Below are 1,153,433 nucleotides of genomic sequence, written 5' to 3'. Positions count from 1 at the left end.
TACCCTTTTTGATTATACCAAGCATTCTATTCGCTCTCTTAGCGGCCGCTGCACACTGTGCCGACGGCTTCATTGTCATGTTCACCATTACCCCCAAGTCCCTTTCCTGGGTACTCTTATTCAATAACATCCCTCCCATTGTATAGTTGTACCTCGAGTTTCTGCTCCCCACATGTAATACTTTACATTTTTCAATGTTGAACTTCATCTGCCATTTCGCCGCCCATTCTTCTAATTTGTTCAAGTCCCTTTGCAACTTTTCGCAGTCCTCTGTAGTCCGAGCTCCATTAAATAGTTTGGTGTCGTCCGCAAATTTTATTATCTCGCACTTCGTTCCTGTTTCTAGATCATTTATGAAGATATTAAATAACAGCGGCCCGAGCACCGAGCCCTGCGGGACACCACTCGTGACCCTCCTCCAGTCGGAGTAGTGACCCTTCACTCCTACCCTTTGTTTTCTACCCTCCAACCAGTTTCTGATCCATCTATGTACGTCTCCTTCCACCCCATGGTTCTTCAGTTTCCGGAGTAGACGTTCATGGGGCACCTTGTCAAAGGCTTTTTGGAAATCTAGATATATGATGTCTATGGGGTCTCCTTTGTCCATCCGTTTGTTGATCCCTTCGAAGAAGTGCAATAAGTTCGTTAGGCACGATCTTCCCTTGCAGAAACCATGCTGGCTGGTTATCAGAAGTTCATTTTTTTCAAAATGTTGATCGATGTTTTCTTTTATCAGTGCTTCTGCCATTTTCCCCGGAACCGAAGTCAGGCTCACCGGCCTGTAGTTTCCCGGGTCACCTCTTGATCCCTTTTTAAAGATGGGCGTAACGTTGGCTATCTTCCAATCTTCCGGGATCTCGCCTGTTTTCAGGGATAAGTTGCAAATTTGCTGCAGTAGTTCCGCTATCTCCTCCTTTAATTCCTTCAGAACCCTTGGATGTATGCCATCCGGACCCGGGGATTTGTCAGTTTTTAGTTTTTCTATCTGCCTACGAACGTCCTCAAGGCTCACTTCTATGGATGTTAATTTTTCTGCCTGACTTCCGTTGAAGAATTGCTCAGGTTCCGGTATGTTGGACGTGTTTTCGTTTGTAAATACAGACGAGAAGAACATGTTAAGCCTTTCTGCCACTACCTTCTCCTCCTTCACCACTCCCTTCCTGTCTCCGTCGTCCAGCGGTCCCACTTCCTCTCTAGCCGGCTGCTTCCCTTTAACATATCTGAAGAATGGTTTGAAATTTCTTGCTCCCCTGGCTAGCCTCTCTTCATACTCTCTTTTGGCTTTCCGAACCTCACGGTGACATTCTTTTTGATGCTTCTTGTGCTCTTTCCAGTTCCCCTCAGTTTTGTCCTTTTTCCATTTCTTGAATGATTTTTTCTTATTGCCTATCGCTTCCTTCACTGTTTTGGTTATCCACGCCGGGTCTTTTGTTCGATTCTTTTTACACCCCTTCCTGAATCTGGGGATATACAGATTTTGCGCCTCGCTCACCATGTCCCTGAAGAAGGACCAGGCATGATTTACCGTTAGCCATGTTTTGGAAGTGTTCCTAAGTTTCTTCCTTACCAATTCCCTCATTGCTTCGTAGTTTCCTTTCCTGAAGTTAAAAGTTGTCGCAATGGATCTCTTGCCTTTTGACACTCCTACCTCAACCTTGAACTTGATCATATTATGATCGCTGTTTCCCAACGGTCCCACTACTTCTACTTCCTTTGCAGGTCCCCTTAACCCATTTAGGATTAGATCCAGAGTGGCATTTCCTCTCGTCGGTTCTCTAACAAGCTGTTCCATGAAACAATCCTGTGTAGCTTCCAGGAATTTTGTCTCCCTAGCGCATTTCGAGCTTCCAAGCCTCCAGTCTATCCCAGGGTAGTTGAAGTCTCCCATAATAACCGTGTTGCCGCTTTTGCATTCACGCTTCATCTCGGCTTCCATTTCCTCATCGATATCTCTGGTTTGCCCCGGTGGGCGATAAAATAGGCCCATCTTTATTTCAGGCCCTTTCCTTCCCGGTATTTTAACCCATAGAGATTCCGGCTTGCTGGCCGTCTCTGCTGTGTCCATTTGTGTGGATTGTATGCCTTCTTTTATGTATAGGGCTATTCCACCTCCTTTTTGTCCTGTTCTGTCCTGGCGATAGAGCTTGTATCCCGGTAGTGCTGTATCCCATTTGCTTTCCTCATTCCACCATGTTTCAGAGATTCCAATAATGTCGATGTCTTCTGCGTTGGCCAAGGCTTCTAGTTCCCCCATTTTGTTTCTTAGGCTCCTTGCATTAGCATATATGCATTTTAGATCCTGGTATTTTGCTGTCCTCCTTTCTTTTCCCTGTGCTTCGGTCCATAATTTCTTCTCTTTTGCTGCAGACACTGTAACCACTTCTTCTGGGTTAGTCGACTCCTGCAGTTTGTCCCTTGTTCCTTCCCAGCCATTTTTCCCCTCGGTATCTTCACAGGATACCGTCTTCCGAATCGTCGACCCTTTGTCAACTGTCGGCTTTCCCCTTCTTCTTAGTTTAAAGCCTGTTCTATTCCTCTCTTGACGTTGTTTGCTAGGAGTCTAGTTCCTGCTGCGCTCAGGTGCAGTCCATCTTTCCTGTATAGCTACACAATACTACACAGAGTATCAAATAGGGTAAAATTTGTCATAGGAGTTATAAATATTACCTGGAGTTTTGACATAATTCAACAGTATAGGGCAATGCAGTATAGAGCAGTGGTCTCAAACTCATGGCCCGGGGGCCACATGCGGCCCGCCAGGTCCTATTTTGAGGCCCTTGGTATGTTTATCATAATCACAAAAGTAAAATAAAGTTTCTTGATCATATGTCTCTTTAGTTATAAATTACAATATTATTATTAAGACTTAGCCAAAAGGAAATATTTATAAACTATAAAGAGTTTTACCTCATACAAAATTGTTATTTCTTTAATAAGACATTAACTATTTTTTCTGAGGCCCTCCAAGTACCTACAAATCCAAAATGTGGCCCTGCAAAGGGTTCGAGTTTGAGACCACTGGTATAGAGTGATGCAACAAATCAGAGATCATTATTAACATAAGTTGTACATATACATAAAGTTATCAACATGTTACAGCAGTATGAGTAATATAGCAAATAGGATCCCGATTCTCAAACAACTGTCTTTGTTCCTGTTGGCTTCTATTTTTAGTCTGCATTTCATAGAGTCACTGGTAGGGATTTCTTGAAAAACCATGTTTTTAGGTTTCTCTGAAATACATTGTATACGTTGGTTGTGCGAATATCAACGGACTCTTTGATTCCCCTTAGTGGGAATTCCTTTAGATCCTGTGATTCAAGAATTACAACAATTCACAAATTAGCCTTTCCTTCTCTGAAAGGTATTAAATGCACTGGGAAGCTTAGTAAATCTTTTACTTTTAAATTGGTGAGAATTTGGAATGGACTTCCAGATTCTCTAAGACTGGGAGATCAAGTATTTCAATTTCGAAAAAGTTTAAAAACCTGGTTGTTTTCACAATAGTTACTTTCATTCTAGCTGTCGTATAGTAATTTTAAGCAATTCAACATACTTGTTTTAAACTTTTTCCTTCCATCTAATCTAATCAATTTCTGTTTTTATCCCACAGTTTTTACTTGTTATGTTTCATTTTTTTTTTTTTTAATCTTTATTGATTTTTAATCTAAAACAGTGTCATACAAATGAACAAACAATAGGATTACATAAATTACACTAATATCTGTACAGGTAACATATATATCATTCAAGATTTTTAGTTATCCTACATATAATAATAACATAATATAACAAAATATATAATATAAATAAAGAATAAAGTTACCCAAATGTCCCCATTTTTTAACGAACTGTAAACCTAGTCGAGCTCCTTAGGGAGTAGATTTGGTATATAAAATGAAGATTATATTAGATTAGTTCCAAGCTTTTGCTATTTGATAGTTACCGGTAAATGATTTGCTGTGCTGTGTTTTATATTTTCCACTTTTCAGAGTTGGGAATGATAGGAATAAGTTGTTAGGGTCGCTAGTGCTGTTTAGCACTGTCTTCATCGGGACAGGCAGTCCCGCAGCAGCCCGACCCAGCCAGCTGAGAGGGTCCTCCGGGGAGCCTTGATATTCGGTGCAGCTGCCGAGGGAGCCTGTCGCTAGTGCTGTTTAGCACTGTCTTCATCGGGACAGGCAGTCCCGCAGCAGCCCGACCCAGCCAGCTGAGAGGGTCCTCCGGGGAGCCTTGATATTCGGTGCAGCTGCCGAGGGAGCCTGTCGCTAGTGCTGTTTAGCACTGTCTTCATCGGGACAGGCAGTCCCGCAGCAGCCCGACCCAGCCAGCTGAGAGGGTCCTCCGGGGAGCCTTGATATTCGGTGCAGCTGCCGAGGGAGCCTGTCGCTAGTGCTGTTTAGCACTGTTTTCATCGGGACAGGCAGTCCCGCAGCAGCCCGACCCAGCCAGCTGAGAGGGTCCTCCGGGGAGCCTTGATATTCGGTGCAGCTGCCGAGGGAGCCTGTCGCTAGTGCTGTTTAGCACTGTCTTCATCGGGACAGGCAGTCCCGCAGCAGCCCGACCCAGCCAGCTGAGAGGGTCCTCCGGGGAGCCTTGATATTCGGTGCGGCCGCGGTACGCGGCCCGCGGTCGCGAGCCTCGGGTCGCGAGCCGAAGGGGCGTGGCTAAAGGGGTTAGCCCCTTTTGAGCCCCTTCGGAGCCTAAGAGGAGCAGGGAGCAGGACTACCATCTCCTCAGCATGGGTAAGAGGAAAGCCAAGGCAATACCATCTGCTGCAACAACAGGCCCGATGGATCGCCATCTTGTGGTTCCCGTCTTACCTCCTGTAGAGGAACAGGTAACTTTTAATATTCAAGCTGTCTCCTTATCCTCTGGGGAACCAACAGCACCTCCTCAACCATCATATTCCCTACGGTTAGAAGAATCTCCTTCCCCTTTCAAGGAAGGAATAATTTCTTCTTCCCTTCAATCATTGTCTTTATCTGGTCTGGAGGTTTCAGGACAGTCCCTGGGGCAGGCTAAAGAACTAACCCCAGTGCAGATGAGTACTGGGCAAAGCTCGGATGTTCTTCCCAGGGATAAAGTGATCACTCTTAATGATGTTTGGCTTAGTATTAATAGAATAGAGTCATCTTTACAAAAAACCGTTTTGAATTTATGTCAATTTTCATCTGATGTAACTGTGAAAATTAAAGAACAAAATGATAAAATTGGAGAAACAGCTGTAAAGGTTGAAAAGTTAGATCAGGCAGTGGGTAATTTACAAGCTAGTGCTGTTTCTAATATAAAGGATAGTATGATGTTACATGCTAAATTAGAAAAAATGGAAAATGCTATTAGAGTTAAGAACCTTCGTTTGTTAAATTTTCCTACCACACACTACCTTTCTTCAATGGAACTCTTGAAAATGTATTTGAGGGAGATATTACATTATAGTAAAGTGGAGACCTTTGAGGTCGATAATCTATACTACATTTCAAGAGATTCCAAAGAAAAGGTAGAGGAAGGTGGAATGGATAGAATAGTAACACCTGAGAGTTTGAATGTGTCACAGTTTTTGGAGTCATCTAAAGACATAATTGAAAAACGAGCAACTCTTCTCGTGACCTTCAAGACAGAACTTGAGAAACAAGATATTTTGAAATTATATTTCCTGAAAAAACAAGAGATGTTTTGTGGTCAACGGGTGGTTATTTTTCCAGATGTCTCTAGACAGACCCAATTTAAGAGGAAACAGTTCCTCCAGCTAAAGCAAAAGGTTTTGGCAGTTGGAGCTACTTTCTTCTTAAAATTTCCATGCAAATGCCTAATATCATATGGAAATGAGAAATATGTGTTTTTTGATCCAGCCCAGGTGGAAGATTTTATTAAAGAGAAACCTTTGTTGAAAGTTTAATTTCTTATATTTAGTATATTTTTGGAGGATGATGTTCAATATATATAAATAGCCATTTGCCTGTTCCTAGAGAGTAGATAGAAATATTTCTTTTGATGTTTTATTTGCACTGGCGATCAGTTTTAATGTGGACTAGGACATGGTTGAATTAGTTTCCTTATTATTATGTTAATTCCCGTTGGGAATTTACATTGTATTTTTTACTTTGTGTTCATTCATGCATGTTTGTTACAAAGATATTGTAATGAATAATCTAATAAATAAAGAATTAAAATAAAATAAAAAGTTGTTAGAGTTCTGTTGGTCCGCCAGATCTACCTAATAGCTTTGTAAATCTGGGCAAGCTATCTGTGGGGTCTCCATATAGCGTTTTGAAAGCTAGGCAGCATAATCTGAAATGATTGTTTCGCTATTTGTAATCAGTGTAGGTCCATGAGTAGTGATGTGACATGGTTGAATCTTGATGTGTAGTTTATGAGTTTAGCTGTTGTATTTTGTATTAAATCCATGACCCTTTATTTGCTATGAGCATTAACCTTGGTGTTTCCCACATTCCATATATACTGACCTGACTTTTCATGGATTTTCCAGATTCTCTAACTGGCGCTTGTTGTCGGAAGCTGCCTTACAAGCGGCTATGATGTACCGGATGTGATTCCAAAAGGGTGGGTCGTCCAGGCCGCAGGTTTTTGGGAATGGGTGAAACAACTGACGAGTTGCCTGAGAATCCTGTAGTGAAAGAAGAGGCAACTGAGGAACAGCAGGAAGATGAGCTGCCACATGCAGAAGTTGTGGATATATTTCAGGAAGGCCTGGCAATGACAGGGTAAGACCCTTTGCTTTTTGACTTAACTATCCAGGTTACATCAGAGGAAATAAATTCACAGATTGCACTGGAGTATGGTCAAGCAATGACTGTGAAAGTATGCAATGGAGATGGAGAAATAATGCTGGTTATCGTTATACAGAATGCCACCATTTTTGATTTAAAAAAAAAAAAGCAATCCAGAGATTTGTGCAGCTGAAGCAGGATCGCGAAGGAGGTGTGTAGCACATTAGTATGTGTGGCGGACGTACCAGTTAAGTTTTGCTGGAAAGAAGCTGATAGAAGACAAGAAGAAAACCTAAAGAGTATGGAATTAGAAACAGAGATGAAGTGGTCTTTGGAAAAAAGTTAAGGAAGATGTGGCATGGATAGGAAAATAAGAAAGCAAAAGAACATTTGGCACAAGGTTCTTCTTGCGATGTACTAAATGACCTGAAGTTTCCAGCTATGAGGTGGCAGTTGACAAGCCAGACCTGTGGCTGTCCTTTCATCACCACAATATGTTAACTTATCACCACTGGACATAAAGGAGAGCATTGTTTATTAGACTATATACTGACTTTCATTTCTACATCTGCGTATTTTAAATGAACTAAAGGTGTGAATAAGGAAAGACTTTGGTCAGCCTGGCAATGCTCTGAGCAATATTTAATATAGTACAGTATATAGATACAAAGAAAATTATAACTTGAGTATATTTAGAGCCTTATAAGAGAAGCAGAAAAGCTTAGGGGATTGGAATAGTTTCCGGCCACCGATTGCGGCAAGAGCCTTGAAAATCAATGAAAACATCACTTAAATACATTTTTCACTGAGCTTGGGCACCTACCAGCACCTAAAAAAACCCAGCATCTTTAGAGACTCAGGGCCAATCTTTTTCTCTGAAGGTCTCTTTGGGCTCCTTTTACAAAGGTGCGCTAGCGTTTTTAGTGCACACACAGGATATTAACCTCCATAAAGGGTGCACGTCTCAAGCAATTGGTATTGGAGCCCACAAGGGACCAGGCGTTACTAGACCTAGACCGTTCTCAACAACGGAGATAGCGTCACGGAAGTCTCAGTAGGAGACACACTGGCCTCCAGCGACCATAATATGGTATGGCTCAACCTCAAGAAAGGTTTCCCTAAGACAAACACAGCAACAAGGGTTCTCAACTTTAGAGGCACAGACTTCAACCGCATGGGAGATTTTGTCCATCAGGAGCTACATAAACAAGCAATATCTGACAATGTGGAGGATATGTGGTCGTCTCTGAAGTCCATCCTACACGAAGCAACAGACCGATACATAAAGACCCCAATGGTTCAGTAAAGAAGGAGAAACAAAAGACCCCAATGGTTCAGTAAAGAAATTTCAGACCTAGTTAAACAGAAAAAAGACGTATTTATCACCTACAAACATTTAGGCAGAGATGGGGCGAAAGAGGACTATCTAGACAGATCTAAAGCTGTCAAAACAGCAGTCAGAGAAGCCAAACTCCGAATGGAGGAAGAGCTAGCACGGAAAATTAAGAAAGGGGATAAATCTTTCTTCAGCTATATTAGTGACAGGAAAAGAAACAAAGATGGGATAGTACGCCTGAAGCAATTGGACGGTAACTTTGCGGAATCAGATTCTGAGAAGGCAGAACTACTAAACAAATACTTCTGTTCAGTGTTCACCCGCGAAGCGCCGGGAGCTGGTCCACAGCAGCAGACGGGAGATAACCAGAAAGACCCGTTTCAAGATTTTGAATTTACGCCCAGTAGCGTCTATGACGAACTATCAAGACTCAAGGTAAACAAAGCCATGGAACCGGATAACCTACACCCCAGAATGCTCAGGGAGTTAAGGGAAGTCCTGGCAGAACCATTATCTGTTCTTTTCAATCTTTCCCTAAGCACAGGAAGGGTCCCCTTGGACTGGAAAACCGCCAATGTAATCCCACTCCACAAAAAGGGCTGCAGGACAGAGACAGCAAACTACAGACCAGTGAGTCTCACGTCTATAGTGTGTAAACTCATGGAAACACTGATCAAACAGAATCTTGACACAATCCAAGACGAAGAAAAACTGCGTGATCCACACCAACACGGGTTCACCCAGGGCAGATCCTGCCAATCTAATCTGATTAGCTTTTTTGACTGTGTTACTAGACAACTGGACGCCGGAGAGTCACTGGACGTGGTATATTTGGACTTCAGTAAAGCATTTGATAGCGTCCCTCATCGAAGATTACTGAACAAGCTGAAATCGATAGGATTAGGAGACACTCTAGCTACATGGGTTGGGGATTGGCTGAACGGTAGACTTCAGAAGGTGGTGGTGAACGGTACCCCATCCGAAGCATCGGACGTGATCAGTGGAGTGCCGCAGGGCTCGGTCCTGGGCCCGATTCTATTTAACTTATTCATAAGAGATATGACGCAAGGACTTAGAGGAAGGGTATCACTGTTCGCCGACGACGCCAAACTTTGCAACATAGTAGGCAAAAGCTTATTATCTGATAATATGACACACGACCTACTGTTGCTGGAACAATGGTCAACTACTTGGCAGCTAGGCTTCAATGCTAAAAAATGCAAGATAATGCATCTGGGTAAGAGAAACCCGCGTAGAACTTATGTACTAAATGGTGAGATCTTGGTTAGGACCACGGCAGAACGCGACCTAGGGGTGATCATTAGTGAGGACATGAAGGTTGCCAATCAAGTGGAGAAGGCTTCCTCCAGGGCAAGACAAATGATGGGGTGTATCCGCAGAGATTTCGTCAGCAGGAGACCTGAAGTTATGATGCCGTTGTACAGAGCCATGGTGAGGCCTCACTTGGAGTACTGTGTTCAGTTTTGGAGACCACACTACCGAAAGGACGTGCTGAAGATCGAGTCGGTTCAGCGAACGGCCACCAGGATGGTCTTGGGGCTCAAGGATCTCACGTATGAAGAAAGATTTAAAAAATTGCGGCTGTACTCACTTGAGGAAAGAAGAGAACGGGGAGATATGATTGAAACATATAAGTACATCACGGGACACATCGAGTCAGAAGATGATATCTTCTGGCTCATGGGACCCTCGACCACCAGAGGGCATCCGCTGAAAATCAGGGGAGGGAAGTTTCATGGCGACTCCAGGAAGTACTTCTTCACCGAAAGAGTAGTGGATCATTGGAACAGACTCCCACTCCAGGTGATAAAGGCCAGCAGCGTGACGGATTTTAAGAGAAAATGGGATACTCACGTGGGATCTTTAAGGGAGTAAATTCAGGGGAGGGGATACTTGGAATGGGCAGACTTGATGGGCTATAGCCCTTTTCTGCTGCTTTTTTCTATGTTTCTAGCCGAAAGTTACCATCTGCTTAAAAGAAGGCAGTAGCGGCTAGCGACCTAAAACCGCTAGCTCACCTTTGTAAAAGGAGCCCTTAGTTTTGCATGTTTTGTTTTGTTTTGTTTTTTAATTTTGGAGGAACCAAAAGGTTGTTGCATTTTCTTGTGACTAGGACCCTGCCTTTCAGCAGCAGATGCGAAAGATGTCTGAGAAAACAAAAAAAAAACTCTGTGGAGTGACGATGTTCCTAAATGGACTTTATTTGAAAGTGTCAAAGTTCCAAAGGTACACTGAAATCATCCACATAAAATAATTCCATCCACGTAAAAATAAATCATCCACATAAGAACTTTAAAGGACCTAGTCCGCTAGGGATACAGGACCCTCTTAAAGGACCTAGTCCGCTAGGGATACAGGACCCTCTTAAAGGACCTAGTCCGCTAGGGATACTAGGTTCTTTAAGGCTCTTATGTGGATGATTTATTTTTATGTGGATGGAATTATTTTATGTGGATGATTTCAGTGTACCTTTGGAACTTTGACACTTTCAAATAAAGTCCATTTAGGAACATTGTCACTCCACAGAGTTTTTATAGTTTTCTCTGGATTTTCTTCTTTGTGGATATTTTGGGGTCAATTCCTTTTGTTTTGTGAAAGATGTCTGAGCCAGTCCTATATCTACTAAGCACTCACCACCAATAGAACACTAGAATTTAGAACACTAGAATCCCCGGATTCTACGTGTCGTGCTCATCATTGTGTGTGTACAATGTTTTCAGGAATGAGCCAATTAGCACTAATAATTGGGCACTGATAATCAATGGGCAACAATTTAGGTTTTTGCGCACATTTTCCTAAGCTCTGTTCTATAAAAATGCACATATAAATCTTTGAGCGCACAACTGAAAAGGGGATGTGGCCGTGGGAAGAGCATTGGTGGATCGGGGGCTTTCAATAAAGTTGCATGCACTATTATAGAATTTGGGGGTTCTGCACCTAATTTACACGCGGTGATTTACATCACGTGAGGCCAGTAACATAGTAAGGGGAGCAGGGGGGCAATCTGCCCCTGGGCGCCATGTTGGTGGGGACGCCAGCATCCCTCCTTTTCTCTGCCCCACCTCTTCCCACGCCTCCCCTTGCCACGCGCGTCCCCTTCCCTTATCCCGTACCTCTAGCTGTTCACTGCCACGAGCAACAAGTTTAATGTGCTCCTTGCGATCTCGTCTCGCCTGCTGACATCACTTCCGGGTGCCGCGCGTGGGAAGTGACATCAGCGGGAGAGACAACGAGGTTGCGAAGAGTACTTTGAAGTTTATGTTGTTTGCGGCGGTGAACAACCAGAGGTGAGGGGGAAGAGAAGGGGGAAGCGCGCGTGCGGCAGGGGGAGGGTGGAGATGAGGTCAGGGGTGGGACCCCTCTCACCCTCTCACCCTCGTTATGCCACTGTATGAGGTTTCAGTTGGGTGGATTTCCCAGCACTATGCAGTATGTAGTCTATATAAATGGCACCCAACTGTAAATGCCGTTCATAGAACAGCGTTCAATGCTCTTTTTTTTTTTTTGGAACCCCAATTTGGACACCATTTACAGAGTCTAGTAATAAGTATCTGAAGGAATTCAGGTAAGAGACAAATCTTAAGGTTCTCAGTCTATTAAGGTATTAACTGGTAGCAAATAATCATACAGGTGGACGGCCATTGTGACCGAGTTCGGGCATTTTGAGAAGTGTGATCAAAAATCGGGTAGAGAAAATGGCCACTTCTAGATGTGTTCTCCCTTACTGCGACTATCTATTTTGATCATGTTCGAGAAAACAAAACGTCCAAATGCAAAACGCAGAAACAAGCCTTTGGGATGTAGAAAGGGCCATCGTTTTTAGTAGACTGGCCACACAGAAGAGCAGTGAGGCACCCTAGGAGGCACTGCAGTGAACTTCATGTAAAGGGTCCCAGGGTCACCATATCTCCTGGGAAGACCTCCAAAACCAACTCAAAATTTACTGTGCTCACCTGTCTACCGCCCCAATAGCCCTTAAGCCTGCAGGTGGCACCTTTATGTCAGTACAGAAGAATTTTGGTAAGCACACACTTTTCCACCACAAGTATACCGATTAGGGTTTGATATGGGCCTGGGTTCCCTTCTCTGGGGTCCAAGGCACTGACTACCTGCTTGCTGCTCTACTAGGACTGGCCATAATATCTGCAGCTATCATAGAGAGGTGTGTACTGTTTCTTTCACATCTTTTTTATTTTTTTTGGGGGGGGGTGTCAGTGACCACTGGGAGAATGTGTGTGTGTGTGGGGTGGGGGGAGTGGGTCAATGACCACTGGGAGAATGTGTGTGTGTGGGGGGGGGAGTGGGTCAATGACCACTGTGAGAATGTGTGTGTGTGTGTGGGGTGGGTGGAGTGGGTCAATGACCACTGGGAGAATGTGTGTGTGTGGGTCAATGACCACTGTGAGAATGTGTGTGTGTGGGGGGGGGGAGTGGGTCAATGACCACTGGGAGAATGTGTGTGTGGGGGGGGAGTGGGTCAATGACTACTGGGAGAATGTGTGTGTGTGTGGGGGGGGAGTGGGTCAATGACCACTGGGAGAATGTGTGTGTGTGGGGGGTGGGGGGAGTGGGTCAATAACCACTGGGAGAATGTGTGTGTGGGGGGGGGGAGTGGGTCAATGACCACTGTGAGAATGTGTGTATGTGGGGGGGGAGTGGGTCAATGACCACAGTGAGAATATGTGTGTGTGTGGGGGGAGGAGTGGGTCAATGACCTCTGGGAGAATGTGTGTGTGTGGGGGGGGGGGGGGGGAGTGGGTCAATGACCACTGGGAGAATGTGTGTGTGTGTGTGGGGGGGGGAGTGGGTCAATGACCTCTGGGAGAATGTGTGTGTGTGGGGGGGGGGGAGTGGGTCAATGACCACTGGGAGAATGTGTGTGTGTGGGAGGGGGGCATGCCTTTATTCCTCCAGTGGTCATCTGGTCAGTTTGAGCACCTTTTAGGCACTAATTCATTTTTAAACAGGTCTAGCCCCAAATATCTAAATGGTGCCCTGGATGTTTTGTAAAACGTTTAATTATTGCTGCAAAACATCCAAGTCCTAAGGCTACCCTAATCCCATCCAAAACATGCCTCCAATGAGCCTCCATGAAATTTAGATGCACCGCTGAGAAATGGCATAGAAAACTGTCTAGAAAGTAGGTTTTGAAAATGGGAGGACTGCCCGAAAGAGTGAGATTTAAGAGTAATGTATCCAAGATATAAATTTACTAACCCCCTCTTCTATTAAACTGTGCTAGCAGTTTGTACCGCAGAGGGTCGCGCTGAATGGCCCGCGCTGCTTCCGACGCTCATAGGAACTCTATGAGCGTCGGGAGCAGCGCAGGCCATTCAGCGCGGCTCACCGCACTAAAAACTGCTAGCGCAGTTTAATAGAAGAGGGGGTTAAATTTGACATGTGAAAACAGGTTCAGAAATGGAAAAGCAAAAGAAAGGGTTTCTTTTATCAAGCAGCGGTAAAGCATTTTACCGCAGGCTGGCGAGGTAAATGTTCCGACGCTTATTCAATTCCTATGACCATCGGAGCATTTACCTCACTGGCAGTAAAACGCTCTATTCCTGCAAGCTGTTTTTGACAGTATTAGGACAGTGTTCAAATGAATTTGCCCAAGTACTTTAATAGTAAACATGATAAATTCTCTAGGCTGAAAACTTCCCTTTACTTAATATATATATAGGCACATTTGTACCAATAAACATCTCCATTTCAGCCCATATTTTGAAAAGGAAGCTTTATTTGCACGAGACTTTCCTCACCAGGGACACAGCAACATACACAAGCATATGGAGGAAGGAGTGGCGTAGTGGTTAGAGCAGGGGTGTCAAAGTCCCTCCTCGAGGGCCGCAATCCAGTCGGGTTTTCAGGATTTCCCCAATGAATATGCATTGAAAGCAGTGCATGCAAATAGATCTCATGCATATTCATTGGGGAAATCCTGAAAACCCGACTGGATTGCGGCCCTCGAGGAGGGACTTTGACACCCCTGGGTTAGAGCTACAGCCTCAGCACCCTGAGGTTGTGGGTTCAAATCCTGTGTTATTCCTTGTGACCCTGGGCAAGTCACTCAATCCTCCATTGCCCCGGGTATATTACATAGAATGTGAACAGGACAGATAGAGAAAATACTTGAGTACCTGATTGTAAACCACTTAGATAACCTTGATTGGCAGTATATAAATACCTAAAAAAAAAATGCACTCTCTGTCTTTTCTACTGCCGTTCTGCTACTCATGTGCTCGTTCAGGCAGTGCCCCCAACCCCTAGTTCTTTTCCTGAGCTGACAGCAGGGGGCAATTATTAAAGTTTTGGGGAGAAGGAGGAGTTGGGTTAATGCTATCCATTAGACCACCAGGCTTTTTTTTTTAGGGGGGAGGAGCCTATCTGGGGCAGGCAGGTCAAGTTCAAGGGAGAGGAAAGGTGCTGCTAGACACTTGTCTCGAACCAATCCTTCAAACGCAGCCCTGGATCTGGTGGAAAGTTTCCCAGGCTAAACATGCTTGGGAAACTTTTTTTTTTCTGGTATTCCTGCAGGATTCCTAAGGGCTACATTTAAATGCAGTCTATGCTAATGGTTTCAGCACCCCAAATCATTGGAGCATTCAGTGCACAATAACTTGTGCGTTTACTCGGCACTTACTGCATTGTAGCAGAGGTATTAGTTTTAAGAATATGTTGTTGGTTTGGGTCCATTTAAACCGATTTCTTAACAAGACATTCAGCTTAAATTGTGATTTTTTTCCTGAAGTTGAGACAGCACCTTCAGAAGCCCACCCTCCAATTTTAGCATGATCTGGTCGCTCAGTTCTCCCAAGCATTCATCCAGTAGCTTCTTCTTGCTCCTTTGCCCACAATACTTCTGGTTCAGTTGGACCCTACTATTTTTTAGTCTTGTCATAATAAGTGACAATTCTTGAATCTGGGGCTTTTTGCCAGGTCTCCTTCCTGAACCTTGTAATCAGGGATCCTAGATTCAGCTACTAGGTGTAGCTATTGAGCGATGACCATGATTCTCTTCCTCTGCAGGGATTTCAGCCCTGGCTGATCCGGGGAACCGAAGCTCTGAGCCAGAAAATGAACCCAGATGTCTCCATTAAGCCACCAAGTATTCTATTAGAACAGAATCCTTTTACTTATGGCACTGACCCAAGTTATTTTGGGCATATCACTACTTCCATAGTTTACAGGGCATTTTCTATTCCTCTCACTCACTTTCTTTGGTCCTGTGATGATTCTGGGTACACATTTGTCACCATTTGCATCAAAAAAGTAGTGAAAAATGCTTGCAAGGCAGCATGACTGTACCCTAGTAATAACACTACTCATATATAACAATTGTAAATCTCTTTGGTTGTACCTAAAAAGGCAGTATTTCAAATCCACGACCCTCTACTTTTTTACAATTTACTTCTTCTAGATCTGTTAATGGTTAAAGTGCCAACAGGATATTTCAAAACCTCCTATTAAATTTTTTTAAAGTAGGGCTGCATTTTGATTATAATTTTTAAGCGTAATTATTTGCACAATTAAAGGTATTGCATGTATACAGTATATGAGGGGCCGCTGAAAAAGAAGAAAATGATGTGGAGTCATGACAGTTACAAGTTATTCCACACTTTTCTTGACACTTTTCATTTCAATGAGGCAAATGCATCTAGTAAATGGGCATAGGTATAGGGAAACCAAGCCATTGTGACATCATTGATGAGGTTGGCTCTTAGGCATTGGTGGAATGAGGCATTATGACATCACAATACAAGGGGCTGCTAAAAAGTTTTCAGCCCAACCAAGAGGAGAATGACGTGGAGCCAAAAAACTTACAAGTTATTCCACACTTTTCTTGACACTTTTTGTTTCATTTCATATCATTGAAACGCAGTATCAAGGAAAGTGGGGAATAACTTGTAAGTTTCATGGCGCTGAATCATTATTTTCTTGGTTAGAATGAAAACTTTTCAGTTGCTTCTCATATATATTTATTTATTTCCCAGTGCAGCTCCTTGTGACTCTGGACAAGTTACCTAACACTTCATTGCCCCTGAAAAAAATAAAAACCTGTATACAATATGGAAACCACTTTGATTGTAACCACAGAAAGGCAATATATAGAATCTCCTTCCTTTTCTCTTCTATAAAGGACTGATGATCTCCCTTCCTTCCACCCCCAGATGCAACATTTTTCCTTTTCTCTTCCTTCACATTCTCTTCTTTTTGCCTAGATCCACTGTCTCTCTTTCTTGGGGTCTATTATCTCTCTCTCTTCTCTTCCTTTACCCTTCCCTCTACCCCCATGAACAGCGACACAAACGGTGTTGAGCAGCCATAGCTCCCACTGGAGGCCCCTTCAGTTCTATTTATAGGTTTGCAGCTCACTCCCTCTCCCCACCCAGACTTCAGCATCCATTCCCTCATTCCCCACCTGCTGATTTACCTTAAAGATGGTCTCCTGTTGGATCCAGAAGTGGCAGTTTTGCATGTACACTGTCTGTAGCTTGCTCTGATGCTGTCCCTCTGGCCTGTCCCACTTCCTCTGGCATCACTTCCTATTTCTACATGGACAGGATGAGTCATAGGGAAAGCTTTGGACTAGGCCTAAGAGAGAGATGTTCAACGCTACAATTGCTGAGAACCGACAAGAAAGCCACCTTTAAGATAGCGCAAAATCTTAAAGTGTAACTAACTGAGTGGTGCACATAGTCAATATAACCTCAATATTATATAATCCACTCAAATGGAGGGGTCTGGAATCAACTCTCCTCTAACTATTGATGTGGTTAATTTAGTTTAATTCAGCAAAAGGCCTCAGAGTGTAGGAGCACTACGCTATGTCGTATCATTGACTCGTATTGTCAGCGTAGTTAGGATCCTGGTCCCAGCAGTTTGGATGGCTCCGGTCCTGGTTCCGGTAGTTTGATATGGCACAGATAGAAAACAAGAGAGAAAACAAAATATAGAATCAATCAATCAATCTTCTGTTGGCACTTTTTAAACCCCTGGGGTGGTCTATTATCAAGTATTTGCTGCAGAGGACATGAAAAGTTTTACTAATTCATTATGAATCATAAGTTATAAAAAGTTATTTATTACAAATAAGAAGATATTTAAAAAAAAATAGATATAAAAAAATGTATTAAAGCAGGTTTTTGGCCAATGATTGAAAGGTGGAGTATCAGTGTGGACCCTAACTACGCTGACAATATGAGTCAATGATCCCACATAGCATAGTACTCCTAAACTCTGAGGCCTTTTCCTGAATTAAACTAAATTAACCACATCAATAGTTAGAGGAGTATTGATTCCAGACCCCTCCATTTGAGTGGATTATATAATATTGAGGTTATATGGGCACCTTTAAGATAGACCAGCATGAGAGGGGCGATGTTGAATCATGGGTGTGGAGAAAGATAATGGATCGTGCCGAGGACAAGGATGAGGACAGGCATGATGAAGTTTTTAATCACAGTTAATAATAAATGCGCTAATCTCACATTAAACTGCGATTAACATGCAACCCTAAAAAAAGTAGTCTTCATGCATTTTTATTTTTACTTTACCTGCTAAATACATTCTGAAGAAACAGTTTTGGACTGCAAATATAGCTGTAGATAATTACTAGCGTCGTTCATTATTAGCGCTACAGTACTGCAGTATATGCTTAGATTATTCTTGGAAATACTTCTTGAACAATATTTTGCATTAAATCACTGAGCAGTAGAAAAATAAAAGGACAATATAGAAAGTGAAAATGCACAGAACAGATTGATAAGGAAGAGCACAAAGTAGAATGCAAAGTAATCACAGCAAACTGTAGCCATTAGATATTAGCTGCATTATTATACATGAATGGGTAACATGTATAAAAATATCTTTTGCAACATTATACTTGAGTGCTAAGCTATTCACTACTAATGAACTCATTGAGAATCACAATATTCGTTGTATAACAGGAAAGACTTTTATAGTAGCTGCTTTTACTCCTCTCTGTCTCATTCAAAGCATAGCAAAGTCTAGAAAGTGAGCATAAAGAGAATTTCAGAATGAAATATAGATGCTTCTTTCCATTGTCTGACTAATATGCATTCTTTTAATAGCATTTCCCTTCATTTTGCAAGTAATTAGCTGCTAATATGATAACACAGGATGTGTATTGGCCTTATGGAAAGAGCTTTTCTGAATGGTCCCTTCTCCAAGTAGGCATTTCATTTTCTACTCTTGTCTTTTGTTGCCATTGTATGCTTTCTCCCAGACCTTCATGCAGCTGAAGGCTTTGTGGTAACATCCATGAATAATAACCAAGGTCTTCATGGCAGGTAGTTGTTTGAAAAAGTTAAGCTTTTGAAAAGGTCCTACACAAGCACTTGAAATTCGCTGTTACTGAATAAACGTGGTCATGAATTGGACACTTCTATTCTTTGTTACTGAAGACCACTTTGATTAATATTGACTCGAGGATGATGACAAAAAGTGCTAAGCCTTGTGGAAATAATAACCTACATGGCAATTGGGGAAAAAAACACACAGCAAAACAAAGGCAGTTACTTAGATTTGTTGGGCATGTAAAGCAAATGTTATGTTATAATGTAAGCAGTGCAAGTGTCTTAAAAACAAAAGCATATAATTATTCTTGAATCCTGAAGCGACAAATCTCCAGAGCTTGTTTTTCAAGTGTATACAAGTATACATTCCTGCTATTCTGATCTCCATAGAGATTTTAAAACAGTATTTTAGAATGTAGGAAACATTTCAAGATGATCTTGCCTTTTTTTTTTAATTTAAAAGAGAATTGAAGACTTAATATGTGGTATATATTTTGATTTTATTTAAACATTAAAACTTCCTATGTTCTAAATTTGTGTACTCAGAAAAGAAAATCAAAAGACTGTGCAGCCTGAATTTTCTGCTATTGATTATGTAAGATAATGAACATAGCCAGTCATGAAAACAAAATCTGGGAATCAAATGTAGAGGTAACCAGAATTCTAAGTAAATCATCTCACTGCCATTTTCTGAAAGAACATTTCTAATGCCATTAGATGTTTGTAGACTCAAGTATTCCAGTCATTTATTCTGGTAGAATTGTACACTTAAATTTTCGAAGATCGCCTAGTTCACACACTATAAGGAGCATAATCAAGCTAAAATATCCCCCCCAAATGACCTAAATTGGCACTTGGATCACCAGGATGTCCAAGTGCCGATAATCAAAACTGTTTTTCTGGACGTCTAGTGAGACATTTTGTGTGCTGTGTGTTCGGCGTTCAAGGGGGCGTGTTAAGAAGTATGTTATGGGTGGGATTTGGGCATGCCAGACTTGAACATCTTGTGGGGATAATCAAATCTTTCCCATGACATCTTGGATGGAACTTAGATGTTTTGGGCTAGGCCTCTTTTGGAAGCATCTAAGTGCCAATAAAGTACCCAAATTGACCAGATGACCACTGGAGGGATGAAACAATGACCCCCAAACACTCTCCCTGTGGCCACTGACCCTCTCCCACCCTCCAAAACTCTGAATAAAACAATACATACCTGTCTCTGGAACAGCAGCATCTGGTATAGGAAATCCTAGTAGAGCATCACACAGGTGTCTTGAATAGTCATATGGGTAGGCTAGTGAACCATAGAGAAAAAGAACCAAACCCATAAGGTACTCTAACCAAATCTATAGTGTTAAGTATGAGCCCATCAAACTCCACTGCCATATAGGTGTTACCTATAGCCTTAAAGGCTATTGGGATGGTAGATAGGTGGGTATAGTAGGTTTTGGGGGAGTTTTGAAGGACTCACCATATATTATAAGGGTTATATGGTGAGATGTATATCTGGCACCCTTTATGTAAATTTTATAACAGTGCCCTCTAAGGAAACATCCAATTCAGACTTAGACGTCTTTTTCGAAAATTGCCCACAATATTTATAGGTTGTGTCAGCCATTTTTGACAGCCATTTTATAACAGTGCCCTCTAAGGAAATTTTATAACAGTGCCCTCTAAGGAAACATCCAATTCAGACTTAGACGTCTTTTTCAAAAATTGCCCACAATATTTATAGGTTGTGTCAGCCATTTCTGAACCTCAAGCCAGGTTAAACAAGAATGACAGGATTGCTCCTGGCCATTCTACCCTACCACCATGGCATTCTTAATGTAACCTAGGTAAGGGGCTACTGGTGGTGGTGGTGGGGGGGGGGATAAATAGGGAATAGATGCTCTTAGGGGGTGGCAGGGCTTGGAAGGGTTGGATGCTTAAGGGGGTCCTCAGGGGTGGGTTCTTTCAGGAGGCCTTTCGGACAGGGATACTCATGGGTGAGGACTTGGGAATTAGTCTTACTTTTCTAGCCACAAATTCATGGAAGTGTACAAGTTGACCCTCTGGTTTTCAGGTTAAAACTCTGCCTCATGCAGGAGGACTAGCCTGCAATGTACCAAGACCACCTCCTTCCTATAATTTGGCATCCTTTTATAAAGGGGAATTTTGGTATCTGTTTCCAAGCCACAGAGGGTGCAAAAACATAGAAACAAAGATCCTATGTACTTATCCCAAGTGGAGGTGGTCATGAAAGCTCACAGCCAAATGAATCCATTGAGTACTCAGTCGCTATATCAAATCGGCCATTCATACCTAATCATGTTGAGTGACTGGTTTTTCAGAAGTTCCTTCAGTTTACAGAAAACTCAAATATTCTCCATCCTTGCCATTCAGGTTCCCACCCAGACCACAGCACTGAGGCCATACTAATTGCCTTACTAAGCAACTCCATTTAGCCTTGGATAATGGCATCCATTGACCTTTCAGATCTGATAGACTGTCAATTATTGCTCAAACAATTAAGGGGTATAGGATTATCTGGTCAGGTCTTAAGATGATTTACTTCCCTCAATGGATAATTTCTTGTTTCTACTCCTTCCTCAACCTCCTCTGTCCATCATCTTGACTGTGGAGGGCCCTCAGAGCTCCATCCTGGTACCTCTACTATTCAACACCTTCATCAGTCCTCTTACAAGACTTTGGCATCATAGCATTTTACTATGCAGATGACATCTTGCTTACTCACTACAATGATTCTCTTGCTCCCAAACTTACCCAATTACAATTATGTTTTAAAGCACGCTTTTCATGGCTTTCTCAGAACCATCTAGTTATTAACTATTATAAATCTGCTGTTGCTTGGAGAACAGGAAGCCATAAAAAAAACCATTCTTCCTATCCTTTCACTTAACGGGACACCATTAATTTTGGACTCTAAATCTTGATATCCTGGTGTTATCCTAGAGTAAGAGCTCTCATTTGCACCACCAGTTTCATGCTTAGTACAAGTTCTGCTTTTTAGTTTTGAGACCATTTCATATTGTCTGCCCATTTCTTGTTAAAACCGCTCAAATGACTCTACTAATTTTTACTATTATGTTTGGATTACTCTAACGCTGTATATTCTGGCTTACCCATACTCATCTTCATAGACCCACAAACAGTTCATAACCCTGCCCTCGGGCTTTTTTTCACACACTTATAAATTTGATCACCTCATGCCGTTATTCATTCAGCACCATTGGCTTCCAATCACATACATAATTAAATATAAGATTCTAATGCTAGCTCACAAAGTTCTTCATACAGGTAGCTTTTCCTATCTTTCATCTGCAATTATCCTTTACTTCCCTTCTAGGGTTCTCGTTCTCTACATAACAGATAACAGTTCCACTTTCCATCTATCCATCAAGCAAAACTGAATTCAGCCAGATATAGGACCTTTTACTGCATTGCTCCTTCACTTTGGAATGCCCTTCTAATCTTTGTCTTAAATTACCTTTTCAATGTCAATTTCAATTTCAATTTAAAGCTATACAGATTCAGACACAAACAAAGCAGAATTACTCAATGATTACTTCTTCTCTGTCTTCACCTGCGAAGCGCCAGGATCTGGTCCTCAGCTACAGACAAAAGGAAGTTCGAAGGACCCATTCTGGGACATGGAATTTACTGCGAGCGAAGTCTACCAAGAGCTATCGAAATTAAAAGTAAACAAAGCTATGGGCCTGGACAATCTACTCCCTAGAGTGCTTTGAGAACTGAGTGATGTTCTGGCAGAGCCGTTAGCAGGGCTCTTCAATCTTTCCCTAAGCAAGGGAAAAGTTTCCCTAGACTGAAAAACTGCCAACGTTATCCCACTCCACAAAAAGGGATGCAGGTCAGAGGCTGAAAATTATAGACCGGTGAGTCTCACGTCAATAGTGAGTAAACTCATGGAAAAGTTGATTAAGAACATATTGGACACGTTTCTGGATGAGAGATTAAGAGAACCCCCACCAACATGGCTTTACAAAAGGAAGGCCTTGTCAGTCCAATCTGATAAGATTTTTTGGTTGGGTAACCAAAAAACTGGATGGGGTGAGTCCCTGGACATCGTATATTTAGACTTTAGTAAGGCCTTTGATAGTGTTCCTCACCGTAGATTATTGAGCAAGATGAACTCATTGGGACTAGGAGAAACACTGACAGTGTGGGTGCAAGACTGGCTAAGCGGCAGACTTCAGAGAGTGATGGTAAACGGTATCCCCTCGGAAACGTCAAGAGTGACCAGTGGAGTACCTCAGGGTTCGGTCTTGGGCCCGATGCTATTCAACATCTTTGTAAGGGATCTGACAGAGAATTTGAGGCAAAATTACATTATTTGCCAATGACGTGAAACTATGCAACACTATGGGCAGGGCAACAGAACCAAACAGCGCAACCAGGTCGAGAACTATGGAGCAGGACCTGCTTTTACTGGAACAATGGTCCAGTACTTGGCAACTAAACTTTAATGCCAAAAAATGTAAAGTAATGCACCTGGGGAGCGGAAATCCATGCAGAACTTATACCTTGAACGTGGAAAACTTATCGAGAACTACTGCAGAAAGGGACCTGGGAGTCCTCTTCAGGGAAGATATGAAGGCTGCCAATCTGGTGGAGAAAGCTTCAGCAAAGGCCAGAAAACTGCTGGAATGCATCAGAAGGAGCTTTATCAGCCGAAAGCCTGAAGTCATACTGCCACTATACAGAGCCATGGTAAAACCTCATCTGGAGTACTGTGTCCAGTTTTGGAGGCCGCATTATCAAAAGGATGTGATGAGGATGGAGTCAATCCAGAGAATGGCCACTAGGATGGTATCAGGACTTAAAGACACCCCATATGAAGAACGTCTGACCAGGCTGTGCCTATATTCACTCGAGAAGCGCAGAGAAAGGGGGAACATAATAGAAACATTCAAACATATCACGGGATAAATTGAAGTGGAGGAAGAAATCTTTTTTCTAAAGGGTCCCATGGCGACAAGAGGGCATCCACTGAAACTCATGGGGGGAAGACTTTATGGTGACACCAGGAAGTACTTCTTCACCGAGTGGGTGATTGATCAATGGAATAATCTTCCATGCCAGGTGGTCGAGGCCAGCAGTGTGATCGACTTCAAGAATCGATGGGACAAACAGGTAGGGGTACCACAGAGTTATGCTTAAAAATGGATACCCCTGGGAGGGAGGACTAGTCTTGAGTGGGCAGACTTGTTGGGCCGCCGGCCCTTATCTGCCGTCATATTCTATGTTTCTATGTTTCTCCTAATGGCAGAACAAGATGGTGTCTAATTAAGATGATGTGGGGAGAGCTCCTGTCTCAATTGATTTGTTTCTTCTGATTTTTGTTTACATTGGATCCCTTTCAAATGCCAAAAAGAAGAGGGATGCAAAGGAACTACCCTCCAGTTTACCCTGTGACCTCCTCATCATGCCAGACTGTGATTACCACTTTCATGGTTTCTTCTGCTCAGAGCAAATCCACTGCTGTGATTGGGAAGGACCATAGCATGGACAATGAGACCTCGTTGAGTCCTTGAAGTCCTCTTACCCCTTCCCCACTCCCACATCTACAGGTAGGTCAATGGAAGCTCTGATTTGGAAGGTAGAGGCACCCAGGAACAGTTCCAGGCTACCCAAACCATGGAACCATCTGGAACCATTACCAGCTGTGTGGATGGCATTAGGAGAAACCCTGCTGGCAATGGGGGTAACCCAATTGTCTTGCCTCATTGGTGGTGAGGGTATGGAGCAATCGCAAGAGCCTGTCTTGTCAGCAACCAGAGAAAAATTGGTCATTATGGCTCCCCTCATGCCATTGGTGAGAGCAACTATAATTGATATGGAAACCATTTAGACTGTCCTGGAAGGTCTACATCAGTTTTGCTAAAAAAAAAATGTTACTATTTTGTGGACAGGGAGGGGGATGGAACAGGGTTTAGCAGTTTAGGATGGTTTGAAAGGGGGATGTGTTGAGGGATCAGTTGTACAGGGATGAATGTAGTGGGTGCATCAAGGGGTTGGACAATGGGAGAAATAGCACCTTGGATCTTATTGTGACAGCAGCCATGCTATCTCACTACTGATAGTATGGCTGTACCTACTGCCAAGGTGGCAGTAAGTGCAGATGTGCTATTAGCAGTCATGATAGCTAGTATGGTAATGACCTGCATTCTGGATGTCAGAACAGGCCATGCCTTTGCACTGGCCCAGCCATGCCTACTGCCCATTCCTGCTTAAGCAGCTAGCACAGGTAATGTTTGGATATCTTAAAAGAAGCCAGCAAGGGATATGCCCTCGATATGTTAATTTGAATCTTTGAGGTATTCTGCATGGCTCTTACCTGTTTACCTCTTATTTATTAATTACTACTACTATTACTATCCATTCAGTCGTGTCCGACCCCTGGATACTCTGAAGGCCAGTCCTCACTGTGCTTCCCTGTTTTCCACAGCTTCTTTCAATTGCTTGATGTTCATCCCCTTGTCATTCTTGATGGTATCCAGCTAATGGGCCTTTGGTCTCCCCTGCTTCTGTTTACCACTGACCATTCCAAGTAGCGCCTCCTTTTCTAGTGAATTCAACCTCATCACATGTCCAAAATAAGTCAGTTTCTGTCTGGTAATCCAGGGACAACTCTGGATTTATATGATCAAGAACATATTTGTTGGTGATCCTAGCTGTCCATGGGATTCACAGAAGTCTTCTCCAGCACCACAGCTCAAAGGCATAAACTTTTCTTCTATCTGCTTTCGTAAGTATTCATGTCGCGCAGTCATATGTCATGATTGGGAGCACAATGGAAATGATTAGTCTTTGTTTGATGGTGACTGAGACAACCTTGCACTTACATATTTGGTCCATGCTCACCATAGCTGCACACTCCAATGATAATCAACACTTGATCTGTGCTGTTGAACCATCACTGCGATCAACCCAAGGAAAACAAAGCTGTCAACCACTTCTATTTCTTCACTGTTGATCTTTAAGTGGGCTTTCTTGTTGACGGTAGTTATGATTTTGGTCTTCTTGATGTTCAGGTAAAGTCCCATCTTCTTTCAGCTTCAGGATCAACTTCTTGAGGTCCTTCTCACTCTCTGCGAGAAGGGTAGTATCACCTGTATATCTCAGATTGCTGATGGTTCTTCCGCCTATTTTCACCCCAACACTCGAATCATCTAAGTCCAGCTTCCTAATAATTACTTCTGTGTTGAGGTTGCAAATAAAAGGAGAGAGGATGTATACTTGTCTTGTACCCTTTTTGATCTTGAACCATTGTATCTCCATACCTGTTTCACACTGTAGTTTCTTGATTGTACTAGAGTGATCTGATTAACCTGATCAGGTGCTCTGGTACTCATACCTCACTCAGTGCTTCCCAAAGCTTGTCATGCTTAACACAGTCAAAAGCCTAGGATTTATTTATTGCCTTTTTGAAGACTTCACCCAAGGCAGTGTACAGCAAAAATCATTTGGGCATAGGCAATAGGCTAATGTTTAACAATAGCTGCTTAACATAGCTTATTCAAAAAACACGTCCTTACTCACTAATCTCCACCCACTCGTACATGCTTTCTCCCCCGCGAATAGCACATCAATCAATCCCTCGAACCATACCTACCAAAAAAAATATTCAGATTCCTAAATAAGCATCTACCACATGTATCCAACAAACTTTTTCCTTCAATGTTAGGTAATCTTCTTTAATTACCAGAATATATTGTTTTTCTCCACTGTATCCTGTAAGTACTTGAATCTTTAATATGTAATTCCATCAGAAAAATCCAGACATCTTCTAAATTGTAATTCTCAACTGTATCATGTAATGTACAAGAATCATTGTTATATAATTCTCTCAGTAATGTCCAGATATCTTCTAATTTATAATCCGCTTAGAACCGCAAGGCACAAGCAGAATAGAAATCACTAATGTAATGTAATGTAGTATAAGCTTTAGTATCAGTATTGGAGCCCCTGTTTTTCCTGGGGAACTGAAGCCACTCTTGATACCGCTTTGCCCCTCTCATGCTGTAGGGTTAATATATGGGTCCGGAAAAAGGAGAATGAATTGAGACATCTGGGTTTTACTTCTATTGAAAGCAATTTATTTAGTTTTATAGCCCGTCCTCCTCAGGAGCCCAGAACGGGTTACAAGGATACGTACACAGTAGTTTTCAAGATCAATAACATACAAGCTACAGGATCAATACGAGCTGCAGAAAATTGAGATGATTTTCGATAGCATACATGCTATGGGGGAAACTAAAAACACACATGCTATAGTGAATCTACATGCTAAAGGATCAATAACGAGCTACAGAAACAGTACACGTTTCAGAAAATTGAGACAAATTTTTTTTAATGCAATGGAAGTAAAACTCGGATATCTCGATCCATCCTCTTTTTTCTGGAGCCATACAGTAACCTTCTCATGCTGCCTTTAGCTGCTCATGCCCCTAATGGTCCTTCTTTCCCCTTTAATTTTGCTTTGGGGGTTTTCATGTCACGGTTTAAGTACTTGGAGCTTCTTGCTGTGTCTTGGGACCTTCCTGCCTCTGTTTGATCACTTTGCCGTCTTCTATTCCCTACATATTTCTTCTGTGGGGTCGTTTTACGAAGCTATGGTAAGCATTAATGTATACTTACTCCAGGTTTAAAAGGGCTACTGCGGGATGTGCTAAGGCATCCTGTAGTAAATTTGGCAATTTGTGCGTACACACTGCGTTAAAAAATAATTTTTATTTTCCGGGAAGGGTGTGTTTGGGGATGGAGAGTGGGCATGACAACACAAATCAGTGCATGCGGCATTACCACACTTACCGCTTACAAAATGGGTGGTGGTAAGTGCTCACACGGTAATATTTTTAATGGCCGCATGCTAATTGTGCAATTAGCACATGGCCATTGATTCCAAAAGTAGAAAAACTGGCCTATTTGTAGTTGCAGCACAAGTGGCCTTGGTAAGGGTGCATTAGGGCCACTTCTGCTATGGATTTACCAAAAGGGCCCCCTGGTGCCACTCTGCTCCATTTTGTGTTTTGAGGTACAGTCTTCCCCCGCGAATTTGCGGTTCGTGAATCGTGGACTCGCTCATTTGCGGTCTGCTCTGACCGCCTCTTCCTGTAGTAAAATCGGGTGACACCAATCAGGAGCTGCTTCGAGGAGTTGCGTGTCGAAGCAGCTCCTGATTGGTGTTGCCCGACTTTACTACAGGAAGAGGCGGTCGGAGAAAACCGCGAGTGATTTTCTTCACCTGCCGGCGCTCCAGCTGCCCTCTCCTGCCTCCCCTGCCCTCTCCTGCCTCCCCTGCCTTTTGACAGGCGAAAAACCGCATTTGCAGTTTTTTGAAATTTGCAGGGTTCCTGGAACGGAACCTCTGTGAATTCCGGGGGAGTACTGTACTGTTGCTTCTGATGCACATGCCTGCTTGTGAGTTTCATAAAATCAGAATGAACAACACCAATGATAGAGTAACCCCCCCCCCCCCCCAAAGAAAAAAAAACCCCACAGGGATAATGATGTCCCCCATTTACGTAATTTGAAAGCGAAAAAATAAAGGGAAGAATGAAATAAATTAACCCCCTCTCTTACTAAAGATGGCAGCGCGGACCGGAATTGAATGGGCATCATCATATTCTCACTTTCAAACTCTTTGAAAACTTACCTCTTTGAACGTGCTTTCTGTTAACTTTATAACTAGTAGAGAACATTTCTTTGCAGTGATAGACCATGAATGGTTTTCGGTATGAAAGTAGTGTCCTATCCTATTTTTATAGTGCTCCTTTGTTATTTTTGTTTTCATTTGATATATTTTATTGTAAACCGCCTTGAATTTTTGCTGCAACTAAGGCGGTATATCAAGTTTAATAAACAATAAACAGAACTTTTGCCATATGGCACTCGACTGGGGTAAAACGTGGACCTTACGGACCTCGTGGATCTAAAACCGCACGTCCTTAAAAATCTGAGGTCCGTGCATTGACAAGTCCACCTTTTAGCTTATTCCACCGCTTTCCCCGCACGCTCAGCTCAGGCCCCTGGCTCTGCCTTCCCTAGTGGCTAAGGAGGGAGGAGGCGCACCGTGGCTTTTGCTAATTAACCTGATCGTCCCTTCCTCCAGATCTCTCCCTCCGCGCTGATTCTGAGAACTCCTGCGATATGACACTGGATGGCAAATAGCTGAGATTGGGGGTGTGTGCAAAGGTCTGCAGTGCATCTGACCTCGCGGACCTCACGGATGTGAACTGCACATCCTTAAAAATCTGAGGTCCGCGCCACTTTTACAGCCTCTTTTTCAAAGCCGCGCTAGCAGCTGCGCTGCGCTAACGGCCCCGAAGCCCAAAGAGATTTAAAGGGCTTCAGGGCTGTTGCCGCGGCAGTCGCTAGCGCAGCTTTGTAAAAGAGAACATTTGTCTCTGGCTCTGACAGACCTCTATGACATTTTAGCGCTGACGGATCCTAATAATTTTCCCTCCCTATGCCGAGACTAAGGGCTACTTTTACGAAGCCGCGTTAGTGGTTTAACTTGCATAATAGCGCGTGCTAATTTACCGGCTGCGCTAGCCGCTACTGCCTCCTCTTGAGCAGGCGGTAGTTTTTCGGCTAGCGCAGGGGTTAGCAGGTGCTAAAAAGGTGCATGCGATAAAGCCGCTAATGTGGCTTCGTAAAAGGAGGCACAGACCTCAGGGCAAAGGTTTTGCCACTAGTCTCAACATAGGGAGGGAAAAGCATTAGGATCCGTCAGAGCTAAATTGTCATAGAGGTCTGTCAGAGCCAGAAACTACAAGTGGCACGGACCTCAGATTTTTAAGGACGTGCAGTTTTAGATACGCGAGGTCCCTAAGGTCCGTGAGATCCGTGTTTTACCCCTTCCCTCTCGACAGCACGGCTTTGTAAAAGGGGACCTAAATATCTTGGAAAATGAATTAAATGGATTGATATAACAGGGCAAGTGCAATGAAATTGATTTTCCCTTGCACTTCCCTAAAAGATGTTAAAAGAGAAAAAAAATAAAAAATAGATTATTGTTATGTATTCCAGGCATCATTAAGGAATATTCTAAACCTAAAGGTTAGGAGTTGGAAGGTTCCTTTAATTTAAATAAACATAATCTGCCTTTTATAAGTCATGCGTCACTCAATAAAAATATATTTAGAAATCAATTTGGGCATTCATAGTCTAATGAGTTGTGAGATGGCTGATAAAGGAAATGTTAAGGGTACCAGTAAATAAAATAAAAAGTCTGCCCTAACGAGTTTTGAACAAGTATCTGCTTTTCACTAGACCTTGTCTTATTTATTATTCCTCCTTTCAGTCTCTCACTGTCTCTTTTGTCTCCTTTCTTTCAGGTTCTTTCTCACTCTTTCTCCCCCGTTTGGGAAAAAGCAAGACAAGCAGTCTCAGGCAGGAAACGAGAGGCAGACGCCAGATGCAGGCTTGCTAATGAGCTCGAGCAACTGTTAATGAGCATGACTTAGTAATTGGATCATATTGTTTTCTCTTTTCCACTGGAAACTGTATCTAGGAAATTAATCTGAATTTTTTTTTTACATGTAGATGCTGGAGGGTAGAAGACAACAGCAGGGTGAGTCCGGCATGGAGGACGCTTCTGGATCACAGAATCGGTGTGACTTGGTCACGTGATCCTGAGTTCACAGAGAATTCCCCCCCCCCTCCCCCTGAACCTCATGAGATTTCGGAGCTGGTAGAAAGGGCAAAAGGAGGACAGAAACGAGAGAAGCGTTTCCTGTGGGTTGACGACTGCACCAGTTGTGACTTTTTTCGGCATGCCCTTAAGGATATAACTGTTCTTCCCACCGCTATTGTCTGAGGTGCGCCGTTGTTGATTCGGCACAGGGGAGGCCGACGGTTGCTATGGAGGCTGGCTGTGCATTTCCTGCTTTTAGTCCACGGTTTCTCGGGCTGAAGCGCTCTTTCCGTAGGTTGCACGCCATCTCCTTTCACAGCGACAAGCGATAACGGTTTAATTGGCTGTATCTTCTCAAAATGCCGTTTCTTCAAAACAACAGATTGTAAAATAAAAGATCATTACTTAAGGATCTGAGGTGCTAAGATTTTTTTTTTTTATTATTATTTCTCTCCAGAATGAGAAAAAAAAAATGCAGCAGGGTTTGACTTAGTTGACAACCATCAGCTTCTAAAAGAAGAATTTGATTTTGGAATTTTTGAATCCGGATGCATGATGCATGTTTTGAGCTGACTGTGTAGGACTTACCTGATATGTGTTTTACAGGCTAGGCTAGACTTCCTTTAGCGTGTATTTTTTTAATTTGTGAATTTACGTGAGAGGCATGTGATTTGCGCCTATATTTGATCCTGGGATTCTAGCAGGTTGTCATAGTGACTTAAAGGGCATGCAGAGATAAACCAGAGGTTGCTATGCTTTTTGCTTCTGAAATAGATATACAGTAGTAGAATTCTGGTTTGTTGTTGTTGGGGGGTTCTTTTTTTTAATTTTATTTTACTTTTCTTATTTTTCATTACCTGGAGCTTGATTTAGCACTTCTATAGAGATTATTGCCTTCAGCACCCTTCTGTCATGTTTGTATGTCTTGATCATAGTATATGCAGCTAGCACTGGTGATGAATCTATTACTCTAATGATGGTACCTTGCTGAGCAAAAACGTCATTTTTTTCATGTGAATCAATAAATCTGGAGTCTTTTATCTGTATAACATGCTGAAGATCTTGCCTAGTGAAATATTTGAAGAAAAGAGAACGGAAAACAAAAAAAAACAGAAAAGGAAAAAGGGGGACTTACAATTCAAACCTGTTTTTTTGACTCTACATGACAAATATTTATGAGCACTTGAAATTCTGTAAAATATTCAAGTGGTTTGAGCTGGTTGAAAAATAATATAAATGACTCAAAAAATATAATTGTCAGCATGCAATAACTACCAACGGCTCTCTTTGAGACCACCTTTGAGTTTCAGGGGCTCAGAATCTGGAACAACCTCCCAGGCAGCCTTCGACAAACACTCATACTTCCAATTCAAGAAAGCGCTGAAAACTCACCTTTTTTCCTCAGTGCATTGACCCATTCCCATGCAGTCCCCTGCATGATATCTTCCATACAATTTATATATAATATCTATGTCTCTGTAGCAATTCTAATTCTGTGTAAGCTGCAATGATTCCTTCCTAACATTTGCGGGATACAAGAGTTGGTTTGGTATGGTATCCTGTGATGCCTTGTACTTGGCACAGAATATGTATTTTTTGTCAAGGGTGGGAATACGTTTGGACTGTTATAACTGTGTGGCTCTTTAGCCCATAGGCATGGTTTTGCTAGGGTTTTTTTTTTTTTTTCTCATATCAAAGTTGGCAGTGTTAACTCAGAAACGTAGACAATTGGCCATTTTATTCTTCCTCCATACAATGAGGAGGGGTGACAAAATCAGCTCTCAAAATAAATGTTAGCAACACTGTTATAAGACCAAAGCTCCTTTAAATGAGATGGTACCACTATCTGTACAGCATGAACCCAAATATTGATTTAGCAGGGACTGACTGGAAGACAAAAGCTAATTCAGTACCACTGGCCCATTTCTATCTTTTTGATTGGCTATGGCATAAATACACAGGAGGCAAGTCTCTCTAAACCAGGGATCTCAAAGTCCCTCCTTGAGGGCCGCAATCCAGTCGGGTTTTCAGGATTTCCCCAATGAATATTCATTGAAAGCAGTGCATGCACATAGATCTCATGCATATTCATTGGGGAAATCCTGAAAACCCGACTGGATTGCGGCCCTCAAGGAGGGACTTTGAGACCCCTGCTCTAAACCAGTGTATCACAAACTGTGTGCTGTTGGATTGCGGCCCTCAAGGAGGGACTTTGAGACCCCTGCTCTAAACCAGTGTATCACAAACTGTGTGCTGTGGCACACTAGTGTGCTGCCTGAGATTTCAGGTTGCCTTGAGATGCCGGGGAGGAGGAGAGGTGCTGGCTTACTGCCTACAGGACATGCCTGTAGACCAGTGGTTCCCAAACCTGTCCTGAAGGACCCCCCAGGCCAGTCGGGTTTTCAAGATAGCCCTAATGAATATGCATGGAGCAGATCTGCATTCCTGGCATCTCCATTATATGCAAATCTCTGTCATGCATATTCATTAGGGCTATTTTGAAAACCCGACTGGCCTGGGGGTCCTCCAGGACAGGTTTGGGAACCACTGCTGTAGACAGTCAGCTGATGCAAGCACCTCTCCTTCTCGCTGCACGTCTTCCCTCCTGGCGGCTCAGGGCCCATCTGGAGGGCCTTGGTGCATGCATGGATGTTGATGCAATGATGTCACGCATGCACATGATGTCATTGCATTGACAACTGCGCACTTCTGGATGCCTCAAGCCGTGGCCACCATGTTTAGTACGCCGTGGCTTGACAAAGTTTGTGAGGCACTGCTTTAAACTGAAAGGAGGGTGCATAGCATGAAAGTGAAAGGGGACAGACTCAGGAGTAAGCTAAGGAAATACTTCATTATCCCAGGACAAGCAGGCATGATATTCTCACATGTGGGTGACGTCATCTACGGAGCCCCGATGCGGAAGCATTTTCAAGCAAACTTGATTGAAGATTTAAGTTTGCTCTGCTGCTCCACGCATGCGTGCCTTCCTGCTCCACTAGGGGGTGCATCCCCTCGTGGTCTCCAGTTCAAAATTTTCCGCGAGCCTAGAAGCCGTGTTTTTCAGGCTCTGCCCCAACTGCCTTCTAGCACCGCGATTTTTTCTTGTTTTTTCACGATTAAGTCGCTGTGCGCGAATTCCTTACCTTTTTACTTGATTCCTGCTTCGTTTTCAACGACCCGGAGGCTTCCGGGTCCCCGTGGCCGCGTGGCTAATCGAGCCGCGGCTACTTTCGATTTAATGTCCCGGCCTTTGACCGGCTTTAAAAAGTGCACCCGGTGCGAGCGGCTCCTTTCTCTCACAGATCCGCATCGCCGGTGCATCCTCTGTCTGGGGGCGACTCATCCAACCGACTCCTGCCCCAGTGCGCTATTTTCCAAAACCGGGCCCTCCGCCGAAGAAAAGCCCGCATGGCGGATCTCTTCACCCCGGACCAACCCTCCACCTCGGCCTCGAGGTCGGCCCCGGCCTCGGCCCCGGCCTTGACCTCGGCCCCGGATACCTCACGAGACTCGACCCCGAAGTCCTCGGGACAACAGAAAACCTCGGCCCCGGGTAAGTCCCCTCTTCCCTCTTCAGGTTCTGTAACAGCGAAGAAGCCAGCCTCGGGGACAACGGCGACGCATGGCGGAAGCCCCATGCTTACAGCCCCGTCTAAGCCCTCCAAGCCTTCGGGCCGTGCCTCCACCACACGGGAATACTCTGATACGAGGTCGCCCCCGGTGGAGCGCACCGAGGCAGTGGACATGCCTTCGATGCTGTCCGTGCCCGTCTTCCAGGACCTACTCCGAGCGATGATCACGTCGGAGCTGTCCACCGCAATGGCCCAGTTTCAATCAGCCTCGACCCCGAATGTGCCAGACCAGCCTGGGCCTCACACCGAACAACCTCGAGGAAAGGTGCGCAATCCTCGCCGCATCCCATCCTCCTCGGACTCCTCGCCGAGACGCCCGAGACGTTCCCCCTCCGCGGACCGCCGAGGGGCAAAACGTCGGGCTAGAACGACAGAAACCTCGAACCGCCGTACCTCCAAGAAGGCCCGAGGTTCACCAACCCTACGAGGCCGTTCTCCTACACCTCGTACAGGACCACTAAGGGTGGCTGAGTTATCACTCTCCAACCCGCGCATCCTCCGAACTCCCCCTCGGACGTATTCTCCGAGGGAGTCCGGATCGAGGTCACCAATCCGACATCGATCGGTACCCCTAACCCCGGCATCGTCTCCGAGGGGCTCCTCGAGACGCCGAAGATCGACAACCCCGGAACACTCTCACAGTGCTTCCCCAACCTCGGAGCATGGATCAGAGCATGAACCTCGATACTCGAGGGAAGCCTCCTTATCCTTCTCCACCCGACGAAGGTCTCGTTCCCCGACCCCGCACGGGGCCCCGGGGACATCTCGCCCATCCTTCACTCGCTTTGTCCAAGACATGGGCCACGCATTGGACTTAGACCTCCAGTCCGACTCCAGATACTCGAAGGAGTACCTGGCGGAGCTGGATATGCCATCACTGCCCAGAGAGTCCCTTCGCTTACCACCTAACCCGGTACTCCAACAGGCCTTCTTCAGGAACCTGGAGACCCCCTACATGGTCACGGCCGTACCCTCCAAAATGGAGGCCAAGTACCGCACAGTACCTTACCCGGGATTCGAGCAACCACAGCTCTCCCACCAATCGCTGCTAGTGGAATCCTCCTTGAAAAAGGCTCACCCGTCCCGGGTCTCAGCAGCGGTCCCCCCAGGCCGAGAAGGCCGAACCCTGGACAAGTTCGGCAGGAGACTATACCAAAACGCAATGATGGCCTCTAGGGTGCAAAGCTACACTTTCACCTTCACATCATACCTCAAACACCTCATTGGACTATTGAGAGCCTTTGAGACTGACCTACCGGCCTCCCGGCAGGGAACGTTCGTCCTGCTCTTAGAGTCCCTCTCCAGCCTGCGCCTTCATCTATTCCACGCGGCCTACGATGGCTTCGAACTCTCCTCCAGAGAAGCAGCCTTCGCTATCGCCATGCGCCGACTAGCTTGGCTGCGCCTGGTCGACATGGACCCCAACTTACAGGACCGGTTGGCCAACCTCCCCTGCGTGGGAAAGGAATTGTTCGATGACACTATCGAGGCGGCGACAAAACGCCTCTCCGAACATGAACGCTCGTTTGCCTCCCTTGTCCGGCAAAAGCCCAAACCGCCAGCGCCCAGGCCATACAGGGCCCCTCCGCGCCGCTACCCACAAAAGTCCACCCCTGCTTTCTCGCGGCCCCCACCCAGACGTCCGCAAGCCCATCACAGGGCCATGCCCAAGTCTCAACCGCCCGCGACCACCAAACCATCCCCGTCCTTTTGACGGGACACGCGGAAGTGGGCGGGCCCCCTCCGCCATAGTCCCAGACCCCCTTCCCATCGGAGGTCGACTCAAAGCCTTCTACCCTCGCTGGGAACAACTCACGTCGGACGCATGGGTCCTTGGCGTGATCTCATCAGGGTACTCTCTCAACTTTCGGGCCATTCCCCCGGACAATCCCCCAAGGAATTGCCCTCCAAACCGGACTCAGCTACCTCTACTCCTCTCCGAAGCTCGAGACCTGCTTCGCCTGAGAGCAGTGGAGAAGGTCCCCCCCCCGACCAACGGGGGAAGGGCTTCTACTCCCGTTACTTCCTGGTACCGAAAAAAACGGGAGACCTACGCCCAATACTAGACTTGAGACGCCTCAACAAATTCCTGGTACGGGAAAAGTTTCGGATGCTCTCACTACCAACACTCTACCCCCTGATCGACGAGGGCGACTGGCTCTGCTCCCTCGATCTCAAGGAGGCGTACACACATGTCCCAGTGCACCCCGCTCACCGCAAGTTTTTGCGTTTCCAAGTAGGGGACTGGCACCTACAATACCGAGTCCTCCCCTTCGGACTAGCATCATCACCTCGGGTCTTCACCAAGTGCCTCGTGGTGGTAGCAGCAACCTTACGTTCCCAGGGCCTCCAGGTATTCCCCTACCTGGACGACTGGCTAATCAAAGCCCCGTCCAAGGAAGGGGTTATCTCAGCGACCCAACAGACTATTACCTACCTACAAAGTCTGGGGTTCGAAATAAACTTCCCAAAATCTCAACTACGCCCCTCGCAGTCCCTACAGTTCATCGGGGCCACGCTGGACACGGTTCGCCTCCGTTCCTTCCTCCCCCCTCCGCGCCTGGAGGTGTTAGTAAGTCTGAGCCGAAGGATCTCTCGGCTGACCTCAATATCAGCCCGACAGATGATGACCCTTCTGGGCCACATGGTCTCCACCGTCCATGTCACACCCTTCGCCCGCCTCCACCTGAGAATCCCTCAATGGACCCTGGCGTCTCAATGGCGCCAAGACCGAGACCCGATCGACCGCTCCGTAACAGTGACTCCTTCATTGCAACGATCGCTCCGCTGGTGGGCCGACTCTTTAAATCTTTCCAAAGGTTTGCTCTTCCTCACCCCACCCCACAGCAAAGTACTCACCACGGACTCGTCGGAGTACGCTTGGGGAGCCCATCTGGACGGCCTACGCACCCAAGGAATGTGGTCAGCACAAGACCGTCGCTGCCACAACAACGTGCTAGAACTTCGGGCCATCTACCTCGCAGCTGTAGCCTTCCAACATCTGCTCCGCGACCGAGTGGTTCTCATCCGAACCGACAACCAAGTAGCGATGTACTACGTAAACAAACAAGGGGGCATAGGGTCTTGGCCCCTTTGTCGGGAAGCCCTACGCCTCTGGAAATGGGCAATCTCCAACAACACCTTCCTTCGGGCGGTGTACATACAAGGAGAACAAAACTGCCTGGCGGACAGACTCAGCCGCCTCCTCCAGCCACACGAGTGGTCACTACACTCTCAAGCCCTACGAGGAGTGTTCAAACGGTGGGGGACGCCTCAAATAGACCTGTTCGCGTCCCCTCACAATCACAAGCTGCCTCTCTTCTGCTCCCGGATATACTCCCCGGACCGGCTCGAGGCCGACGCCTTCCTCCTCGACTGGGAGGGAAGGTTCCTGTACGCGTTCCCGCCGTTTCCTCTGATACTGCGGACGCTTGTCCACCTGAAAACAGTACAAGCCACCCTGATCCTGATTGTCCCTCGCTGGCCACGCCAGCCGTGGTTTTCCCTTCTACTTCGACTCAGTGTCAGAGATCCACTGCCTCTGCCTCTGTTTCCCTCTCTACTGTCACAGGGTCAGGGTTCACTGTTACATCCCAATCTTCAATCTCTTCATCTGAATGCTTGGTTCCTCTCCCCCTGACTGCTCTCCCCGTGTCTCAATCAGTCAAGGAGATATTGGAGGCCTCTAGAAAAACCTCGACGAGAATCTGCTACTCCCAAAAGTGGACCAGATTCTCAACCTGGTGCTCCTCCCACAGCCAGGACCCGGTGTCGGTCCCCGTCCCCCTGGTCCTTGACTATCTACTTCAACTATCTCATTCCGGCCTAAAGACCAACTCCATTCGAGTACACCTCAGTGCGATTGCGGCCTTTCATCAGCCCCTGGAAGGGAAAGCCCTCTCGTTCCATCCCTTAGTCACTCGCTTCATGAAGGGCCTGCTGAACGTCCACCCCCCTCTCAAACCTCCCCCGGTGGTTTGGGACCTTAACGTGGTTCTGGCCCAACTAATGAAACCTCCATTTGAGCCCCTAGACAAATGCCATCCAAAATTCCTCACTTGGAAGGTAATTTTCCTACTCGCGCTCACGTCCGCACGGCGGGTTAGTGAGCTACAAGCTCTGGTAGCGGACCCACCCTTCACGGTATTCCATCACGACAAGGTGGTACTCCGCACCCATCCAAAGTTCCTACCTAAAGTAGTGTCTGATTTCCATCTCAATCAGTCCATTGTCTTACCTGTGTTTTTTCCCAAGCCCCACTCTCACCCCGGAGAAGTGGCGCTCCACACTCTTGACTGCAAAAGAGCGTTGGCCTTTTACCTCCAACGCACTCAGCCACACCGGAAAGTCCCACAACTGTTTTTGTCCTTCGACCCAAACCGGTTAGGTCACCCAGTTTCCAAACGCACCTTGTCCAACTGGTTGGCCGATTGCATCTCCTTTTGCTACGCTCAGGCTGGTCTCGCGCTGCATGGTCGAGTAACGGGACACAAAGTCCGAGCGATGGCAGCCTCCGTAGCCTTCCTCAGGTCCACACCTGTTGAGGAAATCTGCATGGCTGCCACGTGGTCTTCGGTTCATACCTTCACCTCCCACTACTGTCTGGACTCCCTGTCCAGAAGCGATGGCCGGTTCGGCCAATCGGTGTTGCGAAATCTATTTGCTTAAATTGCCAACTTCCCTCCATCCCCTTCAGTAAGCTTGGAGGTCACCCACATGTGAGAATATCATGCCTGCTTGTCCTGGGATAAAGCACAGTTACTTACCGTAACAGGTGTTATCCAGGGACAGCAGGCATATATTCTCACAACCCGCCCACCTCCCCGAGGTTGGCTTCTTGGCTAGTTAAGTGAACTGGAGACCACGAGGGGATGCACCCCCTAGTGGAGCAGGAAGGCACGCATGCGTGGAGCAGCAGAGCAAACTTAAATCTTCAATCAAGTTTGCTTGAAAATGCTTCCGCATCGGGGCTCCGTAGATGACGTCACCCACATGTGAGAATATATGCCTGCTGTCCCTGGATAACACCTGTTACGGTAAGTAACTGTGCTTTACAGAAAGGGTGGCGGATTCATGGAACAGTCTCCTAGTGGAAATGATGGTGATGAAGATTGTATCTGAGATAGCTTGGGACAAGTACAAAGGATCTCTTAGGGAGAGTTTCTTATGTCGTTTGTAGGATTTTCATTTTGCTTTGTTTTATTTTTATAAATTTTAATTTTGTTTTTATAAATTCATATTTAGGACACAATTGGGTAACAATAAAACTGAAGTAACAGGAAACAAAGCCAGAGGTGGTGCAGAAATGCGCAAACTTTCATCGATTTGGTTCCTGCTGGGCCAGTCAGCCAACAGGAATCAAGATTACCAGAAATATGACACAGCAAAGTATGGGTTAGCTATAGCAGACTCTTAAGAGGCAGAATAGCTCCTCCTGATGTATAGAGGAACACTCATATAACAGATAAGATACTTATGATGTCAGCAGCACTACAGAAATGAAATCTCTTAATAGACATTCACATAACACAGATATGATAAACACAATGTCAATACAAATGGCATTTTAATAGGCAAGCATATGAACCTGGCAAACGGCGCTGAAAAATCATCACTCAGTACTATTCTAAAAAGGGTGCTCTGAGATGAGCACCTTTTATAACATAATGTCTAATAAGGATTCTTATGTCCAACTTTGGCTTTACTACTACTACTACCATTAATTATTTCTATAGTGCCACCAGATGTGCGCAGTGCTGTACAGAGTCACAAAGAAGAAGAAAACAGTCTTTGCTCAAAAGAGCTTACAATCTAAACAGCCAAGACAGATAAACAAGATGTCATTCATACAGTTAAGCGGAATGGTTAATCTGCTGGCTGGGTTGGAGGGCAGAGGGGAGTACAGGACAATCAAGCCATTGTGACATCACTGATGAGTTTGGCTCTTAGGCATTGGTGGAATGAGGCATTATGACATCACAATCTCAGCTCTGCTTCCCAAAGACTGAAACTCTTCACACTACTACTACTATGAATTATTTCTATAGCGTTACCAGACATACGCAGCGCTGTACAGAGTCACAAAGAAGAAAAGAGTCCCTGCTCAAACTAAGCATGTTTAGCATAGCTCATCTGATATACCTCTTCATTGATCCATATTTTCTATTTTTTTCTGTTTTTACTTTTACTTTTCCATAGTTCTTAGTTTCAATTGCAGTCAAAATTTCAGTCCAATTCTATATAAATATTTACTTATTTTATTAAATAAATTCAGTGCCATCCAGCATTTCACATCTCCATGCAGCAAGCCTTTGACATAATGCTATGTTTTGCCGCTCTGGCTGCTTCAGGAAAGCATGTTGCTATATGTATTTTCTTAGATTCCCACTGCTTTTCTTTTTTCAGTTTCACTTATGGGAGAGGCCTTAGGCATCTTAACCAATCAGAGCCTTAGGCCTCTCCCCAGTGCATCCCAGAATGCATCGGGAAGGGAAGGCCCACCATTTTGGAATTGTGGGCTGGCCGGCCGGAGGGTATGAACGTCCCTCCAGCCAGACATTCAACTGAAAGGTACAGGGGCTTGAGGGTAGAGTTAGGGCTGTGTGATGGGGGACGTGTTGGGGTAGGGAGTTTGAGTTTGGGGTGGCGGCAGGAGGGAGTGGGCATCCTTCCTGCCCAGCTTGCCTCAGGGGTGGGGGGCGGAGGCAGCTCTGGGGCAGGAGGGAGTGAGCCCCCAGTAGTCTTTGCTAATTTTTAAGCGAGGGCTGTTTGGGGACAGCCAACAAAGATCTTCCTACTTGGGGGCCATGACACAAATAGCACTTCTTGACATTCATTGCTAGCAGAACACCTGGCCTTGGTCACACATGCAGAACACAGATAAACCCTATGCAAATACAGGACCAGAAACTAAAAGTCCTAATATACACAAACACAACCCGAAGACGCCAGACTCTGCATGCAGTAAGCCACAAGAGAAATACTGTAGAAACAAATGCATTTCTTCCTCAACAGTGTAAAATATAGACAGCAGATACAAATTCTCAAAACTGACATATTTCAATCACTAAATTGAAAATAAAATTAATTTTTTTACCTTTGTTGTTTGCTAATTTTGTTTTTCTACTCATCTTTTCCCAGTCTCTGGTTGCATTCAGTGGCGTAGCGAGGGTTGGAGGTGCCCGAGGTAGTGGCACCCCCGCTCCCTCCTCATCGCCCCCCTACTCCTTCCGCGCAACCCACTGTGCCCTCCTCTCTGTTCCCCTGCTCCTTCCACACCATACTTGCGCCATCCTTTCCCCGGTACCTCTTAAAATCTTCGCTAGCACAAGCAGCTTCTCCAGGTTGCTGCTCGTACTGGCTTTCCCTCTGATGTCACTTCCTGGCCCCGTGACCCAGAAGGGATTTCAGATGGAACCAGGACGGCGTGAGCAGAGTAGTTGCTCATGTTGGTGAAGATTTTAAAGAGGTATGAGGGACAGGAAGGGAGGGTGCAAGCATGGCATGGGGGCATGGGATGCCTGGGGCAGATCGTCCCGCCTCCCCCCCCTTGCTACGCCACTGCTTGCACTTCCTTCTGTCTGTGCTCTTAACTCTGTTTCCAGGGCCTTTAGTGTGCCCCGGAGGCTTTCCCTCTGTTACAGTTTCCCTCCTATGTGGGAACAGAAAGCTGTAGCAGACAGAAAGCTTCCAGGGCTGCAGAAGGCAGCATGTTTACTTCACTCGTGCTGCCTTGCAGCCCAATGTTCCTTCTAAGGACCAAGTTCATGTGAGCAAAAACTTGTTATCACGCGCAAAGGACTTAGGCCCTCTTTTACTAAGGTGCGCTAACTGATTAGCGCGCGCTAATCGGTTAGCGCACCTTAGTAAAAGAGGGAATAAGTTGACGTGAGCAAAAATGTAACATTAAATTACCCTGAAGGTATTATACACACTGTGCATTACAAATTAAGAATTACAAATATAAATAAAAAAATTGAAAATAAGATGATTTTTCTTGAAAGGACTTAAAACATAGGGGCCACCAGGTTCTCACTCCAAATTTCTTTTTGTAATCGTCTCACAGTGGGAATTCCTCCACAGCAAGAGAACAGGTGTACAAATAAAATACTTACCGTACTTTATCCAAATAAAAATACCAGGTTAAATAGAAAGGTGACAAAGTTTAAGTTTTAAAACTTCAACAATTTTATTTAAAATCAAGCTCTCTGCTTAGTGAAGAGCTAGATTAAAATAACAGTATAAAATTTTTTAAATCTAATAATTAGAAATTTGCATTTGTTTGACTATAGAATAACACTCAATTCACAGATTTCAAGACAGTGTTCACAATTTTTTTTCATCAACAGTTTTCTAACCAGCAAATTTCCTCATTGCTACCTAAACCTTTATAGCCAGTTATAAATTGGAGTCTTTTGAAATTTGATATTTGGTGGTTTATTTTTCTTACAGATATCCCGGGAATGCTGAACTGAACACAGTGGAAGCAGGTAAGTAAGTAAAAATTCTTCACAGTGGTGCTAGTAATTTGCAGTTTATCTTTCCTTTAACTTTCCGTTGGGAGCCGTTGGGTACCAGTTTTCTTTCATCTTGATCTTCAAAAAAACTCAAAGGAAGCAAGACCCTGACATTTGTATTTGTCTTTTTACTTTTCTAGCTACCCCAGAGAAAAAATAAATAAATTGTACCCACCCACAACTCAATTAAACTTTTATTGTTATCGTTTGAATTGGTTTGGTGGCATTTTTCTGTGGTTCACCTGGAATTTTTGAAAACTGCTGAAATGTAGAAAGTAATTTTCAGCTTTAGCAAAAACTCTTGATCAGCAAAATGTCTTAGAAGTACTGTTCATCTTTAATCTTTAACCTTGGATTTGATAACTGATTTGTTAATTGAAATAACATTTTCCCTGAAGTAAAATGATAAAAGTTTAATTAACTTCAGGGAAAATATTTCAATTAACAAATTAGAAACAAGGTCAATAGAATTAACCACTTAAATATACTTTTAAAACTTTTCCCTTAATAAAAATCTTTCTTTTTCCACACAGATTTTAAACCAAGACTCTCTTTACAAGTAAAAACTACCCAATTGAACTCACTGCCAGTTTGGAACTCTCACTCAAAGTTCCGAAATTCCAAACAGCTTAATTGCAACATAAACCATAAAAGCCGCAAGAGAATAAACTTAAAACAAAAATTAACCAATGCAATTAATCAAATAAAATCTAAAACCTTATTTCCTTACCTCCAGCTCTTACTTTCAAAAACCTTTAATTTCTTCTCCTGGGTCCTCTTTAACAGTGTCCTACTGCTATCAGGCTCCCCCCCCCCCTCGCCCCGATGCTACTGGCTCTTACATGAGCCAGCACACACCTGCGCACAATTTAAAAATATAAAAATCCAGCCAGCAATGTTTATCATCGGGAAAGGCTCACCAGAGCCCATATGCCTAAAGCCCCACCCACAGGAGGGGCCTAAGCCTACTGGGCCTATTCTGGTTGGCCCAGGCGTCTCAGGCCCCACCTGTGGGTGGGATTTGAGCCACCTGGGCCAATCAGGCCCTAGGGCCAGCCTTTCTACGGATGGCACCCGTCCGTCCGACCAATGATTTAAAGGTAGGGGGGGATTGGGGTTGGGGGGGTCAGGGGGTCGGTGGGGGGGTTTCATATTTTAGTGGGGGGTAGGGGGTGTCACCAGGCCAGGAGGACTTGGGCTCCCTCCTGGCCCCGATGTCAGCAGGGGGGTCACGGTTCACCATGGCAGGAGGGCTTGGGCTCCCTCCTACCCTGATCGTGTCGGGGGTTTGGGGGTGCCGCGGGGCAGGAGGGCTTGGGCTCCCTCCTGCCCGGACCGTTGTGGAGGGGGGGAGGGGATTCTGTACTGGTGTTGTTTTTGACAGACACTGGTTACAGAATCCAGTTTTTAGGCGAAGGACTGGCTCCTTCACCTAAAAGCTCCTGTTTTGGGCGTTTGGGAGTTGGTCTTTTTTAAGGTTGTTTATATGGTGTTAGTGTAGATGTAGGGTGGTCTGGACGTTTAAACAGCTGAACGTAGAGGCAGGCCATTATTAAAAAAACTCCTTTTGGATGTTTTTTTTATAATGAACATTTTCCCTGCTTCTACTTTCAACGTTTAAGGCCTTAGGCCAAAAGGGGGGGACTTAGATGTTTTTTTTATTATTATGCACCTCCACCTGTTTAACTCTGTGCAATATTTAAGAACAGAAACTTGAAGCATTTGAGGAAAAAAATAATTTTATTTTTACAGGGGAAATTTATTTATAAACTTACACAGACAATGCAGTACATTCAGTTACTATTTAGGGATCTTTAAACAAGGGAAATGCACCTCAAGATAAAATATTGTTTTAGAAGCAGAATGATTAATTTAAGCTGGACTAAAAGTAACTCACAATGATGAGGGGCCTTGCTGAAAGAAGAGGTCTTCAGTTGCAGAATAGCTAAGAGAACATGGCAACGTGATTGTAGAGGAAAGATTACAGCAAGAATGCCCAGTGATGATCCAAAGCAGAAGAGCTTTAGTGAATGTCTCCTTTTTATGGACTCTAGGGGCTTGAAGTCTGGTCAAATCACCAGGTCAGGAACTCAGGAGCAATGTCAAATCATGATGCAGGAGTTCAGTTCAAACTTGTTTCTCTTCTAGCTGGATGATGCTTTCTGGCTGGGCAGGGCCTGATTGAATTTTAATAGAGTCTTTGACTAGAAATATCCAGTGGCCAAGGTTTAAAGAGAGTCATTGTCTTGGACTCCCAAACTCTGATTACTAAGGGGTTCTTTTATTAAGGTGCACTAACTGATTTTGCGCGCTAAATGCTAAGGCATCCATTATATCCTATGGGCATCTTAGCAATTAGCGCGTGCTAATACTTAGCGTGCACTAAATCAGTTAGCACACCTTAATAAAAGGGGCCCTAAGTATTGTCTATGTAGACTGGGGTAGTTAACACTGCCACACCTTCTTTTACGCTGCCTAACCTGCAGAGTAAAGTTGTGTGTAACACTGATACCAAACCTCAGCTGTCTGTTCTATTCATTGAAAGGGGATACTTAACACTTTTGAAGGCAGATGGCCTAGAGATTCTCAGAGGCCAGGTCAGAAAACACACTTTATATCAAGCCATATTTCATTATTGGTAAATCCAGCAAAAATTAATCATATCATGCTACAAGGAGAAGGAGTTATAGACAGATTCTGGACCTGCACACAAGTGGAGGTGATAGAGAGAGCTGAATATATGAGAGGGGGAGAAGGAGGAAAGATGGTGGGCCTTGGAAGAACAGAATGAAGTGGGATGAGGAATAGATGATGAAAGAGGCTGGACTTTGAAGAGGGAAGCTAAAGTGGGAGAGGGAGAGGAGAGAGAGACCTTGAGCAAAGGGGAGAGTGAATAGAAGGGAAAGATTCTGGCAGGTGGAGGGAATAGAAGGGAAAGAAGGGCAGGTGGAGGGAAGAAAGAGAGTGGGCTGTACAGGGAGGGGGAATGAAGCTGGATCAACAGAAGGTGGGAGAGATGCTGTATGACTAAAAGGGGATGATTTCAGGGTGGAGGGGGAGGGAAGAGACAGGGTAGAAGATGAACATTGGAAAGGATAGGGACACAAGGTATGATGGAGGAAGTATCGGGAAAGGGACACAAAGGAGTGATGCTGGATACAAGGTAAAGGATAGGTTTATAAATGGGGAAGCAGGAGAAACTTAGAGGAGAGATGCTTAATATAGAGGGAGGCTAGGGACACCGAGGGTGCTGGACACTAGGCAGAATGGATTGGGATAAAGATGAAAAATGGATGTTAGACACAGAGAAGAAATGTCAAAAGAACAAGAGACCCTGGGAAGAAAGTTAAGATAAAAACAGAGGAAAAGCAGAAGAGTTTTTTACAAAGCAATAGGCCAAAGCAATACTCAGACAACAAAAGTAGAAAAGTATTTAATTTTTGGAATTTATTAATTGTAATGTGTCAGCTTTGGAAATGTGCATCTGAATGTGTTTGCTTTTTGCAGGGTTTGTTTACTAGAGCTCTGAAGAGATTTCTCCTACTCCCCCCCTTTCTTTCCTGGTAGGGGCACGTCTTAATTTTTATGCCTAGCACCCTTTCAAACTTAGATACACCACTGAGGAGGCCCATTTACTCACTCCCACCCCACTTTTACAAAACCGTAGTGCGTTTTATAGCGCCAGCCGTGGCAGTAACAGCTGTGCTTGTAGAATTCCTATGAGCGTTGGAAATGTTACCGCCATGGTCGGCGCTTAAAACCACGCTATGGTTTTGTAAAGGGGAGGTTAGCTACATGTAAAAGTTTGGAAGCTTCCTGATTAAAACAAACAAAGAAACCATTGTGAGAGAAGCACAAGCACATTGCATTCACTGATGCTTTCCTGCTTCCAAAAGTTAGAACGTCATTTGTGTCACCACGGATAGGGGAGGAGAGCGCTGTTCCAAAATATGAACACGTATCTCTTGAGCCTAATACACGACACTCAGTCGTGGGACCGCATATGAGGTCATCGCTGTTCCCTCTCCCAAGAAGACACGGTAAATCTGGTAAACATTCCGTGCAAAAGGATGAATGAGTCGCATCTGAGATGAGAACGAAGAAGACGTCAAACTGCAAGAGTCACATTGTAAAGATCCACTGCAGAAAGATCTATTTCTTCGAACACGCTGGTTTCTTCTGAGAATGACAGCCGAGCAAGCAACACATAAACATGATTACCAGCCCCGTTCCCTCTTTGTTTTTACAATAAGAGTGATTGGGCTTTGCCTATTAATTTTTGTAGATACCATTAAAACTAATATCATGGCTAACATTATATCAGACCCAATTACTCTAGAGCACGGCTTTTATTTTTTTTTCCTTTCACATGCTGTGGCATTTCCTCTCCCCTGAAAACACTTTCACTCAGTCTAGCAATTAACTGCTTGAACGGTATAATAAGGAAGCAATTAAGAGGTGACAGAGAAAAATTAACACTCCATTTCACATAAAGGTCAAGTGAGTATCCTTGCCATTGTGAGTTAAATGTGTCTTTGAAAACCTGTAGTTTGGATGTATTTTCTTTCTGACTAGCTCTGTGTTTTTTAGTCTGGCATCCCAATTTGAAAATGGATGATAACTAATTGGGTGCTGTCTGCTTACACAGGGTGTATTAATTGCAGTTTGCTCTTCAGTAAGTGTCAAGGAAAACAAAATCTGTGTAGGCACACTGTAAGGAGCCTTAATTTGAATACGGCGGCCCATGTACTACAGCAAATAAAGCAAACCATGGATGCAATGTTGCCATGGTAGATGGTATTTGCATAAGAAATAACAACTATCATGAGACTTTCTTTATGAAGTTCTTTGCTGTGTTGTCAGCTGCAAGGGCCTCCAATGAATATTGAGGAAATAAAAGTGTGTTTTGCTTACAAGAGCAACACCCATCCGTAGCCACTATAAAGAATACATCATTGTACAGTTGGAGTACAACACAGGAACCATACTATGGGTTAGATTCACTAAGCAAACAGACCGTGTACCGATTTCCCTCCGACCCGATTCACGAACCTCTGTCCCGATCATCCTCCGATCCGCACGTGCAAATGAGGTGCTAATAAACACTAAAATGCTAAGTGTGGGTTCAAAACAGAAGCATTCATGCCCATGCTCAGCCCATGCCATGCCCCCAACAGACACATTACCACAAACCCCTTCAACACAGTTAGCGGTAGGCTGTTTCAGCGCATTAACCCTTTCAGGACCATAAGGATCGTAGGCCAATTTTTGTGGTTTTGACGACATTTTTATGGTAAAAAGGGCTTGCAGATGCCAAAAAATTGATTTTTTTTGTGAAATATCATTATTTTTATTTAAAAAATCAAACTTCTGGCTTATGGACAGTGTGGCAAGTGAATCTTCTCGTCAATCTGGCAACGACGCTAATGAATGAATGTCGGAACCAGTTTGTTTACATAAAGGCAGTATCATATGGAATCCGTACATATCAAATTTAGAACTGTAGACTATCCCAATCAAAATTTATAGGATTTTAAAGTTATGGGACAAATATGTCCCTTGGTCCTGAAAGGGTTAACCGCATGTTGTGGGGGGAATTCTATAAACGGCACTTAGAAATCAGAGCTAAGCAGTATTCTATAAAGGGTGATCCAAGATGACTGCGTTTTATAGACCATTCTACTCGTGTAAATGGTGCTGAGGAATGCAGTGCATAGCGCATGTCAATCTTAAATTAGGTGCTGTTTATAGAATCGTGCTTAAATTGGACTTAGGTGCCTCCTATGTATTTTATTTATTGGGATTTATTAAAGGCCTTTTTCATGAAGAGATTCACCCAATACATTGAACAGTGATCAGGTGCTCGTAAATATTTTTCCCTCTCTGTCCTGGCAGGTTCACAATCTAACTGTGGTACCTGGGACAATGGAGGATTAAGGCCCAAATTCTGTAACCAGCACCTAATTTTCGGCACCTATTTCGGAGGTGCCCAACTAGATAGAAGCCTATCTAAATTGAACTACAAGCCCAATTAAGATTTTTAATCAGCACTAATTGACACATAGGTGCCTATCAAGAAAGCGTGATTCTGTAACAAGGCGCCTCTAAAAATTTAGGCGGCCTTCAAAAAATAGGCGCTATGCATGTTAGGCACCTTCTTACAGAATTACTGCTCTTAAGCGTGCTTAAGTGCTCACATGGGCGCCTAACTTTTAGTTGTGCCTAGAGTTGGCCTATGTATTGGGCGCCTCCAAAATAGGTGCCACTCAGCGTGATTCACTAAACAGCACCCAATTTTACTTGAATCGTGCTGAACAGTGCCTATATCGGCGCCTAACTTTTGGGCGCTTCTTATAGAATTTGCCCTTAAGTGACTTCCTCAGAGTCACACGGTGCATGCTCACAATCTCAGGGTGCTAAGGCAGCAGCTTTAACCATTAGGCCACTCCTCCCTGGGACTATGCCAGGGTTTTCTTGCCTGAAACAAACTGCCTGAGTCATTATGCCAAGCTCTGTCCCTAGCAGCATTCAAATCCAGGCTAAAAGCCCCCTTCTTTGAGATTGCTTTTAACTCCTAATCCCACTTGCTTGTAAAGCACCCATCCCTGCCTGAGAAACTCCCTATTTGTCTGTGGACTAGATTATAAGCTCTACTGAGCAGGGACCGTTTCTTGAATGTACAGCACTGCATATGTCTATCAGCGCTGTACAAATGCTAAGCAGTATTATTATTATTAGTTTTTTGGCCTAAATACTGGTGCCTAAGTTAGGTGCCTACCACTGTTCCCTCAAAGCTCATCAGGAGTCCTCCAACTCCTCTGAGGTCAGTGAGGTGGTGGTGCTTCAATACTGTGTTTTCAATTGCTAGGGACAGGTAGGTCCTTGGAATTGTGCAAAACTTGCCTATCTCTCACAACTGAAAATTTGACAGTGGAACAGCACCCCCTGCTGGCAGGATTATAGATGGAGGACTTCCGCTCAATTTACAGGGAACAGTGGTGCCTACCGGTGCCTAAGTCCAATTTAGGCATTTACATACAAAAAATACCCATGATGCGCTCTTAACCACACCCATACCTTGAACTATGTGCCTGCCACCCAATTCATTTTAATTTTTGCCAATTATGAGCTACTAATTGCTTATTATCAGTGCCAATTAAGCTTTTTAAATAATTAAGTTAGGTGCCTAGATTAACTAGGCACGCTGGTCTTATGTGGGTTTTTTTTAATAGAACCTGGGCCTTAAAATCAATTCTTGGGCCTACAGTTGAGCACCTGAATGTACAGCAGCTGAAACCTCATATAAATGCTGGCACCCAACGTATGCATTTCATCAGGTAAATGGCGCTACTCTATAACATTGCACACAACTTTTTGGGAATGCCTATGCCCCTTCCCTGGTCACGCCCCCTTTGGAGATGCTTGCTGGAGAATGTAGGCATGGGGAGTTAGAGGAAGGCATGCAAGAAGATGTACGTGCACATTCCAAATAGTGCTACTTAACTGCAATCATTAATTGTTAATGCCCATTTATTCATACTTGACCAATTAATTCATATTTACCATTTATAATGACCATTCATAATGACCATTAATTCATATTTACCAATTTAGGTGTGTGTGCATCTTGACACCATGCTTAAATTTCAGCACCGATCTTTTGGTGCCATATATAGAATCCAGGGGTAAACATTCATTAATAGAAGGGCCCTTAAGACATGGTATTTGGTTCTTTATCTGAGTTACTGCAGGATAGTGACTCCACCAATAGGTTTAGTAATACAGTATTTCCCATTAGAGAGATGGTGGTGAAAAGGTTGATGGGAAGAGCGTATACTTGTATGGAAACAGATGAGCACCTAAATTTAGGTATTTCAAATTTTCCCCTATTTTCAGGCATACGTAGGAGCCTTCATTTTCAATTAAATTTAGGAGCTTAAGAGTGATGCTTCTAAATTTAGGCATGCTATTCAGTGGCATAGTAAGTGTCGTCTTGGTGGGGGTGCCAGCACCTCTCCACCCCTTACGCCACATTCACGCCCTCCCTGCCCCTGTTCCTCTTTAAATCTTCACCAGTGCAAGCAACTTCGCCAGCCTGCTGCTCACATCTAGGGTTACCAGATGTCTGGATTTCCCCGGACGTGGCTGGGGGTCCGGATGGCTTTTCAAAACCCGGCACTTTGTCTGGGTTTTGAAAAGCTTTCCTTTGTGTAGGAGGGTGGATATGACATGATGACGTCATTAGGTTGCATCCGCGCATGCATGGATGTCCTGCCCGATGAGAGAAGGCAGTAGGGGCGCGGCTGGGGCGGGATTGGGGGCAGTGCTTGGGGGTGTGATGGGGCGGAACCGGGGTGTGATGGGGTGGGGATGGGTGGGACTGGGCAACCTGGGGGCGGGTCTAGAGGGTCACACCAGCCTGACTCCCCTCTGAAATCACTTCTTGGTCACAGGGCCAGGAAGTGACATAAGAGGAAAAGCCAGCACCATCACGAGCAGCAGGGTGGAAAGGAAGGCATGGAGGGGGGCACCACGGCCCTGGGCACCTTCTACCTGCCTAGATTTATGAATCTCCTTGAGTTGCCTACTTCTGAAAATTTATGCTAAGCCCATAACTTTTTCACCTGCCATCAATCCCCCCATTGACACCCTGTTTTTAGGCTTTTAAAGTTATGAGTTTATGAAATTGTGAGCATAAATTTAGGCATGCAACCCTAGTATATGTGTCTCAAGATGTTCATTCTAGTGAAATCCACAGCAATGGCACCAGGATCAGAAAATTACAAAGGAAGCTCTACAATGAAATATTGGTCGATGGCCATTTGGAAGTGTGCATAAGTCCTGGGTCCAATGTAATATTTAGAGCAGCAATAATATCTTGATGGTCCAAATATAATAATAGGAAACAAGAAAAGCACAAAACTCTCCTCAAAAAAATGACAAAGCAAACAAACACTGAAGAGGCAATTATGCTACATTTATTAGTCCATAAAATAGTCCAACAATGGAAAAAAACTCTCTTCTGTGTAGTCCCAACTAGGATCCCAGTTTCGGCAAATGCCTTCCTCAGGGGACTAATAAGGTACTAATTGAGCATGTACACTAGAAAAAGTGCACCATGACAGCGTGACAAGTGTTTGGAATGAAACAAAAGTCCATTTAGCCATGTCTTATTGCAACATTCACGATTGTATTGCCTATTCGATAGAAGGTTATTTTAAATAAAGTGAATTTAAATATAGCTTTTACATAAATTCATCTTATTTGGTGACCCTTTCATACATTTCATAATATAGGTATAGCCCACAGTTTCCTTCAAGTAGAGTTTTTAAGATTCTGCAGCACAAGTTCTGTGGCAATTGTATGGCCCATTTTCATACATCTTCACATATTTCCAAGCTAGCTTATGTTAAGGTTTTATTTAAAAAATCCATTATTGTTTGGCATTATTTCTGAAAAATAAACCTGTATTAGAGAAAGATTTAGAAACTAAGGTGGTGGTTGAAGGCAAAAAGTGATTTAAAAATGTTTTACTGCCTGACCCAATTGAATAATTTGAGATTGTTTTTCTTAGAAATATTTTTCTTAGTCCTCTTAGGAGCTAGACAGCCCCATTAATGTGGACCGTATGATGATTTATAAATGTATTTTTCCTATTGTTTTTTCCCTTCTTTGTTTTTTTCTCTCATTAAATTCATATTCTATGTAATTTGTTATTGATGTAAGAAATGGATATTAATAAAAATATAAATTTTTAAAAGTCCATTATTGGCATTTTTTGTGTGTCCAGTTACTTTAGGGGTCCTTTTATTAATGTGTGCTAATCGATTTAGCGCCCCCATAGGATATAATGGATGCCTTATCATTTAGCACACGCTAAATCGGTTAGTGTACCTTAATAAAAAGACCCCTTAGCTCTCTTTGGAGAGAAAAAGAGATATGGAGATCCTGCATTTCCCCCTTTCACCCACCCATCATCCACTCACTTTTCTCACTTGCTTATGGTCTTGATCCTCATCTATTCCTCTCTTGCCTCCATTCCTGATTCCCTCTGCCTGAATTCCTCTGATTCCCTTTGCCATTTCTCCATCCCTATATTAAGATCTTCCTTGTGCGTTCTTGCCATATTGCTGGCTCCTGCAGACAGTACTACAGGTAAGGAGGCCACATGATTAGAGTGCTACAGGAAGCAGTGGAGGGGGCTGTGGTTTGAGGTGCTGAGCTGCAGCTGGAATTATATTGCACCAACCTACTCAAGGAAGGAGACAGGAGAGCAGCTGCCATTATTGACACTCTAGCCCTCAGTCAATTCCACAGGGAATGAGGAATTCCTCAGGAAAGTTTGGATTTTGTGGTCCTTCTCACCCATTTGGAATCTTAGAAGGCTCACTATCCTGATTATAAGTACACATTGTTAATAAATTCATCTTTTCCTATTCGCCGCCCAGCACCTCATCCAGACAGTAGACATCTATGCTGATAAAACCTGAATTAGTCAATCAAATCCTGTAGCTTGGCTGTGACATAAAGAAGAATACTGGAGTAGTGTTCATGCTATTTCTGTGTAATTGTATTTTTACCCTACATGTTATTTGAAAAGATGTCTTCCAATGACACTAAATGTAATGAAATATGAGGATTACTAACTCTGTTTACTCTGTGAACAATTGAGCCGGGGTTTGCTTCCAGCTGTTTTTCAGTTATTGGCTTTAAATTCAATAGCTATAATACCTGCTCTTCTTAGCTCAGGTATTTCTGGCTTTAACGTGATTGCTAGTTCTGTTCTACATGAGAAGGTTTTAGTGTATGTTGCCATAGTTACTTGTACCAGAAATGGAAATAAACGAGGGAGACGGCAAAGAACTTGATGTAGCTTTGATGAAGATGTAGTGATCTGTCAGTGGAGTTTCTGTTATTTGGAAATTAGCTACGATATTTTTATTTGACAAAACGGGCAAACAGAATGCTGAGAATGATTAAGAAGGGTCTGGTTGGATTTTTATCACAGTATTTTTTTATCATTGTACTTTTTAAATTGAATTTTCATGGTTTTATATGCCAGCGTTTAATAAATGATCTCCAGAACATCTGTATCCACAGTTTTTGTTTTCATCGGTGGATTGTTTTCACTGTGGATCATTGGGTCTCCCCATTTTTCTTTGTTGGGCAGACTAGATGAGCCATTTGGCCTTTATCTGCCATCATGTTACAATGTTTCTATAACCATAAAGCCCTATGACCTCACAATGCAGGTGTAAAGAGCCTTAGCCTATAGGAAGAGGAGAAGCAAATGTTAAGAGCCTTAGCCAATAAGGAGATAGATAATGGTTACTTCAGATGGGCATTTTTTTGCTACTTCAGCTTGTCTGCAGTGTTCTTTGCTCACAGGTTTAAAGACAATAGACTGTTTTCAGTCCAATTCTTTATATGTGAGTTTGCAAACCATTGGACCCCTGAGGAAGGCATGTTTGCCGAAACACGGACCGTGTAAGGTCCGGTTGGATTTTTATCACCGTATTTTTTATCATTATACTTTTTTAATTGAATTTTCATGGTTTTATATGCCAGTGTTTAATAAATTATCTCCAGAACATCTGTATCCACAGTTTTTGTTTTCATCGGTGGATTGTTTTCACTGTGGATCATTGGGTCTCCCCAATTTTCTTTGTTGGGCAGCAAAAAAGGAACACACAGGCTATCTCTAATAACTAACAAAGGAGCTCAGAACCATTGGAGGTATAGAAATCACAAACAGGGATAAGCCCTCAATTGTGTTTCATTCATGTCTATCATTGCTCCTTCTAGAGTTAGTTAGAAGTTTTTCTTATGTGTCTAAAAAGTGTACTTGACAAGTTCAAAAGTCCATTTGAAGGTGCTATAAATACTTCTTTTGTATAAATAAATTAATGTATTGCTTTTGTTTGAAAAAACTTAAATACTTATAGTGTTTAAAGTTGTCTCCCTGCAGGGTGTCAGGTCAAAAGCACGCCGGGACAAAGGCGCGAGCGGACAATTGAGCGCAGCGCGGAGGCGCGCGCCGAAGAAAATTACTGTTTTTAGGGCTCCAACGGGGGTGTGTGGGGGGGAACCACCCCACTTTACTTAATACACATTGCGCCGCATTGTGGGGGCGTTGTGGGGGGCTTGGGGGGTTGTAACCCCCCAAATTTTACTGAAAACTTCACTTTTTCCCTGTTTTTAGGGAAAAAGTTATGTTTACAGTAAAATGTGGGGGGTTACAACCCCCAAACCCCCCACAACGCCGGCGCGATTTGTATTAAGTAAACTGGGGGTGCTCCTCAACAAAAAACCCCGTCGGAGACCCTAAAAACTAATTTTCTTCAGCGCGCGCCTACGTCTTGCGCTCAGTTGTCGGCGCGCGCCTTTGTCTTCCGCCTTGTTGTCTATGAACCCCCTGCAGTGGGTTCTGATGTGTTTCGCCAGAACGGCTTCTTCAGAGAACCCACTCAAGCTGGGTAAAGAGCAGGAAAATTAACTTCACCCTAACAAGAAAAGATAAAAGAGCTGTTTTAAAAAAAGTTTAACAGCATCATATAGCACAAGCTAAAGGCACTGCTGTTGGATACCTTGCATCGCTCCTTCCTTTTGATATAAATACAATAATTTAAGTGTGACAATTAATATAATACTATGAGAAAAAATAAACTATTTCTAAAAAAAATGTGTTTTTTTTCTCATAGTATTATATTAATTGTCACACAATAAATTATTGTATTTATATCAAAAGGAAGGAGGCGGACAAATGATTGAAACCATTATATTGCATTTGTCAAATAGCCATAGGCTGTTATGAGATGCAACAATATGGTCTGAGGTTTGCCTTCTTTCATTAACTATCTATCAGTAAAATTGAACTGATGAATTAATAAATTAATCTTTTTTATTCCACTTTTGTTATATATAGAAAAATGTCCAAGCCATAAGCCCTAGACCCGCCCACACCATAACATGACATTTGTGTACCGAATTACCCTTCAGATCTACGCAGTTTAACAAATGGAAAACTGCTACAAACACAGAATAAAATACAAATTCAGTCTTTCAAAAATGTCCTAAATAAATAAGTCTTTAACAATTTCCTAAAGTTTTGATATGATGTAGATGTAAAAAATAACTGATGAAAGTCTGCATCCCAAAGAGCTGCTTGAAATTACAGTAATCGGTTATGATATCTTTTATAGCGATATCTTTGGGCGATGGAAAATCAATATTGGAGCTATGCAAGTGGAACATCTATGATCTACTAAATAGGCCAGAGCCATACCAGATATCACTTTATTGCACAGACAACCAAACTTAAACTGTACTCTTACTTCCAGAGGGAGCCAGTGGAGCTCCCTATAGTAGGGTGTTATATGGTCCAATGGGTTGATATAAAATCAAATGGGTTGATGTTCTGTATTAGTCAAAGTCGAGCCAAGTTTTGGGGTTACCAGCCAGATGAACAATATTGCAATAGTCCAGAGTACTTAAAACAAAGGACTGAACTAATAATCTAAAGGACTTATCAAAGTATGATCTAATCACTCTGAGTTTCCAAAGCATGAAAAAACATTTTTTACCCGTGCATCAACTTGATTATCATAGATAAATTCCTGTCTAAATATTTTGATGGTAGATACAATGGGATATGTAATTCCATTTAAATTCATATGTTTTTCTTCTTCACAATCATGTGGAGAGACTAAAAAGAATTTAGTCTGGTCTGGATTTAACTTCAATTTAGAAATCACTCATCCACTTATCAACCAACAAAAACACTGAAGATATAAACTGAGTGATTGCAAATAATTGAGAGGTTAAAGGGATTATGATGGTTATACCATCAGCATAACTATATAGTTGAATTCCTAAGTTTGCCAGTCTTGTCTCCAGAGAGGCTAAATATATGTTTCACAACAATGGCAAAAGAGGGAAGCCCTGCGGAACACCAAAGGAGTTTTCCCAGTTTCCTGAATAAGTGTTTTCATAGTAAGTCCAGGATTTCAGAAAATCCTGAAACCATTTCATTGCCTTGCCAGAAATATCTATACAATCCAGACAATCCAACAATATAGCGTGATCAACCAAATCAAAAGCACTGCTTAAGTCAAACTGTACTATATCAAGAGCACTAGAACCTTTGCAATTAAAGAAAGTAGATAGTTCAGTACGGGGAATCATGTAGAAGAGAAAATCCAGGTAGTCCATTAATTATAAATATACCAGACCTTCTAGTAACTTAACAAAGAATGTAATAGAAGCAAGGTGGCTGTAGTTTGATACTAAAGTAACAGGGTCTTTTTTGTTTTTGATTATTGGAGTGATAATTACACTTCTCCCTCCGTATTCGCTGTGATAGGGGGATTAACAGAACCACAAATACTGAAAAAACCATGAATAACTTTTTCATATGTTATTTGCTGTTTTCTATTAAAAACCATCGTGAATATGGTGAAACCGCGAATAACATGGTGGGAGGCCTGGCCTGTTCCTGAAGGAGAGGCAAAACACGGCGAAGAAAGTGCTGGGAATCAGCGATTTCTCTATGCAAGCTGATGTAATTTGGGGGGAGGAGCCAGCAAGCTAAAAACCGTGAATAATGGAAACCGCAAATGCTGAATCCGCAAATATGGAGGGAGAAGTGTTTATGCCCTTTGTCTGTTGGAAATTCTCCATTTTTTAAGCGTGTGACTAAGCCATTCAAACAAATTTTTTTGAAAGGATAATGGTGATGTTTTTAAAAACAGGTGGTGAACACGTGTCCAAGGAGCATAAGAATTCAGCATATCTTATATATAGCTTTATAAATTCAGTCCATTCTGGGTTTTTGAAAAAACTCAAATTCCTATCTGCTAGACATTCTTCATTAGAGCTAGATATCAATAAACTCTGAAAATTTGATATTCCTTAACAAGAATAACGGAGTTTAACTATTTTAGAGCTAAAATAGAAAGCTAATTTGTTAGCTGTTGGGGGGGGGGGGGATGTCTTGAATTGTTCACTGAGATAAAGGAGTATCAAAAATTTAACTACTAATCTAACCCTCCCTTTTCAAAACCGCGATAGTGTTTTTTAGCACAGGCTGATGCACTGGAACACTCTGCGTTGCTCCCGTCACTGATAGGAACTCTATGAGTGTTGGGAGCAGCGCAGAGCATTCAGCATTGCTGGCCTGCGCTATAAAACGCAACTGCAGTTTTGTAAAAGGAGGGGGGTTAAATAATTCTTTGGTATTAACGATATTGTGCCCAATTTTAGCAGAATAAAAATTTCTGCGCTTCTTCATCTTCCTTATCTAATCACGCGTCTAACATGCCCCCTTGAGATTTAGATGAATTGCAGACAAACAGCATAGATAGTGTCTTGAAATAGGTTTCAAAAATAGCAAATTGGATGGATTTGGCAAGAAAAATATCCACCTGCCACTTTTTGGGATATCTTTTTTCAGTTTTTTAAAATTTGTTTTTAATTTTAAGTTGTGTGGCAATGGAACTTATAAAACTTTTAGGAACTTCATCTATGAGTAAATCCTTAACCAGTTGTTATGGTATGTCCATGACCCCTTGAGGATTATTTAGCCTGCCTTTTCTTAGTCCTAAAAGTTTTGTGGGTTAAAGTTATACAAATCAATTTCCTTTGTTAAATTTGTATTTTCTTGAGGTGTGCATTATTCCAGTCGTTCTAGAATCTTGTGTACACAATTTCATGCTTAACACACACAATTGTATTTTCATCTCTGGCTGTACAAAGGCAATAGTAACACTTGGCCAGAAATGAAAATAATAGGAAGAAATTTTTATAGCTTTGGTAAAAATGGCCATAGTGAGTTGGAAAGACCCGTATAAGGTGCACTAAGGCCACTTTTTATTAGAGTTTAGAAAAAGGACCCCTTAGTTACCCCTTTTTGAATTGGAAATTATGTTGTCTAAATAACAAAAGATTGCAGACTGTAAAACTTGTGTGCAATTTCTCAATAAAAAGTTTTAAAATTACAGAATTTTGTTTTTTTTAAAGGTTGTAATAAATGCCAATTGAAAACAAAAAAAAACTAGAAATACATTCTGGTTTTTTGGGGAGGAGGTTTTCTTTCCTGTTTTTATCTACTAAAAATCTAAACTTGAGTTCTTGAGAAAGCCAACAGGGACCACTAGTGGCAGAAGAAGGTGAATTAGCATTATGCCATACCTAGAGAGATAATAAAACATGAAGATGAATGCGAATATGTTGGGGAATAACAAAATATTTAAATTGGTATGGGGACTGTTGACATCATTTGTTAATTCAATGTGATTGACTTTATTTAATTTCTGTCTATTTTTATACATAACCAGGGTGGGGTGGGTGGGGGGATAGTTTGTTGGTTTACTTTGACTATACTGTTGAAAAGGTGGGGTGGGATATTTTTCTTTGTATTATTATTGATGGAATTTAAGTGCTTATGTTGATTATTAATGTTTGTAAAATCCATGGCACTTGTATTAGTTTTGAAATTAATAAAGATTTAAAAAATAAACACACATCACATATTTAATCTATATAGTACAGAACACAACTACCACAGTAGAATAATGCAAAATGCCTATCTGCATATTAAAGAATTTCATATTTATATCAATTAACACTGATATTTTTATTTCCAATAGTGTTCCGCGCAACCTACCTTTCCCTAATGGATTTGGATTTTATTACTTGTGTTGCCAAAGTCTTGCTTAAAGTAAGTTACAGCTCAGGTATAGTAGGGCTTACAACTTCTTTGTTTGGATTTAGTTCAACCCCTCTTTTTGGTAGCTCAAAGGGCATTTCTCTTGATAGGAGACTCACGATCTTAAATTTGTACCTGAGGAAATGAAGGATCACCCCCTCCTCTTTTTACAAAACTGTAGTATGGCTTTTATCACCGGCCGCAGCAGTAACAGCTCCAACACTCATAGGAATTCCAATGAGCATCAGAGCTGTTACTGCCACAGCCGGCACTAAAAATCGCACTACAGTTTTGTAAAAGGGGTGGGGGGAGGGGGGTTAAGTGACTTGCACAAGATTACAAGGAGCCAGATTTGAAACGAGCTTTCCTCATTGTCAGCCCTGTGCTCGCACCAATAGGCTAAATGAGTCCATATCTGCTCACAAAAGCATTTTATTTACAAATGTGACCTCCCGAAAATGTTCACCCAGTTCAGCTTGTTTTGGAAAGAGCCAGTCAATGCGGGCAGAGCCATAAGGGACTGTGTAAGCACATGGTCTTTGGTTACCCACCCCCACTGAGACATTAGTATTAGCTAAGATATGAGAAATTTGTTGTTCATGATGTCAGAATGTGGTCATGAGTATGAGATCTTAACGACACCTATTTTGTAGGTATAAAAACCTCATGCGCTAACCACACACTAATTGGTTAGCATATAGCAATGTGGCTGCACCAACCGAGCAATGCTGAGCACACCTACTCTCTGCCTACAAACATGCCTCCAGCGCTAAAAACGAAAATGTATTTTTTAGTGCGTGGAAAATGCACGCAGATGCCCAAACCCCTGCGGTAGTGGATTTTAACTTGCAGTAAGCATGCATTGGTGCTTATTGCAGCTTAGTAAAATGACCCCATGGAACACGTTACCTCATTTTCTTCGTACTGAGCTTTCTTTCCTAGGTTCAGGATTCGGGAGAGGACCGAGGCTTAATCCTTCTACCATGGGTAAGAGGAAAGCAAAACTTCATTTCCTAACTTCAGGTTCGGGACCAATGGATCATTTCTTATCAGCTTCATCTTCACCAAGGATAGAAGAGCAGGTAACTTTAAGCATGCAGTCAGCTTCCCTTTCCTCAGGAGGTCCTTCACCACCTTCCTAGCTATTAACTCCAATGTTGAGGAGGTTGCCTCTTCCTCACCAATTTCTGATATAACTGGACTTAATACGGTGAAGCAAATATGTGAGGTGAAGACTAAAGGATTGTCTCCTGTCCAGATGGTTATGGAGCCAACCCTTCCTAAGGACAAAGTTATCATTTTAAATGATATATGGCTAACCGTTAATAGAATTGAGTCTTCCTTGCAAAAATCCGTTTTGAAATTATGTCAGTTTTCCTCAGATGCAACAGTTAAAATGAATGAACATGATAATCAAATAACAGAGCTGGGCAATAAATTAGACAAATTGGATAAATCTGTGGATAACCTACAAAGTACGGCTCTATCTAATATTAAAGAGAGTGTTTTGTTTCATGCCCAATTAGAAAAAATGGAGAACTATATGAGAGTTAGGAATCTTCGTTTCCTAAATTTCCTGATTACGCATTTCCTTTCCCCTCACTTGATCTTCACCAGTGTCCTCCCTGACCCTCAATGGTCCTCTGGTCATCAGGCAGCTCCTGATGCCATTAACGATCTGGATCTTCACCTGGGTCCTCCCTGACCCTCATTGTCCCTCTGGTCATCAGGCAGCTCCTGGTTCCATTAACAATCTCTCCTCTGGTTGCCACCATCCTAGATGGTCCCTCTGCCGGTTGCTCCCAGACCTTTGACCAATGGTTTCCAGGTCTTCTCTGGGTGTTTCTCCTGGGATCTTCTCTGATCGCTCCTGGTGCCATCATTGACAAGTCCTGATGGTCCCTTTGCAGGATGTGGGGTCACCAGCAGTTCCCTACTCCCTGGCCTATTGGATCCCCATGGGTCTTAGGTTCTTTATTGGCCCTACTGCCAGTTGTCAAGCCTGTGTCCTGCCTGAGAATTGCCTAGTTCCCAGAGGAGCTTCTTGCCTTCTGAGCTCTAGGTGCTGGGAACTGTTCTTTTCAGCACCCCAATCCTCTCAGGGTGAGTGGACAGCTCCCAGCAGCATTTGCAGTACAGAATGACACGGGGACAAAGTTTTCCCCATTCCCATGGGAACTCATTTTCCCATCCTGTCCCCACGAGTTCTTTTCCTGTCCCTGCCCCATTCCTGTAAGCTCTGCTCTCATCTGCACAAGCCTCAAACACTCAAAATCATAAGTGTTTGAAGCTTGTGCGGTTAAGGCAGAGCTTACATGAATGGGGCAGAGACAGGGATTGCAACAAAACTCATGGGGACGGGATGGGAAAATTGAGTTTCTGCGGGGACTGGGGCAAATTTGTCCATATGTCATTCTCTAATTTGCAGCTCTTATGCAAATCAGCTCTCCTCTGAGGCTCAATGAGCTCCACTGCTTGAGCTCCCTCCGCTAGCCATTGGCAGGTACTCCACCCTGTCAGAGCCCCCTTTTCCTAGCATTTTTGGAAAGAGTACACAAGCAATTCACATCTACCCATTCCACTCCTGTCAGCATTTTGTAGACCTCTATCATATCTCCCCTGAGCTGTCTCTTCTCCAGACTGTGTGTCAGTATATGTTTTCTTACTCCAGATGATGAAACTGGTTTCAAATGGCTTTGCTTCTGGTGAGTAAGCATAGCTCTCTCCTTATTAGTACAGTTGTTGAAATAGAATTGGCAGCTGAAACAACCTTCAGGGAGGTTTATAGTTGGATTCAATATATTAGAAGAGCTGACCTATCAGCAGAAGAAAAGCCATTTATTTTCAGTATTAAAGGTCAGTAATGTTTAATTATAGAATGACAGCTAAGTTGTAATTAGGCTATCCTGTAAATGTCCATTTCTCTTAATTCATTAGGATCAATGAGAATCTTATTACTCGTTTATTGTTCGATTAATTTGAAGGCAATTTTCTGGTGATTAGAACTGTCCTCTATATTACCAAAGATAGCTTTCAGTAAAAGACCTTTTGTAGTTAATAGATACATTGTACTTTACAATTAATATGGTAATCATCATGGCATAGAAAATCAATTTATATTCACGTTTCTAAATTTAAAGTATTATTGAATGTTTTTATATTAGTCATAGTCCTAATGGAACCTGTTAGATATTACATTAATACTGTTGTCATAAAACAATCCATTGCGGAAGTCAAAGTATTAGTAGTGTCTAACCCATCTCAGAACAGAGCCAGAACAAAACTACAAACAAAACTGAGATACATATTGAACCCCTTGTTTTAACTTGAATTTCTATATTGTTGACATAACAAATACAGTACATACATAAGCCTGTACACATTTGCAAAGTACAGTAAAACCTTGGATTGCAAGTAACTCTTCTCTCTCTGACACTGCGGGAGTGTAGTGACTGTTCTAAACGTGCGAGGTCTTGCAATATGAATACATAGAGTATACACACATCACAACATCACAACTGAGCCGATGGTTCTTCTCTCTCTGATGCTGCGGGAGTGTAGTGACTATTCTAAACGTGCGAGGTCTTGCAATATGAGTACAACACACATCACAACATCACAACTGAGCCAATGGTTCTTCTCTCTCTGATGCTGCGGGAGTGTAGTGACTATTCTAAACGTGCGAGGTCTTGCAATATGAGTACAACACACATCACAACATCACAACTGAGCCGATGGTTCTTCTCTCTCTGATGCTGCGGGAGTGTAGTGACTATTCTAAACGTGCGAGGTCTTGCAATATGAGTACAACATACATCACAACATCACAACTGAGCCGATGGTTCTTCTCTCTCTGATGCTGCGGGAGTGCAGTGATTGTTCTAAACATGCGAGGTCTTGCAATTTGAGTACATACAGTATACACATATCACAACATCACAACTGAGCCGATGGTTCTTCTCTCTCTGACGCTGCGGGAGTGTAGTGACTGTTCTAAACGTGCAAGGTCTTTCAATATGAGTACATACAGTATACACATATCACAACATCACAACTGAGCCGATGGTTCTTCTCTCTCTGACGCTGCGGGAGTGTAGTGACTGTTCTAAACGTGCAAGGTCTTTCAATATGAGTACATACAGTATACACATATCACAACATCACAACTGAGCCAATGGTTCTTCTCTCTCTGATGCTGCGGGAGTGTAGTGACTATTCTAAACGTGCGAGGTCTTGCAATATGAGTACAACACACATCACAACATCACAACTGAGCCGATGGTTCTTCTCTCTCTGATGCTGCAGGAGTGCAGTGATTGTTCTAAACATGCGAGGTCTTGCAATTTGAGTACATACAGTATACACATATCACAACATCACAACTGAGCCGATGGTTCTTCTCTCTGATGCTGCGAGAGTGTAGTGACTGTTCTAAACGTGCGAGGTCTTGCAATATGAGTACATACAGTATACACACATCACAACTGAGCCGATGGTTCTTCTCTCTCTGAAGCTGCGGGAGTGTAGTGACTGTTCTAAACATGCGAGGTCTTGCAATATGAGTCCATACAGTATTTTGTATTAAAGTTTTTAGGTTGTGGAACGAATCGTCTGAGTTTCCATTATTTCTTGGGGAAATTCGCTTTGATATTCAAGTGGTTTGGATTACAAGCATGGTTTTGGAACGTGTTATGCTCGCAAAACAAGGTTTTACTGTACATCAATGGCCAAGTACCTTGGAATAAACAGCCATCTTCCCATGGCAATCAGAATATCAAGACTCATAGGGACTCCTTTTCCTAAACTGCGGTAAGCACTAACATGTATTTACTGCGAGCTACAGACACCTACAGTGGGTAAACTGAAGCATCTCACAGTACACTTGATATGCATGTACGCTGTGCCCTTAACAAATATTTTGTATATTTGTGGAAGGGGGCATGTTTGGGGGTGTAGAGTGGGTGTGAAAGCACTTCTCAGTGTGTGGGGCATTGCTGAGTGCCAATTAGCAAGGGTGCTACATAAACATCTCACCACAACTCTCTTATAGGTCATGGTGAGCCCCCCAAAATACCCCCAAAACCTACTATACTCACCTGTCTACCACCCCAATATCCCTTATGGCTGCAGGTGCCACCTATATGGCAGTACAGTAGGGTTTTGGGGGGAGGGGTGTTTGGAGGGTGCACATGTTTCACCATGAATGCACTGGTTAGAGTGGCTTATGGGCCTGGGTCCTCCTCTCTATGGTTCACTAGCCCATCCCCCAGGCTACCTAAGACACCTCTGTGCAGCTCTACTAGGTTTTCCTATGCCAGGTGCTGATGTTCTGGAGGCAGGTATGTACTTTTTTATTCTGATTTTTATGGTAGTGGTAGTGGTTTTCAGTGATTACTGGGGGAGTTTGTCTGGGTCTGTACTTTGGGTCTGCAGTTGTTATCTGGTCACTTTTGATACCTTCTGGGCACTTACATCTATTTTTAGATTGCCTAAGTCACAATGTATAAGTTCCGTCTAGGAAGTTTCATTGAACTCTCGATTATCGCTGCAGGATGACTAAGTCTAGGTCAGTCCACATCCCGCCTATCTCCTGCCCTAATCACTCCTTTAAAAATACCCCTTTCACTCGCCCAGAGCACTGCACTAAAAAGGCCTAAGCTGTTTTTAGATTAAAAAAAAAAAGGATAAAACTGAGGAAAATTGGAAAAAGCACAGGAAGCACCAAAAAGAATGCCACCGCGTAGTCAGAACAGCAAAGAGAGAATATGAAGAGAAACTTGCAAAGGAGGCACGGAACTTTAAACCTTTCTTTCGATATGTGAAAGGGAAACAGCCGGCGAGGGAGGAAATGGGACCCCTGGATGAGGGGGAAAGGAAAGGAGTGGTAAAGGAGGAAAAGGAAGTGGCGGACAGATTAAACACGTTCTTCTCGTCGGTCTTCACAAAAGAGGACACATCCAATGTTCTGGAACCGGAAAAATTCTTCAAGGGGGACCAAGAGGAAAAATTATCGTGCATGGAGGTAAGCCTCGAAGACGTACTCAAACAGATAGATAGGCTAAAAACTGACAAATCGCCAGGCCCGGATGGAATTCACCCAAGAATACTAAGAGAACTTAGAAACGAAATAGCGGAGTTACTGCAACAGATTTGTAACCTATCCCTGAAAACAGGGGTAATACCGGAAGACTGGAGGATAGCAAATGTTACACCTATCTTCAAGAAAGGAACCAGAGGCGACCCGGGGAATTATAGACCGGTCAGCTTGACCTCAGTTCCGGGGAAGATGGCCGAATCATTGATCAAGAACAGTATCAGTGAGCATATAGAAAAAAATAAGCTGATGAGAACAAGCCAGCATGGTTTCTGTACTGGAAGATCCTGCCAAACAAACCTACTGCACTTCTTCGAGGGGATAAGCGGACATTTGGACAAAGGTGACCCCATAGATATAGTATACCTAGACTTCCAGAAAGCCTTCGACAAGGTACCTCATGAGCGCCTTCTAAGGAAACTGTGGAACCACGGGGTGGAAGGGGACATACACAGATGGATCAAAAACTGGTTGGCAAACAGGAAACAGAGGGTAGGAGTAAAGGGACACTATTCTGACTGGAAAGGGGTCACAAGTGGCGTCCCACAAGGGTCAGTGCTGGGACCGCTGCTATTCAATATATTTATTAATGACTTGAAAACAGGGACAAAGTGTGAAGTTATAAAATTTGCGGATGACACAAAACTCTCCGGTAAGGTTAGATCTGTAGAGGAATGTAAAAAACTCCAAAGGGATCTGGACAAACTGAGTGAGTGGGCAGATAAATGGCAGATGAGTTTTAATGTGGAGAAATGTAAAGTTATGCACATAGGGAAAGGGAACCTGATGTACAACTACATGATGGGGGGGATGACATTGGGAAAAGGCAACCTAGAAAAGGACTTGGGGGTTTTGGTGGATAAAACAATGAAACCGGCAGCATAATGCGCAGCGGCCTCAAAAAAGGCGAACAGAATGTTGGGCATTATCAAAAAAGGTATCACTACCAGAACCAAGGAAGTAACCTCCCGCTGTACAGGGCAATGGTGCGACCGCATCTGGAGTACTGCGTCCAGTACTGGTCGCCGTACCTAAAGAAAGATATGGCGATACTCGAGAGGGTCCAGAGAAGAGCGACAAAAATGATAAAGGGCATGGAAAACCTCTCGTATGCTGAGAGGCTGGAGAAGTTGGGGCTCTTATCCCTGGAAAAGAGGAGACTTAGAGGGGATATGATAGAAACTTATAAGATCATGAAGGGTATAGTGAGGGTAGAGAGAGACAGATTCTTCAGACTGGTGGGGGCAACAAGAACTAGAGGACACTCAAAAAAGTTGAAGGGAGATAGGTTTAGAACAAATGCTAGGAAGTTCTTCTTCACCCAGAGGGTGGTGGACACCTGGAATGCGCTTCCAGAGGGGGTGGTTGAGCAGAGTACGGTTTTGGGTTTCAAAAAGGGATTGGATGAATTCCTGAGGGGTAAGGGAATCCAGGGGTACAATTAGAGGGTTACTATACAAGACAAAATGCTCTTGAGTAATAGATCACTACAGGTCATTGACCTGGGGGGCCGACGCGGGAGCGGACTGCTGGGCATGATGGACCTATGGTCTGACTCGGCAGAGGCCATGCTTATGTGCTTATGTGCTTATGTACGTCTTAAACCCGTTAGATTATTGGCACTTGGACAACCTGTCTTTTTGATTGTCCAAGTGCCGATTTAGGTGGGATTTTAGATGTACAGTATGTGTGTTTCAATTATGTACCTCAGAGCTCATAAGTTATCCTAGCAGAAATTAGTAACCAATGTAATTGAACAAAGTAACGTGTAAAAAGCGTAAGGTGTAAGCCTCAGCACCCTGGCGTTGTGGGTTCAAACCCCGTGCTGCTCCTTGTGAGAGGAGTGTGTGGTGCAGTGGTTGGATCTACAGCCTCAGCACCCTGGGGTTGTGGGTTCAAACCCCGTGCTGCTCCTTGTGATCCTGGGCAAATCACTTAATCCTCCATAGCCCCAGGTACGTTAGATAGATTGTGAGCCCACCAGGACAGACAGGGAAAATGCTTGAGTACCTGATTGTAAAACCGCTTAGATAACCTTGATAGGCAGTATATAAAAGCCTAATAAACTTGAAAACTTGAAACTTGTGTAAAATCATATCCCAAATCCTCTTTTCTACCCATTGCGGCTCTATGTAAATCTTGGTTCAAACATTTAAAATAAAATGACTCTCCTTTAAAAAGGTTGCTGATCCCTGATCTAATCTAACAACCTGACTGTGCTCATGGAGTGGGGGGGGGGGGGGGGGAGTGTGGAATTCTATAAATGGTACTCAAGGTTAGGAGCCAGGAGGATCCATGCCCAAAATAGCATTTTGCAAAGGGCACTCTGCACAGATCACCCTTTTTAGAATACTAGTTTAACACAGATTTGGCACCTTAAATTTACACCTTTTGGGCATGTAAATGACCCTATTCTGTAACGCTAAGCCTAATTTCTGGGAACACTTCCAACCTGCCCGTGCCCCTCCTATGGCCACAGTACCTTTTGAGTCGCATGCTGTAAAATTTAGCATCCAGAGTCTGATTCTGGAAATGGCACTTGCCATGGTAGGCGCCTGCAAAACGGGTGCCTACCGTGTGTCAATAACTGGTAGTCGCCACATCCAGAATCGCATCTATTTTCTTCTACAGGTGTCCAAAATGTAGGCCAGCATTTTACAAGCCTATATTTAAGGCGTCTAACTCACGCCTACGAGAAGCACCTAGGCACGCCTATGCCAGCCTTAGGTGTCTGTAGACATGCCTAGATGTAGGCATCCTTTGCCCCATCGATTTTTAACTCTTTGACAGATGGTTTAAACGGCTGCTTTATGTAACTTGATGTTGAACGAGAGCAAAGGTGCCAAGGAAGCAAGCATTTGGAGATGCAGATCTCCCATAAGAGCCATAGAAGACACATGGTGCTTCTGAGCAACAATGCCCAATAAAGATTTACAAAAAAATGTACGCCCTGATTGGTCCATTAGATGGCGGGACCCACCCAAATCAGGAGGGCATGTATAGAATCAGGCTCACATTATATAAAATAGGGCACAGGGCAGATCCACACGTAAAAACAAACCGGAGCCAATTAATGCCAATTATTAATCGGCTAGAGGAGATTTTTATGGCAAGTCCAGCAGCTGGGAAGTAGGATTAATGTGGGGCAAACTTTTTTTTTATGGTCTAAGTCCTAAAAATGTATGTATATTTTATACCACATTCATATCATTTGAGTGTAGGTCTTGCTTATCTCAGTGGGCGAGGGGAAAACATCTTATAATATAATGTAATAATACTATTAGATTGTTGGTTCAATATTGCCTTGATAATGAATGTAACTGACAGGCAGACTGGACGGATCATGCAGGTCTTTATCTGCCATCATTTACTATATCACTATAGGGCTCATTTTCAAGAGAAAAATGTCCAAATATGGCATAAAGTGGCATTTGGATGTCCCCCCCACTTTTACAAAACCGTAGCGCGGTTTATAGTGCCGGCTGCAGTAGTAACAGCTCCAACGCTCATAGAATTCCTTTTTTTTTTCAAAAATGATTTAAAAAGATAGACCCTTTGAAGACAAACACATCTAGGAATGACCATTTTTGAAACAAAAGATACACGTTTTCCTGTTTTGGAAAATGATCAACTACTAGATTTTTTGATGTTTTCCATAAAACGTCTACGTTTGATTTTCGACATTATATCGAAAACGCCTTTCCACGATTACTAACAGCTTATTAACTAATTAGTTTGTGCATGGATCTGGAATTTGAGCCCAAATTACGGCAATCCATATAGAATCTGGGAGACGGAACATAGGCTTGATCTCTATTTTGTATGTAAGTATGTTCTTTTTTGTACTATTGACATAATAGATTTCTTCAGGATTTTTTTTTTTTCTGTTTCAATTCTTAATATCATAAGATCTGATGAACATATATTTAGAGTGTGATAGAACTCTCTTCCTCTAAATAAAGTTTTGGTTCTTTTAGTATCCATAAATCTCTAGAAATCTCTTGCTGTTTACAAGATGCTTTTTTTTAAGTTATAAGAACATAAGAACATAAGAATTTGCCTCCGCTGGGTCAGACCAGAGGTCCATCCCGCCCAGCGGTCTGCTCCCGTGGCGGCCCTCCAGGTCCATCACCTGTGTAATGGTCAGTGACTATTTCTATAACCTATAACCTATAAATTATATCATATACATCCAAGTAATAAAACTTGAAATAAGAAACCAGAAAAAATTATAATCCAATATAGAATAATCATCTTCTTTTAGTCCATAATAGAGTTAAAGATATTGAATAACATTTAAAAGGAAAAATAATCTAACCTCCGACTCAGACCTCAGAATAACTGAAGTCTGCCCACAAGGATACAAAATTACAGTGGTCTGCAGAGAAAAAAAAAGAGGCGAAGGCCTAGCAATCTTAATCAAACAAGATCTAACCCTTAATATAATTGAGAAAACATCTAACCCGTACATGGACCTTTTAGCTTGCTAACATTCAAGCACCACACTAAAAGACACACTAAACTGCATGCTCTGCTACATAGCGCTGGGAAACTGGTCTTTAGCAAGAACCGAAGTGGAAGACTTCATATACCAAAACTCAGTAATAGCAACCTACAACCTACTCCTAGGAGACCTAAATCTACACCTAGATGATCAATCATCCAAACAAGTAGACAACTTTCTCTCATTTCTCAAAGCCTTATCCTTCCAAATGCTAAATCCACAAACAACTCATGAAAAAGGCCACCAACTTGATATTGCAGCCTTCATGACCCACCAACCATCCTTAACAGAAATTCATACATCTAACGGAACATGGTCCAGATCCATCTGGTCAGACCACTACACCTACACTTTCAACATCAACTGGACCAAAAACAACAAAAAAACTATAACAAAACTCAATAAAGTAACATACACCTCACGCAAACACATCGAACCCTCCATATTCTGGTCTAAAATAGATGAAACTATTCTAGAAAACAACCCCGAGGACTTCATCTTACATTGGGAAAAACTTTGCTCCAACACCCTTGATGATTTAGCCCCACTGCAAACCAAATCCAGACCCGGCAGGAGATCAGATAAATGGTTCGACTCCGAACTGCTACAACTCAAAAGACAATGTAGACGACTAGAGAGAAAATGGAGAAAATCGAACTCGGATCATACAAAATCCGCCTGGAAAAAAATCAACAAACAATACAAATCACAATTAAAGGACAAGAGAAAAGCACACTACACCAACATAATAGGCACTGAAACCCAAGACACCAAAAAACTATTCCAAATTCTAAAAACCCTAACCAACACCAAACCCTATCTGACCACTAACAATACTACCCCCTCAGCCACTCTATTAGCAGAACATTTCCAAAATAAAATTACCAATGCAAGAGCTACCCTCAGTGATACCTCTACCCATCCTAACGAATTCACAATTCTCCCCATAGATAGAGATTCTACTGCAGCAGTTAGAATATGGTCTCAATTCCCCAACATACAATGGCCTGAATTCAACAAATACTACAAAAAATACAGCCATGCATCCTGTGACCTCAACAACTGTCCACCATATCTCCTAAAAACATCCAGCACAAAATTCCGCGCTCTTCTTCTAAACTGGATACAAATCTCGCTAATAAACGGCCACTACCCTACCAACCTCAGCGAAATCATCATCACCCTGATCCTCAAAGACCCCAAAGGACCGATAGACCAAACAGTCAACCACAGACCCATTGCCTCTATTCCACTCTACGTCAAAATAATAGAAGGACTAGTTGCCAAATTCCTCTCCAATTACCTAGAAAACCATAACATACTCCATCCCACACAATCCGGCTTCAGAAACAACTTCAGCACGGAAACACTACTAGGATCTCTCTTGGACACAGCCAGACAACATCTCAGCACAGGAAAAAAAATGATGCTCATACAACTAGACCTTACCGCTGCATTCGACTTGGTGGACCATAACATTCTACTACAAATCCTGGATACAATAGGTATTACAGATAAAGTATACACATGGTTTGAAGGATTCCTTAAATCAAGAACCTATAGAGTAAAATAAGACAAACAAAAATCTGAACCTTGGTCAAACCTCTGTGGAGTTCCCCAAGGATCCTCTCTATCCCCGACTCTCTTCAATCTCTATACAGCCTTCCTCAGCTCTCACCTGGACAAACAAGGCATAACCTCCTACAGCTATGCCGATGACATTACCATTCTCATACCCTTCGATCAACTTGAACTCTCCATGACGAACACAATATACCAAACACTAAAATCAATAGCAACCTGGATGAAAGATCACAAACTAAAATTGAACCCAGATAAAACGAAATTCATCCTCCTAGAAAACAACAAAATACCAACCAAAACCAACATTGAAATCAACGCAATCAACTACCCCATACAAACCACCCTAAAACTGCTAGGAATAACTATCGACAGATGCTGCACCATGCAACCGCAAATCAATAAAATAATACAAAAGTCATTCTTAGTCATGAGAAACTTAAGACAAGTTCGGAAATTCTTCGAGAAAACTCAATTCCAGCTCATAGTTCAGTCCTTAATACTAGGCCTACTTGACTACTGTAATATCCTGTACCTCCCATGCCCTACAACCATAACAAAACGACTACAAACTATCCAAAACACAGCACTAAGACTCATCTACTCATTAAAGAAACATGATCACATTACAGAAGCATATCTCCAATCGCACTGGCTTCCGATTCCAGCAAGAATACAATTTAAATTCTACTGTCTACTATTTAAGACTTTACACGGAGACAGTCCAAACTACCTGAATAACCGCCTCATCCACAACACTGCAACCAGACATAGGAAAACTCACACCCCATTCTCATTCCCCCCAATTAAGGAGGTCAAACGGAAAAAACTCTATGATGGCCTCCTGACCACTCAAGCAGCCAAACTAGACAACCAAATCGCCAATCTACTGACGGTATTCCTCGACTACAAGACTTTTAGAAAAGAAATAAAGACCATACTCTTCAAGAAAACTCTGAAAAAAGAAATAATACCGCAAGTCTCAAACTCCACCTCTCACTAAAGCCAACTACCCCAAACAAATAACCTTACCCATTTCTTACTCTTTTTGAAAATGACCAATTTTTTTTTTTTTTTTGTAAGATCTTGCTGTAATACATCTTGGATAATTCTTTTGTAATCCACCTTGAACTGCAAGGTAATGGCGGAATAGAAATCCCTAATGTAATGTAATATATAAGAGGATTAAATTGGCCACTAACTCCTGCAGCCAGAACGTGTGAATTATGGGATGACACCACTACCCCTTCTAACTCTTTAGATACCAAAAATCTTGCAATTGTTTTGGATCAAAGGAAAGATCATTTATACCTCTTAAAGATATAGAACATTTAGCAGGAAATTTCAATATAAATGTAGCACCAAGTGCAAGAATTCTTGACTTGAAAGATGAGAACTCTTTTCTACACTTCTGTGTTGCTGGAGACAAGCATAAGAGCATAAAAAAAGCCTTAATGGGTCAGATCAACGGTCCATCAAGCCCAATAGCCCGTTCTCATGATGGCCAATCCAGGACACTTGTTCCTGGCCAAAACCCAAAGAGTAGTAAGATTCCATTCAGAATCCTACAGAATAGCAAGATTCCAGAATCCCAAAGAGTAAGAAAAGATTCCGGAACTCCAAACAGTAGCAACATTCCATGCAACCAATCAAGGGCAAGCAATAGCTTCCCCCCCATGTCTTTCTCAATAACAGACTATGGACTTTTCCTCCAGGAAATTGTCCAACCCTTTCTTAAAACCAGCTACGCTATCCACCCTTCCTCAACCTCTGGCAATAAGTTCCAGAGCTTAACTATTCTCTGAGTGAAAAAAATATTTCCTTCTGTTGGTTTTAAAATTATTTCCCTGTAACTTGATCAAGTGTCCCCTAGTAAGGAAATATACGAATTATAGATCCAAAAAATTGTCCATGCAAATGATGGAAGTAAAGTTGAAGATTGTCATTATGTCATGCTCCAAGGCAAAAGTCACAAGAAGTGTAGATTTCTCTTTAACCTCTTCTATTGAGTTTTCCAAATAAGCTATTAGATTTAGAGAATCAGGAGATACTCCTGCTTCATCCATAGGGGAAGATGATCCATAAGTTCCAGGGAGAGTTAAATAAATAGCTCTCACTATGGGTGGCATATTTTCAGATGGCATACACAGAATCTCAGGAAAGTACCTATTTACCATCTCCACTGGAGCAATTAGTGGAGACCTGGAAAACTCAGGAACCTTAAATCGGTTCTGCTCATCTGGTTTTCCATATATTCCATTTTCCGTTGTAATACTTCTCTTTCCTTAATGAAAGTGAGTTCCAAGATCTTTATTTGTTCCAGTCACTTTTCCTGAGATTCCAGGTGATCTCCATGTTGTAGAACCTGTACCTCGTGAACCTGAGCCTTGGTTTGCACTTCCTAGATATCTTTCTTCATTCCAAAGAATGAGAATTTCACTGAGTTGTCCAGGGCCTGTATAGCATCCCATATGGCATTCATATCCACTACCGCTGGTTTCTGCAATTCCCCAAGCACACAACATTTTCCTCCGGGAGCAGCTGACTTCCAAATGGCTTGGGTCTCTGTTTCCACAATAGGTCATCACTCACAAAGGGATCTAACTCTGCTGTTTCTCCACTTCAAATAGGGACGCCGTCCTCCCAACTCTGCAGTGAGGCTTCCTCTCTCCAATCCATTTGACTTCCAGAGCACAGAGGTGCAGAATGCTGTTTCAGGCTAAGCGAAGCCTGTTCCACATTGAGTTATGCCACAACACTAGCCTTTCTCCCCAAATCAGAAGTTGCAGCCACTTCTTGAGAGGCAAGCAATCCTGGTACTGTAGTCTGAATTAAATGTGATGAGGCTCCCATGGGTAGAGATTTGTGGACATGGGTAACTCCTTTTCGTTTCCCCATTACTATAGGGCACAGCATGCTGACAGAGTCCATGAACCAGAGAGCTCCTTTCAAGCATTCTTTCCCAACGCCATCTTGGCTCCTCCCTACTCAGTCTACAAGACACTTTTAATGTGGCTCCATGCAGCTAAGTCCTTGTATTTCATTTTTGTAAAGCAGTGAGGTCAAACTACTGAGAAATTTAAAGATAAAGAATCAGTCTGGAAAGTAAGAAATTTACTCAGTTGTGCCTAACAATCATTATAAATATTTTCCCAAACACTAAAGATTATAATGGTCTGAACAGGAAGTAGTCTAGTGGCTAGAGCCTCAGGCTTATAATCAGTAAGGCCCAATTCAAATCTCACCACTCTTCCTTGCCATCCTAGGCAAATTAATTCTTCATTACCTCAGGTACAATTATAAGTCATCTAAGGCCAAGAAAATATTTAGTACAATAAAACCTTGGTTTGCGAACATAATTCGTTCCAGAAGCATGCTTGTAATCTAAAGCCCTCGTATATTAAAGCGAATATCCCCATAGGAAATAATGGAAACTCAGACAATTCGTTCCACAACCCAAATACTATACGTACTTGTATTGCAAGACCTCGCTCGTTTAGAACAGTCACTACACTCCTGCAGCATCAGAGAGAGAACCATCGGCTCAGTTGTGATGTGTGTATACTGTATGTACTTGTATTGCAAGACATTGCTTGTATATCAAGATAAAAATTTAATCAAATGTTATGCTTGTCTTGCAAAACACTTGCAAACCAAGTTACTTGCAATCCAAGGTTTTACTGTATATCTAAATGCTTTGAGTTACTACTGCTTTGAGTTACTACTGAAAAGATTTAAGTCAAATGCAAAATTAATGATGATGATTTTCACATTCAGTAAGTTGTAAAGGTAAGGACTAAAACGCCAAAATGTACATCATTTTTGACTTCATGAATATTTTGCTTGTTGCAGTTTTCTTGGTTTCACCACGTCTGGTTAGGTAGAACCGACATTTCAACCATCTTGATGTGGCTTTTTTCAGGGCAATGTGTGAGGTTTGTAGTTTGTCATGTATATTTGATCAACATTGGTCTCCTTTTTACTTGATAAACACTAGTACTGATATTTTACTTTATGGAGAGGGTGGTGGATGCCTATAATGCACTCCCAAGAGAGGTGGTGGAGAGGAAAATGGTGACTGAGTTCAAAGAAGCGTGGGATGAACACAGAAGATCTAGAATCAGAAAATGATAGTAAATATTGAACTAAGGCCAGTACTGGGCAGACTTGCACGGTATGTGTCTGTATATCGCCTTTTGGTTGAGGATGGGCTGGGGAGGACTTCAATGGCTGGGAGGGTGTAGATGCGCTGGAGTGAGATTTGAAGGAGACTTCGACAGTTGAACCCCAAGCACAGTACCGGGTAGAGCTTTGGATTCTTGCCCAGAAATAGCTAAGAAGAAAAAATTTTAATTTAAAAAATTTTAATTGAATCAAGTTGGGCAGAGTGGATGGACCATTCGGGTCTTTATCTGTCATTATCTACTATGTTGCTACACTTATCAGATTTTTCTTTGTTCTTTTTGAGAAGGGACAGATATTCTGTGTTGGGCATGTCATTTTAGTATACTGCCACAAGAGGGCAATGGTGCCAAGGCATTCCTATTTGGAATCTCTGCTGCTAGTCCTTACTGTAAGCAACTCCCTCCTTTCTTTGCAAACTGATTCAGAGCAGTGATCACTTCTCTACTGTACTCATTTAATTTTTTTAGGTAACGACAGTGCAGTGTCAGACCTGTTTTAAATGCATTCTGTGCTGGTAATAGCCAATTCATTTCACAATTTAAAACTGGACTGAACCCATTGTCCAAACTCATGAATTCAAGTCAGTAAACAAAATATAAATATCCAGGAATAGTAAGGCTTATCAGATGCTTACTGCTGATGGCTGAATATTGGGCCTGCCATTCCATTCTGAGATGAGGAAGAGAGTGACAACTCCCCAAAGCCACTGAAGAAATGTATTATTAGTTCAGACCTGAACTGACCTAACCCTGGTGCATGTGTGGCTCCCAGCACTGAATATATGGGTAGGTCTGCTGACCTGGAAGTTGATCAGGCAATGGCGCTTGGCTAATTCATTGGTTGTGGTGCCTCCTCCTTTTTCTGTCTTTGCTCAGTTTTTTGCTTTTTATTTTATCATTTTATCTTTATTTTTAATCTGTTCTGATTGATCTAGTTGCCTTATATTTACTTATTTTTCAACATTTTAAAAAAATATTTATTGATTTTCCAACTATCAACAGTGCAATACGCAAGTATATAAACATATAATAAATCAAGAAAAGCACATTCATCTTACAGACATAAATGAGCAACCACTTTATCCCACCCACCCACCCAATACTAATCAATAAAACACAAATAACTAGATTCTTTCAATAACCTTTCCCTATTTGAAATAATAATGTATTCCCTCCTCCTCCCAACCACCTTGGATGTGTATACTCAAAGGCTAAAACTAAGAACAATTATCATTCCTTACAGAATTTTGTCAATGGTTCCCAACCATCCATAAACGGCTGAGGGGAGATATGATTGAAGTCTACAAAATCTTGAGTGGAGTAGAACAGGTACAAGTGGATCGATTTTTCACTCCGTCAAAAATTACAAAGACTAGGGGGACACTTGATGAAGTTACAGGGAAATACTTTTAAAACCAATTGGAGGAAATTTTTTTTCACTCAGAGAATAGTTAAGCTCTGGAACGCATTGCCAGAAGATGTGGTAAAAGCAGATAGCGTAGCTGGTTTTAAGAAAGGTTTGGACAAGTTGCTGGAGGAAAAGTCCATAGTATGAAAGATACGGGGGAAGCCACTGCTTGCCCTGTAACGGTAGTGTGGAATATTGCTACACATTGGGTTTTGGCCAGGTACTACTGACCTGGATTGGGTACCGTGGGAATGGGCTACTGGGCTTGATGGACCATGGGTGTGACCCAGTGAGGCTATTCTTATGTTGTTAAAGTTTGCGATACAACGAGTTAGGGGATGGCTGGGCAGTGGCACTAACTGGTTAACTGTCACTGAATAATGTCTGCCAGCTCACTCGGTGGGGTTTAACCAGTTAGGAGCCTCTCCTGCCCGGTTAAACACTTGAATGTTGACCCGGATTTTACTAAAGAATACAAATCAATAGTAGGATGAAGCAGTACAGTAATCATGTTACTCCAATTTGCAGGTTTATAAAAACATTGTTTTCATGTTTTGTTTTTATTTATTAAATGAATAATAGGCCTAGCCGTTTTCTAACAGTAGGCAAAGGGATAAAGATTAGGCAACCCTTTTTACATGAAGATTTTACATGATTTTTTTATTAGGATTTTATTAGGATTTAGGATTTTGTATACCGCCGATCAAGGTTATCTAAGCGGTTTTTACAATCAGGTACTCAAGCATTTTCCCTAATGATAATTCTTAGAGAAAAAGCATGCATGTTCCTTTGCTTTGAAACATGCTGGGGGTAGAAAGTCTATGCAATCGCTTGCATTTGCTTTCTCTGTAGGAAAAGTTTTGGGAAACAGGCGCACATAAAGATTTGAAAATGTAGTCGGTCTACATATTTTTGTCCCCAGGCCTAAACACACTCTGGGAAACACTTCCTCTCAGTGGACTTAAAATTAGTGGCATTTTTAAAGAATACAAGGGGCCGCTGAAAGTTCTCAGCCCAGCCAAGAAGAGAATGATGTGGAGCCATGAACTTACATGTTATTCCACACTTTTCTTGACACTTTTCATTTCAATGAGGCAAATGCATCTAGCAAATGGGCACAAGTATAGGGAAACCAAGCCATTGTGACATCACTGATGAGGTTGACTCTTGGACATTGGTGGAATGAGGCATTATGACATCACAAAATGAGGGACCACTGAAAAGTTCTCAGCCCAGCCAAGAAGAGAATGATGTGGAGCCAAGAAACTTATAAGTTATCCCATGCTTTTCTTGATATTTTTCCTTTCCTTTGATATCACTGAAAGGACAAATGTCAAGAAAAGTGTGGAAGTTTAATGACTTCACATCATTCTCTTCACAACTTTTCAATGGCCCCTCTCGTATGAGAACTTTTATTTGCATTCAGATTGCGCAATTTGCAGGTAGCTTATTAACATATGGCATGTCTTCAACCCACACTAATTGCTTTGAACATGGACCTCAGATTACCGTATTTTCACGCAAATAACACGCACCCGTATAAAACGCGCACACGTGTATAGCGCGCAGAAATCACGATGATAAGCACAAAAACTTTGGTATAACGCGCTCACGATTATACCGCGCATGCTGCCCGACTCTCCGTTCACCCCCCTGACTTCCGTGCACTGCCCCGCCTCTCCGTGCGCTGTCCCGACTCTCCGTTCACCCCCCCCTGACTTCCATGCACTGCCCTGACTTTCCGTGCGCTGTCCCGACTCTCCGTTCACCCCCCCTGACTTCCGTGCACTGCCCTGACTTTCCGTGCGCTGTCCCGACTCTCCGTTCACCCCCCTGACTTCCGTGCACTGCCCCGCCTCTCCGTGCGCTGTCCCGACTCTCCGTTCACCCCCCCCCCCCGACGTCCGATTCATCCCCCCCCCGGCAGGACCATTCGCACCCCCACCCCGAAGGACCGCCGACTCCCCGACAATATCGGGCCAGGAGGGAGCCCAAACCCTCCTGGCCACGGCGACCCCCTACCCCCACCCCGCACTACATTACGGGCAGGAGGGATCCCAGGCCCTCCTGCCCTCGACGCAAACCCCCCTCCCCCCCAACGACCGCCCCCCCCAAGAACCTCCGACCGCTCCCCCAGCCGACCCGCGACCCCCCCTGGCGACCCCCACGACCCCCCCACCCCCCTTCCCCGTACCTTTGGTAGTTGGGCCAGAAGGGAGCCCAAACCCTCCTGGCCACGGCGACCCCCTAACCCCACCCCGCACTACATTACGGGCAGGAGGGATCCCAGGCCCTCCTGCCCTCGACGCAAACCCCCCTCCCCCCCAACGACCGCCCCCCCCAAGAACCTCCGACCGCTCCCCCAGCCGACCCGCGACCCCCCTGGCGACCCCCACGACCCCCCCACCCCCCTTCCCCGTACCTTTGGAAGTTGGCCGGACAGACGGGAGCCAAACCCGCCTGTCCGGCAGGCAGCCAACGAAGGAATGAGGCCGGATTGGCCCATCCGTCCTAAAGCTCCGCCTACTGGTGGGGCCTAAGGCGCGTGGGCCAATCAGAATAGGCCCTGGAGCCTTAGGTCCCACCTGGGGGCGCGGCCTGAGGCACATGGGCCCAACCCGACCATGTGCCTCAGGCCGCGCCCCCAGGTGGGACCTAAGGCTCCAGGGCCTATTCTGATTGGCCCACGCGCCTTAGGCCCCACCAGTAGGCGGAGCTTTAGGACGGATGGGCCAATCCGGCCTCATTCCTTCGTTGGCTGCCTGCCGGACAGGCGGGTTTGGCTCCCGTCTGTCCGGCCAACTTCCAAAGGTACGGGGAAGGGGGGTGGGGGGGTCGTGGGGGTCGCCAGGGGGGTCGTGGGTCGGCTGGGGGGGCGGTCGGAGGTTCTTGGGGGGGGACGGTCGTTGGGGGGGAGGGGGGTTTGCGTCGAGGGCAGGAGGGCCTGGGATCCCTCCTGCCCGTAATGTAGTGCGGGGTGGGGTTAGGGGGTCGCCGTGGCCAGGAGGGTTTGGGCTCCCTTCTGGCCCGATATTGTCGGGAAGTCGGCGGTCCTTCGGGGTGGGGGTGCGAGTGGTCCTGCCGGGGGGGGGGATGTATCGGACGTCGGGGAGTCGGCCGGGCAAGAGGGCTTGGGCTCCCTCTTGCTCCGATCGTGGATGCGGGTGCGGGTGGGAGCGCGTGCGAGTGGTCGTTCGGGGTGGGGGTGCGAGTGGTCCTGCTGGGGGGGTGAATCGGGCGTCGGGCGGGGTGGGAACTATGTTTGAAAACTTTCGTATACCGCGCTCACGCATATAACGCGCGAGGGGTATGCGCGGTAGGTAAAAACGCGTATAACGCGCGCGTTATATGCGTGAAAATACGGTAAAACACAAGTTCATGAAAAATGAAATACATTGAGGATATTTAGTACGATTAAAGCCCACTGCAGGTACTGAACCCAGAAATTCAATGAAGTGCCATATCTGGCGATCAGCATTGAATTTCTGGTTTTCATTTTTGGCTGCTGAAACTTAACCGGTTAAGTCAACATTCAGAGCTAACTGGTTACGTTCCTAGCAGTTAACGAGAGGACTGCTATTTATGCAGCCAACTTAACTGCTAAACCCGGTCCAGAATATATCAGAGCTAATTGGCTATATCACATGATATAGCCAGTAAGCCACTATGTGCTAACTGCAATTAGTTCAATCCCAGAATGACTCTGGACAAGTCGCTTAGGTAGGGATACCAGACATCTGGGAAAACCCGGACATGTCCTCTTTTTTAGAGGACAGTCCAGGATCCCGGATGGACTTACTAAAACCCGGCATTTGTCTGGGTTTTGGAAAGCCCTGATGAGCTCCAGCCACATCTGGAGGGCCTCTGAGCATGCGCAGATGACATCATGCACATCTGTGCATGCTCCAGGCCCTCCAGACGCGGCTGGAGCTTGACCGGAAGAAGAGAGGAAGCTTTGTGGTGGCAAGGCTGGGGGAGGAATGGCGTGGGACTGGAGGCAGAATAGGGCTTGGTCATGTGTCTGGGGTTTCCTGGAGAAAAATATGGTAATTCTACATAGGAATTCTATGAGCAATGGAGCTTTTACCGCAACGGTCTGCAATAAAAAAAACCCTTACGCAGCTTGATAAAAGGGGACCTTAACCCTTCATTATCCCAAGTACCACAGTTAGACTGTGAGCCTATATTGTAAACCATTTTGGGTGAATCTCTTCATGAAAAGTGGTTAAAAATTCCCAATAAACAAATAAATATTCAGCATAGATAATCCGTTATCTCCCTCTGAATATTCACAGATAACTGATTAAATGCTATTTAAGGGAATTTTTCAAGTACCTTTCTTATTTCTAATCTTAATGTATATTTTCTGTAAACCGCTTAGAACCTAACGGATGTAGCGGTATATAAGAAATAAATTACATTACATTACATAAGTGATTATTGCTGACTGGTTAAATAGCTCTGAATATCAGGAGATATGAATTGGTCTAAATGCAAGGGGCCCGATATTCAGATCATGGGAGGCAGCCATAAGTCCACTGTGGTCAGCGGTGAGCTCAGATATTCAATGCTGGGCCATTTCTAGTGACCGGCATTTAAATATCCAGTTTTTAAATTGGCTGTAATTTAATCAACTAAGTTGTAACAGGCAACGATAGCACTGCTGTTTAGGCAGTCTGATTTGCATGCTGAGCTTAGCCAGTCAGTGCTAAATATTGCCGGTTATCACATGATATAACCAGTTCACTTTTAGGAACTAAATTGGAATATTCAGTTGAGATAACTGGATATCTTGCACTGAATATTCGCAGTTAGCCGGTTAGATACTATTTAACTGTTCAGCGGCCATTTCTGACAGCTTAAATAGTTTTGAATATTAGGGGGGAGTAATATCAGGCACACGTGCAAATATGCACTTACCGTACCTGCTTTAGGTGTGCTCTGGCTTACAGTTTTCACACAAAATTGATCTTTGATAATACATTTTGTCATTTTTGGAAAACAAGCAATTAAACCAAGAGTTAGCAGAAAGCATTTTAGAATGAATATTTAATGCTGCTTTTATTGATTATTATTACAGTAGAATAGTATCAAAAGCACTTTGAAACCACATGTGGCTCATATGGCATATACATTGAATTGTTTCCAGCCAGGATGAGGTCAGACTGCTCCAATGAACACTCCTCCTGGGAACATTTCAAATTTTCTGGAGAAAAAAAAAGGCAAAGAGGTCGGTATTCAAAGGGGATTAACTGGGCAGAAGAGGCTGCTGCTCGATTAAACCCTGCTAAGCTGACACTTAACCAGTGCCACTGAATATTGCATCTAACGGGGCAGTTCCCTAACTGGCTAGGTTAAGGGCGGTCCAGAATGGTGCTTGGGAGGAGCCGTAAATGAGTCAGCTGTAGTAGTGACTGAGGGTGTGCCTTGGATCTCTCCGAAAACCCAGCCGTGCGCACAGAGTTTTCAAATAAAAGTAAATAATGCATTGTTCTGAGTTAATATAAATCGAGTTCAAATATGAATTATCTATACTAGTCAGATTTATTGCATGTTCCCTTTTCTTGATTAACTGCAATAAACTTGACGAATGAGTTAATATAAATCATTCTTCTCAGGGCTGGCTCCTAGCCTAGAGCCCAACACAGTGTCTCTCAACTCCGTTGTGGGTTTGCTCAAGTACCTTCTGTTCATAGTGCAAGGTTATTTCTAGAAAAGGAGGAGCTACTTATAATGGTCTGTGGTAAAAGGAGCGGGAAACGGTTCATAGACAGTAACGCGGAAGACAAAGGCACGCACCGAAGAAAAAGACTGTTTTTAGGGGCTGCGATGGGGGTTTTTGTTGGGGAGCCCCCCCACTTTACTTAATACAGATCGCGGCAGCGTTGTGGGGGGGTTTGAGGGGTTGTAACCCCCCACATTTTAGTGAAAACGTAACTTTTTCCCTAAAAACAGGGAAAAAGTTAAGTTTTCAGTAAAATGTGGGGGGTTACAACCCCCCAAACCACCCACAATGCCCCCACAATGCGGCGCGATCTGTATAAAGTAAAGTGGGGTGGTTCCCCCCCACACTCCCCTAAAAACAGCCCCTAAAAACAGTCTTTTTCTTTCGCGCGCGCCTCCGCGCTGCACTCAGTTGTCTGCTCGCGCCTTTGTCCCGTCGCGCTTATGACCTGACATCGCGGAAAACACAGGAGATGCTACCTTCATAGATCGTGAAAGCAGGAAAAACAACGAAGGTGGCTGAATGGTGTTCTATCTCGTTTATTGAATAGAAAGACTCGACATGATCGTGTTTCGGCCCTAAATGGGCCTGCCTCAGGGGGTCTGAACTTGTGCCGAGATGATATAAGTAAAAAGGTCCAGTCTTCAAGACTTATTCCTGTATTACATTATATATATGCCGATAATTAAAGAAAACACGGCATCCAGAAATGTCCTTCTGAAGCTGCCTGTCAAAGTGTGTCGCTCTCGTATATAAACAAAAGTGGTAAAAGGAACCAGGGAAGACTAAAGGCCCGTTGGCTGCATACCATCGAGAATGACACAGGAGGCAGTGGCTATGTGAAACCCTCAGCTTCCAGGCCAGCTGCGTCACTGGTATACTTGGTCTGAATTTCATTTCTTCCATTTGTGCATCATATATACCAGGGGTCTCAAAGTCCCTCCTTGAGGGCCACAATCCAGTCGGGTTTTCAGGATTTCCCCAATGAATATGCATGAGATCTATGGGCATGCACTGCTTTCAATGCATATTCATTGGGGAAATCCTGAAAACCCGACTGGATTGCGGCCCTCAAGGAGGGACTTTGAGATCCTTGGCATATACCTATACAAGCTCTAGGCGACATTACAGAGGAAGGGGTTAGAAGTGGGTAGGGAGGACTATGGAGGGCAGGAAGGAGTGGAGAGGAGAGAAGCATGTAGAATATTTCATAGAAATTCCTAATTTTACAGATAGGAGCACCATTTATGTAAATGATATGTAAATGAATTAAAGTAATATGTAAAAAGAATAGAAGGGAGGAACCGTTAAACAATAGAATTCAGTTAATAAAATAAAAAGAATAGGGGTAAAAATAATTGAATAAAATTTAAAATAATTCATAAACTGAAAAAAAAATCAAATAAGTCTGACAGAAGTCCAATTTCCTGAAGCAGCTCTGTTGCCTCAGCATATTTTAAATAATCCCAATGGCAAAAGTCCAGACGGGACAGATATTAGCTTGGGCTTTCCAGCTACTGCAGCCCCGACTCATCGCTTCCAGGCAGAAGATGCACAGAGATAGAACAATCCAGCGCCAGGCTGCACTGCTCTCGGTGGGCAGCGGATGCTCATGGGCAGCTCCCGAAGAATACAGCATTCTGCCTCCTTCGGAGGACAACCAGGAGGAGGAGCCAACGGCATGGCCCCACTCCATGGATCTGGAAACACCACCAGCTCCTCTCCAATGAGAGAGCAGACGCTGCCCCATCCTAGGCAACAACCAGCCACGATCAACCATTCCTCCACTGGTCCCGCCTCCAGCAATGATCTCCAGTCAACACACGCAGGTAGGAATGGCATCTGCTGAAAATTAACTGTTCCAGGCCTTTAGGTTAGCAGTGCAGTTGTGGGTGTTTCCTAAACTGCTATAGTGGAGAAAAAAATATAGAAGAAAAACATAAATTAAATTAAATTTAAATTAAAAAAGAAAACTATGCAATATTATAGAGGGTTTTTTTTTTTGCCAATGACTGCATTGAGGAGCAGAATCGACTAAATTCTCTAAAACAGTGCGCTTTGAAAAATGTCTATGCGTATGGCTCCAGTCTCTGATGCTTTTCCCCCTACATAAGTAAGTTCTATTGTTAAACTAAGGGACTTCCCAACATTAGAGTGGGATTTACTATTGTCCCCTCTTCTACGAAACTGTGCTAGCAGTTTCTAGCGTGGGGAGCTGCACTGAATGGCCCACGCTGCTCCTGACACTCATAGACTTCCTATGAGCGTCAGGAGCAGCGTGGGCCATTCAGTGCAGCTCTCTGCACTAAAAACTGCAAGTGCAGTTTCGTAGAAGAAGGGATTAGTTTTATTTTACAGAAAAAGGAGGACAGATTAAGACATCTGGATTTTACTTCCATTGCTTGTACAGACTCCTAAGAGGCTTCATTCTTTCCTGCATTAATCAATTAAACTTTCACACCCCTTAATTAATCCCTGGTTTTGATTTTCCCCAAGTGTGGCCTTGCTGCATGTCCCAAAGCCTCGGTTGCTTTTGCCTTTTTGTCTACATTGATTAGACTGTAAGCTCCAAGAATAAGGATTGACTTTTATGCAGTGCTTTTACCGTGGAAAAAAAGTGCTGGTACTGATATAGTCGTTTTGGGGATCAGAATGACCATGCTTGGTCTGCTCTGCTCTTCCTGCAATTTGTCTTAGAGCTCGTGAAAATATTGCAAATATTACTCCAGTCCTTATCATGACAGCTCTTATTGGAAAACAGAACAGATCTCTACACAGAAAACTGGTTTCCAGTCTCTCTCCTCTGCTTCCCTTCCCATTCTCCCCCTAGGGCTAACATCTTGCCCCCGTTTGCCTTCTCCCCCCCTCCCCCACATTCCCCATGTCCAGCATCTCCCCTGCTTCCCCCATTCCCTTCTTACATCTTTGGCTCCCTTCAGGTTCTTTTGCCTCCCTTTCCATCCCTCAACTCCTGGTCCAGCATCTTCCCCCCTTGCTTCCATTCCCACCTACAGGTCTGGCTAGCATTTTGCCTTTATGTCCTTCCCACTCTTGCCCCTCGGCTTCTTCATCACCTCTTACTTCCCTTTCAGCTCTCCCCTTCCCCCCTGCAGCATCTCTTTTGTTCCCTTCCCCTTCTTCCCCAAATGCAGCATCTCTCATTTCATTTGCCTGCCCCCTTCCTCCACAATGCAATATCTTTTCTCCCTCATCATCGCCGCCTGCATGCTGCTGCAAATTGCAAGACAGGGTGGGGTCTGAGACCCTGTGTGCACCTAAAGTCAATCGGTGCTGCCCTATCCAGTGCAACATCCTGTTTTGGATGCGATAGGACTGATGGACTTTGAGCAGGCGCAGGAACTCTGAGCTACTTTTACTGCCATTTCTGTGTGCTGTTCAGTGGCTCCTCCTGCCCCTCTACCCCTCCCAATGGTGGCGACAGGAGAGGAAGGGCTGTGGCTCAACTAGTAGAGCTGCTGCCTCGGCACCCAGAGGTTGCGAGATCAAATCCCAGTGCCCACCACTTTGAATGTCAGCTCTGAAATGCCAAAGCCACAAAAGGCAGTATATAAGTCTCCATTCCCTTTCCCTTTCATCAAGCTCAGTATCCTGTTTCCAACAGTGGCCAATCCAGGTCCCAAGTACCTGGCAGAAACCCAAAGAGTAGCAACATTCCAGAGCTCAGATTATGATGCCATAATGCCTCATTCCACCAATGCCTAAGAGCCAACCTCATCAGTGATGTCACACAATGGCTTGATTGTCCCACCCTCTGCTCACATAAGAATTGCCTTACTGGGACAGACTGAAAGTGTGGCTCACTGGTAGATCGGTTGCCTCTACAAATCCCAATGCAGCTACCTGTGACCCTGGGCAAATCATGTAATCCTCCAGGCCCACCACTTTGAATGCCAAAGCCAACACAAAAGGCAGTTTACAAATCCCCATTCCCTTTCCCCTCCTCACCCAGTAGCAAATTGAAGCTGCCACAGCAGGGGCACTTTGGGAACATCTGTTGCCACCCCCATAAATTTGCCATCTCAGGGCTAGATGCAGAAAGCTTTATTCTTATAGAAAACTGGAGAACTTTTTAATACATCAAGTTTCCAATTAGACAAATAAGGAAATTCTATTATGTAGATCATGGTTCAAAGCAATAGGGGCGAGAAACTGAAAACATCTCACATTGTTTCCAATTGCCAATCTTGACATTGTAAACATCTACTTTAAATGACTTTTTTTGTGTCAGGTCAATTTCTGTCTTTTCAAGGTTCTCATTTTCTAAAGGTCAATTCTTTATTACAAGCAGTGGCAAATGTGAGCATCATTTATCTATTCATTCTGTGCCATGACTTCTGGCCATTTGTGGTATTGCAACTGAAAAGAACCCGAGGGACTGAAATTCCCAGCTTAAGCACTAATTTTTCAGTGTATCTCAGAATTCAATTCAAGTGCATTTGTATTGCATTTAAGATCTTATTTGGCATTCCCATCACTTTGATTCCTTTAGGCTGGAATGTGCATAGGTCTCATCTTGCCAGAAGTTCTCAAAAATTAAAACTTACATTTCCCTCTTAGTAGTAAAAGCAGAACCTTCAAGAGATTGACCCCCTCTTTTACTAAGGTGCGCTATGCTTTATAGTGCGCGATAAATAATAGCGTACGCTAATCACGCGCTAAATGCTAATGCGTGCATGGTATCCTATGGACACACATGCATTGATTTAGCGCTTGCTAAACGCGCGCTAAAACGCTTAGCGTACTTTAATCATTCTTTTGATTTTAAATTAACCAAATTCTGGAATGCTTTACCGCTTACATTAAGAAGTTTAGGTTCTTTTGCTTTATTCCGGAAAGCTCTGAAAACCTTTTTGTTTGCTAAACATTTTGGAAACTAACTATTCTAGTCTACTTTTCCTTGTCAAGTTTATATATTATGTATTACATTACTGTTAACCGAGTTGAACTGCTTTTGGTTGATGACCCAGTCTATAAAACTAAGGGCTCCTTTTACAAAGCTGCGCTAGCGGTTTTAGTGCGCGCGCTAGACGCTAATGCCAGCATTGAGCTGGCGTTAGTTCTAGCCGCGTAGTGCGGATTTAGCGCGCGCTAAAATTCTGCGTGCGCTAAAAACGCTATCGCGGCTTAGTAAAAGGAGCCCTAAGTTTTAGTTCAGTTTAGGATACTTGGTACAGGAAATCTGATTTAAGTTGAACCTCCAGTGTCAGAGACAGAGCAAAATGCTACTCTTACAGTGACACTAAGCCTGTCTGAAGCAGAACACAGATTTCCCATTCCATCTGTGCCATTTTCAAATGAAAACAAGAGGAAAAACACAAAATTTTGTATTTTCTCATATAGCACACAAAAGAATCCAACAAAATTGCTGTGGGCGTAGAATAACAGAAAACCAAAGAGAAATACTGCAGAAACGATGTACTAGACGACAAGTCTTTATTTCAAACAATATCTGTTGTGAAAATGTGGTACACCTACGTGATGAAGGAACAGGGACCCGACATGGTCCGTGTTTCGACTAACACATCTTTCTCAGGGGTCCAATGAGTTCCTGAGAGGGCCACACAAACAAAGTACAAATAAACCGGAACTCGCGGTGAAGCGTAGGTGCCTGGATGAGCTGCTTATCAACGGGTATCTGATAGGCAAAGACTGTGTAGGTGTACCACAGTTTTACAATGGTTATTGTTTGAAATAAAGACTTGTCATCTAGTACATCGTTTCTGCAGTATTTCTCTTTGTTTTTGTGTTTTCTCATATGTCATTAATAGTGCATATTCTTCCAAAAGAGTATGCATTTTGTTTGGGAGAGTACATCATTCTAAATAATACGGGTATTTGTTAACTTGCCTCTAGAGTGGGGGTCCTTGGGGCATACCAAGTCAGTCAGGTTTTTAGGATATCTACAATTAAAATGCATGACCTAGGTTTGTATACAATGGAGACAGTGCATGTGGACTGGGTTGAGAACCCCTGCTCTAGAGTAATGTTTTCCAAGTTGGTCCTGGAGTACCCCCTTGACAGTCCAAAATGAAGCCACATGATATCCACAATGAAAATGCACAAGCTCGATTTGAATACATTGCCTCCATGAGATGCAATTTATTTCATGCATATGCATGATGGTTATCCAGAAAACCTGGCTGGCAAGGGGGTACAATTAGAAACAAACAAAAAGCAAACCAGCAGACTTATACACAATCAATTTATTGATGACAATCCTGAGGTGGCAAGAGGGTACTCCAGGAATAGGAGAAGCTGCTCTAGAATATCTCTGATTCTCATATTCCAGATTCTTATCTATCCTGACTGGCCTTGGGGGCTGCTCAAAAACTCATGTATTGGCTAAACCAGTGGTTCCCAATCCTGTCCTGGAGGACCACTAGCCAGTCGGGTTTTCAGAATAGCCCTCATGAATATGGATGAGAGAGATTGGCATATAATGGAGGTGACAGGCATGCAAATCTGCCCCATGCATATTCATTAGGGGTATCCTAAAAACCTGACTGGCTGGTGGTCCTCCAGGACAGGGTTGGGAACCACTGGGCTAAATCATGGACACCTGAAACATTTTAGGAATGTGAAAAGAATGTGGTAATTCTAAGATCCAGTTTGATCAATGACACTCTGAGACAAATGTTTCTTGTGGACAGCCACACCTGATCTCCATCAGGGACAGCGCGGCAATGTTGGTAAGTCATTTGCTTCTGTTTCTCCAGGGCTATACACAGGACACACTGGACAGATTGCCAAATCTCCCTCAGATGCTGAAAATGCTGATCCACCACAGGCACATCTGCAGCAATAGTGGAGTGAATGACAGCCCTGGGATGTCTTCTGTAATAGGACAATAAAAGGGAGTTAAGTTGGTGGATGAATGGGAGACATTACTGAGTGCAAACTCTGTCCATGGTAATCATTCTGTCATATTGTCCTGGTGGACTGGAATCATAGCAGCACACAAACAGTTCCAAAATCTGGCTAGTCCTTCTTGAGTGGACCATTACATTAGGGGTAGTACAACCAGCTTTTCCTCCTAATTAATTTATTTTAGAAGGCTTCCAGAATTTAGAGATAAATTGGGCTCTTCAGTCAGATGACATCTTAATCCAATTTTGAACATTTAGGGGAAAGAGCCCCAAAATCCAGGAAAGAAAATGACCCTTTTCAAACTAGAAAAAGGCCATTTTGTTTTGAAAATGGCCATTTCCTAGATGTGTTTGTCCTCAGTCCAATGAACTTCACATAAAAGGTTCCAGGTACACATCTCACCAAAACTCCCTTACATTGTATGGTGAACCCTCCAAAACTCAAACAAAACCTACTGTACCCAACTATATACCTCCCCAATAGCCCTTATGCTTGCAGGTGTCACCTATATGTCAGTACTAATTTGATTTAATTTAACGCAGAGTTTATATACTGCTAAATCACCATGCAGGCTTCAAAGCGGTTTCCAAAAGCAATTAAAATCTGACTAACTACAATGTCCACAAAACTAATCAGGCACTGATAGATTTTTGTTGGGTTTTGGTGGGCTCACACTTTTCCCCAGGAGTATACTAGTTAGAGTGAGACACTGGTAGAGTTACTAGACGTCCGGATTTCCACGGACATGTCCTCCTTTTGAGGACATATCTGGGGATCTGGACGGCTTTTCAAAACCCGGCACTTTGTCTAGATTTTGAAAACCCTCCTCAAATTGCGCCAGGCAAGGAGGAAGTCCACGCATGCATGGATGCCATACGTTGATGTCACACACACGTGTGCATGCACGTAATTGCGTGGACTTCCTCCTTGCCCGATAAGAGCGGGCAGCAGGGGGTGGAGCTAGGGTGGGACTGGGGGCGGGATTCGGGTATTACAGGGCAAGGATGGGCAGAACTGGGACGGGTCTAGGGGTCCGGATTTTCCAATTGGAAAATCTGGCAACCCTAGATATTGGCCTGGGTCCCCTTCGCTGCAAACAACTGCACCGACCACCAGGCTACTCCACAGACCTGCTTGCTGCTCTAACAGGACTGGCCATAATATCTGATACTGTCATACAGGCTGGCATGTATTGTTTCATTCATATCTTTTTTTTAGGGGGTGGGAGGGTGGTCTAGCCTCAAACGTACAAGTTTTGCCTCAGATGTTTTCTGCAATGTTCCATTATTGCAGAAAAAATATCTACATTGTAAGTCTTTCCTAATCCTGCCCAAAGAATACCCCCAACACGCCCCCTTGAGATTCAGACATACTTCAGACAAACAGCATAGAAATTCTCCCCGCACTTATAGGAGCCATCTTAGGAGTGAAGAATTCCTCCACACCTCTGACCAAAACTGTAGCTCAGTCACCCACACCTCACCCCACTGCACCTATCAGTAAGGGCTGCTCACCCTATAGGGCAAAAAGCAGTTCTAGGGAGCAGTCAGGGGATCATAAGAACATAAGAATTGCCGCTGCTGAGTAAGACCAGTGGTCCATCGTACCCAGCAGTCCGCTTACGCGGTGGCCCTCTGGTCAAAGACCAGCACCCTAACTGAGACCAGCCCTACCTAAGTACATTCTGGTTTAGCAGGAACTTGTCTAACTTTGTCTTGAATCCCTGGAGGGTGATTTTCCACTATGATAGACTTCGGAAGAGCGTTCCAGTTCTCTACCACTCTCTGGGTGAAGAAGAACTTCCTTATGAGCTGTCTCAAGTGGTGTCTGTGAGGGAGGACAGAACAGGCTTCCTGAAGAACTGTCCTCCCTCAGGGACACCATCTGATTCATCCCGCATTTCCTTTATCACTGAAAGACCCAGAGCTCTGCAGGGCAGGCAGTCTTTGCTAACAGGTCAGGCAACTGTGTGGGGTGCCAAGGGATTGAAGGAGGAGAAGAGACAGGAGGAAGGAAAATTTTGGGGTGCCATGGTACCCATCCTGCCCCAACGCTTATATCTTCAGAGGCAGGAAAGAACCTCACTCTTTCCTACCCGCTACTGCTGCTCTGCCCAGCGCCATTACTCAAAATGACTGCCAAAACTTTATGCGGCAGCCTCGTAAGACTTCCATGAATCTCGCAAGGCTGCTGCAGGAAGTCTCAGCAGCCATTTTGAAGAAGCAGAGTTACCAAGTAGAGCAACGACAGTGGGCAGAAAAGAGTGGGGTTCTTTCCTGCCCCTGGAGAGGCCACTAGACCACCAGGGCTCACTAAGGTTTGGGGAGGGGGGGGATGCCACGATATTGGTCCCTGCTCTCTCGGCACAACTGCAGAATGGTCTACCATTTACCATGGTATTTCTAGGTAAATTTTTTTTAAAAAAAATTTCCCCATTACCACAGTAACCACGGTGTTACTGCGGCAACCATTACTGTGTCACTCTCTAATGGCAAGGCTTATGTTCATATCATAATGCTTGCAGGTCTATCTCTGCCATTTCTCATACCCTTGCTAGCTCTCATACATAGGCCTCAGATCCATCTCCCCCACCATACCCACCACTGAGAAAAGCTGGTAAGTAGTGCATCTTACTGATACCTCTTCCTTTGCCAGTTTTACTCTGTAGCCAGAACCACGCAGGGCCCCATTTGTAGAAATTTTAAAATTTAGATTACAATAGGGTAGCCCAACATCCCAAAATGCTTATTGGCTAAGCCCTACCAAAGGGTTAATCCTGCCCTTATGCACTGTATGAAATGGCTTTGCTCCCAGTGTGTTCTGCTCTAATATGCTAGGAAGCCTCTTTTTTTTTTCAATTTAATAAATTTTATTGGTATTTAAAATAAATCATACATCTATGAATCACAATACAATATAAATTAGACCATATGTATGAATAACAAAAAACAAGACAAACAAACAGAACTAGAAAAACAGCAAATTAACAATTAAAATAATGATCATTGATACTATCACAAACGGAACAAAAAAGACAAATCATAATCATTATGGTTTATAAGGCACATGGCTATAGGATTCCAGTGGCTCCCATGTTTTATTAAATTTATGTAAAGCATTGAATCTTTTGCAGCGACATGCTCATATTTGGCAGTTAAACAGACAGTGTTCCACCAAGTTATATATTCTACTATTGATGCGTCTTTCCAATTTTTCAAAATAATTTTAATAGCCAAATTGAGGCAAAATTCTTAGTAATTATGAATGATTCTCAGGTATTGGTTGCTGAAGACCAAAAGGACCCAATATTATAATATTTAATGTAAGTGATTCCTTTGTTCCCATCAAAGAACTGATAGTGTCCCATACACGAAGCCAATATTCACGTATATGATCACAATAGTAAATTGAATGAATTAGAGTGCCAACCTCCTTTTGACACGTCCAACACTTGTTCGAGCTATCACTTTTAATTTTTGATAGTTTATAAGGTGTCCACATGTTTTGGGAAATACAAAAAAATATAGATTGTTTAATTGCTGCAGATTTTAATGATTTGTGAATGGAAGTCCAAACCTGTTCCCAACATTGCACGGAAACGGTTCATAGAAAACCCCGCGAAAGACAAAGGTGCGTGCCAACAACTGAGCGCAAGACGGAGGCGTGCGCCAAAGAAAATTACAGTTTTTAGGGGCTCCGACGGGGTTTTTTGTTGGGGAGCCCCCCCCAGTTTACTTAATAGAGATCGCGCTGACATTGTGGGGGGTTTGGGGGGTTGTAACCCTCCACATTTTACTGTAAACTTAACTTTTTCCCTAATAACAGGGAAAAAGTGAAGTTTTCAGTAAAATGTGGGGGGTTACAACCCCCCAAACCCCCCCACAATGCGGCACGATCTCTATTAAGTAAAGTGGGGGGGGGGTTCCCCCATGCCCCCATGTCGGAGCCCTAAAAACAGTAATTTTCTGTGGTGTGTGCCTCCACGCTGCGCTCAATTGTCTGCACGTGCCTATATCCTGGCGCGCTTTTGACTTGACACCCACGGAAACATCTGTCTTGCTTCAGTACCTTTAGGATGGGAGAACAAATTAACCTGCAGAATTTTCTACCATCTAGAAGCAGCACCCTCCTTAGGTGTTATTAGTGACATGAAAGACAGTAGACCTGGGACAGGAGAACTGAGCGGTTTACTCTTTAAAAAAGCATTAAGGCAATGTTGTAGCTGTAACCACTTATAAAATTGATTAGGAGGTAACTTATATTCACATTGCAGTTCATGAAAGGTAAGCCACTTATCTCTTCTTAAATGATAAATTGACCATATACCAGCACGTTGCCACAATGGCCATGGCACCATTTTCCCTTGAATCTTTATCAACTTATTATTCCATATAGGTACATGTAGTGTTGACTCCCATGGCGTGGTAAAACACTTCTCAACGGACTTCACAGCTAGTGACGTGCTACTAAGCAGACCATCTCTATCAGAAAAAACTTTGTTCGATGAAAATGGAAAAAGATGCAGATAACTATCTGATAAAATTAATTGCACATTTAACCATTCAGGACAATCATCTGTATTTTCACTATCAACAAACCATCTGTAAGATATGTGGAATATCTTTTGTTCTTTCATTTGTATGACTCTGTTTTTGATTAAAAATCAATAAAGAATTAAAAAAAAGAATATGCACTAAACTAAACTAAACTAAATCTTAAGTTTATATACCGCATCATCTCCACGGATGTTGTGGAGCTCGGCACGGTTTACAAGAACTTAAAATATAGGAAGAGAAGAAAAAAAAAAAAGGGTTACATGAACTTATATATAGAAGAGAAGAGTAAGGGGGGACAGAATTACACTGTGTGATATTCCCCAAAACTAGGAAAGTTAATTCCTCCAGATGACTTATTGGCTTTTAGTTTTTTGATAGCAATACGTGGTGGCTTGTTATTCCATAGAAAAGTCGTAAGAATCTTTTCTATCTTTTTTTTTTTGTTATTTATTATAATTTTCCAAAATTATTCTCTATACAAAGTATAAGAATGGAATTTTCTAAACAGAAAAAATATATCTATAACAATATTTATAACATCATTATTTTCCATCAAGCTCACATTTAGGGAGAATACGTACTATTTTAAATCAAAAGGAAATTACAATCACAATTAAGAGATCCATAATAGTAATAAATCTGACCAAATAATATTACAGAAACTTTTTTACGTTCTCAGAATCTTTTCTATCTTACCATAAACTCTGGCATTAAAATAAAAAGGCAGCATCTGAAGAGTATAATTGATTTTGAGTGTTATCATCATTTTGATGGTATCTAATCTTCCCTATCAAGACAATCGCAATGGTGACCACTTTTTTTTATCAAAGCTTGCGTTGATTTAATCAGAGCTTCTTCATTCAATTCCATTGTTTCTTCAATGCTTGAGCCAAATAATATAGTTCAATCTGGAGGTTACCTTATCTCTTTAAGTTTTATAGAAGTCTGTTGCTGCAAAGTAATTCATTTTCTGGTCCAATTCTCCTCTGTGTCACGGTGCTTGCTGGTGGTTATCTCGGCAATAAGAAACAAACCCTCTAATTCCTCCCCTACCAAATTCATTTCTGACACATTTTTAACCACCTGCAGCCTTCTTAAATGAAAGAAAAAAGGTGCTGTTCACAGAAAAGGATTGAGTTTGATGCTTTAGTATAAAGCAACGTTGTTTATCCTTAAGCTTGGAGAAGCAAATTAAAATACGACTGCAGGAGAAATAATTCACCAAACTATAGAGCAGTGTTTCTCAACTTCTTCAAGACAAGTACCCCCTAGATTGAAACATTTTCAACCAAGTACCCCTGAGCTCTAAGCAGCAGAGATTTTGAAATGGACATTTTATTGTTACATAATAAATAACTAGGCAACAAACAAAAAAGTACAGGTCACTGAAACGAGTACACAGACCAAGGCACACTTGGCATGACCTGTTATATTTCGTTCTCATATAAACTGGCCCCTTGACAGGTGGTGTGTCATTCTTACAAACTGAGTGAAAATGAAGGATGACACTATAAACGGTGTCCCAATTTTAGGCGGCCTACCGCTGTCTATCAGCCAATTGTGATGCACATTAAAAAAAAATCCATCTTGAGGCAGGCCACCTACATTGTAGGCACCTCTGCGAGCTTAGGGAGGCACCTAGGGCCGCCTAAGCTCACCTAAGGTTAGGCATGGGCGTGGTTTCACCTAGAAGTGGCCTTAGGCAAGCTTAGGCGGCCCTAGGCACCTCCCTAGGCCCGCAGTAGGTGCTTGAAATTTCAAGTAGATGAGGCTGCTGAACTGATCATGGCAAGGGGAGGGGCCTAAGGCCCTGATTGGCCCAGGCGCTTAAGGCCCTCTCCCGTAGGAAGGGCCTTAGGCACCTTGGCCAACCAGAATCTTAGGCCTGCATCCCAGTGCATTCTGGGATGCGCTGGTAGTGGTCTAAGATTCTGATTGGCTAGATCCCTTAGGTCACTCCCATGGGCCATTTGGCCTTTATCTGCCATCATGTTTCTATGTTTCTATCTTTTCTCTGTGAAAATTAAACATGAAATCTGACTGATCACTGAGCAAGTTCTCATACACACATTTCACCTGCCCTCAGCCACTCTACCCTTCTCTCTCTCAGACATATACCCCATGTGTCCTCTGCCCTTCTCTGATACCCCCCCCATGTGCCCTCTGCCTTCTCTCTCTCAGACATAACCCTGATGTGTCCTCTGCCCTTCTCTGATACATCCCATGCACCCTCTGCCCTTCTCTCTCTCAGACACATCCCACCTGCCCTCAGCCACTCTCTCTTTTTCTGAGAGCTTGTTGATTTGCTGTCTTATGAGATTGGGAGTTATAAGATTAATAGGCTCTTCTTGGATATCAACACATATCAGTTATTGCAAAAAGTCTAAAGCCTGTTTGATGTTATGGCAAACTAAAACTATATTAAAAAGTTTTAATATCACCTCAGTAAGGCCAATACACAAACCCAGGACCTTACCATATCATAACAGCACTAACTTTCAGAATTCAAAGAGCATCAACCTTATGCACATTAAGTATTACACTAGGTGCTTAAACACTAATACAGCACCTAGTGAGAAAACAGAACAATGGGATTGCTGCAAGATTTCTATACAGAAACTACATACTAGCAGAATATCACACCCTAGTCACACATGCAAGACACATGAAATAAGGGACCACAGATCAGTAATAGAGATATGAGGGCAAAAATCTTAACTGGAATCCTCAAAAAGTCAGACTCAGCATATACAGAGAAACTGAAACTAAAATACAATATAATCAAGAGTTATGCATTTCCAATGACTGGAATATTCCAATTAATAAATTCAGAATGAAATACTTTTTTCTAACTTTGTTGTCTGAATAGCAGACTATGAACTTTTCCTCCAGGAACTTGTTCAAACCTTTTTTAAACCCAGATATGCTAATCACTGTTACAACATCCTCTGGAACTCATTCCATTTAAAAAATTCAAAATAAAATGCTTTTTTTCTACCTTTGCTGTTTGCTGTCTGGACATTTTATTTTTCCATCATGTTGGTTCCAGTTTCTCTTTTCTGCTGTCCTGTCATTTGCTAATTCTTCTTCAAGCAACTGCTGTCCATTTGTCTTTTCTCCTCTCTCCTATCTGCTCAATTTCCTTCACTACTCTTGCATCTATTTATCAGTCCTTTTTATCTCTTTTCTGCCTCTTTCTCACCCTTCTTCTCTTTACTTTTCAGCTACCTATCAAATTTACATCTTCTTTCACCCGTTAGCTCTCCCATTCCGCCTTTCATTCCTTCCTCAACCCACCATTCCGTTTCATCTTTAATTTATTTCCCATTACTACATTTTTACTCTTTGTAATCACTATCCTCTCATTCATTTTCTTGTCACCCCTTTCCTCCCCCTCCTGACCTCTCCAATAGGGTTCCACCATTCCCAGCATTTTCCTCCCTCCACCCTTCTAGCCCAGCATCTGCTCCCTCTTCCCCTCTCTGCCCTCCTAATCTATCTTCCCTCATGACATCTTCCTGTCCCTTCTCTCTTCCCCCCCTGTCTTTTCCCATCCCTCACTCCCATTGTCTGGCATCTATCCCACTCTCTTCTGCTCCTGAATCTATTTCCCTCCTTCTCCCCTTTCCACATGCTGTGTATCTATCCCTCCCTCTTATACACCCCAATGTCCAACATCTCTCTCTCCCTCGATCCAAAATCTCTCTTCCTCCCCCATGCAACATTCTCTCCCTTTCTCTGCCATGTCAATATTTCTCCCTCCCCTCCACTCCCCTCCACCTCCATGTCTATTTCTCTGTATCTCCCTCCCCACCCTCTCTTATGCCCATTTATCCCTCTCTCATATCTCTCATCCCTCCTGCAAGTTTTCCTTCCTTCCCTCATCTCCAACCCCAGCCCCACTCACAACTAACATGCATTGCTGTCGCTTCTATGGGTTAGCGACAGCAATTCATACACACTGCCTGCTGCTAACCTGGAAACCTCTCCTCTGTTGCGTCCCGCCCAGGCAGAAACAGGAAGTTCTGACAGAGGGCAGGATGTGGCAAATGAAAGGCTTCTGGGTTAGCATCAGGCAGCGAGTATGAATCACTGCCGCTAACCTGTTGAAGCAAGAGAGAGAATAGTCTGATATGCAGGGACTGCAGAAGCTCAGCCTGCTCCCCAATTCAGGAGGCAAAATTAATTGCAGGGGCAGCGATGGCTCCACCGGGGGTTGAAGAGGAAAGAGGGTGGGAGACCCATGCAGCATCACGTAATCCCCTAATAAAGGGATGACTGTAAAGTAAATATTTCATAGTGGGACTTTCTAGCTTTCTATAGTGTCCTAGAGGCATACTAAGCCAGTCAGAGTTGCCATAATGACTATGCTACATGATTTAGGTTATTGGTAAGTGAAGATCCAGTGTATGCAAATCAATTTAACTCCTATTGGGGTAGCAAATATGCAAATGATTTTTTTGATCTTGATCAATTTGAACTTTATAGGATATGCAATATGATATGCAATATAGATATGCAGTACAGGATATGCAAATCTGCCATATTCCTATGCCCAATATCAACCCCCCGCCCTTCTCTCTTTCAATTTGAACAGTTTCAAATTGAAAGAGAGAGGGGTGGGGGTTGATATTGGGCGTAGGAATATGGCAGGTTTGCATATCCTTATTTCACTTAGATCAATTTGATGTATTTTGTCCTCCGATCTCCTTAATGTGGTCTTATTGTTGATTTGCAAGTTTTTCAAAAGAATTAATAAAAAAAAAATTGATACCACAGTTGGAGGCTTCAGATAATACCACTGATTAATACAGTAGAAAATCATTGCATATAAAAAATATTATATTACGCATCAGTTGAAAACAGAACAAATGGAACCTAGAACACCAAAGAAGCATTATATTGTTATATCATATCATACAGTGTGTATAAAAACATATAGTGCTGTACAGATTTTAGTGAACTAAAATGTTAATATCACTTCACAGCAGGACCACAAGATGGTGCCGAAAGTCACTGTAACATGCCATGCATTTTAGTTTTATAAGTATGTTTCAACTAAAGACATGGGAATTCTGGAAGCTTTTTTGTTTTTAATTGTTCTTATTCAGGGTGATCTTTTTCCCTTTGGGTTAAAATCTGGTTATTCTTATATGCTTTCCCTAACAACATAATGCACAAAAAAATTAATTTGAGATGAAGGCAATCTTCCCAGGACAAATGTCCTTGCTTCTGGACCCTGAACTCACATACAAGATTAAAATTTGTCTAATCAGAATTTTAAGCCAGGGTTTCCCAACTTTGGTCACGTGTATGCAAATAGATTTGATGCCTGTACATAAGAACATACGAACATAAGAATTGCCGCTACTGGGTCAGACCGGTATGCCAATGTGCCCAGCAGTCCGCTCACGCGGCGGCCCTTAGGTCAAAGTCCAGTGCCCTAACTGAGACTAGCCTTACCTGCGTACATTCTGGTTCAGCAGGAACTTGTCTAACTTTGTCTTGAATCCCTGGAGGGTGTTTTCCCTTATGATAGCCTCCAGAAGAGCGTTCCAGTTTCCTACCACTTCACTGGGTGAAGAAGAACTTCCTTACGTTTGTACGGAATCTATCCCCTTTTAACTTTAGAGAGTGCCCTCTCGTTCTCCATACCTTGGAGAGGGTGAACAACCTGTCTTTATCTACCAAGTCTATTCCCTTCATTATCTTGTATGTTTCGATCATGTCCCCTCTCAGTCTCCTCTTTTCAAGGGAGAAGAGGCCCAGTTTTTCTAATCTCTCACTGTACGGCAACTCAACCAGCCCCTTAACCATTTTAGTCACTCTTCTCTGGACCCTTTTGAGTAGCACTGTGTCCTTCTTCATGTACGGCGACCAGTGCAGGACGCAGTATTCTAGGTGAGGTCATACCATGGCTCGGTACAGCGGCATGATAATCTTCTCTGATTTGTTCGTGATCCCCTTCTTAATCATTCCTAGCATTCTGTTCGCCCTTTTTGCTGCTGCCATGCATTGCACGGGCGGGCTTCATTGACTTGTCGACTAGTACTCCCAAGTCTCTTTCCTGGGGGTTCTCTCCAAGTACTGCACTGGACATCCTGTATTCGTGTATAAGATTTTAGTTACTGACATGCATCACCTTACACTTATCCACGTTAAACCTCATTTGCCATGTCGCGGCCCATTTCTTGAGCATGTTTATGTCACGTTGCAGCTCTTTGCAATCCTCCTGCATCTTCACTACTCTGAATAACTTCGTATCGTCTGCAAATTTAATCATCTCACTTGTAGTACCAATTTCCAGGTTGTTTATAAATATGTTGAAGAGCATGGGTCCAAGCACCGAACCCTGCGGCACTCCACTCATGATACTTTTCCAGTCCGAGTATTGTCCATTTACCCCAACTCTCTGTTTCCTATCCGCCAACCAGTTTTTAATCCACTTGGGTATTTCACCCTCGATTCCATGGCTCGCAATTTTTTTAAGTAGTCGCTCATGTGGAACCTTGTTGAATGCTTTCTGAAAATCCAGATATACAATATCTATCTGCCTCTTTACTCCCTCGAAGAAGTGCAGCAAGTTTGTCAAGCAAGATCTTCCTTTGCTGAAGTCGTACTGGCTGGTTCTCATCAGATTGTGTCCGTCAAGGTGATCAATGATGCGGTCTTTTATCAGTACATCTACCATCTTTCCCGGTACCGAGGTCAGACTCACCGGTCTGTAGTTTCCCATATCTTCCCTCAAACTTTTCTTGAAGATTGACGTAACATTTGCCACTTTCTAGTCTTCCAGAATCCTTCCTGATTTGATCGACAGATTGGCTATTAGTTGAAGCAGTTCAGCTATAGCCCCTTTCAGTTCCTTGATTACCCTCGGATGGATGCCATCCGGTCCTGGGGATTTATCATTTTTAAGCCTATCAATCTGCCTGCATACCTCTTCTAGACTGACTGTCAATCCTGTCAGTTTCCCGTCTTCGTTTCCTGCATATAGCCTGTCAGCTTCCGGTATGTATGTCGGCTTCTGGTATATCCTCTTCGGTAAATACTGATAAAAAAAATGTGTTCAGTTTGTCGGCGATGGCTTTGTTCTCCTTTAGCACTCCCTTTATTCCATGGTCATCCAACGGCCCCATCGCTTCCTTTGCGGGTCATTTCCCCTTAATATATCGAAAGAATGGCTTGAAGTTTTTTGCCTCCTTGGCTATTTTTTCCTCATAGTCTCTTTTGGCCCCTCTTACCACCTTATGGCACCTGCTTTTTCCAGTTTTCTTCCATTTTTGACCTTTTCCATTCCTTAAACGAAGTCTTCTTGTCTCTGATCACTTTCTTCACCGCTAAAGTGAGCCACGCCAGTTCCTTGTTCTTTTTCCTCTTGGATCCCTTGTTGATACACGATATGTATAGATTTGTGCCTTGGTGACTGTGTCCTCAAAAAGGGACCATGCTTGCTCTAGCATTTTTACAGTGCTTATTCTCTTCTTAATCTTCTTCTCCACCATGAGTCTCATCCCTTCGTAATTCCCTTTTCGGAAGTTCAGTGCTGTGGCTGTCGTTCTGGAAAGATGTTTTGCCCCTGTGTCCAGGTTGAAGCGGATCATATTGTGATCACTGCTTCCCAGCATCCCTTCTACTTCTACACCTTGCGCCGGTCCTCATAGTCCATTTAGAATTAAGTCCAGAATTGCATTTCCTCCCCCATGGACCGCTATAAATGCCGGCTTTTCCTTATTAGGACTGGGATAGCCATGCAAATGATTACTCGCAATTGGAAGAATTGGGATCACCTTAGTTTTCCTTTTCAGTGGTTGAGCTTATGTTTAACTTATAAATATGAGAAAATGAATGCTGACATGCTGGGGCATAATAAAATATTCAAATTAGTTTGGGGTCCATTGACATCTTTTTTAGATATGCTATAATTGCCCTTTATCTCTATCTTTATTTTCCGTTGTTTTTTACCCTAACATCCAGGAGGGCGGGAGCGGGAAGGGGGTATATCTTTTGTTTTGGTATTACTCCTGATGATAATGATGGATGGGGGAGGGAATTTTTATCTTTAGTATAGACACTGATTGATTATAAGTGCTTGGTTGATTATCATTATTTGTATATAAATTGTATTGCACTTTTTGTTGGCATTAAAAATTACATAAAGTTCAGAATTGCATTTCCTCTTGTATTTTCCTTGCCAAGTTTTTCCAGGAAGCAATTGCCTACAGCATCCAGGAACTTGGACTCCCTACTGCAGCTGGAGGTGCCTAGGTTCCAGTGTATCCCCAGATAATTGAAGTCACCCTTGATAACTGCGTTGCCTCCCTTGCAGTTGCATTTAATCTCGTCCGTCATTTCTCCATCAATTTCTTTGGACTGCCCTGGGGGTTGGTAGTAGATGCCGATCTTCGTTTCCATTCCATTTGTTCCCAAAATTTTGACCCATAGAGACTCAACCTTAATTTTTGTTTCTGGCGTGTTCTCTCCGGTAGACTCAATTCCCTCTCTGACGTATAGGGAATTGCGGAAGTCCTGACAGGATTGAAGTGGAGAGGGCTGGGGGTGAGAAGATAGATCCAGAGTACTAAACACATTATTTTTGATAATAGGAACACATTTTTCCATGTGCAGGAAGTAGGGGACTTGAAAGAGCAGAAGGATTAGGCAGAACAGGTTGGGCAGTGAGGGTTAGAACAGAAAATAGGTTGGACTTGGGGAAGGAACAGAGCAGAAGAATAAGGAATGGAAAAATGATATGGGGAGTGGCAAAGCAGGGAATCATGGATGCAAGAGAGTGAGTATGGAATTTGGAGGGAATTATGAAGACTTAACAACTGGTAAGTATGAATGGGAGTGTTTTAGGTGGATTGGAAATATGATTAAGAGTGTGAGATGGGGATAAGAGTAAGGGGATGAAAGATTGAGAAGTGGGGTAAATGACCTGGCGGAATGGAGACAAAGTAGTGAAAAGGTATGGGCATGCTGTGGAGGGGTATGAGAGAGGAAAAGAATGCCTCTCTGAAGAGGGTGAGTGAGGTTGGAAGAAATGGGGCAATAAAGATGGTGAAAGAGGGGCAGTAGGAGGCAGATAAAAGGTATGAGAAAGAAGAATGGCCTAGACACAAGGGAAGGAAGGAAAGATGTCACCAAACCAGAAGTTGTAGGGTTGGCATTTTTATAAGGCATTTGAAGGTTTGTGCACAGGTTATAGCAGGTCCCCTGAGGCAGCCAGTTTGTCCAGCAAAACAAGGATCTTTGTTGGGACTTTATATCTGTTTGAATTTATGGACCTTGGGTAAAATTGTGAAGGGAACTTGTGCATACAGATGAGTAAAAAAATTCCTGTGCAGTCTCAGTGAATTTCTAGACTTGTTTGTATGAACATTATCTTATTGGAAAAACAGCTGGAGTATTTTATGCTGATGATTGCACTTATGGCAGTGTGATAATATTTAAAAATTACTGCCACTTAAGTCGGAAGCTTTTTCTCCATTTTAATAATATTAAGGACAGTTCTTACAAGAAGTCTCAATTTCTGTGACTTTGGTTAGCCGAGCAAAAAACAAAATGCTGTGGAGATAGTGATGTTCAAGATGCAGGCTTTATTAAAAATACAATTTAATAATCCACATAAAATATATCTAGTAGCCAAAATATGGGAGCTATGGACCCAATACGGTCTGTGTTTCGACGATGATGTCTTCCACAGGGGTCCCTAAACATCCAGATATAAAAGCTTGTGGATTAATAACTGAAAACAAACTGAAACTTGACTCTGCTTGGTTGGGAAATTCTCAACAGCGGGAGGTGGGGGATGCCGGCAGGAGGGAGTGGGCATCCTTCCTGCCAGGGATGTTGCAGAAGGGGATGTACTTTGCAGTGTTTTCTTCAGCATCGATACAGTGTTTTATAGGTATTGTGTCAGGCAGCAGGCTTGACACTAGACATCGAAAGTAATCCTTTTGGTTTGATTAGGTGTAATCTGGCGCCATCTACTGGGCTTCTATCTACACCCCTGAAGAAGGTTACTTTAGATGAAACACGGACCTTGTTGGGGTCCAGTATATTTAAAAAGAAAAATGATTTTTTATGCTTGCCTTTTATGTATATAATATATATGTACTATTAATTTATGATGTTCCAATAAACTGACTGTCCTTACAGTCCCCCATATTATATAATGTGTATCTATCTTCTCTGGGATTTCATTTGAACAAACTGGGCTATAGACTGTTTAGTTACGACATTACGATCATCATTCCTTGTAATACAGCGATACACTTAAGAACATAAGTAGTGCCTCTGCTGAGTCAGACCAGATGTCCATCGTGCCCAGCAGTACGCACACGCAGTGGGCCATCAAGTCCAGGACCTGTATAGTAATCCTCTATCTATACCCTTCTATCCCCTTTTTCTTCAGGAAATCATCCAGTCCCATCTTGAACCCCAATACTGTACTCTGTTCTATCACACCCTCTGGAAGCACTTTCCACGTGTCCACCACCCTTTAGGTGAAGAAGAACTTCCTAGTATTGGTTCTGAATCTGTCCCCTCTTAATTTTTTCGAATGCCCTCTCGTTCTTGTAGTTTTCAGAAGTTTGAAGAGTCTGTCCCTTCCCACTTTCTCTATGACCTTCATGATCTTGTAAGCCTCTATCATGTCCCCTCTAAGCCTCCGCTTTTCCAGGGAAAAGAGCCTCAGTTTCTCAAATCTTTCAGCATATGAAAGGTTTTCCATACCTTTTATCAATCGCGTCGCTCTTTTCTGAACCCTCTCGAGTATCGCCATATCCTTCTTAAGGTATGGCGACCAATATTGGACGCAGTACTCCAGATGCGGGCGTACCATCGCCCGATACAATGGCAGGATAACTTCTTTCATTCTGGTTGTAATACCTTTCTTGATAATACCTAGCATTCTATTCATCTTCTTAGAGGCTGCTGCGCACTGTGCTGACGGTTTCATTGTCTTGTCTACTATTACCCCCAAGTCCTTCTCTAGGGTACTTTCACCCAATACCAGCCCTCCCATCGTATAGCTGTACTTCAGGTTTCTGTTTCCTACGTGCAAGACTTTACATTTCTCTACATTAAACTTCATCGGCCATCTCATCGCCCACTCTTCTAGTTTATTCAGGTCCCTTTGTAAGTCTTCACAATCCTCTTTTGTCGCGACTCCACTAAATAATTTGGTGTCGTCTGCAAATTTTATTACTTCGCACTTCGTCCCTGCTTCTAGATTGCTTATAAATACATTAAACAGCAGCGGTCCGAATACTGACCCCTGCGGAATACCACTCGTAACTCTCCTCCAGTCAGAGTAGTGTCCCTTCACTCCTACCCATTGCTTCCTACCCGCCAACCAATTTTTGATCCATCTATGTACGTCTCCTTCCACCCCATGCTTCTTTAGTTTCCATAGTAGGCATTTTTGGGAATCTAGGTATACGATGTCTGTAGGGTCCTCTATATCCATTTGTTTGTTAATTCCTTTGAAAAAGTGCAATAAGTTCGTTAGGCACGATCTTCCCTTGCAGAATTCATGTTGGCTTGTTTTTATCAGTTTATTCCTTTCTAGATGCTCATCGATGCTGTCTTTTATCAGCGCTTTCGCCATCTTCCCCGGAACCGAAGTCAAACTCACCGGTCTGTAGTTCTCCAGGTCACCTCTCGATCCTTTTTTAAAGATGGGCGTAACATTAGCTATCTTCCAATCATCCGGGATCATGCCTGTTTTCAGGGATAGATTACAAATCCACTGTAGTAGTTCCGCTATTTCCTCCTTTAGTTCTTTCAATACCTTAGGGTGGATTTCGTCCGGGCCCGGAGATTTGTCAGTTTTTAATCTATCTATCTATCTGCTTCTATCTATCTACGTCTTCAAGGCTTACCTCTATGGATGCTAATTTTTCTGCTTGATCTCCTTTGAAGATTTTTTCAGGTTCCGGCACATTGGATGTGTCCTCTTTTGTAAATACTGACAAAAAGAACATGTTTAGTCTATCCGCCACTTCTTTTTCCTCTTTCACCACTCCTTTCCTATCTCCGTCATCCAGCGGTCTCATCTCCTCCATTGCCGGCTGCTTCCCTTTAACATATCTGAAGAACGGTTTGAAATTTCATGCTTCCCTAGCTAGCCTCTCTTCATATTCTCTTTTTGCTCTTCTAACCACACGGTGACATTCTTTCTGATGCTTCCTGTGCTCTTTCTAGTTCTCCCCGGATTTGTCCTTTTTTCATTTCTGGAATGAATGTTTCTTGTCTCCTATCGCTTTCTTCACTTCTTTAGTTATCCACGCCGGGTCTTTTGTTCGTCTCTTTTTGCATCCTTTTCTAAATCTGGGGATATACAGATTTTGTGCCTCGCTTGCCGTGTCCTTGAATAAAGAACAGGCTTGCTCTACAGTCTGTGATTTCTTTCAGCTGTTCCTAAGTCTCTTCCTTACCATTACTTTCATCGCTTCGTAGTTTCCTTTCTTGAAGTTAAAAGTTGTCGCTGTGATTCTCTTTCCCTTCGATATTCCTACTTCAACTTTTCACGGTTTCAGCATTCGTGGTATCGATTATTCATGGTTTTTAGCTTGCTGGCTCCTCCCACCAAATTACATCAGCTTGCATAGAGAAATTGCTGATTCCAAGCGTTTACAGAGAAAATAGCTGATTCCTAGCACTTTCTTCACTGTGTTTTGCCTCTCCTTCAGGAACAGGCCAGGTCTCCCACCATGTTATTTGTGGTTTCACCACATTCACAATGGTTTTTAATAGAAAACAGCGAATAACATATGAAAAAGTTATTCACGGTTTTTCTGTATTTGAGGTTTTGTTAATCCCCTATCACAGCGAATACGGAGGGAGAGGTGTATCTCATATTACCCAAATAATTGAGTCTATACTGAAACTGATGTAATCATGGTGCAAGAATTTAAATTCAAACTGAATCATGTTAAGACCAAATTCTTTGTTGCATCTCCACCTAGAATTTTACATGAACCATCAATTACTATAGACTCAACACTCTATAAAACGATTAAAATATTGGGAGTTGTTATGGATCAACACTTGACCATTAAAAGGCAAGTAGATGCTGTGGTGCAAAAGGGTTATTACACATTGTGGAAGCTGCGTACCATAAAATCATATTTTGAGTTTCTGACCTTTAAACTTTTAGTTCAGTCGTTACTTCTAAGTCTTCTTGACTATTGTAACAGTGTCTATTTGACATGTACCAAGAAAGAGATGGCTAGGCTTAGAGTGATTCAAAATATGGGGGTCAAATTAATTTATGGTCTAAAGAAATATGATCATGTGACTTTTTTCTACCGTGAGTTGAATTGGCTTCCAGTGGAAGCGCGTGCTTTGTTTAAGCTGGGTTGTCTTTGTTACAAAGTTGCGTTTGGTATTGCTCCAAACTATGTGACCGATAGATTTCTCATAGCATTCCATAAACATAGGAGAGAATCACATGCATTGTTTAATTTTCCGTCTGCTCAAGGTTGTGAGAGTAAGAAATTCTTGGAACATACACTAGCATGTCAGGCTGCTTTCTATGACAGGGAATTTAGGCCACTGTTGTGTAGTGCTTGCTCTTACAAGCTGAGAAGGGGGAGGAAAGTCCTGTAAGCTCAGGTGAAGACCCCCGAGAATTTCCCTGTCACAGCAGTAGCAGGCCAAAGCAAGGCCAGTACAGCTAAGACCTAAAATGGTTGCTGAAAAAGCAAATGGGCTCTCTGACTAGAAATTGTCAACTCTGAGAGAAGCTGTGAACTGAGAAAGACACTTCTGCTTTTTCCTAGAAACAGAGAGCGTAGTTATAGAGAAAAACAATTCTGATGAAAAATATAAGCAACATGATAACTTTCACCAGAGGAAAGACGAACCATGGACAGAAGTATACAAAAAGGCTAACCACAGAACCGGAAACCTTTAGACCCAGGTGTTCGAGGGAGGTTCTTGATATGTTAAGAGAACACTTATGGGGAAAGGAGGGTAGAATTAGATGGAAAGAGGCGTGACACAGAATCACTCAATAATTAACCAATCCATAGCTTAATATATGAAATAATGGATATGATTAACCAATGAAAGTGTGAGATGTAACATGCACCAACGTGGGCCAGAGCTCCAGAACTCATCAGAAGTTCTTCATCAGCTTGGCCAGTCTGATGTATGCCCTATCACTCTGTATGCTGTGTGATTTGTTCCTGTAAGCTATTACTATTTGATTATTAAAACTCATATTATTTGTATCAGCATAAAGAGAGTTGAGTGGTCTATCTGTGAAGGCCTAGGGTCTTCAAAGCACTTTAGAACTCAATTGAAAACTCATCTTTTTTCAAAATATTTAGTGAACTAATTTAAATCATCCATATGTTATGTTATTTTTAATCTTTTGTTCACCACATTGAACTTACGGTTATACAGTTTATAAGTACGATGCTATGTTTGATTTGTGTCCCTTCCCCGCTCTCCCTTATTTTGGTTCTAGAACTGATGTGTACCACATTATAGTCTGTACCCATCAAGTTTATTTATTTTTAAAATTTCTATACCACTTTTTTCCAACACTGTTTACAGGGAGTTACATACATAAAATATTAAAAATCAATACAAATAAGAACAAAAGCAGGCAGATTCAATCTTACATAAAGTCAATTGCTCAAAGTATTGCATCTACAAATAGTTGAGTCTTTAACATTTTCCTAAATGAATTCCTCTCTCCATATTTTCGAATCTGGCCAACAAGGCCATTCCATAGCTTGACTCCTGCACATGTAAAAGTCATGGCATTCATTTCCACATATTTAGGGTTAGCCTTTGTTTTCAACAATGCGGCACTTTCTGAACACAGTGATCTTAGTGGTTGATAACCAGACATCATATTCTTAAAAATTTCAGGCATTGGCCATATAGAAATTGATGACATAACATAATTGCTTTGTATTGAATTCTTTACACAACTGGCAGCCAAAGCAATTGTCGAAGATATAGAGTAATATGCTCATATCTTGATGTTCCAGTTATCAATCTGGTCACGGCATTCTGAACCACCTGAAATGCCCTGCACTAATGAATGCGAAATAATGTCAATTATGAGGCAATTGCCAATTATTGGTGCTGATTGGTCTTGTAAAACATTTAAGTTGTATGTGCAAATCAGCTGTGAATGCTAATTTGGGCATATAACGCATGGTTCTCTAACCATATAAATAGAATTTGGGGGTAGATGCCCAATATGGGAATAAGAACATAAGCAATGCCTCCGCTGGGTCAGACCTGAGGACCATCATGCCCAGCAGTCCACTCACGCGGCGGCCCAACAGGTCCAGGACCTGTGCAGTAATCCTCTATTTATACCCCTCTATCTCCTTTTCCAGCAGGAAATTGTCCAATCCTTTCTTAAACCCCTGTACTGTACCCTGCCCTATTACGCCCTCTGGAAGCGCATTCCAGGTGTCCACCACTCGTTGGGTAAAGAAGAACTTCCTAGCATTCGTTTTGAATCTGTCCTCTTTCAACTTTTCCAAGTGTCCTCTTGTTCTTTTATTTTTCGAAAGTTTGAAGAATCTGTCCCTCTCTACTCTCTCTATGCCCTTCATGATCTTATAAGTCTCTATCATATCCCCTCTAAGTCTCCTCTTCTCCAGGGAAAAGAGACCCAGTTTCTCCAATCTCTCAGCGTATGAGAGGTTTTCCATCCCTTTTATCAAACGTGTCGCTCTCCTCTGAACCCTCTCGAGTAACGCCATATCCTTCTTAAGGTACGGAGACCAATATTGGACGCAGTATTCCAGATGCGGGCGCACCATCGCCCGATACAATGGCAGGATAACTTCTTTCGTCCTTGTTGTAATTCCTTTCTTGATTATGCCTAGCATTCTATTTGCTTTCTTAGCGGCCGCTGCGCACTGTGCCGTCGGCTTCATTGTCATGTCCACCATTACCCCCAAGTCCCTTTCTTGGTTACTCTCATTCAATAATATCCCTCCCATCTTATAGTTGTACCTTGGGTTTCTGTTTCCCACATGCAATACTTTACATTTCTCAACGTTGAACTTCATCTGCCATCTCGCCGCCCATTCCCCCAGTTTGTTCAAGTCCCTTTGCAATTCTTCGCATTCCTCTTTAGTCCCAGCTCCACTAAATAGTTTTGTATCGTCCGCAAATTTTATTATCTCACACTTCGTGCCTGTTTCTAGATCATTTATGAATATATTAAATAACAGCGGCCCGAGCCCTGAGCCCTGTGGAACACCACTCGTGACCCTCATCCAGTCCGAGTAGTGGCCCTTCACCCCTACCCTCTGTTTCCTACCCGCCAACCAGTTTCTGATCCATCTATGTACGTCTCCGTCCACTCCATGGTTCTTCAGTTTCCGGAGTAGACGCTCGTGAGGCACCTTGTCAAAGGCTTTTTGGAAATCAAGGTATATGATGTCTATGGGGTCTCCTCTGTCCATCCATTTGTTAATTCCTTCGAAGAAGTGCAATAAGTTCGTTAGGAACGATCTCCCTCTGCAGAAACCATGTTGGCTTGTTATCAAAAGTTCGTTTCTTTCCAAATGTTCATCGATGTGTTCTTTAATCAGTGCTTCCGCCATTTTCCCCGGAACCGAGGTCAAACTCACTGGTCTGTAGTTTCCCGGGTCACCTCTTGATCCCTTTTTAAAGATGGGCGTGACATTGGCTATCTTCCAATCCTCCGGGATCATGCCTGTTTTCAAGGATAGTTTGCAAATTTGCTGCAGTAGTTCCGCTATCTCCTCCTTTAATTCCTTCAAAACCCTGGGATGGATTCCGTCCGGACCCGGGGATTTGTCAGTTTTAAGTTTTTCTATCTGCCTGTGTACATCATCAAGGCTCACTTCCATGGATGTTAATTTTTCTACTTGATTTCCATTGAAGATTTGTTCAGGTTCCGGTATGTTGGTTGTGTCTTCATTTGTAAATACAGACGAGAAGAACATGTTGAGTCTTTTTGTGACTTCTTTCACCTCCTTCACCGCTCCCTTCCTGTCTCCTTCGTCCAGCGGTCCCACCTCCTCCCTAGCTGGATGTTTCCCTTTAACATATCCGAAGAACGGTTTGAAATTTTGTGCCTCCCTGGCTAGCCTCTCTTCATACTCTCTTTTGGCTTTTCGAACCACACGGTGACATTCTTTTTGATACTTCCTGTGCTCCTTCTGGTTCCCTTCAGTTTTGTCCTTTTTCCATTTCCTAAATTACATTACATTACATTACATTACAGATTTCTATTCCGCTTGTGCCTTGCGGTTCTAAGCGGATTACAAATTAAGAGACTGGACAATTTCAGGAATATTACAGTACATAGAAACAGGAATGTATCAATTTACAATTGTTAGACTGGAAGTTTCCAGGAGAAATTTAGAGCTCATGGTAGATGAATAGTAGGTTGATGAAGAGAGTTGTACAATGTTTAATCATAGTTATGGTGGGATGTTCGTGTGTGTATTTTCTAGTGCTATGTTGAGGTTAAGATGATGGAAAGTATTTTTTGAAGAGATGAGTTTTGATTTCTTTTCGGAATTCTTTTATGTCTATTGATTTTTTCTTATTGCCTATTGCTTCCTTCACTATTTTAGTCATCCATACCGGGTCTTTTGTTCGACCCTTTTTGCACCCCTTTCTGAATCTGGGGATGTGCAGATTTTGTGCCTCGCTCACCGTGTCTTTGAAAAAAGACCAGGCATGTTCTACTGTTTGCCATTTTTTGGAAGTGTTCCTAAGTTTCTTCCTTACCATTTCCCTCATTGCTTCATAGTTTCCTTTCCTGAAGTTGAAAGTTGTCGCTATGGTTCTCTTTCCGTTTGGTATTCCTACTTCAACCTTGAACTTGATCATATTATGATCGCTGTTTCCCAACGGTCCCACTACTTCCACTTCCTTTGCAGGTCCCTTTAGGTCCCTTTAATCCATTTAGGATTAGATCCAGAGTGGCATTTCCTCTCATTGGTTCTCTAACAAGCTGCTCCATGAAGCAATCTTGTATAGCCTCCAGGAATTCTGTCTCCCTAGCGCATCTTGAGCTTCCAAGACTCCAGTCTATCCCAGGGTAGTTGAAGTCTCCCATAACAACTGTGTAACCGCTTTTGCATTCTCGCTTCATCTCGGCATCCATTTCTTTATCGCTATCTCCGGTTTGCCCGGGTGGACGATAGTATAGGCCCATCTTTATTTCATGCCCTTTCCTACCCGGTATTTTAACCCATAGCGATTCCAGTTTGTTGGTCGTCTCCGCTGTGTCCATTCTTGTCGATTGTATGCTTTCTTTTACGTATAGGGCTATTCCTCCTCCTTTCTGTCCTGACCTGTCCTGGCGATAGAGCTTGTACCCCGGCAGTGCTGTATCCCATTTGTTTTCCTCATTCCACCACGTTTCAGAGATTCCAATGATGTCTATGTCCTCTGCCATGGCCATGGCTTCTAGTTCCCCCATTTTGTTTCTTAGACTCCTTGCATTAGTATATATGCAGTTTAGATCCTGGCATTTTGTTGTCTTCATGTCTTTTCCCTGTGCTTCGGTTTTTGGTGTCTTCTCTTTTGCTACAATCTTTCTAACCTCCTCTTCTGGGTTAGTTGACTCCTGTAATTTGACCCTTGTTTCTTCCCAGCCTTTTTTCCCCTCAGTATCTTCATGGGATACCTTCTTCCGAATCATCGACGCTAGGTCGACTGTCGGCTTTCCTCTTTCTCTTAAATTCAAAATAAGATCTAAATTCACCATTTGGATAAAGATAACTCAATGTAGCAGCACCAATTCTTTTTTTTTAAAAGTTAAATACTGTTATAGGGTTTCTTTTACAAAGCCTCACTAGAGGCTGCCGAGCGGCAAACACTGTGATGTCCATTAATTCCCTATGGACATCGGAGCGATTACCCCAGCAGCAGCAACTAGCCCAGATTTGTAAAAGGGGTGGGGAGATAATTATTAACAAATGTTCGCTGACCAAAAGTTGATACATGGTTGATCTGTCTAGAGGTCAGCTCTCTGACCAAAATCCCAGCATGAGATTTGAACGTAGATCCTAAGTTCAGCTGGCAAGTGAACAACCAGATTGTACTAGAGGGTAAAGATGACTGGGGAAGATGACAAATCACCCCACTAATGTCTGTCAAGATACCATAATACATGTGATGGCCCCCATAAATGGTACTTGGGTAAAGGGAATTTTTTTTTAAATTCAAAAATATATAAGAAGGACCATTACCAATAGAGAAATCTAACCAAAAACTTCTTCTCATGTTAGCTATTAACTAAGTCTATACATACCGAATCATTCAATGCTTTTCCATTTTTTTAATACACAATCTATATGAAATATTCCGAGTGTTAGTGCCCATAAAACAAAAATCAAGATGTCTTAATGTACACATCCAATCTAGGAGTATTGTAAAAATAAATACAGGTGGTAAACATTGGCAATTTACCACAGTAAGAAAGAAAAGTCTGGCTTAAAATTCAGCTGTGGTGCAATGTTATGAATTTCAGTATGTATTTTATTTTTTTTTTTTTTTACTCTTAGCAATGAAAGGACAGCATTTTTCATTTTGAATAATCAAGATAAATCCTAAAAAAACCTCCATCCATAGATTTATCTTGTTAATGAAAAGATGTAATGGTCACTTGATTCCATAGCAACGGAGCTGACGCCACAGCGGTTTCTCCGGGAACTCCACAGTACTAGCTCACAAATCCACCGCTGAAGCAGGATCTGTTTGATTGTGTGACATGTAAAGGGGAAGTTTACCCCTAGGTATCCAGGAGCTGCATCATAATGATTGCACAAAATGGAATTAAGTGTGTCATACTGCATTATTACAAAGATTTAAAGTCAATTTGTGAGCTGCAAGGCATGTAATAGAGAGGCAGAACAAGCCATCTTTGCTCACAACCAGCTATTCATTCTTTCTTGCTGTGTATTATTTTTTTTTTCTGTTTTGATTAACTTGAACGTTCCAAGCAGAAGGACTGTTTCTTATGTGTTTGTATAAAGTGCTATAAACACCTTGCAGCACTTTGTAACTAACAGGATCATTAAAAAAATATTTTATAACAAAATATATTGAAACTAGTATTTTAGCCCGTTACATTAACGGGTGCTAGAATATATGTCTGTCTGTCTTTATTTCTGTCTCTCTCTCCCTCCCAAAGTCTTTCTTTCTGTCTGTCTCTGTCCCTGGCCCCCTTTGTCTGTCTGTCTTTCTGTGCATCTCCCTGCCCCTGTGTCTTTCTTCTTTTCTTTCTGTCTCCCTTCCTCCCGCTGTCTGTCTGTCTGTCTTTCTATGTCTGTCTCTCTCCCTGCCTCCTATGCAGCAGCATTTCTCTCCCACCACTTCCTTGTGCAGCAGCCAAAGCCGCATTCCCTCCCCCTCCATTTCCCTCCCCCCACACCACTTCCCTGTGCAGCAGCAGTAGCATTTCCTCTACCCCCCTTTCCCTTCCCGTGGTCTGTCCGGCTCCCTTAGTCCCTTACCACCCCCCGCTTCCCTTCCCGCGGTCCCGACTATGAACCTGGCGATTCCAGCAGTGTGTGCAGCAGTCTTCACACTCTGCTTTGGGTCCTTCTCAGGTCCCGGGCAGCGGGGTCAGCACAAGAGCTGGGGCGGAAAGTTGCTGGGCTCCTCGGGTCTGTCGCAGAGGCTGGGCCGGCTCCATTTTTCGGTTCGTCCTGAGGAGGGGGGGAGCAGTAGGCGCTCTTTGTGCCCCAGCCCTTCGGAGGGTGTGTGTGAGTAGCCAGGAGGCCTAAGCGGTGACAGGGGCTGTGGCGGCCGTCTCCGAGTGACACCAACTCTCGCTTCTCCTTTCCTGTCACTCCCGGACCGCTGCCCCGTGCCCTCTGACGACTATGGTACACTTTTATTTTCTCCCTCTGTGGCTGCCTCTAAATGTCCCGCCGCCGAACGCACCTGTCGCGTCTCTAGCGCACCTTCGTATACGTAGTAAGCGCGCATGCGCACTCTTGCCGGCACATCCTGACAGATCAGATCTCAGGGAACACGCAATGAAAGTGCGCATGCGCGCTTAGCGTTTTATTATTATAGATATCACTAAATACAGAACATAGACCGTGGAATGGGATGATATACAGGGCTAAGACCCCACCAAAATTTTGCCCCACACAGCTTCAGCAATCAGAGTCCTTTGGGGCGGGGCTCAAAATTGGTTTGTTTGATCACTTCGACCACAAAGGTGTTCATTATCCATTGGGTGCACTTAAATCTCAAGGTGTTCCACAAGGTCAGAGGGCCTACAATTGTTGGAAGAGCTGAACTTTGGGGCATCTATATCTAGGATACTTGAGGACTATACAGTTCCTCTCTATGGACATACATCAAGTGTAGCTTTTACATAGAATATTGGTTGTGGTTTCCTTGCACACTGCCTCTCCCTGAGGTAGACTTTAAGGAGTGTGGGGGTATAGTTTATCAGTGGGGTGGCACCATGGCATAGGACAAGACCACAGCCTTTGGGGGTCTAGCCTACATACAGATTTGGTGACTGTACATGCGGTCAGGGTCCCAGGACATATTATTGGAATGTCAATGATGGTAGTAAATATAATTCGCTCAGCGGAAAGGAAGGTGAGTGGCGAAGTGCCTCAGAGGTTGAAACTGGGACCAATTCTGTTTAATGTATTTGTGAGAGATATTGCTGAAGGGTTAGAAGGAAACTTTTTGCCTTTTTGCAGATGACATGAAGTTAGCCAATAGAGTGGATAACCCAGAGGGAGTAAAAACCATGAGAAGAGATCTCCCCAAAATGAGAAGAATGGCTGAAAGTCTGGCAGCTAAAATTTAATGCAAAGAAGTGCAGGGAGATGCATTTGGGCTGCAGAAATACAAAAAAGATGTATGAGATAGGAGAAAAGAGATTGATAAGCATCGCTCAGGAGAGGGACCTTGGGCGATGGTGTCTGAGGATCTCAAGCTGATGAAACAATGTGAAAAAGCTGTGACCACAGCCAGAAGAATGCTTTGTTTGCATAGAGAGGGGTATAAGCAGCAGAAGAAAGGAGGTGTTGATGAGGCCCCCACTGGAGTATTGTGTTCAATTTTGGAGGCCATTTCTCGCAAAGGACGTAAAAAGACTTGAAGCAGTCCAGAGAAAATCAACAAAAATGGTATGGGATTTGTGCTACGAATGAAGAGGGTCTTGACCAAAAGATGCATACCTTGGAGGAAAGGAGAAACATGGGTGATATGATACAGACATTCGAATGTTTGAGGGGTATTAATATACAAACAAACCTTTTCTAGAGGCAGAAATAGAGAATATGAATTTATATTGACTCAAGAATAATGTCAGGAAGTACGGTACATTTTCACGGAGAGGGTGGTAGATGCCTGGAATGCCTTCCTGCGGGAGATGGTGGGGATAAAAATAGCAACGGAATTCAAAAATACATTGGATAAACATTTTAAAAAATCCTGTATGGAAGGCATGGACTCAAACAATTTAAACTCTCCCTTCCTTCTAAAAAAGGGATTAAAGGAGTCAAGATCTTCAGTCAATCTTTGGTCTTTAAACTCTCTCAACTCCGGAATGATCTCCCCCTTTTTTTTTAAGGAGTTCCAGTTCATTTCAATTTTTCCGTAAATCTTTAAAAACTACTCTATTTGCCAAACATTTTGAAAATTAATTCTTTTGAAATTTTGCTATTATCTTCTATTTATCATTTGTAAATCATTCCCTGTTTACTTAATTGCTGTAAACCGAGTCGAGCTTTCTCAGAATGATGGCTCGGTATACAAAGTTAAGCTTTAGTTTAGTTTAGTTTAGTTTGCACATGCTAGAGCAGGACATGTTTATCCACTCCTACCCTAGCTAAATTTCACGCAACATTCTGACCTCACATCTGGGCTTTCTTTAATTTAGTCCCCTCATTTTCTTACTCCTGCTACTCTATCTTATTTATTGTATATGTTCCATCTTTGCTTATAGCCTAATCTGTTCATTAAAATGTTTAATTGCATATGGTGTTGACAGCCCCTTATGTAGATCTAACGCCAGCTTATATAACCAACCCCCCTCTTTTACTAAGGCGCGGTAGCCATTTTAGCATGCGCTAAACGCTAACGCAACCATAGAATATAATGGACGCGTTAGTGTTTAGCGCACGCTAAAACAGCTAGCACGCCTTAGTAAAAGGACCCTTAAATATGAACTTATCCGGACCCTTGAATATGAACTTATCCGTATCCCTGATGCAGTCCTAGTGACAAAACATGACCATGTTTGGTCGTTGTAAATGAATAGATATGACTGCCTCTTACAGTTTTATGCCTTTAAAAAAAAAATTTAAAAAAAAATTATATGTTGTTCTATGGTTTTTGTTGATACATTAATTGTACTGTGTTTACTTTTATCAGACCAACAATATATGTGTTGGAGGAGCTGAGATTTTGAGGCCCCAAAGGTCCCAACAAGATTTCAAACTTTGGGTTGCCATTAAGAACATTAACAGAGCTTTGAAAGCCTCTTTATTCTGATTGGATTTTAAGTACATTTGTTTTAAATATTTAACAGATAAGCGGTGCGTTTGCAGCATGTACTATCATAATGAACAGTCATCTTGCAATCTGTTACTCTTTCTTAAAGTGCAACATTAATAAACTCTTCAGATTTACCAAGAGTCGGGGAATGGAAAATATGCAAAGCTTTCCTCCCTGTGATTAGTAATACCTAGTCATGGCAGTCACTCAGAGCTACAATTGTCTATGCATTGAAAATGATAGGCAATAAAGACAATCTTTGACTTGCTTGATATGAAAAAATGAAATTGTTATGCATCTTTTAAAATATATGAGAAAGATAAGCATATACGATGTATTGATTTCAAATTAATATGCCAAACTAATGGGAAGTCTTATTTATAATTGAAATTGATTCCATGAATACTGGAGTGACAAGAAGACTAAAAGGAATTTATTTTTAATAAGTTGGAATTGAATGAATATAATATATATGTTTCAATAAGTCCAATAGTAAAACCAATACAATATTTTTTAAGTTAGGAAATTATTCACACAAATTCAAGTGTTATCTAATTGCCTTCTGGACTAGATATTTTTTAATCTTGATTGAATAAAAATATTTAAATTTTACCTTATACATCCTGCCAAAATAGGATGCATTTTCTTGGAGTTCTTGTAATGGAATGCAAATTTTTAGGATGGCCCTTTCCTGAGGGCCACTGGTACCTTCGGCACCAACATATATAAAAGACACTTCACATTTTTAAAAAGTATATTAGCATATGTAAATCTTGTTGTCAGTGATTTTTTTCATGGTAACCCTGGACATTAAATCAGTTTGGAATCCAGAACATGACCTGTGGAGGTATCTTTTGCATTTTTTGCACAGATTGGCTAAAATAACACTTAAGGAAAATTATTTTTTCATTTCAAGATGATCTGTACTTACAAATGGCTAGAGTGGTGATGAGGGGGACGTTTACCCCAAGTAAGCCAGTTTGTATATGACTTGGTTTGGGAGTGAATGGATCAGTCACTCTCCTTTTAGAGAAAATATTTTACTATGAAAATGCTATATAGATGATAACTTCATGTTATGGTCTGGGAATGAAACACAGCTTAAATTGTATCTTAAATAGCTAAATAGCTGTAATGAGAACATTCAATTCACAGCTCAATGGTCAGCCTCCATAATACATATTTTTGAACGTAGAAGTCTAGTGGTCAGCTGGAATATTTTCCACTAAAGTCTACAAAAAACCCACAGACCATAATACAGTTTTACACTACAACAGCTGTCATCCTCAGCTCTGATAAAGAGCTTACCTTACTCACAATTTCTTAGGTTTAGGAGAATTTGTGACGATAATACATCCTTTAAAAGTCGAGCTCAGCAATTTATCAATGATATGGTGAACAGAGGATATTCCTGAAAATTGTCAAGAAAGGCATACAAAAGGGCTAAATATGAGTCCTCACCATCTATATATATAAAATCGGAGGTATGTATGTGTGTATGTGTGTGTATGTGTGTATGTGCCGCGATCACGCAAAAACCGATTTGACCGATTTGACCGGCTTGACCGATTTGAACGAAACTTGGTATGCAGATCCCTCACTACCTGGGGTGATATGTTCTGGGGGTCTCGCGGCCCACCTGCACACGTGGGAAGGGTGGGTTCACCCAAGAATGTATATGTTCTTGCTCCTGGAGGTGAAACTAAAAATGTTGTTTATAATCAATTTTTGTGTTAGTTGAATTGTATTCATTTTGTCAAATATTTCACATTATACTTTGAATATTTTACTTTTTATAAAGCTGTAACAAAATTATTTCATTCACCACTATAAAGTATCTTTATTTAAATCCATTTACAGTGTTATTGCTATAATTAAATACCCGTGCAATGCCGGGGCATCAGCTAGTGATTTATAACATTGGGACTCATACATCAGCCATTCATAACTACATCACCCATTTCGAATACAACACCAATCTTAAAAATCTGAAAATAATGATGATAATATCACTTTGGTTTTGAAATATATGTCAGGAGGGGGAAAGGTGGCTAAGATTTTGAGAAAAAATTGGGATGTGAAGAAAACTCATTCTTTATTTAACACTGCTAAATTATGTATAACTTTTTCATGGGAAAAAATTTAAAATAATTATTAAGTCCAGTGATATTACCCCAATTTCAGTCTATAACATCACCAGGGGGACACCGAAAATGTGGTACTTTTAAGACATGTCCAATCACAGTTGACTTTGACTCTTTTGTAAATCCACATAATAACAGGTTTTATCATCTAAGAAGTTCTACTACATGTAGATCTAGGATTGTAGTATATGTTTTGAAGTGTGTTTGTAATCAATTATAAGTAGGTAAAGCTACAAGACCTTTGCAAGCTAGAATAAATGAGCATAGACCGCTGTTCTGAATGATAAATCAAGAGCTTCTCTAGGATGGAGCATACATTTGACATTTTCAGGTTTTTGGTATTGATCTAGTTATTTTTGGGAACAGAGGGGGCGATGTGGTTTAAACTTTTAATCCACTATGAACAGCACTGGATACTAGTGCTGCCCGATTCAGGAAAAAATAAATTTCGATTCATTTCAGCCTATTGAATCGATTTTTCAATTCGATTCGATTTTCCTACCCAATTGGGTGTTTTCTACCCCATCCCCTTTGCCCTCTCCTACCCACACTGGTGCTATGGTGTAAACAAAATAAACAAACAAAAGAGACTTTTCCTCTCTCTGTTAAGTCCTAGCTCACGTTTCTTGGTCTAACACCTGCTCTGGCAGGATACACATTTCAAATCTGACATATTGTAATCACAAAACAGAAAATAAAATTATTTTTTCTACCTTTTGTTGTCTGGTCATTATTCAAATCATGTTGATCCCAGGCTCTGGTTTCTGTTTGTCTTCTGATAACTCGTTTGCCAGGGTCTCCTGCCCATTTGTCGTTTTCTTCTTTCTTCGCACTAACCATCCATCTTCCATCTCTGTCCTCTCTTTCCATTTCCCTTCCCTCCCCTGAAGGACTGGCATCTTTCCTTTTTTTCATCTCCATCCCTTTCTGTTCCTTCCCTCCCTCCATCCTGTTGTCCACCATCTCTCTCCCTCTCATCTGTTTTTAGACCCATTATTTCTTCCCCCACCCTCAGCCAGCATTTGAACGTCTCTTTGGCTCCCCCTTCCCTCCCTCCCTCTGTATACTTCTAATCCAGGGGACCCCCCCGAAGGCCTGACTGTTTCCCCCTTCTTTCTAGTGTCCTCCGGCTTCCCCCTGACCTCCTGGTCTCATCTTCATAGCTAATTACAGCAGCCTGCAGAGGATCGCTGGTGCTATAGCAATCCTAGGTGGCTGCCATTGGCCTCCGCAGCACGTTCCCTCTGCCACAGTCCCGCCCCTGACATCAGAGGAGGAATGGGACCGCAGCAGAGAGAATGTGCTGTGGAGGCTGATGGCAGGATCGCTACAGCACCGGTGATCTGCTGCAGGCTGCCGTAATTAGCTTTGAAGGTGAGACCAGGAGGCCACGGGGGGAAGCCAGAGGACACTAGAGATAAGGAGGAAACATGCCAGTCTTCGGGGGAGCCCCCTAAATCCGCAGAGCTGAGGGTACCCAGTGCTGGCACCTATGCAGCATTTACCGACTGACCCTTCCCCCTCACCCCCTAAAGCAGGAGCAGCAGCAGGATTTTTTTCCCCTTGAATAGCCAGGATTTGCACAATGTTATGTTTGAGGTCCTGTCCCTTTAAGACACTCAGATTCTAGAGGCAGGGATGTGTTGCTTGCTCAGTATGAAGTGCCTGATACTATTTTCCCACCCTTGCTTAGGGGGCATGGCCTGGAGCTGCTTAAAGACAGGCTCAGGTTACAGAGCAGGGAGAGAGAGGAGGGATGGAAGCCAAAGGGAGAATGAAAGCAGACAGACCAAGAGCTCAATTAGGAGCCAGCTGGAGTTGCCTCTCAGAGCTGAATCCTCAGACTGGGATATGCAGGAGGTGGGTGAAATTCATCCTAGCTGAACTCTTGGTCTGTCTGCTCTCGTTCTCCCTATGGCTTCTGTCCCTCCTCTCTCTCCCTGCTCTGTAACCTGAGCCTGTGTTTAAGTAGCTCCGGACCACGCCCCCTAAGCCAGGGTGGGAAAATAGTATCAGGCACTTTATACTGAGCAAGCAACATGTCTCTGCCTCTAGAATCTGAGTGCCTTAAAGGGACAGGACCTCAAACATAACATTGTGCAAATCCTGGCTGTTCAAAGGAAAAAACACCTTGAACTAATCCTGGATTTGTCACACAGTGGATGGCCAGCAAGAGGCAGAGCTTAGGAGAGGCTGTTTACTACCAGAGTGCTGCCGCTCCTGCTTTAGGAGGCCCGAAGGTACGGGGAGGAGGATTGGTCACCGAATCGGCGAGCCCGTTTTTTAAGAAAATGAATCGATTTGAATTGACGAATCGGGCAGCACTACTGGATATACTGCCTTCATTCTGTTGAACCGGTAGGTTTGAATCTCGCTATTGAATGGAAGGCATGTTTATGATAGCTAAACTCAATGTTTGCAAAAGCCAAAACTGGTGTATGAGTTGTAATCAGCTTAACAATTTTTTAATATGATTGGCTGAGCATTCAGTATGTTGTAGTCTGTGAATGGCTATTACAGTCTTGGCATTCTTCATGAGCCAGGCGTCATGTTTTTATATTGAAAGTATGGCAGAGCCATTTCAAAATTGAGAGAAACAAGTACACTCAGGAGTTGCTTTATTTGTAAGACTGATAAATAAAATGTTTAAATGTGTAAATTACTGCTGACTATTCATGTTCATCACAATAGGCTACTATATGAAGCACTTGAATTGATGAAGTGTTTGAAATACTGTGATCCCCTGATGAAGCTGATTGTGAAACGGGCCCCCGTTGGGATCAAAATTTTCAGTAGACAAGATTTCTGTGTGACTTCATAAAGCTTTTTTTTTTAAATCATTAATGAAATTTAAGAAGGTTTTTGACCCATGATTAAATGACCCCATTTTGAGAGGCAGTGTATGTTCACTGTGCCATTTAAGGCTGTCTGAGATCTTTGTTTCCTCTTTTTAAATTTTTAATTACTATCTGTGCCAGCAGTATGATTATGTGTAATTAAACTTGTTAAAAATTCCCCCCCCCCATTGTTGTTTGTTCCTTTCATGAGAAATACATTGTCAACCTTAAAGTGTGGCATAGTGGTTAAAGCTACAACCTCAGCACCCTGAGCTTGTGGGTTCAAACCCACACTATTCCTTGTTACCCTGTACAAGTTAGTTAATCCCCCCATTGCCCCAGGAGCATTAGATAGATTGTGAGCATTAGGTAGATTGCTGCTCCTTGGGTTTTGGCGAGGTACTAGTGACCTGGATTGGCCACCGTGAGAACGGGCTACTGGATTTGATGGACCATTGTTCTGTCCCAGTAAGGCTAGTCTTATGTTCTCATAAGAATCAAATAAGCATAGGAGCATTTACCTCACTGGCTCATAGTAAAAATCCTCTACTGGGGTTTCACAAAAGCCAGGAAAAGTAAAACCCCCAGGGGCTCCTCTCTCTGCCCAAACCATCCAGCACTTCTAACCACTCCCCAGATGCATCTTACCCATCTCCAGAGGGTCTTGAGGACTGATATTGAGACCACAAGAGGGAGACCAGCTAACTCCGGTGGTTGGCACGGACCATCATTTTCAGTGACTGGCATCGAATATCTGGTCTGTCTGTCTGACTAAAACTTAGGCCCCCTTTTATCAAGCCGTGTTAGGGTTATTTTTTATCACCAGCCGCTGCGGTTAAAGCTCTAATGCTCACTATGAGCATCGGAGCTTTATCTGCAGCGGACAGCGATAAAAAAAACCCTAACGCAGCTTGCTAAAAGGGGGCCTTAGCTGGCTACGTGGTTTAAATGCTGGCTGGCTAAGTTATAGCAGCTAAAGATAAACCTGCTTTTTACATAGCCCAATTTGGCCACTAAACTTGGCCAGGCAGTGCTTAAAATTGGCGGCTATGATGCAATATTGCTGGCCAAGTTTAAGCCGCTTACTGCTATCTCTCACTGAAGATTAGTAGTTAGTAGGCCAAACCCTTCCTGGCCAGTTAAATAGAGCAGAATATCTTAAGAACATAAGAACAATCGTCCATCAAGCCCAGTAGCCCGTTCTCATGGTGGCCAATCCAGGTCACTAGTACCTAATCAAAACCCAAGGAGTAGCAACATTTCAGCATCTCAAAGAATAGCAAGATTCCAGAACCCCAATGCGAGCAACATTCCAGAGCTGAGATTGTGATGTCATAATGCCTCATTCCACAGTGCCTCAGAACCAACGTCATCAGTGATGTTATAATGGCTTGATTGTCCTATACATGGCTTACATAAGAACATAAGAATACCCTTATTGGGTCAGACCAATGGTCCATCAAGTGCGTTCTCATGGTGGCCAGTCCAGGTCACTGGCCAAAACCCAAAGGGAAAGAAGTAATCTTCAGTAGTTTCTGCCCTACTGGATCACTCTTTCAAAATGGTGCTGTTGGCTTTAAGGTCAGCAGTGTAGACCTAAAAGCCAACAGCACCATTTTGAAAGATTTTCTCTATAGCCAAACCAATTGCAACCTCCTCTTGTTGAAAAATATAGTGCTCCCTTTATACCAAACATGACTGTCTTCATTAAAACCTAGTGCAAATAACTCTCTCTCTGTAACATATAGGGTTCTATTACTCCTACGTAAATTCTATTTTATTCATTAGCATTTAAGAAGACACTGTAATAACATCCAGATACCAAAAACAAACACTCAGCACCTTATAATTAAAGAAATGTGTGATGCGGAGTAACAAACAGAAACAGTAGAATCTGAAAAAAAACCAAAACCCCATGAAGTTGAACAAGGCATAATGAAATTATCTTACGAGCTCAGCATAGAATCTAGTGGTTATCGCATAGGGGCATGGATCTCACCCTCAGAGTGCGACTAAAAATACATCCTGCTGCTTCTTTCATTGGCTAAGCTGCTCTATTAAATCTACGCAATGTTGGAACTAATAGCTCTTTGGATACAATTAATTTAGGGGTTCTTTTACTAAGGCACGCTAGCCGTTTTAGAATATAATGGATGCATTAGCGTTTAGTGCACCATGGATTACACATAGCAGTAGTACTAACGTCATGCTGCAACTTGTACAAAAAATGTGGGAACACTTACAGCTTTCTGAAGAGCAGGTGGTAAGTATATCCATGCTTAATTGCAAATAAACAAAATGTGGTAAAGAATATTTCTGCATTTCCCTAATTAGTATACAATCTTTGCATGTAGCGCATGTTAATTTATGCTATTTAATAAAAAGGCTGTTGAGTGCATAACACACTTATTACTAACCTGTATTAACAAACACTAAAGCATCAGTCCAAGTTAGCAAATGAAGCCCTTTGGTGAACCGTGATTTATATATATATATATATTGAAGGCAGTAATTTCATGTACCTCTCAGTTGAGTTGCCAAGTTATCCTTACAAATAGGATTTAGCTTACATTATGTTAGAAGTCATGTTATGTGTCAATAGTGGGAATTATGTGAAAATTATTCTATGCATCTAAGTAACCCAGACCAGCGTCCTCCTAAACTTCCCCCTCAATCAAGGCCCAATTTTCCCCACACATACCTAACCCTTTCTGATTCCCCCCAGCATAGGGTTACCATATGTCCGGATTTCCCCGGACATGTCCTCCTTTTGAGGACATGTCCGGGATTCCGGACAGCTTTTCAAAACCCGGCACTTTGTCTAGGTGTTGAAAAGCCTCCTCTAAATCATGTCGGGTAGGAAGAAATCCGTGCGTGCGGGGGAGGGGGGGCAGGGCTGGGGCTAGGGTGGGATTGGGGGCGGGACTGGGGTGAAACTGGGCTGACCTGGGGGGGCGGGTCTAGGGGGGGGTCCGGATTTTACTATAGTAAAATTTGGCAACCCTACCCATCAAAGCCAACAGCCTCCCATTATAGAATCCCCAGACCTTGATCCTTCCCCTCATCCCCCTAACATGCAGGACATACCTGGGAGTCTCCCTGGTAATCTAGTGGCCCAAAAAAGGAGTGGTCCCCTTCTGCTGTGATCATAGGGCTGAACCATGTTCAAAAATGGATGTAAATAGGATGGAGTCAATCCAGAAGCTGCTACAAAATTGGTTAGTGGTCTTTGACATAAAGCATATAGGGATAGAGTTAGCGAGAAATTCTCTAAATGGCATCTAGAAAGATAGGCACCTATTGCTTGACAATCATACTTAGATGCCATTTACAGTAGTGTTACCAGATGTCTGGATTTCCCTGGACGGCTTTTCAAAACCTGGCAAAAAACCAGATGCAACACGGTGATGTCACATGCACGTGCGTGACATCATCACATCACACCAGCGCATTCGCGAAGGCCGTCCAACGTCGCTTGTTGCTCGTGCAGGTTGAGGGGGGTGGGGCGGGACTTGGCTGGGGGTGGGCCTGGGCGGGGGCAGAACAGGGCGTGGCCATGGGTCCGGATTTTCCATTTGAAAAATCTGTTAACCCTAATTTGCAGAATCGAGTCTGGTGACATCTAACTTAAAACTTAGATACCTGTAATGTAGGCCAGGGTTTTAAAGGCCTATATTATTCGTGTCTACGTTCTTTAGATAATCGTGCCTAGCAGCACCTAAGTCCTTCTCTGCCCTTAAACATTCCTACTTTGGCGTTAGTGCTGCTAGGCACCATGCGATAGGTGCCTATATTTTGTAGAACCGTGCCTAAGAAGATAGGTGCCTATTGCCTAATTAATTTTTTTCAATTATGAACTTGTTAAAGCTCATAATTGAAACCAATTCACTAATTAAGTTAGGCACCTAACTTTTTTTTATTTATTCAATTTTCTATACCATTTTCCTAGGGGAGCTCAGAATGGTTTACATGAATTTTATTCAGGTACTCAAGCATTTTTCCCTGTCTGTCCTGACAGGCTCATAATCTCTTTAATGTACCTGGGGCATTGGGGTTTAAGTGACTTGCCCAGGGTCACAAGGATCAGCGTGAGTTTGACCCGCAACCTCAGGATACTGAGGCTATAGCTTTGACCACTGTGTCACACTCTTCTATAAGGTGCCTCATAGAATTTTTCCTCTTAAAGACCCGTAATATGTATACTCTGAAAGAAAGGTGGGAGAGAGGGGATATGATAGAGATGTTTAAATATCTGTTAAAGTATAGGAGGTGATACATTTTCAAAGGAAGGAAAACTCTGGTATGAGAAGGCATAGGATGAAGTTAAGAGATCCTGGAGTAATCTAAGGAAATACTTTTTTTTACAGAAAGGGTGGTAGATGCTTGGAATAGTCTCCCTGTAGAGATAGTGGAGATAAAAACCGAGTCTGAATTCAAGGACGCGTTGAACAGGCACATGGATCTCTTAGAGAGAGGAGATAGTGGATGCTGCAGATGGGCCATTTGGCCTTTACCTACCATCATGTTTCTAAGTAAAATGGTGCTAATGACCCCTAGTGTTATTCTTGTGTTACTACCACAAGAGATCATCCTTCCATAAAAGGAGACTACCTCAAGGACATTATTCATCCAGGGGTGAATTTATAAAGGGTGGGGGGCGTCACTGCCCCGGGCACCTTCCACCCTCGCTATACTAGTGACATTTATATGTTATTATCATTATTACTACAATTACTTGATGCACTGCCCTATGTGAAGGCCTAACTGCGTAGTGGTTTACAATAAAATGCAGTTTAATTTTTGGAACCTTAATATCAATTTCAGTTATCTTTCTTCTGTCTATTTTATTGTTGTTAGTTGGCATAAAAGTCTTGTTTATTTTTAAGCTGTTTTTCCAATGTCAGTCTTTCTCTTGGCTAGTTACTTATGGGAAGCTGACCAACCATAACTTTTTTTTTTTTTTTTTTCAATTGATCTCTCACACCAGCTGGGTCTGTCACTCTCTTGTTCTGTTAGCTGTTGAAAACTGAAGAGCATAGCATTATTTTGAAGGCTTTGCTTCTAAACGAGGCACCCCTGCCCTTTCTAGCTTATGCCGAGAGCTTTCTATATTATTGTCTTGCAACTAATCTACAGCCAGTGGTAAGTGAAAAAATATTGAATTTTGGTCATGAAATATTTAGTGAAATAGTTGTCATTTATTGACCTATTTATTTATTCATTTTTATAGCCCTTCCTCCCCAGAAGCTCAAAATGTGTTACAATAAAATAAAATAAAATTAGGTACTTGGAAGTTCCCTAACTGTCCCGAAGGCTCACAATGTAGCTAAAGTACCTGAGAAAACAATTATTTAATAGTAAAGATATAACAATTCAAATAATAAAAATAAAAAGAATAACACTAAAGTAAATCAAAACCTCATAGACCCAAAGCAGTCCAAGCAAGACAGCCAAGGAAGAGGCAGGTCATAGCTGATATTGAAGTCCACCTTCCGCAGGGCAGTAAAGACCTTCCTGTTCTGCCAATCAGGCCATTAAAAACTGCCTCCTCAATATACTTCTCTTAGTACTCTTTGCTATGACCAGTTTGGTCTCTAGAATAAGTTCTGTTATTGTCTATTGTAACCTATTTGTTGTCATGACTAGTCTGTTTTCAAATGATTGTGAATGTCTATTTGCAACCCGTTCTGAGCTTCTGGGAGAACTGGATAGAAATCAAAATTAAATAAATAATTTATTTGATTGTAATTTGTTGGTCTTGATCATTTGTATTATTTTTGATTGTCTTTATGCTATATGAAAGGGTGGGTGGGTGGGTGGGAAGGGATATGTTTTTATTATTCCATTATATCATTTGATGGAATTAAGTGCTGTCTGTTTGTACATTGCTTGATAATATGTTGCACTTGATGTTGGCTTTTTAAATGAATAAAGATATTAAAAAAAAAGAATATAAGGAAATACAATGAAAAATAGATATGAAAAAAAAATTGTTAATACAAACATCAAAGATCAGATTTAAACAATAACAATTTCAACTACCAATCACTATTCCACCAACCCTTGTCCCATCCCTACCCACCCAAATTCCAAAGTAATAAATATATAAATATAATAATTGGGAGCTATTTTAATTTACCAGGTGATGCTCAGCAGAAGAGCATGCAAATTATATGCATGCTATTTGTGCAGCGTAAAGAGGGAAGAACAGTGCCTGTACCTGTTCAGAAGAGCAAATCAGTAGGCACAGCTCTTCCTCCTTCTTCCAAGCCTATCTCAACCCCCCTCCCCCCAAACTCTTCTCTTTTGCCTGCAATCAACTGAGCCGGCATCTGAGCCGTGATCAGCTGAGTCAGAATGGGAGAAGAGAAGAGCATAGATGCAGGACATACACTCGCACAACAGCTACATAAATTTACCCTGTAAAAGGGAAGGGGGGGGGCAATCCCTTTGTGCATCACAAGGAGAGCTCATTTAAATACTAATAAATTCCTTGTAATGCATTTTCATATTGTTTTCGGTCACTTGTACAGGGATAGGTAATAGCCCGCGAGAACCCTTTAGGGCATCGGGGGCACAGCTTCCGTGCCACGTAAGACTGGTTAAATAAGTCTTACCAGCACGGAAAGCTTTTGAGCATTGGGGCCTCAGTCTTGGATGTCTTCCAGTTTCTTTATTAGTTTTTGAAGTTTCACATCAGACCCGCCTTCTGCCAGGCAATCAGACTAGCAGAAATCAGTGAGGAGTGGTTCATGTATAAACATTTCTCCTTGGACTCTGCCTCCAGATGGTACAACAGATTTCATTATAGCCTGCTCTGTTCCTAGTTAATTATTTCCAGTTCTTTTTCCTGTGTATTCATGATCCATGTTCCCCAGTTTGTTCCTGCTTCTGCTTCAGTCTATTATTACAGTTTGGTTCTATTCCTGCACAGAAACTCTATTGGTATCACTATTAGACATTGCCCGACAACACCTCAGCAAAGGAAACAAGCTGCTTCTCATTCAACTCGATCTCTCTGCGGCATTCGACCTAGTTGACCATCACACACTACTCCAGATATTAGACGCAATAGGAATTTCAGGTAATGTTCACAAATGGTTCCAAAGCTTCCTCAAAACACGAACATACAAAGTCAAATCAAAAGAGCACATATCCGACCCATGGTCAAACCCATGTGGAGTACCACAAGGATCACCATTATCACCCATATTATTTAACCTCTTCATAGCATCCCTAGGCATAACCCTAGACGCCCTAAACACAGTATCATTCAGCTACGCAGATGATATAACTATCCTCCTCCCCTTTAATATTCAAGACCCCTTATCCACAAACTACCTGAAAATGATAATGGAAACGGTAGAAAAATGGATGTCAAGTCATAAACTAAAACTGAACTCGGAAAAAACTAAATTCCTACTACTGGAAAGGGAAAAAAAACCATCTCTCACAGAACTAGAAGTAAACACAATCAAGTACCCAATGCAAAGCACACTCAAAATCCTGGGAATCCTACTAGACAGAAATTGCACAATGCAGTCTCAAATCCACAAAATCATCCAAAGAGCATTCTTCACAATACGTAACCTAAGAAAAATAAGAAAATTCTTCAACAAAGATCAATACAAGATATTAGTACAATCCCTAGTACTGAGTATTGTAGATTACTGTAACAGCATATACCTATCATGCCCAAATTACATGATAAAACAATTACAGACAGTTCAGAACACAGCCCTCAGAATCATCTACTCACTAGGCAAATACGACCACATCACCAAAGCATACTTAGACTCACACTGGCTACCAATAAAAGCAAGATCTCAGTTCAAATTCTACTGTCTACTATACAAGGTAATACATGGAACAGCACCCAGCTACCTAAACAACAGACTACACCGTAACCTCTCACACAGATCAAGGAGAACCCAGAGCCTATTCACTCACCCCCCTCTCAAAGGAACACGACGAAAGAAACTATATGACAGCCTTTTAGCGACACAGGCAGCAAAGATCGATACTACCATCACCAATCTACTGACCAAATCAATAGACATTAAAGCATTCCGAAAAGAAATCAAAACTCATCTCTTCAAAAAACACTTCCCATCATCATAACCTCACAAAAGTTTAAGATAATGCTCTCATGACTACCCAAACACCACCACCAGCAACACCCGAATCCGAACAGTATTATCTCTACTCATCTAAACAACAGAATCCGGACAATATTATCTCTATTCGTCCAAACAACCTATCACTATCTACTATCTACTACCAATTTATCCTGGAAAAGTCCAGAACAACAATTGTAACTTAACGCATTCTTGTTTATATGTACTGCAATGCTACTGGAAATGTCCAGTCTTCTAACTTGTAATCCGCTTAGAACCGCAAGGCACAAGCGGAATAGAAATCACTTATGTAATGTAATATGTAATGTACCATGCTTTATATTGACTCTCTGACATCAATTTTAGTCTAGATTGGACTTTCATTTTGCATTCTGGGTTTGTTTTTAGTTTTTAAGCTTGTCTTTCTGTATGATGGATGTCTTTATAAGAATTGCTGCTGCTGGGTCATACCAGTGGTCCATCGTGCCCAGAAGTCCGTTCCCGCGGCAGCTCTTAGGTTAAAGACCAGTGCCTTAATTGAGTCTAGCCTTACCTGCATACGTTCTGGTTCAGCAGGAACTTGTCTAACTTTGTCTTGAATACCTGGAGGGTGTTTTCCCCTATAACAGCCTCCGGAAGAGCGTTCCAGTTTTCTACCACTCTCTGGGTGAAGAAGAACTTCCTTACGTTTGTACGGAATCTATCCCCTTTTAACTTTAGAGAGTGCCCTCTCTACCTTGGAGAGGGTAAACAACTTGTCTTTATCTACTAAGTCTATTCCCTTCATTATCTTAAATGTTTTGATCATGTTCCCTCTCAGTCTACTCTTTTCAAGGGAGAAGAGACCCAGTTTCTCTAATCTCTCACTGTACGGCAATTTCTCCAGCCCCTTAACCATTTTAGTCGCTCTTTTCTGGACCCTTTCGAGTAGTACTATGTCCTTCTTCATGTACAGTGACCAGTGCTGGATGCAGTATTCCAGGTGGGGGTGCACCATGGCCCGGTACAGCGGCATGATAACCTTTTCTGATCTGTTCGTGATCCCCTTCTTAATCATTCCTAGCATTCTGTTTGCCCTTTTCGCCGCTGCCACGCATTGCGTGAGTGGCTTCATTGATTTGTTGACTAGTACTCCTAAGTCTCTTTCCTGGGGGGTCTCTTCGAGTACTGCACCAGACATCCTGTATTCGTGTATAAGATTTTGTAATCGACATGCATCACCTTACACTTATCCACGTTAAACCTCATTTGCCATGTTGCAGCCCATTTCTTGAGTGTGTTGCAGGTCTTCGCAATCCGTCTGTGTCTTCACTACTCTGAATAACTTTGTATCGTCTGCAAATTTAATTACCTCGCTCGTCGTACCAATTTCTAGGTCGTTTATAAATATGTTGAAGAGCACAAGCCCAAGCACTGAACCCTACGGCACTCCACTCGTGACGCTTTTCTAGTCTGAGTATTGTCCATTTACCCCCACTCTCTGTTTCCTATCCGCCAACCAGTTTTTAATCCACGTATTTCATCCTCGATTCCATGGCTCGCAATTTTTTGAAGTAGTCGTTCAAGCGGGACCTTGTTGAATGCCTTTTGAAAATCCAGATATACAATGTCGACCGGGTCACCCTTGTCTATCTGCCTGTTTACTCCCTCAAAATAGTGCAGTAAGTTCGTCAAGATCGATCTTCCTTTGCTGAAGCCGTGCTGGCTGGTCCTCATCAGATTGTGTCTGTCAAGGTGATCAATGATGCGGTCCTTTATCAGCGCTCTTGTTGAGTGGTGGGGTGGGGGGAATCCCTCACTACACTTACAACTCGCGCTCTCCTCCCGAAGCCTTCCCGTTTCTGCTCTTCTGCTCTGAGGGGGTTGTGGGGGGGGAGCCCCCCCACTACAGTCACACTCTCGTTCAGGAGGATGCCGATGTGCTCTCAATTTGAATATTGCCACAATCCCTCCCCCATTACACTTACAATTGCGCCCCAAAAATCCCGCTCCCTTCATGCGTGCACTTGTTGGTGTGTGCATTTGAAAGAGCGGAATTGTCGGGACGCAATTGTCCTGCGCGCTATTGACAGTGTACCATACAAGTACTTTTTTTGTATCTAGGGCAATGGGAGATTGGGTGACTTGTGCAGGGCCATAAGGAGCAGTGCTGAGATTTGATCCTATAGTCTCAGCAACTCTACCACTAGGCCACTTCGCCACCCAACAAAGACCTCAACTGTTACTGATCATTTAGACTATATTCAAGATTCTTTTAATAACAAAATCTTATACTGCTAGAACCATCAGATTTAGAACTCATTTTCACCTTTTGCTTACTCCACCGGAAGAAGGACCATCCTTCTTAGTTTTGAAGTCTAGGTATACAATTTACTTAAGAAGCTTTTAGCAGTTGCACGAAAGTGCTATTGATCAGTCTGAACATGAAAGGAATAATCAGAGTTCTGGTACTAAGTGTGTTTTATTTGACAGCTCTGTAAATTACATTTCTCTGCTGTTTTGGAGCTAGCTTGGCTGTTGATATGTCCAAAAATGAATTATAAAAAAATACTATCTTGTGTGGCTGGCAAATGATAAGAATCACTAGATTTCTGATTCCATTTAACACATATCCTGACATTAGGCAATGTGCATTGTCCAAAATATGGCTGCCCAGTTGTTAAGGTAATATGAAATATGATTCCTTGTTCCCTGTTTTTTGATGGTTCTTCATTGGCTTAAAGGTGAGTTTTGTGTAAATTTTAAGGTTATATTTTTTTTTGCCTGGAGGTGCAAATTATTTGCTTGCAAACACAACTGATTCCAGATTCTTGAATCAGTGAGCAATTGACACATGTGCAAAGCCCTAACAGCAGTGACAGGGGAAACAGCCTCCTGTCACTGCTGTTTGGCACCACGATCCCCCCCCCCCCCATGGCATCAAAAATGGCAGAAAGGAATGCCCATTTCCTCCTGCCACTGGAGGTCCCCTGCCACCCCTCAAAGCTCCCCCAAATAGCAAAAGGGATGCTCACTCCCTTCTGCCACCGGTGATCCCCCACCATCCCCTGCCACCCCACAAAAATGGCAGAAGGTTATTCCCACTTCCTCCTGCCACCAGACACCCACCACCCCACCCTGAAACAGCCCCCGAACCTCCAATGTACCTTTTTAAAATGGAAGCAGGAAGCCCAACACAGACTCCTGCTTTTGCCGCCAGTCCCAAATGACGTACCTTCCCCTCCCCTGGTGCATCATGTGATGCATAGGAAGGTGTCCAAGGCCCTGATTGGTTCAGTTGCTTAAGGCTCCTCCCAAGGAGTGGGACCTTAGGTATCTGAGTCAATCAGGACTTAAGATACTGATGGAGGAGCCTAAGGCCCAGATTGGTCAAGCCTAAAGCCCTGATTGGCTTGACCAATTAGCTTGACCAATCAGGACTTTAGGCTCCTCCCTCAGCATCTTGGATACAGAGGGAGGTACCTAAGGCCTGATTGACTCAGATGCCTAAGGCCTTAAGCAACTGAACCAATCAGGGCCTTTGGCCCCCTCCCTGTGCATCACATGATACACAAGGGTGTGTCATTACAGTTACCGACATCACAGTTACTGTCATCACAGATACTGACAGATCTAGAGCAATCGGTTTTTCGATCGCTAACACCCCATGCAAAATAGCCAAGTGATGTTAGTGCATCAATTGCTTGGCTATTTTGCTTGGGATTTTAGCCAATTTGCATGGCTAGATTAGAAAATGAGCGATCGAAGAGAAAAACATGTTTAGTGATGATCGCTAATTTTAGTACATCCCCTAGTTAGATACCTATAATGTAGGCCTTTAAAACCCTGTAATGGGCACCTAAGTATGATTGACATACAATAGGCACCTTTTTTTTTTGGCGCCAATTACAGAATCTGGCTCATAATGTCTGTATTTCTCACTGTGATCCTCTTTCCTGCCAAAGCAGGAATAAATTTGTACATGACTTGATTAGTCTGCGCTGAATAACTACATGGACAGATTTCTTATTCTCCCACCCCACCCCCAGTCGTTTCTTCCATTTCTGCGGGAGGCCAAAGAATAAAAAACAGGCACACATATTCAGGTTTTGCTGAATAGAAATAAAAGTCAAATATCAGTACACTGAAACGGAAAAATGAGTTTATAAGTATTTAAAATTGATTCTGCATTAGCTCTCCTTTTGCATTAGTTCATTTTCAGAACAGCTAATGCTCTAAAAAAATTTTTTTTTAGCATTATATGGAAACCAGTACTTCACTGATCAAGAGCAGAGGTGGGTGATCTGGTCTTTTGAAGTCTACCAATTGCGCTTAAATTTAGGATCTGGATCTGTGCCTAAAATTTACACATGGTTTCTAAAAGAGGGCATGGAAATGGGAAGGCTATAGGTGGATCAGAGCGTTCCTTAAAGTTAAGTGCACAATTATAGAATGGTGGGCATCTATAAAATACCGGGTGGAGTGGAAAGGGTAGATGTGAATCGCTTGTTCACGTTTTCCAAAAATACTAGGACTAGGGGGCATGCGATGAAGCTACTAAGTAGTAGATTTAAAACAAACTGGAGAAAATATTTCTTCAAACAACATTTAATTAAACTCTGGAATTCATTGGCAAAGAATGTGGTGAAATCAGTTAGCTTAGCGGGGTTTAAAAAAAAAAAAAGGCTTGGATAATTTCCTAAAAGAGAAGTCCATAGGCCATTATTGAGATAGCTTGGGGAAATCCACTGCTTAATCTTAGGATAAGCAGCATAACATCTTTTTTTACTACTTGGGATCTAGCTAGTACTAGGGACCTGGGTTGGCTATTGTTGGAAGCAGGATACTGAGCTTGATGGACCTCCAGTCTGTCCTAGGATGGCAATTCTTATGTTCTCATGTGCCTAATTTTAGGCATTATTATTTGCATCATGTTTCCACTGGTGCAAATGAATGCACCTAAAATGTGGTGCAGGTCCTGGTTTTAAGTGCTCTTCTTTGAATTGTGCCTCCTTTAAGTTTATTGAATACTGCTGAGCAAGGTTTTTTGTTTTTTTTTTAGCACTGATTCTTTTTTAGGCACGGTACATAGAATTCAGCTCATTGCACTTCAATACCTTTATTTCATATTTTATAATTTAATAGAATGTATTTTATTTCAAAGTCCTAATATCTTGCTGGACAAGTAATTTGGCATTCGATCAATCAATACAGTGAACTGAGGAGAATTATTTACTAGCAATGGAAAAGCAATGTACCAGAGGTTTAGATTGTCAGTGCCAGTCATGGGGATAGAAATAATAGGTCCACACTTTGAAGGTTTCCTGCTAGCTGCAAAGAAGTCCTGACTGTCCCTGGCAGCTGTGGTTTTAGTAATTTTTGTCACCTGCTTGGATTGCCAAGGGTTACCTTAAGGGAATTCATCTATAGAATCATGAGGGAAATTAAAGAGAAAATTTGCACAGATGTAAAGATCATTTGATAGTGATGTATAAATTAGATGTTTGAACATATGAATGGACAGTCTACATGTACAAATAGTAACAGTGGACTTAGTAGTCAAAGAAGAAAGCTGCTGACTGTTTCACTCAAAACTGTGTAAACTACATAATTCATAGGTCATCTCTTTTCAGATTAATTGAAACTGAAATATAACTGTATTATTAGGGATGTTGGCAACAGCTGAGGATACAAGATAAGATTTTACCATGATTCATATCCCAGTTGATGGAGTATCTATCATTGAGCTGTCACTGTGTGCAGAGTTTATCAATGTCAGTAATGCTAGGTGCAGAAACCAGTGTCGAGTAAGATTACTTTCATCCATATCTTGGAAAATCTTGAATAAATGTTTTGCTTATCTGGCCGTGGGCTTAAAATAAGTCTGAGTAGAAATCACTGTTCTGGATTAAACAAAAGACCTTGAAATCTCTTCCTTCTATCCCATTTCATAGTTCAAATTTTGTTGGCAAATTTAGGGGTAGGCCTATGACTCATTTGCTTGTTAGCCAATGTTAGCCCCAAAGATTATATTTGATAGATTATATATGAATGTATTGCCTTGATGTCTGATTTTGTAATATGATGCATTTGTATGCACATTTTTAGGGTCTAAGCAGAATATAAGCTTTTAAAATAGATAAATACACACATAAATTTTTGCATAAAGTTATCTTGACATAGACAATTTGATAATGGACTTTTTCCTAATTATAGTAAAACAAAAATAGTGTTATAGAGTGTAATATTAAACTTCATTTTGTTACTGCAAAGCACGTATCACCACATTATTATTATTTTTTAAAGCTTAAGCATACTTCATAGACAGCCAACAAGAAAAGGAAGTTTAAAATAAGAAAGTCCAACAGCCATAGCAGAGGGAAGAAAAGTTCCACAAGCTAGTATTGACAGTAGTTATACATAGGGAGGGCAATTTTCCATGCCATTTTCAGAGGTAAATAAAAGGTCCTTTGTAGTAAAGTGAGAAACCATTTCCTGATTCTTTACAAAATGGCCAAAACTACACAATATGCCCATAAGTTGATGTTTTAAATTTATTTTCTACAGGAAACACATGTTTATAAAATAGCTTCACACTGATGTCCAAATAAAGCCCAGTTTGCTTTATGGTGGGTGATGTGGAGATACTAACGTTGAATATCCAGGGCTAAATTGTCCCACAGTGCCCACTGAAGCTTATGTGGGTCCTGACACTCATATTACAACAATAAAGGTGACTAATTGGTGCTCAGTCTCTTTTATTGTAATGGACTTGACACAATCGTGTTTCAGCCCAGAAGGGCCTGCCTCAGGAGTCTTGTAGTTAAATCATAATAGATAAGATGTGTAAATTCATGTAATTTATAGAAACATAGAAAGATGACGGTAGAAAAGGGCTACAGCCCATCAAGTCTGCCCACTCTACTGACCCACCCCCTTAAGTCTATACCCTAGTGACCCTATTCCTTATCTTCATCCTCGTAGGGATCCCACGTAGGTATCCCATTTATTCTTAAAGTCTGGGACGCTGCTGGCCTCGATCACCTGCACTGGAAACTTGTTCCAATGATCTATCACTCTTTCCGTGAAGAAGTACTTCCTGGCGTCACCATGAAATTTCCCTCCCCTGAGTTTGAGCGGATGCCCTCTTGTGGCTGAGGGTCCTTTGAGAAAGAAAATATCATCTTCCACCTCGACACGTCCCGTGATGTACTTAAATGTCTCAATCATGTCTCCCCTCTCCCTATGTTCTTTGAGAGTGTAGAGCTGCAATTTGTTCAGTCTTTCTTCGTATGAGAGACCCCTGAGCCCCGAGACCATCCTGGTGGCCATCCGCTGAACCGATTCAATTCTGAGCACATCTTTACGGTAATGTGGCCTCCAGAATTGCACACAGTATTCCAGATGAGGTCTCACCATGGCTCTGTACAGCGGCATTATGACTTCAGGCTTCCGGCTGACGAAATTTCTCTTGATACAACCCATTATCTGCCTTGCCTTAGATGAAGCCTTCTCCACTTGAGTGGCAGTTTTCATGTCTGCACTGATGATTACTCCTAAATCTCGTTCTGCTGTAGTCCTAGTTAAAGTTTCTCCATTCAAGGTGTAAGCTCTGCATGGATTGCCTCTTCCGAGGTGCATGACCTTACATTTCTTGGCGTTGAAGCCTAGCTGCCAGGTCGAGGACCAACTTTCAAATGTAAGCAGGTCCTGCGCCATAGTATCCTGTAGATTGCATTCACTTACTATATTACATAGTTTAGCGTCATCAGCGAATAATGTTATCTTACCTTGAAGCCCTTGAGTCAGATCACCTATGAATATATTGTTCGTTCATTGTGTCATGAGAAACACCACTGCTTGAAGAACCAGCGTATACTGCTAGCCGCAACAACACTTAGCCAGGGCTGAATATTGGCCAGGACCCAAATGACTTTTTTTTTTTTTTTTTTTTAAATAAATTGTAGTCCCTCCCATTATCCATTTGTACCAGTTTGTATCAGTTTGTAATAGAACAAAAATGATCTGTATGTAATGTCTTATCTTATCTTATTTTGTCCACCCTGTTTTCTTTTTATATAACGGAAACATTTATACGCATTGAAATATATGACATTGTGTAAAAATCAAACTCTATTAAACTTGAAACTTGGCTTTTTTTTCTTTTTGAAAGCTCACAATCTCCTTCCTGGTCCTCTGAAAAAGCCCCTTTCCTCTCCCCCTCCCCCCCAGCCCATGTTATATAGAAGATCCCCACCCCCTGAAACATGGCTTGCCTCACTCCCAACTTCCCCGCCACCTAGGTAGGTCTTCCTGGGCCTACCTTTGCTTCCTAGTGGTCCAATGGGCAGTTGGGGTCAGGAGTAAAGCCTCCTTGCTCCTTCCCATTTGCAAGGAGCTGTAGAAAATGGCTGCCAAGATCTTTAACATGACCTCCAACAAATTTAAAAAGGTTCAGAGAAGGGTATTCAAAATGATAAAGGTGATGGAATGACTCTCCTATGAGGAAAGACTACAGATGCCAGGGCTCTTTAGTTTGGAGAAGAGATGGCTGAGGGGCAATATGACAGAGGACTATAAAATTATGAGTGAAATGGAATTTGTAAATATAAAGTGATTATTTATTTATTAGCTTTTGATATACGACCAAATGACCTGTGCTAGGCATCACAGCAGTTTATAAGTTAAAATTGTAAAATTGAAAAAAAAAAACCTATCACAGCAGTTAACAAATTACTCCCCCCCCCCCCCCCCTTTTACAAAAGCACAGAAAAAGTTTTTAGCACTGGCCGGCGCGGTGAATGCTCTGCACTGCTCTGACACTCATAGGAACATAGCGCAGAGTTGGCCGGCACTAAAAACCTCTTCTGCGCTTTTGTAAAAAAGGGAGGGGAGGGGGGTTAAAAACTATAAAAACAAGCAGGATAGTTCATAGGTCAACAATTTAAAAAAAACCAAAACTAAAAAAATCAAGCAAAGTATCTGATGGATCAAAGATTTGTGTAAATAAGTGGGTATAGTCTGTCAAACATACCTGTATAGTCATAAAGTTACTAAATAGATCATTTACATTACATCACATTAGTGACTTCTATTCCGCTCGTACCTTGCAGTTCTAGGTGGATTACAAAAGAAGCTAACTGGACATTTCCAGGAAAATTACAGTTTAGGAATTAGGATTACAAAGAAGATAACTGGGCATTTCCAGGAGATTTGCAATTTAGGGAGCTGTATACATGGTTGATACTTTGGAGAGAAAAAAGAAGCTAACTGGACATTTCCAGGAAAATTACAGATAACATATATATATTTTTTTCATAATTGCACAATTAAGCTTTGGAATTCATTGCCAGAAGATGTGATAAAAGAAGTTTGTGATCCCTGAGTATAAGAAAGGCTTGGACAATTTCCTAGAGGTAAAGCCAATAAACTGTTATTATGAGGAGGTGCTGAAAAGTTCTCAGCCCAACCAACCAACTTCCAAAATTCTGAGCATTATTTTGCCACTGTAGCTGAAAAGAGTGCTATTTTATTTCATTAAGCGTCAATTTGCAGAAACGACATTCTATATTTTTGACATTGTTTCAGATCATTGATTGAACCATATGTCATATTCGCGTCTTGGTTAGGCTGAGAACTTTTCAGCACCCCCCTTGTAGTGTGAAGAGTTTCAGTCTCTGGTAACCAGAGCTGAGATTGTGATGTCATAATGCCTTATTCCACCACTAAGAGCCAACTTCATCAGTGATGTCACGATGGTTTGATTATCCTATACTTGGCTCATTTTTATTACATACAAGGGGGTGCTGAAAAGTTCTCAGCCCAACCAACCAACTTCCAAAATTCTGAGCATTATTTTGCCACTGTAGCTGAAAAGAGTGTTATTTTATTTCATTAAGCGTCAATTTGCAGAAACGACATTCCATATTTTTGACATTGTTTCAGATCATTGATTGAACCATATGTCATATTCTCTTCTTGGTTATACTGAGAACTTTTCAGCACCCCCTCATAAGGTAGACCTCAGGAAAGTCACTGCTTATCCCTGGGATTAAGTAGTATGGAATCTACTTTACAGGATCCTGTCAGAAACTGTACTTGAGACCTGAATCGGATACTGTTGAAATCTGTATACTGGGCTAGAAGGACCTATGGTTTGACCCTGTATGTCATTTCTTATGTTCTTATTTAACTAGGCAACATGCTTACCTGCCCAGGTAAACATCTCTTGAAAAACTAGCCTAACCTTATGTGAGGCAACAAATTAATTTTGAAACTGAGCTAGTCTGTTTGAGCACATTCGGTCTTTTCTATCGGGATTTTATTTGCCTTTCAATTAACATGAAGAAGGCACACATTCAAGTCATGTGCAGGGAGTCAATTGAAAAAAAGAAAATTAGTGAATGAAAATAAAGCATTTCAAGCACTAGGTAAATGGACAGCACACATCATCATTAGCCAGAATCAGAAGTGTTGCTAGGGCTCCTGAATAGCGTGAGTCATAGAGAAAGCCAAGTGGGTGATTATCAGCCTTTGCACAGTCTCTCTCATTATGACAGAAATAGACAGAAAGAATCGAGCCTCTCACAAAGAGCAGATTTCATTCATTGCCAAAGTGAAAACAAAACGGAGGCCTATCAGAAGAGACGTGTTTATGAACCTATCTCTTTTCTTGATGATTTGGGAATAAGCCTGCAAAGATTTTCTTGACAACTGTTAAATGGGAATGGCCATAAAGGCTAGCGACACCCAATACAATTTCTGACTGCTCAGTGTTTTTGATTTGAAGGACCTTCATAAATGTAAAAGGGATAGAGCACACATCTATATATAATGTTGTTGGTTTTTTTGTTCAATATTGTTTATTAGAATTTTCAAGAAAAGCAATACAGAAAAAACATGGAATCTGTAACCAACCTAAGTGAAATAAAACATTATGGGCTCCTTTTACAAAGGTGCGCTAGCAGATTTAGCGCATGCATAGCGCGTGCTAAAATGCCCCGTGCGCTAGCCGCTACCACCTCCTTTTAAGCAGGTGTTTTTGGCTAGCGCGCGCTATAGCGTGCGCTAATTGTGTGCATGCGCTAAAAATGCTAGTGCACCTTCCTAAAAGGAGCCCTATATATGTTTAATTTCACTTAGGTTGGTTGCAGAGTCCGTTATTTTGCATTTCCCCTATTTTGTTACTGATGATAGGTGAAAGAACTAGAGAATGACACGGTGACAAAATTCATCACCGTTCCCGTCCCCACGGATAACCGCGGGAAACCATCTTCATGTCATTCTTTAAAGAGAGAGGGAAGAATCAGAGTATGAATGGCCACAACCACTGACCCACAAGCTTTGCTTTGAAGAATGCTAGTATAGAAGGACTGAGGTTGAAATAGACACTACAGAATGGCAGTCTCTGATATCCAGAGCAGATATTGTGATGTCATAATGCCTCATTCCACCAGTTCCTAAGAGCCAATCATATCAGTGATGTCACAATGGCTTCATTATCCTTGGCTCACATAAGAATCAGAGTATGAATGGGCACAGCCACTGACCCACAAGCTTTTCTTTGAAGAATGCTGGTGTAGAAGGACTGAGGTTGAAATAGACACTACAGAATGACAGTCTCTGGTATCCAGAGCAGATATTGTGATGTCATAATGCCTCATTCCACCAGTGCCTAACAGCCAATCACATCAGTGATGTCACAATGGCTTCATTATCCTTGTCTCACATAAGAATGAGAGTATGAATGGCCACAACCACTGACCCGCAAGCTTTGCTTTGAATAATGCTAGTGTAGAAGGACTGAGGTTGAAATAGACACTAGAAAATGACATGAGATTATTTCCTGCGATTATCCGCGGGGACGGGAACGGTGATGAATTTTGTCACCATGTCATTCTCTAGAAAGAACCAAAATAAGCATTATTCCCGAAATACCCACAGTTTTACTCTGATTTATTCTGGTTTTATATTCAAATAACCTGATCACTCTGTTGCTGCTACTATTCTTCATCAGCATAATGACCATTTAAATTTCCAGGCAATTTCATTTTTACTCTTATAAAGATAGCTAATATTGAAGAACCCATTTAAAGATGTGATTAATCCTTTTATAATTATGGTCTTAAATATTTTTTCTAGATGATGAGACAGCTGTGCACAAACACAGATATAGATGCACACACAGGGGCACAGTAAAAATAAAAAAAGGAAGGGCAAAGAGGTAGAAAGTCAGAAATAGGAATCAGACAGAGAGACCAAGATGAAGCATTTAGGGAAAGCATGAATGAGGGAAAGGGGAAGAGAGAGAGAGAGCAGAAGAGAAGGTGAAATAGGAGCATTAAAGAAGATGGTGTTTGCATTTCTGCTTCTCTAACCCCAAATTATCGACAGAATTTGACTTACCTGGTAGTGTCAATTTATGCAGTGGGAATTGAGCTCACAACCTCAGGGTGATGAGGCATCTGCTCTAACCAATAGGCCACGCCTCCATTGTTAATTACACTATGTAACAAAGGTTTATTTTCTTTTTTTTTGCTCCTTTCTTAATTGCCTATGCCACAAAAGTATAGAAAATGGCTATCATTCCCCTCAAACTTTGCTTTTGTGACCAAGTCAAGCTACAATGTATTTTACTGCTACTACAGACAAAAACAATAAAAAATAAAATCAGCTAAATTAGTAGGTTAAGTATTAACTAACAGTTTTACCAAAATAAAAGGTCTTGAGGCCACGCAGTAATGAATAGGAATTTACACTTCAAATCTCACTAGGAATGCCATTCTATTCTGAGGCTGCCTTGTAAGAGAAAGATTGCTCAAGCATCTTTTTTTAAACGAACAGCTTTGAATGAAGGAAATATCAAAGTAAGATGATGACATTGTGTTTGATCGTATGTACTTGAGAAAAAGTTAAGCCACTAAATAATCTCCTCAGGTGTTGCCCCGTAAAACGCCTTAAAGACTAAACGCGAAATTTTAAAATCAAGTTTCAAGTTTTATTGTGTTTAATATACCAACCATCAACATGTATCTGGCCGGTTTACAATGCTAAAAAAAAAAATGAAATAAAAGATCAAATAATAATTACCGTATATATATGAGGAAGGAGTGAACATTAAAAAGACAATAAACAAGAACTTACATGAATTGGAGGGTAATAAGGGGAAGGAAGGGTCAATAAGTACATTATTAAAACGAAATTTAAAAGAAAGGGGTGGGGGGATATGACATCAGGGATAGGGTCGCTTCGTTAAAGCGGTTGAGATGATTTTACTGGTTTTGGGAAAGGAGGGATTTAGAGGTTATGATATGCATCTTGAAATAGGAATGTTTTTAGTTTGCTCTTGAATTTAACGAGAAGATTTTCATGACGGAGTTGAGGTGGCATGGCGTTCCATAAGCCAATTTCTCCAGAACATTAAAGAACACGTGAAGAAATGTCTTTTAAAACTACCCCCCCCGAATGGGAGAAAACCTTCCCACTTTCTTTTCAAATCCAAATTCAAAGTGAGCTGCATCTTCTACAGGTATAGTAGGCATTTTCCTCTGTAAGAAGTCTTAAGTTCTGGGATCTGTTTACGAAGGGCTCCTTTTATCAAGCTGCGCTAACGGTTTAATGCGCATAATAGCCTGCGTTAAACCGCCGGCCACTACCGCCTCCTCTGGAACAGGTGTTAACCCCGCTAGCGCAGCTCGATAAAAGGAGCCCTAAAGGTTTTCTCCCATTTTGTTTCCATGGGAAAATGATGAGTAAATTGAGCCTGTTTCTACCTGAGGCAACAGAGGTTTAAGTGAGTAGTCCAAGGTCACAAGAAATGATAGTGGGAGAGGTACGATCTGAACCCAGAAATTCCTGGGTTTCAGCGTCATACTCTACAGTCTACTAGGCCACTCCTACTCCAGGCTGAAATAAAGGGAAACAAGGGATAAAGACTTTGAAAAATGTATTGAAGCATTTATTTTGCAAACAATTTGGGAAAACAGGGGCTTTTAGAGTGATTCCTTTAGACATTTATTTCAAATGACTTGCCCAACTCTATCTCCATCCTAAAGTCACTGTTGTATAAGAATTACAAGGAAGATATTTGGTATGGAAATGAGAGCAAAAAGTCAGATTTCTGCAAATAACAATAAATTACTACTTATAATGACTGGTGTTGCCATTCAGCAAATTACACATAATTGGAAGGATTGGAGGAGATTAAATTACAATTTCTGGTGGAACTCTTTATGCCATATCTATAAAATGGAAAGGTTTATTGCATTGCAACGGGGATGTTTTAAGAAGTTTCAGGATGTGTGGAAACCATTGACAAAGTATTGTAAAGATTAATTTGAATTTGTTTCCCTTATATTTATCAACTTAAGGTGTAGGGAGGGGGAATTCAATTATTACATGTTTTATATGATAATGGAATATATGGGTGGGAGGGATGGGAAAGGGGAAGGGATAAGAATTTATGAAATGTATCAATGTATTTATTGCTCATGTGAATGAATATTTTTAACACTTAATGTAATTTTGAAAACGAATAAAGAATTTATTAAAAAAAAAAAAAAGAATTACAAGGAAGCCATTTTGATGTTTGTGGAAAACATTTCTGCTTTTCTTCACTCTCCATCTCAATCTAATTGATTTTCTTCTTAAACGGAGCTTATATTATCTATGTATCCATATATTTTATAGGATGCAAAATGTAAACTTAATTAAGTCCGCTTTTCATGTATATTCCACTATTGTTTAATCATTTCCCCAGAATGAATATGAAAGGTCTGTGTGATATAAAAAGAACAATCAAAGTAAGCTATTAAACAGTGGAATCTCATTTAGAATCTGTGTGTTAAGAAACTAAGGGCTCCTTTTACGAAGGTGCGCTAGAGTTTTTAGCGCACGCACCGGATTAGCGCGCGCTAGCCGAAAAACTACTGCCTGCGCTATTCCGCGCGTTAAGGCCCTAACGCGCCTTCGTAAAAGGAGCCCTAAGTATAAAGACATAGATGTGTTTATGTGGGAAGTAGAAAGCCAGCATATTTCTTTAATTTGCCAAAATGTATAAAACATTTCCTGTATCTCACATTTAAAATACAACATTGTCACTTATTTTCCCCGTTTAGTCTTATAGGACGTAATCCCCTGGATTCTATATAGGTCGTGGAATGCCAGGCGCTGGAATTTGCATGTGGATTCGAGACCTGCACGCAACCTAATGAGGAAATGGGCATCAACTGACCACTTAACTGGTGCTAATTGGCGCTAATTGGTGCAGTTAAGCACCGATCTTCCCTGCATGCAATTCTGTAACTTGGCACTTTACTTTTCCCTCCCACAACCCAAAGGGGACGTGGCCACGGGAGGAGAATAGGCAGATCATAAGCATTCAAAGTGCAGCAATCCTCACTCAACATGATCAAATGTCGGATGGCAAAGAGGCTCCCAAAGCCTTTCACATCAATACAAAACCCAAATGTAGATGTTTGGCTTGGCTCATATCCTTGCCTCCTTTATCCAGTGCAGCTTATATGTTTATTTCTGTGTAATTTTTCAGAAATAAAAACTAGATAACAGCATAGATCTTTTACTTATTGTTTTTTAATGCAGTGTCTCTAGCATGCCCCCGACGGGACCAGTTTCGCCCACAAAGGCTTTCTCAAGGGTTCATAGAGGAGCTCTATTCAGCGTCCTTCCTCATTTAGGGCTAGAGAAAAACTGCTTTGGGAGCCTCTTTGCCATCCTACATTTGATCCTGTTGAGTGAGGACTGCTGCGCTTTGGTTGTTTCCATTTTAGCTTCACCTTTTCATCTTCTATACCTTCTAATGTTTACAGATCATAAGCATTCCCAAAAGGTAGGCACCAAGTTATAGAATAGTGTTGATCTTTGCCCAACTTTGGACCCTGGACTTACATCAGGTATAAGTCCAGCACCCAAAACTAGACACAACCTACATGCTATGCTGGTACTGTACATTTTGTAAAGGTTGTACTCCTTTTATAGAATAGGGGCTCAGCACTGATCTTTTTAGTACCTAAATTTTAGCACTCTCTATATAATTACCCCCAATTTTATTGTAGAGTGTCTAGGTTAATAGGGTAGAAGCATGCCTATTTTACAGTATAATGATAAGGAGCAGCATTTTAGAAATGACATCTAACTCACAGTAAGGCAGCTTAGAATAGAATATGCAGAAATCCAGTCTGTTCCAGAATATGTGAGAAATAAACATCCATGTACTGGTGACGACCAATATGGACATCCATTTTTCAGACTGACGCATCCAAATGGTTGAAAAGGACAAAATGAGGGACCTGGAGGTTTTCGTGGCAGCAAAAGAACATCCGTGCTACGAAATGGCCTTATAGAAGTCCATTCAGCACCTATTGGTTAGAGCAGAGAACCATAGGATTCAGGTTCAAATCCCACATCAACTATTTGTGATTTTTTTTTTTTCTTTTGAATTGTAAACCCTCCAGGAACAGAAATACCTATTATGCATAGAGTAATCATATTTGCAGAGAACTGCAGAAGATCTTGTGATAACTATCTATTTAAATGAACTGTAGTCTGCATATCCAGAAGCAATAAAAATTACACGCCAAAAACATTCAATAACCATAAAATGCACCCCATCTTTCAGACCCTGGCCCAGCAATTTTCTTGTCACTTCAACTTACAACCAATCAACAATGGAAATCATTCCTGACCTAGAGCACTATTGCAATCTAGTGATTGTTAAGATGGAAATGTATATTTGAAAAATAATGCTTTCAGCTGTTTCCTAAATGAATCAACATTGTTTTCAGTATCACTGGTTCATTCCATTTGACTGGACTGGCAACTGAAAATGAATGGTTTCTAGTTTCAGGTAGGTAAAACTGTCTAATTGACAGAATGTGAATTTAACGGGTCCCTTCTGATCTGAAAGAACAGGAAGCTTTATACATTTTTAAAACTGTATTTAAATATTGAGGGGTATCCCTACTAAGAGCTCTGTGAATTAGAGAAAGCAATTTAAACTTTGTTCTCCAAGCCTCAGGGAGCAAGTGCAAGGCAGAGAGACACGGTGTATTGTGCTCAAAGAATGAGAACCTCAGTCACTACATATGCTGGGTTCTGCGCAACACGCAGGGCTCTCGCTGTTTCATGGTGGCAGCCCTAAATACAATGAACTGCAGTGATCTAAGCATGTCAAAACCAAAATCTAAAATCTAAAAAAAAATCCTAAATCATCAAGTGGTCAGACAGCTTTCAATCTACATTAACAGCTGCAGTCTAAACAAAGCAGGACAAACAATCTCACCTATCTGAGGTTTCGAAGGGCCTGATATCCCTACTAACCAGCCATTCCCTACTTGGTTGAGATATGTGCAGTTTATCATAAACACCGATTTATATTAAATCAATATACATATATTTGTGCTTTTCAATATATCCTATTAAGTATATGTGAATATGAGGGCTCAGTGCCCAACTCCTGCATTGGAAGCAAGCCCCTTAGTCCTACCTTGCTGGTCCATGGTGATCTAGAGGGAAATAGGCCCACTCACTCCTGCCTGGTATAGTCTTCTATTCAAAATGGCTGCCACAACCTTTAGTAGCAGCCTCACAGTACTTCAACCCACCCCAATCCAAAGCCCCCACTCCCCGTTCCAAGCACCCACTCTACCCCCATCACATCTCCAGCTCCCAAGTCAAGACCCCAACCCTCCAGTCAAAGCCCTGAGTCCCTTAAAAGGTTTACCATTATTTTCATGAGTGGTACCATGGTCATCAGATAGGAGCAGTCCTTAGTCGTTCTTGCCTTGGCTAGCACCATCCTCAATGAAAATGATAGTAGACCTTTTTGAGGTGCAAGAAGGTTAGCAAAAGGTACCCTAAGTTGCATCATTTTAACCTATTTGGTACCTCTACTGCTGATGCCTGCTTGCAAGCTTCTTAAAACTCAGATAGAAAACCCCAGTGTTAAATAGAAAAACAGGAAGAAGTGTTTCCACCATTGACTTTAAAGTAAAACAAAATAAATAGCAGATTAAAATCCCTATAAAGTAGAAACTCATGTTTATATTCTGTCCTTTCCTTTGAAATTGTTTTCCCATCTCTGTTTATCTGTGGTTCTGATAACATGCTTGCAATCATTAGAGAATAAGCAGTCACTCTCAAAGGCATCGCTACAGGGTGGACGGTATCTTCGGGGCAGGAAGTTTGGGGGCTTTGTTCAGGGGTGAGTGCTTGGATCAAGGGGTGGGCAATGTGATTGAGGGCGATGTGATCCAGACTTTTTGATTGGTGGTATAGAATGTGATCCATGCGCTTTGATCGGTGGTATAGAATGTGATCCAGGCACTTTGATTGGTGCTATAGAATGTGTTCCAGGGGATTTGATCAGTGCTATAGAATGTGATCCATGCGCTTTGATCGATGGTATAGAATGTGTTCCAGGGGCTTTGATCGGTGGTATAGAATGTGTTCCAGGGGCTTTGATTGGTGGTATAGAATGTGATCCATGCGCTTTGATCGGTGCTATAGAATGTGATCCATGCGCTTTGATCGATGGTATAGAACAGTGGTTTCAAACTCGTGGCCCGGGGGCCACATGCGGCCCTCCAGGTACTATTTTGAGGCCCTCAGTATGGTTATCATAATCACAAAAGTAAAATAAAACAGTTTCTTGATCATATGTCTCTTTAGCTATAAATTACAATATTATTATTAAGATGTAGCCAACAGGAAAGATTTATAAACTATGAAGAGTTTTACCTCATGCAAAATTGTCATTTCTTTAATAAGACGTTAACTATTTTTTCTGCGGCCCTTCAAGTACATACAAATCCAAAATGTGGCCCTGCAAAGGGTTTGAGTTTGAGACCACTGGTATAGAATGTGTTCCAGGGGCTTTGATCGATGTTATAGAATGTGTTCCAGGGGCTTTGATCGATGGTATAGAATGTGATCCATGCGCTTTGATCGGTTGTAAAGAATGTGATCCAGGCTCTTTGATTGGTGGTATAGAATGTGATCCATGCGCTTTGATCGATGGTATAGAATGTGATCCATGCGCTTTGATCGATGGTATAGAATGTGTTCCAGGGGCTTTGATCGGTGGTAAAGAATGTGATCCAGGCTCTTTGATTGGTGGTATAGAATGTGATCCTTGCGCTTTGATCGGTGATATAGAATGTGATCCAGGCACTTTGATTGGTGCTATAGAATATGTTCCAGGGGATTTGATCGGTGCTATAGAATGTGATCCATGCGCTTTGATCGATGGTATAGAATGTGTTCCAGTGGCTTTGATCGATGGTATAGAATGTGTTCCAGGGGCTTTGATCGATGGTATAGAATGTGTTCCAGGGTCTTTGATCGAAGGTATAGAATGTGTTCCAGGGTCTTTGATCGAAGATATAGAATGTGATCCATGCGCTTTGATCGATGGTATAGAATGTGTTCCAGGGGCTTTGATCGGTGGTAAAGAATGTGATCCAGGCGCTTTGATCAGTGGTATAGAATGTGATCATAGAGGTGGGTGAAGCTCAGATGATCCCTGTAAGATGCAGCCTGGAGCACAGAGCCACTGAGTATAATAAACCCACACTAGCTGCTTAACACCGATTAGCAAAAGGTTCCCTCTGTAGTATTTTAATCTATTTGGTACTTTTGGGCTCTGTTGCCTCCACTGCTGATGCCAGCTTGCAAGTTTCATAAAAGTCGGATGGAAGCCCCCAGAGTTGGAAAAATAGGAAGAGTGCTTCCGCCATTGACTTTAAAGTTCTTTTAGCTTTTGCTGAAATCTTTCTTTGACTACTTTAAGATAATATATGAACAGACCTAAGCCCCATTTCTCTTTTGTGCACAAAAGTATTTTACCCCCTAAACTGTAGTACTCCCTTGGGTTTTGCAGTCTAAATGCATGGCCCTGGATTTTTTTAGCATTATATCTTAGTTGCCAAATTTCAGATCATTCTTTTTTTTGTTGTTGTTCAATAATTTTTATTAGTATTTGCACAAAATACAGAACAATACATTATAACGAGTCATATGTATATATAAAAGAGAAAAAGAAGAAACAATACAAACAACAACTCACATCTAATCATCATGGTTTAACAGGCGCATAACTGTAATGTTCTAATGGTGCCCATATTTTATGAAATTTATTTAATGCATAAAGGGCCTCCTCTGTCAAACTGCACTAGCAGTTTGTAACGCAGTGAGCCGCGCTGAATGGCCCACGTTGCTCCCGACTCTCATAGAGTTCTTATGAGCATCGGGAGCAGCGCGGGCCATTCACCGCGGCTCTCTGCGCTAAAAACTGCTAGCGCAGTTTGATAGAAGGGGCACTTAGGTCTCCTTTTATCAAGACGTGATATGGGGGTTAGCGCGTCAGACATTTCATCACGCGCTAACCCCTGCGGCAAGCCAAAAAACTAACGCCTTGTCAATGGAGGCGTTAGCGACTAGAGCGGCAGGCGGTTTAATGTACGGTATTCCGCGCGTTAAACCCCTACCGCGCCTTGATAAAAGGACCCCTTAATTTTTCTGCAGTAACACGTTCAGATTTAGTAGTTATACAAACAGTATTCCACCAGCTTATATATTCTACCATTGATGCATCCTTCCAATGCTTTAAGATGATTTAATGGACAAATTAAGCAAAATTCTTAACAATTTATAGTGATCATCAGATATTGGCTGCTGAAGCTCAAAATGACCCAATACAATAATATTTAATGTTAGTAGTTCTTTAATTCTCAGCAAGTCACAGATAGGGCTCCTTTTGCAAAGGTACGCTAGCGTTTTTAACACACGCATTGGATTAGCACGTGCTATAGCGCGCGCTAGCCAAAAATTTATCGCCTGCTCAAAAAGAGGCGGCAGCGACTAGCATGCGTGGCAATTTAGCGCGCGCTATTCCACGCGTTAAGGCCCTAGCACAGTTTTGTAAAAGGAGCCCATAGTGTGCCAAACTTTTTACCCAGTAATCACGTGTATTATCGCAGCGGTACAGTGAATGGGTTAAAGTGCCAACCTCTTTTAAACATGACCAACATTTATTTGATATATCACTTTTGATTTTAGATCATTTATAAGGTGTCCATATGACTTTCTGAAACACAAAAAATATGGATTGTTTAATTTCAGCCGATCTTTAATGATTTGTGGATGACATTCCAAACTTGCTCCCAACACTGCTCAGAGATGTCCTTCTTTATATCAAATTTCCAAGTAGGTTTCGTTCCCAGTCAAAGAACTACTATTGCTACTACTAACCATTTCTATAGCACTCATAGACATACACAGCACTGCATCAAAACACAGAAGAGACAGACCCTGCTCAAAAGATCTTACAGTCTAGTCAAGACAGCCAAACTGGATAAGAAGGTGCATCAATACACAGTACTCAGGGTGGTGGGTGGGGAGACTAGAGATGGAATGATAAGACAGATATTGGTGCTTGGCAGGTAAGAGAATTACAGAGCAAATAAGGCAAGACAGATATTGGTGCTTAGAAGGTGGACTGGGGTTTGGAATTGAAAGCATCTTCAAAGGAGTGGGCTTTGAGTCTGGGTTTGAGTATTGCCAGAAACGGAGCCTGGTGTACCAAGTCAGGCAGGTTGTTCCAGGCAAACTGTGCAGCAAAGCTGAGGGATGGACTCTGGAGTTGGCCACAGAGGAGAAGGGTACAGATAAGAGAGACTTATCCGATGAGCGGAGTACCCGGGAGGGAAAGAAATTAAACAGATTTGTCTGACAAGATCTGCCTTTAGTGAAACTTGCAATCCATTATAGAAACTTCACTATTCTCTGAAGCATTTTCATTAATTTACATGCCATAGAGGTCAGACTAGCCAGCCAGTAGTTACCATCCTCCGCCTTACTTCTTATTCTGGACTTTATAGTGAGTCTCTTCTTACCATATATTCAGTTAGTTAAACCTAATATTTCATGAGTGGAGGCATAACCTATTGTTTAGTGCAGTAGCCTGAGAACCCGGGGAACTGGTTTTGATTCCCATTACAGCCCCTTATGACTCTGGGTAAGTCAGTTAACCCTCCATTGCCTTCAGGTATCTGTATTTAATATGTAAACTGCTTTGATTGTAACCACAGAAAGGCAGTATACCAAGTTTCTTCCACCAGCAAAGAACATAAGAATTGTCATACTGGGACAGACCAAAGGTCCACCAAGCCCAGTATCCTGTTTCCAACAGCATTCAGTCCAGATTACGGGCACCTACAAGATCTCAAAAGATCAAGGTAAAGAGAGGGCCAGGCAGAGGACAGCTTCATAGTGCTGGCAATGGGTAAATACTTAAAGGTAAAAATTCACCATGAATTTCTAAGGCTTGGAAAATCAAACTATAGGATTACTGTCTCAGCATGGAGAAATCCAGGCCTCTCTATGTGCTAGCACTCTAGAAAGCTGCCTTCCTTCTGTTAATAAGAACTATGCACACAAGTAGGCAAATAGGCATTTGATTGGGGGGGATCTGCTTCTCCCAGCATGCTTAGGGCAGCTGAGCAAACCAGCAGGGTCTCCTAAGGCAGGTCTCCTAAGGCACAGAGAGGTCCCATCACCCAAAGACTACAGACTCCAGAGAGTTCATTATACATAGCTTAATATACACACACATATATTTTTATATATATATATATATATATATATATAGAGAGAGAGAGAGAGAGAGAGAGAGAGAGAGAGAGAGAGAGAGAGAGAGAAAGAGAGAGAGAGAGAGAGAGAGAGAGAGAGAGAATGAATGTAATCTATTGCACAAAGATATCAAGATCTGCTCCCATGTAAATGGGGGCAAAACACTTCTGCCTTGGTGAAAGGCATCATACCCACCCTTCTCCAATCCTCCAGAACCACTCCCAACTTTAAAGAAGCCTTTAAAATTTAGATAGCGGAGCTGTCAGGACTTCCCTAGATTACTTCAATACCCTATGCCATCTGACCTCATCATTATGCCTACCTTCAATTTATCTAGCTCCTCACAAACTCAGTCCTCTGAAATTCATTCAGGGTCTATCACACTTTCATTCCTATTTGCATTTTTTTTGTCTTCTTTTGTCCTACTCCTGGCCTTTCATCTGTGAACATAGAACATAAATATTTGTTAAGCAATTCCATCTCATCCTTATTGGCTTCTACATATTCTTCCCCTTTACCCTTAAGCCTCACAATGCCACTTTTGCATTTCCTTAAAAATGTCTCCTCCTCCTAATTTACTGTATTGGCTGTTTTTCTTCTACAGTACTTGCATCTTTGCTTTCCTGACTACTTTACCAGTTTTGCTTAGCTTTTACAGATATTGTTGTCACCTATATTCCTCCTTATGTGGTCTCTTGTAATTTATGAAGGCTAACTCTATTTTTCTTACTTTTTCAGCTTTTTTGAGAACCAAAATAGTACTTTTTTGAGAACCAAAATAGTCTTTTTTTCTTACTTTTATGTATTTTTCTTACAAAAAATTTGTTGCCCTTAAACTAGCTCCTTTCAGTTTTGCCCACTGCTTCACATATGGACATGATGTGCAGAAATGCTACTTTGGATTGCCCGTATATACCTTGCTTGTCCCCTCTTTTGGCATCCCAAACACATCTGTCTAGAAATGTCTCATGTTAATATATAGCAATATCCGTACTGTTTGCAAAAGAACTCACACTGAAGCAATGTCACACCTAACTAGGATCTTCAGAATGCCAATAGGATAGCATAACCCATCTTGGTAGAAATTGTCATCGATCCCATGTTTTGTTTCATTTGCTTAAATTTGTAATATGTTCTCAAATCTTCATTTAAATAACTTTAAGTTGTCAATATATATCTTTTTCAATATCTGAAATTAGTAAGATTTAGGCCTCCTTATACGAAATTGCGATAGCAGTTTCTAGCATGGGGAGCCACGTTGAATGGCCCGCACTGCTCCCAGTGCTCATTGAGTTCATATGAGCATCGGGAGCAGCGCGGGCCATTCAGCATGGCTCTCTGCGCTACAAACTGCTAAAGCAGTTTAATAGAAGAGGGGGTTAGTATAGGACTTATCTTTGCAGCGGCACCTAAGGAAAGGTACCTGCACTAAATTTACAAATAAAGACATTAAGAACTATCCCTGTTCAATTCATGCTATAAGATGAACTTTAAGTGTCTTGTAAGTGATTATTTTTATCAGATAGATTAAGCAAACCTATTACTCATGGCATATATGTTCCTGTATTTCTTGAGCTTTTGTTGAAAATTCAGTGGTCAGTGTAAAAGGCTTAGCTAAACCTATACGATAGCATCTTTCTCTGATTCTATCTTTACTTCCCCTGATAAGAGGCATCAATAAATGAAGCTAGCATGAAGATTGCCATGATTTGTTGTTTCTGCTTGGTTGAACTTAATGGACTCTGTGTTCAAAAGGATTTCTCTTGCTGTGCCTAAAATACCCCAAACCAAACCAACAACCTTGTGTGAACAAAACCCAAAATAGTTTCCTCTTGGAGGAAGAAAAGAACAGGTAAGGGAGAAGGTCCAAATTTTATAATACTTTTCTCATTAGATATTTCTAAAGACCCTATTTTGCAAGTTGGAAATGGAAAGAAATAAGAAAATAGATATTTAAAGAAGTTTAAACAGATATGAATGGCTCCTGTTGCTTCAGCTTTGATCAGTGGGCCAGAAGGGAATATTCAATGGCACTTAACCAAGCAGTTCCACTGAATATCCCCTTTGACTGCTGTGGCACTATCCAGTTATCAACAGGAGTGACCATGTCAACAAATGACAATAAGGATTAAAGCACAGGCAACCAGATGCCAATCAGGAATCCAGATCTGATCATTCCTAGGGGGGGTAATACTAGCATATATAGAATCGGCAGCTCACTTTCCCCTTCCAGAGAAGGGAAAACAATAAAAACCAGAGGACATGAATTGAGGTTGCGAAGTGGTAGACTAAGGAGTAATGCCAGGAGATTCTTTTTCATGCAGAGGGTGGTTGATGCTTGGAATGTCCTCGAGGGAGGTGGTGGAGACAAAAAATGTTGACAGAATTCAAAAAGGCATGGGATGTCACAGAAGATCTCTAATGAATGAATGGTATGAAATGGCAACTGACTGTGAAGAACTAAGGCCGGTACTAGACAGTCTGTATCCCATATATAGCAATTCATTTTAGGATGGACTGGAGAGGGCTTCAATGGAAATTCCAGAAATTTGGAGCATCAGGACAGTGCCAGTGGTCCGCGTCTCTCAAATGACAAAATGGTTCAGATAGGCTAGCGTGAGCTTTAAGGACAATTCCTGTAGTTGGAACCTAAGGACAGTGCCGGATGGACTTCTATGGTCTATGTCCCAGAAAATGCCAAAAAATTTATGTTAATTATGAATTGACAATGAGTGTGACCTTTGGGCAGACTGGATGGACCATGCAGGTTTTTATCTGCCGTCATTTACAATGTTATAATGTTACACCCTTAACCCAGCCCCTCTTCCCTTCCTGCTCCTGGCACATTAGGCCTGGCCTGCAGAAAAGAATGTGGAACATCTGCTATCGGAGAACTGGCACTTGCCACCTACTATTCTTGGCTTTTTAAAAATATAAGTAACACCATTACCAGTAGTCGGTAAGGCAATATGCAGAGATGCATGAATCTTCTACTTTTGTTGATTATGTAACATTACTCTTGTTAATGCACTATATAGTATGAAAGTATAGGTTTCATGCATTTCTGTGTATTGCCTTACTGACTACTGGAGGTGGCAAAATTCAGGTCAACATTCAGTCATCACATCATTGTTTTTTTAAATACTGGCCACAGCTGTCAAAAAATATCCACAGAGATGCTAAGTTATCCAGTTTCAGGCTGGAGATTTTGGGACAGTCCCAGATTTCTGACTACCTCATTCTAGTACATTATGGGAAGCACTGAGTAGAGTGGAAAGGGTAGATGTGAATCACTTGTTCACGCTTTCCAAAAATGTTAGGACTAGGGGGCATGCGTTGAAGCTACTAAGTAGTAGATTTAAAACAAACCGGAGAAAAAATTTCTTCACACAACGTATAATTAAACTCTGGAATTTGTTGTCGGAGAATGTGGTGAAATCATGTAGCTTAGTGGGGTTTAAAGAGGGCTTGGATAATTTCCTAAAAGAGAAGTCTATAGGCCATTATTGAGATAGCTTGGGGAAATCTACTGCTTATTCCTAAGATAAGCAGCATAAAATCTGTTTTACTACTTGGTCATTCCAGGTTTTCACCCTTAGGAAGGTAAGCATGGAGTGAAAAATTCGCTTGAATTGGAGATTCTTTGTTGAGGGAAGGTTTAGTAGTATCCTGTTAAGGGATCTATGGAAGGAAGACCATGCCTTTGAGAAGAGTTGGATGAGTGGAGCTGCTGAGTTTCCATGTGTTATTTGGTATGTGATGCATGAAGTTTTAAATTTTATTCATGATGGAATGGATAACCAGTGTAGTTGCATGATGAAGGCTGATATCGAGTCAAATATTTTCAGGTTGAAAATTAGTCTTACAGCTGTGCTTTGTATGAGTTACATTTTGTGGATCAGTGCGGTGTTGATTCCCATGTAGGCAGCATTACAGTAGTCCAGCTGTGGTAGGATCATCGACTTACAATCAGAGCAAAGTGATGCTGATGAAAGTATGGTCTGATGAATCTTAGTTGCTTCATGGTGAAGAGTGACTTTTTCCGGATATTAGAGATTTGAACTTCCATGGTTAACGTGGAATCAAGAATGCAGCCTAGGATTTTAGATGTTTTATCGATAGCGAGGGTGTGGCCTGATCGTAGAGTGATGCTTGTTGGTGCTGTCTGTTGAGCTGTGTGGAAGTAAGCATAGAAACATAGAAATAGACGGCAGATAAGGGCCACGGCCCATCTAGTCTGCCCACCCCAATGACCCTCCCCTACCTTTCTCTATGAATAGATCCCACGTGTCTATCCCATTTGGCCTTAAAATCAGGCACGCTGCTGGCCTCAATAACCTGAATTGGAAGACTATTCCAGCGATCAACCACTCTTTCAGTGAAAAAGAATTTCCTTGTGTCCCCGTGCAGTTTCCCACCCCTGATTTTCCATGGATGCCCCCTTGTTGCCGCGGGACCCTTGAAAAAGAAGATATCTTCTTCCACCTCAATGCGGCCCGTGAGATACTTGAAAGTCTCGATCATGTCACCCCTCTCTCTGCGTTCCTCGAGTAAGTACAGCTGCAACTTATCCAGCCGTTCCTCGTACGGGAGATCCTTGAGTCCTGAGACCATCTGGGTGGCCATTCTCTGGTTCGACTCCAGTCTCAGCACATCCTTAGGTTATGCGGCCTCCATAATTGCACACAGTATTCCAGGTGGGGCCTCACCATGGATCTATACAATGGCATAATGACTTCAGGATTTTGGTTTTGGTTTGGTTTCATTTTAGCTTGTTGAAATCACCAGAGTCACAGCACACTTCCCTGCCTCTCTCCACTTCCTCTCTTCTCTTTGTAAGTCGCCTTAAGCCTGCTTAGGTATGTGCGATGCAGAAATAGAAGATTAGATTAGAAAGTTGTCCTTCCCACTCTGGCTGGAAGGAATCTTCTTTTTTTGTTGAAGATTTTTTTTTCACAATGCTTTGTGTGCTCACATATTCTTGATGTGCCAACTATGTGATGTTAGGTTAAGAATAGTACATTGAATAGGGTTTCTGTAGTTGTCTGTCACCTTAGCTAGGCTGCAAGCTTTAATTAGTGCTTATGCTTTTAGATTTTTTATGAGTTACAAATGAAAAGCATGATTTTGCTTAGAGCATTTAGGAGAAAATTGAACATCCAAGCCAGAACATTCACAATTTTACAAAAGACTTACTGAAAGGGGTAGTTATAAAGGTGTGCTAAACATAGGCTTTTAATGCAGGAGTCATTAACCTGTGGTATGTCAGTACCGTAGGTTATGACACCCATGGTAAGTGAATAATGCAATTTGTGATCTGCTTTGCAAGCTGCATTATTCGTACTACTTGGGAGCATCTTAAAGGTTCTCAACATTAAAAGATAATCTTTTTTCCTTCCCACACAGATCCCCCTTCAAATACAATCTCCTCCCAAAGCACCCCAATACAGTCCTCCTCCTGAAGACCCCCCAAAACATATCTGCCCTCTCAAAGTCTCCCACTCTCCTGTAGGCTCCACCTCAAGCCTACCTCATTAAATCCTTTGTATCTAGGGGTTCTGAGGCAGGAGTGATCCTTAGTTCTTGCCCCTGTCAGCAGAATTCAAAAATGGTACTGGCGACCCCTGATGTTAGTCTAGAAATACTACCACAAATGGTTAAGCTGCCTATCTGGAATCTATTCTATAAAGAAAAATAGGATAGAATACCAGCATAACATGTCAAGAATGCACCCATATATTAGGTGCAATCACTTAAACCCAACTACGGTAAGTGATCTAAATGATTGTGCCTAGATGCACCTAGATGAAAACATTTTATAATTGGCCACACTTTGGCTAGGCTCCAATGATATGAAAATCCATCCCAAAACTGTATACTATTGCAAATACATGCATTTACAAAATAGTCTTTAGCTGGTGTGCTAGTCAACATACATGCATAAATGACTAGAATATCATCATTTATGTATGTTTGTTTTACCTAACTTTAGGTGGTTCCTTATAGAAGTATCCCCTATATGCGTAGGTATCAGGATTTACACATTAGACATCCAGGAAGGAGCAAAGCAAAAAAAAAAGTTTAACTTTTTGCACCTACTGCATGTTTCTACTGCCTGGAAAATTATACATGTAAGTTGAATGTCCTCAGAAAACAGACTAGGGTGTCAATTATATCACATGTGGAAATATCACATCTATGTCCACATATCAGTCCACATAAACACAAAGTTTTACTATATACCCTTTCTCCAAAATAAAAAAGGCAAAAATAGACGTCCTTACCCCTCCAATTCTATAAAGGGTGCCTGAAGTTAGGCATCTACATCAGTGCGCCTAGTTGATGTAGGTGCCTAACTTAATTGAGTAATAGGCTAAATCAGCATTAACAGGGTTTGTTCTAGGCATTTTGCACTTGGACAAAAAGTTGGACGAAAATGTGGTATAAAGATGGACGATTTAGCGACTTGGATGATCAGATCGGCAGGACGTATAGTTAGATGATTTTCGAAAGAAAAAAAAATTTTGGACGCATTTTTCGAAAATGTGTCCTAAGCTGTTTTTTACTTTGGACGACTTGTGACTTAGACAAAACAAACTTAGACGTCCCTTTTGATTATGCCCCTCTAAGTGGTTTACATTCAGGTACTCAAGTATTTCTCTCTATCTGTATATCACCATGAAAAATAGTTTATTTTACATCAATAGGAAGAAGGCATAGAACCTTTGGTCTTAGATGGTGATCATTGATCTATTCATGGCTGTTTGGGTTCTTCAACAGAATAACATTTCAAGTGTTCATCCAACTCATAGGAGAATCTCTTTATAAAGACTTTTAATAAATCCTAATAAATAAATAAGGCTCCCTTTTATCATGCTGCATTGGTTTGTTTTGTTTCTTTTAACTTCTTTATTTATACACTTTCAAATAAATCCACAAGAATGCACTTGTTACAGACTAACCACTGGGACTGTTCCCCTCAGCTGGAAGTCAGCTATTATCAAGCCCACTCTCAAAAAACCCACCCTTGATCCTAACGAACCCGGCAACTATCGCCCAGTCTCCAACCTCCCATTTGTCTCCAAACTCCTTGAACGAATTGTGCTCCACCGACTTCACCCTTTCATTGAAGAACAAGCTGCTCTATCCCCTGCCCAGTCCGGCTTCCGAAAAGGGAAGAGTCAGTACTCCTTGATATCACTGATGACAGCTGGGCAATACTCGACAAAGGCAGTGATGCCCTACTAGTCCTACTTGACCTCAGTGCTGCCTTTGACACAGTAGACCACCACCTTCTCACATCCATACTGTATGACCTCGGAATCAAGGACACAGCCCTCCAATGGATCACCTCCTTCCTCCATCAAAGGACCCAGACTGTCCTACTAGGAACCACAAATCTCACCCCAAGCCTATCAAATATGGTGTTCCTCAAGGCGCCCTTCTATCCCCCCTCCTATTCAACCTCTACATCAGGCCTGTCATTGATATAGCGCAGAAATATAGCATTAAAATCCACTCTTATGCAGATGACATGCAGCTGCTCTTCCCACTAGGCGAGAACCGATCGTCCCAAATTACTAACCTCCAACATTGCCTCTCTGACATGAAAACTTGGATGTCAAACAACAAACTTCAACTGAACGCCTCTAAAACAGAACTCTTATGGATCAGGAAAAAAAGCACCAAATTCACACGTCCTACCCTAGCATGGGACTCCACTCTACTAACGGCAACAGATCAGGTACGCAGCCTAGGAGTAACCTTAGATGGATACCTATCCCTATCTGCCCACATATCCCAAGTAATCTCCACCTCCTTCTACTACCTCCGCCAACTGAAAAGGATCAAACCCTACATCTCCACACCTGACCTCGCCCAACTCCTCTACGCATATGTCCTCTCCAGAATGGATTACTGTAACTCCCTATTTAATGGACTAACCAAAAATAATCTCAAACGCCTCCAACGTGTCCAAAATGCAGCTATCCGCCTCCTACACAACCTCAACTACCATGATCCCGTCTCCTCAGCACTCCGCGCTGAACACTGGCTCCCAATTAGCCAGCGATGTGCTTTCAAGGCCCTAGCAATAGCCCACAAGAGAATTTATGCCACCACCCCCTCCTACATAAAATCCAAGCTTCCCATCTACACCCCCCACTCGCACCCTCCGCTCAAAATCGGAAACACGTCTATGCATTCCCCCTGGAAGGTCCCTCCTCTCAGAAACTGCCCGCAAACGATCCTACAGCCACTTCATTCCACATCTCTGGAATCAACTCCCCCCTCAACTCAGGCAACAGAACTCTTTATTGACATTCCGTAAAATGGTAAAGACCCTCCTCTTCAACTAAAGGTCTCCCTCAGTCTACACCCCCCCTTAAACCCCACCTCTCTCTTCTTTCCCCTGTTTAACTCCTCCCTAAATTTCAGTATAGTCCTCTCTTAGTCTGTACTCTGATAAATTGTCTGTACTCTGAGAAATTGTTTGTACTCTGATAAATTAGTCTGTACTCTCTCTTCTCTCCCCTGTCTAACTTCTCCCTAAATTTCAGTATAGTCCTCTCTTAGTCTGTACTCTGATAAATTGTATCTAAACTCAAATAACTTGTACTAAACTAAACGACTTATCTAAACTAAACTGCTTATACTTAAACTCTACTCCTAATTTGCCATATACCCCCTGTATCTAAATACTGCACAGTCTTGTATGTCCAAACATTTAAACCTATTGTACATCTTATTTGTCTAATTACTTCCATTGTGTATGTTTACTTGTAGACCGTTCTGAGCTACTGGGAGGACGGGATATAAATCTAAATAAATAAATAAATAAAGCAAATATGGTTATCGTTTCAAAGTAGAAGAAAATAAAGTAGGAATATCCTAAAATAGATAACCCATAAATTTTTTTTAGGTATTACAGTTATATCATATTTTTAAACTCTTAAGAAGTCCTCAGTACCTTTGGGAAAACAATAAGTAAAAGACAAGGAGATCTTATATTCCTAGGAATTATGTTAGGGTTTTTTTTTAAATCATGGTTGGGTTAGGGTTTTTTTTATGAGCGTCAGAGCTTTTATCGCAGCAACCTGTAATTAAAAAAAAACCTTAAGCAGCTTGATAAAAGGGGACACAAATAAACTCTCTTGGATTTCTCAAACTAGGTGAATGGACCCAATTTACTCCACCTTACTTAGAGAAAAATTCTACAAATTTATGCAGCCCGAATTCTACAAATGTATTCAATCCTGTTAATTATTCTACCACTAGAAATTCATCTGCTTCTGAAAAACCTAGACATCAGCATGCATAGTACAGACTTCAAAATGCAATGTTTAGTACTAACATAAAAAGAGGATAAAAATAATTCTTTTATATTCTCATTTCCTCTCTAATATTCAATGGAGCTGTGATAACAAATTAAGAAGTCAATAATATGCAAATATATTCTTTTATTTCAAATTATGAAAATCACACCGATGGTATTCATTTATGTTGAGTTCTTTTCCCCTGTGAAGAAAATCTTTTCCTACAAGGTATGAGTTTGTAGGAAGAAGCTGAGGATCTTTTTCAGTCCAATACCCTATTCGTAACATGTTTGGCCAAACTGTGACTGGTGGAAAATTTAATTGTTTTCCTTGGAGGCCCAGCACTGCCAAATAATATCAAAGCAGTGCATAATTGTTTCAATTTGGTGTGGTTTCATATGCTGGGGCTCTTCTCCCTGGAAAAGTGGAGACTCAGAGGAGACATGATAGAAACTTTTAAGATCATGAAGGGCATAGAGAAGGTAGAAAGGGACAGATTCTTCAGCCTATTGGGAACCACAAGAACAAGGGGGCACTCGGAAAAGTTGAAAGGGGACAGGTTTAGAACAAATGCTAGAAAGTTCTTTTTCACTCAGAGGGTGGTGGACACCTGGAATGCACTTCCGAAGGTTGTGATAGGACAGAGTACACTAAGGGGCTTCAAAGAAGGACTGGACAAATTCCTCAAGGATACAGGGATTGAGGGATACAGATAAAGGTAGGGGCAGCTTATGAAAAGGGTAAGGATAAAGGGGATCCAAGGGTGTAGACAAGGATCCCCTTTAAGGTCATGGACCTGGTGGGCCGCCGCGGGAGCGGACTGCTGGGCGCAATGGACCTCTTGGTCTGACCCGGTGGAGGCAACTTCTTATGTTCTTATGAGTGCTGAGCTGATTTAGGTGTTTTAATTTTTGTAAGGCAAATTTTTAGTGGACCCTTTTACTGAAGGGACCCTTTTATGTTGCTTGTGCTAATGGTCTTAGGGCCATTTTCTATATATGACACCCAAAACATTGTTATCGACTTGAATGGCGCTTAATAAGATTCTATAAAAGGTATGTGTACCATATAGAATTACACTAAGGCCCAAACTCTGTAACCGGAGCCTAATGGTAGGCACCTATTTTGGAGGCGCCCAACTAGATATGCACCTACCTAAATTGAATAACAAGCTCAATTAAGCTTTTTAATCTGCAATAATAGAAACTTAGGCGCCAAGAAAAAGTGATGCTGTAACAAGGCGCCTTTAAAAATTTAGGTGGCCTTCAAATAAATAGGCACTATGCATGTAAGGCGTGGGCGTAGTTACGTGTTAGGTGCCTAGTTACAGAATCGCTGCTTTTAAGCGTGCTTAAGCGCTCGCATGGCTGCCTAATTTTCAGTTGTACTTAGAGCTCGCCATCTCCAAAATAGAGGCCGCTCAGCGTGATTCACTAAACAGCAGCCAATTTTACTTGAATTGCGCCGAACGGTGCCTATTTTGGCGCCTAACATTTGGGCGCTTCTTATAGAATTTGCCCTTTAGTGCCAGTGTGTGTCATAACTTTTAAACCACTCATTTAGGCCAAAGAAAACCAGGCCTAAATACCAGCAACTAATTTGCGCGTGCATCGGTCACATTCTGTAACAGTCGGGCGGAGAACTTTTCAGCACCCCCTTGTACTACAGCTGCTTTGCTGAAACTACGATGTGCAAGTTTATACTAATCTACAAATGTGACAATATTTGTACCAAATGTGAGTGCTCAGTTCATGTACATTAACCCCCTCTTTTACTAAGGTGCGCTAACCGATTAGCGCCTGCCTGCCTTTCAAGCGCGTGCTAATCGAAATAGCGTGCGTTAAATGCTAACGTGTCCATAGACTAACATGCACACGTTAGCGTTTAGCGCGCGCTAAATCAATCAGTACGTGCTAATCGGTTAGTGCACCTTAGTCAAAGAGGGCCTAAGTAGGTCACTGCTGTTGACATAACATTCGACCATGTGGCTTATACTCGGGTGACAAAAAAAGAGAAAAGAAATAAAGGTGAATTACTGTATATTCTGTTAAAATGTTTGGGAGAATCAGAATTATTAGCTATCAAAAAAATTAGTAATCAATATGTCATTATGATAAAACATATGGAGAAAAATAAATGATTGAATTTGTTCCTGGAAAGCAGAAATATCCTCTGAGTCAAACCATTTGTGTATTCAAGGGACGTAGAAATGAGAGAGAACAAGCAGTGGAATCCCAAACAGACAAACTCATTGATACATTGTAATTGAGAGGAATGGCAACATCACAGTCTTAACTACAATACAAGAAGAGAATGGAACATTAATACAAAATCTTTCTGCTGCAAATCAATCCATAAAGATCAGATACGGTAGACAGTTATAATAAATGAGAAAACATGATTATAACAAACCAAATGACAATTTAGTTATAGAATGGAGACTTAACACCTGGTTATCCTGACAATCTGACTGGCTAGGTGTGTTGAGCGCTGAGTGGACAATACTCGGACTGGAAGAGAGTCACCAGTGGGGTGCCACAGGGCTCGGTGATTGGACCCGTGCTCTTCAACATCTTTATAAACTATCTGGACATTGGTACGACGAGTGAGTTTATTAAATTTGCGGACAATACAAAGTTATTCAGAGTAGTGAAGACACACGTTGCGAAGGTCTGCAACGTGACATAATCATGCTCGAGGAATGGGCATCGACATGGCAGATGAGGTTGAACGTAGATAAGTGTAAAGTGATGCTTGTAGGTAACAAAAATCTCATGCACAAATATAGGATGTCCGGGGCGGTACTTAGAGAGACCTCCCAGGAAAGGGACTTGGAGTTGTGATCGACAAGTCAATGAAGTCGTCCATTCAATGTGCGATGGCGGTGAAAAGGGCGAACAGAATGCTAGGAATGATTAAGAAGGGGATCACAAACAGATCGGAGAAGGTTATCATGCTGCTGTACCGGGCCATGGTTCGCCCTCACCTGGAGAACTGCATCTAGCACTGATCGCTGTACATGAAGAAGGACACAGTACTACTCGAAAGGGTTCAGAGAAGAGCGACTAAGTTGGTTAAGGGGCTGGAGGATTTGCTGTACAGTGAAAGATTAGAGAAACTGGGCCTTTTCTCCCTCAAACAGAGGAGATTGAGAGGAGACTTGATCGAAACATTCAAGATACTGAAGAGAATAGACATAGCAAATAAGGACAGTTTGCTCATCCTCTCCAAGGTAGGGAGAAGAGAGGGCACTCTCTAAAATTGAAAGGGGATAGATTCCGTACGAACATAAGGAAGTTCTTCTTCACCCAGAGAGTGGTAGAAAACTGGAATGCTCTCCCGGAGTCTGTCATAGGGGAAAACACCCTCCAGGGATTCAAGACAAAGTTAGACAAGTTCCTGCTGAACCAGAACGGACGCAGGTAGGGCTAGTCTCAGTTAGGGCGCTGGTCTTTGACCAGAGGGCTGCCATGTGAGCGGACTGCTGGGCACAGTGACCCACTGGTCTGACCCAGCAGCGGCAATTCTTATGTTCTTATGTTATGGAGAACCTCTGCTCTAGTTAAATGATTCCAACAAACGTTTTTTACAAGTCGTGTTTTGAGCAGCAATTTCAATTACTATTCAAGGTGTTACTTTGTCTTCTAGTTGTATAACAAGAATTTGTCTTGAAACAAATATACCTGCATTACAAAGGCCACTAGTTGATTTTAGTGTTAAAAAAAGAAGAAGAAAATGTATTCTATTTGCAATGTAAATTTCAGAGAATGCAAAGCAAATGTCATAGTGTACAATTGTCATCAAATTCAAGGTAGACTACTATCCAATTACTGAAATTTTATGTTGAACTTTTGCTAGGTGGCACAATTCACTACAATAGTCATAAAAGACTGTGCAATTATGTCAGGTCGTTACCCGTATACTGTGTTGCCTAGTATTTCATTGGATAAATTCACTCTGTTCAATGAACTGTAATTGCTGTATACTGGCAGTAATGCAGCTGACTTGATATAAGTACAATGAATATGCAGTGATTTTGTTTTCCATCTGCTGGTCAGTAGTTTCATTAGTTCTCATTTTTGTGTGGGTTTAATTAGATTTAACAACCATTCCCTATTTAATTGTTCTACCCCATTTACAATTGTATAAATATCTATCATGTTCCCTCTGGCATCTTCTCCAAGCTGAAGAGCTCTGTTTAGCCTGCCTTGTAAGGGAGGGACTCCATTTTCTTTCTGAGTCTGCAACTTTGGAGGGACTCAGAGCTCCTTGTAAGGTCAAGGTACTTCTTTGGACCCAGGTCTTTTTGATATTGTTGTGGGTGTCCCTTGGCCTTAGCTCCAGTAGCCTCAAGCAACCAAGGTACTCCAGTGTCAGGTTGCCTGAGGGAGGCAACCCTAATTTACTCATTTCCTATTCAGAGGAGGACTTAGGAGGGAACTACAAGATGAACACTTTCCATTTGGAAGGGGGGAGGTACTTGTCCAAGCTCAAGAAACTGCACCCCTTCAACAGGAGGTGGAAGTGTCTGCAGTAATGGGGATATTTAGAAGGGAGAAGCTATCTTCTCTTGTTAACCAGGTGGTGGACAAGCTCCAAATTTTGTTTCCTTTCCATGGGGCCCTCTCACAGATGGTTCTTGCAGAGTGGGAATCCCTGATCTGGTGCTCAAAGATACCAAAATGAGGGAAAGACTATATCTCCTTGCTTAGCAAGACTTGGACAAGCTCTTGGCATTCCCTAAGGCAGATAATTTTATATCTGCTCCGATGATAAAAAGAACACCATCCCCATGGAGGAAGGAAGGGTCATCTCAGCTTATGGACCATATGAGGCCCTGGCCCAGGGCACTGGTGATAAAGGGTGCTAAAATGCCAGACTATCATCTCTGGCATTTTGCAGGTGGGGAGGGAGAGACACTGGATTGAGATTAGGATTTTCGTACCCTTTATCACCAGCATTAGGGGGGTTAGACTTGAGATAAAGGAGAACATAAAAATATAAGAATTGCCGCTGCAGGGTCAGACCAGTGGTCCATCATGCCCAGCAGTCCGCTCCCGCATCGGCCCTTAGGTAAAGGACCAAAACGCTAACTGAGTCTAGCCTTACCTGCGTACATTCTGGTCTAGCAGGAACTTGTCTAACTTTGTCTTGAATCCCTGGAGGGTGTTTTCCTCTATGACAGCCTCTGGAAGAGCATTCCAGTTTTCTACCACTCTCTGGGTGAAAAAGAATTTCCTTACGTTTGTATGGAATCTATCCCCTTTTAACTTTAAAGAGTGCCCTCTCGTTCTTCCTACCTTTTAGAGGGTGAACGACCTGTCTTTATATACTAAGTCTATTCCCTTCATTAACTTGAATGTTTCAATCAGTCTCCTCTTTTCAAGGGAGAAGAGGCCCAGTTTCTCTAATCCCTTGCTGTACGACAACTCCAGCCCCTTAACCATTTTAGTCGCTCTTCTCTGGACCCTTTCGAGTAGTACCATGTCCTTCTTCAAGTATGGTGACCAGTGCTGGATGCAGTATTCCTGGTGGGGTCGCACCATGGCCCGGTACAGTAGCATGATAACCTTCTCTGATCTGTTTGTGATTCCCTTCTTAATCATTCCAAGCATTCTGTTTGCCCTTTTCTCCACCGCTGCCGCACATTGTTGACCAATACTCCCAAGTCTCTTTCCTGAGGGTCTCTCCGAGTACTACATCAGACATCCTATATTCGTGTACATGATTTTTGTTACCGACATGCATTACCTTACACTTATCCACATTAAACTTCATTTGCCATGTCACGGCCCATTTCTTGAGTGTGTTTATATCATGTTGCAGGTCATCACTTCTCTGTGTCTTCACTACTCTGAATAACTTCGTATCGTCTGCAAATTTAATCACCTCGCTCGTTGTTCCAATTTCCAGGTCATTTATAAATATGTTGAAGAGCACGGGCCCAAGCACCGAATCCTGCGGCACTCCACTGGTGATGCTTTTCCAGTCCAAATATTGTCCATTTACCCCCATTCTCTGTTTTCTATCCGCCAAACAGTTTTTAATCCACGTGAGTATTTCACCCTCAATCCCATGGCTCGAAATTTTTTGAACTAATCGTTCATGCGGGACCTTGTCAAACGCCTTCTGAAAATACAGATATACAATGTCGACTGGGTCACCTTTATCTATATGCCTGTTAACTCCCTCGAAGTGCAGCAAGTTCATCAAGCAAGATCTTCCTTTGCTGAAGCCATGCTGGCTGGTTCTCATCAGATTGTGTCCGTCAAGGTGGTCAACAATGCAGTCCTTTATCAGCGCCTCTACCATCTTTCCCGGTACCGAGGTCAGACTCACCGGCCTGTAGTTTCCCAGATCTCCCCTCAAACCTTTCTTGAAGATCGGCATAACATTTGCCACTTTCCAGTCTTCCGGAATCCTTCCCGATTTGATCGACAGATTGGTTATTAGTTGAAGCAGTTCAGCTATAACTCCTTTCAGTTCCTTGATTACCCTTGGATTGATGCCATCCAGTCCCGGAAATTTATCATTTTTAAGCCTGTCAATCTACCTGCATACCTCTTCTAGACTGACCGTCAACCAATTCAGTTTCCCGTCTTCGTTTCCTAGGTATAGTCTGTCAGCTTCCGGTATGTTGCACATATCCTCTTCTATAAACACAGATGCAAAAAATGTGTTCAGTTTGTCGGCGATGGCTTTTTCCTGTTTCAGCACTCCCTTTATTCCATGGTCATCTAACGGCCCCACCGCATCCTTCGCGGGTCTTTTCCCCTTAATGTATCGAAAGAACGGCTTGAAGCTACTAGATTATTGGAGGGAGGAGGAGGGGGAGCACCAATGCAAAAGTTGACTCAGGGAGCCATAGTCCCTTGAGCTGGCCCTGTGAATAAGATCCTGGAGGAAGAGTCCATAGAAAATATTAGCCAGGTAGACTTGCAAGAGCCATTGCTCAGTCTTGAACATGAGAAACAGTTCTATGTATTTTGAATCAAATGGGTATGCGTGACTCAAACTGGTCACCATTAGAGATAGGGTATTGAATTTGATAGTATGGGAGGGCTTAAGAGAAGTGGAAAAACAGTGGTCCAAGCTGAAAGGAGCATTAAAAATGCGAGGAAAATAAATACAAACAAGAGAAAAAGGAAACCAATATGGTTCTCTCAAACTAGCGGCAGAGAAAATAAAGGCAAAAGAGTTGGCATTCCTGAAGGGTATTAACGTAGAACAAAATCTTTTCTAGAGAAAGGAAAATGGTAAAACCAGAGGACATAATTTGAGGTTATGGGGTGGTAGATTCAGGAGAGGGCGGTGGATGCCTGGAATGCCCTCCCGAGAGAGGTGGTGGAGAGGAAAACGGTGACTGCGTTCAAAGAAGCGTGGGATGAACACAGACAATCTAGAATCAGAAAATAATAGTAAATATTGAACTAAGGCTAGTACTGGGCAGACTTACACGATCTGTGTGTCTGTATATGGCCGTTTGGGGGAGGATGGGCTGGAGAGGGCTTCAATGGCTGGGAGGGTGTAGATGGGCTGGAGTAGGTTTTGACAGAGATTTCGGCAGTTGGAACCCAAGTACAGTACCGGGTAGAGCTTTGGATTTTTGCCCAGAAATAGCTAAGAAGAAAAAATTAAAAAAATTTAAATTGAATCAGGTTGGGTAGACTGGATTGACCATTCGGGTCTTTATCTGCTGTCATCTACTATGTTATATAAAAAAATCAAGAAGAGGAGTACAGAAAGGACTACTAGATGAAACTGAAAGAAACCAAGAGATAGATACATCTGGCAAAAGCGCAGCAGAAGAGCAAATGGCTAGAAATGAAAAAAAGGGAGCCAAAATTTTTTTCGAGTATATTAGTGAAAGGAAGAAAAAAAAAAAAAAAAAGGAATTGCAAAACTGAAAGACACTATGGACTACTATGTGGAGAGTGATGAAGAAAAAGCAAATGTAATTAATGTAGTTTATTAAATTATTTCTATTTCAAAAAGGTAACGAATGATGCATTAATTTGCATAAAACCAAATAGATATATTTTCTGTGTACATTTCATGTACTATGCCATACTGACCTCTTACTAATGTAGATTTGGGTTGGGGAGAGTAGACAAGTCTGTAGCATGAATTTTAGAGGCTTTGTACTCTAACAACAAAAAAAATCTGTGTTGATTTAGTTTTTCCCTTGAGCATGACCACTGACCTGTCAGTATCTGTATACAAGGGAAATTTACTTTCATGCACCTCTGTCTCATGGGTCATTAATAAAGCCAGGTAACGGCATAGAGCTGACTCTGCAATCCAACTTAAAAATACTGCTAGATAGTACCTATAAATCTACATTGTCAAATGGACTTTACGGATTTTCAGCAGCATAAAAATTCTCTGTTCATTGCTTTTAGTAGAGTGATATTACATGATAAAATAAGCTGTTTAATCCTATAGTATTTGGGGGCAATTCTATAACTGGACACTAATAATAATAATAACAACAACTTTATTTTTATATACTGCAATCCCACAAACAGTTCAAAGTGGTTTACAGAGGAAGAAACTGTATACAGACAGTGATATTACAGAAAACTTTCAAAATTACATTAGCATGTTGAGATTAGTCAAATTTGTCTGGAAGTGTTTTAGAAATACATTAAGGCTGAAGTGGGGTCAGAGAAATTTGTCAAAAAGAACCGGACTCTGTAACCGACGTCCATGTTACAGATGTAGGTTACAGAAACGGGTTAGTGTAGATGTGGCCACTACACTTATCGCGGCAAGGGATCTGCCTGCCGCGATAGGTATAGCTGCCACGGCCACCTGTCCCCCCCCCCAAATGAATGAGACAGGAGGGATGCCCAATCCCTCCTGCCAGGAAGACCCCCCAACCCCTGACAATTGCTGGCAGAAGGGTGCTCAACCCCTCCTACTGGAAGGCCCCCCTCCCCAACAAAGTTTGCCAGCAGGAGGGTGCCCAACCCCTCCTAATGGAAGATGACCCCTGACGATCGCCGGCAGGAGGGTGCCCAACCCCTCCTGCTGGAAGATGACCCCCTCCACTTCTGATCATCAGCAGGAGAGTGCCCAACCCCTCCTGCCAGAAGATGACCCCCCTGAAGTAAGACCCCTGCTAACACCTCCCCTCCGAACCCCCCCCCCCCTAATGGTGAGGATCTGCTGTTAGGAGTGCTACAAAATGCTGGGGCTCAAAGAGAGCCTAATAAAGAGGATTCAAGAACATAGAACAGCTGTCACAGCAGTAGAAAATATACTACTATTGGACCATGGGCAGAGTAAGAAGAAAGACTGCCATGGAAGTAAAGAGTGACTTTGGAGAACTTCTGGTGAGGCTGTGAGTGAAGAGCCCTGGAAAAACCCATAAGGGACAGTGAGAGTAAACAGCAGAAGAACTTAACTTATTAAGGCTCAGGAGTAATCTTAGGAAATACTTTTTTACAGAAATGCGTGGAACAGTCTCCCAGAAGAGGTTGTGGAGACAGAGACCGTGTCTGAATTCAAGAAGGTATGGGATTGGCATGTGGGATCTCTTAGAGAGAGGAAGAGATAATGGTTACTGCGGATGGGCAGACTGGATAGTCTATTTGGCCTTTATCTGCCATCATGTTTCTAAAACCATAAAGCTCTATGACATCACAATGCAAGTGTTAAGAGCCTTTGCCAATAGGGAGAGGAAGAGGTAATGGTTACTGCGGATGGGCAGACTGGATGGGCCATTTGGCCTTTATTTGTCATCATGTTACAATGTTTCTATATCACTGTTGTACTAATCACCTTTGTTTTACTTCAAGCACTAATTTCAACACAAAGCTGATGTGGTTAAGTGAACACTCAGACCCACAGTTGAGGTCCGGTGAAACAAGTTCATGGGGCAGCTGTTAAGGAGACCATCATAGTTGTTCACAGTCTCCTCCACCAAACAAAGACTAAATAACAAAAAATAAAACTTAAATGGAAATAAAATCATAAATTTCACAACAACTTAACTTTGAATGGTGTAGATGGTACACATAACTGCTCCGGGCTCCTCCGTTTATTCACAATACCGACCCCCCAACCTAGGTTTCACCCACTGGCTTCTTCAGGAGGGGTACTACAATTACAAGATGACTCAAATCAACACTGCACCACACAGCTTACTAACTAAATAAACACTACATTTTGAAATACTCAATGTACACACTCTCTCTGCAACTTACCGGCACAAACACTCCATACTGCTCACACACGCACTGCTGACAAGAAGAACTTCCCAGCAGGCCACGCTTTAAATACACTCCCCTTTTGCTACCTATTACATCATCACTCCTGACATCATGAATGATTATAATTGAAACCATTCAATATCATTGTTTAATCCTGCAGGGGCCAGGGTATGCCATTGGAATATAAACTTCTGCTCCAAATAAAGAAGATGTTGAGTAATGTTTCCAGATTCTTTATAAGCACACATAAGAACAGTGTATTGTAATTCCTCAATAGAGTGCTGTTGCTCAATCCAATGGCTCACCAGGGGGGCAGTTACATGTTTGCATTTTATATTGCTCAAGTGTTCGGCAATGTGGATTTTAATAGCACGCCGGGTATGTCCTATATAATATAGCCTACAAGGGCAAATAATGCAATATATTACTGCAGATGACAAACAATTGGTGCCTGTTCTTAAATAGAATTTCTTGCCCCCTGTTTGAGGAATTACCACTTGGTCAGTGTTGAGGACATGAGGGCAATACACACACTGATGACAACGTACGTGAGGACCCTCTCTATTCTGTTGGACAGGGTCACGATGTTTCAAAATCTGACCTAAATTCCGGCCCCTGGTATGGGCAAATAAAGGGCTGTCGTTCAAGCTCTCATGTACCTGCAGCACTGGCCAGTGTTTCAAAATGATTTTTCTAATTTGTTGACTTTGATTGGAATAAGGCAATACACATACCACGGCCCCACTATTCTCCCTTTGTTGGGGATGAAATAGCCACTCCCGCTGACAGTTACGGGCTCTCTTCCATGCCCGTTTAACTACCCGGGGAGGATAACCTCTCTCCATAAACTTTGTGTATAAAAGCGTGGCCTGCTGCTGAAAATCCCACTCGTCAGAGCAGATCCTCCGTAACCTTAAAAATTGTCCCACCGGGATACTATCCCTAAGGGATTTTGGATGATAACTATGATAGTGTAGGAGAGTGTTCCGATCGGACGGTTTCCTATAAAGGGTAATATCATAACACACTTGAGAGTTAATCTGAGATTTTACTACTTGGATATCCAAAAAGGATACCTTATCACTACTTACTTCATGAGTAAGAGTTATATTGGGATCTGCCTGATTCAACTCATTTAGGAATTCCCCCAATTCGTCACACTCCCCATTCCACAAAAAGAAGATATCATCTATATACCTTCTCCATAGACCAACTTTACTAAACCATCTAGAAGTGTAGACATGTTTATCTTCGTATTCAGACATATAGAGGCAGGCGACGGACGGGGCCACCGTGGCCCTCATGGCCACCCCCTTAGTCTGAAAGAAGAACCTATTTGCGAATTGAAAATAGTTTTGACACACCACAAATTCAGCTAAAGTTCCTACTAACTTCTTCTTTTGAACTGAAATATTGGATTTACTGACTACCTGCTTGATAATTGCCAGGGCCGCCGATTGTGGCACGTTGGTATACAGGGCGGAAATGTCTGCAGTTACTAACAGTTTACAATCTTGACCCTCACATCTCTGCAAACATTGCAGGAAGTGAGAAGAGTCCCGTACATAGGGCTGAACAGTACCAACATGTTTATAGATAAAACTATCTATAAACCTTGACAGAGGTTCCAGCACTGAACCAATGCCAGCCACAATCGGACGGCCCGGAGGGCACGTGAGAGACTTATGGATTTTGGGGATGAAGTATTTATATGGGATTTCAGGAAATTCCACATTCAAACATTTAAACTCTTTAACTGTGATAACCTCAGCTTGACGTGCTGTATTTAATATGATATCAATTGCATTCTTGATATCCTTAGTGGGATCAATATCGACTTCCCTATAGAAGCTTACATCTAATAATTGCCTTAAAGCTTCCATACAGTATTGGTCATGGTCCTGTATCACTATCCCACCGCCTTTATCGGCGCATTGGATAATGATAGTAGGATCCTGCTATAATGATCGTAGCATGCTGAACTGCTGCAAAGATAAATTAGAACCACATTTTAATTGTGATTTTTCAGCAAGATCAACGTCCCTCAATACTGCTCTCTCGAAGGCTGCTACAGAGACATCAGGCGCTCCTGGAGGAATCCACTTAGATTTTGATTTCATTCCTCTTGCTTCTATAGGGTCTATTGTGGATGACTTGTCTGCAAAAAAAGTTTTTAACCTTAATACCCGGAAGAATCGATATAGGGACGCTCGGGTCTGAAAGGCGTCATACTTGTTGACAGGTACAAACGATAGTCCTTTAGTTAATAAGTTCTCCTCCGCTGTAGTAAGGACTCTCGAAGACAAATTAAACACGCCTGTATTTACTTGCGTGTTGATTTCTTCTCTTTGGGACGATTGACCTTGGGTCTCACTGCTGGGTCTGCTATCTCCGTCACCTCTGTTGGTAGTTGAGTGGGTAATCGTAAAAAAGAATCCGGTAGTGTAGATTGGAATTCTACTGGTTTAACTGGGATCTTTCCTTTAGATGTTGCATGCTCATCTGTATCTGTAGAGGACCCACTAGTGGACAGTTTGAACAGAACCTTCTTTCCCGTCTGTCGGCTCTTCCGTGTATTGACTTTTTTATTCATCCAAGGATATACATATCCACGTGTGTAGTCTAAGTGATCTCGATGATATTTTTTGACCTTTATGGCTCTTTGCTCACTGGTATAGTTCTTCATCTGTGCTTCCAATTCTTGTACATTTTGTACAAACACTTCCTCAGAGTGTTGACCTTTTAACTGTTCTAATTTATCAGCCAAATCACTCCTTTGTTCTTGAATAATAGGAGCTAGATCATCAACAGTGAGCAGCATCAGGTCTATAGAACAGCGTGTTAGAGTTAAATTCCAATTTTGAACATACTGTGTGTTGTCCATGAATCTAGGTTCTTTCCGAATCCTAAGTCCTCGGGGTACCCTCTGGGCATGGCAGTATTCCACCAATGTCGCTGAATGCAATTCAGCCCTAATCAAAGCTTCTATAACCATAAAGTTCTATGATATCACAATTCAGGTGTAAAGAGCCTTTGCCAATAGGGAGCGGAGGAGACAGTGGATGCTGTGAATGGGCCGACTGGATGGGCCATTTGACATTTATCTGCCATCATGTTTCTATGTAAGGTAATGGTAAACTCATGCGGAAATGCACTACACGTTGAATAAAAGGCTGGCGTCTCTTTAAATGTTGTTGGGGTGGGCTATTTATGCCAGAAGCCTTCAATTGGGTGCCAAAGCCCTGACAACTTCAGTGATGTTGCTAGGCAGTGCTGATGAAGGTAGGGAAATGAACAGCGTTGCATAGAAAGGATGAAGTGTGAACACGCTCTAAAACAATTTGTGTCAGTATTTGAAAGGACATAGTACGAAGGAAAGCTAATGTGAGAGAACTCCTGCATGGAAAGTGTCGGGAAATAGGATAGAACATTAATTTAATTGTCATAGGTACTCCCCTGAAGCCAAGAAATTGATTTATACAAAAGTTTAGAAGGGAAAATTATCTATGAAAGAAGTTATGAGAAGCTTAAAGAAAATGCAATGCTAAAATATCTTAAATATTTAAGGAAAATAAAAATAACTGAATGCAAATGTGAAATAGTAGGCACTGGCACAGACCCAAGAGATCGACTATTAACACTCCGAGTAAATTCAGCCTAAACTCGAAGTTGCTGTGTCCATATACATATTGAGATATTTAAGTCTGTCTCTTTATTATGCTGAAGTCCACTGACCATTTTAGTAGCCTTCCTCCGGACCGACTCCATCCTGTTTATATCTTTTTGAAGGTGCGGTCTCCAAAATTGTACACAATATTTTAGATGAGGTCTCACCAGTGTCTTAAACAAGGGCATCAATATCTCCTTTTCCCTATTGGCTATTCCTCTCCCTATGCACCCCAGCATCCTTCTAGCTTTCAATCGTTGCCTTTTCAACCTATTTGGCCACCTTAAGATCATCACATACCATCACACCCAAGTCCTGCTGCTCTTTCGTTCACAAGAGTTCTTCACCTCCTAAAATGTAGTATTCCATTGGGTTTTTGCACCCCAAATGCACACACCTTGCATTTCTTAACATTAAATCTTAGCTGCCAAATTTCAGACCATTCCTCAAGCTTCACTCATTCCTTCCTCGTGTTATCCTCACCATCAGGGCTGTCTACTCTATTGAAGTTTTTGGTATCATCTTACCAGATAGCCCTTCAGCAATATCATTTATAAAAATGTTGAAAAGAACAGGCTCAAGAACTGAACCTTGAGGCACACTGCTGGTAACATCCTTTTCCTCAGAGTGATCACCACTGACCAATACCCTCTGTCACTCAGCACGAATCCTAATAAAAGTAGTAGAACATCAGGCTGAGGTTGTGAGCTTAAAGGAAGGGAGGGGTTGTTAGTTTGGGCTCCCTTGAAAACAGCTCTCTAGAGGCAGAAGGAGCTTTGTTTTGTCCATGTAGAGGTGGCTACTAAATTGAGCTCTTAATACCTACCTAGAAGAAGCTTATTTTGAGGAAAGGTGGCAAGATAAACCGAGTCCAGATGATGTCTCAGTATTTCCCAAAGATAGGAGGCTAATTTGCATAATAAGCAGAATTCTTATGTTTACATATTTGCCTATGCAGAAAGAATATTACCGGTAGTTGTAAGGAATACCAAAAGTGTTGTCTTTTCTCAGAAAGAGTAATATGCACTGGTGGGAGAGGCCATTTGACAAGTGGTAAGACATTCACCCTGAGTGAATAAGCTACAGTGAACAGGGTCTACTGATGCTGAAAAGCTGCTCTATCTGCAGATTATTTTTTGATCCTTTTTGTAAGATGCAAGGGCCTTTCCTAGGGATCTAAGGGCTACTGACTAGTCTCGTTACCTAAACCAAGAGAGGCAGGCTCTGAAACTACCACCCTGAAGTATTAAGAATCCATGACCTAGTGAAAATCAGCATCTTGGTGTAGCATCATCCTGCCTAACTGAAGGTGCCAAGTTATAGAACCCCCCCCCCTTAGTGCATTGTGTATTAGTGTGTATTATTGATAACACAAAGAAAATAATTTGGGGGCTTACCTGTTTTAGGGAAAGGGGGACTTGGTGTACTGCCTTTCTGTGGATATAATCAAAGCAGTTTACATATCATTTAAAGGGACTTATTTTGTATCTGAGGCAATGGAGGGTTTCAGATTAACAACTATGGTTTCAGGTTAATGCTAAATGCTAAGGCATCCATTATAGTCTATGGGCGCTTTAGCATGTAGCGTGCGCTAAATTGGTTAGTGCACCTTAATAAAATGTTAATATTTTTCATTTCCGTTCAAACAAATACACAGCCCTAATGATATTTTCTTATGCCCAAGCAACTAATTTATTATGACTGAGGCAACAGATGATATATGATTTTCTTGGAAGATAGAAGCCGTTAGGCAATCAATATTTCAATAAGGATATATTAAACTTTTCTCAATTCACTTATTTTGACTAGGCCAAAAACCAATCTTGGGAAAAAAAAAGAACAGTTTAACAAACAAACCAATTTAAGTGCTCGAAAATAGCTTTTTCTGTTGGAATGTTATGTTAATCTTAGTTTATTTTATTAAAATTTATTACATAAATTTTAGTCTGTATAACAATAGCAATCCAATAATGTTAATGGAGGTGAGTGTTAAAATATTGAAAATAAGTTTTTTTATTCTTCAGAATCCATGTTGATGTGGAACTGAGATATTTCTGATGTTTATAACTACAGGCCTGCATTTTTCAAGCAGCAAGAAACCATGACATGGTGTGAACACTTGTCTTTTAGCTTATGTGTTGTTGTTTTTTTTTTAAACCTATGTAATGCTTCTTCAAATATGTAAAATAAAAGTAAATAAATAACATTAAAATAATTATGGCAGGAGTAGGATTCCAAATAATTTTTGAAGAAAAAAATCATTGTTATAGGGTCTAAAAAGCAATTGTAACTAGCCAGTCCCCAAAATCCCTCCGAGGATTGGGAGATAGCTTTTCTGCTAGCTTCTTTTTATTATTATTATTCCACAGAGCTGCTGTTGCTAGGGAAACGACTTGCCTTCTCTGAATGTGTTGTGAAGATCTGACTCATTTGGAGTCTGGCCCTCAATCAGTGCACTTCATGGCGGAAGAGAAGGAAGTAAACAAGAGGCAGCAAGTGCGTTGAAGCAGCAAAGGATCACACTTACAGGAATCCTGAAATAAACAGCAAACAGGAGGCTTGAGGGTGTAGGAAATGTGTACATTTCCCCTCATCCATTTTTTTTTCCAAGCTGCATCCAATTGGAAGCTTGGCCTATAATCAATCCCAGAGGAGGATAGCGAGAATAAGAACTGCTGCAGCTGGCTGGCCACCATGTTTTTCACCGGGCCCAATCACTTTCTGTCTGATAGATTAAATGTCACAGGCAGAGCAGAACAATATGGTATATGTTAGCAAATAAGAAGTGACTGGCTCACCCATGTTTGCCTACTTGGTTAGTCTATTTTGCTTTAGTTAAAGATATTTCCAGTAATGAAAAGTACGATTTTGACTATTTGCAGGAGATTGTTGCTTATAAGGTGAATATCGAAAGGCATTAATTATAATTTAAGGGCTGGGCCTTAATGAAAACATGAGGCATCTTGAACACTGTTAATTATAGGGAGAGGAGAGGTAGGAGGGAATGGGTGAGAGAGGATGGTTCCTTAAACGATACAGGGAGATAGCACCCTTTTCTGAACATTCATCACACTGAAAAGGTACCCTTCTCCTTTGTCCCGGAGTCACTGTCTCCAAAGCACCACTCCCTTAAATGCACATTGACGGCACAGAAGTTATTATGTTTTCAAATGCCACTAGCCCATGAGCCCCCATACACCTTTAAGAGACTGAGTCCTTCAGAACACTACTGTTCTACCTAGAAATAGGTGAAGGAGCAGACTCTCATTTCAGTCCTGCACCTCTGACATCTTACTCTGGTTACCAGAAACACAGGATATGTTCAAAGCACTGGCAAAAAATATTGTTTTGCCAAATTTAAAATCTTAAAAATGATAGGTCAGATAAGTAGCCAACTTCCAATAATTAACTCTGTAGCAATCAATAATTCTATTATGATAGGCTGAGATTTCTAGAAGTTTGTAATATAAGTTTTTTTTGTAGGACAATTTTAAAAAAAGACCATCTACAAATAGAATAGAAACAAATCATCTTGCATTACATACATAGCAACGTACATAATAGATGACAGCAGATAAAAGACCTGTATGATTCATTCAGTCAGTCTTTCTTGTAGTTTTTGAGAGTTTGAAGAATCTGTCCCTCTCCACTTTCTCTATGCCCTTCGTGATCTTATAGGTCTCAATCAAGTCCCCTCTAAGTCTTCTCTTTTCCAGGGAAAAGAGCCCCAGTTTTTCCAGTCTCTCAGTGTATGAAAGGTTTTTCATACCCTTTATCAAACGTGTCGCTCTCCTCTGAACCTTCTCGAGTATCGCCATATCCTTCTTAAGGTATGGCGACCAATATTGGACGCAGTACTCCAGATGCAGACGCACCATTGCCCGATACAACGACAGGATAACTTCTTTCGTTCTGGTTGTAATACCCTTCTTGATTATACCTAGCATTCTATTCGCTCTCTTGGCGGCCGCTGCGCACTATGCCAACGGCTTCATTGTCTTATCCACTATTACCCCCAAGTCCCTTTCTTGGGTACTGTCACTCAATAGTATCCCTCCCATCGTATAGCTGTATCTTGGGTTTTTGCTTCATACATGCAAAACTACATTTCTCTACATTGAACTTCATCTGCCATCTCGTCGCCCACTCCCCTAGCTTGTTCAGGTCCCTTTGTAATTGTTCGCAGTCCTCTTTAGTCCGAGCACCACTAAATAGTTTGGTGTCGTCTGCAAATTTTATTATTTCGCACTTCGTCCCTGTTTCTATATCATTTATAAATATATTGAATAGCAGCGATCCGAGCACCGACCCCTGCAGAACACCACTCGTGACCCTCCTCCAGTCCGAGTAGTGGCCCTTCACTCCCACCCTCTGCTTTCTACCCGCCAACCAATTTCTGATCCATTTGTGTACATCTCCTTCCATCCCATGGTTCTTCAGTTTCTGAAGTAGGTGTTCATGGGGTACCTTGTCAAAGGCTTTATGGAAATCTAAATATACGATGTCTATGGGGTCCCCTTTGTCCATTCGTTTGTTAATTCCTTCGAAGAAGTGCAGTAAGTTCATTAGGCACGATCTCCCCTTGCAGAAGCCATGTTGGCTTGTGATTAGAAGTTTATTTCTTTCAAAATGCTCATCGATGCTGTCTTTTATCAGCGCTTCCGCCATTTTCTCCGGAATCGAGATCAGACTCACTGGTCTGTAGTTCCCCGGGTCACCTCTTGATCCCTTTTTAAAGATGGGTGTAACATTGGTTATCTTCCAATCCTCCGGGATCACTCCTGTTTTCAAGGATAGATTGCAAACTTGCTGTAGTAATTCTGCTATTTCCTCCTTAAGTTCTTTCAGAACCCTTGGGTGTATTCCGTCCGGGCCCGGTGATTTGTCAGTTTTTAATTTTTCTAGCTGCCTGCGTATGTCTTCAAGGCTTATTTCCATGGATGTTAGTTTATCTGTTTGGTCTCCTTTGAAGATTTGCTCAGGTTCCGGTATGTTGGCCTCACCAATGACTTGTACAGGGGCATCAACCATTCCTTTCATCTGGTTATACTCTTCTCTATATGCCCTAGCATCTTTCTAACTGTCTTGTGTATTGTTTTATCATCTTGAGATACTCAGACACCATCACCCCAAAGTCCCTCTCCTGAGCTGTGCTTATCTATCTCTGTCCTCCTATCTCGTACATCTCTTTTGGATTTCTGCACCTCAAGTGCATCAGTCTGAACTTCTTCACATTCAATTTTAACTGCCATACCTTTGGACATTCTTCTAAATTTTGGCAATCTCTTCTCATGGCTTCTACTCCCTCCAGGGTCTCTTCGTGTCATCTGCAAAAAAAAAAAAAAAAAAGCAAAAGCAAATTCTTCCTTCTAACCCTTCAGCAATATCTCTCAGAAACATATTAAACAGAATCAGCCCAGTACCAACCCCTGAGACATTCCACTATTCACCTTCCTTGTCTCTGAGCAAATCCCATTTACCACTACCCTTTGTCACCTGTCAATCAATCAGTTTCCAATCTACCATTTTAGGTCCTAAGTTCATCCCTCTTAGCTTGTTCATGAGTTTTCTGTGAGGAACTGTATAAAGGCTTTGCTGAAATCCAAGTAGATTACATCTAGTGCATGTCCTTTATCCAGTTCTTTGGTCACCCAGTCAATGAACTCAATCAGATTTATTTGCAGTGGCATAATAAGGGGGGGGGCAGTCCACCCCAGGCACCATCATGGTGGGGGCACCAGCATTCCTGCTCCTTTCCACCCCCACCTCTTCCCACTCCTCCCCCCTGCCGAACGCGCGCACCCTTCCTTTCCCCTGTACTTCCAGTTGTCCACTGCCATGAGTAACAACTTCAACATGCTCCTCGCGACCGTGTCAGCTCCCGCTGATGTCACTTCTGGGTGCCGCACATAGGAGGTGATCTCAGAGGGAGAGGACAATGTCGCGAAGAGCTTACTGAAGTTGGTCGCAGCGGTCACCAACTATAGGTGTGGGAGAAGGGAGGGGGCGTGCATGCAGCAGGAGGGTCAGAAAAGGAGCAGGTGGGGTGAAGATGAGGGTCCGGGCACCCCTCACCCTCGCTATGCCATGCTCATTTGGTAGGATTTTCCTTTAGTGAAACCAAGTCACCTCGGATCCTGCAACCTGTTGGATTCTAGAAAGTTAACTATGTTCTCCTACTGCAGCAATTCCATTATTTCTTCTACCATTAATGTGAGCCTTACTGGCCTGTAGTTTTCCACTTCTTCCCTGTCCTTACTTTTGTGACGAGGGACCACATCTGCTCGTTTCCAGTTCCATGGAATCTGTCCTATCTTTCAAAGTAAACTAACGAAGATATCAGAAATGAAAGTAGAGTGTGTATCCCATAGGCAGCGGAACTCTGTTTAGTTTGGGGGGGAGGGACAGGTGATGGCAGATAAAGGCCAAATCCAGTCTACCCATCCATATTAACCATTATCTCTTCCTCTCTCTAAGAGATCCCACATGACTATCCCGGGCTTTCTTGAATTCAGACACAGTCTTTGTCTCCACCACCTCTACCGAGAGACTGTTCCATGCATCTGCCACTCTTCTGTAAAAAAGTATTTCCTTAGATTACTCCTGAACCTATCACCTCTTGACTTCATCCTATGCTCTATCACCTCTTGACTTCATCCTATGCCCAAGAGATTTTTCCTAGCCCCAGCGGAATTCTGTGGCATGGCCATCACCAGCTCCCAACTCCTCCTCCTCTTACCTCCTCCTGGCATTGTACTTTAAATTTTCAGGGCAGCCGCCATGCAGTGTCAATATGCAGGCCTACCCCACTGGAAGTAGAATGAAGGGTTCTGGGGCAGGTCTGCTCGTTGATGCTGTGCAACAGCTGCCCCAAAGTTTTGTTTGTCAGTTTTAAAATGAATAAACAATTTAAAAAAAAAACCCAACCAAACAAAGATTTAAAGTACAATGCCAGGAAATGGGTGGGAGGGTGGACACCAATCGGCGACTGCCAATTTTGGGGGAGGCCATGGCCCCTGTGACCTCCCCTGTACCGACGCCTATGGTGTAGCCAGTTTATGTTGTGTGGGGGAATCACCCGTCCATGCTGTACATTTAAGAATTCTTGGCTAGGTAGGCCTGATGGTATTCCTTATCTCCACTCTGACCATTTGCGGCCCCAAGAATGCCCATGTATCTATTGCATGACCGTAGGCATATTGTTTTCTGAAGCAATTCTGTAAGTGCCTGCTTGAGCATGTAAAAGGTTGTTCTACATGCTCATCATTTCAAAAATTATCCCCCAAGTGCTTATTGTAGGAGAATGTTCAAAACTGCTCGCTCAGTCTTGCAGATCCTAATGGTATTACTCCTGTGGGGACAAAATCTCTAACATGGCAGAATGCCTATGAACACTTTTACTAGGATCAGTGAAAAAAAAAAAAAAAATGCCATGGGAAGATATAACCAAATGAAACATTTCAACACAGCCAATTAAAAAGAAGTATAACAGCACCATAGAAAGTATGATGGTATATAAGAATTATAAACGCCATCCAGTTGTGCAATACTGTTAAAACTGACTCATCTTGAAAGTTCAATCAAGTTCCAGTTTTGTTTTGTTTTTCTAATATTATAACATGTACTTGTAATACTCAGAGAAAAAATAAATTCCAGGAAAAGCCTTCTGTGCTACATTGCAATAATGAAGTGTGAGGATGGGGCAAATATTTGTGAAACCATTAGGAGAATTCAGGCTGGGGCATACTCGCTGAATGCAGGCTACAGGGAACTGTGAGACAAAATAAATTAATACAACTAACTGCAGATTCTAAAGCATATACTGGCCTACTTACTAAATTGTGCTAATGGTTTATCTTTAATGGGACATTTGTATGCAGATTTCCAGTGAGAAATGTGCATTCTGCATGGTGCAAAAAAAAAAAAAAAATGGGGGGGGGGGAGTGGCTAGCACCGTATGTCACAGTAATGCATGCTAGATGAAAGGAGAGGGTTCAATTAAAAAAAAAAAAAAAATTACCCACAATAAGTGCTCAAACAATATAGTATATGCCTTGCATAGCGTTTCAATTGCATGTCTGTGCGGGTACATTAAAGTGGTTTACTCACACTAGACTTGTTTATTTGTTTGTATTAGAACTACTTGCTGCATGTCACGAAAACAAGCCTTTCCAGGATAAGTTTCATCCAGGAACCTGTTTAGAGACTACACAATCGGGTCCCTGAAGCAGGCAACGTTGGGACCCCCCCTCAATCCTGTTTACAAGCTAAGTGCCTTTTCTACAACTGCTGCCATATGTGCAGTGACACTAGCAAGATTTTCAGAGTCAGCAAGTCATTTGGACAATTTTTTGCAGCCTTTTGAAACTAATTTTATATACACCTTTGGAGGTTGTGATCAAAATGCTTTTATAAAATATCAATGACTGGAAGGTAAACTCTTTTTCCAAAGGAGGTTTCACAGCCTTCCCTTCAGAGTTTCAAATCTCTGAGCTTTTTTATAAACAATTTTTGATCACCCTTCACAGGCCAATTACTAACATAGGCCAGTTCGTTTTTGTATTTATTCTACATTCATCTTTGGCATTAACTTTTAACATTCAACTTTCTTACATTTTTCTGCTTCTCAAAATCTACTTTTCCGTGTCTTCCCTTCCCATCTATCCATGTATATCATCTTCTCTCTCTTTCTTCTCCCCTATTTCAATCTATTCCATACGAAGCATTTCTTCTATCTCTCTTCCCTGCCACACCCATTGCTGTACACCATCTCCTCCCTCTCTCTTCCCCCTTCCCCTCCATCCCTGTGCACCATCTTCTCTCTCTCTCCAGTGGTCTGACATCAGTCTTTCCCCTTACACCCTCATATGGGCTGGCATCTTTCTCCTCTCCCATGGTCTGGCATCTCTCTCCTTCCCTCCCTCTTTCCATGGTCTAACATCTCTCTCCTCTCCTTCCCGCAGTCTGGTATCTCTTTCTTCTCTCTTTCCTTTATTTGGTCTGGCATCTCTCCTTCCCCTTCCAGTGGTCTGACAACTCTCTCTCTCCTTCCATCACCTTTCTCCAGTATCTGACATCTCTCACTTCTTTAAGTCATTCCTCCCAGTGTAATATTTTTCTTTACCTCCTCTCCACCACTATCATGTCTAACAATTCTCCCTCTTCTTCCTTTCCCCATCTCTTTCCTTCCCACTCCATGCACCTATGCACAACAATTGTCTTTTTCTCTTCCCTCCCCCACTGGCATCTCTTTCCCTCACTTCCCAGCACCCTATCCATGCATCATCTGTCCTTCCCAACCTCCTCCCATCTGTGCAACCTCTGTCCTTCCCTGTCTCTCCCCAGCCAGTGCAGAATCTGTCCTTCCAACCCCCTCCCAGCCCATGCAACATCTGTCCATCCATGTCTCCCTCCCAGCCTGTGCAGCATCTGTCCTTCCCAACCCCCCTCCCAGCCTGAGCAACATCTGTTCTTCCCTGCCTTCCCACCTGCCCTCCCATGCCATATCTCTCCCTTTCCAACTATCCTCCTATTCTAAACATCTCCCTCTACACCCCCCCCCATGTCCACCATCTCTGCCTTTCTCTTTCCATCTTCCCATCAAGTATCTCATTCCCATTTGCTTCACAGCACCCCACTTCCAACTACTCTTTTTCTATTCCTCCAGACCTTTGCCCACTAGTTACCCATGTTTCTGGCCCTATAAGTCCTTCCCCTTCACTCCCCACCTGGCATGTCTTTGCAACCCATTCTACTTAAAAAAAACCCCAACCAGTCCTGGGGGCATCCTGGCCCGGCATGTCCTCCCCCTTCACCTCCGCTCATTTTTTTGCTAGAGGGGAATGCCAGCTGCGGCAGTGATTCTGAAACGCAGCATGCGGCCTCCTTCCCCGCGTTCCATGTGCTGAAAAAGGAAGTTGCATCATTAGGGGTGGAACGCAGCACAAGGAATGCGGAGATGGAGGCTGCATGCTGTGTTTCATTGTCTGTGTTGAAGGCGACGGACCGGCACGCATAGCTGCCCTGTTCGTACAACCCCTCCTAACATCGACCCTGCTGCTCCAGACTTCCCCACATCTGCCCCTCCCCCCAGGTTGCTATTGTTTCAAATGTTATGGCAGCCACAGTGCTGAATGCACCAGAGGAGACTTCTAACCTCGGCCTGCCTCGGAACTCTTCATGCAATAGCCACCCGCCTAGGCAGGAACAGGAAGTCGCTGCTGCTTGAAGAGTTCCGGGGCAGGCCAACGGCAGAAGTCTCATCTGGTGGATGCTGTGCACGGCAGCTGGAACATTTAAAATAATAGCAATCCGGGGTGGGAGCAGGCAGGCAGGTGTGGGGAAGTCCAGAGCTGAGGGTGCCGCAGGGGCCTGCTGGGGGGAGGGAGGAAGAAAGGAAGAGGAGGAACGAAGCATCAGCAATTTTGGGGGAGGTCACAGCCTCATCTGTGACCTCCCCCAAGTCTGTTCTCATCTCCACAAGCTTCAAACACTTTAAAATCATAAGTGTCCGAGGCTTGTGCGGTTAAGGTAGAGTTTACAGGAATGGGGCAGGGACAGCGACAAAACTCGTGGGGACAGGGTGGGGAAATTCAGTTCCTGTGGGGACTGGGAAAAATTTGTCCCCGTGCCACTCTCTACTGTCAACTAGTTCTTCATCCATAATAGAAGATTACCTCCTATCCCATGGCTTTCTAATTTCCTCAGAAGTCTTTCATGAGGTACTTTGTCAAATGGCTTTTGAAAATCCAAATACACAATATCAACCAATGCAACTGGGGAATATTTAATAAATATAACAATCAACTTACTTTTGTAACTGCGTAACTTGACAGCTTTGCAAAATGCAGGTCATGCATCTGCTCAGTTTTCTCATTTTTCGTTCTCATCTAGATCTATTAATCAGCTTCAAAAAGCTTCTCTAAATGCTGAACCTAAACTGTTTCAGAATGGAGGACACATGGTTACAGCACATAAGTAGAGGGAAAACTTTGATTTTTCGTAAACAGCAGCATGTTTCCCATATTGATTAATCATTGGAATACAACGATAATTATATCAGCATGAATTTTAAAAAAATATGTCAGCTAGCTGCTATGTTCTGCTGCTGCACTAATGAGGGAAACATTGATTGTTAATGTTTATTAAATATTCCCCAGTTGCTCTTAAAGTAAACTCTCGTTAGAAAGACATTTTAGAGAGGATTTTCTTTTTTTGAGACACTAGTTATAATATCAATCTATTTTGCATTCTAAAGCCCAGTGGCCGACAAAAGATCAAACATGTGTTGAAGTTTTGCGAATGATTTGCATCTCTTAGTTACGGACAGACAGAAGAACACCTCGTGTTGGAATAAGGACAGTCAAACAAAAAAGGCAAGGGAGGTGCCCTTTCAACCAATGGTAAAGTCTTTACTAGAAATGGTGGTCCCAACAAGTATCCCAGTTTCGGCATATAAAAGATGCCTTCTTCAGGGGACACTTTGCTGAAAGATGTAGAGGACAAAAAGCTCCATAAAAACACTTTTGTGCAGTCAAGCTGCAGCATTCAGAGTGAGGGTTTACACTAGAGCTTTTTCTGATGTGCAACTCTGGTATGAAGACTGACAACTCAGAGCCACTGTCATATTAGATGCTAACGATGAACTGAAACCCCTGATGCAAATCAAATCAGCTGGACAGGTAGTTTTACATATACAGTACTCTCCCGAAATTCGTGGAGGTTTTGTTCCATGAACCCCCTTGAATTTCAAAAAAACCATGAATGCAGTTTTTCACCTGTCAAAAGGCAGAGGAGGCAGGAGAGGGCAGCTGGAGAGGCAGGAGAAGACAGCTGGAGCGCTGGCGGTTGAAGAAAATCACTTGCGGTCTGCTCCGACCGCCTTTTCTTGTAGTAAAGTCGGACTATATCAATCAGGAGCTGCTTTGACACGCAGCTCCTGATTGGTATAGCCCGACTTTATTACAGGAAGAGGCGGTCGGTGCAGACCGCGAATGAGTGAGTCCATGATTCGCAAACTGTGAATTTGCAGGGGAACACTGTATTTTAAAGGGATCAAGCAATTACATATCCCTGCAGGACTCCACTGTTCAAAACCCAAGATGTATCATCAGTGGTGTAGTGAGGGTGAGAGGCACCCAACCCAAAAGGAGGAATGGCCATGGAAGGTACATGGGGGGGGGGAGTGCCCAAATTGGGCGCCAGGAATTATACCTGGTTTCAGCAAGTAAAAGTCCTGGAACCCAGATATGAACACCGAAATCAGCACTCAGTACAAAATGCTAATTCTGTAATGGACACTTATTTTTGAGTGCCCATTATGGAATAGCATTGAGCAATGATTTTTTTATTTTTTATTTTTTGCACCAATTTTTGAGTGCCATTAACTGAATCTAACCCTGAATGACAATGCCCAATTAGGTTATACATCAGGGGTATCAAATGTCGGTCCTCGAGGGCCACAATCCAGTCGGGTTTTCAGGATTTCTCCAATGAATATGCATGAGATCTATTAGCATACAATGAAAGCAGTGCATGCAAATAGATCTCATGCATATTCATTGGGGTACATCCTGAAAACCCGACTGGATTGAGGCCCTCGAGGACTGACATTTGACACCCCTGCTCAACATGAAGTGAGATGGGAGATGGTGATGGGTACACTTTATAGGCTTTATCATCCTTATTTACCCTGTAAGGCTATTCTTATGTATTTTATGAAGAAATAACAAAGAAATAGCTTAAGATTACATTTTAAAGAAGCCAAGCATGAAACTTTAGTCAGACCTGCAAAGGCACAAATGGAGTCAAAAATAGCTTGCAGAAAATAATGCGAAGCATAATGGTAAAACCTTTTTATAGATATATTAGTAAAAGTGTAGAGGCAAAATTTTAAAGCTCAAAGGTGGAGAGCGATCGCGCACCGAGGATGACAAACAAAAAACTGAAAACGCTTGACAAGTACATTGTGCAGTGTTCACTGCAGAAGAGGACACAGATTATTATCACAAACATCTAAAAACTCCTTTCAGATCTTTCTGCTCTTCTGAGACAGTCTCCAGCTCTGTTTCTAAAAGAATCAGATCATTGGACCCTCCCCCCTTCTGTTTTTTCCTTTTGTGTTTTCTTTCTTATGACCGAATGTTTTTCTACCCCAAATCCCTCTTGGGTCGGGTAAATATTAGGTCTTGCTGTCTTTTTATGTAATGCCATTTATTTAAGTTGTTTTAATCTTCTTATTTGTACTGTTTGTTGGCTTATTTTATTTTAATTGATTTCCCCTTTTATAATCTGTAAATCGCTTAGACGTTGTATAAGCGATAGCATCAAATTTTAATAGAAACTTGAACAGAAGAAGGTGCAGACAACAACCTACTTAGAAAGTTTACATGGAGCTAGCAGAAAAAAGAGTGAGCAAAGCAATCAGGCCAGATGGATTACAATTTAGGAGATTAAGAAGGCTGAGAATGGCTCTGCCAGCTCTTATGGTAGTTCTGTTCAATTCTTCTTGAAGAAAGCAGTGATTCCAGGGGGTTGGAAAAGACAACATCTTAGCTTAAAACAAATTGTGACCAGTGTTACCCTCCTATACAGAATTAACTGACACCTTTATGATCACATGAAAATTTTTAATTTGGTATTCATAATTATTGTATGTTTTACATCTTAGACCAAACAGTGAGATTTCTATCAGTGTATTATTTTTAATTATCCTACTTCAAAGAGCCATCTGTGCATGTTTTGTCAAAGAAAAAAAAAAGAAACCAAGAAGTATGAGTTTCCAGAAAGAGTTATTATTCCTAGTTCAGTAAAAGCCAACTGTGCAATGATAATATTCTCAGAGAAAATAAAGGAAGAACCACATCAATCTGGAAGGTTTTGTGGTCTATAAATGTACTGTACTATAATGTAATGAATGGAAAGAAACATGCTTGTCAATAAACCAAGCTCATACCTCTTCACACAGTCAAGCATAATGCTAGGCGTTTCTGGTCACCTGATAAATTGACAATCCGGCCCATTTTCCATATTAACATTGTAGATGACAGCAGATAAATGCCAGCGCAGTATTATTGTTAGGGTTGTAGCTGACACTCCATGTCGGCTATCCCCATTCATTTGCGTCAGCCTGGCCTCCCCACTGAAATAACTTCCTGGCTGCGGGGCCAGGAAGTGACATTAGAGGGAAAGCCGGAGGGAGTGGCCTAAGGAAGATGGCTGCGGGAGTCTGGAGCTAGACGCCACGGATGTTCCCTGACTGCTGTTTTTTCTAAATTGGAGAAATGGTGAAATGAAATTTCAAGCTTTGGATTTTCCCCGACGAATCCTTACCAGCAGCAACGGGCCCGATGGACGCCTTCCTTCAGCGAGGGACGCCAACACAGCCGGAGGCTTTCTTGGCTGGGAGAGACACGCTGGCTGAAGCATCGCAGCTCTCCCTCGAGGCAACATCTCTGTCCCCGGAAGAGCGGAGTCCTCCGAGTCGACTGGGGGCGTTTGTCCGATTGACTGAAGATCAAAGTCCTCCGAGTCCTCCGAGTTGCTCGGGGGCATTTGGCCAGTCGACGGTGGAGGAAATGCACCAGGGTGTTTGCTCTCCAGGCATGCTGAGTTTGGAAGTCGGCTCAGTAGGAGGAGGAGTGAAGCCACTATTATCTGTGCATTCGGAGGAGCTGGGACAGAAACTTCCTCAGGATTTCCTGACACTAACTTCATCGCCTGCTGAGGTTCCAGGTACTTTTTCACCAGAGGTTCTGGGTGCTGAACTGACACCAATGCAGAGGCCCAAGGTTTTCAATATGGAGACAATTTGGGAAGCAATATCTAGTTTGCAAATCTCTTTGGGAACTCAAATGCAGCAACTTACTACACGTTATACCTCTGTTGTGTCTGAAAATTTGGAAATGAAAAATAGGATATCCAGCGTTGAAAATAAAGTGGATGGACATGAAACTAGATTAAAAACAGTGGAGTCCCAGGCTTTGGTCTGGGTAAAAGACAGTGGAAACCTTAATTTTAAGGTGGAAATGTTGAAAAATATGACTAGAAGAAGTAATCTTCGGATTATTAACTTTCCAAAATTACCACTTATTTCAGAGCAGGATACATTTAAAAAATATATGAAAGAAGTTTTGAAAGTTTCCGAAACCTCCTATCCGCCTCTCACTAAAATTTATTATTTACCAACCAGAGCATCTGTTCAAAAACCAAACCAGCAGAATTTGTCTGCTGATAGTTTGGATTTGACAAATTTCCTGGAGAGGTCAGGTGAAGAGATACCGGCAACTGCTACGCTACTTGTACAATTTGCTATCGATGCTGACAGGGAATGGATGCTTAAATTGTTTTTTAAGTTTAAAGATGTTCCATTTATGACTAAAATAGTGAGAATGTATCCAGACGTGTCACGAATGACCCAAAAGAGAAGAAAACAATTTCTTATTTTGAGACCAAGGGTTCTGCAGTTAGGTGCGACGTTTGTACTCAGATTCCCCTGTAAATGTGTAATGACCTATCAAGGGAACAGATTTATTTTCTTTGAACCTCAGCAGTTGACAAAATTTATTTCTGCTAAAGAGCAAACTTAAATTCTTGAGAGAAGTTCAGTCTCAACCTGCTCAAGTATAAGGTTTTTGGTTATGTTCTCTCCCGCTACCATTTTCATTTTTCTTTGTACTATTTGATTAAGATTTCAGCAATTTTAAAGCTCTCTCCCCCATGGATTGAAGTCTAATGATACAAACCAGTAAAAAATTTATTTTATGTTTAATGTTATGCCGTATGAGAAAGGGAAAATTTTGCCTTGATTCCTCTATTTCAATTGTAAATGGTCATTATTACCTATTGTCTCATTTTAATCTTTGAACTGACTTGTATTATTTTCTTGTTTTGACTAATATTATGTCAATACTATAAAATGAAAATAAAGATTTTTTTTTTAAAAAAAAAAAGAGGGAAAGCCAATGCCGGTGCGAGCAGTAGGCAGGAGAAGCTGCTCGCGTTGGTGAAGATTTAAAGAGGTATGGGGAAGGGAGGGCTCAGAGAATTGAGCGATGTCCTGGCGAAACCGTTGGCTGAGCTATTCAATCTCTCCCTAAGTAAGGGGAAAGTTCCCCTGGACTGGAAATTAGCTGATGTCGTTCCTCTGCATAAAAAGGGTTGCAGGGCAGAGGCTGTGAATTATAGACCGGTGAGTCTCACATCAATAGTGTGCAAACTCATGGAAACACTAATTAAAAGCAAATTGGACACGATCTTGAATGAAGGGAATCTTTGGGATCCCAGTCAGCATTGATTCACCAAGGGTAGGTCCTGCCAATCCAATCTCATCAGCTTCTTTGACTGGGTAACAAGAAAGTTGGACTTGGGAGAGTCTTTGGACGTCGTGTACCTGGACTTCAGTAAAGCTTTTGACAGTGTCCCACACCGCAGGCTGCTAAGCAAGATGGAATCGATGGGATTAGGAGAGACACTAACTGCATGGGTCAATGATTGGCTGAGTGGCAGACTTCAGAGGGTGGTGGTTAATGGTACCCTCTCTAAAACATCGGAGGTGACCAGTGGAGTGCCACAGGGCTCGGTCCTGGGTCCACTCCTTTTCAACATATTCATAGGGGATCTGACTCAAGGGCTTCAAGGTAAAATAACACTATTCGCCGATGACGCCAAACTATGTAATATAGTAAGTGAATGCAGTTTACAGAATTATATGGCGCAGGACCTGCTTACATTGGAAAGTTGGTCCTCAACCTGGCAGCTAGGCTTCAATGCTAAGAAATGTAAGGTCATGCACCTCGGAAGCGGAAATCCATGCAGGATGTACTTTTTGAATGGAGAAACTTTAACTAGGACTTCAGCAGAACGAGATTTAGGAGTAATCATCAGTGCAGACATGAAAACTGCCAATCAAGTGATAAAGGCTTTATCTAAGGCAAGGCAGATATTAGGTTGTATCAATAGAAGTTTCGTCAGCCGAAAGCCTGAAGTCATAATGCCGTTGTACAGGGCCATGGTGAGACCTCATCTGGAGTACTGTGTGCAATTCTAGAGGCCACATTACAGTAAAGATGTGCGCAGAATTGAATCGGTTCAGCGGACAGCCACCAGGATGATCTCGGGGCTCAAGGGTCTCTCATACGAAGAGAGACTGAACAAATTGCAGCTCTACACTCTCGAGGAACGTAGGGAGAGGGGAGACATGATCGAAACATTTAAGTACCTCACGGGACATGTCGAAGTGGAAGATTATATTTTTTTTCTCCAGGGACCCTCGGCCACAAGAGGGCACCCACTCAAACTCAGGGGCGGAAAATTTCATGGCGACACCAGAAAGTATTTCTTCACAGAGAGAGTGGTTGATCATTGGAACAAGCTTCCAGTGCAGGTGATCGAGGCAGACAGCGTGCCAGACTTTAAGAATAAATGGGATACCCATGTAGGATTCCTACGAGGGTCAAGATAAGGAAATTGGGTCATTAGGGCATAGACAGGGGGTGGGTAAGCAGAGTGGGCAGACTTGATGGGCTGCAGCCCTTTTCTGCCGTCATCTTCTATGTTTCTATGATTCTTTGAGTGTGGCGTGGGGATTGGGGAAGGAGTGGGGAGGTGGATAGGAGGGTGCAGGGAGTGTGTGCCACCGCCCCGGGCATCTCCTGCCCTTGCTATGCCACTGTGCATGTGCCTTCTGCCCAATCTAGTTAAGATGCTGTTAATGTGACACTGTGGACCAGGCATGCATTTCTATGCATTTGCAAAGCATGCCAAGCTTTAGTAGCAGAATACAATATACACCCACAAACAGCCAGTGTGCACCCTCTGTACTGTGTAGAAAGCATATTATAGCATATGAGCCATGACCATCAACAACTATGCAACCACATGGGAGGTAAGTCTATAACAGTGTGCGTATATAGTTACTCCTATGTGGTATCTATTCTATTATCAATGGATAGTGTCTAATTTAATCTAAAACTTAACTTTATATACCGAGTCATCATTCTAAGAAAGCTCGACTCAGTTTACAACAGTTAAAAAAACTAAGCAGATTTGCAATAGCAAATGGAAACTGAGAAGTGAAAGCAGAATTTGAAGAGAATTAATTTTCAGAATGTTTAGCGAATAGAGTAGTTTTTAAAGATTTACAGAAAGACTGAAACGAGCTGAAGCTCCTCAGAGTATAAGGGAGATCATTCAAAGTTGAGAGATTTTGAAGACCAAGGATTGACTGAAGGTCTTAACTCCTTTATAGAATATTAGCATAACAGGTTAGATATGCACCTCCAGGAATGGAGGAGTAGCGTAATGGTTATACTGGGAACTAGATGGCCCAGGTCAAATCCCACAGTAGCTCCTTGTGGCCTTGGACAAGTCACTTAACCCTCCTTGTCTCATGCCAAGAAAACTACATGGGGAGATCCCTCATTGTGTGGTTACCAGGAGTCAACTGTGACTCAAGAACATATCTGAATCTGGATATGCACTAGGTGAGATATGCATGTATTTACAGAATAGTACTTAGACAGAGGAAAGAAATGAACAGAAAATGTTGCTTTCTATTTTCAGTTTCCTGATGACATCATCAGCTATAGGATTTAGCAAAAGTGAGTCAAGGATAGGCTTGCTCTGCTGTTTGTCAGAAAATTTCAAACTTATTGGTGAAGTGACCCTTGCTTCTATGATGCCCCTCTTCAAGATACCCCATTTCAAGCAGAGTGATTAGGGGGTCTTCCTGGCCTCATAGACAATAATGAATCTGAAAATAAAGGCAAGTGAATAATTTTTGGATCACAAAGAAGGGCCTCACATATTGCATATTACGATAGTTTAAAAACAAATGTACATCCCTATTCCTTTCTTCCCAATCAGTTTCTTGAGAGAGCTTACAAAGATAGATTTAATAAAACAATCAATCCTACATGTGATTGACAAGCTTTTAAAAAAGACTGTGATTAAAACAGGTGTTTTTGCATATCCTTCTTAAACAGGTGTTTTTGCATATCATTCTTAAAGTAGGCCAGGACTTAAGAGATGCAAATTAAAAGAAAACTCTCAATGCTGGAAAGATCAGGAGCTCAGCAAAACAGGTGCTGACTCTTTGGCTCCTCTGTCTAGACTTCCACTGAGCAAAAATGTTACAAACCCGAGTGGTTTTACAACTCGTGGCCTCAAATCACAGTGCTTAAAAGCATACTGTATACCTGGATAGAAAAACGTATCAAAGAATAGTCAAGAGACCCAGTGTTGTACGATATTACTACATGTAATGATATGAAAATGAATAAAATTAATAGTTTCTTGTTGATTTAACGAAGCATAGCTATATATAAACTGTGGAGCCAATATTTGAAAGATTTGTCTGATTAGATTTGGGAGTTTAATGGACATATCTTTACTTTTAAATTTCTGCCTCCGCTACCTGTTAAATGTAGCTGGTTGTCATGGAAAGAAGCAAAAGCTGTTCCAGATGCATAGTGATCATGTAGCTAAATAGTGCTGGCACTAAATATTATTCAGTTTATTCTATTTATTTATTTTCAGATTTTATAACCCATGCAGTCTACAGTTCTAGATGGCATACAAAACTACCAAACTCATTAAGTTTCAAGTTTATTAGGATTTTATATACCGCCTATCAAGGTTATCTAAGCGGTTTTTACAATCAGGTACGCAAGCATTTTCCCTATCTGTCCCGGTGGGCTCACAATCTATCTAACGTACCTGGGGCTATGGAGGACTGAGTGACTTGCCCAGGGTCACAAGGAGCAGCGCGGGGTTTGAACCCACAACCCCAGGGTGCTGAGCCTGTGGATCCAACCACTGCGCCACACACTCAAACTAAGAAACAAAACATTAAGACAAAATAAACACTAACATAAACATAACATAACATAAAAACTCACTTTTATACCACAAATACCACTAAGTTCTAAGCGGATCACAAAAGATAATGAATACAAATGAGTTTCGACAACAAAATATATCTAATTCTCAAAAGATTCAATAAAAAGATGTGTTTTTAAGGTACAACAAAACTGTTGGTAAGAGTTGAAAGACATAAATAGGTGATTCAAATCCTTGGCCCATAGAGCTACTTGAAAAGACACCATACACTGTTGGAATTTTTTTAAATATATAGCCCTTAGCAGATGGGAAAGAAAATAGTGCGTGAGATTTCCTAGAATGTTTAGAGATGGTAATGATAAAAGATTCCATAAGACATTCTGGAATGATGCCTGACAGTACCTTGAAACAAATGCATCCAAACTTCAACCTCAACCGGCAGCCAATGCAATTGACGATAGAAAAGGGTAATATGATCTCCATCACCTCTTCTGGGAGACTGTTCCATGCATCTACCACCCTTTCTGTAAAAAAGTATTTTCTCAGATTACTCCGAAGCCTATCACCTTTTAACTTCATCCTATGCCTTCTCATTGCAGAGTTTCCTTTCAAATGAAAGAGACTCGACTCATGCGCATTTACTTTACGTAGGTATTTAAACATCCGACAGAGCCAGAGACTGTGTCTGAATTCAAGAGGGCCTGGGATAGGCACGTGGGATCTCTCGGAGAGAGAAAGAGATAATGGTTACTGCTTATGGGCAGACTGCATGGGCATTTAGCCTTTATCTGCCATCATGTTTCTATGGGCTAGATTCACTAAGCAAACCGATTGTGTACTGATCGGATTGCGAGCCCTTTGTGACCAAATTTTCCTCCAACCCCATTCATTAACACCTGTAGCGATTCAATCCCGATTCTCCCATGCAAATTAGTAAAACCCCATGCAAAATAGCCAAGCGATTGATTCACTAACAATTGCTTGGCTATTTCAAATCGGGTTTTACTATTGGCAAACCCAACTGCTGCAGACCTGAGTTACTGACAGGTCTGCAGGTTTTTTGACAGGCCTGCCTGTCTTTTTTATTCATTTTATTTTCCATGGCACAGATATTTTGCGTGTGTTATGCACGCAAAATATCTGTCCCATAAAAAAAAATGAAAAGACAGGCAGACCTGTGAAACAGCCGAGGGACCCTCCCGACAAACACGATCCTCCACAAATATCAGGAGGGATGCCCATTCCTTCCTGCCACCACCCGACACTGCCCTCCCCACGTGAATATGGCAGGAGGGATGCCAATTCTCCCTCCTGCCACCACCAACACCCCCCCCGACCAGTACACGCCTCACTCCCCCGACCGGCACTGCAAGGCACTCCCCCCAGACCGTCCCACCAGTCCCCCGACCGGCCCAACGCCTAAGGAAGTCCCTGATTGGTCAGGCACATATGTTACCTGGACTTACCATGGAAAAATTGAAGGCACAAATTTTCGATGGTCCACAGATCAGACAACTTATAAATGACCTACATTTCATGGCATCAATGAATGAAATCGAATAATGTGTCTGGTCTTCATTTGTTCTTGTTCTGAAAAACTTTTTTGGCAACAAGAAGGCAGAAAACTACACACAATTAGTAGAGGATATGCTCTTTCATTTCAACAGGTTTGGCTGTAACATAAATGTTAAAGTCCATTATCTGAAGTCACTTAGATTGCTTTCCAGAGAATCTTGGTGACTTAATCAAAGAGCAAGGTGAAAGATTTCTCCACGACATAAAAACAATGGAAGCCAGATACCATGGAAGATGGAATGCATACATGAGGGCAGACTATTGTTGGAATCTTATACGGAATTGTCCTGGCAGATCCCACTCTTTTAAAGTCTTACAAAAAGAGCTTCTTGTATGTTGAATGACTAGAAAGTTTGTATCATAAACTTGTGATGTTGGTATGAAATGAGTAGATTTTCATGTTGTACACTTTTCTTTTAATTTTTAATATATTTCCTTCATGCTTAAAATATATTAATTTAAACACTACATTAAAATAGCCTGATTTTTTTAATGGGTGAGCAGAGTGAAAAGTAGTATATGGCACATGTTCTGTATCTCAAAAACTAGAGCTGATAGGAGAAAACTGGTGCCATTTTTGGAATCAACAGGTCAAATATACCCAGAAATTATAGTATTCTATAATATTTCTGTATATAATGTATACCCTGCCCATATGCACACCTTCCTTCAAACTATGTGTCATCATATTTAGGTGCCATTTTCTAGAAATTTTGGCATTTCTGTGTGTATAGGTATGTGCAGACCATGAAAGTATATGCCAGTATTCTGGTTATTTAAGTGAGTTCTTTGTGCCTGAAAGTTTATAGACTTTTTAAAAAGTGCACTTCATTTGAAAAATAGTGCAAAATGCTTGGAAACTTACAAAACTACCAATTTTAAGTATTTTGCACTCATTTTCACCTGAAGTGCATGGTTACAAGGTTACTCGGCTGTAGTAATCTTTTCTGTGAAGTGTATTTTGTGTGACAGTTTATTTAAATTGGCAGTTGATGAGCTTCTGTGATGCAAAGTAGCTGATTAATGCCATACGTAGGCACCACTTCACAGAATTGCCACCTATGTCTACGGTTAGCATAACTGATGGCGCGTTACATTTTTGTCATGCCAGTGGTGGCTGGTGTTAGTATTCCATATCTGAATTTTGGCTCCAATTTCCCATAGAATTAGGTCCTGGTCTACATATGGTGCCTTAAAAACTGGCACCACTTAGAATGGCGCTAAGCGTAATTCTGTAAAAGTTACATGTACTTATAGAATCACACAGCAAAAGTGCATGTCATATCTGTTAGGTCCACTCATTTAGGCTAGCTACAATCAGGCCTAAATGCTTGCGCCTAAGTTATGAGCTGACCCGTTGGTCGGGGCATAACTTTTAGGAAGGCTCACGATCTGTTCATGATCTGCCCCTGGTCATTCCTCCTTTTTGATTCACGCACTGGACATGATGTGTAACACTTTTGTGCATTGCACCTACCAAGGTGTGTATGTAACTTCTAATTGATACCAATTAGCATCAATTAACAGGTGTTAATTGGCAATTATAAGTGCCAATTAATCTAATTACCAAATTATATATGCACATCAGCTGCATACGCCAATGCACAACCATGGGCGCCATATACAGAATTTGGAGGTTAGTGCTCAGCACGTACCAATAGCGCACCAGGAATGATGAGCAACTTCATAGAATTTCCCCTAATTGTGAAGGAGCCATGTTAATTGTTAGCACACAGTTCAACATTAACAATTAGTTCAGATGAGGAAATTGACCTTTTAGTATTTCCTAGCGTTATATATGCCGTCTTTATTCCAGGTATATATGTTTCATTTTTGTTGGTTCTAGGGTGCTCATGACAAAATTGATAGAAACAGTCAATGTTGCAGATAAAATCTCTTGATTCCGAACAATGGATGTGACTGTTTCTAAAGAACCTTATTATTCTGAGAAGACGCTTATTGATCTGTCCTACAGCTTGTGTGGAATATGTTTTATTGATTGGCCTTCTCTGCTCAGGAAATTAGAAGCAGAGGAGTTAGGAGGAAAGATCTGTCCTTGTCAAAAAGATATGAGACCATTTCTTAGCAATCCATTTCCATTAGAAATATCTATTTTATTGAGTAATAGAATTAATTACTTAATAACCGTATCATTTTTACAGCTATTTAAATTCATAAACTAATGTATGGGCTGTGTAACATAAATGAAGCTATTTTCTGACCAGTTGGTATTGTGAATCTTCTTTATAAGGAAGGCAATGGAGCAAAACAGTGCAAACCTTTAATTTCAGCCAGATATTGAATTTGTGGTTAGTCTATAGCAGGGGTAGGCAATTCTGGTCCTCGAGAGCTGGAGCCAGGTCAGGTTTTCAGGATATCCACAATGAATATGTATGAGATGGATTTGCATACACTGCCTCCTTGAGATGCAAATCTATCTCATGCATATTTATTGTGGATATCTTGAAAACCTGACCTGGCTCCGGCTCTCGAGGACCAGAATTGCCTACCCCTGGTCTATAGATATTCTTCTTTGTGCTCTGAGGACAATTCTATAACTGGGTACCCAGAAAGGGCACATGGTAGGAGTTTATTCTATAAAGGAAACTAGGCGTTAGCTTTCTTTATAGAATGCTAGCATAAGCGGATCTTAAGATACCTAATATAATGGTGCGTTACATTTTTGGTGTAGGTGTAGGGTTGTAGGATGATTAGTCAGTGCTAGGTAATTACTGATAATAAAATCTCGTATGTCTAGGGGTTTATTTTATTCTTTTACCACTGCTATAAATAGTCCCAGGAAAACAATTTTTAGCTTTGCTATTACGCTTATAGGCAATGACCACACAGTCCTGAAAGCAATTGTCTTTATGTGGCTTTTCCAACTGAAAACAAGCTGGTACATGAACATAGGAAAGAACGGCTCAGTTACATGCATGCAAATGTAGATATTCATAAATGAACACAATAACACTACACAATGCACACAAATAAAAATTCTGATGAGACAGACTATGCATGAGAAACTCTGCTGAATGGCACCAAGTCTCATGGACTACCCACAGCAGACATATTGCCCAAAATCTAGCTAACCCAGTGAACTATAGAAGGAATGCCTGCTCACACTTACAAGGAGTGGATTCTACAACGTGCCTCCTCTTTTGGCTTGGAGCCAGGGTCAGAGTCTTCTCCATTTCGGAAGAGTCAGATGGTTTGCAGCACACTGTGGGGACCAACTCTTGGACAGATGCAGCCAGCACATACAGCTGTTAGTTCTTGATAACCAGAGGTGCGAATGCACTATCTGGATGGGTACAGTCTCATTCTAGTGCAGGAAGACACAAAGGGACTGCTTCCCTGTAACCTGGTTTTACAGCAGCACAGGATATCAATCTTAACACAGACGGCTTCTCCTGGCTGTCTTAGCCTCTTCTCTCCACTCCAGATTTCTCTCCTGCATACAACTTAGGTATCCATACTTACACTTGTACCAAAGTGCAAAAGGCAGTATTTAGTAAGTTCTCTGTATATATGAGAGCCCTGCCTATGGCCCCCTTGCAGATATGTGCTATGCAAGTGTGAATTTGCAGTATAGCACTTAGGTGCCATACTTTCACTTATGCATGTATATGTGTATGCATGCACATACATGATAGTATGCTAAACCGTTACACGTGTACATGCAATATATGTGTGTAAATGTGAGCTCCTAAGTTATACAATTGTCCCATATAATCTCATATTTGTATACTTTGTTCTCAGTTGTTTCAAATGGCTTTGTTTTGCCTTCCATATACAGAATTAGTATGATCTCAATATCTGAGAAGCACAGAGGACATACCGTGTTTCCCCGATGGTAAGACACTGTCTTATTTTTTTTGGAAGGCCAAAATATGCTCTAGGGCTTATTTTCGGGGGGATGCCTTATTTACCCATGAAGAAGACTACAGTACACAGTTATTGTTGAAAAAAAACAGAATTTTATTACCTGTATTGGATGTTCTGGCCGTGAACAAACTCCTGCAGTCTCCGTTAGGGAGGGATGAGGGAAGCTGCCTTGGTTTCCTTGCGCGGAGTCACGTGCGCGCGCTGCAGTCCTGTCACTTCCTCCTCTTCACTTCATGACGAGGCGCGGCACGCAGCCATGGAGACAAATACGGTAGACGGAGGGACCACACGGAGTCACCCACCGTACCACCCGATTCGGGTAAGCGCAGGTATCGGTGGGTGGCTTATTTGCGGGGGGGTGCCTTATTTTACATTTTTTTCTAAAAAGGGGGGGCTGTCTTATTTGATGGCCCTGCCTTATCATCGGGGAAACACGGTATTATGTATTGTAGCTCTGTGAAGGAATGGGACTGGCGTGCCCTAACGAAATTCAGAAACGAGGCACAATTGAAGTCTGAGACCAATTTCTTTCTACCTGATGGAAAGCTAATGAATAGAAAAAGAAAAAAAAAAACTTGAAAAGAAAATGAGGTGAAACCTTTTTTTTAAATCATACTAACAATATATTTTTTGACAAGCTTTATAAGGCAGAATCTTCTTCTTCAGGTTGGATATCAGCAAAAAGATAACAATATCAACATTTCTATAACTGAAGTATGAAAAGCGTTCCAATAACACTCTCCCAGGAAAGGCAGAGATATGGTTTTGGGAGGAGTGAGAAGCAGGGAAAAGGTGGATGGGTAATCAGAAGATGGCAAAACTATTTCTTGATCTTGCTAGAGTTACACAAATGGGCAGAAGAACCCTAGGGGTTCGGTCCTGGACATATGTTTGGTAACTTTTGAGGATAATCTTTGTTTTGATCCTAAACAGTTGACTTTCTTAAGGCTAGAGAGAAAATTAATGTAATTGTATAGAAACCATATCATCACTGTATGGGATGGCTTGGGAGGATTTGATCTGGAACATCTCTAAGGCCCTCTTTTACAAAGGTATTCTAAGCGTTTTAGCACTCGTTTAGCGCACGCTAAATCAATGCATGCGCTAACCGCTAATGTGTCCGTAGGATAACATGCATGTGTTAGCGTTTAGCACGTGATTAGTGTGCGCTAATATATACCGCGTGCTAAAAAGTTTTAATTATTTAATATTTCCTTAGGGCTCCTTTTACGAAGGCGCGTTAGGGCCTTAATGCGGGGAATAGCGTGCGCTAAATTGCCACGCGGACTAGCCGCTACCACCTCCTTTTGAGCAGACGATAGATTATTGGCTAGCGTGCGCTAATCCGGTGCATGCGCTAAAACGCTTAGCGCACCTTCGTAAAAGGAGCCCTTATTTTACAGTGTATATCTTGGGTCTATTTCCTAATTTGTGGATGATTTAATTGTATTGTTTTCTAATTTCCTTCACTTGCTGATAGTATTTAGGATTGTTATTATTTCCTGATTTCTATGTGTGTCCGAGATGGTGATAAGTCAAACTGAAATGTAATAAAGAAAAAAAAAAAAGAAGATAACAAAGCTGTATAATTTTATGCATTTTTTTTGTATGATGTGAAGGAAACCTTGTTAATCCTGTCAGGTGGGTGCCAAAACATTTTATCAACTTAACCTCCAAGGTCTTGTGTTCTCGGATTGTTTTAATATGTCTTAGTAAAGTGTGATGAATAAGTTTTGAAAAGTTTTGATTATATATGCACAGTGACTATATTTACACTGAGCCTTGTTTTTGAGTTAGTAGCGTATTCTTAGTATTCTGACCATAAGGCCACTGATGCAGAGTCCAGGTGCTGAAAAATGCTCACCCACAGAGGTATCACCTTTGTCTCAGGGACAATTTCTCCAAATGGCTTAGTTTTACGCATACTATGACATGGAATGAACCTCACTCCTAAGCCAGGGCATGTGGAATGTGACCTCAGTGTCCCAAATTTACCGCCCCCCCCCCCCCCCTTTTATGAAACTGCATTAGGGTTTTGTATCACCAGCCATAGTGGTAAAAGCTCCGATGCTCACAGAATTCCAAAGAGCGCTGGAGCTAATGCACCACCGTTTAAATACCTACGTCATATAAATGCGCATGAGTCGAGCCTCTTTAATTTGTAAGGAAACTCTGCAACGAGAAGGCATAGGATGAAGTTAAGAGGTGATAGGCTCTGGAGTAATCTAAGGAAATACTTTTTTACAGAAAAGGTGGTAGATGCGTGGAACAGTCTCCCAGAAGAGGTGATGGAGACAGAGACTGTGCCTGAATTAAAGAGGGCCTGGGATAGGCACGTGGGATCTCTCGGAGAGAGAAAGAGATAATGGTTACTGTGGATGGGCAAACTAGAAGGGCCATTTGGTCTTTATCTGCCATCATGTTTCTATGTTTCACCGTGGCCAGTGATAAAAAAGCTTTTTTTTTCCAATTCTTTATTTATTTATTCATTTTCAAATTTACAATAAGTGTAACAAAATATTCAAACAAATTAACAATAATTATATCACTTAATAATCATCAATGGTACAAATGTTATGTTCTTAACTCCCACCCTTTCTTATCATATAATCAATACCTTATACAATATGTAACATAAATTTACCCTTCCCTCCCCCCTCACAATCAAACTTGTAAATTTAAGGGGAAAAAAATTAAATAAATAAATAAATAAAATGCCATCTAATCGGTACAATACTTTGTAAATGGCTCCCACACATCCTGAAATTTCCCGAAAGAACCACTCTTTATTGCTGTAAATCTCTCCATTTTATAAACCTGACATAAGGAATTCCACCAGAAATTATAAAAAAGCTTAACGGGGCTTCATAAAAGGGGGGCCTTACTGCAAATTTACTTGCTTTGTGGTGTTTGATGTGTTGCCTGTGTGAGTGAGCTGATTCTTGTCTAGCATCTGTCCTGTCTGCCCACTATAGCTCCCTTCTTCACATTTTCTGCACTGATATTATGCCATTTATGAGAGCAGAACTCCTCACTAACCTCAGGCCGCAAGATGATATCATTGTCATTTTGTGCAAAGTGAAAATACCCAAGTTAACTCACTGTGATGATGTTCCAAAGTGAACACAAGATAACCTTTCAGATAACTGGAAATGTGAACTGCTGGTTCATTATCATAGTTGCTATGTGTGTAAATATATTGACTTCACAGAGCTATCAGCCTCTGTCTTTTTCCTATCTGCTGGCACTGGGTAAGACATGAATCAAAACCTACAGATCCCTTTCTGCCAATATACCTTTGACCTCCACTATAGCCAGGGAAGAATCATCATTCCAGTTTCAGCAAGTAATTCACGCTAATATTTAAAATGTGATAAAGCCCACACTGGCTGCTTAAAACAGCTTACTAAAAGGGCCCCCAACTTACAAAGCCCATATTGATGCTTGCTGCGGCAAGATATAAACATTAAATAAATTGAGAGTCTTCAATATCTACTCCCTCTTACCAACAGCAGTTCAACCACTGGGTAAGTTGATAGATGCTTCAGTTCACTGCCCTTGAGATGTGCCTAGGCATTGCGTTAGGATTTGGAATGGGAAAGGTTAACAAGGTGGAATTCAGAGTGGAACTTCAGCCAGAACCACATTTTAACCAATCTGTGAACCCGCTGTGATCTGCAGAGGTGTGAAAATAAAGTCCATTATGCCTGGTATTGCAGCTCAACACCTTTCTGATAAGGAGATTATAAATGTGAAGTTATTAAAGACGGACTTTTCACTGTCAACAAATGGAACAGGTACCAGGCATAAAAGAGAAATCCTAGATGCAACTCAGGGCTAGATTCACTAATCTGCCCGAATCGGAACAATCCGTTTCCGATTCGGGCAGGTCCGACTGATTCACAAATCAGTCATATTCAAATGTAACACACGCAAAATATCTGTGCCATGGAAAAAAATGAATAAAAAAGACAGGCAGGCCTGTCAAAAAACCTGCAGACCTGTCGGTAACTCAGTTACCATATAATAAAAAGCAAGTGGAATTGTTCAATAAGGAAAGGTGCAACAAATAAAAATGTCTTTCAACTCATCTGGACAATCAGGTAATCCTTTATTCTTCCAAAAATACTCGAGTATTTTTGGAAGAATAAAGGATTACCTGATTGTCCAGATGAGTTGAAAGACATTTTTATTTGTTGCACCTTTCCTTATTGGACAATTCCACTTGCTTTTTATAACTCAGTTACCGACAGGTCTGCAGCAGTCGGGTTTTCCAATAGAAAAACCCGATTCGAAATAGCCAAGCAATTGTTAGTGAATCAATCGCTTGGCTAGTTTGCATGGGGTTTTGCTAATTTGCATGGGAGGGTCGGGATCGGATCACTACAGGCGTTAGTGAATGGGGTTGAAGGGAAATTTGGTCGCAAAGGGCTCGCAAACCGATCGGTACACGATCGGTTTGCTTAGTGAATGTAGCCCTCTGTTCTTTGTAATTGCTCCACAGAAATATCATGATTAATTACTTATTGTCATTTGTTTGCATAAGAATCGGAGAAAAAAAGTGAAATAGCATGTAATGGACAAGGAAAAATGTTTATTTTCATTTTCTGTTTGCTTTGTTTCGTGCTCTTATTTAGATTGTCTTCTGGAGTTTTGTTAGTGCACTTCATTTTTTTTACAAGGTGTGCAATTTTTCAATGTTTATGCTTTTCAGATCCTGCAAATAACACATGCTGAAATTGATCTGGTTGATATTCAGAAGGATTTAGCTGGCTGGAAACAGCCACTAACCAGTTAAATTGCTTGTTTGTGGCCAACTGCTAATTTTCAGGGTGTCAGGTCAAAAGCGCGCCGGGGCTCCCCAACAAAACCCCCCGTCGCAGCCCCTAAAAACAGTCTTTTTCTTCGGCGCATGCCTTCGTCTTGCGCTCAGTTGTCTGCTCGCGCCTTTGTCCTGGTGTGCTTTGTGCGCGCCGAAGAAAAAGACTGTTTTTAGGGGCTACAACGGGGGGTGTGGGGGGGAACCCCCCACTTTACTTTATACAGATCGCGCCACGTTGTGGGGGCGTTGTGGGGGGGTTTGGGGGGTTGTAACCCCCCACATTTTACTGAAAACTTAACTTTTTCCCTGTTTTTAGAGAAAAAGTTACGTTTTCACTAAAATGTGGGAAGTTACAATCCCCTAAACCCCCCACAACGCCGCCGCGATCTGTATTAAGTAAAGTGGGGGGGGCTCCCCAACAAACCCCCCCGTCGCAGCCCCTAAAAACAGTCTTTTTCTTCAGCGCGCGCCTCCATCTTGCGCGTTACTGTCTATGAACCATTTTCAGTGGTACATATATTCTTATATCACCACTGAAAATTAGCAGTTAGCACCTAAGGGAAAACCAGCTATTTTGGTGCATTCCAGAAATAAGAGTCAGCAGTTGGATGGTAAGTGCCAAGATTCGGCACTTAACCAGCAAGAATTTGGGACCGCATAAAACACAGTTCTATCTTTACATAGTAACCCTTAGCTGCTTAAGTTCTGAATATCGACTGTACTGGCCCCACATAAGCCAGACATTCAATGGCCCGGCATTGAATACCTTGGAAAAACAGTCAGGAAAAAAACTCACCACTGTCAGCTGAATATTTTCCCCAATGTAAATAACAAAAATGATAGGGACAATTTGTAGTTAACATGCTTAGAGTTAATGCTGGGGGTAGGTACTGTATGTTAACTATTATCACAGTAGACATATGGCATAGTTAACCCCATTTGAATAGGTAGAGGAAACTGCGTCATTTATTTATTCAATTTTCTATACTATTCTCCCAGGGGAGGTCAGAATGGTTTACATTAATTTTATTCAGGTACTCAAGCATTTTCCCTTGTCTGACCTGGTGGGCTCACAATCTGTCTAATGTACTTGGGGCAATGGGGGCATTGCGTGACTTGCCCAAGGTCTCAAGGAACAGCACAGGTTTGAACCCACAACCCCAGGGTGCTGAGGCTGTAGCTTTAACCACTGCGCCACACTCTAATGGCAACTGGAATGTGGTTAATGCATAGTGAATAGATTTCCTCTGTGTTATTTAGGGATCCAGCACTCATAGATTATATGCATGCCACCCAAATTTGGATGCCCAAAATTGCACTTGATCCTGCGGTCAAGTAAATAAAATACTGGCTGTTAACGATCAATTATTGAAGATAATTGGCTCTAATTTGGGTTTGCATGCAGATCAGACTGCATGCAATTCTATAAAGATCCACACCCAAATCCTTGCATGTGCAACCGAAAAGGGGTGTGGCTATGAGAAGGCCATAGGCAGATCAAGGGCATGCCAAAGAATTATGCACAGTGGGAGCTTGTGCGTTCAATTTACTCACTAGGATTTACACCAGGTTTCAGGTGGTGTAAGTCCTTGTGCCCAAAGTTGGTGTAAGTCCTTGTGCCTGGCCGACCCCACGACCCCTCCACCCCCACTCCTCTTCCCTGTATCTTTAATGTTGGCCAGACGGACGGGTGCCAAGCCCGCCCTTCCAGCAGGCCAGCCGGGTCCAGAATGGGGCCGGATTGGCCCAAGTGGCAGAAACCCCGAACACAGGTGAGGCCTTAGGCACATGATCCGGGTTGGGCCCATATGCCTAAGGCCCCACCCACAGGAGGGGCCTTAGGCTCCCGGGCCTATTCTGATTGGCCTAGATGCCTCAGGCCCCACCTGTGGGCGGGGTTTCTGCCGCCTGGGCCAATCCTGCCCCATTCTGGACCCGGCTGGCCTTCTGGACGGGCGGGCTTGGCACCTGTCCATCTGTCCAACATTAAAGGTACAGGGAAGGGGGGTGGGGGTGGAGGGGTCGTGGGGTCAGCCAGGGGGGGTCACGGGTCAGTGGGGGGGCCGATCGGGGGTTCTGGGGGGCGGTCGTTGGGGGGTTGTGGCGAGGGCAGGAGGGCCTGGGATCCCTCCTGCCCGTATTATAGTGGGGGGTGGGGAGTAGGAGGTTGCCGGGGCCAGGAGGGCTTGGGCTCCCTCCTGGCCCGTTCGTGTAGGTGGGGGGTCGCCGGGGCCAGGAGAGGTTGGGCTCTCTCCTGCCCCATTCATGTAGGTGGGGGGTTGTCGGGGCCACGAAAGGTTGGGCTCTCTCCTGGCCCGTTCATGTAGGTGGGGGGGTCGCCGGGGCAAGAGGGCTTGGGCTCCCTCTTGCCCCACATGTTGTCGGGGGTGCCGCGGGTGCCCAGGGCAGGAGGGCTTGGGCTCCCTCCTGGCCGACCGTAATTTGGGGGGGGGGTTAGCAATCGCGGGGCAGGAGGGCTTGAGCTCCCTCTTGCCCCAATGTTGTCGGGGGGGGGGGGGTGATGTATCATGGCAGGAGAGATTGGGCATCTCTCCTGCCGTGATGGTTGCGGTGGGTAGTTTGCCGGCCCGCTGAACTGATCGCACCAGCGGCCATCAGTTCCTTTTTCGGCACTTAGACCTGGTTTGACTTCGTCTAAGTCAAAAAGGTCTAAGTGCCGACTAGGCAACCTGTCAAATGGTTTGGTTATACCTGCTGCACGCCTAGGTGTAGGTCGGCCCACCTCCCGCCCACTGCCCGCCCTTTCGCCTCCTCTAAACACGCCTCTTTTCTCTCTGTTCATCTAGAGGCAGGGGAAAGGCCTAAGCTGGTTTTAGATCAGCTTTGGTTCTGGGTACTTGGACGATCAGGCTTTTTGATCGTCCAAGTAGCCATTTAGGATACTTTTTAGACTTTTTTTTTTTTTATTATGAACCCCATAGCAATTTGTTCTATGTGCCTAACTTTCAATTAAGTCCAATTAACATCAATTAGGAGTTAATTGCAAATTATCATCACCGATTAAGCCTATTAAGCAATTAAGATAGGTGCTTATTTCAGCTAGGTGCACCGATTTAGGTGGACTTTATAGAATTTGGGGGTTTGTGCATAAATTGTCTCACGTGCAACTCAAAAGGGGCCAGATTCTGTATAGGACGCCTGCATTAGGCACCACTAGGCACCTTAATCAAGGATGCCTAGCGACGCCTAACTTTGGAATCTGCACGTAACTTTTTTAAAAATTGGCTTAATTGGAATGGTAATTGACTACACTAGTTTTCAGCCAATCAAAAAATAAATAAATAAATAAATCACCAATTAAGAGTTTTGAGCAGAACTCTTAGGTTGCCTAGCGACGCCTATCTGAAAGTAGGCGTGATTAGGGGCAGAGAATAGGCATAATTGACTTAGGCATTGCTAGGCATCTGAATTAGGTGCTGGTAAATTAGGTCACGTAAAACGTGGCCTAATATATCGGTGCCTACCTCTAGGACCCCTAGCGATGCTTAAGCATGCCTTGACACCATTAGGTGGGATTCTATAAAGGATGCAGAGTGGCACAATGTTGGCACACTTAGGCTCAGTTTATAGAATCTGGCCCTACAAGTGCAAGCTGGGCATGCACCCAAATTTGTGCCCTATATAGAATTGGGGGGAATACGTCTGTGTGCCTTTTCCACATTTTTGTGCTTTTATGCAATAGAGTTGGAAATTAGAAAAGACTATAGTCATCACATTTATTCTGCATCATATTAGCCTACTAAAAATTACAGGGTTATTAACACAGTTGATCATGTCCTTGTAGAGTAGCTCTTTTGCTCTGCCATTATCAGATGGAAAGCCCTGCTGTGGTACTATGGAAATAGTGTGGGAGCTGAATGCTGTTCACTTTCGCTTTTCTGGGTATAATGAAATGGATATTGTAATTAGAAATGAAGCTATTGATTGCTGATGCTGTTTTGTGTAAGTAGTGAATGGCTAGAAGGCCTAATTAGTAAATGATTTCCAGAAAGCATGAAATGGTTTCTTAAGGACAACTCATCTTGTGACTAGAGAATGACACGGGGACAAAAATTTGTTCCCATCCCTGCGGGATCTCAATATCTCCGTCCTGTCCCACACAAGCCTTGAACACTCCATGATTTTAAAGTGTTCGAGGCTCGTGCAGATGAGGACAGAGCTTGCAGGAATGGGGCAGGGACAGGGACAGAGCTCGCAGGGATGGGATGGGGATAGACAGATCTCACAGGAATGGTGAGACATTACTTTTACATTTGGAGGGTCCACTTGCATGCCCCTTTTAGCATTCTTTATAATAGAAGTCATATCATATAGAAATATAGACACTTTTATTAATCTCACTTATCAGTTAGTGACATAAACAGCTCTAGGCTACATTCTGATATGATAAGCCCATGTAGCTGGTTCTGGTTATCTTTTTCCTATTCACCCTGACCAAATTGCATTGAGAAATAATCTAGTCACAGCCTGTTCACCAAATGACAATGATCAGTGGTCAATTTAGGTATACTTCAGGTGAATTCTATAAATGTACATACTAACAATTATGTAGGACCAGAGAGATGTTCAGAAAATATACCATCTGGAGTGTTCCAAGTGTGAAATGTATGTTAGCTATGCAGAATTTGCAGGTAATGTACTCCTCATATGAGTCACATTAATCTTTTATTTTTTCCTCAGTGATAATTTTGTAGATCTTCCAGGACCACTATCAGGCTAGGGTCAATGTTCACGTAGTTGTCAAGAAAACACTATGAGCTAGGCCTTTGAGATGGTTAAATATTCAACTGGTAGTGATCAGCAATTTTTTTTATTTTTATTACTGCCAGCTTTATGCATGGACATTCTTTACCAGGCCATGTCCAGGCATGGGCATTGAACATCTGGTTATGTGAGGATGTCCAGCTCTTATTCAGTTAAGGACCAATATTCAGCCATTAATCAGATAATTTCAACTGGACAATAATAGGACTGTTTTATATGGTTCAATTTTTCCAGTTAACTTATCTGGCTAAGTGTTGCATATCGGAATTTAACCAGATAAGTGCTGACTCCTCTTCTCCCCCAGCTTAGGTGGTTAGAGGGGATATTCAGTGGAATTATTTATTTACTCAGTTTTCCATACTGTTCTCCCAGGGGAGCTCAGAACGGTTTACAGGAATTTATTCAAGTACTCAAACATTTTTTCCTGTCTGTAATGGTGGGCTCACAATCTGTCTAATGTACCTGGGGCAATGGAAGGATTAAGTGAGTTGCCCAGGGTCACAAGAAGCAGCGTGGGTTTGAACCCACAACCTCAGGGTGCTGAGGCTGTATCTTTAACCACTGCGCCACACTCTCCCCTCATAACCCTGGATAGCCCCCACATAGGCAATTTAATTGATTAAATCAATTTCAGTATCAACTCCTAGAAGGAAAGCCTTAGGCTAACCACAACAAAAATAGTCTTCTAAAAAAGAATAATATGGATCCAAGTCTTAGTATATGTGATCAGATCACCTAATTTCCATACAGAAGAAAATTTATGCTCCTAAAGAAATCTGTCCAAAGCAGGTGTGACTAAGTGAAAGATACAATAGGTACATAACATTAGACTTTACATATGCAGGACCATATTTTATTTATTTATTAAAAAAAATTCTATCCCACTTATGTCCTAAGTGGGTAACAATTGATACATACATGAAAAAATGACAAATTCTACAAATTCATCAAAACATCATCAATAAAAATCACATTGTAAAAACCATCATCTAGTATCCAATTCACATGGGAATACTTTGTCATTTACTAATTTAGAACAATCAGGTATAAAAAGCTCTCACAAATAGGCATGTATTTAATGATTTTCTTAAAGGATTTAAAGTCTGCACATAATCTTAATGTACCTTTCATTGAGTTCTACAGTCTTGGACCCGCTACAGATACAGCGGCCATATTGGGGCTTCTTTGTAATGAACATCCTTATTCTTTTCCACAATCAACATCATAGCCACTTCTGATCATAAATTTCAATTTGCATTAGGAAGTAATGCCTTTAAGCTTTGGAGTTTAGGAAGGCTATTGTTACTATCTGTTTATTATAATACTAATAAAATACAAGTAAGGCCAGTTTAACTAGGCTTCTCCCCTACTATTCTACAAACACTGGCTTCCTATTTTCCTATTCTCGGGTCTGGCTGAATAAGGGGTGTTCCTTCACCATTTCTCTAAAACAGATGAGTACCACTGTTATTGACAAGATAATTCTACCAATCTCGCTACACTCATGTCGCCCCTCTCCTTAAATTACTTCATTGGCTCCCTATTCACCTTCATATACAGCTCCTATTGCTGACCTACAAGTGTGTTCATTCTGCTGCCCCTCAATATCTCTCCTCTCTTCTTTCTTCTTAAATACCTCCCAGAGAACTCCGTTCCTCAGTTAAGCTGCTCTTTAGCTGTACCCTTCACCTCCACTACCAGTTCCAGAATTTGCTCCTTTCATTTAGCTGACCCCTATGCCTGGAATAAATTACCCGAGTTTGTCCCTTATTTAAAAGCAGACTGAAAACCCATCTTTTTGATATAACCTTCAATTCATAACCCTACACCCTATCGCCCACCAATCTTGACAGCGGATTAACCATTCCCCTTAATTGTATCCATGACATTCTGTTTGTCTTGTCTGTTTAGACTGCAAGCTCTTGCGACTCTGTACAATGCTGCTTATGTTTGGTAGCGCTATAGAAATAATTAATAGTAGTGGTAATAATTCTAAAAGGAGAAAACGTGAAGAGAAAACTATATTGGAAGTTTAAAAAATAATGACCTAGGACAATCGAGGTCTCCTCAGTGAAATTACTGACAGTGTGAGCAGCACTGCTAAAATCTAAAAAAATTAAAAAGTATTTAAATTCTTTATGTTTATATCACTGGTAGATATATATGTTTTTGCTATTAGTAAATCCATTGATATATTGAATAAGAAGTGCTGTGGCTAAGCTCAGCATTAGCATATGGCCAATAATAGACAAAAAAAGAATATCAGCTATTTTCTCTCCCCATTAAAAATGGCCTTATCGTGCAAGAAAAACCTGTTTAAGGGTATGCTAAGGCCGACTTTAATCACACCTTAGTTCCTTAAAATTCTCAGGTGGAAATAATCCTATTTTAATTGAGCAGGCAGTGTGCGATTGTGAAAATATGGCACGCAGTCCTACTTGGTCACAGCAACGTATCTATAAAGAATAAAGCTGATGCAAAATTGAAACAGTGCTTGAACACTGATATATAGGGCAGATAAAGTCCTAATTTCTGTAGTGGGCAACTATGCATTTATAACACTGCCTAAACTGAGAAAGCAAAAAGGCACCTATAAGCTGCTTATTTCATAAAAACGCATACCGATGTGCCTTTATAAAATATTAGCAAAATATGCAGATAAAATGCATTCACACCTGCTCAGGTACAATGGTTGCATGTGTTTTATGAAGTACAAGTGCAAATCACTCCTCTGCTCATAGGGCTCCTCTTACTAAGGTGCGCTAGTGTTTTTAGCGCACACACAAGATTAGTGCCCGCTATAGCACGCGCTAACTGAAAAATTTCCGCCTGCTTAAAAGGAGGCGGTAGCAGCTAGCGCACATGGCATTTTAGCATGTGCTAAGCGTGTGCTAAAACCGCTAGCGTGCCTTTTATGTTTACTGTCTCTTAAAAGCACAAATATTGACATATAAGTGCAAAAATGATTATAAAATTACTCTTGTGTATTTTGATGAAGTATATATCCTGTGAGAATGCATTTACTATACTTTTGATACTCTACAAGTCAGGGTATTTTTATGGGAAAAAATCAATTTTGAGCCATTTTGTCTATGCTACAGTCTAATTATAATAAATAGTAAAATACTGTATATACTTGTTTGAGTTTATATAACTCCTGCTTTAATTCAATGTAATGTACAAACTGAATTTAGCATTATCTATATCAATATATTGAAGATACTGTATTATTATATCAAATAATTGGTATTCTGCAGCATATGCAGAAAACCACTGATTGCAAATACAGGTCCTTTATGGACAGGTCCTTTAAGTCTCAAGTTAGCAACTACATCAATGGAGTTAGGCTGACCTACGTCGCATTTCGGAAAGAAATTAAGACAGTACTATTCAACAGATTTATCTCCTAATCAGTTACCAGTTCTAAACGATTAACTCCATGCTGATAACTTGAGAAATACATGTACTGTACTAACTGTATTATATCGTATTGTATTTTACTAATTGTAATCTGTAATTCACTGACTGTACTGTATCATTCTCGCCATTTGTATTCTGTAATTTGCTGACTGTTCAGCTCTCTTCACTGTGAACCGCCTAGAAGTCGTAAGATTATGGCGGTATAGAAGAAATAAGGTTATTATTATTATAATGTCATCCTAAAAAAAAGCCAAGACAGAATTAATAGATTACAAATAACGTGTTCAAACTTTATTCCATGCATCATCCACCATATTAGGTACTGTTTTCTAAAGTTTTGATGACTGGTAATGAAGAACTCATTCTCTCCGGATATAATGATAATTTTTCAATTTCAGGTATCAGATCGCTATAAGCATGCGAACGTCAAATTCTAACATTCTTGCATTTCTCTATTAAAACCAAACTTGGAGACTATCTGCAGCACAGAGATTTGTTTCATCATTGCCAGATTTAGGTGCCTATTTAATTAATAAAGTGTGATAAAATTATTGCACTTACTGTGCTGTAACTGAAAAAATTAACATGCAGTAAGTGCGTAAACTGTACATGTTAGAAGCATGCCTATTATATAAAAGAATATAGGAGCCTACATTCCATGATATAATATTAGCATAACCAGGTTTATATGTGGCATTGTAGAAAGGATAAAGATCTCCAGGTCGGTATGTTGCCGGTGGTGCAAATATTTTAGAACAGGATTTGCCTGATAAATGTACACTATGGGCTCCTTTTACGAAGGTGCGCTAGCGTTTTTAGCGCACGCACTGGATTAGCGCGTGCTATAGCCTGCGCTAGCCGAAAAACTGCCGCCTGCGCAAGAGGAGACGGTAGCAGCTAGCACGCATAGCACGCATAGCATTTTAGCACGCGCTATTCCGCGCATTAAGGCCCTAACGCGCCTTCGTAAAAGGAGCCCTATATTTTAAAACTTCCCTTAGAAATTAATGATTTGAAGAGATTATTTCCTCGTTATTTTCTATTTTCGTATTATCTAATATACTTTTGTGTTCATTGTTATATGATTTATACTAGAAATCATTTATACACCATGAATCAAATATATTTCTTCATTCTCATCATGATCATGGTAGTAATGGGGGATATAGAAGCCTCAAGTGTTCGTGGCAGTCTGATTTTAAGAACTTGTCTTTGTCAGAACTGCCTATTGCAGGCTATCATTGGTTCTTTTTTTCCCTATCTTGACTATACTCAAACTCTAGTCTTCTTTTCCTTTTTTATATCTTGGCATCCCAAGTCCTCTAAATTTTCTTCACACTTCTACCTCTAACCCTCTGTTGTAGTTCCTTCCTATTTCTCCTACTGTAAACCGCGTCAAGCTCTACGACCGTGGAGATGATGCGGTATACAAACCTAAGGATTAGATTAGATTAGATTAGATTTATACTTATTTTTTTGCAGAGTACTGTATTAGCCTTTCAATCACAATCACCATCTTGAGATTGCCGCTTAAATATTATTTAGCAACTATTCCTGGGTTCCATAAAGCTGTTTATCATTTCTAAATACTTAGAGGTCCTTTTATCAAGCCGCAGTAGGGGGGGTTTAACGTGCGTAATACCGCGCGTTAAACCACCTGCCGTGCTAGCCGCTAACACCTGCATTGAGCAGGCATTAGTTTTTTAGCCAGCCGCGGGGGGTTAGCGTGTGATGAAATGTCTGACGCACTAACCCCGCTAGCGCGGCTTGATAAAAGGACCTCTTAGCTTTGTGATGCACCTATTTAACATGGGTGCCTTAGGTTCCCGATTGAAGTGACTAGATATCACAGTGACTAGGGACATCTTGGGGAGAGCCAAGATAGCGTTGGAGTGAGACTTGGTTCTGGATGCTCCTACCAGCGATTAAGAAATGTCTTTGATTTTTGTTGTTTATTGTAAGCTTCTATACCGCTGCTAATGACTGGGGAGTCAATTCAAGGCGGTTTGCATGAGCTTCTGTAAAAGGTGTTACAATACAGTTATTAATACCGGCATAATTATGCCATAGTCAATCATCCTACTTACGTTACTGGCACATCGATCATCCTACTTAAATGCATATGGTTATACCAAATCATTCATCCTACGTATATTCACATATAATGCTAGGTTTAGTATTGCAGCTTAGTACACAATGGGCTCCTTTTACAAAGGCGCGGTAGCGGTTTAAGACGCATAATACCGCATGCTAAACTGCCGGCTGCGCTAGCCGCTACCGCCTCCCTTTGAGCAGGCGGTAGTTTTTCGGCTAGCGCGGGGGTTAGTGCATGATGAAAAGTCGCTAACGCAGCTTCGTAAAAGGAGCCCAATATTTACACAACTCCTAAGGAGGTTGGCCAATTCTACTAAATATACTCTGTATACACATACCTGTATTGCGTTTTATGTTTATCTTTGAAATATTATCTTCCTCAGAGTCTAGTTTTCTGGGCTTTGTCTATTTATATCCCTACTGTATTCATCCTATTGTGTACCTGATTTTTTTTGGGGGGGGAGGGAGGGTAAGTGGGGGCTAGCTAACTTTTGAGATGCATGCCCAAGTGTAGAGGGAAACAGTAGTGAGTTCCTTTTACCCCCTCTGCTACTTCATCAGTGTACCAGACTGCAATAACATCTTTTGTGGTGCCTTCTATTTCAGATAAGACTAGTTGTTGGCCTCAGGAAGGAAACTGACTTACACAGCGAACTTTTGCTGAGGTAGATGCTCCTCCTCCTCCAGGAATTCTGTGAGAACCATTGACAGAGTCTGAGGAGGACTCAGGAGTTACTTCTTGATTGGCAGTGCAGACTCCGCAGCAGCTTCTGGAGAGAATCAATACAACTTCGGCGTTGGTGTAAGAAATGATGCCAGAGTCAGGAGGGCGAGCAATTGCAGAATGTCGGTGTTGAAATGAAGAGATGTTGGTGAAGGTAAATAGTGTGTCTGAGACTACCTCTGCCTCTGTAACCTATCTTCAACCACTGGTGAAACCACAGATAGTGGCAATAGATGCACTATGGTCTGCCCTAGAAAGTCTACATCAGATACGCTCCTCTTTTGGAACTATTTGTTTGAACACAACTTCTAAACTGCAAGATGTGGAAATCAATTTAAACCAACAAGCTTCCAGGATTGATCGTTTGTAAAAGGCTTTGCCAGACATAAAAGGGACATCTGCGCAATATCTTCATGATAAAAAAATGTTTATTAGGAAATTAGAAAATCTGGAAAACTTTAATAGGGATCTTAACTTAAGAATATAAAATGTTCCAGTATTCAGAATATCAACACCTACAGATTTGTTTCGGAATTTCTTAATTGAAGTGTTGAAATTTTCAGAAACTAGATTGCCTCCTATTCAGAATATATATACCTCCTCCCCTTTTACAAAACTGTAGCCGGCTGCAGCAGTGACAACTCTAATACTCATCGAATTTCTATGAGCATTGGAGCTGTTACCACTGTGGCCGGTGCTAAAACGGTTTTGTAAAAGGAGATGGGGTGGGGGGGATAATGAATAGAAATCAACAGACAGATGAAACCCATGAAGCACCAGAGTTAGATGCATCTGCTCTTTTGGGATCTTCTGAGATTGAAATTCTAAGCAGAAGCACTTTATTGGTTTCTTTCATGTTCTACCAAGACAAAGAAGCAATTTAGAGATTGTTTTATAGATCAACCAATCCAGCTTTCCTGAGTGCAAAAAAATATCAATTCTTCTGGATGTTTCCAGATACACACAACTTAGAAAGAACAGGTTTTTGACTATGAGACGATCAGTTTCTTTGGAGCTACTTTTCAATTGTGATTTATTTTCTTTGAAAATAATAGATATGGTCTGTTTGGGTTTTTTTTTAACTGGGCAAATGGCAATACAGTAGGGTCTTGCATATCTGACCTTCACTTATACGATATTCTGGATTATCCAACGTACTTAGGTGATGTCACAGCACTGTCATTGAGATGAACGTGGGCTTCTCTCACTTTCCTGGCATCATGTTTACTTTAAAAGGCAGCAGTGCTAGGCAAGATTCTTGGGCACATAAGTTTCAAACTCTTTTTTTTTTTACTGTTTCCTCTTTTGAAGCATGCATTCAATATACTTATATTTTATCCTTCATCCACTTTTTTCTCTATTATCCAACTTTTTGATTATTTAACAATCTGTCAGTCCTGTTTACATTGGATAATTGAGACGCTTGTATTTCCTTGAAGGTAAAGGAACTTCTAGGGCCCTTGACAGTGCCACATAGACTTTAGGCTTCTTTTGAATTTATACAGAAGGAATGTCCTAGTTCCTTGAAATATTTTCTTAGTTTTTGGTCCAGCTTCTTGTGGACTTACTTTTGTACACATGAATGCATAATGCTTCAAAGGAAACCTGCATTCCCTGGAGGGCTCACAACTACAACAACAAAAAAAATCACAACCAGCTGAAGAGGGTTGGTTCTTGGCTCTTTGTTCTAAACATTAGGCTACTCCTCCACTCTGCATGGAGGCCTATTAAGGAGTTAATTAAAAATATATACATAGGGCTCCTTTTACTAAGCTGTGATAGCATTTTTAGCGCGCGCAAAACCCACACTACGCGTCTAGTGTGCGGGGCAATTTAGTGCATGCTAAGCGCACGCTAAAACGCTATCACAGCTTAGTAAAAGGAGCCCATAGTTTCATGAAAGCCATAATTTCTGAAGCTGTCGCAAAGCCTGGTTTCCCTTACAAGTTTTACACTTGGGGGAAGGACAGCAACCACTGGGGGATCAAGGCAGTGACTTTCCTTAATCCTTCCAGTGGACAGCTGCTCAGAGCACCTTTCTATAACTGAGGAGTAGTGGCTCGTGGCCAGCAGGGGGTGCTGGTTATGGGACAGTAATGGGAATGGATGTCAGGAAATGATAAGTGCAGTATTTTTTGTGAAGTTTTTCTACAAAAGCGCCAGTTTTTCGTATGATTCTGGGTAATTCTAGTTAGATACAAACATCTGTGTCAGTTAAGGACCACGCCCAAATAGAAGCGTACGGAAAAACAGGTGAATAAAAATTTAAATATAATGTAGCTAAGACCAGAGAGAAAAACACACTAAAGATTAATATAAGGGAAAGAATGGTGTTTTCTTGTGTACTTTGCTGTTGAGCCAAATCATGGTGGAAATCATGATTACATGGAATCCATTTTGGGTTCTCTGTGTTTCCTATAGCTGCTCTGTCTTTGGACACAATTTTGGGCCAGTGATTAGTTTTCTGTCTTCTTTGTCCTCTCTGAGTTTTCCCAGCAGCGTGGTGTTAATTAATACCACATGTGCTTGCTGTAGACTGGCTAGGAAGATCACGTGTCCTAAACTAAGAGATAAAATGCATTAAGTATGAATGTGTGCAAGGGGCCCCGAACGAACGAAGGAATGATTGATATATGAGAGATATATGAAAGAATAGTGTGTACTTAATTTCTAATATTTTATATATTTTAAACCTGAAGAAACACTAAGGAAAATCCTAAGGTAACATCTGGAAGTAGTTAAGTTAGAATCTGAGATGCTGTATCAGTCTCCAGCATAGAAAGGGGGGCATTGGAAGCCCACGCTTAGCACTGTGTCAGTGTAACATGAAGCTGTCAGCTTTCCTCTTCCAGACTAATTTAGGGAGAGGTTGAGAATTTCTCAGCACCATGTTAATAATTGTAGATTCTCTTGAATACGTTATAATGTTAATTCAGAAATCAAATGTACTGTTCTAAACTTTTAAACATGGAAACATGGAGGGATTTATTTTTCTTTGTCTAAACTTTTAAGACCACCTCTTTGGTGAAATGTTATTGGTTATCAAACTTGATGATGTCATAATGAGCCAACAGCATATAATAGAAAATCTGGAGCTAGTAAAACGAGACTGTTATGAGAAGGCCAGCATTTGGCCACTATGACGATCTCCCATTAGCGCAACCGTAAGCAATTATGCTGACGCTTTTGATCTCATAATGGAAAAATAGAAACAATAATTCAATAAATCTTGGTTATAATTTTTGAAACCATGCGCTGGTGTCATTTTGCCTGTATTATTATTTTCAAACCTGAAGCTTTCACAAAGGCGTCGATGTCCCTTGCTCAATAACCTAGATATGGTAGGCACCAGGTTTAAATTTTATATCTTTAAAGATAAACATGTTTTCTCCATCTGAAATCAAGAGTTGGACATCACATTTTGTCCTTTCCCTGGCCCCACCCATAACATGCAGAAACCACACCCTCTTACCATCAGGATAAACTGTAGCTTTAGATGTCCATATCCTGGCTTTATACAATTGGTATTTGGCTGTCCTTGCAAAATGCCAGGGTCAGACATCAAAACACAAATAGAGCTTCTAAAATAAGGACCTAAATGTCATTGATAACACACAAGCTTACTGTATTTTGTGCCTGTAACTTTGAGCTCTGCCTAAGCTTCACCCAGCATCCCTCTTGCATATATGTGCTATATAAGCTAAGCAGATATTTTATAACTGAGCTCCTTTATAAGCCTATTTAATAAAGAAAAGTAAGTGCAGCATTTTCTTTAAAAAATACTAATATAAGTGAGATTGCTTCCTTACATGCATAAATTATAATAATATCATAGTTTGTATTGGTTTTTGCCTGGTCCCATCAGAATCCTGATATCCCCATCAGTATCAAGTCCCCTCAGCCTTCCAATAGACCTTCACAACTTATCCCTTCCTACCTCCTACCCTGGATCTCTCAAGTAGCAACAAGCCCTCCACACAATCCACTCTCTGACTCTTCCCTAGCACTTACCGAGGTTTCCCCTGGTGGCATAGTAGTAGGGCTGCATTAACACCTGCATTTTTCTTTTCTGTTGCCTCCTGGTGGGTTTGACATCTGATGGAAGTCTTGTGGTGCAAATAATTTCATTGACACAATAATAACATCACCCACTGTGTTAACCAACTATCAACATTTTCAAGATACAGACTTTTGACATAGAAACAATCTCTTGACATCATGATGCAGCCAGATGCAAAATGCTGACAGCATCAGGGGCATAATTGATAGTGTGCCTAAGTCTGTTCAGAAAGCTTCATTGGCTCCCAATCCGTTTTAGGATCCAGTCTAAATGTACCTGTGTAATTTTTAAGCTTCTTTATGGGATATTCAACCCTCTGGTCCCTTTATATTGGAATACCCTTAGATCTTGCTATTCGAGGAATACACAGAGATATAAACTACTATTCCTTTCTTTTAAAGGAATTAAATTGGCTGGGAAACTTAGTCAATCTTTTGCTTACAAACTGGTAGAAACTTGGTACGGGCTTCCTGACCCTGTCAGATAGGTCAGTTACAACAACTTCGAATAGTCCTAAAATCTTTATTATTTACAAAATACCTGAACAGTCTACCTAAAGATTCAACGAAGTAATTGCTCTGCAATACTTATTTCCTCTTATGCCCTTTATTCTTATTTTCTCTGATCATTAATTACTTGTAAACTGAGTCGAGCTCCGTTGGGAGATGACCGGGTATATAAATCGAAGACTAGATTAGATTAGACATTTTGTGCAAGATATCCATAAAACCAGTAGAAAAAAATGTCTATTTTCAATGCTGCCAGGCATCTATCTTTTATTTTGGTCTTTAGGACATCTCCCTTTTTTGGCCATTTTCAAAAATAAAAACGTCCACTTGAAAAACGCACAAAAGCAAGTTTTGTAGACACACCCAACTACCTTGTCTGATCGTGGCAGGGAAATCCCCATCAGCTGAGCCGGTTTTGGGGATTCCTGCCAGCTCTGCTGATGGGAATTCCCCCTGCCAAGATCAGCTGGAGTCCTACACCCCTCCCCTTGATACCCCCAGACCCCCTGATATCCCCATACCCCCCAACATCCCCCCACATTCCTGGACCTCCCCCCCCCACAATCACCTGCCACACCTGACATCAGGCAACACCTCCATCACCCAACACCACCTGATAAGGCAACATCACCAGATTTTGAGTCAATCAGGGCCTTATCCCCTCCCATTGCATCCCAAGATGCATGGGGGGGAAGGCCTGTCATTCGCAGCACGCGGTTCTGTAGGCAGGAGGGAGTGGGATTCCCTCCTGCCAATTTTGCATCGGAAGGTACAGGGTGTTGTGTGATATTGGGGGGGGGGTGTTGTCTCTTGTCAGGTGGTGTTGAGAGATGTGTGTGTGGGGGGGTGTTGCCTGATGTCAGGTGGTATTGGGTGATGTGGAGGGGTGTTGCCTGATGGGGGTGATGGGTGAAATGTAGGGGTCCAGGAATGTTGAGAAATGTAGGGAAAATGTTGGGGGGGGGGGGTGCCAGGCTCTGTGGCTCAGCTGATCCTGGCAGGAGGAATCCCCATCAGCTGAGTCAGCAGGAATCCACAAAACCGGCTCAGCTGATGGGAATTCCTCTGTCGCGATCCGCTGATGGCAAGCCCTCAATGTGCTGGGTTTTTCCCCCCTATCTCTGGGTGGTGGGAGGGTGTCGCTGACCACTGGGGGAGGAAGGGAGGATCACGCCTTAATCCCTCCAGTGGTCATCTGTTCAGTTTGGGCAGCTTTGAGGCGCTTAGACGCAACTAAAACAGGTCTAACTGCTGGTGTCTAAGTTGACATCGAGGGAAAGCTTTGATTAACGCTGCAGGATGTCCAAGTTTAAGGTCGCCTGATTCCCGTCCATAACACCTTCCAACATGCCCCTTTGAGCTCTGGATGCACAGCAGCTTAGAAGTGCTGCTGCACATCCAGAAAGCTGGTTTTGATTATCAGCATTTGGGCATCCCTGCAATTAGGATGTCCAAGTACCGACTTAGGCTGTTTTTTGGACATTTCAGAGTTTTGATTATGAGCCTCTGAGTGTATAAAAATCTTTGTTGGTTATTGGTTGAGAGGTTGAATCAATTTGTTAGTTATTGGTTGACGTTTAAATCAATTTGCATAGTTCATTGTATGTTACAGACTGACTTTAGATAATCTGATTTTGCTTTTTTCTCATTAGCATTATTCTTCCATCAGATGATGTGGTACTTTATTACTACGCTTTCCACAGATTAGAGGAGTGAGGTCTAAACGACAGCTCAACTCCTCTTTTGCTTACGCTGCCATTACAATTTGGAATAATCTACCTGTTCACATTAGGACTGATATCAATTACTTAAGGTTCCATAAAAATATTGAAAACTTTTTTCTATGATTTGTTGTAATATTCATGTTATGATGATATTCTAATTATTGATTGCTTTTTGTATTTTCCTGTAGATTTTATGGCCTCGTTGAATGTAAATCGCCTTGAACCTTTTTGGTATGGTGCGATTAATATATTGTGTGTTGTGTTGGGATCCCTCTGAAATAAGTGCTACTTTGCCCCACTATTTATTGTGTACTAAAAGTTGAATTTATTGGAATTGAATATTTAAATTGCAAAGGTGGAGGTTTTTCTGACCAGTGATTATATTTTCTAATCCATTGTATTAAGGTTTGATCAGTTCCTTTTGCGAACACGTCAAATGACTGCTTGTGTTTATGAGGTGTTTTCCTCCACTTTGCTTATAAATTAGTTCCAAGTTATGACAATAATTAAGTGGACATTTCATAAATAAGAAGAATTTTGAAGTGATGGTTTATGATAGCTGAATGATAATATTTTTTGAACAATATCTGTGACTTTTTTTCAACTACAACAGACATGTATGGACTATGGCTGCTATTCTAATTTTTTTGGTCTTATTTACTAATAACACGTATTAATGACATTTGTGTGGAAATGCAGTAGTGTTCTTTAGTAAATCTAGTCTCAAGTATCCAAATCTATTCACACCGGACCTTTATAGATCCAAACAAGGATTTGAACTGAGATTGTAGGGATTTATTCAAGTTTTGTGGTCCTCGTTCTAGCTCAGAGTCAGGTTCTGATTTCAGAACTCCACTTTGTGTAATGTGAAGAAAAGAATACAATAATGCCAATTTAACAAATTATCAAACGTTAAAAAAAAAAAAAAAGTATATCTTATAAATAGTTTATTCAGTGCAGGTTTGTGTATACAACAAATAATAAACAAGTCTTTTTACAAGACAGAAAACTGCTTGTACATACCATGAAAATTTTGGAGCACAGAATCCAACGTTTTAATGCACAAAACCCTATACCTCATGCAACCCTATTGCAATTTTCCAACTTCCTCCCATGCAACAGTTAGGATGATCTACATGAAAAACTAATAAAATCAGAAACCATTTCCCAGGAGCGTTGTATATGTTGTTTAGGGGTAACCTGCCAAATACTTTTTGTACGTTAAACTCACATACCTGATACAGTGAAAGAAAGACTTTAACATATATGACATTACTTATTAAAAAAAAAAAAAAAAGGTCACCTTTAGAAAATCAGTTACAACAACAGATTAACACAAGACGCACAAGTGGAATTAAAAGGAAAACTACATGAACACATAACCTTACCCTCATTTGATGGTGTCTGTCACTGTTTTGGGATGAAGAACAAACTTGGCTTCTACAGAGTGGGCTTAACAGAAAACTTTTACCAGAGCGCTAGAAATCTATAAAAATGTATAATTCAGTGTATTTAAAACTACAAGAACACTGTTTACATGAGCCTGAGACGCAAACTCAGGCCCAACCCTGATTTTGGATTTTTGTTGTTGTCAATGTTGATTTTTAAAGACCCAGCTTTAATGACCCAACAGACTCCAGAAAGCTACATCTGCCGAAAATCAAAAAAGTGCACTACTCCAGATTAATAGTACAATTTCATTAAGCTTAGATATAAAACAGTGAAGCCAAGAAAACAATCAAATTTACAGTTTGTCATGTTTGTTTGCCCCTATAAAACATATAAGCATTAAAATTTTCTTTAAAGAGCAAAAGTGGTCTTTTTTTTTTTTCTCAGTTGGAAAAAGCAAATTCTTATCAGCAGTGGGCGCTGTAATGTTTTGTTTAGTTTTTCACACAGCTTAGGTGGTATAAAGAGAGAGCAGGACATTTCTTCTCCGAGATTTTATTCCATGGTTATATTTCGCTGGCAATCCGGGTACCTTCAGAGATGTACAAGCATATTCTACAATAACAGCATAGATCCATTGACAACCAGAAGATCTAATAGTTGACACAGGAGCGACCTACATAGGTTCATTGGCTTGTCCTGAATAATTGAACATTTGGATGAGAAACTGCTAATAAGAATTCAACAGCATCCAGAGGTAAGTTTCCATTTTAGAACACCTGACTTGCCTTATCCTGGCTACGTTGATTCATTTTGACTCATGGATTTGCCTCCATTTAGCATTCCTGAAACACTTCTGCTTTTTGTTGGGGTCCCACTCCCAGACCTTGAAAATTCTGTGAGATCGTGAAGAGAAGGTTCTTTGTACATAGCCACTGCAAAGCAGAAAGAATTAACAGGTATGAAGACTTTATACGCTATAATTAGAGGATTCTATTCACTGTGGGAAATAATATTCTAAAGCAGGGGTGTCAAAGTCCCTCCTCGGGGGCCGCAATCCAGTCAGGTTTTCAGGATTTCCCCAATGAATATGCATGAGATCTATTTGCATGCACAGCTTTCATTGTGTGCTAGTAAATCTCATGCATATTCATTGAGGAAATCCTGAAAATCCGACTGGATTGCGGCCCTCGAGGAGGGACTTTGACACCCCTGCTCTAATCTGAGCACCCCTCCTCCCCATCTTTGCCTTCCATTCTGTAATCTGATCCTTATTTTCCAAACCTCTCCCCATCCCCCTCAGTTCCTCCATCCTCTAATACAGGGGTGTCAAAGTCCCTCCTCGAGGGCCGCAATCCAGTCAGGTTTTCAGGATTTCCCCAATGAATATGCATGAGATCTATTTGCACACACTGCTTTTATTGTGTGCTAATAGATCTCATGCATATTCATTGGGGAAAACCTGAAAACCCGACTGGATTGCGGCCCTCGAGGTTGGACTTTGACACCCCTGCTCTAAAGCATGTTCCAGATGTAAAGTATGGTTTACACACACTATAAATGACTAGAATGTCAAATCCAATAATCATAGCAATCAATAAATTACAAACCAACAATGCTAGTGCTGCATAGCTCCATGACATTAGATAAGTAGATAGTGTTTACTATGTTTGAATATAACCTGAATGCTATTGAAGTTTTTCACCAGTCAGTATCAGCAAGACATTACCTCACTGTTTTGCCAAACTTCATTCAATGCAGTTTAACGTTATTTACAGGTCCTCAGCGGGCCACCACGCACTCAAATCATTTCATTGTGCGGGGCTTTATGCACCCATTCGTCACTGGACCCATGGATTTTGTATGCGTTTTTCATAAATATTAATTTTAACTTCATAAATTTAAGTATAAATATATACGCTAAAAGTACTTAGCTTGTAAATAAGACGCTAATCGGGAGGGTAGAAACATCAATCTTGTTCAATCATGAATATGTACTAATATTCAAGGACATGGAGAACAAATCTTATTTACATAATTTTGTGAAGAAAAAGACTAATCTTCAAACTAATGTAGGAGCCAGAAGTACCACTGGCTTTCTACTATTCCTGATTCTAGACCCCCAAGCCTATTCAATCTTATCCTTACATCCGTGCTTATCCCTTATTTGACTTCTCTGTTTCAGTCTCCATTGAAAAATGTTTTGTTTCTTCCACATACATGTGAAGGGCATTTCAACAACTGGGCACCTGGTAGAAGGCTATTCTGTAAAATAATGTAGAGATCTACTTTCTTTAAAAGAATACTAGTGTAATTGCTTAAATATATGCTTAAAAGTTAGGCACAAGCACTTACACCAGCCATAATGCAAATATGTATGTAACTGATTCTATAAGTTACATACATGTGTCCCACCCAAGCTTTCACTTATGGTATGAGAGTCACATTAGACTGACATTTAACACTAGCAGAACACAAGAACTTAGTGGTACAAAAATGCTTTTTTACATTGTGGAAATTTAAGAACCATAAAGAAATATTTTGATCCTTTATCGTTCAGACTATTGGTGCAGGCTTTAGTTTTATATATTTTAGACTATTGTAACATCATCTATTTAGGAGCATCCCCAAAAATTCTAAAGAAATTAAGGATAATTCAGAATACAGCTGTTAGATTGATTTTTGGTTTAAAAAAGAACGACCATATTAGTCCATATTATTGTTTACTTCATTGGCTGCCTTTGGAGGCAAGAGTATTATTCAAATCTTCCAGTATCTCCTTTAGGCTGATATCGGGATTGTCTCCAGCTTACCTTTTTCCTCATTTTGTGTTGCATAGACCATCATGAGAAACTAGAAACTTCTACTTATTTGCTTATCCAAAAATTAATGGGAGTAGATATAAGACCTTCTTAGATAGGACCCTAGCATTTCAAGCTGGTAGGCAACAATCTTGGTTAGGTAAATGTATTCAGCAAGCTATGTTATCCTATTGTTCGATAAGTTTATTACTTAATGAGAGTTTTATTATTGAAATTCTATTTTACAAATACTTGTACTTTTTACTGTATTATTGTATTTTGCTGATTGTCCAGCTCTTTTTAGTGTAAACCGCCTAGAACTTTTGGTTATGGCGGTATAAAAGAATAAAGTTATTATTATTATGTTATATTATATTACTCAGGTTTTCTATTCTGCTTTTACCTATTCAGTTCAAGGTCAGATTATATTGCAAGAGGTTGGGTCAGTTACCCGGACATTCAATAGATTTACTAGTACAGATAGATCAGTGTGTACAACTATTAATACAGTTAGGTCATATGTGTATGTCTCCCTTGCAAATATGCACTATCTCCTAATATGGTGCTCAAAACTGTGTGTGTAAATTTGGGCATGCATTTGATTTCTGTGTGCAATTTAATTGAACGAGGCAATTAGCACTGTTAATCGGGTGCTAGCCAATTATTGGACTAATTGGCAATAATTAAAATTTATGTCAGCATCTTCCTAGTCAGGAGTCTATAAAGATGCATGTGTAAATTTTTCTGTGCGGATCCGAAAACGGGGCAAGGGCGTACCTAGAATTTGTTCTCAATGTTATAGAATATGGTAGATCTGCGCCTAATTAAGGTGCAAGGATTTACACCAGGTTTAAGTTGGTGTCAATCTTTGAGCCCCAAACTGGGAGCACATCCTGGTACTAAGGGCCAGATTCTATCAACGGTGCCTAAGTGTATCTACGCTATAGGCAGCACTTGGCATGGTTGTCAATCAACTACTAGGGCAACTGCTAGAATCCCGCCTAGTGGTGCCTAGGCATGCTTAGGTATTGCCAAGCATCCTAGAGGTAGGCAACTGTATATTAGGTCAAGTTCTACTTGATCTAATTTACCGGCACCTAACTCAGATGCCTAGCGATGCCTAAGTCAACCATGACGATTCTCATCCCCTAACCATGTCTGCTTTTTCAGTTACTGTACACTCACAAAAAGATGGCACTATTTAAATCTGTTTCATTTATGATTGGGAATCATATAACACAACTCTCCAATACTTTACTCAACCTCCAAAATATCCAGCGTTCCCCTCCGTAGAATTACAAATTGTTAAACATACTCTCATATATTTCAAATGTAACAAAATGTGACCTCAAGTACACCTCCTCCACCCTTAGTAGTGTTCAATATCGGTGGGAATACCAGTGTTTTCATTCCTCATTGGCTCACATTCTTTTTTTGCAATTATTTAAGTAAACTTTTTTTTAACTTTTTTATCCACCGTGCTCTTTTTAGAAGTTTCCTTGAGATTATTCTATTTAAAAATGTTCAAATAAGTTATATACTTAGCTCATCATGGTACTGCGTTACATGATCTGACATGTTTTGCAACAATTTGCTTTATCAAGGATCCCCCAGAGCCATTCTGTCCACCATCTTACTCAAAGTGAGGTAATATTTTAAAAGTGAGTAAGATGGTGGAAACAATGGCTCTGGGGGATCCTTGATAAAGCAAATTGTTGCGAAACATGTCGGCTATATATGAGAGTATGTTTAACAATTTGTAATTCTATGGAGGGGAACGCTGGATATTTTGGAGGTTGGGTAAAGTATTGGAGAGTTGTGCTTTTTCAGTTAGGCATCATTAGATATTGGAGGGCACCTCTACTTAGTTATCACTAGGCATCCTAAGAGCTCAGTGCCAAATTCTTAACTGTTTATTTTTTAAAAATTGGTTGAAAACTGGTACAGTCAATTACCACGCACAGGGATAAGAATGGCCAGTAGGAAAAAGGAGGTATTGAAGCCTCTATACTCTATATATTCTTAACTAACCACTGATGCAGGCTCAGTGCAGCTGAAAGACAGATCATGTTGGATCAAACTGTTTTAAATAAATAAAGACTTATCTTGAAGAAGTCCATGTTTGTTTGTTTTTTGTTTCATTTATATTTCCCCAGTTAGAGGACTATCATTACTCCACTTCTTTGTTTATTCCATTCCAGAAACTTCATCATTCTCTGTTTTAAAAGTGTGTCCATTAATTTACTTGCCACAGGAGCCAAACTTACCGGCCTGTAGTTCTCTAGCTCTTTCTTACTTCCACTTTTGTGGAGAAGGTTTTTTTTTTTTTGCAATTTGAAAATTTGTGTAAACATTCACACAATTAAGGTGCTACTGCCAAGTAATTTGAAACTGTGTGAATTATATGAAAAATGCTTCTATAAATTGTACATATTTTAGTAAAGACTGAATGGTCCTGTAATATATTAACTTACAGCCATTACTTTACATTTTTAGTGGAACTGGTGATAGATTATGGGCTCCTTTTACTAAGCTGTGGTAGGGTTTTTAGCACGCACTAACCCCCACGCTATGCGAAAAAACTAACGGCAGCTTTATGGAGGCATTAGCGTCTAATGCGTGCGACATTGTAGCACGCGCTAAAACCGCTAGCACAGCTTAGTAAAAGGAGCCCTATATGTTTGAAAAGATTTGGAATTTTAAAAATATTGATAATATGAGACAGATGGCATTAACAAGTACTGTACTTTACTGTGGATAGCTCACTGTGCAATCAGTTTGCCTTCTTTATGCTGCCAAATGCAATTATCCAGTTTTAACAGGGTCTATCGGAACATTTGAAGTCAGTCATAAATAATATATTGTGTACTGCCTTGCTTTCCCTATTCATGATAATGAGCAAAGGGCCTGATTCAATTAGGCTTTCCTCCCATTCTAGGCCTATTGGGAAAAAAGCTTAGGGAATTAGGCCCTCAGTGTCTGATAGTGGAAAATTATTTAAATGATTTCAGCTACATGATTATTATAACTTATTTGTACAAGTGCATGATTATGCAATAATCGCTGGAAAATCATGTATTATGAATCTTACCTTTTAATGGTTTGGGAAGGAAATGAGCTGCGGGTTTATTTTTTTTTACATGATTTCCTTTCATGATTTCACCTTCTTTGTTAAGACCCAAATACCAACCACGGCCAGAGTGCTGTCTGTATATCATTGAAGAATACGTCACATAGTAGTTTTCAAATACTGATTCCTTAAATTTGCATTCAGGTGTGAAATGTTCCTGCAAGAAAAGATCAGATCAGTATCCACAACTCTGATTTTTAAATCTATGATTGACTTGGCCTGCATTCATTCTCTCCAGAATCTTTAGAAAGCTTCCCAAATGTCACAGTTGACTTATCGAATACCATCTTTTAAAATATTACCACAGAAACACTCTTTGAAACTTGCAGTGGCAAATGGAATAATATAAAATATAAGGAGTTTGTACTCAGTTTGGGTCCCTAAACAACAATATACCTACTAATGGTAAAACAAGTGGGACAAATCTCTATAGAGAAACTGCACACAAATGTAATATGGTACCTCAGTCACATGCAAAACACAGAGAGATTCTCACCAAATACAGAACAAGGGATCACAAATTAGAAATAGAAATATGAAGACAAAAATGGAAATGGGATCCCCAAGAAGTCAAATTTGGCATGAACTGCAACACTGGAGAAATAAAAACAAAAATGCATTTCCTCTTATAAAGATATCTGCGATGCACATTTTCCAAAGCTAACATTTCAGTTAATTAATTCAAATTAGAACATGTTTTCTACTTTTGTTGTCTGGATATTATATTTTTCCTAAATATCCTCCAAAAAGTCGTGAAACACACAAAAAAAACCTTAAAAAAGGCTAAATCACAAGTAAGAAAGGATTCTAATAAGAGCTCAAGGAGAGTATAGAAAGGGTCTCAAGCGCTCACAGCTAAAAGCTCGATATGTCTTACAAGCTGATAACCATAGGGTGAGCTATCATCGATCTTTGTTCACTACTCCAATATACGCTCCTATTATCAGAAACCCTCTATAGATAGTTTTTTCAGATTTTAATTTTAATTTTAATGATTCTATGAATTATGATTCTATAAATTATGATTCTTAAGATAGAACTGTCGGAGTTTATAACTTCCACTATATAGATCTTAAAATACTTAGCTTCAATAGCATAGTATCATGGTGGCTAAGGAAGATCTCCGTTTCGCTCTCATTAATTTGGAAAGAGCTTCATCAGGAAAAGAGCCGACATTCTCACTATTTATATCGACCTTGATTCTAACAAGGAAAAACCTGTAGGTTAAGAGACACAGCGTTACGCTGTGTCTCTTAACCTACAGGTTTTTCCTTGTTAGAATCAAGGTCGATATAAATAGTGAGAATGTCGGCTCTTTTCCTGATTCCTAATTTCCAAATTAATGAGAGCGAAATGGAGATCTTCCGTAGCCACCATGATACTATGCTATTGAAGCTAAGTATTTTAAGATCTATATAGTGGAAGTTATAAACTCCGACAGTTCTATCTTAAGAATCATAATTTATAGAATCATAATTCATAGAATCATTAAAATTAAAATCTGAAAAAACTATCTATAGAGGGTTTCTGATAATACGGAGCGTATATTGGAGTAGTGAACAAAGATCGATGATAGCTCACCCTATGGTTATCAGCTTGTAAGACATATCGAGCTTTTAGCTGTGAGCGCTTGAGACCCTTTCTATACTCTCCTTGAGCTCTTATTAGAATCCTTTCTTACTTGTGATTTAGCCTTTTTTAAGGTTTTATTATATTTTTCCACCATGCTTGTTTCTCTTTTCTGTTTTCCCATCTGTCTTTTGTTAGCTCTCTTTCCAGGGACTGCTGTCCTTTTGTAATTTATTTTCTTTCATCTTGTTTCATTTCCCCACTCTCTCCCTCTCCTCCACTTCAGCTGCTTTTGACATATTGATCATTTCCTTTTAACTCTCCTCCTGTTCTTTCTTTTCAATTTCTGTCCACTCATATTTTACCTTCTTTCTCACCCTCCAGTCCTCCATTTCCCTTTTCCTTTTCACTTACCTATCAACTTTTCATCTTTTTCATTTACCCCTAGCTTTCTTATTTTCAGTCTCACTCCTTCCCCAGCCCTTTTGTCATCTACCCAAATTACCAAATTTCAATCCTCTCTATCACTATCCTTCTCCATTCATCTCCTTGACAACAGCCTAAATTTTCTCCCATGGCTCCACCACTCACAGTATTTCCCTCCCCTCTCCCTCCATCCCTCAACCCATATAGCCCAGCTTCTCTCTCTCCCCACACTTGTAGCCTGACATTTCTGTCCCTCTGTGTACTATCGCTCTTTCCTCCTTTACACACTCATGGTCCAGCATTTCTCTTACCCCCCCACCCCCCTATTGTCCAGCATCTTTCTCTTTCTTTACTGCAATCTTTCCCACATAAGAACATAAGCAGTGCCTCCGCCGGGTCAGACCATAGGTCCATCCTGCCCAGCAGTTCACTCTCGCGGCGGCCCAAACAGGTCACGACCATTCCTCAACCCTCATGGTCTAACACCTATCTCTCTTTCCCTACCTGGTTGTCCCTGTAGTTTAACATCTCTCCTTTACTTATGCCCTGGGTCTATAGTATCTCCATTGAGTAGCCAGTGTTACGCCAATTTTTAAAAAGGGGTCCAGGGGAGATCTGAGAAATTACAGACGGGTAAGCCTGACTTCAGTGCTAGGCAAAATGGTGAAAAAAATTATAAAAAATAAAATTGTGGAACACAAACTAACATGATTTAATGAGACAGGTTCAGCATGGGTACAGCCCAGGGATATCTTCCCTCACCAATTTGCTTGACTTCTTTGAAGGTGTGAATAAACATGTGGCTAAAGGTGAGCCGATTGATGCAGTGTACCTAGATTTTCAGAAAGCTTTTGATAAAGTTCTTCATGAGAGGCTCCTGAGAAAATTAGAGTCATGGGATAGGTGGCAAAGATCAGTTGTGGATTAGGAATTGGTTATCAGATAGAATACAGAGGGAGGGGTTAAATGGTCATTTTTCTCAATGGAGAAGACTAAACAGTGGAGTGCCGGCAGGGATCTGTTCTGGGACTAATGCTTATTTATAAATGATCTGAAAATTGGAACAAGTGAGATGATTAAATTTGCAGATGACACTAACCTGTTCAAAGTTGTTATAACGCATGCAGATTGTGAAAAATTGCAGGCAGACCTTAGGAAATTGGAAGACCGGGCGTCCAAGTGGCAGATGAAATTTAACGTGAACAAATGCAAAGTGAAGCACATTGGGAAGAATAACCCAAATCACAGTTATCAGATGCTAGGGTGTTAGTCATGGGGGTTAGCACCCAAGAACAGTGGCGTACCTAGCATATGTGACACCCGGGGCCCATCATTTTTTGGCACCCCCCCCATCTGTACGAAAAACATGATTTTTAGTAACAATCCACACATCACACATGAGTACCTAGGAAAAGGCAGCATCTTACATATGAAGTGAGCAGTACAACATCGATACACCCATTGTAAAACTAAACTAAACACCGTCAATCCTAACAGAAAACCATGTCTTTCGAACACACAGAACACAGAAAACATCTTTGCCTAGTATGGAATATGTCATCACAAACTAACCCCTCCTCCTTTTACAAAACTGTAGTGTGGATTTTAGCCACAGTGGTAACAGCTCTGACGCTCATAGAATTCTGGGCATCAGAGCTGCTACCACCACGGCTGGCACTAAAAAACACTCCACAGTTTTGTAAAAGGGGGGATAAAATAAAAATACATAGACAAAGGTTAAATTAAACCAGCAAGAAGCTGGATTCTGCATACAATGCAACACCACAGAAACAGTGACACATGTCTCCTAAAGCAATAAATAAAAAGAAAATTTTTTTCTACCTTTGTCTTCTCTGGTTTCTGCTTTCCTCATCTTCTTGTTACTCTCTTCCTTCCATCCACTGTCTGCCATCTCTCTGCCCCTATATGGCATCTTCTCTCCTTCAATGCCCCTTCCAGAAACTGTATGCCTCCCCCTTCCATCTCTCCTTTCACCCCCATTGGTCTGGCATCTCTCTCCTCTCCTCCCCTCTCCCACATCTCTCTTCTGCAATCCCTTTCTTACCTCATTTTCTTTTTCAATTTATTTTCTGCATCCATCTAGATTATGTTCTTACTACCCTCTCATCAATTTCTTTTTTTACTGTCTACCTACAGCTCGCCACCTCTTTCCCTCACCCCCTCCAGTATTTCCCTAACTCAATCCTTTTCCCCCATCATATGCCCTCCTTTTATTTATCCCCTCCTTTCATCATCTGCCCTCTTCTCTCTCCCCACTTCCATCATCTGCCCCTTCTCTCTCTTTCCCCCCACTTCCATCAGCATCTGCCCCCTTTCGCTCCCTACAACCCAATTCCATGCAGTATCGTTCCCCCTTATGTCTCTTTCCCTGCAATTCCTTCAGCATCTGCCCCTTTCTCTCCCTCCACCACGCATCCTTACCACCCTGACCCCCTTTGTCACCCTTCAGCATGATTCCATATCACCCTGACCCCCCTTTGTCACCCTTCAGCGTGATGCCATATCACCCTAACCCCCTTTGTCACCCTTCAGCATGTTTCCATAGCACCCTGACCCCCCTTTGTCACCCTTCACCATGTTTCCATAGCACCCTGACCCCCCTTTGTCACCCTCCACACCCTTTCATGCCACCCTGACCTCCTTTCTTTCTCCATCCCAAAGGTCCCGCGATGACTGCTTCTGCTCCGATGGAAGAGGTAAGTGACATCGGAGGGGGCTGGGCCAGCAGATGCAGTTAGTTGCGGCAAGATCCTGCGATGACTGCGGCTGCCGGCCCCCCCTCCCCCGATGTCACTTACCTCTTACCAGTCATCGCGGGACTTTCTTCACTTCAGCGCGGCTGCCGACTCTATGTAGGGCAGCCGTGCTGGAGTGCGGTTTGAAACAGCGCTGGAGGTTCCGGATCCAGCCGGCTGTGCACTCCCTTGGAGTGTGCACATGGGGCGGACCGCCACCCCCCCAGCCCCTCCCTTGGTACGCCACTGCCCAAGAAAAGGATCTAGGTATCATTGTAACAATGTGCAGTGGTGTCCAAAAAAGATGCTAGGAATTATTTTTAAAAAAGGGATGGCTAACAAGACTAAGAATGTTATAATGTCTCTGTGTCGCTCCATGGTGCAACCTTACCTGGAGTATTCTGTTCAATTCTGGTCTCCTTATCTCAAGAAAGATATAGCGGCACTAGAAAAGGTTCAAAGAAGAGCGACCAAGATGATAAAGAGGATGGAACGCCTCTCGTATGAAGAAAGACTAAAAAGGTTAGGGCTGTTCAGCATGGAATAAAGACGGCTGAGGTGAGATATGATTGAAGTCTACAAAATCCTGAGTGGAGTAGAATGGGTACAAGTGGATCGATTTTTCACTACATCAAAAATTACAAAGACTAGGAGACGTTCGGTGAAGTTACAGGGAAATACTTTTTAAAACCAATAGGAGGAAATATTTTTTCACTCAAAGAATAGTTAAGCTCTAGAACATGTTGCCAGAGGTTGTGGTAAGAATGGATAGCGTAGCTGATTTTAAGAAAAGTTTGGACAATTTCCTGGAAGAAATGTCCATAGTCTGTTATTGAGAAAGGCATGGGGGAAGCCACTGCTTGCCCTGGATCAGTAGCATGGAATGTTGATTGGCCACTGTGAAAACAGGCTACTGGACTTGATGGACCTTTGGTATGACCCAGTAAGGCTATTCTTATGTTCTTATTTAGGTGCTGCTAGGTGTCATAATCATGGCTGCCAAGCGATGCCTAAGTTTAGGATCCACACCGAACTTAATTTTTTAAAATTGCATTAATTGGCTTGATAATTGACTATACGTTTTCAGCCAATCAAAAAAAAAACCCCAGAACCCACAAATAAAAATTAAGCAATTTAAGAGTTCAGCACCAAACTCTTAGGACGCCTAAGTGCAGGCACAATCCAAAGCCTGGGGACACCTAATGACACCTAATATGTGACAAGTTAGGTTAAAAACTTGTATCATAAACTTGTACTGAAATTATGGCAAATCCAATGCAAATCATAACCTGTTAACCGTATATTATGCATATGTTTAACCTGTTACCCGTTCTGAGCACCTTGGGGACAATGGGATAGAAAATAAATTAAATAAATAAATATGTTAAAAAGTCGGCTTGGTTATGGGCAGAGAATAGGTACGATTGTCTTAGGCTTCGTTAGGCATCCAACATAGGCACTGCCAAATTAGGCGAGTGAAAAACTGGCTTAATGGAGCGGTGCCTATGTCTAAGATGCCTAGTCATACCAAAGTCCACTTAGGCACTGCTAGGCTTGATTCTATAAATGGTGCTATTTTTATTATTGAGAACCGTGCCGAGCAGCACCTACAATGTAGGCGCTGCTCCGTACCGTTTATAGAATCTGGCCCTAAGTGCAAAGCAGTCCACAGTTTTTGGAGCTGTCCATTTTGCATCTGTTATAAAAAGAGTAGAAATATTTTTCTGGTATACGGTCTTCTTTCATCCAGTCATAGTAAAAACAATTTTTGCAGCGTTCAATAAAGTAACAAACGGTGCAGTCTTCAAAAAGGTCACTGGACACTGGTGATCTTTAGCAACCTAACTGCAGCTCCCCTGAAACCAAGGGCTCCTTTTACTAAGGTGAGCTAGCGTTTTTAGCGCACACAAAAAATTACCACGCGCTAAACCGTGCTTCTAGAATAATGCTGGTGTTAAGGTCTAGCGCGCGCGGCAATTTAGCGGGCGCTATTCTGCGCTTTAGGGCCTAACGCACCTTAGTAAAAGGAGCCCCAAGGACTCTGTAACAGAAAGTCATGACTTTATGAATATCTTGCAGATTCATGATATTTTTTTGGCGCTCAATATTAATTTGAGCTGTGATAGCACAATATCATTATGTAAATTATTCAAAGTATCATTTCACAGTCAGTCACCTGACTTTCTGCTATTCTTTTTTTACAATATGTCCTGCAATGAATGAGTTAACAAACTGGAGCTTTTCACGCTAGGAAAAAAAAAAAAAAAAGATTAAATGTTTTCTGGCTGAATGCGAACTGAGAGAAAAGGTGGCAGTATGGTTGCCATGTTACACCACTTGATTGTATCAAAATAAAGATTAACAAATAAAGACCTAATACTCTTTTGATTAGCTTGCTTTTCTCAAATCTGAAGCTAAAATGTGTGAAAAACAAACTTCTAACCCGAAGTTCAAAAAGAAGCAAATGATACAAGTCCCTGCAGTACTGTGGGCTCCTTTCACTAAGGTGCGCTAGCGTTTTTAGCACACGCACGAAATTACCGCGTGTTACACCACGTGGTATGCTTCTGGATTAACGCCAGCTCAATGCTGGTGTTAAGGGCTAGCGCATGTGGCAATATAGCGTGCGCTATTCCGCGCATTAAGGCCCCAACGCACCTTAGTAAAAGGAGCCCTGTATTTATCTCATTGCAAATTATGCCAGAAAAGATTAGAAGACTCCATCATTACCCACAAAGGAAAAACATTTAACATAAGGAAATCTTACTCATTCTGAAATATAGAATATTTGATTCAATAAAATAAATGCACTAGGAAAATGGGCCTGATGTTAAAGATATGAATTAATTCACCCAGACATCACATCAGCTGCTATAAAGCAGATCATGGTGATACGTCTTTGGAGGAAGTATTTATCATGACAAGAACACTATGAGGGACATAATCAAAAGATATGTCTAAGTGTTAGATGCCAAAGTCGGCAGTGGAGAAATGTCCATTCTCGAAAAATACGTCTAAAATATATATTTTTTGATAATCATCTATCTGGACGTCCAAGCTATTTTTCGTCCAGATCTCAACCAAAATTTCATCCAAGTTAGAAATGCACAGAACAACACCTTTTGTACGTAGGAGGTGCCAGCATTGTGATGAACTGGCTGCCCAGATATGGCAACAGAGCAGTGGAGTACCTTACAGGGCACTGCTGTGAACTTGCTGTGAACTTAAAAAAAAGGTGCCACAAACATCTCACCAGAACCCCCTTATAGGTCATGGTGAATCCCCCCCAAAACCCACTATATCCACCAGTCTACAACCCTAGTAGCCCTTATGGCTGCAGATGCCACCTATATAATAATAATAATAATAGCTTTATTTCTATCCCGTCATACCTTTTCAGTTCAAGACGGTATACAGTAAAGTAGAAATACAATGTGGATACCGCAGGTATTTATATAAGAGAGAACAGGTAGATTACAACATAGGTTTAGATATAGAGGGGGAAGGGAGGTTGTGCAGGTGGGAGGGTGTGTGTGTTGGGATTGTAGGTAGGCAGGATGGGTTCCGTAGGATCAGATAAACTTGTTGAGTAAGTAGGTTTTCAGAGATTTTCTGAAGGATTGGTATAATGGGGAGTTCAGGAGAAGTGGTGCGAAGTAGGGTATAGTAGGGTTTTAAGGGGTTTTGGTAGGCGCACATGTTCCACTCACATGTAGTGGTTAGAGTGGCTTATGGGCCTGGGTCCTCCTCTCTATGGTTCACTAGCCCCCACCCACCCCGGCTATTTAAGAGACCCGTGAGTAACTCTACTAGGCTTTCCTATACTAGGTGTTGATGTTCTGGAGACAGTTATGTATGTTTTTATTCCGATCTTTGTGGGTGTGTGTGTATGGGGGTAGGGTCAGTGAACACTGAGGGAGTGTGTATGGATCTTTACTTTGTCTCTTCAGTGGTTATCTGGTCACTTTGGATACCTTTTTGGCACTTATACTTGTTTCTACATCGTCTAACTCACAACGTATAAGTTCCATCCAGTAAAACATTTGAAGACGATGAAGTCTAGGTCGGCCCATATCCCAACCAGATCCCACTGCTCCAAATATGCCCCTTTCAGCTCTGGGCGCACAGTGGCATTCAGAGGCCTAAAAAGTCCCTGGATACGTCCAAAAATAGGTTTGACTTGAGCCGGCTTGGGCAGGTTTTTAGACGTGTTTAAGTTTTGATTATGAGCCCCTATATCAATATCCATATGATTAGGATACTAAAAGGGAACTTTAAAATAATCCAAAACCATTTTGAAATTATAATGCTTAGATACATCGGGGCTGATATTCAGACCATGGGAGGCAGCCAAGCTAAGTCTTGCGGTCAGTGATGGTTGCAAATATTCATTTCTGGTGACCGACATTGAATGAGTTTTTCCGGGCTGGCTCTTACTTAAGTGGCTAAGTCAGTATTAAGCACTGGCCAGTTAAGCTAAGAATGGCCACAGATAGGCCTGCTATTCTGAGTTGGCCGCTAAACTTAGTCAGTACTAAATATTGCCGGTTGTCACACGATATAGCTGGTTAATGTTTTAGCCATTGACTGCGTATATTCAGCAAAGATAACAAGTTCTGCCAGTTAAATGGTGCTGAATACAGAGAGGATTGAAGCCAGCAAGAAAGATTTTCTATTACATTGTAACCCATATAATTATACTGTCGGTCCCATTCTGATTCTCTCTCTCACCCCACATCTCTTCCCCTATAGCAGTTGTTCCTACACTTGGTCCTAGAGGCACTCCAGTCCAGTAGTGGAGTGAGGGTAAGAGGTGCTCGGGCGGTGGAGCCCACCTACGCCCTCCTCTCTGCTTTCCCTCAGCTCATTCCACGCCCCCAGTCCACCCGTTAACCAGCCAGCCAGCCACACTCGCGCCCTCCCTTCCTCCCCATACCTCTAAATCTTTGCCTACGCGAGCAGCTTCTCCAGCCTTCTGCTCGCACTTGTGTTTCATCTGACGTCACTTCCAGGCCCCAAGACCAGGAAGAAATTTCAGAGAGAGCCGGAGACAGAGCAAGCAGCAGGCTAGAATAGTTGCTCACGCTGGCAAAGATTTTTAAAGAGGTATGTGGGGGCGGGGAAGGGAAAGTACAAGCATGCCATGGGGGGGGGGCAGAAAGGTGCTGGCGCCTCCACCAAGATGGCGCCCAGGGCGGACCGCCTCCCCTCCCTTTTACTATGCCACTGTTCCAGTCAGTCAGATTTTCAAGATATCCACAATTAATATTCATGAACGAAATATACATGCGCTGCCTCTTCTGTATACAGATCTCTCATAAATATTCATTGTGGATATCCTTAAAATGTGACCAGTTTGGGTGCCTCCAGGATCAGGTTTGGGAACCACTGCCCTATACACTATCACCAGGACGATTGTAAGATTAACTTCCTTACTCTATATCAGGGGTGTCAAAGTCTCTCCTCAAGGGCCGCAATCCAGCCGGGTTTTCAGGATTTCCCCAATGAATATGCATGAGATCTATTTGCATGCACTGCTTTCATTGTATAATAGATCTCATGCATATTCATTGGGGAAATCCTGAAAACCCGACTGGATTGCGGCCCTCGAGGAGGGACTTTGACATCCCTGCTCTAGTCCTGGAGGAAGGGGAATGGGATGCTTGTCTCCCCAAAACTAGTTAAAATTGTATTAAGATAATCCAATAATAAGGCATCATTTTATATTTGTATTTATCAACCTTTACTTCTATGAGAGAAAAGGAGCAGAGAGCACCCAGGATAACATGCCATCCAAAGCAGAGAACAGACGCCGTCGGGTGGCACTGGGAGCTGGACAGACATCTGGCAGATGGCACAGATAGGTTAGTGAGCTCACAGCAAGTATTTTGTTCAATATTGCTATTGTCCTTCCCTAAGATAATAACAGATTGTATTTATATACAAGTATATATAAAAATTAAAGCGGCTCTCACGAGAGCAGTTAGGGTGCTTTTATTGGTGAACATTACTCTTCTTTCATCGATTTCTTTACTTTTAAAATGAACAAAAAAATTGGGGTTTCAGCCTTTTCAGCTACCTGCATTGCTCTGCGCATTCAGAGCAACAATATGATGAAACATAGACCAAAGCCCCCCCCACACACACACACTTTCCAAGCGTTTTCTTCTTTTACAGTATATTAAGGATGGGTTTTCATTTGCTATGGTCGATTGCTGCCTTGCTTATGTTGTTCCCAACTGAAAATGAGCAGAAAAACACATGACATTTTAGGGGAAATTCTAAAAATGGTGTATCTGCCTTTTACAAAATCATACTTAGCGCCTATTCCCATACTAAACATTTGGTATCAGATTTACTGTACGCCTGCTGTGGTATAAATGCTGGTGTCCAAGTTAGGCATACAGAGGCAGTATACATAGGGTTACCAGATGTCTGGATTTCCTTTTGAGGACCTACGTAGGCATTTTAGGCCACTGAATGCCAAAGTAGGCATGACCAACAGTGGAAGTGGCATTAGGCAGCCTAAAGCGCCTACCTAGGTGTGATTCATGCAAAGATAAGCACCAGAAATGAAGGCCAGGATAACCCAGGCCTACATTTCTGGTGCCTATCTTTGCTAGGGGCTTCAGACAATAGTCTGCAGCCTGCCATCAGCTGATCATGGCAGAAGAATCCCCTATCAGTTGAGCCGGCAGGACTCCCCAAAAGCACAGCTTTGGAGATCAGGGAGCAGGGAGCAGGGAGATCCCCAATTCTTCCCTCCCTCCCACCTCCCGTTTCCTCCCAGATACACCCTTCCCTTGAGCCTGACCTTCCCCCACATTACCTCTTGTACCTTTGATGAAAAATTAGCAGGAGGGATGCCCGGATTTTACTATAGTAAAATCTGGCAACCCTATTTTCATAGGAAGAAGTCAAAGTTGTGCTGTGGCCCCCCTGAACCAACTTGGACTCATGCCTATCTGGACCAAATACAGTGGTGCCTCGCATAACGGACGCCTCGCACAGCGAACGCTGCGTACAACGAACTTTATGTCTTGATCCGTACAACGAACTTCGTTTCACACAACTAAGTCGCCCGAGCTGCATCCTTCCGCGCAGGCACTGCGCTTAACTGCCCTCTCTCCGCCTGGCTCCCTCTTGCCCCCCCGACTCCCCGACACGATCGGGGCAAAAAGGAGCCCAAGCCCTCTTGCCCCGCCGATTCCCCAACTCCCCACACAATATCGGGCCAGGAGGGAGCCCAAGTCCTCCTGGCCACGGCGACCCCCTAACCCCACCCTGCACTACATTACGGGCAGGAGGGATCCCAGGCCCTCCTGCCCTCGACGCAAACCCCCCTCCCCCCAACGACCGCCCCCCCCAAGAACCTCCGACCGCCTCCCCAACCGACCCGCGACCCCCCTGGCCGACCCCCACCCCCCTTCCCCGTACCTTTCTGTAGTTGGCCGGACAGACGGGAGCCAAACCCGCCTGTCCGGCAGGCAGCCAACGACGGAATGAGGCCGGATTGGCCCATCCGTCCCAAAGCTCCGCCTACTGGTGGGGCCTAAGGCGCCTGGGCCAATCAGAATAGGCCCGGGAGCCTTAGGTCCCTCCTGGGGGCGGGGCCTGAGGCACATGGGCCCAACCCGACCATGTGCCTCAGGCCCTGCCCCCAGGAGGGACCTAAGGCTCCCGGGCCTATTCTGATTGGCCCAGGCGCCTTAGGCCCCACCAGTAGGCGGAGCTTTGGGACGGATGGGCCAATCCGGCCTCATTCCGTCGTTGGCTGCCTGCCGGACAGGCGGGTTTGGCTCCCGTCTGTCCGGCCAACTACAGAAAGGTACGGGGAAGGGGGGTGGGGGTGTCGTGGGGGTCTGCCAGGGGGGTCGCGGGTCGGCTGGGGGGGCGGTCGTTGGGGGGAGGGGGGTTTGCGTCGAGGGCAGGAGGGCCTGGGATCCCTCCTGCCCGTAATGTAGTGCGGGGTGGGGTTAGGGGGTCGCCGTGGCCAGGAGGATTTAGGCTCCCTCCTGGCCCGAACAACTAGGGGGGGGGGGTCGCCAGGGCCAGGAGGACTTACCGTAAGCACCGTAAGGAGGTAAAGAAGGAGATGTTAGGGCATGTAAAGTAAGGGCATGTAAACAGGACCCGGCGTATAAGACGACCCCCGACTTTGGGGAGGATTTTAAGGTACTGAAAAGTCGTCTTATACGCCGGCAAATACGGTATGTTTTTAGATGTATCTAAATAAAAATAATAACAAAAAATTTATCTTTTTTTATGTCATCTTAGCATATTTTATGCTACAGAAAGAATTATTTTTTTTAACATGTATTGTTATGGGAAAACGCGTTTCACATAACGAACTTTTCGCATAACAAACTTGCTCCTGGAACCAATTAAGTTCGTTGTGTGAGGCACCACTGTATATCCAGATCTCAAGTTTTGGGTTCACGCGTAAAAGGTGTATTTGGACATATTGGTGTCTTGTTAGTGGAATTGAATGGAAGGCATTCATGGAGCACCTTTGTTAGATCCTTCTCATGCATAATTAAATTAACTTTTTCAACAGGCTCTTCAGTGAGTATTTCTTCAACATCTCCTGTTATGACACTTGCTACTCAGTAAGCCTATTTCCTGCTCTTCCTCCTCCAGAGCAAGCAATGAATGTGGGTGAACAGAACACACTGTTTGTGTTCTAAATGCTTCTATACCCATCAATTTCCATATGCAGTTAGACAAATGTTTATCCCTTGTGAGCTGTTATTTTCAACTAACATTTTCTGTGGAAAATAGCTTAGTCACCACAGGCTGGAATGAAATGATATGTAAAGTCGCACATCATTTTATGCCAGCTAATAACATAACCTGGATCACAACTCTAGCGTTTCTAGTTAAATACAAAAAAAAGAAGGCTTATGGCATAGCATTCTCATTATTTAATGGTTCTGATAAATCAAGAGTTAACAGGGTAGAAAAATGTGAATATAAAATACAATTTTCATCTACGTAAAAATTATTCTGCAGCTAAAATGCCATTCCTTTGAGGAAACAGCTAGATTTATTCTGGACACAACTCAGCCATGCTTAAGTAAGCAGGGGAATGAACTGTCAGGGGTTGCTTCTTGTTTTTGATCTACTCAGCTGAGCTCCTGAAGTGTCCTTGGACGAAGAACACTACAGTGCTGGTATCATCAAAATATGTATTTTAAATACATCTTTCATTGCCCTCGTGCAATCCGAATGGTAAGCTCCAGTCTGATTTCAACAGAGAGAAGGACAGACACAAAGCGGAAAAGTCCCTGCAAAGAAGCAGATGAAAAAGAAGAGCAGTGATGACCGAAGGAGAGGGATGATAAGCAGCTCAGGAGTCCACAAAGTCCTGTCCACATTGTTTATTTTGTTAAGTATATCCACACTTTCCTGTAGTGCAAAATGGATACGCTTAACAGAACCCCCCCCCCCCCCCAATGTGGACAGAACTTGATCATTCTGCTAAGAATTCCTGCGTATATAGCATGAGCTATTGTGAAGGTGGAGCCTAGGAGTATTTATTTATTGATTTCTTTTCTATTCTGTTGTCCCCAAAGAGCGCAGAATGGGTGACAGGTTAAACATACATAATATCAGTAGAAGATCCCAATGCAAGTTTTCATCCTAGTTATAACGGACTTCAAGGGACCTGGAGTTGCATTTTTTAAAAACTTTATTTAAGTCAACTTGAAACAACATTCAATCAATGAACAACAGTCACTGCACAAGCATATCGGCAACATCAAGAATAAAACTCAGCAAAACATTGGTATGGCACGAAATGATTGCAAAACCAGAACACTAAAAGATGTTCTAAAGCATTATGTCGCACTGTACTGGAAAGAAAAATACTCTGTCATTTTCTTCTGGGCTGCATTTTGATACTATATCACCGGCTTGCCACGCGCCTGGTAGGCGGAGCCTGCATGTCCGTTATAGCTGAACAAACTACAACTAAAAGTAGCTCTGGGGATCAAATTGGTTGTCCGTTATATCTAAAAGTCCGTTATATGAGAGTCCGTTATATGCAAGTTATATGCAATGATTTTCTGTATGTTTATAATGGTGCACGGCCGGGACCAGCGGACCTCGTCTGCTATAGGCGAGGTTCCGTTATAAGCGAGTCCGTTATAACGAGATTATTCTGTAGGTGTAGTTATCCTTATGTGACACAGACTAGTTCAGTCACCAATATACAATTCTTTGTAGTCCAAGGATCAAGGGCAGGGGGGTCAGATGAAGAGGTAAGTTTTTATAGCTTTTCTGAAGTTGAGGAAGAATTACCATCATACTGTGCATAGAATTTGTTCACAGTTATGGACCCCTGATGAAGGCAATTGACACTGAAATATGATCACGTTGGATCATCTTGAGTGCTGCAATTTTTTTTTTTTTTAAGTGTTATCATGTTTGGAGAAATAAACCTGTTGAATCCTGATAGACTCCAAACTTGCTTATCGTCCCTCTCCTTTGTTATCACCTTTCCTCTTTTCCAACTGAGAAAAGGCTGTGGTGAAAATGAAAATATTTATTATGGTAATACAGTTAATAACTCGTCCATAATTCTCCAAGAATGTTATTCAGAGTAATTTGGGTTTGATTCCTACCTAGACTTTAGAAGTACACTTCCCCTTCTGTATTCGCGATTTCATTATCCGCGGTTTCAGTTATTCACGGTTTTTTGAACGCAGTCTCCGCCCCAAAATTTATGTCACACAAAATTGGAGGAATCACCCAAAACCTGCAGCTGAGGTGGAGGCCGAGGAACTGACAGGATCCAGCATGTTCCCAGAGGCCCCGGCCCACCACCGAGCGCACACGCACTTGCAACTCAGCGGGCATGCGCTGACTCTGAACCTGTCATTTGTCAGCGCCAGGCACGCAGTCTGATCTGGAAGTCCCCCGCCAAACCACAGCAGGTTACTGCTCTCTTGCTCGAACAGTAGTAGCCCTGCGCTCTGTTCTGGAAGCAGTTCTCAGGATCCAGACCCACACTTTCCTTTACAGCCGCACAGGTGGTTTTGTGCCTTTTCTAGGTTTTTTTACAGAAAACCTGCGAATAGCATACAAAATATTATTTGCGGTTTTTCTTTATTCGCGGCCATGCTGTTCCCCTATCACCGCGAATACGGAGGGGAAAGTGTAGTAGTACTTTCCACTCTGGCCGGGAATCACAGACTATGAATAAAGTTGAATAGTGACATAGTGAGGGTAGGAGGCACCCAAGACAGGGGCGGTGGCATCCCTCTGTGCCTTCCTCTTCGTTCCTTCCCCACCCCATATGCCATAATCACACCCTCCCTTCCCACCCTCCGTACCTCTTTAAATCTTCGTAAGCACGAGCAGCTTCTCCAGCCTGCTCTTTGCGCCAGCATTGGCATTCTCTCTGATGTTACTTCCTGGCCCCACGACCTGGAAATGATTTCAGAGGGAGCCCAGCACAGGCAGCAGGCCAGAGTTGTTGCTTGTGCTGGTGAAGATTTAAAGAGGGGGTGGTGGGAAGGAAGAACGCAAGTATGTTGTGTGGGGCGAAGAGGTGCTGGGGCGCCCACCAAGATGGCACCTGGGGTGGTCCGTCCTCCCCCCCTCTTATTATTCCACTGGTGAAACCTAATGACTGCATTTTTGACCAATGATTGCAGGTTCAAGAAAACTGTAATGTCTGGCTTTTGGCTGAGGACTGTCCTTATAGTGATGGGACTAAAGTTTGAACCAAGTAGAAAAACTCTCCAGGAGATTGCAAATGAAGGACCAACCCTGATTTTGAATGAGCTGAAATCCAAAGAAGCAAGACAAAACTAACAGGCAAATAAAGATTAGGATATAGCTAATTACATTTCTTATACAAACAGAATAAACAAACATGTCTGGATAGACACTGCATTAACTGATGTACAATGGCAAGGCTGGATATTAGCCACCCAAGGTACATCTGGCAATATTCCAGAAACACTCCAAGTTAAGCAAACCTACTATTTTACTGGTATGAACCCCCTGTGACACTCGGAAAGATATTAGCAGATCTATTTATAACTGTCAATTCTGCTGCCAGGTATTAAGTAAAACAGTGTTTCTCAACTTCTTCAACCAAGTACCCCCTAAGTCTTAACAAAATCAACCGAGTACCCACGCCAAAGCTCTGCCCAAGACCCCACCCCCATAATAACAGTACTAACTGTAATGCAATTTCTTCCATTCAGTTTTTATATACACATAATATAATCTTATTAATACATAATGGTAATCACAAAATTTTTTTTAAAAAAAACCCACAAAGCACACTGTACGCAGAGAAAATGTTAATTATCATTTATATTTGGGGGCTTTTTTTAAAGATGTCAAGGCAGATGACTTTAAAATATGCAATGTCACTTCAGTAACAACTATAGAAAAATAGGCAAATATAGTGCAAAATATAGACAGTATATATAAATTCCCAAAACTGGCACATTTTGATCACTAAATTGAAAATAAAATCATTTTCCTACCTTTGTTGTCTGGTGATTTCACAAGTCTCTGGTTGCACTTCCTTCTGACTGTGCATCCAATATTTCTTTCTTTCTGCCTTCTGCATGCTTTCTCTCCTCCAGACCTCATTCCCTTCCCCAACCAACATCTCTCTCTGTCCCTCCATGAGTCCAACTTTTCTGCCTCTCCTCCATCCCTATTGGCAACATGTCGCCCTCTCTCTCTCACTGTCCATCTGTCTTTTTCTCATTCCCTCCCTTGCTGCAAAGGGAGTGGGAAAGGGGAAAGAGAGAGATTGACCCAGAGTGCATCTCTTCCACCCCCTCTGCTGCCACATCCAACATTTCTCCCTCTCTCATTCCTCAGATCATGTGCATCATTTTTCACCACTGCCCACCAACCCCATGCCCATTTCTCCTTCTATCATCCCTCTCCAGCACCATGCCATATCTCTCCCTTGCACTCCCTTCAATCTGTCCCTCTGTTCCCTCTCCATTTCTCCCTCTCATCGTTCTATTCCCTATGTATCTCTACATTACTCCTCTCTCTCTTATGCCCAATTTTCCTTTCTTCCTTTCCCCATGTGCACCATCTCTTTCCCTCTCACTCACACACTCATGCCCAACAATTCTCCCTTTCTATTCCCTCCCTCTCTCCTTCATATGTCACAAGCTAGTGCCCCCTTCTCCCCTCCCTTGTGTCCAAGCTCATGTCCCTCCCTTCCTTCTGTGTCCTGAGTTTGTGCCCCCCTCCTTGCCTTCCGGCCTTTGTCCCAAAATTGTGTTCCTCCCCCCTCCTTTCTCCCAGATTATGTCCCCTCTCTCCCTTATTTGCTCACTCCAGGGCCACATTCGTTTCCTTCAGGGCCGTCAGCTGCCTTCAGTGGCACTTGACGTGGCAGTGACTCTTACATGCTGCACGTGGCTGACCCACAAGCCTTCCCTCTGACATCGGAGAGAAGGCTTTTGGGTCAGCCATGTGCAGCGTGGTCTGAATATCGGGTGGTATGTCCAGCAAATTCAAGGAGTAGGAGACCTGACTTGCAAATTGGACTGGACCTCATTAAATCCTTTAATATTAATAAGTTGATTTGCATGGTGTGCCACTCATTCATAATTTTTTCACTTTCATACCTCCTTGCTCTAAACAAGTCCACAGTGATTTACATCAGGTAATTTAATACAATCTAATACAATAAGAGAAGAAAATTCTGTCACATCAAGAGGATTCAGGGCATTAATGGTAACGCAAGCATATGGGCTAATGCTATTTTAATTAATTTTAGACAAAGACATGTGTTTACATTGTGTTAAAGCATTAATACTCTTTAATAATAGCTCCCTGCACCCCCCCTCCCCAATGCACATGATCAAGCAGCGTCTGAGGCCCAAAATATTTGCAGGAAATATAAAGTTTGTAGTGCCATATGTAACCGGATGAGCACGGAGAGATTAAATGCCACATGTGACAGTCACAGTAAATTAATAAGGGCAAAATAGTCTTTTTAAAAAAATTGCCACAGCTAGCAAATGCCACAGCTAGCATCTTTTAAAAAATATTTTCTGGTGTGTTCCAATATAGTCTGCACATTCAGCACATTTATCAATTAACCAAGTAGTGATGAATAGACAGCAATTACTACCACTGAGTATGTGGCTAGCAGTAGCATTCAACTGTTATCTCAACGGATATGTGGTGTAAGCTAGGACAGCCTTTTCGTCTGCTTATCTTTATTCTTACAGATTATCTCAGCACTACCCATATAGTGCTGGGGTGGAGCTAGGGCAGAGCAAGGACATTCGGCCTAACTCCATGGGTCGTCAGCAATCTTCAGCTGCTGTCTGCACTGCAATGTGGTCTAAGTTGGTCTAACCTTTTTGCTGATAGCCGCCGAAGAACACTGGGGCCAGATTCTGTGTAGGACGCCTCTATCAGGTGCTGTTAGCTGCCCTAATTGAGGACACCTAGCGACACCTAACTTTGGAATCTGTGCTCAATGTTTGTTTTTTTTTAATTGGCATGGTTAATTGACCATGCCAGTTTTCGCCAATTACAAAAATAAAATAAACAATTAAGAGTTTGGCGTTGAACTCATAGGACACCTAGCAACGCCTAAGTGGAGGAGCCCTCTGACGTCTACCTGAAAAGTAGGCGTGGTTAAGGGCAGAGAATAGGCATGCTGACTTAGGCATTGCTAGGTGACGGAGATAGGCCCCGGTAAATTAGGTCAAGTAAAACCTGGCCTAATAAACCGGTGCCTGCCTCTAGGACACCTAGCGATGCCTAAGCACGCCTAGGAACCCCTAGGCGGGATTCTATAAATGGTGTCTAGTGGTTGATTGACAACCACGCTGAGCAGTGCCTACAAAGTAGGTGCGCTTAAGCGCCATTTATAGAATCTGGCCCTGATTGTTTATAGAGATAGGTAGAATGCTCAAGATCCTTGTTCCATTCTAGCACTATCTGAAGGGTGTCGAGGTGGTCTATAATAACCTTCAGTGGCACCTTCTAGACCAGTGGTCTCAAACTCAAACCCTTTGCAGGGCCGCATTTTGGCTTGTATGTATTTGAAGGGCCGCAGAAAAAATAGTTAATGTCTTATTAAAGAAATGACAATTTTGCATGCGGTAAAACTTGTTTATAAATCTTCCCCCCCCTCCCCTGAAGGCCTGCATGTTCCCCACTTCTTTGCAGCGTCCTCCAGCTTTCCCCCTGGCCTCCCAGTCTTAGTTTCAGCTAATTAACAAAGCCTGCAGAGAGGATCACCGGTGCTATAACGTTCCTTGCAGGCTGCCATTGGCCTCCGCAGTACCACCCCTCCTCTGATGTCAGGGGCAGGATTGTGGCAGAGGGAACATGCTGCCGAGGACCACGGCAGCCTGCAAGGATCGCTGTAGCACCGGCAATCCTCTCTCAGGCCGTGGTAATTATTTGAAGGTAAGAGTGGGAGGCCAGGGGGAAGTCAGAGGACACTTCAAAGAGCGAGCAGCACTAGTAGAGGCTGCGGGCCGCAAAATAGTACCTGGCGGACCGCATTTGGCCCCCGGGCCACGATTTTGAGACCACTGTTCTAGACAGTAACTCTTAATATTGGTGGATAGGATACTTATCCATATACCAACTACTGTGCTTTTCAATATTTGCCCTTTGCTATGAATTTCCCAAACGCCAAACTTTTAAATCTTCGGGCAGCTGCTGCACAGTGTCAATGAGCAGGCCTGCCCTGGAACACTTCATTCTACTTCCAGTGGCAGGCCTGTTCATTGACGCTGCACGGTGGCTGCCCAAAGATTTAAAAGTACAGCACCGGGAGGAGGTGGATGGGGGTGTCAGTTGCTGGCGAGAGGCAGTGCTGCAGGATTCTGCTGGCTAAAGCAGAGCTTTTGCTTCCCCCCTCCAACAAAACAGTGTTCCTCTGTCTATGAGAAGCAGAACAGGCTAAAAAAAAAGATTTAGACTGAGAAAAAGAGAATAAAAAAATTAAAAAATGCCGAGGGTGTAGGGAAGGGGAGAGAACAAGGAGGAGTGAGGAAGAAAAAAAAAATTAGGGAAAAGTAAAAAAGTTGAAGGAAAAGAGTATGGTTTAGATGATGGGCTAGGGTTGGAGAAAAGTGCAGTAGAAGGCCTGAATGAAGAAATAGAGAGGTTGTGGTAAGAGCGGATAGCGTAGCTGGTTTTAAGAAAAGTTTGGACAAGTTCCAGGAGGAAAAGTCCATAGTCTGTTATTGAGAAAGTCATGGGGGAAGCCACTGCTTGCCCTGTATCGGTAGCATGGAATATTGCTACACCTTGAGTTTTGGCCAGGTACTAGTGACCTGGATTGGCCACCATGAGAACGGGCTACTGGGCTTGATTGACCATTGGTCTGACCCAGTATGGCAATTCTTATGTAGATAGATAGAGAGAGTATGATACTGACAAGCTGTGAGGTGGAGGAGAGTGTAGCAGGACCAAAGCATTTCCCGCTCTTGACATTTATGTCCAGTTTTATGAAGCCGCATTAGGCTTTTTTATCACCGGCCGTGACGGTATTAGCTCCAACGCTCGTAGGAATTCTATGAGCATCGGAGCTTTTACTGCCACAGCCAGCGACAAAAAAGCCTAACGCGGTTTCATAAAAGAGAGGGGTGGGGGGGACTGTGGGTTAGATATTGGCTGATCATTCACTTCCAGATGTATTTACAGTTCATTTTGGTTTTCTTTGCTTGGTGAGGGGAAATTTGTTGTGAGTTTTGAGTTCAGCACCCCCAATCATTTAAAAAAAGTTTTCTTAAGCTCACAGCTTATCTTCTTTCCTATTGTTCCCCCGTTCTCTGATGACTGAGCCTCAAGAAAGAGGAGGACAGCAGCAGAAGCAGCACATTGGGCTACAATCTCCTGTTCCTCTGCCACCTTAAATCAGCCATTGGCTGTAGGTGGCAGAAGAGGAGGATGCAGCCAAATGAGCTGCCATTCTGCTCCCACTCCTCCTGAGGCTCAGTCACTAAAGGGGCAGCAGAGGTAGGGGAATCCACCAGCTCAGTGCCTCCTTCCAACAGCTCATCATCTCTGTCTGGTCCCTTGACTCAAGTGTCTCATCCCCTTTGAGACCCACTGTCAATAACAGGCAGTGGAAGACTGCTCTCCTGCCCCCCCCTTCCCCCAAACACCTCTTCAATGTTCCCACTGGTTCATAGACAAAATCGCGCGAGACAACTGAGCGCAGACAACTGAGTGCAAGGTTGACGGCGCGCCAAAGAAAAGCACTATTTTAAAGGGTTCCGACGGGGGTGTTGTGTTGGTGGGGAACCCCTCTATTTTACTTAACAGACATCGCGCTGGCGTTGTGGAGGGTTGGGGGGTTGTAACCCCCCTCATTATACTTGAAACTGAACTTTTTGCCTTTTTTTAGGGAAAAAGTTCAGTTTTAAGTATAATGTGGGGGGTTACAACCCTCCAAACCCCCCACAACGGCAGTCGGAGCCCTTTAAAATAGTGCTTTTCTTCGGCGCGCCGTCAACCTTGCGCTCAGTTGTCTGCGCTCAGTTGTCTGCGCGCCGTTGTCTCGCGCGATTTAGTCCCATCACCGTTCCCACTAGCAATCTGAGTTGCACAGGAGTCTTCTGCTGGCATCCCTACCAGCGAGGGGTGGCGCTATTGATATTGTAGTTTCAGTTGCAAAGCAAAGACAGAATATTAGGGATCTGCCTGTCCCTTAGGACTAAGAGTGTGAAATCATTGTACTTCCACCCACCAGCAGGAATGCTAGTGGAGCACTCCCATGCAGCTCTAGGCTTAAAGGGAACACTACCCACATCTGGCACTAATGTGGGAATGCGCATCCTGCCTAGGGTTACCAGACATCCGAGAAAACCCAGACACGTCCTCTTTTTAGAGGACGGTCTGGGCCCCTGAATGGACTTTCCAAAACCCAGCATTTGTTCGGGTTTTGGAAAGCCCCGACGAGCTCTGGCCGCATCGGGTGGGCCTCTGAGCATGTGCCGATGATGTCACACACATCCGCGCATGCTCCAGGCCCTCCAGACGTGGCTGGAGCTCGTCCAGAAGAAAGAGGAGGCTTTGTGGGGGGGCGGGGCTTGAGGCAGAACTGGGCAGGGCATAGGTGGAACGGGATGGGGCTGGAGGTGAAACAGGGGCTGGGTCATGTGTCCGGTCTTTCCAGGAGAAAAATGTGGTAACCCTAATCACACCCTCTGGCAACAAAAGGACTCTATCCAGTGCCCAACAACAGAGATTTTCACTTTCTCTCTCTTAATACAGGAAAGAACAGACACAATAGCTGACATAGGCTGGAGGAAAGAGAGACAGGATAGAGAGAATGATTAGAGGCAAATGACTTTTTTTTTTTTTTTTTTTGCAAATACCATTTTTCATAGCAAGAAATCAACAACAGACAAACTTGTTATACTACCGGTGACTGGCAGAGGTTGATAAAGTAATTAACACCACCACCTTTCTGGCACAGTGCTACATCTGCTAATTCATCCCTCCCTTACATTTGAAAAATGAGAGAGACATCTTTTCCTGGCCCCGTGTTTTTCATTAACTGCTGGGATACTGTTGGATTACTTCGCCGTACGCTGTAGTTCACGGTAAATTCAAAGGAAAGAAAATTAGAATCTGCTTCTATTCTACAGTCTTCTAATTAAATGAAAAAGGACTGATCTTCCCGCATGATATCATTAGATTCTGAGGAAAATTCTAGGTAGAACATATACACTGATAAAAGAATATTTCAGAATGTTGAGTAGCATTTATTAGAGTAAGCAATGCTTAACTCCTCAATCTTCTTCTTTTCCTCCTATTTTTATACTGTCCCACAGCTGAAAAGGGATCAAGACCCAGAAGGCCTGATTCTATTTAGGACGCCGATCTCAGTGGACGCCTAAGAGGCAGCCGCTGATAGCTTGTCAATCACGCATCGGCATCCTAAAGAGAATCATATCTGCATCGCTGAACAGATGTCTTAAATGCAGGCCAACATTTTAAAGGTATACATTTAAGGTGCCTGTCTCACACCTACGGAGACGCGTTGGGACGTTTAAGCATGCCCAAGGCATGTTATGTTTCCCGTGTCCCCTCCTGAAGAAGCCAACCGTGAAACCTGGGTTGGGGGGGTCGGAGAGAGCATGACAGCAGCAGTTTAGTAGTAACATAAGAATGTACCCGGAGCAGTAGTATCGCCATCCTGCATGTCAAATAAGAAACAGATTGTATTCCATGAAGTGGCAAAGCTGATATTTATGTAATAATAGCTTGTTCAAAGTTGGAAATTAGTAGAACAATAGTTCTAGACAGCAGGTGGTGGAGACAGTGAACATGCTATGATGGTCTCTAAAATAACTGGCTCCGTCAATTTTCACTAGAGTTCTGGTCGTGGGTCTTAGCGTTCACTTTGAAGCCTGTTATTTTTCATGTGATTTTTTTGGATTTTTGGATTGATGTTTTTGAAGTATCAAGGTGATTAGTGTGTGATATATTTATTTATAACATTAGTTGATAAAAGTTCCCTTGAATATTTTGTGTACTTCCAGATGAAACCATGTCCACACCCAACCTTGGGCATGCTTAAGTGTCCCTACAGCTCCCCGTAGACATGTGACACACGCTACAATGTAAAAAAAAAAAAGCCTGCATCCTGATTGGCTGAGAGATGGAGGTAGGACACCTACTACCATCTACCATCGGGACCCGCATTTGCAGAATCAGGCCCAGAAATCATAAGTATGTATTTTTCAACTCCTTTTGTAATAATTATATTGAAATCATCTCTCAATGCCATACAAACATATCAAATAAAGCATAGAAAGCCCAGGGCCATATAATTAAGATAGCTACTCCCTTTCCTACCCCCCCAACCCCTTTCTCCCCCATTCTCCTCAATTCACTCTTTCTAGATTTAGAAATTAGTGAAAGGACAGCCTAATCTTTTTAGCTCTTGAGATGTCTTTAACAACAATCACGGATTTTTGAAATTTTCCAATTTATAACAAGAAAACTAAGGCAACTTTTGGGTCTTGAGCCAATGAATCTATGATTCCTGGTTCTTTTCAAATTTGTTCAATTTATCACACTAAAGCACTGTTAAGTGGTGACATGGAGAATATTAATCGCAGCTGCATCTGCACCTTCATGCGCTTTGAGGCCAAAGCAGCTTTCCAGACTTGAGTGATCACCTGTCTCACTGATCGATTGAATTTCTATATGCAGCACATTGTTAACTGGATGATGAAACATGGCTTAAGTTTGAATGTTGGCAATTCCCTCTGAGGTGATATTGGTTGGGAGAGGTGGTACGGAATTTGTCCACAAAGGGGAAAATTATGTAAATGGTGCCTAATAAGATAGGTGCCTATTTCTTGTCAATCACACTTAGGCACCTATTACAGAATCGTACCAAACTTACAAGAACTTAAGGTGCCTGTAATGCAGATCAGGGTTTTAAAAGCCTATACTATAGGTACCTATGACCTTTAGAGAATTGTACCAAGTGGCACTTAAGTCCTTCTTCATTCCTAAATGCGCCTACTTTGGAGTTAGTTATCACTAGGTACCATGCAATAGGCACCTATCTTTTGTAGAATCACACCTAAAAAGATTAGCGCCTATCCCAAATTAAATTAAATTTTTTCAATTGTGAGCTTGTTAAAACTCATAATTAAAGTCAATTAACCCCCCTTCCCCCTTAATGAAGCAATGATAGGGTTTTTATTGCAGGCCGTGGTGGTAAAAGCTCCAACCCTCATAGGAATTCTATGAGCATCAAAGCTTTTACCGCTGTGGTTGGTGATTAAAAACCCTAACGCGGCTTCATAAAAGGGGATGTGCATATGGGAGATGTATGTTTAAGGGTATAGAAGGAAACAACTCTGTTGTGGTGAAGGTTGATTATCATCTTAATATGCAAGCTCAACTAACTAAAATGGTTCAATCTTGTTCTGTACAACTTCACTTGCTTTTTCGTTTGAAGCCTATGCTTTCTCCTTTTGACTTCAGGCCTGCGGTAAAGGGGTTGGCGCTTTCAAGATATGACTACTGCAATGCGCTATATCTTGGCATATCAAATGCCAGACGTAGGCTGCTGCAGATGGTCCACAATACAGCTGCCCACCTGGTTACAGGTGTGCCTAGGTATGCTCACATCACCCGTGTGCTTTGTCAGCTCCATTGGTTGCTGGTTTTGTTTGTCTATTGTACTTTGGAAACCGTTTAGGTTTAAGCGGGTTACAAATTTGCTAAATAAAATAAATATACTCCTACTCCTCTGTATTTTAAAGAATCTTTGCCTGCAAATTGTTCATTACAATCTGAGAGTGCTATGTTGTTTTCACAAGATAGAATGTCAAAATTTCACTATGCTGACACTAGAACATCTACTGTTGCTATTGCGGGACCAAAATCATGGAATAGCCTTTCTGGCCATTTGTGGCTGTGTGCTAATAGACGGACTTTTAAAAATCTTTTGAAAATCCATCTTTTTCCAACTGCATTTTTGTTATCTGTATAATTTGGAGATTATATTATGCTGGATTTTTGTGGCATTGTAGAAATTTGTGTGTGTGTATGTGTGTTGCGTTGTATTTGTTAAACCTATTATTATAGGAGTTCAAAAAATATATACTATGTTGGTACTTCAGTATATCTATTATCCAGTTTCTTACCAACTATTTAGATTTTTGTTATTAATTTACTAATGTTGCTTTAAATTATGAATAAACATATATTATCAAATTATATTATAAGTGCTCAGTCTTGTATATCTTACATGGAAACCAAAGCAAGTTATTACAGAACCATCATTGCGCTTATACGTCCTTGTTGAAATGATTGACCCATCTAAACATTTTTGCTATAATCCACTATAACTGGTAATTCAAAAAAATTATCAATCATTAAATGCAAACCAGAAATATAGCACTTATCTTTTCCATTGTTGAAGGTCTTTGCTTTGGTGTCATGAAAAAAATTTTTAAAAAGATTTTCTTCTTGTATTTGTGACATGATATATATGGTTATTTGTAAAGTAACAACTTTATAGACAATGTACGAGTATAAAATTTTTAAATAAATAAATAATCATCTCCTGATGTAAGAATTAGCACCCCTCTGTAGTTAAATTAGGAGATCCCATATCTCCATCATCTCATCAAAGACAAAAATCTTCCACTAATATTCCTGAATTTTGATACATGATCATTATCTATCTAGGACTTCAGTTATCCATACTTATGCAAACAACTCAAGGAACCAGAACCCAAGTCTTTTTATATCTATTGGTGCCATATTGTTATAATTATTCTCTAATATGCTATTTGAAATAATACCTATATATTAACGCTTAAAACCTCCAGGCACATTTTTTTTAATGTGCCTGGATGCTTGTATCTGTTAATTTCACCAAGCCTTATAAAATTTAGTTATTCCCTTGTTGGTACCGTTTCATCCCCGGTATTGTTTTTTTAAGAAATGTCATTCTTGATTATATTGATAAATTTCAGATCTTGGGAATGAGTACTGGTATTTCATCCATACCTTATCCTCAGCACTGAGAGAGAAGTCTGCACTGTCACTTAACTGGGCTTACCTTGAGAATGCTCTATTCCCCATCATACTGATTTTTCATTTCTCCTAAATTCTAAAGGTCAATGCTGTACCATTCTACTCCATCGTGATCTATTCAAAGAAGCCTGGCTCTATCTAATTCTTTATTTATATGTTTTAGAAGTGGCATATAGTGATTGCTAAACAGTCCCCCTATATGACTTGTTAAATTAACTTCTAAGTATTGGATTTGTCCCTTGGTTTACACATACCTAAATTTTGCTTTCAATCCTGCCAGCTCTCCCAGAGGCCATCTTGGTATTCAAATCTCACTCATGTATATATTCAAGGTGGAAATCCTGAAAACCCAACTGGCTTCATGCACCCTGTGGACTGAGTTGAGAACTATTGCATTAGATAATACTAGCTCCTAAAGTTTGGGCCTTCACATTTACTCGAGCCATAGACTTGGCATAAGTGAAGGTGGCAAAATTTGGCAGGGCTATGTGTAACTTACAATGTTCGGTAAGTTAAGCGCATAAGTGGGAGCTCTTTCTATATCCCACCCATGCTCCCCCTTCTTGCACATGTGTTATGTAAGTTAAGTGGGAATTTGCAGACTAGCACTTAGATATCCTGCTAGCACTTATGTGGGTATATACATGTAAGTCCTAGTATGCTAAACATTTACATTTGTAACATGTACTGTTTGTAAATGTGGGCACTTACATGAGAATATCAACTAAGGTGGAGATTCATCAAGGTGCAGTAAAAGTTCACCCCAATACTACATATTGCTGGATCCCGTCTTATAGAATTAATGCTGCCTGCGAGCCACCTCGCAAACAGCGTCACTCCTGTGGCCCAGAAGCATTTGGCCATGCAAAGCCGAATTCACTCCCCTGATACTGGTAGAGCATTTCACCACGGGTCGGCGAAGTAAATGCTCTGACGCTTATAGGAATTGAATGGGTATTGGAGCATTTACTTTGCTGACCCGCGGTAAAAGGCTCTACCACTGATAAAAGGAGTCCATAATTCTTAATCTAAGAGATTATGCAGCTCTTCACTGCAGCATGAAATCATGGCTGTTCAACCAAACATGAATATTGGTGATTCCATGTCTAATATCTTAAACATCCCTTGTGTAGTTATCATTTGAGATGGAGTGATTCTATAGGTTAATGATATGACCGTTCAGGTTACTCAATCATTTTACCAATATCATTTGTCTGATTTATTGGCCTTTATTTTATATAATTTAGATTATATTGTATATTTGGTAGTTTGAATATTTTTTTGATTTGGTGAGTACCATAATAAATGTTTAAATAAATGTTGTGGTTTTTTTGCAACCTGAATGCTCAGAGTTCCTAGGAACACCCCTATCCTTGCAGATCTGCCCAGCACTGGCAATATTTAATTTATTTGCAATACCTATCTCAAGTCACACCAGTGTCACTTAATTCAAATTTTGCTGAACCAGATGCATCACTGATGAAGCAGCAAATTACTTTTTGCTCTCTGGTCCCACATCTAATTATTTGCTATAGAAAGCACCACTGAGGAGAGGTGGCTGAAAATAGTGAAATCATTTTTATTATTTATGTAAGTTGATTTCCTTTTTAATTATTCGTACTTTCACTTTATAATGTATACTACTTTATTTTTTCTTCGAAATATTCCAAAATATCACAAGCAATACATCTTGCAACAGAAAAAAAAGAAGCAATAAGGAAATAGAGTAAAGGGTCATAGATTTGGAATACTGCCTTGCTATTGTACAACCAACGCAATTTACATTTATTGTTGCATGTAGGTACAGGTATTCTACCGATTTTCCAGCACCCCTGATTCCAAAACCTTGCCAGACTAACTGTTTTGCTAAACCAATGATGGTCACATTTATAACTCACTCTAACCCACTAATTATATACTTCCCTTATGTCTCTGACATGTTCACCTCTCTTAGAAGCCATAGCTAGGGTTACATTTAAGCAAAATAAGCTAAGCATCTCACAAAATTGAGATATCACCCCCACTAAGTGCAGTGTAAACAATCCACATGATCGCGGCTCTGCTCAGTGCCATCTGTGGGCTGCCCAGTAAACTGGACTGGCGGGTGCTGGAAATTGAAGTTCCCACTCGTAATTTTGTCTGGACTAAAGGAGGTGCTAGACCATCTGTTGCCAGAAAATCAGTGCTGTACCTGCATTTTCTCTGGGACTAATATTCAGATTGGGGGAGGCACTCCTGCTAAGTCCCACAGTTGGCATTAAGCCCAGATATTCCAGTGACTGGCATTGAATATCCTGGGTATCTTTTGCTGCTTGACCAGCTAAGTTGGTATTCAGCGCTGACTGGTTCAGTTAATGGCAGTCAAAGGTAGGCCTGCTAATTACCTGACCCATTTTGGCCATTAAATTTAGCAAGCCGGCTACATTGAGCAACATAGCTGGCAAGCAGCTAATTGTGAATATTCAGCAAAGATAACTGGCTGTCTCCAGTTGAATTTTAGTAGTTAGTTGGTCAAATGCTAGTTAACCAGCCAGGAGCAATGCCTGGCTGATTATAGAGTGCTGAATATTGGGGTTGGAGGGTGGAGGTGGGGGGGGGGGGGAGGAAGGGTCTGTTTTTTAGTAGAGTGACAACATACGTTTTGTAGCTGGATCAATGGAAAGTTAAGTGACATACCCAGGGTCACAAGGAGCCACAGTGGGACTTAAATCAAGTTCCCCAGGTTCTTAACCCACTGCACTAATCATTAGGCCACTCCTCCACTCAGCATAAGTATACAGAAATTCTCCACCAGCCCACAGTAATGGAGGGAGTTCTAATAAACCACACAGAAAAATATTTCCTGAGGCAAATATTGGCAAATAGTGATCTCACATAAATCCTTGAAGTGTAACTTCAGCTGCTCTTATGGTCAAGGAGAGCTGGCCTCAGCTGTAGGGACAGTGGATAGGGAAGAAAAGGCTTGATGTTCTATTGATCTAGAATTCAGGAAGGTAGACAGTTGATAGGGGCTCAAAAATATATACTGTATATTTATATTAATTAAGCATTTGCTTGAAAAGCATAGGAAAGACAAACCTTATAACTGCAAAAATTGCTTTCTACTCATCTTCTGAGTGATCTTAGCAACATCAGGAAAAATTCAAACTGAAGTCCCATAAATAGGTAATCTTAGAATGAAAATACCCAATCGGGGTCCAAGACACATGTTATAAGCAAAGAGGAGGAGTAGGGAACCTGAATTACTGTATATAATCGAATTTAAATCGTCTCGAATATAAACCGAGCTAACCTTTTTTTTCCCCCAAAAAAGGAGGAAAAAAGGTTGACTTGAATATAAATCAGGGGTTTAATATTCAAGTGCAGTGCCTTGCTTTGCCAAGCTCTGCACCCTGTTTCCCCTCCCTTGCTGCTCTGCCAGGCTCTGCATCCAGCCCTCCTGCCCTGCCAGTATCTGCACACAGCCCTACTCCCTCTCTGCCAGGTTCTGTTCCCTGTCCCCCTCCCGATGACTGGTCAGGACAGGAGGATCCCCCTCTCCTCCCGTCCCAGACGATTTAAAAAATTTGGAGTAGCAATGCAGATAACACAAAATTGGAAGAATTTTGATCATCTTAACTTCTCTTTTTGGTGGGCAAATTTATGCTCCATATATAGGAATGAGAAGATAAATGCAGATATATTGGGGCAGAGTAATATATTTAAATTGGTTTGGGGCCCATTGGCATCTTATATTACATCAGGATAGTTTTAATTTAGTTATTTCTATGCACATCCAGGGTGGGTGGGAGGGTGGGTGAAAATGTTTGTTATTTATAATGATTATTTATTGGAAGGGAGGGTGGGATAAATTCAATGTGCATAAATAATTGTAAGTTGTATGTACTTTTACGCTTTATTGTCTGTTATCTACTATAATAAAATGCTAAGCGCGCATGTTCCCTGATCCCTGATCTGTAGGTCTGTGGTCAGCAGAGTGCGCATGCGCGCTTAGCTTTCTAGTGACCGCCAGACAAATTGGAAAGCGCTGGCTTTCCTGCTCGCGCAGACCTCCAGGAAAAACTGCATTACAGTTATTTTTAAGTTAAAGGCTTCTGACGCTGGCGGCGATCATGAGAGGAGCCGCCCCGGTACCTTTACACTTAAAAATAACCTTCGCTGGAGAAAGCCCTGGAGCTGACAGGAGGGGGAAGAGGCGCGTGTGGCCTACGCCATTACCCAGGCACCCTGGATCGCCATCTCGGCGGTGGCTTTTTTTTTGTTTCCGCCTCGACTCCTTCACGGCGAATGGAGGGCTGTTCCACGGCACGGATGGAGGAGCGAGTGAGGCTGGGGAGGGAGGGGGAGCAGCAAACAGAGGGTTCAAATCCACCCCTTCTACCGTCTGGACTCGGAGGACGCCTCTGAAGGTGATTTCCAATGGGGAGGGGGAGGGGAAGTGGATGGTCAGGGCCCGGGCTGCTCAGTCCATGCGGCCGACGTCAGGCATGGGAAGGGAAAGGAGCTGCCAGCGGGTACCCATCGCCTCTGGACCCGGGGAAACCGGATGAAACTTTCCCATAACCTAACTTCTTTTTTATACTATATATCTATGTGGGTTTTAGTGGGGGTTTTCATAAACACAAAGAGACATACAGAAAGAAAGACAGGGGGCCAGGAAGATAGAAGGGGCCAAGGGAGAGAGAGAGACAGAAAAAAGACAAACAGACAGGGGGACAGAGAGACAGACAGAAAAAAGACGCATAGCCAGCAGCTAAGGAGAGAGAGGCAAAAAAAACAACAACAAAAAAACACCATCCAGTGGCCAAGGAGAGAGAGAAAAAGAAAGAATGACAGATAGACAGTGGGCCAAGGAGACATACAGACAGACAGCGTCCAGAGAGAGAGACTTGCTGTACTTCTTTGAGGGAATAAACAGTCAGATGGATAAGGGTGAATCCATAGACATCATTTACCTTGACTTCCAAAAAGCCTTCGACAAGGTACCTCACGAACGGCTACTTAAAAAACTGTGGAACCACGGGGTGCAAGGGGATATCTACCGATGGATCAAACACTGGCTAGCGGGCAGGAAACAGGGGGTTGGAGTCAAGGGCCAATACTCAGATTGGCAATGGGTCACGAGCGGAGTTCCGCAGGGGTCGGTGCTGGGACCTCTATTATTCAATATATTTATTAACGATCTGGAGACGGGGACAAAATGTGAGGTTATCAAATTTGCTGATGACACCAAACTCTGCAGCAGAGTTAGAAACACGGAAGACTGCGAAGACCTACAAAGGGACCTAACGAGACTGGAAGACTGGGCAAAAAAAGTGGCAAATGAGTTTTAACGTAGAGAAATGCAAGGTCATGCATGTAGGGAAAAAGAACCCGATGTTCAACTACAAAATGGGGGGAACACTGCTAGGGGTGAGTAACCTGGAAAGGGACCTGGGGGTGATGGTCGACTCATCACTGAAACCATCGGTGCAATGTGCGACAGCCTCAAAGAAAGCAAACAGAATGCTGGGCATCATCAAAAAGGGTATCACGACCCGGACGAAGGAAGTCATCATGCCGCTGTATCGCGCAATGGTGCGCCCGCACCTGGAGTACTGTGTTCAATACTGGTCGCCGTACCTCAAGAAGGACATGGCGGTACTCGAGGGAGTGCAGAGGAGGGCTACTAAGCTGATAAAAGGTATGGAAAATTTTCCATACGCTGACAGGTTAAAAATGCTGGGGATGTTCTCCCTGGAGAAGAGGAGACTTAGAGGGGACATGATAGAAACCTTCAAAATCCTTAGGGGCATAGAGAGAGTAAATAAGGACAGATTCTTCAAACTGAGAGGAGCCACAAGCACTAGGGGTCACTCGGAGAAATTGAAAGGGAGAGAGAGAGAGAGAAAAACCCCAGATAGAAAGACAGCGGCCAAGGAGAAAGAGATAAAGAAAACAGACAGCATCCAAGGAGAGAGAGAGAAAGAAAAAAAAAAAAAAACCCCAACAAAACAGACAGCGGCCAAGGAGAGAGACAGACAGACAGAAAGAAAGACATACAGACAGACATCTATTCTAGCACCCGTTAATGTAATGTGCTTAAAAACTATTTAACATATAAATTGCACTGTAAAATTTTTGAAACTTAAACTTAATAAAAATTGTTTAAACAGAAAAAAGTCATCTGCCTTGACATCTTTGAAAAAAAACCTGACTATAAATGATAATTAACATAAAAAAAAAAAATTCTACCTCCCTCCGGCCTCCCCTGTGTACCTTTAGTATCCCTGGTGGTCCAGCGGTGAATCGTGGCAGGAGCAACTTTCCTTCGTTCCTGCCTATACAGAGCTGCTAGCTGATTGGCTGCTGCGAGTCCCCTTTTACGAAGCCGCATTAGCAATTTCTACTATGGCATGGAGAGTTAAATGCTCTGGTGCTCATAGAATTCCTATGAGCATTTAGTGCCCCGGGCAATGGTCTACTGCGGCTTAGTAAAAGAGGACCTTGTTTGGTTATCTTAGTACAGTTGCAGGCTTGGAAGATGTTGATACTATTGATGTTTAGTATTTTATTTTTGATATGATTTTTTTTTTTTTTGTTATTTTAGGGGTGTTTATAGTTAATTAAATATGTTCTGATTATGCAATGTATAGGTTTTAAATTGTGAAAGCATGGCTATTTTATAACATAAGGAAGAATAAGAAGTATTTGGAAATAAATAAATACAGAGGCCTAATAAATTGGATGCTGTCCCAGTAGTTCTTCAAGGTAGGGGGAAACAACTTGTTCATAGGCCCGAAAACCAGTTATTCAAAGAAGAGCTTTCTTACCTTCATATTCTATTCCAATAAAGTGTTTAGTGAAGCAAATGGTAATGGTAGGAGGTGACAAAAAGCCTCTGCCAGAATTATAATTATTGAACAGCTGACCTTAGACTAATCTATTTTAATATTTGCCAAAAGATTTTTTTTTATATATATAATAATTGCATTTCTTATTTAGTTGTATGATTTGTTCAATTTCCCTGCAGAGATAATTCTACAAAATGTACATTACCATGCTGAAGGAGCTTTTAGAAAATCAGAAAAAAGCTGGATTCAATGGATCTCTGGTCTTATTTCAACATAAACCAAGTAATAGTACCTTTTGCTGATGTGTAAACAAGGTGGGAATTAGGGATTGGGACGTGTATACTGCTTTCTTGCAGTTTTTACAACCACACTCAAAGTGGTTTACATACAGGTATGTCAGGCATTTTCCCTTTCTGTCCTGATGGATTCAGCAACTATCTAATGTACCTGGGGCAGTGGAGGATTAAGTAACTTGCCCAGGGTCACAGGGAGCAGTGTGGGGCTTGAACCTACAACCTCAGGGGGCTGAAGCTGTAGCTTTAACCACTACGTCACACTCTCCTCCTTAGTGCATGTCTGGCATAAATAAGGTGCACCTAAATGCTTTTAAAACAGAGGATAGTGAAGCTTCTGGAATCCAGTGAATTGCAGGACAGGTCTTGTCAGACAAATCTGATCAATTTATTTGACTGGGTGATCAGAGAATTGGATAGAGGGAGTGCACTAAATGTGGTATATTTAGATTTTAGCAAAGTTTTTGACACTGTTCCACACAGGCATCTAATAAATAAACTGAAGGCCAGATTCTTTAAAGGGCACCTAAAGTTCGGCATCTTTTAGATGCCTATCTTTTTTTTTTTTTTTTTTACTGAAAAAAAAAATAATAATTATTGGGCAATAAGCACCTACCCAATTCTAAGTTTTATGGGCAGAGCGTGACTTAGTCACCACTATGTACAATTCTCCAAAAGTTTAGGCACCTGAAATGTAGGCCTTTAAAACCTTCACCTACATTTCTGGTGCATACGTTTTTATATAGGCGCTGCTAGGTGTGATTCTATAAATGGCGCCTAAGCGTCATTGACACGTGTCTAGTGCCATTTTTCTAGGGTTCGGCCAATTTAGGCACTGTTTACAGAAACCAGGCCTGAGTGCCCTCGGTATGGACCTGAAAGTGACAGACTGGGTCAGGAACTGATTGAGTGGAAGGCGACAGAGGGTAGCGGTTAACTGAGATCGCTCTGAAGAAAGGGATGTTACCAGTGGTGTGCCTCAAGGTTTGGTTCTTGGGCCTGTTCTTTTTAACATCTTTTGTAAATGATATTGCTGAAGGACTGTCAGGTAACATTCGCCTCTTTGTGGATGATACCAAAATCTGCAATAGAGCAGATGCTCCTGATGGTGTGAAAAACATGAGGAAGGACCTAGTGAAGCTTGAAGAATGGTCTGAAATTTGGCAGCTAAAATTTAATGCTAAGAAATGCAAGATCATGCATTTGTGCAACAGAAACCCAAGGGAATGGTACAGTTTAGGGGATGAAGAACTTTAGTGCATGAAAGGAGCGGGGCTTAGGTGTGATAATATATGATGATCTTAAGGTAGCCAAACAAGTTGAAAAAGCAACGGTGAAAGCAAGAAGAATGCTTTGGTGCACAGGGAGAAGAATAGCTAATAGGAAAAAGGAGGTATTTATGCCCCTGTATAAGATTCTGGTGGGACCTCATTTAGCATATTGTATACAATTCTGGAGTCCACACTTTCAAAAAGATATAAAAAGGATGGAGTCGGACCAGAGGAAGGCAACTAAAATGGTTGATGTTCTACGTCATAAGGCGTATGGGGATAGACTTAAAGATTTCATGTTCTGACATCTGTCTTCCCTCTTCCTATGGTCTGGTATCTATCTTCTCTTCTTCCCACAGTCTGGCATTTCTATCCCTTCCTTCCCTTCCCTCCTCCCCCATACTGTGGTCTGGCATCTCTCTCCTTATTCCCTTCCCTGGCATCTCTTTCTTTTTCCTTCCCTCCCCCTCCTCCTTCCCGTGGTCCATTTCTCTCCTTCCCTTTCTCCCTTCCCAAGGTCTGCTATCTCTCGCCTCTCCTCACAGTCTGGCATATCTCTCTTCCCTCCTTCCCTTCCATCCCTGCTCTGCATCTCTCTCTCCTTCTATTCCCCTTCCTGTGATCTGCCATTACTGTCCTCCCCTCCCCTTCCCTTTCCGTTCTTTCTTCCCACAGATGTCTGGCATCTTCTTATCCTTTCCTTCCCATCTCTGTAGTACTCTCTCCTTCCCTCCAGTGGAATCTGGCACATTTTTTTTTAACCCCATTTTCTCTAGTGCTGCACTCTTTGGGCTGCAGACAGTGTAAGTGAAGTAAACACACTTCATTCCTCAGCCCCGGAAGCCTTCCGTTTACTACAGCTTCTTGTCCCCGTGGTAGGAAGCTGTAGCAAAGTGACCACTTCCAGGGCTGCCAAAGGCAGCATCTTCACTCAGCTGCCTGCAGTCCGAAGAGTGCAGTTCTAAAAAAAAAGAAAAGGGTAAAAAAGTGCCAGATCCCGCCGGGGGGAGATGAGATGAAATTCTGGACATGTTCTGCGGGCTGCCCTGGAGGTCTCGGAGGGCCACCATCGGCTTGTGGGCCTTGCAATGAAGACTACTGGCTTAGAGCAATGACCAGAAGGGAAAAGACAGGGTTTGGATGAATGCAGGGGTGCAAGTTTGAAAGAAGAAAGTCAGTATCAGGAACTCACACAGGACCTGAGAAATCACAAGAAATAATTTGGACTTTATCAGCTCAAAATAAAAGACAAAGCCACTTGATACTTTAGCTACTGTGCCTCTCACAGATATTAGAAGAAAGGAAAAACTGTTATAAACCTCTTTGGAGAAGACAGGCATGTAGTACTCCCCAAAAAATTTTTAAAAAAAGGTATTCTCTACTTCTAAATTAAACACTGAGGGGTCATATATTTCCCAGCTATAATACTGAGAGTTTCTCCAATGCCCTGCTATATTATTATTGAACTAAACTTATTTTGAGTAACACATTTTTTGTCAGGTTTAGCAATCTGTAATCTGATAACTAACTGACTAAAATCTGAGGTTTTACAGTGACCCGGAACCCTGTTTTTCCAGGTAAGGAAAGAAGTGTTCTTGCCTATTCACACTCCTACATCTGGATAAGTCTTCTGGCCTTCCTCGATCTTTTGTTTTCAAGTTTGTAGAGATCTGCAATGAATTTCCTGACTCCATTAGGCTTTTAGGCCAGCTACAATTGTTTCGTAAATTCCTGAAAACTTTGTTGTTCTCGCAATTTTTAAATGGTTTAACTACATTCTCAATGAAATGATAATATTATAGTTATTTTTCTTATGCTTTTCTTATGTACTTTAGTTTTTAATTGGTTCTTCCTTCTCCTAAGTTGTCTTAATTATATGTGAACCGAGTCGAGCTCCACTGGGAGATGACCCGGTATATAATCCAAAGATTAGATTAGATTAGGAGGCCGGGAGTTACACTTTCTTTTTTTAATTTATGGTTTATTGAAGAATACAAGGAGATGAAAGCACACAATGTCAAAACCAGATCAAGCCATGAAATGAAGAGCAGAAGAAATATCAGTTAACAAATGAAGAAACCATATTTATGAAAAATTGAAAGCAAAGGAATAAACATCAAAGAAAAAGCAATTGCAACAAATAAAACAAAATAGAGGAATAATGCACTCATATGTAACCTGATATATTAGTATTTTACCTTTATTAATAACTTTCAGTTACCAGAGAAACTGAAGTCTTAACTGCCACATACTGAGACATAACCGCTTCCTCCTGTGCACTAATCAGCTCCTTCTGTTGAATTATAAGTGGTTCTAAAAACATACTCTTTCTCCTGATATTTAATAAGGTATTTTCTTGGTAATTTCAACAAAAAGACTATACCCAACGTAACCGCTCTGGGTGGCAACTTGAGGAATTCTCTCCAAACTTCTTGAGCTCTAGGAGAAGCATGTTAAAACATCCTATCTTAGTTTTAGAAAATTTGTAAAAACGAAACTGTTCAACCAATTTGTCACCTAAGAATTCGTTGTTCATTATCTCTCATATTCTGTATACTTTATTCATCGCTTTTACGTTGTTACTATGTCGCTGACTGTCCAGCTCCTCTTATTGTAAACCGCCTCGAACTACCGGCGATATATAAGAAATAAAATTATTATTATTATTATTATGTTGGAAAACCATGAAGAGCTACCAAAACTAAGTGGTCCTTTTACTAAGGCGCGCTAGCCGTTTTAGCGCACACTAAATGCTAACACGCACAAATGTGTCCATTATATCCTATGGATACGTTTGCGCGCGTTAGAATTTAGCGCGCGCTGAATCGGCTACCCCACCTTAGTAAAAGGACTTGTTGCTGGACATTGTATTCTTTTTCGCTGATGCCTCTGTTTGACCATTTCACCCGTGTAACCTGCTTGTTTCTCTTGTTGACTCCCTAATAAAAATGATAAAACAAAAGGACTACTAAATCCCTCTCAGATAATTCCATAAAGGTAGCCACCAAGGGTGTGCAATCAATTATGGGTGCACTTTTCTAGATGCCCGAATGAGTTCTAATGAATGCACATCTCTGGAAATGCTCTTAATTATGCTTAGATAAATACATGGTCAGTCAGTAAGGGTATATTGATCAAAATTAGATATCCATTTTATCACAAAGATATGGATGACCAACATGCAAGGACCTTGTGTGTCCAGAGGGCTGTGAAGGGCAAGTCTCTAACTGCACATGCAGTTACATGTACCATAAATACAATTGCTGCGAAAACTGACTCTTACACACGTATATGCACTATTCTATAAAGTAGCAAGTAAGTGCATTAGGGCCTAATTCTATATATAGTATCCAAAATATTGGTGTCGACTAAAGTGACACACAGCGCAATACTACAAGGTGCACATACCATTTATAGAATTGTGCTTTTTGTGTAACTTTTAGGTGCATTCATTTAGACTAGCTAAAACCAGAGCTTTAGGCCTGCACCTAAGTTGTGCGCGGATCAGGCATATTCTATAACAATCTGCATAAGTTTTAGGAATACCCACAATCCACCAATGCCCCTCCCCTGACCACACTCCTTTTCAAATTTGCACACTAGAACTGACATTTGTTTTTAATAGAATTGTGCTTTCCAAGTTGTGTGCATAACTTTTAATTAGTTCTATTTAGCAACAATTAATTAAGTTGTGTGTGCAATTGGCTGTGCACATAACTCAAGCCAATACCCCCCACCCCTTATTGCCATGGCTGGCGCAAAAAAACGCACTATGGTTTAGTAAAAAGGTATGTATATACAAAATTTAGGTATTAGTATGTAACTGCTTGAGGGCAAACATGTCATTGGAGAATGGGTGGGACATGGATGTGTCTCCCACTTATGCACATAACTTACAGAATATTATAAGTTATATGCTTGGCACACCTAGGGCTCCTTTTACGAAGGTGCGCTAGGATTTTTAGCGCACGCAGCAATGCTGCGCACGCTAACCCCATGCTATACGGAAAATACTAATTACATTACATTACAGATTTCTATGATAGAGACTTATAGGATCATGAAGGGCATAGAGAGAGTAAAGAGGGAAAGATTCTTCAAACTTTCTAATAATAAAAGAACAAGAGGGCACTTGGAAAAGTTGATAGGAGACAGATTCAAAACGAATACTAGGAAGTTCTTTTTTACCCAACGTGTGGTGGACACCTGGAATGCGCTTCCAGAGGACGTAATAGAGCAGAGTACGGTACTGGGGTTCAAGAAAGGATTGGACAAATTCCTACTGGAAAAGGGGATAGAGGGGTATAGATAGAAGATTACTGCACAGGTCCTGGACCTGTTGGGCCACCGCGTGAGCGGACTACTGGGCACGATGGACCTCGGGTCTGACCCAGCAGAGGCATTTCTTATGTTCTTATGTTATGTTCTTATTATCTTTCGGTTCAAAGCGGATTACAAAAAGAGTTATGGAAGGATGGTTACAAAGTTTAGATCAGAGATCGTTTCCAAGAGAGGGATAAGAAGGATCAGGGGTTGGGGAAGGGAAGGGAAAAAGGGGTATTCATGGTATTAAGCTTTATTAAGGGATTTCTTGAAGAATATAATTTTTATTTCCTTTCTGAACATCTTGTAGTTTGGGGTAGTTATCAATAGGTTGGAGATTTGGTTGTCTATTTTTGCAGCTTGAGTGGCTAGTAGGCCGTCGTATAGTTTTTTCCGTTTTACTTCTTTGATTGGGGGGTAAGTGAATGGGGTGTGTGTTTTTCTAAGCCTGGTGTCTAGCGCGCGCTAAGTGCTAAAATCGCTAGCACACCTTCGTAAAAAGAGCCCCTAGTAACACGTGTCCTTTATTTGATGTAAATGAGAGGGTTTTCAGTGTGCATCTAACATGTGATATCTAGTTACAGAATCTTGCATCAACTGAGAGGGAAGAAGAAAGGAGGTGGAGTCGCAGTTATATTTAAATCTGATTTAGTTTTTTTTTTTATAAATTCTTTATTGTTTTTCAAACTTTAACAGTGCATTACAAATAATATAACATTAGAAGATTACATAAAATGCACCACAATACACAAATAGAATAGCAAAAACAACCATTACCCCCACCCCCTCTCAATTATGAATACGTTAAATCATTATTTATATAGCATTATACTCAAATAATTAACTCCTCAAAATATCCTTCCCTCCCCTCCCCCCACCCTAGATGTGTAAGGAAATCTAAGACAGAAAAAAAAAATTACTATTATTGCGTGTTAACAAATGCAGTCAACGGGCTCCATATTTTATGAAATGCATTACTAAAACCCAAGCATTCCGTGTTCATTCTTTCATATTTGTATGTGTTACACACAATTGTCCACCAGAATGTGTAATGACATTTCCAGTTTCTCGTGATCATTTGAATAGCTATTGCTGTCAGGATAAATAAAAAACGGCTTTTGTATTTATCTAACACAGGCTTTACCTGTAACAACCTACCACAAATAATGGCTTCATATGATAAAGGAATAGATGACTAATATAAGATTGATCTGTCCCCAAACTGACCTCCAGAAATTATGTATCATTGGACAAAAATATAACAGATGATCCAACGTCCCTATATTAATATGACAATGCCAGCATCTATTAAATTTTGAATTATCAAGTTTTTGTAACCGAACTGAGGTCCAAAAAATCCTATGCAACAAAAATAACCATGTTTGTCTCATAGGTGCTGATGCTGTACATCTTAACCTCCAAGACCAAATTCGTGGCCATCGAGATGTAGAAATATACTGTAATATACTGTAAAAATATACTGTAAAAAATATACTGTAAAAAATACTGTAAAAAAAAATCTGATTTACCGTAGTTTGAGAGAGAGCCACAATTAGAGAAATAGAAGTTTGTTTTAGTAAAACTGATAAAGATATGCAGGATCTAGACAAGAGGACCCATTCAATTTATTAGATACTCTAGGGGCGCCTTTTACGAAGCTGCGTTAGCGGTTTTACGTGCGTAATAGCGTGCGCTAATTTTCCGGCCGTGCTAGCCGCTTCCGCCTCCTCTTGAGCAGGTGGTAGTTTTTCGGCTAGCGCGGGGGTTAGTGCGCACTAAAAAGGTGCGTGCAATAAAGCCGCCAACCCAACTTCGTAAAAGGAGCCCTAGGTTATTCTTCTGTTGGGTGGTTTCAATGTTCATAGAGATGAAGACAACAGTGAAGCTCCTAGAGATCGTCTTTCCGTTTTGAAATGAGTACATTTGTGATTAGGAACTTATTTTCCAACACATAATTAAGGATACATGGTGGATTGCTTTTACTTTCGACACATGAAAATAATAGTGTCTCAAAGGATTGGTATTCTCTTTTGGTCTGTACAGGCTATGTTTCAATTACTTTCAATATGGTGATGTGAATTTTCAGTTATAGGTTCTTTTACTAAGGTGTGGAAGCCGATTTAGTGTGCGCTAAACGCTAATGCATCCCTAGACTATAAGGGGTGCATTAGCGTTTAGCGTGCGCTAAATCAGTTAGCACACCTTTGTGAAAGAGGGGGTTAATGTACACATCCCCCTCCCCATTCGCAGTTTCTGCACTCGTGATTTCACAGAATCGCTATTTTTTTGGGGGGAGGGGGAAAATTAAAAAAAACATATTTTTTACCTCCCTGCCGCCTTCCCGGCCTGACCTGGTGGTCTAGAGGGCTTTCGGGGCAGAAGCGATCTTCCTACGCTCCTGCCCCGTGCAGATTGCCATGAGGAAATGGCTGTAGGGAGTTCCCGTCGTAGTCTCGAGAGACTACGGGAACTCACAGCAGCCATTTCCTCATGGCGATCTACACAGGGCAGGAGCGTAGGAATATCGCTCCTGCCCCGAAAGCCCTCTAGACCACCAGGTAAGGCCGGGAAGGCGGCAGGGAGGTGGGAGTGGGTCAGAGCTGGATAATCGCGGTTTTTTGCCATTCGCAGACCGGCTCTGCCCGTATCTCCTGCGAATAATGAGGGAGAAGTGTACCTGTACCAAAGAGCAGATGGGCCTGTGTATGGATGATTGAAAATGGGCAATATCCCAAGCAAACTTGTGTGCAGAAGTTCTCTTTGAAACGTGGCATTTCTTATGCATGTTTACAGTCTGCAGTTTTACGCAGATATAGCAATACTTTATATACAGATATCAGCTTTAATAAAATAGGCAGCCCCGTGTGGATAAACTTGCAAGTGGATTTGCCTAAACCAAGTGAAGGTATTTCAGGGGTGTCTTGGAAAGGGGTTGCACTCACACACACACATTTTTTCTTTAAATTCTACCATATGCATTGCATTAACTTTGAGAGAGTGTGCAAACATAAGCACACAGGCAATTACAGAATTGCCTCCCACCAGATTTGCAAGTGCTAATGGGTATCTACTCTTTACTCGGACTATTTATGTTACTCCTATATCCAGCTGCTGACTCACACATGCTCATTAATCTACCAAGGCAGCTCTTGAATGCACATAGATTTCTGGAACACTAATGCAAGCTTTCTGTATCTGACTCCTGCCACAGGGTATAACATGTGTGAGGCTTATTTTTGTCTCAGATCAATTTAAATGAAAAACTTCTATAACTCTTACATAGCCTTCCTTTTTATTAGGGCTGCATTTCTGACGAAGGCTCTGAAAACTGCAAGGCTGTTTATGGCTATTCTGCAATGCTGGTTTAGATTCTTTAGAGCTACTTTTATCATGCAGCGGTAGAGCGTTTTACTGCAGGCCGGCGCGGTAAATGCTCCGATGCTCCTAGGAATTAAATGAGCATCGGAGCATTTACCATGCCAGCCTGTGGCAAAACTTGCTGCTTGATAAAAGGAGCCCTTAATTGGTAATTTTTCAAATTGTCTTTTGTCTCTCATATCTTTTTGTTACTTTTTATTCTTTAATATTTTTAGGGGCAGCATTTTGATTAAAATTTGTAATTGCTATGTGGTCCCGAACTACCTGCAACCAGAGTACCACATCCTAATGGAAATGTTAACGCGGGACCTACAAAGGAAGATTCTGGGCACAGTCCAATAATCGTTGTGTAAGATTTGAAGTTACCGCCCACTTACTTTTCTGTTGTAAGCTGCAGTAGCTGAAAAATCTAATGCACTTTAATGCAAACACTACAAAATTCTTCCTTGGAAGATTCAGTTTCTTCTAGTATCACATTTATTAAAACCAGAAGCATGTGAAATGTTAACATTATCTTCGCTCTTTCTCTCATTTGAATATTTGTTATTAAAGGATTCATTTGCCATAATATCATACTCAAAAAAAAGGTGACTGTAATAAAGGAATCTGAATAAGGCTGGATAAAGTAATTACTTTGTCAGACTTTGTAAAACCAGAAGACTTTTCCGGCTTTTCATTTCTATACTGCAGACTGTGGCAGAATTTACATAAGAATGGGAGATTCATCCTTATTCAGTATGGGAAGTACTTAAACTATAAAAGTGATTACAGATTAATGCTAGACCACCAGGTAAGGTTGATTCACTAGGAGAGGGGAGGGTCCAGGCATCAAAAACCGCAAATAGTCATAACTGTGGGTGCCGAAACTGCGAATAAGGAGGGAGGAGTGTAATCCTTTTTAGCCACTGATGTTGACTCACTAAGAAATTTCCCCTTTTTATAATTTATATCCATAGAATAAATTCCCACTTTGTTTCACAAACTTTTACAGAGCTCATAGCCATCTACATATGTAAACGCTGTTATTTACACACAGAGATGTTTTTGAAATAGAGGTTATTATTATCTTTAATGGTAGTTATTTTAGAAGCTTCCTCATGTATAAATGGCAGAGGCCCAGATATTTAAATTTCAGAACAGGGGCCATTCATGAGTAGGGAAACTCTGAACAGAGAGATGGCAAGGGTACATGAGGAGGGCAGGGAGCAGTGGCATAGTAAGTGGTAGTGGAGATGGTCTACCCCGGGCACAGTCATGGTGGGGGTGCCGGCACCCATTCTTCTCTCCACCCCCCCCCCCACACCCTACGTGTCCGCCCTTTCCTTTCTCTCGCCCCTCTTTCATGTTACTGGCACGAGCAGCAACTCCAACCTGCTGCTTGTGCCAGTGTCGGCTTTCTCTGATGTCACTTCCTGGACCCGCACCTAGGAAGTGATGTTAGGGGACGAGCTGATGCTGGTGCGAGCAGCGGGTTGGGGGTCACTGTTTGCGCCAGGAACACTAAAGAGATATGGGGACGGGAAGGGGTGCATGTGGGCGTGGCAGGAGAGAGGGGGTGGGGGGCAGAGAAGAGGGTGGGGGAGGGGCACCACTGCCCTGGGTGCCTCTGGCAGGGAGAGAAACGGTTTCACGGCTGCAGTGGAAAACCTACATGTTGGAGTTCACGCACCTGCGCCGAGGCACATCTATATGGCTGCGGTAGGAGCAGCTGTAAATCCTAATGTCTGGGGTCCCGGTGATGCCAGCGCTTCTTCCAAAACGGAATATATGCGTACTATTTCAGTCTTCCCCAATCTATATAAATACTCAAGGAAATACCTCTCTTTACTATGGCTAAAGGCACCTACTCTTCAGATGCTGGTAACTTGACCGATGACGATTAGGGATACCGACTATGTCTGTATGATCTAAAGTTTAGTGGCATACAGATGGTATCACTGAGGTCTGTGAGTGCATTGAGATAAACTATTGCTACAAGCTTTTATAAGATCTTCTTACTGATATATATGTTGATTGACTCGAAGGAAGATTAGAAAATTCATAGATATCTCTTTTTTATGGTATACTAAGAGATCACTTCTTCACTTTTTCAACTCAATCTATGAACCATTGGGACTCTATTTTGAAAACCACGCTTTCTGAAATAGATTGGGAACTCTTCTGGTCTTCCACAAATCGTCCTCTTTTATCATCCAGAGTTTCACAATCAATGTACTTTGTTATGTGGAATGCAGTATGGACTCCATATCGTAAGTGGAAAGCGAATCTACAACAAGATTCTACCTGTTGGAACTGTCTGAAAGCACCCGGAACTCTCGATCACATGCTTTTCCACTGCAATATGGTTCATTCCTTTTGGCTTCGTATTTGGGATACCATAAAATCTATCACTAAATGTTCAGAAGTGATCTCCATGGACATTATAATTCTTCGTTCTCAACACCCATGTTTTGCACAATCAAATTGTCCGCCTAAACTCATTGACACCATGTTCGTGACAGCTCTAATGCATATTCTGAAAAACTGGAAATCATCCTCATTGCTAGACTACACTTTTTGGTGGAACTCTTTAAGTATGTACCATAAATTTGAATCTTATGCATATGAGAAGAAATTGTTTTCTCGATCTTCCACAAACTTGACACGAAACAAATCACCTTGGCCATTCTTAGATTCATATGTTCGTTCTGCTCTATAGACACTTCTGCCTCTCTCTTTCTCTCTCTCTATCTCTCTCTATTTCTCATTCTCTCTCTCTTCCTTTATCTTTCTCTCTCTTTCTCTTATCCCTCCTGCTTCTCTGTCTTCTTCTATTCCTTTTCTAAGCAGTTCCAGATACTCTGGATCCTTCTCATTAATCTAGTTTTATTCAAATGATTGTAGATACGAATATTTGATACATGATTTTTATTATGATCTATATGTTTGAACTGCTTTCTGTTTATAATTCCTATAATATTCAATAAAATCATTGAACTAAAAAAAAAAAAAAAAAGAAAATTCATAGAGTCAGTGGTTAGGTTGTAGGTACATATTTTAGCCAGACGGCCAGTTTTCAGTTGTTTTACTCTAGTAAATTATTTACCAGGACAATTGGCTTTGGAAATTATCTTCATAATGAGAAGAAGGCAATATAGTATTCTGAGATGTAATAGAATCTTCTATTCTTGTAATCTAGCGATTTCTTTGCAGGCTTGTTGAAACCTGAGTTTACTGTGCAAGAACTCAAGTTCACACCTTTTTTTTTTTTTTCCCAGTAGTAGCTCAAGATGATACAAGGAGTTCCATGCATACTGCTTGTAAAATTTAACTCTAGATTCTTGCATGAATGCTGCCCTATGTCCCCAAATGCCCTGAAGATTTAATTCATTTCATGCACAGCAGACTGGATATATGGGATGTTTACGAAATTTCTCTTAGTCTGTGCCCACAGCTGAGCTGGAGGTCCTCTAATCTTTGGATGATAATTTTGGTCCTTTATAAAATCAGATAACTATTTCAATATATTTCTGCATCAATCAATATCCCTTCAGTGCACCTTCACTCCTCTCTTTAAAAAGGTTTTGCAGCTACGTTGGTCTAAACACAGCCTAATATAATGCCTTTTTAAGTGTCAGCTACAAGCTACAGCAGATCTGATGTCACTTTAGATCTTATTAGTTTGCATTTGAAACTTGCTCCTGGGAATCATTCCAAAGGCTAATCTATCAAGAGCAGAAGGGGAAGATATGCGTGGGTGTTATGTTTCTACAGGCACAATTGTCTTTCGTATGCCTCACGTTGTACTAAATATGCATGCGCACGACTGTTGTAGCATTGTTGTAAAACGAGTTTCGCTCTTAAATAAAAAAAAAATATGATTCTTTTCCCCCCAAACTAAGAAACCTGTAATTCTATGCAGATAAATATTTTCTTGTGCAATGTTCCCATTTTAAAGGCGATGTATATGCAGCAGGTTCATCAACCAAGACAATGGAATCATTCTTCTCCAATTAGATTGAAAGCATTATCTTCAGTAGTCTGGTGACAATTGCAGGCATAGGCATGCAGTTGGAACAGTGTGAATGCATACTAGTCTCATGCATATTCATTAGGGATATTCTGAAAATCCAAGTGGATATGTGTTCATGAGGACTGGAGGTTGCCTATCTAAAAGGACTTATTTATTTATTCAATTTTCTATACTGCTCTCCCAGGGGAGCTCAAAAGGGTTTACATGAATTTATTCAGATACTCATGCATTTTTCCATGTCTATCCTGGTGGACTCGTGGAAGGCCATAATAATAAAAAAAAAGTCTAAGTCCCCTTTTGGCCTAGGCCCTAAACGCTGAAAGTAGAAGCAGGGAAAATGTCCATTCTCAAAAAAAAAAACCCATCCAAAAGGAGGTTTTTTTAAATAATGGCCTGCCTCTACGTTCAGCTGTTTAAACGCCCAGACCACCACCACCACCACTACGTCTACACTAACAACATATAATCAACAACAAAAAAAGCCTAAGTCCCAAATGCCCAACACAAGAGCTTTTAGGCAAAGGAGGGGCCATTCTGAGGATGGCGGGTCTGCCAGATGGACGGGCTTGGGACCTGTCCGTCCGTCCAACTTTTTTTAAGGTAAAGAGGGGTGTCTCGGGGGTGGGGGTGGGAGTGTTGCAGGGTCTGCGGGGTGAGGGGGGGATTGCGGGGTCCACAGATTTGGGGGTTTCGGGGGGCCGATCAGGGGTTCGGGGTGCATTTAGAGGGGTGTCGTGGGCAGGAGGGCCTGGGATCCCTCCTGCCCATATCTTAGTGGTGGGTGGGGCGTAAAGGGGTCACCTGGGCAGGAGGGGTTTGGCTCCCTCCTGCTCAGATCAGATCGGTGGGGTGGGGGTTCCATCAGGGCAGGAGGGGTTGGGCTCCCTCCTGCCCATATCGGATCTTATCGGAGGGGGGGGAGGTTGGATAGCGGCAGGGGAGATTGGCCATCTCTCCTGCCACGATGGTGATTGGCCACCCTCCTGGCCCACGGCACTTTGGAATAAGGATCGCGATCCTCAAGCCAAAGTGCCGTGGTTTGGGGGGGAGGGGTGGTCGATCGCCATTGCAGCAGGGGAGATGATCAAACTGAATCGTGAAAGATGTATATCAACGTAACAAAAGCAAGTACCACGACAGGTTGATAATACTAGAATAAATGCCTAAATGGAGGAAAAGATCTCAGATTCACCACTTAGGGAACATGTACGTTTTCTCCCTGCTGAGGCTTTAGCTTTAACCACTGCGCCACTGTAGAAATCAAAATGTAGTAGAAGTGAGCCAAATATAGGACAATGAAGCCATTGTGACATCACTGATGAGGTTGGCTCTTAGGCATTGGTGGAATGAGGCATTATGATGTCACAATACCAGCTCTGGTTATCAGAGGCTGAAACTTTTCACACTATTTATTTATTCAGTTTTCTATACTGTTCTTCCAGGGGCTCAGAACAGTTTACGTGAATTTATTCAAGTACTCAAGCATTTTTTCCCTGTCTGTCCCAGTGGGCTCACAATCTATCTAATGTACCTGAGGCAATGGGGGGATTATGTGACTTGTCCAGGGTCACAAGGAGCAGCATGGGTTTGAACCCACAACTGCAGAGTGCTGAGGCTGTAGCTTTAACAACTGCACCACACTTTTTTTTTCTGCTATGTTTGATTCCATATCAAGGAGAGGGCAGGAGAGGAGTGGAAAGGGAGAGCCAATTTCCTCTGAAGGCCACAAACATTATTGATGGTATTCAGAAATGGAATTTTTGCTCAGCTTCTAAATAGCCCTGTTTCCTCTTCATGCACACAGTTTCCGTTACAAAGCAAAATCTTGTGAGGGGCAGGGCAGCTATGGCGTGCTTTAGCACATATACAGTCTAAGAGGATCTGCACTGCTTCTATCAGCAACTGCTGTCACTCTAAAAATGTGCCTTCAATATAGGACTAGACAAATGAGGTGAGGAGTAGGGAGCACATGCTTTTAAAGGGAGGGGAATAATGTAAATCTATAATCTATAATCAAATTAGCGCACGCTAAATGCTAACGCATGCAGGTTAGTCTATGGACGCGTTAGCGTTTAACGCGCGCTAATCGGTTTGTGCACCTTAGTAAAAGAGGGGGGTTAGGCACGGGTAACGTAGGCCAGGGTTTTAAAGGCCCGCATTTCCGGCACCTACGTTTTACGGAGAATCACGCGCAGCTCCGCCCCTCTAAACACGCCTACTTTGGCCTCAGACGCCACTAGATGCCATGCTGTAGGTGCAATTCTAGGGCCTAATTTTTTTAACGAGTTTTTAATCGTTTTTAAATGGTAGGGTCAATTACCGCGCCGGTAGGGCGCCTACCGGTGCTGTTTACACAATCCAGGCCTAAATGCATGCCATGTTTTGGGATGGGGAATGGGCATTTTATGGCCAAAAAACATGAGTGTGGACTGCAAACTGCAGTTAGCACATGGTAATTTACTGTGCTCTATCCCTTCTGCAGTTAGCATGGGTAGAGAGCAAATGCATCCATGCTAATTGCAAAATGTATGTGGAACCTCATGTTACAGAGAACCGAAAATGAAGACATCCAGGTCAGGATGTGCTGAAATTTCAGTGGTATTTCAGAAGAAGATCTGCAGATGCACCATCTTTTTCTCAAATACTTTAAAGAGTGCATGTTGTTGCCAGCGTGTGCAGTGAAAGCAGCCATTATACAAATTTACGTGTTGAAAAAATGAATCGCGTGACCTGGCGGCTTCCGTGTGTAGCACTACGACAGGGAAGTGGCTTTTTCACAACTCCTACATGTAAGGCGGCACTTCCCCCCCTGTATCTGAATCCATTTTATATCCTACAGATGCGCAATAAAAATCCAGTTCTATCAATAACGCCTAAATTTAGGTGCCTAGATCGGTGCGCCTAGCCGATCTGGATGCTTAACTTATGGAAATAAGAGCTGGACGTCTCAATCCATCCTCCTTTTTTCTGGCGCCCTATGGTAACCCTGCTTTATCTTCTTGGGTTTTGTATTTTCTGTTGACAAGCGGGACTGAATCAGGCACAACAGTGGGCGACATCATCTGATGGCACCGGGGCAGAACTGTTCGCCCGCAGCTCAGTATTAAGTATAAAGCTCTGAGCCTGCACTGCCCTTCCCCTCACACAGTGGTCTCCTCGGTTTCTTGATCTTGTTTTTTCCATTCAGCTGAATAGAGGAGAAACAAGGCTATTCTGTTGAAACAACAACAACAAAACCCTGCTGTTTTAACACTGCTTTTGTTCTTTTGCCTTCCTTTCTTTTCTTTTTTTTAAGAAATATAGGCTATGGCCTTAATTTTGTAAGCTTTTTTTCAGGTTTGATGCATGCACAAACCAGCACTTAAACATTTATCTTGCATTTTACATTTTACAAAGCCGAGACACTTGATGAAGCTACAGGGAAATACTTTGAAAACCAATAGGAGGGAATTTTTTTTTCACTCAGAGAATAGTTAAGCTCTGGAATGCGTTGCCAGAGGATGTGGTAAGAGCGGATTAGCGTAGCTGGTTTTAAGAAAGGTTTGGACAAGTTCCTGGAGGAAAAGTCCATAGTCTGTTATTGAGAAAGACAAGGGGGAAGCCACTGCTTGCCCTGTATCGGTAGCATGGAATATTGCTATACCTTTGGTTTTAGCCGGCTACTAGGGACCTGGATTGTCCACCGTGAGAACAAGCTACTGGGCTTGATGGACCATTGGTCTGACCCAGTAGGGCTATTTTTATGTTCTTAAAAGATATGCATCTATTAAATCCAAGTGTGTGCTACTGGCCGGGATGGGGTGGGGGTGCAGGGCTGGGCATGTCTTGGGTTCATGGGTGTATATTTCCCATTTCAGAAGGGGACTGAACATCTATGTCCTAAAAGATCACTGTCAGGGAGTTAAACATGCTACTAAGCACATTTAGGATCTGGTAAACAGCTGCTATTGAGAAGCACTCTTCTGGAAGGAAAAGGGGGATTTGCCCCCTTAATCTCCCAGTGGTAATGTCACCCCCATCAAATGCCAAACTGGCAAGAGACATTGGCAATTAAACTAGGCTCGGATTCTTGTGGTCAGCAGCCACCGTAAAAGCGGCCGCTGATCGACAGCGCCGTTCAGAGAATCGCACCTCCAGGTGCCGGAAGTGTAGACCAGGGTTTTCAAGGCCTACATTTCTGGCACCTACCTATGAATCGTGTCTCCGGAGGTGCCTTCCGGTACCTAATGCCAGTTCCAGCATTAGCCATGCCTATAGCCACAGATGAGATTCCAGCGCTGTTCTTTAAGGCACTAGTAGGCACCTTGAAATATTTTTAAAGTACTATTTAAATGGCATTTCCCTCTTAACTTAGACACCAGTAGGGCGCCTAAGTATTGGCTATAGTGTTGGCCCTCTTTTACTAAGGCGCGCTAAGTGTTTTTGCGCATGTTTAGCATGTGATTAGTGCGCGCTAATATTTATCGCGCACTAAAAAAAATAGTGCACCTTAGTAAAAGAGGGGGGGTTAATGTAACTAATGGTTACAAATGAATATATATATATATAAATACTAGATATGGTTCTATATTTTGAGGTAGGAATGTAAAAAAAATAATAACTATATATTTGTAGGATTTAAAAAAAAAATTTTTTTTTTTTTTTTTTAAAGTTAACTAGAGCGAATGTAACCAGGATTTAAAGGTAAAGAAAAAAATTGTCTCTGTAGCTTTAAGAATTCTTGTGTCATCTGCTAATCGGTTAGCGCACCTTAGTAAAAAAAAGGGTCTTTATATCATTTTTGGCTGGAATTATAGAGCTCATCTGTCAGTAAAGTAGTAACAAAGAATTTATTTTCTTTTTCTGGTTGACTAGGAAAAAGGTTCTAAAGTACCTTTTTGGCGGTGTAAGAAGTAGTATAAAGGAAATGGTTATTGATGTGTTTTGGTAATCTAAGGGATTCAGGTATATTTTGGAATATGTTTTATTGGAGTAAAATCTTGATTTACATGAATATTTAATTTATAACTTTGGTTATAAATTTAAGGGTTAAGATACTTTTGTGAGTGGAAAGCACAGGAAAATTTCAATTATTCTTTGATTTATTTGGGTAGCTAGTGGCCACAGTGTTTGTTTGTTTTTTCTCCAAATAGAGATACAGTGCTCCTCAGCAAATTTGTGGTCCGCGATTTGCAGTCCCGGTCATTCACGGTATTTTCAAACCGCAAATGACCAGGCAGGAGAGGGCAGCTGGAGCGCCGGCGAGTGAAGGAAATCACTCGCATAATGCTCCGACCGCCTCTTCCTGTACTAAAGTTGGGCCTCACCAATCAGGAGCTGTGTGTCGAAGGCCCGACTTTAGTACAGAAAGAGACAGTCAGCGCATACCGCGAGTGATTTCCTTCACTCTCTGGCACTCCGTTTGCCCTCTCCTGTCTCCCTTGCTAAAAACCGTATTCGCGGGGGTTCCTGGAACGGAACCTCCACGAATATCAGGGGAGTACTGTATAGAGTTTTGCTTCCTTTGGGTTTTTTAGTTAGGGAGTAGGTATCTTTGAAGAAGCTGTCCCGGCCCAGGAGAAGAAGAAAGGTACTCAACGGATCCCAACAGAGGAATAAAAGGACTGTATACTCACCTGTTTTGCAGCTGAAAAATCCTGTCTGTGGAAATCTGTGAGGAAAATTTTGGACAAGTATTGATTGCATCTGAATGTATTGATTTCTTTTAATATCTAGAAAATTAAGACTACTCATGTTTGATGGATAAAACAAATAAAAAATTATTTTAATATTTATTTTGTTTTTTCACCTGTTTTTTTTTTTTTTTTTTGGGGGGGGTTAAGATTTATTTTGTTAGTGTAACTGTTTTCCTGACTGCAGAGAGTAATCCTCGACTATATTTAAGAGCGAGAGTTTCTCAGACAGGGAACGGCTTACATTAAGATGACATACAATTGGTATGGCTTGATATAAACAACTTACATTGTGTGATAGTGTAAAAATAGTAAAATTACCAAATGTAATAATAAAATTCAATCAGTGAGACAGAGATAGGAATAATGACATGATACAGTATAAAAACTATTAAAACAGCACAGTAGAACATTTATGTAACAAAAATATGATAAATGTTGGTAGAATACAAATGATGCTTCAGTAGGCAGCAAGGAGGAACACCTCTCTAACATAGATACAATATTCAAGACAGCAGGTCAAGAAGAAGTAGGAAGCAGAGAGGTTTAGGATGGGGAAGTACTTAGAGCAGGTTTGGGGGAGGGGCAGAGTATTAAGCACCCCAACTCCCCAACATAACTCAAATTATATACATGGAGTAAGAAACAAGGGGAAACTGGATGAAGCAGGTGAGACATTGGAAGGAGTGATTAAGTGAAAAAAGTGTAGGTGATCTGAGAGAACGTTTATTTTGTATTTAATTATTTATTATTTATATACCACTTATATCCCTATGTGGTTTTATATTCAGGTACTTTATCATATTTCCCTATCAGTCCTTGAGGGCTCAAACTCTATCTAGTGTACCTGGGGCAATGGAGGGATTAAGCGACTTGCCCAGGATCACAAGGAGCAGCAAGGGATTTGAACCCACAACCTCAGGGTGCTAAGGCTGTAGCTCTAATCACTCTGCCACTGGACTGGGTAAGGAAGAATGACCTGAGAACAGGCTCAGAGAGGGAGAGTATGAGTGGTATGGATGGACCAGCCTTGATTGGGGACAGAGCCTGGTATGGGCAGTGGGGGAAAAAGAGTGAGGTGGGGAGTAAACTAGTGAAGATGAGAGCTGGAGTTGGGAACAGAAGAGAGACTCTTATGTTAATTCTTTAATAACTTAGGAAATACATATAAAGGTGTTAGCATTACAACAAGGGAATCTTCATAATTTTAAAAAAATTTGGGAACCATTGACTAATTATTCTAATGATCAGATATCTTAGCACATGGGTGGTAGATATGTGGGGGAGGGGTGGGAAATGTATATCATATGGAATTAGGAATATTGATAAAAAGGGGGGTATTTATTCTATATTACAAGATGATTTGTTTGTAAATACAAGTGATATACGAAAATTGGTTATAATATGTTTAATTCACTTGTTGTAAGAATTTAAAAATGAATAAATTAAAAAAAAAAAAAAAAATAATAATAATTTAGGAAAGAAGTGAGATGTTAATTAGACATACTGAACTATGTGGCCCATGCCTGATCCCTGGAAAAGGGGGAGAAAAGTCTACTCCCAACCTGAACAGCTTCCCGAGAGGCACGCTTACAGCACCAGAGGATGGTATATTAAATAACAAATGTGAAACTTGAAACCAATAGAGGCCATTCCAACTGTGTTTTGGAAGGTCAAAATAGTAGCAGGAAAGTGCCAAGTCAAAAAAATAAGTCTATACATATTCAGCAGATTGGTTCATGATCTGTTTTTAAAGGTAGTTGCACAAGGATACTGTGTCAATGGATCTTTTTTTCTTATTCTCTTTCAGAACTTTTGGTCTAGTTCGCCTGACTCCTTGTATAGCTAAAGGGGTATATGGGAGCTACTTTGTCAGGATATCGTTTGATTTGCAGTTGATTATGGGGTCCTTTTATTAAGGGGTTTAACACGCAGAATACCGCACGTTAAACTGCCTGCCGCGCCAGTCGCTAACAGCTCCATTGACCAGGTGTTAGTTTTTTTGCTTGCCGCGGGGGATTAGCGCATGAGGAAATGTCCGACGCGCTAACCCCGCTAGCGTGGCTTGATAAAAGGACCCCTATGTGTATGAAGGTTCATTTGAAACAGTTTCTTCTTTTGCACTGAGAACGATGATTGTGTCTTATGCGGTGTCAGGTCAAAAGCGCCCAGACAATTGAGTGCAGCGCGGAGGCGCACGCTGCTCTAAATTACTGTTTTTAGGGCTCCGACGGGGGGGGCGTTGGGGGGGAACCCCCCCCACTTTACTTAATAGACATCGCGCCGCTTTGTGGGGGGCGTTGTGGGGGGTTGTAATCCCCCACATTTTACTGAAAACTTAACTTTTTCCCTGTTTTTAGGGAAAAAGTACAGTTTACAGTAAAATGTGGAGGGTTACAACCCCCCAAACCCCCCATAACGCCAGCGCGATGTCTATTAAGTAAACTGGGTGGATTCCCCAACAAAACCCCCTGTCGGAGCCCCTAAAAACTATAATTTTGTGCGGTGCGCGCCTCCACGCTGCGCTCAATTGTCGGCGCGCACTTTTGTCTTTCGCGCCGTTGTCTATGAACCGTCTTATGCCTTTGCTGAGGTACAAAAATCTTTGTTGAAAATTGGATCTTTGGCAGTCGCATTTTTATGCTCTTTTCTATCATCAATAATGCTTAAAGTGTGCACTGCCGAACTATACTCGCCATGCTATGTCTCCCCATATCATGTTTTATCCTTTTATGTTTTACCATAAAATAAATAAACTAACATTTTATACAAAAAGGTGGTTGTTTGGGCATTTGACATTATAATGCTAGCGTTATTCATTATTTCACTTGTTCTTACTTTAGTTTGTTTTATTTCTGTTGGGATTTATTTAATCTTTCGTCTTCCAGCTTTATTTTTCTTATTTTTATTTTATTAGATATGTATATATTTATAATATTGTTCATTTTCCTAGCCACTTTAGCTTAGAATGTGAGCCCTTCTGGGACAGAAAGGGAAGTTTTTTTCTTAAAAGGCCTTAAGTCAATGCAACTTACTTAAATTGTAATCCACTCAGAACTGTGGATGTAGCAGAATATATATATTTTAAATAAATAAATGAATGAATGAATAAATTAGTTATGTTACTACCTCTTTAAATTCCTTTGGTCAAAGCTCTTACCTCTGAGAGCACATTGAAAAAATACACCTCCCTCCATATTCGTGACTTCAGTTATTTGTGTTTTTGTCTTGACTGCTCCGCCCCCCAAATGATGTCATCTTTGAGTGCCAAGAAAATTTAGCGCATTTTTTTTCACTGTGGTCGGGCAAATGGCAGCATCAGAAAAAAGTGTGCAGGGAGAAAATTTTAGCACTTGCTTCAGCATGGTCTGGTATTGCCTCTCCTTAAGGAACACGTCAGGTCTTGCTCCATATTCACAATACCTAGCTTGTTTTTAAAAGCAATCGCACATAACAACGATAAGTTTGATTCATAATTTCATGGTATTCATGGGTGCTATATCAAAAACTCATGAATATGATAGGAAAAAGTTATTTGCGTTTTTTTTTTGTATTCCTGGGCCGTCTTTGAACATATCCCCTGCAAATATGGAGGGAGAGGTGTATACCGCACACCACAAATCATTGACACACTTTGATCCTTGAGATCCAGTCAGGTTCAGGTCAGTTAATTTAATACACTGCCTATATAGCAAAAGTCTAAGGGGCTGATTCTATAAAGAAAACCTAACTTACACTGGGTTTTATTTACTAAACTGTGGAAGATATTCTTACTACAGTTAGGCTCTGATGCTCATAATAATTGAATAAGTGTTAGAGCATTTACCTCACTGACCCACGAAGAAGCTCTTCCGTGGTTTAATAAAAGAAGTCCTTAATTGGCAAAATACCCTTAATAACCTCAATAATTGGTTAAAATAAATTTAATTGGGCGATAGATTCCTATCAGATTCTATAAAAGATAGGCGTCTATCGCATGGTGCTTAGTTTCAAGTTTATTTAAAATATTTGATTTAATTGCATAATCCAAATCCAAAGCGATTTACATAAGTTAAAAGTTAGGTTAAAATAAAAAGTCAGACAAACATAACAATTAATACTAAGTGAGCATTTCTATGGGCAGAGCATGACTTGGGCACTGCTAAATGAGATTCTCCGAAAACTTAGGCACTTGAAATGTAGACTTTTAAAACCCTGGCCTACATTTTAGGGGGGTCTAAGTTTTTACATAGGCACAACTAGCCGTGATTCTCAACATGGCGCCTAAGGGTGATTGACACACAGCTGGCGCCAATTTTTCTAGGCACCGGCTGATTTAGGTGCCGTTTATAGAATCAGCCCCTAAGTGATTTACAAAGGTCTTAAAATGGGGGTGGGTGGGGTAGATAACAAGCTTTGACAAAACATGTGAGAACTCGGTGAACCCAACAGGAAAGAAACAATGAAAATACAGGAAAAGGAGTGGATACAATATAAATTAAGGGTTATTGAGGATGGAAGACAGAAAAGGAGGGTAAACAACTCTTGTTCACTCTGAGTCACTGGTCCATACAGCTATGAGAATGCTGGGGAGATGAAGGGAACAACATGATCATGAAGAAAGGGTCTGAAAAGCTAAAGAAAAGTAGAACAGTATCCTTTATGATACTTTTATTTTAAGGGAAGCTTCAAGTCTAAGGGAAAGAGGGAGGATCTTCCAAAGGGATGGTGTAAGTCCTGAGAGTATCTAGGTCAGTGGTTTCCAACCTGGTCCACACAGTCCATTCTGTGTCCTTTGTATCCAGGGATTCTTACTACTACTGCGGGTAGAGAAAAGGCCCCATGAAGCTCTCTATTGGGTCACATGTGCCTGCATGGTCACATTGACATGCACAGGCTCACAAATGCCAGTCAACTCGCCTCTCCCCATGGGTGCTTGCAGGCACATGCATGACAGCGTGACTGGCGGTCTCACACAACCCAGGGGAGAGCAGGGCACCCTTTGAACAATACTAGTTTAGTGCAGAGCTTTCTAGTGCCTAACTGGGTACCTTTTATAGAATTCTCCCCTCCTCAATATGTAATTAAAGCCTGGAATTCGTTGCCAGAGAATGTGGTTAGCTTAGCAGGGTTTAAAAAAAAGATTTGGACAAGTTCCTAAAAGAAACGTCCATAAGTCATTATTAAGATAGATGGGAAAAATCCATTGCTTATTTCTAGAATAAAATCTGATTTACTCTTTTGGGATCTTGTCAGTTACTTGGACCTAGACTGGCCTCTGTTGGAAACAAGATACTGGTCAAAATGGACATCTGTATGGTGATGCTTATGTATTGATGTGCATATCTTACATAGTGTGTATTTTGCACCTGTAACTTAGGACTTAGGACTCTATGTAACATGTGTATCCCTACTCTCCACTGGGTTGTGTGAGACCACCAGTAGAAATTATAAAGAAAAAGAAATTAGAAGTGTGTTAAATATTTGGTGGATAATAGAGGAAGACCAATGAGGAGGCTAGATATGTTGAACTTTAAACTTGAATGAAATAATATGTTCAGGTATAGCCGCTGAGGTCTGACTTCACTGATATATTAAACCAGGGGTCCCCAAAGTCCCTCCTTGAGGGCCGAATCCAGTCGGGTTTTCAGGATTTCCCCAATGAATATGCATTGAAAGCAGTGCACGCACATAGATCTCATGCATATTCATTGGGGAAATCCTGAAAACCCGACTGGATTGCGGCCCTCAAGGAGGGACTTTGGGGACCCCTGTATTAAACGATATAAAGGGGTTTTTTTTTTTTGTAAGCTATAAAATCTAATATGAAATATTGATGTGAAGTCTATGTGACTTAAGCTTACACGTATATCTCTTGAAAAGAAAAAAATCACTCTATAGACCTGTTCAAAGAGTAAAGTTGATGATATAACTCAGTTCACAAAAACTTGCTCAGAATCAAGGAGGGGAAAACTGGGGCAAGCCCCAGAAAAACCACCTCACAGCCCAATCATCGCATGGAGAGTAAACAGGAACGTTATATCATTTTAGTGTTGTGGAAAAATTGCTAACGTTCAGCACTATGTTAACTTAGACTTTTTAGTCAAAGAACTAAGCAAACTTAACTTGCAGCTTGCGGGTTCCGACGTGCACGTTTCGATCCTGCCTCAGGGAACACACAGGAATAGATGAAAAAACTCATGTGATAGGTACAGAGATTCTGAAAAAAACAAAATTAAATGAATCAATGCTTTATTCAAAAATGAGTTAAAAAAGTTTAGCACATAAAAATTAAAGCAATTGAAACTTAGCTTTCGGCTAAACAGAAAAAGAACTCACCAGAACGGACTGCTGTCTCACATATAGAAGCGCAAGTAGCGCGGCTTGACTGCTTTGAGAGGTAACCAGAGCGGAAAGACCGCCGTGATTTTAAAGGGCACTGGAGGACGTGATCACGCGCCAAAACACGTGATGACGTCATAGCACATACGGAGAAACAAAGGTGCCAAAAGACTGAAGAGACACTGTCAATCAAAATATACTGAAAAAATAAACTGAAAAAAATAAAAATGAAACTGCATCAAAGAATTGATAACATAAATCCTGAATTACAGAAAAAGTGCTGAGTTATAAAAAAGCTACAAAAAAGCGCGCCACTCGATCTCACTATTGAGACCCAGTGGGTGCAAGGTGTTTAATCTGAAGATCCAATACTGCTCCCTCACATGTAATTTGGCTTTTAGATTGCCACCACGAGGTAGCACAGGGACTTCCAAGATAGAAAATTTCATTGAAGTAAGAGGATGGTTTTCAGTTACCCAATGTTGGGTGAGGGGAGCTTCCATTACTCGAGTGGAAATCCTACTGAGGTGTTCTCCAATACGTACTTTAACACTTCTGATGGTGTGTCCCACGTATAGTTTATCGCAGGGACATTGGATGACATACACAGCTCCACTGGTAGAGCAGTTAGTAGAAGGTATGTTAGTACGTTTATACATCCACGGGGGTAAATTGATACTAGTAAGTGGCACACTGTACGAACAAACTTTACAGGACAAGCAAGGGGAATGACAGCTCCCAGGTGAACTCAATGCAGGACCCTCTGATAAAAATTGGGACCTTGTCGGACATTGTTTGAGGTTACGACTACGAGAGTAGGCAAAACGAGGGGAATCATGAAAAACAGCGTGATGTTGTAAAATACTCCAATGTGATTTTATAATGCGTTTGATCTTGAAAGCTTGCTGAGAATAGGGAATAACACACACTGGAGAAGACTCAGACTCCTTATTACGAGGGGAAAAAAGAATATCTCTTTGAGCAAATAAAGCTCTTTTAAAGGCCCTCTTAACAACAGAGTGAGGGTACCCCCGTTCTCTGAAACGGTGTTTGTAACTCAGCACTTTTTCTGTAATTCAGGATTTATGTTATCAATTCTTTGATGCAGTTTCATTTTATTTTTTTCAGTTTATTTTTTCAGTATATTTTGATTGACAGTGTCTCTTCAGTCTTTTGGCACCTTTGTTTCTGCGTATGTGCTATGACGTCATCACGTGTTTTGGCGCGTGATCACGTCCTCCAGTGCCCTTTAAAATCACGGCGGTCTTTCCGCTCTGGTTACCTCTCAAAGCAGTCAAGCCGCGCTACTTGCGCTTCTATATGTGAGACAGCAGTCCGTTCTGGTGAGTTCTTTTTCTGTTTAGCCGAAAGCTAAGTTTCAATTGCTTTAATTTTTATGTGCTAAACTTTTTTAACTCATTTTTGAATAAAGCATTGATTCATTTAATTTTGTTTTTTTCAGAATCTCTGTACCTATCACATGAGTTTTTTCATCTATTCCTGTGTGTTCCCTGAGGCAGGATCGAAACGTGCACGTCGGAACCCGCAAGCTGCAAGTTAAGTTTGCTTAGTTCTTTGACTAAAAAGTCTAAGTTAACATAGTGCTGAACGTTAGCAATTTTTCCACAACACTAAAATGATATAACGTTCCTGTTTACTCTCCATGCGATGATTGGGCTGCGAGGTGGTTTTTCTGGGGCTTGCCCCAGTTTTCCCCTCCTTGATTCTGAGCAAGTTTTTGTGAACTGAGTTATATCATCAACTTTACTCTTTGAACAGGTCTATAGAGTGATTTTTTCTTTTCAATACATGCACCTTTTCACTCTTGTTACTTTGATTGTAACTTGTCCCCCTCTCTATATCTGACTACACGTATATCTCTGGCATATTTACTATTTATTCAGTTTACTGTATTGATTCTTAGGTATGTTTTCACTTTTACAATGTCATATCTCTTGTTTAAATAGTGCTTTCTATTCATATCATAATTCACAGACTTTTGTTTACATAAGTTCTTATAAGGTGCAAAACTTTCTATTAGATATGAAATAAATGGCACAGAAAATCCCTCACCACAACTAAATAAATACAGTTTTCCTTACTGCAACAAAAAAACAAGTATAATGTTATACCACAATATATAACCTTTCTGTAGGGCAATAGTTAATATACCCAACTAGACTTTTCTTGTTCTCTCCTATATCATTAAACCATTCAGCTGTTCTTTTAGAGGTCACACACATAGGCTTAAGTGCAAGAAGATCGATAGAAAAGATGTGCTAGGATTTAAATTGTACCAGCCAGTCTGGTTCATGGAAACATTTAGCAAAGTTATCGTCCAATGTGATTTTCCTGACCTTTTGCTATCCATTTTTAAACAGCTCTATCTATTGACCTGAGATTGGATATTCAGCATCAAGGCTGCCTACAGATATCATTCCAAATCCTGAGTGGACTGCTTTCTTTAGTATGTGGCTGTCAGTTTTCACTCTGTTATAAGGACAATAACAGTATAACATGGACCAATAGAATATCTCACAAGTAATTCATTATGATATTTGATTATATGGTTTATCAGGAAAGCACAATTTGCATGATACATATTTTCTGAAAATGGCTGCTTGATGAGGTGTCATCTCTAAGGGAGTCTTTTACTAAGGCACACTAGTCGATTTAGTGTGCGTGAAATGCTAACGCGCCCATAGAATATAACGGGGGCGTGCGCATTTAGTGCACGCTAAATCGGGGGCAGGGCTAGGGTGGGCTTGGGTGCAGGATTAGGACAGGGATGGGTGGAACTAGGCAGGCCTGGAAGCGGGACTAGGCATCCGGATATTCCAAAAGGAAAATCTGGCAACCTGTCCCTACCCCTAAACCAGTGGTCTCAAACTCAAACCCTTTGCAGGGCCACATTTTGGATTTGTAGGTATTTGGAGGGCCCAAAAAAAATAGTTAATGTCTTATTAAAGAAATGACAATTTTGCATGAGGTAAAACTCTTTATAAATCTTTCCTTTTGGCTAAGTCTTAATAATAATATTGTAATTTATAGCTAAAGAGATATATGATAAGAAACTGTTTTATTTTACTTTTGTGATTATGATAAACCTACCGAAGGCCTCAAAATAGTACCTGGCGGGCCGCATGTGGTCCCTGGGCCGCAAGTTTGAGACCACTGCCCTAGACCAGTGTGCCGCGAGATGTTGCCTGGTGTGCCGTACGGTGCAGACACTGATTAGGCCTCAGGCCGGGTCCCGCACGTGCTCCCATGAGACTCCCCCGGTCCCCGCTGCTGTTCAGTTTCGATCTTCTGCTCTGACGCAACCGGAAACAGGAAGTTGCAGCAGAGCAGAAGATTGAACACTGAGCAGCCGCGCGTGCGCGGCTCTTTGGGAAAGCGTGCATGTCGCCGAAAAACAAAACCTACAAACTAAGGTGAGGCGAAGGGAGAGAGCTGGCTAAACAGTAGGATCGATTGGGCAGGCGAGTGGTGGCTGCGGGGACCGTGCGATCGCTCGTGTTCCCGGCTCAAATTGGAAGGAGGGAGTGAAAGAGAAAAGGATTCTGGGCCAAGGGGATGAAGACGGAAAGAAAAACCCACAGCAGGAAAGAAAGGGAAGGACAGGCAGGTGAGCCAGATGCTAGAAGCAGGGGGGGGGGGGGAAGAAAGAGGGAAAAAAGCTAGATGGGGTTGAAAAGAAGAGACACACTGGTATGGAAGAGGAAGATAGGGGAAATCTGGACACAGGAAGGTCACAGAAAGAGGGGAAATTATGTGCATGGGGCATAGGGACAGAGACATAAAGGGGACATGCCATGGGGATGGTATATGGACACAGGGGGGGGGGGCAATGACAGATACATAGGGGAGATATTAGAAATGGAGAAAATAGGAGCACAGAAGCGAGATGGTTTGTGGGGATGGGACAGGGACCGAGCTCGCAGGCTCCAGTGGCTTGCACAAATTACATTGTAACGTGCCATGAAAATAAGAGGGAAGAAGGTAGATAGATAAGCCACGTGAGAGGAGCTGAAGGGTAGTAGAAAGGAACAGATGGTAAAGGAGGGAGAGAAGGGTGGTGGTGGAAAGGAATAGGACAGACATTGAAGGAGGGTGGAGAGGAACAGACCCCGAAGGGAAATGTGGAAGACAGAGTGGGAAGAAGACAGATGCCAGACTATGGGGGAGCGGAGGGAAGAAGATGGGTGCTAGACCAATTGGGGGGGGGGGATGAAGGGAGAGGCACAGTAACAGCAAATGGAAGACGTAGAGAGAAGACACAGTGGATGGAAGGAATTGAATGAGAAGATGTGGAAAGCAGAAACCAGACAACAAAGGTAGAAAAAAAAGTTTTATTTATTTATTTATTTTTTGCTTTAGGATAAAATAGTATATTAGTTGTGTTGATAAAAATTTATAAACAAAGCCCTGCCAGCTGAACATCTCTTTCTCTAGTTCAGCAGCAGGAACTTTGATTTATAAGAAAGGAATAAGCTAAATATTACAGTACTAAGGCTTATATGGATGCAGCGGGGACGGTGACGGGGCGGTGAATGGGATGGCAGTGGCGGTGACGGGGTGGTGAAAAGGATGGCGGTGACGGTGACGGGGCGGTGAAGGTAACGGCTGTTGACGAAGAGCTACGTGTGTGTCTTTCTTCGATTCCAGCCAGAATATCAGCTTTGTGTTCAGCCAAACAGGCCCAAGTTTCGCACTGAATAAAGTATTTTATAATTTTTCACTATTCTGTTTACTTAATATTTCATAATAAAGTAATTATAAAATACTTTCTTTGTGTTTATTTGATTCCTATCCAAGAGAATTACTTTATATATAGTCAATATAGGCACAGAGTTAAATTTTTTAACATTTTCTAATGGTGGTGTGCCTCGTGATTTTTTTCATGAAACAAGTGTGCCTTTGCCCAAAAAAGGTTGAAAAACACTGCCCTAGACCATCCTTAATCTAGTGGTTAGAGAATAGCCAGTTTGCAAAGATACTCAGCAACATTATCTGGTTAAGTACCACTGAATATCATCAGCCTGCCAAATCAACAGGGTTTAACTGGGCCAGAGCTTCCTCTGCCTAGGGTTATCAGATTTCTTTATTAAAAAAAAAAAAGAAAAAAGAAGACATGTGGCCCCGCCCCATTCTGTCCCCACAGCCACATCCCATTCCATCCCCAGCACCACCCCATTATGCCCCCATTCCCCACCCCCACACGAACCTCATCTCTTCTTCCCCGATCTCGGGGCTGCGTCTGGAGGGTCTTCGAGTATGCGCGGATACGATGCAATGATGTCACATGCATGCACACACGTTTGTGACATTATGTTTATGTTTATTAAAAACTTTCTAGACCGCATAACAGCCTAAAAAAGGATCTAAGTGGTGTACAATATAATACATATTCAATAAGAAAGGAATTCCATTTAAAAATAGGATAGAAAAGAGTAAAAGCAAAAGTTTAAAAAAATGTGGTTTTTTTCTTTTAAAAATGGCAAGCAATCAACATCTCCATCGTAATAACAATTCTAATAAAAACAGTACATCTTAAAAAACTATAATTAATACATACAATTAAAAAATTTATCCATATCACCTCGTACCTACACATGCTCGGAGGCCCTCCTGATGCGGCCCTGAGCTCGGGGCATTCCAAAGGCAGGGCAAACTGCAGGGCTTTGAAAATCCATCCAGGCATCCAGACAGGCCTCTAAAAAGAGGAAAAGTCCAGGTTTTCCTGGACCTCTGGCAACCCTACCCCTGCCTGATTAAACCTCTTTGAATACTGGGCCCTTAGTAAATTTTCAAAGAGGTCAAATCCTTTGAACATTGAAGGCAGGATTTTCAAAAACCTGCTTTAACAAGCAACAGTCTGCTACCACAGCCATTTTGATACCAAATCTAAAAACCTGAGACATTCTTAAAAAAATTGCGCCTGCTGATGGGCACATGTGCAGAAAAACGCTGTAAAAAAAACCCTCTCTCCTGCTGCACTGTTGGATGAATGGAAAGGAGAGGAGGGGAGAAGCAATGTCAACTTTTTTCAATTGCGCTTAAAACATGCCTTTCTCTCCATAAAATTACTATAATTCAGGTAAATCTTGTAATTTGTTTTTAATGTAAAATTTAATGAATACCCACAGCCAGTAACACACAAGAAAAGGGCATCATCCATGCATTCAAGAAGAAACCTTGGCCCTTAACAAGCACGCATGAAACATGCCTGTCTCTCCCACAAAAGAAGTGTGATGTAATGTAATGTAATTTATTTCTTATATACCGCTACATCCGTTAGGTTCTAAGCGGTTTACAGAAAATATACATTAAGATTAGAAATAAGAAAGGTACTTGAAAAATTCCCTTACTGTCCCGAAGGCTCACAATCTAACTAAAGTACCTGGAGGGTAATAGAGAAGTGAAAAGTAGAGTTAGAGGAAAAATAAAAATAAAATAAACATTTTAACAAGACAGCATTGATCTAAATACTTTGGAAGGTAGAAGAGAGGAGAGAAAGGAATAGAAGCAGAAGGGGGAGCCGTTGAACAGTAGAATTCTGGAGAAATTTAAATGATAGAAATAGAACAAAACAAAGACAAAAGGCAAAACAATAGATAAGATTAAAGATAAATCATAAGCTGGAAAGAAAAATAAAATAAAACTTTGTCTTCAATCCATGGTTTCAGCGTCAGTGATGAAGTGGAGCAAGTAAGTTTAGGAGGAGCGATTGACGTTTCCAGAAAGGGCTTCTTCAGGGAAGAGACTTGGCAGACAGTCCCAGGATGCCTATGTCTCCTCCCCTGCGATGTTCTCCCATCCATGCATTCCCTCCCAGACACACTGCCCGTGCCCCAGCCGCTCCAAGGAGGCTGCCCCAGATGAGGCCCATGGTGAATGCAGGATTCTCTCCTCTGCGGGAAAGCCGCCCGGAGCCGACAGTCGATCTTCTTAGCGGATTGCATGGGGGGAAGAGTTCACACTCTTGGTAGGATTGGGTCTGTGTGCTCTCGGTGGTTGTGGTTTTACTACCCTCCACTAAAAATATGTAAATTCACAGTTTTTTTCCATTAGCCACAGTCAAAACACAAGTAATGGCACTAAAAATATGGCACATTTTTTTTTTTCATTAGCCAAAGTCAAAACACTGTAATAGCACCCCCGGACCAGTCGCTGCTTTTTGTCGCCAAAAGCTGATGCCGCTCTTTGAAAATGCCTTGGCGATTTTTAAGAATCGATCAGAGGGCTCATTTCATGCATACCATTGTCGGAGACTACTAGAAACCTCACTAACGACAGAGATAATCCATAATTCGCTGCTAAAATGCATGCAGGCTGAACCACCGGGAAAACAGGTTAGCGACAGCGTTAAAGTTTTGAGAATCTTGCCCTGAGCCTATTCAAATTATTCTCATTTCACATTTCCTATGGTTGAGTGTTCCACAACAAAAGAGATATGTTAAAAAAAACAACAAAAAAACAACCACCACCACATACACACACACAATGAGGGTAAAGTGTGCTTCACACTTCACCCTCACTGCTGAGAGTAATGCAAGCACTTTATACTGTGAAGACCTTAAGGTCCTTAATGGACTATATTGAATCAGCACTGCTGAGAGATAATGAGGTAATCTAGTACAGTAGATTTGAAAGGTCACGCAGCTGAACATACAGAGCAGAGAGGAAACTGGGAGTTATATGAGTTAATAGGAATTAAATTAGAATTATTCCTCTATATATAAGTAAAAATGTATTTAAATTGGGCAAGAAACACACATTTTAAGGCTGGCACAACATATGAACAATTTTATTGTATATCTTCTTACAGTGTATAAAGGCTTCTGTGAACAACTGAGGTCATTATCAGCAGGATGTCTAATGGCAAAGTATGTGGGCTTCTCCTTGTTCCTATACATTTTAATATAAAGGTAGAAATATAACAATGAACACTTTACAGGCTGTTTCTTTTTTTTTTTTTTTTTTGAAAATATTTTTATTGAATGAACCAGTCACGAGAAGTACAATCAGCAGCCAAGCCAAAAGATAATAACAGCATAGATACAATAATCAGGTATACAATACAGCTAGGCCAGAGATCAGACAGTCAAACATAGTCGTCTCATGAAAGGTCGCAATTTTCATGTGTAAAACAGAACAACAGGAAAACAAACCTCCCTCCCGTCCCCCGCCCCAAACCCCCCCATCCCCCCCCTTGCATCCTAAGGAGCTAACCCCGCTTAGAACGATTCCCAGCACTCCACATAAGCCACTGATTGCCAACTAGTGGCATCCTTCTTGCGTTGCCTCTCCCAGACCGCCATCTGGGACATACTAGCTCTCCATTGTTGGAACGTAGGGCACACACTACCCACCCAATGCTGCAGGATTAGCTTCTTAACGAGCCCTAAGGCCACCATCACAAAGCGTTGCAGAGGCGCAGAAATACCAGCCTCAGTTAGGGGAGCCGTGACACCAAGCAGCAGAGTCTTGTACGACCATTCCAGGGAGCACCCCAAAACATCCTCCACCTCTTGAAGTGCACGTACCCACAGCGATCCCACCAACGAGCATTCCAAAAAATGATGCACCAGCGTCCCCTTGAGAGCAGGACACCGGGTACAAAAGGCATCAGGCCACAGGCCCATAGTGTATCCAACGCAGTGGGTTACATACGCCCTATGCACGATCTTAAGATGAATCTCATGTAGAGCAACGTTAGGAGTCGCCCCCGCACCATCCGCAAAGCATTGGGACAACTCATCAACCGTAACCTCTTCACCCAACTCAGAGCTCCAGCCATCCGCCATTCGGGACAGAAAAACCTCAGCAGGCCTCCAATCTCTCCCCAGTTTGTACCAAGCCGAGAGCGAGTTAAATTCAAGGGAGAGGGAAAGGAAAGCCCTATCCAGCGGGGAAAAGGAGGGCAACTCCCCGGACGGCAGCCGAAGCGAAGAACAATAACTACGAAGTTGGAGATAGAACAGTACGGACCCTGCATTCCACGCCCAGTGTTCCTGACATGCAAAAAAATCCGGCAGTCGCCCCGAACCCAGCTCCACAAGCTGGCCAACAAATCGGCACCCGGATCTACTAGCCCGCACAAAGAAGACATGTGTGCCCGCAGGGAAAGCAGGATTAGCCACGAACTCCAAGAAAGGGGAGGGGCCCGACGAACCCCCCACTTCTCTGCGCCACCAACCCCAAGCGGTCCGCAAAGGTCGCAACAAGGAAGCACAAGTGCCAGCCCCGGGTCTCAAGAGATTGAACACTGATACCGGGTCCGCCAACATGGACCAAAATCCCCGCGGGGCAAACTTAGTCTCACCCGTATAGATTTCGTGCACCCAACGAAGCAAAGCCGCCACGTTATAGAGACGAAGATCCGGGAGATTTACCCCTCCCTGAGACCGCTCTCTAATAAGCTTTGGGTAACCAATTCGCGCCCGTTTAGAGCGCCATATGAAAGATGAAACAATGCCTTTATATTTCCTAAGATCTCTACATGTGACCCACAGAGGCACCATCTGCAGAGGATAGAGCAACTTTGGCAAGAGAACCATCTTAAAAAGAGCAACGCGACCGAGAAAAGAAATCGGAAAGTCCATCCACCGCTTGCAAAGCGCTCCAACCGCATCTAGTTTGTCTAGTACATTTTTTCTGTATACCACCCCGCGGGTCCGCATGCAAAAACACTCCCAGGTACTTAAGCGTGCCCCCAGACCATTTTAATGGGAAAGAAGGGTCATGATGAGCCACACAGTGCGAGTGGACCGCCAGAGCTTCCGACTTTTCAAAATTAATACTCAAACCGGAAAACATGCCAAATTGTTGGATAATCTGAATTAGTGCAGGCACTCCCGTAATAACATCCCCCCAAAATATAAGCATATCATCAGCAAACAAATTGATTCTAAATTCTTGCGTCCCCAGATGTATACCCCGCAATTGTGTAGTGTGCCTGATCTTAATCGCTAGAGGTTCAAGGGCCAATACGAACAGCATAGGAGAGAGCGGACATCCCTGACGTGTGCCTCGAGCTAGGGAAAAGGAGGAGGTGAGCGCCCCATTCACCAAGATCTGTGCAGTCGGCTGCTCATACAGTGAACGAACCCCGGCCAGAAAGCTCCCCATGATACCCATCTGTGGTAAAATCCAGAACAGATAATCCCAGAGAACTTTATCAAATGCCTTTTCCGCATCCAGGCTGACAATAAGGGCATTCTCCTGGCCCTGGTGTCTCCGGAGCAGCGCCGGGTTCTGAAGTACAGATAGGGCTCGCAAAACATTAGCTGAGGAATACCGCCCTGGGACAAACCCGGCCTGGTCCGGGTGAACCAGACCGGGCAGGACCTTGCCAAGTCGTGCAGCCATAATGGCCGCAAAGAGCTTAATATCTTGATTCAACAGAGATATAGGCCGATAGGACCCCAGCTGGTCTTCCGCCCGTCCAGGTTTCGGTAATACAACAATGTGAGCGTGAGTAAGCCGATGTGGAGGCAAACCCCCCTCACACATGGCCTGACATAAAGCCTGAAAGGGACCAATAATCCTCTCCCCCAGCAATTTGTAGTATTCGGGGCCCAGTCCATCCGGGCCAGGAGCTTTCGCAAGCTTTAAAGCCCGTATAGCTCTCTGGATCTCAATGCCCTGCACTGGAGCGTTAAGTGCATCCCTCTGGTCCTGGGACAACTCAGGGAGGGGAAGGCCACGAAAAAACTCTGCTCTCTGCTCAGTGTCACAGCTCCCCCGATCATAGAGAGCCCGATAGAACTGTACAAAACTCTGTTGAATAGCCTCGGGCGAAGTTGCCTCAGAGCCATCAGGAGCCCAGATTTTGGGAATATGTCGCCTGCGGGCCCTGCGATTAACCAAGGAGGCCAACAATTTCCCTGCCTTGTTGCCCCACCTATGCAAACGGTATTTATACATCTGAATATCCCGCAGGGCTCTCTGCGCCAGCAAATCATTAATTTGACGTCGCAGCTCCACGTAGTGACTCTTGAGGGCTGAGGAACTCTTTCTATGCAACTCCCCCCGCACCTGACCCAACTGACGGGACAGATCCAGCAGTGCCCTATCCTGTACTTTCCGCTTATGGGAGGTGTAAGCCATAATTTTACCCCTTAGAACAGCTTTACTAGCCTCCCAGTATATCACCTCGGAAACATCAGAAGAGGAGTTATCGGTTAGATAAGAATCCCATTGGTTCGCCAAAAAGGTGCGGAAATCTTTATCCTCATACAAAGTGGGATTCATTCTCCAGCCCGACAAGGTCCTCTGGGGCGCCTGATGATCAAGAAGCTCCATCCAGACCATGTGATGATCGGAGAGTACTCCGTCCTCAATCTTCACTCTACGGACTCCTGACACAAGGGGTGGGGCAATTAGCAAATAATCCAATCTACTGTGTGCTTTATGCACTGGTGAATAGAAAGTAAAATCAGATTCGTCTGGATGGAGCGTGCGCCAAAGGTCCACAAGGCCCAACTGCGAAGCAACAAAGTTGATCCCCTTGTGTTCCCCTTGGTGTAAGCGAGGCCTGGGAGGTTTACAGTCAATTAGGGGGTCAGCAGTTATGTTGAAATCCCCACCGAGCACCAGTTGGTACTCAGAAAAGGGAGCAAGGGCAGCAACTAATACAGAGAAAAAACGGTGAGAATACACATTAGGGGCATAGATAGAGCAAAAAACATATTTCGTTCCCTGAAACACCCCTGCCCAAATTACATACCGACCCTCAGAATCCGAAATCATTTTGTGCATAGTGCAGGTATGTTTCTTATGGAAAAGCACAGCTACACCCCGCTGTCTGTTATTAAAGGAAGCAAAAACAAATTCACCCACCCAATCCCTGCGGAGCTTAGCATGCTCAGACGCGTTGAGATGTGTCTCTTGAAGAAGCAAGACATCCACCTGTAGTTTCCTACAGTACTGAAGTACCTTACTACGCTTAACAGGAGAGTGTAACCCATCTACATTAAAGCTAGCAATCTTAACCCCCGGCATAAGAACCAGCTATATCCAAAATACACAAAAAAGACCAAAGATCATACGGGACGGCAGCACCAGCCTCCCAGCCGAGCCGGCGCTCCGTCCACTCATACAAAAGTTCAGACTGAGCCAGATTCCTAGGATGCACCCCAAACCCCAAACTACCCACCAACTCAACTGTCAACTTCTTCAAACAAACCCCCCTCCTGCAGACAAAAGAACCCACCCCCCTCCCCTCCAACAAACCCCCCACCTTATTCCCCATCCACACTGGCGACCACACCCCCATGCCACCAACACCCACCGCACTCAAACACCGATGCTCACACTCCCCCCACACCCTCCCCCAACCCCCCCCCCCCCCCCCACGCAGCGCCCGCCACAAGCACCGGTCGCAGCCATTACCAAATCAGCCTAAGATAAAACAGTGGAGAACAGAGAACAGGAAAACATCCCAGCCCCCGGACAGAAAGACCAAACACAAAGGGTCACCAAATATTAAAAGAGATCCAAGACAGCCAGCCCCGCATATTAACACAAAACAAGGCAGCTAGCTCTCCTGGGCAGGTCAAAAAGGGATTCAGAATAATTTCATCAGAAGTCCAATCCTGCTCAAAAGCCGGCTGAGAGGGGTAGGAGCATCTTCTCCCCAAGTATCTTGCCAGCAAACCACCAAAGGCCCCTCAGCACGCATTCGGCAGCAACACAACCAAATCAAAGCCAAGAAGCTCCATCCACAGGGCAGCAAGGTAATCCAAACAAGCAAGAATAGTCTTCGTCCTAGAGGAGTCCATGAGAAAGCATAGGAGGCCCGAAGGCTCACTTCCAAAGCACAAGTCTCCAAATCCTCCGACATGGATGCCCCCTGAAGAACAAGCTCATCACTGAGCAGGGGGACTCTCGATGAAGCGCTTCAGCTCCTCCGCCTTAGATACCGTAAAGGTGCGGTTCTCATGGGTCAAACGCACCTTAGCCGGGTAGAGAAAGGCAAATCGGATTCCCCTGGAAACCAGTTGAGAGCAATAAGGCGTGAAGGTTCTTCTCAGCTCCGCCACTTTAGTAGAGAAATCCTGAAAGATCAGTAGCTTAGCACCCTCATACAGCAGATGTCGCGCCCGCTTAAACAAATCAAGTAAGCGGGCTTTAACAGCATAATTGTGGAAGCGGGCCAACACAGCTCGAGGTCTGTTATTACCATCCGGATCACGCCTGTGCCCCACACGATGAACACGCTCCACTACCACAGGTCCCTCGGCGTCCGGAAAGCCAAGCTCCTTGGGCAGCCAATGTTCAATCAAGTGCTTAAGCTCAGAATCTGGTACAGTCTCTGGTATTCCAATAAATCTAAGATTCTTTCTGCGAGCCCGGTTTTCCTGATCTTCCACTTTCTCCTCCAGCTGGGAAACCCGGGCCTCCAGAGAAGCAAGCCTGCCATCAGCTATTCCAGCCCTGTCTTCTTGAGCCGATAGTCGCTCCTCTACTTGTTGCAGTTGTGCAGCCTGCCCCACCAGGGTATCTTTAAGGTCATCCATAGAGGCATGCAGCTTTGCCAGTTTTTCATCAAGCAGCTGCGAAAGGTGCCGCATGGAGACCTGCATCACTTCGTCTGGGGATTGGGCCGTCACGGCGTCCGTTTGGGTCTCCGCCATCTTACTCGCCGGGCTCCCAGAGGTCTTCGTCGGCCGCGGAACCTTTGGCGGCATACTCCGCCGCGGAAGAGTGTAAGTCGCGGTGGTGTTCAGCCCCCGGTCGGTCCCGGTGCCTAGCAACAGCTGTGCCAGTAAGGATCTAGCAGGGGTCTAACAAGAGCCGATCAGAGGCACACCGGGAAAAGAGGAAGTCAGTGAAAAGCAAGTGAGGCAGAGCGTTTTTCAATGGTTCTCAGTGTGCAAGCTCACCAGCCAGCACGTGGTCCCCCGCCATTTTGTGCGCCGGGCTCCCCAAGGACCATGTCGGCCGCGAAATCGCTGGCGGCGTACCGTGTCGCTGGGTTGTGCAAGCCGCGAGTGCAGCCCTCCGCCGGTTCCCGTTGCTTAGCAACGGCTGCGCCGCATATTGGTAAGTCTGTGCCGGTCCGGAGTGCGCCGGGAGGGGAGGAAGTCAGGGGAAGCAGAGCGGAGCTCAGTGTGCAGACGTCCGCTCAGGAACCAGCCATCACGTGACCCCCCAGGCTGTTTCTGTTCATGGTTTACTCACGAGAAATTGAATGCATGCATATGAAAATTCAGATATACGAGGTCTGTTCAAGAAGTTCCAGGGCTCATTTTATAAAAATGTATTAAACAAACAATCTTACAACTTATTCCATTGAGTTCCCTTCACAGTACTCCCTTTCCCTACGTATATACTTTTCTCGATGTCGTTTCCACTTCAGTAAACAATCCTTAAATGCGTCTTCAGGAATCACCAAAAGGTGCTGCGTTTAATTTTGCTTTATGTCTTCAAGGGTGTCGAATCGCTTTCCTTTCAGGGTGGATTTAAGTTTAGGAAACAAGAAGTCCTCAGGGGCCAAGTCAGGAGAGTCAGGTGTCTGGGGAAGAACTGTCATTGAGTTTTTGCACAAAATTTGCAAATTTTGACGCATTCAAAACACCTTCCATGACTCATGTTCCCCATAAGCCACTTTCAATATTTCATAAGTTTCTGTAGCGGTCTGACCAAATTTTTTTTTTTTAATAAAAATCTTTATTCATTTTAGTTTAGTTTTTCTCAGATGGTTTACCTGTTCTGTTTTTTCCCTGACTTTGGCCTAGATTCACTAAACCTCCAAACCGTGTGCAATCTGTTTTCGTTTGCATGCCGGTCGACCAATTCAGTAAAGGCCTGCATGCAAATGGGGACAATCGTTAACACGCCCCCCCCTACCCACGGCCAGAGCGATACCCACTCATGCGCACATCCTGACAATAGTGACAGGAGAAGCAGCCTCCTGTCACTGCTGTCAGGGCTCAGCCCAGCCCAGATCTCTCTTGCCTGCTCCCGGACTCTCCTGCTCTCTGCCGCCATTCCCTGCAGTGTAAGCCCGTAGTTTTAAAGCGGGCCTGAACTGCGGGGAACGGTGGCAGAGAGCAGGAGAGTCCGGTGAGCAGGGAAGAGAGATCGGGCACCGGCCTGACACACCAGCCCTGCTCGACACCGGCCCTCGCCCCCCTCCCAGCACAGCCCGCACCCCCCTCCACGGAGAAAAAAGCAGGAGGGATGCCAATTTCCTACTGCAATCAGCGTTTTTTTTTTTTTAATGCTGCATGCATGCAGCATGGCCCTGCCCCCCCCCCCCCCGACCGGCACGGCCCTCGCCTTCCTCCCCACCGACCAGCATGGCCCACCCCCGGCAGTAAAAAGTTGTGAGCAGGAGGGGTGCTCAGTCCCTCCTGCTCCTAGGCCTCCCACCCTCCGGCCCACCCCTGGTCAGCCCAGGCGGTTGGGCCTTTACCTTTAAAATAGTTGGGTGCCCAGTCTCTCCTGCTCCTTGGAGGCTCCGAACATCTTCGGTTGCAGGAGGGGTGCCCGGACCCTCCTCCTGCTCCTACGCCGCTCCAAAATCTTCGGGAGCAGAAGGAAAGTCCTCCTGCTCCTATTCTGCTGCCAGCCACCGTTCAATAGCGGCCTTAGGCCCCGCCTCAGCGCATCATCTGACGCATGGGGAGAGGCCTAAGGCACTGATTGGCTGAGGTGCCTCGGGCTCCTCCCTTTGGAGGGGCCTGGGACACCTCAGCCAATCAGGGACTTCCTTAGGGATGAGTCTAAGGAAGTCCTTGATTAGCCAAAATAATGCTTGGGGGGTGCGTTTTAGTGAGGGGGTACTTTTTTGACAGGCCTGCCTGTCTTTTTTATTCATTTTTTTATGGGGCAGATATTTTGCGTGTGTAACACATGCAAAATATCTGTGCGATGGAAAAAAATGAATAGAAAAGACAGGCAGGCCTGTCAAGCCTGCAGATCTGACGGTAACTCAGTTAGAGGGATCTGAAACTCAGATAGAGGGATCTGAAACCAGAAATCATGATGTAGTTTGTTCACGATTACTGGTTTCAGATCCCTCTATCTGGAGCTCTGAGGTTCATTTCATCCTCATTTCTCCTCCTGATGAAGCAAGATATGTGAAATATGATCGGTGTAGAGCGGAAATGAGTATTTTGTGTTTGCATATTTGAGAGGTTTTCACTGACACTTTTTGTTTTTTGGAGCACTTTTGAATTGAGAGACACGTGGGGAACTTTTGAAAAGAACCAGCATTACAGTTTTTCTGTTGGACTCGTTATATCAGACTCTCACTTCACCCCTGACTTGGAGGTTGGATGTTCAGCATAGCCCTTCAAGCTAAATACAACATCTATACTACATTATATAAGATCTTTTCTATAGATATCAATTTGGGCAGGCAGGTGGGTGCAATGATGTCTGGCCTGAACAACACTAATGAGCATTAATGCTGTGTTTTCTATGGTGTTTTAAACTGAGCACTCAATATATAGCATAATATAGGTTTTATGTTATTATTTGCGTTGTTTATTGAATTTGATTTTTTATTATTTTGCTTTAATATTTTACATATACCTGTATATCCTGATTATGCTTGCTTTTCCAAAGTACGCTGTGAAAACTGTAAGGCTGTTTACAGCTATTCTTTTTTTATTCATAAAAGTTTGGAATGGCCTTCCTTCTATAATTAGAGTTCTCTCTCATCTACCCACTTTTCGTAAAGTACTGAAGACATATTTATTTCAGAAATTTACTAATGACCCTTCTTTTTCAAACAATCAATCCTAAAAGATAAAATTCTGGCCTAAAAGATATACCCCCCTCTTTTACAAAGGCCCACTAAGCATTTAGCGCGTGCTAAATCAGTTAGCACACGCTAAATCGGCTAACGCGCCTTAGTAAAAGGACATGATAGTTTCTGTTCTGATCTCCTGTATAATTTTATTAATATTTTGTTAACTGAGTCGAGCCCTCCTGTTAGGATGAATCGGTATTAAAAAAATCAAAGATTAGATTAGATTCTTTAATTTGTAATTTTTCCATCTGAATTTTGCATTTCTTATCTTTTCATTATCTTTTATTTTATAAGGTCCCCTTTTATTAAGCTGTGCTAGAGCATTTTAGCACGGGCTAGCAAGATGAATGCACTGATGCTCATAGAATTGAATGAGTGTCAGAGCATTTAACTCACCGGCCAGTGCTAAAATGTTCTACCACAATTTGATAAAAAAGGTCCTCATTTTTTTTAAGGCTGAATTTTGGTCAAAATTTGTATTGCGTGATTAAAGGAATGGTCCCCCCTCTCCCCCATTTGCAGCTCCTTGTGAGTCTGGGCAATGAAGGGTTAAGTGGCTTGCCCTGAATCACAAGGAGCTGCAGTGAGGAAAACATAACATTTTTAGGGCCCCTTTTACAAAGCCGCGGTAGCGCTTTTCCCTCAGCAAATGCACTGAAGCCCACAGTAACTGAATGGGCTTCGGAGAATCGCTACCGTGGTTTTGTAAAAGGGGACCTTAAACAAAACACAGCCCTGATTCTGATATGTCATCACCGGTTCATTTCTGAGCTGAAGAAAAAGGTATTGCCTTCAAAAGCTAATCAAAAAAATGTAAACATTATAAACGGTATCATCTTATTTTCTTGTCTTTGCTTTGTTTTCTCAATATTTAATAACATATTATTAGAAATTGCAATGATGTTTATCCTGCACATTATTTTCAACACTCTTTCCTTTATTATTTTTATCTGCTATTTTAGCTTCTCACATAGCTTTGTTTTGATCAAAATGAAGCCTCCGATCTAAGATAAATATGACTCTGGTGCATTCCTTCTTTCTATGGTCTCAGTCATGTTCTTATTGATTGGTCCCTAAGAGATACTTGGATTGTTATCAAAAGTCTAGAAACAATTATCAAGTAGAGCTTTGCCTTCCCCAGTTCTTTTTTTTAATGAAATTAGGTGAATATTTGCAATCATATCCAGGGCAGGATTAATTCTTCGAGGGCCCCTAGGCATACAAGTACACTGGGCCCCCTGCCCCGCCCCACCCCACCATGTGCCCAGGCGGAAACAGGAAGCCGCGTCAGAGGGAAGATTTGGGCAAGCAGTATCGCTTGCAAAATTACAGCTCTTACCCGCGTTGCTTGCATGTCTTACTTTCCATCGATGGGGAGGGAACTGCGTTGCTGATCGGGGGGGGGGGGGCGCATTGCCAATCGATGCTGGAGGGGCCCATCGCCGTTTGGAAAAAACAATGTTGATGCCTTCCTTCATCAGGCCCCCCTGACCATTTCGGGCCCTAGGCACGTGCCTACTGGGCCTATTGGTTAATCCTGCCCTGATCATATCTGCATGTATCACAGTTGTTATTGACATAAGCACTTTTTCACTGTAGTGTTTTCAGTCTGCTAAAATTCTCCATTGACTACAGCGGAATGAAGCTGCATGCTCTAACTGTTTTGAACATTGTTTAACTGAGGCCGTTTGGTGGCTGAGGTGTGGCCAAGCATTTTTGGCTTCTTGCCTTTAATTTGAGCTAACACCGGAATGGGAGCATGCTCAATTTGTTTCCACATATTGGTGAGGCGAGAAAAGTGACTGGATTGCTAGAGATAATGGCCTCCTTCATTTTGTAATTGCGTTTATAATGTATTAATTTATTTCCAGTGAGTGCTGGTATAGACACGCAGAGCCTCTAAATCATGCTTTTTAAAATTAGGATGTGTTTATTTTTACTTGCCAAAATCTGTGAATAACCTTTGGCCAAAATGTTCCTCTCAAATTTGGGCCTGTTGAACTCAGATTGATTAACAATCAAAGTCCATAAAGCAAGCAAACTCCACATATGGGTGCAAAAGGCATTTATCAAGACGCAGTGACTTGCTCCTCTTCCTGTTATACTTTTTCGGTCTTCTTAGGAAATAAACTGAAAACCTGTAGGTTATTATTCATATACATTTCAGATGTTAGCCATACGGGGCTGTAAGTTAGGCAGCAGTAGACGCCACCTAACTTAATTGCTTTAGTTGGCGTAATTGGTACAGTAATTAAGTAATTGTTTAGTGCAAGAGCAACCACTCCCCACCTCCAGACATGCCCCCTTAAAAATATTTTTTAGCAAGTGCACATGTGGTAGTTTCTGAAGGATGCCTCAGCGTTTCCTTTAGTATGCCGTTAAAGTTGTAGTAGATGCACATTAACACTTAAGGCAGTTTAGTAAAAGGACCCCATAGAGAGCAATTCTATAACATGGTGCCCATAAAAGGCACTGGTTTTAATGCCTGCTCTATAAAGTAGGTGTCTACCGCTCAAACTTATTTGTCAACTCCTGATCTCTGTCAACCAGAAAACGGAAATCGCTTCAACTGCTACTCCCATCTCCCAAAGGGATTAAATACAAACGCATATTCAACTAGCTCTTCACATATCTTGACATCAAGACCTGGAACAACCTCCCAATTGATGTCAGGAAGGAAACATTCTACAACAGATTCCGAAAAAAAAAGAAGAAAAACTCTCTTCTTTGAAAGGATACACACCGTAGATGACTAACTCAAAATATCTCACTAAATCCCACCCTCTACTCAATACAGTCAAAGAACTCCATTCTCTCATCTCTATCACCCTATTCATAATTCTATCTTCCTCAAACTACTACAGTATAATGTAGTTGTAGTATATTCATTCTGCACTATACAAACAAACTCCCCATTAAATATCCCACTCTTCTGTTGTGCACAAAAGTTCTTCACCCCTTAACATACTGTTCCTTCAGATTTTTGTAGCCCAAATGCATGACCTTGCATTTCTTAGCATTAAATTTTAGCTACCAAATTTCAGACCATTCTTCAAGCTTCGCTAGGTCTTTCTTCATGTTATTCACACCATCCGGCATGTCTATGCTATGCTGATTTTGGTATCGTCTGCAAAGAGGCAAATCTTACCTGACAGCAATATCGCGTATAAATATGTTAAAAAGAACAGAACCTTGAGGCACACCACTGGTAACATCCCTTTCCTCAGAGCGATCTCCATTGACCCTCTGTTGTCTTCCATTTAACCAGTTCCTGACCAAGCCCACTTTGGGACCCATCCCAAGATCACTTAGTTTATTTATTAGCCCTCTGTGTGGTACACTTGCTATAATCTAAATACACCACATCTAGCACTTTCCCTCTATCTAATTCGCTGGTCGGTCACCCAAAGTAATTGATCAGATATGTCTGACAAGACCTACCTCTAGTGAATCCATGTTGCCTCTAGGCCTGTAATCCACAGGATTCCAGAAACTTCACCATTCTCTGTTTTAAAAGTGTTTCCATTAATTTGTTTACCATAGAAGTTAGACTTACTGGCCTGTAATTCCCTATTACATTACATTAGGGACTTCTATTCTGCCTATGCCTTGCAGTTCAAGGCGGATTACAAAAGAGCTAACTGTACATTTCCAGTGAAGTTACACCAGTTTTGGGGTTTTTTTTTTTTTTTTTTGGTTACAAGGGAGGAGAGGTACCTGGATTAATTCTGGAAGAACTTGCAAATTGGATATTAAATTGACTGTACGTTACTGTGTGGTATAACAAATAGATTACAGTTAGAGTACAAATAAGATTACGTTACATTTCAGGGATCTGAATACTTGGTTGGTGTTTTGGGGAGGAAGAGATTATTTAAGTGGAGGTTTTGGGGGAGAATTTATCTAGGAGGAGAAGGAAGGGTTGGGTTAAGATATCTGGATAAATTTTTTGAAAAGTAGGGTTTTGATTTCTTTTTGAAAAGTTTTGAAGTCGCCCGTTGCCGTCAACAGGTTGGAGATGGAGTGGCTAAGTTTTGCTGTTTGCATCGCCAGAAGGTTATCAAACATCTATGTCTTCCTTACTTCCACTTTTGTGTAGAGGGACCACATCCTCCTTTCTCCAGTCCTCCGTTACCACTCCCGACTCTAGAGAAGCATTGAAAAGGTCAGTCAGCAGAGCCACCAGAACTTCTCTAAGTTGCTTCAGCACCCTCGGATGTACACCATCTGGCACCTTCGCTTTATCTACCTTTAATTTAGCTAGCTCCTCATGAACACAACCCTCTGAAAATTGATCGAGGTCTACTACTCCACCATCCCTATTTGCATTTGTCTTCTGCGGTCCTGCTCCTGGATCTTCAGCCGTGAACACAGAACAGAAATATCTGTTAAACAGATCAGCCTTTTCTTTATCAACTTCTACATATTCCTCCCCTTCACTTTTGAGTCTCACAATGCTACTTTTGTACTTTTTCCTATCACTGATATATCTAAAAAATGTTTTGTCTACCCGTTTTACCATGTCAGCTATTTTTACTTTCACATTTTCTGCAGTGTTCCATTATTGCAGAAAAACATCCAGATCATAAGACCGCCCTAATTCTTTCCAAAACACCCCCCACCCCACCCCCACTCCTTTAGAAGCACTGCAAAGAAACAGCATAGAAAACAAACTAAAAAAAATGTGTTTTGAAAATGGCAATTGGGAAGTTTTTGCAAACAAAACATCCAAATGCCATTTTATGTCATTTTTTGGACTTTTTTCTGTTTTGAAAATGAGCCCCTTAATCTCTCCAGTGGACAAGCTGCTCAATAAGAACACACTTTCGGTAATTTGGATGTACCAAGTACCACATCTAAATAATAATATACATCTTTTTTGGACATAAGAACATAAGAATAGCCTTACTGGGTCAGACTAACTGTCCATCAAGCCCAGTAGCCCATTTTCATGGTGACCAATCCAAGTCACTAGTACCTGGGCAAAACCCAAAGAGTAGCAACATTCCATGCAACCGATCCAGGGCAAGCAGAGGATTCCCCCATGTCTTAAGAACAGACTATTGATTTTTCCTCCAGGAATTTGTCAAAACCTTTCTTAAAACCAGCTATGCTATCCGCTTTCACCATAACCATAGGCATCTCTTCTTCTTCTCTTGTTGGAATTAGACTGCCATATTTTGGCTTCTCCCTGAAAACCTTCCCAGAAAATGCTAACTCAGAATTGTAACACCTTTACAGAACCTCGCATGTTGTAGCACCATTACAGAAGCTCAGGTAAACCACTCTGAATTGACTTCCTAGTCATTAGTAGCGGAATAGAAGCTCACAATAAACAACAATAGTTCTGTCTGAAGCACACCCAGATCACGCCCCCCTTGCCATATGGACATACTGCAATTTTAGATGTTCATACACTGGCTTCATAAAAACATAAGAATTGCCGCTCCTGGGTCATACTATTGGTCCATCATGCCTAGCAGTCGGCTCATGTGGCGGCCCCTAGGTCAAAGACCAGTGCCCTGAGACTAGCCTCACCTGCGTACATTCTGGTTCAGTAGGGGAGTGTTTTCCCCTATAACAATCTACGGAAGAGCGTTCCAATTTTCCACCACTCTCTGGGTGAAGAAGAACTTCCTTACATTTGTACGGAATCTATCCCCTTTTAACTTTAGAGAGTGCCCTCTCGTTCTCCCTACCCTGGAGATGGTGAACAACCTGTCTTTATCTACTAAGTCTATTCCTTTCAGTATCTTGAATGTTTCGATCATGTCCCCTCTCCTTTAGGATTTAAACATCCATGCAATATGCATGTCTGAAAGTCAGTTTATAGATGTCCAAACATGAATAAATTTTCTAAAATAAGGGCCTTAATGAACAGGGTCTCTTAGGTCTTACGCGAAAGGAAGTTCATTAATAATAAATAGCTAATGAAAACCTTACTATGCCAAGGGGTTGCTCCATTCTTGCAAAAAAAAAAAAAAAGTGTGATTTATTTGGATGCATGAAAATATTAACTAAAGGGACATTTGGGTTAATTTTCATCTTTTCTGGGTCATATTTGTAGCCTGAGGAAGAAACAATGTCATTTTCTCCCAGTTCATCACAGCTGCAGAAGCTCTATCCTAAAAGCTACATCTGGACTGCTCTGTATTAAGAATGCAGCGTTTTCTCTTTTCTTCCCTCTAGTGTACCAAAACCAATTTAAAAATCATTCAGAGGGCATGAAGATTACTTTCATTTGATAAGTAAGAATGGAAAAAAAAAAATGGAGCCGTGTTCTTTATCTCTGTGGGAAAGAAAATTAAACATAGTTTTGTAACCCCAGAAAAAAAATCTCTGTATTTGAAAGCTTGACATGAAAGGCTCAGAATAATAATATATTTTGTTCTTATTACCAGTAATTCATTAGAAGAATAAATCATGAATGATTACTGTTTATAACATATTAAGGGGTCTGTTTAACAGTTAATGGGGGTGCTTTGCCACCAGTTAACTTGCAAACCTTAAGAGTTAATGCACATTAATTTTAGCTCAGAGTGAGGAATGAGCAGTGAACGGGTCTTACAGTACACACATAAGTAGTTATAGTTCATTGACTGTCAATGTGGCAGAGAATATAACATTTAGCAGTATTTGAATAGGTGTAGTCAACCACATTGTATTATTTGCCCATTCTCTGTATTAACTGAACGACATGTTGAGAATACTTAAGAACATAAAAATAGCCTTATTGGGTCAGACCAATGGTCCATCAAGCCCAGTAGCCCGTTCCCACGGTGGCCAATCCAGGTCACCAGTACCTGGCCAAAACCCAAGGTGTAGCAATATTCCATGCAACCGATACAGGGCAAGCAGTGGCTTCCCCCCGTGTCTTTCTCAATAACAGACTATGGACTTTTCCTCCAGGAACTTGTCCAAACCTTTCTTAAAACCAGTTACGCTATCCGCTCTTACCACATCCTCTGGCCACATGGAGTTAATGTGGAAGCTTCCCAGTTCATTGGTACTAATTTTGTACATTAACTCTGGAAATGGCAAACTCTTACTGCAGTTTTGTACACAGGACCCATGTTCCGTCTAAGCTGAGTGGAAGTCCTCCAGCTACATTGCTGCCAAAGGGGAGTGGTGCTTCAATATTGTGTTTTCAAGCTCCAGGAGCATAGAAGTGCCCTGGAGTCCTTCAGAGCTTACCCGTCCCTCACTATTGAAAATGTGTTAGTGAAACAGCACCTTCCCCCCCCCCCCCCCCCTCACTGGCAGGACTCAAAGAGGAGGACTCCTGCTCAGCTGACAGGAAAGCAGTGCACAGGATCTATAGTAAGCATGTGTCGTTCCAAATTTTCTAATTAAACTATACAAAGGGGGAATTCCAACAACAACAAAAATATTAGGCAAGAACAAGCACTCATATATAGAAACATAGAAACATGACGGCAGAAAAGGGCTATAGCCCATCAAGTCTGCCCACTCTACTGACCCACCCCATTAAGTCTGAGTACTAACGACCTAGTTCCTTAACTCGACTCTCGTAAGGATCCTACTAGGGCATCCCATTTATTCTTAAAGTCAATAACGCTGGTGGCCTTGATCACCTGCTCTGGAAGCTTGTTCCAGTGATCTACAACCCTTTCTGTGAAGAAATACTTCCTTATGTCACTATTGAATTTCCCTCCTCTGAGTTTGAACGGATGCCCCCTTGTGACCGAGGGTCCCTTGAGAAAGAAGATGTCTTCTTCCACTTCGACACGTCCCATGATGTATTTAAATGTCTCAATCATGTCCCCCCTCTCCCTGCGCTCCTCTAGAGTGTAGAGCTGCAATTTGTTTAGTCTTTCTTCGTACGAGAGACCCTTGAGCCCCGAGATCATCCTAGTGGCCATCCGCTGAACCGACTCAACTCTAAGCACGTCTTTACGGTAATGTGGCCTCCAGAATTGTACACAGTACTCCAGATGAGGTCTCACCATGGTTCTGTACAGTGGCATTATGACTTCAGATTTGCGGCTAACGAAGCTTCTGTTGATACATCCCATAAGTTGCCTTGCTTTGGATGAGGCCTTCTCTACTTGTTTGGCGGCCTTCATGTCTGCACTGATGATTACTCCCAAGTCCCTTTCTTCTGAAGTCCTAGCTAGTGTTTCTCCATTTAAGGTGTAAGGTTTGCATGGATTTCTGCTACCGAGATGCATAACCTTACATTTCTTAGCGTTGAAGCCCAGCTGCCATGTCGAGGACCAGTTTTCCAACGTAAGCAGATCCTGCGTCATACTATCCTGCAGATTGCTTTCACTTACTATATTACATAGTTTGGCGTCATCAGCGAATAGAGTTACTTTACCCTGAAGCCCTTGGGTCAAGTCCCTTATGAATATGTTAAAAAGGAGTGGACCCAGGACCGAGCCCTGTGGCACTCCGCTGGTCACCCTCCGATGTCTCAGAGAGGGTGCCGTTGACCACCACCCTCTGACGTCTTCCACTTAGCCAATCATTGACCCATGCAATTAGTGTCTCACCTAACCCCATCGATTTCATCTTGTTTAATAGTCTACGGTGTGGGACGCTGTCGAAAGCCTTACTGAAATCCAAGTACACTATGTCTAGAGACTCTCCCGAGTCTAGCTTTCCTGTTACCCAATCAAAGAAGCTGATAAGATTGGATTGGCATGACCTACCCTTAGTGAATCCATGTTGACTAGGATCCCTTAGATTCCCCTCATCCAAAATTGTATCTAATTTTCATTTAAGTAATGTTTCCATGAGTTTACACACTATTGATGTGAGACTCACTGGTCTGTAATTCGCAGCCTCCGCTCTGCAACCCTTTTTGTGCAGAGGAACGACGTTAGCTGTCTTCCAGTCCAGGGGGACTCTTCCCATACTTAGGGAGAGATAACAGTCATTTCCAGACCAAAATGTCATAAGCTTATTCACAATCTGATTTTATCTGTATTGCAATAAACTTTAATCATGGGAAAACCTCAGACACCCACACAAGTCCAACTTATCAGTAAAATTACTGCATAGGATAATCTTAAATGGGCAGGCATCAATCGTAGGTTAACAAACCACCACTATCTCTCAAAACACTGTGGCCATGTTAATGTTTCACAAAATAATGACTAGGACACACTCAAACACTGAAACAATATTTAAGGTGAAACATTTATCTGCATCTTATCCCAACAGGGACACATTTCACCAAATTTTCATCAGGGGATAAATTATAAGAATCTGTTGCCTGTGCACATGTGAACCTATAAAACAAAACATCAGCAATTTTATGAATCAGCACAGTTGTCTTTATTAATGCTTAAAACAATGCACTATCAGATAGATTCTGTAACCAGCACCCATATCGGCGGCCGCCTTAAAAGTTGACGCTGATTGTATGTCAATTACTCGATAGCACTGATTACAGAATCGTGCCTAATCAGCCAAGAGGTGGCTGAAACGTAGGCCTGGAAAATTCTGGCCTACATTTCAACCACCTATCTTTGCTGCTAGACTGCAGCAGCCATAAGCTGATCGCGGCAGAATTTATCCCTGATCAGCCGAGCCGTCAGGCTCCATGATGAGTCTTGCCGGCTCAACTGATCAAGGTGGGGGGGGGACCCCCTCCAATCAGCAAAAGGGATGCCCACTCCCTCCTGTCTGACATGCAAAACACCCCCCACCACGATTGGCAGGAAGGATGCCCACTCCCTCCTGCTGCTGGCTCCCCCGAACCCTGACAACCCTTGAAACCCCAGGTATCTGAGGTTTTTCCACCACGATTTAAAGTTTATTGCAATGCAGATAAAATCAGGTTGTGATTAAGTTTATGACATTTTGGTCTGTCTCCACATATGAGTGTTTGTTCTTAAGTTTCCAAATTTACTGTACATTTACTATTTCCTAGGGTACAGATCAATGACTAGGCACAAACAGCAATGATGGAAAAACCCATCACCCATCACATAGATTAGGGGTGTCAAAGTCCTTCCTCGAGGGCCGCAATCCAGTCGGGTTTTCAGGATTTCCCCAATGAATATGCATGAGATCTATTAACATACAAAGAAAGCAGTGCATGCTAATAGATCTCATGTATATTCATTGGAGAAATCCTGAAAACCCGACTGGATTGCGGCCCTCAAAGAGGGACTTTGACACCCCTGACATAGATTGATAAGTTGTACTAGTATGCAGGCATCTGTATTTACAACGCACAGTTCTAATTCCTAGTGATTTCAGAGAATACTTAGTAGGTTTTGATCATTTTAACCAACATATGAATTAATCAAACAATGTTCATAAGCTTTCAAAAGCAAGACTGAAAAGGGTAAGAATAGCCCTCTTCCCTCCACTATCCCTACTTCTTTGAAATAACTGATTGATGATTCGGGTATTCTTGCTGATCAAGTACTGGAAACCTTCTTAAAAAACAGACATAACCTTTTACAGCTATTTCTGTGCTATTATCTTCCAGTTTCCTTCCTTAGGCTAGACCAGAGGTAGGCAATTCCGCTCCTCGAGAGCCACAGGCAGGTCAGGTTTTCAGGATACCCACAATGACTATGTATGAGATGCCTTTGCATGCACTGCCTCCTTGAGATGCAAATCTATGTCACACATATTTATTGTGGGATATCCTGTAAACCTGACCTGCCTGTGGTTCTCGAGGAGCGGAATTGCCTACCCCTGGGCTAGAATAAAACAGCTTCCGCGATGCACCTGCGCTTCATTTCCCAGAAAGAAAGGAGATCTGCACTCTATGGAGATTATTTACCAATATAGAACGATGTACTCTCTTGCATTCTTAGTACACAGGCTCCATTGAGATTAATGGATCCTTTATACTTACAGTATGCATTACTGCTCCAGCGTGGGTTTTTTTTAAATCTTTTTTTTTGAACTTTATTTAGTTTTTAATGCCAACAAAAAGTGCAATACAATTTATATACAAATAATGATAATCAACCAAGCACTTATAATCAATCAATATCTATACAAAAGATAAAAAATTCCCTCCCCCATCCATCATTACCATCAGGAATAATACCAAAACAAAATATATACCCCCCCTGCCACCCCCCTTGAATGTGTGTTTTGATAGACAGACCTCCTTATTGTCGACTCACAGCCAATGCAATTTGCATTTAGCAGGAAACTACTGGCCACTCAGGCAACGAAGATAGACAACCAAGTCTCCAACCTGTTGACAACAACCCCAGACTACAAGATGTTCAGAAAGGAAATAAAAACTATACTCTTCAAGAAATCCCTTAATAAAGCTTAATACCATGATAAAGCTTAACCCCCCTCTTACCATCCCCTCCCTAACCCCAGATCCTACTTTTACCTCTCTTGGAAACCTTCTCTGATCTAACGTTGTAACCCTTCTTCCATAACTCTTTTTGTAATCCGCTTTGAACCGAAAGGTAATGGCGGAATAGAAATCTGTAATGTAATGTAACATGTAACACTTTTAGAATTGCAGAGTTAAATAAGTAAAATAAATTGAAGTGTGGCTATACTGTTTCAGCAGAACATAATCTCAAGAACCCTAGAAATAGATTGATGAACCAAAGAGAGAAGTTCCTCATTTTTATTATTATTTTTGTTTAGTGCACCAATTCAGAAGGGGAGAAGGGATCACTGGAACTGCTTGAAATTATTTCAACCCTCAATTTGAGATTCTGGGGGCTTTTTTGTTTTTTTTTCTTCTTCAGACCTTCACTGAAATATACAGTATAGGCCTCAAACCAAGAGAAAGTGAAACACAGCGCACTGAACACACACGTAGACAAACAACATATGTTAGCATCACAAAAGCTAGAAAAGAACAGTATTGTGCATTTTTAGCAAGAAATGAGATGGGATAGATGCCTCGGTCCATTACCTTGGCTATTTATTTGACTAATCACTCCATAATCTCCTATAATGTCCTCTCTAGAGGGTCTTTTCTTTTCATTATATGACATCAAATGACAACTTACAACCTTATGTACAATAGCAAGCTTAAAGCCCTATTGAAAATCTCTCTTTATCACTTTCTCTTTAATTGCATTCTTATTTTTTTATCTTTATTTTCAAATAAAAACTACAATCTCTACTGTATATCCTACAGCCAAATGTTAATGAATAAACATTTAAATCAGCAAACCAAAAAAGCCTTTACCAAGCAAGCCACTTTTCATATAAGCAAAAAGGTTGAGTCTCAAAAATTGGTTTAACAGTTGACTAGAGTGTCTTTAGCTATTAAGTACCCAGATTTAGTTTGTTGGGGAAAGTAAGATATAGAGAGAGATTTTCAAAGCCATTTCTGTAGGATGAAGCATAGGCTCCAGAACAGGGGGGGGAGGGGAACAGGGGCCGTATCCCTGGTGGTCCAGAGGTGCAGCGGGCAGGAGCGAGCTTTCCGCGCTCCTGCTCCGCAGCTAACCTGGATGGTCGCAGCTAGTTTCTTCTGCCGCTGAGCAGCAATGAGTGGGAGCACGCTTTGGAGTTCCTGCTCGGTGCTCAGCGGCTTCTTTGTCTGGCTCCCACTCGCGCCAGGAAGGGGCCTAAGGCCTTGATTTGCCCAGACACCTAAGGCCCCTCCTACCTGGCCCACCTGGGCCAATCAGAACATTAGAACCCTCCCAGTGCATCCCAGGATGCACCAGGAAAGGGCAGGCCTGCCATTTTAAAGATGCAGACCTGCCGACAAGGGGGAGTGGGCATCCCTCCTACTGTATTGTCATTTAAGGTACAGGGTTATGGGGTGGGGGGTCAGGGGGTTTGGGGGTGTTAGGGGTATCAGTGGTGTTAGGGGTTTGGTGGGGAATCAGGGATTTGAGGAGGCCTGATGGCGAGAGAGTGGGCATCTCTCCAGCTGATTTCAGATGTTGGGGTGTTTCAGGCAGGAGGGAGTGGGCATCCCTTCTGCTAGTTGGGGTGGGAGGGGGTGACTCCTGACCGCTGCAGCTAGCTGAGCTGATCATGACAGGGAAATTTGCCACTGATCAGCTGAGCCAGCAGTATCCTAGTTTTAGGATCCCAAGGTAAAGATAGGTGGCTGAAATGTAGGTCAGGGTTTTCTGGGCCTACATTTCAAGCAGCTATCTTGGCATGAATCACGACCATATAGTTGCTTTAGCCCGCTTAATGCCACTTGAAGCATTGGCCACACCTACTTTGGCGTTCAGTGGCTTAAAGTGGCTACCTAATCACAATTCCACTGCCTTTATTTAGATGTCAGTAGGCGCTTCAACCTTGCCACTTTTTGCCATTTCTAATGGCATTTTTCAATTAACTTAGGTGCCATCAGGGCGCTGGTTTTAGAATTTCCCTCTCTATGATCAAGTTTTCTAGGTCTGGTAGCAGTTATCTGAAACATATGTATATTCCACAAAGTTTAAACTGCTTAAAAAAAAAAATCACATTTTCTTTTAAAAAAAATCTAAGGGACCCTTTTACTAAGCTGCAGTGAGAACTGGGCGGGTGTAGGGGTCCGGATTTTCCAGACGGAAAATCTGGTAGCCCTATCATTTGCTCCCACGCAATCTTTCTTCTGTCTGCAGTCCCTCGTTCCTTTCGTTCTCTTCCCAGGTTTTCCTTCTCTCTTCTCTTTTTATATTCTAATTCTATCTCTTCCTTTTTCCCCTTCCCCTCATTGCTGGTTTTCTCATTATCTCCTCTTTCCCTCTTCCTTGCTCTGTGGCGCATTCTCATTCCTTTTATAGCGATGTCTTTTGCCATCAGTATGGCATGACCCTGTTTCCTCCCAGTCATGCAATAAAAGACGAGATGATATGCCTGAGCTCTGGTACTTGGAGACAAGCCGTAGACCTCATTAGTGGGCCTCACTGAAACTGGTGCAGGTAAGATAAGAAATGATATATTAAAAATGGCGAAGTTACAGCAGAAAATAAAAGTGTGGAAGCTGACCAAATTTAGACACTCCAACAGAAATCCTAAGTCAGCCAGTTACTCTCCTTCCTGACTGTGCTTTGGGGAAAGAAACAGTTCAGTCTGCCTTCTCTACCGTCCCTTCCACTGGACTGTAAAAATATTATTTAAAAAAAAAAAAAAAATGTCCATAGGGCTGTTCCCCTTTCCTCGTATTCTGTAACTGTCAAAACTATAGCATACAAATGGCCCTGCAGCCATTCCCCTGTTGTCTTCAAATCCCTTTGGTAAAAAAAATAAAATAAAGCATTTAAAAACCCTTCTTACTACCTTCCTTCCATCGATGTCTTCAGGCTGTAAGAATCATTACAAAAATAACTCAGTATCTATCCCATTTTCTTCAGGTCTCTGGCATAAAAGAAACAACAGGGATAAAAAGTCTCCCTTGCCTCCTGTTTTGCTCGTATCAAAATTATTGCAGAATAACTTCGTGACTATCCTTCTTTCCTCCACATGGTGAAAAAAAAAAGGCCTTGAAAACAAATCACTATCTGACTCTTTTCTTTCCCTCCCTGTAACATTAATCAACAAAATGTCCCAACAGCTATCTCCATCCACCCCCCCCCCCCACCTTTTTCAGGCCTTTTGCTATATAAAAAAAAATCCTACTGGAGATTCCCTCACCATCACTGCTGTCCAAAAAAAGGATAACATGAAGCAGTGTTCCCTCTAAGCCAGCGGTCTCAAACTCATGGCCCGTGGGCTGCTATTTTGCGGCCTGCAGTCTAGTACCCGTACTCGCAATCTAGGCAATTGGGCAACCCAATCCTGCAATCTGGGCAACTGCCTGCTGCCGTCGCGAATGCCGGGACTCCTGCCTTCGGATACACGAAGGCAGGAGTCCCAGCATAGGCGACAGCAGCAGGTAGTTACAAGTCACATCATATGCCGGTACTCCTGCCTTTGCGTATCTGCCGGATACGCGAAGGCAGGAGTCCCGGCATACAATGTGGCCGCAGGAAGTTGCTAGTCAGCTGACGCCGATGCTGGCGCTTCTCTTTCTGCCCAGTATGTACCAGGTACTGCTGGACAAGGGAAGGAGGGGAAGAAGGAAGGGAGAAGGGGTACTGCTGGACAGGGGGGAAGGGAGAAGGAGTATTGCTGGACAATGGGAACAGGGGGGAAGGGAGAAGGGGTACTGCTGGATAGGGGGGAAGGGGTACTGCTGAACAAGGTGGAGGTAAAAGGAAGGGAGAAGAGGTACTGCTGGACCTGGAGAAAGGGAGGGAAAGGAAAGGTGCTACACACTGGAGAGGAGGGTGAGATGGTGCATGGGGAGAGAGCATGTTGGGTTGCGGGGTGCAAAGGAGGGATGCCACTGAGGGAAGAGGCAAGGACAGAAAGAGAAAGCGTGCAGAAGGCAGAAAGTGTTGGACTCATGGAGAGTGCAAGATGGATGGGGAGGACAAAGGAAGGAAGGAGAAATGTTACACTGGGGAAGAGGGAGAGGGCAGAGAGTGAAAAGTTGGACTCATGGAGGGAGAGCAAGAGATGTTTGGTTGAGGGAAGGAGGATCAGAGGAGAAGCATGCAGGAGGAAAAGAGAAAAAAATGTTGGACTGGTGGAAAGGAGGGAGAAATGTTGGACTGCGAGGGGGGCCAGAAAGGAGGAAGGGAAGGTAGATGGACCAGAAGGCCCTGGAAACATAGTTAAAAGCACAGAAAAATGAAGTCAGCAGACAACAAAAGTAGGGAAAATATTTTATTTTCAATATAGTGATTGAAATGTGTCAGTTCTGAGAAAGGAAAGATGTTAACCTTTAACTGTGAGGGCTGCAGAAAAAATAGTTAATGTCTTATTAAAGAAATGACAATTTTACATGAGGTAAAACGCTTTGTATTTATAAATCTTTCCTTTAACAGTTAAAGGAAAGATTTATCCTCTATAATAAAACCCTAAGCGCGCATACACACTTAGGGTTTTGTGATCGCTGCGCCGTGCTGTGTCCCTCCGTGCCGAATTCCATTTTGGAACACGGAGGCAGGGAACACGCCAGCGACTCCCCCCTCCTGCTCTCACTCACCACCTACTGCCACCGCCGCTGCTCCTCTTCAAAGCAGCCTGTTGAGGTTCGCCGGCCAGCTGTAGCAAACCTCACAGGCCTCTCTCCATCTTGGTAGCCGAGGGGTGTGCTGGGGGCAGACAGCAATCATGGGGGGGGGGGAACTGAAGGGGGCTATGGAACAGGCAGGCATGGAACAACAGGGGGCTAGGGGGAGAGGGAAAGGGGCTGCTTTGGGGGACGGGTATGCTGGTGGCAGACAGCAATCATGCTTTGCTCTGGGAGGAGGGAACAGAAGGGGGCCACAGAGCAGGCTGGCATGGCACAATAGGGGGCCAGGGGAGAGGGAAAGGGGGCTGCTTTGGTGGGAGGGGTGTGCTGGGGGGCAGACAGCAATCATGCTTTGCTCTGGGAGGGGGGAACAGAAGGGGGCTACAGAGCAGGCAGGCATGACACAACAGGGGGCAGGGGGAGAGGGAAAGGGGGCTGCTTTGGGGGAGGGGTGTGCTGGGTGCAGACAACAATCATGCTTTGCTCTGGGAGGGGGGAACAGAAGGGGGCTATGGAGCAGGTAGGCATGACACAAGGGGGAGAGGGAAAGGGGGCAGGGGAGAGGGAAAGGGGGCTGCTTTGGGGGAGGGGTGTGCTGGGTGCAGACAGCAATCATGCTTTGCTCTGGGAGGGGGGAACAGAAAGGGGCCACGGAGCAGGCAGGCATGACACAAGGGGATAGGGAAAGGGGCAGGGGAGAGGGAAAGGGGGCTGCTTTGGGGGAGGGGTGTGCTGGGTGCAGACAGCAATCATGCTTTGCTCTGGGAGGGGGGAACAGAAGGGGGCCACGGAGCAGGCAGGCATGACACAAGGGGAGAGGGAAAGGGGGCAGGGGGAGAGGGAAAGGGGGCTGCTTTGGGGGAGGGGTGTGCTGGGTGCAGACAGCAATCATGCTTTGCTCTGGGAGGGGGGAACAGAAGGGGGCTACGGAGCAGGCAGGCATAACACAACAGGGGGCAGGGGGAGAGGGAAAGGGGGCTGCTTTGGGGGAGGGGCGTGCTGGGTGCAGACAGCAATCATGCTTTGCTCTGGGAGGGGGGGAACAGAAGGGGGCCATGGAGCAGGCAGGCATGACACAAGGGGAGAGGGAAAGGGGGCTGCTTTGGGGGAGGGGTGTGCTGGGTGCAGACAACAATTATGTTTTGCTCTGGGAGGGGGGAACAGAAGGGGGCTACGGAGCAGGTAGGCATGACACAAGGGGGAAAGGGAAAGGGGGCAGGGGAGAGGGAAAGGGGGCTGCTTTGGGGGAGGGGTGTGCTGGGTGCAGACAGCAATCATGCTTTGCTCTGGGAGGTTGGAACAGAAGGGGGCCACGGAGCAGGCAGGCATGGCACAACAGGGGCAGGGGAAGAGGGAAAGGGGCTGCTTTGGGGGGAGGGGTATGCTGGGGGGGCAGACAACAATCATGCTTTGCTCTGGGAGGGGGCGGAAACAGAAGGGGGCCACGGAGAAACAGACAGGCATGGCGCAACAAAGAAATCCAGGCAGTCAGGGGGCCAGGGAGACAGACAGAAAGAAAGGCAGACAGACAGACAGGGGGCCAGGGAGAGACACAGACAGAAAGAATGACAGACAAACAGCCAGCATCCAAGGAGAGAGACACAAAGAAAAAACCCCAGACAGACAGACATCTACACTAGCACCCATTAATGTAACGGGCTTAAACACTAGTCAACCATACAAAGTTTTACCTCATTAAAAATTGTCATTTCTTTAATAAGACATTAACTATTTTTTCTACGGCCCTCCAAGTACCTACAAATCCAAAATGTGGCCCTGCAAATGGTTTGAGTTTGAGACCACTTTTCTAAGCTGAGTGGGGGTCCTCCACCCACATTCCTGCCAGCGATGGTGTTGTTTCAATGTCACATATTCAACAGCAAGGGTCACACAAGTTGTGCAGGACTGCAGATGACCTGTATGGTCCTAGTGATTGAAAACACAATATTGAAGCATTACCCCCGAGTGGCAGCAATGCACTTTGAGGATTTCTGCACAGATTTCAGGAAACATGGGGTGGGGGGTTTCTCATTCTTTCCCCCTTCTTGATATGCAGAGCATGCACATGGCAAAAGACTTGTGTTAAAGGTAATATAGATTTCTGCATGCTATGTGATTAGATGGTTTGAACTGGATAAGCTGGGTAGACGTTGAGACTGGGGCCCTCTTTTACAAAGGCGTGAAGCGGTTTAGCGTGGATTTAGCATGCGCTAAATCAATGCATGAGCTAACCGCTAACGCATCCATAGGATACAATGCACGCGTTAGCGTTTAGCGCGTGATTATTGCGTGCTAAAATTTAGCACGCGCTAAAAAGCTTAGCACACCTTTGTAAAAGAGGGGGGTGGGTGTTGGAGGGTAGATGCTGGGATACAATATGGTGAATAGAGTGTCACAGAAAAGTCTTCACATGCTTGCTCATTTTTCACAATCTGCTATCTAAAAATACAATTCAAAATGCATTAAAGCAGGAGATTATTTCACTAGACCACATAATATGCCATACAATTCCTACGTGAAAAAGAAACCAAAAAGCCTGATTGCAAAATCAGATCTAGACAAAATGATGGAAGCTATACCCAACAAATATGCACATAAATAAATTTACTGAACAGATAGATAGGCACAGCTTAATGGGAATGAGTCAGCATGGGTTTAGCTTAGACAAGAACTGACATCAATTTATTAGCTTTTTTTGAAGGTGTAAACAAATAAGAGGATAATGAGCTGATTGATTGATCTGGTGTAGAGATACAGGGATGAGGACCTGCAGGTACCCATGGTAAATCCACAGGAAAACAAGTTAGGGGTATCTACTTTGGATGCTGGGGTCTGGTGGGAAGAGAGAGAGAGAGAGAGAGGTCTTAGACCCATGGGAGGGGGACTGGAGGAAGGAAGACACTGGACACAAGAATAGGGGCTGGGACTGGAGCAGAAGGGAGAAAGGATGCTGGACCCACATGGGAGTTGAGGCTGGAGGGAAAGATGCTGGACCCATGGAGGCAGAGCTAGAGGGAAGGGAGAGAAACATTGGACCCAGGGCTGAGAGCTGAAGGGGAAGGGAGAGAGAAGTGCTGCACTGCATGGAAAGATTGGAGGGAAGGGAGGCAGGTGTTGGACCCATGGGAGGGGGCTGGAGGGAAGGGAAGGGCAGGGAGAGAGTTGCTGAACCTGTAGGAAGTAGGAGAGATAAGTGAAAAAGAGATGCTAAATCAAGGAGATGAAGGAAGAGAGAGTGAAATACAGCATACGAGAGAGTGAAATACAGCATACACGGAGGGAGGACAGAGAGAGGAAGAGATGCATTGGTATAGGAGAGGAAGAGCGGGGATAATTGGACAGATGGAGGTATACAAAAACAGAGGGCAATGAGAATACAGGGACAGAGACACAAAGGGGAGATGATGCAAGGAGGGTGGTATATGAACACAGAGGTGTAATGCCAGACATGGAGGGGTATATGGACACAGAGGGAAGATGCTAGACATGTGGAAGAATAGGAACACAGCAGGGAGATGCTGGACTTGTGGGGGCATAGGGATAGATAGGATTGATACAGGACACAGGGAGAGGGGACAGGGACATAGAGTGGTGATGAGTGCGAGAAGATGGATGCAGGGGAGATACTAGAAAGAGAAGTATAGGGGACACAGCAAAGAGAGATACTGAGCATGGCAAATAATAGATACAAAAAATGGATGGTAAGCATGGAGAAAGAAGATATGTCATATGGGCATGAGCCCTTGTGGGAAGAAGAAACCAGAACCTGGGACCAACATGATTTCAACAATAAAATGGTCAGACTACAAAAGATAGAAAAAATAATTATATTTTCTGTTTTGTGATTACAATATGTCAGATTTGAAATGTGTGTCCTGCCAGGACTGGTCATAGATGTGGCTAGGGCACAAGGCAGAAATTTTAGAGGGGTCCCACAATCCCATTATCAGGCCATGCCACCTTCAACTTCCAGCAGGCTTAGGGCTCATTCATTTTAAGCATTTATATCCTGCATATCCAAAAATCTATGCACACACACACACACACACAAGCATAACTGAACACACCATCCCCAAAATTCTTATACTAACACTTCACACTTTCTAAAATATTCTACCTTCAAAATACCCCCAGACAAAAAACCTAATTGGCCCAAGTTGTTTAAGGTCCCTCCCATTGAAGGGGCCTTATACAACCTGGGCCAATAAGAGCCTCAGGCCCCTCCCTGGATGCACCATGAAGGGGCCTAAGGCTCTGATTGGCCTGGACGCCCTATAGGAGGGGAAGGCCCATTTTGGACAACAAAGACCAGCTGGGAGGAGGAAATCCATGTCCCTCAAGTCATCTACTTAGAGGTACAGGTGAGGGGGCATCAGAGGCGGTGGAGAGGGTGTCGGAGGCGGGGAGATGTGTTGTATGGCAGGGTTCCTCTCTACGAAACGCCTTGAAGGGGTAAATGAAATAACAGCAAGAACGACTCAAAGTAATTAGAAATACTCCTACTACCGCAGTTAGATATTTGCTTTTCTTGCTAAATTGATGTGACTTATTTTTTATTTTCACTCACTAGAATTCTTGGATCTATATATGGGATTAATAGTATTGACTAAGAATTGTATTTCCTATTTTATACTAGTATTTTGTTTAAAATTAATATTCCTGTTTCTTTTTCAATATTCCGTACAAGAGGTCTTCTTGAAAAATTTTATAAGTGATAAATACATTTTTAAAAAAGAAAATGCCGGCAAGATAGGCACCCATTTTGTGTTTATGGCTGGGTAGGGCACCAGGACATCATTCGCTGCTCTCAAGTTTGCTGAGTCACTGGAAAAGCAAGCCTGGACATGCTGCAAGGTAAGTAAATTCTGACATGCTTGGATGCTGCATTACCACTAAGGGACTGGCATGCGATATCATCAGAGAGCTCCCATGGCAGGAAGACCCTTCTCTTTCCCTGACCACCTAGGGTACGGCTTGGACAAAAGTTTGTTCTTTAGAAGAAACATTTTAGCATCTCAGTAATGAAAATGGCTGGAAGTGTATGAACCCGGTACATTTTTATTTCATTTGGGGGGCATTCTCTTTATCCATGCTTTTAAATTTGTTTTGTTTAATTTTTAGAGCACACATTAAAATCTGGCTACTAGTCCTGTGCTCCTCCTTACCCCAAGTAAATCTGCCACAAAGCGCACAAAAAAAGCTGTCCTGGCCTTATCTACATTTCCTTGTTCCCACCCTGGATTCCCTCCCCCCACCCACTCTTAGGATCTTGTTCCCCAGGTTTCAAAGGAGGTAGGATAGATCTCCAGTTAAGAGTTGCCCCCACAGGGACCATACTGTAAAATATTGTCAGATTCAGGGTTGGTATCATTTTAAAGTCTATCATCTTTCTGTTCAAAGTAGATGGAGATTGTACCTCCCTATTCAGACATGTAGGGCTAGATTCACTAACCTGACTTCCATGCCCGATCCCTGCAGGCCTGACCACAAAATGAGGGCGATCGGAGGAACGCCCCCCTCTGACTGCATGGATCGCTAGTGTGCGATCCTGACGCATGCGCAGACCACCTCTTTGCCTTGTCGATGGTCTGCGCATGCTCTCTCTGCACAAGAAGACTGCAAGGAGGGAGGGAGGCAGGCAGGGAGGGTGCAATCAGCCAGAACACGGCCTCCTAAATGTCTCAGCCCAGGAGTTTGGCTTTCGATGAAATCCAACTGCTTACAGGACGAGAGCCGAGAGACGGCATGGCCAGAGCCCCCTTTTCCATTTAATGGCTTGCCCAGAGCAGCCGTGGCCAAACAAGCAGGGAACCGAGCATTGCAGACACTTTAGGGGAGTCGCTGTCAGTGGTTGTTTCTCTCTTCAAGACAATGAAGCTTTAACTTATACAAACCTGCAGATAACTCCCCGAGCTAAAGAAAGGACAGGGCTCCCAAAGAAAAGCGAAAAAGAGCAAAGCCCTAGAGAGACTGCCTCTCTGTTTTTTAACCCGCCCGACTCTCCTGCTCTCTGCCACCTTTCCTGCAGTGCTAGCCCGCGGGTTTAAAGCGGGGCTGCACTGCGGCGTGTTCTGGAACTTGCCGTAGTGTAGCCTCGCTTTAAACCCACGGGCTCGCACTGCAGGGAAGGCAGCAGAGATCCAGAGTCGGGGCAGCTGAGAGCAGGGCAAGATAGGGCAGAGAGTTGAGAGCAGGGCAGAGAGGGCAGAGAGATAAATATTTTTGTCGGGGCAGCAGAGAGCAGGGCGTGCAGACAGCAGGGCAGAGAGCATGGCAGCAATGGAGCTGGAGAGTCGGGAAGGACGTTTGCAACTGGTCCCCAGCAGTCGCTTCTTGTGTTTATTGGCCAGCCCATTCGTTTTGCAAGATTTCTTTAGTGAATTGCATCCCTGCCTACTTTACATGCCGTTCCCCTCATTTGCATGTGCGGATCGGAATCGGTTCGGCAGAGAAGTAAGTAAATCGGTCTGCAGTAAAATCTGGTCGCAAAACGATCGGTACACAATCAGTTTGCTTAGTGACTCTAGCCCTTACAGTGGGGTAAAATGCAGGTGAGAAGGGATTCAGGGGAAATGGAGTAAGCTGGGGGTCACTATTTTTATACGATTTGTAGCATACGTATGTACTTGTTTGAAGTCTGTGGGGTAGGGAAGTCTGGGGGCATTTTTTTTTTTTTTTATGTTGAGGTGCAGAGAGTCAGCAGGAGGGGAGATATTGCTTTGCAAACAATAGAAGTGAAAATGAAATTAAATGCTGTTCATTTGTTGGTTTTTGTTTTTGTTTTTCTTACAGAATGAAAATAAATTGACATTTCCTAGCTCATCTGAAATAGAAGCACATCTGTAATTGGCAGTAGGACAAGGCTGCATTCATTAAACAATAATCAGACATTCTTCATTAATCTACAGAAAAGATCAAACAGCTTGCCATCTGACGTTGTCTACTAATGTACTAATCCATCAACATGGTACTTAGCCATGCTCGCAGTTGTTGACAGTCTTTCAAAACCTACACATTTGGACTGTTGTGCTTTTTAAAAAATTTACCAGTGTATGTTGGCAAGTTAAAGGTTATATCAACGCCTCTAATGTTTAGAGAATACTCATGAAATTGGCAATATTGTGACAAGCAGATAGGAGGCGCTTGTGTTTTAAGGAAGTTAAGAATAAAAGTCAGGGTTAGCTTCTTCTTCTTAAGAATAAGGAAAGCACTTTTTTGCGAATGCTAGACTACATTTTTCAGCAGGCAGATCATATGAAGAGGAAAATAACAGTGCTTAATCAAACGCCCCAGGAATCGTGCGTGACATGGCCGCACAAGGCTGCGTCAGGGGCATACAACCATTGTTGGTGTTAGCTGATTTGACACCAGATGGTTGAATGCCCCTGACGCAGACTTGTAGGTGAAATGCGGCCGCATCAAGCACTTTTCCTGGGGAGCATTTGATTCAACACAAGTTTTTTCTTCAGATGATCTGCTTATTGCCTTCTGTTCCACAATGGATATAGTAGATTACTTGCCTTGCTGTTTCCTTACACCAGCTGATAGTAGGACTGGAGTTGGGAAACAGCAAGTGCTTGAAGAACCTGGGAGGAGGGCTAATTAGGAAGCTCCCCGGTGCTTTGCGGGGGGAGTGTGACGCAGTGGTTAAAGCTACAGCCTCAGCACCCTGGCATTGTGGGTTCAAACCCACACTGCTCCTTGTGACCCTGGGCAAGTCACTACGGCCTCCTTTTACGAAACTGCGATAGTAGTTTCTAGCGCGGGGAACCGCACTGAATGGCCCGCGCTGCTCCCAACACTCATTGAGTTCCTATGAGCATTAGGAGCAGCGCGGGCCATTCGTCGCAGGTCCCCGAGCTAGAAACTGCTATCGCAGTTTCATAAAAGAGGGTGTTAATCTCCCTACTGCCCCAGGTACATTAGATAGATTGTGAGCCCACCAGGACAGACAGGGAAAAATGCTTGAGTACCTGAATAAATTTATGTAAACAATTCTGAGCCTCCCTTGGGAGAACAGTATAGAAAACTGAATAAATGCATAGTGTGAAGAGTTTCAGCCTCTGATAACCAGACCAGAGCTGGTATTGTGACATCATAATGCCTCATTCCACTACTGCCTAACAGCCAACTCATCAGTGATGTCACAATGGCTTTCATTGTCCTTGGCTCATTTCAATTTTGATTTCTAGAGTGGTGCAGTGGTTAAAGCTACAGTCTCAGCACCCTGAGGTTCAGGGTTCAAACCCAACTGCTCTTTGTGACCCTGGGCAAGTCATTTAATCTCCCCACTGCCTCAGGTACATTAGATAGATTGTGAGCCCCCCCCCCCCCCAGCACAGACAGGGAAAAATGCTTGAGTGCCTGCATAAATTCACATAAACCATTCTGAGCTCCCCTGGGAGAACAGTCTAGAAAATAAATAAATTATGCTATAAGGGGAATTTAAAAGAAAGTTTTTGTCATTTAGAAAAAACAAAGCATGTAGGGAAAGGAGGATGGATTTCCCCAAGAGAGTGGGTAGTTAGCCAAAGCAGCAAGGTTCACTCTCCTTACTTCTTTTCCTATGCATGGGCAGATGAGCCTAGGAGTTGTTTGGAGTTTGAAGAAGGAGAAGAGGCTTGCTTCTATCAGGCTGCCATGTCAGATGCTTAAGAAGCTTAAGGTATTTAAAGGCCTGTGGGCAGGGCCGAATTAAGACGCTTAGAAGCCCTAAGCTCTAAGGTGCCCCCTTACACTTGTAGACTGTGCAACATAAGTGGACATAAGCACATTTCGCACAAAGGCTTGTTTGGTGCACAACGCCATTAGGTGAGTGTGCCAAAATGTCTGAGCTCATATCCAAGAATAGAATTAAACGCATTCAAAATATATGAAACATACTTACATTTTAATAGATTAAAGAGCCAGAACTGAGTGTGCTATCAGAATAGTCATTCAGCAACTTTGAGGCTTTGAAAACAAGAAGAGGTTCTGAATGCACTTGCAATTAACACCAATGACAGTGGCAACTAAACGAAGAACTTCTTATGAGCTAGCACCCGTCTCTTGCGCTGTTTCAAACACGTCTAGGCTTGTTCAAAATTTGCATAGCTTCCAATCTGCGAGCACAGTGTACTTTATTTTGCAGGATAAACACGATGACACAAGAGAGAACGCTTTAGAAACAGAACTTATTCATTTTTCATTAAATTTTGAAAATGGCTATACATCTAATTAATTTAATAATTTAAATAATAAATTTGGCTATGAAAATTTTAAGTAAGCCGCACTCCATAGACAGGTTTGTAAAACCCATGTATAGGCCGCAGCCTATATATGGGAAAATATGGTAATAAGGCTTTTTTTTGCTAAGGAACATTATAGCTTTTGATTCTGGAAAGTTTTAATGTAGTTCTGCAGTATTTGAAGTTCTTGAAAGTAGAGTGGCTGCTTAATAAGGCTTAGCAGGGTTGTCTCACTGGCCTTTATAGGGTATTAGCCCAGAACATTGAGCATCTGAGACCAGGATTAAATGGTATCATCACAACATCCAATAATAAATTGGAAAGAACTCTAAGAACTGTGCTAAACCCAGAGAGAGGCAAAGTAGATTTATAATGGTTCCAGTCCTATCTCACAAATCATCCCATCCTGCCCACATGGAAACAGGAAGTAGTGTCAAGGGGGTGGGACAGGTCAGAGGGAAAGCTTTGGAACAGGAATGTCAAATGTCAGGCCTCAAGTGATTCAATCCAGTCGGGTTTTCAGGATTTCCCCAATGAATATGCATGAGATCTATTTGCATACACTGCTTTCATTGTATGCTAGTAGATCTCATGCATATTCATTGGGGAAATCCTGAAAACCCGACTGGATTGCAGCCCTCGAGAACTGACATTTGACACCCATGCTTTAGAGCAAGCCTCAGACAACATGCATGCATTACTGCCACTTTTAGGGACCAGTGGCGATGTAAGGGGAGTGCAGGGCGATGGTCTGCCCTGGGCGCAATCTTCCTCGGGGCGCTGGCACCCCTCCTGCTCTCTGCCTTCCTCTTCCCACTCCTCCCCCTGCCATGCATGCACCCCTTCCCCCTGTACCTTTTAAACTTCAGCATGAGCAGCCACGAACTCACTGCTGCGTCGGCTGCAGCACTCCCTCTCTGACATCACTTCTGGGAAGGAAGTGTTGTCAGAGAGCATCGAAGCTGATGCGGGCAGCAATTTTGTGGCTGCTCACGTCAAAGATAAAAAGGTGCGGGGAAGAGGGCGGGAGAGGAGCACCACCACCCCGGGCGCCGCTCACCCTCGCTACCGCACTGCTGGGGACCAATTGAAGACAGCTTTAAGACAGTCCTGGAGTAGAGAGGTAGTGGAGGGAAAGCTAATTCTCGCACAAATCTGGTATTTATGCTCAAATTATGGCATTTTGGTGCAAAAATTATGCTATCCTATAAAACTGCGGGCAAAATTTTGGAAAGCCCCTAACTTGCTTGTACTCCTTTTTGAGTTTGCTCGCTATGGATTTAGGTGCTGGGGATTAGCGTGGAAGCAGATGCACAGTTAAGTGGAATTATTAATTATTACAACCCATTAATTTATACTTGGTCAACTATTTAAGTTGCATGCACATCTTGGATCCACACCAGAAGTTTGACACCATACATAGCATCCAGGGGTACGTGTTGGTGCACAGTTCCAACGCTTGCTGAGAAGGATTTGCTCCATAAAATCTTTTCTGGATCCAAACTCTATTTGCACTCTGATTCATGCCTTTGTAATAACAAGTAAAACAAAACAGCAAAAACCCAGTGGAGGAAAAGTTCACGAGTGAAGTATACAAGCTTCCTCTCAATGTGTAAAGTATAATGCTGAGCCCACACTGGAACGGAATACAATATAAAAGAAACAGATGGTCTATTTATAGCAGTGGTTCCCAAGCCCTGTCCTGGGGGACCCCCAGCCAGTGGGGTTTTCAAGATATCCCTAATGAATATGCATGAGAGAGATTTGCATATAATGGAAGCGACAGGTATGCAAATCTCTCTCATGCATATTCATTAGGGATATCTTGAAAACTCGACCGGCTGGGGGTCCCCCAGGACAGGGTTTGGGAACCACTGATTTATAGGAAGTCATTGAAATTTTATCATCTTTTTTTCTACATTGTAAAAAAAATATATACAGGTATACTTAAGGTAGTTAGCCTATTACATCATAGGCTTGATTACTGTAACTCTTTCTATGCTGGAAGGACATGTCCTAGATCAGTGGTTCTCAACCCTGTCCTGGAGACCACTAGGCCAGTCGGGTTTTTGGGATAGCCTGAAGGTGACAGGCATGCAAATCTGCCTCATGCATATTCATTAGGGCTATCTCAAAAACCTGACTGGCCTGGTGGTCCTCCTGGACAGGGTTGGGAACCAATTTCCTAGATACTTTCAGCTCACACAAAACATAACAGCAAAACTTCTGTATGGCATGACAAGGGATAGGGGGAAGAGAAGGGATATGGATTTAGCTCATGCTTTTTGCGGTAGCAGCTCATGGTGAGTCACAGCCAGGTGTTGTTGGTACAATTGCAGTAGTTTCGACTAAAGGAGCAGATCTGGCTTCTAATCACAGCAAGAATAAAACCTGAAGTACTTACCCTTTCATGTCAGCTGTCCTGGTTTCACCCTCTAATTTGCATTGTTCATTTTTCTTTACACTCTATCGCAATCTTTAAGGGGACATTTCCAGTCCTATTTTTACCCTGGAGAATTAGACTCAGACTAACCAGGTGCCGGTCTTCTGCTGTCTAGCTCCAGCACTTTGGAATTGTTGAACTTACTTTGGCCTCCTTTTACTAAGCCGGGGTAGAGGTTTCTACCATAGCCTGGGGCGCTACATGCTCTGACACTGCTCTGACGTTCGTAAGAATTCTATGAGCATTTAGCGCTCCAGGCTGCATTAAAAACATCTACTACGACTTAGTCAAATGGGAAGTTTAGTCACAAGAACTGCTGCTCCAACATAGAAACAGAGAAAGATGAAGGCAGATAAAGACCATATGGCCTACCTAGTTTGCCTATCCATGCTACCAACTATCCCCCTCCTCACTCTTAGAAAATCAACGTATTTGTGCCTGAGCTTTCTTGAATTCAGATACAATTTTAGTTCCCTCCAAGAGGCCATTCCAAGCATTTCATTACCCAGCGAGGGATTTAAACCTCTTTGTTTATTCTTCTTATTGGTGAGAGCTCAGGACCTATTTAATGGAGCCACTGGCTTACACCTGTCTTCTCTCTTTGTGCCTGCTCTTTCTGTTTAGAAGATTGCTGCTTCTATCCTTCTGCTCCGATGATTTTTGCTCGACTAACCCCCTCTTTTACAAAAGGCGCGCTAAGCTTTTTAGCGCACGCTAAACATGCGCTAAATGCTAACACGTGCATGTTATCCTAGGGATGCATTAGCGGTTAGCCCACACATTGATTTAGTGCACGCTATGTCTGTGCTAAAACGCTTAGTGCGCCTTTGTAAAAGAGGGCCTTAGGATAACATGCACGCGTTAACGTTTAGCGTGCGCTCAAAAGCTTAGCCCGCCTTTGTAAAAGAGGGGATAAATGTTATGTTCACGGTTCCTAAGAAAGTATGTTGTACACTACCCTCATAGTCAGTAACGAAAGGGAGTATACCAAATGCACTAAGGCCCCCGTCTATCATGCCGCGTTAGGATTTTTTATCGCCGGCCACTGCAGTGAAAGCTCTGACATTCAGGAATTCTATGAAGTTTCACCGCCATAGCCAGCGCTACAAAAAAACGCTAACATGGCTTGATAAAAGGGGGCCTAGATAAACAAATGATTAAATATTACTGAAACTTGGTACAAGCCAAAATGGTAGACGCAGTTATTCCGAATAAAACACAGAGGAGACTTATTATAACTGGAAACTCAAGAGTATGGTTGATGGAAAACGTTCTCTTTCTTTAGCTTACTGAAATCCATAGATTCTAAAACACAGTTTCTCCTCACAGCCCTCCGCAATGATGGTGAGCTCTGATACTCGAGATCTATAAATATACCTGATATCCAGACTTTTCAAAATATACAAATTAAAAGTGGCTCTTAGACCTCACATATGCAACCATGAGGTACGTTTAGAAAGGCATTCCTAGTGAAAAACCCAGAAAAATCTGTAAAATTTGCTACCATAAATACATATCAGTTATATGCAAGATATGATTGAAGCATACATTTAAGTATAAAAAAAAACATATTTTAAAATTCAAAGCATATGTGTACCTACATAATATGGCAGACATATGTGTGTTTACTTATGCCTGCTCCAGAGCAAGAGGCTGGCTGCTATTGGTTGCACATATAAATGGTGGTTATAGAAGGAAAAGTATATGTTTGCTTGCAAAATACTAGATTTGCATGAAACCTCGCACCTAATTTTGGACACTAGATTTACGCCTGCTAATAACTGGTATAAAGCTGGCACTCAGCTTAAGCACAGAAACGACATGATTCAATAACATCGCACCTAAATCCTTGAAAGGCTCCGACCCAACCACGCCCCTCCCATGGCCATGCCCTGTCTGCACACATGAGAAGTTAGTTGCTCTGTTTACTGAGTAGGGGCATAGGTCAGTAATGCACACAGCTGCTCACTAGTGCAAATTAGTGCACGTTACGGAAATTATTGGTACTTATCTCCAAATAATTGCCAATTTAGCACCAATTAGCTATTTTATATGTATAACGGACCCTATTCTATAACTGGGCGCCCAACTGGGCACCTAACTTTAGGTGCCGTTTATAGAATTTGATGGATACCCCAAAATTCTATATAGGTTGCGCACAGTTAGGTGCACAATTTTGGGCCAAGTAATGGCTAAATTGGTGATACTGTATATTCTCAAATATAAGTCGATTTGAGTATGACATATTCGAGTATAAAGAGTAATCAACAATTGGCCTTGACAAGTACTAACTGGCACTAATTACTAGTTACATATGTATCTGGCATCCCTGTTCTATAAACCGCACTCCTAATTCATGTTGTGTGCATTTCCAAAGGGGGCATGGCCAAGGGAGGGCCGTGGGCGAGTCATGGGCGTTCCCAGGATTTAGGCACAGAGCTATAAAGTTTCTTCACCTAACTGACATTAGTTGGGTGCAGGTGTAACTGCTCACACCTAAACTTAGGTGCAAAAATGACTCAAGCCAGTGTTCTATAAAGGCAGTTCCATACGGAACTTTCTAGAATTTGTACTTAGCATGCAGCATCCTGGCATATAAATTTGAGCGCCCTATACAGAATCCCCCCCATACTGGCAGCATGCTCTGATGAAACAGAGAAAAATGACCTTCTACTTCTCAAAATCCCATTGCAGTGGTTCTTAAACCTGTCCAGCCAGTCGGGTTTTCAAGATGTCCCTAATGAATATGCATGAGGCAGATTTGCATATAATAGAAGTGACAGGCATGCAAATCTGCCTCATGCATATTCATTAGAGATATCTTGAAAACCTGACTGGCTGGGACTCCCCTAGGATAGGTTTAAGAACCACTGATCTTTTGTTAACATCCTAGAAAACAGAACTCTACACAGCCCTGAAGAGCTGGATGTAGCTGACAAATTGGTTGACTCTCACTGGCTTTTACAAAGCTGTGGTAGACGTTTCTACCTTAGGCCAGTGAGGTAAATACTCCAATGTTCATATAACTCCTATGAGCAACAGAGCTTTAATCAGTACTGCGGCTTTGTAAAAGGAGTCCTCTATTTTTACCTTCCCTAAAGGGTTCCTAAAGGATTTACTGTATTATATGTAAGACCAATGTCAGCCTTCTACGATGTTTACGGTTCTGTACAGCGCTTTGAGATGGTTCAAATATATGAAGATCAACCCCATCAAAAACAAGAGACAAAGGACTCCAAAAGGATTTCTAAAGAAAATCAATATCAAAGCAAAAATCCCTACAAAAAAAAAAACACTTTCTTACGCCGACCCTAGTGTAGACCATGGTGTTACACTTCACATTATAGCACCACCTGCCTGCCTCCATAGAATAACAATTATACACCATATAGATTAAAAAAACAACTGGCACTTAACTTTATGAAATCTTCGCTCTGGCCCTGAATGCACAGTACAAGCCATTTATTTTTTATTTAAAAAATCTATCCTGCACCATCCACTTCAACTTTTGAAGCTGGAAGAGTTATTTTGGAAAAGAACTTTGAAAACTGGATTGTTGGATTTTTGTTTTTCTATGCTCATTTTTATGGATTGGGCTTACCCAGGCAATTGAACTTATTTATATACAGCATTTGCAACCCTATCGAAACTGCACGGCGAAGATTTCATAAAGATAAGTGCCAGTTTTTGGTTTTTTTTTTTTAATCTATAAGGCATGTAATTGATATTCTCTGGAGGCAGGCAGGTGGTGCTATGATGTGAAGTGTAACACCATGGTCTACATTGTTGTCGGTGTAAGAAAGTGTTAATTTGACTGAGCACAATTACTCACTTTAGAGTCTGTGATTTTTTTTATGTAGGAATTTTCGCTTTGATAGTCAAATACATGAAGATCACACTTCATTTCACATCAAAAGGACTCAGCACCCTGTGTCTCATAAACCCAAATCTTAAAGAGAGAGCATACTTACTGATGTATATAAGTACCCCTCACTGTTCATCGCCAAATATAATTTTGTTTGAACCCCTTGAATCGCAACCACTCGCAAACCCACAGGTATAAGGTTAAACAAGGCTGTGGAAAGAAAAAAACAAAACAAAAAATATATATATATCAGGCCTACTATAAAAGATTTTATGATATGGGCATCAACTCAAATCTATTAGTCAATGAACGCTGCCAGTTTTTAATTGTGGAATCCCACAAATTAGCATAGGCTTTGCATGTTTATTTCAAGTTTCAAGTTTCAAGTTTCAAGTTTAATATTTATTTGTTTAATCGCCTTTTCAATATTCAAGGCGATTTACATGTTAATAAAATTACACAATAAAATAGTTAAAAAACTGACAAGACTAGACAATAACTATACGAACTGGGAACAAAAGGAAGGACGGGAAAGAAGTTACAATGTAATTAAGCAAGGAGGGGAACCAATTAAGGAAAACACGAAAGGATGGGATAGAAATAGTTGAATATATGAAGACAAGAGAAATAGAAGTAAATGAAATTGAAAAATGTTAAAAAGAAAACTGTAAATCAGAAGACAAATGCGTCGTTAAATAAAAAAGTTTTCAGTTTAATTTTAAATTTGTCTAAATTAAGTTCCTCACGTAAATAGATGGGAAGAGAATTCCAAGTTTGGGGGGCCGTTACTGAGAAAATATATTGACGGCGAGTATTGATTGTTTTTAATGATGGAATCGTTAATAAATGCTGTTGGTCTGATCTTAGAGTTCTATTGGAAGAATAAGGAATTAATAGTCTATGGATGAAAGCCGGAGTTTTAAACAGAAGAGATTTAAATGTGAGCAGACAAAGTTTGTAGGTTATTCTGTGAGCTACTGGAAGCCAGTGAGCTTCCTTAAGAAGAGGAGTTATGTGATCGAATTTTTTAGCTTTTGTGATCAGTCGGATAGCTGTATTCTGAATAATCTGAAGACGTCTGATTTCTTTTTGTGATATACCGTTAAATAAAGCGTTACAGTAGTCTAATTTAGAAATTACAAGGGAATGGATGAGAATTTTCAAAGAATCATTATTAAATAGCTGGGAAATGGAACGTATCTGTCTCAGTCTAAAAAAAGAAGATTTAATAACACTACTGATGTGATCGTGAAAAGTAAGTTTATAGTCCAGAATTACGCCAAGAATTTTGGTTTTTTGTACTTCTTGTAAAGGGAGTCCATTGATAGAGATTGGCGAAATAAGAGTAGGGTTATCTTTCCAGGGAAAAAGCAGTATGTTCGATTTGTTGATGTTCAAAGCTAAATGTTTCTGCATTAAAGGGGATTGAACTTTATAGACTATTTTTTGGGGTGTGGTTACAATCAAAGCAGTTTACATAATTTAGATAGGTCCTTATTTTGTACCTGGGGCGATGAAGTGTTAAATGACTTGCCCGGACTCAGAAGGGACTCAAACTCACAGCCTCAGGGCGCTGAGCAGCTGCTCAAGTCACTAGTTCACTTTTCCACTACTGCTTCCTGTGTTAGGGGAATGGAAACTGTTCAGGCCATCAGCAGAGAATGGGCACGGACTGCAGTTAGCACTTGGCACTTACTATACATTGTCAGAGATACACATAGGGGACAATGTGGCGCAGTAATTAAAACCACAGCCTCAGCACCCTGGGATTGCAGGTTCAAACTCATACTGTTCCTTGTGGCCCTGGGCAAATCACTTACCCCCCCCCCCCCCATTACCCTGGATACTTTAGATAGATTGTGAGCCCACTGGAATAGGCAGGGAAAAATGCTTGAGGACTTGAATACATACATGTAAACTGTTCTGAGCTTCCCTGGGAGAACAGTATAGAAAAGTGAATAAATAAACAAATTCTATAACTGGATGCCAAAGTTAATCATCTAGATACAGTACACTTACGGGGAAATTCTGTATATGATACCTTTTAGGTGTTACTTCCATGCCAAGTGTTTGGCATGGGAAAGCATTGTACTGACTGCAAGGCACTGAAATGGGGCAGACGTGACAGATCTGCTAGAATACATTTAAGGTGCCAGTCTTGCACCTACAAAAGCACATAGGGATGCCTACATATGCTTAAGGCCATTTCCGGTGCAAATCACACCCCCACCGGCCTTAGGCATCTGTAAACATCCCTATGTGTCTCCATAGGCATGAGACTGGTGCCTTAGAATGGCACCTTCAATTAAAAAAAAAAAAGTGCCTCCTGATTGGTCATTTAGATGGTGATAGAGTGCCTACTGACACCTAACTTCAGCTCGTCGTTTATAAAATTTGGGCCTACGTGATTAGCAGAGGAATGCTCAATTTCGGTCCCTCAAAAAAAATTTTAATTTTTTTTTTAGCATGGTGTTAGCGTGTGCTAATTTGGGAGTTACCACAGGACACCTGAGCGCCATTTTAAACTGCGTTTGGCATCGATTACCGCCTACTACAAGCTAGTGAAAGGGACCCTAAATTTTTTTTAAGATGCACTCACAAACCAAGTTTGCACTAACAATTCCACGTTTCTAGAAAATTGATCCCATAGGATCTTGATACAACAGAAATTATTATTTGAATATACCATTTGGCTCTAATCTAGACTTAATACTTTTTAAATTTAATTCAGGTACATTTAGGTTATCTCTTGCCTGGACTATGGTAACGCTTTTTACCATGGAATTACAAAAAATGAGATTAGACGTCTACAGATAATCCAGAATACTGCCGTTAAGATCTTATTTAAGACCAAGAAATTTGACCGTGTCACTCCCCTCTTGATTAAAGCCATTGACTTCCTATTGATCACCGTATCACTTATAAAACATTACTGCTGTCATTTAAAATAAGAAAAACTGGACAGCCGGAATTTATGAACAAACTTCTGATCCCATACTGTTCGCCACGCATCCTCTGATCCTCAGATCAAAATCTATTAGTAGTCCCATCACTTAGACACATCAATACAAGGAGAAATTCCATTTTTTTCGGTTGTTGCTCCCTCCCTTTGGAATTCAATGCTTAACTTCTTAAGAGAGACAACATCTATGGAGAAATTCAAATCCTTCCTTAAAATATTCCGTTTTAAGGATGCATTCCAAGTTTGACTGTTCTTCTAAGGATTTTATAAACCTAGGGCTCCTTTTACAAAGCTGCGCTAGCGGTTTTAGCATGCGCATAGTGCGCGCTAAATTGCCACACGCGCTAGATGCTAACGCCTCCCTTGAACTGGCGTTAGTTTCCCCGTGTAGCGCGGGGGTAAGCCCATGCTAATCTGCAGCGCACGCTAAGAACGCTATCGCAGCTTAGTAAAAGGAGCCCTAAATTTCAGCCCACTTAAGTTGGACTGCTACGTGTTACCCTACCCTTTTGTATTTTCCTGTGTCTCTCTCTTTTCTTTATTTATATTGCAGTCCTCCCTTTTCCACTCGTTTCAGTATGTCCTTTGGTCTTATTTGTCCAGTGTTTTAACTGATAACGGCTTTTTGTTTGTTTGTTATAATTTGTCCCCTTCTTGATTTTATTGCATAACCACCTTGAAAATTTTGATAAGGCGTTATAACAAATTTTTTCAGTTCAAAATATTTATTGGAGTTTAAGAGTAATACAAACAACATCCAGAAATCCTGGTAAAGTACAGTCAATATCAACGTGAATGAAGAAAATAGTTCGCAATTCACTGTACAATAACAAATTTTTAATAAACTTGGAAACTTGGAATGCCTGGCTCCTACGTTTGGAGTGATTTGAAGCTATCGTATTATTGTCATAGTTATCCAGTTCCAGTGAAGTAAGCTGAAAACGCAGAAGCACATTTGCTTATATCCACAGAGGGAGATGGTGGCAGAACAAGATCTTATAAAACTCTTTTGGTCATTTATCTTGCTAATTGTTATCACCTAAAAACCTGGGTATAGCAGGTATTTCCCTGTTTCAAGAGTGCTTACAATTTGAGTTTGTAGATAAGATCATAGTTTGGACTGGATTTATTACATTTGATATACTGCTAGTACAGTGGTCTCAAACGCAAACCCTTTGCAGGGCCACATTTTGGATTTGTAGGTACTTGGAGGGCCTCAGAAAAAATAGTTAATGTCTTATTAAAGAAATGACAATTTTGCATGAGGTAAAACTATAGTTTATAAATCTTTCCTTTTGGCTAAGTCTTAATAATAATATTGTAATTTCTAGCTAAAGAGACATATGATCAAGAAACTATTTTCTTTTACTTTTGTGATTATGATAAACATACTGAAGGCCTCAAAATAGTACCTGGCGGGCCGCATGTGGCCCCCCTGGCTGCGAGTTTGAGACCACTGTTCTAGTACGTGAATATTAAGCGGTTTACAATACTATAATACAGTGGTTCCCAAACCTGTCCTGGGGGACCCCCACCAGTCAGGTTTTCAAGATATCCCTAATGAATATGCATGAGAGAGATTTGCATATAATGGAAGTGACAGGTATGCAAATCTCTCTCATGCATATTCATTAGGGATATCTTGAAAACCTGACTGGCTGGGGGTCCCCCAGGACAGGTTTGGGAACTACTGCTATAATAGAATACAATAGAGGGCTAAATGACCAAAGATCACAAGGCACTGCAGTCGGATTTGACCCAAGCCCCCCTTGGGTTCAGCCAAGGGAGGGCCTTACCTCTCCAATTTGCTTGATTTCTTTGTAATTTTTTTTTTAAATTCAAACCTGTTTATTGGCATTATAGGACAGTAAACAACAATACAGAAAAAAGAAAACAATACTTCAGGGGTGGGCAACTCCGGTCTTTGAGGGCCGGAATCCAGTCGGGTTTTCAGGATTTCCCTAATGAATACACACGAGATCTATTTGCATGCACTGCTTTCAATGAATATTCACTGGGGAAATCCTGAAAACCCGACTGGATTCCGGACCTCGAGGACCGGAGTTGCCCACCCCCTGCTTATACTTGAACTCTTCATCAGTAATGATTGAATACATGCAAACATGGGCAACTCCGGTCCTCGAGGGCCAGAATCCAGTCAGGTTTTCAGGATTTCCCCAATGAATACACACAAGATCTATTTGCATGCACTGCTTTCAATGCAGATTCATTGAGGAAATCCTGAAAACCTGAATGGATTCCGGCCCTCAAGGACCGGAGTTGCCCATGTCTGCAGCATAGCTAATATAAAGCATCATCAATAGTGAAACAGATTTCTAAACTTAATATAGCTATACAATAAACACAGCTACAGTCAGGGGTTGAATGTGCTATAACATTAACATATTTTTGACTCAAGTAAAACAGTATAGAATGCCTTTGTAATCAGTGCTATACCAATCGCCATCAGAGATAGGGTATAATAAAAGTAAAGAACAGCGTTGTGCCATATTAATGTCAAGTGAGAACACACAAGAAACTAGCATCTACAATAATATCATCAATCCACTTGTACCCGTTCTATACCTCTCAGGATTTTGTAGACGTCAATCATATCTCCCCTCAGCTGTCTCTTTTCCAAGCTGAAGAGGCCTAACCTCATTAGTCTTTCCTCCTACGAGAGGCGTCCCATTCCCTTTATCATCTTGGTCGCTCTTCTTTGAACCTTTTCTAGTGCCGCCCTATCAACGCAATACTCCAGGTGAGGTCGCACCATGGAGCGATACAGAGGCATTATATCGCTCCACGGTGCGACCTCACCTGGCATATTGCGTTCTATAAGAGTTGTGTCCAAATCATTGAAAGTGCCTTACCATTCGAATTGTAGCTGCAATTAAGTTCCAATTCATATTTTTGTTTTTAAGCTATGTATGGACATGTCTCTCTGCTTCATGTGCTCTCATTATTAGAGTGCCTTAACAATTGTCTTACTACTGTACTTAGTTCCCAAAACATGTACAGTAAAACCTTGGATTGCAAGTGTTTTGCAAGACAAGCAAAACATTTTATTAAATTTTAACTTGATATACAAGCAATGTTTTGCAATACAAGTATATATAGTATACATACATCACAACTGAGCTGATGGTTCTTCTCTCTCTGACGCTGCAGGAGTGTAGTGACTGTTCTAAACGAGCGAGGTCTTGCAATACAAATACGTATAGTATTTGGCATTAAAGTTTTTGGGCTGTGAAATGAATCGTCTGAGTTTCCATTATTTTCTATGGGGAAATTCGCTTTGATATACTAGCAATTTTAGCATGCCCTAACGCAGGGGTAGGAAACTCTGGTCCTCGAGAGCCGTATTCCAGTCGGGTTTTCAGGATTTCCCCAATGAATATGCATTGAAAGCAGTGCATGCAAATAGATCTCATGCATATTCATTGGGGAAATCCTGAAAACCCGACTGGAATATGGCTCTCGAGGATCGGAGTTCCTTACCCTGCCCTAACGCGTCCATAGAATATAATGGACACATTAGAGTTTAGCGCACGTTAATATTTAGCGTGCGCTAAAACGGTTAGCACGCCTTAGTAAAAGGACCCCTTTGTCTGTCTTTAAGGAAAGCTCCTCCCTTGATGAGGGCTTATTATTTCTTTATTCTAATGTAATAATGTTTCCATTTTCCTTAATGGTTTTTTGAGATTGTATATACAATTGAAAATAAAATAAATAAATAAAATAAAATAAAATGCATTTTTAAAGAAGCATTTCATGATAATGTAGAAGAGATATAGGCCTCCTTTTACGAAACTGCGATAGCAGTTTCTAGCACAGGGAGCCGCGCTGAATGGCCTGCGCTGCTCCCGACGCTCATAGAGTTCCTATGAGTGTTGGGAGCAGCGTGGCTCTCTGTGCTAGAAACTGCTATCGCAGTTTTGTAAAAGAGGGAGATCATTTAGGCTCCCTTTTACAAAGCCATGCAGCTGAGTTCTGCGCGGCACATGCTTTGGTCCCCATTCAGTTCCTATGGGCATCAGAACATTTACCGTTCCGACCCATGCTGTTAGCTTTTGTAAAAGAGAGGGTTAGTTTTTTGACTTTAAGTTGTTCTAGATCTGTAGGAGCAAGATTATCACTTAAATCACTGGAAACTCAGATCCCTTAAAGCTTATTTTGTTACATCGGTTTTTAGAATCCTAGTCCAATCCCTCGTACTAAGCCTGCTTGACTACTGTAACATCGCCTATTTGGCAATTTCCCAAAAAAATATGCGACGCCTACAACTGTTGCAGAATGCGGCAGTCAGACTAATCTTTGGACTAAAAAAATTTGACCACATGACACCCTACTACCGGCAGCTACATTGGCTGCCGATGAAGGCACGCGTAAAGTTCAAATTTGCCTGTTTCTGCTTTAAAGCATTACACGGACTTGCCCCCAAATACATTACTGACCTTTTCTCCTTCTCAACCAACAGACACAAGAGAAGTTCACATTCCAACTTCGTTTCCCCCCCAGTGAGAGGTTGCAAACTGAAAAAACACCATGAATTCCTTCTCTCACACCAAGCAGCATCATGGGGTAAAGACCTAGAACAATTACTTTCGCCCTCTACTTATGAGGAATTTAGGAAACGTCTAAAAACACACCTGTTCCTAAAACATCTTGACAACTGATCCACTTATCTCTTTCCCCTCAATAGCGACCTACTGTCCTTTTGATCACTTTTCTCCTCAACAATGAATTTCCTGTCTAATTACTTCTCTTTCTTCTTCCCCTCTTGAAGTCAGTCAATTTGTACCTTTGCTTAATCTTTTGTAAACCGCATAGAACTTCACGATATTGCGGTATATAAGCTGTTATTATTATTATTATTAAATCTGGAAAATTCAGCAAGCACATCTCTTTTTTCCTATCATGTAGATGGAATTCTTTGAATTTTGGGATTGTATCCACCTTGATGGAATTATTTCTCTAGGTGGCTCATCAAATGTAATAAACCTGAAATCTGAATTAAACAAAGATGAGGCAATACAGGATGGGAGCTGCTTAATTCCGAGTCTGGCTATATGTCTGTGGAAGCACATATTTTGAGATAAAATGAAATAAAATTCAGAGGACCACTCCAAACCTGTCTGGATCACCATGGTGATAACATTTGGGAAGGTTTCAGACACATGCAGCATCACTAATGTTCTCCTTTCTTTTCTTCTTCCTTTAGACATGGAGATGAGCTGTGCACATTAATTTAATTCAGTCATAAACTTTGCAAAATTAATGATCAAGGGGCCCCTTTTACTAAAGTGCAAACTAAAGTGAACTGCTTCCGCATGAACATGACGGTGTGCGCTAATTCGCACATTAACAACACGCTGTGTGTGGTGGACAGGGAGTGGAGAACAGGTATGGGTCGCACATATTTCAAAAACAAGTGAAGGCTTTCCTTTTCCAGCAAGCATAGTCATGAGTACCGATTTGAATGTTGTTTAGAATTGTACCTGTGCGTTTTATTGTTGTGATATGCTATGAAAGTGCGTATATTGCTTGTAAGCTGCCCAGAATGGCAGATGGTGCAGGATAGATTTATTAAATGGTATGTACTGTGCATTAGGGGCCAGATTCAGTAAATAGCGCTCAAACTTCAGCACCGAAAGAATTGGAGCTGAACAGTATTCTATTGCGGGTGTTCTGGGATCAGCGCCCTTTACAGCTGTGAATCACAAACTAGTGTGCTGTGGCGAGATTCCGGGTGTGTCACAAGAGACGTCCTGTATGTGAGTCAGCTGGCAGCGGCACTTTTCCTCCTCTGCACTCTCTCCCCCCACCCAGCGTGGTAATTTCAGGTTTAGCAGGTAGAGGGATTTCCAAAACCCGACAGTTTGTCCAGGTTTTGGAAGTCTCCAAGCTCGGGGCCACATCTGGAGGGTCTCCGTGCATCGTAGACATCGATGTGATTATGTCATGCATGCACGTGACGTTATCGCATTGACATCCACGTGTGCATGGAGGCCCTCCAGAAACGGGCCCGAGTTTAGTGTGCCAGGGCAGAACAAAAGGTGTGCGAGACTCTGCTTTACAGAATAGTGTATAGCACTAGGATCCACACCCAACTCTGGGTGCAAGGAGCTACACTAACTAAAACCAGATGTAAATCTGAGCATGCAAGATGCTCAGGGATCCACACCATTCTATAACGCTGCGTGCATTTTAAGGGAATGCCCCTGACCTACGTAGCCACACCCCCTTTGCAGATCTGTGCAGAAATCCTTATGTGCTGTTCTAAAACTCGGTTTGTAAGTGTGTTTTCATACTCATCGTCCATTTCTGCCCTGTTTTGGTGCCTTTCGTCCATCAGATCAGTTTTTCCTTGTCGAAAATTTGGTGTGGAAGTAGCACCTAGTGTTCTGCGCTATATACAGTTTAGAATTCCCCTGTGACCGTCACTTGTGCAATTGGCTCTGGTGTACTCACTGCCTCCTCCTCCTGCAGGACTCATGATAAGTGCATTTGTGCTAATTGTGAGTAATGGGCAAGAGGTGCAGGGACTTATCTGTAGGATAACTGCAAGAAGTGTTGGGTCTGAATTCAAATCGAGTGAATTGAAATGATGATCTAAAATCATTTTGTATGTTTTTTGATTTTAGAATTGAAATCACATTCTTGGTGGCATTTTCTTTTTACGCTTCCCATGTAAATGTATAATAAGGTATCGCGATAATAAATATGTGTTTTTTGAACCGGCTCAACTTACAGCTTTCTTGACGCTGAAACGTTTGGAAAAGGAAGGAACAACATAAGAACAACAACAAATGGACTTGACTAATAGAATATAAGCTCCTTAATCCATTCACTAGATACCTTTTTTCTTGTATAGAATTTATTAACTGATTTCCTTTGAGTTCACTCATAAATCCTTGGATCATCTTTTCTGAGGACTTGAGATTGTTTGAATAGAGATTTATTATTATGGAAATAACTTTCCTTTTTTATTTTCTTCTTTTAAATATATGTATGATCAGACAATCTTTCTGTACAAAATGTTTGATTTTGTTAAAATTTAAAATTGATAAATAAAGAATTTAAAAAAAAAAAGAATTGAAATCACATTCAAGTGACTTTGTATCTTTTTTTTTTTGGTTTATAAAAATCATTTGCTGACGGATGTTGATTTAATCTTAGGAGTCATCAATTAACTATTGTGATGGCCAATAACACTGGCTAGGGCTAAATTCGAGTTTAAGTTATCAAAGTCTGTAAACCCCATTTATATAATTCTTGCCATATATGAATTTGAAATTCACACATTCACCCTGGTCAATATTGATGAATTAGTCTATAATTATGTCTCGTGGCAATTACATTTAATAGTAACACCTTGCTCTGCCGATTTTTTTATTTGGAATCATTTGCTGACTCATTTTGATTTGGTATCATAACTGGCTTCCTGATTTTGACTTCAAATTAATTTTATACTTAATGATTTTGATTTGAAGTCTTTCTCAGAATGATTTTACCCAATAATGATTGCAAGGATGTGATGGGCATACCCAAAACAGTAAATGCACAGCCTCTGCACGCACCTTGCATTAATATTTTCTCTTCAAAGTGCAGTAACTGCAAAACCTCAAGAAACAAGAAAGCAGCTGATTTGCACAGTGGTGCAGTGAGGGAAGTTGTTGCCCAGGGCAAAGGCATGTGGCATCACTGTGCTGCACACATTCAATACACTTTTTCCCACCCCCAGCATCGCCATGCATGTGCCTCACCGATGCATTCATTTCCGCAACCTCCCCTCATACATCTTCAAATTTTCACTGGCAGCAAGCAGGATCTCCTGCTTGTGCCAGCTGAGCCTTCCTTCTGACATCTCTTTCTGGGATGGTGAACAGGAAGTGATATCAGAGGGAGGAATGAGGCTGGCACAAGTTGCAGGTAGGAGATCCTGCTCACTCCTGGCAAAGATTTGAAGAGATACGTGGGGGAGGTGCACCAGGGGAAGAGGAGAAGTGTGGGCGCCCCTGCCATGACAATGCCTGGGTCCTGTGCTCCCAAACCTCCCCCCCTAGGGCTAATGTTAGGTGAGGGCAAACAGGGTAGCTGCTCTGGGACCCACAGCTCCAGGGGGCCTCGTTGTCCGAACTACTCTTCTCCTCCTGTCTATCTCCCTCGCTTCCCCTCACCTTCCTGATCTTCTTTCAACATCTAAATGTTGTTTTCAGAGGGGCCCCGACATGGCGGCCATTCTCACAAGCTGCCCCAAAGCTTTCCCTCTGCAGCCATCTGCCCTTTCGGAAACAGGAAGTTGTTCAGAGTGGCAGATAGCTACAGAGGGAAAGCTTCGAGGCAGCTGCCAGCAGCTTGTGAGAATGGCTGCTGTGTCAGGGCCCTGTACAGGAACATAAGAACATTGCCGCTGCTAGGTCAGACCAGTGGTCCATTGTGCCCAGCAGTCCGCTCATGCGGCAGCCCTCTGGTCAAAGACCAGAACCATAACTGAGACTAGCCCAAACTGCCTATGTTCTGGTTTAGCAGGAACTTGTCTAACTTTGTCTTGAATCCCTGGAGGGTGTTTTCCCCTATGACAGACTCCGGAAGAGCATTCCAGTTTTCTACCACTCTCTGGGTGAAGAAGAACTTCCTTACGTTTGTACGGAATTTGTCCCCTTTTAACTTTAGACAGTGCCCTCTTGTTCTCTCTATCTTGGAGAGGGTGAACAACCTGTCTTTATCTATTCCCTTCATTACCTTGAATGTTTCGATCAAGTCCCCTCACAGTCTTCTCTTTTCAAGGAATAAGAGGCCCAGTTTCTCCAATCTCTCACTGTACGGCAATTCCTCCAGCCCCTTAACCATTTTAGTCACTCTTCTCTGGACCCTTTTGAGTAGTACCATGTCCTTCATGTGTGGCGACCCGTGCTGGACGCAGTACTCCAGGTGAGGGCACACCATGGCCCGGTACAGTGGCATGATAACCTTCTCTGATCTGTTCGTGATCCCCTTCTTTATCATTCCTAGCATTCTGTTTGCCGCACATTACGTGGACGACCTCATGATCAACAAGTTGATAACTCCCAAGTCCCTTTCCTGGGAGGTCTCTCCAAGTACCGCCCCGGACATCCTGTATTTGTGCATGAGATTTTTGTTACCCACATGCATCACTTTACATTTATCTACGTTGAACCTCATCTGCCATGTCGATGCCCATTCCTCGAGCATGATTATGTCACGTTGCAGATCTTCCCAATCCCTATGTGTCTTCACTACTCTGAATAACTTTGTATCGTCCGCAAATTTAGTCACCTCACTTGTCGTACCAATGTCCAGATCATTTATAAAGATGTTGAAAAGCACGGGTCCAAGCACCTAGCCCTGCGGCACCCCACTGGTGACGCTCTTCCATTTGGACAGTAGCATACCGGGGGAGGAGGAGATGCGGTCTGCCCTGGGTGAAGCCCCTAAGGGAGTGGTGCTTCAAGGCCTGGCGTCATGATCTTTTTTGGGCAGGAGCAGCATTCACAATTCGCTGCTGTTACTGGCTTTGGGCTGTCCTCTCTGCCGGGTCCTGCCTACTTCCTGTTTCTGCGAAGGTAGGACCCAATGGAGAAGTAGGCCCGAAGCTGACATGAGCAGCGAGTTGTGAATGCTGCATTGCTGATCAGGAATGGAGTGACAGAAAGATGGAAGGGAGCAGAGGGGGAGATAATTGATGCACACAACTCAGGAGAAGGAGAGAGAAAGAAGATGAGGAAGAGAGGGAAGGAAAGGAAAGAAGGAAGGAAAGGAGATGCCAGGGCATGGAAGGAGGGAGGGATGCCAGTGCATGGAGGGAAGGGAAGGAGGGAGAGATGCCAAACTATGGGAAAAGGAAGGGGGAAAGGAAGGAGAGGAGTTGCCAGAGCATGGAGGGGGAGGGAGAGATGGAAGGGAAGGAATGGAGAGAGATAGCAGGGCATTGGGGAAGGGACGGAGATAGAGATGCCAGACCATGGGGTGGGATGGATTGGAAGGAAGGAAAGGAGAAAAGAAGAGAAGAGAAGAGAGAGATGCCAGAGCATAGGGAAAGGTGTGGTGACAGAGAGTGAAAAATGGAGAGGGGGGTGAAACTGAAATGAATCATGTACAAAGGAGATAAGGGGCACAGGATAGACAATTTACGGAAGGAGCATAGAAAGAGGGAAGATGCCATATGGAAGGGGGAGAGGGTGGACAGTGGATGGAAGGGGCAGAGAGTGAGGGCAGGCTGGATGGAAGGGGCAGAGAAAGAGGGCAAAGGCTGGATGAAAAGGACAGATACTGCATGAAAGAGAGAGGAAGAACAGACACTGGATAGAAAGAAGAGAGAGAAGACTCTTGAAGGGAGAACTGTTGGGAAGAGAAAGGGACAAATGATGGACCTGGGAGGAGGAAGGCAGGCAGACAGGGGGAGAGATGGGATGGGGGGGCAGTTGGGAAGAGAAATGGAGAGAAGTTGGATCTGGAGATAGAAGGGAGGGAGAAATGTTAGGCCTGGGGGTGTAAGGGAGAGAGAGATGCAGCATCTCTTTTTTTTTTTTCCTTCCATCTCATTGTTCAGCATCAAGGGAGGAGGGAAGAAGAACAACAGAAAAGAGAGGGAGCAAAATCTTGGACCAAGAGGATAGAGGAGAGATAGAAGGAAATAGGATTCTGGGAAAGGAATGAGATGGGAAATGGGAGAGATATAGAATAAGAGAAGATGGAAAATTGATATGTAGCTGAAAATTTTGAAAGGAGAAGGATGAGAAAGAGGGCAAGATTTGAGTAGACAGAGGCAGAAAAGAAAAAAGGAGAGAAGTTGAAAGGCAAAAATCAATATGTTAGAGACAGGGACTGATGCAAGAGAGAAGAGGAGAAAAAAATGGACAGCAGACACTGGAAAGAGAATTAGAAGATAGACAAAATCAGAAAGAGAAACTGGGACCAAAAGCAAAATGACCAGACAACAAAAGGTAGAAAAAAATAATTGTATTTTCTATTTTGTGATTAGAATATGTCAGATTTTAAATATGTATCCTGCCAGAGCTGGTGTTAGACAGCAAGCGTGAACTAGGGCCTAAAAGAGAGGAAAAGTCTTTTTTATTTATTTAGTAGTTGGCATGAAGTTGGAGAGGTTGTATCACTATACTTCTACTAAGACTAACCCCCTCCTTTGCTGGCGCGCAGCGTGGGTTTTGGTGGCGGTGATTGATCCGATGCTCACAGAAGTCCTGTGAGCATCGGAGCCGCCACCAGCGCTGGTGCCCACGATGTGTGTCAGCAAAGGAGGGGGGTAAGTATCTTAATAAAAAATTTGGCCCACGATTTAGCCTGTGTTTTAGATTTTGGCCCCTTATGTGATTTGAGTTTGACACCCTTGATGTAGATGGAAAGCTTCAGGGTCAGCAAGAGGAGAATACAGATTGTGGGGAGGAGAGAAAGGAGAGAGGTACTGGACTGCATAGTTTGTGAGGTGGGGGAATTCCAGACAGTATATGTACTGTCACTAGGGGAGCTTGAGCCAAAAATGGGGGGCCTTGGTCCCCAACTCCCCCTCCCCCGTGGTTACACCCCTGGGAGGGAAGAGAATGGCAGAGATGTTGAACTCAGGGAAGACAGGCAAGCTTGAGGAGGGGAAGATGCTAGATGAAAGAGCACTCAGAAAGAACAAGAAATATGTTGGAGCATGGGATGAGAGGGAGGAATAGAAGGGGAAATGTTGGATGACAGGGGGAGGGGGAGGTCTGGATCATAGGGTGAGAGGAGGAGAGAACAGCAGGAAGGAGAGTGGGAGCAATGTTGGACACTGGGGGGAGGGAAAAAAGAAGAGGTGAGATGATGGATCATGGGGGGATGACAGGAGGGAAGAGAGATGGGAGAGGAAAATAGTGAAGGAAAAAGGACAGGAGTTGAGAGATATGGGAAATGAAAATAGTGAAGGATCAAGGACAGGGAGATGTCAGGTCATGAGAGAGGGAGAAGAGAAGCTGGGCTACAAGAATGGAGGGAGGCGATATGCTGGAAATTGTGGAATCATGGGAAATACCAAGGGATGGGAGTGGCAATGAGATGAATAAGAGGAGGAGAGTGAGTACAGAAGTAGAAATGTGATAGTGAGGAATAGATTAAAAAGACAGGAGGGTATAGGAGACTGGGAAAGGTGTGAAATTGAAAATGGGAGCATGAGAAAGGGAGATGGGAAGTTGATAAGTAGCTAAAAAGTAAAAAGAAGGAAAAGGTAGTATTTTGAGTCGATGGAAGAGCAAAAAAGGGATGAGCAGGATTCCAAAATGACTGACTAGTGTGAAAGCTGACCTGGACTCCACGCTAGCCTGGAGAAACTTAACGAGCTGCCCCATTAAGCACTGACCTTATGACTACCAGCACTACCTGAGTAAAGCAGGATTTTCTCTGTGGCATTTTCGCCATGAGTGAATGGGCAGCAATGGAAGGTTTTCCCGAAGTCTGGTAACCTTACCCTCTCCTGTCTTGTTTCATTCCCTCACTACACCTGTCTTAAATATACTGATCTTTCCTTTTTTGTTCTTCCTTTTTTTTTAAATTTAATAATTTTAATACAATAATCTCAGTACAAAACATGGCTATCGTTTAACATAATTCATAATCTTAATAAGCTAATAATGATAGTACATCTTACCATCACAGCAATTAAAACAAACCCACTCCCTACCTCCCCCGCTCCCCCCCCCAGGAGACCTGGATTCCAAATTCATAAGGATAGGATAATATACATCTCAAGTCTGTCATAAAGCCTCTTTTCCCATTTCAATATACCTCTCCCATATGTCTTTAAACTTTGCCCATTGATTGGTTGAAAGGGCCGAAAGTCTGTATTTTTCACACACTGTTCCTAAACGCTCTCTCATATCTCTAATTGTGGGTACAACTGAAGAACACCATTGCTGAGCCAGTGTCAGGGCAGAAGCAGGAGTTATTTGGGCACTGTGATACTCAGTGGTCATACCTGCTAGCTTTCCTGTACCACAGCCATTCCAGAACCAGATATTTACTGCAGTACCCAGACATGGGCTAGCACTGACCATCCAGGTCTAATTCAGCCAGCTGTGTGGCCAGTATTATTTAAAAAAAAAAAAAATACTGACCACCATCAGCTAAATATTGGCCACGAATTGTTTTAAGATAAACATGGATTTTTGTTTTTTTGTACTAAAATGAAATGAGGCATCTCCATAAGCACTCACTCGGCTGCCCCTCACTCTCATTATCTCTCCATGTGCTCCCCCCCTCAGCTAGTAAGCCCTTCCTGTTTGCACCCTTCTCCTCTTCCACCAAATCCAGACATCATCTCTTGTAACTTGCTGTGTCGTATGCTTGGAATAAGCTGCCCGAATCCCTACAGCGGGCTCCATCTCTGGCAGTATTCAAGGTTCATTTAACCCTTTATTTGGCATTGTTGTTCAGAAGAAACATGTGCTTTCTACGGCTCTTATGGGAGATCTGCATCTCCGAATGCCTGTTACTTGGCACTGTTGCTCTCATTCAACATCAAGTTGCATAAAGCAACCGTTTCACCATCTGCCAATTAAAGGGTTAAAAGCCCACTTCTTCGTGACTGCTTTTCGGATCTTTTCCAGATAAGCCCCGCCAAAAAGTTAACCCCCGCCACCCAAAAAAGATTATAAAAAAGAGGCGCGATCTTTATAAAGTAAAGTGTGGGGGGGGGGGTTCCCCCCCACGCCCCCCCATCGGAGCCCTTAAAAAAATGGCCGACAGTTTATCCTATTTTTGATAATGTTAAGTTTCATATCCTCTTTTTTATAATCTTTTTTGGGTGCTCCGACGGGGGTGGGGTGGGGAGGGGAACCCCCCCACTTTACTTTATACACATCGGCGTTGTGCTGAGAACTTCACTGTTTAAGGTTGCGTGCGCTGGCAAAAGGTGGCCGGGCTTAACTTTCAGCACGTGCACTTTTTCCATTAGTGGCGGGGCTTATCTGGAAAAGATCCCTCTTTTCACCTTGGGTTCTGCATCTTTAACCCTATATGTCATGTCTGTCTGTCCAAGTTAGATTGTAAGCTCTTCTGAGCAGGGACCATCTATTAAATGTCAAAATGTACAGCGCTGTGTACGCCTTTCAACGCTATATAAGGGATTTTCTTAAAATCAGGCAGAAACAACTGAAACATATCTCAAGCATATGAGTTCTACTTACTATATGTACTTTCTTCGTCTTTTGTTCCATCAATCGTTCCGTCTGCTTGTAATTGTAAGTGGTATCCTTGTCTACTGTATAGCTTTGTTACTATACCTTTTAGCTGGGGCTCTGTAAGAAAGGAAAAACACTATTTTAAATCAGTGAACATGAATTTATAAGTTAGGTTTCAAAATAAGCCTCTACATTTCTTTCAAGGGTTTATATTCATTTGTAAAGTACCTTGTTCTGTTTTTAATCATTCCCACCATAAGCAATTCCTTAAGCCAATAGTTTCCTAACAGGCACCCCAGCCAGTCAGGTTTTCAAGATATCCATAATGAATATTCTTCTAGTCTAATCTAATCTAATCTTTGATTTTTTTTTTTTATACCGATTCATCCCAACAGGAGGGCTCGACTCGGTTAACAAAATATTAATAAAATTATACAAGAGATTAGAACAGAAACTAACCCCCCCCCCTCTTCTATTAAACTGCGCTAGCAGTTTTTAGTGCAGAGAGCCGCGCTGAATGGCCCGCGCTGCTCCCGACACTCATAGAGTTTCTATAAGCGTCGGGAGCAGCGCAGGCCATTCAGCACGGCTCTATGTGCTAAAAACCGCTAGTGCGGTTTCATAGAAGTGGGGGGTATATCTTTTAGGCCAGAATTTTATCTATTATGATTGATTTGAAAAAGAAGGATCATTAGTAAATTTCAGAAATAAATATGTCTTCAGTACTTTGCGAAAAGTGGGTAGATGAGAGAGAACTCTAATTATAGAAGGAAGGCCATTCCAAACTTTTGCGAATAAAAAAGAGAATGATCGACAAAAATTGGCCATAGTTTTTATTCCTTTAACAGTGGGAAAGCCAAGTTTATATTTCTGAGAGCTCCTAGAATTACAGATTTTTTGTGAATTAAATGAGACAGGAACCAAAGGAGAAAAAAATACCATATAGGATTTTGAAAATTACAGTTGCACATTTAAATTGGATCCTCCAGTAAACAGGAAACCAGTGAAGGGATCTCAATAAAGGTGTGACATGATCATAGTTATGTTTACCGTATATCAGTTTAGCCACCGTATTCTGGATAAGTTGTAGCCTCCTCAAATTACATTTTCTTAAACAAGCATAAAGCGAGTTGTCATAGTCCACTGAGATAAAATAATGGCCTGAACCAAAACTGCAAAATGTTGCTGAAAAAAAAAGATGACGTCCTCTTCTAAGCATCTTTAAACTGAAAAAGCATTTTTAGTAACATGATTAATTTGATTAGATAAAGAGAGTGAAGAATCCAGAATAAAACCCAGAATTCTAGATGAAAAATCCATTTTCAAGGAGTCATGAGAGGCTAACAAAATTGAGAGAGATTTCCATGCGCTGCCTCCACTACATGCAAATTAAGCTTCCAAGTTTATTTAATGCTTGATATACCGCATTGATGAATGCATCTATATGGTTTACATTTAGAATAAAAGTTAAAATTAAAATAAGGTAGAAAATACAATCTAATAAGAAAAAAATGTTGATGCTACATTATTAATAAAATACAAGTAAAGTATAGTAAAGTGTGTGCTTCTAGATCCATATTGAACATCATTGACCCCACCCCCTTTTTCCAAAACTCAGCTTTGAAGGAACAGTGTTTAATGTGCCCTAACAGCAAAAATCAGCAAGCATTAGTTGTATAGTCTGCATGCTAATTGTTGGGGGTGCACCCAGAAAGCTCTCTGAAATTAACGCACGGACATGTGCATTAATGTGTGCAGAATCTGGTCTTCATTAGCACACCTTCTATTGACGATGCGTTATGGAAGCCAAACTTACGGCACAAACGGAAGTTAGTGTGCATTAATTAACATGCACATTATACAGTATACACCCGTTCTCTGCCCATGACCTGCCTAGTTCCTGTTCCCCAAATAAATAGGCAGTGTACACATGAGAATTAGTGCATACCACTGCAGTAGCTGTTAGCATGGTTCTGTGCCGTGGCGCGATAAGGGTGAGCAGCACCCGTGGCGGTGGCACCTCCTCACCCGCCCCCCCACCCCGCATGCACCCCCTTCCCTTTTCCCTGTACCTTTTAAACTTCTCCGCCCTGTGACGTCACTTCCCAAGCGCGGGTCCTGGAAGTGATGTCAGAGAGAGCGTGCGCTGATGCTGACGCAGGCAGCAACCTCGTGCAGGGGAAATAAAAAAGGTACAGGGGAAAGCAAGGGGTGGGCACGCACGTGGCAAGGAGAGGAGTTGAGGGGTGGAGAGGAAGGGGGATGCTGTACCCTTAGGAAGACCGTGCCTGGGGTGGACTGCCCCCTACCCCCCTCCTTGCTACACCACTGGTTCTGCGATAGTGGTTAATGCCAAAGTAACAAAGAAATCATGGCGAGTCGATGTCCAAGATGAAGGCTTTATTCAAACAAATAAATAATCCACATAAAAATGTCTAGGAGCACATAGGGACCCCTGAAGAAGACCATATTGTCGAAACATGGACCGTGTTGGGTCCATATGTTTCCCAGAGATTCAAGCCCTAGACATTTTTATGTGGATTATTTATTTGTTTGAATAAAGCCTTCATCTTGGACATCAACTCGCCACGATTTCTTTGTTTCTTCGATATTACTCTCTGTGGAGGGTCCAGGGTCAATTTTCTTGTTGTTATAGTAGTTAATGCACCCTAATTCATGTGTTAGCAGCTTAAAGCACTTTAGTAGGACAGTCATATACAGTAAGAGAAATTCCTGACTGAGAAATATCAAAACTTTTGTTTTTTAAAACTGCAATCTTAGAAATGTTGAGGGCGAATCTATAGAAAGGAACCAATCTTCAGCATGTTAGATATAGGAAAACAGGAGCCTTCATGCTTGTACAGAATTCTAGTGCAACAGGTCAAATTTGCACCTATACTTTAGGTACAACTATTTTGACCATAAATACTCACACTTAGATTATTTAAAATAAAGAGTAAATTATAGTATGTTACAGTATAATTAATGTATAGTGTAGCCCGAGAGCTTGTCTCGATGGGCGTAAGGTAACACGGGGCTGGGAGGCCTGCATGTCACCCGTTCAGACAAGTTGGGGGGGGGGGAGTGTTGTTGGAGAGGGGTAGGTAGGAAGGATAGGACAGGGAAATTTTGCACAGAGAGGCTGCAAGGGGTTTGGAACAGGAGGGAAATGGACAAGGCAGGGGCGAGGTTATAAAGCTGGGAACTTGGAGGACTTGGCTCCTTCCAGGGACATCCAGAGCGGCTTTTTCACACCCGCCCGTGCTGTAGGCTGGTGATGGTAGCTCGGGACGGCGGGTCTCCCGAGCTACTGGGTGCTGGGGCTCATCTGGTGATGAGCGGTGGGCCGGCTGGGAGCCGTGCCTTGGGGTCAGGTGACCTGGTTAAAGGGGCATGTGGTCATGCCACCCCTCGGACTCTTGCAGATGCGGCGGAGTCGGGGGCAATATGTTGCTGTGTACACCTGGTAGTTCAGGAGAAGCTAGGTGATTTGTTAATTGATATTTAATTGTTTAATTGATTCAGGGTATATATGGATAGTTTCTTGTGGGTTTTATTTTATTTGAGTATTGGGTGGGAGGGTGGGAAAAATTTAATTATATATTAATATCTGGAGTTCAAATATGTTTATTGATTTTCAATATATAATAAACAAAGAAAAACAATATATATTTCTCATTGTATTCCTTACTGTATATTAATATCTGAAAGTTTATTGTGCTTGTCTTGTGATATTTTATGTATTGAATTACTTGTTGCATAATTGTAGTTTGGAAAATCTACAATATAATATATGCAATGTTAATTTATTTGGTTATTGTTATCAATAAATAGAGCTGCGGCTATTTTCCATATTTGAGTATGTGTTGTATTTTTAGTAGTGGGGGCAATGAGTGATGAGGTGGGGTGGTCTTCACCCCACAATTGCTCCATCTGGACTCTACCCAAGCATATGCTCAACTTCAAGCTGTTCTCCATAAGCATTTAGGCACCAATTTTGAGAATAGTGCATAGAATCTTGACATTTATGCATATATCTTCATATATACGTCAGTATTCTAGTCATCTATGCCTGTTCTCGGGGACTAAATGCTGCCGCCCTCTTTATTGAATTACCTCATGTGTGTAATGACCTACGCTGAGCTGTCATCAATCACTTGAAAACAATCTTACTGTTTCTATAAAGCCTTGACGAAATCCTCACTATAATGAGCAAGATCATTATTACCAGGGAACAATTAATCTAAGCAGGCTTGTGCCCAGAATGATGTCTAGTGGCCTTTGCTCGTAAGCATCCCAGCGGAATTAAATGAAACGGAATGGGATTATTGGAAACCAATCACCGAATATAAGTTTCTGCGTGGGACCTGTCTCAGCTGCAGAAACAAAAGAAATGGGGTTTACCTTATCCTTATTCCATTATTATACAACTACGAATATATTTACTAATTAAGCCTACTTAGTGCAGAGTCAGCCTTTTAGAAAGCTTTAAGAAGGACATCAGAGGGATGTAGAATTCATGTAATATATCAGGGAATTCGAAAAAACAGAGAACCCTTGTTTTTTTGTACACCAGATGGGATTGGGTTAAAAAAAAACACCAAACCCAAACCTTCAATTCTAAGGAAATTACAAAATCTTTCTTGGTGAGAGGGTGAAGTGCCCCTTTTAAGGTCAGAATTCGATCGGAGTGGCTGGTAATGTGCTTAGGTGTATGATAATAACAATCTTTCTTTTTTTTTTTCCCCTCTCTCTCTCTCTCTCTCTCTCTTTTTAATGACATCGCCTGGAATACCCAGTTTTACCACAGCAAATTGAACAGCTTCCTGTGGTACAAAAACTAAGCCTAAGTTAAGATCAATTGTTTTTACTGTTTCATAGCTACTACTGTATATTTATTTCTCCAGTTTTTTTGCTTTGACAATAGACCTGCCAATGTATTTTCATCACCTTTTAAAAAAAATAAAAATAATAATGTACAGAAAGTCACGATAATAATGAACAGCTGATCTGCTGCATGGAACACTGGACAGCACAAATCATTATGTTGTAAATAAGTCTTCAAACCTGGTCGCCGCCTTCTCCTTTTCTTGGAACCAAAGAGCTTGACCCGGGAAAAGACGCTGAGTTTGTTTTTCTCGGAGTTGCCTTTCCCTTTGCTGGGGCTGCTGGCACATTTGCACGCGTTGGATTTCTCCCGTTCCCGGGCTTGTCTCTTCTGTCTGATCAAAGAGCTGGCGATGGCAGCAGCCATGGAGAACGTCCCTTGCCAAGAGCCCAGCAACAGCACACACTAGTTGTCAAAAATGCTCTGTGCAGCAGTCTTGCTTGGTCTAACTTCACTTTTCACAGCTGAAGGCTGGAAAGTGGACATGAGGCTATAGGAAGGCTTCTGGTAACAAGCAGCAAGACCATCCTAGCACATTCTGGGGGATTTCCCCAAATTAAAACACTGCACGGCTTGGGTCCAATTCACTGCTGGGAACCCTATCTTTTGCCCTCACAAGGGCTGCAACTTTTCAAATTTTTGCACCTGAGTCGTTTTTCTTCTCTGAATATTCCTCTTCCTTAGTAGAAGTCTGCACTTGTCTTTCTTAAAACAAAAACCATGGTGCAAATCATGTCACCACCTGGTGTGAGGCTCCAGATAATTTTTTTTAAGTCTTGTTATCAGCTAAGCTAAGATCCTGGGTCAACCTTCCCTCCGCTGTGAAATGCATTTTAGCTTTTTCATTGCCACCCTAAGCATCCAGGGAGTGGAAATCTCCGGGATTTCAGTCAGCTTGCACTGCAGCAACAGCTGCAATTCGTCTTCAGGCACCTCAGCCACTTGTAACAGGGTGTCAGAGACAGAGAAAAAAAGATAATGCAAGCACAATAATTCTCCTCTTCTTTTCCAATAAAAGATAATAAAGGAAGCAGTCTACTGTACTTACTCCCTTGATGCCATCCTCCAGTGACTTTTCTATAACCCAGCCAAAGCACTGGAATGCACTGCCAATTGCTGGTTTGGGGAGTGAGTGGAAAGGTGTCTTCCAGCCTTCTCTACGCAGAGGTTTTCCTTCACCAGAAGGCTTAGCAGGTCAGGATGAGCCGAATGGGGATGGCTGGATCCTGCTCGCAAGAGCCACCTCCCGGAGAGAGAAGAAATATTTATTCCATGCAGGACTAGAGCTAGAAACCTGTTACTAAACTCAAGGTGGAAACTAGTTTCTGACTGGTCAAGTCTCAGATTGGCGTATCTGTTTTTTGCCCCTTTGAATATTTACTTTTGGTTTTAATTTGCTGCCTGCTTGGGAGCCGTTGACTAAATATTGTAAGGAATGATAACTGACTTTATTTTACTGACTTTTAAACATACACATCCAGGGTGGGAGGGAGGGGGGAGGGGGTTTGTACTGGAATTGTTTTGGGGAATTTTTAGATAGTTTCTTGTGGGTATTTATTTTCTTAATTATTAATAGGTGGGAGGGTGGGGGAAAATAATTGCTTATTACTATATGTAAGTTTATTGTGCTTTTCTTGTAATATTATGTGTGCATGAATTATTTGTATGCACAATTGCAGTTGGAAAATGTAATAAAGATTATATAAAAAATTTCCACCTGCTAACCCGCAGGTTGTGTTTAGCTGCAGTAGTAAACACGAGATTAATGTGATGACAGGATCTATGTACAGTGAAAGAGATACAGTATTTTATGTGTCCCCAATATTCACAGTATGCCACTTAAAACTTGAATGGAAGTTGTTTTTTTTTGCCCATGGATACTATCAATCTTTGACTTCACAAAAAAGAAAAAATGTATATATATATATATATTTTTTTAGACAGGACGCTAAATCAGTGTGCTCAGACTGTTTACAGAATGGCAAGCGTTCTTGTGCAATATTTGCATTAGGTTTCAATCACACACCTGGGTTTTCATTCTGGACTATGAATTAAAAGATGTCCTATAGTTTTCATTTTTCTCTTGCTAAAATGCCTTTCTATCCCTGGGTTTCATACTTTAGGTCAATAAATCTTTTCCAAATAAAGGAAAAGGATCAACATAGGTAAATTTGATTTTTTTTTTTTTACTAAGACTTGATTGATTTTACATTGAATTTGTATTAGTTTATTTCTAGCTGCAAGCAAGTATGCACGTGGAGGAGCATAATAAAAAAAACGTCTAATCCCCTTTTGGCCTATGGCAGTGGTTCCCAAACCTGTCCTGGGGGACCCCCAGCCAGTCAGGTTTTCAAGATATCCCTAATGAATATGCATGATAGAGATTTGCATACCTGTCACTTCCATTATATGCAAATCTCTCTCATGCATATTCATTAGGGATATCTTGAAAACCTGACTGGCTGGGGGTCCCCCAGGACAGGTTTGGGAACCACTGGCCTAAGGCCTTAAACATTGAAAGTAGAAGCAGGGAAAATGTCCATTATCAACAAAACGTCCAAAAGGAGTTTTTTTTATAATGGCCTGCCTCTACGTTCAGCTGTTTAAACACCCAGACCACCACTACGTCTAAACTTATACCATATAATCAACCTAAAAAAAACCTAAGCCCCAAACGTTCAAAACAAGGGCTTTTAGGCAAAGGAGGAGCCAGTCCTTCGCCTAAAAGCTGGATTCTGTAACCGGTGTCTGTCAAAACCAACACCGGTTACAGAATCCACTCTCCCCCCAATGACATCGGGGCAAGAGGGAGCCCAAGCCCTCCTGCCCCGCGGCAGCCCCGAACCCCCGATGAAGATCGGGGCTTGAGGGAGCCCAAGCCCTCCTGCCCTGGGTACCACTGAACTGCCTGACAGGATCGGGGCAGGAGGGAGCCCAAACCCTCCAGCCCGGGCACCCCCAAACTCCCCGACAGGATCGGGCAGGAGGGAGCCCAAGCCCTCCTGCCCTCAACGCAAGAGCCCCCCCGAACCCCGATCACCCCCTCGCCAACCAGCGACTCCCCCCGCCGACCCCATGACTCCCCCACCCCCACCCCTCCTCCCCATACCTTCAATAACATTGGTCGGACAGACGGGTGCCAAACCCGTCCGTCCGACAGGCCAGCCATCTGTTGAATGGCTGGCCTTAGGACCTGATTGGCCCAGGTGGCCTTAGTTCTTCAATGTTTACTATTATTTTCTGATAGGTGAGTTCACATTGCCTGTGTATCAGGATTTAAACTTCTTTGAGGCAAATGATTTTGAAGAGCAGCCATTTACTGGTTCTGGGGAGAATGTTAGGATAATTCACAATACTGAACCCATGTACTGTGTAGAATACTACTCAGAGACTCCAGAGGCAGATGAAATGGCCTGGGAGTGATTGCTTGAGAAACTGGTACATTTTCAAACTGCTGGGTGAAACAGGCTGCCTGTAAGTGCTGACTGTGTTCAAGTCAGCAGAACTACAAGCAAACTAGGAAAGAGGCTTTGGATACTTTGAAAAGAAGCTCAAGTAATGTGGTATGCTTTGAAGGTGACTGTGGAACTAATGCAATGAACTATGATTTATTGAATCTCTGTGTATCCCAGTGACTGTGAAAGATAGTAAGACAGTCAAATGTTTCAATTTAAATTCTAGCCCTGGGGCTGATTATAGTAGTAGTAACCTCTGGAAGGGAGCGGAGAGGGATTGTAACAAGCCAATCAATTGGGTGGTATGTTCCCCCCACACCAGGGGTCTAAAAGTCCCTCCTTGAGGGCCGCAATCCAGTCGGGTTTTCAGGATTTCTCCAATGAATATGCATGAGATCTATATGCATGCACTGCTTTCAATGCATATTATTGGGGAAATCCTGAAAACCCGACTGGATTGCGGCCCTCAAAGAGGGACTTTGAGATCCCTGCTCCACACTGAACAGGATATAGTGGAGTTCAGTGCTGGTATAATCCAGGGTATTACCTGCATTATTTGATGAGAGATGTGAAAAGAAGAAAAGGTTCAGAACTCTTTCTATAGCTGCCAGGGTGTGGCGATGGCCATGATCAAGGGCCTTCATGGCTATATATTCCTTTGCTTGGGAAGTTTTACTAAAGCAAATAGGAATAAACTATTAAAGCTTCTGTGTGAGTGTTTTACCAAATAGCTCACTAATTGCCTTTTTGTTTTACAGTACCATGAGTTTTAGAGTTTGTGAGAAGTATTTTTGCACGATGACTATGGTAAAATGTTGATCTGAAAATAATCCCTTTTCCTGGATCTATATTTTGGTGAACTGTTCCTGTAAAACATTAAAACCTTTTTGCATAACTCTCCACCACTCCATAGACTGCTTGGACTGGTGCATGTACCAGAGTGGAGGGACCTGACCTCGGGTGTGGTCTCCCTTGCTTGTCACAGCATGTATGCACTATGCCATTTACACATAATAATAATAATAATTTTATTTCTTGTATACCGCTATACCGCGAGGTATACCCTTTCAAACTGTGCACAATAGTCCTGTCACCACTTATACTTGTAAGTAAATCTGCTGGTATTATACACGTTTACATGCTTGAGTGGCATGTAAATGCAGATCCAATGTACTCTCTAAGCTGTGTGGAAGTTCTCTAACTTCACTGCTGTCCTATTTGTCCCCGTTCCTGCAGTTAACTGTGGGAAATCATCCCCATGTCATTCGTTATGGAGAAGGGGAAGAATCAGAGTATGAATGGGCACAGCCACTTGCATTGAGGAATGCTGGTGTAGACGGAGTGAGGTTGCGAAAGACACTAAAGATTGACACGGGATGGTTAGAACATAACCATAGAACATAGAACATAAGACCATAAGCATTGCCATCCTGGGACAGACCGAAGGTTCATCAAGCCCAGCATCCTGTTTTCAACAGAGGCAAACCCATGTCCCAAGTATCTGGCAAAAACCCAAAGAGTAGCAACATTCTAGAGCCGCGATGGTGATGTCATAATGCCTCATTCCACAATGCCTATAAGTCAACCTTATCAGTGATCAGAGTCTGAATGGGCACAGCCACAGACCCTCAAGATCGACCTTTGGATTGAAGAATGTTCATGTAGAAGGCCTGAGGTTGACATGGGATGTTTTCTTGTGGTTATCCACGGGGATGGGGACAATTTCTGCCCCTGTGTCATTCTATATGTGAGATCTATACCTGGGGCTTTTTATGTGAGGTTCACTGTAGTGCCTCCTAGGGTGTCCTACTGCTCTGCTGGGATATCTGGGTGGCCAGTCTACAAAGAATGTTGACCCCCCCCCTCTTACATCCCAATGGTTTGTTCTATGTGGGGGGTTTTTTTTTTTTACATTTAAAAAAAAAAAATGATTCAAAAAGATAGATGCACTGAACACAAACTCATCCATTTAAAAAAAACAGACAAACCAAGACATATATTTTGCAGTTTCAAAAATGGTAGTGGAGTTATGAGTGTGTTCCGCAAAATGTCTAAATTCATAGTTAGATATCATATTGAAAATGCCCTTCCACACCTCCCTTCTGTTCAGCTCCCACGGTAAGGCACACGAGTAACAGGTCAGGGTCAAAAAACATAACCTGTGCCACCTGTACAAAAGAAAGAGAACGTAACAGGGTGTCAGTAAGAACTAGTGTGAGAGAAAAGCCAAATTAAGGATAGAATTTGTGCTTTGTTTAGCCTTGTCACTTACACATATCACTGCTGCCTGCTTGGCACAAAGACCCTGCTAGGGTGGGTACCTAGCTACAGAATGGGTTGATCTAATCCTAGTTTTACGTCACCATCTGCTCTTCCCGTTGCTTTCCCTGAGCAATGCCAGACTGCAAATCCCTGCAGCCACATTTCTGAAATTCTGGAACCAGGTGCCAGCCTGGACTGAATAGAAAAATAGCAGAGATGTGAGTGTGTTCGACTGATAGCATTGCAAATATATGGATGGATTGCATGGAAAGACTAGAGAGTTTAAAAAAAGGAATCCAGTATTAAGCAAGCAGACGCCTGCCACTGTATTTGTTCCTCTTGAATTGACACAAGATAAATGAGTGAGGACAGGACCCCATAAGCCTCACTACTACATTCAATGTAGTCCAATTCGCTTTATATCCCATCTGCCCATTACCATTTCTATACAGTGGTACCTTGGTTTACAAGCATAATTCGTTCCAGAAGCATGCTCGTAAACCAAAATACTCGTATATCACAGCGAGTTTCCCCATAGGAACTAAGGGAAATTCGCTTGATATGTTCCTACCCTCCCCCACCCCCCAAGGCCAGCGGCGCTGTTCTACCCCCCCCCCCCCCCGAGAACCGGCATTGTTCCCCCCAAAGGCCCCTCCCCCCGCGTGATCCGGCACCCTCCGAGAATCTCATGCGCAGATGCTCAAGGCCCAGCAAAGAAGAGGAGGCAGATCTTCGGCCACCGGCACCAACGCACGGGACATGCTGGTACCGGTGCCGGTGGCCAGATGGAAGTAAGAAGCCTGTTCGGGTGGGTCTGGGGGATTTCAGATCGCAGCGGGGGAAGCCGGTTCGCCGGGGGGGGGGGAGGGTGCTGGATCACGGGGGGTATCGCTCGCAAATCGAGGCATGCTCGGTTTCCAAGGCGCAGATTTTGCGAATGTTTTGCTTGTCTTGCAAAACACTCGCAAACCGGTGCACTCGTAAACAGAGGTACCACTGTATTTCCCTTCCATCTCATGTGGGACAAGGATGTCATCTATTGCACTGAAGACATCAGGAGTGCTAGTTAAATCATAGAAGGCTTTGCCCAAATATTCTTACTGTCACCTATTTGGCATTTTAGTATACAATTATTAAGCCATGCCCCATGAACCTGGATTGATGGCACAGCCTGTCTTTATTATTTCTGAGGGCTTCCAATGTGCATAGGTATTCACCAATATTGCTTAAAATACAACCAAACCATTGAAGAACCTTCCCCATGTTCCATAAACATTACTATTAAAACAGCTTTTGAGAGGTTCATACACTTTTAAAAGTCATTTCATTTAGAGAATGACACAGGGTCAAATTTGTCCCCTTCCCTATGGGATCTATCTTCATCCCTGTCCCGTCCCCCTGAGTTTGAGGCTTGTGCAGATGAGGACAGAGCTTGCAGGGATGGGGCAGAGGCAGGGAGAGAACTCACAGGGGCAGGCTTGCACGGCCTGTGTCCCGTATATGGACTATTCAGTAGAGGACGGGCTGGGGAGGGTTTCGATAGCTGGGATGGTAGACTCCAGTAGATGGAAACTAAGCACACTACTGGGCATGGCTCTGGGTTTCTGGCCCAGAAATATCTAAGAAAAAGGACCATTTAAACTAAATTAATTTATGGAACATGTATGGTTGGGCAACTCGGGTCTTTATCTGCCATCATTTACTATGTTAATAATGATGGTACAGGCATAGAAATAGATCATGTGGGAACGGGGACAAATTTGTACCCGTGACATATTGTAGTTTCAGTGCACTGTGCTCTGCCTGTAGCTACTGGATGGTGTCAGGTCAAAAGCGCACCGGGACAAAGGCGCGCCCAGACAATTAAGCGCAGCGCAGAGGTGCGCGCCACTCGAAATTACGGTTTTTAGGGCTCCGACGGGGGGGCGTGGGGGGAACCCCCCCACTTTACTTAATAGACATCGCGCCGCGTTGTGGGGGCATTGTGGGGGGTTTGGGGGGTTGTAACCCCCCACATTTTACTGAAAACTTCACTTTTTCCTTGTTTTTAGGGAAAAAGTTAAGTTTACAGTAAAATGTGGAGGGTTACAACCCCCCAAACCCCCCATAACGCCGGCGCGATGTCTATTAAGTAAAGTGGGGGGGTTCCCCCCCACGCCCCCCTGTCAGAGCCCTAAAAACAGTAATTTAGAGCGGCGCGCTTCCACGCTGCGCTCAATTGTCCGGGCGCGCCATTGTCTATGAACCCTACTGGATACTATTAGCAGAGGATGAGATCTGCTAGAAATCCACATTGCTGAGGTCTTCCCTATAATAAGAAACAGCTGATTGTCAAAAAGCCAATCATGTAGGGCTTCTTTTACTAAACCGCGGAAGAGTTTCTTTCCATGGGCCGGTGAGGTAAATGCTCCGATGCTCATTCAATTCCTATGAGCGTTGGGGCATTTACCTCACCAGCCCGTGGTAAGAAGCTCTTCTGCAGTTTAGTAAAACTCAGCGTTAGCTTTGACAAGTTAGAATTAAGTTCCAAAATAGCTTTACTTTGGTCACCTTTAATAAAAACTGCTGAATATTGTCAGCAAACAAATGGAAATGAACACTCATTTAAATGTACAGTGCTGAGTACTCCACTCAGTGCTATAGGAATGATAAATAGCAGTAGTAGTAATACTCTCCTATAAATGGGCTAAAGGTGCCAGATATAAGTTGAATAACAAAGAGGACAAAACTGATCCTTGAGGGACTCCTCTCGACAAGCACATACATGATAAACATAAGAACATAAGAATAGCCTTACTGGGTCAGACCAATGGTCCATCAAGTCCAGTAGCCCATTCTCACAGTGGCTAATCCAGGTCCCTAGTACCTGGCCAAAACCCAAGGAGTAGCAACATTCCAGCATCTCAAAGAATAACAAGATTCCGGAACCCCAATGTGGACAACATTCCAGAGCTGAGATTGTGATGTCATATTACCTCATTCCATAGTGCCTCGGGGCCAGCCTCATCAGTGATGTTACAATGGCTTGATTGTCCTATTCTTGGCTCACAGAAGAACATAAGAAATGCCATGCTGGGTCAGACCAATGGTCCATCAAGCCCAGTAGCCCATTCTCACAGTGGTTAATCCAGGTCCTTAGTATCTAGCCAAAACCCAAGGAGTAGCAACATTCCATGCTACCGATCCAGGGCAAGCAGTGGCTTCCCCCATGTCTTTCTCAATAACAGACTATGGACTTTTCCTCCAGGAACTTATCCAAACCTTTCTTAAAACCAGCTATGCTATGTGCTCTTAAGGATTCCAATTAACAATAAAAGAGCGATCTGTTGGAAAAGGTTAGAGACTACTGAAGTAGCTGGAGAGACAGATAATGCCATTCAATCGGAATACAATTCACTAGATACAAAAATTAAGTCTAATGAAATTCCTAATTGATATGTAGCAGATGTGATTAATCAGATAAAACCCAAATTTTGCATAGAATCTAAGAATAGTAAATGCTTATTATCCTTGTTTTGCCCAGTCCATTTGATTGTACTTTAAAGCAAATCAAAATGAACTAACCCCCTCTTTTACGAACGCATAGCGAGGGTTTTAGCGCAGGCAGCGGCGGTAACTGCTCCGACACTCATAGGAATTCTTTGAGTTTCGGAACAGTTACCGCCACTGCCGGCGCTAAAACTTCTATGCGTGCGTAAAAGAGGGATTACATTTCTATAATACTGAAAATCAACAAAAGAAGAAAAATAATAGAAACCATTATGCACAGCTGGAAAGAAAGGACAGCTGCCCCAAACACCAAAAAAAAAATGTGGAGAAAAAGAGGCCTCAGAATACTGGAACCCATAAATTCAGTCCATAGCACAATCATAGGTCTCTCAAAACACTCCATGTAAACTCCCAAAATTCAAAACAGTTCAAGGTAGTTTAACTCGTTCTCATAAATGCAGCAATGTACTTATCTCAGTAGCTGTGTCCTGGGATTCCTTAAAGACAATAAAAATTCAGTAACACATAACACGGAGATGCACAGCACAGTCCACTTCGCACTGAGGGAACAAAAATGAGCAATTAGTGGTTTGAACTGTTTTACATTTTTGGAGATTTTGTGGAATTTTTGAGAGACCTATGATCGTGCTATATACCCTATGGCAGGGCTGATGGACTGAATTTATGGGTTCCAGTATTCTGAGGTTTCTTTTTCTCTACATTTCTGGTGTTTGGGGCAGCTGTCCTTTCTTTCTAGTTATGCATAGTGGTTTCTATTATTTTTCTAGTCTCAGTTAGGGAGCTGGTCTTTGACCAGAGGGCCGCTGCGTGAGTGGACTGCTGTGCACGATAGACCACTGGTCTGACCCAGCAATTCATATGTTCTTATTCATTTTTTAAAAATTGTACTTTAAAGCCATTTCAGTAATATAATTTTTGTTCATGGGCAGACTGTGTCTGAATTCAAAAGGGCCTGGGATAGGCACATGGGATCTCTCGGAGAGAGAAAGAGATAATGGTTACTGCGGATGGGCAGACTAGATGGGACATTTGGCCTTTATCTGCCATCATGTTTCTATGTTTCATGCCTAAAAAGTATAGAAAATGTCTGTTATTTCCATAAGCCTTTGCTTTTGTGACCAAGATAGTCAAATTTTGCAATTTAGAACACCAAATTTTCATCTTTTCATTCTTATAAAATCATAAAAAGCAACATATAAATCATAATTAACATGTATTTATATTGAAATTATACAAAGATGACCAAAGAAGATTTAGAAGTGAGTAGTTTTTCGAGATTTGTGATTATATTGTAAGTCACTTTCATGAATCAGCCCCCAGATGTAGACTCCCATCATGCTCTCGTTAGAGGGTCCTTATTTGCAGCATTTTGAGTCCAGTATATCCTAGTAGAAGTGCTCACCTTGCTTCGGTGTCCATTTTGTGCTGAAACCATAGGCTCGCGTTTATTTTATGACTGCATAGGCTTATGTTCATTATCAGTTTAAATTGCGGTTTGATTCAAAACCTTATCAACCATGGACCCCTGAAGAAGGTGTGTTTACCGAAACACGGACTGTGTTGCGTCCCTTGGTTTATTGAAAGGTGGTATCATTGACCGCATTTAATATTTGATATAATAAACATAGCCTGCATCTTGTACATATTGTCTGCAGTTTTTTCATGTTTTTCGTTTGTTGTTCCTATACTGCGGCCTTCGTTGGATTTTTCTTTGTTGTTTTGCCTCTAAGTATGCTGCCATGTTCTCCTTGAATGTCTCAAGATGAGCATCAAGGACATGGACTTTGAGAGACATTCTACAGCCCATTTTATTGTAATTCTTCACCAGATTCTCAATCAATTCCACATAGTTTTTGCGTTGTGATTGCCCAGGAAGACCCAAACCACTGCGACAAAACTGTTCCAAGCCGCTTTCTTCTTCCTAGTTGGCTTCTTGGGGAAATTCCTTCCATTCCAGGATCTTATTTATCTGTGGTCTGACGAAGACACCAACTTTGACCTTTGCTTCAGACAGATTAGGGAAGATGTCTTGAAGGTACTTGAAGGCTGCCAACTCCTTGTCTAGAGCTCTGACAAATTATTTCATTAGGCCCAATCTGATATGCAGTGGTGGCATCAGCACCTTCCAGGAGTCCACCAGTGGTTCCCATTTGCCTTTGTTTTTCCCTGCAGAGAACTCAAATCCACTGTGGCCAGTCCTGACTTTGGTAGTACACCTTTGTGTTCCTCCTATTCCAAAGACGGAGATAGCAGGGAAACTTGATAAAACCGCCTTGGCGACCTTTTAGGAATGCAACCATTTTGAACTCCCTGATTACCTCCCAGCCATACTCGCCATACTTCAAGGCACCTAGTAAGGTTTTGATACTGTTGTAATCCTCTTTGAGGTGCACTGAGTAAGCCAATGGAAGAGACGGTTACTTGTTCCCGTTATGGAGCAGCACAGCTTTGATGCTCCTGGATTATCTGTCAATAAAGAGATGCCACCCTTTCAGTTTACAGGTTATTCCAATTGCCTCAAACAGACTGGCCACATTGTGACAGAAACAGAGCCCATCTTGATGAATGAAGAAGGTGGAAAAAGCTTGGAGATGCTTCCTATGATCTGTGACTTGCCTACTTTCATCCAACAAGTTCCACTGCTTGAGCCTAGATGTGAAAAGGGTCCCTAAGATTACTCAGATAGGAATAAATCTGGAATGTTCTGCAAAAAGGTAAATTTCAAAATATTGATGCCCTGGTCACAAAAGCAAAGTTTGAGGGGAATGAAAGCCATTTTCTATACTTTTGTGGCATAGGCAATTAAGAAATTAATTGGAATTCATTATAATTTCCTCTCACATCAGGCTGCACACTATTCTATAACCCTACTAGCCCATAACTCAAAAGTGGTTATATCAGGTGTGTTCCAAAAACTTGCATGTGTAGTTATAAAATATAATGGAATTAGAAAAGGTACAGTGAAGAGCGACAAAAATGATAAAGAGATGGGACGACTTCCCTATGTTAAAAGGCTAAAGAAGCTAGGGCTCTTCAGCATAGAGAAGAGAAGGCTCAGGGAGATATGATAGAGGACTATAAAATACAGAGTGAAGTGAAAAAGGTTTACTCTTTCAAAAAATACTAGAACTAGGGGGGCATGCGATGAAGCTACTAAGTAGTAGATTTAAAACAAACTAGAGAAAATATTTCTTTACTCAATGTGTATTAAACTCTGGAATTCATTGCTAGAAAATGTGGTAAAATCAGTTAGCTTAGCAGGGCTTTAAAAAAAGGCTTGGATATTTTCCTAAAAGAGAAGTCCATAGGCTATTATTGAGATGTCTTGGGGAAAATCCACTGCTTGGGACTTGGGACTTGGGTTGACTACAGTTGGAAAAAGGATACTGGGCTTAATGGACCTTGATGTCCCAGTAAGGCAAGTCTTATGTGAGCCAAGTATAGGACAATCGAGGCATTGTGACATCACTGATGGGGTTGGCTCTTAGGTATTGATGGAATGAGGCTTTATGACATCACAATCTAAGCTTTGGAATGTTGCTACTATTTGGGTTTCTGCCAGGTACTTGGGACCTGGGTTGGCCACTGTTGGAAACAGGATGCTGGGCTTGATGGACCTTTGGTCTGTCCCAGTATAGCAACATTTTTATGTTATGTTAATCTAATATGGCTTCAATGCGCCTAACTTGGGCACCAACATTTACAGCAGGTTTCAGCTGGTGCCTTCATTGGCGCTAAGCATGATTCCATGAAGGGCACATTCCCTTTATAGAACCATGCTAAGTGCTGATTTTTTTCCCTGCACCTAAAAACATACCTGTTCTTGAAGTACCTAGGTAACGAATCTGGAGAATCGCTCCCATCACAATCTCTCTCTTAAATCTGATCCCTAAACTGTTAGCCACTAATCTCTAACTATGTATGTTCCACTCAATTTGTAGCATCTTTTTAATCATTGTAAACCGCATAGAACTTCACAGTCCTGCGGTATATAAACTGTTATTATTATTATTTATAGAATTCCCTCAAAGAGAACTGAAAAAGAAGAATAAGAATATTAAGATAACACCTTTTACTTACTGAGGTTCAAAAGAAGAAGCACTATAATATGCCCTGCATGTCTCTCTGGCTTCACTATCGCTCCCTATAAAGAGAGTAATACCTTTCAGCCAGATAAAGACCACCTCTTTCAAACCCTACAGGAAAGTTCACCAAATAGCTATAATTTCTGGATACTTGCCTCTCATCATGAAGCTAAACTTCTCCTTTGAAACAGAAACCACTGGGAAATGGAGAGATATACCAAAGAATTTCAATAATACAGTAAGTAAAAGTGTCCCTCAAAGCATCTGTAAGTGGTCTATAAGTTGTGCGTCTCTGTCAGTGCCATGCCTATGTCTCTCCAGGCCAGAACCCAATTATAAAAGTGCTGGTTTGAAATGGATCCAATATTTGGCAATTCTGTGTATCCAAAAAAGAATTTGAGACCACCCCCACAAAAAAAAAAAAAAATAAAATAAATCACTGGGCAGGACCTTCCCAGACGCTTCGATCTAACAATCAAAACTTATTAGCTATCCCATCTATCCGTGAGATATTTTAGGACACAACTCAGAAAGCTATTTTCTCGGTTACTGCCCCCCTCTTTGGAATGCTCTACTGCTAGACATTAGACTGGAATCATCTTTGGACAAATTCAGATCCAACATCAAAACTTTCCTTTTCAGGGACGCTAACAGCAACTAAGACGAAACCCCCTCCGCAGAAAAGCCAACCCCACAGCAGAGGAAAATAAAAGCTTTCAAAGAAGTGACCCTCCCCCCTCCCCTCCCTGACATTCCTCCCTTTCTTTTATTTTTTATTTAGATGTATTTTTTTTATTTCCCCTCCCCCCTCTTCTCCCATTGGGTCCAGTATGTATACAGTCGACTCCACCTAAGTGCATGTCAGATAAGCGCATGCTCCGGTTATCCGCACTCTACCACCACGGTCCCGTTCTATTTACATTAGTCAATGGACGTAAACTCCGGATATTTGCACTTCTGATAAGCACACAATCCGCTTATGCGCACTGATGTCACAGGTCCTACCTCTATTCTTTCACTTTACATTCACGCCAGTTAAATGCAATCACGGGTCCTTTGTTGTGAGCCGCTTAGAACCTCCCTGGTATGGCGGCATATAAATAAATAATTATTATTATTATTTATTGCACTGTATTTACTATCCCCCCACCCCCCCTCCCCGGAATGTCACAGCATCGCGAGCCATCCTAGGCAGCAAGTAGATGGGAGACCTACAGCAGCGCGCTGAGCACTCTCCATCACCTTCTCAGCACTGCTTGCTTTTGCCGCCATCAGCCAGGTAGCTGCCGATACTGGCTAAACGACCGCCTGAATAAAAAGTGGTACTCCTATTAAGCGCACACTCCGCTTAAGTGCACCTGGTGGTCCGGTCCAGAAGCCTTGCACTTAAGCGGAGTCGACTGTATTTTGTTACGTTATCTCCTTCTAATTATTTTTAATCGTTGGGGGGAGGGGATTAACCAATACTTTTTATTTATTTGAAATTGTAAACCATTTAGTTATCTAATGACATCATGTGACAATAAACTTGGAAACTTGCAAACATGAAAAAAATTATCTCCGTTCTTCACAATTTTGGTAACGCAATGCAGAGGGCAAGTACATTATTTTATAGACATTTGGGCGTATAAGACCAATGATGAATTTCTGCCTTCACTCAAACAACATTAGCCGGTTCTCCTCAGATGGATTTCAAACTCTGTAAGGCCTCAGTATTAGTCAAAGACAACAGTCTGAAAATTTCCAAGATTGATACAGGCCAGTCTTTGGCTAAGAGCCTTGAAGTCTTAGAGAGAAATAAAGCTCTGCCCTTCAAAGGACATCTAAGCTTAGTAAAGGAAAGCCTTGCTTGCCCCCACTGATGGTGGTCAGGAAGCGCTGTAAGATATATCAGCAGGAACATGGAAAGAAATAAAGTTAGATCTACATAGTAGGGTTTTTTCCCCCCATATTCTGAACACAGGAAATGATCAGGCCTCTGGTAAAATTCTGCAAAGCACAGTTATAATTTATTTAGATTTGAATGGTAAATGGCAGGGCCGGATTTAGATGAAAAGAAGCCGTAGGCTATTCCACTTATGAGGCCCTTTCACCTCCCATTTTTAAGTTTGTAAATTACATGAGAGATAATAAAATACATCATTACTGTGATATATATCAATATGTTAAATGAAACATGTTGTTATTGGTACTAACCTTTATAAAAAATGTGACACGGATAACAAATTAAAAAAAGTCAAAAACACTTATTTGGACATTTATTCTCAGCACCATATATAGTACTTATAACAATAACTAATCAAACATAACACACAACATTGCCCCTTCCTATGTCCATAGTGCCCCCAGTGCGTCCTTCCTCACCTCACCCCCCCTCCGATGCCCGCCTGCCTCCCATCCCCCTTCCATTGAACACCCCCCCATGCCATCCTGCCTGCCTGCCTTCCATTAAACCTCCCCACCCCCCTCCGATGCCAGCCTGCCTGCCTCCCATCCCACTTCCACTGAAAACCCCCCCCCAATGCCAGTCTGGGCCGCCCTGTCCTGACGGATCCACGTTTTGCCTCTCTCCCCGCGGGGCTGGGCTTTGCCCAGCTGTTTCCGGACTGACGTCTTTCCCTCCCCGCTCCTCCTCCCAGGGCGAGAAAAAGAAAGGGAGAAGCCAAGTCGGTGCCCCGTTGCGGCCAGAGCCAGTTCCGATCCCGAAGTGTACAATTTCTCCTTATTTTCGGTTCAGTGTTTTAGTGTTCACTGTTTTTAGAATAGTGTAATTTTAATTTTGCTAACAATTTGAATGTAGGCCCCTCTTGATCTTGAGGCCCTAGGCTGAAGCCTAGTTAGCCTATAGGAAAATCCGGCCCTGGTAAATGGTGAGTACTGGGGGTCCCAGCACCTGGGTTCCTGCAGCTGCTATTCAGAGTTCAGTCCTCACTGGAGGTTAATCCACACAGCATTTGGTTTCAGCAGCAGATCTCCTGTGGTCCAACATCAGGCAAAATTCATGACGTTTATTTTCTATGGCACCATTTTATTAGGGAATACAATTCTGCTCCAGGGAGTAAGCAGCATCTCAATTCAATTTAACAATACAGGAAACGTGCCTCTGTGTTTTAGGTTTTGTCTTATCTCATGAAATTCCTGTAAGCTAGCGTCCCAAACTGCTAACCAAAGTTACAGTTTCCTAACTCAAATACAAAATTATTTAAAGTTATCCTTTAAAAGTTCTTCCATTTTCAGCCGTTTCAGCATTTCAAATGATTCCACCAGCTGCAGCACTGTTCCTTGGAGCTCAGCCCATCCCTCCTCCAGCCTGAGCCGTACTTTCTCTCACAAGTAAACAACCAAAAGAAAATGGTTTACTTTACATTCTTAGGGACACACATAAGTCCTAGAAATTTCAGGGTATGAAAAGCAGAAACTTTCACTATGGGCTAACATGCTTGTTTCAGTCTAGTTATTATTTCAGTGCAGACAAAACTACTTCTCAGACACCCATATTCACACTCTTCCTGTGGGGATTCACCTCTTTCTACAATCCAGTCTAGCTGTTTGTCTTTGATGTGGACCTGCGGCTGCTGGATTCCTCTTCCTCCCTCAGTTGTCAGTGTCATGAAGAAGAACATGAAGAAGGACATAGTGCTACTCGAAAGGGTCCAGAGAAGAGCAACTAAAATGGTTAAGGGGCTGGAGGAGTTGCCGTACAGTGAAAGATTAGAGAAACTGGGCCTCTTCGCCCTTGAAAAGAGGAGACTGAGAGGGGACATGATTGAAACATTCAAGATAATAAAGGAATAGACTTAGTAGATAAAGACAGGTTGTTCACCCTCTCCAAGGTATAGAGAACGAGAGGGCACTCTCTAAAGTTGAAAGGGGATAGATTCCGTACAAACGTAAGGAAATTCTTCTTCACCCAGAGAGTGGTAGAAAACTGGAACGCTCTTCCAGAGGCTGTTATAGGAGAAAACACCCTCCAGGGATTCAAGACAAAGTTGGACAAGTTCCTGCTGAACCAGAAAGTACGCACGTAAGGCTAGACTCAGTCAGGGCACTGGTCTTTGACCAGAGGGCCACCGCGGAAGCGGACTGCTGGGCACGATGGACCACTGGTCTGACCCAAACCAAAGAAAACTGACCCCAGGGAATCCACACAGAGAAAAGTCCAAGAGAAACCAAAAAAACATGTGGAGAGACGATGACCCTGAAATGGACTTTAATTGAAGTTCCAATTCCAAATGTACATAAAAAAGCCAAGTTCCAAATAAACAATCCACATAAAAGGTATAAATCCACATAAAAATCAAAAGGACCTAATAGGCTAGTGGCGCAGGACCCAACACGGTCTGCGTTTCGACAAGGTGTCTTCCTTAGGGGTCCCTAAGGGTCCTATGATGATGAATACGTGGAGAAACTGGTGTGTGGAGAATCAAACGCTGCTGGAACATTGTGAAAATTGTGAACATTGGAAAATTTGCAGATTGCGACTGGAGTGTAGGGCGATATCCCGTTCCTTTATTTCTTTCCTGTATACTGCCAGTTTGAATCCCCACCCAGTTTTGTATCTCTTATGGGCCTTGTGTCCTTGTACTGTTGGATTTCTGTTGCACTCGCTAATAAAAATTATTATACAAAAAAAATAAATAAATAAAAACCTTGTGCCATATAACACACCTGGGTATACAGTATACTGCAGTAGTCACCGAGTTGACCTGGCAACTTACAGCAGCTCCATTTAAGTCTGTAGAGGAACAGCCTAGAGGTTAGAGCATTCAGCTGATAACAAGGGAAGCCAATGTTCAAGTTCAGCTGTCACTCGATGATTTTAGGCAAGTCAACTTAACCCTCCATTGCTACAGTTATCAAATTCGATTGTATGCCTTCTGGGAAGAGCAAAATCCACAATACCTACACGTTACTTGCCATAATCTACTTCCAAAAAGGTTTGAACTAAATTAAAAATAAATAATAGATTTCTGTTTAGTTCTCATGCTCTGTTGAAATGTTATCCTTTATATATACAGTTGTGTCAATGAACAAACCCTGGAAATAAAAGCTGAAATATTAGTTTAATTTCTTTAAGACCTTTAGGCCTAGTGCCAAAACAAAAGGAATGAGAAACAGGAGGGACATCTAGTGTTCAATTCTGAAGTTACCAGAAAGTCTCTAGTTTTATTTGCACATTTTGCTCCTACCATACAATCAGTGTATTCAAATGCTTAAGACATGACAAAACTTGTCCTGGGAAGTTTGAAATACCAATTGAAATAGGACAGTTAGATTTTCAAAAGTTGGGATTATACTGACTCATGAATTAATCACATTAATTTGCTACTTATCTTGAACTAAATAAGCAGGGCTGCCATACTAGACTACATGAATACATTGAAATAAGTAATAATGATCATAATTAAGATATAAGTGTTATTATTAACTGAATCACCTTGGTTCAGAACATCAGTGTCTATATATACACTGTAACTTCTTATAGTATATATTTTTTTAGAATTTTTTGGGATCTTCAGATAGCTGTTCTACTGATATCAATTGTGTGGACCATAAGGTTCCTCTCGGGATCAGCCTTGATCTTCATTGAACACTGGATTTTTCCGTTAAATGCCCTAACTCCGGAGGGGCTGAATAAAGAGTTAAACTGGTTGCCGCTGCGCTGATCTAGATACAGTGGATCCTCGGTTTGCGAGTAACCCGGTTTGCGAGTGTTTTGCAAGACGAGCAAAACACTCAGCAAACTTTCGTCTTGCAAAACGAGTGTTGATTCACTACACAAGCTCTCACTATGGTGGCTCAGGGGTGGGTACCTGCCTGTGGGTGCTTCAGCCCTTGTAGCGTGGTGGCTTCCTTTCCCCGTGGTCCCCGTTCTGCTCTCCTCCCTCTTCGGCCGATGCCTCTGCCGTTCACCAGCACCTCCCGGCTTCCTATTCAAGCTGGCCATCCTCCAGATGCATGCGCAGAACCTCTGAACTCCCCCTTCAAGCTGGCGCCACTCCAACAACACACGCACCACGTACAAGCACCCCAGACGTCCTGCGTGCTTGTACGTGGTGCGCGTGTTGTTGGAGCGGTGCCGGCTTGACGGGGGAGTTCAGAGGTCCTGCACATGCGTCAGAAGGATGGCAGCCGGCTTGAATCAGAAGCCGGGAGGTGCTGGTGAACGGAAAAGGCATCAGCCGAAGAGGGAGGAGAGCCGCACGGGGACCCCGGGGAAAGGAAGCCACCACACTACAAGGGCTGCAGCACCCACAGGCAGGTACCCACCCCTGGGCCACCATAGTAAACCTTGGTTGTGGAACGAATTGTTTCCGTTTACATTGTGGCCTATGGGGACATGTGCTTTGATATACGAGTACTTTGAATTACAAGCATGCTTCTGGAATGAATTATGCTCGTAAACCGAGGTACCACTGTATTTGATTGGCTGGGCAGTTCTCTAATGTTACAAATATACCTCATCCTTCACAAAGCCACTCTAGCATTTTTAGTGCAGGCCGCCGGGGTAACAACTCCAACGCTCATAGAGCATCCGAGCTATTACCACCGCGGCCGGCACTAAAAACACTAGCACGGCTTTGTAAAGGAGGGAGAAAGTGTCAGCTGATAAAACAGCAGATAAGGTCTGAAAAACACCGTGGCCATTTTTAATGAATGACATGAGCAAGCAGGCATCTGATGTCATGGTAAGAGACAGTGCTTGTGGTGTTATATTTAAAAGTTCACTGAAAAAATAATTTAAAAGACCTTTAAAAAAGTTAGAATGAATTTATACATTATCGTAGTGACGTTTCAAATCTCCTTTTCAGAATACAATCACCTCTTTTAATATAAACTAATGTAGAAGTGAAAAATTATTCATAAAAAGACTGATCCTGAGAGGAACCTTATGGTCCACACAATTGATATCCGTGGAACAGCTATCTGAAGATCCCAAAAAATTCAAAAATATATATATAGTATAAGAAGTTACACTTTATATATAAACACTGAAGTATCAGAGGAAATGTTACCACCATTTTCACGTGTTTATTACTTACCTGTTAAAGCTCGTGAAGAGCAGCAAAAAAATTTGGCTCAACAAACCTTAAATGTTTCAGAACTATTAGAGACTTCCAATAAAGACTTAGCATTACCAACAACTCTGATTATAACTGTTGCGCTTCCGTTACATAAAACATGGTTATTAAGACTTTTCTTTAAAAATAGACAAAAAGTTTTTCTTGGTTGTAAAATACAGATGTTCCCTGATCTTACAAGAGAGACACAGAAGCGCCGCCATGAATTTCTTCTTTTGAAACCTGGGGTTACATCTTTGGGGGCTACTTTTTATTTGAGACACCCATGTAAATGTATTGTGTGTTACCGTTCTGTTAAGTGTGTTCTTTGAACCATCTCAATTGACAATCTTTGTGGCAATGTCTCGTCCGGATAGAGGACTATCTTGAACCCTATATGATAAATATGAGATCTCACCTTCAGTGCTATAGCTTCTAGCATCTTGCTATTATATATTTTATTTTTCCTTGTTTTTGTTATTTTTTCACTGCTTCTAAAACTTGGATCTAGAGAGAGAACTTGAGCATAAATAGTTAAATAATGTTTTCTTTATTGAATGTATAATTAATTATATGTTACTATTATTATTGCTTTCTGTACAAGTGTTATGCTTGAATTTTAAATTGAAAATCAATAAAGATTTAATTATAAATATATAGACACTGGTGTTCCAAATCAAGGTGGTTATATGTTATAAACACAGGTCAAAGCTTAAGCCATATTTAAAATTACCATACTAACTGAATCAACATGTACTTTTAAAAGATACAGTCCATATAGCAGGTTAGTGTAGTATGAACTGCATAATTGTGTTGCTTGAAAATTCACGTAAATATAGGTTGTATTAAAATGGTGGTATGTGATCATCAAACTGTAAGGATTTGTATAGTAAAAGGATTGACTGAATAGTGACAGAGGATAAGAGGTGAAAAAACTGAGGGAGACACACATCACCTATTACTAAATGCAATCTTCCTGTAGCAATAATACAACCTGTAATTTATTTGTCATATTCTGACAACATCATTGCTAGCTCAGTCTGAGAACTAACCTGAAAAAAGGTCCATAGCTCTTAAGAGATGGCCACACTTGGATTAAGCTAGTCTACTAGAGAGATATTGAAAATGACTTTTTTTTGCCCTTTATCGGTACTTAACTTTTGTTTTAGTTAAAATAATGATTTGAAAGATACACTGATAGGCAATTTTCTCTCATGAAATGAGAATTTTTGTTTATATATTTCAAACATCTGCTTTTCTCCTCATAAGGGAAGGGGCTTGGCGGACAAGCTTGGGTAATTTATTCCAGGCATAAGGAGCAGCTAGATGAAAGGAATGAAATCTGTAATTAGCAGTGGAGGAGTAAGGGCTCACCTACTAATTGGGAAATGAGGGGGAAATTCTATATGAGGCGCCTAAATAAATAGGTATCTAAAGTTAGACACCTAACTTACCCCCTCCCCCCCTTTTACTAAGCTGTGATAGAAGTTTCTACCATGGCCTGGTGCACTAAATGCTCCAACACTGCTCCGACGTTCATAGAATTCCTATGAGCAGCATCGGAGCATTTAGTGCCCCGGGCCTCGATAGAAACGTCTACCGCAGCTTAGTAAAAGAGAGCCTTAATTAGTAAATTGGTTTCAATTATAAGCTTTTAACAAGCTTATAATTGAAAGAAATAAAAATTAATTTGATGATAGGCATCTGTCTTCTTAGACATGATTCATCAAAAGATAGTTGCCTATCGCGACGGCTAACTCCAAAGTAGGCGTGCTTAGCAGTGGCAAAGGACTTAGGTGCTGCTAGGTGCAATTATCTAAAGGACTTAAGTGCCTATAATGTAGACCTTTAAAACCCTGGCCTACATTACAGGCACCTTAGTTTTAAGTTAGGTGTGATTCTATAATAAGCACCTAAGTGTGATTGACAAGAGATAGGCGCCTGCCTATATTATAGGCTCCTATATTTTTAGATGTCATTTACAGAATTTCCCTCTTACTACTTGGCCATTAATTGGGGAAATAGGAAGTGTAGCTATTTTACAGCTACACCAAAAGTGGACTCAGCACGTGGGATAGCCCAGCGCTACTGATACCTCAGGTGACTTTTTAGTGCAGCTTAGTATAATGGCCCCTCGGTAGGAAAACATCAAAGGATCAGGTACACAAGGAGAAAGCCTCTGGGGAACCATAACCAACATGTTCAGTTGCCCGTGTCACTGCCTAATACCCAAGCATTGGTTGATCAATAACAATCTGGATGCGATTTGTTTGATTACGGGGTTTGTTTTTTTTTTTAATCCTTTCATAAGAGTTTGAAGGCTCATCTTTTTAGAAATGCATTCTAGGATTTGGGAGTGATTTTGTGTATATCTGATTTTATTTTTTGATTTTGCTGATGAATGTTATAAGTTAAATTACTTATATTGTATGTTTATGCTGTGTTATTGAGTAATTGTATTTTATTTTATGAGTGTGATATAATCCACATAGATTTTGGACAGGCGGGATATAAATGTGTAAATAAATAAATAAATTTGTAGAAGAGATTTGAGTTTCTTCACTTCCAAACGTAAATATGAAACAGGAGTTTGTTTCACTGATCTATACAACATAATCTATACTTTCAACATGAAAGTGCTATTCTGAAAGAATTTAAAAAGTCATTATGAATATGAAACGAAAGTCTTGAATTCCCCAAGTCTTCATATCCATTAGCTCAGTACTTGATGGAATCCTCCTGTGAAACAAGAAGTCACGAGTGGTTTAGGATAAGCGTCTACTAACTCTGCACAGCAATGTGATGCCCTTTTCTTGGCAGTATAGCTCAAGTTCCTTCGGATTGGCTGGGGAGAGTCTGTGGACTGGAGTCTTGCCATAAATTTTCTATTGGATTCAAGTTTGAGCTTTGACCGAGCTAATCAACGATAGTTGCTGTCTTCTTGCTGAGTCATCTCATTATTACTTTTGTGTTTTGCTTAGGTTCACAATTCTGCTTAAAAATCTTCTCCCCAATCCCATGTCTCTGGCACACTGGAATCGTTCTTTCTCCATTCTGCCTTTACTTTGCACTATCCCATCTTTCTATCCACCTTCAGAGGGTTTCCTGTCCCTGCTGCTGCAAAGCATCCTCACAACATAATGCTATCCTACCAGACTTTGCGTACAGATGTTATTGATAAGGTGAATCATTATATTTGCACACATGTATCATTTAACATTGAGACCAGGATTCCAATTTAGTCTTTTCAAGCCACAAAATCTTTTTCATATGCATGCAGTGTCCCCTACATGGATCTTTGCAAATGTTTGGGGCACATGATGTGGCTCGTCATTAGTGGCGGACTTCCTCTTGGCACTCTTCTATACAGGCCATGTTTGCAGAATAATCCAGAAATTGTTGAACAGTAACACGTTCGCTCAGTTTCAGCCAGAAACATCTATACTTTTCCCACAGTAATCTTAGGCTTCAGTTACCTTCCTCGGCATTTTTGTCTAACCTACAATCATTGACTTTGGAGGAACGCCATAATCAAAGCAATGTCTTGATGATCCCAAACTGATTCTACTTTGATATGGCACCTATGTGCCTTTATAAAACTGAATCCCGGAACCAGTCCCAATAATGCACAAATGTCTATGCACAAAGTTAGATCAACCCTGAAAAACAATGTGGAAGAGGTTTTCGAGAATTACCCCATTCCTATATAAGTTTAATTAAACCCACCTGGGCCCAATACCAATAGCTAAGTTGATTTACATACTCTTAGATGAATTATGAAGCTGACTGCTATATGAAGTGAATTTGATGCCAAACACAGAGCTGCTAAAAAAAACTCCAGCAAAAGCTATTCAGAAGTGCAGATTGGGGAAGAACATTTCTCTGTGTGTCAATGTCCCTTGACATATTATAGGGTTCAAACTGAGCAGTACTTGCCAAAAAGTGTGGGTAAGGAGCCCCACTGTATAACTAATACCAAAATGAAAAGAGGAGACTGAGAGGGGACTTGATCGAAACGTTCAAAATACTGAAGGGAATAGACTTAGTAGAGAAAGACAGACTGTTCACCCTCTCCAAGGTAGGGAGAACGAGAGGGCACTCTCTAAAGTTGAAAGGGGATAGATTCCGTACAAACGTAAGGAAATTCTTCTTCACCCAGAGAGTGGTGGAAAGCTGGAACACTCTTCCGGAGTCTGTTATAGGGGAAAACAGCCTCCAGGGTTTCAAGACAAAGTTGGACAGGTTCCTGCTAAACTGGAACGTACGCAGGTGAGGTTGAACTCATTTAGAGCACTGGTCTTTGACCTAAGGGCCGCTGCATGAGCGGACTGCTGGGCAAGATGGACCACTGGTCTGACCCAGCAGCGGCATTTCTTATGTTCTTATGATATAATAATAATAATAATATAATAATGGTGAAGTAGGTCCTCAGTGTGAGGTTGTAAGCTTGAAGAAGCACAAAGTTCAAAAAGAACCACAGCCACCACGCTTAACTTTCCTGGGCTTTTTCCAGAGTGAAAATTCACAACTTAGCCCCACACCATCAAAGGAACACACTTACACACATGTATACTAATAAGTTGCCCAAGCTCTGTCGTGTAAATATTCAACTATGTGTGTAGAGTATGGGAAGGACGTAGGTGTGGTTCCCACATATGCACATAACTGACATAAACTTACAGAGTTTTGTGCATCCCTTTCAAATTTATGTGCCTTCTCATCTCAACTCTCTGGCTGGTTAAGTGCAGGTGATACAAAGTTAGCATGTAGGATACATCATAGATTAAGATCTTATCCCACAGCCTTGGAGACCTAAATGCAGGTCCAGTTACAGAATTATCCCCAAGGGCCGGATTCTGTAAATGGCGCCTATAACTTGGCCAACACCTAGAAAAATGGCATCGGTCACATGCCAATCACACTTAGGTGCCATTTACAGAATTGTGCCTAATGGAGCCTAACTAAAAACTTAGGTGCCAGCAATGTAGGTCAGGGTTTTACTGGCCTACACTGCAAACACCTGCATTAGGCACCACTAAATGCTATGTGATAGGCGCCTATTGGTCGATTAATTCTTTCCCCAATTATGAGCTTGTTAAATTGAAGCTATTAATGTCATTATGGCAATTAAGTCAGGTGCCTAAATCGGCACTTTAGGTACCTAACTTTAGGTTCCTCTTATAGAATCTGGCCCTAAATGTGCATTTGTAGGGGGTGCATATGGCAGATATTTTCATTGACAATCTAGTCGTGTTTCAACATGATGATGGAACAAGTAAACTGGAACTCCCATACTGAAGGCCTTATGGACCAATAACAGTATTTTAAAGTTGGCACAATAGGCAATAGGCAGCCAATGTTTCACCAGCAGTGGGGTAAACATTCATGAGTTTGGATGAATATAGAAGTTTAACAGACGTATGGTAAAAGTTCAAATACGAGTGTTTAAGACTGGAAAGCTTCAAGTCAAAATAAAGGACATTTCCAAAAGGAAGTCAGCGAAAGACTAAAGAATGAACTCAGTGCCTGATGATAAACTGTATTTGGAAAAAGAATAGAAAATCTGGACCCTATGAAAGTAGAAAAGTGTTGTTCCAAGGAAAAGGAAGAATCAATAAGGCTGCCAATGATTTTTAAAGAAACAACCTAGGCAACACTAGAGCCTATTAGGATAGGATAGAGAGTATGGGAGGCAGCTAGACAGCCATTTACCAGATGTCTTAGAGAGATTTACCAACTTATTTTTATCCAATCAGTCACAGAACCTAGACAGTCATCCAGTGAGGTAAATATAATAAACCATCTGTTTAACTTATATAGTACATATTTGCAAGGGGACATATAGGGTTTGGAATATGGGCGAGACATAGGCAGGGCTCCTACTTACAAACATAACTTATAGACTACTGCAAGTTACATGTGCCCTTCCCAATTATTAGTATTCTACGATGGAATCTACTTTGTTTAAAGGCGGAATATAAATAATAAACTATAAACTTGGCTGCCATTATAGAATAGGATCTTATCCTACAGCTTAAAACGGGGCTTAAAACGGTGTGCCCAGTTTAAAATTGCCCCCTTAATGCTCCCTTCAAATCTCTGGTTAGAATGAGCAGAAACAAAAGCAGACATGGAAATTGTTATTCCCACTTTAAATTGGGAAATACATACAGTATATATTTTCTCAGTCCTATCCTAACTATGCCTAGGCCAAACCCCCCTTAAAATCTGTCTAACGGATCGACACATATAAACAATGCCATTCTGAAACTGACTACATATGCAAACAGCAATTTACTTATAAAAATACATCTATTTAAACATGTAGATCAGGGGTGTCCAACCTGTGGCCCGAGGGCCGCATGCGGCCCCGTGAAGTATTTTTTTGCGGCCCCGGTTGAGGGCGATGCAGTGTTTTCCTCTGCTGCCTCCGGGTGTTTACTGTCTTGCCAGCTTCCTCCTCTGTCTTGCTGCAGCGTTTGCGTGGCCCCCCCAAAACATTTTTTTCAGCCAATGAGGCCCAGGGAAGCCAAAAGGTTGGACACCGCTGATGTAGATGTTTCTAAAACGAAGATCTCAAATGAAAAATTCCATTGTTAACTTTTTAAAGAACCACCCCATTTAATATTTCACCTAGTGCCTCTATCACATGATTATAATGAACCAGATGGCATGTTACTTGTCATTTTGGGATTATATTTTTCCATAATGAACAATTGGCACCAACACTGAAATGCAGTAAGCCTGCAGAAAGTGTTTCAAACATAAGAACGTACGAATTGCCATTCTGGAACAGACCAAAGGTCCATCAAGCCCAGTGTCCTGTTTCCATCAGTGGCCAACCCAGGTCCCAAGTACCAGGCAGAAACCCAAAGAGTAGCAACATTCCAGAGCTGAGATTGTGATGTCATAATGCCTCATTCCACCAATGCCTAAAAGCCCACCTCATTAGTGATGTCATAATGGCTTGATTGTCTTATACTTGTCTCACATAAGAGCTGATATACTGGGACAGACCAAAGGTCTATCAAGCCCAATATCCTGTTTCCAACAGTGGCCAGCCCAGGGCCCGAATACCTAGCTAGATCCCAAGTAATACAACCAATTTTAACAAGGATTCATTTTGTTCACCTGCTATTATATGGTCCCATTTATAGATTTCATGAAAAAAAAAAAATCTTGTATTTATAAGATATGCTTTGGGAACTACATCTTGTGACTTTCTCTAATCAGATCTGCATACCTACACATAATAACAAAAGAAACAGCAGTTACAGTAGCTGGTTAAAAAAAAAAAAAAAGGTTTGGGCAAGTTCCTGGAGGAAAAGTACATACACTGCTGTTGAGACAGACATGGGAGAAGCCACTGCTTGGCCTGGATCAGTGGCACAGAATGCTTCTACTATTTGGGTTTTTGCCAGGTACTTGTGACTTGGATTGGCCTCTGTGAAGACGGGATACTGAGCTAGATGGACCATTGGTCTGACCCAGTAAGGCTATTCTTATGTTTTTATGGTCTAAGAAAGAAAACCTCTCCAATACATGACAGTACTAATAGAGGTTTGACCATAAAAAACTAAATTGATCAGTTTATTGTGTCCAATATGAATCAATCCACATACTATTGTGCACATTTCATCTTGCTCTTCTTCTAGATACAGACCTCCTACCTAGAGAATGACATGGGGACAAATTTGTCCCCATTCCCAAAGGAACTCAATTTGCCCATCCCGTCCCCGCGAGTTTTGTCGCTGTCCCTGTCCCATTCTTATAAGCTCTGCCTTAACTGCACAAGCCTCAAACACATGATTTTAAAGTGTTTGAGGCTTGTGCAGATGAGGACAGAGCTTAGGCATTGGTGGAATGAGGCATTATGACATCACAATCTGAGCTCTAGAATGTTGCTACTTATGATTTTAAAGCGTTTGAGGCTTGTGCAGATGAGGACGGAGCTTAGGCATTGGTTGAATGAGGCATTATGACATCACATTCTGAGCTCTACTTAGGATTTTAAAGTGTTTGAGGCTTGTGCAGATGAGGACGGAGCTTAGGCATTGGTGGAATGAGGCATTATGACATCATAATCTGAGCTCTCGAAAGTTGCTACTTATGATTTTAAAGTGTTTGAGGCTTGTGCAGATGAGGACAGAGTTTGCAGGAATGGGGCAGGGTCAGGAAAAGAACTTGCGGGGACAGGATGGGAAAATGAGTTCCCACGGGGACGGGGAAAAATTTGTCCCTGTGTCATTCTCAACTCCTATCTAACAACGTACCATGTGATAAAATTTATCATATTAGCTTATTCACATTTAGCATCATAGTTCATAAGCTAGTTTTCCTACAATATGAAAAACTGGATACTCCTGGATTAAGTGTATAACCCTCGATGGAGATTACTTTGTTTAACTTGCTTTTTTTTTTTTTTTACCAAACTTTTCAAATCACCCTCATATACCCATTAGCTTAGCCTTTCCTACTAAATATTTATTTATTTATATACCATTTATATCCTAAGGGGTCCTTTTATCAAGCTGCGGTAGGGGGTTTAACGCGCATTAAACCGCCTGCCGCGCTAGCCGCTAACGCCTGCATTGAGCAGGCGTTAGTTTTTTAGCCGGCCACGGGGGTTAGCGCATGATGAAATGTCCGAAGCGCTAACCCCGCTAGCGCGGTTAGATAAAAGGACCCCTAAGTGGTTTACATTGAGGTACTTTATCCTATTTCCCTATCTGTCCCGGTGGGCTCAAACTCCATCTAGTGTACCTGGGGCAATGAGGGGATTAAGTGACTTACCCAGGGTCGCGAGGAGCAGCGAGGGATTGCTAAGGCTGTAGCTCTAACCACTGCGCTACTTGGTTTTTTATTCAGCTATGGACCCTATGGGGTGATCCTATAAAGAAAGTGCCAACATGCAGGGGCAAAGAGAAAATTCTATAAGAAGTGCCTAAATACCAAGCTCAGAATTGGGGAAAAAAATATTAATTGAGAAATAGGCACTGATCTTCTTAGGCACAATGCTACAAAAGATAATCACCTACAGATAGGAGTAGAGGTAGGTAATAGGGATAGGATTAGAGGCAGTTAGAAAATTAGTCAGGGACACTGTTCAGGCAATTAGGCCTGATGGGCCGCCGCGAGAGCGGACCGCTGGGCAGGATGGACCTCTGGTCTGCCTCAGCGGAGGCAACTTCTTATGTTCTTATTGCATGGCGCCTAGAAGTGCCTAACACCAAGGTAGGCGTGTTTAGGCGTGGAGAAAGCCTTAGGCGCCGCTAGGCACAAATCTCTAAAGGACTTCGGCGCCTATAATGTAGGCCTTTAAAACCCTAGCCTATAGTACAGGCACCTACGTTTTTAATTAGGCGCCGCCAAGCGTGATTCTATAATGGGTGCCTAAGTGTGATCGACATGCAATAGGCACCTAATTTTAGGAGCATACCTTTTTTAGGCACCCATTACAGAATCTGGCCCCAAAGGTTCACAGAATGATCACAATAATGGCATATATAGTACACATGTAAATGCTAATATACTGACTGTGTGCTATCTATAAGCAGGTGGCTATATACAATGGAATGCAATTTGAAGGTGGGCTGAGCTTGGTGGGACACACAATTACCTGCATAGATCATTGTCATGCTTTTTTTCTTTAACAATCTAGGAGTAAGCATTTACACTAGCACTATAACTGATGAAAGTGGTCATGCTTAAAATATATGGGTGTATATGATCTGTTACACTAGTATTCTATAAAATAGACAAAGGGAGAAATGTAATAATAGCACTGAAATATAGGCATTAGAAACAGGTGTAAATCTGGTGCCCAAAGTTAGGTGTGGCTGAGCCAAATTCTATAACTTGGCACCCAGTGGTATAGTAAGGGGGGGAGGGCAGTCCGTCCCAGGCGCTGTCTTGGTGGGGGTGCCAGCACCCATCCTCCACTCTGTCCTGGCTCCTTCCCTGCCCCCACACCTCTTTAAGGTTTGCGGTGCGAGCAGCAACCCTATCTTCCAGTTCGTTCCAGAGTTGGCTCTTCCTCTGACATCACTTCCTGGACCTGCACCTAGGAAGTGGCATCAGAGAAAGATTTGACGCAGGTGCGAGCAGAAGGAGGGGTGGGGAAGGAGAGGATGGGGTGGGGGGGCAGAGAGCATGGCGGGGCATTTCTCACCCTCGCTACACCAATGCCAGCACCTAACGTTTGGGAGCACCCATGCCCCTGCCATGGTCACTCGTTCCCTCTTATTGATTGTGCAAGAGAAAAGTTAGATATCAAGTTATGGAATAGTCTGCAATTAGCATCAAATATTTTGATTTTATAAGTATTTCACTTTTTCTAAATCTGAGCTCAAGATGATTTACATATTCTGGTATGTATCAGTGTGCTCCAACTATCTGACAATTTACAGTATTTATTTATTTTAAATTATTTCTAACCAGCTTATCCACAAACCTAAGCGAGGAACAAAATCACATCAAATCATACAGACAAATTCAAAATCTGAAGAAATGGAAGGTGAAATGACTTTCCAAAAGGTTCAAGGGTTGTGGGTTCAAACCCACGCTGCTCCTTGAGATCCTGGGCAACTCACTTGATCCTCCTCATTGCCTCAGGTACATTAGATAGATTGTGAACCCGCTGAGACAGACAGGAAAAAAATGCATGAGCACCTGAACAAATTCATGTAAATCGTTTTGAGCTCCCTTGTGAGAACAGAATAGAAAATTGAATAAATAAAAAAATAAGTGGCTAATTGGTGCCTTTTGCCTCCTTGAGTTGTGTGTGGATCTCAGATCTGCATACAAATTCAGGTGCCTACGTTTGGTGCAATGAATAGAGTCTAGGTGGGGATACTTTCCTTTCTAAAATAGGCGCCATATAAGCGCAGTTTTATAGAATTGATTTCCAAGTGTTTATCCAAGGCTTTCTTAAATGTTCATGTCATACAATTTTTTAAAGTGCTTGTTGTTAGGTGCTATTCAACTCATTCTCGAGTACTAGCGACTTGATGAATTGTGGATCAAAAGAGAAATCGGTTATGTGCAAGTCCAGAAAGGTCCTCCAGCATAATCCCCATGATTTTTTCAACATGTCCAGCCAGCTGATTGCAGGTCGTCTAATGTCCTCCAGTGATCTCTCTCTTCTGATGGTGTGACCAAAATAAGACAGTCATAACTTCATTATTTGGGCTTCAAGTGACATAGCCAGTTTGATATCTTCCAGAATTGATTTGTTAGTCCATGACATGCATAAGAACATAAGAAGCGCCATCTCCGGGTCAGACCTTCGGTCCATCAAGTCTGGCGATCCACACATGCGGAGGCCCTGCCAGGTGTACCAAAGCTCAAATGAGTCAATCTTCTTTCCGTCTTGTTTCTATAGTGTCCAACTTTCACATCTGTAACTGACCACTGAGAAAATGAATGCATGGACAAGTCTGATCTTTGTTTGGAGTGTTACCGCTTTGCCTTTGAATACTTTGTCGAGAGCCTTCATTCGATCAAGTGCTATTCTGTAGAGCAGGGGTAGGGAACTCCGGTCCTCAAGAGCCGTATTCCAGTCGGATTTTCAGGATTTCCCCAATGAATATGCATTGAAAGCAGTGCATGCAAATAGATCTCATGCATATTCATTGGGGAAATCCTGAAAACCCGACTGGAATACGGCTCTCGAGGACCAGAGTTCTCTACCCCTGCTGTAGAGTATTACCTTCTTGCTAGTTGCTTCTTTCTTTACAAAAGAGCCCAGGAGATTGAAATTCTTTACAACTTCTATTCCATTGCCTTCAAGCTCAAAATCTTCATCATCATTTTCCGAGTTCTTGATCTTCGTCTTGTTTATGTTCAGTTCTAATCCCATGTTATGACTTTCAGCTTTGACTTTTCTCAGTAGATACAACATGTCTTATTTGCTGCTGGTGATGAGCGTTGTATCATCTGCATAGTGAAGGTTGTTTATATTTCGGCTACCAACTTTGAAACCGACACTCTCCCAAATTTGCTTTCCTGCTAAAGTGAAAGGATGCAGCCTTGCCTGATGCCACTTTTTATTGGAAACCAATCAGTGTTGCTATATTCAGTTCTCACTGCAGCTTCTTGATTTTCACATAGGCTATCAGCTGAGTTATGTGTCTGTGTATTCCCATTTGCACTAGATTTCTCCATAGTTTATTCTGATCCACACAGTCAAAAGCTTTGCTATAGTCAATGAAGGGTGCTAGTTGTGAATAATTATACTTCCAAGACACGAGTATTTGTAATGATGTTTAAATGAAAAAAGGAGCAAAGAAATCCAAAGTGAATAAATTCTAAATACATGTAGCTTTGTGTATTTCATGTTCAGCCTCTGGACATTATGGGGCTCATAATTGAAAAAAAAAAATAAAATACCCAAAAACTGTCATAAGTTGGCATTTGGACATCCTAATCACCAGGACATCCAAGTGTCGATTTTCAAAGTCATTTTTCTGGACATCTAATGAGGAATTTTGCACGCAGTGCATCCAGAGTTCCAGGGGGGAAGTGTGTATGAGCTGGCTTTGGGTGATTTTGGGGCATGCATAACTTGGACATCTTATGGCGATAAGTGAACCTTTCTTAAGTCGTCCTGGGTGGAACTTAGATACTTCTAAAACAGGTCTAGCTCTGTACATCTAAGTGCAATAAAGGTACCCAAACTGACCAGCTGACCACTGGATACATGATGGTATGACTCCCCCATACTCCCCCACTGTTCACTGACCCATTCCCATCCCCCCAAAATCTGAATGAAAGAGTCCATACCTGTCTCTAGAACAGCAGCACTTGGTATGGGAAAGCCTAATAAAGTATAACACAGGTATCTTAAGTAACTTGGTGGGTGGGGAAGAGAATCATAGAAAGGAAGACCCAGGCCCATAGGTCATTCTAGTATTTATGGCGGAAAGTGTGAGGCCACCAAAACCCACTAAAATCCTACTATACGGCTATATAGGTGCCACCTGCAGCCATAAGAGCTATTGGGGTGGTAGATAGGTGGGTATAGTAGGTTTTGAGGGGGGTTATAGTTTATTAAAAATTTGATAAAATGCTTTACATTACATTTCAAAGCATTGTACTATTAAAATAAAAAAATAAATAATGAACAAAAACAATACAAAAACAGACATACTAAGAGGAGGGGGAGGGAAGAATAGAACAAAAAGGGAAGAGTGGGAAAAATTACAATTCTTAAAAAAAACCTCCAAAAGACAGAGGAAAGAAATGAAGGGAAAAGGATTGGGAAGAGTTTTAAATTATAAGAAGGTTATGGTGAGATATACTTCTGGCACCCTTAATGTGAAGTTCACAGTGTCATCTACGGCCTCCCGCTGCTCTGTTGGCATATCTGTGTGGCAGTCCATCACAATGATAGCCACTCCCACATCCACATAATCTGGAATTTGACGTGGTTGAAAATGGGGGTTAAAAGTAGGCGTCCTAAGGGTTGGATATCCTGTCAGCCTAGACCAGTGTTTCTCAATTCGGTCCTAGAGTACTCCCTTGCTAGTGAGGTTTTTGTGATGTCCACATTGAATATGCATGAAAGAATTTTGGAGGCAGTGTATGCAAGTCAAGTTTATGCATAATCATTGTGGATATCCTGAAAACTTGACTGGCAGGAGTGAGTTGAGAAATACTGGCTTAGACATCAAACCAGGCGATTTAAAAAAAAAAAAAAAAAAAATCTTTTGAAAATGGACATTTCTGTGCTTCGTTCTGACCTTGGATGTTTCGCTGGAAATATCCTTAGACGTCCTTTTTGAAAATGGTCCTCTGTGTCTTTTTTAAAAGCAAGCATTGATTGAATTAAAATTTTTGATTGAGTGCATTTATTTTCCAGTGCTCACTTTAGCACTTTGTTTTGATGAATACAACATCTGTTTCAAAATAGCTATAAATGAGGGTGGTTTAGCAGGGCAATGTTTTTTTTATGTGTTTTTTTTTTAAAATGTATGCCCATTTTACTTTCACTGTACCTCCGCAAACCTTTTATGATGTATTTTTTTAAAGTTACATTAGCATTCCTACAGAGCAGAGATGATGAAAATATTGAAACTTAAATTAAAGCCGAAAGACTAACTTATGTCAGAAGGTTCTGTGCTTTTTTTTTCCACATTATCTCATTTTAACAATTGCAAACTCATTTCAGAAACATATTTCCACAAGTGTAAGGTATATCATTTACTCCCCTCACATTTCATTTACAAAACTAATGCCAGGTGGTTATGATCATTACCATATTACAAAAAACAAACAAACAAACAAAATTAAGTTATGAACGACATGTTTAAATAGGAACCTGTTCGTTGTCCATGGTACTGAATGGATAGCAATTTTATTCCTTCCTTATACTGTAAAGGCATTTATAGAACCTTCTATATGCTGTCTTTACGTTCTAGATTTAAAAACACGAACATCTATTTAATGAATATTACAGGCTGAACTGGAGTAAGGTCTTGAAAGCTGTTATAAATAAAACATTGGTTTAAAAGTCTTAAGCAACACTCTGTTAGCATTTCGGAATAAGTTCTCAGTTGTTCCATTCTCATCGATCGCGTTGAGTTAATGTGGATGCATTATGGTCCGCAGAATTTAAGCAAAGAGCTTGTCTGCTTTTCAGAAATAAGGAACAGAACAAGATACAAGAACATTGTCGTTTTTAGAAATACTTTTTTTTGCTAATGATCTATCTCTGGTGTGCAACCTGAGCTCCCTTGTCTTTTTAATACTGCCGTTTTCATCACAGGGCGTCGGTTCCTTGTTTTTATTGGATTGTCTCAAATCTCCATAAGGAAAAAAACAAACCCAAAATCTATCACCCTAACGGAATAGATATCTTCAGGACCGTCTTAAACAACATCTAAGAATAAAGCAACATATCCAAAAGTAAAACTTGTAGGCAGATAGCGAGAATAGTGGATTGTAAACAAACGTTTGCTCTAAAATAATAAAACTTCACATTTGACAAAGATCATGCCTCACCATAAAATCTACTATTTGTATTGCACTAATTTTTGCAAGGCAAATTCTGACATTTCTAACACACCCGTGCATCCAGGGATCCTATATTAAGGTTGAGCTTACTTAATGGAGGTGTGTGAACTGGTTGCAGGCTGCGATCAAATAAAACACACAGCTTAAATCACAAAACGAATTTCCATTGCAAATTCAGGAAAGGCGCGTTGGGAAAGAAAGCAGGCGCGATATTCAGACAGTAAATAGACTTCACTGGATACCACCCCCCACCCCCCTTCCCTAGATCTCTCGACAGGATGAGTTGCCCGCATCAGCCTTCATTTCGTGCTCATGTAAGTAGCTGAAAGGATGCTTTACCTGAATAAGATTTCCTTAGTCCTAAAGCCATGCTTCTCTGGTAAGCTGGTGCTAGCAGACGCTGGCAGTCTACATTTGAAGCAGCCGCACCGACTAGATCGGAGAAAGTTTAAGGCCTTTTTAAAAAAAGTATTCTCCAAGGTACTGCCCAGGACCATCAAGCTCATGCTAGCGGTATAGAGAGATCATTAATGGGCATTAGTGACAGACCATTATGACTTTCAGAAGTCATTAATGATTCATTACGTGGCAGCAGGCTTCTGGCAAAACGTTTTTCTTGGGCTCGAAATGGTTTTCTCCACCCCTTTCAGATTTGCTTAAACACATTATATTCTTAGGAAAATGATGTTTTTTTTTCCGACTTCTAGAGTTACAACAACAACAAAAAAAAATGGAATGTAACATGAAGCCGCAGCATATTAAAGTGCTTTTCCCAACCCTGATCGGGATTTTTGTTTTGGTAGACAGAGCATGGCAGCTTGCAATCTCACTATAGCGGCACTAAAATCGGAACTATTCATTTGTCTTTATTTTGCTAAATTATTTATGCACAATAAACATTACAATTGTAGGAGGTATTTTTCAAGAATTAGATGCATTAAACATCTTACAATATTTAATTTGCCACTGGCCCAAACAGTGGTTCGTAGCAAAGATGAGTGAAGTCTCCTTAAATCTGATGAAACATTTGGGCTGTACTAGGTAGAGAATGACGCAGGGCCAAATTTGTCCCCGCCCCTGCGGGATCTATCTCCATCCCCGTCCCGTCCCCATGAGTTCTGTCCAGGGCCGGATTTTCCTATAGGCTAACTAGGCTTCAGCCTAGGGCCTCAAGATCAAGAGGGGCCTACATTTAAATTGTTAGCAAAATTAAAATTACACTATTCTAAAAACAGTGAACACTAAAACACTGAACCGAAAAAAAGGAGAAATTCTACGCTTCGGGATCAGAACCAGCTCCGGCTGCAACGGGGCGCCGACTCGGCTTCTCCCTTTCTTTTCCTCGCCCTGGGAGGAGGATCGGGGAGGGAAAGACGTCAGTCCGGAAACAGCTGGGCAAAGCCCAGCCCCGCGGGGAGAGAGGCAAAACGTGGATCCGTCAGGACAGGGCAGCCCAGACTGGCATCGGGGGTGGGGTGGGGGGGGGTTTCAGTGGAAGGGGGATGGAAGGCAGGCAGGCTGGCATCGGATGGGGGTGGGGGGGTTCAATGGAAGGCAGGCAGGCAGGCAGGATGGCATTGGGGGGTGGGGGGGTTTAAGTGGAAGGGGGATGGGAGGCAGGCAGGCTGGCATCGGAGGGGGTGGGGGGGTTTAATGGAAGGCAGGCAGGCAGGATGGCATGGGGGGGTGTTCAATGGAAGGGGGATGGGAGGCAGGCGGGCATCGGAGGGGGGGTGAGGTGAGGAAGGACGCACTGGGGCACTATGGACATAGGAAGGGGCAATGTTGTGTGTTATGTTGATTAGTTATTGTTACAAGTACTATATATGGTGCTGAGAATAAATGTCCAAATAAGTGTTCTCGACTTTTTTCTGATTTATTATCCATGTCACATTTTTTATAAAGGTTAGTACCAATAACAACATGTTTCATTTAACATATTGATATATATCACAGTAATGATGTATTTTATTATCTCTCATGTAATTTACAAGCTTAAAAATGGGAGGTGAAAGGGCCTCATAAGTGGAATAGCCTAGGGCCTCTTTTCATCTAAATCCGGCCCTGGTTCTGTCCCTGTCCCATCCGACAAGCTCAGTCTTCACCTGCACAAGCCGCGACCGCTGAGGACCGAGCTTGCAGGGATGGGGCAGGGACAGGACGTGGATGGAGATAAATCCGGTGGGGACCGGGGACACATATGTCTCAGTGCCATTCTCTAAGCAAAAGTTTAATTCAGAAGATCGTCAAGGGCAGTTTAGTGTGTGTTACCGTGAACTCTAAACATATTTTACCCTTGGCTTGTGGAAATGCCTTCTGATTGTTATTGATAATGGGAGAGAATGCATTTCACTCTTCAGCTGATAGTCCTGTCTAGGGAAAAGACTCTAGAAATATTTAATCAGGAGGAACTTAGATGCTAGGAAAGTCACGTGACACCCCAGCAGTCTTTCCATGACAAACACCCTTGATTGTTATTGACACTGCAGTTGTATCGGATGCTAATCACGCAGCTTAGAGAGACCAAGAAAAAGTCAAAGTTGCTACCAATGAACAAAAGAAAGCATAAATGAAAAATACTGGGGGGGGGGGAGGGGACCATTCCGGGACTGAGGTAGACAACCAGCCGGATAGATGGGAGAGAGTGCCGCATCTCTGAGACTGTTTGCGCAACAAGCTTGGAAAAGAAGTTATAAACAGAAAGCATACTGCATTTTTTAAATGCACAAATCTTTTTTTATAAACAGTTCAAAACCTGCACGTGGACCTTAATGGCATTAAAAAGCCCAATAGCTAATTACCTCTAAATCCAAACCCCTTGATTTTTGGGGGGAGGAGCATTAGCAGTTTCAGGATTACTAAATAGTTACTGTAAAAGTTAAATGATGATTAGAAATATATTTATATTGCCTGTGTCTCAACAATATGGTAAACTCCATGAAGCAGGAACATGCTCTTTATTTGTTAATATATTACTACTTTCTTTCAGCTGGTGATATACAAAAGATAAAGCTAATATGAAATACAAAAGCCAGCACCACCCTAAAGCATACTTTGGGTATAATTCATGTGATAGAAGAAGGCTGTCAGATACAAGAGGATTGTCTAGTATGTTCAGATCATAAGACAGGGGTGGATGTCTGTATTGGGTATTTGGGCAGCATATGCATCAAAGCTACACTGGCACAGAGAGAGCAAAGGAACGGAGAAATAGGAAGTCTGTGTGCTGAAGGAGAGAGCAGGAGCCCGGCAGTGGTTCAGAAGGCCACACCTTTTTTTTAAATTTGTTTGACTTTGATGCTGCAAGCCAGACTGCAGGTGGCTGTTGTCCAAGGTGAGGCAAGGGAAGGGAAAGGTGCACTGGACTGAATACCAGTACGATGGTATGAATATATATATATATATTCATACCATCGTACTGTAAAACCTTGGTTTGCAAGCATAATGCGTTCCGGAAGCATGCTTGTAATCCAAAGCGCTCGTATATCAAAGCGAATTTCCCCATAAGAAATAATGGAAACTCAGACGATTCGTTCCACAACCCAAAAACTTTAATACAAAATACTGTACGTACTTGTATTGCAAGACCTCACTCATTTAGAACAGTCACTACACTCCCGGAGCGTCAGAGAGAGAAGAACCATCGGTTCAGTTGTGATGTGTGTATACTGTATGTATTTGTATTGCAAGACATTGTTTGTATATGAAGTGAAAATTTAATAAAATGTCTTGCATGTCTTGTAAAACACTTGCAAACCAAGTTACTTGCAATCCACAGTTTAACTGTGTGTGTGTGTGTGTGTGTATATATATATATATATTAGGCTAGTATCTTGGTACAGTTCACCTTTCTCATGAGGTTAATAAGACCAACCAGTTTTCAACTTAATGAAGCTACCGAAAAGTTTACAATTTGTTATTTCTTTTTCCACCCACACATAATATACAGTACACTTTAAGCAATCTTTTTGTTTGTTTATTTTGCAGCTTCATTTTTCTATCAAGCAGTTAAATGCTGGAACTCCTCACATCTTGATTTGAGAACTAAACATCCCTGTTTTAAGATTTTGGAAATGTATTGATATCCTATCTTTTTAGACAAAATATTAAGATTTCTGCTTATTTTAATCTTATTAATAATTTGTACTGGGGGAAGACTTTTCCCTTTAAAAAAAAAAATATATATCTTTTGTAATTTGTACCATGTCAGACAACAAGTAGGGGAACGGAAGGTCTCCTATGGTATTGTATTCTCCCCCAAGCTCATAACAGAGCAAAATGGCAGGGGCTGAAAGGTTCTCAGCCTAACCATGAAGATGGAGCCATGAAACTTACAAGTTATTCCACACTTTTCTTGATACTTTCTTTTCAATGTGTGATTCCACCCTAACTCTCAGCAGGAACTTGTGCTAAAGGGATCATTAACAGAACCTGCAATAAAAATAGTTGGTAGACCCCTAAAAAAATGTCATATAAATTTTGAAACCAATATATAGTACTATAAAATCCCATGTTAAGCCAAGGTAACTGCACATTTGAGCACATTTTATTAAAGGGGTCCTTTATTTTAAAAAATTATAACCACATTTGTCACTGCACAAAGAAACGGTAACAGGTCAAAAGCGTGCGACGACAAAGGTGCGCCGACAACCCAGCGCAGACAACTGAGCGCATGGTGGAAACGCGCCAACAACCCCCCAAATCTCCCACAACGCCGGCGCGATTTCTGTTAAGTAAAGTGTGTGTGGGGGGGTTCCCCACCAACACCCCCCGTCGGAGCCCCTTAAAATACTGTTTTTCTTCAGCGCACTTCCACCTTGCGCTGTTGTCTGCTCTGGGTTGTCGGCACGCTTTTGTCGGCGCGCGCTTTTGTCTATGAACCCAAAGAAACATATCCATTAATAACAGCGGGATCTGGATAGTCCCGGTTGCTGCCCTTAACCACCCCCACCCCAAACCCAATGCTCCTCCCACATTCAACACACACTCAGATGTGGAAAATTAGCCGCAGCTCTATTTATTGATCAATAATAATAAACCATATAACTTAACATAACATTGCATATATTAGCATCAATTAACAAATTAATCATAAATTAACAACATCGCCAAGCTCCTCCCGAGCTACCAGGTGTACATTGCATGATATTGCCCTCGACCCCGCCACATACAACAAGAGTCTGATGGGTGGCATGACCACATGTCCCTTTAACCGGGTCACCTAACCCCAAGATATGGCTCCCAGCCGGCCCAATGCTCATTGCCGGATGAGTCCCAACTCCCAGTAGCTCAGAAGACCCGCCCTCCCGAGCTAACATCCACCATACAGCAAGGGTGGGCGGGTGGGAAAAAGCCGCCCTGGTGGACCCTAGTCCTCCAAGGTCCCGGATTTAGAACCTCGCCCCTGCACCGTCACTGTCCGCCCTCCTCCAATCCGCTAACCTCACTGCCGTAGGAAAAACCCTCCACTCAATCCCCTTACCTTAACACTCCACCCCCCACTACCTGCTTGTCTCCACGGGCGATACACGGGCCTCACAGCTCCGTGTTACCCTACGCCCGTCGAGACAAGCTCTCGGGCTACATTTTACAATAAAAACAAAATGCAAAGCATGCATAATAATCTCCATATCTCTTCATGGTACTAGAAGCATTTCAGAAAAAAATGCTTTTGAATAGCAGTAATTCTACCAAATTAGCTATCAGTTTATATTGATCTCTCAGAACCGCAAAATCTAGCAGCCAGACTACATCACCATACACCAGAGCATGCCCTGTGCTCAAGCCAAAAATACCTGCTGAAAATACCCTCCATCAGAGACATGAAACACAAAAGCATCAGCCATCTCTGAGATGGCTCCAAGATGGTGGAACTCCCTTCCCAAAGAATTAAAACTAGGAAAGGACACTGGAAAATTCAAGAAAGGAATAAAGATCATCCTTTTCACAGATTAACTAATAATGCAACATAAAGGACATAGCGGGATAGTCCCCACTAGGAACATGATAGGGTGAACACAGTAGAGATATCCAGAACTGCTGAGGACATGATAAACAAAGTAGAAATAACTAGAATTATCAGAATGTATGTACAGTAAATCTGAGATGAACATAGAACACAATACTAGTATTACATGTGTATATATGTAGGATGATTAATTGTGGTATGGTTTGCCTCCTTCCTATCCCAGAGAACACAGACTAGTCCTGGACAAATCCCACAGAACACAGACAGTACTAGGCCTGGGTAAATCCCAGAAAACAAAGACAGTACTAGGCCCGGAAAAATCAAAGCCTAAATCCATTAAATATGGAGTCCCTCAGGGTACTTTGTTCTCCCTATTCCTCTTCAACCTGTACTTCAGACCTGTCATTGACACTGCCCGCAGATACATCAAGGTTTACTCCTCCCACTGGGCAAGGACCGGCTTGCCCAATTTACCAACCTCCACCTCTGCCTCTCCGACATGAAGAGCTGGATTACCTACAATAAGCTCCAGCTCAATGCCACTAAAACCAAATTTCTCTGAATCAGGAATAAGAACTCTAGCTTCACCCACCTGACATTATCCTGGGAAGCCACCTCCTTAATGACAAAGGACCAAGTGTGCAGCCTGGGAGTGATTCTAGATGGCCATTTATCTCTCTCTGCACATAACTCACAGGTAGTCTCTACTTCCTTCTATTATTTTTGCCAGCTACGGAAATTCAAACCTTACCTCTCAATCTCAGACTTTGTCCAGCTATGTACTCTCATGGATAGACTACTGCGACTCCCTGCTTAATGGCACCACCATAAAAGACTTGAAACGCCTCCAGTGAGTGCAGAACTCAGCTATCCACCTCCTGTATGAACTCAGCTTCTGCGACCCTGTCACACCAATGCTGAAAGCCACACACTGGCTACCCATCAACAAGCGATGTACTTTCAAGGCCCTTATACTGGCACAAAAAATCTTCCACCACAAGACGCCTGCCTATGTCTCTGTCAAACTTAGACAGTACACCCCCAACTGTTCCCACCACTCTGAAGTGGAGAATCGACTCAGCATCCCCCCCCAGGGAGATCTGTTCAAATGGAACTGCACACAAGCGCTCCTACAGCCACTTTATCCCTCGTCTATAGAACCAACTGCCCACACTGACCCAAAGACTAGACTCACTGATGGCTTTCCGAAATGCAGTGAAGACTCTCCTTTTCAGTCAATGATGATTTCAACAAATGGACTCCTCTCCGTAAAATTTCTCTACCAATTAGACTCTGGTCCTTTTTGACACCTTCTATGTACTTCCTGAATGCATCTGTCATGTCTGTGGACTTATTTTGTGACTGTCTTCTTGTAACCTGTTCTGAGCTTTTCGGGAGGACGGGATAAAAACTGAAAAATAAATACATAAATGTATCTGTATTGAAAACCATCTCAGAAAACGCTAACTCTGTATTGTAACACCTTTACAGAAGCTCATGTAAACTCCTCAGTCATTAGTAACGGCATAGAAGCTTTCAATAAATCATAAACAATTCAGTGAGATTTTTCTGTACCCTGCACCGGTGCTACTTGCAGTACTTTGGTAGGCTAATAGATCTGTTGACAGGAACTCTGTCCATCCTAGTTTAGCAAATGAGAGCATATACATCAACTCCTGGTCATGTGGTCATGCATTAATGCCAATTACATGTGCTATAATGCATTCTGGCAAATGACTGGATTTCAATTCTATCCTGTGAGGCACTGACAGGAAGCAGGCACCATGCCAGATTAACTGTAAAAAATGAAAGGAAATAGAATTTGATTTCCTTCTGTTTATTGCCTTGTTCAGTAGCACTCCCAGGGCTGTGCAGACAAGTCATTAGGTACTTTATCTTCCAATAATGCTACAGTTCACTTAAATTAAAGAAACAATAAAGATGAAGGGAAGATATGCTATCAGCGATAAAAATTACTGTACGAGAACCATATATAGAATATGGTAAGAATTCCCTATTACAGTATGCTGAGATTGTAAGCCCTCTTGGACAAGGACCTACACCTATTTGCATAGAGCTTGAATTGAACAATCCTTATATTTATTCAAATTGCCACCTTTTTTTTTTTTTCTTCTTCTTCTTCTTCTCCTTCTTCCTTTCTTCTCTTTTTTTTCTCTTCTTTCGCATACATCCATTTTCTCTCCTAGCAACCAACCGCTTTAACAAAGCGACCCTACCCTATACATTTTATCCCATTCCCACTTTCTCTTTTTCTTCTTAAAAATGTAACTTCTCCCCACCCTTCCCTTTTATCCTCACTTTCAAGTTTGTCTTGTCGTTATTATATATGTTCGCACTATTTATTTAAAATGACAACTATTTTAGTTTTTATCTTTTTCTCTTTTTAAATTTTATTGTTAACCGGCCAGATATCTGTTGATGGTCGGTATATTAAAAACTAATAAACTTGAAACTTGAGGGATAGCAGAGGACAGATAGGTCTTCTCTGTCACAGAGGTATAAGATTGTCATTCATTTTGTATCTAATAAGTCGTGTTTGTCCATGAATGCATAAATTCTGTAACTAGCACCTAATGTTAGGCACCTATTTTGGAGATGCCCAACTAGCTGGGCACCTATCTAAAATGAATAAGAAGCTCAATTAAGCTTTTTAATCAGCAATAATTGAAACGTAGGCGCCTATCAAGAAACAGCGATTCTGTAACTAGTCGCCTGTAAAAATTTAGGCAGCCTTAAAAAAAAAATAGGCGCTATGCATGTTAGGTGTGGGCGTGGCTTTGTGTTAGGTGCCATGTTACAGAATCGCTGCTCTTAAACGTGCTTAAGCGCTCGCACGGCCGCCAAAGTTTTAGTTGTGCCTAGCGCTGGCCTATGTATTGGGCTCTTCCAAAATAGGCGCCGCTCAGCGTGATTCACTAAACAGCGCCCAATTTTACTTGCATCGCGCTGAACGGTGCCTCATTCAGCGCCTAACTTTTGGGCGCTTCTCATAGAATTTGTCCATATGTTCTTAATTGCTTTGCCTATCTTCTCCACATTTTGCTGTGCATCGCTTTGAATTTTTTTGAAATTGCGATTTGATCAGAATTCTTATTAAACTTGAAACTTAATAAGCAAAAATTTAAATCTCTATTTAACTTATCTTCATTACTGAAGTTCCAGACACAAAATTTAAATTTTTGTTCATTAACCTCCTTTTTACAAAACCATAGTGTGGTTTTTAGCACTGGCCATGGTGGTAACAGCTCCAACACTCATAGGAATTTCTATGAGCGTCATAGCTGTTACTGCCTTGGACAGTGCTAAAAAAAATATGATATGGTTTTGTTAAAGAGGGGTGGGGGGAGGGTAAGTGATCATGTTTATGTTAAATGTAGAGATTTTTTCTGAATGCTTATCGAAGCTACTGTATACTCAGTTGATGACGACAGCGAGCGAGCCACAGGCTGTGAACCTGCGTAATAGAGTCTCTACTGATGGTTAAGGAAATGAGTTTTGGGTTTATGAGGGGGTGTTGAAAAGTTCTTAGCCTAAACAACCAACTTCCTAAATTCTGAGCGTTATTTTGCCACTGTAGCTGAAAAGAGTGTATCTTATTCCGTTAACTGCTAATTTGCAAAAAACAAAACTCTATGCTTTGACAGTTTCAGATCATTGATTGAACCATATCCACATCATTCAAGTTTCACTCTCTGGTATCCAGAGCTGAGATTGTGATGTCATCATGCCTCATTCAACCAATAAGAGCCAGATGTCACAATGGCTTGATTGTCCTATACTTGGCTCACTGTTATTACTTATGAGGGAGGGGGTGTTGAAAAGTCTCAGCCCAACTAAGAAGAGAAGGATGTGGATATGTCACTGTAGCTGAAAAGAGTGTTATCTTATTTCATTAAGTGCCAATCTGCAGAAAAGAAATTCTATGTTTTGACATTGTCTTAGATCATTGATTGAACCACATCCACGTCATTCTCTTCATGGCTGGGCTGAGAACTTTTCAGCACCCCCCTCGTAGTGTGAAGAGTTTCAGTCTCTGTTAACCAGAGCTGAGATTATGATGTCATAATGCCTCATTAGAAACATAGAAATAGACGGCAGATAGGGGCCACGGCCCATCTAGTCTGCCCACCCCAATGACCCTCCCCTACCTTTCTCTGTGAATAGATCCCACGTGTCTATCCCATTTGGCCTTAAAATCAGGCACGCTGCTGGCCTCAATAACCTGAAGTGGAAGACTATTCCAGCGATCAACCACCCTTTCAGTGAAAAAGAATTTCCTGGTGTCCCCTTGCAGTTTCCCGCCCCTGATTTTCCACGGATGCCCCCTTGTTGCCGCGGGACCCTTGAAAAAGAAGATATCTTCTTCCACCAATAATGGCCAACCTTATCAGTGATGTCACAATATTTGGCTCACTTTTATTACATAGAAGGGGGTACTGAAAAGTTCTCAGCCCAACCAACCAACTTCGTAAATTCTGAGCATTTTTTTTGCCACTGTAGCTGAAAAGAGTCTTATCTTATTTTCTTAAGTGCCAATTTACAGACACAAAATTCTGTGTTTTGACATTGTTTCAAATCATTGAACCATATCCACATCATTCTCTTCATGGTTGGGCTGAGAACTTTTCAGCACCCCCTCGTATTTTGCTAACCAGTTCATGTCTTTTTAAAGTATTAAAATAGGGCTCCCTTTACAAATCCACGGTAGAGGTTTCTACCGCGGGACGATGAAGTAAATGCTTCAACACTCATAGGAATTCTATGAGCGTCGGAGAATTTACCTCATCAGCCCATGACAGAAACTTCTACCGCAGCTTTGTAAAAGCCAACAATAGTATTGTGATTTCTTGTTTTATATACAGAAACATGATGGCAGATAAAGGCCAAATGGCCCACCTGCAGTAACCATTATCTCCTCCTCTCCCTATTGGCTAAGGCTCTTGACATTTGCATCTCCTCTTCCTATAGGCTAAGGCTCTGTGCACCTGCATTGTGAGGTCATAGAGCTGCCCATCTGCAGTAACCATTATCTCTTTCTCTCTCTGAGAGATCCCATGTGCCTATCCCAGGCCCTTTTGAATTCAGACACAGTCTCTGTCTCCACCACCTCTTCCGGGAGACTGTTCCACACATCTACCACCCTTTCTGTAAAAAAGTATTTCCTCAGATTACTCCGGAGCCTATGACCTTTTAACTTCATCCTATGCCTTCTCATTGTAGAGTTTCCTTTCAAATGAAAGAGACTCGACTCATGCACATTTACATTACGTAGATATTTAAACATCTCTATGGTATCTCTCCTCTCCTGCCTTTCCTCCAAAGGATCTTTAAGTCTGTCCCCATACGCCTTATGATGAAGACCATACACCATTTTAGTAGCCTTCCTCTGGACCGACTCCATCCTTTTTATATGCTCCAGCAGCTTTCAACAAGACTGAAACCTTAAAACAAGCCGTGAAGGTAATGGGGAGGGAAGGAGATAAATAGATTCGGGTGGGTAGGAAGGAAGGAGGGAGGGGGGCCACTCGCGATCAGTGACCGCGCGCATTCCCTCCCTTAACTGCGGGGACAAGGCCATTCACCTCTCCATGGGGCGGTGGATGGCTTAGTCCCCATACCTGCGGTGAGCACCTTTCCCCCTCCACCGTTTTGGCGGGTTACCTGCGGCTACTCACGGTTAGCCGTTGGTAACATCCACCATGTCATTCTCTACTCACACATTAATCAGTTAATGTGTCAGCGCTAATTGATTAGCATAGAAACAGCCATTCTCCATCCCCAGATATGCTCCTCCACAAAAAAATAAAGAAATCTATCAAGAGGCATGCGCGCATGAACTACAAAATTACATTTCAACACTTCCCGCAGGGAGCTCTACAAGCTGTGGTAAACCCTTTTACCTTTAATCAGGATATTCAAATGGATAATGCGGAGGGTAATTTTATTGCCTGGGTTGAAAGGGCAAAAGGATATCGATTTTTAGTCTATTTTATAAAGACATGTGGAGTAAAATTTTCCGCAAAACACATGACAGCAGTTACGTGTCTATCGCACACACACACCAATAATAGGGTTACCAGATTTTCCTTTGGGAAAATCCAGACCCACGGCCACACCCCCAGGACTGCCCATTTCTGCCTCTTTCCCGCCTAGTTCCGCCCCCATCCCCGCCTCTGCCAATCGGGATGACTTCAGTTAATGGGATAAAACTGAAGCTTCATTTCATTAAGCCACTAAGCAACAGCATTTAAACATACTGAAGATCTAAGGAGTCAAGCCCTAAGAAGTCAGGATCATTGGCATAAAAACAATTGAGCCTAGACTGTAGATGTTTGAATGTCTCCTTGGGAATGGCTAGAGGTAGGTAGGGTGGAGGGAAGTGTTCTCCTTGGGGAAGCGGGCCGCTCCAGGTTCCGCTGTTAATTTATATACCGCATAACAGCCTAGTAGAGGGATGTCCAATGTCGGTCCTCGAGGGCCGCAGTCCAGTCGGGTTTTCAGGATTTCCCCAATGAATATGCATTGAAAGCAGTGCATGCACATAGATCTCATGCATATTCATTGGGGAAATCCTGAAAACCCGACTGGACTGCGGCCCTCAAGGACCGACATTGGACACCCCTGGCCTAGTAGGATCTAAGCTGTTTACAATACACAATTCATATTCATCAAGAAAAGAACTCCATTAAGTAAGGATTAAGAACAAAAGTTTTTGTTTTGTTTTTTTCATAAAATATCATAGCAAATATCTCAACAGTAACAATTCTAATAGTAAAACAATAAAACACAGATCACAGTCCCAAACTCTGTTCTAAGTTGAGAAAGCCAATTGGAAAAAATGTTCTTTTAAATGTCTTTTAACATTTATATATGATTCTTCTTTTCTCAAGTCTATGGGCAGATTATTCCACAACCGTGGAACTACGTAAAAAAATGCACAATCTCTAGTCGATTGCAAGATGTCCCTTCGAAATATGAGGGACGACTACCTATTGTCATTCAGAGATCATAATAAATGCCTTGGGGCGTAGAATAGCACCAAATTAGAAAGATATGATGGAATAATGCTCTATGTGCTAACATTAAGATCTTAAATCTTATCCTAAATTCCATTGGTAACCAATGGAATTTTAAATACAAAGGTGTCACATGATCACAAATAAACGCCCGGCCTAGTAATCTAATTGCAATATTCTGCACTGTTTGCAAATGCTTCAACTGTCCCAACCCAATGCCTGCATATACTAAATTACCATAATCATAGTAGTAGTAATGTGAAGAGTTTCAGTCTTTGGGAAACAGAGCTGAGATTGTGATGTCATAATGCCTCATTCCACCAATAAGAGCCAATCTCATCAGTGATGTCAGAATGGCTTAATTGTCCTGTACTCCCCTCTGCCCTATAACCCAGCCAGCAGATTAACCGTTCCCCTGTTTGTCTGTCTTGCCTGTTTAGATTGTAAGCTCTTTTGAGCAGGGACTGTTTTCTTCTTCTTTGTGACTCTGTGCAGTGCTGTCTGCTAGCGCTGTAGAAATAATTAGTAGTAGTAGTAAAATTTAACTGTTTCTATTCTTAGATTTATATTTTCAATGTTGACATGGTTTCATGTGTATTTTTAACCTGTTGTACTCAGAATCGAACACATCAGCAGAAACTTGATTTATAAATCTAAAGTGGCACAGGAGCAACAAAGCAAACATTCAAATGGGTCACATGTGGAAATAATGCAGAAGAGAAGTAGGGGAGTAGACTTTGGATGGAGATAAGGAAATAGTTCTTCTCAGCCTTCCCATGGAGCAAATGGAAGCAAATAGAATCTATGTTCATGAAAGCAAGAGAAAAACAGGATCTATATTTGCAAGAAAGTGATGTAAAAGCAATGGATCGCATGAAATCAGCAGTTTTGCAGCAGGAATGGAAAAAGGGCACAGCTAGAAACACCGTGTTCTGATTAGCTGCTATTATTTCCTATGCTTTGTCTAGCAGTGCCCTCTGGTGGCAGGCAAAGTCTGTATTAGCTAAATAGAAAACCAAATCCCAGTAACACTTCTCAAAAAGTGAAACACTGAATTTTTGCAATTTTATCAGTCTCTATGTAGTTTCAAGTTTATTTAAAAATTTGTTATACTGCCTAATCAGACTTCTAGGTGGTGTACATTAATTAAAAGAGCATTTCATAAGGTACATTAAAAAAAAATAACATAACTGAATGAGCAAATACAAACATCACTGTAACAAAAGGAACTCGAGGTAGAACTATAATCTTAAAAGAATAGAACATAGAAGGAACAAGCAGGAGAAAGAGGAAAGGGCGTGTTAGGGAAGCATCAAATTGTCCTTAAAAGGACAATTATAGTCCAAAGGCGTCACTGAACATTAAAGTTTTCAATTTGGATTTATAATAATGTAGAGTTATTTCTTCTCTTAGATAATTTGGTGTGGAGTTCCAGAGAGAGGGGGCAGTAACTGAAAAGATGTTAGATTGCATGGTGTTAATGTGCCCTAGAGATTGAATGGTAAGAATATAAGAATAGCCTTACTGGGTCAGATGAATAGTCCATCAAGCCCAGTGAGCCCATTCTCACGGTGGCCAATCTAGGACCCCACTAACTGGCTAAAACCCAAGGAGTAGCAACATTTCAGCATCTCAAAAAATAGCAAGATTCCGGAACCTCATTGAGAGCAACATTCCAGAGCTGAGATTGTGATGTCATAATGCCTCATTCCACAGTGCCTTAGAGCCAACCTCATCAGTGATATTACAACGGCTTGATTGTCCTATACTTGGCTCATATAAGAGCATAAGAATAGCCTTACAGAGTCAGACTAATGGTCCATCAAGCCCAGTAGCCCGTTCTCACGGTGGCCAATCCAGATCCCCAATACCTGGCCAAAACCTAAGAAATTGCAACATTCCAGCATCTCAAAGAATAGCAAGATTCTGGAACCCCAATGAGAGCAACATTCCAGAGCTGAGATTGTGATGTCATAATGCCTCATTCCACAGTGCCTTAGAGCCAACCTCATCAGTGATATTACAACGGCTTGATTGTCCTATACTTGGCTCATATAAGAGCATAAGAATAGCCTTACAGAGTCAGACTAATGGTCCATCAAGCCCAGTAGCCCGTTCTCACGGTGGCCAATCCAGATCCCCAATACCTGGCCAAAACCTAAGAAATTGCAACATTCCAGCATCTCAAAGAATAGCAAGATTCTGGAACCCCAATGAGAGCAACATTCCAGAGCTGAGATTGTGATGTCATAATGCCTCATTCCACAGTGCCTTAGAGCCAACCTCATCAGTGATATTACAAATAGCTTGATTGTCCTATACTTGGCTCACATAAGAGCATAAGAATAGCCTTACTGGGTCAGACCAATGGTCCATCAAGCCCAGTAGCCCATTCTCATGGTGGCCAGTCCAGGTCCCTAGAACCAGGCCAAAACCCAAGGAGTAGCAATACTTCACCCATGTCTCTCTCAATAAAAGACTATGAACTTTTCCTCCAGAAGGTTTTATGTGACGGAGCAAAGGAATTTAGAGTTTGACTGGAGACAATGGAGGGTTAAATGACTTGCCCAAGGTCACAAGGAACAGTATCAGGATTTGAATTGGGCTTCCTTGGTTCTCTTCCTGTTGCTCTAACCCTAATGCTGTTCCTCCACTCTGCTGTGCAACAGATGGGCCAATTTTGCTTCTCTCTATCATGTCCCCATTGAAATGGATGTGTTGGGGTTTTTTTTTGCTGTGATGAACTCAAGAGCAAAAACGTCAGTCCCTATGTCCTATGGTACAGGGCATTTCAACGAACTTATCTAGACAAACACACTCTAAATTCTTGAGACAAAAATGTTCTGGCTGTTCTCCTCTATTCTTTTATTATTATTAGGGATTGGTTCATGCCTTTTTCAAGCTCACACTTTTTCAGGTGGAGACCAGGTGGAGACAGAGACTGTGTCTGAATTCAAAAGAGCCTGGGATAGGCACGTGGGATCTCTCAGAGAGAGAAAGAGATAGTGGTTACTGCGGATGGGCAGACTAGATGGGCCATGTGGCCTTTATGTGCCATCATGTTTCTCCGTTTCTAGGGTTTACTTGGTATGCATGCTTGCAGTTAAATCTGTGTGCTAAGCATTATGCTATATGTGACACCCCCCTCTCCCCCCCACACACACACAGAGGAAAATGTTGTTGCAGTAAGAAGCAAAGGGCTATGCATTTTCCAGTGGGTTGCTAAGTTTGCAGTTTGTGGCTAGCAGACCGAGAGGAAGGAGTAGGAGGTCCTTTTGCCCAAGGGGAGCGGGAGTCATATAAAAGGAATGTGAAGAGAGAAATCTTGATCTTTGCTGCTTCCTTCACTCTTGCCAAAGTCCTGTACACTGAAGGAGACTCCTGTCATGCCCAGGAGAGAGAGAGATATTATTGGATTTGGCAAGAAAAACTAAAGAACTTAAAAGGAGACTAAGCCACTCTCAGATTTGGTTGATCCTAATTCCCTCCCTGCTAAGTCTGGGTAGAAGAAGGGGATTCTCTACTGGCTGGGGAGTTGGGATAGAGAAGGGACACTTGTGACAGATGAAACTTATTTGAACCTGATGGCTGCCACCTGTGAATATGTAAATAGTTGAATGTTTCTACTCACAAACACGTTAATAAACCATTCAATTCGTTCCAGTTCACCTCTCGGTTCCTGTCTGTTCTTTATCCCAAGGGACAGGGAAAACTGAGCAATTGGTTGGAGCACCAGGATCTGCATTTCCTCCGGCCTACCGGATTTATCTGGTCCCAATCTACGCCCAAGCTCTGGAGGAATAGTGAGTGACTGTAAAAGTGATTGAGACCGAGACTGAGTCTAAATTGTAACTTTTATGGGCCCTGGTGCACTGGTGTAATGAGGATAGGGGCGCCCGGGGCAGTGGTACCCTGTTGCCCTCTACTCTGCCACGCACATGCCCCTTCCTTTTTCCTCAGTGCAAGCAGCATTTCCAATTTGCTGCCCACGCTGGCGTCAGCTCCCTTTCTGATGTCATGTCCTAGTTGAGGGACCTGGAAGGAATGTCGGAGGGGAGTGCCAGTGGGGTCGCAGGACCCGGAAGTAACATCAGAGGTTGGAGCTGCTGCTCATGCCGGTAAAGAGCTAGAAGTACAGTGGAGGGTGGGAGTGAAGGTGTGCACGTAGCTGGGGAAGAGTGGGAAGGAGTGGGGGATGAAAAGGAGGTGAGGTGCCAGCACTCCCACCAAGATGGCATCTGGGGAGGTCCTCCTTACTAAGTCACTGCCCTGCGTGGGATGACTGAAGCCCTCAACCCCAAAGAGCTTACCAGAGTCTGCCGTGAGCATGGTGTGGGTGGGAGGCCAGGGCTACATAAATTGGAGAGCTGTTTATAGAATAACAGCACTAATTTTGGGGTGCAATTTATAGAATTTGTCCATAGTGTGCACTCTTTCAAAAGAATGTACTTTCTTCAAGACAATGGGCACAATATCCCTCCTACGGTGATAACTGATTGGTAGCTACTTCCAGCTGCGGGATGAAATAACCCCATATGTTCAATGTTGGGCTGTATGTGATAAAAATGCACATTTGCATATCACACTTTGCTTTGCTGGGAAAAGTAGGTGCTAGTGGTTCCTTTGGTTTTCAGCATCTATTGTTTTCCTTTCATTGCCACTGCTTGTGTTGCCCTCACAAAGCAGCACTCTTTGGGATCAAATAGTCTTGCCCAACAGGTCGGCCCTGTTTCCAGGGCTGAAGCTGTGCTAGAAGTAGTATTCTGTTAGCTTTTTTGGGTGCTGCCACAGATGAAAATCCATCTCATGATGGTTTTTTCCCCCCCCCCCCAGTTGGTGAAACAGGCAAGAATTAGTGAGTGCAGGCCTTGTGAGGATCAATCTGAATTTAGGAGCACACAATCAGTTTTAAATCGTTTCTTTACTTACCTTACTGACGATTATGTAGTTCTGTTTTCTGATTTTAGTTTCATTTTCATTTTTTATTAAATGTAAGCCACAGAGACGTTTTCACCAATGCGGTATATGAAATGTAAAATAAACTCGTCAAACCCTGTGGCACCCCATATTGGGGACTTCAAGAAGACAAGTCTTTAGCCATTTTTTACCTGAGGAAAATCAATTTACCAGAAAATCCTTATAAACTGTATTTCCTATCCCATAATAATCAAGCAAATTTAATAGCATGTTGAGATCTACTAGATCAAATGCATTTGACATGTCAAATCACATCAGCATATCTTTTTTACATAAATTTGCTTCCCGCCTAACATTGGTTAATAATATTTCCAAAACTGTCTCTGCACAGTTTAACACGATTATGTTTATGTTCATTATTTATTTGATAAACCGCCAATGCAAAAGGTCATAGCGGCTTACAATTTATATATAAATGCAAAGAAAAGAACGCCAAAAAATAAAAGTAAAGTCCACAACCAAACAAGTATCCAATCACACATACGAGTATATCCAATTGTGTCATCTAATTCTAATCAGTCTTCCTAAACAGAACAGTTAAAACTAAACTAAAGCTTAACTTTATATACTGGGTCGTCAACCATTTTAAAAAATGTGTTTTTAAAAGAGACTTAAATTTAAAAAATGATTGTTCTGCTTGAATAAAATGAGGTAAATTATTCCATAAAAAGGGAGGAAAAAAATAGGCTGATTTTCGAGTGGATTCGTAATGAGCCAATTTGGGAGAGGGGAGAACAAGTCTGTTAGCATCAATCGACCTCAAAGCACGGGAAGGAATATATGGTATAGTAACAGATGCTAGGTAAACCAGCTGGGAAAAGTGAAGTGCCTTAAATGTTAAGCATAGGATTTTAAATTGACATCTGAACTGAACAATAGAGGAGTGACATGATCATACAATTTTGCTTTATAGAGGAACGAGCTGCCGAATTCTGAAGTGTCTGCAAGCGATGTAGATTTGATGATGTTATACCCCAATAAACTATATTACAGTAATCTATTCTTGACAGAACAAAGGCATGAAAAAAAATATGCAATGCACGGAAATCCAAAATAGAGCTAAAAAGTCTAATTCGCCAAAGCTAATAATAACCTTTTTTGATCACCTGAAGAAATACAACCATATCACCGCCGCCTACCTCGACTCACACTGGCTCCCAATGCAAGCAAGAATACTATTCATATTTTACTGTCTACTATTTAAAGCCATGAATGGAGACAGCCCAGCTTATATGAACAACCGCCTTATCCAAACTACCATAACCAGGCAAAGGAGAACCCAGACACCATTCATGCACCCCCCAATCAGAGGCGTCAAACGCAAAAAAGGTACAATGGCCTACTGGCCATGCAGGCAGCGAAACTAGACCGCCAACTATCCAACTATCCACGACACCAGACTACAAAACTTTCAGAAAAGAAATAAAAACCCTGCTATTCAAGAAATCCATCAAAACAAACTAGCACCGCAGGAAGCACTTCAGTCCCCCGAAGTAATCCGTTCAATTCTGTAACTCTTCTGGAAATGTCCAGATAACCTCTTATGTAATCCGCCTTGAACCGCAAGGTAATGACGGAATAAAAGTCACTAATGTAATGTAATGTAAAATCTGGGAATCAAAACTAAGTGCAGAATCAAAGTAGACTCCAAGATAGTGAAAACATGTTATGGTGGTCAAATCAGTGTCAAATAGATGAATATCAATCTTTGGTAATAGCAGAAGGCCTGTAACCCAACAGACAATCATTTTAGAAGGATTCAGGATCATTTCATGTGCCTTAAGCCAATCTGAGATTGCAAAGGTACATTGTTGAAGTGGTATTAAATCTAAGTTAGATGAAAGAACAGGAAAGACCAACATTATAATGCCTTAACATTATAATCTTGGCTCAATGTAGCGAGAGGACTAAGAAATATATTAAACAACAATGGTGAAGAAGATGAATTGATAAAGGTATTAACTATAAATTTCAGATTTGTGAAAAATGATTTGAACCAAGCTATAACTGTACCAATAGATATTAACTGTGAACTGAGTAATGAATGATTGACCAAATCAAAGGCTGCCGAAAGGTCAAGAGATACTAGTAAGACAATTTTGCTTGTATCAAGACTGGAGTGTAGCTCACTATTCAGAGCTGGAATAGTTGTTTCTGTGCTATGGTGTGATCTAAATCCAGTCTGTCGAGGATGGAGAAGAGGAGACTTAGAGGGGATATGATAGAGACTTATAAGATCATGAAGGGCATAGAGAGAGTAGAGAGGGACAGAAAGAGAGATAGAAAGAAAGAGAGAGAAACATAAAGAGAGAGAAAGGGAGAGAAACAGAAAGAGAGAGACAGAGACAGAAAGAGAGAGAGACAGAGACAGAAAGAAAGAGAGAAAGGGAGATAAACAGAAAGAGAGAGAGAGACAGAAAGAGAGAGAAAGGGAGAGAAACAGAAATAGAGAGAGATAGAAAGAAAGAGATAGAGAGAGATAGAAAGAGAAAGATTGGAGAAACTGGGTCTCTTTTCCCTGGAGAAGAGGAGACTTAGAGGGGATATGATAGAGACTTATAAGATCATGAAGGGCATAGAGAGAGTAGAGAGGGACAGATTCTTCAAACTTTCTAAAAATAAAAGAACAAGAGGGCACTCGGAAAAGTTGAAAGGGGACAGATTCAAAACGAATGCTAGGAAGTTCTTCTTTACCCAACGAGTGGTGGACACCTGGAATGCACTTCCAGAGGGCGTAATAGGGCAGAGTACAGTACTGGGGTTTAAGAAAGGATTGGACAATTTCCTGCTGGAAAAGGGGATAGAAGGGTATAAATAGAGGATCCTGGACCTGTTGTGCCGCCGCGTGAGCGGACTTCTGGGCATGATGGACCTCAGGTCTGACCCAGGAGAGGCATTGCTTATGTTCTTATGTTCTTAAGATAAGTTTTTTTTATCAATGAAATCGGAAAGTTGAGCAAAAACAATTTTCTTTGTTATTTTAGAGATGATACAGAGATTAGATATTAATCAAACATTTTCCAGAAGATATCCTAGAACCGATGAATTTTTCAAAATTGGAGATAGTTTAGCAACTTTCCATGGAGAGGGAACACCGCCCAATGAAAGGCTAAGATTTATGAGATGGAGTACCGAAGGCATTAAACCATGCCTATCAAACTTCAGCCAGCTTGAGGGAAGCGGGTCTGAGAGTGAAGTAGTTAGGTGTATTTGAGATGTGGTTTTGGATAGTTGAATCAACGAAGGAATGGCAAAAGAGGACCAAACAGTCATTCCAGTATTGGGAAGGCATTCCTGCAGGAACCACATTCAATAGATCAACATCTATATTTACAGAACTTTGAAGGTTTGCAATCTTAGGGCTCCTTTTACAAAGCCGCGCCATCGGTTTTATCACATGCACCAGGAATAGCACGCGCTATCTGGAAATCTACTGCCTGCTCAAAAGGAGGTGGTAGCGGCTAGCACGTGCGGCAAGTTAGCGTGCGCTATTCTGCACGTTAAGGCCCTAGCGCGGCTTTGTAAATGGAGCCCTCAGTTTTAAAGAATTACAGTTTCAAGTTTATTAGGATTTTATGTACCGCCTATCAAGATTATCTAAGCGGTTTTTACAATCAGGTACTCAAGCAAACTACTTCGAAACCCCTTAACCCAGACATGCAGTAGCCTGTTGTTGTATGTTTTTGCATGCTTGAATGGTCCAGTAAAAGTGAGTTTAAGCCAAAAAAAATACAGGGTCATGCACTGGGGCTGCAAAAATCTAAGAGAACAGAAGAGTATAGGGGGGAAAAGTACTTTTGTGTATGAAAGAAGAGAGAGACTTGGGGATGATCTTAAGGTGGCAGAACAGGTAGAAAAGGCGGTGATCAAAGCCAGGAGAATGCTCGGGTGCAAAGGGAGATGAATGGCCAGTAGGAAAAAGGAGATGATAGTGCCACTCTATAAGACTGATGAATCCCCATTTAGAATACTGTGTGAAATTCTGGAGACTGCACTTTCCAATGGAGTCAGTCCAGAGGGGGGTGCTACAAAATTAGTTTGTGGCCTTTGTCATAAAGCATATGGGGACAGACTTAGAAACCTCAATATGTATACTCTGGAAGAAAGGCAGGAGAGAAGGGATATGATAGAGTTGTTTCAATATCTATGTGGCATTAATGTACAGGAAATGAGGTGTGTGTTTTTTTCAAATGAGAGAAAACTCTGGTGTGAGAGGGCATAGGATAAAGTTAAGAGGTGACAGGAGTAAGCTAAGGAAATATTTTTATTTTACAGAGAGAGTGGTAGATGTGTGGAATAGTCTCCCTGTAGAGGTGGTGGAGACAAAACACTGTATCTGAATTCAAGAAAATGTGGGACAAGCATGTGGGATCTCATAGGGAGAGGAGGAGATAGTGGATGCTGTGGATGGGCTGAAGGGATGGACCATTTGACCTTTATCTGCCATCACGTTTCTATGGGGCTCATTTTCAAAACACAAAGATGTCCAATAACTGCATAACACAAAAAAAGTGGAATGAAACAAAAATTAACTTTGTCAATTCAACTACACTGATAGATCATAAATGGAAGAAGGCAAAACCTCAGACCGTATTGCTGCGTCTCATAACAGCCAAAGGCTATTGACAAATGCAATGTTACGCCTCCATTCCATAAACCAGCACTTGGACGTTTTTCTTTGAGAAGGTCCAAGTGCTAATTTTAAAAACTGACTTTCTGGATATCTTGCTAGGCTTCCTAGCCACTGTGCATCCAAAATTCAAGGGGGGGGGGCATATAGGAGATATGATATGGGTGAGCTTATGGCGTGTGTAGACTTACGGCTTCTTTTACAAAGCCGCGCTAAGAGCCTCAAAGCCCATAGAGATTTAAAGGGCTTTGGGGCTGTTGCTGCGCGGCTTTGTTAAAGAGGCCGTTAGACGTCTTGCGGTGATAATCAAACCTTTCCCAAGAAGTCCAGGATGGAACTTAGCCATCTAAGTACTAAAAAGATACCCAAACTGACCAGATGACTACTGGAAAGATTGACATCTAGTGGTTTCAAAAAATGGATGTTTTCGGGATCCAAATTTTGGACACATTTCACAGGATGTCCAAATCGGATTTAGATGCACTATCAAAAATGGCGGCAGTGCCCTCTCCTACCCTCTTCCCGATCCCCCCTCCCCGTCATGCACGTGTACCCATACCCCTTCCCCGTACTTTTTAAACATTGGCGCAAGCAGTGATTAATTTTCTGCCTGTGTCAGCTTCAGAGCTCTCTATGACATCAGTTCCTCCCGGATGTGATGTCAGAGAGAGGGCAGAAGCCGACGCGTCCAGCTAATTCATCGCTGCTCATGCCGAAGTTAAAAAAAAGTAGGAGGAAGGGGCGTGCAGCAGGAGGAGGAGTGGGAAGGGTGGGTGGAGAGGAGTAGGGTTTCCGGAGCCCCAAGGAAGCCTACGCCTGGGGCAGACCGCCCTCCTCGAATACCACTACGCCACTGCTCCCCCTCTTAAGTGCTTAACAGCTTTAAGTAGAAAGGCCTCTTTAAAAGAACACTTTTATATAGTTCTAGATAAAGGTCAATTGTAATCCATCTTCTTACACATACAGAAAGCTGTTCTCAAGAGGAATTTGCTAAGATTTCATATTCTGCATTAGGCTTAATACTGTTAAAATTCTCTGTGAATAATACATTTTGGCTAATCTGCACATAGCAGTATTACCTAATGGTTACCTGAAGGTGGCAGTATTACCTAACAATTAGCTTTTCCCAGCACAGCTTGGAATCATCAGAACCTCAGGCTACTAATATTTAATGGATTAGAGAAATAAAATAATTCAAATTAAAGTCTATAATTGATATGCCAGCACTCCAGTTTAAATAAACCTCACAATAGCATTCCAGGAACTCAGGAAACTGCAAATATATTTATGAATTGGTACATAGATCGAGTGGATCCTATACAGTGCAGTTAGAATAATGCTACTCAACTTTCCCAAGGGGGCACACCTAGCCGGTCATGCTTTCCAGAATACCCCAATGAACATGTATGTGAACAGTATAGAACTGTTGTATGCAAATCTATCTTATGCATATTTTTTTTCTGGTTAGGTGTGTTTCCAGAGAAGAGTTGAGGAGTATTAAGTTAGGAGTCTTAAACCCAGTCCTTGGGACATACCTAGCAAATTAGATTTTCAGGATGTTCACATTAAATATGCATGAGTGGAGGCGTGGCCTGGTGGTCCTTGTGATTCTGAGCAACAAGTCACTTAACACTTCATTGCCCTAGGTACAAAATAAGCAGCTGTCTAAAAATATGTAAACTGCTTTGATTGTAACCACACAGAAAAAGTCCCATAACCCCCCCCACCCCCCAACCTTACCATTAAAATGGAAGTACTAGTATGCAACTTAGGCTCATGCATATTCATTGTTGATATCCTGAAAATCTAGCTGACTTGGTGTGTCTCAAGGGCTGGATTGAGAACCCCAGAAAGAGAGGAAAGTACTGTACACTAAATCTCTTGAGTTAAGTCTTATAAATTACCGTGCCTCCCTGTACATTGGGGTAAAGTTTATATTACATGCTGAAGATATTTAAAAAAGAATTATGGTTGGTTGACTTGATTTTGTTTTATCATCTACAGTTCCCTCGGGATTTTTTATTGAAATTTTATAACAGGGCAGTAAGCACCTACACAACCACTATTTTAGGAAGACGCTTAGGCACCTCATATTTTATAAAATACTACCATAAGCAGCAGAAATCACATAAGAACATAAGAATAGCCTTACTGGGTCAGACCAATGGTTCATCAAGCCCAGTAGCCCGTTCTCAAGGTGGCCAATCCAGGTCACTAGTACCTGGCCAAAACCCAAGGTGTAACAATATTCCAAGCTACCAATACAGGGCAAGCAGTGGCTTCCCCCGTGTCCTTCTCAATAACAGACTATGGACTTTTCCTCCAGGAACTTGTCCAAAGCTTTCTTAAAACCAGCTACGCTATCCGCTCTTACCACACACCTTGAGTTTGCAATACACATACGGATTAGAGTATTTTATAATGTATTGGGACAATATTCAAATAGATAACACACAAATAGTGCATAACAAAGAGAGCATCTACAAAAAACAAATGAATTTCTCATCACAATATAACATGTACCAAATTCTATATGGTGCTGAAAAACTGGAGCTAGATGCTATTCTAAAAATGATGCACTTAGGGCTAGATACTTAATGCAGCGCTTTACATTAGATGGCAGTAATCACCCTACCATTCCATTTTAAGCCTGCTCGACTATTGTGACATCATTTATCTGGGGGTCTTTCAAGAAAACCATACAAAAGACTCCGAATCATACAAAATTCGGCAGTGCGACTGATTTTCGGTATAAAAAAAATGGGATCACATAACCCCCTACTATCAAAAACTTCATTGGCTACCCCTAGAAGTAAGAGTGTTGTTCAAATTTGCCTGCCTTTGTTTCAAATCTATTCTTGGTTTGGCCCCCCTATACCTGGTCTCCCATTTTAAATTGGATTGTTCCACCAGGCCCACATGCAGAATACATATGTTTACCACCCTATAATACAAATCTGCCGATACAAAAGATTCCTTGACAGAACTCTTGCTTTCCTAGCAAGTCAACAGAACGGTTGGCTAGGTACCATCATCAAGCACTCCTCATCCTATCTTAACTTCAGAAAACTAGTTAAAACTAACCTGTTTAACCGATTTGTAACCAAGAACTCTTAAGGCCTTATCCCTGTATGCTACTTACATGTACTCGATGTCCCTACATTGTGACTATTACTCTGTCTCTCTCCCTCCCTACAAATATTCATGTATTCGAAGACTTCATTGTATTTTTTTCGCTGACTGTCCAGCTCTTCTTATTGGCTTTTTTTTTTTAAGCCAAGTTAAATTTCTGGCTGCAATGGTATTAGCTCTGACGCTCATAGAATTCCTTTTTTTATTTTTTAAATCTTTATTGAGTTTCTAAAGCTAACAAAAATGCAATACAGTATCTATACATAAGAACATAAGCAGTGCCTCTGCCGGGTCAGACCTGAGGTCCATCCCGCCCAGCAGTCTGCCCCCGCGGTGGCCCAACAGGTCATGACCTGCCATAATCACCAGAAGGGGCCCCCTTGCCTCCTAGGTTTCTCATCGAAGTCCTATCTTCCCATCAATGTCCTAACCCTCCGGCCTTGCACCTGCACGACCTGGTGAGCTGTCTATACTTATGCAACACCCCAGCACCTCCCTCAGTACCCCACGATCCCCTTTTCCCTCAGGAATCTGTCCAATCCCTGTACTGTACTCTGCCGGATCACTTCCTCCGGGAGCGCATTCCATTTGTCCACGACCCTTTGGGTGAAGAAAAACTTCCTTGCATTTGATTTGAACCTATCTCCCTTCAGTTTCTCTGAGTGCCCCCTCGTACCTGTCGTCCCTTTTAGTCTGAAGAACCTGTCCCTGTCCACCCTCTCTATGCCCCTAAGTATTTTGAAGGTCTCTATCATATCCCCCCTGAGCCTCCTCTTTTCCAGAGAGAAGAGCCCCAGTTTATCCAGCCTCTCGGCATATGGGCAGTTTTCCAGCCCTCTTACCAGTTTCGTTGCCCTCCTTTGGACTCTCTCAAGAACTGCCATGTCCTTCTTGATTATATGCATTTATAATCAATCAAAATCCATACAACATTAAAAAAAACCCCATCCAACCAACATTTTCATAAGGAAATAGAACCATACAAAAGAAATAACCACCTCCCGCCCTCCTCCTGGGTATGTGTGCATTATACCAACAGAAATAAAGAAAAAGACAACTATAATGAATCCATAAAAGACGTCAATGGGCCCCAAATTAACTTGAATCTCTTAGTATGCCTCAACATATCCTCAGAATCAGTATTCGACTGAATGGTATGAATTGTATGATATTGAAAAGGACGCCTCAGCCCCACCACTCCACCGCAAAAAAGTCTCTCAAATCGCGGGAAGCATAGTGTGGTGCTTCATCATTGGCTGTCACTTCACACTTGTTATTAACTCAATACTTTTTATTTGTTTTTTTATTTTTTTACTACTTATGTCATAAATATATTATAGTTATAATGCATTTGTTGCTGATAAACCAACTTTAACATGATACTTATCTCAGCCAACCCTGGGGAGTCAGACCCCTTCCAGGTACTAACCAGGACCTATCCTGGTTGGCTTCTGAGATCAGACGGAATCTGGCACATTCAGGTCATGGTCAACATATCCTCATGCATCTTTTCAAACCTATAACGTAAACATAAATTTACCCACCAAAAAGTAAAGTTAAGGCGATCCCAGTTCTTCCAATTGCGTGTAACCATTTGCATGGCTATTCCGGTCATAATAAGGAAAAGCCGACCTTTATATCTGTCCAATGAGGGCTTCAGTTGTTATATCATCCCACATATGACTACCTCATATGTCAATGGAATTGATGTCTCAAGTATAGCATTAATCTGTCCCCATATCGACTTCCAAAAATTCATAGAATTCCTGTGAGCATCAGAGCTAATACCGCCACAGCCGATGATTTAAAAAAGCCTAATGCGGTTTCATAAAGGGGAAAGGAGGGGATGTTAATTGGTTAAATTGGGCTTAAGTGGCACGATAATTGGTCACGCCATTAAAAGCTTAATTCATAAGAAAAAAAAAGGAAAATACAACCCCACACAGGAAATGTAGTATCAAAGAAAGAGTGGGGAAGGGGCACAATCAACCAACTGTGGGAACAATTTATTAAAATTATAACACATATAGAATGTACAAAAAATATATATATGTAGCAAGGCCTGATACAGAGGAGTCAAAGACCGTCAGGCCTTGCTAAATATACATAAACTAGTTTTTTAGCCTGTTACATTAACATAGAAACATAGAATATGACGGCAGAAAAGGGCCGATGGCCCAACAAGTCTGCCCACTCGAGAACCCTCCCTCCAACTAGTCTGCCTGCTCAAGGACCTTTCTCCCTTGGAGTATCTATCGATTGTGCATAACTCCGCAGTACTCCCACCTGTTTGTCCCATCGACTCTTGAAGTCGAGCACATTTCTGGCCTCGACCACCTGGTGGGGAAGATCATTCCATCGATCAATAACCCTTTCAGTGAAGAAGTATTTCCTGGTGAAGAAGTATTTCCTGGTGCTAGAAAAGCCTCCTTCCCTCACATGTCCCCTATTTTAGGCTCCACAGCTTTTCATTACAGATGCTTGGTAGACATCTCCTTCAATATGGTCACAGCAGAAAACAAAAGACATTTTTGTTTCCCCGAGCTGTTTTTCCCTACTTCCTCTCATGATCTAGGGCTTCTCAGCACAAGTGTTTAGACTGCACGAGAAGACAGAAGAAGTAGGGCAGAAGCGTTTCTTACCTGTTGGCCGCTGCTAGCACTACTGATGGTGCCTCAGTACAGAAAGACCACTTTCAAGGGAACCGAAAAGAAGGGAAGGAAAATGAGAGCAAAGCTAGTTAGGGAGGAAAGAAAACAAACAAGAGACCAGGCAAGAAAGAAGGGGCGATAGCAACAGAAAGGAGATGGAAGAGATATAGCGAGAGCAAAGGGAGAAGGAATGGAGGCCTAAATTGGGATAAAAGGACTGATTTTCTTGTTTTGTGGTGGGGAGAAAAAGGACAACATTAGACAGAGCCATGCTAGCCATGAACACAACTTTAGCCTGCACCTGAAAAATGGATTTCTAAGTAGTCTCCAACAGCTATCATACATCACGGCTGACATGTTAAGTATTTGAAACTCTATTATTTCAAGCACTTAGCAATGCTAAGCCATCTAGACACGGTTCAATTATATTTACTTGTCTCAAGAGGCAGTGTCCCATAACTAAACTTGACCAGACAAAATGTCTACTAGGAAGAGAAACATAGCAACACAAATCATTGTAATTATTCATCATTCCCTTTCTAGAATGCTCGAGGTGCAAAACTTGATAGCTGCAGTATAACAGGTTGTAAATTGATAACACTGGCCAACACTCATTTTGGTGCCTCAAATGTTGGACCTCTTTCTGGGTATATTTGGGTAGAAATTCAAAAATGGCACCAGTTTTTTTCCTATCAGCTCTAGTTTTTGAGATACAGAACATGTGCCATATACCACTCTTCACTCTGCTCTCCTATTTTTAAAAAAATCGGGATATTTTAATGTAGTGTTTAAATTAATATATTTTAAGCATGAAGGAAATATATTATAAATTAAAAGAAAAGTGTACAGCATGAAATTCTACTCATTTCATACCAACATCACAAGTTTATGATACAAACTTTCCAGTCATTCGACATACAAGAAGCTCCTTTTGCAAGACAATTCCGTATAAGATTCCAGCAATAGTCTGCCCTCATGTGTGCATCCTGTCTTCCTTGGTATCTGGCTTCCATTGTTTTTATGTCTTGATGAAATCTTACACCTTGCTCTTCGCTTAAGTCACCAAGGTTCTCTGGAAAGCGATCTAAGTGACTGCAGATAATGGACTTTAACACTCATGTTATAGCTAAGCCTGTTGAAATGAAAGAGCATATCCTCTTCTAAATTGTATGTAGATTTCTGCCTCCTTTTTGCCAAGAAAGTTTTTCACAACAAGAACAAATGAAGACCAGGCACGTGATTCAATTTCATTCATTGATGCTATGAAATGCGGATCATTTATAAGTTGTTTGATCTGTGGACCATCAAAAATTCCTGCCTTCAGTTTTTCCATGGTAAGTCCAGGTATGTATTCAAAGCACGAGCCGTGTTTATTCAAAGCCTTTACAGATTGTTTCATTAGGCCTAGCTTTATATGTAGTGGTAGAAGTATGATTCTATCTCGTGCTACCAAAGGTTCATTGATTACATTTTGTCCTCCAACCACCATATATTCTCTCAGAGGCCAATCTGTTTTTGCCCAATGTTCATGTTTGGCTCTATCCCAAAGGCATATCTACTATCCCATAACCATATCTAAGAAACTAGAGCTGATGCGGTCTATCCAATGCAATTTTCTGAATAGATGCTCCAAATAACCTCAACAACAAGTCAAAAAACCCAAGGCACCAAGAATTTTTTTTGTTGTTGACCTGTGTAATTCCTAAGAATTATTCCAGTTATGTTATACAGATATGGTCTCGGGGAGTGTGCATATGTTGTTTCAATCTAATCTAATCCACAATTTATTAATCACACTATACTATAAAAGTTCACGGCAATTTACATTCAAAAAGGCTGTATAATCTATGAGAAAATACAAAAACAATCAATAATTAAAATATCATCATAACATGAAGTCATAAAAAAAGTTTTCATATTTTTCAGCTATTGTTATTTATACAGTATTTTCAGTATATACCCTGCACATGGATATGATCCTCATCCCTAAATAACCCGCAGAAAACAAGGAGTTATGTAAAAAGTGTTTTGTATTGCCTACACCCTTGTATTCCCTGTGCATACAGAGCCTGATTCTGTATAGGATGCCCGGTGTCAGCAGCTGCCTAAGCAGCTTTCCAGAATTGCACATGAGCGTCCTATATAGAATTGTGTCTGTCCATTATAGAACTGCATCTGTCCTATCATACGGACGCCTAACCCCATGTAATTCCGCCTAACCCCACCTAACCACCCCAATTCTCTAACCGGCATCTATGTCACAGGTGCCAGTTAGAGACTCGCATTGTGCTGAGCTGATCTTGGCAAGGGAATCTCCCTGCCATGATCATTTCAGCAACAACTGCAGCGGAAAGGAACCCCCAAACCCCTCACTCCACAAAGTCGGGTGACAGGAGGGATACCCACTTCCTCCTTCACCCCCCAAAGCATCCCCCCGCAGGAGGAGTGCCCAATTGCTCCTGCTGGAACCTCCAAGAAACCTCTGGCAGGAAAAGTGCCAAACTCCTCCTGCCAGAACTCCCTGAAACCTCCCCACTCACCCAACTGTGATAGGCTGGAAGGAAGCTCATTCCCTCCTGCCAGAACACCCCCCCCCCCCTGAAATACCCCCTCCACCCAACTGTGATAGGCAGGAGGGATGCCCACTCCCTCCTTCTAGAACCCCCACTGAACCCCTCCCTCAACAGTGATAGGCAGAAGGGATGCCCACTCCCTCCAACCAGAAAAATCTCTGGAATGCATTGCCAGAGGTTGTGGTAAAAGCAGATATCATAGCTGGTTTTAAGGAAGGTTTGGACAATTTTCTGGAGGAAAAGTCCATAATCTGTTATTGAGAAAGACATGAGGAAAGCCACTGCTTGCCCTGGATCAGTGGCATGGAATGTTGCTACTCCTTGGGTTTTGGCCAGGTACTAGTAACCTGGTTTGGCCACCATGAGAATGGGCTACTGGGCTTGATGGACCATTGGTCTGACACAGTAAGGCTATTTTATGTTCTTAAACACCCCTTCCACACACACCCAATCACCGACCAACCCCACACCCACCCAGCGATTCCCCTAAAGGGGAAATCACCATCCCACAACTCCCCCCGTACCTTGTTAAGAGAAGGTACGGCCAGAGCGAGGCATACACCCTCCGGCCAGGATAGGCTGGAGTGAGCTTCAGTGGCAATTCTAGTAGTTGGAACCTAAGAATAGTATCAGGTGGACTTCTTTGGTCTGCAGCCCAGAAATTTCAAAGAATAAAGATAATTTAATATAATCATGCATTTATAATACATGTAACTATTGGGCAGGCTGGATTTACCATTCTGGTCATTATCCTTTACTATGGCCCATATTCTATAAACAAGTGTCTTAAGTTAGGCGCCAGTAGGCGCCCTACCAGTACCTAACTTAAGTGCAAAACACCACTTAAAAATGAGTAAATGTGATTAAAAAAAAAAAAGAGACTCCTACATCGCGGCTACGGAGGTGCTTCACGATGCCTAATGCCACTGTAGGCGTGGCTAATGCCAGAACTAGTGTCAACTGTCATTAAGCGCCTCCATAGACGTGGTTCATGTGAGAGGTAGGTGGCAGAATGAAAACCCTGGCCTACATTTCCTGCGTCTATCTTTCACAAAGATGCAATTCTATAAACGACGCCATTGCATGATTGATACACGGTCGGCAGCCATTTTTTAGGCGGCCACTGATGATGGCGCCACTTGTAGAATCCAGGCCTATGTTTCTATGTAGAAGAGCTAACTCTGCAGTGAAATAGGCCTCTTCGCCACTCACAACAGGCTGTCAGTTGATCCAAAGTACACAATTAGCAACAGACCCAGAATACATGGTTGCTTGTGCAGATGAAATTTAAGATGCTGTGCTGGTAACTATTTCACAATAGGAGAACACATAAAAAGCAGAAAAATAATACCTTGCAATAGCAAGCTTCTAAATTTCCCCTGATCAAAATATTTGTAACCACAAAGAGCAACTACATGTTACTAAGGAGGCTTGTGTTACTTTTATGAAAACTGATCTCAACAGGAAATATCAGGTGAATTATACTGACTAAATGAGTTTGCCAGAAGCACTAAAGCAAATTTATGCCCCGCAAATGGACTTTTGCCAGGTCTTTTAGAAGGCGAAAATGTTACTAAGTCATTTTGTCTGTCATTTGCAGATTCTCAGATTATTCCCGGAATTTGAGTTTCCAAAATATTGTAGGAGTAGAAATTATTCTAATTTTCCCTCACTCTGTCACTTAAAGAGTACATCTACCTCTCTCTCTCTATCTTGTCTATTGATAGAGCACAGAGAAATACGAGTAGACTGCATATTAATAGATACAATAAATCGCTGTAATTGTATGTTTCATTTTACTTTTAAATCACAAGATTTGTTCAAAAATATTTCTACCACTACTAATCATTTCTATAACACTACAATACTAGACATACGCAGTGTTGCATACCAAAACAAAGAAGAGATAGACCCTGCTCAAAAGAGCTTACAATCTAGTCATGACAGACAAACTGGACAAGAAGGTGCATCTATACACAGTGCTCAGGTTGTGGGATTTACAGAGGGAATGATAAGTCAGATATTGGTGCTTAGCAGGTGGGTTGGAGGTTGGAAATATGAAAAATATGAACATAACATAAGAACATAAGAAATGCCTCTGCTGGGTCAGACCAGAGGTCCATCATGCCCAGCAGTCTGCTCACGCGGCGGCCCATCAGGTCCAGGACCTGTATAGTAATCCTCTATCTATACCCTTCTATTCCCTTTTCCTTCAGGAAATCATCCAATCCCTTCTTGAACCCCAAAACCGTACTCTGTCCTATCACGCCCTCTGGAAGCGCATTCCTGGTGTCCACCAACCTCTGGGTGAAGAATAACTTCCTAGCATTGGTTTTGAATCTGTCCTCTTTTAATTTTTCCGAATGCCCTCTCGTTCTTGTAGTCTTTGTAAGTTTGACGAATCTGTCCCTCTCCACTTTCTCTATGCCCTTCATGATCTTGTAAGTCTCTATCATATCCCCTCTAAGTCTCCGCTTCTCCAGGGAAAAGAGCCCCAGTTTCCATACCCTTTATCAAGCGTGTCGCTCTCTTCTGAACCATCTCGAGTATCGCTATATCTTTCTTTAGGTACGGCGACCAATATTGGATGCAGTACTCCAGATGCAGGCGCACCATCGCCCTTCAGCTGAAAATGCACTGGCAATTGCAGCTGAAACTGAACCCCCAAATTCAGTCAGCCTCCATTACACCTCCATTCTCCATTCATGCCATTACCTCCTGACACAAAAAGCACGTAACATTGTGTCTCTGTGCTAGCAGTTACTATTCGGTAAGTACTGTGTTGAATTCTTAACGTGGTTTAGTATATGGTAGGGTTACCAGACATCTGGGTTTCCCCAGACATGTCATCCTTTTCGACGACATGTCCAGGGTCTGGCCATCTTTTCAAAACCCAGCACTTTTTCTGGGTTTTGAAAAGCTTCCTCAAAATTGTGTCAGGCAGGAGGGCATCTGCGCAGATTTATAGCAGACATTAGACCAGGGGTGGACAAACTTTTTGACTCGTGAGCCACAATGGGTTCTTAAATTTGACAGAGGGGCTGGATCAAGAGCATCTTTCTATCTCTCCATCCCTCTCATCCTTCGTGCAGCAGAACCCTTGCCCAGCTTCTATCCTTCCCTCCTTCCCCCATCCCTCATGCAGCAGAACCCTTGCCCAGCTTCTATCCTTTCTCCTATCCCTTGTGCAGCAGAACCCTTGAACACTCACCCCCACCACGCAGCTGAATCCCCGCTGACCCTCCATCCTTCCCTCCCATTCGAACCCCGCCAACTGTGAGCCCTATATACCTCCCTCCAGAGCAGTGTCAGGCCGGCATCACTCTAAACAGGCTGCTTCATGGCCTTCTCTCATTGGTGCCTTCCGTGTGCCACGTTACTGATGGCATCATCAATGATGCGGCTGAGGGAATTCCCCGAGAGAAGGCTGCGAAGCAGCTTGTTTAGAGTGCTGCTGGCTCGACGCTGCTCTGAAGGGAGGTATGTAGGGCTCGTGGTCAACGGGGTTCAGATGGTCAGTGGGCCAGATTAAAAAACTAAACGGGCTGGATATGGCCCGCGGGCCGTAGTTTGCCCATGTCTATTTTAGACAGTTTATATTCGGCATTGCACGGCTGAACTTGAACTGCTCCCCTAGGATACCTCTGGTGCCATCCCTTTTGCAATAGATAAATACAGCTCCTTTTGCAAAGGTTCGCTAGCGTTTTTAGCGCACGAACCGGATTAGCGCACGCTACCTGAAAAACTACCACCTGCTCAAGAGGAGGCGGTAGCAGCTAGTGCGCGTGGCATTTTAGCACATGCTATTCTGCGCATTAAGGCCCTAACGCACCTTTGTGAAAGGAGCCCTAAGTTAAAGAACTGCAGTTAAAGAGAAAAAGCAGGAAATAAATCGAATGATCAAGGAAGATAAGTCAAGAAATAAAAGAGCTTTTAAAAAATATTTTATTGTTATCACTGTTACAGTTTTAGCTGAACAGGAGAGAAGGTTGAGGCTGGTCGAGTCTGGAGATTGGGTGTTGGTGGTGATAGCAGAGTGATAAAGAGATGTCTGAGTGTGCATGTATTAGAAAGTGGATATGATAGAGAGGGGCAAAAACTAATGATCTGGAGGGGATGGCGAGGAATGTTTACCCTCTACTTCTTGAGAATCAAATCTCCTCATCTATTATCAACTGCCCCTCCTCCACAAAGAAAGCAAACCACATCTACATGCAGCAAATGTCTGCTCTCATCACCTACAGAATAGAAAACTGCATGGGAATAGGGACTGCGGAAAACCTGTGGAACCCACGGGAATCCCACAAGATGGAAAATGTTGATTCCTGATGGATGAAGTTGCCATGGGATTCCTGCAGCAGCATAATAAGGGCTGGAATGCACTGAGCGAGGCAATTGGAGCACCAGAACGAGTCTTGGAACAGTCATTGGGGGTTGAAAAGTGAATAAGCATCCATAAAATTGCAGGAGGCTTTTGAGATTGTAACGTAATGGAGGGCTATAAGCAAATAATGGTATCTCCTCCTGTGGGTATGGGAGAGATTAATTGCCAGAATGGGTGAGGATGGAATGATCTTATCAGATATGGGGCTTGAGGTATGTATTAGATTCTAGTGGGGACAGGTGGGAATGGGTAAAATTTCTGACCCCATACAACTCTTTACTATAGAAGTGGATTTCTCTTACCAGTAAGGACAGAGGAGGAGGGGGAATGGCTAATAGTAAAACTCAGTTGCTTGCTAGAGTATTTACTTTGCTGCATTTTGGAAATGGCCCGTAAGAATGTAATATAGAGACACAACAAAGATGTGTGAACATTTCATCATGCTTAATTTCCTTTATTGAAGAGATTTATATATTGTTATGACAGTGTTTATAACCATGTGCAAATCTCTGCAGTAAAGGAAATTAAGCATGATGAAGTACTCACACTTTTTTTTAATCTCGTGTCTTTACATTACATTCTCACAGGCCATTTCCAAAATGCATCAAAGTAAGTACTCCCAGCAAGTAACCGGGTTTTGCTGGAGTACTTGTTACATTTTAGAAATGACCATCATTGTGACAGTGTTTCTCTTGCTTCATTAGCAGCTCGTCATGCTGTAAAGGGTTTGCTCAGTGATAATGAGAGCTCTGTTATTGGTAGGCCGTGACACACTGAGAGATAATTCATTGCTGGATAACTATTGGCAGGGTCTCCCAAGGCAGACAGATCTCCGACTAAGGCAATCCAATAGATGGGAAGCAGCAGTGTAGACAGTATTGGTGGCAGAGGATTATATTTCTGTGACAATGGTAACACTGGAATCACTAGTACCGAAGAAAGGCCTGACAATCTATTTCTGAATCTGGTCGTGAGCCTCAATGGATGGTAAAAATGAAACAAATTCCAATATAGTGCTAGAAGATGAGTCCTCTCAGGTGGTAAGGAATTCAAGACCTTGAGAAGTCTAACCACTGATGTAGCTGCACATGAAAAGAGAGTCAGAAGCTACAAAGACACCTTACAGAGAGGGTCATGAAATATATACAATATTCAAGGAAAGCTGGATGTGGTCAAGTATGAGATGGAGCACATAACTTAATCTGAAGGGAGTCAATGAACTTTATAACATGGCATCTTATGTTGGAAATGAAAGAAAAAGCGATATTACTTTTATAAACAAGAAGAAACATAAAAACATGATGGCAGATAAAGGGCAAATGGCCCATCGTCTGCCCATCTGCAGTAACTATTATCTCTTTCTCTCTCCGAGCGATCCCACATGCCTATCCCGGGCATTTTTGAATTCAGACACAGTCTCTGTCTCCACCACCTCTTCTGGGAGACTGTTCCATGCATCTATCACCCTTTCTGTAAAAAAGTATTTCCTTAGATTACTCCGAAGCCTATCACCTCTTAACTTCATCCTATGCCCTCTCATTGCAGAGTTTCCTTTCAAATGAAAGAGACTCAACTCATGCACATTTATGCCTTGTAGGCATTTAAACGTCTCTTATATCTCCCCTCTCTCTATTGGCTAAGGTTCTTATCATTTGCATCTTCTCTTCCTATAGGCTAAGGCTCTGTGCACCTGCATTGTGAGGTCATAGAGCTGCCCATCTGCAGTAACCATTATCTCTTTCTCTCTCAAGAGATCCCACATGCCTATCCCAGGCTCTCTTGAATTCAGACACAGTCTCTGTCTCCACCACCTCTTCTGGGAGACTGTTCCATGCATCTACCACCCTTTCTGTAGAAAAGTATTTCCTTAGATTACTATGGAGCCTATCACTTCTTAATTTCATCCTATGCCCTCTCATTGCAGAGTTTCCTTTCAAATTAAAGACTCAGCTCATGCACATTTACATTACGTAGGTATTTAAACATCTCTTCATATCTCCCCTCTCCCGCCTTTTCTCCAAAGTCTTATACAGAGTCTTATACAGGGGAATCAATACCTCCTTTTTCCTACTTGCCATACCTCTACCTATGCAACCTAGCATCTTTCTAGCTTTCGCCGTCACCTTTTCAACCTGTTTGGCCACCTTAAGATCATCACATAAATCACACCCAAGTCCTGCTCTTCTGTCGTGCACATAAGCTCTTCACTCCCTAATCTGTACCATTCCCTCGGGTTTTTGCAGCCCAAATACATAACCTTGCATTTATTAGCATTAAATTTTAGCTGCCAAATTTCAGACCATTCTTCAGGTCTTTCTTCATGTTATTCACACCATCCTGGGTGTCTACTCTATTGCAGATTTTGGTATCATCCGCAAAGAGGCAAATCTTACCTGATAACCCTTCAGCAATATCGTTTATAAAAATGTTAATAAGAATCGGCCCAAGAATAGAACCTTGAGGCATACCACTGGTAACATCCCTTTCCTCAGAGCAATCTCCATTGATCACTACCCTCTGTTGCCTTCCACTCAACCAGTTCTTGGCCCAACCTGTCACTTTGGAACCCATCCCGAGGGCACTCAGTTTATTTATTAGACGTCTGTGTGGAACACTGTCAAAGGCTTTGCTAAAATCTAATTATACCACATCTAGCGCACATCCTCTATCCAATTCTCTGGTCACCCAGTAAAGAAATTGATCAGATTTGTCTGACAAGACCTACCTCTAGTGAATCCATGCTTCCTCCGGTCCTGTAATCCACAGGATTCCAGAAAATTGACCATTCTCTTTTTTAAAAGTGTTTCCATTAATTTGCTTACCACAGAGGTTTGCAATAACTCTAATATAATATAATGCATAGGTGAATGCTTAATTTATATTATTCAGTCAGGAATGTGCATCAATAAAATTGATAATGTGGCAATAACAGAAGCAAAGTAGGACAAAATAGACGAGTTCTGTGATCAAACCCAAGCTGAGATTGACAGAACATGGAAACAGAATGTACTGGCAATCATGGGTAACAAGAACACATTAGGAACAAAGATGGCAGCCAAGTGGTTGAAAAATATGGACTCGGCAACAAGAATGAACCTAGAAAACCTTTTGATAGAATTCTGAAAGACCAACAATATGTTCATTTCAAACATCTTCTTCCAGCAATACAAGAGATGACTGTACACATTGACTTTACTCAGTTGATTGTACAATAATCAAATTTACTACTTCTCTTGAAATCAGTTATGGAAAAGCTCAGTAGCAAAACTTAGATAAAACTGTCAGCTACTATCTTACAAGCTAAAGCTGGAAAAAAGCAAACATGTCATGAACATAAAGTAGTATGATACTGAAAGTATTCTATCAGAATTTAAAGACTGAAAATTTGATTTCAAACACTGGATATCAATGGGAGAGTACCAGAAAAATTATGGAAAGACCTCAAGAAAGTTGCACAAGAAGAAAGTGAAAAGTCCCTGAAAATAGTTGAAAAGCAAATATGGCTAAAATGGATAAGTGGAGAAACTCAAAAATTCTAAGAAACAGAGAAACTAAAGCCAGAGGAGAAAAAGAAGCAGTTACAGAACTTAACTGGAATTTACAACATGAGATAAAAATACTACAACAATGCTCCCAAGTAAATAGAATCAGAAAATATAAGATAATCAGCTATCAATATCACTCAATATCAATATCACTCAATATCAGCTTTCCAGCCTAGAATTGGAATACTAAAAAGCTTAAGGATCCATGTTGAATAACACTGGGAAAATCATTTATCTACTTTTTATTAGATTATTTATCTACTATTTCCGAATAAATTATCGTTCAAAATGGTTTACACAATATAAACCAATAAAAGACAGAGAAATAAAGACTAAACCATAAAGGTAAGAGAAATATGTTAAGTTCAAATAAATAAAGGAACGGTCCCTGATGGCATTCCAACTAAACTGATGCAATTGTTATAAAACTTGCAAGGCTCTGCCAGGAAATTCGGAAGACAACATTATGGCTGACTGAGTGAAAAAGATCTAAATGACTAAATGACTAAAAATGATCTTATGATCACTTTGAGTCAGATTCACTAACCTGCCCGATCGGGCCCAATCTGGGCCCGATCCGGGCAGGTCCGACGAATTCAGCAAACTCCAATATGCAGATGGGGGCGATTGGAGGAACGCTCCCATCTACCGGCACGGTTCGCTCTATAGTGATCCCCTTGCATGCGCAGACTATCTTTAGATGGTCTGCGCATGTGCTGGACCTCCGGCAAGGCACTTTTTTTAAAAAAAAAACCTTTTTTTTACAGTCTGTGGTTTTAACCTGCTTTAAAGCCTATGGGTTAAAACCACGGGCTTACACTGCGGGGAAGGGTGGAAGAGTCGGGGCAGGCAGGCGATGAGGGCAGCTCGGGGCAGGCAGGCGATGAGGGCAGCTACAGGGGCAGGCAGGAAGATCATGGAAGCAGGAGATCGGGGCTGACAGGGCTGAGAGCAGGGCAGCAGAAGGCAGTCAGAAAGGGCTTCAGCGACTGGTCCTCAGCAGTCACTTTTTGGATTGATCGGCCAGCACAGTCGAATCGGCAAATTTGTTTAGTGAATCGCGACCCTGCCTACTGTGCATTCAGTTCCCCTCATTTGCATGCGTGGATCGGAATCGGATCGCAAAACAGGTTAGTGAATACTGCAGGAGGGAAATCGGGTCACAAAGGGCTCGCAAACCGATCGGTACACGATCGGTTTGCTTAGTGAATCTGATCCCACATGCCATGCAAGGTTATGCCCAAGATTATATTCAAATTTGTTCTCAGACTATTAAAGCTTGGATGCTCCAGTATGAATTAGTATTGAATATCAAGAAAACTGAAGTTTTATTTGTGGATGGGACAGTGGCATAGCGAGGATGAGAGGTGCCCGGGGTAGTGGCGCCTCTCTACCCCCATCTGCTCCTTCCCTGCCCCCTACTGACACTGGTTCCTTCCCTTTCCCGTACCTCTTTAACATTAGCAGTGCAAGCAGCAACACCCATCCTGCTGCATATGCCAGTGCCGGCTCTTCCTCTGATGTCACTTCTTAGGCACAGCTCCAGGAAGTGAAGTCAGAGGAAGAGACGACGCTGGTGTGAGCGGCAACATGTGGTTGCCATGAACACTAAAGAGGCTTGAGGGAAGGGGTGGAGGGGGAGGCAGAGAGGAGGACGGGTGCTGGCGCCCCCACCAAGATGGTGCCCGGGGCAGACCCTCCCCCGCCCCTGCTAACTTCGCCACTGGGGTGGGGAAATATCCCCAAGTCTATCATCTCTGTTTAAGGTTGCCCTGACAACCTTACAAGTCAGAAATCGTGGTGTTCTTTTTTTTTATTTCTTTATTCATTTTTAAACTTTCAACAAGTGATTCATAATACAATCATATAAACTGTAATATTACTTATTAATCATACATTCAATGAAATCATAATATAACTTCTCCCTCCCTCCAGTATAATCTTATAGTTTTATAAAATTTAAAATTAATCCCACCTTCCCCCCCCCCCCCTATTCTTCAGTGGACAAAAGGGGAGAAATAAATTATTAATTATAATTATTCCTTACAATAATTTGTTAATGGCTCCCAAACCTCAATAAATTTTTTATAACCTCCCTGTTGGATAGCTAATATTTTCTCCATTTTAAAAATATGGCGCAGTGAATTCCACCAAAAACTATAACTTAATCTATCATAATTTTTCCAGTTTCTCTGTCCTAAGGGCCTCTTCTATTAAACTGCGCTAGCAGTTTTTAGTGCAGAGAACCGCACTGAATGGCCCTTGCTGCTCCCGACGCTCACAGAGTGGGCCTTTTAGCGCGGCTCTCTGTGCTAAAAGCTGCTAGCGCAGTTTAATAGAAGAGGCCCTAAGTTTCAAGCTGCAAATCAATCTAATTGTTTAAAGTTTTTTCTTTTCTTTTTATAAAAATAAATTATGAATCATTAGAAAGTTAAAACAATTTTTATCTAATGAAAATGTTTGTACCATTTTCCAGCATTCGTGCTACCTCATTTTTGCCTCCTGCAATGGCTTGTTCATGCTGTATCTGTCTTATCCCCCTCCTTTACAAAGCCGCGCTAGGGTTTGCTTTTAGCGTCGGCTGTGGCGTTAACAGCTTGGACCGCTCATGGGAATTCTATGAGCTTCGGAGCTGTTACCACGGCAGCCGGTGCTAAAAACGCTAGAGCAGCTTTGTGAAGGAGGGGTATATGCTTTTCAAATTTCCACCTATGTGAATAAAAGCGAGCAGCGCCCGCATGATATGATTTCTTAACCTGGGTGCCAGTCGGCAATATTTATAATAGCAATCAAGCACTTCCCCTGAAGAAGCCAACGCAGGGAGAAACGGATCTGGCCTCCGCCGGGATCAAAAAGATAAGTGCTGGGTTTTCTGCCTTTTATTGTTTACTGCCGTACACCATAAAGAAAGTTGGTTGATGGTAGACCAGGTTTTTGAGTCTCCCGGTAAACCCAGGGGAGCTATCGATACTTATAATTGATTGAAAAGATATAAAAAGCAAAGAGAAAAAAAGGAAAAAACAATTGTATAAAGTGACTTAAAAATAATTTTAAAAAAATACTAGTCACATTAACCAGAGGTTTTTAAGACCAGTGATAGTACTCCAAACCCCTTAATGGTGCTTTTCAATTGATTCAGCACTTGGGGTTCCTTTGAGGTCTTTTTCCTCTGTAATAATTGTATTTGTTCATTATTTGCTACAATCAGTGTTCATCATTAATTGATTATCTAAGGATCGATCTTTGAACACTAATTAAAACTCCCTATTCAACATAAGATAGTACCTTACATATTTTACAAATAATTCAGAACACAGCTGAATGCATACTGATAGAACTAATCACTTCCCCTCCCCCTCCCCCTTTTTTATGAAGCCACATTAGGCTTTTTTATCATTATTAGCTCTGATGCTCATAGAATTCCTTTAAGTATCAGAGCTAATACTGCTGTAGCTGGCGATAAAAAAGCCTAATGCTGCTTCTTAAAGAGGGGGGGGGGGGGTGGTGTTCACCCTACTACTATTCTCTTCTGCTTGCATTGGTTACCAGTGTCCTGAAGAATCCAATTCAAATTCTTGGTTTTTCAAAGCTCTGGTGCAACAGATATATCATTTTCTATGCTCCCAGGGATCTTATCTGCTATAATAAAACCCTTAGCGCACATGCACACTTCAATCTTCGTGATATCTGCGTCTGTGATCCATGCTTCCATGCCACACATGCGCAATAGAAGGAGCCAGCGGCGGTTTCCCCATCACCTTCCCTCGGCGACGCATGCAGAGGCACCTTAAGCATGGATGCACGGAGGCAGCGACCACGGCGGCGATTCTCCCCTCCCGCCCTCACTTCGTCTAACAGGACCAAGGAGAGCACAAAAATAACGGAAGCAGGCATACCGACACTCAGCATCCGGACTGTGGTTGGTGGTTGTTCAGGCTGGGGAGGAGGCAAAAGGAGTGATTTAAGGGTAGGTGGGAGAGGGGGGCTGGAGCTGAAGCGTCTCAGCGCACGAGAATGAAAGACAGACACATAGAAAGTCAGGGGGCCAGGAAGAGAGACATGAAGAAAGAAAGAAAGAAGGAAAGACAGACAGACAAGGGACTAGGGAAAGAGAGAGACAGAAAGAAAGACAGACAGACAGGGGGCCAGAGAGAGAGAGAGACAGACAGACAGCAAGACAGAAAAAAGAAAGACAGACAGACAGCAGCCAAGGAGAGATACAGAAAAAAGACAGACAGACAGTGGCCAAGGAGAGAGAGAGACAGAAAGAAGAAATACAGACAGACCAACAGCGGCCAAGGAGAGAGACAGAAAGAAAGACAGACAGAAAGGGAGAGAGACAGACAGGGGGCCAGGGAAAGAGACAGACAGAAAGAAAGACAGACAAGGGGCCAGAGAGAGAGACAGACAGAAAGAAAGGCAGACAGACAGACAGCGAGACAGAAAGAAGACAGACAGCGGCCAAGGAGAGATACAGAAAGAAAGAAAGACAGACAGACAGTGGCCATGGAGAGAGAGAGACAGAAAGAAGAAATACAGACAGACAGACCGACAGCAGCCAAGGAGAGAGACAGAAAGAAAGACAGACAGACAGCGGGAGGGAGCGAGATAGAAAGAGACAGGGGTAGGGAGAGACAGAAAGAAAGAAAGACAGACAAATATTCTAGTATCTATTAATGCAACAGGCTTAAATACTAGTTTGTAATATTCCATCACTGAAGCAGGCCTGCCTTTGTTAGGCTACAAAGCACTTTTATTTTGTAGCTGGGGCCAGACTTTGGAATACTTTACCAGCCAACCTGCAGACTAATAGACAGCTTTCCATGTTTCCAATGAAAAATGTTAATAGCATACTTATTTGAAAAAGCATACTCAGCCAGCTTAATTTTATTTTCTGATTTATATTGCTGGCTGATGTTGACCACGTGTTATTTATGGATTTGATGTATAGTAATATATTTAACCCTGCTAATATTTTTTTGAATTCTATTTCATTTGATTCTATTTTGTCATTATTTATTGTCTCTGTCATAATCCACCAAATCCTTAGATAAGAAAGAATTCAGATAACTATAAATCAATTTAATAAGTAAAATATAGAATTCTTAGATTTAATAATTGGTAGTGATAAATTACACTTCTGGCATATAGAGAATATTCGATGGTAATGAAAGCAGCTGTAAATGTTCTTTTACACTTTGCACAGGACATTAAATGTGACTTGAAATATATACAATGAAACAGCTCTGATGCCTGAGACTGGCAAACAGAACCGAAGAGTACATGTATCACTGTCTGCTTCAGTAAATGGCTAGACAGATCTTCATGCTGCAAAAACATGCCAGCCGCTGCTGGCTCGTACTTTCAAACATTAGGGGTAATGCTGTTTCTGTACCAGGCATTAGCTTGAAATTGCTAATTATCTAGAAAACAAGGCTTGCTGTCACTGCTATACAGTTAGTTCTAATTTACTGTTACAGGATATATTTTTCATCGTCAATTCTGTTTAGTGCACAGCAGAAATAGTTCATATTATGAAAACGGCCTCTCTTTGGGTCCTTTCACTAAGCTGTAGTAAGAACTAATTCGTGCTTACTGCAGCTAAAAATGCTTTACACTTCTCCCTCGGTATTCGCGGGGGATAGGGGCAGAGCTGGACCGCGAATAGGGAAAAATCGTGAATATCTTCTTGTCCGGCTCTGACCCACCCCTGCCTCCCTCCCGCCTTCCCCCCAGCATCCTGGCCTTACCTGGTGGTCTAGCAGGCTTTTGGGGCAGGAGCAATCTTCCTACGCTCCTGACCCGTGTAGATCGCCAATAGGAAATGACTGCCATGAGTTCCCGTAGTCTCTTGAGACTACAACGGGAGCTCATGGCAGCCATTTCCTATTGGCGATCTACACGGGGCAGGAGTGTAGGAAGATCGCTCCTGCCCCGAAAGCCCGCTAGACCACCAGGTAAAGCAGGGATGCCGGGGGGAAGGCAAAATTATGGGTATTTTTCCCCCTCCCCCCAAAAAAAATCATGATTATGTGACATCGTGAGTGCCGAAACTGCGAATGGGGAGGGGGAAGTGTACTGTGGGGCTCGCTCAGGGGTCCCTTGGCAGTTTTGGAATTGGCGCGCGCTACCCATGCACTAAAAATTAAAGGGCCCCTTTAATCAAGCTGCGGTAGAGCATTTTAGTGTGGACCAGCGAGGCCCTTAATGTACAGTTAGGGCTAGATTCTATAAACAGCGCCTAGGGGTGCCTCCATTGTAGGCGCCGCTTGACGCAATTGTCAATCAACCACTAGGTGCTATTTATACAACCCCATTTAGCAGCACCTAGGCATGCTTAGGCATTGCTAGCTTCCTGGAAGTAGGCACCAGTATATTAGACCAGGTTTTACCAGGCCTAATTTACCCACACTTAGCTCGAATGCCTAGCGATGCCTAAGTGAACCATGCCTAAGTGAACCCCTAACCTCCCCTACTTTTTGGGTAGGTATCATTAGGCATCAGAAGGCATCACTAAGTACCACTTGGAATTCCATGTCTAACTTTTAATTTTATTTCCTTAATTAATTATTCAATTAACTTCAGTGGTACAGTCAATTAGCATGCTATTTAAGCTAATTGATTTAATTTAGGTTAGCACGAATTTTAGGGGTCCTTTTACTAAGGTGTGCTAACTGATTTAGCGTACGCTAATTGATTTAGTGTGCACTAAAGATTAGCGGGCGCTAAATGCTAAGGCACCCATTATATTATATATTGTAAAGCCAAATCCATTTTAATTTAATCTGGACCCATCTAAAATCTAAAACACATCCAAGGATAAAAAAAGAACATCTCACAAGGGGTCATATCAATCCAGAGGAATATTTGTCACAATACGAACAACGAGCGGAGATAGGAAAAGGGATTGATTTCTGGGATCACTGGATGAAAACAAGCAAATCCATTTTAGATGAAATTGCCCCGAAACGAAATAGTAAAAGCTGCTCAAATAAATATAATAAATGGTTTGACGCTGAACTTTTAAAAATGAAACAAGCAGTAAGACGATTGGAAAGGATCTGGGGGGGAAAAAAAATGGGAAAATTGTCAGACCGGAACAACTGGAGATCCAACATAAAAATCTACAAACAGTTGCTAAAAGAAAAATGTAATGCATTTTACTTATCCACAATTGTCTCATCCAATACAAACTCAAAAGGAATCAATACAAAAGAACTGTTCAACATGGTTATGAATTTATTTGACACCACACACTACACTCGATTCATGCACAATATTAAGCTACCTTCAGCAAATGATCTAGCACAGCATTTTGATTCAAAAATTAAAAACTTATGAAATAATTGTTCGACAAACGACATTATATGAACATCAACTAGGTAACGTACAAAGAAATGAAATACCAGCTGATTTGATCTGGAACTCCTTTCAAGATTTAGAATGGAATAATTATATCAAATTAAATAACAAGTACACTAAATCATATTGCGTTTTGGACCCCTCTCCCCCAGAAATTATGAAAGCAGTCTCATTAAACTTTAAACTAACTTTGTTGAATTATTTGACCGATAATTTAAAAAAATGGAAAATTCCTTACTAATAATGGTCACATTATAATAACCCCAATTCCAAAAAATCGTAAAGAATCATTAGCATTAGTAACCAACTACAGACCAGTAGCATCCATTCCATTTTTCGTAAAAATCACGGAAGGAATGGTACATACTCAATTGGTGGAATATCTTGACCAGTTCTCTCTTTTACATGAAACTCAATCTGGTTTCAGACCTCTGTTCAGCACTGAGACAGTAATTGTGGCCATCTTGGATAATTTTTCGTTCCTTGTTTAGTAGGGGCCTTAATGCCCTGATCATGCAATTCGACATGAGCTCTGCCTTCGACTTAGTGGACCATAGGAAATTGTTACAATGCTTAGATCCAATTGGTATCAGAGGAGAGGTGTTAGACTGGTTCCGAGGTTTCCTTATGTCCCGCACCTATCAAGTATGTTTTAATTACAATCTCTCTGATACCTGGAGTAATCCATCTGGTGTTCTGCAGGGGTCACCATTATCCCCATTGCTTTTCAATGTTCACATGTCATCATTAGGTGCGCAACTGTCCCAACTGGGGATAAAATTATTTAGTTATGCAGACAACTTTACGATCATTACCCCATTCGCTACCTCTCTCTCTGAAGTCACTCCTATGGCAACAGAAGTACTAAATCTGATGGAACAATGGTTGACTGAATTTAAACTGAAGCTTAATTCAGAAAAAACAAAATTCTTCGTAGCTTCATCGCACCCACTTGATACTAAAACACCACTGTGCATCAATAAACTTACTTACCCTATCCAATCTACTATGAAGGTATTGGGTGTAGTACTAGACCAGGGCCTAACCATGAAAGACCAGGTGGACTCTTTGGTTAGAAAGGGTTTCTTCACTCTCTGGAAGCTTCGGTCCATTAGAGCCTATTTTGATGCTTTATCATTTAGAATTTTGGTACAGTCCCTTATACTGAGCCAACTGAACTACTGTACTCTCTCCTATCTAGCAATCTCCCAGAAGAATATGTAGTGATTACAACTGATGCAAAATACGGCGGGGTCAGGCTGATTCAAGGGTTGAAGAAGTTTGATCATATAACTCCTTCCTACTGACTCCTGCATTGGCTGCCGATGGAGGCACGTGTGAAGTTTAAGTTTGGATGTTTTTGCTTCAAGGTACTATTTGGTCTAGCCCTCAAATATATAACTGACCTTTTCTCCTTTTCAACCAATAGACATAAGAGAAGCTCAAACTTGAATTTTGTTTCTCCACCGGTAAGAGAATGCAAATTTACAAGACACCATCAACATCTTTTCTCATATCAGGCAGCATTATGGGGTAAAGATCTGAAACAATTACTCATGCTTGCTAATACTTATGGGGAATTTAGGAGACACCTAAAACATATCTGTTCCTAAAGTACTTAGGTAGCTGATTTGCACAACCTTTCCCAAAACAACTGATCTCTAGACTTTAACTCTGTTAGTTCTACTCAATCTGTAACATTTTTAATCAATGTAAACCGCATAGAACTTCACGGTCCTGCGGTATATAAACTGTTATTATTATTTTTATCAAACAGCCATGCTTTCCCCATTTGTACCAAGTGAGGTAATGCTACTGAACATAAAATAATAATTTTATATATTATTTTGTCTTTGAGTTCTAAAACATCTTGAAATCTACACCAAACCAAACCCCCCAAAACCTTTACATTAGCACATCCAAATAGCATATGGAAACAAGCGCCTTTATCTGTCTTGCAAGCCCAACCGAAACTAGACCCATGGACAATTTTGAAACCTTATAAGGGGACCATAGCACACAATGGGGTCCTTTTACTAAGGCGTGCTAAGCAATTTAGCACGCGCTAAATGCTAAGGCACCCATTATATTCTATGTGCGCCTTAGCATTTAGCGTGCACTAATCTTAGCACGCGCTATATCAATTAGCATGTGCTGAATTGATTAGCATGCCCTAAATTATTTGCATTAGTAAAGGGACCCCCAATGTGTGATGTAAAAGAGAGATTGAGTCACAGAGGCAAATAAAGTGGGCCTACAAACTTTATTCCAAAATACATTCCATGACGTTTCATCATTACTTCCCCCAAAGTCATGTTCCCATACTTGTTGCAACGTAGCACAAGCATTATCCGCCTTGAATTTAACCTTTTGATAAACTGCTGAAGCCTTTTTAAAAAATTATCATTTATTAATTTTCAACAGAAATTATTACAAGCATCCACTTGTTAGAGAAATATGGATATAAAATCTAAAAGAAGAAAAAACAACTTAGAAGCAATTAACTAAAAATCCACTATACAGGGGAGATTAAACCCAATTAAGAAAGTAATTAGAATGAGTTCAAATAGAAGAAAAAAAATAAAAATACAAAAATGGCCTTAACATGCTAACAATAATCTCTAAATTCTCTCAACTCTTATTGATCATTTTAATCTTTAAAGACTTTTCTTAATTCAAAGAAGGCTTTCAATTGATCTGGATTAAAGAAAACATATTTTGAATCTCCCAGATTTACCAAACATTTACAAGGATAAACTAGCTTAAAAGATGCTCCCAAGCTCAAAGTTTCATGCTGGTAAGAAAGAAAAATCTTTCTACATTCTTGCATTTCTTTGGTTATATCTGGATATATCCACACTCTATGACCATAAAAAGGAACTTTCATATTACAGAAATACATTTTCATCATTTTATTACGATCTTCTTCAAAAATAAAAGAAACTATCAAAGTTGATCTTTGAGTGGATTCAGATAATGAATCTAATACCGCTGAACGATTATTTAAATCCAAATATTGCTGTTCCGCAGACTCTGATACTCTTTCTCCTTGAAGATTCTTCTTAGATGTACTCAAATAATACACTTTATTCAACGGGGGGAACCATCTCAGAGGAAAATTGACCAATGATTCCAACACAGAAATCACCTAGCCCAGAATCTCCAACTCTCACCCACTCCATACAATATGACCCAGTCAAACAGTGCCGCATCTGCAATCACTGAAAGAAATGCCTAGTCTCCAAACTGAAGATTTGACTGATTTTTTTAACTGTCGCTTAAATTGAAATCGGTTTTCACACAGTTGCAATTGGCCCACCAGAAGATTCCACATTTTAACACCAACAATACAGAAAGTTGTTACTCTAGTGTCTGCATAATTTCCCTGTGCTATTGGAATTAATAGCTTTTGATTTTCAGATCGTAAGGATCTATTAGGCTTATTGAGTGCCACAAAACATAGGAGGACCAGTATTAAAAATCCCATCTTTACACACAGAAATTATCCTCAGTAAGCATTATTAAAAAGCTATCTTTGGGAACATAATGAATGGATTCACTTGCAAATGATAGTTCATGCTAGTATCATGTAATAATCATATTGGCAGTTTTCTGCTTCTATTATGGATTGATATGTTCATACTGAATTTTGTCCGATCTGTCATATTAAGAACCAATGAAGGCTATGAATGTTATTATTTCTTCGTTGTGCTATTTAAATGTGTTTAAAAATCGGGTTTTCCTATTTCTTGGTGTGTTTTTTTTTTAAAGCTTGTACTAAGTGGAAAGTTAAAAATATAGAAGTACTTGGTCAATTTAGTTTATAAAAATATCAGCACATGCAAGCCTGCAGGGGTGGGTGTCAAGGTCACTTATGAACATGAGCAGTAAAAGACAAACAGGAGAGTGTGAGATGTTGTAGCCGGAGGAGGAGGGTAGAGAGAATGTAGTCATTATTGCATAAGAGGAACAATAGGTGAGCATTCAAGTAGGTGAGTGTACAACTTCAAGATTTTGGGGTCCTTTTAGTAAGGCGCCATAATCAATTTAGAGCGTGCTAAATGCTAAGGCGCCCTTAGAATATAATGGGCATCTTAGCATTTAGCGCGCACTAAATCGATTAGCGCACCTTAGTAAAAGGACCCCTTAATGATTTACTTGCAAGAATGATATGTGCCAAAAATTGCTTTTGCCTGCTGCAAGGTATGGGTCAGACATGTGAGAGAAAAAGGAACGACTGAAGAAAGGGGTGGAAAGAGAGGTTTCTTTATACCATTTTCAGCAATTGTTCAGATTCAGTGCATGCTCTTATTTCATCATATTCTAGTGGATTGATTTCAGTTACTAGCTCAGGAGAGGAGATTAAGGTAAATAGTTTGTCCCTCATCAACTTTACATAGCTATGATAGGGAGCCATTAAGAGCTTTTAAGAAGAAACTCAAAGTGTACAAGGGAGAATAAAAAATTAAAGGCAATTATTAAATTACATGATGACCGGAACAGAGCTAGCAAAATGCAACATATGTGCTTGTACATTGCCTGTTGGATAGTTCATCCATGCACAGTGCAGCGCTCAGCCTTTAGTCGTGTGTCAGCCATGAGGTCAGAAACATGGACGCTCCATTGCAAGATTGCATCATAGAAGAACAACCTGCTGTAGTGCACTTTCTATGGGCAGAAGGAGTGAAACCTGTGGAAATTCACCATCAGATATTGACTCAGTATGGACGTAGCACCATGAATCAATGAAAGGTTTATGACTGGGTAAAAAGGTTTAAAGCAGGAAGAACAGGTGTAACCGATGGTTGTTCTGGTCACCCATCAACATCACGCACAAAAAAAGCACATTGACAGGGCAGATGCCTTGATTAGAGAAGACCAATGGATAACGGTGTCTCAATTGGCTGCAAGTTTGGCTATCAGCTATGGATCTGCATTTGCCATAATGCATTATGGCTTGGGATACACGAAGTCTGCGCATGATGGGTTCCCAAACAGCTTACTGATCTGTATATGCAACAGCGTGTGCAGGTTGCGACTCAGTTCCTGAGATAGTATGAAGAAGATCCGAGTATTCTGGAGAGAATTGCCACCGGCGACGAGACATGAATGCATCACTGCGACCCGGAGAGCAAAAGACAAAGCATGATGAAGTAAAGGAAGTAGTATTCATCTAATTTTGGGAGCAGCCAAATATACTTCTCTGAAGGAATGCAGAAGCTAGTTGAACAATACAACGAATGTGTCATCTTGCATGGAGACTATGTGGAAAAGTGATATTGTTCAATTGCTCAAAGTTACTTCTATTAAAGCCGTTAAAATGTATTTTGCTTTTACTTTTTGATTTACCCTCGTATTCATCAACATATTCAAATTAGAGGGGAAGTTAAACAAAAAGAGTAATTGGAGGAAAAACAAAACTGAAGAGGAAATAGTGAGCATGAATACAAAAATTACTCTGGTCCTTAAAAACTGCACCAGAGCCTCTTTTATCTGACTCGTGTGGTGGGTTTTAGAGACTCATTTCAATATGGGGTTAGGCCTTGTAGAACTATGAGATAAAGATGTGGCTGAACTATGATAAGGAATTCTGGGATAAAATGGCCTTCTCCAAACCTTTTTTAAAATCTTATCAGATTCGTCAAATTTCATTGTATCTTCTTTTTCGAAAGGCATGCAAAACTTATTTATTTTTAAATCAACAAAATGTACTTGGTTTTAAGATGGAAAAAAAAATTTAAAAAGAATGTAAATTCCCTCAGATGTTCTTTATTTGTGATCCACCTTGCATCCTTAAGGCTAAAGGCGGAATATAGGATGCATTATACAATGTAATACAAGTGACCTGCAAGCCTGAAGGCTATTATTGTGGTGAGAAACCTTTAGGCACCACTCTATACTGCCTCTCCCATGACCAGGAAGTGACTTCAGAGGGAGAGCCAAGGCCGGCATGAGCAGTAGGTTAGAGCTGTTGCTCGTGCTGGCAAACAGTTAGAGGCGCAGTGGGGAAAGATCGTGGAGTGGAGAGGAGGAGAGGTGTCGGCGCTCCCACCAAGACGGTGCCCAGGGCGGGCCGCCCTCCCTTTACTATGTTACTGGGGTGAAATTTGAGTGATTGGAGAGGCACAAAAAAGAAAAAAAGGGTGGGGAAGAGCTAAAAAGGAAATATCAGTATATCAAAGACAGGTGACCCCTTTGCTCCTGAGTCTTCATTAGCTCCCGGTTTATCTTATAATTCAATTCAAATGTGCCTACATCTCTTTCAAAATTTTATATGGCATTTTTATTCCCCTCGTTCCCTTATTATGGAATGCTTACAGATTTTCCTTTGCAAGAGGCATCCAACTATTCAAACTCTCCCTTCCATCTAGAAAAGGAATGAAAAGAGTTAAGATCTTCAGTCAATCTTTGGCTTTTAAACTTTCTCAACTATGGAATGAACTCCCCTTAATTCTGAGGAGCCCCAGTTCTTTCCAATCTTTCCACAAACTTCTAAAAACTTTTCTTTTTTTGCCAAACATTTTTGAAACTATTCTCTGAGAAACTTTTGCTATTACTTCTTTAGTTTTTATCTAATTGTTGTACACCGAGTCGAGCTTCCTTAGGTTGATGACTCGTATATAAAGTTAACCTTTAGTTTAGTTTAGGTGTAGTCAGAAATAAAAGAAGGCAGGAGAAAAGACATATGGACAGCAACCACAAGAAGAGAGAATTATGAGAAGACACAGGAAAGCAGAAGTGATAAAATAAAATGTCCAGACAAAAAGTTGGAAAAAGTGTTTTATTTTAAATCTATTAACTGGAATATGCTAGCTCTGGGATATGTTTATCACAGATCATTGTATTATATTCAGTGGTTTAGCAGATAGCCCAAGGGGGGTGGACAGTTGCCCTGAGCTCAAAATGGGCGAGCACTAAATTTTCTCCCTGCACTGCGCCCCCCCTCCCCGCCCCTTGGCTAAATGCAAAATATAAATAGCTAAGCTGATAGGGAATCCCAAAGCCCTGTCAGCTGAAGACCTCTTCCTCCAGTCCATTAGGCAGAACTCTCCAAGCTCTGCAGCTGGTGGCAGCTTGAGGACACTTCTGCTAGCTACAGAGCTTGGAGATTTCTGGCTGCCAGAGCAGAGAAAGTGGTCTTCAACTGGCAGGGCTTTGGGATCCCCACCAGCAAGGGAGTTGGCTAATTTTAGGAGACCCTGGGGCCAGGACCCCTGTGTGTTCAGTACAAAAAGTGCATATCTGCTTTTATTTCTCTTGCTGAATTTATTTATCAGTTCTGTATTTGGTAAAGATCTGTCTGTGTTTTGTGGGTGAAGTCATTTAAAGTTTTTTTTATGTGTGGTAGTAATAGCAGGTGGGGAGATTGGGGGGGGGGAGGGATAGGGAGCACAGAGGAGAGGGGATCAAGGCCCCCCCCCACTCCTTAATTTCTGCCCTGGGTCCTAGCATGTCTAAAACTGGCCCTGGGCATCAAACATACTTTTTATTTGATATAGCCTTGAGTTGTACATGTACAGTATAATGAGCTCTCCTGGAGATTTATTACTTCTAACATGAGTTTTTAATGTGATCTCAGATGCTTCTATAATTATTTTTAGATGCATTCATTCCTTTAGTCTGTTCTAGGTAAAAATATCTAAATTCAAATATTGTAGAAGAATATTTATAGCTTTTAGGTTCAGAAACCCAAAACATATAAATAAATTGTATTTCATTTCCAAAGAAATAACTAGTGTACTGAAAGTCATGGCAAAAATTCTCTATTATATCAGGCCCTCCAAACATCTTTAAAAACAGTTACCGTATTTTCGCGGATATAACGCGCACCCGTGTAAAACGCGCACACGGGTATAGCGCGCAGAAATCACGATGATATGGACAAAAACTTTTGTATACCGCGCTCACGGGTATACCGCGCATGATGCCCGACGCTCCTTTCGCCCGCCCTGACTTTCCATGCGCTGTCCCGACTCTCCGTTCACCCCCCCTGACTTCCGTACACTGCCCTGACTTTCCGTGTGCTGTCCCGACTCTCCGTTCACCCCCCCTGACTTTCCGTGCACTGTCCCCCCTTGAAGTCCTGTCCCCCCTTGAAGGTCTGTCCCCATCCTGAAAGCCTGATGCCCCCCCCCCGACGTCCGATACATCCCCCCCCGGCAGGACCACTCGCACCCCCACCCCAAAGGACCGCCGACTCCCCAACAATATCGGGCCAGGAGGGAGCCCAAACCCTCCTGGCCACGGCGACCCCCCTAACCCCACCCCGCACTACATTACGGGCAGGAGGGATCCCAGGCCCTCCTGCCCTCGACGCAAACCCCCTCCCCCCAACGACCGCCCCCCCCAAGACCCTCCGCCCGTCCCCCAGCCGACCCGCGACCCCCTGGCCGACCCCCACGACACCCCCACCCGCCTTCCCCGTACCTTTGTGTAGTTGGGCCAGAAGGGAGCCCAAAACCCTCCTGGCCACGGCGACCCCCTAACCCCACCCCGCACTACATTAAGGGCAGGAGGGATCCCAGGCCCTCCTGCCTCGACGCAAACCCCCTCCCCCCCAACGACCGCCCCCCCCAAGAACCTCCGACCGCCCCCCAGCCGACCTGCGACCCCCACGACCCCCCCACCCCCCCTTCCCCGTACCTTTGGTAGTTGGCCGGACAGACGGGAGGCCAAACCCGCCTGTCCGGCAGGCAGCCAACGAAGGAATGAGGCCGGATTGGCCCATCCGTCCTAAAGCTCCACCTACTGGTGGGGCCTAAGGCGCGGTGGGCCAATCAGAATAGGCCCTGGAGCCTTAGGTCCCACCTGGGGGCGCGGCCTGAGGCACATGGTCGGGTTGGGCCCATGTGCCTCAGGCTGCGCCCCCAGGTGGGACCTAAGGCTCCAGGGCCTATTCTGATTGGCCCACGCGCCTTAGGCCCCACCAGTAGGCGGAGCTTTAGGACGGATGGGCCAATCCGGCCTCATTCCTTCGTTGGCTGCCTGCCGGACAGGCGGGTTTGGCTCCCGTCTGTCCGGCCAACTACCAAAGTACGGGGAAGGGGGGGTGGGGGGGTCGTGGGGGTCGGGCCAGGGGGGTCGCGGGTCGGCTGGGGGGGCGGTCGGAGGTTCTTGGGGGGGGCGGTCGTTGGGGGGGGGAGGGGGGTTTGCGTCGAGGGCAGGAGGGCCTGGGATCCCTCCTGCCCGTAATGTAGTGCGGGGTGGGGTTAGGGGGGTCGCCGTGGCCAGGAGGGTTTGGGCTCCCTTCTGGCCCGATATTGTCGGGAAGTCGGCGGTCCTTCGGGGTGGGGGTGCGAGTGGTCCTGCCGGGGGGGGGGATGTATCGGACGTCGGGGAGTCGGCCGGGCAAGAGGGCTTGGGCTCCCTCTTGCTCCGATCGTGGATGCGGGGGGGGGGGGGGAGCGCGTGCGAGCGGGTCGTTCGGGGTGGGGGGTGCGAGCGGTCCTGCTGGGGGGGGTGAATCGGGCGTCGGGCGGGGTGGGAACTATGTTTAAAAACTTTTGTATACCGTGCTCAGGCATATAACGCACGAGGGGTATGCGCGGTAGGTAAAAACGCGTATAAACCGCCGCGTTATATCCGCGAAAATACGGTAATACCTTTTTTCAAACTTTAGTCAGTCTAATTCATCCTAATGTTGACTTTTACAAAGCCACGGTAGAGGTTTCTACCGTGGATCAGTGAGGTATGCTTATAGAATTCCTATTAGCGTTGGAGCATTTATCTCGCCAGCCCGTAAATAGGAACATCTGCCATGGCTTTACAAAAGGGGGGGGGGAGGAAATTTCTTTAAAATGATCCAGAAATGTGTATTCATTTTTATTTAGTACATATGGAGGTTCTTTTACTAAGGCGTGTTAGCCGTTTTAGCGTGCGCTAAATATTAGCATCCATCATAGTCTTAATAATGGCTTTTGAACTTTTCATTTAGGAAATTATCCATACCTTTTAAAAACCCTGCTAAGTTAACTGCTTTCATCACATTCTCTGATTTCATACATGTGTGGGAAGGTAGTGATATTGGATGTTTCCTATGGGGGAGGGGCTTTATGTTGAAGAGAATCTAGAAGAAAGGACTTAATGTGAGGATAAGAACTTTCTACGGTGGCCTTCATATTAAGATTAGACTTTGATCATTGGATGGGGAGAAGCACCATCATGGGGGCTAATCTTGTTCAAAGAATGAGGTTAAAAAGAGCCAATTACAATGGAAGGTTTCAACAAATGTGCAAGCTAACTAATCTTAAATTTTAGGTCTTAAAGATGTCACTTCAAGGAATCACCTCAACGCCAGCAGAATGCTTGTGTTCCATTGTATCTAGTTTAGTGGCCTAATATTGGGAAAACGTGCTGCCTTGTTTCTACTGCTCCTCTCCCCACAGTTTCTCCTAAGTCAGGGGTAGGCAATTCCGGTCCTTGAGAGCCAGAGCCAGGTCAGCTTTTCAGGATTTTCCCAATAAATATGCATGAGATAGATTTGCATCTCAAGGAAGTAGTGCATGCAAATCCATCTCATACATATTCATTGTGAATATCCTGAAAACCTGACCTGGCTCCGGCTCTCGAGGACCAGAATTGCCTACCTCTGTCCTAAGTCAACCCTTCTAGTGAAGAACCTCTTAAGACCACAACAGAAGAGCTGCTTGTGCTTAAAGGAATATTTTATTAAGGAGAACAGAACTTTTCAACTCAAACCAAGCTTTTCTCATGTTCAAGATTACCAACCTTTAACTTTCAACACAATGATAAACAAACCCTCATAAGAACATAAGAATAGCCTTTTGGTCAGACCAAAGGTCCATCAAGCCCAGTATCCCATTCACTAGTACCTGGCCAAAACCCCCAAAGTAGCAACATTCCACCTCTTTCTACTGCTGTTTTCAAGCCTGGTTCAAAATGAAATGTTTGGATTCCTGATGCAGAAAACGAAATGTGCTCACATCGGAACCAAGGAACCATTGTATAGCTAAGTGATTTTTCACAAACATTCATATTGAAGAACTTTTGAGCTTCACAAGTACATAGATATATTTTTTTACAATTAAGAATTAAAATGTCTTTTATTTCAGAAAGCCTGTATGATTGGGCATAAATGTATTATGCAATTTTGGTTGCAGAAAGAATCTCCAAGTTTTTGGCATTGGAGGAATTAAATTACATTGCTTATTTTTATTTGAGAGTTGGGGAGGTTCGAGGTTTGCCTAAAAAAACTCGTCTTTTTATGGAGGTTTGGGATCCTTATATTCAGAATCTTTCACCAAAAAATATGAAGTTTGGTTATAAATGATTTATTATGAAAAATTAGGTTTACTATTACATTCCAGTTTTTTATTTTAATTCTTTATTTTTGTCAATTTTCATCCAGGGTGAGGAATTTCATTTAGGGGAAGATAGTGGGTAGGGGATGGAATTAAGGGGGGTGTAGATAAGATTGAATTAATTCATATGGAAATTAAATTTGAAAGAATGATTTAAATTTGTATGAAATATTATTGTGATTCTTATTGTATTGAATGTATTTTTGTATTATCCTATTGTACTGATTATTTGATTCTTTCAATAAAAATTGTTATACATAAGAATTAACACTTAAAAAAGAAAGAAAAAAAGCTAAAAAGATGTGGAGAATTCAGCAGTGATTGAGTGGTGAGGTGTTGGGGGGGGGATTTGTCCACTGTTATTACCCCTCCATGTCTCTGAGCTATTCCTACCATATGTAAAGCTTCCTTTCAGGACTGTGTATTATGTTAAAGGGATGTGTTGTTTTGTCAGTTATTTGTTTATACTGGAGCAAAGAGTGAAAATTTTAAGTTAGTGGTTTTCTGAATTTGTGGGTCTCTCAGAACACAATTTGCTTTGACCACAGCTGCTCTTCAGACCTAACCCCTCCCTAGAAGGTACCATCTTATGACACTACCTAGTTTGTCTCATGGTTAAGCCTGCCCTAGGTCCATTACTACTGCTATTATTTCTATAGCGCTACCAGATGTACGCAGTGCTGTACAAAGTCACAAAGGAGAGAGTCCCTGTTCAAAGGAGCTTACAATCGAAACAGTCAAGACAGACAAACAGGATGTCATGGATACAGTTAGGGGGGGTGGTTAATCTTTTGGCTACGGCAGTGGGCAGTAAGGTTATGGACTGAAGGCATCAAAAAGATGGGTTTTCAGTCTACTTTTAAACAAGGGAAGTGGCGTGGTGGACAAATTCAGGTAGTTTATTCCAGGCATACGGGGCAGATAGATGAAAGGAATGAAGTCTGGAATTGGCATTAGACCATTCGGTGGAAATTCTATAAGAATTGCCTAAATATAGGTGCCTAACACCAAAGCAGGCATATTTAGGGGTAGAGGAAGACTTAGGCGCCGCTAGGCGTGATTCTCTAAAGCAGTGGTTCCCAACCCTGTCCCGGAGGACCACCAGGCCAATCGGGATTTCAGGCTAGCCCTAATGAATATGCATGAGAGAGTTGTGCATATAATGGAAGTGACAGGCATGCAAATCTGCTCCATGTATATTCATTAGAGCTATCCTGAAAACCCGATTGGCCTGTTGGTCCTCCAGGATAGGGTTGGGAGCCACTGCTCTAAAGGACTTGGAACCTATAAGGTAGACCTTTAAAACCCTGGCCTACATTATGGGCACCTAAGTTTTAAGTTAGGCGCCGCTAAGCACAATTCTGTAATGGGTGCCTAAGTGTGATTGATAGGCAATAGGCAGCTAACTTTTGTAGGCGCCAATTACAGAATCTGGCCCTAAGTGCATATCACCTTTTTTTGTATGCATACCTTCAATAGCTTTGATATGCATGCTCATCTTTAGGCCCTGATTCTGTATAGGACGCCCACTAAACCCCAATTCTGTCCATGGTACAGACGCCGGTTAGAGAATCGGGTTAATTTAGACGCAGGCCGCTATACTTATGGCAGCAAGGGATCTCCCTGCTGCAATATGTATAGCGGCCGCGTTGCGGCCGCCTATCCCATCGCCAACAGGAGATGCCCAGTCCTCCTGCCAGAACCCCCCTGGAACCCCCCTCCCCCAAACTGGTAATCGCGGGCAGGAGGATGCCCAGTCCTCCTGCCAGAAAACCCCCCTGGAACCCCCCCTCCCCCCCCAAACTGGTAATTGTGGGCAGGAGGATGCCCAATCCCCACTAATCCTAAGACCTGATTGGCCCAGGCTAGGCACCAGGCTAGGCACCTGGGCCAATCAGGCCTTAGGACTAGTGGGGATGGGCGGACCCGCTATGCCTAAGGCCTGATTGGTCCAGGCTTCTAGAGCCTGGGCCAATCGGGCCGTAGATTTAGCGGGGATGGACCGGGAAGGGGCGGGCCCGTCTCATTTCCACGAGGTGGGCCCGTCGGCTGGACGGCAGCAAGACCCGTCCAGCCGACCAACATGTAAAGGTTAGTTGGGGGAGGGAGGTTAGTTTTGGGGGAGGGGGGTTCCAGGGAGGTTCCGGCAGGAGGAATGGGCATCCTCCTGCCCGCGATTACCAGTTTGGGGGGAGGGGGGTTCCAGGGGGGGTTCCGGCAGGAGGACTGGGCATCCTCCTGTCGGCGATGGGACAGGCGGCCGCAACTGCGGCCACTATACTTATTGCAGCAGGGAGATCCCTTGCTGCCATAAGTATAGCGGCTGCGTCTACTTACAATGTAGACCAGCATTTTGCTGGCCTACATTTTAAGATTCTTTTCCTCTCCTAGGGAGACGCGTAGGGCCGCCTAGGTTCGCCTAAGGCCCGCCTAAGTCCCTTAGGCGGTCTTAGGCGTCTTGCGGGTCTCCCTAGGCTCCCGGAGGCGCCTTCAATATAGGCGGCCTGCCTGGGGAGCATTTTTTTAAAAAAACGTAGCATCCCGATTGGCTGATTAGACAGCTGTAGGACGCCTACAGCTGCCTAAAATCGGGACGCACTTTCGAGAATCAGGCCCTTAGTGTGTAGGCTCTTTTTCTACTTTTTCTTCAAGGGAGATCATCCAGGCATAAACCCTTCGGGGTTGGTTTACGTTTTTCACACTCCGAGCAGATTTTGAGTTTCTTTAGGCAGCAGGCTACCCATGTTATTAAAAAAAAACAAATTACACATTCTTTTCCTTTAGCAAGATCAAGCTGCAATCTAGTGTCCAATTTGCTTTCTTCACTCTAGCTGCCAATTAAGTGATTTCTCTACAAGTACATCTACAGCTATTTCCTTTTCAGCTTGCAACAGCATTTTTTTCCATTTGCCTCATTAAATTTCTTGTTCTTACATCTATTATCCTTCATTTATCTACCCTGAACTACATCTACAGCCAAGTTCTTTAATTCTTTAATCTTTTTGTAACCAACTGGAGGGGTCTTGATTTATCTTCTGTCCTAGGAAAATGAGGAGCAAATTCTCAAAATGGCAATGTTAAGTGGCGGTAGGCGCCCTAACGCCACCTAATTTAATCATTTTAATTGGTTCAATCGGTGCAGTAATTGTGCTGATTAAAAACCAATTAAAACATCATTTAAAAAAAATGGAGGTACCCTTAGACACCTCCAAAAAATGGCACCTTTGTCCTGACTAAAGAGGTGCCTAAATGGTACCATAGTGTGATTGACACATGATCGCGACCATTTTGTAGGCGGCCATCGATAATGACACCATATGCAGAATCTGGCCCTTAATGCCTATGCAGAAACCTAAAAAATCCTCCATGAATTCCATCTAAATTATTATTTCATAAAATATAGTTAGGACTAGTCGTTAACAGTAAAACTATTGCGTCCATTCCATTTTTAGCTAATAGAGGGCTTGGTCAATATTCAGTTAACTTCTTACTGAAATAGATTTGATATATTACATCTCTCCCAGGCCATTTTTCCATGCTGGTTTTAGTATAGAGAGTTTAGGAACATTGATGAACAATATAAGAACTCAAATTGCTGGGGGGCAACAGAATATTGTTCCTACAATTTGACTTGTCCAATGCTTTTGATCTAGTTGATCATTAAAATACTTCTAAGATTGCTTGATTATATAGGAATTATGGGAGAAGTGAAATTATGGTTTGGTGTTTTTTTTAGCTAGAAGTTATACGGTTAAAATGCAATCTGCTATTTCAAATAACTGGACCACATCGTATGGGAATATCTCAAGAATCACCATTATCTCCGACATTGCTTAAAATATTTTGCATTTATTAGGGTACACTTTAGAAAAAGCTCAATTTTGTTCTTTTATTTAGGCCGATGATATTATTACATTACATTAGTGATTTCTATTCCGCCAATAAAATTATCAACTCACCTAATGCAATTCATCAGTATAAAGTATTATCTATTAATAATATCAATTATGAAGTATCTACTCTTATTGGGATTTGGGGTAGATAGTGACTTGCCCTTAGAGATGCATATAAATCTAGTGATAAAAAATAATTTGCTCTATTTTGGAAGCTTAGATGTATAAGAAAGTTTTGATTATTGATTCAATCTTTGATTATTGATTCAATCTTTTTCTTTTTGTCAATAATAGATTATTATAATATAATCTATTTAAATGACCCCAGGTCATTGTTTTGTAGGTTGCACACTTTACAAAACACTGCAATTCGGTTGATTTTTATCCTACGGAAAGGGGATAAAATTTCACCTTATATTATAAAGACGCATTGGCTTCCAGTAAAAGCTATAATCTGGTTTAAGCTTATCTGTTTATTGTTTAAAATTTATTATGGACAAGCACCAAAATATGTGATCAATTTACCTTGGTTTAATAAGGTTGTTTCTTCATGACTTAAGACTGACATATATTTTTTTAATTTCCAAATGTACACAGAATGAGATATTCTAGAGTGTTTTATCCAATTTTTGCTTACCAAACTGCAGAATCATGGATAAGTTTGCACCTTCAGTTATTTCAGAAAGTAACTTTAAATGTTTTAGGAAGGATATAAAGACACATTTATAAAAAAAAAAAATATCAGAGTAATATTGTATAGCTTTATGATAATTGTTATCCCTGTAAATTGCCCACTCTCTCCTGCTACCGGAGGCCCACATCCCCATACCTTTGATGTTGGGAGAAGGAGGTACTGAAAACACCTCCTGCTCCGGCTTCCTCTACGACAACACTAGGCCCTTAGGCCCCCTCCCCGGTGCATCATGTGATGCACAGGCAGGGGCCTAAGGCCCTGATTGGCTCAGATGCCTCGGGCTCCTCCTTTGGGCCATTTGTTTTGGCCAATCAGGGACTTCCTTAGGCTCCAAGCAAATCATTTGCATGCAAATCATTTGCATGCAAACTTAATAGTGAATCAATCGCTGTTGGAGAATCGGCTAACAGCGAATGAGTCGCTATTGTTAGTGAATCTAGGGCTTAGGCCTCTGGACTGGACTATACTGTAGATACAGGCCACTTTACTTTGAGGCTCTCCAAGTTGGTGAATAAATTACTGCCATTGTATTGTACCTTCCTTTTTTCTTTTTCTGAATTGGTTGGATTTTATATCTTCCAAGGTATCCCTGGGGGGGAAGGGGGGTGGCACTCACTGGACTGTGAGTCATCTGAAGTCTATGCAGCAGAGGCTTATGTGCCTTCCCCACCCTGAAGGAGGCACAGTGTGTAAATCCTAATTGGAGCCAATTAACTACAATTGGTTATCAGTGCTTAATTATTACTAGTTATCAGCTCATTACTCAAAATACGTATGCAATTTTGCCACACACACAAATTTGGGTGTGCAATTTTAGGGGTCATATATCCTGGGTTAGGGTCTAGATCAGTGATGCCCAACCCTATCCTGGAGGACCAGCAGGCCAATCGGGTTTTCAGGATAGCCCTAATGAATATGCATAAAGAAATTTGAATATAATGGAAGTGACAGGCATGCAAATCTGCTCCATGCATATTCATTAGGACTATCCTGAAAACCCAATTGGCTTGGTGGTCCTTCAGGACAGGATTGGCGACTACTGGTCTAGATAGTAATTTTTTTTTTTTTACCAGTACTCACCATCCAAAAGCTTTCCCCAGCTTCATGGTGTAAATTACCATATCTTTTCATAATGTAATTGCACCATGAAGTCATTCTAAATCTGTACATCAAGGAAGCTACGTTTTAGTTCAATCTGACATCCTGTTGCAATGCTATTTGTGAAGCTGTCCCTTCTCTATACCTTCATTGAGAATCATAGCTAGCTGTTGTGCATCACTGTGTTTCCATAGCATCAGTGTAAATTATTTAAAAAAAACAATAAAATTCAAGTCTACCAGTCCCAAGGATCTCTCCCAGGATTTTAGAGCCTGATTAATGAAGATATTACACAGTCAGGTTATTTTAGCGTTCCTACAATCACCAACTATGTTACATGCAAAAAAATAAGGATTCAAGGCAGTGGACAAGAGATTTATTTAAGTTTGGTCTAGTACATTTTAGAGGCCTGATTGATTCTGTGCTTGAAATGTAGCCAAGATACCAGCTTTTTCCTCTCTGCTTTTGCAGAAGGTGCTGTCAGAACAGAAATTCAGGTTAACATCTCAGCAGGAAATGCAGTTCTCAGCACTATTGTACCAGAATATCAAGCTAAATCAATGTGCTGCCTTGCTTCTAAGAGGTCACAGGATCATAAGCCAGTGTGGACTAACTGCAGACATGATTACATAATTTTCTTTCTTAAGTCAAATTGATTATATGCTCTTGTCTTTTCTTAGCATCTTGCTTCTTTCACTTTCCCCAAATAAGATTGCAAATTTATCCTCATTCTAAAAACACAGTTGCTTTGTCAAATAGAGGGTGTGTAGTTTGTTTTGTTTAGTTTCCCATCATTTATGGAATTTTTTCATTTTGTTTAGGCTTTCAATTTGTTTTTTGGTTTTTTTTCTGGGGCAATACTGGCAGTAGCACGTTCTGTTCCAACAGACAACACACTTAAAAACCTGAAACGAATGCAAATCCATAATTATCAAACTCAAATTCCCTGGATAGAGTATGTAAAATTAACGATACATACTTTTGCATAATCTATGTGTAGGCAGTCAGTGCACGAAACATGATTCATGTCAGTAGAATAGTCCCTGGAACAGCCTGGATTTGAATTAAGCTAAGCTGATACACAGTAAAACCTTGGATTGCAAGTAACGTGGTTTGCAAGTGTTTTGCAAGACAAGCAAAAACAAAGAGAACTGCAGAGACACGTACAATGATGCAGGCTAAATTTATTTGTATAAAAATAATTGAGTGCGGCTAATAATACCACCTTAAAAACAAACCTAGGGACCCAACACGGTCCGTGTTTCGGTTGACACGCCTTTATCAGGGGTTCCAGGTCAATAAAGGATCAAATAAAACCGCAAACAATAAAACTGTGAAAATAACCACTAATGACAGCATCTGTCTTGTTTGCGGTTTTATTTGATCCTTTATTGACCAATATGCATATAAACACTATTCTGTAATTATGCAGCTAGTTTGGTCAGATATCTGTAAAATACTCTGTATACATGAAAATTTATCATATGCTATTATCATCACTGGTATGCACACATTGTCAACTCCTACTACGGAAGATGAAGGTATCCTACTTAGAGGCCTCCTTTTGTTAGCATTACGATGCATTACTTCTAACTGGAAAACTCTAGATACGGTTACACCTTCATTGTGGTGGTCCAACATTAATATAGTGGTTAAATATGAGCTGCTTTATGCTCGAAAAATGGGCTCTTTACGACGATTCCATAGCATATGGGACCCTGTATTAAATTATTGCTCCAATGTGTGTAACATATCTGATATATAAGGTTTCTTTCTACCAATTGGATATCAGATACTGTCTCTTGAATACACTTATATACTTCAATCTCTTCCATACGAAATACTGTATATGCATGAATATTGATGCACACCATATATGGATCTGTCCTTTCATTTTCATATTCTTTTGTATCACAGATGATGAATGTCATGATCTTTATACTTCTTGACTGATATTTTCCTTATTTAGTTTTGTTTTATATTATATAAAATCAATAAAACTTATTGAACTTAAAAAGAAGAAGAAAAAAAAAAAAGAGTTATGAGTATGGGCGAGACATAACTGGTTACCACTGATATTCATTGGGTTGCCAGGTGTCTAGCGGTCAGATACAAGCGCCTAAAAGCAGGTCTATCTTTGACCATTAAGTCTTACCAGCCAGCAAATAAATATCAGCTTGGCTGGCTGTCTTCAGTAGCTGAAATGAAACTGGACATTCAGTGCCAGTGATTGGATATAGCCCTGACACTGAATATCTGAGTTTGCCGGTGACCAAGGGAGGTAGTTAGCAGTTAAGGATACTTAGACATTTTTCTTTTCATGAGAAAGTCTATCCTACCTTTGTCTAACAAAATGGCTATTCTCCCTACCAGGTAATTGCTCATGCTGCACAAAGGTAATCTGAATACATAGAGCATCTGGTGAGTGCTCTTATTTCAGATTAGTCAAGAAGTATAACAAAAGGTGGAAGACTTATTTGGAAACGTATCAAATCAAGTACTAGTTTAGTAATAAGAGATACACAAAATCTGTTTCCTGTTTCCCTTACACTGACAAAATGCACCTTGATAGTAAACCACTTGTATTGTAACCCACTTGCATCCCATGTACTGACAAAATATATTTTTTACTGTAACCCACTTGTATCCCATGTACTGACAAAATATATCTTTACTGTAACCCACTTGCATCCCATATCCTGACTAAATGTATCTTTATTGTAAACCGTTTCTATCCCATGTACTGTCAAATGTATCTTTATTGTAAACCGCTTCGAACTTCACGGTATAGCGGTATATAAGAAATAAATTATTATTATTATTATCTCATAAAAATTGAATTGGTATGGTAGGACTGGTTAAGTAGGCCTGACTGCGGGCCGTACCGGTTAAAGCAGGAGGAGTTCCTGTCATTTCAGCCTTGAGCTCTGGTCCACAGATCCCAGCTCAGTGAGGCGCATTGCCAGAGGTTTCCACAGGGCCTCTGCCAACCCAGGAGATAGCAAGTTCCCCTCTCACCCTCTACCCCCGAGTTTCCATTGCAGAGCCTAATACATTAGGAAAATAAAAGCAGAAAATGTGTGCTCTTTCTAGGTTCCCTCAGCCTGGAACTGGGAAAATAAATTAAATGAAGAAAAAAGAGAACTATGCCCTGAAAATGCCAAGGACAGTTTCAAGATCAAGCATGCATATATTATCATAAAACATACTAGGACTTTATCTTCTTGGGCAAAGTAGATGGACCTTGCAGATTTTTATCTGCCATCATCTATTATGTTCCACTATGATTGTGTTAAACCATTGCTTGATATTTGTTGTGCACAAAAGATAGAAGAGCTATAATCGGAAATTGTTGGATTCAAACCTGAGTACTAACTGGGAGAGCTGGTCACTCAAAGGAAACAGCATGCAATTCATCAGAGCTAAATTTAGAATGTTGCTGTCACAAAGTCAAGGTAGCAATGCCTTTCAAAGGCACAACGTATAATCAAGTCCAAGTGCTACGAGATACAGAACTTAGAAGACGGAGCTGACCCGGGGTTATGCAGCGTTGCTACTGCATCTCTGGTTCAATGAGTTCTAATTTTATCCTCAAATGGCATCTCGGCCAAAGAACGGCAGAAAGATACTGGCACATCTATCTAAACTGCCTTCTTGGAAATAGACTAGTTTAAATGTAAAGGTTATTCAAGATAATGAAATGCTTCACTATATAGCAACTAAAAAAATCTTGATGAGCCAAACAACAATTAAATTGCATGCCATTTTAAAAGTTGGAGTTTTTCACCCGTGACCTCATTTTGCTGCCTCTCCTCATAAAGTTTGATGTCTCCTCGTGCACAAATAAAATTCCCGATTCAGACAGATGCAGCCCTCTGTGCCATCGGCAGTCACTGAGTATTCTGTTTTTAAAGCAATCGGACCTCCTTGGTTCTAGCTAAGGGGCTGCCTAATGTGCACAAAATGAATGTTCTGTGCACCAACTACTTCACGTGTCTGCTAAATGAGTTTCCTGTCGACAAACGGCTACGTTCGCAAACGCAGTGCCAATTGCCAGATTGCACATGGTAAACGACAATTTGTACAGAGTCGGCGGTTTGCACTTGCGCGAGCTATCTGTTTCTCGAAGATCATTTGTGCCAGTTTGGTTAGTGCAACGTCCTAGCTTTGCAGTGAAACGGCAGAAGATTTGCAAAGCAAAACGCTGTGCTGCATTTTCCATGGCTGCGGCTGCTGGACAAAGTGTCAGGGGTGATGCTTTACTTGATACTCAGTGACATCAGCTGCTTCGATGGTGCTATTGAATATACTGTACATGGAAGTGGTGAGTCCATCGCTGCTTCTGTACAAAAGTTAGGCCTGCTTTGTCTCTGGCCTAAGTTACAGCAGAGAGGCTGAATTGTGATCAGTGGCATCGTAAGGGTGAGTGGCACCGGGGATGATGGCGCCCCTCCCCCCTTTTCCCCATCCCTTTTTAACTTCTACGGCCTGAGCAGCATGCCCACGTCGCTAACGGCTCACACTTTATGCACTTGCTAGGCTCAGGTCCTGGAAGTGATGTCAGAGAGAATGCCGATGCCGACGAGGGCAGTGACATCACGCCGGGGAAGTAAAAAAGGTACAGGGGGAAGGCAAGGGGCACACACGTGCAGCAAGGAGAAGAGCAGGGGTGCCACGCCCTTAGACAGATTGCACCCTCTTACTACGCCATTGATTGCGACTTGCCCAGGGTCACAAGGAGCTGCAGTGGGAATTGAACCCTGTTCCCTAGAATCAACATCCACTGCACTACTCCTCCACATATCGCTTCCTTGCCCGCTCCCAGTCTGCCAGAAAGCCCACCTTCCAGTCTACATAAAATTTTATGCAAGGAATCCATAATGATAGGTCTAAGCCAGGGGTTTCAAACGCAAACCCTTTGCAGGGCCACATTTTGGATTTGGAGGGACTTGGAGGGTCTCAGAAAAAAAAAAAGTTAATTTCTTATTAAAGAAATGACAATTTTGCTGGAGGTAAAATTCTTTATAGTTTATAAATCTTGCCTTTTGGCTAAGTCTTAAGAATAATATTGTCATTTATAGCAAAAGAGACATATGATCAAGAAAAGGTTTTATTTTACTTTAGCGATGATGATAAACATACTGAGGGCCTCAAAATAGTACCTGGTGGCCACGAGTTTGAGACCACTGGTCTATGCCTAACTTCGCAATAAATGCAGTGAGAGCATAGATGTGCCGACATCTATTTAGAAGGCAGCCCGAATGTCCAATGACATGGTGTGGTTAGTCACCATCCACTGGATTCTAAACAGGTTCTCTATAGTTGGGCCCTCATATTTCAGCACGGATCACACATTTAAAGTTCACATCAGTTGTTTGGCTCTTGACGTATTAGATGTTTAGATCTTTAAAGTAAGGTTCACAACAATTGAGCAAGTAAATAAAAGAATTTAACAGAATTTGGAGGAATGGATGGAGGAGGTGGCTTTTTGTGCCGAGGAAGTAGCTCTGTTGGAAAACCCGATTGTAAGCTAAACAGCAGCAACAGGTGCGAATCTGAGGCTTTTTCCTCCTCCTTTAAAAATCCCTACAAATTCTTTTTGTCTAAAGAATCATCTCGATTGTGAGTTAAGAGCTAACAATGATATAAATAACTTCTTGCATGGGAGGTAGATATTTGAATATTTTTGAACCCTTGAAGTTTGTGAAGTAGAACCCCCACTATTTACCCTGTTCCATTGAGAATATTGAACATTTAAGCCTACTCTCAACAGAGAGTAGGCTTTCAACAAGTTCTTAATCCATAATAGGACATTATATCTTATCCCACGACTTTCTAATTCCAAATACACCTCCCCTCACATGACTAACATGCACGCATTAGCATTTAGCGCTTGCTAAATCAATTAGCGTGCACTAATCGGTTAGCGCACCTTAGTAAAAGAGGATCACAATATCAACTGGCTCATCTTTATCCACATGTTCATTCACCCCTTCAAAGACATTCAGTAGATTGGTGAGGCAAAATTTCCCTTGACTAAATCCATGTTGGCTTTCTCTCATTAATCCATACTTATGAATATATTCTGTCATTTTGTTCTTTAAAATAGTCTCTACCATTTTGCCTGGTACCAACGTCAGACTCACCAGTCTATAATTTCCCAGATCACCTCTGGAACTGTTTTTTAAAATCGGTAGCACGTTGGCCACCCTCCAGTCTGCCGGTGCTTCTAGCCTATCCCCTAAAGCAGGGGTGTCCAACCTTTTGGCTTTCCTGGGCCGCATTGGCCCCCCAAAATTTCTGGGGCCGCACAAATGCGCAAACGTTGCAGCAAGACAGAGAGGGAGCCGGCAAGACGGTAAACACCCGAGGGCAGCAGAGGAAAACACTGCATTGCCCTCAACCGGGGCCGCACAAAATACTTCACGGGGCCGCAGGTTGGACACCCCTGCCCTAAAGCTTCCTGGAGAAACCATGCCTTCAATTTATTCCTAAATTTCAATACATCTGAAGGTAGCACATTTCATAACCATGGACTGGCTACTGAGCAGGCCCATCCTCGAGCCTTAGCTGCATATACAATGAAAGAACCTTAAGCAGATCTTGATTCTGGGATCACAGAACTGTACTAGTTTCATCGAGAACAGGAACCACTGAAAAAAGCAGTGTGACTGCAAGGCACAGTGATTTGAACACGAATACCAACAAGTTAAACATAACCCTCCAATTTAGTAAATATCTAAAAAGGTGAGAAAGTGAAACTGTGTATAGGTTTGTTTATTAATTTAGAGCTATGCATATTGGTTTATTAATTTAGGCCCCCTTTTATCAAGCCATGGCTTGATAAAAGGGGGCCTTAGAGATGTACCGAACAGTTTCTAGATTTTTTTCATATCATAGGAAAAATAGCTTATGAAAAAACTGGAAATTCGCTGGACTAAGTGTAAAGCACTCGATGGAGACTATCTTGTTTATCCTGCCTTTTTACCAAACTTTTCAAACCACTCTTTTTATATAGTTTTTGACTTTGAGCCAATATATTTTGTTATATATCCGTGTTTATTTGTATAGGAACTGGACCTAAAGATCTTAACAGAATTTTTGCATAATTCTCCAACTGCCTTCTTCACTTTCCTGCTTAGGATTGGATACAATCAGAATTAAATAAGTATATAAAATGGTTCAACCGTCATTCCCTAATTTAAACGAAACAAAAATAATTCATTACTTGAATGCAATAGCAACAGGTAGCTAATCCTAAGCGCGCATGCGGAAATAGGAGGCTGTGATCCCTGCCGCCGTGTTGTGTGCTTCTGTGGCCATGTTCGATTTGTGTTGCGTGCGGCGTGCATGCGGCACGTGCAGCGGTTTGAGCGGCAGTGAGAGCAACGGCAGGAGGGTGTCCTTCAACCTGGACGAAGCGGACAGGGTGCGGGTGCACCGAAGCATCCAGCCGCTACTGCTGCACAGGTAAGTGGAGAGGGAAATGGGGATGCTTTGGGGGAGGGGTGTGATGGGGGGCAGGCAGCAATCTTGGTTTGCTCAAGGGGAGACAGAAGGGGGCCACAGAGAGACAGGCAGGCATGGCGCAACAGAGAGAGATAGGCAGGCAAGGGGCCAGGGAGAGAGACAGAGAGAAAGAAAGACAGACAGACAAGGGGCCAGGGAGAGACACAGACAGAATGAATGACAGACAGGGGGCCAGAGAGACAGACAGACAGCAGCCAAGGAGAGAGAGAGACAGAAAGAAAGACAGACAGAAAGCAGCCAACGAGAGAGAGAGAGACAGAAAGAAAGAAAGACAGACAGTGGCCAAGAAGAGAGAGAGAAAGAAAGACAGACAGACAGACACATCTATTCTAGCACCCGTTACTGTAACAGGCTTAAAGAGTAGTTATTAAATAATATAGTATGCCTTGGATAAAAGGTGATTTCAGAAATGTCCTCTGTACTATCCCCTTCCTTTATAAAGCCGCGCTAGCGTTTTTAGCGCCAACCGTGGTGGTAACAGCTCATAGGAATTCTATGAGCATCAGAGCTGTTACCACAGCGGCTGGCGCTAAAAAACCCTAGCATGGCTTTGTAAAGGAGGGGGTATATTTTAATGGTACCTTCTGAATACCTTCATTTTAGAGGGTTGTATGCTCTGATTTTTTTTAATGCTTATGATATTTTAGATTTACGTGTTCATTTTCAGTCAGTGCTTGTATATTGTTAGTATGTTTTGTGTGCCTGATGGCAGGTCTGTGCATATTGTTTGTTTCCATTTTATTATGTATGTAACATTGGTACCCGCCTAGAATTGTTGGATATGCGGGCTACAAATATTTTAAATAAATAAATGAATATTTAATATTTTCTTTAAAAGTCTATGAAGAAAGATTGATGTCTATGCGAGATTCTGTGATAATGGCATTCATTTGAACATTTAACAGATAAAGGTTAACGGCATGATTCCATATGGTTTGTGTTCAAACAGAATGGACAGCGCCATCAATATCATTGTCTGTTTCACTTGTTAAAAGAAAGTCTCCTTTATCTTTTTTTTTAGTTTTTATCTTTCCTTTATCTTATCTTTTACTTTTTCTTGTTGTATTAGTACCCTGCCCCCCCCCACCCCGTTTAGTGGGCTTAAAAAGGATTTATGCACGATGTAATTATGTACTTTGATTGTAGATTTTCTTTTTCCCCTGTTATTAATGGATAATGTATTATTCAAATTATAATAAAAAAACTTATTGAACTTAAAAAAAAAAAATACACACGAGATAAACATCCATTTGGGATGTTGTGACATGAAGGCCCCATCCTGACTTGGACAACCTTTTAAAAATATCTCTCTATGGGTGTGCAGCTAAAAAATAAAAAAAGAAAGTCTCAATGTTGGCTGGATGAATAGTCTTACCCCCTCTTTTACTAAGGTGCGCTAACCGATTAGCGTGTGCTAAAAAGGTGCGCTAACCGATTAGCGCGTGCTAAACGCTAACGCGTCCATAGACTAACATGAATGCATTAGAATTTAGCGCATGCTAATCGGTCAGTAGTGCACCTTAGTAAAAGAGGACCTTAATTTATAAGGCAGCATATAGTAGCTTATGAAGAATGTAATCAGTGCTCACAAACTCCACACTACAATGACAGTAATCTTGACCTTTCAGATGCAAAGTATATCAACATATCTAATCTACATGTATGCACTATTGTCTACTATTGAACAAGCTAAATAAAGCCTTACCTTGGTCCCATTGTCTAACTTAATTCATTGTGCAGTCTAAAAAGAGATAAATCACTATTAGAAAATCAATGCATTGTAGCTCTTGAAAAAAGGATGTTGATGAAAGCAAGTTTTCCAGTCCTTACATTCCACCTAGAAATCTGATGTTCAAAATATCCGGAACGGATGTTCTTGAGCTTTGTTTACACACAGAGTCTCAAGCTTCGGTTTAATTTAAAAGCTTTCATTTTCCTGAGAATTGAATTCATGTGCAATATCAGACCATAGCGTATAACTGCATCCACATACAGCAGAAACCACGTATAGCAAAATGGCTTGCTACTTTAAAGGCTTGGCAAAGTCATTGCGTATTGCAAATCTAATTTTCTTTGCCCCTCAGAATTTATGTGGAGCTCGTAGACCTTTAAACCTACTCTCCTTGATACAGAAGGATAATTATTTTCAGGTGTACAAAACCATTCAGAACTGACATGAATTTTCTAATGACACAGGGCTGACCCAATCATTAGGGCTTGATGGACCATTGGTCTGACCCAGTAAGGCTATTCTTATATTCTTATGTTCCAACGTGCTGACACTGACTCTGATGTAACTTCTTGGCCTTTAAAGAGGTAATGGGGTGGGGGTGGGAAGGGAGGGCATGAGCATGGCATGGGAGGGGGGCGGAAAAGTGCCAGGAGCGGTCTGTCCCCCGCCCCCCACTGCCTGTTGCTGTTGTTCACAAGATAAGTACATATTATTTTAACAAACTTTAATAGTGGAAGCTGTGGCTCATGAAACCATTGTACAGTGACATCTCAGACCAGGAAGAATAAGGAGGAACTGGCTATTTTTTTCCCATCAGTCAATATATACCTTTTAACCACAAAAGAAGCATGAAAAAAGAGGGGACTCTGGAAAAGGTTCAGTGAATCAGCATAGATTTCTAATATATCAAAACCTTACTAGGATCAACTGGAAACATTCGACTGATACAAGCCGAGAGATTACTCACCAGTAGAAAAGGGATTTATGAACTTTGCAAAATAAAGAAAGGAGGAAGAATGAAAATGATAATAATTTCACGAAGGGGCCTGATGCGTGGAGGGGCATAATAAAAAAAAAATGTCCAAGTCCCCTTTTGGCTAAGGCCCTAAACGCTGAAAGTAGCAGCAGGGAAAATGTCCATTCTCAAAAAAAAGTCCAAAATAAGGTTTTTTTTGAGAATGGCCAACCTCTAAGTTCAGTGGTTTAAACACCCAGACTACTACTATGTCTAAACTTATAACACATTATCAACCCAAAAATAACCTAAGTCCCAAACACCCAAAACAATAACTTTTAGGTGAAGGAGGGGCCAGTCCTTCACCTAAAAGCTAGATTCTGTAATTGGCATCTGTCAAAAACAACACCGATTACAGAATTCTCCCCCCCCCCCCCCCCGGCAACGATCGTGGCAGGAGAGAAGGCTCATTTCCCCTGCCGCAATCGCCCCACCCCAAAATTGCCGCGACCCAAGGCAGGAGAAATGCGTAATCTCTCCTGCCGCGGTTCATGCCAGTCTGGGGGGAGGGGTGATCGCGATCGCAGCAGGAGAGATGCCTCATCTCCCCTGAAGCGATCGCGATCATCCCCCCAAATTGCCCTCGGTTGGCAGCAGTTCAGGCGATCGCAATTGCGGCAGGAGAGATAATCAATCTCTCCTGCCATGATCCACCTCCCCCACACAATATGGGCAAAAGGGAGCCCAACCCCTCCTGCCGAGATGCGACTCCCCCACCCTCCTTAAAATATGGGTGAGAGAGCACAACCCCTCCTGCCCACAACGCACTCCCCCTTAAAATACAGGCAGGAGGGAGCCCAAACCCTCCTGCCCACGGCGCGCCCCCCCCCACCCCCCTTAAAATATGGGCAGGAGGGATCCCAGGCCCTCCTGCCCATGGTGACCCCTTTACGACCGCCCCCCTGAGCCCCTTATCGGCCCCCGAACTCCGTGACCCCCAATTGGCCTCCCACCCATGACACCCCCCTCACCCACAACATCCCCCTCCACTTACAGTTAGTTGGCCAGGCAGAAGGGTCCCAAGCCCATCAGCTGGCAGGCCTGCCATCCTCCGAATGGCGGGCCTTAGGGTCTGATTGGGCCAGGCACCTAAGGCCCCACCCACAGGAGGGGCCTTAGGTGCCTGGGCCAGCCGGAATTGGCCCAGTTATCGTAGGCCCCCTCCTGTGGGCAGGGCCATAGGCATATGGGCCTCAGATCCCTCCTGTCCATATTTTAAGTGTGTGTGTGGGGGGGGTGCGCCGTAAGCAGGAGGGGTGGGGCTTCCTCCTGCCCATATTGTAAGAGGGGTGGGGGGTCGCAGCAGATGAGATTGGTTATCTTTTCTGCCGCAATTGTTGCGTTAGGGGCTGGGCAGGTTGCCGGGGCCACTGAGCTGATCGCGGCAGCTGCAATCAGCTCAGCGGCCCCTTTTTAGCATTTATACCTGTTTTGACTTGGTCTAAGTCAAAATGTATAAGTTCCGACTAGGCAACCTGATAAAGGTTTTGGTTATACTTGCTGTATGACTAAGTCTAGGTCGGCCCACCTCCCGCCCTTTCCCCTCCTCTAAAAATGCCTCTTTTCACTCTGTGCGTTTAGAGGCAGGGGAAAGGCCTAAGCTGGTTTTAGATACGTCTAAAACCAGCTTTGATTATCGGTACTTGGACGATCTGGCTTTTTGATCATCCAAGTACTGATTTAGGCCACTTTTTGGCATTTTTTTTTTTTTTTTTTATGATCCCTATAGCGTTTTGTTGGAAGGTATAACACTTTGGAGCACTGGTAAGCACTGAAGCAGTTTGTGGACAGAATCTGATCTTCAACAACATGAATAAGGTAAGTGAATGGGAAGGTTTATGAATATATTGACAATTTGAAAAATTTATGAATGAGTATCTGGTGGACCAATGGTGAAGTGGGTATACATGATAAAAGAAAAGTGAAAAGTTGGCTGTAAATCTGGTATTATTACCATCTGAAGGTCCGAGAAGGTTAAGTTATAAGTTTTGATATTTGCCCTATACTATTTATTTGCTAATACATCTATGACATCATCCCTCTACCATAGTGAACAGGAGCATAAGAAAGAAAAGCAGAAAAAGGTAAGACAATGTGGGAATTAGTGGACCCTAAGAAGCCAATTATATAAAGGGGCTTTTAGATTTAGGTGCCTAGAAGATGCTCATTGGAAGTCTATTCTATAAAGGAAAGTGGGTGAATATTTTCATTTGTAGAGTATTAGAACAACTGGTGTATGTTGTTAAACACAGTTACTTATTTCAGCCATACAAATGGTATCAATCTAGATCCCAGAGTTTCAAACCTAATATATAATACTTTATAAGTCACGCTCTGAGGTGCCAGCTGGAACAACATCCAAAAAATGAATGCTGACCAGAATGGCGTTTAAGGCTCCTTTTACTAAGCTGCGCTAGTGGTTTTAGCGCGCACTGAATTGCCACGCGCGCTAGATGCTAATGCCTCCATTGAGTTGTCGTTAGTTTTTCCACGTAACGTGGGGATTAGCGTGGGCTAATCTGCAGCGCGCGCTAAAAACACTACCGCAGCTTAATAAAAGGAGCCCTTAGTGCAATTCTATAAGCACCATAACTTTTAGGCACAGTTATTTAGGCCAAGGAAAACCAGGCCTAAATTCCTACGCCTAACTTGTGCATGATTGGGCTTATTCTATAACAGTGGGGGTTAAAAGATTTTGAAACCCCTCAGGGCACAGGTCTTTTCTTCATTTTTTAAGAAGGTATAACATATCTGATTTATGTGCACTGCGTGGTGTGCTTAAATTTTTATGTGAAGTAATATTTTATAACATGCACATGATTTTATATGCTAAGTATGAAATGGGGTGCACATGAGTATACAGTTGGGGGGTTGTGTCTTATCCACATTCCCTTTTTGTGTGTATGTCCACCTGTCAAATATGCACTAAGAAATGTGTTTACTTACAGAATCTTGGCATGTGTGTCCTTGGTTTGTAATTTCTGTTATGTAATTGTTAAGATTTTTTTTCTATATTGCCACAGTTTTGACACTCATAGTTCTGGTACAGTTGTTTCTAAGAAAAGTGTAATAGTAAATGAATTACAAAAGAGCCTTCAGCGAATCAGGCACTAAAGTGATGAGAACTAGGGAAAAAAATGACCTTTATAAGATATAGAAGAATGTTATAATGCCTCTGTATTGCTCCATGGTGAGACCTCACCTGAAATATCATGTTCAATTCTGGTCACCTTATCTCAAGAAAGATATAGTAGAACTAGAAAAGGTTCAAAGAAAAACAACTTTTTTTTATTGAAGTTCCCAATGCAATTAGAACAATTTTTAATCCAGTTTGATAAACAACCATCTGGATGATTTTTTTTTTCCTTTTTTATTTTCTACTTAAGTAATCACAAATTTCTGAAGAGGAGATGAAATATATTACGCCTATATGGTAGGAAGGATAATAAACCCTTCTTTGTGTTTCCTATTTTTATCTCTTATGTTAAATAGAGCTGTTTTTCCACATTGATGTGGGCTAGATAGGATCTTAATAAGCTGTATTATTTGTTTTTGTTGAAATTGCTTTTGCATTCCCAGCTTCTGTATTTTCTTGATGGATATATTGTAAAAGTTTGATAAAAATAAAAAAAAGAAAAAGAAAAGCGACCAAGATGATAAAGGGGATGGAACTCCTCTCATGTGAAGAAGGACTAAAAAGGTTAGGGTTCTTCAACCTGGAAAAGAGATGACTGAGGAGAGATATGATTAAAGTCTACAAAATGCTGAGTGGTATAGAATGGGTACAAGTGGATCAATGTTTTACTCTGTCAAAAAATTACAAAGTTTAGGGACACTCGACAAAGTTATAGGGAAATATCTTTAAAACCAATAGGAGGAAATATTTTTTCTCTCAAAGAATAATTAAACTGTGGAATGTGTTGCCAGAGGTTGTGATAAGAGTGGTTAATGTAGCTGGTTTTAAGAAAGGTTTGGACAATTTCCTGGAGGAAAATTTCATAGGCTGCTATTGAGACAGACATGGGGGAAGCCATTGCTTGCCCTGAATCAGTAGCATGGAATGTTGTTACTATTTGGGTTTTTGACAGGTACTAGTAACCTGGATTAGCCATTGTGAGGACGGCCTAATGGGGTCGGTAATATGGAATGTTGCTACTTTTTCGGGTTTTGCCAGATACTAGTGACATGGATTGGCCACCATGAGGATGGCTAGAAGGGCTAGATGGACCATTGGTCTGACCAAGTAAGGCTATTCTTATGCTCTTCTGCATGATTAACTAAGGAAATATGAAAGAAGTAAGGAGAAAATTATTTTAAGAAAAAATAAAAGGGAAACAAAGGTTAAAAGATAACTAATTCATAAAAAATATGAAACGGGTCTTTCAAGGGACCTTCTAAAGAAAAGTAAGGCTAATGAAGATATATGCTTGAAAGTGTAAGGAACAAGTCTTTGGAAAGGAGAATGAGAAGGAAAATGGAGGTTATATATTTTTTTTCTTTCATTGTAGAACAGCAGTTAACCTTGCGTTGCGCTTTGGCAGTACTGCAGCATTACCCCCGTGGACACATTATGAGATGCATGAGAAAAATAAAGAGGATGGCTATGGATAAGTGGGAAGGGACAAGCATAAAAACAAAATGATGAATGTAAAAAGAAAATTTTTTTTAAAGAAATTAGATGTCCTACCATTTCTTCAACATCCGATGGGTGGAGTGAGATTCTCAATGCCAGTGATTCTATTTCTAGAATTGAGAAAAACTATGACAGTGTTAGTGTTGCATAAGAGGATGTGATACAGATTTGAATCACTATAATTTCATATAATTACGATTACTGGAGGCTGAAAGAGATTGCCTTGCTCCATTAGCAGATGCTATCCCAGATGCATTTTGCAAACCAGAGCTTTCTATGGTATTATTTTTCTGGCTATAAGGATCATGTATGTCCTCAAGAAGTCTGAATGTTAAAAACAATAAATGAAAAACAGAACTTTAGGCAAAAGCCCAGAGCTGAATGATATGATTTGGAATATGATTACCTTCTGGCTCTTCTTTAAAACACTCCTCTCATTATGTACCCCTTGAATGAAAATGCCAAAGTGAGCCTGATTTATTTTGAGGCTCTGAGTTTTACAGAGAAAACAAAAATCAGATATTGAAAGCTTGCATGAGTGTCTTTACAATTATTTAAAGATCCTCCTTGAACACTTTTAGCACTATAGTAATCTAATTTTCACAGGAACATACTTACCTGGCTGTAATATGGCCTAAAGGATCTGGCCAATCGGAATCTTAGGCCAATCCCAGTGCATCCCAGAATGCACTGGGAGATAGGCCTAAGATTCCGGTTGGCCCAGGTGCCTAAGGCTTCTCCTATGGGAGAGGCCTTAGGCACCTGGGCAAATTAGAGCCTTAGGCCCCTCCCCGGTTCATCCCAAGATGAACCGGTAAGGGATGGCCTGTCATTCTGTTGTGGCAGCCCGCCAGCAGCAGGGAGTAGGCTTCCCTTTTGCCAGACATCAGAGAAAGGTACGAGGGTGGTTGGAGGGGTGGCAGGGGAATCTTGGTGGAGTTCTGGGAATGATGGGGCCAGCTGTAGTTGGGAGTGGACATCCTTCCTGCCCAGGGATGTCTCAGGGGGTGGTGGCAGGAAGGAGTGGGCATCCCTCCTGCCAGGGGATGTCTCAGGGGTGGTGGCAGGAGTGAGTGAGCGTCCCTCCTTTCAAGGGGGGGCTTGAGGGGTTCTGGCAGGAGAGAATGGGCATCCCTATTGCCGGCCAACTTCACGGTGTGGGGGGGAGGGGGTGAACGGGTTCACTGCTGCTGAACTGATCGCGACAGGGAGATTCCCTTGATGCAACTGACTTAGCGGTCGTGTCTATTTGCAATGTAGACCAGCATTTTGCTGGCCTACATTTCAGACACCTATTGTAGCGCTAGGGAGATGCCTAGGGCTGCTTAAGCTTGCCTAAGGTCTCTTCTGGGTAAAACCATGCCCATGCCTAGCCTTGGGTGAGCTTAGGCGACCCTATTCATCTCTCTAGGCTCGCGAAAACACCTACAATGTAGGTTGCCTGCCATGGGGTGTTTTCTTTTTTAATGTGCATCTCGATTGTCTGGTTAGATAGCGGTAGGATGCCTACCGCTGCCTACAATTTGGACACCATTTATAGAATTTGCTCTTGAGTGTCCAATGATGAGTATCTATGGGAAGCAGCAGAAGCCTGCAGGGAATCAGTCAAGGATTTCATAAAGGTTCAAGTTGAAGGAAATCAAGTTGAGCATCTTGGTGGTTGGTAAGCCTAGAACCATTACATCCCACTAGAGAAGTCCAGACTGCGGAATGAAGGATTAATTATTTTAAAGGTTTATTTTTGAGGAATTGGTTTGTTTTACCCAGTGGCCTTTCCCCAAGGGTACCCATTTTTGAGTGTGATTTTGGGGTATTTTACTACCAGGGGTCCAGGACACAGTATCAGAGAGGGTTCTGAGGTATTTTGTGGAACCATATCTTGTTAAGAGTGTCTTACAGGAGCATAACAGATGAATCTGGGGTGCTTATCCATGCATGGCCAAGCAGATAAATTGATTGTGAGCCCACTGGGACAGAAAGGGAGAAATTCTGTACTTGAGTATTTGAATATAAACCACTTAGTGGGGCATAATCAAAAGAAACGTCTAAGTCCGTTTTGGGCATAAGTCGCAAGTCGCCCAGTCAGACACGGGAAAAGGTCCATTTTAGAAAAATACATCCAACTTTTTTTTTTTCTTTTCGAAAATCATCCAACTATACGTCCAGCTGTCTGATCGCCCAGACCACTAAGTCCATCTTTATACCCCATTTTCGTCCAAAAATTTGTCCAAGTCACAAACGCCTTGAAAAAGACCTTTTGGGCACGGGAGGGGCCAGAAAAGTGATGGACTGAACACCCAGACATGGCACCAGAGTAGTGGGGTACCTTACAGGGCACTGCTGTGAACTTCACAAAAAGGGTCCCACATAAACATCTCACTACAGTTCCCTTATAGGTTATGGTGAGCCGCCCAAAACACCCCCAGAATCTACTAGACGTACCTATCTACCACCCCAATAGCCCTTATGGCTGCAGGAGCCACTTATATGGCAGGACAAAAGGGTTTTGGTTTTTTTTTTGGGGGGTGCACATGTTTCACCTTGAATGCAGTGTTAGAGTGGCTTATGGGCCTGGGTCCTCTTCTCCATGGATCACTAACCCACTCCCAAGACCACTTAAGCCACCTCTGTGCAGCTCTACTAGTCTTTCCTATGCCAGGTGCTGATGTTCTGGAGGCAGATATGTAAAGTTGTTATTACGATTATTGGGAAGGGGGGCAGTGATTACTGGGGCAGTGTGTGGGGTCTGTACTTTGTGTCTGCAGTGCTTATCTAGTCACTTTGGATACTTTCTGTGGACTTAGACCTGGTTTTAGATGGCCTAAGTCACAACGTCCAGGTTCCGTCTAGGCAGTGTTGCAAAACTTTCGGTTTTACATGCAGTACGACTAAGGGCTCCTTTTATGAAGCCGCGTTAGCAGTTTTAGCACACGCAGCTTTTTAGCGCACGCTAAACCCGTGCTATGCGGCTAGAACTAATGCCAGCTCAATGCTGGCGTTACCGTCTAGCGTGGCCGGCAGTTTAGCGCGCACTGTTACGTGCATTAAACCGCTAATGCGGCTTCGTAAAAGGAGCCCTAAGTCCTGCCCAAATCCTGCCCTCGACACTCCTCCTGACACACCCCTTTTAGCTCTGGTCGTTCAGCAGCACTGTGAAGGCCTAGGTCATTTTTAAATACGTCTAAAACCCGGTTCGATTATCGGCACATGGACGACTTGCCTCACTGATCATCCAAGTGCTGATTTAGGCCAGTTTATAGACGTTTTTTCTGTTTCGATTATGAGCCCCTTAGTCTATAAGTGGTCTATAAATAATAAAAATCAATAAAATCAATGATTAAAAACAATGGCAAAACTTAAAATTTTGTTTCTGCAAATTGGCATTCAGCAAAATAAAATAACGCTCCTTTCAGCTACAGTGGCAAAATAACGGTCAGAATATAGAAAGTTGGTTGGTTGGGCTGAGAACTTTTCAGCACCTCCTCTTAGGTCTATTGTTTTGATTTGATTGCAGCTGCTCTTGCTACTCTTCAGAAACTATTGCCCTAGGCAACCATCTAAACTTGCTTAATGGTTAGGCTGGCAGTTCATCCAGGGACCAGTAAAAAGAAGAAAAAGACCAGACAGGGTATCTTCGCAACTACAAGATGATTGAGACCGCTGGACTTTACAAGGCTTTGAGTTAAAGGAACCCATTATTAAATCGACTGCATTGGTTACCTGTTAGATCAAGAATTAAATTTAAGATAACATGATTAGTCTTTAAGTCAATTTATGGCCTTACCTCTGAAAGGAACATAGGAGAGGCAGATGATCTGTGATGCAAACACAGCAGACTGGACAAACAAATAATGCAAAAGACTTCAGCCAGAGTATGATATAGCCACTCAGTTTTACTTGTAGAAATCTCTCATAAAATTACCTCCTAAATCTGTTCTCCCATTCTGGGTGTATGCAAAAATATATTTATGTATCAAGCCCATAGTCCTACGCTGCAAATTTTGTTATAACCCCCCACCCCCCCACAGCTTTCTAATATGTGTGCAAGCACATCACTATGTCTCTTAACTTTATTCTGGAACAGATACAGATTGGGGACAACAGGTAGAAAAATGGTGGGGAGATCTTGTTTACTGAGTCATACATAACTTTTGAGGGTCAAACAATCATGAGCATAAGCGATGAATATCGACTTCAGTGGCTATGTGTCAGCCAGCTTAGCAATCTATAATAATAAAATGCTAAGCGCGCATGTGCACTCTTACCGCATGTTCCCCGATCCCTGATCTGTAGGTCAGTGGTCGGCAGGAGTGCGCATGCACGACACCAGGACTCCTCCTCCTGAGCCCCAGACACACTGACCGCCTTCGGTCCTGCGGGCCTCTCAAGCAGCGGCGGTGGCAGGGATGGAGGAAACGTTACTGAGGCAGCTGTCAGCTTCAGTCGCGCGCGGCGGCTGTCGGCACCTGCAGGCCACGGTGGCTTGAGGCGGCTGTGGCGGAGGGCAGACGCCAACGGAGTTAAGGGGTGCTGATGGACAGGGGGGCAGAAAAAGGAAGGGAGGCCTACTGCTGGACAGGGGGAGAAAGAAAGAAGTGCTGATGGACCGGGGGGGGGGGGCAGAAAAAGGAAGGTAGGCCTACTGCTGGATAGGGGGAGCAGGAAAGATGTGCTGCTGGACAGAGGGGAGGTAAAGGGAGAAGGGCTTCTGCTGGATAAGGGGAGAAATGAAGGGGTGGTGGTGGACACAGGGGAGGTAAAAGGAAGGGAGAATGGACAGAGGGAGCAGGCAAGGAGTGGTGGTGGACAGCCGAGGAAAAAGAAAGACAGAAAGAAAGAAATACAGAAAGCGGCTGAGAGAGAGAGAAAGAAATAAAGACAGACACACACACATATATTCTAGCACCCGTTAATGTAACGGGCTATAAGACTAGTAACCAGATATTTAGACTCTGATAACATAACATAGGGGGTCCTTTTACTAAGGTGGGCTAACCGATTTAGCGTGCGCTAAATGCTAAGGCGTCCACAGAATATAATGGGTGCCTTAGCATTTAGCATGCGCTAAATTGGTTAGCATGCCTTAGTAAAAGGACCCCATAATGAATTATTTATATGCAAACCACAAAATCTTGCAGTTAAATGTGGCTAAGTGAAAAGAAATGAACATCGTCAGCGAATAACATAGCATCAATCTAACAGAAACTTAGTATACAAATAAGTTTTTTAACAGTCTTCTGAAATGCATATAAGAGCTCAAAGTCAATAATAAAGGCCGAAAATGAGGCTCCAAGCAAGCAGCCTGAAAAGAAATCAGCAGTTCTACATGTCTCTTACGCAAGCGACCGTTCATAGAGGGGTAAGCAAAAATAGTAATATACAGAAAACCGTGGATTGCAAGTAATTTGGTCTGCAAGTGTTTTGCAAGACAAGCAAAACATCTGATTAAATTTTATCTTGATATACAAGGTTCATAGACAAGTCGGCGAAAGACAAAGGCGCACGCCGACAACTGAGCGCAAGACGGAAGCGCGCTGAAGAAAATTACAGTTTTTAGGGGCTCCGACGGGGGGTTTTGTTGGGGAACCCCCCCAGATTACTTAATAGAGATTGCGCCGGCGTTGTGGGGGGTTTGGGGGGTTGTAACCCTCCACATTTTACTGTAAACTTAACTTTTTCCCTAAAAACAGGGAAAAAGTGAAGTTTTCAGTAAAATGTGGGGGGTTACAACCCCCCACAACGCCCCCACAATGCCCCCACAATGCGGCGCGATCTCTATTAAGTAAAGTGGGGGGGTTCCCCCCCACGCCCCCCCCCCGTCGGAGCTGTAAAAACAGTAATTTTCTGCGGCGCGCACCTCCGCACTGCGCTCAATTGTCTGCGCGTGCCTTTGTCCCGGCGCGCTTTTGACCTGACACCGATATACAAGCAATGTTTTGTATATACATACAGTATACACACATCACAACTGAGCCGATGGTTCTTCTCTCTCTGACGCTGTAGTGTAGTGACTGTTCTAAACGAGCAAAGTCTTGCAATACGAGTACATGCAGCATACACGCGTCAAATCATCACAACTGAGCCAATGGTTCTCTCTCTGACGCTGCAGGAGTGTAGTGACTGTTCTAAATGAGCGAGGTCTTGCAATACAAGTACGTATAGTATTTTGTATTAAAGTTTTTGGGTTGTGGAATGAATCGTCTGAGTTTCCATTGTTTCCTATGCGGAAATTCGCTTTGATATACGAGTGCTTTGGATTACAAGCATGCTTCTGGAACAAATTATGCTCGCAAACCAAGGTTTTACTGTATATTAAAATCAATAAAATGTTTGAACTAAAAAAAATATTAGTATGTGTGGAGTGACCGGGCAAAGCAAAATGAAACTGATGCACAAGATCGGAACCACGCCATGTGAGACCTTATATAAAATACGGTACACCAACAAATCCGTGGAGGACAATTCCGCTCTGACATTTGCGCGCATGGACCAGTGCGTGCAGGACAATTGCGGCCCGTGAAGGATATCTGGAAGGCCCTGATTTGCTGAGACTCCTCAGGCCCCTCCCCTTGGGAGGGGCCTGAGGAGTCTCAGCAATTCAGGGCCCTCCAGATATCCACTAAAAGGGTTCCCATAATCATGCTGTAAAGCTAACCCTAACACTTGATAGGAAGTGAATCCTTTAAGTGCAGGGGGGGGTCTCTCCTCCCACCCCTCCCTCAAAAAGACAAAAAAGTATCCAGTCGGGGCGGACCTCCCCGTGCAAATTTGTCGTGCGCACAAATGTTGGGGCACAGTTGTCGGCGTTCATTTATTCTGCACGCATTTGACAGGTCACCAAAAAATACAGCCAAACTTAAGCATCACACTGCCAGCAATAGGAAGCCAGTGCAATCTTCGATCGTAAGGTGGCCTCACTTTTGCAGATTAAAAAAATAAACACACAGCTGTATTCTCAATTATACAGTCGCTGCCACTGAGCACAATCGTCAATCATCCTCAAGGCACCATTTATAGAATCACACCTAGGAGCACCTAAGTGGTCTTAAGTGACAGAAGGTGTTGAAACTTTAGACACACTCCCATTTAGGCCAGGGTTTTTCTTGGTACTTTCTGGTAGGTGCTTCAGAGAAGATACCTACCTCAAAGTGGTAGATGCCTAACAAGGTAGGCACTTACCAGCAAATTAATTTTTAAAGCATTTTTTTTAATGGCATTTCAACCAAAAGTGTCAAATGAGCTAATTAGCCCCTCCTTTTACAAAAGCCTAGCATGCAGATTTTAGTGCCGGCCATGGGGTAGCAGCTCTTGCGCTCATAGGAATTCTATGAGCATCGGAGCTGTTACCGCCGTGGCCAGCGCTAAAAACTGCAATAGGCTTTTGTTAAAAAAAAAAAAAAAAAAAAAGGGGGGGGGGGGGCGGGAGTTTAAGAAATTTAAGTCAGGCACTGTTTATACATAGAATTTGGCCATTAAAGCTGAAGCTTGATTATCTGGGAATAACACCATCAGCAGGAACAAAATAGTCAGCGCTAGCAGCTGAATATTGAGCCCTAATTATGTGCACTTTTCTGAAAGAATATCTGCACTTTCTGAAAGAATATGCCCTTTTAACAATATTGCTCCACTAACAAAAAAAACAAAACAAAAAAAAAGGAAAACTCTTTAATAACATGAAAATTTCTGGAAATGACATGACAGAAACATTGTTGGCCTGTACCCCCCCCCCCCCCCACCCCCAGAGGCTTGATGCTTTGGACACCATCAGATTAGAATTTGTGGCTGCATGCATTATTACATAGGTTTATAAAGAAACATAGAAGATGACGGCAGAAAAAGGCCATAGCCCATCAAGTCTGCCCACTGTAATGACCCACCCCCCTTGATTTTACCCCTCTAGAGATCCCACATGTGTATCCTATTTCCTTTTAACATCTGGCACGCTGCTGGCCTCAATCACCTGAAGTGGAAGTTCATTCCAATGATCGACCACACTTTCGGTGAAGAAAAACTTCCTGGTGTCGCCATGAAATTTCCCACCCCTGATTTTCAGTGGGTGCCCTCTTGTGGCCGAGGGACCTTTAAGAAAGAAGATATCATCTTCCACCTCGATGCGGCCCGTGATATATTTAAACGTTTCAATCATGTCTCCTTTCTCTCTACGTTCCTTGAGTGAGTATAGCTGCAATCTGTTCAGCCTTTCCTCATACGGGAGATCTTTGAGCCCCGAGACCATCCTGGAGGCCATTCGTTGAACCGACTCAACTCTCAGAACAGTGATAGACTGCAGGGGTCCAAAGTATTAGATGAAGCATGAATCTTGTAAGAACAGAAAAAGAATATTTCAAGACCTTGGAATGATTTGTCAGCAGAGATGGTGAAGCCAGCAGTATCCTGAAATTTAACCATACCTGGGCTAGATCCAGAGGGACAGTGGTAGAAAGAGAGCTGAGAACCTGAATTAAAGATGCAGAAAGGGGGGGAGGGTGAAGGAGCAAACAGGGTGTTTGTTTAAGGATAGGAATACATATGCTCATCAGTCTAAAGTGGTAGAAAATCAGAAAAGAAGACAGCTGTGCAGACTGGATGTGCCACTTGGTCTTTATTTATCATCATCCGTTATGAACGCAATAATTAAATCCCACAGAGAGCTTGTAGGTTGACGGGCACTTTGTAGGCACAGGCTAGAAATGCCCCTTAGAAAATTCAGCTTAGTGATCACAGCAAGGGTACAAAGCATAGATGAAAGTTGAACCTGCGTTGAAAATGGTGCTAACATGCTGGGGCATAATAAGATATTCAAATTAGTTTGGGGGTCAATTGACGTCTTTTGTAGATTTGCTAGAGTTGTCCTTTACCTTTATTTTCCGTTGTTTTTCACTCACACATCCAGGGGGGGTGGGAGCGGGAGGGGGGTATATCTTTTGTTTTGGTATTAATCCTGATGGTAATGATGGATGGGGGAGGGAATTTTTTATCTTTTGTATAGATACTGATTGATTATAAGTGCTTGGTTGATTATCATTATTTGTATATAAATTGTATTGCACTTTTTGTTGGCATTAAAAACAAAATAAAGTTTTTTTTAAAAAAAGAAAATGGTGCAAAGCAAGCATCCAAAATTACACAGGGTGATTTCTAAATGACATTCCACCCAAACCTTGCCCAACCCCCATGACACCCACTTTCAGTGCCGTTAAACACGAGCTATCGTCCAGCATTTGCATTTCTAGCCAGTTTATTGAGGGGGGGGGGGGGAAACAATTTTCAAACGCATTCTGAGCTCTTTGGGGAGGATGGGATATAATACCAAATAAATAAATACAGTCTTCTGATTATTACCCCTTATGCTCCTATTCTACTTTAAAAAAAAAAAAAAACACCACCTCTTTACTGCTTTTAAAAAGCTACTACCACATTAACATTGCAGTATAATGTGTAATTTCAAATGTGAGTCACAAACAAGTTAAAGGGGTCCTTTTAGCGCATGCTAAATGTTAAGGGGCCCATTATATTCTATGGGCACCTTAGCATTTATCACGTGCTAAATCAGTTAGCGCGCCTTAGTAAAAGGACCCCTAAGTGTCGCCCCCCTCCCTCCTTTACAAAGCCGCACCAGCATTTTTAGCGCCAGCCACAGCGATAACAGATCGGACGCTTGTAGGAATTCTATGAGCGTCAGAGCGGTTACCGCCATGGCCGGCGCTGAAAATGCTGGCGCGGCTTTTCAAAGGAGAGGGTTAGTCAAATAAAAAGGCATCCCCTACATCCCCTACATCATGTAACACAAGTATAGAAAGCTAACCAGGTAATAAGTATAGAAACCCAACCAGGTCATGCATGTGCAAGACCGGAGGGTTAGGACTTCGATAGGAAGACATGACTTCAGTGAGGAACCAAGGTGGCAAGGGAGCGGACTGCTGGGCAGGATGGACCTATGGTCTGACCCGGCGGAGGCACTGCTTATGTTCTTATGTTCTTATGTCTGTTGACCTTAATTTCTATGTAGCAATGTGGACTAATAAGCAACTGGATGACGCCATTATGCAGAGTGAAAGATGTGCTTCACCTTTCATGGAAGACGCGGCCACCGTATTAGCTCAGCACGGAGAGTGTGGTGATCTGATCTTTATGGTGAGAATACATACGATTTAGCTATTTTTTTTGAATAGTTATTGTGAACTGTTATGGGTTTGGGTTCTTCTAATAGCGTTCTTTGTTTGTTGTAGGGGACTATCCTTGATACAGCTAATAGCGAACGCGAATTCACGTCGGAATCCCTCCCTGCTGCCTAAGATAAGTCTGCTATAGGCATTAATGAGTTTTTTCATAGCAATGAAATAATTATGACCAATGAGGAAGCTTGCTACATTTACTCAAACTATACATGAAAAAGACAGTTTGAGTGTAGCCGCTGAGATCATTATATATTGAGTTATTGAAATGATTTTTGACTATGAGTACCTCTAAGACAAATGAAGTTGCACCGAAATGTTATTGGAAGATTAACTACTTATTTATTCATATTTAATAAAATGAAGTGACTTTATGAGTGTGACTTAAGTTTTGGACTGATTTGCTGTTATTTCTTCACTCTTTAAATTGTTATTTATTATTGGCCTTTAAATGTGTGATGATCACCTTACATGGTGTCATATAATGGCACTATTTGTCAGCTCTAGTGTGGGAAGGAGGGATCAATGCCCTTTCCTCTAAATGAAAATCCTGTGCCTTTGAATAAGTTGACCTTGGTGGTTTGGGTTATTAAACTGCATCTTTACCAACCAGTTAGAGCAGTGTATCGCAAACTGTGTGCCCCAAGATGTCGGCGAAGAGGAGAGACACCAGCGCTGGCTGATTGCTTACAGGACGTGCCTTTCACGGCGACAGGCATGTCCTGCAGTCAGTCAGCCGGCACATTCACCTCTCCTGCTCGCCGGCACCTCTGCGCCTTCTCCTCACCTCTCCTTCTGCTTCAACCCTCCCCCCCCCCCCGCCCCACTGGCAGTAATAGGAGGCTCAGAGCTGCGACTGGAAGACATCCACGCCTGCATGGACGTTGACATGATGAAAGTCATCGTGTCGACGTCCATGCACTTCCAGGTGCCCTCCAGCCACAGCCCCGAGATTAGTGTGCCAGCAGCTTAAAAAGTTTACGATACACTGGGTTGGAGCAATGCGGTAGCATTGTGGGATGTGTAGTCACATGGGACGGGAGTGCGGCCTAGGGGCTAGAGCTGCTGCTTCAGCACCATGAGGTTGCAAGTTCAATCTCAGCCTGCTCCTTGTGACTCTGGACATATCACATAACTCACCACTGCCCCAGGTACCACAGTTAGAGCATGAGCCAGCTGGGACAGATAGTGAAAATACCCAAGAGTACCTGATTACTATTCAATGTATTATAAACCATTTTAGATGAAAAGGCAGTTAATAAAGCCTAATAAATAAATCAGGATGATTGGAAGAGTATAGAAGTACTATACTTTATATCATGGGCCTTAAATTATGGAATATGTTATCATCATTTAGAGCACAATATGAAAGCTTTTTAAAAAGAGTTTGAAAACAGTTAATCCTTAAGGCTTATTCTCCTGACATATGAGTAAGAAGCTCTGATTGCATGTATGGTGTCTATAGGAGATGGATATGGAAAATGATTGTGTAACTGATGCTAGTTAGTGTAGGGTTTCGTTCTGTGTTTGTATGGATTTTACAGTCATATGTATGTCATTTTTGTAAACTGCTACGAGTATTAGGGTGGCAGTATATAAATATATTAAGTCAAATCAAATGGATGGAAGGGTGAATGGAGACCTGTTAAGGGGACAAGGCCTCTGTGGAAAATGCATGCCTCAGGCAGGGTCAGCCACAAACAGGGGAAACAGGGTCGTCCGCAGAGGGCCGCACACTCCTAGGGGCCCTGCCCTTAACTGAGTCAGCTTTGCTACAGGCTTTTCCCTTTCCATCTCCCCCTCTGTCTTCAACTCACTCCTTCCCCCTCCCCTCCTCCTCAGCACAGATGCTCTACACCAGAGTTTCCCAAGTGGGTCTTGGAGTACCCCCTTGCCGGTCAAGTTTTCAGGATATCCACAATGAATATGCACGAGATTAATTTGAATACAATGCCTCCATTGTATGCAAATCTCTTTCATGCATTTTCAGTGTCGATATCTTGAAAACTTGACTGGCAAAGAGGTGCTCCAGGACTGACTTGGGAAACACGGCTCTATACTCCTCCCACCACACCACAGGCCAGCCCTTGTATCACCTCCCCGTCACTCCCCCTCCCCTGCCCCCACCCTTTGGTTTCACGCTTCTCAGAAGGACAGCACCATTGTATGTCTTTTTGGTCCAGGGTATCCCAAGCTTATAAATCCCTAAGATTACAATAGTAGTCAGTAATAAATGAATTTTGTTTAAATATATAAATAAATTCCTGACTCTTTCTTTAAAATCTTAAGTCTCTCTGGCCTCAGGGCAGGGGAGGGGGTGGGGTGTGGAATGACTACCAGGAGGGACAAGGACATCCCTGGTTCGTTCACAAGGGTTACAGGTATCTATCAGGCAGGGTGGATGATATGGTGGAAAGGTCAGAAATTCCCCATGCAAACTGGCTAAAACCAAAAGTAAAGTTACTGCTTAGCAAAGGGATTTTGTTCTAAGTATGAATGGTTAAAAATTTTTTTTTAAAAATTAACACATTTCTATACTGTTATATTGTACCTTTCTATAGACAAATGTAAATAGCAACTATTCACCATGTTCTCAGTAACAGTGGGGTAGTGAGGGGGCAGACAGTGCCATCTTGGTGGGGGCGTCAGCACATCTCTTCTCCGTCCTTCCCTGCCCCTCCCCTTCCCCCCTTGCCTCTAACTCTTCACTGGCGTAAGCAGCAGCTCCAACCTGCTGCTCATGCCAAATTTGGCTCTCCCTCCGAAGTCACTTCCTGGTCACGGGACCAGGAAGTGATGTCAGAGGGAGAGTCGTGTCCGAGGTGGGCCACAGGTTTGATGCGCTGCTCAAGCCAGCAAAGTTAAAGAGGTGTGAGGAAAGAAAGGGTCACCCACGTGGTATCCGCTTCCCCCCCACCTGTTTGTCATGTTATTACGGTTCCTTCTGAAGACTAGAACTGAGTTGAAACCGAATGACTCGCCTTAAGGCCAACACTTCTACAAATAAATGCAAAAGCGTTCGATTGTCAACGAGCAAGAGAATCATTTATAAATCAGCGATTTAGTGATATTGCCAACAACCCTGCCATTTTGGTTCGATCGAATGCAGCCTCTTCGGAACCATTTGTTTTGTCTGAAAAGGAAAACATCTTGCTCACAAAGTACTTCTCTAGCTGCATGCATTCCAATCACAATGCAGTATGCATTCCGCCCACCCTCTGCTGTGCCAGCGAATTCTTAAAGCACAGCGCAGAAGCCTTATGAGGTGGGAAAGAGTTGGGAAGACTCCTGGGGTGATCTCATCTAATAGTGCCATTCCTCAGCACAGTGCAGCCTTTGAAACATTCAGCAGAAACAATGGACTAGGGCGGATGCTTTTGGGACTAAGCAAGCCAATCTAGCAGCCAGAGGAAGGATATGTGTGATGGCATGAAAACTGCAAAACCCAAAGAAAATCAAATGTGGCATATTTATTGGAGGACAAGCAATGTGGCTCTCCTGTTCTGCACCGGTGCACATGCATTACAGTATACCGGGCCCTGCAATGAACTGGTAGAAGGCATTAACAGGCAAGCAGGAGATGTTGGGGGGGGGGGGGGGGGGGGTGGCCAAGCACATTTTGTTTCCTGCATCCTTTGCATTGTTCTGACATAGGCTGTAAAACACAGCACACCAGAGACGGGGAAGGGACACGGACAGACGAGCAAAAATCAATCAAACAAACAAAAACGAGAAACAGAAATCAAAAGCTAGCAAACAAGACACGGATCTGTAGTACACAAACCTTCTGGCTCTGTGTTTTCTTTGAGGTGCACTTGCTTCAGAGGGCAGCAGAAGATTTCGTGACACTTAGCACGAAAAGGGGACTCTTTTTTCCTTAATTCCGCTGATTGGATGGAATCTTGCCGTAACATAATGTACTCCTGTGTGCCAGGGGGAGCGTCATCCAAAACTGTGGTTGCCACATAACAAAATGAACTGATGTTAGAGTTTAGGGGAAAAAAAAGTCATCGAAACTGAAAGTCTTACTCTAAACATGCTAACATTATCGTCTGTCCAGAGAAAATAACATTTTCAGTAAGAACAGAGGTGGGGTGTTAGGTTGGCTCAGCAATGGCTTGGTTTTCCGCTGTTTTTGTTGTTGTATCTTGTATCTGTCATTAGAATCAGTGCTTTACGATACTGGAAATTGTGACCTGACCTCTGCTCAGGAAAACCAGTTAATGGTCATCTTTAAGGCCAATGCAGAAAGCCACGCAGTAGAGCTACACTGAGTGTGTGAGCACGAGGCTTGTCAGGAGCGTAATACCATACCATGCGGAAAGCTAAGTATATGCAAATTTTATGCATGCAGAACTTTCACACTAAGGGTCGGATTCCACAAATGGCATGCAAATTTACGCACGCCTGAGATGCATGCATAACTAAATTGACTAACCCGCTAGTAAGCCAGTGTGTCACAAACTTTTTAACTTTAATCTTGGGACTGCAGCTGGAGGGCACCCGGAAATGCTCGGATGTCAACACGATGATGTCATGCAAATGTGTGACATCATCACATCGATGTCCGTGCCCGTGTGGATTTCCTCCAGTTGTGGCCTTGAACCTCCTGTTACTGCAGTGGGGGGGTGCTGCAGAAGGAGAGGCGAGGAGAAAGAGCAGAGGCGCCGGCGAGGAGGAGAGGCGCCCGCTGATTGACTGCAGGACGTGCTGTAAGCAGTCAGCCCGCGCCTGCCCTCCTCCTCCTCGCCGGTATCTCGGGGCACACCTGGGGTTTGCTGAGGGTGCATAGTCTAAAGCGCGCGAGGACAAAGGCATGCCGACAAACGAGCGCGGACAACTGAGCGCAGGGCTTCATCGCGCCAAAGAAAACCATATTTTAAAGGGCTCCGATGGGGGGTGTTGGTGGGGAACCCCCCCACTTTACTTAATAGAGATTGCGCTGGCGTTGTGGGGGGTTTGGGGGGTTGTAACCCTCCTCATTTTACTGGAAACTTAACTTTTTCCCTGTTTTTTAGGGAAAAAGTTAAGTTTTCAGTATAATGTGGGGGGTTACACCCCCCACGCCCCCCAACATGGCAGCGTGAGGTAGCGCGATCCCTATTAAGTAGAGTGGGGGAGTCCCCCCACACCCACCGTCAGAGCCCTTTAAAATACGGGTTTTCTTTGACGCGATTAAGCCCTGCGCTCAGTTGTCCACGCGCCTTTATCCTCGCGCACTTTTGACCTGTCACCGTTCGTGATACACTGGAGTAAGCATTAATAATTGGGTGGTAATCAATTATTGGCATTAATTGGCAAAATTTTAAAAAAATTTACATGCACATCTTGCTAAGTGGTTTACTATAAAGATCAGTGCGCAAGCCATATAGAGTGCAACTCAAAAGAGGTCCTAGCCATGGGGGGAAGGGGGGAATGGGCATTCACTAACTGGATACTGGGGAGCCATGTCAAACACACATGCCAGGATTTATACTAATTGCTCCTTTTACGAAGGTGCACTAGCGGTTTTAGTGCACGCACCAGATTAGTGCGCGCTGGCCGAAAATCTACCGTCTGCTCAAGAGGAGGCGGTAGCGGCTAGCGCGCGGGGCATTTTAGCGCACGCTATTCTGCGCGTGAAGGCCCTAACGCGCCTTCGTAAAAGGAGCCCTAAGTTTCAGTTGATTAGAAGTCCTTGGGCTCCAAGTTGAACGCAGATCCCGACACTATGCACTATTGTATACAGAACACCAATCTCCGAATCCTGTTATAATTAAATCTTAAAATTTGGCACTTAAGGGGGAATTCATCAAAGGGCGCTAACTGATTTAGCATGTTTAACTACATTATAGTGCACCAAATGCTAAGACTTCCACAGGAACATAATAGGCGACTTAGCATTTAGCACAAGCTAAATAAGTTAGCATTCCCCTTGATGAATTCCCCCCCCCCCCAAATCCTCTCTGCTAACCCTTCTACACTGCCCCTGACCTACTGGAAACTTCTTGTGCATTTTGTGAGGCAAAAGCAAAATAAACACTATGGAATAGATACTGATGGACGCAAAGAGGAAAAAGACCTTAAATTCCCCTTTGTCAAAAAAAAATGGAGTTTTTGTAATGACAATCTGATAGGGTCAGGTTCTTATCATGGGTCAAAACCTCGTTGTGGCACCAGAATGTGGAAAAAAAATACTTAATGATTTCTTTTTAATCAATCACACTGAACCTGCTGTCTGTAATGACTCTACTGTATAAAGCAAAATTTTGCTGTTTTACAAATAGAACCTAGAGGCAGTAATATAATACAACAAACCACCCCCAACAAGTAGAACACTTATTTTTGAGGGGCCGACGGTGACCTAGCCATTTCGCTGGAAATTTTCTCAAGGGTTTTGTTCACTATAGCAGGAATATATAAGCAGCAAGTCACATATAGGGCTCCTTTTACTAAGGTGCGCTAGCGTTTTTAGTGCGTGGTAACCATGCGCTAAACAAAAAATACTAAAGCAAGCTCACCTTAGTAAAAGGAGCCCATAATGTTTCTGACCAGCAAATGGCTGTATCATTGTGATTTTGAATTTTCAAAAGTAGAGTATGAAATTCAGCCTCCGCATCAGCTGGAAAGTTAATTCAGAACAATGTCTTTTTCCTTGTTGCGTCCTTCAGTCTCTATTCCACTGTGTTTATTTTGGTTTTCCGTTAGTAAGTGATTACACAGTATTCCTCTATCGTTGGTGGCCACTTTTGTGAGGCAAAAGCCACATAAGAACATAAAAATTGCCATACTAGGGACAGACCGAAGGCCCATCAAGCCCAGTATCCTGTTTCCAACAGTGGCAATCCAGGTTACAAGTACTTGGCAAGATTCCAAGGAATACAACATATTTTATTCTACTTAACCTAGATATAAACAGTGGATTTCCCTAAGGCATCTCAATAATGGCTTATGGACTTTTGTTTTAGGAAATTAATTATGCAAACCTTTTTTTAAACCTTGCTAAGCTAACTGCTTTCACCGCATTCTCCAGCAACAAGTTCCAGAGTTTAATTACATGTTGTGTGAAGAAATATTTTCTCCAGTTTGTTTTAAATCTACTTCTTAGTAGCTTCATTGCATGCCACCTAGTTCTAGCATTTTTGCCGAGAAATGGCCTTGTTACTATACATTTTAACGCAGCATTCAGTCATGTCTTCCATGCAAATTAGCTCTTACGCTCAAGCCCTCTTTGCATTGCTTGACCGTCGACATGCATGTACAACCCGCAGTAATCTAGTGGTTAGGCTCACAGTAGCTTTCTGCATCGGCCCCTGAGCCACTGCAGAGAGTTTGGGACCAAGTTTATGACCATGAAAAAAGGGTTCTTCTTATTTTTTTTTTAACATATAAAATAGAACTCAAAAAGAATGCAATGTTGTTTTTCTTCAAGGCATGTGATCATCTGGTTTTTTTAAAATTCAGTATTTTTCAAATGTCTGTATGCAGAGGTTCATTCTTATTTCTATAAAACTAGATCATAATATAAACATTTTTTGTTGTATAAATGACATGCATTACTGTAGTATAAGAGCATTTTGGTGATTACTACTTCATAAGCGCCTCATTCTTGTTTTTTTTTTTTTTTTGCCTCTGGCTTCTTTTTTTTTTTAATATAATTTTTATTGAAAAAGCAGTCAAAAGACACACAACAGTGGTCCGGCAAGGGGCCACATAACAGGTATAGCAATGAAGCAAAACAATAAGAAATACAAATACCTCAAAGCAGAGGAGGTGTTATCGGAACAGCCAACATGTAGGCACACCCTAGCGACGGTGTGAGAAATAAGAGTCTCGCCTAAACGAGTCGCAAGAGGTTCCCCATAAAGCACCCTCCTCAAGATAAGAGAGACCGCAAAAACAATTTTTTATTTTTTCAATAGTGGAAACCCCACACCCTACATACACCCACTCATCCTACATACAGAACTATCCCACTCAATCAGTCCACACCATCCTCAACATCCACCCACCTAACACTCCACAGACATACCACAAGCAACCAAGCTCGAGAGTCACCGGTCATGGTGCATAGTAGAAGGCCCAGTCAAGGAGCCACTCATATCCCAAAAGGGGATCAAACAAGGCAAGACTACGGGGGTTGTGAGTCAGCCGCAACCTGAAATGCTCTCCACAGGGAAACGTATACGACCCTATCACGTCCAGTAGAGGCCGCATGAGTGTGAAGTTCAAAAGCTGCTAGTTCCCGCATTTTGTGAAGCCAGTGAGGGAAGGATGCGGGCTCAGGCCCCACCCAATGGACAAGCAACAGCTTTTTCACCGCTAAGAGTGCAGTGTATAAAAACTTCTGATATGGTGCGGTAAAGCCTGCAGCGGATGTTTCCCCCATGTCACCCAGCAATAAGAGGCCATAAGACCGGGGAATGGCCCTGCCAAGGAGATCCTCAAGAAACGGGAGCACCTGGAGCCATAAAGCTGCATGGGGACACTCCAAAAACATGTGCAGTAGTGTGCCCCTCTCTCTCTGACAATGAGTGCAAGTGTCATCATCCCATAAACCCATGACATGTCCCCGGGCCCTAGAGATGTAAGTCCGATGCAGGATCTTATATTGCATTTCCCTAAGGTCCATGGATCCCGTGAATTGAGTAAGGTTAGTAAAAAGGTCCAAAAAATGGGCCTCAGGAATTTCAAGAGCCAAATCTCGCGACCACCGGGCCGCCAGCCTAGGCAGATAGGAGGGGGGAAGAGCATTTTTAAGGAGCCTATACCAGGTGGACAAAGTGTTTGTCTGAGAAGGTAAGAGGGCCAAATAAGAGTCCAATTTCCCCATCGTCCAATGCTCTCCCCACCTCCGAGTTAGAGAAAAAAAGTAATGTCTGGCTTGCAGATAGGCCCAAAAGTGCGTATTTGGGAGGTCCCAGCGTGTCTGAAGGTGTGGAAAGGTGGGGAAAGTCCCCGTTCCCTCGTCGGAGAGATGTCGCAAGCTGACACAGCCCCGGGAATCCCACAATTGAAACCCTGAGGTACCCATTCCCGGGAGGAAATCTACATTACCCACCAGAGGCAAAAAAGGAGATGCCTGTGGGGTTCGCCCCTGTGCCTTCCGCCACCACCACCAGGCCTGTCTTAGCGGTTTCAGAAAGAGGAATCGATGATCCCCCCCAGGAAAAGATCGGGGGGACAAATGCAATAAAGAGACAAAGGAGTGAGGAGCACACCACTCACGGATCCAACCTGGAGGGGAGTACCTATAATGGCCAGAGATGCCCTCATGAACAAAGCGCAGCAGGGAAGCAACGTTGTACCTGCGAATATCCGGGAGATTCAAACCACCTAGCCTAGAGTCCAGGGACAAGGTATCAAAACTGATTCGAGCCCGCCTGTGTCGCCATAAAAATGAGAGAAGAATAGACCGAAAGACTTGGACATCTCTGTTCAGAATCCAAAGCGGAATCGTTTGAAGCGGATATAAAAGTTTTGGGAGAAGCACCATTTTGAATAACGCCGCACGGCCCCAAAGGGAAAGAGGCAAGTCCTTCCATTTCTCACAAAGAGTACGGATAGTCTCTATATGGTGGAGAACATTGTACTGGTAAAGGAGATGAGATTGGGTGCTCAAATAAACGCCAAGGTAGCGCATAGGCTTCCGAACCGGTGGAATCAGTAATGTATCATGCCAGGGCTCATGTCTATGAGAAGCCAGAGGCAAGAGTTCCGATTTGGCGCAATTAACTCGAAGGCCTGAGACTGCGCCAAATTCTCGAACCAGCGAGAGAGCCTCCGGTAAGTGTAAGGGCGCGTGGTCTAAATATAACAAAATATCGTCTGCGAAAAGGTTAATGCGGCTCTCCTTAGCCCCAACTTGAATACCATGAATGAAAGGATGAGATCGAATTTTAATCGCCAGTGGTTCTATAGCCAGAAGAAATAGTAGCGGGGACAGGGGGCAACCCTGGCGAGTACCACGTTCAAGCGGGAAGGGTGAAGTAAGTTGTCCATTAATAAGAAGCTTAGCCATGGGCAAAAAATAAAGACTGCGCACCCAGTCCAAAAACATGCCCTCCAGCCCATAGTGCCCCATGACCCAAAAAAGGTAAGACCAAGAGATGCTATCGAACGCCTTCTCCATATCTAGGCCTACAATAGCTGCCTGGTTATCCCCTCCTCTGCGGGAATAGATAGCCATCAAAGCTCTCGTGAGATTCATGGAGGCATATCTGCCAGGCACGAATCCCACCTGATCTTCATGGATAAGGAGGTGAAGGTATGCATTCAGACGTTTGGCAAGTATCGCTGCGAGCAATTTTGCATCTTGGTTAAGAAGTGATATGGGCCTATAAGAGCCCACCTGAGACGGATCCTTGCCCGGCTTGGGCAGCAGAACAACATGTGCCAGATTATAGCGATCCAACCCCTTGTGGGAATGCAAAGAGTTAAAAGCCTCTGCCAGAGGGTGAGATATAACGTCAGACAAAATTTTATAGTATTCCGGCCCATAACCATCTGGCCCAGGTGATTTAGTCAATTTAAGCTCTCTTATACCCAATTCCACTTCGAGACTAGTAATGGGAGCATTCAGAGCCTGAATCTGATTCGGGAGGAGTCTCGGAATGATGACATCACTGAAAAAACGGTCCCTATCCGTATCCGTCGAGGGTCGCTCTGCATACAGGTCCTTATAATACGTCACGAACTGTTGATGTATGTGTGTTTCCGTTGTATGAGTGTGACCCTGCATATCAGTAATAGCGGTGATGACTTGTCGCTTTCGATGAGGGCGGACCAGGCGGGCTAACAACCGTCCAGCTCTCCCCCCCCACCTGTGGAGATTATAGCGACGAAAGTACAAATCCCTCTCCGCTCGCTGTGTTAGGATCGCATCTATCTGCTGTCGGAGTGTACGTAAGCGAATACGATCGGCCTCCTGCAAGGTCCCCTGATGGCGCCTTCGCAACTGCTGGAACTCGCCCGACAGCTGTAACAGTTCCGCTTCCAGTTTCTTTTTCTTACCCGCGACATAAGCGATAACAAAGCCCCGCAGTACTGCCTTGGATGCCTCCCAGAAAAGCCCCGGATCAAGATCAGGATCAGAATTGGTGCTACAGTAATCCAGCCATTTTTCCCTAAGGTATCTACGAAAGGCAAGATCCTTAAAAAGGTATCCCGGGAAACGCCATGTCCTCGCGGAAGATTCAGCAGTAATTTGGAGGGATAGTGTCACAGGAGAATGATCAGAAAGAGGAACCTCCACTATCTCTACAGCGCTAACCATGGGCAGCAACGCAGGAGAGAGCAGGAAGTAGTCAAGACGTGTATAAAGATTATGGGGATTGGAGTAAAACGTATAAGTACGTTCCGTAGGATGGAATAGACGCCAAATATCTAAGAGCCCTAACTGCGTGGTCAGAAAATTAACTCCTTTACCCAAGTGATCCTTAGGGAAGCGCTTAGCGGGGGCACAATCTTGAGAGGGATCCGCTGTGATGTTAAAGTCGCCTCCCACAAGGACATGGTACCCCGGGTACTGCGCCAGCCGCGACATCAACCCCGAAAAGTAGCTGTGATTATAAATGTTAGGGGCGTAAACATTACAAAGAAGATAAAGCCTTCCCCAAAGCTCTCCCAGCACTAAGACATATCGGCCCTCTTTGTCCTGTATAACCTTATGCAATTGAAACGGGAGTTGCTTATGGACCAAGACTGCTACCCCCCTTTGACGAGCGTTATAAGAAGAATAGTATACCTCCCCCACCCAATCTCTCCTAAGTTTCTCATGTTCTACAGGTGTGAGATGGGTCTCTTGTAGGAATGCAATATCAATACGTTCCCTGCGAAACCAGGAGAGTATTTTCTTTCGTTTGACCGGGGAATGGATCCCATCTACATTAAGGGAGGAAAGTTTCAAGTTAACCATGGTCCCCCCACCAAATAACCATAGGAGCAGAAATGTCAACCAAATAAGAGAAGAGGAAGAGCCCCCCAGCAAGGCCCCCCCCCATCAAATCCCCAAAGATGACCTGTACCATCAAATGAGAAAAAACCGGTGCTCTCGAGACTCCATTCATACATCCCCATACGTTCCCCCCCGACACACTCCCCCCCCACCCCTCTTCATCCCATCCACCCCCCCACAACATACTCCAACCTTCCAGTACCCTACCCAACCAGAAAACCATGATGTAACCAAAACCCCGTACCCCTCCCCCCATAAACAAAGTGCAGCATGATATTTATACAGTCAGCACAAAAGTAATAAATGTAAACAAACTCGCTCCAGCAAGTATTAAGAAAACATAATGCCCAACAAGGACTCCCCAGCAGGCTGCAGAACAATAGATCCAGACCCCCCAAAATGTGGAAACAAATCCATAGGCTACAGAAAGGACTCCCCAGGTACAGGTAGCAGGGAGATAGCCCCTGGTACGGAGCTGTCCAGAAACCAGGAGCCAAGAGCGGAAAGAATCCTCCATCAGCCAGCGCTCCTCATGCGCAGGACCAAAGATCCCTCTCTCTCTGTCCCAGCAACTGGTATAAAGTCCGCCGCCTCCCAAGGAGTTTGGGATAACAATTCACTCAAGCTGTCAGCAGCCCCAGTCCTCTCAGGGGGCTGGCAGCCCTTCCAAGTAAGAGCGAAGCGCTGCTGGAGTATCCATCAGGACTACCCCAGTGTTGGTTTGAATGCGCACTTTAGCAGGATATTGGAGAGTGAATTTAATCCCTCTGGCATGAAGCTGTGTACAGTAAGGCGCCAGGGCCCGTCTCCTTTCCGAGAGCCTGATGGAGAAATCCTGAAAGAGCAAGATCTTGGTGCCATTGTAATCCAGGGAGCGAGCTCGCCTGTATGCCTCCAGGATGCGAGCCTTAACAGCATAGTTGAGGAAGCGAGCTATGACTGGTCGTGGTCGGGCTCCTTCAGCGCGTGGTGCCCCTATCCGATGTACCCGTTCCACATGCACTGGGCCCATGGAGGATGGAAGTCCGAGGGTTTGAGGCAGCCACGTGGCCACCAGGTCTGCCAACTCAGCATCACGGACAGACTCCGGCACCCCAATAAGCCGCAGGTTATTTCGGCGGCTACGATTCTCTGCCTCCTCAGCCCGATCGTCCAGCTGTTGAATTTTAGATTCCAAGGCCGCCAGACGTCCGTCCACTATTTCTGCCCGGTCTTCCTGTGCCGATATCCGTTCTTCAGCGTGCTGGAGGCGAGCAGCGTGACCCGCAATGCTGTCTTTCACTTCCTCCAGCACTGCATGCAGTTTTGACAATTTTTCGTCCAAGAGTTTCGAGAGGTGGCAGACCGAGACCTGCATGTCTGCATCGTGCTGGGCCGTACCTGCTGCGATCGGGCTGTGGGCCGCCATTTTCAAGGGTTTAGCAGATCTCTCTTTGCCAGGCCTCGGGGTCCTTATCGGCATACCGACCGGCCCCAGCGAATCCGCTCACCACCGAGTTGCCCCCGAGGAGCAGGAGACTCCCGATGCTGGATGGAGCAAATAAAGGGCGATTTGCGCCGACTGAGAGCTATTTCGGGGGTGTTTTCAGAGGCTTGGAATGGAGCTCGGCTCACCGGCGTCTGGTCAGCACGCGAGCATCACGTGACCCCCTGCCTCTGGCTTCATATACTCATGTTACACCACTTTTGAAAAATGCACACTGGTTATCGATTCCCCATAGGATAACTTTTAAATTAGCTCTTTTAACATTTAAAACCCGGCAGTCAAACCAACCCATTTTTCTCGATAGACTATTGATACCTTATGCCTCATCAAAAACACTAAGATCCGCCAATCAAAATCTCCTGTCTATTCCTGTCTTTGAAATTTATAAATACAAGAAGAGCCGATATCTTCTCTATAACTGCATCACAAACTTGGAATAACCTTCCATTATTCATAAGAGAAGAAACACAATTGGATAAATTTAAAAGCATCCTTAACAATTTTCAACGATGCCTTTCAGAGTTAAACATTTGGGGGGAACTTTAAATTATTATATTATGCAATTACAGTCACAAACAGGTTTTTATAACAACCTGAAACTAGCCTTTATAAGGCTACTAGTCTCCCTTTCCTATATGTTTTTTTCCTTTTAGTATTACTTTTCTATCAAAATTGTAGTTTCAACCCCCTTTCCTATATCTCTAGTAAGTGAGTGTCTGTCCCAATACTGTTTATGTGGTTTTATACCCTAAAGTTTAATGTAAATCGCTTAGAAATACTTATAAGTGTTTTATCAAAATTTTTAATAAAATGAAATATTTAACTCCTCAAAATATATTTCCCACCCTCCTCCCGTCCACCCTTCCTGGATGTGCAAGGAATCTAATGAAAAAAGAAAGAAAGAAACATAATCCTAATTATAATGCAATAAAATTAGTCAATGGACTCCATACATCATTAAAGGATTAATGTATTTTGAGGAGTTAAATTATTTCATTATAATATTAAAATCATATCATATGTATTATTGTTTTAATAACTAGGATAAGAAGAGGAGAAAATGATTGTTTAATTTTAATTATTGTTTGTTAATAGTGTGTTTTTGTGCAGTTTTTTATGATTTACCATTTGTATTGCACTATCGCAGTTTTAAAATCAATAAAGATTTACAAAAAAAAAAAAATTTAATAAAACGTGGAACCTTGGATATACTACAAATTCAAGATTTGACCATGTCACACCACTGCCTATAGAACAACACTGGTTAGCGTTAGAAAACAGAATAGAACTCTAACTATGCTGCGTACTATTTGAAACGGTATATGGCAGGGGTAGGGAACTCCGGTCCTCGAGAGCCATATTCCAGTCGGGTTTTCAGGATTTCCCCAATGAATATGCATGAGATCTATTTGCATGCACTGCTTTCAATGCATATTCATTGGGGAAATCCTGAAAACCCAACTGGAATACGGCTCTCGAGGACCGGAGTTCCCTACCCCTGGTATATGGTGATGTCCCTAACAGCTTCCTCAGATTTACTGAACTATTAAGTAGATCTGCGGACCAATGTGACTCTAGCAACCTGGCACTCTCATTCCCAACTCTGAAAGATATAAAATGCAAGGTATCTCACAACAAATCATTCAACTACCCAATGGCAATAGTGTGGAACTCCCCATCAAAATTCACACAACCACAGTGTACATACTGTTCCGCAAAAATCTAAAAACATAGCTTTTTAAGAAACCCCTACCAGGGGTCCAAAGAAACTCATTCTAATAATACAAGTCACCCGAACCAAGACAAAGGGGTCCTTTTACTAAGGTGCGCTAACCGATTTAGCGCACGCTAAAGATTAGCATGCACTAAACACTAAGGCGCCCATTATATCCTATGGGCGTCTTAGCATTTAGTGCGTGTTAATCTTTAGTGCACACTAAGGGCTCCTTTTACAAAGGCGCACTAGGGTCTTAATGCGTGGAATAGTGCATGCTAAATTGCCATGCGCGCTAGCCGCTACTGCCTCCTTTTGAGCAGGCGGTAGATTTTTGGCTAGCGCGCACTATAGGACACGCTAATCCGGTACTTGTGCTAAAACGCTTAGCGCACCTTCGTAAAAGGAGCCCTAAAACAATTAGCGCATGCTAAATCAGTTAGCACCCCTTAGTAAAAGGACCCCAATGTTAATGGTCAACCGCTAATTGTGATATATTACCTCAGACTGTACGAGGAGGTATTGAAAAGTTATCAGCCCAACCTACCAACTTCCTAATCCCTTTATTTTACAAAACCATGCAAGAGGTTTTTAGCGCTGGTCGGCGCGCTGAATTCTCTGCGCTGCTCCGACACTCATAGGATCTCTATGACCACTGGAGCAGTACAGAGCATTCAGTGCGCTAGCCAGCCCTAAAAACCTCTTGCGTGGTTTTGTAAAAGGAGGGGGGGGGGAGGATAAATTATGAGCGTTATTTTGCCACTGTAGCTGAAAAGAGTGTTATCTTATTTCATTAAGTGCCAATTTGCAGAAAGAAAATTCTCTGTTTTTGACATTGTTTCAGATCATTGACTGAACCATATCCATGTCATTCTCTTCTTGGTTGGACTGAGAACTTTTTCATACCCCCTGGTAATGTGAAGAGTTTCTCTGGTAACCAGAGCTGAGATTGTGATGTCATAATGCCTCATTCCACCAATAAGACTTCAGTGATGTCACAATGACTTGATTGTCCTATACTGGGCTCACTTTTATTACACATGAGGGGGTGCTGAAAAGTTCTCAGCCCAATGAACCAACTTCCTAAATTCTGAGTGTTATTTTGCCGCTGTAGCTGAAAAGAGTGTTATCTTATTTCATTAAGCGCCAGTTTGCAGAAACAAAATTCTCTGTTTTGACATTGTTTCAGATCATTGATTGAACCATATCCACGTCATTCTCTTCTTAGTTGGCCTGAGAACTTTTCAGCAACTCCTCATATGTATAATTTGACAACAATTTGATAACATGATCAACTCTATACAAAATTCTATGTAACAATATGTTGCCGGTAATTTGCCTAGAACTCCAATTAATGAGGCTTCTGCGGGATATAAGATTGTACATAACATAACTTAACATTTGGATAAAGGGATAAACTGAAAGTTCAGAGTGTAGCACCACACTTTGAAATTTTCCTTTTCTTCTAGTATGAAGTCAAATTCTAATCCCCAAGCACATATAAATATAACAAAAAGTACATCATTTTTTTTCCAACTAAAAATAATTTTAAAAAAAAGACTATGGGCTCCTTTTACAAAAATGCGCTAGCGTTTTTAGCGCACACACCAGATTAGCATGCGCTATAGCATGCACCAGCTGAAAAATTACCACCTGCTTAAAAGGAGGCGGTAGTGGCTAGCACGCGCTGCATTTTAGCGTGCTCTAAAACCGCTAACGCACCTTAGTAAAAGGAGCCCTATGTCACAAAACCGCCTAAGTCATCACTTGGACATCCTAAATTGCCGGGACATCCAAGTGCCGATAATCAAGACCCATTTTGTGGACATCTAGTGAGACGTTTCTCCCACTGTGCAGCCAAAGTTCCAGGGGGAATGCTGGGAAGTGTGTTCTAGGTGTGTTTAGGGTGGACTTAATTTGGACATCTTGCGGCGATAGTCAAACTCTTTCCAAGACGTCCTGGACAGAACTTAGACGTTCAGAGCTAGACCTCTTTTAGAAGCATCTACAGTAAGTGCCACAAAGGTACCCAAACTGAACAGATGACCACTAGAGAATAACACGGTGACAAAATTCATCACCGTTCCCGTCCCCACAGATAACCGCGGGAAACCATCTTCATGTCATTCTTTAAGGAGAGAGGGAAGAATCAGAGTATGAATGGCCACAACCACTGACCCACCAGCTTTGCTTTGAAGAATGCTGGTGTAGAAGGACAAAGGTTGAAATAGACACTACAGAATGACAGTCTCTGGTATCCAGAGCAGATATTGTGATGTCATAATGCCTCATTCCACCAGTGCCTAAGAGCCAATCACATCAGTGATGTCACAATGGCTTCATTATCCTTGGCTCCCATAAGAATCAGAGTATAATTAGGCACAACCACTGACCCACAAGCTTTGCTTTGAAGAATGCTGGTTTAGAAGGACTGAGGTTGAAATAGACACTAGAAAATGACATGGGATTATTTCCCGCGGTTATCCGCGGGGACGGGAACGGTGATGAATTTTGTCACCGTGTCATTGACCACCATTAGCGTTTAGCGCACGCTAATATTTAGCACGCGGTAAAACAGCTAGTACACCTTAGTAAAAGGACCCCTTAGAGAATAATCAAATCCACCTATTAGTACAATCTTTATTTTTGTCTGAACTGGACTATTGTAATGTCGTCTTTTTAGATTGCCCTAAATTTATAATTTTTTTTTTTAAACACCCCAATTCCAAGCGCTTCAGAATACAGCCATTAGATCAGGGGTGTCAAAGTCCTTCCTCGAGGGCCGCAATGCAGTCAGGTTTTCAGGATTTCCCCAATGAATATGCACAAAGTCTATTAGTATACAACAGAAGCAGTGCATGCAGATAGATCTCGTGCATATTCATTGGGGAAATCCTGAAAACCCAACTGGACTGCGGCCCTCGAGGAGGGACTTTGACACCCCTGAATTAGATTAAACTTCAGAATGAAAAAAAGTGATAAGATTATACCTTATGTATGTGAATTACACTGGCTACCTATAGAAGGGAGAATACTTTATACATTCTATTGTAGTCTATTGATAAAATACAGTTTGGAGAAACTCCTAAGAAACAATGATACTTTTCAGTATCCAGTTATTGGGAACATTAGATACAATAGAACTTTTAACTCCACATGGGCATATCGAGCATCAAAACTGTGGAAAGCATTAACAACTAACATTAACCAGCAATCTAATTTTAAATGTTGCAAAAAAATATACCTATCATTTTCAAGAATTTGGTTACGAATGGTTTCTAAATATTGTAATACTTGTTTTTTAATTTGTATCACCATAATTACTCATGTAAACCACTGTGAACTTCATGGAGGTATTGACGGTATACAAATAAAAATTGTATTGCATCGTCTCCTTTACAGCCTAGTATTAGATCAGATAGAGCCAGTAAGGAAGTCACCCTCTTTACTGGCAGAACTACAAACCAGTAAAACCTAAACCAGTCATGAAATACTCCACCAACCCAATAAACTAGGAATAAAGTTCTTCAGCATTTTACCAATTTGGGACTAATGCCACCTCCTTGGTCTGCACACCTGGAGGGTAATTTTAAAACAGAACACCTAGATTGATAGGGCAGGAAGGAACCTATTTCATAAAGACAGCTAGGAGTTTATGAGGTTATTTTAAGAAGCAACCCCATGTGGAAACATCAGCATTTAGATGTAGATTGCATACATGTGTTAATGGTGATTTTTGGAGAGAAAATGAAGGAAAACAATCCAACAGAAACTGCAGTGAAAATAGCTCAACAAACAAAAAACACAAAAAAAGGACTGCCGACAAAATGTACAGGATGCAGGCTATGTTTATTATATCAAATATAGATGCAGTCAATGTTACCACCCTTCAAACAAACCTAAGGACCTGACACGGTCCATGTTTCGGTAAACACGCCTTCCTCAGGGGTCCTGTTGTCACCTTATCACATTACTTATGTCATTAGTGTTCTATGATAGTTGGTTGTTATGGTTTTTATTGATTTTATTCATTTATCATTACACCATATGTCCATTTTTCATGTCTTTACACATCTGTAATTGTATATTCTTAACAATCTTTATTTATATTTGTTAGGACATAAGAACATAAGAATTGACGCTGCTGGGTCAGACCAGTGGTCCATCGTGCCCAGCAGTCCGCTCACGCGGCGGCCCTTAGGTCAAAGACCGGTGCCCTAACAAACTAGCCCTACCTGTGTAAGTTCTGGTTCAGCAGGAACTTGTTTAACTTTGTCTTGAATCCCTGGAGGGTGTTTTCCCCTATAGCAGCCTATGGAAGAGTGTTTCACTTTTCCACCACTCTCTGGGTGTAGAAAACTCAAGGCCCCCCACCACCCTCCCGAAGAATACCAGAAAACCCCACCAACCCATCAAATCCTCCAGCACAAGCATCCCCGAGGAAGGCGTGTTTACCGAAACACGGACCGTGTCGGGTCCTTAGGTTTGTTCGAAGGGTGGTAACATTGACCGCATCTATATTTGATATAATAAACAATGATGATTGTTGGGAAATCCCTCTTTACACGCAAAGATCCATGCCAGCGAGATTTCAAGGGGACATAGTGGAAATATAGTTTGTGTTAAATGAGCCCAAGGACAATGAGGATAAATAAGGAAAGAAAGAACTGAAGTAGGCATAGAGGCCAATAGCATAATGTCACCGATGCTGAGAGAGCACAGATTTATAGACAACAGTACAATATTGTACCTTGTCAACATTTACAACAGTGTAATATAGGCGGTCCACACTTGTAGGTTGCAGTTGTATTTTTTTGGATGCCTTGAAATGTCTATCACACTATCCTACTGGTTGTTAAAAGTATTTCACATAGATCCAAGATGGCTGCCGCCACCTGTTGCTGAAAAGACGCTGGAGGGTGTCTTTTTACCTTACTCGCAATAATGCCGAAGAGAAGGGGTAGAAGCGTTGGTGGAGCCTCCCAGCGCTCGAGCCCCGCAGTCCTTACCGTCGATGACATTTTCCGACGTCTTCAAAGCGAGCCGAGTCGTTTGGGGAATCGCCCGATGGGAGCGCCGGCTGAGAGGAGTGCTTCGGCGGATATCCCCGGGCTGGACGTCACGCTGAGCCCCGACGTCAGGACGCCTCCCCTACAGCCGTTGCCGCTGGGAGCTAGCTCTCCGAGGGAGGAGAGCATGTCTGAAGAGGCAGAGTTTTCCTCTCAAGAGGCCAGCGAAGCGGAGGGCTTGCTACAAGGAACAGCACAAGGGGAATTTCTCCTTGTAAGAGAACCAGCAACCGGGACAACCATGTCTGAGGGTCAACAAGGCTCAAGGGAGGTAAAACACTCGGATGAACCAACTAATATTGCACAGGTACTTTCCTTTGCCCCTATTCGACCCCCTGAGGTTACATTGGAATCCTTATGGGATTTGGTCTCTAGTTTGGGTAATTCTCTCAGTCCTCAGATAAAGAATTTGGATAAAGAATTACAAGTTCAGAAAGAAGAAATTAAAATTGTTAAACAGGACATTGTACTTATAAAAACTGAGATTCAAGAAGAAAAGAAGGACTTAAAAATGTTAAAGAGCAACCAAGATTTGATTGTGAAAGATAACCTTAATATGAGAAGAAAATTGGAAGTGCTTGAAAATAATAGTCGGTTTAATAATTTGCGTTTGATTAATTTTCCGAAGGTTGCGTCAATTCCTCCAGGAGAAATGATAAAACGTTACTTTCTGGAAAATTTAAAAATTCCAGAGGGTTCATTTCCACCATTGTCAAGAGTGTACTATTTGCCCAATAGAAAAAATCAGGACTCTCAAAAAAAAGATGGTGATGGCAGACCACAGGAAAATCCTTTGGATGTTACAGCTTTATTGGAACAATCTGATAGAGAGGTGGCTAGCTCAGCCACTCTCTTACTGACTGTAGCTTTGGCTCCGGACAGAGATTGGATTCTTAAACTTTTCTTCAAAAATAGATCCAGGGATTTCCTTGGCTTCCATATTCAAATTTATCCTGATGTTTCGAGAGAAACTCAGAAAAGAAGGAGGGAATTTTTATTGTTAAAACCTGGTGTGACCCAGATGGGGGGATTATTTTTTCTTAGATATCCTTGTAAGTGTGTAATTAGATATAATTCCCTTAAATATATTTTCTTTGAACCGTCTCATCTGACTGCTTTCCTCTCTATGAAGCACCTAGAAAAAGGAGAAACATCTGTGTCTTAATCAATTAATTAAGCTCTCTTTCAGCATCAGATGACGTCTTTTGCTTAAATTTCTTATTGTACTATATTTACTCCTAATTCCTTAATCTTGGATCCATTGTTGAGGACTAGTGTATGATTAAGTCGGACTTATTACCTTTTATGTAATTTTGATTTATTTTCAAGTTTGAGAATAATCAATGATATGTTTTCTTGATCGTACTTTTCTGTACAAGATTGTAATGCTTGTTAAAATTTTTAAAAATTCATAAATAAATAAAAAAAAAAAAAAAAAAAAAAAGTATTTCACATATAGGATGTGGGTACTTTTTGTAAAAGGAGTCTCATTTACCTCCTAATCAGAATAAGGAAGAAAATGATCAGTATAGGCTTCCATTAAGACATTTTCTTTTTCATTACTAACTCATACTATTTTATCACAGATCCATTTATGGAATGAGACCTTGTTACTAAAAACCAGGGTTAACAGTAAACTAACCTGTTGATAACATCTTCCCCTAAATCTCACTTGCTGATTCTTCTGAGTAAACAGAAAACTGCATATTAGATTTGCACATTGCTCTACAAGTTCCAACGTACTAAAGGGATGGTTTTCTTACAAGAAGCTTCTTTGGTTTATCTCATCCCTATTGGATACATTTAGGAGAAGCAGCAAAAAAGAAATCACAGACTGGAGAAAGACAGAACTCCTTTTTGACCGACCAATAGTTTTTCCATCGGCTAATATGATTGGTAAAAAGCCAACTAGATTAGAATTGAAAATAGTCTCTTAAAAATGAGCTATCACAGAAGCATGAGTCAGCAAAAACTGAAGTGCAGTGCAAAGGTTGTGCTCTTAGGATTAGAGCGCTAGAAATGAGGGTGGGGCTACAACAGTCATGGTACCGATTGGTGCACAGGAAGTTGCAGGGAAGATTCCCTCTTATTGTGCAAACAGGGAAGTCCAGTGATGAACCCCTCTCATAACACAACCACGCTACATAAGATGGACTGTGTGGCAGGAATTATACCACAGCTTGCCTCTACTGCTGTTGTTATGGGAAGGACTCTCCACAATGGCAGAATAAAGCTTTGGCATCCTTCTGGAAAGGGGAAATCTGGGGCATGATGGCCCTTCTAAGAATCCCTTATTAGGCACTATATTCTTTAGTTGCACCAGTGGACACACTCAACACTCAAAAGATCGTCATCGATCCTTTCTAAATATTTAGGCCCTCTTTTACAAAGGTGTGCTAAATGTTTTTAGCACGCATTTAGCACGCACTAAATCAATGTGCGCTAACCGCTAACGCGTTCATAGGATAACATGCACGTGTTAGCGTTTAGCGTGTGCTAATATTTAGCGTGTAAAAGAGGGGGTTAGTTTATAACTTCAAAAGGGGCTTGATGGTAGTGTGGAGCAATACAAGGGGACAGCCTTGATACAGCCTGTGGGGCGAAACATGTCGGTGGAAGTCCCCAGCGGAATAAGATAAGTGCTTTGGCTCAATGTTTTAAGAATATTTATAACAAACATAACTTAAATAGAATAAAATGAAGTTATAAACTAAATATTCAGAAATGATCGACGACGATTGAAGCAGTCTTTTCGAAGATCCTTAAAAAATACTGAATTGATTTGGATATGGTTGCATATATACTGTATACAGAATGCTGAGTGCTGGGTCCTTCTAAGTAACCATCTGTCTCATTCACTCTCAACTAAGAGGGCCTAGCCTGCTTAAGACTACAGATCATCAAGTGTGAGTCCTAGAGGACTGCATAGCTCATTACCACGAATCAGCTGTTTATGGTGTATAAGACTGTGAAGGGAACGCTCCTGCTAAAACCCGGAGCAGGCCGATATGGAAGTTTTGACAGCATGCATGGTCAAATGTGGAAATTTATATTAAAATGCGTTATAGAATATCCGACAGCATGTATCAATATAACTAGGGTTACCATATGGTTCCAGAAAAAGGAGGATGGATTGAGACATCCAGGTTTTACTTCTACTGAAAAGAATGGAAGTAAAACCCGGATGTCGCAATCCATCCTTCTTTTTCTGGAGCCATATAGTAACTCTAGATATAACAAACAGTACTTGCTGTCTGGATAAGTGCCTCTGGGATATTTAGAAGTACTAGCTGGGTAGTCACACTGAATGCACTTACAGTCCACCTCGGCACAATTCAGATAGTTCTTGGGCATTCCTTGGGTGGAGCTAGGGTGGAGTCACTAGTTATCTGGTTAGTGGTGATATACCGTCCACTAACTATATAACAATTTGGCTACAGTTAGCACAGCAAAAAGGCTGTCCTAAACTGAACCAGTGGCGCTGCTCAACACTAAATTCAGCTATTCAGCTTCACTTTCTGGATACTGGCCCTGGATTTCTTTTTATACAAAAAAACAAAAAACAAAAAGAGAGACCCAATGATCCACAGAAAAAAACATCTAAAGATAAAAACAACAGACTGTGGATGTGGATGTTCTGAAAGATGATTTTTATTCACTCTTCAGAATAAAAATACAAATCAAAGTATGATTGTCCAGACGGACCCTACATGGCCTGTGTTTCAGCAAAACCACCTTCCTCAGGGGTCCTAAAGGGGATAAGATATAATGAAATGAAATAAGAAAGATAAATGAGAAGTAAAAATGATGTGAAGGTGACAGTGGTGCCAACTGTATGCATGCAAATTTGATGACTGACCTTGACCACAAGCTATAAAGAATTAGAGAAGTGCCAAGACCACAAGATTGAAATCTGACCCTGACCACAAGATAAGAAGAATTAGAAAATGCCAAGTGTGACCATGGTGTCTAAGGTGACAAAGAACAACAACACTAAATTGAAATACCCTAGTGGGAACTTCACAAATCATATAAAACACACACTTCCCACTTATATTTAAGTGCAAATACTATTCTATATATACAGGAGTCGGCCTCAGTAACTGAGCCTACGCGTAGTCGTAGTCAATGACTGGAGTATTCAGCGTAGTTTGTTTTCGCTCCTTTTTCTCCAATCATTGGCCATACTCCCGTATATTTATTACAAAGTATCCAATTTATTCAAATTTAGTTATTTAGAAAACTTCTAATAATTTAATCTATAATTTATTTTTTATGTAAATTTTCTTTTTTATCATCTCACACTAAAAAGTTTTTAAATATTTTTATTGTCTTAACACACTCTCATTTCTACGTATATTTGCACTATTTCAGCTATGGAAAGACTACCATGTCGAAACTTTATCTTTTTTTCAATTATATATAGCAAAATATATAATGAGTGCTATTCAAAGGTCACTTAGCTTTTTAGTCAGCGCTTGTATTTCAAGGAAAGCCTGACTAAAAGAACAACAACAAACAGACTTTGGACTTTTCCTTCAGGAACTTGTCCAAACCTTTCTTAACACCAGCTACGCTATCCGCTCTTACCACAACTTCTGGCAACACGCTCCAGAGTTTAGCTATTCTCTGAGTGAAAAAAAATGTCATCCATGTTTTTTTAATTTTTATAGTGTACTTCATTTGGATGTTCAAGGGACAACCTCATTGCTGACCTCATTACATCACAGTGGCAGTCTCAAATGGTGTTCTTTCTTGGACCCAGTGGCGTAGTAAGAGGGGTGCGGGGGGGAGGACGCAAGCACTTGCCCACCTCTCCGCCCTCCCCTCCCCATCCCTTCCCAACTCGCACTTCCGCGCGCATGCACCCCTTTCCTTCCTTCATACCTCTTTCATTTTCCTGGCGTAAGCAGCATTATGAACCTGCTACCCGCGTCGGTGTTGCCTCTAACTGACATCACTTCTGGGCCCCGCACCTAGGAAGTGACATCAGAGGGATAGCCGACACGATGTGGGCAGCAAGTTTGTGCTGTTGCTCATGCCTGGAAGATTTTAAAAGGTATGGGGGAAGTGGAGGGGGCGTGCACATGGCAAGGGTTGGTCGGGAAGTAGCAGGGGGTAGAGAAGAGGGTGGGGGAAGGGCACTACTCACCCTCACTATGCCACTGCTTGGATCCATATCTCTAATCCTTGCTAGAAATGCATGAGGAAAAAAAGCCAGGATGAAACGTATGAGGGACTTGGAATGTGTAGAAGATGAGGGTTGAGCAGGGAGTGGAAGAAGTGACTGGAATATAAAAGCAATGTCTTCATCAACCACATCAATATCTTCTCATGGAGTAGCACCATCTGGGTCACCAACTAGGATTACAGTATGACCTGAAAAGTAACCATCTATGTTAGATATGACAGCTTGTCAGGAGGTACACCATCATATATGAGGTGGCAAGTCAAATACGTGCAAGACAAATGCACGCAGACATTTGCAACCAGACAATACCGTGCAAGACAATTGCTCGCCAGCACAATTACACGCAATACAAATGCGCGGCTCACAATGACATGCAGGATAAATGAGCGTGAGACAATGATGCACAATATAAATGTTCTATGCACCTCAGAAATTTATGCATGACGTACACACGTCGTACGTACGTCGAACAAGACAACGACATGTAATATAAATGTTCTATGCGCAATATAAATGTTCTATGTGCTATTGTCTAGTGCGATATAGACCTGCGCGTGTTTCTCCTGCGCTTTATTGTCCTGCGCCCAAATATATGCGTGCATTTGACTACGTGCATTTGTCTTGTGCTCATTTGACTATGAATCAATGTATGATGGTCTTCTATTAAGCAGCACGTGCCTCATTACGGTCAAAGTACTGAAAGGCAATTTTGTAAGGCGTTCCTTAAGATAGGCATCATTGGGTGCCAGTTTATGGAACAGTGGCACTTGCGAGTAGGACGGACACAACAATCATGACCTCACATCTCTCTACTCCAATTTCAGTTTGTCCTTCTCCCTATTCACCACTCCAGTGCTGCAGACTGCAGTTTGGAATTCATACCAAATATGTTGTTTCCTGGCACGGTCAGTGATTTGAATTGTAGAAAGTGTGAGGTGGCCTTATGGCTCAAGACTTTCAGGTCTCTGGAATAAAAACTGACCTTCCATGATTCCTGTTTTCTTCTAATTGGTCCATATTTTGCCAGTAGCAGGTAGGATTTCTCTATCCTTCTCATCTCTAAAGTTGAGACAGCTGAAATCTTGGTCACTAGAAATCAAAGGTCATTTGTGATAGATAACTGATTCCACAAATTATTACAATCCCTGGGAGGTGGGATTTTAGCTATCATCAGTTCTGGTGCCCATTGTAACCTTCCACATGCACCAGAGCAGATATTGGTATGATGTGTGGAGGTAATTTATAGTCAGTTAATTGGCTCACACACACCTAAGTACGTGGTGTTATTTTATGCGATTGGCACAGCATGTAACCAAAAGTGAGTGTAGTATAGCAACGGCGTAGCAAGGGTAACCGGTGCCCGGGACGGTAGCGCCCCTTTCCTGCCCTCTTCCCCACCCCCTGCCATGAATGCACCCCCTCCCTATTCCTTTTGAACTTCAGCGCGGGCAGCGAAGAACGTGATGCCCGCATCGGCTTCGGTGCTCTCACTGACGCCACTTCCTCCCGGAAGTGATGTCAGAGAAAGCGTCAAAGCCGACATGGGCAGCAAGTTTGTTGCTGCTCGCGCCGGAGATATAAAGGTACGGGGAAAGGGGCACGGGCAGGTGCGGCAGAGGGAGGAGTGGGAAGGGGGACAGAAAGGAGGAGGAGTGCCAGCGCCCCAAGGAAGACCACGCCCGAGGTGGACCACCACACCCCCGAACCCCCCTTACTATGCCACTGTAGCATGGGCTTGTCACTGTGAGACATACATCAATTATAGAATACTATGAGTTGCATAGCACACTTAGGCCTTCTTTTACTAAGGTGCGCTAAGCGTTTAGCCCACCCTAAAATCAATGCATGCGCTAACTGCTAACACGTCCATAGGACAACATGCGCGCATTAGTGTTTAGCGTGTGTTTAGCGCGCTAATATTTATCATGCGCTGAAAAGCTTAGCGCACCTTAGTAAAAGGGGGATTAGGTGAGGCAACTTACATCAGACACTGAGCGGGCATAAGTGGTCATGCACAAGTTTCAGTACACCAAAGCAGCTTTACTGAACTAGTGTTAAGTGTACCCCATTGTAGCACCCCTTTATAGAATAGGGGATGAGACTTGATGTACTGCCTTTCTGCACCTACAATCAAAATAGTTTACATACCATACAGTGTACAAGTACCTATATTGCACCTAGGGCAATGGAAAGTTAAGTGCTCTCAAACCGCTAGGCTACTCTTCCACTCCTACCCCCTTAGGGTACAATAATATATTGTGTCTTCACACGGCCACAGCATACCTCTTTCTGTCTGAATCACCTCAAGGATGACTACAGGAGAGACGAGGTCATAAGGGAAAGGAAGACTGTCTCAGATCTCGTGAGTCCTCCAGGGAGCAGTGACCTTGAAAGATCATATCTATATATGAAAAGGGCACAGTAAGCTAACATTACATTAGCCTCGATTATGACAAATCTGAACATGTGTCATCCAATTTGCAATACCACTCTTTCCTGTCACTGTCTATAGAGCAAGACATTTCTGATGTCTCACACAGTGGCCTAGATTTGCAGGTTCGCAGGCTATTAATATCGGTATAAGTCTTATAAATTATAGTGTAGCTATTCACCTGGCAGCACTCAGCATTTTGCTGACCGCCATAAATGTTTGGTAAAAAGTGCTCGGTAAAAAGTCAATACCAGGTCGTGGCTGGGCTCTGGCATTGAATTTCTGGATACATGCAGGAGGAGAAAACATAGTCATCAGACGAGTTTATGTAATTCCAAAATATTATTTAAAAGATATCTCTTTTGTATGATGAAATATAGGAGTTGAACCATTTTTTGATTTGTATGTAGGCGCTGGTCGCCTACTCTTTGAGATTTTATGCTGTTTGTTTTCATTATTGTGTTGAAATTTTTGTGATTATTATTATGTCTGTGTTTATGTATGTGTTTTGAGAGCAGAGCTTGTTGCTAGTTACAGAATCATGGAACATTTTCTACACTTATGTTGGATTACAATCGTTGTGGATGAAAGGCAGAGAGTTGGTGAGCCTTCCAGGACTGAGAACGTGCCAACAGTTGGAAGATAAGTGTTTTGATTTTTTTGCTACAATTCTTACAAATTTTGAAAATCTGTCCATCTCAGGCAGTCTAAATTTGATTATTATATGAACCTGGATTTTGGTCTAAGGTTTTTTTCTCCCTTATGTGTAAGGAGTTGTTTTTTGGGGTTTTTTTTTACCTTGGGTTAGTTTCCCAGAGCCGGCCTAGGATTAAAATATGTACCCCTTATAGGCGCTTTACTTGCACCTGGGGATGTTGATTTGTCCTGTTGAATTTTGAGGCCAATTATTTAATAGCTATTCTTGCTCAATTAGCCGCCTGACATGGATAGTTGAAGACGTTTTTCGTGATAAGATTTTTAGTTGATTAAGTATGTGCCATATTGTAACCCGCCTTGGGAAAGGCGGGATATAAATGAAGATAAAGATAGTCAGTTAAGTGATATTCAGCACTTAAGCAGTTGTATGTTTTGTGCATTCCTGTTTATGCAATTATCCTAGACATTTCAGTGCTGAATAACTGACTTAAGTTCCTACTCTACCCCAGGAATGCCCACAAAATATCGGTTCCTGCTTAGGTGCTAACTGGGCATTTTCAGCAGCCCTGTCTGGTTAAGTACCACTGAATATGCCCAGTTAGCCCTGGACAAGTGCTTTAAATGGCCAGAAATTCTTTTTAGCTGTTCAAATTGCTTTGAATATCTCTCCCTCTAGATCTGATAGATTTTGTAACACGAGTACTTTATTAGAAATGAAAGTTGTATCTCCTTTCCTGCCTCATAATGGTAATGGTGTAGTAAGTGTCCATGTCCCATAGGGATGAGCGTTTTTCTCTGAGAGGGATGATTCATTTTCTTCATCTGATATCTCTTGTATGGCATCTTCATCTACTTTGTTAACATATTATACGAGGACACACAACATATAATATGTTCATATAATGAGTCAAAATGTTGTGTGATCGTGGCACCAAGATATCCCCCTCTTTAAACCCAGCATGCACCCCAAAAAGAGGGAGAAAAAGCCTCAGACTAATGTAGCAGTATAGAACCAAAAGGTACATATCAAAACTGCTTTAAATACTTTCACTGGCAAAAAACTTCCTCACAGAATAGCTCAGGTTTAGAAAAGGGCAAAGTCACCCGGAGGCACGTTCAAGGATTTAGCCGACAAAAGATGACTTGAGCTCCAATGCTGTCATGTCTTCTCCAATCTTCCCAACAAGCGACCTTGGTTCACCAATGTTTGGCTCATCAGGGGAACAAACAATGCAGCCTTGAAAAGTGCAGCCACGCTGAGACCAGCCCCATCTACTTACCTTTCACAACAATCATGACCTCTCTACTCCGATTTCAGTATATCCTTCTCCCTATTCACCACTCCAGTGCTGCAGACTGCAGTTTGGAATTCATACCAAATATGTTGTTTCCTGGCACGGTCAGTGATTTGAATTGTAGAAAATGTGAGGTGGCCTTATGCCTCAAGACTTCCAGGTCTCTGGAATAAAAACTGACCTTCCAAGATTCTTGTTTTCTTCTAACTGGTCCGTATTTTGCCAGTAGCAGGTAGGATTTCTCTATCCTTCTGATCTCTAAAGTTGAGACAGCTGAAATCTTGGTCACTAGAAATCAAAGGTCATTTGTGATAGATAACTGATTCCACAAATTATTGCAATCCCCGGGAGGTGGGACTTTAGCTATCATCAGTTCTGGTGCCCATTGTATCCTTCACATGCACCTGAGCAGATAATGGTATGATGTGTGAAGGTAATTTATAGTTAGCCAGCATTTGTTGCTAAAACCTAAACCAAGCTTGCACTGGTGAGTTTTTTGAGGTACAGTATAACCTTGGATTGCAAATAACTTGGTATGCAAGTGTTTTGCAAGACAAACAAAACATTTTATTAAATTTTAACCTGATATACAAACAAGGTCTTACAATACAAGTACATATAGCATACACACATCACATCATCACAACTGAGCCGATGGTTCTCTCTCTCTCTGACACTGCAGGAGTGTAGTGACTGTTCTAAACAAGCAAGGTCTTGCAATACAAGTACATACAGTATTTTGTATTAAAGTTTTTGGGTTGTGGAGTTTCCATTATTTCTTATGGGGAAATTCACTTTGATATACGAGTGTTTTGGATTACAAACATGTTTTTGGAACGAATTATGCTTGCAAACCATGGTTTTACTGTACTCTGAAAGAGAATAAGTCTTGATATACTGCTTTTCTGTGGCTACAATCAAAGCACTTATTTTTGTACATGAAGAAATGAAGAGTTAAGTAACTTGCCCAGGGTCACAAGGGGTAGGAGCTGAACCCAATGCTTAGGTTCTCAGCCCACTGCACTAACCACTAGGATACTCCACTCTGCTTTGGGTTATATACACTCTGCAGTTCATATTTTAAAATTTATTTTTGAATAATACTGTGAATGGTTTAAATCTAATATAGATACAGTTCAGATACAAATGCTCTCTGTTTTGCATTTCTCTGATATGAATTCTATTTGTATTGGTCTGTGTATATATTAGACATTACCATAAGAGAGGTGACTTTTGCTTCCTTTGGATTTGAGCAAGTAGGTGCTTTTCAGCACATTTAGATAAGGCAGTGACTGATGTATGAGCTTCTACCCTTCCTTCAAGAGGATATCACTACAAAATCATGCTCATTACATTTCAGCTCAGCCTGGTTCCAGGTATTGGAGATGTCAAGAGAATTCCTCTTTGTATCAGGAAATGCATGGTATAGTTAAACTAAATGGTGTGAAGCTTGCTGCAGTTTTCAGAGTTTCGCTGTGTCTGGCCAGGTAGAACCAATGTTTCAGCCATCAGGCTGTGGCTCCCTTTATGGTAATTTGTGAGGGCTGCAGTTTGTCTTCATATTGAGTAGGTCCTGAAACCCGATAGGATGGGGCTTGAGGTGAACGAGGCAGGAAAATCCATTGGCCACCAATTTGAATTTTGGTGGAAAATCAGAAGGTCTCTTTTCCACATAGAATGGTGAGTTTAAAGATGTTTTCTCTATGAAGCTGGGTTATATGTTCTCTTAGGCTTCCAAGCTGGCATCATGCTTGTTGCAGTTTTCCGGGTTTAAATGTGTCCTGTCAGGTAGAAAGTCTATAAATGTCAAAATGTACAGCGCTGCATACGCCTTTCAGTGCTATAGAAGTGATAAGTAGTAGAAGTAGTAAGAGGTGAATCGGGATGAACCAGCCTAGGCACCGTCTTCACGGGGGTGCCAGTGTCGGTACTTCTCCTCCTCTCCACTCTGTATCTCTTTACATGTTTACCGGTGCGAGAAGCATCTTCCATCTGCTGCTCTCGCATGGGCTTCAGCTCCCTTCTGATATCACTTTCCTGGTCACGGGATCAGGATATGACATAAGAAGGGAGCCGAGGCTGGAGTAAGCAGCAGGTGGAAGAAGCTGCTCGTGCCAGTGAACATTTCAAAAGTTATGCGGGGGTGGGGGTGCTCAAGTTGCAAGGCAGAGTAGAGGCCGCACAGTGCAGCAATATTGACCGCCACTGCGCAGCGATATTGGGCGCCACTGCCCCAGACACCAACCTCCCTAGGTACACCACTACTTCAGGGTAACCTGTGATGTCTAAAGTTTGTCTTTATATATAGGAGGTCCTCAACCCTAAATGGTATGAAGGCTGATCTAAAAACCCAGAGCAAGAAACAATCAAAAGGTCCACCAGTGAGATCTAAAAACCCAACATGGGTGGCGAGGTTGCATTTTTATTTTTAAACAGCATATCATTATTTCTATATTTCTTTCTTCTGAATTTCTGTGTATTGAGCGTTTCATTATTTTTTTAATATACTGAAATATTTTTGGAGCTTCTGAACCTGGACAGAAAAGTCTAACCTCTTATTTTACAAAGGTGTGCTATGCTTTTTAGCGCGTAGTAAATAATCATGTGCTAAATGCTAATGCGTGCATGTTATCCTATGGATGCGTTAGCGGTTAGCATACGTGTTGTTGATTTAGTGCGTGCTAAACACACGCTATAACGCTTAGCGCATCTTTGTAAAAGAGGGCCTAAATTTAACTTTCCTTTTTCTTAGTTTGTGCCATGTTAAGACAAGTCAACCATTTTAATTTTTTTTTTAATTTATTTATTGGTTTTAGACACTGGTAGAAGTCAACCACTGGTAGGAATCAAATAATGTAAAGCAGGTTCCTTGCTATTAAGAGTTTTTAGAGAGAACAAGATGTAATTCAGACAGCACAGAATATTTGAAAAGTAAAAATTTGGTTTGAATTAGCAGGAGGAAAATATTGGATCAATAAGATATTTTACATCTCTGGTTTGAATTAGCAGGAGGAAAATATTGGATCAATAAGATATTTTATTTATAGATAATTTTTGAAGGAAAATCTGGATCTGAAGGCACAGTTATGAGAACTTCAAATTACTGTCACATTTAAACATTCTAATAATTTTCTATAGAGAAATCTAGAATAAAGAGCCTGAGGCCCAGCTAGTCTGTCCAAATTGCTTTTCATAGATTTCATTTTTTTTCTGTATAGAATAAGGAATTAGATGTAAAAAAAAAAAAAGTTTTTCTAAAATGCGGCCATGAGTCATGGTTAATCTATCACAGCAACAAAAACATTTTTCTAGGAATAAATACCTCATTAACAATATAATGAAAATAATAATAATCAATACGGCAATATAAGTATGTGAGAGATTCGAAATATGCCATCATTATGCAAACAATGTTCAAGTATAGAGAATTTAAAGGAAATTCAGTATAAGGATGACAGTTATGGCTAAGAAGCCATGAGAAATCCTAACTCAGGATTTTAAAATCTTGAAAGATTAAATTCTTCCTTGCCCTCTGGCAAAGTGTCACTGAGAAGTATCATTTTTAACATATTATTTTTGATGTTTTTGTAATAAAAACCATTTTTTAAAACACAGAAATAGAGAAATATAGAATAGGACTGTTGATAAGGAGCCTGAGGCCCAGTTAGTCTATCCAACTTGCTTTCCAATGACTGTTTTCATTTTTTTCTGTATAGCATAAAGAAATAGATGTTAAAAAAAAAAGAAAAGCCGTCAAAGTTACTGGGAAGATTAGTCAGGGGTGAGGCACATATGCCTTACAATATTACAACCTCTGTAATGCTGTTGATTCATTATACATCTGCTTTCTTGCAATTAATTCCTTTCAGTTCTATTGACTTCGGCCCCGATTCTATAAATATTACCTAAATAGACCGGCGCCTACAAAAACAGCACCGGCCATGTGTCAATCATGCTTAAGCGTTCTTAACATAATTGCAGCTACCGGTGCCTAAGAAAAATTTAGGTGCCGGTAATGTAAGCCAGTGTTTTAAAGGTTTACATTTCTGGCACCTATGTTTATGGAGAATCACACATAACACATAACCATGCTCCGTCAAAAATTACAAAGACTAGGGTCACTCAAAGTTACAGGGAAATACCGTACTTTTAAAACCAATAGGAGGAAATTTTTTTTCACTCGTTCAGCTTTGGAACGTGTTTCCAGAGGATGTGGTAAGAGCGGATAGCGTAGCTGGTTTTAAGAAAGGTTTGGACAAGTTCCTGGAAGAAAAGTCCATAGTCTGTTCTTGAGAAAGACAAGGGGGAAGCCATTGCTTGCCCTTTATTGGTAGCATGGAATGTTGCTACGCCTTGAGTTTTGGCCAGGTACTAGTGACCTGGATTGACCACCTTGAGAATGGGCTACTGGGCTTGATGGACCATTGGTCTGACCCAGTATGGCAATCCTTATGTTCTTATGTGAGCCAAGTATAGGACAATCAAACCATTGTAACATCACTGATGAGGATGGCTCTGAGGTACTGTGGAATGAGGCATTATGACATCACAATCTCAGCTCTGGAATGTTGCTTTCATTGAGGTTCCAGAATCTTGCTATTCTTTAGGATTCTGAATGGAATTTTGCTACTCTTTGGGTTTTGGCCAGGTACTAGTTACCTGGATTGGCCACCGTGAGAATGGGCTACGGGGCTTTTTTGGACCATTGGTCTGACCCAGTAAGGCTATTCTTATGTTTTTACTTTAACCTTAGGTGCCGCTAGACGCCATGCTGTGCAATTATGGCAATTATGCAATTGTGCAATTGCACAATTATGCAATTGCGCAATTATGCAATTGTGCAATTATGCAATTGTGCAATTATGGCACAAACCCTGGAGTCCTTTTACTAAGGTGCGTTAGCCGTTTTAACGCAAGCTAAATATTAGCGCATGCTAAACGCTAACATGTCCATAGACTATAATGATGCATTAGCATTTAGCATGCGCTAAAACAGCTAGCGCTTCTTAGTAAAAGGACCCCCCTGGTAGGTGCCTCCCAGCGCCTACTTTTTTAAAGTGAGTTTCTCATTGGTTTTAAATGATGCAGTCAATTAAACAAACTAAACCTCATATTTATAGACCGTGTCATCTTCGTAAAAATGGAGCTCGACTCGCTTAACAATCATAAGGTGAACCAGCAATATTAAGAAAAAGAAAAAGTGAAAATAAGCCAAAAATAACAATAGAGAAATTATACAGAGTGAGTTGCTAAATGCTTAGAAAATAAAAATGTTTTCAGTATTTTATGAAATAGTTGAAGGGAGCTTAAGCATTGGTAGGTGCGATCTAGGCGCCTAAATTACGGTGCCTTTTACAGAATCTGGATCTTTATGCCAAATGGAAGAAAACTATCTGGCCATTTTCACATATTTAATGGTTCTTCAAATAATATTCATGTAGGGAAGTACATTTGTTTGAAATAACATGGAAAATGTCAATGTTTCCTATAACATTTCATATTTGTTGAAACCCAAAATAACAGGACTCTCTCTGCCTTCCCCCAACCTTTCAGGATCTTCCTGTGTCAGTAATGCACACTGCTGCTTAATCATTATCATTATTTCTATATTTCTTTCTTCTGAATTTCTGTGTATTGAGCGTTTCATTATTTTTTTAATATACTGAAATATTTTTGGAGCTTCTGAACCTGGACAGAAAAGTCTAACCTCTTATTTTACAAAGGTGTGCTATGCTTTTTAGCGCGTAGTAAATAATCATGTGCTAAATTCTAATGCGTGCATGTTATCCTATGGATGCGTTAGCGGTTAGCATACGTGTTGTTGATTTAGTGCGTGCTAAACACACGCTATAACGCTTAGCGCATCTTTGTAAAAGAGGGCCTAAATTTAACTTTCCTTTTTCTTAGTTTGTGCCATGTTAAGACAAGTCAACCATTTTAATTTTTTTTTTAATTTATTTATTGGTTTTAGACACTGGTAGAAGTCAACCACTGGTAGGAATCAAATAATGTAAAGCAGGTTCCTTGCTATTAAGAGTTTTTAGAGAGAACAAGATGTAATTCAGACAGCACAGAATATTTGAAAAGTAAAAATTTGGTTTGAATTAGCAGGAGGAAAATATTGGATCAATAAGATATTTTACATCTCTGGTTTGAATTAGCAGGAGGAAAATATTGGATCAATAAGATATTTTATTTATAGATAATTTTTGAAGGAAAATCTGGATCTGAAGGCACAGTTATGAGAACTTCAAATTACTGTCACATTTAAACATTCTAATAATTTTCTATAGAGAAATCTAGAATAAAGAGCCTGAGGCCCAGCTAGTCTGTCCAAATTGCTTTTCATAGATTTCATTTTTTTTCTGTATAGAATAAGGAATTAGATGTAAAAAAAAAAAAAAGTTTTTCTAAAATGCGGCCATGAGTCATGGTTAATCTATCACAGCAACAAAAACATTTTTCTAGGAATAAATACCTCATTAACAATATAATGAAAATAATAATAATCAATACGGCAATATAAGTATGTGAGAGATTCGAAATATGCCATCATTATGCAAACAATGTTCAAGTATAGAGAATTTAAAGGAAATTCAGTATAAGGATGACAGTTATGGCTAAGAAGCCATGAGAAATCCTAACTCAGGATTTTAAAATCTTGAAAGATTAAATTCTTCCTTGCCCTCTGGCAAAGTGTCACTGAGAAGTATCATTTTTAACATATTATTTTTGATGTTTTTGTAATAAAAACCATTTTTTAAAACACAGAAATAGAGAAATATAGAATAGGACTGTTGATAAGGAGCCTGAGGCCCAGTTAGTCTATCCAACTTGCTTTCCAATGACTGTTTTCATTTTTTTCTGTATAGCATAAAGAAATAGATGTTAAAAAAAAAAGAAAAGCCGTCAAAGTTACTGGGAAGATTAGTCAGGGGTGAGGCACATATGCCTTACAATATTACAACCTCTGTAATGCTGTTGATTCATTATACATCTGCTTTCTTGCAATTAATTCCTTTCAGTTCTATTGACTTCGGCCCCGATTCTATAAATATTACCTAAATAGACCGGCGCCTACAAAAACAGCACCGGCCATGTGTCAATCATGCTTAAGCGTTCTTAACATAATTGCAGCTACCGGTGCCTAAGAAAAATTTAGGTGCCGGTAATGTAAGCCAGTGTTTTAAAGGTTTACATTTCTGGCACCTATGTTTATGGAGAATCACACATAACACATAACCATGCTCCGTCAAAAATTACAAAGACTAGGGTCACTCAAAGTTACAGGGAAATACCGTACTTTTAAAACCAATAGGAGGAAATTTTTTTTCACTCGTTCAGCTTTGGAACGTGTTTCCAGAGGATGTGGTAAGAGCGGATAGCGTAGCTGGTTTTAAGAAAGGTTTGGACAAGTTCCTGGAAGAAAAGTCCATAGTCTGTTCTTGAGAAAGACAAGGGGGAAGCCATTGCTTGCCCTTTATTGGTAGCATGGAATGTTGCTACGCCTTGAGTTTTGGCCAGGTACTAGTGACCTGGATTGACCACCTTGAGAATGGGCTACTGGGCTTGATGGACCATTGGTCTGACCCAGTATGGCAATCCTTATGTTCTTATGTGAGCCAAGTATAGGACAATCAAACCATTGTAACATCACTGATGAGGATGGCTCTGAGGTACTGTGGAATGAGGCATTATGACATCACAATCTCAGCTCTGGAATGTTGCTTTCATTGAGGTTCCAGAATCTTGCTATTCTTTAGGATTCTGAATGGAATTTTGCTACTCTTTGGGTTTTGGCCAGGTACTAGTTACCTGGATTGGCCACCGTGAGAATGGGCTACGGGGCTTTTTGGACCATTGGTCTGACCCAGTAAGGCTATTCTTATGTTTTTACTTTAACCTTAGGTGCCGCTAGACGCCATGCTGTGCAATTATGGCAATTATGCAATTGTGCAATTGCACAATTATGCAATTGCGCAATTATGCAATTGTGCAATTATGCAATTGTGCAATTATGGCACAAACCCTGGAGTCCTTTTACTAAGGTGCGTTAGCCGTTTTAACGCAAGCTAAATATTAGCGCATGCTAAACGCTAACATGTCCATAGACTATAATGATGCATTAGCATTTAGCATGCGCTAAAACAGCTAGCGCTTCTTAGTAAAAGGACCCCCCTGGTAGGTGCCTCCCAGCGCCTACTTTTTTAAAGTGAGTTTCTCATTGGTTTTAAATGATGCAGTCAATTAAACAAACTAAACCTCATATTTATAGACCGTGTCATCTTCGTAAAAATGGAGCTCGACTCGCTTAACAATCATAAGGTGAACCAGCAATATTAAGAAAAAGAAAAAGTGAAAATAAGCCAAAAATAACAATAGAGAAATTATACAGAGTGAGTTGCTAAATGCTTAGAAAATAAAAATGTTTTCAGTATTTTATGAAATAGTTGAAGGGAGCTTAAGCATTGGTAGGTGCGATCTAGGCGCCTAAATTACGGTGCCTTTTACAGAATCTGGATCTTTATGCCAAATGGAAGAAAACTATCTGGCCATTTTCACATATTTAATGGTTCTTCAAATAATATTCATGTAGGGAAGTACATTTGTTTGAAATAACATGGAAAATGTCAATGTTTCCTATAACATTTCATATTTGTTGAAACCCAAAATAACAGGACTCTCTCTGCCTTCCCCCAACCTTTCAGGATCTTCCTGTGTCAGTAATGCACACTGCTGCTTAATCATTATCATTATTTCTATATTTCTTTCTTCTGAATTTCTGTGTATTGAGCGTTTCATTATTTTTTTAATATACTGAAATATTTTTGGAGCTTCTGAACCTGGACAGAAAAGTCTAACCTCTTATTTTACAAAGGTGTGCTATGCTTTTTAGCGCGTAGTAAATAATCATGTGCTAAATTCTAATGCGTGCATGTTATCCTATGGATGCGTTAGCGGTTAGCATACGTGTTGTTGATTTAGTGCGTGCTAAACACACGCTATAACGCTTAGCGCATCTTTGTAAAAGAGGGCCTAAATTTAACTTTCCTTTTTCTTAGTTTGTGCCATGTTAAGACAAGTCAACCATTTTAATTTTTTTTTTAATTTATTTATTGGTTTTAGACACTGGTAGAAGTCAACCACTGGTAGGAATCAAATAATGTAAAGCAGGTTCCTTGCTATTAAGAGTTTTTAGAGAGAACAAGATGTAATTCAGACAGCACAGGGGTCCTCAAATCCAGTCCTCAGCCCAGCCTGATTTTTAGGATTTCTACAATGAAAATGTATAAAATCTATTTGCATTCACTGCTTCCATTGCCTGCAAATAGATCTCATACAGGCTGGTTTGTGAACCTCGAGGACTGGATTTGAGAAGACCCCTGGTGTGCACTCTTAATTGAAGCCGTGAACTTTGGGGCAATAGTTTGCAGTATTGATGACACTATCCCCAACAATACAGCAAACTACTACTACTACTACTACTACTACTACTACTATTAATTATTTCTATAGCGCTACCAGACACATGCAGTGCTGTACAGAGCCACAAAAAGTAAGAAAACAGTCCCTGCTCAAAAGAGCTTACAATCTAAACAGCCAAGACAGACAAACAGGATGTCATGGATACAGTTAAGGGAAACGGTTAATCAGCTGGCTAGGTTGGAGGGCAGAGGGGAGTACAGGACAATCAAGCCATTGTGACATCACTGATGAGGTTGTCTCATTGGTGGAAGGAGGCATTATGACATCACAATCTCAGCTCTGCTTCCCAAAGACAAACAGGAAGTCATGGATACAGTTAAGGGAAACGGTTAACCAGCTAGCTGGGTTGGAGGGCAGAGGAGTAGGGTTAAGGATTGAAAGCTATATCAAAAAGGTGGGTTTTCAGTCTGCTTTGAAACAAAGAAAGGGAAGAGACTTGATGGAGTTCCTGCCCCGCTGCTAACCGGCTGCTGCGATCTCGCGGCAGCAGGTTAGCAGCGGGGCTGGAGCGCAGAAAGCTCGCTCCTTGCCCGCTGCTCCTCTGGACCACCAGGGATTGGCAGAGAAGGTGCGATGGGCTGCGGCAATGACCAACAATAATTCTGGGAGGGGGACGCTGGCTCAAATACAAACCGGAACCCCCATTTTTGGGCCAAAATCTCGATTTATATTCGAGTATACAGTATACGTATATAGGATAGGATTTAGCATTACATAGTTATAAACTTCATAGTTTCACAGGCAGTCATAAGTTAATTGGCCATTGCTTTAGCCACCTCATTGTGCCTAGCTGCTTATCAGCATAGTTGTTGACATGAGCAGTGCCTGTTAGTGCTTTAGTGTTTACTGGGAACTAAATCCTTGGCCGGAATGTGAATTCTTATCAGTGAAGCTAATACATCTGTTGCTGAGACTAACCAGAGCATCTAGGCAGAACTTTTCACATACTAATATGATTTGTTTTTCTCGTTACGATAAATGTTTTATTTTTATCCATTCCGTGCAACCAACATGCATCGGTTTCATATTTTTGTGCCATCCTGAGAATGTTACTATAAGAAAAGCCCCTTAGCACTGTTATGCATGAAATTCACCTGCAGAGTAACGTGCACTTTTGTGCTAACAGGCAGTGGCTATAAAACTGTTTTGTCCTGGCTTGTTGCCCCCTTTCACGGCCAGGCAAAACTCCTGGTTTGTTGCACCCTTTATGACTAGGTGGAACAGGTAACTGAATATGAGGCCTCTCCATGCCAGACAAGACTTAGATCTCCTTTTAAAGACATATCAACATGCAAACAGTGGTGTCTGCAGAGGCAGGTAGGTTATACCTATAAATGTTGATTTTAAAGATCTGTAGAGATTACCTGGTTGCAGATATTTCAAGGGGTTATTGTTTGGGGTGTGATTAGGGTTGACCAAAAATTTATATATGTATTTTTCATTTTATAATTTCTCTGTTGGTTTTGCATCAGATTTGAGTCAAGTATCGGTATTTGAAAAACTCTCATTTTGACCAGGATTTTAAATGAGGAATTAAGAGTAATATTTCTTAACTCCCTGTTTCTATTTTTTGCTTCAAATTTAAAACAAAAAAAAATAATCTTTTTGTCCTTTCCCCAGTTTAACTAGCAGCATTTAAAGTATATACTGTATGTACGTTTCTAGAATGGAGTCACCGTGGAGTAATTCTATAATATATTTCGGGTGCTGACATCTGGGCACATTGGTTTGTAACTACAAGAGTTCTGCTTAAGTACAATTTTGTAAACATGCACTTAGGGCTCCTTTTACGAAGGTGCGCTAAGCGTTTTAGCGCACGCACCAGATTAGTGCGCGCTATAGCACGCACTAGCTGAAAATCTACCGCCTGCTCAAAAGGAGGCGGTAACAGCTAGCGCACGCATCAATTTAGCATGTATTGTTCTGCGTGTTAAGGCCCTAACGCGCCTTTGTAAAAGGAGCCCTTAAACGAATCTAAAACAAAACTTCTCTGGCTCGGCACAAAATTGGACCAACTGCCCACCTCCATCCTACTGTCCTCTGGCCCCACTCTGCATCTTGAATATTCTAGTAAAGTTCTGGGAGTCATCATTGACTCTACACTTTCCTTCAACGACCACCTCAACTCCCTAGTAAAAAAATGTTTCTTCAGCCTTCACATGCTGAGAAAAGTGAGATCCTGTTTTCATCAAAAACACTTTGCCATCCTTGTCCAATCCACCATCCTTTCCAGACTGGACTACTGCAACTCTATCTACCTTAGCCTAACAAAGAAAAACCTTCAAAGACTCCAGCCGATTCAAAATGCCGCTGCTAAGCTTATCTTCGCAAAAAGCAAATTCGACCACGTCTCACCGCTTTTATCCAAGCTCCACTGGCTTCCGATTATCTCCAGAGTCCACTTCAAATGTGCCTGCCTCACTTTCAAGATCCTACACGGTATTCTCCCTCCCTTCATTCCTCTTTCTTGGAACTCCACCACCAGAGCCAGATCCACCCAAAAACTGAAACTTTCATTTCCCTCTCTAAAAGGCATTTCACTTGTAGGAAAACTAGGTTCTTCCCTCCCTTTCAGAATCACTCAGCTCTGGAACAACCTTACCTTCCCTCTTAGGAATCTGAGCTCCCTCCAACTCTTCCATAAACATCTGAAAACCTGGTTATTCTCAAAAATGTAACTCCTCCTCCCTCTCTGGTTATTCTAGTCTTCTAAATTTTCTCTTCATTTTGCCTCTTCCCTCCACTGGAGTTCCTTTCTACCCTAACTCTTGTTAACCATGTCGAGCTTTACGAATGTAGAGATGATGCGGTTTACAAACCTAAGATTTAGATTAGATTAGATTAGACATCATGCCTATTTATATTAAAGGGGCATAAACACGAGTAGAGCTTGGGCAGGAATCACAGGGATTCACAGACACTATCCTCCAAATTCTATAGAAAGCACCTAAAATTAAGCAGACGTGGTGCACTCAGTTATAGAATAGGGATAGTTATTAACATAACCCCTCCCCACGATATTAAGCCAGTGAAGGTCAGAGTTTTTATTATTATAAACTTCGTTAGTTAAATTAACCTCCAATATTCAGTGCCGGGCATAGCTAAACAGACTAGTGAGCTGCTCTAAATTAGGCTGCTTAGCTATGTGGGCACCAGCGCTGAATATTGATGGCACTCACATAACCTCGAGTTCTTCCCCAATGTGGGCCCCCCCCCCCAGTGCTGCCCAGGACCTGCCCATTTTTTTGGTTGTGCATTCTGTGGGTATATTCAACAGCATTCTCCGATTCGGTATCACGGAGGGCTCCTTTTATACTAGATGCACTAGATGCTAATGCCAGCATTGAGCTGGCGTTAGTTCTAGCCGCTTAGCGCGGGTTTAGCGCGCGCTAAAAACGCTATCGCAGTTTTGTAAAAGGAGCCCTGAATATTCCTATTTAGGCGCCAGGAAGCAATTTAAGCAGGCAAAAAAGGCTCCTGTCGGCTTCAATTGCTTTAAAAATGAGGCCCAACATAATTCGCCTTTTGGTGCTAAAGTAATACTGAATTTGAGATAATACCAATGATTGGCATTAGCAACCACTAACTGGCAATAATTTGCAGTTGCACGTGTATCTTACACTCCTGTTATGTAAAATGAGTTCCTAATTCTCTCGCATATCATTACTAGTGAAAGGCCTTTTGGGAGGGTTAGCACCAAATGCTTGGAACTAGAGAACTGCACGGGGACGACGGGAATCCCGCGGGACCTGTGGGGATCCTGTGGGTTCCCCCTTCGGGTCACGGGGATCTCGTGGGGATGCCTCCTAGAGTCGCAGGGTTCAATGCACTCGAGCCGCGAGGCTCGTCTTCTTTTTCCTACCTGCCCTAACGCAGCACACAGCCGACTGGAAGTCTTCCACGATGTCAGCGTTGACGTCAGAGGGAGGGCTTAAGCAAAGCCTCCCTCCCTCCGACATCAGCGCTGACATCGGGGAAGACTTCCAGCTATGTGTGCTGGGGCAGTGCAGGCAGGAAATAAAAGACGAGCCTCGCGACTCGAGCTCCATTTTGCTTGCAGATGAGGGCTGGGAAGCGGAACACAAAAGGGGGAAGGGAATGTGTTTTTGGCAGAAGGCATGAACTTGGGAGAGAGGATGGAGGAAGGGAGGGACAGAGATGCTGAGGTGGGGGAGGGAGTGCGTTTTGGACACAAGGCATGAACTTGGGAAAGAGGCTGGAGAAAGGGAGGGAAAGAGATGCTGTGGTGGGGGAGGGAGTGCGTTTTTGGACACAAGGCATGAACTTGGGAAAGAGGATGGAGGACGGGAAGGAAAGAGATGTTGAGGTGGGGGAGGGAGTGCGTTTTTGGACACAGATGGCATGGACTTGGGAGAGAGGAAGGGAGGGAAAGAGATGGTTGTGTACACAGGAATGGAAGAAAGGAAAATTTTTGGTCATAGGGAGGGAATGAGGTACAGATGAGAGGGAGAAATATTGTGGTGGAAAGGGGACAGTGGGACAGATTGAAATGGATGCAAAAGGGAGGAATGTGGACATAGTGGTGAAGGGAATGGAGGGAGAGATTTGGCATGGTGCTGGAGAGGGGTGATAGAAGGAGAAATGTTGGGCATGGGGCTGGTGGGCAGGCACGAAAGACGAGAAAGGGATAAATGCTGGACCATGGTAGGAGGAACCAATGGACAGTAACAGAAGAATTTACAGAAGATGGGAAAGCGGAAAAAAAGAAACTGGGGCCAACTTTATGGAAAAATAAGTCTCCAGACAACAAAGGTAAAAAACAGAATTTATTGACTAAAATATGTTAGCTTTGGGAAATGTATATAGCAGATGTCTTTGAATTGTGTTCAAAAGAAAAGGAAATGCATTTCTGGTTTTATTTCTACAGTGTTGAAGTACTTGCTGACCCTTGCTGTGACTGGTGGGGATCCACAAGCACCGCCAGCAGAGGACCTCCTTTAGAGATGGCCAGAACTCCCCTCCACCAAGCACAGCAGTCGCTGGCAACATCCATGAGCTACTGAGGTGCCAGCATCTTTGACTCAGGGACACTACTGCTGCCTGCCAAGCTTGGCAAAAGTGACCCCCGGCCAACTGCAAAGGAAGTCCTCAGCTGACAGCTTGGGGGTTCTCATCAGCTGAGTATTTATATTTTATATTTACATTAGAGGCTCTGGTAGAAACCCGTTTACAAAGTATGTATTCTTCCCAATTAATATTTCCAAATTAATAAAGTCTCTTTGCTTATTTGTAAATGGGTCTCTACCAGAGCCTTTAATTCAGTAGCATAATTAAATGAAATAACTGAAGTTTATAGGGATGGGCGGGGACGGAGGGGATTCCTCGTGTAGACGGGTGGGGACGGAGGGGATTCCTCGCGGGGATGGGTGGGGACGGAGGGATTCCTTGTGGGGACGGGTAGAAGTCCTCACGGGGACGGGTGGGGACAGGTGGGATTTTGGCGGGGATGGGTGGGATTTCTGTCCCCGCACAACTCTCTACTTGGAACACACTACCAAAGGATATTAGAGCAGAAGTAAATTATATACATTTTAAAACACAATTAAAAACATTCATTTTTTTAAGATAGTGTTTGAAGATTGAAGGATGACTGGAGGTGAGGTTAGCAGAAATCTCCAATAAATGAGGGAGAACATTGTACTATTAATCTCAGTTATACCTTAGGAATCTTGATAAGAGTATGAATGGATTTTTTGTCGAATGTCTTTCTTTTGGATGTGGTTAGCTCTTTACTATTATTTTAATAGAGTTCCTTTATTTCTTTTAAACTTGTTTTATGGAAACTATAAACCACCCTGATCCGGTAAGGCTGGGTGGTATATCAAGCTTTTAAATAAAACATAAAAACAAAGTGGGTATTAACGTGGGAAGGAACTAGGTGCATCAGAAGTGTTCCAACTAACCTCTTGGGGGTCAACGCTCAAGAAAAAGATTTGGGAGTCATTGTGGACAATATGCTGAAACCTTCCACTCATTGTGGGGTGGTGGCCAAGACAGCAAACAAGAAGCTAGGAATTATTAGAAAAGGGTTGGTAAATAAGACTAAGAATGTTATACACTTCCCCCTCCCCATTCGCGGTTCCTGCACTCGCGGTTTCATATAATTGCGATTTTTTTCTGGGGAGGGGGAAAATTAAAAAAACAGTCTTAATGTAAAAAAAATCCATCTTTTTTTCTTCCCTGCCGCCTTCCCGGCCTTACCTGGTGGTCTAGAGGGCTTTCGGGGCAGGAGCGATCTTCCTACGCTCCTGTCCCATGCAGATCACCATGAGGAAATGGCTGCTGGGAGGTGGGAGAGGGTCAGAGCCGGATAATCGCGGTTTTTTGGCATTCGCGGTCCGGCTCTGCCCGTATCCCCCGCGAATGACGAGGGAGAAGTGTAATGCCTCTGTATTCGGGAAGGGGTAAAACGCGGACCTGACGGACCTTGCAGATCTAAATCCACACATCCTTAAAAATCTGGGGTCTGTGCCGCTTGTAGTTAGTTTCTGGCTCTGACAGACCTCGATGACAATTTAGCGCTGACGGATCCGTCTCAGCATAGGGAGGGAAAAGTATTAGGATCCGTCAGCGCTAAAATGTCACCGAGGTCTGTCAGAGCCAGAGACTAGTGCTGGAGCGGCTCCAAAACGAATCCTTTAAACTGGTTTCCTGCAGCCCCAGTAAATCGGCTCTGACAGACCTCGATGACATTGTAGCACTGACGGATCCTAATACTTTTCCCTCCCTATGCTGAGACGGATCCGTCAACGCTAAATTGTCACCGAGGTCTGTCAGACCCAGAAACTAACTACAAGTGGCACGGACCTCAGATTTTTAAGGACGTGCGGGTTTAGATTCACGAGGTCTGTCAGGTCTGTGTTTTACCCCTTCCCTCTGTATTGCTCAATGGTGTGATCTCAGCTTGAGTACTGCAAAAAAGATATAGCAGCACTAGAAAAGGTTCATAGAATGACCAAGGTGACAAAAGGGATGGAACTCCTCTCATATGAGGAAAGACTAAAGAGGTTAAGGCTCTTCAGCTTGCAAAAGAGACGGCTGAGGTGAGATATGATCGAAGTCTACAAAATCCTGAGTGGATCGATTTTTTACTGCATCAAGATTTACAAAGACTAAGGAACACTTGATGAAGATACAGAGTAATACTTTTAAAACAATAGGAGCAAATATTTTTTTCACTCAGAGAATAGTTAAACTCTGGAATGTGTTTCCAGAGGCAGCAGTTAATGTAGTAACAGCAGTTAATGTAGCTGGTTTAAAAAAAGGTTTGGACAAGTTCCTGGAAAAAAAGTGCATAAACTGCTGTTGAGACAGACAAAGGAGGAGACACTGCTTGCCCTAGATTGGTGGCATGCACTGCTGCTACTATTTGTTTTTTTTTGCCAGGTATTTGTGACTTGGATTAGCCTCCGTGAAGATGGGATACTGGGCTAGATGGACTATTGGTATAATTCAGTAAGGCTATTCTTATGCTCTATTGTGAGCCAAGTATAGGACAATCAAGCCATTGTGACATCACTGAGATTGGCTCTTAGACACTGGTGGAATGAGGCATTATGACATCACAGTCTCAGCTCTAGAATGCTGCTAGTATTTGGTTTTTTGCCAGGTATTTGTGACTTGGATTGGCTTTCGTGAAGATGGGATACTGGGCTACATGAACCATTGGTCTGATTCAATAAGGCTATTCTTATGTTCTTATGTTCATGTGTGCGCTTCGGAGAATACTTGCATTTACGCATGCATCTGCTGCATATTAGTACCACCATTTACACCAGCCACAGATATGACATAAGTGGTCGTGACGTATGTTTGGTGCATAATGGAAGGCTTACCCTAGTATTCTATAACAACTCTGCCCAGTTTTTTGGCACCTAACTTTTCGTGGAAAGAAAGGAACTAAGGGAGGACCAACAAAAAAATAGGAAAAGGAAAACCTGGAAGTCAAAGAACAGCAAATGCAAAGTTCATTATAATTTTTTTTTTTTTTTTTTAATGGGGCTTCAGGAGTGTTACAGATTACTCTGGGAAGATAAAAGTTATTATAGTGTCTTCAAACTCCTATTCCTGTTTCTTTTATGGATTATAATCACTTGCAGTATACATCTGCCTACAGCCTCAATTCTTTCCATGGCACTGCGGATGATCATTCACATATAATTAGCAATCATCAGATTCCTGCTGTTTCTCTAATGAAAAATATAGCAAAGCTAGAGTAAAGGGACATTGGCTGCTCAGTCTGATAAGCGATCTAATTGACTATGCATTCCTTGCCGTTTTATAATCCTGCTCAAATCAATTGTTCCGAGATACATTTTCCTGATTAACAAGAGAAGCACTACTGGATTACGGATTATGAGCACACGATTTTCCTCAGCAACTCATAAAATAATCCGCAAAGCTGTTGCAGACTTACCTCACCAGCCCACATTATAAACCTCTAGTGCAGCCTTATAAAGGGATCCCTTGGTGTTTGGTTGAACATTTTCAACAGCTTGAATATTTTTGTTAACGATGTGTTTCTATGGTTTTTAAAATCATAACATGGGCTATTTACATCTTTGATTCCTCTATCTTTGAATAATCAGAGATCTTCTCTGATTCAAGAAACTCTCAGAAATTTAAACAGTCCTTTCCATCTTTAAAAGGAATAAAATCTATTGGTAATATTACTCGATCTTTTTCGTATACTTTTACAATGATTTGGAATGGGATTCCCTCTTGTGTCAGAAGATCTGCATCCTGATTGTATTGTATTGTATTGTTTGCTTTATTTCCTCCTTATGTAATTTGGAAATTTAATAAACAGTTTTGAACTTAAAAAAAAAAAAAGAACTCTTCTCTCCTTTCAGATTTTCTTGAAATCTATGAAGACACCGTTATTTCATCAGTTCTTAGAAAATTGTTCAAAGGAAAATTAGTTATCTTCTCTCTAGGATGTCGGATGAGGATCTTCATTAACAAGTTATTTTGTGTCTAATCTAACTACTTTCACTTCAATTATCGATTATTATGTGAACCGAGTTGAGCTCCTTTTGGGGAGTTGACCAGGTATATATAGCCAAGATTTAGGGCTCCTTTTATCAAGGTGCGTTAGGCGGTTAACACGCGGAATACCGCACATTCAACCGCCTGCCGCGCTAGTCGCTAACGCCTCCATTGATGAGGCGTTAGTTTTTAGGCTTGCCGCGGGGGTTAGCTTGTGATGATATATCCGACTTGCTAACCCCCATAGCGCACCTTGATAAAAGGAGCCCTTAGTTTAGATTAGATTAGGATTGTCCAGAAAAGCCTAAAGTTTGAAAAAAACTGTGCAAATTGAACATTTTCCCACAAATTTTATTGCACTTGATCCGAAAATAATTTTTTTAAAAAATTTTAAAGCCCATCCTGGGGTCGCTTAAAACCATTGATTACATAAAACTCAGTTTTTCTTAAAATGTGCTATTATTTTTGCTTAATGGAGCAAATTTATTGGTATTATAGCTATAACTTTTATGTTTTCACATTTCGCAATGATACATTGATAAAAAAATATTTTATGCAAAAGGTCTAGCAGTATTTTATTAAATGAACCTTCAGTATCTGCACTTTATTGTGGAAAATGGGCTACATTTTCAGCGCCTACCTTTCTAGGAGGCACGATTCTGTACCTGGCACCATCACGTGATTGACGTACAATTGGTGGCTGCTTTTAAGGCAGCCGCCGACAACGGTGCCAGGCCCAGAATCCAGCTCTCAATGGTTTTTTTTTGATGTGATGCTGTTCAACTCCTTGCAACGAGGCCTCATGCAGCCAGGCAAGGTGTTAAATCTGATAACTGACTTTGTCACTGGCATCACCACAGACCCAGTGTAGCATGAGGCCTTGTTGCAAGGGGTTACGTTTTCAGTGAGAAACTAAACAGCCCGAACAGATAAAAGGATATCAATGTACACGACTATTGTTCAAGAGTAGCACTAAACCCCCTTTTATACTAAAGTGCGCTAGCCAATTTCACGTGTGCAAAACGCTAACGCGTCCATTACAGTCAATGGACACTTTAGCATTTAGCACGCTCTAATATTTAGCGCGTGCTAAGTCAATTAGCGTGTGCTAAATCGGCTAGCACACCTTAGTAAAAGGACCCCACAGTTTTAGAAATAGGCTTGTTTCCAAACTACTAAACAAACGGGATTATGACAGATTGATTCTACATAGACATTCAATGCCATCAGAATAACTGGCCTCTTTCACACAAACAGATCCTCACCAAGAATGGGTTAAGTATGTCGAAACTAAAAATAGTAAGAAGCCAATCTCTGCATACAATGCAACATCACAGAAACAATGACACCTGTCCTCTAATACTGTGCAAAATATAAAGATAGCAGATGTAAATTTGAAAAAAGAGAAATAACAAATCACTTTACAAATTAACAAATAAATTTTTTTTTTTTAATGGAAAATAAGATGCCATTTTATAGTACTAATACATTTTCAATAAGCTTTCGGAGGCCAAATTCTCCTTCCTCAGATCAGTACAGTAGACTGCTGTTATGGTATCCTGTCCTGACCCGAGGAAGGGGTTTTGGCCTCCAAAAGTGACTACTGATACCTAACTTAATTGCTTTAATTGGTGCTGTAATTGAACATGATGTTTAAAAACTGATTAAAATCTCATTTAAATAAAGTAGGTGCTGGAATCGTATCTACCGCATGATATCTAGCAGTTCCCAAGGCCAAAGTAGGGATGGAGATGACTTCAGGTGCCGCTGGGCATGATTCTCCAAAAAACTTATGTCGGTAATGTACAACTTTAAAACCCTGGCCCACATTACCAGCGCTTATGTTTTTTCTTAGGTGCCAGTAGCTATGATTCTATTAACGGTGCCTAAGTTAGTAAAAACTGTATTAAAATTAGTCCAATAAAAAGATTACCTTATTTCTGTTTTCCCTCTTCCATCCAGCCTGTGCCCTTTTCTACTTTATACATAATTCATTTCAGCTTTACCCCTTCTCCATGTTTTCTCTCCTCTCTCTATCTTCATCCCTACCCCTATACACTGGTATCTCTTTCTTTCTTTCTTTCCCTTCCCTACCCCTGACATTGTCTCCTTCCCTTCCCTGCCCTCCCCCCCAACATCTGTGTCTACTTCCCTTTCCTCTCCCCTGGCTTCTCTGTTTTCCTTCCCTTCTCTTCCCTTCCCTCCCCCTTGGCATCTCTCTCCACTCACCCTCCATGAACTGGCAGGCAGGCAGGCTGGCTAGCATCCATCCTTCCATTCCTCTCTCCTTCCCTCTCTGCTCTGGCATCCCTCCCTCCCTCCCTTCCTTCTCTGGCATCCTCCTCTTGGTAGAATCCTGATTCCAAAGCCGATGTTGACCCTCCCAATCGTGCCCTATCTTATCAGCCCTAGTGGTCTCTTCGGGGGCAGATAAGAACCTAATAAAGTCTTGTGAGGCTGCTGCACAGTCTCAGCAGCCATCTTGAAAATCTTTGGAGTGATGGCGGCTATAGTGGCAGCAGAGGCATGAAAGAGCTGGGTTTTTCCTGTCCCCGAAGAGGCCACAAGACCACCAGGGATGTTAAAAGGCAGGTCTGGAGAGGGCTTCCGTGTCCTCATTGCATCACTATTATCACGGCGGCAGCAGTTTCCCATTCTTATGGCACTACTGAAGAATGGTCTGCTGCTACTGCGGTAATACCGTGCAAGTTGTTCTAGGTCCTTCCCGTTACTATTGCAATTACCACAGTAAACGTGGAATTACCATGTCTATCTCTAATCTGGAGGAAAGGAGCTGTGATGGGGGTCATTGAAAGTTTGGTCAGCCTCTTTAAGAAGCAACTAGGAGCATCCTGTTGAAAGTTTGCAGCCTGATGCTCTCAGGATAGAGAAACACCACAAAGTTTATGCTAGTGGTATTTTCTAGGAATAATGTGCCTTACAGGAGAGAACGAATATATGGTGCGGACATTAAAGGTAAGTGATTTCTACTACCCTGTTTCCCCGACAATAAGCCCTAGTTAAGACTGACCCCTGAAGCCACACCGACACTCCTCGACTCCATCCCTGACACTAGTGCTGCCCGATTTGCTAATTATCTCTCCCTTCCTCTTCTCCACCCCAATTCTTCCTCTTTTTTTCCTCTCTCCCCCTCCCCCTCCCCCCATGTGCAGCATCTTTCCTCGCCTCTCACCTATCCCCTTGTGCAGCAGCTCCCAAGGCCTCCAAAAACAGAGGCAGCGCTCTGAACGGGCTGCTTCACTGCCTATCCCCGCTGGAGCCTTCCCTCTGCTGCATCACTGATGACATCATCAGAAATATGGCAAAGGGAAGGCACGCATCATAGGGAAGGCCCCAGCGGGGAAGGCAGTGAAGCAGCCCATTCAGAGCGCTGCCTCTGTTTTTGGAGGCCTCGGGAGCTGCTGCACAAGGGGATGGGTGAGAGGCAAGGAAAGAGGAAGAATTGGGATGGAGGAGAGGAAGGGAAAGATGATTGTTGTACATGAAAAAATATAAGACATTCCCTGAAAATAAGCCCTAGTGTGTTTTTTGGAGCACAAATAAGGCCCTGCCTTATTTTCGGGGAAACACGGTACTTATTATTTCTATAGTGCTAAACACATATATGAGAGACCCTGGATCTACAGAGCTTACAGTTTAATCCAAGACAGACGAACAGGACAAATAAGGGATCTGAGAATTACTTATGGTGGGAATGATTAAAACAGACATGGGTACTGAACAAGTGAATAGGAGTTAAAAACAGCCTCAAAAAGGTGGACTTTTAGCCTAGAATTGAATACGGGGATGAGGGGGTATTGAGAGACAGCATGCAGGGTTGATGTTTGTTTTGTGGCTGGGTCTGCACAATGAGAGGAGTCAAATGTTCTGGACAGAGGTGATGGAGTCAGACTCAAAGACTCAAAGAAAGCGAACAGAATGTTGGGTATCATCAAAAAAGGGTATCATGACCAGGACGAAGGAAGTCATTTTGCCGCTGTATCGGGCAATGGTGCACCCACATCTGGAGTACTGTGTCCAGTACTGGTCGCCATACCTCAAAAAGGACATGGCGGTACTTGAGGGAGTCCAGAGAAGAGCGACAAAACTGATAAAAGGTATGGAAAACTTCTCATATGCTGACAGATTGGAAATGCTGGGGCTATTCTCCCTGGAAAAACGGAGACTTAGAGGAGACATGATAGAAACCTTCAAAATCATGAAGGGCATAGAGAAGGTAAACAGGGACAAATTCTTCAGATTGTGGGGAGCCACAAGTACAAGGGGGCACTTGGAGAAATTGTAAAAGGACAGGTTTAGAACAAATGCTAGGAAGTTCTTTTTCACTCAGAGGGTGGTGGACACATGGAACGTGCTCCCGGAGGCTGTGATAGGCCAGAGCACGCTACAGGGGTTCAAGGAGGGTCTAGATAGGTTCCTAAAAGAAAAGGGGATTGAGGGGTACAGATAGAAGTAGAGGTAGGTTAAAAGAATAGTCAGAAACCACTTCACAGGTCATGGACCTGATGGGCCGCTGCGGGAGTGGACCGCTGGGCACGATGGACCTCTGGTCTGACCCAGTGGAGGCAACTTCTTATGTTCTTAAATGACTTACAGAAAGAACAGGGAAAGTAGAAAAAAAGGTCTTCAAGTGAATTTCACTGAGCATTAGCAAGTTGTAATGAAAAGAAAAATACAATAAAAATGAGTTTGGCCTTTTATCTATTTCTCACAGATGCATATATAAGTACACACACACGGTGCTTCTGACCACAGGCAAGCTTCTTTGAAAAATCATCCCGTGGGTTGTATTTTCAAATGTAACATGAATGTTATTCTATGAATATAGCACCTGCAGCGTCCTGGATTCTGCCAGCACCTACTTCCTTTGTCTTTTTTCAGACTATTCAATGACAAAGTCCTTACTGATGATATCTCTGCAATTGGTCCTGTTTGTCCCATAACAACCTGCAATTTTTCTAAAGAGATTCTCCAGCACTTTGAATTTTTGTTGTAAAGTTAATCTACTATGGAATAGAATCTGGTTTAGAGAAACTAATTTGCTTAAGAGAACTATTGCTAATTGTACTATGTCAACTATTCTACTGCCACAGAATAAACTCAGCCATCATTTCAACTGTCTTGTTGTGTCTCGCATAAATGTTTTATCAAGAACAGGTCAAGCACAAACGTTGTGGTATTTTTTATTTTTTTACCATAAGATGAGCAGCACTTTTTAAATAGGAAAGAACCTTTTGAAATCAGGGACCTTATGATTCCTCCTTCAAAACCTGATGGATCATTGCCCTCTTTTTTTTTCTTTTTTCAATCGCCTTTCAAGCTGAAAATACTCAGGTCAGGCCACTGCAAAGTACAAGATACAAAACACATGTCATAATGCTTGAAAAGGTTTCAAGAAATTTAACCAGAGCATGATTATAGAAGTCTGCGGGGCAACAGCGGAGACGAAACAAGAACGTTGTTTCCAGAGAAGTCTGTGTTTTTCCACCTTAGATTGATGGATGTGGTCTGATTCATTCACTCTCACTTTTTATTCATGGGAACTGATGTAGAGTAATTTGGAAGAGCTTGACAGGCGTATGCTTTAGTCCCTGCTGGATAGCCTACTAGGAAAAGAACGGAATAGAGAGCGAGGAAAATCGACTATTGTATCTGCCATCCTGGAAATGTTTCGGCCTAGTTTCAGAGAAAAAGTAGCAGTAGTCTTTGGGGGCATCAGCAGGTAAAATAATGATGATCTATGTGCTAGACTCTCACTGCCAAGTTTTAGCAGCTCTGCAAGGTAATATTTTTTTTTTTTTTTTTTTACTGCAGTCTGAGCTCGTATCACATTTCCAAAAGAAGTAGGAAAGAACAAATGATTTCAAATCCCTTGTTAGAAAACATCATCATTCCTCTGCAGCAAAAATCTACTGTTTTATAAATGAAGCAAGTTCCAGGCTTGAGAGCCATTGGACCCTATTTTTTTTATTAAGTAGATTATATTAAGCTCTAAAATAATAATTAAAAAAAGGAACCCCATGAGATGATAAGACTTTGCACTTGCATGACATTACTAAAACAGTCTAGTTCCTATGGCTCTAATAAATGCATGTAAAAGGAACTACTGGTTGCCCAGCGGGTCTGAGTGCTAATGTGTTCATTCATTCTAGATATCCTTGTAGAACATTGCAGTGCAGTCCTTTTCCTTTTCTGAATCTAATTTCTTGCATTTCAGACATTCTTGTGCTCTGTAACCTTTTATTATGTCCTCTGTTAAATGTTGAACTTTTCCAAGTGTCTCTCTGTATCCATGTCTTCATTCCTCGTTTCTATCTTGTCTCTTCTTATAAGATTTGCCTAGCAAAACCTTCCATTATTTTTAATTTTGCTCCTAGATTTTATTAAGCCTTGGTGAAATCTGGGCTTAATACAGGTTAATGGGGTATTTTTTTTGCCTACTATGCCCACACTGAACATGACATTTTTCAAGGGTTTTTTTTTTTCTTTGTTTTAATGGAAGATTGTGCACTAATATTCTCATTAGCTTGCACAATACTTGTTACGAATAAATACAGGAGTACCTTCCATTTAGGAGATACTAAGGCCCTGATTCTATAAATGGAGCCTAACATGTAGGCACCAAGAAGCGTAAGTGCCAATCATAAGCAGCACCTAAAGTGCTCTTGGGGGGCCAATAGACGTTGAAACCTTAGGTACACTCTATGCCAGGGTTTTCTTGGCCTTGACCTTTTTTGAGCCGGGGCACATTAAACCTAGTGTCCCCGGCTCGAGACACCCGGAAGTGCACTGGCATCGGTGTGATGACATCATGCGCATGTGTTATGTCAACACGCTGCTGTCACCGCATGCACAATGGCCCTTCAACCAGGCCTTGTGCCGAGAGAAGGACCTGCACTGGAGAGAAGGGCCAGCAGAGAGAAGAGGTGCCGGCGTCAGGAGATTGCTTACAGGATGTGCCTCTCTTTGTGAGAGGCACATCCTGTAGACAGTCAGCCGGTGCCGGTACTTCTCCTCTTCCCCAGTGTACCGCGGCACACCTGAAATCTCAGGAGGCACACAGTTTGCGATACACTGGCCTAAATGAAGGTGCCTAAGTCAAAACACACCCAAGATCCACCCACAATTCTCCCCTAACCATGCCTAATTTCTGGTAGGCATCATGGAGTAGATACCTACCTCAAAGTGGTAGGCGCCTATCTTCTAAATAATTAGAATTTAATTGCAATTTTCAATTAATGGCTTCGATTAAGGCTTTTGAAATTATTAAGACACCCTTTTACAAAGGTGATTATTGTGGCAGGCTGCGGTAATCGCTCCAATGCCCATAGGGATTAAATGGGCATTGGAGCGCTTGCTACACGGCACCTACTACTGCACCTTTATAAAAGAGGGTGGTATGTTTGGCATACAGATCGGCTAAGCACGCCAATCTTATTGCCTAACTTTAGACATCTTTTATAGAATCATTCTCTAAGTGCTCCTGCATTAACTCTGTGTTATCCAGTTATTATGCAATAATTAAGACACACTAACCAGATAACACAGGAATACCAATTCTTTACCCATGACACATCTCCTTCTAAAAATATATTTTCTTAAATAGGTAATGTGTGCATAGCATGGACTAACAGGCAAATTACTGAAAAATGCTTTAATACATTCAGTGGTAGCCTGTTCTATCTGTGTGTAAAGGACAATGTCCTTTAGTAAAACAACCACAAAGTGTATAAATCATTTAGGGATCCTAATACTAAGGTATGCTAAAAAGAAGGTACTGGAGGAGTCACGTGATGCTGTGAACGGGGAAGGATGTGTTCTAGCCCTGCTCTGGGAGTCTCCGATACACTGTTTTTTCCTATAATTTCTTCTCTGGACTTTAATTTGAGTACCTCATCTATGGCCAGATATCTGACTCACTCTGGTTCAGATATATTGACTAAGAGTACGAAGAAAGATCAGGTCAGGCCTAGCGAGGATAAGATGGCAATTACACAGTTTACAGAAAATGCTCTTTCCAATTTAATTGCAGCGATGGTGAAAGCTTTGGAACTTAGATTCAAACAACTTTCCACGCATATGTTGCGAGTGGAACAACTGCTCACAGATACCACATGGAGAAATACTGAATTGGAAACAAGAGTTTTCCTCCATAGAGGATGATGCACGTGGAGTAGCGGCGAACTTGGAATCCTTGCAAGTACTTGTCCATTCTCAGTCAGAGAAACTTGATGACTTGGAAAATAGATACAGATGCAACAATTTGTGAATCTTAGGAATCCCGGAGACTGTGTTAGATAGTGTATTGTTGGCGGAACTGGAAAATTGACTGTGGGATTCCTTTACCTATCCTCCATCTGTGGAATGTGCACACCGCCTGCATTGTACTGTAACCCCTTTACAGAAGCTCCTACATAGAAAACAATCACAGAAACACCCAAACTCTAAATTGTAACACAATTACTGAAGTCCATTAACATTAGCATTCACACTTTGTCACCTGTCAGCAACAGTCTGACTCACCCACAACTAAATAATCACACAACTCATATTAGTGGAAGAATCAATTTGGCCGCAGATTTATTAATTATCATAACTTCATCACAATTACAATACAATCCCAATCAAACCACCACAAACACCCAATGCAGTTTTCACACACCCCAAAGCTATTCGGTGACAAAACTAGTTCCATTTAATTTCTCACACTGTATAATATCTCAAAATCACAATACAATATACATATATCAGAACCACAAACCCCCAATGTGCATTTCACAGCCCTGGGGAGCTATCTGGTGATGAAACTAGCTCCATTTAATTTCTTAAACTGTATAACATCATCTTCAAATCACAATACAATATATATCAAAACAGCATCAAACCCCCAATGTGGATTTCACACCCCCGAGGAGCTATTCGGTGCCGAAACTAGCTCCTGTAACATCATCTAACATGACCCATGGTAATGCCAGGACATGCCTCCCCTCACAGCAGTGTCACCTGTGAGTGTTACATTTAATTATTTATTAACTGCTGATGTCTCTACTGCTACTGGGTCCAATACTACATTTTCTACCCCATTTCAGCTGCGACTTCCTCCTCATCCCAAAAATACCCAACCCATCCCCAAACCCAGAAAGTCTGTCACAACAAAAAACACAACCCATGGGAGGGAGGGTGGGATGATTTTTACATAGCCCTAACTTCACCGTTTCCCTCACACTGTCCCTCCAAACCACCAAAATGCCTAACCAATCACAAAGTCCCACCTCCACTAATATCCCTATTTACCTCAATCAGTCACATGTGCTCTTACATCTCCCTTAACCCTTTATCTCCTCCTTCACAACCATCTAAATCCTTATTCCCCTGACCCTCAGCACCTAAACTAACCTGTAACCCCCCCAATCTCTAATTACTCCTTCACAGGTGACTAGGCTCAGCTAATGTTATATTCCACCAGCTTACTCTGGTGTCTTCTGTATTGTAACACTATTATAGAAGCTCGTGCAAACCACACTGAATTGACTCTCCAGTCGTTAGTAGTAAGAACATAAGAATTTCTGCTGCTGGGTCAGACCAGTGGTCCATTGTGCCCAGCAGTACGCTCCCACGGTGGCTCTTAGGTCAAAGACCTGTGCCCTAACTGAGTCTAGCCCTATCTGAGTACATTCTGGTTCAGAGGAACTTGTCTAGCTTTGTCTTGAATCCCTGAAGGGTGTTTTCCCCTATAACGCCTCCGGAAGAGCGTTCCAGTTTTCTACCACCCTCTGGGTAAAGAAGAACTTCCTTTAATTTGTACGGAATCTATCCCCTCTTAACTTTAGAGAGTACCCTCTTTTCTCTCTACCTTGGAGAGGGTGAGCAATCTGTCTTTATCTACTAAGTCTATTCCCTTCATTATCTTGAATGTTTTGATCATTTCCCCTCTCAGGCTCCTCTTTTCAAGGGAGAAGAGGCCCAGTTTCTCTAATATCTCGCTGTACAGCAACTCCTCCAGCCCCTTAACCATTTTAGTCGCTCTTTTCTGGACCCTTTTGAGTAGTACTGTGTCGTTCTTCATGTATGGTGACTAGTGCTGGATGCAGTATTACAGGTGGGGGCGTACCATGGCCCGGTACAGCGGCATGATAGCCTTCTCTGATCTGTTTGAGATCCCCTTCTTAATCATTCCTAGCATTCTGTTCACCCTTTTCGCTACCACAGCACATTGCGTGGATGGCTTCATTGACTTGTCGACCAGTACTCCCAAGTCTCTTTCCTGAGGGGTGTCTCTGAGTACTGCACTGGACATTCTGTATTCATATATAAGATTTTTGTTACCGACGTGCATCACCTTACACTCATCCATGTTAAACCTCATTTGCCATGTCGCAGCCCATTTCTCGAGCGTGTTTATGTCACGTTGCAGGTCTTCACAATCCTTCTGTGTCTTCACTACTCTGAATAACTTCATATCATCTGCAAATTTAATCACCTCGCTCGTCGTACCAATTTACAGGTCGTTTATAAATATGTTGAAGAGCACAGGTCCAAACACCCAACCCTACGGCACTCCACTCATGATGCTTTTCCAGTCCAAGTATTGTCCATTTACCCTCACTCTCTGTTTCCTATCCACCAACCAGTTTTTAATCCATGTGAGTATTTCACCCTCGATACCATGGCTCGCAATTTTTCGAAGTACTCGTTCATGCGGGACCTTGTCGAACGCCTTCTGAAAATCCAGATATACAATGTCGACCAGGTCACCCTTGTCTATCTTCCTGTTTACTTCCTCGAAGAAGTGCAACAAGTTCATCAAGCAGGATCTTCCTTTGCTGAAGCCATGCTGGCTGGTTCTCATCAGATTGTGTCCGTCAAGGTGATCAACGATACAGTCCTTTATCAGCGCCTCTACCATCTTTCCCAGTACCGAGGTTAGACTCACCGATCTGTAGTTTCCAAGATCTCCCCACAAACCTTTCTTGAAGATTGGCTTAATATTCGCCACTTTCCAGTCTTCAGGAATCCTTCCTGTTTTGATCTACAGATTGGCTAATAGTTGAAGCAGTTCAGCTATAACCCCTTTCAGATCCTTGATTACCCTCAGATGGATGCCATCCGGTCCCAGGGATTTATCATTTTTAAGCTTATCAATCTGCCTGAAAACCTCTTCCAGACTGACCATCAACCCTGTCAGTTTCCCGTCTTCGTTTCCTGTGTATAGCCTGTCAGCTTCCGATATGTTGTGTATATCCTCTTCAGTAAATACAGACGAAAAAAATGTGTTCATTTTGTCGGCGATGGCTTTGTCCTCCTTTAGCACTTCCTTTATTCCATAGTTATTCAACAGCCCCACCACTTCCTTCGCACATCGTTTCCCCTTAATATATCGAAAATGGTATAGAAATTATAGCAGGACATGTTTATCCACTCATACTCTTGCTAAGATAATATTCAAGCACCTTTCTTAACTCATGTGCAACTTTCTTTAAATTAATCCTCTTATTCCTAACTCCTGTTAGTCTATCTTATCTATCTATATGTTCTGTCTTTGCATATACCTTATGTTGTCTATTAAAATGTTTTATTGCATATTGTGTTGACATTGTAATGTCATAACATGTACACAGAACTTCAGCTGAAAATTCAATAATAAATTTTTTTATATATCGGGATCCTCAGATTGCCGCTGGTGTAGCATAACACCATGCGGCAGCAATCCTCATTAGCCCTGTATATTGAATCTTCATTTTTTATTTTATTTTATGCTTAATTATTTATTATCTAAACTCTTCTACTTTAATATTCTGGGGGATGAATCAGTGGCGGAACCTTTAACATAAGGTACTCCCTATGTACTCTGTAGACTAGACTACTGCAACTCCCTATTCAATGGCATCGCTGCAAGAGATCTAAAATGCCTCAAAAAAATCCAGAACTCAGCAATTTGACTCCTATACAACCTCAGCTACCATGACCCCATTACTCCAGCGCTCTATGCAGCTCACTGGTTACCAGTCAAAAAGCAATGCATTTTCAAAGCCCTGGTAATGACACACAAGAGATTCTATCAAAACCCCCAGCCTACATAGCATCCAAGCTACACCTATACACCCCTAACTGCCCCCTCCACTCCAAAGCAGAACAAAGACTCAACATTCCCACAGGGAGATCTCGCCGAATGAGTACAAAAATCCTACAGCCATTTCCTACCTCAGCTATGGAACCGACTACCCACACAGATCAGGTCACTAGACTCACTAATGACCTGCAGAGCAGTAAAGACATTCTCTTCCGCCAGTTGGGCCATTAAAAACTGCCTCCTCAATATACTTCTCCTAGTACTCTTCTCTATGACCAGTCTGGTCTCTAGAATAAGCTCTGTTATTGTCTATTGTAACCTATTTGTTGTCATGACTAGTCTGTTTTCAAACGATTGTGAATGTCTACTTGTAACCCATTCTGAGCTTCTGGGAGAATGGGATAGAACTCGAAATAAATAAATAAGCTAAGTTCAAATTAAGTATAAAAGCAATATTAAAGTATGAAGAGTTTAGATAATAAATAATTAAGCATAAAATAAAATAAAAAACGAAGATTCAATATACGGGACTAATGAGGTTTGCAGCCATATGGTGTTATGCTACACCAGCGGCAATCTGAGGATCCAGGTATATAAAATAATTTATTATTGAATTTTCAGCTGAAGTTCTGCGTACATGTTATGGCTCAGTGAATTCATACATAAATTTGAATTACTATCGGAAGGTTGTTGGACATTGTAATGTTGTATACTATGCTATACTTTCCATATTTCTTTTACTGCTATAATTGTCCATTGCATATGTTTGAATTATTCTTGCTCTACTGTACACTACCTTGAGTGAATTTGTTGGAAAAGGAGGTAATAAATCCTAATAAATAAATTGGTTTACTAGTGCTGCAACATTAGAACTGAAAAGAATTCTACGAAGACTTGGCTGGAGAGAGCTCAGCTTCCTTGTTCTTTCAAAATGTTTTTGTGGATAATGAACTATGGGCCTCATTTACTCATGTTGATGCGTTAATGGGTATTAATATGAATTCAGGGAATACTTATTGAGGTATGTTATGGTGCTAATGCATGTTATTTGCCCTTTAATGCATGCATGGGGACAGGCCTAAAGATCTCAATTTGTGTACTTTGAAAGAAACGTGGGAGAAATGCTCAAATTCCTCAGTGGCAAAAATGCGCAGGAGGTATGCATCTTTCAATTGAAAGGAAACTCTGGAATGAGAGGGGATAGGATGAAGATGAATGAGGATAGATTTAGGAGTAACCTGAAGAAATATTTCTTCACAGAAAGGGTAGTGAATGTTTAGAAGCCACCCTTATCCCCTACTACTACTAGTTATCATTTCTATAGCACTGAAAGGTGTACCTAGCACTGTACAGAGAAGAGCTTACAATCTAGTTTCTGACAGCAGTGAGTAGGAGTTAAGAGTTGAAAACAGTTTCAAAAAAGTGGGCTTGTAGCTTGGATTTGAATACTGCTAGAGACAGAGCATGATGTATTGATTCGGACAGCCTTTTCCAGGCACACGGTGTGGCAAGAAAGTAGGGACAGAGTCTGGAGTTGGCATTGGAGAAGGGTACAAATGAGGGACTTACCCGACGAATGGAGTTCATGGAGGGAGCTTAGGGGGAGATAAGTGAGGAGAGATATGGGGGGGCTACAGAGTGAATGCGCTTGTAAGTCAGTAAGAAGAGTTTGAACTGTATTCAGAAACAAAAGGGGAGCCAATGAAGTCACTTGAGGAGAGGGGTAATGTGAGAATAACGACTCATGGAATATGAGTCGTGCAGCAGCATTTTGAATGGATTGAAAGGGTGAGAGATGGATGCACGGGTGGCCTAAGAGAAGTACATTGCAGTAGTCTAAGCGTGAGATGATGAGAACGTGGATAAGGGTTCTGGTAGTGTGGTCAGAGAGAAGAGATCGGACTTTGGTAATATTATAGAGGAAGAAGTGACAGGTTTAAGTGGTTTGTTGGATCTGAGTAGAGAAGGAGAGGGAGGAGTCAAAGATCACCCCCTCTTGGAAGTGTTGAAGATGAAGACTGTGTCTAACTTCAAGAAAGTTTAGGACATATAACTAGGATCTCTAAGAGCAGTGCCTTTCAAACTGTGTGCTGTGGCACAGTGGGGTGCCCCAAAGAGATTCTGGGTATGCCACCAGAGATTCCAGAATTTTACTATAGTTTTACTATAAATGCGCCTGTTTAACTTTCAAAATCCTATATGGTATCCTCCCTCCCTTTATCCCTCTTTCTTGGAATTCCTCAAACCCTAATACCACCAGATCCTCCCACAAATTAAAACTATCCTTCCCCTCGCTAAAAGGCATTTCCCACACAGGAAAGCTAGGGACCTCCCTCCACTTCAAAATCCCTGAGCTCTGGAACAACCTTACCTCCCCTCTTCGGAACTTGAGCTCTCTCCAAGTTTTCTGCAAATATCTGAAAACCTGGCTTTTCTCAAAAAATGTAAGTCTCCCTTCAATTTAGGAATCAAGGAAACTCTTATATCTTGGCATCCCAAGTCCTCTAAATTTTCTTCACACTTCTACCTCTAACCCTCTGTTGTAGTTCCTTCCTATTTCTCCTACTGTAAACCGCGTCGAGCTCTACGAACGTGGAGATGATGCGGTATACAAACCTAAGGATTAGATTAGATTAGGTTTTAAAAATTCCCTTCATAAGTGTACACTAGAATAGATGACATGTATATCATGTATGCAAGAACTTGTCAATGTTATGAGCGTCTTTGTGCATAAGGATATAGCCGCCCAGACAAGCATCATTCCTTGAAAACTAACGGCAAGTAATTTTATTTATTTTTTTTTTTTTTAATGCACAAGTTATCCTAACTTGAGCAACAAAGCAATCAAGTCTTTGTTACCATTTGGATCTTCTTATCTTTGAGAACTTGGGATTTTCAGCTCGGACAAATTAAATTGAAAAAAAAAGAGAACGACTGCAGATGGTGGATGATGGAATGCGTGTTTGTTTGTCGACTATCGAGCCATGTTGTGAGTTAATTTGCATTCAAAAATCCATACACAGCTTAAAGAACTTTAAATAAATGCATTCCGCAAATCGATCAAAACCACCCTATTCGCTAAATTCATTGACTAAAACGGTCCCCTCCCCCACTAAGACCCCCCTCATGGATGCTCTAAATCTTTCAGACCCTTAGATCTCCAATTAATATGTAAGTTTACCATTTAGACTATTGTACGGCATCTAGACTCTTTGTTCGGTACTGTATTTAAACTTATTGTATAGTATTGTATTTAGACTCACTGTATTGTATTATATGTGGATTTATTGTATTGTATTAGCATTGTACTGTACTAAGACCTTTGTTATTCGCTGAATGTCCAGCCTTCTTACAATGTAAACCGCCTAGAAGTCGCCTGACTATGGCGGTATAGAAAAATAAAGTTATTATTATTATTATAAATAACTATCAAATTCCCCCCCCCCTCCTTTTACAAAACCGCACAAGAAGTTTTAGCACTGGTTGGTGCGCTGAATGCTTTGTGCTGCTCTGATGGTCATAGGAACTCTGTCTAAAGACATAGGACACTATCTAAGAGAAAGGAAGGGATAATAGATGACATGGATGGACAGACTGATAGTCCATATGGTCTTTATCACCCTTCATTTTCTATGTTTTTATGCTATATTACTGTAGCACTTTAATATAAAGTGGGGAACGGCACAGGGATAAATTTGTCACCATCCCCACAGGATCTATCTCCATCCATGTCCTGTCCCCGTGAGTTCTGTCCCCTGTCCCTGCCCCATCCCCGCAAGCTCCGTCCTCATTTGCACAAGACACTTATAGGCTTGTGCAGATAAGGACAGAGCTTGCAAGGGATGAGGCAGGGAAAGAACTCACGGCGACGAGATGGGGAAGAAGATAGATCCTGCAGAGATTTGGAGAAATTTGTACCTGTATCATTCTCTAATATGAAGTACTGTGGATTACATAGTAATAAGATTAAGAGTATGTAAATGCATGCAGAGCAGCTCATTACTTTGTAAATTGAATGTGGCAGCTTTACCTCTAATAGTAGTACTGCAAGACTATACACTGGGGTCACTAGCAGTTTCAGTAGCAGTAGAAGTAATGAAGAGGATCACTCCTGCTCTGAACTCAATAGATACCAGAGGGTTAGTAAGGTAGGCATAGGACACCTAAGTGAGGGAGAGTGTGTTGGGGTAATTGGGAGGCTCTACAGGGTGGGGAGTCTCATTGAAGGGGAATTCCAAGTAGCAATCATTCAGGAGGGGTTCCTCAGGGTGGGGAATGCATTTGGGGTTTCCAGGAAGAGGGAATTTATTTGGGGGGGGGCTTTGAAATAGGGGGGGATGTCATTTCTGGAGGACCTTCTGGGCCAAGGAGACTAAAATTGCAGTCAGAAGGGAGAGGTGGCTTCTCCTGATTGCAAGGACCTGCTCCTTTAAGAAGTTACTGAATACATTGGGACACCGCTTCGTAGTCCAATGCTCCCGAGCATGTACAATAATGCTGCTAGTGAGACTGATCACAAGCAGTGTTATTCTTGTAATACAGAAGTTACTACTGCGGGTTAGTCACACCCATGGTAAATTAAGGTGCCGTAAAAGTCCAACTTTTACGGCACTATAATCACTACCCCATTAAGGAGCATTAAACAATGCATGACCCATTATTCCCAATGAGACCTATTTACTATGTACTTACCTGAAATTAATGAACTTCAGCATGTATTATCAGATGTTAACTCATTAACACGTGTCAATAAATGAGGCCTTAAGTCTGTATACCTTTGATGTCTATTGGAATTCTTTTTATCACTCTAAGTATAAAATACACACACTGGGAATAGATGATTCTGACCTGTACCTCATCCCAATAGAATATTTTTGAAAAGTAATAGAAATCATTGCATAAGACAGTGTTTTATCTGTTGCAACTCTTATGATGTCTGTTTAGTGTTCTCTTTGATGCTTCATTGCTTTACTGCAATATTTGATTCCGATCTCTCTCAAACTTCTCTTTGATTTAATTTTTCTCTCTCTGATATATGTTTATTATGCTGCATTGTATAACTCATTTTGAGTTCTCTGATAATAGATGCAGCTTCCAATCTTTTATTACAAATAAATACCAGTATTATATAGGTGCGGTTAAGTTTCAGCAGTTAAACTTAAGTGAATAATTGTACCATCATCACATGACAGCAGGTGAGATTCAGCACCAAGGACAGAGACTTTGGCATGAATGTGTCCCATGAACTCACGGTAGCAAAACAGTAGAACAAGGTGGGGGCCAGAGTCAAAGGGCCTCTCCTATCAAACTGCGCTAGCGTGGGGAGCCATGTTGAATGGCCCGCGCTGCTCCCAACACTCACAGAGTTCCTATGAGCGTCGAGAGCAGCGCGGGCTATTCAGCGCGGCTCTCTGCACTAGCGCAGTTTGATAGGAGAGGCCCTTAGACTCTGGCCCCCACCTTGTGCTACTGTTTTGTTATCGTGAGTTCATGGGACACATTCATGCCAAAGTCTCTGTCCTTGGTGCTGAATCTCACCTGCTGTCATGTGGTGATGGTACAATTCCTCACTTAAGTTTAACTGCTGAAACTTAACCGCAGTTTGATAGAAAAGGCAGCACATGATTGTGGTCTACTAAAACTACCTCACCTGAATATTAAGTCAAGTTCTGCAAACTTTTTTTAAAAAATTTTTTTATTTATACAGTGGTACCTCGGTTTACGAGTGCACCGGTTTGCGAGTGTTTTGCAAGATGAGCAAAACATTTGCAAACTTGGTGCCTCGTAAACCGAGCTTGCCTCGCTGTACGAGCGCACCCCCCTCCCCCGTGAACCGGCACCTTTCCCCCCGCGATCCGGCACCCCCCCCCGCCACAATCTGAGATCCCCCAACCCACCCAAACTCTCTTCTTACTTCCAGTGTAGCCTCCGCATCGGCATCGCATGCTCAAGGCCCGGCACAGGAAGCAGATTTTCGGGCACCGGCACCAACGCACAGGACATGCTGGTGCCAGTGCCGATGCCGATGCGGAGGCTACACTGGAAGTAAGAAGAGGGTTTGGGTGGGTTGGGGGATCTCAGGTCATGGCGGGGAGGTGCCCGATGGCGCCTGGGGGGGTGCCAGATCGTGGGGGGGAGGGTGCCGGTTCGTGGGGGGGGCCTTCGGGGGGAGCAATGCCGGTTCTCGTGGGGGGGGGGGGGGCAGCGCTGCTGGCCTCAGGGGGGAAGGTGGGGGGTGGAAACATATCAAAGCAAGTTTCCCTTACTTCCTATAGGGAAACTTGCTTTGATATACGAGCATTTTGGATTACGAGCATGTTCCTGGAACGGATTATGCTCATAATCCAAGGTTCCACTGTAACTTCTTTCTTATTATGATCAAGCATAAAAATTGCAAATTGAATACAGATCAATGACTTTATATTAGAAATAAGATTCAGAAAAAGGAAAACAATACTGTTCGGATATTTAGTCCACAATATTGTGAGAATAAATCAACAAGAAATTAAACCTCAATTGAAATTAGCATACACTATAAAGAAGTGGTAATATTCTGCATTACCTAAAGCCGGTAGGGCAAGTTACACATCATTTATTACAGATACTCCTCTTTCTTTTGATTCAATAAACTCTAACAGCTGTTTGGGTTCAAAAAACAGATAATTCTTGGTCTGATAAGTAATGAAACATTTTACTGGAAATTTTAACAAAAACATTCCTCCCTTGGCTAGGATCCTTGGCCTTAATGCCAAGAATTCATTTCTTTGTATTTGGGATTTTTGAGCCATGTCCAGGAATATACGAATTTTAGAACCCAAAAACTGATCATTTGTGTGCCAAAAATACAAACGCAGTATATATTCCCTATAACTTTCCAAAGCTAGGGTAACTAGCAGGGTTCTCCTTTCTTTTACTACCTCCAATGAGCTCTCCAAGAAGGTTAAGTCCATATCCACCCCTTTATCTTCTTGAATTTCATTAGGAGTAGATGTAGACACTCCCACAGTACTTTTTATCTGTAGGTAATTAACTAACAATAGGAGGTAAATTATCTGGTGGAATACGCAATACCTCACTAAAATATTTCCTAACCATCTCAATGGGAGAGATCACTGGGGATTTAGGAAAATTCAAGGGTCTCAGATTATTTTTCCTTTGTTGGTTTTCAAAACTCTCCATTTTTCTTGCCATATAGGTTCTTTCTTTTAGCAATTCAAATTCCACCTGTTTCAGATCATTTGTTTCTTGTTTCTCCATTTTTTTCTTTTACTTTAGTAATAGCCAGACCCTGTTGCTCCACTTTGGAGAAGATAGCCCCATAGTCAGTAGACAATGTGGAAAAAGATAACTTTAGATTTGCATCCATAACAGATATGGCTTGCCATAGTGCCTCCATATCTATTTTAACTGGCTTCTCCAACACCCCAAATTGTATGGTGGTCCCTCCCAAAGCTCCTCTCACCTCTTTCCTGGTACAGGGTATTCGTTGAACTTCTCCCTCCACTTCCTTTGCTATCAAGACCAACGTTGGGATCCCTCCTAAGCCGGGTGCTGAAGATTCTGTCCCGGACAACGACTCCTCCAGCTCTCCTACCACCGGTGTATTTCCGGGTTGGGGTGGTATCATCCACTGCTCCGGGCTTAATATTGTTCTTTCCGCTAGCACGGGTTTACCCGAAAGGATCAGGCTCTCCCCCGAAATAGGCAGTGCAGAGTCGCCCAGTCTGGAAAAAGCATCCACTATTATCATCTACACTAACCGCTGCTGGGTTACCTCTGCTGGAGGGTCAATTAGATGGGCTCCCTTCCTCTTCCCCATGTCCTCAGATAGGAGAAGGCTATCAAGTGGTTTTGGCTAGATACGGTAACGGAGTTTCCTTCTCAGGCATCTGCTTCCGAGGCCATCTTGATTTTTCTCCCAGGCCCAGTTCTGCAAACTTTACCTTCAAAAGATTACAGGCACAGTAGATGCAGCCTAAAGAAAAGCAACCAAAATGGCCCCGGGTCCACACTAAAAAACATAGAAGAGGAGCATTAAAGTTCCAGATACTTACAAAGTGTTGGATAAGATACAGACTTTCAAATGCCTCAGTGATACAAATGCACAAGAACAGGAGAGAGAGAGAAGGGAATATTTTTGGATAAGGGATAACAGTATGATGTGTATCAAGGTGATCGACAAGAGCAATATCCAAAAACTCAATCTTTACAGAATCTCTACCTAGAAGACTAAAAAAAATAGGACAAACATCATTATAGTCTATGTTTTACTGTCTGCATGATTTATGAAAAGTAGAAACATTGCACCTCACAAGCTGTGTTATTTTGCTTCCTAGGAACACTAGGATGCTAACACACAACTTGATGCTCCATAGGAGCCTTCATAAAGAGGGCAGAACTTTATAAATAGTGACAACCTGTCCCCATACAGATCTTACACTCCGTTTCTGCAATCTTTTCAAACATCCCAAGGTCTCTCACCCTCCTGAAGACCACTTGATGCAACCTTCAGTGGTCCAGTGGAATGGGCTGGCCACAATTTTCAGTTGCTTCTGGGATTATTTCAGGTAGGCTCCAGAGGGATCTATTGGTTTGAGGACTTAACATAAGAACATAAGAACATAAGCAATGCCTCTGCTGGGTCAGACCTGAGGTCCATCATGCCCAGCAGTCCGCTCACGCGGCGGCCCAACAGGTCCAGGACCTGTGCAGTAATCCTCTATTTATACCCCTCTATCCCCTTTTCCAGCAGGAAATTGTCCAATCCTTTCTTAAACCCCTGTACTGTACTCTGCCCTATTACTCCCTCTGGAAGCGCATTCCAGGTGTCCACCACTCGTTGGGTAAAGAAGAACTTCCTAGCATTCGTTTTAAATCTGTCCCCTTTCAACTTTTCCAAGTGTCCTCTTGTTCTTTTATTTTTCGAAAGTTTGAAGAATCTGTCCTTCTCTACTCTCTCTATGCCCTTCATGATCTTATAAGTCTCTATCATATCCCCTCTAAGTCTCCTCTTCTCCAGGGAAAAGAGACCCAGTTTCTCCAATCTCTCAGCGTATGAGAGGTTTTCCATCCCTTTTATCAAGCGTGTCGCTCTCCTCTGAACCCTCTCGAGTAACGCCATATCCTTCCTAAGGTACGGAGACCAATATTGGACGCAGTATTCCAGATGCGGGCGCACCATCGCCCGATACAATGGCAGGATAACTTATTTTGTCCTTGTTGTAATACCCTTCTTGATTATGCCTAGCATTCTATTTGCTTTCTTAGCGGCTGTTGCGCACTGTGCCGTCGGCTTCATTGTCATGTCCACCATTACCCCCAAGTCCCTTTCTTGGTTGCTCTCATTCAATAATATCCCTCCCATCGTATAGTTGTACCTCGGGTTTCTGTTTCCAACATGCAATACTTTACATTTCTCAACGTTGAACTTCATCTGCCATCTCGCCGCCCATTCCCCCAATTTGTTCAAGTCCCTTTGCAATTCTTCGCATTCCTCTTTAGTCCCAGCTCCACTAAATAGTTTTGTATCGTCCGCAAATTTTATTATCTCACACTTCGTGCCTGTTTCTAGATCATTTATGAATATATTAAATAGCAGCGGCCCGAGCACTGAGCCCTGCGGAACACCACTCGTGACCCCCATCCAGTCCGAGTAGTGGCCCTTCACCCCTACCCTCTGTTTCCTACCCACCAACCAGTTTCTGATCCATCTATGTACGTCTCCGTCCACTCCATGGTTCTTCAGTTTCCGGAGTAGACGTTCGTGAGGCACCTTGTCAAAGGCTTTTTGGAAATCAAGGTATATGATGTCTATGGGGTCTCCTCTGTCCATCCGTTTGTTAATTCCTTCGAAGAAGTGCAATAAGTTCGTTAGGCACGATCTCCCCCTGCAGAAACCATGTTGGGTTGTTTTCAAAAGTTCGTTTCTTTCCAGATGTTCATCGATGTGTTCTTTAATCAGTGCTTCCGTCAGTTTCCCCGGAACCGAGGTCAAACTCACTGGTCTGTAGTTTCCCGGGTCACCTCTTGATCCCTTTTTAAAGATGGGCGTGACATTGGCTATCTTCCAATCCTCCGGGATCATGCCCGTTTTCAAGGATAGGTTGCAAATTTGCTGCAGTAGTTCCGCTATCTCCTCCTTTAATTCCTTCAGAACCCTGGGATGGATTCCGTCCGGACCCGGGGATTTGTCAGTTTTAAGTTTTTCTATCTGCCTGTGTACATCATCAAGGCTCACTTCCATGGATGTTAATTTTTCTGCTTGATTTCCATTGAAGATTTGTTCAGGTTCCGGTATGTTGGTTGTGTCTTCGTTTGTAAATACAGACGAGAAGAACATGTTGAGTCTTTCTGCGACTTCTTTCTCCTCCTTCACCGCTCCCTTCCTGTCTCCTTCGTCCAGCGGTCCTACCTCCTCCCTAGCTGGCTGTTTCCCTTTAACATATCTGAAGAACGGTTTGAAATTTCGTGCCTCCCTGGCTAGCCTCTCTTCATACTCTCTTTTGGCTTTTCGAACCACACGGTGACATTCTTTTTGATACTTCCTGTGCTCCTTCTGGTTCCCTTCAGTTTTGTCCTTTTTCCATTCCCTGAATGAATTTTTCTTATTGCCTATCGCTTCCTTCACTATTTTAGTCATCCATACTGGGTCTTTTGTTCGACCCTTTTTGCACCCCTTTCTGAATCTGGGGATGTGCAGATTTTGTGCCTCGCTCACTGTGTCTTTGAAAAAAGACCAGGCATGTTCTACTGTTTGCCATTTTTTGGAAGTGTTCCTAAGTTTCTTCCTTACCATTTCCCTCATTGCTTCATAGTTTCCTTTCCTGAAGTTGAAAGATGTTGCTATGGTTCTCTTTCTGTTCGGTATGCCTACTTCAACCTTGAACTTGATCATATTATGATCACTGTTTCCCAACGGTCCCACTACTTCCACTTCCTTTGCAGGTCCCCTTAGTCCATTTAGGATTAAATCCAGAGTGGCATTTCCTCTCGTCGGTTCTCTAACAAGCTGCTCCATGAAGCAATCTTGTATAGCCTCCAGGAATTCTGTCTCCCTAGCGCATCTTGAGCTTCCAAGACTCCAGTCTATCCCAGGATAGTTGAAGTCTCCCATAACAACTGTGTAACCACTTTTGCATTCTCGCTTCATCTCGGCATCCATTTCTTTATCGCTATCTCCGGTTTGCCCGGGTGGACGATAGTATAGGCCCATCTTTATTTCATGCCCTTTCCTACCCGGTATTTTAACCCATAGCGATTCCAGTTTGTTGATCATCTCTGCTGTGTCCATTCTTGTCGATTGTATGCTTTCTTTTATGTATAGGGCTATTCCTCCTCCTTTCTGACCTGACCTATCCCGGCGATAGAGCTTGTAACCCGGCAGTGCTGTATCCCATTTGTTTTCCTCATTCCACCACGTTTCAGAGATTCCAATGATGTCTATGTCCTCTGCATTAGCCATGGCTTCTAGCTCCCCCATTTTGTTTCTTAAACTCCTTGCATTAGTATATATGCAGTTTAGATCCTGGCATTTTGTCGTCTTCATTTCTTTTCCCTGTGCTTCAGTCTTTGGTGATCTGCTCTCAGGAATTCCATCATAGGCGTAGGAAACTTTTGTAGGTTTACTGCAAATATCTACACGAGAAGTCTTTGTAACATGCAGTAAGAGGATTAGGGGAAGTTTATTGAGATTAACTACCATTAATGACTGATTATTTTACCACAGGTCCCATTTTATAAAATGAAACCTTTAATGTTCCAGTTGATATACATGAAATTCAGTCTTGTGCAAAGAAACATTGTATCTCTTCATGAGTCATTGTTTCTTTTCTTTCTTTTTTTTATATCTTTATTAGCAATAAGTACAAGTAAGGAGCAGTAGGAGGAGACATTAGCAATATTTCTTTTGTTTGCTTAAATCCTGGTCTACAAGTATATGCCATTTGCTTGCTTGGGTGTTACTCCTTGCACCAATGAACACCACGCTGCTACCATATGTTGCACTCAGTACTGCATGCACAGTGACTCTGAATTACTGCCTGAGAATTAAACTGCTGTCCCTAGAGAAAAGTCTCTTGGAAATTTAATGAAACACAATTGTATCCTTTGCTTGCTTTTATTTCATTTATGTGCAGTTATGCCACCACCCACCTCCTTCTCATTGGAACCCAGTTTCAGATTGAGATGGGACCAATCTCCCACTGGATCCTATATATATATATATATATATATATATATATACACATACACAATTTTAGGCGGATTACAAATTATTCAGGTACTCAAGCATTTTTCCTTAACTGTCCTGGTGGGCTCCCACTCTGTGTAATGTACCTGGGGCAATGGGGATGAAGTGACTTGCCCAGGGTCACAAGGAGCAGCGTGGGGTTTGAACCCACACACTCCCATAAGATAAAGGGGCATCCCTTTTGACACATGCACCTTCTTCCTTGATTCTCAGGATCCAAGTAGGGCAGAAGTAACCCCATGTCACACCAAAATTTATTTCTTTGCAACATTTGTATTCTGTACTCTCTCACACATTTGATGTGGAACATAATTTAATGTACATAATTCAACACTTTGATGCCTCTGGCTGTGCTTGATCCAGTGAGGATTCACCTCTGCTCCTGGCAGTTCCCTCTTTTGGTCTGAAGAAACACTATAGCTACCAGGAGTTCAATCTATGGTCAGGAACTAATCCACCCCAGGCTTTCCTGCTTATATTCTGCTCACAAAACACCAGAGAACTAGTCCAGAATTCATCGATTTATTTTCTTCAGAAGAAACCACCCTCTAATATTATGCAGACAGTGGTCACCTTATATGAATGCTAGAAAATAGTCCATTGACATTCCAAAGGTTTTCTTTTTTATTTATAACTTTTTATTGAAGGAATCAAATAAGTATACAATAATATAATACAATAAGATATTAATTACAATTATATTCACAATACTAATTTTTCATACAGATTTCTATCATTCCTCCTAAATATATTTCCATATTACCTATTTCATACCTCTATACATTCCCCCTATTCCCACCCCCCTTTCCCCATTCCCCTTTCCCTAACACCCTCCCCCCCCCCCCCCAATTGTAAGCCTGGGCAAGTCACTTAATCCTCCCATTGCCCTAAGTGCATTAGATAGACTGTGAACCCACCAGGACAGACAGGGAAAATGCTTGCGTACCTGAATAAATTCATGTAAACCATTCTGAGTTCCCCTAAGAAAACAGTATAGAAAATTGAATAAATAAATCTGTGCCCTATTTTAAACTGAAAAACGGGATCCTAAGTTTTCTGCTGAAAATTCATCTAAAGTTAAGAGCTTAAGTTAAGAGTTACTGCAGAGCCACTCAATTCCAGTCCTCAAGGTCTATGAACAGACCTGATTTTTAAGATATCAACAATTAATATGCATGAGAGAACACTGAATGCACCGCCTCCTTGGCTTGCAAATCTCTCTCATGCATATTTATTGTGGATAAACTGAAAACCTGGCCTGTCTGTGGACATCAAGGACTAGAATTGAGTAGCCCTGAGTTACTGTTGTTCCTAAATTGAAGACATAAAGCAAAATTCAACGCAGCAACTTTTGGCAGTTCCTGAAGATGCATTTAAGGACTGTTTCCAGAAGTGGAAACAACACTGGGAAAAGTGTATATGTGGAGAAGGGGAATACTTTGAATCTAATCTAATCTAATCTAAACCTTAAGTTTATATACCTCATCATCTCCATGAGTATGGAGCTCGACACGGTTTACAAGAACTTAAATAATAGGTAGAGAAGAAGAAAAAGGTTTATATGAACTTATGTGTAGAAGGGAGGAGAAAAAGAGGGGGAGGATAGAGTTACATTTGGTGAAAAGCCAAGTTTTCAGTTGTTTGCGGAATAATTGAAGGGAGCCCAGGTTCCGCAACGGGATGGTGAGGTCGTTCCAAAGACCTGTGATTTTGAAGAGAAGGGATTTTCCCAGTTTGCCTGCATAGTGGATGCCGCGTAGAGAGGGGAAGGCTAGTTTATACCTTTGGGCAGTTCTGGAGGAGTCAGGACTGGAGGAGTTGAAAGATAGTGGGATAAGGGGGGAGAGGATGCCGTGAATGATCTTAAAAGCCAGGCAGGAACATTTGAAATGGATTCTGGAGATTATTGGGAGCCAGTGAAGTTTGGCAAGGAGTGGGGAGGCATGGTCAGATTTGCGTTTTGAGAAGGGAACTCAATGGAATAAGTTGTACAATTGTTTAATAAATTTTTATAAAATCAGTCCTGGAACTTTTTGAACAGATCATATACTGTATGTCCCCCATCTATGGGCAGAACATAGCTGTTCAGCACAGGACTCACAAAACAGATGCACAACATGTGTTTGTTCAAATCACGTTACAATGTTTACTCAGGATCAAAGCTATAGCCTCAGGCTGCTGAGGCAGGAGCTGCAGCCACTGCTCCAGTGTTTGAGTTCTGAAACATAAAGTAAAACAAATAAACTTTCCAGCCTTAGATGCCATTTTCTTTTTGCTGCTTATTAGAGCTCAAGCACAACCCTACACAGTGTGAAGAAGTAGCTGAGTGGTTAGAGTTCCTGCCTTGGGAGCCAGAGGTTGTGGATAGAGAATGACACGGTGACAAAATTCATCACCGTTCCCGTCCCCGCGGATAACCGCGGGAAATAATCCCATGTCATTTTCTAGTGTCTCTTTCAGCCTCAGTCCTTCTACACCAGCATTCTTCAAAGCAAAGCTTACGGGTCAGTGGTTGTGGCCATTCATACTCTGATTCTTATGGGAGCCAAGGATAATGAAGCCATTGTGACATCACTGATGTGATTGGCTCTTAGGCACTGATGGAATGAGGCATTATGACATCACAATATCTGCTCTGGAATGTTGCTGCTTAATCTCAGCATTCTTCAAAGCAAAGCTTGTGGGTCAGTGGTTGTGCCCATTCATACTCTGATTCTTCCCTTTCTCCTTAAAGAATGACATGAAGATGGTTTCCCGCAGTTATCCGCGGGGACGGGAATGGTGATGAATTTTGTCACCGTGTCATTATCTAGTTGTGGGTTTAATCCTGGGAAAGTGACCAATAAAAAACTGCTTGCAAGCTCCAGCAATTGGGAGCTGTACTGGGTCTACGTAGAAGACTGATTTGCTCTTCTGTGCAGGTGCCAGGCACAGTTCTTCCCCCCTTTGCCAGGCTACTCAGCACAGAGTGCATATTTGCATGCTATTTGTGCTCAGCATAACCCAGAAAAAAAAACCAACCACAAAATCGCTGCCAACCAAGTATTTTTTTACCGAGTTATTGGATCTTTGTGCTTCTGGCCCTAATTCAGGTACCTAGTGCTGAGCCCCTAACTTTTCCCTCCCTGAAACCATCCCTGTTACCAACCACTTTTTAGGGTCCGAAATATAGAAGTTTAGAGGATCAATATTCAAATTAATGTAACCAGCCTGAAATGGGTACTGGCTAGTTAAATCACTTGGGCGAAGCGAATCATTGATATTCATCAGACCGCTAAATTGAAAACCAGCTATTTTGTGGGTGGTCCAGGTGCAGAGTTGGCACTTAGGTGGTTAAGTTCCGAATTCAAGAAAGTGTGAGATAGGCAGGTGGGATCTCTTAAGGAGAAGAAAAGATAATGGTTACTGCAGATGGGCAGATTGGATGGGCCATTTGGCCTTTATCTACCATCATGTTTCTATGTAAAATGAATAATTACTGGTTTGTTGCCTTGAGAATGAATGTGACTGTTGGGCAGACTAGATGGATTACACATCTTTATCTGCCATCATTTACTATGTTACTATATATTTTGGAATAACATCCGTATCTGATGTAAATTTTTGATTTTTGCAGCTGTTCCTCTAAGTTTCTTTTTTTTTTTTTTTACCATTCTCCTCATGTTATCGTAGACTAATTTTTTTAAAGTTAAATTCTATTGTATTGGATTTCCTGTGTGTATTTACTTCAGAAATTATATAAAATCTGATCCTGTTATGATCACTGTTATCAAGTGGTCTCAGAACCATTGCCTCCTACTCCAAATCATATGCTCCACTAAGGTCAAGTCTAGATATGCAAATTTCCCATGCATATTTATTAGGGATATCCTCAAAATCCAACTGGCTAGGGGTCCTCCAGGACAGGTTTGGAAACCACTGGTCTATAACAATGCCCCTGACTCGCACATGTCCTTTCCATGGTCATGTCCTCTTTTTGGGTTGCACATGAGACATTTTGGCCTTTAAATGGTGCCTTGCTGCTAGGCACCGCTGAGCAGAATTGTCAATCATCTGCTAGGTGTCCATTTATAGAATCTTGCCTAGGCATTGAATCCTTAAGTGCACTCCTATTTAGACAAAACAACCTAGGATACAACAAGTCTGCAGTGAAAGTTGTGCAACATAACCAAAGGAAGACTGCAGAGATAATGTACAAGGTTCAGGAACTTTTTATTAGGCCCATAAAATGTTGTTTTGCAAAGGATGGTTCTCATTCATAGATGACAGGACCAGACAAAGTCAGTGTTTTGAAAAACACGTCTTCCTCAGGGGTCCCTTTCAATTCGGCATAAAATTTGAAATGAACCAGTGAAAACACTGGCTGTAGTGGCATCTATGAATGGGAACCATCCTTTACAAAACAACATTTTACTGACCTAATACTGACCTACTGACATGATCTCTGCAGCACTTCTATTTAGGCTAAAGTTTTCTTGGTCTAATGAGTGTACCTAGGTTAGGCACCTATTGATGTCTAAGTCAAACCACACCCCAAATCCTCCCTAACCAGGCATACTTGATGGTAGGCACCTTGGTGTAGACGCTTGCCTTGAAGTGGTAGGTGCCTCCTGAGTTAGGCACCTAACAGCTCCTTATTTTTTTTTAATGATATTTAAATTGTATATTTTATGGTACTTTCAAGTTTTCCAAGTGTCCAAGTTTTATTTAAAATTTGATAAAACGCTTAAATAAAAATTTCAAAGCGATGTACATTATAAAAAGGGTAGGTAGGAACATATAATAGACGGACGATGGACATCGCTAACTAGAGATTAGGGTAAGATGGGTAGAACTACAATTTATTTGAAGAAAAGAATGAATAAGGGGAAAACATTGAGAGATGGGGGTCGCTGGTAGCCAAAGGCTTACTTTGAAGGTCACTAATGGTTATTTAGGGCACTATGACTGTTGTTTAGGTCTTAAACTATTTCCCAAAAGTGTCAGTCAAAAGGATTATTTTGGGCGATGATGGCAATTAACGGCACCAATTAAGAAAATTAAATTAGTCATCTAGATCAGCTAAGGTGCCTAGCTAGGTGCCTAACTTCAGGCACCATTTATAGAATATGGGCCTTTGGGTACCTGGTGTTATTAAAATAGCATCTACGAGGGCAGATTCATGCATAAATCCAAATTAGTGCCAATAATTGGTTGTTTTGCACTCAATTGACTAATTAGCTTATGTGTGCATCTTGGCTCTGCACCCAAATTTGGGCACCCAACTTTGAGGGTAAGTAGACAATTCATAATGATTCTTTATTTGCTTATAAGATCAAAGTGAGGTCTAGAATTATATTTACAGATCAGAGCGATACACTTTTATAAGAGTAAAGGCTGCATTGATATCATTTTACCGTGCCTCCAGTTATCTCAACCAACTGTCCAGCACTCCTCCGTAGATCTTGCACACTTGAATCCAGATCCTCAGAAAACACCACCAGAGGCTCAGCACTTCATTGCCTTGGGATTTATGTGTTATCTCGTCACCGGATCGATAATTTTTAATATACTTAAATTGATATTTAAATGAGCGCTTATAGCATTTATAAAGTGAAATCAAGACACCCTAGTGACAGGACCACATCCTATGACAGTGCATTGTTTGGCATCTCAATGAGGGCTAAAAGCCAAATATCCTCTAATAACAATAAGCTTCTACTCATTATGACAGGGGTTGCCATACAACAGATTATGAATAATTGGAAAAATTGGGATAGGCTGAATTATAACATTTGGTGGAACTCTTTGTGTCACATATTCAAAATGGAAAGGATAATTGCCATGCAGCAGGGAAATTTTAAAAAATTTCAGGTTATTTGGGAGCCATTAACAAGATACTGTAAAGATTGAAATTACTGCATAGAATAAATATTAATTTTTTCCCTTTTGTTCATACACGTCCAGAGTGGGGTGGGGGGGAATATTTTATGATTTATTTTGCTTATGAATAACTGTTGGGTATAAGGGAAGGGGGTATTTAATTCGAGTTAGAATTTGATGATATAGTAAGTGATGTTAAAGTATAAATGATTGTATTATATATTACACTTATTGTGAGCTTTAAAAATGAATAAAGATTAATAATATATATATATATATATATACATATATATATATATATATATACTTAAATTGATATTTAAATGAGTGCTTATAGCATTTATAAAATGAAATCAAGACTGTTACTTATCTTTCAAGGATGTGGTCTTGTCACTAGGGTGTCTTGATTTCACTTTATAAATGCTATAAGCGCTCATTTAAATATCAATTTAAGTACGTTAAAAATTATCGATCCGGTGACGAGATAACACATAAAGCCTGAGCCAATGAAGTGCTGAGCCTCTGGTGGTGTTTTCTGAGGATCTGGATTCAAGTGTGCAAGATCTACGGAGGAGTGCTGGACAGTTGGTTGAGATAACTGGAGGCACGGAGACATATGATATCAGAATTGCTGTAGAGACATAAATCTGTTTTGCCAGTTTGGCTTTTGATATCATTTTACGGCACATTGGAGGTAAGTGCGAACATTTAGGCACCCTGAATGTATAGAAATGAATTGAACACTGGCATATCTGTGCATTTGTGCGTGCGTGCACGCACATGCAAATGTCAATATGCCGGCTCCGTGCTATGACCTGGCAACTAAAATATGGTGACTGACCAGACATTTTCTATAGCTGCAAATGATCAGTGTGGATTATGAAGCTGAAAATAATACAATACACACTACAGAACGGTGATAATGCAGGTACCCCGGCTGGAAAACAGAGCAGTGCAGTGCGAAGGATGAAAACAAAACAAGCATCTGTTTATGATGTGAAAAGCATCTGCCAGTCGGCTCATTTACTGTGAAAAATGCTGCAACAGTGCTAGCAGTCAACATGTAAAACTTAGTAAATTGAAACATGTCACTGTTTTGAGAACAGCATTTTTCTACAAAGCTTTTTCCATGATGTCATTCAATAGTTGTTGGGTTTTTTTTTTTTTTTTATATGACAAAGAAAATTCTGTCTCTTTATTCATTTGTCTAAATAAAATGCCATAGAAAGGGCAACCTCCTTTGTTTAGTAGGATGATGGAAATGTGAAAAAAAATGGTACAGGGATTAAAGCATACAGGAAATCATCGTTTACACCAGTGGTCCACAACCCTGTCCAGGAGGACCACCAGCCTGTCGGGTTTTCGGAATAGCCCTATGAATATGCATGGAGCAGATCTGCATTCCTATCATCATTACATGCAAATCTCTTTCATGCATATTCATTAGGGCTATCCTGAACACCTGACTGGCTGGTGGTCCTCCAAGACAGGGTTGGGAACCACTGCTCTACACCAGTGGTTTGCAGTAGAGAATGATACGGTGACAAAATTCATCACTGTTCCCGTCCCCGCGGATAACCGCGGGAAATAATCCCATGTCATTTTCTAGTGTCTATTTCAATCTCAATCCTTCTACACCAGCATTCTTCAAAGCAAAGCTTGTGGGTCAGTGGTTATGGCCATTCATACTCTGATTCTTATGTGAGCCAAGGATAATGAAGCCATTGTGACATCACTGATGTGATTGGCTCTTAGGCACTGGTGGAATGAGGCATTATGACATCACAATATCTGCTCTGGATACCAGAGACTGTCATTCTGTAGTGTCTATTTCAACCTCAGTCCTTCTACACCAGCATTCTTCAAAGCAAAGCTTGTGGGTCAGTGGTTGTGGACATTCATACTCTGATTCTTCCCTCTCTCCTTAAAGAATGACATGAAGATGGTTTCCCGCGGTTATCCGCGGGGACGGGAACGGTGATGAATTTTGTCACCATGTCATTCTCTAGTTTGCAGCCAGTGAGTCAGGACACATTAGTGCATCACCAAGAGCTGGGAAGTGTGTCATCAAAAATTAGACAGACAACATTGTTTGTGCTTTCCTTAACAACCAGGTGAGCATTAGATTGGGGAGAACTGAGAACGGGAAGTCAGCTACATGAAACCTCCATGACTGCTCCCTCTTTCTATTCCCAGTCCCAGCTGGAAAATGCTACGGGTTTCCGGCTCACCCGTCTCCTGTACCCAGACAATTACTGCCATTGTTTCTGTGTTTCTCTTGCGCCATTGTTAGCGACAATGAAATGAAATATAGGGTTTTAAAAAAAATTTGTTCAGCTGTAAATTGTAGTGTCCAATGCGTCACGCCTTTGAGCATTGTTTGTCCGGTGTGTCACAATAGCAGAAAGGTTAAGGTTTAGAATCCCTGCAGTACACTTTCTACACACAAACTCTCTCTCTTCCCCCCCTCCCCCATCTCCACCTTTTACAAAACTGTGATAGCACTTTTTAGTGCAGGCCAGCATGCTGAATGCTCTGCGCTACTCTAGGACTGCCGAGAATTCAGTGCGCCGGCCTGCGCTAAAACCCCCTATTGCAGTTTTGTAAAAGGGGGAAGGGAGTCCCCTATCTTAGCATAGAAATGTAAATGATGATTAAATGTTCATGGCATTGCAGAAACACTTTTGTTGTGCGTTTGGTACTGTGATGTATATGGTTGTTTGAACGAGATTGTATATGGTTGTTTGAACGAGATATCAATGTAGAATCCGGTGTATTGTTTCAAGTTTATTATAAAATTTGATTAATCGCCTATTCCAAATTCTAAGCGATGTACAAATCGATAAAAATTACAAAGTTAGGAGAAACAAATACAACTAACACAGGGACTAAATCTACTAAACAATAAAAACCAACTTATACAAACATAATAAACCACAAGGAAAGGCGAGGAAAGAAATACAATTTGATTGATGAGAGAAAAGCAATTAAGGTTAAAAACAAAAGGAAAGGGAAGGAAAAGAACTCTCAAAAACTATAAAGATAAAAAAAGAGAGCCATAAGCAATTCATTTAGTCATTGAATGCATCTTTAAAAAGAAAGCTCTTAAGTTTGCTCTTAAATTTTTCCAAATTATTTTCCTCTCTTAAATAAATTGGAAGCAAATTCCATGTTTGAGGAGCTGTGATGGAAAAGATAGATTTCCGCCATGTGTTAATAATTTTGAGAGAGGGAATGACCAATAAATGTTGTAGTAACCTCATAGACTGTAGGTAAGTGCTAACACTGGCTCAGATAGTACACAATAAGATGGAAATTCCCTGTGTTAAAAAATATATATTTATTGTGATCACTGTAGAACTTATCATCATCAAAAGACATTCAAGATGAGATTAGAAGACCTGAATATGTATAATCTAGAGGAGAGGATGGATAGGAGAGATATGATACAGACATTTAAATATAGAAACAAATATTTTCCAGAGAAAGGGAAATTAGAGGGCATGAATTGAGATTGCGGGGTGGCAGACTTAGGAATGACGTTAGGAAATTCTTTTTTCAGAGAGAGGGTGGTAGATCCCTGGAATGCCCTCCCGAGGGAAGTGATAGAGAGGAAAACGATGACGAAATTTTAAAAAAGCATGGGATGAACACAGACGATCTCTAATTAGAAATTGAATGGTATAAAACAAACTTAAGGCCGGTCCCGTATATAGTGATTTGATTTAGGGTGAGCTGGGGAAGGCTTCGATAGAAGTCCATTGGCAGGATGGTTAGGACAGGCTGGAGTGGCTGGAGTACCAGGTGGACTTCTATGGTCTATTGCCCAGAAATATTTAAAAAAGACAATTTAACCATGAATATAGAATGAGTGTGACTATTAGGTAGACTGGATGGACCGTTCGGGGTTTTTTTTTTCAGTTCAAACAGTTTATTGGCATTTAAGTAATACACCAAACAAGGAATACAACCAACAAGGTAAGTTCAAGCAGAACAATAGTAATGCAATAACAAATTATCATCCATCAGGATAGCCAAGTACAGCTAGCGCATTACTGAAACTCAAAAAAATATATACCTGCTGTCATCTACTATATTGCTATGTTGGACATACACGGCACTATAAACTAAACACATTTGAGACAGAGCTTATTACAATCTATTCACGACAGACAAATAAGGGATTAGGGAATTTCTTATTGTAAAAATGATTAAAGAGACATAGGTATCAAACAGGTGAATAGGAGTTAGGAATTAAAAGCAGCCTCAAAAAGGTCAGCTTTTAGCCTGGACTTAGGCCCCTTCTCATCTTGCCGGAAGGGTCTGAAGACAGTCTTGTTCGCCAAACATTTTGGAAATTAGCTATTCTACTTTTTCCAAATTAGATTTCTTTTGTATTACTTTATTCTTGATGTTAACCGAGTCGAGCTTAAAATTGGTTGATGACCTGGTGTGTAAAATTAACCTCCTGTTTCACTAAGGTGCGCACCTTAGTAAAGCAGGGCCCAGGTTTTAGTTTAGTTCAGAGACAGAGCTTGACCTTCTGACTCAGGAAGTCTATTCCGATCAAACGGTGCAACACAATAAAAGGAATGGAGTTGGCCTTGGAGAAGAAGGGTACAGATAAGAGAGATTTACCCAAATGAATTGAGTTCCTGGGGAGGTGTATAGAGAGAGATAAGAGTGGAAATATACTGAGGAGCTAGAGAAAGAATGGACAGTAGAATGGACCAATGAGGACACAGCAACTGAATTTGGCTATAAGCTCAGAAAGATGTTTTGAGAAAAAATGCAGTCAATTCATAGAGGCAAGAATTCAATGCAATAGAAAACTGCTCAAATGAAAGTAAATGATTCTGCTGTTTACTGACAATTTATAGTTATCTAGGGGCTCCTTTGACGAAGGCGCGGTAGCGGTTTAATGCACGTAATACCATGTGCTAAACTGCCGGCTGCGCTATCCGCTACCGCCTCTTGAGCAGGCGGTAGTTTTTCGGCCAGTGCGGGGGTTAGCGTGTGATAAAAAGTCGCACGCGCTAAACCCGCTAGTGCGGCTTTGTAAATGGAGCCCTAGGTCTTACAGATACAGTACTTTTAAGATAAAAGCTTGCTGGATATTAAGAACAAATATGTGTCTTGCAAGGGACATATGAGTTGTTTCAGATGCTACAGTTTTCATTATTGAACAACTTCATTTTAAAACTGATGTGGTTTTTTTTTTTTCTTTTTCAGTGCTGACATTCACTGTGAAGCAAGTTAGTCGATCAAGATCGTGAAAGAAATGATTTCTCCAAAACAACTGCCTGCATAGTTGATGACATAAGGAATTAGAGAAGCTGACTTGAAGTCACAGAGTTCCTTGATAGAACCTTTTCTTTTCAGGCTGCCAAATTGAATCCATGGCTCGGTAAAATGATGGTAGAAGCTTCTTCTTATTTAGATTTTAGGAAATTGTTAAGGACTTATTTATTTAATAAGTTGATATCGTAACATTTTTCTCTTAACTTCATTATGTTTTTATCACTTTTTATCTTTTTTATCGCTTGCATTTCTATCTATATGGCATGCTTTTTATTCTGATGTATTATTGAAATGTATGTAGCTCCTTGTCGTATTTCACCAGGATATTTTCATGGAATTGTATGTATTGTTTCCTGTGTTGTGAGCCACTTAGAACCTCCCTGGTATGGCGGCATACAAATAAATTATTATTATTTTTAAAAAACCAAAACAAACAAACAACATACCTCCTTATAAGGCAAGGGTAGGGAACTCCGGTCCTCAAGAGCCGTATTCCAGTCGGGTTTTCAGGATTTCCCCAATGAATATGCATGAGATCTATTTGCATGCACTGCTTTCAATGCATATTCATTGGGGAAATCCTGAAAACCCGACTGGAATACGGCTCTCGAGGACCGGAGTTCCCTACCCCTGTTATAAGGGAACCCTTAGAAATCAAATCGCTGAAAAGTGTGTTCTCTTGTGTAGGGCCTAAGGAATGGAACAAATTACCTGTGTATTTACGACAGTTGAAAGATCTGCAGGAATTTAAGCGAATGTTTAAAAAAACAGAACACTTGTTTTGCATCATGAAATATGACACCTAGGGCTCCTTTTACTAAGGTGCGCTAGCGTTTTTAGCGCACGTAGGATTTTAGCGTGCGCTAAACCCGCACTACGCTTCTAGAACTAACGCCAGCTCAATGCTGGCGTTAAGGTCTAGCACGCACGGCAATTCAGTGCACACTATTCTGCGCGTTAAAGCCCTAACGCACCTTTGTAAAAGGAGCCCCTAGTGTGATATAACAACTTAGGGGTCCTTTTAGTAAGGCGCGCTAGCCATTTTAGCGCACGCTAAATGCTAACGCATCCATTATATTCTATGGACACGTTAGCGTTTAGCACATGCTAATATTTTGCGTGCACTAAAAAATGCCCCGCGCGCTAGACGCTAACACCAACATTGAGCTAGTGTTAGTTCTAGCCGCGTAGTGCGGGGTTAGCATGTGCTAAAAACGCTAGCACACTTTAGTAAAAGGAGCCCTATATCTTACTCAAAAAAGCTGTGTAGAAAATATTTTCATTTATATAGCAAATCTTTATACATAATCATTGCATCATACTCTATAAATAATTCAAATATACTCTTAACATTATTTATAAATACTTTTCTAAAGAATCACGAGTCCCCTTCCTAATTGTAATGGCCAAGATAAATGTCCTATAAAATGTTCAATTCTCACAGTGTTTCAAACCACAATCTTCTTCTTTATACTCGTATCTCCTTAAATTCAATTATCTTGTTTGTTGTCAAATGTTGTTATTGAATGCTGGCTGTATTGTTTCCAAAATCCACTGGAGGTAAAATGAATGTTTCAGTGTTTCAGTTCACTTGTAATTATCCAGCTCAACACAAGACTGTGTTTCACCATCTATGCTTCATCAGGAGCCGAGATCAAAAGATACTCTAAATATTCTCAAATACCTTAATAAATCATACTGAAGTTAAACAGATGCCAAAGGCAGGATACAGATCACCATACTTTTTTTATCATGTAGCTTAGTCATTACAATTAGGAAGGGGACTCTAACTCTTTGAAAAGTATTTATAAATAATGTTAAGAGTATATTTGAATTATTTATAGAGAATGATGCAATGATTATGTATAAAGATTTGTTAAATAAATGAAAATATTGGGGTTGCCATACAAATGATTACGCGCAACTGAAAGAACTGGGATCGCCTTAACTTTAATTTTTGGTGGGCAAGTTTATGCTTAACTTATAGATTTGAAAAAATGAATGCAGATATAATGGGTCATTCTATGAGATTTAAGTTAATCTGGGGCCCTTTGATATCCAGGGGGAGAGAGGGTGGGAGAGGGATATTTATGTCATGATTTTATTCTCTTGCAAGGTATTGGTTGGGTATGTGTGTGTGTGTGGGGGGGGGGGGGGTTCTTATTTTGCTGTGGGGATTTTGATTGATATAAATGCATATATGAATAATGTTGTTTGTGTAGATACTGTACTGCATTTTTGTTAACTTTGGAAAATTAATAAAGATTTAAACAAAAAAAAGAAAATATTTTCTACACAGCTTTTTTTTTAGTAATACACAGTAAAATCCATATACAATATGCCAGTTGTGTCAGTGATGAGAAGTGGTAGAAATGAACATGCTAACACCCTCTGATGTTATTATACAATATGACAGCTGCGTCAATGATGACAAGAGTGTCTCAACATGGCCGTGTTTCAGCAAGAACACACCTATCTGCATCAGGAGTCTAACAATGTTAAACTGGTAGGATTGACTGAGAGTAGCAACTCATAAAAAAGGTCAAAAAGGCTATCACTATGTGACAACAACAATGCGGAATATAAAGCCAACTTCACGGATTCAAGTGCATCATGCAATGCACACAACTGATAGTATTCTATAAGTTGAATGCATTGCCTGGTGACTTACTCTTGACCCTGCTGATGCTCTGACTACATGCATAACCCCGACTGTTGAACTGTACTGCTAGAATTCTGTTTGTTAATTTATAATATTTTATTGAAGGAATCCAATAAATATACAATAATATAATACAATAAAATAATCATTACATTTATATTCACAGTATTAATTTTCAAACATATGTCTATCATTCCTTCAAAATAAATTTCCATATTACCCATTACATACCTCTATACCCTCCCCCTGTTGCCTACCCCCTTCCCTTTCACCCCTCCCTCCCTTCCCCCCCATTGTATTTATTATTATTATAACATTGTAATGAATGAATTAAACAAAAATACAATTCAAGTAATTCCAGATATATTACTATCATCCCTCCTATTCCCACCCCTATCCCAGAATGAAAGGTGACACCAAGTAGCAGGTATTAAAATGCATAGAATGTTTGCAAAGCTTCAATGTAAAGCATTAAGAATCATACTTCTTGATCTAAAGGATAAATTTTGTTTATGAGTCCCAAATTTTTTAAAAAAACAAAACCCAAAACGAGTTCATTTTGGAAATTTACGAACCTCCCAAACCTCAAATAAAATTAAATGATGAAATTGTTTCCTCTATTGCCAATAACTAGCAGGATCTTTCTGTAACCAATATTGCAAGATGCATTTATAAGAGCATAAGAACATAAGCAATGCCTCTGCTGGGTCAGACCTGAGGTCCATCGTGCCCAGCAGTCCGCTCACTCGGCGGCCCAACAGGTCCAGGACCTGTGCAGTAATCCTCTATCTATACCCCTCTATCCCCTTTTCAAGCAGGAAATTGTCCAATCCTTTCTTGAACCCCAGTACCAATCATACATGCCTTTTGGAATAGAATACTTCTTCCTTGTCCAAAAACCCCACAAGCCGCAGCTTTACCAAATAACACACCCCTTGGAGATTCCACCAATTGACAAATGTTTGTTAAAATATTCCTGCGCTTGTACTTGTCATACATGGAACTGTTGCAGCAAATTGAAAATGTGATACTTGATAAAGTGAATGACATGGCCTCAATAGTTAATTTATGTCAACACTAGTCATTAAGCCCGTTACATTAATGGATGCTAGAATATATGTCTGTCTGTCTTTCTGTCTCTCTCTCTCCCATTGTCTCTCTCTCTTCCTGGCCCCCTTTCTCTGTCTTTCTGTCCCTCTCCCTGCCCCTGTGTATTTCCTCCTTTCTTTCTGTCTCTCTCCCTCCTGCTGTCTGTCTGTCATTTTTTCCCTGCATTTCCCTGTGCAGCTGCAACAGCATTTCCCTTCCCCTCCAGATCCCTGTGCAGCAGTAGCAGCATTTTCCCCACCCCCCCTTCCCTACTCTTACCACGATGTGGCCTGCTCCTTTTTGCCCCTCCCCCTTCCCTCCCACGGTCTAGCCTGCTCCAAGGGCCCCCCTTCCATTATCGTGTTTCCCGCAGGCAGGCCCAGCTTCTCCCTGCACATTACCTTTTTGTTTTCATTCTGTTTCCACCCTCGCGTGGCTGCCTGCCTGGTCCCATTGAGCGGCTGGAGTCTCTTTTTGTCAGCGCTTCCCTGCCCGGCCCGCAGTCTGGCCTGCTCCGGGCGAGTGTCGCAGTGGCTCCTCTGGATCCCCGCCAGCGTCGGAAGCCTTCTCCGATGCTGGTGCGGCTCATGAGAGGAGCCGACACCGCGATCTGGAGAGCAGGGAGTCCAATGCTGGCGGCCAGTCCTTTGTAGGTAGGTGCTGGGAAGCTGTAAGGCTGGGGACTTGCGCATGCGCACTCCTGCGGCCACGGACCTACATCTCACAGATCATGGAAGCACGCAGATTTGAGTGTGCATGCGCAGCTAGGGTTTTATTATATAGGATCTTCGGTCCAAAGCAAAATATTACAGCCCGCAAGGAATCCAGCTAGACATCTCTTGCCTCTCTTACTGAAGGAAAAGAACAGAGTGATTTGCAACTTAGAGGTCCTGACAAGTGTTTAAAGATCTCATTTCTTTTTACTATAATGAGAAAGGAATTCATTTATGTGACAGTTGTAACTTATCATAAATTGCAGCATGGCAATACCTTTAATTGACTCTGCAGCTATGTACCAATTAAATGTTTTGCCAAGAACTTAGAGAAAAAAATCCATTAATCAACCAGTATATTCATGCAACAGGAGAAAGAACACGTTCCATGTTTGACTTCTGGCTCTCAAATGTTACCAACCCTAGTCAGAGCTACAAAGGAAAAACGGTGCCAAATTGTTATGCACACTCTACATTCAGAGAATATAATGACATCCCAGTATCATTTTCAATTTTGTTTTCTCATTATAAAAATGTATATGCTCATTAGCAAAACCCAGAACTAATTAGTATTATTCAATAAATGAATTAGATGCTTTTGTGTAAAGCCATGTTTGTTTTATGAAAGCAGAACTTCCTAGCTGTGAGTTGGGGGGTCACAAAATCTTCATCCGGACTCACTGCTGGATGGGCTCTCCATAGGTGCATAATTATTCTATACCTCTGGGGTATCACACAGTTGGTTTTTTTGGTTTTTTTTTGGGGGGGGTCTACAATTGTAAAAAGATTGATAAGTACAGCATTAAAGTATCCTTTTTCACAGGGTTGCATTTATTCAAGTTTCAAGTTTCAAGTTTATTAGATGGCTTGATTAACCGCCTTAGACAAAGTTTCTAAGCGGTGAACATTTAAAAAGTTACATAGATTAGGTAACAAAACAGTCCATACAATTAATAAATAAACTTATTATGCTAAAAATTAACATTATTACACACAAGGTAAGGAGGGATGAAATACAATTTGAAAAGTAAAGAGGAGACATTAAAGGAAAATACAAAAGGGTAATATGACATATGAGGGTAATAAAATAAGTAAAGCAATAAAATAAAAGATTAACTTGCAAATGCATCTCTAAAAAGGAAAGTTTTTAATTCGTTTTTAAATTTTACAAACTCTTTCTCCTCCCGTAAAAACATAGGGAGGGCGTTCCATGTCTGCGGTGCTGTACAGGAGAAGATAAATTGTCTCCTTGTATTGATAATTTTTAGAGAAGGAATAGATAAAAGATTTTGTTCGTTAGATCTCAAGGTTCTCTTTGCAGAATAGGGGATAAGTAATCTAAATAAAAATGCCGGGGTCTTATTATATAAAGTTTTAAAAATAATTGTACATAATTTATGAGTAATTCTGTGCATGACAGGAAGCCAGTGAGCCTTTTTAAGGAGTGGTGTTACATGATCAAACTTTTTGGATTTAGTTATTAATTTAATTGATGCATTCTGAATGATTTGTAGTCGTTTTATTTCCTGTAAAGCAATTCCTTTAAATAGGGAATTACAATAATCGATTTTAGATATCACCAGAGAATGAATAAGTATATTTAGTGCTTTAGGACAGAGAAATTTAGAAATATACTCTAACATTTCAAAAGAATTATATAGCCTATCTTGATATTGATATTATATCAGCTTATATTTAATGTAAATGCAATCATAAGAGCATAAGACCAAGACTCCATCTAGCCCAGTATCCTGTTTCTAACAGTGATAGGGTTCCAAGTACCTACAGAGTCAATTTGTTTGTATTAAAAATTCTAATGCATGTTAAAAAAAATTTTGTAATAAACTGAATTTTGAAACAAATTGAAGAAACACCCAGAAATCAAAAATTCTAAAACGCCTATAAGTGAGCTACAAATATTTTGTGCATGTACGATGATAAAAGGTATGGAAAACCTTTCATATGCTGAAAGATTAGAGAAACTGGGGCTCTTTTCCCTGGAGAAGCGGAGGCTTTGAGGGGACATGATAGAGACGTACAAGATCATGAAGGGCATAGAGAAAGTGGAGAGGGACAGATTCCTCAAACTCTCGAAAACTACAAGAACGAGAGGGCATTCGGAAAAACTAAGAGGGGACAGATTCAGAACCAATGCTAGGAAGTTCTTCTTCACCCAAAGGGTGGTGGACACCTGGAATGCACTTCCGGAGGGTGTGATAGGACAAAGTACGCTATTGGGTTTCAAGAAGGGATTAGATGATTTCCTGAAGGAAAAGGGGATTGAAGGGTATAGATCAGGGGTGTCCAACCTGCGGCCCCGTGAAGTATTTTGTGCGGCCCCGGTCAAGGGCGAAGCAATGTTTTCCTCTGCTGCCCCCAGATGTTTACCATCTTGCAGGCTCCCTCTGGGGCTTGCTGCAGCGTTTGAAAGTTTGTGCGGCCTCAGAAACATTTTTTTCGGCCAATACGGCCCAGTGAAGCCAAAAGGTTGGACACCCCTGGTATAGATAGAGAATTACTGTACAGGTCCTGGACCTGATGGGCTGCCGCATAAGCATGATGGACCTCTGGTCTGACCCAGCAGAGGCATTTCTTATGTTCTTATATCTGTATTAAGCAGTAGAATCACAGTTATAATAAAAATAGCTGAATTGCATTTTTAAATTTCTGTTTCCTACTCAGTGCTCTGAGAATAATGCACTGATACTGGCTCAGTGGAAAGGAAATTCACGAAAGGAAGAGAAATGCAGCAATCTGACCTGTATGCTTGAGCTGCCTTTTCAATATCTGCAATTTGATGGCTTATAAGCAAATGAAAAAGCTAGATATAAGAGAAAATAGGCATTTATTATGTATGTGTTTATTCAGTTAGCTAGTTCTATAGCCGGTCCTCCCCCGGAGCCCAGAACAGGTTACAGCGATACATTCACAGTATTTTGGAGGCACAAGATTAAGGGTACATTCAAAATACGTATACACTTCTCCCTCAGTGTTCGCGGGGGTTAGGGGCAGAGCCAGCCTGCGAATATTAAAAACCACGAATACTATCCGGGCCGGTTCCGACCCACCCCCTGCTTTCCCCCGGAATTAAAGCTGTATTCTGGACCTTCCCCGCCTCCCTCCTGTGTTCCCCCGGAATCCCTTAAGCCTTACTTGGTGGTCTAGCGGGTTTTCGGGGCAGGGGCGATCTTCCTACGCTCCTGCCCCCTGCGGATCACTCATAGGAAATGGCTGCTGTTAGCTCCTATCATAGTCTCAAGAGACTACTCTTGAGACTATGATAGGAGCTAACAGCAGCCATTTCCTATGAGTGATCTGCATGGGGCAGGAGCGTAGGAAGATCGCTCCTGCCCCAAAAACCCGCTAGACCACCAGGTAAGGCTTAATGGATTCCGGGGGAAAGAGGGAGGGAGGCGGGGAAGGTCCGGAATACAGCTTTAATATAAAAATTTTAAAAAATCTCGAATAGCCAAATCCACGGATGCTGAAACCGAGGATTCGGAGGGAGAAGTGTACTAGGAATTGGAGTAAGGGTTACAGAGGTATATTCACAACTAGGCTAGGAACTTTAGATTGACAAGGTAGTGGTAGGTGTTAGATCAGTACAAGTTATAGTGGTACCTTTGCATGTACTGGAGGCATATAAGGATGCATTCACAATGTATTGGAAGCATTAGATTAGAGTACTTTTCCACATACTCGAGTCAAGGATTAAGGGTGACAGCAGTATATTCTCAGCTGAACTGGAGACATAGGACTAGTGGGACCTTGGGGTGTTGGAAAGGTATCCAAAGAGAACAATACCCCACAATCAGCAATGAGTCTTAGGTGATTGGTTTCAGTTGCATACCACTGTAGCCTGGTCTTTAACTGTGACTGGTCATAGTTTGGATAACAACAGAGAAGGCATGTTACCAACTTTGTCTTGCTATATCCATGGCAGGAGTTTTCATTTAAAGAGAGCAACGAGTAACAAAAAGAGTTGAAAATCATCATGAAGTACTGTACCATTGAGAAGGACGTCAAAGACTCCAGGTTTTCTACCATTGCTATGAAAGCTTTAGTGATTTAATAGTTTTATTGTCTACATGTGTAGTGTGGATCCATTTAATTACATTGTATGTGAAGTGTTGATATTGATGTTTTGATATAATAAATATTTATTCAGGCAAAGCTTCTATTTTTGTATTGTGAGTATAAATCATATAGGGAGGAAGCTTTTATTTATATTAGCCCAGTGGGTTACTTTATCTTTCTTGAGATAAGGAGACCAGAATTGAACTCAATACTCCAGATGAGGTTGCAGCATGGAACGATACAGGGGCATTATAACATTCTTAGTCTTGTTAACCATCCCTTTTTTTAAATAATTCCTAGCATCCTGTTTGCTTTTTTGGCCACCGCCGCACATTGGGTGGAAGGTTTCATCGTATTGTCTACGATGATACCCAGATCCTTTTCTTGGGTGCTAATCCCCAAGGTGGACCCTAGCATCCAGTAACTGAGTATACTCTAGTGATTGTTACTCAAATACAAAGGAGGGAGATTTTTTGTTTGATGCCGTTATAAGCTGACTATAGAACACTTAGAACATAAATCTGCAACACTAGGCTCCTCTTACGATTTGACAATCTTTTTGTTTTTACACTATGAACAAAGAAACAAGGGGAAGAGGAAAGCTTCTTGAAAGCAGGAGAACATAGACTTACAATTGCCAAATGTCTTATTGAGTTTAAGCAAAAACATTAATATAATTCATAGGATATGCTAGGAGAGAAGGAATCAAGGCTAGGAATGAACTTGTTCTGAATGGGTCATTATGGAGATTACATTGTGATCTGAAACCAGATGGAATAATCTGGGGTGCTGTCAATAGTTTCAGTACCATCAGGGCCTCCCAAGGTGGACATGTTTCAGTGAATATGTCAGACTAACGATGTACCACTCATCTGGGCAGCAGCGGATGGGCAGTGTTGGAGGCGGAGGATCATGTCTGATGCGACTATGGCAACATCAAATTTGTACTGCACAGAAGAAAAGGCCCGGCAATCTACTTCTGTATTCTGACACAAAAACTTAGGGCTCCTTTTACGAAGCCGCGTTAGCGGCTTTATTGCACGCAATTTTGTAGTGTACGCTAACCCCCGTGCTAGCCGAAAAACTACCACCTGCTCAAGAGGAGGCGGTAGTGGCTAGCGCGGCCAGAAAATTAGCGTGCGCTATTACGCGCGTTAAACCACTAATGCGGCTTCGTATAAGAAGCCCTTAATGATGTTCATCAAGTCGCTAGCGCTCGAATACGTGTCAGTGGCACCTATCAAGGAGCCTTAATAGCAGATTATTTTTGAGGACTTGTTATTAGCCGATTGGGGAGGTTTTAATATTTGTTTTTCACTTTTTTTTGTATAATTTTGTACTTTTCACCTTTACAGTGATTAAATAATTACTTGGCAGCTATATTTTATTATTACTATGTAATTTTGGAAGTTGCTTTGATTGTATACAGTACTAGAGCAACTCTATCAGTACGAATATAAGAATTACCATGCTGGGACAGACTGAAGGTCCATCAAGCCCAGTATCTTGGTTCCAACAGTGTACTGTAGATCCCAAATAGTAAAACATATTTTATGCTGCTTATCCTAGGAATAAGCAGTGGATACCTCTTTTTAGACACCCTAGTTCCATACGGAAGAGCCTCTGTATAATGGCAACTGGGCAAATTATTAGCAGAGAACTTGCAATTAACAGAATTAAGATTTGGTAAAACAGAATGAAAGCTTGCAATCATTTTTGACAGATACATACATGTACATTGTTTGTTATCATTTTAACCAAAAATTCAATTTTCAAGTTAATGTGGGGTAATAGGAGACCCATAAGAGCAAAAAAGGACTGACCTTTTAACCAAGTAGCTCTCTGGGAAATAATGCTAATTATTGGTGGCATCCATGTAAAATTAGAAGTTTTTTTTGTTTTCATATTGAAATATTGTTATTCACTTTGGGCTCCTTTGGGTACCTAATCTGCTCCATAACCAATTCATACCCACCTCTCCTGGCACAGACCAACTAAACTAACCAAATCAACCAACTCCCACCGAACCTTGCAAAACTGCCTAGAACAAGGCCCTCTTCAAATCCCTGCCATGAACACCAACCGAAAACCCTCCTAACCATACAAAAATAAGGCTAATAACAGAAACCTAAAAAAGCTAATGCCTACTGAAACTCCCACTCCAAACAACTATGGAAAGCTTAAGGGACTCTATATAAACACCAGATCTGTGAGAAACAAAGTACATATAATAAACAATTGGATAGTGAAAACAAATCCCGACCTCCTGTTACTGACTGAAACATGGTTAGCCCCTGACACGGACATTATCATGAAAGAAATTCTACCACAGGGATACAAAATACTTCCACTATCAAGAAGCTGGGAAAAAGGGGGTGGTCTAGTGATTATCTTAAAAGAATCCTTTGTGTACAACTCCAAAACCTCAGATAACCTAAAAATACTAACTTGCAAGATCTCAAACGCCCAATTAGAAGAGTCACTAATTGTGACATTATTTTACATCCCTCCCAAAAAAATGGCCTAACACTAGAGAAGAATTCTTCAAATTCCTTACGTTAAATGCCCTAAAAGGATCGTACAACCTACTACTGGGCGACAAAAGGAAAAACCAGAAGTGACCGAAATCGACACCTTTTTAACGTCGCTCAATTTCTCATTGCCAGACACAGGGATAACACATGAGAAGGGGCATCAACTAGACATAGTTACTTTTTCTCAAAAAGAAACCCCCTACCCAAAGATTAAATACAATACAGGGACCTGGAAAAATGCATTTGGTCAGACCACTACATTGGCAAATTCGACCTACACTGGCAAAAGAAGTCACTCCAACCTAAAATCATAAGAGAAAACACATAAACAATAACTAGTCGCGGTAATATCAACCCAACAGAATTCTGGACTTATTACAAACTACGACCCACAGCCGAGGAAATACAGGATTTCCCAACAAGATGGGGAAAGTTCAGTAAGGAACTATTAGACCAATTAGCAGCATACCAAACATACAAAAAGAAAGAAAGAGTACTAAATGAATGGTTCGATTCAGAACTATTAGCCTGCAAACAGGAACTAAGAAAACTGGAGAGAATCTGGAAAAAAACAAACAAAGAAAAAGACAAGACAAACTGGAAACAAAAAATGAAATATGCAAAACTGTGATCAAAGAAAAACGCACAAAACACAATGCACAGAAAATTGGTGCATCAAAAATAAATAGCAAAGAACTGTTCAAACTAGTAAAAACGATAACAGACACATATCAAATCCTGAAAAAAGACGAAAGCCCTCCATCTGCTCATACCCTAGCCAATTTCTTTAAAAATAAAATCACAGACCTAAGAGCAACAATACCCACACCCAAAACCAACACAGATTTCTACCTCGGACCCCACGATCAAGAATCCAGAGCAGAAATGGTGTGGGACCACTTCGAGATTCCAAACTGGCATCAATTCATAACTTTATTCAATAAATACACAAAGTCAAACTGCCTCCTGGACGAATGTCCATCTAAATTCATGAAAGTTGCTCCACCAGACTTTAAAAAGGAACTATTCTCTTGGCTCACAACTACTATTACAAACGGCATACTAAATGAGGACATAGGTCACATACTGATCACACCTATCCCCAAAGATCAGAAAAACTCAATAGGCCTGACATCCAATTACAGGCCTATAGCAAACATCCCCCAATTCACTAAGCTTCAGGAGGGATTGGTCAACCTGGGACTAGTGAACTATCTAGACAAATTCAACATCCTTAGTGAACATCAATCAGGATTCAGAAAAGGATACAGCACGGAAACAGTTATAGCTTCCATCCTAAACCACCTATACGATCTTTTCAGCAAAGGTAAAAGTGCCCTGATTTTGCAACTTGACCTTAGCAGTGCGTTCGATCTAGTAGACCACGAAATTATGCTACTATGCCTAGACACAATAGGCCTCATGGGAAAGGTAAAGAAATGGTTCCAGGAATTCCTAACCAACAGACCATACCGAGAAGTCAGCAAAGGGAAATACTGTAAACCATGGAAAAACCCCTCAGGGGTTCCCCAAGGCTCCCCACTATCACCCACAATATTCAATATCTACATCTCATCCCAGAGGGGAAAGCAAAAGGACGGCTGCCTCGGGTCGCCACAGCAAGCAAGCAGTCGCGCCCACCACAGCAGTGTGGCTCCCCCGCACGCTCCAACTGTCACGAAGGGGCAGCAGCCAGATCGGAGCGATCTCGGAGCTCCCCAGGCCAATCTGCCCCGACTGTCTGCCTTCCTCACATTGCTTCCCCGCTAGCTCACACCCCGATGGCCCACCCTCCACAGGCCGCGAATCTCAGCCTGCCCGGGGAAGCCCCGAAGGAAGAAACCGAGAACACCCACCGGCCAGAACCAGGCCGGCACAAGGCAAGGCCAACATGTAGCCGCCGGAAGCCCCAGATTGCCCCTCTAGGCTACGCGGCCATACCGGGTCAGAATCTCTCGGACTCAACAAACCTTCCTGCTCCTCCAGCACCTCCAGCTACTGCGGCAGTAGAGTAACTCCAACAGACAGTGCTGCACACCTCCCTGGGGGTTCCCCCCGGACCCTTGCCGTGGCCTATCTACCCTTATGGAAGCCTTGGCTATTCCGGCGTGTCTCGGCATGGGCCGCTGCGTCTCTCTCTAGATGCTATGTGGCTGTTGCCGGCGCGATCGCAGTCTCTGCCTGCAGGAGAGTGCTCGTTGAAGGGGAGGGTAAGTCGCGCCGGCCACCTCTGAGTGCCGGATTGGATAGAGCGACTTTCTTTCCACCACTCCCCGCTATCCTTTCTCTACTTCCTGACCTTCTCTACCTGATTGGCCCTCGTCACGACTCCTCCCCTCCCCTAGCCTAGCCTTCACTGCCGCTCCCTAACCCTTCTTGCTACCCCCCTCCCCCCACTCGCAACGGCTTTCGGACGATTTGGCCACGCTCTTCCCTAGACGGGATGGGAGCTTGTTTTATCTCATCCGTAGGCCATCTATTAAAAAAGTTAAGCTTAAACCACTATATATATGCAGATGATATCAATCCTGATCCCTTTAAATGACATAACAAACGAAACAATAAATAACCTTTCTCACATAATGACCGAAATCGAAAAATGGACAACCAACTGAAGCTAAACACAGAAAAAACAAAAGTCTTCTTGTCAGGCCCCAAGGACAAAATTACCAGTACATCATTAAAATTAAGCGGCCACGACCACCAAATCTCCAAACCCATAAAAATACTGGGTATCACACTGGACACACACCTAACCATGGTAGACCACACGAACTTAGTAATGAAGAAATGCTTTTGTACACTCTGGAAACTAAGGACCATCAAAAAATACTTCGATACTACATCCTTTAGGCTACTAGTGCAGTCTCTGATCCTATCAATGCTGGACTACTGCAACATTGTTTACCTAGGTATCCCCCCAAAAAAAAAACCAGTACAAAAATTAAAAATAGTGCAAAACACAGCAGTTCGTCTGATCTTCGGATTGAGGAAAAACGACCACATTACCCCTTACTACAAAAAGTTGCACTGGCTGCCAATGGAGGCACGCATTCTGTTCAAATTTGCCTGCATTTGTTTCAAGCAGGTCTGGGGTCCAGCGCCTTCCTACCTGCTACCACACTTCATATTTCACAATCCCATAAGACCAACCAGAAACCGAAACATATTTACTTACCCAAAAATCAAAGGCTGCAAATACAAATCCTTTCTGGACAGGACTTTCAAGTTCCAAGCAGGCAGAGACAGCAGTCCTGGCTGGACAACTACATAAACAGAGCAAGTTTGACCTACGGCACATTCCGAAAATCAATCAAAACCATTCTGTTTGACAAATTCATCTCCTAAACAGAAGCCTCCAAATGATATATTCTCCCCCTCTCTACCTCGATGTAATTTCGCTGTTTTTTTTTTTTTTTTTTTTAACTTTTCCTTTACCTAAATCTTATGTAACCCTCTCTTCTTACATCCTGTATCTCACTGATTGTCCAGCCTTCTTCGAATGTGAACCGCCTAGAAGTCTTTCGACTATGGCGATATAGAAGAATAAAGTTATTATTATTATTATCAAACCACAATAGAGCTGTATACCGCAGGCCAGTGAGGTAAATGCCTTAATGCTCATAGGAATTGAACGAGCATAGGAACATTTACCTCACCAGTCCGCGATAAAAAGCTCTACCGCAGTTTGATAAAAGGTGCCCTATGGCAAGTATATAGCACTTAAATCATACAGTATATATATACTGATCTACTGTGCATCCTTAAATTGAAGCTTGTTTGAAATCCATTGAAATAATGACTGTAAAATGCATTTGTATGCTCTACCTTTAAGGTATTTCAAAGCTATTCCCAGGTCTTGTAATGCTTTACTAAAAATAAAAAAGCTAAAATGTAATGAAGTCTCATTACAGCATCCCACCCGCTGCTGGAAGCAGTACTGGAAAGGATCTATTTATAGCACTGTGGGTCTCTGACTTTCAGACAAGCAGTATGTCTACATATTCCTGTAAACAATGCAGTGGTCATAAAATATGGCAATCTTGCTTCACTGATAACTGCATCTTCACCTACCACAGTTTCTAGTTCCTATAAAAGAATAAAAGCTACCATTGCATGGCTAGAGGAAGCAGGAGGTTACCGTTCTTCAGTCTACATAGGCCCCAGGTAGAAATAAAACTGACACGGGGGAAACAGTGAGCAACTGACGTCACAAGTGCCATGACAACAGAACAGGGCGGGTTAGTAAAGCGAAAAGCTAGACCTCATTTACTTCAGGTGTGGACTTATGATTGAAGGTATCAGCAATGTGCCCTCTGTCACTCCACGAGGAACATTCTGGAATCCTTGCTGCCAAGCAAACCCTAGTGTCATGGTGTAATTTCAAGACCTCTAATCTACCTCCCCTGCCCTCACAGACATCATACTTTTAAATATTAAACTCTTTTTATGTGTGTACATCACACACACAAATATTGAAGGCAGTTTCTAAAGGTCATTTACCCAGCTTAGTCTCTCCCTATTCATCAGGACCTTTAAATATCTGTCAGTGTCCTGAAATTTGCTGTATTTGACTATTTTTCTCCATTTAAAGCAAAAGATACCCTGCTAAGTTTTTTGGTTTTTTTTGTGCAGGATCTCTGGGTTTTTCCCTCACCCTCTTAGTGACAGGCCTAGTAGTTGTATGTAGAACAGGGGTGTCAAAGTCCCTCATCGAGGGCCGCAATCCAGTCGGGTTTTCAGGATTTCCCCAATGAATATGCATGAGATCTATTAGCATACAATGAAAGCAATGCATGCAAATAGATCTCATGCATATTCATTGGGGAAATCCTGAAAATCTGACTGGATTGTGGCCCTCAAGGAGGGACTTTGACACCCCTGATGTAGAACTTTGGCCATTTTATTCGTGAATGGCTAAAGTTATACATTAAACCAGGCTTTCTCAACTCAGTCCTTGGGACACACCCAGCCAGTCAGATTTTCAAGACATCCACAATAAATATGCATGAGATAATTTGCATGCAGTACCTGCATTGTATGCAAATCTATCTCATGTATATTCATTGTGGTTATCCTGGAAACCTGAATAGCAGGGTGTGTCCCGAGGACTGGGTTGAAAACCCCTGTATTATAAGAAGGGGCATCTTCCACTGTTCGTTCCCAGTGATTGATCAAGCAACAGAAAGATTTACTAATTGGGCCTCAAAATCCAAATGGATTGTTGCTCTGAGAGCATACAGCTCTCTTACAGAGTCTTACCTCTAATCATAGGCCCACTCCGGAAACCAACCAGAAAGAAAAAACTCCCTTATGCATAAGGAAGAAAAAAAATCTCTGGTCAAAAGATTGATGGTGCCTGTGGATTTTTGTTTTTTTAACCAGAAATTTTTTTCTGTCTTATGCATAAGGGAGTTTTTTGTCTCTCTGGTTGGTTTTCAGAGTGGGCCTGTGATTAGAAGTAAGACTCTGTAAGAGAGCTGTATGCTCTCAGAGCAACGGTCTGTTTGGAGTTTGAGGCCCATTTAGTAAATCTTTCTATTGCTCAATCAATCACTGGGCACAAACAGTGGAAGATGCATTGTTTTTGTGGTATATTTTTGAATGTTTGAATGGTGACATATACATTCATGTGTATATACATAAATAAATGTCAATTTTCTGTCTAAGTGCTACTCTGCAAATATCTGCTTAACTTACATAGCAGCTATTTGCACGGGGAGTGTACACAAAGGCGAAGCTCCTACTTATGCGTATAAGTTACAGAATCCTATAAGTTACATAAATCCTTACCACATTTAGGGACTCACACTTATGCCAAATCTACGCTGAGGGGGGAATTCTATATACAACTCCAAAAAGATCCACACTATACTTCTATACTACAAAGGGTGCCCAACCTTTGAAGAACACTGGCATGGTACACAGGTTTTGTTTAATGCTGGGCACTAGACATGACTGATTGAATCAGATATACCCAAAGTTAAGCACAAATTGGCAGTATTCTATAATTTGGTGCCTAACTTTTGGGAGTGCCAATAATCCACCAATGCCCCGCCCCTTTTGGGATGTGCACAGGAAAAGCTCCTCCAATATCAGAGGGAAGGCTTCCAGCTCGATCAAGTGTAGGAGCCACTGCCCACGGCTTTGTGCTGAGAAACGACTGCAGCTGGAAGGAGGAGGAAGCTGGCCAGAAGAAAGTAAAAACTCGCCAGAGGGAGACACATATTTGGCGCACAGAATGGAGGGAGAGAGAGAGAGGGGCGCGTTGGGACATGTGAGGGAGGGAGAGGGGCGCACTGGAACACTGAAGGTAGAACAGGACCCTCGTTCATAAGTATGAATCTGACTTAAGTCGGATGTTCGTAAAACGGGGACTACCTGTATTTGGAAAAATGTTGGAGGTCCCTATTTTTTTTTTCTAGACTTCATGTAAAATGACCCCATTCAAGGACAATAGTATAACGTAACTATAGACAGGTGCCTGATTGGAGAATATTCTATAAAGGACATCTATTTTTCTTTATAAAATACTAGCATACCACATGTAGAACCACATGTATAATTTAGGTTGAATCATATACAACAGCCATACAGCTGGTGTAAGTGCTTGCATCTAAATGCCAGAGATAACCTATATTGCTTTGCGGTTGCATGTGTGAGAGTCCTGTCCATGCTCCATGAAATTCTGCCTATGTGTAAAATATGTCCTATATAAGTTATCCATGTAAGAACAGAATTGTGATTAGGTGGAATTTTGGCATCTATATGCATAAGCGCACACATATATCAATCACTGGGCACAAATAGTTAATGTGTATATATGTGTATATTCTAATCATTTACGAGGGGCCACTGAAAAGATCTCAGCCCAACCAAGTTGGAGCAGTTTCCATCGAAGGCTATACCCTTAGAGGGACATAACCAAAACATACATCTAAATCCGATTGGGATGTATAGCGCTAGATGTCCAAAGTCAGCAGTGGGAAAATGCCCAGTCTCGAAAAATACATCTAGAATTTTTTTTTAAAAAAAAAATTGTCCAGGTTATTGTTCGTCCAGACTGCCAGCACATCTATTTGTATAGCACATTCTCGACCAAAATTTTGTCCAAGGCCCAGAGCAAGACCATTTGGACATGGGAGGGGCCAGCATTGTGATGGACTGGCCACCCAGACATGGCAACAGAGCAGTGGGGCACCTTAAAAGGGCACTGCTGTGAACTTCACAAAAAGGGTGCCATATAAACATCTCATCAGAACTCCCTTATAAGTTATGCTGAGCCCCCTAGAACACTGCCAAAACCCACTATACCCACCTATTTACCCCAATAGTCTTTATGGCTGCAGGTGGCACCTACTGTATATGGCAGTACAGTAGGGTTTGGGGGGGGGGGGTGCAGATGTTCCACCATAAATGTAGTGGTTAAAGTGGTTTATGGGCCTGGGTCCTCCTCTCTATGGTTTACTAGCCCACCCCCCAGGCTATTTAAGAGACCTGTGTGCAGCTGTACTAAGCTTTCCTATACTAGGTACTGATGTTCTGAAGACAGGTATGTACATTTTTATTCCAATCTTTGCAGTGGTGTGAACACTGGGGGAATGTGTGTGGGTTTTTACTTTGTCTCTGCAATGGTTATCTGGCCACTTTTGATACCTTTTGGGCACTTATACCTTTTTTACATCATCTAGGTCACAAAATATAAGTTCCGTCCAAGAAGTCTCATAAAATCTTTGATTATCCCTGCAGGACGACTAAGTCTAGGTCAATCCACATCCCACCCTAACCACTCCTTCAGATATGCCCCTTTTAGCTCTGGGCGCACAGCGGCATTCAGAGGCCTAAAAAGTCCCTGGATACATCCAAAAAATAGGTTTGATTATTAGCACTTAGATGACCTGTCTTTTAGGTTGTCCAAGTGCCGACTTGAGCAGGTTTTTAGACTATGAGCCCCATAGTCCAGCAATTCTCCACTTTTTTTGTTCTGTATTTTTGATGGAATGAAAAAAAATGGAAAAATCATTGGACAAAGTGTATAGCTCTCGATGGAGAGTGTCCCAACTTTGTTGGTTGGACTGAGAACTTTTCAGCGGACCCTCGTGTGCACATAAATGTTAGCATCCACTTTATAGAATTACAAATTAAAAAGAACTTATGCCAGACCTCTTTAGCCACAAATAAGGAGCCAGTTTCTTGTAGAATGGACTCTATTGGTTCTTAGTTTTATCACAGTGAGGCCTGCCTTCCTATTCAAGGATAATGTGATTCTCCCTATGAATGGGAGTCGCTGTTACTTTAAGAACAACCAGTGAGTCTTGACTAGTATGGATGCAGTAGGCCAGAGCAAATAAAAAGTGACAGCTATAAGAAACATGATTGTGCAGGCTCAGACACATCTTCATCCATCAAAAGGCCTGGCACAGCTGTAAGCACAGGGTTATTTTTTCTCTTTCATTTATAATTAACCACTTGTCTCTCAGATCTCAGTTTTCTGACTATTTGGTTGTCATGTATTTCTAGAAAAATCTTCAGGAGAGATGGGGGGAGGGGGGAGGAGTCTAGTCATACAAAACAGCAGAATGAAAAACCAAGGAAACCAGAGTTCAAATCCCACTTCTCTAGTTGAGGAGTTTTGTGATCTCAGACAGACACACTAACCTTTCATTGTCTCAGGCAGAAACTTAATGACTGATATTTAAAAGCACTTATTCGGATAAGTTCCACTGGATGAGTCTATCTACGGATTTTAAGCAGCACTATCTGGATAGTATTGCTGAAAACCATTACAGATCACCCAGGCACTCTCTGGATAGTGTCAGGAAGGAATGTGGGTAGCCTGGGGAATTACCCAGATAGCAGCGATACTCAGTCCTCTATCTTCCAGATTCTGTATGTGGTGCCGAGATTTTGGCACCAAAGGTTTGGTGCAGATCTAAGATTCACGCCCATCACCAATTCTCCTCCCCTTCGACCAACCAGAATCCACCATGACAGGCACAATACGCAGGACACTCGAAACAGTAGCAACATGGATGACAGAACACAAACTAAAGCTTAACTCTGACAAAACAAAAAATTCATCCTCCTAGAAAACAGCAAACCTCCAACCTTAGCAAACCTAGTAATAAACTCGATCTCATACCCCATTCAATCCACCCTAAAACTTCTTGGAGTACTGATTGGCAGAGGCTGTACCATGCAACCACAAATCAACAAAGTAATAAAAGCATCATTCGTGACTATGAGAAACCTAAGACAAATCCGAAAATTCTTCGACAGGAATCAATTCCAACTTTTGGTACAATCTCTTATTCATGGACTACCGTAATAGACTACTGCAACATACTATACCTCCCCTGTCCAGTGACCTTGATAAAGCAATTACAAACAATACAAAATACACCCCTGAGACTCATCTACTCACTGAAAAAATATGACCACATCACAGCAGCATACCACAACTCACACTGGCTCCCAATACAAGCAAGAGTATACTTCAAATTCTACTGCCTACTATTCAAAGCTATTAATGGAGAAAGCCCATACTGGAACAACCGACTAACCCAATCACCTCAACCAGGCACAGGAGAACCCACTCACTATTTACACATCCACCAACCAAAAATGTTAAACGAGGAAAATTATATGACAACCTAATGGCCACCAAAGCAGCTAAACTAGACAGACAAATCACCAATATGTTGTCTTCGACCATGGACTACAAAACGTTCAAAAAAGAAACCAAAACCCTACTCTTCAAAAAATACATAAAACCTATCTAACACGAACAGTTCCTTCTCAAACTCCACCTACTACACACTCCACCCATATCTAATCTAAAATGTTTCTAATTACCCAAGATGTATCTCCTTAACTTCTCGACAATTCTTATGTAATGTTACAATTCTTTTAACTTGACAACTCTTGTGTAATCCGCCTTGAACCGCAAGGTAATGGCGGAATAGAAATCACTAATGTAATGTAATGTAATCTTAATTAGCTAAAGAGCTAAAGAGCCATTGACTAGCAATTAATAATAACAATTATTGCATTTGATTGGCAATAATTGAAATTTGTGCATGCATCTGCCTGTGCACTAATATGCAACTCAAAAGGGGGCATGACCAAGGGGTGTTCCAAAAAGTTGTGGATGGATTTATAGATTAGCCCCATTTCTGTGCGCAAATGCAAAAAGTTAGGAGCTGGCATTTATATCAGGTGTCAGTTGGCACAAATACCAGTGCCTAAACTTTCATCATGGAAAACTGCTCTAAGCGCTATGGGGGCTCATAATCGAAACAAAAATACATTTAAAAACCCACCCAAGTTGGCACTTGGATGATCTAAAAGACAGGTCGTCCAAGTGCCGATAATCAAAATGAGTTTTTAGACGTATCCAAAGACTTTTTAGGCCTTTGAATCCCACTGTGCATCGACCTAGGCTTAGGGCTCCTTTTATGAAGGTGCGCTATCGTTTTTAGCGTGCGCTACAATGCCGCACATGCTAACCTCACGCTACATGGAAAATAGTAATGCCAGCTCTATGGAGGCGTTAGCATCTAGCTCGCACTAAGCGCACACTAGCGCACCTTCGTAAAAGGAGCCCTTAGTTGTACTGCAGGGATAATCGAAAGCTTGACAAGGCTGCCTAGATGGAACGTATACATTGTGACTTAGGCAATCTAAAACCAGGTATAAGTGCCCAAAAGGTATCCAAGTGACCAGATAATCACTGCAGGGACAAACTAAAGGCCCTCCCCCCCCCCCCTCCATGATCACTGACCCTGTTGCACCCCCACAAAGTTCAGAATAAAAACATACATACCTGCCTCAGAACATCAGCACTTGGCATAGGAAAGCCTAATAGAGCTACTCAGAGGTGGTTTAAGTAGTCTGGGGGGTGGGCTAGTGAACCATAGAGAGGAGGACCCAGGCCCATAACCACAAGCCACTCTGACCACTGCATTCATGGTGAAAAATGTGAGTCCACCAAAAAGACCCAAAACCCAACATGATGCGGTCTTGGTTATACTCACGGTTCATCCCCAAGTATTACTGTCAGTATTAAACTTACAGTCAACATGCCTTCTGATCATCCCCCCCCCCCCTCCCCACCTCAAGCTGCACAGCACCCTCGGTTTCAGCAAGTGCAGGGCTACCATTTGACTCCAGGAAAATGAGGATGGATTGAGACATCTGGGTTTTACTTCTATTGCTTTCAGTGGAAGTAAAACCTAGAGGTCTCAATCTGTCCTCCTTTTTCTGGAGTCAAATAGTAACCCTAAGCAAGTGACAATAAAATGATCTACAATAGTGTTCTTCAACCACCGGTGCCGGCCTGCAGAAATTTTCTGCCGGTCCCCAGGGCCAGCGCGTCCATCAGGCAGAAGACAGTGTTCTTTAGCTGCCAGTCCATGGTGCGATCAACGCGGCGTCTTCGGACTGGCTTCCTGAGTGCTGCAGTGCACAAAGTCATGGGACAAGGCTCCTACTCACGTCCGGCATCTGAACCGGAAGCCTTCTCTCTGACATCGCAACGTCAGAGGGAAAGGCTTCCAGATGAGGCGCAGGACGCGCGCAAGGAGCCGCCGCTCACAGCTTTGTGTAATGCAGCACTCAGGGAGGCGGCCCGAAGACGCCGCTTTGATTGCACCGTGGACCAGCCTCAAGATAACACTGGGGGGGGGGGGGGGGGAGGACAGGCCAGAAGGCAAGGCACAGCATGGAGGGAGAGAGACAACAATGGTAGGAGGAATGCTTTTATTTTTTTTATTTAGTGATTGATTTACATCTGCTGTCTGTTCAGGAAGAAATGCATTTTTGTTTCTTTTCCTCGGGGGGGGGGGGGGGGGGGTTGTACTGCTTGCAGAGTCTTGCATCTTAGGGTTTGTTTGTATAAATTAGTACTTTTAGTTTATGATCCCATATTTGCTTAGGGGTTATTTGTGTTCCAATAGGAATGAATGTTGAGAAGCATACAGTGTGCTTTGTGTAGTTTAATTTTGTGGTTAACCATTATGTATTGTTAATGCGATTATATTGTGTGTGTGTGTATATATGAAAAATGAATGGAAAAAATGTTGTTACAATTAGTACTATTATAGGGGCAAGGTCTGGGGCGGAGATTGGGTGGAGATGGGCACGACTTAGCCCATTGGTCTTCAACTGCCGTGTCTGCGGACCAGTGCCGGTCCACAAAATAATTATCTTATTTCCGCCGGTCCATAGGTGTCAAAAGGTTGAAGAGCACTGATCTACAACACTGGAGCTGCCAATGCGTCACCTGTCTTTTTCCATTTGAGGGACACAGGACATAGACGTCTGTCCAGCATTGGCCTCAGTTTTTATTTTATTTATTTATCCAGTTTTCTATACTGTTCTCCCAGGGGAGCTCAGAATGGTTTACCTGAATTTATTCAGGTGCTCAAGTATTTTTCCCTGTCTGTCCCAGTGGGCTCACAATCTAGCTAATGTACCTGGGGCAATGGGGGGGATTAAGTGATTTGTCCAGGGTCACAAGAGAGCAGCGTGGGTTTGAACCCATAACCTCAGGGTGCTGAGGCTGTAGCTTTAACCACTGCGCCACACTCTCCCACTGCTCTTACCCCAGATAACACCTCAACAGTCATACTGCATTTCCATCCTTTTTCTATTCAGGCAACCTCTGTGTCCCACACATTTTTGAATTCACTCGCCGTTTTTGACTCTACCAACTTTCCAAGTGTCTATTACTCTCCCTGTGAAAAAAAAAATATTTCCCGATGTTACTCCTAAGTCTACCTCCCTGAAACCCCCATGCACGTCCTCTAGTTTTACCTCATACCCCCTACATTTCTGGAGGGTAATGCCTGTGACAGCTATGGTCTCCTTTACAATAGTGCTGCTCACAACATAAAGAAGATCATAGTTGCCCCAGACAGTGCCTGTGAAGGAGGAAGATGCTTGTTCTGTCCTCTCTCATAGGCACCTCTTGGGGCAGCTATACTCTCCCTTATGCTCTGAGAACTGCCCTGCCTGCAGCACCCTACTTCTGCTGGCCCACATGGTCCCCGACTCAGATCTCGGTGATTGTGGAGAAGGGGAGGAGGCCTTATGGATGCTGCCCGTATGTAAAAATAGCAGCAGTCAAAACATCCACACCCAGAAGTCATGCTCCCTTATCAGGAAAGACTGATAACGGAGCATGCTTTTAACCCTTTCAGGACCATAAGGATCGTAGGCCAATTTTTGTGGTTTTGACGACATTTTTATGGTAAAAAGGGCTTGCAGATGCCAAAAAATTGATTTTTTTTTGTGAAATATCATTTTTTTAAAAAAAAAAAATCAAACTTCTGGCTTATGGACAGTGTGGCAAGTGAATCTTCTCGTCAATCTGGCAACGACGCTAATGAATGAATGTCGGAACCAGTTTGTTTACATAAAGGCAGTATCATATGGAATCCGTACATATCAAATTTAGAACTGTAGACTATCCCAATCAAAATTTATAGGATTTTAAAGTTATGGGACAAATATGTCCCTTGGTCCTGAAAGGGTTAAGAAAGCAGTGAAATTAGCGGGGTTTAAAAAAAGGCTTGGATAATTTCCTAAAAGAGAAGTCTATAGGTCATTATTGAGATGACTTGGGGAAATCCACTGCTTATTCCTAGGATAAGTAGCATAAAATCTGTTTTACTACTTGGGATCTAGCTAGTTACTTGGGACCTGGATTCTCCACTGTTAGAAGCAGGATACTGGGCTCAATGGACCTTCGGTCTATCCCAGTAGGGCAATTCTTATGTTCTTGTATTCTTTTGAATGTGTATACTGTGCATAAAATGCACACTCTTTCAGAAGAGTGTGCACTGTTGACATATACAATCCCCCCCCCCCAAATGATGTTTTTCCTGTCATTTTGGGTATAAAGTGACATTAAGCAACATGGAAAATGTTGACTTTTCCCTTGTAGTTTCAAAGAAATGCACATTCTTAATCTTTAGGCACAGCGATCTCTCCAGAGCAAACTCCATATAAGTGGGAGATTATCTGTGATCCGATATCAGTTGGTGAATGGCAGATTTATTCATTCAGGCGTTTGTGCTCCATTTTGTGCTTTCACTTCTGATTATCCTCTCACTTCACTGCTTGATACAATGATAAATTTATTAATACAGCATGCTCTTTCCTTACTCAATAATTCACTCAGAGGGTTGTCAGCATCCCAAAAGCCTGGTAAAATACAAACCCATTCATGTCACAGACTTTTTTTTCTTTACTTTCACTCAATAGGTGCTCCACTGTGCTGGTAGGTAATGGCTGTTTATTGGGGTAAGGAGATCAATGTAGGTGTATCAAAAGCTTCCTGTCAGGCGACATAATTCATAATTCATCTCGGCGGTTTGAAGTCACTGGGGAAATGACCTAATTTGGGATGTAAAGGAAGTCAGTGATATTTTGTAGAAAATGTCACAAAGTCTATAAAAAAAAAAAAAAGGGAAGCAAGCCAGGGTGATTGTGCCACTAAATCAAACAATAAAAAAAAAGGTTTTATTCCAGCAAATTAAAGCATAACAACAAAAAAAAAGCTTGTTGATTTTCAGCCGATGACAGTCGGTGTATTTAGATTAGCCCCTAATATTCAGTGACAAGCCATGTCCGGGCACTGGTATTCAATATTGGGGGGCTAAATGTCATGGGAATGGTCATCAGAGACTATATAGGTCCCAGTCGATATTTCAACCAGGTAGGAGCTTTATGAGGACCATGCTAAATATTGGCTGGAATCCGCATGAATATTGTTGGCCCTAAAGGCCTCCTCCTGGTCTCCTTCTCAGCCTCCCAAAGAGCCCCCCTTCTCTCTTACACTCTACCTTAAGCCCCCTCCCCTCCTTTCCCTCAGAATGAGGCTCCCCCATTCCCCCCAAGACCTAGGTAGGTCCTCCCCTGGGCCTACCTGAAGTCCCTGGGGGCTGTTGTGGGCAGGATCAAAACACCCTCACTCCTGCCCCTTGCAGCAGACCTTTACAAATGGGAAAGGGAAACATAAGCTTTAGTTTGCAGTCTTGGGGCTCATGATCAAAAAATATAAACATCCAAAAAGCATCCTAAATCGGCACTTGGACATCTTAATCAAAACTGACTTTCTGGATGTCTAGCAAGGTGTCCCAGCCTCTGTGCATCCAGAGCTCGAGATGGGCATGGTGGAGGAGTGTTATGGGCAGGCTTTGGACATGCATAAGAGCAGGTTAGACTTGGATATCTTGCAGAGATAATTGAATGTTTTGCAAGATGTCCTGGATGGAACTTATTCGTTCAGAGCTAGACCTGTTCTAGAAGTGCCACAAAGCTGCCCAAACAGACCAGATGGTCACTGGATGCATCAAGGTAAGACATCCCTACACTCCCTCAGTGCTTATTGACCCCCTTCCATCACACAAAAATGAGAACAAAAAGGTACATACCTGGCTCTAGGACAGCAGCATCTGGTATGGGGAAGCCTAGTGGAGCATCAGGTATGTAAAGTTACCTGGTGGGAGGGCTACTGAACTATAGAGAGGAGGACCCAAACCCATAAGGCACTCTACCCACTCTAAGGTGCTCCACTGCTTTGTTGGGATGTCTATGTTGGCAATCCATTATAATGCTGGCCCCTCCCACATCCAAATGGGCTTGATTTAGAAGTTTTGAACATGAACATTTTTTGTATTGGAAAATGATCAAAACAAGTTAAACGTCCTAAAGGTCAAGATGTCCAAATAGGTCATTTAAAAAATAAAATAAATTTAGATGTCTAGCGGTTTTGATAATGGCCGATTCCCTACCCCGATATTTGGACATCTTGCAGGATAAGTCCAAATTCGGATTTAGACACACTATTGAAAATGCCCCTCCATGTGTATAGCTGAATTAAAATTCTAAAAGCATTCTCAAATAGGTAAGTTTTGAGGCCTATTTTGAAATGTTACAATGAAGATTCAAGTTGAAGATATTGTGAAAAGGTTTACCCAAGTGTTGGTGCAAGAATGCTAAATATGGAAGAATGGCATATGTTGTGATAGGGAAGCCTTGTCATAGAGGAAGGAGAGGGAAGAAATAGGAAAAATTCAACAGTTTTCCATATTCCCTAGAAAACAGAATGAAACAGAGAAAAAATGTCCTTACCTAGGAATTCCTGCTGTCAAGTGTTCTAGAAAATACATGGAGCTGGAATAAGCGGAAGCCCTGGGAGGAAGGCAGGGCTGGATTAAAGAGTAGGCCTAGTAGGCATATGCCTCGGGCCCCAAAACGTCAGAGGGGCCTTCCAGTGTGGTGCTATGACCAGGGCCGGTGTTAGGGGAGGGCAAACAGGGCAGCTGCCCTGGGTCCCACAGTTTAAGGTGGTTCTACAGTCTGGGCATTTCTTTCCCTTCTTAACCCAACTCCCTCCCTTCCTCTCAACTTCACAGTCACCTTTTGGTTTCAAAATCAACATTTTCTTTTCCAGACAGCCGTTCTCTAAAGTTGAAAGCAGCTGCTCAGCCCAAAGCTTCACCTCTGACGCAGCTTCCTGTTTCTGCCTGGGTGCATGACTGCATCATAGGGGAAGCATTCAGCCAAGCAGCCACTTGCAATTTAAAAGAATGGCTGAAAAAGAAAGCACTGATTTTGAAACTGAAAGGCAACCACAAAGGTCAGAGGAAAGTAAGGAGATGGGCCAATAAGGGGAAGAGGTTAAACGATGTTTGAGGTTTATCTTGTGCCGTCAAGAGCATGTAGGAAAGCAGCAGCAGCAGCAGCAATGGGGAGGCTGAGGGGCAGGATAACTCGATGGAATTGAGATGGAGGGAGAGAGTGAGAAGGGGGCTGGATACTCAATGGAATTGGAGGTGGGAGGGGAGAAAAGAAAGGGGGCAGGTGATGGAAGTGGGGTGAAGGGAGAGAGAGAAGACAGCAGATGTTGGATATCAGTTGGGAGGGGAGAGTGGGGAGAAAATGCTGAATGGAAGTGGAGAAAGAGAGCACATACTGAATGGAAGGAGGGGATAAAGAAAAAAGGCATATGCTGAATGGGGGAAGAGGATAGAGTTAGTGAGATACTGGAGTGGGTGAAGGAAAGGGGTGGTAAGCTGTGGGTAGACACAGTGAAAAGAGGGAAATTGAAGACTAGATAATAAGAAACAATTTAATTTAGACAGAGGCAGAAAATAGAAAAGGAAGACAACCAGTGAAGAAAAGGAAAGGGAAGGGAGGAGAGGGGAGAGAGATGCCAGAACATGGGGAGAAGGAGACAGAGATACCAGATCTGAGTAGAGGAAATGAGGATAAATGATAAAAACCACAGGAGGGAGGGAAGGAGAGATGAAAGAAGAAAGAAGAAAGATGCCAGACCATCAGGGAGGGGAGAGATGGAAGGGGGAGACAGACAATTTCCGCCCAAGAAAAGGATCTGAGTGTCATCGTAGACAATGCGATGAAACCTACCGCCCAATGTGCGGCAGCGGCCAAAAAAAACAAACAGGATGCTAGGAATTATTAAAAAAGGGATGGTTAACAAGACTAAGAATGTTATAATGTCCCTGTATTGCTCATCTAGAGTATTGCGTTCAATTCTGGTCTTCTTATCTCAAGAAAGATATAGCGGCGCTAGAAAAGATTCAAAGAAGAGTGACCAAGATGATAAAGCGGATGGAATTACTCTTGTATGAAGAAAGACAAAAAGGTTAGGGCTCTATAGCTTAGAAAAGAAATAGCTGAAGGGAGATATGATTGAAGTCTACAAAATCCTGAGTCGAGTAGAACGGGTACAAAGGAATCAATTTTTCACTCCGTCAAAAATTACAAAGACTAGGGGACACTCGAAGTTACAGGGAAATACTTTAAAACCAATAGAAGGAAATTTTTTTTTCACTCAGAGAATAGTTAAGTTCTGGAACGCATTTCCAGAGGTTGTGGTAAGAGCGGATAACGTAACTGGTTTTAAGAAAGGTTTGGCCAAGTTCCTGGAGGAAAAGTCCATAGTCTGTTATTGAAAAAGACATGGGGGAAGCCATTGCTTGTCCTGGATCGGTAGCATGGAATGTTGCTATTCCTTGGGTTTTGGCCTGGATTGGCCATTGTGAGAACGGGCTACTGGGCTGTTCTTATGGATTTTATATAAGTTGCCCAAATTTGGGCAGACAGGGCAGCTGCTCATGCAAATCAATTACCTCTCTTTTTACAAAAGCATAACACAATTTTTATCGCCAGCAGCGGCGGTAACAGCTTGGACGATCATAGGAATTCTAAAAACACTCAATGCTTTTGTAAAAAGGGGGGGGGGGTTGTTAGTTAGCCATTAACAATCAATAATTAATTGGCACTAATTTGGACTTGCGGGTGCATCTGCCTATGCACTATTCTATAACCCTGCATGCCTTCAGTGTCTCATATACAGCCCTAAAAGGGGCATGGCCACAGAAGAAGCATGGGCTAGTCAGGAATGTACCAAAAAGGGAGCCCAATGGGGCCTCAATGATGAGAGTCTTCGAGTCCTTACATTGCTACTATCAATAAAGTGAACTTTGAACTTTACACCCATGGCTGAATTATTGACATCTCATCCTCATGACCCCTTTGTTGTGCCTAGTCAGGAATGTTCCAAAAATCAGGGCCAGTTCTATAGAATTCCTGGGATGCACGCTCAACTTGTTCACCAAGATTTATATCAGGTTTCAGCAGGCATAAGCACTTGCTTCCAAAACAGGGTCCAGGAATTGGCACAAAGGCTCAGATTCTGTTAACGGCATCTACATCAGCTGATGCCTCCAGAAACAGCACTTTACATGTGCCAATCATGCACAAGCACCATTAACAGAATCACGGCTTACATCTAACATAGGCGCTGGTAAAGTAGGGCAGGGTTTTAAAGGTCTACATTACTGATACCTATGTTTGATGAGAATTGCATCTACCGAGATGCCTAGTGATGCCTAAGGCCATTTCTGGCATAAACCCCATACTGCTCCCTGTGACCCTGGGCAAGTCATTTAATCCCCCATTGTTCCAGGTACATTAGATAGATTGTGTGAGCCCACCAGAAGACGGGGAAAAATGCTTGAGTAGCTGAATAAATTAATCTAAACTGTTCTGAGCTCCCTTGGGAGGACGGTGTAGAAAATTGAATAAATAAATATCAGCAAAATCAAATGCCTTTTACATAACTCAACAAGAAAATACAATTTCTTCTATCGTATTTCAAGCAGCAGCCATCACCTGGTAATGCTAGCCATTTCAGTTTATCTCAAAAATCTGTGATAAACAATCCTTCTCTGAAACATGTTAGAATTTTCCAATCCCTACTTCTGCCATTTGAAGAAAAGTATTTCAGAAGAATTGAAATTCAGATACTCGCTGAGTATTAAAAAAGAAAAGATTTTTTCAATGGTTTTAAGAAAGGTTTGGACAGATTCCTGGAGTAAAAGTCCATAGTCTGTTATTAAGACATGGAGGAAGCCTCTGCATACCCAGGATCGGTAGCAAGGAATATTGCTACTCCTTGGGTTTTGGCCAGGTACGAGTGACCTGGATTGGCCACCATGAGAACGGGCTACTGGGCTTAATGGACCATTGGTCTGACCCATATGGCAATTCTTATGTTCTTATGTGAGCCAAGTATAGGACAATTAAACCATTGTAACATCACTGATGACGTTGGTTCTGAGGCACTGTGGAATGAGGCATTATGACATCACAATCTCAGCTCTGGAATGTTGTTTTCATTGGGGTTCTGGAATTTTGCTGTTCTTTGAGATGCTGGAATGTTGCTACTCTTTGGGTTTTTGTCAGGTACGAGTGACCTGGATTGGCCACCATGAGAACGGGCTACTGGGCTTGATGGACCATTGTTCTGACCCAGTAAGGCTATTCTTATGCTCTAATATTATGGGGAAAATCTTTCCACAAAGTAATCACATTCAAAAGCCATTTCTCCAATATTTAGCTGCGATGGTTGTAGATATAATTCATGTGACATTACAGGCATTCTGAAACAGCAATATAGTGAATTACAAAAAATATAATTGTGTATTTAAAAACCAACCTTGTGTCTCAAAATTTGAATCTGCTTTCAGGATTAAAAGCCTAATTAAAATGCTCCTGAAGGTCACAGACCTAGCTACTAAAGACAATAGCAATGTTTGTTTTCATGGTAGGACAATAGAACAGCGTATTAGGGGAGGTTGAATGATCTCATTTTTCTTGCATATTCTTAATACTAAAATGGAACACTCTGGAGTTTTAGACAACTAGAAAAAAAAAAAAACCCCCGATACTAGTAATTATTGTGCATAACACCATAATTAAACATATTTTCTTCCCCTATTTTTCAAAACCAAACATATAGGCATCCTCCTGTTAGAGCTCATGGCATGCAACTCTCACGAGGATGTCTGGCATTCATCCGTTACTGAAAAAATGTCTAGAAAGCAATTCCTGGTCATTTAGCAGAGTAGCTTCACAGTTAGCCCCTTCGTGTGTGGAAGGAGCCAAACAGCATTTACAACAGAGATAAAGAAGACTAGCATTGACTGAACTCAACATAAGAACATAAGAAGTTGCCACCACTGGGTCAGACCAGAGGTCCTTCACGCCCAGCGGTCTGCTCCCACGGCGGCCCATCAGGTCTGTGACCTGTGAAGTGGTTCTTGACCATTTCTGTAACCTACCTCTACATCTATCTGTAACCCTCAATCCCCTCATCCTTTAGGAACCTATCTAAACCTTCCTTGAAACCCTGTAGTGTGCTCTGGCCTATCACAACCTCCGGAAGTGCGTTCCATGTGTCCACCACCCTCTGGGTAAAAAAGAACTTCCTCGCATTTGTTCTAAATCTGTCCCCTCTCAATTTCTCCGAGTGACCCCTTGTAATTTCACCGTATGTTCTTGTGTTTATGTTAAACTGTGCAGGATCGACATATAAACTTTTGGGGCCAGATTCTGTATAGTGCAACTTAAGTCGCTTACACAAATCAATGTGCACTGCTGATTTGTGCATACAACTTTAATTGTTTAACATAAGAACATAAGATTTGCCGCTGCTGTGTCAGACCAGTGGTCAATCGTGCCCAGCAGTCCGCTCACAAGGTGGCCCTTAGGTGAAAGACCAATGCCCTATTTGAGTCTAGCCTTACTTGCGTATGCTCTGTTCCAGTAGGAACTTATCCAATCTTGTCTTGAATCCCTGGAGGGTGTTTTCCCCCATTTGAATCCCTGGAGGGTATTTTTCCCTATAACAGCCTCTGGAAGAGCGTTCCAGATTTCTACCACTCTCTGGGTAAAGAAGAACTTCCTTACGTTTGTACAGAATCTTTTCCCTTCTCATTCTCTTCACCTTGGAGAGGGTGGACAATCTCTCTTTCTCTACTTAATCAAGTCCCTTTAGTATCTTGAATGTTTCGATCATGTCTCAGTCTTCTCTTTTCAAGGGGGAAGAGTCCCAGCTTCTCGAACCTCTTGTTGTACGGCAACTCCCCCAGTCCCTTAACCATTTTTGTCGCTCTTCTCTGCACCCTTTCAAGTAGTACTATTTCCTTTTTCATGTACGGAGACCAGTGTTGGACGCAGTATTCCAGGTGGGGGAATACCATGGCCCGGTATAACGGCATGATAACCTTTTTGGATCTGTTTGTGATCCCCTTCTTAATCATTCCTAGCATTCCGTTTGCCCTTATCGCCGCCACCGCACATTGCGCAGACAGTTTCATTGACTTGTCTACAAGTACTCCCAAGTCTCTTTCCTGGGGGCTCTCTCCGAGTATAGCACCAGACATCCTAATCAGCACCGATAAGTGGCAACCAACAAGTAATAATTGGCTCTATTTGGCTCTAATTAAATATTAAACGCATAACTTTCTAAGGCCCTCTTTTACTAAGCTGTGGTAGAGGTTTGTACCACGGCCTGGGGCACTAAATGCTCCAATGCCACTCCAGCACTCATATGAATTCTATAAGTGTCAGAGCATTTAGGGCTTCGGGCCGTACTACAAACTTCTACCACAGCTTAGTAAAAGGAGGGGGTGGGGGGTGGGAAGGGTATGTGAATTATATAAAGTGGTGTTGTAATTCTAGTGTGTGAAACTCAAAAGGGGCATGGGCAGGAGTGGAGCAAAGGTGGATCAAGAGCATTCCAAAATGCATTGTAATCGAACACGCCTGATCCATGTACAACTTATGCACAGCTATTTAGACCTGGTTTTCAATGGCCTAAATGGGTGAAACTAACCCCCTCTTCTACAAAACTGCGATAGCAGTTTTTAGCGCGGTGAGCCACGCCGAGTGGCTCCTGCTGCTCCTAGAGTTCCTATAAGCGTTGGGAGCAGCCAGGGCAGGATTAACCAAGTAGGCACGTGCCTAGGGCCCGAAATGGTCAGGGGGGCCCGATGAAGGAGGGCATCAACATTGTTTTTTCCAAACAGCAACATTGTTTTTTCCAACATCGATCGGCAATGTGGCCCCCCCCCCCCCGATCGGCAACGCGGGCCCCATCTATGGAAAGTAAGACAAGCAAGCAACGCGGGTAAGAAAGGCAACGGGAACTGTAATTGTGCAAGCGGTGCTACTTGCCCAATGCTTCCCTCTGCCGCAGCTTCCTGTTTCCGCCTGGGCGCATGGTGGGGTGAGGCGGGGCAGGGGGCCCAGTGTACTTGTGTGCCTAGGGGCCCTCGACGAATTAATCCTGCCCTGGGAGCAGCGCAGGCCATTCAAAAAAATGTAAAATTTATTCCCACTTTAGTTTAATAGCTAATGATTCAGTTCTATAGACCAGTGTTTCTCAAGTCGGTCCTGGAATTCCCCCCTTGCCAGTCAGGTTTTCAGGATATCCACAATGACTAGGCATGACATTGGTTTGTATACATTGCGAATACAATCCACAAGAGAAAGGAAAATACTTGAAGGATATTAACATAGAACAAAATCTTTCCCAGAGAAAGGAAAATTGTAAAACCAGAGGACATAATTTGAGGTTGAGGGGTAGTAGATTCAAGAGCACGGTTAGGAAATTCTACTTTATGGAGAGGGTGGTGGATGCCTGGAATGCGCTCCCGAGAAAGGTGGTGGAGAAGAAAGTGGTGACTGAGTTCAAAGAGGCGTGGGATGAACACAGAGGATCTAGAATCAGAAAATAATATTAAATATTGAACTAAGGCCAGTACTGGGCAGACTTGCACGGTCTGTGTCTGTATATGGCCATTTGGGGGAGGATGGGCTGGAAAGGGCTTCAATGGCTGGGAGGGTGTAGATGGGCTGGAGTAGGTTTTGATGGAGATTTCGGTCGTGACCAGTAATAGCTAAGAAGAAAAAATTTAAAAAATTTAAATTGAATCAGGTTGGGCAGACTGGATGGACCATTCGGGTCTTTATCTGCCGTCATCTACTATGTTACTATGAAAAAGCTACTTAAGCTGGTGAATGAAGACAGGCGCTGCTAGTCACAAGTCACTGTGGAAATCATTACTCAAATCTACTGGGATCTTGGGTGGGATTTTTGTACACCAAAATCTATAGGGCGGGTAAAGAGTCCAACACTTCTGGGAGAGTTTTAGTTAATAATAATTAAAAAAATACCCCAGTGAAAGTTTTGTGAATAAACTCAAAGTGCCATATATAGAAACTGAGACAAACTGGTTACCACACAATTCATAACCACATGTCAAACACAAGGCCCGCAGGCAGAATCCAGCCCACCTGGTCATTTCACGCGGCCCATGGTGACGGTGCTGCATCCAAGCGCATTACCGTGCAGCCCCGGTCCCAGCGGCGCTCCAAGTGCCTTACCGCATTGCCTCAGTACCCATTTGCAGGCAGAATGACCCAGTCCCAGTGTAAAAGCTAGGTTGGAGCAGGGCACTCCATGCAAGTAATTTAACTGGTTTTCTTACAGTTTGTTTTGTCCTTGTTATGTTCAGAACATGATTAATGCTCGAGGATGGCGTGTGATGTGGTGTCTCAGGGTGAGGAAGGATCTATACTAGGACTAACCCCCTCTTCTACAAAACTGCAGTTTCTGGGCTAGCAGTTTCTAGCGCGGGGAGCTGCGCTGAATGACCGGCACTGCTCCAGACGCTTATAGGAACTCAATGAGCATTGAGAGCAACGCGGGGCCATTCAGTGCGGCTCTCTGTGCTCTCTCTGCGTTAAAAACCGCTAGCGCGGTTTCATAGAAGAGCATAGAAGAGGGGGTAAGTATCGTAATTAAAAGATATGGCCCACAACTTAGCCTGTGTTTTAGATTTTGGCAATTTATGTGATTGAGTTTGACATCCCTGCTCAAGAACCACACTGAAGTAGATTTCACCACTGAGCAGTAACTGCGAGCATTCTGAGCTGGAAAGCAAAATCTTTGTAGCATCCAAGTCTCTCAAATGCCAGCTCCCAACACTATCACCACACTAACATGCCAGACTTAAAATGTTATAAAAAATGTTTCTTGCTAGAATGTTATAATTATTGTGGTTGTACCAGCAATCTGAAAAGAGAATGCCAGAAAAATGGCGCTTTAAAATGAGTATTTGTGAACAAAGGCTGTCATTACCACCAACGTACTGTAGATATATAGTTAAAAAGCTATTATTTTCTCTGTCTGAAGCAGAAGTACTACTCACTAACATACATAATTTTGGAGGCAAACATTGATAATATGACCTGCCTACAAGTGTTAATCCACTTTGACTCAGCGCTGCATTACTTGCAAAGTATAATCATGAATGATATGGGAACCTGATTTCCTATAGATCTGGAAAAGATTTGAATTTTATACATAATAAAATATTATAGGAAAATAATGTGGATTATATTGGGTACCTGGTTTGCCAGGGGTTGTGGTAAAAGCAGATAGCATAGCTGGTTTTAAGAAAGGTTTGGACAAGTTCCTGGAGGAAAAGTTCATAGTCTGTTATTGAGAAAGACACGGGGGAAGCCACTGCTTGCCCTGTATTGATAGCATAGAATATTTTTATACCTTGGGTTTTGGCTAGGTACTAGTGACCTGGATTGGCCACCATGAGAACGGGCTACTGGGCTTGATGAACCATTGGTCTGACCCAGTAAGGCTATTCTATGTTCTTATGACTTTTCTACCATTGTACTTCTGCAAGAATAAAGTTTATTGAATCAGGAAGAAAGTGGTTGTGCTTGGGGAAGAGGAAGAAACTACTTTAACCAATGGAGAATAGTGGTGATGGTCTCGAAAGACATTTTGCTACTGTCTTTAAAAGTACTTTAATTAATTCTTACAGAGCATCAGTGGCGTACCAAGTGTGTGTGTGTGTGTGTGTGTGGTGGGGGGGGGGGTAGGTCCAAAGCTCTAATTATGATGTCATAAAGCCTCATTCCACCAATACCTAAGAGCCAACCTCAGTGATGTCACAATGCCTTGATTGTTCTATACTTGGCTCACATAAAAACATAAGACCATGCGTTGCTATACTGGAACAGACTGAAGATCCATAAAGCCCAGTATCCTGTTTCCAACAGTGGCCAACCCAGATCCCAAGTACCTGGCTAGATCCAAAGTAGTAAAACAGATTTTATACTGCTTATCCTAGGAATAAGCAGTGGATTTTCCCCAAGCCATCTCAATAATGGCCTATGGACTTCTCTTTTAGGGAATTATCCAAACCTTTTTTTAAACCCCGCTAAGCTAACTGATTTCACCACAATCTCCGACAACAAATTCCAGAGTTTAATTACACATTGTGTGAAGAAATATTTTCTCTGGTATGTTTTAAATCTACTATTTAGTAGCTTCATCACATGCTTCCTAGTCCTAGTATTTTTTGGAAAGCGTGAACAAGCAATTCACATCTACCCTTTTCACTCCATTCATTTTATAGACCTCTATCATATCACCCCTGAGCCATCTCTTCTCCAACCTGAAGAGCCCTAGCAACTTTAGCCTTTCCTCATAGGGAAGTTGTCCCATCCCTTTTAATTATTTTTGTCACCCTCCTTTGTACCTTTTCTAATTCCGCTATATCTTTTTTGAGATATGGCGACCAGAACTGCACACAGTATTCGATGTGTGGCTGTACCATAGAGCATTATAATATTTTCATCTTTGTTTTCCACTCCTTTCCTGATAATTCCTAACATCCTATTTGCTTACTTAGCAGCTGCCACACATTGACCTGAGGGTTTCGACGTATCCTCAACAATGACACCTAGATCCTCTTCCTGGGCAGTGACTCCAGCATCACGTGGCTATAGTTTGGGTTCCTTTTTCCCACATGCATCACTTTGCACTTGCTCACATTAAACGTCATCTGCCATTTTGGCACCAAGTCTTCCAGTCTCACACGATCCTCTTGCAATTTTTCACAATCCTCTTGCGATTTAACAACTTTGAACAACTTTTTGTCATCAGCAAATCTAATTATCTCACTAGTTATTCCCATCTCTAGATCATTGATAAATATATTCCACATTGGGATATTTTGACAGTCTTCCGGTGGTTCATCCTTATTGCCCTTGTCTTCTGCCCAAGTATTTATTCTTGATTTTCTTCTTTATTTGCAAGTACTTATAGCTTAGATTAAAGATTACATTACATTACATAAGTGATTTCTATTCCGCCTGTACCTTGCGATTCTAAGAGGATTACATTAGAAGATAGCTGGACATTTCCAGGAGATTACATTACATTGGCCAAAGCTGGTTTTAGGTTACATATTGAGGTTTCGGACGTTTTGAGATTACATTACACTGAACAAAGCTGGTTTTAGGTTACATATTGAGGTTTCGGACGTTTTGAGACATTGAGCATCCTATCTAGTAGGTTACAATACTTTAAAAGAAGCTGGAATCCAGTTATATATTGAGGATTTAGTATAGAGACATTGAATAGATGTTACCAGAAGGGTGGTAAGTTCGCGAGGAATATACAGATGGGATAGGAAAAGGGGGGGATTAGGTTGATGGGATGTGTTTTTTGAATAGTAGTGTTTTGATTTCTTTTCGGAACGCTTTAAAGTCAGTTGTTGTGGTCAGCAGCTTGGAGATGGAGGGGTCAAGTTTCGCTGCCTGCGTCGCTAGGAGGTTGTCATATAGGAGGTTGGAGGTTGTCGCTAGGAGGTTGTCAAGATCATTTTCACTTAGCCAATCAAATTCCATGTGGCTTGATTGTTGCAGCATGATGGTTGAAACATTGGTTCTACTTACACAGATGTTGCGAGACGTGGCCAATTGCAACAATCATGTTACCAACACCTGAACTCTATGAGAACATAATTCAGGAAGCTAGATATATTTCCTTGTCCTTTTTTTGTAAGTACGGCAATGATTAGGCAGCTATTCACAGCTGCTCTGGGACATTTAGCAGGAAGACTCCATAGTTAGCCATTTAGATCTCCTTGGATTTTACATTCTAAGAGATTAATGTTGTAAAAAACATGATGCAAAGAGGCTCTCAAAATTCACTGGTTTACATTCAGAACTCCAAAACTCAGATGAATAAACCTCTTCTTCTGAATGGAAATATGTTGACAATATTTTAATCAATGAAAACTAATGTGAAACTGTTAAACTGTGGGGAATCACAGAGTTCCTTATCAAAATAATTCTGTCTGAAAATGCCTTATTCTCATTAGTCAGATGTACTGATGAAAATATTTTTTTTTTTAAAAAAAAGCAACTTGAAGAAAAGCTTTTTCATAGATAACATTCTTTTTCCTAAATGAATTATCTATAATTATGAACTTTTCTCATGATCAGTACAAATAAATTGCATTCAAATGATCACAGCACTGAATCCACTTGGAATGAGGATGCAATATTCTTCCAATGGTCATGTTGCTTGTACTTGTAGCAGTAGGAGACAAAACAGTGTTTCTCAAGCCATCCAGGAATACCTTCTATCCAGTTCAGTTGTATTTATTTAGGGGCCCTTTTACTAAGATAATAATAATTTTATTCTTATATACCGCCAAAGCCGTGGTAGTTCAAGGCGATTTACAGCTGGACAATCAGTGAATATAGGTACAATATAAGATCATCAAAATACAGGAGAGCATGATGCAGAGAGATCCTGGGAACAATTCGGTTAGAGATGGAGAGGTAAGCACTTAGGCCTGGATTCTAGAAAAGATGCCTTCTTATGCTAAGATATATTTCAGTTGATAATCGCCTTTTAGAATTTTTCTGACATCAATCTATGATTTAAAGCTTGTTTGTACTTCTGAATTGATGGAATTTGTGCTCTATCCCTATTATAACAGGGACGATTAACGATGTTGTCTTGACATGTCTATGTTATATGTGATAATCGGAGGGAAACAAGATTTTATGTATGTGATATGGAAACCGCATAGTTGTATGCGGTATATAAATTTTTTAGTAAATAAATAAATTTAGGCACTTACATCGGTGCCTAGATTAATTATTTAAAAAGCTTAGCTGGCACTGATAACAAGCAATTAGCACTTCATAATTGGCTTAAATTAAAATGAATTGGATGGTAGGTGTTTAGACCAAGGCATGGTTAGGGATAGATGATGGGTGTGTTTGGCATGTAGGCACCTGCTTTAGACTTAGGAGCTAGCATTTAGGCCAACAAAACCCTGGCATAAATAGGGTACACCTAAGGGCTCCTTTTACGAAGCCGCGTTAGCGGTTTTAGCGCATGCAGCTTTTTAGCACATGCTAAACCTGCGCTACGTGGCTAGAACTAACGCCAGCTCAATGCTGGCGTTAGCGTCTAGCGCGGCTGGCAGTTTAGCTTGCGTTAAACCGCTAACGCGGCTTCATAAAAGGAGCCATTAGATTATGATGCCTACCGGAGCTTAAGCCCAAATTCATGTGCCGCTAGGCAAGATTCTATAAATGGTGCCTAACTTAAGACTGACATGTGCTATGTATCATGTTCCTCAGAGCATATGTTTTAGGCATTGTTTATAGAATTTGAGCCTTACCATAGGGTGCACTGAGGTACTCAGCAGTAATTTTGGACTCTGTGCCTGCTTCACAGGGGTGGAGAGTAGGCAAGTTCTGTGCTAATCAGTTAGTACAGATACATTGCTGTGTACTAACTGATTAGTGCGCAGTTAGCATGTGACCCTTACCACTTACAAAATAGGTGGTGGTAGGGGCTCGCGTGGTAATGGTCATGTGTTGCAATAAAAATGACCTCAGAGTGCAGGAAAGACCCACAAAAGGACAAAAGTCAATGTTTTATATTGAATCCTCATCTAAGTTGGAAGCCAAAGAAAAAGTATCAACATAGTAACATAGTAGATGACGGCAGATAAAGACCCGAATAGTCCATCCAGTCTGCCCAACTTGATTCAATTTAAATTTTTTTATTTTTTCTTCTTAGCTATTTCTGGGCAAGAATCCAAAGCTCTACCCGGTACTGTGCTTGGGTTCCTACTGCCCAAATCTCCGTTAAAACCTACTCCAGCCCATCTACACCCTCCCAGCCATTGAAGCCCTCCCCAGCCCATCCTCCACCAAATGGCCATATACAGACACTTTGATGAGACATTTTGATGAGAATTTGCCCCAAACTCTGTTGCACATTTATGGCTCCTTTTACTAAATGGCACTAGAGGTTTTTACTGCGGACTGGCTAGGTAAATGCTCCAATGCTCCTAGAATTCCTATCAGTGTCAGAGCACTTACCTCGCTGGCCCATGCTAAAAATCTCTAGTTATGTTTAGTAAAACCCAGCTTTAATCTATAAAGATTTCAGGATACATGATGGATGTCAATGAACAATGAATTGCAGTAGTCAAAATGTGGAAGAACGAAATTCTGCAAAGACAGTAAATCCCACATTCTGCAAAGTAGACGCAGCTTAAACAAAAACAACGTTAACATTTTATTTTAAAATGAGCTTGGAAAGACAGCAAGAAATCAATCAGTACACCTAAGTATCAAGTTTCAGAAAGAACTGATATTGAACATCCATCCAGCAAAATCTAGAAGGAGAACAGTCAGGTTATTTATGTGATAGAAAACGATCCTGAGTTGAAACCTACTAGCAGAAATCCATTGTTAAATCAGCCTAATTGACCCCCTCACCCTTTTTACTATGCCAAGGTTTCTACCGCGGCCCAGGGTTATTAAATGCTCTGACACTGCTCCAACGCTCAATTGTTTTATTTCTTAGTTTTTGTGAACAGCATAGAACTTACCAGTTATGTGGTATAGAAATTGATTTTTATGTTATGTTATGAATAATTCTATGAGCGTTGGAGCAGCATCAGAGCATTTTAATGTATTGTAACACCATTACTAAAGCTCATTTATCATAACACCATTATAGAAGCTCATGCAAACTGCTCTGAATTGACTCCCCTACAATATAGAATGTACCGCTATCCCTGTATCCCAAACACTGAGAATGTACTACTGTGACCCGTTCTGAGCTCCTGGGTAGGATAGAATATAAAACTTAAATAAATAAATAAAATAAATAAATAGTAACAGTATAGAAGCTTTCAATAAGCATAAATATGGCGTGGTTCCTGGTCCTGCTTCTTTGGTAGCTGCCGGTTGACCTGGTTCTGCAGACTGAACTTACTATCAAGCCGCCTCAGAGACTTTTCTATCTCTTAAATGTGTTTGATTTTATTTTTTTATCTTCTTTCGTTATTTCTTTTTCTATTTCTTTGATTTTTGATCTTGGAAATGTATTACATATTTTTATTTTAATCAGTTACTTTAGCTAGATTGTGAGCCTTCGGGACAGATAGGATAGTTTTTCTCAAGTACCTAATTTTATTTTAGTTTGATACATTGTAAACCACTTAGGTCAGTAAAATGCAGGAGCGGTATATCAAATCTTAAATAAACATAAACATAAATATTTTATTTGAATTGTGCCTGGGCCCTTTAAGATGCAGCCTGAGAGCATCAGGTTGCTGCTTCTGGGACAATAAAATATTTATCCAAAAATAGAACAGCTTGTGGTGGTCTCCACAAGCCACATTATGGAATTTGTATACTGTATTAATAATGTGCATTACAGCATCAAAACCGCCTTTAGAGCCCTGTAAAGTGTACTACAGGGCAAGTAAAGCAGTTTGATAATACTTCCCTAAGTAATTTAACCTCCACAAGATGGTTGGCAAAAGCCCAATCCCTCCTGATGATCTCAGTGTGAGTGAATTCTGCCTGGTGTTGAAGAAAAAACAAGACTGACCCATTGTGAGCTACAGGTAAGGAGGGAAAGAGTGTCCCATCTAGAGAATGACATGGGAATAAATTTGTCCCCATTCCCACAGGAACTCATTTTCTCCTTCCCATCCACGCAAGTTTTGTCACTGTCCCTTTCCCTTCCCCATTCCTGCAAGCTCTGCTTTAACCGCACAAGCCTCGAACACTTATGATTTTAAAGTGTTTGAGGCTTGTGCAGATGAGGACGGAGCTTAGCCATTGGTAGAATGAGGCTTTATGACATCACAATCTGAGCTCTAGACTGTTGCTACTTATGATTTTAAAGTGTTTGAATCTTGTGCAGATGAGGACAGAGCTTAGGCATTGGTGGAATGAGGCATTATGACATCACAATCTGAGCTCTCGAATGTTGCTACTTATGATTTTAGAGTGTTTGAGGCTTGTGTAGATGAGGACAGAGCTTAGGCATTGGTGGAATGAGGCATTATGACATCACAGTCTGAGCTCTAGAATGTTGCTACTTATGATTTTAAAGTGTTTGAGGCTTGTGCAGATGAGGACAGAGCTTCCAGGAATGGGGCAGGGGCAGAGAAAGAACTCGCCAGGATGGGAAAATGAATTCCCGCGGGGACGGGGAAAAAATTTGTCCCTATGTCATTCTCTAGTCCCATCAGAATTATCCTTATTAACTGCAGGACTTGCCCATCTGCTATTTTGCCTCCATCTTTGTGGGCTTCATTACCACATCACCTTGCACTGCTGTAGGTATCTAACTCCGAAAAGAACTAGCCCCTTGTGGGATTAAGTCACTTCCATTTGACAGCTTCTTCAGTAGCAACCCAGAAGTAGTAGAACTATTTTGGGGTACTGATGGCATGGGAAAGTGTTTTGGAAATATCCTATCCTTTGGGCTCATGCATAGGCATCGGAATGCTTTTTCGTTTGGAGGAGCCCGAATGTTCCGCCCTAGTACCAGCAGGATGCTGTGGCATGACCTTTTTTTCCAGCTCCCGACTCTCCCACCTACCTTCCCCAATGTAATTTTACGTCTTCTAGAAGGTGCCACGCAGCGTCAACGAATAGGCCTGTCCAAAGATTTAAAATTACAGCAGCTAGGAGGAGGTGGATGGGGGAGTAGAACCATAACAGACTCTTCTGACGGCCAATTTTGGAGGGAGGCCATGCCTCTGTAGCCTCCCCTGTTACGGTGCCTTTGGGCTCATGGATTGAGTTAAAGGCTCACTGTAGTCTCGCTGTATCATTTTTCTTTTTGCGTGAACAATTTACAGTTTTGTTCATTATTACATTCTAATAAGAGCTCAATAAACACATATGCAAGGAGTTTATTATTGGTCCCTTGGTAGTCTGCTGCACATACAAATTGCATTTGCCATATATATATATGCGCTGTAACTGCCGAATCCCATTTTGCAGCAGAACGTTTACACATTTTCTGCTTCATGTAGGTATATTGCAAATACACTAGCAGAATAATTTCAATACTATTTTTATAGCCACTGCCTATGCTGTATGTGTTTCTTTTTCCGTAATCCTGGGAAGCTCTCTTGTAAGCCACCGAAATCTTCTCCGACAGAGCAATAATGTGCTCAATCCAGCTGGCTTAAGGCCATCAGATAGCAAAGGCTATTACCACAGCCTTCTCCACCCCAGTGTTAGAGGCCACTCTGTCACTGTCAAGAAATCAGACTTATCAAGGGCTGCAATGAATCTGGCAGCTTCTGCTGTACCTGCTACTCAAAGGCTGCGTGCTTGCCAAGCTTCCTCCACATTTTAATTGTCTCTCTGCTTCTTATTCATCCTTTGGTGATTGCAGCCACGAACATCTCATTTAATAGTTGCGCAGTGATGCAATAATCTCCACAATTGTTATTTGGGGATGGATAGGCAGTTAAATTTTAGATGAAAGACCTACTAAATGGTTTTTTTTTTTAAGTTCAATATTTTTTATTTTGAAAAAGCAGATAAAATACATATTCTTCATAACATTTGGGGCTCCTTTTATCAAGCCACGCTAGTGGTTTAACCCGCGTAATAGCGCACGCTAAACCGCTGGCTGTGCTAGCCGCTACCGCCTCCTCTTGAGCAGGCGGCAGTTTTTGGCCAGCGCAGGGGTTAATGCGTGATGAAAAGTCACGCGCGTTAACTCCGCTAGCGCGGCTTGATAAAAGGAGCCCTTGGTGTCTATAATGAGTAAATGGAACACACGAATCAATCACAATATATAAAACAAAAGAGAACAAAATAGACGACATCCCAATATAAACAAACATCAGAATACCACATTGCCTAACAGAAACATTCATGTATGAGTAGTCAAGTATAAATATCTTTCATCAAAAACACTAAGATAATGTACAATAATCATCTAGAGGAGACCATATTTTATCATAGGAGCCAATATGTCCATATTTCTCAGCATAAGTACGTTCATACTTAGCAATCATACATAAGTTATTCCACTAGGAAAGGTGAGAAAGGTTGTGGCTATTTTTCCAATTGGCCATAATGGATTTGAGTGTTATAAGTAGTAGACACCTAAGAAGTTTACCTGTTTCAGTACTAAGTTGAGTTGATAGTCCAAATTGACCGAATATAATAACGACCAAAGATATGTCTTCTTCAATACCAAGGATGGAAATAATAGTGGACCATAACCTACTAAATGTTTAATAAATAATGTAGAGTGGCATTTCAGAAAGGGTGCCTAACTCAGAATATGGATGACTATATCAGAACATCACAAATGGACATCCATCTCTTGTGTTCTAAAATATATGTGAGATGGATGTCCTTGTGCTGGAACATACAGCATGGATATCCACTTTACAAACTGAAATGTCCAAATTATGAACAGGGAAAACAAGGGAGATGGACATATGTGTGGCAGCATAGGAATGTCCATCTTATAAAATGCCAATATAATATGCACTCCAGGTGTATCCAGCTTAGATTAAACAGCTTAGATTAAACTTGGACTCAAATTCTATGCCCATATATTTTCAGACCTCAGTACCACCACTCCACCGCTCTCGTAACTTGTATAGTGGGAAGAATTACATGTATTTTCATCACTGGCCTGTGTATATTTAACTTCAATATGAGTCGGATGGCTGAAGCGGCCGCGGGGGATACTTGAAACAGCACTTGTTGCGAAACAGGTCCGGTTAAGCTTGTTTTAAAAAGATAAGTGGCTTTAAAAAAATACTTGAAATCCATTAAAATTGTGGATCTTAAAAAGAAAAAAAAACAATTAAAATTATAATTAAATATACTAAATTACACAGGCCAGTGACTAAAATACATGCAATTCTTCCCGCTGTACAAAGTTATGAGAGCGGTGGAGTGGTTGTACTGAGGTCTGAAAATATATGGGTGTAGAATTTGAGTCCAAGTTTAATCTAAGCTGGATACACCTGGAGTGCTTATTACGTATATTGTGATATTGATCAGAATTCCGGGTATATTTGAGATAAAATTTGAATCATTGTTTGAGCTGCATCTTATAAAATGGGCACACAGATATCCATGCAGAACAGAGGGGTAGCCTTGTGGTTGCAGCAGTGAATGGAGACTCAGAGGACCCAGGTTCACAAGCAAAGGCCCTCCACATGGTTGCAGACATGTGACACCAAATTATAGTCCGTTAATATTCCAAAGGCTTTCTTTCTTATACACATAATAATAATAATAATAATTTATTAATAATAATAATAATTTTATTCTTATATACCGCCAAAGCCGTGGTAGTTCAAGGCGATTTACAGCTGGACAATCAGTGAATATAGGTACAATATAAGATCATCAAAATACAGGAGAGCATGATGCAGAGAGATCCTGGGAACAATTCGGTTAGAGATGGAGAGGTAAGCACTTAGGCCTGGATTCTAGAAAAGATGCCTTCTTATGCTAAGATATATTTCAGTTGATAATCGCCTTTTAGAATTTTTCTGACATCAATCTATGATTTAAAGCTTGTTTGTACTTCTGAATTGATGGAATTTGTGCTCTATCCCTATTATAACAGGGACGATTAACGATGTTGTCTTGACATGTCTATGTTATATGTGATAATCGGAGGGAAACAAGATTTTATGTATGTGATATGTCACGGTTCCTTTTACATGGCGCTCAAAAGAATGGGCTTTGAAGCAGTTTAGATTATCACAGGTGATGGCAATTTTGGGCCCTTCCACAGCTTCAAAGCCTCCGAATACTTTTCCAACAGCTTTTTGTGATTTTTATTTTCTCAATTGTGAGCTCTCCTGGCGCTTAAAAAATACCGCTGCGTACACCTAGTAGGGCTTTAGGAATGAACAGTAGTAGTAATAGTAGAAATGAGTAGAAGGAGCTCGACAATGTCCCGCCTTACCTTCTACCATAGTTGTCATCTACAACTTGAAGAAATGCAGCATCGTAAGAAAAACAGTCTACAAGAACAGCCTCTCTGCATGCCCAAACGTCCACTGGGATAGTTTCTTTTTGCTCACCCCGAGGCGCAGTGATACGGAAGCATGATCTATCCTTTTCCTAATAATTGCTAGCTTTCTGTTTGCTTATTTTTGGCAGCTGGATGGAAGATTTCAACATATTGTCTGCGAAGACACCTAGATCTTTTTCTCAGGTGCCGACGCCTAAGGTGGAACCTAACTTCAAGTAACTATGAGAATTACTTTCCCCAAAATGCATGACTCTGGATTTGTCCACAGAGCATTCAGCATGTCAGCCGGCGCTATAAACCGCTTTTGCGGTTTTGTTAAAGGGGTTGGGAGGGGGAGGGGTTAATGCAGGAACCCTTGCGGCCTCCTATTTAGGTAGTGCTAAGTGCTCCCATGCTAACTCTGCATTATTCCTGTTAGCACGTACTAATGCATATGAGCTAGCTGGATAACGCTTCCATGCCCTTTCCCAACCCATTCTCTGCCCCCACCCCAAAAATAAATAAATAGTGTATAATTTGCAAATACTGACAGGGAAATTAGTGCAAAATGCTTTAATAGATTGTGCTGCAAACCTTTTTTCCTACATTAAGAAAATCAGCACCCAAAATATGCTTAAACACTATTCCATAAACGGCACCTACTGTTAAGTACCATTTAAAAAATGGCGCTTAAGCTGTGAGCCATGCCTAACCTCAGGCGCCATCATTTGCATCAATGGAAAAGTGGTGCAAATCCTCATGCCAGTAGTTAGGCACAGACAGTCGCATAGTAAGGGGGAGGCACGCCCCTCCTCTTCTCTGCCTCCCCGCCTCTTTCCACTCCTCCCCTCGCCCCGTGCGCACCCCCTTCCCCTCCCCTATATTTCTAGCTGAAGTTTTTGCTCGTGACAGCCAACCACGTGCTCCCCGCGATCTCCATCGACTCTCCCGCTGATGTCACGTCTGGGCACCGCGCATAGGAAGTGATGTCAGTGGGAGAGCCGGGGTATGGGGAAGGAAATGTGGGGTGTGTGTGGCAGGGGGGGATCATGGAAGGAGTGGGGGGGTGGAGACAAGGGTGGGGAGAGGCGCAACCACCCCGGGCGCCTCTCACCCTTGCTACGCCACTAGTCACGGATGCCGCTTATTGTATAATTATGTGTATAAATGAGGGGAATGCCAATGATCTGACCATGATCCTCCCATTTCCCCACCCCCCACCTTTTGGTACTGCACATAAAATTTAGATGCAGACCTCAAGCTTACATTTACGTGCATAAATTAAATCCAATTAATGCTGATAATTGCTTGTTAAGAAGCCAATTTTCAACGCTAAATGGCTCATTAAGTTGTGCGCACAGAGGGCCTTATTCTGAAAAAAAGTCACTTAAAGTTAGGCGCCAGCGCCTAGATCATGCTTTTTAAAAATTGGTTTTAAGTGGCACAATAATTGGTTGTGCCATTAAAAACCAATTAAAAGCTCATTTAAAAAAAAATTAGATGCCGCTAGGCGCCCTCCAAGACCGGCTCCTGGGTCCATGGCACCGAGTGGCGCCTAGTTGACGTTGAAGCTCAGAAGTGGGCGCGTTGCCACTGGCTGCGATTCAGCAAGGACCCTAGGCGCTGGAAATGTAGGCCTGTAAACCCTGGCCTACATTTATGGCCTCTAGGGTCCTTGCAAGGTGTGATTCTGTAAACTGCGCCTGTCCATGACTGACACGCGGCAGGCACCACTTACAGAATCGGTTCCAAATTGGGTGCATGCCCAAATTTGCACGTGCAGCTCAAAGCGCCTTAGATGAATTTCAGGAGTAAGCACACACTAACACTTAACATGTTTTAGTAAAAGGACCCCGGGAGGGGGGGGGAGGGTGAGGATGTCTTTCATTAATAATTTGTGCATATTATCTTCAGCAGGGCCCATAGAAATAAAATGGGTCTCATTGCACATAACATGCATAATCTTTAATAAAAGACCCCCAAAGTCCAGGTGTGTAAGACATTTTTTCTCCTTTCAGTCTTATCAGCCTTTATTCCAGTCCACACTCCTTGAGAGGTGCATATAATCATTTTCATTGGCATTTTCAGCATGTAAGGTAGGAATCAGATGCACTTTAATGATTATCTAAATTGTGTATTCCAGGAGAAAAGTAGGAGCTGGCAGCCTCTATATGCATCATTTCACAGCTACACTGCAAGTAGCCGAGTTGTGGTAGAAAGCTCCTAATTGGTCAATCAGTGAGGATATTACTTTCTCCGAGACATTCAGAGTGAAAGCAGGAGACGGTCTTAGATTAAAGGCATGTCCACGAGAGGCATGATCAGGGGACGCGGCTGCTCCCCCCTTTCAGAATCAAGCAGGGGTTCATTACCGCCGTCCAGCTTTACAATTCTGCAACTTGTAGGCATCCTGCTCGCTAGCGATGTTTAAATGGCTGAGCATTTGCCAGGAGAAGCTGAACATGTATTTTTAAGAGGCAGTCTCACTCTGTTTCCCCAGACTCGTTTGGTAAAAGATATTGTAAAACCAGACACACAATTTGGGAACTCTGCTCCGTCTCACAGTTTTCAGTGCTTATTTTTACTCTTTCGGGATTTTGTGACCTGGACAGGCCACTGTTGGAAATAGGATACTGGCCTTGATGGACCTTTGCTCTGTCACAGTATGGCGACTCCTATATTTCACTTTGGATCTTCAATAATTAACCTACCTGTCAGCCTTACTGCCTTTTAAGCATTTTATAGAAGGTTTATCTATGATTTCCAATGATAAAGCAAACATCATCTAATATAATAAAATGCTAGGCCGCGCATGCGCACTCAAAAGTCGTGTTCCCTGATCCGTCGCGACGGCACAAGTGCGCATGCGCGCCAGACAAGCTTCCCTGCTCTCCACCTCACAATACAGAAGTTTCTTTACACGCTGACGATCGCCTCCACAAGCCTGCTCCCAACCAGCCGACGATCGCCTCCACAAGCCGGGACTGGGGTACAAAGAGCGCCTCCTCCCCCCCCCCCCCGGGACGAAACAAAAAACTGACCCCGCCGCCCGGGACCCGAGTCCTTTGCCACCCCACCCTTCCCTTCCCGCGGACCCGACTATGAACCTTGCGATTCCAGCGTGTGCAGCAGTCTTCACACGCTGCTTCGGGCCCTTCTACTGCCCTGATTTGCTCTGCCGCGTCTCTGATGATGTCATCAGGGACGTGCCAGAGTAAATCAGGGCAGTAGAAGGGCCCGAAGCAGCGTGTGAAGACTGCTGCACACGCTGCTGGAATCACCAGCTTTGTAGTCGGGACCGCGGGAAGGGAAAGGAGGTAGAGGAAACGCTAATGCTGCTGCACAGGGCACTCATTAATGTAATGGGCTTGCTTTCGGGAGGGGGTAGGGAGTCAGAAGGTAATACAGATAAATACAGATAAATACAGGTAGGCAGGGGGCCAGGGAGAAAGGCAGAGACACATACAGAAAGAAAGACAGGGGGCCAGGGAGAGAGACAGACATAAAGAAAGACAAACAGACAGGGGGCCAGAGAGACAACAGATAAATACAGGTAGGCAGGAGGGCCAGGGAGAAAGACAGAGAGACATACAGAAAGAAAGACAGGGGGCCAGGGAGACAAATAGAATAAACACAGACAGACAGCAGAGAAAGAGAGCAAGAAACCTCCCCCTCCCCAGACAAACACTAGCCAAGGATAGAGAGAGAGAAAGAATGACAGACAGGGAGCCAGAGAGAAAGACAGAAAGAAAGACAGACAGACATCTATTCTAGCACCCGTTAATTTAACGGGCTTAAAGACTAGTGAATTAATAAATAACAAATCAATCTATCGTTTCATTCTTGCAGCCCAGCCCTTCCCCACAACAGCTCCAAACACAGCTCTAACAAATATCCTGATTTTGATATGATCATCTTGGGGTTTTTTTTGTTTTTACTATTTCAGGGGAGAGGGGAACAAAATTATGCCTTTGGGTTCCTACACAACAAGCATGCAGTCACATATCATTCTGGCTCCGATACAATTAACCCTGCAACCATTTCCACTGTAACTAAAGCACTGCAGACGTGCGAGTCCCAATCCATCTACTGTATGCACAAATTTTGTGAGCAGCTATTCTGGACCTTGTGAAAAAGGCAGCTGACCTTCACGCCTCCCACCCTTGGGACTTAATCAACGTTCAGTCCAGCTGTTCAGGAAGTATCTTGGTCCTCAGTTCTGGGCACATGGCACTGCTATGTAAAGAAGACCTGTGAATGACTGCCCACTGGAGCACCTGTCCATAAGCTGCTACGCTGATTCCTTTAGCGCCATAACAATTGGAAAAATGTGCTTCACAACGCTTCTCTAAGGTAATACAAGAAAAGCATTTGTTGCACTATGGTTTATGTAATATTGACAAAGCGTAGGATGCTGGCAACCCTTGTGGGAATATCATTTACACTGCCATTTAGTTCTGTCTCCAGTGAGATCGCATTATTTGGAATCATCCACAGTCTCTAGTGAGCATTTATCTTGTTGCAATTCTGTAAACAATGATGGAGATGGAAGTCCTCTACCACTTTAATAAAATCAAAACCCAAACAACCCTAAACTCCTTTGTACACCCCCCCCCCCCGTACTACACCGCTGAATGCTCATATCAGCAACTTTTGATACAATCGATCATGACATTCTGATCAATAGGTATTTCTGGTTTAGTTTTAGATTGATTTAGGTCCCGTTTTAATGTACCTTCCCTCTCTGACCTCTCTAGAGTATTTTAATCCATTAAAGACTATCTGCCTATGGGACCCTTTGTCCTCTTCTTGGATTAATATTCCTTCTCATGGTTTATTATCTTTGATACTTGTTTTAGTTTGAAAGAGCTTGACTGAAGGATTCGTTGGAAGACCACTATCATCCAGCCAGTTCTGAAAAAGTCTTCTTTAGATGCGTCTAACCCCTCTAATTATAGGCCCATCGCTAACATTCCGCTTCTTTTCCAAACCCACTGAGCAGCTAGTTTTCTTTCAGTTATCACAACATGTGAAACTGTCTAACTCCATCCCTTTCAGTCAAGTTTCTGGGACATTCTACTAATACAATTATCACCACCCTTCTTAATGATATTCACTCTGCTTTTGACCGTGGACTGGCAGTGTTGCTAGTCTCCTTAGATTTAACTGCCGCTTTTGATCTGTTATCCCACTCCCATCTTCTAGCTTGCTTGGCTTCGCTTGTTATTTCTAGAACTTTCCTTTCCTGGTTTTCTTCGGTTCTCTCAGAATGCTCGCATAAGATAAATACTCTGCAAACTGCAGTCCATCCTATAAGCTAAGGCATTCCTCAAGGCTCAATATTTTCCCCACTTCTCTTTAATATTTTTCTTATCCCATTGACCAATCTCATCCAATCAGTAGGTGTTCATTGTTACATCTATACAGATGATGTATTACTGGTTTCTACTCAAGATCCTTTCACCCCTAACCTTTCGCCAGTTTAGAACTGTTTAAACGCAATTGTCCAATGGCTCAGCGATAACCGTCTAGTTCTTAATCCATCTAAGTCTACAACATTATGGATTACTGTTGTATTCACAACTCCTATTGTGTCTATTCTTTGTCATAGCTCCTTTTGCTTGCAATATCAATCAGATATCTTGTTATAATCAAAGTTCCAGGTACAGATGTCACCATATCATGCTTATATTGTATGGTGAGCCCTCAAAAACCTACTGTATCTACATTAAGATGACAACTGCAGGCATAAGGGCTATTGTTCTGGTGTACAGGTGGGTATGGTAAATTTTGGGTGGGTTTTGGAGGGCTCACCATACAATATAAGAAAGATATAGTGATATCTATATCTGGGACTTTTAATGTGAAATTCACTACAGTACTTCATAGAAAAGCCCTCTGCTATGTTCAGCAGTCTGAATAGTTTGCTAAGAATACCTCAAAAACTTTTTTCTGTGTTTTTCATGTGGACATATTAATATTCAAGAACAACCAAAAAGGATAGATGTACTAAGGACCAAAATGTCTACATAAAAAAAAAATGTCTACAAAAAAAAAAATAAAAATAGACATTTTGCTGTTTTGAGAATGGACATTTTGGGACTGATTCTATAAATGGGTGTCCTGATTGCAGGCAACGGTGCGCGTCCTACTGATGTCTGGCAGCCAATCAAGATGCTTGTTTTTAAAAAAACAAACTATCCGAGGCAGATGGCCTATACTATAGGTGTTTTCATGGGTCTATGGAGATACGTAGGGACACTTAAGCTCGCCCAAAGCTGGGTATGGGCGTGGTTTTGCCTGGAAGTGGCCTTGGGTGAATTTAAGCAGGCCTAGGCATCTCCCTAGAGCTACAACAGACATCTAAAATGTAGGCCAGCAAACTGCTAGTCTACATTTCAAATAAACACAGCCACTGAGCTGATCATGGCAAGAAAATCTCCCTGCCATGATCAGCTGAGTGGCCATGGCAGGAAAACCCTCAGTAGGAGGAATGCCCACTTCCTCCCACCGGAATCCCTGAACCCCCGCACAAACTTGGCTGGCAGGAAGGATGCCCACTCCCTCCTGCCAAAACACAAGAACCCCCATGCAAACACAGTCAGCAAGAGGGATGCCCACTCCCTCCTGCCAGAACCCCTGATCCTCCTACATAAACTCAGCTGGCAGGAGGGATGCCCACTCCTTTCTGTCAGAACCCCCACCCGCGAAGTATGCTGCGCAGGAGGTATACCCCACTCCCTCCTGTCCCAGGCTGATTGGCAAACCACTCCAAAATGGTGGTCCTTCCCCTTTCTGGTGCATTCTAGAATGCAAAAGCAAAAATGGGGGGGAAAAACAAAACCACAGACACAAATGTACCAAAGGCTGAGTGGAATTGTCCAGATCAGAATGATGTACATTAATGAAAGTGTCCTCCAATACTTCTGATAATATAGAAATCTTTATTCATCCAATGACATAAAAATACATCCAACGACTCAATGACTCGACATGCGCATGTTTCGGCCAACAGGCCTTACTCAGGAGTCTTGAGAGTCACCAATGTGTATATCTAGAATATATTGCCACTCTGATAGACTCCTGAGGGAGGCCTGTTGGCCGAAACATGCGCATGTCGAGTCATTGAGTCATTGGATGTATTTTTATGTCATTGGATGAATAAAGATTTCTATATTATCAGATGCATTGTAGGACACTTTCATTAGTGCACATCATTCTGATCTGGACAATTCCACTCAGCCTTTGGTGCATTCTAGAATGCACTAGGGAAGGCCCTAAGGCTCCATTTGGCTCAGATGCCTAAGGCCCCTCCCATAGGGGGAGCGGTGGCGGCATCCCTTTTGACCGGCTTACTTCACGGGTGGGGGCTCTTGGCTTCCAGCAGGAGGGAGTGGGCATCCCTTCTGCTGCCGAGTTTACATTAGAGTTTGGTGGTTTCCAGCTGATCGTGGCAGGAGGATTTCTGGATGTCTTTCCCAAACTCAGGCTTAGACGTCTTATCAAAATTCCCCTCCATGTGTCTACTTTCATGACTGCAAACACTGAGGCAATTTGGTAACATGCTATTCTACATGCGTATGTTGTTTATCAAATTACCATCAAAGTCAACATTAGACTTGTACCAGTAACCGGTGGAACATTGTAGGGCACTGACAGAATCCACATGGAATGCCAACAGAATCTTTTGATTTGGTGAGGGATGCTATTACAGCTATAAAGAGTGAGAGTCTATTAAAGCAACCAAACCTTGAATTGTATGTGCTGTCACTGCTAATGACACAATGAGAGGGTAAGGAATGAAATAGATCAAATAAGATGGAAAAAACCAGCAAACACAGCAAACTAAAAGTCAGAGGTTGCAGTAAATATTTAAAATCTTATATTCTCTGATTCTCTGCAGTTCTTGAACCTCATTTTCTACATTCCCGCAAGAATAGGATAAGCTTTGATCTGGCACTTGGAACACTAATGCTTTTTTTTTTTTTCCCAAAGACTACAGCTATCCACATTTTTGTATCTTTTTCTAAAAAGAAACTATGGTTGATCCTATAGTGCTTTCTCTGCGCTCAAAACCGCTAGCGCAGTTTTGTAGAAGAGGGGGAATATATACCGTACTTGTATGATAAGAAAAATTTTATATAAAAAAATTCAAATTAACAACACAGAGCAGGTTTCTGTTTAATTTGTCCATTGTAGATCTTTATAATGTTTTTGATGATGCAAAGAACTCTCTATGCTGCAGAAGGGCTGGCAGAAGTCTTTTTTTGAAAAGAATTGGCATGTTATGTCTGAGAATTTTTAGGATAGTTCATCTTTGATATTAACTATTTTTTACTACTTAGGCAGGCAGAATTCAGCATATTTTCACATGGTTACCTCTGTGTTCTTACTTTGCATTTAGTTAATTGCAATAGGTTGTGGTTGGGTTTTTTTATGCGTGTTTCTAATTAATTGTAGATGAGCAAAAAGTGAGCTAAGCTGTATTTACTATTCATTCTGACTTCTGAAATATTAATGTTCTGTGTATGTCAATTGGTCTTTTAACGAGCTAGGAACAGGAGACAACCTGTACACCATTCATTAGCAGGCACTTCAGCTTTGGTGATTTCTTCCCTTGAGAGGTGATTACCTGCTAAAGATTTGCTGTAGAAGAATAGTGAAAAATAATCATAAAAACAAGGCTCCCTTTATTCTTGCGTGAAGTTTCTTGTAATCTGGAAAAGACTGTGCTTCCCAATGCCAATCAGTTAGATTTTCAGGATGAAAATGAACATGAATGAGATAGATTTGCATATAATGACGTAATGCATGTGAATCAACGCCATGCATATTCATCAAGAAAACCCTTCAAAAACTCCAAATTATTCAAAATTCGGCAGTACGTCTGATTTTCAGTTAAAAAAAATATGGGAACACATAAGCTCCTATTATCAAAAAACTTCACTGGCTGCCCCTCGAGGCTAGAGCAATATTTAAATTCTCTTGTATCTGCTTCAAATCAATCTTTGGTCTGGCCCCTATGTACCTGGTCTCCTACTTCAATCTGGGTTGCACTATCAGGACCTCACGTAAAATCCACTTATTTACACACCCAACAATAAAGGCCTGCCGTTACAAAAGATTCCTGGACAGAACGCTAGCCTTCCAGGCAGGTAAACTGGCTGGGTAACATTATCATGCTCTCCTCTTCCTATCAAGGCTTTAGAAAATTAGTAAAAACGAATCTGTTCAACCGATTTGTCACCTAAGAATTTGTTGTTCATTATCTCTCGTTTTCTGTGTACCAAATTCATAGCTATGTCGCTGACTGTCCAGCTCTTCTTATTTGTACCTGTTTTCAGTGTACTTGTATTCATTGATTCTATTTTGTATTTTATCGCTGACTGTCCAGCTCCTCTTGTTGTAAACCGCCTCAAACTACCATGGCTTTGGCGGTATATAAGAAAATAAATTATTGTTATCATCATTTACTGAAGGTATAACCAATGTTTTATCGGTCACTGTATGTATATAATGCTCTTTGTAACTTTGGTATGTATACAAGTCTGTGTAAAGTGTATGCAATCTGTAACCCACCTAGAATGCCGCTCTGCCAGGATTCAGTGGGATATAAGACCACATATAACATAACATTATGGATATCCCAAAAATCGTGGTAGTTTGATACTCACCATATGACATAATCTCAATGGGGTCCATTGACTAATTTTCTTAATAATAATTGAATGGATTCTTACTATACTTCTGATTATTAATATACTTCTGGTTATAACCTACACATCCAGGGGGTGGGGGGAGGGGAGGGTAATATCTTAGACGTTTTAAGATATTACAATGGAAATGGTTATTGAAGGATTGTATATATTTATGTTCTTGCTTGAGTTACTTGAATTGGGTGGGTGGGTGAGGGTGGGTAAAAATGATTTTTCATGTAATCCTGGAAAGATGTATGTGCTGTTTCTTGTATTATCTTATGTATTATTTGCTACACTGTTGCCAGCTTGGAAAATCAATAAAGATATACATTGAAAAAAAGTTTCAAAATTTTCCGTCAATTATTTTCAGATGTTAGTTCAGGCAACTTTCATAATCTTCAGTGTTCTGTCGCAAAAGCTTTTCCGAATAGGAGGAAGGTCTTAAGAATCTTTTTAAAAATCTCAAAGCTCCTCTCATCATAACCCACCTCCCAAAGCCCCCCCAATCATATCCCCCACCCCAAAGTCCTTCCCATTAGAAATACCACTAGAGGGGGGTCAAGCTTAGGGTTACCAGATTTTCCCGAAGGAAAATCCGGACCCATGACCATGCCCCCAGGACCACCCAGTTCCACCCCATTCTTCCCCCCAGCCCTACCCCTAGACGGCACCTGCGCATGTGCAGACGAGATGCAACGACGTGCGTGTGACGGCACTGCACTGCATCCATGCATTAGCGGATGCCCCTTCCTGACGCGATTTTGTCGGGAAGCTTTTCAAATCCCGGACAAAGTGCCAGGTTTTGAAAAGCCGTCTGGATCCACGGACATGTCAAGCTGCCCTATAGGGGCCTTACTGTAGTACCGTGAAACTACTGTAGGGGTTGTCAATGCCATTTTGAACCTGGTAATGGCAGGGGCAAGAGGTTCATAGACATAATCGCGGAAGACAAAGGCGCGCGCCGACAACTGAGCGCAAGACGGAGGCGCACGCCGAAGAAAATTACTGTTTTTAGGGTCTCCAACGGGGGGTTTTGTTGGGGAGCCCCCCCACTTTACTTAATACAGATCGCGGCGGCGTTGTGGGGGGCTTGGGGGGTTGTAACCCCCCACATTTTACTGGAAACAACTTTTTCCCGAAAAATAGGGAAAAAGTGAAGTTTTCAGTAAAATGTGGGGGGTTACAACCCTCCAAACCCCCCACAACGCCCCCACAACTTGGCACGATCTGTATTAAGTAAAGTGGGGGATTCCCCCCCACGCCCCCCCCCCCGTCGGAGCCCCTAAAAACAGTAATTTTCTTCGGCACGCACCTCCGCGCTGTGCTCAATTGTCTGCGCACGCCTTTGTCCCAGCGCGCTTTTGACCTTAACATTGGTCTTTAAGGTCATTTACCATGGGATTCCTTGGTTTCTGTCACAAACCACTGCAATCTACCGACCGTTCAGAACCTTGCGTTCTGAAGGCGCAATACGCTTGTCATTGACAGACTTCTCAAAAATGCATTATGAGAACACAAGAACTTCTGCTATTTCCATCATGGGAGTAACTTGGTCGAACAAATTAACTGGACCACAGAGGGCGCTATCTGATATTCAGAAGTTCAAATAAACAAAACAAAAACAAAACACTTAAAACTACATTCTTTCTAGAAGCATTTCAATAAAGGATATGTTGCTTAATGCTGGTTTTAAGATAAATGGTACTGTGAGGATTTTTGAAATCTTGTTTTTAAAGATGTAATTACTCATTTGTACTTCATGATAGTTTTGTAAGTCTTGTATGCTTCATTTTATGTATGTAAGTTTTGTAATGCCACTTAGGAATAGGCGGTTGATAAATATTTTAAATAAAATAAAATAAATTGGAATCACTTCTGACCAGATAGGGATATCATCAGGTAACCTGGGGGGGACTTGTTGCCATAGAAGTGTAGGGGTGTTTATAGGATGGAGGGCACCTTGGAGAGAGGTGATTGTAATGGGGGGGGGGGCAATTATGATGGAATTATAGTGAGGGGGATCTTAGGGTTCGGGATTTATGAGGGGGCTTTGTGGGGGCTGTTGTGATGATGTGGGGCTGTTGTGATGATGGGGCTTCAGGAGGAAGATTTAGCTTTGATTGCCCAATCTATTTAAGAGGTGTTGGGAGCATTGGACTGTGGGTCAGTAGCCCAATGCTCCCACACACTGTGACTAGCACAGATTGCAAGGTTGCCCATAGGCTCTGTTATTCATGTACTGCAGCAGTGACTAACACCAGGCACAGAACTGGATTTAAGTGTTAGCATGGACGCACTGTGTAGACCCACAGACTCTGTAGTATTTTACTAGTTCTTCACATAAATCTGAGCCTTGCTTTTGCTCTGAGCTATCTCCACTCAGGTGTGCATCTTATCTTGCACTGAGGCATGCACAAATGGGCTTAGTGCTTCTGGTTTAACGTCCAGAAGTGACATAGGACGCCGCCAGCTTCACCGGGATGAAAATAGTCGGGAGAAGTCTCATTAATGTTCTAATATTAACAAACGGTGGTGAGAAATGTTGTGATACTGTTCCTGAGGAAGCTCTAATGAATTAAAAAGAGCGAAATGGAGATCTTCCGTCAGGCTGGACGGGTTTATCTTTACCTGAGCTAAGTACTAGAATAATACCTATATAAGAAGAGTATTGGAGTTAAGCAATTTCAGTAAAAATAAAAATAAAAGATACTAATTATGAAAATAGAGAAAGTAAAGTTATAAATAAATTTATGGACCGATGATAGTTCACTGTCAGTTATACACCGAGACGTGTTCTAGTGGCGGTATAACTGTGAACACTTGAGATCCGTGATAAAATCTTTAAAGAGTTTTTGAGTGAATGAGAAATTGGACTGTTGATTCTGCAGTAGCCTACATATATCTTTGAAGACTTAGTGCTTGATAGCACAGGAGCACTGTGTGCTAAGCCAATTTCTAGCACGCCTTGGAATCAAGCGATTTCCAGTACAGGCAGTTCCCGAGTTACAGACACCCGACTTAAGTACGACTCGTACTTAAGAACGCACTTGCAACTTCATTTGATTTCACTAAACAGTATTTCCAGTGGCATAGACTCCTACACTTCTCCTCAGGAATGATGTATGACCACATTAAGAACACCACCTAGAATTTTGATTAGGCAGTTTATCCAAATTTTAAATAAACTTGGAACAGTGTGTGGTTATGCCTGCTGTACCTTAGAGCGAACACTGGTAGGGACAGTTGGCTCTTGTCAGCTGGGAATCTTAAAATCTACATGATACATGTTCTATATTCTAACCCTTCCGCTAAGATTCGAATTAATGATGTTTTATCAGAAGAGTTTCGTCCCTCAAGAGGTACGAAGCAAGGTTGTCCTCTGTCACCACTTTTATTTAACATTGCCTTGGAACCTCTCCTTATAGCCATCAGATTATCACCCAACATAGTAGGTGTTCATATGGGAGATCTGAACATTAAACTTTCGGCTTATGCGGATGACGTCATGCTTTATACCACCCTTCCTTCTATACCGCTATATATTACATATTATAGACAAATATGCTTTAATTTCTGGGTATAAACTTAATGTATCGAAGACTGAAGTCCTACCGCTGACTGGTACCCCCTGTGGAGACCTCATCTCCAAACTTGGTCTTCAGTATTCCTCCTCTCGCCTAAAGTACCTGGAAGTTTTCTTTGGTTCAAAGTAAGTTGCACCTTTACTCTCTCGAGGAACGCAGAGAGAGGGGTGACATGATAGGGACGTTCAAATACGTTACTGGCCGCATTGAGGTGGAAGAAGATATCTTCTTCCTTACAGGCCCTACGGCGACAAGGGGGCATCCGCTGAAAATCAGGGGCGGGAGATTCCATGGTGACACTAGGAAGTACTTCTTCACCGAAAGAGTGGTCGACAGTTGGAATAATCTTCCTCTTCAGGTAGTTGAGGCCAGTAACGTGACTGATTTTAAGATCAAATGGGATCAACACGTGGGCTCACTTCAAAGAGGAACTTAGAGGGGAGGGTTATTTGAGTGGGCAGACTTGTTGGGCCGTAGGCCCTTTTCTGCCGTCATATTTTATGTTTCTATGTTCTGAGTTACATACAAATCCGACCTAAGAACAACTTTAAAAACTTAACTCGGTCTTAACTCGGGGGGACTACCTGCATATATTTTTTTTTTCAGTTCGTGCACTAAGGTAGTTAGGGTGCAGTAATCAAAGCACACTAGCTGGACAGCATGTCCACGCTTATTCTCCACCTCCACCTTCATGAAATAAATACAAAATAATAATGTACCCTTAGCATGTGCAAACAAATTACTTGCTTCAAAATGCTTTAATGCGCTTTGCAGTAATCATTTTCATGCCCCTATGCGGGTTATGTAGCTATTTACAGAATAGGGCTTGGGTGGAATTTCGACACGTATGTGTGTATATATATATACACATAAATGCCATTATTCTAAACATTTAAATGCACAAATGTTAATGCCTAGGTTATAGAATCCTCTCCCCAATACCATGATAAACCTAAAATTAAGGTGTAATGCTAATAAGTTCAGCATCATAACAGTGTTAATTTCTGATAGCCAAGTCATGTAGGTCCTGTTTGCTAACTCTTGGGACAACTTCTGCAGACACAAGAAGCGTTACAGCTGCAGAAAATCCAGATCTTGACCTTTTTGATGTTTAGCTAAGTGTAAATATCTGAAGCCCAATAGCTTTATGTAACAATTATTCAGTACAACATTTCTCTATAGTGTATGCATAAGGAAAATTTGCTGCAGTTATCGAAGTATTAATGGTGTCATAAAATTTCTACAGTTCTGAGCATATCCTGTTAAATGAGCCTTGCATATTTAATAATAAAATGAAATGCAACACTCTAAATCTGTAAAGATTTGGTATTCTGTTTCTGAACTGTATTTAGTAATCCTTAGAGACAATAACTTCATAGGACATTGAGCGAATAGGGTATGGACATTTTAGGTTAGGTAGGGAAAACTTTCAGGTCATGGACCTGGAGGGCCGCCGCGGGAGCGGACTGCCGGGCACGATGGACCCCCCTGGTCTGACCCGGCAGAGGCAATGCTTATGTTCTTATGTTCTTATACCCTTACTGAATCTGTACAATGGGTTGGCTGCAATAATCTGGCGCTCCATATTTTTCCGTAGAGATTTACAATCTCATTTTGGAAACATGAACTAGAGACTAGCACAGTGTGCCACAATACACTAGTGTGCCACACAAGATTCCAGGTGTGTCGTCAGGGCAGGATTAATTCGTCGAGGGCCCCTAGGCACACAAGTACACTGGGCCCCCTGCCCCGCCCCACCCCACCATGCGCCCAGGCAGAAACAGGAAGCTGCGTCAAAGGGAAGCTTTGGGCAAGCAGCACCACTTGCACAATTACAGTTCCCGTTGCCTTTCTTACCCGCGTTGCTTGCGTGTCTTACATTCCGTCGATGGGGGAGGCTGCGTTACCGATCGGAGTGGGGCCCGCATTGCCGATCGATGCTGGAGGGGCCCATCGCCGTTTGGAATAAAACAGTTGATGCCCTCCTTCATCGGGCCCCCCTGACCATTTTGGGCCCTAGGCATGTGCCTACTTGGCCTATTGGTTAATCCTACCCTGTGTGCCGTAAGACGCCGGGGAGGAAGAGATGCGCCGGTTGACTGCCTACAGGATGTGCCACTTGAATTGAGAGCCACATCCTGTAGGCAGTCAGCTGGCGCCTGTGCCCCGCGTTCTTTCCACACCTTTTCCCTTCCAGCACCCCCACTGGCGGCTCAAGGCCCTGACTAGAGGTCTTTCGCGCATGTATGGATGTCAATGTGATGATATCACGCATGTGCATGACATCATCGCGTCGACATCCGCGCATTTCCGGATGCCCTCGAGCCGCAGACACCACATTTAGTGTGCTGCGACTTCGCAAAGTTTGTGAGACACTGGACTAACAAGTCAAATCAAGCTAGAAACCATTATTGATACAATATTTTATTGAAAGCGGCTGGCAAGTCCCCCTCCCTGTATTGAATATTTGGGTATGTCCACCAACCTGGAACTTTACTGTGCTCCGTCCAATATTCAGGCCAGGGCCCAGTTAAGTCGCCACATAAAGGGCTCCTTTCACAAAGAGGTGTTAGGCTTTTTTTTTTTATCACTCTGAGCATCAGAGCCAACGATAAAAAAGACTAACGCGGCTTCGTAAAAAGGGGTGGAGGGGGGGAATTATTGACAGCTGCTTTATTGTCTTAACTTTATGCAGTTATCTAGCTGGTCAGCAGACTGAAAGTCATGTCTAAAAGGCTAAGCTATCTCAAATAGAGAATGACACTGGGACAAATTTGTCCCCATCCCGCCAGAAACTCAATTTCTCTGTCCTGTCCCTGTAAATTTTGTCGCTGTCCCATTCCTGTAAGCTCTGCCTTAACTGTTCAAGCTTTGAACACTTATGATTTTCAAGTGTTTGAGGCTTGTGCAGATGAGGACGGAGCTTAGGCATTGGTGGAACGAGGCATTAGTGGAACAAGGCATTATGACATCACAATCTGAGCTCTAGAATGTTGCTACTTATGATTTTAAAGTGTTTGAGGCTTGTGCAGATGAGGACGGAGCTTGCAGGAATGGGGCAGGGGCAGGGACAGCAACAAAATTCATGGGGATGGAGAAAAATTTGTCCTTTTGTTATTCTCTAGTCTCAAACATCCTCAAGCACTAATGTGCTTCATCCATGATTCTATTGTCCATCTTATAATGTTTGAGCATCCCAAGTTCCCTCCGGTGGTATAATGTATAGCCTCCATTACTATGCATGGTCCCCCCGTACTATGTACTATGTCTGACCATGCCATGTTTTGCCACACTTTGTCATTCTGTCACCATTTCTGTCATACTATACTATACTATACATCGTATCTACCACACTATGCTTGCCATACTATGTCTAGAACACGTCAACCTTGGACAAACAAACTTTTATTTCTATAAATTCAAATTAAATACAAGAGCACATGAAAAGAAACACATGTTTAAAAAGTCCTATGGACGTAATGTCCTTATGTTGAAAGGATTCAGCCAATGACGCGACACGGCCTCTGTTTCGGCCCCCAGATGGAGACCTGCCTCAGGGGTGTGCCTGTTGGTCTGAGAAGAATACACTTAACATGAATAAAAACATTATAAATGATATTATTGAAAGTACGTGGTCAAATGGCATTAAAATGTAATAAAATAACAGCAAACAATATAAACCATTTTAAAAAAATGAACCAAATAAGTGTCAACGGAGCATTAAAACAAAAAAACAATAAACATAGTAAAGATGAAAAGTGGAACAATCAAGTGGATAAAAGGCTTTATGTACCAAGAAGAAACATTTGGAGAACAGCTCCCCACTTGTTCTCTTTTTGTTGGATTTTACGTGGGGTTTCTGTTCCTTTCACTACGCTCTATATCTTCAAAGACATCTGTAATGGATTTTAAATACAGATTGAGATGGATTCCACTGTGATTGTTGTCGACCTCCTAAATGCTTGGCTAGGGTATCATGTTTGCATTGGCATTATTACACTATTAAATATGTATGTATCGTATGTATACTATGTTTACACAAGACTACAGTTAACTATATGCTACAGTTACAGTATGCTATATTTACACCCTCCTAAACGGTGGCAGGTCAAATGCATGCAAGACAAAAGCACGCAGACAAAAGCGCCAAGACAAGTGAGCGCAAGACAATTGAGTGCAAGGATAACAGCGCGCAAGACAATTGAGCGCAGGGACAACTCAGCACAACGACAATTCAGCGTGCCTCAAAATGGCGCATGGCGGAAGTCACGCGCCCGTTCACCATGCCACCACGTTATCAGTACGGTTACCTTCATTGTTTGTGCTTTGAATATAAGTCACGTGAATGCATTTTCGTTACTATGGTTACGTTTCCTCTTTATATATGTGCTCAGAACAGCCCGTCTTCCTTTCGCTGCCTGACCGTGTCCGTTATAGGTAAAGCTCTGGTTTTGCTAGAACTTGCTCTATAGGTTAACCCATACAACTAATCTATATTTACTATGCTATGATTTCTCATGCTATGTCTGCCACACAGTGTTTACTGTTCCATGTCTACCATGCTAGGCCCATTTATACTCTGATTCTTCCCTCTCTCCTTAAAGCAGGGGTGTACAACCTTTTGGCTTCCCTGGGCCGCATTGGCCGAAAAAATGTTTCTGGGGCCGCACAAATGCGCAAACGCTGCAGCAAGACAGAGGAGGGAGCTAGCAAGATGGTAAACACCCGGGGGCAGCAGAAGAAAACAATGCATCGCCCTTGACCGGGGCTGCAGGTTGGACACCCCTGCCTTAAAGAATGACATGAAGATGGTTTCCTGCGGTTATCCACGGGGGCTGGAACGGTGATGAATTTTGTCACCGTGTCTTCTCTAATTCTAATCACAGGAAAAACGAGAACAAAGCCATATTAACCGATAGTGATGGATACTTACAACAGCAAATTTATCTTGCATTTTCACTCAAAGTGGAAGGGTTAGGCACCTTATCAGACAGAACAGAAGGCTTCCTCATCAAGTTCTTAAAACTAACAAATAGTGACAATTCTTGAGGATCATAAAAGCTATATCTGGCTCCCTGATGTTTAGCATTTGCAGGGAACTATAGAAAGAATAAACCTCCAATCTGGAAACCCCTGTTCTAAATAAGAGGAATTATTTCCTCTTCTTCTGCCTGGTCCTTATAACATCTGAGTGCATCTTCCTATGGTAATTCAGAAAATAGAATCCTTTGCTCTAAAAAAAAAAAGCATTTTTAGTAGTCAATCCATGTTAGGATTAAATACACAGGTTAAAAGCAGAGTTGGCATCTCTACAAAATCTGTTTGTCATTGCTGCAAGGTAATATACAGTATAATACGGAAACTGCAAAATTTCTTATACGACTTTGGTGTTGGTTTTGAACTGGGCACTGCTCCAATAATGCCTCATATCTGGGGCAACCAAGTAAGTTGAATTATTATTATCCACAATTCACAAAGAGTGTGTCGCAGTCAAAATTGGCTGGTTTTCTTCTTCATGATTTGAGTCCTAAGCTCCAACAGTCAGAAGATGGAACAATTTACCTCTTAAAAACATGCTTTTTTTTCTTTTTGATGTCCAAGATAAATGCTTCAAAATTTTAGCACATATTAAAATCAGTTTTGACCAACTCACTCTGAGATGTCAGTGCAATTTTTATATTTCTTCCATTTGTGTGTCCATAGAGGTAGATAGTAAAAGTATTTATTAGGATAAGGTTATGAAAATATCTTATGACCCTTGTTAGCTCTCTCTCTCTGTCTATTTCTTTCTTTCTCTCTCTCTCTCTCTATTTCTCTCTTTAGACAAAAGGATGAAACCTTCCACCTAATGTGCGGCGGTGGCAGCCAAAAAAAGCAAACAGGATGCTGGGAATTATTTAAAAAGGGATGGTTAACAAGACTAAGAATGTTATAATGCTCCTGTATTGTTCCATGGTGCGACCTCATCTGCAGTATTGCATTCATTTCCTGTCTCCTTATCTCAAGAAAGATATAGTGGCTCTAGAAAAGATTCAAAGAAGAGCGACCAAGATGGTAAAGGGGATGGAACTCCTCTCGTATGAGGAAAGACTAAAAGGGCTCTTCAGCTTTGAAAAGAGGCGGCTGAGGGGAGATATGACTGAAGTCTACAAAATCCTGAGTGGAGAAGAATGGGTACAAGTGGATCGATTTTTCACTCCATCAAAAATTACAAAGACTAGGGGGACACTCAATGAAGTTACAGGGAAATACTTTTAAAACCAATAGGAGGAAATTTTTTTTCACTCAGAGAATAGTTAAGCTCTGGAACGCATTGCCAGAGGCTGTGGTAAGAGCAGATAGTGTAGCTGGTTTTAAGACAGGTTTGGACAAGTTCCTGGAGGAAAAGTCCATAGTCTATTCTTGAGAAAGACATGGGGGAAGCCACTGCTTGCCCTGTATCAGTAGCATGGGATATTGCTACTCCTTGGGTTTTGGCCAGGTACTAGGGACCTGGTGAGAACGGGCTACTGGACTTGATGGACCATTGGTCTGACCCAGTAATGCTATTCTTATGTTCTCTCTATTTCTCTATGTCTGCATTGGGCAGCAATATTGCATATGTTTTGTAGGTTTTGAATACCTAGTGGTCTGGAACAACTGTACCATACGGGGCAATTCTATAACAGGGCACCTAAAATTGTGTATCTGGCAGGTGTGTGTAGGATTTTATTAAAATCTTGGGATTGCTAGTAAATTTAGTATTCACAAAACCAAGTACTAGAATAAAGACTTTTATCTATTGTGTATAAATAAACTTAAATATGTGATATATTATGTGCTCAGTAACCTCCACCACAGTCATAGCAAAGGATACGCAAAGACCACGATTTGTTAGGAACCATCATAGCACATTTACGTTCCTTCTCCACCTGTGGGTGTTATCAGGTTAGGATAATTGCAAGAATGGTTTATCTACTACTCATATATGTACTCTATTGACTTCCAATTACTTGTATTTTTATCTTCAATAAAATTGATTAGTCCCCGTAGGTATATGTGTCAACGAGGTATCCAAATCGGATCCACAAAATCACTATAATCCTAATAAGTGGCAAAAAAATTGCTGTAATTCCACTTGTTACTGTTTACTGTCCTCCTTACTGAGCAGATAATATATCACATATTTAAGGTTTATTATACACAATAGAAATAAAGGGCTCCTTTTACAAAGCCACGCTAGCGGTTTAATGCGCGTAATAGCACTAAGCCGCCGGCCGCGCTAGCCGCTACTGTCTCCTTTTGAGCAGGCGGTAGTTTTTCGGACAGCGCGGGGGTTAGCGCATAATTAAAAGTCGCTAGCGCGGCTTTGTAAAAAGGAGCCCAAAGTCTTTATTCTAGTACTAGGTGTGTGGTAGGAGCCTAGTCTGTAAAGGAAAGTAAGCATCTGCTTTCCTTTGCAAAATACTGGCATAACCGAGTATTTAAACATGTGGGATCAGATTCAGTAAATGACGCCCGAATGTATTCACCAAAAAAGATCCATGTTAAACTAGTATTTTCCAGATCACTGGCTTAGTTTGGATCTCATGACTAATATCAGATGCTGGACTTATTCCTGATGAAATCTGGAGTAATGCCCTTGACATTAAGGGGAATAGATCTGTGATTGCAATCAGTGTGGTTTATGGAGGCATTAATTTTGTCCCTGGGGCAATGGATGGTCGAGTAACTTGCTCAGAGTCACAAGGAGCTGTCATGGGAATTGAACCCAGTTCCTCCGACTCTTAGACCACTGCACTAACCAGTAGGCTACACCTCTCCTCCTGGCCTGCCTGTACTCCTCCTTTTGAGTGGTGTGAAATCTAGGGGCTCCTTTTACAAAGCCGAGCTAGCGGTTTTAACGCACGCACCGGATTAGCGCGCGCTAGCCGGAAATCTACCACCTGCTCAAAAGGAGGCAGTAACGGCTAGCGCGTGCGACAATTTAGCACGTGCTATTCCATGCATTAAGGCCCTAGCGTGGCTTTGCAAAAGGAGCCCAAGGTGTGGATGTTATAGTTCAGTGATAAGAGGAGATGCAAACGCAAATTCAAATTGTTGCCAATTAACTCTAATTATTAACTGTTGATGCCTCATTAGCTAGGGTTACCAAATTTTGTGAGAGTAAAATCCAGACCCCCCCCCTAGGCCTGCCCAGTTCCACCTAGCTCCGCCCTCAGCTCCGCCCCAGCCCCACCCCCACTGCCTGCATGTTGGGCAGAAAGGCATGCGCAGATGTGATGCTATGATGTCACATGCATGTACACGTGCACATGATATCACTGTGTTGCATCCGCACATGCGTGGATGCCCCCTCCCGACGCAATTTCTTTTCAAAACCCAGACAAAATGCCGGGTTTTGAAAAGCCGTCTGGACCCTCAAAAGGAGAACATGTCCGCGGAAATCTGGATGTCTGGTAACCTTATCATTAGCTACATAAGACCATAAGAGTTGCCATACTGGGACAACCGGTTCAGTATCCTGGTTTGCAACAATGGCCCATCCAGAATGCAATTGCCTAGCAAGATCCCAGAAGAGTTAAAGCAGTGGATTTTCTCAAGTCCATCTTAAAAATGGGTAATTAATTTGCTCGTACATCTGCCCTGGGCACCCAAATTTGAGTAATCTATTTATAAACAAACACTTATTCATGGGGCCACAGTCCATACATAGTAACTGAGTAAATGACGACAGATAAAGACCTACATGGTTCATGCAGTCTGCACAATAGTCTCAATCATTATTAAGGCAATATTGAACCAACAATCTAGTAAATTATTCATACACATGCGGCCTCCGCCCCTCTGATGTCAACTTCCTGTCCAGCAGAGCCAACAGCTGCGCACACACAGACTGCAGCCCCACAACTGCTCCACACCCCCTCCCACACAGACTGCCTCGAGGGCGGGGTGATGAGCTTGGAGGAGAGGGTGCTCCTCACTAGATGGCAGCTGAGCCAGTTACGCCACTACACTGTAAAAGTAATTTCCAGGTTCCCAGCTAGGGACGCAGCTCAAACTATAGAAGCTTGGAGAGGTTTTTAGAAACCAGAAATTTCAGAATCCAAGATGGCCGCTGCCTAAGTGATCGGGTACAAGCCCCTGATTGAAGCGCTTCTTGCTAAACGATTTTCAGCTGGAGACTGCTATTTCCGCCTGGATGTACCTGTACTTGTGGCACGATGCCGAAGAGGAGAGATAGGAGTGCTGCTGGTGCCTCGCGGCGCTCCGAGGTGCTGTCCCTCGGTAACATTGAAGAACTTCTTTGGAGGGTGCAGGGAGCTGCTCCAGTGGATCCGGTTGCCATAAGCCCGCTGAGGATCCCGGGTGTTAGTGAGACCGACGGGACACCTCTTGGGCCAGACACCACACTTAGCCCGGATTATAGAGTACCGCCTCCTTCACCACAGTTGGCCAGCTCACCCAGGGGTCAGGAAACCCCAGAGGAAGGGGTATTACTTTCCCCAGAGGCAGACAAACTAACTTCGGGAAGCCTGGAAATGGAGATCCCGGTCTGGGTAACCTCCAAGGAAGACGCTGTGGGGTCCATAACAGCTGGAGGAGGACTGAACCAGAAGGAACAGAAACCAGAACATCCAAAGGAAGGTGAGAGACTCTGTACTACAGTACAAGCTACTTTTTGTGACAGACCTGCTGAGGTGACCTTAGAAGCCCTATGGGATCTGGTAGCAAATTTTGCAAAAGTAATTAGTCCCAATTTCCAACAGATTGAAAATAAACTTATCCACCATTCAGAAGAACTAGGAAAATTAAAATTGGATATGACTTCTTCTAATAATTTACTTCAAAAGACTCAGCAGGATATGGTTTCAATAAAACAACTTCAGGAAACTATAATTAAAGACAACTTGAATCTTAGAAGAAAAGTGGAATCGTGAGAGAATCAGGCACGCAGCAATAATTTGAGATTGATAAACTTTCCAAGGATAATTATGGCAACTCCTAGAGACATACTCAAGAGATATTTATTAGAAATTTTGGAAGTACTGGAAGGTAATCTTCCACCATTTGCTCAAGTTTATTATCTCCCCAGTAAAACACCACATCAACAGCAACCTGAGCCTAGTGAACGACAACTATTGAATATTACTGAGATTTTGGAGAAGTCAGATAAGGAAGTGGTAACACCTGCAACATTAGTAGCTACTTTCTATTGATAATTCTTGGTTATTGAGACTATTTCTAAAGAAGAAACAAAAGGAATTTCTTGGTTGTAAAATTTAAATGTTCCCTGATGTTACAAGGGAAATGCAAAAACGTAGACGTGATTTCCTTCTTTTGAAACCGGGGGTCATCTCATTAGGGGCTACATTTTATTTGAGACACCCCTGTAAGTACATTGTCCGTTACTATTCAATTAAATATGTATTCTTTGAACCCCAACATCTGACCAATTTCCTGGCGATGTCCATCTGGACAAGAAAAAAAATCTAAGGTTGAGCTCTAAAGAAAATAGTAACTTCCTTCCCGATCTATAGGAACAGCATTACTTCTTTGATTGTTTTCTTTATGTTTTCTCACAATTAATTCTTGGATCCAATGAGGACTTGAGCTAATTTTACCATAATAGTTTCTTTTGTATTTGCTGAACATTGTTAAGTATGGATTTATACGATTGTAATATGCTTTGGTTAAATTTGCTTTCTGTACAAGTTTACTTGATATAATATTGAAATCAATAAACATGCTTAAATATAGAAGCTTGGAGATGATCTGTTTTGAAATTTCCACAAATGTTCCCTCAAGAAAAAGCTAAAGTTCTGCATTGGCTCTTGTCACCATTGCACTGAATACAAAGGACTCGGAACCAGAGGCTTAGGTGAAGGTGGCACAAGGGGAGCAGCTGCTCCCCCAAATGGAATTTGAATGAAATGGCACCTCCATAGATCAACCCTTCAGCCTCCATTCTAGGGTTTTGTTGTTTTGCTTTACCTAAAGGTCTGCTGTCCCTAACATAAAAACCTAGCTAAGCTTCTGCTTGCAACTTGTAGGAGCTGAAATATGAGGGGCACGAGGATAATGATGAAAGCAGGAAGGGTTTTAATTCAGATAGGTGAAACTGAAATGTATGCTGGTAGAGCTAGGTAGAGCCCGAGGAGTTCCATGATTACTGAGGTCAAACGACCAACATCTATTAATTGTTCCCTCACTCAAAAATATTAACACGAGGCGGCAATTCATCTTTTCTGTCGCAGCCCCCCCAAACATGGAATTCCCTCCCTATTTATTTAAGGGAAGAACGCAATCCAGACAGATTCAAGAGCACGTTAAAAAGCTTTCTTTTTAAAGATGCATTTGATAGCTAGAAAGCTTGATTAGGAGCCTCAATTGAATCCTGTTTTCCAACTTTTTTGAAGCACACAGCTCTCTCCCCTCCTATTGTTTTTTTTTCCCCCATGCTTGTCTTATTTACTCTCCCCATCTTTTTCTTTTGTTGAATATGTTTTGTCAAGCTAGTTCTATTCGTTTGTTTTGTTTCCCCCAGAAATTTGTAATTTTATTGTTCTGTACATCGCTTAGAATTTTGAATAAGCGATTAGTCAAATTTATAATAATTTGAAACTTGACGATCGTTGCCATCTCATTTAGAAATTATTTAAAAATGATCAAGCCCCTTTAAGAATTCACTAAAGGCACCGAGGCAGGACAGTTCCGAGACAACCAATTAACAGGAGTAGAGTGCTAGTTGCCTGATTCACATCACTTTGAAAATTGCCCTCATTATGCTGTGCAATGTAGCCTGGCGTTTATAAGAACAGTTTTGTTTTATAAGTGCTCAAAGGCTTAATGACATCATATGTGGCTTTGCCAGCAATTAAGTATTTTATACTTTAGACTAACAGTGAGCAGTATCTTCTTTAGTTGGGTCATTTAATTTATACCTTCTAGCATATTTTTCTAATAGTGTCATTAAAACCCATGTAGGTCTTGTACGTTCTGCAACATTATTGATGCTATACACATGTAAAATGTCCTAAAATACAGATTAGGTTTGTCTGTTGCTGCTTGGTTTAATTTTACCTGTTATAAACCATAAACACAGCTGTTCCTGCAATGGTGACAGTTGTGAATTTTCATTGCTTTTATTAGATAATGCTCAATCAGATATGTAAATTGCATCCTACAGTATATTAATCACAAATGTTATCGCTACAATGATCTCATTATTTTAACCTGGCAGTATTTTCCTACTCCAGAATTTGGCTGCACGACTCATATTCCGGGAGAGCTGCTTTGCTCACGTTACCCCTCTTTTAAATTCACTTCATTGGCTTCCCATCCGTTTCTGAATACAATTCAGACTCCTTTTACTGACCTACAAATGCACTCACTCAGCTGCCCCTCACTATCTCTCTTCACTTATCTCCCCCTATGATCCCACCCCCCACCCTGTGATCTCCGCTGGTAAGTCCCTCTTAGCTATGCCCTTTTCTTCAACTGCCAACTCCAGACTCCGTCCCTTCTGCCTTGCTGCACCGTATGATTGCAACAAGCTGCCCAAATCCCTACAGCTAGCTCCCGCTCTGGCAGTGTTCAAGGCCCAGTTAAAAGCCCACCTCTTTGAGAGTGCTTTCGTCTCCTATCACCTTGGGTTCTGCATCCCCAACCCTATATGTCATGTCTGTCTGTCCAAGTTAGATTGTAAGCTCTTCTAAGCAGGGACCATCTATAAATGTTAAGGTTTCTAGCTGGGCCAAGGTCTTTATTCCCAAATGACTTTAGACTGACAATCAGTGTCTGTACTCAGCCAGGGCCATTCAACTCTTAACCTAAAACTAGCCATTAATGGGAATAATTCTATAATTAAGAGCATCCAATTAGGTACTGGAAACAGAAATTAGGTGCCTACTCTCTAGCCTAGAAGCCTAGCATAACTGAGTATTAACATGCATAACATTTAGGTAATCAACCATACAGCTGATGTAAGTGCATTCACCAGTGGCATAGCTGGGACTTCTTGGTCCCTGGCAGGAAAACCAAGATACCTCCCTCCGCATGCCATCATGTTCAGGACCTCTCTCTCTCTCTCTCTCTCTCCCCCCCCCCCCCATCCAACTGTTTGCCCACCTGCCTAGTCCTCCAGATGCTACTACAGCAACTGGGCATTAGGGGTGGGGAAAGTGTTCGAGCTGGACAAGGGGGTGTTCAGCTACAAGTGGCCCCTACCTTGGAAGCAGTGATGTAGTAATAGGGGTTGTTTTTGGTTGTTGTTTTTTAATGTTTAAATGATTTTTATTATTCCAGCAGTAAGAAGCAAATACAAACAGTAGTACCAGTCAGGAAATAACATTTTCAACAATATAATCAGTTCCCCTCCCATCCCCCCCTCCCCAAGAATCCATGGCCAGTCCAACAGCTGAGAGTGGGAATAAAATCTTAAAGATTCAAAAGTCTACTGCGAGCACGCGGTGTGAGGTCCTGCCAGAAGTGCTCCCACATCTGACAAAATTTGCGACCCGGTCCAAGAGTCAAGTCTCCCACCATGCGTCTCTCCAGTGTTGCGTGGCACTATCATTAGGGATCTCCACTGTGCATATGACGGGGGATCACGGGAGAGCCAGTTGGTGAGGATGGCTTTTTTTTCCCATCCAAAGGGCTCTGGAGATAAATGCTGACATTCCCCTGGGTTTGGGCGAGGCTATATTATAAAATCCAAATAACGCCCTCGGTTGCGGAAGCCATCGCCTTCCCCAAAGCGATGTGGTATATAGGCCGAGATGTCTCCAAAACTGTTGGATTGCGGGGCAGGCCCAAAACATGTGACTCAAAGATTTGAGGGCGCTCTTTCCCGACCCCTCTTGCCATGCTATAGAATACTAAGGGTAGCTGAATGTATAACTGCTACATGCTGCTAATTAAGATTAAGCATAAGAACATAAGAACACAAGAATAGCGTTACTGGGTCAAATCAATGGTCCATCTAGCCCAGTATCACATCATCATGGAAACCAATCCAAGTCACAAGTACCTGGCAAAAACACAAATAGTAGCAGCATTCCCTGCTGCTGATCCAGGGCAAGCAGTGGCTTCCCCCCATGCATTTCTCAACAACAGACTATGGACTTTTCCTCCAGGAACTTGTCTAAACCCTTTTTAAAACTAGCTACATTAACCGCTCTTACCACATCCTCTGGCAACACATTCCAGAGCTTAATTATTCTCTGAGTGAAAAATAAATATTTCCTCCTATTGGTTTTAAAAGTATTACTCTGTAACTTCATCGAGTGTCCCCTAGTCTTTGTAAATTTTGATGCAGAAAAATAACCAAAAAAAAACACCTCAAAAACGATCCACTTGTACTGTTGTTCCATTATTGTCCATTAAAACAAATTATCAGCTCATTAATAACTGACCTTATTCTATAACTTGTGTGTAACTTTCTGTGCTCAGTAAAAAGTTGGGTGCACAGGTTTATTTTACATGGGGGTCAATGTCCAAATTAAAATCCTTTTGAAAATAGACCATAGAAAGATCATTTTACTACATAGGATAGTTTCTGTAGGCAAAAGCACATTTGTCAGTTTCCCTACCACTGGCAGGGACAATCTGTGGTGATTTTCCATAATAACAGTCTTAAAGGACAGGATGTGTTTATGAGTAGCTTCCTGAACTATCAAGTCAGAGAGAGGAAATAACTAGGCAGACAGAATTAGAATCAATTTGCAAAATTAGATCCAACTCATTCTAATTCAGCAAGTAAATGCTGTTGGTAAGAATACAGCAAAGGAATGGTGAAATACCATGTATACCCTCTCTTTTACAAAGCCGCGCTAGCATTTTTAGCGCCGACCACCACGGTAACAGCTCTGACACTCATAGAATAACTATGAGGCCCTGATTCTCCAATAGTGCGTCCTGATTTTAGGCAGCTGATTGGCCAATCAGACCTTAAACTTAGTGGGGATGGGCGGACCCGCTATGCCTAAGGCCTGATTGGTCCAGGCTTCTAGAGCCTAGGCCAATCAGGCCTTAGGCTTCGGCGGGATGGGTCGGGAAGGGGCGGGCCCGCCTCATTTCGACGAGGCGTGCCTGCAGGCTGGAAGTGCAAGACCCATCTGGCCGTAAGAACAGGTTTGGTGGAGTGGAGGTTTGGGGGTTGTTAGCGCCGGGGGGGGGGGTGCGTCTTCGTGCAGGAGGGATTAGGCACCCTCCTGCCAACGATCGATATTGTCAGGGGGGGAGATCGGTAATGTCGGGGGGGGGGCGGTTGGTAGTGTCGGGGGGTGCGTCTTCGGGCAGGAGGGATTGGGCACCCTCCTGCCAGCGATCGGACAGGCCGCGGCCCGCTATACTTATAGCGGCAGAGAGATCCCTTGTCGCGATAAGTATAGCGGCCGTGTCTACTTACAATGTAGACCAGCATTTTGCTGGCCTACATTTTAAGCTTCTCCTCTACTAGGGAGACGCTTAGGGCAGCCTAGGTTCGCCTAAGGCCCGTCTAAGGCCCTTAGACGAGCTTAGGCATCTTGCGGATCTCCCTAGGCTCCCGGAGGTGCCTTCAGGCCTGCCTGGGGAGCATTTTTTTTAAAAAAACGTGCATCCCGATTGGCTGATTAGACAGCTGTAGGACGCCTACAGCTGCCTAAAATCAGGATGGCACTTTGGAGAATCAGGGCCTGAGTGTCCAAGTTGTTACCACCATGGTTGGTGCTAAAAACACTAGCGCAGCTTTGTAAAGGAGGGGGATAATGTATTATCAGAAAATATCACGAGGCCATGGAAAGATAAACTGCTTATTAAACATGGAAGGAAGGAAGGAAAACACTGGAGCTACTATTACAGCTTGGGAGTAATTTTATGAACCACTTTTGGCATCACGTGCATATTTTTACACACAGACCCCCAAATTCTGTATTTGACACCCAAAAAAATGTGGCGCTGACCTGAAGAGCACTTATCATGATTTTAAAAGCATTTGCCATATAAAGAGCCACACTTAGGAGCTGATTCTGTAAAGGGCACCTAAAGAAAGGCACCTGTTAAGCGCATAACTTATTTGCCAAAATATCCTTAAAAGTCTCAATAATTGGGAAAAACATATTTAATCGGGCGATAGGTGACTATCCGATTCTATAAAAAATAGGTACCTATTCCATGGTGCTTAGTGGCGCCTAACGTGGGCATTTCTATGGGTGGAGCGTGACTTAGGCGCCGCTAAGCGCAATTCTCCAAAAAACTTAGGTGCCTGAAATGTAGGCCTTTAAAACCCTCGCCTAAATTTTTACACAGGTGCCACTAGCCGTGATTCTGTAACTGGCGCCTAAGTGTGATTGACAAGCAGCCAGTGCCATTTTTCTAGGGGCTGGCCGATGTAGGCGCCGTTTATAGAATCGGCCCCTTAGTGCCCATAAACGCGACTGACATTTAGGCGCAGCCATTTAGGCCAAGAAAAACCAAGCCTAAGTACTTGTGCCTAAGTTGTGCACAGATTAGGTGTATTCTAGAACAGTGCACCTTTTACGGAACGCCTGCGAGCCCTGCTCCCCTGGCTGTGTCCCTTTTAGAGAGTCACACATTAGAATTTACGCTCACCACTTTAAAGAAAGTGGTGCACGTAACTTCTACTTAGTGCCAATTATCAGGTGGTAATTGCCAATTAGCTTGCTAAACAATTAAGTTGCACACGCAAATCTGTGCTGCATACAGGTTTGTGTGTACTACTTGGGTCGCACAATACATAATTTAGGCCAAAGGAGACCTACTTTTCAAAATGATTGTGGGTGCTAAACCCAATGAAAATGACCCCTCAATTTGCTCAATATTGAGGGGGGGAGGGGCCTCAAGCATTCAGATCACCCACAGAGCTAGTGCCTTTGTTCTCACTTACATGTGTAAATGCTAGTATTCTGGACATTTATATTTATTCCTGGTGCCCACCAGTAGGGGCACTGTTATAGAATTAACCTCTATGGGGACAATTCTTCAACAAGATCCTTCTATTAAGATGCCCAAAGACATGCAGTAACAGCCTATTCTATAATAGCACTGAGGCACCTAGGTTTCATTATAGAATACAGGTATCATATGGCATTGGCATGCCCTTTTAGACAAAGCTGGCTAAGTAAGAGCACCTAAATGTGTCAGGAATGTGCATAACATAGTATTCTATAAGTTATGTGGGAGACCTGCCCATGTTCCACCCATGCTCTGCCCATTTGTACATTTATGTTTATTAAATAAAAGTGCTTATTTATCCTTCTGGCACTTATACAAATAAGTGGGAGCATTCTAGATATTTACATGCACAAGGGGCTCATAAATGCAAGTGCCTAGATTTTAAAATGAATAGGAGGAAATATATATTTTTTAACTCAATGAATAGTTAAGCTTTGGATCTCGTTACCAGAGGATGTGGTAACAGCAGATAGTTTAGCTGGGTTTAAAGAAAGGTTTGGACAACTTCTTAGAGAAATAAATGGACAAAAAAGCCACTGCTGGCCCTGGGTTTGGTAGCATCGAATCTTGCTACTCTATGAGATTCTTCTAGGTACTTGTGACCTGGATTGGATAGTGGGCTAGATAGACTGTCAGTCTGCCCCTGAATTTGCTATTCTTATTTAATGAATAACGTGACCATTTATTTTTTTCATCAAAATGGGACATCTATTAACATTCAGTCCTGCCCCTAATCCCGCTCTAGCCCCACCCCAATCCCACCCTAGCCCCACCCCCAATTTCTTCCATTCATTTTTCATGTACACACAATATCTTATTATTTCATAATAGTAACCATAAAATTTTAAAAAAACACAAAGCACCCTATACGCAGAGAAAATGTTAATTATCATTTATATTTGGGGGGTTTTCAATGATGTCACCTTAGTAACTATAGAAAAATAGACAAATATAGTGCAAAATATAGACAGCAGATATAAATTCTCAAAACTGACACATTTTTATCACTAAATTGAAAATAAAATCATTTTTCCTACCTTTGCTGTCTGGTGATTTCATGAGTCTCTGGTTGCGTTTCCTTCTGACTGTGCATCCTATCTTTCATTTCTTTCTGCACTCAGGCCCAACAATTGTCCCTTTCTATTCCCTCCCTCCTTCCTTCCTATGTCATTAGTGCCCCCAGTGCCTTCCTATGTCCTTAGTGCCCCCGATCCAGTGTCAGTTCTCCTTTGCACCTTTGTTCCAGGTCTCCCTCTCTCCCTCCTCTGTTATGATCTTGCCTCTCTCTACTCTTCCTCAGGGGCTCTCCCCCTCTTTCTGCACCTCCCAAAGTCCTGCTTCTGCCTCCTGTCTTTTCCCTTTGGTCCAGGCCTTTATCTCTCTAGTCTTTCTTTTACTTACAACCCCCCCCCTTCTCTGCCATTTTCTCTCCTTCCTTCATCCCTCCTTCCTATGTCCCCTCACTGCCTCCTAGCCTTTGTCCCACCTCCTCCCAAAAAGCCTGCCGGCCTACCTTCCCCAAAGCCAGCCTCCCCCAAAGCCAGTCTGCCTGCCTACCTACCCCAGAGCCAGCCTGCCTGCCTCCCCCAAAGCCAGCCTGCCTGTCTCCCCCAAAGTTAGTCAGTCTGCCTGCCTACCTCCCCCAGAGCCTGCCTGCCTCCCCCAAAGCCTGCCTGCCTACCTCCCTCACCCAGAGCCAGCCAGCCAGCCTGCCTGCCTACTTCTTCCCCCCCCCCCCTGGAAAACAAAAGCCTCCCTCCAGGCCCAATTTAAACTTCCTCCCCGGTCCACCGCCACTGCTCATCTGCTGCCACTACTCGCACCTGGAAGCCTTCTTCCCAACATCAATTCTGACGTTGGAGAGGACGTTCTGGGCCAGCCAGGCAGCGATTGGCTGGCCCAGAACATCCTCTCCGACGTCAGAATTGACATCGGGAAGAAGGCTTCCGGGTGCGAGAAGTGGCAGCAGAGGAGCAGCGGCGGTGGACCAAGGGAGAAGTTTAAATCGGGCCTGGAGGGAGGCTTTTTTTTTTTTTTGGTGCGGCAGGGGAGGGACAGGAAGCGATCGCCTATACCGTTGTCCCCGCGCACAGCATCGGGACGCTGTCCCTGAAAACGGGACATTTTGGTGTCCCGAAGCTGTGTGTGGGGACAACGGGACAGGGGATCCTAAAACGGGACTGTCCCATTCAAAAAGGGATGTATGGTCACCTTAGTATTGAATAACCACTGTTGAGTAAGTTACTTTCCAAAAGTAATATAAAACATACATTGAGCTGGGCCACACATAAGTGAATGCTGCTTTGTTTGGTGGGGGGAAGCCAGGAACTCTGTCCTAGTGAATGACCTCTCAGCAACTCCCAAGTCCCCCACCCACCTCCTCCCGGTGCTTTAGTTTTAAATCTTCAGCGTCCACAAGCAGGCCTGCCCCCTGAAGTAGAATGAAGGGTTACTGTGTAGGCGCGGTGACTGCCCAAACATTTAAAGCATAACACCAGGAGAAGGGTGGGCGGGAAGGCTAAAATTGGTGACTGAAAAATTGGGAGAAGGCCATGGCCCCTGTGGCCTCCCCCAGTCCGACGCCTATGAATGAAGCATTTACTTTAGGCATTCTAGTTTATTAGCTCTATGGGCTAGATTCACTAACCTGCCCGAATCGGAACAATCCGTTTCCGATTCAGGGAGGTCCGATTAATTCACTAACCTAAAATATGCAGATGGGGGCAATCGGAGGAACGCTCCCATCTGCGTGCACGGATTGCACGTGCGCAGACCCGTCCTAGCCGCAACTTTTTTTTTTTAACTTAAAATTTTTTTATGTTTAAACTTTTGCAGCGGCGGCAGCCTCTTCCCTCCTTCCCTTCAGTGCGATCCCGTGGGTTTAAAGCTGGCGCTGCACTGCGGCGTGCAGCCCCGCTTTATAACCACGGGCTTGCACTGCGGGGAAGGGCAGCAGAGAGCAGGAGAGTTGGGGCGAGCAGGCAGGCGTGTTCGGGGCAGGCAGGCTCGTTCGGGGCTGCAGGAGATGGGGCCGACAGGTTAGAAAGCAGGGTGGCAGAAGGCAGGGCAGTCGCAAAGGGCTTCAGCGACGGGTCTTGAGCGGTCGCTTTTTGCGAGCCCCTTCGGATCGAAAAAAAGTTTAATGAATCACGTCCCTGCCTACTTTGCATGCAGTTCCCCTCATTTGCATGAGCACACCGGAAGCAGATCGCTACACAGGTTAGTGAACACTGCAGGAGGGAAATCTGGTCGCTAAGGGCTTGCAAAATGATCGATACACAATCAGTTTGCTTAGTGAATCTAGTCCGTAGTTCGGCAGTGCTGTCTAAACAGATAGCACCATTGGATATATGTACAGATTTGTATCATCTAATAATTTTTTTTTTTCTAGTGGGAATCCTTGCACTACATACACCTTAAATGGAGTAAAATTAACAAGAACGGTAGCAGAAAGAGACTTGGGAGTAATCATCCGTGAAGACATGAAGGCTACAAATCAGGTGGAAAAAGCCTCAGCTAAGGCTAGACAAATGCTTGGCTGCATCAGAAGAAGCTTTATCAGCCGAAAGCCCGAAGTTATAATGCCGTTCTACAGATCCATGGTGAGACCGCACCTGGAGTACTGCGTCCAGTTTTGGAGGCCACGCTACCAAAAGGATGTGAAGAGAATTGAGTCAGTTCAGAGAACGGCCACAAGGTTGGTCTCAAAGATCTTCCGTATGAAAATCGACTGAGCAGGCTGCACTTATACTCACTTGAGGAGCGCAAAGAAAGGGGGTACATGATAGAAACCTTCAAATACATAACAGGCCGCATCGAGGAGGAGGAGGAGGAAATCTTTACTCTTACGGGTCCCACGGTGACAAGAGGACATCCGCTGAAACTTAGGGGAGGAAGATTTCATGGGGACACCAGGAAGTACTTCTTTACCGAGAGGGTGATTGATAGATGGAATGGTCTTCCACGTCAGGTGGTCGAGGCCAGTAGTACGCTAGACTTCAAGAGACGATGGGACAAGCAGATGGGATCACTACAGAGGTCTAACAGGGGATAGTTTCTCGAGGGTGGGAGGGATCTTGATTGGGCAGACTTGTTGGGCCGCCGGCACTTTTCTGTCGTCATATTCTATACTCTGCCCAGCCCATAAATACTGGCCTTGAAATATATTTCCCTTACAAAGAAATTTTGCAAAATGCTGCCAGTCTCTACAGGAATTATCAATGCATAGTCCATTATGTGTGAGCATTTAATAATGAACTACTACAAAGCAGTTTCTGGAATATGAATTGTTGAAGAGGCTTCTCAAGCTTGTTTATACACACAAAATATATACGTATATCTATAAGTTCATTATGCTTCGATGAGGTGTAGTTATCTTTCTTGTCAGCTGCTCCAGCTCTCCTTTTTTTGTGTATGAAAGTTGCAATAGAGCTAATCTGCACCTACAGCATTTTTCCATACGATAGATCACTAAGATGTCCTTTCGCTGAGCTGCAATGAGCACTAATGAACGCTTTTCACAGCTTTAAATGCCTTAATGCAGAGTACAACCAGGCATCTCGTGATAATTTTGGCATCTGCATATGCTTCCCATGCACTAAAAACAAAAATAGATTTTATGTTTTAGTGCTGGGGACAGGTCAGGGAGGAGAACAGGCCTGTACTATGCTAATCAGACAATACAGCCACATCACCGTACGCGAACAGATTTATGTGCGGCAGGGCCGGATTTTCCTATAGGCTAACTAGGCTTCAGCCTAGGGCCTCAAGATCAAGAGGGGCCTACATTCAAATTGTTAGCAAAATTAAAATTACACTATTCTAAAAACAGTGAACACTAAAACACTGAACCGAAAATAAGGAGAAATTCTACGCTTCGGGATCGGAACCGGCTCCGGCCACAACGGGGCGCCGACTCGGCTTCTCCCTTTCTTTTTCTCACCCTGGGAGGAGGATTGGGGAGGGAAAGATGTCAATCCGGAAACAGCTGGGCAAAGCCCAGCCCGTGGGGAGAGAGGCAAAACATGGATCCGTCAGAACAGGACGGCCCAGACTGGCATCGGGGGTGGGTTGAGGGGGGTTGGGAGGGTGGGGGATTTCAGTGTAAGGGGGATGGGAGGCAGGCAGGCTGGCATCGGAGGTTTAATGGAAGGCAGGCAGGCAGGATGGCATGGGGGAGGGGTGTTCAATGGAAGGGGGATGGGAGGCAGGCGAGCATCGGAGGGGGGTGAGGTGAGGAAGGATGCACTGGGGACACTATGGACATAGGAAGGGGCAATGTTGTGTGTTATGTTTGATTAGTTATTGTTACAAGTACTATATATGGTGCTGAGAATAAATGTCCAAATAAGTGTTCTCGACTTTTTTTTATTTATTATCCGTGTCACATTTTTTATAAAGGTTAGTACCAATAATAACATGTTTCATTTAACATATTGATATATATCACAGTAATGATGTATTTTATTATCTCTCATGTAATTTACAAACGTAAAAATGGGAGGTGAAAGGGCCTCATAAGTGGAATAGCCTAGGGCTTCTTTTCATCTAAATCCGGCCCTGATGTGCGGTTAGCACATAAGCCCTTATCACCTACAGAATACGAGGCAGTAGGGACTCATGCACTAAAGGCCATATGTAATCACAAACAATGGGCTTTACTAAACAGCGGTAGAGGTTTCTACTGTGGGCCAGCAAGTTAAATGCCCCGACGCTCATTGAATTCCTATGAGCGTTGGAGCATTTAACTCGTTGGCCCATGGTAGAAACCTCTATCGCCATTTAGTAAAAGGAGCCCAAAATTAGCCTTTGGCCATTAATTCCCGAAAAATAGAAAACGTGGCCATTTTGCCCATGTGGTAAAAGTGGCCTTAGTTCGTAGGAATGACCCAAGCACGTATACGTTTCAAGGCTACTTTTTACCAGATTTTGGTAAAAGGGTCCCCAACGTCTCTTCAGAAATCCCTCAGTTTAGTGCATCAGCTTCTTAGTGTTCCAGAGTAATTAGAACTGTAATTGCAAAGGAATTTCACATATTTTGTCTATGGTAAAAACCCTTTTGAAAATCCAGTTGATTTCTATTAAAAGAGATCATGAATTCATAAAGCTTCAGGCATATATGGGAAAGGGCAAAGACCTGGAGATCTTTGGTTTGCCACAAATTTGTTTTCTTGTATAGAACGCCATCTCTTTCTTTATTCGTGTAACACTAGTTTCCCAAAGGCAATGTCGGGTAAATATTATATTACTAACCCCCACTTTTACGAAACTGGGATAGCAGTTTCTAGCGTGGGGAGCCACACTGAATGGCCTGCGCAGCTCCCGATGCTCACAGGAACTCAATGAACATTGGGAGCAGCGTGGGCCATTCAGCGCGGCTCCCCGCGCTAGAAACTGCTATTGCAGTTTCGTAAAAGGAGGCGTAAGTAACATCTTATGGTTTATTGTTTATTATTTGAATGTACCATCTTTCCTGAACACATAACAAAGCAGTGAACATTAGACTATAAATCTAAATATAAAAGATTGCCAAATAAAAGGAAATAAATTGAAAGAAAGGGTAAGCAAAGTAATAGCACCAGTAATATATTACTGGCAATGTACCGTGTTTCCTCGAAAATAAGACCTACTCCGAAAATAAGCCCTACCCCAAAAATAAGCCCTCATTAGATTGACCCCCGAAGCTCCTCCCAAATGGCCCCATCCCTGGATTTGCCGGCAGCAGCAGCGCTTCCCCCCTCCCACGCAGCCAAACCTCGCTGACCCTCCCACCCATCCCCCTGTGCAGCATCTTTCCATCTGTCCCATCCGAACCCCGCCGACCCTCCCACTGCATGACCGACATACCACCCTCCAAACAGCAGCGTCACCAACACTCTACAGAGGCTGCTTCGCAGTCTTTTCCCATCGGGTCCTTCCCACTGACGCATCACTGATGATGTCATCAGTGACACAGCACAGGGAAAGCCCCAGCGGGAGAAGGCCGCAAAGCAGCCTGTTTAGAGTGTTGGCGACGCTGCTGTTTGGAGCGAGGTATGTCGGTCATGCAGTGGGAAGGTCGGCGGGGTTCTGCTGCGCAGGGGGATGAGAGGATAGAAAGATGCTGCAGAGGGAAGGCACAAGGGGATGGGAAGAGGGAGAGGAAAGATGCTGCAAATGTAGGGAAAAGAAAGGAAAGAGGAAGAATTGGGGTGGAGGAGAGGAAAGGAGAGATGATCATTGTACATTAAAAAAAAATAAATAAAACATTCCCAAAAATAAGACAGTGTCATATTAATTTTGGGTCCAAAAAACGCACTAGGGCTTATTTTCGGGGGAAACACGTTATCACTAGTAATATATTACTTTTAGAAGTAATGACTAACTACTGTTGAGTAAGTTACTTTCCAAAAGTAATATAAAACAGCCATTAGTTTCATTAGGAAACTAGTCTAGGTAGGTTACTGTAAAAAAAATAATGTAAAAGTAATATGTACCTCAACTCTACCCACAGATTGTACTTCAAAGAAATGTTGAGTGAAGGAAAGATATGTTGTAAACAATACAGTTGTTCCCAAAGGTCCACATACACTTTTTGTTATTTAAAACAAAAACAGGGGCTAAGTATAAGAATATATACAGGGGGAAAGGAACCAAATCAAAACACAGAAATAAAAGCTTGAAATCTCTTCCGTGCAGAGGTTTGTAATGCAACAACACAGTGCAGAAAAGACCTCTGTAGAAATCCACAAGGACAACACAAAGTGGAGATGGCAAAGAACAGAGGCGTGATGACAAGTCAAAAGAGCAAGATCTTTAATAGCTGACCCGACACGGCCGTGTGTTGTCACAACGCCTGCCTCAGGGGTCATTGGTTGTCTGAGAGCAAAGAGCAGCCCTCCCACCCTGGAAAGAGACTTATGATTGCTGAATCAAATTCCAAGACTGCTGTCACCAGAAAGCAAATATTTGGTCACTTTGAAACAATTAAAGTGCCAACAGATACTTCTCTCGGGAACAAAATGAAAGTGCAGCATTAATAGAGACAGTAAATTCCCCGTACAAAATGCAGATACTTTGGTAGGGATTAAAAAATAAATGATTACAGTTCAGTTCCTTGTTGACTAGCAGACAGTATCATATGGTAAAGCATCACTTTATACAAGAGGTTAATTCAATTAGAATGCGTGTATGTAAAAGAACCTAATCAAATCTAATTATTAGGGCTCCTTTTACTAAGGGACGCTAGCGTTTTTAGCGCACGCAGGAAATTACCGCGTACTACACTGCGTGCTACGCTTCTAGAACTAACGCCAGCTCAATGCTGGCGTTAAGGACTAGCACGCGGGGCAATGTAGCGCGCGCTATTCCGCACGTTAAAGCCCTAGCGCACCTTAGTAAAAGAAGCCCTAAGGTATGCTAGTGCGTCTTAGCATACGCTAAATGCTAACGCTTGGCAATGTGTCCATAGGATATAATGGACACGTTGGCATTTAGCGTGCGCTAATATTTAGCACGCGCTAAGATGCACTAGTGTGCCTTAGGGCTCCTTTTATCAAGGCGCGCTACGGGGGTTAGTGCGTCGGACATTTCATCACGCGCTGACCCCCGTGGCAGCCTAAAATCCTAACGCCTTGTCAATGGAGGCATTAGGTACTAGCGCGGCAGGCGGTTTAACGTGCGGTATTCCGCACGTTAAACCGCTACCGCGCCTTTGTAAAAGGACACCTTAATCTTATAATAAATAATAATAATAAGTTTATTTTTATATACCATCAAACCATCAGTTCTTGGCGGTTTACACAATAGTAATTACAAGTAATTAAAATACAGATCCAAATAAGTGTCTTATAAAAGAAAATAACACAATTCAATAAAAATACTGACTAACAAAATGTGACCCTAACTTATTCAAAGTAAGATATGCACATTACAAATTATTTTTACTAAAATAGGTTAAAAAAAAACTGTAACCATCTAATATAATAAAACCCTAAGCCGCACATGCGCACTCCCACCTGCATGCTCCTGTTTTCTATGCGCTGTAGGGTACTGCAGGTAGGAGTGCACATGCGCATGAATCTCTCTCTCTTTCTCTCTTCCCCCGAGGCGGATGTCGGCCGCGGCGGCTGTCAGCAGATACAGACCACGGTGGCTGTCGGCGGCTGCAGGCCGCGGCAGCTGTAGGCCGCGGTGGCTGTCAGCGGCTGCAGACCATGGTGGATGTCTGCTGCCGGCGGCTGCAGGCTGCGGCGGCCGAGCACGGAGCCACCAGCAGTGGGTGATGGTCAGCCCGAGAAACCCCTGACCTACAGGCCGGGCCAAAGTTTAAAGTAGTGAGTGTAGGAGGGGCAGGAGAAGCTAGACTGAGGGAAAAAATGATGATGGACAGGGAAATGGAGGGAGAGGGAATACTGCGGCTGCTGCACAGGAAAGTAGGGAAGGAGATAAGAAGAAAGACACAGGGACAGGGGCAGGGAGAGAGACAGAAAGAAAGACAGCGGGAGGAAGAGAGACAGAAAGAAAAAGACAGGGGTAGGGAGAGAAACAGAAAGAAAGACAGACATATATTCTAGCACAGGGACAGGGAGAGACACAGAAAGACAGACAGACAAAGGGGGCCAGGGAGAGAGACAGACAGAAGAAAGACAGCGGGACAGAGAGAGAGACAGAAATAAAGACAGACAGACATATATTCTAGCACCCGTTAATGTAATGGGCTAAAATACTAGTTATTCCATAAAATAATTAAAAAATCCACTTATCTCCTAAAGATGGGAGCTCGATTTGGTTTACATAATTAGATCACAAAGAAAGATCTATTAACATTCATTGGCGCTATAACTTAAAAAGTGATGAAATATAGCGGTTTTAAGGTTTCATGAACGATCTGATGAGATAAACACAATCTAATCTGAGGAGGTCGTCCATTCCATATCGTAGTTAGTAAGTTTGGAAAGGAGTGCAAAATTTTACTAATGGACTTGATTCCTCTTAACGATGGAAAAGAGAGCTTATTCAGAGGAATTGTTCTCATGCCCAAAGATCTCATGGGGTTTAGAGACAAAGACATCAAAGGAGCAAATAGTCCATGTAAAATTGTAAAGACTATACAGGCACATTTAACTAGAACTCTCAAGTGAATCAGAAGCCAATGCAATTTCTTCACTCATTTTTAAGTAGGGGCCAATTTGGATCCAATGAGCTGAGGGAGAGCCACCAAATACCTTCCCATTGCAAGGTAATAACACTGCTGACCAGTGTGTGCACTGATGACTACCCCACCAGCCTGCATTCAAGTTATTTATTGGGCTTATCCTCAAAGAGGTGGGCATTTCCAAATGTGTTTTCTTCATCCGTTGAGAAATAGTGTGCCCTTCAAACGTGTGGCTCTTTCCTATCCACATTTCTTTTTCTGTCATGAACTTGGTTAGAGAGGCAAAGAGGAACAGAAAATAAAATAGAATGAGGGGGAGGGCCACTCCAGAAGTTTCCAGTGGCTACTATTGGATTCTGGGCCTTTCTATTAATAATATGGCCTAGAGCAGGGGGTGCCCAATAGGTCGATCGCGATCGACCGGTAGCTCGCCAAGGCAAAGTGAGTCGATCATCCAGGACTCCCTTTGCCTTGGCGATCTATCGGGTCAATCAATCTTCCTCTCCCCGACGTCAATTCTGCCGTCGGAGAGGAAGTTCGGGCCAGCCAATCGCTGCCTGGCTGGGTGGAACTTCCTCTCCGACGGCAGAATTGATGTTGGGGAGAGGAAGGTTGATCGGCCCGAAGCAAAGAGAGCATGGGGCGGCGGCAGCGGCGGCGGCTTTGGGGCGTGTTTCTGGCCATTAGTGGTGTTTGGGTCCTGTTCCCCAATGGCAGCGGCAGTGGCAGTGGTTTGGGGAAAGGCAGGGAGAAAGAAAGAAAGGGGGCAGGCAGGGAGATAGAAGGAAAGAAGAGAAACAGGAAAAAAAGAAAGGGGGCATGAAGAGAGAAAGAAAGAAAGGTCAGGGAGAGAGGAAGAAAAAGTTGGGGGAGGGAATGAGGTGTGGAGGAGAGGAAGCATACAGGCTGAAAGAAAGATTGGATGCACAGTCAGAAGAAGAAAGTGCAACCAGAGACTCATGAAATCACCAGACAAGATAGGAAAAATGATTTTATTTTAAATTTAGTGATCAAAATGTGTCTGAATTTATATCTGCTGTCTATATTTTACAATATGGTCCCCTTTTACTAAACCGCAATAGTGTTTTTTAGCGCAGAGAGCCTATGAGCGTCGAGAGCAGCGCTGGGCATTCAGCGCAGCTCCCTGCGCTAAAAACTGCTATTGTGGTTTAGTAAAAAGGGAGAGGGTGGGTATTTGTCTACTTTTGTATGGTTGTTACTGAGGTGACAATGCATAGAGTCAACTGCTTTGACCTCTTTGAAAAAACCCCGGAATAGGAATGATAATTAACAATTCTATGCGTACAATGTGTGCTGTGTTTTTTTTTTTTTAATTTTATTGTTGGTAGATCATTTTGACTTGGTCATTTTAAAAGTAGCTCGCGAGTCAAAAAAGTGTGGGCACCCCTGGCCTAGAGGGTGCCTGATAAGATCCTGTTGTATAAAGGAAAGTAGACAGTGTCTTTCATTTATAGAATGCAAGCATAACCATGGCATGAGCACCCTGGCATGAGCACTTACCTCTAGATTTTATAAAGGTCATCCTAATTTTGCCCAAAATAATTCATGAACTCCAATGATTTTATTATTGGAGCTAAAAAGGCAGATAAAGGCCAAATGGCCTATCCAGTCTGCCCATCTGCAGTATCCACTATCTCCTCCTCTCCCTTTAGGCTAAGGCTCTTTACACATGCATTATGGGGCCATAGAGCATTATTGTTATAAGCTAAGAGGTTCATAATTGAACACGAAATACATCTAAAAACCAACCTAAATTGGCACAATCAAAAAGACAGGTTGTCCAAGTGCCGATAATCAAAATGGGTTTTAGACGTATCTAAAAGCAGCTTAGGCCTTTTCACTGCCGCTGTACACCCAGAGTGAAAAGGGGCATTTTTTGAGGAGTGGTTAGGATGGGAGGTGGGCAAGATAAGGGATGACCTAGACTTAGTCATCCAGCAGTGATAATCGAAAGTTTCATGAGATTTCTTAGACGGAACTAATACGTTGTGACTTAAGTGATTTAAAAAGAGGTCTAAGTGCCCAGAAGGTATCCAAAGTGGTCAGATAGCCACTGCAGGGACAAAGTACAGTCACCCCCCACACACACTCCCCCAGTGATCTCTGTCCCCCCGACATAAATATTGGAATACAAAATACATACCTGCCTCCAGAACATCAGCACCTGGCATAGGAAAGTCTAGTAGAGCTGCACAGAGGTGACTTAAGTAGTGTGGAGGTGGGCTAGTGAACCATAGAGAGGATGACCCAGGCCCATAAGCCACTCTAACCACTTCATTCATGATGGAAAATGTGCATCCCCTCTCCCCCCCAAAAAAAAAACCCCTACTGTACTGCCATAAAGGTGGCATCTGAAGCCATAAGGGCTATTGCGGTGGTAGACAGGTGGATATAGCAGGTTTTGGGGGGCTCACCATGACCTGTAAGGGAGTTGTGGTGAGATGTTTATGTGGCACCCTTTTTGTGAAGTTCACAGCAGTGCTCTGTAAGGTGCCATGTCTGGGTGTCCAGTCCATCACTTTGCTGGTCCCTCCATGTATAAAAGGTCTTTTCTCTAGGTGTTTTAGGCTTAGATGATTTTTTGAATGAGAATGGGGTATAAAGGTAGACGACTTAGTGGTCTGGACGATCAAATGGCTGGACGAAGAAGTAGACGATTCTTGAAAAAATATATATTTTGGACTTATTTTCGAGAACAGACTTTGAACGCTGCCAACTTTGGGCAACTAGTGACTTAGGCCCAAAATGAACTTAGACTTTTTTTTTATTATGCCACTCCATGGCTCTTAACACTTACATTGTGAGGTCATAGAGCTTTATGGTTATAGTAACCTAGACCAATCTACACAAGCAAAATGAGATAAAGAAGTCAACGACTTTTGTTGTTTGGTTGCTGGAGGAGGGGCTCCGAGGCATTTTCCTACCTCGAGGTGATTTTTTCAAGGGAAAGCCATAATTGTGTTAAACCTGGGTACTTTGAATAACCCCACGAAGTGTATTTTCTAGGGGGCTCTGTGCGTTCCTCATGGTTTATATGTTTGCTGTGCTGTGATTTATTTATTTTTTTTAACTTTATTGATTTTCAAATCTGGAATAGTGCTTTCAAATAATACATAGAATTATCATCAAAGATAGCACTTACAATCAATCAGAAATTAATACAAAATAACTATCCCCTCCCTCCCCCCCATATTGAGAACAAAAAGAAATGCTTTAAAATATACATGAAATTAAAATCCCAGACAACACTTGTTAAATATATAACCCCCTCCCTCCTGCCCATCCTGGATATGCAGTCTAAAAGGGAAATCAAGATATAATTCAACTAATCAGAATGAACAAACCTTGTCAATGGACTCCATATTAATTTAAACTTTATGGCATGATGTTTCCAAATAAATTTTCTTATATTTATAGTATAAACATAAAAATTCCCACCAAAAGGTAAATTGAAGTCTGTCACAATTCTTCCAGTTTTTAGTGATCATTTGCATGGCTATCCCAGTCATAATCATAAAGAGCCCACCCCTATGCCTGTCTAATAAAGGTTTGGTCTGCAATGATGTCCTACCTATTACCATCTCATAGGTCAATGGAATTGAGGATTCCAACATCAAGATGATTTGCTCCCATATAGATCTCCAAAAGTTGAGTATCAAAGGACAATAGAATAATAAATGATCCAGTGTCCCAACCTCAAGATGACAGTGCCAGCATCTATTAGACTTAGAACAGTCCAACTTTTGTAAAGAAACAGGGGTCCAAAAACTTCTATGTAACAAACAAAACCATGTTTGCCTCATAGATGCTGACGCTGTACATCTCATCCTCCAAGTCCAAATCCGTGGCCATTGAGTAGCAGAAATCTGCTGCTTAATCTCGATGCTCCAAATGTCTCTCAAGCTTGTGCTGTGATTTTTTTAGTAACATAGAAACATACTTACGCTAGTTTTTTTTATAAAGTAAAGTAGACACCTACATAGAATGTGCCCCTTATAGAATAGGTTCCCTTCAGGCATGTTCCAGGGGCCTAATTATAGATGTCCAGTTATAGAATTGTTCTTTACTACTACTGTTTATTATTTCTATAGTGTTGAAAGGCGTACGCAGTGCTGTACATTCTAACACACAATAGACAGTCCCTGCTCAGAAGAGCTTACAGAAGACGCAAGCAAGGCTAAGGCCACACGGTTGCAAGAGAAAGCAGTTTTGCAATTAAAATCTAGGACACCTGCTCTGAGAGACACGTCTAATGTTCCCATTAAAGTGGCGCAGTTTCAAAGTAATAAATATGTTTTTGTTGATAAAAAAAAAAGAAACATACTTTATTGGCATTAATTATAGAAATGTAGAAACATACATGATTAATGCCCATTATTCTTAGGGTTACCAGATTTTCCTGAAGGAAATTCCAGGCCTATGGCCATGCCTCCCAGGCCCGCCCAGTTCGGCCCCGTTCCGCCTATATCACGCCCCATTCTGCCCCCAGCCCTGCCCCCAGATTGCATCCGTGCATGCGCAGACACGATGCAATGACATCACATGTACATGCGCCTGCGCATGGCATCAACGCGTTGCGATCATGCATGCACAGATGCCCCTTCCCGGTGCAATTTTAACAGGAAGCTTTTCAAAACCCGAACCCCCAGACATGTCCTCGAAAAGCAGAATGTGTCTGGAGAAATCTGGACGTCCGCTAACCTTAATTATTCTATAAACTACATGCATAATGTTGTCCGCTAAGTGAGAAAATGTTTGTGCAAGCCTATAAAGTCTAGCATTTTTTTTTTTTTACACTCGACTCCCATGCTTTCATGTATGACGGGGTGCTGAAAAGTTGTCAGCCCAACCATCCAACTTCCTAAATTCCGAGTGTTATTTTGCCACTGAAGCTGAAAAGAGCGTTATCTTATTCCATTGAGTGCCAATTTGCAGAAACAAAATTCTATGTTTTGACACTGTTTCAGATCATTGACTGAACCATATTCACGTCATTTTCTTCTTGGTTGGACTGAGAACTTTTCAGGACTCTCTCGTACCTTTAAGGAGAATTTATGGCTTCTCCATTCAACGATTAGTTCATGGGGAAGATAGGCACACTGTAAACACATCACTTAAGGTTTCTGTAGATTAAGTAATGAAAGTGGCAGAACAAGCAATCACTATGGAAACCCATTATGATATAGTAAATCATTAGTGCCACAAACATCAATGAATTATTAAGTAATTGTAACAGCCAGCCCGGCCTTTTCATTACTTAAATATTTACTATGCGACAGATTGATTTGTAGAGCTAGTAACATGCTAAGTCCTGAAACCCATTAAAATAATTCACATGGAGGCCTATGAATCTAATCAGCATAAAACTGAGTTTATTTCTGTTTATGCTCCAGATTGTTAAATAAACATAATTTAAATTGTGAAAACAATGCTATATTGATACCATAAAACCTCAGTCCTCAAGGAAGGGATAGTCTCAACTCTTTCAACACCATCGTTCAAATCGTATGCAAAGCAGAATTGCACCAGATAAGTTCAACCCTAGTGTATCTTCCACTACAGTTGTGAGCGTCCTCTCTATACTGCAAGACTGGATGTGTGTACATGGGACGGAGTTGGCTTTTTTTAAATGCCAGTGAATGTGACTATGGCAGCATTACACTAGATGTGGTTATTACTGCCACGTTATTCTGAGGCCTTTTTTTCTCCACCCTTTGTGTTTGCAGTGGTGATTGGTTCATCTCACTATGTGGCTTACTCTCCCTTCAACAGCAGTGTATGAGCATTGACATGGCAAAAACTGGCCTTAGTATATGGAAAAAGATCACTTTTTGCCACACATCGTAGTATAAGGACTTATTTTTGTCATCATCCATAAAGCTATCTCATTGAGGTTTTAGGTTAATCGTGGCTCGTGACTATGGGCCTGATATTCAAATCACGGGAGACAGCCCACCTAAGTCCCTTGATCAACAGTGAGACTGGATAGTCAGTGTATATCAAAATCTTTCCAATATAAACAGAAAAGAGAAATACTTGCTCACATAAACACTCAATATCAAAAATTAAATAGTAAATAAATGAGGAGTGTAAATAAAGTGAGAGTACCAAGGGTCCTCAGTTTACACAACTCTATACAGGAACCCCTATTTAAAAAGAGTTCTTAGTATTCATTTACTCAGCGGGTTACATGCTGTGAAACATCCTTGTAACTAATGGTACTCAGTGTGTGCAACTGAAAAAAAAGTGTATAATAAATTTAAAGTGTATTTCTCAATCTCTATTCATCGTCCAATGCATGTATCGTTCTTTCAGTGGGCTTATTAGTATAAAGTATTTGGATATTCAGTGCCAGACTGTTTCCAATGACCACTATTTGAATACGAGTGTGTATGTGTATGGGAAAGGGGGGGATTTGACCAGCTAAGTCAATATTCAGCACTGATTGGTTAAGTTAAAATAGACAAGAATAGGACTGCTATTTAGGCAATCCGATTGGCTGGTTAGCGCTGATGCTTGTTAGTTATCACCAATGCTCCCTCTTAGGATTGGCTGGGTACATGCACATTTTTTTTCAAGCGAGCAACAAGTTCTAAAAACCAACTATTTTCCAGATTTGCAAGTATTTTTGTGAGCGACCATGTAAAATCTGTGAGTGACGATCCTGGAATGTGGGAATGATTGCCCACGTGCTCTGCTTAGAGGTAACATAGGTTATCTCACGATATGGCCAGTTATCTGTTAGCCACTGATCACAAATATGCCACAAAGATACACAGTTATACATACATATATATATATATATATACTAGTCTTATAGCCCGTTACATTAACGGGTGCTAGAATATATGTGTGTGTGTCTGGTTTTTTTTTCTCTCTCTCTCCTTAGCCGCTTTCTGTATTTCTGTCTTTTTTTTTTTTTCCTTGGCTGTCGACTACCACCCCTTGCCTGCTCCCCCTGTCCATTCTCCCTTCCTTTTACCTCCCCTGTGTCCTCCACCACCCCATCACTGCTCACCTTATCCAGCAGAAGCCCTTCTCCCTTTGTTTTACCTCCCCCTGTCCATCATCACCTCCTTCCTGCTCCCCCTGTCCAGCAGTAGGCCTGTCTTCATTTTTCTGCCCCCTCCCTGTTCATCAGCACCTCTTCCCCTGTCCATCAACCCCTTTTCTGCCCCTCCATTTCCCTCCCACCCCACTTCCCTGTGCAGTATTTTCCTCCCCCCCCCCATACCTTCCTCCTGAACTGCATGCCCTACTTATGTTGAAATGCTATCCGGGTTTAGCCGCCGCGGTCGACATCCGCCTCGGGGGGGGTTGGAAGAGAGAGAGAGAGCTTCGGGCAGCCAGCAGACGCCGCGGCCGACATCCGCCTCAGGCCGCCGACAGCCGCGGCGGCCGACATCCACCTCGGGGGGGGAGGGAGAGAGAGAGCTTTGCGCGCATGCGCACTCCTATCTGCGGTGCCCTACAGCTCACAGAAAACGGACGCAAGCGATGGGAGTGCGCATGCGCGGCCTAGCATTTTATTATATTAGATATTTACAATATATATTTTTTTTTACTAAACTCTGTAACACAGGCATTCCCCTGAAACACCCACATTGGATCCACCGATTAAAGTTTGGTTGTAAACTCACTTTTTGGATAGGGCTACCAGATGTCTGGATTTCCCCGAACATGTCCTCCTTTTCGAGGACGTCCAGGTGTCCAGATGGCTTTTCAAAACCCGGCACTTTGTCTAGGTTTTGATAAGCTTCCTGTCAAAATCGTGTCGGGAAGGAGCATCCGCCTCTGCGCGGGTTCAACGCAGTTAATGTCACATACATGTGTGCGTGCATGTGACATCATTGTGTCATGTCCGTGCATATGCGGATGCCGTCTGGGGCACAGCTGGGGGGGGGGGCCTGGCGGGGCACGACACAGGCGGAATGGGGCTGGACTGGGTGGGCCTGGGGGCGTGGCCATGGGTTCCGGATTTTCCTTCGGGAAAATCTGGTAACCCTACTCTTGGAGGCCTATTGTGCTTTTGTGGATTGGCTTTGTCTTCTGTGCCTTGGATTCTCTCTCCTTTGTTGCTATTACAATAATCTTGTCAATTCAATGAAAATAAATATGAAGACTGCTTCAAAAAGAGATCATTATTGGACATCTGATGGCTAATTGGTGACCTGTGCAGAATAATTACATAGTCTCTATTCGGATCCTAGTGTACAGATGTCCATGACACAAAAATAGCTACTGGCACAATTAAGACTAATTGGTATCATCTTCGTTGGAAGCCTTAGCAAAGAGAGAAATGAGTTTGGGAAAGAATAAGTCTTTTGCATATCTGTTCCATGGTTGTTTCTCTATTATTTTAATCAAACCACCAGACGACAAAACTGAATAGAGTTATTAACTCAGAATAGTATACTGAAACAGATGTTGCAAAAGGTGCAGTTCTATTAAGATTTTTGTTGATACTCAGATATAGTATACGCATGTGGAGCACAAAAAATAAGAGTTATTTCATAACGATAAGATCGATGTTTGCTCATAAATGACACAAGATTATTATCTCACTATAGCTATCCAAAATCTATATATATAAAATCGGAGGTATGTATGTGTGTATGTATGTGTGTGTGTATGTGCCGCGATCATGCAAAAACGGCTTGCCCGATTTGAACGAAACTTGGTATGCAGATCCCTCACTACCTGGGATGATATGTTCTGGGGGTATCGCGGCCAACCTGCACACGTGGGCGGAGCTACAAACATAACTTCAGATTTCACCCATTCATGTCAATGGGAAAAATGTAAAAAGCTGTGGGACCGATTTGAACGAAACTTGGTATGCAGATCCCTCACTACCTGGGGTGATATGTTCTGGGGGTCTCGTGGCCCACCTGCACATGTGGGAAGGGTGGGTTCACCCAATAATGTATATGTTCTTGCTCCTGGAGGTGAAACTAAAAATGTTGTTTATAATCAAGTTTTGTGTTAGTTGTATTGTATTCATTTTGTCAAATATTTCACATTATAATTTGAATATTGTACTTTTTATAAAGTAAAAAAATATTTTCATTCACCACTATAAAGTATCTTTATTTGAATCCATTTACAGTGTTATTGCTATAATTAAATACCCGTAAAACGCCGGGCCAACAGCTAGTAAGAACATAAGAATAGCCTTACTGGGTCAGACCAATGGTCCACCTAGCCCAGTATCCCGTCTTTACGGAGGCCGATTGAAGTCACAAGTTCCTGGCAAAAACCCAAATAGTAGCCTCATTCCAGGGCTGAGATTGTGATGTCATAATGCCTCATTCCACCAGTGTCTAAGAGCCAGCCTCTATCAGCGATGTCACAGTAGCTTGATTGTCCTATACTTGGCTCACATAAGAACAGCCTTACTGGATCAGACCAATGGTCCATCTAGCCCACTATCCCGTATTCGCAGAGGACAATACAAGTCACAAGTGCCTGACAAAAACCCAAATAGTAGCAGCATTCTATGCCACCGATCCAAGGCAAGCAGTGGCTTCTCTCATGTCTGTCTCAACAGCAGTTTATGGACTTTTCCTCCAGGAACCTGCCCAAACCGTGTCCAAAATATTGTTGAGATGTGGGGGCTCTACATAGTTGTACAATAAATTAAACTTGATTTAACAGTTCATCCAAGACAACTGAAAATGGAGCGTAGAGTAGCGTAATGGTTAAGAACTAGGCGAGCCTTCTTCAAAATCTCACTTTAGCTTCCTGTGATCTTGGGCAAGTCATTTAATTCTCCACTGCCTCGAGCACAAACTCAAATTGTGAGTCTTCAACAGACAGAACACTCCAATAGCTTTCAGGCTTGTAGGAGGCATGTATCAAATTGCTTTTTGCCCTGTGCCAAGTGACCTGCAGATGCTGCATTTTCCCCTTTTAACTCTACTATTGGAGGCTTACCACATCCAAGCACTTCCCAGCCCTAAATTAGCTGTATCTAGGCAGCTGTTCAGCAGGGGGAGGAAAAAAAGAAGAGTATAGGGGCTGTGGCCTACTTAAATCATACACAGGGGGCTGGCTGCCAATATTCAAAGGCACTTAACCAACTTGTTGAAAGTGGGCAAGAGAGGGGTATTACAAGGGGGCAGAGTTGGGGAGGAGCCAGGAGTTACATAGTGCCAATAATATTCAGGGTTAGTATTAACTGGGAGTTTAAGACCATATAAAAAGCAGCCCTAACTTTACCTGGTTAGCTATGCGGGTGCTGAATATTGACCGGCACCCGCATAGCTTACAGTAGAAGCCTGAAACTCATCACCTTTCCCTCCTGCCCCTCTGTAACAAAGTCCCAACCCCCTTCTGTCTATCCAAGTCATCTTCAGAAACACCTCCTGCCCCCTAATAATCTTCAGAAACCCCTCATGCCTGCCCAATAAGCCTCAGACCTCCACCCAAACCCCTCCACTCCTAATCAGCTTCTGACTTACCCATTCCCAATCAGCTTCAGAACCCCCTCCCACTTGTTCCGATCAGCTTCCAACCCCCCAATTAGCTTCAAAACCTTCACCCTGTCCTAATCAGCTTCAGAACCCCTCCCCCAATCAGCTTCCAACCAACCCTCCCAAATCTGGTTTTAAGAAAGATTTGGACAAGTTCCTGGAGGAAAAGTCCATAGTCTGTTATTGAGAAAGACATTAGGGAAGCCACTGCTTGCCCTGTATTGATAGCATGGAATATTGCTATACCTTGGGTTTTGGCCAGGTACTAGTGACCTGGATTGGCCACCATGAGAATGAGCCACTGGGCTTGATAGACCATTGGTCTGACCCAGTAAGGCTATTCTTATGTTCCTATGTTCCCACCCCAAGCTCAAGCAGGACCCCTCCCCCATGCATACCTTCATTGCTGATGTCCAGTAGTGCAGAGGCAGGAGCAAACCCCATTCACTTCTATGGTTAGGAGGAAGGAGTGGCCTAGTGGTTAGAGTTATAGCCTCAGGACCCTGAGGCTGTGAGTTCAAATCCCACACTGCTTCTTGTGACCCTAGGCAAGTCACTCAATTCTCCATTGCCCCAGGTACATCAAATATATTGTGAGCCTACTGGGACAGATAGGAAAAATGCTATAGTAACTGAATGTAAACTTCTTAGATATCCTTGATATGTGGTATATAAATACCTACAATACATAAATAAAATGGCTGTCATGACTTCTAGCAGTACTAGTGGTAGTAAAACAATGCAACTCCTTGATGAATTCCTCCCTCCCCCAGTGTTGTAGAAAAGCTCCTAAATTATATCATATGGCAAATGGCAGTAAATAACTTAAAATGAGTTTAGTTTTAACATAAATTCATAACAGACAAGCTATTAAAAAAAAAATATTCATCAAACTATGAGAAATAACAAATTTTTAATCTTTTCTATTTCTTCAAGCTCATCAACCTATTTTTTGGAGAAAAGGTTTCTAACTCTTAATTAGGGAAGTATAACATAAGGACAAAATTATGTAGACTAAAGCAATAGGAATCTTGAAGGTACCAACAAAATATAATAAATAAGGATCAGAGATTTATCCGGAACTCGGAAAATGAATATGAAAAAAATCCATAGAGCAAGTACCAAAATCTGAAAGAAACTTCCAGAATTCAGTTCCATCATTAAACTTGGACAAGCATTTTGACAAGTAGAAGGAATGGTTGAAAATCCATCAGTACCAAAAGGGAAGGAAGCAACAACATTTGTGAAGGAAGAGGCAAAACTCTTCAAAGAAATTGGATCAGAAGGGGAGAAACAAGAAGTTGCAAAAGTACAGCGGGGAAAATAAAACGTAGTATTGGGAACCATTTTTGGATTAACACTGAACACATAAATGATTAAGGACAAGTGGATTGAAACCTGAGGATGAGCAATTGATATATGCAGACAGAACAACAGATTACGTACAAGATGGTTTATAGCAACCATTGGGAAAAAAAACAACTGGTGCAACAGACATCTGTAGATTCTTTAAGAAAATAGTTAGGAACAGTTATTCATCTTGTAGCTGGCTGTGAAGAGCTGATAGCAAAAAAAGTTTTATTCTGAAAGGCACAACAAGGTGGCACGTCTCATTCATTGGAAACTCTGTAAACATCCCAACATCAGTGTACCGGAAAAGCATTAGGAGCATGACCCTAAGAGAATTGTGAGACAAGAAGAGTTTATATGATCAGCTGGGACATCTCCATCCTGACCAATAAAAAGCTGAATGCCAGAAAATCTGATATAGTGGTAAACGAGAAAAACAGATCCTAAAATACCAAGAAATGAAGTCTGAGATTAAGAAAATGTGGCAGACAGAAACAGAAAACATCTTCCATCATTTTGGGTGCCACAGCCTTGATTAAAAAGAGCTTCCAAGCACACCTGGATAAGTTGCCTACACACATTACATCTTATGAACTTCAGAAAGAGGCTCCCTTTGGAACGATGCAAGTAACTTGGCATGCATTAGCAGTAAATTTGAGAGACAGATCATACGTACTGTACTCCACATGCCTTGGCTTAAGAGCGAGATTCAGTCTATGCACAAAACTAACAATGATTACTGCATAGTTATTTTCAATAATTTTGTAATAGATGCACAAAACTAACCCATTTGGAGAAATTGATCACATGCCTTGACTTAGGAGCAAGATTCATTCCATGCATGACTTCCCCCAAAACTGGCGGTCAGAGTCAGCCACCCACCTTCTTCCGGCCGCTGTAATTTTAAATCTTCCGGCAGCCACTGTGCAGAGTTATTGCAGAATAAAGACTTCTGGAGCAGGTCTGCTCATTGACACTGTACGGCGGCTGCCGGAATATTTAAAATTACAGTGACTGGGGAAGGTAGGTGGGGGAGTTAGAAGCTGGAGAGAGAGGTCATGCCACAGCATCCTGCTGGGGCTAGAGCAGAACCTTTGCTCCGCCTCCCAAAGGAAAAGCGTTCCACTGCCTATGCTCTGAAGGATCCTCCTCCACTGCCATTCCACTACCAGTTGGCAAAGCACCACATCTGTTTGTCATTCCCTCTGTAGCCCCTACTCTCTCTATTTCTTCTTCCTTCATATTTCTCTACATGAGCAGCATATATTAATTCACCATTTTTGTCCAATGTGTCTTTCATGATTACATTGTAAGCTCTTTAGAGCAGAGGCAGTCTCTTGTGTGTTTGATGTACAGTCTGGTAGCCCTATAGAAATAAATACAAAATAGTAGAAGCAGTACATTTATGCTCATTCTTGGCACTAGAAATTGGTATTCTTTATAGAATTACTATCTCTAATGCTGTAATATAAATAAGTCATTACAAGAAGAGAGTACCGATGCGTTTTGACTTGGTATGAACAGTTTCAAGGTAATCCACAGGCGAAAACAAGAACAAACATTAAGCCTTCATATAATAAGCCTCTGGTAGTCTTATATTCCTCAATCCTCAGGAACTGTGTAATAGGGATCAAAACAGAAAACATAATATTAGGAATTATTCAGAAAGAAATGAATACATCGGAGAATATCATAATGCCTTGGTGTGATCACACCTTGACTGTTGTGTGAAGGTCTCATTGTCACATCTCTTAAAAAAAAAAAAAAAAAAAAGAGAGAGAGAGAGAGAGCAGAACAGGAAAAGGCCTAGAGAAGGGAACCAGAAATGATAAAATGGCCAGACTAGCTTCTGTAGGAAGGCAGGCCAAACAGATTAGGGATCTTCAGGCTAAAAGAGAGAGAGAAAAAAACCCAAACCAACAACTTAGAGGGAATATGCTAGAAGTCTATAAAACCAACAAACCACAGAGTGCGTCTGTGCTTTCACAATTGATTTCCCTAGCGTTTGTGAACAACCATGTTTCTTATTCATAGAAAAATTGCAGTTGTGATTTACAGAGGCTCCTGAGGCAGGCTGTAGAGGCCGAAACACGTGCGTGCCAAGCCACCGCCCTACACTGTGATTTGATTATTAAAATTTCACACCAGCTGTTTTGGGCCTCCACTGTGGTTTGTTGGTTTCGGACTTGTTTTTCTCCTGGTTTCTGTTCAGAAGTCTATAAAAATCATGAGCGGTGTAGAACAAGCTGATAGGAAACTGTTATTCATCTTTTCAAGTAAAACTAGGACAAAAGACACTCCATGAAACTAACTGGTAACAGAAAGAATCCTGGCTTTCTATCCATCCCGCTTGTTTTGTTTTTCCCAAGAACAACAATGGGCATGCCGAATTATAGAATTAGGGGGGGGGGGGGGATGGGGGAATGTCACTGTTTTCCTGCTCGCTTTTGAATGCTAATGACGTGCAAGGACATAGGGTTATGTAGTTGGCTATGTCGTTTGAAACGACAGCTCATCTTTAACAATCATATGGGCAAATTAAACTCAGAATAAGAAATTACAGTGGTCATATTCCTTCAGCTCTTTAACCCTTTCAGGACCATAAGGATCGTAGGCCAATTTTTGTGGTTTTGACGACATTTTTATGGTAAAAAGGGCTTGCAGATGCCAAAAAATTGATTTTTTTTTTGTGAAATATCATTATTTTTTTTTAAAAAAAAATCACACTTCTGGCTTATGGACAGTGTGGCAAGTGAATCTTCCCGTCAATCTGGCAACGACGCTAATGAATGAATGTCGGAACCAGTTTGTTTACATAAAGGCAGTATCCTATGGAATCCGTACATATCAAATTTAGAACTGTAGACTATCCCAATCAAAATTTATAGGATTTTTAAAGTTATGGGACAAATATGTCCCTTGGTCCTGAAAGGGTTAAAAAAAAAAAAAAAGGATATGTAAGAGAATAACAATTTAACAATCAAACTGACAGTCTTATCATCAATTCTGTCATGAACTGCCACATGCTAAAATGACTGACTTGAAATATAAACACTGCAAGACAAGCCAAGCAGCAGATTAATTTCTTACTGCTGACAGAAGAGAGACATGTGGTTGGAGATCAGTGTTGTACTTTCAGCCACGCTTCCACGGTACAACATGTTATAATTAGCCAATAGGAACTGGGAACACAAGAGAAAGCAAAAGAGCTTGACTGCGGTCTATGGTACTGGATCATGAATTATATCTTTTGGCAGACAACGATGTTTGGAATCTTGAGAAGATAGCGAATTGGTTTCATTTCTCAAAGGTTTTCTTACTTGGAGTTTTACCAAGATTTGGGGTTTGAGTAGAGCTGAATTCCCACATTGTAAAAGACATTATGGCTCCTGAAATAGACGCAACAAGGAAAGACAAGGGGGAGGGCTTAATCAACCAAAACACGTATTTATTCAAAACAAGAAGTTCCTTATGTAAATAAGTCCCAATAAGGTCCCCAGTTTTGGCATTTAGAAGACGCCTTCTTCAGGGGACGCTTTGCTGAAAATGATGCAGATACAAATTAACTGCTTGAGCCGAGAAAAATCCATGCGTTTTCAGCAAAGCGTCCCCTGAAGAAGGCATCTTCTACACGTCAAAACTGGAATTCTTGTTGGGACTTATTTACATAAGGAACTTCTTATTTTGAATAAATACGTGCTTTGGTTGATTAAGCCATCCCCCTTGTCTTTCCTTGTTGTCGCATCTGTATCCTAAGGTGAGGGGCTCTTCTGTTTTGCCTGCTGACTCCTACAATAAGGCACCGTGTCGAGTCAAAGAGTCAATACATTTGTTTTCTCAAGCTTAAATTGATTGAATACATTTCTTCTGTTGGTTGGAAGACACTGGGCTCCTTTTACTAAGCTGCGATAGTGGTTTTAAAGCAAGCTGAATTGCCATGCGCATTAGACGTTAACGCCAGCATTGAGCTGGCGTTAGTTCTAGTCGCGTAGCGGGGGTTTAGCGCACGGGGCAATTCAGCGTGTGCTAAAAACGCTATCGCAGCTTAGTAAAAGGAGCCCACTATGTCAGACCCCCTACTTTTGCTTTGTTCTTGTTCTTCATATAGGTTATTCCCTTTACCCTTTAATCCCCCTCCCCCCCTTTTTTTTTTTAAATTGGATCAGGAATGACACTGGGAAGAGTATCGTCACTATCATTCTCAATTATATTGCACTTGTCAGACATGTGCAGCTCAATCTCTTTCAGTAGTTTACCATTAGCCTGTTATGTTATTTTGGACTTATGTGATGCAAAAAAAAAAAAAAACCCAGGAAATGAGCCTCTCGGTGAAACAATCTAAATCAGGGGTTTCAAAGTCCCTCCTTGAGGGCCGCAATCCAGTCGGGTTTTCAGGATTTCCCCAATGAATATGCATGAGATTTATTTGCATGCACTGCTTTCAATACATATTCATTGGGGAAATCCTGAAAACCCGACTGGATTGCGGCCCTCAAGGAGGGACTTTGAGATCCCTGATCTAAATCATACAAGTGGGGTTAGGAACTGTACATATCAACCAAATGAGTAAATATTTATTAAGATATTAATGTAACAGTCTTTGTCATATATTCACTGTGTGTCATGGACCTAACATGGTCCATGTTTCGGCTTAGGAGCCTGCCTCAGTGGTATAATCGACATCCAGCAGGTGGCGCTCTCGTGACATTAAAAATAACTGTGACAGTGAATTGGGTACAATCCAGAGACCAAAAAGTATATCCCTCTGATTGAATAACCAGCAGTATAAGTTCTGTCAAAAAAACCTTTTGAAAAATCTTTTCTGAAAGAGCTTATTAAGAATGTTACAGTAATATATTTTCATAAATATTTACTCTTTTGACCTAGCAGTTCCTAACCCCACTTGTATGATTTAGGATTTATAATCCATCAACTCACTAAATTAGGATCAAGGTGGAGTACATAAACTGTAAATAAAACAAGAAGCAGCAAACAATTGCATCAAAGTATTTTGCCGCATCAACAATTTTCAAATAAATAAAAGTTTTCTAAACATAACATAATTATTAAAACACTACTTTTTTAGCCCATTACATTAATGGGTGCTAGATGTGTAGATTTAGGCATTTATTTCTTTCTGTTTCCCTGCCCCCCCCTTTTTTTCTTTCTTTCTCTCTCCCCCCCCCCCCCCCCCCGTCCAGCAGTAGCCCTTCTCCCTTCCTTTTACCTCCCCTCTGTCCAGCAGCACCCCTTCCCTGATCCCCCTGTCCAGCAGTAGCCCTTCTCCCTTCTTTTTACCTACCCATATTCCCATTTCCCCTTTTACCTTTCCTATTTCCATCTTTTCCGCCCCATCCAGCATCAGAGTACCTGTTGCATTGTTGGCGTTTCGGTGTCTCCTCTGCCTTGATTCCGTGCCAGCTATTGTGGGCTGGGATTGCCGGGGGCGCCCTATGGGACAGGCCAGGGTGTGGGTCAGCAGAGGTGGGGGAGTTCTGGGTGGCAGCGTGAGTTCACTCTGGTGCGGGGCCTCTGCCGGGCTGTAGGGAGCTGGTGTCTGTGGAGCTCGGTGTCAGGGGTTGTTGGGTAGGTGCTCTGGGCCACGGGAGGAGTGCGTTGGTTGGTGGGCCAGGGACCCATGCGTTCGGCAGCGTGATGCTTGCAGTGTCGCCGAGGGAGGATGATGGGGAACCTGCCACAAGCAGAGTTCTACTCTACTGTGCATGCGGGGCCATAGAAGCACAGATCACAGACGCAGGGATTACGCCGTTTGAAGTGCGCATGCTCGCTAAGGGTTTTATTATAGCAGATGTATTGCCAAGCAGTGGCATAATAAGGGTGAGTGGCACCTGGAGTGGTGGTGCACCTCCTCTTCCATGCTCTCCCCCTCCCCCCATGTGCATGCCCCCTTCCCTTTCTCTGTACCTTTTTAATTTCTCCGGCGAGAGCAGCATGCTCATGTCTGTGTCGGTTCGCCCTTTGAGGTCAATTCCTAGGCACAGGTCCCAGAAGTGATGTCGGAAAGAGCACCGAGGCTGACGCAGGCAGCAACCTCACACTGGGGAAGTAAAAAGGTAAGGGGGGAAGGCAAGGAGCGTGTGCGCGCGGCAAGGAGAAGAGCGGGGGGGGCAGAGAGGAGGAGGGGCGTCACGCCCTTAGGAAGACCGCACCCAGGGCAGACCACTCCTCTGCACCCCTTTACTATAGCACTGTTGCCAAGGCAAGCTGTCCCGTAGTTGTGCAGTAAGAAACATAAGAATGAGATAAGAGTAGCTTTGAACCTAATATTCCTAGATTAAGGCAATTCCAAAGGCAAATAATTTCATCTAGGATCAAAGTATGACCTCAATAAGCTTACCAGAGAAACTAGACTCTCTGGACAAAAGCCACTCTTATGAGTCTTGAAAATCAGACAGGCTGTTTTAAATTGTACAGTATTTCCCCCGCGAATTCGCGGTTCGCAAATCGCGGACTCACTAATTCGCGGTATTCTCCAACTGCCTCTCCGTGTACTAAATTCAGGCTACACCAATCAGGAGCTGCGTGTCAAAGCAGCTCCTGATTGGTGTAGCCTGACTTTAGCAACAGGAGTAGGCGGTCGGAGCATACCATGAGTGATTTTGCACCCACCGGCACCTCTGCTCCTGCCTCGGCGCCCCATCTGCCCTCTTCTACCTATGAAAACCATATTCACGGTTTTTTAAAATTGGTGGGGGTTCCTGGAATGGAACCCCTGTGAATTTCGGGGGAGTATTGTATATGAGAAGCCAATGTAAACTAGTCAGGGATAGTAATCTTTCAAAACGTCAAAGCTAAGAACATATTCGGTAAGTTGCCTGCATAAGTCATAAGTCTTGAACTATTGTGAATGATTTACTGTTAACCGCTTAGGTATAAGTAGTCTAGAAATTTTAGAAATCAATAAATGAATAAGTGACAACACTGCTCATGCCCTTCCCATTCTTCACACTGACATGTTATGTCACTTACATGCACCCTTTCAAAATCGCATTAATAGGCCTGATAGACAGCCTGTGGTGATCAACATCTCGCTGACTGCTGCCAGAGTTCTACCCGGAAATTCGATCCCGGGCTATATCTGGGCTCCAGCATTGAATTTCCAGGTTTGTGGAGCCAGCTAATAGATGGTTACGTGCAATATTTAGTAGTTAACCTGCTACGGTTTATTGCTATTGGGGGAGGGGGGGGGGCGTTCCAGAGCAGAGTCAGCATTTAGCTGGTTAAGTGCCGATATTTATCACCTAACCAGCCAAGTGCCGGCTCTGCCCCGGAATGCCCCCCAAATATCCAGTTTTTAATCCATTGCTAACTAGTTAAATGCCACTGAAAATGAATGGCTAGCCCCAAAAAGGCGATTAACTGGCCAAGGGCCATTTTTGACTAGTTATATGGTTTTGAATATCGAGCCCTAGGTGTTTATTGCCACTTATGTGCAAAAGTACACATCCTCTCAAATCTGCCAGTATTCTATACACTCGTGCTCAAATGGGATGTAAATATGAACAGCCTGTTATAAAATTGTTTCCAATTCTTTCTATAAATGCATCTGTTATTCCTGAGGGTATTTTTCCTTACTGTAGGATGTGATATGCAGAATTTTATATGCCAGAAGTGAAGACCTGTAAGTCGCTAAAGGGTATGAAATAAAGATTTGAATGAAATAAATGTGCAATGGAGTGTGCGTTAGAAATATGTCCGCATGGAGCAAAATTATGCAGGGCTATGAAAATACAGTGATTCAGTGTTGCTTGCAGGTAACCGAACGGCTTGCTAATATTGCTTGTAAGATCCTTACGGCCTCTTTCGCAAAGCCGCGCTAGCGGTTGCGCTGCGCTAACAGCCCCGAAGCTCATAGAGATTTAAAGGGCTTCAGGGCTGTTGCCACACGGTTTGGTTCATAGACAACCCCGCGAAAGACAAAGGCGCGCGCCGACAACTGAGTGCAAGACGGAGGCGCGCTCCGAAGAAAATTACAGTTTTTAGGGGCTCCGACGGGGGGTTTTGTTGGTGAGCCCCCCCAGTTTACTTAATAGAGATCACGCCGGCGTTGTGGGGGGGTTTGGGGGGTTGTAACCCTCCACATTTTACTGTAAATTTAACTTTTTCCCTAAAAACAGGGAAAAAGTGAAGTTTTCAGTAAAATGTGGAGGGTTAGAACCCCCCACACCCCCCACAATGCAGCGCAATCTCTATTAAGTAAAGTGGGGGGGTTCCCCCCCACGCCCCCCTCGTCAGAGCCGTAAAAACTATAATTTTCTGCGGCGCGCACCTCCACACTGCGCTCAATTGTCTGCGCAAGCCTTTGTCCCGGCGCGCTTTTGACCTGACACCCATGGTTTTGTAAAAGAGGTCATTAGTTTTACTATTTCTGGATAATATATAGAAATAAAACAAAAAACAAAGGAGATAAGGTAATACCTTTGTATTGGATTAACTAAATGTATTTTATGATGAGCTTTCGAAGGTAACCCTTCTTCTTCCGATCAGAAATAATCAAATGTTGACAGGGATAGAAAGAGGGTGGGGATGGGTGGGTGAGCACGAGTCAGAGAGATGCCAAAACAGTTTTAAATGACTTTGTTAAGCCCTGTTTGGTAGGTGTCAAAATATTTCATCATTTTAATTTAATTTCTGGAGAACTGTATATATGTAGTGAGGTGAACCATCTAGAGTAGACCTTGTCAGTGATACAGGAATCATGTATTTAGTATTAATAATAGGTGTGCATCCATGCAGTGGCGTACCTAGTATATGTGACACCCGGGGCCCATCATTTTTTGACAGCCCCCATCTATATGAAAAATATGATTTTTAGTAACAATCCACATATCGTACAAGAGTGTACCTAGGAAAAGGCAGAATCTTAAACACTGCAGTGAGCACTAGAACACCAACACATACATTGTAAAACTAAACAAGCCAGATCCCGCACAGTCAATGCCAACTGAAAACTATGTTCTTTTCATACACACAGAACAGAGATACACCCTTGCCCAATATGGAATAATCACAAACTAAAAATAGAAATATGTAGACAAAAGTTAAACTGAACCGCCAAGAAACCAGACTCTGCATACAATGCAACACCACAACACCACCAAAACAGTAACACATGTCCTCTAATACTGTGCAAAATATAAAGACAGTAGATGTAAATTTGAAAAAAACTGATACATAACAATCACCACTTTACAAATTAACAAATAAAAATAAAACAAATAATGAGACGAGAGTCGGTCGGCCCCGTGGGGAAGAAAAGCAGGGAGGGAGAACTCAGCACCGGCCTGTTCCCAATGGTGGCAGTGGCAGCATTTCCCCGGTGGCAGCCTATTCCCCGGTAAGTGGCCAGTTGTGCACCCCCTTGGGGCATGCACCCGGGGCGGATCTCCCCCCCCGCCCCCTCCCTTGGTACGCCACTGCATCCATGTATCAATGGTAGAGTAGTCCCTCTCAAACTGTATGCCACGGCACAGTGGTGTGCCCCGAAGAGATTCTGGGTGTGCCACAAGGGATTCCAGAATTTTACTTTATTTTTTATTTTTTTTAATCTCTTTATAAGTATACACTAGAATAGATGACATGTACGATGCATAAGCAAGAGTCTGCCAATGAGTGTCTGTGTGCGTAAGGATACAACCGCCAAGACAAGCATCATTCTTTGACGTGTTTGGTCCTTGAAAGTTAATGGCAAGTCATTTTATTTTTTATGCAGTTGCTATCCTAATTTGAGCAACAAAGCAGTCAACTTTGTTACCATTTGGATCTTCTTATCTTTACGAACTTGGATTTTCAGCTCTAACAAATTAAATCGAAAAAAAAAAGAGAACGACTGAGATGGATGTTGAAATGAATGTTTGCTTGTTGACTATCGAGCCGCGTTTTGAGTTAATTTGCACTCTAAAACAAGCACATCCATCGCATTGATTAGCAATTCTATTCTATCTACTTTAGTTTCATCTTTGTTACAATTACCCATACATAGCTTAAAGAACTTTACATAAATAGCTTTCAAGTTTAATTTTTGTTGGTTTTGCAATTTTATAATTTCAATTATAATGTGCCGCCAAAAACATTTGCTCCATTTAGGGGTCCTTTTACTAAGGCATGCACACCTTAATAAAAGGACCCCTTAGGGCTCCTTTTACTAAGCTGCAGTAGAGTTTTTAGCGCACGCTAACCGCGCTACGTGGAAAAACTAATGCCAGCTCAATGGAGGTGTTAGTGTCTAGCGTGCGAGGCATTGTAGCGCACGCTAAGCGTGTGCTAAAACCATTAGCGCAGCTTAGTAAAAGGAGCCCTTAGTGTGCTGGAGCTGAAAAAGTTTGAGAGACACTGCCGTAGAACGTCAAGTGTGAAAATGATGCAAAGAAACAACCTCATGGAAAAAAATCCCTTAGGACAGGGCAAGAATTATGGCTGTACTGACTCTTTAAAAGTGCCTATCGAGAGATTAAAAGAGTCTAACCAGATAAAAATTGTTACTTTTTAAAAATAATTTACTGACAGTGTTTTTGTTCACATGAGCTTTCTTCTTTTGTTTCCAAACAAAAAAAAATAATTAAAAGGCCCAGAAACTACTGCTGTAGGAGACAGTGGGAACTGTGACAGCTCGTTGGCCTAGATTATGTCAGCCTCAGGCTTGAGTAAATGTATTTAGTTCTGAGAGATCTCAGAGGTAAAGAAATCACTTGGGTGAACATGTCATTATGGTCATGTGCAATGACACAGTAGTGTATATATTCATATACTACGGGGCTCATTTTCAATAAAAAGAAAAACATTCCGATTGTAGCATAGAGAAGCAGGAGGCTGTTTTTCTCACTATTTTTTAGATATTTTTTTTAAAAAACTCATGTTCTAGATCGGTGTCTCTCAAACCTTTTAAGCCTTGGCACACTAAACTTGGGGTTACGTCTGGAGGAAGCAGACATCACTGTGATGATGTCATATGCATGTGTGATATCATCACATCGATACCTGAACATGTGCAGATACCCTCCAGACAGGGCCCTGAGCTTGCTTTTATTACATGTGTGTGTGGGGGGGGGAGGTGCAAGAGAAGGAGAGGTGCCAACACCCCCACTAAAATGGCGCCCGAGGAGATCCACACCCTGTCCCCCTTACTATGCCACTGGTTGAGAGGGTAAAGAACTTTTGTGTGTGAAAGAGGAGTGAGATAGGGTGTGATCATGAGTGATGTCCTTCGCATGCTCAAACTGGTAGAAAACGTGAAAGCTAAAGGATGCTTGAGGGCTTAGGGAGAGGAATGGCCAGTAAAAAAACAAGGTGATAATGCCTCAGGACACACCCAGCCAGTCTGGTTTTCAAGATACCCTCAATGAATATACATGAGATAAATTTACATACAAGGAAGTCATTGCATGCAAATGTATCTTATTCATTCAGGATATCTTGAAGAGCAGACTAGCTTGGTATGACCCAAGGATTCCTGTTCTAAGAATTTGTTGAGTATAATTGTTTTAGTGTCTTCTCTTCCCCTAATTTTGGGAATAAATAAAATATTCCCAGTAGGAAGGATCTGGTCTGCATGGGTGCTACCCCTTTGTCCTTAAACACAGATCTGATCATGTGATAAGTGGGGAGGGGCCTAAGTCCCTGATTGGCTCAGAGATCTCAGGCCCCTCCCAAGGGAGAAGCCCAAGGCACCTGAGCCAATCAGGGCCTTAGGCCCCTCCCTGTGCATCACATGGGGCACCGGGGAGGGGCCTAAGGCCCAGTGTCATTGGGGAGAAGCCAGAGAAGGAGGTGTTTTCAGTATCTCCTGCTCCCAACATCAGAGGTATGAGGGCCAGGGCCTTTTTCTTTGGGGGGAAGAGGTATTTGTGTGCAGAAGAGAATGGGCATCCCTCCTGCAATCTTTTTGGGATTCAGGTGGGTTGTGGCAATTCTCAGGGGATTGTCAGCGGGTCATTGAAGAGGGCCAGCAGCGGCGGTGGGGGATTTTTTTCATTTTCTTTTAATGGGACAGATATTTTGCATATGTAATACACGCAAAATATTTGTGCCATTAAAAAAAAAATGGCACAGTTACCGACAGGCCTTAAGATTTAAGGTTTTAAGATTGTGAAACCCGATGCAAAATAGCCAAGCAAATGTAAATGAATCAATCGCATGGCTATTTTGCATTGGGTTTTACTACATTTGCATGGCCGGATTAGAAAATGGGTGATCGAGGAGAAAAACACGTGGTGGGCTGTTTCGTGAATCGGGTCGGTTAGCAGCGATCGTCGCTAAACCATAGCCAATCCCATGTTTCTCTTTGTTAACATTTCAGGAGTGAAAGTACTTTAGAAACACAATATACTGCTTAGAATGAGTGGAGGTCACTGAAGGTTTTTCTGGTGCTACAAAATGTGATTTAAAATACATTTCTCTTTGTAGTCTGAACCTCCTTTCTGTATTCAGAGAACAACTTATTCAGAAGTCTCTTAGCGCCCTTAATTGATGGCCTCACAGTCTTGATACAATGAGACTTAATATAATAACTTTAATAATAATAATAACTTTATTTTTCTATACCGCCGTAGTCAGGTGACTTCTAGGCGGTTTACATTGTAAGAAGGCTGGACATTCAGCGAATAACAAGAGGACTCAATACAATACAGTAGGACTACTTACAATACAATACAATGAGTCTGTATACAATACAGTACCGTGCAATACTACTAGTTTAAATACAGTACAATATAATAAGTCTGAATACTATATAATACATAAGTCTAAGTACAATACAGTACCTGAGATTAAATACAGTACCATACAATAATTCTCAATATGATGCAATATGATGCAGTATGATGCAATCGTGTAGAAGGGGAAAGTTACATATAGATTGGGATCCATGGGTCATGAGTATCTGAGTATATCTTTAGAATTTCCATTTGAATTGGAGTTCTATGGGTAGCGAATAACTGAATATATGAGGAGCATCTTGAGAGAAGAAGAAAGGCGTTTACAGGGAGGGGAGTCCTAGTGAAGGGAGGGGACAGATTTATTCAGTGAATTTTGCGAATAGGGCGGTTTTGATCGATTTGCGGAATGCACTGTAAGACAGATTGGGTTTGTTTATGTAGTTTATCAGCCAAACTTGCTGTCTGTTCGCTTGGAACTTAAAGGTTCTGTCCAGGAATGATTTGTATCTGCAGCCAGACATCTTAGGGTATGCAAAGATGTTTTTGCTTCTGGTCGCTCTTGTGGGGTTGTGTAGGATGAAGTGAGACTGTAGGTATGAAGGTATTCATTGCGGGCCCCTCCTTTGCGAATGCTTGTACTCCATACAGGGCAGGATTAGCCAATAGGCCCAGTAGGCATGTGCCTAGGGCCTGAAATGATCAGGGGGGGCCCAATGAAGGAGGGCATTAACATTGTTTTTTTCCAAACGGCGATGGGACCCTCCAGCATCGATCAGCAACGCAGGCCCCCCTGATCAGCAACGCGGCTCCCCCCCCTCCATCGACGGAAAGTAAGATAAGCAAGCAACGTGGGTAAGAAAGGCAATGGTAACTTTGCAAGCGGTGCTGCTTGCCCAAAGCTTCTCTCCGACGCAGCTTCCTGTTTCCGCCTGGGCAAATGGTGGGGTGGGGCAGGGGGGGCCCAGTGTTCTTGTGTGCCTAGGGGCCCTCGACGAATTAATCCTGCCCTGACTCCATAGGAGCATCACTCCCCTGCGAGTCCTCAAGCAGTTTGTTCCAAGTGGAAAACAAACGGCAGTGTTCGTTTCAAAATTCACATTCAGACAAAACCAAATACTTGCGTTTGCATACTGGAGGTCCGCCTGCAGTTTCGAAAGCTTTCAGGGGCATGCAATTTGTATTAAATTGAAGTCAGAAAATAAGAGGTGATGTGGAATTTCTAAATTACATAATTATGGGTTGTGAATTAGTGCAATTAATTCAACCTGGAAGCAAAAATGGTGAGCTTTATTTTTCCGGTTTTATTTTTCCAGTTTTACTTGGCTAACCACCTTATTTCTTCCCCAGCACCTGGTTTCTGACTTCTGCCTCACTCTACCCCAGTATCTGGCACAACTTCTGCTTCCCCTCATTTCCCCAGTGTCTGGCTCCTGCTTTCTACCACACTCACTCTTTCCCAGCACCTGGTTCCTTTAGTACCTCACTCCTGGCTTCTGCACTCCCTTCTCCACACCTGGTTCCTTCCTCTACCCCTCCACCGTATCTTTGACACCTCCCTAAATTCTCTCTCTTCACCTCAACCCTCTTTTCCTATACTCGCAGCAGCAGTAGAAGTGACCAGAGCTTGAACAGCGACATGTTCAAAACTTATAATTGAAATGTCCTTTCCTCACTGCTGGTGAAAGCATGCATACACAAAGGAGTGTATGCATGGGTGAAGCATGGTTGGATATGGGTAGGGCCCCCCACTTACACATTTCTTATAGAATACTGTAAGTTACAACCATCCCTGCTGAATTTAGGTACCTGATGATATGCAAGGCCTACGGCTGGTGTAACTGTGGATGTATATACAGTATGTTAGGCACTCCCATACTGGAATGATAAAGAAGGGGATAGGAATGATAAAGAAGGGGATCATGAACAGATCGGAGAAGGTTGTCATGCCGCTGTACCGGGCCATGGTGCGTCCTCACCTGGAGTACCACATCCAGCACTGGTCACCGTACATGAAGAAGGCCACGGTACTACTCGAAAGGGTCCAGAGAAGAGCAACTAAGATGGTTAAGGGGCTGGAGGAGTTGCCGTACAGCGAAAGACTAGAGCAGGGGTGTCCAATGTCGGTCCTCGAGGGCCGCAGTCCAGTCGGGTTTTCAGGATTTCCCCAATGAATATGCATGAGATCTATTTGCATGCACTGCTTTCAATGCATATTCATTGGGGAAATCCTGAAAACCTGACTGGACTGCGGCCCTCGAGGACCGACATTGGACACCCCTGGACTAGAGAAACTGGGCCTCTTCTCCTTCGAGCAGAGGAGATTGAGAGGGGACATGATCGAAACATTCAAGGTACTGAAGGGGATAGACTTAGTAGATAAGGACAGGTTGTTCACCCTCTCCAAGATAGGGAGAACGAGAGGGCACTCTCTAAAATTGAAAGGGGATAGATTCCGTACGCACATAAGGAAGTTCTTCTTCACCCAGAGAGTGGTTGAAAACTGGAACGCTCTTCCGGAGTCTATCGTAGGGGAAAACACCCTCCAGGGATTCAAGACAAAGTTGGACAAGTTCCTGCTGAACCAGAATGTATGCAGGCAAGGCTAGTCTCAGTTAGGGTGCTGGTCTTTGACCAGAGGGCCGCCGCGTGAGTGGACTGCTGGGCTGACCCAGCAGCGGCAATTCTTATGTTCTTATGTTAATATTTGTCCTGGCAGGCTCACAATTTAACTACAGTACCTAGGGCAGTAGAGTTTTAAGTGACTTGCCCAGGGTCAAAGGAATAGTGTGGGGATCGAACCCACAACCTCAGGGAACTGAGCCAAAGGCTCTGACCACTAGGCCACTCCTTGGCCCGCGCCTTGTTGTGCTCGCTCCCTCTGCCAAGTCTGCTGAGCGTTGCTGTCCCCTTGCACAGTAGTTGCAAAGTCACTGACGATGAAACATAGCGGCTTCCAACGTGACCAAAGATTCCAAAACAGTGAGACAGAAAGCTGCAACAAGCCCAAAGTTGTTGGATGGGTAGAAGTAAATCTAAGTTTAATAAATCAAAATAAAATGAAATGCGCGCGTGTGTGTGGGTGTACTGTCTGTTGGTTGACTGTGTCCCTTCCCCGCTCCTCTTTTGGTTTCATACTGTCGGAACAAACAGCATCACAGCACTTGAAAATCAAATATACGATGCCCCCTGTGGAAAAAGATAGAAACCTTACGTTGCTTGAATTAAAATTCAGTACAGTGAATCACAATCCACCAGACACTGCCTGGACAACTCAGGTCCACGAGCCAGTGTTTTTCTACAAAAACACTTTTACTTGTTAACATGTATTGTAGCTGCCTGCTGAATGAGTTTTGGAGAACTTTCACCATGTAGAAGAAAAAAATGTCTCTTAGTAATCAAAACCTAAAGAAACTTTCTGCTAAGGCCCTCTTTAACTAATCCACAGTAGGGGTTTCTACATTGGCCTGGAGCGCTAAGGCCAAAATTCTGTACAGGACGCACTACAGTTAGGTGGCAGTAGGTGCCTTACCATCTCCTAACCAACCGATAAGGGAGCACATTTTAAAAAATGAATAAATTAAGGCACTGATCTAGAACCTACACATAGGGATGCCTATGGGTGCCTAAGGCCGGCGGGGGCATGGTTTGCGCCTCTGTAGGCACGAGACTGGCATCTTAACATAACATAAGCCTTTATTTATATACCGCAAAAAGCCTTTTGGTTCGACGTGGTTACAGAAATGCTGGCCTACATTTAAGGTGTCTACGTTAAAAAACAAACAAACAGATGTGGTTCTATAAACGGCGCTGGTGCATGGCTGACATGCGATCAGTGGCCGTTTCTTGGGCAGCCACCGATACTGGCACCATTTATAGAATACGAACCTAAATGCTCTGAGGCTGCTCCGATGCTTATAGAATTCTATGAGCGTTGGAGCATTTAGTGCTCTGGGCCACAGTAGAAACCTCTCCCGCGCCTTAATAAAAGGGGAGGGTGTATTTTATTAGGGGAGGGGCTATCTCTGCATGAAAAAAATGCCGCCATTGCAGTGAGCACAGAGAACGGCCAACTTATAGGCCAAGTGACTTTCTTTGTGGATATTGATTGCCACTTTTGGTAGGAGGATTTTTCTACATAGAACTGATTTTTTTTAACTCTATGCATTAATACTGATAGTTTTTGAGACAAGCTTTTCACATATGTAAACTGGGAGTTTTTTGGGGCCATATGAAGCTGAACTGAGGCCTTTTTTCTCCCAATTTTGAGATTGTGAAAGCATTGTTTAGGCTATCTCTAAGTATGATTTGCAGTAGAAAAAAATGGTGTTTCTAGGGCAATAAAAAATCTCCTGTTCCTTTAAATATAAGTAAGGATTATTTTTTTTTTTTGTATATTTAATTTTTATTTCATTTTCAATTTTACAAACTTATACATAACTTGTTACAGATCAAGAAATATAATTTTATAAATACTAAATATAGAGAAAAGAAAATATAACTCTTATTTAGTCCACAATATAAGAGATCAAGATTAGGAATTAAACTGAGGAAATTATTAACCTATTACAAAAGAGACGGCAAAAGATACACCTTCCTATAGCCGCTGGCAAATCATATAACATCAGGTATGGTTGCCAACCTTTCTCTCGACTCTATAAATTCTGTAAGTTGTTTAGGCTCAAAGAACAAAAAAAAATTTTATTCTGATAGGTGACAAAACATTTTGCAGGATACTTAACAAGAAATGTTGCACCCAGAGCAAGAGCTCTAGGCCTCAAGGCCAAGAGTTCTTTCCTATGTCTCTGGGTTTTTTGAGATAAATCTGGAAAAATTCTAACATTTGAGCCTAAAAACTGGTCATTCATATGACGGAAATAGACGAAGAACAAATTCCCTGTCACTTTCCAAAGCAAAAGTCACAAGCATGGTAGTTCTATCAGTAACTACTTCTAAAGAAGTTTCCAAAAATGAAGATAAGTTCATATCCGCCTGTCTATCTACAAGCAATTCAGCTTGAGTAGATTCACGTTGAGGATTCCTAATATTAAAATAATAAGCTCTCACAATAGGGGGCAAATTTTCCAACGGTACGGCCAAAGTCTCTTGAAAGTATTTCCTAACCATCTCCACTGGTGAGATGATAGGACATTTAGGAAAGTTTAAAAATCTTAAATTGTTCTCTCTCAATTGATTTTCAAAATTTTCCATTTTTCGTGAGATATGATCTTTCTTTAACCATTTCTACTTCAACCATTTTCATTTCATTAATCTTAACTTCTTGCATCTCTACTTTTTCCTTCAAATTAGATAGTAATATACCCCCTGTTGCTCTACCTTAGAATGGACAGTCCCATAATCGGTTTTAATAGCTGAATTTTAGATTGGAGTCCATAAATGATATGGCTTGCCAGAGTGCTTCTAAAATCAACCTTCTCTGGCTTTTTCAACTCCCCAAAATTTGATGGTATCCTCACCTGAAGCAGTTCCTAGGTCTTCTTTAACTGTGCTAGGAGAATACAGATGGAAATGACCTGCTCCTTCCTCTGAGTCCAGTGAAGGCGTCCCTCTCATGCTGGAGTCCTCACTTCCCTCTTGGGGTAACCGGACACCAACTGCTCCTTGCACTATAACGCTTCCGGGTTGGGGAGGAGCCAGTCTCTGCTCCGGGCTCAGCGATGCCTGGCTCGGTGCCGCGCTGAGGTTCACAGTTGAACCTGAAAGAACCTCCGACGTAGGCCTGTGATCTTCGCCCGAACGGGCTAGCATGCTGAATATAGTCGGCTGTGTCATTCGCTGGGAGGTTCCAGCCGCTGGAGGGTTAGGGCGAGTAGTCCCTTTCCTCTTCCCCATATTAAACGGGAGAGAGTCACACCACGCGCTGAACTCAGCCGATATTGAGCGCTGTCCGCTCAGGCATCCGCTCCCGACGCGTTCTGCACAGAATTCAACACAGCGCCTACCGACACCTAAATCAAGGTGCCTACCAGTGCTTAAGAACGCCTATCTCAAAAGTGGGCAAGGTTAGGGGCATAGAATAGGTGTGGTATGACTTAGGTGTCGTTAGGTGACTGGGTTAGGCGCTGGTAAATTAGGTCAGGAAATCGTAGCCTAATACACCAGCGCCTACCATTAGGACGGCTAACGCCACCTGTGCAAAGTTAGGCACTGGTAAGTGTGATTCTGTAAACGGCGCCTAATGGTTGATTGACAACTGTGTTGAGTGGCGCCCAGGTGTTAGGCATCATTAGGCACTGTTTACAGAATCAAGCCCTAACTGACCATCTCCTTACTGGTTAGACTAGAAGCAAAGCATGGGCAGAGCGCTTACTTAGCTTGATAGTGGGGATTTTCAGACTGCTAACTGCATAAGTAACTGCAGAAGGTTAGGGCAGTGTAAAGTGTAGTGCAGTGGTTAAAGCTACAATCTCAGCACCCTCCCAACCCTCCCATTAATCCCCTGCACCTTAATCCTGTCCACCCCCCTGCTCACCCTGGGCAAGTCACTTAATTCCCCCCCCCCCCATTATCCCAGGTACATTAGATAGATTGTGAGCCCACCAGGACAGACAGGGAAAAATGCTTGAGTACCTGAAAATTTTCATGTAAACCATTCTGAGCTCCATTGTTTTTGTATAGATAAATAATGTGAAGAGTTTCAGCCTATGATAACCAGAGCTGGTATTGTGACATCATAAATCCTCATTCCATCACTGTCTAAGAGCAACCTCATCAGTGATGTCACAATGGCTTCACCGTCCTATACTTAGCTCACTTTGACTACCGGTACATATTGATTTTCTAGAGTGGCACAGTGGTCAAAGCTGCAGACTCCGCACCCTGAGGTTGTGGGTTCAAACCCATGCTGCTCCTTGTGACTCTGGTTAAGTCACTTAATCCCCCCATTGCCCCAGGTACATTAGATAGATTGTGAGCCCACTGGGACAGATGGGGAAAATGCTTGAATACCTGAATAAATTCACATAAACCCTTCTGAGCTCCCCTGGGAGAACCCTATAGAAAGATAAATAAAGTGTGTGACTAGATTTTAGAAGAATTAGTTGTAGAACTTGTTCCAGAAAAAATAAGAAGATCCTTATCAATTCAGTTATTGAATGAATAAGTGGAAACTACAGATCATAAAAATGCAGTTTGTGAAGAAATTTTCTTTCAGTAAAAACACATGCTCTGAGTGTGGAAAGAGTTTGTGGGGGTCTCAGTCAGTACTTCTGAATGGTACAGATAGAAGTTAAGCTTCACTCCTTTTTTTTTTTTTTATGTTCAAATCTATTTTATTAAGCAACAGTAAATACAACAGCAATAACAACCATGATATACATTTTTATCAAACACCCGCGGAGGACTGAACTCTTATGTCCTCCCCGGACCCACCATACCCCCACCCCCCGATAAAGAAACCCCTACCCCCCACCCACCCCTCCCCAACCCCCCACAGATACAGAAAAACTCGGAAGCAGGGAACAGCATAGACAACTAGAAGCTCAGTTTCAGAGGTGGAGTCTATTCAAGACCCGGCTACGACTCTCAGGAGTCAAAATGTTCAAATATGGAGTCCAAGTGTGAACAAAGTCTCTGCTCCGGCGCCGAGAACAACGAGCCAAACGGGCCTCCCAACCATATCCCCCTTCAAAGTGAGGACACGAGAAATGGGATTAATATACTGTAGATGTGGCTCTTGACAGCAATAGAGCTAACGTAAAACAAATTACTTGCAGATAAATGTTGTCATCATTCCATCATTCTTGCTAAGACCTCTGAAAAAAAGAAACTCTTGCATGCCAAATCTACAAATCATTTATGAGTGACTTTATAATGCTTCTAGACCAGTGGTCTCAAACTCAAAGCCTTTGCAGGGCCACATTTTGGATTTGTAGGTACTTAGAGGGCCTCAGAAACAAATAGTTAATGTCTTCTTAAAGAAATGACAATTTTGCATGAGGTAAAACTCTTTATAGTTTATAAATCTTTCCTTTTGGCTAAGTCTTAATAATAATATTGTAATTTATAGCTAAAGAGACATATGATCAAGAAACTTTATTTTACTTTTGTGATTATGATAAACATACCAAGGGCCTCAAAATAGTATCTGGCATGTGGCCCCCGGGCCGCGAGTTTGAGACCACTGTTCTAGACTGTAGGTCATTTCCAAATCTCGTTTGATTTATTTTATACTACAAAAATGCCCCCCAAAAGGAACTAATCAGGTACTTAAAAAACACAATATATCAGACAATCTGATTCCCTGGCCCCTACGCTTCAAAACTGAAATCAATTTAAATATTTAAATGAAGGAGCACCCTCATGGGTTTGAAAGCTCTTAAGAGTTGCTCAAAAGAGCCGCTCTGATGCTTTAAGCGTTAGCATTTAGCACGCACTAAATCAGCTAGCGCACCTTAGTAAAAGACCTCCTTCCTATATGAGGAGCCGCTGAAAAGTTCTCAGCCCAACCCACACAGTCGGGGGCAGTCTCCATTGAGGGTTATACACTCAGTCCAGCGATTTTTCCACTTTTTTCACTATGTACTTTTCTGAAGGAATGAAAAAAGTGGAAAAATCACCGGGCTAAGGGCTAGATTCACCAAGGGCATGGATCCGATCCGTGAGCGATCCGATCCATGTCCAGGGGGGCTGATTCAAGCAAATGAGGGCAATTGGAATCAAGCCCCCAACCGAACGCACGGATCGCTCTCCAGCGATCCCAACGCATGTGCAGACCATCTGTAGATGGTCTGCACATACGCTGGCCCTCCACGCCCGGCAGGGCTGAAAAATCACTTTTTTGTTGTTTTTTACTTTTTCGCAAGCCCAGTTTTAACCTGCTTTAAACCCGCAGGAGTTATCAGGGCGGCAGAGAGTGGAGAATCGGAGCAGAGAGCAGGAGTTGTGAGCAGGGCGGCAGAGAGTGGAGAATCGGAGCAGAGAGCAGGAGTTATCAGGGCAGCAGAGAGCAGAGAATCGGGGCAGAGAGCAGGAGTTTAATGAGCAGGGCGGCAGAGAGCAGGAGAGGGCAGTCAGAAAGGACGTGAGCGATTTGGCCCCAGCAGTCGCTTCTTTGTTGATCGGCCAGCCCAGTCGGTGTTTCAGATTTTGTTTAGTGAATCACTACCTGCCTACTTTGCATGACGTTTCCCTTCATGTCCATGCGTTGATCAGATCAGATGGGAGGATGATCGGCCACGAGGTTAGTGAATTGGTTGGAAGGAAATCATATAGATTCATGGTGAGACCGCACCTGGAGTACTGTGTGCAATTCTGGAGGCTGCATTACCGCAAGGATGTGCCGAGACTGGAATCGGTCCAGAGAATGACCACCAGGATGGTCTCAGGACTCAAGGAGCTCCCGTACGAGGAGCGATTAGGGAAATTGCAGCTCTACTCACTCGAGGAACGTAGAGAGAGGGGAGATATGATCGAGACATTCAAGTATCTCACGGGCCGCATCGAGGTGGAAGAAGACATCTTCTTCTTCAAGGGTCCCGTGGCAACAAGGGGGCATTCGTGGAAAATCAGGGGCGGGAAACTGCACAGTGACACTAGGAAGTTCTTCTTCACTGAAAGGGTGGTTGATCGCTGGAATAGTCTTCCACTTTAGGTTATTGAGGCCAGCAGTGTGCCAGATTTTAAGGCCAGATGGGATAGACATGTGGGATCTATCCGCAAAGATAGATAGGGAGGGTCACTGGAGTGGGCAGACTTGATGGGCCGTGGCCCTTATCTGCCATCTATTTCTATGTTTCTATGACTTGATCGATGGGCTTAGTGAATCTAGCCCTAAGTGTATAGCCCTCGATGGAGATTGCCCCAACTTTGTGGGTTGGGCTGAGAACCTTTCAGCGGCTCCTCATATAGCCTCGTAAGATCAAATATGTCAGGGAGATGGAAAAACAGACAGACAAACAACAGTCCGACGATAGAGTTGAATGCTCTGTTTTCTTCATTTTCAGCAGCCCCTTGTATGGATATCCCTGTAATGGGATAATATCCTCTGCTATGGCAAGGACTTTAGGAATCAAGTTCTGAATAAAACTCCTTTTTTAATGAACGAAATGATGCAAAGAATCGATTGAAATAATGGGAAGAAGTTGTTAATTTGAGCAAAAGGCTTGTTGTGAACTGCATCAATCAACTTTTCTGGAACACTGCAAGGTTCAAAGAATACCAAGAGACCTGCATATAAATATAGCACTGCAATAATGAAAAAAGCAAGAAACCTCTAAGAATGTATATTCAATGCCAAAAAACAGGTTTCTGACCCACAACTTAAAAGTTATGTGTGTTGAGAGGAAAAGGTCTCAGAAATCCTGCTCTGTTCAATGAAAGAACATTGAGATAATGATGAAGGAAGGATTCTCGTTCATAGACCAAAAACCTCTTACTCATTCATTTAAGTCATTAATATTTTTTTGTTTTTTACTCAATAAATAGATAAATAACAACAAAAGTGCACTTAGCTTAAGACTTCTTCAAAAAGTGCTTTAGTGTAAAGTGCCTTGTGCACCCTCTCCAGCAGTTTCATATCCTTCTTTAGGTTGGAAGACCAATGTTGGACACAGTATTCCAAGTGTGGTCTGACCATTGCTCATTGAACAGAGCAGGATTTCCGAGACCTTTTCCTCTCAACACACATAACTTTTAAGTTGTGGGTCAGAAACCTGTTTTTTGGCATTGAATATAAATATAGCACCCAAGATATTTCTGGAAAATTTGATCTTGACTGATGGGAAGGGAGGTGTTTATCAGTAGGGGTTAGAGACCTTTTGGGGATAATTCTATAAAGTGTGTCTATATTTAAGTGCCTAAGTGATGTCTATTCTATAAGAGAAAGTAGGCACCTACATTGTTTTACAGAATACTAGCATTATGGGTAAAAAGCATGTCTATAAATTAAGGCATGATGATTTACACTTGCTACAGAGCTGATGGAAGTGCTCCCCCTAAGAGAGATACACACTTGACTTATAGTATTCTATAAATTATGAGCCTGATTCTATAATTGGCACCTACAAAGATCGGTGCCTTGTGGCCACTGGGCCCTGGTTAGACTGATAGCGCCCCAAGTGGACCACATATTTACTACTCCAGGCCCGCTGCTCAATAAGGAGACCAGCCCTACAGGCAAGGTATAAAGCAAACAAAATCAAAAAGGAATCATGAAACCAGTCACACATTCAATGCTGTATTTTCGATCCTTTGCAGGATTATTGTTCAGGATTTACATTCCACAATAGTTCAAAAACAAAAATGGCCAAACACAAAAGTTGTAGAAAAAAAATCTAGCAGTTCAGGATTTACAAATGTCACTGTGCCCTATATCAATCCAGCACAGACTGCAGTAACTAGGCCTCACCTGGGCCTAGGTCTTACACTGGCCCTCAAATTAGGCCTGCTCAGAATGGAGCACAAGTCTAGCTACTTTAGCGTCTTACCAGGCCTTGCATAGCTTTCCAAAATACAAATACAAAAAAGAAAATGTTCTGGAAGCCTTCAGCTTTTGTCCTGAGCTGAGGCAGGAGAATTGTTAAGTTTGTCTTCACAGCTTACAAAGCATTCATACAATCCCACCACCCAAGGTCTTGACAAAATTCTCCCCAAAAATCAATTCTCAGATCCCTTGAATTACTTCATTCAAAAATTAAATATATAATTCTCCAAGGCAAAACATTGTCAGCACAAAACTAAAACTGTTAGTCCATCAAACACAGACAGCACAAGAAAGTGTCCTGCACCCACCCTGCATGAGGCTACAGCAGGGGCTAAAAAAAACCCCCACTCTATCTCACAGTTCTTGGCTACAAAGCACTGGTCACTCAGGAACTCCCAAAACTGCAATGCAAAAAAAAACAAAAAACAAACAAACAACTATTCATATCAAACTGTTGCATAGAAAACTTCCAAGCAGTTTCAAGGCTTTGCAAGCAATTCCCATCTCCATAGCTTCTGCTGGTGTAAATACCTCATCACAGAGTTCCATCGATTCCTCTTCGGGTAGGGCTTCAGCTTCCGGGCTTGGAACTATTTCATCCACCTCCATGAGTTATTAGGTTGCTCTAACGGGCGGGCTGAGCAGTAGAGAGAAATCCATCCTTTCTCCTTGTCCTCTTTAACTGTGGAACAAACACTGCTGACTTTTCAGTATATGAGCCACACCCTGCTCTCTGTGTGCCTGAACTGCTCTGAGGCTCTCTTGGGCTCCCCCTATGGATTTCCGAGAAAGAGCAAGGCTTTCTAACAGGCATTTTGCCTGAACCTTATATTAATAGGTTTGGAGACAAACCTTCCAGAGCTAGGCTGAGTCTCCATTTCTTCTACCTCTGAGATGTCAGAGAAGCACTCATTTTCTGCAAGGTTCTCCTCAGTGTACTTGCGGAATCTAGGCTGCTGAACTTTTCTGGGCTTGGGAATAATATTTCTGGCCCTAGTTCTGCCTTTCCTGGGGTTTTTAAATGGGAACATGTCAGGCCAAGTCTGATTGGTCACAGCCTATATTTAGGCACCTAATGGTGCCTAACTTAAAACATAGGCACCTGTAATGTAGGCCATGGTTTTACAGGCCACATTATAGGCACTTAAGTCCTTTAGATAATTGTGCCTAGTGGCACCTAAGTCATTCTCCACCCCTAAATACGCCTACTTTGGCATTAGGTGCCGCTAGGTGCAATACGATAAGCACCTATCTTTTATAGTTTGTTAACGCTCTTAATTGAAGCCAGTTTACTAATCGGGTTATTTATTTAGGAGCCTAACTTTAGGCACCTCTTATAGAATTTCCCCCTATATGCATAAGTGTGGATCCTACCCATGGATGCTCCTACCTGTATATACCATGATTCTGATCATTTCTGTATACAACTTGTATGTTAATGTTAGCATCCACTTTATAAAATTTCCTTCTACACATACACACACAGAAGCCAAATTTTCAAAATGATTAGGAGTGCTAAACTCAATGGAAATTATTCCTCTGTAGATAAAATTAAGGAGTTTGCTAAATATTAGGGGTGTTCAGCACCTACAGAGCTGGTTACTATCTACAAAGACACACTCACATTTATTTTTCTCACATTCAATTTTCTATCATCTGCACAAGCCTCAAACACGTTAAAATCATAAGTAGCAACTTTCTAGAGCTCAGATTGTGATGTCATAATGCCTCATTCCACCAATGCCTGATCTCCGTCCTCATCTGCACAAACCTCAAACACTTTAAAATCATAAGTAGCAACTTTCTAGAGCTCAGATTGTGATGTCATAATGCCTCATTCCACCAATGCCTGATCTCCGTCCTCATCTGCACAAACCTCAAACACTTTAAAATCATAAGTAGCAACTTTCGAGAGCTCAGATTGTGATGTCATAATGCCTCATTCCACCAATGCCTGATCTCCGTCCTCATCTGCACAAACCTCAAACACTTTAAAATCATAAGTAGCAACATTCTAGAGCTCAGATTGTGATGTCATAATGCCTCATTCCACCAATGCCTGAGCTCCGTCCTCATCTGCACAAACCTCAAACACTTATCTATTCAAGAAACACACACGCACACTTCTCATTCTTTCTCTCTCATGCATACTCAAGCACAAACACACACAAAGAAGGAGGGGGAAAATAACATCAGAAGCTTTTTGACAAATCGTATATATCTGGTTAATATTTCATAAACTGGTGAAGCAAAACTGATTTGATGTATGTAAAGCCTGAGGTGCACAAAACTTACTCTCCATACCAACACGACTCTTATGAATCTTTCACTGTGTCTGCGTATTGTTTGATTTATACTGACAACTGTTAGCAATAAAATAAGAAATTGGAACAGTACCATGAAGATACTGTTTTTAGAAAAGCATATCTGATAAGAAGATTCATAAAGAGAATGTGCTACTAGCATATACTTTATATTATTACCTTTTTTTTTTTTTTGACAAAATGTTTAATATGCATGAAAACCCTTACTGATCATCCTTTTGTTTTAGGGAATGCTAAATGGCAGTGGCCTACTCCACTCTCAGGAAAAAAAAATTGGTTCAAGAAATGCTCCACTGGGTCCACGCAAAGACCATTCCTGTCAACATGATTTTGCAGTGTTTTGCTTCCGTGCTGGAAGGCTCCAAGTTCAGCCCCCTGCCAGGGCTCACTTAAGTTTTAAAGAAGCCAAAATAGGCAGAGGTGTAATGTGAGAAAAAGCCCTGTAATGATCTCACCATCTGCCAATAAGGTCAGCGTGAATCTGCTTGGCTCGGCCACAGATGTGACAGCAGCATATCCAGGGCCCCGGTACGCTGGCGAATTAACTGCACGGGGCTACAGTTTCAAAACGAAGCATAATTAGGAAATACAAATTCTAGTCCACTATATGCCCAGTAAGGGAGCTCAGTTCAGCAATTGGATAAAGATTTAAGATCATTTTAACACACGTGCCATTTCACTTGTAAAAATGTCAGAGGACCGCAATCCATTTTCAATCTATTGTCTTCCAAAATCTCTCCAGAAGGTGTTAGTGCCAATTAGCCAGCCTTCAGGGAGTTGTTTAGAACATGTAATATTATTTTCAGCAAGTCAGTGACCGGACTACTTCATCAGAGAGACATTTTAAAAGGCTCAGACGCATTTTTCCTAGTTATAAATAAAGTTAGTCTTCCTATCCCAGGGGCCAGTGCAGAAACTAATGCAGACAGCAGCACATAGCACAGTGCAGGAAAGGTTTCATGCAGAAGTCTGGAATTCGGCCCCAAATGCTTTAAGAGAGATAACTAATCTTGAGAAATTTAAATCTTTCCTTAAGACATTCCTTTTTAAAGATGCCTTTCAAGGATTCCTTTTAAGGATTTTAAAAAATTTCTTTATTTTTTACGAGTCCACTTGTATTGGACTTATCTGGTTTTTTTAACCCCTCCCTTATTTATATCTTATATATTATTTATATCTTACTTTTCTTTAACCATTGTAGTTCTACCCAGGGCAGGATTAATTCGTTGAGGGCCCCTAGGCACACAAGAACATTGGGCCCCCCCTGCCCCGCCCCACCCCACCATGCGCCCAGGCGGAAACAGGAAGCTTCGTCAGAGGGAAGCTTTGGGCAAGCAGTACCACTTGCAAAATTGCAGTTCCCATTCCTTTTCTTACCTGCACTGCTTGCTTGTCTTACTGTCCGTCGATGGGGGGGGGAGTTGCCGATCAGGGTGAGGCCCGTGTTGCTGATCGATGCTGGAGGGGCCGTTTGGAAAAAACAATGTTGATGCCTTCCTTCATCGAGCCCCCCTGACCATTTCGGGCCCTAGGCCCGTGCCTACCTGCCCTGGTTCTACCCTTTCTTCCCATTTGTCTAGTCTAGTATGTTATAGTTGTGTTGAGTATGTTTTTTTGTTAAAGTTATGTTAATTTGTATTAATTGTTTTTACCCTATTTTAAAATGTATAACCATCTTGAAATAAATTGATAAGGTGGTGTATCAAATTTTTAATAAACTTGAAACTTAGGGCTCCTTTTATGAAGCTGCGCTAGCCGAAAAACTACCATGGCTTTTAATCACGTGCTTGGCTTTTAATCACGCGCTACCCCCGCGCTAGCCGAAAAACTACCGCCTGCTCAAGGGTAGCGGCTAGTGCGTCCAGTGGTTTAGCACGCACCATTACGCGCATTAAACCGCTACTGCGGCTTCTTAAAGGAGCCCTTAAACTTGTTAGACATCGGCACCCAGTGTATCAAAATGAATGGTTCTGAAGCTACCAGTTTTTATGGACCCAATGCAGAGTTGACTTTTGGGCATAACAACTTCAACATCTGAGGAGGCATGGAAAGGTCAGCTCCATAGGTGCCCGCACTATGGGCAGTAGGTGGTGAGCATAGGGTTACCGGATTTTGGCTAGAAAAAAAAAAGAGGATGTTTGGCCCTGCCTCATTCTGCCACAGCACCGCCCTGTTCCACTCACAACCCTGCCTCTTCCTGCCCTCACTCCCAAACCTGGCCCCATACAAACCTCGCCTCTTCGGGGGCCGCGTCTGGAGGGCATGCATGTGATGCATGCATGCATGTGATGTCGCCACATCGCATATGCGCAGGCAAAGATGCCATCCAGATGCGACCCCAATCTCAACACTTCTCAAAACCCGGACAAAGTGCCGGGTTTTGAAAAGCCATCCGGACCTGGACAGTCCTTTAAAAAGAAGACATGTCTGGATAAATCCGGACATCTGATAACCCTAGGTGAGCACCCTTAATATTGAGCAAACTCCTTCACTGTGTCCAGGGAAGGGTAAGTTGTATTGTGTTTGGATCCACAGTCACTTGAAATTTTGGTACCTATGATTAGCTCTTTCTTCTGTAGTAGTGTCTCTGAGGATTTGGGAGAGAAGTTATCAACATGGGCCATTGTAAAGTTGGATTATTTTATCACAAATAGGATTTTTTAGCACAGGGTCTCACTGCATAACATCCCTCTTAATGCCAGTTTCATAGTTTTCTGTAAACGTAACAGTACCCACAATGTTTTAAGACAAAATGGGAGGTGACGGTTCCACCCACAGGTCCAAGCAGAAAATATCATATCTTTGCATGTGCTGGCATGTTGTTCTGCAAATATATACAGTACTCCTCCGCGAGTTCACGGTCGACGGTTCACGGTCCAGGTCATTCGCGATATTTTCCGACTGTGAATGACCGGGCAGGGGAGGCAGGAGAGGGCAGCTGGAGAGGCAAGAGAGGGCAGCCGGAGCACTGGTGAGTGAAGGAAATCACTCGCTGTATGCTCGGACCGCCTCTTCCTGTACTAAAGTCGGACCTTGATTGGTGAGGCCCGACTTTAGTACAGAAAGAGGCGGTTGGAGCATACAGCGAGTGATTTCCTTCACTTGCCGGTACTCAGGCTGCCCTCTCCTGCCTCTCCAGCTGCCCTCCCCTGCCTAAAAACCATATTCACATTTTTTTGAAATTCTCGGGGGTTCCTGGAACGAAACCCCTGTGAATTTCGGGGGAGTATTGTAACAGCAGGGCAACAATTTCATGCATAAGAAATCTTTGTAATGCCAATACTTTTATTTTGCTCAGGCATGCTTCTAGCTGCTCCTGATGCATAATGAGGGAGCTTGCATCCAGGATGTTCCTCTTAGGTAGCGCACAAGTTCTGCACACTTCATATTTAAATACAATTATCTTACTGCATTGGAGAGCAAAACTTGTGTTAGGTTGGTTTTATATGTCTTGCACTCTAACATCAGCGCACATCTCTAACACACGCTTGTCTGCATTGGCCCCTCATGTATATAAGAATTGTCATATTGGAACAGACCAAAAGACCATCAAGTTCAGTATCTTGTTTTCAACAATGGCCAACCCAGGTTCCAAATACCTAGCTAGTAGTAAAGCAGATGTTATGCTGCTTATCCTAGAAATAAACAGTGGGTTTCCCCAAGTCATCTCAATAATGGGCTATGGACTTCTTTTTTTAGGAAATTATCCAAACTTTTTTTTTAAACCCTGCTAGGCTGATTTCACCACATTCTCCAGCAATGAATTCCAGAGTTTAATTACACATTGTGTGAAGAAATATATTCTCTGGTTTGTTTAGTAGCCTCACGATAAACATATTCCAGCCAAAATTCAGCTAGTGGTGGATAGCATTTTTTTGTTATTATTTTGTTTTTTGTCCATTGCCGGCACTAAAACTGTGTGAGCATCAACATTGAATTTTTTTTTTTTTTTTTTTTTTTTTTTTTTGGGGGGGGGGAAGCTGGCTAGTGCACGACTAGTTAAGTCAATATTCATACTTAACCTTAACATCTTCAGTTATAGCAAAGACCTCTTTTTTTTTTCATTTTCAAATATTTTTATTAGGTTTTTACAACGTCAAGAACATAAAATTCAAGTGTACAAGGTTACAAGTATACGTGATATCATATGGATAGAAGCAATAGAACATTGAGGTGGCTATCATATAAAGTGTGAAAAACCTGCTCTTTACACTACATTCCATAATGAAAGTTGAAATTAGGAACCACAGTATCTAACTAAAGGCGCCCATATAGTTTTGTATTTAGAAGGAACAGCAGATCTTTCAGCTAATAATTTTTCATATTTACCAATCAGACACAAGGTATTCCACCAGGCATGAAATTCTACTTTTGATAGATCTTTCCAACAAAAGAGCACGTTCTGAATTGCTATAGATAACATAGTGGACAGTAGTTGACTGGTATACACATCTAAGGAAACAGTTAAACCTTGTGACATTAAAATGATGACCAGTTCGATTACAAAAAATAGATAATTCCAAATCTAATAGATGCTGGCATTGTCATAGTAATATAGGGACTTTGGATCATCTGTTATATTTTTGTCCATTGATACTTAGTTTCTGGAAGTCAATTTGGGGACAAATAAATCTCATTCTTGAGTCATCTATTCCCTTAACTTATGAAGCTGTAATTTATGGTACGTTATTACATGTTAAGCCTACTTTAGATAAGTATAAAAGTCATCTTTTCATGATCATGACGGGAATAGCTGTTCAATTGATCACACATAATTGGAAGAACCATGACAGGATTAGTTATACTTTTTGGTGGGTAAATGTGTGTACCACATATAAATATGAAAGAATGACGGTGGAGCGTTTGGGGACTAGTAAGTCCTTTAATGATGTATGGAGTCCATTAACTACTTTTGTTGCATTACAGTAAAGGTCATGTTTCTTTCTTTTTCATTAGATTACCTTACACATCCAGGGAGGATGGGTGGGGGGGGGGGGGTAAGATACTTTGAGGATTTAATTTATTTAATTATAATACTGTAATCACATCATATGTATTATTGTATTAATAATTAAGATGAGGATGGTAGGAAATGACTTTAATGTAATAATTTGTATAGTTAATAGTGTGTTTTATGCAGTATTTCTGATTTACTAATTGTATTGTACTATCAAAGTTTGAAAATCAATAAAGTTTTTTTTTAAAAAAAGATGATGACCTTATATGTGAGGGGATCTTTAATGCCCAATATTTCACAAATGGTTTTCCATACTTTTCCCCAGTACACACTAAGATGTTTACAGGAGTAAAGAAGATGTTCCAATGTACCAGGCGCTTACCTCTTTAATATTTTAAGAAAGCAATATATTAAAGCAGAAAGCAACCTTGTACGAGGAAAATTCAAAATTCTGAGCTTCTTGGCCTTCAGTGAATACATTAAGGAGGTGTTAGCTAATACTGAACATATTAAGATTTCCCTCCAAGATCTGGGCAGTGGATGTGGATGGATGAAGGAGCTTTTCACACTCTTCAGGGTGATATCTGTAATCTGATGAAATTTTACACAGACGTTGTTATCTTCTCTAGAGCTTTGAGGGGGTGCTGAAAAGTTCTCAGCCCAACCATGAAGAGAATGTTGTGGACATGTTTCAATCAATGATCTGAAACAATGTCAAAACATAGAATTTTGTTTCTGCAAATTGGCACTTAACAAAATAAGATAGCACGCTTTTCAACTACAGTGGTAAAAATAATGTTCGGAATTTAGGAAGTTGGTTGGTTGGTTGGTTGGGCTGAGAACTTTTCAGCATCCCCTCGTAAATGTTTAATCTCTTGGCAAGGGTTTTTGATCCCTCTCATCTGGAAAGCTTTTCAATGGTAAAATTTCTTCATGACTTGTTTCTTCTCAGTCTACGGTTTTATAGAATAGGGCCATGGTCAAATGATGCCACTTTATAGTTGAGATTTGTTTAGGAATCTTAGAGCTCCTTTAACTAAACGATGCTAGAGGTTTTTAGCGCAGGATGTTGAGGGTACATGCTCCGATGCTCATAGAATTTTTATGAGCGTCAAAGCATTTACCTCACTTGCCCACGCTAAAAACTTCTAGTGCTGTTTAGTAAAACACAACATTATTTTGTTAATGATGCATTTTTTTTTTCTCTTTCTTTCCCTCATTCTATGGAGGCTACATCGCCGATCTCAATTTATCTTGGCATTTAACTCCACTTTTACAAAAGCAAAGTGCATTTTATAGCCCTGGTGGTGGTGGTACCAGCTCTGATGCTCAGAGGGATTCTATGAGGTTTGGAGCTGTTACTGCCATTACTGGCGCTAAAAATTGCACTACGCTTTTGTAAAAAGGGGGGGGGGGTAATTAGATTATGTTATATTTTTCTCTAGGAATGATTGAGTTAGGTCTCTCCTATACAAAAAACTATGGAGTTCCTTTTCAGCTTATCTTATTGTGTTTTATCTTAAACCACCTAAATTCTACAGGCTTGGCGATGTATCAAGTTTTAATGAACTATAAACTTATTTTGCCTGTGTATTTTTTTTTCTTCTAAAAATATTTAGACTTAACCAGCCATTGCCTAGCGGATAAAGATGGGACAGCTATTTATACGGTTCTATTGATGTGCTAAATATAGCTGGCTAGCTCTGAATATTGGAAGCTAACTGAACTTTGCCCCTGCAAACCGGCTAGTTTGGAGGCATTACGAGGGGCCGCTGAAAGGTTTTCAGCCCGTCCAAGTAGGGAATGATGTGGAGCCATGAAACTTGCAAGTTATTCCACGCTTTTCTTGACACTTTTTGCTTCATTTCATATCATTGAAACGAAAAGTGTCAAGAAAAGCGTGGAATAACTTGTAAGCTTCATGGCTCCACATCATTCTCTTCTTAGGCTGAGAATTTTTCAGCGGCTCCTGATACGGGGACAGAGTTTACACTTGGCCAGCTAAGTGTCGCTATTCAGCACTTATCCAGTCAGGCTGACCATATAAACAGGACTGCATAAAAGTCATTGCTATCTATGGGGTTCTTTTATTAAACTGTGGTAATCATTACCCCATTTTAAAAATGGCTTGCTGCAGGACGTGTACTGATGCATGCATACACCTGAATATCCGGCCCTTTGTTTTTGAAAACAGTCTGGGGTTGTGCAGGCTGAAAAGTGCCACTCAGGTGCTGTTTTAAAAATGAAGCTCAAGGTATATTAGAAGTCTGCCAAATTTAGTGCCTGATACAATTTGAATTAACACATATTAAGCATACTAAAACTAATTTTTCTTAATTCTAATTTGTTTTTTTTCCAAATGGTAGTAGAGCCTATGGCAGTGAGCATTAACTTGCTGTGTAGTTAAACATCCTCTTCTTTATCTTGGTATACCCACTATCATTCAGTTATTCATTTTTCTAAGTATAGGTAAAGGAGGTCATTTTAGAAAATGTGTATCATTTACATGTGTAAACAGAGAGATTTATATATGCAAATAAATAACTATTTTAGAAAATTGTTATCCACATGGGGCTCCTTTTACAAAGTGGAAAACAAAGAGCAAAGGAAACTTCTGGTGTTCAATGCCTTTTATTGTATGTCAAGACTCGACACGATCGTGTTTCGGCCCAAATGGCCTTGCCTCAGGACTCTGATGTCTGAATGTTGATTAGGTACGCTATCCTTTTAAATCAGTCACGATAAACAATTTTGTAAAACATAGAAAAAAGCTCTAAGAGACGACGTCGAGTTCCTAACCGAAAGCTTGCCCACAAATGCTTGTAATAAATTTACTCCAAAGGAACAAAAGAATTCCCAGGAAAACAGGAGATACCAACTTCCCAAAGCTTGGAAAGTGGAAGACAAACAGAGAAGGAGATTTCTGGTGTTCAATGCCTTTTATTATATGGAGTACATTTATTACAAGCATTTGCAGCCAAGCTTTTGGTTAGGACCACGCCGTTGGCTCATAGAGCTTTTTTCTATGTTTTACCAAATGGCCTGGATCCTCCTCTCTATGGCTCACTAGTGTGTGCCATACTTGGATTTCCCATACCGACAGACATGTACTGTTTCGTTAAGATATGGAGTGAGGGTGGGGGTGTGAGTGACCACTGAGGAGTGTGTGTGTGGGGGGGTGAGTGACCACTGGGAAGTGTGTGTATGTAGGGAGGGGTCATTACTTAATCCCTCCAGTGGTCATTTGGTCAGTTTGGGTATTTTGTTAGCACTAAGACACTTTTTTTTAAAATAAATCTTTATTAATTTTCAAATGTTAACAGTGCCATACAATGAATTTAAACATAAACACTACACAGAACGCACTTTAAATGCACAAATAATTCAAAAAACAATCACTTTTAAAACAGGTTTACTTCCGGATGTCTAAATTCCATCCAGGACATCTCAGGAAAGATTTGATTATCGCTGCAATATGTCCAAGTCTAAACCCACCCAAAGCCCACCCATAACATGTCTCCAACATGCCTCCCTTGAATTTTGGATGCACGGTGACTGGAATGTCTGGCAAGATGTCCAGAAAGTCGGTTTCAAAAATCGACACTTGGATGTCCTGTCAATTAGGCTGTCCAAGTAATAGTTTATGCTGTCTTTTTTTGAAAATGAGCTTCTGTGCCTCTAATATAAACATTACGAATGGAAAGTAGCAGTTTTTATTTGTTTCAAAAAAATGGGAAACAATTGCAAAGCTCGGTATCACAAGAGTACAGCCAAACTAATCTCTGGCTCAGTGATGCAGTTACAAAAATAAGCACTGGCCTCTCCAAACTTCCACCAGGACTATTTGTTTTACTCCACTGGTTGATTTGCTATCATTTTCCCCATCATTTTAAAGCACCAGTGCCACTATTTTTTTTATGAAACATTTCTGCTTGTTCCCAAGTTCCAAGAAGGCACTAAGGGGGCATGAGGAGAGACTGGAAGCCCTGAATATGTATACCTTAGAGCAGGGGTCTCAAAGTCCCTCCTTGAGGGCCGCAATCCAGTCGGGTTTTCAGGATTTCCCCAATGAATATGCATGAGATCTATGTGTATGCACTGCTTTCAATGCATATTCATTGGGGAAATCCTGAAAACCCGACTGGATTGCGGCCCTCAAGGAGGGACTTTGAGATCCCTGCCTTAGAGGAAAGGAGGGACAGGGGAGATATGATTCAGACGTTAAAACACTTGAAAGGTATTATCGCAGAACAAAATCTTATCCAGAGAAAGGAAAATGGTAAAACCATAGGATATAATTTGAGGTTGAGGGGTTGCAGACTCAAGAGCAATGTAAGAAAATTCTTCTTTATGGAGAGGGTGGTGGATGCCTGGAAATGCGCTCCCGAGAGAGGTGGTAGAGATGAAAACGGTGACGGAGTTCAAAAAAGCATGGGATGAACACGGAGGATCTAGAATCAGAAAATAATGGTAAATATTGAAGAGCTAAGGCCAGTACTGGGAAGACTTGAATGGTCTGTGTCTGTATATGGCCGTTTGGTGGAGGATGGGCTGGGGAAGGCTTCAATGGCTGGGATGGTGTAGAACAGTGGTCTCAAACTTAAACCCTTTGCAGGGCCACATTTTGGATTTGTAGGTACTTGGAGGGCCTCAGAAAAAAAATAGTTAATGGCTTATTAAAGAAATTACAATTTTGCATGAGATAAAACTCTATAAATCTTTCCTTTTGGCTAAGTCTTAATAATAATATTGTAATTTATAGCTAAAGAGACACATGATCAAGAAACTGTTTTATTTTACTTTTGTGATTATGATAAACATACCGAGGGCCTCAAAATAGTGCCTGGCGGGCCGCATGTGGCCCCCGGGCCGCGAGTTTCAGACCACTGGTGTAGATGGACTGGAGTGAGCTTTGACGGAGACTTCAGTAGTTGGAACCTAAGAACAGTACCGGGCAGAGCTTTGGATTCTTGCCCAGAAATTGCTAAGAAGAAGAAAAGACAACAAATGTTTTAGATTGAATCAGGTTGAGCAGACTGGATGGACCATTTGGGTCTTTATCTGCCGTCATCTACTATGTTACTATGTTACAATGCTACAGTTGAGCACCTACTACTACTATTAATTATTTCTACAGCACCAGACCTCCATTTAGTTGCCCTGAAGTTGGATCATAAGAGTCTATTCTGTAACAGCACATGGATGTTCAGGGTCTGATATGGAATACTAGTCTAACCCTGTACTCTGTATGCTTAACATTTACACACCCAGAGTTATACCAGCCGTTGACCTAGTCCCGGGGGTCCTCAAAGCTTGTCCTCAAGGTCCATAACCCAGCCTAGTTTTCTGGATTTTCCACCATGAATATCTATGAGATAAATCTGCATGCAATGTGGAAATTCTGAGAACCAGGCCAGGTTGAGGACTGGATTTGAGGACTCCTGTGCTAGCATATAAATGTGGCAAGGACCCATGTAACATACAGTTTTCTGTAAGTCCAAGTTTCCAAGTTTATTACTGGGTTACAATCCTGCACTATGATCGCTACCTTCTAGGCAGCTTACAATCTAATTAGGGAAAGATGTAGGGGTGTTGTATGTGTATGACTTGTCTACACCATTACAGAATAGCACTTGGATGCCCTGCAAGCAGTATCCCATCCCCCAATTCCTATTTGCCGCATCCAGCATCTCCCCCTCTCTCTTGTCCCCTTTTCTTTCATTCTTCTCCATCCTTCCCCTTTCTTGAATGTTGTATGCAGCATCCCCCCTTTCCTGCATTGAGCACCCTTCCTTTTCCCTATTCCCTGTTCCCCGTTTCCTGCATCCAGCACCTTTCCAGTTCTTCCTCCCTTGCTCTTGGTCCAGCATCTCACATCCTCCCCCTTTCTTGCATCCAGATTGCTCCTGCTTTGGCAGAACAAAAACAAGAGATCAGATGATGAACACATGATCTCTCCACCCCTTAAAACCAGAAGTTTAACTCACTGCAAATGAGGACAGAGCAGGTGCACAACAAGGACAGACCACAAGATGAGTGAATCACTCAGCAGACTGACTAGCAGACTCTTCTCATCTATGCTTTCCACTGGCATGGGCAAAGGCAGGTCACTGTGTAATCATGCACACATGGGCTAGAGCCGCTAGACACAACACAAAGGTAAAATGAGCAAACCAAGGAAGTGACATTGACATCACAGAAGTTCTGAAAAAAAACCTGACTATTTCCATCCAGATTCGGAACCAAAACATCAACATATTTGAAATGTAATTACATAGAAACATGACAGCAGATAAAGGCCAAATGGCCCATCCAGTCTGCCCATCCCCAGTAACCATTATCTCTTTCTCTGAGAGATCCCACGTGCCTATCCCAGGCCCTCTTGAATTCAGACAAAGTCTCTGTTTCCACCACCTCTTCCGGGAGTCTGTTCCACGCATCTACCAACCTTTCTGTAAAAAAGTATTTCCTCAGATTACGCCAGAGCCTATAACCTCTTAACTTCATCCTATGCCCTCACATTACAGAGTTTCCTTTCAAATGAAAGAGACTCAACTCATGCACATTTATATTACATAGTTATTTAAGTGTTTCTATCATATCTCCTGCCTTTCCTCCAAAGTATACAGATTGAGATCTTTAAGTCTGTCCCCATATGCCTTATCACGAAGACCACATACCATTTTAGTAGCCTTCCTCTGGACCGACTCCATCATTTTTATATCTTGTTGAAGGTGAAGCCTCCTGAATTGTACACAATATTCTAGTGAGGTCTCACCAAAGTCAATACCTCCTTTATCCTATTAGCCATACCTCTCCCTATACAACTTAGCATCATTCTAGCTTTCACCGTCACCTTTTCAATCTGTTTGGCCACCTTACAATAAAATCATCACATACAATTGCACCCAAGTCCCGCTCTTCCGTCATGCACATAAGTTCTTCACCCCCAAAACTGTACCGTTCCCTCTGGTTTTTGCAGCCCAAATGCATGACCTTGTGACTAGGGTTACCAGATGTTAGTTAAATAAATTCCGGACCCATAAAGATGACTGAGTGATTTCTACTGCTGAACAAAAGGGACCTATTTTGAATACTAATTTGCATATATTTTCTTCATGGAGAGAATTGATGTTTGAAGGGTGTTTTGGACCTTTTTGGACTTTAAAGGATTTGAGAACTAACATGTTTGACTCAGGCCCGGGATTGGGGTAAAGAGGGCTGAAAGACTATATCCTAATTGGGGGGGGGGAATTGTTCTCACCCTAATCATAGAAGGAACATTGAGAAAGGACCACTGGCTGGTTTGAGCCTTTTTTTTTTCACCTGATTTATTTGAGGGTTTTTTTTTTCTGTAGTTCTAGTTCCTGTAGGTGTTTCTCAAGGGGATGAATGTAGATCTAAGGCCTAGGATAGAGCCTGGAGACTCCAGAAGTGATCAGAAAGGTAAAGTGACTTGGGATTAGTGACAGGAATAGAGGAATGAGTGATTGGATCATATATGCCTAATTGCCAAATCTTAAATCTTGTTCTCAGTTTAGCTTGTCCCAAATGATCTAGTAACCTTGTTCCTAGTGAGATCCAAGAAAAAGAGCATATTTTTAATACCACTTCACTCTTGGATAACTCTAGAACCTTCTATGGAGGCAACTCCTAGTATTACCAATGTGCTCCAAATTTCCTGCCATGTCTTCCTTCTGTGAGGGAAAAAGCAATAGGGAGGACTCAGAATTAAACAGAGCAATCTGCAAGACTCTGCATCATTTAATCAGCAGAACTGAGTGGCAGTCATCTTATCCTGATGCAAAAGTCATATACGGAAATTGTACAAAACAAACAAGCAGGGCCTTTGAAGGCTTATTTTGAAGGATAAATTGTGCATAAAATAATCTTTTCTGTTTTTTAAAACTCCCCTGCTTTGTTTATTGCATTTATGCTACAGCTAAGCTATATTCTTGCAAATACAGAATGTAAGAAGTGCTTATTTTGTTACGAGCTAGTACATAGAGTCTTTGTAAAGCCAGGAGTGTCAAATGTTAAGAACACTGAGGAGATGATACAATGCACTGCACTAACCACTAGCACAGCAATTTGGGCTAATATTACCCGCAACACAGGAAGAAATATTAGCTCAGGACAATCAGCATAAAACTACTAGGCTGAAGGGTGTCACAATAAACATGCAAAATATATGCAAATTGCTAAATAAAAAATTGCTCCTGAGATAAACATTGCACTTAAATTTAGCACAGTTGTATTTTACTCCTCTTTTAGCTCTGAATTTTTACACCAGCTCAGGCTGGCCTGAAGATAACATATAACAAAATTAGCCCCCTGGATCTCTCATCCCCACCCCCCTAATCCTATGAAAATTCAGGACCTGTTAGTCCATATGGGAACCCCAACTGCCTCTCCCAGTTTCCACAAAGCCAAATTCTGGTGGCTAAAGTAGACCTCCTACCCCTAACCCTCAAAAACAAGTCCTGCTGGTCCAAGGTGATGCGTTTTGGTCCCTTCTGACACTCCAATCCCTTCATATACATTTAAAAGCTGAGAAGTAGGAGTGACACCTACTGGTTCCTGCCTCTAGCACTGCCATCTTGAAAAATGTTGGCACCTAAACCATTGCAGTGGATTAGGATGAACCTCTAGAGGTTATTTTACCAAAGGAAATATTACTTTCTTTAGCAATGAATCATTGTCATATGGTTAATCCCCTATTGATGCACCCTGGTGCAACACTAGGATTCAGATGTTCCTCTTGCCTCACAGATTTTTGTGGTGTGTGTGGGTGGGATGCAGTATTTAGAAAGGGTTCTGCTTGGGCCAGCAGAGCATTTTTGTTGGTTAGGGATAGGAGATAGCTCGCACTAAACATTTCTAAAACTACAGGCGTTCTTTTTCCAACCTCCACAAATGAACATCTCTGTACCTCCATTAGCATTGATTCTTCTCCCATCCAAATGGACAGTAAAATCAGACTTCTTGCCATTATCCTGGATAAAGATCTTACATTCCATCAACAAATCAGTGCTGTAACACAAAAATGCTTTCACGAGTTACAACTTATTCGTCCCATTTCCTCCCTTCTCGATCTCCCTTCAATCTCGACCCTAGACTACTGTAATGCTCTCTTACCAAGGAATAACCTAAAAGGAAATCCGTTGCTTCCAATTAATGCAAAACACTGCTGTTAAACTTATCTACCATGCAAAAAAAAAAAAAAAATGATCATGTTACTCTTCTTCTCCGCAAAGCTCAGTGGTTGCCCATCACACACCTCTTCACCTATAAAATACTACTTCTTGCTTTCAAAACAAAAAACTCCCATCAACCAGTTTTCATTGATAAACCTTTAATCCCATATGCATCTTGCAGGACCCTTCAATCTAGCAATCAAAACCTGCTTACCATCCCTCCAATACGAGAACTCTTTCACGACACCACTCAAAAATCCATCTTCTCTGTCACAGCTCCCACACTGTGGAATGCTCTTCCCACTGATCTTCGTTTAGAAAACTCTTTAGATAAATTTTGAATCCAAACTTAAAACGTTCCTCTTTAAAAATGCCTTGACTCTGTAAATTCCATTATCTATGAAAATTGATCAACCTTTGCAGAAATCCTAAGACATACAAAACGCTTCTTTTGACGCGACCTCCCCAACCTAGCTGTACTTCCCTTTCCCATTCTCCTCTTTTTATTTTTATTTTCATCTCGATGTATTTATTAATCTCTCCTTCCCATCCCCTTTTCTTAGTTTAGATAAGTTTTTAATTTTTTTTAATATATATATATTTTTTATATATATATTACATTTTGTTGTAAACAGTTTAGATACCTATACGATAAACGGTATATCAAAAATAAAGAAACTTGAAACGTGATTCAAATAGTCTGATCTGTTATACTTTTATCTAGTATAATAATACAAATTATCCAATCTCTCTCTCAATTGCGTCTCTTCATGTTGCAGGCATCTTATGATGCATTTGAGCTTTCTTCTAGGGTCTCGGCGTTTGCAGTGGCCATGCGACGTCTCGCCTGGCTCAGAATAGTGGACATGGATCCAAACTTACAGGATCGTTTAGCGAACCTGCCGTGCCAAGGTTCAGAACTTTTTGATGACTCGATTGAGGCGGCTACAAAACGGCTCTCCGAGCATGAACGCTCCTTTGCCTCTCTTCTTCGCCCTAAGCCGAAACCCTCTGCGACTAGAGCTTACAAGCCTCCTGCTCGTCGCTATCCTATGAAGGCACATTCCTAATAGGCACATTTTTAACTCTGCAGTAAATTGCATGCCGTTAGTGTACTGTATCAGACGTAAACATATTTTTTAGTATGTGCATGGAACGCAGTGCTCAGAAGCCTAGAATCTAGCACAGTGCATACTGCATCAAGGCCTGAGGGACTCTATTGGACTGCAGAAACCATTAATTATTTGTAGCGTGGATTAAAGGTTAAAGAATTTGCAAGAAAGCAGCAGAGAGCAATCTGTCAGCAGTGCTAAGAATTGTACACAAAAACGCTATAAAACCATGCATTCTCTTCTGCGGTGCTTTATTCCTTTATAAAGACAGGTTTAGATGTCATTGCGTATATATTCATTTGTGCATCTAACATAGTTAAATCTGTCTTCAACTGTCAAAATATTCTCATGCAAGGAGCTTCTAAAATTAAACTTTCTGGACACATGTTATAAATACATCAGCCTGGGGAAGAACCATTTGTGATGAGCTGCATGTGAAAAACTGAGCCCTGCTTGTGCATGATCCTTAGGCTTTCTTCCTGATGATATGAGACATCTACTGATTTTTAAGAGGGCAACTTTCAGAGGAAAATGGCCTGACTCAAGTTAATTTATAAAGGCATTTTGGCATATTTATACTGGTACCTGTGTGTAAACTACTGCTTATAAAATTGCCCAATGCAAATAAGTATATGCGATGACAACTATTACTACTACGTTTCTATAACGCTACTAGACATATGAGGTAGAGAATGACACGGGGAAAAAATTTGTCCCCGTCCCCGCCCTGCAACCACCATCCCTGTCCCCACCCCATCCCCGCAACCACTGTCCCCACCCCATCCCCGCAACCACCGTCCCCGTCCCCACCCCATCCCCGCAACCACTGTCCCCGCCCCGTCCCTGCACCCACCGTCCCTGTCCCCGTCCCACAACCACCGTCCCTGTCCCCCACCCCGTCCCCGCAACCACTGTCCCCGCCCCATCCCCGCAACCACAGTCCCTGTCCCTGCCCCGCAACCACCGTCCCTGTCCCCACCCCATCCCCGCAACCACCGTCCCCACCCCATCCCCGCAACCACCGTCCCCACCCCATCCCCGCAACCACTGTCCCTGCCCCGTCCCTGCACCCACCGTCCCTGTCCCCGTCCCGCAACCACCGTCCCTGTCCCCCACCCCGTCCCCGCAACCACTGTCCCCGCCCCATCCCCGCAACCACAGTCCCTGTCCCCGCCCCGCAACCACCATCCCTGTCCCCACCCCATCCCTACAACCACCGTCCCCGTCCCCACCCCGTCCCCGCAACCACCGTCCCCGTCCCCACCCCATCCCCGCAACCACTGTCCCCGCCCTGTCACCGGGTGTGAGTGATGTTTATGTGTTTGTGTGTGCATATGTGTGTTTGTGCACATGCGCTGGTGAGCAGCTGCAGGTGGATGTGCCTTCATCAATCTTGCCCTGCCCGGGTAAAGAAATGCAAACACTTCTAGCAGACATGCTCAGGAGTGGAGTGCAACATGGTCACATTTGCATGCATAGAGAATAACATGGAGACAAATACCCATGGATAACCACGGGGCAAGGACACACACAGAGCTGTGGGGTGGGGACAGGGACAGATCCGCAGGGGACAGAAACAAACTGTCCCCATATTATTCTAAAGAGCTTGAGACTATCCTTAAACAGGCTGTTCCAACAAGATGGAATAGTATCTGTAAAATGCTAGTATCAATATGGAAAAACTTAACACATCTCATACAACTGGCAATCGAATTCAATGATTTAATAAAACCGCAGAACCTGCTTTTGAATTTAAAAGAACTACTGTTAAATGAGATCATTGGTGTCTTGTCTGCCTTTGATGTGGCAATAAGTCTTGCCTGCTGATCAGATTCCTACCACCTGCAATGCCCTTCCATCACATGCCCATTTGCTCAAGCATCTTACTGTTACTTCAACAAATTCATTCATTCTTGCTGGCATCAAGGAGCATTTCCAACATTTAACAGACACATAGGGCTAGATTCACAAAGCAAACCGATCGTGTACCAATCAGTTTGCGAGTCCTTAGCGACCCGATTTCCCTCCGACCCAATTCACTAACCTGTGTAGTGATCCCATCCTGATCCGTGCATGCAAATGAGGGGAATCGGCATGCAAGGCAGGAAGGACGCGATTCACTACCCTTTTTTTCTGACACACCAACTGTCTGGCCGATCAAGGACCAGTCGCTTGTGTAAAAAACTGTTCTACCCTGACTTTTATCTCTCTGGCTCCCCCCGACTCTCCTGCTGTCTGCCTACCCCGACTCTCTAGCTCCCTGACTCTCCTGCTCTCTGCCTGCCCCAACTCTCTCTGCCTCCCCCGACTCTTCTGCTCTCTGCTGCGACCTGCTCTCTGCCTGCCCCGACTCTCCTGCTCTTTGCCGCCCTTCCCTGCAGTAGTTTTAAAGCGGGGCTACACTGCGGGGAAGAATGGCAGAGAGCAGGAGAGTCAAAAATTGCCCTCCCTGGCCCCCGACCCGACACCCTCACAGTACATAAAAGTAAGGAGCAGGAAGGGTGCTCAGTTCCTCCTGCTCCTTAGGCCTCCCTCCTGCCATTGGCATGGCCAAGTCCCCAACCAGCAGGGCCCACCTCCGGCCCTATACCCCTGTACCTAAATGTTGGGAGTAGGAGGGGTTCTCAGTCCCTCCTGCTCCTCTGGACTCCAGCAATGCATCTGCCTGGGCCTGGTAGCCCGTACCCTCCCCCAACTCACCTAGTTTAAAGCCCGTACCCTCCCCCAACTTACCTAGTTTAAAGCCCTGTGTAGTAGGCGGGCTAGACGGTGTCCAAGGACGTTCTTCCCCCTCTTGGTCAGGTGTAACCCGTCTGGTCCAAGCAGTCCCTGCAGTGCCTCTCCGTGGTGCAGGAACCCAAAGTTCATCTCCCTGCACCATTCCTGCAGCCAGTCGTTCGCCAGGGAGGATCGTGTCCGGAGGGTGAACGACTGGCTGCAGGAATGGTGCAGGGAGATGAACTTTGGGTTCCTGCACCACGGAGAGGCACTGCAGGGACTGCTTGGACCAGACGGGTTACACCTGACCAAGAGGGGGAAGAACGTCCTTGGACACCGTCTAGCCCGCCTACTACACAGGGCTTTAAACTAGGTAAGTTGGGGGAGGGTACGGGCTTTAAACTAGGTGAGTTGGGGGAGGGTACGGGCTACCAATACTATTTTGGAACTGAACTAAGTAAACACTGCATTGGGTCACATTACAATTCTGGGTCTAAGGGGAGTACACGTAGCAATTCTAGGTCTAGAGGGAGTACACACTGTAATTCTGGGACCAGCGAGAGTGCATACGCTGCAAATTGCACTAAAGGAGCTCAAGTAGCCCAAACGGGAATACCCCCACAGGGTACACACATTACCAAGTCTCTGATAGGAGCGCACTGCAGTTATGGGGAGTCCGGGATAGGTACAAGCTGTAGCTCTGGGTCTAGGGAGTGTAAGAGACAAGCGAAAAATACTAATGGTGGTCTAGTTGATATAGAGGGATTGTCCCCACTGAGATACAACAAGCACACAACATGGAGGGCTATGTACGTCAACGCCCACAGTCTGGGAAACAAGATCCTAGATTTGGAGATAGAAATGAGGAGTGCCGACCTGGATGTGGTGGCGATATCTGAGACCTGGCTCACAGACTCCCAAGCGTGGGACATGGTCATACCAGGTTACAACTTGCTTCGACGGGACAGGGAGGGCAAAATGGGAGGTGGGGTGGCATTATATACTAAAGATGACATTAAGGTCACCAGAATCACAGATGTACAGTACACTGGGGAATCCCTTTGGGTAAATTTGGCCAGAGGGAAGGACAAATGCCTATATCTTGGCGTGGTATACAGACCCCCAAAACATCAAGAAGACCTAGATTTGGAATTAATCGGAGATATAGAGAATATCACCTTGCGGGGGGACACAGTATTGGTAGGTGACTTCAACATGCCCGATGTGGATTGGGTCATGCTTTCCTCTGCTTCCGGCAGCAGCAGGAAGCTATTAAACTCTTTGAATGGAGCAGGACTCAGGCAACTGGTAATTGAGCCAACAAGGGATCAGGCAATTTTGGACCTGGTACTTACCAACGGAGAAAGTATCACAGAGGTCTCGGTGGGTGAAACTTTGGCCTCCAGTGACCACAATATGATTTGGTTCAATCTCAGGAAAGGTTTCACGAAATCTACCACATTGACCAAGGTTCTCAAGTTCAAGGACACAAATTTCCAGGACATGGGAGACTTCGTTCACCAGGCGCTACAAACCCAAGCAGATACCGACAGCGTGGAAGAAATGTGGTCAACTTTGAAAACCACCATACAGGAAGCAACAAACCGCTATGTTAAATCAGTAAGCAAACGAAGTAGGAACAACAAGCCACAGTGGTTCTCTATGGAGATCTCAGACCTCATCAAAGAGAAGAAAAAAGCATTCATCTCTTACAAACAATCAGGGACACAGGACTCCAGAGTAGATTATCTGACCAAATCAAGAGCCGTCAAAGCGGCAGTTAGAGAGGCCAAATTCCGCATGGAGGAGTCTCTAGCAAAGAATATCCAGAAGGGAGATAAATCCTTCTTCAGGTATATTAGTGACAGGAAAAAGAACTCAGGCGGGATAGTACGACTCAGAAAACCAGACGGAGACCATGTGGAGACGGACTCGGAAAAGGCCCAACTGTTAAATGAATACTTCTGTTCAGTCTTCACCCGCGAGGTGCCGGGAATCGGCCCTCAACCACATACAAGGATTAAATCAGTAGACCCGTTTAGTAATTTCAAATTTACACCCAGCAGCGTCTACTGCGAGCTGTCAAAAATCAAGGTCAACAAGGCAATGGGGCCTGACAACCTACACCCTAGGGTACTCAGGGAGTTGGGAGAGGTCTTGGCGGAACCACTATCCGCGCTCTTTAATCTCTCCCTTAGTACAGGTAACGTCCCGATGGACTGGAAGACGGCTAACGTCATTCCACTACACAAGAAAGGCTCCAAGGTGGATATGGCAAACTACAGACCAGTGAGTCTCACTTCAATAGTGAGCAAACTAATGGAAACCCTAATCAAACACCAAATGGATAGGATCATGGACGAGGAGAATCTGCGGGATCCCCGCCAACATGGATTTACTAAGGGGAGATCGTGCCAATCCAACCTGATCGGCTTCTTTGACTGGGTGACGAGGAAGCTGGATGTTGGTGAGTCCCTGGACATCGTCTATCTGGATTTCAGCAAAGCATTTGATAGCGTGCCACACCGCAGGTTGCTGAACAAGATGAGTTCTTTAGGTTTGGGCGACACTTTAACAAAATGGGTTGGGAACTGGCTTGGAGGTAGGCTTCAGAGGGTGATGGTGAATGGCACTCCCTCCGAGATGTCGGAGGTGATAAGTGGAGTGCCACAGGGCTCCGTCCTAGGCCCGATCTTGTTCAACATCTATATAAGAGACCTGACAGAAGGGCTTCGAGGTAAAATAACATTGTTTGCCGATGATGCCAAACTGTGCAATGTAGTGAGCAAAAGCACAACAGACAAAAAAGCAATGACAGACGATATGGTGCATGACTTACTTCTGCTGGAGCACTGGTCTAGGTCCTGGCAACTCAGTTTCAATGCCAAAAAATGCAAAGTCATGCACCTGGGAAGCCAGAATCCATGCAAGATCTACACCCTAAATGGCGAGATCCTGACAAGAACTGTAGCAGAAAGAGACTTGGGAGTGATTGTCAGGGAAGACATGAAGTCGGCAAACCAAGTGGAGCAAGCTTCATCCAAAGCAAGGCAAATCATGGGTTGCATACGCAGGAGTTTCGTCAGCCGTAAACCTGAAGTCATTATGCCACTATATAGATCCATGGTGAGACCGCACCTGGAGTACTGTGTGCAATTCTGGAGGCCGCATTACCGCAAGGATGTGCTGAGACTGGAGTCGGTCCAGAGAATGGCCACCAGGATGGTCTCGGGACTCAGGGAGCTCCCATACGAGGAGCGGTTGGGGAATTTGCAGCTCTACTCACTCGAGGAGCGTCGAGAGAGGGGAGACATGATCGAGACATTCAAATATCTCACGGGCCGCATCGAGGTGGAAGAGGACATCTTCTTCTTCAGGGGTCCCGCGGCAACAAGGGGGCATTCGTGGAAAATCAGGGGCGGGAAACTGCACAGTGACACTAGGAAGTTCTTCTTCACTGAAAGGGTGGTTGATCGCTGGAATAGTCTTCCACTTCGGGTTATTGAGGCCACCAGTGTGGCGGATTTTAAGGCCAGATGGGATAGACATGTGGGATCTATCCGCAAAGATGGATAGTGAGGATCACTGGGGTGGGCAGACTTGATGGGCCTTGGCCCTTATCTGCCGTCTATTTCTATGTTTCTATGTTTCTATGTTAGGCCCCGCCATGGTGCATCATATGATGCACAGGGAGGCACCTAAGGCCCTGATTGGCTCTGGTGCCTTGGGCTCCTCCCCCTTGGGAGAGGCCTGAGGCGCCTGAGTCAATCAGGGACTTCCTTAGAGTTGGAGGGGAAAGGAGCCCGAGGCGTCCGAGCCAATCAGGGCCTTAGGCTCCTTCCTGTGCATCACATGATGCACCGGGGCAGGGTCTAAGGCCAAGACAGATGCGTTGCTGGAGTCCAGAGGAGCAGGAGGGACTGAGCACCCCTCCTGCTTCCAACTTTTTGGTACGGGGGTGTCGGGTTGGGCCGGGCTGGGGGTAGGCCATGCTGGTCGGGGGGGGGTGCCGGGCGCACATTGGGGGGGGGGGGTGTTCGGCACGGAGCACTTTGTCGGGTAGGGGAAGGCTTTTTTTTTTATAGGCCTGATATTTTGCAGCCTATTAAAAAAAAAAAAAAAAGCCAGCATAAGCCCTGACAGCAGTGATAGGAGGCTGCTTCTTCTGTCTCTACTGTCAGGGCTCTTTCTGACTCAATCCAATTCATGCAGTCGGTGGGGGAGCTTACCTCCGATCACCTCCATTTGCATGAAGATGGTTGGTAAATCGGTCAGCCTGCCTCCAGTCACTCATGGATTGGACACGGATCGGAAGGTTAGTGAATCTAGCCCTTAGGGTTCCTATTACTAAGGTGTGCTAATCAATTTAGCACGTGCTAATCGATTTAGCATGCACTACCGATTAGCATGTGCTAAATGCTAAGGCACCCATAGGACCTCTTATTTTCCTGTTCATCCACTACAGTGTTGGTTCTCTTCTACACCCATGTCTGAAAGACAATCCAACTATCTTCCCAGATGATGTAAAATCACAGGCAACCAATTTTGGGGGAAGGTTCTATCAAAAACAGCTCAAAATGGAAGGCCCTATTTGTTATTTATAAACAACAGTTGTACAGAATATTGCCTCTTTTTATACTTTAATAAAAAGATTTAAATATAAAATCATAAGTTTCATGGCTTGTGCAGATGAGGGCAGAGTCCATGGGATGGGGACAAACTTTATTCCCATGTCATTCTCTACATACGGTATTTCCTAAAATAAACATGTGGATAAAGGTGAGCCGGTTGATGTGGTGTATCTAGATTTTCAGAAAGCTTTTGACAAAGTTCCTCATGAGAGGCTCCAGAGAAAATGAAAGAGCCATGGGATAGGAGGCAATGTTTAGTTGTGGATTATGAATCGGTTATTGGACGTAAAACAGAGGGTAGGGTTAATTGGCCATTTTTCTCAATGGAGGAGGGTAAATAGTGGAGTGCCACAGGGATCTGTTCAGGGACCAGTGCTATTTAACTTTTTTATAAATGATCTGGAAATTGGAACTATGAGTGAGGTGATTAAAATTGCAAATGGCGGTTCAAAATTGTTAAAACGCATGCAGGCTGTGAAAAATTTAGGAGATCGGAAGACTAGGCATCCAAATAGCAAATGAAATTTAATGTGGACAACTTGGCTGCTCTGCTATCTGTGAGCACTTGATTTATTCAGTTCTCTTATCAAAGTTCTCCTAACACCATTTTTAGTTTGGCTGGTTCATTGTGTCATATTGCTAAAATGAACTCCAGAGATTTGAACGCTAGACTAGAACAAGATAAAAGCTAAGGTTGCTCAAGATAAACCTTAGTGTCGCTGTACATCCAAGAAATGCATTTAACACAAAAGGGCAAACAAGGATTACTGACAACATAGAGCCTTGAGGAAGTAAGGCAAAAATAGGAACCAAATGGAGGACTGGAGAACAACAACTGGAAACAAGCCCTCAGGTGGGCTACTCAAGAAAAGGAAACTATAATTACCAGAAATACAAGACACGTGTAGCTATAGCCAGGTTCCCATGGAGCAGAACAGCTCTTCCTATAAAGCAGCAGACCCCAATCCAAAGGTCACATTTTCAGTTAAAAAAAAATCTGAAATTTAAAGACACTGGAAAGAAACCTGACACAAAGATTTTTATTATTATCATTTTCTAACAATGCACATTCCTATAAATTATCATTACCACAGCTATCTCAGAAATATTCAAACTTTATATCTGACTCCTAATGCTTGCATTTTGAAGGACATCTCCAGATGGTTCATAGACAACCCCGCGAAAGACAAAGGCGCGCGCCGACAACTGAGCGCAAGACGGAGGCGCGTGCTGAAGAAAATTACAGTTTTTAGGGGCTCCAACGGGGGGTTTTGTTGGGGAGCCCCCCCCAGTTTACTTAATAGAGATCGCGCCGGCATTGTGGGGGGTTTGGGGAGTTGTAACCCTCCACATTTTACTGTAAACTTAACTTTTTCCCTAAAAACCACCCCACAACGCGGCGCGATCTCTATTAAGTAAAGTGGGGGGTTCCCCCCTCACACACCCCCCTCGTCGGAGCCATAAAAACAGTAATTTTCTGTGGCGCGCGCCTCCGTCCCCGTCAGAGCCGTTAAAACAGTAAATTTCTGTGGTGCGCGCCTCCGCGCTGCGCTCAATTGTCTGCGCGCACCTTTGTCCCGGCGTGCTTTTGACCTGACACCCTCCAGACAGAGAAGAAAACATTTATGAAAACTCTGCAATATCCAGTAATTTTTGAATGCCAACTCCATGCCTGCCTTTTCAAAAACTGTTTTTGAAGTTTTCACTCTTCACCTATCAGAGGCCTAAAGATACGTACAAGTAAGTAATAAACTTGTAATTCAGGTCAGAGCTTTCAAATGTACTGTCCACCTCAAACTGTGAATTGATCCACAAATGAAATGTCTGTAATTAGCTCCTTTTCACACATTCTCTGTACGTCAGCTCAGAGATTAGTTCCATGTGCAAATGAAACAGTACAAGCTTTACAAGAATAACAAAAGCAACAGCTGCTGTCTCGGTGGTAAAGAGCGGCTGCAAAAGATTTGCCAAAGCTAAACCATTTTTAGATATATTTCCTAATCCATGCATCCTGCACACCATTTAAGCCTCGGGTTGAAAAGGGAACGAAAGCCTGAAACAGCATCAGAGCGTAGTTTCAAAATACCCCATCTCCATTCAGGCTGGTCTGAGTTGGAAAAATAAAATAACCGAGAAATGAAAGCGGTAGAAATTTTAAAACAAAAACATAAATATTTCAAACAGTTCAAACTGTTGCTGTTTTACATGGTTAAAAGTGCAGCATTTTATTTGAGCCATTTAAAAGTTACAGAGTCAATATTTAACCAGCAGTATTAAGTGTCTTTTTAGCTGCCAGATATCCAATTCCAGGACATCTTCAGGCACCAGCATTGAATATTTGGTTATTCACTACTACTACTAATCATTTCTATAGTGCTAAAAGGCATATTTGGTGCTATACATTTAACATTCAATAGACGGTCCCTTCACAGAAGAGCTTACAATCTAATTTGGACAGACAGACTGGACATCTCAGGGTTGGGGAGTTTCTAGCAGAAGGAATGATGTGATGGGTATAGGTATCTGAGGGTGAGTAGGAGTTAAGAGTTAAAAGCAGCTTTTTTAAGAAAGGGCTTTTAGCTTGGATTTGAATACTGCTAGAGACAGAGCATAACATATGGACTCTGGCAGCCTGATCCAAGCATACAGTGCAGCAAGAAAGAAGGGGCGGAGTCTGGAGCTGGTGGAACTTAACCAGATAAAGATGCTATTGTAATGCACTCTACACTGGTCTGGTTACAAAGGGTCTGCACCAGCTCCAATTGATTCAGAATGCTGCAGCAAGACCAATAGAAGGTTTTAAGCGATGTGAGCACCTCGCACCATTTTTGCAAAACGTTCACTGGCTACCAGCACAATACAGAGCTAAATTTAAAACTCTGCGCGGTCTTCAAGGCCCTCAAAGGAAATGACCCAAGGTACTTGAAGAAAAAGATCTCCATCTCCACGCCTTCAAGGAGTATCCCTAACCACACCCTCTCCGAAGGACATCACAAGATGTGATACCCGCCAGCAAGCCTTCTCCGGAGTGTCCCCCCGCTCCCCCACTCTGGAATGCACTCTCTGAAAGACTTCACTTAACACAAGACTATCTCTACTTCAGGAAGCAGGTGAAAACTTGGCTCTTCACCAAGACCTTTAATGGAGGAAGTAACTAACTTGCTAGTCACACACAAGGAGTGACACCGGCTGCATATAGTATAGCAGGACATGTTCATCTACTCCTACCCTAGCTGAGATAACTTTCGAACACTGGTCTGACCTCATGTGCAGCTTTCTTCAAATTAGTCCCCTTATTTTTTAATTTCTGATATTCTTGTATATGCTTCCTCTTTGCCTATACCTTTGCTATCCATTAAAATGTTTTATTGCGTATTGTGATAACGTTGTAATATAGCATACTATGCCATACTTTGTATTGTTATTTGAATATTTTTACAGCTGTAATGGTCTATTGCTTAGACGCTTATACCATTTTGAGTGAATTCTTTCAAAAAGGTGGTAAATAAATCCTAACAAATAAATAAATACTATGGGGCTCATAATAATAATAATAATTTAAAAAAACACGTTCAAAAAGCGGCCTAAATCAGTACTTGGACGATCAAGAAGACAGATCGTCCCAAGTACCGATAGTCAAAGCTGGTTTTAGATGTATCTAAACCAGCTTAGGCCTTTACCCTGCCTCAAAACACCTAGAGCGAAAAGAGGCATTTTTAGAGGAGGGGAAAGGGCGGGAGGTGGGCCGACCTAGACTTAGTCGTACAGCAAGTATAATCAAAACTTTAATGAGATTGCCCAGTCGGAACTTATACGTTTTGACTTAGACCAAGTCAAAACAGGCATAAGTTACGAATAGGGGCCGCTGAGCAGATCGTGGCTGCCGCGATCAGCTCAGCAGCCCCAGCAACCTGCCCACCCCCCACTGTAACGATCGCAGTAGGAGAGATGCCCAATCTCTCCTGCCGGCACCCCAACCCTCCTGGAAATACTGGCAGGAGGGAGCCCAAGCCCTCCTGCCGAGGCACAGGCCCAAACCCCCCCGAATTCCAAAAATACCAGCAGAGGGGAGTTCAACCCCTCCTGCTGAGGTGCGAGGCCCCGAAACCCTCCCCCCCGACAATACTGGCAGAAGGGAGCCCAAATCCTCCTGCCAAGGCACAGGCCCGAACTCCCCCCCCCCCCCCCGAATCCTGAAAATACTGGCAGGAGGGAGTCCAACCCCTCCTGCCGAGGGACGAGCCCCCGAACCCCCCGACAATACTGGCAGGAGGGAGCCCAACCCCTCCTGCTGGAAGGCGACCCTCCACTCCTCCTCAAATACAGGCAGGAGGGATCCCCAGGCCCTCCTGCCCATGTCGCACCCCCCCCCCCCCGTGATACCCCCACCCCACGATTGAACCCCCTATCACCTCTCCTGAATCCCCGAATGGCCCCGCTAACCCCGACACCCCTCTCAACATACTTTAAATTGGCCGGATGGATGGGTCCCAAGCCTGGCCAGCCGGCAGGCCCGCCATCCTCCGAATGGCGAGCCTAGGGCCTGATTGGGCCAGGCGCCTAATGCCCCGCACACAGGGGCCTTAGGCAATGAGACTCTCCCTTGAACAAACTCATGATGTGCACTATGAAAAGAACTGGATGTCAGCGATTTTGGTGGCTGGGTCGAGGTTGTGGAATGCAATGAAAGGTTCATTGAGGTTGTGTTCTGAATTTTGATCCTTTAAAAAACTTAAAAACCCCTCTATTTGTTAGAGCTTTCTGTAAATAAGATGTTGGTAGCTCTTTCACAAGGATCAAATTTGAACTAGGGCACTGATATGTTATAAGATTCTCAATTGTGCGTAGATGTTCAAATTTATACATTTTTATGTCTTTTTACATTATGTATGTGAACCTGTAATCCACCTAGTTGAAAGGCGAACTTGGAATTTTTTAAATAAATGTTCACATGCATAACACTACAATTCACAGCCAAATAAAGACAAAACCTTGTATGTTGCTAACAATGATGCAAGGGAAATACAGACACCGGGATGGGCCTGAGGCTAGCAACATTTCCAGTTGGGGGCTGGTGATTGAATTTGGGTTAGTAATGGAGATTTCAAGCCCCTGACTTCCTTGTTCTCATATCTCTCTCACCTGCCACACACAGGATTGTTAAAGCAATAATGAATGTGCTGTCTGCCACACTTATGGTGACCCACCAGAGTGTCCCAACACGCTGGTTGAGAAACGCTGCCCTAGAAGTATCCCATCTGGTTCCATCACCTTGTCTAGCTTTAGTTTAGCTAATACGTCATAAATGATATAAGTTATGGAATATTTCTTTATTAGAAACGGTAAAGCCTACCTTGTACATTGTGGTGTGAGCAACAATATTCAGTTAACCATTGTGTTTATTTTAATGCCACGATAATTGGTGTAGGAAGTGGGGGTTTTCCCTTTTCCAAACAGAATGATAGGAATGGTGAATTTTAGCTCTAAAGCCCATGAACAAATGTGTACAGTGTCAACTCTTGTACATCTGCTCCATGTGAAAAGTCACTGTGCTAACCCTGGACATAGCATGCATGCCAAAAGGTTAACACCTGATCCAAGGCAGCTGTTAAATTTTAGGCCTCAGCAAGGAGAGTCTACCATGCTGTTTCAAGAGCATGCATTGCTGTTGAATTCTAATTTGCTTTTTATGTTCTTTCATTTCCATTTAACTTTAGCATATATCTGCTAACATATTCAAAGAACAATTTAATGTGAACACTAGTGCAAGGACAATATTTCACGTTCATACTGAACGGTCTTATCTTGCAAGCTCCTGCTCTGTTCTAAGGCTAGCCTTTGTCAAGTTCAGCTTTGGAAGAATCCATTACACTTTCCTTTATAAATAGTTCATTGTCCCCACGCTCGTCTTTGCAATACAAAAGAAAACAAGAAAATAAATTTCAAGAAAAGCTATTGTTCTAACAAAACATAGGCTCGAAGCGTTATATTATTATTCTCTTATATTTATATTCTGCCTTTGTTGAATGAAGGCCAACTCAAAGGGTTTTACCGTGATAGTAATGCAGTACATAACAGAGATAGTTTAATAAAATAATGCATTAATAAATATACATCTGCATCAATAAAGAACAAAGCAGAGTGAATTTACATCTCTCTGCTTTACTCAGGATTACTGCCTTTAAGCGCGTACAAGCAACATCACGATAACCGATTCCAGATCCTCCTATTTGGAGCTCTGAGGTTTATCTAATCCTCATTTCTCCTCCTGATGAAGCAAGAAATGTGAAACATGATCGGTGGAAATGGGAGAGAGAGGAAATGGGAGTTTTGCGTTAGCTTGTTTGAGAAGTTTAAGAAGTTTTCACGGACACTTTTTGTTTTTTTGAGCACTTGGATTGAGAAACATTTGGGGAATTGATCATTTTTTGGAAAAGTACCAGCATTACAGACTCTTTTCATCAGATTTTTCCTACCAGACTCTCACTCCTGACCTGAAAGAGGAATTTACAACACTGCCTTTTAAGCTAAGTGCAAAGTCTACACAATATAAGATCTTTTTCAGACATTAATTAGGGCAGGCAGGTGGGTGCGATGATGTCTGGGTTGAACACCACTAATGAACATTAATGCTGTGTTTTTATGGTATTTTATACTGAGCACTTACAATATATAGTATAATATAGGTTTTATGTTATTATTTGTGCTGTTTATTGAATTTGATTATTTAAATTGAAATTGATCAGTACAAGGCGACAATTTATATTTTCCATAACAGCCCCTCAAACCTGGAATGCTCTTCCAATTTTTATACGGAATGAACAAGATTTAGTAAAATTTAAATCATTATTAAAAACATTTCTTTTTAATGATGCTTTTAATTCCTGATTTAATGATGTTTTTAATTCCTGACTTTTTAGTTTTTATTTTTCCTAATGTGTTTTCCTATGTTTAATCTTTTATATAACGAATGTATTTCTTAACCCTATTTTTACCTAATGTTGTTTAATAAGTTTTAACCTATGTAAGAATTGTAAATCCCTGTAGTCTGGTTTGTCTGTCTGTTTACTCTCTTTTAACTAAATTTGGATTTGTACATCGCTTTGAATTAGAGAAAGCGATTAATCAAGAATAAATAAAAAACTTGAAACTTGAAACTTGAAACTTTTTAGTTTGACATGTATATTACCATTATTATGATGATTTTTTTTTCTTTGTTTTTAACCTGTTCTAATTGAATGTATAAATGTGGTTCTATGTTTGTCTTAATTTTTTTTTTAATGTTATGTTTAGACTCCTGAGGCAGGCCCGTCAGGGCTGAAACACGATCATGTCGAATCTTTCTATTCAATAAACGAGATTGAATACCATTCAGTCACCTTCGTTGTTTTTTCTGCTTTCACGGCCTGTGAAGGTAGCATCTCCTGTGTTTTCTGTAACCCTGCCCTTGCCATAGGGAAAGAAACTCGTGAAAGGAAGTAGAAAAACAACAGAAGACTCGAAGCAGGCCATTCAGAAGAGGTTCCTTGATTGGCAAAATCTAAAAAATGATTATAGTTTGCAGATCCTTTCTTTCCAGATAGATTTGTTAGGACATCAGGCCGCCAGGTGGTATAAATTAATATCAGAGTTCTTGAATAAAAAAAACAAAAAAAATGGTCTTTGTGACATTTGGAGCATCGAGATAAAGCAGTATATTTCTGCGTCTCGATTGCCATGAATTTGGACTTGGAGATTGAAATGTACAGTGTCAGCATCTATGAGGCAGACATGTTTTTTTTTTTATTACATAGATCTTTTTGGACCCCTGTTAGGTTGCATAAGTTAGATAATTCTAAATCTAATAGATGCTAGCACTGTCATTTAGACATTGGGATGCTGGTTCATCTGTTGTTCTATTGTCCTTTGATACTTAGCTTCTGGAGGTCAATGTGCTTTTGTCGTATCATTATATGTTGCATTTGTAGTATTGCACTGTTAAAGTTTTGAAAATTAATAAAGAATTATTTAAAAAAAAAAAAGAAGAAGAAGAGAAGCAACAGAAGCATCTACTATCCACATAAACTCATGCCAGATCTGAAGACTTTAGCTAAGCGTTACTGAAAGAAAAAGTTCCCAGACAATTAAGAGCAAAACCAGTACGCAGACACGCAGCCAATGGGGAAGAGTGGCCTAGTGCAGCTGCCTCAGCACCCTGTGGCTGTGAGCTCAATCCCAGCCTGCTCCCTGTGACTGTGGGCAAATTACTTAACCTTCCATTTGCCCCAGGTGCCACAGTGTGAGCCTTCTGGGACAGATAGGGAAAACACTTAAGAGTACCTGATTACTATTCAATGTGTTATTAACCACTTTAGGTGAATCTCTTCATGAAAAAGGCAGTTAATGAATGCCAATAAATCATAAGAGACTTGAGCATCCTGTAAGTGAGGAGAACCTCACTAAAAAGTGTGCCAATCGCATTTCTTCCACTGTATATAGTACTCCCCCGATATTCACAGGGGTTCCGTTCCAGAAACCCCCGCAAATCTTGAAAAACCCACAAATACGGTTTTCAGCAGTGGAGACAGGAGAGGGCAGCCGGAGCACTGGCGAGTGAAGGAAATCACTCACGGTATGCTCCGACCGCCTTTTCCTGCACTAAAGTCGGGCCTCACCAATCAGGAGCGGCATGTCAAAGCAGCTCCTGAGACCAGTGCTATTTAACTTATTTATAAATGATCTGTTCAAAGTTGTTAAAATACATGCAGATTGTGAAAAATTGCAGGCAGACCATTGGAAATTGGAAGACTAGGCAGGAGAAACCCCCGTAGAACTTATGTACTAAATGGTGAGACCTTGGTTAGAACTACGGCGGAACGCGATCTAGGAGTGATCATTAGCGAGGATATGAAGGTTGCCAATCAAGTGGAGAAGGCTTCCTCCAGGGCAAGACAAATGATGGGGTGTATCCGTAGAGGTTTCGTCAGCAGGAGACCTGAGGTTATGATGCCGTTGTACAGAGCCATGGTGAGGCCTCATTTAGAGTACTGTGTGCAGTTTTGGAGCCCACACTACCGAAAGGACGTGCTGAGGTGAGTCGGTTCAGCGAACGGCCACCAGGATGGTCATGGGGCTCAAGGATCTCACGTATGAAGAAAGACTAAAGAAGTTGCGGCTGTACTCACTTGAGGAAAGAAGAGAACGGGGAGATATGATTGAAACATATAAGTACATCACGGGACGCATCGAGTCAGAAGATGATATCTTCTGGCTCATGGGACCCTCAACCACCAGAGGGCATCCGCTGAAAATCAGGGGAGGGAAGTTTCATGGCGATCCCAGGAAGTACTTCTTCACCGAGAGAGTGGTGGACCATTGGAACAGACTCCCACCCCAGGTGATAAAGGCCAGTAGCGTAACAGATTTTAAGAAAAAATGGGATACTCACGTGGGATCTTTAAGGGAGTAAACTCAGGGGGGGGATACTTGGAATGGGCAGACTTGGTGGGCAATAGCCCTTTTCTGCCGCTTTTTCTATGTTTCTATGTTTCTAAATGGCAGATGAAATTTAATGTGGACAACTGCAAAGTGATTCACATTGGGAAGAATAATCCAAATCACAGTTACCGAATGCTAAGATCCATCTTGGGGGTTAGTGCCCAAGAAAAGGATCTGGGTGTCACTGCAGACAGTATGATGAAACCTTCCATGCAATGTGGGTTGGCGGCCAAAAAAGCAAACAAGATGCTAGGAATTATTTAAAAAGGGATGATTAACAAGACTAACAATGTTATAATGCCTCTGTATCGCTTCATGATGTGACCTCACCTTGAATATTGTATTTAGTTCTGGTCTCCTTAGCTTAAGAAAGATAGCGGCACTAGAAAAGGTTCAAAGAAGAGCAACCAAGATGGTAAAGGGGATGGAACTCCTCTCGTATGAGGAAAGACTAAAAAGGTTAGGGCTCTTCATCTTGGAAAAGGGATGGCTGAGGGGAGATATGACTGAAGTCTACAAAATCCTGAGTGGAGAAGAATGGGTACAAGTGGATCAATTTTTCACTCCATCAAAAATTACAAAGACTAGGGGACACTCGATGAAGTTACAAGGAAATACTTTTAAAACCAATAGCAGGAAATATTTTTTCACTCAGAGAATAGTTAAGCTCTGGGATGCATTGCCAGAGGTTGTGGTAAGAGCAGATAGCGTAGTTGGTTTTAAGAAAGGTTTGGACAATTTCATGGAGGAAAAATCCATAGACTGTTATTGAGAAAGACATGGGGGAAGCCACTGCTTGCCCTGGATCGATTGCATGGGTTTTAGCCAGGTACTGGTGACCTGGCGTGGCCACCATGAGAATGGGCTACTGGGCTTGATGGACCATTGGTCTGACCCAGTAAGGCTATTCTTATGCTTTATGTTGTTCTTTGATGGTGCAATCTTACAATGGAGCGTCCATGTTTTTGACCTCGTGGCTGCCAAATGACTAAAGGCCCAGTGCTGCACTATGCGTGTTTGAACTATCTAAACGGCAATGTTCCAGTTATCGCATAATTTAACAATTGCCTTTCACTTCTGATTTGCCTCGTATATACTTTGAGAGAGTCTTTAAGGTATAGGCTGCAATAGGAACTGATGTAAAGTACATATTCTTGATTAATCAAATATTTTCCCTATAATCAAAATGACTCGCTATTTGTGCTGTATTATCCTTGTAATTTGCTTCATCATAAAATGATACTCTTTATAAATCTGAGGATATGTGAACCTGTTAAAATCGAATTCACAAACACCATCTGCAGCAATTTCAGAAAATCCATACATCCTGGATCTATTTACAACCATATAACGTTGACATTTGCAACCAAATCTAGGGTGACTTGGCAGGAAACTGACCAATGTGACTAGACTAGTTTATTTCATAAGAACATAAGAATAGCCTTACTGGGTCAGACCAATGGTCCATCAAGCCCAGTAGCTCGTTCTCATGGTGGCCAATCCCAAAGAGTAGCAACATTCCATTCTACTGATCCAGGGCAAACAGAGGCTTCTCCCATATCTTAATAACAGACTATAGATTTTTCCTCCAGGAATTTGTCCAAATCTTACTTAAAACCAGCTACGCTCTCCGCTTTTACCACAACCTTTGTCAACGCATTCCAGAGCTTAACTATTCTCTGAGAGAGAAAAATATTTCCTGCTATTGGTTTTAAAAAGTATTTCCCTGCAGTTTCATTGAGTGTCCCCCCCCTAGGGCTCCTTTTATGAACGTGCGTTAGGGCCTTAATGCGCGAAATAGCACACGCTAAAATGCCGTGCGTGCTTGCCGCTACCACCTCCTCTTGAGCAGGTGGTAGTTTTTCGGCTGGTGCATGCGCTAAAAATGCTAGCGCACCTTCGTAAAAGGAGCCCCTAGCCTTTGTAATTTTTGACGGAGTGAAAAATCGATCCACTTGTACCCGGTCTACTCCACTCAGGATTTTGTAGACTTAAATCCTGAGTAGAGTAGAATGGGTACAAATGGATCGATTTTTCACTCTGTCAAAAATTACTGTAAAGTTTTTAAGACAACTTATGGCTTTTTTTGCCCCATGAAAGTAAATAAAACTCAAAGTTGCTGACAGATTCCATGGTGCTTTTAATGATATTCTACAGAAAATGCAAGAACTGCTTACATAGTAAGAAATGTCATCTGAAATTAATGTTGGCCTTGGTTGTTGTCCATCAGCAACTCAATATCTCTGCCAATATTCACTTGTATTTGTCTTCATAAGTTAATTTTTTCATGTATTATTAATGTAGTTTCACTGTCTTTTAGTGACATTGAGTGCTATCAAACGCTGGCTTTTGCTAGAAGTTTCTACCCCGGGCTGGTGAGGTAAATGCTCCGACGCGCACAGAATTCCTATGAGTGTTGAAGCATTTACCTCACCGGCATCCAGTTTAGTAAAAGGAGCCCTAAGTTTTCTCTAGTGCCAGAGGGAAACTGGGTCTTTCAGATCATTAACCCACTAAAATAGGTGTAAGAAGAACCAGTACTATATCTCTGTGCTCTCCTGTAAAAAAAAAAACCCTGGGACTGCAAGAATCTAGATTAGAGTGTACAAGGAAAGGAGCATTTTTTTTTTTTTTAACCTTAGGTCCAGCTTTACGGAATTCTCTTCCACGAGGATCAAAGAAGAAAAATCGTTATCAAGATTTAAAAAGTTTAAAGGCCCAATTTTTTTTTTCAGGCTTATGGCTGTGTTTTAGTAGATTAATGAAATTATGTGGTTGAATTGTGTGGCACTTTTTATTAATTTATTTTTTTCCTGAGGAGTGGTTTTGGTGGGGATTCTATCTGATATTATGGAGTTCATTTTTATTACTGTTATAAACCGCTTTTGTTTACTGTATTGTAAGATAGCAGTATCTGAAATAAAGTACACCCTGTAACCTGTACTGTATCTCCGTGTTCTCCTTTCAAACTGCTCTGACTACTCCCAAGCAGGCTTTAGTCTTACCATGTGTTAACTTTGATCTTAATGCCTTAATACCTTATCACAATTTAGGAAAAGAGCCCTCAAAGGTTTTGTAAATAACATTTTGAAAAATAATTCTACATCTCATAGAGCAGGTCTTCTTAACCCAGCCCTCGGGACTCCATTAGATTTTTGGGATATCCACAATGAATATGCATGAGATTGGCATGCACTTCCTCCTTGGTATGCAAATCTGTCTATATAATGCATATTTATTGTGGATATTCTGAAAACCCCATGGGACTTGGTGTGCCCTGAGGACTGAGTTGAAAAGCCCTGTCATAGAGACTTTCTAAATTTAAATTTTCTCCTTGAAGTCAATTTGAATATAGCTTGGCACTCATCGTTAAGTGGCTCTGCATGGTTTTGTATCACATCAGCTCCTTAACATTAAATGTAGACAAATGTAATGGTAGCTCTGGAGATCTATACACAAAATAAAATTTATCAAAGGTGCCCAGAGTTTTAAACAGGGCAAAGATAGGGAAACAACACCTAGAAAACTGAAATAATAAGAACGGTCCTGGTGGACAAGAGGAGGCTAAGTTCAAGGCTTAAACTTGAGGGAGAATGAAAGATACAGGCCAAAAAAAACACAAGGACACCAAGAGATATTTTAAATAAAAACACTCTTAAGAAAGATTTGGACAAGTTCCTATAAGAAGGTCCATAAGCCATTGTTAAGATGGCCTTGGGAAAGTCCACTGCTTATTCTTGCTTTTACGGTACTCTTTTGGGATCTTTCCAGATACTTGTGACCTGAATTTGGCACTGTAGTATACTAGGCTTCATGATCCTTCAGTCTGACCCAGTATGGCAATGTTTATATTCTTATGTTACCTTTATGAGGTGAGCCCCTAAAATAAAGATTGTACAGTCTTTCAAAGTCAAGTGGAAACAATATAAAAGACAAAAAAGAATATAGGGTTCTAAGTCATTATACATGGAGTACCCTTCTTTTCTCTTCCTGCTTAGTTCTTCTGTCTTGCGTGGCTCCTTGGTGGCAGATTTCCTCCTCTCTCATCAGTGTTGGTAGGTCTCGTTCAGGTAGTCAAGTGCCCACGCTAGGAGGCTCCAGACAAAAACCCTGTCTCTTTGCTCCGTCTAATCTATAGAGGAATATCCCTCCCAGAGAAAGAGAGATGATTAGGGGAATCACTTGCTCTTCCTCCTAAAAGTGTAAGTACAGCTAATTAATGCAAAATAGCAAAGTTAAAGCACTCCTCTGTACTGGGAAGTGAGGGACACAACTGGGAGACACGTCTATTCCTCCTCAATATTGCATCTTCTAAGTTGTGAATTCAGAGTCCACCTAGGGGAAGGGCCCCTCTCACAGTTCTAAGTGTTCCTTCTTCTCAAACAATTGGGTCCTTGAAGCCTTTCTCCCATTGTTACACTTGGTTTCCCTGTAAATGGACACTGTAAAGAAGTCTCTTCCAAGAACTTCATTTTAGTTCAGCTTACTGTTTGGTCACACCTAACTAGCATGTGGGTTTCCTACAGTGTACAGCAGGGGTCTCCAAAGTCCCTCCTTGAGGGCCGAATCCAATCGGATTTTTAGGATTTCCCTAATGAAAATGCATGAGATCTATTTGCATGCATAAAATCCTGAAAACCCAATTGGATTGCGGCCCTCGAGGAGGGACTTTGACACCCCTACATTAGATGCAGTACCCTTAGTTATGTAGTACCCAACTGGATATCCACAGACACTCCTGATCCCCAAAATCCTTTACTAGAAGGTAAATGATAGGCTCCTACATACACATCCTGTTATACTTTCCTTCCAAATAGACAAGATGATTCCCCTAGCCCACTCCCCTGCCAGCCACTGATTGATTTATTTACTCAATTTTTCTGTACTGTTCTCCCAGGAGAACTCAGATGGTTTACATTAATTTATTCAGGTACTCAAGCATTTTTCCCTGTCTGTCCTGGTGGGCTCACTATCTAATGTACCGGGGGCAATGGGGGACCAAGTGACTTGCAAAGAGCCACAAGGAGCAGCATGGGTTTGAACCCACAACCTCAATGAGGTACTGAGGCTGTAGCTTTTAACCACTGCACCATACTCTCCCCCTGATAGGTAAAGGAAGTCTCTATTATCTCAAGAAACTGTTTGGTAAGGCACAGGGATTCCAAAATGGCCCTCTCTAGGTAGATATAAGACACATTTTGGAGATCATGCTGCATAAATAAAATTCACACATAAAACAACTATGCACAAAGGGCCTGATTCTGTACAGGACACCAATATTAGCAGCCACCTAAGAAGCGGCCACTGATCACATGGCAATCATGCATTGGTGTCCTTTATAGAATTGCGTCTACATTGCTGAACAGACACCTTAAATATAGGCCAACATTTTAGGCATCTGTCATGCATTTATAGAGACACAGGAATGCTTAAGCACACCCAAAACCATTTCTGAGCAAAACCATGCCCACATCCCGCCTTTGACATGCCTAAGCACTCCTACGTGTCTCTGTAGACGCGATACAGACACCTACAATGTAGGCGTCCTTCCTCACAAAATTTTAATAAAAAACGTTCGTCCCAATTGGCTGCCAGATGGTGATAGGACACCTACCACCACCTGCAATCAGGACGTGCATTTAGAGAATCAGGCCCCAAATTTTTCCTTTGTTAATGCATACTATTGCAAGTTAAGATACACATACAGAACCCTAGTTTAGACTGAATATAGAAATCAGAATTGAGATGTCTAAGTTATGACAGTTTCTGGAACTATTTTAGAAAAGGATCTACCAACCTAGAGTCTTTTCTAAAATACATGGAGGATTGGACATGTATGCACTGGTCATGTGTGATGAGATCAACCATTTTATACCTGTCACCATCTACGATATCAACGGAAGCAATTAGGTAACCTACAGGTCTACATGGCAGCACATACATATAGAAGTTAGAGAATGACACGGTGGCGGTTTACCCGCGGCCACCGCATTTAAGCCGCGGGTCACCGCCGAAAACGGGGAAGAAAACTAGCAGTCGCTGCGGCGACGGGGACAAGGCCATTCACCGACCGCGGAAACGGTGAAAAGGTTTGTCCCCGCGGGCCAATGTACCCCCTTCTAGGAACCTCTATTTACCTGTGTTTCACCGTGCTCCTCATTTGTCAGATCAACCCTTCCTGCCAATCGCAGCAGAAGGGTACCCAACCCCTCCTGCCGGTCCTCCCAAAGGCCTCCCCTAAGATCGCCGGCAGGAGGGTACCCAACCCCTCCTGCTGGACCCCCCCCCCAACGAACCCTCCCACCCCGGAACCCCCTTAGTCTTACTTTCCAAGTTGGACCGGACAGCTCCTCGCTCGTCTGGCCAGCAGGCCTGCCTCCGTCCAAATGAGGCGGGCCCGCCCCTCCCCTCCCCTGCCTAACCCACAGGATCCTAGGGCCTGATTGGCCCAAGCACCTAAGGCCCCTCCTATAGCGGGAGTGGCTTTAGGTGCCTAGACCAATCAGGCCCTAGGATCCTGTGGGTTGGGCAGGGTAGGGGCGGGCCCGCCTCATTTGGACGGAGGCAAGCCTGCTGGCCAGACGAGCGAGGAGCTGTCCGGTCCAACTTGTAAAGTAAGACCAAGGGGTTTCCGGGGTGGGAGGGTTCGTTGGGGGGGGGTCCAGCAGGAGGGGTTGGGTACCCTCCTGCCGGCGATCTTAGGGGAGGCCATTGGGAGGACCGGCAGGAGGGGTTGGGTACCCTTCTGCTGCGATTGTCGGGAGGGCCGTTGGGGGGGGTCTACAGGAGGGGTTGGGTGCCCTCCTGCCGTGATCGCTGCCTAACCCACAGGATCCTAGGGCCTGATTGGCCCAAGCACCTAAGGCCCCTCCTATAGCGGGAGTGGCTTTAGGTGCCTAGACCAATCAGGCCCTAGGATCCTGTGGGTTGGGCAGGGTAGGGGCGGGCCCGCCTCATTTGGACGGAGGCAAGCCTGCTGGCCATACGTGTGAGGAGCCGTCCGGTCCAACTTGGAAAGTAAGACTAAGGGGGTTCCGGGGTGGGAGGGTTTGTCGGGGGGGGGTCCAGCAGGAGGGGTTGGGTACCCTCCTGCCGGCGATCTTAGGGGAGGCCATTGGGAGGACCGGCAGGAGGGGTTGGGTACCCTTCTGCTGCGATTGTCGGGAGGGCCGTTGGGGGGGTCTACAGGAGGGGTTGGGTGCCCTCCTGCCGTGATCGCTGGGGGGAGGGGAGACTTGCAGCCGTAGCCGCGGTCACTATGCTAATCACGGCAGGGAGATCTTTGCCGCGATTAGGTACAGCGGCCGCGTCTACTTACCATATAGGCTAACATTGTAAGCATTTAAAGTACATGTCGTGTTTGTTTTTGCATTGCTAGCCCCAGGGGTGGTGGAAGATTAGTGATTGAAAAACTGTATGAAAAATAACTATTTTAAATTTAGTGATCAAAATGTGTCAGTTTTGAGAATTTATATTAATTAATTTTTTCTCTGCGTGTTTTGTTTTTGTATAGTTATTAACTAATATAAGTGTCAACATATAGACGTGGGGTGTCAAACTTGGTCCTCGAGGGCCACAATCCAGTCGGGTTTTGAGGATTTCCCCAATGAATATGCATGAGATCTATTAGCATACAATGAAAGCAGTGCATGCAAACAGATCTCGTGCATATTCATTGAGGAAATCCTGAAAACCCGACTGGATTGCGGCCCTCAAGGACCGAGTTTGACACCTCTGATACAGACATATAGGTGTGCCATTTTGGGAACATACATGTTTAAATTCTTCCAATTAAGGTTTCCATATTTAACCACCACCATTGAGCCTTGGAACTCCTGTTGTGGATCGAAAAAATGTGGGTTCTTGGACTTTAAATGAAGGATTGTTCATTACATTGTGAGCTGCAGCTAAGTAACAACATTTGATTTCACTGTTTGAAAATGGGCTGCTGTAATTATTTATTAGTTGTCATTGGATGGTTAATTTAGGACTGACTCTGGAGGTTTCTATGACCAACAATAGCTCCTAACTATAGGTATAAGGCAAGAATTATTTCTATATCATATGTCTGGAGCACTTGAGGTCTTTTACATAAGAACATAAGAATTGACGCTGCTAGGTCAGACTTGTGGTCCATTGTGCCACTCCCACAATAGAGTCCACTCCCACAATAGAGTTTGCTAGGTATGTCTAGTTGCTTTTTTTGTGGAGTTATCGGTTTTTTAATTTTTGGTTTGGCTCTGTGAGGAGATTCAAGACAACTTTCAAGAAGCACTTTCTCTTACAGCACAAGAGTCTGTGCCGCTTCGTTTCTATCATAAGTGGTTACAGGGGCGTGCTGGTGACTTGGACTTCTCTTCTTTGGCACGGAAATGGACTGTAGATCTTCAACTACCTATATCGGCTGATGTACTTCGAAAGGGCTTGCGTGCTGGCAGGACTGCTACTATTTGTGCTGTTGAGAGAGATCGGAATTATAAGTTCCTCCTCCGAGCCTTCTATACACCGAAAAGGACACATACCATGGGACTTAGTGTGGGACATTGTTGTGGTAAATGCGCCTGTCCTATGGCATCGTTTGGACACATGTTTTGGTCCTGCCCCATGATCTCTTCCTTCTGGATGCAGGTGGTGACTTGGGTGGCACGGCTCTGGAATTGCTCTTGGAGACTACACCCCAGTTTTCTCTTTACCCTGCAGATTCGATTTCATCCGCCCATACCAGGCTGTGCAGCCTTTATCCGAAAAACGGTGCTTCTGGGACGGAAATGTATATTATTACAATGGCTCTCGCCTCAACCCCCTACTGTCTCACAATGGAGAGCCTTAATGCTACACCAAATGCTGTTGGAGCGCCGTGAGATACTGGACTTATCCTCCAAATCTGGACGTCTCTACTATAAATGCTGGCATCTATTTAGTTTGACTTTCACTACTTATGTTCAATCCCAACTTTGGTCTGTTTGAATTTCTTAGTTCCATTTGTTTTTGATTACACCGCTGCTGCCGGGGTGGGGGGGGGGGTGGGGGGGGAGGGTGGGGGGTTTGGTTGGGTGGGCGGGGATTGGTTTTTTGGTATGTTTTGAAAAACGTATTGCTGTGCCTATTGTTCCGCAAATTCTGTTTAATAAAAATGATTCAAACATAATTTTTGGTTTATTGGACTATTTGTTAAATAAAAATATGAAATACAATGAGGGACCATAACGATTTTATTAGTTTTTAATGTCAGCCGAATTCTCTAAAAATCAAAAGGTTTGTTAGTGTTGCCTTTTTATGGAGTACTAGATATATTTGGCATATAATTTAGTTATATACAGATGGTTAATCTTACAGCTAGATGCACTTTGTGTAAATCAATGTATCTCTTTTTTGAATTTCTTCCACCATCAGATATAAAATAGGAAAACAGAGCCTCAAAATAGACCATTTTTGTTTCTTTTTGCCATTTTCACCGTGTCTGTTGTCAAGACAGTGATGAGTAACAGATGCTTTAATAAAAGAAAAAAAAAAGTACAAAAAATAAGCGTTGAGCGTTATGTTGTTTAATTTCAATCTTGTGATGCCCCTTGGTGTACCCCCATATTTAGGTGAGACACAGTGGAAAAGGTCACATTGGCCAGCATGAAGCACCGATGATGCTTTACCAGCAAAGAATATTTTTTCCCGTGTGAGTGACTGTGGTGTCCTGTGATATGTGTTGGCACAGTTTGTAGCTTAGTATATTGCAGGATTCTACACATGTACGTTTTCAAATGTAGCGTAGATTACCGTATTTTCACGCATATAACGCGCGCGTTATACATGATTTTACAAACCGAGTATAACCATGCGCGTTATATTCGTGAGCGCATTGTACAAATTTTTTTTACATAGTTCCCCCCCCAACGTCTGATTCACCCCCCCCCCCCCGCAGGACCGCTCGCACCCCTACCCCGAAGGACCACTCGCACCCCCACAGCCTCCCCACCCCCCCATCATGGACAAGCTGCCTACCGTTGTCCTGCTACTTCCTCTGCTGGCGGTCCCGCCCCTTCTCTGAGCCCTGCGTCTGCGCTGCTTCCTCTTCCAGCGGTCCCGCCCTTTCTCTGACATCAGAGAAAGGACGGGACTGCCGGAAGAGGAAGCAGCGCAGACGCAGGGCTCAGAGAAGGGACGGGACCGCCGGCAGAAGAAGCAGCAGGACAACGGTAGACAGCTTCTCCATGATGGGGGGGGGTGGGGAGGCTGTAGGGGTGCAAGCGGTACTTTGGGGTGGGGGTGCGGGTGCAAGTGCGAGTGCGAGCGGTCCTTCGGGGTGGGGGTGCGAGCGGTCCTGCAGGGGGATGAATCGGATGTCGTGGGGGGGGGGGCATCAGGCTTTCAGGGTGGGGACAGGACTTCAAGAGGGGACAGGACTTCAAGGGGGAGAGGAGAGTCGGGGCAGGCGAAAGGAGAGTCGGGGCGGCCAGAGGAGAGTCGGGGCGGGCGAAAGGAGAGTCGGGGCAGCCAGAGGAGAGTTGGGGCGGGCGAAAGGAGAGTTGGGGCGGCATGCGCAGTATACGGGTGTGCGCGGTATATAAAAATTTCTTTACATAAATTACAGTTTCCTGTGTGCTATACCCGTGTGCGCATTTTACACGGGTGCGCGGTATATGAGTGAAAATATGGTATTCACTGCAAAAAAATGTGAAGAAGGATGCTGTGCTGGAGAGACAAGTTAAATGCTTAAGATTAGGCTCAATATACATTGACACCACATTAAACACCAAAGTGACCCCTCTGCAGGACAGCATTTTGCCAGACTAGAGCCCTATATGAATGACTTTGGACTAGATTCACAAAGAAAACCGATCATGAACCGATCGGTTTGCGAGCCCATTGCGACCCGATTTACCTCCGACCCAATTCACTAACCTGTGTAGCGATCCCATCCCGATCCGTGCATGCAAATGAGGGGAATCGGCATGCAAAGCAGGAAGGAAGTGATTCACTAATTTTTAAAAAGCAACACCGACTGGGCTGGCCGATCCAAAGTAAGCGACTGCTGAGGACCAGTCGCTGCGGTCCTTTCCAACTGCCCTGCCTTCTGCCACCCTGCTTCTCTACCCCGTCTCAGCCCTGATCTCCTGCCTGCCCCAATCTGCTCTCTGAGGATTAAAGCAGGTTAAAACCACGGGCTCGCTGGGCTGTTTAAAAGTAAAAATTAAAAAAAAAAAAAGTCGCAGCTTTTAGACGCATGCGCAGACCATCTACAAATGGTCTGCGCATGCGTTGGGATCGCTCTCTAGCGATCCGTGCGGTGGGTGGGGGGCATGTCAATGATTGTCCCCATTTGCATGCAGGTCTTTTGTGAATTTGTTGGCCTGCATTCAGTCGGGCACGGATCGGACACGGAATCGGGGGTTAGTGAATCTAATGGTGAGAATACTGGAGCGGGAATTCTAAAACCTACCAGTGTCTAAGTTAATTGAAGAACGCCATTAGAAATGGCAAAAAACAGCAAGGTTGAAGCGCCGACCAGTGCCTAAATAAAAGGCACCAGAATCGCACCTATGTAGGCGCTTTAGGCAGCCAAAATCTAAAGTAGGCATGGCCAGAAGTGGTGTTAAGTGGCCTAAAGATAGGTGCCAGAAATGTAGGCCTGGAAAACTCTGGCCTACATTTCTGGTTCTTGTCTTTCCCATAGGTGTGATTCTGAAAGGGGAATGGGGACTTGTATACGTACTTCCTTTTTTGTGGCTTTGGCATTTCAAAGCTTGTATTCAAAGCAGTGGTCACTGGAGGATTAAGTGGACTTACCCAGGAGTCACAAGGAGCAGCACCAGGATTTGATTTCACAACTGCTGGGTGCAGAGGCAGCAGCTTAACCAGTGAGCCATAGCCCTTCCTCTGGTGCCAATCCGTGATTGACATGTGATTGGTGACTGCTTTTTTGGCAGAAGCCAATATTGGCACCGGTTACAGAATCCGGGCACAAAAGTTTATGTCAAAATCATCCAGGAAGTTAAAATGATGAAATATTTTGACACCCAGCAAACATGAATTAATAAAGTTTTAGGTTTCCAGTCATATTATAAAGCATAAAATATACTTCTTTGTTACCTTCTGATCACCCATCCATCTCTCCCTGTTTCTCTCCCCCCACCCTTATGCCTATGTTACTCCAGGAAACTATCACTGCTTTTATGTTTCACATATATATTATAACTAGTCTTTAAGCCCGTTACATTAACGGGTGCTAGAATAGATGTGTCTGTCTGTCTGTCTGTGTTTCTTTCTCTCTCTCTCTCCTTGGCCGCTGTCTTCATCCTTCTGTCTCCTCCTCCCCCCCTGAGCAAAGCTGTCTGCCCCCAGGACACACCTCCCCCCCAAAGCAGGCCCCTTTCCCTCTCCCTAACTGTTTCTCCATGGCCCTCTTCTGTCTCCCCCCCCCCTCACCGAGCAAAGCTGTCTGTCCCCAGCACACCTCCCCCCAAAGCAGCCCCCTTTCCCTCTCCCTATCTCTCCATGGCCCCTTCTGTCACCCCCCAGCACACCCCTCCCCCCAAAGCAGCCCCCTTTCCCTTTCCCACTGGCTCCCTTTATTGATTCCCTTCTTACCCTCCCAACATCCAGGCATCTTCTGGCCTGCTCCTCTTCACCAAAGCAGCCTGCGATCGTGGTGGCCGGCTTTAGTGAACCTCGCAGGCTGCTCTCCAACTCGGTAGCACGTTCCCTCTGATGCGATCCCGTGCGTCAGAGGGAGCGTGCTACTGAAGCTGGAGAGCGGCCTGCGAGGTTCTTTAAAGCCGGCCACGATCGCAGGCTGCTCTGAAGAGGAGGATCAGCGGCGGCAGTGGCGAGTGAGGGCGGGAGGTGACACGGCGACTCCTTCTTCTGCACGGAGGTGGAGAGCGGCTTGCGAGGTTCACTACAGCGGCTGGCGAACCTCAGCAGGCCGCTTTGAAGAGGAGCGGGAGGGAGGAGTCGCTGGTGTCTTCTGCACAGTCATGCGCAGGCGCCGTGAGGACTGGCACAGAAGCACACCTCACGGCGCCACCGCTCACAAATTTTCAAGAGCGCATGCGCCTCTAGTATTTTATTATTATTGATACTTGTCATCATTTGCTCATTTCTGATCTGAAGACAAATGTATTATTGCCTTCAAAAGCTAATCAAAAATATATTTAGTCCAATAAAAAAGGTTGTCATCCTAAATTTTTTGCTTTGTTTAATTTTTATGTATTACTTTTAAACATGGACTAACATGGCTACCACACAACTTCATTCAAGACTGCCAAATAGAAAATTTAAAGAATAATTTTATTTCCAAGCTAAGGTTAACATTACTAAAACCAGGCACTGTTTTGTTTTGGGTTTTTGTTTTTTTTTTGCCACATTTTGAAAACTTTATAAACATTAAGGAATACCGCGCGTTAAACCGCCTGCCGTGCTAGTCGCTAACGCCTCTATTGACGAGGCGTTAGTTTTTTGGCTTGCCGCGGGGGTTAGCGCGTGATGAAATGTCCGACGCGCTAATCCCCGTAGCGCACCTTGATAAAAGGAGCCCTAAATTGGAAGAAAAAAAAAAACCCCAACAAATCAAATTACAAAGTTCTTCTCTCCTGCTGTGTGAATTATCAGTTTAGCAGGCCATTATGCTTATGTTTGTTGAAACTAGCTTTCATGTTTTTATGTTGCTATCCATAAAGAAACATTTCGAATAAAAATATCTCAAAAGTTCTACAGCCATATTTCAGCCTAATGGGATGATAAAACATCTGCCTGTCTCCTCAGAAAGGGCCTGCAACCTGGTGCTAAGGCAACAAAAACTCATAAAATGTGTGTGGATCAGAATCATTCTTTGAATGAACTCTAAGGCCCTCTTTTACTAAGGTGCGCTAATCGATTTAGTGTACGCTAAACGCTAACGCGTGCATGTTAGTCTATGGACGCGTTAGCGTTTAGCTCGCGCTAATTCATTTAGCGTGCGCTAATCGGTAAGCGCACCTTAGTAAAAAAGGGGGTAAAAATTCATTGCAAAACACAGCAGCAGCAGCAGCAGCAGCAGCAGAGAATATCAGCTCACAGGTTGGGTGTAATAGTGATGTGTATTTTTGTATTCTTTTATTTCATTTTGCAATGGTGCATTTTATTTATGGACTAGAAAATTCTAAATAATTTGCCTACAGTTAGGCGTCTACTTCGGCGTGCCAAGCCAACGTAGGCACCTGACTAAATAGGCTTAGGCCAGGATTCACTGTCCTGTCCGATCGGGCCCGATCCGGGCAGGTCCGACGGATTCTGCAAACTCTAACATACAGATGAGGTTGATCGGAGGAATGCCCCCATCTGCAGGCACGGATCGCGCTATAGCGATCCCCGCGCATGCACAGACCATCTATAGATGGTCTGAGCATGCGCGGGACCTCTGGGCCGTCGGAGTTGTATTTTTTTTGTTGTTGTTCTTCTATTTTTTAACACTGAGCGCAGCAAAAGTGCTGCTTCCCTGCCTGCCCCGAACACGCCTGCCTTCCAGCCCTGAACCCGAACACCTTGCCTGCCTGCCCCGAAGCTCCCACTCTTCCACCCACTGCAAGGCGATCGAGGAACATTTGGGTTTGCAGTGCGGGGAGGGCTGGGATAGTCGGGGCAGGCAGACAGGGTGTTCGGGTTTGAGGCAGGCAGGCAGCGTGTTCGGGGCTGCAGAAAAGCGGCTTACAGGGCAGAGAGCAGGGCGGCAGAAGGCAGGGAGGCCGGAAAGGGCTTCAGCGACTGGTCCTCAGCAGTCACTTTTTTTTTTGATCGGCTAGCCCAGTCGGTGTTCAGGGTTTTCTGTAGTGAATCGCGTCCCTGCCTGTTTTGCATGCCGTTGCCCTCATTTGCATGCGCGGATCGGAGGATGGTCAGAAGAGAGGTAAGTGAATCAGGCCGGGGTCGCAAACCGATCAGTACACGATCGGTTTGCTTTGTGAATCTAGGCCTTAATTGGTACCAATACTTGGCACTTAACACCTCATAATTGGCTTTAATTGGACTTAATTGAAAGACATCTAGTGCGAAAAACACGATTCTATAAAAAGTAGATGTCAAGTCCAAAGTCCCTGCATGAATTGTGGATGTGTTATCGAGTTTGATGCCTCTTTGTGAATTAGGTGCTGGTATTTAGGCAAAGACATAAATTGGGCTACAATTAGGATGCCTAGAGATGCCTAAGCATGATTCTATATAGTATACCTGACATTTATAGAATCTCACGTAGAATCTCACTAGTCAGCACTGATTTTTTTTAAGCGAACTATATAGAATCAGGTTCTGAGTGGCTAGTGTGAGAGTTAGTGTGTGGTAGCCTTTAGAATGGACCCACTAAAGCCGATTTGTTCTTCTGGTGGTCCGTGGCACATCTGAAATCCAGCTTTGATGCTGGAGAAGGATTTTAAGCTCAATATTAAATGGCAATAATCTTCAAATCCAGTTGTTCATACAATTCCTATTAATAGGTGCTGGATTTGTAAAGTGTTAATGTATTTTTCTGATTCAAAAAGACGCCTCAGCCCCACCACTCCACCACTATAATAATTTTATACTGTGGGAAGCATGTTGTGGCGCTTCATCATTGGCTGTCAATTTGATTTCTTTTGTGTTCATTTAGTTTTTCATTTTGTGCTATTAATAAATATATTTTTTTATAATAAATACGTGTAAAAAGTTGTTTAATACTTATCTCAGCCAAACCCGGGAGTCAGACCCGACATGTTTCGCACGAAAAGGTGCTTTATCAAGGGTCTCCCTGTGTGACAACAGAAAAGAAGCTGTACCATACAATTGTGCTTAGCCCTTTTCTTGAAAAACTTTCTGATATGCATTCACCATAACACTTAAAAATATATAAAGACTTATCAAGGCCGCCGCTGTCATCCGACTCCAACTGAATTGTGAGCAAAGATGGCGTCGGCGTCCTTAGACTCGGAATTTAAATCCTCCCTCTCCTGTCTTCACTGGTCCCGCCCCCTGCAGCTGATAGGCCCAAAAATTACATCACTGATCCCCACTCGATCTCGTTGTTTAACCCTTGCGGTGCAACGGTGTCTAACATAAATATAAACCTTTGCTCACTCTCATTTAATTTTACTTTGTCACCTCCCCCAGTATCAAAACCCTTCACTTTATCAATGACCCGCCATTTCAAATCGTTTATGGTGTGTTTGTACTTAAGCCAGTGCTCCGTCAAAGGTGCTTGCAGTACCTCATTAAGTATACGCGATTTGTGTTCCGTCAGCCGCATCTTAATTTTCCTACTGGTGCGCCCGATGTATATAAGGTCACAGGGGCAGATTATCGCATAGACTACCCCTTGAGTGTTACAATCAGTCTGAAACCTAGATTTTAGGGTCCGTTCTCTGCCTGGGACCTCCCATATGTCTCCTACAATAGTGGAGGAGCACCATTGGCATTTCCCACATGTCCCATGGTGCCCCCCCATCTTAACCTCCCTAATCCCATACTTCTGAAAATTACAACGTTGACCTATTGTAATGCCCCTTGAATAAGCTACCAAAGGGAAATTCTTTAAAGATTCATGGGTTTGAATTATATGCCAGTGTTTTCTTAGCATAGCTACCATGCTTTTAGTGGCATGGGAAAAAGGTAAAACGCAAGTCAGCTGTTCATTTTCTATTGAGGGAAGATCTTTTCTTTCCTGTAAAAGGAGGTCTCTTTGGGCATACTTGGCCCTTGTATATGCATGTCTGATGGATCTTTCTGGGTAACCCCTTCTCCGAAGTCTATCTGTCAGTTTTTTAGCATGAAGCTTGTAATCCTCCATAGAAGAATACACCCTACGGATGCGTAAAAACTGACCGATGGGTAGATTGAAGCGTAACTTAAAAGGATGAAAACTGCTGAAATGAAGAGTGGTGTTACGAGTAACTGGCTTCCTAAATAGGGAGGTGGCAATCCTACCCTCTCTCACCTGAACAGTGATGTCTAAAAAATCAATTTTGGTTTGATGGCAAGTCATAGTAAATTTTATGTTAGGATCCACGGAATTTAAATGGTGTAAAAACTGCTCAAGTTCCTGTCTGGTATTATTCCAAATTAGAAAAATATCGTCCAGAAATCTGCCCCAATAAGAAATATATGGATCCCATGTAGAATTATAGACCCATGTCTCTTCAAACTTAGACATGTATAGGGATGCAACAGAGGGGGCTAAAGTGGCACCCATCGCCACCCCCTGTATTTGTTGAAAAAACTGCTGATGGTATTCAAAATAATTTCTTTTGATAACCCAAGAAGCTAGCTGCATGAGAAATTCCATGGATATACGATGTGGATTCATGGTCTGAAGTGTCTCGCTCACAATCTGTAGGGCTCCGTCCTGGGGAATCCTGGTGTACAACGAGATGACATCCAAGGATACCATCCATTTATTGGTCATATCCAATTGTAAGTTAGTCAATGTTCTCAAAAAATGAGAAGAATCTCTAATATAAGATTTAATTTTGGGGACTTCCACCCTAAGGAAGAAGTCCACCACCTTCGATAAAGGTTCCAAAATGGAACCGTGGGTATTCACGATGGGGCGTCCCGGAGGATTCAACAAGGTTTTGTGGATCCACCTTAGGGTGGATTCATGGTCTGAAGTGTCTCGCTCACAATCTGTAGGGCTCCGTCCTGGGGAATCCTAGTGTACAACGAGATGACATCCAAGGATACCATCCATTTATTGGTCATATCCAATTGTAAGTTAGTCAATGTTCTCAAAAAATGAGAAGAATCTCTAATATAAGATTTAATTTTGGGGACTTCACGATGGGGACTCCACAAAACCTTGTTGAATCCTCCGGGACGCCCCATCGTGAATACCCACGGTTCCATTTTGGAACCTTTATCGAAGGTGGTGGACTTCTTCCTTAGGGTGGAAGTCCCCAAAATTAAATCTTATATTAGAGATTCTTCTCATTTTTTGAGAACATTGACTAACTTACAATTGGATATGACCAATAAATGGATGGTATCCTTGGATGTCATCTCGTTGTATACCAGGATTCCTCAGGAGGGAGCCCTACAGATTGTGAGCGAGACACTTCAGACCATGAATCCACATCGTATATCCATGGAATTTCTCATGCAGCTAGCTTCTTGGGTTATCAAAAGAAATTATTTTGAATATCATCAGCAGTTTTTTCAACAAATACAGGGGGTGGCGATGGGTGCCACTTTAGCCCCCTCTGTTGCATCCCTATACATGTCTAAGTTTGAAGAGACATGGGTCTATAATTCTACATGGGATCCATATATTTCTTATTGGGGCAGATTTCTGGACGATATTTTTCTAATTTGGAATAATACCAGACAGGAACTTGAGCAGTTTTTACACCATTTAAATTCCGTGGATCCTAACATAAAATTTACTATGACTTGCCATCAAACCAAAATTGATTTTTTAGACATCACTGTTCAGGTGAGAGAGGGTAGGATTGCCACCTCCCTATTTAGGAAGCCAGTTACTCGTAACACCACTCTTCATTTCAGCAGTTTTCATCCTTTTAAGTTACGCTTCAATCTACCCATCGGTCAGTTTTTACGCATCCGTAGGGTGTATTCTTCTATGGAGGAATACAAGCTTCATGCTAAAAAACTGACAGATAGACTTCGGAGAAGGGGTTACCCAGAAAGATCCATCAGACATGCATATACAAGGGCCAAGTATGCCCAAAGAGACCTCCTTTTACAGGAAAGAAAAGATCCTCCCTCAATAGAAAATGAACAGCTGACTTGCGTTTTACCTTTTTCCCATGCCACTAAAAGCATGGTAGCTATGCTAAGAAAACACTGGCATATAGTTCAAACCCATGAATCTTTAAAGAATTTCCCTTTGATAGCTTATTCAAGGGGCATTACAATAGGTCAACGTTGTAATTTTCAGAAGTATGGGATTAGAGAGGTTAAGATGGGGGGGCACCATGGGACATGTGGGAAATGCCAATGGTGCTCCTCCACTATTGTAGGAGACATATGGGAGGTCCCAGGCAGAGAACGGACCCTAAAATCTAGGTTTCAGACTGATTGTAACACTCAAGGGGTAGTCTATGCGATAATCTGCCCCTGTGACCTTATATACATCGGGCGCACCAGTAGGAAAATTAAGATGCGGCTGACGGAACACAAATCGCGTATACTTAATGAGGTACTGCAAGCACCTTTGACGGAGCACTGGCTTAAGTACAAACACACCATAAACGATTTGAAATGGCGGGTCATTGATAAAGTGAAGGGTTTTAATACTGGGGGAGGTGACAAAGTAAAATTAAATGAGAGTGAGCAAAGGTTTATATTTATGTTAGACACCGTTGCACCGCAAGGGTTAAACAACGAGATCGAGTGGGGATCAGTGATGTAATTTTTGGGCCTATCAGCTGCAGGGGGCGGGACCAGTGAAGACAGGAGAGGGAGGATTTAAATTCCGAGTCTAAGGACGCCACCGCCATCTTTGCTCACAATTCAGTTGGAGTCGGATGACAGCGGCGGCCTTGGTAAGTCTTTATATATTTTTAAGTGTTATGGTGAATGCATATCAGAAAGTTTTTCAAGAAAAGGGCTAAGCACAATTGTATGGTACAGCTTCTTTTCTGTTGTCACACAGGGAGACCCTTGATAAAGCACCTTTTCGTGCGAAACATGTCGGGTCTGACTCCCGGGTTTGGCTGAGATAAGTATTAAACAACTTTTTACACGTATTTATTATAAAAAATATATTTATTAATAGCACAAAATGAAAAACTAAATGAACACAAAAGAAATCAAATTGACAGCCAATGATGAAGCGCCACAACATGCTTCCCACAGTATAAAATTATTACAGTGGTGGAGTGGTGGGGCTGAGGCGTCTTTTTGAATCAGAAAAATACATTAACACTTTACAAATCCAGCACCTATTGATAGGAGAAGGATTTTAGGCATGCCATAGACCGCTAGAAAAGCTAACAAATCGATTCTGGAAGAGATCAAACCGGCTATGTCACTCGAAGCCCAAATGACGAAGCTACGACTGTCTTATTTTGGTCACACCGTCAGAGGAGAGAGATCACTGGAGAAGGACATCATGTTTGGGAAGATCGAAGGAACTAGGTGAAGAAGGTGACCTGCAATCAGATGGCTGGACACGTTGAGAACAACCATGGGGATGACGCTGGAGGACCTTTCCCGGACTAGCACAAAAAACGATTTCTTTTTAGATTCGCAATTCATCAAGTCGCGAGGACTCGAGCATGAGCTGATGGCACCTAACAACACTACCACCACCACCCTAAAAACAATGTGGTAAAAAAAAACTAAGTTTGTGATTAGCATGGTTAAGAGAGTGATCCAAGTGGGACATGGGTGACTGGCACAAAGAGCTAGTGTGCAGAACATTACCAGACAATGGCTATCCGTACTGCCAAAGCACAGCAGCACTTAATGCCACTTCAAAAAGTGGAAGGAAAGGGATTTGGGTTTCCGTTTGTGCCTTTTTTAGTCATAGCTCAATGTGAGTTACCATTCTGTTACAGTAGGTAGCCCAGAGGGCTAACAATTTAACATCCCCTTTTACAAAACCGTGGAAGCAGTTTTTAGCATAGGCTGGCGTGCTGAAAGCTCTGCACTGCTCCCGATGCTCATAGGAACTCTATACCGTGTTGGCTTGCACTAAAAACTGCTTTTGCGTAACTTGTACCTTTAAGTTAAGTAACTTGTCCATACTTAGATGGCGTAACAGTAAGATCTGGCTTATCTGGTTTTCAGCTAGCTGCTCTAACCATTGGGCTATATATGTGAAGCCCCATTTTACATAGAGGATGGAGTTTGGAACTGAGACATCCATGTTGGGACATACAGAATTCCAGCAACATTTTAGAAAATGATCTGCCAACATAGATCCTTTTATAGTAGACTAGCTGATGCCCCGGCGTTGCACGGGTATTTAATTATAGCAATAACACTGTAAATGGATTCAAATAAAGATACTTTATAGTGGTGAATGAAATTATTTTTTTACAGCTTTATAAAAAGTACAATATTCAAATTATAATGTGAAATATTTGACAAAATGAATACAATACAACTAACACAAAACTTGATTATAAACAACATTTTTAGTTTCACCTCCTGGAGCAAGAACATATAAATTCTTGGGTGAAGAGACCCCCAGAACATATCACCCCAGGTAGTGAGGGATCTGCATACCAAGTTTCGGTCAAATCGGTCAAGCCGTTTTTGCGTGATCGCGGCACATACACACATACACACCTCCGATTTTATATATATAGATAAGCAGGAGTGTATATGTATTTGCTGACATGTGCCACAGAAAGCAGCCAGTTTATAAATCTACAAGTGGGAGAAATAATAGAGGAACATACAGTAAGAACATAAGAATTGGCATAGTGGGACAGACTGATGGTCCATCAAGCCCAGTATCCTGTTTCCAACAGTGGCCAACCCAAGTGCCTAGCTAGATCCCAAGTGGTAAAACTGATTTTATGCTGCTTATCCCAGGAATAAGCATTGGATTTCCCCAAGCCATCTCAATAATGGCCTACGGACTTCCCCTTTAGGAAATTATCCATGCCTTTTTTAAACCCTGCTAAGCTGATTTCACCACATTCTCTGGCAACAAATTCCACAGTTTAATTACACATTGTGCAAAGAAATATTTTCTCTGACTTGTTTTAAATCTACTCCTTAGTAGCTTCATCGCATACTCCATAGTCCTAGTATTTTTGGAAAGAGTGAACAAGTGATTCACATCTACCCTTTCCACTCCAGCAACTTACATGTGCAAGTGATATACATGTATGTGAGCCACTTTACACCTATACGAGTAAATACTGATATTTAACTACAGAAGCAGCAGTTGGAGGGTATAATAAGGAATGAGAGATTACTATAAGGAGGATATCTCCTCTTACCCCTCCTGTAAAAGGGCTGGCCAAAACAATCATTTCTTTTTACAAAGTATGCATGGCTTATGGTTTATATTTATTCACCTTACTGTACTTCCTGACATGAAATACATATCAAACTGGTTTGCAAGCTAAGTACAGGTGGAAAGGAATGCCAATTTCATAACAGAACAGAAGAGGAGCTGTAAATCCCCATGTTGAAATAGTAGCTCGTGAGAAACAGAATTGTGAGGATGCAAAAACCAAAAAGGGTACAGTCAAAAGCCAGTCCAAACAGGTAATGATGCAAGGTAATTTCACTCAACTACGAGTTCAGTGGTACAAGGAATTGGAGTAGACATGGCCATGTTTTGGTGGTAATGAGGAGTCATACAGTCCAATAAAGATGTCACTCAGGTAATGCGATGAGCTTGAATTTGTAGTGTGATCCAAACCTCCAAAAGAATGAACAACGCTCTAGTATGTAAGTTGTCGGCAATTTTTTTTTTTTTTTCATAGTGGATCCTATAAGTGCATTCCATTTCTGAAAGGAGGGATGAGTGTCTAGATTTTTGACTCATCAGGCTACATATTATGGACCTTCATGTGTAAATTGAGCCCTTACGTCACCATTTACATGTGCAAATGGTGGGATGTCCACATGTGGATCATCAATAAGGCTTCTCAAACAATGCAGTCATGCTACTGGCATTCTGGCAGGACAGCCATATGTCTGAAGCTAAACCTCTGACACCCCTAGATCAGGGCATCCCCACCTGCTCAAGGCCTCTTCCCATGATCAGCTGCCCCCAATAGAACCCACCAATTCACATCTTTCCATATGAAACTCTCTGATTCACGTCCCCCCCCCCTCAGGTCAAACTTGACTCTCTCCTATCCCCTGTCCCTCACTGATATTCACCTGGACTGGAGCAGGAGTGACCCCCCCACCCCCAGCTGCATCGAGTTGAAAATAGCAGCTGTGACCCTTAAATATATCTTGCAGAACTACTACTAGGAGACAATCATTCTAGGATGGGGAAAAGTTGGATCATGATTGGGATTATAGTTTAGAAATTGGTTGATAGTGGGTCCTGGGTTGAATGCATTGATAGACAGCACAGGTGTACTCGTGCTATCATATCATATCAGGGTCCATGAGGTAAATGTCTGCCTTGTGCAGTAAATGCAGAGCAAATGATAGGAATGCCCCCTGCACATCCGGCACCTTAAGGTTTGCACCTAACATGTAGTGAGTACAAACTTATCACACTGTAACCCCTTAGTGCACATTAAACAGTACACATTATTATAAATCAAAAGTCGATGGTACAAATGTAAGCCAAAACGAATCAAATAATAAAATGAACAATGTCTGTCTTCTGTCTAGTAGTGAATAACCGTTGGACAAGAAGCTTCCAACAAGTATTAAGAAAATATTCTGGGAAGTTTGCATGCATTTCTGCTCCAGAACTGAAACGGAATTATGCAAAAACCAACTCCGACCAATCAGATGTGACGCCGTGGTAGGTAACACAGAGTCAGCTGCTGTCATAATGGCTGAGGAAATCACAAAAGCGCCCCCAACTTAAAATCAAGGCAGAAAAATCTGAGGCAACTACAGGGTGGGCCACGTAAAAGTTGCCCGCCTCTAATACCGGTGCCAGAAAGATGGTGTTCTCCCTGGAACAGTGAATAGTGATTGTGGAAGGTGCATAGACGTGAACGGAGACCACTTTCACCATCTGTCGTAACTTGTGGGCGAGTGAATAAAAACAATCCAGTTGCTCGTTCGTCTTGCCATGCTATCGCCAGAGGTGGGCTACTTTTCCATGGCCCACCCTGTATAATAAGGTTTGAACTAATACTTGAACAAAATAAAGCCCATGTTTGGCCTAGACAAAAATATGCACATTACAGTTGATCACTAGGCATTTGTTCTTCTGTTAGTCAAGGGAAATGGGTAACTCCAGTGTTTACATTCCTTTAACACTTACTAGTCATGGAAGCATCTCCCTCTTCACACAGTCTGTAGTGGAAGAACCTAATGCTAATGGCACTCGTTGGCCTGGATTCAGTAGAGCCCTTTCCCAGATTCAAATCCGGGCGCCAGTATATACACCAGCTGAAACCTGGTGTAAATAGCACAGGAATGGCTGTATTCTATAACTCCGCATGAGAATTTTTGGAACGCCCCTCCCTGGCCACTCCTGCTTTTGAGTTGCATGCTAGGGGATTTGAGCGCATGGGGGTTATAGAATAGTCATGCGGGATAGATATGCACACTAAATCTAATTAATGCCAATTTGCTGCAATAATTAATTGATTGGCATGATGTGCAACCAGCACCTACTTTGAACCACACTTCATGAGGCTGATTGTCAGTGAGGCCATTTTTTCCTAGTTAAAGAGCTCTACACTTGTGTCAATGATTTTTCAACTTGCCTTCTACAAGCACACACCGATTTATATCAAGCAAAATGGATTAAATACACCTTGACACATCACACATTTTGTCTTTTAGAAGATATATGCAGCCTGCCTCAAGAGTATGTTGTATTATAGCGAAGTATATTTACTCTTCAAATGAACCTTCTGACCAAACCACAATTTAAATAGCACTTGTGTACCAACATTTCTTCTTATATGACATATAAATTTATCATGGATTCATCAATCACCCAAGCAGAAGTATTGTACTTATGTTGCTTAAGGCATCTGTCTGAAACAGGTTGTATGGTTCAAGTAAACATTGAACTCAGCCATTCCTGCCACATGTATGAGGATAAAAAAAATAATTGACTTCTGGGCCTGTGAAATAACTTAGACAAATATGATATTATCTTCCAGACAAAAGGCCAAATTTACTGCCAGATTTTACCTTAAGAAACCAGGGGAGGCTCAGCAAAAGATTTCCAATCTATTTGTTGAATCCTCCTCTTAATGAAGCAGACAGAAAAGGAAATTAATATTATAAGTAAGGGCTGTGGAATTAATGACTTGAACTCATTACAATGCCTAGGAGGGAAGGAAATAAAGTTGCACAGCCAATCAACCGCTTGTGCTACACAGTACATCTTAGCCCATGTGCAATTGTTATTAGAAGAGACAGACTGGCTCAAGTGGGCATCAGCAACCAAGTCTTTGAAAGAATTGCAATACCATAGAATTCACCTCGGAAAGCCAGCTGTTAGCACAATACCGCAGTTCTGCTAGCGCAGTGGCAGGAAGTCATAGAATAAGTTCCCCTGTGCCGCAGCCTCTCCCTCTTTTGTTTCATTCAGATTATGGCTTTGAATTCAGCCGCTAGCCACTGAAAACAAAGCTTGTCTGAGGTAGTTTCCACATTAATTCCCCTTAAATGCTCAATGCAAAAAAAAATTGGCATTGTGTAGCAGACAGAGGGACTTCTGAAGAAGTATCCTTCGCGATTAAGTCTGCAGGATCATGTTCTCTTAACAATGAATATACACTTACTAGCTCTGCCACACACATCGATTTTAGCGGAAAGGCTCAGATTAAGAGGGAGAAATGGTTAAAAGAATTGCACGAGTCGCGGTTAGGACTCCATGAACCCTGCGTCTTACTCTCGCTGGTAGCCAGCGACTAGCCCCCATCACCGTACAGAGGTTCAGTCTTTACTTTTAAAGCAGCTGTTTGGGAAAGTTTTTACTAAAACTGAAAATCTGTTGGACACAAAAATAAGGTTTTATGAAGAAAGGGGGAAAGACGAACATACTATGCCCTTAAGTATTGATGCCTGACAGATGTGGTTCAAAGGGATATTGGAAATAATAGGGGGAAATACCATATGTTTAAATCACCCTCAACTCACACATTCACCAAAAAAAAAAAAAAGAGCACTATGCATCTGGACCGGATGGAAGTACGGAACAAGGTTTTATTTCCCTGTAAGAACTATTCGGCGGGGGAGTGGGGGAAGCCAAATTCATTTTGCCGTGTGCCAAGACAGATCGCTGACCTCTCTTTCATAAACCTATTTAGAAATGATTATTATTTTTTTTTTTTTTACAGATCTGGCTAATCCTGGGGCACAGCGCAGCATTTTATCCTTACTGTTATGAGACTGTAAGCGGGTCTCCACACCTCTTTCCCTTTTTTTTTTAAAAGAAATATATGTCACCATGGTAATTGTTACCCAGTGTACATCAAGCAGCGAAGCCCTACTATTGCGTGACAATAGATACACACACACACACATGCAACCCTCCGTGAGGAATCAGGTGACAAGGGGAGAGTTTAGCATTATGAATTAGGATCAAGGCCAACTGACCGCTCTGTCTTCCACTCTTTGGATTTACCCACCAAACTCATATGACAAGGTTTCCGGCCATTTCCCCGGTGTATTAAAGGGACAGTAGCTTTTGTTATTATTGTGATATTCCCCCCACCCCCCCCCCCAAAAAAAAAAAAAGCCTTTGGTTGTGAAACTAGCAGCTTCAATAATAGCAAATGAAAATAAAAACTTCCAGGAGGCAAAGCGGTGAACTTAGACGTCTGTGAAAAGACATTTTAGACTTTAGGCAACCGCCAGCAGTAAAAATTCAGTTTTTTAAGTAAAACATGAAACACTGTCTCGGTGAATATGCACCATGCAGGCACCACTTACAAACCCAAAACACCTCTAATTGTCAGATCAGGCACTGTTGCCCTCAGTATTCCAGGAAGTCATAGTCCACACTTTAAAAGAGAAATCAACAAGAGGTTTTTCTCGAGCAAAAGGTCACCACCTGTTCCGGAATGACTGACAAACTGAGGACAAGGAGCAATCTGCTTACCCTTAGATGCATCTTTTTCCTCTTTAGGCTTGATCACCTTTCCACTCATAGATCCCAGCTTGATCGTAATAATTCCTAAGCGAGACTTAAGCCTTGTGGAGTCGAGAGCTCAGACGAATCTTAACAGGCAAATCCTTCCCCCACTACCTTTGTGCTGATTTGGGGGGGGGGGGGAGTTCCAGTTTCCTATAGAAAGAGGGAAGAAAAGGGGGGAAATAAAGGAGCAACCTAAAAGGCAAGCCTGCCAGGCGGCTTTCTCACTACAGTAAGGGGGGGGGGGGATCTCTATGAGACAAAAGAGAAGCTGTCTCCCCCCTCCCCCTCCCCACCTTTTTCTTTCAGCCAATGACACTCTCCAGCTATGTTTTTCTGTCAAAGCTCACATCATTACTTAAAGGGAAAAAAAAAAATACTGGATGGGGGGATATAGGTTTTATTACAAGCTTTGCCTTCTCCTCACAACAGAAGGACACAGAGGAAAGCAGAATATGTGCTCAGAAAGAAGGCAAAAGCCTAATCAGCCTCCTGCTTGTGCCACCGCCTCACGGGTTAATTTTCCCTCGTCGCTGGAGCCTGAGAAAAGCCATGGCGGTGTGATTTGGACTCTGTGGCAGCAGTCGAGGAGCTGGACGCCTGAAGTCCGCCTCGGCGCCCTTACCTTGCTTTATCCTCTCTCCCATGCAAGGTGTCTTAAATCATTGCTGGCACACAGAAGGGGGGGGGGGGGGAGAAATGCCTGCAACAGTCTGTTGTAGTTTAAAAAAACAAAAAACAACCCTTAAGACGTCAGATCAGACAGTCGGGGAGGGAAATAACCTCCCGGGAATAGAGGGTCCGCCTCCCCCACCACCCTGCGGCCACCGCTAGCCAGGATCTCTCTCTCTCCGGGGACAACCTGACCTGAAGGACAGGAGAAGAGTGAGGACAGAGAACAAGGGAACAAAAGATCTCCTCTCCCCTCCTCCCACCCCCAGGCATCCAGGTCCCCCTCTGCTCCTGAGCCAACCGCAGTTCAGCCACCCAGAGAGCTCCCGGACCCCAGCGGCGCAATCCAGCTGTTGGACTCTAGTGCGCAGATTGTACAAAGGGGCTCTTTTTCGTCTACTCCGCCGCACTATATTTCGCCGTGTTGCTTTTCTTTTGTTCCCGAACTGGGGGGCTTTAATGACATTACCAATTTTTTTTTTTTTAATTAATCGCCGGTTGATTCTTTTCACAACGGCCGGGAATACCGAACTGCACACTTCTCATCATTCTGTAAGATGACATCCTTAAGGGAACAGGACACCGTTGCTGAGGAAAGGGGAGCGTTATTGCTGGATATTAGCCGCTCTGTACATACGCGGACACATGCAACAATTTCCAGGCATGAGCCCTTGTTATACTGATGAAGCTCTTGTGTGCATGTAGTCGGGGGTGGGGTGGGGAGAAAGACTGGTGTACTACCCCCACCCCCCCAAAAAAAAAAACAAAAAAAACTAGGTGTCCTTTTATGAAGGCGCACTAGCCGTTTTAGCGCACACTAAATCGGTTAGCACGCCTTAGTAAAAGAGGGGGGAATGTTACCAAGGAAAGCTGATGTTACTGAACATACCACCTTTTTTTTTTTTTTTTTTTGCAATTGCATGAGAAACTGTTGCCGTTCATTCTGAAAAAAAAAAAAAAAGACAGCCAAACATAGGAGCTCCATTCATATGCGATGGGGAATAATCTAAATATGGAAAGAAGGCAGATGTTTGCAATTCCCTCTATCAGATAACCTTAGGAAGAGATTGGAAGCAAGTAGGTATGGTCTGCACACAGTCTCTTTAAAATCCCCAAAGGAGGGCTCTTTCCCTTCTGGGCAGAGGAGCAAATCACCTAAGTAAAGGACTCGGGGAGGGCAGAGGGTGGCAATTGGTGCCCAGCATTGATACCAACGAGCCCCATGAGTCATAGCACCTGGCCAGTGCAAACCTTTACAAGTTCCCAAACTGTCAAAGCAATAAACAAATATAATCACCCTGCCTCTCTCCACCCACCCATCTCCAACCCCCTTCATACCTATACGAAGCAGTAAATTATAGCCCTTCCCCCCAGCTAACTCCAGGTGAAGAACAGACATCCAGTGGTCCCTATAATATACTACAAAGAAATAATCTGGGTTTTAAAGCTTCCCTAAAATCTCTATAATTTATGGAGCTCAAGGGGCAATTTATTCCACAACACAGGGTCAGCTACATCGAAGGTTCTGTCTCTCAGGTGAGTACTTCTAATGGGGTAGGGGTAAAACACGGACCTGACGGACCTCGCGGATCTAAAACCGCACGTCCTTAAAAATCTGAGGTCCGTGCCACTTGTAGTTTCTGGCTCTGACAGACCTCGAAGACAATTTAGCTCTGACGGATCCGTCTCAGCATAGGGAGGGAAAAGTATTAGGATCCGTCAGCGCTAAAATGTCATCGAGGTCTGTCAGAGCCAGAAACTATAAGTGGCACAGACCTCAGATTTTTAAGGACGTGCGGTTTTAGATCCGCGTTTTACCCCTTCCCCTTCTAATGTGCTGTAAAGAGACCCAGCAGTGAGGGCTAACCACCTGAGAGAGTCCAGCTCTTGCTCCACCCTCTCTCCCAGTTCTCCCCGGCCCTCCCCCCCATGACATCACTCCCAACATCAATGGGTACTCGTACTTATTGGTGATTGCCAGGGGTAGACAGAGCAAGTTCAAGTGGCACCAAATTTAAAATTCTGTGCAGGGAAGTCTTGGTCTTTTCTCAGGCTCCCAGCGATTGGATCGCTTCACTCTTTCAGCCCTGCACATGTTTCTACAATCCTCTTTGGTGGCTTTAGCAGGCTGCGATGTGGCACTGAACTTCCTCCCTTGCTGGTCGGGCCTGAGCCTTCATGAACTTCCTCCTTCTGGGCCTTCTTCACTCCTGCGATGAGTGAGCTGGCCCACCACGGACTTCCGTGAAGAGATCACCCGGGGTAGGTGATATTCTGCTTGCAACCTTTGCACCAAGTTGTAGTGCCTGCAATTCTTGTGGGCAAAATTAGGATGACCATCCCTGGCTCTGCAAACTTCCTGGGACATTTCTAACTAGGGCTTGAGGCTCCTGCCTTATCCTTAGCGGTGCCATGCAAAGAAGAAGCGGAGCAACCAAAGACAGACAATGCATCAAACTGCTGCCTCCCAGCATCTCAGCCCTGTAAATCCCCAGCACACATCTACAAGATGGAAGCAGCAGCCTGAAAGATACATCAGTTCTGCTGACCTCCCCTTGACAAAGTCCTTCCTGCGTCCACATGGTGTCCCATCCCCTGCATCAGTCGTAGAGCTCCAACCAACCAACCAAACTACTCCCTAACTTAACTGAATAGTAGGCAGCAGCTAGCATGCAGTCAGGCACAATGCTACATGCTCTGGACCCAAAAGGGCCTATTTCCCCAGCAGAAGGACAAAGTCGGTCAACTAGCGATTTGCCTCTCCAATCCTCTCAAAGAGCAGACTCACATGCTGTGCTTTCTCCAGATATTCCTCGGCAAGGGATGGTGCCACATCCAATCCACCCCAGGTCCAGATAGCCTTCGGAACAGAGAACCAGAGAACTCATCAGTTCCAGTATGTAGAGGCTAAGACCCAGAACCCCCCTCCAACCTCCCATCAGTCAAGGTCCTTGAACAGACAAAATGAAATGAGTTTCCATTCAACGCACAACAGGTCCTGGTCAGGTGACAGACGGCACAACCACAGGGACCCCCATGAGGAGCATGCTTCCAGATTGATAGACAGACGACGCGGTTACTGCTCCCACTCATCTTGCCACACACCAGGTGATACCGGCCCAGATCGCATCTAAACCAGGTTTATTCCAGACATCACAAAAAGAGGAGAGCTGGATCATACACACACATACCTAAAAAATGCACTCTGGGTGACGGAGATCCAGATCACGATCTAGGCAGTGCCATTCTACAGCAGGTTTCAGGTTTGTTTAAAATTTGATTATATCACTTATAATACTTCTAAGCGATGTACACTTTAAAATGGGGTACATTATTATGAAATAAGAATACATCTGAAATCATACAAGGACCAACTTGATACAACAGGGAAAGGGGTTGAACTACAATAGTTATAGTAAAGAAAGGAGTCCAGGGAAGGGTTGATAGGGGGAATCCCCGATGTCTCCTGAGTTGTATACTTCCTTAAAAATAAGTATCATACATTTGATACTTAAGTGTGAAAAGCTTCTTTAAATAAATAAAGACTTTAAGCACTCAAGGAGGGGCATGGATGCTGCGCAGCCGAACATCGCAGACACAGCTACCAGGACAGAGAGCGAGAAAGCAGATCCCGTTCATGTTATGAGCCAGCCCCCTCCCCAAGACTCTGCAGATCAACTCTCACCCAGGATCAACAGTGATCAATGCATTCGCAGCACCACAGTTGACCCTGCTGCCTCTCCCCAGCCCTAGATCTGCACGATTCAATAGTATGCTTTAGCAGACAAAGCGCTCATGCCTCACCCTCAGTATGCATGCAACCGGAGGCAGCTGAAGGGAACCATTGTGAGCTGCAGCATAGGCCCCTGAGGCTCACCAGTGCATCAGAAGAGCTTAGTGGCCCTACTAGGGTGAGCAGTGTCCCACATAGCAGCCTGAGCAGTGATCGCAGCGTATAACCAGTGATGGTATAGCGCCATGTACAGAAGACAGAGACTCCACTGCCAAGCAAAAGAAAAAGGTTAAGAAGCAAAAGCGATCTTCTTCTTCCTCCTCTTCTTCATTCCTCTCTCTTGCTCGAGAACCCCAGGCCCAACCTGCTGCACTGGCTATGACAGGTGCTTACAGAGTTCCACCTGAGCACCTGTGGCAAAAGGTTCCCAGATCTCTTTGAAAGAAAGTGAACAGGTGTGAATTGCATATAGAAAAAGGCCTGAATTGATGGACTCCATTTTATGCTACCTTGAGACAGTAATTGGCATATACCAAGAGCACAAAGGACCTGCCTGGCTTGCCTATGATGAGCATTTCAGGGACAAGATGGAATCAAACCCAAACCTGGTGTGGGACATGGATGATGGAGGACTTTGTCTAAGGAAAGTTTTCAGCCAAAGCACCAATGCTCTTGGCTGTTCTTCCTTTCAGAAGGCTTGCCTGGTGCGAAGTCAGGGAAGCTTTCCCCCTGGCAAAGTGACGTTTGCTGGAAGTATGATAAATCAACATGTACCATCCAAGGATACAAGTTCAAACACCTGTGTACCACCTGCATATCCCCTCCCCCCCCCCCCCACACACTTATTCTTGTGCCCCAGGAAGTCTCAAACAAATCAAGGAGCAAGCTCAAAAGCCTGATGCCTTTCAAAGGGCTCCCTAGCCAATTCTCATTCAAAACATGCTTCCATGATTGCAGCAGCGGGCTGAAGCTCACATATTGTTACAAGTATTCATCGTGGGCTTCTTCATTCCATTTGACATGACTATTCCTCTGACTCCCTCCAGATGTGACGCCCCTCCTCGACTCCACTTGGCCACTGTGATTGCCAACAAACTCACAGTTGAAATTGAAGCGGATGGGTGGCAGGAAGTATTGTTGATCCCCCATTCCCCAGGATGTTCTTGTCACCGCTCTTGGTGGTCCCGAACAAGAAAAAAGGGAAGTTTCACCTAATTCTCAACTTGTCCTGCCCCCCAACTCATCAGTCAACGATTGCATCTCCAATAGTGGCACCCATGTTCAATACATGTCCTTTGACTCTGTGATTGGAATGGTCAGATCAGCGGGTCCTGGAGCTTGGATAGCAAAGGTGGACATCAAGACTGCTTTCCGATTGCTGCCTATCCAGCCTGATAACTCATCACTTTGTACACTGAACCACAGGTCCAAAATCTGTTGCAGCCATAGTCATGATTAGTATAATCTGTAGTCTATCTTCTTCAGTAGCTCAAGACATCCAGACTCACAGCCTAAGGTTGCCTTATGGCTCCAGAAAAATGAGGCTGGATTGAGGCATTCGGTTTTTACTTCTGTTGCTTTCAATGGAAGAAAAATCCGGATGTCTCAATCCATCCCTTTTTTTTTCTGGAGCCATATGGTAACCCTAGCTTTACACCTGCCTTCCTAGAGATTTAAATGACCTCTGCGACCAATCCTTCAGTCACTGGAAATATTACACCCATGCCAGATTGATAAGGTAAATTTGAGGAAATCTGAAACAGTGTGGAATCCACCTTATCAATTTTTTAATCAACCTCTTGGGATTTTCCCACTGTCTGTTGAGAAAAACTACATAGTTGTGGTATGGTAGTTTTTACCCAAGGGCTGTTCAAAAAGTATCAGACCTTAATTTTTCTTGTGTAAACAAATAAAGCTAGGGAGGCGTGGTTTGGTGCACGTATGTAAGCGACCCTAATGTGCATGGTTGAATTTTTTTCCTGCCTACAGAAGCTGTCAGTCACCGGCAGACCACCAATGAGTGAGGAAGTGTAAGTGAGCAAAGTCTGATTTTCATTTTTGACAAAATGACAGAAAAAGCTGAACAATGCTACTGCATTAAATTTTGTGTATAGCTTGGCAATTCCCAAGTGGAAACGATCCAAAAGATTCAACAGGCCTTCGGGGATGAAGCAATGGGCACCACACAGATAAACGAGTGATACAACTGCTTCAGAGATGGCCGTACATCAATGGAGAGTGAAGCACATTCTGGTAGGCCCTCAAAATCCATTGACCAAGGGAGGACCCCAGTGATGCAGGATAGAGAATGACACGGTGACAAAATTCATCACCGTTCCCGTCCCTGCGGAAAACCGCAGGAAACCATCTTCATGTCATTCTTTAAGGAAAGAGGGATGAATCAGAGTATGAATGGCCACAACCAATGACCCGCAAGCTTTGCTGTGAAGAATGCTGGTGTAGAAGGACCGAGGTTGAAATAGACACTAGAAAATGACATGGGTTTATTTCCCGCGGTTATCCGCGGGGACGGGAACGGTGATGAATTTTATCACCGTGTCATTCTCTAATGCAGGATTACCAAGGGATACTACAAAAAGGTTCTGTGTTGTCTTCGTAACGCTGTGAGACACAAATGGCCGGACCTGTGGGCAGCGGGCAATTGGCAGCTCCATCACGATAATGCACCTGCCTATTCTTCACATTTGATACGGAGTTTCCTGAAAAACACAATACACCTGTGATTCCTCAGGCTCCTTACTCTCCCGGCATGGCTCCGTGTGACTTCTGGCTTTACCACAAGTTGAACATGCCCCTGAAAGGGATCAGATTTCAGTCAAGAGACGACATCATGCAGAATGTGACGGACCAGTTGCGAGCAATCTCAAAAGAAGCGTTCCAGCGCTGCTTCCGACAGTGGCAGAACCGTTGGAAGAAGTGTATGGCAGCCCAAGGGGACTACAGTGGTGCCTCGCATAAAGAACGCCTCGCACAACGAACGCTGCACACAACGAACTTCATGTCTTGATTCACACAACGAACTTCGTTTCACACAACGAACTTCACACAACGAACTTCGTTTCACACAACGAACTTCGTTTCACACAACGAAGTCGCCCGAGCTGCCGATGTATTGCATCCTTCCGCGCAGGCACTGCAGGCAGTCGTTAGTCACTGCGCTTAACTGCCCTCTCTCACTGTATACAGTCGTCCTTTTAAGATAAACTCAATATTTTTTATATATCATGGCTTCTAAAAAAAGCAGGAAGGTGATTTCTGTTGAAATGAAACGGGAAATAATTAGAAGGAGTGAATGTGGTGTAAAAAAGTGTGACCTCGTCAAAGAGTTTGGCCTCAGCAAGACCACCATTTTCACCATTTTGACAAATTTATCTTTTTTTATGTCATCTTAGCATATTTTATGCTGCAGAACGAATTATTTTTTTTAACATGTATTGTTATGGGAAAACGCGTTTCACATAACGAACTTTTCGCATAACAAACTTGCTCCTGGAACGAATTAAGTTCGTTGTGTGAGGCACCACTGTAGTTTGAAGGAGATTAGTATAAGATTGTTGTATCTGAATACGAGTATTTTTTTTATGAATAAAGGTCTGAAACTTTTTGAACAGCCCTCTTCAGTCCTCACAACCACTTGCCAAATATCTTTTAAAGTAATATCTTCAGGTTGGGCCAGAGTTTTTGACAAATCTGGATAAATTACTACTACTGGAAAAGTACTGGCACCTGGAGAGATACATTCAAATCTACAGATAATTTGTCCACCTGAGTTGTCCCTTGCAGGGAACCATCCACAGGTGGACAAACAGCAGTAAATGAGATGAAGGAGTAGAACATCCGCCCACACTTAGGGCTAGATGCAGTAAAGATAGCGACTCAATTGCTGTTGGCCGATTCTCCAACAGCATTCGATGCACTATCCAGTTTGCATGCGATTGACACATGTGCAGAGCCCTAACAGTAGTGACAGGGGAAGCAGCCTCCTGTCATTGCTGTTAAGGCTTCAGTATTTTTTTAATGCACAACCTGCCCCATTAAAAAAGCCCCCCCCCCCCCCTGCGCTATGCTCTCCCACTCAGCACCCCAAGTCACCGTCCATCCACCCCCCCCTATCTGCGGCAAAATGGCAGGAGGGATGCCCACTCTCTCCTGCCATGAAGGCTTCCTCTAAAAAAAGCCCAAACCCTGGAAACCAGTATTTCCTTCCTCCAGTTGGGTTCCCAGGGTACCCAGTCCCTTTTTCTCCCTACCCCATTCACTTTTATTTTTGTTCAAAATGGACTGCCCATCATTCCCCAATTTGAATCAATCCCCTTTTCACTGTTTGTTAAAAAAAAAGGTCTTATATTGTTACTTATGATATGGTTGTTTCTTGGTGATATTACTGGCTAATGTTTGTGTGTTACTGTTACGTTGAAATGAATAAAGATGATTTAAAATAAATAAATAAATAAAAGGCCTTGATCCTTCTACATTCCTTTTCATCATTTTTTTAAATTTGTCTCACTGCACCTCAGTCTTCCTTATCTAACCCAGATAACCCAGATCTCCTACTCTTAACACTTCATTGCCCCAAGTACAAATAAGTATCTGTCTAAAATATGTAAACCGCTTTGATTGTAACCAGTGATGTAGTAAAAGGGGGGAGGGCGGAGGCACCCATCCTCCTCTCTGCACACACATCCCCACTACCACACATGTTTGCCCCTTCCCCCATAACACTTTAATGTTCCTGGCACGAGCAGCAACTCTAACCCGCTGCTCGCGTCAGCATTGGCTCTTCCTCTGACTTCACTTCCTGGACCTGCGCCCAGGAAGTGATGTCAGAAGTAGAGCTGACGCTGGCACGAGCAGCAGGTTAGGGCTGCTGCTCATGCTGAGAACGTTGAAGAGATACGGGGGAAAGGGTGCGTGTGTGCAGCAGGAGGGGGAAGCAGGGAAGGAGCGGTTAGGGGTGGGGACAGAGAAGAGAGCGGGTGAGGGGTGCTACTTCTCCGGGCACCTCTCACCCTCGCTACACCACTGATTGTGTAACCACACAGAAAAAAGCATTATATCAAGTCCCATCCCTTTTACCCTCCACATTCTGATCTTCTGTTTCACACTACCCATAGCTTCTTCTAAACCAGGGGTAGGTCCTTGAGTGCCGGAATGCAGTTGGGTTTTCAAGATTTCCCCAATGAATTTGCATGCACTGCTTTCAATGCATATTCTTTGGGGAAATCCTGAAAACCCGACCTGATTCCGGCCCTCGAGGACCGTAGTTGCACACCCCTGTTCTTTTTTTTTTTTTTGTTCAATAAATTTTTATTCAGTATTTTAAAAAATACAAGGAGCAATTCAAATACATAAAAGTAGTATAACATTTTGCATTAATATACAGTTAATTATAAAGGCCCATATTATTAAGAAAAGCTCAGAGTATTGGATTTGTTTGTGGTGATGTATGACAATAGAAAGTGAAATAGGAGAAAGTAAAAATTGAAAGAGAGAAGAAAAAAGAAGAGAGAAAGAAAAAAAAAAAATAATAATAATTTTTAAAGAGAGGAGAAGACAGGAGTGTCTACATAGTAGAATGTACATATGAATCTAAAAATGACCAGGGTGATTTTTTGTTTTTCCAATTCATGGATTTACGGAGTGAAATTTTATTTTCATATGCATATGATTCAAATCTGTGGTACATACATAGAGAGTTCCACCAAAAAGTATAATCTAATAACGAAGATGATTTCCAATTTTTCAGAATATGCATGAGAGCAGTCACAAACATGGTATCAATGAGTTTAGGAGGACAATTTGATTGCGCGAAACAGGGGTGTTGAGATCGAAGGATTATAATGTCCATAGAAATCTCTTCTGAGCAGTTGGTGATAGATTGTATGGTATTCCAGATTTTGGACCAAAAAGATCGGACCAGAGTACAATGGAAGAACATATGATCAAGAGTTCCTTCCTCTTTCAAACAGTTCCTGTTTGCACACCCCTGTTCTAAACCCTACCTTAAGCATGTTGAGAGGAGATCATTATATTACTTTACATTACCGTTTGTATTCAGCCACAGCTCTTATGAGTTAATTGCAGATCGCAATAAATTAACTACTGGAAACAGACCTAGTTAAACGGTGACCCTTCAAATGCATGTACGACAATTATGCGCCGACAATTGCGCCCTGACATTTGCGCGCATGAGGTCTCCCAACAATTCTGCTCACATGCCTTCCTTCAGTTTTGAGGGGGTGGGGGGAAGGGATCCCCCCCTCCCACTATACTTGAAAGATTCCTCCCTTTCAGTTTACAATTCCGCTCCCTTCCCGACACTTCCGCTTCCTTTCAGTCTTGCGCGCACTTGTCGGTGCGTGCATTTGATGGGGCGCTATTGTCGCGCCACAATTGTCCTGCGCGCTATTGTCGGTGTACCAGTTAAACATAGTACAATGGCAATAAATCCTTAGAATACAATAAACACAAATCAATATCAAATTTCAAGATAAAAATGTCTTAAATAAAAATGTTTTTAAAAGCTTCCTAAAAACTGTATATCAACCTTCTGATCTAATTTTAAAAATGGTAAATCACTCCAGATTAGAGGTGCCTGTTAATAAAAAGAAATCTACTCAAATAGGCTATTCAAAAAAAGCCTTTAAGAAGTAGTATCAAAGGACAAATCAACAGCTTTTTAATTACTACTTCATTCTTTCATTTGATTCCTTTACGCATACTCTTGATAGGATGCTACCTCCAAAGGGTTCCAGATTCTGTTCACAGAAATTGCTAAAGTTTTTGCATCCTCTAATAATGAAGGAGGTGATGATCCCAACAAAATCTCTTCTTAATCTCTCTACTTTTGATTTAAAATAATTAACTAAATCATGAGCTGAAGGTAAATTTAAATTCATATCTATAGTTATATCATTGACTTTAGTTAAGTGGTTTATTGCAGCAAATAATTTCTTATTATCTGTCGCTAGCTTTTATAAAGCCATGGTAGAGGTTTCTACCGCGGACTTGCAAGGTAAATGCTCCAACACTCATAGAATTCTAATGTGCGTCAGAGCTTTTACCTTGCTGGCCCGCGGTAAAAACCTCTACTGCAGCTTTGTAGCCCAATCTAATTCAATTAATAATCATTCTTGGCTAATATCAACTGTTTTTTTTATAAGTACGAATCATATCTCTCCAATTAAATCTAGCATCCTCAGTTCCAGCTTTTTTCCACTATCTTTCAAACTTTCTACATTCTCTTTTTAATGCAGCTAATTCTTCTGAGAACCAACTGCAAGATTTTCTTTTCAAACCGAGTTTTTTCTTTGAAGGAGCTCCTTGAATTCCATGTTCTAATCATTTCAGCACCTGCATTCTCATTATAGAATATTATAACTTTTTGCCCAAATAGGTTTTGTTCTATTCTTTTTCACCCAGAGGGTGGTGGACACATGGAACGCGCTACCGGAGGATGTAATAAGCAGGAGCACGCTACAGGGCTTCAAAGAAGGTTTGGATAGGTACCTGGAGGACAAAGGGATAGAGGGGTACAGATAGGAGTAGAGGTAGGTTATAGGGATAGGATTAGAGGATTAGAGGCAGTTACAAAATTAGTCAGGGGCACTGTTCAGGCAATTAAGCCTGATGGGCCGCCGCAGGTGCGGACCGCTGGGCAAGATGGACCTCTGGTCTGCCTCAGCGGAGGCAACTTCTTATGTTCTTATTTTTCCTCTTGACCAACTTTCATGTTTTTCTTTACTTTTATACTTTAAGTTTCTTTCTTTCCAATTAATGACAAGATCATGACTAACCTCCTACCTCTCACCCGATGTGCTGCTCATTTATTCACTGCATTCCATGTGTAATGAATCAATCTTCACTCCAAAATCAGTTCTAAAGGTGTCATGGAGCAGAGAAGTAGCCTAATGTTCAGAGCAGTAGAAAACCAGGTTCAAATCCCAGTGTTGTCTCCTTATGAAGTTAGGCAGGTCCCTAACTTTCCATTGTTATCAGATACAAGCTCAGTATCCTGATCTCACGGTGGCCAATCCAGGTCACCAAGGAGTAGCAACATTCCATCCGGAATCCTAACGAATAGCAAGATTCTGGAATCCCAAAGATTAAGAAAAGATTCTGGAACCCCAAAGATTAAGAAAAGATTCTGGACCCCAAAGAGTTGCAACATACCATGCTACCCATCCAGGGAAAGCAGTGGCTACCCCTATGTCTTTCTCAACAACAGTTTCCTCCAGGAACTTGTCCAAACCTTTCTTAAAACCAGCTACGCCAGTGGTCTAAAACTCAAACCCTTTGCAGGGCCACATTTTGGATTTGTAGGTATGTCCTCCAGAAATCCACTATATTTATTTATTCAATTTTCTAGATCATTCTCCCAAGGGAGCTCAGAACAGTTTACATGAATTTATTCAAGCGTTTTTCCCTGTCTGTCCTGGCAGGCTCACAATCTATCTAATGTACCTGGGCAATGGGGGATTAAATGACTTGCCCGGGGTCACAAGAAGCAGTGTGGGTTTGAACCCACAACTAGAAAATGACACAGTGACCCTGTCCCGCGGGTAACCACAGTAAAACCGCAGGAATGGGTAATGTCGATATCTGATCACCGCCAGCAGGGGGACAAAGTGAAAAGTACTTAACTACTTCATAAGAAAGTCACTAACTAAGGCCCCCTTTTATCAAGCTGCTAGTTGCGTAGTAAGGGGAGGGGGGGAAAAGTCTGCCCCGGATGTCGTCTTGGTGGGGGCACTGGCACCCGTCCTCATCTCCGCCCCTCCCCCTCTTTAATGTTCGCGGCATGAGCAGCAACCTCAGCCAGCTGCTAGCGCCAGCCTCGGCTCTTCCTCTGATGTCACTTCCTGGACCTGCGCCTAGGAGCTGACATTAGAGGAAGAGCCGACGCTGGCGCGAGCAATAGGTTTAGGTTGCTGCTAGTGCCAGAAACGTTAAAGAGGTACTGGGAAGGAAAGGGGCACTTGCGTGTAGCAGGAGGGGGATGGGTAGGAGCGGATGGGGTAGGGGGGGTGGAGAAGAGTGCGGGGGAGGGCCGCATCGGCATCTCTCACCAACACTATGTCACTGTAAGCTGCATTAGGGTCTTGTATGGTGGGTCGCTGTGGTAAAAGCTTTGACGCTCATAGGAATTCATGAGCTTTGGAGCTTTTACCGCAGCGGCCTGCAATAAAAATCCTAATGCAGTTTGATCAAAGGAGGCCTAAGGTAAGTACTTACTAGAACTCAATACAACATTGAGAGTAAAGTACACAAGATATCTCCCTTTTGCCAGAGGGCTCACAATTTCTGTTTGTATCTGAGGCAATGAAGAGTTAGGTGACTTGTCCAAGATCACAAGGAGCAGCCGTAGGATTTGTCCTGGGCTTCCCTGGTTGTCAGCCCACTGCTTTAAATGCTAGGCTACTCCTTTCCATGTCTTGTTTTTAAAGAGTGGAGAGCAAGGATAGACACCAGGTATCATGCCTACCCATGTCATTGCATGAATGCTTGGAGGCAGTATTAATGCCTACGAGGAGGGGCTAACAGGGTGGTCATTTCAGCCATCCAAGTTTCACACTCCTTCTATAACTCAAGAATGACCCGACGCTATAAATTATCTCTTCACTCTCCACGTCAGGTTTGGAGGAAATCGCTCTTGGAATCCACCTTCGAGTTTCAAGGCCCCAAAATTTGGAACTGCCTCCCGACCTGCTTACGTCAGACCTCCTCCTATCTTCAATTTAGGAAGGTGCTACGAACGCATTATAGTCTTGCTATGATTCATAATGTCTATGTTGCTAACCTTATTAATCTTATGTAAGCCGCAATGATTCCCAGTTGACATTTGCGGGGTATAAGGAACAATATTACATTACATAAGTGATTTCTATTCCGCCTGTACCTTGCGGTTCTAAGCGGATTACATTAGAAGATAGTTGGACATTTCCAGGAGATTACATTACATTGAAGAAAGCTGGTTTCAGGTTACATATTGAGGTTTCGGACGTTTTGAGACATTGAGGAGACCTATCTAGTAGGTTACAATACTTTAAAAGAAAGCCAGATTCCAGTTATATATTGAGGATTCAGTTTAGAGACATTGGATAGATGTTACCAGAAGAGTGGTAAGTTCGCGAGGAATATGCAGATGGGATAGGCATAGGGGGGAGATTACCGTATTTTCACGCATATAACGCGCGTGTTATACACGATTTTACAAACCGTGCATAACTATGCGCGTTATACGTGTGAGCGCGTTGTACAAATTTTTTTTTTCATTCTGATCCGGCATTCCCCCTGCGAACCGGCATCCTCCCACCCCGCTCGCGGCACCCCCCCTCCCCCGCGAGACCAGAAGGCTTTGAGCATGCGCGAATGCTCAAAGCCTAGTCCAGCCCGGCACAGGAAGAAGGAGGATCTCTCTCGCACCGCCCAGCCCAGCCCAGCCCAACGAGGGAGGATCTTCGGGCACTGGCACTGGCACTGGCACATCCTGTGCATTGGTGCCGTGCCAGTGCCCAATCGGGTAAGAGTTGTCTTTGCAGTGCTGGGGGGGATGTAGGATCCTGGGGGAGGGGGGTGACGCGAGCGGGGGGGGGGAGGATGCCGGTTCGGAGTAGGCGGGAGGAGGTTTTAGCATGCGCGGTATGCGCGTATGCGCGCTATATTAAAATTTTATTACATAAATTTCTGTTCCCCGCGCGCTATACCCGTGGACGCATTTTACACGGGTGCGCAGTATATGAGTGAAAATACGGTAGGTTGATGGGATGTGCTTTTTGAATAGTAGTGTTTTGATTTATTTTCGGAACGCTTTAAAGTTAGTTGTTGTGGTCAGCAGCTTGGAGATGGAGGGGTCAAGTTTCGCTGCCTGCGTCGCTATGGTATGGTACGGTAATTTCTCACCGATGCTGGTGATGCCCATTATCACAAATATTAGAATGTATTTGCTTCATTTGGCAGCCCTTTTACTAAGCTGCAACTTAAAAAGGTGTACCATGGGGCACACTGAAGTGTCCCATGGTAATTTTACCTTGTGTTAAAAAACTAAAATGTATTTTTGGGAGGGGGGGTCTAGGAACATCAGTTAGTACATTGACATTGCTAGGGTTGCCAGATGTCCGGATTTACCTGGATATGTTCTCTTTTAAAGGGCGTGTCCGGATGGTTTTTCAAAATCCAGCACTTTGTCCGGGTTTTGAAAAGCTTCCACCTCAGGACCATGCGCGAATGCAACGCGGTGACGGCACCTACGCAAATACCCTCTCAATGTGGTCCCGAAGATGAGAGCAGGTTGAGGGGCGGAGCTGGGGGGAGCGAGGCTGGGGGCAGAACGGGGCATGACTTGGGTGTAATGGGGCGGGGCTGAGTGGGCCTGGGGGGCGGGGATGTGGGTCCAGATTTGACAGGAGTAAAATCTGGTAACCATAGGTATTGCTGCATGCTAACTGATTATCACAGGGTTAGGGCTAGAATCCTTACCACCTACCAATTAGGTGGCGGTAGGGGCTCACACAATAATGGCAACATGCTAATGGAAAAATAAGCATATGGTCATTAATGGAAAATTCTGAAAATCAGCCATTTTATCCCTGCAGAAAAATGGCCTTAGCGCATGGGAAAACCCCACATAAGGGCATGCTAAGGTCACCTTTTGCCACTGCCTAGTAAAGGGCACCTTGGTGCCTTGACAATGTTATTGCATACAAACTTGGTTCTACATGTATTTCTTTACAATCCTTCAATACAGTTTCCCTGCTTTGCAATGACAGAGTCCCAACGTCTGGGAAGCTTCATTATTCCATCCAAGACACCGTTTTTGTTCAGTTGCCGAATGGCTCAGGTACCGGCGGAAAAAAAGCTCTTCCAGAGATGCAAAACGATGTCCACACATAGGTTGTTTCAACTTAGGAAAAAGGCATAAGTCTGGTGGACTCATGTCTGGACTGTAGGGAGCATGAGGTAACACCTCCCAGCCGTATTCGCGTAGTTTTTCAATGACGAGTGGAGAGCTCCATCTTCCTCATGACCAAAAAAATTTCAACGAGCTCAATCAAAAGTCAGACAAATGATGATTTTTGCTTATGATCACGAAGGCATCATCATCACAGACAAAGTTCCATGTGGAAGAAGTGTCACAGCAGTGTATTATCATGATTTTTTTGCAAAAAAATGTGCAGAAAAATGCACAAAACACGACCTCAGTTGCTTTTGGCTGAGTCACTCATTCTTCACAACGTTCGCCCTCACATAGGGAATGTTGTCATTGAAAACTATGTGAATACAGCTGGGAGGTGTTACCTAATGCTCCCTACAGTTCAGACATGAGTCCACCAGGCTTTGACCTTTTTCCATAGTTGAAACAACCTAAGCGTGGCCATCATTTTGCATCTCTGGAAGAGCTTTCTTCTGCCGTTACCCGAGTGATTCGGCAACTGAACAAAAATGGTATCTTGGATAGAATAATGAAGCTTCCTGGATGTAGAGACTCGGTCATTGCAAAGCAGGGAGACTATATTGAAGGATTGTAAAGAAATACTTGGGAAAAAAAACAAACAAACAAACGTAAATTTTAAAAAATAGTGTGCATTATTTATGAAATGACCCTCGTAGTCTGAGTATACAGTATGTGAATCTCTTACTATTTTGCAAAAGCTCTTTCTATGCCAGAAAGTAACTTTCCTGCTTACCATAATTTGGTACACTTAAAAGCATTAAACTGGCAAGGAAATATTGCAGATGCCGGATTAATAGCTGCTCTACAATTGAATGTACGATGGTAATTGAATTGAGAAAAGCTACTGCTGATACTGAAACTGTGCCATACAGGCAGCTGACTGCTGCATCTCCATTCAGTCTGTGAGTAACTGCTTGTTTTTTGTTTCCAATATCCATCCAATAATTAGCTTATCCGCACAATGTGATAACTGAAGAAAATGATGGACATAACTTGGCAAACGTCAACCCCACCAAAAAATAGCCTTCATTTCATATTTGATCAAGGCCTTTCTGAGGCAGCAGAATCCAGAGGACTATTGTTAGATATGACATGGGTCAACATCAGGAAGTAAGGCCTGGACCCTGACATGCCAGGTGCCCAGAAGCTCTTCTGCAGTTATTCAGCATCACCCTGAGGGTACTGGGGCTTCAGGCAGTTGCCTTGCTTGTTCCTTGGCCCAACTCCTTCCAGAAATCTACCCTAGCAGAACTACAGTTTCTCTGACTTTCTTGCAGAGGTAACTTAGTTGCCCCATAGGAAACAAAGAAATGCTAGATAAAGAATTAAATGTGAAGACTGGGTAAAAAAAATTAAAAATCCATTATATGTTAACTTCGTGCAGCATTTGAGGTGTTCCTTGACTAGAACACAATATTCTAAATATGTAGGGTCAATATTCAAAAGCACTCATCTGGCAAGGAGCAATTCCTATCTGAATAAGTGCCAATGAGAGAGAGAGGTTTTTTTTTCTTATATTTTTTTCACAAATCATCATGCAATGAATATGACATTTTGTGTCAGCAATATGGGTTTCAGCTTCTGTACAGAACAATAAAGAAAATATTCTATAAAGAAACAAATACAATAAGAACCATTGAAGTTGGGCAGAAAATATAAGAAAATATTTTTTAAAAAATGGGTTTAACGCTTCATCCTCAGGATTTTTTTTTTATTTTTTTTAAAACAACCAAAAACACACTTGCCAAAATGTATATCTTATACAACATGGATTAGGGACTATTTAAGAAAAGACATAAGACCATAAGAAATAGCCATACTGGGTCAACCTAATGGTCCATTTAACCCAGGGGTTCTTAACCTGGGTTCGACCGAACCCCAGGGGTTCGGTGAGTCAGTCTCGCGGGTTCGGCGGAGGTCAAAACACACCTCCGACTCATATAGCGCTTCGGTCACGTTCAATCATCTATCAGTTATTCAGTGATTTTGATCAAGACTGATCGTGTACTCGGTTTCTTGATCTATCAATCTGTAACTAACGCCTTATATACATCAATCAATTCCTGATCAAAATTTTGTGATTTAACTGATAGATGATTGAACGTGACCGAAGCGCTTATGATTCATGATGACACGCCCCGCTTGTCCATAATTGGCTGCAGGTGATCACGCAGCATCGCTTGGCCTATCTGTGCTGCAGGGGATTTGATGCGCACAGTAGTCGAATTGTAACTGTTGTGATGGTACGTCGTGTGATACCTATCTCAATATTTTAATCCCTCTGAGAGGCAACAGCAGAAGTCACACTGATTTGCAGTAAATTTCATTATTATGTTATTATTATTCGAAATATAGGAGAACTTTTTTGTTTTCAAAATTGATATTATTTTTTCCCTCACTGTATATTTTGAATTTGTAAAAATCATATTTTATTTTTCCAATAAAGAAGGGTTCGGTGAACACACATATGAAACTGGTGGGGGTTCAGTACCTCCAACAAGGTTAAGAACCACTGGTCTAGCCCAATATCTTGTTTCCAACAGGGTTCACTTGTACCTAGCAGAATCTCAAATAGCAGCAAGATTCAATGGACTCCTTTTATGAAGGTACCCCAAGCGTTTTAGCGCACGCACTGGATTAACGCACACTATAGAGCACGCTAGCCGAAAATCTACTGCCTGCTCAAAAGGAGGCTGTAGCGGCTAGCACACAGGGTAATTTAGCGCACGCTATTCCCCACGTTAAGGCCCTAACGCGCCTTCGCATAAGGAGCCCAATGTTACGAATCTCAGGGCAAACAGTAGCTTTCCCCCCCAGGAGAAAAAAGCATATACTTAACGCCAGTATATTTAACTAACTCCCCTTCCCCTCTTTTATGAATCCACGCTAGGGGTTTTTTTATCACCGTCCGTGGCAGTAAAAGCTCCGATACTCATAGGAATTCTATGAGCATCGAAGCTTTTACCTTTGTGGACGGTGATAAAAATCCCTAATACGGCTTCAAAAAAGGAAGGGTGTATATGTAAATTCTAAAGAAACAACAAGAGGCTCATCATCAAAACGAAAATACATCTAAAAACCCGCCTAAATCGGCACCTGGACGATCAAAAAGACAGGTCATCCAAGGGCCGATAATCAAAACGGGTTTTAGACGTATCTAAAAGCAGCTTAGGCCTTTTCACTGCCGCTGTTTGCCCAGAGTGAAAGGGGGCATTTTTCGAGGAGTGGTTAGGGTGGGAGGTGGACAGGATGTGGGCCAACCTGGACTTAGTTGTCCTGCAGCGATAATCGAAAGTTTAACGAGACTTCCTAGACGGAACTTATATGTTGTGACTTAGGCGATCTAAAAACAGGTATAAGTGCCCAGAAGGTATCCAAAGTGAACAGATAATCACTGCATGGACAAAGTACAGACCTCCACACACTACCCCAGTGATCACTGCCCCCCCCCCATAAAAATCAGAATAAAAACGTACATAGATGCCTCCTGAACATCAGTACCTGGCATAGGAAAGCCTAGTAGAGGTGGCTTAAGAAGTCTGGGAGGTGGCTTAGTGAACCATAGAGAGGAGGATCCAGGCCCATAATCCACTCTAACCACTGCATTCATGGTGGAAAATGTACACCCACCCAAAAATAACCAAAACCCTACTGTACTGCCATATAGGTGCCACCTGTGGCCTTAAGGGCTATTGAAGTTGTAGACAGGTGGGTATAGTAGATTTTGGGAGAGTGTTGGGGGGGCTTACCATGACCTGCAAGGAAGTTGTGGTGAGATGTTTATGTTTCATCCTTTTTGTGAAGTTCACAGCAGTGCCCTGTAAGGTGCCCCACTACTCTGTTGCAATGTCTAGGTGACCAGTCCATCACTTTGCTGACCCCTCCCACATCCAAAAGGTCTGGTTCTAGGCATTTCGGACTTGGACTTTTTTTTTTTAGAAGAATGCGGTATAAAGATAGACGACTTGGCGGGTGGTCTGGATGATCAAATGGCTGGATGTAGAAGTAGACGATTCTCAAAAAAATATATATAGTTTCGACGGATTTTTCGAGAATGCTGCTGACTTGGATGACTAGTGCCTTAGGCCCAAAATGGACTTACATGTTTTTTTTTTTTTATTATGCACCTCCACATGCGCAAGTTTCTGAACTTCTTATGGCGATCCTGAGTGATTTTATTAGTGTAGGGCAAGGGTGTCAAACTCAATCAGATAAGGGGCCGAAATCTAAAACACAAGCTAAGTTACGGGCCAAATTTTTTTTATTAAGATACTTAGAGCTCCTTTTACAAAGGTGCATCAGGGCCTTAATGCGCAGAATATCACACGCTAAAATGCCATGCGCGCTAGCCGCTAACGCCTCCTCTTGAGCAGGCGGTAGTTTTTCGGGTAATCCGATGCATGCGCTAAAAACGCTAGCGCACCTTTGTAAAAGGAGCCCTTAGTCTTAAGACACCATTCCAGCGATTCACCTGGTTATTTTCACCTCATAGATGTTACCATACTTAATTCCAACTTTATTCAAATAGTCATTCTAGGCATAGGCAGCAGAACGCTTTTATGTTTGGGGGGGGGGGGTGCCTGAAAGCTCTGCCCCAGACCCTGTCCAATCTCTGCCCCCGCCCTCACCCCAATAATAGTATTTTTTTTTTAATCAGATTTTTAAACATTATCATTTATACAAATAATAAAGAAAGGAAATTTACAGAAACAAGATAAAGAAAAGTAATTATAACTCATAAGGTTATTACAATAGATTCCTCAAGCCCACATAAATTGAGAGAGTGCAAACAGGTTTTAAACTAATCAGAAACAATCAAATATAATCATGATCAAATGATCAAACAAAATGGTGCCTTGATACTTTCAAAACTCCAAATATTAATTACGTGGTACCAGAAGAAGAACTAACTTCATGATGTTGCAAAAATTGTTCTAGCTGCATAGAGTCCCAATAAACATAATCATTTTCTTCAAATTTAATCAAGCATTTGCAAGGGAATTTTAAGTAAAAAGTGGCACCCAAAGCCAACACCCTAGATTTCAAAGCCAGATTGATTGTAATATCATTTTTCTTTCATTTTTCATATGCGAGCACACAATATAATCTTATTAACAACATATAATGGTTAACCACAAAATTAAACTACACTGTATGCTTCTCAATAGTCATTCCTATCAGAACACAGATAACCCCTATGCAAATATGGACCACAAACTAAAACTAATATATACAAACGAAACCCTAAGATACAAGGCTCTGAATTCAGTACAACCCCAGAGAAATAGAAACAAATGCATTTCTTCCTGAACAGTGCAAAATATAGACAGCAGATGTAAATTCTCAAAGCTGACACAATTCAATCACTAAATTTAAAATAAAATCATTTCCCCTACCTTTGTTATCTGGTGATTTTGTTTTTCAAACCATCTTTTCCCAGTCTCTGGCTGTACTTCTTTTTGTCTATTTGTCTATATCCATTTGCTGTTTTCTCTCCTTCACTTTTTGCCATACATCCATCTTTAGTATTAACTTTTAACATTCAACTTTCTTCCATTTTTCTGCTTTCTTCTCAAAATCTATCTACTTTTTCATGTCTTCCCTTCCCATCTATCCACCCTCTTTCTTCTCCCCTATTCCCATCTATCCATAAGAAGCATTTATTATCTCTTCCCTGCTGCACCCATTACTGTGCACCATCTCCTCCCTCTGTCTCCCCTTCCCCTCCATCGCTGTGCACCATCTCATCTCTCTCATGGTCGGACAACTCTGTTGTCCCCCTTCTTCCCTCATATGGTCTTTCTACTCTTCTTCCCATAGCCTGGAATCTCTCTCCTCTCCCATGGTCTGGCATCTCTCTCCCCTTCCCTCCCTCTACCCGAGGTCAAAAATCTCTCTCCTTCTCTCCTCTCCTTTCTGCGTTCTGACATCTCTCCTTCCTGCAGTCTGGCATTTCTCTCTCTCCTCCTTCCCTTCCATGGTCTGGCATCTCTCTATCTTTCTCTCTCTCCTTCCCATTCCAGTGATCTGACATCTCTCTGTTTCCTCCTTCCATCACCCTTCTCCGGAATCTGACATCTCTCCTTACTTTGAGTAATCTCTCCTCCCTCCCAGTGTAACATTTCTCCCTCCCCCCAACAATTCTCCCTCTTCCTCATGTATACCTTCTCTCTTTCCCTCCCACTCCACACACCTATGTCCAAGAATTTTCTTTTACTCTTCTCTCACCCACTAGCAGCATCTCTCTTTCCCTCCCTTCCTAACTCCCAGCCCGTGCAGCATCTGCCCTTCTTCCTTTCTCAACACCACTCTCCCCGCAGCCCGTGTAGCATGTCCTTCTCTCATTCCCAACCCCAGCTCTCCCCTCTTAGCTGGATCCTATGGTACGACAGTCCCCAGTTCCCGACTCCCCCACCTACCACCTCCCCACCATTGAAATTTAAAATCTTCGGGCAGCCGATACGAAGCCAGCCTCCCACCATCAGCCTGTCCCGGAAATGTTCTTTCTGCAGCACTTCCTCTTCCCATGTAGGCAGGACACTGCAGAAAGAATACTTCCAAGGCAGGCAGAGAGCGGGAGGCTGGCTTTGCGTCAGTTGCCCAAAGATTTTAAATTTCAGCAGTGGGGAGGTGGTAAGTGGGAGAGTCGGGACTCAAGGAGGTTCCTGGAGAGTGTAGTGTCAGATGCACAGTCACCGTGGGCCATATAAAATGTCCAGGCGGGCTGGATTTGACCCCCAGGCCTTGTGTTTGGCACATGTGATGTAGGGAAAAATTGTAAATCTCTGTCCCATAACATAACATCTGAGATTTAAGAAAATATAGCTTCATAACCACATCCAAGTCTTTTTGAAACACAAAAGAGACTAGCAAGGTAGCTCTATTAATTTTATCTTGACTAGAATCTTCCAGAATTGCCATCATAAACAAGCTAACTAGTGAAGAAGGCTTATCATTCTGTTCTGTTCTTTGCCATTTCTTAAAAGTTCATAAAAATATATATTCCATTCAGTGGGAGAACAGACTCCTATCTCCATTACCTCCATCAAATGTTTTTCTTGGTGTTAATTCCAAAATTCTATGAAAATTCACAAATCTTAAGTTTTGCTAACTGTTCTATTGTTTGATGAATCATCAATTTATCCTTAAGCAAATTCATATTAACTTCTTTAATTTCATTCACCATTGAGCCTAATTGTTCAACCTTGCCAGACATTTCTGTAAGCTTGGAAGTTTGACAGCTAAAAGTACCATATTCTTTATTAATATAACAAAATATCTTTAGTGCAAGAAGAAAGAATTATTATTTCTCATTAAATATGCCCAAATCATGCCCCAGGTTACCTGTGAGGGTTTTCCAGGGAAAGAATCAAAGTATCCATCGCTACACCCATTGAGGATGATCTAATGGCCATCGCCATTACATTTACCAGTGCCTCTTCAATGAGCAGCATCACTCCTTCATCAAAGTTGCCTATCAGTAGTTCCAGAGCATGAACCCCAAGCCTGTTCATTGAGTGCCACAACCCAGTCTAGATTTCATGATTTCCATAATAAATATGTATGAGGTCTATTTGCATTCACTGCCTCTATTGCATCCAAATAGATCTCATGCATATTATTGTTGAAACCCTAAAACCAGAAAGGATTATGGCTCTTGACGACTGGGCTTGTTGACTCCTAGTCCAGAGTTTCCACCCCTTCTTCATTTTGGAGCAACTCCTCTAGTTGCTTCCCATAATGTGTCCTCATAAGGTTGCACCAAAGAATCAACGGTGCCACCTAATACTTAAACCACCATACTGCAGGAGAATCTGGTGGAGAGAGCGAGCAGAATCTTCCCCAATGTGTTCCACAGTGGGAACACACACCAGTGAAGCTCTTCTGGAATGCTGGAAGAACCCATTTATAGAAGCTTGAGTCCGAAGAGAAGTCAACAAAGCTGGAGGGAGTCCATAGTGACTGGAGCATGGGCAAAGCCTAAAGTTATCAGGTTAGCAGTGATATTTAGATCATTACCGGGTAGCTTACTGAGTAAAGTTGGAACATCAAAAAGATTGTTCTAACTTTATCTGAGTAGCTATACAGTTAGCAGTCTAAATATCAGTGCAAACTCTGGTTATCAGCATCTAGATACTGCTGCCAGTGAACATTTCAATATTTGAATATTGTGACCAGCATTAAAAATAGAGTTGACCACCATGGGTTTAATATAGGAAATAATGTAAAGAGCAGAATTTCAAACAAGAAGTAGGAATTATTGTTAGGTAGGTTTTATAGGGTATCACAAGGATCAAGTATCTCTAGTATACCTTTGTTAAACACTTTCAGATACATCTATTCCATTGATTTCATCTTCATGAAAGAGTTGACTGCCAGGTTATACACAGTATAGAATGCAGTAGAATATGTTATTTAGTTATTATAATTCACTTATATCAAAAGAATATTAAAAACTGCTCATTTTATTCCTCACTGGAATCTAATTCAAGGGTTCTCATGTGTCTCATAACTATACAATCATGATCCTTACTTAAATCACCCTGAAGCATCAAAGAACTTTCTCCATTAATATCTCAAGAAAATTTGCAGTACCCTAGCTCATACTGTTTGGCATTTCTATATTAAAGTTTTTTTTTTTTTTAAATGGATAGTAAATAGTTTAGAAAAATAAAGGCATAGTTTAGGAATTTTCTGTCAACTATGGTAATGAGGATTCAATCCAACAGCAGTTGTAACAAAGACAATAGGAAAGAGGTAACAAAAAATATGGTTTTAAAACCATCATAGCATCAGCTTACTGATGCTCAACACATATAAAAATTTTTCTTTTGTTTTCTGAAGTGGCCTTTTATTAAAGCTGTGACAAAAGTGACCTTAGCATGGCCCTTACATGGGTCTTTCCCTTGCGCTAAGGCCACTTTTGTCACGGCTATAAAATGTCTAATTTTCCCATTTTCTGAATTGATGACCATGTGCTAATTTTGCTATTAGCGTATGACCATTAACAAACTTACCACATATGCTCCTATTGCCACCTATTTTGTAGGGAGTAAGAGGCAGATTCTGTATAGGATGCTGGTCTTAGCAGCTGCCTAAGAAGCGGCTGAGAATCACACACCGGTGTCCTATACAGAATCATGTCTGGCCTAATGGACAGATATTTAACTCTGCCTACCCCCCCCCCAACAAGATTCTGTAGCTGGCACCCATGTCACAGGCAACAGTTACAGAATTGTACCTTAAACCTAGATGCAGCCGGCCAAACTGATCGCAGCAAGGGAATTACTGATCAGCTGAGCTGGCAGAGTCCTGCTGGAACCTCAAAATCACCTGTGAAGTCCCCCCGGCAGGAGGGATGCTCACTTCCTCCTGCTGGAAACCCCAACCCCCATGAAGTCCTCCCTGCAGGATGATTGCCTACTCCCTCTTGCTGGAACTTGCTCCTGGAATTTCCATACCCTGCCCCAACTGGCACCCCGTCAAACCCTCTGATATTCCCCCAAGCCTCTAGGCCTCTAGACCCTCAATCCTGCACCCCAAAGCTCCCCTGACACCCCCATACCTTTGTAGGTGAAAGTCCAGCCAGAGGGATGCTTACTTCCTCTGGCCGGCAGGCCCACCTCTTCAAAATGGCAGGTTTTCCCCTTCTTGGTGCATCCTTATGCACCTGGGCCAATTAGGGCCTTAAGCCTCCTTCCCGGTGCATCCTGGGATGTAATAGGCATGGCCTAAGACTCCGATTGAGCCAATACCGTTTGATACATAGAACAATGAAGAAAAAAGGATCCTCCTGTAGAACTGATGAACAGAACGGTAAGGAGATGTAGTCCACAGCAAAACTGGCAAAAAAAAAAAAAAAAATCAAGTATCCTTGAAAAGTTTATTAGTTCCAACAACCAAGATAAGAATTTTTCACCCTACTACAAATGTTCATGACATGAAGAATTGGACAATAGAAGGACTCAACACGATGCCTTTGTGTAGCAGTTTTAGCAACAAGTAAATGTTCTCTACAATATAACTATGTAACAATTTTGGACTGAGTGACTCCTGAAGCAGGCATCACTGCCAAAACATGGCCGTGTCGAGTCCTTTTATTGTCCAATTCTTCATGTCATGAGCATTTTCAGTGGAGTGGAATGTTCTTGTCTTTTTTACTTGGAACTGATAAACTTGATGCAATGTGTTGTGTCTGGCTAAGGCTCGTCCAAACAACAATATATAGCAAGAGCACGAAGGAGGACCACATCGCTGCTTTGTAGGTACTACCTAGTTAGGCCTAATTTGATCGGATTTGATCATGGAGCTGAGTGGAAAGTCTGCCTGTTCATATCCTAAGTTATACACAAAGCCCATGCTAGGGTTGGCTCATGTTCATACAGTGTTGTGACCTCATGCCCAAAGAATGATGATCGATACAAAGAACTTACCGTGCTCAATTTGAGGCTTTTGTAAGCAAAAGTATCTGATAGCACTAGCGAACAAAGAGCACACCAAATATTAATTTGGGAATTGTTGTATCATCCCTGTAAAGCAAATGCAGCCTAGGAGGAGGGTAAACACAGGAAGGATTAGTAGAATTTGAGCCACTAATATGTATACCTCATTTTTAAACAGGTAGGGGAATGGTATAAATAGCTGCTGTCATGTGGCCCAGCATTAGCAAGTACATAGTGGCTGCAAAAATGAGCTCTGAGTGAATGGCACACAAGTACATTCTGATGGCCTGAGTTCTGCCTTTGGATTGCAAAGTACTTAAGATTGTATCTATAATTTTTCAAAACTGTTGGTTGAAGTAGGGTAGAGCCAGAAAATTGATAAGAAGCAGAGCCTGAAAAAAAGTGATTGCTTTATTCAGGAGAGTTACTGCATGTAACTGCACTACGAGCAGCCAATTGTATAGGTAAGGAAATATTAAATGCCCTTGTTTGTGGAGCTGAGGAGCCATCCACAGGAGGCAGCTTAAAATTACTGTACAGTAGGTCTAATTATGAAGCAAAGGGGGAAGATCAGTGCTGAAACTGGTTGGATAGAGGGCAAGCCTAGGGTATTCCTAGTAACGAAGATGTAATGTGTACCTGTAGCTAGATTCCCTAGACTAAGAGAAGGAAAGAAATCCCACTGTCCGAACAGGAGAAGCAACATAATTTTTTTCTGTAGTGAAAGAAATGGTTGAGATCTCTAAGTACACATTGCATGCTTTCTGTATTTCATGAAGGGGAAAGATATTTTGAGTAGAATCCCTGGATTCTCTGCTGTGATGGAGAAAATCACATGGTTCTGATCTGGAAAAGATGATGGCTTCCTTCTTTTGAGAAAATGAAATAGAAGGAGGAAGGTCTGCAGAAGATATATAACGGCAACTAAAGACCATATGGCCTATCCAATCATTCATGCCATCTAATGTAGATCGCCTGTGCTTGTTCCAAGCTTTCTTGAATTCATCTACAGTCCTAGTCTTCACCATCTTAACTGGGAGGCCATGCCAAGGATCTTCTACTCTTTTTGTAAAGATGACCTCTTTAGATTACTCCTTTAACCTTTATCCTATGCCCCCCTCATTCAAGAGCTTCCTTTCAATTGAGACTAGCCTCCTGAGCATATATTCCTCAGATATATTAAAATATATATATCATAACACCTCTCTGCTGTCTTTACTTTCCAAAATATACATATTGAGATTTCTAAGTCTATCCCCATATGCTTTATGACAAAGACCTCTGACCATTTTAGTGGCTGCCTCTGGATCAACTCCCAATGATATAATCTTGAGATGCAGTCTCCAGAACTTTACATAGTATTCTAAACAATCTGTACTATTATAAGGTACAACAACTGGAGAACAACTAATGAATTCAAAGGGGCAATCATTTGGGATTATGGTTGGAGAGGGTCTATTTATCCAATGCAGTCTCATTCACCCCTAACTGGCAGAAATTTGGGAGGGAGCCAAAAGGCCAGCTAGCAGGCTGCACTATCTTCCACTTTGGGCACATTTGGAGCCTCTTGTGGCATGGGGGCCTGGGGCAATTGTTTAGTTTGCACCCCAGTAATGCCAGCCTGCTAACAGACAGGGTAGGCTGAATATTCCGTTGGGACCAGAACCTTAGAACACAATGAAGATAAAAGTCATGCCACTGGGGCTTGCGCGCATCTGAGAAGCTGAAAGCTATGCCGTAGGTAGCTTCACTACCAGTAGGTCCTCCCAAGGTGGATAGGTTTCAGCGGAGATGTCAGACTAACGGTGTATCACTCATCTGGGCAGCAGCAGATGGTTAGCGTTGGAGGCAGAGGATCGCATTTGATGCGACAATAGTGACAACATTGAATTTATACTGCGCAGAAGGCCCGGCAATCTGCTTCTGTATTCTGCCATGGAAACTTGATGATGTTCATTAAGTCGCTAGGACCTGAACACGAGTTGATGGCACCAAACACACACCTTTGTTTTTAAAAAAAAGTAGTTATTAATGTTGACCCTCTTACCAAGCCACGCCATAAAGTGGCTTGTGCTATCTCCAGCATGGGTCTTTCCTACTTGCTGAGGCCACTTTTAGTGCAGTGATAAAATGTCTCATTTCCCATTTTTCCCATTAATGCATGAACCCTTACCACTAATCGCTTAATGTGTAGTGATGTAGCTGTGCTAAACAATGAGTGAAGACCAAGATGATAAAGGGGATGGAACTCCTCTCGTAAGAGGAAAGACTAAAAAGGTTGGGGCTCTTCAGCTTGGAAATGAGACGGCTGAGGGGAGATATGATGGAAGTCTACAAAGATTAATGGACACTCGATGAAGTTACAGGGAAATACTTTTTAAAACCAATAGGAGGAAATTTTTTTTTTTTCATTCAGAGAATAGTTAAGATCTGGAACGTATTGCCAGAGGTTGTGGTAAGAGCGGATAGCGTAGCTGGTTTTAAGAAGGGTTTGGATAATTTCCTGGAGGAAAAGTCCACAGTCTGTTATTGAGCAAGACATGAGGGAAGCCATTGCTTGCCCTGGATCAGTAGCATGGAATATTGCTACTCTTTGGGTTTTGGGACCTGGATTGGCCACCATGAGAAAGGGCTACTGGGCTTGATGGACCATTGGTCTGATCCAGTAAAGCCTATTCTTATGTTCTTACTCTCTGCCCCCAGACTCTAATAATTCTACCCCCCCCCCCCTTTTATCAAGCTGTGCTGCCGAACAGTGCCATGGAGCCGGATTTTCCTTCAGGAAAATCTGGTAACCCTAAACTGTAGGACAGCACAAATAGCTGTTTCATCTCTGAGCAATATAAGATTTGGAAAGATCTACTCAGAGAAATTCCTGCATTATTTACTTCTTTTTTTTAACATAACTTGAGTAAATTCTGAAGACTTTATAACTAGTCTCAGCATGCAGGAAATATACATGCTAATAATAACGAAGGCCGCTTTTTATAGCACAGCTTAGTAAAAGAGCCCCATGATTTGCCCCTTAACATGAGTTAAATGGCAGAATCATATATTATATTACCATAGCGCATTAGTTTAACTAATACTGAGATGCAAAGCTAAACAGCTCTGTAATAGCCTGAGTGGGTTTGGGGGTTAAGCCTGTGTACACAGAGTCAGACACACGCATGAAAGGTACCACAAAACTCTTCATTAGTTCAGAAACCTGAGTCCTGTTACTTCACAGGCTCAGAGAAAGGAAAAATAGTCTCTTAATTCAAAGGCAAAAGTCTTGAAATGAGCCTATACTGCCCCTCAAACTCTGCCACCATAGGCAGATGCATCGTCTACCTAGAGGTAAGGCTGGCCCTAAATTAGCATAATCTATGTCAGATACACAGCGCAAGCAGTTTGTAAACAAAGACTGGATTTTAATTGAATCTTCTTTGTAAAACATATTTAAAATGGTACATTTGTTGGACAAAAAGGAAGGCCAAGGACAAAGTTATTAGGCAAGTTATGTTTATTGCAAAAAGATTGAGTACAACATATAAGCGTAGAGAAAAAGCAGTCTTATATTCAAATAGTACAGGAATAAATATCCACTAGGGACGTGCTTATATTTGAAATGCCCTTTTTCTTTTCATTTTCTTTTGAAAATGCAATGAAAAGTAAAAAAATAATAATAATAATTAGGAGCCCTTTTACTAAACCACAATAAAAATTACAATTACCTTAGTTTAACACAGAATTCTACAACATGTAGCTAAACTAAACTAAAACTTAGTTTTATACACTGGGTCATCAACCAATTTGGAGCTCGACTCGGTTAACATTAAGAACAGAGTAGTACAAAAGAACAGAACAAAAGAAATCTAATTTGGAAAAAGTAGAATAATTAATTTCCTGAAAGATAAGAAGGGGCCTAAGCTTCTTAGCGAGAGTGGCTTAACATGAGCAGCTACAAACTTAAGGGTCCTTTTACTAAGGGCTCCTTTTACAAAGCCGCACTAGCGGGGTTAACGTGCGTGACTTTTCATCATGTGCTAACCCCCGCGCTGGCTGAAAAACTACCGCCTGCTCAAGAGGAGGCGGTAGTGGCTCGCGCGTCCGGCGGTTTAGCGTGCGCTATTATGCACGTTAAACCGGTAGCGTGGCTTTGTAAAAGGAGCCCTAAGTAGTGCTAAAAAGTGGCCTGCGCGATCCCCTGCATGGGTCTTTTCTGCATGTGAAGGCCAATTTTAGCCCTGCCAGGAAATGGCTGATCTCTCTATTTCAGCAATGATGGCTGCAAACTACTTTTCTTTGTTGAATCACAGCTCTTTATTTTATTTATAGCTATCAAGCTAACATATTAAAAACAAACGCTTATCATTCACAGCAAAAAAGATTCAGTCTCCAGTAACGCTGAAACGAGTCATGTGATTAGATGGTATATCACAATATCTTGAAATTCCAGCCATTTACAACAACCATAGCGGAACGGGTATAAAAGTCAATAGCAGCGTTAATGGATTGTGCAACTAGTGCAAATTGTGCAAAAAATTTTTGTAATGTGCTGAATTGCACTAGTTGCACAATTTGCACTAGTTGCACAATCCATTAACGCTGCTATTGACTTTTATACCCGTTCCGCCATGGTTGTTGTAAATGGCTGGAATTTCAAGATATTGTGATATACCATCTAATCACATGACTCGTTTCAGCGTTACTGGAGACTGAATCTTTTTTGCTGTGAATGATAAGCGTTTGTTTTTAATATGTTAGCTTGATAGCTATAAATAAAATAAAGAGCTGTGATTCAACAAAGAATACTATTACTTTCATCACAGAATTCTAGTGACTTTCTCCCTATTAGTAAATTTATTATTGCAAACTACTTTTGCCATTAGATCATGGCCATTAGTGCATGAGCACTGACCGCCACCTTTTTTGTAGGCGTTAAGGTTCTCACGCTAACCAAGTGCTATTCAGTTAACATGTGACAATGTTGCTGCACTAACCAATTAGTGCAGAACACACCTAATTTCTGCCACCAGACCTGCCCCTAGTGCTAAAAAATAAAAAAACATTTTTTTAATGCGAGGGAAACACGCACACTTGCAAAAATTACTGCAGGACGCCCGAGTTCTCCCCCCTAGTGGTGATTTTAACCTACGGAAAGGATGTGTTAGTGCTTTCCGCAGTTTAGTGAAAGGGAACCTTAATGGTGCACCTATTCGGGGTGATCCCATTATTTTTGAATTGCAAGCCATGCAGGTGGTAAGTGGCCCCATGTTCATTATTCCCTGTAAGCAAAGTGTGAGTCCTCATCTTACAGTCCTGGCAGCGAGGGGGCGCTATTTTACTATTTTTAATAGTGAGAGATTGGCAAGCTTTGCAGGATACCAGGGAACCTGCCTGTTGCTAGCAATTGAAGACACAGAACTGAAGCACCACCCCCTACGGGTAGCAATGCAGTCGGAAGACTCCCGCTCAGCATAGAGGGAACAGTGCCCCTGTTAACTCTGCATTAGGAAGTTAGTGTTTGGTAAATGTTTTATTTAAAAGCTTGATATATAGTCTAGCCTTATCAAATCAGGGTGGTTTAGGTTTCCAAAAACCAAGTTTAAAAGATATAAAGGAACTCCATTAAAATAATAGTAAAGACATAACCACATTCAAAAGAAAGACAGCAGTTAAAATGGGTAACGTCCCCTTAATTTATTTAAATCTTATTCACATAAACCTACAAGCTCAAGGCAAAATACAAGAATGCATTTAAAACAACCCCCCCTCTTTAACTAAATTGCACCGAATGCTCCACACTGCTCACGACACTCATAGGGCACTCCCTGAGCTAATAACCACTATTGCGGTTTAGTAAAAGGGGAGGAGGGGGAGGAAAAAAAACCTATTATAGTTTAACACATTTACAAAACTTAATAACTTGAACCTATTACAAAAAGAAAATAAAACCCAAAAAGCCTTCCTTTTTCCACACACATAACGGTACAGTATTTCTGAAATAGACATCAATCAGGAGCTGCTTTGACACACTATCTGGCGTATCAAAGCAGCTCCTGATTGTAACCATGACTTTAGTACCAGGAAGAGGCGGTCGGAAGATGTGCCTGGCTTCGTAAGTACAATTTAAGCACCCGCTGGCACCCCAGCTGCCCTCTACTGCCTTCGATCAGCTGAAAAACCGTATTCGCGGTTTTTCAAAATTCGCAGGTGTTCCTGGAACGGGGAATACTGTAAACCACTTTGATAGTACACACAGAAAATGTAGTATATCATGTTCCACTCCCTTTCTTCACTAGTTGCAACAACCCCAGACCACCTGCACCTTGGCTTATTTTTTTAAGAATTCATATTTCGCATATCCTACAATTCTATGCAGATTACAAATTATTCAGGTACTCAAGCATTTTTTCCTAGCTGTCCTGGTGGGCTCCCACTCTATCTAATGTACCTGGGGCAATGGGGATTAAGTGACTTGCCCAGGGTCACAAGGAGCAGTGCAGGATTTGAACCCACAACCTCAGGGTGCCAAGGCTGTAGCTCTAACCACTGCACCACACACTCCCACATTCCTTTGTCATCAGCATGAAGAGTTACCATAGCTGTTCTTTCCCCATCTTTGTTCTCTTTCCAGTGGCTCCAGATGACTCCGGGTCACCATCATTTTACTGTATGGTTGACACAATATAATGGTGCCAACCTTGGGTTATCTGGCACCATTGTGAAATAGATGGAAAGGTGGCATCAGGAATGGGAATCGGGGTTTCACTACTGTGGTGCGTTTAGTTAGTGGGGCCGGTGACCACTTCCATTCTACGCACTAAAACTTGTGCACACATTAAAAAGAAATAAAAATCTCTACTAATTAAATTTAAAAAAAAAGAAAAAAAGCCCAACTCTTGCACATGCCTAATATCCACTCCCCCTTCCTTGTCAACAGAGGGCACTATTCTACTCAAGTCCCAACAATTCTGCTCACATCCTTCACTAATACTTCATTCAGTGATCACTACGGTCTTTCCCTTGTGCTTCTCTTAAGCAGCCACAACGTGCAGTTCAAAATAAACCAACCAGACAGATGCCACTAAGGAAGAAGACTAAGCGAGAATCGGCCACCATAAAGTCTCCACCGAGTCCAGCAGGGACGGGCTTTTAAACACTGCGTTCAGCGAGCACATTTCCCAATCAGAGGCTCAAAAGCTTGAGGATCTAAAGCCAAAAAACCCCAAACATATTGGACCATTTCTGCATGGTCTGATTCTTATCCCAGAAAACGGCATGGTATCATTGATCTGTCATTCTCCATGTAACCCATTGCCACATCCTTCCGGATTTCAGCCAGCCCCTCTGTTCACCTACCTTCAGTGCAGTCAATAGTAAATGAATCCCATTTCGACCGGTACCTTATCCCAAATCAGGGCTATGTGATCACATACACCATTTAAACAAAATCCTCACATGTCAGGAAAAAAAAAATCTACTGAACAAACATGAGGCGTTTTCACCAGTATAGATAAGAGTGGCAGGGGTAATTACTGGATGCAGGAGTTAAAGAAGTGGTAAGTCACAGGATCTATATTGCTTCTATTTTTAGCGGAACTGAATTCCTCTCCACGTTATTTTATTTTCCACATTGCTCTAACGTAAGTGTAGAAAACAGCTGTGGGCAGATCATCTTACCAGGCGAAGGCTCTCCTGGGTGAAAGACACGCTTGAAGGAGGGCTAGGCAACTTGGTTGCTCTTTAGGGCTGCATTTTCTTAAGGAGTTAATTGCGGTTTCAGCTTTGACAGAGATGCACCCCCCAAGGTCTCGTCGGAGTTGGATGGGAGATGGAGGATGGCAATAAGATGATGACATAGGTGTTGAAACTGGCTGTGGTGCAATAAACGCTCTCTGCAGGCTTCCCAGAACTTAGCGCGCGACCTGGGCAGAAAGTGGCATGGGACACGGTTCAAAATGTGATCCAGGGACCTGGGATTCTTTGATTTTTCTCTGTTTTATTCTTATTATTTTTTTCAGCACGCTCTGTTTCTTTCTTATATATATATGGCTCCTTCTTTCTTATATATATATATATATATATTTAGGGCTCCTTTTATCAAGCCATGCTAGCGGTTTAACGCGCATAATACCACGCGCTAAACCACCGGCCGCGCTAGCCACTACCGCCTCCCTTGAGCAGGCGGTAGTTTTTAGGCCAGCGCGGGGTTTAACGCATGATGAAAAGTCGCGCGTGTTAACCCCCCTAGCCCGGCTTCATAAAAGCAGCCCTTAATGTCTGACTACTGGGATATTAATTCCTTTTCTAGCTTTTATGCAGAACCTGACTTTTGGTGCAGGAAGAAAACCAGATTTAAATACTTAGGGGAAGGAGAGGGGGAGGAGATCTGTCAGCCTTTGCGTTTTTGTAGTTCTGGCTACGGTGAAGTATTATTGTTTCTGTTCCTTGTATATTAGCTATTTAGCTTCGGTTCACGGATACACAGAGGTATGAAGTATAAAGAGAGCAGCTCCCCCACTCCAGCATTTTGGGAATGAATGCAGTTGGTTGTAGCAATGCCGTGGCAAGATGTATTTATGAACAACGAAAGGGCTCCAGATCCCTTTTCAAAATGTTTATTGAAGATAGAATTTTGGAAAATTCTGTTGCACATGTGAAATCAACATGCCCATTGTAAGTAGAATACATCATCCCTCATTTATTCTTTACTTAATAATGAGTCGACCCTTGTTCCCAAAGCCAAGCAAAATAATCTCTCTCTCGTTTTTAATCTCAGGTGGCCAAAACAGGCGGAGTTTGGAGAAAAGCATTCTTCTACTGCTATTAATTATTTCACAGCGCTGTACAGAGTCAATAAAGAAACAGCCCCCTGCTCGAATGTCCTTACAAACAAAATAGACAAACAGAATGGCAGGGTAGGGCTTACAGTTACATTCTGTTGATTCCCTCCAAAACTCAGCTAGAAACCCTGATATATGGATTCCTATATAAATAGCTCTAAATAATAAGTGACTGTTATTGGATTTATTCTAGGTTTAGAAGCAAAGAGATCCGAAATGTAGCACAACAAACAGTTTAGATTTTTTTCTAATCATAAGTTATCAGAAAATAGAAGGTTTTTTTTATAATCCAAAATTTTAATAACACTTAATACTTAATATGTTTGCACAATACAGTTTAAGCACAGTGGTTAAAAAGAAAGCAATGCTCTTTAATATACAATGAATAAAACCTGCAAATAAAATACATTCAGAGCCCATGAAACCCAAAACATGGAATATTATCAAATACTAAACTAAGCTAAACTAAACCTTGGGTTTGTATACTGCATCATCTCTACATTCGCAAAGCTCGACACGGTTAACAAGGGTTAGGGTAGAAAGGAACTCCAGTGAAAGGAAAAGACAAAATGAAGAGAAAATTTAGGACAGAGAGAGGAAGAGTTACATTTTTTAAAATAACCAGGTTTTCAGATGTTTACGGAAGAGTTGGAGGGAGCTCAGATTCCTAAGAGGGGAGGTAAGATTGTTCCAGAGCTCAGTGATTCTGAAAGGGAGAGAGGAACCTAGTTTTCCTACAAGGGAAACGCCTTTTCAAGAGGGAAAGGAAAGTTTCAGTTTTGGGGTAGATCTGGTGGAATTGGGGTTAGAGGAATTCCAAGAAAGAGGAATAAAAGGGGGGAGAATGCCGTGTAGGATCTTGAAAGTAAGGCAGGCACATTTGAAGTGGACTCTGGAGATTATCGGGGGCCAGTGGAGCTTGGACAAAAGTGGTGAGACGTGGTCAAATTTGCTTTTTGCGAAGATAAGCATAGCAACGGCATTTTGAATCCGCTGGAGTCTTTGAAGGTTTTTCTTTGTTAGGCTTAGGTAGATAGAGTTGCAATAGTCCAGTCTGGAAAGGATGGTGGATTGGACAAGGACGGCAAAGTGTTTTTGATGGCACTTTCCTTAGCATGTGAAGGCTGAAGAAACATTTTTTTATTAGGGAGTTGAGGTGATCGTTGAAGGAAAGTGTAGAGTCAATGATGACTCCCAGAATTTTACTTGAGTATTCAAGATGCAGGGTGGGGCCAGAGGACAGTGGGATGGAGTTGGGCAGTTGGTTCAGTTTTGAGCCGAGCCAAAGAAGTTTTATTTTGGATTCGTTCAGTTTCATCTGCACAGTGTGGGCCCAGGATTGAAGGTTCGATATACATGAGGATATGTTCGCAGAGAGGTTGGTGAGGTTCCGGTCGGTCTCGAGGAGAACAAAGATGTCATCTGCGTAAGTGTAAAGTGTTTCAAGTGGGGAGAGATGGAGGAGTTTAAGGGAGGACATGTAAATGTTGAAGAGGATAGGAGAGAGAGGTGAGCCTTGTGGGACTCCACATATCGGGTTCCAGGGGGAGGAAGAAGTGCCCTTCTTGTTGACTGTGTAGGAGCGGGAGCGTAAGAACTTTGAGAACCAGTCAAGGACTGTGGAGTTAATGCCTATCTCGGTGAGTTGGTAAATTAGGATTTCATGATGGACGACATCAAAAGCTGCAGAGAGGTCGAATTGAAGAAGGATGGCGAACTTGTTGCGAGAATGGAGATGTTGAACTTTTGAGATTAAGGAGGTCAGAAGACCACTTAAAATAAAATTTCCATCCAGGTCAAATATAACATTAAAAATGAGAAACCCAAAACAAAATTCAATACTAAGAATTGCTATTTGCATGCAAAATTATCCAAATAACCCTAAAATAGAGTATTAAATATTAGAGATTTGTTTAAAAAGCCAAGTTTTAATTCATGGTCTCAAAAGAACTAGACCTTTAGAGACTGATGCAGAGAGATTTGTACTAATATATATATATAAATAACACCCCCATAATAAAAAAATGGAGTATTAATATGGACACAGGGCAGAACCAGAGTCATTAACACCCCCTCACTCCCTTTTTTTACAAAACTGTAGCGCAGTTTTTAGCGCCGGCCTTTGGGGTAACAGCTCCGAAGCTCATAGAATTCTTATGAGCATTGGCGCTGTTACCGCTGTAGCCAGCACTAAAAATCACGCTATGGTTTTCTAAAAGTGTGGGGGAGGGGAGGGTAAATGGACAGAAACACAACATGATTGGATAAATTGTTTGCAACTTTATTAGATAATTGACAGAAGAATCCAGCTATGTGCTGAAAACTTATGTCCTAATATATCTTATCCCCCCTCCCCCAATGCTGGAAGAGGCACCATCTGGATGTATCAGTCCACAGACTACATGGAGTCCTGGGCACTCCAGGATTAGCAAAACCCATCTTAACTTACTCACAGTCACCGTTAAGTTCTTCTGGGGCAGCCGGTCCTCTCCTCAGCTATGATTTATGGCTATATCACATGTCAGCTTGGCCCAGAGAGCCAGAGCTAGTTCTTATCCAGGCTACTCTGAACAATTTAAAAAAGGCACACGCACATAAGCCACAGTTAAATATTAGGAAACCTCTGACCTATCTCCCTATCCATCAAGCTTGAACCCTCCACCGTAATGTACAGTAATCACTCTCTATATAAATATTCTCTATCCCATTATTATTATATCAATGTTAAATAAAGCCGTTATAAATCAACATCAACAATGCACTCATGTAAGAGCAATATTTTTTTTTAAAATTTTTAATTCTTTCTTAGAATAAATTCAAAATACAAAAAATTATTGAAATCTTGCTCAGTGACAAACATATTCCATAATTATAGAATTCAATATATAACATCAAAACAAAAAGGTAAAGTGATTTTAAATAGCCACAGACCCTATGACATGTATTCTGAATTAAAAGGTGATGTTAGAAAATTCTAGGTCTCAAATATCTATTGTGCACGTCAGCCACAGCCTTCTGTAAAGATTTCCAATTTTTAATCCACATTCACTTGGCTACTGGCCATTATTCATCACCTAAATAGCAAACATTCGAGTGGACATTATACTCACTAAATAGATGGATATGAGTTAATATAGCCAAGGGAACACATTGGATCAACAGGCAGTCTTCCAAATAACTGCCTGTTCAGGCTAGATATAAGACAATTTCTAACACCAATCATCAGGGGAGTGTGTGGCCCAGTGGTTAAAGCTACAGCCTCGGCACCCTGGGGTTGTGGGTTCAAACCCACACTGCTCCTTGTGACCCTGGGCAAGTCACTTAATCCCCCCATTGCCCCAGGTACATTAGCTAGATTGTGAGCCTACCAGGACAGAAAGGGAAAAATGCTTGAGTACCTGAATAAATTCCTGTAAACCATTCTGAGCTCCCCTGGAAGAACAGTATAGAAAATTGAATACATAAATAGTGTGAAAAGCTTCAGCCTCTGGTAACCAGAGCAGATAGTGATGTCATAATGCTTCATTCCATCAATGCCTAAGAACCAGCCTCAGCAGTGATGTCACAATGGCTTGACTGTCCTTTACTTGGCTCATCTTTACTACATTTTGATTTCTAGAGTGGTGCAGTGGGTAAAGCTACAGCCTCAGCACCCTGGGATTGTGGGTTCAAACCCACGCTGCTCCTTTTGACCCTGGGCAAGTCACTTAATCCCCCCATTGCCCCAGGTACATTAGCTAGATTGTGAGCCCACCAGGACAGAAAGGGAAAAATGCTTGAGTACCTGAATAAATTCATGTAAACTGTTCTGAGCTCCCTTGGGAGAACAGTATAGAAAATTAAATAAATAAATAAAATTATTTCAAAATATAAACAACTTGGTCCTGTTTCGATTAACAGTGCCTAGAGGACTGCACCTAGACAAGTTCTACGTGGAACTCAAAATTACTTAATTGGCATGTAATTGAAAATGCCAATTAAAAAAAAAAAGTAAAACGATTAATTAAAGTTTTGTGCGGAACTTGGCCAGATGCCTAGCAGCGCCTACCTGTACTTCCCTAAAAGGAAGGTGTGGCTAATGATGGAGAATGGGCGTGGAATGGTTTAGGCATCAGCAGATGCGATGAACTGCTGGGACAGGAGATATATAGGAAAATCACAGTTTCTGCCCCATCTGCCTCTTCCCTGCATGAAAAAGTACAGGATTCTGTGCAGATTCTACATTGCACAGCGAAGCTATATTCTCCCAGGAGCAAAACACAAAATAAACTCCAGTTATTTTTGCTGAGTATATTATGCTATGTTATCACCTTTGACACCTCTAAAGGAGGAAAAACAGCCTCAGAAGCTGTGGAGAAAACCTCACCACGGCTATGAAGGAAAGAGAAACATAGAAACATAAAAGATGACGGCAGAAAAGGGCTACAGCCCATCAAGTCTGCCCACTCTGCTTACCCACCCCCTGTCTATACCCTAATGACCCAATTTCCTTATCTTGACCCTCGTAGGGATCCTACATGGGTATCCCATTTATTCTTAAAGTCTGTAAATGTACTAGCTCCCCTGCAAACTTCTAGCATTGGCCAAAAAAAAAACCCCTCCTTTCCTTTAACTGCAATAGTGCTGCCAAACAGATTACATAAAAGATATAAATTGCTGGATTGCCGATCTTGTCCTCTATATGCATCACGGAAAATGATATCCCAGAAGCAACCATTGCCATCTTTGTTACGTCTAAAAGGACAAACATTATGATCCATTCACCTTTTGTGGTTCCCCACTGTATATTTTCCTATAAAACAGCAAAAACAAAAGAGTCTTTTAAATAATGAGTAATTCTCTAAAATGAATTAGGAGAGATGAAATTCTTATTTTTCGTTTTCTGTTCCTTGCTTCTCATTTACCACATACTCAACTGTAAGGAATCCCAGTCAACCGTAAGGTTAAACCATCTTATTTAGAAGGGGCTTTCTAACCTATTCAAAGCCCTGAATCCTTGTCCATGTGTTAAATTAGACATTTGGTGGGTTGGGGAGAGGGGGAAATTCATTTGGTCATGGTGGGTATAATTGAGTGAATAGAGCTGGTAGTTAACAGTGAGGACCTACTGCAGCCCCGCTTGGGAAGTCAAGCAGCAAGGGGGTGAATGTTGTCGCAGTCTTCATAAAATTACGAGCTGGGATACCTTTTACAGCTAATCCTTGGACACACTCTGATTGGGCTGGATTAGGTTGGAGATAATGTCATAGTATGGTAGCAGTTTGGGAATTTATTACTCCACCTTGGAGGTCTGGGTAAGGGATCATTTTATCTTATGATGTATGGGGTTACAGGAGATTCAGGAATCTTCATGCAATGATGCCAGGAAATTATAGTGTCAGTTTGTTCATCTTACCGGAAAGCTTAGCACAAGGGTGGAAAACCATGATCTTTGAGGGCTACAACCCAGTTGAGTGTTCAAGATTTCCACAATGAATGTGCAAGAGATCTATTTGCATATAATGGAAGACATACATGCAAATCAATTTCATGTATATTCATTGTGGAAATCTTGAAAACCCGACTGAGTTGTGGCCCTCACGGACTATGGTTGCCCACTCCTGGCTTAGCATCCCTGCATGAGGTTGTGGACAGTGGTGATCTTATAGCTTTCTGAACATATTATGACTTGATTATCAATGACTGGATAAGTGGACAACTGTGGTAGCAGATATATGTGAACCAGTAGCCTTTCGAAGGTTTGCTAAGAGTCATTTTTTTTGGAACTTTAAGTGGGATATTTTGCCTGTGTTAGGGTAAGGGCTATGAACAAAAGTGAATCCACATTGATTTATGATGTTTCTAAATTATGATCTATGTTATTGCCCTGTAAATAAAGCGTCTGCATTTTTTTGCCACTCAAAAGTGTCCAGTCAGTGGTTTTGGAGGGGGAGGGAGTGATATGATTGTCAATGTCAATCAATGTATGTCCTGGTTGAGCAGCTGTGTTACCTGTTAATATGGGAATTGATGCATGTGCGGCGTTAACACTTCTGCTAAAGAAAACATCAGTAGCTAACAGAATGATGTAGATTAGAAAATGGGCAGAGCAGGCAGAGATTGGGCAGTTCATATGGAGGCAGTCACCACACATTAAGTGTTGTTCTGATAGATAATACAGTTAATACCACCTCAGTAGTTGCATCACATTTGCAATGAAGTTCACATGCAATTACCAACTTTTTCTGTGTTAACCGTATTGGAAGGTGGCAATTATTAATAGCCAATTGTAAAGTCTTGCTGTAGTTTAGTAAACAGGCCACTTAGAATTTATGGAGTACCTTCACATGGAAGTATCTTAAGTATTGCATTCATTCAGATCTAGCAGAATTTGGAAAGGCTCAAAGAGTGACCAAAACGATAAAGGGGATGGGGAAAGACCAAAAAGGTCAGAGCTCTTCAGTTTGGAAAAGAGAGCTGAAGGGGGATATGATGTCTACAAAATGCTAAGTGATGTAGAGCAGTGATTCCCAACCCTGTCCTGGAGGAACACCAGGCCAATTGGGTTTTCAGGCTAGCCCTAATGAATATGCATGAGAGAGATTTGCATATGATGGAAGTGATAGGCATGCAAATTTGCTTCATGCATATTCATTAGGGCTAGCCTGAAAACCCAATTGGCCTGGTGGTCCTCCAGGACAGGGTTGGGAACCACTGATGTAGAGAAGGTAAAAGTAAATCGATTTTTCAGTCTTTCAAAAAGTATATAAACCAGGGGACACTCAGTAAAATTACATAAGAGTTGCCATACTGGGACAGACCAAAGGTCCATCAAGCCCAGTATCCTGTTTCCCACAGTGGCCAATCCAGGTCCCAAGTACCAGGCAGAAACCCAAAGAGTAACAACCTTCCAAAGCTGAGATTGTGATGTCATAATGCCTCATTCCACCTAAGAGTGCCTCATTAGTGATGTCACAATGGCTTGATTATACTTGGCTCACATAAGAATTGCCATACTGGGACAGACCAAAGGTCCATCAAGCCCAGTATCCTGTTTCCCACAGTGGGCAATCCAGGTCCCAAGTACCAGGCAGAAACCCAAAGAGTAACAACATTCCAAAGCTGAGATTGTGATGTCATAATGCTTCATTCCACCAATGCCTAAGAGTGCCTCATTAGTGATGTCACAATGGCTTGATTATACTTGGGTCACATAAGAATTGCCATACTGGGACAGACCAAAGGTCCATCAAGCCCAGTATCCTGTTTCCAACAGTGGCCAATCCAGGTCCCAAGTACCAGGCAGAAACCCAAAGAGTAACAACATTCCAAAGCTGAGATTGTGATGTCATAATGCCTCATTCCACCTAAGAGTGCCTCATTAGTGATGTCACAATGGCTTGATTATACTTGGCTCACATAAGAATTGCCATACTGGGACAGACCGAAGGTCCATCAAGCCCAGTATCCTGTTTCCCACAGTGGCCAATCCAGGTCCCAAGTACCAGGCAGAAACCCAAAGAGTAACAACCTTCCAAAGCTGAGATTGTGATGTCATAATGCCTCATTCCACCAATGCCTAAGAGTGCCTCATTAGTGATGTCACAATGGCTTGATTATACTTGGCTCACATAAGAATTGCCATACTGGGACTGACCAAAGGTCCATCAAGCCCAGTATCCTGTTTCCAACAGTGGCCAACCCAGGTCCCAAGTACTTAGCTAGATCCCAAGTAGTAAAACAGATTTTATGCTGCTTATCCTAGGAATAAGCAGTGGATTTCCTAAAGCCATCTCTCTAATGGTCTAAGGACTTCTCTTTTAGGAAATTATCCAATCTGCTAAATTAACAGATTTTCTCTGGCAACAAATTCCAGAGTTTAATTACACGCTGTATGAAGAAATATTTTCTCCTTTTTTTTTTTTTTAATCTACTATTTAGTAGCTTCATCACATGTCCCCTAGTCCTAGTATTTTTGGAAAGAGTGAACAAGCGATTCACATCTACCCTTTCCACTCCACTCATTATTTTATAGATCTCTATCATATCACCCCTTCTCCAAGCTGAAGAGCCCTAGCCACTTTAGCCTTTCCTCATAGGGAAGTCATCCCATCCCTATTATCGTTTTTTGTCGCCCTTCGCTGTACCTTTTCTAATTCCGCTATATCTTTTTTGAAATATGGTGTCAAAACTGCACACAGTATTTGAGGTGTGGCCGTACTATAGAGCGATACAAGGGCATTATAACATTTTCATCTTTGTTTCCCATTCCTTTCCTGATAATTCCTAACATTCTATTTACATGTAAATACTTTTAAAACAAACAGAAGGAAATATTTTTTTTCACTCAAAGAATAGTTGTTGCCAGAGGATGTGGAAGCAGTGGTTAGCGTACCTAGGTTTAAAAAAGGTTTGGACAAGTTCCTGGAGGAAAAATCCATAGTAATGTAATGTAATTTGTAATGTAATTTATTTCTTATATACCGCTACATCCGTTAGGTTCTAAGCGGTTTACAGAAAATATACATTAAAATTATAAGTAAGAAAGGTACTTAGAAATTCCCTTACTGTCCCGAAGGCTCACAATCTAACTAAAGTACCTAGAGAATAATAAAGAAGTGAAAAGTAGAGATAGAGGAAAAATAAGAAAATAAACATTCTAACAAAACTGTATTGAACTATGTACTTTGTAAGGTAGAAGAGAAGAGAGAAAGGAATAGATGCAGAAGGAGGAACCGTTGAACAAAAGAATTCTGGAGAAATTTAAATGATAGAAATAGAACAAAACAAAAACAAGTGGCAAAACAATGAATAAGATTAAAAATAATTCATAAACTGGAAAAAAAAGAAAATTAAAACATTGTCTTCAATCCACGGTTTCAGCTTCAGTGATGAAGTGGAGCAAGTAAGTTTTGGAGGAACGATGATGTTCCCAGAAAAAGGACTTCTTCAGGTAAGAGATTTGGTTGATAGTCCCAGGATGCCCATGTCTCCTCCTCTGCGATGGTCTCCTCCATGCAATCCTCCCCACGACACACTGCCCGTGCTCCAGCCGCTACCCTGAACGGCTGCTCCAAGGAGACTGCCCTAGATGAGGCCTGTGGTGACTGTAAGAATTCCTCTTCTGCGGAAAAGCCGCCCGGTTCTGATTTTGGTGTGTGTTGGTGCCGCAGGAGCTGGGGCTGACAGGGAACCCCTGCTTTGCTGCTGCTGCGTTCCTCACAGCGCACGGATTGTGCGACACCGGCGAGAAACTCTGGAGAAAAGCCGGGCTGATGGACGCTGGGATTTCGGGGCAGAAGTTCTCAGACTCCGGGCCGGGCAAGCGTTGAACAGGCCGCTGCCGCTGGAGCCAGGTGCGCAGGAGACAGGCGGAGGCAGCGAAGAGGACCACACCGACCATGGGGCGCTGAAGCTGGACACCGGGGGCGAGTTCCCCACTCCAGTACGATCCATCAAGCACATCTGGACAATGGGTCTCGCGGGAAGCTCCCTCCAGCTCCTCTAACTGCAGGCCATCGACCGCAGCGCGGCATCTGCGCTGCTCTCGCTTCAGGAGCCCGGCTCGATCGCTGCCTCTGACCGCCCGCCCGAGATCTGCCATCTCCCTTTCTGCTCCCAAACAGGGGCAAACTGCAGCACGCAGCCGTCAGCACACAGGAGCAAAGGATTCAGACCAGGTCCTCCACAACCTCAACCAGAACAAGGTCTCAGTCCGGTCTCTCCCAGCCGCCACCACAAAGTCCATCGAACTACAAGTGCAGGGCCCCTCAATTGCTGAGCTGGATCCAATGGTCAAATCATAAAAACAGTAAGTAATTTGAAAAATAAATATATAGCAAAGGAAAAGAAACTCAGAAAAAGAAACTAAGATCAAAGACAAAAGCAAAAATTAGAAATCAACAATAAAAATTATAAAAGGCAAAAGAAAATAAAAAAATAAAAAAGTAGTCGGAAGGAGACGGAACAGTAGATGACTTAACTGTCCGCCATCTTGTTAGTCTGCTATTGAGATAGACATAGGAGAAGTCGCTTGCCCTGGGATCAGTAGCATGGAACATTGCCACTATTTGGGTTTCTGCAAGGTACTTGTGACCTGGGTTGCACATTGTTAAAAGCAGGATACTCGGCTAGATGGACCATTGGTCTGACCCAGTATGGCTATTATTATGTTCATATGTATTATAGATGCTAATTCACATCACTGAGTTTAAGAAGAGTGGATGAGAGGATTGAGGTTAAGAAACTAAACACGTGGATTCAGATCTATACTCTAATCCAGGGATAGGGAACTCAGTCCTCGAGAGCCGTATTCCAGTCGGGTTTTCAGGATTTCCCCAAAGAATATGCATTGAAAGCAGTGCATGCAAAATAGATCTCATGCATATTCATTGGGGAAATCCTGAAAACCCGACTGGAATACGGCTCTCGAGGACCGGAGTTCCCTACCCCTGCCTGACCATTAGGCTATACTGTTTTGCTATCTGCTCACTAATTATTTCCATTTCTGCAAAATGTGTGGGGATTTCCCATATATTTATTATTGTTCACATTTCATATACTTACTGTTGCTCACCCTTGCTTCTACCTAACAGCTCAACTAGGGTTTGTATTTTCCTCTTAAAATTTATGTAGTCTCTTGTTTTGGTATTTCTGTTTTTAACCTTCTGCCCTTTCCAGCTAGAACAAAATGCTGCAGGCAGCTTAATTGCCACTGAACCAAAATTCCCTCACTTCATCTAACAATCTCCAATTCGCATATGTTTCAGGCTTAAAGCATTGTCCTATTTGACTGTCCATGGGCGTAGACTGGCCTGATTTCAGCCTTCTGTCTTACAGTGCATTGCGGTGTGCTATTGTCATTCTTAGAACGGTCATATGCTAAACCGACCTTGCTCTTAATAAGTTCAGCAGGTTTTCATTTCACAGGCCCTCTGATGTCAACACTGCTTTGGCTGTTACAGCAAATCATTGTCATCTTAAATCAAATCTCTGTTTTTTTCCAGCTTTATAATTTCTCTTTCCACCTCTGCTCTACTGTTTTTTCTCCCCTTTAAATGTTCTGTTCTTAAAATGCCAAAATAAAAGTCCATCTGCTAAAACCACCCAAATCCTGATATTAGAAAGTCAGAATTTGGATGTTTCTCACTGAAGTTCATCCAAATAGCAAGGGGGGAGTGTTGTGGGTGTGTTTTGGACAGGACTAGGGAGCACTCGGAGAAATTGAAAGGGGAAAGGTTTAGAACAAACGCCAGGAAGTTCTTTTTCACCCAGAGGGTAGTGGATACATGGAACGCACTACCAGAGGATGTGATAAGCAGGAGCACGCTACAGGGCTTCAAAGAAGGTTTGGATAGGTACCTGGAGGACAAAGGGATTGAGGGGTACAGATAGGAGTAGAGGTAGGTTATAAGAATAGGATTAGAGGATTAGAGGTAAATTACAAAATTAGTCTGGGATTACTGTTCAGGCGATAGGCCTGATGGGCCGCCGCGGGAGCGGACCGCTGGGCAAGATGGACCTCTTCTTATGTTCTTATGAGAGGCACCTTCTTATGTTCTTATGAGAGCCCAAAAGCAGGTCATCCAACAGAGATTGTTGAAGGGGAAGAAACGTCCATGTTTAATTTATAACCTTTTTATTGAAGAAATTAGTAAATCAGTAAATATACAATACAATACAATAAAATAGCCATTAAATTAAAATTTATCATATTAATTTCCATCGAATATCTTTCATTTCTTCAAAATATATTTCCAAAATACCCATTACATCTCTTAATACCCTCCCCCTAATTCCTACCCTCTTCCCTTTTCCTACTGACCTCACCCCCCTATCCTCCCCCCCAAATTTAGTTTATAACTTTTTTATTGAAAGAATCATACTAAACCCCCCCAAACCCAATGAAAGTTGACAAAAATAAAGAATAATAAAAGTAAAGAACTGGAATTTTAGATAAATAATCATAGCTTCAATGTAAATCATTAAGATGTTTAAAAAGGACATTTTGATCTAGATCTGTTTCATTCAGGTCTGAGTTACAAACGGCTGCTCTAATTAAGCAGTTGACTACAAGAGAGATTAAAGCATGACCCCCCTTCTTAATCCCCCAGTGGCTGCTGACCCCCCCTACCTCTCCCCTGAAACTGAAACTGAAAGGGAAAACCAGGATCTATAGCCTTGATTCTCTAACCAACACCGATTTCATTAGGCACCAGTGGGCACCCAAGCTCAGTACAAACTGCTGTTTAAATGACTAATTGAGTTTCAAGATGCCTACCATCACCTAAAAAATCAGTGCCAGACTCGTGCCTCCGTAGGCGCAATTCATGACCAAGATAGGCACCAGAAATGTAGGCCTGGGAAACCCTGACCTATATTTCCGGCGCCTATCTTTCCCAGAGGTTCAATTCTCTACACGGTGCCATTGCATGATTGATACCCAATTGGCAGCACTCCTCACTGACTTCACCCAGTGCTTGAAAGTGGCTTGTATCAAACTTATTTCTATCTGTCATTAAGTAATAAATATCCTTCTTTTAAATTTTATTTAAACTTATTTGTCATTCATTTTCTCATTTTTCTTTTCTTTATATCCATTCATAAAAATTGTAAAAGCACTTAGCTTAATGAATCTGTTGTTTAGTGTACCGCCTCCCATCAACCCGTTTCAGATCTTCTTCAGGACGGGGCAAGTACTATCACTGAATCTGATAGGTTTCACCATTTCATTCATCACGCGGCCTTTGTATCACTTTCAAGCACTGGGTGAAGTCAGTGAGGAGTGCTGCTACACTGACATATATTTATCAGAGTAGCGTTCTGAGAGGTGTCAGGTCAAAAGCGCGCTGGGACAAAGGTGTGCGCAGACAACTGAGCGCAACGCGGAGGCGTGCGCCGAAGAAAATGTTTTAAAGGGCTCCAACGGGGGGGTGTGGGAGGGAACCCCCCACTTTACTTTATACAGATCGCTTCATGTTGTGGGGGCGTTGTGGGGGGTTTGGGGGGGTTGTAAGCCCCCACATTTTACTGAAAACTTTACTTTTTCCCTAAAAAACAGGGAAACAGTTAAGTTTCCAGTATAATGAGGGCGGTTACAACCCCCCAAACACCCCCACAACGCCGCCGCGATCTATATTAAGTAAAGTGGGGGGGTTCCCCAACAAAACCCCCCGTCGGAGCCCCTAAAAACACTCTTTTTCTTCAGCACGCGCTTCCATCTTGCGCTCAGTTGTCGGCGCGCGCCTTTGTCTTCGGCGGTTTTGTCTATGAACCGTTCTGAGATATCCCCAGCTTGGTATGAGAATTTAGTAGTTCTTTGCAATCTTCAATATATATGGCAATTTAAATTACTTGGACTCTTATTAATCAATTGCCATTAGCCTGTGTAATAGCTGAGCAATCTACAAAGGGCTACTGAAAAGTTCTCAGCCCAACAACAAAGTTGGGGCAGTCTCCATCGAGGGCTATACCCTTAGGGCTCCTTTCACTAAGGTGCACTAGCGTTTTTAGCGCACAAAGCAGATTAGCGCACGCTAACCCTGCGCTACGCGGCTAGAACTAACGCCAGCTCAATGCTGGTATTAGCGTCTAGCGCGCCAAGCATTGTAGCATGCGCTATTCCATGCGTTAAAGCCCTAACGCAGCTTAGTAAAAAGAGCCCTTGGTAGTAGTCTAGTGATTTTCCACTTTTTTTGTTCTGTCGAGGAAAATACAGGGCCAAAAAAGTGGAAAATCAATGGAGACTGACCCAACTTAGTTGGTTGGGCTGAGAACTTTTCAGCGGCCCCTCAAACCTATAAAATGTAGGTAAATTGTTGATGTAGCCCACGCGTGCATATTTCCATCAACAGCAATTAGATGCTGCATTTGTTAAGCGTATCCTGAAATGAGAAATGTCATAATTATAGAATGATATTTATGCTCCTGTTTATGTTTTCAAGATAAATGTTTGAAATAATTATATTTCTGGTGAAGGAGAGCAGCCAGGTTGCCTTTTCCCCTGGCTTTCATCCCAGGCTTTGCAAGACCAGATAGCTGCTGAAACACCCCCAGGGCAGCTGAAGCGCAACAAATTCCAATTTCTATACTGAATTTATGAGAACAAAAATGACAATAAATACAAACATCAGAACAAGAAGCCATGAATCCCACCAAAATAAAATTAAGGATACTTAAGTTAGAAAATTCAGAAACATGTGATAGTTCCTTTTTCTCCCAGGTAGTCAGTTCATATTTAGAAATCTGACAAACAGTATTCCACAATATATTATATTATATTAGAACTAGTTTTTTAGCCCGTTACATTAACGGGTGCTAGAATAGATGTGTAGACTTAGGCATTTCTTTCTTTCTCTCTTCCTGCCTCCTTTCTTACTTTGTATCTGTCTTTCTATCTCTCTCCCTGGCCCCCTGTCTGTCTTTCGTTCTTTATGTCTCTCTCCCTGCCCCTTGCCTGTCTGTCTGTCTTTCTTTCTCATGCGCTGAGACAATTCAGCTCCAGCCCTCTTCTCCCACCTATCTTTAAATCACTCCTTTTCCCTCCTGTTAGTCGTTTCCACCCTCCCCAGCCTGAACAACCGCCAACCACAGTCCAGATGCTGAGCGTCGGTATGCCTGCTTCCCTGTTATTATTTTTGTGCCCTTCTTGGTCCTTTGAGTCATACACACATATGGATACCTTTGAACTGTGTAAAAATAGTGTTAGACGGAGTGAGGGCGGGAGGGGGGAGTCACTGCTTTGGCGGTCGCCACTGGCTATGTGCCTCCGTGCCTCCGCATGCACAGTAGAAGGAGCCAGCGTCACCGAGGGAGGGCGATGAGGAAACCGCCACTGGCTCCTTCTACTGTGCATGCGTGGCATGGAGTTTGAAGTGCGCATGCACGCTAAGGGTTTTATTATAGCGGATGTTATCTGAGTCTTTGAAGGATAGTAAATTGGCAAGATACAAATTTTTGAATAAAATGAAAAATTAAATCTAATCTAATCCATTCTAGCATTTCTGAATTGCTATGTCTAAACAGGTTCAAATAATGTGGGGCGCAAATAATAAATAGCGTAAGCTAACTGCTTGAACATCTTGGTAAGCCAGTATTTTGTATTTTTTTATGTGAAGCTTAGGAAGCTGCGATGTAGCTAGTTGTAATTATTTATTGCAGCACATCTAATATCCCTGACCCTGAGGAAGAATGAAACGTGTCGGAGGGGATTGGCGCAGTAATGTTCTGAAGCTAACCCCCCTCTTCAACGAAACCGCACTAGCAGTTTCTAGCGTGGGGAGCCGCGCTGAATGGCCTGCGCTGCATCCGACGGGAGCAGCATGGGTCATTCAACGCGGCTCTCTGTGCTAAAAACTGCTAGTACAGTATAGCAGAAGAGGGGGTAAGTTTCACTTTAAATTAAACTACTTAAATTATTATTAAGTCATTTTAGGTGTAAGCACTGTCACCGTGGCAAATTCATGAACTTAATTGTCAGACCTCATATATAGAATTTAACCTTAATTAGTTAATGCACAGTTAATACGTAAGCCCTTAACAACCCACCACTTACCTTGAATTCCGGAAAAAAACTTAACACGTGTCTCTTCTCTCTATTGCCACTCTCCTATCCTTCAGGCTTAAAAATGTAACTTTAAAGTCACTAAAGTCAGCAATCATCACTGAAAAATATGGCAGGAGGGAGGCCCACTCACTCCTGCCATCGGCCCCTCTCCTCCCCCCTCCCCCAACGAAACAAATGGCAGGAGGGATGCCCTCTCCCTCCTGCCAGCAGATAGCGGACATCTTCCCCCTCCCCGTACCTTTAAGTTGGGAGCAGGAGGGGTGCTCTGTCCCTCCCGCTCCTCCGGCCTCCTCCGACGCAATGCGGGCCTTAAGCCATGCCCCGGTGCATCATGTGATGCACAGGGAAAGGCCTAAAGCCCTGATTGGCTCATGTGCCTCGGGCTCCTCCTTTGGGAGGGGCCTAAGGTGCCTGAGCCAATCAAGGACTTCCTTAGGAAGGAGTCTAAGGAAGTCCTTGATTGGCCATTGTTTTTGAGGAATATTTTATGCCATGCAATTTTTAAAATTTGTTTTAGCTCCATATTAAAAAAAAAAAAAAAGCCTCAGGCAAGCCATTTAAATGGTTAGTAACTTCTTCTGGTTCTTTAATTGGCTTTAAATCTCAGGCCCTACATTCCCATGCATGCAGCTGCAGTGGGGATTAAGGGCTAGATTCACTTACCCCCATTCCGTGTCCAATCCATGCCCGATTGCATGCAACCCGATGAATTCACAAAAGACCTGCATGCAAATGGGGATGATCATTGACACGCCTCCCCACCTACCGCACGGATCGCTAGAGAGCAATCCCAACGTATGCGCAGACCATCTGTAGATGGTGTGCGCATGCATCTAAGAGCCGTCAAAGCCGCAATTTTTATTTTTTAAGTTTTACTAACCCAGTGAGCCCGTGGTTTTAACCCACTTTAAACCCGTGGGTTAAAACCATGGGCTCACAGTGCGGGGAAGGGCAGGAGAGTCGTGGCGGGAGAGATTTGGGGCAGAGCAGGGCGGTGATTCGGGGCGGCAGGCAGGAGAGATTCGGGGCAGAGCAGGGCGGCAGGCAGGAGAAATTTGGGACAGAGAGATAAATATTCGGGGCAGCAGAGAGCAGGGTGGCAATGGAGCTGGAGAGTCGGAAAGGACATTTGCGACTGGTCCCTAGCAGTCGCTTCTTGTGTTGATCGGTCAGCCCAGTCAGTTTGCTAGATTTCTTTAGTGAATCGGGTCCCTGCCTACTTTACATGCCGTTCCCTTCATTTGCATGCGTGGATAGAATCGGATTGGCAGAGAGGTAAGTGAATCGGGCCGGAGTACAATTGGGTCGCAAACCAATCGGTACACGATCGGTTTGCTTAGTGAATCTAGCCCAAAGTCAGAATGATTGAAACAACCCTGCTCGCAGAGCTAGCTGGTTGCCTTAGTTTTATTGAATAAAAAACAACCACCACAACAAACAAACCAAACTTTGATGTCATCAGCTATGCCTTTAGTATTTTCCATTATGTTAGTATAATAGATTGCCCTTAGGATCATTTTGTTCTATAACAAGAACTGCTGTACATTGCTCAGTGGGGTATACTGTTTTTCCTCTCAGCTGCGCTGCACAATTCCATCCGTTTGTTATGTACAAAGACTGGGAAACTCCAAATTAGAATATGTTACCACACACAGCCATTTCCCTCAATTACATAGGTGGCTCAGAGCAAAGGAAAAGAGGTGAATAAGAAATGACGGTTCTAATACAAGTGAATCATAATGTATGCCTGCCACAAAAGAAAATTAGCAAAGATGACAGCTGGCAGGTTTATTTTATGCATTCTTAGCCTTTTGCAACACCTGCTGTAGCCCAATTGCAAATACGCTCAGCAGTTGTAGAAAGGCTTTTGAGTATTTTGATGTCTACCGCGAACCCCTCCTGTTTTTGATTATGGTAAAAGCATGACTCCAGAGCTGTGAGCTGCTCTGTATTCATAGTGTAGCCAATGAGATTCAGAGAGACTACTACAGACTTAAAGGGATGGGCGGCTCTTGGCACAGGGAATGCTCCCGGTCTAAATAGGATTGTTCCTTTAAACCAGCTGGATTGCATTTCTAAAGCCTCTTGGATTTCCAGCTTATCTCTTGTCAATATTCCATGGTGTTTTTCGGCAACTACACTTTCTACTGGGCTTCATTTCAGAACACTTCAGTTAGTTACAGGCCGAGGATCTGAAGTTAGGTTTTCATTTTCCCATCAAGCTGAGGCTGTAAATTTCCAGTGATAAGATTTCTCCTAAAGTAACAGTTTAACAGAGGAGCTAAACGACAAAGTGATCTCTAATATAATTTTGAATTTGGGACCCTGAATCCTGGCACCATTACAACAAGCGTCCATTTAAATGGTATCCCTTTGCTATGAATTTGATCACTAAGAAATGAACAAAGGAAATTGAGATCCCAGAACCCAGTTCATATTTTATAAAATCCCCAGCATGGGAGGATTTCTGCATAAGGCTATAATAAGTTTAAAGGAACATTAGAAACATTGGGCTATTTATTTTCCATAATTTTATTTTGAGATGACAAGAAGGAAAACTAAATTTAAGCTTTGAAGAAAAGTCATCAATCCCTCCTCTCCCCTCCATCACTGGCACTACAAAAAGAAATAAAGGAGATTTTTTTTTTTACTAAGCTATGCTAGCAAATGGGCTTAGCATGTGCAAAAACGCTGGACTTTCCCACACACTCCCCCCCACCCCACCCCCACACACACACACACACATTGCCCAGACAAGCATCATTCTTTGACATGATTGGTTCTTGAAAACTAATGGCAAGTCATTTTATTTCTATTTTTTATGCAATAGTTATCCTACCTTGAGCAACAAAGCAATCAAGACTTTGTTACCGTTTGGATATTCTTATCTTTGCGAATTTGGATTTTCAGCTCTGACAGAAATTAAATCGAAAAAAAAAAAAAGAGAGAGAGAGCGACTGCAGATGGTAGATGATGAAATGCGTGTTTGCTTGTAGACTATCGAGATGCATTTTGAGTTAATTTGCTCTCAAAGACAAGCACATCCATCGCATTGATTAGCAATTCTATTCTATCTACTTTACCCCCCCACCCCCCTTTACAAAGCCGCACCAGTGTTTTTAGCGCCAGCCACTGCGGTAACAGCTCCGACGCTCATGGAATTCCTATGAGCATCTGAGCTCTTACCGCCACGGCCAGCGCTAAAAACACCAGTGCGGCTTTGTGAGGGAGGGGGTTCGTTTCACCGTTGTCACAATTATCCGTACATAGCTTAAAGAACTTAATATAAATAACTCTCAGTTTTAATTTTTTGTTGGTTTTCCAATTTTATAATTTCAATTATAAGGTGCCGTAAAAAAAAAATGTGCTCTGTTTAGTGGTGCCGGCTGCTAAAAAAGTTTCAGAGACACTGGTTTTTATGACTATCCCCCTATTTTACTAAGGTGCGCTAACTGATTAGTGTGCACTAATCAAATTAGCGCATGCTAAACACTAATGTGTCCATAGACTAACATGCATGTATTAGCGTTTAGCGCATGCTAATCGGTTAGCACACCTTAGTAAAAGAGGGGGTATATGGCTGTGTGCTTATGTTATTATTAGTGTGTGGCCATTAAAATACAATTAATGCAGGAGCACTTATGTAGCACTATGTAGGAGGTGCTAAGGGCTCCTGTTTTAAGCCAGTATTGTTCTGTTAGTAGGGTTATCAAATTTTACTTTAGTAAAATCCAGACTCTTAGACCCGCCTCCAGGCCTGTCCAGTTCCACCCATCCCCATCGGTTACACCCCGTATCTGTTGGCATGCATTCTATCAGGGGTGTCCAACCTTTTGGCTTCCCTGGGCCGCACTGTCCGAAAAAAAAAAAATGTTTCTGGGGCCACGCAAATGCTGCAGCAAGACAGAGGAGGGAGCCGGCAAGACGGTAAACACCCAGGGGCAGCAGAGGAAAACACTGCATCGCCTTTGATCGAGGCCGCACAAAATACTTCACGGGGATGCAGGTTGGACACCCCTGCATTATAGCATGCTAGCAGAATAGCACTTCTGTGCCCATTCTCCACCCCATACAAGTCCTAAAAAAAAAAAAAAGGAGGAAGAAAAACAGACTGACAGCATGAGAATATAAAATAAAGGAAGAGGGTAAACTGAGCATTAAAATATCAAAGAGAAAGGAAAAAAATGGACTGAAGCAAATGAGAGATCAGCTGTTAGGGCCTGTACGAGGCTTCTCTCTGCTCATTCTGCCTACAGCAAGGATTAGAGATGTTGGGGTTGAAATATTTGATTCATCCTCAGGATGGCTGACTGTTACCAGGTGCATCTTTTTCAGGAGGATGATATACCTGTTTTTCTATTTGGGGGGGGGGGGGTTTAACATATATATTTCATGTTTTAAAAAGTAGAATTTGCAGAAAACAATGAATTATTTGGACCATTTGAATTTAATTACAAATATATATATATTTATATAATTTCACAGTAAAATCAAGCCAAAATGCTTTTACAGAAAATAACTGCCTCCAGATAGAACCCACCTAGTAAAGAAACACCCTCCCCCCCCCTTTTACAAAAACCACAAGAGTTTTTAAGCGCAGGCCGGCACGCTGAATGCTCTGCGCTGCTCCCAATACTCATAGAGCTCCTATGAGCGTCGGGAGCAGCACGCAGAGCATTTAGCATTCTAACCAGCGCTAAAAAACGCTTCCGCGGTTTTGTAAAAGTTGGAGTGGTGGGAAAGATATGGAACATTTGGAGTAAGTATATTTTACCCTGCAGTGGAGAGCACTCGATCAAGGATGCTGAGCATAGGGGCGGAATGTCATTTGCCATTAACTGTGTACTATTTGTATATTGCTTATTGAGAGCTTCTATACCACTGCTAATGACTGGAGAGTCAATTCAGAGTGGTCTACATGAGCCTCTGCAAAGGTGCTATAATACATGAGCTTCTGTAGAGATGATACCATAAGGAGTTACAAAGTGCTTTTGTGAGGTGGCTGTATACTAGTCTCTATACTGAAATACACGGAGCACTGTGGTGGTGTTACAAAGTTATTAATACCGGCATGATTATATAGTTCACCATTGCTTAAAGAGTGTGATAAATATTGGGGTAAATTCTATAGATGTCACTTAAAACCTGGCACTGAAAAGGTCAATGCGTAGTGCAATAATATAAATTGCCTCCAGAGTTAAGTGTGGTTTATAGAATCATGCATAGCGCCCGTCTGCGCAACTAACAGACGCCTTAAATCTAGCTCAGCATTTTGCAGGCCTACATTTAAGGCGTCGTATCTCGCATCTAGGGAGACATGTGCCAACGCTTAAGCCCGCCCAAGGCTATATCCAGGTGAAACCATGCCCACATCCTGCCTTGGGTATGCTTAAGTGTGGGTAGATGTGCTACAGAGACCTACCTCGGACACTTTTTTAAAAAAACACGCCTACAGCTGCCTGCAATCGGGACATGCATTTCGAGAATCAGGCCCTTGGTCTGTCTCTTTTCTAATGCCTCAGGCAGCAGGACCTGCTGCTGGTCACACGTGTGCACTTGTTCTTTTACAGGCTATTACAGGCTTGCTCGTTTCATCACTGGATTCACACCACTGCAAGCTGGTAGTTCTGACTGATTTTTGTCCTTCTCTTATCAAACACAGCCAGCAAAAGTAGGGATGGACCACGGGGGCTATTGCCCTGCCAACATTTTTCCCTGCATATCTCCAGCAACTGGAAAGCTTGCGGAACAGGGATGAAGCTTAATTGGCTTTGCTAAAAATAAATTAAATCAAGCATTCTAATACTCATACCGAGCCCTTTAGGGGCTGATTCTATAAATGGGCTTCCTGAATGTAGGCGGTGGAAGCCATACTACCCGACAGTACAATCATAGGGCTAGATTCACTAAGCCCACTGATCAAGTTCCGACCACTTAGTGACCCTACGACCTGATTTCCCTCCGACCTGATTCACTAACCTCTGTCCCAATCATCCTCCGATCTGCGCATGCAAATGATAGAGAACGGCATTCAAATGTAGGGAGGCAGCGATTCACTAAAAAAAAAAAAGAGGGACAGCGACTGGGCTGACTGATCCAAAAATAAGCGACTGCTGAGGACCCGTCGCTCAGGTCCTTTCCGACTGTCCTGCCTTCTGCCGCCCTGCTCTCTGCCTCCCCGACTCTAGAGTTATGAGTAAATGCCGCACAGCGCTGCCCTGCTTCTGCCCCGGCCTTCCCCCGCAGAGCGAGCCCGTGGTTTTAACCCGCAGGTTTAAAGTGGGTTAAAACCACGGGCTCGCTATAAAAAGTTAAAAAAGTTTTTTTTTAAAAAGGTTGCTGCTCTTTAAGCATGCACAGACCATTTACAGATGGTCTGCACATGCATCGGGATCGCTGTTCAGTGATCCGAGCAGTCGATTGGGGGCATTTGCATGAGGACGATTCGTGAATCAGCCCCCCGGCCACAGATCATATCGCTCACGGATTGGAACTGATTTGTAGCATTAGTGAATTTAGCCCATAGTATGCTTCTCTGTCTCCACCAGGTTATGGACTCTTTAATGTTCATTGAAACTGACTGAAGTTATAAGCATGAATGAACAATAAGTACGAAGCACTTTATATAAAAGAAAACACTCACAATAAAATTTTTTTTTTAAAAACAGAAAACAAAAAGGAATTGCAGACCAGAAGTACTGGATGCAATTGCTTTATTCAGGCCAGCCCTAGTGGAAACAGGAAGTTGTCAGAGAGGGCCGGCCTCAGTGGAGAGAAGACACTGGCGCCGGCAGCAGGGCAGCACAGCGCTTTTATAAGAAATTAAAGGTAGACACGTGGCGGGCGGGAAGTTAGATCGTGAACCTGCCGGGTCAGATAGGGAAAATAGCTAAGAGTGCCTGATTTCTGTTCAATGTATTGTAAACTTCTTTAAACAGTGCCTAAATCAGCCGGCGCCTAGAAAGATAGCGCCGGCTGTATGTCAATCACACTCAGGCACCGTTGACAGAATCGTGGCTACCAGAACCTAAGAGAAAACTTAGGTGCCAGTAAAGTAGGCCATTTTTTAAAAAATATCTACATTTCCAGCACCTTCGTTTTTGGGAGAATCGAGCCTAACAGTGCCTAGTGATGCCTAAGGTCATCTCTGCCCCGAAACACGCCTACTTTGACCTGGGCACCATGCTGTAGGCACAATTCCAGTGCCTACTGATTTTTAAATGTGTTTTTAATTGGTTTTAAATGGTGTGTTCAATTACCATGACTATTAAAGCCAATTAATACAATTAAGACCCTCTTTTACAAAGCTGCGGCAGAGGTTTCTACCACGGCTCGGGGTGCTAAATGCTCTGATGCTGCTTTGATGCTGTTAGAATTCTATGAGCGTAGGAGCTGTGTCAGAGCATTTAGATCTCCAGGCTGCATTCTTACTAAAATGGGGGGGGGGGGGGGAGGGGGAAAGTTAGGTGCGGTAAGTGTGGCCTATGCGCCTTCTGGAGCCTAACTTTCAGAATATAGTCCTTACTGCCTAGAAAATAGTTATTGGTAAACGGTTATGCATGATGGCCCGGCACTAATGAGGAAATTAGTGTCTGGCCATTAAAGGGAATTATGGAAAACAGGGCCATTATACGAGTCTCCATACTAAAAGTGGCCTCAGCATTGCCTATAGCGCTGGTCACTTTTTAGCGTAGCTTAGTAAAAGGGGCCCATACCCTCTTTTTTTTTTTTTTTTTTAGAAAAAATAAAAGGCATGGCTGTTTACCTAAGCTTTCACAAGGAAAATCCATTGTTGCTAGGCTTCAACATTTTGCTTTGTTTTAAATTGAAATTAATGATTTATTTTATTGTGTACAAGTTTTGTTTAGTACATTTCTCTGTTTCCAATGATTGGTTTTGAGGGATGAACTCAGCTTTAATAAACATAGGCAGACATTAATGAGCTCAAATATGAATCTAGCAATCTTAATCCACTATAAAAATCAGCCATTGTGCATGAAGACTACAGAGGAGCCAAAATGATGACAGTTCTTATAAAGAGCTCCAGGGACGATCCATGAAACTCCAGGTCAGTGAGATTTAAATGACGCAGAGCAAAACAATAGAGGTTATTCCTGAAAACAGAAATATTAGACAGTAAGACAAGGCAACATGGATTGATCAAATAAAAGCGTGCCTTATCTATTTATTAAAACTTTATGAATATATAAGCATGTATATAAGGCTAATTAGTCAACACAGTGTATCTGGATTTTCATAAGGTATTTGACATTTAGTGGACTAGGCATTTGCCTAGTGCAGCATAATATGGGGGCAGTACGGTGACAGCATGGCACATGATGGGAAGCGCCTTCATCAGGGGCAAACGAGTAATGGTGTACAGCTGGTTGTATGAGAATCCAACTAAAATAATAAACATAACCCAGCGCAGAGCATTCACGTCCCAGCCGGCGCAAAAAAAACCAACAAAAACACTTTTGCGGTTTTGTAAAAGAGAGGTTAATCATATATGTGTTTGTTTGCCACAAATAATATTACTATTTTCTTTATAACATTATCCCCATAATATCATTAAAAAGCAATGAATAGGGATTCTTACAATTAACAGCGGCTGCTAAAATACCCTTTCAATACTGGACCTATGATGTATACCATCTAAAAGCGTTAGGATGTGAAATTTCACTGGCAATAGCATTTTTTTTTTTAAATCCAGGTATACGAGATCATTATCAAAGAAAAACAAGAATGTAGTTTTTATTTATTAGAGTAGGGGAGTAGCTTAATGGTTAATGCTGAGACCCTGAGAAACTTCAGCTCCTTTTGACCCTTGGCAAGTCACTTACTGTATATACTCGAATATAAACCAACCCGAATATAAAGTGAGGTAACCCTTTTCCCCCCAGAAAAGGATGAAAAATGATTGACTCAAATATAAACTAGGGGGTTAATATTCAAGTGCAGTGCCTTGCTTTACCCTGCTTTGCCAGGCTCTGTACCCTGTCCCTCCTCTCTCCTGATAATTTGCAGGCCTGACATGAGACCTGGTGGTCCAGCAGTGGCCGGCATAGGAGGGATCTCTCCCGTCTCCCGTCCCAGCCAAATCTAAGAACTTTTTTACCTCCCTCCTGCCTCCCCTGCGTACCTTTAGTATCCCTGGTGATCCAGCGGCGAATCACGGCAGGAGTGACCTTCCTTCGCTCCTGCCCATGCAGAGCCACTAGCTGACTTGCTGCCGTGAACTCGAAGCGGCCAATCAGTTAGCGGCTCTGCACGGGCAAGAGCGCAAGTAGGTCACTCCTGCTGGGATTCACCGCTGAACCACTAGGGATACTAAAGGTACACAAGGGAGGCAGGAGGGAGGTAAAAAATTCTTACAATCAGCTGGGACAGGAGGCAGGAGGGATCCCTCTTGTCCTGGCCACCGCTGGATCACCATCTCTCATGGCAGGCCCAGGAGAGGCCTGCTAAGGTTTAGGAGGGGGGCAGGTCAGCACTGACCCAAATATAAACCGAAAACCCCCATTTTTGGCCCCAAAATCTCGGTTTATATTCGAGTATATACGGTAACCCTCTATTGCCCCAGGTATAAAACTTACCCCCTCTTCTACGAAACCACGCTAGTGGGTTTTAGCGAAGAGAGCCGCGCTGAATGGCCTGTGCTGCTCCCGATGCTCATTGAGTTCCTATGAGCGTCAGGAGCAGCGCGGGCCATTCAGCGCAGCTCTCCGCGCTAGAACTGCTATCGCAGTTTCGTAGAAGAGGGGGTTAGACTGTGAGTCTACTAGGAACAGAAAAAGTTCCTGCATAAAGCATTTGTAAACTGCTTTGATTGTACCCTCAGAAAGGCAGAATATCAAATCCATGATTCTTTATCTTTAATTTCAAGTATAAAAATAAGATCTTCCCCTTCCAAAACATAAGAAGAAAAAAAAACCATACAAACTTTCAGAAACCTATATGAGAGTGGTTTGAAAAGTTTGGTATGAAAAAGCAAGTTAAACAACCTAGTCTCCATCAAGGGCTATAGACTTAGTCCAGCGAGTTTCCAGTTTTTTTTTTTCTTATCATAGGAAAAATAGTTTACGAAAAAACTGGAAACTCGCTGGACTAAGGCCCTCTTTTACTAAGGTGCGGAGGTTTCTACCATGGCCTGGGGCGCTAAATTCTCAGACGCTGCTCTATAAGTGTTAGAGTAGCGTTGGAGCATTTAGCGCTCCGAGCCACACTAGAAACCTCTACTGCAATTTATTAAAAAGAGGGGGCGGGGAGGGGGAGAGTTTATAGCCCTTGATAGAGACTATGGGCTCCTTTTACTAAGGTGTACTAGCATTTTCAGCGCATGAAGGATTTTAGCACTACACTTCTAGAACTAACGCCAGCTCAATGCTGGCGTTAAGGTCCAGCACGCGCGGTAATTCAGCGTGCACTATTCCGCGCTTTAAAGCCCTAACGCACCTTTGTAAACGGAGCCCTATGTTGTTCAACTTGATTTTTTACCAAACTTTTCAAACCACCTCGTATTAACACGTACTAGGCCATATTTCAGCAAACCAATTCTTTTCAAGAGTATAGCTTTATCAGCGTCATTTTATGCTTCTGTAAACATTTCTTAACGTGTATTTTTGACTCTAAAATTAAAATTTCCATTTAACTTCTTTCTTATGATTAAAAATGTAGGTAAAAATCAGGTGTTGCCGGCGTATTGATGTAAATTACACATTATTGAGTGTTAGAGATGTGATTTTTTTTCTTAGCCGTCTTTTACAGCACTTTCCACTCTCAAATTTCCATTATATGTGATTATGAGTCTCTTGATATTTGCACTTGGTAGATAAATCAAGCCATCTTCTGTTGTTAACAGTGCTTTGTATCATCCTTAAAATCCTCATAGTTATATTTCTTTCAGAAACATTCTCATTTTCAAGGAACTAGGTTGTAAATTAACTTTTTTAGCTACCGTGCCTTGCAATAAACTAGAACTATAAAGGAATCATATTAAAATATAGGATGGCTGTATACTCCCTGTGAATGCTATTAAGTGGTAATTCTGTGTATGAAAATTGTAGCTACTGCATAACAGAGAAAAAGAATCACTTGTAAGTGTTATAAACCCCACCAGTGCAGAGGAAGAAACGATAAATGTTGCCAGGAATGTGTATGAAATATTGCATACAATAAGCAGAAGTTGCATAGCAAAGATAAAAGTGAAGGATATAATACAGCATATGCATGATTAGATCACAGCTATCTAAAATAATTTTGAAGAGGAATGTAATATGTAAGCAGTGCAGAGAAGAAAAGGGCAAAAAATCTGCAAGAGATAAAGAAAAAAAAAAAAAAAAGAGCCCCCACAGCAGAGCTAAGAGCAATTAAAATGTTTATATAGTTTACTACAATAAGCTATAACATTTTGGGTTAAAGTTAGAATAGAAAAAAAATATCATAATTTAAGCGGTGTAGCTTTACACTTCTCCCTCCGTATTCGCGGTTTCAGCAATCGCAGTTTTGATTATTCGCAGTTTTTACCTTGCTGGCTCCTCCCCCCAATTTACATCAAAGAAATTGCTGATTCCAAGCGTTTACAGAGAAAATTGCTGATTCCCAGCACTTTCTTCACCGTGTTTTACCTCTCCTTCAGGAACAGGTCAGGTGTCCCACCATGTTATTCGCGGTTTCACCATATTCACAATGGTTTTTAATAGAAAACAGCGAATAACTTATGAAAAAGTTATTTGCGGTTTTTCTGTATTCATGGGTCTGTTAATCCCCTATCACAGCGAATACGGAGGGAGAAGTATATGTATATTCAGTGTCCTATACTCTACATACAATGATGCTGAAAATGCAGGAATGTATTGAAGGTAATGGCTGGCATCTACAAATCACTGGCCACTGGGCATAAATAACGAGGAGTGGCCTAATCGTTACAGCAACAGGATGAGATCCAGGGGAGCTAGGATTCAAATCCTAGAGACATCAATGCTCCTCGTGATCTTAGCAAATCACTTAAGCCCTCAAGCCTCAAGTACAAACTGGAGCTGAAAAAACTCTGATCCAAATCCCCTCCCTTCTTACAGAAGCTGTGAGGAAAAGGATATACTGTAGTGAAACACAGACACAGGGCCTTTTCCACCACTGCACAGATACCACAGCAACCAATAGTAAGCACCTGGTTAGGTGTTATGCGTAGATGGTAAGCAAAGTCCAATCCCAGGCATGCAAATGAGTTATTTATTTTCAACCTTGCCATGCAGCTCTTAATATGGCAGTATGTCTTCCAAAAAAGCAGCAGTTCTCATACCTCACTGATTCCAATAACCTCTGATTTATTTTCATATTACGGATAGACCGATTCTGTTCCAACAACTCAGTACATAACGAGATAGATCTTGTAACATCAGTAATCTCATACAAGGTGAGGCAATTTTTTAAAAAACCCAATTTTCTCAGCAACCACTTTGAATTTCAATAAAAAAAATTGATATACTTGTTTAATAGTAATGCATACATAAGCCCAATATAGCTTATGATAATTTACCTCTTCCCCCTTCCCCCTCCATTTTACAAAACCATAGCGCGGTTTTTAGCACCAGCCACGGTGGTAACAACTCTGACGCTCATAAGAATTGTAAGGGCGTCAGAGCTGTTATCGCTGTGGTCGGCGTTAAAACCCATGCTATTTTTTTTTTTAAGGGGGGAGGTTAATTATCATAAGCTATATTGATGTTACTGACATTTTAACATTACTATCTAGTGATTTTTGCACATTAAATATGTTTGAGCTAAAACCCAGTAAAATGACATCATTCAAAAGATGCTATGAACAATATACCAGAATTTAACAGTCACTGTAAATGGCCAAAGCATCCACCTGTCCTTCAGTTTTAACAAAGGTCTTTAGTTACTTTAGGAAGTTCTTAACAGCATTGTTGATCGGCCCCTGTCCCAGTACATCTGCATCGGTTCCGTGAGTTTGGAGACTGTTTGTGGCTTTGGGTGGAGATTGTGATAGGCTTCAAAATTATCATATTATCAAATACAAATTATGCAAAACTCAAATTATTGTTTAACAGTGGCGAACCAAGGGGGGGGGACAGTCCGCCCCGGGTGCAGGCTTAGCAGGGGTGCACAGCCAACCAGGTCCGGAAAATTCAGCGGTGAATTTGAAACAGCTCCCTTTATCCCTCCCTGCCCCTTACCTTGTGGCCGCGAGTCTAAATTACCTTTTTACAGCAGCTGGAGTTGTGTGTGGCTGCCGTAAAGGTCATCTCTGACGCAACTGGAAGTTGCATCAGAGATGAACTTTACGGTAGCCATACAGCAGCAGGTTGCTGTACGAAGGCAGTTTAGACATCGCCAGCCACAGAGCAGGGACGTTTGTCGGACCGGGCCTGTTGTCCGAGGGGGTGAGGGGAAAGAAAGCGCCACGAAGGTAAGGGGCAGGGATGGAGAAAGGGAGGAAAGTTGGGGTGGAGAGGAAAAGACGCTGAAGGGAAATGGGTAAAACTGATGGGGGAGAAGGATGCTGAAAGCACATGGGGAAGACGGGGGGGAGAAGGACGCTGAAAGCACATGGGGAAGACAGGGGAGGGAGAAGGACGCTGAAAGCACATGGGGAAGACAGAGGGGAAGAAGGACGCTAAAAGCACATGGGGAAGACAGAGGAGGGGAGAAGGATGCTGAAAGCACATGGGGAACACAGAGGGGGGAGAAGGACGCTGAAAGCAGATGGGGCAGACAGAGGAGGGGGGAGAAGGACGCTGAAAGCACATGGGGAAGACAGGGGGAGGACGCTGAAAGCACATGGGGAAGACAGAGGGGGAGGGGAGAAGGACGCTGAAAGCACATGGGGAACACAGAGTGGGGAGGATGCTGAAAGGACATGGGGAAGAGAGAGTGGGGAGAAGACGCTGGCAGGGAAGAAGACAGAGATGCTAGACTATGGGGGGATAGAGGGTGCCAGACCAATTTTGAAGGGGGAGAAAGGGAGAGGCACAGTAACAGAACAAATGGAAGATGCAGAGAGAAGAGAGACAGTGGATGGAAGGAATTGAATGAGAAGATGAGGAAAGCAGAAACCAGACAAGACAAAGGTAGAACAAAAATTTTCTATTTATTTAATGCTTTAGGAGACATGTGTCACTGTTTCTGTGGTGTTGCATTGTATGCAGAGTCCAGCTTCTTGCTGGTTCAATTTAATCTTTGTCTATGTATTTCTATTTTATCCCCCCTTTTACAAAACCGTGGAGCGTTTTTTAGCGCCAGACATGGTGGTAGCAGTTCTAATGCTCAGAATTCTATGAGCGTAAGAGCTGTTACACCGTGGCTAAAATCTACACTACAGTTTTGTAAAAGGGGAAGGGGTTAGTTTGTGATGACATATTCCATATTAGGCGAAGGTGTTTTCTTTGTTCTGTGTGTTCGAAAGACATGGTTTTCTGTTAGGATTGACGGTGTAGGATTGATCTGTACTAGTCTGGCTTGTTTAGTTTTACAATGGGTGTATTGATGTTGTACTGCTCACTGCAGTATGTAAGATGTTGCCTTTTCCTAGGTACTCATGTGTGACGTGTGGCTTGTTACTAAATATCATGTTTTTCGTACAAATGGGGGAAGGTGCCAAAAAATGATGGGCCCCGGGTGTCACATATGCTAGGTATGCCACTGTTTTATAAAAGTCTTTTACATTTTGGAATGCATGAAAATCACTGTACGGTCTTGCTAAAAAGTATGTAACTTTTGCTGTGTTTAAAGATAATCCCTCCTTATTACAAAGGCATAGTAGTGGCTGCCACACAGCAAATGCTCTGATGCCTATTAAATCCCTACGGGCGTCGGAGAGATTACCACAGCCCGCTGCGATAATCACCTTTGTAAAAGGGGGCCAATATTATTCCACTTTGCATATAAACTCCTGATACAACCAATATCCTCACTGATGATGCGTTGTTGCAATAGTAATCCTGATCAGTACGACTCCAAATGTTCCAACCAATAGCTTCCCTGTATTCTTCGGGAAATGACCAGAATCTCTTCCTTTTGTAATCCGCCTAGAGCCAGAAGGTATTGGCGGAATAAAAGAAACTAATGTAATGTAAAGTAACAAATAATGCTGTAAAATTTCACATTGAAATTCCATGAAGTTGCTGAAAAAATAGCAAAATATTCTAGGGGGTTACTTGCAAAACATCGGTGAATAAAATAACTCACATATTGAAGAACTAAGGCCAGTACTAGGCAGTAGTGCTGCCCGATTCAGGAAAAAATATTTCAATTCGATTCGATTTAGCCTATTGAATTGATTTTTTGATTCGATTCGATTCAATTTTCCTGCCCAAATGGGTATTTTTTTCAAACATCCTGGTGGGTTTATTTTATAGCCTCTTCAGCCTCTTTGCACCTTTCCTACCCACACTGGCGCTGTGGTGTAAACAAAATAAACAAAAAAGATTTTTCCTCTCTGTTAAATCCTAGCTCATGTTCGTGGTCTAACACCACCTCTGGCAGGATACACATTTCAAATCTGACATATTGTAATCACAAAATAGAAAATAAAATTATTTTTCTACCTTTTGTTGTCTAGTCATTATTCAGATCTTGTTGGTCCCAGGCTCTGGTTGTCTTCTGATAACTCACTTGCCAGGATCTCCTTCTTTCTTCATGCTAACCATCCATCTTCTATCTCTGTCCTCCCCTTCTGTTTCCTTTCACTCTCCCGGAGGTCTGACATCTTTCCTTTTTTTTGTCTCCATCCCCAGATCCACCTTTTCTCAACTACCCTTTCATCCAGCATATCTCCCTCCTTCCCCACCACCTCAGGTTCCACCAGCTCTCCCTTTCTCTTCCCAACTACCCTCCTATCCAGGATCTCTACCCCCATTGTGTACAACTTCTCTCCCTTTATGTTCCTTCCCTCCCTAAATCCCATTGTCCATCTCTCTCCCTCTCCTGTTTTAGATCCATTATTTCTTCTATCCCTCCCCCATTTCCCCTCTCCATCCCCTAACTCCCCTCTCCCCCAAGTTCATCTCTCCCTCCCCCAAGTCCATCCATCTCCCTCCCTCCATCTTCTCCCCATCTCTCCTTCTCCAGTCCACCAACTCCAAGTCCATCTCCCCTCTCCCCCCAGCTCTGACTCCCAACAAAGAAGCCCAGTATTTGGCTGGCAGAGAGCAACACTCGTGTATTGTGGCACCTACCAAGAGCTCCGGGCACTTCACACAGCGGACATACACTTTTCCTTTGAGCTGCAGAAGATGCGAGCCTGCAAAAGCCGAGTAAGAAGCGTCTCCGCACTGCAGCACTTCCAAAACGCTCGCATCGCTCCTCGGGAGACCCCATGCGGCACCATGTCATCTGGTGCTCACAGGTGCGCGGGGCTCTGGCCGTCATGTGGCCGATGAAAGGTCAGCTGCTGGCAGAACTCGGAAGAGCAGACGCGCGCCACTGAGCAGCAGCAGCAAGAGCGGTGCATGCAAGTGGTGGATCGGGGGCATTTGCTGGGCTCCAGGGAGAAGCATGAGCGTGCATGCGGGAAGATGAGGTGCGGCCATCTGATTCTAGCCAACCAATTAAAAATCACCTTGTTGCTGCCGTTCTGCTCCCAGAGGTCCACTCGGCTTTCCCTCTGCCACTGGAGTCCTTGCTTCTGGTCACATTAGATGGAAGGATTCCGGTGGCAGAGGGAAAGCTCGAATGGGTCTCTAGCAAGGGGGCAGACAAATCGGTGAGTTCGATTTTATACAAAATCAAATCGATTTGAATCAATTCACCCAAAGTGAATTGGTGAATCGATTCGAATCGGGCAGCACTACTAGGCAGACTTGTACGGTCTGTGTCTGTATGTGGCCATTTGGTGGAGGATGGGCTGGGGAGGACTTCAGTGGCTGGGATGGTGTAGATGGGCTGGAATGAGCTTTGATGGAGACTTGGAACCAGTCTGTGTGTGACTTTGGTTGTGAGAGGAGCTGAAGAGAGAGCTGCAACTGGGAATCAGAGGCCTGTGGAAGGTGGGAGCTGGGCCTAGCTCTGTGCCCCAGGCAGAGCTATGAAGCCAGGGGTCCCTTCCCAGGGGAAGTCCCAGGCAGGACAGCCTGCTATGGAGAACAAGCTGGAACGTAATGAGGAAAAGCCTGGGCCTTCGGGCTGGAGGATGCCAGGAAAGCCAGACCCTGGGGCTCCCGGAAGAGGGGTTCCTTCCCTAACATTGGAGCCAGGGAGAGAGAAGGTACACCAGGGGTCTGGCAGGGCCTGGGCTTTGGAGGTGGAGGTGGAGGTGGGCAGGCAGAAGAACCAGGCAGTTACTGTGGTGGAAGATTCATTGGAATCAGAGGAGGAACTTTTCAGTGGAGAAGAGGGAGAGATAGAGTTAGATTTGGCCACAAGAGCCATACTAACAGTTAAAGGAATGGCAAGCTTGTAGAGGAAGCTCCAAGACCTGCAAAAGAAACAGAGCATGGTGGCCACGCTTTGCAAGCTGGCTCCAGAGGAGCAGAAAAAGAAATATAAGAAGGAACAACAGTTTTTGCAAAGGCAGGTTGAGAACTGCATGGCTGAAATGACAACCATTACAAAAGACAGTACAAACCCTATGGCAGAAATATATAGGAATCGTGAGAGGATGGCTGGGCTAGTTAGACACCCGGTGGTAAGGGCAGCAGGAGAACCCAGGGCTGAAACTGTACAAGAGGAAAAGCAAGCGCCCAGCACTGCAGTACAACAGCAAACTCCCAGACCAGTTGTGAAGGAACAGCAAGCCTCCATAACAGTTGTGGAAAAATGCTACAGGTGACCAGCTTGGGGAAAGTTTGGACTGTTATAACTGGGGAGGAAGAGAAGCAGTAGCTGGGAACAGCAAATTAGAAGCTGGAGTGGAGGAGGAGCAGAAAGAAAAAAAACACACAAAGAGGAAAATACTTGGAGTATACAGAGTTTGAGCAATCAAAATATTTAATAAAAGCACCTGAGGAGAGGCTCTGGAACTGCTGGCAGCTGAACATAGCTTACCAAGTAACATACTGAAGTTCATGGAGGAGGAGATGGTAAAAGAAAGTGGTTTGAATGTGACAGAACAGGCAGGGATTACATACACCTGGGTTCCTGCTGCAAGGAAAATCCCAGATAATGGGATTGGGGCAGAATGCAGCCCATGGGAGGAGTTCTCTGGACCAACCTAACTCTGAGAGCAGTGCACAGCAGTTGCTGTTTCCAGTGTGCTGGAAGGTGTGGAGTGGAGTGGAGTGGAGTGTGGAGCAGAGTCGGGAGCAAGAGCAGGAGAATCTGCAGGAACAAGAGAAACTCCGGGGCCAGTGCAGGAGGAGGAGGTTGCCGGTGATGGAACTGCACTGCAGCAACGGCAGCAAGGGCCAAAGCAAGTTTTGCCTTGTTCTAAAGAACTGCATTTGAAAGAACTGAATGCAGGGCAGTTTGAAGTAGGACAGGTCCCTATGGATATGAATGGGGGAGGGGGAGGGGATGGGAGAGGGTGGGGGATCTAGTGGTGGTGGGCATGGTGCCCAGAAAGGGGTTAAAAGGAGAATGTCTTTTGCAGATGTGGTGGCTGGGGGATTGGGGCAGGGGGTAGGAATCGGGGGAGGGGGAATGCGCAAGGGGAGAGTGGGGGGAGGAGGGAGGATGGTGGAGGGAATGGGAATGGTGGTGGGGGAGGGGGAGAGGGTGGTATTTTCAAGAGAAGAAATGTGGTTCAGTTGAATTGGGTGGGGGTGGGGCTGGGGAATATGCCAACAAGGGACAGGGTGTTGAGAATGGTTCTGGGGTTGGGCTTCATCCCTGAGGACCTGTATGCCTGTATTCACCCGGTAATGGTTCCGGAGTATGACATCAGTTTCCAGAGACAGAGGGGTTTAGAGTTATTTTGGGAAAAATATGAGGGGGTGAGGGGGAGGGAGCAGTGGGCAGAATTTAAAGCCATACCTGTGAGTAAACCTGACCTTGTGCAAGTGACAGTGTTGGTGAGAAATGAGTCCATCCCCAGTTCAGACCTGACATGCTGGTTGAATCGGTATGGGGTGCTTTGGACTCCATTAGTAAAGATCATGGACCCAAGTAGGGTCTGGGCTGGTGGATAGACGGCCAGCATGAAGCTAAGTCAAGTGGGTAATGTGATACAGCATGTTCCACCAGTGGCATACATTGGGAGAGAGCGCATCCAATGTTTTTACAAGGGGCAGCCCAGGGTATGTTTTTGATGTGGATCGTTTAGGCATCTAAGTATGGTGTGTCCTACCCTGATGTGTGTAAAATGTGGAGGGAAGGGGCATATTGGGGAGGAGTGTGACCTCATTCGGTGCAACTTGTGTGGATGTCTGGGGCACCCGTTCAGCAGTGTCCTAGGGCTACACATAACGGGTGGCGAGAGGAAAATGATGGGGGAGGGGAGGAACCTCAGGAGCGGGCCCAGGAGAAGGAACGGGATCAGGAGAGTGGTCAGAAAGATAGCCAGGAAAAGGTGAGGCAGGGTGAAGGGCTGGTGCAGGAAGCAGAGGGGGAGAGAGAGGGTGGGGTGGGGATGAGGGTACATGGGAAAAGGTACATAGTAAGAAGGTGGGGAAACACCAGAGGAAAAGAAGGGGGGATAGGGTTGAGGATACTAATAGGTTTAGTGTATTGGCACAGGAGGAAGAGGATGGAGGTGGGGTGTCCCAGAAGAGGAAAGGGAAAAAAAGGTCGGGAGGGAGGGCAGCAGCAATACCCGGCGCTGATTCTGGAGAGGTTGCGGGTTGAGAACGTGGGAGAGGGAGAGAATGGGGGAGGGGCTTTTCTAAATACAGAGGTGGGTGGGAAGGAGGGTATGGAAGTAGATGGGGACGTTTTGCTGGTGGGGAGGGATGTGATTAAGGAACGGGAAGATAAGGAAAGGGAAGGAATTGGGGAAGAGTTGATTCTGGCGGAGGGCGAGGCGGTCCCGCCAGGGGTGGTGGTGAAGAGGGGAATGGAAGAGGGGAGCGGAGAGAAGGGGGGAAGAAATCTAAATTAGTGTCATAATGGGGGGTCCCGGTTTGAATATTGTAACTTTGAATGTTGCTAGTCTCCAAACGGAGAGAAAGCGGTTTCTGGTTTATGAGTTCTTGGCGTCCAAAAAATTGGATGTTATCATGTTGCAAGAAACAAGTTTATTGTGGAAAGCTAAAAGGGACTGGAAATGGGGGCCATCATACTGGGTATTAGCCCAGGAGGCTTATGGGGGGGTGTTAATTCTGTTTAACTCCAGGGTGGTGGAAGTGCATAGGGTGGTGGAATTGGGTGGGGGGAGGGGGCAGATATTGGATGTAAGGGTGGAGGGAGAGGAGGTAAGGTTGGTGAACATCTACGGTCCTCAGAGGAAGTGGGAGCGTAAAGCTCTAATCTCCCGGATCAGACCATATTTATACACGGCCAGGAGGGTGGTGTGGGGAGGGGATTTTAATGCAGTGGTGAGGCAGGAGGAAAGGGAAGGGAGGAAATTTTCTTTAGGATATGATGAATTATTTTTGAAACAGGTGGGGGAGGGGGCAGGGCTGGTTGATATTTATACAGTTTTTGGGAAGCAAGGGGGGGGTTTACATTTAGCAGGGGGAAATGCCGCAGTCGTATCGACAGTTTTTTTGTAAGGAGGGAAGACTGTCAGGACCCTCCCCAAGTGCAGCATGTTGAATTTACGGATCACGCTTTGGTGAGCATACAGGTAGGGGGGAAGAACCCGGTTATGGGTAGGGTCTGTGGAGGCTCAACAATGCATGGCTCCAGGAGGAAAGTGTACAGGAGGCCTTTAGGGAGTTCTGGACAGACCAGATGTCTACTGTGAGCACTTACGGGTCATTGGGGGGATGGTGGGAGGTTGTGAAGGGTAGGATCAAGGGTTTTTTCAAAACAGGGCATCACAAAACAGGGAGGGGAGGTTGGTAGCCCTGAGGAAGGAATTAAATTGGAGGGTGGAAGGGGGTGAATAGGAGGAGGGGATTCAGCTACTCAAGGGAAAAATTGAAGCACTACAGTATGATTTAGATCTTTAGTGTGGGAAAAGGACTATGGGCATTTCATCTCACCAGACCCTTTCAGGTCATGCAAAGAGAGGGTCAGGCGGCGGAAGGTAGGGAGTTTGTGGGACAATGAGGGGATAGAGCAGGAGTCACAAGAAGGGATATTGAGGGTGGTGGGAGAGCATTTTGGGGGGCTCTTTGCAGTTGGGCAAGAGGAAAGGGAGGGGTGGGAGGAATATATAGAGGGGACCCCGGGGATGGGGGAAGGGTTAACAGAGGAGCAGGCAGAAGCACTGAATGGCCCATGGATGGTGGAGGAGGTAAGATGACCTCCTCCACCATCCATGACCAGAGGGAAATCACCCAGTCCAGATGGGTTGTCAGCCAAGTTTTTAAAGACATTTTGTGAGCAGATGATACCTTTCTTGGTGCGGCTGTTTACAGAGCTTAGCTGTCAGCTTGTTCTGCCGAGGTCCATGAGGGAGGCGGTATTGGTTTTGATTGCAAAGCCAGGGAAGGAAGGGTCAAGGGTGGGAAATTGGAGGCCAATTTCTTTGCTTAATACAGATAGGAAAATTTTAGCAAAGATGATGTGTGCAAGACTGGGAGAGGTGGCGGCAGCAGTACTGGCACCAGCACAGATGTGTGGCGTGCAGGGGAGGGGGGCAATAGAAGCAGCAGTAACAGTAAGAGAGGCAGTTGAGAGGGGTCGGAGGGCCCAGTGGGGATGGGTGCTAGTTAGTTTGGACCAAGCCACAGCCTTTGATAGGGTGCCATACGAATATTTTTTTTTGGGGGGGGAGGGTTCTTATAAAGTATGGGATTCCTGTGCAGTTTGTGGAGGGGTTGAAGACTCTGTATAGGGAGGCAGCAACCTTTCCCTTGGTGAATGGGTGGAGGGGGGAGAGTTTCTCCATTGGGAAAGGGATGAGACAGGAATGTCCCTTAAGTCCATTGCTATATGTGTTTGCCATCAATCCATTGCTGCAGTGGCTGGAGAAGGGTGGGGGTTTAACAGGGATAGATATGGGGGAAGGCACAAAAGTCAGGGTGGTGGCATATACTGATGACATCTCTGTGTTTGTGTCTTCAAAGAGAGAGTTTAGATGGATGGAGGAAAAACTGGGGCAGTATTCAGGAGCCGCAGGGGCCAAGAAAAGAGTCATTTGTTGCAACTCGGGGATCCGGCATGGGAGGTGGAGAGTACAAGTGGGTTCTTGCCTCCAAAGGGGAGGGTAAGGGTGCTGGGGGTTGTCTTCAGTGGGGATAAGGCGTATCAAATGGAGAATTGGAAGGGAAAAATCCAGGAAGGGCAGCAGAAGGTGGAAGCCTGGAAGCAGTGGAAGCTGACATTTCTGGAACGGGTGCATCTAATGAAAGTATATTTGGTTCCTTTGTTCCTATTCCTTAGTTATGTGTGTTTGCTCCCGCAGGGGTTGCACGCTACGATGTACAGTCTTTTTTTCAGTGCTTCTGGGGTAACCGCTTAAATCCAATAAAGAGGGGGGTAACGTATTTGGCAAAAGAACAAGGGGGCTTGGGGATGGTGAACCCCATTCTTTTTTTCTCCTACCTCTTCCTCCAGTTCCATTTGGGGGGCTTGGTGTGGGGACAGCAGGAAGGGTGGCATGGGTAGAAAGTGTTCAGATGTGGGGTACAGTGTTTTGGAAAGACTGGTTGGGGGGAGTGGAAATAGGGAAGAAGCGGGTGGTGGGGGTTTTGGGCAGGGGTGCCGGATCATGCGGACATGGCCCATTTAGTTAGGAGTTGGAGGGTAACGGTGGATGAAGTGGTGGAGGGGAGGAAGAAATGGACGGAAAGAGTGCTGCACCAGTGTTATGCGGTGGAATCTCTGCTGAAGGATTGCCCGGGGATACGTCAACAGCAGGCACTCCGTTATGTGGCGATGCCACGCCTGCCCCCTAAGTACTTCGATTTGGCATGGCTGGCACTGCACGGAAAGATATATGTCCGAGCGAATCTGAAGTGTAGACCTGTGGCTGACAGGGAGTGTCCAAGGGGGGAGTGCCAGGGAGTGTTAGAGACAATGGAACATTTTTTGTGTTTTTGCCCCTTTTCAGTTGAGGTGGGGAGGAAGGTGGCCAGGGATTTGGGGTTTCAGGTGGGTTTGTTTGAAAGTCTGAGTTATGCGGATTGGGTTTATGGGGGTGGTGGCTGGAAGAGGGTGTATAGTGAAACTTTTTTTTATTATTTTATCCATACTGAAGTATTTCATTTGGATGGCACACTGCCAGATGTCACTGAGGCAGCGACAGCTGGCACTGGACACAGTGGCAATGGATGTGGTGCGGGCAGTGTGCCAAATTGCAGAAGCAGAGAGAAAAAGGAGGAGTGAACAGCAGTGGCGTCTACTGTGGAAGGGGGTGCGGCTTCGGCCTCCCTGACGCGTGTTTCAGTTTTTGTTTTAACTGAGTTTTTGTATTTATGTTTATTTATTGCTGGGGGAGGGGGGGTTTCTAGTCACTTTGTGTACAGGGTTTGGGGCTGTTTAGTTTTCATATGTACAGGTTTGGTGTGGGGATAGTGAAATGTCAGTTTATGTTTGTATTATTTGTATGATATTTGCTGCTGTGACTTTACATAGAAACGTAGAGTATGACGGCAGAAAAGGGCCGACGGCCCAACAAGTCTGCCCACTCAAGAACCCTCCCTCCTCCCTCCCTCCATCATTTAAACATTCCTCTGGAGCGACCCCACCTGTCTGTCCCATCGTCCTTTGAAGTCAAGTGTGGTTCTGGCCTCTACTACCTGGCGTGGAAGACCATTCCATTGATCAATTACCCTTTCGGTGAAGAAATACTTCCTGGTGTCCCCATGAAATCTTCCCCCCCTGAGTTTTAGCGGATGCCCTCTTGTCGCCATGGGACCCGTAAGACAAAATATTTCTTCCTCCACATAAATACGGCCCGCAACGTATTTGAATGTTTCTATCATGTCCCCCCCTTTCCCTGCGCTCTTCGAGAGAATATAAGCGCAGCTTGCTCAAACATTCTTCATATGGGAGATTCTTTAGTCCTTGTAATGTGTTGAATTGTAATGCTTTTTTGGTGTAAGTCTATATAAGAAAAAAGAACTTTTCAGTAGTTGGAACCTAAGAACAGTCCCGGGCAGAGCTTTGGATTCTTGCCCAGAAATAGCTAAGAAGAAAAAAACCCAACAACAAATTTTTAGATTGAATCAGGTTGGGCAGACTGGATGGACCATTCGGGTCTTTATCTGCCGTCATCTACTATGTTATGTTACTATCATCGAGGCTATCTTTATTACAATTGAGGCTTGGATGTCAGAATTCAAACTGAAGCTGAATTCTGACAAGGCAAAACTCATTTCTGCCTCTCCTTGACAGCTACCTTTTGATCCATCTACACTTCCCCCTCCGTATTCGCGCTTTCCCCAATCGCGGTTTCGGTCATTCACGGTTTTTTGTTTTGCAGGCTCTGCCCCCCCCCCCCAAATTGCATCTGAGAAAATCACTGGGAGCAGCGTTGCACAGAGAAAATCGCTGCACTTTCTTTACAGGAACAGGTCAGGTTATTTGCGGTTTTAGCATTTTCTCTAGGGTTTTTAACAGAAAACCATGAATAACATGCGAAAAGTTCTTTGCGTTTTTTCTGTATTCACTGAGTTGTTTTTCCCCTATCACCGCGAATACGGAGGGGGAAGTATATAGCTGTAAATGCCATGGAATATATGATCTATTCCACTATTAAAATATTGGGTGTTACCCTTGATCAAAATTTAACAATGAAAAAATCAAGTTGATGCTGTGGTTCGCAAGGGTTTCCTCATGTTGTGGAAACTGCGTACGCGGGAGAGCTTGCTTCGATGCTCTGGCATTTAAATCTCTGGTTCGGTCTTTAGTCCTGAGCCAGCTGGACTATTGCAATGTGTATATTTTGCAGGTATCAAGAAAAACATCTCAAGATTACATATTATTCAGAACACTGCAATCAAATGTGTATAATCAGAAGTAGTTTGATCATGTCACCCCTCTGTATCGAAATTTACATTGGCTTCCGTTAGAAGCGTGCGTTATCTTCAAACTGGGTTGCTTTTATTATAAAATTGCTACCGACCAAGCCCCACAATATTTGATAGACTTATTTGTTTTTACATCTCAGAGGAGCACTCAGGGCCGGATTTAGATGAAAAGAGGCCCTAGGCTATTCCACTTATGAGGCCCTTTCACCTCCCATTTTTAAGTTTGTAAATTACATGAGATATAATAAAATATATTATTACTGTGATATATATCAATATGTTAAATGAAACATGTTGTTATTGGTACTAACCTTTATAAAAAATGTGACACGGATAACAAATAAAAAAAAGTCGAGAACACTTATTTGGACATTTATTCTCAGCACCATATATAGTACTTGTAACAATAACTAATCAAACATAACACACAACATTGCCCCTTCCTATGTCCATAGTGCCCCCAGTGCGTCCTTCCTCACCTCACCCCCCGTCCGATGCCCGCCTGTCTCCCATCCCCCTTCCACTGAAACACCCCCCCCCCCCCGGATGCCAGTCTGGGCCGCCCTGTCCTGACAGATCCACGTTTTGCCTCTCTCCCCGCGGGGCTGGGCTTTGCCCAGCTGTTTCCGGACTGACGTCTTTCCCTCCCCGATCCTCCTCCCAGGGCGAGAAAAATAAAGGGAGAAGCCGAGTCGGCGCCCCGTTGCGGCCGGAGCCAGTTCCGATCTCGAAGCGTAGAATTTCTCCTTATTTTCGGTTCAGTGTTTTAGTGTTCACTGTTTTTAGAATAGTGTAATTTTAATTTTGCTAACAATTTGAATGTAGGCCGCTCTTGATCTTGAGGCCCTAGGCTGAAGCCTAGTTAGCCTATAGGAAAATCCGGCCCTGGGAGCGCTAGATAAACTCATGCTTTTTTCACCTTTCCATCAGCTAATGGTTGTCAATTTTAAAAAATACCACAAGCGTTTGCTCTCTTTTCAAGCTGCCACATACGACAAGGATTTTAGGTACCTGTTCTCTACATCTATCTTCATTTTAGAAGGCAATTAAAAACTCACTTTTTTATTAAGTTCATAGGTAATTAATATTTAACACATTTGTTCATTTCCATGTATTTTTATGCTAATCTTTTGTGAACTGCATTGAACTATCTGGTTATATGGTCTAGAAATCGCCTTATTGTATTGTTGGGGTTTGGTTTTTTTTGCCTCACCCTGGAGGTCTCCCTTGCTAGTCAGGTGTTTAGGATATCCACAATGAATGTGCATGAACTCAATTTGCGTACACCACCTCCATTATATGCAAATCTCTTTCATGCATATTCATTGTAGATATCCTGAAAACCTGACAGACAAGGAGCCACTCCAGAACCAACTTGGGCGACACTGCTGTAGGTGATTCAAAGCATGCATGATGATTAAAATATCTGAATAAAGAAAGACATCCACATGACAGAATTTTGTGAGAGGCATCTAGATTCCTATGACATCTTCTAGAACTGAGATATGCAAAAAAGAAACCTCAGATGCCCCTGCTGGAGACAGCTTTAATAAAGACTGGCGCTCACCAATAGAAAATGACGCAGGGACAAAAATTCATCCCCGTCCCCTCACTTTCCCAGCGGTGAAGTGCATTTTTCATCCCCGCCCCCTGCCCGTAGCTTTCATCCCTGTCCATGCAGTCTTAATTTTCTGATATGTCGGAAGTGTCGCGTCAGAGGAAAGGCCCTGACAGGGCTGGTCTTGCGCAGCTTGTTTTGAGGTGCCTCCCGCTGACCGGCTGCGCTTTGGGTAAGGAAGGGTGAGAGGGAGAGAGGGGGCACGCAAGGGGGTTCACAGCTCAGGTCCGCCACCTGCTTCTGCCACTAAGGGGCTTAAGAGAGGGAGGAGGGCTTTGTGGCTCAGGACCGCTGCCGCTCTGGTGCATCAGGGCGGGAGGGAGGGGGGTTCATCTATCAGCTGCTTCGGGGCTTGAGGAAGGGAGGGAGGTGGGGCTCATGGCTCAGGACTGCTGCTGCTTGTGGTTCTTCGGGGCTTGAGGACAGGAAGGGGGTTTGCGGCTCAAGACCACTGCCACTGGTTCTCTGGGGGACTTTTTTTTTCACTGGCAATTTTTTTTGTCGGCTGGGGTGATAGTGCCGCTTAACCAAGAGTTGATTAATGGACTTTCCGCTGTATATTTTTGGTGCCATTTATGGAATCGGGGCCAAAATGTCTATTGTTTCTCACCCAACAAGGAGTATCATTCTATTGTGAATGTTTTATGGATTAGACTCTCGCTTAGGGCTCCTTTTACTAAGATGCACTAGCATTTTTAGCACAGGCAGGAAATTACCGCACACTACTCTGCACACTACGCTTCTAGAACTAACGCTGTCCACGCAAGGTGCGGCGGCGGCGAAAAGGGTGAACAGAATGTTAGGAATGATAAAGAAGGGGATCACGAACAGATCAGAGAAGGTTATCATGCCTTTGTTCCGGGCCATGGTGTGCACTCACCTGGAGTACTGCGTCCAGCACTGGTTGCCGTACATGAAGAAGGACACGGTACTACTCGAAAAGGTCCAGAGAAGAACGACTAAGATGGTTAAGGGGCTGCTGGAGGAGTTGCCGTTTAGTGAAAGATTAGAAAAACTGGACCTTTTCTCCCTCAAACAGAGGAGATTGAGAGGGAACATGATCGAAACATTCAAGGTACTGAAGGGAATAGACTTAGTAGATAAGGACAGGTTGTTCACCCTTTCCAAGGTAGAGAGAACGAGAGGGCACTCTCTAAAATTGAAAGGGGATAGATTCCGTATGAACGTAAGGAAGTTCTTCTTCACCCAGAGAGTGGTAGAAAACTGGAACGCTCTTCCGGAGTCTGTCACAGGGGAAAACACCCTCCAGGGATTTAAGACAAAGTTAGACAAGTTCCTGCTGAACCAGAACGTACACAGGTAGGGCTAGTCTCAGTTAGGGCACTGGTCTTTGACCTAAGGGCCACCGCCTGAGCGGACTGCTGGGCACGATGGACCACTGGTCTGTCTCAGCAGCGACAATTCTTATGTTCTTAAGGTCTAGCATGCACGGCAATGTAGCACGTGCTATTCCACGCGTTAAAGCCCTAACGCGGCTTAATAAAAGGAGCCCTTAGTCTTAGCATTAGATAAGTATTCTCTTAATTTTAGGAGATGGCATTGGCATCAAAAATGTATTAAGTCAGCCAATTATCAGCATGGAACAGAGGGTAGGTTGCAATGGAACTAAGCTGCAGTATTTGATTGAAATCCAATTTGTTTTGTTTTGTACAGACCACCATAGCATTCATCCTGAGCTCACATGTATTTTTTCATGTTGCTTAATGTGCTGTGTGAAACTATAGCCTCCTTCTTTGGACTTCCAGCTCAGTCAGAACCAGGTATCCTGGTGCCTTGAACCTTCATTTGAAAAAGGAGACCAAATCCTCAGTCAATTGCACTTCAACCCAATTTATTTTAGCCTATTGCAGTAAAAGTCCTTGTGCTGAGGTCATGCACTAGAATGTGTTTTTATAAGATATAAAGTGAAAATGTGCAGAAATGCCATTTTATCAATATTGCCCTCATAGGTGGCTGGATACTCAACTGTTTAGAGAAGCTAAAGTAGAAAGTGGTGGGGTGAGGGATGCAAGGTAGGGTTACCCAAAGACCTGCTCCCAGGCCCGCTCTGTTCTACCCAGGCCTGCCCCGTTATGACCATGCCACACTCCAGCCTCCCCCCCCCCCCTCAACCTGCTCATCTTGGTCGGGAGGGCACCCATGCATGCATGGATGCAACACGATGATGTCATGTACACGCGTGTGGGCATGACGTCACCACGTTGCATCCACACGTGCGCGGATGCACCTCCCGACGCAATCTGCTTTTCAAAACCCGGACAAAGGGCTGGGTTTTGAAAAGCCATCTGGACGCCAGGACACGCCCTCTAAAAAGAGGACATTTCCGGTTAGATCCGGACATCTGGTAACCCTAAGGCAAGGGGGGTAGGTAGGATTAGGTGCCACATAATCTCCCTCTTTCTCTCTCTCTTTTCATCCCCTATGCCTACCTCGGGACTCTCAAAGACACAGTTTCCTGGTTTTGTATCTCTGTACCAGAAAATTTACTGCAGCCCTGTGATTGGGGATCAAATTAAGTAGATGCTAATTATTTAAATAAGAGGAATAATAAGCTTCTAAGTTCACATTCCCTATGCACAGTACATAAACTTTCTCATAGCAATGTAGCTGTGAGAAAATTAATGCCATGGGGCAGGTGGTGGTACTGTAGATAAAAGACTGCAAAATCCAAAGGAAAAAAGCAGAGCGTGCCTGTTCTTCAAAACCCTCTTTATTAGCAACCAATAATAAAATCCATGTGCAAAGCAGTCTTTGTCAATCAGAAAAGCATAATGTTGGCAGGTCATTTTATTAACCTCTTTGCTGGGGTATTCCAACAATAAAGGCCATCTAGATGCTGATTGTTATTATGAAAACCATTGTCAGCTCCATGTCACCCCAGGTTCTGTCCACATGCAGATCAAAATGGGAAGTCCTGCTGAGCAGGTACCAGTTTGAAAGTAATAGACAAGACAGCAGGAGGTAAGCACTTCATCTCCAGCCAGGGAGGTGTGGGGGTTGGTGAAGTGAGGCAGGGAGGCAGGACCCTGAGGAGGTTTGAGTGTCTACAGATAACCCAAATTTGGACTGTGAACTTCAGGGAGCTAGGCAGGGAAGAGATGACAAAAGAAGCAAAAGTTACGTAACATCGTACTTATAAACCGCATAACCGTACGTTCAATGCGGTGAACAAAAGATTAAAAATACCATAACCTAATAATGATTTAAATTAGTTTGCTAAATATTTTGGGAAAAAAGATGAGTTTTCAATTGAATTCTAAAGTGCTTGTAAGAGCAAGCACTACGCAACAGTGGCCTAAATTCACTGTCATAGAAAGCAGCCTGAAATGCTAGAGTATGTTCCAAGGATTTCTTGCTCTTACAACCTTGAGCAGATGGAAAATTAAACAATGCATGTGATTCTCTACTATGTTTATGGAATGCTATGAGAAATCTATCAGTCACATAGTTTGGAGCAATACCATATGCAACTTTGTAACAACGACAACCCAGCTTAAACAAAACACGCGCCTCCACTGGAAGCCAATGCACCTTACGGTAGAAAGGAGTCACATGATCATATTTCTTTAGACCATAAATTAATTTGACCCCGTATTTTGAATCAGTCTAAGACTAGCCATCTCTTTCTTGGTACATGTCAAATAGACACTGTTACAATAGTCGAGAAGACTTAGAAGTAACGACTGAACTAAAAGTTTAAAGGCCGGAAACTCAAAATATGATTTTATGGTACGCAGCTTCCACAATGTGGAATAACCCTTTTGTGCCACAGCATCTACTTGCTTTTTCATGGTCGAGTGTTGATCTATAACAACTCCCCAAATTTTAATCGTTGGATTGATCTTATAGAGTGTTGAGTCTATAGTAATTGATGGTTCATGTAAAATTCAAGGGGGAGACCCAACAAAGAATTTGGTTTTATCATGATTTAATTTGAATTTAAATTCTTGCATCCATGATTCCATCAGTTTCAGTATAGACTCAATTATTTGGTTAATATGAGATATAGCTGTATTACAAGGAATTATGATCATAATGTCATCGGCATTACTAAACAGTCTAGAGCTCAGTTTGTTCAAATGAAACCTCAGAGAAGATAGATACACATTAAATAATGTAGGGGAGAGTAGGGAACCCTGAGGGATCCCACAAGGGTTTTTCCAAGCAATGGAAAGCTGATTGTTAGACTTAATTTCGATCCAAGGAACCCTTTGAACCACAAGAAAACATTACCTTGCAACCCTATTCGAGGTATTTATATACTGCCTATCAAAGTTATCTAAGCGGTTTACAATCAGGTACTCAAGCATTTTCCATATCTGTCTTGGTGAGCTCACAATCTATCTAACGTGCCTGGAGCTATGGAGGACTGAGTGATTTGCCCACGGTCACAAGGATAAGCAGGATTCGAACCCACAACCTCAGGGGGCTGAGGCTGTAGTTCTAGCCACTCCTTCCTCATATGCCACTCTCCAGGCGACTAATGGCACAAATCATAAACAGATTTGCTAAGTACTGCAGGACAAACTAAGATAAGGAATACACTTACCTGCCTGGAGCCAGTTATTATACTTAAGACCAGATGCAGTAAGTGGCTCCCAAAGACAGACACCATTAAGGTATCTGAACTATAGCTACGTGATGCAGGGTTCTTTGTTAGGAGTCCCTGCCCAGGAAAAGGATCTGAGTGTCATTGTTGAGGATACATTGAAACCCTCAGCTCAATGTGAGGTGGCGGCAGCTAAGAAAGCAAATAGAACGTTAGGAATTATCAGGAAAGGAATGGAAAACAAAGATGAAAATGTTATAATGCCTTTGTATCGCTCTATGGTACAGCCACACCTCGAATACTGTGTGCAGTTCTGATCGCCATATCACAAAAATGATATAGTGGAATTAGAAAAGGTACAGAGAAGGGCAATGAAAATGATAAAAGGGATACAACGATTTACTTATGAGGAAAGGCTAAAGTGGCTAGGTCTCTTCATCTTAGAGAAGAGACTGCTCAGGGGGGGATATGATAGAGGTCTATAAAATAATGAGTGGAGTGGAAAGGGTAGATGTGAACTGTTTGTTCATTCTTTCCAAAAATACTAGGACTAGGGGGGCATGCGATGAAGCTACAAAGTAGTAGATTTAAAACAAACTGGGGAAAATATTTCTTCACACAACATATAATTAAAATGGAATTCGATGCCAGATAATGTGGTGAAATCAGTTAGCTCAGTGGGGTTTAAAAAAGGTTTGGATAATTTCTTAAAAGAGAAGTCCATAAGCCATTATTAAGATGATTTGGGGAAATCCGCTGCTTATTCCTAGGATAAGCAACATAAAATCTGTTTTACTTTTTGGGATCTAGCTAGGTACTTGGGACCTGGGTTGGCTGCTGATGGAAAGAGGACATTGGGTTTGATGGATCTTTAGTCTGTCCCAGTATGGCAATGCATGGTCTTTTGTTCTTATGTGAGCCAAGTATAGGACAATCAAGGCATTGTGACATCGCTGATGAGGTTGGCTCTTAGGCATGTTCTCAGTCTAAATCAGGGGTAGGGAACGCCGGTCCTCGGGAACCGTATTCCAGTCGGGTTTTCAGAATTTCCCCAATGAATATGCATTGAAAGCAGTGCATGCAAATAGATCTCATGCATATTCATTGGGGATACCCTGAAAACCCGACTGGAATACGGCTCTCGAGGACCGGAGTTCCCTACCCCTGGTCTAAATAGACAGTACTGAAGGATTACAGGGCCTGAGGTAACATGGATTCAGTAGAGTCAGGTCTTGTCAGATAAATTGCTGAATGTGGTGCATTTAGGGGTCCCTTTACAAAGGTGCGCTGGCGTTTTTAGCGCACGCACCGGATTAGCGCGCGCTATAGCGCACGCTAGCCGAAAAACTACCGCCTGCTCAAGAGGAGGCGGAAGCGGCTAGTGCGCGCGACATTTTAGCATGCGCTATTCCACGCGTTAAGGCCCTAACGCACCTTTGTAAAAGGAGCCCTCAGATTTTAGCAAAGCCATTGTCTGATTTTAGCAAAGCCAATGATGTCAAAATTTGCTTTCAATGATGTCAAGACTTTGCTAAATGAACCTTTAACATGTATCTTATATTCTAGGGTTGGGATGTGGAAGAAATCTTTACTGATTTGTTCTTTCTGTCTGCTAGTATCTAGAGAGAGTCTGCAGAGTATAAATAGAAAGGTTCATGAGCTACTCTTGAACTTAGTCACCTTTCAGTTCATTCAACTGACATTATTTTGGGTTTCATCACAGCGGGAAGATGCTGGTTTTACTGAAATGTGCATGAAAGTGTCAGACTAATGTCTGTAAATACACCTTTTAGTCATAAATGAAGGGACATAAAGGCCTAGGAAGAAGTAGAAATGATTCATGTAATTTTGTACCAGTCACATACCAATTTGTCAGGAGGATTTAAGCTAAGCAAGGTATGATTTTGATAATGAGCTTTTTCTAAAAGCGTGCCAATGTCTTCGGAGGTGCTCCATTTTTGGTCTTTTTTGGGTGGGAAATAAAGGGAGTATCTAAACAGTTCACTTGTTTCATTTCTACCTTGCTTAGATTTTAAGCAAAATACATTTACAACTAATATTCTGGAGGGTCCCATTAAAATATGAAAGGCTGCTGCTTCTGCACCCAGAGGTTGCGAGATCAAATCCCAGTGCCGCTCCTTGTGACCCAGGGCAAGCCACTTAGGGGTCCTTTTACTAAGGCACGCTAGCTTTTTTAGCGCGCGCTAAACATTAACGCGTCCATTATAGTCTATGAACGCATTAGCGCACTTTAGTAAAAGGATCCCATAATCCTCCAGTGCCCACCACTTTGAATATAAGCTTTGAAATACCAAAATCACAAAAAGGCAGCATACAAGTCCCCCCTTCCTCTTATATCCAAGTCTGTTCTTATGAGTCGCCACATATTAACATTTTAAGTCTAGCACAGTACCAGGCAGAGCTTTGGATTCTTGCCCAGAAATAGCTAAGAAGAAAAAATTAAAAAAATTTAAACTGAATCAGGTTGGGCAGACCATTCGGGTCTTTATCTGCCGTCATCTACTATGTTACTATATTTGTTTTTATTTGTTTTGTACATCAATGTAGAAAATCTCATAAAACTTGGGGAGGCAATATATAAGCTTGTTTTATTAATCAATAAAAATAAACCAAGAATGGATACTTTTTTTTTGGGGGGGAGGGGGGTTGCCCAGTGGCTGTTGTATAATTTTAAATGGGCATTATCCAAGTGGCATCACTAAAAAATTCCTATTTATCATTATACTTACTATTTGTACAGCTGCATTTGAGAGCCCTTTTACTAAGGTGCGCTATGTTTTTTAGCGCATGCTAAATATTAGCTTATTAGCTTAGCGCACCTTAGTAAAACAGAGGGTAAGGTTCAGTCATGTGTTGTGCGAACCTGCACCAAACTCTAATACATTTTTAAAAAGGTAATGCAGCAAAAATCCTTGTGACCGTGGGCAAGTCACTTGATCCTCCATTGCACCAAGTACAAAATTCCCCTCCCCCCTCCTTTTTTTTTATTAAGCCACGATAGAGGTTTCTACCTAGGCCCAGAGCCCTCAATACTCTGATGCTGCTCTGACGTTGAAGCATTGGGCACCCCAGGCCATGGTACAAACCTCTACCACAGCTTAATAAAAGAGGGCCTTAGATTGTGAGCCCCCTAGTGACAGAAAATTATCTTCATAATGAATCTAAACTGTTTTGGTTATGCCAAAGAAGGTATATAAATACATGACTTGACCATTTAAATCCTTTCTAGCTGCTTTATGCACTGAGTAACAGGGGCACAGCAGAAGTGCATCTATCTGTGGCAATACTGCGTGCAAGCTGTCATGACTGCCGATCGTGCATTAGCAGCAGTGTCATAATATGGCTGCCAACAAATACAGTTCTGCAGTGGTGTACTCTTCTGGTCTCCCAGACCTCCTCCCATATCCAATCTTCCTTTCAGTAATATTCTTCATGCCCCATATTATGCTTTCACACAGTGAAAGGCTCACCAAGCTCTCCCCTTTCATAGTAAAAGAGGAAGCCTGCAATACACTGGAATTCAAAATGGCCACCATGACCCCTAGCAGCCATCTTGAGTAGATCCCAGAGGAATCAGAGGATACTATGTGGATTACAACCTTGAATAGGGTTATCATATGGCTCCAGAAAATGGAGGACGGATTGAGACATCCAGGTTTTACTTCCATTGCTTTCAATAGATGTAAAGCCCAGATGTCTATATCTGTCCTCCTTACTTCCATTGCTTTCAGCATAAGTAAAACCCAGATGTCTCTATCCATACTTCTTTTTCTGGAACCATATGATAACCTTAAAATTTCCTTGCATTAGATACATAGTAAGTATATCTTTAACTTAATCAGTATAGATAGGAATAACCTAGCAAGTTAGGTGGGACAATGGCCCCTTTTCTGCCATCATCTGCTTTTCTGGAACTGAAGGAATTTGCTTGTAGTGTTAAAGTATAAGAGAATATTTTCCAATAACTGCAACCATAGGTGTTAGAACGGGGGAAGCCACAGGGGCCGTGGTCTTCTCAAAAACTGGCAGTCAGAAGAGTCAGTTATGGCTCTACTCCCCGCCACTGTAATTTTAAATGTTTAGGCAGCCACCCTGCAGCGTCAATGAGCAAGCCTGCCCCAGAACCCTTTATTATTCATCTAGGCAAAAAAACAGGAAGTCGCTGCAGAATGAAGACTTCCGGGGCAGCTCGTTGATGCTGCTTGGTGGCTGTCTGAAGATTTAAAATTACAGTGGCTGGGGAAGGTAGGTGGGGGAGTCAGGAGCTGGAGAGAGAGGTCATGCCACAGAATCCTGCTGGAGCTAGGGCAGAGCCTTCGCGCCCCCCCCAACAAAAAAATTACATCTTATAAAATTATCATATTAGACAATGGGCTCCTTTTACTAAGGTACGCTAGCATTTTTAGCGCACGCTAGCTGAAAAATTACCGCCTGCTTAAAAGGAGGCGGTAGCGGCTAGTGCATGTGGCATTTTACCGCGCGCTAAAACCGCTAGCGCACCTTTGTAAAAGGAGCCCAATGTTTCCCAACTAGACCAGGGCTACTGTAAGAACAAATCGAACATTTTTAAAATATTTGTGAGAAAGGGGGGAGGGAGTAGAAGAGTATAATTGAGCTGTGGTTGTAATTTGAGTGAATTTAAAGATAATTGTAAACTGTGAAAGAAGCAGTGCTGTATGAAAGAGAAGCTGAAAGTGTGGGTTTCATCAAAAACTGAAAGAAAAAATATAACTAGGAATTATGTACAGTAAGAGTCCTTTAGAGTAAGTGAACAGAAAGAATTGTTGGTGCGGTTTTAAAGGAGCTCCCCATGCTGTTGATCCATATAGAATAATACAATTGTAATAGGAGGTTGGCAGGTAACTCAGCAAAACTGTTAAAGAGTACAGTGTTTGCCATATTTTGCCTCCATCCCCGCAGTTTGTTGATTACTAAGACCCTTATTCAAAGGGCCCTCCCACAATACTGGGGCTGCTATGGCAGTAATTATGCCAGGTTTGATGAAAATATATACCTTGCTATACCAGTAGTCTCAAACTCAAACCCTTTGCAGGGCCACATTTTGAATTTGTAGAGACTTGGAGAGCCACAGAAAAAAATAATGTCTTATTAAAGAAATGTCAAGTTTGCATGAGGCAAAACTCTTTATAATTTACTAGTCTTATAGCCCGTTACATTAACGGGTGCTAGAATATATGTGTGTGTGTCTGTCTTTAATTCTTTCTCTCTCTCTGTCTCTCCTTTGCGCTTTCTGTCTTTCTTTTTCCTTGGCTGTCCACCACCACCCCTTGCCTGCTCCCCCTGTCCATTCTCCCTTCCTTTTACCTACCCTGTCCTGCAGTAGGCCTCCCTTCCTTTTCCCAACTGCTCTGGAGCACTGGGACACTGAATGGTACATCGAGTAGAAATTCTATGTGATGGATGCATTGTAAATACTTGATTTCTCATTCCCTGCATCCCTCCCCTGTCTGTCCAGTCTAGTCTCTCTATTTTCTTCCCTTCACCTATTCCCTTCTTTCTACCTTGCAGATCCGGCATCTCTCTCTACCTCCTTCTTCCTCTCCCTAGCCCACATTCAGTTTGGGACTTTTCCTCTGAAATATCCTGCCCACATGACAACAGGAAGTTGTGACAAAGTGAAGGTCCCCATGGCAAGGTAGAAGCAGTCTGATTTAATTGCCGCTGGTGAATATAGCAAGTTTGGAAGGCTGTGTGGGGTGGGGTGAAGGGAGGGCGGGCAGAGTGAAGAAGCAAGACTTGCCCGAGTTGAGCTGCAGCCCCCTCCACTGCCTCTCATCTAGCCTGCATGACCAGATTTGGTGTGAACAGTCGGGGGGGGGGGGGGGGGCTCCAGCCCTGCAAACACTGAAAAAGTTCAAGATCCCTGTCGGTGGCGGAAATGCTAGCGGCGGAGGCTGCAAAGCGCGCACACACAACAGCGGTATGGGCGGTGGCAGTAGCAGGAAACTGATGACCTCAAACTCGCACAGGGAGGAAGGAAGGAGGAGGAGGAAAGAGTTCGGGCAGCTTTTCCGATTGGGGAGAGCTCTTCTTTGCCAGCTCCGGAAAGAAGGCGAGTCGCGAGTGTGGGGCCGTTACTGCAACGGTGCGAGGTGGAGAGCAGGGAGGCTGTGGTGACGTACTAAGCGCGCATGCGCACTCTCGCCTAGCGCGACAGATCAGGGAACACGCGGTGAGAGTGCGCATGCGCGGCTAGCATTTTATTATTATAGATAAATCTTTCCTTTAACTGTTAGGTGGTATGCTAGTATATATGCATGTAAGTGCATACATGCACACATTTTCTGAACAATTGCAAGCTTAATATGCACATAAATATTTGTACCTAGGTTAAAGAATTATCCCTTTACAGTATAGCATTTCAGCTGAAACTGCAAGCAATGAATAACATAGCATTTCTGCTATTAACCTGCACTGGTAAATATTCTACTCATTATTGATTTTACTTTTTTTTTAATATCAGCCAGTGTTTTACAGAAAAAGTAGCCCTGTCATCATATGGAATACTAGATCCCACAGGAATCGAACCTCTGCATAGACTATTAATCCTGCATAATTCTTCAACAGCCCTTGACATTAAACATCAAGATTGGCACACTTACAAAGTAAATGCCAATAAAGCTCAAAATCTACAGAATCGCTATACTTACAAACTGTAACCAGTTCTCTGAATTTCTTACAGGATATCTGAAGGGCTGCAAGGAAGGAATCAGATCAGCTGTACATTCAATTATGCAATGCAATTCTTTACTCGTTGTCACACTTTTTTAAGCCGTAGAAATCTGGAAACCTTTTAAAAATATGTTCCTTCATGAAAAAAAATGCGTCAGAGGGGACCCCTGGATTCTCCGCTTCCCAGGAAACTTTTAACTTTGTGAGGGCTGAGTGGGCCCAACACCTTTCTTCCCAGCCCTGATGGAAGGTTAAATATGTCTATGTATAGATCTACCCACTCCATGAAGCCCCACTCAGAAAATTGGGGAGGCCTCAGCTGGGTCCCCCCTGCCCATGACCCACCCCCCTTTCCCCCACAACAAACTACAGTCGGTGGTTAATTTTCTGCTAAGGAAGTTTATTGTAGGCCGCAGCATGGTTACATGTAATTATCACTAGCATACAACTTAATTCCTCTATTAGGCATAACGATTCTTAGTACTAGCAATAACTACCGTATTTATCCCTGAATTCTATCCCATCTATTAGCTGTCCTAATCTTGACCCGGGAGGCCACGCTATCACATGGCACAGGGGGAAAACTGTGGCCGCTGCCATTTACATTAATCATTTCCAATGTGTAGCTGTTTATATATGAGAAGGCACCGGCGTTCAAGCCGTGCTCTACTCCCACTTGGCCCGAGCCACCTTCCAAACTACTCAGGCCCCGTTGACCACTCCTGCCTCCTTGCGCCGTTCAAGTGAGAGGGTACTTCTCGGGTGTGCCCCTCCACCCTAGTGGAGTTTCTCATTAGCCGAGGGGTAGGAGCCCTCACTTTAGAGTAGCACAAATCCTAATCCCCTTCCTCCTACATGGACCCCCCTCCGATCATCTCATGCCCCCCCCCCCCCCGGGTCACCACTCTTGCCTGGTGTGACGAACTTGTCTGCTGCCTTGGCAGTTATGCCGCCAGTGCATTGATATGTAGCTCATTGGGTAGGAGGGTGGATGTCCTCTTCCTCCGGGCGCCACTGAAAAGATGACTGCGCCGGGAGTGCTCTACTTTAAATTGCCCATCACCCTTCTTGCCCCCACTCCTTCCTTCCTCAGTGGCCCTATCCTGCCTACCATGACCCGCGAGGCCCCCCCCCCAAATCTAACTGGCTGATTTATTTGCCCCACCTTCAGCACCCTCTTTTCCCTGCAACCCAAACTCACATTTCAAATTTCACCTTTATTTGATATACTGCAAATAATATTTATTTATTTATTCAATTGTCTATACCATTCTCCCAAGGGAGCTCAGAACAGTTTACATGAATTTATTCAGGTACTCAGTCTGTCTGTCCAGGCAGGTTTACAATCTAATGTAATGGGGGGATTAAGTGTCTTGCCCAGGGTCACAAGGAGCAGTAGGAGTTTGAGCCCACAACCTCAGGGTACTGAGGCTGTAGCTTTAACCATTGTGCCACACTCTCCCCTTAATATATATCTATGTGGTTTACAATAATCTAGTAATGAAAATGAAGGGCATATGTGAAATTGCCTAAATTATAATCATACTTAAAATCTATATAAAATATAAGGTACCTGTGAGATAACATGATTCAGTATGCTCTCTTAGGCTTCCACGGCTGGCATCATGATTGTAGCAGGTTTCCGGGTCTTGCCGCATCTGTGTTGAAAGAACCGACATTTCAGCCATCATGCTGTGACTTTCTTCAGGGTATGCTGTGAGGTCTGCAGTGTGTCTTTATATAATAGTGGGTCCATGGACCTGATTGAGAACAGGGCAGGGCAGTCTGTGGGTCGTGAAATTTGAATTTTTGGTGGGAAATTTTGTTGGGCTGACCTGATTGAGAACTGGGAAGTCTATCAGTCATGAATTTGAATGTTGGTGGGAAAGTTTGTTGGGAATCCAAGTTTGAATGTTGAATATTGGCAGGAGCGTTCGTGGACCCAAATTTTACATTATGGAGCGAGGGTCAGCGGTCCCACTTTTAAATTCTATCAGAAAAGAGGCTGGAACTTTTGAGATGGAGGAAGAAGGCCACGATGGACCACTGGACTAACCCAGCATCAGCAATTCTTATGTTCTTAAACACAGTTCATTTTCTCTGCAGGTTTTCCACTCCCCAAACAGTCTTTAACACAGTTCCATTAAACAGTTTCAGTTAGCTCCTGGATACAGCTCTAACCAGGCACTAGAATAAAGACAGAGTTTCTTTATAGTAGGGTTTTACCTCAGCCAGATTCTAGTAATAAAACAGATCAGTATTCAGCACTTCACTCTCCTATTCTCCTTCTGGGGTCTCTCTCTCTCTCTCTCTGACTATGGCTTTTTCTTTTAAGTTCTTCTGAATTACTTCCTGGTTTACTCCTTCCCTCCCCTCCATCCATCCTGAGGCAGTGTCTTTTTCAGTGTTGTTCTGATTTTGAGACAAAGTGGCCAGGAGGGGGAGTGCCGGGTTTTCTTTAGGGTTAGTCTGACTGAGGAGAACTGTCTAGCAGAGGAAGTGGCAATGTTTCATGCCCTCTGTCACACAGGGGCTATATGTTTTCTGAATGTCTACTTTTATGCAAATGAACTCTTGTGATTTTAGAAGCACCTATTCAAGTACATAAAATACTATTCTGTACACAGACACATGCTATCCAGGTCATGCTTTCTTGGCAAAGCAAATATGAGAACAAATATTGCTACATAGGCTTCAGGAATATACAGTTTGGATAGTTTGGAAAGGACAGTTCTCAAGGAACAGATTTGGGACTCACTGTGCAGTCTCTTTTCCAGACATAAATAAATCTAAAAATAATGCTTGAATGCATTTAAAAATAATGACAAAGTACAGTATTACATGAGATAGTCAGTCGGATTGATTCTCATGTATACATCTGAAAGCACAATGCAGTGCACAAAGGATACAGTTGCCTCGCAATTCACTAGTTATTGTGATGAAGAATTTAGAACTAATATAGAACTAAGAGCTAAAAAAGATTATAATATTTTCATGCCATAAAAGTGTTCAAGCTGAACTGTCATAACGGAGCTGTTACATTACTGAAAGCATAATTGCTTTGCTGTAAGCTGCATCATTCTTTATCCAAAGATGATGGATTATTCTTTATCTGATTCCATAAAAGACATCACAATCAACAAAGGATCCCGTTTTCTGTAGGACCAATGTTATCCTATTTGCACAGCTTCCAGATTCAGTGTACTGTGTTATGCTGTGCTCCGATAGCATTCGAGTGCCTTTGTTGTCCCTGATCCAATTGGTCAGAAATATTCATGTGATTAACTTCCATTCCCCCTATTGGGGTACCTAATATGCACTTCCTGTCTCAGTGTATAATTTTACTCCCAGCTGGTTACCCATGAAGCAGAAGGACTTTAGTAATTACCAGGGCAATTAATAAAAATAACCCCCCCCCCCAAAAAAAAAAAAAACCCCAAAAGAGATAAGACGATGCTTTTTAATTGGACTAAGTACATTTTTTGACAAACATTCAAAGGAAAAATCTTCTTTTGGTGGGTTAATAATGATAAAGAGATCCTTTTATCAAGCAGCGTAGAATGTTTTACAGTGAGTTGGCGAGGTAAATGCTCTGATGCTCATACAATTCTGAGCGTTGGAGCATTTGTCTCGCCGGCCTGCGGTAAAACGCTCCACCACTACTTAATAAAAGGAGCCCAAACAGAATATACAAGTGAAATATAAAAGTATTCCAATCATAGACTAACAGGGAAAGATAGGGGGGGGGGTGAGAAACAGGGAGAGATGGATGGGTGATCAGTGAGTGAAAAAGCAGTATACTTCTATGGCTTATAATGTGATAGGGAACTAAGTTCTTTATTAAGTCCTGTCTAGTGGATATCAAAATATTTCATCATTTTATCTTCAAAGGTCTTATGTTCCTGTATTGTTTTAAAATTTCCTTTATAAAGTCACTGATTCAGTGCTCTAGTCTTGCAAAGTTGTCTCCCACCCTGGTTAGTTTTGTGGTGTTTAATGCTGTGCCTAGTTTAAAAATAGTCCGCTGTTCAATATGAAGCCAGTAGTGTTGCTTTAGAAGAGGAGAAACATGATCGTGTTGATGGGTATGACATAGTAGTCTAATGGTGATATTCTGTAAATATTGCAGTCTTTTCATATAAAGACATGAACCCTCTACATAAATGATATTACATTACATTACATTACATTAGGGATTTCTATTCCGCCATTACCTTGCGGTTCAAGGCGGATAACAAAAGGTTAATTTAAAAACAGAGTTACAATGATTAGCTAGAGAGGTAGGTTGTAGATCTTATAGATATTTAGAGGGTTGTTGAGGGTGAGGTGGTTTGTAGTAGAGTTGATAGGTGGTCAAAGTGGAGGTTCTTTTGTTATTATTAGTGCAGTAATGGGTAGATCGAGCGTCAGTTTTAGTGTTACTAAGAGGTCGTGATTTTATTGCTGCTTCAGGAATTTCTTGAAAAGTGTGGTCTTTATTTCCTTTCTGAATGTCCTATAGTCTGGGGTGGTCATCAGCAGGTTGGAGATTTGGTTGTCCAGTCTTGCGGCTTGAGTGGCTAGTAGGCCTTCGTGTAGTCTTGTTCTTTTTACTTCCTTGATTGGGGGGGGTATCATCAGTGCAAGAATCAATGAGTGAAATGTATCATGGTTAAAATATTTCCTGACTGAGTGAAGTTGGCAAAGAACATGAAGTCTAGTTTTCCAAAGATTTGATATTTGAGGAGAAAATGTAAGTTATTAGTCAAGGATATTGAAAATAATCAACAGGTTTAATGGGAGCTCTGAAAAGGGTTAAAGGGATCAGTGGCATAGCGAGGGTGAGAGGCACTCCTCCCCTCCCCTCGTCTCCAATCTCGCCTGTTGCGTGTCCCCCCCCCCCGCCCCTTCCCCCGTACCTCTAGTTAAAGTTGTTGCTTGCGACGGTCAACAATGCACTCCTTGCGACCCCGTCAATTCTCCCTCTGATGTAACTTCCTATGTGCCCAGTAGTGATGTCAGTGGGAGAACCGATGGGGTCGCGAAGAGCACGTTCTTGACCACCGCGAAAAACAACTTCGACTAGAGGTATGGAGGAAGGGAAGGAGGGCGTGCGTGTGGAGGGAAGGAATGGGAAGAGGCGGGGGGACAGAGAGGAGGAAGGATGCCAGCGCCCCCACCAACATGGCACCTGGGGCAGACCTCCCCCCCTCCTACCCTTACTGTGCCACTGAAAGGAATAGTAAGAGTGGAAAGACCACCAGCATCTATAAATTGCACCTATAAAATTGGTGTCAAAAATATAGCGCTCAGTGCTGTTCTATAAAAGGCGCTCAGAGTTAAGCACTGTTTATAGACTAGTTCTCAGTGGCAGGAACAGTGCCTAACTTTAGGCATGGCAATTTACACAAAACGAAAAGTGATCTAAATCTGTTGCATCTAAATTAGGCACAGATCCCTCTTATTCTATAACTCTGGGCTCCTTTTACTAAGCTGCGATAGTGGTTTTAGCGCACGCTAAATTGCCGTGCGCACTGGACCTTAATGCCAGCATTGAGCTGGCATTAGTTCTAGCCATGTAGCGTGGGTTTAGCGCGTGCTAAAATCCTGCGTGCGCTAAAAAAGCTATCGCAGCTTAGTAAAAGGAACCCTATGTGTTTAAATTCAAATAATGCTCTGATCTGCCAATACCCTCCCATTTCTGCACCTCCGCATGTAAAATGTGTCCCCCTTTTACTAAACCTCACTAGCGGTTTTTAGCGCTGGGAGCCGCGCTGAATGCCCTGTGTAGCTCCCAATGCTCATAGGGTTCCTATGAGCATTGGGAGCAGAGCGAGGCATTCAGCGCGGCTCCCGGCGCTAAAAAACGCTATCGAGGTTTAATAAAAGGGGGCTTGTATGTGCATACATTTTAATTAAACCCAATTAGCACCAATAATTACTCGTTAATTTCCCAATTATCTCAGCTAATTGGCTTGTTAGTCAATTAAATTGAACATTCAAATTTGGCATGCGCCCAAATTTGCATATGCAGTTTTTAATAATTTTATAGACTTCGGGGGTATATGTTTTTTTTCCAGATTAATATCCGATACATACCCTATATGGGAACCCCATATTAAATAGATTTCTGATGGATTCTTGTTACCAAACAATTTTAAAAAAACCAAATCTCAAAACTATCAGCAGCTTGGAACTACAAGCGCAAGCTATCTCCATTTCAAAATGTTAAAGCCAGCTGAAAGCAGTTATAGTTTGCCAGTGCTTCTGATCTGCTAGAACTGCTGACACCTTTGCTCTGAAGTCAGACTGCTCTCAGTATATAAACCCTGAACATCTACAGAATAGTAAATATTAACTTAGCACAAAGCAACACAGTTGCTGAAATTATACATGCTAAAGTCCTAGAGTCCAGGGGTGTCAGAGTCCCTCCTCGAGGGCCGCTATCCAGTTGGGTTTTCAGGATTTCCCCAATGAATATGCATGAGATCTATTAGCATACAATGAAAGCAGTGCATGCAAATAGAACTCGTGCATATTCACTGGGGAAATCCTGAAAACCCTACTGGATTACGGCCCTCGAGGAGGGACTTTGACACCCCTGTCCTACATCTAGTTCAGCAAGCACAAAATAAGATCATGTTACTCCTCTCTTGAAACACGCTCACTGGTTGCCCATACCCCACCGCATATGGCAAATATGAAAAGGTGATAGCTGATAAGAGTAATGCCCTTTGTGGGTATGATTCTATTTGGTCTCCTTTAATCAAATACTGCTCAGAAATATAAACCTTGCCCAGATCACATTACTGAGATTTTATGCTATTACTGACTTTGGACCCGATTGACACAGGAGTACTCGTGTTGCTGATATTGATGTTATTGTATGTTTGTTTTGATTACTTCATGACTTTAATGAGTTTGGTTTGTCCTACATGAACACCATGCAGTCTGTAAATTGCTATTTTCTTTTTGTACTGTACTTTAAAAACCACAATAAATCTTTTTAACTAAAAAAAAATATATATATATACTTCTTGTTTTCAAAACAAGAAAGCACACTGGCTTTCATCGACCGAACATTAATCCCTCACACAACATCGCGTCTATTACGATCTTCCCATCAAAATCTCCTTTCAATCCCTTCGCTCCGCCATGTAAGTTATGACACGTAAAACAATCCTTTCCCTACTTTATGGAACGTACTTCCAAGCCATATCAGGAATGAAACACCTTTTTATTTAAGGATGCCTTTGCTCCCTAAGAATTCTCCTTCCTTAGGTAGTGCAGCCTTACCCCCCTCCCAATGTGTAAGGCTATTTGTGGCGTGTGGGCGAGTATTGTTTGTGAGGGTGGGGTGGATCCAGAGAGTGGTAGAAAACTGGAACGCTCTTCCGGAGTCTGTCATAGGGGAAAACACCCTCCAGGGATTCAAGACAAAGTTAGACAAGTTCCTTCTGAACCAGAACGTATGCAGGTAAGGCTAGTCTCTGTTAGGGCAATGGTCTTTGACCAGAGGGCCGCCGCATGAGCGGACTGCTGGGCATGATGGACCACTGGTCTGACCTAGCAGCGACAATTCTTATGTAGGACAAGGCAATTAAGGCAAGTTCGTGCTTGCATATATGTGTGTTTTGTTTGTTTTTTTACTATGTAAGTGTTTTTGGAACCCGCTTTGTATTAAGCGGGATATAAATAAGAACCATAAACCATATTGGGAAGGTTTTTTTTTAATATATTGTACTTTTCCCTCCCCCTCCCCCTTTTGTATCTCTAGTCAATATGCTCTTTCTTATGCTTATATGTCTGTTGTTTTTATTCTTGTTGTTATAACCTTTAAAAAAAAAAAATCTTTATTGATTTTTAATCTAAAAACAGTGCCATACAAATAAAAGAACAGAAGATATTACATGCTTTGCACCAATATCTGTACAGGGAACATATATATCATTCAAGATTTTCAGCTTTCCTGCATATAATAGTTACATAATATAATATAACATAATATATAATATAACTTTGTTATAACCTATTGTAAACTTCCTAGACATAATGATAGGTGGGATATCAAATACATAATAAATCTAAAATTTGAAACAGCACCCAGCTTAATCCAATGAGGGCAAACAGGGCATCTAGGATAAAGACAAGGAAGAGCTTATTTTTAAGCATATTCTGTAAAGAAAAGTAGGTGCTTACTTATCTGTCTAGAACACTAGCGCATGTGGCAGAAAGCAAGCTTACATTTAAGACATGACCCCTAGAGAATGACATGGTGACAAAATTCATCACTGTTCCCCTCCCCGCGGATAACCGCGGGAAATAATCCCATGTCATTTTCTAGTGTCTATTTCAGCCTCAGTCCTTCTACACCAGCATTCTTCAAAGCAAAGCTTGCGGGTCAGTGGTTGTGGCCATTCATACTCTCATTCTTATGTGACACAAGGATAATGAAGCCATTGTGACATCACTGATGTGATTGGCTTTTAGACACTGGTGGAATGAGGCATTATGACATCACAATATCTGCTCTGGATACCAGAGACTGTCATTCTGTAGTGTCTATTTCAACCTCAGTCCTTCTACACCAGCATTCTTCAACGCAAAGCTTGAGGGTCAGTGGTTGTGGCCATTCATACTCTGATTCTTCCCTCTCTCTTTAAAGAATGACATGAAGATGATTTCCCGCGGTTATCCGCGGGGACAGGAACGGTGATGAATTTTGTCACCGTGTCATTCTCCTATATTAGCTAACTAGCAATGCCCTTGCACAGATAATTTTTACCACAGTCCACAGATGTTGGAACCAGGGAGGCCACAGGGGTCATGGCCTCTCAAAAAATTGGCGGCCGATAGTTGGTGCTCCCCCTCCCACCCTTTCCCTGATGTTGTACTTTATATCTTCAGGGCAGCCGCCATGCAGCGTTAATTAGTAGCCCTACCCCGGAACCCTTCAAGCTACTTCTGGGGTCAGGTCCGCCCCGAAGATTTAAAGCACAACACCAGAAGGAGGTGGAGTCGGGAGCTGGAGACGGGCCGAGCCGCTGGGGATAGGGCGGAGATCTTGGGCCCACCCTTCACCCAAAACCAAATAGTGTCCTGCTGCCTATGCCACAGTCATATAATGGCTGATTTTCCATTTTTTTGCATTAATGGCCATGTACTAACCTTGCCATTCAAAATAGCAGCTCCACGACTGGCAAGTACCAACACAACACAATCAAAAAGTATTTTTTTCAACAACGGTATAGGTTTGCCGTTGTTGAAACATATATAAAATGTTGTTTGAAAACCTTTTAGTAACAAGGGATTTAGGCAGCATGCTTTACTAGGTAGTTTGTTTTATAATTATATTCTAGTTTAAAAACTGAGCAGTTTGTGCTTTATGCAGTCATCATTTAAAACATAAGTTGATTGATTTGTTCAGTAGAATATTGATATAATGTTTTTATCTATATTTTCTTCTTGTGTTTAAGAGCGATGAGCAACTTCTAAGTTCAACTGGCAAACTAACAAGCCTTATTATCACCCTTGAAGAAGCCCCGTTGGTGCGAAACGGACTGGGCCTCTGTCGGGTTATCAAGATAAGTGCTTAACAGTATTTGATAGATAAGCCAGATACAAATTAGGTGAATTTTGGATACATAGTTGCTGGTCATTTATGCTCATCTACAAGAAGAAAAATTGGATATTTAACCACAATATCATTAAAGAATTTATCACTAAAAAATTGAAAAAAAATTTAAAATTCAATCACAAAAACAAAAAATTCAAGGGTTTTTGACCAGTGATGATACCCAACCCCAAAGAGGTTGCGACTTATTGATTGCATTCTCGGGGTATTTTGAGGTCTTTTTTTCCCTTGATTTAAATCACATTATATACATAACAAGTGTTCAATTAGAATTGTTAATTTGAAAATTTGTTATTTGGACACTTTATCTAGTTTCCAATTTGTTTTATTCAGCATGCACTAACCTTGCCATTTAAAAGTGGTCATATTAACAATGACTGAAAATATTGATCATTTTTTGAGCTGCCATTGCATATATACATGCTGTTACTATGCTGCAACTTTCTCATGCATTCTGTTACTCCATTTGTCTCTTGTTCTTTGTTTGTATGAAAATTTCCTAATAAAGATATTTAAGAAAAAAAATTACCACATAAAAACTTACTACCTCCCATTTTAAAGGGGGAAAGGGCAGTAATTCTGTAATAAACAGTTAATAATAATAATAATTTTATTCTTATATACCACCAAAGCCGTAGTAGTTCGAGGCGGTTTACAATGAAGAAGAGCTGGACAATCAGCGAATGTAGGTACAATGTAAAGTCATCAAAATACAGGTAAGCAGGATACAGAGGTAAGGCATAAGAGATCTTGGGGAAACAATTTGGTTAGAGTTGAAGAGATGAGGCTTAAGAGGTCTTAGGTTACAAATCGGTTAAACAAGTTTGTTTTTACTAATTTTCTGAAACTTAGATGCACTAGCGTTTTTAGCGCACGCACAAGATTAGCGCACACTAGCCGAAAAATTACCGCTTGCTTAAAAGGAGGCAGTAGCAGCTAGCGCAAGCTAAAACCACTAGCATGCCTTTGTAAAAGGAGCCCTTAGTGTGCTATAATGTAGCAACCCTAACTGACTAGGGCAGAAATGTGCTCTGTCACACCCCTTCCAGTGGTTAGAGCTACAGCCTCAGCACCCTGAGGTTGTGGGATCAAACCCTGCACTGCTCCTTGTGACCCTGGGCAAGTCACTTAATCCCCCCATTGCCCCAGGTACGTTAGATAGATTGTGAGTCCACCGGGACAGATAGGGAACATGCTTGAGTACCTGATTGTAACACACTTAATATACCTTGTCCAAGCAGTATATATCAAATCCCAATCCCTACAAAAAAAAAAAAACCCAGAAACTTTTTTTAGCCCATGGATTAGTGCATGCCAAACTGGCACATACCACAGGATGCCTGAATATATCCCATAGAATATCAGTTTAAGCTTTTTTTTTATACGCATGGTAGTGCCTAATGCAGCTTAGTGAAAGGGCTCCATAGCTGGCTGGATTTCAGTGAATATTACCTCCTTAGCTTAATTATAAATCAGACCAGTGCAAACTGTATCTCAGCACTAATGATGGGACCTGAAAGATTGTGCTATATTCTCCTCCTTGAAGCACACAAGGGACGTCTCTGGCACTCTTGTTAGGTGAGACTGAATGCATGAGGTTCACGTAGGTTAAATTATAATGAGGAAAAGTGTGGTTCCTGTTCTTTCACATTTTCAGGTTTTAAGAATACTATTTGAAATACTCCAAATAAGGGATATTACTATGTAAGACAGACAGAGATTACTACAATAAAATCGAGATGAATCAGAATGTGTAATAAAAGAATCTTTGTTAGCTTCAGAGTTGACAGAAAAAGCCCTATATGTGAATTATCATTAATTTTCTTCTAAATCAATTACATTTCTGATTGTATATTTGCCCCACCCCCAACCCACACATTTTTACAATTATATTTCAAGTTTGAATATTATTTTCTCTGTCTCACAAGATATGAGAGGTCACTGAAAAGTTCTCAGCCCACCCAAGAAAAGAATGATGGGAAGCCATGAAACTTACAAGTTTTAAATACTTTTCTTGACACTTTTCATTTCAATGATATGAAATGAAAAGTGTCGAGAAAAGTGTGGACTAACTTGTAAGTTTCATGGATCCCCATCATTCTCTTCTTGGTTGGGCTGAAAACTTTTCAGCAGCTCCTCATATTGTGATGTCATAATGCCTCATTCCACCAATGCCTAAGAGCCAACCTCATTGAAGATGTCACAATGGCTTGGTTTCCTTATACTTGTGCCCATTTACTAAATGCATTTGCTTCATTGAAATGAAAGTGTCAAGAGAAGTGTGGAATAATTTGTAAGTTTCATGGCTTCACATCATTCTCTTCTTAGATAGGCTGAGACCTTCAGTGACCTCATATATATTTTTATATCTGTATCTATACTTACATCTATATAGATATAGGGCGTGGAAGAAATGAAGAAGACAGTTACAAAAAACCTCCAAGTACTTAGCTGGATGTAAAGTCCACGTGATCGACCAGTACCGGAGGACGCCAAAATCTTTAATTTTCATAAGCTAGAATCCAATTGAAGTCCTGTATCCATGCCGTTCAGCCCGGCAGGGTTTCAGAGCAAAAGCCCCTTCCTCAGGAAACGGACAGGGTCATACTCAGATCCGCAGGTCATGAAATAAATGGGCAGGCAAGTCAGCAAGGGGCATCTAATAAGATAGACAAAGGACATCTCCAAGCTTTATTAAAATATGATATACCGCCTAAAAATTGTCAAAGCGGTTAACACCAATCTTATTTACAAATTGTTAAAATTTAGGGGAACATAATTAAGACTAGATACTGACAGGACTTAAAGAAACAACCAGGAGAGAGGGGAGAAATACAATATATTATAGGAAAGAAGAACAAAAAAAAGTTAATACATGAGGAGGGTTGAGAAAATTCTTCCTTCAGGCAATTTTATCGCATGGTGGAAGTTACATATTATAAGCATCTGTAAATAGAAAAGCTTTTAGGTTTATTTTAAATTTGTCAGTATGGGTCTCTTCGTGTAAATGCTGGGGTAATAAATTCCAGAGAGCTGGAGCTGTGACTGAAAATATTTTTTTTCTGATGGAATCATAAAAAGTATGTCGTAATGAAGGGATATTTAGGAAATGCTGATTACTTGAACGAAGAATTCTTGAAGAACAATAAGGGATAAGGAATTTATCAATGAAAGATGGGGTATGTGTGGTTTTAGGGTTTTTTTTCAAACTTTATTAATTTTCAAGTGTTAACAATGCAATACACATATATCTGAATGTAACACAATAAAAAAGCACATTTAACTTACAGATATGTAAAATAATCATTTTACCCCCACCCCTTTTACTTAATCAATGATGTAAATACACTTAATCTTTCAATATCCCACTCTTATTTAAAGTCTTATTTAAAATAGTAATACATTCCACCCCTCCTCCCTCCCCCCCTGGATGTGTATGGAAATCAAACAGAAATAAAGAGAGATAACAACTATATAGAAGCAATAAAAGCTGTCAACGGGCCCCAAACCAATTTAAATACCTTGTGTGGTTTTAGTTTTAAATGTAAGTAGTAAAATTTTATAAGTGATTCTGTGTGTGTTTGGTAACCAGTGTGATTTTATCAATAGGGGCGTGACATGGTCAAATTTTTTTAGCTTTGCTTATTAGTTTTACTGCAGTGTTTTGAATTATTTGCAATCTTCTTTGTTCTTTTTGAGTAATGCCTTGATACAGGGAGTTACAATAATCAAGCTGAGAGATTACAAGGGAGTGTAGTAGACTTGAGATTGATCTGGCCATTTTAAGCTTAAAGAAGCTTTTCTTAACTACTGAGCTAATTTGTTGGTGAAGCTATCTATAATGATGCCGAGGATTTTGACTATATCAGAAAATTGGATGGGTATTTTTTTGAGACAGATTGGAAGGGCTTACAAATCTATAGGGTCGATATTCAAAGTGATTTAACCAGCCAGCCATGTTTCTTGGCCAGTTATATAGCTTGGGGTAGGGTTACCATATTTTACTATGAGGAAACCCGGATACAAAGCCCTGCAATGTTCTCCCCCAATCCCTGCCTTTTTCCACCTCCAACATGCCCCATTCTGCCTCCAGCCCCGCCCCATTCTGCCTCCAGTCCTGCCCCCAAAAGACCTCGTCTCCTTTTCCCGACCACCAAGAGAGCCTCCAGCATATGCGGATGTATGTGACGTCATTCATGCATGCTTATTGAAGGCTCTCCAGATGTGTCTGGAACTTACAGCAATCCAAATCCTGGACAAACTGCCGGGTTTTGGAAAGTCTGTCCAGAACAGAGGACATATCCGGATTTTCCTAGATGTTTGGTAACCCTAGCTTGGGGCAAACTAGTCATATTCAGTAGCACTTAACTTCTGAAAATGACCAGTTGGTGTCCAACTCAAAACTGGCTATTTTGGGAGTTAGCACTTAGTCAGTTAACTATCAGTATTCAGCATTTAACCGGCCAAGGTAATCACATAAAATCCATTCTTAACTGAAATACAATGATGGAGCCCAGACATGGCCTGACATTCAATGCTGGCAGCGGACAGCAAAATGCTGAGCACCACTGGCGTGATGTCAGTGCACCAATGTCAGTGCATGTGCAAAGGCCTTTCTAACTGGCCTTGCGCCGAGAGGAGAGAAGGGCCGGCAGAGAGAAGAGGTGCCGGTGTTGGGAGATTGCTTACAGAACGTGCCTCTCTTCGCGAGAGACACGTCCTGTAGACAGTCAGCTGGCGCTGGCATCTCTCCACTTCCCCAGTGTACCGCTGCACACCTGAAATCTCAGGAGGCACACAGTGTGCAACACACTGATATATACTCTTCTCGCTCTGCGTAAGGCTAAGACAGAAACTAGAAGGGGAAGAGATACTGCACATGGGGAAGCAACTGCTTGCCCTGGATCGGTAGCATGGAATGTTACTACTCCTTGGGTTTTGGCCAGGCACTAGGGACCTGGATTGGCCACCATGGGAGCGGGCTACTGGGCTAGAAGGCAGTATGGCAATTCTTATGTTCTTAAGTGAGCCAAGTATAGGACAATCAAGCCATTGTAACATCACTGATGAGGTTAGCTCTGAGGCACTGTGGAATGAGGCATTATGATATCACAATCTCAGCTCTGGAATGTTGCTGTCATTGGGGTTCTGGAATTTTGCTGTTCTTTGAGATGCTGGAATGTTTCTACTCTTTGGGTTTTGGCCAGGTACTAGGGACCTGAATTGGCCACCATAGGAGCGGGCTAGATGGCAATTATTATGTTCTTAAGTGAGCCAAGTATAGGACAATCAAGCCACTGTAACATCACTGATGAGGTTGGCTCTGAGGCACTGTGGAATGAGGCATTATGATATCACAATCTCAGCTCTGGAATGTTGCTGTCATTGGGGTTCCGGAATTTTGCTGTTCTTTGAGATGCTGGAATGTTTCTACTCTTTGGGTTTTGGCCAGGTACTAGGGACCTTAATTGGCCACCATAGGAGCGGGCTAGATGGCAATTATTATGTTCTTAAGTGAGCCAAGTATAGGACAATCAAGCCATTGTAACATCACTGATGAGGTTGGCTCTGAGGCACTGTGGAATGAGGCATTATGATATCACAATCTCAGCTCTGGAATGTTGCTGTCATTGGGATTCCGGAATTTTGCTGTTCTTTGAGATGCTGGAATGTTTCTACTCTTTGGGTTTTGGCCAGGTACTAGGGACCTGAATTGGCCACCATAGGAGCGGGCTAGATGACAATTATTATGTTCTTAAGTGAGCCAAGTATAGGACAATCAAGCCATTGTAACATCACTGATGAGGTTGGCTCTGAGGCATTGTGGAATGAGGAATTATGACATCACAATTTGAGCTTTGGAATGTTGCTGTCATTGGGGTTATGGAATTTTGCTGTTCTTTCAGATGCTGGAATGTTTCTACTCTTTGGGTTTTGGCCAGGTACTAGAGGCCTGGATTGGCCACCATGAGAATGGGCTTCTGGGCTAGATGGACTATTGGTCTGACCCCATAGGGCTATTCTTATGTTCTTATAAGGTATGGATTCTATAAATGGCACTGCAAATTAGGTGCTAGGAAAGTAAATCAGCACTAAAGTCCAGATTCTATAAAAGACACCTAATGTTTGGCACCTAGATTGGCATACCAAGCTGATCTAGGTGCCTAACAATTATTTATAAAGCTTAATCAGCACTGATAACAAGTTTAACCCCTCCCCCCCACACCCCCACCTAGATGGCCACACCACCAGGACCGCACAGTTCTGCCTCTTTCCTGCCTTGTTCCACTCACCAGCCCTGCCCCCGTGCATGCGCGGACACGATGCAATGATGTCTGAGAGGGGACATATTCGAAACATTCAAGATAATGAAGGGAATAGACTTGGTAGATAAAGACAGGTTGTTCACCCTCTCCAAGGTAGGGAGTACGAGAGGGCACTCTCTAAAGTTAAAAGGGAATAGATTCCGTACAAACGAAAGGAAGTTCTTCTTCACCCAGAGAGTGGTAGAAAACTGGAATGCTCTTCCAGAGTCTGTCATAGGGGAAAACACCCTTCCGGAATTCAAAACAAAGTTAAAGAAGTCCCTGCTGAACCAGAACGTGCGTAGGAAAGGCTGGACTCAGTTAAGGCACTGATCTTTGACCTAAGGGCTGCCGCATGAGCGGACTGCTGGGCACGATGGACCACTGGTCTGACCCAGCAGCGGCAATTCTTATGTTCTTATCTGCACATGTGATGTCACCGCTTTGCATCCGCGCATGCACAGATGACCCTTCCCAATGCGATTATGCCAGGAAACTTTTCAAAACCATTTCATGCTTCGAAATTCAGTCGTATTACACTGATACTTCGGGAGCTTCATTGGCTGCCTGTTGGTATGTGGGTTGAATTTAAGGTTCTTTGTGTGATGTTTAAGGTGTTTGAGCATAAATGTCCGTCAAGTGTCCGCTCTCTTTTTCAGTGGCATTGTCCTGCGCGTGATCTACGGTCTTCAGATAGTTTGAGATTTTAAATTCCGCCATTTGCGGCCGTGAAGCTTAAGGGGAACCACAAATCTATGCTTTCTGTGCAAGGCTCGGCACTGTGGGATGCCTTACCTCTGCTGTTGCGACAATCGAATATGCTTGGGCATTTCAGAAAGGGGGTAAAAACTGTGTTGTTTGAGCGCTTCTTTTGTGCAAATCATGTAACAGTTTAAGGATGTGTAGTTCTTTTTTTTATGCTGTTTCTTTTTTGTTGTGATGTTCTGGCTCAGAGAGCTATGCGATGTTCTGGCGAAACCGTTAGCCATGCTCTTCAATCTCTCCCTAAGTACGGGGAGAGTCCCCCTGGACTGGAAAACAGCCAACGTTGTTCCTCTGCACAAAAAAGGTTGCAGAGCAGAGGCTGCGAATTACAGGCCAGTGAGTCTCACATCAATAGTGTGTAAACTCATGGAAACTCTACTTAAAGGCAAATTAGACATGATATTGGATGAGGGAAATCTGAGGGATCCCTGTCAACATGGATTCACTAGGGGCAGGTCATGCCAATCCAATCTCATCAGCTTCTTTGACTGGGTGACAGGAAAACTAGACTCAGGAGAGTCTCTGGACATAGTGTACTTGGATTTCAGTAAAGCTTTCGACAGTGTCCCACACCGTAGACTATTAAACAAGATGAAATCGATGGGGTTGGGTGAGAAACTAACTGCATGGGTCAATGATTGGCTGAGTGGAAGACTTCAGAGGGTAGTGGTCAACGGCACCCTCTCTGAGACATCGGAGGTGATTAGCGGAGTGCCGCAGGGATCAGTCCTGGGACCATCCCTTTTCAACATATTCATAAGGGACTTGACCCGGGGGCTTCAGGGTAAAGTAGCACTGTTCGCCGACGACGCCAAACCGTGTAACATAGTAAGTGAAAGCAATCTCAAGGATAGTATGACGCAGGATCTGATCACGTTGGAGAACTGGTCCTCGACATGGCAGCTGGGCTTCAACGCTAAGAAGTGTAAGGTCATGCATCTCGGCAGCAGAAATCCATGCAGAACATACACCTTGAATGGAGAAGCACTAGCTAGGACTTCAGAAGAACGGGACTTGGGAGTAATCATCAGTGCAGACATGAAGGCTGCCAAACAAGTAGAGAAGGCCTCATCCAAGGCAAAGCAAATGATGGGATGTATCAAGAGAAGCTTCGTCAGCCGCAAACCTGAAGTCATAATGCCACTTTACAGAGCCATGGTGAGACCTCATCTGGAATACTGTGTGCAATTCTGGAGGCCACATTACCGTAAAGATGTACTTCGAGCTGAGTCGGTCCAGCGGATGGCCACTAGAATGGTCTCCGGACTCAAGTGTCTCTCATACGAAGAAAGACTGGGCAAATTGCAGCTCTATACTCTAGAGCAGGGGTGTCAAAGTCCCTCCTTGAGGGCCGGAATCCAGTCGGGTTTTCTGGATTTCCCCAATGAATATGCATTGAAAGCAGTGCATGCAAATAGATCTCATGCAGATTCATTGGGGAAATCCTGAAAACCCGACTGGATTCTGGCCCTCAAGGACCGACTTTGACACCTGTGCTCTAGAGGAACGCAGGGAAAGGGGTGATATGATTGAGACATTTAAATACGTCACAGGTCGTGTAGAGCTGGAAGACGACATATTCGTTTCCAAGGGACCCTCGGTCACAAGGGGGCACCCGCTTAAACTTAGAGGAGGGAAATTAGCAGTGACACCAGGAAGTACTTCTTCACAGAAAGGGTGGTGGATCATTGGAACAAACTTCCGGTGCAGGTGATCAAGGCCACCAGCGTGCTCGACTTTAAGAATAAATGGGACATCCACGTGGGATCCCTACGAAGGTCGAGCTAAGGAACTAAGTCATATGCACTCAGACTTAATGGGGTGGGTCAGTAGAGTGGGCAGACTTGATGGGCTGTAGCCCTTTTCTGCCGTCATCTTTCTATGTTTCTATGTTTCTACTTGTTTGTGTGATTTTGTATGTGATTATTGTTCCCCGCTTAGATTTGGTGGATAGGCAGGTTATAAATCATTTTAAATAAAGAAATAAATCATGGCTGCGTTTTGTGTCTAGGCACCTAAGTTGAACTTAGGTGCTGGTATTTAGGCCAAGAAAGCCCTGGCATAAATAAATGGCGCCTGAGGTTTTGACCCCTACCGGCACCGAAGTCCAATCTGGCCACCTCTAGGCGTGATTCTGTAAACCGTGCCTAACTTATGATTGACATGTGCTGCGCGCTGTGTTCCTTGGTGCCTATGTTTTAGGTGCCATTTATAGGACCAGGGCCATAGTGCTATTCTGTAAAAGGTGCGCTCCCTTAATAGTATAGCACTTAAGCAAGGATCTCATGGATAACGATGGGTGCCCGAGTTACACCTACTGAAACCTACTGTAAATGCTGGCACCCAAGTTATGCACACTGACCTAGTATTCTATAACAACATACACACATTTTTGGGAGCACCCTTGACACAGCCATGCACTTCCCATGGCCACGCTTAGGGTTACCTGATTTTCCAAACGGAAAATCCGGAACCCCCTAGACCCACCCCCAGGTCTGTTGTAGCCCTGCTTCCCCCCCCCCTCCACTGCCTGCTCTCATCGGGCAGGAGGACATCTGAGCATGTGCGAATGCCTCCTGCCCGATGACAATTTGTTGGAAGCTGTTGAAAACCCAAAATGCCAGACTTTAAAAAACTGTCCGGACCCCCTGACATGTCCTCAATAGGATGACGTGTCTGGGGAAATCCAGACATCTGGTAACCGCACTCACCCCCCCCCCCCCTTGTGAGTTAGATGCATTGCCTTAAAGAATAGCACGCAATCAGATGCACACGCAAATCCTAATTAGTGCCAGTTAAAGTCAATAATTGATTCTTAGCACCCAATTATTGAGATTGAATGAAACATTAACCAATTAAGTTGCGCACATATCTCAGGATCCTGCCCAAATCGCATGTATAAATGTGGATGACCTTTATAGAATCTGTGGAAATGTGTTCTGCCCAAGGTGGAGCCAGTTATCTGTGCCCTGTATGGTAATATCCAAAATACAAGGTCTACACTATAGCTACAGTAGGAAGGAGATACACGCTTGATTACAAATGCCCTCAGGCACTACTGATGTGGCTTTTAAATTTATTTCTCACCTTATCCAAATTCAAGCGCAATCTAGTTCTGCCTGAGGCAATGGAGGGTGAAGTGCTTGCCCAAGGTCACAGAGAGTATTCCTAGAGAAGAACAACTTGAGCGCTGGCTTTCCTGGTTCGCAACCCACTTCTCTGTTCACTGACCTACGCTTCTGCTGCAAGGTGCTGAGAGCAGAACCCTGAGGCTGGTCTGAATCTGAACACAGTAGTTTATTCATGGAGTTCTTGATCAGCTCTGATGGCTTACTAGCGTGCTATGGTACACCGGCTATTAAATATTGCATGACCGTCTGTGCAACTACGCTCTCTCTCTTCACGTGGACCTTCGTGCAGTCTATATTCCAGGGGAACACAATATCCTGGCGGACTCCCTCGCAGGAAACTCGACCCTGACGAGTGGACCCTCGATCCTGCAGTTCTCAGCGACATCTCACGATAGGGACTCCTCAAGTGGATCTATTTGCTTCCCCACTCAATGCACAATGCCACCTGTCTTGCTCTCTACGCCCAGTGCCACGACCACTGGCAACAGATGCTTTCTCCGTTCCGTGTGTACTCCGACTTCTTTATGCCTTCCCATCTTCTTTTTTCCCCTCATTTCCAGGGTGCTTCGGTCAAGGCGCACCTCATACTTATTGCACCCCAGGTGGCCCAGACAGATAAAGGTATCTCTATTCTTGGGTCTTCTGCTTGCTCCTCCAATTCCCTTAGGGGCCCATCCTTCTCAGCAGTACGTTCAACTACTGCATCCCAATCTCCGCAGTCTCAGTCCCACGGCTTAGACACCTTCCTCTTTCTCAACCAGGGAAGTCAGGTCTGCTTGCTGCAAGACATACTTCTACAACAAACTACTACCAGTATTTACAAAGTTTACAATCATTTTACGATTGTTGATTTAGATTGTCCCCTTAATATTTAAACTCCGTCGTTAGCATTGCTTTAAAATGCCGGCCACCATGTTTACACTGATACCTATTCAGCGCCAGGCTAAACCTGCAATACAGCAGCTCCTAAAGTTATCTAGGTACTAGCAATGTTCAATAACAGTACACAAATAACTTTCAGCTTTGCCTTCTTTCTGCCTCCAGATAGATGGCATGGCCAGAAAGATTTTTAGTGGTATAATTTGGATAAAGCCACTGAAAATTATTGGCTGGCCCTGGTAAGCAGCACTTATCCAAATTAAAGTTCCTCCCACCTAGATAAATCCTGATTAATATCAGACCTGATGCTTTAATATTTATTTATACTGTTCTCCCAGGAAGCTCAGAACGGTTTACATGCATTTATTCAGGTACTCAAGCAGTGTTCCCAGCAGGCTCATAATCTATCTAATGTACTTGGGGGAGATTAAGTGACTTGCCCAGGGTCACAAGGAGCAGCATGGGTTTGAACCCACAACCTCAGGGTGCTGAGGCTGTAGCTATAAGCACTGCGCCACACTCTCCTTGCCTTAAATCATGGATCAATGGGCTATAAACTTTTAAAACATTATACAATTTTTCCCCCCAAAAGGACTTTTTCCCCAAATACCCATGGTGTGTGATTGACCTATCAAAAGAAGGCTAGATAATTGCCCTTCCTTAAATTCTTGCTTTAAATTTCCCTAGACATTTTGTCAGGCATTGCTGTTGATTGTGGGAAGAGTTTTTCTAAACTTTTTTTTTTTTTTTTTGCAGTGATTTGGGAAGTAAGGCTGTGTCCCCAAAATAGCATGGGACCAAGACAGATCAGGATCCCGGGTATGTATTTTATATCATATGATATGAGTTTAGGTGATCTGTATAGGGAAGACATCTTAAGGTTGAAATTAGAAAGTAAAATGTTGATCGTTCACAATATTATTGGATTCTTGCTTTCATCATGTGATTCTGCTGTGGCAAAATTATAAGTAGAAAAGTTTAAAAGGCTTAGATGTTTCAACGAGTAAGCCGCAGTCTATTCAGACTTTCAACTTTATCTGAGGACGCTAAATTGAATTCTTCAGTTGTAGAAAAATAGGGTAACCATACTCCCGACAAAGCTCTTTGAAGCCAGAAGAGTGAAACGTGGACGCTCCGTTGAGCACCTTTCAAGCTTGGACGCTAAAAACCCAAGCTAAATATAAACTGCATAGGGCTAAGGTTCCCTAAGTAAATTATTGAATGAATGAAAGAATTAAAGTATGCACATAATTTAAAAATAATAAATTATAAAAGAGGGGTTTTTGACTGATGATAGCTCGCACAAGGCTAGCCTGTTAAGACAAGTTCTAACATCAGGCACTTGAAGTTTTTTCCCTTTGACAAAAAAGTCTTAAGTGCACTAACACACAATACGATTCCACCCGTATCCATTAGTTTTGAGGTTATATTGGCCAAAATGATAAAACCACTGTTCTAAGATTGCATCGTATATAATTGCAAATCAAATTTGATGCGATTAATGTATTATCTGTTTGTACAGTCTCCTGATGAAGCTCGGTTTTGAGTGAAACGGAGACGCTCCGTATGACCATCATACCATTCGGGATAGTAGATTTCTAGCCATACCAACTGGAATAATGAATTATGAATGCTTACACAAGCTAAGTTCTTTCAATATTTATATAAAAGAGAGCAAAATATAAGTATGATTAGTTTATAGGGGGAATGTTGAAACCTATGATAGCTCGCAATAGGCAGTTTTGACTAAAACCAGTTCTAAAAATCAAACAACCGTGAGCACTTGAGGTTTCTTTATCCCCTGTTTAATTTCAATTTTAAAGTATTATCAGTTGAATATGAACGATATAATGATTGGTTTGAAAAGATAGAAAATAAATATAAATAATTATAAGAAGACTGAAGAAGAAACAATGAGTAGATAAATCTTTCTTGAAAGGAAACCATTTCTCTTTTTCATCCAAATTTGTCATTGACATTGTGAGAGCGTGTGTTACAATTGTACTGAATTTGCCAAATGCCTTGTTTGCAGAACCAGGGTTTAATCATGAAGGAATGTGACCTGCGCAGAGTGGTGGGTGTGGCTCCGACTGCCTTCTCGGGCAGACTGGATGCACTATGTAGGCCTTTATCGACCATCATTTCCTGCTTCACTGTGTAAATTCCGGCTGCTTCTTCAACCCATGCTGTTCAGGTCTACTGCAGTCTTCTCTCCCGTGCACTATTTCCGTACACATTAGCCACTCTCGACTGGCAATCATTCATTTGAATTGATGCGTCGGTCTGTCAAAGACTGCAGCCAGTGAGCCAGATTCACAGCTTTCACCGGAGTCCATCTGGAACGTTTCTTACAATGTAGTATCTCTGAGACCCCCCAGACAATTTTAGCCCATATTTCATTGTGTGACTGCCCTTAGCTACAGCCTTCTGCTAACAATATAAAACTGCGAGGAAATTATTTACCGAGCCCTTATGTTCCTTATGCTCATTTGATTTATTTTGCTCTGTTAAAGCAGCATTCTGTCTGGAGACGCAATTTGAATTTCATCTTGCCAGTATCGTGTTTTTCCATCTGGTCATCTGCTAAGCACATTGATCAGCGTTCATCATTTGCTCTTCTGTTTGGCATGTGCTGTTATAAAAAGATCACCTGGCTTCTTTCTGGTTAAACATTCAGACTGGAGCCTCATAAAGTGCCTGGCCATTCTCTGGCACCATGAAATAAAAGGTAGAGATGTGAAAATGTGAAAATAAAAGAGAAGGTTTTCATAAGCACTCGCCGTCTGTCACTGTCAGAGAGAGAATGCTGGACTAAACGGTGTTTCATTTGGACCCAGTTAGAAAACTCTATTTTTCAGCCATTATGCATTTTAATTATTACTCAATGGCTGGAAATGAGTAGTCTTTTATCCCGTTGTTTTTACATCTTTTTACTAAAGTGCATTAAATTTGTAGTTATTATGCCTTAAAAGAAAAATGGTCAGTGGTAAAAGGAAGCAGAGGAGACCAAAGGCCCGTTGGCTGGATGCCACCAAGAATGACGCGGGAATGAACATCAAGCAATTGAAAGAAGACGTGGAAAACAGGGAAGCATGGTGAGGACTGTCCTATAGAGCAGCGTTCTTCAACTGCCGGTCTGCAGAAATTTCCTGCCGGTCCACAGGGCCGGCACATGCATCGGGTCCGACAGTGTTCTTCAGCCGCCAGTCCTCAGTGCAATCGATGCGGTGTTATCTTCGGGCCGGCTCCCTCTTCCTCACTGCCGCAGTGCACAAAGCCACGGGCAGCGGCTCCTACGCACGTCCTGCACCTGAACCGAAAGCCTTCTCTCTGACATCACAATGTCACAGGAAGGCTTCCAGATGAGACGCAGGATGCTGTTGCCCGTGGCTTTCTGCACTGCAGCACTGAGGAAGAGGGAGCCGGCCCGAAGATAATACAGGGAGGCGGCATAAAATGGCCAGGTGGGAGCAGGCCAGAAGGTAAGGCATAGCATGGAGGGAGGGAGACAACAAAGGTAGGGGGAATGATTTTACTTTTAAATTTAGTGATTGAATTGTCAATTTTGAGAATTTACATCTGCTGTCTGTATTTTGCACTGTTCAGGAAGAAATGCATTTGTTCCTTTTTCTCTGGGGTTGTACTGCATGCAGAGTCTTGCATCTTAGGTTTTGTTTGTATAAATTAGTACTTTTAGTTTATGGTCCTGTATTTGCACAGGGGTTATTTGTGTTCTGGTAGGAATGAATGTTGAGAAGCATACAGTGTGCTTTGTGTAGTTTAATTTTGTGGTTAACCATTATGTGTTGTTAATAAGATTATGTTGCGTGTGCATATATGAAAAATGAATGGAAAAAATTGTGTCACAATTAGTACTATTATAGGGGTGGGGTCTGGGGAGGAGATTGGGCGGGGTCTGGCCCATGACTTAGCCCAGTGTTTTTCAACCGCTGGTCCACGGACCGGTGCCAGTCCAAAAAATAATTATTTTATTTCTGCCGGTCCATAGGTGTCAAAAGGTTGAAGAACACTGCTATAGAGTATTCAAGGGTCAGACATGACTGAATGGATAGTAATAGTGGTGCTTTAATGCAGTAAGTGGGGAATTCATCAAGGGGTGCTAACGAATTTAGCGTGCTATATGCTAAGAAGCCAATTACGAGGGGCAGCTGCAAAGTTCTCAGCCCAACCAAGAAAAGAATGATGTGGAGCCATGAAACTTAGAAGTTTTTTTATGCTTATCTTGACACACTTTGTTTCTTGACACAATGCATCTAGTAAATGGGCACAAGTATAGGGAAACCAAGCCATTGTGACATCACTGATAAGGCTGGCTCATAGGCATTGGTGGAATGAGGCATTATGACATCACAATACGAGGAGCTGCTGCAAAGTTCTCAGCCCAACCAAGAAGAGAATGATGTGGAGCCATGAAACTTAGAAGTTTTTTTATGCTTATCTTGACACACTTTGTTTCTTGACACAATGCATCTAGTAAATGGGCACAAGTATAGGGAAACCAAGCCATTGTGACATCACTGATAAGGCTGGCTCATAGGCATTGGTGGAATGAGGCATTATGACATCACAATACGAGGAGCTGCTGCAAAGTTCTCAGCCCAACCAAGAAGAGAATGATGTGGAGCCATGAAACTTACAAGCTGCTCCACACTTTTCTAGACACTTTCGTTTCATTTCATAGCATTGAAAAGAAAAGTGTTATGAAAAGTAGTGAATGCCCTCCTAAATAAACCTGAGGTAGGTGCAAATTTAACATGGAAATTATTGGGGGATGTGCCCAGCATATCCTTTGCAGGTCCCATATTAAAATGTGCATTAGTACATGGTACTGTCGTTAGTTAATGCAGATGCAGTTCGGCATCATATATAGTGTATAATATGGCTCTTAGCGCCTCCTAACTGCAAAATTGTAGGTTAGCGCACAGAATGTTCCGCATACTAACTGCAATACACTTTCCTCACTCATTCTCAGCCAATGGTAAATGATAAATTTAATGTATTTTATTTTAGTCTTGCACTCAGTTGTCGGCGCGCACCTTTGTCTTCCGCGATTATGTCTATGAACCCTTATGCATGGCATTTCCCCTCATTGCATGTGTGGATCGGATCGCAGATTGATTAGCGGATTGGATCGGATCGCAGCTGTTTAGTGAATCAGGTCAGGGAACAATCAGGATGGGAAAAGATCACAAAACCATTGGTAAGTTTAGTGAATCTAGCCCACAGTCATTTGACTCTCTGTTATGTCTGTTGTACAACAGATGTGGCTTTTAAGATGAGAGTGACAATGGATGACCGGATATCCAGCCCAATGCCCCACCTATTTACTGCTACCCAACACAAAATGCCCTTAACACATAAATTAACACTTGTAAAATTGCAATTAATATGTGATAATTGCCTATTGCACTTTAATGAAAGAACTCATTTGATGCAATTTCCAAATATTTATTTGTTGCAACAAATATTTGGAATTTGAGCTAGTTTTAATCTGATTCTGAACACTGTGCCACAGACCAGCACTCAAATAGGGGCCCCCACATCCTAGGTTTAAGTTTTCTAATGGATTCTTTGCACTAAAAAAAATTATAGCTCAGCACAAAACAAAATAAAGCACAGATAGTGAGTAGAATACTACTAGAGTTTCTTAGATGCTGATTTCCAAAAGATTTATACGGCTAACTTCAGAGTTAACTGCACAAGTCCGTTTCAAAAAAAAAAAAAACATGGGGCAGGTCAATGCATAACTTTTGGACAGGTATTGTGATGTTTAGGGAAAAATTATGGGGTCCTTTTACTAAGGCGCCATTAACAAGATACTGTAAAGATTGAAATTACTGCATAGAATAAATATTATTTTTTTTTTCTTTTGTTCATTCACGTGCAGGATGGGGTAGTGGTGGGTGGGAATATTTTATGATTTCTTTCGCTTAGGAATAATTGTTGGGTATAAGGGAGGGGGGATAATTAACACGAGTTAGAATTTGAAGATATATTAAGTGATGTTAAAGTATAAAATGTTTGTATTTTATGTTACATTTGTTGTGAGTTTAAAAATAAAGATTTTTTTTTTGAAAAAAGAAAATCAATAGCTCAACAGCTATCAACACTGCTGTACAACCTGGTGGGCTGCTTTGAATTATTTTCTTTTTTCAGAGTCAATGGTAACTGACAATGACACCAGTTTCGGATCAGGAAACTTTTGGAAGTATGATGACTCCCCGGTACTTAACGTTTTGATTCATGTTGCTCTGCCTATTTTCATTCCATATATAATTCTCACAGTTCTGTTGTGATCTTTGGTGTTTCTTTGATTTATGCGGCAACGAGTCATTTTATTTAAACAGATGCCTGTATGAGTTAGAAATGATGCATTTAGTAATACAATACAATAAAGTGCTTTTAGTTTACAATTGCAGTCAATCTGATCATTAGAGATGACAAGTTCTAAAACTAGGATTATTTCTGCCCACGCCTTTCATAGAAGGACTGATTTGTCTCCGCTCCTGATTAAGAAATCAAAACGGAGCTCTGTCGAGTGGTGACAGTATCCCTATGGGACTCCGATAAGTGGGATCGTTTTTATGGTCACAACATTTTTCATCATATCACATTCATTTTGATGATTTTTTTCCACATTAAGTAAATTATTTGGGCAAATCATTGGATAGTTTGGGGATTTATAACTCTATTTGTCTCCTACTCGCTGAAACAACACTGTGTGTCTTTTTTGAGAAAAGGTTTTTGGTCACAGACCAAATTGATCAATATTTAAAATAATTAAAAAAAAATAAGACTTCATGATGTACAAGGGCAGGACTCATTTAGATTTATTGTCTGATGCTAGTCACCTAAGAGTTGTCTGCCCGTGGTAAAGAAACCGAAAAACGATGCGTTTGGTTTACCCGTACTGAAGTCCCCATATTCGCTGTGATAGGGGATTAACAGACCTGCAAATACAGAAAAACCGCGAATAACTTTTTCATATGTTATTCGCTGTTTTCTATTAAAAACCATTATGAATATGGTGAAACCGCGAATAACACAGTGGCCTGTTCCTAAAGGAGAGACAAAACACGGCGAAGAAAGTGCCGGGAATCGGCGATTTTTCTCCTTAAACGCTTGGAATCGGCGATCTCTCTACGCAAGCTGATGTAATTTGGGAAGAGGAGCCAGCAAGCTAAAAACCGCAAATAATCGAAACTGCGATTGCTGAAACCGCGAATATGGAGGGAGAAGTGTATTGGATATAGGTGCTTGTTTTGAGTGGGATTGAAATTTTGTTGCCAATTGTTTCTTTGGTTTGAAGTTAGAAAACTAATCAGCAACCGAAATGTGACATAGACATACGTGCTTGCCCAAGGTCACTGAAAGTGTTCCAAAAGAAGAACAATTTGAACCTTGGCTTTCCTGGTTCACAACCCACTTCTCTGTGAGCATGGACAAGTCACTCAATTCTCCATTGCCCCAGATATGTTAGATAGATTGTGGGCCCGCGAAAGACAAAGGTGCGCGCCGACAACTGAGCGTAAGATGAAGGCGCGCGCCGAAGAAAATTACAGTTTTAGGGGATCCGACGGGGGTTTTTGTTGGGGAGCCCCCCCAGTTTACTTAATAGAGATCGCACCGGTGTTATGGGGGGTTTGGGGGGTTGTAACCATCCACATTTTACTGTAAACTTAACTTTTTCCCTAAAAACAGGGAAAAAGTGAAGTTTTCAGTAAAATGTGGGGGGGTTACAACCCCCCAAACGCCCCACAACGCGGTGCAATCTCTATTAAGTAAAGTGGGGGGGTTCCCCCCACACACACCCCCGTCGGAGCCCTAAAAACAGTAATTTTGTGCGGCGCACGCCCCCACGCTGCGCTCAATTGTCTGGGCACGCCTTTGTCCCGGCGCGCTTTTGACCTGACACCGTGGGCCCACTGGGACAGATATGCAGTATCAGTGGCATAGTGAAGGTGAGTGGTGCCCGAGGCAGCAGCACCCTTCTATCACCCTCATCTCTTCACCCCTACTTCTTCCTGACCCCCCTTCCTTACACACGCATCCCCTTCCCTATACCTCTTTAATTTTCCCAGCACAAGTAGCATCACGAACTTGCTGCCCATGTGAGAACTGGTGGCAGCCATTCAGGGAGTGGTTCAGGGCACAAAAAGCTTGCTCATGCCCGGTACACAGCTGGGCTGTGAGGACAAGAGGCAGCTATTCAGGGAGGGGCTCAGCGTGGGGCAGGAGTGCAGAAAGCTCGCTCTTGCCCGATACACCGCTGGACCACCAGGGATTCAAAAAGGTACATGGGGGAAGGCGGGAGGGAGGTAAAAAAAAATTGTCAGAGTCGGCCAAAACAGGAGACGGGAAGGATCCTGCCTGTCCCGGCCTACCACTAGACCACCAGGTCATATAGCAGGCTCAATGGAGGCCTGCAGGACATCGGGAGAGAGGGGGGGAGGACAAGGTACAGGGCAGGGAGGAGGGATAGGGTGCAGAGCCTGGCAAGGAGGGAGACAGGGTGGAGAGTCAGGCAGGGCAAGGAGTGAGGAGGGCTGGGTGCAGATTCTGGCAGGGCAGGGAACATAAATATTAACCTCCCCGGGCTTATATTTGAGTCAACCTTATTTCCTCCTTTTTGGGGTGAATAAGGGTATCTCGACTTATATTCGGATCATCATATATTCGAGTATATACGGTAGTAGATCCTGCACGCAAAGGGATAAAAAGGATTACATCCGCTTCTTTTGAAAATCTGAAGCCAGTTGGTAACCTTATTTCCTAAACAATTTTCCAAAAGGAAATTAGGCCCATCCTCTCCCTTTGAGAACTGGTACAGAATTCATGGAAAAAAAAGAGCATTTGGACTTTGCAACAATCCACTGATAATTTTGTCTCTCAGTAGTTAAGTAAGCACATAAAAGAATCTTTTAACATAAATAGTGTAGTCAGATTCAACCATTAAATCATTTTAACACGGCCAAATATATCATTAATGCTGTAAAGGAAGACAGTTTCCAGTAATTAGCTTCAGCATGTCAAATATATGTTTGGAATTGTATCTCACCTGGCTAGCCCACACAAATCCATTGAACATTTGTTAATGTTACATACAGAATTTTTGTGTTTGACGTTCTGTTAATGAATAATGCAATTTTGCCTTGTTTGACGGCCCCGGGGGGCAAAGGCAGTTTACTTACTTTCAACAAAGATCTTGCTCAGTTAAAAGGCAGACAGTATGACTCTAGATACCTAGTGGCCCTTAATTGGATCTTCTCTTTATATCCTAGCCAGGAAGCAAGTATTTCATCACTGAAATGACAATTTGCACAAGAAAATGGAGTTAATTATCATTATGCCTTCTTGGTTATAACATATCATCTCTGGCATTGTGAGCTTTCCTTGATTCGAAGCTCCTAAACAGAAAATAGAAGACAACATTTTTTTGCTTTTTATTTATGTATGTATCATTTTATTGTAACTTTAAAGATAATTAATTGCCCGATTAATTGATTACTTGGAAAAGGCTTTCTCTTATAGAATTACAATTTTAATAGGACTTCACGCTGTTCCTTGTATTCATATTAAATTATATTTCTAAGCAGAGAAGGTAACTTGTCTTTCATCTCAGGAACCCTGCTGCCATATATATGACATTTGCAGGAGGTAAATAGCTCGCAGTGAGTGAGAAACTAACAGGCATAACAGATGAGGGAAAATGCTTTTAATTTACAAGGATAATTTACTGCATCTGAACAGCATGAATGACCATGAAAACACTGCCAAATACAGCGAAAGATTAAATTTTTTTTTAAAACAGAAAGAAATAATTCATTAACATGCAGTCCTTTGCCACAACTTCATATTCGCTGTAATGTAGCCTGTTTGCCAAACATTAAGAGAAATGAATTATGCAGGTTAAAAAAAAAGGTTTTACCTGTGTTAGCTGACTTTCTGAAAATTGTCCTCTCAACATGGTACAAAGTGTTTCTTCTTTCTATTATTGTAGGAGCAATTCTGATATTTTTAGAAAGCTAACTACAACAAATCCACCTATTTTTACTGTCACAGCTCAAAATATTTTAATGCCTTTCACCCATTTTTAAACACTGTCTAGAATTTCTCATACTAAGCTGACTTTTAAAGCGTCCAAAGCTGCAGGATTGGAAATGTGCGCTCTGTTAATTCTTAAATTAATCTAGATCGCATTCGCGGTTTCTCCCTTGAACTGAGTTAATCCAGTATTTTTGCATATGTATGCATTGTATTTTTATGAAATTTCTAAAGCCACAAACTAGCCACACACTTTCTGGAAGGAATTAAAGTGTCTTTCCTTTAAAGGCTATTTTATAAAGACAAGTAGGCGGGGATATTTATACTTCCCCTTAGGTACATGAATAGATTTGCATATTTTCTTAAATCTACAGCGGTAATATTCACCTTCTCGCAGCGGTAGGCTGAACTAATGCCAGATATTGATACTGAATATGTCGGTATCTGCTCTGACCCAGAAGTTAACCATAATCAGACCACTTTAATTTGGTGAAAAACGATAACACAGACTTTTTGCTGTCTTAACTGAAGTTAACAAGGTACGGGGAGGGGCACGGCATGCATGTGCGCAGTAGGGGAGAGGGAAAGGCAAGGGGGCAGGACAGGGGCATTTCTGCCCCAGGCGCCGGTCATCCTCACTACGCCACTGGGCCTAACTGTCACTTAAACCCCACTGAGCTGGTCAGCCACTGATATTATCTGGGCCAAAGCCTCTCCTGACTGGCTAATCCCTTTAGATTATTGGACCCATTTGTACATGATTACAGACTCCACCCTTGTACATGTCTCTTGTCAGTGTACGCACCCTCCCATCAAAACATGTACTTTTATACTGTTTTATAAGAGCCCATCTAGGGGACATATCTGGCTACATGGATGTAAAGCTGACTTAATAATAATACACTTTAAGTAGGTAATTGTACACTTCTCCCTCCGTATTTGCGGGGATGCGGGCAGACCATGGCCGCAAATATGAAAAATCTGTGAATAACTTTTTATATGTTATTCGCTGTTTTTTGTAACAGCCAGCATTTTTGCAACTGAAACCATGAATAACTAGAGCTGAAAGTACCTGGGATTGTGCCGGATGCCGAGTATATGAGCAGCTCTCTCTCTATCTCGCTGGTTGGGCTGGCTGGGCTTTGCGCAGGCTCTGCTTCCGCTCCATATCGCAATGAGAGGAGGCAAGGTGGGGGCCTGCGTGAAGGACATGTCCGTTTTCAAAGCACTCGGCACTTGCATTTCCTGCGCTGTCTTCTTCAGTTCTGTGCTGTGAGAGGTGAGAGCGGCTGGCGGAGATGATGCACTTGGGTTGGCGGAGGAGATGATGAGTAGGAACTTTAATCATGATGTAATTTTGGGGGGCGGAGTCAGCAGCTGAAAAATCACGAATAAGCGAATCCGCAGATACGGAGGGAGAAGTTTATAAAGATTTTTCCATGTATACAGCAGGTTTCACACTTGTAATTGGCTTTTTATACAATTGAACTCCTTCCGAGTAGGGACAAACCAATGACTTTCCACAAGTAAAGAAGACCTAGAGATTGCACACACAAAATCTTTTAATTAATAATGTCAATTGAAAGCTAATATTTGATCAACTCAAGCCCCAAAAGATCTAATGAGGAAACAAGATCTACCCGGGGATAGCAAGCATGTACCCAGAGACAACATTGAGATAAAATCCCTTATTGAAAGTGCTGGCATAAACACTATGAGGGCTCATAATAAAAAAAAAATGTCTAAAAAGTGGCCTAAATGGCTACTTGGATGATCAAAAAGTCTGATTGTCCAAGGACCCATAATCAAAGCTAGTTTTAGACATATCTAAAATCAGCTTAGGCCTTTCCCCTGCCTCTAAACACACAGAGAGAAAAGAGGCGTTTTTAGAGGAGGGGAAAGGGCGGGAGGTGGGCCAACCTAGACCTAGGCGTGCAGCAGGTATAACCAAAACTTTAGGCAGGTTGCCTAGTCGGCACTTATACGTTTTTACTTAGACCAAGTCAAAACAGGTATAAGTGCCGAAAAGGGGCCGCTGAGCTGCCCAAGCCCTCCTGCTCCGCGATCCACAAATCCCCCCCCGGGCCGAATCCGTTGGGGCCAGGAGGGAGCCCAAGCCCTCCTGGCCCAGCGATCTCCCCCCTCCCCCCCACCACACGAACCGGCCAGGAGGGAGCCCAAGCCCTCCTCGCCCGTGACCCCCTGTAACCCCCACCCCCCACTAACATACAGGCAGGAGGGATCCCAGGCCCTCCTGCCCTCTACGCAAGCACCCTTAATGGCTGCCCCCCCAAACCCCGATCGGTCCCCCGCCGACCCACAACCCCCCTGCCGACCTCACAATCCCCCCACCCCCTTCCCCATACCTCAAAAAATGTTGGTCGGACGGACGGGTGCCAAGCCCGCCCATCCGGCAGGCCAGCCAGCGCAGGAATGGGGCCAGATTGGCTCAGGTGGCTCAAACCCCGCCCACAGGTGAGGCCTAAGGCGCCTGGGCCAACCAGAATAGGCTCAGGAGCCTTAGGCTCCTCCTGTGGGCGGGGCCTTAAGCACATGGGCTTGGGCTCCCTCCTGGCCCCTACGGATTTGGCCCGAAGGGGGGATTTGGGGATCGCGGGGCAGGAGGGCTTGGACTCCCTCCTGCCCCGAACATAGTCGGGGGGTGGGGGTGTATTCTGTAACCGGTGTTGTTTTTGACAGACACTGGTTACAGAATCCAGCTTTTAGGCGAAGGACTGGCTCCTCCTTCGCTTAAAAGCTCTTGTTTTGGACGTTTGGGGCTTAGGCTTTTTTAAGGTTGATTATATGGTATAAGTTTTGATGTAGTGGTGGTCTGGGCGTTTAAACAGCTGAATGTAGAGGCAGGCCATTATCAAAAAAACCTCCTTTTGGACGTTTTTTTTTTATAATGGACACTAGCTGATGCCCCGGCGTTGCACAGGTATTTAATTATAGCAATAACACTGTAAATGGATTGAAATAAAGATACTTTATAGTGGTGAATGAAATTATTTTTTTACAGCTTTATAAAAAGTACAATATTCAAATTATAATGTGAAATATTTGACAAAATGAATACAATACAACTAACACAAAACTTGATTATAAACAACATTTTTAGTTTCACCTCCAGGAGCAAGAACATATAAATTCTTGGGTGAACCCACCCTTGAGCAAGCAACATAGAGTTGTCCATGGGAAAAACAGGGGGATCTTAAATCCACTCCACAGTATGTAATAGTCTGTCCCTGTGATTTGTTGATTGTGATAGAGAATGCAAGTCTCACTGGAATTTGCAATCTCTTAAACTGAAAAGGAAGATATGTTGGAATAAGTGGCATCGGCGGGATAAATACGGTTTCACCTTGTCCCTTTCCGGTTAAGATAGTCGCTTCAATTACATTGGCCAGTAACCTCTTTACAAAAAGCCTTGTGCCATTGCAAAGTTTTGGTGGGTCAAGGTTGCGAAGTAAAATAACTGGAGATCCCACAGCTTTTTACATTTTTTCCATTGACATGAATGGGTGAAATATGATTTTATGTTTGTAGCTCCGCCCACGTGTGCAGGTGGGCCGCGAGACCCCCAGAACATATCACCCCAGGTAGTGAGGGATCTGCATACCAAGTTTCGTTCAAATCGGTCAAGCCATTTTTGCGTGATCGCGGCACATACACACACACATACATACGCACATACATACCTCCGATTTTATATATATAGATTTTCCCTGCTTCTACTTTCAACGTTTAAGGCCTTAGGCCAAAAGGGGACTTAGATGTTTTTTTGATTATGCCCCTCCACACATAAAATTGCACTCAACTGAAATTGTAACCCGCCTTCCTCCGGGAAGCAGGCATTTGTGCCAAAACATGGAACCTGTGGCTTTTCTCAGTGTACATCCTTACTATCTCCCAGTGGACTATGTTTCCTCATTAGGCTATTTTGGCCTAATGAGGGAGAGTGTAGTTCAGTGGTTAAACCTACAGCCTCAGCACCCTGAGGTTGTGGGTTCAAACCCATGCTGCTCCCTGTGACCCTGGGCAAGTCACCTAATCCCCCCCCCCCCCCCCCACACACACACGCACATTGTCCCAGGTACATTAGATAGGCTGTGAGCCAATCAGGACAGACAAGGAAAAATGCCTGAGTACCTGAATAAATTCATGTATACCACTCTGAGCTCCCTTGGGAGAACAGTATAGAAAATTAAATAAATAAATGTATCAGTACAGTTTTTGAATTGATTTTATTAATTTAAAGGCTTTGTATTTTCAACCTCTAGTGCCTTCTGTACTTGTGCAAAGGCTTTGGGCCCTCCCTATTCCAAAGAACTTTGGTTTGCTTCTTGGGCATGGGGTTTGCACTCCTTGCTTTGTTGTTGGGTTTTTTTTTATAATTGTCTAGTCATCATATATGTATATAAACAATATGAGTAGCAAAATATCACATGTTCTTTTGTGCAGAAACCCCCCCCCCCCCTCCTAATTCTATATAGAGTTAAGAAGATTTATTTTATCACACCTCATGCTATTATAGCTCAGGTCTTATTGTATATAGTGAGACCCTATGCTAAATTAACCCATCGTAATGGTAGCTTAATAACGTTGCCCTTTCATGCTTTATAAGAGAGCTTAATTCAATGCCTTCAGCATACATGGGTTTACTAAACCCCTTAATGTGATAGACATCTCATTGCAAATAAAGTTCAAATAAAACAGTAATTTATTCTCTCCCAATTCAATGTACTGGTGTGTCAGTTAAAAAAAACCCATCTGAATCATTTTGTTTCTCTTGGGCAGAACTGCAAATGAACTGGAACAGTTCAGAAAAGAAGCTTTGATATAATTTTAATAATTTCACTGTCATATTAATATAATTAGATGGTCTGTTATTGGAAAGGATCAGGCAGAATGTAAGTTTAATTCCTAGTAGTTGTCCTGCAAGATTACAGCTAGGAGTTAAGTGCATTTTGAAGCTGGCAATTGATGGGGGGGAGAGGGGCTGGGTATCACTCCTGGCCAGCCACTAGACCCAAGGGTGTTGGTGTTGTTTGGTGTTGTTGGTGTTGTTTGGTGTTCAGTGGACTGGGGGTGTTTCTGCTAGAGCAGTGGTTCTCAACTCTATCTTGGGGACCCCTCAACCAGTCGGGTTTTCAAGATATCCTTAATGAATATGCATGAGAGAGATTTGCATACCTGTCACTTCCATTATATGCAAATCTCTCTCATGAATATTCATTAGGGATATCTTGAAAATCCGACTGGCTGGGGGGTCCCCAGGAAAGGGTTGAGAACTACTGTGCTAGAGGATGGGGGGATGGGGGATTACTGCAAGGGAGGATTTGAGAACATGGGGGGGAATCAGGGATTTGGGGATGCATTTTAAAATTTGCAGCCCTTTAAGATGCTTTCTAGAAGCTTCAGACCACTTGTTAATGTCCTGTTACTCCTGGGTTGGAAAGATAATGTCAAATCCAAGGTGAAATTGTTTTCTATGAAAAAAATGTAGCTCTCAAACTATCAGAGTGAATAACGATGAGGAGCTTTCCATGCTATTTGCATGCTTTGCATGTAATTGATATTTAACTTGAATTGTGGTACAAAAACTTGCGTTAAGGGCAAATAATGCAGGATTTTTCCATTTAACCTGTATCAATTTGCAAAATTTTTTATATGTTAGTCAAATGCCCCATTTAAATGGCCAGATATTATCTACTGTACATTTTACAAATAAAGGGCTCCTTTTATCAAGTCGCGCTAGTGGGGTTAACGTGCGCAACGTTTCATCACGTGTTAACCCCCGCACGGGCCTAAAAACTACTGCCTGCTCAAGGGAGGCGGTAGCGGCTGGTGGTGTAGCGCGCGGTATTACGCAAGTTAAACCGCTAGCGCGGCTTGATAAAAGGATCCCAAACAGATAGGCGAGCTATGTGTTCACTGTCCACTGGCAAATTCATAATTCATTCTGAACATCGACCCATTTGTTTTCATGTACTCTGCAACAACCTTCTGCTCTGTCACATACGCAACTCAACCCAACCCGGTCTCTTCCTGTTGAGTCCTATGAGTTTCAATTTGCAATTGCCTTGGATTTATTCCCTTTATTTATGCCCCCATCCAACGCAGCCCAGTCATGTTTAACTGTGAATCCTTCTGGCACTCAGTTGACATGGCCCCAAATCCAGATACGAGGCCTCGCTGTTGACTAGTAACCGAAACTCATTTTAGTTGTCATCCTCTGGAATGGATTTGGATCTGGACAGACCACTTCAGCATTTTGGAATGTCCATATGCCATAGTCATTTGGAAGAATTGCAGTTGGCCCATTATGGTGAATCAGTCATAGTGTTAAGAGAAAACCAATGCAAATCCATTATTTTCAGTTCGTCCTCAATCATTAGCGTGAGTACCAGCAACATAATATATCCATAAATTTCATTCCACTGTGTTAATTGCTTCTGATACTAATGATGGTGACATATCTGTTGCGGGACCATCTTCAGTCATAATGCTGCAAATAATGTGGGACTGAATCCCTGACACTAACATCTTACAATAGAAAACAATGATTATGGATGGTGGTGTTACATTTAATTAGAGCTACAAATGCACTTCTACTCAATATGAAATACAGCCATTTAAGGAGAGCCTATATTGCCTTTGTATATTTTTTGTAAAGAACAATGAGTTGTGATTATTGATCCTTCTACTGTGCATCTCACACATTCCTCTAGTAATAACATGTCTCAGCTTGTCTTGCCACATTTGTTTTGCAGGGAAATCTGATAATAGTCCCTTAGAAACCCTATTATTTATGTTAACATTAATAATTTTAACTATTTAAATTATAGAGAAGCAAAATATTCTTCTTTGTTTCCATTGAAGAAAATGTCTGTGGGCCGATTTTGTGTGTGTGTGTGTGGGGGGGGGTCCTCAAGCAGGAGGGAGTGGGCATCCCTCCTGCCAATTTTGGGTGTGTAGGGATGTCAGGGGTGTCCTTAGGCAGAAGGGAATGGACATCCCTCCTGCTGACTGGGGGGGGCGTCTTCTTCCTGCCACTGCTGCTGCTTTCCTTGCTAGCTGAGCTGATCACAGAGGAATCCCCCAATCAGCTGAGCCGGCAGGACTTCCCAAAGATGCCGGCTTCGGGGTTTCCCCTGCCATCTCAGCTGTTTGGGGTTTCCCCTGCCAGCTCAGTTGATGAGCTGGTAGACGAAGCCCCAAACAGCTGAACACATAGGAAGCCCCAAACCACTGGCATTGGAAAGTCCTGCTGGCTCAGCTGATCGGGGATTCCCCTGCTGTGATCAGCTCGGCCAGCAGTAAGAGCAGCAGTGGCAGACAAAAGAAAATTTTTTAAAATTTTGACAGGAGGGATGAGGGGAGGAGCTGTGCCTAGCGATTGCTTTTCTGAGCGGGCGCTAGGCACAGTTTCTCCCATTTTCACCAGGGCTGCACCACAATCGGGCAAGATTCTCTAACTGGCACTGTCGCATGATTGACACGTGGTCGGCAGCAGCTTTTAAGGTGGCAGCCGATATGGGCTCTGGTTAGAGGCTCCAGGGGTTAGTCCCTGATTCTATAAATAGCACCTAACTCGTAGGTGCTATTAGGCATGATGGTCAATCGTTCGCTAAGTGTTGAATATAGAATTGCACCTAGGGGCTGTCTTAGGTGCTGATAGGTGTTAAATCCTTAGTCACACTGCAATTTAGGCAAAGGTTTTCTTGGCCCAAATGAGTGCACCTAAGTCAAAACATGCTCCAAATCCACCCCTATCCATGCTTACTTGGTGGTATGTGTCCTGGTGTAGACACCTACTTCAAAGTAGTAGGCACCTACCAAGGTATCCTATCTAGGTATCCCCCCAAAAAGTACAAAAATTAAGAATAGTGCAAAACACAGTAGTTCGCTCGATCTACGGATTGAGGAAAAAGGACCACATTAGCCCTTACTGCAAAAAGTTGCACTGGTTGCCAATGGAGGCGCAAATACTGTTCAAATTTGCCTGTATTTGTTTCAAGCAGCTCTGGAGTCTAGCACCTTCCTACCTGCTCCCACACTTCATATTACACAACCCCGCACAACCAACCAGAAACCGAAACATCTTTACGTACCCAAAGATCACAGGCTGCAAATACAAATCCGTTTTGGACAGGACCTTCATGTTCCAAGCAAGCAGATAGCAGTCCTGGTTGGATAACTACATAAATAGAGCCAGTCTGTCCTACGACGCATTCCGAAAATCAATTAAAACCATTCTGTTTGACAAGTTCATCTCCTAAACAGAAGCCTCTCCACTCACAGTGATATTTTTCCCTCTATCTACCTTGATGTAATTTGCTGTCCTCTACCTATTTCTTATGTAACCTCTCTCTTCTTGCATCCTGTAATTCGCTGATTGAACAGCCTTCTTCGAATGTGAACCGCCTAGAAGTCTTTCGACTATGGTGGTATAGAAAAATAAAGTTATTATTATTAGTAGTAGTAGCTGAATCATTTTTTAATGGATTTTTAATTGTTTTTTGATGGTGCATTCATAGTAACATAGTAACATAGTAGATGACGGCAGATAAAGACCCGAATGGTCCATCCAGTCTGCCCAACCTGATTCAATTTAAAATTATTTTTTTTTTTTCTTCTTAGCTATTTCTGGGCGAGAATCCAAAGCTTTACCCGGTACTGTGCTTGGGTTCCAACTTCCGAAATCTCTGTTAAGACTTACTCCAGCCCATCTACACCCTCCCAGCCATTGAAGCCCTCCCCTGCCCATCCTCCTCCAAACGGCCATACACAGACACAGACCGTACAAGTCTGCCCAGTAACTGGCCTAGTTCAATCTTTAATATTATTTTCTGATTCTAAATCTTCTGTGTTCATCCCACGCTTCTTTGAACTCAGTCACAGTTTTACTCTCCACCACCTCTCTCGGGAGCGCATTCCAGGCATCCACCACCCTCTCCGTAAAGTAGAATTTCCTAACATTGCCCCTGAATCTACCACCCCTCAACCTCAAATTATGTCCTCTGGTTTTACCATTTTCCTTTCTCTGGAAAAGATTTTGTTCTACGTTAATACCCTTTAAGTATTTGAACGTCTGAATCATATCTTCCCTGTCTCTCCTTTCCTCTAGGGTATACATATTCAGGGCTTCCAGTCTCTCCTCATATGTCTTCTGGTGCAAGCCTCCTATCATTTTCGTCGCCCTCCTCTGGACCGCCTCAAGTCTTCTTACGTCTTTCGCCAGATACAGTCTCCAAAACTGAACACAATACTCCAAGTGGGGCCTCACCAATGACCTGTACAGGGGCATCAACACCTTCTTTCTTCTACTGACTACGCCTCTCTTTATACAGCCCAGAATCCTTCTGGCAGCAGCCACTGCCTTGTCACACTGTTTTTTCGCCTTTAGATCTTCGGACACTATCACCCCAAGGTCCCTCTCCCCGTCCGTGCATATCAGCTTCTCTCCTCCCAGCATATACGGTTCCTTCCTATTATTAATCCCCAAATGCATTACTCTGCATTTCTTTGCATTGAATTTTAGTTGCCAGGCATTAGACCATTCCTCTAACTTTTGCAGATCCTTTTTCATATTTTCCACTCCCTCTTCGGTGTCTACTCTGTTACAAATCTTGGTATCATCTGCAAAAAGGCACACTTTTCCTTCTAACCCTTCAGCAATGTCACTTACATACATATTGAACAGGATTGGCCCCAGCACCGAACCCTGAGGGACTCCACTAGTCACCTTTCCTTCCTTCGAGCGACTTCCATTAACCACCACCCTCTGGCGTCTGTCCGACAGCCAGTTTCTGACCCAGTTCACTACTTTGGGTCCTAACTTCAGCCCTTCAAGTTTGTTCAACAGCCTCCTATGAGGAACTGTATCAAAGGCTTTGCTGAAATCCAAATAAATTACGTCTAGCATATGTCCTCGATCCAGCTCTCTGGTCACCCAATCAAAAAATTCAATCAGGTTCGTTTGGCACGATTTACCTTTTGTAAAGCCATGTTGCCTCGGATCCTGTAACCCATTAGATTCAAGGAAATACACTATCCTTTCTTTCAGCAACACTTCCATTATTTTTCCAACAACTGAATTCAATTATCAGCTAAGAAAATTAAGTTAGGCACCTAGATCAGATAGGCGTATTGATCTAGGCACCTAGCTTTAGGCATCTTTTATAGAATCTGGGCCTTAGGGCCTGATTCTATATATAACACCTGAAAAGTCAGCACTGAATAGAACAGCGCTTAGCTGTGATCCTATAATGATGCATGCACCTTAAACGATCATGCTAAGTGCCAGTGCATGTCACACCCATTTAGGACATGGAAAGCCAGGCCTAATTTGTACATGTGTTAGGTGTATGTTAGGAACAGTCACGGTCCACATAAATTCTAGAAGTGCATACGATATGCCCATACTCTTCCCCTGGCCATGCCCTCTTTTCATATTTGTGCACTAGAACTGGCGCGCAGCACTTTATAGGATACGCCTACCCAGGTGTGGGCATAACTTTTAATTAATGCCAATTAGTGCCAATTATGAGATGTCAGTTGCTAATTATCAGTACCAATTAGGCTTATTGAACAATTAAGTTGTGTGCACTGATTTGCATGCACAACATAAGACACCATATACAGAATTTAGGGGTTAGAACAAAGTTCAATTGTGGATTAGGAGTTGGTTATCGGATAGAAAACACAGGGTAGGGTTAAATGGTCATTTTTTTCTCAATGGAGGAGAGTAAACAGTGGAGTGCCGCAGGGGTCTGTACTAGGACCGGTGCTATTTAACTTATTTATAAATGATCTGGAAATTGGAACGACGAGCAAGGTGATTAAATTTGTAGACGACACTAAACTGTTCAACACGTAATGTCCATTAGCACGTCCTAAGCTTTAATAAAAGGGTCCCCTATGTGAGTTTCTGAAGATCAGAAAGAGCCACAGTAGGTTTGAAATAGGTTTCCAATGCTATCTACCTATTACTCTAACCATCAGGCTACCCCTCATTCTATTTTCTAGGAAGCCGGAAGTCATACATTGCTAGAAAGAGCAAGATGATACTAAGGGCTCCTTTTACTAAGGTGCACTAGGGCTTTAGCATGCGCGGTAATTTCCTGCGTGCGCAAAAAACGCTAGCACACCGGGGGTGGTCATGTGACTGCATACAAGATGGCAGCCTAGCTAACTCCTCCGCTCCGGCCCTCATCTAATATCTTGATTTCAACCCACTTGAATCTTTTTGGAGGTCAGTGCACATATACAATAGATCCATTATGTCCTCAAGATCTACCAAAATTGATGGTTCGCTGCCCGTTCCTACCTCCGCTACGCACAATGCATCGAAGCGTTCTAAGCACGAATCACCATCTCCCGAAAAAGCTTGCTTGTCTGCTGCAAAGGATCAGAGTGCCTTGATCGCTACTGATCTACAAATTCTTTACAGCCTAATGCAAGATAATCTCGCGGCTACCGAAGCCATCCACCCAGAAATTAATAATATTACTCTCCAGTTAAAACAATATAGCGCCCGCCTAGATCTCACTGAAGAGCGCATGGCGGTACACAACTCACAAATTCAGGACGCAAAATTGATTTCATTCAGCGTGATATCGAAGACATGTCCAACCAAATGCGTAGGAATAATGTGCGTCTTATTGGTTTTCCAGAAAATTTGGAAGGTAAGGATCTCATTTCATACCTTCATGATTTCCTTCCTGCAATTTTCTCTGCCCTTGGAGATCGAACGAGCTCATAGAGTTCCTTCTGGCCCTCCCTCACAATTTAAATTTGCGAGACCAATTGTAATGAAGATTCTTCGATATCAGCAAACTTTGCAGATTTTGCAGGCTGCAAAATCCAAATCCCCACTGCTGGTAGAGGCCAAAAAAATCTTTTTTGTACCAGATATGTCTAAATCGTCGGCGCAAAAGAGGAAAGCATTTCTGTCAATGCGACCACAACTTAAAAGCATTGGCGCACAATGTGGCCTATTCTACCCGGCCAAAATGAAAATCACATACCGTAACACCACCAAAAATTTTGAAGACCCTAAAGATCTGCAAAAGTTCCTTGAGGAAAATGTATGTGACATGACCTAATGTCTACTACGGGTTGTTCTCATCTCCACATATCCATATTGATTACTCATATGGGCTGAGGAGCTGTATGCTGGGCACATCTTGTCGACATGCAACTCCATCGCTGGTTCTCTTTTTTCACATTCTATATGGTCACCACCATCATGGATCATACTTACCTTTCTTTTTGTTTTCCCCCTTTTTCAATTACCTGCATATGGAGCTTTTTATGTAACTGTTCTCTGTCACTCTCCCTCATATTGGAAGCCGATTACAATTGCTATCATGCAACATCATTACTCAGTCGTCAGATTTCATCTTGGGTCCCTTGGATAACCTCTCCTCATGCTTTCTAATGACTAAGATTAATCTTGTCTCTCTGAACGTTAAGGGAATCTTCAATCCTGCTAAACGGAAAAAAATCCTTCAATACTTCAAACATCTGAATGCTGACATCTGTCTGATTCAAGAATCCCATCTCAGTAACCCAGAAGCTCAAAAATTAACTGGAGGTTGGGTCCAGCATTGCTATGCGGCTCCAGCTGATGGTAAAAAGAATGGAACCATCATCCTTGTCAACAAATCTCTCAACTTTCAACTCTCTCTTTATAAATTTGACCCCACCGAACGGTGGACATACATTGAAGGTACCATTGATGGCTTGCCACTCAACTTGCTAAACATATACGCTCCTAATTCTGATGATCCGGATTTCTTCAGTTCCTTCAACACCATCATCACCTCATCTTTATCTGAACATAACATCATTGCAGGAGATTTTAACTTCCCTAATGATCCCTTCACAGACAGATCTTCTCTCTGCTGTCCCTCCAAACTCCACTCCACAGCTACTCTTACTAATGCCATGAACAATTATGGATGGTCTGACATTTGGAGAATCTTCTACCCCACTACTAAAGATTTTACCTTTTACTCCAGTGACCTCCGATCCATAAAACGATCGCTGAGGAAAGCAGAAAGGATCTGGGTCAAACACCCGAACTCGGAAACCAAAGCCCACTGGAATAACATATCCATCACCTACAAAGCTGCCATCCTAGAAGCAAAAAAGACCTACTACTCTCACCTCCTACAACTTGCCCCGTCTAGATCCAAACAATTGTTCACCCTCACAAACCAACTCTTCACCAGCGCCCAAAGAAAAAGTCACAACAACCAAACAGAACTTGATAGCGAGACTCTCTCGGACTTCTTCCAGTCCAAAGTACAAACCATCCGAGATAATCTTGACACCAACACCAAACCCACTCCTATTCAGCCCCAACCGATTCCAAATACCCCACCCTCCGCCGCTCTCTCCCAATTTCATATGGCCACTCATGCCGAGGTTCTCGAAACCCTGAGAGAACTCAAACCCTCCAACACCATCCTCGATCCCTGCCCATCCAGCCTCCTACTGTCCACAGAAGACGCCATGGCAGAATCCATCCTCCCCATCATTAACACCTCTCTAACCACTGGGATTGTGCCCCTCAGCTGGAAGTCAGCTATTATCAAGCCCACTCTCAAAAAACCCACCCTTGATCCTAACAAACCCGGCAACTATCGCCCAGTCTCCAACCTCCCATTTGTCTCCAAACTCCTTGAACGAATTGTGCTCCACCGACTTCACCCCTTCATTGAAGAACAAGCTGCTCTATCCCCTGTCCAGTCCGGCTTCCGAAAAGGCCACAGCACAGAGTCAGTACTCCTTGACATCATTGATGACAGCTGGGCAATACTCGACAAAGGCAGTGATGCCCTACTAGTCCTACTTGACCTCAGCGCTGCCTTTGACACAGTTGACCACCACCTCCTCACATCCAGACTCTATGACCTCGGAATCAAGGACACAGCCCTCCAATGGATCACCTCCTTCCTCCATCAAAGGACCCAGACTGTCCTACTAGGAACACACAAATCTCGCCCCAAGCCTATCAAATATGGTGTTCCTCAAGGCGCCCTTCTATCCCCCCTCCTATTCAACCTCTACATCAGACCTGTCATTGATATAGCGCAGAAATATAGCATTAAAATCCACTCTTATGCAGATGACATCCAGCTGCTCCTCCCACTAGGCGAGAACCGATCGTCCCAAATTACTAACCTCCAACATTGCCTCTCTGATATGAAAACTTGGATGTCAAACAACAAACTTCAACTAAACGCCACTAAAACAGAACTCTTATGGATCAGGAAAAAAAGCACCAAATTCACACGTCCTACCCTAGCATGGGACTCCACTCTACTAACGGCAACAGATCAGGTACGCAGCCTAGGAGTAACTTTAGATGGACACTTATCCCTATCTGCCCACATATCCCAAGTAATCTCCACCTCCTTCTACTACCTCCGCCAACTGAAAAGGATCAAACCCTACATCTCCACACCTGACCTCGCCCAACTCCTCTACGCATATGTCCTCTCCAGAATGGATTACTGTAACTCCCTATTTAATGGACTAACCAAAAATAATCTCAAACGCCTCCAACGTGTCCAAAATGCAGCTATCCGCCTCCTACACAACCTCAACTACCATGATCCCGTCTCCCCAGCACTCCGCGCTGAACACTGGCTCCCAATTAGCCAGCGCTGTGCTTTCAAGGCCCTAGCAGTAGCCCACAAGAGAATTTATGCCACCACCCCCTCCTACATAAAATCTAAGCTTCCCATCTACACCCCCACTCGCTCCCTTCGCTCAAAATCAGAAATACGCCTATGCATTCCCCCTGGAAGGTCCCTCCTCTCAGAAACTGCCCGCAAACGATCCTACAGCCACTTCATCCCACATCTCTGGAATAAACTCCCCCCCCAACTCAGGCAACAGAACTCTTTATTGACATTCCGTAAAATGGTAAAGACCCTCCTCTTCAACTAAAGATCTCCCTCAGTCTACACCCCCCCTTAAACCCCACCTCTCTCTTCTCTCCCCTTTAACTTCTCCTAAATTTCAGTATAGTCCTCTCTTAGTCTGTACTCTGATAAATTGTCTGTACTCTGAAAAATTGTTTGTACCCTGATAAATATTGCACAATTTTGTATGTCCAAGCACCTAAACCTATTGTACATCTTATTTGCCTAATTACTTCTACTGTGTATGTTTACTTGTAGACCGTTCTGAGCTACTGGGAGAACGGGATATAAATCTAAATAAATAAATAAATAAATAAATAAAAATACTCCGCACCTCATAAAACCGGTTCCAGAATTGATTATATCCTAAGCTCTAAAGACATTCTAAATATGGCCACAGCTGCCAAAATTCATGACATCACCATTCAGATCATGCAGCTGTTTCTTGCTCCCTTTTGTGGACACTCTCATCAAAATCAAAGCTTTGGAGAATGAATAATATCTTGTTACATGATAAAGACTTTATAAATCATCTTACTCGTGAATCGGTAGCTTTCTTTTCTATCAACCAAAATTCTGTTACTGATTACTCCATACTATGGGAAGCATATAAATCATGACTAAGTGGTGAGTCCATCAGTTACTCTGCATTTCAACTCAAACAGAAAAATGCTGAACTGCTTCGTCTAGAAAAAGATATACATTCTCTTGAAACTCAGCTCTATGACAACTTTGATCCGGCTCTGCACAACACTCTGCTGCCTCTTAAGTTTCAGTATAATGAAATATTCAGTAATTCTGCCTCCACGTCAATGTTTCGACAATCCACCATATACTATGCTCACTCCAATAAAGCCGGTCGCCTTCTGGCTTCCTATTTGAAAGGTCGCAGAATGAAACACAGAATATCTCATATAACATCTTCATCAGGGATGGTTCATACAGCCACCCAGGATATCCTTGAGGATTTCCGCACCTTCAACGAGTCCTTATATGCTTCTGAAACATCTTGCCCAGATCATCATATCACCGACTTTCTACAGTCTATTAATCTACCTTCTGTGAATGACTCTCAGCGACAACTCCTACAACAACCTATTTTCTCTGATGAACTTACCAAGGCTATTTCTTCCATGGCATCAGCGAAAGCACCGGGACCAGATGGTCTCCCATCTGAATTTTACAAATCGTTCTCTTCACTTCTGACTCCACACCTGCTTGCATACTACCAGTCTCTTATCTCTTCTCCAAGCAACCTTCATCGTTTTCATGAAGCTAATATCATTGTTCTCCCAAAACCAAACAGAGAGGCTCACCTGGTGAAAAACTACCGCCCAATATCTCTACTGAATTTGGACTATAAAATATTTGCTAAGATCTTTGTACTTAGATTGGAAAAGATTATGCCATGCTTAATTCATAGAGACCAAGTTGGATTCTTAAAAGGGAGATATGGAGCAGACAACACCAGACTGCTTTGCCATGTACTCTACTCTGCCCTGTCTGATCAACATCCTCTAATGATTGCTTCTCTTGATGCTGAAAAAGCTTTTGACAGGGTAGAGTGGAGATACTTGTTCAAGGTTCTGGAGCATTTCGGTTTCCCTGCTGAATTTACTGACAAGATATCACTTTTGTACGATCAACCTATAGCCAAATTGATCGTTAATGATGAAGTGTCTAACCCCTTTACTCTTCACAGAGGCACTAGACAAGGATGTCCCATGTCTCCACTTCTCTTTAACTTAGCATTAGAACCATTATTAGCTTGCTATTAGACAATCTCCATCCATTGAAGGCGTTACCATTGCTAATATTGAATTCAAATTATCGGTATACGCTGATGACATCTTACTTTATCTTTCTAATCCACAATCTTCCCTTATATCCCTTGTCCATTTAATATCCTCATTTTCCAATATGTCAGGTTACAAGATAAACTGGATAAGACGGAACTCATGCCATTAAATGATGCTTGCATCCTCTTTCATATCCCATTATTTCCATTCACGTGGGTCACCTCTGGTATGAAATATCTAGGCATTCATTTTGATAGAGATATCAAATCCACCTCATCCTTAATCATGGCTAAATCCATCTCTACAGTTAAGAATATTTTATCCTCATGGTCTCCTTTACACATCTCCTGGTGGGGTAGACTTGATGCCTTGAAAATGATGGTAGTTCCAAAACTCACGTACATGCTAAACATGTTTCCAATTGTACTCCCCCCTTCCTTTTATAAGAATGCTGAAAGGTTAAAGCTCAATTTTCTCTGGAATAACAAACCTCACTGAATTTCCCTTCAAAAATTGAAAGCTCCCAAATCTTCTGGCGGGGTCAACTTCCCAGCCCTGGGGTTATATCACAAAGCATTCATTTTGAGACAAGGGGCAGAATGGCTTCACACTGAGGCCTCACCAGATATTCCAAATTGGTTGCGCTTAGAAATCTCACTCATGCAGCCTACTCCTCTACTTAGATTACTAGGTTCCTCTTCAGTAAAGTCATGCCCCTACAATCCCCTAATACACACAACACAAAAACTTGATTAATCTGGAAAAACATTTAGAACCCCCTTGGCTTCAGTCTGCCCTTTGTCCCATTTGGCATAACCGCATGTTCCAAATACATTTTTTTATCTATCTTCTGGCCTTTATGGTCTAAACATCAGATATGGGACATTGCATCCATTTGTCATTCTGATGGTTCTTGGAGTACCTTTAATGAGTTGCAAGACAAATTCTCTCTCCCTGATTCTCAATTTTATAGATGGCTACAACTATAAAAAGTCTAATCTCAAACCGACAACCTCAATTCACCCTCCCACTCTGTATACCCTCTCTAAACAGTTCCTAGCTTTGGGTCATGTTGCTTCAAAATTTTATAAGATTCTTAAACAACTCCCTGCTAACCAATCCTCCATTCTGAAACATTCATGGGAAGAAGATCTTGGCATATCCATTTCTGACTCTGTCTGGGATTCCATTTTGAAATCTACCTTTCACACCTCCAGATCAGCTTCCATCACACGAAGCCTATACTTTCTCTTTCATAGAGCACAATGGACCCCTATCCAATCTCATAAAATTAATCCATCATTTCCGAGTTCATGTTGGACATGCTGTGGAGCATGGCTAATCAGTAAGACGATTAGAAAGAATCTGGAAAAAAAATGGGAAAACTGTCAGACCGAAACAACTGGAGATCCAATATAAAACTCTACAAACAACAGATAAAAGAAAAACGTAAAACATTTTACTCATCCAAAATTAACTCATCAGACACTAGCTCAAAAGGAGCTAATACAAAAGAACTGTTTAACATAGTTACAAATTTATTTGACGCCACACTCAACCCATGCAGAATATCAAGCTACCCTCTAGCACAACATTTCGATTCAAAAATTAAAAACCTAAGAAATAACTACTCGACAATTGTCACACATGAACATCAATCAATTGATATAGATGGAAATGAAATACCAGCAAACATGATTTGGAGTTCCTTCCACAACTTAGAATGGAATAACTACATCAAGTTATATAACAAATACTCTAAATCATACTGTGTACTGGACTCATGCCCCCCAGAAATTATGAAAGCAGCTCCACTAGACTTTAAACTATCTTTGTTGAATTATTTAACCAATAACCTAACCAATGGAAAATTCCTCACTAATAATGGTCACATCATAATAACTCCAATTCAAAAAAACCGCAAAGAATCACCATCAGTAACCAACTATAGACCAGTAGCATCCTTCCCATTCATTGTAAAAATCATGGAAGGATTGGTACACACCCAACTGATGGAATATCTCGACCAGTTCTCTCTTTTACATGAAACTCAGTCTGGTTTTAGACCTCTGTTTAGCACAGAGACAGTAATTGCTGCTATCCTGGATAACCTGCGCTACTTGTTTAGTAAAGGCCTCAATGCCCTGATCATGCAATTTGACATGAGCTCTGCCTTTGACTTGGTGGACCATGGGAAACTGTTACAATGCCTAGATGCAATTGGAATCAGAGGAGAGGTATTAAACTGGTTTTGAGGTTTCCTTATATCCCGCACCTACTAAGTATGTTTTAATTACAATCTCTCTGATATATGGTACAACTCATCTGGCGTGCCACAGGGGTCACCATTATCCCCTCTGCTCTTCAATGTTTACATGTCCTCATTGGGTGCGCAGTTGTCCCAGCTGGGGATAAAACTATTCAGCTATGCTGATGACTTCACAATAATTATCCCATTTACTACCTCTATCTCTGAAGTCACCCCCAAAGCAACAGAAGTTCTAAATCGGATGGAGCAAAGGATGAATGAATTCAAACTGAAGCTAAACTCAGAGAAAACAAAATTTTTTTATAGCATCGCCACACCCACTTAATACTAAAGCATCAGTGTGCATCAATAACTTTAGTTATCTCATTCAACCCACTATGAAGGTATTAGGAGTAACACTGGACCAGAGTCTGACCATGAAAGACCAGGTAGACTCCTTGATTAGAAAGATATTTCTTACCCTCTGGAAGCTTCAGTCCATTAAAGCTTATTTTGACGTCCCATCATTTAGAATCCTGGTACAATCACTTATACTGAGTCAACTTGATTATTGTAACATCGCCTACTTGGCACTCTCCCAGAAGAATATGCGGCGATTGCAACTGGTACAAAATGCAGCGGTTAGGCTACTTTGTGGACTGCAGAAGTTTGATCATGTAACACCTTCCTATCGACTTCTACACTGGCCGCCGATGGAGGCACATGTGAAATTCAAGTTTGGTTGTTTTTGCTTTGAGGTACTTTATGGCTTAGCCCCTAAATATATAACAGACCTTTTCTCTTTTGCAACCAACTGACATAGGAGAAGCTCACACCCTAACTTTGTCTCTCCGCCGGTTAAAGGTTGTAAATTTAAAAGTCATCACCAACATCTTTTCTCACATCAAGCAGCATTATGGGGTAAAGACCTAGAACAACCGCTCGTGCCTACTACTTATAGGGAATTCAGGAAACGCCTAAAAACACATCTGTTCCTGAAGTACTTAGGTAACTGACCTATACAATCTTAGTCCTCAACAAATGATCTTTAGAACTGTTAATCACTAACTCTGAACTATGTTTATTCCACTCAATCTGTAATACCTATTAATCATTGTAAACCGCATAGAACTTCACGGTCCTGCGGTATATAAACTGTTATTATTTTATTGTCCTGCAATACAATCATATTGGACGTCTGTATGGAATAAAATATGCTTCTTATTTCACATTGATATTGCACTATCTTACCAAATGTTTTTATTGAAATCTTCTGTATCTTCGCTTAACCTCTCTGTACAGGTTGCTTTCTTGTTTGATATTCTCCTCGCCCTAGCTCTTAAGGTCCTTCTCAGCTCCTGGAAAAACCTATCAAAAGCTTCTAACTGTCAATTTAGAATTTAGTATGTCAAACTTACCGTTTTGAAGCTTATATTACCAAAAAACGGAATAGTTATTCACGATTCCAGGATAACTGGAATTCTTTGAAGCTCTTTTTTTCTCCTTCCCTCTTCTCCCATTCTCCTTTTTGGCACTTATTTATCAGTCTATTTCTTTATCCTTTCTTTTCCTCCCCCCTTCTTTTCCATTTTTCTTTATCTCCACGATGATAGGCGATGTTTATGTTTGGTTGATGTTTACTGAGAAATACTGTGAACGCCTTTGTTTATATTCTCAATTTATTCTGGTTACTTCACTGTTTGTTATTATGATACAACATCAATCCTCTTACTGTATCATATTGTTTGTTCTTTTTGTAAAACTTCTTCAATAAATAAACCTTGACTTAAAAAAAAACACACGCTAGCACACCATAGTGAAAGGAGCCCTAAGCTTTGCAAAAGCTAAACTAAACTAAACCTTAGGTTTATATACCACATCCTCTCCACAATCGTAGAGCTCGGCACGGTTTACAAGAGTTGAAAGAGAAAGGAACTCCAATGAAGGTTAAAGGGTATAGTGAGAAGGATATTTGGGGGGCTTAGGATGCCAAAGATGGGGTAAGTATTACATTTTTGAAAACAGTCAGGTTTTCAGATGTTTGCGGAAGAGTTGGAGAGAGCTCAGGATCTGAAGGGGGAGGTAAGGTTGTTCCAGAGCTCAGTGAATCTGAAGGGGAGGGAGGTCCCTAGTTTTCCTGCACAGGGAATGCCTTTTAATGAAGGAAAGGATAGTTTTAGTTTGTGAGTGGGTCTGGTGGTATTAAAATTTAAGGAGTTCCAGGAAAGTGGGATAAAGGGAGGGAGGATGTTTTCATGATAGGCATGGCAGTTCAAGAACACCATAAATAAATAAATAAAGTAGGGGGACTAATTTATTAAATCTCGTAAGGACTAGGAGGTCAAAAATGGTATGAAGTAGAGATTATTTTCAGTGGCAAAAGTAGAGAAAAGAAATAAATTCCAACCAGCCTACCACATCTAAAAGCTTTCACAAATGAGTTCTGTTTTATGGATTACAGCATTAACACCCCCCCTCTTTTACGAATGCATAGTGCGGGTTTTAGCTACGCGCTCGTAAAAGAGGAGGTAAGGAAGGTTGACGATCTTAAGAAACAGTATCCTGACACTGTGTTATATCCTACCTGCAAGGCAATGGGTTAGACCTCATTTTTACCAGCTGTTTGTTGCAGCTCTGAAAGATTCATCTACATTTGTACTTAGGAACAAGGTAAACAAACATGTGTTTGAACCTTGGAACTATTGATCCTTTTTCGATGCTGGCATAATTAATTCGCAAAAAATTTTCGGTAGACGAAAATGGCAAAATTCTTTACTTTTATCCTAATTTATCTACTGGATTATATCTACATTGCTGATTGTAGAGGTGAGTACATTTAAAATCTAATGAGAGCTCAAGGGACTAATTTTTTCTCATTACAAATCTTTTTTTTTTTTTTTTAAAGAGAATACATGGCTGCATCTTGATTAAGATTATATTGCTTTGTTATTCTGAACTGTTAAATTGAATTATGCGTACAAATATAAATTTTTCTCTAGGGGAAGAACTTCATATAAAGGCATATAAAAAAAATCTGTTCTATTTGCATTTTTCATTGAGAAAGATCCTGAAATTGTTCATATCATTTTTTGACCCATTAAAGGTGGATGCTAGGTGATAGGAACGATTCCGACACGTGTTGTCTGTGAAAAATTTTATATTTTCTACAATTCCTTCAGGTTCTTCGATAGCTGCATTATGTTGATTGCCTGTTTTCTTATTGCATTGCAGTCTTCATTGGGAATGAGCAGGCAAAGGCTATGTTAGTGCGACAAAAGAGATACAATTCAGGCATATTTGAGGAATTTTCGGCCGGGAATCTTGAAAGAGAATGCATAGAAGAGAGTTGCAGCTTTGAAGAAGCACGGGAGGTCTTTGAAAACAACGAGCTTACCGTAAGTGGCACTGCAAAGTAAGACATGGGAATTATACAGTCATTTTAAAACAGTTGTTTTCATGCTTTCTTATTTCCTAAGCCTTGAAGAATGATTGCTAGAGGAGTTATTATTTCAAATCTGTTTTATGCCATTTAGAAATTCATGTACAAATGCATACAAATCAATTCTGTTCAATGTTTAAATACTGCGACCAACATTTCGTTTAAAAGCCTGCCACAACATTTAAACATGCAACCCAAGTAAGGGGAAAGGGGATGAGATTTAAGATAGTGGTTTATGTATTATAATATAGATACTTAAGCCACGGATCGGATCGGATCCATGAGCAATCCAATCCGATCCATGGCCGGGAGGGCACGAATCACCCTCATGCAAATGAGGGCGAACGGAATCATGCCCGCAACCGACCGCAGCGATCCTGATGCATATGCAGACCATCTGTAGATGGTCTGCCCATGCACTGGCCCTCCATGCCTGGCAGAGCTGCTGGAAAGAAAACTTTTTACTATTGTCTTTTACACTTTTTCATGAGTTGTTTTTTACTTTTTTGTGAGCCCGTGGTTCTAACCCGCTTTAAACCCACGGGCTCACACTGTGGGGAAGGCAAGGAGAAGCATGGCGGCAATCGGGGCAGAGAGCAGGAGAGACGGGGCAGAAGCAGGGCAGCATTCAGGGCAGAATAACACTTCAGAAAAGGGCATTAAACTTTAGAAGCATCCGACAAGGGAGACAGGCTCTGGGGAGAGGCAGAGATGCAGGATTTCAGGGCGGCAGAGAGCAGGAAAGGACAGTCGGGGCAGAGAGCAGGGCAGTCGGAAAGGGCCTGAGCAGTCGCTTATTTTTTGATTTGTCAGCCCAGTCGGTGTCCCTCAGTTTTTGTAGTGAATCGCTGCCTGCCTATATTTGCATACCGTTCCCCCTCATATGCATGCGTGGTTCAGATCTGGAGTAAGGTTAGTGAATCGGATCGGGGTCGCAAAGGGGTCGCTAAGTGGTTGGGACTTGATCAATGGGCTTAGTGAATCTAGCCCCAAGGGTCTGATTCTGTAAACGGTGCCATAAATTAGGCAGCAGAGAGTGCCCTACTACCATCTAACTTAGGTCTAGATTCACTAAGGATACCAATCATGTCCCGACCACTTTGCCATTTGCTGATTTTCCTCCGACCCAATTCACTAACCTCTGTCCCGATCATCCTCCGATCCGATCCGTGCATGCAAATGAGGGGATACGGCATGTAATGTAGACAGGCAGCGATTCACCAACAAAACACTGGAACACTGACTGCTAGGGACCAGTTTCTCGCGTCCTCTCCGACTGCATCTCCTGCTCTCTGCCCCGATCACCACCCTACTTCTGCCCCGACTCTCCTTGCCTTCCCCGCAGTGCAAGCCTGTGGTTTTAACCTGCAGGTTTAAAAACCATGGGCTCGCGAAACTGAGGACTGTTGAAATGGGTAGCGAGGGCGAGTAAGCATCGGCCCTCGCCCGTTCCTGGGGATTCGGGCTTTGCGATTATTACATACAAGAATTTTAGAGCGCCAAATTTTAATAAAACAAACAGCTGTTGATTTAGGTTTCCTAACTGTTCCCCCTCTGCAGGTGCATTTTCTTTTAGGTGGCGGGGCTCTGTACAGCGCTGTGTACGTCTGGTAGCGAATTAATAGCAGTACGGCTGACATTAAAGTTTTATTTCCAGCTCTGCCAGGCACGGAGGGCCAGCGCATGCGCAGACCATCTTCTGATGGTCTGCGCATGCGTCGGGATCGCTGGAGAGCGATACGTGCGGTCAGTTGGTGGCGTGATTCCGATCACCCTCTTTTGTACGAGGGCAATTTGTGAATCAGCCCCCCGGCCACGGATCAGATCGCTCACGGATCAGATCAGAGCCATGGCCATAGTGAATCCAGTACTTAATTGTTTTAATTGGCTTTAATCAGCATGGTAATTAACCATGCCATAAAAAAACAATTAAAAACTTGTTAAAAAAAATGTAGGCGCCGAGAGGCAGCTACTAGGATAAGTGTCGCAATCGCATCTACAGTGAGGTGCCTAATGGTGTCTAGGTCAAAGTAGATGTGGTTAGGGGGTAGATATGACCTTAGGCTCCGCTAGGCGTGATTCTCAAAAGAACTTAGGCATCTGCAATCAGTGGCATAGCGAGGGTGGGAGGTGCCTGCGATGGTGGTGCCCCCATGCCCTTATCTCTAACCCCATGCCAACCCACCCGTGCCATCCTCTCCACTCCCTGCTCCTTCCATGCCCACACACCACTCTCACACTGTCTCTTCCTACCCCCATACCTCTCAATCTTCTTCAGCACGAGCAGCTTCTCTGCCTGCTGCTCACGCTGGCTATCCCTCTGATGTCTCTTCCTGGACCTGCGACCCGGAAGTGATTTCAAAGGGAGCCAGGCCTGCGCAAGCAACAGGCTAGATTAGTTGATTGCGCTGGTAAAGATTTTAAAGAGGTACGTGGCTGGGGAAGGGAGACAACGAGTGTGGCATAGGGGGATGGAGAGGTACCACCAAGAAGACCTTCCTGTATGTGTATAAAAGGATCTTGAACTGAAACCAAGTCCAAAAGGGTACTTTTTATGCGAGTATGTTTAAAGAAAATTAACATATGTTTCTTTAAATTTTTGAAACTCCACATATTTTTCTGACATCTCTCTTTCAAACTTATAATACTGACATACAGTTTCCCACCAGAATGAAAACTTCAAACAATCCCAATGTTTCCAATTTCTCGTTATCATCTGTATGGCAAATCCGATCATAATTAGTAACAGTTTATCTTGACCTGCTCTAAGCGGATTTTTAGACAAAGAAGTGCCGAAGATAACCGTACCATAAGACAATGGTAGTCACTTCAAGAATGAGCATAATTTTTCTGCAAATAGACCTCCAAAAAAACCTTTATTAAAGGACAATGAAACAAAAGATGATCTAAAGTACCTGCTTCAATTTGACAGTGCCAACATCTGTTGGAGCGTGTACTATCTAATTTTTGAAATCTCACCGGAGTCCAAAATATTCTGCATAATAAAAAGTAAAGGGCTTCTTTTACAAAGCCGCGTTAGCGGTTTAGCGCGCGTAATAGCAAGAGCTAAACTGCCGGCCACACTAGACGCTAACACCAGCATTGAGCTGGCGTTAGTTCTAGCCACGTAGCGCGGGTTTAGCGCATGCTTAAAAGGGGCTTCGCAAAAGGAGCCCAAAGTGTTTGTCTCATTGAAGCAGAAGCAGTACAGTAGACTCTTTTATTCCAAAGCCGGGGCCACATAGCAGGAGAGATATTATGTTGTATATCCAAACTCCAGATATCTCGTGGGCCCCAGTAATTTTTTTTAGGTAAATAATCATTTATTAACCTATACCATGCAGAGGCCTCGTGTCTATGAAACGCCACTTGGAAACAGAAAAATGGAAGGCTATGTTGACCTTTTAAAGTTTGCCAATCCGGAATACCATTTAGAATTGTAACCATTTAAATTGCTGACTAGATGGTAAACCAAATGACTGTTTCAATTGGAGAAAAGACATCAATTTATCATGACGACAAACATCTTCTAGGGTTCTAATCCCAGCTTACAACCATGTCTTCCATAGAATTTTTGTTTTCCCCACCATAATTTTAGAATTTAGCCATAAAGATTGGGATTTTTATATGATAGATTGTAAAGTTAGTACTTTTAGGTAAAGAATTGTAAGGACATCCTTTTATCCAAGGAATTGTATTTTCCCATATAATTATTAAGGTTTCTCTTTTATTTAAATCACCTTGAACTGAAAGGTATTAGAGTGATTCAGAAATCTTAGATAGATAGATATGTGGGTGTGAGTACATGTGTTAAACAATGTTCCAAGTCCAATTGCCCTAATGATAATTGATTATTTCTTATTTTTCTCATTGTAGAATACATTTTGGAAGCAATATGTTGGTAAGATGAACATTTTTTAATGTAATCGTATTGTACAGTACAAGGAACCTAGATTTCTCTACTTATTATTCCCTATATAACCCTGAAGAAGTAGCTTAAAGGGAAATTATTAAGTTGCGGTCAAATATCACATTTACCATGAAAGTCGCTTAGCTGTGGTAGCTCAGTGCCAGAGGTTAGTACTGTAACTCCTGCAATACATGAATAACACAGTTTGCATTGGATTTCACAAGCTGAATTATTCATGGAATAATAAATCCAACTTTGAGTTGCTGTTATAATTCTTGCCTGGAACTACTGGGCTGCTAACACATGGTCCAATGCTCCTGGAGGCCATGTTAAAAGTGCTGGAGGTGAATTGTTATGCAGGAAACCTTACCCCCGGCAATGACTCTCACTCCGTCCCACTGAAGGTGCTCCAAATACCTTCTTCCCCCATGTGAATATCCCCAACTCCTCCAAAGACATGCCCAGAAACTACCAGCGCAATACCTGGCACCCCAACGCCATGCACTTAGTGGCAATTCTATAATAGCATCTTGGCATCAAGATACCAGCATAAATGAACACTGGCACACCTAAAGTTAGGTGCCAACAGTTACACCAAATCCATTCCAGTCGTAACAGTTGGCACCTAAGTGTGCCCTGAAGTGCGCATATCTTATAAAATGTTGTTATGTGCCATCTAGGCAGCATGTGTCAAGTTTGATCAAAAGGGTGTACTACAAAATGCACTCAGTAAGTAAGCTGTACCATTATGTGTTGTGGGGGGATTTCAAAAGTATACTCCAGGCGCTAGTGTTGTCTGTATTTGATTACTGTAATGTGGTACTGTTAGATGTTCCGGGGGTGGTGTTGAAAGCTTTACAGATAGCACAAAACTCCGTTGTCAGGGTGTTATTCCGGCTCCAGAAAAATGAACATGTAACGGATTATTATATCAAGCTTTATTGGCTGAAAATTGAGTTCAGAGTTAAGTATAAACTCTTACTACTGGTTTACCTGAGTATACAAGAGTGTGCTCTGCGATATCTGATGGACAGTGCATTTACTTACATTCGGTTGCAAAAGCTGCGCTCGACAACACAATATGACCTGGCAATTCCATCAAGAAAAGAGTTGAGCCTGCAAGCTGTGAGAGTAGGGGCATTTTCATGTTGTGGTCCAGAAGAGTGGAATAGGCTCCCGTCTTACATTAAACATCAAAAAAATTAGATGCCTTTAAGAAATTGTTAAAAAGACATCTGTCTTGTATGAAATACACGGTATGAGATGTTGGCCGTTGAAAACCTGAGTTGTATTAGGTTGCTTGAGATTGATTTTTGGTATAGGAGAAGCGATTGGTGCTATTATTGTCAGGCTGGTATTTTATTTTGATTTTATGTTGAATGTTATGTACTGTATTTTTTTGTAAGCTATTTGAAATGTTTGTGAAGCACCATTATGTGTGTGTTGTTGTACTTCGCCTTGTAAAAGGTGGATTATAAAAAAACAAACCATAAACCATATCTCAGAAGTACACCTAGGCTCCACCATACTTCACCCTTCTTTGCATTTCCCTCGCATGCATGTTACTTGTGCTAACTGGATGACTACCAAGGCAACGTTTTTTTCCCGGTAAGGCAACTGATGTTAGTAAAAAGAAGCTTGGGAAAGCAGAGTGAGCACAGCACACCATGGTCTGTCTATTCTCCCCATCCCCCTTGTCCATAGTCCTCCATGCAGCAGGAGGCGCCAACAACCTGCTGCATTCTATTGCAGTCAGAGCTACGGAGGACCGATTTTGTGGGAATTTTAAAATGCATTTAAACTATGCTAGGCAACTCACCATACTTCTTTACTAAGCACCACCTGAGTTAATCATGCCCTATCAATTTTTTGCTACGAAAACACATGTATGCTTCAAAAAAATTTCCCTATCTGCATTTATCCCTGCCTCAGGGCACATTTTAGCAACCTGATTAGTTTGAGTTGGATTTTGTGGATGTGATTTAGCAGGAATTTCTAAATATACAGTATCTTCAGTGTTTAAAAATCACCTGAAAAAGCCACACATTCAAATGATGTAGCTCAGTTTCTTAACTAGCTCCCCTCGGACATGCAGTTTTGTTAAATCCAATATTTACACATGTAATTGACAGCTTGTACATGCTTAGCTTGCAAAAAAAATTCCATTCAGACATCAAAGTGTGCTGCTAGTTAACACGTCCACAAATCCTGAGTCATGCAGCTTTTTTTTTTTTAACCTCTATATTTCTAAAATGGTTGTCCCCTAGTGTTGCCAACAACATGTCATTGCCCAAAAGCAAAAATGTGGTATGTGAAAAAGAATAGCAGCAGAGTAGCAGAGAACTGTACGTGCTGGGTTTACATAGTAACATAGTAGATGACGGTAGATAAAGACCCGAATGGTCCATCCAGTCTGACCAACCTGATTCAATTTAAATTTTTTAATTTTTTTTCTTCTTAGCTATTTCTGGGCAAGAATCTAAGGGCTCCTTTTACAAAGTTGCGTTAGCGGCTTTATCACATGCGACTTTCTATCACGCTCTAACCCCCGCGCTAGCCGAAAAACTACCGCCTGCTCAAGAGGCGGCGGTAGCGGCTAACGCTGCTGGAAGTTTACCGTGCGCTATTACGCGCGTTAAACCGCTAATGCGGCTTCGTAAAAGGAGCCCTAAAGCTCTACCCGGTACAGTGCTTGGGTTCAAACTGCCGAAATCTCTGTCAGAACCTACTCCAGCCCATCTACACCCTCCCAGCCATTGAAGCCCTCCCCAGCCCATCCTCCCCCAAACGGCCATATACAGACACCAACCGTGCAAGTCTGCCCAGTACTGGCCTTAGTCCAATATTTAATATTATTTTCTGATTCTAGATCCTCTGTGTTCATCCCACGCTTCTTTGAACTCAGTTTAAATCATGCATGCTATTTCTGTCACAACCTTGCCTTGGTTAGATCACAGATATTATTTGCCCAGGTTTATGCTAACAGCCTGATTCAGATTTTTCTCACATTTTTCTTCAACAGTAAGGGCTCCTTTTACTTAAGCTGCACTAGCGGTTTTAGCGTGCGCTACATTGCCGCACGGGCTACACGCTAATGCCTCCATAGAGCTGGCGTTAGTATTTTCTGCTTAGCCCAGGGGTTAGTGCGCACTAGTCTTCAGCGTGTGCTAAAAACGCTAGAACAGCTTAGTAAAAGGAGCCCTAAGTCTAGGTAGCTTGCATTCAGGTACATTTTCCTGTCTATTGGAGGGCTTTCAATCTAAGGGAGAGGCACAGGCATAAACCCCTCTCAACGGGTTATACTGTTTATTCAGTGGAAGTTAACTACACAGTACCATTGAATATTCTTTCTGACCACTACAGCACTGTGCTAACAATTAGGCCACTTCGTCACTCTTGCAAAGTACATATATATACAGTATATATATATACTTCTCCCTCCGTATTCACGGTTTCAGCATTCACGGTTTCGATTATTCACGGTTTTTAGCTTGCTTGCTCCTCCCCCCCCCAATTATGTCAGCTTGCATAGAGAAATCACTGATTCCAAGCATTTACAGAGAAAATCACCAATTCTGAGCACTTTCTTCACCATGTTTTGCCTCTCCTTCAGGAACAGGCCAGGTCTCCCACCATGTTATTTGCGGTTTCACCATATTCACAATGGTTTTTAATAGAAAACAGCGAATAACATATGAAAAATTTATTTGCGGGTTTTCTGTATCTGCGGTTCTGTTAATCCACTATCACTGCGAATATGGAGGGAGAAGTGTATACCTGTGTGTTTGTATAATACATATATATATATATATATACTGTGATCCAGCATCCCCCACTTACCCACCCACCCACCCAAACACAATCGCTTACCCCGCTCTGGCACCGGCACCAGCACCAATGCACAGGACATGCCGGTGCCGGTGCCGGTACCCGAAGATCTTAGTGATCTCCAAGAATCTCGGAGAGAACGAGAACTAGAAGGCCTTGAGCATGCGCAGATGCTCAAGGCCCAGCACAAGCAACAAGGAGGATCTTCGGGTACCGGCACCGGCATGTCCTGTGCATTGGTGCTGGTGCCGGTGCCAGACCGGGGTAAGCGATTGTGTTTGGGTGGGTGAGTGTGGGATGCCGGATCACGGTGGGGGGGGGTGACGCGAGCAGGGGGGGGGGAGATGCTGGATGAAGGTGGGGTGTGGAGCAGCGCAGGTGGCCTTGGGGGTGGGGGGTAAAGTGGAGCACGCCATTGGCCTCGGGGGGGGGGAGGGGAGGTGGAATGAATCAAACGTATGGGGAAACTCACTTTGATATATGAGTAAATTGGTTTACGAGCATCCTTCTGGAACAAATTATGCTCGTAAGCCAAGGTTCCACTGTATATATAAAATTAAGTTATTTAGTTATTTTGTACTGCCTATAGTACATGCTAAAATTTAATGCAAATCCTGTTAAGTGGAATTTTAGCTATCAAGTAAAATTTCTAGGGCTGCACATGCTACAACTTTTTGTGAACGTTTTAATCCATAGATCCTTTAGGTCCTCTTTTACTAAGCCGTGGTAGAGGTTTCTACCACAGCCCAGGGCGCTAAATGCTCCGACACTGATCCAATGCTTACAGGAATTCTATGAGCATCAGAGCAGTTAGCATTCCGGGATGCGGTAGAAACCTCTACCGTGGCTTAGTAAAAGGCGGGCTTCATGAGCTGATGTATCCTTTCTAAAAAGCAATACTATAGTGTCTTGTCCATTGGATTGAGCGGGGAGGCTTGATTCCCACCTCTTTTCATGGTTTGGATGAAACCCGATATCAGAACCTTGGAGCTGGTGTCACAACTTCATGAATGTGTATTATTATGGGAGACAACCAGAAGGGACACCATAAATCAACTTCTAAATGCATAATAATATTGACACTAATTTTAAAGAGATGTTTCTCAGCAAATGATCCTGCTTTATTGCTGGATGTATGCCCAGAACAACTTAGTAAAGGGTATTCAATAATTAAAATGAGCTCATCTATAATATAGAGTGTAGATTCATCACAGATATTTTTGAAGTCACCCCGTTGAAAAGACAATAGCAATACGTCAAAAAACACAAGTTTAACTACTTTTGTTGGGTATAATTGAAATAAGATTATCATAAGTATTTCAGTGTGCTACTGTTTAATACATTATCTGCATCTTTTAAGGGAGAAATCTGGTTGCAATTAATAATGTTCCTTATAATATTAGACTTTAATATTCATAATATTGATCACATTTAAATATTGGATGCTGGGATACTGAGGAGCCCTTTTATAGCATATGTGTTTTCTAGTTTATGCCTAAGGGCCTTGTGGTAGTTAGCGTAAGCTGATGTCTATAAGCACATGCTAAGCTTTAGGAAAGGAGCCCCTAAATAAACTAAGGGCTCTTTTTACTAAGGTGCACTAGCGTTTTTAGCGCACGCAGGATTTTAGCGAGCGCTAAACCCGCACTACACTTCTAGAATTAACGCCGCGCGGCAATTTAGCGCATGCTATTCCGCGCATTAAGGCCCTAACGCACCTTTGTAAAAGGAGCCCTAAACTTCTAAGGAAGTGATGATTGGTTTTCCAAATGCCTGCTAAGGAAGTCATTTTAGAATCATGCAGTCGTGCTGCCTGATTTGACAATTCAAATTGATTCACTTCGATGAATCGATTTGAATCAATTCATTGTCCGAAAAAAATTGGACTAACCCATTCAGTGATCAACCCCCGGTGAGACATGACATACCTCCAGGCCTCCTAAAGCAGCAGTAGCAGCGGTGGTGGCCGGTCAGCAGTGGCAGAGCTCTGAACAGGCTGCTCATGGCCTGCCCTGCCAGGGACTTCCTTCTGCCGTGTTACTGATGATGTCGCTGATGACACGGCAGAGGGAAGCCCTGGTGGGGCAGGCTGTAATCAGCCCATTCACAGCACTGCCTCTTCAAGGCAGCCACCGCCACGCTGCTGCTGCTGCTTTGAGAGGCCCAGAAGTATGTCAGGTCGGTGGAGTGCTGCTGCTGCACAGGGGGATGAGTGGGAGGGGAGGGAAGGGAAGATGCTGCACATGGGGAGGGGAGAGAGGAGAGAAGAAGAATTGTTAGAGTGGAGGAGAAGAAGGGAGAGAAAGGGGAGAGAGGGAGAAATTCTGCATATGGCGGAGGGAAGAGAGACATGCATGGAGAACAGAGAGGAAGAAATGTTGGGCATAGGGTGGAGGGCAGGGAGAGATGGTGCATGGGGCGAGAGAAAGAAATGTTGTACATGATAATGGAGGGGGGAAGGGAAAGATGCTGCATGGAGAGGAATAGAGAGGTTTGACCCAGGACACAAGGCAGGGAGAGAGAGAGAGAGATGGTAGACAGTGGGAAAGAAATAAATGTTGGAAGTGGAAGGTAGAAATAATTTTGTTTCTATTTTATGGTTGCAATATGTCAGATTTGAAATGTGTATCCTGACAGAGTTGGTGTTAGACAGTGAGCATGAGCTAGGACCTAACAGAGAGGAAAAGTCTTTTTTGTTTATTTTGTTTCCACCATAGCACCGGCGTGGGGTTCAAGAGGGCAAAAGGGGGGTTGGGGGTTGGAAAGGCTACAAAATAAACACACCAGGGCGTTTGGAAAAAAACAAACACCCAATTGGGCAGAAACAGCAAACTGAATTGAATCAAAAAATCTAATCAATTGGCTGAATCAAACCAAATCGAATCAATGTTTTCCTCTGAATTGGGCAAAACTAGCATGCAGATGTTTAAATAGCAACATTTACTTTCACAAACAAGTGCAAATAGTGATTTTAGAAAGCTGTTCTTTACATGTGTATATCTCTGGGATTTAGAAATCTAAATAGGACATGGCAGGGGCATATTTTTTGGCGTGGCATCAACATGTCATCAAATAGAGATGTGCACTTCCCAGTTCACAGAGGGAATGAGTAGAGTTGTAAAAGTATCCACGTCTGCTTTTGTGCTTACCCCCAAATGAAGAAATACAATAGGTGCAAAAGACAAAGGACTCCTCCCACAAACCTTAACCATCACTGCCCTGGCATATTGATTAATCCCCCTGACCCCCACCCCCTAACTGTAGTCTATCCCAAAAAAGGAATATCCTCAGAGGCAAAATATGTACCAAGGGAAATAGGCGGAAGTGTCCCAGAATCATGTCTGCTTTCCTCTATATACTAGGAAGACTCCCCGTTAAGAACCAGGGGGAATTGGGGGGGGGGGTGATAAAGGGTGCTTGTACTTTTCAGGTCCAGTGGGGGTGAAGAGTGAGGGTTATGGGCTGTTAGCTGTTTAATCAAGATGTTGAGGTAAGGGTGTAGCTGGTGGCATATCTGCCCTGGGTGCTATCATGGTGAAGGCACTGGTACTCCTCCTCCTCTCTGCCCCCCGCTTCTTGCCCCCCTCCACCGCTTGCGTGTTCCCCTTCCCTTCCCCCGTACCTCTAGTTGATCACTGCCGCGAACAACATCAACGTGCTCCTTGCGATCGCGTCGGCACCCGCTGACATCATTTCCGGGTGCCGTGCATAGGAAGTGACATCAGAGGGAGAGCCGATGTGGTCGCGAGGAGCATGTTGATGTTGTTCGTGGCAGTGATCAACTAGAGGTATAGGGGAAGGGAAGGGGCAAATGCATGCATTGGAGGGGGAAGAAGGGGGGGCAGAGGAGGAGGAGGAGTACCAGTGCCCTCACCATGATAGCGCCCGGGACAGATCGCCCCCCCCCACCCCCCAGCACGTTGAAGCTGTTGGTTATGGCAGTGAATGACTAGAGGTACGGGGGATGGGAAGGGACGCGTACGGCAAGGGAGTCAGGGAAGGAGCGGGGGAGGGGAAGAGGAGGGGCACCACCGCCCCAGGCGCCTCTCACCCTCGCTACGCCACTGGGTATAAAGGTAATAGTGTGCTACAGGGAGAGGGGATGGGCTACTTATCCCATCACCAGCTCTTTATATAAAGAGCAGGACTGATGTGGGGCTTGCGATCTGCATTTCTGCAGCCTGGTTCCTGCGATATTCATCACTGTCAAAAAAGCTCATTAAAGAGACTGGGACACTCCATGTTCACTTATTTTTTAAAATCGCTGTTCCCACTAGATTTGCCAGAAATGTGCATTTATTGGGATTTGCTAACCCCTTTTATGAAGAAATTCATCCAGGGTGGTATTTGTTAACGCCTTCCTAGATATTTTACAAAAGTCTCGACATTTGGTGGTGCCATTGTAAAATGCAGGAGGAACTGAGCGCATATTGACCTGGACATCTCAATTCTACTCTTAGGGCTCCTTTTATCTAGCGGAGTTAGCGCGTGCGACTTTTAATCACGCGCCAACCCCTGCGCTGGCCAAAAAACTACCACCTGCTCAAGGCAGGTGTTAGCGGCTAGCGTGGCCGGTGGTTTAATGTGCGCTATTACACGCATTAAACCACTAGCGCGGCTTGATAAAAGGAGCCCTTAGTAATCTATATACAAGGGGTCTTCAAGGACTGAGTAATTCAAGTTCAAGTTTCAAGTTTATTAAAATTTGCTATCTCGCCTTATGTGTAATCAAAGCGGCTTTGCATAATAAAAATTATAAAATGCAGGGAACAAATAAACATCAAATACATTACATCAAAGAAACATCAACAGACAAACTTTCTTGACTGATGTGACTAACCAGAACGAAATAAACTGGCACATGAGGAAAAAGGGAAGAGCTACAATCAATGATAGGAAAGAACAAAAATAGGAAAAAAACTAAAGGGTAAGGAAACAGAATTAAAACCTAATACAGGACACTGGATACTGAAGAGTTGAAAACATCCTTATAAGGATGGTTATACTGCAAAAGCATTTTTGAAAACATAGATTTAAAGTTATCTAAGGTAGTAATCTCGCACAAATAATTTGGGGCCGAGTTAATGGAGTAGGGTATACGAAATCAATTAATGAATTCTGGGAGCCCTGTTTGTCTAGTTTTAAATGTCAACAACATGATTTTGTAGGAGATGCGGTGTTCAATCGGAAGCCAATGTGCTCTGATCCAATAGACATTTGGAAATAAAAATCAATCCATATGGTGAGTGTTTATACAGTGGGACATAGAGACTGTAGATCAGTGCTTCTCTGTCTTCTACCAGCCAGTCAAAGTTTTAGGATATCCACAATGAATAGAGATGAAATGGATCTGCGTAAGCTGCTTCCAGGACATGCAGACTTATCATAGATCTACAATCCCTTTCTAACCCTTAGAGATGCTTTATGATTGTCCCATGCTTTATTGAATTCATAATCAGTCCTTATTTCTACCACCTCCACTTGCAGGCTCTTCCATGTATCCACCCAGTGGCGTAGTAAGAGAGTGCAGTCCACCCTGGGCGTGGTCTTCCTAAGGACGTGGCGGCACCCTTTCTCTTCTCCGCCCCTCTGTTCGCCTGCCCACTTGCTCCTTGCCCGCTCCTCTCCTTGTCAAGCGCACCCCTTGCCTTCACCAGTACCGTTTTTGACGCTCTCTCTGTCACTTCTGGGCCCCATGCCTAGGAAGTGTCGTCAAAGGGGGTATGGGGAAAGGGAAGGGGGCATGCGCGTGGTGGGGGGAGGGGCGCCACTATATCCACCACCCTTTGCACAAGGAAACATTTACTTACATTACTCCTGAGGTTACCTCTTTCCCCCTTCATCTTGAAAATGCTTGAGTACCTGATTGTAAAAAACCACTTAGATAACCTTGATAAGTGGTATATCAAATCCTAATAAACTTGATAAACTTGATCTTATGACTCTTCATTCCTGAGCTTCCTTTCACCTGAAGGAGACCCACATTCTGTGAATTTAAACCTTGTGGTTATTTAAATACCTATGTCATATTTCCATTATCATGCCTTTCATTCAAAGGGCTACGATTGCAAGAGAGAAATGAAAGGGCTATGGAAAAGTTGTGTAAATGGTGGTGAACCTTTGCTGCCTCAACACCGATGAAGGAACTGAAACACTGATGGCATCTCAGGAGAGGTGGACAACTGAATAATTTTAGAAAAATATAAGTAAAAACTGAAATGAGAGATGTAAGAAATTTTATATAAAAGAAAAGAAAAAAACTAAATTATGAGTATAAGCGAATGTTTGTTTACATAGCCATCTGAGGATCCATAAAAAAATTTTCTAGATTTCCTTGTTAGATATCTTCTGGATGCAATGGCAAACTTAAATACTCGCACCCAAAGTAAGGCGCAATATGCCTACAAAGCAAGCTACAGGGAGATCCATGCTAAGATAATATTCTGTAAAGGGCATAGAATAGTAGTTGTGCATTTTGGGCTTGATTCTATAAACAGCACTTAACTCATAGGTGCCGTTAGGTGCGACTGTCAATCTTCCGCTAATCGATAACGAGTAACTGGAAGAACCATGACAGAATAAGTTATACTTTTTGGTGGGTGAACGTGTGCACCACTTACAGATATGAAAGAATTAATGCAGAGTATAGGGGATTTAGTGGTGTATTTAATAAAGTTTGGAGCCCATTGACTAAATTTGTAAAATTATTATAATATATATATTTATCTTATCTTTCCTTTTGTTCATTCACCTTTACACATCCATGGGGGTGGGGGGGGGGGTGGAAGGAGAGGAATAAATATTGATGGTGACATTTGGGTAACTTTATTCTTCATTTATACTATATATTATGTTATATTATGTTATTATTATATGTAGGAAAACTGAAAATCTTGAATGATATATATGTTACCTGTACAGATATTAGTGTAATGTATGTAATACCTACTGTTTGTTCATTTGTATGACACTGTTTTAGATTAAAAATCAATAAAGATTAAAAAAAAAAAAAGAAAGAAAGAATAGTGCCTAGCGGCACCTAAGGGCTATTATGTGCCAGTAGGCGTTGTAACCTTAAGGTTTTCTTGGCCTAAATGAGTGTGCCTAAGGTAGACACCTACAAGCGCCTAAATCAATCAATCAAAACTCCACCCTGAATCCACCCCGAATCTACCCCTAACTATGCCTACTTGCCATTTGGTGCCTTGGTGCAGACGCCTACCTTGATGTTTTGAGCACCTATCGAGTTCATTCATTTTTTTTATTTGTTTTTTTGCTGCACCGGAGGAGGTGTCCGGGGTGGGGTTTGGACTGGAGAGAGTGAGTCCAAAACCTGGACAAACTCATTCCAGTTCAGGAAACCGTCCAGACACCTTGAGAGTCCTCTCAGAAGAGGAGATGTCCGGGTAAATCCAGATGTCTGGTGACCCCCATAAATTACACCCATGTCTTAGACCTCTTTCTTGCACAAAACTGTAAACTGTACCGTTCGCTCAGGTTCCCCCCCTCCCCCTAAGCTCCTACTAAGGTAAAACTCACACAATTTTGCAGAAAGGAGATCATGGGTAAAGGCAGGTAATACTTTAATCAAGTCCAAATGTACACGTGACAAATGAAAGGCCCAAGGCCCAGACCATTCAGGAAAATCAAAAAAGCAATTTTGTTCTGCTATGTGTATTTGTGTGCAAGCAAAGGAAATATTAATGGGTCTCTTTATTGCTGCATAAATTCTACCTCCTGTGTCATGTCATCTGTTTGTTTTACAGATGGCAATCAATGTGACTCTAACCCCTGCTTAAATGGAGGCAGCTGTAAGGATGACATGGGCACATACGTATGTTGGTGTCAGGAAGGATATAAAGGAAAGAACTGTGAATTAGGTAAATATCCTTGATCAGAGGAAAAGGATTTTTATTTTCATTGAAGCTGTCTGTGTTACTGAGTGCATGCATATTAGTTTCCCAGCAAGGGTTTGCTGCATATCCTACTTTTCCTACACAAGCTATAAATGTTCACCTTCCACTCTTTCCCAGGGACCTTGTGCTTTTGAGGGTAACAGATAGAACTGACAGGCCTCTCCCTGGAAGCAACTCTTATATGCTCTAGTAGCTTGTGGGAATCAAAGCACGCAGGGAGAGTGTGGCGCAGTGGTTAAAGCAACAGCTACAGCACCCTGAGGTTGTGGGTTCAAATCCACTGTGCTTCTTGTGACCCTGGGCAAGTCACTTAATCCCCCCATTGCCCCATGTGCATTAGATAGATTGTGAACCCACCGGGACAGACAGGGAAAATTACTTGAGTACCTGAATAAATTCATGTAAACTGTTCTGAGCTCCCCTGGAAGAACAGTATAGAAAATTGAATACATAAATAGTGTGAAAAGCTTCAGCCTCTGGTAACCAGAGCAGATAGTGATGTCATAATGCTTCATTCCATCAATGCCTAAGAACCAGCCTCAGCAGTGATGTCACAATGGCTTGACTGTCCTTTACTTGGCTCATCTTTACTACATTTTGATTTCTAGAGTGGTGCAGTGGGTAAAGCTACAGCCTCAGCACCCTGGGATTGTGGGTTCAAACCCACGCTGCTCCTTTTGACCCTGGGCAAGTCACTTAATCCCCCCATTGCCCCAGGTACATTAGCTAGATTGTGAGCCCACCAGGACAGAAAGGGAAAAATGCTTGAGTACCTGAATAAATTCATGTAAATGTTCTGAGCTCCCTTGGGGGAACTACTTCTAAATAAAGTAGTTGGAATGCATAGCCCAAAATGATACTCATTACTCTTCCAGATTAATAAAACACATACAGGTGTAATCCCCCTTGCAATATTTTGCTGAGAACAAGGAATATAAATTAAAAGCAAAATAAATATTTTAATTAATTTTATTTAAAATATTTATTAGCCGCCTAAAACCTAGCCAGCTTACGATAAAATATTCAGACTCACTTTAAACAAACTAACATTAAAACTAATAAAACACCATTTTCATGACTCATAAGCTGTAATAATAACACAAAATACTCTCCAAAAGGAAGCCCTTCTATAAAAGATGACATCGCAGAGTAAATGATAGATTAAATTGCAGTAGAAATAAACCGCATCATTATATTAAAATCACTAACATTTCTTTCCCAAGTACTGCAGAACATTGAAAATTACCACGTGCAAAGCTGCAGGGCGGAGTATAGGGAGAGACAAGAGAGGAAAGATACTGAGGAGTGGAGGGACGTAAGAGAGGCAGATGATCTGCGATGATTCAAATGTAGAACCAAGACCAAATGGGTATATCGAGCAAAAAGAAATTTAATATCACATGTGCCTGATGTGACCAAGTTTCGCCCAAAGGCTACATCAGAGGCAAAACTAAATAGGGAAAACAGACAGCAAGCTTCTCTCTAGCATAACAGTTTACCAAACAATCCAGAGTACACACACATAAAAAATCCACTTCTCACTGGTGCAAAAATACAGCAGCAATAATCCTGCTGCAACCATTTCCTGCATAGGCAGGGTCTTAGGCACCTGGGCCAATCAGGGCCTTAAGCTCCTCCTCAGTGCATCAAAGAAGACCTGCCATTTTGAAGAGGCGGACCGTCCGGCTGGGAGGGAGCATCCCTACTGATTGTCTTCAAAAAAATGTACGAGGGGGGTCAGGGGGGATGGGCCACTAGTCCACCAGGCTTGGTGTGATGGGAGGCTGTCATGGGGAAAGCTTGCTGTCAGGTGGGTTGGAGAGGGGGATAGTAGGGGGATGACCCACTAGATCACCAAGTTTGCTGTGGTGGGAGGTTGTTGGGAGGGGGAACTTGCTGTCAGGGAGGTCTCTGACCCTGCGGCAGGAGAGAATGGGCATCCCTCCTGCTGATCTTCCACGTGGTGTGGGTGGGGCATTGGCAGGGGGCAGAAATGGTGGAGGTCAATAGACCACCAGGCCTTTTTGGAGCTCAATTTAAGAGGAATCGGGGACATTTGTGGTGGCGAGTCTGAGGTGCTTTATTTTCCTCAGTGCCTGAGCCAATCAGCACTCAGTCAGTGACAGGAAAGTAAGGCAATGACAGCTCAAACCCTGACAGTAAATATCAGCCCCAAATTCCTCATAAATAGATTCTTTTTTGAGAATCGTCCAGAGAGGTCATTTTAATATTAATGACCTCATTATGCTATAGTTTTAATATTAATAACGTTATTGTATTATATTTGCATACAACAATCGAAGGCTGCTAGAAAACATGGAAAAGACCATGGTGAGCCATTTTAATAATGGTTTAATGCCATCATTAAATGCACGGTGACAAGAGATGGCAAGTGATCCCATGTTACACTTCCCCCTCTGTATTTGCAGTGGTTAGGGGCAGAGCCGGCATACAAATATTAAAAAACCACGAATAATATTCAGGCCGGTTCTGCCCTTAACCACCGCTTCCCCCTGCTGGTTTAAGCCCTGAAAGCCCCCCCCCCCTTTAAGCCTTACCTGGTGGTCTAGCGGGTTTTCAGGCAGGAGCGATCTTCCCACGCTCATGCCCTGTGCAAATTGCTCACAGGAAATAGCTGCCTTGAGCTCCCGTAGTCTCTCGAGCCATTTCCTGTGAGCGATCTGCACGGGGCAGGAGTGTGGGAAGATCGCTTCTGCCCCGAAAACCCATTAGACCACCAGGTAAGGCTTAAGGAGGGGGCTTATAGGGCTTAAAATAGCCCGAAAAATGAAAAAGCATTTTTTTGTTTTAAAACCGTAAATAATCGAATCTGTAGATACGGAAACCGCGAATACGGAGGAGGAAGTGTAATTATTTACATTTGCTGTGCGCTAATTAGATTAACACATGATCTGCAAATAAACAAAAAAAGCCATACTGATGCATTAAATAGGTTCATAGATGAAAGCGCGCGGGACAATCGCGTGCGGACAAATGAGCTGAGACAAATGGGCACAGGATGTCAGCGCGCCAGATTAAAAGTTTTAAGGTGCAGGAACTCTACAGACAAGTCAGGAGGCTACTGATGTCTTTCGCCTATCACAGTGCTACGGATTTCTCACCCAGTTAAAAATACTGGAAGGAAAGACGTTTCCAGGTTCCTTCATTATACAAATGCAACTTTTGTACCATTAAAAACCTGCTGCGATGGAAAGAGAACAGGGTTTGCTTGTGAAATGAAATGGTTCCTGTGGTTCTCAGAATTTTTTTTGAAGTTGTCAATGACTATCGTATATACAAGTAATGGTTTTGAGTCCATGATTTGAGAAAAGTCATTTAATTAGAAGGGAAATGTTATAACAGACCTTCTAATGGTTCACAGTCATAAGCGCGCGGGACAAACGCGCATCGACATTTCAGAGCGGACAATTGAGCGCAAGACTTCAGCGCGCCGCCCTAAAAGCTTATTTTAAAGGGCTCCAACGGGGTGTGTGTGGGGGGAACCCCCCCCCCCAGTTTACTTAATAGTGTTGGTGCTTCCGTGGGGGTGGTTTTGGGGGGTTGTAACCCCCCATTATAGAGGAAATTTAACTTTTTCCCTATTTTTAGGGGAAAAGTTAAGTTCTCTGTATAATGTGGGGGGGTTACACCCCCACACCTCCCCAACATGGCAGCACGAACACTATTAAGTGGGGGCTTCCCCCCCCCCCACACACACACACCCCGTCATAGCCCTTAAAAATAAGCTTTTAGGGCGGTACGCTGAAGTCATGTGCTCAATATGTGCTCTGAAATGTCGGTGCGCATTTGTTCCGCGCGCTTTTGTCCCGTCACCCCTTCTAATAGGGATGTGCATTCCATGGCATGCAGGTTGGCTCATTATGAGGGGGTGTTGAAAAGTTCTCAGCCCAAGCAAGGAGAGAATGATGTGGATATGGTTCAATCAATGATCTAAAACAATATCAAAATATAGAATTTTGATTCTACAAATAACCCTCTTTTCAGCTACAGTGGCAAAATAACACTCAGAATTTAGGAAGTTGGTTGGTTGGGCTAAGAAACTTTTCAGCATTCCCTCATCCTGTGCCTGAAAAAGTTTAGTTCAGAGATTCCCAACCCTGTCTTGGAGGACCACCAGCCAGTCGGGTTTTCAGGATAACCCTAATGAATATGCATGGAGCAGATTTGATTGCCTGTCGCCTCCATTATATGCAAATCTCTCATGCATATTCATTAGGGCTTTCCCGAAAACCCGGCTGGCTGGTGGTCCTCCAGGACAGGGTTGGGAATCACTGGTTTAGGGCATGCAATATCAATTTATTCCATGTTAACCAAGTTAACATTCATGGGTGTCAGAATGGGGGGAGGGGGCCACAGCCTCCCCAACAATTGGCTGTCAGAAAAGTTAGTTATGGCTCTCCCGACTCCTCCACCTACTGCAGGGGTGTCAAAGTCGATCCTCAAGGGCCGCAATCCAGTCGGGTTTTCAAGATTTCCCCAATGAATATGCATGAGATCTATGTGCATGCACTGCTTTCAATGCATATTCATTGGGGAAATTCTGAAAACCCGACTGGATTGCGGCCCTCGAGGACCGACTTCGACACCTGTGACTTACTGCCTACACGGCCGCTGTAATGTTAAATCTTTGAGCAGCTGGTAGCGGCAACGAAGTGAGCCAGTCACCGTCAGTCTGCCCCAGAAGTTGTCATTGTGAGGCGACTTCCTCTTCCCGTGTAGGACACTTATATGCATAAATGCTACTTATGTGTGCACTTATGGGTGCCCAGTTACAGATTTGCCCTTTATGTAATTACACTCTTGTGCAGTTTGAGTTACCTAGGAGCTCCAGATTTTCACATCCGGATACTCCACTCCCAATTTGCCCCACTGCCAGCGCCGGCTTGTAATATAATTCAATTCTTAAGAAAATCTGACTTACATTTCCATGCAGGCAGTGAGGTAAAATCAGGACTGGATCAATCTTTCCTGGCATCCTAGAGTCACTGAAATATGTAGGCTGATCAAAATAAGCAATACTTGTGAGATGCAGGCACCAAGGTTGCAATCATATTTCTAAGAGCTCCTTTTACTAAGCTGCGATAGCATTTTTTTAGCGCACACTAAACCCGCGCTACGCGGCTAGAACTAACGCCAGCTCAATGCTGGCGTTAGCGTCTAGCGCCTGCGGCAATTTAGCACGCACTAAGCGCGTGCTAAAACCGCTATCGCAGCTTAGTATAAGGAGCCCTAAGTTATTTTTATCCAAAATTTTGTATTTCTCCACCCAAGATGTTTTAATGCGTTGTATGTATTCCTCTGTCCCATCCTCCTTCCTCCTCCCCCTAGAAATGCCTGTCATTTGCTCGATTTTGAATGGAAGGTGCCAGCATTTCTGCAAGCAGGATGCCGCCAAGAAAGTTGTTTGTTCTTGTGCACATGGTTATAAGCTTGGTGAAGATATGAAATCCTGTGAGCCAGCAGGTTAGTTTATGAAATGGAAATATTCATTGGTATTTAGTATTCAATTAGCAATTTCTAAATCATTATATTCTAATTTTATCAACCACATGAACTCAAGTTTCCTCCAATAAATTTTTGAACTAGCACTAGAAATATCTAAAGTATTATGGGGGTTTGATATTCTAACACTGTCCAGTATTTTTCATGTATATAAGACGTTTTTATGAGTACTACTAGTTTTTAAGCCTGTTACATTAACGGGTGCTAGAATAGATGTGTCTGTCTCTGTCTTTCTTTCTGTCTCTCTCCTTGGCTGCTGTCTGTCTTTCTGTCTTCTCTCTCACTCTCCTTGGCCACTGTCTGTCTGTCTGTCTTTCTTTCTTTCTTTCTCTCTCTCCTTGGCAGCTTTCTGTCTTTCTTTCTATCTGTCTCTCTCTCTCTGTCACTGCCTAACTTTTCCATCTTAGCATCAATGTGTGTGTCATTCTGTGTATATTCAGTCGGCACCTCTTGCTTTACATTACCCAAACTGTGGTCTTCTTCCCGGTTCTTGTCTTCACCATTCTCATTCTGCTGGGCTGCAAATTCGCCATTCACTGGGGCAGAAACATCTGCACAGGGCTCCTTCCTCTCTGTCTCATTCGTAGCTTCCTCTCCTGTTAGCTTCTCAACGTTCATCATGCTGTTTTTGTTTGTTTTCTGAAGTGGCCCCCTCAGCATGGGCTTTGTTTTCCTTCTGATTTGGTTTCCTTGCTGACTCGGACTGCTGCTTCTTCACGTCATCACCAGTGTTGCTGTCACTATCACTGTCCTGCCCTTTTTCCATCTGTTCTCCGGAACTGCCACACGTGCCATAAACTGTCACAGGCTCCACCACTGTACGCATCGCAGAAGCAGCATTGAGAGAAAAGCGCTGCACCGCGCTACCGCTGGCTTCGGCGTCTTCTATCCACTGCGGCCAACCCTAGCGGAAACAGGAAGTAGTCAGAGAGGGCGGGCCGCAGTGGACAGAAGACGGCAAAGCCAGCGGTAGCGCGGTGCAGCGCTTTTCTCTCAATGCTGCTTCTGCGATGCGTACAGTGGTGGAGCCTGTGGCAGTTTATGGCACGTGTGGCAGTTCCGGAGAACAGATGGAAAAAGGGCAGGACAGTGATAGTGACAGCAACACTGGTGATGACGTGAAGAAGCAGCAGTCCGAGTCAGCAAGGAAACCAAATCAGAAGGAAAACAGCGGTGCAGCGCTTTTCTCTCCATTTAAACGCGGGTGAGCCGGCGAGAAGGAGGAGGTGGTGGTTTTGGCAGTGAGTGAGGGCGGGAGGGGGTGGTCGCCGGCTCTGCTGTGCTTTCCCGATCTGGCCGCCGCATACGTACTCTGGCCATGGACCTACGGATCAGGGATTACAGATCACGCAGGTCTGAGTGCGCATGCGCGGCTAGCGTTTTATTATATAGGATTAATAGCATGTTAACCTAGCAGTCCAAGGGTTAACTGAGAGCTAATTTGTATTACTTCCCCCCCCCCTCCACACACACACACACACCACCCTTTTACAAAACCACAGTGCAGTTTTTAGTGCCAGCTATGGCGGTAACAGCTCTGAAGCTCATAGGAATTCTATGAGCGTCGGAGTTGTTACCGCCACCGCCAGAGCTAAAATACGCACTACGGTTTTATAAAGGGGGGGGGGGGTAATTTGACAAGAGGAAATAGTATGATGTTTGAACTTCTTTAACAGTGGAATTTCCATGTGGAAGAATTACTGCAGAAGAAGCTAAACCCAAAGTACCAGAAAGCCGCTCTTTGCCTGAGGACTGGCCCACCGATAAAACAGAAAATTCAACCACGGAGACCAAACTAGCAGACAACAGCACTAGAATTGTTCCTGTATTGGAGGACATTGAGAAGATTGTTGGTGGAACAAACGCTCTGAAAGGGGAAATTCCTTGGCAGGTATTGTACATGTTTCTCTTATTTAGTCTAGCAGAATTTACCAGAAAAATTTCTACTATAATTAAAATTGGATTTAAACTCAATTTTAATTAAATTTTAATTGAGTTTAAATCCAATTAAAATTTAAATTAAATTTTAATCTTTTTCTTCTATCATTCTTTTAATTGTTTATGATGTAACTTCATTTTCCACGCTATTTTAACATTTTGGATTGTAAACCCGCATAGATGCATTTACCAATGTGGTATATCAAATATCAAATAAACTTGGACTTGGGTCGCTAGTCAGAGAAGCCATTTTTGTTTCACCATCTGTCACAAAATGCAGCCTTGCGATTGACTGACTGGTCATTACACATATCTGTTGTGCATATTATTGTGACAAATTCAGAGTTTTCACCTGAATAACTGTTGTTATATTTACCACAAAAATTGACATTTAATTAACCCCCTCCTATACTAACACATAGCGCAGGTTTTAGAACCTGGACACGGCGGTAACTTCTCCGATGCTCATAGGAATTCTATGCCATAGGAATTCACTGCCAGCGCTAAAACCCGTGCTTCATGTTAGTAAAGGAGGGGGTAAAGAGGACCAACTAGATTGACTACTAGCCTATCTTTAATCCCTATCTGGTTACCACCAGTAAAAGTGATAGGATGGTTGCACCATTTTGTGAGGGCACTTATAAGTAAGGTTTTCTCTTGACAATTTAAAACAAGAGGGGAAATATGCAGAGGCCTGACTAGGAATGCTATCCAGCAAGATTTGTAAATTGAAAAAATGAGACTTGTATATTGCATTTGGAATACACTTCTCCCTCCGTATTTGCGGTTTCAGCAATCATGGTTTCGATTATTCACAGTTTTTAACTTGCTGGCTCTTCCCCCCCCAAATTACATCAGCTTGCATAGAGAAATCGCTGATTCCAAGAGTTTACAGAGAAAATCGCTGATTTCCAGCACTTTCTTCGCCGTGTTTTGCCTCTCCTTCAGGAACAGGCCAGGTCTCCCACCATGTTCACGATGGTTTTTAATAGAAAACAGCGAATAAGATATGAAAAAGGTATTTGCGGTTCTGTTAATCCCCTATCACAGCGAATACGGAGGGAGAACTGTGCATACTCTGCTCTGCTGTGAGTTTTACTTGTTGCAACCTTGGGATAATACATAGTAACATTGGGATCCTTTTACTAAGGCGCGCTAGCTGTTTTAGGGTGGGTTAAATATTAGCGCACGCTAAACGCTAACACGTCCATAGAATATAATGGACACGTTAGTGTTTTAGCGTGCGCTAAAACGGCTAGTAAAGGACCCCATTGTAAATGATGGCAGATAAAGACTCGCATGGTCCATCCAGTTTGCTCAATAGTCTTTTTTTTTTTTTTCTTTGATATTTCTGTCGTAGAAGTCTGCCTGGCACTGTCATTAGGTTCCAACTACTGGAGTTGCTGTCCGAGCTCACTCCAGCCTTTCTAAACCAGCCCAAATTATCATAGTTCCCGTCGAAGCCCTCCCCAACCGTATAGTCATATACAGTAAAACCTTGGATTGCAAGTAACTTGGTTTGCAAGTGTTTTGCAAGACAAGCAAAACATTTTAGTAAATTGTAACTTGCAATACAAGTACATACAGTATACACACAACACAACTGAGCCGATGGCTCTTCTCTCTCTGACGCTGCGGAAGTGTAGTGACTGATCTAAACGAGCGAGGTCTTGCAATACAAGTACGTATAGTATTTTGTATTAAAGTTTTTGGGTTGTGGAACGAATCGTCTGAGTTTCCATTATTTCCTATGGGGAAATTCGCTTTGATATACGAGTGCTCCTGGAATGAATTATGCTCGCAAACCAAGGTTTGACTGTGCAGTACACTGATCATGCCAGTCCACTCAGTTTCAGCTCTAGTTCTTCAATTTATATTCTTCACGTTCTGATTAGAGATCGTCTGTGTTTGTCCAATACTTTTTTGAATTCCGTCACTGTTTTGCTCTCCACCACCTCCTTCGAGAGGGTATTCCAGGCATCCACCACCCTCTCCGTGAAAAAGAATTTCCTAACATTACTTTTAAATTTACTGCCCTGTAACCTCAATTTATGCCCTCTGGTTTTATCATATTCCCTTCTCCGGAAAAGTTTTGGTTCTGTATTAATACCTTTTAAGTATTTAAATGTCTGTATCATATCTCTCCTGCCCTCCTGTCCTCTAGAGTATACATATTTAGGTCTTCCTGTCTCTCTTTGTATATCTTTTTGCTCAAACTCATTACCATTTTTGTCGCCTTTTTCTGGACTACTTCAAATCTTCTTATATCCTTCGCCATATACAGTCTCCACAATTGAACACAGTATTCCAAGTGGGTCCTCACCAATGACCTGTACAGTGACATCAACACCTCCTTCTGCTGGTTTTGCCTCTCTCTATACAGCCTAGCATCCTTCTGGCTACAGCCATTGACTTGTCGCTCTGTTTCTTCACTTTCAGATTCCCTAGGTCCCTCTCCTTATCCGTGCATATCAGCCTCTCACCTCCCAGTACATACAGCTCGCTCAGATTTCTACTTCCCAAATGCATCACCCTGCATTTCTTTGCATCAAATTTTAGTTGCCAGACATTAGACCATTCCTCTAACTTTTGCAGATCCATTTTCATGTTATCCACTCCCTCTGGAGTGTCCACTCTGTTACAAATCTTGGTATCATCTGCAAAGAGGCAAACCTTACCTTCTAATCCTTCAGAAATGTCACTCACAAACATATTGAACAGAATCAGCCCCAGCACCGATCCTTGTTGCATTCCACTACTCACCTTTCCTTCCTCCAAGCAAAATTCCATTAACTACCACCATCGGTGGCGGCGAAGAAAGCAAATAGGATGTTAGGCATGATTAAGAAGGGGATCACGAGTAGGTCGGAAGATGTTATAATGCCACTTTACAGAACAATGGTCAGACCACACTTAGAATACTGTGTCCAACACTGGTCTCCATACCTTAAGAAGGATAAAATTCTGTTGGAGAGGGTGCAGAGGCGAGCCATGAAACTAGTCAAAGGCATGGAGAATTTAAGCTACAAGGAATGCCTCGGAAAACTGGGACTGTTCACCCTCGAAAAGAGAAGACTGCGTGGGGATCTGATAGAGACTTTTAAAATATTAAAGGGATTTTATCAAATTGACCAGGAAGCAGCATTACTGACATTTTCAGATGTGATGCAGACAAGAGGTCATAGCCTAAAACTGAATGGCAGCAGGTTCAGGACAAATGTCAGGAAGTTCTGTTTCACACAAAGAGTGGTGGGCGCTTGGAATGCTCTCCCGGAGGAGGTGATGGCAGAAAATACTGTGCTGGGTTTCAAACGCAAGTTGGATGCACACCTTCTTGCAGATCATATTGAGGGATACGGGAAATCCGGGTCTCCAAAAAGGAGCACCTAAATGGGCTTCCGCGTGTGCGGATCGCCGGACTAGATGGACCTTGGTCTGATCCGGTGAAGGCGTTTCTTATGTTCTTATGTAGTTTCTAATCCAATTCTCCACTTTGGGTCCTAACTTCATCCTGTCAAGTTTATTCATGAGTCTCCTATGAGGAACCGTGTCAAAGGCTTTGCTGAAATCTAAGTGAATTACATCTAGCCCACTCCCTTGATCCAATTTTCTGGTCGCCCAGTCAAAGAATTCTATCAGATTCATTTGGCACGATTTACGTTTAGTAAAGCCATGCAGCCTTGGATCTTGTAATCCAGCGTCTCGCAAACTATTTCTAGCTGTGGCACACTAAACAGGTGGCCGCGGCTCGGGAACTCCCAGAGGTGCGTGGGCGTTGATGTAATGACATCACACGCACATGTGACATAATCGCACTGATGTTTATACATGTGTGAAGGCCGAGATGGAGTCTAGAGCTGGCAATGGGGGTGGGGGGGGGTTCAACAAGAGAGGCACAGAGAGGAGGAGAGGTGCCAGTGCCAGCTGACTTTCTACAGGATGTGCTTCTCTCCACGAGGGGCACATCCTGTACGCAGTCAGCTGGCACCATCACCTCTCCCCCTCACTGGCGTCTTGCAGCACACTTCGAATCTCGCCAGAGCACACTAGTCACCGCACACTAGTCACAGCATGCTAGTCAAATCTCGCCACAGCACACATCTAAAAACCCGCTCAAGTCAACACTTGCAATTCACTAGCCTGGCCTTCAGCAATGCTTCCATTATTTTTCCAATAACCAAAGTGAGTTTTACTTCCTGTACTTTCCTGCCTCATCTCTGCGACCACTTTTATGTAGAGGGACCACATGTGCGTGTATGTATGTGTGTGTGTGTGTGTGTGTGTTGAAGGGTTCTGATTGTGTGTTCGGAGGAAGTTGTGAGATGAATGCACCATTCTTAAGCAACTGCCTCTTTCCTGCTTTAGGCCAAGCTGCTGAATGGGAAAGTGTGAGGGGTGGGGGAGGGGTTGGAAGAAGAAATGGTTACCAACATTCTTCGGGCTTTGTTTCCCATAGAAAGTAAAGGGAACGCTTTGGTAGGGTTTATTTTCTAAAAGAACAGGCCCAATGTTTCCAATTTTAAACTTATCTGAGATATTCCAATCCTTTGAATTCTAAATTTGATTATTTTCTGTCCTTTGAAGAGTTATATTACTCATGGATCTATAGAAAAACAGACAATGGTCTTGTTTACATAAATCTTTTCCAGATTCAGTGTTGGAATGCATTTTTAAAAGTTTCAAGTTTATTTTAATTTGATGAGTCACTTAATTTAATTTTTACTAAGCGAGTTACAACATTGAAAAAAAAATGGCGGGCCTTCTCACCAGGGAGGGGCCTGAGGCTCTGATTGGCTCAGATTGTTTAAAGCCCTTCCTATGGGTGGGGCCTTATGTGTCTGGGCCAATCAGAACCTTAGGCCCCTCCCCAGATTCAGGATGCATCTTTTCTAACCCATTTTTTAGCACCATTTACAGAATCCAGCCCAAACTAAGGTTCCAAATAGTCTTTCTTTCCAAAGGTTGTTTTGAATTGCGTAAACCCATTATAGTATAATTCTATGCTCTCTCACAAATTATTATGCTATCATACCTAGGGATGCCAGATTTCCTCTTTAAAAAAAGACGATGCCTGGTCCCGCCCCATTCCGCTCCCAGTCCTACCCCTACACGAACCTCCCTGAGTTTGAAGCCCACATTTGGAAGCCTTCGAGCATGCTTGGACGTCATATGCATGCGTGTGCATATGATGTCATCAAAGTGATGGCTGCGTATGCGCAAAGGCTTCCAGACGTGGCCTCCAAGCTCAGGACAAACTGCCGGGTTTTGGAAATCCCTCCGACTGCCCAGACAGTCCTCTAAAAAGAGGACAGGTCCGGGTTTTTCCAGATGTATGATAACCCTAATCATACCAACAGCTAGGCTATGCACTTTTCCCTACCACTTTTTAAGAAGTGAAATGATGGTGAGGAAGGGGGGTCCCTGGAAGGAGGACTAACAAATATATGTTTGTCCCGAGCCCGCTATAGTGTTAATTCAATCCTGCCTGCTGCCTCTCCATCATTCACCTGAGCCAAACTGCACTCACTAGGTCCTCGTTTTCTGTTGTTCCTGTCTCTGGCCTGCTTGCCCTCTTCCCCGACTCTACAGCTCCCTATGCTCATCAAACAAGAAAGCAAGCCAGAGCTCATTAAAACACTCTTCGGTCTTCAATGTGTTCATCTATGCAGAAAGAGAAAAAGGGAAAGAAGGTTTGTCAAAAGGTGTTATGAAAAGAAATTAAATTCTAAGCATAGCAATGCAACTTGTTAGCAAGGTTTATACATGTGTAAGTACTGAGCAGCTTTGCAAATAGGTAGTAAATTTTACTATCATGTAATAAAAACCCTTTCAATGCAACTTTTTATATAGATATATTTAAATTGCACACGGGGTGTCTGATTTATTAAAGATTTTCTGCAACTGTATGTCTGTGGGAAAATAATGTACCAAAGCTGTGTATGACACTTTTCGTGTTGTGCTACCCTCTGGTGGTCAGATGCTATATAAAGCTGTTTGAATTAATGGCTGAAGAGCTTGTAAGGGATTGTTGTTTTTTGTTTTTGTTTTTTTGGGGGGGCTCCAATAAAAAATGCACTGCCACTGCCAGTATTTATTCTTCATTGCTCTGAAAAACTAGTTGACTCATCACTGAATCTTTGTCCTAGAAAGTTTATAGAATAGGTTTCTTCCTATAGCTTTGGATGTGGGCATGGTTCATGCAGCCACGACTCACAATGTCTACGCAGAGATTCTGAATAATGTAATGGTTCTTCACTAGGATGCAGTTCAGCAGCCCACATCCCTCTTCTTTTCTGCTGTATGAGATCAAAATAGCCATGGCTGGTACAAGGATGTTAGGGTAGGAGAAACTTTAGCATTACATGCTTATCAATTATTTTTCAGGCTTCTTACCTTTGTTCCCTCTTTGCCAGTGGTCTCAAACTCAAACCCTGTGCAGGGCCATATTTTGGATTTGTAGGTACTTGGAGGGCCTCAGAAAAAATAGTTAATGTCTTATTAAAGAAATTATAATTTTTATAAATCTTTCCTTTTGGCTAAGTCTTAATAATAATATTGTCATTTATAGCTAGAGACATATGATCAAGAAACTGTTTTATTTTACTTTTGTGATTATGATAAACATACCAAGGGCCTCAAAATAGTACCTGGCGGGCCGCGAGTTTGAGACCACTGCCAGTAGGGGGTGGTGCTTCAATATTATGTTTTCAATCCGTTCCCTGAACACCTGCAAAGCTTGCCTGTCATAAGAACATAAGAATTGTTGCTGCTGAGTCAGACCAGTGGTCCATCGTGCCCAGCAGTCCGCTCAGGCAGTGGCCCTTAGGTCAAAGACCAGTGCCCTAACTGAGACTAGCCTTACCTGTGTACGTTCTGGTTCAGCAGGAACTTGTCTATCTTTGTCTTGAATCCCTGGAGGGTGTTTTCCCCTATAACAGACTCTGGAAGAGCGTTCCAGATTTCTATCCACTCTCTGGGTGAAGAAGAACTTCATAACTTTTGTACGGAATCTATCCCTTTTTAACTTTAGAGAGTGCCCTCTCGTTCTCTCTACCTTGGAGAGGGTGAACAACCTGTCCTTATCTACTAAGTCTATTCCCTTCATTATCTTGAACGTTTCGATCATGTCCACTCTCAATCTCCTCTGTTCGAGGGAGAAGAGGCCCAGTTTCTCTAATCTCTCACTGTATGACAACTCCTCCAGCCCCTTAACCATTTTAGTCGCTCTTCTCTGGACCCTTTCGAGTAGTACCATGTCCTCCTTCATGTACGGCGACCAGTGCTGGACACAGTACAACAGGTGAGGGAGCACCATGGCCCAGTACAACGGCATGATAACCTTCTCCGATCTGTTCGTGAGATTAGTAGTCATAGTATTATTTATTTATTTTATTTAAAAAAAATTTCTATACCGTCTATAACCAACATGGTTTACAAAATCTTACATACGTAAGTTTTAAGACGCTATAGAAAATTAATAAACTTGAATAATCAGATCCTTGGAAAATCAGCAATCAGGAAAAATCAATGCCTAAAAAAAGGCTTTTACAAACAATTGTGTTTTAAGTAATTTCCTAAATGCAACTCTATTACCACATTTCCGTATCTGCCCCACAAGTTTACCCCCTGTACCACAAAAGGTCATTGCGCTGGTTTCTCCAGGTTGTGGGTAGACATTCGCCTTTAGTTGCGCTGAATCTTCAGAGTGCAATGATCTTTCCGGTTGGTAATTGGCCATCTTACTCTTAAAGAGTTCAGGGATCGTACCGTACAGGAATGGATGACAAATCATCATCTTCTTATGACACTAGACACTAAGGTTACAGCGGTAAAAGATTTTTCTTAATCTTTCCTAGCATTTTGTTCGCCCTTTTTGCCGCCACCACACATTGCGTGGACGACTTCATCGACTTGTCGACCAGTACTCCCAAGTCTCTTTCCATAGTTTGTATCCCGGTAGTACAGTGTCCCAAACGTTTTCCTCGGCCCACCTTGATTCTATAAATGGCACCAGACTGTGAGTAACTTCTAGGCAACCGGTTGGCACAGTTGTCAATCAAGCGCTAAGTGCCACTTATAGAATCATGCTTAGTGACACCTAGGTGTGCTTAGCTGTTGCTAGGTGTCCAAGAGATAGGTTCCAGCAGTGGTGTAGCAAGGGTGAGTGGCGCCTCACCGCTGCCCTCTTATCCGCCCCCCACCCCCACTCCTTCCCAAATCCCCTACCACATGTGTGCCTCCTTCCCTTCCCCCATACATTAATTTTCCTGGTGAGACCAATATCTCAAACTTGCTGCTTGTATCGTGTTGGGTCTCCCTCTGACGTCCCTTCCTAGGCATGGGAGCTGCTTGCGCTGGGAAAATTAGAGGTAAGAGGGAAGGGAAGGGATGTACATGTGTGGCGGGTGGGTCAGGAAGGAGTGGGGGGCAAAGAGGTGTCAGTGCCCCCATCAAGATGGCATCTGGGGCAGACAGCCTCTCCCCCCACACCACGCCACTGGGTGCCAGTATATTAGGCTAGGTTTTATCTAGCCTAATTTATTGGCACCTAACTCAGATGCTTAATGATGCCTACCACACCTATTCTCCACCCCTAATCACCCTTACTTTTCAGGCAGGTGTTATTTGGCATCAGAGGCACCTAATCTTAGGTATCGCTAGGCGCCTGCATATATCTGCACAAAACCTAAATTGACATTGATTTTTAACCCCTTAAAAATCAATTTAGTTCTGCCCAAATTTTAGGAGTCGCTAGGTGTCCGTGATTAGGCATTATTTATAGAATCAGACCCTCAGTCTTTGCTTACGTGTACACCCATTTGTGAAATAGGCACAATTTACAGAATAGCGCCTAGGTGGAGAATTTGGCATATGTGTGGTTTATGCTCTAAGGTGAAGTCAGGCCAGATTATCAGGCAGCTCAAATCTGAATTCCTTACCTAGGCACCTTTCAGCTAATCCTTATTACTGAGAGTTTTGTAAGATGCTAAAAACATCTCATTTTTTAATTATATTTATAGAATTTATTTCTGTTGATTCATATTTTAACCCTTTAAATTTCTGTAATTCACTCTAGACTTCTTAATCCACTTGGAACTGGTGAGGATATAGTGGAATATAAGAATATATAGAAATAGGTATATTAAATATGCATGTATGTCCCTACATGCAGTATGTTTCTATCTGGCCTGATTCTAAGCATTTACACACATAAAATTTTGCACTCACTTTAGAATTAGTTCTCTAGAGTCCTTCTGGATTTCCGCATGTCTGTGCTAGTTATGAAGATAGTGCTATGAGTTCTTGCTTGCAGTTCGACTTACCAGGTTGTGGGATACATCACTGAGCATATTTCTTTTTCTCCAGGCTTATTTAGTGAAAAAGGATGGAACTGGTTTCTGCGGTGGATCTATTATCAGTGAGACCTGGATAGTGACTGCTGGACATTGTTTGTTAAGCAACACTGAATTTAAGGTGGTGGTAGGTAAGTCAGTAAAGCAAGGTCTGAATACGTTATGTGATTTCATATGATGCCATGTTGTTCATAGTAACAGTAGATAAAGACCTGAATGGTCCATCCAGTCTTTCCAACCTGATTAAATAAAAAAAATATTTTTCTTCTTCTTAGCTATTTCTGGGCAAGAGTCTAAAGCTCTACCCAGTACTGTGCTTGGGTTCCAACTGCTGAAATCTCCGTCAAAGCTCACTCCAGCCCATCTACACCCTCCCAGTCATTGAAGCCCTCCTCAGCTCATCCTCCACCAAAAGGCCATATACAGACACAGACCGTGCAAGTCTGCCCAGTACAGGCCTTAGCTCTTCAATATTTACTATTAATTTCTGATTCTAGATCCTCTGTGTTCATCCCACGCTTCTTTGAACTCCGTCACCGTCTTCATCTCCACCACCTTTCTCGGGAGCGCATTCTAGGCATCCACCACCCTCTCCGTAAAGAAGAATTTCCTTACATTGCTCTTGAATTTACCACCCCTCAACCTCAAATTATGTCCTCTGGTTTTCCCATTTTCCTTTCTCTGGAAAAGATTTTGTTCTGCGTTAATACTTTTAAAGTATTTGAACATCTGAATCATATCTCACCTGTCCCTCCTTTCTTCAGGGGTATACAATACTCATTCAGCTAAAGCAGGAGCTGAAAAGTCACTTCTGGCTTTTAAATATTGGACCTTGCTCATCTGGGGCAATGGAATCAGAAGGAAGCATCATGAGATTAGTAGAAACAAACAACCCACAGTGGAGAAATTCAATAATGTTGGTGTGCAACTTTATTCAGTAATCACGGAAATCTGTGCGCTGGCTCGCACGCACGTGTTTCGACCAATGTGATCTTCCTCAGGAGCCTTATTACTAATGTACTATCTTTTGCATTTAGAGTACAGTATAAGACTGCAATGATTTGGCATGAAGTTTTGTATGGCACAATTCCAGAGTATTTTAAGAGCAAGATGACTATTTATCAGCCTAAAAGATTGTTGCGTTCTGAAAATTCTGCTTTGTTAAAGGTCAATGTTAATTCAAAATACAGTGATACCTTGGAATCCGAACTTAATTCATTCCAGAACCCTGTTCGAGTTCCAAATCGTTTGAGTTCCAACACAATTTTTCCCATTTAAAATAATAGAAACTGGATTAATCCGTTCCTGGGTCCCAGAAACTGAAATTTTAACAGTAAATACACTGGATTTTAAGGTAAAATATTAACAAATAATAATAATACAGTATGGTACTTTCCTCACTCCACTACACAAAGGCGAAAATCACATGAGATGCTTTCACTACAGCTTCCGACAATGAACTGAACGACGTATGGGTGGCCCGAGCGCTTGGGAAAAGTTTGCACAAACACAAACGAACAACGTGCAGGATGTTCAGATTCCAAAGCAGCATTCGGATTCCAGGGCAAATTGGCTTGAATTTTTAGTTCGGATTCCAAGTTGTTCAAGTACTGAGGCATTCTGATTCCAAGGTATCAAGTTTCAAGTTTATTATGCAATTTGATTAATCGCCTATTCTACATTCTAGGCGATATACAAACAATAATGAATAAATAAAAACTTGGGGTAATTATTACATAGACAAATAATATTACATAATTACAAAAACTTACAATCATGAAACACTAGGAAAACTATATTTAAAGGGTTACATTCTGTATCAAATTCTATATTTCAGGATTACAACAATAGGGAGGGAATAAAAGCACAAATAAGAAAATAAAAGGTTAAGAAGGAATGTAAAGTTATTTATTAACTAAAAACGTCATTGAAAAGGAAACTTTTAAGCTTAGTTCTTTTCTTCTCTTATATAGATAGGGAGATTATTCCAAGATTGTGGGGCGGTCACTGAAAAAATAGTAAGCCGTCTAGTGTTAATAACTTTCAATGAGGGAATAGCCAATAGATGTTGATCCTGAGATCTCAGTGTTCTTGTAGTTATATAAGGAATTAATACTCTGAAAATAAAAGCTGGGGTTTGAGACATATCTGTATCACTGTATGTTGAAACTTTTGCAATGACCTTTCTTTGTGCTGGGGTGAAATTATGGAATTGGCAGTTACGGCAGTTGAGGAAATGTGCTGATAGAGGAACTTTTAGAAAGCTCCTCAAAATGCAATTGTTTAATGCTTTTTTTTTTTTTTTAAATATATATGGAGGGGCATAATCAAAAAAAGCGTCTAAGTCCCCTTTTGGCCTAAGTCCCTAAACGTTCAACCCAGAAGCAGGGAAAGTGTCCATAACCAAAACAAACGTTCTTGTTTTGATTATGGCCTTCCTCTGCCTAAACGCCCAATCTCCACTACGTCTACAAGTACCTCCACAGCACGTCTACACTTTTTAGCCATAATGAAACAAAAACACGCCTAGGCCACAAACGTCCAACAGAAGGGCTTTTAGGCGAAGGAGGAGCCAGTCCTTCACCTAAAAGCTGGATTCTGTAACCGGTGCCTGTCAAAAACAACACCGGTTACAGAATTCCCCCCCCCCCCAACGATCCAGGCAGGAGGGTGCCCAAGCCCTCCTGCCATGTCAAGCCGCGACTACCCCCCCCCTCCCAACAACATCGGGGCAAGAGGGAGCTCAAACCCTCTTGCCCCCCTCCGACTCCCCAACAATATCGGGCCAGGAGGGAGCCCAAGCCCTCTTGCCCCGCCGTCTCCCCAACACACCTCTTTTCTCTCTGTGCGTTTAGAGGCAGGGGAAAGGCCTAAGTTGGTTTTAGATACATCTAAAAACCAGCTTTGGTTATGGGTACTTGGACGATCAGGCTTTTTGATCGTCCAAGTAGCCATTTAGGACACTTTTTAGACATTTTTTTTTATTATTATTACCCCCATAGGGTCTGACTTGTCCTGTTCGAGGAATTACTGTGAATTTAAATTTTGATGATTTGTTTCTCTTTTGTACTGTTTTTAGGTATTATGAATGTGGATATATTGTAAACCTAGGAACTAGACGGTATAGAAATTTTTAAAAAAAAATTTTTGTGTGGTCTGCCAAAAGCAAATGGGAAGCCTCATCAGAGTTTTGAAGATTCCGTATAGTCCTCTCTACACACACAAATGGTGTTTCTGATCGTGAGATTAGTCGTCACAGTATTATTTATTTATTTTATTTTAAAAATTTCTATACCGTCTATAACCAACACGGTTTTTCAAAATCTTACATACATAAGTTTTAAGACGCTATAGAAAATGAATAAACTTGAATAATCAGATCCTTGGAAAATCAGCAATCAGGAAAAATCAATGCCTAAAAAAAGGCTTTTACAAACAATTGTGTTTTAAGTAATTTCCTAAATGCAACTCTATTACCACATTTCCGTATCTGCCCCACAAGTGAGTTCCACAAGTTTACCCCCTGTACCACAAAAGGTCATTGCGCTGGTTTCTACAGGTTGTGGGTAGACATTCGCCTTTAGTAGCGCTGAATTAGAGAATGACACGGTGACAAAATTCATCACCGTTCCCGTCCCCGCGGATAACCGCGGGAAACCATCTTCATGTCATTCTTTAAGGAGAGAGGAAAGAATCAGAGTATAATTGGGCACAACCACTGACCCGCAAGCTTTGCTTTGAAGAATGCTGGTGTAGAAGGACTGAGATTGAAATAGAAACTAGAAAATGACATGGGATTATTTCCCGCGGTTATCTGCGGGGACGGGAACGGTGATGAATTTTGTCACCGTGTCATTCTCTACGCTGAATCTTCAGAGTGCAATGATCTTTCTGGTTGGTAATTGGCCATCTTACTCTTAAAGAGTTCAGGGATCGTACCGTATAGTAATGGATGACAAATCATCATCGTGCTTATGACCACCTATGGTTACGGCGGTAAAAGATTTTTCTTCCCTGTCTCCATTTGAAACAGCTTTATACAGTTTCTTTTCTCCTCTGATTTGATTACTCATTTCTCTCCAAATCAAAGTCTAATATCTTTGGCAGTCTGGGCTGCTGATGACTTAACATAAGAAACATACCCAAGAGAGAAAAACACACTGCAGTGAGGTTTTCTTCTATTATTTATTGGCCACTGTGGGAGACAGGATGCCTGTTCTGAAGGGTTTTTGATCTGGCCCAGCATGGCATATCTTATGTTCTTACAGTTTAGAAATATAACCTTGTGTCCATGCCTGGAATTATAGCAATCTCATGTTTTTGAATGTCAAAATAATAAGTCATGAGTTTTTGAAGGAAAAAAAGAACCAACCTTGTAACTTTTCATTTTTCATTTAAGCTTCTTTAAAAAGAAAATTCAACACTGAGTTTAGCTAAAGCTCATTTAATAAATTAATTTAAGAACATCAGTGGTTTTAGGATATAGTGAAATCAGATAATATCATCCTTTGAATATATTTAAGCCACTTACCAGTGATAGCCCTACCCTGGAGTTTGACCTTTGTATCATGCTCTGCAAATGTCCACACAGACAAAGGGGCAGCTCAGTACCTGCTGTTCTTCCCTTCCAACTGTGCTTAAGTCTCATAAAGGACTTCACAAATATGCAAAAATGTGATATAAATAAAATGTTTATAGCAGGTGCTTCAATAGGAGAACCCAGTAGAATGTGCCATAATTACCAGAGGCTACCTGTAGGGGGTGCAAGAGGATGTGGAGCCATGTATAGAAAGGCATTGTTGGATTTTGTATGCAAGTTGCTTGAATTTTTATTACTCTAGGACCTGGGATTTCAAATTGGTCATGGGAAGATATGTGCATAAAAGAAGTTTGTTTATCGCCCGCCCTTATCCAGGATGAGTTACCAAAACAATATGTATTTTTATGTGACTTGTATGCAAAGATATTCTAGGGTGGAGTGTGAGCAGAGTCACAACCTATCTGTAGGATTCTATATATGATGCTCAAATGTGGTTGGGTTAAAGAGATGTGTGCTCAAATTAATTGGTTATCGAGCTTTTAACCATCAATAATTGGGTGTCAACAACCAATTAGTGATGTTAATTGGCACTCATGCCAGCTCTGTGCACTATTCTATAAGGCACAGTGCCTAACGCTAATACAATTTATCCCAAAAGGGGGGGGGGGTGGCAATGGAGAGGGAGGCATAGGCGTGCCAGGTACATTCAAAAAAATCACACACCTAGTTATAGAATACTGGGTAAGTTCACCTAACTTGGAAGGTGTAAGTCTGGCACCCAAAGTTAGGTGCAGTAATTAGCATGCCCTTTATAGAATAGCATATTGTGCTGATTTTTTTTTTTTTTTTTCAAAACCCAGAAGAGCATAAATTGTGTCCATGGCTTCAACCTGGCCACGATTTCTGCTGGGTTTTTCCTAGTGTTTCATAACGACACACAGGCACTTTCATGTCCTTTTAAAAGAAGCCCTACATAAGGGCCTATTTGCCCTCTCAGCTTAAGTAACTTTTTTAACAAAATTACCTCTTTAACCTCTTATTAATTGCCCTTCCTGAGATTTTTAAGAGCAATGTATCTTCCAACAGGTGAACATAATACCGAGCAGAATGATGAAACAGAACAATATCTAGAAGTGGCAAGAATTGTCATGCATCCCAACTATAACGCGAGCAAAAAGAGGTACAACAACGACATCGCCCTCTTGGAGTTGAAGACGGCGATGAAGTTTAACAGCTACGTAACGCCCATTTGCATCGCTGACATGGGTTTCACCGAAAACCTGCTCAAAGGGACGAAGAATAGCGTCGTGAGCGGCTGGGGTGATGTCAGGTTCCAAGGAAGACCGGCCACGATTCTCCAGAAACTGAAGGTGCCATTCATTGAAAGGGCGACCTGCAAGAACTCCAGCCGATACTCTGTGTTTGTAAATATGTTTTGCGCCGGGTATGCGACCGAAACCAAAGATTCATGTCAAGGAGACAGTGGAGGTCCCCATGCCTCTGAGTTTCAGAGTACGTGGTTTCTCACAGGAATAACTAGCTGGGGAGAGCAGTGTGCCTTGAAAGATAAATATGGGATTTATACCAGAGTTTCAAAATTTTCTGACTGGATAAAGAATTCTGCACAGCTCACTTAATTGAGGCTAGATTTACGAAATGTTGCTACCATGTTACCGAACAATAACACATATTAATACGCATTATTTATCACAGGTCCCAATTTAGGGAATGGCAAAGTTTATAGTCACACTGTTAGTGTTGGCTAGCAAAGCGTTGCAATGCATTATTCAGGTTCAAAATGGAATAATTAAGAAACGGATCCACTTAACATTGCTCATATTTTTACACTTCCCCCCTCTGTATTCGCGAATTCTGTATCTAGGGATTCGCTTATTTACGGTTTTAGATCAAAAAATGCATTTTCATTTTTCAGGCTATTTTAAGCCCTGTAAGCCCCCTCCCCCCCCCCCCTTAAGCCTTACCTGGTGGTCTAGTGGGTTTTCGGGGCAGGAGCGATCTTCCCACGCTCCTGCCCTGTGCACATCGCTCACAGGAAATGGCTTGGCAGCCATTTCCTGTGAGCGAGCAGCACGGGGCAGGAGCGTGGGAAGATCGCTTCTGCCTGAAAACCCGCTAGACCAGTGGTTCCCAACCCTGTCCTGTAGGACCACCAGGCCAATTGAGTTTTCAGGTTAGCCCTAATGAATATGCATGAGAGAGTTTTGCATATAATGGGAAGTGAGAGGCATGCAAATCTGCTCAATGCATATTCATTAGGGTTAGCCTGAAAACCCGATTGGCCTTGTGGTCCTCCAGGACAGGGTTGGGAACCACTGCACTAGAACACCAGGTAAAGCTTAAGGGGGGCGGGCTTTCAGGGCTTAAAATAGCTGGGGGAAGCAGGGGTTAGGGGCGGAATCGGCGCAAACATCATTCGCGGGGTTTTTAATATTCGCAGGCCAGCTCTGCCCCGAACCCCCACGAATATGAAGGGGGAAGTGTATTCTTCTATTTTAACTGACAGTTGCTTAAAAATTGGAATTCTACCGCCCCCCCCCCCCCCCTCCCTCCCGAGCCTCTCTCGGCCAAGGCTTTCTTTTCTTCTGGTATCCATTTGTCTCTCGTATTGAAGTTTATACTTTCCCAATGTTGCTCTGTTCATTTCAAAAGGCAAAGTTGAATAAAATAAAGATCCAGAAAAAAAAGTGCATATTGGTTTGAAGATAAAATACCAGTGTTCAGAATTCTACAATAGGGTTATAGTAAAATGGATCTTTTTTGAAGAATAGTGTTGCAAACCATCCAAGCAACTAGGAGACTGTTGCTCGTTTTTTAACCTATTTTTAGTGGTGGTGGGCTGGGGCACAGATTTATTTCTTTTGCTCCTTTGTGCTGTCGCCTAAAGTTAGAAACAGCCACTTTGGATCTTTGGCACCCAGAATCAAGGCAGTTTGTGGTCAATAAGCCGTTCAGCCATGATTCTGGCTCCTCTTCTCGCCTCGGCTTCTCTCTTACTCCATTTCTACCTAACCTTGAAGATGCATCCTCTCAAGTGCTGCACCAAGTAGAGAGCTGTATGGGAGCGGGGCCGATGAATCCCACGGGAATCCCTCCTGGGGATGGAGGCACCTCGAGGGGCTCCAATGTGTTATCTCAGCAGCACACCTCCTTCCTGTCCTCCAGCCACACTTGCCCTTCCACAAAGCAGTGTGCAGCGCTCCCAGCACACTGCCCGCAACCAACCAGGAAGCCTTCCTTCCAATGTCAGAGCTGACAGAGGGAAAGCTTCTGGGTCAGCCACGTACAGCGTGCAGGAACCATGACCTACGACCCTGCCAAGAAACAATTGTGGCTAGAAGGCAGGAAGGAGGCAGCCCACCTTGATGGCTCTGGTACAGTCTCATGGGAGAGGGAGGCACAAAGTAATTGGGCCACAGAAGGGAGGGAGTGAGCAAGCAGGTTGAGTCAAGGAAGGGAAGGAAAAGGGGCATAAACTTTGGACAAAGGGAAGAGTGCATTAGGTCTACTTTCAACGTTTAGGGCCTTAGGCCAAAAAGGGGACTTAGACGTGTTTTTTTTATTATGCCCCTCCATGTTACACATGAATCAGCGTGTGAAGACATGCCTTTATTCAGGTACTAAAGCATTTTTCCCTGCCTGTCCCACTAGGTTCACAATCCATCTAGATTGGAAACAATTTTTATTAACATGAAAACACCAGCAGAACAAAGAAAACAACAAATAACAGAACATAATGAACAGAGGCAAAAATCTGCATAACAAAGTACAGCATTACAAAACATGTGTGAATTATATCCACCCATAAACCCCCGATCCCCCCCTTGTTCCCCCCATCCCGCAAGTCACACTCACCATCCCCCCCTTCCCGAAATGGAGAGGAATGCAAGGGCTTGAATAAGAAAAACCACAGACCAAATTCCCCCCAGGGTCTGGACTCTGATGACCCCAGGGCACCTAAATGAACAAGGCAACCCCTCCAAAAACAATCCCCCCAAACCTATTTCCCCCCCCCCCCCCCAGAGCAGAGAGATGCCGGGATCCAGAACCGGCCAGGAGAGCGCACCATTAAGCCAGAGTATTAAGAAGAAGGCTGCGTCCCCTAGGGGACAAGTAACGTAAATAGGGGTCCCAAAGAAGCAAAAAGATCCGACAACGTTTAAGGGAGCCCCCCACCTCCCGCGCCTCCCACAGAACTAATGCATGGAGATGAGCCCTCCAATGCCAAAAAAAACAGAGGATTGGATGAGGTCCATTGCTGCATAATACTTCTGCGAGCTAGGAGACACACCTTATGACACAGCCAACGAGCTTCCCTGGGCAAGGATCCAAGAGCCCCCGGTATATCCAGCACCACCTGATCAATGGTGCCCACCACAAATGTTTACAACCACTGCACCACACTCTCTCCTTTTACTTGGATGTGTCATCTTCCTTTTGATTGACCAACACAAATATTTCGCTTTCCAGTGACCTCTGCTACGAGGCAACAGGAGTTTCCTCAGATAGCAATACGACTTAAATATGATTTTCAATCAGTTCAAGCAAAGCCTTTTGATTCTTATAGTCACTTACCAATTGTGATATGAGCCATGCCGTGCACTTGACATGGATGCTTTGTAGTTTCTTTTGCTTGGTGAAAACATTGTATAAGGTGTCGTACTTCATTACTGAATTCTGCACAAAGCTGTGACAGGCTGCTCGTAGTTTATTGTGAATTAATGAATGAGTTGCTAAAACCTGCTGCTTGCAGGGTTGGAAGTGGAAGGTTCAAATCTCTCTAACTGTTACACTTAACGCAGTGTAACTTGTTTATATTGAGCTATCCTCGCTGGATACCACCGTGGGTGAATCTTTTTATAAAGATGGTTATTAAATTGCATGAATAAATAGAAATATCGAATAGGTTCTGTAATATACTGCAACAAAAGAAGTCCAATATAGGTTAAATGCAGTGCAAGGTTTGGTTATTGCATCGAAGCCTTGGTTATCTAGAATTACAAAACACCAAATCACACTAAGTTGATTAAGTTGCTACAAAGAAAACCACTTTGGTTCATTGATGGTTCGTTTTGACCTATGTATATTATGGGCCAGATTCAATGACACCCAAATATGAACACACACACAAAGTGCCCTTGCTATGCTATAAAGGTATTGTAGGATCAGTAGTCTTTATAGAAAAGCTTGGGGCACCTAATTCTGTATAAACTGATAGATTCCAAGAAAGACATAGTGGCTCGAGAAAAGGTTCAAAGAAGAGTGACCAAGATGGTAAATGGGATGGAACTCCTCTCGTATGAGGAAAGACTAAAAAGGTTAGGGCTCTTCTGCTTGGAAAAGAGACGGCTGAAGGGAGATATGATTGAAGTCTACAAAATCCTGAGTGGAGTAGAACGGGTACAAGTGGATTGATTTTTCGCTCTGTCAAAAATTAAAAAGACTAGGGGACTCTCAATGAAGTTACAGGGAAATACTTTTAAAACCAATAGGAGGAATTTTTTTTTTTTCGCCCAGAAAATAGTTAAGCTCTGGAACGTGTTGCCAGAGGATATGGTAAAAGCGGATAGCGTAGCTGGTTTTAAGAAAGGTTTGGACAAGTTCCTGGAGGAAAAGTCCATAGTCTGTTATTCAGAAAGACACAGGAGAAGCCACTACTTGCCCTGTATTGGTAGCATGGAATATTGCTACACCTTGGGTTTTGGCCAGGTACTAGTGACCTGGATTGGCCATCGTGAGAACGGGCTACTGGGCTTGATGGACCATTGGTCTGACCCAGTAAGGCTATTCTTATGTTCTTATGTTCCAAAGATGAGAACAGATCAACATATACTGTAACTATTGCAACATAAAAAATCTGGTCAGTGCTCAGCTGAGAATCAAAGATATATCAATTAATACAGAGGGAAAGACCACAGTGAGGAAAATTGACAACTGCCTTGTTTCTCTCACAATTTCAGGGTCCAAGTTCTCTTTCATTGGTCTGAAAACCTCCATAAAATTTGCTTTCAAAATGTTATCTAAATAAAAAAATAAACAATATAAACTTATCTTTTTTTCTCTGTGTGTGTGGTTTTTTTTCTTCTTTTTTCATTGTTGCTCACTCTAGAGCAGGGGTGTCAAACTCAATCACATAAGGGGCCGAAATCTAAAACATAGGCTAAGTCACAGGCCAAATTTTTATTAAGATACTTAGGGGTCCTTTTATTAAGGTACGCTAACCGACTCACACCCGAGAACCATTTTTTATATTTTTATTAATTTTATTTTTTTGAATGCTACATTGAATCTTTCTTAATAAAGATTAGTTTTACACCTTGTACATCTTATCTGCAGTTTTTTCTTTTGTTTTGGTCTTTTGACTTTTAGCTGCAGTTACCTTGGATATCACTTTTTTGTTTTTGCCCTGCTTGTATTAGATACCACGCAATTTGTGTCCATTCGTTTAGGACCCCTGATGAAGGCTGAAAATTTGCTGAAACATGGACCGTGTAGGGTCCGAGTCCCACTGATGTGAGCTTGTACTATCAGCGACACTTTTGTACCTAAATAAATCCTGAGGTTGCTTCATTTTATTTTAATATGACTATGCATGCCTAACAGCTTAAAATGGCGTACTGTGGAACATGCTCAGGTGTCCTATAGTAAATGCTGATTTAGCATATGCAAATCCGCAAAAGTCTGTTGCGTGTCTTGGAAGTGAAGCCTCAGAGATTTTGACAATAGTAACCTTAAGGACTGGAAGATCCAAAGGACACTGTCTTAGGTTCTGTAAATGTTGAGATTACTTTAAGAAGTATCTGGAAAGCAGTCACATGAAATGGAGCTTCTTTAAAATGAACTTTGTCTCAATTGTGTAGATTTTCATAATATCTAAGTTGCCTGATCCATTTTTTTTTTTTTTAGTGAAATGGGCATGCAGCTCCCTAATGTAGAATCACAGCCATTGCTTAATCAGTTATGACATTTAGAAACTCTATAATTGTTTTGGATGTCTGAAAAATGAGCATTAAGACATCCATATTGATTTTATAAAGCCAAGATATGGACCTCTAAAACTGCAGTACATCCATATGGGGGCATGAGCTGGGCATGTTTTGGACTGGACTAGGGAGGGGCCAAAATATGGACCTCCAAGTCCAATTTCAAAAGAGGAAGGGACGTCCATGTCTACAAAGATGGATGCTGTTATTTAGGTTTGGTACTTGGCATATCCAGGTTAAGGCAAGGTCCACTGGAGGGATTAAGGCACATCACCTCCTCAGTGATTGCTTCTCCAAATGTGAAACTGGAAAGAAGCACAAGGATTTCTGACAGCTTCGGGAACTATGGGCATTCTTAACAGACCTTCATGCAGATCTGATGTGGGTTGTTTTCAATTGTGAGCCTTCCAAGGACAGAACAATATCTATAGTACCTGAATGTGTAAGAAAATTGCAAGCCGAAAGCAATTGGAATGGTGTACATTCACATACAGTAGATATTTTCTGTCCCTAGAGGGCTCACTATTAAAAAAAACCAAAAAGCTCAAACAGCTGCAGTGAGATTTGAACCTGGGTCCCAAGGTACTACTCAAGCCACTGCTCCATTGATTAGGCCTACTCCTTTGCTAGGTCTAAGTGGCTATTTTATAAACATGGACATTTCCTATGTTGACACAGCCTTCCATGTCCCTTATTTTTCACCATTCATAATTTGGACATTTCAGTTAGAAATATTGGATGTTTGTACTAGCCATCTTCAACACGAGGATTTTCATTTCTCATGTATTTTAGAATAGAATGTAGGCTGGTAGATTCTGTTCTACGACACATGAGAAATGAACGCCCATATTCGACGCAAAGACTTGACATCTATCTTCCCCGAGTTGAACATAATTTCTAAAACGCTGTTTCACATGTGAAAGATAACTTATGGCAGTGCTTATCAATCTTTTTGTGACTGTGATCCCATGATTGTAGCCAGACAAAATTAAGTGACCCCTGGAGGTGCAGAATAATGATGCATCTATGGAAAGCCTACCTAGGTTGCGGCCTCAAATGTGGAGCTTGTGACCCTATTTGGGGTCTGTCTGAGAAGCTCTGGCTTATGGATGCACTCTCAATTAGAAGTCTTTGAGACTTCGTTATGATCTTCAAATTCCAGGTTGTTAAATTGTCCAAAACTTTAGAAATATTTGAGAGATGCCTTGCTGCACCCTTGATTCTTTTACAGTATCAAATATTTATTATACGCCTCTTGGATTTAGGAAAATTAATTCTGAAGTGGGAGGTATAGATTTGATTGCCTCTGTTGATGGTTTAGAAGTGTCTGCTTTTCTAGAATCCTCTCAGGCTGTTGTTCCAATGGGTTCATAGACAACCCCGCGAAAGACAAAGGCGCGCGCCGACAACTGAGCGCAAGACGGAGGTGCGCGCAGAAGAAAATTAGTTTTTAGGGGCTCCAACGGGGGGTTGTGTTGGGGAGCCCCCCCAGTTTACCTAATAGAGATGGCGCCGGCGTTGTGGGGGGTTTGGGGGGTTGCAACCCTCCACATTTTACTGTAAACTTAACTTTTTCCCTAAAAACAGGGAAAAAGTAAAGTTTTCAGTAAAATGTGGGGGGTTACAACCCCCCAAACCCCCCACAACGCGGCGCGATCACTATTAAGTAAAGTGGGGGGGTTCCCCCCCACGCCCCCCCCGTCGTAGCCCTAAAAACAGTAATTTTCTGTGGCGTGCGCCTCCGCACTGCGCTCAATTGTCTGCGCGCGCCTTTGTCCCAGCGCGCTTTTGACCTGACACGTTCCAATGTGTGTCACTTTGCTAGTCTGCTCATCAATTTGGGACATCAGCAGTTACAAAAGAGAAAATCTGTAGGGTGACCACATGATCATCTCTGCACACTTTTACTAATCACTATTGTAGTGACCAACCATCCTTTTTGAACGGTGACTTTGTTTAGTCAGTTTAGAAAAATGTGTCTAGTTAATGCCTCAACAAACCTCCAACTCTATTGTACTTGGGGTGCAGGGCCATTTGAGTAGTTAAAACATTCCTGTTGCATCTCCATTACTGTGGCTGTTTCAATTTATGCTGTCTTGGAAGAAAACAACCCCCTCCCCCTATGAGCGCCGGGAGCGCAGAGTATTCAGCGCACCGGCCTGCGCTACAAACCGCTATTACAGTTTTGTAAAATGGGGGGGGAGGGGTTTGTTTGCTAATGTACTGGGGGGTTATAATTACAGTAGCAGTAGTGCGGGAACAATCACGCATCCTAAGAAAGCTATTCCTGGAGAAGCTAATTCCAACCAATGCCATCCTGATGATGTCATCCGTTAGGGCTCCTTTTACGAAGGGGCGCTAGCATTTTTAGCGCATGCTAGCTGAAAAACTACTGCCCGCTTAAAAGGAGGCATTTTAGCGCACACTAAGCACGCGCTGAAACCGCCAGCGCACCTTTGTGAGCCCTTAGTGTAGTTGTTTGATCCTGCTGTCCATGGAGAACACCCATTACAGGTACTATTCCCATAAATAAGAGACTCCAGGAGGTGTTCTACTCTAGTCAATGAATCACTAAAGCACTGAACAAATATAAAACGTGTATGATACAGATTAAAATACACTTAAATTGTTTTATTTAGCAATATCTTCAGACAAATATAGAATTCAAACTTTTGTACAAGTATGCTTTTATAGTGCAGTCAATTTTCATGGAATATCTTTACAACAGAAACATGTTTCATAGTACCTGCATAATGATATCTACTAGGCCCGGCAAGTAAATTCTAAATTATTTTGACTGAGAGACAATTAGTCGACATTCGCTGTGCAAAGTTTCAATGTGAAAAAAATTGCAGAATCAGTTGCATCTTTATCAACAATTAAATAAAAAGCTTTCCCCCCTCCCCCAATTCCTAAGGATATATTAAGCAGGAACACATCGGTATGTGCCTTACTTAGGGCACATCCCACGACTTCCTATGTGCTTTCTATAAATAGGTGAATTCTTTTATACAATAGTTAATGCTGTTGAATTTAAAACATACTGTACACTGTTATGGTTAAATCCTCTGCCCATGCTTCTTTAAACTGAATATTTTAGTTCAAGTTCGGTGGTAAATTACCTTGTATTGCAAGAAAACAAAGGGCTAGATTCACTTAGGGCACGGATCGGATCCCATCCATGAGGGATCCAATCCGTGTCCAGGGGGAAGGGGGGGGCTGATTCACAAATCACCCTCATGCAAACGAGGGCGATCGGAATCACGCCCCCAACTGACTTCCCGGATCGCTCTGTAGCGATCCCGAGGCATGCGCAGACCATCTGTAGATGGTCTGCGTATGCATTGAAGAGCAGCAACTTTTTGTGTGTGTGTTTTTTTTAAACTTTTACCTAGCCCAGCCAGCCCGTGGTTTTAACCCGCTTTAAACCCGTGGGTTAAAATCACGGGCTCGCACTGCGGGGAAAGGTCAAGGCAACGCATGGGGCAGGGAGCAGGAGAGTCAGGGGCAGGGAGCTGCGCAGGAGATTCGGGGCAGAGCAGGGCAGCAGGAGAAACAGGCAGAGAGTTGGGGCAAGGAGCAGGAGAGGAGTTTCGGGGTAGAGCAGGGCGGCGAGAGAAAAAGGCAGAGAGTCAGGGCAGAGAGAGCAGGAGAGTCGGGGGCAGACAGCTGGAAAGTCGGGGTAGACAGCAGGCAGAGAGCAGAAGATGGCAGTCGGAAAGCAGTGAACGACTGGCACCCAGCAGTCGCTTGGTTGTGATTGGCCAGCCCAGTCGGTGTTGCAGGGTTTTTATTAGTGAATCGCTGCCTGCCATCATTTGAATGCTGTTCCCCCTCATTTGCATGCGCGGATCAGAGGATGATCGGGGCAGAGGATAGTGAATCGTGTCGGAGGGGAATCGGGTCGCAAACCGATCGGTACACGATCGGTTTGCTTAGTGAATCTAGCCCAAAGTCTGTTCTGCAGCTTCCTTGGAACGTGCTATGTAACAGGAAAAAGGTCACCAATGCCCATTGCTTTACTGAAAAGCTGTGCACAAGACTTTTGTAGCTCAGGTACACAGACCAAAAAATAAATAAATAAATTCCCCTTTTATACTAGTACGAAGAATGAGTGTGTACAATATATTTGTGCATTCGGTATGTGTCAGAAGCCAAAGAGATGCCTCGACATGGTTTAAGATGGATGCAGACCCAACTCCACATGTCGTGTGATAAGGAAACTTCCGGCAAACATGCAGGGATGTCAAGAACAGATAAAAAGTTTTAATATAAAATTTACCATGAATCTCAGGTGACATGTTCGTATACTAACAGTCCGTCTTTCGGGGGGGGGGGGGGGGGGGGGGGAATAAAAAAGAATGAAAAAAAATCTCTAGTGGGGCCTGTTTACTAACTTGCACTAAGACTTTGTAGCTACCTCTTGTTTACAGCCAATCCTCTGCAGTAACAGGACGTGCCAAGCACCATGAGGAAGCCAGTTGTTGCACCAGGCCATACAGCTGCTGTAAGTTAATGTACCTATAATGTTCTATAAGTTATGTACAAGTGAGCCCTGCTCGTGCTTTATAGAAGATCTGCTATAAACCCACTTGCTCCTAAATACTGAGTAGAAACTTATACTATGTAGAAACTTATAAATATTTCACCTATTTCTTAATATTCACACATCTACTTTTGAAACACAGGAGCAACCCAGCAGGGAGGAAAAGCCTCAGACTTTCAATGAAAGCGTACCGGAGAAGTTCTCCGAGCTCTCTGGCTCAGTCGCTGGCAACAGTGCTCCTAATAATCTTTAAATAGTATCAAACAGTCTTTAAATAGTGTCAAAGAATATCTTCAGTTAACCATAGCTTTATAACTCTCCCCACCTTTTTTTAACTAAAGTGCAATAGTAGTTATTAGCGCAGGGAGCTGTGCTGAATACTCCGCGCTGCTCCCGACGCTCATAGGAACTCTAGAGTATTGGGAGCAGTGCAGAGCATTCAGCGTGGCTCCCTGCAGTAATAACCACTGTCGCGCTTTAGTAAAAGGGAGGGAAAGTGTCCAAATCATTTTCTTATTTTTATACTTTTTTTTTCTGTTGCGCTGACTGTCTTTGAAGTGTCAAATTTTTCAAAATTTTACTCAGGCCACCATATCATCAATAGGCGTTCATTTTCAATCTATATCTTCTATAGGGAAAAAAAAACCTTTCATCTATTTCAAAACACGGTTATATTTGCGGAAAGAGTTGTACCGCAAAGCTGCCCACTCGATTTTTATTTAACTGGATTCCACTCTCCGACGCTGACAGCGTTTTACGGCTCTTACCACCCCTGCATCAGGAAAATTACAGTTTCAAAATAATGAAAGTGGTCTCCGGCTCCCTTAGGGCCTCTTTTATGAAGCCGTTTAGCGCGGGCCGCTGCGGTAACGGCCCCGAAGCCCACAGAGATTTATAGAGCTTCGGGGCTGTTGTTGCGCGACTTTGTAAAACAGGCCTCTAGTATCGAATAATCCGGCCCTGAATGAATAAATCTTCAAGTGCCAGCCAGGGTGCCATGGAACTCGGAGAACTTCTCCAGTACGTTTCCGTTGAAAGTCTGAGGCTTTTCCTTCCTGCTGGGTTGTTCTTGTGTTTCCAAAGTAGGTGTGTGAATATTAAGAAATAGGTGAAATATTTATATATTTCTACATAGTAGGTACTGCTCAGTATTTAGGAGCAAGGGGGTTTGCTATCCCTATTACATGTAGTGTTTTACTTAAGATCTGTACAAATTTCATGAACAGCGCTTAGGCAGAATTTTGGCATTTATATGCATATGTGCACATATATGCTAATATTCTAACCATTTAAGCATGTAATCATCACATAACGGTGTCAGGTCAAAACCGCGGAAGACAAAGGCGCGCGCCAACAACTGAGCACAGCGCGGAGGCGCGCGCCAAAGAAAATAACTGTTTTTAGGGGCTCTGACGGGGGGGTGTGGGGGGTAACCCCCCCACTTTACTTAATAAAGATTGCGGCGGCGTTGTGGGTGGTTTGGGGGGTTGTAACCCCCCACATTCTACTGAAAACCTCACTTTTTCCCTAAAAACAGGGAAAAAGTTAAGTTTACAGTATAATGAGCGGGGTTACAACCCCCCAAACCACCCACAACGCCGCCGCAATCTGTATTAAGTAAAGTGGGTAGGCTCCCCAACAAAAACCCCCGTCGGAGCCCCTAAAAACTGTCATTTTCTTCGGCGCACGCCTCCGTCTTGCGCTCAGTTGTCGGCGCGCGCCTTTGTCTTCCGCGGTTTTGTCTATGAACCTCACATAACAGCTAGTGCCTATAATACAGAATTACCCCTAACTGCTAACGTACATTAAAACATGTTTTAAATACCTAACACAGCTTAGTAAATAAGCTTCTGAATATTATGCAACAGCTTTATCATGTATCATTGGGATGCTTAGTGCATAAAATCAGAGTGAGGTCCAACATTCTCCTTTAGCCCACCATATGAAAACATTCGGGGGCTCCTTTTAACAAAGGTGCGCTAGCGTTTTTAGCGCACGCACCGGATTAGCGCGTGCTACCCATAAAACTACCGCCTGCTCAAGAGGAGGCGGTAGCGGCTAGCGCGCGGGGCATTTTAGCGTGCACTATTCCGCGTGTTAAGGCCCTAACGCACCTTTGTAAAAGGAGCCCCCAAATCTGATGGATGGGCATGAAAAGAAGATGAATAGGGGAAAAAAAAGGGGGTGGCAGACCATAAAAATCCGACCAAAATGCAGAGAGTGGAAAAGCCACAAACTACCAGGATAAGAGCAGGAGCCCAAAATAAGATCACTTTATTAAAAATACTATATAAAAAAAAAAAATAAGGCAGCAAAATCTAGATGAATGGATCTACTAAGTAACCGACACGGTCCGTGTTTCAGCAGCCTGTGCCTTCCCTCAGGAGTCCGTTTATCCCGTGCTGCATCATTTAAATTTGTGCCAACTGGGTAAAAGCCAGCTTGATGCGCACAATAGCGCGTCAATCTCCTGCGACGATGCTGAAAGGAAGTTGCACATGCGATGCTAACTCGGTTTCTAGAAGCAAATAGCAGCACCGGCTTAAAAACTCCAGCTAGTACATGTAGTAGCAAGGACATCAAACTAAAGACAACAGAAGGTCATATATTCTTTTTAAAATTTCACACAGACAATCTCAAAAGTACAGAAAAGTAGCATCTTCTTACCAGAATATCTTTAGTGCAATGTGACCAATGGAATTCCAGCTATGGCACATATTACACAACTACAAAGCGATGCGTGTAAACGTCAGTTCCTACTGGAGACTGTACAAGCATTTTTTTAGCCTAGGAATACCACCCAGGCTCAAGTCATTCCAGATGTCAATGAAGTGTGAAGCAAAGTGCAAAAGACAATAGACCCCAATGTGTTATTGCAATGTGTTTCAGTGCCTACTTCAGTGCTTATTCTAAGTCTGTACTGTATATAATAATAATAATAACAGTTTATATACCGCAGGACCGTGAAGTTCTATGCGGTTTACAATGATTAGAAATGTTTCAGATTGAGTGAATAAACAAAGTTACAGATTGAATGAATAAACCAGGGGTGTCCAATGTCGGTCCTCGAGGGCCGCAGTCCAGTCGGGTTTTCAGGATTTCCCCAATGAATATGCATTGAAAGCAGTGCATGCAAATAGATCTCATGCATATTCATTGGGGAAATCCTGAAAACCCGACTGGACTGCGGCCCTCGAGGACTGACATTGGACACCCCTGGAATAAACAAAGTACAGATTTAGCGACAGGTGGTTCTTGCGCTCGGTTGTTAAGGACTAAGATTGAATAGGGACATTTGGGCACCACTAGGACTACCGACCTTAGATGACTCAAAATCCTGTGAATGACTTGACCTAGCAAGTATATCATACTTTATATTCGCAGCATCTGAAATGACCCCCTGAAAATCAATCTCCAAATCTGTACAATATGAAGTGTCAATATGAAGAATCAAATCAGGAATCAATCTGATCAGGCCAGTTCTAATTTGACAAGAACAGAACAGCATGTAAGAAGAAGAGGGACTAATTTTATAACAGCGCATCTATATGAAAAGTCCAGGAAAGGAACCACATGCCTTTATAACAGTGTGTCGCACACTTTTTTAAGCTGCTGGCATACTAATTTGGGGGCTGCGGCTGGAGGGCGCACGGAAACGTCGATGTCCGCACATGTGCGGATGTCCTCCAGCCATGACCCTGAGCCTCTTATTAGCGCTGGTGGGGGTACTGCAGAAGGAGAGGTGAGGAGAAGGAGCAGAGGTGCCAGCGAGAAGGAGAGGCACAGATGTCCTGTAAGCAGAAGCATGTCCTGTAAGCAGTCAGCTGATGCCAGCGTCTCTCCGCTGGCATCTTGGGGCACACCTCCAGGGCACACAATTTGCAATACACTGCTTTATAAAATAGCAACATTTGTACACTACTGGTGGACTCACAATGATGACCAGTAGTGCACAAATTCTTTCTTACAAATTAACAAGTGTTCTGAAGAAGGGCTATGGCTCACTGGTTGAGCTGCTGCCTCGGCTCCCAGAGATTGTGAGTAGAGAATGACACGGTGACAAAATTCATCACCGTTCCCGTCCCCACGGATAACCGCGGGAAATAATCCCATGTCATTTTCTAGTGTCTATTTCAACCTCAGTCCTTCTACACCAGCATTCTTCAAAGCAAAGCTTGCGGGTCAATGGTTGTGGCCATTCATACTCTGATTCTTCCCTCTCTCCTTAAAGAATGACATGAAGATGGTTTCCCGCGGTTACCAGGCGTAAAGTTGGCACCCGGAGCAGTCCACTCCCTGTCCCCCACCTTACTACGCCGCTGGAACTGGCATAAGTCAGTTGTGTCTACATAGGTGCATGTAAATGCAGTTGCTATTCTATAACAAAGTGCTTGCGTACTTTCCCTTATAGAACGGTCACTTAGGATTAAATTATATATATTGCACCTACAGAATAAGCGCTGAAAAAAAACTACCTAAGTGCTATTCTATAACCTGCGCCTAAAGTTAGGTTCGGTTTATAGAGAAGTGCTTAGGCCTGGGAGCCATGCCTAACTTTAAGTGCCCCCATTTACACCAGTGGAAGTGTACTTAAAGATAGGTGCAGATGCCCCTTATTCTTCAATTATGTGTACAGGCAGTCCCCGAGTTACAGACACCCGACTTAAGTACGACTCGTACTTAAGAACACACTTGCGGCTTCATTTGATTTCACTGAGCGGTATTTCCAGTGGCACAAACTCCTACACTTCTCCTGTAGCAGATTCAGGAATGACGCATGGCCACATTAAGAACAGTGTGTGGTTGTGCCTGCTGTACCTTAGAGGGAACGCTGGACGGTCGGATCTTTTGTCAGCTGGGAGTAGAGGTAAGCAGCAAGAATCTTAAAACCTACAAGTTCCAAGTTACATACAAATCCGACTTAAGAACAGCTTTAAAATCATAGCTCGTTCTTAACCCGGGGACTGCCTGTATAGCTTTCAGCCCATGGCCCTCCTATTTCCATGCCTCCTTTTTGGCGCAGTATGTAAATTTTAGGCACAGATCCCACACCTAAATTTACGTGCATAAATGCAAGTTAAATGCAATTAATGTTGATAATTTCTTGTTAAAAAGACAATTATCAGCACTAATTGGCTCGTTATTCAGTTCAGCTGCATGCACAACTCAAAGCGCCATTTTTAAGTACCTTCTTACTTCTCATTTATAATCTTAATGTATATTTTCTTCAAACCGCTTAGAACCTAACGGATGTAGCGGTATATAAGAAATAAATTACATTACATTATAGAATTCGGGTGATAGTGCAAACCAACCCTATGCCATTTATGAGCACCCTTGGTGCAAAAGTTGAATTTTCCACTACGTTCATGTGAGCTGGGCAGTAGTTTGTTTTGTTACTGTGTTTTGTTGGGGTTTTTTTGTTTTCTTTTTCCAGGAAAACATTTGTTGGAAAACAATTCACATAGATTTGAAAATTCATTTCTAGATCGTACATTACTTTTCCTCCTATGCCCTATCCTCACCTCAAAGAATCAGTTTCCCACACTCTGGCTAAAAGTGCGTTTGCTACAGAAGCCCACAGGTACTTTTAGCCAGGTGATGGAGGACTCTTCTGAGGCTGGCCAATTTGGTTTGGGGAAATAAGATCGTGTAGTTGATATACAGTGCTGCCTTTCTGTGGTACAACCAAAGTGGTTAAACAAAGGAGCAGAGAAGACCAGACCTTCCAACCGAAGCGTTTAATGTCATCAATAGGAAGTGGAACAAGAAAACGGACCCGACACGGACCATGTTTCGGCTACAAAGCCTGCATCAGGAATCCTCAGGTTGTCCACTCAACAATTAACCAATAAAAATAAGCTAATGTGGCAATCTAATTCTATGAAAACTCATGTCCAAGGGCATCTGAGAGCCCAATTTGAAGGTCTGGTCTTCTCTGCTCCTTTGTTCATCTATTTAATTTTGTGCAGAGTTTGGTCTTCTTTTTGCTTTCCTACAACCAAAGCAGTTTACATGTGATTATATTCAAGGTACTTTCTTTGTCTCTTTTGGGCTCACAATCTAACCTTTTTGTACCTGGGGTAAAGGAAGGTTTTGTGGCTTGCCCAAAGTCACAAGGAGCTGCAGTGGGAATTGAACCTAGTTCCTCAGGCTCTCAGCCTATTGCACCAACCATTCAAATCAATATTGAACCACATAAATGGATTTAAAACCACCCTCAAACACACAAACTTCCAGTGTAGTGATAAATATATTGATTCGTTAAGACCGTAATCCAAGCTGAAGTTACAACTTGTCCAGTGTGGATTATGGTCTTAATGAGTCAATATATTTATCACTGCACCGGAAGTTCGTATGTTTGAGGGTGGTTGTTCACCCATAAGACTCCTAAGGCAGGCTGGTTGAGGCCGAAACATGTACATGTCGAATCATTGAGTTTGAATCATATATTTGATGAATAAAGGACTTTCATGTAATAAATAATGTTCACCAGTCTTATTAGGACATATCTATCCACTCTTTGTTTTGCGACTTTGAGCTTGTGGATTTGGTTCTCTTGTGTTTATCTCTCTCTCCTTTAAAACTGGCTCTCCACATGCTTTATTCCTATTTCTAGCACTATTAAATGTGTATAGTGCTACAGAGTATATGCAGTGCTTTCCCGACACAGAGAACAGATAGTCCCTCTGATCAGTTATATCCGGGAGAATGCCATAGAAGGACTAAAAGCTGTCTGCAAATGCATTGTCTCTTTAACGTCATCAAAAAGGTTCATTGCTTTGCATCTTGAGGATAGAAGTTATGAAAAACACCAAGTCATATAAAATGCTATTGCACGTCTCATTGGAAAAATGGTGTGGTGAAAAATGGCTCTGCTTCCAAGGATGTCAGACCAGTGGGTTGCTCGGGTTAAAGGAGGCTAGATGACTCCAAAAATGCAGTGAATAAAAAGACTTCATCTATCTCACCGGCTCTCAGCAGTGCTGTCACCTGTAGAGTTTGCTTCTTCAGAGAGTAGTTCAATGAAGCCTCTAAGCGGCTGACCTTAAATCAAAGGGAGCTTAGTTTCCTTGTATTACAGAAGGCAGCATCTAAAAAAGCATTAAGGGATATTATTAATGCTTTGCTTTCTGCTAAGAATACATATTTTTCTGCTAATGATCACTAAAGACGACAAAGATTATGAGCTTTTCAGTAATTGGTTGCAGTGGCATAGCGAGGGCGAGAGGCGCCCGGGGCAGAGATCCCCCTCCTCATCTACGCCCTCCCCCCTTCTTGATTCCCCTTGCCTTCCCTTCCCCGTACCTCTAGTTGTTCACCTCCACGAGTATTTATTGTATCGAGCGAAACCAACATTGTCATCTTTTAATTTTCATGCTGTTGTGCAGGCAATGGTCCTGTAATGTCCTGTACCTTGCAATAACCAAAACCAGGGGCAGGGCATTGCAGGTGGTACAAAATGCCGTGGCAAGATTGATAATGGGAACGTCGAGATACGAGCATAATCACACCTTAACTCTGGAAGCTGCACTGTTGCTTATAGAATTCAATATAAAGGCGGACTCAAATGTTTCCTTTTTAAAGACGCCTTTGAGTAATACCCTCGCAATGATCTTACTGGGTAACAGGGCTGCCCAGTACCCAGTAAGATCATTGCGTTGGGGGAGAAGGGTGGGGGGTTATTTTGGTTTTCTTATAAGTGCAAATAATGTGGAGTGGGGAGGGTTACTATATGTCTTCTTATGTTTGATGAAAGTCAAGGTATATGGGGGAGGGAGGGTCATGGGATCTGAATTAAATTTGAAAAGGATATTAAGCGATATATTTAAATATAATTTGATGTTATATGCTGTTGCACTTATTTTAAGTTTTAAAAATGAATAAAGAACATTAAAAAAATAAAAATAAAAAGGGCTAACAAAAAAAAAAAGATCATTGCGTTCTGAAAACTCTGCGCTGTTGAAAGCAAATGGCAACTCCAAATATGTAGAAACCGATGCAATGACCTAATGACCTTCTCGTGTGCAGGAGTAAAATTGTGGAATTCTCTTGTAGGTCAAATTCGAAAATGCAGTGATGGGGGGAGGGGGCATTTAGAAAGTTACTTAAAACACAATTATTTGTAAATGCGTTCCTTTAAGTATGTGACCTTCTTTGCTTGCTGATTTTCTGATAGAATTGAATCCTTCTGTTTTATTTGCCTAATTTGTTTTAAAATTTGGCTTAATTTATTTTAGAATTTTACGTACGTGACAGTTCTGTAAACAGTATAGAAATTATTAAAATAAATAAATAAATAAACAACAACTTCAACAAGCTCCTCGTAACCCCGGCGGCTCTCCTCTGATGCCACTTCCTATGCGGAGCACCCAGAAGTGACATCAGCAGGAGAGCCGATGCGGTCGCGAGGAACACATTGAAGTTGTTGCTTGCAGCGGTGAACAGCTGGAGGTACAGGGGAAGAGAAAGGGGCGCACACGTGGAGAGGGGAGGAGTGGAAAGAGGCGGAGGGAGGGCAGAGAGAAGGAGGGGTGCCAGAACCCCCACCAACATGGTGTCCGGGGTGGACTGCTTCCTCCACCCCTACTACAGCACTGATTAGTTCCTTGACAGCCAGGGCTGTTGAGTCAGAGTTAGAGAGTTGCACGGGGACAGAAATCCCACCCATCCCCGCCTGTCCCCGCCAGGATCCTCTCCGTCCCCACCCATCCCCATCAGGATCCTCTCCATCCCCACCCGTCCCCGTCAGGATCATCTCAATCCCCACCCATCCCCGCAAGGAATTACCTCCATCCCCGCCCGTCCCCATAAAAAGCAGCAATTACTTCTGACAGGATCATCAATTCCACAATTTCTTTTGTTTTTGCGCTGCTGTTTTCCTTGTGGAATCTCTTTGGTGGAACCCTTTTTTTTGTTTTCTGTTCAGTAATTAACTTATAAACCCCCTCTTTTACTAAGGCTGATGTGTCCATGATATTATGTGGACGAACCCTGCTTCCAAAGCCTTCCATCCCCGTGGGAGTCCCGTAGGCTAGAGGGGGGTCCCCGTGGGAGTCCTGTGAGCCAGAGGGGGGTCCCCGTGGGAGTCCCGTGGGTTAGGGGGGGTTCCCGCGAGATTCCCGCGATCCCCGTTCCCGTGCAGACCTCTAGTCAGAGTCAGAAGCAATTTTGGGTGGAGTCAGTCAGAAAAAAAAATGTACTAACTCCAGCTTCATAATATAAACTTACAACATTAAAATATAAGGTAAATTCCAAATTTTAATTTATATTTCTTGTTGTTGTTGTTTAGGTTCTGTGTTCACACTTCCAATAAACATATACTGTGGTCTAATAATCTTAATTTTATACATAAAGAAATACCCTATATTTCTGTAATTAATCAAATTTGCTATACTTGGCTGGAGTCAGACAATATAAGAACAGAAGCGTCACAGTGGAAAATTGGATTAAAGGTTTGGTGCACCAGCTCCACAGCCCTGCTGTCAACACAGCTACCAAATAATGCTGAAATATACAATTCCTAAGACAAATTCATAAGTGTTGTATTTATTCAATAACTCACAATGTGGGGCTCATATGCAGTAGGAAGACAGGGCTACCCAGTTATCCAGTTTCAAGAGGGAGATTATTTAAATTTACATCCTGAAGCAGTATAACTCCCAATTGTACCCACTGAAATGAGCTTCACAGGTCCCATAATGTATCATGAGAGATTTATCAGAAATCTTGGGCTGGGAATAGTTTGGCAGCTCTGTGAAAAGGTAGAAGACTGTGCACATTTGGTTTGTTAGACTACCTAAATAGGAATATAATGGGTATGTTTAGTGCAGACTAATTGTTAGCACCCTTTGAAGAATTCCTCCCTTAGTGTGCATTAAGCCCTTCTTTCCAGGCTAAAAGTAAGCATGAGATTTCCATGGTGCATATACTTCTAGCAGGAAAGCATTCACACAGAGATATCAAGATATCAAGATTATGGGAACAAAATAGTGCGTGCGCATGACGTTTTCACAAGCACACAATGCTATTTTGTTCCTCGTATGAGGAAAGAGGAAAGAGGTTAGGGCCAGCTTGGAAAAGGGATGGTTGAGGGGAGATATGACTGAAGCCTGCAAAATCCAAGTGCTGCGGAACGGGTGCAAGTGAATCGATCTTTTACTCCATCTACAATTACAAAGACTAGGGGACACTCGATGAAGTTGCAGGGAAATACTTTTACAACCGATAGGTGGAGATATGTTTTTAGTCAGAGAATAGTTAAGCTCTGGAACGCATTGCCAGAGGATTTGGTAAGAGCGGTTAACCTAGCTGGTTAAAAAAAAAAAAAAAAAAGGTTTGAACAAGTTCCTGGAGGAAAAGTCCGTAATTTGCTATCGAGACAGACATGGAAGAAGCTCATGCTTGCTCTCCATTGGTAGTATGGAATGTTGTTACTATTTGGGTTTTTGCCAGGTACTTGTGACCTGGATTGGCCACCGTGAAGACAGGATACTTGGCTGGATGGACCATTGGACTGACCCAGTAAGGCTATTCTTATGTTCTCTTGGCCTTCTGCAAAACAGTAATTCACTTAAGCATGACTGGGTGGTGGAATGCTGCATGTCTTGTTAGAAAGTATGCAATGGCGGCTGAAATTAAGAGGGAAAGCTTGACGTCCATTAATGGAATGTAGGTGCCACGTGATACTTATTGTCAAGTTACCAACGTACAGTTCGGATGTAAACTCAGCACTGTATTACCATGTAACCTGGGGGAGGGGAAGTTTTTTGAATTTTGAGCTGTTTCTGTTTTTGTGTTGTCATTTAAAGTCAATACAAATACTGAATAAAAAATAAAAAGAGTGAAATAGATGACCACTTTTAATGTGTATTTTATGTTCATTTTCTCTGTGAAAATACTTGTACTATTTCTGAAAATTAGCAAAAACTATTTACAGCAAAAGTGTGTATACTGTATACTTTGTAAGTAGGCGGGTGAATTAAAAATTGCCCCCATGGCATTTAGTAACAACAGTGGTGACAAATCAGATACTTCCTACTAGCCAAGGATGACAGCGGAGGGTATTGCGTGCTTCAAAAATTCCAAACTTAATTTGAACATTTCAAGAAACAGTCCCTTTTCTCAACTTAGCCCTCAGGACACACGTAGCCAGTCAAATTTTCAGATATCCACCATGAATATGCATGAATATGGTTTGCCTTTTGAAAACAGGCATTTTCTTACTGCCGGCTTTGGACGTCGCCACACATCCAAATCGGACTTAAGACGTATGTTTTGAAAATGCCCCTCCACATGTCTTTATAAAATACTGATGTATAAGGCAATAATAGGTATTTTTCTAAGGTTAAATCTCAGATATCAAAAGCAAAAACAACCTTAGATAGATTTAGCATTTATCCTGTTTAGGACCTCAGCAATGCAGTGCAGACTGTGAGACGGTTTCATTCACAGACTTAATTGCACTAAAGTCTTCATCGGTCTATTTTTTATATAGTTTTATTATTTTCTATTTTATATAACTATTTCATTTTTAAGATACATTAGATACTCATCTCTTTTAGTAAAACATAGCGGGGTTGAAGATCCCCTGCTATGCTTTACTCAACTTCAGCCGCTTTTCCCAGCATGATATTCGCCATCTTCAACACAGCTGGTTTTATGAGTGTTTCACCAATGGTGTGTGGTTTGCCCTTCTTTGCGATCAGGTAAGCAACTTCGTACGATGCTGTGAGGATCGGTTTGTTGATGGGTACAAAGCCGAGAACAGGCAAAGTAGCCTTTTCATCGAATCTTGCTCTCTTCACCCTGAATTCAGCGAGCGTTGTGTTCTTGTATTTTCCATCTCCATGCAGCTTAAGGAAGTGTTCCCTTAGTTTTGCCGGAGCTAGACTAGAATTACTCAACTTGGCATTGCAAATCATGCAATTAGGATGCTGACTCCCATCACGTTCCGTTATACATGTGAATCCATATTGTACATATTCATCCGACCACTTTCGTATTTTGCTCAACATAGTTAGTAAGGGATTAAAATATTAAGATAGGTATCACACGACGTACCATCACAACAGTTACAATTCGACTACTATGCGTATCAAATCCCCTGCAGCACAGATAGGCCAAGTGATGTTGCGTGATCACCTGCAGCCAATTATGGACAAGCGGGGCATATCATCATGAATCATAAGCGCTTCGGTCACATTCAATCATCTATCAGTTAAATCACAAATTTTAATCAGGAATTGATTGATGTATATAAGGAGTTAGTTACAGATTGATAGATCAAGAAACCGAGTACACGATCAGTCTTGATCAAAATCACTGAATAACTGATAGATGATTGAACGTGACCGAAGCGCTATATGAGTCGGAGGTGTGTTTTGACCTCCGCCGAACCCGCGAGACTGACTCACCGAACCCCTGGGGTTCGGTCGAACCCAGGTTAAGAACCACTGCTTTAGTGCAATTAAGTCTATGAATGAAACCTTCTCACAGTCTGCACTGCATTGCTGAGGTCCTAAACGGGATAAATGCTAAATCTATCTAAGGTTGTTTTTGTTTTTTATAAAATACTACCATTTGCAGCAGAAACTGCATGTTGAGTTCTGGTACAGCTATTTACACCCACTTGAAAGAAGGTATAAATGTCAATGTGTACATTTCACAGGTACGGGTCTTCTTTGAAATATTTTATCATCAATGCACTTACCCACAAACTCTGCCTGCACTTCATCCCGACCAAACTAAATAGACTGTCAACGTAGTGGCACTAGAAGTTTTCTGTGTTTTGTGGTATAATTAAACCAGTATCTAAAATGAACAAACTCATCAGGATTCTGGCTCGATTCTCATTTCATTCCCAAGTAGAAATAACCTGACCCAGCAGCTCGCTGTTAATAATGATTAATTCGCCTTCTTCTGCACCACGGCATCTGTCTTCTTGTAGCTAACAATTCTTTCAGAGGTCAGTTCAAACAACTGCAGCTCATTAGTATACCAGCACAGGTTAATGAGTGCCAAATGGGTTCATTCAACGACTTCTGCAGTATACATCGCCACTATATGGAGAGAAATGCGTCACCTCAATAGAATATTAATCCAGTCTTGTGACTGGTATATTTCTTCCAAACCTTTTCTGCAATACAAAATTCTTCAAAATAGCCTCTGTTGTCTGAACACAACACAATGTCAAGAAATGTTAGCCGCCGAATACGAATTTATAAACAGCCCTGGGCCAGTCGCCTAATGAAAGCGGATGGCAGGTGTAAAATGATATTACTGGAAACGTAACAGCTGCTTATTAATAGAGCACTAAGAACATAAGAACATAAGCAATGCCTCTGCTGGGTCAGACCTGAGGTCCAATGTGCCCAGCAGTCCGCTCACGCGGCGGCCCAACAGGTCCAGGACCTGTGCAATAATCCTCTATCTATACCCTCTATCCCCTTTTCCAGCAGGAATTTGTCCAATCCTTTCTCTGTCCTCTGCCCTATTCTACCGTACTCTGCCCTATTACGCCCTCTGGAAGCGCATTCCAGGTGTCCACCACACGTTGGGTAAAGAAGAACTTCCTAGCTTTCGTTTGGAATCTGTCCCCTTTCAACTTTTCTGAATGCCCTCTTGTTCTTTTATTTTCTGAAAGTTTGAAGAATCTGTCCCTCTCTACTCTCTCTATGCCCTTCATGATCTTGTAAGTCTCTATCATATCCCCTCTAAGTCTCCTCTTCTCCAGGGAAGAGACCCAGTTTCCGGACGTCCTCAAAAGGAGGACTTGTCTGGGGAAATCCGTACGTCTGGTAACCCTACCCAGAGATGTTTGGGGTGCAGACAGTTGGAAAGCTTTCTGTAAACAGTCATATTTGGCGTGTAGGTCCTTGTGACATTCATGGAGAGAGAAGATGACCACAATTGTAAAGGAGTGTGAACTTCTTGAAATGATACAGTAAGAACTTACACAAGCCTGGGAGAAACACATAGGGCATGTTGAGTAGAGCCATTCACGTAAATACGATCTCTAAAGCCTCATCTTTGAGACATCCAATGAGCATCAGTGAAGCTACATCCTTGCAGAGAAGGGATTTTCTAAGGTATGAAATGCATCATCATTGTGCATTATTAGTGAATATTACCCATTAGAAATAATATAAGCTGCAGTAAATAACACACATTATTATACAGAGCTCTCAAATGCACTTCATTTACCTGCAACTTTGGCATGCCGAAACCTACAGTCACCAATGAGGGCATGTAAACTGGTGCCGGGAATCCAGCCTTCTCTCTTCCTGTTCAAATTTTTCACCAACCTTGAAATCAGTCGACAGGTATTTGAATTAGAGGCAAAGGTCAGGGGAAACAGGAAACTGGGCTAGAAGGACCATTGGTCTGACCCAGTATTAAATATCCGTATATTTTGGCCAAAGTACAAAAGTCTGATCCAGATTCTAACATGATGATTTGCCAAAATTGAATCACAGAAAAATGCTTCAGTTCTGTAACAAGTGTGGAAGTATTACTCAACTTCAGGTATCAAGTGTCACAAACAGTTTTCAGGATATTCGTGATGAATATTAAACAGAAATATGCATGCAAAAGTTAATTTGCATATTCTGGTTACCCTGAAGATCCAACGTATTTTGCTTTCTAGATCTGTAACTTCAGTAGTCATTCAAATGCACCCCAAAGTTACTGCATTGTTGATTTGCATTAGCATGGTTGCTGGGGAGCAGAAAAATAAAAGAATATAAGCTATCCTTGGTTTATAGCTCTGGCATGTTGAGAGAACAATCCATCTTCTACAAAGCCTCATAAACCTGGTGGCATAGGTCTGCAAGTTATGATCTTGAGTGGAATGGGGCCTCAAGATATATCTACTCCCTAACACACAGAGTGGACTAAGATGATAGCTTTCTATAAGTCATCTAAGAAGGAAAACAGACAAGAGTCCAGGCATTTTAAATTACACTAATATTTTACAAAAGGCTCAATGAACATAGCATTTGTTAAAAAAATATGCATTAAACCACCAGAGAAGCATGTTTATTTGATGCAACACAAACAGGAGAAGCCATTTTACAAATGAATAGCTACAAAAAAAGAACATCATCCTTTGTGGGGTTATATGCATAAGCTCTACATACACTTAATATGATTTTTTAATGATTTATTATGTGTGTGATTTTGCTACTTATACATGTGGGTAGTAGATTTTGTAAATCTTCATGTATAGGAGCAGCTAATTAGGAAACAATCCACTGAAACTTTCCTCAGGGGTTTTGATCATCAAAGAGATAACTTTCCCCCCCCCCCCCAAAAAAAAAAAAAAAAAGCAAGCATTCCTCTAGGTCAGGTTAGCCAGGTGTTATGTGTGATTCAAAGCAGGTGTAAATGCTGATATGGAAATGTTCTGAGGTACGTGTGATCAACAAAAAGGAAAAAAGTTTCCACAGGAAAAAATGGTAACCCAAACAGAACAAAAAAATTGGAAACAAACAATGTTCAAAAATCTTCATTTTAGTTCTTCAGAGAAAACTAAAATATTATCCACATTTGTATTGAACAGACCCAGCATAAATGTGGACAATATTTTAGTTTTCTCTGAAGAAATATAATGGAGATTTTTGAACATTGTTTGTTTCGACTTTTTTTGTTCAGTTTAATATTCTGAGGTATACATGTATTACATGTATTGCCATTCTAAAATATTAAATTTATTCAGAGCCCAAACCATACTCAGAATACAACTCCTTAAGTATAGGAAGCAACTCTTCCAAAGTTATTCAAATCAATATTCAGCACCTGGTGGTCATGGACATTTTATATGTGGATATTCAGCCATACCACTAATATGTTGTGGCCACCGGGACTTATCAGATAATTTCCTAGATAAAGTTAAGATAGCCCTTTTGCTTTCTTCTCTTTGGCCCCCATTTATCAAACTGTGTAAGTGTTTTTTTATCGCAGACCGCTGCGGTAAAAGCTCCAACGCTCATAGGTTTGGAAGAAGATAGAACTTTGTGCAAAGAGCTAAAAAGAATGGTTGCATCATTAATTTAAGAATGGTTAATATACTGATGTCAAAATCCATATTAATAAAACACAATACAATATATGCAATGTAACCCACAGAAAAACTCTAAAAACAAAAAAAGGGATGCAGAAAAGTAAAATGAAAATCCTACCATTGTCCTTCTCCATTCTCGTGTACGAGCTGAATCACATCTCCATTACTGACAAGTAAGTCATCAGAGTCTCTCCTTTTACAATCAGCTGAGGCTTTATATTTACCCGGAGACTAGAGAAATAAAATTACAGTAAAGTAAATGAAACTGAATATATCAATCAATCTACAAGGGATTTCCCTCCATGCTGGCTTTGTGAGAAGAATGCTTAGTGGAAAAGCTTTGTAGTCACAAGCGGTGTCAGGTCAAAAGCGCGCCAGGACAAAGGCACGAGCAGACAACTGAGCGCAGCGTGGAGACGTGTGCCGAAGAAAAAGACTGTTTTTAGGGGCTACGATGGGGGGTGGGGGGAACCCCCCCACTTTACTTAATACAGATCGCGCTGCGTTGTGGGGGGTTTGGGGGGTTGTAACCCCCCACATTTTACTGAAAACTTAACTTTTTCCCTGTTTTTAGGGAAAAAGTTACGTTTTCACTAAAATGTGGGGGGTTACAACCCCCCCAAACCCTCCCCAACGCCGCCGCTATATGTATTAAATAAAGTGGGGGGGCTCCCCAACAAAACCCCCCGTCGCAGCCCCTAAAAACAGTCTTTTTCTTCGGCGCGCGCCTCCCTCTTGCGCTCAGTTGTCGGCGCGCGCCTTTGTCTTCTGCGTTACTGTTTATGAACCGTCACAAGCAGTTTTCAAAGTTTGCTTTGTGTCTTAATGTATTTTGTTCTTTTGAGAGTTCTAGAGGTGGGATAAGAAAAGGGAAAAGAGGACTAATGGGTGGGAAGAGATGAGAGGTTGACAATAAAGGTGGCCCAATCAGAATCTTAGGCTATTCCCATTCCATCCCAGGATGCACCGTGAAGGGGAAGGCCCACCATTTTGAAGAGGTGGGCCTGCTGGCCACAGGGAGTAAGCATCCCTCTGGCCAGCCTGTATGTATTTTGAAATTATAAATGCGGATTTCACAGTGCAGTGCTTTTGAGCTAAAGTTATGTAAAAAAAGAGCATTGATATGCAAATTTTCTGATTTAAAAAACTGGAAAAAATTGTTCAGCCAGCTCTTTTAGGCCCCCCTTTATCAAGCTGCGTAAGGTTTTTTTTTTAATCGCAGACCACTGCGATAAAACTCTGATGCTCATAGGAATTCTATGAGCATCGAAGCTTTTATCGCGGTGGTCTGCGATTAAAAAAAACCTTATACAGCTTGGTAAAAGGGGGCTTAATTTGGATTATCTTGTAATGCTCCACAATGTTACCCCTTTTTGAAATATTTATATAAGACAATACCCGATAAACTAAACTAAACTAAAACTTAGTTTTATAGACCGAGTCATCAACCAAGAGGAGCTCGACTTGGTTAACAATAATGCAATACATAATACAAAAAATTGACAAGGAAAAGTAGACTGAAATAGTTAATTTCCAAAATGTTTAGCAAACAACAAAGTTTTCAGAACTTTCTGGAATAAAGGCAAAAGAACCTAAACTTCTTAATGTAAGTGGTAAAGCATTCCAGAATTTGGTTAATTTGAAAGCAAAAGAATGACTAAATCTGTTAAAGGTTCTGTTTTTACCACTGAGAGGGAAATGTAAGTTTTAATTTTTGAGAACTTCTGGCAAGATGAGATCTATGAACATTCCAGTCTAAAGGAATCAAAGTGGCAAAAATGCCAAATAGGATCTTCGATGCAATACAAATGCACTTAAATTGAATTCTGAGATACACTGGAAGCCAATGTAACTCCTTGAGCAGAGGGGTTACGTGATCGATTTTACTCTTACCAAATATCTAGTAGCATTTGAAAGGATTTGGATCACTAAATTATTCATCTTTGTATATGAAAGAAAAGGTAGCATAAAGTTATGGAAACATAAAACTGTTCTTTATTTTTTAGTATTTTTTAATACCATGTAAGTTATTTGCTAACCACATGACCTAATAGATAAATAGAATTTATGGTCACTAACCAACTGAGTTCCATCTTCTTCTTCAGTATCTGAATTACATAGATAGCGATTACCACACCAGTCCTCAAGACCTTCACAGATGTCTACAGACTGTGACATTCCTGGCCAACCTGCATTGAAATGGTTTAGAAATCTTAACTATATTGCAGATGAACCTTTTACCCAAATAAAAGGCACCTATTTAATAAAATTATAATTTTGCAGTAATTGAATATGAAATATATGGTAGCACCCCCAATTAACTTATAAACGGTTGTTTTCTGAAAACCTATGCCTCCACTGAAGGAGGTTGGCCTCAATTCCTAAGACTGAATAATTAAGCTACATTTGTGTTAGGAACCTCTGCAGAACACAGGGAGGTATTAAAGTATGAAGAGGCTTAGGGGCTCATAATAAAAAAAAAAGTCTAAAAAGTGGCCTAAATGGGTACTTGGACGATCAAAAAGCCTGATCATCCAAGTACCAATAATCAAAGCTGGATTTAGACGTATCTAAAACCATCTTAGGCCTTTCCCTGCCTCTAAAAGCACAGAGAGAAAAGAGGTGTTTTTAGAGGAGGGGAAAGGGCGGGCGGTGGGCGGGAGGTGGGTCGACCTAGACCTAGGCATGCAGCAGGTATAAAAAAAACTTTAGGCAGGTTGCCTAGTCGACACTTATACATTTTGACTTAAACCAAGTCAAAACAGGTATAAGTGCCGAAAGGGGCCGCTGAGCTGATCATGGCTGCTGCGATCAACTCAGCGGCCCCAGCAATCTGCCTACCCCCTACAGCAATGATCGCAGCAGGAGAGATGGCTCATCTCCCCTGCCGTAATCCACCCTTTCCCCCCCCCCGGACAACGATCAGGGCAGGAGGGAGCCCAAGCCCTCTTGCTCCGCGGCATCCCGACTCCCCGATTACATTCGGGGCAGGAGGGAGCCCAAGCCCTCCTGCCCCGCGATCCTCAACACCCTCCCCCACTGAGTCCGATGGGTCCGGCCAGGAAGGAGCCCAAGCCCTCATGGCCAGGGGACACCCTCTAACCCCACCCCCCACTAAAATACGGGCAGGATGGATCCAGGCCCTCCAGCCCTCGATGCACCACCCCCCCACGACCGCCCCCACAAACCCCCCGATCGGCCCCCCCGCCAACCCGCGACTCCCCCAGCCCCAATCCCAACCCCCCGTACCTTGCAATCATTGGCCGGATGGATGGGTGCCAAGCCCGCCCATCCGGCAGGCCAGGCAATCCGGGCCGGGTCCATGTGCCTAAGGTCCCGCCCACAGGAGGAGCCTAAGGTTCCTGGGCCTATTCTGGTGGGCCTATTCTGGTTGGCCCAGGCGCCTCAGGCCCCATCTGTGGGCGGGGTTTGAGCCAACTGGGGCATTAGGGCCCCATTCCTGGATTGGCAGGCCTGCCGGGCGGGCTTGGCACCCATCCGTCCGGCCAAGGATTGCAAGGTACGGGGGAGTGGGATTGGCGGTGAGGGGGGTCGTGGGGTCGGCAGCGGGGTCGCAGGTTGGCAGGGGGTCAATCGGGGGTTAGGGGGGCGGTCGTGGGGGGATGCGTCGAGGGCAGGAGGGCCTAGGATCCCTCCTGCCCGTATTTTAGTGGGGGGTGGGGGTTAGAGGGTGTCCCCGGGCCAGGAGGGCTTGGGCTATCTCCTGGCCGGATCGTGTGGGGGGAGGGGGTTGGAGGTTGCCGGGCCAGGAGGGCTTGGGCTCCCTCCTGGACCCATCAGACTCAGCAGGGGGGGGGGTTGAGGATCGCGGGGCAGGAGAGCTTGGGCTCCCTCCTGCCCCTAACCTAATTGGGGAGTCGAGGTGCCGCAGGGCAGGAGGGCTTGGGCTCCCTCCTGCCCCAATGTCGTCGAGGGGGGGTCATGGTTTAAGAGGGCAGGAGGGCTTGGGCTCCCTCCTGCCCGGATCGTTGTAGGGGGGGGGGGATTCTGTAACCGGTGTTGTTTTTGACAGACACCAGTTACAGAATCCAGCTTTTAGGCGAAGGACTGGCTCCTCCTTCGCCTAAAAGCCCTTGTTTTGGACATTTGGGGCTTAGGCTTTTTTTAGGTTGATTATATGGTATAAGTTTAGACGTAGTGGTGGTCTGGGCGTTTAAACAGCTGAATGTAGAGGCAGGCCATTATTAAAAAAAACCTCTTTTTGTACGTTTTTTTTGATAATGGACATTTTCCCTGCTTCTACTTTCAACGTTTAAGGCCTTATGCCAAAAGAGGACTTAGACGTTTTTTTTTATTATGCCCCTCTTACTCAATGCTAAGAGAGAAATGATAAGGAGAAAAACTTCATACAACAAAAAGAGCACAAAGGGTCTCAATGAAAAGGGACTTGTCTTTATTGACCTAACACAAGCCGTGTTTCGGCGTACAACACCTGCATCAGGGGTCAGCCAATGAGCAAAATGCGATTACCAGACTTTGGGGATCAGAATCAGTCCTAAAGCCTGAGCACCGAGAACAATCTTAGTCCTATGTTTCTTCACAGGCTTTAGGACTGATTCTGATCTCCAAAGTTTGGTAATCGCATTTTGCTCATTGGTTGACCCCTGATGCAGGCGCTGTACACCAAAACACGGTTCATGTTGGGTCAGTAAAGACAAGTCCCTGTTTATTGAGGCCCTTTGTGCTTTTTTTTTTTTTTGCTGTATTGTGTTTGGTGTGTTCTGTCCCTCTCTGTACTGGTCAAGAAGAAAAACATCATCATCAGAAACATGGATACCAAGCTTTCATTGACTGTAGTAGACCCCAGCAAAAACATCTAAGTTATGGTACCAATAATGTCAAACGTTACCTTCTCCATTCGGGACTCATTTGAAGGGGTCATAGAAATAGAAAACACTCCATTTGATATTCAAAGCCATTTAAATGACTAGGAGAAGCTCTTGGACATTTAAATGGTTTGGTTGGAGTTAATGTAGATATTCTGTAGTGCTTAGTCAGACAATGCTGCTGAGGATTACCACAGACCACTCTAGCACTATCTGGTTAGTGCCATGGTTTCATGTGGGTGGAACCTAGGAGGAACCAGGATTTAACTGGTTATCAGCCTTATTCAGACTGCTCTGTTTAATCTTTGAGAAGGGTCAGAGCACCTCTGGCTGCCACTTTTCAGATTCCCCCCCTCCATCCACCCCCAAAGAATCATAAAAGCAGGTTCAAGCCCCCACCCCATCCCCACAGGCCACTTCAAGACTACCTGGATGACCCTGAGGGCAGACAAGCAGGACCAACGTCAAGTTGCTCCTGCTTAGCGCAGCAGCATGTTCAAAATGGCCTTGTGATACTTGGAAGTACTACAAGGTTACCACTATGGGTTATGGTAGTCATTTTGAACAGGCTGCTGTGCAAGGAAGAAGCGAGTGGGCATTGCTCCTGCCCTTTTGTCTTTGTGAATATCCAAGTAGTCCAGGGGACAGGATGGGGGGCTAAGTCAGTCTTATGTTTCTTTAGGGGAGGAGGGGAATTGAAAGGGAGGTGTTGTTCCAGGGAGTGGTGGGGGAATCAGATGGCGGGAGCCCAGACTTCAACAGAAACTGTTATGTGGGATTCAGCTGATATTCATCTGGGACTGGCACAAGCTCTTGCTGCCAGCTCCTTCATGATTAGCCCTGGCTATTCAGCGCCAGCAGGATGTGACCAAGCATTGACTATCCAGGACTAATTCTGCCCACAGTGAGATATTCAAGTATCTCACGGGCCGCATCGAGGTGGAAGAAGATATCTTCTTTTTCAAGGGTCCCGCGGCAACAAGGGGGCATCCGTGGAAACTCATGGGCGGGAAACTGCACGGGGACACCAGGAAATTATTTTTCACTGAAAGGGTGGTTGATCGCTGGAATAGTCTTCCACTTCAGGTGATTGAGGCCAGCAGCGTGCCTGATTTTAAGGCCAAATGGGATCGACACATGGGATCTATTCACAGAGAAAGGTAGGGGAGGGTCATTGGGGTGGGCAGACTAGATGGGCCGTGGCCCTTATCTGCCGTCTATTTCTATGTTTCTATGTTTCTAATGTTCAAATAATACTATGTTTGACATGATGTCCACAGATAAAAGTGCTGTGATATAGTACATACTTCTATTTGGCTTATTCTCTGGTGATGAGAATACACCATCCAAAATCACAGGACTGGTACATACAGAATCATTTTCTTCTGAGCTTACTGAAGCTCGTTGATGGCTCCTGGAATATAAACAAAGAAAATTAACAGTACCTTTAAAATTATGTTCAAAATGAAATTACATGTACAGTGTAAAATCTCCTTAATGTAATGTCCTTCACTACAATACACCCAAACAGGAGATTCTACCTAACGACATGGTCACTCTCCAAGACGAAAAACGATACACTCAAACAGGAGATTCTACCTAATGACATGGGTCTTGTACATGAATAAAAGACTGAGCACCACAGGTCGCCTCTTTTGTTTTTTCTATGTTCTTCACTACAAACATGGTCAAGCAAAGCAGTAGTATGTTTTTGTGTACTAAGGAGGTCTCAGGCCACTGCATACAATCTTGCACTGAGGCACCTGAAGAGACATCACATTCTTTTTCAAAGATCTCTAGCAACCTTGATTTTGTGAAATTTATTTGGTTCCAGAACATTATGAAGTAGAATGTTGCAAACCTTAACAATGCAAACTCTGAATGAAGGGTCTTCTCACATAAGCAACATCATAATCTCTAGGTATGTGCATTTGTTAGCATATATTCCATTTGTTACCATACCTCATAAATATTTAGTGCATGCTAAACTAGTTTACATGCATTAACCTATAAATTCATAACTATGCAGTCAATTAATATGTGGTAAACTGGTTGACTTTCCAAATTAACAAAAAATGTTCAACAGTCTGAAAATAACAAAATTACTCAACAACAAAACCAAATATTTCTTACTTGGACATCTGTGACAACAACATATATCAGAAATTCTCAACCTAGTCTTTAGGATACACCTAGTCAGATTTTCAGGATATCCCCAATGAATATGCATGAGAGAAATCTGCACCGTCTCCATTGTATGCGAATTCCTCTCAGGCATATTCATGGGGGTTATCCAGAAAACCTGGCTGGCCGATTGTATCCTGAGGACTGGATTGAGAATGTCTAATCCTCTAAATAAAATCCTAAGCGCGCATGCACACTTAGGATGGCGTGTTTCCTGACAGTGTGCTGTGTCCCTCCGTGTCGAATTCCACGCCGGCGACTCCCCCCTCCCGCCCTCACTCACCGCCAGAGAAACCTCCATAGGTGTTGGAACGGGGGGGGGGGGCACGGGCGCTCCTGCCGGCATCTACTTCTCTCCCTCGCCTGATCACTCGCCTTCGCGTTTAACTTCAAAGAAAAGCACTGCGCCGTACTGCCGCTGACCTCGCCGTTTTCTCTCCACTGTGGCCCGCCCTCTGACAACTTCCTGTTTCCGCTAGGGCTGGCCGCAGTGGACAGAAGACGCCAAGGCCAGCAACAGCGTGGCGCAGCACTTTTCTTTGAAGTTAAACACTGGGTGGGGTGGGTGGAACAGTTTTGAACTGGTTTTGCTCCTTCCTGATGAAAAGATGGGAGAAGGGGGGTGGGGGGGTAAAAATGTGTATGGAGCTGGGGCTATAAATAGGGGACATGTGAGGGAAGGAGGCTTTACTAGCACCCGTTAATGTAACGGGCTTAAACCCTAGTATATGTCTAAAAATATACGACATTCCATAAAAATAACAGGAGTGCCCTCAAAAGGTGCCACATTAAATTTGCAGTACTACCATGCAGAAACCCACCCCATTAAGGACTCCTTTTACGAAGCCGCATTAGCGGCTTTAGCGCGCGCAACTTTTAATCATGCGTTACTCCCATGGTAGCCGAAAAACTACCTCCAGCTCATGAGGAGGCGGTAGTGGCTAGTGCATTCGGCAGTTTAGCGCACACTATTAAGCAGGTTAAACCACTACCGCGGCTTCGTAAAATGAGCCCTAAGTTGTGGTAACTGCAAATTTATGTGCATTTTAGTAAAAGGGCCCATTAATGTGAAATATTGTAAGTTGCAAAATGGGTCACAATTTACAATATTTAACCCACAGATGGGTAGCTGAAAAATTCTACAGTACCACAATATACAGTATTCTCAAACTATGAACCTTTGGGAGTTAATCCAACAATGACATAGCTCCACACAACGGCACAGTAAGGAGGGGGGGGTCTTCCCCGGGTGCAGTCTTCCTAAGAGCACGGCAATTACCGAACAGCAATTGCCCTCCTACTCTCCGCCTTCCCTTGCCACGCCCCTCGACTTCCCCGGTACCTTTTTTATTTCCCCAGCGTGAGGTTGCTGCCCACGTCAGCATCGGCGCTCTCTCTGATGTCACTTCCCGGGGCCCACGCCTAGGAAGTAAAGTCAAAGGGCGAGCCGACACCGATGTGGGCATGCTGCTCGTGCCGGAGAAATTTAAAAGGGAAGGGGGAGGGGTGCACGGCAGGGGAGTAGGGTAGTGGCACCGTTCACCCTTTCTACACCACTGGCTAAATAAAGGCTGGCTCAAGGGACTGTGGCTCTCTAAGCCAACTTTTGCATTGATGCCCCCTAACCTCACAGCCTGGTATCTTTCTCCTTACCCACCCCATCTCCACCTGTGATCTGGTATGGCCGCTTCTCTCTCAGTGCCTGCTGGACCAGGTGAGGCACTGGCACATGGTTATGGTAATGAAAGGTGCCAAAATACCATCCTAGCATCTATCCCTTTTGCAGTCTGAAGGTAGCCCTAGATTACCGGTGCCTTGGGCTAGGGCCCCTCCCCACCTGGTTCTTAGGCTGAGCTGGCCCTGGCTTCACATCAATGACTATTACTGAGCTAAAGGAGTCACTTACTTATTTAAACCCGTGGAAAATTTCTGTCTACCTTAGCTTGGTTACTCATGACACTCCCCTTATTTTACCATAATTTTGCATGATATTAACACAAATTCAAAGTGCAGTGCTGACAAAAACTTTGACTGTACTTCAACAGCACAACGAAAGTGCAGTTTCTGTTTCCATGCGCATTAGCAGAGAAAGCTATCAAGTAGCGAATGACACAGAGACAAATTTTCCCCCCGTCCCCGCGGGAACTCATTTTCCAGTCCCAACAAGTTCTTTTCCTGTCCTTGCCCCATTCCTGAAAGCTCTGTCCTCATCAGCACCAGCCTCAAACATTTTAAAATCGTAGGTGTTCCGAGGCACGTGTGGTTAAGGCAGAGCTTATAGGAATGGGGAAGGGGCAGGGACAGCGACAAAACTCACGAGGACAGGACGGGAAAATTGAGTTCCTGCGAGTATGGGAACAAATTTGGCCCCCCTTGTTATTCTCTACTATCAAGTCAATTTTCAAAAGGTTTACCTGGCTAACTTCTGAATTTCGCTGGATAACCTTCCAACTGAAAATTGTCCACCGCTGGCCATTTGAATTTACAGGGTATACAGATTCAGCCAGTCAGAAAAGCTCTGTGGCATTCCTGGGGACAACGGTCGGTGATAATAACCACATAAATTTAGCTGCAGAACTGCAGTCTCATGAACAGTCCTAAATCTAGCTGGGAAAATTTTGTCCAGCTAAACTTACGAGAATTTCCAGCTGCAAGCTTAGCCAATTAAGGCCACCTGAAAATGGGGTTAAACATAACTGGATATAATTAATGAATTTTGTAGCTTACCCCCATTTTTACTAAGGTGCGTCAACCGATTAGAGCACGCTAATCAAATTAGCGCGCGCTAAACCCTAATGCGTCCATAGACTAACATGCACGCGTTAGCGTTTAGCGCATGCTAAATCGATTAGCGTGCGCTCATCGGTTAGCCCTCCTTGGTAAATGAGGGCCTTAGTGTCTTATTGATTTCTAATGAGCCCCATTGAGTAATTATAAAACAAGGGGCAAAACAAATCCCACTTTAAAAAAGGGAAAATCCAAAAACAACTTGGTAGGAAAAAAAACCCCAGCCAGAATCTGGAACAACTCAAGATAACTTATTAATATAATATAGTTCAAATAAAAACGCTGAATGTAAAAAGATGATCTAAAAGAGCAATCGACTCCTATGCATATACAGGTTAATATTCCTACTAAATAACTTTATACAGATAATTTGCAATTCGCAAGTGTAGATTTGCGACTAAGGCCCCCTTTTACCAAGCCATGCTAGGGTGTTTTTTTTTTTTTTTTTTATTACCGGCTGCTGCGGTAAAAGCGCGAACACTCACAGAAATACTATGAGTGTCAGAGCTTTTACAGCAGGGGCCGGCAATAAAAAAATCCTAGCGTAAACTTGATAAAAGGGGGCCTAAATGTGGCACCATGCATGTGCACTGACAGTATTCCTTCAAGAACATGCTGGAATGGTCAGAATGCCTATGACCTGCCCACCTGAACATTCATCTTGCAGTTACACAATAGAACAATTAGATGGCAAGTTACAGAACTGCATCTAAGAGTACTTATAGGCACGTCCTTATCTACCTTTTCACCACCGTTTTGTCAAGTAACTACCACTGTAGCTTGAAAGTCATGGGCTGAATTGGCACCTAACTTTTGGTGCATTAGGAGAGAATTAGAGGGACAAAGTTTTAAAGGATAGTGGCTGGATAATTTTATGGCCTGCTCCAGTTTATACTGAAAACGTTGGCTCTGTTGATGGCCAAAAGTTAAGAACATAAGAACTGCCGCTGTTGGGTCAGACCAGTGGCCCATCGTGCCCAGCAGTCCGCTCACACAAATTAGTCTCAGTTAGGGTTCTGGTTTTTGACCAGAGGGCTGCCGCGTGAGCGGACTACTAGGCACGATGGACCACTGGTCTGATCCATCAGTGGCAATTCTGGTTCAGCAGGAACTTATCTAACCTTTTCTTGAATCCCTGGAAGGTGCGTCCCCCTATAACAGCTTCTGAAAGAGCGTTCCAGATTTCTACCACTCTCTGAATGAAAAAGAATTTCCTTACATTTGTACGGAATCTATCCCCAATATCTTGAATGTTTCGATCATGTTCCCTCTCAATCTCCTCTTTTCAAGGGAGAAGAGGCCCAGTTTCTCTAGCCTCTCATTGTACGGCAACTCCTCCAGTCCCTTAACCATTTTTCTCTCTCTTCTCTGGACCCTTTTTTACATATGGCGACCAGTGTTGGACGCAGTATTCCAGGTAGGGGCGCACCATGGCCCGGTACAGTAGCATGATAACCTTTTCTGATCTGTTTGTGATCCCCTTCTTAATCATTCCTAGTATTCTGTTCGCCCTTTTCGCATTGCGCGGACGGTTTCATTGACTTGTCTACAAGTACTCCCAAGTCTCTTTCCCGGGGGCTCTCTCTGAGTACAGCACCGGACATCCTGTATTCGTACATATGATTTTTGTTACCGACATGCATCACCTTGCACTTATCCACATTGAACCTCATTTGCCATTTCGCAGCCCATTCCTCGAGTGTGTTTACCTCTCATTGTAGGCATCTGTCGCAGGTGCAGGGAAGAGCCTAGGGACGCTTAAGCTCATCCAAGGCTGGGCATGGGCGTGGTTTCACCCAGAAGTAGCTTTAGGTGAGCTTAAGGGGCCCTAGGCTTTTCCTTAGAGCTGTGATACATGCCTGAAATACAGGCCAGCAAAATTCTGGCCTAAATTTCAAATAGACATGGCTGATAAACTGATGGCTGCAAGGATATCTCCCTGCCCGATCAGCTGAGCGGACGAGGCAGGAAACCCTGAAGTCCCGCCGCACATCGGTCAGCAGGATACCCATTCCCTCCCGCAGCCACCCCCGAACCCCCACACACACACTGTCCGCAGCAGGAGGAATGTCCACTCCATCCTGCCAGCACCCCCCACCCAACATACCCGGCAGGAGGGATGCCCACTCCCTTCTTCCGGCACTAGGAGTGGCCTAAGACTCCGATTGACCAAATCCCTAAGGCTACTCCCATGGGGGTTATTTTGGGGGCTCCGTGAGGAGGGAGTGGGCATCTCTCCTGCTTCAGACAGTGTGGGAGGGGGGTTCGGGGGTGGCGGCAGAAGGGAGTGGAATCCTTCCTTCTGGCCAACTTGCGGCCGGATTCAGGGTTCCCTGACGCTCAGCTGATCTCCCCACGATCAGCTCAGGGGCAACGTGATTCTCTAAGCAGTGCCTGTGACATGGACGACGGTAAGAGATTCAGGCTGGTTAAACGGGGTTAGGCATCTATCCATTAGGACAGATGCGATTCTATATAGGACACCCGTGTGCGATTCTCAAAAGTCGCTTAGGCGGCTGCTGATACCGGGCGTCCTATACAGAATCAGGCTCTACATTTGTAACACTTTTCCTAATACAGAGATACAGTAAAAGTGAAGCTGTCTAGAAAACATTTTTTATTCTTCATTTTAGAGATGATGGGAGTAGGGCAAATGTTAAGAATATTGCCAAATAATTGCTAACTTCCAGGTTTAGGGCAGGATGCACAAAGCTCCAGCAACCCAGTAAAACTGGCTACAACCAGTCTTCCTTGCATGGCAAGCTTTTGAGAAGCTCACCCTTATTGAGAAGAATATTACAGCGGACGGTTTTGGTAGCATTCCCATTTTATAGAGATTTAATATTATTCTCAATTTTACATAAAAGTAACCCTGAATTAAACAAATAAATATGCTTCCAATTTTATAAAAAATTGAATACTATTCTTATTAAATTTATTTGGCTGGGTAAAAAAGCTAGAATTGCTTTAGTATCTTTGCAAAAACCAATTACAGAGGGTGGGATAAATTTTCCAAACTTTTATAGGTATCATCAGGCCTATATAATACGCCAGGGAATGTATTGGATCCTCCCCGAGTTCATGGAACATCTTCCAGACTGGCTATATCTAGAGTGGAAAATTATGTCCCCTATGAGACTATCCCATGTATTAAGTATCAGATTACCTAGTTATGCTAAGAATAACAGAATTTTATTGGATACAAGGAAAACAATTAGATTTATTGATAAATTAACAGATGTTCCTATAATAAAATCTACTTTACAGTCCTTATGGTTAAACTCCAAGATAAAAGTGGGCAGTACTGGAATTGCCTGGAAGAATTGGATGCAAGCAGGAATTCGGACATTAGATGATGTTATATCTAATGAGAAGTTGCTTGAGTTTTCACGGCTGCAACAAGAATTTGGTATTTTAAATTCTCAACATTATAGATCATTGCTGTTGAAGCAGGTTATTCAGAGTGGGTTCCCTGAATGGAAAAATTTAAAAACTTATTATAGCTTGCAAATCCTTTGCTATCAGACAGATTTAACAGGACATCAGGCCGCTCAGTGGTATAAATTAATTTTGGAATTTTTAAATAAAAAGCCAAAAAATAGTCTTAGAGACATTTGGAGTATCGAGATAAAACAGTATATTTCTGCATCTCGATGGCCACGAATTTGGTCTTGGAGGTTAAAATGCACAGCGTCAGCATCTATGAGACAAACATGGTTATTTCTGTTGCATAGGATTTTTTTGGACCCCAGTTTGATTACAGAAAATTGATAACTCAAAATCTAATAGATGCTGGCATTGTCATATTAATATTGGGACATTAGATCATCTGTTATATTTTTGTCCAATGATAGTTTCTGGAGGTCTATATGGGGACAAATTAATCTTATATTAGAGTCATATATTCCTTTGTCGTATGAAGTTATAATTTGCGGCACATTGTTACAGGTAAAGCCTGTGTTGGATAAATATAAAAGCCGTCTTTTTTTGATTTTGACAGCAATAGCCATTCAAATGATCACAAGAAATTGGAAATGTCATGATAGACTTAATTACACATTCTGGTGGGCGAGTGTGTGCAATACATATAAATATGAAAGAATGAACGCGGAATGCCTAGGTTTGAGTAATACATTTAATAAAATATGGAGCCCATTGACTGCATTTGTTAACAAATAATAAGGATATTGTAATTGTTGCTTTACTTTCTTAGATTTCCTTACACATCCAAGGTGGGGGGGAGGGGAGGGAGGGATATTTTGAAGGTTTAAATATATGAATATATTTTTGTGGAATGATAGGAGGGGAAAAATGGTTGTTTCATTATATTTTGTGTATTAAGGTGCATTTTATGCAAGCTTTTCATATTATAATTTCTGTAATGCACTGCCATTATTTAAAATTCAATAAAGTTTAAAAAAAAAATGCTGCCAATCACACAAAAGAAAGAAGTCTTCTGGCACTTCAATATTTACCCCTCGTTTAGTGGTGGAGAATGCCGAGTCTGATCTGAAAACTGGTTCTGTTGCTGTTTTCCAGCTGTGAATGGAATGCAAGTAACATGACTCAGCAAAGCAAGCTATTAAGTAGCACACAACACACTCCACCAATTTTACCAGCCTTCAACCTTTAACAAATCTTAGTTAATACCGGGAAACTATATAGTCATGCTGTCTCAGTATTGTAGAATTCACAGTGGATACCTTTTGTGCCCTACTTCATTTTTATTTTTTTTTTTTTTGTAAATCTTTATTGACATTTCAAACTTTATAATGTATACAATTGAAGAATCAGAAAAACTGTATGAAAATACATTATCATCACAATTATTACATTAAACAATTTTTTGATCCCTTCTTATCCTAATTATAAACAATAATGTTATTTATTATACTATCAATATAATAAAAAAAATTAATTTTACTCTTCCAAATAAATAATCCACCCCCCACCCTCCCTGGATGTGTAAAGGAATCTAACCAAAAAAAAAAAGAGAACTTCATTTTAAATGGGCAAAGAAAGTGCTCTGGTATGCACTGCGATAAACTGTTCCTTCACTTAGGTGATTCAGAATCATGCATAAAACATGTTTTGTTAGCGGTTTCATATGGTTATTCATGTGCAGTGGCATGCTAAATGTGCAACATATTAATTGTTTGCATGTGCTAATTGCCTCACTGAACAGTTAGGGGAAAATTCTATATTTGATGCCAAACAGTTAGGGCTACTTCCACATTGAAGTTTTGGCCCAGAAAAGCTTTCCAACAGATGCAAGGCACCGAAATGGGGTAGAAATGGCAGATCCACGGGAAAACATACGGGCATACCCATTTATAGAATAGCGCCTACGGCCCGGATTCTCAACTTGGCACCATTATCGGCGGCTGCTGATCACTTGTCAATCATGCATCGGCACCGGTTTCAGTGAATCGCCTACTTTGGTGTTTGGCAGTGTAACGCGCCTACATCGGAGCAATTCAGGCGCTGATTTTCTAGTCGCTGGTAAAACACCTTAAATCTCAGTTACCAATGGAATTTGGATGGCGTTTTTAATGGAAGTATGGGCATCTTCTGGAGCCTAGAACTTTGACGCCGGTTCAAGAATCCGGGCCTACGTGTTTCTGTATGGATCTACAAAAGGAGTGTGACCACGGGCAGGTCAAGGGTGTTCCTTTAAAATGTGTACCGTTATAGAATTTGGGGGATCTGCACCCAACTTATGCTCCGAAATTTAAACCTAGTTTAAGTTGGTATAACTCTTCATGCCCAAATCTGATTTTGAAACTCTGTGCTATGTGCTATTCTATAAAGGGTACCAATCCCCAAAACACCTGTTACAGGATATCTTTCTGCACCAATTTTTTCAGGGCCAAATTTTGAGAACCATTTATAGAACTTTTCCCTTTCATGTATGAACACAAAGCAACACGATGTTCCCACGAAGACGTAGATCAAAGAAAAAACAAGTGGGAAACTCGAGATGTTTCCAAACACAAATTTTTATTAAAAGCAGAGATTCGGTTCTGTAAATGTGAAAATGACTCAACGCTGCAAGCGTTTCGATACAGAAAACTGTACCTTTTTCAGGAATCTGTGACTATTCTGCAGGAGATTTTTCAGGTTTCTTAAGTTTGTTTTGAAAAAAAAAAAAAAAAAAAGTGTACTCAAGATGAAATTAAACAGAGAGCAAAGCAAAGCAAACGTTTTGCTGGCTCCAGCACCACTCACCACAACGGGCATGCCTGCAGCATTGAATCTTTTTCATATTTACAGAACTAAAGCTCCACTTTTAATAAAAGTTTGAAGTTGGAAACATCTCGAGTTTGCCACTTGTTTCCCCTTGAAAGTACAAAATGTTATTTGGGGGCTGAGAATGAGCAGGTACTATGCTTTACAGCAGTGGTCTCCAACCCTGCTGGACCTTGGAGGACCACCAGGCCAATCGGGTTTTCAGGCTAGCCCTAATGAATATGCGTGAGAGAGATTTGCATATAATGGAAGTGACAGGAATGCAAATCTGCTCCATGCATATTCATTAGGGCTATTCTGAAAACCCGATTGGCCTGGTGGTCCTCCAGGACAAGGTTGGGGATCACTGCTTTACAGTAATGGCCCAATTCTATAAATGGTACCTAAGCAGTGGCTCGTAGGCACAATTCTATAAAAGTTAGCTGTGCTTTGCAGAATCACACCTAGTAGCCCCTAAAGTGGTCTTAGGTGTAAGTAAGCGCACCATATTTATGCCTGGGTTTTCTTGGCCTAAATACTGGCGCCAAAAGTCCAAAACAGGTGCCTACATGTAAAACATGCCTATGATCTGCCCCTAACCTGCCTGCTTTCTGGTAGGCACCTTGGACTAGGCACCTACCCGAAAGTGGTAGGCGCCTACTATGTTAGTGCAAGTAACATCAAGTTGTTAATTGCCGCCAATTATCGGTGCCAATTAAGCTTTTTAAATAATTAACCTCCTCTTTTACAAAATACACAGCGCAGGTTTTAGCGCCGGCAGCGGCAGAAACTGCTCCGACGCGCTTAGAATTCCTATAAGCATTGGAGCAGGTACCGCCACTGCCGGTGCAAGAATCCGCGTGATGTGTTCGTGAAAGAGGGGGTAAGTTAGGTGTCCAGATCAGTTACGCATAAATGGAGTGCGGTTTCAATGCCCACCAGAGCCCAAGACTGCTTAGGCGCAACTAGGCGCGTTTCTATAAACAGCGCCTAGCGGATGATTGACAATTGCGCTCAACAGCACCTACAAGTTGCAGTCACGATACATCTATTTCTCCTGAAACAGTGGGAAGCTGCAAGACAAGGGGCCCTTGTTGGGGTTGTTTATCCTCTCTGGCTGGCTTTGGATTTATAAGACTGCTTGAAAGAAATTATTTGGATCCAATGTGAAGGTTTTTGGGACACGATGGATATTCAGGATACTAAGATAAATGTTTGTATGTCTGAGGGGATTACAGTGACATTTTGTTGAACTGTTGGTGTTCTGCATAGTGTGTGTGTGTGTGGGGGGGGGGGGTTCTGATTTGGAATTAGAAAGTCGGGTTTTTGTAGAACAGTCTTTTTCTCCTACAATTATGTGGAGTTTTTTTTTTCACTCCTCTGTTTTTCCTGACTGTTAAAAGCAAGCCAGTGATATGAGCTGGCCTTCTGATTCTCACAATGGTTAATTTTGAAGCCCGTTTCCTGGTTTTGAGGCTTGGTATTTGTTAAGAAATATTTTCCCGGATTACCTCTTTTTGCAATTCATCATGAGCAAACTTGTTATTATTTACTGCAATTTTGCTGTAAGTATTCATTTTGCTCCCTTATATATTATTTATTTATTTGCTCATTTATTTAGCCCATCCTCCCAAAGGAGCCCAGAACAGGTCGCAAAGGTACATTCACAATATGGGCCAAGACATGACATAGAAGATATAGTTAACAATATAGACATGACATAATATAACATATTTCACTATGCACCATCTAGGATCTCTGAGAGAGAGAAAGAGATAATGGTTACTGCGGATGGGCAGACCAGATGGGCCATTTGGCATTTATTTGCCATCATGTTTCTATTAGGTGGCACAGCTACGTTGAACTAGTAGTGGCATTTGTGGAGGTCAAGTAGTGGAGGTGCTAAGTTTCAGGGCCCATGTCATTAAGGCGCTGGGTTTGTAAAGACAAAGGTTTTCATGGCCTTCCTGAAACTCCATAGTCCATCTAATGTTCTGCCATAGTCTGGGTTTGAAATGCGCGTAGGAGCGTTTGCGGGCTGTTTCGGTCTTGAGAGAGCGACTGTGGGCAGTTGTTTCTTTCCTTTCAGTTACTTACAAGTTAGGTTTCATTTAAGAATCAGGGCACACGCTTATCAGCAAATGACATTTATTTGAATTGACTGCCTGTTCCTAATGAGCACTGTTGAGCAATGAAAGCATAGTCAACGTTCCACCATGAAGTGTGGCTGATATGTTAGCTTACTTTGACAGATTGAAAAAGGGGTCAATGAACAATCTGTAGCTGGTCCCTTTTAACAGATTGCTCATACGTTTAGGACTATCTTTCAAGGTCTATGCTATTTTCTTTAGGTCAGTATAGAATGAGCTATGAACGAAGCCACCTCGATATACAAATTACGGATTGCATTGCAACAACGGTGGTGGTGCTTGTGGCAATTACAAGGCTGAGTTGTACCTTTCATATGATCCTGCTGCCTGGTCAAGATTTTTCTAATTTCAGTCAGCCAAGCTATCTTCAGGTCTATCGACTGAGCCTGAAAGGCAACGAAATGTCCTAGTGTTCAGTCATTATTTCAATTGGCGTGAACATGGACAATATGATAACAGTAATTTATTCCACATCTTCCCCCACCTAAAAAAACACTTTGCTTAAATACATGTACTGTTAACAACAATAAATTTCAACATAACGTAAAGGGGTCAAGAGCTTTATTTCTCTTATTTTAATCAGACCCTGGAATGTATATTTTTGTGATTTTAAGTGGAAAAAAATCAGTATAAAGTAAGAGATGGTCTCCTATCATGGAAGCGAGCATTATAAAATCCACATGAAAATTGTGATTATTTGAAAGCAAATAGAATGTTAGGAATTATCAGGAAAGGAATGGAAAACAAAGATAAAAGTGTAATAATGCCCTTTTATTGCTCTATGGTATGGCTGCATCTGGGGGGGGGGGGACCTGAGTTGGGTGGGGACCTGAGTTGACCACTGTTAGAAACAGGATACTGGGCTTGATGGACCTTCAGTCTGTTCCAGTATGGCAATCCTTATGTTCTTAAGTTGTGATAATCAAATAAGTGTTTTGTTGATGGTTCTCCCATTTTACATATGTAAGACTTTGGGTAGAGTAAATTTTATACCAAACAATTCTAGCTATTGTTGTTATAAAAATAAAGGCACAACATATGAGCCTATGGGCTCCTTTTACAAAGGTGCGCTAGCGTTTTTAGCACACGCACAAAATTACTGTGTGCTAAACCATGCGGTAAACTTCTAGAATAACGCCAGCTCAATGCTGGCGTTAAGGTCTAGCGCATGCAGCAATTTAGCACGCGCTTATTCCGCGCGTTACGGCCCTAACGCATCTTAGTAAAAGGAGCCCTATGTTTTTCCTGTCTAGTCACCCTTTTAATTTATAGCCCAAGCATTTATGTTAAAAGATGGATTTGTCCATATGGGTCAAGAGTGTGACATGGATTTAGTTTGCAGTTTATTTTAAAATTGCAGTTATCACTTCCTAAAAAAGTTATTATGACTACTCAAAATTAAATTTAAAAAACACTGTTTCATAAAGATATGGATACACAAATTTGGTATTTCCAAGTTTCCAAGTTCTATTAAAATTTGTTGAATTCTAAACATTTTACAATATTAAAAACAAGGGGGAGACTTACAAGGACATATCGACAAGCCAAATTAAGGACGTAAAATAGAAACAATGAGTAAGTTTTGGTGAAATACAATATTTACAGTAAAGGCAGACATAGAAAGGGAAGAAACACAAGAGGCCGGTTATAATCCCTTCATTTGGGAACCTAATGTTGTGTTTGAGGAAATGACCTGGAAAAATTAGAGATGCAAACTCAACATCTTCAATACAATATAGTCCTCTGGGCAAATTCATTTTTAAATAAAAGTGGTTTCCACAAGCCACTGTTACATCATTGCATGAACTGTACAAACCTGAACAACATACACTTCTTCCCGGCCACTGTACCAAATTTCAAATTTTCGATTATCACCTTTCACATTCTCTGTGATACCAACAGCATTCATCTATAAAAGACCATGCATGCACATTAGCTTTGGAAGTCAAAAAGATGATGATTGTTTGCATGAGAAATAACCTGCAGCAGTTGTAATATTAAGTGAAGTTAGCCTGCACGCAAGCCTACCATGCACTAAAATCAGCCAGCTTCAGTGACGAAGTAAGGGGTTAGGGGGGGACTGTTTCCCAGGCACAGTCTTCCTCAGGGCACTGGCACTCCTGCTGCTCTCCGACCCCCTTCCCACTCCTCCCCCTGCCGTGCACGCGACCCTTCCCTTCCCCCCATACCTTTTAAACTTCGCTGCGAGCGTGCCGAAGCCAACACGAGCAGCAAGTTCGTGTGAGCAGCGGCAATTCTTATCTACTTATTAAATGCACTGGTTATGGTGTCTATTCAAGGTTGTTCTATAAGGAAAGTTGAGCCAAAAAAAGCACATGAGTGTTTACTATTATTGAAACTCACTCTAAAACTGCCACTAAGGTTTTTTTTTCTCATGTAGAGAACAGAAGAAACCTTTAATGATTCCGGCCCTTAATCTACTTTACAAAAGTTAAGGGACATCCCATAATTACACAAGTTACCAAGTCTTATCAAAACTTTGTGATTTCTGTTCATACTTTCAGAAGATGTTTGAAACTGTAAGAAGGAGTTTTGTGGTGTCCATCGCCAAATTCCTCTCTTTTCTTGCAGAAGACGATTGCTTTCTCGTACAAGAAGAGATGTCTTTGCATTGGTTTGAATCGTGCCAGATCCTTCATTTTTGTTGGGCCTTTCCTATGTCCTATCCACACGCTGAAGGAGCCTTGCATTAATACTTTTCCCAAATCATTTATATCACCCTGAAAAAAAAAAAATTCACATTTTTACTGTATCACAATAACAGAGCACAAGCTTTCACTGCCAAAACATTTTTTTTTTTTTTTAAGTAAATAAGATTCATGCATCATATGGAACAATATATCACATTTTCTACTTTTGCCACTATGAGAATGATTTGTTGCATCTTTAGGCTAATTTTCAAGTCTACTTTAGGAATTCATAAATCTGTGGACAGAGCAGATAAGAGAATATCAGTTACAAGATACATGGAACGCGCTACCGGAAGATGTGATAAGCAGGAGCACGCTACAGGGCTTCAAAGAAGGTTTGGATAGGTACCTGGAGGACAAAGGGATTGAGGGGTACAGATAGGAGTAGAGGTAGGTTATAGGGATAGGATTAGAGGTAAGTTACAAAATTAGTCTGGGACCACTGTTCAGGCAATAGGCCTGATGGGCCGCCGCGGGAGCGGACCGCTGGGCAAGATGGACCTCTGGTCTGCCTCAGCGGAGGCAACTTCTTATGTTCTTATGACAATTGCCCCATACTATACAAACTCAATGGAATCCATCAATCAGACATTGCCTTAGAAATTTTGAACAATGATATGCAGTAAGTGAGTTTGTAGAAAACGTATCCCCTGCCGCCCTTTTACAAAACCATAGCACGGTTTTTAGTACTGGCTGCGGCGGGAACAGCTCTGACGCTCATAGGAATACTATGAGCGTTGGAGCTGTTGCCGCCATGGCCGGCGCTATAAACCACGCTACAGTTTTGTAAAAAGGGGAGGGGGTTAGTCTGTAAGCATTTCCAGGGGAATGTTTTGCAATTTGAGTAGTCTCTGGCAAGTGAGAACGCGGTGTAAGAGCCTGTAGTGGTTTGGGGCCATATTCTCTAAACCGCGCTTCCATTTTTAAAGCAATTGCATTGGTTGACGGCTGGGAAGAGAATAAAATTTAAAATGGTTACATTGATATATAAAATGTTATATGGTATGGGACCTGAAGGTTTATTAAGATATTTATCTTTTCCTGTAAATAGGATTGCTTCCCGTTTCCAGCATTCTTTGAAACTCAGAGGTCCTTTTACTAAGGCGCACTAGTGAATCTTAGTGTGCGATAAAAATTAGCGCGCGCTAAATGCTAATGTGTGCAAACGCATCCATAGGATATAATGGAAACGTTAGCATTTAGCGTGCGCTAAGACGCACTAGTGCACCTTAGTAAAAGTTATTCAACAAGGGTCCCTTTTACAAAGCCATGGTAACGATGATGCCATGGTAAATGCATCAAAGCCCTTAGAAATTGAAGGGGCTTCGATGCATTTATTGTGGCAGCATCGCTAGAAGGGGCCCCAAGTAAATATGTTTGTCTGAAGTCTTTGATGAGTAAATATTTTGAATATGTAGGAATCAAACTTTGGAATGATCTTCCTACTGAATTAAGGAAAGTTTCTTCATATTATATCTTTTGAAATTTTTTAAAAACTCATTATTTTAATTGATTTATTGTAAATTTGCTGAGAAATTTGATGTAATATTTTTATTCATTTTCAAAAATACATTAAGTGTTAAATATATTCATTCATATTAACAATAAATACATCACTTACAAACAATCATTGATATATTTCATAAATTCTTATCCCTTCCCCTTTCCCATCCCTCCCTCCCATATATTCCATTATCATATAAAACATATAATAATAAACTCCCCCCTCCCTATACCTTAAGTTGATAAATATAAGGGAAACAAATTCAAATTAATCTTTACAATACTTTGTCAATGGTTTCCACACATCCTGAAACTTCTTAAAATATCCCCGTTGTAATGCAATAAACCTTTCCATTTTATAGATATGGCATAAAGAATTCCACCAGAAGTTGTAATTTAATCTCCTCCAATCCTTCCAATTATATGTAATTTGCTGAATGGCAACACCAGTCATTATAAGTAGTAATTTATTGTTATTCGCAGAAATCTGACTTTTTGCTCTCATTTCCATACCAAATATCACAGTATCATAGGATAATGCTACTGGGTTATCTAATAAATTATTAATTTGGTCCCAAATTGATTTCCAAAACTTCATAATACATGGGCAATGAAACAATAAATGATCTAAAGTTCCTACTTCTAGATGACAATGCCAACATCTATTAGACAAAGAACTATCTAATTTTTGTAACCTAACAGAAAAAAACAAGTTTGTCTCATAGATGCTGACAACGTACATTTCATTCTCCAAGACCAAATTCGTGGCCATTGAGATGCAGTAATTTCATGCTTAATCTCAATGCTCCAAATATCTTTTAAACCAGTTTTTAATTTCTTTTTATTAAATCCACATAACATTTTGTACCACTGGGCGGCCTGGTGACCCAAGAAGTCTGTCTGAAAACACAGAAACTCCATACTATAATGATTATTAAGGTTTTTCCAATCAGGGAACCCCGCCTGAATGGAATGCTTCAGTTGCAACCATCTAAAATTATCAGAGTTTTTAAGACCAAAAAAATATATATATATTTTTAAATATTGCTGTTTACCTAGATGTATATTTTTTAAATATTATCTGCCTAGAATATGATTGGAGATTAGAGCGGACTATAAATATTATATTGAATAGAATATTTTTAAATAGAATAGAGTTAGGCACACCTAATTGCAGACGACTATGTTTTCAGTGCTGGCCACGGTGGTAACAGCTCCAATACTCATAGGAATTCCATGAGCGTTGGAGCTGTTACCGCTAAAAACCGCACAACGGTTTTGTAAAAGGGGGGAGGGTAAGTTCGGAATTTGTGTATAATTTTTAATTGGTATAGTAATTGATCACACTGGTTTTCAGCCAATAAAAAACCCCCCATTAATTAAACAATTTAAGACTTTGGCACTGAACTCTTAGGACGTTCAGCGACACCTAAGTGGAGATGCCCTCCCATGCCTAAGGATGCCTAATGAAGCCTATCTCAAACAGTAGGTGTGGTTATGGGCAGAGAATAGGCATGGTTGAATTACCGTATTTTCACTCATATACCGCGCACCCGTGTAAAACGCGCACATGGGTATAGCGCGCGGGAAACTGTAATTTATGTAAATAAATTTTTATATACCGCGCACACCCCTATACCGCGCATGCCGCCTCTGATGTCAGAGAAAGGGCGGGACTGCCGGAAGAGGAAGCAGCGTAGATGCAGGGCTAAGAGAAGGGGCAGGACCGCCGGCAGAGGAAGCAGCAGGACGACGGTAGGCAGCTTCTACATGATGGGGTGGGGGAGGCTGTGCTGGTGCGAGTGGTCCTTGGGGGTGCGGGTGCGTGTTCGAGCGCGAGCAGTCCTTCGGGGTGGGGGTGCGAGCGGTCCTGCGGGGTGAATCGGACGTCGGGGGGGGGGGAACTATGTAAAAAAAAAGGGGATAACACGCTCACGAATATAACGCGCATAGTTATACTCGGTTTGTAAAAATCGTGTATAACGCACGCGTTATATGCGTGAAAATACGGTAGATGTCATTAGGCATCCGACATAGATGCCACCAAATTAGTCCATGCTTATACAAAACCGCGAAAGTGGTTTTTAGCGTCGACTGGCGTGCTGAATGTTCTGCGTTGCTCCGAAACTCATAGAGTTCCTATGAGCATCAGGAGCAGCGCAGAGCATTCAGTATGCCAGCCAGTGCTATAAACCACTCTAGTGATTTTGTAAAAGAGGGATATTTATTTATTCAATTTTCTATACCGTTCTCCCAAGGGAGCTCAGAACGGTTTACATGCATTTATTCAGGTACTCAAGCAGTTTTCCCTATCTGTCCCGGCAGGCTCACAATGTATCAAATGTACCTGGGGCAAAGGGGGGATTAAGTGACTTGCCCAGGGTCACAAGGAGCAGCGTGGGTTTGAACCCACAACCTCAGGGTGCTGAGGCTGTAGCTTTAACCACTGTGCCACACTCTCCCCGTGAGTGAAAAGCTGGCCAAATTGAGCGGCGCCTATGTCTAGGCTACTTAACGATGCCTAAATCTACTTAGGAGCTGCAAGATTTGATTCTATAAATGTTGCTATTTTTTTATTGACAACCATGCTGAGCGGCGCCATTTATAGAATCTGGCATCTGGCTCTGTGCGCACCACAGCTGGGCACAAAGCAAGTGTGTAGGAATAAAGAAATTGGACATCTAATCAGACTGGATTGCCTTCTTTCTGTTCATCAGTGGCTATTCTTTTAAGTCAGTTTTTATCAATGGTTTGCATGTTGGTGTGTCTTTCTAAATGTAAACTTCTTGGCCCAGGATGGGATCTCCCCCAATAAGACTGTACTATTTTTAAAATGTCAGTGATATCTGATTATTCTCATTTTCCCTGGGGGGGGGGGTCCTCTTGTTTTGTTAAAAAAAAACCCTGTCTCAAGAGTTACCGTGTTTTCAATTGTTCATTTTTATTTTCCACCCTTTGTTTTAGTCTCTACTTTCTACAAAGCTCTTTGCCTGAAAGTGAATCCCCCCAACTTTGCTCTGTTCCCTACATTTCACACATACTTTCACCTTTCTTCTTTTGGTTTTCCTCTGTCTTGAAGGACATATCCAGTTCTTCTTCCACCCTTCATCACACATTGTCTTTGCGTACTCTCTTTTAATTACCATGTTCTACCTCTTGCCTGCTATTTCTCCTTTAATACCAGGCGACTCATTTACACTCTGTGCTTCTGCCAATATTCCTTACAATTCTCCCAACATGATTTCTCCATCTTCACCTCAACTCCATTGGTTCCAAAATCATGCTTGTGCCTTTCTAGTCTATCATGTTCACAAGAGTTTTGAAAAAGCTTCTATCCAAATGTACTTTGGATGGGATAAAAAAAGGAAGGTATCACCTCCATATAGCTATCATTACAGAGTATATGATGATTCTTTCATATAAATAAGATTAATATATACGTACATCATATCCTGTAATAGCAATCTGATGCATGGAGTCGTTGACTGATTTTAATAAATCTAACATAGACACCAAAGCTTCTTGTAATTCCTGAATCCCATCACAGTTAATGCTGTATTTCAGTAACTCCTGTGAGAAAAAAAAGAACAAAATGCAAATATTGTAATTCACAAGTGTAAACTGCTGGAGCATTTGAGAATCGTTTGCAATTATTTCCCATAAGCCTCTTACAGCAAGCTTTGGCAAATGATCTTTGAATCTCAGAGCTGGCCTAGAATCTAAGGCCTTGATTCTCGATACGGCACCAATATCGATGGATGCCTAAAAAGTGGCCGCCGATCGAGCCATATAGCCTTGGTTGTTCCTGCTTCTCTGGAATTTTAGGATACAATTCTCAAGAATATTCCGATATGAATTCGACTATCAATATCTTCCTGTTTTACTAGTGTTGAAATTTGATCTGCTAATGTCTGTTCATGCTTTCCTGGAATTTTCTGATCCGGTGTGAGGAGGATGTTAAAAATGTGTCTGTCTAGTTTGTCTGCCTGTGTTACACTTGTAGTGATCGTAGGGAGCTCAAGATAATGTGTATGTAATTTGTAAACCGCATAGCCAATATGCAACATATACATTTTTAAATAAATCTCATCTCCAGGAAAGATAGGCACTGGAAACTTAAGCCAGGGTTTTCCAGGTCTATGTTTCCGTCACCTATCTTCGTTGTGAGTTGCACCTACGTAGGCGCTTTATGGCACCGAACAGCACTTCTGGCATTAGCCATGCCCACAGTGGTGTTAAGCGTCATAAAGCATCGACGTAGGCGTGATCCTGGCAACATTTATTTAGGCTCTGGTAGATGCTTTAACTTTAATGTTTTTATGCCATTTTAAATGGTGTTCTTTAATTAACTTAGGTGCCGGTAGGGTGCCTACGTTTAGGCACTGTTTATAGAATTCCCCCCCCCCCTTAGGTGACACCCTTTCCTCCTACATTGTTCCCTCCAAAATTCAGAGGAAGGGGTTAGGAGTATCACTTTACTTCATCAGTGTGGCATGGACCTCGCCAATCTATCTCTCTTTCATCCCCTCCCCCATTTTCTTCTCAAAATAACATACATCTCTATTAGGAGTTGGATCTGGAATTGGAGTCGGCACATTTTCACCAACTCCGACTCCAGTAACCCAAAAATGGCTTCCGACTCCGACTCCACAGCCCTGATTACAACTAATAATTGCTGACAATATTTATACTTAAATAATGTAATCTGTAGTTTATTCTAACTTAAAATGAGCATAATGCATACCTTGGCATAATGGATAAAAAGTCATGTTGCAATATTAAAACAGCTGTAGTCAGTCACCATAGGGTGAAGCGTTTCACTGATCCTCTCTTACTTAATCTATTTGGATTTATTTGCCGGAAGAAATCACTCAAGACAGTGTACATAAGCAATAGACAAATACAGCAGTGAAATTATTCAAATAACATTACAAAGTATGCCATAGTATGCTTCATTACAATGTCAACACAATACACAAAAAATATATTTAATAGGCAGCACAGGGTGTAAGCAAAGATTGAACATTTAGATAGATAAGACAAGAGTGTGTAACAGGAATAAGGAACTAAGGTGACAGATTTAAAGCAAGTTGCACATGAGGTCAGAATGGTACTTGAAAATTATCTTCTCTAGAAAAGGGTAGGGTATGGCATATTCTTTCCTGGCTGAATTCCAAATTCAATCTGGCGATGCGGGAGTTCCACACTATGGGCTCCTTTTACTAAGCCGCACTAGTGTTTTAACGTGCATAATAGCGCGCACTAAACCGCTACCGGCTCCTCTTGAGCAGGCGGTAGTTTTTGGCCAGTATGTGTGATGAAAAGTCGAGGGCGTTAACCCCGCTAGCGCGGCTTAGTAAAAGGAGCCCTATGTTCTTGCTATAGCATTATGCCATCCTTCAAGTTTTGAAGTACCCATTCATATTGATCCCAAATGTTGATTGCATATCTGGGTCGTCCTCTTCCACCCCTTCTCGATCGGCCAATGAAGTTGTCTTCCAGGTAGTCAGAGCTACATTCCAGACCATGATACGTGGGTTCATTCATCCGTTAGTCTTTCAAAAATGCTGATGACATCTTTGGGTGAGACAAAGTGTAAGATGATGCTGCATGTCAAGGGCAAAATCTGGCTCATCACTGTAGCATGTAGATAATATTTCAGCTTGCAAAAGGAAGTAATTTTTGCTTCTGCGCCCCCAGGTATTGGCCTTGGGGGCACATTTCTTCTTGCATTTTCCTTGCAAATGTTTAAATCTTTATGAATCAAATAGATATCTTTTCTACGACCCCCAAACAACTAAAGGCTTTTCTTGAAAATAAGCGTAAAGTACAGGTCCAGATTAAGAAAACGAGGGAAGAAAATGGATAACGGTTATCTAATGTGAAGTATGGAAACAATGAGACAAGGAGTTTGAGATGCCTTTTTCATTTTTGTATTTTGTAGTTTTTCCTATGTTTGATCTCTTGGGAGATGCCTCCTTACCTGAAATCTCTTTCCCCAATATTGTGGGCTTATAGGGGAATTATAGCCACTTAAATTTTGTACTGTATGAAGTTTTTCTTTATTTAACTTTTGTTAGGTAATCTTTGATGTGGCTTATTGATTTCTATTGCCTAATGCATGAATATGTTATATTTCAATTTAAAATTGAATAAAGAAATAATAATTAAAAAAAATATATTTCAGCTTGCAACTTCCTCCATACACACTGCCCAAAGTGAAACATATAACTGTTGATACAAACTAGAGAATGACACGGGGAAAAAAATCTGTCCCCGTCACTGCACCGTCCCCGGCCCACCATCCTCTGCACCGCCCTGTCACCGTCACCGCCATCCCTTTCACCGCCCCATCACCGCCACTGCCATCCCATTCACCGCCCCGTCACCGTCCCCGTCTAGCACCCATCTTCTTCCCTCCGCTCCCCCATAGTCTGGCATCTGTCTTCTTCCCTTCCAGTGTCTCCTCCCCACTCTGCCTTCCACATTTCCTTTCAGGGTCTGTTCCTCTCTACCCTCTTTCAATGTCTGTTCTATTCCTTTCCACTACCACCCTTCCCTCCCTCCTTTACCATCTGTTCCTTTCTACCACCCTTCTTTCATATCTTCTATCAGTCCCCCCACCATCACTAGCAGTCTCTCTTCTCCTTTACCATGAGCAAATAGAACTTCTGAAAATTGTATTGCTGAGGCATTATTTCTAGTACGCCTTTTTTTCCAGATGGATAATGACATCAATTTTATAATTCTTACTGTCTGCTCTGATTTCATTCACAATTTGGTTTGTGTTTTGTACCTGAGGATTCCATGAGGCATTTAACCTTTTCCTGTCTCTTCTGTGATTTCAAGTTGATTCCTTCAATAATGGAGTCTCAAGGCAGTAGCAGTTTTCTATTTTGGGCTCTTTTGACATTGTTTAAGGGATTTCTTGTACATTTGGTGCTGGTCTTCTTTGATGAGGTCTCTTCAGAATCTATTTCCAAGGAAGAGAAACTTTTTCCCTTTCACCCCCTCCTTCCTTGTGTGAGCCGGAACACGCGGTCCCCACAAACAAGTAATTTTATATCATTTTCATTCTATTCATTCATAGAAATTAAAGTCTAGATAATGTCAGTCACATAACAAAACATGATTTTACAAAAATAATTCCCTGCACAGTCAAGCCTGCAAGGATTACTAGATGTCTTTCAGCAGCTCCCCTCCCTCCCTCCCCCTTACCTTTGTGGCCAAGTCAAAATGATCTACCAACAATAAAATTTTAAAAACACAAAGCACGCTGTACGTAGAGAAAATGTTAATTATCATTTATATTCCGCGGGTTTTCAAAGAGGTCAAGGCAGATGACTTTATGCAATGTCACCTCAGTAACAACTATACAAAAATAGACAAATATTCCCCCTCTCTTTTTACTAAACTGCGATAGTGGTTTTTAGCGCAGGGAGCTGCGCTGAATGCCCCACGCTGCTCTCGACGCTCATAAAAACCGCTATTGCGTTTTAGTAAAAGGGGGCCATAATGCAAAATATAGACAGCAGATATAAATTCTCAAAACGGACACATTTTGATCACTAAGTTGAAAATAAAATCATTTTTCCTACCTTTTTGTCTGGTGATTTCATGAGTCTCTGGTCCTTCTTCTTTCTTCTCCTGCCCCCCCTCTTTCTTTTTCTCTCTCTCCCTGGCTCCCCTCTTTATTTCTGCCTTTCTTTCTCTCTCCCCCTGGCCCCCCTCTTTATTTTTGCCTTTCTTTCTCTCTCCCCCTGGCCTCCCTCTTTATTTCTCTCTCCCCCTGGCCCTCCTCTTTCTTTCTGCCTTTCTTTCTCTCCCCCTTGACCCCTCTTTATTTCTGCCTTTCTTTCTCTCTCCCTCTGGCCCCCTCTTTATTTCTGCCTTTCTTTCTCTCTTCCCCTGGCCTCCCTCTTTATTTCTCTCTCCCCCTGGTCCTCCTCTTTCTTTCTGCCTTTCTTTCTCTCCCTCTTGACCCCCTCTTTATTTCTGCCTTTCTTTCTCTCTCCCCCTGACCCCTCTTTATTTCTGCCTTTCTTTCTCTCTCCCCCTGGCCCCCCCTCTTTATTTTTTCCTTTCTTTCTCTCTCCCCCTAGCCCCCACAAAGCCATCGTGCCAATTTCTCCACTTCCACGATTCTTTCCCTACCCTCACCCCCAAGCCAGCAGCCGATTTCTCCCTGCTCCTTCCCCAATGTCCTGATGTCCTGAACTTCATTGGGCAGCAGCAGCATTCACAATTCACTGCTGTTGCCCGCTTCAGGCCTTCCTCTCTGTCGGGTCCTGTCTTCATGAAAACAGGAAGTAGGCAGGACCCGGCAGGGAACAAGGCCTGAAGCCAGCAACAGCAGCAAATTGTAAACGCTGCTGCTGCCCGAAGAAGGTAATGGAGCACAAGGCAGACCGCTTCTCTCCACTCCCAGCTGAACCCCCGCTAACTCTCCTATCTCCCCCCCTCCGTGAACCTTTCAGACCCTCCCAGCGAGAGCAGCAAACCTCCTTCGCGGCTTTCTCCTCCCTCTGCCGCGTCACTGATGACATCATCAGTGATGTGGCAGAGGGAGGAGAAAGCCGACGCTACTGGAGGGAAGTTTGCTGCTTTCGCTGGGAGGGTCGGAAAGGTTCACTTGGGGGGGAGAGATAGGAGGGTCAGCGGGGGTTCGGCTGGGAGGGGGGAGAAGCGGTCTGCCTCGGTGCTCCAAGGCCTGGTGCCATTACCTTTTTCGCCCCTCCCGTCCCCCCCTTGGTACGCTACTGCTCTCCAGCTCTCCTTAGTTTGCCGGTTTTCTTTTTCGACGACCGGCACGCTTTCAAAGAGCCGCGCATGCGCGGCTGCTCAAAGTTCAATCTTCTGCTCTGCTACAACTTCCTGTTTCCGGTTGGGTCAGAGCAGAAGATTGAATACTGAGCAGCCGCGCGTGCGCGGCTCTTTTGAAAGCATTCTGGTCGCCGAAAAAGAAAGCCGGCAAACTAAGATGAGGTGGAGAGAGGAAGCTGGTTAAACGATCGAGCCGGCGTGCGGGTGGGCGGGTGGGGGCTGCGGGAACCGCACGATCCTTTATGCCTCACTGCGGTGACAAGACCATTCACCGCTCCACGGGGCAGTGATGGCCTTGTCCCCGTCCCCGCAGAGGCTGCTAATTTTCATTCCCCGTTTTTGGCGGGTTACCTGCGGCTAAACGCAGTAGCTGCGGGTAAACCGCCACCGTGTCATTCTCTAATACAAACTGAAGAAAATGCATTCTGGAGTGCTTGAATTGCTGCCCATCCAAAATCCATTACCACAGAAGCCAGTTTAAGATCTAGTTTCAGAGACAGAATTGACTGTAAGAACCAATTATTGACTCACTCATATCTTGTATTTAACAGCACGCAGACAGCAGGAAATACGTATCGCTCCATTTAGCCAATCCAGTTAGCCAGCCCTCTCCCTCGCCTCACTCTCTGCTAATGACGTAGCCAAAGAAATAAGGGCTACGTCATTAGCCCTATCATATGTACTGCAGGACACATCTCAGTAAGTTTGAGCCGTACAGCAGTGTCTGCTAGTCTTTCAGTTTAAAGTCTCCAAGGAATTGTATTTTCCCATAGAATTATTATGGTTTCTTTTTCATGTAAATCGCCTTGAGCCAAATGGTACGAGACCATTGGATATTTTCGCATCCCCACAGTTCAAATTTACTGCGAGCCTAGTCACAAGGTGCAGATGGCAGGAAATCCTTTGGGCTCCTTTTTACTAAGCCGCGTTAGGACTTTAACGCCCGTAATAGCGCACGCAACATTTCCGCACACGTTGAGCTGGTGTTAGTTCTAGAAGCGTAGCGTGCGGTAATTTCCTGCGTGCGCTAAAAACGCTAGCGCACCTTAGTAAAAGAAGCCCTTTGTTTCTATGGCAAATGCTAGAAAAAGGAAAACCTTTTAAGGAGAAGACATCCCAGGTTCTTAGCACTTGATTCAGATAGAGAGTGGTTATTAAAAAAGTTTTTTAAGTATAAAGATGTTACATTTTTGAATCAAAAAAAATTAGAATGTACCAAACATCTCCAGAATAACACAAAAAAAGAGGAAACAATTTTTGCTTTTGAGACCGCAGGTTTTAAAATTGGGAACAACTTTTGTATTAAGATTTCCATGTAAAGGTTTGGTTAATTTTAAAAGAATTAAGTACATTTTCTTTGATTCCACACAGTTATCTAGATTTATTGTAAAATGTAAATAATGCAGCGGTGACAGCGAGCATCCCTACCAATAGACAAGTATAATGCTCGTAATCAGGAATTTTAGGGTCCACTTCAGGCTGTCTTCCTTTTTTTCTTTTATTATGATGAAGTAATAATATCCGACTATTTGAAAACTCCTTCTATAATTATTGTGGACTAATGTACAGTAGAAAAATATTATACTTTATTAAGAACTCTTTCCAAATTGTGAAACTTTCCAGTTAAGAACATAAGAATTGCCGCTGCTGGGTCAGACCAGTGGTCCATCGTGCGCAGCAGTCCGCTCACGTGGCGGCCCCCAGGTCATAGACCAGTGCTCTAAATGAGCCCAGCCTCACCTGCGTACGTTCCAGTTTAGCAGGAACTTGTCCAACTTTGTCTTGAATCCCTGGAGGGTATTTTCCCCTATAACAGACTCCGGAAGAGCGTTCCAGTTTTCTACCACTCTCTGGGTGAAGAAGAACTTCCTTACGTTCGTACAGAATCTATCCCCTTTCAATTTTAGAGAATGCCCTCTCGTTCTCTCTACCTTGGAGAAGGTGAACAACTTGTCCTTATCTACTAAGTCTATTCCCTTCAGTATTTTGAATGTTTCGATCATGTCCCCTCTCAGTCTCCTCTTTTCTAGGGAGAAGAGGCCCAGTTTCTCCAATGTCTCACTGGATCAAAATAAGAATTATCCACGGATGATATTTTGCATACATGTTCAATGTCATGTACAGTAGGTTCTGTTTCAGGACCTTTTGCTATGAGAATTCAAAGGTCATATACTTACCTTCAATAGTAACTGATATTTTGCTAGCCGTTGCACTGGTTTAAGTAAGTAAGAATCCAACCCTAGTTTGTGTTCTAGTTTTCTTTGGCATTCCTGGAAAAACACACACAAACAAAAAAAAAAAAAATTAAGACAATAAAAGAGAAAAGTTTTAATCTACTGTAATAAAAACTGTGCATGTGTTTCAAACAGTCAGAATTTTAAAAACAAACTAACTAATTAATTTTCCTAAGTACTGGATGACTACTGGGAATGTTCTTATGTGTTAAGCACCCTAAAATTATGTGCCTATCAGAAAATAAAATGAAAATAATCCTGGACTTTAATAGGACTCAAATCAGACCATATAATACGTACAAAGAGGGCAATTATGTACATTTATTTATTTATTCAATTTTCTATACCGTTTTCCAACTCAACGGTTTACAAGCATTTTTCCCCATCTGTCCTAATGGGCTCACAATCTATCTAATGCACCTGGGGCAAAGGGGGGATTGGTGACTTGCCCAGGGTAACAACGAGCAAAATGGGTTTGAACCCACAACCTCAGGGTGCTGAGGCTGTAGCTTTAACCACTGCACCACTCTAGAAATCAAAGTGTAGCAGAAGTGAGCCAAGTAAAGGACAATGAAGCCATTGTGACATCACTGATGAGGTTGGCTCTTAGGCATTGGTGGAATGAGGCATTATGATGTCAGAATACCAGCTCTGGTTACCAGAGACAGAAACTTTTCAAACTGTTTATTTATTCAGTTTTCTATACCGTTTTCCCAGGGGAGCTCAGGACAGTTTACATGAATTTATTCAGGTACTCAAGCATTTTTCCCCATCAGTCCTAGTGGGCTCACAATCTATCTAATGTACCTGGGGCAACGGGGGGATTAAGTGACTTGCCTAGGGTCACAGGGAGCAGTGTGGGTTTGAACCCACAACCTCAGGGTGCCGAGGCTGTAGCTTTAACCACTGTGCCACACTCTCCCCAGTGGTTAACTGGAAAAAACAATGGTATGGTCAATAAAAAAAACTCTAGTTAAAAATTAGGTTTATGTTACTGTCTGGGCGCATCAGGTCGCCAAGCCATGGCCAATGCTCATGTGCCCTGCCATAAAGCACCTAGCAGCCCAAAATTAAACCTGCTGGCTAGAGAAACTGTCCTCCCACATCTGTTACCCCCTCCTTGTGTGGCATCTGCTGGTACTGACCCCCTATATGGGGGGGAGCCTCCAGTGGGCCAATCTGCTACAGTGGCACAAAACACAGATCCAGTGGCATAGTAAGAGGGGGCGGAGGGGGGGCAGTCTGCCCCGGGTGCCGTCTCGGTGGGGTCATGGCACCCGTCCTCCTCTCTGCCCCCCCCCCCCGCTCCTTCCCTGCTGCCCCCCTACTACCACCTATGCCCCTTCCCTTCCCCGTACCTTTTTAATGTTCCCAGAGTGAGCAGAAACCTCAACCTGCTGCTTGCACCAGCGTCAGCTCTTCCTCTTACATTACATCCTGGACCCACGCCTAGGAAATGGCATCAGAGGAAGAGCCGACGCTGGTGCAAGCAGCAGGCTGGGGTTTCTGCTCATGCTGGGAACATTAAAAAGGTACGGGGGAAGGGAAGGTGCATGCGTGCATGGCAGCAGGGGACGGGGAAGGAGCAGATGGGGTGGGGAGGCGGAGAAGAGGGCGGAGGAGGAGCGCCACCACCCTGGGCACCTCTCACCCTCGCATTGCCACTGCAAATATCACCCATAAGAACATAAGAATCGCCTCTGCCGAGTCAGACCACAGGTCCATCATGCCCAGCAGTCCGCCCCCGCGGCGGCCCCCTAGGTCAATGACCTGTAAGTGATCTATTACTCTAAAGCATTTGTACTGAATAGTACCCCTCTAATTATACCCTTCAATCCCCTTTTCCTTAAGGAATTTGTCCAGCCCCATTTTGAAACCCAAAATCGTGCTCTGCTTTACGACCTGCTCCGGAAGCGCATTCCAGGTGTCCACCACCCTCTGAGTGAAGGAGAACTTCCTGGCATTTGTTCTGAATCTGTCTCCCTTCAATTTTTCCGAATGCCCTCTAGTTTTTGTTGCCCCTGCCAGTCTGAAGAATCTGTCCCTCTCTACCTTCTCTATACCCTTCATGATCTTGTAAGTTTCTATCATATCCCCTTTAAGTCTCCGCTTTTCCAGGGAAAAGAGCCCCAGCTTCTCCAGCCTCTCAGCATATGGAAGGTTCTCCATGCCCTTTATCATTTTTGTTGCTCTTCTCTGGACCCTCTCCAATATCGCCATATCCTTCTTAAGGTACGGCGACCAGTATTGGACGCAGTACTCCAGATGCGGTCGCACCATCGCCCTATACAGCGGGAGGATAACCTCCTCGCTTCTGGTAGCGATACCTTTCTTGATCATGGCCAACATTCTGTTCGCCTTTTTCAAGGCCGCGGCGCATTGTGCCACCGGTTTCATTGTTTTATCCACCATAACCTCCAAGTCCCTTTCTAGGTTGCCCTCCCCCAATGATATCCCCCCCCATCATGTAATTGTACATCGGGTTTCCTTTCCCCATGTGCATGACTTTACATTTCTCCACATTGAAGCTCATCTGCCATTTATTAGCCCATTCACTCAGTTTGTTCAGGTCCCTTTGGAGTTCTCTACATTCCTCAACTGTGCTAACCTTACCGGAGAGTTTTGTGTCGTCCGCAAATTTTATAATTTCGCACTTCGTCCCTGCTTCCAGGTCATTAATAAATATATTGAACAGGATTGGTCCCAGCACTGACCCCTGCGGGACGCCCCCAATTGTAACTGCTCCCCTTCTATGCCCTTATATGGAAAGATGACTCTTGGCAGTAGTACTTGCTAGGGATCACCAGCATCATTTTGGAAGATGGAGCTGCAAGGGCAGGAGTGAACAGGGATTGCTCCTGCCTGGTCCTTAGCCACCAGGGATATTTACTAGTAGGTATGTCTGCGGGGCCTTCAGGAGGGTAGGAGGATCTGTGTGGGGGGTGCCACTGTAGTATTATGGCCCACTAGGAGGGCCATCTCAGTTGGGATCGGGTGGTGCCATAGGATGCTGCACAACAAGGGAAGAATGGATTGAGGGGGATCCCAAGAGGGGCTTTCACCCTTGGGAGAGGCCCTCTAGCCAGCAGGTTAAGTTCATGCTGCTGGCCCCTCTAAGGCAGGGCCGCTTGACATTCCTGGGCCGCTGACGAGATTGTTCAGAAGCAGCATTAATCTTATTTTTTTTTTTTTTACCATGGGATCAGAAACGTGCAGTACAGAGGCACTGCAGGTTGCCGACTCCCGATTAAATCAAGATGTGGTAAAAGCTTGTCTTTTAACGCACTTTGATAACTTCCCCCATTAAATAATGTGCTGGATCTAGCTGATCACCAAAACTAACAAAATTTAAGGGCTCCTTTAACAAAGGTGCGCTAGCGTTTTTTAACGCACGCACAAGATTATCGCGCGCTAGATGATAAATTACCGCCTGCTTAAAAGGAGGCGGTAGCGGCTAGCGCGCGCTTTTGTAAAAGGAAGCCTAAGTTTTAGACATGGTCTGATCATGAGAACGGAATGGCATAATCCACTCTCTTCTCATTTTTAACAGAAACATGAATCACAATCATGCTAAATACACTCCTGAACTGTTCAAATGATTTGTGAATAGACTTCCTAAAATTCTCATAGAAGAGAAAAATGATCTATTATCATAAATGTTTAAATCTCAAAAAACTAAGAGCAAAGGGTATTTCGGAAATAATTCCAAGATAAGACAAGCCAGCTGTTCCAATACCGAATCTCAAGTTCCCAGAGGACTACAGATCATCAGACGTATATTGTATGTATTACTTTCTTTTCTATTTGGATGTTTTTTGGATGATTATCCTGGTACATTGGTAGAACACTTCTCATAATTTCTTTTATATCCTCTTCACTGCTTCACGCCATCTTATCCCTTTCTTGTTCTGCATTTGCCCATCTATGAATGTTATTGTATTGTGGATAAACTTCACATTTGTTAATGATTTTGGTATTTTGTGTTCCTTGTTGGAGCACCCATATTGTTGGCTTTGTATTCTACACTTATAAAATCAATAAAACTCTTTGAGCTATAAAAATCAGAAGACCCGCAGGATTATTTATTTATTTATACTCAATATGTTTTATTGGTTTTATAATAACAGTGAATAAAAATACATATGCTTTGTAGTCATGCACAAGTAAAAAGTTTTACAGTGTGTTGACAGCCATCATGAAGAACTACAAGTGCAAAGGGTACTAAAATACAGTTGAATATCATCCACATTATCTACAACGTTAGGTGGAGTACAAGTCAACAAGCAGCATAATCATATAAAAATAATAATAACAACAGTTTATATACCGCTATACCGTGAAGTTCTATGCGGTTTACAAAAGATTACAGGAGGTACAAAATGAGTAAACTTAAGAGAGAAGAGAGTGAGAATAGGTCAAGAAAACCGTTATTGAGAGAGGTGTACGGGTCAGTTGTCTAGGTACTTCAGGAATAGGTATGTTTTTAGGCGCTTCCTGAATTCCTCGTAAGTGGTGGGCGAAAGCAATTGTTTTTTTTAGTTTGCAACCTCTGACTGGGGAGGGGAACGAAGTTCAGATGTGAGCTTCTCTTGTGTTTGTTGGTGGAGAAAGTGAAAGGTCCGTTATGCATTTAGGAAAAAGGAAAAAAAAATGTATCTTGTACACCCAAATCACATACATTTCCAGTCTTCATCAGCTAACGTATAAATTCCAAACTCACTATACCAAGCCATTCTCATTTGCTATACAGAAGACAACATATATACGGGAAAAGCCTGCTGAAAGAGATTTAAGTTGCTTAACAAACGTCACTGCTGAGAGCTCTTAAATAATCTGGCAGTGAGTTTCAAAATTTGGACCCAGCAACAGCTAATATATGAGCTTGAATTTCGTCCAGACAAATGCAGTGAAAAAGAAAGAACATCCAGCAAAGCGTCTTGGTGATTTATACTCGTTCATTCTAAGTTCAGTACTGAAGCTCAGAGGAGCCTCATGATTCAGTACCTTAAGAACTAGGGACATGACCTTAAACCAGATCCTCCACACGACAGGAAACCAGTGCAATTAACAAAGAATAGAGGTCATGCGATCACTTCATACTATGATTCTAGCAGAAACATTGGGATGGCTTTCAAAAAAGAAACAGGAAGGCCAAAATATAACTCATTACAGTAATCCAATGTCAAGATTACTAAAGATTGCATCCCTGTCTGAAAATTATCAACTGTAAAAAAAACTGTTTTGGGGCAATTGTTTTAATTTGAATCTTCATATACAATCTAAGATCAATAAATATATCTAAGAACATAAGAATAGCCTTACTGGGTCAGACCAATGGTCCATCAAGCCAGTAGCCCGTTCTCACGGTGACCAATCCCGGTCACTACTACATGGTAAAAACCCAAAGAGTAGCAATATTCCTTGCTACCGATCGAGGGAAAGCAGTAGAGGTCTGCACGGGAACGGGGATCATGGGAATCCCGCGGGGGTCCCGTGAGAATCCCCCCCCCCTAACCCACAAGACTCCCATGGGGACCCCCCTCTGGCCCACGGGACTCCCACGGGTATGGAAGGCTTTGGAAGCAGGGTTCGTCCATATAATATAATGGACACGTCAGCCTTAGTAAAAGAGGGGGTTTATAAGTTAATTACCTGAACAGAAAACAAAAAAAGGGTTCCACCAAAGAGATTCCACAAGGAAAACAGCAGCGCAAATACAAAATAAACTGTGGAATTGATGATCCTGTCAGAAGTAATTGCTGCTTTTTATGGGGACGGGCGGGGATGGAGGTAATTCCTTGCAGGGATGGGTGGGGACGGAGAGGATCCTGGCGGGGACGGGCGGAGATGGGTGGGATTTCTGTCCCCGTGCAACTCTCTAGAAAGCAGTGGCTTCCCGCATGTCTTTCTCAATAACAGACTATGGACTTTTCCTCCAGGAAATTGTCCAAACCTTTCTTAAAACCAGCTACGCTATCTGCTCTTACCACAACCTCTGGAAATGCATTCCAGAACTTAACTATTCTACTTCCACTTTTGTGGAGAGGGACTACATCTGCCCTTCTCCAGTCCTCCAGTACCACTCTAGAGACTCATTGAAAAGGTCAGTCAGCGGAGCCACCAGAACTTCCCTAAGTTCCTTCACCCTCGGATGTACACCATCCGGCCCCATCGCTTTGTCTACATTTATTTTAGTTAGCTCTGCATGAACACAACCCTCTGAAGATCGATCAGGGTCTACCACTCCTCCATCCCTATTCATGTTTGTCTTCTGTGGTGCCGGTCCCGTGAACACAGAACAGAAATATTTGTTAAGCAATTCAGCCTTTTCTTTATCAGCTTCTACATATTTCTTCCTTTCATCTTTGAGTCTCATAATGCCACTTTTGTACTTCTTCCTATCACTAATATATCTAAAAAGTGTCTTGTCTCCCCGTTTTACCATGTCTGCTATTTTTTCTTCCATTTGCATCTTTGCTTTTCTGACTACTCGACCAGCCTTTCTTAACTTTGCCAGATATTTTTGCCTGTCTTTCTCTTTCTGTGATCTTTTGTAGTATATGAAAGCTAACCTCTTATTCTTTACCTTTTCAGCTACTACTTTTGAGAACCAAAGCGAACTTCTTTTCCTCTTACTTTTACTTACTTGCCTCACAAAAAGGTCTGTTGCTTTTACAATAATTCCTTTCAGTTTTGCTCACTGCATTTCTACTTCTTCCAGCCATTCCTATCCAGACAATTCCTTTATGTAATCCCCCATCTGAACAAAGTTAGTTTTTTTTTAAAGTCTAGAACCCTTGCTTTTGAATGAGCCCTCTCTATACCTGTCTTTGTATTAAACCGTTCCATGCAGTGATCACTGGATGCCAAATGATCATCCACTGTAACATCAGAAACATTTTCCCCGTTTGTAAGCACTAAGTCCAGTATGACCCCATCCCACATGGGTTCCATTACCAACTGCTGGAACAGTTCTTCTTGTAGAGAATCAAGGATCTCCCTACTTCTAGAAGACCCCGCAATAGGGATACCCCAATCAACATCTGGCATATTAAAATCACTTATTAGTAAAATTTCCCCTTTTTTAGATAGATTCTGAATGTCTACTATTAAATCTCTGTCCACTTCTTCATTCTGTGAAGGAGGCCTATATATTGCACCAATGTAAATATATTCACCATTCCCTCTTTCCAAATTGATCCACCGTGCCTCTTCCTTGCCCTGCAGATCCTGTAATTGTGTGTCTTTAATATGATCTTTAATATAAAATGCTACTCCCCCTTCTTTTCTTCTTACCCTGTCTTTCCTGAACAGATTGTAGCCCGGTATAAATACATCCCAGTCATGGATCTCCGTGAACCACGTCTCCATGATCGCCACTATATCCCTCTTCTTCTATCACAGCTTTTAGATCCAGAATCTTGTTTCCCATACTTCGAGCATTAGTATACTGTATACTGCTTCCCAGACATTGCCCCCTTTTCCCGTACATGCAGAGGTATTCAGTGATTTACTTACCTGAGGGTTAATACTCACCTGGGGGCTTTGTTGCATACACAGAATTAAGGGAAGGGGAATTGGGACTTGTATACCGCCTTTTTGTGGCTTTGGCATTCGAAGTTGACATTCAAAGCGGTGGGCATTGGAGAATTAAGTGATTTGCCCAGGGTCACAAGGAGCAGCACTGGGATTTGATCTCGCAACCTCTGGGTACAGAGGCATCAGCTCTACCAGATGAACTCTGCCAGCAATCCTTACATCCATTAAACATAACAGCATGATTTCATGACTAACAGCATCAAAAGCATCTGATATATCAAGCAGCAAATGAATGGAAGTGGCTAAATCAAAGCCTTGGCAGATAACCTTGAAAGTAGTTAGCAGCAGAGTGTATGTGCCATGAAGTGAACAAAACTAAACTGAAAACGATCCAATATATTATGGGAGTCAATATGATCCTGTAATATTTGTTTCCATACTGCTTTCTCTTTTGCCTTAGACAAACGACTCCTTCAACTGAAAGAAAGCTCTGAAATGAGGGGGCCATAGGATGAAGATGAAAGGGGGGATACGTAACATGACCATTTATTTTTTTCCTCAAAACAGGACGGGATAGGACACCTCCCCCCCCACCCCGGTACCTTTTTTTAATCCTGGAGGCTGCCTCCTTTCCTGTCTTCCGGCAGTGGCAGAGCAGCGCACAAGGCAGGCGCAAGGTTTTTGCGCGCCTGCCTGGTCCCGCACCACTCACTGAATGGCTGCCGTCAGCAGCGATTCAGTGAGCGGCGCTGGAACAGGCAGGCGTGCCACTGCCGGAAGACATCAAGACAGGAGGCAGCCGCTGGGATTAAAAAAAGGTATGGGGGGGGAGGGCGGCTGTATTCACTATGGTACTTGTTTCTTCAGCGGGCCCCTGAAAATGAGACATTTCGGCATCCCGAAGCTCTGCTTGGGGACAATGGGACAGGCTACCTAAAAACGGGATGGTCCATTTCAAAACAGGACGTATGGTCACATTAGATATACGGGGGGGGGGGGGGGGGGGGAGGGGGAAAGGGGGGTGGTGTTGAAAAGTTCTCAGCCCAACAAAGAAGGGAATGACATGGAACCACGAAACTTACAAGTCATTCCACGTATTCACCCCTAAGTTCAACACACTTGGCACAGCGTGTCTGAAGTTTCTGTAACCTTTCCAAAAAATACTCTGATGTCTGGTCACTGAAACACTGCTGGGCAGCTGCAATCACCTCTGAATTTAATCTAATCCTTTGATTTATTTGCTGCATCATCCCTGCAAAAAAGGGCTCTATATGGTTTACATTAAGAGTTTGTACAGTATAATTCTTTAAAAATGTGTATGATTATACTATATATATATATAAAGAAACTAATCTGAAAGAGCAGAAAACAAGACAATGGGTAATTCATTCCATAAAGTGGTAAATAGAAATTAGCAAGAATGGAAAACTTGACTCCTTGACTGAACACCTTTAAACAATGGAAAATACAGCTCATAAACAGTAGATCTATGGCCACTTTGTTGTGGCAGACCCAAAGGCAATGGTACAACTGAGTCACCTAATTGTCCATAAAATATTTTAAAAATTAGACAGGCACATTTGAACTTGACTGAATAGGGAGCCAACACAATGATCTCAAGAGGGGCACCCTTTCAAACTCTTTCTACGGTTTGGAAACATAAAATAGTCAGATGGAGTATGATCTGGTGAGTAGGGTGGATGGTCTTTGCTCTGAAACCCCAACTGCGTCATAACATCCATCATTTTGCCAGCCTCGTGAGAAGGTGCATTGCCTTGCAATGAGAACTCCTTTCTGCAGCTTCCCTCTCCTTTTTTCTTTCAATGCCTCCTTTAATCGGCACAACACGTTACATTCTGCATTAACCGTTTGGCCCCTTCCTGATCCCAAAACACCGTTGGCCATGCCTTTCTTGCTGACTTTTTGGGTCTTGAATTTCCTTGGCCTTCTGATTGCCACCATTGCATGCAGTGGCGCAGTAAGAGGGGGGAGGGGGCGGTCTGCCCCGGGCAGCATGTTAGTAGGAGTGCCAGCACTCCTCCTCCTCTCTGCCTCTCCCCACTTCTCCCCTCACACGCATGTGCCCCCTTCCCTTCCCCGTATCTCTAGTTGAATTTGTTGCTCACAGAGGTCATCAAAATGCTCCAGGTGACCCCATGCATACAAAGTGACTTCAGAGGGAGAGCCGACAGGGTTGAGAGGAGCACATGGTTGACCGCTGTGAGCAAGAGATACGGGGGAAGGGAAGGGAGGTGTGCACAGCAGGAGGAGATCAGGGAAGGAGCGGGAGGCAGAGACGAGGGAAGGGACACCACCGCCCCAGGCTCCTGCTACGCCACTGATTGCATGGACTGTTAATTTGTCTCAGGATCTTAGTAGTGTAACTATGTTTCATCAACAGTAACTAGTCATTCCAAAAAGTTGGCACCAGCTCGCTGAAAATGCTGCAAAATCAACTTGGAAGTGATTCTCGTCAACATTCATTTGGGTACTGATTTGGCTCCCAACGGAGTGAGAGAAAGCTCATATGTCCCAAAATGTGTTAGTCAAAAACAAGGAAAAGACCTCAAACGCCCAAACCTCACCCTGCAGTGAAAGTCTTACTGGGGTATGATTGTTATCATCAGTCTAAAAACCTTGTTGATTTATTTAATTTATTACAAAAAATTAAGTGAGTATTTCCACCAATAATTGATTCCACATATTCTTAGAAAAATCCAAAAAACACTTAGGTCTCCTTTTACAAAGCCGCGCTAGCAGTTTTAGCGCACACACCGGATTAGCGTGCGCTAGGAGGCAGTAGCGGCTAGCGCGCGCTATTCTGTGCGTTAAGGCCCTAGCGCAGCTTTGTAAAAGGAGCCCTTAGGGCCTCTTCTATCACACTGTGCTAGCAGTTTGTAGTGCGTTGAGCCACGCTGAACGGCCAGCGCTGCTCCCGACGCTCATAGAGTTTTACCTCATGCAAAATTGTCATTTTTTAATAAGACATTAACTATTTTTAAATGTGGCCCTGCAAAGGTTTCAGTTTGAGACCACTGGTCTGGACAAACTGGCAAATAATTATTACCAAAGGGGAGAGTGAAACCTCACCAGGCCGTGAATTGTGAACAAATGTAGATTTTTCACATTGGTTCAACTTAATATTTTATTGAGAAATCATGAAAAATGACCGTACCTGAAAGAAAGTGCTGTCTGCAAACTGCCTCCAGAGAGATTCTGAGCGGGGCTTATTCTGACAGTACTTCTCATACATATGAAAATCCTCCCGCTGAAGTAAGAAGAGATACATTTTATGGCAAATTGCTAGAGCAAAAAAGACTTTAGGACAGAAAAAAAACAAACCCTAAAACAATTTAAATCGATGGATCACTCAAGTTCATAAAGGCATGGGATAACAACTCGGAGTGTTCAGGTTCAGTGATTCTATTTCATTGGCAGATTTTTTTTTTCATTGTGTCTTGTTTTCCTAACTCTGTATGTTAAGATGGTAATAACAGAGGCGTCAATATTTAAAGCATTTTTACCGACCAGAAAAGGCTTCTGGCTGGTTAACTAGGTGGAACAATCTGCCGATATCAGCGGCACTTAGGCCCCCTTTTATCAAACCATGTAAGGGTTTTTGTTTTTTTTAACACAGACCACTGTGGTAAAAGCTCCGACACTCATAGGAATTTTATGAGCGTTGGAGCATTTACCGCAGCGGTCTGTGATTTAAAAAAAACAAAAAACCCTTACACCAGGGGTGTCAAACTCAATCACATAAGGGGCCAAAATCTAAAAAATAGGCTAAGTCGCAGGCCAAATTTTTTCTTAAGATATTTAGGGGGTCCATTTATTAAGATCCGCTAAGTCTTAGAAGAAGTGTAGGGTTACAACCTCTCCAACCCCACGCCGGCTCTGTGATGTAAACAAAATAAATAAAAAATACTTTTCCTCTCTCTTTTAGGACCTAGTTCACACCTGCTGTCTAACATCAACTGTGGCAGGATACCCATTTCAAACCTGACATATTGTAATCACTAAATACAAAGTGAAACCATAACCGTGAATTGGTCTGCTGAAGTCAATTTGTATCAGAAACTTTTAACAGTTCATTCCCACCATTCTTCCACTAACCACGTCAAAACAGAGATGTGTATTTTAAGCAACGCTCATCGTTCATCTGTATGACTGTAGATTCATAGGCCATAATTCAGATTTGTAATACGAGTAACTCGGTGTCACAGTCCTTGATGAACAAAATGTTCCTGTCTGTTCTCTATAAATAATATAGAATCTGACCACGTGGCTCAAAAGTATCATTCACACAATACAAATCAATAACTCCCACTTCTATGGAAGTTGCGTCAGAGAAGGCAGGATGCCAGAGAAGGGAAGCTTTGGGCCTGGCGACTTTAAAAAAAAATGAGTTTGAAGAAAACAGTGGATAACCATCTCCAGGCGCAGCCATCAGGTGCAGCGCAGCTCCGCCAATGTTAAAAGGAGCCGCATCAAAATCGGGCCCTGCCGCCGCCGCACATTCCCTCTGCCGCGGTCCCGCCCCTCCTCTGACGTACGGGACCGTGGCAGAGGGAATGTGCTATGGCAGCGGCAGGGCTCCGATTTCGACATGACTCCTTTTAACATTGGCGGAGCTGCGCTGCACCTGATGGAGGGAGGGAAGGAACAGTGACGGTAGAAATTGTTTGGCGGGCCATATTTTACTACTCCGCAGGCCAGATTTGGCCCACAGGCCAGAATTTGACATGTCTGCCTTACACTGCTTGATAAAAGGAGGTCTTAACTAGTTAATGCCGCTTAATATCACCACAAACTAAAGTGAAAGTCAGCTATTCTGTGGGCAGTCTCGGAGAACTTAATCACCTACGTTAGGTGGCCATGTTGTACAATATAAAGTTAGTCCTATCTTTATACAGTGTTGCTTAGGTGGTTAAGTGAGAATATCACACCTAGGAGCTCATTTTCAAAGCACTTAGACATACAAAGTACCATATAAACTAGATTTCATGTTCAGGATAATCAAATTATGCGACCAAGTTAAGATATTAGACCAAATATATGCAAATGTGTTCCATGAATATTCATTTCGGGTATCTTGGAAATAGTCTTGGTTAAAGCCCTTCAGGGCCAGAGTAGATTTACGGTGCAGTTTTACTGCGTTTGCTTACCGTAGATAAATATGGCAATTTTGCTGCATATGTTCAATTGTACTTGCTTCTATATTTTTAAGAAAGCTTCATGTGAATCAACAAAGGGCAAATTAGACATTAACATTTTTTGATGACTTTGAATAGCATGAGCAATTTTTCTGGGATACATTCGTAATAGTTAATATATGTAGATTTTGTACGTATTGTTAAATAAAGTTATTAGCAGGGGCTCATTCAAACTGCATCCAACAGAAGCATTGATGTCACTTAGAACATATAGAAAATCAAAACAATGATAATAATAACAATGACACGGAGAAAAATAAACCTCAATTGTGAGAGGTTGGGACTACACAAGTGCCCAGCCCTGAACACATCATCACAGGTTTATAAAAAAACTCCGTATACGATTATATAAATAAGATTTTCATTCATTCATAGTCACTTTTTTTCAAAACACTTTTTTTATAAATGTATATATAGAGCAACTGTAAGTATGTCAAAAATTCATGATAAGAACCCCAAGCTTAACTAAATTAGTGATGAAGGCTACAGCTCAATTTCATTTGTGCAAGAGTTTTCAGAGGCACAGAATGCCAAAAAAAACCGCAATTAAAGGAGAAATACACTCATCTGAAAAGATGAAAATTCCAGAGAGACTTTCAGCTCCTAATCCCGACAGAAAAGACTTTCTGTTTCGCCTAAACCGGCTACTTCAGGGGATATATGCCATCTTCAGGTGTCTCCTTATTTCTTGCAATATGTTGAACATAAAGCTGGCTCTTCTCAAAATGGAGTTTGAGAAGAGCTCCAACTTGAGAATGGCTCTTCTCCATTTTGAGAAGAGCCAGCTTTATGTTCAACATATTGCAAGAAATAAAGAGACACCTGAAGATGGCATATATCCCCTGAAGTAGCCGGTTTAGGCGAAACAGAAAGTCTTTTCTGTCGGGATTAGGAGCTGAAAGTCTCTCTGGAATTTTCATCTTTTCAGATGAGTGTATTTCTCCTTTAATTGCGGTTTTTTTTGGCATTCTGTGCCTCTGAAAACTCTTGCACAAATGAAATTGAGCTGTAGCCTTCATCACTAATTTAGTTAAGCTTGGGGTTCTTATCATGAATTTTTGACATACTTACAGTTGCTCTATATATACATTTATAAAAAAAGTGTTTTGAAAAAAAAGTGACTATGAATGAATGAAAATCTTATTTATATAATCGTATACGGAGTTTTTTTATAAACCTGTGATGATGTGTTCAGGGCTGGGCACTTGTGTAGTCCCAACCTCTCACAATTGAGGTTTATTTTTCTCCGTGTCATTGTTATTATTATCATTGTTTTGATTTTCTATATGTTCTAAGTGACGTCAATGCTTCTGTTGGATGCAGTTTGAATGAGCCCCTGCTAATAACTTTATTTAACAATACGTACAAAATCTACATATTTGAATAGCATGAAACATGTAAAATAGCAATTAACATATAACAGTATTTCCATTTGTCATAAGGATGGGGTTTATCATCCCTACATACCCTTTCCAGGAAGCAGAATCCAACTTTCTCTGGTGCCCCAAGGCAACTTTCAAGCTTCTGTAGAAAAACTCTGAAAGAAAGTGAAATGATTCAACGTGGGACTGAAGACGGAAAACAACCTTAGGCTCATACATATTTTACGGACTCTTTGCTCTCCTACTTGTTGTGGAAGTCGTAGATCTCTGGCATATTTCCAAACAGAATGTTCTTGGTGTTCCTCAGGGAAGGCGGAAGGAAGGTAATCATGGCTGGATTTTCCATTTCAGCTCTATAACCCTATGGTGCCGAAATAAAAAATAATCACCATAATAAACTAGCCTTCAGACTGTATGTAGGCTTAAAAATATTGACAATATCGGCCTATAATCATCACTGTGGTTTTCATTTAGAATAAAGCAAAAAAACACAGGAGGGCATGGTAAAAAAATTAGTTTTCATTCCATACGAGAATGACTTGTGAACACTAGTGGTCTATTTGCTAATGTGTGTGAACTACTTTGCATGCATTAGTGCATCTTTACATGCAGTAATTTGAGTCAAGTGCATAGTTAGTAAACAGGCCCCTTTGAAATAATAGGCCTTGTATTTCTGCATACATTACATCACATTAAGGGCTCCTTTTACTAAGGTGAGTTAGGGCACAGTTCTTCAACCGCCGGTCTGCGGACCGGTGCCGGCCCGTAGAAAGTTCCTGCCGGTCCGAACAGAACCGGCGAAATTAACATCTTCAATTTCCTGCCGATCCGTGCAGGACCGGCAAGATCGAGGAGCTGTAGTTCGCGCAGGGCCGGAGAGATAATGGGGAGCCTCAGACAGTGTGCTTTCTCCCCTCCCAGCGGCTCTCCTTACTTACAAGCGCAGCGATTCAGGAAGGAAGCCTTGGAGCTTTTGCCGAGTCGGGCCGCCTCTGATGATGCAGCTTCAGCTTTCCTCAGAGGCGGTGCGACCCAACAAAGGACCCGAGGCTGCCTTACTGAATCGCAGCGCTGGCAAGTAAGGAGAGTTGCTGGGAGGGGAGAAAACTGCTGGGCATGGTGAAAAAAAAAGGGACAGCTGCTACTGGACCTGGAGAGGGAGAAGGAGAGATGCTGCTGGGAGGGGAGGAGGGAAAGGAGTCTGGGAAGCTGCTAGGCAAGGGGAAAAAGGGACAGCTGCTACTAGACCTGGAGAGGGATAAGGAGAGATGCTGCTGGGAGGGGAGGAGGGAAAGGAAAGGGAAGAGAGTTACTGCTGGAGGAGGGAAGGGAGAAGAAAAAAGGAAGGAAACAGCTGGCAGGGAGATTAGAGGAGGGAAAGGGGAAAGACAGGAATGAGATGGGAAGGGGGGTCAGCAGAGAAATTGAGAGGGATAAAGATGCTAGATCTGGTGTAGGAGAGATAAAAATGAAGAGAGCAGTGAAGCTGGAATGAATCGTGTAAAAAGGAGAGAGGGGCATAGGCTGGATGAAAAGGGGAGAGGGGCATAGAAAAAAGACAAATACCATTTGGAAGGGGGAGAGGTCAGACAGTAGATGGAAGGGGCAGATGCTGGATTGAAGAGACAGAGATGGTAGACACTGGAAAGAAGAGAGTGAAAAGAAGATGAAAGCAGAAACCAGAAACCAGAGACAACAAAAGGTAGAAACAAATAATTTTATTTCTATTTTGTGATTAGAATATATCAGATTTGAAATATATATCCTGCTAGAGCTGGTGTTAGACATAACTTGGGATTGCAAAGTCCAGGCAGTGGCTTAGGGTTCTCTCTGACCAGGGGGCAGTTGCCCTAGTTGCACTCCCCTAACCCTATTCCTGCTATGTGTGACTGCGGTATTCTGTTAGCATGATATTTCTGTGTAGCATTCTGTAATAATTTGGCGTATTCAGTTTTCTTGATAGTAAAGGGGATATATATGAAGGGGAGGGGAGACAGGGGTTTTGTTGATCCTTGCTCTGTATTATTTGTATTTATAAAATGACAATTGTACAGAATATTGTTTCTTTTTATACTTTAATAAAATACATTCAGTATAAAATCATAACTGAGGCTTGTGCGGATGGGATCAGATGGTTTGCGAGGACCGAGCTCGCGGAGACGGAGAGGAAACGGGGTTTTTAAATTTCAGTCCTAGTAGTTTGCCGGTCCACAAAATAATTTTTTTTTCCGCTGGTCCATAGGTGTAAAAAGGTTGAAGAACACTGCATTAGGGCATTAACGTGTGGAACAGTGCGCGCGCTAGCATTGAGCTGGCATTAGTTCTAGCCACGTAGCACGCAGTGTAACACGTGGTAATATCCTGCGTGCGCTAAAAACATTAGCGCATCTTAGTAAAACGAGCCCTAAGATATGTTAACCTATTAATAAATATAGCCCTAAGTGTTGTGTCAGGGTATATATGGAACTCTACAGACAATAAGAGAATATAGGGGGTATTTGTCATGCTACATTTGAGCACTGATTTGTGTTATTTAACTCATGCTAAACGGCTCTAACGCTGGGTGTGGTGCCCCAATGAAGCATTAATAGGTTATGCCACATTACAGAGTAATGAGATGCAATTGCATATAAAGCAATTCATTGTTATGTAAATACAATAATATGGCTTGTGATGTGGGCAGGATTTCCAGCTTTTAGTTCAGAAGCACTGAGCTACAGCCTGATGTTCCCAGGCCACATGTTAAAGGGACGGCACCCTAAAGGTGTATTGTTGGCCAGAGCACCCTAGCCCTAAGCTGTAGGACCCTCCATGGTCCCCAAATCAATCTCTAACCAGATTCCCCCAACTATCTCGCAGTGTCCCTCTCCTAACTACATACCGCCAAAGACATTATTCTTCCCCCACCCCAGGTTCCCACACTCTCCTGAAAGCCCCATCAGTTGCAAGCAGTTCAAACTCCTATTGCTGACCTACAAGTGTGTTCATTCTGCTGCCCCTCAATATCTCTCCTCCCTTCTCCCTCCTTATACACCTTCCAGAGAATTCCGTTCCTCAGATAAGCTGCTCTTAGCTGTACCCTTCTCCTCCACTGCCAATTCCAGCTTTTTGCTCCTTTCATCTAGCTGTCCCCTATGCCTGGAATAAATTACTCAATTTGTCTTCCAAGCCCCTTCCCTTCCCTTGTTTAAAAGCAGACTGAAAACCCACCTTTTTGATATAGCCTTCAATCCTTAACCCTACTGCCCACTGCCCACCAACCCAGCCAGCAGATTAACCTTAACTGTATCCAAGACATCCTGTTTGTCTGTCTTGTCTGTTTAGATTGTAAGCTCTTTCGAGCAGGGTCTGTCTTCTTTGTGACTTTGTACAGTGCTGCGTACGTCTGGTAGTGCTATAGAAATAATTAATAGTAATAGTAGTCCTATCTCTGGTGCCTAATGGTTCAGGTAGTATTCGTTTCCAGCCTCTCCTGCCCTGATGGCACCTTCATCCAAAATGGCACCAGCAACCCCTAGCAGTAGTCTTGTAGTTGCACTCCTAGAGGTCATGTTTCCAGTAAAGAGCATTTATATGAGGTGGCTCGTAGCACGCTTTACTACAGGAGTCAACAACCTGAGATACCGAAGGAAGGTGATTCCCATGCTGTGTGCGTTTAGTATACAACACTTCTTACGTCTAGTAGACGTGGTAGTAAATCAATCAGCAGTACAAGCCCCTCTGATAACTCACCCCTTCCATGAAATTCAGATACAAGTGAAAACACTGGAAAGAGATGAATATCCAAGGAGCTAGCCTGAATATTTGCTTTGCAACATAAGATAAAATACCGATGGTTGAAGGTTTACAAGGAAACAATGAAAAGCAACTTTTTCTTGTATTGTTTGAGCAATGGAAGTGTGAGCGAGTAAAATCTTGATCAAACAGAGCAAAGTCCACGGTCAATAAATATGTTTAATAGGTACAGCGCTTGTTCTCAAGAAAATGAAGAAATAATAGTATTTACTTTCCCATGCCGTAGGGATCAAGAGTTCACGGGAAACGGTGCATAACTAACAAGAGCCCAAGAGAATGAGAACACTTCTTGAGTAAGCCATGGAGCGTAGGATAAAACTTATTTTGTAATTAACAACTATGTGATTATAGAAATTTCTAGACTGCACCACATTGAACTCTTTTTACAGAGCAGCAAAACATACTGTAATTTACTAACCATCAATGTTGTAGGCTAGAAAGATAATTATTTTAAAGTTTAAAATCCTACTATTTGAAGATGTGGGGGAGAGAAGGAGAAGAATATTTAGAATGTTCAACAATCGATTCAGATAACCTGAATCACAGGGGGAAAAAAGTTCTGATTACATAGCTGGTTCCAAACATTATAGCAAAATAGGTAATATCGTTTGGGAGACAAAAAGAGAAATATGTTATTTAAAGTTAATAAATGTCTATTATGCCATTTTATAAGTTCTGAGTAGATTTCAAAGCATTAGTGCTAAGTACATCGGGCCCGATCAGGGCAAGAGAGGTTCATGCCTTGAATGGGCCAGCGGCTAAAATTCCGCAGCACTTCACTGGACAGTGCAGTTGAATATCTGTTCAACCACCTATTCCAAAATGGGGCAGTGGAGAGGTGGTCCAAGGTGAGGAGCCAGCACTTATATGCCCATAGGCCTTATTGCTTGCTGGTGCCCACAGAGATAAGCAGTCAGACCTGCATAAAAGGTTGGCCTCATGGTTATGCAGGTACTGGCAATGGGTATTGGCCAGAATCCAGATAACTTCTAGGCTACAGCTGCTGGGTCTTCAATCCCATCCTCTTCCTAATCTTCCCACTCCAGTCCTCTAAACCAACCTCAGATCCAATCTCCCCTACATATCCAACTTTTTTGATCCCCCTGCACCTCTATTCTGCTCCCCCTAGCTTTGATCACCCCCATACTCTTATTTCAATCTCCCCAATTCAGTATCCCTCTTGATTCAATCTCCCTATCCAACTGAGAACCCTTCAATGCTCATCTCATCCACTGCAAACCCCTGAGTATGTTCTGAACTTACCCAGGGATCATCCCAGATGGTATAATGGGAGGGGGCAGGAATAGTCCTCTTCCAATCTTGCTCTGTCTGATTCTGGTAGGGCTACCAGATGTCCAGGAAAACCTGGACATATTCTCTTTTTAGAGGACTGCCCAAGTGCCCGAGGAATTTCCCAAACCCAACAGTTCTTCCGGATTTTGGAAGGCCCCAAGCTCGGGGCCACGTCTGAAGGGCCTCCAAGCTTGCACAGATGCATTATGACATAACCATCATCTGCGTATGCTCAGAGGCAGACCTGAGCTCAGGGAAGAAGAGACAACATCTGGGGGAAGTATGGGGTGGGACTGGGATGGGGCTATGTGTCCTCTTTTCTTCCCAATGAAATCTGGTAACCATAGGTTCTAGGTGCAAAATGGAACCCATTGATCTCTTGCAGTAGTCTCACGTTATTACTGCTAGGGGTCAGTGCTGCCAGTTTGAACTCTGAACCAGACAGGGTGGGAGCAGGAGGAGACTCCCAGGAGCTATCCATGATGGTTCGAGGGTTCAGGGTGGATAGGAGGAGCATCCAGGGTGGTGTTCTCAGTTGGACGGGGGATCAGAACTGAGGGGCGCTTGGAGAACCTTGCAAATAAGTGTCTTCTATGGTACACAGTCAAAAGTGCGGAGGACAACGGCACGCTGACAATCCTGCACCAACATTTGAGAGCAGGAGAAATGCATGCCGCTGCTTCTGCCGCTTTGAGGCCTTCCGTTTTACACTCGCGGGAGGGAGGGTGTGGGGGAAACCCCCTGACTACACTTAGAATGGCTCATGCTCCCATGGGGGGTTGGGTTTTGGGGGAAACCCCCCCCCAGTACACTGAAAGTGTAGTGGGGGGTTCCCACACATCCCCTTAGAGCGCAAAAGGGAAGGCCTCAAGGCGGCGGAAGTGGCGGCACACATTTGTCCTGCGCTGAAATGTTGGTGTGGGATTGTCAGCAGTTTTTGACGTGTCACCATCTTCTATAGGTCCCAGCAGAATATTGGTTATCACATGTTGGTTATGCCTCATACTGTCAGTGCCCAAAACTGTAGATGGAGCGGGTAATGACATTTTTTTAATAAAATAAATAAATAAGATAAACATAGCTTATCCTTGAATAATGGGGTCTAATTTAGTCAGCAACAGTTAGCACTTACAAAATAACTAGCTGCTGCTGCTGACTGAGTATTAGCCAGATCATTTCATACACAGATCTCCGCAAGAACCAAAGAACCGTCTAAAGTAAGAAGCCCATATACAGAAATCTGGGACCCTCGATGAAGTTACAGGGAAATGCTTTTAAAACCAATAGGAGGAAATTTTTTTTCACTCAGAGAATACCATATTTTCACCCATATACCACGCACCCGTGTAAAATGCGCACACGGGTATAGCGCGCAAGGAACAAAAATTTATGTAAAAAAATTTTACTATAGCGCGCACACGCGTATACCGCCCCGACACTCCTCTCGCCGCCCCGACTCTCCTCTCACCGCCCCGACTCTCCTTTCTGAAGGACCGCTCGCACCCCCACAGCCTCCCCCCCTCCCCCAACTGACGTCAGAGAAAGGGCGGGACCGCCAGAAGAGGAAGCAGCGCAGCGCAGGGCTCAGAGAAGGGGCGGGACCACCGGCAGAGGAAGCAGCTGGGCTCACTGGCATCCGGAAACAACGGTAGGCAGCTTCTCCATGCAGGAGGGGGGGGGAGGCTGTGGGGGTGCGAGCGGTCCTTCGGGTGGGAGTGCGAGCAGTCCTTCGGGGTGATGAATCGGACGTCGGGGGGGAAACTATATTTAAAAAAAATTTGTACAACGCGCTCACGCGTATAACGCGCATGGTTATGCACGGTTTGTAAAATCATGTATAACGCGCGTGTTATATGCATGAAAATACGGTAGTTAAGCTCTGGAATGTGTTGCTAGAGGTTGTGGTAAGAGTGGATAGCGTTGCTGGTTTTAAGAAAGGTTTGGACAAGTTCCTGGAGGAAAAGTCCATAGTCTGCTATTGAGAAAGACATGGGGGAAGCCACTGTTTGCCCTGGATCGGTAACATTGGAATATTGCTACTCCTTGGGTTTTGGCCAGGTACTAGTGACCTGGATTGTGTCTACCATAAGAAAGGGCTACTGGGCTTGATGGACCATTGGTCTGATCCAGTAAGGCTATTCGTATGTTCTCTCTAGGGAACCACATTCTTTAGTGTGCATAGGGTTTATTAACATGCCTTTATTAACATGAGTTCAACAGATTTACATGTACTGAAAAGTTACAACAAACATTTCAAAAAGTTATTAAAGTGAATGTTATGTGGTATGAAGGTAAATACTGAAAAACCACAAGAAAAATGCCTACAAAACAGATTTTTTTAAATTTTTAAAGACAAATGAACAAAAACCAAAACAGAAAATTTTTTCTCAGAACTTCTGTGTTTAGATTCACAATCAATGTGATTTTTTTTTTTTTTAATTTGATCATGATTTATAAATGCAATCAAGGTGCCTGATGGATTTGTTTTGCTGGTTATGGTCACAGATGTTGATTTAGAGCAGGGATCTCAAAGTCCCTCTTTGAGGGCCAGAATCCAGTCAGGTCTTCAGGATTTCCCTAATGAATATGCATGAGATCCATGTGCATGCACTGCTTTCAATGCATATTCATTGGGGAAATCCTGAAAACCTGACTGGATTCCGGCCCTCAAGGAGGGACTTTGAGACCCCTGGATTAGAGTGTCTATGTCAGGGATGGGCAACTCTGGTCCTCGAGGGCCGGAATCCAGTCGGGTTTTCAGGATTTCCCCAATGAATATGCATTGAAAGCTGTGCATGCACATAGATCTCATGCATATTCATTGGTGAAATCCTGGAAACCCGGCTGGATTGCGGCCCTCAAGGAGGGACTTTGAGACCCCTGATTTAGAGCATCTCTCCAGTCAGCGGTGCAAAGAAATCGTCACAGACGCTGCACTGCAGCTCTGCTCATTATATTAAATCCTATGTAATGTTGCTTGAGCAGACAGCACAGTCATATCACCACAGCAACCAGCATGCTGGACCTATATTTCTCCCTTCCTCTCCACCTCTCCTCTTCCCCTCCCCCCCAGCTATGACATAATAATAACATGAGGGCAATTCTTAAATATGGCGCCTGTTAGGTGCCTATTCTATAAGGGAATGTAGGTTCGTGTTCTCCTTTAAGGAATTCTAGCCTAACTGGGTACACACACATCTGCATTTTGGGTGAGAGCCTTTAATCCAGTGAAAGAGTAGACTAGGCTCCTGCTTTAGGACTCGCTTCAGTAAAGGGCACTCAGAAACAAACACCAAAAAATATCAGCGCAGGGTTTCAAGTTTATTTGTGGACTTGATATCCCGCCTATCATAAAAATGTCTTGCAGTCTAAATTTTAATAATAATTTATATTTATATACCGCCATACCGGAAGGTTCTAGGCGGTTCACAACAGCAAGGCTAATACATACAATACAGACAAATACATCAAGATAAAATACATCAAATTAAAATACATGCAATGCAGATGAAATGCTTCTTAATAGGGGAGGGAATATGCTAGTCTAGATATGACAGTGAGGGAAGGGGGAGGACCTGCAATATATGAAAGAATATTTGGGTTGGGCAAAACAAGAGGTAAGATCTCTGTATCCAGTCAACCTGCCCGACCTCTGTCATATTTCGAACTGTGAGAGAAGGGAATCGGGTGTAAGTATCAGAGAAGAGGAATGTTGTAAAGTTGGTTTTGAATTGATCTATCGACGTTTGCAGTCTAAGATGAGAAGGGAGCGAGTTCTACAGTTTGGGGCCCTGAATCTAAAATATGGAGTTGCGGGTAGTGTCAGAAACGATTTTGCGAAAATTCAGAAGTTTAAGACGATTCTGGTCTGAGAATCTAAGGGTTCTAGAGGAACAAACAGGGAGCTAAATGTCTATATGGTAACATAGTAAATGACGGCAGATAAAGACCTGAATGGTCCATCCAGTCTGCCCTTTAGTTAAACCCATTAAAAATGCATGATTAGATTAACTTGCTTCTTCTTTGATATTTTTGGGCCGTAGACTGTAAAGTCTGGTATTGTCCTAGGTTCCAAATGCTGAAGTTGCCATCTAATCAAGCCTTTGTGACATCACTGCTGAGGTTGGCTCTTAGGCATTGGTGGAATGAGGCATTATGACATCACAATCTCAGCTCTGGAATGTTGTTACTCTGGGTTTCTGCCAGGTAACATAGTAACATAGTAAATGATGGCAGATAAAGACCTGAACGGTCCATCCAGTCTGCCCTTTAGTTAAACAATTAAAAATGCATGATTAGATTTACTTGTCTCTTCTTTGATATTTCAGGGCCGTAGACTGTAAAGTCTGGTATTGTCCTAGGTTGCTGTCCAAGCTCACTCTAGCCTATCCAACCATCCCATTGTCTGCAGGATATCTACCGTAAAGTCTGCCCAGTAACATCCTCGTGTTCTATATTAGTGGAGTTCCCATTGATGCCCACCCCAGCCCATCCTACACCAAATCACCATATATGGGACACAGACCGTGCAGGTCTGTTCAATACCGGCCTTAGTTCTTTCATTTACATCCTTCGTTTTCTAATTAAAGATCCTCTATTTTTATCCCACTTTTTTTGAATTCCATCATTGTTTTCCTCTCCACCACCTCCCTCGGGAGGGTATTCCATGCATCTACCACCTTCTCTGCGAAGAAGAATTTCCTAACATTGCTACTAAGTCTTCCTCCCTGTAACCTCAAGTCTTCCTCCATGTAACCATAGACAGAGTGATGCTTTGGCAGTGTGGTTCTTAAAGATGAGTAGTAGGATCATGTATGTAATTCGATAAGAAAAGGGGAGCCAATGAGCAGACTTGAGTAGTGGAGTAACATGATCAAGTTTGCAATATCCAGTTATTAATTTAATGGCAGTGTTTTGCATGGCCTGCACTCACTTGTGATCTTTCATTCTGATGCCTTTATATAGTGAGTTGCAATAGTCAATGTAGGCAGAAAGACGTACGTACGAGATTATGAATGGAACGGATCAATTATAGTTTGTAAAGTGATGTTTGAAAGACAATGCTTTGAGTTGGGTGCCATTTAAAGAATGGCACGTAGAGTCAATTTCTGTGCCAAACTTTGGGCACAAGGATTTACAACCATTGAAACCTTGGTGTAAATCCTGGTGCATAATTTAGTATTCAGTAATACTGTGCAAATCTTTAGTGAATGCCCCTGATCCACCCACACCCCTCTCATAGCCACACTCTCTTTTGAGTTGTGTGCTATACCGTGGTGTGCAGTCAGGGCCTTCAGGGGATTCTCCCCACCCCACCCTCTAAAGACCCTGAGAGCACTGCTCTGAATTTGATTGGTTGAGCAGGCAACAGGCATAGGCTGCTCAGCCAATCAAGTTCAGGTCAGTACTGTCAGGGCTTTCACGGGGTTTGGAGAATCCCCAGCCCAAGAGCCCGTTTTTTTTTTTTGCTTGTTTGTTTTATTTTTGTTTGATGCCGTTTGACTGGTTGAGCAGGCTGCCTACTCAACAAATCAAACAGCATCACACAAAAAAATAAAAAAAGCCAGGCTGTAGAGCTGCGGATTTACTGAATCCCTGGAAAGCCCTCACTATATGCCACTGGTGCTATAAGATTTGCAGATGGATGTTTATAGAATACTGCTTAGCAAGATGTGCACACAAATTCAAATTGAGGCCAATAACTGATAGTTCGTATCCAGTCATTGGCGCTAATTGGCTCTTTAGCCAATCTAGTTGCACACACATCTCCATTTATAGAATGCAGGAGTTAATGCGGAAATTACATAAATGGAAATGCCTCTGAACGTGCCTACTCTCCATTTACGCTCTATAGGGAATACAGGCATAGTCATAGAACAAGGTTTCTCAACCTAACCCATGGGACACACCGAGCCAGTCTGGTTTTCACCTTATCCACAATGAGTATGTATAAGATATTTTTTCATTCAAATACACTCTCGTCCACTCACACTGACTCACCACATGAGAGAAGGAAAACATTTCAGTGATTGAATCGATTTATAATGATAATTACTGAATAGCCTCACAACTGGCACATCCTTAGTCCAAGAAAACCCCACCTCGTTTGGTTTAAAGGCGAGGCTCCTGCCTTTTTTTTTTCTTTCTCTTTTTTTACATTCCCAATATTTAATCCCAAGAGGTTTTAATGCTGTATAAATGTAGTGCAAATGTTTCTCAGCATTTATCTCTGAAGCTACTGTATTCTCATCTGCTCTTCTATTCAGCAGTTACTGATATAAGCCAACTCAGTCACTGAAGTCTTTTCCTCCTCTCATGCGGTGAGTCAATGAGTGGATACGAGTGTATTTGCATTAGAATTTCACGTGAATGGCTTTTAAGTGTGTGTGTGGGGGGGGAAGGGGTGAAATTCACAAGCCTTTTTTGGGAGATTGTGAGATATATTTGCATGCACTGTCTCCATTGTATGCACTGGAGCTAGGATGGAGCTCCTTGCCCCCCCCCAAACCAAACAGGGTTCCGCTGCCTATGTCCACAATGAATATGCTCGAGATAGATTTGCATACAATGCAGGCAGTGTATGCAAATCTCTCTCGTATATAATCAAATAAGAACATAAGAAGTGCCATCTCCGGAACAGACCCTAGGTCCATCAAGTCCGGCGATCCGCACGCGCGGAGGCCCCGCCAGGTGTACCCTGGCATAGTATTAGTCCCCATATCACTCTAAGCTTCTCATAAGAGATGCGCATCTAGCTTACCCTTACCTATGTCACCTTAAGCCACTCATAAGGAGATGTACATCTAACTTACCCTTAAACCAGGGATCTCAAAGTCCCTCCTTGAGGGCCACACTCTAGTCGGGTTTTCAGGATTTCCCCAATGAATATGCATTGAAAGCAGTGCATGCACATAGATCTCATGCATATTCATTGGGGAAATCCTGAAAACCCGACTGGATTGAGGCCCTCAAGGAGGGACTTTGAGACCCCTGCCTTAAACCCTAGAACGGTGGATTCCGCAATTACCTCTTCTGGGAGAGCATTCCAGGTTTCTAGCACTCGTTGCGTGAAATAAGCACTTATAAATAATCAGAATCTATACAAAAGATAAAAAAATTCCCTCCCCCTCCCATAATTACCATCAGGACTAATACCAAAACAAAAGATAACCCCCTCCCCCCTCCCGTCCCCACTCCCCCTGGATGTGTGGGTGCAATACAATGGAAAATAAAGATAAAGGGCAACTATAACAAATCTACAAAAGACGTCAATGGACCCCAAACCAATTTGAATATCTTATTATGCCCCAGCAAGTCAGCATTTCATTTTCTCATACTTATAAGTTAAGCATAAGCTCGCCTACCAGAAAGGAAAACTAAGGTGATCCCAATTCTTTCAATTGCGAGTCATCATTTGCATGGCTATCCCGGTCATAAGTCCCGCGCGCTTTTGACGGGCCACCGTTTGTGATAGACTGTTTTAGACTCAGACTACTCTGTAGCAGAAATAAATCCCGTGACAATAAGAACAATAAGAATGTAATGGCACAAGAACAGTGTGACAACATGCACCGACTTAAGCAAGGGGTCACAGCCCCCCCCCCCAACTGGTCTCAAATCTTCTGTGTCAGATCAATAGAAAGATGTCACTGCTTGCTTATTTGATGACCTTTATCTCTACATATTCAGATGCCTTCACATGGCATCCATGCTGCTTTACTGCAAACTCACCAGCAAAACCGTAGACAGTTCATCTACATATATCCGCTCCGTCTCTATGAGCTCATTTATGACATGTCTAAAAGAAAGAAAGCAAACACGACATTCTTTCTGTAGCTTTTGCTGCTCCAGCGTATAAATAACAAAAACAGGGGAAATATGAAATACTCAAGGTTTATAGTGTACATTACAAAATTACCGTTAACAACAGGATTTGTGACATTTAATGCATATTATATGGCACTGGGCTTTACGTGCTAACACACGGTTCAATGTTCTCGGAGGACATCTTAAAGGAGTCGGCAGTATTTTAACTCCTCATCCTAATCCCCAATCCCTCAAAGCAAAGATTTCCCCAGGCAGACATACTTAGGGTTACCAGGCGTCCAGATTGTACTCAGACATTTGCTCCTGAGGACATGTCCAGGGATCCAACCGGCTTTTCAAAACCCGGCACTTTGTCCAAGTTTTGAAAAGGCAGCAGAGGGCAGGGATGGAGCAGGGTTAGGGTGGGATTGGGGGCGGGACTGGGATGGGTGGAACTGGGCGGGCCTGGGGGGGGCGGGTCTAGGGGGGTCCAGATTTTCTGTTTGGAAAATCTGGTAACCCTAGACATACTGTGCAAACATAATCCCCCAAGAGACACACTGAAGAAAACCCTAGATGCCCCTGAAACAGACACTGCATCCTACCCCAAAGAGAACACCTTGACCGTCCCAAAGAGACCTTACTCATACTCCTCAATGAGGCTCTTGACCCTCCTAAAGAGAATCCCCACACTCCCCTGGATACCTCCCAGAAGAGACACCCCCTCCCTCCAACCTACTAGGTGGTCTCTGGTGTCTAGTAATGAGGGGCAGTAGCAATCCCTAGTCGCTCCTCCTGACAGCATCAAAATGTCAATCTCATCCCTAGCAGCAGTCTTGCAACATTACCATTAGGGGGCCGAACTGCCAAGTTAGGACAACTTAGTAAATACCTCTCTAAGGGAGGAAGTTACCAAGCTGTATTATAGTGATAACGCAAATATGAGCCAAATTTTCAAAATGACTGGGGGGGGGGGGGGGGAGAGAGAGGGGGGTGATAAACCCAAAGGAAATTACCTCTCCTAGACATAGTTAAGGAATTTGTTCAATACTGGGGTTGCTCAAGCACCCACAGAGCTGGCTCCTATGATAATGCAAATTATTCATCCCTTAGGCCTGGATTCTGTAAACGGTGCCAGTATCAGCGGTCCCTGGTAGGATCAGACAGGAGTGATTCCTAGTCGATCCTGCCCTTCCCGGTGCCAGGTGCTAGACACCAGGTTCAAAATGGCACTGGCCTCCCCTAGTGGTAGTCTTACTTGCAGGGGCCCTTCAATTTTGAGGGACCTTCAGGTTGGGAGTTTGTATCTATGAAGCCTGGTTTGGGAAACAGGCCTCTGGTTGAGGTTTCTGCTGGGGGGGGGAGGCTTGTGGGGAAGCACCTTGCACCTACCTGGCCTGACCTCTTTAACATGTAGCCTATGGGTATCAAGATACAGCTTTCTGGCCTGATCTCCCAGGATCTAAAAGAGGTTTGAACAAATTCCAGGTACACTTGGGAGAGCTACTGTTCATTCTTAGAAATGATCAATGAGAAACAAATCTACACTATGGGATCTGCCAGGTACTTGTTACTTGAACTTGCCACTGTTGGAGAAAGGATGCTGGGCTCAATGGACCTTGGACTTGCGTTCTTATATTAAGCACATAGGTTGGAATTGGGCCATGTGCCTAAGGCCCTGCCCATAGGAGGAGGCCTCAGGCACCTGGGCCAATTCCAGTTGGCCCACTTGCCTAAGGCCCTTCCTATTGGCAGGCCTTAGGCGTCTGGGCCAATCAGGCCCTGGCCCCTTCCCGGTGCATGCCACAATGCACTGCTAAGGGGAAAGCCTGCTATTCTGAGGACTGCGGGCCTGCCGGCCGGCCAGACCAGGGACCCTTTCGTCCGGCCAACATACAGGTTAGTGGGGAGTCCAGGGTAGTGGGGGGGTCAGGGTAGTGGGGGGCATTTGGGGGTTCGTGGGAGAGTGTCTTTGGCAGGCGGGCTTGGGATACCTCCTGCCGGTATTCGAGGGGGGGGGTTCGTGGGTGTGTCTTTGGCAGGAGAGCTTGAGATCCCTCCTGCCAGTATTCGTGTGAGTGTGTATGTGTGTGTGGGGGGGAGGTGACTGCCTTCCAGCAGGAGGGCTTGGGATCCCTCCTGCCAGTATTCGTTGGTGGGGAGGGGTGATTGCCATCCAGCAGGAGGGCTTGGGATCCCTCCTTCTGGTATTCATGGGCGGGGGAAATTGGGTTTGTCAGGGGAGTGCCAGCAGGAGAAATTGGGTTTGTCAGGGGAGTGCCAGCAGGAGAAATTGGGTTTGTCAGGGGAGTGCCAGCAGGAGAGATTAGGCATCTCTTCTGCCGTAATCATTGCTGGGGGGGGGATTCTGTAACTAGTGTTGTTTTTGATAGACGCCGGTTACAGAATCCTGCTTTTAAGTGAAGGACTGGCTCCTCCTTCACCTAAAAGGTCTTGTTTTGGGCATTTGGGACTTGGGCGATTTGGGGGTTGGGAATGTGTTTTAAGCTTAGACGTAGTGGTGGTCTGGGCGATTAAACTGCTGAACGTAGTGGTAGAGGAGATGTCCAAGATTCAGGCTTTATTGAAGATACAATCTTTAAATCCACATGATAAAATGTCTAGGACCCAAAGAATGGGAACTAAGGACCCAACACGGTCCATGTTTTGACTACTCTGTCTTCCTCAAGAGTCCCCGAAAAGTCCTAAGGCAAAGAAACATGGAATTTGAGTGACATTCCTTTACACAGCACCCTCAAGCAGGACTGTATTTAGCCTTTGATCCACGTTTCTTTGCCTTAGGACTTTTCAGGGACCCCTGAGGAAGACAGGGAAGTCTAAACACGGACCGTGTTGGGTCCTTAGTTCCCATTCTTTGGGTCCTAGACATTTTATCGTGTGGATTAAAAGATTGTATCTTCAATAAAGCCTGCATCTTGGACATCTTCTCCACAGTTGATTTTGTTTTCGTCTGTTCCTTGGATCTGTGGAGTACCCAGGGTCAATTTTTGGTTTGAACGTAGAGGTAGGCCATTTTAAATTAAAAAAAACTCATTTTGGACGTTTTTTTAGAGAATGGACATTTCGCTGCTGCTGCTTTCAGTGTTTGGGACTTAGGCCAAAAGGGGACTTAGACGGTTTTGTTTTTTTTTTTTTTTAATTATGCCCCTCCATATGTCTCAATTTATTTACTTTAGTTTAAAATTTTTTAGTTTAATAATTACATTTTACTTAGCTTGTGGCTTTCATACCTGGGGGATTTAGGTAGCCACTCAAAATTATATAGCATATTTTGGGTTAAACTTCTAATAAATCTATATATATATAAAATCGGAGGTATGTATGTGTGTATGTATGTGTGTATGTGCCGTGATCACGCAAAAACGGCTTGACCGATTTGAACGAAACTTGGTATGCAGATCCCTCACTACCTGGGATGATATGTTCTGGGGGTCTCGCGGCCCACCTGCACACGTGGACAGAGCTACAAACATAAAATCAGATTTCACCCATTCATGTCAATGGAAAAAATGTAAAAAGCTGCCATTCTCACAGTAATTCAAAAACGGCTTGACCGATTTGAACGAAACTTGGTATGCAGATCCCTCACTACCTGGGGTGATATGTTCTGGGGGGCTCGCGACCCACCTGCACACGTGGGCGGAGCTACAAACAGATAATCATATTTCACCCATTCATGTCAATGGAAAAAATGTAAAAAGCTGCCATTCTCACAGTAATTCAAAAACGGCTTGACCGATTTGAACGAAACTTGGTATGCAGATCCCTCACTACCTGGGGTGATATGTTCTGGGGGTCTCGCGGCCCACCTGCACACGTGGGCGGAGCTACAAACAGATAATCAGATTTCACCCATTCATGTCAATGGAAAAAATGTAAAAAGCTGCCATTCTCACTGTAATTCAAAAACGGCTTGACCGATTTGAACGAAACTTGGTATGCAGATCCCTCACTACCTGGGGTGATATGTTCTGGGGGTCTCGCGGCCCACCTGCACACGTGGGCGGAGCTACAAACAGAAAATCAGATTTCACCCATTCATGTCAATGGAAAAAATGTAAAAAGCTGCCATTCTCACAGTAATTCAAAAACGGCTTGACCGATTTGCACGAAACTTGGAATGCAGATCCCTCACTACCTGGGGTGATATGTTCTGGGGGTCTCGTGGCCCACCTGCACACGTGGGCGGAGCTACAAACAGAAAATCAGATTTCACCCATTCATGTCAATGGAAAAAATGTAAAAAGCTGCCATTCTCACTGTAATTCAAAAACGGCTTGACCGATTTGCACGAAACTTGGTATGCAGATCCCTCACTGCCTGGGGTGATATGTTCTGGGGGTCTCGTGGACCACAACTCTATGTTGCTTGCTCAAGGGTGGGTTCACCCAATAATTTATATGTTCTTGCTCCTGGAGGTGAAACTAAAATTGTTGTTTATAATCACGTTTTGCGTTAGTTGTATTGTATTCATTTTGTCAAATTTTTCACATTATAATTTGAATATTGTACTTTTTATTAAGCTGTAAAAAAATAATTTCATTCACCACTATAAAGTATCTTTATTTGAATCAATTTACAGTGTTATTGCTATAATTAAATACCCGTGTAACGCCGGGGCATCAGCTAGGTATTAATAAATTAATGTAGCCAACATGTTTCGCTCGATGCTTTGTCAAGGCTTCGCCTTTATTCCTAACCACCCCTCATGTGCTAAAACTAGGCATATGTAAGTACTAATATATGCATAATTGGAGTGAAGAATCATCTAGATGTCATTCATACTAATTCTTACAAAGTTAATACATTGACATAAAAGGGTCATATGATGTCAAATTATAATCGCTTAAAGTCAATCCGTATCAAATAGAACTTGGAAGTTCTGGTGCAGACAGGTTGAAAATTGCCTCTGACGAAAACAAGTGGATATATTTAGTCACTCAGAGACAGATTTTCAAAGAAACTGATCTGGCTACTTAACCAGTTCTCTTTGAAAATCTACTCCTTCACAGCCTCTGCCATTTAACATGAATTAGTGTGCAGATTCATACCCTTTCAGAATATCCAAGGTGTCATCGCTGTCAGAAATAAACGACTGCAAAGAATTTTGCTTTCTTTGGTAATCGTGCATCACTTCAATCTGCAACAGAAGACAAAATTACAGACTCTATTCAGAGCTATATTTTCTGTGTCAGCAAAAACATGACTCTTACTGCACAGCTGCAAAAAGAAACTCTGAGATCCTCAGTGAAGTTGAAGGCCTGTGCAATCATTTTGGAGCCACCAAAAAAGGGAGCCCAAGGAGGCCTCAACAACGAGACAATCAAGGCACAACCAAGGAGTCATGAGGATGCCATGTCAATAATTCAACTACCGGTGTAAAGTTCAAAGGGGTTTTTTTTCCACTTGTGATCCTCAGCTTCGCTTTGGACACCGGATATTTTCTTGTTCTTTCTAAATTTGACCTGCATTGAATGCTCTATTTATGTGATAGAGCTACCAGCCATTAAGATTCTTGACAAAGGCATAGATGCCGAAACACTGTCAGTGTCGAGTCTTCGAGTCCTCGCAATGCTACTACCAATAAAGTGAACTTTGAACTTTACACCCGTGGCTGAATTATTGGCATCTCATCCTCATGACTCCTTTCTTGTGCAATAATTTGGGGGGCCCTTCTCAGTATATTCCCATACGGTTAGTGGATACAAAGGGACAGATTCTATAAATTCTAACTCAATAGGCACCTAGGAAAACGGCATCCACCAAATATCAATCAAGTTAAGCTCTGAAATGCATTGCCTGAGGTTGGGGTAAGAGCGGGTAGTGTATCTGGTTTTAAGAAAGGTTTGGACAATTTCCTGGAGGAAAAGTTCATAGTCTGTTATTGAGAAAGAAATGGGGGAAGCCACAGCTTGCCCTGGATTGGTAGCATGGAATGTTGCTACTCTTTGGGTTTTGGCCAGGTACTAGTGACCTGGATTGTGTCTACCATAAGAAAGGGCTACTGGGCTTGATGGACCATTGGTCTGACCCAGTATGGCAATTCTTATGTTCTTATGTGAGCCAAGTATAGGACAATCAAACCATTGTAACATCACTGATGAGGTTGGCTCTGAGGCACTGTGGAATGAGGCATTATGACATCACAATCTCAGCTCTGGAATGTTGCTTTCATTGGGGTTCTGGAATCTTGCTGTTCTTTGAGATGCTGGAATGTTGCTACTCTTTGGGTTTTTGTCAGGTACTAGTGACCTGGATTGGCCACCGTGAGAATGGGCTACTGGGCTTGATGGACTGTTGGTCTGACCCAGTAAGGCTGTTCTTATGTTCTTATGTTTAGAATCACACCTAGTGGTGCTTAAATTGACTTAGACGCATGTAGGCGTCATAATGTTAGGCACTGGAATATTAAGCAAGGACTTTCTTGGCCTAATATACTGGTGTCAAAGGTAGACGCCTACCAGAACCTAACTCGATCCACCCCCAAACCCTACCCCCTAACCATGCCTACTTTCCATATAGGTACCTACTACAAAGTGATAGCCACCTACCAAATATGGTACTTACCAGCTAATTAATTTTTTTAAATTCTTTTAAATTTAAGCCAATTTTTTAAAAATTAACACCTCCCCCCTCCTTTTCTAAAACTGTAGCATGGTTTTTAGCGCCGGCTGCGATGGTAACAGCTCCGACGCTCATAGAATTCCTATGAGCGTCGGAGCTGTTACTGCCACAACTGGCGCTAAAAACTGCGCTACGGTTTTGTAAAATGAGGGGGTGGGGGGGGTAAGTTAGGCACTACCGATAGGTACCTTTTATAGAATCAGGGCCAAAATCTCTTACGCAAGGTCAGGGCATTCTACTACTGAAAGGTACCATGTGATATCCGCAATGCATCATCCACACTATTTCTCTGGGTTTCCAAATCCATAACAAAATATGAAGTAAGCACATTAGTTTGCACGCTCTGTCTTGTTAATGCGGTAACAACTGCTGCCATTTCTACCTCGCTTCTTCAAGCTGTGTCTGAGAAACTGACAGACCCAGTGCAGTCGAGTTCCTGAAGAAGGGGGTGTGCACCCCCGAAACGGAGTCCCGTAGGACGAAGCCATCTTTGCTGACTGCTCACACGGAGAAGCTAAGTTCTTCCAGTTTGTGTTTTCCTTGGTTAGATTTGGACACTCATTTCCTTTTTTGGCCCCATGATTGGGGGACAGAGACAAAATTCAACTTAACTTTATGGTGTGTTTTTTATTTAAGTTTTTTCACACTATAGCACTTTATTGAGGTACTTTATTTATTCACCTATCATGCGGAGAGAGCCCGGGGATGTTTCGCAGTTAACACTCTTCTGGGTGTAATTTGCGTCAGCTTTTCTCTGGGTCCGCCCAGTAGTGGCTGTGTGACTGAGGGCTCTCCCGCTTAAGCAGTTACTAATTGTTCATATTAGTTTATTGAGTGTTCAGTTGGCCCTTGTCTCTTTCCCCCAGTCATTTTCTTTTCTTGGGGTTTGGGAGGTTTTTCTAGTTTAGTAACAACTGCTGCAGCAGTGCGCTTAGTTACAACACCCTAATCCCTGCACAATCTGCTTATCACATGTTAATAAAGGTCTCTTTGCATCAATATAACTAATTTTGAAAAGTGCCCCTCAATAGGCCAAAATTCCTATATTATTGCTAAGTTAGGTGTTTGTTATTTGGGTCAATATTCAGCCATCATGGTCAGTGTTTTTCAAACTCCGGCTGCAGCAGTCGAAAAGTATTCAGATATTCAATACCACTACCCAGATAGTAGCCAGTGCTGAATATCCAGATAAGGCGGTCAGTGCCAAAATTTAGCTGGACAATAACAATATACTGCCCGATATTAAAAAGCAATTTAAACAGACAAGCGAGGCTCCTGCCTGGTTAAATCGCTTGTGATTTAACCTGCTGCCAGGGGGGAGGAGGGGGGGTTACTTCAATATTGTGTTTTAAACTTTTTTAGATCTGGCACACTAAGTGGAGCAAATGGTTTACACAGCACATTATAATTGAAATTATAAAATTGGAAAACCAACAAAAAAAATTAACCCCCTCCCCCCCTTTTACAAAATTGCGATAGCGGTTTTTAGAGCAGACCGGTATGCTGAATGCTCTGCACTACTCCCGACACTCATAGAGTTCCTATGAGCGTCGAGAGCAGCGCAGAACATTTAGCGTGCCAGCCTGCGCTAAAAACCACTATCGCAGTTTTGTAAAAGCAGGGGTAAATTTGAGAGTTATTTATTTAAAGTTCTTTAAGCTATGCATGGATAATTGTAACAATGGTGAAACTAAAGTAGATAGAACAGAATTGCTAATCAATGCGATGGATGCGTTTGTTTTTGAGTGCAAAATTAATTCAAAATGTGGCTTGAAAGTTGACAAGCAAACATGCATTTTCAGCATCCACCATCTACAGTCATTCTCTTTTTTTTTTTCAATGTAATTTCTGTCAAAGCTGAAAATCCGAGTTTGCAAAAATAAGAAGATCCAGACAGTAACAAAGCCTTGATTGCTTTGTTGCTCAAGTTAGGATAACTACTGCATAAAAAATAAAACTAAAATTACTTGCCATTAGTTTTCAAAGACCAATCATGTCAAACAATGATGCTTGTCTGGGCGATTGTATCCTTACGCACACAGACTCTTGTGTGTGTGACGTACATACAATCTATTCTAGTGTATACTTATGGAGGGGAATTTTTTTAAATAAAGTTAAATTCTGGAATTTCTCGTGGCACACCCAAAATCTCTTTGGGGCACACCATTGTGCCTTGGCAGCTGAGAGACACTGCTCTAGAGACAAGCAGGCTCCTCGGAGTTCTGCAAAGCTTGCTTGTCCCTCACTATTGAAAATGTGACAATGAAACAGCACCACCCACTGGCAGGACTTTAGGTGGAGGTCTCCCACTCAGAGGAAACAGTGCTTGTGACGGCCTAAGTGCTGATATTCAGTGACATTTAACCGGACAATGCTGCTGAATATCATTACAGACAGCCCTATCTGGTTAGTGCCTTGGCAGTCCATGGGAGGAACTCGGGCAGAGCTGGAACTTAACCAGTTAGCTGCCATATTCAGACCACTAAGTGGCCTTTTTACTAAGCTGCATTAGTAATTGAGCTTAGCATGATCATTTTTAGTGCGGTCGTAACATAACATTTTTCCTCTTTGTTTCATTTCTGGTTGTGCGCTAATGTTGCCATTAGCATGTGGCCATTAAAAAAATAATTATGTGAAAGCCTTTATCACTTTCTATTTATGAAGCACTAAGGGCTCGCACATAAAGTCTATGTTCACCAATTACTGTGTGGTACTGACAGCATAATAGCTGATTAACACTTCCACACACTATCCACCTATTCCCTGCCTATGCCACATTTCCTCCTGAAAATAATTATTACATCATGATTATCATTCACAAACAGGTAAAGTACTGCAGGACATGCTAAAACTTTCTGTGGTACATGCTTTTCAGAATGCTAAGTCCATGTTAGGGCTTCCTTAGTGCAACTTTAGTAGGTGGTTAAAGTTAGGACAGCAATGAGCTGTCCTAACTTTAACTACAGGGGTAACTGGGCACCAGGCTCAATACTGGCAGGATCCAATTAACCTCCAGGTAGTGCCAGAGGAGTTCTAGCTGACTCCCCCTCTCCTTCCCTCCCTCCCTCCCACCTTCTGTAATTGCATAAACCTCACCTTCCAATGTTCACCCTCTAACACCGCATACTCCTTCTCAAATAAAAATCAAGACAGGCTGAGCCCCACACACCCCTTCCCTCTGCCTCAGTAGCTGCCATTTTGAAGTGACAGCCACACCAGATAGACGTAAGCTGGCACTGCTCCTATCCATAAGTCCCCTAGACCAGTGATTCCCAACCCTGTCCTGGAGGAACACCAGGCCAATCGGGTTTTCAGGCTAGCCCTAATGAATATGCATGAGAGAGATTTGCATATGATGGAAGTGATAGGCATGCAAATTTGCTTCATGCATATTCATTAGGGCTAGCCTGAAAACCCAATTGGCCTGGTGTTCCTCCAGGACAGGGTTGGGAACCACTGCCCTAGACCAATGGTTCCCAACCCTGTCCTGGAGGACCACCAGGCCAATCAGGTTTTCAGGCTAGCCCTAATGAATATGCATGAGAGAGATTTGTATATAATGGAGGTGACAGGCATGCAAATCTGCTCCATGCATGGAGACCTTAAGGATTGCTGTATAATATTGAATCTTAACTTGTCTTAATATGTAACCCTTAAGTCTTGAAGTTTAAAGTTCTGTCTAAAGTATAACTCAGGAACTAATTTAACAAAGTAAAGCAAAATTCTGGTAAACCTATTTAAGATCCTCTAAAATGGGTTTGTGCCCATACAGCAGCATTGTTAAAAATGTTCTTAAAAATAAAAGGATCGGTTCATGGATACTACCTTTCACTGTGGTATTCTGCAAATATCATCTCTGGGCAATTTTCCAAAATAATACCAGGCTGGAGACAGTGAGAGGTGGCACCTTCTACTCCAAATGCAATGGGGAAAAGAATGCATGTTCAGAAAGGTTGAAGGCTAGTGACCTGGTATGACCTCCCAGAAAACGATCACTGCTGGCAATAAAGTAAAAGGCCACTGCTGTACTAGAAACATGACAATGCGATCATCAAACAGTATTTATGTGCTGGAGAAGTTCACAGCAGTCTGTTCTGTCTCTTTCTACAAAAGCGTGTTTCATAGAGTGTTACCTTTCGGGAACTTTGCATTTTTCTTGGCGATTTTTTACCAGGTAAGGAAATGTCAAAAGAAAACTTCAAACCTGAGTTGGAGTCTGCACCTATAAAAAAACACAAAAAGGTAAAAATCATAATGTTGGCAAAATATTCTGTTGTTTCTACAGCTTTAGAACTCTTTGGGCTCCTTTTACGAAGGTGCGCCTAGCGGTTTTAGCGTGCGCTACATTGCCGGGTGCGCTACACGCTAACGCCTCCATAGAGCTTGCGTTAGTGTTTTTCGTGTAGCGCAGGGGTTAGCGCGCGCTAATCTTCTGGGTGCGCTAAAAACGCTAGCGCACCTTCGTAAAAGGAGCCCTTTTGTCATCCTAAGCTCAACTACCTGCCTGTGTCAAAAAAGGCCAGGGCAAGATCATTACCCAGAAAAGATGTAAAGAGAAAGGTATGTTTGCATCTAACAATAAAAAAAAAAATATGATAACTCTTGAAAAAAGGATAATTGCTTCATAACCTAGCAAGCATAGCATCCTTTATTGTAAATAGTAGGCATGTATGCAAAAAGGGTCTTAAAATGCCAAAACATTTTACTAATCCTAATTAAAGTGCAATACCGTGCACAACAATCGTGAGATGCGTGTTCATAACTATTATAAAGTGTATTCCATTCTGTTATAGGGGACTGCCTGAAGTAAACACTAGTTTGTGTATTTATATATTCATTTGTGTATCAGGGGAAAAAGGCCTCAGAGCTTGGAGCCATACATTTAGGGCCTGTTTTACAAAGCCTCGTGGCAACAGCCCCGAAGCCCTTTAAATCTCTATGGGCTTCAGGGCCGTTCCTGCGCTGCAGCCGCTAGCGCGGCTTTGTAAAACAGGCCCTTAGTCTTGTCATAGACCAATGGGCTCAGCGTATTCAAATCAAAAGATTTTGCTCCATAATACAGTCACTAGCTAAAAAAACCCTGCATCTATATTTTTATTATTTTTTTCAGGCTTAATAAAGTTATTTTGAAATTCTTTACTATAAAAATTAACTTACTGGATCAAGATGGCTGCCGAATGACTTAGCTGAGCGTCACGCGTCGTTGAGCTCACTATCCATTCTGAATCTGCTGGATTAAACTTACCCCCGAGATGCCCAAATGGAGAAGAAGAAGCACAGCTGGGCAACATAGATGAGCTCCGGTGCACCCGGAATGGGTAACATAGATGAGCTTATCCGCCGCACGCAAAGCGCCCTTCAGCAGCCGGAGGTTGTCCCGCTAGAGACGCCCCGAATGGGCAGAACGGAGGCAATCTCTTTGGGACTAGAAACTACACTAAGCCCCGACAATAGGGCGCCGCCCCCATGCCCTCAGGCTACCAGCTCCCCATGGGGGAGCTCTCTGAAGAGGGAGCTTGTCCTGCTCTGGAGGCCGGTGATATCTGTGAAGGGAGCATTGAGCCAGACTCTCTATGTTTGCAAGAGACTCTGTATGCAGGGACTGACAGTCAACTTCTGAAGGTAATTAACTAAACAGTTCGTAGGTCAAATTATTTTTATTGTATCATATTATAGCTTTTATTTGTTTCTCTTTTTGTACTTTTCCCTTTTTGTTCTACTTTTCTATATTGATTTTGTATTTCACCTCCCTTCTTTCCTTGTGTTTATGAGTTTGTTAAGTTAAACTTTTAATCCCTTAAGTCGTTATACATAGTTTTGTATTGTATTGTCTCCCAGTTATTGTAATTTTAAATTGTTCATCGCTTAGAAATACGATTAAGCGATTAATCAAAAAAAACCATTAAACTTGAAACTTGAAGGGGACGGACAGACCCAGGAGAGTGCTCAACAAGGAGAACCATCAGCTGGAGAAGAATTTGCAGTCCATTTTCTTCAGCTTTAAAAACCCCGGGAGGTAACATTAGATTCTATCTGGGACCTGGTTGCTAATATTCCAAAATAAATAAAACCTCAATTTATTCAAATAGAGGAGAAAATAAAAGGTCAAGCTATGGATATTCAGAATTTGAAATTGGAAATATTAGAGTCTAAAAAAGCAATTGTCAGCATTAACCAAGAGTTATCTAAGACCAAACAGCTTCATGAAACATTCATTAAAGATAATACCAATCTTAGGAGGAAGCTTGAGTCTTTGGAAAATTTATCCCGCGGCACTAACATAAGATTGGTGAATTTCCCTAAGGTCTCAATGATTACTTCTCGGGAGATGGACTGTCTGAGGAAATGATACCACCATTCACACAAGTCTATAATCTCCCTAATAATCAGCAGAAACAGCAGCAAGAAGTTGCACAGGAAATTTTGGATGTGTCCACTTTATTGGAATCCTCAAATAGTGAAAGGGCAGCGCCTGCAACTTTATTATTAACAGTGGCTTTGGCCCCAGATAAAAACTGGCTATTGAGACTTTTCTTTAAAAATAAACAGAAACCATTTTTAGGAATGCAGATACAAATGTATCCGGATCTCACCAGAGATACCCAGAGATAATAATAATAATAATAATAGTTTATTTTTATATACCGCCATACCCATGCGAGTTCAAGGCGGTTTACATTGAGTTACATTAGGGTCTGCTTAGACAGGCAGATTTACAATTCTTTGTCAGAATTACAGATTTGTTATTTGAAGTACAGAATAACAGAGTTTCAATTATTTATCAGCTTTATTTGAACTAGACAGGGGATGGGGAAAGAGGGAAAAAAAGGGGGGAAGGCCTCATAAGGGGGCCAGATTGGGGAGATATTGTCAGGGGGGGGAACAGTTTGGGTCTTGTTTGCGGAATAGGTAAGTTTTAAGTGATTTTCTGAAACCGAGGTAAGTGGGGGCCTCTAGTATCATTTGTGCTAGCCATGGGTTCAGCTTGGCAGCTTGGAAGGCGAAAGTTCTATCAAGGAATCTTTTGAAGTGACAAAGTTTGGGTGAGGGGAAGGCGAACAGCTGAATACGACGGGATTTCTTGTTGGTGCGGTAGAGGTTGAAGTGAGGGTTGATGTAACTTGGTGAGGAACCATTTACCGCCCTGTAACAGAAGCATGCGAATTTGTAAAGGACTCTAGACTCGAAAGGCAGCCAGTGGAGTTGGTGGTAGAATGGGGTGACATGTTCCCATTTCTTTAGGCCAAAGATGAGGCGCACGGCGGTATTCTGGATTATTTTTAGTCTTCTGGTTGTTTTCTTCGTGGCGTTAAGGTATATGATGTTGCAATAATCTAGAATGCTGAGGATAGAGGATTGTACAAGAAGGCGGAAGGAAGTGTCATTGAAGTATTTTTTTATAGTGCGAAGTTTCCAAAGTGCAGAGAAGCTTTTCCTGATGACGAGGTCGGTGTGATTTTCTAAAGAAAGATTTTTGTCCAGCGTGACTCCCAGGATTTTTAAGGTTGGTTCGAGTGGGAAGGTCATTCCTTTCAGTTGAATTATAGTTTCTTTGATTTTGTCGTTGGGGGTGGCTAGGAAGAATTTAGATTTATCGGGGTTTAGTTTCAGTCTGAATGCTAGCATCCAGAGTTCGATCTGGTTGAGAATGTTTGTAGTGTGGTCGAGTATTTCATGTGAAAAGTTGGTGAGATGTCATAAATAATTTCTATTACTAAAACCAGGAGTGTTAACCTTAGGGGCAACCTTTTATTTACATCACCCATGCAAATGTGTGTGTATTATTCCTCACAGAAATATGTTTTGTTTTTTTTAACCTTTCCAGCTGACGGCTTTCCTGTCGTTGGCACGCCTGGAGAAAGAAAAAGATAAGACCCAGCCCTAGATAAGATGGATTTTTAGGGAACCCTGAGTTCAGTCTAAATCACCCGTAGCATTCTTCTATGATATATTTCTTGTTACTAAAATCGCTCTTGTTCCATCTTGATCCTGAGTGGAGGCTTGAGTTAAAAATTTAAGTAAACTTTATATATTCTTGATTTAATTTTATTAATATGGTTATGTACTTTTGACTTAAATTTTACTTTCTGTACAAGTTTATACTTGATAAATAATTATAAAATGATAAATAAATAAAAATAAAAAAATTTAACATATTCTGTGAAATTGTACAGCAGGCAGCCCCAATGATCTGAAAATACCAACAGGTGATTATTTATCTTAAATTTTCTTTTTTCCCTTTTTCTCAAACTACTTATCAAGTGTGCTGTCCATTATGCAGCCGGGAAGGATTTGTTGCATGCAAAAACTGAATTTATGGTCGGCTAGCAATGTTCCTTGACAAATGTCAAATACATTCCAACAGTGGCATAGTAAGGATAGGAGATAGCCAGGGCGGTGGTGCTCCTTCCGTGCCCCCACCCCCGCTCCTTCAAACCCCGCATTCTACACTTGCGTTCTCCTTCCCCCGTATCTCTTAATCTTTGCCAGCGCGAGTGGCTTCTGCAGCATGCTCCTTGCGCCAGCATTGGATTTCTCTCTGACATCACTTCTGGCCCGTGACCTGGAAGTGATTCAAAGGGGAACCAGGCTGGCATGAGCAACAGGCAGAAGTTGTTCACACTAGCAAAGATAATACAGAGGTACGGGATGGGGAGGGGAGGGATGGTGCGAGCGGGGCAGCCCCCACTGAATTGGTGCCGGGGCGGTCTGCACCCCCCTTATTACACCACGGCATTCCAACATTCATTCTGTTCTTATTAGGGGTACACAGCCTGAAATGTTTCATTTTTGTTTCTACTTTTTTGCCACAGGAGTGATAGTGTTAAGAGTATGCACTCTTTGCAAACCGTATCCACTATTAACAATGTAAAAAAACAAAACAAAACAGAAATTTCAGGGTTTTATGTAGTTTCAAGAAAAAAATGGCAAGTATGAATGCACATCCCTAATACTTATTTATTTTATTTAAAAACTTTACACTGCCTAAAAACCTAGGTGGTTAACAAACAACATACAAAATTATTAAAAACATTATAGCTTGTATTGTTGCTCTGCCTGATGGAAGTCTTGAAGAATGACAGTCTTCTTGCTATGAGAATTATGCCAAAAGCTATGTTTTAAATGACTGAAGGGAGCTATTTAAGATCACCTTAAGTACAGTAATCGGTTTGTGTTAGTTGGATACATATGAATATACATTGCTAGAGTGAATGGTACCCAGTTCTGGACATTGCAACAAAAACATCTCTGGAACCAAGAATCTTGGGAAGAAAGTAGTGAGAAATGATGAGGTACACGAAGGGGCTCATTTTCAAAAAGGAATTGTCAGCATAGCTATTGCTAGCATTCAGCATTTTCAGTTGGCATAACTAATGTCAGTGAAGGCCTATGGGAAATTATATCAATCTGACTCTGGCATGTGAATGCAGATAGACCCTGAGGGCAGGGAGACTGTTTTAAGTAGCCCTGATTAAATCATGATTAGCTAAAAGGTGTTAATGTCTGATTAAGAGGGTGCTTAGGACAATGGGTCCAGGTGCACAGATAACTAAAGTTAATCAGAAACTATTGTCAGAGACAGACTGGAAATTACATATGACTACAGCCTATTTTTCTCCTGTCTACGAAGGAGGGGGGAGATTTAACTTCTATTGAAGCTCAATAGATTCTGGTTTTTAGAATAAGTTTCCAAACTATAAAAGCCCCCTCGCAGCATAACCCCCCTCTCTTGGCTCTTGGCACTCTGGTCCTTTCTTGTTTCTCTTGAGCTATCTCTTTCTCTGTCTATCTCTCTCTATATCCTTCTGTTTATCTATGGAACCCGAAACTTAGACCATCACCCCATCCCGCTTTCTCTCTCTCTCTGGCTCTCCTTAGAACTTCAGACTCTCTGTCCCTTTGCCTCTGAACTCTGTAAGGCAGGGAAACTGCTTTGCTCTCTACTTAATTGTAATGCTTAATTGTAATGCTTATAAATATTGCTTTTCTATAAGCCTATTTCTATAATATATTCTTTATGCAATCACCTCTGGCTGTGTTTCTTATTGGATTCTACTCCTGGTGAATCTTCAGTGAGGGAACTGAACCTGGGACCTGGCGTGTGTAAGGGCATCTCTCACGTAACCCCCACCAACCTAATATTGTGGGGGGGACACTAACAATCCTTACAGAAATAACATACAGAAATGGCACAAAGCAGCAGATAGATTATTTATTTGCACAAATGTCCAAACTGCTATTTCGAAACTCATTTTTAAGACATTTTTCTATGATGTTGTTGTTGTTGTTAGGTGTCATTGACTCATGCGCGAGGCCTATCAACTTGATGAATTGTGGATTTTAAAAGAAATCGGTTTTGTGCTAGCCCAGAAAGGTCCACCAGCGTCATTCCCATCGTTGTTTTCAATATGTCCAGTCATCTGATTGCAGGTCACTCTCTTTGCCTGGTTCCTTCCCAAACATGATGATTTCCTTTTCTGAAACCAGCCTGAACTTCAGGTAATTTTCACTCAACGTATGATTGGAGCCTTCGTTGTATGATTTTCAGCAATATTTTGCTGGCATGTGGAATTAATGCAATTGTTCTGTAGTTGTTAAGAGTCCTTGGCATCACCTTTCTTCGGTTTAGGTATCAACAGTGATCTTCTCCAATCGGTTGGCCATGTTTTTTTTCCTTCCAAATCTGTTGACACAGTCGAGTGAGGGCCATGATAGCACCTTCTGAGCCTTTTATTAATTCAGTTGGAATACCGTCAAGACCAGATGACTTGTTTTCCGATAAAGCTTTAATCGCTGCTATGACTTCTTTTAAAATATCTGGGTTTTCTATGTAGTTTGTCTAAATCTCAAGGGGATATATTTGAAGCATGATTTGGGCAGGACGAAGGCGGACTTATGAGATGGACATTTTTCTGTAATAATGGAACATTACATAAACATCCAGGGCATAAAATAGGATGGTTTGGCTAGACCTGTCTTGGACATCTTGGCAGTAACTTACCATGCTTTGGTGAGAACAGTGGAGACTTGGACCTGGGTGAGTTTTCTGATCGAGGTGCTACAAGTTGAACTGGCCTCACTTGCTTGTCTGCTAGTTTTCTAAGGCACGTTTGTTGCTCTTCAAACATCCCTTGAACATTCACCAATTTGATATGTACTGCTTCTATTTGAGCCTATAATTGTACAAGAAGACTCCTCTAAGCAAACTTTCAAAACATGAATACTCCCTATGGATCATAATCAAAAGAACATGTATTCTTTGTTAGATGGATACTGTTTGGCTGATCAGAACCGCTGGAGAAGAAGCACAATGGCAATATTCACCACAATATACTCCCTTACCGCCATTTAGTAGCAGAAACTAATAGGCCAATTAGAGAGCAATTCTACAAAGGACACTATAAATCAAACACCCTAAATTTGTGTGCTAAGATAGCATTCTATAATAGCATACGGACACCAGTGGTGCAGTAAGTGAGGGGGGGAGGTCCGCCCTGGGTGCCATCTTGATGAGGGCACAGGCATCCGTCCTCCTCTCCACTCCCTCGCTCCTTCTCCACCCTCCCACTGCCGCGTGCCACTTCTCTTCCCCCAAACCTCTGTAACGTTCCTGGCACAAGCAGCAACCCCCAAGCTGCTGTCACGCCAGCGTCAGCTCTTTCTCTGACATCACTTCCAGGACCCACACCTAGGAAGTGATGTCAGAGGAAGAGCCAACACCAGCGTGACAGCAACTTGGGGGTTGCTGCTCGTGCCAGGAACGTTACAGAGGTACGGGGAAAGGGAAGCGGTGCGTGTGTGTCAGGAGGGGGTGGGGAAGGAGTGTGTGAAGAAAGGGGGTGGAAGAGAGAGCAGGGGAGGAGTGCCACCACCTCAGGTGCCTCTCACTCTCGCTACATCACTGCTGGGCACCTAGATTCCATTGTAGAATAGAGCTTAAGTTGGTATTTGGGGACAACATTTAGCCCCCCCCTCCCCCCCACATACACGATGTAAAAAGCAGGTGTAAATACAGATAGCTAAATGTTGGCACCTAGTCACGCAACTTATAGTATTCTTTAAGGCTGGCACCTAAGTGTATACCCTGCCCATGCCCCAACCACTTGCATGTGCCATTTGCAATTACATGTTAAAGCACTTAAGTGCTAACTTACAGAATATTGCTTAAATGCAGTTAGGCACTTAACAGCTGTTTAATCTACATTTGGGCACCTACCTCTGTGCCTAACTGATGCCTAACTTGTGGCACACTATGGAGCTCATTTTCAAAATAGAGAAATGTCCAAAATGTGGCATAAAGGGCCATAAGGGATTGGGTGGTGTAGTGGTTAGAGCTAAAGCCTCAGCTCCCTGAGGTTGTGGGTTCAAATCTCACACTGTTCTTTGTTACCCTGGGCAAGTCACTTAATCCCCATTTCCCTAGGTACATTAGATAGAGTGGAAGCCCACCAGGACAGTGAGGGAAAAATGCTTGAGTACCTGAATAATTTGTAATCCGCATAGAACTGTAGGATATACAGAATGTAAATTTTTTTTTTTTAAACCCGTCCAATTAGCTAATTTTGAAACCTATTTTCTAGACAGATTTCAACAGTGCTTGCCAGCAGTGCGTCTAAATCTCAAGGGAACGTGTTATGAGGCGTGGTTTGGGCAGGCTTATCTTTCAGATGTTCTGCAATAATCAGACATTTTAGAATACATCCAGGGCGCAATTTAGACATTTGGGCCCGGATTCTGTTATTGGCAGCCGACTTTAAAAAAGTGGCTGCCAATCGCACGTCAATCACGGTGCCAGGTACAGAATCGCGCCTCGGGCAAAGGGAGACAACGGAAACGTAGGCCAGGGTTTTCCTGGCCTATATTTCCGGCACCTACCTATGATGTGAATTGTGCCTCCGTGGGCACTTTAGGCCGCCTAACGCCACTTCCAGCATTAGCCACGCCCACAGTGGTGTTAGGCAGTTTAAAACGCCTACGGAGGTGCGATTCTGGTGTTGATTTTTTAGGCACCGGTAGGTACCTTGAAACTCACTTAAAAACATTGTTTTGATGGCTTTTTTTTACTGAGTTTGAGTGCACTTTTACTAAGCTGCATTAGGCACTAACACAGCTTAAAAATGGCATAACATGGGACGACGCACTCAGGTGACCTGTAGCACAGCCAAATGCGCACGTGGCAACTGTGAGCGAAGAATATTTAAAAATTTTTGTTTGAGGGGCATGGCTGAGGGAGAGCTTGGGTGTTCCTGTACTAATCAGTTCCTGTACAAATCCATTTTAGTGCAGGATCACTGCATGAACACCTTTTACTAAGGTGCGCTAGCGGTTTTAGCGCGTGCTACAATACCACACGTGCTAAACTCTAAAACTTCCATAGAACTTGCGTTAGTATTTTTCATTTAGCGCGTGGTTAGCGAGCGCTAAAAACGCTAGCACACCTTAGTAAAAGGAGCCCTTACTGTTTTCAAAATGGCTGGCAATAGGACCTCACATGGTACTTTTTTAAAAAAAAATAGGCATTAATTCAATAAATAGGAAATTGTCCGTTTAACGACTGTAGCAAAACTGGCCCCGCAAGGGTGTTTTAAGGTCAGTGTTTGTTGCAACTTAATAAAAATACCACAGTACACCCCCGCAAATTTGCAGTATTTTCCAACCGCCACTTCCTTGTATTAAAGTCATGGTTACACCAATCAGGAGCTCTCTGCCGTGTCAAAGCAACTCCTGATTGGTGTGGCCTGACTATAGTAACAGGAAGAGGTGGTCAGAGCATATCACGAATGATTTTGGCACCCGACGCCACCCCAGCTGCCGTCTCCTGCCTTTTGACAGGTGAAAAAACATAGTTGCGGTTTTTCAAAATTCATGGGGGTTTCTAGAACGGAACCCACGCAAATTTTGGGGGAGTACTGTACATCCCTATTAAATTATCCCTTATTTTGCATAAAAAATATCTCTCACCTTCAGTTCGTTTGTTAGAATGGATTCAAATTCATAATGAAGAGCGTGGGGATTGTGATTTGAATAGAGTGAGGAGTTTTCAAGGAACTTTTCAATCTCTTGAAGAGCCTTCTGTGCTCCTTCTTTGCACTGATACATATCCACTTGCTTATTTGCTAAGAGGTAGGCGCCTTCGTCACATGAATCATGGACCTAGGACAGCATAAAAATAAACCCCACACACAATGAACAAAGCAGTATAGTGATTGTGCAACAGTTCTGATCACAGTGTGGCATGTGGCACAGTGGTTAAAGCTACAGCCTCCACATCCTGAGGTTGTGGGTTCAAACCCACACTGCTCCTTATGACCCTGGGCAAGTCACTTAATCCCCCCATTGCCCCAGGTACATTAGACAGACAGGGGAAAATACTTGAGTGCCTGACTAAATTCGTTTAAACTGTTCTGAGCTCCCCTAGAAGAACAGTATAGAAAAGTAAATAAATAAAACTAGAGGACAAAATTAAAAACCAATATATTGTTTATGGAAATGCAAAAGGAGGAGGAAAGTTTTCAAACTTTCATGGGAGCAAAGATAGCATTAATTTCCCAGAGAAAAGCAAAACTTTCCTCATGCTTTCATAAATGAAATCTTTTGAATGCATTAGAAACACATGCAATCGGCGCGATAAGTTGCCTATTAAGTCAACATGTCCACACTTGATATTTCCTGTAGAGATTATTTAGGATGCCTGGGTCTTTGTTTCACTCCATTACCTGCTGAAGTCGAAGGTGCAATTCAAGCGTCTTGCTGAGTTTTTCATGCTTCTTCCTGATTTCATCCCCCAAGATATCCGAAATGTGCCTCAGTTCATTACAGCGCTGGCAAATTAAGTTCAGTGCATAGTGATGGTTTGCTGCTAGCTGGTGACCGTGTAAGATTACAACTTGAGCGTTTCCTATTAGAGCCTAAAAAATGAATAATTCTTTACTTTATTATTCTATTTCCTATCAAAGGTTCATTGAATGGTATAACAAAATTAACATATAATAGAAACACTGAATGAATGAGAATTAATCTTATAACCACACATCCTCATAACAGCAATACACTTTAGCTTAGATTTACCCCCCCCCCTTAACAAAACCACAGTAACGGTCTCCGTTGGTCCTTCACTTGGTTGGCACTCGGTACCGCCACCTGGGGGAAAGAAGTGTTAGTGGGCCCTCTTCTCCTTCCCCCAGGAAAGTCAAAAAGGATCTTTGGACAAGGTTGGCAAATAAATTTATAGACATTTTATTTACACTATATACACAGGTCTAGTCATGAGCAACTTTCAGTGGTTTCCAAGAGTCTACCGGAGGGCCCTTCTCCGCTGCTCTGCTAGTGCCAACTTGCATCCTGGACTATTAGCCAACTCTTCAGGAGTGGTCCGAGAGGTCCACCTCTGCCCACTGAGCAAGATGCACAGCTTTGACTATAGGCAGTGCGGCTCATAGACTCCAGCTCTTTCTAGCTCCATTCTTGAGCCAGGCTGGCCCGCCTTGCCCCAGTGGTACTTCTCTCTTCAGACTTGGGGTGAATGGATTTCCACCTCCCCTATTATCGATTCAGCTCTTTTTGGTTTATATTCTTCCACTCATCTGAACCCAAAAGCTTTATTTCCACCCAAGAACCACTTTTAAACAAGTCACAATATCCCTCAAAAATGTCAGTGTTTTTGTCCTTTATAGCCTCGTTTGCATGGTTGCATAACCTTCCCCTCTGTTGCATAACCAAGGTGGGCTGAATGCAGTTCCCCTGTGTCCCCAGTGGGTGGCAGTTGCAACTGCTCCCATTCAATTTCAGTGCAAAACAGATAAACACTGGTTTAACATCAAACTAAGCGTAGAGACTGTTTCCTTTTCAGTTTTGTCCGAAATCTACTGCCAAGGGGGTTTCAGAAAGAAGAAAAATTAGTTTTATCTCTGGTACGGTTTTCATCCAGAGCAAAAACGTTCAAAGGCTTGGATACTACAGCTGCTACAGTACATTACTAACTAACAAACTGGCCACTAGGTTTGGACTTTTAAAAATTGTTGATTTGGGGGGTTTTGAGGGTGGGGGGTTTCCCTTTTGAATCCATCAATTGGCTCCTTTTCTGTTCCTAGTTGTATGCCTCAATCTGAACTGGTATCTCTTAAGCTATGGTGCTTTGATCCTACATTTCACAATTAGACAGTGGTTTCCCCTTTTTTTGTTTAAGCTCCATTGGCTCCCAATAATCCCCAGGATCCACTTCAAATGTGCATGCCTAGCTTTCAAGATCCTACATGGCATCCTTCCTGCCGTTATTCCTCTATCCTGGAACTCTGCAATTCCTACCTCCTCCAGATCCTCCCAAACTCTTAAACTATCTTTCCCTTCCACAAAAGGTATTTCGCGTGCAGGCAAACTAGGGTCATCCCTCCCCTTTAGAATCACTGAGCTCTGGAATAACCTTACCTCCCCCCGCTCCGAACCTCAAGCTCCCTCCAGCTTTTCCGCAAACACCTAAAAACCTGGCTATTCTCAAAACTGTAACACTTCCCCCCTCTTTGGCCTCTCCCACCCATCCACACCTTCTTACACTTAATCCTTAAACCCTCCACTGGAGTTCCTTCTCATCCTAAATCCTGTAAACCGTGCCGAGCTCTGCGTCTATGGAGATGGTGCGGTATATAAACCTAAGGTTTAGTTTAGTTTAGTAACTTTTTTTTAGCGCAGGCTGGTGCGCTGAATGCTCTGTGCTGCTCCCGACACTCATAGAGTTCCCAAGAGCATCAGAGCAGCGCAGAGCATTCAGCGCACCATCCGGTGCTAAAAATCTCTTCTGCGCTTTTGTAAAAGGGGGGTGGGGGGGCTAGATAGGTGCACATCTTAGATTGGCGCCCAAATATCAATACCCAGTTTTGGGCACCATATATAGAATATACAGGGGTTTACTAAAGGGCGGTTGATTAATATGTGGTAACTGCTAAACCTCTGTGTTAACTGTTTGGGGGGTGCTCACAGCTGTTTCCCATTCAAATAACACAAATCAAATGTCATTACTGTGTGAACATAAGAACATAAGCATTGAGTCAGACCATTGGTCCATCATGCCCAGCAGTCCGCTCCCGCGGCGGCCCCCCCCAGGTTCATGACCTGTAGTGATCTTTTACCTAAAACTTTTTATTCCCTAATCGCATAATATCCTGTATAGTAATCCTCTAATTATACCCTTCAATCCCCTGCATTGCAGATAATATAATGTATTTATCTGCATCTATTCTGCATCTGGGGGTACAGAATAATGCATTTAGCTGCTTCTATTTTGGGGTGTTAACTTGGCAGATAACAAGACATTATCCATACACTTAGAGGGGCATAATCAAAACATCCAGATATCCAAAAACCTATCTAGATCGGTACTTGGATGTCCTAATCACATCCACACTCCCCTAGTGCTCATGGACCCCCCTCACACCCACAAAGATCAGAATACAAAAATACGTGCCCATCTCCAGAACATCAGCACCTGGTATAGGGAAAGCCTAGTAGAGCTGCACACAGGTGTCTTAAGCAGCCTGGAGGGTGGGCTAGTGTTTATGTTTATTTAAGATTTGATATACCGCTCCTGCATTTTACTGACCTAAGTGGTTTACAATGTATTAAACTAAAACGAAATTAGGTATGGGCTAGTTGACCATAGAGAGGAGTAGCAAGTCCAATAAGCCACTCTAACCACTACATTCATGGTAGAAAATATGAGCTCCCCCAACCCCCACCCAAACCCCTAATTTACTGACATATAGGTGCTCCTGCAGCCATAAGGGCTATTCGGGTTGTAGACAGGTGGGTATAGTGGGTTTTGGGGGCTCATCCTATCCCCTACGGCCGTTCTGGTGAGATGTTTATCTGGCACCCTTTATGTGAAGTTCACAGCAGTGCCCTCTAAGGTGCCCCAGTGCTCTCTTGCCATGTCTGGGTGGCAAGTCTATTACAGGACTGGCCCCTCCTACATCCAAATGGTCTTGTTCTGGGCATTTGGGACTTGGATAAAATTTTATCGAAAATGTGGTATAAAGATAGTCGTCCTGGCAGACTGGGCGTCCCAATGGCCTTGACGTCCAGATAGAGGATTTTTTAAAAGAAATTATTTCTAGATGTATGGTGGTTTGCCTTTTGAAAATAGGTATTTTCTTCTTGCCAACTTTGGATGTCCAAATCAGACTTAAGAAGCGTGTTTTGAAAATGCCCCTCCACATATCCTTATCTGACCTGTTCCATGCTGTGCCATGATTGGCCCTATCCACTAATTTTTATATTTTAATGAGAGGTTTTAGATTATGTATTTTTGCACTTTGTAATTCACTGTTGATCATTTTTATTCCTTAGTTGAGCATTGTGTAATGCAATTTTTTTCCGATGCCCCTTTTATATATTCCATACCTTACATATGTTATTACACCCTCTTTGTCCAATATAGGTCTTTTAGATGTCATTTTCGATTTATATTTGTTTCAAGGATCTCTATGTTGTATCATCTTTCCATCTTTCATTTATTATGTGTTGTTTTTTTTTTTAATTTATGCTTTTACAAATTAACATATCAATCAATACTTGAAAGAAATATATCAATCCAATAAGAAAAACAAATATTAATTATAAAATAATGTCACATAGTAACTATGAGTAAAGTCCACAATCTGAGAGGAGAAGGAATCAATCACTTCCAAGGGTAGTTGGTTTCAAGAAATAAACTAAATTAATACAAATAACAGAGTGCAGTTGGAGTTATTTAATTAATGGCCTGCTGGGCTGATTCCATGGAGGTGTCTGGAATTCTTGTGGTTACTTTACCTTCAAGAAAAAACTGCAGTTGATCGGGTTCATTTATTATGTTTTATGGTAGGAATATTGAATATAGGATGTTACCATTTTATGTGTCATTTATTTGCCTTCTCTTGAAGTTTATGGGTGATGATTTGATGAATAGTACATCATGGTTTTAATATTGTTTTATGTTTGTGTATTATTAAAGATTTAATATTTTATGTATGTTTATGTTTATAGACTCCTGAGGCAGGCCAGTTTGGCCGAAACATGTACATGTCGAGTCACTGAGTTTTTGAGCTATTTATGGATAAATAAAAGTTTATTTTTTTTAATCAAATTGTGCCCACCTTTTTGGGGGATATTTCCACTCCTAGCTTCACACCATGCTGGTTGTTATCATGACAGATAACATGCTATGCTAATGTGTAACAGGGCAGGAGAAGAGTCAGAGACTGCAGGCTAATGGCTTTTACCCATCTTAGTGTGGCTTTTATTCCCTCTTTAATTTCATTAGCACTCCCTGCACCAGCTTCACCCTTTACAAAAGTTAATCTAAGTACTGTCACTATTTTTCAAATGTTATTGGATTTCAGTAATACACTTATGTTACATAGCAAAGGCACACAATCTTTTTTGGAATTCAAAATTTTTCAGCTTTTGAAACAGTAGTCCGGAAGATTAGGGATCAGGAGCCTAGAAAAGGACTTGGGGGTTTTGGTGGATAAAACAATGAAGCCGGCGGCACAATGCGCGGCAGCCTCAAAGAAGGCGAACAGAATGTTGGGCATTATCAAAAAAGGTATCATGACCAGAACGAAGGAAGTTATCCTGCCACTGTATCGGGCGATGGTGCGCCCGCATCTGGAGTACTGCATCCAATACTGGTCGCCGTACCTTAAGAAGGATATGGCGATGCTTGAGAGGGTCCAGAAAAGAGCAACAAGGATGATAAAAGGCTCTTTTCCCTGGAAAAGTGGAGACTTTAGAGGGGACATGATAGAGACTTATAAGATCATGAAAGGCATAGAGAAGGTGGAGAGGGACAGATTCTTCAGACTAGCGGGGAAAACAAAAACAAGAGGGCATTCAGAAAAATTGAAAGGAGACAGATTCAGAACCAATGCTAGGAAGTTCTTCTTCACTCAGAGGGTGGTGGACACCTGGAATGCGCTTCCAGAGGAGGTGGTAGGACAGAGTACGATATTGGGTTTCAAAAAGGGATTGGATGATTTCCTGAAGGAGAAGGGGATTGAAGGGTATAGATAGAGGGTTACTATACATAATATTAAATGATTAGGGAATAAAAGGTTTAGGTAAAGGATCATTTACAGGTCATGGACCTGAAGGGCCACCGCGGGAGCGGACTGCTGGGCATGATGGACCCCTGGTCTCACCCAGCAGAGGCGATGCTTATGTTCTTAGTGAAAGTACTGCACAGCTTATCAATAGTAACTGTAAATATTCTTCATTTTTCTGCTTCTCACAGTTATTGAAAGGACAAGCCCAGTATCCTGTTTCCAAATGTGGCCAACCCAGGTCCCAAGTACCTGGCAGAAACCCAAATAGTAGCAACATTCCAGAGCTCGTATTGTGATGTCATAAAGCCTCAAAGCTTTTCAGCAGACTGCGTCCTAAAGGTTTTTATGTGGTTTGCCAAGTTTTAATATTATTTTAATATTAATAAAGTCCATTTCAGGAACATCATTTCTCCACATTGTTTTTTGTTTCTTCATAAAGCCTCATTCCACCAATACCTAAGAGCCAACCTCATCAGTGATGTCACAATGCCTTGATTGTCCTGTACTTAGCTCATATAAGAATTGCCTTATTGGGACATAAAGGTCCATCAAGCCAAAGTGCCGAGTTTTGAAAAGCCATCCGGACCCCCGGACATGTTCGGGGAAATCCGAACGGCTGGTGACCCTACTCTGGCGAGACCACATTTAGAATATTGTGTACTATTCTGGAGACCGCACCTTCAAAAAGATAAAAACAGTCACCTTCATCATAAAGCATATGGGGATAGACTTAAAGATCTCAAACAGGTATACTTTGGAAGAAAGGTGGGTGAGAAGATATGATAGAGATATTTAAATACCTTTGTGGCATAAATGCCCAGGAGGCGAGTTTCTTTCAAATGAAAAGGAAGCTCTGGAATGAGGGGGCATAGGATGAAGGTGAAAAACGATAGACTCAGAAGCAACCTGAGGAAATACTTCTTCATTGAAAAGGGTGGTGAATTTGTGGACCAACTTCCTGGGTGGAGGTGGTAGAGATGAAAACTGTGTCTGAATTCAAGAAAGCTTGGGCCACGTACATAGGATCTCTAAGGGAACGGAAAGGAGAGAAGCTGTCTTGGATGGGCAGACTGGACAGGCCATATGGTCTTTATCTGCCTTCATTTTTCTCTGTTTTATACCCCCTTTTTTCTAAACCAAGATAGCAGTTATTAGCGCAGGGAGCTGCACTGAATGCCTCGCGCTGCTCCCGACGCTCATAGGAACTCTATGAGCGTTGGGAGCAGCGCGGAGCATTCAGCGTGGCTCCCTGTGCTAAAAACCACTATCGTGGTTTAGTAAAAGTGGGGTGGGGTTAATGTTTCAGAGAAAGAGATATTACAGAGTAACATAGTAATATAGAAACATAGAAACTTAGAAATAGACGGCAGATAAGGGCCATGGCCCATCTAGTCTGCCTACCCCAATGACCCTCCCCTACCTTTCTCTGTGAATAGATCCCATTTGGCCTTAAAATCAGGCACGCTGCTGGCCTCAATCACCTGAAGTGGAAGACTATTCCAGCGATCAACCACCCTTTCAGTGAAAAAGAATTTCCTGGTGTCCCCGTGCAGTTTCCCGCCCCTGATGTAACACCATTTGGAAATGTTGCCCAAGTTCAGCTTGTACTCTATGCATTGCCGATGGCAGCTGAGTTCTTCAAATAAAGAGCTATTTTACAATGTCCAAATTGTGGAACTTGGACAACTATGTTCTAAAATGACCACAAAATGAATTTGCACATGGGCCATTTTAGAATCATCAATGACCTTTGCTCCCAGAGCTGAGACATTACCCCTTTTTTTTTTTTTTACTAGCTTCATTTTTCGGTAGGAATTATGGGAGAGACCTTCAAATTCACCTCAATGAAGTACTGTTCATCCAAGAACCTTTTCTTTCACTTTTGGTAGCAATACTCACCCTGTGCGTTTGCTCAGAAGGAGAATTTCTTGCCTCCGATTTAAAAATTCTGATGGTTTTATGGTATAACGTTGTTCTTCGTATGACTCTCTATATATGATACATCGAATATCCCGGACCCCTGAGGAAGGAGTTTTTCTCCGTAACACGGACCATGTTGGGTCCGTCCTCCATGTATTTGAGAGCCATTTTTATAGATTACAATTTTAATAAAGATTCCTGCACCTTGTACATTCCGTTCTGCAGTTTTTTTCTTGTTTTTGGAATCCAGGAACCTATCCATGACCTAGATATTCCAGGGAGCAGGTCTAACTATAAACATCCATGTTTGTGGACATGAATGCCAAGTATTAGCCTCTCCCTAGTGCCGCCCAAAACATGCCCAGAGCACACCCCTTGCCATATGGATATTCTGCAGGTTTAGACAACAGTAACATTATAAAACTGGCATTTGGACTCCATGTTCTATGGGCATCTCAAAAGCCAACAGAATTTCTAAAATAAGCACCATAGTAACATAGTAAATGACATGTGCTGTCCATCCAGTTTGCCTTGCAAGGTGGCCAGAGTCACGCCTGCCAGTCTGTGTGGGTTACACCCCTTTATGCCCTGTTTAAAAGAGTGAAGGTCATTTAATTTTTGTTTTGATTTCGTTCTCTTTCTAAATACTGATAATCTGCATTTATTCCATGTGTTTTGAATTTCTATCACTGTTTTTTTTTTTTCCCCTCAACTCCTTCACTGGCAGGGAATTCCTGGCATTCACCACACTTTTCGTGAAAAAAATATTTCCTTGAGTTACTCCTAAGTCTCCAATCCTGCAACCTCAATTGTTTTCTTCCAGTTCTACCGCTTCTCCATCTCTAGGGGAGGTAATAGAGCTAGGGTTACCATATGGCTCCAGAATAAGGAGGACGGATTGATACGTCCGGGTTTTACTTCCATTGCTTTCAATGGAAGCAAAATCCAGATGTCCCTATCTATCTTGCTTACGTCCATTGCTTTCAGTGGAAGTAAAACTCGGATGTCTCAATCCGTCCTCCTTTTTCTGGAGCCATGTGGTAACCCTAAATAGAGCAAAGATGGCCCTGGACATGTAGGCATGAAGAAAATATTAATGTCTCACTAGCTGGTATTTTTTCACAAAAAAAGTCAGTCTTACAGTATAAAAATTTTTCTCTACAAATATTGTAAAAAAAGAAAGAAAAAAAGCCCTTATCCTACTGAACTACCAACAAGTAATAGGTTTGTGACTAGATTTTTTTTTGTTTTGTTTTCTTATTAAGCCATCATGCTGATTGTGAGGTTGAGAGTAGAGAATTACACAGGGCCAAATTTTTCCCCGCCCCGTCCCCATGAGTTCTGTTGCTGTCCCTGTCCTGTTACTGTAAGCTTTGCCTTAACCACACAAGCCTCGAACGCTTATGTTTTTAAAGTGTTTGAGGCTTGTGCAGATGACAACGGAGCTTGCAAGAATGGAGCAGGGAAAGGAAAAGGACTTGCTGGGATGAGGCGGAAAAGTGAGTTCCCACGGGGATGGGGAAAAATTTGTCCCTGTGTCATTCTCTAGTTGAGAGGAACAGACTTCATGCAACTCACCTCAGACTTTTCATGTAAAGCATCCAAGGCCACTAGTGTTTGCTTTACTTGAGAAACGCTATCTCCGGTATCTGGCAATGCTGCTTGCTGCATCATTAAATGCTCAAAAGTGTTGTTCATCTAAATAATAAAATATACAGACATTAACATGATAGATTGTAATTTCAGAAGCATTTGTAGTGAAAGTATTTTAAGGCTTAGGTAACAGCCCCATACTTAAATCTGCTTGCTATGCAAATAAAAAGGATGTAATGGTTGTCTGGTCCTTATTTTCAGAAAACTCCTGCTTTGAAAATATGCCCCAATTAGTTGCCATGGATCTTTTCCAGATAAGCCCCGCCAAAAAGTTAACCCCCGCCACCCAAAAAAAATTATAAAAAAGAGGCGTGATCTGTAGAAAGTAAAGTAGGGGGGTCCCCCCCATGCCTCCCCCCCCGTCGGAGCCCTTAAAAAAATGGTCGACAGTTTATCCTATTTTTTTATAATGTTAAGTTTCATATTCTCTTTTTTATAATCTTTTTTGATAATGTTAAGTTTCATATCCTCTTTTTTATAATCTTTTTTGGGTGCTCCAATGGGGGGGCGTGAGGGAGGAACCCCCCCCCCCACTTTACTTTATACACATCGTGCCGCGTTGTGGGGCCGTTGTGCTGAGAACTTCACTGGTTAAGGTTGCGTGCGCTGGCAAAAGGTGGTGGGGCTTAACTTTCGGCGCATCCACTTTTTCCATTAGTGGCGGGGTTTATCTGGAAAAGATCCGTTGCCTAAGCTGGGGGATGATTATTGCCCTCCCTCTCTGCAGGTAAAAATACCCATGCTGAAGAGAGGCAGGGTCCAAGATGGGGAGAGAGCAGAACCAGCCGTTAACACATAGGAGTTTCATTTTGAAATATGTGTGTGGTATATAGGCCATGGACTTTGCTCCTGCTGCAAACCAGGTACAACGTTCTCGAGTAGAAATATACCATGTTCAGTATCTTGGAATGTATCTCATCTAGCACCAAAGCTTTGTCTACTTTCACCTTTACAAACTGTTCATAAAGGCCTATTTCCATGAATGGCGTGATATCTACGCCATTCTCATATCTACTTTTGTTTATCATCCGCTGACTTTCTTTGGGATTTTCTTCAATGAACACTGAACAGAAATATTTGTTCAGCATTTATGATTTTTTTTTTCTTATCACTCTCCACACATCTGTAGCAGTATGTGTGTATTGAGGGGGGGGGAGGAAAATGTCAAGAGAGAGAATGGCAAGAGAGAGAGAATACAGAGAGAGAGAATGCCGAGACAGAGAGAGAATGCCGAGAGAAAATGCCGAGAAAGAGAGAGAGAGAAAATGGCGAGAGAGAGAGAATACAGAGAGAGAAAGCATGCCAAGACAGAGAGAGAATGCCGAGAGAGAGCAAGAGAGAGAGAGAGAATGCCAAGAGAATGGCCAGAGAGAGAGAGAGAGAATGGCACGAGAGAAAGAATGGTGAGAGAGAAAGAGAGAATGGCACGAGAGAAAGAATGGCGAGAGAGAGAGAATAGCGAGAGAGAGAATGGCAAGAGAGAAAATGGCAAGAAAGAAAATGGTGAGATAAAGAGAATGGCGAGAGAGACAGAATGGCGAGAGACAGAATACAGTGAGAGAGAGAGAGAGAATGGTGAGAGAGAGAGAGAATGGTGAGAGAGAAAATAAGAATGGCGAGAGAGAGAGAGGGAGAATCCAGAGAGAGAGAGAATGGTGAGAGAGAGAGAATGGCGAGCGAAAGAGAGAATGCAAACAAAGAGAGAGAGAATGGCTTGAGAGAGAGAGAGAGCGAGAATGGCGAGACACAGAGAATGCTGAGAGAGAATGTGTGTTTTTGGCAGACGGTGTATGAGTATTCTTCCTTCCACATACACTCTCTCGTGCATCCTTGCATTTTCTTCTTCAAACTCTTCTCTTCAATTATCCCTCTATCTTGTACTCTTACCTGCTACCACTCTACTTTTTCCTTCTTTTCTTTTTTTTTACTTACACCCCCCCCCCCTGTTGTTTTACAAAGCCACGCTAGTGGCTGCTGCTGCAGTAACTGCCCTGAAACTCATAGGGATTTAAAGGGCTTTGGGGCTTTTGCCACGCAGCAGCTGCCAGCATGGCTTTGTAAATGAGGGTTTTATTTCCTCCTGCACCCACCCTTCAATCCTTCCCTCCCTTCGCTCTGCATTTTCTATCTCCTTGTACTCACTGTTCACTCTCCTTTACACACCATTTTATTTCTTTTTTTTTTTGTTGCTTGTTTTATTTCTAAATATTTGATATACCACATCACAAGGGGCATTTTCGATAGGACGTCTGTCTAATTTGGCCGTTTTAGAAAAAACATCCAGAAATCCAATAGAGAAAATGTTCATTTTCAAAATAGCTAGATATCTATCTTTTATTTTTGAAAATTACCTATGTACACATTTTGGTCCTTAGTATATTTATCTTTTTTGGCATTTTTAAAAATAAAAACATTTACATGAAAAACGTACAAAAGCAAGTTTTGCAGACGTACATTCCTGCCAGCTCAGCTGATGAGGATTCCCCTGCCAGGATCAACTAAACTGGCAAGGGGATTTATCTCTCCCTCCCTCCCTCCCTCCCTCCCAGGCACCGATCCCCTCCAGTACACCTCCAAACTAACCAAATAAAAAGAGCCACCAAGCCCTACACCCCTCCTCCCCAACATCCTCCCCTGACATCCCTGGATCCCCGACATCCCCCAACATTACTGGACCCCCTGATATCCCTGGACCCCCCCCCCAGCATTCCCCCACATTCCCGGACCCCCCCTGACATCCCCCAACACCCCCGTACCTTTGGATGATAAATCAGCAGGAGGGAAGCCCACTTCCTCCTGTCTATAGGGTCACATGCTTAGAATGACAGACCTTCCTCCTCCCAATGCATCTTGGGGTATAGTGGGAGGGGCCTAAGGCCCTTATCGGCTCTGACTGAACATTTCAATTTCTATATCAGAATTCTAAGTGAAACTAAGTTTAAGAGCAGTATTCTTCTATTCTATTTAAGAGTATTTAAGAGCAGCAACCTTCTATTCTCTTTATATGTGGTGAATAACTGATAGAAATTGCAGCTATCCTACCTCTTGAAAATTCTGTTCAAACTTTATAAGTTCAAGGTATTGTTCCATTTTCAGTTGATGTTTTTCCCAGAATCCATCAAATGCTATTTCCATCTCATGTAACTGAGATAGCAATCTAGAAAAAAGAATAAGCAAACGTGTTATGCGGAGATCAAAATACAATACTGGTCTCTTCGCTGTGTAAGAATAAAACAAAAAAGGCTAATATCTGCAATACACAATAAGGCAAAAACCATGCAGCGGTGGAGAACACACAAGATAGTAAAATAGGACATGGGCATATAAGAAGACCATAAGAATAGCTCTACTGGATCAGCCCAGAAGCCCGTCTTTACGGTGGACAATCCAGGTCACCAGTGCTGGGCAAAAACCCAACTAGTAGCAACACTCCATGCCAACAATCCAGGGCAAGCAGTGGCTTCCCCCACGTCTGTATCAATAATAGACTATAGACTTTTCCTGCAGGAAATTGTCCAAACCTTTCTTAAAACCAGCTACGTTAACCACTCTTATGGAAAACAGAAAATACTGGCTGCATTTACAAAGGTTTATAACCAGCCCTGGGCACCAGTTAGAGAATTGAGGGGGGGGGGAATTAGGTATCTGTCCTTCAGGGCAGACACGATTCTATTTAGGACGCTGGTACATGATTCTCAACCGCTTCTTAGGCGGCCACCGAGACCAACGTCCTATACAGAATCAGCCCCTAATAGTATGGGTAAAATAGGTTCACGGAAGTTTCGCCCCCCACATTTCGCCCCCAGCAATTCGCCCCTCACATTTCGCCCCCCACATTTCGCCCCCAGACACATTTCGCCCCCACACATTTCGCCCCCACACATTTCGCCCCCCGGATGTTTTGCCCCCACACATTTCGCCCCCGCACATTTCGCCCCCGCACATTTCGCCCCTGCATTCAACTAATATTTATACTTTGTTTAAAAACCAAAGTCCAACACCGAAGCCCTGCTGCCGGCCCTCAAAACATGCTGCTCTTGACGAGTGCCGTCTTGGGGATGCCGGGTCTCTGCAGCGAGGACAGCACGCTGGCAAAGGGGCCTCCCAGCGAGTCCGGGATGGATGTGATGCTGGCCCCGGGGCCCCCGGCCCAACCCTAGCTGCCACCGCCGCCAGCTCCTACTGCTGCCACAGCCGCTGCCGTCAAGCCGCCTGGTCCCGGAGCTACCTTGACCTGCTCGATCCACACTACTCCAGGTCCAACCTCTCTCCCTTCATCTCGCTCTCTTCACAGCCCGTCATGCCTTTCCCTCCAGCACCGGTCCAATGTCATTGCCAGGCTGGGGAATCTGCCGGCCTCAGCGATTCGGGAGTGCTGTGCGTGGCTCCTTCTCCTGCTTTTAGCCTGCCGTAGTCTGTCTCCAGTGACGCGCAACTTCCTGTTTCCACCCAGGTGGACCTTGGCAGACGGAGGGCAGGAGTGAGAGCCACGAACAGCATTGCTGAGTTGCTGCCGAGGCCGGCTTTGCGGCATCGGACTGGCGCAGAGGGGAGGACACGCTGGGCTCAAAGGGGAAGATTGGGAACGTTGCCGCATAGACGGAGGGCAGGAGTGAGAGCCACGAACAGCATTGTGCGGGGTGGAATAAAAGTCATCCTGAAAAAATACTTAGGTGGGTATTTGTCATGAAAGAACAAATGCATTAAAAAAAAGCCCCATGGTGGAGGGGGGGGGAGGAGGAGAGAGAGGTGGAAGGAGCCGAGACAGGCTCAGGGGCGAAATGTGCAGTACACATAATCCAACGCTCAGGGGCGAAATGTGCGGGGGCGAAATGTGCGGGGGCGAAATGTGTGGGGGCGAAATGTGCGGGGGCGAAATGTGCGGGGGCGAAATGTGTGGGGGCGAAACATCCGGGGGGCGAAATGTGCGGGGGCGAAATGTGAGGGGCGAATTGCTGGGGGCGAAATGTGGGGGGCGAACCTTCCGGATCCCGGTAAAATAGCGTATCTGAAAGAGAGAAATATAAATTACATTGATCCATATGTTGAGAAATGAGGTAGATCAAGCACTAATAAGCCATAAACCATAAAATGAGTGCAGGATAAGGCTGCCGTTACCACAGCACTAGATCTGGCTAAAAGGTACCGGGCCCTGAAAAAAATCAGCTATACGCATTGAAAATACTTGATATTGCGTTTAAATCAAAATCTCAATCTCAATCTCAATAAACGCCTGCCCCACTTTTCTTTACCTCCATACCATGCTCCACTGACTGACTAACTTACTGTACTATTATCCATTGTTTTTTTCTTTTCCATAAGGCCATCACACAGAGCATGTTCAAAGCACATGGCGGTGGGACTAGCATTTCTTGATCCTGCTCTGGCAATGCATGTGATCATCAACAGGAAGTGGTGGCCCAAAATATTTCATGTGCTTGCACTGCTATTCGTAAGGAAGAGAAGGAAGAGCTCCTGGCAGCGTCATAACATTATAACCCCTGTGGGCCAGGTTCTATAAAGGACGCCTATGTTAGGCCTAGCGATGCCTAAATCTGTGTCTAAATCAGCTTAAACAAGCTCATAATTGGAAAAATAAGTGGCTGATAGGCACCAATCTGATTCTATAAATGACAGGCGCTTAAAGTATCAGAAAAATAAAGGGGTGGTAAACAACAAAAGTCAAATCAAAAATTCAAGGGATGGAAAGTAGAGAGCTGCACGGGAACGGGGACGACGGGAATCCCGCGGGTTCCCCCTTTGGGTCACGGGGATCCCGTGGGGACGCCCCCTAGGGTCGTGGGAATCCCATGGGGATGCCCCCTAGGGTCACGGGGATCCCGTGGGGACGCCTCCGCGGGGCTGGATGTACTAAGTCGCGCGGCTTTTCTCCCTACCTGCTCTGCTTGCAGCACAGAGCCGAACGGAAGTCTTCCCGACGTCAGCACTGACGTCGGAGAGGAGGGAGGGCTTAAACAAAGCCTTCCCTCCCTCCGACGTCAGCGCTGACGTCGGGAAGACTTCCGTTCGGCTCTGTGCTGCAGGCAGGGTAGGTAAGGAGGAGTAGCCTCGCGGCTCCAGTGACTATCAAGGGAGGGGGGCGGTCTGCCCCGCCCCGGGTGCAGCACAGCCGGCCAGGTCCCCTTACTTTTGTGGCGCTTTCCCGACCGACCGACAACAGCTCTGGTCAGACAAACCTCCCTGCCCTTAACCGCAAATCTAAATTACCTTCTTACAGCAGCTGTAAGAAGGAAATTTAGATTTGCGGTTAAGGGCAGGGAGGTTTGTCAGACCGGGGCTATTGTCGGTCGGTCGGTCGGGAAAGCGCCACAAAAGTAAGGGGACCTGGCCAGCTGTGCTGTACCCGGGGGCGGGAGAGGAGGGGGGAGAAGGACGCTGAAAGCACTGGGGAAGACAAAGGGGTGGAGAAGGACACTGAAAGGCCATGGGGAAGAGGGGTGGAGGGGGAAGACACTGAAAGCATTTGTGGAAGACAGAAGGGGGAGAAGGACGCTGACAGGACATGGGGAAGACAGAGGAGGAGAAGGACGCTGACAGGACATGGGGAAGATGGGGGGGAGAAGGACGCTGAAAGGAAATGGGGAAGAGAGAGTGGGGAGAAGACGCTGGCAGGGAAGAAGGCAGAGATGCCAGATTATGGGGGGAGCGGAGGGAAGAAGATGGGTGCCAGACCAATTTGGAAGGGGGGAGAAAGGGAGAGGCACAGTAACAGAGCAAATGGAAGACGCAGAAGGAAGAGAGACAGTGGATGGAAGGAACTGAATGAGAACATGAGGAAAGCAGAAACCAGGCAACAAAGGTAGGAAAAGAATTCTATTTCTTTTTTTTTTTTTGCTTCAGGATAAAGTAGTATATTAGTTGTGTTGATAAAAATTTATAAACAAAAGAGGCTCTGGTAGAAACCCGTTTACAAAGTATGTATTCTTCCCAATTAATATTTCCAAATTAATAAAGTCTTTTTGCTTATTTGTAAATGGGTTTCTACCAGAGCCTTTAATTCAGTAGCATAATTAAATGAAATAACTATTTCTGAAGTTTATAGGGACGGGCGGGGACGGAGGGGATTCCTCACGGGGACGGGCGGGGACGGAGGGGATTCCTCGCGGGGACGGGTGGGGACGGAGGGATTCCTCACGGGGACGGGTGGGATTCCTCACGGGGACGGGTGGGGACGGGTGAGACTTTGGCGGGGACGGGTGAGATTTCTGTCCCCACGCAACTCTCTAGTGGAAAGGCCACAAATAACCAGGATGAGAGCAGGAGTTCAAAATGAAGTCACTTTATTTAAAAAAAAAAACCCAACAACAACTATATAACAAATGGAGCAGCAAAATGCAGATGAATGGATGCACTAAGGTAGGGTTACCAGATGTCCGGGAAAACTAGGCCCTGTCCTCTTTTTAGAGGGCTCCCGGACGGACTTTCCAAAACCCGACATTTATCCAGGTTTTGGAAAGCCCCACCGAGCGCCAACCATGTCGGCAGGGCCTCTGAGCATGCGCAGATGATATCATACACATCTGCGCATGCTCCAGGCCCTCCAGACCCAGCAGGAGCTTGTCAGGAAGAAGAGAGGCGGATTTGTGGGGGTGGGGCTGAGGTTGAAATGGGACGGGACTGGAGGATGAACTGGGCATGACTGGAAGCAGAACAGTGTGGGGCTGGAGGCAGAAACGGGGCAGGGTCATGGGTCCAGCGTTTCCTGGAGAAAAATATGGTAACCCTATTCTAAGGACTCCTAATTATTTGTGGCCTTTCCACCCCTTGCATTTTCGAGGCAACTAATGCATGGCACCTAGCAGTGCCCAACGCCAAAATGGGCATGTTTGGGGATGGAGACAGAGATAAGCACCATTAGGCACGATTCTGAAAAGAACTTAGGTGACTGCAATGCAGGCCAGTAAAAACCTGGTCTACATTACCGGCATCTAAGCTTGCGACAGGCACCGTAAGGCAACGATTCTTTAAATGGTGCCTAAGCATGATTGACACCTGGATGGCGCCATTTAGAGAATCTGGCCCCATGTACCTTTCCTGCCTAGGCATCTTGTCATAAAATTATTCTCTAAGAGGGCAAAACCTAACAAAAAGGGCTTTTTGATTACTGCCAATCCTGTACCACGGTCAGAATGACACGGTGACAAAATTCATCACCGTTCCCGTCCCCGCGGATAACCGCAGGAAACCATCTTCATGTCATTCTTTAAGGAGAGAGGGAAGAATCAGAGTATGAATGGCCACAACCACTGACCCTCAAGCTTTGCGTTGAAGAATGCTGGTGTAGAAGGACTGAGGTTGAAACAGACACTACAGAATGACAGTCTCTGGTATCCAGAGCAGATATTGTGATGTCATAATGCCTCATTCCACCAGTGCCTAAGAGCCAATCACATCAGTGATGTCACAATGGCTTCATTATCCTTGGCTCACATAAGAATCAGAGTATGAATGGCCACAACCACTGACCCACAAGCTTTGCTTTGAAGAATGCTGGTGTAGAAGGACTGAGGCTGAAATAGACACTAGAAAATGACATGGGATTATTTCCCGCGGTTATTCGCAGGGACGGGAACGGTGATGAATTTTGTCAACGTGTCATTCTCTACCACAGTGCATATACTTGTATCCAAAACCCTCATTCTATAAAGTGGCAAGCATAATTTTATGCTTGGCATGAAAACTTACACATGCATTTGACAGAATACCTGCAATTAGCACTAACAGCCATTACTGGTGATAATTGAGTTAACTGACACAGATTTGCACTAATTTGTAGTTATATACCTAACTGTACTTAGCTGGTAATCTATAATCTTAGCACGCAAATTCTATACAACTGGAAGGGAGTGTGGTTATGGGAAGGGGCATGGGCGGGTCAGGGATATGCCTAGAATGTTCAAATTATAGACCGCCAGAGGTTGTGCAGACAAATATTTACACCAGCCACTGATACATCTAAATATTGGCATGTTATTGTAAGTACTCATGCCTAAAATCAGATGCATATCTGCAGACTTATGCTAGTATTCTATTAATCCACTTCAGCAGGGACAAAGTAACTAGGAGTCAGAGTAACTAGGAGTCAGAGTAACTAGGAGTCAGAGTAACTAGGAGTCAGAGTAACTAGGAGTCAGAGTAACTAGGAGTCAGTGGTTGCACGGAATTCTTTCATCTTTTTGAATGATCCTTTTTTGAATCTCTCATGGTTGTTACTCCTTAGCAGAACTAAATCAGTCAGACGGGGGTCTCCTGAAGTAGACACCGAAACGGGGCCGCGTCGGGACCCTGATAAGTATTTTTTGACAACTAGCTAAGTGCATGTAGAGTTTCCAGTGCCAACCTGAATGCAAAAAGTTTATTGTTTTGAATGTATGCAGTAAGCTATTAAGAGATATACACACATTTACAACACTTTATACCTTTGAGTTGGACTCGCTTTTAACATTTATGCAGCAATGATTGGAAGATAAACTCTTTCCCTAAGAGGGGGTTACCTCTCCCTCTTCAGAGTTTTATTTCTCTGAGCTAAGTTTTTGTATAGCGGGTCCTCCTCCTGGGTTATGTTAAGTTACTGAGTCAGTCTGTTCTTTTTCACAGTATTCTATTAATGGCAATTATACACATAATTTTTAAAAGCATTTCTATGCCAAGACAGGGAGCCAACCCTGAAGTAACTGAAATGGTAATTGTAAAAGCCCATTTCTCAACTGTCTAATGCTACGCCTGGAACGTAATGTAACTATGTACAGTAAAACCTTGATTTGCGAGCATCATTCCTTCCAAAAACATGCTTGTAATCCAAAACACTCGTATATCAAAGCAAATTTCCCTATAAGAAATAACCCAAAAGCTTTAATACAAAATACTGTATGTACTCGTATTGCAAGACCTCGCTCGTTTAGAACAGTCACTACACTCCCGCAGCATCAGAGAGAGAACCATTGGCTCAGTTGTGATGATGTGATGCATGTACTCGTATACTGTATGTACTCATATTGCAAGACTTTGCTTGTTTAGAACCGTCACTACGCTCTTGCATCGTCAGAAAGAGAGGGACCATCGGCTCAGTTGTGATGTGTGTATACTGTATGCATTTGTATTGCAAGACCTTATTTGTATATCAAGTATTCGCGGTGGATGCGTTCTGGCAATAGGCGCGAATATGAAAAAACCGCGAATAACTTTTTTTAATTTGCGGTTTTGGGGAAAGTGACATCATTTTTTCTATTGAAACCGCGAATAACGTATCAACTGTTATTCGCGGTTTTTGAGGAAGAGGAGACGGCATCGGATGCAGGAGCGGAGGGAGTCTCCAAGGCAGATGCTGGTGCTATGGTTGGAACCGGCACTACTTTGGGTTTCAGCCTGCTCGCTTCCAAGTGCCGGTCTCATTGTGTGGCGAGCCGCGAGAAGAGCAAGAGTTAGAGGCTCTGGGCTGGCACTAGGACACATGTGTTTGTGTCCACTCCTTCACCCTGCCGGCATGCACCGCAGCTTCTCCTCTGCTATGAGCCTTGGCTACATGGTGGACTTTGCGGGTTGGCACTCTGGCCCCTTCTCCTTCTAGCTCTGGGAATGTACCGTGCCCTGCTTCCCTTGTTTCTTCCTTGATTGCCTTCTGGCTCCTTTTCTCTGTCCACCGTCTTGTGGCATACATACAGCCTGTGCTACCCCTGTGATAGTGAGTGGGCAGCAGGGTTAGGCCAGCAGCAGTTGCTTTTGGTGAGAACAGGCTGGACCTTGCCCTGCAAGAGATTCCATTGGCGTTAAAATAAAATCTCTACGTGGCAAAATCGAGGACAGTAAAATGATGACGTTTTTTTTTTGGGGGGGCGGACTCAGTGGCCGAAAAATCACGAATAAACAAAACCGTAGATACGGAAACCGCGAATACGGAGGGAGAAGTGTACTTGCAATCCAAGGTTTTACTGAATTTGTAACTATGACCTAACTGTATTAATAACTGTACTAGCAACTCTATTGAATGTCCGTGTCAAACTGTCCATTGTAACATCCTGGGTAACCGACCCAACCTCTTGTAATATAATTCAACCTTGAACCGATCAGGTAAAGGCAGAATAGAAAACCTGCTTAATCTAACATACAGCGGCGTAGCGAGGGTGAGAGGAGCCCGAGGCAGAGGCGCCCCTTTCCCATCTCGGCTCCCTCGCTTCCCCCCTGCCGCGTGCGTGCCCCTCCTTCCCTTCATCCGTACCTCTAGTTGTTCACCGCTGTGAGCAACAGCTTCAATGTGCTCCTCATGATCCCAGCAGCTCTCCCTCCGACGTCACCCAGAAGTGACGAGAGCTGACACTGCCGCAAGGGACATGTCGAAGTCATTGCTCATGGCGGTGAACAACTAGGGGGGGGGAAGGGAAGGGGGCACGTGTCTGGCAAGGTGAGGAGTAGAGAGGCGGAGGGAGCGGAAAGGAGAAGGGATGCCAGCGCCCCTACCAACATGGCTCCCAGGGCATATCACCACTACCCCACCACCCTTACTATGCCACTGATAGAATAACGTAATTGCTGATATAGAATTCAAGCTTAGCATTTAACATCCTGGTATCTAACTTTAGGCAACGCATTGAGTATTATCCCATAAGAACATAAGAATTGCTGTTGCTAGGTCAGACCAGTGGTCCATCGTGCCCAGACCAGTGGTCCATCGTCTTGGGTCAGACCAGTGCTCCTGTGGCGGCCCTTAGGTCAAAGATCAGTGCCCTGAGACTCGCCCTACCTGTGTATGTTCCGGTTCAGCAGGAACTTATCTAGCTTTGTCTTGAATCCCTGGAGGGTGTTTTCCCCTATAACAGCCTCCAGAAGAGCGTTCCAGTTTTCTACCACTCCCTGCCCAATATAGTGAAGATCTGACTTACGCTTTGGATATCACATACCTGTTTACAGTTTCCCAGTCAACATGCTTTTCAGAAAGAGTATTTGTTGTACTGCAGCAGGGCACCTCCAGATTACTCAAGAGCAAATCTCCCTCCTTCCTTACTGCTGTGATTTCTTTCTGCACAAAGGCAAAATCAGTACTTTTTAAAGACCACATTGTCTGTACATCCTACACCTAGTTTCGACAGTTTTGTATCCTGTATGCATTCGAGAGCATAAAAATATAGACTGTCAATTGTGTTTGCATTAATTCATACGTACGAGTGTGTACAGATGATTTGCAAGCACTTAAAATTTGCTGGTGCCCAAGCAATCCACACAACACAACACTGCTTCGTATCCCATGTCCAAGATCCTTTTCCTGAGCGGTGAATTGTTACCCAACATCTAGCATCATGTAGCTATAGATTAGATCAGTGTCCAGCAAACTTTCTCGAGCTGCAGCCACTAGCTTTAGTGTGTCGCGGCTCGAGGCACCTGGAAGTGCGCAAATGTCACCGTGATGACATCACGGTCCATGTGCGACTTCATCACTTCGATGGCCGCGCATGCACGAAGGCCCTACGGAAGGGCCCCGAGATGCCAGTAGGGGGTGCTAGCGGGGAAGAGGGCCGGAGAGGAGAGGTGCTAGTGCCCGCTGGTTGCCTACAGGACGTGCCTCTCGCCATGAGAGGCACATCCTGTAGGCAGTCACCTGGCGCTGGCGCCTCTCCTCCTCCCCAGTGTGCCGCGGCACACCTGAAATCTCAGGAGACACACTAGTGTGCCGCGGCACACAGTTTGAGATACCACTTTGTACCTGCCTACATTAAATTCCATCTGCCAGTTAAATACCAAGGGCCTGATTCTCTAACCGTGCATCCTGATTTTAGGCAGCGGTAGGCGTCCTACCACCATCTGGCAGTCAATCAGGATGCACGTTTTCTAAAAAAAAAAACTCAGTTGAAGGACGCCTACATTCTAGGTATCTGTCGCACATCCTCAGGAGATGCATAGGGGCGCTTACGGATGTCCAAGCATGGTTTCCCCTGAAAGTGGCCTCGGGCATCCGCAAGTGTCCCTACGCATCTCTGTAGGCGTGAGGCCTTAAATGTAGGCCTGTACAGTGCTGGCCTACATTTAAGATGTCTGTCAGGAAAACTGGTTGCAATTCTCCAAAGGATGCCAATGTGTGATTGGCATGCGATGAGCAGCCGCTTCTTTGGCGGCCTATAGAGATCAGGTCCCAAGTCCCTAGTCTTGTAAGTCCCTTCTGTAATTTTTCACAATCAGCTCGCGATGTAACAACTCTGAACAATTTTGCATCATTGGACATTTGATTACTTCATGTGCCATTTCTTTTTCCAGATAGTTTATAAATATGTAAAAAATTGCTGGTCCTAGTACAGATGTCGAGGGAACACCTCTGTTCGCCTCTCTCCTTTGAAAAAAAACTGAACACTGTTTTTTAGGGATTTACAAGGCCACAAAACCAGTTGGTTCATGGTCATTGAAAACTTTTTTTTTCCCAATTTTCACACATTTTTCATGTTTACCTATTTTTTTTAAATGTGTGCATCATATGCATTTAGGCCAGGTAAGATAGCACCTTCCCAATAGGCAAGTACCATAAATCTAAATAGAAAACATTTTTGATAGTGAATATCAAGGCATCAGTGCCAGTTCAGACAAATGCATAGCTTATGGCTTGTCCAGTATATATTTCTTTATTGGTCTCATAGCTGTCTGCAGTTAAACTTCTGAATTACCGGAAAGTGATGTTTTCTGTTCAGGGTCCTATTTGTTGGAATGAGCTGTCTATGGATCTTAGACAAGCATCATCGGTATTACAGTTTAGAAAACAGTTGAAAACTTGTCTGTTTCTGCACGCTTTTTCAGTCTGTAGCAGTCAAGTATAAGCATTGAGATGTTGGTTATATGTTTCGTGGTTCCTTGTTTATTGTCAGTTGCATTGGATTGGATTGGATTGGACACAGGCTGCGAGGCTTCATGGAGCTTTGTAATGATTCAGTATGACATTTCTCAAGTTCTTATGCAAATGCATAATTTTCTTTGCAGGCCAGAGTTGCAAAAAAAAAAATAAATAAATAAACAAAAACTATGCTGCATAGCCAAACACAGACAATGAAACCCGCAAATAGAAGACATTCGGGTCCTTTTACTAAGGTGCGAAAGTTGATTTAGCGCGCACTAACTGATTTAGCGCGCACAAATGATTAGCGCATGCTAACCGCTAGCACGTCCATAGACTATAATGGGCGCGATAGCGCGTTAGTGCGCATTAATCATTTGCGCGCGCTAAAAGGCTTAGCGCGCCTTTGTAAAAGAGGGGGATTATTACTTAACAAGGCAAAATGTACAAGAAAAAAATCTTGAATGAGTCGTTGGGGCTTTTTTTGTTGGGTGTGTGAAGTTCCCCCCAGAGCAAATCAAAGGTATATTATTTTTCTCTCGAGCTTATTTGCAGATAAGCCCTGTTATAAAAAAAATTGGGTAGAATTTTGCAAAAATTGAACATCATATCCTCTCTGTATGGCATTGTCCTTTTACACTGTCATTTTTAAACCCACTAAAATAACATACAGTCGTGCTAGCAGTAATACATGGCTACCTGACATTTTATCTCTATCCTTAGTTTAAGAGATTAGAAGCATTTATTACTGGATTGCTATTTTTAGGTTTATGCCTTGAGACATGGATGTGCTTCATTGACTTTGACCTAATCACTAAAATCAGTCAAATAGATTCAAAACATGGCCTCCTTCACAGTTTCATCTAAGAAAAGAAGACTGCAATTTGTATCTTTATTCACGCTTCCTCTCCTTATGCTTTTATCTTTTTCTCATAGCAGACGTATGCAGTATTTTACAAACAGAGTCCCTGCTCAACAGATCTTACAATCAAGGCAAAAAATATATATATTACAGAACAGTAATTAAGATTTAGGCCCCCTTATATCAAATCACGGTAGAGGTTTTTTACCATGGACCGGTGAGGTAAATGCTCCAGTGCTCAAAGAAATTGAATGTGCGTCAGAGCATTTACCTTGCCAGTGTTAAATCTCCCCAAAACCACGATAGTGGGTTTTCATGTAAGCCGGCATGCTGAATGCTCAGCGCTGCTGGCAACACTCGTAAGAACTCTGTGAGTGTCGGAGCAGCTCAGAGCATTCAGCGCCAGCCTGTACTAAAAAACGCTATTGCAGTTTTGTAAAAAAAAAAAAAAAAAAAGGGGGGGGTGTTATTAATTTAAATTTAAAAAACAGACCAGGAACATTCATGATAACAGAGATTCCAAACAAAAGTAAGAGGACAGAAACCTCACTTTAACATTTTATGCAAAATATAGTAGCGAGGTTTCAAGTTTATTTTTGACTTGTTGGATCGCTTAATTTAATTTACTAAGCGATTTACAGATAAAAATATATATAACAGATTAATTAAAATTAGATACATTATCATAAAAACTAATAAATAAAATCATACAGACTAACGGACACATAAGGAAAGAATGGGTAGAACTACAATTGTATATATTAAAAGAACATTAATGGTAAAAAGCAACAGGATGGGGAATATCAGAGAAATAAAAAAGTAGAAAGAAAAAGAATCAATAAAATTAAATTCATACATTAAACGCGTCTTTAAAAAGGAAACTTTGGTGACCACTAGACTGTCCCTCTACCCTGCAGGGAAATCTGTGTGGCCAGTTTTGTACATTTTGCTGCCTGCTTTCATATCTTGGACATTTCAGTTTGGAAAAAGGCTGTTCATTCTGAGCATTTTGGTCCTGATTCTATAAGATGCCTAAAGTTACTACTGCTACTACTTTTTCTCATCTCCATAGTGCTGAAAAGCATACACAGTGCTGTACGTTCAAACATGCAACAGATGGTTCATGCTCAGAAGAGCTTACAATCTAATTTGAACAGACAGATAGGACATATAGGGAGTTGGAGAGTTTCTTGAAGAATGATAGGATGGACGTAGGTAATTTATCATGAGTGGGAGCTAGCAGTTGAAAACAGCATAAAAAGTGGGCTTTTAGTTTGGGTTTGAATACCGGTAGAGACAGCGCCTGACGTAAAGACTCAGGCAGTTAGTTCCATGCATACAGCACAGCAAAACAGAAGGGACAAGGTTACCAGACAGCCGGATTTCCCCGGACGGCTTTTCAAAATCCGGCACTTTGTGCGGGTTTTGAAAAGCTTCTGGCAACGAGCGACGTCAGGACAGCATTCGCGCAGTATGCAATGGGGGGTAACATCAGGCACATGCGTGAATGCCCTCTTGACGTCGCTCGTTGCTTGTGCGGGTCAAAGGGGCGGGGCCTGGGGTGGGCCTGGGGGCGGAATGGGCATGGCCGGCTGGAACAAGGCAGGCCTGGGGATGGGGCCGTGGGTCTGGATTTTCCATGTGGAAAACCGGGTAATCCTAAGAAGGGATGAAGTCTGGAGTAGGCAGGGGTGGATAAGGGTACCGATAGGAGAGACTTGCCCAATGAATTAAGCTCACAGGTGGAAGAGAAGTATGGAGAGATATTGAGCGGCTGCAGAGGAGTTTGAATTGGATGGGGAGCCGGTGAAGTGACATGAGGAGAGGGATAATGGGAGTACGGCGGCTCTCACAGAATATAAGTCACGCAGCAGAATTTTGAATGGTTTGAAGGGGAGAGAGATGGTTGAGCGGAAGACCGCTGCAGTAATCTAAGTGAGAGGTGATGAGAGTGTGGATAACGGGTTTTGGTTGCTTCAGTCCCTTGTTTTGTAAAAATTATGGAAGATCTTGTTCATTTTCAATTAACAAAATATTTATAACAACATTCATTACTTCATAATTCACAATCAGGATTTACATCTTTGCATAGTACCGAAACAGTAATAGCTGCTCTGTTAGACTACCTGAATAACTTAATAATCAAAGGTAAAAGTGCTCTGGTGCTCCGGTTTGATCTGAGTAGCACCTTTGATCTAGTAAATCATACTAATCTTTTAATATGCTTGAATGCTTTAGGATTAGATGGGAAAGTTTATTCATGGTTTAAGGGATTTTTGGAATCAAGGTCCTATCATGTTAGATTCCAGACTCAACTCTCCATTAGTTGGAAAAACCCATGCGGTGTCCCTCAGGGATCTCCGTTATCACCTACATTATTTAATGTCTATCTCTCGTCCCTTGGTTCATGTCTAAAGGACTTGGATATTAGATTATGTAGCTATACTGATGATATAACAATAGTCTGCTTTTAAGCTACTGGTTAAGCTTTCTGCTTTTAAGCTACTGGTTCAATCAAAGGAGAGGTTGGATTTTGGTAATATTATAGAGGAAGAAGCGATGGTCTTTTGCAGTTTGTTGGATCTGAGCAGTGAAGGAGAGATTAGAGTCAGAGATGACCCCAAGGTTACAAGCTGAAAAGACAAGGAGGAGGAGAGTGTTGTCCACAGAGATAAGAGAATGGGGGGAGGGGGGAAGTGAGTTTAGTTAGGAAGATAAGAAGCTCAATCTTAGCCATATTCAGTTTTAGAAGGCAGTGATACATCCAGGCAGCAATGTCGGACAGGCAGGCCAAGACTTGGGACCTGGATTCCTGCAGAGATATCTGGTATGGAGAAGTAGATCTGGGAATCATCAGCATAGAGGCGATTCTGAAAGCAATGGGAGGAGATCAGTGCATCGAGGGAGTGGGTATATACGAAGAAAAAGAGAGGTCCTAAAACAGAGCCTTGAGGTACACCGATTGAGAGCAGGATAGCAGTGCAGGAGGATCCCCCATTGCATACACTGAAAGTGCGATGGGAGAGATAGGAAGAGAACCAGGAGAGAACAGAACCCAGCAAGGATTAGGTGGTGATCAACAGTATCAAAAGCAGCAGATAGACCCAGAAGGATGAGGATAGAGTAGGAGCCTTTGAATCTGGCCAGGAACAGGTCATTAGAGACTTTAATAAGGGCAGTTTCCATGGAGTGGGTGAAAGCCTGATTGATTGAAGTGGGTCATGAATAGCATGCATTTCAAGGATGTCCCGGCAACAGCAGTGAACAGCATTTTCTAGTAGCTTGGATAATAAGGGGAGGAAGGAGACGGGGCAACAGTTGCAGGGGAATGTGGGGTCTAGTGAAGCTTTTTTGAAGAGAAGTGTAACTACAATATAGTATAAGAATGAAAAACCAGGACCGGATCAACCTATTGCCTAACTGCAGGAATGGGACTTGAACATATTCCTTTTCTGTGGTTACAATCAAAGCGATTTACATATATACAGGTACTTATTTTATACCTGGGACAATGGAGTGTTAGGTGACTTGCCCAGAGGCACAAGGAGCTGCAATGAGAATTGAACCCAATTCCCCGGCTGCTGCACCAACCTAGGGTTACCAGATTTTACTTTAGTAAAATCCGGACCCCCTAGACCTGCCCCCAGGCCTGCCTAGTTCCACCCATCCCCACCCCATTACGCCCCTGCCCCGCCCTCAGCCCCACCCTAACCCAGCCCCACTACCTGTTCTCATCGGATGCCCTCCTGCCCGACGCGATTTCGAGGAAGCTTTTCAAAACCCAGACAAAGTGTTTGGTTTTGAAAAGTCATCTGGAGCCCCAGACATGTCCTCAAAAAGGAGAACATGTCTGGGGAAATCCAGATGTCTGGTAACCCTACACCAGAGATCTCAAAAGTCCCTCCTTGAGGGCCGCAATCCAGTCGGGTTTTCAGGATTTCCCCAATGAATATGCATTGAAAGCAGTGCATGCACATAGATCTCATGCATATTCATTGGGGAAATCCTGAAAACCCGACTGGATTGCGACCCTCAAGGAGGGACTTTGAGACCCCTGCCCTACACCAACCACAAGGCTACTCCTCCACTCCAATACAATATAAAGATGATCTGATTATTCATACCTTTAGTTGGCAATATCTTTCGGTGCGCAGTGCCAGAATATGTTCCACTGAATACATATCTTTGGGGAGCTCTGCTTCAGCCAGTTCTGTGCCAAAAGCCTGCAGCATCTGCGCAATCTCCTTCACCGTCAGCGCAAAGCTCTCTATAGCCTGGCAAAAGAAAATGACTATTAGGTCGGTTCATTTACTACGCTTGTTAATGAGATTCTATTTTTAAAAAATTGCAAGCTCGGTAACGTATATTGATTCAATTACAAGCAACGATGCTATATTTCCTGCTTGGTTTATGCCAGGGATTGGAAACACTTCACCGCTAAAATGACTAATATTGTACATTCATATGATCCTCAGCTGGCTTTTCATTCATGCATTATGTGATTTTTTTTTTTAATGCATGAGCCATTATCGTCACCGGATCGATTTTATCAAAATTTTTTAAATCTACTTTTTATATATATAATATTTATTTCACACTTATCTCAATTGCAGCTTTTAACTGCCCCTCCCCAGTGATTGAGATAAGTGTTAAATAAATATTTATTTATAAAAAAGTGGGTAAAAATAATTTTGATAAAATCGATCCGGTGACGATAATAGCTCATGCATAAAAAGCACATAATGCATGAATGAAGAGCCAGCTGAGGATCATATGAATGTACAATATTAGTCATTTTAGGGGTGATTTGTTTGGAGGAATTACTATTATTTAACCCCTGTATATGAATAGTGTGAAGAAATTTGATCTGTAGGGACTGGAAACAGACATACCATTAACTTCCCCCATAATAAGGATTTCTGATTCCTCATAACCTGTGTACCACTGATTCTCCCTTCAACAGAGGACCTCATGGCAGTGATGGAGGTGGAGTAATAGAAATTAAGCTGGGCTCAAAGCCTTGCCCCTCTCTTGAAGAACTCCATTATTAACTCTGTCATCTTCACCATTTGGTTTTCTTCTGCTGTTGACTGTGAAAGTGTGTGTTCCTCTGTTTGTGGATCCCATTCTCCACCATGCCACACCCTCAACACAAAAGTGTCTGATTCTTAAAACGGGGTCCAAATCATAGGTAGCGGTAAGCGTCCTACCACTGTCTAATGGACCAATCAGGAGGCACGTTGTATTTTTTAAAATCGATGGGGCGAAGGACGCTTACAATGTAGGCATCATTCACGTGCATACAGAAATGACTAGGCATGCCTATGGATGCCTACGGCCAGCGTAGGCATGGTTTATGCCAGGAATGGCCTTAGGTGCTTCTCGTAGGCGCGAGTAGGCGCCTTAGATGTAGGCCTGTAAAATACTGGCCAGCGTTTAAGGTGTCTGTAGAAGAAAAACAGATGCAATTCTGGGTGCAGCAGCCACCGGTGATCGACGAGTGGTAGGCACCCATTTTATAGGTGTCTACCATGGCAGGAACCATTTCCAGAATCAGGCCCCAAAAACACATACTCTCACATTCTATATATAGCATTCAAATTTGGAAGTCCAAATTTAGGAATGCTGCGAAGATGTATGTGCGGGGACGGGATGGGGAAATTGAGTTCCTGCAGGGACGGGGACACATTTGTCCCCTTGTGTTTCTCTAATACCACTTAAGCATAATCTCCCTTTTTAATGTTGTTACTATACAGTAGTTTTTTTTCCCCCTCTAGAATGCTCTGTTTGCGCTGACACTAGCTGTCTTGTGAAACAGGAGCAGCATATGGCATAGACATAGCCCTACTCCCTGAATTTGCCGAAACACGGCCATGTTTGGTTGCTGTGATGCCCATAGATATTGGATATCACAATAAAATATTTACAATCGAGATGGACTCTGGAAGTCCTTGGTTCCATTCTAATCCCTGATACTCCCCCCAGGACACTACGATCTAATAATCAATGTCTGCTAGCAATTCCATCGATACAAGAGATTTTCTACAACACAACCCGTAAAAGCATTTTTTTCAGTCACAGCCCCCTCCTTATGGAACTTCCATTAGACATTAAGACAGAACTATTGCTGGACAAATTTAGGTCAAAATTAAAAACATTCCTCTTTAGGGATCCCTGAAATTCAATCCTTTAAGTAAAGGATGCACTTTATGCAAGCACAGAATGATAAACGCTTCTCTAGAAGCAACCCCCTTCCTACTGTTCTCCCCTTCCCGTTCTTTGTCCCCCCCCCTCTTTTTTTCTTTTTGACTTTGATGTATTTTTTGTCTTCCCTCCTCACCTCCTCCCTTCTGTTCCAGTCAGTCTTTGTTGATACGTGTTCCCCTTTTCAAAATTTTATTTTTCCTTTCAAATGACAGTGTATGTTTTTTTTGTTTTTGTTTTATTTCAATTTTATATATATATATATATAAACGGTATATCAAGGGCTCCCTTTACGAAGCTGTGGTAGGGCATTAACGCGTGGAATAGCACGCGCTACATTGCCAGATGCGCTAGACGCTAACGCCAGCATTGAGCTGGCATTAGTTCTCGCTGCGTAGCTAAAAACGCTAGCGCACCTTAGTAAAAGGAGCCCCCAAGTGTCAAAAACTTGGATCATCACCACTTCTTTGTGGTTCTTCATAACCTGTACTGAAATTGTACTTTTAAACTGTGCTGGGTGGGGGGCTACTTACTGTTCTGAAGATAACCCAGTCGCTGTGACAGTACTCCAAGGTGCCACCAAACTCGGTCGTTAACTGTTTCTCATCAATGTACTTCAGCAAATCAGTGACAGAGCTGAGCATAACTACCTATAGAAACAGAGCAGGGTTGTTGGTTTGTTTTTTTTTCTTTCAAACTAACATTTAACGGTATGCCAATCCTAATTAGGCAGTTGAATGTATACATATTGGGCTCCGACAATAATTTTCCACCATTTGCCATACGCAAAATTGAATAGTACTAAATAACATTCAGTATGCACAAAATCCAGTTTTCATATGAGCTCATATTCATCGCACTGGGAGTCTGGGAATACAGTAGCTGTTTGCATGTTGTTTACAGAAGTTGAATTTCTCTAGAATTACAGCTTCCAAAGTTAGCAGAATGTGAACCACTAACAAATTGGAAGGGAGCACAGATTTGTTTTATCCCATCCACATGGATTTATCTCTATACCGGTTATATATTTCTGGGTAACTGCAAGAAGACTGAATATTTCTTACCAAGACCATCTAAAACAGTGGTTCCCAACCCTGTCCTGGAGGACCACCAGGTCAATCGGGTTTTCAAGCTAGCCTTATTAAATATGCATGAGAGAGATTTGCATATAATGGAAGTGACAGGCATGCGAATCTGCTCATTGTATATTCATTAGGGTTATTCTGAAAACCCAATTGGCCTGGTGGTTCACCAGGACAGGGTTGTGAACCACTGCTCTAAAACACAGCAGCCCTTATCTATAAAACTGATGTGGCTCCCCCCTTTTGGGCTTGAAGAAATAGACTTCATACTCTTTTGCTTTTTGAGAGGAGAGCCACCTTTGCCAGCTGTAAGCGCAAATGACAATTTCTTCAGAGCTGGGATCCCTACCTTCAATCCTTAACCCCAAGGGCACGCAGTGAGGTCCTAAATTCTCTTTCTGTAAATTGAGTATGACGGCAGAAGAGGGCCGGCGGCCCAACAAGTCTGCCTACTCAAGAACCCTCTCTCCCTGGAGTACCCATCTTTTATGCATAACTCTGTAGCGCCCCCACCTGGAACATCTGCGGTGATCTTAAAGTAGTTGCTCTGTTACTTGGAATGCAGCTTGGATATACCAAGAAATATAGACTTCTCCCTCCGAATCCACGGTTTCAGTATCCGCGGATTCGGTTATTTGCGATTTTTTTTTTTTTAATTGATTTTAATTTTGGGGGCTATTTTTAAGCCCTCTGAGACTTCCTGGAACCTTACCTGGTGGTCTAGCGGGCTTTCGGGGCAGGAGCAATCTTTCTACACTCCTGCCCATGCAGATCACTCATAGGAAATGGCTGCCGTGAGCTCCCGTAGTCTCTCAAGACTATGACGGGAGCTCATGACAACCATTTCCTATGAGTGATCTGCACGAGTCAGGAGAGTAGGAAGATCGCTCTTGCCCCGAAAGCCCGCTAGACCACCAGGTACAGTTCCAGAAAATGTGATACATGAACCACTTGTTGATCTGACAAAGATATTTTTGACTCCTCTTCACATAAAACTTGGAATGATGAAAAATTTTGTAAAAGTGATGAACAAGGAAGGCAAAGGTTTTCTTTATCTAAACAAGAATAACCAATGTTTCCAAGAATAACCAATGTCAGATTAAGGAAAGCATTTTAGTTGGTCCACAGATCAGACATCGTCAGTGACATGTTGCACTTTATGGTTTTGTATGCTCTAAGATGTTTGTCAACTAATGGTGGGTTTGAGCCAATCAGGGCCTTAGGCCCCTCCCACTGCATCCCATGATGCATTGGGAGGGGGAAGGCCTGTCATTCACAGCAGGCAGCCCTGTAGACAGAAGGGAGCAGGCTTCCCTCCTGCCAATTTTGAATCGGAAGGTACAGGGGTGTCGGGTGATATGTGTGTGGGGGGTATTGCCTCATGTTGGGTGGTGTCTTGTGATGTGTGGGGGGGTGCTGCCTGATTTTGGGAGGGTGTTGCCTGATGTTGGGGGTGTCAGATGATATGGGAGGAGTCCGGGAATGTGGTGGGATGTGGGAGTAATGTTGTGGGGGTCCGTGGGTGTCGGGGGATGTCGTGGGGAGGGGTGTTGGGCTCTTCTGCTCAGCTAATCCTGGCAGGAGAAATCCCCATCAGTTGAGCTGGCAGTAATCCCCAAAACCAGCTCAGCTAATTAATACTTCTGCCGCAATCAGCTGATGATAAGCCTCTATGTGCTGTTCTTTTCCCCCCATTTCTAGGTGGTGGGAGAGGGTCAGTGACCACTGGGGAAATAAGGGAGGATCATGTCTTAATCCCTCCGATGGTCATCTGGTCAGTTTGGGTAGCTTTAGGGCACTTAGAAGCAACTAAATCAGGTCTAAATGCCGCAGTCTAAGTTCCCTCTAGGACAGCGGTCTCAAACACGCGGCCCGCGGGCTGCATGTGGCTCTCCAGGTTTTATTTGCGGCCTGCAGTCTGGAGGCATCATTCTCTTCCTTTTAGAGCAGCAGCCGGCTCGTTCTTCAAAGCCGCGGGTTGGCGGCTCCTTGCGCTATCCACTCCTGCATCGGAAGCCTCTCTGATGTCACAACATCAGAGAGGCTTCAGACGCAGGCGCGGATCTCGCAAGGAGCCTCCACCCACGGCTTTGAACGAACGAGCCGGCCAGATACGCTGCTGCTCCAGTGGCGTACCAAGGGGGGGGGGGGCGGTCCACTGTTCTCCCTAGAATGCGACTTGCGGCTCGTCTAGAACAGTGATGCCGAACCTGCTTCCCTTCCCTTCTCACTGCTGCCATCGGGGATCAGGCCGGCACCGTGTTCTTTGATCTCCCTGCTTCTCTTCCCTGCAGGGCCGACCAACTCTGGTGGCCCGACGTCAATTCTGACGTCGAGAGGACGTTCTGGCTAGCCAATCGCTGCCTGGCTGCCCGGAACATCCTTTCCGACGTTAGATTTGACATCGGGCAGCGAGAGTTGGTCGGCCCCGTGCAAAAGAGAAGCAGGGAGATGGCCTGTTCCCGATAGCAGCAGCAGCAGCAGCCTATTCTGCGGCGGCGGTGGCATGGGGGAGGGCAGGAAGGAAGGAAGAAAGAAAGAAAGAAGGTGGGTTGGGGACAGGGAGCCAGAAAAAAAAGCAAAAAATGGGGCACGGAGGAAGGAAGGAAGAAAGAAACAAGGAGGGGGGACAGGGAACCAGAAACAAAGCAAAAAATGGGGCACGGAATCAGAGAAAGACAGACAGAAAGAAAGAAAAAGTTGGGGGAGGGAATGAGGTCTGGAGGAGAGGAAGCATACAGGAGGCTGAAAGAAGGGAAGAAGTATTGGATGCACAGTCAGAAGAATAAAGTGCAACCAGAGACTGATGAAATTACCAAACAAAGGTAGGAAAATGATTTTATTTTCAATTTAGTGATTGAAATGTGCCAGTTTTGAGAAAGAAAGGATATTGAACTTTAAATGTGAGTGCTGCAGAAAAAAATAGAGTACTTGGAGGGCCACAGAAAAAATAGTTAATGTCTTATTAAAGAAATGAGAATTTTGCATGAGGTAAAACTCTTTATAGTTTATATATCTTTCCTTTTAACTGCTAAAGGAAAGTTTTATAAACTATAAAGAGTTTTACCTCATGCAAAATTGTCATTTCTTTAATAAGACATTAACTATTTTTTCTGCGGCCCTCCAAGTACCTACAAATCCAAAATGTGGCCCCGCAAAGGGTTTGAGTTTGAGACCACTGCTCTAGGACATCCTGAAAAAGCTTTGATTATTGCTACAGGATGTCCAGGTTTAAGCCCACATGATTCACACCCATAAGACACCTCCCAACATGCCCCTTTGAGCTCTGGATGCACAGCAGCTCTGAAATGCTGTTGCGTATCCAGAAAGTTGGTTTTGATTATCAGCACTTGGACGTCCCTACTATTAGGACATCCAAGTGCTGACTTAGGCTGGTTTTTGGACGTTTCAAAGTTTTTGACTATAAGCCTCTATCTATATTGCAGCAACAGTCAACTCCTGTATGTCTCTGCATTTGACTTTAGGCCTGTTTTTCAAGTTATATGGATAAGGCATATATACAACCTCAGCTACTGTGACCCCGTTACTCCAGCGCTCTATGCAGCTCACTGATTACCAGTCAAAAAGCGATGCATCTTCAAAGCCCTGGTCATGACACACAAGAGATTCTTCCAAAAAACCCCAGCCTACATAGCATCCAAGCTACGCCTATACACCTCTAACTGCCCCTCCGCTCTAAAGCAGAACAATCCTGCAGGGAGATCCCTCCGAATGAGTACGGCGTACAAACGATTCTACAGCCATTTCCGACCTCAGCTATGAAACCGACTACCCACACAGATCAGGTCGCTAGACTCACTAATGACCTTCCGCAGAGCAGTAAAGACCTTCCTCTTCCACCAATCGGGCCATTAAAACTGCCTCCTCAATATACTTCTCCTAGTACTCTTCGCTATGACCAGTCTGGTCTCTAGAATAAGCTCTGTTATTGTCTACTACAGGGGTGTCCAATGTCGGTCCTCGAGGGCCGCAATCCAGTCGGGTTTTCAGGATTTCCCCAATGAATATGCATGAGATCTATTTGCATGCACTGCTTTCATTGTATGCTAATAGATCTCATACATATTCATTGGGGAAATCCTGAAAACCAATGAAGACCAGGGGTGTCCAATGTCGGTCCTCGAGGGCCGCAATCCAGTCGGGTTTTCAGGATTTCCCCAATGAATATGCATGAGATCTATTTGCATGCACTGCTTTCATTGTATGCTAATAGATCTCATACATAGTCATTGGGGAAATCCTGAAAACCAATGAAGACCAGGGGTGTCCAATGTCGGTCCTCGAGGGCCGCAATCCAGTCGGGTTTTCAGGATTTCCCCAATGAATATGCATGAGATCTATTTGCATGCACTGCTTTCATTGTATGCTAATAGATCTCATACATATTCATTGGGGAAATCCTGAAAACCAATGAAGACCAGGGGTGTCCAATGTCGGTCCTCGAGGGCCGCAATCCAGTCGGGTTTTCAGGATTTCCCCAATGAATATGCATGAGATCTATTTGCATGCACTGCTTTCATTGTATGCTAATAGATCTCATACATATTCATTGGGGAAATCCTGAAAACCCGACTGGATTGCAGCCCTCGAGGACCGACATTGGACACTCCTGGTCTACTGTAACCTATTTGTTGTCATGACTAGTCTGTTTTCAAACAATTGTGAATGTCTACTTGTAACCCGTTCTGAGCTTCTGGGAGAACGGGATAGAAATTGAAATAAATAAATAAAGGCATGTGGTTTGTGGTGAATGCATTACATTAGTGACTTCTATTCCGCCAGTACCTTGCAGTTCTAGGCGGATTACAAAAGAAGATAACTGGACATTTCCAGGAAAATTACAATTTAGGGAGCTGTTTACATGATTGAGACTTTGAAGAGAAAATTACAAGAGTGGTAGAGGCTTTGAGGGGAAATTTACAAGAGAGGGGATGGACAAGGGGATGTGTTTTGATATCTAGATAAATTTTTTTGAATAGCAGGGTTTTGATTTCTTTTCAAAATGATTTGAAGTCGCATACTCAGCACCTCTATCTGGGGTATGCAGTAATTTAACAATCTGATTCTAGATTTTATTTTCAAAGCTAGCTGTCAGTGTATTTTTTTTAAACATGGCTGTGATGTAACATAATATGCATATTCAGTATCGTAGCTGCATTAAAAACAAAAAAAATCACATGCTGATAGCTATAGATAAAAATCAGTTTAAATACTACAGACCTGAATATCCAAAATGAGTGCAAGCAGTAAACTTTTTCATTCTTGTGAATATTTTTGGAAATATTAGATGAAATCAATATTTTTGCAAAACTAATCATCAAGGGCCCCTTTTATCAAGCTTTGCTGGAGCATCGGAGCATTTACCTCACAGGCCTGTGCTAAAAACCTCTAGCACAGCTTGATAAAAGGGTCCCCAAGGATTTTACTGATCTAAAAAAAAACAAATTAAGGAAGGTTTTGTGAATCTATCAATGAAGTTAAATTTTACCATTTTGTGGGAAATTCCTACCGGAACCCAAGTTAATTAAGAAAGGTCATTCAAAATGGCAAAAAACATTAAAGCGCCTACCGGTGCCTAAAAACCGGTGTCAAAATTGCATCCCTGTAGGTGCTTTAGGCTGCCTAAAGCTACTGTGGGCGTGGCTAATGCCAGAAGTGGTGTTAGGCTGGGGTTGCCAGGTTTTCCAATCGGAAAATCTGGACTCCTAAACCCGCCCCCCCCATCCCCGCCCTGTAACACCCTAATCCCCCAGTCCCACCCTATCCCCCCCCCCCACCGCTGATGTCACATGCATACGTGCGTGTGCTTGACGTCATTGCTTGGCATCCATGCATGCGTGGACTTCCTCCCTGCCCAACGTGATTTGAAGAGGCTTTTCAAAACCCAAAGTGCCAGGTTTTGAAAAGCTGTCCGGACCCCCGGATAGGTTCTCAAAAGAGGACATATCCGAGGAAATCCAGATGTCTGGTAACCCTGTGTTAGGCAGCCTAAAGTGCCTATGTAGGCACAATTCATGACAAAGATAGACCCTGGAAATGTAGGCCTGGAAAACCCTGGCCTACATTTCCGGCGCCTATCTTTCCCAGAGGCGCGATTCTGTATATGGCTCCGTCGCACAACTGACACGAGATAAGAGGCCGCTTTTTAGGTGTCCTCCGATATCGGTGCCGTATAGAGAATCTGGGCCTTTGTGCCTAGTCAACAATTTTCAAAATAAAATCTATGGGTTGTGGGTGATGGTTTTCCTGAAGTCTAAACATAGCTTAAATATATCCAAGTATAAAACACCAGGTTATAACATGATAAAATGGCAGCACAAAGCAGACGTGAACAGCCCACTTGATATCCTCCTACCGGTAATTTGAGTATGAAATCCTCTTGACTGAACCGAAATCCAATATCAGTGAAGGTACGCTGGAAAAACCCAGTAGGGCGAAGCACTAACACTAAGTGCAGATTTCCAGGGAAAGAGTTCTGGGTGAGAAAAGAAACTTGTTTAAAATACATTTATGTTACCACATAATTCCAGCATGCAAGACCTAATTCAACATGTTCACAGGAGAACAAACCATAGAGGCAGGAAATATGGCAGATAAAGAACATATGGCCTATCCATTTTGCTCATCTACACCATCTACTAAGTTCTACAATCCCTTCCTCTACCTCAGAGATCCTCTGTATTTATCCCACATTTTCTTGAATATAGATTTCTACCAGCTTCACTGAGGGGCTGCTCCATGCATCTACTACCAGTGGCATAGTAAGGGTGGGGGGGAGGGAGCAGTCCGCCCCTTGCGCCATCTCTGCCTTCCCTCTGCTCTTTCCCTGCCCCACCGCTGCTGCACATGCTTGCCACTTCCCATCCCATATACCTCTGTAACATTCCTGGCGCAAGCAGTAACCCCCAAACTGCCGTCACACTAGTGTCAGCTCTTCCTCTGACATCACTTCCTGGACCCTAGGAAGTGACATCAGAGGAAGAGCTGATGCTGGTGCGACAGCAGCTTGTGGTTTGCTGCTCGTTCCAGGAACATTACAGAGGTACAGGGGAAAGGAAGTGGTGCGTGCATGGCAGGAGGGGGCAGGGAAGGAGCATGTGGAGGTGAGGTGGAGAAGAGGGCAGGGAGGGGCGCCACCACCCTAGGTGCCTCTCACCCTCACTACGTCACCTTCTAGCACTCTTAGATTATTCCCGAGTCTATCCTTTTTCACCTTTACTCTACCTCAGGGGTGTCAAAGTCCCTCCTCGAGGCAAGCAATCCAGTCGGGTTTTCAGGATTTCCCCATTGAATATGCATGAGATCTATTAGCATACAATGAAAGCAGTGCATGCAACTAGATCTCATGCATATTCATTGGGGAAATCCCAAAAACCCGATTGGATTGCGTCCCTCGAGGATGGACTTTGACACCCCTGCCTTAAATGAACTCTACAATTTATGTGCATACTGTTGACAGTCGAGGCAGTCCCCGAGTTACTGGTTGAGTGGGAGGTGACAGAGGATAGTGCTAAATGGATTTCACTCCAACGGTAGAGCCAAACCCAATACAGGCCATGTTTAGATTCTAAAGTCTTCCTCAGGGGTCCTAAAATGGAACATACAGTGCATTTTTCTTAAATGTTGTGTAAAATATAAAGTTGTGAATTGGTGTGATTTGTGAGCGAATAAATGAGACGCATAGCATGCATGAAAAGGTAGTGGGCCGGACACAGAGGACTGTCAGGACCCGCTTAATCAAACATCGTTCACGGATTAATACCCAATCCATGAGTGCCCCCATGGTTCCTCACTGTATACAGTTCAACCATGCCTTTCAAGATCTTCGCTGTGTCGGAGAAACTGAGAGACCCAGCGCAGTCAAGTTCCTGAAGAAGGGGGTGTGCACCCCCGAAACGGAGTCCCGTAGGACGAAGCTATCTTTCGCTGACTGCTCACACACGGAGAAGCTAAGTTCTTCTAGTTTGTGTTCGGCTTGGTTAGATTTGGACACTCATTTTCCTTTTGGCCCCCTGATTAGGGGATAGAGACAAATCTCAACTTAATTTATTGGTGTGTTTTTTTACTTAATTATATTTTTTCACACATATTGCACTTTATTGTTGCACTTTATTTATTCACTTATTATGCGGAGAGAGCCCGGGGATGTTTCGTAGTTAACACTCTTCTGGGTGTAAACCCGCGTCAGCTTTTCCCTGGGATCTCCCAGTGGTGGCTGTGTGACTGAGGGCTCTCCCGCTTAAATATTTAATAATTTACATTATAGTTGATTGAGTTTTCAGTTGGTCTTTGTCTCTTTCCCCTAGTCATTTTCTTTCCTTGAAGTTTGGGAGGTTTTTCTAGTTTTTTTATTTTTCTACCTCCCTTGTTGTAGGGTTCATTTTTTGTTCTTGAAAAGATAGTGAAACATGTGTTCCCACATGCTAGGGCACTCAATTATTGGACTGAGTACAGCAATTTTCAGACAACCAGTTTAGCTAGGTAAATATCTTTGAAATGTTTCCTATATAGCAGAAATGCATGAACATCTAAGATAAGCCATGCCAAAGCTACCAGTTGCATGAAAAATTGGCTTAACTAAATGGTTTTGAAACAATTAAGGACAGGGCTGCCAAGTTACCCAGTTCCAGGAGGGAGATACAAGGTCACTCCTGGATTTCTGTCAATCTTATCCTGATGCTTTTATTGGATCTGCAATACAAAAAAACTCCAAAAGAAAACTGCCACAGGATTGCAAAAGATACAAACGTGAAGGCAGTAAAAAAGTCAATAAGTTCTGAGAGTGGTATTCTGGAATTAAAAAATGTGTGACCTCAATTATTTTACATATATAAAATTTTTTTTGTGAAACGGGATATCCTCAATGTCAGCGAAGGGAGGAGAACCTCCAGCGCTTGGAACGACAAGGCAAAGGCTAACAAGCCCCTACCCGCACACCATCATCGGATATCTCACGTGCTCCTCAACAGAAATAGTGAAAAACAGTGTAATAAATCATTATAATAATCACACAAGTGAATTAAAGCCAGAATACCGCTCTGAGAACCCCCAAGCCAACTCCCAAAAATCAACTCAGACTTAGCTTGGATTAGATGAAAACAATTTCCTTCGATTAGACAGGAAAGTCCAAGAAATCACCACATTCAATGATCCCCTTATGGCAGGCTTCACAAAAAAGGATTTGCCTTGTGTTCACACATTTTTTATTTCCAGAATACCACTCTCAGAACTTATTGACTTTTATTGGATATGCAGCACTGATTTCAATGGGTAGAATCAAGGACTCCAAACACCACCCTGCTTTGAAATGTAACTAAAATTAGGAGTGGCCAAAAGTCTCTCTCTTGGAACTGGGTAACTTGGCAGCTCTGTAAAGATCTGGTCCTGGTGGCATCTCTATATTTTGGAATGGATGCCACCAGGACTGCTGTACCTATAAAAATCTGAGCCAGAAGCAGGAATGAAAAGGTTGAGCTAATTTGCACCTGAGAATCTGGAGACCATTACTGAATCCAGAAAGGAAGCAAGAGCTGTTGGCAATGGATTTGTACTGATTTTAAGTAGGTCTGTATCTTGTACATTCACCACCATTTTTAGGGTCGTGTCAGGTTAACCTGAATACTTACATACAGGCCAAGGGAAGGAAAAAAAAAAATTAAAACAAAACAAACCCTGCTCAAGATGAATTCCAAATACAGAGTTAGTAGAAGATTACTTTAATAATATTTCCATCTATGCTACAAGAAAACAAAACATTACTTCATTTTCATAATGACTCAAAATAATTCTGTTGCCATTTTAATGCTGTAATTAATCATGGTCTGCCCCATCAGACTTAGGAGATTCTCTTTACACAAGAGTTGGCAAGAAGGCATTAAAAGCATGTGTTTCTGAAATAGCTCAATCAGGATGAGTATTTCTCTAACCCCCCCTCCCCCCCACACATCCCTTTTACTAAGCCGTGGTAGAGGTTTCTACTGTGGCCAGGAGCGCTAAATGCTCCGACGCTGGGAAGGGGTAAAACACAGACCTGACGGACCTCGCGGATCTAAACCCGCACGGCCTTAAAAATCTGAGGCCCATGTCCGTGCCACTTGTAGTTTCTGTCTCTAACAGACCTCGATGAGATTTTAGCGCTGACGGATCCGTCTCAACATAGGGAGGGAAAAGTATTAGGATCCGTCAGCGCTAAAATCTCATCGAGGTCTGTCAGAGACAGAAACTACAAGTGGCACGGACACGGACCTCAGATTTTTAAGGCATTGCGGGTTTAGATCCGCGAGGTCCGTGTTTTACCCCTTCCCTCCAACGCTCACAGAATTCATATGAGCATTGGAGTATTTAGCACCTCTACCACGGCTTAGTAAAAGAGGGCCTAAATCTTTTGCATCAGAACAATTTCTCAGGAATTCTGTGAGGAGGTGGTGGCGAAAAGTTCTCAGCCCAACCAAGAAGAGAATGAGGCGGCTATGGTTCAATCGATGATCTGTCAAACTATAGAATTTTGTTTCTGCAAATTGACACTTAACGAAGTACGATGACACTCTTTTTCAGCTACAGTGACAAAGTAATGCTCAGAATTTAGGAAGTTGGTTGGGCTGAGAACTTTTCAGCACCCCCTTTTAATACAGAACCACACTGCTATCAGGAGACGTGTATAGTAATGTAATGTAATGTAATGTAATGTAATATAGGGATCTGAAAGTCTGGAAGAAAACCAATTGTGAAAAGAACTAAGGATAAAAGGCTGGAAATACAGGAACTTCCTCTGCTCTCCCTGGACATGCACCTGTCCTATGTTAGGGGTTAACCTAAGTAGGGCTACAAAGGTGCCATCTGGGTTGACGCCGTGCACGTGCTTTCAGGACCGCATAGGGATTACCTTCGAATGCAGTGCATTTATCATTAAAGATTATTCTTATATTGATCCAATAAAAGGTTTCAGGGCGTCAGAGGATCCATTACAACCTCACCAATAACCTTGACTTCCCACAAGAACTATTTCTGACCACCCTCTCCCGCCGGATCAGCCGTTTATTGTGTGACAACAAAAGCAATTTGTCCCGTTTGGACGCCACATTTAGAAACCCATTACAAGGCTCAGTTGGCTCTAGCCCTATTCAGCAGTTTTGTGCCATAGCACCGCGCTTGCATCAGGGCTGCAGCATCCCAGCGGTTTGGGAGGGGGGGACCTCGAGGCTGAGCTGTAGCAGAGCGCAGGCAGGGAGCCCTTACCGCATTCCTTCGGAACCTCATCACGCCTCGGGGGGGATCCGCTTCCGCCATCTCTGTGGGGGGGGGGGGTTCTTTTTTTACGCCCTCTTCCAGCCAGCGGTGCGGCGTGATTGAAATCTGATCCGCTGCTCTGTTAGGCGTTTGAAAATGGCAAGAGACAAGGCCGGCTTCACCCGCGTGGCTGACTCCATTTCCACGGCGGCGGCACTGGAGAGAGGCTCCGGTAACATACGCTAGACGGAGGATGTCTCCAACCCCCCCTCCCCCCCCATCTATTCCCTGAGGTTTGTTTTAATTTGTAGCTGACGGGTTCCCACAATTACTAATCCCGGTTCAGGGGAGCTTAGCTCATCCCCCATCTGGGATAAACGTTCCTTTCTTCCTTTGGAGGATGTTCGTTCATGTAGTTAATCCACTGTAATATTTACGGTGTCAAGATAACCGAAAGCAGGAATTTTAGGTTCACAAGTTATTAAAAAAAAAATTGAATTTAGCCTATCAGAAAACTAAACACGAGTAACTGGAAATGTCATGACAGACTTAATTACACCGTGTGTACCACATACAGATATGAAGGAATGAATGCCGAGTGTTGGGGGTTTAGTAGCTCATTCAATAAAGTGTGGAGCCCATTGACTAAATTTGTTACTGTACAATAATGATCATTTCTCTTTTCTTCTCAGATACCTTTTACACATACAGGGGAGGGGGTGGGAAATATACCTTGAAGACTAAAACTGTGTAACTTAATATTATTATGTCTTATGTTATTAATAAATGAATGAAGGGTGGGAGAAAATGATTGGCTATATGTATTATCTGTATAATTAATAGTTCAATGTATGCAGTATTTGTTGTTCGCTTATGTGTATTGCACTGTCATAGTTTGAAACTCAATAAAGATTTACAAAAAAAAAAAAAAAGAAAGTAAACTTAAACTTAATCTAGAAATGGATATCAATTTTTTTTCGTCCCAAACAGTCCCCCCCCCCAAATTTTTTTTAATTAATTTCCTTGGCTATCGTATGAAGCAAATAAATATCTGGGCATGGGGGAGGAGGAAGTGGTGCAGAACGCATGCAAACCTTAAAAGCTTGGGCTACTACAGGAACTTCTGCATTGCAGACGCTTGCAAAAAGCATCGTCTACAAAACTTATATTTAAAGGCACAAGGCTACCTTTAAAAACTATTTAATACATGCCACCTTCCATGTTGATTTGAATGACACGAGCTTTTACAGGTTTTGTTGTTTTCTCTAAAATCTCATTTTTCATAAATGCTGTAGAATCTGGCAGGGAATGGGATGTTACCTTTCTCACTCACACACATTCTCTTTGGGGGTTTTTTTTTGTCTGTCGGGCATGAACTTTGGTTACTGGTGCAGTTGCTAAATTACAAACTGATGCATTCATAAATCAGTATTGTTAAAAAGTTATAGAGACAAATTAAAGAAATGCATACGGTTGCTCTTTACTGAAATGTGTCTGAGTAATGTGTAGTAGAGGTCTGCACGGGAACGGGGATCGAGAGACTACGGGAACTCACAGCAGTCATTTCCTATTGGCGATCTGCACGGGGCAGGAGCGTAGGAAGATCGCTCCTGCCCCGAAAGCCCGCTAGACCACCAGGTAAGGCCGGGATACCGGGGGAAGGCGGGAGGGAGGCTAGGGTGGGTCAGAACGGGATATCTGCGGTATTTTCCTATTCGCATTCCGGCTCTGCCTCTATCCCCCGTGAATAACAAGGGAGATGTGTACTACTTTCTCCCTCTGTATCGCACACCAAAGGCAGGAAGCCTGTCCATGTTATACTACAGCTATTCTGGACTGCTCTGTAGCCTACTGGACTGGTATTCCTTAGCCATCCAAGGAGGAGAAGACAGGAATAGTAACCTAGAAGATACAAGACTTCCTTTCTATTTTTCCCTGCAGCATGGAGACCTCAACTCCTGAACTGGATGAGTACAAGTGAGAACATTGTGGCATTTGCTTTGTGTCTATCATCATTATCCTGTTGAAAAGTGAATCTTCTTTCCAGTCCCAGATTTATGACTCACTGGAATAGATTATTGTCCAGACTGTGTCTGTCCTTTGCGTCATCCAATCATTCCCTTGATCTTCACAAACTTCCCTAGAGATGCCAGCACCATGCATTAAAAAAGGGACGGTGTTAGTAGGGTGATGTGTTGCATTTGTTGTACCATCACCTAACCTACTTAACATCAAAACGATAATCCACACTCATCAGATCCCAAAATCTTCCTCCCTTCCACATACAGGTCATCGTTGTAGAGTACTCTTGAAATTAACGGTCAACATTTTCTCCAGTCATTTAAGAGAACTTTAGTTCTTTTTAAATCAATCTTAGGCCTCAAAGTCACCTTCCTTGACAATGTCTTAAACTCATGACTACTGACTTTGGAGGGCCTGGTGGTACTGAACGATAGATCTGATGATGGCTCAAAGATTATTCAAACGTATCAATATGTTATTGTTGCCTTTTCCTAAGTGCCGTTGACTAATTTTATCCTTGTGTTCTTAGAGCAGTTCCATGTTTGACACATTTAGACTTCTGCTTCAAATTCACTTCATAAACAGAAACAAAATGGACCCATCTAATGTTTAAAACTGTAGGAAAGTTGAGCTGTTATGATTAGTTCTAAGAACAGTAAGTCCTTACTCTGCCCAGTCTGTTTTGTAATATAACCACCATAATAACCGAAGCACAATATTTTATTTTTAATCATTTTTCAACATAAGCAATTTCTGTGGAATTGCTTTCTTCTCTCCCCTCTTCTGCCCTTCCCTTTCTGTTTTCCTCCTGAAACTGCTTGAATTAGTAGTTAATAATTGAGTTCCTGCTAACTTCTGAGCAGTCAAATAAAGTATGAAGAGCACTAGAAATGGTGGGTGTAATGTTCAAGAGGAATTATCTGGATAATGTTTATGTTTGTTAGGTTCTTGATTTATTGTCTTTCTCTGGTACAGCAAAGCAGTTTACATATCCGGAGTGGCAAATGCTCCGATGCTCATAGAATTCCTACGAACGTCAGAGTAGAATGACACGGTGACAAAATTCATCACCGTTCCTGTCCCCGTGGGGAATAATCCCATGTCATTTTCTAGTGTCTATTTCAACCTCAGTCCTTCTACACCAGCATTCTTCAAAGCAAAGCTTGAGGGTCAGTGGTTGTGGCCATTCATACTCTGATTCTTATGTGAGCCAAAGATAATGAAGCCATTGTGACATCACTGATGTGATTGGCTCTTAGGCACTGGTGGAATGAGGCATTATGACATCACAATATCTGCTCTGGATACCAGAGACTGTCATTCTGTAGTGTCTGTTTCAACCTCAGTCCTTCTACACCAGCATTCTTCAACGCAAAGCTTGTGGGTCAGTGGTTGTGGCCATTCATACTCTGATTCTTCCCTCTCTCCTTAACAAATGACATGAAGATGGTTTACCGCGGTTATCTGCGGGGACGGGAACGGTGATGAATTTTGTCACCGTGCCATTCTCTACGTCAGAGCATCTACCTCACTGACCTGCCCTAAAATTCTCTAGTGAAGCTCGATGAACGGGAGGGCTGATTTTTAAATCAACTTAATCAGCACTGTTAATGGTAGGCACCTAACTTGATAAGCACCTGCCAGAAAGTGGGCATGGCTAGGATTACCGGATGTCCGGGCTTAGCTGGACACATCCTCTTTTAGAGGACTGTCTGGGCGTCCGGATGGCTTTTCAAAACCCAGCACTTGGGCTGAGTTTTGAAAAGCTGTTGAGAGTGGGGCCGAGTCTGGAGTGCATCTGCGCATGCGCCGACGCTAGGCGGTGATGTCACATGCATACTTGTGCAATATCCTCACGGCACATCTGCACACGCACAGATTCGGCCCAATGAGACAAGGTTTGCGTGGGGCTGGGGTTGGGTGGGGGTGGAACAAGGCCATGCCAAGGGCAAGCCAGGGCTGGGCGCGGGGGCGAGGCCACGCGTCCTCATTTTCCAGATGCAAAATCTGGTGACCCTAGGCATGACTAAGGGTGGATCTTGGGAATGTTGTCCATGTAGTCATTCAAATTGGACTTAGGCCCCGGTATTTAGGCCAAGAAAAAACCATGGCATAAATAGGAGGCACCTAAGATTTTGACGCCTAAGTCCAATTTAGACACCGCTTGGTACAGTTCTGTAAACGTCGCCTAACTAAAAATTGACAGCTGCATTCCTTGGCACCCACTTTTTTTAGGTGCTGTTTATAGAATCGTGGCCTATGAGCCTGATTCTGTAGAGTGAAGGGGTAGGGAACTCCGGTCCTCGAGAGCCGTATTCCAGTCAGGTTTTCAGGATTTCCCCAATGAATATGCATTGAAAGCAGTGCATGCAAATAATATTCATTGGGGAAATCCTGAAAACCCAACTGGAATACGGCTCTCGAGGACTGGAGCTCCCTATCCCTGGTATAGTGCAACGCTGCATACACAAATCTGTACACATTGTTTAATAAACTAATCAGCATTGATAATTGGCAAATAGCAAGTAATAATTGACACTAATTAGAAGTTAGGCACACAACTTTCTATGCATATACAGTAAAGTAGTGTGTAGCAATTCTAGCGCACAAATCTCAAAACGGGGCGTGGTCAGGAGAGAAGCATGGACGGGTCATGGGCATTCCTAAAAGTTAGGTGCACTGTTATACAATACACGTGATCCATACACAACTAGGCACAAGTATTTAGGTCTGGTTTTCATTGGCTTAATTGGGTTCACCTAAATGTTACTCATGCATAGCAGCACTAAGCGTGATTCTATAAACTGTGTGTTTTAAAGAATCACGCTTAAGCGCTTTCCTTTTCAGCATCAAATTTTAGGCGTCATATATGGAATATGACCATTGCTAGCGGCAGAGAACAAACAGACAGGATGCTGTAACAACCGGATGTGGCAGGCTGTCTTGACTTTCCAGGAGAGACTAGCAGTCAGAGAGATAAGACACAAATGTATATATTCAAGGTCGTTTGCCTCACCCGATACAAATAAGGTTTGGCTTACATCAGCCAAATGCTGTGTCTAGCTCTCAGTCCCTGCTGCAGGGCCTCTCCTTTCCTCTGGGACCTCTCTCTAAGTGAATCCAGCCTGGGCAGAAATACTCTTGCCTCTCCGAGGCCTACCCCTGTGACTCAACACTGAGCGCAGGGCAATCTGGGACAAGTAGTTTTTTGTTTTTCCCCAATGGCTCAGTGCCCTCTGCCGCCCAGTGTATTGCAAACTGTGTGCCGCGAGATGCCGGCAAGGAGAAGTGCCGGCTGATTGCTTACAGGATGTACCTCTTGCGGCAAGAGGCACATCCTGTAGACAGTCAGCCATCGCCGATAACTCTTCCCCTGCTGGGGTCTCTCCTCGTATATGGATGGAGTTTGCATGGACTGTGGACAACACATACATGCATTACAGTAATCTTTGTGTATACTGAGAAATTATAGGCACGGACACAAGTGCTGATGTCCTGCAATGTAGGCACATGTTATGCCACTTACACTAGTAATTTATAAAGACCGCCCTCACTCTGACCCAATCCCAGTTCCTACTAGCACAATTTTTTTAAATGCACAGACAGTGAAACTATAGGGTTCATTTTCAAAAACACAAAGAGGCATATTTTCAAAGCACTTAGACCAAGTTCCATAGGTTATTATGTGGGTCTAAGTGCTTTGAAAATGAGACCCAAAGACGTCCAAAAATGGAATAAATCAGCACATGCACGTTTTTCTTGCCAAAACATCACAGTGCTGATTTTTGAAACCTACTTTCTGGACATCTTGCTAGGCTTCTTGTCACTGAGGGTCCAGAGTTCAAGAGGGCATGGTGAGGGCATGTCATGGGCGGGCTTAGCACTTGGACGTCTTGCAGTGAGAATGACACAGTGACAGAATTCATCACCGTCCCCGCGGATAACTGCGGGAAACCATCCCCATGTAATTCTTTAAGGAGAGAGAGAAGAATCGGAGCATGAATAGTCACAACCACTGACCCTCAAGTCTTGCATTGAAGAATGCTGATGTAGAAGAACTGAGGTTGAGATAGACACTAAAGAATGTGGTTATCTGCGGGGACGGGAATGTTCTGTCACTGTCATTCTCTAGTTTGATTATCACTGCAAGATGTCCAAGTGCTAAGCCCGCCCATAACATATCGCTGTCATTCTCTAAATCAAACCTTTCCCAAGATGTCCAGGACACAACTTAGACTTCCAGAGCTAGGCCTGTTTTAAAAGCATCTAAGTGCCAATAAGGTACCTAAACTGACCAGTTAACCACTGGAGGGATTACATAATGACCCTCCAAGCTCCCCCAGTGGTCACTGACCCCTCTTCCATCCCCCAAAGCTCTGACAGTATATACCTGTCTCTAGAACAGCAACACCAGGTATGGGAAAGCCTAGTAGAGCAGCAAGCAGGTGTCTGGAGTAACCTGATGGGCAATGCAGAGAACCATAGAGAGAAGGGACCTAGGCCCATATGCCACTCTAACCACTACATTTATGGCGGAAAGTGAGCCTTTCAAAAACTAGTATACTGCTATATAGGTGCTATCTGGAGTCATAAGGGCTATTAGGGAGGTAGACAGATGGGTATAGCAGGTTTGGGAGGAGTTTTGAAGGGGTCACCATACATTATGAAGGGGTTATGGTGAAATGTATACCTGACACCCTTTATGTGAAGTACACAGCAGTGTCCTCAAAGGTGTCCCATTGCTCTGCTGACATGTCTGTGTGGCCAGTGTAGTATAGATGGTGGCCCCACCTACGTCCAAATGGCTTGGGTGTGGACATTTAGAATTTGGATGCTTTTGCATTCAAAAATAGCCAAAAAAGTTAGTAATCCTAAGCTTGGACATCCTGACAGCCATGGACCATCTTTTGAAGAAAAAAAAAAAAAAAAGAAGGATGTTTTTGGCATCTGAATTATGAACATACTTCTCAGGACAACCAAATTGGACTTAGACTAACTATTAAAATTGGCCCTTGAATGCTGACTGACCACTGGTGGACATATAACTTAATTTACATATCAGACCAAACATGTTTAAATCCAAATAAATTGCAAATTACCGCCAATCTCTGAAGAGTCATCTTGACAGACGTCCAAGTATCCAATCTTCTGTCCAGTATGAGGATAAATTTGACATCACACTCGTACTGACTGAGAAAGAAGAAACAACTGAAATTGGAAGTAACTTTGAGGGGTGTCCCACAATGATCACAACTACTGCTACAGGCAGGACTGCCATTGGGGGGTGGTGGCAAACAGGGCAGCCACCCTGGGCCCCACAGCTTCAGGGGGCCTTGTGGCCCAGCACCTTTCACCCAGCATAGCCTGACATAGGCAGTTTTAAGCTTTTTTTTTCTCTCTCTCTCCTGCTCCCAGTAATTCAACGGTGCTCGCTAACCTAACTCAATTGTTGCCGGCAAGACATCTCAGCAATTGAAAAGAGCTGCCCCAGGGCCTCAGTCTTCCCCATGATGTGTCCTGCCTCCTCAGATTCAACTTCCTGTTCCATGTAGACAGGATACATCAAACTGCTGGAGTGGGAGGGAGAAACAAATGCTGGATTTGCAGGTGAAAGGAAGGTACAACTAAGTGCTGCTCTGCTGGACCAGTAGGGAGGGACAGGCAGGGAGAGGTATGGATGTTGGACCAACTTGGAGGCGGAGGGAACTAAAGTGACTTGCTGACTGATTAGAGGAAAAAAGGGGAAAATATGCTGGATGGAAGAAAGGGAAGACACACTAGAGGCATACTGAAAGGGGGATGAGAGAGTGAGATATCCTGTCCCTAGGGTGGGGCTGGGAATAAGGGAAGAGAGAGGGGGCAGACAGTGAGACAGTTTAAAGATGCTAGGTATGGAGGGAGAAGAGATAGGGATACAGTGGGTCAACAATGAATGGGAGGTGGGGGAAATAGGGACATAGGGAAGCAATGCTGATCACAGGAGTGGACAGGGACAAAGAGAGAAATGATGGACAGGGCAAGACAAAGATACAGAGGGGAAACTGATGAATATAACAGCTAGATCAGGTCACTTTGGAGGCAGATGCTGAAACTGGAGGAAGGAAAGGGATAAAGACACATAAGGATGTAGGAGGCAGCCAATCAGAGTTCCTGCCACAGGAAATGATTTTCATAGACCCAAAGATGAGGGGAACGGGAGAGAAATGCTGTGTTGTGGAGAAGAGTAAGAGATGCCAGGCTATAGGGCCCCTGCAGATATTTTAAGCTTGTTGTGGGAGGAGGGGATGAGAGAGATGGGAAAATGCTGTATCAGAGATGGGGGAAGAAATGATGGGGCCAGATACAGGGGGTGGGAAGACAGATGATGAATAATGGGAGGGAGGGAAGATGAAAGGAGGAATATTGGATGCAGGGGTGGCAGGGAGGATAAGAGAGATGCTGAATGGGAGCAAAATCAGCAAGCAAGAGCGATGTTGATCCTAAGGATGGGAAGGAGGAAAGAGAGAGAGAGAAATGTTGGACTTGGGGAAGGGAAAGAGATATGTTGGATAAAGGGGCAGGAGTGAGGAAGAACAGCAGGAAAGAGAAGGAGCAGTGTTGGATGGGGGTGGAAAAGGAGCGATGTAGGACCATGGTAGGGGGAGAGGGAAGAGAGATGGGCAGGAAGATGGTGAAGGGAAAGGGACAAGGAGATATTAGGCCATGAAGTGAGAGAGGAGATGCTGAGCTGCAAGAAGGGAGGGATAGGAGATACTGGAAATAGTAGACTTATTTGGGAGAGGTCAAGAGGCAAGGCGATGAGTGATAGGTGGATAGTGAATATAAAGGTAGTAATGTGGTCATGAAGAGTAGATGAAATATAACAAGGAATAGAAGGCTGGGGAAGGACTGAGATGTAAAATGGAGAGCTAGAGCCTGAGAGAAAGAGATGGAAAATTGAAAAGTAAAAAGAAAGTTGAGTGGGTGAAATACTGGTGGAAAAGAACAGAAAAGAAAATGAAGGAATAAATAACTAAAAAGGACTGATTAGTATATCAGAGACAAGAGTAGTGAGAGAATGAAACAAGACAGGGGAGATGAGAAAAGCTAAATGAATACCAACCAATGGAAAGAGAATTATCAGAAGACACAGAAAGGCAGAAGAAACAAACTAGGACTACGATAGAAAGAATAAAATGCCCAGACAACAAATGTAGATAATAGGTATTTTATTTTGAATTTACCTTTTGGATATGTGCATCGCAGGTCTCTGTATTGTGTTCAGTCACACAGCCAGACAGCTGATAGAGGGGGGGAGGGGGAGGGCTGAGCCCAAAGTGAGTAGGCACCAAATTTTCTCCATGACCCTGCCCCTATGCAAAATATAAATACCCAATCTGGCAGGGATCCCCATGCCCCCACCAGTCAGTTTGGCAGCTATAGTAAAGGAGATGGCTAACTTTGGTGGGACCTGGACGCAGGACCCCCTATGACTGTGCCACAGTACAAAAAAAATGCACTTCTGTGTTTATTTCTCCAGTGTTACAATACTTACTGAGTTTAATTTCTTGGGGCTCCAAGTCCAATTTTGGTCTTTATATTTCTATTTGCAGTCCTTTGTTCTGTATTTGGTGAAGAACTGTCTCTGTTATGTGTGTGAAGAAGTCATCTAATTTAAAATTGTTTTATGTGTGGTAATAATAACAGATGGGGAAATCAGGGGGGGGGGGGTGAGAGGCAGGGAGCAGAGAGATCTGAGGCCCCTCCTTAATTTCTGCCCTGGGACCCAGAAAGTCTAAAACCAGCCCTGCCTACAGGCCCCTTCAGAAGTTACTCCTCCCCGAAAACTGATGTCAGGATTTGTTTCTCGTTATTCTAATGCAGGACAAACTTCGCCACTCAAAATATCCATAATGAATATGCATCTGTTACATTTGCATACACCACCTCCATTTTATGCAAATCTCTCATCACTGGCCTAATGAGGGTGGGAGGCAACCGGGGCAGTGGTGTTCCCCTTGTCCTCTTCTCTGCCTCCCCCCGCTCCTTCCCCCCCCCCCCGCACCTCCTTCTTTTCCTTTCCCCCATACCTGGTTAGCTTCCCCGGCGCGAGCAACATCTTCAACTTGCTGCCTGTGCTGGCGTTGGTTCTCCCTCTGACATCACTTTCTAGTTGTGGAGCCCAGAAGTAACATCAGAGGGGAACATCGAGGCCGGTGCAAGCAGCAGGTTGGAGTTGCCGTTCGTGTCAATGAAGAGCTAGAAGGGGGAAGTGGAGGCACGCACGTGGCAGGGAAAGAATGAGAAGCAGTGGGGAGACAGAGAGGTGCTGGCGTCCCCACCGAAATGGCACCTGGGGTGGACCATCCCCCACCCTTACTACTCCACCGTCTTTCATGCATATTCATCATGGCTATCTTCAAAATCTGACTGGCAAAGTGTGTCCTAAGGACTGGCTTGAGAACCACTGTTCTAATCACACAAACCCCAATTTAAACCTTTTTTGCTACGGTAACAGAAGGCTCTAGTTCAGGGGACCAGAAGCCAGTTGAGTTTTCAAGATATCCCTAATAAACAGACGGTAGACGTTGTGCTTCCTGTTTGTGAGCTGGTTGGTGTTGAACCCTGGGTTCCTGCTCGAGTCATGCTAGTTTTACTGGATACGGTGAAACGTTGGTGAGCCTCGCAAGTACAGCTCCTGAAGACGCCAAGTCCTGTGTGGGGCTGTATGCATTGTCCTTTAAAGTGATGGAAGGTTGAGAAGAAAGAGAGGAGCAGCAGGTGGTGACTGAGGAGTTCTCATGGACGGCAATTATTGCCACACAGTGGTTGTGCTGTTTTGAAACTTTCTGACTGACACCTCTCTTTTTGAATTGATGTCCGTTGAGCTAAAATCCTTTATTGGATAATATACAACAGTAATTGTGGCTAGACAGAATGCTGCTATTGGTTGTGTGAGTGTGAATGGTGTGAGAGTTTTAAGTTTAAGTTTATTAGGATTTTATATACCGCCTATCAAGGTTTTCTAAGCGGTTTTACAATCAGGTACTCAAGCATTTTCCCTATCTGTCCCGGTGGGCTCACAATCTATCTAACGTACCTGGGGCTATGGAGGATTAAGTGACTTGCCCAGGGTCACAAGGAGCAGTGCGGGGTTTGAACCCACAACCCCAGGGTGCTGAGGCTGTAGCTTTAACCACTGCGCCACACAGGGAAGAGAGGTTCACAAATTGAAAATATGTATAAACTGTTAATAATTATGTGATATTTATAATTGAGTTGTGATACAGGGAGTTTGATGTTGTTTAGGTCATTAAAAGAATTAAAAATAAAAAAAAACTTTCTAGTAACAATAAATAGCTGAATCATTTGTTTGAGTAATAAATATGCATGAGAGAGTTTTACATATTATAGAAGTGACAGACACACAAAACTATCTCATACTCATTGGGGATATCTTGAAAACCCGACTGGCTGATGGGTCCCCCAACGGGTTGCCTGATTTCTTCTATTAAAAGAGGATACCTGGCCCTGCCCTGCTCCATCCCACCTTCATCTCTGCTTTTTTACACCCCCTCACCCTGCCCCCCACACAAATCTCCCCGAAATCGAGACTGCGTCTGGAGGGCATCTGCGCATGTGTAGACGCCATCCAGACGCAGCCCTAAGATTGGGGACTTCCAAAACCCAGATAAAATGCCAGGTTTTGGAAATCCCTCCGAGTATCCGGAGAGTCCTCTAAAAAGAGGATGTGTCCGGGTTCTCCCGGATGTCTGGTATGCTCTAGATCAGTGGCTCCCAACCAATGTTCCCTCTAAGCTGAGCGCATGAGTGATCCCCCACACTATTTTCATTGGCAGCGCTCATAATATTTCTTGTGTCGCTCACTAAAATACGCAGTGGGCGCGAATGGAATCGAGCGCGGGCGGAGGTGAGAGGAAGCGGCGGCGGCGGCTCAGGTCAAGCGCCGGCGCGGCACTGCGAAAGGGGATGGAAGCGGCGCAAGTCCGGCCCTTGTCGTTCTCTTCGGGCGACGCCGTGCCTGCGCGTCCTCCTCGGAGCCTTGTTTTTTCCATCCGCCGCTTCACACCGCCGCCTGAAATGTTTTTTGAAACTTCGGTCTGCCCTGCTCGCCTTAGTGTATTTTAAGTTGAAAGATGCAGCGGCGGCTCCTCTCAAGATCCCCGACTGCATCGGACTTCCGACGCAGGTGGGGATTGTGAGAGGAGCCGCTGCCACGTCTTTCAGCTTAAAAATACACTAAGGCAAGGTAAGGAGCAGGGCAAACCGAAGAACAGCATGAACATACCAGTAAGGCTGGGGACTTGCGCGTGCGCACTCCTGCGGCCACGGACCTACACCTCACAGAACACGCAGATAGGAGTGCACATGTGCGCCTGCTCATAAATTTGTGGAGTATGTAACTTGTCGCTCATGCATATTTTTTTTTGCACACACCTCATCAATCTTAGAGGGAACATTGCTCCCAACCCTGTCCTGGAGGACCACCAGCCAGTCAGGTTTTCTGGATAGTCCTAATGAATATACAAGAGAGAGAGTTGCATGCAAATCTGCCCCATGCATATTCATTAGGGCTATCCTGATAATCTGACTGGCTGGTGGTCCTCCAGGACAGGGTTGGGAACCACTGCTCTAGATCACAAGGGAGAGTTGCATATAATGGAGGTGACAGGCATGCAAATCTGCTCCATGCATATTCATTAGGGCGATCCTGAAAATCTGACTGGCTGGTGGTCCTCCAGGACAGGGTTGGGAACCACTGCTCTAGATCACAAGGGACAGGCAGAGCTGCAAGTACAAGTGCAGATCAGCTGTTTTAAAACAATGAGTTCCCAAAACATACTGTACCCACTTGTGGACCACAGCAGTAGCCCTTATGTCTGCAGCTATCATCTTTATGTAGGTACATTTTCCAACCTGGATGCTTTAGGCAAATTTATCCTCTAAATATACAGCAAAAACTGTTACATTTGTAAGACATTTTGAACCATGTCTGGAAGGAAAGAGCGGCCTCGTGGTCAGAACTGCAGCCTCAGCACCCTGAGCTTGTGAATTCAATCCCAGCCTGCTCCCTGTGACTCTGGGCAAGTCGCTTTGCCTTACATTGCCCCTGGTACCACAATTAGATTGTAAGTCTGCCAGGACAGATAGGGACAATATTTAAGAGTATCTGATTACTATTCAATGTACTGTAAACCACTTTGGATGAATCTCTTCATGCAAAACAAAAGTAATACCACAGGGGTGTTAAAAATGTTTTTAAGTCTGATTTTGAAATATGCATAAGAGTTATTCACAGCTTCTCATAGTGGAAGGTTGATGCAGAAAAATGAACAAAGGGGGGGGGGGCTTAATTCTATAACTGGTTGTCTACATTATTGCACCTCTCGGGCACGTGAATACTGTCAAGTGTACATTGACATGTTCAAGTGAAGCAGAACACCTAGGAATGTGCCCAGGTGGCAAAGCATGTAAATGTAAGGGAGGTGTTTACATGGGCGGAGCATGAGAGGGGCAGGGGTGGTGCTGCAACTTATAGGTGGCAAGGCAACATCAAGTAACGCACACCCTTACCACATTTACGTACCTGCCATTACACCAAGTCTGTGGCTGGTATAATTGCAGGCACCTAGGGGCTGATTCTTGTCAGGATGCTGAAAGTTAAATTAATTTAATTGGTGATAAACAGCGTGGTAATTGACCATGTCATTTTAAACCAATTAAAAGGTGAATTTTTTTTTTTTTTTTTTTAAAGCCACTGCTAAGCAGCCTCTCTGACCGGCACCTATCTCCCTGGTGGCTAGCAGCACATAGTGACACCGAAGCCAAGAAGGGGGCATAGCTAGGGGCAGTGCTGGACTTCAGCATCATTATGTGCCGCTGGCAGCAATTCTGATGTGAGCCTAGGCACTGAAAATGTAGGCCTGTGAAACCCTGGCCTACATTTCCAGTGCCTAGGGTCTCACCAAGCCGTGATTCAGGATGCAGCGTCTGTCAGTGATTGACATGCCAAAACTACACAGGAGGAAAATAACTTCAAAAATCAAAAACCATGAAAAATTCAAGAAAATAAACAAAAAACACGCTAGTGTAATTGCTGTAACTTCTTAAAAGTCCTCTTGAAACTCCAATCAGTGGATAGATTGTGCTCAGAGACATGGAGGAAAAAGGGGACAGAAAGTCCCCAAAATACCTCACCACCCAATCATTGCAAAACTTCCACCTTAACACACTTTTACATGTGCATGACTTGAAAGATTGTATTATTGAAAAAGCACTTATCTTTTGTGTATAGTTCTTTGGCCTCGACGTGCCACGTTTCAAAATTTCTTCAGGAAGCCAAATGGTAACAGCGAAAGACTCTTAAGTCTTCCAGAATGGGTGTCAGCAGATATCAGAAGTTCACTGAAAGCTGAATTGCAAGCTTGACCAGAGACTGACACCCATTCTGGAAGACTTAAGAGTCTTTCGCTGTTACCATTTGGCTTCCTGAAGAAATTTTGAAACGTGGCACGTCGAGGCCAAAGAACTATACACAAAAGATAAGTGCTTTTTCAATAATACAATCTTTCAAGTCATGCACATGTAAAAGTGTGTTAAGGTGGAAGTTATGCTATGATTGGGTGGTGAGGTTTTTGGGGGACTTTCTGTCCCCTTATTCCTCCATGTCTCTGAGCACAATCTATCCACTGATTAAAGTATATGGAGTTCCAAGAGGACTTTTAAGAGGTGATTGACATGCGGCAGGCATCCATTTTGTAAGCGCCTGATGTAGCAGGCGCCACTTCCAGAATCATCCCCCTAGATTTTAGGTGACCCAACACTAGGGTTACCAGATTTTCAGGAACAAAAATCCGGACCCTTGGCCCTGCTCCCAGGCCTGCTCCATTCCACCCAGCCATGCCCTGTTCTGCCCGAGTCACGCCCTGTTCCACCTGCCAGCCCCGCCCCCTTGACCTGTTTGCTCGTTGGTACAGCATCTGCATATGCGCAGGTGTGACGTGATGATGTCACCGCGCTGCATCCGTGCATGCGCAGATGCCGTCCCCGACGTCGCCCGTTGCTAGAAGCTTTTGAAAACACAAGCAAAGTGCCAGGTTTTGAAAAGCCGTCTGGACGCCCGGACATGTCCTCGAAAAGGAGGACATGCCCGGGGAAATCCGGACGTCTGGTAACCCTACCCCCAACACTAGGGTGCGCTAGTATTCTATAACAGACACCAGGTGTTACTGATTAGGCTGTCACCGTGATGGATCAGGGTGCCTTAAAGGAGATGCCGGTGACGGGATAATCGCGCGCCAGACGCCAGCACGCCGACAATTCAGCCCAAGACAGAAGCACGCGGGGGAAAAAGTAATTTTTAAAGAGCTCCTACTGGGGGTTTGGGGTGGCAACCCCCCCCCCCCCCGCTTTATTGGTTAGTGTTTGCGCTGCCGTTGCGGGGGGTGTGGGGGGTGAAACCCCCCACATTATAGAGAAAACGGAACTATTCCCGAAAAAAATCAGAAAAGTTCCGTTTTCGCTATAATGGAGGTTTCCAACCCCCGAACCCCCTCCAACAGCAGCGCGAACACTAAGCAATAAAGTGGGGGGGGGGTTGCCACCCCAAACCCCCCTTTCGGACCTCTTTAAAAATTACTTTTTCCCCCGCGCGCTTCTGTCTTGCGCTGAATTGTTGGCGCTGGATTGTCAGCGCGCTGGCGTCTTGCGCGCCACTGTCTATGAACCGGAGATGCCCACTCACAGAATTACCTCTCCCCCCCACGATGCACAGAAATATGCAAAAACAAGGCTGGCATTCTGCTGACATCCAGTTTTATGTACAATGCTCACATTTGTGAATATGCAGGTTTTGCTGCTTCAGGACAGTAAGCCTTTGCATGCAGGAGGGAAGCAGAGGCAAGGTTTCAGAAAAGAAGGAAGTAGCTCATTAATAATGAATTGTCTTGCAGGCTTGTCTTCACGAAACAGATAACTATACCCGCTCTGAGATGTAGTTATCTTTTTGCCCGCTTTTTTTATATTCCAGTTTCCGAGAGATGAAGTTGTCCATTGCAGAGGTTTTGGGCAAAGGAGGCCATTAACCCAAGGGAAATTCCATGGCTTAGTACCCTGGCCTCTAGATCAGCCAGAAACACCTCTTCCAGTTGATCCTAAAATGTGTAATGATACCATACCTCGCAACTGAGGTTAAGTAAGATAACACGGTTGTTAAACTCTTCTCAGGCACATCGTTGAAAGATGAGTTCTCTGGAAATGTTATAATGTAGCAGTTGTCTTTCCCACGTCCACCTAGAACAACAAAAAACCAGATAAGATAGATATGTAAAATGGGCTTAGCATCAGACATGATGTCTGCGGCTGAGCAGAAATATGCATACACGTTCTTCCAGCCAGAGCCAGACAGGCAGCAGTTCAGGCTAATGAGAGCCAAAGAGCAGTACCACTGCAGGGGGCGATGCGGAGACGAGGAGAGGGGGAAGAAAAAAAGAGAGAATGCCTGGAGGGGAAGGGGAAGGGGAAGTTTGAGAGACCGAGACAGAGAGAGTGATCCAGGGAGGAAGAGGAAGAGCGAAAGAATGAATATATGCCTGGGTGAGAGGGAGATGGTGAGGGCATAATTTGAGGTTGAGGGGTGGTAGATTCAAGAGTAATGTTAGGAAATTCTTCTTTACAGAGAGGGTGGTTGATGTGTGGAATGCGCTCCCGAGGGAGGTGATGGAGAAGAAAATGGTGACAAGAGTTCAAACAAGCGTGGGATGAACACAGATGATCTCTAGAATCAGAAAATAATGGGTATATACTGAAGGAACTAAGGCCAGTACTGGGCAGGCTTGCACGGCCTGATTCCCGTATATGAACATTCAGTTGAGGACAGGGTGGGGAGGTTTTTGATGGCTGGGATGGTTAAGATGGGCTGGAGTGAGCTTTCATGGAGACTCCAGTAGATGGAACCTAAGCACACTACTGGGCAGGGCTCTGGGTTTCTGGCCCAGAAATATCTAAGAAAAAGGAGCATTTAAACTAAATTAATTTATGGAGTATGTATGGTTGGGCAGACTGGATGGACCACTCGGGTCTTTATCTGTAGTCATTTACTATGTTATTATGAGTACCCAGGGAGATGAAAGGGTGGATAAGAAAAAATGCTGCAAGGAAAGGGGAAGAAGGAGAAAGTGCCTAATAGTAATATAGTAACATAGTAGATGACGGCAGATAAAGTTCCGAATGGTCCATCCAGTCTGCCCAACCTGATTAAATTTAATTAGCTATTTCTGGGCAAGAATCCAAAGTTCTACCCGGTACTCTGCTTGGGTTCCAACTGCTGATGGCTCCGTCAAAGCTCACTCCAGCCCATCTACACCCTCCCAGCCCATCCTCCACCACACAGCCATATACAGACAGACTGTGCAAGTCTGCCCAGTACTGGCCTTAGTTCAATATTTAATATTATTTTCTGATTCTAGTTCCTCTGTGTTCATCCCACGCTTCTTTGAACTCAGTCACCGTTTTCCTCTCCACCACCTCTCTCGGGAGTGCATTCCAAGCATCCACCACCCTCTCCATAAAGTAGAATTTCCTAACATTGCTCTTGAATCTACCACCTCTCAACCTCAAATTATGTCCTCTGGTTTTACCATTTTCCATTCTCTGGAAAAAATTTTGTTTTACGTTAATACCTTTCAAGTATCTGAACACCTGAATCATATCTCCCCTGTCCCTCCTTTCTTTTAGGGTATACATATTCAGAGCTTGAATATGTATACCTTAGGCTACTCATATAAAAAATTTAATGGAATTCTGAGATGGTCATGTTTCAAAATTGGACCACTTGACATAGAATGAGCCCTTCCTCAAAAGGAAATGTTCCCCCAAACCTTTCTACTGGCCTTCTTTCTTCCTTTGCTCCTGTCATGTACCTTTCAGAGGAACCTAAGAGATCTTTAAGTAACCCTCTATTCCCTTCCTAAATTCAGCTCATAAGAGAGACTAATTAATATCCACCACATTAAACCATCTAATCCTCAGGATTAGATGGGATCAATGTACCATGGATACAGTATATTTGCATTTTACCTTGGGGCCTAAACATCTCTTCACCCTTCTGCTGCCAAATCCTATTCTATCTTAAAATCCATGGGTCTAATATTCAAGTAGCAATGATCAGCATTTTGCTGATTACTGCCAGCGTTATCTCCAGAAATTCAATGCCAGGCCAACACTGAATTTTCTTTTTTTTTTTTTTTCTTTATTCATTTTTATAACTTACATCAAGTGCATCAAAAAGTAACACCATTTTGACTTGAACACATCACTTGAAACTCTACAATTCTTTAAATTACATAGAATTATCCCTTTCCATCCCTTCCCTTCAATACCTCATAACGCCTATACCATTTAATAAAGTCCCCCCTCCACCCACCCCATTGAATTTTCAAATATACAGGACCAGCAAAAAAAGAGACAGTTAAGTGCAATATTCAGCACTTAACTGGCTACGGTAAAAGGCATAAAGAAAGGACTGAGTTTTATGTGATCCTATTTATGGGGTCCCCTTGGCCGGTTACATGCTGACTCTGCCCCCAGAACACCCCCAAAATAGCTGGCTTTGGGTTGGGTATTAACCAGACATTTTCAGTGACACAATCCAGTTAGGTGCTACTGAATATGCCCAGTTAGCCTTGGACAGGCAATTTAATTGGCCAGGAGCCTCTCTTGCTGTTTAAATTGTTTAAATAACCAGGTCCATTGTGGTTTCTAGTTCATATTTCATAGTTAGTCAAGGTATAAGTGGAACGTGATTATAAATAGTCTAATTTTCACATTGATTTTAAGAAAGAAATCTAAGATGTATTTGCGGACTGTGACCATGTTTTATTAACAACAATTCCAGTAGCATTAACAACTATCTGAAGCACATCTCCAGTGTCACTTTGCCAAGCAGTGCATAAGTTCACCCATGGTATTTAATTACATTACAACAAGCACACAGGGGAGTTTTTCCTACTCACCAGAAAGAAAAGCAAAGCCTCGCATCAAGGGATCATGGATGTCCTTTGCACAGACAGGAACTGTAGCCTCTAGCGTCCCCGGCACCATCGGTGAAAAAAGAAGAAGATGCATTAGTTCAGGACTTCATTTGCTGGGCAGTCAATATGGACTAAGTTCTATATAAGGCACCCAAAAAAGGGACACAGTAAAAATGGCTAGTCTATAAACCTTGCTTAAAGTTAAGCATGGTTTACAAAATAGTACTTATGCCCAAGATCTGCAACTAAATTTAGGTGCAGCCACTTACACCAATGAAAACATGCCCATGTCTAAATTTAGGCACAGAGGCCTTAATTCTGTAATTATGTGTGTAATTTAAAGGAATGCCTCCAATCTGCCCATGATCCATCCATTTTCTCACCACTTTCTTGATTTGTGCATAAAATTTAGGTGCGAGTCCCATGCCTAAAGTTACGTGCCTAACCCTTAATTGATTTTAATTAATGCCAATAATTACAGATTAAAATGCCAATTATTGCTGCTAATTAGCTTTTCAATTAAATTGCATATGCAATTTAGGTACATGACCATAATTGCTCAGCCAAGTTTTGGCACTTATTATAAATTAGGGGGTATAAGTGCTATATAAATAACTAATTATTACAAATGTGACAGATGGCAGGCCATGCTCAAGCAAACTGCCATATAAAACAGCTAATGCAGAAAAGGACATTTTGTGTCATAAAATGGGAAGGGAAGGGGCAGGGACTGTGGCTTGCAATAAACATGGCATTTCTGTGTTATCTGCCATGCAGCTGACGTGTGGTAGCAAACTTTGCCCTGCAGTGACTGCACAGCAGCCCTCCCCAAAATTTTGGAAATACCTTCAACAGTCACCATAGAAGTTTCACAGTTACTGTGTGTTAAAATGGGTTAATTGTAAAAGTTAATTGCAGAATGTTAGCAAACCTTAAGGATAGTTTTATGGAGCTTCATTAACATGGTTTTCTTTATGTGGTAGGTACCAGCACAGACCCTTGTTGGCTGCCACATTAAAAACAGCAACGCATGGAATAAATGCCACATTAGCTGCCCTAATGTGAGGGTGGGTGGGCACTGGGCGGACAGAGGAGTAGCCAACTCTGAAAGCTAAGCAATTACACTGGTGGCTAAATATCAACCATTTAATGCTTGCTAAATCAATATAACACACATAAGCCTATAAATTAATTTAAGCAAAGTAAATTAGTGTATTTTAAGAAGGTCTAGAGAAACCCAAAAAACTCTGTGGAGTAACGATGTTCTTAAATGGACTTTATTTTAAAGTGTCAAAGTTCCAAAGGTACACTGAAATCATCCACATAAAATAATTCCTTCCACATAAAAATAAATCATCCACATAAGAGCCTTAAAGGACCTAGTTCGCTAGGGATACAGGACCCAACATGGTCTGCGTTTCGACAAAAAGTCTTCTTCAGGGGTCCCTGGGGGTCCTATAAAGGTGAGTACGTGGGAAACAATTGCAAATGCAAGCAGTGTCTCACTTCCGGTTCACCACACAATTGTTTCCCACGCACTCACCTTTATAGGACCCCCAGGGACCCCTGAAGAAGACTTTTTGTCGAAACGCGGACCGTGTTGGGTCCTGTATCCCTAGCGGACTAGGTCCTTTAAGGCTCTTATGTGGATGATTTATTTTTATGTGGATGGAATTATTTTATGTGGATGATTTCATTGTACCTTTGGAACTTTGACACTTTCAAATAAAGTCCATTTAAGAACATCGTTACTCCACAGAGTTTTTTTGGTTTTCTCTGGATTTTCTTCTTTGTGGATATTTCAGGGTCAATTCCTTTTGTTTTTAAGAAGGTCTAACATGTTAAAATGTTTCTATTGAAACCGATGTGTGAAATGAACTGAAAAAACATCCAAAAATCAGGAAAAGGGCCAAATGAACTGAAACAAGCCAAAAATATTCTCTCTGTGCATATCCCATTATACTGTTTCTGAAGAAATCAAGAACCACATAAAGGGGAGAAGAAGGTGCAGATTGAGAGGAATGTAAAAGCTCAGTAATGGAAAAATATGAGGAACATAGAAATGGATAGGAAACTGAAAAGATTGAGGAGTGAGAGAGAGAAGAGTCTAAGGAAAGGGAACTTAAGATAATCCTGGTGAGAGAAAAGGAGACGGAGAGAGACTATTTGGCTATGTGGAGAGGTCATGAAAAGGAGCTTTGGGAAGAGAAGAGGAGGAAAGGAGGAGATTGGTAAGGTGCTTAAAGGGAGAAATGAAGAAGCGAAGGGGAAATGGAGAAGTATTTGGGGGAAAAGGAGGGGGGAAATAGAAAATGCAGTGAGGAGGTGGAGGGGCGGGGAAGATTCTGCAAGAAGTAAATGAAAGGAGAAGACAGAACAAATTGTAAAGAAAAAAAAAGAAAAAAGGGAATGCAAGTTGCACAATTTTAAAATAAATGTAATTAGAATTTTATTTAAAAAACTAGTAAAAAATCCCCCCCCCCATTTTGGCAAAGCCACAGTAGAGGCTGCTGCGCGGCAAATGTTCCAATGTCCATTAAATCCCTATGGCGTCGGAGCGATTATTGCAACAGCAGCCGCTTCTGCAGCTTTGTAAAAGGAGCCCTTAAGTAGCCGACTAAAGACAAGATGGGCCTTGACTATTAGGGCCTCTTCTATTAAACTGCGCTAGCAGTTTTCTAGTGCGGGGAGCAGCGCTGAATGGCCCGCGCTGCTCCTGACGCTCATAGAGTTCCCATGAGCGTTGGGAGCAACGCGGGCCATTCAGTGTGGCTCTCTGCATTAAAAACTGCTAGCGCAGTTTAATAGAAGAGGAAGCTAGTCTGCAACTGCAGACTGAGATAATACAAATACCGTATGCCCTGCTCTTCCATTGGACTTAAAAAAAACAAAATCTTACACTCTTCAACTGGACCCTGGTAGAAGCAGCACACCCCGATGTGCGATGTTATGTTTTGTGCAATCTTACATCCCGCTGAATCCTCGCAAACTGAGTTCTAGGTGGGTCACAAGCAGCATATCGCTACATAGTTGAACATAGAATCCTACATGTTCTATGGAGTTTTATACATGCTACTTAAATCTCAGCAGAAGGGGCATCCGCGCGCAAGTGGACGCAACATGGCAACATCACGTGCACATGCGTGTCACTGCATCACATCCACACGTGCGCACATGCCGTCTGGGGGCGGGGCTTAGGTGCAACAGGGCGTGGCAGACACAGAACGGGGCGGTCCTGGGGGTGTGTGGCCGTAGGTCCCGGATTCCCAAAGGAAAATCCGGTAGCCCTAACCTGGGGCATGAAATGCTCCGACGCGCATAGGAATTCTATGAGCATCAGAGCAGCGTCGGAGCACTCTAGGCCATGATAGAAACCTCTTCCGCAACTTAATAAAAGGTGGGGGGAGGGATAAATGCAAAATAAAGAACTAAGGAGGATTTTGGGCCAGTGATGGAGATAAACCCTAGGAAGTGCGTTTACACTCGTATGCTCTGATGCTTTCCTCCTTCAGTTTAAAATATACCCCACCCCCTTTTTACAAAACTGCGGAAGTGTTTTCTAGCGCAGTACGGTGCACCGAATGCTCTGCGCTGCTCCAGATGCTCATAGGAACTCCGAGTGTCGGGAGCAGCTCAGAGCATTCAGCACGCCAGCCGGCAGTAAGAAACACTTTTGCGGCTTTCTAAAAAAGGAGGGGGGATAGTGATATCAATTTTGTATGTAAGTACCTAAAAGTTGCTGTCTTTAATATGGTGTATTTTCTACTATATATAAATCAGAATCCATTAACAAATGTGCTAAAATTCCTTCCTCACATCTTCACACAGCTCTTCAAAAAAGCGACGTGCCTTGACAAGTAACCTACATTGTTGTGTCCGTAAGAAAAACCATTTTCCCCGTCTGTGTAGGTTTGATAAACTACAACAGCCTCTTTTATTAGGTCTGACTTGTGCAATGTTTAGCAATTGGGTGTTCCCCTTCGGGTGACATCTAATGTTCTTATTCTAAAAATAGTTATATTAAACGTCAGAACATCATTCTTTACTAAAGTAGGCTAGAGGGCACGCCATGTATTTTTTCTTAAGAACAGGATTGTCTGTTTGCTGTCTGCTTTCTAACATTGTCTTCTTTCAAGGAGACATTTTAGAATAGCACCAGCTTTATTGGCAATGGATTTGAACTTAGAACCTCAGGGTGTGGAGGCTGTAGCTTTAACCAATGCACCATTCTCTCCCCACTCTCTGATGCTGTGCCAATTCATCCTCCTTTTTCTGGAACCATATAGTAGCCTTAGGCATAGCAGATAAATACAATGTGCGCTCACATGAGAGGGGCATCGGTGGTGTAAGTAATACTTACCCTTACCACGTGTGCAGGAGCATTTTTGATATGACGTCTTAAGTCTGAATCCTGCACTGTTCATCTGGTCAGTTTGGGTACCTTTTTTGGCCCTTATTCATTTTTTAAAACAGGTCTAGCCCCAAACATCTAAATCAGGGGTGTCCAACCTTTTGGCTTCCCTGGGCTTAAGACTGGTGCAACTTCAGATGCCTAGATTTTAGGCATCCTGATCTGGGGTTTTTACTGGCATTCAATAACAAACGTCTGGTGTCCAGGGGCCACTATATGACCATATTTATCAGATCATATGTTCAAGACAGTTTTGCAAACTATTGTATTATGCTTGGACTATTGTAATTTGGTGTTATTAGGTATGCCAGCGTCTGCGCTATGGGCACTGCAGGTGGCACAGAACTCGATTGTTCGAACTGTATTTAGATTGAGAAAATGGGATCATGTGACAGAATACTACCGTATACTCAAATATAAACCGGGATTTTGGGGCCAAATATTCAGATTATACTACGGTATAGCCCCTCCCCCCCTTTTACAAACTCTATGAGCGATGGGAGCAGCACATGGCATTCAGCATGCCAGCCTGTGCTAAAAACCGCTTTCGTGGTTTTATAGAAGGGGGGGGAGTATGTTACATTACAAAGTCAACACACAATGCGTGATAAAACATTTATATAGACAACATATACGGCCTCTTTTACAACGCCGCACTAGCAGCTGCCACGCGACAACAGCCCTGAAGCTCTTTAAATCTCTATGGGCTTTGGGACCGTTAGCGCAGGGCAGCCGCTAGCATGGCTTTGTAAAAGAGGCCGATAGTGTAAGCAAAGAAGAGATAGAGTAACAGAGGCTAGAAAATACGGGATTTAGATTTGTTAAGAACTGGGCAACCTTCTGGGAAAGGGGGAGTTTGTTCCAAAAGGATGGACTCCACCTTAACCGGGATAGAACCAGGCTGCTGGCGCTAAAGTTTAAAAAGGAAATAGAGCAGCTTTTAAACTGACACGCAGAGGAAACCCAGTACTGGTCGCCGTACATGAAAAAGGACACGGTACTATTCGAAAGGGTCCAGAGAAGAGCGACTAAGATGGTTAAGGGGCTGGAGGAGTTGCCGTACAGCGAAAAATTAGAGAAACTGGGCCTCTTCTCCCTTGAGCAGAGGAGATTGAGAGGGGATATGATCGAAACATTCAAGGTACTGAAGGGAATAGACTTAGTAGATAAGGACAGGTTGTTCACCCTCTCCAAGGTAGGGAGAACAAGAGGGCACTCTCTAAAGTTGAAAGGGGATAGATTCCGTACGAACGTAAGGAAGTTCTTTTTCACCCAGAGAGTGGTAGAAAACTGAAAAGCTCTTCCAGAGTCTGCCATAGGGGAAAACACCCTCCAGGGATTTAAGACAAAGTTAGATAAGTTCCTGCTGAACATACGCAGGTAGGGCTAATCTCAGTTAGGGCGCTGTCTTTGACCAGAGGGCTGCTGCGTGAGCGGACTGCTGGGCATGATGGACCACTGGTCTGACCCAGCAGCGGCAATTCTTATGTTCTTATGAGTGGATGGTTCGGTGTGAGGTATCTTTGAAGGATACTATTGATACAGGATATTTAGGGCGTCCCAGTAGAGAGGTTTCAATAACAGTGAAAAAAAGCCAGGAGGGTTTAAGAGGCAGAGTAAAAGACAAGAAAAAAAAACACAATTTGATGTGTCTGTATACAAATGCTAGAAGCCTAAAAAAATATAATAATAGGAGAATTAGAGTATACTGTATAGTACTGAATGATGAGATATATACAGTATAATAAGCATCTTGGAGACCTGGTGGAAGGAGGACAATCAATGGGACACAAATTATATGGCAAGGACAGAGTCAATCAAATTTGAAGGGGAGGGGTATTAGAGGGAATTGAATCAAATAAAATAAACATTCTGCTTGACATAGATAGCAGTGTGGAATCCATATGGATATAAATTCCATGTTTGAAAGGAAGGAATATAAAGATACTACTGTCCCCGGGACAAAATGAGCAGATATATAAAGAAATGTTTTCAGATTAGGAAAGCTGGATAACTGAGCAACAGTATAATAATGGGTGATTTCAATTACAACAGTTACCCCAGCATTGACTACATCAGGGAGTACTAGGGAGGTAAAATTCCTAGACGTCATAAATCACTACTTATTGGAGCAACTGGTTCAGGAAGTAACAAGATTGGGAGCTATTTTAGATTTGGTCCTTAGTGGAATCCAAGGCATAGTATACATGAGTTAACTGTGTTGGGTCTGCTGGGAAACTGATCATAAAATGATCAAATTTGAGTTGATACTGGGAGTGAAATCACAAAAGAAATCTACTTAGAGCAGTGGTACTCAACCTATCCTAGGGGACCCCTAGCCAGGTGGGTTTTCAGGATATCCCTAATGAATATGCATGAGAGAGATTTGCATATAATGGAGGAGACAGGCATGCAAATATGTCTTATGCATATTCATTAGGGATATCTTGAAAACTCAATTGGCTGGGGGTCCCCCTAGGACAGGGTTGAGAACCACTGACTTAGAGGCATTTAATTTTCAAAAGGGTGACTATGATAAAATGAGAAAAATGGTTAAAAAGAAGCTAAAAGGATCAGTTGCAAAGGTTAGGACTGTAAACCAGGCATGGATGTTACTTAAAAATACCATCGTAGAAGTCCAGACCAAATGTATTCCACGTATTAGCAAAGGTGGAAAGAAGAGGAAATGAGAGCCGACATAGTTAAAAGATGAAGTGAAAGAGGCTATTAGAGACGAAAAAGGATCCGAATGAAGAAAATAAGAAGAGACACAAGCACTGGCAAGTTAGATGTAAAGTATTGATAAAGAAAGCAAAGAAAGAATATGAAGAGAAACTTGCAAAAGAGGTAAAAACTCATAACAATTTTTAGGTACATCAGAAGCAGAAAATCTGTGAGGGAATCTGTGGGACCGTTGAATGATCAAGGAGCAAAAGGAGCACTCAGGGACTGAATGAATTCTTTCCTTCAGTCTTTACGGAAGAAGATGTAAGAGATCTACCTGAACCAGAAAAGTTTATTTATATATATGTTTATTTGTATTTATATTACGTTCTTTATTACAATATCAGTGCAGTGTACATCACTTAAATGGTTTTCAAGGGTGATGATGTAGAGGAACTGAAAGAAATCTTGGTGAATCTGGAAGATATACTAAGTCAAACAGACAAGTTAAAAAAGGGATAAATCACCTGGACCGGAAGGTATACATCCCAGGGTACTAAAAGAATTCAAACATGAAATTGCTGACCTGCTGTTAGTGATCTGTAACCTATCATTAAAATCGTCTGTAGTACCTGAAGATTGGAGAGTGGCCAATGTTACACTGATTTTTTATTTATTTTTTTTTAAAGGTTCCAGGGGAAATCTGGGAATAAGCCTGATCTTAGTGTCAGGCAAAATGGTGCAACCAATAATAAAAAATAAAATTATGGAACACATAGACAAACATGATTTAATGAGACAGAGTCAGCATGGGTTAAGCCGAGGGAGATCTTGCTTCACCAATTTGCTTGACTTCTTTGAAGGTGTGAATAAACATGTGGATAAAGGTGAGACGGTTGATGTAGTGTATCTAGATTTTCAGAAAGCTTTTGACAAAGTTCCTCATGAGAGGCTCCTGAGAAAAATAAAGAGTCATGGGATAGGTGGCAAAGTTCAGTTGTGGATTAGGAATTGGTTATCGGACAGAAAACAGAGGGTACGCCTATACTGTAAATGCTGTAATCTAAACCCCCTGTGTCTGCCAATCTCTGTATTCTCACGTAAGTTTGTTCCGCTTTACTGTGAATGTACTCTTGTAACCCGTTCTGGGAGACAGGCTAAATAAATGCTTAAATAAATAAATAAAATTGTCATTTTTCTCAGTAGAGGAGAGTAAACAGTGGAGAGCCACAGGATCTGTACTGGGACTGGTGCTATTTAACTTATTTATAAATGATCTGGAAATTAGAACTATGAGCGAGGTGATTAAATTTGTAGACTGTTCAAACTTGTTCAAAAGCATGCAGATTGTGAAAAATTGCTGGCAGACCTTAGGAAACTGGAAGACTAGGCATCCATGTGGCAAATGAAATTTAATGTGGACAAATGCAAAGTAATACACATTGGGAAGAATAATCCAAATCACAGTTGCAGAATGCTAGGGTCCATCTTGGGGGTTAACGCCCAAGAAAATGATCTGGGTGTCATTGTAGACAATATGATGAAGCATTCCACCCAATGTGAGACGGTGGCTGCAGCCAATAAAGCACACAAGATGCTAGAAATGATCTTTTAAAGGGATGGTTAACAAAACTAAGAATATTATAATGCCTCTGCATCACTCCATGGCGTGATCACCTGGAGTATTGCGTTCAATTCTGGTCTCTTTATCTCAAGAAAGATATAGCGGTACTAGAAAAGGTTCAAAGAAGAATGACCAAGATGAAAAATGGGACGGAACTCCTCTCGTATGAGGAAAGACTAAAAGTTTTAGGGCTCTTAAGTTTGGAAAAGAAACGGCTGAGGGGAGATATGATTGAAGTCTACAAAATCCTGAGTGGATTGATTTTTCACTCTGTCAAAAATTACAAGGACTAGGGGATACTCAATGAAGTTACAGGGAAATACTTTTAAAACCAATAGGAAGAAATATTTTTTCACTCAGAATAGTTAAGCTCTGGAACGCATTGCCAGAGGTTGTGGTAAGAGCGGATAGCGTAGCTGGTTTTAAGAAAGGTTTTGATAATTTCCTGGAGGAAAAGTCCATAGTCTGTTATTGAAAAAGACATGGGGGAGGCCACTGCATGCCAAGGATCAGTAGCATTGGACTGTTGATACTCGTTAGGTTTTGGCCCGGTACTACTGACCTGGATTAGCCATCGTGAGAATGGGCTACTGGGCTTGATGGACCATTGGTCTGACCAAGTAAGGCTATTCTTATGTTCTTATCCTATATAATAAAACCCTAAGCGCGCATGCGCACTTAGGGTTTCGTGTTCCCTGCAGCTGTGGTATGTGATCCGTGGCCGTGTTCCATTTTAGAACCCGGCGGCAGGGAACATTCTGGCCTTTCCCCTCCTCCCGCTCACCATTTGGAAGCGCAGGCAAGCTTTCTCCCTGTCCGCGTCCTCAGCAGGGAACACACCTCCCGCCCTCACTCGCCGCTGCCGCTGATCCTCCTCTTCAGAGCAGCCCGAGATCGTGGCCAGCTTTAAAGAACCTTGCAGGCCGCTCTCCAACCTCAGTAGCACGTTCCCTCTGATGCACGGGATCGCGTCAAAGGGAACATGCTACTGAGTTGGAGAGCGGCTTGTGAGGTTCGCTAAAGCTGGCCACCACGATCGCAGGCTGCTTTGAAGAGGAGCAGGCCAGAAGACGCCGGGATTGAGGGAGGGTAAGAAGGGGATCAATATCGGGGCTAGGGGGAGACAGAAGAGGCCATGGAGAGACAGGGAGAGGGAAAGGGGGCTGCTTTGGGGGGAGGTGTGCTGGGGACAGACAGTTTTGCTCTGGGGGGGGAAGACAGAAGGGGCCATGGAGAGACAGGGAGAGGGAAAGGGGGCTGCTTTGGGGGAGAGGTGATGGAGACACAGTTAGGGAGAGGGAAAGGGGGCTGCTTTGTGGGGGAGGTGATGGAGACACAGTTAGGGAGAGGGAAAGGGGGCTGCTTTAGGGGGGGAGAGGTGTGCTGGGGGCAGACAACAGGACACAGACAGCGCCCAAGGAGAGAGAGAGAGATAAAGAAACACAGATAGACACATCTATTCTAGCACTGTTAACGGGCTTAAAGACTGGTGTTCTTATATTCTTAGAAGATTTAAACTAAGAAGGGGGTAATAGGGAGATTTAAAGATACTGATATGTTATATCTTGAGTTTATTTTGGTCTCAGGGAGAGCTATAAAATTTTCAAGTCCACTCTGATACTCAGAGAGATTTTGTGGTGGGGAATTAAATAGAATATATTTGAGGGATTTGCGATTATTGTTCATACAACCTATCTAATGTACCTGGGGGGGATTGAGTGTCTTGCCCAGGGTCACAAGGGGCAGCATAGGTTTGAACCCACAACCTTAGGGTACTGAGGCTATAACTTTAACCACTGTGCCACACTTTCCCCTCTAATTCCTTATACTAAGGGCACCACCATAGGGCAACTGCTTAATCGTAAAAGGTATCCCATCATTGATCAGGCGGTCCATTCCCTGTGTTCCCACTGCCAGTGGTGTGACAAAACCCTGGCAGGGAGTGTTTGGCAGGATCCACACACTGGACGTACCATCCAGGCCAGAGTCCATACCACATGCAAATCTAATTGGGTGGTCTATGTAATCGTCTGTCCGTGTCCCCTAGTTTATGTAGGACGGACCAGACGGCCGGTCCATCTAAGATTGAATGAACACAAGTTCCGGATAACAACTGGGACGCTAACAGCCCCTCTAGTCCCTCACTGGCAGGACAAGAAACATACTATAGACCAAATTAGATGGCGTATCATAGATGCGATTGATAGCCAGCAGGCGGAGGGAAACTTGGAAGCTAAACTCAATTTTCTTGAACAAAGATGGATCTACTTGTTGGATTCTGTTATACCGAAAGGGCTCAATTTGGAGCTTGAGTGGAAATCCCTCTGGTGAGGTGTCACAGGGTCCCCTGAGCCATAGCGTTTTAAAGGTTTGATAGTAAGGAGTGTTTACTTGTGCTAAGCTCTGCCCGGTTCGGGAATTTCGGTTTTGCGGTTATTACCGCACTTCCGTGCTGATAGGATGACGTCAGCCCCAGCTGAGTCGTAGAATATTTAATGAGCTCCAGTACACGCCGCAGCCATCTTGGATCAATTATTCGGGTGGCCACGTCGTATAGAGTTATACAGTTTTGAGGTAAGCTGCATTATCAGTTGTTTTTGGTTGATGCAATGGGTTTTAGAAGTCTCTAATATTTAAGTTATGCTTTATTGTAGGGATTGTGCCCTGAGGAAACCCGGATAGGGTGAAACATGTTGTCAGTACTCTGTCCCTCTTGGCTGAACCACCCAAGATAAGTGTAACAAATTTTACTAACTATTTATTGAATGAACACACGAGTTAATTATAGCATTGCATAAAAAAATCTCTAAAAATTAATGAGTCATAAGTGACCCGATGACGATAGGGGGCGTAAAGCCAGTTGCTATGAGATATTATTGAGCATCTGGTGGCACCTCTGAGGGTCTGAAGGTCCTGGCTATTGAGCAGTTGTGACATAAAAGATTTCGTGGGGAGGGTTATAGTGAAACCCTCTCTTTAGGTTGTTACAGTACGTATTCTTCTATAATTATTCTTTAGTTACAAGCCCACACACTTTCCCCCAGCAGCATAAACCATGAGGCTGGTCCACTTCTGCCACTTTGTTCTCAGTATTTTTTTTTTTTTACTTTTTTTCTTGTGACTTAGTGATAGCCCACACTATCAACAAACACCAGCTGGACAACACACCTCTCAAGCTGACACTGTGACTCACTGAGTTATGCAATTTATGATATGAATAAAATGCACGTTCTTTATATTACAAATCGGCTAAAAAAAAGAGTTTGCAAAGCTCAAATGAGTATCTCTAGGTGGGTTAAAGTAGATGCTCTAGGCTCCTGGTGAGATCAAAGAAAATAAGCAGCAAGACTCATAAAGCTACTAGGCTTAATGGAGCCTTACAGAAAAACTGAATACATTTCTTAAGAAAATCTTCCAACGTGCTATTACACAGCTATACATCAGGAAAATACAGTAGGAAAACATTTTTTTCTGCATTCTGAGAACTCAGCATTATTAAAAACAAATGTTAATCTAAAATATGCTGAGACCAGTAAAATGGTCTTTTGCTGTGCCGGGGTCAAATTGTGGAATTCACTTGTCGGTCAATTACGAAAATGTCATGACAAGAGTAATTTCAGAAAACTATTAAAAAATGCAGTTGATTTGTTAATGCATTTTTCTAAGAACCGATCTTTGCGATTGTTCTTTTGATGGAGTCTGGCCCCCCTTCTACATCCCAATGGCTTCTTTTGTGTGTTTTTGTTTTGGACTTTTTTTTTCCCCCAAAAATAGGTCAAAGAGATAGATGCACTGAGCACAAACCCATTCATTACATTACATTAGTGATTTCTATTCCGCCATTACCTTGCGGTTCAAGGCGGATTACATCCAAACTAAAACAAGGCAAGACAAATCATGGGCTGCATACGAAGGGGTTTCGTCAGTCGTAAGGCGGAAGTCATTATGCCATTGTATAGATCCATGGTGAGGCCCCACCTGGAATACTGTGTGCAATTCTGGAGGCCGCATTATCGCAAGGATGTGCTGAGACTGGAGTCGGTGCAAAGAATGGCCACCCGGATGGTCTCGGGACTCAAGGATCTACCATACGAAAAACGGCTTGACAAATTACAGCTATACTCGCTTGAGGAGCGCAGAGAGAGGGGGGACATGATCGAGACGTTCAAGTATCTTACGGGCCGCATCGAGGCGGAGGAAGATATCTTCTTTTTCAAGGGTCCCACGACAACAAGAGGGCATCCGTTGAAAATCAGGGGCGGGAAACTACGAGGTGACACCAGGAAATTATTTTTCACTGAAAGAGTGGTTGATCGCTGGAATAGTCTTCCACTACAGGTGATTGAGGCCAGCAGCGTGCCTGATTTTAAGGCCAAATGGGATCGGCACATGGGATCTATTCACAGGGCAAAGGTAGGGGAGGGACATTAAGGTGGGCAGACTAGATGGGCCGTGGGCCCTTATCTGCTGTCTATTTCTATGTTTCTATGTTTAAAACAAGAATTACATTCAAAATTTGAAGGAATAAAATAAGCGATGACAAATTTTTTTTTTTTTTTTTAAAAAACATGGGCATGTTTGGGATAGGATTTTTGTGTGTCTAAACTCAGATGCAAAAATGCCCCTCCAGTGCCTTTATAAATTAGGCTGAGGTAAAAAAAAAAAAAAAAATCCTTTCCTGTCCTATTCACTCTTTTACTAATGCGTAGCATGGGCTTTAGCGCCGGCAACTGCTCCGATGGAATTCTATGAGCGTCGGAGCTAAAACCCGTGCTACACGTTAATAACGGAAGGGGCTAGTGACTTAGGTGCTTTGTTATAAAATTACTGTCTTGGATGCACCTACATTTAGGCCCTTAAATTACAACTATTGTTTATTATAGAATGCCAGCATATCGTGTCAACAATGTGGCTAGAGTGGAGGTGTGATCAGTTATTCCAGCCATAGAGCACAGCAGATTATAGTAATACATAATCAGGCAAATTCTATACAGAATATGTAGCCAATGTCATACCTTGTTAGTTCACTTAGAGACAAGAAACTAAAGTCAACAGATAAATTGTAGGCGACACCTTTTTATTGTACTCTCTCTCAGTTTTGCGTCCCTCTGCAAACCCTTCCTTGTTATTTGACAACCGATTACAACTTTTGGAACAAAACCCTGCCACCCCATCACTGTAAAACACAGAATAATTTGCTTGCACATTCAGGTAACATCATGATTACCTCATTGAACTGATAGAGGGAGTGTAGATCTCCATAGCTGTACAACAAAGAAAAATGGGGAGACCCAATGATCCACAGTGAAAACAATCCACCAATGAAAACAAAAAAAGTGGATACAGATGTTCTGGAGATCATTTATGACATATAAAACCATGTATTTTTTTATCATTGTACTTTTTTAATTGAATTTTCATGGTTTTATATGTCAGTGTTTAATAAATTATCTCCAGAACATCTGCATCCACAGTTTTTGTTTTTGATCTCCATAGCTGGTCATAAATGTATTACATTAATCCAATAAAAGGGCGTCACCTCAGTAAATTCAAATTAAGGACCTTCACACAATTTCTGAAGGGATACCCAAGCAGGGGATCCACTAAGAATTTACTCTGTGACCACTAGTGGCCCTTTTACTACAGTGGATAAAACGTTGCACTCGAGAATGACAAGGTGACAAAATTCATCACCGTCCCCGCGAATAACCACGGGAAACCAACTCCTTGTCAACATTCCAGAGCCGAGATTGCGATGTCATAATGCCTCATTCCACCAATACCTAAGAGCTGAGATTTTGATGTCATAATGCCTCATTCCACCAATACTTAAGAGCCATTACTGATGTCACAATGGCTTCATTATCCTATACTTGGCTCACATAAGAATTAGAGTATGAATGGGCACAGCCAGTGACCCTCAAGCTTTGCATTGAAGAATGATGGTGTAGAAGGACTGAGATAGACACTAAAGAATGACACGGGATGGTTTCCTGCGGGGACGGGAATGGTGATGAATTTTGTCACTGTGTTAATTCTCTACTTTGCACTTAGGGGGTAATTCAACGAAGCTGAACTAAGCATTGCTTAGAAGGCCTTACAGCAGGGTACATTCAGGCATCCTTCAGTAAGTTCCAGGTCAGCATGCATTTCATGTGCTACAAAATTATTTTTATGTTTACCATGGAAGGGACATGTCTGGGGCGGCAAATGGGTATTTCTATGGTAATCAGCACAACTACATTACTACACGTTATAGATTAGAGCATGATTAGCTCCCACCAAATAGGTGACAACATCAGCATATGGTCATTGATATAAAAATTTGAAAATCAGTCCTTTTGCTGCTAAAACTGGTCTTGGCATATGGGAAAGACCCACATAAGAGCACACTAATGCCACTTTTTAGCAAGGCTTTATACGAGGGCCCTCAAGTATGCTAACAAATGACCTGAATACCACATAGTTTGAAAGTGGGCATGCACTTGAGTGGAGTCTAGGTAGAGTGTGGGCAGTACATATACCATAATTTACACATGTGGTTGAGCATCTGTACCAATTCCATGGTTGGCATACATGCACAGCACCTAAATTATAGGCAATATTTAACCTGTTAAGCTAGTATTCTATTCAGGAATGTAGGCACCAACTTTTCTTTTTAGAATAAGCATTACCTAGGCACCTAAATATAGCTGTACTGTTAATCAACTGCCCTTTGCCTATGTGGTAAGAGGATAATTCTATAATCTATGTGGTAAGAGGATATTCATTGAGTTCCTATGAATGTCGGGAGCAGCGTGGGCCATTCAGTGAGGCGCCCCCCACTAGAAACCGCTAGCACGGTTTCATAGAAGAGGGGGATAGTTTAGTAAAAGGGCCCCTTAGTCAATAATTGAAATAAATTACCGGTATATATTGTTAAAGTGGTAGTTACTTTGGTGCATCGTCAGAAAAATGTGTCGCTAGAATATATGCAGAAGATGCTGCTTGTTGCATCCCTGGAAGAATAACAGAGCATTAAAAGTTGACCGGTGAAAACTTTTCAACAGTCCCCAGGCTCAGCTTGTAACAACTCCAGAAGGAAAGCGTTAACTGTTCTATGACTCGGGGTAAACCAGTTGATATTTCATCTTAATTTGTTGCTGTCATGATGTGCAATGAGTTAGAAAGTGCCACAAAAGACACAATTAAATATTGATGAAAGATAAAGTCTCAGTGTCCTCCTGTGCTCTGGGCCTGCCCGATAGCTGGCAACTGATTCTCACAGCTGGAAAGATCCTTACTATAGGCTTAGTCCACACGTTGCCTGTATAGCCTCAGGTCACAAAACAACAACTGTCAATTTCTCAGCTAATAACACTAATAGGTTTTCTACCATGAGTTTACCTATCCTTTGTCAACGCGGATTAGGTATGAATGTCTGAACAATACAAAGATAGCAGCTTTCAAACCAACCAACCCTACTGTAATATTTGCAGGATAGTAAAGACTAACAAACAAGACAAAACACTATGGAGTGATATATTTTTACTGGTCTAAGGCAGATGTGCTCAACGTCGATTCTCAAGGTCCACGACCCAATTGGGTTTTCAGGGTTTCTTGAATTTCTCAAACTGCTTATTGAATGGCTTCGATAACATATGGGAAAATGATTTTTTTTTTCTCCTAAAGAAGAAGAAATTCAAAAGACATAAGGCCGTGATAAAAAATTTTATGAAAGAAAGGAAACACAAGATAATACTTAAGTGCTGGGAAATGGGAGCCAAAAGGAAACAGGAAAGTCATACCCCAAGCAGTAAGGACCAAATTCTATAAATGGCATCCCGATTGTAGGCGGCAGTATCACTGTCAAACCAGCCAATCAGGAAGTTTCTTTAAAAATTACCCTCAGGCAGGCCGCCTACACTGCAGGGGTCTGTCGCAGTTGAGGGAGATGCATAGGGACACTTAAGCTTGCCCAAGGCTGGGCATGGGCATGGTTTCAACCAGAAGTGGCCTTGGGCAAACTTAAGATGACCTAGGCATCTCTTTAGGGCTGTGATAGGCGCCTGAAATGTAAGCCATTGAAATGATGGCCTACATTTCAATTAGATGCAGACACTAAACTGATTGCAGCAAGGAAATTTCCCTGCCATGATCAGCTGAGCGGTCGTGGTAGGAAACCCATCCCTTCTGCCACCCTCCTCCGCAAAGTCAGGCGGCAGAAGGGATGCCCAACTCCTTCCTACCGCCACCCCCCAAAGCATTCCCCAGCAGGAGAAGTGCCCAATTCCTCCTGCCGCCACCCCCTGAAGCATCCCTCAGCAGGAGGAGTGCCCAATTCCTCTTGCCACTCACAGTGTATCCCAGAATGCACCGGGAAGGCAAAGGCCTGCCGTTTTGCAGTGGTGGGCCTACCAACCACAAAGTATCTGCCTCCATCTGGCTGGACCTTCATTTTAAAAGATACGGGGGGAATGAGGGGTAGTCTTACTATTAGGGGAGTTGCCGGGTGTCCAGGTGGGGCCCTGAAAAAGGGGGGCACGCAGGAGGAATAGGCCACTCCTCCTCCCAAGGGATGCTTGGGGAGGGGCTGGAAAGAGGAATTGGACACTCCTCTTGCCAAGGGATGCTTCAGGGAGTGGCATCAGGAGGAATTGGGCACTCCTCCTGCTGAGGGTTGCTTCAGGGGATAGCAGCAGGAGGAATTGGACACTCTTCCTGCCGAGGAATGCTTTGGGGAGGGGGGGGAGGGGGCATCCGGCCGGCAACTAGCAGGGGGGGGTTCAGGGACTCCCTACTGCTGCTGCTCAGCTGATCGCAGCAGGGAGATTCCCTTGCTGTGATCAGCTCAGCAGCAACCCGATTCTCTAAACGGTGCCTGTGATATGGCCAGTTAAAGAAATCGGGGTGGTTAGGCAGGGTTAGACATCTTTCGTTAGAATAAACATGATTCTGTATAGGACGTCCGTGTGCGATTCTCAAAAACTTCTTAGGCGGCTGCTAAGACCAGGTGTCCTTTACAGAATCAGGCCTTACATGCACAAGCAGTAAAAAGTGAGGACCAAAGGATAGTCCTTCCTTAGGAGCACACAATCTTTATTGGAGAATCACATGAAATGGTTTACAGCTTAGCTCGACATGGCCAGTGTTTTGACACATCGCCCTCACTTTTTTCTGCTTGTGCTGGGAAACGGAACATTCATTCTCCGAGATGAATTTCACATCATTGTTCAGTTTCTCCTCAACAGCTACTTGGCAGTTATCATCGTGTACATTTGTTTTTTGATGGAAGAGTTTATATGCTGATTAACTATATCTCGAACCCTGACACATGAGCTGTGTCCGGTCCTGAAATAAAGCTTGCTACCCTGTGAATGTGACTCCGCCTCACTGTTCTATTTATGGCCTATTAAACTCTATCTGTGTTGTCTATTTTTATGCCCCAAGAATGCCCCTATCTGGAGTCTATTCTATGAGGAAAAGTCGAACATTAGCATAATAGATCATAAATACATCTGTACTTTCATACAGTTGGTTAAACTAGCCATTGAGCTGGTGTAAATCTAGCATCTAAATTGTTAAAGACATCAATGTCAATATAAGCAGAAAGACATTGAAAATATTTAAGATTCTGGCCTTTGGTGAACAAGCTGGCGGGAAAGGGAGGATTAACTAGATGTACCTGCATGATTATTGATCGTATGTATCTTTGGTATGTTGAGCTAGGTCTTTCCTATCTTTTTTTAATGGAGTTCTTTTCTTTTACATTAGTCTTATTTACCATAGTACATAACAACATAAGAATTGCAGCTGCTGGGGTCAGACCAGTGGTCCATCATACCCAGCAGTCCGCTCACGCGGTGGCCCTTAGGTCAAAGACCAGTGCCCTGAGTCTAGCCTTACCTTCCTACGTTCTGATTCAGCAGGAACTTGTCTAACTTTGTCTTGAATCCCTGGAGGGTGTTTTCCCCTATAACAGCCTCTGGAAGAGTGTTCCAGTTTTCTACCACTCTCTGGGTGAAGAAGAACTTCCTTAAGTCTGTACAGAATCTATCCCCTTTTAATTTTAGAGAGTGCCCGCTCGTTCTCTCTACCTTGGAGAGGGTAAACAACCTGTCTTTATCTACTAAGTCTATTTCCTTCATTATCTTGAATGTTTCGATTATGTCCCCTCTAGTTTCCTCTTTTCAAGGGAGAAGAGGACCAGTTTCTCTAGCCTCTCACTTTACAGCAACTCCTCCAGCCCCTTAGTCGCTCTTCTCTGGACCCTTTCGAGTAGTACCATGTCTTTCTTCATGTAAGGCGACCAGTGCTGGACGCAGTGGGGGTGTACCATGGCCTGGTACAGCAGCATGATAACCTTCTCTGATTTGTTTGTGATCCCCTTTTTAATCATTCATAGCATTCCATTTGCCATTTTTGCCTCTGTCGCGCATTGTGTGGACGGCTTCATCGACTTCTCGACCAGTACTCCCAAGTCTCTTTCCTGGGAGGTCTCTCCGAGTATTGTACCGGACATCCTGTATTTGTGTATAAGATTTTTGTTACCAACATGCATCACCTTACACTTATCCACGTTAAACCTCATTTGCCATGTTGCAGCCCATTTATCGAGCGTGTTTATGTCATGTTGCAGATATTCGCCATCCTTCTGTGTCTTCACTACTCTGAATAACTTCGTATCGTTTGCAAATTTAATCACCTCGCTCATCGTACCAATTTCCAGGTCATTTATAAATATGTTGAAGAGCACAGATCCAAGCACCGAACCCTGCGGTCCTCCACCATGTTCTGATAAAGCCACATAGTATATAAAATTTGAATAAACAATAAGAATAAATAATAAGATTGTACATACATTATGGTGAAACACCTTCTCAAGCACATTGATACTCCTGATGCAGGCCATAGGGCTGAAACGCATTCACGTTGAGTCTTTTAAATGATGAATAAAAGCATCCCAGCACTTTTGGTCACTTTTACTGTTTTCCTTGTTGTCTGCACTTAAGGTGTTTCTCCTGTTTCACTGTAATGAATGCACAACCATGGCATCCTGTTTGTCTGTCTTGTCTGTTTAAATTGTAAGCTCCTTCGAGCAGGGACTGTCTTCTTTGTGACTATGTGCAGCATTGCATATGTCTGGCAGCACTATAAGAACATACATAAGAATGGCCTTACTGGGTCAGACCAAAGGTCCATCAAAGCCAGTAGCCCATTTTCACGGTAGCCAATCCAGGTCACTAGTACCTGGCCAAAACCCAACATAAGAACATAAGAACATAAGAAGTTGCCTCCGCTGAGGCAGACCATAGGTCCATCCTGCTCAGCGGTCCGCTCCCGCGGCGGCCCATCAGGCCCATTGACTGAGCAATGGTCTATACCTATCTATACCCCCCAATCCCTTTTTCTTCTAGGAATCTATCCAAACCTTCTTTGAAACCATTTAGTGTTTTCTTGTCTACAACAGCCTCTGGGAGCGCGTTCCATGTATCTACCACCCTCTGAGTGAAAAAGTACTTCCTAGCGTTTGTTCTAAACCTGTCCCCTTTCAATTTCCCCCAATGCCCCCTTGTGCTTGTGGTGCCCCTTAATTTGAAAAATCTGTCCCTGTCTACTTTTTCTATGCCCTTCAGGATCTTGAAGGTTTCTATCATGTCTCCTCTAAGTCTTCGCTTCTCCAGGGAGAAAAGTCCCAACTGCTTCAATCTGTCGGTATATGGGAGATTTTCCATTCCCCTTATCAGTTTGGTTGCTCTTCTTTGTACTCCCTCAAGTACCGCCATGTCTTTCTTGAGGTACGGCGACCAGTACTGGACACAGTACTCCAGATGCGGCCGTACCATTGCACGATACAGCGGCATGATAACTTCCTTCGTCCTGGTTGTAATACCCTTCTTAATGATACCCAGCATTCTGTTTGCTTTCCTAGAGGCTGTGGCGCATTGCGCCGATGCCTTCAGTGTTGCGTCTACCATCACTCCCAGGTCTCTCTCCAGGTTACTAACCCCTAGTGGTGTTCCCCCCATTTTGTATGTGAACATCGGGTTCTTTTTCCCCACGTGCATGACCTTGCATTTCCCCACGTTGAAGCTCATCTGCCATTTTTCGGCCCACTTTTCCAGCTGCGTTAGATCCTTTTGGAGATCCTCGCAGTCTTCCTTGGTTTGAGCCCTGCTGTATAGTTTGGTGTCATCTGCAAATTTAATGACTTCACACTTAGTTCCCGCCTCTAGGTCATTTATGTAGATATTGAACAAGAGCGGTCCCAGCACCGACCCCTGCGGAACTCCGCTCGTGACCCCTTTCCAGTCTGAGTAGTGGCCCTTTACGCCAACCCTCTGCTTCCTGTTTGACAGCCAGTTTTTGATCCATCGGTGGACCTCCCCTTGTACCCCGTGGTTCCATATCTTTTTAAGCAGTCTCTCGTGTGGCACCTTGTCGAAGGCTTTTTGGAAGTCAAGGTAAATGATGTCTATAGATTCCCCTTTATCCACCTGGCTGTTCACTCCCTCAAAGAAGTACAATAAGTTTGTGAGGCATGACCTACCCTTACAGAAGCCGTGTTGACTTGGTTTTAGCTGCCCATTTTTTTCGATGTGCTCACAGATGCCGTCTTTAATCAGTGCCTCCATCATCTTTCCCGGGACTGAGGTCAGGCTCACCGGCCTGTAGTTTCCCGGGTCCCCCCTTGCGCCCTTTTTGAAGATGGGCGTGACATTTGCTATTTTCCAATCCTCCGGGATCTCTCCGGTTTTTAAGGATAGGTTGCATATCTGTCGAAGTGGCTCCGCTATTACGTCTTTTAGTTCCTTGAGTACCCTTGGGTGAATGCCATCCGGACCCGGCGATTTGTCGCTCTTTAGTCTGTCAATCTGCTTGAGTACATCCTCTTGGCTTACCTCTAAATTGACCAGCTTATCCTCTTGGTCTCCTATTACGATCTCCTCGGGTTCTGGAATGTTGGTTATATTCTCCATCGTGAAGACTGACGTGAAGAACTCATTTAACCTGTCAGCTATCTCTTTCTCTTCTTTTACAACTCCCTTTCGGTCTCCATCGTCCAATGGTCCCACTTCTTCTCTCGCCGGTTGCTTCCCCTTCACGTATCTGAAGAACGACTTGAAGTTTGTTGCTTCCTTTGCCAGTCTCTCTTCGTATTCTCTTTTTGCTTTTCTAATCACTCGGTGACACTCTTTCTGGTGTTCTTTGTGCCTTTTTTGGTTCTCCTCTGTTTGGTCTTTTTTCCATTTTCTGAACGATGCTTTCTTGTCGCTTATCGCCTTCTTCACTGCACTTGTTATCCACACTGGGTTTTTTGTTCTATTTTTTTTGCACCCTTTTCTGAACTTGGGGATGCATATGCTTTGTGCTTCGTGCACAGTCTCCTTGAGTAAGGTCCAGGCTTTTTCTACGGTTTCCGTCTTCCCTATGTTGCCTTTGAGCTTCTTTCCCACCATTTTTCTCATGGCATCATAATTTCCTTTTTTGAAGTTGAGTGCCGTCGTTGTGGTTCTTTTCCCCTTTGATGATCCAATTTCAAGCTTGCACTGGATCATGTTGTGATCGCTGTTACCTAGTGGGGGTAATACCGCCACCTCCTTTGCTGGCCCCCCTAGTCCGTTAAAGATTAGGTCAAGAGTGGCATCGCCCCGTGTTGGTTCCGTGACCAGCTGCTCCATGAAACAGTCCCTCGTGACTTCTATGAATTTTGTCTCTCTTGCGCAGTTTGAGTGCCCAATACTCCAGTCTATCCCAGGATGGTTGAAGTCCCCCATCACCACCACATTTCCGCTTCTGCATACCTGTTTCAGTTCAGCCTCCATCTCCTGGTCGATTTCTTCCGGTTGTCCAGGTGGGCGGTAGTACAGACCCAGTTTAATGTCTGCTCCTGCTCCTCCCTGTAGCTTAACCCATAGTGATTCCAGGCCATCCGCCCGTACTGTTGTTTCCGTCCTGGCTGATGGTATGGAGTCTTTTATGTACAGCGCTATTCCTCCACCCTTTTTATGTGTCCTGTCTCTCCTGTATAGTTTGTACCCTGGTATGGCCACATCCCATTGATTGTCCTCGGTCCACCACGTTTCTGTGACTCCAATTATGTCTAGGTCCTTATTGCTGGCTGTGATTTCCAGTTCTCCCATTTTGGCCCTCAGGCTCCTAGCATTTGTGTATAGGCAGTTTAAGACCCAGTTTTTTGTCCTCTCTCTTTGTTTCCCTTGTGCTTTGGTATTCCTGCAGTTTCCCTCATGGTTTGCCAGCCCCTGAGCTTCGTCCTCCTCCTGTTGTGTGTGTGTGACGTCCTCTGCCTGTTTCCCCCTGCGCCTCCTGCTCTCCTAATTCCCACTCAGTCCTGGGCTCTTTTTCACAATGACTTTGCCCCTCTGTTTCCTGTTGTTCTGTATTGGTCCCGCTTACCTGGTCCATTTGTGCCCTCGATCCCTGCAATGCGTCTTTAGGTCCTTTTTCAACCCATACACCCTCAGACCCGAGTCCTCTTTTACAATGTCCCAGTTCAGTATCTTTGTCAGGTACTGATGTCCGATGTGTCGAGGTCAGGTCGACTATCGGCTTTCCCCTTCTTCTCAGTTTAAAGCCAAGTCTATGACGCTCTGGATGTTGCGTGCCAGCATCCTCGTCCCAGCTGTGCTAAGGTGCAGTCCATCTCTTCTGTAGAGCTTGTTCTTCCCCAAGAAGGTAGTCCAGTTCTTAACAAAGTGGAAGCCCTCCTCCTCGCACCATCTCCTCAGCCAAAAGTTAATTGATTGTAGTTCGCTCTGTCTCTTTGTGTCCGCTCTCGGTACTGGCAAGATCTCTGAGAAGGCTATCTTCCTTGTCCTTAGTCTCAGTTTCCTCCCCAGGGTCCTGAACTGGTCTGTTAGTGTAGTCCTGTTGAAGTTTCTCCTGCTGATATCGTTGGTTCCGATGTGGATCACTACTGCTGTCTCCTCCGTCTCGGCTCCCTCCAGGATCCTCTCGATATTGTTGATGATGTCTTTTGTTCTTGCCCCCGGGAGACATGTTACCAGTCTGTCCTCTCTCCCTCCGGCTATGTGACTGTCTACTCCTCTCAGGATTGAGTCCCCGACCACAATAGCCGATCTCCCCTTCTTCAGTTGTCTCTCTGGTCTCAGATCTGTGTCATATGTGTAGTCCGTTTGTCCGTTCTCTGGGCTCTGCTGTGTCTCCGCCCCTGGTCTCAGGTCTGTGTCATCTGCGCAGTTCGCTAGTCCTTTCTCCTGGCTCTGATGGATCTCCTCCCCCTCTGCGCAGTTCGCTAGTCCTTTCTCCTGGCTCTGTTGGATCTCCTCCCCCTCTGCCTGCCCAGGTCCTCCGCAAGGTCCTAGTTCCATGGTGTCTGGTGATTCCTGTCGTCCAACTGTCGGTTCCCTCCTGGTGTGTTGGTGGTCCTGTGCCTCTACCATCTTGCAGGCCTCATCAATGAATTTCTCGAGCTCCCTAACTTGTTCTGCGATGTGGCTTTCTCTGGCGGTGTCCACGGTTGTCCAACACTGTTCTTCCAGGGTGCACAGTCCCTCCAGTTCTTGTACTCGAACCTGCAGTCTCCCGACCTCCTTCTTCAGGCTATCCAGTTCCTGACATCGATTGCAAATGTATACCTGCCTCCCGGAGGGGAGGTAGTCATACATATGGCACTCGATGCAGAAAACTGGGTAGCTCCCCTGGGTTCCTGTAGCCTCCATTCCTGTAGCCTCGGTGATTTGGGAGCGGTGCCTGACGTGCAGTTATCTGAAAAAGTAGAGAGAGAGAAAGTGATAAGAGGAGAATAGAATTTTTTTATTTTTATTTTTTTTTTTCTTTTAAGGTTAGAAGTTGTTGAGGTTAAAAGTTAGAAGTTGGATTTAGATTTGCTGCTGGGCTGCCTGGGCTCCTTCACAGGCTTCCTTCGCAAAGGCGCTCTCGCTAAGGCGAGCGCCTTTACCGCTCGCCTTCGCCGCGCGCCGAACGGCTGGGCGCCGTTGGCTCCCTTCTACTTAAAGGGGAGCCCGGGCGCCGATGCGACCTGTGACGCGACGGGGGGGCGGAGCTAACTCTCGCCGCGACCCCGGGTCTTTCTGCCTGCTTCCTGCCCTCGCTGTCTCTCCTGCTATCTCCGGCCCCTGCCCTGCAACAGCCGAACCTGCTGAAAAAAGAAAAAAGAAACGCAAGGCAAAAAACCGCTGAGGTCTGCCTCGTGCCCTGGCTTCCCTTCTACTTAAAGGGGAGCCCGGGCGCCGATGCGACCTGTGACGCGACGGGGGGGGCGGAGCTAACTCTCGCCGCGACCCCGGGTCTTTCTGCCTGCTTCCTGCCCTCGCTGTCTCTCCTGCTATCTCCGGCCCCTGCCCTGCAACAGCCGAACCTGCTGAAAAAAGAAAAAAGAAACGCAAGGCAAAAACCGCTGAGGTCTGCCTCGTGCCCTGGCTTCCCTTCTACTTAAAGGGGAGCCCGGGCGCCGATGCGACCTGTGACGCGACGGGGGGGGCGGAGCTAACTCTCGCCGCGACCCCGGGTCTTTCTGCCTGCTTCCTGCCCTCGCTGTCTCTCCTGCTATCTCCGGCCCCTGCCCTGCAACAGCCGAACCTGCTGAAAAAAGAAAAAAGAAACGCAAGGCAAAAACCGCTGAGGTCTGCCTCGTGCCCTGGCTTCCCTTCTACTTAAAGGGGAGCCCGGGCGCCGATGCGACCTGTGACGCGACGGGGGGGGCGGAGCTAACTCTCGCCGCGACCCCGGGTCTTTCTGCCTGCTTCCTGCCCTCGCTGTCTCTCCTGCTATCTCCGGCCCCTGCCCTGCAACAGCCGAACCTGCTGAAAAAAGAAAAAAGAAACGCAAGGCAAAAACCGCTGAGGAGCAATATTCCATGCTACCGATCCAGAGCAAGCAGTGGCTTCCCCCATGTCCTTATTAATAACAGACAATGGACTTTTCTTCCAGGAACTTGTCCAAACTTTTCTTAAAACCAGCTACACTATCCGCTCTTACCACAACCTCTGGCAATGCATTCCAGAGCTTAACTATTCTCTGAGTGAAAAAATATTTCCTCCTATTGGTTTAAAAAGTAACTTAATCGAGTGCCCCCTAGTCTTTGTAATAATAATTAGAGAGTGTGTGTGCGTGTGTATATATCTATATCTATCTATCTATCTATCTATATACATACACACACACACACACACACATATATATATATATATATATATATATATATATAAATAATATGAAAAAGGATTGATTTATAAAATCAGAAACTACACTTTCCTAAGTCATTAATTTCTAGTCATAATCTTAACAAAACAATGCATATTGGTTTCCTCTCACTCTAAGCATTTCATGTGAATTGCCCAACATACTCAAAACTGGTTCTTCGACATTTGAAAGAAGATAGCATAGCACTAGATTACATTAAAAATGACAAACTGGGATGCTTTCTTTTGAACAGTAATCTTGTTTACGTAGATAATGTACTTTGGAACCTATTTCTTTGGCCAATTTCCTTTTGGCTGCCAATAAAGCAGACTCACAAATTCTCTTAAATTCAATATGGGTATACATCCAAGTGCTTTACATAACATCAATTCTGATACTATCTCATTCTTCTAAAAACAGAACCTGAAGCATTAAAAAAAATACATAAAATGTTAGCCTGCAGGATTTCCAGTTCTTGCTGGTAAAATAGTAAACAATACACATGGGGGAGGGCATTTTTGAATTGATGTCCAATCAGAATTCGGACATCCTACTCCCCCCCCCCCCCAAAAAAAAAAAAAAAAGAGTTCATCTCACAGCCATTTTCAAATGGAAAGTACATTGGGTTTGCTGTTTGAAAATATGTGAGAATGTCCAAATTGACCAGTCATTTTACAAACTGAAACATCCAAATTATGTAAAAAAAAAAAAAAAATCAGAGGACAAGGTTGCTTGGCTGGTATAATTTTTACAGAAATGGTCACACAGATATCCTTGCAGAGCAGAGAGGCAGCCTAGAGGTCAATTCAGTGGACTGTAATCTAGGGCACCCAGGTTCATATCCCCCTACAGATCTTATTTTAAAATGCTGAGTCCTCTAGAAATAGGGAACTACCTGCTGTACACTACCTTAATAGTAGGGTTACCATATGGATCCAGAAAACAGAGGACAGATTCGGGTTTTACTCCCATTGCTTTCAATGGAAGTAAAATCTAGCTATGCAGGTGACATACCATAATTTTCGCTCCATAAGATGCACCTTACCATGACGCACCCTAGATGTCGGGAGGAAAACAAGAAAAAAAAACCCACAACATTCTGACCCAAATTCTCCCTGCTAGGCTCTGCACCCAACCCAACCCCACACTCCTTGCCAGCTTCTGCACTCTGTCCCCCCTCCCTGCCATGCTCTGTACCCTGTCCTCCCTCTGGTTAGTCCCAGCCGACCAACAATTTTTTACATCCCCCATACCTTTTTAAATCCCCCTCCCCTCAGTACCTTTCATTTGTATTTATACCTGCCTATTAATTTCTAGGCAGTTGACAAAACACTGAACTTCACTAGTACCGCCCATCTTACAACTTACTTGAAAGAGAGCTCTAGTTCACCCCTCTCCCCACAAAAAAATTCACACATTTATATTTAACCAAATACATGCCCAAGAAATGGTACTGAAATCACTGGTAACTTTCTACCATCTTGCTAAGAGCGCTCTATACTCATAAGGTCTTCTTTTCCATAACCGCAGGGAGCTCAACACACACTGCCTGCTGCAACTCAAAAAGAGCTGCCTCTTACATTTAAAATATCTTTCCCCTGCCACAGCGTATCCTTCAGGTCCAAATTCGACCCGAGCTCAGCCTCAATCTTGAACTGTAACTATGGCAAATTCAACCTGTAAACTATATATTATGGGGCTCATAATCGAAAGAGAAAAACGTCCAAAAACCGACCTAAGCCTTCATAGCGCCGTTGAACGACCAGAGCTAAACGGGGTGTGTCAGGAGGAGTGTCGAGGGCAGGAGTTGGGCGGGATGTGGGCTGGCTTAGACTTAGTCGTACTGCATGTATAACTGATCGACGGAATTTGGACGTTGTGACTTAGACCATTTAAAACATGGTCTAAGTCACAAAAACCCACCTAAAGTGACCAGATAAGCACTGCAAACATTTAATACAGACCCACACACACACACTGGTCATTCAGCATTGCATCAGCCCACAGCAACCCTCCCCCCCTCCCCCCCGGGTACCTTTTTTAAAATTCTGGTGTTGGTAGTCCAGCATGGTCTCGGCAGGAGCTTTCTGCGATCCTGCTCCTCCCCTGCTGGACAGCTGCTTCTCTTTCTGCAGAGTGGCTCATAAATCAGGAGCAGGAGCTTTTCGCACTCATGCCTGGTCCCGCATCACTCACTGAATGGCTGCCATCAGTTCTCGCGATTTGACAGCAGCCATTCCTATTCTTAGACACTTTTGATATATAACTGCCCTCCTAAGGGCAATAATTTCACTGCTGTTTTCAGTTCAACCCTTTTCCCTACTGTTCTTCCCTTATTTGTTCTTTTCTTTACTTATTGTAGCTCTTCCCTTTTTCCCTCTTGTTTTTACTTTTGTTTGTCTGGTGTACATGTTTTTGTTTTTACTAATCAATCCCCAGTAAATGATTTGTATTCTGTTTTCAATCTTCTGTTTTGTGCTATTGTACGCTGATAATCGATTTTATTGTACACCGCTTTGAATTTTTGGATTAAGCGGTATAAGAAATTTTTAATAAACCTTGAAACCTGGTTGGCGGCCATCTTAAAAGGGGTCGCCAGTCACGTGTCAAATTACACGACGGCACTGTTTAGAGAACTGCGTCTCAGGCAAAGGTAGGCACTGAAAACGTAGGCCAGGCTTTTCAAGGCCTTCATTTCCAGTGCCTACTTTTGACGTGAATTGTGCCTACGTAAGCACTTCATGGCAGTTAATGCCACTTCCGGCATTAGCCACATCTATAGTGGTGATAGTGCTATATATATATCCAAATCAGACATATGTTTTGATTATGCCCCTCCAACTCGTTAGTGCACTGATAATGCAGGAGCCCTTACCACCTACGAAAGCAATAAAAATTTAAAAAATGGCTTTGCGCTAATGGTAACATTAATACATGTATATAAATATCGCATACAAATATATATAGTGGCTAAACAATCATACAAGAACAAAAAAATTCCACTATTTATTAATGGCCAGAAAAAACCCCCACATTTTAATGACTGGATATTTATTAATTCCACTATTTATTAATGGCCAGAAAAAAAACCATTTTTATGACTGGGTATAAACAGTTGTAGTGCAAGATTGACATAAGGGTGCACGAAGGCCACATTTTACTTCAGCTTAATAAAAGGACCCTTAGAACTTTTTTTCTTTTTGCACGCCCCTTGCTAATTTTTCTATCAGCATGCGAGACAATTCCAGCTCATCGCACAATCACTAATCCTAGGTCTACTAGACTATTGCAACATCCTCTACCTCCTCTGCAACAATGACTAAACAATTGCAAACAATTCAAAATACAGCTCTGAGACTCGTCTACTCATTGAGGAAACACGACCACATTACAGAGACATACCTCAACTCACACTGGCTACCAATTCAGGAGAGAATACCATTTAAATTCTACTGTATACTATTAAAATTATAAATGGAAACAGTCCAACCTACCTGAACAACTGCCTTATCCAAACTACCTCAACCAGACATAGAAAAACACCCCGCCCCCCATTCACACACCCTCCAATCAAAGAAGTTAAATGAAAAAACTATACGATGGCCTCCTAGCCACTCAAGCAGCAAAACTAGACAACCAAATCTCCAATCTAGTGATAACAACCCTAGCCTACAAGACGTTCATAAAAGAATTAAAGACTATACTATTCAGGAAATCCCTAAAAAGTCTTAACACCATGAGTACCTTCCTTCTTCCTGACTCACCATTACCACCTGATCTACTATCTACCTTCACTAGAAATGATCAGTGATCTTCTTTTGTAATCTGCAAGGTAATGGCGGAATAGAAATCTCTAATGTAATGTAATAACTATGGCAAATTGTAACCTGTTTAATGCATATTATGTATGTCAACCTGTAACCCATTCTGAGCTCTTTGGGGAGGATGGGATTGAAAATGAATTAAATAAATAAACAGGTTTCTTGCACAATTATTCTACAGGAAAATACAGTCATTCTTGGAAAGCCTTACAATGCATATACCAAGGAAGGAACATGATATACAGTACTTTATCTTTAGAGGAAGGGGATGGTTGAGAGAGAATCAAAAGTTGCTAAGTATGTGTGTGCCCAGAATCTTCCTGTTGCTCCTTTGGGTTTTCAGGACGCTAGGAACTGGTTCCAACTAGTGCTATGTTACTTTCACTTACAATTACCCAGGAAATTAATCCCCAAACAGTATTCCTTGGTCTTCAGCCCTCTCTTTTTTTCTACCCTCAAAGAAATAGACAATACAAAAGAAGCAAACCTTTCTCAAAAGGAAAATACTAGAACATGAGGCCACCATGGAAGAGCCAAAGGGAGTAAAACCCCAGAAAGTGGGGTATGGACTATCCTTCCAGTCAATGTGATATTAGCAGAAACACTAGCAGAATAGATCCTTAATTGCAAAAATGTACAGGGAGATCAACTGAGGTATAAGACACTGGAAAATGAATCCAATTTAACAGAGTAAGGGACCCTTTCACAAGGTCATGCTGCAAGGCCCTTACATTCCACTCGATTTAACTTTTTGTGTCCCTTGCAACAGCTACGTCTGAACATGGGATTCAGGGTGGATGCATGTCAAACATGACTGTAAAAACCCAATTATCTCAGACAGCAGTTTGTGCTGCTGTCACTGGATTATTAGATCAACCCATGTCCTATTGTATAAATGCAGAGATTTTTTTTTTCCTAAGGTAAAATGAATACTTTGTTAACATAAAAATTAGGGAGTACCGAGATGTTTAAAACAGGGTTGTTTCCTTTTCTTGCTTGCAAAAATAGACAGAAATTACCAACCAGATTAGAAGCATCTTATTATCCAGATTAAAACCATCTGTTGGACCATAGTCTACAATACAAGCTCATAATTTTCTATTCTCTTGCCTCAGCAGTCAATCAATCTCAGAACTAAAACATAGTAATCTGCCTCAGGGCGGAAAAGTGAAACAGCTGTGTGTGTATATATATGAGTGTTTTGGAAATGGGAGGTATGTTGGTAGGGAATGTACCAGACTTTATAATACTACAGTCTATTTTTATCCAGGGACTGTCTTGTTTGAAGTTGGAAATTTTTGGTTTCAAACTAAGGATTCTGTATTATTTAACTTAAGGTCTCCTTTCTGAATTAAAAAGACCTACAAATCTAGGTAATCTGTTGCAAGATTAATAATAAGAATGACAAAGTTCCAGTCTTGAAGAAGAGATAGTTCAAAGTCTAATAGATGCTGGCATTGTCATCTTGAAATAGGGACACTGGATCATTTGATGTTCTATTATCCTTCGATACTCAACTTTTGGAAATCGATATGGGGACAAATTAATTTGATACTGGAGTCTGCGATTCTATTGTCTTATGAGGTGGTAACCTGTGGTACATTGTTGTCAACTAAACCTCCATTAGAAAGGTATAAATGCAGACTCTATTATTATGACTGGGATAGCCATGCAAATGGTTACCAAGAACTGGAAAAATTTGGGATAGACTTAGGGCTCCTTTTACGAAGCCGTGTTAGTGGTTTAAAGCGCGTAATAGCGCGCGCTAATTTGCTGGCCGCGCTAGCCGCCACCGCCTCCTCTTGAGCAGGCAATAGTTTTTCAGCTAGCACAGTGATTAGCGCACGCTAAAAAGGTGCGTGCGATAAAACCGCTAACGCGGCTTTGTAAAAGGAGTCCTTAATTTATCCTTTTGGTGGGAATATTTATGTTTATATCATAAATATGAAAAAAGGAACTCAGAAATAACAGGTTATAATAAATTATTTAAATTAACATGGGGTCCACTGACAAATTTTGTTAACTCTGATTAGTTGGTTTATGCCTTTATTTTCCTTTTTTTTTTTTGATTTGGCACATCCAGGAAGGGAGGGGGGGTAATTTATTTTGTAACTAGTCTTTAAGCCCGTTACATTAACGGGTGCTAGAATATATGTTTGTCTATCTTTCTTTATTTCTGTCTCTCTCTGCCGCTGTCTTTCTTTCTTTCTGTCTCTCTTTTCTTTCCTTTCTGTCTCCCTCCCTCCCACTATCTGTCTCTCTCTCCCCACTTCTTTCCAACGTCTGCTCCCCTTGTCCCTCAGACTTCCATTCAGCGGCTGTCCCTCCTCTCCCCCACACTTGCATTCAGTGTCTGTCTCCCTCTCTCACCCCTTTTATCTACTGTTCACCCTCTTGTTTTTCCCCTTCCATTCACTGCCCTCTCTTCTCTTTTCATCCAGTGTCCGCCTTCTTTCTCTCTCTGTTCCATATGGCATCTCCTCCTTCCTTTCCCCCTTCCTTTTCACTTGGTGTGGCATACCTTCCTCCTTCCCTGCATGCCCTGCCATGTCTTCGTCTCTCTAAGCCATTCTCTCCCCCTTTGCTCCCTTTCCTCCTTGAACTTCATCGGGCAGAAGCAGCAATCATAATTCATTGCTGTTGCCAGGCTTCAGGTCTTCCTCTCTGGCCGGTCCTGTCTTCATGAAAACAGGAAGTAGGCAGGACCCGCCAGAGAGTAAGGCCTGAAGTCAGCAACAGCAGCGAATTATAAATGCTGCTGCTGCCCGAAGAAGCCAGGCCTTAACAACACAGCTCCCTCCAGCGTTGGCAGCCGCAAGAGCGAGGTAGGGATACCGCTGGACTACCAGGTTTAAAAACAAACGAAAAAAAACCAAAACTTACCAACGATGGTGGCGGTGGGGGGGCAGTTTGAAAAGCCATTGGCCTGAAGTACGCCACCTGCATACTTCACGGCCGACGCTTTTCCGGACTTTAAAAAGTTAGCGACGATGGCGGCAGTGCTGGGGAGGGTTTGAAAAGGTGCCGCGGCTCCTCTGTCGATCCCCGCCTGACATGTAAGTCCAAGGTAGGGTGAGAGGAGCCGACACGGAGAGCAGGAAGTCCAGCGCTAGCGGCGAGTGGTAGGTGCTGGAAACTTAAGTAAGGCTGGGGACTCGCGCATGCGCACTCCTGCAAAGCCACAGACCTACATCTCACGGAACAGGGATTACAGAAACACGCAGTTGAGTGCGCATGCGCGGCTAGGGTTTAATTATTTTAGATACTCATTGAACGAATACAAGTACTGTTTATGTATAATTTAAAGCACTTTGGGCTCCTTTTTCGAAGGTGCGCTAGTGTTTTTAGCGCACGTACAAGATTAGCACGCGCTATGGCGCACGCTAACTGAAACATTACCAACTGCTTAAAAGGAGGCGGTAGCGGCTAGCACACACGGCATTTTAGCACACGCTATTCCGCGCGTTAAGGCCCAAATGCACCTTTGTACAAGGAGCCCTTTGTCTTTGATCTCAAATTAGGATGGGAGGGAGAGGGGGAAAATATTTTGTAGTATTCTTTGATCGATTGTAAGTGCTGTCTATGATGTTAATTGTATGTATATTTTATTGCATTGCATTTATCGAATTTTATGCATTTTATCATTTTATGCATTATCAAAATTTATGCATTTTATTGCATTGCATTTATCGAATTGAAAAGAATAAAGACATAAAAAAAAGAAGAGACTCTTCAGAGTGCCATTTAGCCACGGGCATTGCAGTGCAAGTTTATTCACGGCTAAGCACACAATTCTTCCATTATGAAGGGTAATTTTCAAGTCTGAAGTGAAAAAAACATTTGATTTTCATTTGAGGAGGGGCATTTTTTGTAACTAATGATCAATAAGTTTTGTTTTTTCCAGAGTTAATATTGGCACTTATATCTGATGTTCTTTTTGTTTTTTTGTGAATTAGTACTGTAACTTTCAGAAGATGGTGGTTTTCTGCAGAGCAATTTAGAGGCTTTTGTGTGTTTGATAGTTTATTGGTGTCTCTTTTGGATCATTTTGAGGACATTGACAGCATGAGTGGTTTTCTTTTTTTTTCTTGATTTTCAAACTTCCATAGTGCAATACAAATGATAAATCAGAAAAACTGCACAAAACACACTATTCACTATATAATTATTACATTAAACAATCAATCATTTTCTCCCATCCTCATCTTCATTCTTAATATAATAATACATATGATGTAATTATAAATAAATAATTTAACTATTCAAAATACATTTCTCTCCCCCCACCCTCCCTTTTCATTAAAAAAACAAACAAGTTAAGCAGCATAGGGGTCTTTTTACTAAGGCACGCTAGCCATTTTAGCGCGCGCTAAACGCTAAAGCGTCCATAGACTAAAATGGACGCGATGGCATTTAGCGCGTGCTAAAATTTATCATGCACTAAAACGGCTAGCGCACCTCAGTAAAAGGACCCCTTAGTCCAGTGTTCTTCAACCACCGGTCTCTGGACCGGTGCCGGTCCAAAGAAAATTCCTGCCGGTCCACAAGGCCAGCACGTGCATCAGGCCCAAAACAGTGTTCTTCAACCGCCGGTCCACGGTGCGATCGATGCAGCGTTATTTTCGAGCCAGCTCCCTCTTCTTCACTGAATCAGTGCACAAAGCCACAGGCAGTGGCTCCTACGCGCGTCCTGCACCTGAACCGGAAGCCTTCTCTCTGACGTTGCAACGTCAGAGGGAAGGCTTCCAGATGAGACACGGGACGCACAAGGAGCCGCTGCCCACAGCTTTGTGCACTGCATCAGTGAGGAAAAGGGAGCTGGCCTGAAGATAATACCAAGGCAGCATAAAATGGCCAGGCGGGAGAAGGCCAGAAGGTAAGCGTAACATGGAGGGAGGGAGACAAAGGTAGGGGTTGGGAATGATTTTATTTTTTAATTTAGTGACTGAATTATGTCATCTGCTGTCAGTGTGCTTTGTGTAGTTTAATTTTGTGGTTAATCATTATGTGTTGTTAAAAAGATTAGATTGTGTATCTGTGAAACAATTAGTACTATTATGGGGACGGGGTCTGAGGTAGAGATGGATGGGGTCTGGCCCACGACTTAGCCCAATGTTCTACAACTGCTGGTCCACAGACCAATGCCAGTCCACAGAATAATTATTTTATTTCTGCTGGGACATAGGGGTAAAAAGGTTGAAAAACACTGCCTTAATCTCCATGGAGGGCTATACACTTAGAGCTCCTTTTACTAAGCTGCGATAGCAGTTTTAGCGCGCGTAGAATTGCCCCGCGCGCTAGATGCTAATGCCATCATTCAGCTGGCGTTAGTTCTAGCCACGTAGCGCGGATTTAGCGCACGCTAAAATCCTGCGTGCACTAAAACCGCTATCGCAGCTTAGCAAAAGGAGCCCTTAGTCCAGTGACTTTCCAGTTTTATTGTAAGCTATTTTTCCTACGATATGAAAAAACTGGAAACCCATTGGACTAAGGCCCTCTTTTTCTAAGGTGCGCTAAGCGTTGTAGCGTGCATTTAGCGCGCGCTAAATCAACGCACACACTAAACGCTAACGCGTCCATAGGATAACATGCACGCATTAGTGTTTAGTGCGCGCTAATATTTAGCATGCACTAAAAAGCAAAGCAAGATATGGCCATACATCAGGGATATTATAAGAAGTTTCTGAAGATTTGGGAGTCATTGACAAAATTTTGCAAAGAGTGATTGCTGATTATGCCCTTTGGTCATATACATCCAGGGTGGGTGGGTTGGAATGTATTTTTCAATGCTCAATTTGAGTGTAGTTCTTAGATATAATTATGGGGGGGGGGTGATATATCTTTTTGTCATAGATTATAACTGTAATTGTATTTAAGTGCTTTTATAGAATTATATGATTGTATTTTATTTTGCACTTACTTATGGCTTTAAAATGAATAAAGAAATTTAAAACAAAAAACAAAGCGCACTTTAGTAAAAGCCCTCAATGGAGACTAGGTTGTTTAATTTGCATTTTTACCCAATTTTTCAAAACCACCCTCATAATCTAGCTTCATAATTTTCTATTCAATACCTCCCTAACAGCTGTCCCAAATTCACTCTAATATACAGTGGCCCAAGGTAGCTCTACAAGTTGTCCTACCATTGACAATACTCTGATTTCAGAGTATAAACTAAGGTCCAGGTGAACCCTATACCAGGCCCTTCTGAATTCAGACACAGTCTCTGTCTTCACCATCTCTTCAGGGAGACTGTTCCATGCATCTATCACCCTTTCTGTAAAAAAGTATTTCCTAAACTAAACTAAACTAAACTAAGCCTTAAGTTTATATACCGCATCATCTCCACGCAAGCGGAGCTCGACACGGTTTACAAAGCTTAAAAATACAAGAAGAGGGGAGAGAGAGTTTACAAGGGCATATGAACTATCACCTCTTAACTTCTTCCTATGCCCTCTCATTGCAGAGTTTCCTTTCAAATGAAAGAGACGACTCATGCACATTTATATTACGTAGGTATCTCTATCATATCTCCCCTCTCCCGCCTTTCCTCCAAAATATACATATTGAGATCTTTAAGTCTGTCTCCATATGCCTTATGATGAAGGCCACATACCATTTTAGTAGCCTTTGACTGGACTGACTCAATTCTTTTTATATATTTTTGAAGATGCGGCCATAAATTCTAAGGCGCCCATAGAATATAATAAGTGCCTTAGCATTTAGCGCATTCTAATCTTAAGCACACGCACCTTAGTAAAAGGACCCCTAAATTACTCCTACACATTTGTTCAATATGGAAATCAAATTACTACGAGAAGCAAAATGTATAAATAAGGCAGGGCAAATGGTTTTCTGCATAGTCAGAAGACTGCAAATCTTGCATTGTTTCAAACAATCATAGTAAAACTAAGGTCGATTATTGATTGTCAAGCTGAAAATTCACCGCTATGAATTTTAAAAATCCATGTTATACAAATTATACCCAGGGCCGGCATTAGAGGGATGAAAACAGGGCAGTTCCCTGGGCCCCAAGGCTCTAGGGGGCCCCTGTGAGCTGGCATAACTTTCCCCTCTGAAGGATCTGCACCTCAGCGTGGCTGCCGGTCTACCCTCTCCAACATACTTGGTCCGGAGCAGAGTTGGCAGCCAAGCTGAAGTGCATGACTGTGTCTGCCGGCTCTGCATCTGCCGGCTCTGCTCCAGAAGTAAGTAACGTAGGAGTGGGTGGACCAGCAGCCACAGTCATCGTGGGACCTTGCCACAACTCCCTGCGTCTGCCCTTCCACCCCCTCCGACATCACTTACTTCTTCCTAATCTGAGCCAACAGCTGCAGTCATCGTGGGACCTTGCTGCACAGCATTGGTTTGGAGGGAGAAAGAAAGGAGCATAAAAGGGTGTGGAGGGAGAGAAAGGGGGCAGAGTGGTATGGAAGGGTGGTGGAGGGAGAGAAAGGGGGCAGGGTGGTATGGAAGGGAGGTGGAAAAGAAAGGGGGCAGATGTTGATGGAATTGGTGTTCAGGGAAAGGGGAAAGAGACATAAGGGGAAAGGATACTGGATAGAATTGGGTTGGAGGGAAAGAAAGGGGGCAGCTGCTGATGGCAGTGGGGAGAAGGGAGAGGAGAGAGTGAAATGCCAGATCATGGGGTATGGGAGAGGGAAGGGAAGAAGAGGAGAGAGATGCCAGACCATTGGAGGAGGGAAGGGAAGAAGATGGGTGCCAGACCAATGAGGGTGTAGGAAGAGACGGAAGGGGGAGTCATACATCTTTTGGAAGGGGCATAGAAGGAGAGAAGATGCCATATAGAAGGGGCAGAGAGAGCAGACAGTGGATGAAAGGAAGAGAGTGACAAGAAGATGAGGAAAGCAGAAACTATAGAAGGGGCTGACAGTGAATGAAAGGAAGAGAGTGACAAGAAAATGAGGAAAGCAGAAACTAGAGAAGACAATGGTAGAAAAAATTTCTATTTATTTTTTTGCTTTAGGGGACATGCGTCACTGTTTCCGTGGTGTTGCATTGTATGCAGAGTCCAGCTTCTTGGTGGTTCAATTTAACCTTTGTCTACGTATTTCTATTTTATCCCCCCTTTTACAAAACTGTAGAGCAGGGGTGTCCAGCCTTTTGGCTTCCCTAGGCCGCATTGGCCGAAAAAAATATTTCAGGTCCGCACAAATGCGCAAACGCTGCAGCAAGACAGAGGAGGGAGCCGACAAGACGGTAAATACCCGGGGGCAGCAGAGGAAAACACTGCATCGCCTTCGACCGGGGCCACACAAAATACTTCACGGGGCCGCATGCGGCCCTCGGGCCACAGGTTAGACTCCCCTGCTGTAGAGCATTTTTTTAGTGCTGGCTGTGGTGGCAACAGCTCTGATGCTCAGAATTCTATGAGCATCTGAGCTGTTGCCACCATGGCTAAAAACCACACTACAGTTTTGTAAAAAGGGAGAGAGGTTAGTTTGTGATTACATATTCCATACTAGGTGAAGGTGTTTTCTGTGTATTCGAAAGACATGGTTTTCTGTTAGGATTGACTGTGTAGGATTGATCTGTACTAGTCTGGCTTGTTTAGTTTTACAATGGGTGTATTGATGTTGTACTACTCACTGCAGTATGTAAGATGCTGCCTTTCCTAGATACACTCTTGTGTGGCGTGTGGATTGTTACTAAAAATTATGGTTTTCATACAGATGGTGGGTTGGGGGGGGTTGTCAAAAAATGATGGGTCCCGGGTGTCACATATTTGAAAAGAAGTCATTTAAAATTGTTTTATATTTATATGGGTATGGAAATTGGGAGAGGGGCCCCCTTCTTAATTTCTGCCCTGGGCCCAGCATGTCTAAAACCGGCTCTGATTATACCTATAACATTTGTCCTGGTTCTGCACACTTTTTTTTTTTTTAACTTTATTAGGATTTCAAGTTTAAATCACAACTCAGAAAAGAACAACTCGGAAAAGAAACCAAATATAAAAGGAAAAAGAAAAAATGCCATTCTAAACAACAACACTTTCTCTTCATTAGACCACAATAATAGGGGAGTGGCCAAAAGAAAAAGAGTAAGAAGACTCCTAGGCAACATTATTCATTCACAAACCAGAAACAAACAAACCAGAAAAGGCTTACCATATTTCCCCAACGAGAGGCCTCCCCATTCTATAAGCCACAGAAAATGCTGATTTATGTTTTAAACCTGTAAGATAAGCCGCCCCATGTTATTGGCCGCGACGTTACTGGAGAAGCTGTACCTTTCTAAATCATCCCCCCCCCCCGTACCTTTTCAAATCCCCCTTAAATACCTTCCTTGCTGGATGGCTGCCTCCTTAAATCTCGCAGCCAATCTCACGGCCAGCGGTGCAGGGCAGGAGAGATCTTTTTGGCATCCAGCCTGGCCCCGCGCCGCTTCCTGAATGGCTGCCGTCAGTTCTCGTGGGACTTGCTGGCCGCAAGATTGGAGGAGGCAGCCGGCAGCCGTCCAGCGATGGAGGTATTTAAGGGGGGATTTAAAAAGGTACAGGAGGGAGGGATGATTTAAAAAGGTGGGGGGAGGATGAGTCATTTGGGTATGCCGTCTTTTTGTGCTCTGAATTAGTTTTAGCGAATGAGTTTTCATGTCTTTAGATAGGCCGCCCCATTTAAGTAAGCCGCACCCAATACACAGATTTGTAAAATCAATGTATAAGCCGTGGCCTATCGTTGGGGAAATACAGTACTTCCCGTTTTGTCAAGCCGCACTGCTGAGCGGCACAAGTTAAATGGCAACTCACTCATTCTATTCCTATGGGCTTTAGTTCGCGCTGCTTGGCAGTACGGATTGGGGGGTTAATGTGATAAAACTATTCATTCCTTATCAATTCTAATTCCAATATAATCTTTACACAATTTTCTTTAATTGAAGAAAAGCCTTCAACTGTTCTAGGGAACAAAAAAATTGGTTCAGACCCCATACATAACAAGACAGGCATTTACAAGGATAGGCCAACCAAAAAAAAAAAAATAAATCGCTCCCGAGTTTATCATTTCTTGTCTCATGGATAGAAACATTTCTCCCCATTCTTGGTGACATCGGGGTAAATCCAAATGTTCTGCCCCTACCCCCCACCCCCACTAAAGAACATGAGAATTTTTTTTTTTAAAGCCTTAAATCCATGTTCAAATTCTGTTCAAAGACAAGAGACTAACCGCCTCTTTCACTAAGGTGCGCGCTAAGGCCCAGATTCTCTAAAAGTGCGTCCCGATTTTAAGCAGCTGTAGGCGTCCTACAGCTGTCTAATCAGCCAATCGGGATGCACGTTTTTTTTAAAAAAATGCTTCCCAGGCAGGCCTGAAGGCGCCTCCGGGAGCCTAGGGAGACCCGCAAGATGCCTAAGCTCGTCTAAGGGCCTTAGGCGGGCCTTAGGCTGAATCTAGGCGGCCCTACGCGTCTCCCTAGTAGATGAGAAGCTTAAAAATGTAGGCCAGCAAAATGCTGGTCTATATTGTAAGTAAACGCGGCCGCTATACTTATCGCGGCAAGGGATCTCTCTGCCGCTATAAGTATAGCGGGCCGTGGCCCCTGACCGATCACTGGCAGGAGGGTGCCCAAACCCTCCTGCCCGAAGACGCACCCCCCCCGACACTACCGACCGCCCCCCCCCCCCGACATTACCGATCCCCCCCCGACAATATCAGTCGCTGGCAGGAGGGTGCCCAATCCCTCCTGCCCGAAGACGCACCCCCCCCGGCGCTAACAACCCCCACTCCACCAAACCTGTTCTTACAGATGGGTCTTGCACGTCGAGCAAGCAGGCACGCCTCGTCGAAATGAGGCAGGCCCGCCCCTTCCCGCCGAAGCCTAAGGTCTGATTGGCCCAGGCTCTAGAAGCCTGGACCAATCAGGCCTTAGGAATAGCGGGTCCTCCCATCCCTACTAAGTCTAAGGTCTGATTGGCCAATAGCGGGTCCGCCCATCCCTACTAAGTCTAAGGTCTGATTGGCCAATAGCGGGTCCGCCCATCCCTACTAAGTCTAAGGTCTGATTGGCCAATCAGGCCTTAGATTAAGTGGGGATGGGCGGACCCGCTATGCCTAAGGCCTGATTGGTCCAGGCTTCTAGAGCCTGGGCCAATCAGGCCTTAGACTTCGGCGGGATGGGCCGGGAAGGGGCGGTCCCGCCTCATTTCGACGAGGCGTGCCTGCTTGCTCGACGTGCAAGACCCATCTGTAAGAACAGGTTTGGTGGAGTGGGGGTTGTTAGCGCCAGGGGGGGGTGTGCGTCTTCGGGCAGGAGGGATTGGGCACCCTCCTGCTAGCGACCGATATTGTCGGGGGGGGGAATCGGTAATGTCGGGGGGGGGCGGTCGGTAGTGTCGGGGGGGGGCGCGTCTTCGGGCAGGAGGGTTTGGGCACCCTCCTGCCAGTGATCGGTCAGGGGCCACGGCCCGCTATACTTATAGCGGCAGAGAGATCCCTTGCCGCGATAAGTGTAGCGGGCTGTGTCTAATCTAACCCGATTCTCTAACCCGCATCTGTAACATGGACGCCGGTTACAGAATCGGGGTTTAGGTTAGGCCAATTCTGAATAGGACGCCTCTCCTGGGCGTCCTATACAGAATCAGGGCCTAGGTGTCTTGCGGGCCTCGCCTTCAATATAGGCGGCCTGCCTGGGGAGCATTTTTTTTTTTAAAAACGTGCATCCCGATTGGCTGATTAGACGACGCCTACAGCTGCCTAAAATCGGGACGCACTTTTAGAGAATCTGGGCCTAAATGCCTAATATGTCCATAGAATAACATGCACGCATTAGTGTTTAGCGTGCGCTAAAATCGATTAGCGCATCTTAGTAAAAGAGCGCCTAAGGGCTCCTTTTATGAAGCTGTGTTAGGCTTTTTTTTTTTTTTTTTTTAAATAGCTGGCCGTGGCGGTATTAGCTCCAGCCGCAGCCGGTGATAATAAAAGCCTAACGCAGCTTTGTAAAGGGGGGGGGGGGTTAATAACGTTGCTCTCTCAGTAGCATCCGCTATGGATTTTTCCAGTTAACTGATATATTATTAATATCAATCTGCGTTTCTCCTCTGCTTTCTCCTTCCCTATCTCCCTGGGTAACAGTTTTAGTTGGCAAATAATAAATGTTATTAACAGAAGGAATAGGTTCTGCACAGTTTGATTTGAAATTGCATGCTATGTATGCTGCAAAAACTGCAATACTAGAAGGCAATCCCTTTAAATAAAGTCATCATTTAAAAACTAGAAGCAGCATCACCTTTGCCAAGAATGTGATGCTTTCCTCTGCTGCAGATATTGAAAACATAAAAAGGAATCCAACAGAGCAGCAGTGGGCGTAGGGTATCAGAAAACCAAAGAGAAATACTGCAGAGACGACGCGCTTGATGACAAGTCTTTATTTCAGTCAATAAACGTGGTGAAAATGTGGTTCACCTACATCAGTGGTTCCCAAACCTGTCCTGCGGGACCCCCAGCCAGTCAGGTTTTCAAGATATCCCTAATGAATATGCATGAGAGAGATTTGCATATAATGGAAGTGACAGGTATGCAAATCTCTCTCATGCATATTCATTAGGGATATCTTGAAAACCTGACCGGCTGGGGGTCTCCCAGGACAGGTTTGGGAACCACTGACCTACGCGATGAAGAACAGGGGACCCGACACGGTCCGTGTTTTGACTCACAAAGTCACAGTTTTTCAAGGTACTTACGCTTCACCGCGTGTTCCGGTTTACTTGCACGTTGTTTGTGTGGCCCTCTCAAAAACTTATTGGACCCCTGAGGAAGGTGTGTACAATTCTGGAGGCCACACTTTCACGAAGATATGAAAAGGATGGCGTCGGTCCAGAGGAAGGCTACTAAAATGGTGTGTGGTCTTCGTCATGAAGTGTATGAGGGCAGACTTAAAGATCTCAATCTGTATACTATGGAGGAAAGGCGGGAGAGGGGAGATATGATAGAGACGTTTAAATACCTACGTAATGTAAATGCGCACGAGTCGAGTCTCTTTCATTTGAAAGGAAGCTCTGGAATGAGAGGACATAGGATGAAGTTAAGAGGTGAAAGGCTCAGGAGTAATCTAAGGAAATGCTTTTTTTACAGAAAGGGTGGTGGATGCGTGGAACGGTCTCCCGGAGGAGGTGTGGAGGCAGCTACTGTGTCTGATTTCAAGAAAGCCTGGGATAGGCATGTGTGATCTCTCAGAGGGAGAGAGAGATAATGGTTACTGCAGATGGGCAGACTAGACAGGCCATTTGGCCTTTATCTGCCATCATGTTACAATGTTTCTATAACCATAAAGTTCTATGACATCACAATGCAGGTCTAAAGAGCCTTAACCAATAGGGAGAGGAGGAAATAGTGGATGCTGCGGATAGACAGACTGGATGGGCCATTTGGCCTTTATCTGCCTTCATGTTTCTATGTTGACGTGATTATGACACATAAAAGGGATCTCAAAGTCCCTCCTCGAGGGCCGCAATCCAGTCGGGTTTTCAGGATTTTCCCAAAGAATATGCATTGAAAGCAGTGCATGCAGATAGATCTCATGCATATTCATTGGGGAAATCCTGAAAACCCAACTGGATTCGACCCTCAAGGAGGGACTTTTGAGACCCTTCTAGTAGGTGCCTTCTGGCACCTACTTTTTAAATTAGTTTTTAATTGGTATTTAACAGTGCTGTCATTACCACACTGATTAAAACAATTAAGTTAGACATTGTTAGTGCGCCTACCACCACCTAACTTACGGCGCCATTTACTGAATTAGGCCTCAATAATTAGAAATATATACATATTTTAATTGAGCGATAGGCAACTAGTTGATTCTATAAAATATAGGTGCCTATCACATGGTGCTTAGCGGTGCCTAATGCTTAAGTAGGCATTTCTATGGGCTGAACGTGACTTAGGCACTAAGCGTAATTCTTCAAAAACGTAGGCACCTGAAATGTAGACCTTTAAAACCCTCGCCTACATTTCCGGCACCTAAGTTTTCACCCTGGGTGCAATTCTGTAAACGGCGCCTAAGCCTATCCCACAAGTGGCCGGCGCCATTTTTCTAGGCGCCGCTGACGGAATGCGGGTGCAAATGTCCGAGTGCGTCTGTTGCCCGAACGGACTTCCAACAAACTGCTTAATGATTTAGGCGGGACCTTTGAATTATTTCAAGCGTCTGACGAATCGGGGCGAGATTTGATTTTGATTTCTTTAAAGCACTTTTAACTGGGGAGAGATGGAAAAGAGCGCACCTACCCAGCATGCAGCAATGCAGTTACCCTGCTGGAAAAAAACAGAATTGCAATTCTACCGCAGTGCTTTAGCTTTTTTTTTTCCCCCCCTCCAAGGAAATTTAGGTCGCAAAACCTTACAACTCCAAAGAGCTCTACTTACGGTCCAGTAAATCCTCGAGGCGAGCGGCTGCCTGCAGAAGGCAATAATAACGCTCCATTTCTGCCGCCGAGATCTTAAAGATGTCCTGAGAAGTGACGGCAATGGCCATTATTTTGTACTCCTCAAGGGCTCTGGTGTCTGCTGACTGACGGGCGCACACGTTCCCCCCCTCCCCCTCCCCCCTTAAAGTCCACTTTCAGCCGGATCCGGACGGCAAAAATGTCCCCATAGCACCGTGCAGCTCTGGGCTAAGGGAGGGCGTTGAGCATCGGCCGGAGGCTGCCACCCTCGACCCGAAGGTTAAAGGATGAAACGAAACCGAGTCGTCGCTGCTCCTGGAGAAGTTTCTCGCCCTGCCCCGTCCTAAGAGCCAGGCAGCGAATGGACGACTCGCCCTCACCTGAAGCCCGGAAAGGAGCAAAGCGGCTCTCGGGGGGATTCTCCGGCCCCAGCGGCAAACGTTTCTCCTTTCCGTTTCGAGAGGGATCATCTGTCAGCGGCATTTCGAGCCTGAGCCTGCTGGAAACCAGCAGTTTCTGGACCTGGAGGTCTCGCGGCCGAGGGCAGAGCGAGGCATTCGCTGCCCGGGACAACAACCCCCCCCCCCCCCCCCCCCGAAAAAGAGTTGATCCGATGCCAGAGAATCCCCCGGTTACTCGTTAAAAGTCCCTTTGCGCCTAGAAAGTCCGCGAGCGGCTCCGGCCATCCGGGTTATCGTCAGGGGCCGGCCCCTCTGCTCTGTGAGTTTGAAGCCCCGCAGACTATTCAAAAGACTGTAAAACAGGTGCCTTTTAAGCTGCTCCTGCTCAGTAAATAGGGAAGTATTTACTGCTATTATTCATCCCTCCCCCCCCCTGCTGCAAGGCAAGTGGCACGATCCTAGTTAGAGAGCAATTGAATAGTCCTTTTATGGAACCAACAACAATAATTATATAGAGGTGATAATTGTACATCAGAAATAAGAGAAAAATAATATCAAAAACCAAAAATAAAATAAATGATGGCAGATAAAAACCAGACATTTTCTATGGTTACCCATATGATTTGGGCCATGGCTTCCTCACTAGCCCCATTATACACTTTTTTCATGGTTTTTTTTTTTTTTACTTATTTCAGCTCTTTAGAGTGCTCCGTGCTGAATCAATAACTTAATTCTTATACAAATTTAAAAACTGATCTTAATTTAGTCTTCTTATTCACATTGGGAAGGGACCTGTCATTGCTCTTTTGGGGCTTCAGATATGCCATTGGTTAATAATAATAATAATTTTATTTCTTATATACCGCTGTACCCGTGAAGTTCTAAGCGGTTTACAGTAGAAACAGAAGAAATGCAATAAGTAAGATTAATTAAGATGAAGAGAGAGTACTTAGAGTTCCCTGACTGTCCCAAAGGCTCACATTCTTGCTAAAGTACTTGAGAAAAATAAATTAGTTAGGTTATAAACATAGAGTAGAAGAAGGTAGGAAAGCAGTTCATAGGAAAATTAATTTTGAATACATTATATATTGTTCAAGGCGGAATACAAATTATAGATTTGGACATTACCAAAAGAATTGCATAATAAAGATTATCTAGATAAATTACATAACAGTGATTCATGTACATTACATGGTGTGGTAGAGGATTCAATTATGAAAATTACATATCAGGCAATCAAGTGATAAGAGAATATAGTGGAGAACCAGACATTTTCTTGTCTCAAGAAATACTATACAGATCAGGAAGGTGCAGATAAGTTACAAAAGGGGGGGACTTAGATAGATGTGAGCCCACCGGGACAGAGAGGGAAAATGCTTGAGTACCTGATTGTAAAACCGCTTAGATAACCTTGATAGGCGGTATATAAAAACCTAATAAAACTTTAAAACTTGAAACTTGACTTCTCTTGAAGCAGCCTACGGGTGAAACATGTCGAAATGACAGGTCCCTTCCCGATGTGAATAAGAAGACTAAATTAAGATAAGTTTTAAATTTGTACAAGAATTAAGTTATTGATTTAGCAAGGAGCACTCTAAAGAGTTGAAATAAGTAAAAAAAACATGACAAAAAAGTGTATAATGGGGTTAGTGAGGAAGCCATGGCCCAAATCATATGGGTAACCATAGAAAATGTCTGGTTAACCAATGGCATAGCTGAAGCCCTAAAAGAATAAAATAAGGAGCTTAAGAATTTATAGGATACTGAGTGGTGTATATAAAAGTGAATATTTGTCAGTGTCTTACTTTTGACTACGGGATATAAAGGACTAAAGTTAGGCACTGCCTCAGGACTAACTTAGGCACTGATCTCCCTTATTTTGTAACCACATATATAAATACGAGGATTGTCCCTGCTTTGTCCATGACCTTCCCCAGTCCGCAAGGATTGATTTATGGTGCCCTTATCTGAACACTAAGATTATTTACAGCCCTTGATGATAGGGGCACGCAGACCACAAGCTTGTTTTATTTTGTTTCCCGTGTCATTTATGGGACGTTTCTAGTGGGTTTTGTGGGATGGAGAGTAGCCTAAGAGGTCGAGCAATGGGCTGAAAACCAGAGAAGCCTGGTTTCAAGTCCCGCTGCACTCCCTGGTCAGCTGCAAACCTAAAGTGAATATTTAGAGCATTTTCACTGGGCTGAATAGTGGGCAGTGGAGAGGCAGTCAGGGATGGCGTTGGGGGAGAGCCAGGAGACATGCGGGCACCTTCAATATTTAGTGCTGGTGTGCACATATACCTAAATGGCAAGTTGGACAATGCTAAAGGTTAACTACATTAGGGTTACCATATGGCTCGAGAACAAGGAGGACGAATTGAAACATCCATGTTTTACTTCCATTGAAAGTAATGGAAGTAAAACCCAGATGTCTCAATCTGTCCTCCTTACTGCAGTGGAAGCATAACCCAGATGTCTCAATCCATTCTCTTTGTTTCTGGAGCCATATATGAGAACATATGAATAGCCTCACTGGGTCAGACCAATGGTCCATCAAGCCCAGTAGCCCGTTCTCACAGTGGCTAATCCAGGTCCCTAGTATCTGGCCAAAACTCAAGGAGTAGCAACATTCCATACACAATCTCAAAGAACAGCAAGATCCCAGAGAGTAACAAGATTCTAGAATCCGAAGGAGTAGCAACATTCGATGCTACTGATCCAGGGCAAGCAGTGGCTTCCCCCATGTCTTTCTCAATAAGACTATGGACTTTTCCTCCAGGAAATTGTCCAAACCAGTGGCGTACCTAGGGTATGTGACACCAGATGACCATCATATTTTTACACACCCCCCCCCCCCGTCCATCATCTCTTTTGACACACCCTCCCACCCTTGGTATGCCACTGTTACAGTTCGAAAAAGGCTAAGAAGCCTGCGGGAGCGGTGAAAGCGTCGACCAATGGCTGAGGTCAACCAATGGCTGAGAACGCTGTCCAGTGGCATCCCAAAGGGGGCAGGATAGAGCCAGATCGGAAGGGTATTCCTTAAAGGACGCTTTTGCCGCTCCCGCTGGCTTCTTAGCCTTTTTTCTTGGCCGTGGGGGTGGACTGGCAGCTGCGCTGAAGTGCAGGTCCCAGGAGGTTTCAGACCCAGCTGGCTGTGCACCCCCCTAGGGCCTGGCCTTGGATATCCATGCTTAATTCCGCCCCATAGTAGTCTCCCTGACCATCAAGGGCGGAATGTTGACTCCACATTATTTTCCCTGTCCTTGGAGGGCTTATACCTATTGTACCTGGACAGAACTTGGAACAAGCTAAATCTAGATCCCTTAATATTTTTTTGGTTCCAGAGGCAAGATTTTCAACAGATAAACTGAACATATTATTGAACAATAGTGTACACTAAGATAAAGACAGGAAAAATTATGTTTCAGGTTTAAAAAATCACATAGGAAATATTGTTCCTCTAGGAGCATATTTTCAATTGAGATTTCCATGCAAATGTATCATTTCCTTTCCAAATATTTATGTTTTCTTTGAGCCTTCTCCACTGCAATTCTTTTCAGAAGGAAAAGGTGCCTTTTTTAAAGTTGTTATATGCCTTTGCTATATATCAGGTTAATCCATAATAATAAAAGGCTAAGCGCGCATGCGCTGTCGAAAATCCGTGAGTCCTGGTGGCATGAGCTGTGCTTCTGTGCCAGTGCTCACGATGCCTGCACTAGCGTGTATGCCAGCGACTCCTCCCTCCCACTGCTGGTGCTCTTCAAAGCGGCCTGCTTAGGTTCGCCAGACACTGTAGCGAACCTTGCAGGCCGCTCTAGCAAATCCAGGGAGGCGAAGGCGGGACAGAGGCTGCAATCAGCAGCGGCTGCTGCTACTTCTCCAGCCGCCTAGCTCCTCTCCGCCAGCCCTGGCTGGCAGCCCCCTCTGCTCCGGTGGTCCGCGCAGGAGAAGGAGCGGATGAAGCAGGGAGACTGTGCAAAGGGAAACAAGGGGGTTGACGGGACAGGAAGGGGAAGGGAGGGGGAGGAAGCTGAGAAATCTCTAGCACCCGTTAATGTAACGGGCTTAAAGACTAGTAATGTATAAGTAATAAGTTCAGTTTATTCCTTTTTCTTGGTTGCAAAATTTCAAATAAAAAACTATCTCCCGGTGGTTTCTGGTTTCTTGTCCTCCTCCTCCCCCTCCCCCTGATAACACAAACACGGATTCACCAAGGGTAGGTCCTGCCAATCCAATCTCATCAGCTTCTTTGACTGGATAACAAAACAGCTAGACTTGGGAGAATCCGTGGACGTCGTATACTTAGACTTCAGCAAAGGTTTTGATAGTGTCCCGCATTGCAGGCTGTTGAGCAAGATGAAATCAATGGGGCTGGCTAACTACATGGGTCAATGACTGGCTGAGTGGCAGACTTCAGAGGGTGGTAGTTAACGGTACACTCTCTAAAACATCGGAGGTGACCAGTGGAGTACCGCAGGGCTCAGTCTGGGGCCTGCTCCTTTTCAACATATTCATAGGGGACCTAACTCAGGGGCTTCAAGGTAAGATAACGTTATTCACTGACGACGCCAAACTATGCAATATAGTGAGAGACGGCAATTCACCCGCTAGTATGACCCAGGACCTACATTTGTTGGAGCTTTGGTCCTTGACCTGGCAGCTGGGCTTCAACGCTAAGAAATACAAGATCATGCACCTCAGCAGCAGAAATCCGTGCAGAACTTACACCTTGAATGGTGAGACCTTAGCTAGAACTTCAACATAACGAGACTTGGGAGTGATCATCAGCGCAGACATGAAAACTGCTGATCATGTGGAGAAGGCTTCATCTAAGGCAAGACAGTTGTTAGGTTGCATCCGCAGGAGTTTCATCAGCCGGAAGCCTGAAGTCATAATGCCATTATACAGAACCATGGTGAGACCTCATTTGGAATACTGTGTGCAATTCTGGAGGCCACACTACTGAAAAGATGTGCTGAGAGTAGAGTTGGTGCAACGGATGGCCACCAGGATGGTCTCGGGGCTCAAGGATCTATCGTACGAGGAAAGGCTGAAAAATTTGCAGCTGTACTTACTCGAGGAACGTAGGGAGAGAGGAGACATGATCGAGACGTTTAAGTATATTACCGGCCGTATCGAGATGGAAGAAGAGATTCTCTTTCTCAAAGGACCCTCAGCCACAAGAGGGCATCCGCTCAAATTCAGGGGCGGGAAATTTCATGGCGACACCAGGAAATATTTCTTCACCAAGAGAGTGGTTGATCCTTGGAACGAGCTCCCGGTGCAGGTGATCGAGGCAAACAGCGGAGTGTGTGGCGCAGTGGTTAAAGCTACAGCCTCAGCACCCTGGAGTTGTGGGTTCAAATCCAGCGCTGCTCCTTGTGATCCTGGGCAAGTCACTTAATCCTCCATAGCCCCAGGTACGTTAGATAGATTGTGAGCCCACTGGGACAGATAGGGAAAATGCTTGAGTACCTGATTGTTAAACCGCTTAGATAACCTTGATAGGCGGTATATAAAAACCTAATAAACTTGAAAAACTTGAAACTTGAAAAAAGAATTTAAGAGCAAATGGGATGCCCATGTGGGATCCCTTAGGGTTAAGCCAAGGGAACCTGTCACCAGGAGTGGGATCCCTAGGATAGTAGACTTGGGGGTGGGTCAGTAAAGTGGGCAGACCTGATGGGCTATGGCCCTTATCTGCCGTCATCTTCTATGTTTCTATGTAAACTATTAGATTGTAGCTTTCGAGCCACAGTATTTGGATCCTATTTTCTGTATTTGCATTTCAAATTTAATTCTTTGAATTTGTAGACAGTATAGTCTCGTTATAACGGACTTCAAGGGATCTGGAAAAATGGTCCGTTATTTCCAGAGTCTGTTATATGCATTTTTTTAAAACTTTATTTAGGTCAACTTGAACCAACATTCAATCAATGAACAACAGTCACTGCACAAGCATATCGGCAACATCAAGAATAAAACTCAGCAAAACATTGGTATGGCATGAAATGATTGCAAAAACCAGAACACTAAAAGATGTTCTAAAGCATTATGTAATACTGTACTGGAAAGAAAAATACTCTTTCCTTTTGATATTATATCATCGGCATGCCACGTGCCTTGTAGGCAGAGCTTGCATGTCCATTATAGCCAAAGAAAACTACAGCTAAAAGTGGCTCTGGGGACCAAATTGGTTGTCTGTTATATGCAAGTCCACTCTATGCAATGATTTTCTGTATGTTTATAATGGCGCACGGCCGGGACCAGTGGACCTCATCTGCTTTAGATGAGGTTCCATTATAAGTGAGTCCATTAAAACGCAATTATAATGTATTACAAACATAAATTTTTAAAAAGGAAATGTTGATATTTCCTATATTGTTTCAAATAAATGCATATCCATATCTTTTTTTGAACTTTGTCCAGTATTCAATAGCAAATATGTGTATGTGCTTATTTGTTCATAGTCTGGGAACTTGTTAGACTCAGACTTAAAGGGTGGGGGGGGGGGGGGAGTTAACCAAATAAGTGCTGTAACATATGCCAAATTTAGATTGTCAGATACATTCTTTTTCCTCTATCGATATCTATAAAAATTATTACTTACATTCTATAAAAATTGGACTACTGTA

General features: G+C 42.7%; 3 protein-coding genes, 1 long non-coding RNA gene and 1 pseudogene across 14 annotated transcripts; 2 read left to right on the top strand and 3 right to left on the bottom strand.

The window, feature by feature from the left end:
* Positions 1–6,696: 6,696 nt before the first annotated feature.
* Positions 6,697–7,097, top strand: LOC117361445 (annotated as a pseudogene).
* A 217,564-nt stretch (positions 7,098–224,661) lies between these two features.
* Positions 224,662–786,694, bottom strand: FGF13 (fibroblast growth factor 13). Of its 9 annotated transcripts, XM_033945624.1 has the most exons (8): positions 786,526–786,694; positions 755,818–755,889; positions 752,325–752,510; positions 488,298–488,465; positions 355,894–356,004; positions 338,846–338,949; positions 231,011–231,206; positions 224,662–226,053 (listed from the first exon to the last, which is right to left on the bottom strand). In XM_033945624.1, the coding sequence occupies exons 3-8, from the start codon at positions 752,371–752,373 to the stop codon at positions 225,917–225,919; spliced, it is 765 nt and encodes a 254-aa protein (XP_033801515.1). In that variant the 5' UTR covers positions 752,374–752,510; positions 755,818–755,889; positions 786,526–786,694; the 3' UTR covers positions 224,662–225,916. The 9 variants fall into 9 exon arrangements, with proteins under 9 accessions (XP_033801515.1, XP_033801514.1, XP_033801513.1 ...); XM_033945623.1 differs by lacking the exon at positions 755,818–755,889; XM_033945622.1 differs by lacking the exons at positions 755,818–755,889; positions 786,526–786,694 and adding an exon at positions 752,983–753,241.
* Positions 786,695–811,537: 24,843 nt separating this feature from the next.
* On the bottom strand, positions 811,538–916,587 carry LOC117360949. The gene is made up of 4 exons (XR_004539556.1): positions 916,266–916,587; positions 843,009–843,093; positions 841,414–841,458; positions 811,538–811,667 (listed from the first exon to the last, which is right to left on the bottom strand). It is a non-coding gene; the product is annotated as an uncharacterized LOC117360949 (long non-coding RNA).
* On the top strand, positions 893,930–933,658 carry F9 (coagulation factor IX). Its single transcript, XM_033945620.1, has 8 exons — positions 893,930–894,011; positions 894,417–894,580; positions 898,501–898,525; positions 910,129–910,242; positions 915,628–915,762; positions 917,478–917,692; positions 927,106–927,223; positions 932,719–933,658. Exons 1-8 carry the CDS (start codon positions 893,945–893,947, stop codon positions 933,267–933,269), a joined length of 1,389 nt encoding a protein of 462 aa, XP_033801511.1. The 5' UTR covers positions 893,930–893,944; the 3' UTR covers positions 933,270–933,658.
* A 15,955-nt stretch (positions 933,659–949,613) lies between these two features.
* On the bottom strand, positions 949,614–1,147,222 carry MCF2 (MCF.2 cell line derived transforming sequence). 3 transcript variants are annotated; one of them, XM_033946324.1, is made up of 30 exons: positions 1,146,376–1,147,222; positions 1,102,294–1,102,362; positions 1,099,459–1,099,573; positions 1,090,381–1,090,471; positions 1,078,389–1,078,508; positions 1,071,464–1,071,580; positions 1,068,851–1,069,000; positions 1,061,952–1,062,070; positions 1,053,079–1,053,193; positions 1,049,962–1,050,081; positions 1,041,103–1,041,294; positions 1,040,348–1,040,539; positions 1,037,388–1,037,559; positions 1,030,519–1,030,607; positions 1,024,813–1,024,901; positions 1,019,666–1,019,732; positions 1,007,092–1,007,207; positions 1,006,932–1,007,001; positions 1,003,424–1,003,516; positions 992,653–992,745; positions 985,097–985,222; positions 979,958–980,179; positions 979,255–979,347; positions 977,746–977,824; positions 973,536–973,599; positions 965,397–965,503; positions 961,322–961,431; positions 959,361–959,473; positions 957,385–957,485; positions 949,614–950,273 (listed from the first exon to the last, which is right to left on the bottom strand). In XM_033946324.1, the coding sequence occupies exons 1-30, from the start codon at positions 1,146,482–1,146,484 to the stop codon at positions 950,233–950,235; spliced, it is 3,354 nt and encodes a 1,117-aa protein (XP_033802215.1). In that variant the 5' UTR covers positions 1,146,485–1,147,222; the 3' UTR covers positions 949,614–950,232. The 3 variants fall into 3 exon arrangements, with proteins under 3 accessions (XP_033802215.1, XP_033802216.1, XP_033802217.1); XM_033946325.1 differs by lacking the exon at positions 957,385–957,485; XM_033946326.1 differs by lacking the exons at positions 1,090,381–1,090,471; positions 1,099,459–1,099,573; positions 1,102,294–1,102,362; positions 1,146,376–1,147,222 and adding an exon at positions 1,083,269–1,083,426.
* Between the last annotated feature and the right edge of the window lie 6,211 nt (positions 1,147,223–1,153,433).

Source organism: Geotrypetes seraphini, chromosome 5 (genome assembly GCF_902459505.1).
Source record: "Geotrypetes seraphini chromosome 5, aGeoSer1.1, whole genome shotgun sequence".
NCBI lineage: Eukaryota > Metazoa > Chordata > Amphibia > Gymnophiona > Dermophiidae > Geotrypetes > Geotrypetes seraphini.
Note: the sequence above shows the minus strand (reverse complement) of the source record. Positions and strands in the feature narration are given on the sequence as shown.

Bases quoted from the DNA above. Each gene is read 5' to 3' on its own strand.
- F9 (XM_033945620.1), top strand. From the start codon at position 893,945: ATGGCAAAATTCTTTACTTTTATCCTAATTTATCTACTGGATTATATC. The intron at 894,581-898,500 runs GTAAGTGGCACT...TTCTCATTGTAG, and splicing joins TTGAAAACAACGAGCTTACC to AATACATTTTGGAAGCAATA. The intron at 898,526-910,128 runs GTAAGATGAACA...TTTGTTTTACAG, and splicing joins ATTTTGGAAGCAATATGTTG to ATGGCAATCAATGTGACTCT.
- FGF13 (XM_033945624.1), bottom strand. From the start codon at position 752,373: ATGAGTGGAAAGGTGATCAAGCCTAAAGAGGAAAAAGATGCATCTAAG. The intron at 338,950-355,893 runs GTAAGTAGAACT...TTCTTTCCACAG, and splicing joins AGACGAAGAAAGTACATATA to CCTTGTTTAACCTTATACCT. The intron at 231,207-338,845 runs GTAAGTATGCTC...CTTTTCTTGCAG, and splicing joins AGGGGTACTTATATACATCA to GAACATTTCACACCTGAATG.
- MCF2 (XM_033946324.1), bottom strand. From the start codon at position 1,146,484: ATGGCCATTGCCGTCACTTCTCAGGACATCTTTAAGATCTCGGCGGCA. The intron at 1,040,540-1,041,102 runs GTAATGGAGTGA...ATGCTGTCCTAG, and splicing joins TGCACCTTCGACTTCAGCAG to GTCCATGATTCATGTGACGA. The intron at 950,274-957,384 runs GTAAATGAAGTG...ATGCTTTTTTAG, and splicing joins TCGGCATGCCAAAGTTGCAG to ATGCTGCCTTCTGTAATACA.